General features: G+C 41.2%; 5 protein-coding genes and 2 pseudogenes across 12 annotated transcripts; 2 read left to right on the forward strand and 5 right to left on the reverse strand.

The window, feature by feature from the left end:
* Nucleotides 1-16,324: 16,324 nt before the first annotated feature.
* Nucleotides 16,325-16,442, reverse strand: LOC126413440 (5S ribosomal RNA; annotated as a pseudogene).
* A 95,629-nt stretch (nucleotides 16,443-112,071) lies between these two features.
* Nucleotides 112,072-491,737, forward strand: LOC126412420 (uncharacterized). Of its 3 annotated transcripts, none has more exons than XM_050082009.1 (9): nucleotides 112,072-112,153; nucleotides 162,323-162,406; nucleotides 204,812-204,907; nucleotides 254,888-254,958; nucleotides 340,882-341,052; nucleotides 390,328-390,981; nucleotides 426,837-427,676; nucleotides 456,348-456,734; nucleotides 491,445-491,737. In XM_050082009.1, the coding sequence occupies exons 5-9, from the start codon at nucleotides 340,882-340,884 to the stop codon at nucleotides 491,463-491,465; spliced, it is 2,073 nt and encodes a 690-aa protein (XP_049937966.1). In that variant the 5' UTR covers nucleotides 112,072-112,153; nucleotides 162,323-162,406; nucleotides 204,812-204,907; nucleotides 254,888-254,958; the 3' UTR covers nucleotides 491,466-491,737. The 3 variants fall into 3 exon arrangements, with proteins under 3 accessions (XP_049937966.1, XP_049937967.1, XP_049937968.1); XM_050082010.1 differs by having other exon boundaries at nucleotides 456,348-456,627; XM_050082011.1 differs by lacking the exon at nucleotides 456,348-456,734.
* LOC126413421 (5S ribosomal RNA) lies at nucleotides 202,043-202,160 on the reverse strand (annotated as a pseudogene).
* On the reverse strand, nucleotides 477,545-644,993 carry LOC126412418 (zinc finger protein 836-like). 3 transcript variants are annotated; one of them, XM_050082007.1, is made up of 10 exons: nucleotides 644,841-644,993; nucleotides 606,854-606,953; nucleotides 583,456-583,572; nucleotides 575,764-576,036; nucleotides 562,605-562,808; nucleotides 554,489-554,718; nucleotides 536,093-536,256; nucleotides 517,894-518,154; nucleotides 494,450-494,762; nucleotides 477,545-479,634 (listed from the first exon to the last, which is right to left on the reverse strand). In XM_050082007.1, exons 1-10 carry the CDS (start codon nucleotides 644,880-644,882, stop codon nucleotides 479,206-479,208), a joined length of 2,133 nt encoding a protein of 710 aa, XP_049937964.1. In that variant the 5' UTR covers nucleotides 644,883-644,993; the 3' UTR covers nucleotides 477,545-479,205. The 3 variants fall into 3 exon arrangements, with proteins under 3 accessions (XP_049937964.1, XP_049937963.1, XP_049937965.1); XM_050082006.1 differs by having other exon boundaries at nucleotides 562,605-562,814; XM_050082008.1 differs by lacking the exon at nucleotides 562,605-562,808.
* A 340-nt stretch (nucleotides 644,994-645,333) lies between these two features.
* LOC126412878 (uncharacterized) lies at nucleotides 645,334-692,107 on the forward strand. The gene is made up of 5 exons (XM_050082761.1): nucleotides 645,334-645,539; nucleotides 652,274-653,007; nucleotides 668,178-668,339; nucleotides 675,095-675,334; nucleotides 691,376-692,107. The coding sequence occupies exons 1-5, from the start codon at nucleotides 645,471-645,473 to the stop codon at nucleotides 691,584-691,586; spliced, it is 1,416 nt and encodes a 471-aa protein (XP_049938718.1). The 5' UTR covers nucleotides 645,334-645,470; the 3' UTR covers nucleotides 691,587-692,107.
* A 134-nt stretch (nucleotides 692,108-692,241) lies between these two features.
* LOC126412879 (D-threo-3-hydroxyaspartate dehydratase-like) lies at nucleotides 692,242-968,502 on the reverse strand. Of its 3 annotated transcripts, none has more exons than XM_050082764.1 (8): nucleotides 968,428-968,502; nucleotides 826,326-826,346; nucleotides 781,690-781,861; nucleotides 743,958-744,241; nucleotides 726,062-726,376; nucleotides 718,365-718,560; nucleotides 714,091-714,196; nucleotides 692,242-695,099 (listed from the first exon to the last, which is right to left on the reverse strand). In XM_050082764.1, the coding sequence occupies exons 2-8, from the start codon at nucleotides 826,330-826,332 to the stop codon at nucleotides 695,010-695,012; spliced, it is 1,170 nt and encodes a 389-aa protein (XP_049938721.1). In that variant the 5' UTR covers nucleotides 826,333-826,346; nucleotides 968,428-968,502; the 3' UTR covers nucleotides 692,242-695,009. The 3 variants fall into 3 exon arrangements, with proteins under 3 accessions (XP_049938721.1, XP_049938722.1, XP_049938720.1); XM_050082765.1 differs by lacking the exon at nucleotides 968,428-968,502 and adding an exon at nucleotides 821,675-821,783 and having other exon boundaries at nucleotides 826,326-826,432; XM_050082763.1 differs by lacking the exon at nucleotides 968,428-968,502 and having other exon boundaries at nucleotides 826,326-826,447.
* Nucleotides 968,503-1,032,619: 64,117 nt separating this feature from the next.
* LOC126412877 (phosphatidylinositol 3-kinase catalytic subunit type 3) lies at nucleotides 1,032,620-1,136,316 on the reverse strand. 2 transcript variants are annotated; one of them, XM_050082760.1, is made up of 17 exons: nucleotides 1,135,970-1,136,316; nucleotides 1,135,543-1,135,731; nucleotides 1,134,922-1,135,078; nucleotides 1,134,626-1,134,739; nucleotides 1,134,125-1,134,283; nucleotides 1,133,941-1,134,036; nucleotides 1,132,255-1,132,452; nucleotides 1,112,988-1,113,173; nucleotides 1,104,068-1,104,195; nucleotides 1,082,001-1,082,270; nucleotides 1,077,124-1,077,220; nucleotides 1,076,898-1,077,026; nucleotides 1,076,687-1,076,808; nucleotides 1,054,212-1,054,426; nucleotides 1,040,656-1,040,805; nucleotides 1,033,922-1,034,165; nucleotides 1,032,620-1,033,271 (listed from the first exon to the last, which is right to left on the reverse strand). In XM_050082760.1, the coding sequence occupies exons 1-17, from the start codon at nucleotides 1,136,041-1,136,043 to the stop codon at nucleotides 1,033,040-1,033,042; spliced, it is 2,760 nt and encodes a 919-aa protein (XP_049938717.1). In that variant the 5' UTR covers nucleotides 1,136,044-1,136,316; the 3' UTR covers nucleotides 1,032,620-1,033,039. The 2 variants fall into 2 exon arrangements, with proteins under 2 accessions (XP_049938717.1, XP_049938716.1); XM_050082759.1 differs by having other exon boundaries at nucleotides 1,082,001-1,082,273; nucleotides 1,135,970-1,136,315.
* Between the last annotated feature and the right edge of the window lie 17,117 nt (nucleotides 1,136,317-1,153,433).

A 1,153,433-nucleotide genomic window follows, 5' to 3' on the forward strand; every position in this document is an offset into this window, starting at 1 on the left:
CAGGTGTTACCGACGATGCCTTCCCATTTGCCCCATGGCGACGTGCCGCCGCAGCCGCAATCGCAGTCGCCGCCGCCGCCGCCTGTTCTCCCGCCGGCGCCGCCCGCATTAGACGCTTCGTTGCAGCCGCCAAGCGCCTCCCAGGGTCACGCGCCGCCGATCGCTTCCCGTGACCAGCTGTCCTCCGCCATGGAACTCCCGACCGCTCCGGACCACATGACGTCATCGCGCGTCGGCTACCCCGACGCAATGGAGTTCGACACTTCGGCCCCTCATGTTTCTTTACGGGCGCATACACCGCATGTTGACGTGCACCCTGGACTAGCTTTTCAGGCGTTTCCTAGCTCCCCTCGGACCGAATGGCCGGGTGCGGGTGGCACAGCCTCGCCTGTTGTTAGGCTCCCCACCTCGTCGCATACGTCAACATGGGGTCCTCCCCACGGCGGGCGGAAGCCTTATCTCACGACCGTTCGCCGATTTGCGGGGGAGAAATGTGGTGTCACCGCCAGACACCACACTTGCTAGGTGGTAGCTTAAATCGGCCGCGGTCCATTTAGTACATGTCGGACCCGCGTGTCGCCACTGTGTGATCGCAGACCTAGCGCCACCACAAGGCAGGTCTCGAGAGACGATATAGCACTCGCCCCCAGTTGTACGAGGAGATTGCTAGCGACCATACGGACGAAGCCTTCCTCTCATTTGCCGAGAGCCAGTTAGAATAGCCTTCTGCTAAGTCCATGGCTACGACCTAGCAAGGCGCCATTAGCCTTACCTTCTTTGAGAGTTATAGTATAAATGTCTCAAGAAGAATGCTGTAGTCATCAACTAATAAAGTTAAGTATAAAGCAGTTACGTACTTTTCTTGCTACCATTCAATAGTTATCCTGTTCCAGAATTCACGCCCGTCGGCGTGTGTGTGTACGCGTGCCTTCCTTTCTTTCGGCTACCCGTCACTGTGGACTGGCTGCCTTGTCAGCCCACTTCAAATTCAGTGTGCAATTTATTAGGAATAAATTTGGAACATGAACTTGAAAACAAGTTATTGAATCGTTCGATTTTTAATGAAATGCTCATAGACAATTTTGCAGCGTAGAAGTGGAGACGAGCTGATTTCATCTAGAACCAAATGAATTAAGGTAAGCAAAACGTGCATTAGTGTGTGATAAGAACGATTTCACCTACTAAATGTAGCGCTGAAATATCAACGGTAACATGTTCCCACACCGATGTCAGATTTTCCGATGCATTAGAAAAACAAACCGTGCTCAAAATGAAGCGTTTTGGAGAGATCTTTAATGCTGTTTATCACTTAGACTACACATTTTCGTAAAACACAAGTGTAAATATGAAAACTAACAAATACAGTGTGCTGCCTTCGGAAAAAAATAAAGATGGTGACTGCTCCATTTGCTTCTGTCAGCCGATCACAGCACAAGACCCATGACGCCACGGAAACATCAGTGTTTCGTCTTGTGAAATCATAAACGCTGTGAACTGAACACACACAAGACATTAAAAGTCTCAAGATTCGATCTGAAAGCATGAACAACATTGAGCATGCATCGAAGCAAATATACGCTTCATTAACGATCTCTTTTCAAAAGGCTCCTTTTAGTACTTAGTTTCTTATGATAAAGCTTTGGGAAATGTGACATCATCTTATAAATAAGCTAGCTGTATATCTTACCGCGAATTTATCTTTTGGTGTTGTTTAGCAATTGATTATGAAACGGAAAGGAGATGAACTATGTACACTTGGGCTAGAGTGCGATTATATTGCCCACCCTCGCCCTGCTCCCCTGAAATACTGTTATGGTGACGGACTGATCCGTATCGTAGCTCGAGGCCTAGGTCAGTTTAGATTGGTAAACGTCGCAACCTTCTCGGGTATGGAAACCAAGAGCCGTGCGTGCCTGATCTGTAGGTAAGCACCGTGGCTGCCGTGGAAGTCGCTGACAGTAGACAATTTTCCTATGTTGAAAACAACGCTGAAATTGCTCTTACTCTGAATGATTATAACTTCCATGTAGCCTCTGGGCTCAATATTCTCACAAAGGATCAGTTATATTTATGTAGAAGTTGAAGCTTAAAAATCATTTTATTCAAGGTCTGGTCAGTGATCGAAAATGCTCTGTTGTTGGCTGAAGCTCTGGTGATGTCACAGAATAGGAGTTAAGGCGAAGCCAGACATGGGTTAAAGGAGTGTTGGCCGAAGTTGTTAATGTTTGTCCGTACTTTTAGTTGTTTAGTGGTGGAAAATGCAACTTTTAAATAACAATAGAAATGAATTTTGTGAAGGCTGATAGTGGAAAACTTCCGATAGTTGATGCGTCTCTTGCCTCTTTGTTCTTCAAACATCCCAGATTTTTATGTTCCATAAATAATAAACATGAAAACTTCATTGCATGGCGTCTGGAACGGAAGTACTGTGACAGAGTGATAAGTCGCAGATTTACCTTGTAACTGAGGGAATGTGGAAATGGATCATTTGCTCGAAGTTTACTGAAAAGGTTTTCCAAGGCAACTTGTGGACGCCTGCACAATAAAACACATTGTAAATTTTTCATTAAGTAGATAATTGTGATTATTGATCGCTATGGTTGTTGCTAGAACAATTTCTGTTTCCCAGGTACCTCTGTTTCTCAATTTTCAGATCTTCAGACAGCGTAATAACACTCGTGAGAAACTGCAGAGCGTCATCGTGTTTGGCTTCGACAGCTGTTCCTCCAGGTCATTAATTTAAACCAGCGGAACGATATCTATAAAATATACAGTTGACGCAGCAGAATGTTAAATTACCTCTTATTCTACTTTACACCTGAGTGCTGCTGAAACACTGTGATCTAAAAGTACTTAAGCAGTAGCCTTTTGTTATCACATTTCCACATTGCTAGAAACCAATGCTCAATTCTTCTCGGTCTAAAAATCACATAGCTATGCAACAGGCTCAGTGGAGACAGTTTAAAGTGGCGAATTAATGTCTTCAGTGACTTATTTGAGAAGAATATTTTGGTAGGAAATTGTTAAATGGTTTCTCAGATTCTTCATATTAAGAACTACATGAGGCATGAAATACAGTTTAACACCATCCTTGTGATTCATTTCAAAATGATCAGATGTAAAATGAAGCTAATGAAAGAAAACAGATATTAAAACTTAATATAATATAGAATTTAAAGCTTTTACATTAGTGTAAATAAAAACATGCTCCCAATGAGGAACGATTTTCGGAACATGGCATTAAAAATCCAGCACGTTATCTATTACGCCACAAGCGAAAACGTGGTCGTGATTCTTACAGAAATACACACACTTAATGACCATTATCTCATTTGGATCCCTTCTATCAAGTTGCAACCATATTTTACGCATGACTCAGGTGGAGCATTTTAACGGGCTTTCACATTATTTGGATTTCACTTCTGGTTTTTTAATTCTCAAATTCATGTGGAGAAAAGCTGGTTACTAGCATAAAATGACGCAATTAATCATTTAAGAAGAGTCAAGAAAACAAATATCCTATTCTGTAACGCGTAACGTGGAGGGCCAGGCACTGGTGCGAGAGCCGGGTTATCCGTCAGCGCGCTGGCCTTGGATGTGCCGTCAGAGGTATGGAGCGCACAAGCTGACAGCTTGAGCAGGGGGGAGGCGGCGATCTCCAGTGTTAACTAACAGTGGGGCGGCTCAGGGCTGCGTTGGAGCCCTGGCAGCATTTGTTCTTAGTTCACTACTGTTGGCCCAAGTAGTCACAGTGGGCCGCAGTTCAGAAGAGAGCGAATTGGTTGACGGCCAGGAAGAGAAACAGAAACAGGAGCTGTCTGGAACGCGTAGTGATTCGGGGCCGGGCAGCATGCGGAGAGTCATGATGGTCAACGCAGGGCGTGGCCGAGTTGTATTTTGACTTCCCTCGTTTGGAGAATAGGCAGTGCGTCCCCGAGTGTCCACAAGAAGACGGCAGCCACAGCAAGAGACGAGGAGCAGTGGAGCTTAGTTACTGCTGTATTGTAAAGTGCAACAATCTTCTGTTTTTATGAGCCACACCCACCGATGACCAGCTTACGTATGTTGTCAGGAAGATGTTACTGTGTAGTAGGTACTGAGAGAAGCGGAGATAGCCAGTGGCTGTTGTCGTACTTGCAAATTCGGTGTAATTGTTACAAGATGTTACATCTATACTATACAGAGTGCCCATCAGGACATAAGAGCGACAAATATCCTGTTGGAATTTGTCTCGGGTTTTTCGGCCGATAATTCTTTGACTTTTATGATATTTCGCCAGCACAAGTAGCTGGCACTGTCGAGGCTTCACACTCCACTGCTGATTGTTGACTGGAGTTGAGTTCGCGGACGCATATCATATTACCTGGCGCACCAGTGTTCAAGGGCTTTTCCATGGTCATTACCACTGCAGTTTTCCCCTTGCTACCAGCCACCTTGAGGCCTCAAGATGAACCGATCTTGGATTCCTGTGCTGCAGTGAATCGCCATTTATGTGTTATTTAGAAGCCAGCGAACATTAACACTGGAATGAGGAACTCCATCGCGCATCAAGTGAATGTTTTGTCACACTCGTAAAGGCACGTGTTCAAGCAGAACAGGTAGAGTATTCTCTAAGTTCCCAAAACTGAATCTTGTGGGACGCGTGATTTCTCCCTTGTCGCTAAACTGTTTATTTCTTCCAATATTGTTTAAATTACTCAACACAACTTTTTTAAATTCTGTTAAGTGTTGTTCAAACCACTTACGTTTCCCATGATTAATATGACTATGGAGGGAGCTAGAAAATGAGCCGTAACAGCGGACTAAAGCGTTTCCAGCGTATAATGTTGTCTCGTTACCGTAAGTATAAAAGCAGTACACAAAAATTGTAATCGTTCCTTTTCTGACATGTCGTTAGCTCTGCTTTGTAATGCCTATTTAGTTTCTCCAAATCGCTCTAAGTGATTTTTACTCTCCTGTTTATTTGTTCTCCTGACTATCCAGTCACTCTCCTCAACTGTCCCAAACATACAAACTATTAATCAGGTGTTTGATTTCATGTTTTACTGATGTTTTACTGCATTATATTCTGTAATATGGTAATAAATTATTTTAGTCTTATTGTACTTGATTTTCAGTAGTATATTCAGTCTTTCTATATCTCCAGTAGGTCATCAGCAAAAGGTGGTGCAGATATTCCATTAAAACGAATTACCTCTTTATTTTTCCAAGTTTAAAGACATTAAGACTTCTGAGAACGTTTTTGGGGGTATATAAGCTCTTTGCATCCGTCCTCATTCAATCCTGAATTACCCTCATGAAGTTAACTCTCAGCTGGTATTCAAATATATGTTGCGCAGTACACTATCATTGGTTGAAACGGTGCATTGTTAGCATAGATTTTACTGAAGCGGAATCAGAAGCTGCCTCGAAATCTATGAATCCCAAACAAGGAGGTAATTCATTGCTAAATTCTCACAACTTAGAAACTATCCAAAGTGCTACTTCAAATCCTAAAGCCAGCTTGCTTGCTTATTAAAATGTTTCTTTTTTGCATTTGCAGCTGAGAAATATTTTAATTAATACCTTTTATATTACGGATAGGAGGTTCTGAGATGTTTCATGAGAGTTTTGGTATAAGAGACCAGTTGTTTCCAGTGGCTCGTTACAGAGTATTTGCACTGCATTTGATTTTTCCCCTATTTACTTTTCTATCTGTATTGCACTGAAAACATATGTACAAGAGAGCAACTGTCGACGGTATGTACTTCATATCTTGTTTGAAAACAAAGTTGTTTCGTCCATTCACCATACTTGCCGTTGATAACAGTAATGCGCACATCTAGTCTTCTCCCTCAAGTTTGAATTTAGTACCGTTCCCATAACGTACATTACCAGGCAATACTTGCAAATATACATAGTTTTTAGCTGCCCTTCGTTTTCAGTTTATTCACGGAAGTAAAACACTGCCTCCTATTACAAAGACAGACATCGCACTTTGCTGCATGATGATCTTTGACCTGGGATGCATTGTTTTACACTATAAATATTACAGTGACACACAGCAGTATAGATATGTTTCCTGAAGAAGTATTGGTCCATGTATACCTGTCTACTGGTTCACTGAAAGCAGTGAAAGAGCGGCATAACGACACTTTTTTTAACTGTACCTGCCATGCCGTAATGAAATAAATATGTACGTGTCTCAGAAGATTGCATTACTCCATGTTTCCAGTTATTAACGTTTTGGTGATCGCATATTATAGGTTTTTCATTGTTATGGAGATATATCCATGGGAAAAAGGTAATTGGGGTAACAAACTGAATAAATAATTAAATTGTTCCACTGTAGCGAGCCACCAGAGACCGCAATCCCCTACATCAATATACTGAGAACATACGTCTGAACGACCTCCAAAATATTACCACTGGAATTTGGAGTGAACTCTCCTTTGTTCTGAGGGAAAATAATTACAGACACCGACAAAATTTTCTGAAGATTCTAGTGTAAAATAATCACAACATTGTATGAATGCATGGTTTTACAATGATACATACTGACAAAATTTTCTGGAGATTCCGGCCATGTCAGCTGGTTAAATATCTACATCTACATCAACATATACATGGATACCCTGCAAACCATATTTAAGTGCCTAGCAGATGGCCCATCGAACCACCTTCAAAATAATTCTCTGTTATTCTAGTCACGTACAGCGCGCGGAAAAAACGAACACCTACATATTTTCGTGTGAACTCTGATTTCCCTTATTTTATTATTCGGAAGAGAAAGTTGCTGACTGAAATTTCGTGAGAAGATTCCGCCGCAACGAAAAATGCCTTTGTTTTAATTATGTCCACCCCAGATCTTGTATATTTCAATGGTACTCTCTCCCCTATTTCTAAATAATACAAAACGTTCTGCCCTTCTTAGAACATTCTCGATGAACTCCCTCTGTTCCATATGGTAAGAATCCAATACCGCGCAGCAGTATTCTAAAACACGACGGACAACCGTAGTATAGGCAGTGTCTTCAATAGATCTGTTACCTTTTCTAATTATCCTGCCAATAAAACGCAGTCTTTGGTTAGCCTTCGCCACAACATTTCCTGGGTGTTCCTTCCAATTTAAGTTGTTCGTAATAGTAATATCTAGGTATTTATATGAATCTACGGCCTTTAGATTTGACTGCTTTATCGCGTAATCGAAATTTAAAGGATTCCTTTCAGCAATCATGTGGATGACCTCACATTTTTAATTATTTAAGGTCAATCGTCAATTTTTACATCATGTAAATATCTTTTCTAAATCGTTTTGAAATTTGTTTTGATCTTATGATGATTTTACTTGTCGATAAACGACAGCGTCATTTGCAATCAACCTAAAACCGCTGCTCAGATTTGTCTCCCAAATCGTTTGTATAAATAAAGAACAGCAAAGGGGCTCTAACGTTACTTTGGGGAACGCCAGAAATCACTTCTGTTTTACCCGATGACTTTCCCTCAATTACTACGAACTGTGACTTCTCTGACAGGAAATCAAGAATCCAGTCGCGTAACTGAGACGATATTCCGTAAGCACACAATTTCATTACAAGCCGTTTGTGTGGTACGAGTTTTCGGGCAGGTGCTCCTTGGTTGTTATCAAGTGATATCACCTGATTGCACCACTTGACAACGGCTGAGGATCACATGGCCGAAAGCTCGTGGCATTTAACCAGATGATTTTATCATTTACAACATTGTTCCATCATTGGAGAACTGTCTAGTTTCGTAAACATACTTTCTCTGATTGCAAATGTGATCAGTTCTCGTCAGGTCTTCGAAGGAAGGAGCTGAAATACGAATTCACGACATCCACATACTTATGGCTCCGTATGCTAATATCTACACTTTTGAGTGGCTACACATGATGTGCGTATGTGGCCTGAAGATAGCATGTTGATTTGCCGAATCCGGTTGAGAAAGTTAAATGAAATATTTTCTTAAACCGCAAGACTGGTGATTTTCCTTGTTAAATAGTGCAGTGTGTTGCAGGTTCTATCTGTGTAACTTTTCTCAAGAATTTACCGTTTGTAACAGAAACAGTATAACAACTGAAACACTCACAAATACACATTACAAATGTTGCGCAATAATATTAAGTAAATTGTGTAAATTTCCCAGTGCTGTAAATACAACTATTTTGTGTGATCCTTACACTCAGTGTTTCTTAAGCACCATATGTACTCACTTTAATGTACACGAAGTTCGTATTTTACGTAAACACAACAGAATAAGAGGCTGTGGCCGTGGAGATATTTAGATTTATATTTGTGTCCTCGTTTCCAACTAAAAACGTCCACAAAATTTTGAGAGTTGTACTAAAATGTGTGTTCTGTTTGCCACTGTTGGAGATATAATTATTTTACATTTTTATTTTAAATTTTTTCGCTCTTATTAGATTTCAGACGCCACAGTTGTTTACTTCAGTATTTTCATAGTGTATATGATGAAGCGTGTGTTATAATTAAGAGCTTGTGGTCACAGTTGGTATTTTTACATTATCTTTCTTTACCTTTGCAATCACAGACGTAAACATAAGTTTGAACAATATATTACAGCAGTGTTCGTGATTTTTCCTCTCTGCTTCTAGATAGTGCCATAAGCTACCCCAAAATCAAACACGTAAGATTTACATGTCGTAATAATTCACGTAAATCTACCTAAAGATGGACTCGTAAATCTCTAAAACGGATAGTATAAATAAAATTGTAGCTGGTAACACTTAACTTATAGTTCAAATTGATATCAGTAACAGCCACCCTACAGCTTAACATAAAAGGTTCCTATCTAAAGAAATAACATAAATGTATACAAAGGAAAATTTAGGTACTTCACGTCCACTCCTCTTAAACTATTTACGGGTAAGCAAGGGCACTGATGTCGACGATGAGCATCTTGAACATCAGATTCACCGAAGTGATGTTTAAATAAGTAAGTAAAATGGCTAGACGGTGAAGAGAAACGCTGATAGAAAGCAGCATCAGAAGAACCGGGAAAGTACAAAGTACGAGACCATGAATGTTTTATGTTGATTGACGACGGCTGCGAATAACCATTTTCTTTCCGTATTGTAGTGTATTTGTACTCCAGTGTTTCCGGGATTTCACCCATGGTCTAGGGGTAGCGTCTTTGAATACGTATCAAAACTAATATTGTACTGAGATAATTTTCTACAGCCGTCAGATACTTAAAGAACTGCATTTATTGTCAGTGCACGTAGACTGTCCAAACTGGAAGAGCGTTCAAAACACATTAAAAGAAACAGCAATTTAAATTCAAATCGTATAGCATGCAGTAGGTGACATTCCAGACGTATGAAAATCATCCACACCGCAGATAACCGGCCGCTGTGGCCGAGTGGTTCTAGGCGCTTCAGTCCGAAACCGCGTGACTGCTACAGTCGCAGGTTCGAAGCCTATCTCGGGTATGGATGTATGTGATGTGCTTAGGTTTTTTTAGGTTTAAGTAGCTCTAAGTTCTAAGGGACTGATGACCCCAGATGTTAAGTCCCACAGTGCTCAGAGCCATTTGGACACCGCAGATAAAAGTCAACTGTTAAGTGTTTTAGAAGAATTGGAAATTTTCTTAGAAAAAAAGAAAAACCCGCAAAATTTGTTAAACGAACAAAACAAATTTAATCTACATGGGCTCTTCCAGCTATTTAATGAAGTGCTGTAGATAAGCAACCAAAATATAATACCTGCCGTATCATCCTGTCGGGTTCAGCTAAACTGGTGGCTGTCCGACCTTTGCTTAACGTGATTCAGAAGAATGAAGACCTTCAGGTGAGCAACAATATCCTTTCGGAGGGCGAATCTTTGATACATGGTCCCTCAATCGTCGCAAGAAATCCGGCTGGCCAGTAGCAACTGTCTCTGTGGCAGCAGCGTCTACAAAGTCACCAGGAAGGCGCAGTGTTTCTCCATAAACCAGTTCTGCCGCTGACGACCCCAGGTCTGGTTTGAAAGTCGTCCGTAAGCCTAACAAGACCACTGGTAGTGCGGTTGTCCAGGTTTCTTCGTGGCACATCAGCGCGGCCTTCAAACAACGGTGCCAGCGTTCGATCATTCCGTTGCTTGCTGGGTGATAACTTGTGGTCTTATGGTGGGTGTAACCACAAAACTTGGCCAGCTGTGAGAACAGGTCTGATTCAAATTGCCGTCCGCGGTCAGTGGTAATATGTAGTGGGCATCCAAATCTGGCCAACCAAGTCATTGCAAAAGCTGAAGCTAATGTGTCTGCTGTGATATTACCCACCGGCACTGCCTCCGGCCAACGTGTAAAACGGTCGATAATTGTAAACAGATATCTTTGCCCGTTCGAAGGTGGAAGTGGTCCGACTACATCTAAATGAACGTGGGCAAAGCGGGCGGTGGTATCCGGAAAATCGCCGATCGGTGCGTGTACATGGCGGTTAATCTTGCAGCGTTGGCACTGAAGACAAGATTGGACCCACTCGCGGCAGTCTTTTTGCATGCCTGGCCACACGAAACGTTGCGATACTAGGCGGAATGTCGGGCGTACCCCGGGATGGCACAATCCATGTACTATATCAAAGGCTTGTCTTCTAAAAGCCGGCGTCAGAAAGGGACGAGGTCGGCCGCGAGAAACGTCGCAGTATAGTTGTGTATCTTCCCCCGGAACATCAACGAGTTTCAGTTGCAATGCGGAAGCCGTGTCTTTAACACAGGCAAGGAGTTCTTCGTCGTCTCTCTGTGCCTGTGCCAGTGCAGGAAAGTCTATGGTACTGGAAACACTGCTGATCCGTGAAAGGCAATCCGCAACAATGTTGTCGATCCCAGAAATATGTCTAATGTCGGTAGTAAATTGGGCCACGAACTCAAGGTTATGAAATTGACAGGGAGAGCAGTTGACACTATTCCGACGGAAGGCGAACGTGATTGGCTTGTGGTCTGTATATATCGTGAAAGTTCGCGCTTCCACTTGGGGGCGAAAATATTTCACTGCCTGGTATACTGCCAGGAGCTCACGGTCATATGTGCTCCATTTTCTCTGTGCAGGCGAAAGCTTGTGGGAATAATACGCCAGTGGCTGCCATGCGTTGTCGGGCCATTGTTGTAACGCGGCACCGATCGCCGTCTGGCTCGCATCTACGACAATTGCTAATGGCGCGTCGAGCCGTGGGTGTGCGAGAAGCGCCGCGTCGGCCATGCTCCTCTTTGTTGCCTCGAACGCAGAACACATGTCCTCTGTCCACTGTATCAGAGACTTGCTATTTACTTTAGGGCCTGATAATGCCGCCGTCAAAGGCTCCTGCAGCTCCGCAGCGTGAGGAAGGTGTCGTCGATAAAAATTGAGCATCCCCAAAAAACGACGTAATTCTTTGATCGTAGTTGGTCGGGGTAGCTGCAAGATAGCGTCCACCTTCTCGGACAGAGGAAGAGAGCCTTCAGCAGAAATCTTATGGCCAAGAAATGTCACCTCTGACTGCCCAAAATCACACTTGCCCACGTTCAAGACGACACCGTAACGCTCCAATCGCTCGAAAATCTCTCGCAGATGTTGTCGGTGTTGATCGCAGTCAGCAGAGAACACTAACACATCGTCCAGGTAGGCGAAACAGAACGGCAGCCCCTGGAGAACCGAGTCTATAAACCTTTGCCAGGTCTGAGCGGCATTGCGTAAACCGAAAGTCATAAATTTGCTTTCAAATAAACCGAAAGGCGTTATTATTGCAGTCTTTGGAATGTCGTCATTGGCCACCGGAATCTGTGTATACGCTTTAGCGCAGTCCAGAACTGTGAACACCGTGGCACCATGTAAAGCGTGATTATACTCCCTCAGTAACGGAACGGGATATCTGTCCGGCACTGTTCGCGCGTTAAGCGCACGGTAGTCACCGCATGGGCGCCAAGCTCCACCCTTCTTCGGAACAAGATGTAATGCGGAGGACCACGGGCTCTTAGATGGCCGCATTATGCCCTCGCGAATCATGGCGTCAAATTCTGCCTTCGCTATCTTCAATCGGTCCGGAGCGAGACGCCTAGGTCGGCATGCTACTGGGGGACCATCAGTCGTTTGAATGTGATGCACCGTGTCATGTGGTATGAACCTGGGAGCGCCGGGCGGCCTGGTCAAGTTCGGATAGTTAAGCAGTAATTCAGTGTACTCACCCTCCGAAGCATGGACCAACCTGGCACTGTGCGTTGCGGTGTTGCGACGGAAACCCGCGACTGCTAAGCCAGTGACGCTGTCTACCAAGCGTGCGTTCGCGACGTCCGGCAGCAGGTGGTAGTGCGCGAGGAGATCAGCCCCGACGATCGCCTCCGTGACGTCAGCCACTGTAAAATTCCACTCGTACGCGCGACGTAGGCCGAGATTAAGCTCCATCCTCTGTGTGCCATATGTTGCGATGGAAGAATTGTTGGCAGCCGTCAGACGGAAGGCAGTTGGCGGCCGGCAACGATGTATGGCTGTTCGTAGTATGATACTCAGGTCCGACCCAGTGTCAATTAAAAACTTAACGCCGGAACTCCTATCGGTAACGAACAGGCGCTTGGAGGATAACTGGCAGTCGGTCGCGCCTATTGTCGACCGCCGGTGGCATTTGGGTGCGAGCATGGCGATGTGCACTTCCTTGCCTGATCGCCGAATCGTCGGTGGTACCAGCACAGTGGTACCTCGCCTTGCGGAGTGGTAGTACCGCCGGAAGATCTGCTTCTCGAACGCCGCCGTCTGTATCGGCCTCTTCTATTATTGTCGTCGTCACGTGCCAGCAGCACACTGACCTGGGCGCACAAAAGCTCAACCTTGGCAGCGAGAGAATCATGGTCGGCTCGTGCAACAGACGCGGTACTGTTTGCACTGGTGTCCAACGCAGCGACTGCGCTGACCGGAGCCGGTGTGATTGCGTCCTGAATCCGGTCTGCTAGCTGCGCCACGTCATCCAGCGGCATGTCCGTTTGTGAGGCGATTATGGCTTTTATTTGCGGCGTCAACCTACTGCTCCACAGCGTTCTGAGCAGACTGTCTGGCACAGTAACGGTGTCGACTTTGCTGCGTAGATGTCGCAGGTATTGAGAAGGCTTCCTGTCGCCAATTTCTTCCTGTGTCAGAACCTGACGTATCCGGTCCTCTTGTGACGCGGCCACCCGTCGAATCAACTCTGATTTTAGCCTGGCATAAGCTCCAGCCTCGGGCGGTGCTGTGATTATGTCCTGCACCTCGGCTGCATAACGTTGGTCGAGTTGGCTCACAATCAGCGCAAATTTAGTTGCTTCGACCGTTATTCCGGCGCAGCTAAAACTTGCCTCTGCCTGCGCGAACCAGAGTACCGGGTTGTCGGGCCAGAACGGCGGCAAACGGACTGCAATCCTGGAGACGGCCTGCTGTTCGGTCATTATGTGCTCATTACTTACGTAGCTCACGGCTGCTTCTTCTTAATCACGTCGGTCTCTGCTTGAATCACGTCGGGGTCACCACTTGTCGGGTTCAGCTAAATTGGTGGCTGTCCGACCTTTGCTTAACGTGATTCAGAAGAATGAAGACCTTCAGTTGAGCAACAATATCTTCATTGCGAGCGCGTATTTGACGACGCCCGGCATGCATGGACAGATCGGAGCTATAAAATTTGCTTCCGGCCTATACAGAGGATCCTTAATCCTCGGAAACTTCCGTAGTTTAGGAGAGGAAACAGTACTCGTCCACACAAGTCAGGAGGCACGGAACTACTCACTAACCCAAAAAACAAGGAATAATAACAATAAACAGAACGTATATAAAAGCTAGAAAACACAGCGCCTCTAGAGGCTGAGCGCGGAACTACACTGACGTCGTGTACAGTAATTACGACCGCACAGCACTGCACTGACGCACGCGCACAGCACACACACACACACACACACACACCGGCGAGCTTGAATTAGCGCGCGGGAGCGTCGCTACAATCCTAACAGGAATATTTTTAAAAACGGTAGTTTTGAATACATTTTTGTATACACATTTATAAATATGTATTTTTTATAATGTATTTTGATGGATATACTGATTTTTACAGAGGTACTTGCTTTTAAAGATAAGCAGATATGTGCAGATCCGAGACGTCTCTATACACGCACAGGAAATTAATTAAACTTTCGTTTTCTGTAGTTATAAATTATCTTTGGATAGGCTACATCAAGGACGTTACAAGTAATGTTGTACAATAATTTCATCTTTGGCGCTGTCAATGTCATAATTTACTACTGTACTTTAAACGTAAGTTTAAGTACCTTAGTACAGCCATATAATGTTTAGAGCTGTCAGCCAACTGTAAAGGCAATCTTTAATGCTGTCAGCCAACTTTGAACGTAAGCTACCACACTGGAAGCAGAATATTTACTTTGCATAATGTCAATGTAAGTTTTCCATATTGTCTCAATTTGCATCTTTCACGGTGTATATCCTGATGATGCTCTTGTTCATATGAAGAGCGAAACCGGTCATAATAAGAAATACAAAGTGCGACTTGTGGCTGTTTTCCTAAACTTACCAGTTTTCGTAACAAATGCGCCTTTCCACCTTGCAATATCCGTAGCTTTTCTTATGCACTACACGGCCATACTGTCGCGGACTTATCCGAAATCTGTTGATAAATGATTTTTACTATGCTGCGGATGATCGTCCATGTATGTAATTATGTTTAGTATCCGGTCCTTGGACAACGAGTGTACTATACTACATTTCACTGGAGATAGGATTTGTGGCTCCCAGTGCAACGAGAACGATAAACTACATGGCTCAGCACCTGCTTAGTATCACTTTCACTTGTTAAGCACATGTCTTCATCACTTCCTGTCCGCAGCTCGTGGTCTTGCGGTAGCCTTCTCGCTTCCCGCGCACGGGGTCCCGGGTTCGATTCCCGGTGGGGTCAGGGATTTTCTCTGCCTCGTGATGACTGGGTGTTGTGTGTTCTTCATCATCATTTCATCATCGATTCGCCGAAATGGCGTCAACTAAAAAGGACTTGCAATACGGCGGCCGAACTTCCCCGCATGGGGCCTCCCGGCCAACAATGCCATACGATCATTTCATTTCATTTCATCACTTCCTCATGTACATTTCTCACACTGTCGAGCGTACACATTCCACAGACTCTTACGCCACTGCTTTTTCACCATGGCCTATTTCTTCTGTTCCTTTCCGACGAAAAGTTATCTTCGGCAACTGTTGTAGATTTAATGCAAGTCTTGTTTATCGTTGCCATTGTTCTGTTTTGTATCAGCACCACTAGCACGGGAACAGTGTTGTGAGTTACTCGTCGACTAAACAGTTCAACTACGCTCCGTAACCTCATGCCGTGCTCACCGCTGGATACCTCCAGTCCCTCTTGCCATTAGCAGAGAAGAATGATGACTCAAAAAACTGTATCCAGGTCAGAAGGCGCCTCTGGGCTGGGTTGGGGGGGGGGGGGGGGGGGCCTCGGCTGTAGGAACGTGGAGGTTGGCAGACGAGCCGGGGGCGATCAAAGAGGACAGGCTCCCGCCCGGCCACCACGAAGGAGAGACAGACAGCCGGCCATCTCATAGTCCGGCCTCGATTATCGCCCAGCAGCCGCAATAATTCAGCGCGTAATTGGCGAGTGTATCCAGCGTCACCTGCTTTCCGCGTGTCAACCACGCCGCATCTCATTAATATATTATTTATGGAAGCATGTAAATTAGCTGCATACATAAGACTAAGACTGCCTTCCCACTTTTTGTAGGCTTTCGGGACTCACGGCGACTGATCGAAATGTTTTAGCTGCCAATCCTAATAGAGAAGAAATCTGGGCATGTGGAAACTTGCTATTCAAGCCGAGGTACCGACTTTGGTTTCCGATGATTACCTCATATTTTCCAGTGGTGTAAAAGTCTCGAATGGACTCTACTCAGGCTCGTGAGACTTAATGAAAAGCTGCTTAAAGAAATCAGCGGCGAAAGTTGCGCCCGTGGAATTTAATCGAATACGTTTGTGCCAGAGTCGAAACCCCCTGATCTCTTTTTATGGTGTACGTGAAGGATGTAAGACAGCTAAGAGTGGAATTATAACCGCAACCGCACAACATGCCCCTGTCGCCCTAAAGTTGATACGTTAACTTATCTAACAAACTAAACTCCTCCGAACAGGCCATGAAGGCCCAATGGTACCGACTGGCCGCCGTGTCATCCTCAGCCCATAGGCGTTACTAGATGCGGATATGGAGGAGCATGTGGTCAGCACACTGCTCTCCCAGCCATATGTCAGTTTCCGAGACCGGAGCCGCTACTTCTCACTCAAGTAGCTCCTCAGGTTGCCTCATAAGGCCTGAGTGCACCCCACTTGCCAACAGCGCCCGGCAGACTGTATGGTCACCCATCCAAGTGCTAGCCCAGCCCGACAGTGCTTAACTTCGGTGATCTTGCGGGAACCGGTGTTACCACTGCGGCAAGGCCGTTGGCAACTTATCCAATAAAGGGGGGTTATAATTAAAGTTTCACTAGTTGAGAGGGCCTCAATGAAAAACCGATGCTCGTAGGACATGAAACTTGGTGGAAACAATTGTGAGGGCATGCTTACGAGAAAAACAAATAAAACACTGAAAGAATTACATTTTAATTTGCACAAGAGAGGATAACATTTGTTAATTGCGAACCATGTATACGTTACATACTGCCAACATTGCTCTGTGTGACGACCACCTGTATCCACTGCAGCCTGGAACCACAGCAGAGATGGCTGTACTCCTGCCCGAAATATCTCAGGAATGATGTATCGCCGGCGTTTCTAGCCGAGCGGTTCTAGGCGCTTCAATCTGGTACCGCCCGACCACTACTGTCGCAGGTTCGAATCCTGCCTGAGGCATGGATGTGTGTGATGTCCTTAGGTTAGTTACGTTTAGGTAGTTGTAAATTCTAGGGACTAATGACCTCAGATGTTAAGTCCCATAGTGATCAGAGCCAGTGATGTATCGTGACACAACTCGTGCATTGCTTGAAGATCGCACATTGCTTCTAGCATTATCAGCCATGTTAACAGTAACTTCTTCAACGATTTGTGGAGCAATTCCCAAGCTGCCAGTTACTACGAGCTTCCGAAGAATGGTCTTCAGCCCCGGTGCGGAAAGAGGACCTCTGCATAATCCCTTAATGCCACGATACTCGCGAAGAGTTGCAGCAATATTGCTGTTGTTTTGATAAAACAGCCTTACGAGTAAAGCCCTACTCACCTTGTCCAGACCCCTGTAGTCTGTCTGCAGCTGTAACGCACACTGATGCTTGTGTTTCAGCCCTACGTCGCCGCACCAGTAGCGATGTATAACGGAAAGTCATGACACTGACACTGCCAACAGCTCAAATCCTGTTGCACAGAACCTGAACATCATTCCTATAAATTTGGGTACCCACACGGCAAATAATTTTCCGTCTACACTGGCTCAAGAAGCGTAAATTTAATTATATCCATCCTGTACGTAGCCAAGGCAGTGAAACACATTATCATGGAATCCAGTGGCAAGTAGTATAGTTTCCAGTTTGCATCTAGAGTGACTATGACCAGTAATAAGTGCATCACACTCCTTTCACAACAATTTCCGAAGATATAAGTTCTGTAGCTGTTAGGATACCGTGTGGAACGTAGATGAAAGTTAACTGAGCGCCTACCTTATGAAGCATACATTCGTCGTACAAACAATTTGTCCGTTTTGGTTACAGCAGTCGCGACATTAAAACGGAAGAAGATCCCGTAGGATCAAATATTGTGCTCCAGATTAATGTTTTCCATGGTTTCCCTAAATCGCTCAAGGCAAATACCGAGATCTTTTACGACAAAATGACACTGTCGATTTCGTGCTCCAACTTCCACAAGCAGAGTTTGATTCCACACTTTCCGTTATTGTCTTATTTTGCAATACGTGAGGAAAACGTCTTAGGATCTGACAATCTGTCAGACAATGACGTTGATTTCTCGTATACGGTAGAAATTCCAAATTGCCACCGAGCAGTAAAATCAATCTTCCAGTGTAACCTAGTTTATGCTACGGCAGGTTTCGCCTAAATATTCCAAGTCATATTTTAGAATTGGTTAAACTCCCGCATATGTTTGGCAAAGCCTGTACATTACTATATACACAATAAAACAAAAAGGTACTGAAAATTTTAGAACATTGTTAATACAGAAACACATCATAAATCACACTAATTTGACATCTGTATTTTTTTTTCCTTCATCAGTCTTTTAACTAGTTTGTTTCGGCCCTCTCCTGTGCCACCCTCTCTGCTGGATGTACGGTAGTCTTTGTTTTCCTCTCCAGCTTTTACCCTTACAGCTCTCTCTAGTACCATGGAAGTTATTCCCTGATGCCTTAACAAGTTCGGTACCCCGTCCCCTCCTCCCCCCCTTCCCCGCCCCACAAGGCATAGTAGCTCGGGGAATGTCAGGCGGCTGACGCCACGACTAGCGTGTTGTGAATATCGGAACGGTCTGGTCTATGTGTGTGTGTGTGTGTGTGTGTTTTTTTTTTTTTTTCTGTGCTGGCCGGGTTTGCCTCAGCCCGTGCCGGGGCAGTCTGCAGTGAACGTCGGACAGAAAGTAGCCAACTTTCATATTTTCATTTTGGGTCGAGCCGTAGAATGAGAAGGTCCTGGTAAATCACAAGAAGAAATTTCGTCCTCGCATTCAAATGAAAAAAAGTTAATTGTCAGAGATGCAGAACAAAGAAAGCTGAGAACGTTGCATACATCCCTTGTCAGATAATCTCAGAATGTTTCACTGAGAAAAAAAATTATTTATGGAACATGCAGAGAAAATTCTATAACAAAATGATGATATCCAATATAAGTTATTTATGTAAAGCATTCAGTGAACAAAGATAATAAAAGGCAAAACAAAGTACGTAGGATACGCACTTTCAATATATATTTATTAAAAATTTACCTTCAACCGTAAATAATTTCCTCTTACGTCCGCGCCTGCTGTGACATTTGATAAAAATACAATTTGTGTGTAATTACGCTGAAAATAACTATTTTATAGACAAAAAACGATAAATTGAAAATAAAATGCACTTATGTGCACCAATTTCGCCACAAAATGGTAGAAAGACGAACCAATAGCTAAATAGCTAAATCGCAATCGACATTCACTGCAGAGTACCTGGACACGGACTGTGGCAAATCCGACTCGCATAGTAAACGAAACAGGCTTGGGGCGTCGATAGAACACGCGTGGCGTCAGCTGTCTCCCGTTGCCCGAAATACAGCGTCTGGCGGGGAGGGGACACCGCACGTGTTAACACATGTCCTGTTATCCTTTCCCCCCTTCTCGTCTGGCAGAGGTAGTTGCACTAGAGTGATCAGACTTTTGCTCGTTTACGTCACTGTCAAAGTGGTCTTAGTTTTCTTGGAATATTAATTAGGAATAACACACTAAAACCTGGACGCTTAAGAATGCTTTCTTCAAAACTTAAAATTTATGATTATTTTCTAATGTTTTGACGAATCTATTTCGCTCATTTGTAGATCAGTATCGTTTCATATTAATAACCTTCCGTGACGCCAAATGCCCTACTTATAATACAACCATCTAGCAAGAGAGGAGCGAGATTAGAACTTAATGCTTGTGAGCATCTCGGTCGTTAAATATTGAGCACTAGCTCAGATGACGACGAGATGAAATGGCCTAGCCTTCCAGAATAAACGTTAAGAGTACTGACTTGATGGGATTTACAGTATTCAAACAAAATGTCTGAGCAAGGATTCGGAGGCTGAGTGCAGAATTCTTGTGTGTCCCGCAGGAGCATGCCGTAAATACTACACGATATTTCGACAAACAGACTTCTTGACGTCTTCAGATCGATCCTGATGACTGCTGCTCCTCTCCTGTCGCTTTTCTATATCTGTTCGCCGTTAACCACTCCATCATTCTTCCCCTTTCGTCACCCGTGCTGTCGTTGCAGTGGATGGTGGCGGTGATGGAGGTAATGGCGCCCGGCTTCGAACTCTGGAGTACAGTCGCCGGCGCTATCGGTGTCGGGTGCAGACCTCACCGAACGGGAACGCTTTCTTTTCGAAGACTCAGCGCAGGGCTCCACACCTACTTCAGATGTAAGCCACTATCTTCATTACACTACTGGCCATTAAAGTTACCACACCACGTGGATGACATGCTACAGACGCGAAATTTAAACGACAGGAAGAAGATGCTGTGATATGCAAATGATCAGCTTTTCAGAACATTCACACAAGGTTGCCGCCGGTGGCGACACCTACAACGTGCTGACATGGGGAAAGTTTCCAACCGATTTCTCATACACAAACAGCAGTTGACCGGCGTTGCCTGGTGAAACGTTGTTGTGATGCCTCGTATAAGGAGGAGGAATGCGTACCATCACGTTTCCGACTTTGATAAAGGTCGGATTGTAGCCTATCGCGATTGCCGTTTATCGTATCACTAGCAGTCGAGATGACAGGCATCTTATCCGTATGGCTGTAACGGATCATGCACCCACATCCCTGAGTCAACAGATGGGGACGTATGCAAGACAACAACCATCTGCACGAACAGTTGGATGACGTTTGCAGCAGCATGGACTATCAGCTCGGAGACCATGGCCGCGGTTACCCTTGCATCACAGACAGGAGCGCCTGCGATGGTGTACTCAACGGCGAACCTGAGTGCACGAATGGCAAAACGTCATTTTTCTGGATGAATCCAGGTCCTGTTTGCAGCATCATGATGGTCGCATCCGTGTTTGGCGACATCGCGCAGGATAATGCACGACCGCATGTTTCAGGTCCTGTACGGGCCCTTCTGGATACAGAAAATGTTCGACTGCTGCCCTGGCCAGCATATTCTCCAGAGATCTCACCAATTGAAAGCGTATGGTCAATGGTGTCCGAGCAACTGGCTCGTCACAATACGCCAGTCACTACTCTTGATGAACTGTGGTATCGTGTTGAAGCTGCATGGGCAGGTGTACCTGTACACGCCATCCAAGCTCTGTGTGACTTAACGCCCAGGCGTATAAAGGCTGTTATTACGGCCAGAGGTGGTTGTTTTGGGTACTGATTTCTTAGGATCTATGCACCTAAATTGCGTGAAAATGTAATTACATTTCAGTTCTAGTATAATATATTTGTCCAATGAATACCCGTTTATCATCTGCATTTCTTCTTGGTGCAGCAATTTTAATGGCCAGTAGTGTAATTACACCGTCTTAGACCCTAATTTCAGTGGCATCTTTAATCACGCAATCCCAGATAATTGCATACTGCCTAAGTGTTTTGGTGTTATTGTAATCCATAGTATGGCCATTTTTAGACGATGGTCGACCACGGGTGATTTGGTGATTTGGCTTAACTCAGCGTGGTGTCTATGTTGACAGCACCTCTCCTCTACTTCGTGTACAGTCTCCCCAGCGTACGCTTTGCCGCACAGTCAAGGGATTTGTAGACGCCTGGTATACGAAGGCCTTGATCATCCTTCACTGAGACTATTAGTGTCAACGTATTAGGGCGTGGCTAAGTATATATTTAACACTGTCTCCCTGCGATTTATCCCGGCGTATTACTGTCAAAGGGGATGCATGCCAGTTATTTGTGCTCTTTTATTTCTTCTTGCTGTTTTCTTGGTACAGTCTATCTAAACACATGCCTTATCTGCTTATTGCTCTATCCATTTCTTCGGAATGTCTTCTGGATTTGCTTCAGCTCACTGACAGGCTGTCTTGGTGGCAAGTGGGTAGTGCACTGTGAACATGTGTTCGTAAAAAGCCTTCACGCTGGGCTTTGTGGTGATTATTGGAGGCAAGCAGACACAGATCATTGATACAGATCAGTCTATGTAGGATTTCAGTACACATCATGTCCCAGCTTTATATCCGGTATCAGTCTCACTAGGACGTCAAGAAAACTGGAGGAGGACATCCTGTCCCAGCTCCACGGTAAAATATATGTTGCGAAGCAGTGAGTTGAGGTGATGGAGAAATTCTCTTAAGCTGTCCTGTCCGTGTGGGCAAACTACGAATGTATCATACACATGGCGATAAAAACAAGTTGGTTTTAGACGGGTTTGTACCACGGCTTTCTTCCTAAAATGCTCCATGAACAAATTCGTCAAAGGATGAATTTTTCACTGCAGCGGAGTGTGCGCTGATATGAAACTTCCTGGCAGATTTCTGTGCCGGACCGAGACTCGAACTCGGGACATTGGCCTTTCGCGGGCAAGTGCTCTACCAACTGAGCTACCCAAGCACGACTCAGGACCCGTCCCCACAGCTTCAAATTCTGCCAGTACCTCGTCTCCTGCCTTCCAAACTTCACAGAAGCTCCTCTGCGAACCTTGCAGAACTAGCACTCCTGGAAGAAAGGATATTGCGGAGACATTGCTTAGCTACAGCATTTGCCCGCGAAAGGCAAAGGTCCCGAGTTCAAGTCTCGGTGCGGCGCAGAGTTTTTATCTGCCAGGAAGTTTCAAATTCGCCACAGTCCGAGGACATCCCATGACGACGTCGTCCGGATCTTCACAATAATTTCCATGAAACAGCAAATACGCTGAAGTAAGCACTACGTTGATGCCGAATTTCTTGTTTATCAGTTCCATGGAGTCCTCCGGCGGTACTCCGGTGAAGAAGAACACTGTGTCAAATGTTATCAACAGGTCACTGAGGCAAAGAACTTGTAGATGTTGTGCAAAATGAATGGCACTGCCGATGTGGTAAACGAGAAATTCGACACCAACCTGACACAACTCTTCGAATTTGTGCTCACTTCAACGTACTCCCTATTTGAAGGAAAATATGAGGATTTCGAGAAGACCGTCCTGGAACAAACCGATCTAAAACCAACTTGTTTCTACCGTCATGTGGATGACACTTTCGGCCACATGCGCAGGACAGCTTAAGCCATGAATGACTGGACCACGTGATCCGATGAGCCCAGGTGAATGCTACATCTGTAACAAGAGCTACTGGTATATATCTCCAATGAAATCTAGTGGAAGCTTCATTTTGCTAATAGACACAAATACAGCGTCTCTGAAGTGACGTTAACTTTGGACCACTCTTTCCATCTGTGGTGTAATAAATCAAGACTTAGTATTGATACCGATTCACTGTTTTCTTTGGACGTTGTGTGAGTAGCGTGATTTTATATTAAACATCGTGTCTAGTTCAAAAGCTGTATGTTCGTGATATACCTCGACAGTGATTTCACTCCGTGTGCCAATCCCTGATAAAAGGATTTGTTTACCGAAAGCATTAAATAGTTGCCTTTTATTTGGAGGATTCATTCCATAACGAATACCTAAACATATATTTCATCGGTCAGTGTACTTCTACATGTCCAAATGTTTTATCAAGATTTCGGATAAAAGACGACTGCGCGTGCGCTTTCTCAAGCGCTTATCGTGTAAAATTTAAAATCATGTTTAAGTGACACAAAAAGATGTGGGATAACATTATTTGACCTAAACAGACCGTGTAAGTCGCAGCTAACGTCTGTGTCTGTACACCTAAAATAAATCTTGCAGTCTGCAGATCCATAATTTAGTAACAACGTTTAGGTCAGTCCCATCACACATCACATGTAGGTAGCTTTCCGAGCCTCCAAAACAATTGAAAAAAAAACTGGATTCATCTTGTGTATTGTTCAAAATAGAGAGTCTTAGGTAACTGAGACGCACAAAAAATGATGATTAATTGCAGATGTTTATTTCCATTCTTACATATTTTGGAAACTGTTAGTAATAAAAACATTTGGAAAATAGTCTTTCTGTTTCTTCTTCGGTTGCCACATTCTTGCGGAAAGTTCCTGTACTTAGGAGAAATCGAGAGAACCGAGATACACGGAACAAATGAGAGCGCTTTGTGTCTATTTCACCACAAATGGACTCATAGGCAAAGAAAGGTTGTATCTGCTGATGGCCAACCTGCAGAAAAACTAGAAAGAATTTCCTTCGTGTCGATGCGACTTGTGTGCGTATCTCATGTAGGAACTAACGAAGAGGAAACATAATTCAAATACCTGTCTTGCTCTTTCTTTTAGAGGCGAAACTAATTAACACGCTCGTCCTTCCTCATTAACATGGCACCCCAGTACAGTTAGCCTCTCATTTACACCTCTCTTCTTAATATCATCACCTTATTATTAATGAAATTATCAAGGTTACTAAATTATTCATATCTCGCATCAGTAGCACTAATTAGTTCATTGAGATAATTAGCAGGTAAGCTTAGTAATATTCATACATAATTTATGTAATTAACTAGAACACACAACACGTGTTTTGGGGTTCCAAGTGGATTCCTCTGAGTTGCCATTCAAATATTTTCGATGACATTATTAGTTACTATCGGTTGTCGATGAGTCATTACATGTCACCCAGAAGACTAAAAACAAAATACTGCAGAATTACAGTGTTAAATTTGCGAAGAGAAACAGCGTCAAAATGAGTGAGAGTAGAAGTAACTTTTACAAAATTTAATTCTAACTAACCGTCGAGTAGACGTACAAAATACTAAAGAACGCCTTTTCGTCTTAACTTGTGTATTACATTTGTTATAATGAGCCCTAAAAGCTATTCATAATATCCGTTAAACATAAGTTTTTGCACGTAGAAACATTTTTATTCCCAATAAAAACAAACTCGTTCCTGGAAGTGGATGTTCAAACTGCCTGTAACACAAATGAAAAAATGAAAGACATATTTATACATTCACCATCAGATTTTTTCAAATGTGTTAGCAGTTTCACTGTAAATGGACCACATTTTGGCATGTGATGATTATTGTGTACACAATAAAGACCATACTGATGAAATCAAATTTTAAAAAACTATAAAAATTCGTACATATTGATTCTAATGTATTGCATAGATACCTACTGAACAAAACGGCATTCTAGTATCTTAATTTTGATATTTTAAACATATATATCTTAATATATGCATCAACAGGGAAACACAAGTATTTATATTCTATATCACTGACACATGTTTCATAACTGGACACATCTATACTCGTACCTGAAAGGCAGTGTATCACTTCTTACTTTATAAATTAAATTTTAAAACAATTACCTCAAATATTTTAAGACCTATTCATTTTACACACAGCTCAATATTCTCTTCCCTATCAACTTGTACTGGTCAGACGTTGTTTGCATTATTATGTTAATATCATTGCACACTGCTAAATACATAGTGATTTCCACATATTTAATTTGCACAAAATTAAAAATTAAATGGTAGTTTTCCATATGTACCAGTTTAATTCGAATGTTTAGCATGCTTTCAAAAAAATGTATGGATATATGGCAGACAGTACACACAGTATATTTGAGAGTGATTGGTATGTCTGTAATTACTTTTGGCGGTCACTTGTGTGATGGAGTCATCTGTTTTCACATTACTGGTGACCACTGAGCTCGCTGTTAGTGAGGTTAGTAAATCTGCAACATAGTAGAGTATGTTGTCGAACAGTGCAATTACGAAATTTCCGCAACAGAATAAAAAGTATCTTGGACAGAGTAGTGATCACGCAGTATGTTGTTACTGGAACACACGTCATATAATATCAGTATCATAGAAATTACTGCCTTTTCTGTCAGTGGACAGATGTGTCCACCTATCAGAAATGCTTTACGAACACATAATATAAACCCAGACCTTTTCACATTTCGGTTAATATCAGGGTAAAATGTTTAATACACCTGTAAAGCAAGATATTAAATCGACTTTTTGTCCATTAAGTATGTATTGGCTATTATGCCATACTACAAATTTTTATGAAGTTTTTACTATTTGATGTTGAAGTAGTAGTCCGTTTCTTTTATAACTATCAAGTTCAGAAGAAAGTCCACATAAACAAAAACTAGTAACACATTTCAGTATATTTTATACAGTAGCTGATGATGTATATAAATGTGTCTTTTATTATCTGTCTCACAGCTGTGGAGAACAACCTTGCAGACATATATCACAAACGAAAATGAATGACATAGAATGGTAAGATAACAAATTTTGTGAGCGGCTATTCATGTGCAAACACTGCAATGAAAGTTTTACTTTCTATTACGAAATGATTGTCGTAATCCATTTCTTGTGTATGTTATGTTGATATTAGATTCATTTCCAGACCAAAAATCATTTCCACTACTTAATCTCCTAAAACAAATACATATTTAGCTGTTATGAAGTCCCTCTAAATGCTTTGATAAACATAAATTCCAAACAAATCTGATGGCTCGAATCCAAATCTTGTTATTTTAAACTGTGGTTGCCTGTGCTTCTGGTTTATTTAGGCATTTATTTTGCTTGACAAGATGCATCCCACATGGTCCCCACCTACAATCAAACCTTGTTTAATGCAGCATACTGATGTAATCAAAGATATAAGATTCATATTCATGATGACAGCGGTTTAAATACCAGTCTGGTCATCAAAATTTAAGTTTTCTGTATTTTCCGGTAAATCACTCAAGGCAAATACTACGATGGTCCTTTGAAAAGGACCAACAAGATTTCCGTCTCCATCCTTCCCCTATCCTATCTCGTGCTAGCTTTCTAAAGATATCATTGTCAACTTCTAAACTGCCATAACTTGCTTGTTGCTGATTAATGAAAAAATTGCATTGTACATAAACCTATTGTGAATGTATGCACATGAAATATATCTTGAATGCGTTGACCAGTTAGAACAGTTAACAAACCTTTGCATCAGGATAAGTGGGAAAAGTTTTCTATGTAACTAAAAATTGTGGTTCATGTTGTGGTTGGCAAGAGAGCCAACACCGTTTTACTAAAGGAGGCCGACATGCACGCGTTTTAGCTCACGCAGGCTGGCGTGAGGTCTGGAACATGACAAGGAAATTAGAATTTAGAAAAACGGACGTAGCTGGTGGGATACTTAACTTTAATCCATTAATGATGAACGTTGGTTTTGTCGGTACATGATTCACAATATCAATAGTAACTGATAATGGCGCCTTGCTAGGTCGTAGTAAATGACGTAGCTGAAGGCTATGCTAAATTATCGTGTCGGCAAATGAGAACGTAAGTAGGCAGTGAACCATCACTAGCAAAGTCGGCTGTACAACTGGGGCGAGTGCTAGGAAGTCTCTCTAGATCTGTCGTGTGGCGGCGCTCGATCTGCAATCACTGATAGTGGCGACACGCGGGTCCGACGTATACTAACGGACCGCGGCCGATTTAAAGGCTACCACCTAGCAAGTGTGGTGTCTGGCGGTGACACCACAGTTCATCTTTCTTCATTGTCCTTGCTTCACTTGTCTATGGAATTCTTCCTTGTTTCAAGACATTCACTGCATTTTTTTATTATAACGTCCTGTCATTAATGATATACATTGGGCTTTTTTGTGAATTACGTTCATATTTTTACCATCGTCAGAACATTTCAACATTGTTCATTACACAGAATTTGGTATCTTTCACAACATGCATAACCTTAGTGTTAGAGTCTGCCTGCATGAAATTCAGAACAGAAGTACTCTGAAAAAACGACATATTGTTGTGAGTGCTCCAGAGTATTTCAGTGTTTTATAAAATCTCAGTTTTTACATAGTTTCTTTTCATCCATTCATTTAATTTTACCATAAATATTAGTTCTTCAATAAACTTCAACAAAAAGTGCTTATAATACGTCAGAGACCTCACCACTTCTGTGACACCATCACATCATCAACAATACTCCATCAATACATCAACATAAACTTCAATACTACTACAAAATTCTCTTCATTAGTAGCTCACAAAACATAAAAAAATTTACTCTTCCATAAATTTCAAAATTACAGTTCATCAGTTATATATCAATATTTCAAACCACATTATTCCATATCCATCCACATGACAATACAATATTCCTTCTTTTCAGCAACTCCTTCCTCTATACAATCACGTTTACACAGAATGTTTATCAGTTTCAACAGAGTGTTTTACAACAAGAACATAGATGCATCTGTATTTATAAATATATGTAGTTAGTTATCTACTGTTATTACTAATTAATTTGCTCTGCAGGCAGTTATATACAATCTCTCAGGTTTTCTCAATAGGGTTCATTAATGATGTGCTTCTGGGTGTTCTGCTGGGTTGCTTCCATTTTACACACTTGCATAAAATGGAAAAAACAACTCGTCAGAACACCCAGTCATACAAAACACAATATATAAGCAATGACAAATACTAATTAAGTTAAAATTGATAACATATGACTATACGAAACAGTATACAGAGTTAGCCATATGAGGCACAAACTAACAAAATCCTAATAGAATGACATAAGTAATTTAAATCTGATAAATCATGCATGTTTGCAAAGTATGTACGTAATCACAGTCAGGCATTAAAATAACTGTCTGTCTGAAGTATGTGTCAAACATACCTTCACTCGTTTTCCATGCCATATGACTTTCTTTCGTTATAATCTGCTGTACGTTATGGATGTGTCACAGTATAATAAAGCACACAAGATCACACAATATAAAATTTTTGGAGACTTTCTTCATAACATAAACGTAAAATGATATCTTAATATTTTTTTCAAATAACATCAAAGACAAAAGAATTTTAGTAACAGATAGTGTTAGTAACAGATAACACGGGAAAGGACAAGAAGAAGAAAAACGTTCACAACATAGCTGGCACCATAAACATACAAACCTGCATCGATAGCAGAGAGTAAATCTCCCTGAGAGATTACAAGTCACGTTTCATAGTATTAGCCAGATTTTGTCTCTTCCCTTTCCTGAAAATTATTGAAACAAGAATCAGTCCACTCACTTTTTTCATAATTCTGTCTAGTTTGTGTGTATGTCTAAAGAACCAATAAATAGTGTTATCTGTTCCATAACCTATATCTCAACAAATTTTTGCTTATTATGTCCTATTTAAAACATCGGTGAGTTTAGGTTCTTCAAATGATTTGCTCACATGTCTAAGTTTCCCCTCAGCTGAAAAATTCTTCTCAGAAATATCTGACCGGATAACATAAGAATTACAAAATCAATTTATGCAAATCTCACCATTACTCAATATTGAACTTTTTTCTATATTGTAAGAATGATTTTTCAAAACTGAAACAATCTTTTTGCATACTGTTTCATTTGTACTCACAACCACATTAACTACATCAACTTTTTGCAAACTTTTTTTGTCTTACAGTTTGTTACTCTCACAGTTGGTAATTGTACTCATACTTCTGATTTTACGTTAGTGATGTAAGTTTTCAAATTTTTGTATACCGGTTTGATTTAAATATAACACAGGTCAGCAAAAAAATTTCTTTGGCAGCTGCATGAGATATTTTTACTGAATGATTTGTTTTAGAATGCGCCGATTTCAGAAATGATGTCCATTTTTTCCTATCACATATGGCTTCTTTGAAAATTCAAACACAAAAAATTGGTAAAAGCACTCGTTTATTCAAAATTATCAAAAGTAGTATTTTCTTACGACCAATGAAACATTATTTTGAGACATAACAATATTATACTTATTCATGTTTTTTATGAAACCTTTTCTTCTTTTCCTTGATACTTTGCCGAGTCCTTTTCCGATTTCCATCTTTAGTTTCCCGTTTAAGCATCCAACAGCAGTCAGCATACATAGTGACATCCCATCTTCCTTGGTACCGTCTCCCGATATCACAGACATCCTGGTGAAACCGCTCCCCCTGTTCTTCACTGTAAGCTCCCGGGTTTTCTAGAAAACTGTCTATGTGGGAGTGTAAAAAATGGACCTTCAAGCTCATCTTGGAGCCTTGAGCTTCGTATGCTGTTAGCTTTAGTATTTCCCCAAAACTACATCCTTGAACGATACCCAAGCTTCCCTTTCCTTCTCATTCATAATTTCCACAAAGAGGGTGTCGGTTAAAAGTTTTATTGGGCCAGTGAAAACTCCCTCTTTCAACTTTGCTTCTGACAGCTTCGAGAATTTTGTATGTAGATATTTAAAACAGTCCCCATCCTTTTTCAGCAATTTTACAAATTGTTTCATCAACCCCAATTTGATATGGAGATGGGGCAACAAAACCTTTTCTGATGGTCCCAAAGCAGTATTGATAACATTTTTCTCTCCAGGTTTTAAAGTTTCTCGGGTTGGCCAATCACTTTCAGCCCAGTGCTGTTCTCTGGCTCTACTATCCCACAAGTATTAGAAGCTTCGGTATTTGCCATAGCCTGCCTGCTGATCCAAAAGCACACTGTTAAAGAGCCTCCACCAGCCTAAACTGTCCCTGGTGAAATGTGGGGTCCATGGATTCACGAGGTTGTCTCCATACCCGTTCATGTCCATCCGCTAGATACAATTTGAAACGAGACTCGTGCGACCTGGCAACATATTGGTCCCGTTCTTGCAGGATCTTTTTCGGGCCGCTGCGATGTCGGAGATTAGATGTTTTACCGGATTCCTGATATTCATGGTACACTGGTTCGTGAAATGGTCGTACGGGAAAATCCCACATCATCGCTACCTCGGAGGTGCTGTGTCCCATCGCTAGTGCGCCGACTAAAACACCACGTTCAAACTAACTTGAATCTTGATAACCTGCCATTGTAGCAGCAATAACCAATGTAACAACTGCGCTAGACACTTGTCTTATATAGGCGTTGCCGACCACAGCATCGTGTTCTGTCTGCTTACGGATCCTTGTATTTGAGTATGCATGCCTATACCAGATACTTTGGCACTTTAGCGTGTAAAACGCTCATAGTAGTTTGGGAATACACTGGAGCTCGATATTAGCTATTTGTATACGAAAAAGGAAAGAGATAAAAAGGAATTCTTAAATTCCAGCTTCGTTTAACCTTAATCAAGGGCCGGCCGCGGTGGCCGTGCGGTTCTAGGCGCTGCAGTCCGGAACCGCGGGACTGCTACGGTCGCAAGTTCGAATCCTGCCTCGGGCATGGATGTGTGTGATGTCCTTAGGTTAGTTAGGCTTAAGTAGCTCAAAGTTGTAGGGAACTGATGACCTAAGATGTTAAGTCCCATAGTGCTCAGAGCCATTTTTAATCAAGGTATTTGCGATATACTGCTGTTAGACTCGTAACTTATTCTGACCCTGAAAAGATAAAATTGTTTTGAATTTCTTTACAAAAATGTTTAAAAAGGATAATAAATAAAAAAGAAAGAAAAGTAATAGTGCCTATAATAAGTTGTTTCAGAGAAAGCCCTGTGAACTAAAGTCTGAAAGAAAATAATTTTGTGTTGTTTTCGATTTTGGTGCTCCGAACATTAGACATAGAGTCTTTATGAGACAGATGACCTCTTTCCTTATACTAACTCTTAAAAAAGAAAAGTGATATTTTAGTAACGAAATTAAGAAGGCAATACTGACTCTCTGACTTTATTTGTAGGAAAATGTTTGCTTAATAAAATATGACCATAACGAAAAATAGTAAAGGCTTCGTATTACGTATAACGGAAAGTAGCAGACCTATTTCGGATACATCGTATCGGAGATCCACAAGAACTGGAAGTAACAATCACATATAAGTGCATGGTTAATACCAATGGAGACGTATGTCTATGCAGATACTTGAATAATGAGTTCCAATTTTGAGAAATCGTGGAGACGTATTTGAATCTGTCCTGTACACTGTAGATAAAGTTGTAAATTTTGATATAGAGCGTAGGATACATACATAACTGTTGTTAAAAGACTACATTATAGTTTAATGTACCGGTAGTATTACTATTTTCATGGATCACATTAAGAGTCAGATGTCAAGTTGTAGCGACCAGTAAGATTGCGCGTATGTATGGTAACAGAAACCGTGTACTGGGACGAAGTGCGCAAGTAACGACAGAACAAAGGATACCTTCCAGAACAGTGTACAGGCTGTAAGTTTTGGTCTGTGCAAAATCTTTCATTTCAAACACTAGTTACTACCTTGTAGGTGACGTTCACAACAGCAAATATATCGATCATTTCTCGTACACCATTCTATTGTAGTTGCTTTCGCTTACTACAAAAATAATAAATACGAGTCCAAATGGAACTGCACGAAGTATGTCATGTTGAAAATGAGAGATTTACATTTCCTAAAAAACAGGGGAAAAATTCTGAGACGCGTAAAACGTAAATACACTAGAGCCAGCACGCTTCACTGCCATTCTGCTTCATCTAAGGCACAAATGTTATGCCTAGGCTAGACAGATAACAGAAGGTATTGCTTCACCCAACAGACACTTGAATACCACTAATCGTATCCTGAAGGTAGGAGTGTTAAACGTTATTTCTCTCTTTCCGGCTATGAGAGTAGTGAGAAACGTTTTGCACTGATGCTTGTCTGTGTCATTGTGGTTCGGTGCAAAAGGTGAAAGTGTATGCCGATGAATCAATGAAAGGACGTGTTGTATACTGAATAGAAGGTACCACTCGAATACTAGGTCAGGAAGTGAACGTTAAAGGTGTACTTGATATTAGATGATGAGAAAGCAGTTTAGGACTTTTGAATAACAATGTTTTAGTGCGAGTGCTCCAACAACCATATTGAATAGATAAATTCATTACTCAGTAGGAAATTAAAGCACAAATTGACTGTGTGTGCGTACACACGTGCAGACTTCTGTAGAATGCAGTTCATTTGTTTGTAATTCTGTAGCAATAATTTTGTACTTTGCCTTTATCCTCCTTAGCCTCGCTTAGGCAATGTTTTCCATTTCCCAACAGGACGCTTTTCGTGCACGTGGTAGAGGAACTCTCGTATATTAGGTATTTACCACGAAATTAAATGATTCGGCTGCCATCTCCTCTCACAGAGGATATTTAGGAGCTCACTGCTCCATTTCCGCTCCGAAACCGTCAGAATTATTTGAGAAACACTCCACTCATAGGAAAGGTCAGATTCGGACACATCGGTCATAGTACTTTCAAAGAAAGGTTAAACTAAATATCCCGAAATACCCAAAGTGAACTGGTAGCATGCGGTGACTATAATTTTCCCAATATCTACTGGGAAATTTGCGCATAGTTTATCAGGTGTAGGGACAAATAGTGTAGTACTGAATACACTGCCAAACAACTGCCGCAGACAACTAGTTCGCCATCTCAAACGCAAAAGAAGTATTTTAGACCTCCTGGCTACAAATTGACAAGGTCTTTTAGAGAGTATCCTCTATAAGAAAGGGATTAGCGACGGTGATGCCATTACAGAAACACTGATCGCCAATTAGTCAAATGGATCATGAGAAAAGCTAGGAGACTGTTGTTCTAACTGATAGTCACTAATAACTCAATGTATAAAACCAACTGACAACGTTTTGTTGTAACCCAGCTAATGCAGAACAACTGTGATGAAAGCTCGTAGCCATCAAATACCTCAGTCTCAACAAATACCTACCAAGTAAAACATCAAAAGATGGCAAAAATCTTACTTGGTTTGTTTGCATCCTTTGAAGAAGGCTCGAAAATAGACTACGATACTCCCACTACAAAAGTGAAGGTAGGGAATATGTTAGATGAAAACTTTATGGCACTTCGTATTCGTAAAAATGTTTACGAGTGGATCCTGTATTAATTTCCACAGTCAAATCCTGGCGAAATGTCTATCCGAAAGTCGTAATAAATTAAAAACGTTTCGTGCAATCTCTTGTGTATAAGTCTGGTGTCAAACTGAAGACAATAAACAGAAAGCATAAATACTACATTCAGCATTTAAAACATATCTACGCATAAGAATGGTATCGTACTAATGTTTGGCAACCGCACACATTAGCAAATGAAGGACGCTGTCACAACCGCAGTACTGAAAAACAGCATCACACGAAGTGGACATGATACCTGCTCCTAAGGGAATTTTAGTTAAACTTTACATTGAAGACGCAGAGGATTCGGTCTCAAAGTTTACATTTAATGCGAATCTCCTGCGCAGAGAACAGATCCGTGCGACTCGAAAGGAGCATAGGTCCTGTTTACAGAAAGGAGTAAATGTCAGATGCACAGAATTACATACCAATATGGCTGACGTCTGCTGAAAGATTCCTGATCACATTTTTTTATTTGTTTTTTATTTGCGCGTCCAGATCCGTAGGACCAATTTGAGGAGCCAGCCTCCAACGTCGTGGAACGAGTCAGTACCCTAAATTACATCAGGAAAGTGAGTACTAAATAAAATAAAGAAAAATTTGCCCGAATCCTATGCAGACGACAGGTTGTTGAGTATGTGTTATTACAATCAACACTGTAACACAATGTTTCAGAGAGACCATTAGAGAACGATTGACAACAGGGGAAAGGAATACAGTAGAAGGCCAATTGATAGCTTCGAGAGATGAAATAGTGAAGGCAGCAGAGGATCAAGTCAGTAAAACGGCGGGATCTGGTATTAATCCTTGGATACTGAATTTAATTGATGAAAGGAGAAAATATAAAAATGCAGTAAATGAAGCAGGCGAAAAAGAATACAAACGTCAAAGAAATAAGATCGACAGGAAGTGCAAAATGGCTAATTGGGAATGGCTAGAGGACAAATGTAAGGGTTCAGAAGCATATATCACTAGGGGTAAGATAGATACTGTCTACAGGAAAATTAATGAGACCTTTGGAGAAAAGAGAACCACTCGTATGAATATCAGATGGAAAACCAGTACTAAGCAAAGAAGGAAAAGCAGAAAGACGGAAGGAGTATATAGAGGGTCTACACAAGAGCGATGTACTTCAGGGCAATATTGTGGAGATGGAAGAGGACGAAGATGAAGATGAGATGGGACAAATGATACTGCTTGAAGAATTTGACAGAGCGCTGGAAGACCTAAGTAGAAAGAAGGCCCTGGGAGTAGACAACACTCCGTTAGAACTACTGATAGCCTTGGGAGAGCCGGTCCTGACCAAACTCTTCCATCTGGTGGGCAAGATATATGAAACAGGAGAAATACCCTCAGACTTCAAAGTCATGCTTGCAAATTAGTAACACGAATTCTTTACAGACGAATGGAAAAGCTGGTAGAAGCCGACCTCGGCGAAGATCAGTTTGGATTCCGTAGAAATGTAGAGACGTGCGAGGCAATACTGACCCTATGACTTATCTTAGAAGCTAGGTTAAGGAAAGGCAAACCTGCATATATAGCATTTGTAGACTTAGGGAAAGCTTTTGACAATGCTGACTCTCTTTCAAATTCTGAAGATGTAGGGGTGAAATACAGGGAGCAAAAGGCTATTTTCAATTTGTACAGAAACCAGAAGGTAGTTGTAAGAGTCGAGGGACACGAAAGGAAAGCAATGGTTGAGAAGGGAGTGAGACAGGGTTGTTGCCCATTCCGACGTTATTCACTCATACAATAAAGGAAACCTAAGAAATATTTGGAGTAGGAATTAAAATCCAGGGAGAAGAAATAAAAATGTTGAGGTTTTCCGATGACATTGTAATTCTGTAAGAGACGGCAAAGGACTTAGAATAACATTTGAACGGAATGGACAGTGTCTTGAAAGGAGTATATAAGATGAACATCAACAAAAGCAAAACAAGGATAATGGAATTTAGTCGAATTAAATAGGTGATGCTGATGGGATTAGATTAGGAAATGAGACACTTAAAGCAGCAGATGAGTTTTGATATTTGAGCATCAAAATAACTGAGGATGGTAGAAGTAGAGAGGATATAAAATGGAGACTGACGATCTCAAGGAAAGTATTTCTGAAAAAGAGAAATTTGTTTAAATCGAGTATAGATTTACGTGTCAGGAAGTCTTTTCTGAAAGTATTTGTATGGAATGTAACCATGTATGGATGTGAAACTTGGACTATAAACAGTTAAGACAAGAATAGAATGGAAACTTTTGAAATGTGGTGTTACAGAAGAATGCTGGAGATTAGATGGGTAGATCACGTAACTAATGAGGAGGTACTGAACACAATTGGGAAGAAGAGGAATTTGTGGCACGACTTGACTGGAAGAAGGGATCGATTGGCAGGACACGTTCTGAGGCATCAAGGGACGACCAATTTAGTATTGGAGGGAAGCATGGAGGGTAAAAATCATATAGGGAGACCAAGAGGTGAATACACTATTCAGATTCAGGATGATGTAGGTTGCAGTAGTTACTCGGAGATGAAGAGGCTTGCACTGGATCATGGAGAACTGCATCAAATCAGTCTTTGGACTGAAGACCACAACAACAACATAAGAAGTCGCTCCATTTTTTTCCATGGACTCTCCGACAGAATAGGAGTGCGCCATGAGGAAATTGTGTAATTTAGACTTGAAAGTGCGAGAACTAATGCTAATATTTCTTTAAAATCCTTGTGGTAGCTTACTGTACTCCTTTCTACACAAGAGTCAAGGAGATGCGATCCAAATACATATTGGATTTATGCCTATTATGAACTGAGTGAAGCTGCTAATTCTAGCGAATAAGTTCATGTTGTTAACAACAAACGAACAATTAGACACGAAAAAGAGTGAGGCCAACGTCATAATTCCCAGACTCCTGAAAACATGTCGACGAGATGTCTGCGAACTTACAGCACATTCTGCTCGTATATGAGCTAAAAATATTCTTTGTGGATGGGAATAACTGGAATATATATTTTAGTTTGTCAAAAGTTAATTACAATAAGCAAAGTAGACTAATCTTCATTTTAAGCTATCGCTCATTGCACATGCTGTTCTAATGGTAGATATAGAATTAAGTTTTTGAACTAGATCCTGAACATGTCATTTTCATTCCAGCTTACAATCTGAACAGCTAGTAAATTCGACTTTTCAGGCACACTAACTATTGGTATCAAACATGGGCCTACATTTGAGGAATGAATTACTGAGATTGTACGTTTGGACAGCAATGTATAGTAGTAAAACATGGACAGTAGAAAAACCAGAATAGATGGGAAACAAAGCATCTGAGATGTGGTGCTACAAAAGAATGTTGAAAATAAGTTGAACTGATAAGGAATGGGGAGGTTCTCGGCAAAATCTGTAAGGAACGGAGCATATGGAAAATACCGACAAGAAGAAGGGGCAGATGATAGGACTTGTGTCAAGACATCAGGGAATAACTTCTATGGTGCTAGAGGATGAGAACTATAGACAAAGACAGACTGGAATACATCTAGCAAGTAACTGAGGAGGTAGGTTTTGTTGTGTCTAGACAAGACAGCCTAGACACAATGAGAGGAAGCCGAGAGGCACGCGCTAAGCTAAAGCAGGATGGCGTGAGGTCTGAAACAGGATACGTAATGAATGCTATAAAGAAAAGTACGTAGCTTCTGGAATACTTAACTTTAATCCATCCTTTTGGTACATCTGGAGATTGTGGCGATACAAGTGAGACTCTTTAGATACATGCAATGTTACTAATGGCGCCTTGCTAGGTTGTAGCCATTGACTTAGCTGAAGGCTATTCTAACTACCTGCTCTGCAAATGAGCGAGGCTTCGTCAGTGTAGTCGCTAGCTACGTCGTCCGTACAACTGGGGCGAGTGCTAGTCCGTATCTCGAGACCTGCCTTGTGGTGGCGCTCGGTCTGCGATCACACAGTGGCGACACGCGGGCCCGACATGTACTAATGGACCGCGGCCGGTTTAAAGCTACTACCTAGCAAGTGTGGTGTCTGGCGGTGACACCACAGGTTTCAAGTGCTACTCTCAGATGAAAAGGTTGCCACAAGAGAAAAATTCATGTGGGGCCACTTCTGGAGAGATTGAAAAGAATAATCCGATAATCCATGTGCCCATTCTGCGTAAGCAAAATGTCGGTTTTAGTTGAATTGTGTGTTAGAAAACCGTAATAACTGAGTCTTACTAAGACTTAGAATGAATTTATTTTCTACAAGTAGTGAACTTATGTCTTTAACTGCAGTATTTGATACATTGATTGTACTACACTCACTTCACCAACGAGCTATGTCATCTGCAAACAACTATATTTTAGAATCATATGTCTCATTAGAAGATGTACCATTTACATTGAAACTTCTTAATAAAGATTTTAGTTACTTACACTGAAATAACTATGAAGGTGAAACTTCTTACTTTATTTAATTCTGAAACTGCTGAGTGAAACTCAATTCAAGTGAACCTGCTTAAACTGCTGAGTGAAATTGAATATACTGTCACTTACCTCCTCTTTATCATTTCAGCACTGACATACAGAATTTGCCATGACAAACAGAACTCAAACTTTTCCTATTCATTAATTACTCACAATATTCATGGATAACGAAATCTGACTGTTTTAAAATTAACTCAAAGAATTACCCTGAATTAGTAAAAATCATGACAGTAAACTATACATTTCATAACTCACTTACCTCACGAAAATCTTCATTACCCGAACTACAGCAATGCCGCAAGCACCAATACTGCCAGACAAATAAAAGATTCTAACTATTGAAGGCTGTAACTACTGATAGACTACTGAAAGACTTTATTGCAAAGCAAACAATGTTTTTTTACCTTAATAATGAGATATCCAGTTCAAAAAAATATATAATCGTCAGTAATAAATCTCAGTGACGGATATACATTCAGACCGTCCACACACACCAATACTGCAAACCTCCAACACCGGTAATTATTAACCTCTAACCTCCATCAGTGCTGACTACACACTCCCAACTTCCATCATTGCTGGCTGTTCACCTCCAACTTCCATTACTGCTGAATGTTAACTTCCAACTGCTAGTGCGACCAACCACAGAGTCTCTTACAGAGTGCACACAGTGCTGTCAGAGTTATTAATGCAGAGCGCTACATAGCGCTGCCAACATAAAACACATAAACAGGCTACTTAGATAGACCCCATGCTCCTCTCAAAAAATTTTAGAAAATAGTTTGGCCAAGGCCAAGACCAATTTGTTAAAAAAATTTTATATTAACAATATCAAATAAATCAGATGCACACAATTAGTAATATACTGTTGGTCAATAAATCAAAAAATTCACCTCACAGTCCCTAAAGACAGTCCTAATCATTCATCAGAACAGTAGTCTATGGCAGTTTTATGCACAAAGCCTGAGCAGTAAAAGAAAATGCACACACAAGTAGTGGACCTCCATGCAGTCTCGAAGAAGTAGTGTTGTCCTCCCATCAGAAACACAGTACTGACTCTTGACATGAAGATTGGTAATGGGCCACAACAGAGCAAACCCACAACAGAGTGAGGCGAAGTCTTTTCACTGGAGAGTAGACCTACTGTATGCTTTGTAGAAATTATGGTAGTAGTGGGCCTTCAAAGGTGCAGATCCACTGTGGCCCTTGTTGAGATTATGGTAGTAGTGGACCACCAAAGGTGCAGACCCACTGTAGCCCTTGTAGAGATGGCCAGCAGCCATCCATAGTGACTGTGCCGGTGCACAATCACAATTGAAGAGTCTTGCAGATTATATAGCAAGTCCATAAACCACCACTTGTGCACCACTAACTTTTTTGCAATATCCTTAGAACCAGCAATGCTGTTAACTAGTCCCTTACTGAGTTATCAACACACGTGCAAGCACTAACACAGTCATATAACCTGTGACATTTTATACATATACTATGACCAACACAAATGTGTGTAGTAAAATGAATCCCTACTATACTTAACTTGAAGAACTTGTGTCTATACAATTACAATTTTACAGCATAAGAATACAATTACAGAGGTACAGATAACATCATTACAATCAAGAACATGATAATACAGATAACATTTGTAGTAATACAGGCTTTACAGAAAGAACAGAAATAAACATATACATGAGTATTACAGGAATTATGACATAAGTAAATAAATGAAAAATGAGCATTAAAAAAAATTCTACCAAAATTATCTTGACAGGTAAACACACAGAGAGAAGAACACAGACACACAAGGGTGCACAAACACATAACGGAATAACACAAAAGGAAAGGACAGGGTCTGTTTTCAGTGTAACATTTAGTACTGTAGTACATATGGTACTTCATTTCCAATCGAAAATTTCATTTTATTCTCAGAGATCTCCCTTACCTCAACATTGTTCTCAAAAAAAGTCCTACCTAAGCATGCTTTCTGGAATTATACTTTCACATATTTCTTACCTCATCATATGTTTCCAAGAAAATCCTCTCTAAACCTGTTGGCACTATTCCCTACTTACATCTGTTCATTTCCTCTTTCAAAATAATTATTCCTCGCTAGGCAATTTTTTTTGGCCAAACCTTTTTCTTGTAGCTTCTCAATTCATTTCTTCCCAACTCATCACAACTCGTTTTCTTATGTAGCATATCCCCTCTTCAACTAACTTGAATTTACTGAGCTCAGATGTATAAACTATGAGGCAATGCAGCAGAACAAAACAATTAACACAAACAACAACCACAAAAAATGCAAACTGGCAAAGCAAGCAGCAGTATACTTAAATTAGAAAGAAAATGTAACATCACAACTAATATAAAAAATATGCAGCAAACAAAAAAAGTAAATCACTGGTAAAATACAAAGTAAAATTCGACAGGACAATGCCTGACAAAAAGCAGCAGCAAATCCAATAACTTATACCTAAACATGACAAAGCACAAGCTAAAAAATATTACAATGAATACAGCAATGCAGATAAGGAAAATGTCTATTCGCATCTTAATATCTTAACACTAGAGTAGTGCACCACAACAACTTATTCTAGCAAAAAATTACCAAGTCCTTGAAAAGAAAATTATGTATGCAGTTCCTGTTATTAATCACTTCTCCTGCTTATACTTCTTTCCTTTCCTAGTGGTCTTTTTTAAGAATGTGGATTATAAGATTATTATTTAATTGAGCTGTAGACAGAAAGTGTTTACATTAGCATATGTATTAAATTTTATTTTATTAAATCAACGCTGCAGTGCAGCTAGAAACCTGATATTAAATAAAGGAAGCAAATACGAGCAAAGCAAAGCATGAAAACATCGTCGAGTAGCCATATGGCATTTCATAAGTCAGTAAAATTCTCTCAACTCTCGTAGAAAGACACTTGTCATAATCAGGTATGTAGACGTAAGAATATTTCTCATCACTTCATAAACATTTCAGTAAGTAGTATAAGGCACGAGCTCCAATGTGCAATCATATGTTTCCAAGTAATAATGTGTCGTGTTTGTGGTACGTTCTGCAAAGGAATGTCGATAGCGAGGTCAACAGCCTCTCTTTTCTACAGCTATGCGAGTGCTTACATAAGTGCGGTAAGCTTCAAAGTTGCTGAAGCACAATGAGGAAAGTTGAAAGCCCACACAACAATATGTGTATTTCAAAGTGGCTAGCGCACAGCTCAGCACAGCATTACATCAAGGTCACATGTACTCTTTACTGAAATATTTACGACAGCAGTTTGAGCTACAAAATGAAATGATCGTATGGCATTGTTGGCCGGGAGACCCCATGCGGGGTTGTTCGGCCGCCGTATTGCAAGTCCTTTTTAGCTGACGTTACTTCGGCGACTTGCGAGTCTATGATGATGATGAAAGACACACAACACCCAGTCATCTCGAAGCAAAATCCCTGACCCCGCCGGGAATCGAAACCGGGACCCCGTGCGCGGAAAGCGAGAACGCTACCGCAAGACCTCGAACTGCGGACTTCGAGCTACAATGACAGTTTGATACCAATAAAAAATTTTACATGTTGAAAAATTACAGTGGAAGTGTGTAGAAACGAAATCTCATCAATAACAGTGTCCAAACATTTCCGTCAGCATTGTGGTATTCATATTCACATTATGTACTCACCTTTCATAACTCATAAAGTACGATTCTTAGTTTCCAACGTTCTTTTTCACAAATCAGATTCCCTAACTCCTACTCATTATTCATTATCTCATTACACATAAATGTATTCATTGGCGCTTCTTCAATATGTCATCATAATAAATACGTAGCATAATCAAATTCCTCATATAGCATTGTCTCATTAAAAACAAACATAATTCAACATCATACACAATGTCATTCTAATAATATCATCATAGCACATCAGTCACATCCGAAAATCGTCGTAGCTTCCTTCAATAATCTCAAAATGTCTAAAAAAGTCCTCTGCTCGTTTCAATAATGTCATCTACCTCAAACGTACTTCAAAAATCATGATCCCATGCAAAATACATCACTCAAAGCTCTCACAGTAATGGCTCCGAAAATATACGAACAGTTACCAAAATGCAGACAAAGTACAATTTCATAAGTATGAAGTAATCCAGCTGTGTAATTACATAGACAGTGAAAAAAATATGTGTCTCTCTCAGTTAAATGAGTGTTAGAGAAATATGGTACCGATGTGTAAAATTGTATAAGCAAATACCATATTAGCTAGGGCTCCCTGCACTTGCCACACGCATGGTACACAAAGTAGATTTACCCCCATGAGATTGTTCATTTCTCTCTTTTAAATGATCAGATAGCTGTGTAATTCTGTGTTAGAGAAATATGGTACCGATGTACACTCCTGGAAATGGAAAAAAGAACACTTTGACATCGGTGTGTCAGACCCACCATACTTGCTCCGGACACTGCGAGAGGGCTGTACAAGCAATGATCACACGCACGGCACAGCGGACACACCAGGAACCGTGGTGTTGGCCGTCGAATGGCGCTAGCTGCGCAGCATTTGTGCACCGCCGCCGTCAGTGTCAGCCAGTTTGCCGTGGCATACGGAGCTCCATCGCAGTCTTTAACACTGGTAGCATGCCGCGACAGCGTGGACGTGAACCGTATGTGCAGTTGACGGACTTTGAGCGAGGGCGTATAGTGGGCATGCGGGAGGCCGGGTGGACATACCGCCGAATTGCTCAACACGTGGGGCGTGAGGTCTCCACAGTACATCGATGTTGTCGCCAATGGTCGGCGGAAGGTGCACGTGCCCGTCGACCTGGGACCGGACCGCAGCGACGCACGGATGCACGCCAAGACCGTAGGATCCTACGCAGTGCCGTAGGGGACCGCACCGCCACTTCCCAGCAAATTAGGGACACTGTTGCTCCTGGGGTATCGGCGAGGACCATTCGCAACCGTCTCCATGAAGCTGGGCTACGGTCCCGCACACCGTTAGGCCGTCTTCCGCTCACGCCCCAACATCGTGCAGCCCGCCTCCAGTGGTGTCGCGACAGGCGTGAATGCAGGGACGAATGGAGACATGTCATCTTCAGCGATGAGAGTCGCTTCTGCCTTGGTGCCAATGATGGTCGTATGCGTGTTTGGCGTCGTGCAGGTGAGCGCCACAATCAGGACTGCATACGACCGAGGCACACAGGGCCAACACCCGGCATCATGGTGTGGGGAGCGATCTCCTACACTGGCCGTACACCACTGGTGATCGTCGAGGGGCACTGAATAGTGCACGGTACATCCAAACCGTCATCGATCCCATCGTTCTACCATTCCTAGACCGGCAAGGGAACTTGCTGTTCCAACAGGACAATGCACGTCCGCATGTATCCCGTGCCACCCAACGTGCTCTAGAAGGTGTACGTCAACTACCCTGGCCAGCAAGATCTCCGGATCTGTCCCCCATTGAGCATGTTTGGGACTGGATGAAGCGTCGTCTCACGCGGTCTGCACGTCCAGCACGAACGCTGGTCCAACTGAGGCGCCAGGTGGAAATGGCATGGCAAGCCGTTCCACAGGACTACATCCAGCATCTCTACGATCGTCTCCATGGGAGAATAGCAGCCTGCATTGCTGCGAGAGGTGGATATACACTGTACTAGTGCCGACATTGTGCATGCTCTGTTGCCTGTGTCTATGTGCCTGTGGTTCTGTCAGTGTGATCATGTGATGTATCTTACCCCAGGAATGTGTCAATAAAGTTTCCCCTTCCTGGGACAATGAATTCACGGTGTTCTTATTTCAATTTCCAGGAGTGTATAAAATCGCAAAAACAGATACCATATTAGCTAGGGCTCCTTGCGTTTGCCACACGCATGGTTCACAAAGTAGGCGTATCCCCATGAGGGATAATGTAATTATACCCTCAGATGTTATAGATTAAGACTGCGGAATAAAATGTAAAGCCAAAGACCTTCTCTGTATCATATCAGTTCAAAAATATTTCCTAAGAAAATGTAATTTCAAAAAGTAATCACTCAAATGCGTGTCCTGTAGCGGTAAACTATGCTTCTTGCTGTAAGATAATTTCTGTCATTGGCTAACGGTAAAAATGTACCAACTTTCGTAGTTTGTCGTCGTCCATAAGCAAAGTTCTACAAAAATCATTGTACTTACCTTTGCCATACACAAAAGTAGAGAGCTATGCATATAAATGTCGTAGTTATTACAATCACTGCCGTGACCTTCAAAGTACTGTACTGTAATGTATTGTTGTGTTATGAAAATAATTGTCTCACTGAAGCAATGCCAAAAAGTTATTACCAAAACACGTTTGCTTTCCAGAAGAACGAAGAAAAACTGTGCAGACACAAAATAGATACAGAGCAAAAGCAATAATGAAGATTGTGTCACTGCTTAGTAGTGTCGTAATATAATCGTGTAGCTGTCAAACAAACCAAATACTGTGTCATCTGTAATCTCACAGAAAGTACTTTAATTAAAAATGTCTTTTCAAATAAACGAAAATGTTACAGTAAAACCTCATTAGCAGTATACAGGGTGAGTCACCTAACATTACCGCTGGATATATTTCGTAAACCACATCAAATACTGACGAATCGATTCCACAGACCGAAGTGAGGAGAGGGGCTAGTGTAATTGGTTAATACAAACAACAAAAAATGCACGGAAGTATGTTTTTTAACACAAACCTACTTTTTTTAAATGGAACCCCGTTAGTTTTGTTAGCACATCTGAACATATAAACAAATACGTAATCAGTGCCGTTTGTTGCATTGTAAAATGTTAATTACATCCGGGGATATTGTAACTTAAAGTTGACGCTTGGATACCACGCCTCCGCTGTTCGATCGTGTGTATCGGAGAGCACCGAATTACGTAGGGATCTAGACGGAACGTTGATGGACCTTAGGTACAGAAGAGACTGGAACAGCACATTACGTCCACATGCTAACACCTTTTTATTGGTCTTTTTCACTGACGCACATGTACATTACCATGAGGGGTGAGGTACACGTACACACGTGGTTTCCGTTTTCAATTACGGAGTGGAATAGAGTGTGTCCCGACATGTCAGGCCAATAGATGTTCAATGTGGTGGCCATCATTTGCTGCACACAATTGCAATCTCTGGAGTAATGAATGTCGTACACGCCGCAGTACATCTGGTGTAATGTCGCCGCAGGCTGCCACAATACGTTGTTTCATATCCTCTGGGGTTGTAGGCACATCACGGTACACATTCTCCTTTAACGTACCCCACAGAAAGACGTCCAGAGGTGTAAGATCAGGAGAACGGGCTGGCCAATTTATGCGTCCTCCACGTCCTATGAAACGCCCGTCGGACATCCTGTCAAGGGTCAGCCTAGTGTTAATTGTGGAATCTGCAGGTGCACCATCATGCTGATACCACATACGTCGACGCGTTTCCAGTGGGACATTTTCGAGCAACGTTGGCAGATCATTCTGTAGAAACGCGATATATGTTGCAGCTGTTTGGGCCCCTGAATGAATTGAGGACCAATGAGGTGGTCGCCAATGATTCCGCACCATACATTTACAGTCCACGGTCGCTGTCGCTCTACCTGTCTGAGCCAGCGAGGATTTTCCACGGATCAGTAATGCATGTTCCGTAGTTTCACTGCCCCGTGGTTTGTGAAACCCGCTTCATCGGTAAACAGGTAGAACTGCAACGCATTCTCTGTTAATGCCCATTGACAGAATTGCACTCGATGATTAAAGTCATCACAATGTAATTGCTGATGTAGCGACACATGAAACGGGTGAAAGCGGTGACGATGCAGTATGCGCATGACACTACGAGGGCAGTTCAATAAGTAATGCAACACATTTTTTTTCTGAAACAGGGGTTGTTTTATTCAGCATTGAAATACACCAGGTTATTTCCCAATCTTTTAGCTACACAACACTATTTTTCAACGTAATCTCCATTCAATGCTACGGCCTTACGCCACCTTGAAATGAGGGCCTGTATGCCTGCACGGTACCATTCCACTGGTCGATGTCAGAGCCAACGTCGTACTGCATCAATAACTTCTTCATCATCCGCGTAGTGCCTCCCACGGATTGCGTCCTTCATTGGGCCAAACATATGGAAATCCGACGGTGCGAGATCGGGGCTGTAGGGTGCATGAGGAAGAACAGTCCACTGAAGTTTTGTGAGCTCCTCTCGGGTGCGAAGACTTGTGTGAGGTCTTGCGTTGTCATGAAGAAGGAGACGTTCATTCAGATTTTTGTGCCTACGAACACGCTGAAGTCGTTTCTTCAATTTCTGAAGAGTAGCACAATACACTTCAGAGTTGATCGTTTGACCATGGGGAAGGACATCGAACAGAATAACCCCTTCAGCGTCCCAGAAGACTGTAACCATGACTTTACCGGCTGAGGGTATGGCTTTAAACTTTTTCTTGGTAGGGGAGTGGGTGTGGCGCTACTGCATTGATTGCCGTTTTGTTTCAGGTTCGAAGTGATGAACCCATGTTTCATCGCCTGTAACAATCTTTGACATGAAATTGTCACCCTCAGCCACATGACGAGCAAGCAATTCCGCACAGATGGTTCTCCTTTGCTCTTTATGGTGTTCGGTTAGACAACGAGGGACCCAGCGGGAACAAACCTTTGAATATCCCAACTGGTGAACAATTGTGACAGCACTACCAACAGAGATGTCAAGTTGAGCACTGAGTTGTTTGATGGTGATCCGTCGATCATCTCGAACGAGTGTGTTCGCACGCTCCGCCATTGCAGGAGTCACAGCTGTGCACGGCCGGCCCGCACGCGGGAGATCAGACAGTCTTGCTTGACCTTGCGGCGATGATGACACACGCTTTGCTCAACGACTCACCGTGCTTTTGTCCACTGCCAGATCACCGTAGACATTCTGCAAGCGCCTATGAATATCTGAGATGCCCTGGTTTTCCGCCAAAAGAAACTCGATCACTGCCCGTTGTTTGCAACGCACATCCGTTACAGACGCCATTTTAACAGCTCCGTACAGCGCTGCCACCTGACGGAAGTCAATGAAACTATACGAGACGAAGCGGGAATGTTTGAAAATAATCCACAAGAAATTTCCGGTTTTTTCAACCAAAACTGGCCGAGAAAAAAAATGTGTTGCATTACTTATTGAACTGCCCTCGTACTTTGACTCAGTCCACCGGCTCTCGCAATGTCCCGTGTACTCATGTGTGGGTTCATGGCAACAGCAGCTAACACACCAACTGCACCCGCTTCTCCTGTGACGGGCCGGTTACGCACCCGTTTGCGTTCTACGACCATACCTGTTACATACAGTTGGCGGTAGATGTTTTACAATGTGCGGCACGTTGGATGCTCTCTGTCCGGGTACCGTTCTGCATACACCCTGCAGGCTTCAGCTGCATTTCGTCGACATTCGCCATAGATGAGTATCATCTCCACATTTTCAGAGTTCGAATACACCATGGTCACAGTTCCTACAACATTACACTATCACAGACGTCTGGTAACATGGTGTACTACAGTTGGTCTGCGTGCGGAGACGAATGCAGAATAACAATAGCAGCAAGCGCTACATGCGGACACTGCGACAGCTAGACCAAGCCACAACAGTGCACTACAGTCACACTCGTAAACACGGTCGTCATCGTAAACATGTCCCTGCAGATGCTGCTCGCCGACCGTGGCCCGTGTTTGTTACAACACGCAACTGAACGTTGGAGGTTTCAAGCGTCAACTTTAGGTTACAATATCTCCGGATGTAATTAACTTTTTACAATGCAACAAACGGCACTGATTACATATTTGTTTATACGTTCAGATGTGCTAACAAAACTAACGTGGTTCCATTTAAAAAAAAACGTTGGTTTGTGTTAAAAAACATACTTCCGTGCATTTTTGTATGGTTTGTATTAAACAATTACACTAGCCCCTCTCCTCACGTTCGGTCTGTGGAATCGATTCGTCAGTATTTGATGTGGTTTACGAAATATATCCAGCGGTAACGTTAGGTGACTCACCCTGTATATTTGAAGAATGTAAGCCTTATAGTCGTTAAGCAATCCTGCGACCAACAAGCAAAAATGTGCACACAATAACACTGTGTCGTCTGTTACCTAGAGAAGTGAACTCGTAAAATTACTGTTTTGGTTAATTCCATAGGTTCTTGAGTGAGTAGTTGACTTCAAAACATCGCTGCATGCGAAATGTGACAAAGCATAATAGTAACCTAAAGTGAAAAATGTTATAGCAACGACTAAGTCAAAAAGAAAATGATTTCTCAATAAACGATTTTACACGAGAAATATGATGTAAACCTTTGTTGATTTTTTTCTCCAGCAATCACTCAGAAGGAAAGCAATAAGAAAATTCATGAAACATGGATGGATACCATTACTAGAATTCTTTAAAATTCTGAATTTATGCATTGTGATGAAGAGCTTTTAATGAAAGTCATCATGACGCCGAGTCGCAAATCTGTCATTCTTACGTCGTGTCGGTGGTTCCTTCCCAAGGCTCGCTGCACCTTGCCGACTCCTTTCAAGATATCCGGAACACCCAGTGTGATTCTTCCGTATTTCTAAATCCGTGTCGGAACGCGAGTATCCCTTGAAATGTGTAGTTCTTGTATCACGTGTGCCAACTGATGTTGTACTTCCCGCATTTCTCTTTTCTGTTGCGTATTAATTTGATTCTGATTTTGTTTAACTTTCCTAATTTCCTTGTAGTCCTCTGTGTTAGTAAACGCTCCCGGTCCTGTGTCATTCAGATCATCATCTAGCTCCTTAAATACATTTGTTAACTGCTACGAAAGTTCGGCTACTTTTTCTGATAATGTGCTAATTTCCTCCGTGTGTTTTTCTGAACCAAGTTATAGTGTGTCCATTTGTGCCAAAATCGTATCTACTGTATCCTTTAAATTTTCCTGATTCTTTTGGAAGTTGCATAACCGTGTCGGTAGACGCTACTAAGTCAATTTTGTGCTGCAAGTGTCGTGATTTTCGTGAACAATAATTTGCAGTTCTTTTGTGTAAACTTCATAACTCTGTAATGTGTCTTCATGTCACGAAAAGATTCGCTGAAAATGTTCACAAATTTGCGCTTTTACATCTTCAGAAACCTTTTGATGTTTCGATTCGATTTCGGATGTCTCAGCTGTTAAATCTGCACGTTTTTATTCAACTGGTTGTTCAATTGTGTTAACTTTTTGGACCCGTTGCAGTATTCGTTCCCCATTTTATACTATCGTATCTAACTTTTGCTCTATTACTTTCTGATTTTCTTCCATTAGTTGCTGTATTTGTTTCTCATCTCGAACAAATTGTTTCATTTGTTGTATTAATTGCAACAACCATGCATGAGTGTGTGAAACATGTTCCATTGTGTCCCTCGTCAGTGCGTTTGCACGGGCAACCTTCATATTTTGAAAAGCAGAAAACGTGTCTTGACTTAACTGAGGAAAATGTAATGACATAAAACCTGAATCAAGGGTATTTGAAAGATTTTGTTGTGTTGTTTCGCATTCCTGAGCCGAACAGTTACCGACCGATCGATCGACAATACTTCCGTGTTCGCTGGTTGTTTCACTTTCTACACCGCTATTTACTGCCTGATCCATGTCCCTATGCTCAATTATCAGATTAGTGTGCTGAATATTTATCGCTTCATTACTAGGTGATGATAACACGCTACTCTCGTCTTCACTGCAATTTCTCAATTTACTTTCCAGCCTAGTGTTACGCTTGTCACACGCCATGATTGTCACACTATTCCACACGATAACACACAAAAAACAATTTGAAAGACAAAAATAAGAAGACACACTAAAATAGCACTGAAAATAGTAAATATCTAATTAATCACTAGACCACGGATTTTTAGGTTGTAAAAAAGTGTGTTTTAGGCACCTAAAATAGGCTCCTTCAGTAGTTCATTTAGGCAATATAAAACCTAAAATAGGCTGTAATAAAAATGATGCAGAGAAAATAAAAATAGATTAAAATACACAGTGTTGACAGTATGAACATATTATTAGTCATTAAAACAAGGAGAATGAATATTTACACAGTTACAGAGCACAGCAATCTACAACATTAATGTTGAACATAACTCCAAATATTTTTGAGTTCGTGCAAGATAAAGATCTCCGTAAAAAAGATGTGGCAATGGTTTAATTAATACATTCGTAGTTTCACATATTCTGACCATAGTTGGCTTCACAATAAATAACCAAAATCTTTTCTAGGTTTTCTAGTGAAAAACTATGGCGCTTGTCAGTCAGAATCAATTTATACGCTGAAAAAGAACGTTCTACGTCAACAGATGTGGCAGGGGCGTACTTCATTTCCGGCACATGTTGGACAGAAATGCTGCAGTCAGGAGTGCTGGATTTTCCACTACGTATGTCGGCAGCTGCACACAACTCCTTCAGGCCAGTGTTCTGCAAAACAGTTTGCATTTTTACCCGTACTTTTTCCCCTACTTCACCTGTCGCTTCATTAATTTTCATTTTGACTTCTTCAAGCAAAGAAATATTGTCGTAGATAGGTCTCCCTGAGCCTTCTAATTGTGAAATTATTCTTGCCATAAATGTGTATTGGACCCTAATGTAAGATAAGTCCCGTTTTAAAGAAGAATCTTTGAGTAGCTCCATTGCTGCAGTTACGGATGCAGCTTCTTCCGATATATTTTCAACCACCTTCTGAACAGCTGAGAGATGCGTACTATAGTATTCTGCTGCTATCAACCACGTGCCCCAGCGGGTGACAACAGGCTCTGGCGGCAATGGGACATCTGGAAGCTGTTCTTTGAATGGCTGTGTTCTTGATGGTGCCTTAACAAAAATTTTGTTCAAAAATGGCTCTGACCACTATGGGACTCAACATCTTAGATCATAAGTCCCCTAGAACTTAGAACTACTTAAACCTAACTAACCTAAGGACATCACACACACCCATGCCCGAGGCAGGATTCGAACCTGCGACCGTAGCAGTCCCGCGGTTCCGGACTGCAGCGCCAGAACCGCACGGCCACCGCGGCCGGCAAAAATTTTGTTCACCATAGATATTGTAGCCTTACTTGCTCTGCTATGCGGTTGATCCCATGCACTACACAAATTATGTGCAGTATCAATGGGTAGAATACTTTTAATAGTTGAAACGCTGCTATCATATATGCAGCAGCATCAGTGACGGCCAGAAGCACCTTATTCTCATCCACTCTGTTTGGGTATAGCACCTTAAGCCCATTGTTCACAAACTGTGCTATTGTTTGTTGGTTAGTTTTTGCAAGCTGTTTTGAGTAAATCAAATGAGCCCTGGATGGAGCATCTGGATCTAGCTTGCCAATAATCAGGTTTGCAATGTAACGGCCAAGACTGTCAGTAGTTTCATCCACAGAAATCCATATACAAGATTCTCCAACATCTTCTCGGATTCTGTGCAGTGCAGCATTGTAAGCTGAATCCACATAATTCTTATGTAAAAAGTTGACTCTGCAGGAATAGACTGATGGCAGTACTTCTCAAGAAAACCTCTGAAAATAGGGTTTTCGAGTTTCCGAAATGGGATGTTTGCTGCCTCAATTGATTGCACAAATCACTGCAGAACTTGCTTTTTCGGAGGATTAACCAGATTTATTGGTTAAAAGAGTTTGCTTCTATTTTGACATTCAGTCAACATTAGCTTTATGTGCGATTCCATCTGCTTGTTGAATTAAGTGAGATTTCTTAACACTCGAAATCTAATACGAGAGAAAAGGGAAATGCAGTTTAGAATCGCATATAAAGAGTATTTGGTATTACTAAAGGATAGCGAAAAAAAGAATCCTAAGTGACAGGAAAATAAGAAGTCTAAGAAAAACATCAACAAACCTCCTTGTTGCATGCTTAGCAGAAAATAATTTTCCCATCTGTTGTATAATGCGGAAAACCTTGCAGCCATTGCCTTATATGAGTAGACTTTGAACTAGCTGTTTTCGGCATGGCGTAGTATTCTCACACAGAAACTAGAAATTATTTTGCACTTAGAACACTGAACACGTCGGTCGCTACACATTGTACTGATTTGTTTTCGATGGGAAAAAGTGAACGATGACCTTTTTTTTTTTTTCCTGCGGTGCATGGGAGCGGTAGGGGAAGTACCGTACTCGTTGCTGGACATATGGCACCAGACAGATAGCCGCCCCTTCTGAACAAGCGAATGGAATCTACCGGTGCTTCAGATGAAAACATCTCACTACTGGCAAATTATTTTTCGAACCGGAAAATTCACGCATAATACCTTTCACGAAACAGAGTAGTTTGATATGACTGCCTGTAGAGAGCAGCGAGAAAATGCGCGAAGGGCAGTAATTTAGCTATAGAGGGCGTCTACGATTAACATTGTGAATTTTTAATCCGTGCTCAGCTTAAAGCCTATGAAACCGTTTCTTTGCGAAAATACACAGCTGGCCAGAATCCTACGAACGAAATATTTTCAAATATAACATTTAATACTCCCACGTTCGATTCTAATGTGTAACTCAAATCTTTGACCGGTTCCCATTCGCTCACCGAAGTTAAGCACTGTCGCGCTCGGCGCGTACTTGGATGGGTGACCATTCAACCGTGCCGAGTGCTGTTGCTAGTAAGGCAAGCAAAGGAATTGTAAACAGTCTCTAACGACCTTCGCCTTCGACGAGACGTAAAGCCCTAAGTTTACTTCCTTTTTCTAATCTTTGAAAACACTACAACTCTATGTCAGATTAACGAAATAGGTACTTTTTAGGATTTTGATACCGAAATAGGCAAAATTAAGCGTCAACGTCGAAATACGCAATTTTAGGTCCTATAGAACTAGCGGTATTCAATTTAGTTAGTCATGAAACGCGTAAGTACCAACTTATAAGCAAATTGGAGCTTAGGAAAAAATAAGTTTTAACCTAAAGATCCGTGATCTATTTTTTACATATGAATAATAACACACCTATAAAGAGTATTTGGTACTAACAGGGATAGCGAAGTGTTGGCAAATACGAAGCATGAGCGCATATCAACTAGCAACCTTGCTGCATGCTGGGCAGAAAATTTTTTTCTAGGATATTAAAGCCGAAATAGGCAAACATAGGCACTAACGTCGAAATAGGCTTTTTAGGTCCTATAGAATTAACGCTATTAAGTGCAAATAGTCATGAAACGCGTAAGTACAAACTTTTATGCAGATAGGAACTCAGGAACAAAATAGGTTTTTACCTAAAATCCGCGGTCTGTTAATCACCAAAGCGCTGCGAAATACTTAGTGCAAATCCACATGCACATCACAACTGATTTGCTCACTGCAATACTGTACAACAATGAAAAACAACACCTACAGAGGAAATTCTCTATACAGTTACGCGCTAGCAATAACAATAACTCATTTCTAATCGTGCACTAATTATTCAAACTAAAAGAAAAATTAGAAGATTCCAGTGAGGTATCTTGGGCTAAGGATCGACAGATGAAACTTCTTAAAATGATTTTACTTACTTGGACTGAAATAACTGAGAAGATGAAACTTCTAAATTTATTTAATTCTGAAACTGCTGATTGAAACTGAACGTACTGAGCCTACTTCCTCTTTACTTATTCTTATCATCTCAACACTGACCCACAATATCCAAGAGCAACGCAATATGACTGATCAAAAATGATAACCTGACTTCAAATAATTAATACAAAAGAATGGCCCTGAAATAGAAGAAATCCTAACAATAACCCATACATACCATAAATCACTTACCTCACAGAAATCTTCATTACCCGAACTACAGCTATGCCGCAAGCATCAATACTGTCAGCTAAATAAAAGATTCCAATTATTGAAGGTTCTAACTACTGATAGGCATGTGGTTAGCAAAGGAAAGATTTTGTTTCAAAGCAAACAATGTATTTTTACCTTAATAATGTGACACCCAGTTCAAAAAAATATATAATCATCAGTAATAAATCCTAATGACGGATATACATTCAGATCGTCCACTCGCGCTAATACTGCAAACCTCCAACACTGCTAATTATTAACCTCTAACCTCAATCAATGCTGACTACTCACTCCCAACTCCCATCACTGCTGACTGTTAACTTCCAACTACTAATGCGACCAGCCACAGTCTCTTACAGAGTGCGCACAGCGCTGTCAGCATAGCGCTGCCAACACACAAATACATAAACAGGCTACTTACAATATATCAGAAACACTGGTGGTCCCAGCACTGATAGCTGAGGCACCGTCACTTAACCGAGGCCCTTTCAGACACCACCTCGTAGCCATTCTCATTACAGTGGAGAGCGATCTTTTTGCTGTCTGTTCTTAAAGCATGAAAGGAACCAATTGTGAGCTATTCTTCTTATTCCGTAATGGTTCAACTTCCGCAGTAACACTTTGTGATCAACACAATCAAACGACTTAGCTCAATAAAATAAGACGTCTAATGTTCACGATTTTCTAATAGAGTTATATGGTTCCCTGAAGAGATTAAGTTCAAATGGTTCAAATGGCTCTGAGCACTATGGGACTTAACATCTGTGGTCATCAGTCCCCTAGAACTTAGAACTACTTAAACCTAACTAACCTAAGGACATCACACACAACCATGCCCGAGGCAGGATTCGAACCTGCGACTGTAGCAGTCGCGTGTTTCCGGACTGAGCGCCTAGAACCGCTAGACCACCGCGGCCGGCGAAGAGATTAAGTACTTTTTTTTAATTCGCCTGCTGTTTTCAGAAAATAATTACTGAATAATGCAAGTATATGACATATTAGTAACAAAAACCGAAAAAGAAATATCCCATCTTTGCTGAAAGTGCGCTGAACGAATGGCATTTATGTGAAACTAAATGTGAAGTTCTCCTTGGAGGAGAGGCAGAAAACTAACATTGCTTGACATTCTGTCCACTTATAAACACTAATCAAAGACTCCTCATCCGGTCCTTAATGACCAAACACAGCTCCATTACTCACCCTTACTAAAGCAGCAGCAGCAGGCTAATAGTCTTCTCACCATTAGAGAATATGCTTTTTATTAAGTTTCGAAAGACAGACCGACTCCAGACGCTATCGGGTGTCAAAACAGTTCGGTGGTGAAAGCTGAAATTTTGCGCCGGACCAAGACGCGAACCGGCTTTCCCACTTAAAACGAGAGGTTAGCTTAACCGTCTTGCCCATCTGGACGCGCTTTCCGTCCGACACAAATTCTCGTCACACGCTAATATCGTCCAATTTCCTTGCTCGCAGCGAGTCCTATATAGGCATGCCTGCCTTGATAACTTCAGTGTGAATGCACATCAGATTGATCTAATGGGATCTCTCCTTCAAAATATGATATTTACAGCTGTTGTATCAAACAACAGTGTAGAGTGTTTTCTGCAAGACATGTCCGGCAGAACAGACACCACACATACGTATTTTATATCCTCTAACTTGCGCTGTTGGCCACACACTTCTTTCATAACTGACCATATTCTTTTAATTTTATCCTGTCAATTAATTATTCCGTTCACATACCACATTTCCACTTCTGCAGTGAACGATAGTTCTCCTCAGACGTGGATAAATGCAACAAAGAGAAAAAACCTGATAGTGTCATATCATAAGATCAGTCGTGAATGTCGCGAGCGTGTCACATCAAAAAATGGCTCTGAGCACTATGCGACTTAACTTCTGAGGTCATCAGTCGCCTAGAACTTAGAACTAATTAAACCTAACTAACCTAAGGACATCACACACATCCATGCCCGAGGCAGGATTCGAACCTGCGACCGTAGCGGTCTCGCGATTCCAAACTGTAGCGCTTAGAACCGCACGGCCACTCCGGCCGGCCGTGTCACATCGAATAAGAATTTAGCAGTAATACTGCGATCTAAGATGATATGTGATAATACGTCAACTGCACCCGGCGTAATTCGCGACGAAATACTTCACAGGTGAAAGTTCGGATGTTATTTCGAACGGGAAAAGTTCTCTGACGAGAAACAATCGCAAAAAAGAATTTAAAAAAATAAAAAATAGAGTAATGAAATTTCGAGAAAACATTCGTTTAGGTAGCATATCTAAGTGATCACCGTTGCAAGAGCACAGGATAAAGTAGGGGTGAAGCCGTTGCAAATGTGAAACGCTGGTACATTAATAACCGGTGTAACCGCTAGAACGTTAAAAGCAAGTGTGCAAACGTACGTAAATTGTATTGTATAGGTGACGGATGTCTGTTAGTGGGGTGGAGTTCCATCTGTTGCATTTGGTTGGTTAATACAGGGACGGTTAGAGCTGTTTCCAGATAAAGCTGGAGTTGTCGTGCGATGATGTCCCATTTTTTTTTCTTTTTTTGGTCTGGTTTGATGCGGCCCGCCACGAATACCTTTCCTGTGCTAACCTCGTCATCTCAGAGTAGCACTTGCAACCTACGTCCTCAATTATTTGCTTGACATATTCCAATCTCTGTCTTCCTCTACAGTTTTTGCCCTCTACAGCTCCCTCTAGTACCATGGAAGTCATTCCCTCATGTCTTAGCAGATGTCCTATCATCCTGTCCCTTCTCCTTATCAGTGTTTTCCACATATTCCTTTCCTCTCCGATTCTGCGTAGAACCTCGTCATTCCTTACCTTATCAGTCCACCTAATTTTCAACATTCGTCTATAGCACCACATCTCAAATGCTTCGATTCTCTTCTGTTCCGGTTTTCCCACAGTCCATGTTTCACTACCATACAATGCTGTACTCCAGACGTACATCCTCAGAAATTTCTTCCTCAAATTAAGGCCGGTATTTGATATTAGTAGACTTCTCTTGGCCAGAAATGCCTTTTTTGCCATAGCGAGTCTGCTTTTGATGTCCTCCTTGCTCCGTCCGTCATTGGTTATTTTACTGCCTAGGTAGCAGAATTCCTTAACTTCATTGACTTCGTGACCATCAATCCTGATGTTAAGTTTCTCGCTGTTCTCATTTCTACTACTTCTCATTACCTTCGTCTTTCTCCGATTTACTCTCAAACCATACTGTGTACTCATTAGACTGTTCATTCCGTTCAGCAGATCATTTAATTCTTCTTCACTTTCACTCAGGATAGCAGTGTCATCAGCGAATCGTATCATTGATATCCTTTCACCTTGTATTTTAATTCCACTCCTGAACCTTTCTTTTATTTCTATCATTGCTTCCTCGATGTACAGATTGAAGAGTAGGGGCGAAAGGCTACAGCCTTGTCTTACACCCTTCTTAATACGAGCACTTCGTTCTTGATCGTCCACTCTCATTATTCCCTCTTGGTTGTTGTACATATTGTATATGACCCGTCTCTCCCTATAGCTTACCCCTACTTTTTTCAGAATCTCGAACAGCTTGTACCATTTTATATTGTCGAACGCTTTTTCCAGGTCGACAAATCCTATGAAAGTGTCTTGGTTTTTCTTTAGCCTTGCTTCCATTATTAGCCGTAACGTCAGAATTGCCTCTCTCGTCCCTTTACTTTTCCTAAAGTCAAACTGATCGTCGCCTAGCGCATTCTCAATTTTCTTTTCCATTCTTCTGTGCATTATTCTTGTAAGCAGCTTCGATACATGAGCTGTTAAGCTGATTGTGCGATAATTTTCGCACTTGTCAGCTCTTGCCGTCTTCGAAATCGTGTGGATGATGCTTTTCCGAAAGTCAGATGGTATATCGCCAGACTCATATATTCTACACACCAACGTGAATAGTCGTTTTGTTGCCACTTCCCCCAATGATTTTAGAAATTCTGATGGAATGTTATCTATCCCTTCTGCCTTATTTGACCGTAAGTCCTCCAAAGCTCTTTTAAATTCCGATTCTAATACTGGATCCCCTATCTCTTCTAAATCGACTCCTGTTTCTTCTTCTATCACATTAGACAAATCTTCACCCTCATAGAGGCTTTCAATGTATTCTTTCCACCTATCTGCTCTCTCCTCTGCATTTAACAGTGGAATTCCCGTTGCACTCTTAATGTTACCACCGTTGCTTTTAATGTCGCCAAAGGCTGTTTTGACTTTCCTGTATGCTGAGTCTGTCCTTCCGACAATCATATCTTTTTCGAGGTCTTCACATTTTTCCTGCAGTCATTTCGTCTTAGCTTCCCTGCACTTCCTATTTATTTCATTCCTCAGCGACTTGTATTTCTGTATTCCTGATTTTCCCGGAACATGTTTGTACTTCCTCCTTTCATCAATCAACTGAAGTACTGTTACCCATGGTTTCTTCGCAGCTACCTTCTTTGGACCTATGTTTTCCTTCCCAACTTCTGTGATGGCCCTTTTTAGAGCTGTCCATTCCTCTTCAACTGTACTGCCTACTGCGCTATTCCTTATTGCTGTATCTATAGCGTTAGAGAACTTCAAACGTATCTCGTCATTCCTTAGTACTTCCGTATCCCACTTCTTTGCGTATTGATTCTTCCTGACTAATGTCTTGAACTTGAGCCTGCTCTTCATCACTACTATATTGTGATCTGAGTCTATATCTGCTCCTGGGTACGCCTTACAATACAGTATCTGATTTCGGAATCTCTGTCTGACCATGATGTAATCTAATTGAAATCTTCTCGTATCTCCCGGCCTTTTCCAAGTATACCTCCTCCTCTTGTGATTCTTGAACAGGGTATTCGCTATTACTAGCTCAAACTTGTTACAGAACTCAATTAGTCTTTCTCCTCTTTCATTCCTTGTCCCAAGCCCATATTCTCGTGTAACCTTTTCTTCTACTCCTTCCCCTACAAGTGCATTCCAGTCGCTCATGACTATTAGATTTTCGTCCCCCTTTACATACTGCATTACCCTTTCAATATCCTCATACACTTTCTCTATCTGTTCATCTTCAGCTTGCGACGTCGGCATGTATACCTGAACTATCGTTGTCGATGTTGGTCTGCTGTCAGTTCTGATTAGAACGACCCGGTCACTGAACTGTTCACAGTAACACACCCTCTGCCCTACCTTCCTATTCATAACGAATACTACACCTGTTATACCATTTTCTGCTGCTGTTGATATTACCCGATACTCATCTGACCAGAAATCCTTGTCTTCCTTCCACTTCACTTCACTGACCCCAACTATATCTAGATTGAGCCTTTGCATTTCCCTTTTCAGATTTTCTAGTTTCCCTACCACGTTCAAGCTTCTGACATTCCACGCCCTGATTGGTAGAACGTTATCCTTTCGTAGATTATTCAATCTTTTTCTCATGGTAACCTCCCCTTTGGCAGTCCCCTCCCGGAGATCCGAATGGGGGACTATTCCGGAATCTTTTGCTAATGGAGAGATCATCATGACACAGGCCACATGTCCTGTGGATACACGTTACGTGTCTTTAATGCAGTGGTTTCCATTGCCTTCTGCATCCTCATGTCGTTGATCATTGCTGATTCTTCCGCCTTTAGGGGCAATTTCCCACCCCTAGGACAAGAGACTGCCCTGAACCTCTATCCGGTCCTCCGCCCTCTTTGACAAGGCCGTTGGCAGAATGAGGCTGACTTCTTATGCCGGAAGTCTTCGGCCGCCAATGCTGATTATTTATCAAAAATTAGGCAGTGGCGGAGATCGAACCCGGGACCGAAGACGTTTTGATTATGAATCAAAGACGCTACCCCTTTTTTTCATTTTGTTCGTTATTGATCGTTGTGTTTGGTCGTTGCGGACGTCGCAAGACATCCTGTTAAAGTTCGGTGGTTGATCCTTCCACTCAATTTTTTTATTACAAGGCCAACCGGCTCTCTGACCGAACACGCTGAGCCGAGCGGAGTGTGCGCTGATATGAAACTTCCTGGCAGATTAAAACTGTGTGCCGGAACGATACTCGAACTCGGGACCTTTGCCTTTCGCGAGCAAGTGCCCTACCAACTGAGCTACCCAAGCACGACTCACGGCCCGTCCTCACAGCGCAAACTCCGCTGCAGAGTGAAACTCTCATTCTGGAAACATCCCCCAGGCTGTGGCTAAGCCATGTCTCCGCAATATCCTTTCTTTCAGGAGTGCTAGTTCTGCATGGTTCACAGGAGAGCTTCTGTAAAGTTTGGAAGGTAGGAGACGAGGTACTGGCAGAAGTAAAGCTGTGAGGACGGGGCGTAAGTCGTGCTTGGGTAGTTCAGCTGCCTGCGAAAGGCAAAGGTCCCGAGTCCGAGTCTCGGCCCGGCACACAGTTTAATCTGCCAGGAACTTTCACCCCCTGGTTTACTTTTCAGCACAATAAATCGAATCACCGGACTGCCATATAAATTTGCAGCCAGAGTGCGCGGGATAACCGTGAGAGTGCTCCTGTTGTCATCCGAAGTGGCATCCCAGACCATAACACAAGGTTAGATCCAGTGCGTCTAACAAGGAGGCAGATTGGCTGCAAGCCTTCAGCTGGCCTCTTCCTAACAAACACACGGCCATCACTGTCACCGAGACAGAATCAGCTTTCATCGGAAAACACAACAGACTTCCACCCTGCCCTTCACTGAGCTCTTGCTTGAAACCACTGTAGTCGCGAATCACAGTGGTTTGCGGTCAGTGGAATTCACGCTAAAAGGCGTCCTGCTCGGAGCTGTCCTTCTAGTGATTGATTTTTAACAGGTCGTTGTACCACTGTGATGCCAACTGCTGCTGTAACTGCTGCTGCTGACGCAGTTACGTTGCGACAAAGCCACACGCCGAATACGGTGGTTTTCCCTCTCAGTAGTGCCACGAGGCCGTCCAGAGCACGGCCTTCATGCGTCTGAACATTCTTGTGACAACCGCTGACTTCAGTCGTGTGCAGTGGCTACATTCCTGCGAAGTCTTCCTGGTACGTCGTAGAAGGAACACCTAGATTATCGTAGCCTCATTACACGACCTCGTTCAAACTCTGTGAAGTGTTGATAATGGCGTCTTTGTCGTCTTAATGGCGTCCGGTCTCAAAGATAACACGCGCCCGTTCTAGTGTGTATTTAAAGCAAACCTGATATGCACCCCTCAAGGTCACTACTAGCGTCACTCTCGTGACACTAGTGCGAAAATTTAGTAGACGTCATCTTACAGATGTAGAAACACGCCTACCAGCTTTCATTTATGTCACACAACTCCTTCATGGTTTTGTGATTTTTTTTCTGTCACTGAAGATCGGCAAGCGACTACGTTGCCATCATCAGATGCGCTGTCCCCCCCCCCGCCTCCCTCCACCCCCCCTTGCTCCCTCCGTCTAACCTGGTGTTCTGAATGCAGCCCGCGTCCAGGTGCATCTCCTACTCCCGCTCCTCCTCACGCCGGCAAGTCATCCCATCCGACGTGGACACCAACAACGAACTGGCGTCAGGGGCAGGCAGAGCAACAGCGGATACGCCCGCCAGCACGCGTCCCTGGGCGCCCACCTCGGACGAAGAACTTGCCGGCGCAAGGAGGATGGGGGAAGGACATGCTACACGTATGTCTGAGCCTGAGGGCAAGCCGCTTACATGGCGCCGTGTCGGAGGGAAGGGGAGGAGATACAACCCTTGCGCTAGCTCCTAGGCAATCAGCGGAAGGCTACAGCCAGGGGAGAAAGATCACTCCACGAAGGAAATGGATTAGTTGATGAGGAAAAAGAAAAGCCGAACGCTTGTCGTTGAGAAGAGCGAAAGAGAGAAATAGTCGGACGATTGGCTCAGCTGAGAGGGATTAGGCCACAAACCGCGATCACTCGTGTATAAAGAGTGAATTATGTTAATGATGTCTTACGGTTGTCGGACATACCCGAAAGAACAGACACCACACATATTATAGCAGTATCATATCTCCCTTCTTATCTTTATCTACTTCCTCTTCCCTTTCTTATTTCGTGTTGATATTACAGGACTGATGAAGAATCTGATGTGCCGGACCCTGGTTCAGAAATGACCTAGTCGAAAGTTATAAGTGAAAATCGTTCTGATAACTCTCCCACTGGAATACGTTTATGGTACTGTTGTTACTAAAATTTTAGGATAGGCAGCTTTCATAGGTGGCAGTATGAACTAAAACTAGACAAAAAGTCTAGTAAACATGGGCTCTAAAATATATACCTTAGGAGTTGTGAGCGCTTATTCATCTTTAATACACTGAAACACATCTCTTTCACTGCAAGATCTTTGATTTCTGTGTTTTCGAAGGAGACAGTATGGACAAATCGAGAAAAATGTCCAGTAAATATAAGCTTTAAAATGCATGCCTTCAGAGCTATTAGCACTTGGTCATCTTTGCTGCTACTGCAACAGATGGCTTCATTCGATAACGGACATAGCGTTTTTCTGACTAGCTAATGGTAAGCGTGCTGCTAGTACGACTGCAGCACGCGTACAGGAAAATTCTTTTAACGAATTTTGGAACTGAAATCCCCTTACATACGATGGGAAAGGAAAACGACACATGGAAGGGCGGACGCATGATAATCGCATCATTTTTCCTTTGACAGTTCACATTTGTTTACAACACATTACACTAACAAACCGAATACATTATTAACCATGCCAAAGAATGAGCAACAGGACTTTCTTTTACAATTAATCGGTTCAAGCCACTGATCAAAAGCCCCAAGCCATAAGCAAGGCCGGCTGGTGTGGCCGTGCGGTTAAAGGCGCTTCAGTCTGGAACCGCGTGACCGCTACGGTCGCAGGTTCGAATCCTGCCTCGGGCATGGATGTGTGTGATGTCCTTAGGTTAGTTAGGTTTAAGTAGTTCTAAGTTATAGGGACTGATGACCACAGATGTTAAGTCCCATAGTGCTCATAGCCATTTGAACCATTTTGAACCATAAGCAAGAAATCAGCAATAAATACAAAATTGCCAGGTAATGAGGTAAGTCATTTCTTAATTAAAGCAATTTGGACTTGGAATAATTAAAAGAATTACTCCTCTAAAACTTCAAGAACAAATCGCCACTTACGGCTCTTAAATCGGTTTAAAAATTACAATTAATTACAATTTTAATCAGAATAGCCTTTAAAAGGAACATCTGCAGCAGCGGTTACTAATTACCAAACCGCAAGTCCGGACATTTAATTTTCAGAAAAGACCAACCATGAAAGCTAAGTTAAGATCCAGCGAGATTTTCTTTTACATGTATGGAATAAATACAATGTGGAAGTAATAACAAAATAATTAGAAAAAACATCCTATACACTGATCAGTAGAGCAAGTAAGCTCGAAGTTTCGAAATATTAGCACAAAAAGAACAGACTATTAATCTGATCTAGTAAATCTCAAGATTAATCATAAATCGGATAATATTACCCACTTCAGGAGAGGCTTAAACATTTGACGGAAAATATTAATATAAGGGCTTGTAAATAAGATCGTTGGCTAAACAAACTTAAGAAATACGCTGCTGTCGCGAACAGTTTCACTAAGGTAATGTTGGGTTGCCACAAACACTCCCAAAAAAAACCATGCCGATGCCTAAGAGTGGCATGTCCCTGAGGCCAACCGTCGCTTCAAACAGCAGACCCGCAGCATGTAAAACTAAGAGCCGTTAACAAACACCACTCATGCGAAACATGAGCTAAAAGATACAAATCAACAAAATGTAATTCGCCCACACCTAATAAACAATGGCCTTAAACCTTCAATCCTGTCGTAATAACCAAACAGTAACGTTACTCAAAATAGCACAGAGCAAACATCGCTTAATAACATAAAACGGTAAAATACTGGCGTAACAAACGTCTGCCCCACAATAACTTATCTGAATAGGGCGAAATCACTATTCTAAGAAAGTTACTTCGAATAAAATAAAAAAAACAGAGCATAAGTCACCTGGACTACACTGACAGAGGTTTGTCTGCGCCAAACTGAAATTTCGCTGAGAAACAGAAGCTTGCCTCTAGGAGGTGGTACTTGATTGCTAGCATTTACAAGTAAGGCTCTCCTACATGGAACTTAGTTCCAGAACGACCTAAAACGCAATTTCATTATCATACATTAGTTCGACAAATTACCTTAAAATAATTAAAAAATTGAATAATAAATCCAAGGAAATATCCCATGGCATTAAAAACAATAACTTAGTAAACCAGATTTACCACAGAGCTTATAAGACGTTTAATAGCACTACATAACCAATTTCATTAAACACTAGGACAAGAACAAACGGCCTGACGACTCACAAGAAAATAACACTGATTTGAAAGCCACCACATTTAGAGCACCAGACAGCTTCTGGCGTAAACGAGTAACAGTAAGGCAAAACTTCACGTAGCACCTATAATGGCAAGCAGTCACCGTTACACGTGCGGAACAAGCACTAATCATTAAATGGATCAAACTCAAACAGACCAGTAATGGTTAAAAATAATTACAACAGGTGAAAAATTTTTGGACATACATAAAGCGAGTCTCACAGAGGCGGGCATATCACAGTGCGAGCGATACTAACCATCATTCCGTAATTTCAGCTCAATGCAAAACGCCAGCATCCAAAAGTGCACAACATGGAGATAAGGAAAGACCACTCAGCTGAAGCACATTGAAGGGCGTGATGAAAATTTCGGTGCAGCCACTATCGGTACACTCGTAACTAATCAGTGTCCGCACAAATAGAGCCAACGTTCCACGCTGCCGACGGGCCGACCACTGTCGGTGTTGCCCTCCCGCCACACATCCAAACAGTACCCTCACATAAACTTCCGCGTGTTTTCAAGAATCCGCACCAGCGGTAACACACATGAAGCTAATTGTAATTGATGCAACCTACTAGATCACCAGCAAATGAATGGGGGAACAAAAGAAGAACTGAAGCCGCCACAGTACACATGTCTCATCCACTGAACAGTTGCTCTTAGCTCTCAAGGCATGCCGCTTAGAGCCAATGTCTACTGCACAATGCTTTCTTGTTATGTTTCCTGCTGCCTCTCGCAAAATATGGGAAACAAAGAGCTTGCAGTAGAAGAGGTCCGCTGTCAGAAGCATCAGAACGGTTTTCGGTTACAACTTTCGACTCGGTCGGTCCCGGACCAGGGTTCCTTACCTCAAATTGTTACATTTGACCTTTTCCATCGTCTTTCAAACTATGTAACATCATCACGAAATCACTCGTATTTCAGCATTAAATTTCGTCACAATACTTAACGAAAATCCGAGGTTCTAATTTCCCTAGAAATCTTAGTTTCTGCATGGAACTTGTGCATAAGAATGTGTTGATACAATAATGCTTTCTATTTATTCCTGAAGAAATGCGTATATATTGAGAAGACGAACTTAATACTTAGAAGATCAATTTCTCCTCCAGACGAAATGTGACCTCTTTAGCGCTCCGTACGTCAACTGCTAAAAACGGAAGCCTTAAAGGTTCACTTTGTTGTCCGTCATTACGTCCGTCTGTTAAAACGAGTTTTTCTCAAGTATGGGTAGAGGTCTCAAGTCGAAATTAGACACATACAGTCCCCTTTTTCTCAGGTATGGCAAATTCACTCATCAAAACCTGTAGTGTACTTCCCGCTGACATAAAATAAAGAAATTTGACACGCAAAGAGGTTTCACACAGTCTAGCGGTAAAGCCCATGCCTCGAAACTGAAAGGTCGCTGGATAAGTTAGCGGCACGCACGTCGTCGGCGTGGCGTCCACTTGAAAGCCTAGCAAGAGGCCGATAAGCCACACGAAATTATTATTACTGTTCCGTACATACGTAATTAAGTTTGTATGGAACTCTCAGGGCACGAGTCCCTCTCGCACTTGTCCGGTTTTTATAGCGAATCCAGAATAAATGTCCGAAGAAAAGTCAACACCTTTTGCAAGGAGGCACCTTGCGGCCTTCACCCGATTACACTCTTTCCCATTTCTTATTACGAATCCGCTTAAATACTGATTTGTCCACTGGTAACAGGGCAGTGTAAATATTCTATGTTGATTATTTTGTTTTGTTTGAAGGCCGCGAATGACTGAGCTGCACCGCTGATCAACGCATTGAATTTCTGAACATTTCAAATTACCAAAGGGCTAGCCGAACAGTACTCAGAGCAGCAGCAAAACATAACAAAACACGCGCCGAACTAATGCCTGGACGTGCTCATTTCATTCCTTTTCCCACGATGCAGACGAGCAACTGCAGTTTCAAACCTGTTCAAAACGGCACTCATCTGGTACAGTGATTTCGCAAGATCCTTCCCGGTGGTGCTGATGGTGTTACCGCAATGCTACCACCGGTTCCCGTCAGATCACCGAAGTGAAGCACTGTTGGGCTTGGCTAGCACTTGGATGGGTCACCGTCAGGATTTGCCGAGTGCTTTTGGCAAGAGGGATGCACTCAGCCCTTGTGAGACCAGTTGAGGAGCTACTTGAATGAGAAATAGCGGCTTTGGTCACGAAAACTTACAACGGCCGGGAAAGCAGTGTGCTGACCTTATGCCTCTCCATATCCGCATGCAGTAGCGCCTAACGGCAGAGGATGACACAGCGGTAGGTCGGTACCGTTCGGCCTGACGAGACTCGAGTCTTCCCCGCGGTAGCAGACTCGCATAAGCGTTGTGACCGTTTTCTCAAGGCAGATGGTTCCCTTCTGACCCTGCTTGCTAGCATCCAGCGCACGTTAGTCTAACGATTATTCGTATGATTTTGAAACGCATCCCTGTTGGCTCCTGAACATTTTTGAACGCATTCTAAGTTTCTTTCTGAATGAATCATAAGTTGATTTTTGAATGGTGCATACTGTACATATGTCTTTGTACGGGGAATCCTCGTCGCATCTAGAAATAAACTTCCCTGCAGACAAAAGGGGACGTGGCTATACGAGCTGAGCGTAGTAAAGCGAACGGATGAATGCCAATCGCTGTCTGATTATGTGGTTGATTAGGTTTGCGAATGATCGGCGTTGTTATAATTACTAGCCAAATACACAGATTCAGACTACCAGAGTCGATAAAGAGGACTAACAGGAATAACAGGTAAGGAAGATTACGTATTATCTTCTCGGTGTGTCGAAGAAAACGAAATTTTGACAGAATTTTTGACCAGTTCGCTACACTAGTAAGGGCCAGTTTTCCAGTGCCCGGCTAGCAGCCGCTTAAACTTCTATTCTGGAAGTAGCGCGGAAATTGCGTTGCTCGAACATGCAACAGCACCTAATCGGAGAATAACCGCGGGATAACCAAACCGGTGATTCTGTCAGGGTCAATGAAGTTAATTGGCGAATAAGTTCTGACAATGGCAAGAATAGTTACAGAATTACTGATGACAAGATTGTCTGTTAGAAGGAGGAAGGAGAAGAAGCGGGGTCATCACACAAATTATGGAACAAAATGACGATTCCAAATTTATACAAAAATTTCGTACTGTTACCTTTCGAGCTCATTCTTGAGAAACTGGAGCGTACGAATGAAATGTGAAACTATTTCCTAACATAAATCTGTTTGCTTTAAGTATGCCTAATAGGCTTTTGATATTGGTACTTCGTGAATTATATTCTGTCGCTTTATAAAAATGACCATTTGTGCCAAAACAGTCTCGTTTATTTGGTGTGTGTTACAATTGCTGCAATATTAGAAAGGCCTGTTTTGTTTTATCTAGCAGACAGTGACAAAAATAGACGTAATAAGATCGAGAAACCACTCCGGTCTCGAGTACTATTTGTACTAACAGCTTTTTCAGTATTAGAGAACGACATTTCCACGTTTCGTGTAGCAAAACGTTTGACGAACTTTGATGAGGTAATAGACCCTTTCGAAGAAAGGAAAGCACGCCATGTAAAGATGTAGCAAGATTAGTGCTGGGACTTAAGGATTGAAGAAATGTGTACTGTCTTGCTTGTATCTTGTCTTTACAGGTTTTATGTATCCTATATCTAATTTTATGTCACACAAAACAGCAAGTAACTAGCTAATAGGCGATAAAGAGTGCAAATTTTAAGAGTTATTGTTCTCCCGATTACAGATAATCCCGTCCAGTATTAATTGCTAGTTTTCTTGTTTCTTTTTTTTTAAAAAAAAAAGAGTGTCAGGATGTCAGCCCGGCCGACTGGGAGTGGGAGAGTCACCGCAGGCAATTTCAATTTCCACTAACCAGAATATAGTCCACTATCCTGAATATAGTTTGATGGCATCCATTACAAAATATACACGTTTCAATTCCACAGAGCGAAATACAGTGACGTGCGTTAGAAGAATGCTGTGTGAAGAGGCATGGCACTGCACTTTGGCACACTTAAGACCAAATAACATGTCTTACGTTTCCTCGAACACACATGGTTTGTCTTACATTTCCTCGAACACACATGGCTTGTCTTACGTTGTTCCCTGCGGGGTCAGGGATTTTCACCTGCCTCGAGGTGATTGAGTGTTGTTGTGTCGTCTTCATCATCATCATCATTCGGTCGGAGGAAGGCAACGGCAAACCACCTCCATTAGGAACTTGCCTAGTACAGAGGTGCGGGTTTCCCGCATCATTCCCCTACGCTCTGTCAAGAAGTAAGGGACTTCATTTCCATTTCCTATGTAACAGAAACAGCATGATGCGGAAAAGCAGAAGAGGAGAACTGAGTGACAAATTATTTGTTGGTTTTTTTGTGTATTTGCCCCTTCAGACAAAGTATTTTCTGCAAAAACTAATTTGCTCGCACTCTGACATCTCGTATGTTAAGGATGTTGCCATGTTAAATATTTAACGTTTCTCCAGCGCTCGAAATGAAAACATGACTTCGTCGTTTGCTATACCAGCCGACGTTGTGCCATCATAGCTTCCCGTGACCGTTCGCGTTAGTGTTACAGGCACACGGCCGAGGTTAGAGTGTGGACATCTCATGGTATAGTTTCACCGTGCACGTATTCTGTAACAAATCAGGCTAACTCCATTCGTCTTACTTAGTGGCAACAATCCATTCACCTCAGCGCCGATTTCACCGTAACGACACTAGACTCCTCCCAATTGTTATGTCTTCCAGTGACGATGTAAACTACTTCCCTCGACTAGTAGAGGACCAGCACCGATTTGTTCCCATCGGCGCATCAGATTAACTGAAGTGTTCTGTACCACATTACCATCTCACACCCAAACTATCAGAACTTAACCTAGACATCGGTCTACATCACAGATCAGAATGTGACCCCAAGCCACATCCCAAAAACTGAAATAGTCTCAAAAGGAATACTGTCAATATTCTGCTCTCTTTCTGACTGTGCAGGTATGACGTCACACTTCACGTTATCATTACATAACGGGATGAAGCCGCCATCCTGCATCGGTACGTCCACTTGTTCTCCCACATAAACGACCTCAGTATCCAACCACTAGGTACTTCCTAGGGCACACACTTTCTGGCAACTATATCATGTACTGTTTACTCTGTTTAAGGAGAACCATGCAAAGATATTTATCGAAACTGCTCCAAGAGTGGAAGCAACAAGACGGAGACACATAGTTTCTGTGTACTACATGTAATAGTGCGACACTGTACACTGACCATACGTCACTCATCGACATGTTATGCCAATAGTCAGATGTTTCATGCAGCAAGTGTACTAGTTTTTAATTGGTTTGTGAGATGCACTAGGATTTTTGTTTTAATTTTACCTGAGAATGGGAGTATGATACACCAAATTTCTTATTTTTGCTTTATATAGTAAGTAGCATTAAGGGGGCAGACCAGGGTGACAATTTTAGAACCGATATTGCCGGCCGCGGTGGCCGAGCGGTTCTAGGCGCTTCAGTCCGTAACCGCGTGACTGCTACGGTCGCAGGTTCGAATCCTGCCTCGGGCATGGATGTGTGTGATGTCCTTAGTTTAGTAAGGTTTAAGTAGTTCTAAGTTCTAGGAGACTGATGGCCTCAGATGTTAAGTCCCGTAGTGCTCAGAGCCATTTTTTTAGAACCGATATTGATGATTTATTTTCAATAAAATAACAAACAAATTACAAAACTGGCTTTTACCTTTCATTTTACACCCTTCAGACGGATCATGTACTTTTTAAGTCAAAAAGTTGCGCCCGGAGGCCACTGCACAACGTCGCTGAATTGCCTTCGCGGACGGCGGTTGGTGGGAGCTCTGAACGCCACCATTTCCAACAAAGAGCAAAATTACAAAAGCTGCTTTCAAACTGATGATATTGTCTAACGTAGTACGAAGGGATACTTTAAAAATGGTTTCTAACAAAATGGCGGCACTCTGAAATGAAGGTCAATGTTTTCGACAAAAACGTCGTCATAAAATAGTGCACCAAAAATCCATACAAAAATATATCCCATAGGTCCTACGTACTAGCGTACAATACACGCCGACTCACAACTCACAAGAGCTATAATGTTACTGCATGTATATTTCATGTGTTACTGCTTCCGACAACTTTAAAAATGTTGTTTTGTTTTTAAAGTTTCAACCTGTGTTTTTTAATACTGAAATTAAACACACCTTTAATCGACAATGCAAGCACGGGAGAGTTGGCCTTTTTATCGTCGATATCGAAACACTCTAATTTTGATGGAATTATACGGTTAACTGGCTTCCACTTGCCAGTCGAGACGTTTTTTGAACGATTGGGATTACTTTTCGAACCATTTCTATCGGTATAGACACGTTTGTTTGCCGTTTTCAACTTAACGTTTCACTTCTTACAGAAAAAAATCGACGCCAGACAGGCACGTGCGTTCAGAAAGTTTGCAGTAAACGAATCATGTTACGAAAGGAAATATTATTGAGAATAGTATTTTACTTGATACAATTGCCCTCCGTGATACTGTCGAGTACTAACAGAACTCCAGGTTTTAACCCTAATCGAGTTTTAGCAAAGTTTAACAGTCATGGCTCGCTTTATATGAATTAATCTTAAAAATTATGCTTTAAGGAACATTTTAAGCCAATAAAAAAATTAGGCTCAAAAAATGATTTCCGTGGTTTATCCAATTAAGTCCAGAAAAAAGGTTTTGAAACGATAATTCACGTACGATCTACACTCCTGGAAATTGAAATAAGAACACCGTGAATTAATTGTCCCAGGAAGGGGAAACTTTATTGACACATTCCTGGGGTCAGATACATCACATGATCACACTGACAGAACCACAGGCACATAGACACAGGCAACAGAGCATGCACAATGTCGGCACTAGTACAGTGTATATCCACCTTTCGCAGCAATGCAGGCTGCTATTCTCCCATGGAGACGATCGTAGAGATGCTGGATGTAGTCCTGTGGAACGGCTTGCCATGCCATTTCCACCTGGCGCCTCAGTTGGACCAGCGTTCGTGCTGGACCTGCAGACCGCGTGAGACGACGCTTCATCCAGTCCCAAACATGCTCAATGGGGGACAGATCCGGAGATCTTGCTGGCCAGGATAGTTGACTTACATCTTCTAGAGCACGTTGGGTGGCACGGGATACATGCGGACGTGCATTGTCCTGTTGGAACAGGAAGTTCCCTTGCCGGTCTAGGAATGGTAGAACGATGGGTTCGATGACGGTTTGGATGTACCGTGCACTATTCAGTGTCCCCTCGACGATCACCAGTGGTGTACGGCCAGTGTAGGAGATCGCTCCCCACACCATGATGCCGGGTGTTGGCCCTGTGTGCCTCGGTCGTATGCAGTCCTGATTGTGGCGCTCACCTGCACGGCGCCAAACACGCATACGACCATCATTGGCACCAAGGCAGAAGCGACTCTCATCGCTGAAGACGACACGTCTCCATTCGTCCCTCCATTCACGCCTGTCGCGACACCACTGGAGGCGGGCTGCACGATGTTGGGGCGTGAGCGGAAGACGGCCTAACGGTGTGCGGGACCGTAGCCCAGCTTCATGGAGACGGTTGCGAATGGTCCTCGCCGATACCCCAGGAGCAACAGTGTTCCTAGTTTGCTGGGAAGTGGCGGTGCGGTCCCCTACGGTACTGCGTAGAATCCTACGGTCTTGGCGTGCAACCGTGCGTCGCTGCGGTCCGGTCCCAGGTCGACGGGCACGTGCACCTTCCGCCGACCACTGGCGACAACATCGATGTACTGTGGAGACCTCACGCCCCACGTGCTGAGCAATTCGGCGGTACGTCCACCCGGCCTCCCGCATGCCCACTATACGCCCTCGCTCAAAGTCCGTCAACTGCACATACGTTTCACGTCCACGCTGTCGCGGCATGCTACCAGTGTTAAAGACTGCGATGGAGCTCCGTATGCCACGGCAAACTGGCTGACACTGACGGCGGCGGTGCACAAATGCTGCGCAGCTAGCGCCATTCGACGGCCAACACCGCGGTTCCTGGTGTGTCCGCTGTGCCGTGCGTGTGATCATTGCTTGTACAGCCCTCTCGCAGTGTCCGGAGCAAGTATGGTGGGTCTGACACACCGGTGTCAATGTGTTCTTTTTTCCATTTCCAGGAGTGTAGTAGCTCTGAAAATGGATTAGATCACAATATCTAATGAATTTAGAAACCAACTTCATATGTCAACTGACTATCGTTTCCACTTAGGATAGAGAATATTATTAGAGGGTGTAGCGTCTCTGATCTCCCAGTGAATATATCTCCGAGGTATGTAGACTGTTACATGCTTATCTGAAATACCCACACGCCGGAACCTCTGGAACCTATGATCGTTCCCTGGAATTCCTGAGATATCGCGGCGGCCTTTGACCAACAGAACTGTCATCTTCACGAAAAGGTTGCAAATGGGCAGAAGCTGACGCCGTCCCGGATTCCCCAAGTTAAGTGAGGGCAGGCCACACTTGAAATCTCTTACAAGATTCGAATGTTAATTGAGCGCGCCACGACGGGAGGGCGGGATCTCCGCAGGAATCCACTCTGCGCCGGTCGGCGTTTTAAATTACACCGCAGGGTCCTCTGAAGGCCCGACCCGCCGACAGCCGCACGCCGTCACAAGCCGAGAGCAATAGCGTGTCCACATCAATCGTGAGCGAGGGCGGGAGGTGACCGAGAAGACGTCCCGCGAGCAAACACGCTTCCTCTCCAGCGACGTACAGCATACTGACCCCACAAAAGAGGTGAGGTAGCGGTATGCACATACAGCATACAAACTGTTATTTATTGTTCTGCTTACAAATATGTGATTTTTTTAAAATCATGTTCTTTCTGTAATTTTTACTGTGATGTTATGAGCCATACGCTAAATAAATAAAATAATGTCATAGTGAATTAACGCCACATTGATTTCTACTGTTATTACCCACAGTGTTCCTGGTCTGATGACACTGACAACCCTACGCAAACGCCACTGTTCTCGGTCGTTAAGTGAAGGCCGTCGACCACTGCGACGTTCGTGGTGAGAGGTAATGCCTGTAATCTCGTATTCTCGGCACTCTCTTGACACTACGGATATCGGAATAATGAATTCTTTTACGATTTTCAAAATGGAATGTCCCACGCGTCTATCTCCAACTACCATTCGGTTCAAAAATGGTTCAAATGGCTCTGAGCACTATGGACTTAACTGCTGAGGTCATCAGTCCCCTAGAACTTAGAACTACTTAAACCTAACTAACCTAAGAACATCACACACATCCATGCCCGAGACAGGATTCGAACCTGCGACCGTAGCGGTCGTGCGATTCCTGACTGTAGCACCTAGAACCGCTCGGCGACTCTGGCCGGCTACCATTCGGCGTTTGAAGTCTGTTGATTCCCGTCGTGCGCCATAGTTAAGTCGGAAACCTTCCCACATGATTCACCTGAATACAAATGACAGCTCTGTCAATGCACTGCTCTTTTATACCTTGTTATACAGGGTGTTACAAAAAGGTACGGCCAAACTTTCAGGAAACATTCCTCACACACAAATAAAGAAAAGATGTTATGTGGACATGTGTCCGGAAACGCTTAACTTCCATGTTAGAGCTCATTTTAGTCTCGTCAGTACGCTCTGTACTTCCTCGATTCACCACCAGTTGGCCCAATTGAAGGAAGGTAGTGTTGACTTCGGTGCTTGTGTTGACATGCGACTCATTGCTCTATAGTACTAGCATCATGCACATCAGTACGTAGCATCAACAGGTTAGTGTTCATCACGAACGTAGTTTTGCAGTCAGTGCAATGTTTACAAATGCGGAGTTGGCAGATGCCCATTTGATGTATGGATTAGCACGGGGCAATAGCCGTGGCGCGGTACGTTTCTATCGAGACAGATTTCCAGAACGAAGTTGTCCCGACAGGAAGACGTTCGAAGTAATTGATCGGCGTCTTGGCGAGCACGGAACATTTCAGCCTATGACTCGCGACTGGGGAAGACCTAGAACGACGAGGACACCTGCAATGGACGAGGCAATTCTTCGTGCAGTTGACGATAACCCTAATGTCAGCGTCAGAGAAGTTGCTGCTGTACAAGGTAACGTTGACCACGTCACTGTATGGAGAGTGCTACGGGAGAACCAGTTGTTTCCATACCATGTACAGCGTGTGCAGGCACTATCAGCAGCTGATTGGCCTCCACGGGTACACTTCTGCGAATGGTTCATCCAACAATGTGTCAATCCTCATTTCAGTGCAAATGTTCTCTTTACGGATGAGGCTTCATTCCAACGAGATAAAATTGTAAATTTTCACAATCAACATGTGTGGGCTGACGAGAATCCTCACGCAATTGTGCAATCACGTCATCAACACAGATTTTCTGTGAACGTTTGGGCAGGCATTGCTGGTGATGTCTTGATTGGGCCCCATGTTCTTCCACCTATGCTCAATGGAGCACGTTATCATGATTTCATACGGGATACTCTACCTGTGCTGCTAGAACAAGTGTCTTTACAAGTGCAACACAACATGTGGTTCATGCATGATGGAGCTCTTGCACATTTCACTCAAAGTGTTCTTACGCTTCTCAACAACAGATTCAGCGACCGATGGATTGGTAGAGCGGGACCAATTCGACGGCCTCCACGCTCTCCTGACCTCAACCCTCTTGACTTTCATTTATGGGGGCATTTGAAAGCTCTTGTCTACGCAACCCCGGTACCAAATGTAGAGACTCTTCGTGTTCGTATTGTGGACGGCTGTGATACAATACGCCATTCTCCGGGGCTGCGTCAGTGCATCAGGGATTCCATGTGACGGAGGGTGGATGCATGCATCCTCGCTACGGAGGACATTTTGAACATTTCCTGTAACAAAGTGTTTGAAGTCACGCTGGTACGTTCTGTTGCTGTGTGTTTCCATTCCATGATTAATGTGATTTGAAGAGAACTAATAAAATGTGCTCTAACATGGAAAGTAAGTGTTTCCGGACACATGGCTACATGACATATTTTCTTTCTTTGTGTGTGAGGAATGTTTCCTGAAAGTTTGGCCGTACCTTTTTGTAACACCCTGTATATTATCTAAGCTGGACGTTTGTTTGTGATTGCTCTTCTGTGAGAGTAAATTTACAATTGGTGGTGTCCATATACAGGGTGTTACAAAAAGGTACGGCCAAACTTTCACGAAACATTCCTCACACACAAAGAAAGAAAATATGTGGACATGTGTCTGGAAACGCTTACTTTCCATGTTAGAGCTCATTTTATTAGTTCTCTTCAAATCACATTAATCATGGAATGGAAACACACAGCAACAGAACGTACCAGCGTGACTTCAAACACTTTGTTACAGGAAATGTTCAAAATGTCCTCCGTTAGCGAGGATACATGCATCCACCCTCCGTCGTATGGAATCCCTGATGCGCTGATGCAGCCCTGGAGAAAGGCGTATTGTATCACAGCCGTTCACAATACGAGCACGAAGAGTCTCTACATTTGGTACCGGGGTTGCGTAGACAAGAGCTTTCAAATGCCCCCATAAATGAAAGTCAAGAGGGTTGAGGTCAGGAGAGCGTGGAGGCCATGGAATTGGTCCGCCTCTACCAATCCATCGGTCACCGAATCTGTTGTTGAGAAGCGTACGTACACTTCGACTGAAATGTGCAGGAGCTCCATCGTGTTGCGTCGTACTTGTAAAGGCACATGTTCTAGCAGCACAGGTAGAGTATCCCGTATGAAATCATGAAAACGTGCTCCATTGAGCGTAGGTGGAAGAAACTAAAATGAGCTCTAACATGGAAATTAAGCGTTTCCGGACACATGTCCACTTAACATCTTTCCTTTATTTGTGTGTGAGGAATGTTTCCTGAAAGTTTGGCCGTATCTTTTTGTAACACCCTGTATAGTCGATTGCCTCTTGGGTCACCATTAGGAAATCCTGCGGGTCACCCTCATATGCCCTTACTGGGCATTCCTGCACGATGTGTTTCACCGTCTGTCTCTCAGCGCCACAGTTGCAAGCGGCCGAAGGAAGTTTACCCCATCTGTGTAAAGAGTCGGCGCATCTCCGACAGTTGGTTCTGATGCGATTAAGAGTTGACCAAAGTTTGCGAGGGCAATCAAATCCTTTTGATTTACTAAAGATGCATGGCATACTGTGGCAATTTACTGCTGTTCTGCTCTCCCATTCCTCTTTCCATCGTTCATTTATTTTAAAGTTTGGTGCAGCGCCTGTGCGGTCATTAGTGGAGGATGCCTAGACCGGAGTCGGTTTCCTTGAATGTCGTGAGTATCTTCATGGATTTGTAATTGAGGGTTGGTCATGTTGTTGTTGTGGTCTTCAGTCCAGAGACTGGTTTGATGCAGCTCTCCATGCTACTCTATCCTGTGCAAGCTTCTTCATCTCCCAGTACCTACTGCAGCCTACATCCTTCTGAATCTGCTCAGTGTATTCATCTCTTGGTCTCCCTCTACGATTTTTACCCTCCACGCTACCTCCAATACTAAATTGGTGATCTCTCGATGTCTCAGAACATGTCCTACCAACCGATCCTTTCTTCTAGTCAAGTTGTGCTACAAACTCCTCTTCTCCCAAATTCTATTCAATACCTCCTCATTAGTTATGTGATCTACCCATCTAATCTTCAGTATTCTTCTGTAGCACCACATTTCGAAAGCTTCTATTCTCTTCTTGTCTAAACTATTTATCGTCCATGTTTCACTTCCATACATGGCTACACTCCATACAAATACTATCAGAAACGACTTCCTGACTCATAAATCAATACTCGATGTTAACAAATTTCTCTTCTTCAGAAACGCTCTCCTTGCCATTGCCAGTCTACATTTTATATCCTCTCTACTTCGACCATCATCAGTTATTTTGCTCCCCAAATAGCAAAACTCCTTTACTACTTTAAGTGTCTCATTTCCTAATATAATACCCTCAGCATAACCCGACTTAATTCGACTACATTCCATTATCCTCGTTTTGCTTTTGTTGATGTTAATGTTATACCCTCCTTTGAAGACACAGTCCATTCCGTTCAACTGCTCTTCTAAGTCCTTTGCTGTCTCTGACAGAATTACAATGTCATCGGCGAACCTCAAAGTTTTTATTTTTTCTCCATGGATTTTAATACCTACTCCGAACTTTTCTTTTGTTTCCTTTACTGCTTGCTCAATATACAAATTGAATAGCATCCCAACCACTGCTTCCCTTTCATGTCCCTCGACTCTTATAACTGCCATCTGCTTTCTGTACAAATTGTAAATAGCCTTTCGCTCCATGTATTTTACCCCTGCCACCTTCAGAATTTGAAAGAGAGTATTCCAGTCAACATTGTGAAAAGCTTTCTCTAAGTCTACAAATGCTAGAAACGTAGGTTTGCCTTTCCTTAATCTTTCTTCTAAGATGGTCATGATTTTTTGAAATTCTCTAACCAGAGCGTGTTCTCGGCGCAGGTTAGGAGGGGTTATGTTGCTGAAAATGGGCAGCCACACTGTAGGAGTTGGCCTGATTGTGCCTGATATAATACGGATTGTTGCATTAAGTTGGCTATCTACCATGTGTGCGTGTTTGCTGTTGAGCCACACTGGGGCACAGTATTCTGCCACTGGATACACCAAGCCAAGACAGCAGACGACCGATGCGAGTGCCTTCGCTAACAGCACATCACCTGCAGCGTCTTTCCTGGGCTCGTGACCGTGGACTGGTCGGATGAATCCCAATTCCAGATGATAAAGCTGGTGGCAGAGTTCGGACGTGGCGCAGAGCCACAAAGCCATGGACCCAAATTGTCTACTAGACACTGTGCAAACTGGCGGAGGCTCCATAAAGGGACGGACTGGGTCCTCTGGTCCATTGGCTGGAGACCTTTTCCAGCTACTAATAAACTTTATGGCTCTGAACACTAAGCGACTTAACTTCTGAGGTCATCAGTCGCCTACAACTGAGAACTAATTAAACCTAACAAACCTAAGGACATCACACACATCCATGTCCGAGGCAGGATTCGAACCTGCGACCGTAGCGGTCGCTCGGTTCCAGACTGTAGCGCCTAGAACCGCACGGCCACTTCGGCCGGCAATAAACTTTATGCCTCCAAACAACGATGGAATTTTTATCGATGACAACGTGCTATTTCACCGGGACACAGCTGTTCGCGACAGGTTTGAACAACATTGTAGATGATTCAGGCGAATGATTTAGTCACCCAGATCCCTGACATGAGACCCGTCGAACATTTACGGGACATAGTCGAGAGGTCAGTTTGTGCACAAAATCTTGCACCGGGAACTCTTTCGCAATGAGGGGCAGCTATAGTAGCAGCATGGCTCAGTATTTTTGCAGGATACTTCCAGCGATTTGCCGAGTCCCAGCCACGTCGACTTGCTGCACTATGCCGTGCAAAATGAGGTACGACACGATATTAGAAGGTATCCCATGGCTTTTGTCACCTCCCTGTCTGCATTCCAACGAAACACTAGAAAAGTACTAACTCATTAATCTTAAGCATGTGGGGTGAACTCCAACTTCGACAAAATTTCGGAGGCTGTTCAGGGTTATTTTGGTATAAGGAACGCGCGGTCTCCTGTTACTCGTTTCAGAGCAGTAACGTACAACGCTCTGCAAAACTTAAAGACGTGATGCATAAGTTAACTACTCGATGGAGATGAATGAAAGTGCGGGAGCACGTTGAAAGAGGTCTCCTAGCCATGCACAAGGAGTGGGACGTCATGTGGTGTGAGATGTGCATGGCTACGGCGCCAAATAGGGAGGATCCCACAACACGACGCAGTTGATGGAACGGTAAAAGACAGTATGTGCCGATTAGCGAGCAGTTATTGCACCGTGGTGGTGTCATTATTGGTAGAATCCTGAAGCGATGCAGTCCTTCAACAAAGGAAATAGCTTACAATACGTTAGTTCGTCCAGTCTTAGAGTATTGTTCGTCTGTATGGGACATTTACCAGTTGGGTCTGATTCAAGAGATTGAGAAGGTCCAAAGAAGAGCGTCAAGATTCGTGACTGGTACATTTACCCATCGTCGAGAGCGTTACAAATCTCTTAGAAAGTTTGAAGTGGGACACACTTGCAGATAGACGACGCGCTAAACAGAAGGGGCTGCTCACTAAATTCCGAAATCCAATCTTCACCGCGGATGTAGAGTATATATTATTACCACCAACTTTCAAATCGCGTAATGATCATCATTCAAAGATAAGGGAAATAAGAGCTCGTACTGAGGCGTTCAGACAGTCGTTTTTCCCTCGCGCGATCCGCGAGTGGAACAGAGGAGGGGAAATATGACTTAGGCGCGAATTGTGACCTCCGCCACACTCCGCTTGGTGGCTAGTGGAGTATATATGTAGATATGTAGAAGTAGAACATGGCCTGCAGACATTTGGATGACTTCCTATTGGGAAGAATCATTGTGAAAAGAAGAGGACGAAGTGAGATTAGTGTAGCCCAGTGGTTTTGGTATTGCTAACAGCATTTTTTTTTTTTTTTCAAATGCGTGTGGAGTTTTCCGAACCACAGGCACTACTGACCGAAAGAGAGGAGGTGGTCGGCCACGGTCACGTACAGTAGCAGATGACTGCCACATTGTGCAACGGGGAAGAAGGGACCGACGACAAACAGCGGGTGCAACAACTGCATCCACAGTGGTCCACAGTGGAACGGCGACTGCGTGGGCAGTGGTCTTTTTGACGAACAGTACGCTGTGTTTCGTTGACACTCACAACCCAGCGGCATCGTTTGCGAAGATGACAAGAGCATTAGAACTGGAACAATCAAGAGTGGGCTCGCTTACACTTCTCAAAGAAGAGCAGGTTTAGTCTGAGTAGTGTGCTGATGGTTGGGATACAGGGATTCTGGCCTGGTAAGCGGTCGGGCGATGAACTAATTTTAATATTTAAACACATTTATTACACAACAACAGCGTACATTGGTACCTGAGCAATATAAAGCTTCAACAGTTTGTAAACATGAAATGAAATGATCGTATGGCATTGTTGGGCGGGAGGCCCCATGCGGGGAAGTTCGGCCGCCGTATTTGCAAGTTTTTTTTAGTTGACGCCACTTCGGCGACTTGCGAGCCAATGATGATGAAATGATGATGAAGGACACACAACACCCAGTCATCACGAGGCAGAGAAATTCCCTGATCCCGCCAGGAATCGAACCCGGGACCCAATGCGGGGGAAGCGAGAACGCTACCACAAGACCACGAGCTGCGGACAGTTTGTAAACAACTACTGCCAGGTATCCGCGCGGCTACCCTTCGCGGTATGAGGCGCCTTGCCACGGTTCGCGCGGCTCTCCCCGTCGAAGGTTCGAGTCCTCCCTAGGGCATGGGTGAGTGTGTTGTCCTTAGCGTAAGCTACTTTGCGTTAGATTAAGTAGGCCTAGGGACCGATGACCTCAGCAGTTTGGTCCCATACGAACTTACCACCAATCTTGCCAGTTAAACTCTCTAAATTGCTGGGAGTTAATGCTCAAAGCCTCTTGCAGTTCATTGACTTAATTGACACAGGCGATAACAGTAATATTACCTATGACAAGTAACGACCGTTAGTCTTTCTTTACATTGAAACCCAAGAAAGGAAATTTAACCAATAAAAGTCGCGAACTAGCGGTTAAAATGTCAAAAATGATTTGAATATAGAAAGGTAAACGGACACTAGCCCCTGAAACATGTTAAAGATAATTTAAATATAAATGTCGGGCGCACGCCCGGGTTCCCGGGTTCGATTCCCGGCGGGGTCAGGGATTTTCTCTGCCTCGTGATGACTGGGTGTTGTGTGCTGTCCTTAGGTTAGTTAGGTTTAAGTAGTTCTAAGTTCTAGGGGACTGATGACCATAGATGTTAAGTCCCATAGTGCTCAGAGCCAATCAAATGTCGGGCGCTAGTCCCTTCAAATGTTAAACAAATTTCGATATAAGAAAAATAAATTCGGTGCCAACCCATTTTAATGATTAGTGACTAAAAGCAATTAATACAGAAAAATCGGCAAATAGATGCCAGGCACAAGTTCCTTCAAATATTAAAGAAATTTCAATATTTGGAAGCTAAAGCGGGCACTAGCCTTATAAATTTTCTTTAAAAGAAATGGCTAATAAAGACAAATCAACAAACTAATGTCGATCACTAGCCCCATCGAATATTAAACAGTTTCAATACAGGAAGATAAGGCGGATGCTAGCCCTTATTTGACCTGCAGCGATTTAAAAAAAATAACTGGTCTGCAAACTGTTATTTGCAATAAAACCGCCAGATGGCCAACAGGAATTTACATCAGTTTCGCCTTACCAAGAGTCTTTCGTGGACTTCACTCAGCCAAGCCTTCAAGCAGTTTGTGACCACCACAACTGCAGTCCTGTAATTGTCGAGTCAGTTAACAGTCGTCTAAAACACTGGGGCGGAGCCTGTTGGAACGGTTGCTACTACCTGCAGCAAAATACCACACAAATACAACTTGCCTCATATTTAACGGCCAACAACACATTATGTAAGCAACTAGTTTGAGTTCTAAAACAGAGAAACTATTGAGATTACACATTTCTCAGGAAGGAGGGAGCACAAAGCACGCTTGGATTTAAAAAGAAAAGAAAACGGTTTAAGCATCTGGTATTGCTCGGCACAGGCAGAAGTGTGTCCGGTTCAAACAGAATGGGGAGCGTTGGAACCACTGGAAGTCCGAGAACGGTAACACCTGTCAAACGTATTTGCCTTACCGGACATAGTTTCAAGAACCAAACTATCAGTTATTGTGCACTCTCACTTAGTAGTGATCGAATGGTTCAAATAGCTCTCAGCACTATGAGACTTAATATCTGAGGTCATCAGTCCCCTAGACTCATAACTACTTAAACCTAAGGACATCACACACGTCCATGCCCGAGGCAGGATTCGAACCTGCGACCGTAGCAGCAGCGCGGTTCCGGACTGAAGCGCCTAGATCCGCTCGAGTACTGATCGAGCAGAGGACTTGATCATAAAGATAAGGTCGCCGAGCAGTACAACGGCCCAAACAAAATTTCTTCCAGCGCAGTTGTTAACAAGGTCCGTGAGCCACAAATAACAGCTGCGTGCGGCATCGTGCTTTCGCGGTCCAGCAGATACCTTGGGACCGTTCTTGACCCCCCTGCCGGCCACTCAGTAGATCCAGACCTGCCTCGCTACGCCTGGGGCCCCTCTAGCGAGCGCCGTCCTCTCCCACGTTCCACTTCACACTGCTTAAAGAAATGCGCTAGCTTTCACGCTCGCGCACCTTCAGTCTGCCAACGCGCCGCCGATCTTTGTCGACAACAGCACTGAGTACCGATAATCCCTCCAGATCTATCATAGTGATTCTGAAGCTACCCTCATATGGCGAGGGTGGAAAAATTGTGGGAACATTGTCGAACATGATCATTTTGGTGGCTCAGATTTATGGTGTCAGGAGGCATAACTTGTATGGGCGTACTGACCTACAAATCTTTGAACATGATGCACTCACAGGTCAATGTTATTGTTCCTTCCCCATTACTCCTTCCCCACGTGAATCTTTTCAGGGAAGCATTTGACCCTGCTTTTATTTTTGTGGATCTCACAGAGCAGGTGGAGAAACTGTTGGAATAACAAGATATTGGGCAAATGGACTGGCCTGTCCGTTCCTCCGACTTAAATGCCGTGAAGTACGTGTGGGATGCGTTATGGGGACATAATGCAACATGTCCACAAGCACAAACGAACAATCAATCGCACTGGTCGAAGAATGCAAAGTCCTACCACACGAACTACTCTACTGGTCATTTAAATTGCTACACCAAGAAGAAATGCAGATGATAAACGGGAATTCATTGGACAAATATATTATACTATAACTGACACGTGATTACATTTTCACGCAATTTGGGTGCATAGATCCTGAGAAATCAGTACACAGAACAAGCACTTGATAAGCCTGGGCATTGACTCAAACAGAGTTTGGATGGCGTGTACAGGTACAGCTGCCCATGCAGCTTCAACACGATACCACAGTTCATCAAGAGTAGTGACTGGCGTACTGTGACGAGCCAGTTGCTCGGCCACCATTGACCAGACGTTTTCAGTTGGTGAGAGACCCGGAGAATATGCTGGCCAGGGCAGCCGTCGAACATTTTCTGTATCCAGAAAGGTCCGTACAGGACCTGCAACATGCGGTCGTGCATTGTCCTGCTGAAATGTAGGTTGTCGCAGGGATCGAATGAAGGGTAGAGCCACGGGTCATAACACATCTGAAATATAGCGCCCACTGTTCAAAGTGCCGTCAATCCGAACAAGAGGTGACCGAGACGTGTAACCAGTGGCACCCTATACCATCACGCCGGGTGATAAGCCAGTATGGCGATGACGAATACACGCTTCCAATGTGCGTTCACCCCGAAGTCGCCAAACACGGATGCGACCATCATGATGCTGTAAACAGGACCTGGATTCATCCGAAAAAATGACGTTTTTCCATTCGTGTACCAAGGTTCGTCGTTGAGTAACCATCGCAGGCGCTCCTGTCTGTGATGCAGCGTCAAGGGTAACCGCGACCATGGTCTCCGAGCTGATAGTCCATGCTGCTGCAAACGTCGTCGAACTGTTCGTGCAGATGGTTGTTGTCTTGTAAACGTCCCCATCTGTTGACTGAGGGATCGAGACGTGGCTCTACGATCCGTTACAGCCATGCGGATAAGATGCCTGTCATTTCGACTGCTAGTGATACGAGACCGTTGGGATCCAGCACAGCGTTCCATATTACCCTCCCGAACCCACCGATTCCATATTCTGCTAACAGTCATTGGATCTCGACCAACGCGAGCAGCAATGTCGCGATACGATAAACCGCAATCGCGATAGACTACAATCGGACCTTTTAGCAAAGTCGGAAATGTGATGGTACGCATTTCTCCTCCTTACACGAAGCATCACAACAGCGTTTCACCAGGCAACGCCGGTCAACTGCTGTTTGTGTATGAGAAATCGGTTGGAAACTTTCCTCATGTCAGCACGTTGTAGGTTTCGCCACGGGCGCCAACCTTGTATGAATGCTCTGCAAAGCTAATCATTTACATATCACAGTATCTTCTTCCTGCCGGTTAAATTTCGCGTCTGTAGCACGTCATCTTCGTGGTGTAGCAATTTTAATGGCACGTAGTGTATTTACCAACCTTGCGGCTGGTATGAGAGCATGTTGCAGACATGCATTGTTGTTTGTAGTGATCACACATGCTAAGAAGACCCATGCCCCGCCTTTTGAGATACGCAAGGGATCGCTATAAATCGTGGTAACTACAGTGTAGTTATTGTTGTGACAGTACCTAACTGATACTGCAGAGTAGCTGCTCTTCTCAACAGCATACCTGTGGCTGCTCGTACTTCAGTTACTTGGGCTGTGCACGGCTCTGTTTAAAAAGAACAGCTCGATGTATTCATAGTGGTGAGCCGCGCACATCTGCTTTCATACTACGGAGCTAATTTGCTGCAAATAATAACCTGTAGCTGTGATCCTGCAGTCAAATAGTCTGTGCGCTGGTTGAATTGTGAGTGAATAAAATACACAGAAATACAAAATAAAAGTTAAATGAATAATTTAATAACAATGGTTCTATTCCAACGTCTGTAAATGATGCAGACGACGGGGAATTATGTTGAATAATGTCTATTCGGCTTAGGACATCTCAAATAAATGTGAAATGGTCTGAGATATTCAGTTAAAATACAAACACAAAAAGCCCTTATCAAATGTGTAAAGTTACGTTAAGAGCTTTACGAAAATGGTAAAAAAAATCCCCTGAATATATATCATCAAAGACAGGCGAAAACTAAGTCCATTTCGTGGTCACACTGCATGAAATGTTGGTCAGCTGAAAACACATCAGAGTTCAACATGATGATTCACAAATTGTTACATGTGATAATAATTCACACTCTGCTTATCCTCAGTTCCGTAATACAAGCGGAAATAGAGCCCTGTTCTGGAGCAGATTCAGACCTCTCGAAATACAAAGTCCGTTGGGAAAGTGAAACATGGTAGCGGTCGTTCACAGTCCAGAATCAAACATCTCCATAATCGAATACCACTCGTTACCACAGGCAGATCTGCCTTCTTCCAAAACTCGAGTAAAAGTGCTCAGAATCGCTCCCTTGAGTTATTCGTTCCAAAAGTCGCATCCGCCACTTCACTCCCATAGCGTTCCGCTATTGTTTGCTTTACCATTGGTTGAAGGCCATTCTCACCAAGAATGCACCGTTTTTAAGTGCTACAGACATGATTTGACCCATATTGACGACTTGCCGGTCTAAATTAATAATTTACAACAATTTTTAATTAAAGAAACGTTATAATTAATCAGTTACACTCAGAATATTCACAATAATCACAAAAAAGTTGCTCGTAAATAAATTAGCTAGTGTTCTTGCGCAAGTGCGCTCGCGTTAAATGACAACAAGTTGTCCCTAAAGATTATTTAAACAATTTTTGTACATTCTTAACAGAAGTGTCTTTTGGTTCTTTTTTCAATGCTGCTAACACATGCGACTGACCACTTTCAAACTAGCACATTTTTTTGTAGCACTTGCAATCAGCATTTAGGTAAAGTTACTGTTGTAAAGTTATTAGTTGTGGACACGTGGAGGATATGGTATTCTCACAAATATATGTCTAACAAAAAAGTTACAAAAAACGTCATTAGTCAATATACAGATGATTGGTTTCCAGGGACGATAGCTGTCGTGAAATGCTATCATCTAAGATATCGCACGAAGCATTTAAAAGTTGTTAATTCAGAGGTTCATTGTGAAAATGTTTATTCGCTGTGAAATATTAACTTCTGTAGTTTTAAAGATGTATCACTGTATGTCCGTCATTTTTCTGGGATCACAGACATATTCATATTCGCTATAATATGTGATTGTGATTCATAGCGCAGTGATTAGCCATCTTTAAGATTCTGTGACATTCCACCATTTCCTGGAGCGTTGTCTGTACTCCTAAGCGACAGTCCATCGCCGAAATTCCCCGTACTGGGATTTACCCACATCTGGCCCTTTGCTGATGCACCTGGTCCACCACGATCGGCCGTGGTGGTCTGCCAACCGATTCGCACTCTCGGTCCTGCAACCGCAGAGCTTCGCAAACCAATACACCTTACACTGTCCCAGTTTTCGGCGGCCGATTAGCTCGCCTACATTGTCTTTTAATACACTGAAGAGCCAAAGAAACTGGTAGTCTACACTTGCGTTATATCGTGCAGCGCCCTGCGAGCACGCAGAAGTGCCGCAACAGGACGTGACATGGACTCGACTAATGTCTGAAGTAGTGCTGGGAGGAACTGACACCATGAATCCTGCAGAGCTGTCCAAAAATCCGCAAGAGTACGAAGACGGAGAGATCTCTTCTGAAAAGCACTTGCAAGGCATCCCAGATATGCTCAATTAATGTTCGTATCTGGGGAGTGTGGTGGTCAGCGGGATTATTTACACTCAGAAGAGAGTTCCTGGAGCCACTCTGTAGCAATTCTAGACGTGTAGGATGTCGCACTGTCCTGCTGATAATGGACATGAATGGATACAGGTGATCAGACAAGATTCTTACTTACGTGTCATCTGTCAGAGTCGTTTCTAGACGTATGAGTGGTCTCACATCACTCCAGCTGCAGACGTCCCATGCCATTGCAGAGCCTCCACCTGTTTGAAGAATCCCCTGCTGACATGCGGGGTTCATGGATTCATGAGGTTGTATCCATATCCATACCCATACCCGTCCATCCGCTCGATACAACATGAAAAATTTGAAACGTGACTCGTCCGACCAGGCAATACATTTCCAGTCATCAACAGTCCAATGTCGGTGTTGACGGGCCCAGGCGAGGCATAAAGCTTTGTTTCGTGAAGTCATCAAGGGTACACGAGTGGGCCTTCGGCTCCGAAAGCCCATATCGATGACGATTAGTTGAATGGTTCACACGCTGACTTTTTTTTGATGGCCCAGCATTGAAATCTGCAGCAATATGCGGAAACATTGCACTTTTGTCACGTCGAACGATTCTCGTCAGCCATCATTGTTTCCGTTCTTGCAGGATCTTTCTCCGGCCGCAGTGACGTCGGAGATTAGATGTTTTACCGGATTCCTGATATTCACGGTACACTCGTCAAATGGTCGTACGGTAAAATCCTCTCTTCATCGCTGCCTCGGAGATGCTATGTCCCATCGCTCGTGCGCCGACTATAACACCATGTTCAAACTCACTCATATCTTGATAACCTGACGTTGTAGCAGCAGTAACGGATCTAACAACTGCATCAGACACTTGTTGTTCACATAGGCGTTGCCGACCGCAGCGCCATATTCTGCCTTTTTACATAATTCTGTGGCGCTTCAGTGTAAAAGCAACCTTTCTATTCGTCTCATTGTGTATTCCTTTCAGTTACCTTCTGTCTATACTGTAGCAATTCTTTCTATGTAAGGACCATGTTTCATCGAGCTATTTTACTTAAATGACACAGAATTCGAATTTTACTTCTGTCCTTAAGTTTTTCACACCATTGTAATTAGATTTATACAGTTTTTTTGTCCCACTACCTTTCCTTCTGTCAAAATAGCTCTCCAACAATTAATGAGGCTCCAATATGCAATAACCAAAACGTGTAACACAAAAATCCGAGTAACGCAACAATCCCCGGACCAAACACGTACACTTTCATCGCAGTGTGTTTAGTCTACTCTGTCAGTGAACAGTATAGTACGTACATAATGCGAACTGTTCCCATCGAGATACTGTTCAAAAGTTTGCCGCCATGATCACGATAAAGTGTACAGCGGCGTACCACCGACATTACACGCTCAAGAGTTCCGTGGGTTTCCCGTAGTTTTTCCACAGCTTCAAAATCCTAGTAACTAAGTCCATAGAGTACCGATCCGACTCTGGTACACTACTCTCTTCACAAGCCCCCAGAAGTAGTAGTCCATTGGCGTCACGTCTGATTACCGAGCTGGCCACAGAATGGGACCAGTGCGACCAGTCAATTATTCTCTAAACTGTGCATCAGAGTAGTTCTTTACGTCAAGTGCAGAGTGAACCGAGCAGCCGTCATTGAAAGCAAATAACTGACGTTTCTTCATCTTACAGTAGCTATGTAGCAACACGTTGAAGAAATGTTTTGTAAATCTGTTTACTTTATCGGGAAGTACGTAAGGTCCAATCAATAATGGTCGACAATTCAACCGACACAGCATCTTCGACCTTCTATTGATAGGATCGACATATCAGCGCACGTGGCTTTTTGTCGTTCCATAATGGTTATTCCTAGCGATGCATTTGCCGTCTCCTATAAACATAATTTTCCGCACACCGCTGTAACAACCAATTTTCAAACACCACTCGCGATGAGAAGTCTCGTGGCTGCAATTAATTCTACTTCTGTCGATGATATGGTCACAGTTGGTATTTATGAACGATTTTCAAAATAGTTGTTTGTCTTGTGTTCAAAGCTCGTGCAACGCGCCGACATCTGAGGGCACAATAGTCGCATGTACGTATTCTCTTCCAGTTCGTGCGTTCTGTCATACGTCGCAGTACTAGTACCTTCAGTTCTTACACAGACGCGTGTGACGTTTCGGGCGCTTATGCACAGATGCAAAAGTATTCTTATGTGGTTGTAGTCGCTGCGGGAATAGCTCAACACAGCTTCGTCCTGATGCTCTTCCATTTCACCAATAATTCCAGCCACATTATTGCGCATCACTCTTAACTTACAACCAACATTACGAAATAGCTTCACGTATTGAGATTGTACAGTGACGTCACCTGTTTGTGAAACATGGAAATTTGTGCCGGACTGGGACTCAAACATGGATTTTCCCCTTACAGCGAGTGACCACCTGAACCACTTCGGTTATCCGAGCATGCCTCCAGGACATCCAAACTTCCACATGTCACAACCCTTATTCTCGTACATTTCCTGTTTCCTGCGCAAATTTTCATGTGTCACAAACAGCTGACGTTAATGCATGTTCGCAGAATGTGAATCTACGTCGTAGCGTTTACCACAGGTGTAGTCGTCAGTGACAGCATCTCTTCCTTCAGGTACCAGATTTATTACCAGAGTTATCCTTTCCCTGGTACGGACTGACATTTTCGTTTACAGAGAGAAGCTCCTGCTACGTCTACATTTATATCCTGCAAACCAGCTTGTGTGTTTTGGAGGGCACGACGGTTACCACAAACACTCACTCGCTCCTCAACCCTCCTCTGCTATTTGCTACTGGTGCATGCAAAGAACAGCTCTGGTTAACTCAATATAAGTTCCATTTCCTGTGAGCCCAAACCATCAGCCCAAACCATCAGCGACAAGAAAAGTCATCCCGCGACTCCGAGAAATATTCTACAAGAGTTACTCCAAGACAGAAGTAAAATGTGCTCTCCAGAGGAATAACAACAAGAAGACATGAGCAGTCATAAAGTATTTGGCATTCTCAGCACGAAGTTGACAAATACCACTTGAAGACTATAACTGCCGGCCGCTGTGGCCGAGCGATTCTGGATGCTTCAGCCCAAAACCGCATTGCTGCTACGGTCGCAGGTTCGAATCCTGCCTCGGGCATGGATGTGTGTGATAACCTTAGGTTAGTTAGGTTTAAGTAGTTCTAAGTCTAGGGGACTGATGACCTCAGATGTTGAGTCCCCTAGTGCTTAGAGCCATTTGAACCTTTTTTTTTTTTTTTTTTTTACTATAACACCCAACACGCAAAATTCACTTCATACTGTGCTCCGTCAAAAATCATCTACGGCCTCTGAGGCCAGCTTCTGGACTGAAAGAATATTTAAAATTTTCCACAGACTAATTAATACGAAAGTTTTAAACTTTGTTTTGTGATGGGACTGCATCATAGAAGATATCTCTTAGAGACATTATGTAACGAAATCAGATTGCTGCGATAGTAGTTTAATTGTGTATTTCTTGTGATTATATATGGACATAAGTACCAAATCTGAGTATCCGAAAATAATAAAATAAAAAATTGTGTATCTTCCGCAGATGTTCTGAAGATGGCAATCCAACCGAAATGGATCCCTCGTGATAAATACATCATTAAATACTATAACAGCGATCTGGATTTTATTACATACAGTTCTAAACATTTATTTGCAGCTAATCACTTTCTTTAATGTTTCCTGTATGTTGTTTTAGAATTCTGGTAAATATATAATTTATTAAGTTATAACAGTAATTGTTATTGTCCTATTTCATAGAGACCTAGTATTCACAGTAATGAGTTGAAGTGTACACACCACTGTATCGGCTAGAAGCGAAACTATGTCTCACATTTAACAGTCGTTCGCTTCTAGCAGACAGAGAAGGCTTTACTAGCACAAGACAGCATCAACAAAGGAATATGTTGCAATTTAAACAGATGTAAGAACTGTATCGTGCCAGTGCGTTTTGAAAAGATGTGAGGAAGAATGGATTGGAAATAAGAACAAATTATAAACTTATTAACCGGAGTACCGGTTCCCAAGAAATTTATACATGGGATATTGCATCCAAAATTCGACAAGAAAGCTCTCGCCTGAGAGTTGCACAGACAGCGGAAAAAATAAGCAGGCACCAACAGGACTGCAAACCCGGTCTCGGTACCGCCACTACCATATCCCTCGTCATAGGTCGGGATATGCTCTTTCAGACGCACGTTACTGGTCCGTTCGATATTCCTTCGAAATAATTTATAAAAATTCTCTTCTATACGAACTAGACATTTTGCCTAAAACTGACGAACAGGATATTTGTCGAAAAGTCGTTATCCGATTTATAACCAGGAAAAATCTGAATCCTCATGACGATGTAGACTTTCCATATTAACATTAAAAAAGAAACAACTATTGAGTACTTTGTGGAGGCTTTGACTTATTGCTACAGTTGTTTCCTTCCAGTCCTAGTCACTTCCTCGTCTGAGTCGTAGTGCAATAGCTTGCTTTTATAGGAAATGGCGTGGCCAAATCACCCTATATTTCGGTGAATGCTCATTTCTGTCCGTGAGAGGGCTACAATCGAGAGATGGAGTGCTTCCTATGTAAGTTCTCGTACTATCTGATCAGTTATCATCAAGAAATGTGGCCACTGAAGAGAGGAGAACAGCGTGCATTGATGAGTACATTTTCTCGAGAGGTACTGTCGACTAGACAAGACCTAGTACTTACAGAATATTGTCAATATCACTCGTCCATCCTCTGGTGGTTCACAGCTTTTCAGAGCAATCAACTCCAGATACGTGAGAGCCTCAAGTTTACTTTTATTTTTGTTTTTTTTTATTTTTAATACGACCTGTGCCAACCTTTCTCCTCCGAGTAGCACTTGCAACATAAGTCCTCAATTATTTGCTAGATGTATCCCAATCTCTGTCTTCCTCTACAGTTTTTACCCTCTACAGTTCATTCTAATACCATGGAAATTATTCACGAATGCCTAAACAGGCCCTAGCATACTGTGCCCTGTTCTTGTCAGTGTTTTCCGCATATTATTTTCCTCACTGATTCTGCGGAGGACGTCCTCACTCCTTATCTTCTCTGTCCACCTAATTTTCAACAATCGTCTGAAGAACCATATCTCAAATGCTTCGATTCTCTTCTGTTTCGGTTTTCCCTTAGTCTATGTTTCTCTGTCATACAATACTGTGCTCCAAAATTCCTCAACAATTCCTTCCTCAAATTAAGCCCTATGTCTGATACTAGTTGACATCTTTCGGCCAGGAATGCCCTATTTATGTCTTCCCTACTCCGTCCATCATGGGTTATTTTGCTGCCTAGGTATCGGATTTCTTTAATTTTGTCTTCATCGCGATCCCTAATTCTGATGTTAAAGTTTCTCGCTGTTCTCATTTCTGCTACTTCTCATTTGTTTCGTCTTACTCTCAATCCATAATCAGTACTTATTAGACCATTCATTCATCCGATCCTGTAATTCTTCTTCAGTATCACTAAGGACAGCAATGCCATCAGGGAACCTTAACCCTTTGTGCATCACATTTAGAAAAAAATTGGGGGAAATTTTTTTGTAATGAATATTTACTGTATATGTTGCACATATGCCATATCCATTGAAAAAGTTCTTTTGAAACTATTGGTTAATAAATAACATAATGATTCCAAATGGCATCATTAGAAATTACATAATAATTATTCAAAAAAATGCATACATTACTGTATTGCAAACTTACCGTATTTCCTTCCCTTGCCCTTCAGGAACTACGTAAAGTTGGTTCCATAACCATGAATTTCAGTATGCACAGAATAAAACTAAACAACAATTATTGTTCACTCACAAATGCAGTAGTACAGCTCACGACACTTCTCTGTTCTGCACTTCAAACAAATGGCGAGTCATGAAAGCAAACGCCACTGTGATCTGTTGGCCAAACTTGGAACTACGTGAAGCGATGCTAAGCATTGGGAAGCTCAAAAAAGGCAGGAATACTTAATGATGCCATTTGGAATCGCAGACGCAGAAAGGGTTAACAGTGACATCCTTTCACTTTGAATTTTAGTCCCACAGGTCACATTTTCTTTTATTTTCGTCGTAGCTTTTTCGACGTATAGATTGAACATTAAGGGCGAGAGACTACACCCCTACCTTAGACCATTTTTTCCATCAAACGGATGATATCTTAAGCTCTTCACACGGTTCTGTAAAAGGAAATTTAAGCGAAAGATTTTTTTTGCCACAATGAAGATGGCGCATAGTAGTCTACCCTCTGGTGCAAAACTACATACAACGTTTATCTCCTTGTGAAGACAGGTATACTAATGTATCATCGTAGTACTCTAAACATCTAGCTATACATAAAGGGATAGCCGGCCGCGGTGGTCTGGCGGTTCTAGGCGCGCAGTCCGGAACCGCGCGACTGCTACGGTCGCAGGTTCGAATCCTGCCTCGGGCATGGATGTGTGTGATGTCCTTAGGTTAGTTAGGTTTAAGTAGTCCTAAGTTCTAGGGGACTGGTGACCACAGCTGTTAAGTCCCATAGTGCTCAGAGCCATTTTGAACATAAAGGGATATATCAAAATAACGGCCCAGGTCTTGCACTCCTAAAACACTGATAAATCTGTTTTCACTACTCCCCCTCTCTACACATGCGCAAACGCACACACACGTCCTCAGCTCGTGGTCGTGCGGTAGCGTTCTCGCTTCCCACGCCCGGGTTCCCGGGTTCGATTCCCGGCGGCGTCAGGGATTTTCTGTGCCTCGTGATGACTGGGTGTTGTGTGATGTCCTTAGGTTAGTTAGGTTTAAGTAGTTCTACGTTCTAGGGGACTGATGACCATAGATGTTAAGTCCCATAGTGCTCAGAGCCATTTGAACCATTTTGAACCAGCACACACACACACATACACACACACACACACACACACACACACACACACACACACACACACAAGACTAGAAAAAATGCCAAAATACACTACCTGATCAGCGGTACCCGGAGACCCACTAATGTATTAACAAAAAAAATGTTGTGTGACTAGGGCCTACAGTCGGGTAGACCATTCGCTTTCGATTTGACGCCACTTCGGTGAGTTGCTCGTCGATGGGGATGAAATGGTGATGATTAGGACAACACAACACCCAGTCCCTGAACGGAGAAAATCTCCGACCCAGCCGGGAATCGAACCCGGGCCCTTAGGATTGACATTCTCTAGCGCTGACCACTCAGCTACCGGGGGCGGAGTACTAATGTATTAATGGACGTTAACGTGCGGTGTGTCCAACCTTCTTTTTCATGACGCCTTGGACTCTGTTGGGGACAGAGGTGTCTAAATCTCTTGGAGGAATGGCAGCCAATGTTTCTTCAAGAACTGAAGCCAGATAAAGTAGTGATGTTGGTCGCTGGGGGTCTAACCCTTATCAAAGATGTTCCTGTGTGTGCATGTCGGAACAGTGGGCGGGAGTGAGCACGTCAGGTATGTTATTGTCCACAAACCATTGCGTCACATATGTTGCCTTATGACCGAGCATTATCCCAGTATCCCCTATAACGAGCATTAGTTTCGCAGATAGGGTCACACGGAATTGTTATTCAATTCGTCCCACGGTTCTCAAGTCACGCTAGAATTCACCACAATTCCGTGGTGGCAGTTACGTTAGTGTTCACCTTAACGCGTTACGTGGTCTTCCATTAACGTTTCAGTGTTCAATGGACACTGTTATGAGAATGAGATTTTCACTCTGCAGCGGAGTGTACACTGATATGAAACTTCCTGGCAAAATAAAACTGTGTGCCGGACCGAGACTAGAACTCGGAACCTTTGCCTTTCGCAGCCAAGTGCTCTACCAACTGAGCTACCCAAGCACGACTCACGACCCGTCCTCACAGCCCTAATTCCGCCAGTACCCCGTCTCCTATCTTCCAAACCTCACAGTAGCTCTCCTACATACCTTGCAGAACTAGCACTTCTGGAAGAAAGGATATTGCGGAGACATGGCTTAGCCACAGCCTGGGGGATGTTTCCAGAATGAGATTTTTACTCTGCAGCGGAGTGTGCGCTGATATGAAACTTCCTGGCAGATTAAAACTGTGTGCCGGACCGAGACTCGGAACCTTTGCCTTTCGCGGGCAAGTGCTCTACCAACTGAGCTACCCAAGCACGACTCACGACCCTTCCTCACAGCCCTAATTCCGCCAGTACCTCGTCTCCTACCTTCCAAACCTCACAGTAGCTCTCCTACATACCTTGCAGAACTAGCACTTCTGGAAGAAAGGATATTGCGGAGACATGGCTTAGCCACAGCCTGGGGGATGTTTCCAGAATGAGATTTTTACTCTGCAGCGGAGTGTGCGCTGATATGAAACTTCCTGGCAGATTAAAACTGTGTGCCGGACCGAGACTCGAACTCGGAACCTTTGCCTTTCGCGGGCAAGTGCTCTACCAACTGAGCTACCCAAGCACGACTCACGACCCTTCCTCACAGCCCTAATTCCGCCAGTACCTCGTCTCCTACCTTTCAAAATAGGAGAGCTTCTGTGAAGTTTGGAAGGTAAGAGACGAGGTACTGGCGGAATTAGGGCTGTGAAGACGGGTCGTGAGTCGTGCTTGGGTAGCTCAGTTGGTAGAGCACTTGCCCGTGAAAGGCAAAGGTCCCTAGTTCGAGTCTCGGTCCGCCACACAGTGTTAATCTGCCAGGAAGTTTCGACACTGTTATGGTTTGCTGGTGAACCTTAGTTAACGAATCGCTGGGATGAAAGTACAGCGTGTTAAAAAATGGTGCCAAATTTCTGCAGAGGGTGGCTGGGAGAACAAGATGACGGAGGAAAGCCATGTTCTGATATCTTATCCCGTTACGCAATACACGTCGACATCGCAACAGGAAAAAACTGTAATCACTCCAAGTCCGTAAAAAATAATACAGAAAAGGCAAGTCCATTTCCACCAGGAGGCTCGTTTAAACACGGCAGTGCTTCCTTTACGAGGCATGGTTCTATTACACCGTAGTCTTCTTCCAACCTTTGAACTAATTTATCCAGCCAGTTACAGGGGAACCACCAACCGCGAGGAAACGTCAGTTTTTTCATGTATAAAAATCACTGTCAGCTACGAAATTAGAAAAATAGACACAGGGTGTAGCGTGATTCATCATTCCAAACCACTTGTTTCCAGTCATCAACTTTCCACTGGCAGCGCTCTTTACGCCACCTGAAGAGACGGTTGGCATTGACTAAGGACATGAGTCACTTATGAGGAGCTAGTCGACAACTCCGCATAGTCACTGTGCTAACTGGACAGCTCGTAGATCTTTGGAACGATTGCTCCCGCTGATCTCATGTGATTTTTACAATAACCCTCCACAATGTTCGACGGTCCCTGACCGTCAGAATATGAGATCTGCCTGGTCTGGTTATTCCTTCGCATTTCATCTACGCAGTCACATCACCAACAGTCAGTCGAACAGTTTCAGAAAGGTTGAAATGGCCAGGATAGACTGCTGACTCAGGTAACATCCAATGAGTACTCCACGTTAGAAGTCATCTCTCCTGACCGACCCACTTTGCTGTTCTGTTTCTCTAGTGACCACACTCAGCGCCTCCTTTTATGCTGGAGGATCGATCCGCCTATCATTTCATCTAATGATCAATTCTGCATTAGATATGGGTGTCAGAATATTTTGATCAGACAGTGTAATTTGGACAGAGTGTGAAAGCTCAAGTTCCGAGCTTTTCACCTCTAATGTTTTAGTTATATTTCGCCTGAAGATGTGGCTTTTGGTGCCACGAAACCGGTATTGATCTAATAATAAAGGAGATAACATAGCTGAAGAGGTTTACTAGCACCCAAGATAAAATAATCTCTTTGGGATAGGTGTGGAGAGCAGCGACAAGTTATCAGACAGAGAGGAGAATTAGCTGGGAGTGAGAAAGAACGCATTAGTGTTTGGCTCGAGCCCAGTGACTATGTGTGCAGCCGTGTTCCTGTGGTTGCAAGAGCCAGTGCACGTTCCAAGGGCCACAGTACATTAGTGATTTATAACGAGGCTTCAAGAGGAAGAATGCACGGCATAAGGAGAAATTGCAACAGGAGACATGATTACTGCAGTAGTTGCCGGCGAGCTAATACTTCGCGCCTGTAGCGTCTCAGAACGTAACATCGAACCAATTTATACTGTTAGTTTTGTAAAAGGCTTGCCAGTGTTTCGAGTTATTCCAACAACGTTACATATGTGTGAACTTTAAGTCATTGCCAGCTGTACATCAAAACTCTTTTAACGCAAAATATCATTAGGTTGCCAGAAATTAAGCTAAAATTTACTCATGAATTATTTCAATTTTGTTAATTAATCAAAGTCATTACGTAATTTTTAAACATAAACAGTCATGAATAACTTTTGAAAATGATTTGAATGGTAACTGTTAAAATTGCTGAACCTTCCAAATCGTAATGAATTGCACCTTTTTTCTCAACTGTTCTAATTTACTTACGCGTTTCTATGTAAATTTTTTTACTGATGTATTCGTTGTCGTACAGCAGCATTGCTAGGGTATTTTGCTCTTGTTTTGAAGTAAATTCACCATTAAATTCTAATATATTTGAGAAAGAATTGTAAATACTGTGAATGTTTTGTTAATCAGAGTTAGTAACAGTAAAGGTAACAATGAGTTTACGCTACATTATTTTTGCCGTTTCGGGCAATGCAGCTTTGATTTTGTCTATAATTTCTGAAAAAATTCTGAACTTTGTAATATGTACTTGGATTTAAGCAAGGGTTTTTCTGATCACTTGGATATGGAAATTTGTTTCCATATAACTAATGACCCACGTCACCCATACACACGTAACTAATTGTTATGCAAGCTTAAGTTTTATAACAACCAGTTGGTTTCAGGAATAAATTGTCCATTTCAGGACTGTCGACCAAGTTATTTCATAACATAATTAAAATATCAATAAAATGTTGTTTTTTCATTATTGAAAATTTCGACTAACCATTCAAAACCAGGGGAAAAACGCTGTTATCGGAACACAGAAAGACGAATATGCCCCTTTCTAAAAGACACTGAAAAGTTGTGTACCAGCAGCCTCGCTCTATCTTCCTCATCACCTTTAAAAATTTACCTAAAAATTTTGACATGCGAACATATTCGGTCTCACTCCCAGAAGCTCCCCTAACTGTAGCTCGCTCACACGCACTACTTCATCGTTGTGAGTCCCTCATACCCATTAACTCAAACTTGCCCATTCTGACTCACTCAGGCAGCCCAATATTGTCATTATCTCTTTGTGTCTCTCTGTCGCTGTCTCTAGTCTCATAGCCACACTCTCACTGTCTTCCTCTTGCTCTCTCTTACTGGTACTACCTCATTCGTTTCTTCCGACTGATGCTGTCTCTTTCCACTATTCCTCTCTCTGTCACTGTCATTTGTCTCGCCTCTATCTCTCTCTCTCTCTCTCTCTCTCTCTCTCTCTCTCTCTCTCTCTCTCTCAGTAGCTATCATCCACTCCCATCTTACCGCCTCTTTATTCTTCTCCCACTGGCACTCTTTTCCCAGCACTGTTCTGTCACTGTCAACTATTTTTCATTACCACATGTCGCTCACTTTCTCTCACATTGCCATTGGCTATTTCACACTTTCTATACCATAAACTCTGTCTGTTTTATTCCTGTATTTATTAGTTTTTCGTATTTTTTCCGCTAACACTGTCTCCTTCTCTCTCAGCATAAAAAAGCGCACGCCAAAATTTTGGGGAAATTTTTAAAGGTGCCGAGGAAGGTAGAATGACGCACATGGTACCCCACTTTTCAGTCAGGGTATTTTAAACAGGAACGTATTCGCCTTTTTTGTTTTCCGAAAGGAGCATTTCACCTCTGGTTCCCTTATTTCCCCTGCTACAGCAGGGAGCATGTCTCACATATGAAAAGAACTTCATGGGTCAGTGAAGTTTTTGTAGTTAAGTGAATTTTAAATAATGCAAAACTATATAATTTTATACATCAGACTGGATTTTATGCGCACAAAAATTCTGCATGTGCTTCAGCACTAGATCAATTTGGGGTTCCCAGAACCCTTATGGCGATAACAAAGACACTTTACAGCATATTTCTCCGTGCTACGTCACTGTATAAACTACGTTTGCCTCTCACACCGGGTATTACGTGCGCTTTTTATGTGTACAATCAGAGTAACATTTGAGCCTCTGAATCACGGAAGCCAATGAAGATATCAAGAAGACTTCCAAGGCTGCTCGATATTGGGAGCGTAGCTACATATAGTAGAAATTGCTGTGCACGGATTTCTTATAATCCGCGTCTCGTTTTTGACACCCAAGAACAATGTTTTAGGGTGTTTCTCGACAAGGCATGCGGATCCTAGAGGACACACCGTTAAAGTTTGAGCAATTTGATACTGTTAGTTACTTAGATATCCGCTGCTGACGGTGAAAAATAGTGAAAAAGCTTTTCTCGGGATTTTGCAGGAACTGCCCGTGAACTAAATGATGCCTCCATAATCCCCTTAAGGCGCACATCCAATGCAAAAAGAAGCATCCGATTTGCTCCATTTGCCTAAGCTGGAGGAAATGCGTAACATTCCAGTTATGACCCTGTACCGAAAAGTGTACAAATGGTCTCTAGACCAAGAGCTACTTCCAACACATGATCCATCTTTCTATCGCCGATAGAACTCGAGGTGTGAACCACAGAATAATTCCCGTTTTTATAGGCGGCGTTTTGGACTTACTTTACTTTTTCGTGTCCCGAAACCAGATCAAAATCTTTCAGCCCCGTATAGCGCCACATCCAACGTTTCTTTCTTGTCCAGCCATAAACCACCGGAGTTGCACCTATAAGGGCAGTTTGGGCAGGCGAGCAGATGCCCCATATCCTGTGCAGCTCCACAGTCACATCATCCGTGGTTCAAAGACCCCACCTAATCGTATTTGTCATCACTGGAGCCACCTCCGTCCTTATTCGGTTCAGTGTTCTCCATGTCTTCCAGTTTGTGCTGAGTCCGCTGGAGCCGGCCGCGGTAGGCAAGCGGTTCTAGGCCCTTCAGTCCGGAACTGCAGGAGTGCTACGGTTGCAGGTTCGAATCCTGCCTCGGGCATGGATGTGTGTGGTGTCCTTAGGTTAGTTAGGTTTAAGTAGGGAACTGAAGACCTCAGATGTTAGGTACCATAGTGCACAGAGCCATTTGATTTTGAATCCGCTGGACACTTCCTGTGTGGGTGGGTAATCAGCTGGTGGTTCTTCTATTATCGCGGCTAAGAACATTTTACGGGATTTCAATCGCCCGGGCTTACACTCACTGGCAAAAAGGGGATGCTGATCGTCAATAGTTTGTCAGAGGTTCTCTGTGAATTCATGTGATGTTCCCCGCGTGTTGGGATTCGCACAACCGGCAGTACTATATAGTTTTGGTAGGGAAGTAGGTTTCATGCATTCCGTTGTTAATCGACATGTTTCATTAAGACTTATGTCGATCTTCCTTGCATGGGTTGATTTGGACCATACTGGGCAGGAACATTCGTCTGTAGAGAAGCATAGGACTTGTGCGCTGGTTCTTGATATGGAAGGTTTAGCATCCCGTTTGAAGTTAACTAGTTTCCGCAGAATATTATATCTGGAAGTTACCTTTTGTCGCGTCTTTTCGCAATGGTATCTGTGTGTCAGAGATCTGTCGAGCACCACGCCCAGGTAAGATGGTTTGTCGTTATGCTCCAGTGTGGTATTATTCCAAGAGACGTAAATTTTTACGGTTAGCTTTCCAGGATCGAAGGCGGAAGGCGCTGACTTGTGTTTTGGACGAGTTTGACTTAGTAAAGTTGTTTTTATAATACTATGACATTTCTCTGAGAGCTTTCTCCAGCTTCTGTTCTACATCCTCAAAGGTCCTCTCCTGTGCTGTAATTGCCAATTCATCTGCATATACAAAATGTTTTGTATGCTTAGTCATCGGTTGGTCGTTGATGTACATATTAAATAGGGAGGGCGCCAAAACGCTTCCTTGGGTCAGATAATTTTTCTGGTTTCTCCATCTGCTCTTTTTCCCATTGAGGACAACATAAAATTGTCTATTTTGTAATAGGGACTAAATAATCTTAACAAATTGATAGTCTCTTAGTTCATTATATAGCTTCTGGAGCAGCAGCCTGTGGTTAATTGTATCATACGCAGAGCTAAGGTCGATCAGGTCTAGCCCTGTTATCTTTTGATTTTCTCATCTTTCCTCTATGTGTTCTGTTAAGCACATAATTTGGCTAGTAGATGATTTTCCAGGTCTAAACCCAGCTTGTTGAGGAATAAGTTTCATCTCAATAGAGTCCGTCACACGATTTAAAATAAGTCTCTCACACAGTTTTTTAAAGATGACACAGGAGAGATATTGGGCGATAGTTCTTTGGTGACTCAGACGCCTTACCGGGTTTCAAGAGTGCCGCTATCCTTGCCTTAGTTTAACGATTCCTTGTACACTTTCCCACATCGTTTCGATCTATTTTCTTCGGGATCGGTCCGTTGAATTAGTTACACATAATTATGGTCTATCATAGCGTTCACCAGGAGGTTGTGGAAAGGTTTCATTCGCAAGTTGTAACTCGTAGTGCTCCCCAACGTGTGTGAGCGCACCGCAAGCTGTTCAATATTTATCTTCGCCGGGACCTTCTATTAAACTTATTCATATAATTTCTTACTGTAACTCCACCTCTCTCCTTGATACTTTCTTGGCTAATGATCCGTCCCGTGTGGTGGTGTACATTGTTTCATCCTCAACTATTTCGTATTCGGTGACGGATCTGAAGTGCATGAAATGCTGAAAAGCATGGTCCAAAATTCCAGTTTCTGCTTACTGTTACCGGTAAATCATCTTCCTATTGAGTTGAAATACACTCGGGTAAGGCCCGAGTCCTAAAACAAAATTGATGAATTCCCTCGAGGGTAGATTATGCTTCACTGGAAATCTTTCCCTTACACTGGAGAACAAGTCATAGAAACGATTTCTTGTTCTACCAGTACCCCAGTGCTTCCGTCATTCTCATATTATGTACGAAGTGATCTCTCCTTTGGAGTTCGTTCTTTGTTCTATTATCTTCTTCCCTTTTTTTGAACGTCCTCTTCGAATCCAGTAAGGTGCCCCATTATTCGTAATTACCGAGCGGACCTGAACTCCGCCACTCAGAAAAGATCCACTATTCCCCCTCCTCGCATTTCGCTATTTACCCTTCAAGTAGAAGAGTGTGTTTTTTGCCAAACAGGTTTCTCTGGCAAGGTCACCTTAGTTTCCAGCTAGCTCGTAGCTGCCAACAGAGACGACCACAGTAGTGTTGAATCTAAGTGACGAAAACGTAAGGTCCTGTTAGACGTGTAGGATACTGGTGATAGAGAAGAGAGTAAAAACAACATATATTGAACGTAGTGGCTACAGACAGTCTTACTCTATAAAAGTCACATTCAGTCGTTGTAGGATGGAGATACTTGAGCAAGAACAGTAATATCAACATTTATGCCACAGGAAGTGGTCATATTCTGTATGGAAAACCACGCTCACGATCCATCATCACTATAAGAGATTCGCAGGAAATAGATAACAATTTCAATAAAAAAGTAAAGAAACCTAGTGCTGACGAGGAACAAAGAACTTTCTTGAAACATGAACTAGGAGATGCATTTTTGTGATTCAATGAAGAGCATCACGGAAGTCCAACAATCTGTTACTTTCGCAGCTCGTTATCTACCTTATAGAAAACTGTATTGATGAGCAACATGCATCTTTCACTTTATTTGGTCAGGCAAATCCTCCACGTTTTGAAAAACGAAAAATGCGTGCGAGAGTGTTCTTTCTCGTTATAGCTCTTCGTCTGATTTAGTTTACCCTATAATTTTTGCTTGGAAATTGAGAAGAATGCAAAAAGTCTCTAACATTCAGTTGAATAATGTCGGCTCTGATTGCGCACCGAAAACGGCCAAGAAAACCAAAGAAAGACAAGTATTAATGCAGCACAAACTTGTACAGAGGCAAAACGATTGTCTATCTATATCCGAATCCCGCTCCAGCTACTGCCGGGTCTGGGTGCTGATGAGTCCTCTCCATTTGGCTCGGTCCTCCCACCACTTTTCTTCCTCCACTTGCTGCCAGGTCACACCTCTCCTTTCAACAGATATTCTCACTCCCATTTTCCACCGTGTTCTTGGGCGCCCTCTAGGTCTTTTCCCATCCATCTTTAGTTCTTCCATAATTTTGGGGAGTCTCTGCCCATGCATCCTCTTAACATGCCCATACCATCTTAATCTCTTTCTTTCAATTTCTCCTCTCATACTTTTTTGTTTGAGGTCCTTTCTAATCTCTACATTCCTTACTCTGTCCATTCTTGTTTTTCCCCTAACTGCTCTGAGAAATTTCATTTTTCCTGCTTGCAGTCTGCTCCAGTCCCTTTCTGTCATTGTCCATGTTTCTCCACCATAGGTGACAATAGGGATGTAATAATTCTTATACATAAGGAGTTTTGCTCTTTCTAAAACTTCATTATTCCAAATCAGATGTTTTGTTGTTTGGTAGAAATTGCCTCCCTTCTGTAACCTCCTATTAATTTCGTTAGTTATTCATCCATCCCTAGATATTTCACTCCATAAGTAAGTGAAACTTTCTACCACTTTGAGGGGTTCTCCATTCAAGGTAATATTTCCGTTGATTCCTTTCTCCCTTCCAAATACCATTACGTCACTCTTATCTTTATTTATTTTTAATCCATACCTTTTCATTATTTCCTTCCACGCATCAAGCTGTAACTGTACATATACCTCTTTATCACCCCATATTACCATATCATCTGCAAAAATCATCTTTCTGTCTTTTTCTTTTACTATATCTTTAACTGCCCTTTTCATTCCCTCCATCACAACATTAAAAAGCGCAGGAGATAGAATACTTCCTTGCTTAAGTCCTTGCCTTATTTCGAAGTAATCAGAGTTCCCCAATGGTGTTCTAATTCTACAATTGTGACCTCTGTACATTGTCTTTATAACATTAATGTATCCATCTTCTATACCTATCTTCTTCAGTTCGTCCCAGAGTCTTTCTCTGTTAACTGAGTCATATGCCTTTTCTATGTCTATAAAAACCATTATCACCCTCTTGTTATACTCCCAACTTTTTTCCATCAGTTGACGGATAGAAAATATCAGGTCGATCGTGCTCCTTCCTTTCCTAAACCCATGCTGTTCTTCACTCAACTCCTATCTTTTCACTTATTCGATTTAGTAAAATTCTTTCAAAAATCTTGGCTGTATGGCTCATGAGGGTTATTCCTCTGTAGTTTTTACAAAGTCTTTTATTGCCTTTCTTGAAGATGGGAACGATGTCTCCTGTTCTTCAGTCGTCAGGTATTTTACTATTTCTCCACACGCTTGATAGTACTCTATACAGCCACTGCATTCCCACTGGACCTGCTGCTCTTATCATGTCCACTGACACTTCATCAGGTCCTGGGGCTTTCCCCCCATTCATCTTCCTCACAGCTTTTTCCATTTCTTTCCGTGTAATTTGTCCTAATTCTGCTTCCCAACTTCTCTCAATTTCTTCATTATTTGTTGTTTCCTCATGTACCTGCTCCTCAGCGTTTAACAGCTTCTTAAAATGTTCTTTCCAGAGATCTTTTATATTCCCTGGATCTTCAATAATGGTACCGTCCTCTGTTTCCATCTTTACTGGTACTTCAGAAGCCTTCCTTTTATTTTTCATCATTTTATAGAACATTTTCTTATTGCTCTTCACATCTTCTTCAAGTTTTTTTGTAAACTCTTCCCATGCCTGTTTCTTTGCTGTTTCCACTATTTCTTTGCACTTCTTCTTTTCCTCTATTGTACGATTGTACAGAGGCAAAACGATGAAGTGCTTTTCGTACAAAGTCTAAATGTCATTGTTAGTTTAAAAAATATCGTTTGAATAAAAGAGCTTACAATTTAAGCTCGTGATTATAGATTCATTCTTTTAAGCATTTTTTCGTTATTTTTCCGTCAACTAGGATATTAAGACAATAATTACTTTTTTGTAAATTTTTAATTAAATGTATTAGTACTCTTTTGCATAATATCTACAATTTGGCTTACCGATGTGTTGCGGAAAGTGGCCAAGAGAAAATCTACCAGTCTGCAGCTAGTTGAGGAGTTCGGGTGCTGTCGGTCAGGGAAATTTTCGGGAAGTTGCGCAACATGAGGCTGAAACAGGTAAAACTCGCTGAGATCGTCTGAGCCGTAATTACGTGGTCGAAGGGGTATGTCCCAATTATTATGGAAATAGCGTGCGCAGAAGTGGTAATGTATGCGGCTGTTAATCGCAGTGGTTCTGAGCCGAAAACAGTTTGCATGCGACAACATACGCTACCTAAGATGTTCCAAATGGCCGCTCATAAAAATAGCATTTTTCCCGGGCTCTTAGGTCAGGTTCTGTTGGTGATTGAAAGGCAGGGACCACATTTTTGGATAGCCCTCGGACTACGGACCATTTGTGTACCCAATATAACGATCGTCCTACTGTAACTATCCTTCGGCGCCTCCCGCCGACGGTTCGAGTCCTCCCTCGGGCATGGGTGTGAGTGGTGTTCTTAGCTTAAGTTAGTTTAAGTAGTGTGTAAGTCTGGGGACCGACGATCTCAGCAGTTTGATCCCTTAGGAATTCACACACATTTGAACAGGATCAAAGTTTGAATATTACACACTTCCTCCATCTTAGGCAAATGGAGAAAATCAGTTGGTTCTTTTTGCATTGGATGAGGTCTACGGCGCGCCTTAAGGGGCTTCTGTAAGCCTCATTTGGTTCATTAGCGGTTCTTGAGAAAATCCCGAAAACATGGTTTTTGGTTACCAAACCCGAGCCGCTGATTCCAAGACGGCTATGCACAGCAAATGGCTGTAATTTCCTCCGTGAATTCCTAAGATCCCTATCTAGAACAACCTAGAAAATTGTCTTGGTATCTTCATCCATTTCCGAGATAGAGAGGTTTAAAGCTACCCTACTTGTAAACGTAAAATACGTAGTTATTATAATAAGGGTTCTAGGAAGCCCATGTTGTAATACCGAAGTACATGCAAAATTTATGTGCACACGAAATCCGGTCTGAGGTGCAATATTGATAATTTTCCGTTATTTCAATTTCACGTAAGTAAAGTATCAAAATTTTACTGACCAATTAGTTCTTTTCATTTGAATGACATGCCCTGCTGTAGCAGGGAAAAGAAGGGAACCAGCGGAAAATTGCTTCTATCGGAACACTAAAACGGTCAACATGTTTCTGTTTTAAAAGACTGAAAACTGGGGTACCAGGTGCCTCATTCTACCTTCCTCAGCATCTTTCCAAATTCACCCAAGGATTTTGGCAAGCGAACATATCGCAATTTTTATTCTGAGAGAGGAGAAGACAGTGGCAGTGGGAAAAACAAGGAAAAGCAACTATGAAATCTTCACGGGTTATCAGCCGAGTGGAGTCATCTTCTAGCCGCAACGTTTCAATGAATTCAGGCGAAGATAATGGATACGCAATCCATTGAAACGTTGCGACTAGAAGACGACGCCACTTGGCTGATAACCCGTGAAGAAATCATAGTTGAAATACGCCGTGAAAGCCTGCAAATGGCTCTAAGCACTATGGGACTTAACATCTGAGGTCATCAGTCCCCTAGACTTAGAACTACTTAAACCTAACTAACCTAAGGACATCACACACATCCATGCCCGAGGCAGGATTCGAGCCTGTGACCGTAGCAGCAGCGCGGTTCCGGACTGAAGCGCCTACAACCGCTCGGCCACAACGGCCGGCAATGATAATGAGAAATAGTCTATGATAATGACAACGATGAAGAGAGAAATAGTGATAGTGGGAAAAAACAGCAGCAGTGGGACGGAATGAATAGACAGTAGCAGTACGAGAGAGCAAGAGGGAGATAGTAACAGTGAGTGACGACAGTAGTAGTATGACAGAAAAAAGGAGGCTGTGGTTGTGTGGCAGGAGACAGTGATAGAGAGACACAAACAGATAGTGGCAATCAATTGGGCTGACTGAGTGATTAAGAATTAGCAAGTGGAAGTTGGCGGGCGTGACTGACTTACAGCGATAGACTGTAGCTGGAGCCACGAACGATGGCGGTTGAGTTTAGGCTTGTTCGGTGCACCTACGATACGTATTCTCCGAGGGCCACTGAGCGTTCAGTAGTGTTCTGGGAGCTCTACTGTGAATTGTGTAGTTACTGTGAGCATTAAACGTGATCGTACAGAATTGTTTAGTGAATTTCGAGTCCATTTGTTGCGAGTTGTCATCGCTGACTGTGGCGGTAAGTTATAAATTCTGCGAAAGCAAGCGAGAGGCATAATTTGCAGGATGTACGCTTTCTTCAAGCGGAAAGCACGCGCAGAAACTGCAGAAACTGTGGCTTGAAATCGTCAACAATGCAATCCCCGTCTGTGCCTTGACACGTGCGAACCGCCATCGGTCGTGGATCGGACTGTAGTGGGTATGATCGAGTTACAGTTAGGAGAGCTTGTAAGAGTGAGAGCTGAGTTGAACGAAAGGGCGCAAATAGTTCGCTTGGTAAAATTTTTGAGACAGGTTTTTGAGGTGCTGAGGAAGGTAGAATGAGACATTTCGTAGCCCACTTTTCAATCAGTCTTTTAATAGACTGCAGCATATCTGCCCTTTTTGTGCCCCGACAGTAGAATTTTTATGCTTGTAATATATATTCGAGTTCACTGGCTAGTAACAGAAACTGCAACGTAGTCGCGGGGAGAAGAGCGTCATCACTCTCATAGCCCGCTTCACAGTTTCCCACGTGTGTGGTTCATCAGCGACGAAATGCAACTGTTCTCTCTTGTTAAGTGGCGAATAACATCCTTAGTTTAATTGTGCAACTATCTGTCCCAGTCAAGAACTGAACTAAAGGTTTGTAAGCTACATTAAGTTCTGAGTTCAGCCCCTTTCTCTGTTACGTCAGTTCTGGCGTTCCGTCTGACAGTGGGTCACAGAAAAGCGAGAACTGCAGTGACAAGGCGCTCAGGTTGACGCCATGTTCCTCGAATTCAGGAAAGCCTTTTGACACCATCTCGCGCCGCCGTCTAGCCTACAAGCTTCCGAGTACCGGACCAGATTTGAGAGTGGATTCGAGACTTCCTTGCAGATAGAACTCAACACGTCGCTCTTAACGGAACAAAATCGATGGATGTAAAGATAATTTCGGTGATACCCTAGGGAAGTGTGCTGGAACTGTTGCTGTTTACGATGTATATAAAAGATCTAGAAAAAAACCATCGAAAGCTCTATAAGACTGTTCGCAGATGATGGTGTCGCCTGTAACAAAATAACAACGATCGAAGACAGTATCGTTTTGCATAATGACCTGCAGAGGATTGATGAACAGTATAGGCTCTGAAGGATAATAAATATAACCTACTGCGCATACGTAGGAAACAACTACACTACTGATAACAAACTGCGGGAAACAGTATCTACCGTAAAGTGTCTAGGAGAAACGAGCTGATCTTAAGTCCAATGACCAAGCAAAACAAATAGCAAAAATATCATTTGCGGGAGTGACGTTCGTAGTAAGAATTTTAGAGAAATGTAATTCATCCAACGAAAAAATGAATGGCGCTTGTTCGACCGATTCTTGAGTATTGTTCATCAATCTGCGACCCTTAACAGGTTGGACTGATAGGAGAAACAGATGTCCAACAAAAAGCGGCGCACTTCGTTACGTTATCGTTTAGTCGGAGAGATGCTCAACAAAAACCAGTGGCAGAGGCTACAAGGGAGGCGTTGAGCATCACAGAAAGGCGTACTATCGAAATTTCGAGAGAGTACCTTCAGGGAAGAATCGGACAATATATTACTTCCTCCCACATATATCTCACGAAAAGCCTACAATGAGACAATTCGAAAAATTAGAGCTGAGACAGAGGCTTACCGACAATCATCCTTTTCACGCGCCATTAGCAAGGGGTACAGGGAAGGGGGTTTCTGTGGTATCAGAATTACTCTCATTACTCTCCGCCACGCACCGTGAGGTGGCTAGCGGAGTACTGAGGTATATGTACATGTTGTGTGGTTGCAGCTTTGTTTGTTGGCTGACATTCCATATTATGAGGTTACATGCCGTCTTCTTTCTCTCTCTCTCTCTCTCTCTCTCTCTGTGTGTGTGTGTGTGTGTGTGTGTGTGTGTGTGTGTGTGTGTGTGTGTGTGTGATCATGTCTACCGAAAACACAAAAGCCGATCGAGGTCCCTGAGAGCTCCCTTCCCTCTCGTCCTGGCCCTACTTCTTTACTGTAGCTTCCTTCTTATACCCGAATATTTCTCTCATTTCAGGCTCATTACTACGCCCTAAATCAGCACAAAAGGAGGTAAATTTAGAGTTGGAACAGCATCAGTCTTCAAATAGCGTTTCGTAGGAATATACAACAATTAACTTTTCATATCCCTTTCATAATTCGTATCAGTAAAATGTATTGAGAAGACACGAACATTTTCAACTGAAAGAGAATCTGCATGTTTACAAACATTCATCCATTTTCGTTTCGTCTAATTGTTTTTAGAAAGTGCATGTAACAGAATTCCTAAATTACTTATGTTCTGCTGTTGTTAGTAGCCCTGGCGATTGCGCAGCAAGCAATTATTTTTCACGTAAAAACATGTTCTAAAAATTTCCTCAGTATACAGGGTGAGTCAAAAAGGACTTTACAGCTTTGGAACAATATAGGAATTTACTGAGAGAACTTACAGAATTGGTAGATGTGTCAGTTTTTAGCAAACAACCTCGACTTTCACATAAAAGTATCAAGTGTCATATTGGTTCGATATGACCACAGTTTGCGATGCGTCAAACATCCCACAGATAATTAGTTTCTTCCTACACTCGTTGCAGCTAATCGGGCTTAAATTGAGCAACGCTTGCGTAGGTTCGATTTTTCAGGTCGGCTAAATTGTTTGGCAGGGGAGGGACCTCTAATGATACCCCAGAGAAAGAAATCCAGTGGTGTCAAGTCTGGGAAGCGAGATGACCATGCGATTGGCCCTTCATGGCCAATCCACCGATCTCGGAACCGATTATCGAGGAAACCTCGAACTACTGTCAGGAAATGAGGTGGTGCACCGTCTTGCTTGTAGTGAACCATCCCATCTCGGTCATCCACATCGATATGTGGAATTAAAAAGTTTTCAAGCACATCCAGATACATAATACCAGAGACAGTTTTCTCCATGAAGAAGATGGGGCCGTACACTCTCAGTTTGCTAAGGGCTGCCACAAACGTGTTCCAAAATTACGCTGATACAATAGCTCCCTACTTAGCAATCATATACAACCGCTCGCTCACCGATAGATCTGTACCTACAGATTGGAAAATTGCGCAGGTCGCACCAGTGATTAAGAAGGGTAGTAGGAGTAATCCATCTAACTACAGACCTATATCATTGACGTCGGTTTGCAGTAGAGTTTTGGAGCATATACTGTATTCATACATTATGAATCACCTCGAAGGGAACGATCTATTGATACGTAATCAGCATGGTTTCAGAAAACATCGTTCTTGTGCAACGCAGCTAGCTCTTTATTCGAACGAAGTAATGGCCGCTATCGACAGGGGATCTCAAGTTGATTCCGTATTTCCGGAAAGCTTTTGACACCGTTCCTGACAAGCGACTTCTAATCAAGCTGCGGGCCTATGGGGTATCGTCTCAGTTGTGCGACTGGATTCGAGATTTCCTATCAGGAAGGTCGCAGTTCGTAGTAATAGACGGCAAATCATCGAGTAAAACTGAAGTGATATCAGGTGTTCCCCAGGGAAGCGTCCTGGGACCTCTGCTGTTCCTGATCTATATAAATGACCTGGGTGACAATCTGAGCAGTTCTCTTAGGTTGTTAGCAGATGATGCTGTAATTTACCGTCTAGTAAGGTCATACGAAGACCAGTATCAGTTGCAAAGCGATTTAGAAAAGATTGCTGTATGGTGTGGCAGGTGGCAGTTGACGCTAAATAACGATAAGTGTGAGGTGACCCACATGAGTTCCAAAAGAAATCCGCTGGAATTCGTTTACTCGATAAATAGTGCAATTCTCAAGGCTGTCAATTCAACTAAGTACCTGGGTGTTAAAATTACGAACAACTTCAGTTGGAAAGACCACATAGATAATATTGTGGGGAAGGCGAGCCAAAGGGTGCGTTTCATTGGTAGGACACTTAGAAGATGCAACAAGTCCACGAAAGAGACAGCTTACATTACACTCGTTCGTCCTCTGTTAGAATATTGCCGCGCGGTGTGGGATCCTTACCAGGTGGGATTGACCGAGGACATAGAAAGGGTGCAAAAAAGGGCAGCTCGTTTTGTATTATCGCGTAAGAGGGGAGGGAGTTTGGCAGGTATGATACGCGAGTTGGGATGGAAGTCATTAAAGCAACGACGTTTTTCGTCGCGGCGAGATCTATTTACGAAATTTCAGTCACCAACTTTCTCTTCCGAATGCGAAAATATTTTGTTGAGCCCAACCTACATAGGTAGGAATGATCATCAAAATAAAATAAGAGAAATCAGAGCTCGAACAGAAAGGTTTAGATGTTCGTTTTTCCCGCGCTCTTCGGGAGTGGAATGGTAGGGAGATAGTATGATTGTGGTTCGATGAACCCTCTGCCAAGCACTTAAAAGTGAATTGTAGAGTAATCATGCAGATGTAGATGTAGATGTATTCTTTGAACCATTTTGCCGGCCGGGGTGGCCGAGTGGTTCTAGGCGCTACAGTCTGGAACCATGCGACCGCTACGGTCGCAGGTTCGAATCCTGCCTCGGGCATGGACGTGTGTGACGTCCTTAGATTAGTTAGGTTTAAGTAGTTCAAAGTTCTAAGGGACTGACGACCTCAGAAGTTAAGTCCCATAGTGCTCAGAGCCATTTGAACCATTTTGAACCATTTTCAACACACAATCACCATGAGCACGTCTGAAAAGTCTGCAGAGTTACTCGCTGCACCGTTCTCTGACATGAACCAACACACCTCTGCGTTTGTGGACTGCTGCCAGCTCCACCGTGCGGCGACCACAGGTCAAATGCACCGCATGGTCATACCCCGAGGTGATTTAAACCCGCAAACCTCCCACCAGAGCGTTGTTTCACCATGTATCAGCATTATCCGTAATTTATGAGCATGATTGTAACATCCGTGGTTGTCGTGTTTAGGTCGCGACAAGTTCAGCTGCTTAAATTATTGCGGTGAAGATAGGGGCAGGCATGCTGGAAGGAGAATTTGTACACGTCTAGTCGGGGATGAGAAGAGACGGCGAAATGCATCGCGGCAGTGTCGGGTGTTACGTGTGCGGTGGTGGGCGGCGCTGTGTCGGGTCCGGGTGGGAGGTGGGCGGCGCCGGTGACCGGCGGCTGCAGCGGCAGAGGGGCGGGACCTGCGGTGGGCGACGATCCGGCGGGAGGCGGCAGTCCGCAACGGGCCGCCGCCACGCCGCCAGGGCACCGGGCAACAGGTAGGTACCGGAGCGCCGCCGCTACCAGTTGCCAAGCCCCCACTTGCTGCTAGGACGGGAATTGGAGGCCGTGGAATGCAGGCCCGACCTGTCAAAGCTGACATCCCGATAATCTACTCTTCCCGTAGCATCTCATCAAGACACTACCGGGCAATCCACCAACATCCGTTTACATGTTGCCACTAAATTAGGGATGGGAAACACCGACCGGCTAAAATCGAAACCATTATTTTAGTTCTGAATAACCGGTATTTTTCCCTGTTCCTTTGGACTCTGTTATAAAACTTTTTTATTATTATTTCTTTACTATTAGTGGGTAAAAACCGTTACATCACTTTGTCATAGCAGTGGTGCTAAAATTTTTGGTATTTAAATAAAACTTTTTTTTCAAAAAGAGTAACGTTTGGTCGTATAATTTCCATTCCTTTGAAATGTTGGTTTATTATAGAAAACGAAATAAAAACGATCAGAGATATTTAATAACAACGCCGACAGAAACCAGGATCAAAGACATGACATTATAATCGATACAGCATTCCTGAGACTGTTCTGTACCTCTTGCCCTTTTCTACCCAGAAGCAGCGAGCGTTTCGTTTTTTTGGAAGCGTTTTGAAGATGTATGTCAGGCTTGTCAATTGTAGCCTAAAAATTTCATCACTGATTTGAAGTTCTGTGGCTTACGAAGGATTGTATCACCTTGGAATTCTATTGTTTCTGATGAAAGGAGTCGACTTAAAAGTCAACACATTGTAGAAGAGTATTTACGAACTGGACAGTGCATATTGGCCATTAACTCAATTCATTTCTGAAATTTTAACTGTTGCCAAGTAGTTATTCCTGGTAAATGTTCTATTTTGCCTACAATATAACTTGTTCGTTTGAAATTTTTGAAACAGCATTTTTAGTTCCCTCGTCAAAAAATCAATTGTATTCAAATTTCTGTTAAAAAGTGAATAAAGATACTTGACCACGCAGCGGGTTTTTCGTTCGAAATAATGAAAGAAAAGGACCGCCTCTTATTTGTCTGCTATTTATATATAATAACAAAAGAGAAAGGAAATTAAGGCACCAGCAATAAATGAAAAACTTAACAGTTCATTCATTGTCTGTTATAAAATAGAAAGTAGCTTACCTGCTGCTTGTGTCTACATACGCCCTTATCTATTGATGGCCTTTGGACACGGACAACTTAACACGAAAAATACAGTCCTCCAATCTCAGTTTTCATACTTCAAGGCTGGCTTTGCTGGTAATGCTCAAATAATAGTATGATCCTCGATTACAAAGTGATATCTGAGCAGAGTTTCAAAAAACTAGAATCAATAGCAGAATACTGCTGAATTTTCTTATAGTATTCAAACCCTCATAACTCTTGGAGAAAAGCAACGAACAGTATATGGACTCTTTCGTGTACCTGTTTTACTTGATACTTTAATTCGAAGTATCTCGAAACTTGTAATACAAACGCCTCAGAGAGACTTAGAAATTTTCTGTTCGATATGTACGTCTGTTACAAGAACAACAGTAAAAAACTGAAAATAGGTTACTTCATACATCGCTTATTTTTAGTGGTTTTTAACAGTCAGATTAAACTGAAGATGAAGAAAAGCTGATGCCCGAAAACCCGTCGTTTCAGCGATAACCGCCATCCCTACACTAAAACCATTGGCATATGGGACGAAGCAGCAGACGTCGACGTGCACGAAGATGGTATATCCGTCATCAGACATAGCGCCATCGGCACACGGGATGATCTACTTAACGTGATTTTGTGGTCTCGGCGCTTTCCAGCGGCAGTTGTCGGTTTTATTTGGCCCGCAGACAATACAGTATGTTCAAGAAAATGTCGTTGGTGCTGTTAAAACGCAAATTTCCTCCCTCATCCACTTGCCAATCATGTTGTTCTGTCTGTGGTATACATAAATAAAAACTTTAATGTCCATGAACTTGCAATAAGACAAAAAGGAACGACACATCTCCAGTCAGTAAGAACATCAGCTTGTAAAATTTCACCAAATCGAACATTTCACTCTTCAGGCAGAGAATGGACTTACATTTTCATAACACCAAGTATTACAGGAACTATTTCTATTAATCTCGTAAGAAAAGCTCGTTACCTTCTTGAAAAAGCGATGGTGAAAAAAAAGTCTATGTGACAGGACTATAACCTTATACCATCCTAACCTCCATTCCGCAACATGGAGTCCCTCCTCACTACGCTCTTTTTATACGGTTCCTTCCCTCCCCTTGTAGCCCTTCTTTTCGCTCACCTTAAACTGCCTCTTCGACCAGGTTTCTGTGCCTTTTATCTTGTTTGTTAAAACATAATAATTTCCCTGATAAACATAAGAAATTAATTAACCAAATAATAATTTGATGTGGCAACTTCTTTCTTTTTCGTTACTTATTTTAATTAAATTTCTTCTTAATACTGAATTAAATTATGAGAAAAATTTTCCATTTCGTGGAACCGAAAAAGAAAAGTAACACAATCCTCCATGTCTATCTTCCTTCTTAAAATAGAGTGTATGTTTCGCAAATAATCTAACATTTTGCCTAAATCCAAACGCTTGTCGTCTATAAAAATTGAGGTTTTTGTTTTGCTAGGCTGTAGCTTTTTCAGGAGCGATTTTGTATTTTATCTTGTAGTCTCTTATAGGTTTCAGTCACCGAAATGTTATTAATTTGCATTTAATTATAACAAATTCTAACAAGGACGACACATTTTTCATGAGTCTTCGATGTGCCGTTGCCTCAAAAAGGCTTACTCTGATAACACGCGTGTTATAACGCGGTAATAACTACATATGAAAATTCCACCAAAATTACGTTTCCCGTTGTTTTACTACAAAAAATCTTATTAACGGCGAGTCTCCACGAGACATTCAATGTGCTGATGCTTATGAACAGCATAAATTCATTAGGTGCAAGCTATAAAATCACCCGAATATGAGCTTCTGCTGAACACAAGTACAATGTGACGTCTTGCTTTATGAGCGCCTCAAGCTTTCTGCTTGTGACGTATGGAGCCTTCTTGCTTCCTATTGGTTGTACTTTAAGTGACACGTGGCGCAAGTATCGCGGAACTTATTTTGTGCTTCATGTGACGAAAGACTCCTCGACGTGAAATTGCAGGAAGTGACGTCTCAAAACTCGTAGAGCATCGCGTCAACGTTAGGTAACTCGTACAGTGCGCCGACGGCTTAAATCTCTTCAGAATGTGTGAAAGCTTCGTGTTCGAACGTTTCAGCCAATACTGTCGCTGCCCTCGTCAGGCTGACGAAGAGCTTGACAGATCACTCCAGTCGCCGAAGCCTAAGCTTGCACACGATCCTTATAACACTAGAAAAGCATCAGCGATAGACGGAACTGTTCAGTAACAGGACAGTCAAGTAATGATGAACTGCAGGGGGAAGGCAGAATTTGGGAGTAGGAAGAAGAGGACGGGGAGGGGGGGAGGGGAGGGTAGGGTCTTAACGTCATTCTATCTTGATGATATGGAGACTGACACGCTGCCGTATGGGTTGGCTGTTAGTTTCGCAAACGCTGTGAGTGCAAGAACGTATCGAGTAGCTGCCAGCAGGTGGTTAGTCTAATATACCTTAATGATGAAGTCGAATATTTTTGAAATGTGATGCTGGAAACTGTCTTGCTGATAGATGGTACTGTTGTTAATACCACCTGGTATCTTTCATTTTTATTGTGTATAAGCCACAACATCAATCACTATTCTTCATAAAAACTGTCACCAAAAGCCACCAGCATGCACTGACGAATTTCAGCAAGCGATAAGCAAAGAAAATGATAGATGCCAGCAAGCCAGAACCCAACAACGCGTATAAAAAATTCATATGTAAATTCTGCGTGCTCCATCTGACTATGAGTCTGGATAGGCTCGAATACTGAGATAACGTAATTGCTCAAAAACCTCAAGAGTGACTGCTCATATTTACCTGCATTTGTAATGCTATATCAAATTTTCTACAGTACCCATAATGGATACGCTTAGTTTGTTATTCTTCAGTTTGCGCAGACCTATATGATGTATGAAAAGTTCTCGGGTGAACGACGTGATCGAGGCAGATATGTGCAGCGTGTCGATAACAGACGGAGATATAATCACGCGTGATCGCAGGCTAATTGGCTGCCGGTGACAGGTCAGACTTTTGTAGTAATGTTATCGTCTTCTTAAATTTTTCAGACTGTATAGCATAATTTGACATCACATGAGCAGTAATAACAGCATCTTTAGTTCAAACTTTGGTAGACTATTTTTGCTGGAAAAAATCATCCATGTAACTGTAAGTACTTCAGAAACTTGATCGGAACCTTCCCGGCCTAATCAACTCCATTCAGTGTGAAGCAAAACATGAACATTCTCACATTTCTTCCCCGGCTAGTATATATAAGCACACATTTCGTTTCTGCAAATCTGTTCATGAAATGACTAAAAGGGTGATTTTTGTATGAATCCCGAGTGTTTCTTTTGACGACTGAGATGTTAAGTTTCAAATCTGTCTCAAAATTTTGTCTAATGACACAGTTTTCTTATTATCAGGATTTGTCATGTAACATCTGTCTAAATGAACACATGACCTTTCTAGAAAAAAATGTTGGCCACTTAAAAATCTCAACTTACACGGATTGCTGAACCAGCATTATCAGTATTACTGATAAAAAGTCTTTAGGTGGAGATTTAATTGTCATTTATTATACTTTACTTTCAATTCAAATTTTTCGCAGACGCCAGTAATGAAAGTGTAACGAGGAAATCCCATTGCAACAATTGGATCAAACGAAATTGGCACTAAATGATAATTAATTGAGATCCCTCAGCTGCCGACAGGTGTTGTTGATATACCTCGATGGTGACAGATGAAAATGTGTGCTCCGACTGGGACTCGAACCCAGGATCTCCTGCTTTCATGGCAGACGCTCTATCCATCTGAGCCACCGAGGACACAGATGAAGAGCGCGACTGCTGGGACTTGTCCCTTGCACGCTTCCCGCGAGACCCACATTCCCAACTGTCCACAATCTACATACGCAATGTACCTAATAGATATTTGCCCATCCATTCATTACTCGCGCACACTAAGGTGACGATTCCTGTGATTAGCACTGTTCTTGGGAGCTGGTCAAAATATGTAACTCACTCGTGGTTAATATAAACTGACAAGAATTAACTAATAACTTTAGTACTGGAACTCTCAATGCGAGAAAAGAAACTTCGAGAATATCGAACGGTAATAACGAGCGTGAAAGTGGAGGAGTACGGTAATAGTGGAGAAAACGATGATGAAGACAAGACTCGGATTTTTTTAGGATAGTGATAAAATTATTCTCTGCCTTCCCTCCACTCGCTTGGCGACATATTGTCACTCCTCAGTCTCACTCTCTCTGTTTTTCTTGGGTCATGAGTCTCTTCGTTATTGACGCAAGCCTTTACCTCATTTCACCTTTTACTAATCGTTTCATCTCTTCGCACATACTACACTCAACATATTCCATAATCTATTTTGTGTATTCTATTCTGAGTCAGGAACGGTAACCGGACGTACTCCACCATTAACACTGCCAATTCCAGAACAACCTACCGACCCCGTCAATATTCAGCTAATGGCAAGAAAAAGAAAAGGAATGCTTCGCGGGACTGAATCAGAGTATATTACATCCACTCCCTTGAGCAGAGGTACGAACTCCTATGTATAGTACAAGAAATGGAACTGTTCCTCAGAACGACCATTCTGTAGCAGAAAATTGGAACGTAGTCTGAGTTCAGAAATAATGACTTACCTGCAACACACCATATTTTCCATGGAAATCGGCATGGGTTCTAAAAACATTGATCAGGCGAAACACAAATGGTGTTCTTCACGTATACGATACCGTCAGTGACTCTGTAGGAGACCACGTAGGGTAGGTGTTTCCAGACTTCCGAAAGGCTTTCATTGAGTACCTCATCGACGCCTTCTAGAATGGAATATCTAAACAGGTTTGGGAATGTATTGAAAATTTTCTGACACTCAGCGTAACTACTGTAATCCTCGGTGGAGAGTTAGCTACAGACACTGACGCGACACATGCTGTGACACAGACTGTGGCAGATTAAAGAATTAGCGGGTAGTATTTTGCTGCAGTCGGAAGGTTTCTGCTTGTGATTCACTTATCTTTGAGGAAATTCTATGTGGTACAAATCTGTAGAAATATCTGTTACAGATCGGCAAAAGGAACAGCTTAGTGCAAATACTGGTACCTAGCGCTCTATATGGAGAAAAGCAAAGTGTTGGATTTATAAATTTTGATTTGTTGTACGTGGAACAGACGACTGTGGTTTAAAATCCGAGGTAATTAAAAGCCTAGAGCCACAGTTGTCAGTTATATTCATTGGTGAATTGACAGTTGCGACTCTATAGCTTTAATTACCATGATGTTGAGGACTTCACGCAACGCAAATGCGTGGTGTCCTTTGACTACACGTTACTGAGTCCTAACTAGAGCCGTCATGCCATGCAAGTATTTGACAGTAACAATGAGTAGATATGAAATAGATCGACCGTATAGGCAGGGTTACAAGTACTATAAATGGCGTAATTAGTAAACTGATAAGTGATTTCATGCAAAACACATGTAGCATCCTCCCTGGAATACCGCTCAACATTAGGACGGACTAACAGGATACACCGAGCTTACACACAGAAGCGCCGTGCGAAAAGTCACAGTTTTACTTGACTGGCGGTAGAGCGTACAGTAACTGTTGGAGAAACTTCGCTGGCAGACATACTAAGAAAGATGCCGTACATCTCCCAAAATCTGCTCAGAAAATTTCAAGAGCCGTCATTTACAGCAGAAACTATAAACACTACTATGTAACTAGCCTTGGAATAAAAACGAGGTGTTTCTCGTGAAACCATGTTGAGTAAATTTCGGGAACCAATATTCTAAGACGGCTCTGCAACCATTATCCTGCAACCTTAGTATAACTCGCGTACACACCATGAGAATAAATGAGAGAGATTAGCGCACGTACAGAGTTATGCAGAAAGTCATTTTTCCGTCGCTCAATACGCGAATGTAATGGGACAGGAAATCGACAAAAGACCCTCCGCCATGCGCTGCATAGTGACTTGCAGAGTATGTAAGTACATCTTCACATATTGTAAATTAAAATACACTACTGTTTTTTCTGTCTCTATAGGCCTATATGAAGGTCAATATCAGGGTCTACTGTAGGGGTCTTGGTACTGTTTTCATTAATAGATAGACTCAATCAAGAGGAACGTTTGTGCACCTTGCCAGACGAAAAAAGTTTCGAGGCAGAGTTCATAAAAAAAATACTGGAAATATGGTGGTTTCAATGCTTCGGATGTCTCGTATAGTCTCCCTCATTCCTTTTCACTTCAGTACAGCGCCCAGAACGTTCATAAAACCGCATGAAAATCAGAAAAGTTCTTCTTTGGGATGTTGTTTGTTCAGCTCGCACGTCACATTCGCACCTTCTTTGATCTTTCCGAACCTCCGGAGACACATTCTACGCTCTCTAAGGTCGTATTGATAACACTAGTCTACGTCACCCCGATGATTTTTTTCCAGAAAAGAATTGTCGTCGTTTTTCATTCTAGTCAAGTCGGTGCTGGCACCACATGTAGTCAAATGGCTTGGTTCAAATGGCTCTGAGCACTATGGGACTTAACATCTTAGGTCATCAGTCCCCTAGAACTTAGAACTACTTAAACCTAACTAACCTAAGGACATCACAACACCCAGCCATCACGAGGCAGAGAAAATCCCTGACCCCGCCGGGAATCGAACCCGGGAACCCGGGCGTGGGAAGCGAGAACGCTACCGCACGACCACGAGATGCGGGCCCACATGTAGTCGTTTTTATTCGAGATTCAAAGCGTGCAGGACAAACTCCGCACACACTTTTCACTTCCTCAAAACATTCTGGAGATTGTACTGAATACTTGATTTAGAGATGTACAGTTCGATCCACTAATGCGATTTGTGACGCAACAACGTTGACACGCTAATGCCGTAGTTCCACTACCTAACACCGCCTGACCAGAAATGTTGTTTACAGTTGGTGCAAACTGCCGCCGCAGTTACTGCGTTGGCGTCGCTCATACGCCAGCAGTATAACTAGTCTCGGAACAAGTGTGTATAATTTAAAGCGCTACGCCGCCAAGTCTTCCTGCAGTCGATAGTGCTACCAGTCCGAAACTGGGGCAGGTCGCTAGCGTAGATACAAATTTACAATCATGCAGATAAATTCCGGTATTCGCCTTTCGTGAATGGAACGGAAAGAAATGTCAATATACGGTGTAATAACAAGTTCCCTGTATCAAGCCCTTCACAGTGATTCGCAGAGTAACGATGAAGGTATTGCATTCGAAAAATTGCATGTTTTTCATCAGATGTACAGAGTTATTATTTATTTTCTACCGGTTCCGGCCATGGCGACCATCTTCACAGGAAAGAAACGAAGCTGTACATTATGTGTATATGCAGTGAAACTTTTCACTGGATAAACTGGAAACCTTGGCAAGCATGCAGTTCTTCAAATTTCCAGCAGCTGTATCTAGTCACCTAACTACACTGTAATTGGTTGTTTTAGTGTAGCAGATGTCGAAAGTCATTTGTATCCACACCGTATGATTTCATGACCTTATAAACTATACTCAGATACTAACTAGTTTTACTGCAATTTGCAACATTTCTCGTATGCTAGGTGGAATGTCCCAACTACGATACCGTCGTTAACATTAGCACTAAAAAATTTGCACGAATATATATGTACGCATGCAACAGCATGCGCTACCTAATATTTTTCTAAACGCCGCTCAGAAAAAAGGATTTTTCCCGGGCTGATACCTCTGGTTCTATCGGTGATAGAAAGGTAGGGTCAAGTGTTTTGGATAGTCCTTGAACTACGGACCATTTGTACACACAACATAAGGATCGCCCTACCGTAACTATCCTATAGTACAGGATCAAAGTTTGAATATTACACACTTCCTGTAGCTTAGGCAACTGGAGCAAATCAGTTGGTTCTTTTTGCATTAGACGTGGTCTACGGTGCGCGTTAAGGTGCTTACGGAAGCACAGTTTAGTTCATGAGCCGTTTCTGGGAAAACCCGGATAACATGGATTTTGGGTACCAAATCCGCCACAGATTCCAAAAAGCCTATGCACAGCAAATGGCTCTAATTTTTTCCATGAATTCCTAAGATCCCTGTCTAGAATAAACGAAAATTTTCTTTATATCTCTATCCGTTTCCGAGGTACAGTGGTTTAAAGTTACCCTTCTTGTACACGAAAAGAAGTATGCATGCAATATCCGGTGTGAGGTGAAAACGCATGGAGAAATATGCTAAAGTATCGCGGTTATCACCAGAAGAGTTTCGGGAACCCTAAGTTGTAGTACTGAAGCACATGAAAAATTTTATGCACATAAAATGAAGTGTATAATAATTTAGTTTTGCACCATTTCAATTTCAAGCAAGTACATTATGAAAATTTTACTGTCCCATGAAGTTCTTTTCCATGTGAGTGACATGCACTGCCGTATCAGGTAAAAGAAGGACACCATCAGAAAAATGCTCCTATCGGAGCACAAAAGAGGCTATTATGCTAGTATTTTAAAAGACTCTTACTAAAAAGAGGGATACCAGTTGCTCATTCCAACCTTCCTCACCGCCTCTAAAATGTTTTCCATAAATTTTAGCATGCTAACGTATTCGGACTTTTTTATGCTGAGAGAGAAAAAGACAGTAGGAAGAGAGGGAAAGTAATAAATACTGGATGACAGTAGACAGACGTTGTGGTACAGAAAAAGCGAAGGAGACAGAGTGAAAGAAACAGAGGATCACAGTGGCAGTGCAGCGTAGTTGATAGTGACAGAACAGTGCTAGGAAAAGAGTGAAGGAGACAGCGCCAATGTGTCAGGCATGAAGACTAGCCATGGACGGGCAAGTGGCAATTAGAGGTAATGAGAGACAGTCTAATTCAGTGACAACAAGAAAGAGAGAGATAGTGGCAGTGAGAAGAAGCAGCAACAGTGGGAAGGAATAATGTAGTAGCGGTAAGAGAGGACACGACACTGAGAGGTGGCAGTAATAGTAGGACAGAAGGAAGCAGACCATGACTGTGCGACAGTGGACAGTGACAGAGAGACGCAAAGAGATATGACAATGAGTTGTGCTGAATGAGTGAACGAGAATAGGCAGGCGGGGTAGAATTGCAGCGTTGGACTGTTGGATATGAGCGAGTAACAGGGGATCTTCTGGGTGTGAGAGGGTGAGCTGCACGTTAAATAGAGCGCGAATGTGTTCGGATGCTAAAATTTTTGGGAAAATTTTCAATGGTGCTGAGTGAGATAGAAATAGGCAGCTGGTACTCCAGTCACAGACTCCTAAAATTGGGGCATATTAGCTCTTTTTTGAACTCTGATAGGAGAATTTTTCTGCTAGTCTATTTAGTACTGAAACCTGTAGCGACAGAGGATAATCATCAGACATCGGAAAAACAGGGCCAATTATTAACACATCAGGCATTATTTCATGCGTAAGACATTACTGCCGGCAACTGTGGCCGAGCGGTTCTAGGTGCTTCAGTCCGAAACAGCGCTGCTGCTACGGTTGCAGCTTCGAATCCTGCCTCAGGCATGGATGTGTGTGATGTCCTTAGGTTAGTTAGGCTTAATTAGTTCTAAGTCTAGGGGACTGATGACCTCAGATGTTAAATCCCATAGTGTTTCGAGACATTTTTTGTAAGACGTTACTGAGTTCTCTTCCTCACATCTCTCCTTCGCTTTTAGTTACATCTACATCTACAGGGCATAGACGAAATATGTGAACAATGGTAGTAATGGGTCGGTTGTGTTTGACGATCAACAAGGCACGTAAGGCACGTGTCGTGCTGGACTGTGCATGTTCAGTACGAACTAGGCATCGGTGCAGCTTGTTTACGAGTAGTACACACTTCGTATTTACATTCAGACGCCGAGGTCGACGTGTAATGAAAGACCTAACGGAGTTCCAAAGCGGACAGACTATGGGGGCCCGATTAGCTGGAGCATCTTATGGAATGTTTCAAGAGCAACTGTTTCAGAAGTCATCACAGCCTACGCAAAACATGGAAATACATCATCGTGTAAAGGTAATAGTGGGTGCAAATCAAAACTAAATGACAGAGATCGTCGTATGCTAACACAAATTGTGGCCGGCCGGAGTAGTCGAGCGGTTCTAGGCGCTTCAGTCTGGAACAGCGCGACCGCTACGGTCGCAGGTTCGAATCCTGCCTCGGGCATGGATGTGTGTGATGTCCTTAGGTTAGTTAGGTCTAAGTATCTCTAAGTTATAGGGGCCTGATGACGTCAGAAGTTGAGTCTCATAGTGCTCAGAGCCATTTGAGCCAACACGAATTGTCTCAAAACAACACAAAACTACGGTGGCTAAAGTGACTGCAGAGCTCAGTTGCCACATTCGAGACCCCGTGTCTACCGACACTGTCCACCGAGAACTCCAAAAAGCGAATATTCATGGTCTAGCTGCTATACAGAAACCATTACTGACGACAACCAACAAAGAGAAACGTAAAACATGGCGTCAGGAGTATAAATCCTGGACGGCTGATCAGTGGAAACACGTCATATGGACCGACGAGTCAACGTTTTAGTTATTTCCAACATCGGACTGGGTTTACGTCTGGAGAACGCCAAAAGAAGCCTATAATCTTGATTGCTTGATTCCAACGGTTGATCATGCAGGAGGAAGTATGATGGTGTAGGCAGCCATATCATCGTATTCCGCTGGTCCCATCATTACTCTGAAAGGCCGTCCTACAGCCAACGAGTATGTGATAGCTTAAGGTGATTAGGTGCACCCCATGAGTCAAAGGTTTTCCGCAACAATTATGCCATATTTCAGGACGGCAATACACTCATTCACACAGCCAAGACAGTACAATCGTGGTATGAAGAGCATGCAACTGAACTGCAGCGTCTTTCCTGGCCAGCACAGTCCCCGCACTTGAACATTATCGAACCTTTGTGGACGGTATAGGAGTGCAGAGTCCGGAGCAGATTTCGGCCTCCCTCGTCACTACAGCAGTTAGAAGAGCTTCTGATCGAAGAGTGGCATAACATTCCGCTAGAGGCTATAAAATCATTATATGCCAGTATTCCAAGAAGAATCGCAGCTGTATTGCGGGCCAATGGGGGTCCAACCCCTTATTAATAAACAATTCATAAGTAAGTACAGGTATTCACATCATTCTGCCTATCCCCCTGTAGGCCTATATGCAGCAAACCAGGTTATCGGGTGTGGCGGAGGGAAATTTATGTATGATTGTCATTCTCACCTTTCCTATTCGAGTCGCGACTCGCCTGGGGGAAATCGATTGCTGGTAAACCTCCGTGTGAGCACAAATATGTCTAATTTTACTTTCATGGCCTTTTAGTGAGATATACGTAGGAGAAAGCAATATACTGGTCGACTCTCGTAGGAAAGTACGGTCCCAGAATTTAACAGTAAACTATACCGTGACTTCGCCTCTAGCGCATCGTCTGCCAGATGCGTTGGCTGAGCATCTCTGTTGAATCCTAAGCTCCACTGAAGTCGATACAAATTCTTTTTGTAATTTGCACATGTTGTTAGAAGCGATCCGATATTTGGTAATTGGCTGCCAAGACCACGTGTTGCAAAGTTTTTTTTTTTTTATTTCGTCTGTGACTGGTTATAACAGAGTTTAACTGTCATCTTCGGATCAGTCTACCGGGAGAAAAACATTACTATGACAATCCGCTCCTATACAATCAGCATACAAGTCGAAAAACAACATAATAACTAGTAAGGCGTGTAAAAACATTGTGATACCTGTTTATTACATTTTTCCACTTTTATACTGGCTGTAAATGTGCGGGCTGTCGTAGCAATGTTTTTGCCCTGATACACTGTAGATTCGAATATGATAGCTGTCGAAACTGGTTATTGAGGAAATAAAATAAAAATATTACAACACGCGATCTTGGCTACCTAATTTCTTTATTTAACGTATTCTTTTGCAGAGCACAAGGCTTCATTTCTTGAAAGTAAATTCCGGTAATAGCTTTATAAGGTTGTTAACTTTTAGAGGTTTCCATCCACTACTACCGTATTTGTAATGAGGGAGGAGGGAAAGACTTATTCGCAGATATTGCTTTGTCGATGCTTTCCTCTAACTCCGACCGATAACGTCTTCTCAATTAAATTATTATGGTATTTGAAAAATCAGTAATGAATGCAGTAACTAACAGACAAATCCAAGACGATGGATGTGAACGTAGGTAATGAGGATCAGGTATCTTCGTACGTTTTTGTAACAATTATCCACGTTATCAAGATACAAGATATAGTGCCATTGTTGCCCACAACGGGTAGCTAACTACACCCATCTGTTTCCATAGTGTGACAAGTATTGTAAATTGTCAAATTTTGTGATTTTTTTCAGCGTAATTCATTAATAATAGTAACAAAAGCTCAGTCTGTGCCACAAGATCGTAACCAGGCAATAGGTCCGACTCTAGGTGGAGTCCAGCTTTTCTTCGCCACGTTACTAGGAGAGGGCGTGTGTTGAGGTAATACCCGTTACTTATTTGATAGCAGTAGCAATGGATCTGGGGCCACACTGGAGGGGCTGGAACAAGAAAAAATATTCGCCTCTATGAAGGATTGAACCCGTGGCCTCCTAGGCCGAACTTTAGTACTCTGCCCGCCTTTTTCAGCGTGTGTTCGCGTTAGTTGATGTGTGCGGACGTCGCATTACAACTTTTCAAGTTCAACGTTGTACAGTTCACCTTTTTTTTTAATACAGAGAGTAGAAAGACGTCTAACCGAACACGCTGAGCCATAGCACCGCCATCCCACTGGACCAACGTGGTTTCAGTAACACCGCTATTAAAACTGTAAAACCCGTCTTGCCTATCTGTTTCTGTTTGAGCACGCAAATCTCCAAAACAACTACACGAATTTTCAAGTGGTTTTCGCAGGTAACTTCAGCATACCTTGGGGCACCGAATAAACTTTATATCATCGACATCGGATCACGGAAATAAAGATATTCATACATATAATAAAAATGGATGTTCCATGTCTCCTTCGAAAATAGTGGACCCATTTCAACCAAACTTCGTACGCATGTCACGTCCTGTCTGGAAAGAATCGCTGTGTGGGTGAGAACCACCTTGGTGGTGAAAAAAATGTGCAGGCCACGATGCGCGAATATCCCGATCTATTCAATCAGTATTTGAGAACAATAGCACTTAGTGACTTGCAACAAACGTTACACACAATTTTAAACGTTTATGAAACATTCTCTCTCTGACATCTTCCACATAATTATGAAAGAAAAGGGAGTTTATCGCCTAATGCATTTTCGCTGTTCGTTTTCTCATCGTGTATGACGTTTTAATTTATTGCTTCTGTATTACTAACTGTATTCGCGACACATTATGCAGACGTGTTCACATGTACCACTGAAAGTCTCCGCAAAACTATATCATGGCACGACGCACAGTTAAGAATTTATGACGTCATAAACACTGAGATGCGTAAAAAAATGCCACATCTTTCATGACGTTTAACTTTATTACCTGCTGAGCCGATTTCGACAAAATTTGGTAAGAAGATAGCTTCAGCCCTGAGGTACATCACAGGCTGCTTTATAAAGTGTGCAATACAAGATTCGTGTGATTTGAAGAATAGTCCGCGGAGTAGGTAAAATATTTACGCTTTAACTTTTGAACATCATATTTGCGAAAATGCTTTTCCTGGTTCATATGCGCTCCGTGATATGATTGAAAGTAATGAATACAATGCTTATACATTCTTCAGTATGTTTGTTCCGTGCTTCCACAATATCGTTGCATAATTTACACGTTATACAACTTTTTTCCTTTCAACCCTTTCTGAGTTGTAAGCGAGAAAAATTTTCATAAAGGTTTGAAATTCTATGTAAAGTTTGTAGCAAGTCACTAAGTACTCTCGTTCTCAAATACTAAATAATGCGCATAGCAGCATGTTGAAAAAAGGTTGCCGCTTACTGTATTTTCCCTGTTCATGCAATTAAATGTCTCATCGGTCATAAAGTAGTAATTTATTACTTCTTTAGCACTAACTAGATTCACCACTCATTTTGCAGGTGGTGTTCACAAATAGCTGAATACACGTGCAAAATTATATCATATTTCGGCACATAGTTTAGTTGTGGCGTACGCTATAAACACTGAGATGTGTGAAAAATTGCCGCATAGTGCATGACATTTGAATTTATTACTTCTTTAATACTAACACTGTTCGCAGCACATTTATCAGACAGTATCCTGTAATGAATCCTGCTTCCTCAGAACTTTCGAACTTCAATTGAAATGTTTGATGGCGTATAAATTTTGACCTAACTTGAGTTAATTTTTATACTTAAATTATGTTATTCCACATCTAAAGACAATTCTGCATATATTTGATCACCAAAACACTATTTTTCTTGTATTATAATTTTGTTTTTCATATCGATTCATTTAGCAACATAGATCTTGAAGCATGAAAATTAGTAATCACATTTTTTTAACTTGATTGAGTCAAAAACCACTTTACAGTGAAACAAACTGTATTATGCTTTTGTATTCATGCAAAAAATTTGTTTTAATTTTTAATTTTTCTAATTTTACTACCGATAATTCAATCGACAAAGATAGGAAGCTGAAAGTTTTTATATTGTCAAAATCTGCAGCCTTCATTATTAAATTTCAGGAACATAACTCTTTATGTAAATAATTATTTGCAGAAAACATTATGTAAATTGTAACTGAAAATTAATTTCAATTGAGGCAGTCATAATAAAATTTATCTGAACTACATCCTACTCTAGAATGATCTGGAAGCTATGCACCTAATACTTATAGAAACTTTAGGAATGAAACGCGACATAGTAATTTCTGTTGTCGAGATTGTTCCAGCAAGTATCAAGTTCTTTGTGTTGTGCTGAAATGTAGCACAATGTATTTACTTCAGAAGTGGTGCTGTAGGAATAACAGATTATGAATAAATACTGATGATGTCAAAAAGAAACAATATTCCAGGACTTTTACCGAAACAAAACTCCTTGGATCTATCAACTGTAAAGCATAAACAGGAACTGACACCCTAGACAACGAGACAGCCACAGCAAGATAGGTAAAATTCATCTGCTAATATAATGTTTCTGGCCTTATGAGATTATATGGACGCTGACAACACTAGAATAGTTAGTTCAATGTAGTATACGTATTTTCTCTACATCTGCAAACATTTTGATAGTAAGGGATATATAACTTTATAACCAACATATGCTTTTGAATGTGCCTACAAAGTTATATCATTGTACGGCACAGAGAGAGGGGGCTGCAGAAGGTGGATAGAGAGGGGGCACAGAGGAGGTGGACAGAGAGAGGGGGGAAGGGGAAGATCGATTAACCGATATAACCGAGCAACGCCGGTTATTCGGCTAGTAGTGATAATAAACTAAAAACACCAAGAAAACGTAAAATAATATTAAGTAAATACGAGCACTCATTAAGCGATACACAACCCCCTACGCGGATGTATAAATCTTTTCTACACCTACCGTCCTGCGCAACCATATGAATATTACTAGGTGCCCACCGTGTCAACAAATGGATGAGTGGGACTTCACAGTGAAGCCACAGATTACGTTCCTGTTAACTTTTACAGCCATCTGTTTTCGATATTTTGCGATTTTATGCGACATTTATTTATGTTGTATGAATCTCCGCACATCCATGTGCATCCTTGACCTATTGAACCCACGGTACAAATACAGTACCCAACCTTTTTACCACTCCACAGTTCCATTAACTGCCAGGACAACTATACCAGCCTGTGTCGATATTTCTCATAAGGGCAGTCTGTATAAACATTTTGTAGCCTGGTCTATCTGATATTATGTAATGCCTTAATTCATTTCATAATTAACATTGTAGTGTGGCACCAGCGTATAGTATGTTCGTGACTTATTCCTTCAACTAATGTATATATAAATTTCGCCTCCAGTCACAAAACAATTCTATTTTTAATTGTGGTCTTCAGGGGTTTCCTTCCTCCCACACGCATCTCGTAAAAAGGCCACGACAAGAAAATTCGGGCAGCTAATCCAGAGGCTAAAGACACTCATTCTTCCCAAGTGCTATTCACGAGTGGAAATTGGGGTTCACTAAGCGGTGCCAGAAGTACATTCCACCACACATCGTTAGGTGGCTTGCGAAGCATGATATGAACGTAAATGCATGGTGCTGTTGAACGTGTTATTTTTGCCTTTAGTATTAACAGAAACGATGTTATATCGAGTACATTCAGCGACTATTACGATAAAAATAGAGGGTCCTTTGTTATTGTACCATTACCGGTTTCGTGGCGTTAAAGTCACATCTTTAGGTGACACGTGTTCAAAACATTAGAGCGTAAAAGGTCGGAATCTTTTTCCCAACATTCGTTGTGTGTCAAATACAAAACACCGCTAAAAGACGGTGTCATGCACTAAAAACTGTAAATGATAGAGCACACGGCCGCGTCCCCGGTGCGCCGCTTCATATAGACTGGAGAAGCGATCACTATGATACGACTTGCTTTGGACCTACCCACTATACTGGAATTTGGCAGTTTTTAATGCATGACATACCACCATTTAGCGGTGTTTTATATTTGACAGACAACGAATGTTGGGAACAAAGATTCCGAGCTTTTCCGCTCTAATGTTTTAATCATATGCCATTTGAAGATGTGGCTTTCACGCCACGAAACCGGTAGTGGTTCAGTAATAAAGGACCAAAATACAGCTGAAGTGATTATTAATACCCAAGATACATACTCATAGCTGTGGTTCTCCCACCTACAAGGTTGTCTGCAAAAATAGAGGCATTTATAAGAAGTGTAGATGTGCTCCATATAACATCCGTTTTGTTAACATCAGAAGTGGGAAACCAAGTGAAAGACACGCGTAGGAACGGTGAGAGCCATAGCATCTAAAAACTAATACACATGGTCCAAATGTCTTAAATGTAGTTGCTTTGTGACTGACGATGGGAATTTATTTGCACATTCATGTGAATGACGAGTCGGCTACTTCTAATAAAATTGTTAAGATTTAAATATCTTCTAAAGTTTTCCAACTCCTGCTATTCATTCACTTTCGTACTGTGCTGTCATCGAAGTGTACCGGTTCAGAAGTTATTATTCAGTTATCAGTCAATGTTTTTATAACTAACAGACTATTGTTTGTTTTGTAACTAAGTAGTGTTCTTGGTCGTTCTCTTACTTTCGCGTATTTTGTGGAATTATGCTTTTTTGAGACCTGAATCCTTTAACTTCAGTAATGTATGCACTCCAGTTTCACATCACTGGTCTATAAAAAAATTCTAGTCGAGGTAGAAAAACAAGAAATGACACCAGAAATTTTGCGTTAGCTCTTGGTTAAACCACAGGGTGAGTCACGTAAGACGTAACAAACCTTTTATTTCCTGAAATGAAATGTTCCAGATATCGGACATAGGTTTTCTGCAATTGACAGTATGCTGATGGGCACGTCATGGTTTGTATGCATAATGTTCTGATCTCTGGTGTCAACGGAGATATTGAAACAACTATAGTTTTTTATGGAAACGTATACTTTTCATAACTGCATTTAATAGTTGTTTGAAAAACAATTACACTGCTAGAGCGTTTGTTAGTACTGGCGTTGCAACCTTCCGCAAAAGAGTCCGAGAAATGCACTACAATTGAAAAGCAATGCGGGCAGAGTCGGCAGTTTAGGGGTTGACAACGCCAAGCAGAGCTCTCATGCCAGGGTCCGTCGTTATGGATTTTTGCTTCAAATCAGGCCTACCCTACTAACATAAAACCACCTCTACCATGTAGCCTACGCACAGGGTCAGCTATTGATCTGTGTCTATGAACCTGTGGCGTATGCTCGCTTCTGGCGCAGCGGATGGGGCTTAGGAAAATTATTTCAAATGTGCGTACGTTTCCAGATTTTTGTATAAACAACTACAGTTTCGTCAGACAGTTTTCAATTACCATTTCGACAGCATTTGTTTGACATTCGCTGTATAAAAGTAGGATCTCAAACTTCTCCTCATTGCGGTACATGTCTGTTTGCAAGAAATATTGATGCAGAAATGACTTGCAGTGTGCCGGCCACTGTGGTAGAGCGGTTCTAGGCGCTTCAGTCCGGAACCGCGCTCCTGCTACGGTCGTAGGTTCGAATCCTGCCTCGGGTATGGATGTGTGTAATGCCCTTAGGTTAGTTAGGTTTAAGTAGCTCTAAGTCTAGGGGACTGATGACCTCAGATGTTAAGTCCCATAGTGCTTAGAGCCATCTGAACCACTTTTTTGACCTGCAGTGCAGACAACTAAACAGTCGAAAGGCTTGATACAACGTCATAGCCTCGCTTGAGCGTGTTTACAACGCAACAGCCGATTTCAGTTTTAAAATATTTCTTGGAGTCTTTTGCGAAGAGTTTCAATCTCAGTATTAACAAGCGTTACATCACTGTACTCATGTTTTCAAGCGCTTTTGGATGACGTTAAAAACATTATACCATTCTCTTTAAAAATCATATTTGCTTCAATATTATGATCGGTACAAGAATTAAGATTATTTATTAGATACTAAGTACGTGCCCATTAGGTACTATCATTTGCCGGAAACCTCGTTTCGATATCTAAAACCGTTCACGAAACAAAAGGGGGGTTACCTCTTGCATGACTCAGTCTAAGTATATACACTGACGGAAAAAAATTGTAACACCAACGAATAATTGATTATAAGTAATGAAATTTGGCGAATACATTTGTCTAGATAACATATGTAAGAGATTATCATTGCAAGATCATGGGTTAATGCAAGCGTGAGATAAGCCACTGCAAAAGTGAAATTCTGGTACATTAACAACCGTTGTAACCGCCAGAATGTTGTAGCTCTTGGTCGGTCAATACAGAGACAGTTAGTGCGCATTGTGGCTGATGCTGGTGTTATCGTCCGATCATGTCCCGTATCTGCTTGATTGTAGGAAGAACTGGTGATCAAGCAGGCCAAGGTAGTATGTCTACACGCTATAGAGCATGTTCGGTTACAACAGCGATATGGGAGTGGGCGTTAACCTGTTGGAAAACGCCTCTATAGTGCAGATAGACGCATAAATTTGCTGTCAGGGTGCGTGGGATAACCACGAGAGTGCTCTTCCTACTATAGGAAATCGCACCCCAGACCTAAATCCAGTTGTACGTCCAGTACGTCTAGCAGACAGACAGATTGGCTGCAGGCCGTCAGCTGGCCGCCTCCTAACCAGCGCATGGCCTTCATTGGCACCGATCCAGAACCAAATTTCATCAGAGAACACAACAGACCTCCTCCTGTCCTCCAATGAGCTCTCGCTTGGCGCCACTGAAACTGCAAATTGTTCGGGATCAGTGGAATGCGCGCTACAGGGCAGCTGTCCTTGAAGTAACAGATTCGTAACAGTTCACTGTGTCACTGTGGTGACAACTGCTGCTCAAATTGCTGTTACAAAAGCAGTACGATGAGCCGAACGGTCTAAGGCGCTGCAGTCATGGACTGTGCGGCTTCTTCCGGCGGAGGTTCGAGTCCTCCCTCCTGCATGGGTGTGTGTGTTTGTCCTTAGGATAATTTAGGTTAAGTAGTGTGTAAGCTTAGGGACTGATGACCTTAGCAGTTAAGTCCCATAAGATTTCACACACATTTGAACATTTGAGCAGTACGATGAGCCAGAGCCCCAATCCGAATACGATTGTCGTCCCTTTCGGTAGCACCAAGTGGCCGTCTGGAGCCCGGTCTCTTTGGGACCGTGCATTCGCGTGACCAGCTTTACCAACAATCGTTTACAGTGGTTACATTCTTGCCATGTCTTCCTGCTTTATCGCAGAAGGCACATCCAGCCACTACCTCGTTCAAACTCAGAGAGGTGTTGACAATGGCGTCTTTGTCCTTTTAAGGTATTCTTGATTAAACAACAACTCATCACTTCCAATCTCAAGCGGCCGACAAGGCTAATGCAGCCTACGTCACAGAGAGGAATGGGACCCACTTTCGCGGGTAAAAGGTAAAACCAGATCAGCCGTTTTGGAGCTGTCCGCTAGCACCAGCAGTAGGGCGTCAGCAAACTTAAGGTTCGCCGTAAGGTGGCCAAATTAGGGCAGTCCAGTACGTTGAGAACAACCGTCAGACTGGCTTCTTCTTGATTCATCGCTTTCATGTGTAAAATTAGTAATAAGATGGTATCATGGGAAACTAAGGGAATCCTCTGTATATTTTTTATCCCAGTCTCCACCATTTTCCTTTCAGGCCAGGTTTCTCGTGTGCAGTGCGATTTCCTGCCATGACCGTCCTACTCGCGAAGAAAGCAGCAGTACTTGGTATATCCTAAAAATGGTTCAAATTGCTCTGAGCACTATGGGAGTTAACATCTGAGGTCATCAGTCCCTAGAACTTAGAACAGTCCCTAGAACTTAGAACTACCTACACCTAACTAATCTAAGGACTTCACACACATCCATGCCCGAGGTAGGATATGAACCTGCGACCGTAACGGTCGCTCGGTTCCAGACTGAAGCGCCTAGAACCGCTCTGCCACAACTGCATTCCGGATATTACAGCAATAACCTTCAGATTCCCACATATCTGCCATGGTGGACTTCATAATTTAATTTTTGAGAGACAATTTTACATTTTCGCAGGATTCCTTTATATGTACAGCGTGAACTACAGTATCAGACGGCAGTGCGTCTTCGTTATGAAGCAAAAGAGCTATTAGGCTTAACTTTGGGAAGTCAATGAAAAGTCTCTAGTATTCGGTACCACGGTCCATTCTCCATGATGTAATTAAATTCCCGTTACAGACTGAAGACAGATTCCTTAGCGCTATATTAACAAAAGTCTAGTAAACCTGGGCTCTAAAATGCATACTTTAAGAGCTATGAGCACTTGCTCATCTTCGATACTATGAAACACATCTCTTCTACTGCAAGCTCTTCGCTCTCCATATTCTGGGAGTAGGTGGTGTGGACCAAAACACTACAAGAATGTTCAGTAAACATGGTTTATAGGAGCTATGAGCCTTGTTCATCTTGCCTCCTGTGAAACACATCTCTTCCATTGATCAAATGCTCATAGAGCCTATCTTTAATAGACATTGTTTTCCTTGTTATGGTTCGTACTACGTCCGCCCAAGACATGGAAAGCAAAGAGCTTGCAGTAGATATGTTTCACAGCCTCGAAGATGAAAAAGCGGGCATAGCTTTAACGGCATCCATTTTAGAGCCCGTATTTACATATTATGCCTAGTGACAAGTCCTTCGTACACGGTTTCTCTCCTAAGAGCCGCCAGGTGGATTTTCTCTGGTGTTTCAGAAGACGTCTGCGATTTCGTTTTTGCATTGTGCAGCTGGAGCTAGCCCGGCATGCCACGGTATGTGTCGCTGAAAGATTTTGTTTTAGCAATCCGCAACGTAAATGGCGGAAAACTTAGAAACACATAAAGACGGAGTTTAACATTCAGATTCAATGACGATAAAATACTTGACATTTTTCCAAGTTAAAATTGGCTGCCAGTCTTGGACTCGAATCGGGGTCCATGAATGTCACGAAGAGTGTACCATAATTGCGCACTTATCTGCTCAAAGCTTCAGCCTGCGTTTCTCGCTCCGCACAAATGTAAACGCGTAAGAAAATACAGCCTACCGCGTTACCACGAATGCACGAAGGAAATTCTGTTGCATTCAGCAAAATCATAAGCACGTGTATCGTGGGAGAAGGTAGTGCAGGAAGCTACCAGTATAAAACTTATTGGTGAAATCCCGCTACCCTTATTGAGGTCTTTTAATGTGGACCGAGTAGAAAAAATAAATATAATTTTCTACAGAAACTGAGGACCGAAAGTCTACAGGAACGTGAGTGTCACGTATTTATACTCCACTCTTCCGCCTCTGCTCGGCGAATGGCCGATAGTTAGCTAATATTGTAACTCTAATTATTACTTCCGTAACGAATTAATGTAGTTCTTCTTAAACTGTTTTAAAAGGGTCTTATTACTAGTATAAAAGCGGGAAATTCTAATTTGGAAACAGAATTTCACTGCTGGGTCTATCTCAAGTACACGAAAGTGAAAATCCTTTTTTAAAGATGCATTGACAACAAGATTGACTCCAAAATAGAAATAAAATTTACATTACCCCAGTATCGTACGCGATATTGCTTAAAGACAATTATGATTCAATAGGAAGTATTTTAAATTCATTGCAATAGGATGAAACCAAATTGTAATTTTGTGGCGTCTTTAAATCACTGCAGTGTTACAGAAAGCGTAGCAACTTTACACAAGGCATGCACGCTTTTCCCCTGCGAGCAGGATAGGTCAACGTGAAATGGCCAACCTGGAAGTGGAAAGTGGGCGAAAAAATGTGCAGCACGAAAATGTGAGAGCTCGTGAAGATATAGTACTTCCTCTATTTAACATCAGACTTGGCCTAATGGAGGTAGTCGTAAAAGCGGTTAAACCAACAGGTGGTCAATTTGCATACCTAGTTGACAACTTCACCGTCTTTCTGCGGCAAGGTAGAAGAAAGTGTGTTTACGGGACCGTGCATCAAGGAACTTGAGAACGATTTACTGTTCAGAATACCACAGTCGAGAAGAAAAGTTATCTGTTTCTCGAACTCTACTGAATATGTCTTTAAATATATCAGAAGTATAGCAAGCAATGAAATTGTGATAGCTCGTGAACTGCCTACGACAGAAAAAAACACTAAAAACAGATTCAATCTGGTGTTTCGTTAAAAGCTATATTCGTGTCGTAGGGTTTATGGAAAGACGGAAAACATAACACAGGTAGCCGTATTACAATGTTTTTATCAATGCTAGAACTTTTAGTAAGAACATTATCAATACATTGGGACAAATCAAACGTAGAATATTCATGTGTTACATTGTACACTCGGTATCCCTTTCTCCATTGGTGATCCGCATCTTATTACACCACTGTGCTCTCTTGTAGCATTAGGAAGAGTTAACTCATCAGTTAATTTATTCCAAAATAACCAGTAGAGTCAAAATAAAATATAAACGGTCTATCATCCAACGGACATCGCACACTGGAAATTATTGTTCCTGTGCCATGGTAATGATACTTTTCCGGACGAAGCTTATTCGGTTCTCAGTGCAAGTCGAGATGGAGCTCGATCGTGCATCAAAACAGTTGAGCCAAGAGCGCCTCTCTCCCGGAGAGCAGAGATCACATGTTGGCGAAGCAGACCACAGTAACGTTTGCCGTTCAAGCTGCATGTCTTTGGTCCTTGGGGTCCGAGTACCTCAAAGAAAAATGGACCATTTATGAACCGTGCTGTGAAGCCACAACACTCAGTGACGCATTCACCAAGCAGGGGAACTTCATGAACATTCGTTGGCGGTGACGATCGGCAGATGCGACAACTGTGAGTGTTCACTCTCCCAGTGAGCGTGAAGTGTGCTTCAGCACTCCACAAAGTGTTCTGAGGCCACACATCGTCAACTTCAACCTGTGCAAAGCCTACTTCAATGTCTGCGTCATGTGGCAAAAGTTGGTGAGTAATGTAAAGTTTGTGTGAATACACTTTCACAATTGTCTACAGCGCTTTTCAAACGATGGACCGTGGTATGTTCAACTGGTCGTGGCACAGTTCGTTCCTTACTTGATGATCGCACATAGCTTCCAGCATTCTCAGCCATGGAAACAATAGCTTTTTCAACGATTTGTGGTGAAATTCCCGTCGGCCTCTCCAAAGAACAATTGCCAAATCGCCAACAATTCCCAAATCACCAGTTAGTTCGAACTTCCGAATCATGTTCTTCAACCCCGGTGCAGAAAGAGGACCTCACCGTATTCCTTAATGAGGCGATATTCGCGGAGACCATCAGCGATATTGCTGTTGCTTTGATAAAATAGCTTTAAGAGTAAAGCCCTGCTCACCTTGTCTTGAACCACGTTGGCTGTCCGCAACTATTATGCACTCTGGCGCTTGTGTTTCAACACTTGGTCGTCGTACCAGTAGCGGCGCTTAGCGGCAAGTCATGACACTAACTCTACTAACAACGTAAATCCTGCAGCGCTCACTTACACCATTCCTTCAAAGTTGGGTACCCATACGGTAAACAAAATATAACCATACTGTATACGAAAAACTCTTTCCGTTTCTGTGAAAGACGGTAAAGTAAGCAACGCGAAAACATCGTGCGGGAATTCAGTTCCGTAGCAGGATCTATTAGGGACGAAGTGTCCGCCCCCGGTAGCAGAGTGGTCAGCGCGACAGACTCTCAACCCTAAGGGCCCGGGTTCGATTCCCGGCTGGGTCGAAGATTTTCTCCGCTCAGGGACTGGGTGTTGTGTTGCCCTCATCATCATCATTTCATCCCCATCGACGCGCAAGTCGCCGAAGTGGCGTCAAATCGAAAGACTTGCACCAGACGAGCGGTCTACCCGACGCGAGGCCCTCGTCACACGACAATTCATTTCATTTCATTAGGGACTAAAACATCTAACAAATAGAGTAGCAGCGTTAATTATAAACTGTTCCTGCAGCATGAAAAAAAAAAATAAAAAATGCAGCGGAACAAAGAAAATACGAAGGAGACGTAACTATCCAGTAGGGAATATGGAGTGAACATGTAAAAGATAATAAAAATGGTTCAAATGGCTCTGAGCACTATGGGACTTAACATCTGAGGTCATTAGTCCCGTAGAACTTAGAACTACTTAAACCTAACTAACCTAAGGACATCACACACATCCATGCCCAAGGCAGGATTCGAACCTGCGACCGTAGCGGTCGCGCGGTTCGAGACTGAAGCGCCTAGAACCGCTCAGCCACAACGGCGGACTAAAAGATAATAAAGCGAAATCAAAATCCATATGTTGAACATATAATAAAATTCACCACAGAAAAGTCGCCAAAGAGCCATATATTTTCAGAAGTTATTCGATTTAGACAACCAATTTCGGCACCTTATTAAAGCCATCTTCAGACCCCTCTGCACTCCATGTATACAGAATCAGAGAGATCGATACATGCATAATTAGAACCATCAGTTCCTGGTCGTTATTCCTCTTCCACATGTTGTTGCAGATATTTTTGTGGTAGATGACAACAACTGAAAACATCTGCAGTCAAGGTCCACTGGAGTGTTAAGGTCAGAACACTCCAATCAGCTCGGGATTTTGACGATTTAATGCACCAATTGGATAGAATTTGGCACGATATTACTCAGGAGAACATCCAATAACTACCAGTCAATGCCAAGCCGAATAATCGCTTGCATTAGGGCCAGAGGTGGACAAACCAGTTACTGACTTGCTCAGTTTGTGAAGCTCTTTGTCATGAGTAAATCAACCAATCTTCCTGAAACTGCAATCATTTGTTTGTCCGGTTTTCGTTCCCGTCTTCTTTTTTCTCTTTGAAATAAAAAATTAAAAAGAGTAATTTCAAGCTCTGACGCGTATTCACTTGCTTTTTTTTTTCAATTCACTGCCGCTTTCAGTTACTGTTATATTGTTATTTTCACAACTATCTTCATTGTGGAGTATACAAAACCGTCTGTAACCTTTCATATACAACGGGAATCTCATTTCTGTTGCTATTGTTCCACTTTCTTCCATACGTCTCAACAACCGTTTCTGTTTCAATACATTGAAGTATGAAAAGCAGCAGCTGCTATCTTCTACCATTCCTTGATTTATTGTTCAGTATTCGTTATACAGATCCATAAGCATTCTGGAATATATTTAATTTATTAGCTTCATCATTATTGCCAAAATATGGTATTTTACAGCTAAAATACTGAAATGTATCTTCCGTCGTTCAGAACAATTTTTGAACTCGCTAGGATTTCCCGATTATACGTTCGAAATGATTCGACGATATATGATTTAGTGATGATATTTCAGGAGGTCTATAAAAGTGATTAAATTAGACGAATAGGAGTGGCTAAGGAAGGAAGTCCGAGAATATCGATGCGTCACATTGCACTATAGAAACTGTCTGAAAACGGAGCGCGTTAATGTACAGCTTTCGGGATACGGGGAAGCTAGCCTGCCCAGTTCGAATCCGCCTCGCGGAGTAAGGACGAGGTCTGGTGAGCCGGGCAGCCTGGATATGGCTTTTAGGCGGCTTCCCACATCCAACTAGGTGAATGCGAGGCTGGTATCCACATCCAAAGTTGCAACGTTATTACAACGAGTAGTCTTCAAACAGCCGCCACAGATCTCCGTGGCGAAAGAAAATTGCTTTAAAGTCTCGCTCCTACAAAAACCACGTAAAAATTCTGAAATTAACGTATGGTATAAGTGTTTATTGATGATAACGTATGGTATACTTCACTATAACTAGTTGAAAGAGACCCGCTTCGGTTGTACTAATCATGTATTCAAATTACGACGGTTTTCGGATGTTTAAAATCCCATCTTCAGGCGTATTAAATTACTGTACTTGGTAACGCATAGCATGCCGTCGGGCCAGACAGTGCTAGGGCTACAAATCGTTATATCTAGTAGGCAGAAACTGTCTGCCGTCGCGCAGTCGCACGGCATGAACGCCAACCCGCCAACATAACAACTCTTATGCACCTCTATAGTGTTTCTAAAATGTAAAAGCATCTCTATAGTGTTTCTAAAATGTAAAAAATTAGTGCAAGAGTTGATACTGTTTTGAAAAACGGTGAAATTTTCCTGTCCGGGAAACAGCTTTTAACTTGTCACGTCGTATCTTGAAAAGTATTTTGCTTACTGACATACTTTTCTTTCTCTCCATTATCAAAACACTTCTCTCCCGCCAACGCATCTTCCCAGATTAACACAATCACTCTGCGTTTGCTGTTTATTAGTTTCTTTTCCTCGCAAACATTCACGTAAAAATTCTGAAACTCATATGTGGTATGGGCCTCTACTGTGTAACTTAAATTTAGTTAGGACTGAAGTTTTGACGTGCAAGCACTACGTGAAATTTTCGCGCTCGGGGCAGTTTCTTACTTCAAAGCTTGTAGTAACAATGAGGTTTTTCTAGAGCAGATGTGGCAACACGGTACTAATCGAAAGTTCCAGGCTCCCATCGATGCATTGGTGGCGGGAGTATTCCAATGCAACAGCAACGAGATGCCAACTACTCACGAGAGCAACGCAAAACCGCCAGTCCGTTTATGATAATATTATATGGTGGTCACATCAATGTGACCACCGCCTAAGTTCGACGTTAACGTGCAGAGCTCACAGACGGCTGGTGGCAACACTAGCAATGGAGGGTATATTTAGCATGTGGTGGACACGAAAGATAGTGCAGTCGTTGTCGTAACGCACAAATGGAGCGCTATATCCGACACCCAAAACGGCACGATCGTTGGCTTTCGGGCCAAGGGTGGAAAGTATTTTCAGAACGGCTTAGTCTGTAGAGTTCGCATTCTGCCAAGGTTAAAGCACACCGTTCATGGCAAAATGGCGCTATCCAAAACCGGCGCCGACGCAACTGTGGTGCACCATGGACCATAAAAGATACCGATGAAGGACGGCTGCGGAGATGTGCACGCGCGAATAAACGTGCAACTGTTGAGCAGCTGACTGACCAGATGAACCAAGGGCTACCAACATTGTCACCTCAACGACCGTTCAGCGAACGTTGCTGCGTATGGGCGTCCGCAGTGGGTGCCTGGCTCATGCATCCATGCTGACTGCTCTTCATCGGCGACGAAGGCTGGAATTTGTTCGTCAGTTAGGACTGAGTGGCGACAGGTAGCCTTTTCAGATTAATCATGTTTTACGCTCCATCGGACTGATGGCTGTTGGTGTGTACGGCGTGAAACGTCTGAATGCAAACACCCTGCAACAATCATCAGAAGGGTCCATTCCCATCTCTAGATGAAGTTTGTTTTTCCTCGGCACGTTGCAGTCTGCCAGTAGGACAGTGCAACGTGTCACACAGTTCGCAGCGTAAGTGCGTTGTTCGAAGAGCCCCAGAATGAGTTAACCATACTCCGTTGGCCACAGACTACCCGGATTAAAACCCAGTCCGGAATCTGTGAGACCATCTCGATCGGGCTGTTCGAGCCATGGATTCACAGGCGAGAAACGTCTCGCAGCTGTCCGAACTGCAAAAGGTGGTTATCCACGCTTTTGACAGATGGTCACATTAATGTGACTGGACAGCGTAAATCCATGTAATGTTTTATCTTTGGGGGATGTCGAGAGATAAGGTATGCGTAACAATTCCCATACACTCGAAGAGTTAGACGACTGAAAAAGGCTTGTACTTTCAAAGAATTTCGGCTGCCACGATTCTATGTGTGTTTGACATCGTATCCAGAATGTTCCAGGTGCTCTTGTAGCAGAGGGTCGTTATTTTAAGCACCTCCTGCAACCCTAAAGGTGAACTGCATTTAGTCGCATTCAGTCTTAAATCTTGCTCAGCTCAGGCAAGACACATCGAGCCTTCAAATGGCAGCTGTCGAGGGACCTAACTGGTGAACATTCCGAGCGTGTACTGCACGCATACAATTCATTCCTAAATGAAACACCCTTCGCTCTAAATTATTTGTCAGTAAACCGCTACCAGCTCTGGTCAAAGTGGACTGCTATTTCTGAGACTGCTAATTGGATTTTGAGTGGTAGACCTGTTTCGTAGCCGGCCGTGGTGGTCTAGCGGTTCTAGGCTCTCAGTCCGGAACCGAGGGACTGCTACGGTCGCAGGTTCGAATCCTGCCTCGGGCATGGATGTGTGTGATGTCCTTAGGTTAGCTAGGTATAAGTAGTTCTAAGTTCTAGGGGACTGATGACCACAGATGTTAAGTCCCATAGTGCTCAGAGCCATTTGAACCCAACCCTGTTTCGTACAGCAGTGATGCCTACTACTTTAAATCGGACTCCATGAACTCGAACCGAAACTTTACAAAGTAAAGCTCGACGTCAATACTGCAACTGACTGCTGCATTCTGTAGTTCACGGAAGGGTTGATACTGCCTTTTTTTCTGACAAAGCATGGCTGCTTTTATCGGAGTACGCAACAAAATCGATTTTGCAGGTCTGAAAATCCTCATTAGTTACGGTACATGAAAAGCCTCTGCATGTTGTGGAAATTGGAGTGCAACATGAATTACTGGGGTTGAGTTTTCCCACTAAGTCTTAATTTTTTATATCCCTCCCGCCGACACCTTGAACAACCGTTTCTTAGAGTCGAGATGTATTTCTTAGTCGTAGTTTCCGGTTATCTGAAGAAACGAGAAAATTGTCCCTCAGTGTTATGCAACATGTTTAAGTGTTCGTCGGAAGATAACGTATTAGTAAAGACTGTATTCAGCAAGCGTATCTCAGGCTTTTAGTGATAGATTAGTTTTCGCTGCCAGTACATCTCTGAGACCTTTTGCTAACCATTAACTGTCTCAAATCTATGAATCTGTTAAGCATAACGAAGGGATAAAACTGATATTTTTTCTGCTACGTCCTCATTTTTGAGTTCAAAAATTCGTAAAGCTAATATTACGTTTAATATTTGTTTCTTGTGTTGAACGACAAGTTGATCGATAAATTGTTCGATATAGACGAGTTCACGAGGTCAGTATAACAACTGACTACTTCCAATGCGTTGGAAATATGATTTGAGTACTTTTTGTTCTAAAAAGAGAGATATACATTTTTTAAAATTTGTCGTTGTGTCAACATCCAAACTCGTCGTCATCTTACTGCTAACTCAGTTGGAAGCGCTAATGAAGATAAATATTTAATTTATTTGACGTTATTTTCTGTCCTGAACAGTGCTGCTGTCTGCTGTGAACAAACTAACTCAAGAATGTAGAAAAAGATAGAATGCTACTTGACGTAAAGAAAACGCCTTAAATTGCAGACAGGCATAATTAAAGCTTTCGGCCACAGCCTTCATCAGCAAAAGCGAAACACACACCACTCATACACCAGCAAGCACATCTTATGCGAGTGAGTTTGATAGATGAAGCTTGTTGCGTTACTGTATTTTATAGTAGAAACGTTTCTGTATTTCACTCGTTTGATGGAAGGAGAGTCATTTACATTTTTCTTGTTGCTTCACTTAAACAGAGAATAATACTTTTTTAAAAAATACAATTGTTTAAACAACGTCTTTCGGCATATAAATGTAGTCCCTTGTTATTTATTTCGGTTTTATGGGTTGATCTGTGGAGCATTAATACAGACATGTCGGGCGATCGGGAAAAGAATAATAGTACAGGTCAGACTGATTTCTAAACCCTTTAACATATAAAGCTTTAATCCATCATTCTCTCCCTTTGTGACGATTTTGAATTAATGGCACGTTCTACATCTACATCTATTTAAATACTCTGCAATCCAAAAATAAGTGCCTGGCAGAGGTTTCATCGAACCACGTGCAAGGTACAGTATGTTACCACCGTTCCACTCTCGAACAGTGCGCGGCGAAACGAACAGTTAAAAGCTTTCGGTGTGAGTTCTGATTTCTCCTGTTTTATTATAATGATCATTTCTCCATATGTATGTGAGCGCCAACAAAATATTTTCACGCTCTGAGGAAAAAGTTATTGATTTAAATTTCGTGAGAAGTCCCTACTGCAACGAAAACCGCTTTTATTTTGATGATTGCCACCCGAATTCGCGTGTCACATCCATGGCATTCGCCCTCCGCTATTTCGCAGCAATACAAACCGAGCTGCCCTTCTCTGAATTTTTTCGATGTCCTTTTTCAATCCTATCTGATTTGGATACCACACTGCACTGAAATACAACAGAAGAGGGCGGATAAGTGTAGTGCAAGCAGTCTCTTTAGTAAATCTGTTACATTTTTGTTAAGTGTTCTATCAATAAATCACTGTCTTACGTTTGCTTTCTCCACAACTTTATCTGTGTGTTCATTCCAATTTTTGCTATTCGTGATTGCAATCCCTAAGTATTTAATTAGACTGGCAGCCTTTACATTTGTGTGAATTATCGTGTAACCGAAATTTAGCAGATTCCATATAGTAGTCATGTGGATGACTTCAGACTTTTCATTGTTTAGAGTCAGTAGCCAATTTTTGCACCATACAGATATGTTCTCTAGATCATTCTTCAGTTGGTTTCAATCATGTGGCTGGCTTTACAAGGCAGTAAATGACAGCATCATTTGAAAACAATCTAAGTGGACTGCTCAGATCGCCTCCTATGTCGTTTATGTAGATCAGGAACAGCAGAAGGCCTTAAACCATTTACTTGATGACATTTCCTCCTTTAGTACGACCTCTGACCATTCTGACAGGAAATAGCAACTCCAGTCGACATTTGGGACGATACTCCACAGGTACGCAATTTGAGTACAGATCGCTTCGGCGAGGAACGTATCAATAACATTCTGGATAACTAAAACTATGGACTCTGTTTGACGTCCCCTGTCGATAGCACTCGTGGCATCGTGAGAATAGAGAGCTAGCTGTGTTTCCTCACGAACTATGGTTTCTGAATCTTTATTGGCTGTTTGCCATTAAATCGTTTTCTTCGAGGCAATTCATAATGTTCGACCACAGTACATGTTCCAAAATCATGCTGGAAACCGGCGTTAGCGATATGAGTTTGCACTACAGAGGATTGCTCGTATTTCCTCTCTTGGATATTGGTGTGACTTGTTTACCTTTCCAATCTTTGGTTATGGATCTTTCAACGAATGAGGGTTATATGTGATTGCTAAGTATGGAGCTATTGTATCTGCATACTTTGAAAGGACCAGAGGTCTTGCCTTTATTAAGTAATTTAAACTTCTTCGCTACACGGGGAATATCTACTTTTAAGTTACCCATGTTTGCAGTTGTTCTTGATGTGAATTCTGGAATATTTACTTAGTCTTCTTTTGTGAAATAATTTCGGAAAAACTTGTTTAGTAACTGTGCTTTAATGGCATCAGTAAAATCACCATTGTTTTCGGTCAGTGTCGGTGTTGATTGTGTCTATCAGATTTCGAGATAGAGTTTCCCTGTGGAAAGTACTGAAAGACTCTCGCATTAAAGTTCACGCTATATTTCGAGCTTCTGTTAAACTTCGTCAATCTTGGGGGTTTCGCGTTCTTTTAAATTTGACATGCTTGTTTCGTTGCTTCTGTAACAGTGTTCTGAACTGTTCTTTCTACTACTGGGGATCAGTACCATCTCTTATTAATTTATTTGATATACATCTCTAAACTGCCGTCGGTACTATTTCCTTTAATTTGAACCACATCTGCTCTATGCTTACATAGTTGGATAAGTAGTGGAGACTGTTTCCTAGTAAATCGTCAAGCGAAATCTAGTCTCCTTTTTTAAGTACGTACATTTTCGTTTATTTTTGGTGGGTTTGGATGTTACGATATTGCGTTCCCCTATCTTGTGCCCGCTAATCCTTGTATCCGTCATGATGCTCCGTATTTACTCAGGATTATTTGTTACTAAGAGAGCAAGTATGTTTCAACAACCATTTACATTTTTGTGAGCTCCTGAACTAACTATCCAACATAATTTTCAGTACGATTTCTCACGATGTTTTATGCCTACCACCGACTTTAAACATGTATTTTTGCCAACATATCAACGGTAGAGTAGAAGTCACCACGAGCTATAACTGCACGAGTGTGATACCTGTTTGAAACAAGACTCAAGTTGTCTTTGAACTGTTCAGCAACTGTATCATCTGAGTCGGGGGTCGGTAAAAGGAATCAATTATTAATTTACAATATTGTAAGGTATAAACTCGACGCACACTAAATCACAGGAACTATCTACTTCAATTTCACTGCAAGGTAAACTACTACTGACTGCAAAAAGCGCTCCACCACCAGCTGTATTTAATATATTCTTTCGAAACACCTTTAGGTCCCTCATAAGAATTTCGGCAGAACTTATTTCCGGCTTTAGGCGCTTCTTGTGTGTAGTGGACCCCTGACTTATTAAGTGGAACTCGGAAACCCACATTATTTACAACCTCTTTTCTGATACATTTGACCCAATACATAAATCCGATTGAAGAAGGTCTTCCGCATCCACTTGGTATTGTTTGAGACACTGGGGCATCAAAATGCCCAGAAAAAATGTCTGGAAATCAGAACAACCAACACGGATCCCATTGACATGGCACTGGCCAAACTAGCCCCTTTGATAGGGGAAAGTGGCCACTACGTAAGACTTCAGTAAAATGCATATAGTTCCTGTATGTTATTCACATTATAATGGGTAGATGCAAAATGTATAAGCGATGAGCTTCTATTGATAACTATAACTTGGCGCAAATTCAATCTCAGTTTGAGTTGCCACTTTATCGCACCTTCCCTTACGAGTACCGGCGATGCGCTTCTGTAGCAATAATGATTACATACGTTTGTTATGCAAGACGAAGTATATATTTAACGTTATCTCACTGCAGATATTTTTATACAAATATTAAAAAAAGCCAGAATAAGTTGTGCTGGCAAAACACGAAAAGTTGTTGGCCGATTGACTTGAAATTTTGATACAATGTTGCATGAAATGTCGTTACCAAAAATCTCAAAAAGTGTTTGATCGATTTACTTCAAATTTTTACACAATACTTTCCTGAACATTCGGACGGACGCAGGATACACATTTTTAGTACATGTAATATATAAATACACATATGTAAAATATAAAAGGGAAACATTGTTGTTTACTTCAGATTTTAACACGTTGCCCTAATGAATGTCTGGACGAATATAGCATATATATTTTTAAAACTACGTAATATATATCTTTGATAGTGAAACTTTGTTAGAAAAACTTTCGAATTGTTCTTGACAGATTTAATTCAAATTTTACATGATGCTCCACTAAATATTCAGACAGACATAGACTATATATTTTTTAAACAACAATGTAGAGGTTCTGTATCGACTGGAAGAAAGAAAATGCTCTGCAGCCTCTACTGTAAAAATCTGCGTATTTGTTTACTTTATCGCAGGGATTCTGAACTACGGTAGCAGAGCATTAAAATTATTAGATGAATTGGTTTCCCCACTATATATTGTTTCTCATATATTTTTAAACTAACTGTATATATATATAAGGAGTGCTGTTTTGGTTTCTTCCTCACAGACAGTTTTCACAGAAAGCAAGAAATTAGAATTTCTGACTTAAAAGCTTATGGCTGGAATACTACTATAGAATCTGATTGTGCAATAACAATAAATAAGGATCAAGGTCAGTAACAGAGAAAAGGAGATACAGAGTGGTGCTGGAGGAAATGGACATGGAATCACAAAAGAGAAGAGACTGAAGGACGAGGCAGGAGGAACTGGAGAGAGATAGGGTGCAGGATGAGATGAAGAGAGAGGGGGGAGAGAAGGATATTACAAAGTATAACCAGTTCCGGTGCACAGTAGAAACGTGTGCTTCTTTCTTTTCTGAGCTACAGCAAAGCATGGCCGGATACAGCTAGTTAAATATAAAAATTCCGCTTTGTCAGAGTAATTGGGAATGTGCGCCGGCATGTTCAGGCAGTTCGAGCCAGTAGTGGTCGGTACTACTCGTTTGTACACGACCGTTACTGCACTCATAGCTTGGCTCGGTGTGGCGTTGCGGGCCGTGTCTTCTAGAGCCTCCTCTAATTAAACGGCTCACGTTAAGCTGTGGACCACACTGCCTAAGAGGTTCAGGGACAGCTGCATCTCATTAACTTGCCCCGTACAAGTTTTACTGCAATGACTTCGAGATACCGGTCTTGACAACACGGCTAAGATGAAGTCAACGCTCTCATAGGATTCCGGAACAAGAGAGATACTCAAACTGTTAACGTTACGTGGACGCCAGGTTGAACAAGTGAAAGGTAGGACGCCAGTTAAAAAAGGACATTTTGACGGATTACAGTTCTTAATTGCGGCAAATTCTTCACTTAAAATAAAAGTAAATAAAAGAATTCTTTAATTCAAGCAGTTGAGAAAGTATGACTGTTTGTGATTTAATAGCCCAGTAATTGAGCCTGCTAAATGGAAGAGAAATTTACGCTGAAACCGAAACAGAACATTCCAGTTGGGGAGTCTCCCAAATGGCAAATACTGACAAAAGTATTCGCAGCATGGAAAATCGATAAAAACAGAAAAGTTTGCAGTTATAGTTCACGTATATCACTAAAAGTGATTTTCCAGGAGCACGGAACCTAGACATAGTTGTCGATTACTTGTTTGATTTTCAGATTTCTTATAAATAGTGATTGAACTGAAAAATTTAAAATGCTGACATAATCTATACATTAAGAGCTACAATCATATGCAAAAGGTTTTAACACAGTGAGACAAGTATTGTAATGATAAACTATGTATATGTCTAACCAGCCCGGCTAGCCGCGCGGTCTAACGCGTTATTCCCGACCGGGAAGGCGTGCCAGTCCCGGAAACAAATCCGCCCGGCGAATTAGTGCCGAGGTCCTGTATGCCGGCCACCCTGTGGGTGGTTTTTAGGGCCGTTTTCCATCTACCTTGGCAATGCGGGCTGGTTGTCTCTATTCCGCGTCATTTACATTATGTCGGCGATTGCTGCGCAAACACTGCTCCACATACGCGTACACCATAATTACTCTACCACGCAATCATTTGGGATTACACTAGTCTGGTATGAGATGTTCCCGGGAAATCTCCCCGTCGTTTCTAGGTCCTCGGTTTCATACACAATACACAATGTATATCGTAACTCACAGTGCGCAAATACCCAGACTATATTCATCCAGTATTAGGGAGTGAGATCTCTTGCTGACTTGTAACCAACTTCACACATTATTTCAAATTTTAACGAAACTTTTTTTTTCGTTGACACCAACCACAAAAGTTTATCGCTTACTATGTTTCGCTTTCTACATTTACTCCATGGACGTCATCAAGCAAAACGTTTGATTTCTTACTTCTTTCCTGTTAAATGCATTTACAACAAATTTTGCAGACAGTGTCCTCTTGTACCTCCAAAATTATATTGCTGTATGACACATGGCTCAGGAGATACGAGAAACCACTTAGAACTTCCAACAAACTTCAAACATAATAAAATGTGACTTTTTGTTAGAGAAAATTACTTAGGAAAAATTCTCGAGTTAAATTACATTGATGCGAGTAATCGCGTAGTTTTCTTAACCGGATCAAGAATGCACATTCCAACAGCGATAGAATTATTTCATTCTTACGGTTTCTCAGAACAGTTTCAGCACGAAAATTTAATTATTCCAATATTTGAAGAAAAATTTCTTTACTATTCTCCCTTACCTGGATATTCAAGCCAATGCGTTGTGGACGGCTCCCGTCATTGTTCACTAACTTTTGAGTAGAAAACTTTGATTAAATTCCTATCCCGTTAAAGTAGAAAAAAATTAATATGATTGTATTTCGTCTCTTACGAAGATAGGTTCTTTCTCGAATACGAGAATGCTCAAGAGGGATGTGTGTAAAATTGGTCAAAATGTTGATTTCTTCCACCAGATTCTTTTGTTGCATGTTAAAAATATCGCATCCAGTTTTCAGAGTTTAATTCATAACACAAATCATGTAAAAGCTGTCTTCTTTCAAATAATGAGCAATGTCACGGCAACTTTTCTACACGACTATGTCCTTGCTTGCCATATTTTCTTATTCCTGCCACCAGAGATGACATGTGTATATAGTACAGACGGTTGGAGCCCATTTGCGGTGAGATTAACTACGATTTATTAAAGAAGTGCACACATATTGGAAGGTAAATCCGGAATGAAAGTTTTAATAATCTCATTTGGAAGAGACGCCCAAAGACGTCATGTTTCTCATCTGCTGTTGTCAAAATTTCCTCGTATGATGCTTGTGTGGTGTTCAGTGATGGTAAGAATCATGGCCCATATGAGACTACTGTTTTATGCAGGTTACTTCGTTGAAAACCTATTGGAGAAGATTGATAATGTGCATATTGCTAGTTCAGAAATGTCAGTGAAAAATATTGGCAAAAGGATCAGACTAGAAAAAAAAGAGCTACACAAAGATCAAATTTACGGTATTGCTGACACTAAGGTACTTTTTTCTGACATAAATGATAATAAAATCTTTTTTTCTCTATTTTCCACAGCTTTCATTCTACAGTGTAGAAGGCACATTTTCTGCTAAACCATTACAGATAAAAATACAGACATTGTATTTTCTATACCACAACTTCCTGAGGTACAAAATTTTTCGAAGTTTATCACTGTCAAATATATTTAATTTTTTGTAAAATATAAATCGCCGTGTATCACACACATAAATTAAAAAAATGGTTGTGTGAGTTCTAAGACTGATGTTAACAACTGCTGCACAGATTTGTTTCTCTAACTGCTAAGAACAACCTACCACATTCTGAAAGTGAATTGTTCCTCATGTGATAGTAGCCGTCCTTGAAGTATCCATTGACATCCGAGTCAAATTATTTCATAAACAAATTGAAAACGTTCAGATTATACCCGATAACACGAGGACAACATGTACAAAATTTGGTTCAATTATCTCTCACACAGTAAAAGTTACTTTCTCATACAACCCCCTTACCGAAAGAGCCAATATGAAGCTCAAATCGTTTCGTCATTGAACAATGCGGTTGCAATCTTACTGAAGTTGTTCTCCTGTGAAACTATCAGTTTACAATTGTGACTGATTAACGACATCGAAAATGAGTAGTTCAAATATTTCTTCTAAGTAAAACACAGGTACATAAATTAAGTCGGTAATTTTCAGCAAACCATTTAAATCACATAGCTTTTGTGCTACCACCCAACGTAAATACAGATAAGAGAGAGAGAGAATCTCCAAAAGACAATTAATGTAACATTTTCTTATTTAAAAAAGTAAGTAAAAAGTCGTGTAAGCAGCCTCTTAGAATGAGAACGAATTCTTTCGCGACGGCACTGTTGTATAAAACACTCTCGGGCTTCTTGCTGCGTCAGTTCGGGGTAACACCTCTAGCTTTCGACGATTACCTCCATCGTCTTCGTCAGGAGCAATTGGCTGTCAAAACTGATGCTGTGGCGGCCTTATATAGCCCTTCATACCTACATATCCTTGATCTATCCCATGCTTTGTCACACATGGCATCGCCTGGATCTCCACCCCTCCTATATTCTATAAAGTCCTGCAAATCCTTGAACACCATGGGTTCCATCTTGCTTTATATATCCGTCTCCCGTCCCCACGAGGATCCTCTATGACCTCATCCCTTTCTTACATCTTTCCTTGAACACATCTGTATCCTCTACACCAACCACAATCTCGATCCCCCTGGTGTCCCCTTTCCTTGCCACTCTTCGCTTGGTGCTGCTCCTCTAGCAATGTGTCCCACACTCTCTCCATCTCCACACACTCCACCTCCTCTCCCAAAGAAACTTCTGCATCTCCCCATCCCGGATGATGTGCTTCATCCTGATATATATTCTTCTTTCAAACTCTGACCCTCCTCTTCCTCTCCCCACCCCCCTCCCTAGGGCTACCAGTCCTTTCCTTCGCCCTCTCCTATTTCATCCCCCCTGTCCTTCTACCTTATCCTTTCCCAGCCCTTGCATACCTTCCCGGGCTCCTCCCTCCCACACTCTCCTGCCCCTTGGTGTGTTACAGGCACCCCCTTCCACCCCTTCCTATCCCCCTCCCTCCTCTGCTAACCCTCCTTGCCTCTCTCCCTTCTCTCTGACCTCCGCTCCCTTGGTAAGTCCTTCCGATTTTAATCCAACTACTCTTTGTGATGCATAGGTCCTCACTGTGTATGTGTTCAGTGTCGTCATCCCATGTGCCCGCATGGGGCAAGGTACAAAATACACTACTGGCCATTAAAATTGCTACACCAAGAAGAAATGCAGATGATAAACGGGTATTCATTGGACAAATATATTTTACTAGAACTGGCACGTGATTACATTTACACGAATTTTGGGTGCATAGATCCTGAGAAATCAGTACCCAGAACAACCACCTCCAGCCGTAATACACCTGGGCATTGAGTCAAACAGATCTTGGATGGCGTGCACAGGTACAGCTGCCCATGCAGCTTCAACACGATACCACAGTTCATCAAGAGTAGTGACTGGCTTATTATGATGAGCCAGTTTCTCGGCCACCATTGACCAGACGTTTTCAGTTGGTGAGAGATCTGCAGAATGTGCTGGCCAGGGCTGCGGTCGAACATTTTCTGTATCCAGTAAGGCCCGTACACGACCTTCAATATGCGGTCGTGCATTATCCTTCTGAAATGTAGGGTTTCACAGGGATCGAATGAAGGGTAGAACCACAGGTCGTAACATATCTGAAACGTAACGTCCACTGTTCAAAGTGCCGTCAATGCGAACAAGAGGTGACCGAGACGTGTAACAAATGGACCCCATACCGTCACGCCGGGTGATACGCCAGTATGGCTATGACGAATACACGCATCCAATGTGCGTTCACCGCGATTTCGAATGGTTCTAATGGCTCTGAGCACTATGGGACCTAACTTCTGAGGTCATCAGTCCCCTAGAACTCAGAACTACTTAAACCTAACCAACCCAAGGACATCACACACATCCATGCCCGAGGCAGTATTCGATCCTGCGACTGTAGCGGTCGCGCGGTTCCAGACTGTAGCGCCTAGTACCGCTCGGCCACCCCAGCCGGCTCACCGCGATGTCGCCAAACACGGATGTGACCATCATGATGCTGTAAACAGAACCTGGATTCATCCGAATAAATGACGTTTTGCCATTCGTGCACCAAGGTTCGTCGTTGAGTACACCATCGCAGGGGCTCCTGTCTGTGATGCAGCGTCAAGGGTAACCGCAGCCATGGTCTTCGAGCTGGTAGTCCATGCTGCTGCAAACGTCGTCGAACTGTTCGTGCAGATGGTTGTTGTCTTGCAAACGTCCCCATCTGTTGACTCAGGGATTGAGACGTGGCTGCACGATCCGTTACAGCCATGCGGATAAGATGCCTGTCATCTCGACTGCTAGTGATACGAGGCCATTGGGATCCAGCACGGCGTTCCGAATTACCCTTCTGAACCCACCGATTCCATACTCTGTTAAAAGTCATTGGATCTCAACCAAGGCGAGCAGCAATGTCGCGATACGATAAACCGCAATCGCGATAGGCTACAATCCGACCTTTATCAAAGTCGGAAACGTGATGTTACGCGTTTCTCCTCCTTACACGAGGCATCACATCAACGTTTCACCAGGCAACGCCCTTCAACTGCTGCTTGTGTATGAGAAATCGGTTGGAAACTTTCTTCATGTGAGCACGTCGTAGGTGTCGCCACCGGCGCCAAGCTTGTGTGAATGCTCTGAAAAGCTAATCATTTGCATATCACAGCATCTCCTTCCTGTCGGTTAAATTTCGCGTCTGTAGCACGTCATCTTCGTGGTGTAGCAATTTTAATGGCCAGTAGTGTAACAATAAAGGAAAAAGAAACAGTTTTGGCAGTCAGTTGCTCCTGACGAAGACGATGGATGTAATCATCGAAAGCTCGAGATTTTACAATGAATTGACATGGCAAGATGTTCGAGAATGCTTTACACAGCATCTTAGTATGCAATAAGTTATCTCTGGTGATTAACCTTCTTTTAGCACTTTGTATATGAGTAGTACAAAATCAATCATATTTTCTTGAATTTGGAAAGGTAGTGTTACAGTAACTTCGAACATTTTTTAAAATTGTTCTCGCTTACGTGCTTAACGTCAAATTAACTCATTTTTGAAGAAAGCAGAAGTTTCAGTTGGATTCCTTGGAGAATCAGGGATTTATTGGTTTGCACTAACTGGGACGGTATTTCGCTCTGAAGTGAGATGTGGCTTACAGTCACAAATTAGAAATTATCTCACTAACAGCTCATTTGCGGGTCCATGTGCACGAGAACGTCTTTGCTTGTATTATAGTGACAGTTTTAACTACGATACACCCTGTAAAGCACACAGTACTTGTCCGATCGGAGTACCTCCCTTAATCATACATCATAAGACACACAGATTAACATGAATGGATGATCAACCAGTGTATGGACAAATTGTCACGAGTACTGATGCATCACAATACTCGTTAATATAACAGCAACGAAAAGCAGAAGTGCCATTGGATCGCTTTTGTCCGTAAGTTTCAGTTCAAGCAGTATTGATATCTCCATAAGGAGAATATTGACGTGGTATATCACCTTCCCTCGCAGATGAATGCTGTCGACCCGTCTTTCGTCTGTCGGCGCGAATCATACGGTGGAGAACTTTACGTCGACCAAGACAGTGCGCCATCTCATCGCTCTGAATTGACTCCAAATGCTGTAATGAATATGGACTGGCTGAATCTCAGATGGCGAAGGAGGCAACCTGACTTCGTTTTTCTGCTAACCCCATCCAGGAACCTTTCATAGATCAGTGTGTGAATTTTGCCCTATTCTGGCCGATCTCTCTGTAAGTTTGGCGGCTGATCGGTGCTGGAGGATCAGTATGACTCTCCTGACGCTTGTTGTGCCGCACTGAACCCATGTCTAGACTTATTCTACACATCAAAAGCGAAATGCCTGTAATTCAGTTATTTGTCATTTTTTATGCAGCTTTATAGGAAATACAAGGTTACAAGGTATTTCACAAACTGGTAGTTCATAACAGATTGGCTGACTAGGTGAACGAATGAGCGAGGCAGTGATTGGTGGTTTGCACTTGCTGGCCGAAGCGGCGCTACCAATACCTGTTCAACTGGTTGAATTGCATTTTATTCTTTTTCTTTCAGGGGCCTTTCACGTTATTCACTTTTCTTCCTTTCTCACGTTCAACAAAAAGCTAAAACACAGAATGGATCCTAAGGCTCGTCACAAGCCCGCGGTATAAGTGAAGACAACAAAAAAATGGTTCAAATGGCTCTGAGCACTATGGGACTAAACATCTATGGTCATCAGTCCCCTAGAACTTAGAACTACTTAAACCTAACTAACCTAAGTCCGTCACACAACACCCAGTCATCACGAGGCAGAGAAAATCCCTGACCCCGCCGGGAATCGAACCCGGGAACCCGGCCGTGGGAAGCGATGAAGACAACAATATGAACTCTCATTCAGAGACGTGTTGCAACCGCACTACAGCAACTAGCTATGTTCCGGTGCCTGTGTTGTGTGAAAAAACGACATAATTCAGCGTGACTCTGGTAACTGTTAGCCAATGGCCTTGCCGCAGGGTAACAACGGTTCACATCAGATCACGAAGTTAAGCACTGTTGAGCTTTGCTAAATACTTGGCTAGGTCACCGTCCGGGTCTGCCGAGCGCTGTTCACAAGTGGGTTTCACTCAGCCCCTGTGAGGCCAATTGAGGAGCTACTTGACTGAGAAGCAGCGGCTCTGGTCACAAAAACCGACAACAGCTGAGAGAGCGGTGTGCTGATCACATGCCCCTCCATATACGCATCCATGGATACCCAACTGAAACCAGGGGTACAGCATTACCACGTACTAGACTAATTTGTATTGCGTTACATTGGCGGCATCGGCACAGAATGACACGGGGGTCGGTCGGTACCGTTGGGCCTTACGAAGCCTGTTAGGACGGACACTCCAGTAATCGTTATATTTGTGATCATATGACTAAAATGGTAAAGATGCAGCTTGCAAACAGCTGATTTATCGGTATAACGGGATGTGTACAATCACTGGAAGAAGAGACACATATCTACATGTTATTATTCCTTGTTCCTTGACGCTGCGCACAGGTTAACAACCGGTGGCCCGTCGGCCGCGTCTGGTCCGCGATTGGTTACAATCCAGCCTGCGAAAGAAAATTTTGAGAGTGAAAGCGGGACGTATTTATGGATATTTCCGCCGACGCTCTGCTCGCCTCAGGTTTGCAGCTCATAAGTCAGACCAGTGAAAGTTAATTTATTTACTGTTACAGAAACAACACATACCTTCCCGATCAGTCATCAAAAGTATTTTTGAACCAGTGTTTAAAAATACTTGCTACTAATATTTGTGGGTATTAACACACTAAATTTACAACATGCGAATGACATGCCTGTGGCCAAAAACTTGCTTTTTCCACTCGGATTTCGCCTCTCATTGCCGTATTTTGTTTTTCTCTACTTTCTTATATTAACATTAGCAAATAATTCTTAGCTGTTGTAGATGTATTAGAACTCTGAAACTCTTAAAATTGTAATAAATTTGAATCGGCTGCAACTAGTTGCTTTTATAGGCAATTATTTTTCCATGATGACACTTCAAGATGCCCTGGCAACCGATCTTCAGATGTGAACATTTATTTACACGTCGTGAAAATTGTTTCTTTACTAGTGGTGTAGCAAAATTTTGTAACGGAAATTTTTAAGGCAGCTATGGTTAAACGTCATCAGTACGGAAACAATATTCACGACGCATAAACAAATGTAAACATCTGAAGATTGGATGAACAAAAAACTCAGTGTACTCACAAAAAATAACGCATGTTTTGAGGCATAATTTGTTGGTGTGGCATGTCGGGAAAGGTGTGTCATTCATATGGGTCCCTGACCCCGAAGACATTAACGTTACGGTGCAAGAACCGTCCACTTATACTAAAACTCCAGAAATGTCTCGGTTCATCCAGTGAGTCCGTAGAGTTTGGTCTACGAGGCGTACGGTATGATTGGCCGTGCTTTTCCATCAGCATTCTGCGAAGATTAAGACAAACCGTCGTTGGACTAGACGAGTAGTAGTGTAGGATTTTTATACCTGTTTTCTCGAGAAGCTCTCGTATTTTATGTCCCTCGCAGACGTAGTATCAGCGGCGTCGGATTCTCTTTAAAGTGCAATTAAGCTTCCTGTGATTGCAGGTGATGAAGCTATATTGGTCGGAAAAACATTCAAAAGGAATAACATTGTGAAGTATTTACTTACTAAACACCATAAACTGACAATATTGACTCAATTAATAATGATCAGTGTTGTAAGAAAGTACTTGGGACCTGTAGACATCTCCTAACATGTTTATTGGAAAAAAGAACTTTAATTAGCAGATATTTATTAAACAAGATTGTATTAACAGAATCTTCCGCCGGTTCTTGGTAGAACAACATTATAATAAATGAGAAGCACCAGTTTGCTGTTGTTCTCCAATATTACTTTTATTGTCAACCGGTTTTCGGCTTACAAGGCCATCTTCAGACATTTACTGAGTATTATCACCAAAGAAGTTACAATGTTTGTAAACAACATTGGAAGAGAAGTAACACGTTTGGACTGAAGTAGAAACATACAGCAAGTAACATCTTTGACAGTGTAGTGGTAAGGCAATGAAAAAGTAAAAATTCAACAGTACATAAATAACAATGGAGTAGACAGGAAAACCTTTTTACACAAAACAGGAATAGCATGTCTACATAAAAGTTTCTATTAATAAACAAAACTAATAAAATAAAATAAAGTTAGTACTAGACAAGGCTACATCAGGAGGCATGAAACATGGAGACTGATACACAAACCAATTAAAAGAAGAGACAATTATCAATGTAACTACAGAATACATAAGGAGCTTAAGCAATACCAATAAAGTAAACAGAAATAAATAACTGCAGGAAAATGGAGGCGTTTGAGGTAAGAACAAAAGCAAACTGGTGCTTTTCATTTATTAAACAAGATTACTTGCTTCGCGCCATAATAACTATGCCTTCCCTACATACCTCGCTGCTGTTAAGGTACTGGGGGCTCTCATTTCTAGTGTGCGCTTCACACTACTGACCACTGGCGACGCTATAATATGGTTCAACGGCTGCTTCAGTCAGCGTGGGAATTGAAATATTACTCACAACTATGTGAGTTCTGCAGTACCGCTTTGCTCACTGAATGCTACACAACATCTGAAGATGGGACACAAAATTGTAAACCTGGAAAATAAGGAAATAAAATGTGGCTTGAACAGAAGGGGTGCTTTACAACGGCTGCTGTAGTTATGACTTCATGCGCTAGGAGTGCTACTGTAGAATCACGCTACGAGGCAGCCCGTGAGCTTCGCATGAAAGGCTGTGTATATGGTCCGAGGGTCACTAAAGGTTGCTCGTGCCTGGTGTAGAGAATTATTACCATAGTACACTGGAGAGCCAAAGAAATCGGTACACCTGCTTAATTCCTGTAGGGCCCCCGTGAGCACGCAGAAGTGCCGCAACACGACGTGGCATGGACACGACTTGTAGTAGCGCTGGAGGGAATTGACACTATGAAACCTGCAGGGATGTCCATAAATCCGTAAGAGTACGACGGGGTGGAGATTTCTTATGAGCAGCACATTGCAAGGCATCGCAGAAGTGCTCAATAATGTTCATGTCTGGGGAGCCTGGGGGCCAGAGGAAGTGTTTAAACTCAGAAGAGTGTTCTGGAGTCACTCTGTAATAACTCTGGACGTGTGGGGTATCGCATTGTCCTGTTGGAATTGCCCAAGTCCGTCGGAATTTACAATGGACATGAATGGATGCAGGTGATCAGACAGGATGCGTACGAACGTGTCACCTGTCAGAGTCGAATCTATACGTATCAGCGGTCCCATATCACTCCAACTGCACACGCCCCACACCATTACAGAGTCTCCATCCTGCTGACATACAGGGTTCATAGACTCTTGGGGTTGCCTTCATACCGGTACACATCCATCCGCTCGATAAAATTTGAAACGAGACTCGTCCGATCAGGCTACATGTTTCCAGCCATCAACAGTCCAATGTTGGTGCTGATGGGCCCTGGAGAGGAGCAAATCTTTGTGTCGTGCAGTCTTCAATGGTACACGAGTGGGCCTTCGGCTCCGAAAGACCATATCGATGATATTACGTTGAATGGTATGTACGCTGACACTTGTCAGTGGCCCAGCATTGAAATCTGCAGCAGTTTGTGGCAGGGTTGCACTTCTGTCACGTTGAACGATTCTCTTCAGTCGTCGTTGGTCCCGTTCTTGCAGGATCTTTTTCCGGCCGCAGCGGAGATTTGATTTTTTACCGGATTCCTGACATTCATGGTACACTCGTGAAATGGTCGTACGGGAAAATTCTCGCTCTATCGCTGCCTCGAAGATGCTGTGTCCAATCGCTCGTGCGCCGGCTATAATACCACGTTCAAACATACTTAAATCTTGATAATCTGTCAAAAATGGCTCCGAGCACTATGCGATTTAACTTCTGAGGTCATCAGTCGCCTAGAACTTAGAACTAATTAAACCTAACTAACCTAAGGACATCACACACATTCATGCCCGAGGCAGGATTCGAACCAGCGACCGTAGCGGTCGCTCGGTTCCAGACTGTAGCGCCTAGAACCGCACGGCCACTCCGGCCGGCTGATAATCTGTCATTGAAGCAGACGTAACCGATCTAACAACTACGACAGACACTTGCGTTTTATATATGCGTTGCCAACCGCAGCGCCATATTCTGCCTGTTTACATGTTTCTGTATTTGAATATGCTTGCCTATACCAGTTTTTTGGCGCTTCAGGGTTACTACTTCACAAACGTTACAGTAACGCGCAACCCTTTCGCCACCCACCGCACATCGTTTCTTAAAAGGAAAAATTTTTAGGACATGGGCTGTAACACTGACACGCTACTAACCGCGTGATTTAGGGCGAGCAGCGCAGTCGTCACGCCGAGATATCAGCTACCACCACTTGTCTTACTGTTAGAACTGGCTGGGGTAGCTCGTCAGTTAGATGTGAAACGTACCTGCACATCACAGCATTTAAAGTTACGCAACGCGGTAGTGGCAGATTTCCATACCTGGGCCAAGGAATTTGTTGATGAATTCGTAAATCTTTACGAAGGGCAAATCCATAGAGGACCTAAATCTGTTATCTCCTGGAAGACTGAAGACGGACTGTTAACAGGCAAGACGGTGTTGGAGGTGCACATACACGGATCGGCATAATACGTGGCTTAAAGACATGAAAACAATTTTTATAGTAAAAATTGTGCATCTGCATCTGCTTCTGTTCTTTGCAAGCCACTTTGAAGTGCTTGACAGAGGTTACTTCACATTTTACAATTTATTTGGGCTTCTTCCCTCTCCATTCACGTATGGATCGCAAGAGGAATGGTCGTTTGAACGCCAGCATCTTCCCGATACGCCGGCCGGAGTGGCCGTGCGGTTCTAGGCGCTACAGTCTGTAACCGAGCGACCGCTACGGTCGCAGGTTCGAATCCTGCCTCGGACATGGATGTGTGTGATGTCCTTAGGTTAGTTAGGTTTAATTAGTTCTAAGTTCTAGGCGACTGATGACCTCAGAAGTCGCATAGTGCTCAGAGCCATTTGAACCATTTCTTCCCGATACTTGCGACAAACAAAAGCTGTGACCATTAGTGTTGCCCTTCCAGAATGAAATTTTCATTCTGCAGCGGAGGGTGCACTGATATGAAATCGCCTGGCAAATTAAAATTTACGGGACTGAGACTCGAACTCCGGACCTTTGCCTTTCGCAGGCAAGTGCTCTACCGATAGTTGGGCCGTCACGTGATGAGCATGTTGTTTCCAGGAATCCTGGGCATGGAATTCATTTGCCCGTGTCACACGTGCCAGCAGGTTGCCACGCGGTGCTATGCCGATACGCACAACCTTTTCCAATGGGGTTATGCGCCATTTTTTCCACTTCAAAACTAACTTAGTGAATTGTTCTTAATTTTAAACAGAATACAGTCTGTTTTCATCTGTTATGCCATTATACGTAAAAAATAACCGTTCCCAAATTCACATTGTTTTTAAATACTATGCAAATATAATTCCGTCTTATACTTTTTTTTATTTTATTGAGTCTCTCGCTTCACGAAGGCCGGTTCCAGAACATTTTTTCACACCAGTGAATTATCATCTTTTTCCCTCGTACATTTTCATCCGTGTAAGTTTTCACTACCAAGTGTGAAACGCACACTATTCAAAAACAAATGCAATCTCTTACGTTGAGGTCCTAAGTGCCAGATTAGGATGAGATTTTCGAAGCAGTAAACGTTTTTCTCATGGCTCTGTATGTGAAAGAAAATGCGACAATCCTGAACGATTTGAGAAACAGGCAGTACCTATCTTCATCGTACAAAAGCAACACCGGAAAATCCTCATTACCACCACCGAAACTGCCGCATAACAACATTCACTGAGTACTTCAATACTGATAATTGAAACCAAGAGGTGTATTGTAATCCAACGTCGTTTACTCAAAACTTGCTACTAGTTTCGACACCAGAAAAGCATCACCTTCAGGATCAAAGTGTAATCTGCCATTAATGGACAAATCACAATCACTAAGACCGACGGAGTCATCAAATGGAAACAGTACAACTTATTAAGCATGTTACGCCAGCATGTGCAGCCCAAAAAGTAGAGTGCAGCGTCTGACCGTTGGCGGGTTTGTGATGGCTACGTAACGGAATCCAATTGACTTTGGCCCTACTGTACTCGACTTTTTTTGGCTGGACATGCTGTTGTAATATGATTGATAATTAGTAGTGTTTCCTTTTGAAGATTCCGTCGGTCTTTGTCACTGTGGTTCGTATGTTGATGGCAGATTACGCTTGGGGTCTGAAGATGACGCTTTGTATCGTCAAAACTGCTAGCATGTTTTGAATAAACGACACTGGATTACAATACTACTGTTGGTTTCAATTGTCATTCATCAAGTACTTCATGTTGGGCGCCGTGCCACTCTCTTCGAGGGATTACCAGAGATATTCACCGAGAGCGTACTTTCAGGTGCAGCAATGGTTACCTGGTCAAACCATACTATGATCAACAAAAAGATCCTAACGAGTGGGGGTAGGAAACAACAAGGAGTGGTCTCGTGCAAGTGCCAACGACTTTGAACCCTACACCGTACTCGATTTTCCGGTCATTTCTTGTAAATGAAAAAAAAGAGGCTACTGACGCAACTGTGGATACATCAAGGCCGGCTTTCATTACTCCCCGATATGCGAAGGTATGCATGAAACGTCGAACCCTCGAAGGCAGCACTGTCAAAGACGAAGAAAAGACGAAAGAAAGAGACAGATAACAGACTGAAGAAAGACACATGATGCGGAAGGTGTGTCTTATCTCCCAACATATAGTGTAACTATTCACCTCTCCTTTAGATATGATCACAAGTTAATGTTAGCACCCTTTTCGTTTTTCAGATGGAGGAGCCCAGAAGCTGTGATAGAACAACTCAAACCTGTGCCACGACCCACCGCATTTAAAGAACTTCAGCAATGGAACATGTAATTTTTGCACATATAATAATGTAATATATAATAATATGTAATCTATATAAATAAAAATGTTCAGTATCTTATATCTCCGAAAGTTCTTCACCGCTTGCTTTGAAATTTTGGCAAAATATTGCATTCGAATATGCGCATGCTTTTGTATACCTATTTTTTAACATATACAGGGTGAGTCACCTAACGTTACCGCTGAATATATTTCGTAAATCACATCAAATACTGACGAATCGATTCCACAGACCGAACGTGAGGAGAGGGGCTAGTGTAATTGGTTAATACAAACCATAGAAAAATGCACGGAAGCATGTTTTTTAACACAAACCTACGTTTTTTAAATGGAACGCCGTTAGTTTTGTTAGCACATCTGAACATATAAACAAATACGTAATCAGTGCCGTTTGTTGCATTGTAAAATATTAATTACATCCGGGGATATTGTAACTTAAAGTTGACGCTTGGGTACCACTCCTCCGCTGTTCGATCGTGTGTATCGGAGAGCACCGAATTACGTAGGGATCTAGAGGGAACGTTGAAGGACCTTAGGTACAGAAGAGACTGGAACAGCACATTACGTCCACATGCTAACACCTTTTTATTGGTCTTTTTCACTGACGCACATGTACATTACCATGAGGGGTGAGGTACACGTACACACGTGCTTTCCGTTTTCAATTACGGAGTGGAATAGAGTGTGTCCCGACATGTCAGGCCAATAGATCTTCAATGTGGTGGCCATCATTTGCTGCACACAATTGCAATCTCTGGAGTAATGAATGTCGTACACGCCGCAGTACATGTGGTGTAATGTCGCCGCAGGCTGCCACAATACGTTGTTTCATATCCTCTGGGGTTGTAGGCACATCGCGGTACACATTCTCCTTTAGCGTACCCCACAGAAAGAACTCCAGAGGTGTAAGATCAGGAGAACGGGCTGGCCAATTTATGCGTCCTCCACGTCCTATGAAACGCCCGTCGAACGTGTACCTCACCCCTCATGGTAATGTACATGTGCGTCAGTGAAAAAGACTAATAAAAAGGTGTTAGCATGTGGACGTAATGTGCTGTTCCAGTCTCTTCTGTACCTAAGGTCCATCACCGTTCCCTTTGGATCCCTACGTAATTCGGTGCTCTCCGATACACACGATCGAACAGCTGAGGAGTGGTACTCAAGCGTCAACTTTAAGTTACAATATCTCCGGATGTAATTAACATTTTACAATGCAACAAACGGCACTGATTACGTATTTGTTTATATATTCAGATGTGCTAACAAAACTAACGGGGACCATTTAAAAAAATGTAGGTTTGTGTTAAAAAACATACTTCCGTGCATTTTTTTTATGGTTTGTATTAACCAATTACATTAGCCCCTCTCCTCACGGTCGGTCTATGGAATCGACTTGTCAGTATTTGATGTGGTTTACGAAATATATCCAGCGGTAATGTTAGGTGACTCATCCTGCATAATATATAAATAAATATGTGTTAAGTGAAGGGGAAGCGTTGTTACCAAAAATTTTGAAAAGATTTTGACCGAATTATTTTAAATTTGTCACAATGCACCAATGAACAATTGGACGGCAGTGGTATATATGGTGAAACGTTGTCAGCAAACAAGAAAGTTATATTTATGAATTACAGGCTTATGATTAGAATACCATTATTGAATCCGAATATGCAATACCATCTAACAAGCCTCAAGGCCAGGGAGAGGGGAAGGAGGAAATGGAAACAGAAAGCACAGAGGAGAAGATGTACAGAGAGGAAGCAGGAGAACATGGTGAGAAAGAGGGAGGAGAAGGTGACCAGAGAAAGGAAGCAGGATGTGGTCGACAGAGAGACGGGTGGGAGGAGATCGAGTGAAAGAGAAGAAGATTGACGAAGGGAGGGGGGGGGGGGAAGATGGAAAAGAGACAGGGAGGAGGAGGTGGACAAAGATAGGGGAGAGAAGATGAGTAAGACGTATATCCTATTCCCATACGTATTAGAAACGTATGCTTTCTCTTTTCTTTCTTTTCCGTTTAAGTAGATTGAGCCGCGCGGCCACTTGTTGCCGGGCGCAGCTAGTGTAACTATGTTACAAGATTTTTTATTGGAATTTTAACTTTTTTGTAATCGTATTTCCGCAATTTCGGACTTAATTAAATAACCTGAATAGTCCGTAATTTCTGAAAAAATTATCTATACTTTTACATATACGGTCCAAGTAGGGTATGTACAGAGAATTGGGAGGAATTCACTCACAGCCCTTAATAATAAATTCGTGGAAAAAGTGGATTTTTGAGGAGACGGCGGAAATACACCAATTTTCAACTATCTCTTGAGCTCCAACTTAATAGCGAAATTTGTATGAAATTTTATGTACTTTCAACCCAAATAGGGAGGCTATTTACGAAAAGCTATTAGTTTCCGACTTGAAAACAAAAAACTGTCAAAAAATGAGATGTACTATTTTTTTCATTTTGTCAACGTTGCGTCACGAAATTTCGTTGGCAAACCTCAGCTTCGGAATCAACAGCCCATCAAACATGTACAGTGGAATAAATCAGAACAACCATACAGCTTTCGCGGTGAAAACATAATTTGACTGGAGTATCAAGTTTTGTTGGTGGAAGATCGTGGAATGCAGAGCCAGGCTGAGACGGCAGAAAGCCACTGTTCTATCTCAAAGCAGGAAATCCAGAGCGGAAATCGAATGTGCTCTGCTCCCCACCTCGTGGCCAGCAATTAACCCATGTCCCCTTTCTGATGCCACCTATTAGCCGCATACAGATGCGCATGTAGGTAGCAGGCACGTAGACCACAGTGAGAATTCACGTTGTCGATGTGTTCGAAAGACGCGATTGAAATATTCGAAACAAAATTTTGACCAGATCACTGAAATATGCGCAAGCTAGCTAGCTGCCCTGCACACTATGCAAAGAGAATTTTAGGAGAAATGGGTTAAATGTAATGTATGTAAGGACTGAACCTACTAACTTCGTGCAGTCGTGGAGGATTTACTTTAATATTTTTATGATCATTGTAAATTTAAGACATGATAAAATTTCTCCCGAACAGTGAACTATAATATTATCATCGCCTGTTACACATTTGTGTTTGGGTTCCATCGCATTAAAATTATGTTTTATTTGCTATATTCGTGAGTTTGTTGCGAGCCATATTACAGAAAAACAGGAAAATATCAGTATGAGACTGGTGGTAACAGATGTGGCACAAATCGTTCGCGTCTTAATCCTTTTGTTTCTAAATAAAGAAAAATGCTATCATATTAAAAGGGTCTGTCACATTATAACTCCTTCTTACCGCCAATTTTTGCCTGTTTTTCGAGCAATTTGACTACACTATCTGTCCCCTCCTCCCCCAATATTAAGCATTTTTCCAATTTCACGTTCCTTCGCCTCGACGTAAAACGTTATCCAAGGATTTCAATGCGGCATGATCATTTATCAAGAATTAAAATTCTGTTTTAACTTCTGACAAATCAACAGCACAGCACATACTTCGACATAAGTACTCGTATATAAATACAAACATATTTCCTCATTTGGGTATGTCACGTTTCACTCGTTTACTCAAGTTTTTGAACACTTAAGTACTATCTTCTACAACTATTGACACTGATGTCCCAATTTATGTAGCAATATTATTTCCAAACCTTTAGCCGGCCGGTGTGACCGAGCGGTTCTAGGCGCTACAGTCTGGAACCGCGCCACCGCTACGGTCGCAGGTTCGAATCCTGCCTCGGGCATGGATGTGTGTGATGTCCTTAGGTTAGTTAGGTTTAATTAGTTCTAATTTCTAGGGGACTGATGACCTCAGATGTTAAGTCCCATAGTGCTCAGAGCCATTTGAACCATTTTTGGATCCAAACCTTCTAAAAATATTTCTAAATGCACGGTGCTCAAAAACCGCAAAAAGTCGAAGAAATGACAAAATGAAGATAAAAAACTGACGTTTTTTTACGTTACAAAATGTATCTCTGTTTAAAGCAGATAAATATGTAACTTCATCCTATTATTATTAGTGCTTACGTTATGCCTGAATCAGCTGCATCACAATTTCATGTGTCTAATTTTGAATGTACAGTAGCCTAGTTGTTTCTGCGGCTACTAGATGGCGCTCGTAGCAACACTATGTTTACCTGCCCACACTTTCTAACGTGGGCACCTCAGTCTTGTTGCAACCCTTGTTCACTCAAGTACGAGCAGCCCTTAGCGGCTCGCCATCTTATTTACAACTATTCATGACGTCGCCTTTCCGGCTTAGATTTTTTAAAATGTGATTTGTGAGTACTGCATCTCTTTCCAGTCAGTACAAACTTTAATTTTATTAATGAATTATATACCTAATATGTTTTAGAACAGTTAGTTTAATTCTGAAGACGACGCTCATAGTAGCGTCGAAACCTGGTCAATTTTGACTTAATATTTGTGACCGATGGCTTATTTGCTCTAATATAACAAAGTGAAGACTTTCACGACCGTATGACACTGCTATTGGTAAATCTTTCAGGGTATAACGTCGTGGTCAACGAAACTCTTCTGTTCCGAACGTTTCGTCCAGAACTGCGCTGACATCTTCAGAGGCGTTGCTCCAGCCTTGAGTCTTGGCCGACTGGTCAGTCTGAAAATGTCCAGCGCAGTTCTGGACGAAACGTTAGGAAAAGAAGAGTTTCTTGTACCACGATCTCATATCCCGAAAAGTTACCAGCAGCAAAATCTAAGAAACTCCTAGTAAATATTCGCTCAGAGACATAAGAAGTGCTGAAAAATTCCCAGATGCGACCGCCGTCGTACCTACAACCTGGATGCTGGAGGAACGCGCCGATGTTAACGCCTTCCCGGAGGTATGCTTAGAAATATTTTGCGATAGTTGAAAGCAAGCGTAGAAACCGAGCGTTACAGAGAAGCGGCAGTCTTCCTCAACTCAGGCATAGCCAGCCCCTTAAAGGGCAGCGTACAGCTGCATAGATACGTTTTTGAGCAACTTCTCCTGACACGCTTCAGTAAACGCACAGGAGGCTTGTTCTGCTTCGTAATTACTCATTACTACGTGCATAAGACTTTAGCAACGCACTTGCTTCAAGTTACTGAAATACCGATACTGCTGATATAATATTTCAAATGAACAGATTGAGGGCAAAAAAATTCCGACATAAACTGTAGCTAATAGCGCAGTACCAGACGCCTCTATCTGCATAACAAGTTCCTCGCTTTCGTGTCATATCATGTACCAGAAAGCCCTTCGGAAGCAGCGCACAGTTGGTTCAGAACATATAGGCATATTTCTTTTTTATACTATTGCAGATCAATGTTACTTCCATAAAATTTCTTCTTCCTTGGTAAGAGAGGCTTCTGATATTATGTGGGTGATTGGCATGCACAAAATGCCAGCAAACAGTTTGTTTCCCTAACAAACATTTTGTTTGTGATTGCTTGTCTTTGCGTCGTAAGTTAAAAAAATCGGTGCGTGTGGCGACTGGTTTGGTGGGCTTTCAGCGGATGTGAGACTGGTTTTGATTTTCGAGGTAATCTGAACATATATTTAAATATTTACTAGGTATTTAAAGCATGTAGTCAGAGCAACTGAATCAGAACGCGTAAAGGATTTACGTATGAAGTGGACCGGAGACGAGAACACAGACGCTTCACCTATTGAAACTCCTGTATGAACAACGCCTCAAGGGGTCACCTAACATGGAAATCTACAACTGGTATTTTAATCAATTTTGTAAAGAACATTCAAGTACTCAGTGTGTTAACATTATTAACGTACTGTAAAGGCCTGTTTATAATTTTGGAATCCACAGTGAAACATATTATAATTTAGAAAGAGAAAGTGATATTTTTAATTCTGCGTAAGTATTATAAATATACAGTTTCATTCTTGCAAAGAGGAAAACAGCTATCAGCCTGTATTGTTAACGCCATTTATTTACTCAGATAGAGCCGTTACCGGTTTAGAATTGACAGGCTCATCTTCACACAGCTGTTCGCTTCTACATACATATTTGTTGAAGTTTTCATGAAGTTTTGGCTCTTTTTTGCTCCTTGTGGTGAAAGATTCTCGAGACGGTGACACCCTACATTAACAAACCATGTTAGAAATAACCTATCACCAATAACGATCGAACACAATATAAACAAATCTTACAGGTTGACTTGGTGTACCTATACAGTATTTCAGTTACGTTAAAAATTTTGCGGCTCTTTTTTTTTTTTTTTTTTTTTTTTTTTTTTTTTTTTTTTTTTTTTGCAATATTGTTTCCTATGTTCATGAAGGGTGTATGAAGCACTTTCTCGATTTATATTCAGTATATATCCACATGGCATAAAGTAACTCACGCATAAACACACACGCCAAACGCACAAAAAAACAATATCTATATTGATATTCAACAGTCAAATCCATTTACGTGTTAATGTCTGAGAGAGAGTTTCTTTGGAACTGTTGTATTTGTGATATCACTATCTTTGCATACATTTCCTTATGTGGCAAAAACTTTTATGTATGTTGTGTGTGTGTGTGAGTGTGTGTTTGTGTGTTAAAATGGTTCAAATGGCTCTGAGCACTATGGGACTTAACATCTGTGGTCATCAGTCCCCTAGAACTTAGAACTACTTAAACCTAACTAACCTAAGGACATCATACACATTCATGCCCGAGGCAGGATTCGAACCAGCGACCGTAGCAGTCGCGCGGTTCCGGACTGAGCGCCTAGAACCGCATGACCACTGCGGCCGGCGTGTGTGTGTGTGTGTGTGTGTGTGTGTGTGTGTGTGTGTGTGTGTGTGTGTGTGTGTGTGTGTGTGTGTGTATGTGTGGTGCTTTGCGCCATTTGGTATATGAAGTAAATGCTTGATGCACTCTACAGTATTTCGTGAGCAATAGCAAACAACATTGCAGCAAAATGATGCAGATTTTTCAGCGTTAAGTAAAATATAATAACTCAAACAAGATTTGTTTACATTGTCTCCGACCGTTATTAGTGATAGTTACGTTTCAGTAAGTCGTTTCTAACATAATGTTTTATTGCAGGGCACTGCCATCCCAAGAATCTTTAACCATAAGGGAAATGAACAGCCAAAAACTCGCATAAACTTCAACAAATGTGTATATAGACTTGAACAGTCCTCTCAATATAAACCTCTCAATTTGAAGCCGGTACCGGCGCTTTTAGTGTAAATAAATAGTATTATCAATAGTGGCTGGTTTTTGTTTTCCTCTTTGCAAGATTCAGTCTGTATTTTGTATACAGCCACGCTCTCAGAATGTGAGATTTCGACAAAATAATACTATAAATACTGCCAATATAAAAATTACTTGTCAATTTCGCAATTACCGAGAAGTTCCTCTTTAGCTTTATGATTCTAAACGAGAATAATGCTTCTGATACTAGTAGCACGTAAATAGAGATGCCTCGACGGAATTCCAGAAATACGTAACAACGCAGAAAATTCTTCCTGAACCATGGTCTAAAACTCTCGTCTTCGATGATGAATTCCAGCGAACGCAATTCGGAACCGTTACAAAACTCAGAAATTAAATCTTTTTTAAAAATATACTAAATGGAGCTGGAACTGGAACCCTGAAATCAAGATACATCACACCAGTGATCAGTAATGCATAAAGACAATCAAAAGTACCTAATTTTAGATGAATTTGGTACGTGAATAAGCTGAAAGAACCAGAGGTTTTTAAGAGTTTCAGAGCAGGAACTAGACAACGCTTGACGGAACAGAGGAAAGAAATGCAATAGAAGACGAATGGGTAACTTTGGGAGACAAAATAGTTACTGAATCAGACAATCAAACAGGCAGTAGAAATGCTTGCACAATGCAGAAAAAATTGAATTCGACTAGCTCACTCATTTGTTACATAGTTTAATTCTTAATTTCTTTGCGTGTTTTTGGTTCTTGCATTGTTTAATTCATAAATTTCGGGCGTATTATAGTATTTGAGAGTGTAGCATCGCGTTTTAGTACCTGAATAGTGTAATTTCGCTTAGTCTCCTTCCGCCGCCGAGCAGTGTCAGCAGTGCGCAAGTAGCAGCATTACTGCATTTACTAGGCAATCTTGTATTTTAATAACCGTTTAAATTTTGTCGATTTGTTTGCGCTCTCTGTAGATTAGTTCAGACGTTCTTTGCAAAACAGTTTTTAGCATGGATAGGGACTGCAACTGCTGTGTTCGGATGCAGGCTGAGTTGGCATCCCTTCGCTCCCAGCTTCAGGCAGTGTTGGCTTCGGTCACACAGCTTGAGGCTGTTGCCAATGGGCATCACTGTGGGGGTCCGGATGGGGGTTTGTCGGGGACGGCCAGCTCGTCCCACGCATCCCCTGATCGGACTAAGACTGTGGTTGCCCGGGATACTGCCCGCATTGAGGCTGATCCCTCACCTGTGGTAGAGTGGGAGGTCGTTTCAAGGTGTGGCAGGGGGCGAAAGACATTCCGGAGGGCTGAACGGAAAGCCTCTCCAGTTTGTCTGACGAACCGGTTTCAGGCTCTGTCTCAGGCTGATACTGATCTTCGGCCTGACATGGCAGCTTGTCCTGTTCCAGAGGTTGCCCCTCAGTCTGCAAGATCCGGGCAGCCGCAGAGGGTGGGCTTACTGGTAGTTGGGAGCTCCAACGTCAGGCGCGTAATGGGGCCCCTTAGGGAAATGGCAGCAAGAGAGGGGAAGAAAACCAATGTGCACTCCGTGTGCATACCGGGGGGAGTCATTCCAGATGTGGAAAGGGTCCTTCCGGATGCCATGAAGGGTACAGGGTGCACCCATCTGCAGGTGGTCGCTCATGTCGGCACCAATGATGTGTGTCGCTATGGATCGGAGGAAATCCTCTCTGGCTTCCGGCGGCTATCTGATTTGGTGAAGACTGCCAGTCTCGCTAGCGGGATGAAAGCAGAGCTCACCATCTGCAGCATCGTCGACAGGACTGACTGCGGACCTTTGGTACAGAGCCGAGTGGAGGGTCTGAATCAGAGGCTGAGACGGTTCTGTGACCGTGTGGGCTGCAGATTCCTCGACTTGCGCCATAGGGTGGTGGGGTTTCGGGTTCCGCTGGATAGGTCAGGAGTCCACTACACGCAACAAGCGGCTACACGGGTAGCAGGGGTTGTGTGGCGTGGGCTGGGCGGTTTTTTAGGTTAGATGGCCTTGGGCAAGTACAGAAAGGGCAACAGCCTCAACGGGTGCGGGGCAAAGTCAGGACATGCGGGGACCAAGCAGCAATCGGTATTGTAATTGTCAACTGTCGAAGCTGCGTTGGTAAAGTACCGGAACTTCAAGCGCTGATAGAAAGCACCGAAGCTGAAATCGTTATAGGTACAGAAAGCTGGCTTAAGCCAGAGATAAATTCTGCCGAAATTTTTACAAAGGTACAGACGGTGTTTAGAAAGGATAGATTGCATGCAACCGGTGGTGGAGTGTTCATCGCTGTTAGTAGTAGTTTATCCTGTAGTGAAGTAGAAGTGGATAGTTCCTGTGAATTATTATGGGTGGAGGTTACACTAAACAACCGAACTAGGTTAATAATTGGCTCCTTTTACCGACCTCCCGACTCAGCAGCATTAGTGGCAGAACAACTGAGAGAAAATTTGGAATACATTGCACATAAATTTTCTCAGCATGTTATAGTCTTAGGTGGAGATTTCAATTTACCAGATATAGACTGGGACACTCAGATGTTTAGGACGGGTGGTAGGGACAGAGCATCGAGTGACATTATACTGAGTGCACTATCCGAAAATTACCTCGAGCAATTAAACAGAGAACCGACTCGTGGAGATAACATATTGGACCTACTGATAACAAACAGACCCGAACTTTTCGACTCTGTATGTACAGAACAGGGAATCAGTGATCATAAGGCCGTTGCAGCATCCCTGAATATGGAAGTTAATAGGAATATAAAAAAAGGGAGGAAGGTTTATCTGTTTAGCAAGAGTAATAGAAGGCAGATTTCAGACTACCTAACAGATCAAAACGAAAATTTCTGTTCCGACACTGACAATGTTGAGTGTTTATGGAAAAAGTTCAAGGCAATCGTAAAATACGTTTTAGACAGGTACGTGCCGAGTAAAACTGTGAGGGACGGGGAAAACCCACCGTGGTACAACAACAAAGTTAGGAAACTACTGCGAAAGCAAAGAGAGCTCCACTCCAAGTTTAAACGCAGCCAAAACCTCTCAGACAAACAGAAGCTAAACGATGTCAAAGTTAGCGTAAGGAGGGCTATGCGTGAAGCGTTCATTGAATTCGAAAGTAAAATTCTATGTACCGACTTGACAGAAAATCCTAGGAAGTTCTGGTCTTACGTTAAATCAGTAAATGGCTCGAAACAGCATATCCAGACACTACGGGATGATGATGGCATTGAAACAGAGGATGACACGCGTAAAGCTGAAATACTAAACACCTTTTTCCAAAGCTGTTTCACAGAGGAAGACCGCACTGCAGTTCCTTCTCTAAATCCTCGCACAAACGAAAAAATGGCTAACATCGAAATAAGTGTCCAAGGAATAGAAAAGCAACTGGAATCACTCAATAGAGGAAAGTCCACTGGACCTGACGGGATACCAATTCGATTCTACACAGAGTACGCGAAAGAACTTGCCCCCCTTCTAACAGCCGTGTACCGCAAGTCTCTAGAGGAACGGAGGGTTCCAAATGATTGGAAAAGAGCACAGATAGTCCCAGTCTTCAAGAAGGGTCGTCGAGCAGATGCGCAAAACTATAGACCTATATCTCTTACGTCGATCTCTTGTAGAATTTTAGAACATGTTTTTTGCTCGCGTATCATGTCATTTCTGGAAACCCAGAATCTACTATGTAGGAATCAACATGGATTCCGGAAACAGCGATCGTGTGGGACCCAACTTGCCTTATTTGTTCATGAGACCCAGAAAATATTAGATACAGGCTCCCAGGTAGATGCTATTTTTCTTGACTTCCGGAAGGCGTTCGATACAGTTCCGCACTGTCGCCTGATAAACAAAGTAAGAGCCTACGGAATATCAGACCAGCTGTGTGGCTGGATTGAAGAGTTTTTAGCAAACAGAACACAGCATGTTCTTATCAACGGAGAGACGTCTACAGACGTTAAAGTAACCTCTGGCGTGCCACAGGGGAGTGTTATGGGACCATTGCTTTTCACAATATATATAAATGACTTAGTAGATAGTGTCGGAAGTTCCATGCGGCTTTTCGCGGATGATGCTGTAGTATACAGAGAAGTTGCTGCATTAGAAAATTGTAGCGAAATACAGGAAGATCTGCAGCGGATAGGCACTTGGTGCAGGGAGTGGCAACTGACCCTTAACATAGACAAATGTAATGTATTGCGAATACATAGAAAGAAGGATCCTTTATTGTATGATTATATGATAGCGGAACAAACACTGGTAACAGTTACTTCTGTAAAATATCTGGGAGTATGCGTACGGAACGATTTGAAGTGGAATGATCATATAAAATTAATTGTTGGTAAGGCGGGTACCAGGTTGAGATTCATTGGGAGAGTGCTTAGAAAATGTAGTCCATCAACAAAGGAGGTGGCTTACAAAACACTCGTTCGACCTATACTTGAGTATTGCTCATCAGTGTGGGATCCGTACCAGGTCGGGTTGACGGAGGAGATAGAGAAGATCCAAAGAAGAGCGGCGCGTTTCGTCACCGGGTTATTTGGTAACCGTGATAGCGTTACGGAGATGTTTAATAAACTCAAGTGGCAGACTCTGCAAGAGAGGCGCTCTGCATCGCGGTGTAGCTTGCTCGCCAGGTTTCGAGAGGGTGCGTTTCTGGATGAGGTATCGAATATATTGCTTCCCCCTACTTATACTTCCCGAGGAGATCACGAATGTAAAATTAGAGAGATTAGAGCGCGCACGGAGGCTTTCAGGCAGTCGTTCTTCCCGCGAACCATACGCGACTGGAACAGGAAAGGGAGGTAATGACAGTGGCACGTAAAGTGCCCTCCGCCACACACCGTTGGGTGGCTTGCGGAGTATCAATGTAGATGTAGATGTAGATGTAGATGAAAAAAGGAGGAAATATAAAAATGCAGCATATCAAGTCTTAAAAATGACTGACAGGAGGTCTCAAATGGCCATTCCCGAATATCTAGAGAACAAATTCATGGGCGTAGAAGGAGGCATTACCACGGTAATGATCGGTGCCGCCAATAGGACAATAAGAAGATACCCTTGCAAAAAACAAGCAGCTGAATGAATGTCGAGAGCTCAGATGGCATGCCAATAATAAGCTAAGAAGGAAAGCATTCGGTCGAAAGAATTTATAGAAGATCTACGCAAGGTAAATGAACTTGGAAAGTGCAGTAAAAAAGACCACATCGAAGATATGATACTGCAAGAAGAATTTCTCAAGTTTTTGAATTCAGAGCGCGATAACTTCTCATTCTATGTAAATGTAAAATGGCTGACCCTTGCTAAAATCTTCGAAGGGAAGTCAGAGCGCATCCCGGAGTTTGAAGTTAGTAAGCTGCCTACCGACTTTGCGTTCAAGGTCGATATAACCAGCCACCTAAGACGTTAATGCTCGATTACAAGGAAAAGCTCAACTGATCCATTACAGGAATGATTTCATTGCCGCATTCGAAATGACACTCGGACTTAAGGAACAACAGCTAGGAACAAAAACCATATCTCATTTTCCTACACTGTCAAAGCAATCTGACATCACACAGACTGCAGCCAATAAATACTCTTCTTTTACATCTGAATTGAAAATCCAATTCAAAACCAATTTCAAGATTTTAAGAAACGTTCGTCTGCTTTTTTCTGCATTTGCTAAGCCGTTCTCAGTAGACACGAGTTTACAAGCGGGAGATTTGCAAATAGAATGTTGAGAAATGCAATGTGACAACAGGTAAGGAAGAAAGTTATTCAGGTTTCTTTGGAAGAGTCCTATACAACATATGGACAAGAAGAAATATATTGTGTTTTACAAACGTGCTTTATTAGCGATTTCAATATTTCGAAACACTTATGTGTGTGAACAGCTTTCTAGCCGGATGAACAATGAGAACACTAATTACAGAAGTTCATCTGGAAAACTCCATGCGTGTAGCAACAATTTCAGTCGACAATATTAACGAGTCAATTCCGTCAAATAAAGTCAGACGCCCCACTAACATTGTGTTTCATTAGATTATCTAATAAATATGTTTTTCTTGGATTATTTTCATTTTCTTCGAAAAATAAATTAATATTTCCTTGCTGTTTTGATTAACAAACTAAAAATTGGTTATGCGGCCCGTGGACAAATCCCCTTTCCAAAATTTGGCCCGCCTGCCGGAGTGGTAGGCCACACCTGGTGAAAAGTGAATTAACAATCTTGCAAGCGACCCACATCGATAATGGCTGAAAGGTTATAGGCTGAAATATCGGAACAAGAATTAATCATGCCCGTTCGCACGCCGAAAAATGACGGAATATTCGATCTGCCAAAAAAGGTGCAAGAAACCGAGGTTCTTGAAACCGACATGAAAGAACTTTATGCGACGATCCCATATTTGTGTGGAAGCTGTGAGAGTACACGTTGAACAACTGTTGTAAATTTAACAGCTTGTACGGGTAAATAAATACATTCCAAAAAAATGTCTACTTAAAATTTTGTCATCGCTAGCTGCCGTAAACTAAATTTGGAATTTTCTCATTTCCGCATGAAACTTTCGACTTAGTCCTTTCCGTACCAGGTCCCCTTATTTTAAATTAATACATCTGCTGTTCTCAATTAGTCCTGGGAGTTTATATCATAGTCACAGAAACACCTTGTATAACAAGCCAGAACGACACACACAACGTTCTGGCCAATGACTGTAACCTCAGATTGACACACGGAGTCATGGCAACCATCGACAGGCTAGACAGTATACAGATACGCAGCAGCTAATATACAAGAGTCGGCAGCGCGCTTATCTTATTGTAAGAGTATCGGGAAAACATCTATTTGGGTTGGAATCGAGTCCTTCTTTTACAACGTAAGTAATATCCGGGTTCCATTGGCTTCATTGGGGTCAAGTTAGATTCTGTGCACACTGCGTGCGTATACAAGGTGGCTTGTGAGCGTGGAGAAGTACATATCACAGAAACCGACAGAACAATAGCACCGCGCATGAACATTGTATTCGGCTTGGATAGAACAAGAAACGGGAGGTGGTCGAGTACTATAGAGATTGTAACAACAAGAGATTTACGTATTTGCTAAATTTCCTAGGAGGATGAAGCGCTAAATCAGCGAATATCGAGGCCACTGAAATATTAAAACACATTAACAGTACGAACAGAGGAGATGGCTACACGCTTGTACCACCCTGCCACCCATCAGAGCCCGACAGGTCGCAATAACAACGTGGGACGCGAGTGTTATCAGCCATTGGGCGTCCGATGCATGGCATAAGTAAAATAGCGATCACTATTACCTGTATCGGATACGCCGAAGACTGTCAAACAACGGCCATACTGTATGAGGCAGCAGTCAACAGCAGGTTTCCACTCGTTCCAGCATAGGATACCAGCAATTCTAAAGTTTTATTTATTTCTTTCTTTTTTTAATCGTGACTTGATGTCAGGCTCAGTAGATGGATTATAGCGAAGTATATATAAGTGCACCGTCGCGAACACAGCACATTCACCTCGTCTTCCGCTTCCGTGTACGAAACCCACTTGGATCTGGTGAGAAACTATTACTTTCTTCTCTCCCTTCTCCAATAACGAACACGCTCGGGCTTCCTACACTTCAATCAAACTTGAAAGCAATCAGCCTTCGTACTCTAGCGCACTTGTACTCCCTAATACATACACCTACATAATCTTCACGTCGTGTCTAAACGCAACAGCCGGCCGCGGTGGCCGTGCGGTTCTCGGCACTGCAGTCCGGAACCGCGGGACTGCTACGGTCACAGGTTCGAATCCTGCCTCGGTCATGGATGTGTGTGATGTCCTTAGGTTAATTAGGTTTAAGTAGTTCTAAGTTCTATGGGACTGATGACCTAAGATGTTAAGTCCCATAGTGCTCACAGCCATTTGAAACATAAACGCAACATTCGTCACCTCCTGCTCGTCCTCGCTGGCGATCAGTATGCCCAAAGATCTTCCCAACTTTCCCTCTCCATATCTGGACCCCTCTTCATCCTCTCCCCCATTTCCCTCTCTCACTGTCCACCGAGTGGTTCGGGATCCTAGTACCCAAATCCTACACCACTGGACATTAAAATTGCTCCTCCAAGAAGAAATGCAGATGATAAACGGGTATTCATTGGACAAATATACACTCCTAGAAAATGAAATAAGAACACCGTGAATTCATTGTCCCAGGAAGGGGAAACTTTATTGACACATTCCTGGGGTCAGATACATCACATGATCACACTGACAGAACCACAGGCACATAGACACAGGCAACAGAGCATGCACAATGTCGGCACTAGTACAGTGTATATCCACCTTTCGCAGCAATGCAGGCTGCTATTCTCCCATGGAGACGATCGTAGAGATGCTGGATGTAGTCCTGTGGAACGGCTTGCCATGCCATTTCCACCTGGCGCCTCAGTTGGACCAGCGTTCGTGCTGGACGTGCAGACCGCGTGAGACGACGCTTCATCCAGTCCCAAACATGCTCACTGGGGGACAGATCCGGAGATCTTGCTGGCCAGGGTAGTTGACGTACACCTTCTAGAGCACGTTGGGTGGCACGGGATACATGCGGACGTGCATTGTCCTGTTGGAACAGCAAGGGAACTTGCCGGTCTAGGAATGGTAGAACGATGGGTTCGATGACGGTTTGGATGTACCGTGCACTATTCAGTGTCCCCTCGACGATCACCAGTGGTGTACGGCCAGTGTAGGAGATCGCTCCCCACACCATGATGCCGGGTGTTGGCCCTGTGTGCCTCGGTCGTATGCAGTCCTGATTGTGGCGCTCACCTGCACGGCGCCAAACACGCATACGACCATCATTGGCACCAAGGCAGAAGCGATCTCATCGCTGAAGACGACACGTCTCCATTCGTCCCTCCATTCACGCCTGTCGCGACACCACTGGAGGCGGGCTGCACGATGTTGGGGCGTGAGCGGAAGACGGCCTAACGGTGTGCGGGACCGTAGCCCAGCTTCATGGAGACGGTTGCGAATGGTCCTCGCCGATACCCCAGGAGCAACAGTGTCCCTAATTTGCTGGGAAGTGGCGGTGCGGTCCCCTACGGCACTGCGTAGGATCCTACGGTCATGGCGTGCATCCGTGCGTCGCTGCGGTCCGGTCCCAGGTCGACGGGCACGTGCACCTTCCGCCAACCACTGGCGACAACATCGATGTACTGTGGAGACCTCACGCCCCACGTGTTGAGCAATTCGGCGGTACGTCCACCCGGCCTCCCGCATGCCCACTATACGCCCTCGCTCCAAGTCCGTCAACTGCACATACGGTTCACGTCCACGCTGTCGCGGCATGCTACCAGTGTTAAAGACTGCGATGGAGCTCCGTATGCCACGGCAAACTGGCTGACACTGACGGCGGCGGTGCACAAATGCTGCGCAGCTAGCGCCATTCGACGGCCAACACCGCGGTTCCTGGTGTGTCCGCTGTGCCGTGCGTGTGATCATTGCTTGTACAGCCCTCTCGCAGTGTCCGGAGCAAGTATGATGGGTCTGACACACCGGTGTCAATGTGTTCCTTTTTCCATTTCCAGGAGTGTATTATACTAGAACTGACATGTGATTACATTTTCACGCAATTTAGGTGCATAGATTCTGAGAAATCAGTACCCAGCACAACCACCTCTGGCCGTAATAACGACCTTGATACGCCTGGGCATTAAGTCAAACAGAGCTTGGATGGCGTGTACAGGTACAGCTGCCCATGCAGCTTCAACACGATGCCACAGTTCATCAAGAGTAGTGACTGGCGTATTGTGACGAGACAGTTGCTCGGCCACCATTGACCAGACGTTTCCAATTGGTGAGAGATCTGGAGAATGTGCTGGCCAGGACAGCAGCCGAACATTTTCTGTATCCAGAAAGGCTCGTACAGGACCTGCAACACGCGGTCGTGCATTATCCTGCTGAAATGTAGGGTTTCGCAGGGATCGAATGCAGGGTAAAGCCCCGGGTCGTAAAACATCTGAAATGTAACGTCCACTGTTCAGAGTGCCGTCAATGCGCACAACAGGTGATCGAGACGTGTAACCGATGGCGCCCCATATAATCACGCCGGGTGATACGCCAGTATGGCGATGACGAATACACGCTTCCAACGTGCCTTCGCCACGGTGTTGCCTAACACAGATGCGACCATCATGATGCTGTAAACAGAACCTGAATTCATCCGAAAAAGTGACGTTTTGCAATTCGTGCACCCAGGATCGTCTTTGAGTAACCATCGCAGGCGCTCCTGTCTGTGATGCAGCGTCAAGGGTAATCGCGGCCATGGTCTCCGAGCTGATAGTCCATGCTGCTGCAAACGTCGTCGAACTGTTCGTGCAGATGGTTGTTGTCTTGCAAACGTTCCCATCTGTTGACTCAGGGATCGAGACGTGGCTGCACGATCTGTTACAGCCATGCGGATAAGATGCCTGTCATCTCGACTGCTAGTGATACCAAGTCGTTGGGATCCAGCACGGTGTTCCGTATTACCCTCCTGAGCCCACCGATTCATTATTCTGCTAACAGTCATTGGATCTCGACCAAGGCGAGCAGTAATGTCGCGATACGATAAACCGCAATCGTGATAGGCTACAATTCGACCTTTATCAAAGTCGGAAACGTGATGGTACGCATTTCTCCTCCTTACACGAGGCATCACAACAACGTTTCACCAGGTAACGCCAGTCAACTGCTGTTTGTGTATGAGAAATCGGTTGGAAACTTTCCTCATGTCAGCACGTTGTAGGTGTCGCCACCGGCGCCAACCTTCTGTGAATGCTCTGAAAAGCTAATCATTTGCATATCACAGCATCTTCTTCCTGTTGGTTAAATTTCGCGTCTGTAGCACGTCACCTTCGTGGTGTAGCAATTTTAATGGCCAGTAGTGTACATTCCACATGCTTTCCGAAACAGTCTTCCCATATCGCTCATTTTCAGCAACCCAGTCCTGCAAACTGAAGTTCTCGAGATTTTTTTTTTAAAGGACTCTCGTCGACTTACTGTCTTAAAGAAGGCAGCAATATTTTATTTCAAAACTTCAGTTTTAATTTTTTATAGCCCGTGTGTATATATTTTTACCTTTAATTTTTTATAACCCCTGTGTATACATTTTATTCATCGTCTTGGCTAAAGAACGGCAATATGCCTCTGCCACCTCAGTGTTGCCCTGACAGGCGAGGCAATGAAATAACATTAAACGTAAATAATTACGGCATACCAGTTTCTCTGTTAGCAGATCCAGAAGAAGATCGGTTTTATTCATTTATTTAGAGAAAGTTAATGTTAGAGAGCGTGCTGAAAAGTAATGACTGCGAATTTTTTAGTGTGAAAACTCTTAAAGGTTACTAAATAAAACAAACGTTATCAACAACCTTCATCTTTATTCATCATACCTGCATATTTATAGCTCTCTTCCGCTAAAGGGCTATGGATTGTAACTTGTAACATGGCGGTGTGGAATGTAACTATGTTGGAGCGTGAAAAACAGCGTTCTGTAATTGTGTTTCGAATTCGAAGAGTTCGTCCACCAATGGAGCATCCTCTCTTTCAGCATGACCAAACCAGACCACATACGATCGCTGCAACATCTACAACAATCCGACACCTTGGGTTCACCGTCATCCTCCAAACAGGACCGACTTAGCCCCATCCTACTTTCAACTGTTTACACAACTTAAAGATCACGTTCTAGGACTTTACTTCGATAGTGATGAGGCGGTGCAAGCAGAGGTGAAGTTGCGGCTCCTTCGACAAAGTCAGACATTCTATAGTGTCGGTGTCAACAAACTGGTGTCTCGTTGGGAGAAATGTGTTCGTCGCCGGGGTCATTATTTTGAGAAATAAATATGTAGACATGAAGAATAAAGATTTAGAATGTTAATAATGCTTGCTTGAATTTAAAAAGCTTTAAGAGTTTCCATATAAGAAATTCTGAGCACTACTTTTCAGCACGCCCTCGTATAAGGGACAGTAAAACAAAAATGAAGCAAGTGGGGAAAAAGTAAGGAAACTTTTTATTACTTCAAAAGTAATCGGCATAACTGTTAATATATTTATCCCACTGTGAGACAAGATGGTCAGTCCCTTCTCGGCAAAATATCTGCGGTCTACGGAACCATGGTTATACCCAGCCATGCACCACTTCCGAGGCAAAATCGACGACCACGAATATATCTCTTCACAGTTCCAAAAATATGGACTTCGCTTGGGGAGAGATCAGGACAATATAGAGGATGTGTAAAGACTTCCTAGTGAAATTTCAACAGCATATTCCAAACAACATTGGTGGGATGTGGAGAGCATTTTGCCAAGCTTTTTTCGACTACACTGCAGACGTTTCGCTGAAGAATGACATTCGTTGCTGTCGATTTACTTCAGACGGAGAGGTGCACGCCTACGTACAAGAACGGTTCCGTAGGCAACAGCAAACTGTTTTCCATGAAGATCTGACCGTGTTGTCTCACAGTGGAATAAATGTATTAACAGTTATGGTGATTATATTAGAAATAATACACAGTTTACTTACTTTTTTACCATCTGTTCTGTTTTCATTTGTCTGCCCCTTATATTTCAGACATGACGCAGCTCTACACTCGGAAATTTTTCGTGTTAAAACGCATACCAGCTTGTTTGCACAATCATACCAGCCATACAAACATTCGTTCTTTCTTTCTTTTCCCTTCCGTTTATCCTGTCTAGTACAGGATCCATTTTTTCAGTATCTGACAAATTTTATTTTATTATTTATCTTCGTGGCCAGATGTCCTTCCTAACGCCACGGTCGTGAAAGTAAAGCGTGTGCGCTGTCTATGAATCATATAAACTTTTTCTGTATGCTATGGCATTTTAACTGTTTGTGTATCGTGATCGTGGCGGAATTTGGGGGCCAACCAGCATTTGCCAAAGCAATCGTGAGATACTGCCTAAACACACTCAGGCCGGATGGGTGTAAGAGGTCACCGTCGTTAAAGGTGGTTTTTCGGTCTCGGAGTCTATTTTCTGCTCATGCTCAACATTTTTTTCTGCCAAAATATTATATTTTCATACCAGTCTTTATGAACAAACAGAAATTCATATATTAAAAACTGTATAAATAATTCTTGGCCTGTAAATTGATGAACCTATGCAAGTAAAATGGCGGCCAAAATACCTCTCCTCGACTTGCGAAAGTAAACGGTTCGCACGTTGGAGGCTGAAGTATATGTCAGTAATCAAAAGTAAACATACGTACATCATCAGAATTAAAATTTCTATCGCGTGAACCTCGGGAAAATATTTCCTGTAGTGCATTTCAAAATGGCGATCAGTTGAAAATGTTAAGTACTGAAAATCTACCTATTTTATTGTATTTAAATATAAATAAATAACAAAATTAAGTAAAACGTATACTTTTTTTAGGCTCACACCAAAATTACATGTGTTAAAAGTGTCTATTTTGTTAAATCAAAAACGGTATTCAGTTTTACGAAGTAGTTTTTGTTGAATCATGCGACCAGTTTAAGAAATGTTGTCTCGAGAAATACGCATTTAAAGTTTTGAGTTAGATTTTTGTGTATGTAACTTTATGACTTTTCAACTTACCATTAATTCGTGGTCATACAGTAAAACTTCCTCTTCTTTGAATGCCTCATTTCCCAAAGTGCAGGTCTCTCTGACCGTAATTCCAGCCTTGATGCTGCTCCGGAATGAACGCCAGTCCAAAAGCTCGAGGCGTTTCTCGTCCCTTTTCATACCAAATGAGCAAGCCGTCGTGCCGATAACGACGCTCACGATATTCAATTTACACAGGACGCCCTTAAATGACGCACGTCCGATTGTTAGCGATTTGGAGGACTTTAACATTCCAAAATAAGTGTTTTGGAGCATAAGTCCAAATTAATGAATTTTGCGCTTCATTGTTGTTCCGTGTATAGGTTACGAGCATCTCTCCATGAAATTGTCATCAGTCCGATGTCAGCGATAGTTTCAACAACAGTACTCCTCGGTGATGGCTTATGACCAAAAGTATTCAGTGTCCCGTTCATCTCAGCTTACTTCCATTTACACAAACTTTCAGAGCAGTAATAGTACTGCAGATGACCTCTGCGATGGAAGGAATGCAATCATCTTCTTCTTTAGTAGCAGCTATGTCGCAACGAAAGTGAAAAACATCTCGTAAAGTGCCTGATATACAGAGATTTCCAATGTCTTTGAAGTCAGTGTGAGAAACAAACAGCTGGCCAGTTAACTGCGAGTCGTGATAGTTACGTTGCTTCGCTTCTGAAAGTGTGCTCTCGGTCCACACTGGACGCTCTCGTAATTAATTGCACCGGCCGCTGTGGGCGAGCGGTTCTAGGCGCTTCAATCCGGAACCGCGCTGCTGCTACAATCGCAGGTTCGAATCCTGCCTCGGGCATGGATGTGTGTGATGTCCTTAGCTTAGTTAGGTTTAAGTAGTTCTAAGTTCTAGGGGACTGATGACCTCAGATGTAAAGTCCCATAGTGCTCAGAGCCATTTGAACCATAATTGCTTACGATTGCTCAAGTTGCTGGTCACGCTCAGCTTGCTGGCGATCCTGCTCAGCCTGCTGGGCAAGAAACTTTTCCTCTTGCTGGCGATCTCGCTCAGCTTGTTGTGCAAGGAAATTTTCCGCCAGCTGGCGATCTCGCTCGGCTTGCTGGACAAGGAAATATTCCGCTAGCTGGTGATCTCGCTCAGCTTGCTGTGCGAACAAGCCCTCAATTCTTTCTTCCTTTTCAGCTTGTTGCGCAAATTTTGACTGGTAATCCAGCACGTGCTCTAATATTGCCTGAAGCGAATACCCACCAGGCAGATTACCACTCTCCAGCTCCTGCTTTTCTGGGGGTCGTGCAATTTCTTTATCTACATCTCCTGGAGCACTGGTGGGCGGTGGCACCACTTCCTGCGCCCCTGCCCCCCCCCCCCCCACCCCCATTTTCACATGGTATATCCTCAAAGAGAGTACTTGTACTGCTTAATGCACCCGTTTCTACATTTCCTGCACTAACTAATGGCTGTCCCTCAGAATCCATATTTCTCGGACGTTGACTGCGCAATTTAACCATATTCATAAATTACCTACTCGAACACAGGATCTATCAGTTTTGCCACTTGCACACAAAATATGGTAATTTATCTACAATACACTGCACACTAAAAATTACTATCTACACTCAATTTTGCCCTGTCATAAATACTTACTTCAAACTACGCTCACCACTAGCGATATGAGATCACTTAACTGGAGTTATGCTTCTACGAACAGGACAACTACACTGTATTCTTAGCTTTAGTTTTGCTTGCGTAACAATTAATATATTGATAAATTGATATATATAAATTGATAAATAAAATACGTTGCTAACAAAAGAGCCCTGAAATACTTCTTACGGATTCTGTGCTGTGACTTTCTTTGGATCATTAATTTTCAACAAAACATAATATGTCATGTTCTTATTATTCTGGATCTGGCTTTCTATAAAAGGAACATTGTTTCGTTACTGTAACTCGCTATAAGTTCAACATATCTTTCTTTCTCTACAGTTACAGAAAAGATTACTGAAAATTATTTCGTTATCAATACTGATGTTACAGTATGCAATGTTTGTTCAACATCAAAATTTTGCAGTGGGTTTTTGTTAAATTTAAAACACCAATAAGTACCACGACTAACACGAGAACATGAGACTATTATCAGATAGAAAATGTTTTACTATAATTTTTGCAAGACCAGAACTACGCACAGCAAGATTTCTTTTATGTCATGAAGGTAAATTATCCTTTTCCACTGTTAATAATATAACATCATCCGCAGCCCGCGTCCATCGGTAAAACATCATAAAATCTGCTGCTCTGCCCTGCAATTCCGAAAGCTGAAAGAAATAATTTTAGTTCACTATTACCTGTCCGCGTCTTTGTGGTATGATTAGTTTCATTTAATGCAGTTTGAATGCGCCGCTGCAGCGGCTCGTTCGCTCGCAGCGCAGCTCTGCACCACGAATAATATTTAAATAGCTGAAAATGTCTTAAAAGAATGAGATAAAATACCAGGCAAGCTTATTACAAATCATAATGCAAGTTTTCACTAAGTAACTCTATTCAAAACATTTAGACAGATTAAATTCTTTTACACCTTTACACATCAATGCCTTAAGGCGTCCTTCTCTCAATCTTGACAAAAGAATGCTACACAAGCATACAATATATCGTCACAGGTTCTTCCTACTCACGTTAACTCCAAAAAGACAACCGAGAAATTAATGCTCGGTCACTACTATTTATACTCGGTTTAATACATTTACATCACTGTTTGATAATTAACAAGTATGGTCTGTGGCGGTTCCAGTACTCGCCGACACAGATATTATCTTTAAAAAATCTATACGTAATTCTACACAAGTATAAAAAGTGACACATAATGATTTCTCTTTATTACATAAAGATCACACAATCATTGTCCATGCAGAAAGAAAATTATAATCATCCAGTTCAATTTATTTCTTTTTTTTTACGACATATAATATGTTTTTTGCCTGGAGACGTTACACAGTGCACCAGTTTCTGTGATCTTATTTATTAAAATAAAAAAAGCCATTATATCCAGTCTCAGCAATCACCCGAACAGTCTGTATGTTTTTCTTATATGATCCATAGTGGCTTGGCCTACTCTACTCAAGCTTTGGCTGACTGCACTGAAATCCAAATAGGAAACTTAATTTTACCGTGTATGTGTTTTTCCCCTTTGAAGATTATGGTTTTTGTGAACCTATAGTTTCACATATATATCTATATTGCTAAAAGAGTATCCCCAAACCCGGTGCACTGTACCCTTGCCCTTTTGAAGTCTGTGTACCTAACGACTTCCATGGAAAACATAAATTTGATTTTCCATCTTTCCCGTAATTATTGAACGATTTTGAAAATTTAAAATGCTGTCAGAATCTGCTCATTAAGAGGTCTAATCTTAGGTTCCAAGTTTAACACAGTAAGACAAGTATTACAGTTAGAAATTCTATGTATGTCTCGATACGACATAAATGACGGCAAGCAAATGCCCGGACTTCATTCACGCAATATCTGAGAATGAGAGCACTTATTGATTTCCAACGAACTTTACTTTCCGAAATTTTTTCTTGCTGACAGCCCCCAAAAATCATGAACAGAAAAAAGTTTTTATGCGTACCACATTGCTGCTGTTCGTGCACTAAATCGGCAGCATAAGGCATGACGTTTCTATTTATTACTTCTTCACTACTAACTCTATCCGCAGCACACTTTGCAGACAGCACCTACGAACATCACTGGCTGTAGCTGCAAAATTATGTCGTTATACGACACACAGTCCATAAATAGTGAGATACGCGATAAAAAAGCTTTTGCTTAAAATGCAGCGCAAATTACCTAGTTTAAATTCAACCAGGGTTTTATAATGAGAGCACTTAGCGACTTCTAGCAAATTTTAAGCATAATTTCACATCTTTCCTACACTGTCTCTCGCTTAAATGCTTTAAGCAAATATTTAACACATTAAGTCACTTGCAATCACACAATTGAAGCTGTTTCATACAAGGGTATTCGATTCGTTGAAGAATCGGAGGTTTACTGGTTCTTTAGTAAATTCGCGGCTACTGTTTTCTGTTATACCAGCTGCAAGGGAAACAGTTTATTTCATGGTTAGTGATAAGCACACAACTCACATTGCCTGATTCGCCAAAGTAGAAGCGTCTGTGGTGAGCTATTGTCTCTTATCAGTGTGCTGTTACGACAGCTTTGCCCAACCTGTGTATAAGATTACCATTACCGTCGCGGGTACAGTGTAACCTGGATGCACTTTATATTATCTGTCTACACGACACTATTACTTAGGAGTTTCTGAAAGACATTTTGAAGTTTTAAATGTACAGGTGATTCAAAAAGAATACCACAACTTTAGGAATTTAAAACTCTGCAACGACAAAAGGCAGAGCTAAGCACTATCTGTCGGCGAATTAAGGGAGCTATAATGTTTCATTTAGTTGTACATTTGTTCGCTTGAGGCGCTGTTGACTAGGCGTTTAGCTCAAATGGAAACAGATGAATCTTTCGTTTCAAAGATTGTGTTAAGTGATGAAGCAACTTTTCACACTAACGGGAAAGTCAACCGTCACAATGTCTGTATATGGGGCACTGAGAATCCGCGGGAAACAACTCAGTATGAACGTGACTCGTCTAAGGTGAACGTTTTCTGTGCCATTTCAGCCAATAAAGTTTTTGGTCCCTTTTTCTTCGAAGGTGCTACTGTAACTGGACTACAGTATCTGGAGATGTTAGAGAATTGACTGTTCCCTCAGCTCGAACAAGAAGCACAACAATTCATATTTCAGCAGGATGGAGCGCCACCACATTGGCACTTATCTGTCCGTAACTACCTGAACGTCAGCTACCCGAGGCGATGGATCGGCCGCCAGGCAGCCCGTGACAGAGCACTTCATCACTGGCCTCCAAGAAGCCCTGATCTTACCCCCTGCGATTTTTTCTTATGGGGGTATGTTAAGGATATGGTGTTTCGGCCACCTCTCCCAGCCACCATTGATGATTTGAAACGAGAAATAACAGCAGCTATCCAAACTGTTACGCCTGATATGCTACAGAGAGTGTGGAACGAGTTGGAGTATCGGGTTGATATCGCTCGAGTGTCTGGAGGGGGCCATATTGAACATCTCTGAACTTGTTTTTGAGTGAAAAAAACCTTTTTAAATACTCTTTGTAATGATGTATAACAGAAGGTTATATTATGTTTCTTTCATTAAATACACATTTTTAAAGTTGTGGTATTCTTTTTGAATCACCCTGTATTTTTTGTGCCCGACCTTAATTCCGTAGAATTTTCGAGTTCGCGGTCAACTTCTCTTCGATCTGGCAGTAATTAAAAAGCTCGCTTCATTATGGAGAGAGCTCGATCGAACCCACATCAGGCCATCGTAATTAGGATTTTGCAGTGTGTCCTTAAAATCACTTAAGGCTATAAGACCGCGACCTACTTGCACCCTGGCCCCCCCTTCCCCCCCCCCCCCCCCCATTGTCTGCAACTATTTTAGAGCATCAACACAAATTACTTGCATGTTGACGGACATTAAATTCGTCTTCCTTCTTTATTACATCCGGGTGCTTTCTCTCACTTCTAATGAGAAAAATAGAGGATGCTCGCTGTGGTTCGGAGATACAAATAAGATACTACAATGGATCTTTCCTCGTCTGATGATTCTTCCCTAGTAATAATGCCGACATCACCAACCAGTGTGCAGCCCGCAGGACATAAAATGGAAATGAGCGTTTGGCGTCATTGGCTGGGAGGCCCCTTGCGGGGCAGGTCCGATCGCCTTGGTGCAGATCTTATTACATTCGACACCACATTGGGCGACCTGCGAGCCGGATAGGGATGAAATGATGATAAAGACAGCAGAACTCCCAGTCCCTCGGCGGAGAAAATCCCCGACCCAGCCGGGAAATCGAATCCCAGCCCGTAGGACGGCAATCCGTCACGTTGACCACTCAGCTATCGGGGCGGACGCAGGACATAAAACAGATTGTAAAATGTCAAATCAAAGCCCCTTCAGTTGTCTAAATATCCAGTTGTTATTTTATTTTAGCAACCAGTTTCAGTGCTACATTACACCATCTTAAGGTCCCCTGAACTGCGTGTAGGAAGAATCACAACTATGGCCCAGTTAAAACAGGGGCTAGCATTCAGCGACTAGTATCGTTAGCTTTGGTCAGCAAGTGATGATCAGAGGGATCGCTGTGTAAAAATCTACCACTGTATAAAAATGGAATTACAGTGATCAGATTGTCGTTAGGTGAGTGTAGATCTGCGTACTGCCTCAGGCCGAAGCATACACAATTCCCCCCCCCCCCCCCTATCTCCCACCATTCCCACTCTCAGCTGTGTGACACGTCACGCAGTGCACCGCAAGTGCCGTTCCACTTTCTCGCGCTTTCGGTTGGTGGATATGTGTTAGATGGCGGAACGAGACGCCACGCCCACTGCTTTCCAAGTGTGACACCACTTACAGATATGGTAACTGCTCTGTGTTCAGTCCAGTTTACCGCACTTATGTGGGAAGCGTGGCTGCTCAGTCATCCAACAGAGTCAAGAGCACATGGAAGATAATTAACCAAAGAACAGGAAAACTGCCACACAATAACAGCAGACGCCTAAACGTCAAAATAAACAACAGAATAATAGAAAATCTTTTAGCTGTTAGTAACACGTTGAACAAACATTTTACCAAGATACGCCAAAGACCTACGCAAAATAACGAAAGTGATCCTCTGCAAGCCCTACGCCGGCCGGTCCTTAGGTTAGTTAGGTTTAAGTAGTTCTAAGTTCTAGGGGACTGATGACCTCAGATGTTAAGTCCCATAGTGCTCAGAGCCATTTGAACCATTTTTTTGCAAGCCCTACAGCTGCTTAAAAATAAACACGACTGCACCATTAAATCATGTTGTCTCTATCGTGCAAGAGAGCAAGGATAATGAAAGTGATAAGGAAATTTGATAATAAAACCTCCACTGTTATAAACAGGCTTTCAAACAAAATTTTAAACTAAATGACAAATGAAATGTCCAACTGCTTTACCACCTAGTTAAGTCACGTCTGACGGAAGATAGCTTTCCATATACGATAAAAATAGCCGAGTTTTACCACTTCACAAGAATGGAGTTGCACTGTGCTCTGGCAACTACTGACCAGTTAGCCTATCTCCCATTTTGTCGAAAGTTATTCAAAAACTGATATACTCATACATTACATTTATGTCATGTTTCGAAAGAAACTGGATCATAAGTGGTAGACAATTTGGATTCAAGGAAGGAAAATCAACAGTTTCAGCCGTATTGGAATGTATAAATATAATCTCAGAAGAATTAGATCAAGGGCAAAATGCTCTTGGCATATTTTGTGACTTATCGAAAGCTTTCGACCTGGATGACCATAATATTTTAATAACGAAACTTGATCACAAAGAAACTAGAGGAGCAGATCAAAGTATCAACAAATCACACCTGCAAAATAAAAACGAGCAGTAGAAATGCATTTCGAATGGAACTAATATTTTATCAAAATTTCAACAAATAATTCATGGTTTATCAAAGGCAGTATATTAAGACGCCTGTTGATGACTGACTTATTAACACTGAAAGCGAAATGATTCTTTTTGCTGATGATACCACTAGCATAACCACTGGCACAAATTTACGTGATACTACAATAAAAAGCGGATAGTTGAGTCTATCACTCACAAGCAAACATCCCCAGGGGTCAATGAACGATCTTGATGAAAGTTGGCCAGTGTCTAGAGCGAGCAAAATAATACATGTTGTTTTCTTTGTGCACTATTTCACTTTTAATGATTGAAAAGCGCTCCGAAAGGCAATTTGACATACTGGGTTATGTTTTTCATATAAAAGTTGAAATGTATAATCAACTTTTGAAAAAATTGTAAATTTGCAAATTACCCCCACCACCATGAATTGGAAACTTTTGTTATAACATAAACTATTGAAGATTTCACGTGATATACATCAACATGTAATAAAGTAGGTTTGTGTAATACCATTTCTAGAAAATAAGTGCCGCCCGGTGTGGCCGAGCGGATCTAGGCGCTTCAGTGCGGAACCACACGACAGCTACGGCCGCAAGTTCGAATCCTGCCTCGGGCATGGATGTGTGTGATGTCCTTAGGTTGGTTAGGTTTAAGTAGTTCTAAGTTCTAGGGGACTGATGACCGCAGATGTTAAGTTCCATAGTGCTCAGATCCATTTGAACCATTTGGAAAATAAGTAGTACACAACGTGCTGTCGGAGTATGTGTTACAGACCTAATTAAAATGTCTAAACACTCATTTTCATTCTAATTATTTCTTTAACAGATTTTCGTTGTATTATGTAAATTTTATTTTACGTTTTCATTTCATGTTTTTTTTAGTTTACTGTTTTACACTTGTGTTTTCTGGTAATTGAAAATAATAAGTAATTCATTATTATGATATATAATCGTTATGACAATGATAATCTGAATTGCTTAAAATCTAATGTTTTTATGCATCATGCACACAAAACGAACGACAGTTCCTCACATAATATACACGATGGACAAGACAGTAGAAACAAAATTCAGTAGGTGTCACGAATTGTGGCGGACGAATCTCTACATATCTTGACTTGTACTAGGGATATTTCAGTACACTGAAAAACCTCGGCGAAGAGAATTGACTGAGTACTAGTGACTGCAGATTGATTACATTTTTTCTCAAGTGGAGACGACATCGTAATCACGCAGCACAATTGGTTCTGTAAATCTTCTCACAAAGTTCCTCCAACGTGGAAAGCCGTATACGTCTAATGGTTGTACCTGCCCCGTCGAGCATCTCTAATCCTCGGTCCAAACTCTTTATAATTTTCTTTTAAAACTATGAAAAGGGGGTAAGCAGTTTGCCAGCAGCAGAGATTGTTGGCTGCATCGTGTAACTGTGAGTAATTAATGACAATGGTGTCGCGTAATCCCCACGGCTCACACTTTTTACTTTATATGCAGTTTATTTGGCATAACATTTTAATTAATTTTACATTACTTATTGTTGCGAGCACGACTGATAAAATACGTCTCTCGCTATTAGTTTCTGCAGTTGAAAATATTTTAACTTTATGCACATTGACCTATTATGTGGGGATACGAACAACACTGAATGATTTCCTGCTGTGGACGTACGATCTTTAATTTGCAAACTATTTTTATATAACACTGATGTGGCTTGTTAGATATGGAACATGGTATCATTACCGTAACTAATTATGGAATAAAAAAAATGCCCTTCGCTACTTTCATCTCTCGAATGCACAGAAAATTACTCTTATTACCTGTACGGAAGTTAGAGTATGTTATGTTCAGTGAACATAAAAGCTCCAGTGGATTTTATTTAAATATGTGAACACTATTAACTGCCACGACTAACACGAGACCAAGAAACTAAAAACAAAATGAAATTTGATTATTTTGTTATTAACCAGAACAGGTTTTGCACAGCAGTCTTTGATCACACACAAGTAAAATTTTATCACTCATGAATTATTTGCGTAACTGATAACATAATAGCAGCTGCCCATGTCCACCTGAAAATGACATAATAAAACCCATAATTTCCTTCTGAAGTCTCCAGGAAGCTGAAAGAGATAATTTTAATGTACCATTACCTGCCCGCTATTTTGCGGGAAAACTGCTTTCATTCAGTTTAATCTGAATTTGCTGCGGCAGCGGCTCCCGCGATCGCTGAATGGCTCTGCGTCATGGTAAATTCCTAATATGCTGAAAACTGCTAAGAATGTGGATTGAAATCTTAAGCAACCTAGCAATAAATTATTACAGGTAATAATTTTAACAATTTCTATATTCAAAAAATCAACATAAATTAAAAGTACACACCTTTTACAAATATCAACCTTCAATGGCGTCTTTCTCGATCAAAGGACAAACGAAGGCTACCTACGCATTCAAGCGAGCGTCACATGCTCTTACAACGTTAACGTTTACAAGAAGACAGAGAGGGTAATGTTTTAACCTCCACTATTTATAGGCAATTAAATAAGTATCTTTGTAATTATTTTTCATTATCTGCTCTGATACATACATTCGCCGACCACAGACGTTATTTGTGAAATATAGATATATAAATTGTGGTGTCACCGCCAGACACCACACTTGCTAGGTGGTAGCCTTTAAATCGGCCGGTCCGTTAGTATACGTCGGACCCGCGTGTCGCCACTGTCAGTGATTGCAGACCGAGCGCCGCCACACGGCAAGTCTAGAGAGACGTTCTAGCACTCGCCCCAGTTGTACAGCCGACTTTGCTAGCGAAGCTACACTGACGAATACGCTCTCATTTGCCGAGACGATAGTTAGCATAGCCTTCAGCTACGTCATTTGCTACGACCTAGCAAGGCGCCAGTATCATTTAATATTTATCTATGGATGCCTGTACCGTCAGACCGATGTTCTCCAATTGTAGATTAAAGTTAAGTATTCCAAGAGCTTCGTACTTTATTTATTAGACTCAACTCCTTTAACTGTTCAGACCTCACGCCAATCTGCGTGAGCTTAAACGCGTGCATTTCGGCCTCCTTTAGCTACACGGTGTTGGCTCTTCTGCCAACACATCATAAATATTGCACAAACATAAAAATGAAAAATTTTTATTTCCTTATATACATACTCTACAACTATTCATACAGTAATGTAATAATAACAATAATAATACGGATAAATGTTTATTTTTATTATTTTTTATATATTATAGCGATTTTTTAAATGTCTTGCCAGGAGACGTCACAATGGATTCAGCTTTCTTTGCACCCTTTTGAAACAAAGTACATCCTGAGTGCAACTCCGGCTTGAAGCCGCTCTGATCGGAGTTGCAGACATTTTGAGCCTCCAAAACGCTGAAGGGCTCCTTAAATTGCACTAAAAATCCTAAAATGACGTCGTCGAGATCATTTTTATCATTTATACAGGGTGTTACAAAAAGGTACGGCCAAACTTTCAGGAAACATTCCTCACACACAAATAAAGAAAATATGTTATGTGGACATGTGTCCGGATACGCTTAATTTCCATGTTAGAGCTCATTTTAGTTTGTTCTTCCACCTACGCTCAATGGAGCACGTTATCATGATTTCATACGGGATACTCTACCTGTGCTGCTAGAACATGTGCCTTTACAAGTACGACACAACATGTGGTTCATGCATGATGGAGCTCCTGCACATTTCAGTCGAAGTATTCGTACGCTTCTCAACAACAAATTCGGTGACCGATGGATTGGTAGAGGCGGACCAATTCCATGGCCTCCACGCTCTCCTGACCTCAACCCTCTTGACTTTCATTTATGGGGGCATTTGAAAACTCTTGTCTACGCAGCCCCGGTACCAAATGTAGAGACTCTTCGTGCTAGTATTGTGGACACCTGTAATACAATACGCCATTCTCCAGGGCTGCATCAGCGCATCAGGGATTCCATGCGACGGAGGGTGGATGCATGTATCCTCGCTAACGGAGGACATTTTGAACATTTCCTTTAACAAAGTGTTTGAAGTCACGCTGGTACGTTCTGTTGCTGTGCGTTTCCATTCCATGATTAATGTGATTTGAAGAGAAGTAATAAAATGAGCTCTAACATGGAAAGTAAGCGTTTCCGGACACATGTCCACGTAACATATTTTCTTTCTTTGTGTGTGAGGAATGTTTCCTGAAAGTTTGGCCGTACCTTTTTGTAACACCCTGTATAGTGTCTAGCTGGAAACTTCTGAGATACTATTCCGTGCGCCTTGTTAAAAGTCAGTGGCCATTTGGGGCTTCCCTTCCAATTATGTGACTTTACTTTCCCTGCTCGTACGTAAGGCCCACTTTCGAAGGTCAGTAACACGGATAATCAGTCGATGAACTGTGGCCTCTAGCTCTTTTTATAAAGTCCAGCAAAGTATTATCTTCATCTTATAACGTTTCAAGCTGTCATGAAGAACACACTTTTCCCAGCGATACAGCTGTTTGACTGACGTAACTTTGCGATGATAATGCTGCACAGATGAAAGCACTCTTTTCCCGTTCATTTCGTTTTCCCAAAATTCAACTACAGACTTCTCTACATTCGAAATTTAATTCATTTTCCGAAGAAAGGACATTGCGTGGAATGAAGCACTCATCATGTGCTTCACAATCTTCGTCAATCATTTCTGTACCTTGTTGCATTATAGTCGAATGTCCATTCACGCTGCCACGATTCAGTGCTACAATGGTGTCTTTTAGTTCCACTTTCTGCTAATTGATAGGACTCTCATACAATTCTATGCTGATGAAATGATCGTTTTGCATTTGACAAATATTAACTGGGTTAACGGTTGGCATCTTCCCTATTTGTAAACAGATGTGCTTTATACACTGTGTGTTGTGTACATAGTTCCGCATAGTCAGCGCGTACACAACTTTCCCACTAGAGCACACCCTGCTAAGCACATCAGCGCAGGCACAGCGCTCGTCCGTCTCTGCACTATGAGATGGCACTGCCTTAGAGACGGACCAAATTCTGCTTCCGCCGATCCGCGTATTAATATGTAACGCAGCCAATGAGATTGCTGCTAACGTAGAACTTTTTCCCCTCGCGGATCACACTCGCGCAGTGATACCGAACGCGCGAGGTATTATAACAAGTGTACAGACCTCCAATCAGTCAGTCTGCATTTGTCTTCATTTATCTGCACCTGTCTGTACCAGTCTGCATTAGTCTGTACCAGTCTATAGTCAAGTTTCAGTCTGCGCCTAATAAGATTATCATATTCCTGTACACAGCCATGAAGAGGAATGTATAGACACTTTGTGAAGTATCAGAGATATGTGAGAATAAGATTAACGTACCAAGACAAAAGGAACTTCAGATTGCCAATTGTAAATAGCATCCAGAATCAAGTTACGTAAGGTTTATGCTTATTATTATTTTAATAAATAATAAGCATAAACCTTTTTAATAAATGTGTGTGAAAATTAATCAAGTTCTGTTTAAAGTTGGTCACCGTCAACCTGCTACTCTAAGAGTGCAAGTGGCATTTCTATCGTCTGACCTAACGGCAGAAGATAAACACGCCACGATAAGACCACGAGACATATTGCTGACATTCGCCTACTTCGTTAGAGCGACAAGTCAAATAATCTGATGGTGTGTGTACCGAAGGTCTTACAGTACGCACACCACACTGTGCAAAGTCTCACCCCAGTTCGGTATCAAGTTTGTTCCACACCACAGGATCAGTGAATACTGACACGTCCGAAGAAGAATCTGAAGAATCGTCCGTGGTGATAGCCAAGTTGAGAAACGCGCGAGACGTAGTAATCCAAAGAATGTGTAGGAAAACAGGTCCTGAAGAGTGTAGCGAGGTCCAAAAGTCGTGCAGGGATGTACAGTTCAGTAGTAACGGCAAGCGGCAGAGAGACAGGAGGCACCAATGAGAAGCACGCAGCTCTCGGCATACTCGCAACGTGGTCTATGGTGTCGCCAACTGACGGCACAGTTTTGTACTCTATTAGCTCGGTGGAATGCACGCCTCAGACTGTAGCATGTCTGGGCAGCGGCCAAACGTAAGTGGTGCTCGTCGGGGCCGGCCCCAGGAGCTGGTAACAGGGTATGTTACAGCATATTGCTATTCTTTCTTATAATACTCAAATCATAGTATCATAGTCTTCAGAAACAGTTATTAATGTATGAAAAAAGTTCTGAAATCACCGTCGTTGTGTCATTAAGAACTTGTCGCAGCAACTGTTTCCGGCAGACAGCACATCGAGCAGTGTACTCGAACGCATCGTCCCAAAAGACCGGCGTTCGCTGATAGTACGCACACTTTTTGATTGTTTGTGATATCTTCTCTTCGAAAGCCTGCGGAGATGTCTCCAGGGTGAACGTCACTTACACGATTCAGCCATTAGTCTCTGTAACTGACAAATTGCTTGTCCTCCTTTTTCGTAGTTTTAAAAGAAACTAACGGAGAGTCTGGACCGAGAATTAGAGAATCTCTTTATGAAGCCTCAAGTGCTCTTGTGGCAGCACTGAAATGTGGTGAGCTAAAGTCTGAACAAGTCAAACGATGTTTGGTAAATGCGGAAGAAAATGCGGAAGAAAATTCGTCATTTTGCGTGCGTGCTGCAAAAAACGTTATGTTGTAAGCATTTCTTTAATGATCATGATTATTGTAACGATTTTTTATTATAATAATTTGTAATTTTATCTTCAATTATCAAAATCCACGTATGTGAAATGGTAAACTAACGAACGAAACAAAATTAATTTACAACGTAATAACCAAAATAAGTAATACAAATAGTTGGAATAATAATCGACACTTAGATACTTCAATTACATATGTACTCCGACAGCATAGTGTGTAGCAACTTTGTTGCACATGGGTGCATGTGTTTTGAAAGCTTATTTACATTCTAAGAAAAGTTTCCATTTTGCAAAATTCATTAATGGTGGTGGGGTAGTTTGCAAATTTTCAATTTTTTTCAAAAGTTGATTATACAGGAATAAAAACAGAGGAAGAATCGCCACAATTACAAGAACTGAACATGAATGTAGTCCAAAACACAAATTCTTAGGGCTCACTTGAGATAAGTATTCACTGTGGAAAGTTCACATTGCTACTGTACCAAGCAAACTACATAAATTCAGCTATAGGTGCTCTCAGAAACATTAAACCACTAGTAGCAGATGATGCTGTGTGAATGCTGTATTTCTCATATTTTAATGCCATCATGACCTATGGAATAGAAATGTTGGTCATCCAAGTGATGCAAAAAAAATTTGAAACTACTAAAAACAACCATCAGAAAACTGTTAATGCAAAAAGAACAGATAGCTGTAGTCCACTATTCGAAAATATTAAAATTTTAACTTTTTACAGTTTGTATACACAGGGAGATTTAGCTGCCCCTAACAATGAGTTTTCTGCTACTTGCAGTGCCTTCAAAACCCACACGAGATATTCGCATTCTCTAGCTCATTAAATGCATACTATTAGTGGCACAGAATAAAATGAACAGAAACCTTTTGTAGGAAATTTAATTTAGTTAAATTTTGTATCTGGATACGTTTTCACTGGAGGCCATGGTTTTCGAGCTATACAAGAGAAACGTGTTTGAAGGTCACTTTTGTATGTTTTTCAATAACAGTTCCAAAACTATGGCTTCTAGCGCAAACGTATCCCAATAAAAAACTTAACTACATTAAATTTCGTGCAAAAAGGTTATATTCATTTTCTCTGTGGGAGTAATGGTTTGCATGTAGCAAGTGAGAGGACTTAAATATCTCGCGCGTGGTATTTGAAGACGTTGTGTTTTGCATGAAACACTTAAGAGGCAGCTGGAGTCTCCAGGTCTGAGAGTTATTTTGGTCTTGATCAAGTTGGGTAACAGCTGTGTAAGCTCAGCTCATGTCGCAGGCTTAGGGAGTGAAACAGTCCCGTACACCATTAGAGGCGACGAGAAAGCGGAACTGAACAACAACTTATTGTTATTCTTTTACAGGGTAATCGGGTCCATATCTTCTAGCAATTGAGATACTCCTCTCACTATTATAAGCCAGGTCAGCGGCACCTTGCGACTGTATATTGACTTTATGGTTGCGAATACTGCACCGGCCGCGGTGGCCGTGCGGTTCTGGCGCTGCAGTCCGGAACCGCGGGACTGCTACGGTCGCAGGTTCGAATCCTGCCTCGGGCATGGGTGTGTGTGATGTCCTTAGGTTAGTTAGGTTTAAGTAGTTCTAAGTTCTAGGGGACTTATGACCTAAGATGTTGAGTCCCATAGTGCTCAGAGCCATTTTTGCGAATACTGCACAACCAGTAACCTACTCATAACCAATTTCTGCACATTATGAATGTTTGCCATTATGAATGGAGGTGAATGCCAACCAAAAACAGACATGAATATATATCTCCAGCTCCCTTTAGGAAAGAAATCTAAAACATAGAATGGTGAGTGACAAGTTTTCTTTTTTTAGGTTGCATCAGTATCAATATTTGTCAACCAGTGTGCCCAGCACACCCTGCGTACTATAATGGGTAAGGGGTCTGTTGGCCTGTGCAGAAGAGCAATTAATTTAATCCGGAATCAGTGTCTGCCCACTACTTCCATATAAACCAGGTCACGACAGTATGACATTACTCAAACCAATTTAATGACTTATTGCTCTGTGCTCTGCCAGTATCATGAACATCTTCAAAGAAACTGCCTAATCAATAAATATTGAAAGACTTTTAAAATTTACTGTCTGAAGTTGATTACAAAGACTGCAGGAAAATACAACTAAAGAGTAATCGTTATGAATGTAAACTTACTGGGAAATAAAGTTATCGCCCAAAGACGTACAGAGAGGTGAACGTGTAGTCTTCTATTGTTTCACACTATGATAATTTTAAATTGTAGTGTAACTTATGAATGAAAAGACTGAGGTGATGAAGCGCTGCCTCCCTCCGATCTTTAAGAGGCATTACCCAGCGAATTACAGCCGGCACCTATAGTTTAAATTGGGTTCCGAATCAGGTGGCACCTCGGCAGTTTTCGGATTTGCAAACATTGCCACTGCTGAAAGAAGTGAAAAGTGACACACAAAAATCCTAGCTCTGACAGGGGATCAAACCTGAAACCTTTGAACCCGTGGTCAGGCTATTTTCCTGTCTGTTTCTTCGACGTTTTATAGTCAGTGGTTCTATGTGGATGTCGCATTACATCTTTCAGATTCCATCCATAAGAACTTCAGTTTTTAAGGATCCATATCTCAATCGGTAGAAATTGAACCCTTATCGGATCACTATGTTTTCTGTCTGTCTGTTTGTCCGATTGTTAAGACCTCTTTTTTCGCGGTATGAAGTTTAAATTTATGTCAAGTACTAAGATTTCCGAGCCCTTGGCAGTATGAAACATTCAAGGTTCTGAGTCAATGCAGTCAAAAGATACGGCCGTTTACGTCATATATTTTCATACTCGAAAATTCACACATCAAAACCTATTGGGTACTTCCCGTTGGCATAGAATCATGAAAGCTGACAAGAAGCAAGGTATCACAGAACAAGTAAAGGAAAAAATCTGAAAATAATTACTGTGCAATTACATCACAAAAAAATTTTGGCATTATTTGTTGTACGTCTGTCTGTCCGTCTGTAAAGACCCCTTTTCGCCCAGGGACAGGTGGTGTCAAATTGATATTTATGTCAAATACAAAGATTTACGGTCCCTTGCCGGTGTAAATAATTTTAGCTTCTGAGTAAACGCAATCAAAATATACAGCCATATTTGTCACACATTTTGACACCGGTAAAGTCACTCATCATAACTTGTAAATGAACTATGTATAAACATGTCTGGACAGGTGGTCTAGCGATGAATATCGGGCAGCCCAAGGACTTTTCAGTCTTGGTTTTAACCTAGCCTTCACCTCTCAACGATGTAAGGAGTCGCCAGAAGCAACAAGTGGTTTGGATTTCACTGTAAACCATAGGCCCCCTTTCCTCTGTCTGATAACTGGGGTAGATTAGGGACATATAGGTCCAATAGGAAGACATGCTACAGGCCACTGGACCAGACGAATTATTATTATTATCTATATCCATAATTACGTTTGTACAAAACCCTCGGATCCGGGTCCTACTAACAATTGTTCGTTATATTATTATTATTATTATTATTATTATTATTATTACAGAGGGTGGTCAGTCCCCTGACCGAACTCGCAGAGCTAGCACCACTCAGTCATGCACCTCCTTGCATTGTCACAAAACTTTGAGATCTAAACTGGCTGTGTAGTCCTCTGTTTGAGAGCAATAGAAACATACACCAGAACACCCTGTGAAACTGCTCTCGAAACTGAAGCATTTATCAGCATATAATGCAAAACCATCTTGGTTTAGTGGTAGAGTTAAAGCCGAAAGAATATCATGATGAGACACGACAGCCGACATGTGTTCTGATGAAGACAGATATTAATGCTGTTTCTTGTGGTAGTGATCATAGTGGGAGAATGCCTGCTATGTCAATTAAATATGTGGAAAGTGGCCCTATTTATATGATGCAATTAATTCATTTCCCTCCATAATAATGATCAATGAATTTGTTATCTAAGAATCACAATTAACTCATGTAATTACACCAAAACGCATGGTAAGTGGTTTCGCAAGCCTGTACGAGGGATCTGGAATGCGATTCAAGTGAACAAGTGTCAAGATAAACTATATTCATTAAATTCCTGTAAGATTAGTGTTTGAAGACAGAATGCGTTACAGAAGGGAATGTATTTGCATCTACGGCTGGAGCTGAACGCTCACTAAACTTCTTCAAACGAATCTTGAAATTTTCTGAATCTCGATAAAAATGGCTCAACATTCCCTAAAATTCCCCTCGCTGTTGCGGCTAGATCTCACAATGTTAATCTGCAGTAGAGGCTGAAGTGGCTGCAAAATCAGTCATTTGTTTCGTGTCAACAACTCGCATCTGCGTTGAAGTTCAGATTAGTCGGAAAAAATGCCTAAATCCCTGCTCATCAAGTCTGCTCGAATAGGCGCCTATCTGGGGATACACTAGTCCAATGATGGATCCTGGCTGCAGAGACATTCATGTGGCTGATGAGTGATGTGTGATTTTGAGCCATCTGCTCTCTACACGGAATACTCGTGTCCCTGCGGTTTTCTGTTATCACGTAACTTTGATTAGCACTCCGTCTTCAGGCCCATCGGGACCATTCGACCGCCGTGTCATCCTCACGTGAGGATGCGGGTATGAGGGGCGTGTGGTCAACTCACCACTCTCCCGTTCGTCAGGATGGTTTTCTGCGACCAGAGCCGCTACTATTCGGTCGAGTAGCTCCTTAATTGCATCACGAGGCTGAGTGTACCCCGAAAAATGGCAACAGCGCATGGCGGCCCGGATGGTCACCCATCCAAGTGCCGGCCAGGTCCGACAGCGCTTAACTTCGGTGATCTGACGGGAACAGGTGTATCCACTGCGGCAAGGCCGTTGCCCCCTAACTTTGCTTAACTGAACAGTAAATATTCTGAGTACCGACCAGTGAAAGTTGCTTTAAAAGATGCTGGCTTCCTTCCCTTATTTTCATTTCAGGTAGTTAACCAGCAGTGTGCTACATAACACTACACTCTAAAAATACTGTTACTCTCTTTTTGTCTCTGTCTACGACCAGTGAGGATCAACAGACATGTTTCTCTATCCCATCTCAGAAATATTTATGTTACCCAGCTGTAGCAGTTTTCACGTTGCATTTTTTTTTTTTTTTTTATTTTTTTTTTTTTTGCACGGCCTGAGTTCGGTGGTGGTGTCATACGATTTCAAAGGCATCATAGACCGCGCTGTTCCCCATTCTGCTCTCGGATGTTAACTATACCGATTATGTATTTTGAAGAAGTCCTGCTCTCGCCATTTCTGTCTACAAAAGCATTCTTCAGGTTTTTGCCAGAACCAGTCAGCTTTTCCAGGTGTTCGAGTCCCTTCTCCGAATTCTCCTAGGACTGGCATCCTGCTGGCTACTATGGCCCAATGCACGTCGACTTGCTCTCAGCACATTGCAAGATGCTTTTATACAGGCTTGTTATTTAGGTAAACATGCTGTTTATTATGGAAATATAGACGGGTAAACACTGATGCTGATGCAAACGTCATTTATCAGTGGGGTTTAATTGTTCGATTTGACTTCTCTTTTTATTTCAAGTTTTATATCAGTTAGGGGACAGGTTGGGAAAAACGGTCACATAACACTTTATGAGCATATCCTGTGCAAACGATCTGACAGGAGTAGTATCACAAAAACATTGGGAGGGGAGCTGAATATGGCAGATTCTTTACCATAAAGTTTTCTTATTACAGAACAGCCTTCCCAACATCCTCACAAACTGGTGTTCCATCGCCCATCCGAACTACACAATGTCCTAGTCCATCCGTATACCACTCCCACTCCCAACCCCTTGTAACAGGGATATGGTCCCTGTAGCAGACCAAGATACAAGATCTGCCCAGCCCACACAGTTAGCATTTCCTACTCCAATCCTGTCACAGGCGTATCCTATCCCAACAGTGGCTGGGCCACCAATGAAAGCAGATATGTCATATACCAACTCCTCTGAAAACACTGCACAGCCTTTTATATTGGTATGACTACAAAGCAGCTGTCTACCAGAACTAATGGCCACCACCAAACAGTTGTCAAAAATGAAGTTGCTCCTGGTGGCCCAACATGCATCTGAGCACAACATGCTCAATTTCAGTAGCTGATTCACTATCCAAGCCACCTGGATTCTTCCCTCCAACTTTTCCTAACTAAGCAGATGGGTGTTACCCTTACAATCTACCCTCCACTCCTGTAATCGTCCTGAACTCAGTGTCAAATAACCCACTGTCCCTGGACCTCCATCCAACAGTTTCCCCTTCATCATGACAACCCCTCCCAATTCACATCCCCATGTCGGCTTCAGCATGTTCCACTTCCCATAGATTGCTGCAGTCATGGCAGCCCATATACCTGCCACCCCTCGTCCCACATTCCTAGTGGGCCAACTGGCTGCCTCCCTCCGAGATGCTAGCCACCCATCTCCAGTTCCTCTCCCTTTATCCATCCGACACTGCCCCCCCCCCCCCAACCCCAAGTAATCCACCTGCTGCAAAACAGTGTTGGCATTGTTAGTCTAGTCGGCACTATGTAGGGGCACAGGTATGTGTGTGTGTGTGTGTGTGTGTGTGTGTGTGTGTGTGTGTGTGTGTGTGTGCGCGTGTGTGTGCAACTCTGAAAGCTAGTAAATTTACTCTCTTTTGTGTATGTGTCTGTCGACAACTGAATGCTTCTGCTTTTCAGCCTCCTCTAACCCTTTCTCTCAGAGGGCTCCAGTATTACGAGACCAGTCATCCATAAGTATGTAATATACCATTTTTTGTATAATGGATTTGCACAAGCGGTAAAATCTGATAGTTCAGTTACATCTCCTGTCAACAACACTATTCATCTGTGTAACCTGCTTGTCAATAGTAAATTGCTACAAAGCTCCAGTACATATCACTGTATCCCAACTGACAATACATAAGCTAAGATTATTATTGGTTAATGGAACCCCTGACTAGGCCCAGAGGACTACACGATGCTGACCAGCCATTGTGTCATCCTCTGTAATATGGCGTCACTGCGACAGAGTTGTGTGGTGTCACTACTCCCAGCTGGCCTCATGAGACTGAGCACACCCCACTCAAATCTTCCCACCACGAGAAAATTACTGTCAGTAGCAGAGTAGCAGAAATTGGACGAAAGGCCTTCGTATGGCGGTCAGAAACAATGTGCACGCACCTACGAAAGCGAAAAATGGTGTCTAATGTATGCTACAGCATCGTATGAGTGTTCGTTATCGTTGGCTTACTTAAGTGATTTAGAACAGCTCATGATTGCTTTCTAACAGGGAAAAAAAAGAAATAAAAGCACCAGCGCCTAATTTACAATCTTTAGGCGTCCAAAAAAACCCAATTAGCCCAGGATACAAATTATTTTTCCCACCTAGAAATTAGGAGAATAATCCCCGCAATCTTCTTTAATGTTAAGTCACTTGTCGTTGAACATTACCAGTCACAACTCCTATGACAATGAGAATCAAAATCACTATGCACGTTTCCTTATTCACAGGTAGCTTGGAAGCCTCGGCGATGACAATCGAGATGTGGAACAGCGCCAGACACTGACTCAACCAACGACCTAGCAAGATCCAAGACGTCGCTCCAGGTATTTAATCACAGTAATCTTGGTGCTCTGATGTTTATGGGTCGTAGTTTTGAATGTGTCATCAATAGCGCTTAATCTTGGGAAACCCACTATATGTATAATCAATGTCGCTATCAATAATCGGTTATCAACGTAGTTATTACTAACAAGCAATACATTTAAATGAAAAGATGAGCGAAGCCTTGTATGTATCTCTGTGGTTGTCTGCTTATGTGATAACGAATACCAAAGGCCCCTCAGCAACTCCCAGCAGTGGATGATACTGAAAGCGGGCGACGGCATTGACGGCTACATACTGTATAAAGACGTCTGCACTTTTTCAATAAACGTATACTGTGTCCCTGTCTACCCTCTTTGACATGTGATCAGAAACTCTCAGGGACTCCTCGCCTGTTTCCGAATTTCCTCAAAGAGCAAGTGCAAATATAGCGAAGCCACATTGTCTAGTATATTAGTGACTGTTGGTCGATGTCCCTGACTGCTTTGAGTGGATGATATTGGTAGTTGAGGTGTTGGTGTTGCTAGTGCTTGTGGTGGTGGTGGTAGTGGCTGTGGTGACAGTGATGAACAATGACACATTTTCCTCACCTTTTTTCCATGTTCACTGCTGTACTTCTGTGGGCGATCTCCATTTCTTTCAAAATGTTAACTTTAAGCTATGTTGGAGGCTGTTCAAGATCAAAAATCTTTTTCTCTCTTTCACCCCACAGACGGGTAAAAACATAAATTTCTTCTAAAGCAGCAGCATTTTGACTTCTACCGATATGTAATCTTTCATCATTATCAGGAAGCAATATTTGAATTTAGAAAGACGAAAAAGCTCAATTTACGAAAAAGAATAACCATTATGCTACAAACAAAGGAAGTCTTATAGTTAAAATATTTTTAACTTAAGGAAGCAAGGATTAATCTTAAGAATATTAAGGGTGGAGTATGCTAATCCAAGATGAGAGACGTGTAGATAAAAAATTTAAATTTATGTTTCGTATTGTCAAGAAAATCGTCTATCAAACAAGCCAGTGAAGAGTAAGTGAGCTAACGTTCTTGATTTTTTTTTACTTAATGCATATTCCAATAAAAAAAATGAGTCTTGCTTCTAACTAAAGAAAGATGAATCCGATTTTAAAAACTTGCATTTTTTTTTTAAATTTGCGAGAAGCAAAATTTTAATCTAAGAAGAAATAACCACCTTAGTCCACACAAGAAAATTCATTACGTTAGAAAGAAGAAAGATTCTACATTTAAAATTTTTTAACATTGAAAATTAGAAGAATATAAACAAAACAAAACAACCAACAAACATTTAAAAAATACGAATATAAAACAAGAAATTGATTAAAAGCCAGGTTATGGATTCTAGAGTTTTTATCTACATCTACATCATACTCCGCAAGCCACCTAATGGTGTGTGGCGGAGGGTACTTTCGGTACCCCTATCTGATCCCTCCAACCCTGTTCCACTCGTGAATAGTGCGTGGGAAGAATGATTATCGGTAAGCCTTTGTATTGGTTCTAATTTCTCGTGGTCAATATGCGAGATGTATGTGAGGCGAAGTAATATGTTGTCTGACTCCACTTGAAAAGTGCTGTCCCGAAGTTTCAATAGTAAATCTCTCCGTGATGCACAACATCTCTTTTGTAACGTCAGCCAGTGGAGTTTGTTTAGCATCTCTGTAACGCTCTCTCGCCAGCTAAACCATCCCGTGAATAATCGCGCCGCTCTTAGTTTGATTTTCTCCATCTCCTCTATCAGTCCTACCTAATAGGGATCCCAGATAGATGAACAATATCTGTCATTTATGCTTGTTTCAGTTGGAATTATTTGTTAATATGAAACATACCGAGTAACACCGTAGATCAGAGCCCGTGTTAAACTATGCACTCCCCTACAACTGGCCAGTTAAGTCTGTTCAGAGGTCAGAGGAAGACAAGGACGTATCACCTCCAGTAGGACCACACCAATAGTTGGTCAGTGCGGAAACTGGCGGAAAATGTGCTGATGTCAGCATCAGTGCTTTATGATCTGAACCGTTATGTTACAGCTGACAGAATTACACATGTCATAAACAAGACATATGTTAAGGTTGTGGAGGGGAGGCTCAACATCGGCAGTACTAAGGCAATTATGACTGTTATATTTCGCAATTCAGTCGACACATGTGAAGCCCACGGAGAGGGGAGGGGGAGAGCCCATGACCCCTGCCCCAGACATGCCTCCTCGCCAGCCAAATGCATGTAAGTTCAGTTCCCCACCCTATGGGCAACGCTTTTTTATAATAATTCGACTGCATGTGTGGTATCATTTGCTGCCCAGCAAGAAGTACCACCAGGAGCAGCAGCAATGGTCAGCTGGGAAGAAGAAAATTATCAGTAAGTATTTTCTCAGTTCACCTCTTATTATCATCATTATTATTATTTGTGTATATCGTTTTACTTAAATCTACGAACTCAATCTACCAAAAATCATCCAGAGATCGTATTAACACATGTCTGTGTGCGAATGTTTAGTGTGTTGGACTGTGGAGTTCCTGAACAACCAACTCAATAATTACCCAATGATGCATCTTTCTTGAAGCACTGATACAACTGATTGGATTTTGTTCATGTGACCTATATTCCTTGTGACACCTGAATCTGTAAGTTGTTGTAATCAGTGTATGATTCTATTTAGGTCACCACTTTGCCTGCTCTTGCGTATACGCTAACGATGGTTCGATTATATTCTTGTATTTGTCACTCTTTGAGAGTTTCATTTGCCCTTTTGAGAAGTTGCCTTCCTATGCACGTTAGTCATATATGTAATATTTCACCATACAGTTCTTACTCTTTCAGGATATACTTTCTGATGTTCCATGTTTTTAAGAGTATTTCAAATTATTTATTCTCTGTTCATATCACGTTATCAGTTAAATGTACTGGTTGCTTACCTAACATATATGGTTTCCTCTTGACTCTATATCTTCCGTCTAACTCAACATTATTACTATCGTTAATTGGTTAATTTAAATGTTAAGGAAGTCAGTAATAGCACATATGTCCGCCCCCCCCCCCCTTTCACGTTGTTCTTCTTCCTTTCTGCCTCCATCCATATTGTGAACCGCCTCTTCAGACTTGTTATGGATTAAACATTTTCTGAGACAAATTGATTTGATTGCAACTGTCCTGAATCTAACAGTTTTAATTCCCATCGAATAGTGTTCTGTTCTTCAATAGCTTTGTGCTTTGTCAGTGGCATGCTGCTGTATAGGAAACCATTTTTAAGACAGCATACAACATATGTACTACTGCTAATAAGGGTGTTACGTGCCTTAGCCTCGGCTTTGATGTATCCTTGCATATCCATTAGTTTCGTGCTGGCTACTTCAATTTCCTCATTGATGTATCGTTCACATTGCTGTATTTTACAATTCAGCACTTCACTGTATCTGGCCACCTCATCGATAAGGCTTTCCAGGTCTATTAATTTTGCATTTATTACTTTGATTTCTCTGTCAACGTACAGATGTGCGTGCTTTGCACCTTCCGAACGAGTGTGCAACACATGTGCAAATTTATCCATAGTGACAGTATACTGATAGAATTACATTTTCGTACACTGCTTTTTATGCAGAATCTCATGAAAGTTTTGTCTACATCCACCCCCATTCAATCATTTCCTAGTGTTACCTATAACCAAAAACCCATAATGTGAGTTATTCCTGCAATTCTCATATATGGCAACGAATTCATTGAATTATATGTTTGTTCCTACATTTGCATGGAAATTATGCTTTAAATTCAGACAGTTCTGTTTGAAAGCGATAATAACGTTTGCAACATCTGACCGACTGTTTCAGGCCCCTTGAGTCAGTCTGGCTCAGTTAAAATATATTGGCTTGCATTGGCGGCCAAAGCAGAAACACCCCAACTCTCAGCCTAATTTTCCACTGCAACATCGTCAAATATGAATACATCGTTTGGCTTTAGTTCTTCAGGTGGTGGCATTTCACTGCTTTTGCTGAACGTCTGGAACAATACTCCCTGGACGCCACGCAAAATCTCCTGGGAAAGGTGATTTCTGGTTGGAACAGTGTTTCTTGAAAAATATATACATGTTCGAAGTGGACTCTCTCAGGATGTGTTAACAGAGTTACAAGGTTAATCTTCCCAGAACCTGATGGTTCGACAATTAAAGCAAACATGTTATCAGGAAGTAATGTTTCATTCATTTGTTTTCTTCTTCTGGTTTCCAGCATCATCACTCCAGAATCAGTCACTTGCCAAATGACGCTTGGAGTGAGACTATTTTGTCCATCAGTCATGGTCGTAATTGTTCAACTGGACAGGGATAGAGGGAGTTTTATAAACTCTTACATATAACTGAGTATATAAACAAACTTAAATAAGATTGTAGTTCCGTGACCCTATCCAGCAAAGTTGAATTACGATTTCCAACTCCCATCACTGCACAGCATGCATCATAGAACTGAGCTATGGTTTTGTCGAATGGATGGAGAGATTGGTGAGCTACCGACATCAGATTACGCGACAATGTCTTATAGGGTTTACGTACAAGTGCCAACTTAGTCGACATTGTAGTTCATGCTGTATTGCATAGCTAGCAAACATTAAACTCTTAAAAGTCCCCTCCTGTAGATGTACACACACTCTCTCTCTGTGTGTAGTACCGCTCTTTAGTCAGAAAAGTATTAGAATTGAACACAAGTAAGGATAAATAGCATGGAAGTGTTATATAATGTTGCATTAATAGTCACAGACCAGTGGCCACAAGTGTGGCAACATATGGGTAACAGTAACAGACACACCAGTGGGTTGCACAGTGAGGATAGCTAAGCTCAGCGTTAAAAAGCGCCGCTCAGCAACAACCTTGTAGCAAGTGGACAAGTGTCACAACACCAGGGCAGGTCCCTTGTTGTAGCATCATGAGTAAGCATTTGATTTTATTGGAACGAATAGGCACTGCAGGGTTATAAATAAGTCAGGATTTTAAGGCAGGGATCACTTATTGCCATAAGCCAGCAGTACCCCCACAATGTCAGGTCGCTGCCAGACAACAAGATGACTCATCTCTGCCAGCTGCAGCCATGGATTCAAGACCAGCACCTGCTAGCTGCACAAAGTCTTTTACGTGACTTGGTGTCCCTGCCCTGCCAACCCGCTGTCTCTGCCTGCTGCCGACGATGCTGCGTTCCTAGTGGGACTTGGAGCTGCAGTGGCACCCACTGGAAGACTTGTCGGTAGACAGTGGGCTGTATCTTGCATACATCATGCCCCACACGTCACCACTGCAGCTGCGTATAGAGCCAAGGAACCGTCTCCCGTGTATGATGCCATCACAATACAACACGACAAGCTTCAGTCGTCAACAGTCATGACCTGCAGAGTTTACCGGCCTCAGCAGTGTCAAGTGGCATCTCAGCAGCACCAGACAGAAGTGCCATCCATCCATCAGCCCCGTCCCGGTCAATGAGTAGAGCCATGCCTGACTTGCCACACATGCTTCGAAATCAATAGAAGTTCATTGTACCTGTTACCTGTGTTTGCCCTGGAATGCAAGGTTGTCATTACCATTCACTCATCCCCCAGTATGCCTAGCATGCTACAGTTGTTAAATATTTTAACTTTTCGAGGAATGTCTCCTACAGAGATTGTACGATCATCCAGTATCACTGATGGAGAGTGAATGTTTCCATGGAATAAGGCTGAGATCTGTATTGACAAATCACATAGTTGACACCATTCATCTATGGGCAACATAGCTTTGATGTCACTAAGATGTGGGTTTTCAAATGCTGCCACTGGTAAAACCTGCTGAATCAATATTGTATCAACACTGAAATGTGTAAGGTGCTGGTGATCAAATGGCAGGTTCCATTAAACAACATTATTTCCACATCTGGTCGCTGTTGCTGGAATGATTTCATACTACCTGCAAGGAAAAGGAAGTATCAGCTAAGCATATTTATCATTTCACCTACATTCCTGTTCATCCCAATCAGCGTTATTACTTACACTGCCTTTCAGCAGGGAGTGTTGATATGTCTTCACTTCCTTAGCCTTTGACATTTCTCTCAATTGGATGAACTGTTTATTGATATATATATATATATATATATATATATATATATATATATATATATATATATATAGGGTGAAGCGAAATTCGCCCACACGGGCCTCGCAGCGCGACTCCTCACATGCCAGCGATAAAAAATTGTCTCTCACAAAATTTCGTCCAGCGAATACATCTGGCAGAAAAAGTACATTAAAGAGTGGCAATCTGGCAACACTGCAATCACACGTATGGTAACTACCTCTGTCAGCGGGGGCTGGTCGTGTTGCACAGTTATTGCAGTGGCTGGAATTTTGGGTTAGCATGCAGAAGGTCGAGTGTTCGATGCTGAGTTGGGCCACATCTTCCTTTTATTTTTTATTTGGTAGTTTCATTCTGACATTTCATACTTTAATATTACAGTTTCTTAGGTCACATGTATCCCAAATTTACAACATTTTGTAATGCTGAACATAACAAACATGTGGTTGGGCAAATAAGAAATAGACAGTTGAAAGAAATGACCTGTCATAGGATAGTATAACTACAAAAACAATATCAATTTCGAGATGCTAAAGATGATAGCATAGTACAAGAACACAACATCTACTTATCATGTGAGCGCTCAGATGTCGCACATTAGTAACCACTGAAAATAATAAAGTCGATACTAATGACCACATGACCTTCACAACAGAATACGTTGTGCTCTGAACAACAGATGCTCAAAGCAACTTCCCTGCACGTCCAAACATTGCGCAACCCAGTGGATCATTCATCTCTGAGCCTTTTGCAGCAAAGCTGCGTCCATAGTGACATGAACATACGCTACCAATTCTTCCACATTCGTGGATGGTGTGGAGTACACGTGCTCCCTCAGGTGTTCCCACAGGAAGAAATCCATGGGATTTAGGTCAGGTGAACACGGTGGACATACAACTGGACTTCCACGTCCAAGCCATTTCGCTGGAAATGTTCTGCCCAAATACTGTCGCACATTAATTCCAGAGTGTGGAGGTGCAGGATCATGTTTGAACCATATCCTCTGTCGAACATGTAGTGCAACATCTTCCAACGCATCAGGTTCTCAGCGCATCAGGTACATAGTTTGAGTGGAATGCACGATACCTTCGTGTAGTCAACTCGTCAGGAAAAATGTAGGGGCCCAAACACCTGTCGCCCAATATTCTGGACCTTACGGTGACAACAAAGTGAACTTGATATACACCGTCGCGAGTGACGTGAAGGTTAACCTCACAGCAATGGTGGACTCGACCCTCACCAGCACAGGAGTGAGAGAGATATTGGCAAAAGTTAGTCTGTGTGCGTGGATACTCTGTCGCGCCTGGAATGCTGATACAGCATCGGTAAATATCATATTCGAAGGAAAGACCGAAGCAATCCAAATGCGGGCATCGAAATAATTTGATGGCGAAAATCGAAAATTTTTGTCGGACCAAGACTCGAACTCAATTGTCCCGCATCTTGTGCTCCGTCTTCAATGGCCTCGTTGTCGACGGGACATTGAACTCTAGCCTCCTCCTCCTCCTCATCGAGTCACGGTTCGGCGAAATTTTTGAACTTTAGCCATCGAATTATTTCGATGCTCGCATCTGGCTGGCGTCGGTCTTTCTTTCAACGTTTGTCGGTATAGTTCAAAATGGTTCAAATGACTCTGAGCACTATGGGACATAACTTCTGAGGTCATCAGTTCCCTAGAACTTAGAACTATAGAACTACTTAATCCTAACTAACCTAAGGACATCACACACATCCATGCCCGAGGCAGGATTCGAACCTGCGACCTTAGCGGTCGCGCGGTTCCAGACTGTAGCGCCTAGAACCGCTTGGCCACCCCGGCTTCTGAGTTCGCGCCTTAGTTCACCACACATTTTTAGTTGGTCAGGAAGTTTCGAAACACCGCATACGACGCTGTATGTGAAAATTCATTCTATAAATTATTTACATTTTTAATATTTGAAAATTACGTCTTATAGAAAAGCTCCTCTAATTTCGAACCCATTCTTTACAGAATGGTTTACCTCTTTGATTCGTTCTTTTATCTCATTCACTGTTCTTGACGGACACTTGTACAGACAACTTTTAAAGTATCCCCACCAGGAAAATAAATCACAAGCGGAAAAGCCTTGCGACACTGTAGCCGAGGTAAGTAAACGAGAGGAGCCTGGTACCGAGTAATTCATATACAGCTGCCACTGATTTTCTTACGTCTTATAGTATGCAATACCACACAACATTGTTGAAAACAGGAGTCACAAAGCTACGAAAAGTTATATACTGCAAGTTCAATAAAACAGTCCACCAACTAAGTGTACAGATCCGAGTTTAATATCTTCTTGATTCGCTCAGTGTTTCCCAAAAGTGAGCTATGGTGGCCATGTGACGAATCATGGCAGCTGTTTAACATGCTGTAAAAACTGCATTTTAATCTTCCACTTGTGCAAGTGGAATGGAGGATTCGGCAAACGATCTTTCGAGACAAAATGAGCTCACAGTTGCATCTTTGTAACTACTGACCATGGCCTTCGTAGAACTAGAACGCATGCAGGTCCAGTGTTCTACGGCGTACAAGTCGATTATTCTTTCGATTTATTTTGTGTAACGATGGAAAATCTTTTATATTGTGATTAGAGGGTGCGAAGTCATGAAGTCCAAATTGAAAATAACGTAATAATTTCCACTGCAAAATTTCACAAAACTATATTTTGATGTAAAGCTTCCACGGCGAAAACACATACTTAAGGATTTTCCACTTCCATTGCTCCATGGACACTAAATGGTGAGATAATATGCAGCTTGCTATCCCGATTTTGCAGTGCAATCAGCGATATATAGCTGAAGCGATGCATTTCAAAAGTTTATGTCTCTCTCTCTCTCTCTCTCTCTCTCTCTCTCTCTCTCTCTCTGTGTGTGTGTGTGTGTGTGTGTGTGTGTGTGTGTGTGTGTGTGTATTTCAACCATCGTCAAGTATCTCTGCAAACATTCCTAAATAACCTGTGAAAGCCAGTCGGTAGAGCTCATACCGATGTTGAATTGGAACCTTGAGTGGCCAGCTAATCGACCGCTGGCAGATGAAGTCCTACGCTACAACACACGTGAATTTCATCACGGATACTAGTAATGTGAAGTACACTACTGGGCATTAAAATTGTTACACCAAGAAGAAATGCAGATGATAAACGGGTATTCATTGTACAAATATACTATACTAGAACTGACATGTGATTACAAAACTTCCTGGCAGATTAAAACTGTGTGGCGGACCGAGACTCGAACTCGGGACCTTTGCCTTTCGCGGGCAAGTGCTCTACCAACTGAGCTACCCAAGCACGACTCACGCCCCGTCCTCAGAGCTTTACTTCTGCCAGTACCTCGTCTCCTACCTACCAAACTTAACAGAAGCTCTCCTGCGAACCTTGCAGAACTAGCACTCGTGAAAGAAAGGATATTGCGGAGACATTGCTTAGCCACAGCCCCCAGGCAGCGTCAAGGGTAACCGCAGCCATGGTATCCGAGCTGCTGCAAACGTCGTCGAACTGTTCGTGCAGATGGTTGTTGTCTTGCAAACGTCCCCATCTGTTGACTCAGGGATTGAGACGTGGCTGCACGATCCGTTACAGCCATTAGGATAAGATGCCTGTCATTTCGACTGCTAGTGATACGAGGCCGTTGGGATCCAGCACGGCGTTCCGTATTACCCTCCTGAACCCACCGATTCCATATTCTGCTAACAGTCATTGGATCTCTACCAACGAGAGCAGCAATGTCGCGATACGATAAAGCGCAATCGGGATAGGCTACAATCCGACCTTTATCAGAGTTGGAAACGTGTTGGTACCCATTGTTCCTCCTTACACGAGGCATCACAACAACGTTTCACCAGGCAACGCCGGTCAACTGCTGTTTGTGTATGAGAAATCGGTTGGAAACTTTCCTCATGTCAGCACGTTTTAGGTGTCGCCACCGGCAGAAACCTTGTGTGAATGCTCTGAAAAGCTAATCATTTGCATACCACAGCATCTTCTTCCCGTCGGTTAAATTTCGCGTCTGTAGCACGTCATCTTCGTGGTGTAGCAATTTTAATGGCTAGTAGTGTATATATTGTAGAACACCTAAACTGTTGTGTCCAGAAGACCTAAATACACGCATACGATTTTGCAGGATTTCAACAACATTTTAAATCGAGGTACGTGAATCGCTTTATGCTTTATCAAAAAATAGAAATCACTCTTTGCGATAGATTAAAAATGGTTCAAATGGCTCTGAGCACAATGGGATCTAACTGCTGTGGTCATCAGTCCCCTAGAACTTAGAACTACTTAAACCTAACTAACCTAAGGAGATCACACACATCCATGCCCGAGGCAGGATTCGAATCTGCGACCGTAGAGGTCGCGCGGTTCCAGACTGTAGCGCCTAGAAACGCTCGGCCACTCCGGCCGGCTGAGATAGATTACTTAGTTTGGAAATGAATAAAAAAATAATAGCACAAATTATATGTTGGAACAGCTGAATCATTTTAACAAGAAAAGCCGCCATCGAAGGGGAGGGGGCCGGGGGGCCCTCTCACGTATTATCCAATCAAATAGTCATCTCCACGGTCCCGACTGCTCACGTAAGATTAGAACTGGTTAGTCACCGATTTTCTCCCTGGGCTATTCCATTTGTCCTCCAGATGGAGCCCGGGATACGTGGAGTGTTATCAATCGATCGACAGGACGAATTAGAATCTGATATGTACGTAGCTAACTGTTTTCGGAAAAACGAAAATAACTTATGGTTGGGGAGTTCTTGTAATGTATGACCCACTAAGGATAAAATTTGCCTGCGTAATTTGTGGTGCTCGAATTACCTCATCAAGATGTTGCCACCACAAATCCATCTCTTACGCAGTACGAATTCCGTGCTGAACAGCTCCGTGCTAGTGACAGAGAACTCGACAGCAATACTTCCTGGCGGCGAGATACTGATCAGACACCTATTACGCCCTGCTTCTAGATTCTCATCAATGGACCTGAATTTTCATCTGTCGGATCGAAACCAGTTCTTCCGTTCTAAGGTCATTTATACATCCACTTTCCTTACAGGTGCTCAGGCGGTACGAACAGGCCTGCCTCAGCTACTTAGGGACAGTTGTCTACATAAATATACGATTCTCGGAGCTGCCGTCGTTTCATGTTGTGACACTTCCACTTTATTTCATTGAGACAACTGTCTGAGGTCTCGAGGAGGACGCCTCAGTCACGAGAAGTTGCTGGCTGCTGTCTCGACGAAAAATATTGGCAGTCATACTAATGCGAGCCGGACGCCGCCCCGAGAACCGTGTATTCCAGGCACCCGTCGTATTTAAGTATAATTATACTCAAGTGATTCTTTTTGTTATTTCACAGCTAAGTGTAAAGTAATATTATACTCCTCAAAGCATACATTTAGGAAGTGGGACTTTTGTTCCGCTTGCAGCCACAGTCGTCCGAAACTCGGTTTCTTACCTGCAATGCTTTATTGGCGTTTAAACTTTTTCACCAATTTGCACTGCTTAATTCCATGGAATGCCTGTTGTTGTTGTTGTTGTTGTTTTTGTTGTTGTAGTCTTCAGTCCTGAGACTGGTTTGATGCAGCTCTCCTTGCTACTCTGGCCTGTGCAAGCTGCTTCATCTTCCAGTACCTATGGCAACCTACATCCTTCTGAATCTGCTTAGTGTATTCATCTCTTGGTCACCCTCTACGATTTTTACCCTCCACGCTGCCCTCCAATACTAAATTGGTGATCCCTTGATGCCTCAGAGCATGTCCTACGAACCGATCCCTTCTTCTAGTCAAGTTGTGCCACAAACTCCTCCCCAATTCTATTCAGTACCTCCTCATTAGTTATGTGATCGACCCATTTAATCTTCAGCATTCTTCTGTAGCACCACATTTCGAAAACTTCTATTCCCTTCTTGGCCAAAATATTTATCGTCCATGTTTCACTTCCATACATGGCTACACTCCATACAAATACTTTCAGAAACGACTTCCTGACACTTAAATCAATACTCGATGTTAACAAATTTCTCTTCTTCAGAAACGCTTTCCTTGCCATTGCCAGTCTACTTCGACGATCATCAGTTATTTTGCCCCCCAAATGGCAAAACTCCTTTACCATCTCTCATTTCCTAATCTAATTCCCTCAGCATCACCCGAGTTAACTCGACTACATTCCATTATCGTCGTTTTGCCTTTGTTGATGTTCATCTTGTATCCTCCTTTCAAGACACTGTCCTTTCCGTTCAACTGCTCTTCCAAGTCCTTTGCTGTCTCTGACAGGATTGCAATGTCGTCTGCGAACCTCAAATTTTTTTATTTCTTCTCCATGGATTTTAATAACTACTCCGAATTTTTCTTTTGTTTCCTTTACTGCTTGCTCAATATACAGATTGAATAACATTGGAGAGAGTCTACAACCCTGTCTCGCTCCCTTCCCAACCACTGTTCTCTTTCGTGCCCCTCGACTCTTATAACTGCCATCTGGTTTCTGTACAAATTGTAAATAGTCTTTCGCGCCCTGTATTTTACCCCTGCCACCTTCAGAATTTGAACGAGAGTATTTCAGTCAACATTGTTAAAAGCTTTCTCTAAGTCTACAAAGGCTAGAAACGTAGGAATGCCTAACCTATTGAATTAGGATTATAGCCATCTGTGAACTCTAGAGAGTACTTATTGGTGATGTGCAAACGAATCTTAAGCAGCCTACAGACGGTCTGATTTGGTCAGGCGTTCGGGCGTTTTTAGTCAGGTCAGACCGGTTGTCAGGCCATGTGCAACTGTGTAGGGTGACAGATCCCTTGTCGTATCAATGTCTGGTGGCCGCGCCATCCGACCACCCGTCAACCTGCTCGGATCAGACCGCCTGTAGCTCTCAAATCATTCGTAATAACACTCGTCAGTTGTGCGTATGTGCGTCAGTGACCATTAGGACACTCTCGCTATTAAGCGACAAGTCATTATGAAGTTCTTGGACTTGAAAAGTTTATGGGATACTTCTGACAAGCAATATTGCAACAAAGATGCCAGAAATCAGGCATTACAAATCCTTCCAGAGAAACTAATGGGTTCAAATGGCTCTGAGCACTTTGGGACTTAACTTCTGAGGTCATCAGTCCCCTAGAACTTAGAACTACTTAAACCTAACTAACCTAAGAACATCACACAAACCCATACCCGAGGCAGGATTCGAACCTGCGACCGTAGTGGTGCGCGGTTCCAGACTGTAGCGCCTAGAACCGCTCGACCACACCGGCCGGCCGGAGACTGATAACCTCAGAAGTTAAGTCCCATAGTGCTCAGAGCCATTTGAACCACCGCGGCCGGCAGAGAAACTAAAAACAGTTGCGTAGACGTGCTACAGATATAATAAGAAAATACGAAAAATTATCCGAGACGACACAGTCATTACTACCAAACGAAAAAAAAGTTGTTGAGATACATGTGCGGGCTGTTGGCTTACAGCTACGAGAAATTAATGATGATCAACGACGCAGTGCATAAAAATTAATATATTATGTTTTTTTATGGAAAATTAGTAAAATTTGCTCTAGAACCACCAACAGCGAATTTAATTTATACCATCCAGTGCCCTCACCGTCGCCTTCATCGTCAGCAGCATGTAAGCAGCCTACACATTCCGTTGTTCCAGCAGCACGTGCAGTTTACCAGACCCTAAATTACACTCCAAGACAAAAACGACCCGCCACGAAAGAATTATCCGAATGGGACGTAAATCAGTAGATGTGATGTACATGTACAGGCAAACAAATGATCACAATTTCAGAAAATAGGATGATTTATTCAAGAGAAAGGGTTTCACAAATTGAGCAAGTCAATAACGCGTTGTTCCACCTCTGGCCCTTACGCAAGCAGTTTCTCGGCTTGACAATGATTGATAAAGTTGGCGGATGTCCTCCTAAGGAACATCGTCAGAATTTTGTCCAGATGGTGCGTTAGACCGTCAAAATCCGGGATGGTTGGAGGACGCTACCCATAATGCTCCAAACGTTCTCAGTTCGGGGGAGATTCGGCTACAGTGCTGGCAAAGATAGGGTTTGGCAAGCACGAAGACAAGAAGTAGCAACTCTACTCGTGTGCGAGCTGGCATTAACTTGCTGAAATGTGAGCCCAGGACTGTTTTCCATTGAGGGAAACAAAATGGGGCGTCGAATATCGTCAACGTACCTTTATCGTGGATAACACCATAGGCGCACTGGTGTGAAATGAACGGGCACCCCAGACTACTGCTCGTTGTCGTCAGGCCTTGCGACGGGTGATAGTAATGGTGGCAGCCCACCGCTGCCCGGGGTGTCTCCAGACACGTCCTCGGCCTGGAATCTCATTGGCTGGAGTAGAATTGTCTTCAGCGATGACTGCCGCTTGAAACTGAGCCCCGATGACCAGTCTTGTTTCCCCACTCCCTCTTCTTACACCCATGGCAACTGCTGTCTGGAATGGGATATACTTGTAAGTGGGCTGCTTCTGTGTTGGCAGCGCTGTGTAGCGCTTTGCATTGGATCTCTGACTGCGCTCTCTTTGTAAGAGACTCTGTGGCTGGTTGGATTCGTCGTTAGGAGCTAATCGCCAGTAATGTTGGGCAGTTGGAAGTTAGTCGCCAGCAGTGATGTAAGAAGTACTGTTGGGCAGTTGGAGGTGAACATCCAGCAGTCATGGCTGTTAAATGTAAGAAGTTAGCATTGATGGAGGGTAGAGGTCTGAAGTGTTAGCGTAGGCTAACGATCTGGAAGTATCCGACTCGGAGATTGAAAATTATTCATGATTATATAGGTTTCTACTGGATGTCAATGACGATTTATATTCATGTTTGAACTAGATGTCACGTTATTAAGGTAAAAAATACATTATTTGGTTAGCACCAAAATCTTACATTTGCTAACCACATGCCTATTAGTAGTTAGTGGCTTTAATAGTTAGAATCTTTTATTTAGTTGGCAGTATTGACGCTCGATGTATTGCTGTAGTTCGCGTAATGAAGATTTTTGTGAGCTAAGTGCTTAGTGAAATGTATAGGTTATTATTAAGATTTCTTTTTAGTCAGGGCCATTCTTTTGAATTAATTATTTGAAGTCAGGTTGTAATTTTTTGAGCAGTCAGATTGCGTTGAGATAGAATATTGTGGGTCATTATTGACCTGATAAGTGAAGAGAAAGTAGGCTCAGTACGTTCAGTTTTACTCAGCTGTTTCAGAATCAAATAACGTAGAAGTTTCATCTTCTCAGTCATTCAGCAATTTAAGTACAGACACACTCATTTAAACAAAGAAGTTTCATATTCTTATAGAATTCATGATGAAGTGGAGGAAAGTAGTTACAAATCTCCCAAAAATTTTTCCATTTCTCGAATTTTATTTCAAATTCATCTTGATGCAGAGGCCGCAAAAAACGTAGTGACAGAGGGACCAATATTGGACCTCCTAAAATCCACTTCTATAAACTCAAGATCACTGTTTAGTGAACACTTGAACTATGCTGTTACAGGATTTTCTTTGCTGATTCAGATCCACCTGGTATTATTCCGTTATAGTTTGTTTCCTTCTGTGTCTTTACTAACTTTTACTAACTTTATACTTTCCTATGGCATCCAAGATTTAAGTGAAAAAAAGTTTTCTGTTTTCAATTCCACTATGCAAAACTTTCTGCTGACCTACTTCACTGCCTCCATCCCGTCTGGAGAACAAATACGTGTTTGAAGCGTTTCTTTGCCTTTCCACAGAGACCAAAATCTTTATCACATTACCTATGTATACAGTATATGTCCCGGTTCTAGAACCTTTTATGATCTAGTGTCTATTACAAAATACGGCCTACTTAAACAAGCACTAAATACTACTATAGTTACCCTTATAAGCATACGCATTAGGGTATTGCTGTACTTCCAAAAAAACACGTACATCAACCTTCATTAAAGATAGCAGACCTTATACTAGTTGTATTCTTAATGCAGTCCAGGCAATTGCCTTGAAATTAAAATTTATCATCACAGAGTGCGGCACTATGCAGCCGATAGTCTATACTTTTACTCTGAAGAGATCCGCACTTTACCTTTCCAAGTACGCATTTAAATCTTTTTCGTGTGTAATGTCACTTGTATCGCATATAATTTCAGCCCCTCAAATGCGAGTGTAACTCAGTAACGTTTTCACAAGGGGTTTTCACTGCTAAACTGCTCAACCGACTTCGATGATATTTGGTATGCATATAGCTTGAACACTGAGGAAGAACGTAGACTACTTTGAAAAATAAAAACATAAAATCGACTCGTAAGAAGCTGAAGTAGTGAATGAATTATCTTCTTTTACGTCAGTGCACATATACCGTGTTAAAAAATTATTAAATTTGTAAATCATGTATTAGATCAAGAACAGCAAACTCCTGATCACCCTTTCTTGGGAAAAGCCAGATATACATTGAAGCGCCAAAGAAACTGGTATAGGGCTGCGTATTCAAACACGAAGATATGTAAACAGGTAGAATAAGGCGCTGCGGTCGGCAGAAGGGCAACATAAGACAAGTGTCTGGCGCAGTTGTTAGACCCTTTACTGCTGCTACAATGGCAGGTTATCAAGATTTAAGTGAGGTTGAACGTGGTGTTATAGTCTGCGCACGAGCGATGGGATACAGCATCTCCCAGCTAGCGACGAATTGGGGATTTTCCCGTGGGACCATTTCACGAGTGTACCGTGAATATCAGGAATCAGGTAAAACATCATATCTCCGACATCAATGGGGCCGGAAAAGGATCCTGCAAGAACGGGACCAACGGCGACTGAAGAGAATCGTTCAACGTGATAGAAGTGCAACCCTTCCGCAAATTGCTAGAGATTTCAATGCTGGGTCCTCAACAAGTGTCAGCGTGCGAACCATTCAACGAAACATGATCGATATATACTTTCAGAGCCGAAGACCCACCGTGTACCCTTGATGACTGCATGACACAAAGCTTTACGCATCGCCTGGGCCCGTCAACACCGACATTGGACTGTTGATGACTGGAAACATGTTGCCTGGTCGTACGAGTCTCGTTTCAAATTGCACCGAGCGGATGGACGTTACGGGTGTGGAGAAAACCTCATGAATACATGGACTCTGCATGTCAGCGGAGGACTGTTCAAGTTGGTGGAGGCTCTGTAATGGTGCGGGGCGCGTGCAGTTGGAGTGATATGGAATCTCTGATACGTATAGGTACAACTTTTCAGGTGACTCGTACGTAAGCATCCTGTCTGATCACCTGCATCGATTCATGTCCATTGCACATTTCTAAGGACTTGGACAATTCAAGCAGGACAATGCGACATCCCACACGTCCAGAATCGCTACAGAGTGTCTCCAGGAACTCTTTTCTGAGTTTAAACACTTTCGCTGGCCACCAAATTCCCCTGACATGAACATTATTCAGCATTTCTGGGATGTCTTGCAAAGTTCTGTTGAGAAGAAATCTCCACCTCCTCATACTCTTTAAGTATTTATGGACAGCCCTGCAAGATTCATGGTGTCAATTCCCTCCTGCACTACTTCAAGCATTAGTCGAGTCTATGCCACGTGGTGTTGCGGCACTTCTGTGTGCTCGCGGGGGCCTTACACGATATTAGACAGGTGTACCAGTTTCTTTGCCTCTTCAGTGTAACTTCGATTTCACTAGACGATTTCCTGTCTGGTAATACGTAATTTCTCACTGGAAATCACGACGCCAGTCGCATAGTTGAAATTAAATCCAAAGCGATTTGAAAGTAATGTGAGGAATGATGTCAAACCATCCTTGAAATCTAGAAATACGGAATCAGATTTAGATCTACCGATAACATTAATTACGTGGTAGGAATAGTGAACCACATGTGTTTAGAAAAAACGATATTTTTAAGAATCCATGTCTGTTATCAGTCAATTCACCGTTTCGTTCGAGACATCTCATAAGGTTTTAACACAGTATATATTCCAAAATGTTACTAGAAATCGATATTAAAGAGTTAAATCTTGGTACTGTTTCTTTTTCCTTTTCTTGAGTACTGGTGTGATTTGTGTAACTTTCCAGTCTTTAGTCACTGAGCTTTCGTTGAGCGAGCTACTGTACGAGGGTGAGCTGATAATAATTCCTACGAATTTTTTTGTGAAAACTCTTAAAGCTTTTTAAATGGAACGAACGTTATTAACATTATACATCGTTATTCTTAACGTCTACACGTTTATTTCTGAACATAGTTACCCTGGTGACGAACACATTTCCACCAACGAGAGACCAGTTTGTTGATGACTTTATTGACAGAGCCGTGACATCACCTCTGCTTGCAGTGCTAAATCACTGTTAAAGTAAAGTCCTCGAAGGTGTTCTTTAAGTTTTGAAAAGAGATGATACTAGGATGGAGCCAAGTCGGGACCGTATGGCTGACAATATGGATGACAATCGATGACAGTGAGCCCCCAAGCGTCGGATTGTTGCTGATGTTGCAGAGCTTGTGTGTGGTCTGCCGTTGTTATGCTGAAGGAGAGGCTTTTCCATGTGTGGACGAATTCTTCGAATCAGAAACTCGACTACAGAATGCTCTGTCTCACTCACCGATATAGTTACGTAACACACCGCCTTGTTACGCGCTACAATTCGGAGCCCTCAAGCTGGAGAGGGCGGCAAATATGCAGACATGGAGAATAAAGATGTAGAATGTTAGTAACATTTGTTTTATTTAAAAAGCTATAAGAGTTTTCACATAAATTGCCTGGCATTACTTTTCGGTGTTCCCTCTTATATGATTGTTTAAAATGGGGACATTTGTCAGAAAATTCTGAAAAGAATCTATAGTACAATCTAAACAAGGAGGTTTTCTTTCATTGACTTAAGTTGCCTAGCTGTAACAGGGGGATCTGATTTTAAATCACTCACATTAGCAGTAGTTCTTGAATTAAATATCTGAATATTTACTGTAAGTGGGCTGCTTCTGTGTAAAATAACTTTGCTTAAGTGTTACTGTCGGCCTCAACATTACCGTTACTACTATCAGTGAAAGCGTAATTTCCTATTGCCACTTATCTACTTTACGTACGATCAGTACCTATTTGAGGTTTCTGCGATATTTAGAGACAGGATTCCGTTGTAGAAATTCTTAAAAGTATCTAATGCTGAAGTTCATACTAAATTTTGGATTCCTTAAATGATTCAAAAAGCTGGAAATTTTGTGTTCTTTTAAATCTGGTTCGATTTTCTCGTCAGTGTCTTGATCCGTTTTGTGAACCATAAGATATTTTTTGCGTCTTTTACCATAAGAATACGCTCATCATCACAAGAATTTGAGAAGCATGTGGTCGATGCTCACACAGTTAATATGAAATGAAAGAAAACCGCCTCTTAGGAAAGCATCAAATGAAAGTTTCCTATTTTTTAGATTTCCTAACATTCTGCGTGGTGGCTGTTGTTCTAAATCGTGTCTCCCCTCCACTTTCGCGCAACGACGCTCTGAGCGTGTTTTTTAGGGAATTGACTAGTTTGAACCTGGGACCTGTTGCTGGTAAGGAGACGTCAGACCACACATGACGTGTTCAGAAGAGTTCAGTGAGACTAACGATGATATAACCAAATACTTAATGATTTCAGCGTCAGCTCCACTGCACTCCCTGTAAAAGAATCTTAATACTAACTAAATTTAGTGGATGGGGTTCAAGGTTTTCCTATTTTTAGTTAGCTGGTAAAATAACGTCGAAAAAGCAGTTAAGTTTACCATTGGAAATTGTGTTCTACTCACAAAACATTGTTTATAAATTGCACTATTGATAAAAGGAAATGTTTTAATACAGGATGGTAAAAACTAACTGCGTTCAACAAAAATGTGAACGAATATTCCCTGAATGGGTTTCCAAGTTCTACAATGGATCGAAGGATGACCTATGCCATTTCACATCTATAATCTAGGTTTAAATTAAGTTTCACAAGAGAGAAAACTATCAAAATGGTCTACAGTGACCCTCAATTACCTTTAATTACTTATCTAACTTGTCGTAAATTACAGTGGCTGATGTGGCTTCTCAATAACTATATAACAGAAAAATCATCGCGTTTCAGATTTTTACTTCAAGTGGCAAATGTGAACACCATGAGCTTTAATTGACGATCGACACTAGTATTACGTAAAAATGGGGTGTAACAGATGAGACTTCTGCAGTTCTGAGTGAAGCTTTATGCGCTGTTATGCGGCATCGCGTGCGTTCATTACCTTGTCGGTGTTTGTCAGGGGGCGGCGGGCAGCACAACTCCGTTCACCTCACCGTCTCGGAAGCAATTCCCCCCTAACTTCTCCTTACTACAATTTACCGAAGTTGGTTTAAAAAAACTATCTGGCTGTGTTTCCATCTGACCAGTCAGGGTCTCAATGTTAACCTTAAGCTCCGCCTACAAAAATTCTGTCTATCCAATGAGAAACGTTATACTTTTCGTGGTGGGGCAATGTTTTTAAAGTTTGCAACGTAACAGAGACGCGAAAAAGTCTCACACTAAAACTTGCGGTTGGGGTGGCCCTTTTTGTGTTATCGTAAGATCTATACTGTTCTTCTGGAGGGCTCTAGCTTTTAACATGGGCTGGGGGGTGGTCCTGACGTAACAGAGACGCGAAAAAGTCTCACGCTAAAACTTGCGGCTGGGGTGTGGTCCTAGCGGTTAGCTGGCGACGTGGGTGTCCGTCCCTTATCGTAGGGCCTTCCAGCTTAACACAGTTCTGCTCTCGGCTTCTGTTCTCGTTTCTCCCCTCGGAACTGCATCTGTCTCACGGTGGGAAGGTATGACATGCATTTAGGCATTCTTGTGTTAGTCTGTGGTATTCCATTTGCTCACTCGTTACTCGTATTACTTTGGTTAATTTTTTGTCACGATTTATTCGGAGCTATGTGACATACTACTGGATTTGCTTATCATGTCAGGGTTTTCATGGAAGGTGTTGGATTTGCCTGACACCTTACAATTTCCGTACGTCAGCCGGTAAAAACAGTACCTTAAGGGATCACTCTGCTGCCCGTATGTCCGTCTGTTCGACTATTAAAAACCCTATTCCACGGGAACGGGTGGATGCGTCAAGTTGAAATTTATGTCACATATTAAGGTCTACGTTCCCTTGACCGTGGAAATAACTGAAGCTTCCCAATGCAATCAAAAGATACTAGCATTTATGTCGTACGTCTGCATAGTCTCTCCGTAGCGGTGAGCTCCACGTGTCTCGCGTTGCGATCCGCGTAAGACTGTCAACACGTTCATATCGCTGTATACGCTAGGGGTCGGGAGTCGTTGCTAGTGGCTCAAATGGCTCTGAGCACTATGGGACTTAACTGCTGAGGTCATCAGTCCCCTAGAACTTAGAACTACTTAAACCTAACTAACCTAAGGACATCACACACATCCATGCCCGAGGCAGGATTCGAACCTGCGACCGTAGCAGTCGCGCGGTTCCGGACTGAGCGCCTGAACCGCTAGACCACCGCGGCCGGCCGTTGCTAGTGCCTGCAGTTATGTTGGGGGATGGGGTTCAACATTGCTACAGTTAAAAGTGTGAAATTAATTACATTAATTACAAATAAATATACAAATTTACTTTACTCACCAGTATCACAGTAGGTGCTGGATATGTTTTCCTTTTTCTTGAAGGCATAGATCAACACGTTTACAATTATTTGCGAACACCTTTACCAATGTTTCACTTGTAATCGAATCCAGGTAATCGGTTACCGCTGTGTTCATTTCTTCCATTGACTTTGGGTTATTTTGATACACAAATGTTTTAGCCGCACCCCAAAGGAAATAGTCGGGTGGAAACATATCACGTGAGCGAGGGGCCAGAAACCTTTCGTAATTACTCTGTCTCGAGTTTTCATCTAAAAGCATAGGGAGTGGCGTCCGTATGAGCAGTAGCGTTGTCTTGTTGGGAAAATGAATGACTGATCTCATTTTCATTCTTTAGAGCAATAAATAGATTAATTAACAATAGGCATCGGAAGTGACGGTAGTATCGAAAACCATCGGCCCTGTAATTTGCGCTCGTGTTATGGACACCCAAACTCCGATATTCTCTGCATCCAGTGGTGCTTCTCTTAAATGCATGGGGATTTTCTGAAATTTGGCGGGAAGCCAGGTTTCACAGTGCAAGTAAAGGAAAAAGAAATCAGAAAATTATTAATTTATAATGATATGAAACTTAAAAATAGTTTTTTCGTCATTTGTCATCCGACTTCAGACTTAAAATTAAACCATTCTCGAAAGTCTTATAACTCCCAGGACCAAAATTTTGACACTACCAGTATCGATAACAGGCAAAAATCGTCAAGATTCTCGATTCCCGGATGGGTGAACTGCCTACAAGCATAATTAAATTTGCACTGAACCCTAAGAGCGTGAGTCATCCTCGCACCTGACCATATGCCTAAGGAGATACACCATGCTCTATACTGAAGTTCCAAATTAAAAATAATACCTCCCTTCGGCACTGCCGGAAACTTGCAGGCTAAGAGGCAGCCTCTGAAACAGAGCAGAGGACCGCAGCTGGCTCGGAATCATTTTTTAGCCACGAGAGCATTTGAAACCTCTTTGCCAGAATAACCGGGAAGACCGTACGACCAGTTCCTCGGAAAGCCTTTCGCCGCTGTCTTCCACACTTTGAACCGACCTCCCTGTCAAGAAGTGAAGGGTCATTCTTAAGAGGGACAGTATCCGGGTTGCCGAAAGCGGCAAACAGATCACGAAATCCTTGTCACAGCCTGGACGCCTAGAGCGGTTCGTCGGCACCGATTAATGGTTAACCCCATAAGAAGTCAGTGTTCCTAGTAGTGCGCTCCCTGAGGTTATCTTCGGTACTACCATGAAGAGCTGACGAGCAACCGCAGAGGGTTTGTAGCCAATAGAGGACGCAGAAAAACTAGCTAGTGGATCCGGTTAACTGACGAGTAAATCGGAGTGAGTTCCCGACTAATGCGCTTCCTCCGCTTACTTGCAGCCACGAGACGACGAGGAAACGGTTAAGGTCGTCATCTGGCGGAAGACAGCGGATGGATGTTCGCACTATGTGTTCCAACTTAATTTACTAGTCATAGAAAGAAGCATCTAAGTTGACGGTTACATATGAGTACCATTCTAAAACTAGAGAACGTTTGTTTCTCCAAAGGTTTTTATTCGAAATAATACAAAATGCCGGCTGAGGTGGCCGAGCGATTCTAGGGGCTACAGTATGGAACCGCGCGACCGCTACGCTCGCAGGTTCGAATCCTGCATCAGGCATGGATGTGTGTGATGTCCTTAGGTTAGTTAGGTTTAAGTAGTTCTAAGTTCTAGGGGACTGATGACCTCAGAAGTTAAGCCCCATAGTGCTCAGAACCATTTGAACTATTTAGTACAAAATACACTGCCTGATAAAAAAGTGAAACACCCAGAGGATACGGTCTAAAGAAGTAGAAGAAATACAAGGAAAGCTAGGTAGACTAACCTCCAGTCCTCAGAATAACGTGAGATGATCACCCTGTTGCCGTCAGCCAACATTAGAGGTTCGGAGAGATGGAGCAACCTCCAGTCGTCAGAATCCCGTGAGAAGGTCTCTTGTTGCATTTCAGCCGACGTTACGGTTTGCCAACGTCGAACTCCACAACATTTTCAGGTTTCCTTTTCTTGGAGAAAGTTGACTTCATATCACGTGAACCATTGCCGTTCTTTCGGAAGACGTACTCCAGATGATTAATTTCGGAAACCAAGTCCTACTCGTCAGCATTTGCTGAGTATCAATGTATTAAAACTGCTCTCTTCTAAACTAGATGATGAAAACTCTGTGAACTCAGATACAAATCAGTGTGCGGCGGCTTCCGGTACACAGAGGAGACGAGGCTTCCATCCGACTCTGGTTGTACCAAAACATCTAAAATTGGCAGCCCTCCTTCATTATCTGTCTCGACAGCGAATTAGACGTCTGGGTGCATACTCTTCCTGTGTTCAAAGAAATGCTTAAGAGAAAAAAAAGTTGAGCATTCTCGTGATGAGCCACGGACTGTATCACTTCCTTTCTGCGGCTCTACATTCAGCAAAACAGGCAGTCCTCAGAAGGCGAGCTATGACAGCTTTATACCGACCTCCTAAGAACATAAAGGACATGCTGCGCCCTGTTAAGGACAGTCTCGGCCTCAATATCCCTGCGGTTTATAAGAACCCTTGTGAGTACGGGAAGCAATTACATTGGTTAGCCCACCGTACCGTTTCTGTCCGCTGTACAGAACAATGAAGACATGTTAAATGAATGATAAATGGATGGATCTCCAGTTCTTGAGCATATCCTTACAAACAAATACAAAATACTGTTCGACAAAATAAATATTTTGTTCCAGGCTCCTACGTATTGGGTTCTGTTATTAAGTAGGCTGTAGAATGTGCGAGAAGAACTTCAACCGTTCTTGTGGTTGTTGTTGTGGTCTTCAGTCCTGAGACTGGTTTGATGCAGCTCTCCATGCTACTCTACCCTGTGAAAGTTTCTTCATCTCCCAGTACCTACTGCAGCCTACATCCTTCTGAATCTGCTTAGTGTATTCATCTCTTGGTCTCCCTCTACGATTTTTACTCTCCACGCTGCTCTCCAGTATCAAATTGGTGATTCCTTGATGCCTCAGAACATGTCCTACCAACCGATCCCTTCTTCTTGTCAAGTTGTGCCACAAACTCCTCTTCTCCCCAATTCTATTCAATACCTACTCATTACTTATGTGATCTAACCGTCTAATCTTCAGCATTCTTCTGTAGCACCACATTTCGAAAGCTTCTATTCTCTTCTTGTCCAAACTATTTATTGTCCATGTTTCACTTCCATACATGGCTACACTCCATACAAATACTTTCAGAAACGACTTCCTGACACTTAAATCAATACTCGATGTTAACAAATTTCTCTTCTTCAGAAACGCTTTCCTTGCCATTGCCAGTCCACATTTTATATCCTCTCTACTTCGACCATCATCAGTTATTTTGCTCCCCAAATAGCCAAACTGCTTTACTACTTTAAGTGTCTCACTTCCTAATCTAATTCCCTCAGCATCACCCGACTTAATTCGGCTACATTCCATATCCTCGTTTTGCTTTTGTTGATGTTCATCTTATACCCTCCTTTCAAGACACTGTCCATTCCGTTCAACTGCTCTTCCAAGTCCTCTGCTCTTCCAAGTCCTTTGCTGTTTCTGACAGAATTACAATGTCATCGGCAAACCTCAAAGTTTTTATTTCTTCTCCATGGATTTTAATACCTACTCCGAACTTTTCTTTTGTTTCCTTTACTGCTTGCTCAGTATACAGATTGAATAGCATCGGGGAGAGTCTACAAATCTGTCTCACTCCCTTCCCAACCACTGCTTCCCTTTCATGTCCCTCGACTCTTATAACTTCTGTACAAATTGTAAATAGCCTTTCGCTCCCTGTATTTTACCCCTGCCACCTTCAGAATTTGAATCAGTGTATTCCAGTCAACATTGTCAAAAGCTTTCTCTAAGTCCACAAATGCTGGAAACGTAGTTTTGCCTTTCCTTAATTTTTCTTCTAAGATAAGTCGTAGGGTCAGTATTGCCTCACGTGTTCCAACATTTCTACAGAATCCAAACTGATCTTCCCCGAGGTCAGCTTCTACCAGTTTTTCCATTCGTCTGTAAAGAATTCGCGTTAGTATTTTGCAGCTGTGACTTATTAAACTGATAGTTCGGTAATTTTCACATTTGTCAACACCTGATTTCTTTGGGATTAGAATTACTATATTCTTCTTGAAGTCTGAGGGAATTTCGCCGTCTCGTACATCTTGGTCACCAGATGGTAGAGTTTTGTTAGGCCTGACTCTCCCAAGGCTGTCAGTAGTTCTAATGGAATGTTGTCTACTCCCGGGGCCTTGTTTCGACTTAGGTCTTTCAGTGCTCTGTCAAACTCTTCACGGAGTATCATATCTCCCATTTCATCTGTATCTACCTCCTCTTCCATTTTCATAATATTGTCCTCAAGTACATCGCCCCTGTATACACCCTCTATATACTCCTTCCACCTTTCTGCTTTCCGTTCCTTGCTTAGAACTGTGTTTCCATCTGAGCTCTTAATATTCATGCAAGTGGTTCTCTTTTCTCCAAAGGTCTCTTTAATATTCCTGTAGGCAGTATCTATCTTACCCCTAGTGAGATAAGCCTCTACATCCTTACATTTGTCCTCTAGCCATCCCTACTTCGTCATTTTGCACTTCCTGTCGATCTCATTTTTGAGACGTTTGTATTCCTTTTCGCCTGCTTCACTTACTGCATTTTTGTATTTTCTCCTTTCATCAATTAAATTCTGTACCTTTTCTGTTACCCAAGGATTTCTACTAGCCCTTGTCTTTTTACCTACTTGACCCTCTGCTGCCTTCACTATTTCATTCCTCAAAGCTACCCATTCTTCCTCTACTGTATTTCTTTCCGCCATTCCTGTCAATTGTTCCCTTATGCTCTCCCTGAAACTCTGTACAACCTCTGGTTCTTTCAGTTTATCCAGGTCCCATATCCTTAAATTGCCACCTTTTTGCAGTTTTTTCAGTTTTAATCTACAGTTCATAACCAATAGATTGTGGTCAGAGTCCACATCTGCCCCTGGAAACGTCTTACAATTTAAAATCTGGTCCCTAAATCTCTGTCTTACCATTATATAATCTATGTGAAACCTTTTAGTATCTCCAGGGTTCTTCCATGTATACAATCTTCTTTCATGATTCTTGAACCAAGTGTTAGCTATGATTAAGTTAAGCTCTGTGCAAAATTCTACCAGGCGGCTTCCTCTTTCATTTCTTAGCCCCAATCCATATTCACCTACTACGTTTCCTTCTCTTCCTTTTCCTACTGTCGAATTCCAGTCACCCATGACTATTAAATTTTCGCCTCCCTTCACTACCTGAATAATTTCTTTTATCTCATCATACATTTCATCAATTTCTTCATCTGCAGAGCTAATTGGCATATAAACTTCTACTACTGTAGTAGGCGTGGGCTTCGTGTCTATCTTGGCCACAATAATGCGTTCACTATGCTGTTTGTAGTAGCTTACTCGCACTGCTATTTTTTTTTCATTATTAAACCTACTCCTGCATTACCACTATTTGACCTCGTATTTATAACCCTGTATTCACCTGACCAAAAGTCTTGTTCCTCCTGCCACCGAACTTCACCAATTCCTACTATATCTAACTTTATCCTATCCATTTCCCTTTTGAATTTTCCAACCTACCTCCCCGATTAAGGGATCTGACATTCCACGCTCCGATCCGTAGAACGCCAGTTTTCTTTCTCTTGATAACGACGTCCTCTTGAGTAGTCCCCGCCCGGAAATCCGAATGGGGGGAATATTTTACCTTCAGAATATTTTACGCAAGAGGACGCCATCATCATTTAATCATACAGTAAAGCTGCATGCCCTCGGGAAAAATTACGGCTGTAGTTTCCCCTTGCTTTCAGCCGTTCGCAGTACCACAACAGTAAGGCCGTTTTGGTTGGTGTTATAGGGCCAGATCAGTCAATCATCCAGACTGTTGCCCCTGCAACTACTGAAAAGGCTGATGCCCCTCTTCATGAACCACACGTTTGTCTGGCCTCTCAACAGATACCCCTCCGTTGTGGTTGCACCTACGGTACGGCTATCTGTATCGTTGAGGCACGCAAGCTTCCCCACCAACGACAAGGTCCATGGTTCATGTGGGGGGACTTCAACCGTGGCAGCGAATATAAATTCAGCCGTCCATGGAAGCGAGCTCTCCATGCAGAGAAGAGACGGTGAAATGTTTACGCTACTATGGGGGCCCTGCCGCCACCAGCGTAGATGTTTACACCATCTGTAACAGAACTACGTAATTACCGACCGATCAGAAGCCGTCTATGGGCTGTAGGAAGCCACCACGGTAGCTACTTAGACTGTCAGTTGCACCTGAGGAACAGGATAGAGGTAATCGTCGAAACCTCGAGTTTCCCCTGAATTGACGCTGCAAGAAGTCCGAGAATGATTTATATAAAAAGATTCAATACCAGTACGAGCAGTCATCAAAAGTATTTTTGGGCAAATATTTAAGGAAATGCTCGCTAATAGTGTCTGTGAATATTAACACATTACATTTCAAACACTCAAATGACCTGCCTATGGCCAAAACTTGCAAATCAATCATAACTGCTTGACAACTGAAATTACTCATCTCATTGCCATATTTTGTTTTTCAGTTCTTTCTTATACTATATTAACACTGGTAAATAATTCTTGTCCGCCGGCCGTAATGGCCGTGCGGTTCTGGGCGCTACAGTCTGGAACCGCGTGACCGCTACGGTCGCAGGTTCGAATCCTGCCTCGGGCATGGGTGTGTGTGATGTCCTTAGGTTAGTTAGGTTCAAGTAGTTCTAAGTTCTAGGGGACTGATGACCTCAGAAGTTAAGTCCCATAGTGCTCAGAGCCATTTGAACCATTTTTGAATTCTTGTCCGCTGTGGACGTATTAGAACACTGAAACTATAGAAACTGAAGGAAATTTACAATGAACTAGCTGCAACCAGTTGCCTTTATAAGCGATTATTCTTCCACGATGGATTTTCAAGTTGCCTGGCATCACATCTTCAGATTTTTACGTTTACTTATATGTCGTGAACGTTATTACTTTACTTACCGCACTTAAAAATTTTGCAACGGAAGTTTTTAAGACAACTATTGTAAACATTCAATGTTCACGTCGTATAAATGTATGCCAACTTATGAAGATGGGTGAACATAAAAGGAATGTACTCTCAAGTCGGGAAAGGGGTGCATTACCCCCGAAACATTAATGTCACAAACGCCATAATTTTGACTTTACGTGCTGGGAGCGCTGCTGTCGCGGCACGTTATGAGGCGCGACCCGAAAGCTTAAATAAGTATTAGTACGGGGGTCACTCCAAAAGAAATGCACAATTTTTTTTTTAAATCCATATTTTATTCTACATGTTTGAAAGTCTTACAGTGTGTAGATACATCCTTTAGGAACAACATTTTCATTTCTCCACATAATTTCCATCCCTCTCAACTGCCTTGCGCCATCTTGGAAACAGCGCCTGTATACCCGCACGGTAAAATTCTGTACCAACCTCTTGGAGCCACGTTTCGCAGCCTGCAAAAGGTAGTATCCATCATCTTCAAACCTTGTTCCACGGAGAGAGTATTTCAGTTTCCCAAAGAGATGATATACACATGGGGCCAGGTCAGGACTGTAAGGCGGGTGTTTCAATGTTGTCCATCCGAGTTTTGTGATCGCTTCCATGGTTTTTTGACTGACATGTGGCCGTGCATTGTCGTGCAACAGCAAAACATCCTGCTTTTGCCGATGTGGTCGAACACGACTCAGTCGAGCTTGAAATTTCTTCAGTGTCGTCACATATGCGTCGGTCAGCAGTCGCCAATTCGTTAACTCTCTGCACGTTGACTGGAGTGTGTGCAGTACGAGGCCGGCCGCTGCGAGGACAATCCTCAATATTGCCGTGCCCGCTTTCATCACGTAACCTGCTTGCCCACCTGCTAACTGTTCTGCGATCGACAGCAGCATATCCATACACCTTTTTCAACCTCTCGTGGATTTTTCCCACTGTCTCGTTTTCACAACACAGGAATTCTATGACAGCACGTTGCTTCTGACGAATGTCAAGTGTAGCAGGCATCTTGAAGGCATGCTGTGACGGCGCCACTCACGTGAACAGGTTGAACTAAATTTGAAAACAATCGGGAAGGATGTATCTACACACTGTAAAACTTTAACACATGCAGAATGAAAACTGTATTTTTACAAAAATAGTGTGCATTTCTTTTGGAGTGACCCTCGTATGAGGCCCGCGAGTCACCAAAGGTTGCCCATGCCTGCCTTACTTGATAACAAACGAATATTTTATTTTGCAGCACAGAGTTAAATATTTACAAAATATCTTCAGTTCCACTGAATCCGTCCGAACATGTCTCGGAAGACCCAACGGTACCGAGCGGCAGCCTTGTTATACTCCGCCAACAGGTGTCACTGGGTGTGGATGTGGAGGGGCTTGTGGTTCAAATGGCTCTGAGCACTATGGCACTCAACTTTTGAGGTCATTAGACCCCTAGAACTTAGAACTAGTTAAACCTAACTAACCTAAGGACATCACACATATCCATGCCCGAGGCACGATTCGAACCTGCGACCGTAGCGGTCTCGCGGTTCCAGACTGCAGCGCCTAGAACCGCACGTCCACTTCGGCCGGCGAGGGGCTTGTGGTCAGCACACCGCTCTCCAGGCTGTTTTCAGTGTTGGTGGCTGGAGCCGCCATTTCTCCGTCAAGTAACTCCTCAACAGCAATTTTAATGGCCAGTAGTGTAGATTATTTGAAATGGCTTCTGCAGATTCGTTTACATCTTCATAAAAATTAAGAACCTCGTGACATTTTCCCATTGTCTTTGGACAAGTGCGTTGTAACTATCGGGTAATGTTTTTTATTGCACTTATTTGAAGCGTCTGAACCTAATGAAAACGGAACATTTTGCTTTAATTCGCTTCGTATCTTCTCTTTAGCATAAGGCAGGAGCACATTGTTACTAACATCTTCCTTTCAATTTAGCCGCATCTTACTTTCGTGCTACGGAGGAATCTAAGAAATCGCGTGGAAATAACTTATGCAACAATCTTGACAAATCGAAATTAATTTTCAGTCTCTTTCCCACTTCGGCCAAGTCATTAAATGAAAATATTTTTGGGTGACATAAATCTAGTACGGGACAGTTTTATACGCAGTATCATTCCAACTAAATTTGTGCCATTTTTTAAGACAGTTTAATAATCTATCGTAAACATTAGTCCTCTCTTTTACTAGAATATTCTTTTCTTCTTCTGTAATGTATTCTAAAAAATTTAGCTTCAAATTCATAAAACTTATCTTTTTTACGACCCTCTGTTTGTTTCTTCACTTCGGAAATTTTCTCGTGAATATCCTTGGAAAGTGGATTCTCTTTTTCCAAAAGTCTAATTGCCGTAGAAAATGCAGGTAAGGTTTCTTTTTGAAAAAACACAGACTTATCAGGTGCAGCATCCTGAATGGGTGCCTTAAAAGTTGCCAGGCTTGCGGGAACCCAATTGGGCTGCTTTAACCACTGTGTTTCAGCACACATGTACACTTGGGTTTCCGTCACGACAGGGTGAGCTGCTTTAATGACTGCGGCGAAGATAAGAGCAGGCAGGCTGGAATAAGAATTTGCGGTGTTTCACACCAAGATAAGACGAAGCTAATTTGTTTGCAGTGATTTCGTCGTCTTCTGCTGAAAATTGTTTTGGTAAAAAATTAAGATGAGACTTTTTTTGTGTGTGTGATATTTGCTTTGTGTCTTTCTGATTGTAAAATGTTATTAACGACCTTCAGGCTGTCATATTCGACAGTATATGAGATACTGCACATTCTGCACCTACAAACACAATCATCACTAACAACTTCTTGCATTTACTCTTTATAATGGTCGTCCTGCAACCATTCTTCACGGAAGGAAATTAGATGTCGTTTCTGCATTTCACGGTTATGAGTCACTATAATGAATTATGAAAGCAAATCTATTCACGCACGATCCGAGCGTTCCAGTAATTTCTAGTAAACTGTTAACTGACAATTAACGACCTTCAGGCTGTCATATTTGACAGTATATGTGATACTGCACATTCTGCACCTACAAACACAATCATCACTAACAACTTCTTGCATTTACTCTTTATAATGGTCGTCCTGCAACCATTCTTCACGGAAGGAAATTAGATGTCGTTTCTGCATCTCACGGTTATGAGTCACTATATTGAATTATGAAAGCAAATCTATTCACGCACGATCCGAGCGTTCCAGTAATTTCTAGTAAACTGTTGACTGACAATGAACGACTGAACACAAAAAAATAGACTTTACCAGTTGACACGATGCAGCGATTTATCAGTGTTTCTTCAATAATGTGCTAGCCGAATATTACAGACACAACAATGAAAAATTGTCAGAACAAGAAGAGAAATGTAGTGTTTTGTTACAGTAAGAAAATGGTTCAAATGGCTCTAAGCACTATGGGAATTAACATCTGAGGTCATCAGTCCCCTAGACTTAGAACTACTTAAACCTAACTAACCTAAGAACTTGACACACATCCATGCCCGAGGCAGGATTCGAACCTGCGACCGTAGCAGCAGCGCGGTTCCCTATTGAAGCGCCTAGAATCGCTCGGCCACAGCGGCCGGATACAGTAAGCAAAAAACATGCGAACTGTACATGGTGGCAGCAAGTCAAGGACTATTTTAGGGAATTGGTTTAAAAAACTTATTTCACAAGCCCAGTGAAATCTTAACAAGTTTTCTCCCAAATATCTTATGCTGTACCTATGTGACACAAGTCACCTGTCTTGCAAAACCGAGGCAATTCTGTCCAGTTACAGCTTCTGACAAGAGACGCCCTGAGTCGTCTCCTGACACTGCTAGCGAATTCACGCCATTGGTTTTAGCCAATAGCTTGCGTGAGATACAGGTCACGGGTATGGACGCTGGAGTGTTCTGTGGTGCGTAACACAGTTGTCGCTCTCTCTTGTAATCCAAACCTCGAGCAGAACAGACGTTTTTTCGGAAAGCAGAAACTCTGGCTCTGCTTTTCACGACAACATAAGTTAACACGAACCGCTTCCCCTTCCGTTGCCTATTTCAATTAATTGTTCGACCTCCTAGACTGGCCTAAACCTGGTAACTTCCGACCCTTGGCGCGCCCTTTGTACACAGTACATTGAAATATATCCTCTCTGTTGTACCTAATTTCCTGTCAGCAGCCCTGGATGCCCACTCTCAAATCGTGACCACTCGACCTCCTGCATACTGTCGACGCGAGCGACGCCCTCCCTGCCCGTATACATTAATATTGGTGACCAGAAATGGGACGATATACATTAACAGAACTAAATTATTCAAAATGACTGAAGAGTAAGGTCAAATTGAAGTTCGTAGCACAATGTCATTGGCCCGTATAAGGAGATTTCATTCCAAATCCAGGTACTCAGAGCGGCACCCGTGGATCTGGCAACCGTAATTGTGACAGATACGTAATGCACCCCTTTGTAATTACCTGTCCATAAATCAAATGAACTTCCGCAGACACCAGAGTCAACTGCATGCGCTATGTCGCGGGGCAATTTGCTGCGCACGTTATCAGCTAAGGTTTGGACTTGCCCTAAATTTAGAAAGCCTTTTCCCTCCGTACTGCTAAATGGCCTCGAGTGCTTAGCATACATTTCACACACTTGTCAACCATTAGATCCATGTACTCTTTCAAAATATTTATGGAGTGAGGAAATGCTGGTCAAATTTCCAAACATGTGGTAACATACTCGACGTTCTCGAATGAGTGCTTAGTAACTTTTTACATAATTTTCATTGCGAGACATCTACCGATTCATTTGAAGCAGTCTCATGAACACAAAAAAACTTTTCCCAAGCTGGACTTGAGCTCTGTTTAGTGTTGGAAGGATGGCGTAATCTGTTATCAGGTGCAGCAGGAGAAACTTGCAAGGCTTACGGAAACCCAAGTTGGCCCGGCATTAACCACTGTGTTTGCGCTTCAGTCGCGACAGGTTGAGCTGCTTTAATGGTTGCGGCGGAGAAAGGGGCAGGCAGCCTGGATGGAGTATTTGTACATCTCTCTGTGTAGAATCTAGAAGAGAGAGAGGAGGGGGGTCTGGTTTATAGAAAGGATTCGATATGGGAGGAGCTTCTAGTAGTAAGACATTAACGCGAATGAAATTAGGTATTTCTGTATCCGATCCACAAGCACTTTTCTGGATACGACTGATGAAAGTAATCAGTGTCGCTATGTGCAGTCCGTGCAGCATAGTAGACGAAGTGCTCAGCCAGCCAAATGTATTTGTAGTATTTGGCGGGAGTAAAGAATTACTGCAACTCTTGGCTACTGAGGCCGGCAGGTGTGGTCGTGCGGTTCTAGGCGCTTCAGTCTGGAATCGCGTGACCACTACGGTCGCAGGTTCGAATCCTGCCTCGGGCATGGATGTGTGTGATGTCCTTAGGTTAGTTAGGTTTAAGTAGTTCTAAGTTCTAGGGGACTGATGACAATAGATGTTAAGTCCCATAGTGCTCAGAGCCATTTTGGCTACTGAGGTGGGTAGTTCGGCAAGTATTACACTACCTGTGGTAGTAATCGAAGGCAAGCTGACAGCTGCGAACCAACTGCATCCTTTAATGCCTGATGTCTTCCCTAACGGCAGTATAATTGTCCGTGTCTCGCAGTCAGAAACATGCTACAGTGGTTTGAGGAGCATTATAGTGAACTCACTTTGATGTCTCCGCGATAAAATTTGCCTGCTGTAAAGCCTACGGAACCCATCTGGGTCGCTATCGGGTGCCATCACCGCGTACACAAGTCAGCGGCCCGTTATTTAGGCAAATTACATGACCTGTGCGTAGACATCTAATGCCACATACCCCAACTTACCAACAAACAGTCGGATCCCTGAGACACAGAATCTATTATTTATTTCGTTCCAAAGGCGCAAAAACAAGCAGAAAATGTTAGAAAGCTGTATCAATGCTAACGCCCCGAGCGGTTACAGTTCTCCATTCAGTAAACAGAAGAACGCTTTTTCTGATTAAATCCAAGGCGAGGGGTTACATTCCAACAAATAAAATTTGATCAAGGCCTAGCTTTGACAAGATTCCTTATTACATTATTAAATTTTATTTCACAAAGAAACATTATCAAAGAAAATTTGATAGTGTAATACTAGCCTTAGGAACTTTTCGCGGAAAAACTTCAAGCCGCGCGGGGTAGCTGTGCGGTCTAGGGCGTCTTGTCACGGTTCGCGTGGCACCCCCGTCGGGGGTTCGAGTCCTCCCTCAGGCAAGGTTGTGTGTGTTGTCCTATCACGCTATAAGTGTATATGTGTTTGCGTATGATGCCACTTGTCACGGAATAATTATATATTTTTATTTTTATAATTATATTTTTTTATGATTTTGGTTGGGGTGGCTTTAAATATTGTGGGCCAGCATGAGACTTTTGATTAACTTATATCGCTATAACACTCGTACAGACACCCTCACCGCCTTCTAATAAATAGTTTGCGTGAGCGCTGCTATTTAGAAAAGAAAATATGCGTATTCTTACGCAAACTGTAATTATTAATATGGGTCTCATGGGCTACTGGTTATTTATGTACCAGACTACATAAAGATTAACTGAGCTATTGGGGAATGTAATGATTTTCAATATTTCTTGTTCATTAGTTGCAAGGCAAAACTGGAGAGAACCTCCTCTGCCGTTAGGCGGCCAAAATGAAACATACTGATCTCATTCAGTGCTGTGAATATTAGTAAACGAAATTTATCACTACTGTCTTTAACTTTGAAATTAATGAAAGATCAAAATTGAGAAGTCTCTCGCATTTACATTTAAGATTATGACTTGAAATTTTAATTAAATAATACAATCAGCGTACTGGCCGACTAAATCTTGCTAGGGGAGATGAACTTCCTGCACTACGAAGTTCTGTAAAAATTTTGTTAATTATAATTAATGGTTGCGATCATGAGAGGTGACAACTAAGACAGTAATACAGACTTTCTAATAACAATATCTATTATATTTTTCAATACTGGTAAAACTTACGTTAATTATCAGACAGCACTACAATGGCGGCCTACCGCTAGACGAAACAAAAGATGAGATCTTTCAATAAAGCAATGTGTCTGATCTTCATGGCCTATGTTACACAGAGATTATACAAAAACTGTTCTTTTTCAATTACATCGATGTTTGTGATTTTTGGTGGAATTATTTAACTTTTTAATCTTTCTTACACATTGCGCCCACGTACACAGTCTTGAAATAATTTATAATTCACAAGTCGCACAACAAAAACTTCCTTTCCCTTTCTCCAAATGTCCATTTATGTGACGTAGCGTCATAGTCCTTAGCGTAAGTTAGTTTATGTTAGATTACGTAGTGCGTAAGCCTAGGGACCGATGACCTCAACAGTTTGGTCCCATAGACCTTACCACAAAAAAAAAAAAAACTTTAACTGGTTCCGCAAACGCTTTACCTGATTTCTCGTGATATATGAGTAACGGTAAGACTACGGTAAGACTCTTTAACAATGACAGGAAACTAGCGACGTGCGACGTGCTGGGGGATGCTCCAACTCGGACTGGAAGTGCAGGTACGGGGCGGTCCCTTCTGATTAATGAGTCCTGATGGCGACGAGGACGGTTGATTTATAACAGCCTTGCCAGGAATAACCTCCCCTCACCTACAGCGCTATCTTAATGCCCCTTGTTTCTCCGGCATCCATTTTAAGCCTTTTTTTCTTCTTTTACTTTCTTTTCGGCAACGCGCCTCGCCGATGGATGATGTTTTTCTTGGCCTCACGCAGTGGCACCCAGGTATCCTGCGTTTAACTCCTGGTTAAGCGTATTTTAGCATAAGTGCTGTTCACCATACAATTTTGTAATTGACGGCGTGCCTTAGGAAACAGTGATCTTTGTTATTATAATAAATAAACAGCCACCGTCTGGATCAATCCTTTTGTTAGCGACTACCAGTTTCAGATCTGCGCTGCCCATCATCTTCAGGTCTGGCGCCGCAACGTGTAGTTTATGCCGCCCAGACTGAAATCGGTAGTTAGTAATAAAAGAAATGATCCATACGGTGTTTGTTTGTTTATTTATTACTTTCGGTACAAGCTTTCGAATGTATAACAGACAAACGCGTTTGTGTCTCGTATTAGCTTACACGTATTTTTCACGTAAGATTGTATCCGAAAGTAGTTCCTCAATATAATCATTGAATTTTTGTCTCCCCTTTGTCTATTTCTAACTAGTCAATGATTCCTCTTTAGTAGCACGCTTTTTTTCAGCTCTGAAAAGGCCTCTATTCTGTGCTTTTCCATAATCCGGCATTAAATAAAAATTTATGTTTCAATGGGAGAGCTCAGAGGTGCGCAGGAGTGCACGGCTGCTGCTCTCAACAAAACGACTATAACTGTTTTTTTTTTTAACGAATAGGCTCCCTTTTTATATGACTGAACATTCGTAATCTATGAAAAGAATTGAATAATTTTGTACATTTTTCTATTCATTTCATAAGTTTTTTTTTTTACAAGAACTAGAATTATTCTCCAAAAATGAATTACAACTGAATCTATCATTCGACCATTGACATGATGTCCTGCTTCTGAATAATGACTTAAAAATTTTCGAAGAATTTTCACCGTCAGACTCTAATAATCTGTTGCTGTAGATGCGATGAAATATCCTCTACACATATAATTCTTAATTTTTTTCTTAACTCATTTACTTCTGTATGCACGGAGTAAAATTTTGTCAGTATTTATTGTGGTGTGTTCTGCAGTACTTGTGTATTGTGTACTGAGACGGGGACCTAGAAACGACGGAGAAGCTTCGTCCCGCCGTAGCCCTCAGTGGTTCACAAACCCACAAGAAGCCACAACAGTCCACCCACACCACCGCCGCCCCACATCGAACTCAAGGTTATAGCACAGTTCAGCCCCCAGTGGACCCCCCACCCCCGGGAAAGTCTCATACCAGACGAGTAGAACCCGAAATGTTTGTGTGGTAAAGTAATTGTAGTGTACATGTACATGGAGACAATGTCTGCGCAGCAATCGCCCATATAGCGTAACTGAGGTGGAATAGGGGAAACAGTCCGCATTTGCCGAGGCAGATGGAAAACCGCCTTAAAAACTATCCACAGGTTGGCCGGCACACCAGAGCTCGACACTAATCCGCCGGGCGGATTCTTGCCGGGGACCAGCACGCCTTCCCGCTCGGGAAGGAGCGCGTTAGACCGCGCGGCTAGCCGGACGGGCTCTGCAGTACTTACTCCTCAGTTCACTTCGGGTTAGAACACAGCCTGCATACAAGCTCTATGACTACCAGAGATTCTTGCACTATACAGGGTGAGGCAGGAAGAAAACGTGACGCAGTACAAAATTAAGCTATATTAAATTTCCTACAAAAAAGGTCCTATGCATTTTTTCTCTAGTACTAAAGGTTTTTGCGAAGAGAGCGCGAGAATGTTGAAAAACTCGCTCGACGCGCATGCACTGTAGCTTACGTAGTTTTTGTAGGTCAATTTGAGGTAGTTTCTCAATCTGATAGCCCACAAATGTCCCGCATCAGACTGTTCGTCTCAAGTTGCTACCGCAATATACTACCTCGAATTGGCCTACAAAAACTAAGTAAGCTACAGCGCAAGCGCGTCGATCGAATTTTTCATCATTTTCGGACTCTCTTCGTACAAACCATTAGTTCTAGAGAAAAAAATGAATAGGGCCTTTTTTAAAGGAAATTTAATATAGTTTAATTTTGTACTACGACACGTTTTCGCTGGAGGGTGCGGTTTTCGAGTTATTCAAGAAAAACGTACAAAAGTGATATTAAATGTGTTCTGTCTCGGAAACCATTCGGAATAGTGCATACGTCCATATGAAGTTTTTTGCTCAGAATCACTGTCGCCCTTCAAAGCGTGTATCTTTCCTCCTGACTCACCCTGTATCTTCGATACGAAGATAAGAGAAAGGTAACAAGGGAGGTCTAGCATTTCCCGTGAACAACCAGTAGTTTGTTCGGGTCCAAATACCGTAACCAAGTTTCGTGTGTGTTCACGAGGTACGTTGCTATTACAATGTAAGCACTCTCTGCACTATATTCATACTAGCTGTAGACCATAATGTACTAATGTCGGTAGTTGCACATGACCGTTGGGTAGTTGCAGTTAACATATAATCAAAGACTCGTTTTGTTAGCATTGTCATTGAAAGACATGGATCACGCTTTTGTGCCACACGGAATTATAATAATAATTATTATTATTAATAATAATAATACAGGGTTATTACAAATGATTGAAGCGATTTCACAGCTCTACAATAACTTTATTATTTGAGATATTTTCACAATGGTTTGCACACACATACAAAAATTCAAAAAGTTTTTTTAGGCATTCACAAATGTTCGATATGTGCCCCTTTAGTGATTCGGCAGACATCAAGCCGATAATCAAGTTCCTCCCACACTTGGCGCAACATGACCCCATCAATGAGTTCGAAAGCACGTTCTGGCACGTTTCTTGGTAGAGGAGGTTTAAACACCGAATCTTTCACATAACCCCATAGAAAGAAATCGCATGGGGCTGAGTCGGGAGAGCATGGAGGCCATGACATGAATTGCTGATCATGATCTCCACCACGACCGATCCATCGGTTTTTCAATCTCCTGTTAAAGAAATGCCGAACATCATGATGGTAGTGCGGTGGAGCACCATCCTGTTGAAAGATGAAGTCGGCGCTGTGGGTCTCCAGTTGTGGCATGAGCCAATTTTCCAGCATATCCAGATAGACGTGTCCTGTAACGTTTTTTTTTCGCAGAAGAAAAAGGGGCCGTAAACTTTAAACCGTGAGATTGCACAAAACACGTTAACTTTTGGTGAATTGCGAATTTGCTGCACGAATGCGTGAGGATTCTCTACCGCCCAGATTCGCACATTGTGTCTGTTCACTTCACCATTAAGAAAAAATGTTGCTTCATCACTGAAAACAAGTTTCGCACTGAACGCATCCTCTTCCATGAGCTGTTGCAACCGCGCCGAAAATTCAAAGCGTTTGACTTTGTCATCGGGTGTCAGGGCTTGTAGCAATTGTAAACGGTAAGGCTTCTGCTTTAGCCTTTTCCGTAAGATTTTCCAAACCGTCGGCTGTGGTACGTTTAGCTCCGTGCTTGCTTTATTCGTCGACTTCCGCGGGCTACGCGTGAAACTTGCCAGCACGCGTTCAACCGTTTCTTCGCTCACTGCAGGCCGACCCGTTGATTTCCCCTTACAGAGGCATCCAGAAGCTTTAAACTGCGCATACCATCGCCGAATGGAGTTAGCAGTTGGTGGATCTTTGTTGAACTTCGTCCTAAAGTGTCGTTGCACTTTTATGACTGACTGATGTGAGTGCATTTCAAGCACGACATACGCTTTCTCGGCTCCTGTCGCCATTTTGTCTCACTGGGCTCTCGAGCGCTCTGGCGGCAGAAACCTGAAGTGCGGCTTCAGCCGAACAAAACTTTACGAGTTTTTCTACGTATCTGTAGTGTGTCGTGACCATATGTCAATGAATGGAGCTACAGTGAATTTATGAAATCGCTTCAATCATTTGTAATAGCCCTGTATAGCTATTTTATAATAATAATAATTATTATTATTGCCTTTATTAACACATCTTGATTCAAAAGCTGTTCAAAATTTCATAACTGAAAATATATAAAGACATATACAGTAATTTTATGATAAAAGTAACTTAACCATGATGAGTAAGACTGGTTCAGCTGTACGATATATCTTTATTTCTGTCTGATCTAACTAGTTTCGCGGCGTTAAAGCCACATTTTCAGGGATACAGATTTATAATTTATTCCAAACTACAAGTACCGATCGCTTGACGGTTAAACGGTTTTACCATAATTTTACAAAGAATGTTGGGTCATCTACTGCTTATCGTCTGGAATAAATTATAAATCTGTATCCCTGAAGAAGTGGTTCTAACGCCGCGAAATTAGATGGATCAGAAATAAAGATATTCGTACAGCTGAAACGGGGTTATTCATTATGGTTTACTACTGTGGATACCCACAACACAAAATTTGCTGAAAAAATATCGTAATCAGTCACACTGACTTGCTAGTTGAACGACCCGATTTAGCTGCACACGGGTAGCGATAAGTATCTATGTCCAGACGAATTGTTTGTAATATGAAGTGATACACACAAACCTTTCTAGAGAATCTGTCACCCTATAATCTTGATAAACTTATCAAAAATCTACAGTACTTCCTGAGATACATGCAATGAGGAGACAAAAGTCATGGTATAGTGACAGATAGCGGTAGTATGGCGTACAGAAGGTACAGAACTACAGTCAATTAACGGAGGTGTCGCTTGCCTTAGGTGATTCACGTGGAAAGCATTCCGACGTGATTATGGCCGCACGACGGCAATTAACAGATTCTGAACACGGAATGGTAGTCGGAACTAGATGCAATCGTTAGGGAATTCAGTATTCCGGGACCAACAGTCTCAAGAGCGTGCCGAGAGTACCGAATTTCAGGCATTACCTCTCACCACGCACAACGCATTGGCCGACGGCCTTCACTTAACGACCGAGAGCAGCGGCATTTGCGTGCAGTTGTCATTGCAACAGACAAGCGATTGTGCGTGTAATACCTGCAGAAATCAATGTGGAACGCATCCCTTAGGACAATGCTGCGAAATTTGGCGTTAATACTCTATGACAGCGCACGACCGGCGCGAGAACCTTCGCTAACAGCACGACATCGCCTACAGCGCTTCTCCTGGGCTTCGAGTGTGGTGCAGACCCCACGAAGCCATGGTCACAAGTTGTCAACAAGGCACTGCGCAAGTTGGTGGTGAGCCCATAGTGCTTTGGGCTGCGTTTACACGGAATAGACTGGGTCGTCTGGTCCAAATGAATCAATCATTGACTGGAAATAGCTACGCTCGGCTACTCAGAGACCATTTGCAGCCAATCATGGACTTCATGCACTCAAACAACGATAGAATTTTTATGGATGACAATGCGCCGTGTCACCGGGCCACAACTGTTCGCAATTGGTTTGAAGAACATTCTGGACAATTCTAGCGAATGATTTGGCCACCAAGATCGCCCGACATGAATCCCACCGAACATCTAAGGCACATAATAGAGAGATCAGTTCGTGCATAAAATCCTTCACCGCCAACTCTTTCGCAACTATGGACAGGGATAGAGGCAGCATGGCTCAATATTTCTGCCGGAGACTTCCAACAACTTGAGTCCATGCCACGCCGAGCTGCTGACTACGCCTCGCAAAAGGAGGTCCGACACATTGTTAGGAGTATTAGGAGATATCCTCTGGCTTTTGTCGCCTCAGTGTACATAAAGAAAAACACATACAGAGAAACGCCGTGGGTGGCGTTTGACATGTGTAACTCTGGTCAAGATTTGTTGCTCTCTGATTTTATGGCGCTTGTTAGTTTACTGCTTTCCTTACAAATACCGTCCCTCTCTATTTCACCAGCTCGTAGCCGTTGCCGCCAGATGTCACCCCAAGCAGCAATTAAACGTGTAACAGATAAAAATACATATATTGCTGACTCACCATTACTTAGTGATAATAAACTATATACGCAAATCTTCCTCGAGTATCTATCCATTAGTGAAAGCGGTATCGTAATTCCAACAGTAGTTCCTCAGGTTACCCCGAACATACAGACAGAAACTGCGGCGGGGAACTTCAACTTACAATATGTATAGGTACACGCACGTACATTTAGAAATTTTTTTCAACTACGTAATTTTTATAAACGTTTTGAACCAAGGTGCTGTGTTAGTAGGTCTATTAGCAGATGGTAATGCTTCTGAAATTAGTCGTTGCGTAAAGAAAGTCGTATTGCAGCTTTTCGGCGCTCAGCTCTCCTTTTTCCAAATACCGAAAGCTGCGAAACTTCACCTGAACAAAATATATCGGTGTGTACTGTTTTGGTACTATTCATTCTGTAAGCTGTAGTTTAATACTCTTGTATCCCTACACTGTCATTAAGAGGAGATCGGGTTGGGTTGTTTGGGGGAAGAGACCAAACAACGAGGTCTCATAGGATTAGAGAAGGACGAGGAAGGAAGTCGGCCGTGCCCTTTCAAAGGAACCATCCCGGCATTTGCCTGGAGCGATTTAGGGAAATCAAGGAAAACCTAAATCAGAACGGCCGGACGCGGGATTGAACCGTCGTCCTCCCGAATGCGAGTCCAGTGTGCTAACCACTGCGCCACCTTGCTCGGTATTAGGAGGAAACTATCCTGCATAATATATAAGCTATCTGTTTCCCTCATGCAGAAAAAATTGTTTGAGAAATTAGGTCCCCTATGACATTTGTACTGAAATGTATCTTGTTTACAGTAGTCATTATTGACATGTGATTTAGATCTACTTTCAACGTCTTTTTCCATACATAGTTTAGCCACACAACAATACACTTATCTATTGTATCATATTTGACACATAACACATGATATGAAGTCTCTGTATGACATTTACTGTCTGCTGTCATGATCATGGATTCAGTGCAGCTATTAATATCATCAGCTTAAAAATTTGTGTTTTTGCATACTATTGTTTCCGTGGACACTAATTAGAGCAAATATTTTATTAATAAACAAATATTTGTGGTGCAAAACATCATTTATTTGCTTTTGACCGTTAAATATGAATTATTCTACCAGGAAGCGAAGGAAGAATCCATTACCACAATTTTTTAAGTCCTCAGTTGTCTGTCTGGTTTGAAACTGCCCACTACGAATTCCCCTCTTGTGCCAACCTCTTTATCTCAGAGTAGCACATGCAACCTACGTTCTCACTTACTTGCTCGATGTTTCCCTCTTCCTCTACAGCAGAGGTGACCACGATTTCAGCTCGTGCCCAGGCACGACGGCCAAACAGTTCTGCCCCGCAGTACATTTCCCCCATCGCCAGGCTACACTGGAAAACTGCGAACGCGCCACTTATAAGTAGCAGTGCATTGGCACTGCATAGGACTTTGTTTTATATTCTCATTTTTCAGCAATACAGATCACAAACAAAACAAATTCTCCGCATTATTTAATTATTTTAGGCGCGCTGAAGACATAATTTTTGTCTCGTACGGACTGTCGACATATGTACAGACGCAGATAATTTCATGGAGTTTCGCACTCAAGTTGCCTCGTATTCACATGTTTGCAGCCTCGTTATAGGGACCTGAAAACTCTACCTTAGGGAAGCAACGTAGATGTTCTAAACAATTTTAACGTAAAAAGATTTGTCATTGAAACTGGGTCAATCAGGTCAATCAGTTACTGCTGCACATGCCGAGGGCGCTTTCAACTGAATGGTAAATGGTCTCGAAAACAGTTCGAAAACAGATGCAAGACTCACAGTGTCGTCAAAACCTTTATAAAACTATCCCTGTAATTCATTCGAGGCCAGGATGAATTCTTCAAACCTCGCGTTTTCTTTAATGCCGTGTGATCTTAGGGAACTGGACTGTCAGAACGTGCCCTTCTGCAACAGAACGTGTCCCTTCTGCAACGTAATTTTCTTTTTAAATGCATCCTCATCAAATCAGAAAGAAGTTATCTTACAATGTCTTGCTGCGGGCAGTGTGCAGTCAAGTCGAAATTAAAATATGAAAGTCTGCAATCCATTAAGAATGTTCTAAATTCCGTTCCTGCTATCCTTCTTGCTTCGTAAACTCAACAACAGCGAGTTTTAAATCGGCAGATCGTTCCAGGCATGCGCCTTTATTTAACCAACGTAGTTTGCAGTAATGTATGAAGTCTCCATACTCTTCATTCAGTTCCACTGAAAACTGTTTCAATTAACAGTGGTACAACGGGCGCGACTTCAGAAATATTAGTATTCGTACCACCAATTTCTTGACGTGCTCCATGCACAAAGTGCTCCATGCACAAAGTCCTTCTTCATGTACAAAACAATGAATCCCATATGTTGATCATTTGCTCTTTTATTGTCAACTAAATCTCTAGTTTCTTCCTTCCTGCATGGTATTCTAGTGTCGTTTCACACCAAATATGCAGAACCCGTTGCTTACACGAATTGAGCATTCTCATCGCTCTCTTCTGTCATTCCCATTCATTTTAAACGATCGTGACGATAGATCGCTAGGCTGTCCCATTTCGTGCAAACAGCCATCGGACCTGCGACCATCCTTCATACCATGAACAAAGAGCACGGGTTAAACAGCGCTGACACAATGATTCTGCCAAACTAAGACAGGTGTGCCGACCAAAAAATGCCTAACCCCAACGCTAACTGAAATGTTACGGCTTTCCAGGTACTTCCGAGATGCACCGAGCAAAGCCGAGTCATACAATGTACAAACGTACATTATCAGAAATTTCTTCCTCAAATTAAGACCTATGTTTCATAGTAGTAGACATCTTTTGGCCAGGAATGCCGTTTTTGTTAGTGGATGTCTGTTATTTATATCCTGCTTGCTCTGACTGTCACGAGTTATTCAGCTGCCTAGGTAGCAGAATTCCTTAACTTCATCTTCTTTGTTATCTACAATTATGATGATAAGTTTCTCGCTGTTCTCATTTCTGCTACTTCTCATTACTTTCGTCTTTCTTGGATCTACTCTTAATCCATGTTCCGTATTCATTAGACAGTTAATTCCTTTCAACAGATCCAGTAATCCTTCTTCACTTTAGTGACGATAGCAATGTCATCAGCGAATCGTTAACATCGATCTCCCTTCACCTTGAATTTTTTGCCACTCTTGAAATTTACTTTCATTTCTGTCATTGCATCTTCGCCGTATAGATTGCACAGTAGGGGCAAAAGATTACATATCTGTCTTACAACCTTTTTAATTCGTGTAATCCGTTCTTACTCTTCCACTCTTATTGCTCCCTCTTGGTTCTTGTACATATTGTTAATACCCATCTTTCGATATAGCCCACCCCTGTTTTTTCAGTATTTCGAACAACTTGCACTATTTTACATTGTGGAACTCTTTTTCCAGGCCGACAAATCCTATGAACGTGTCCTGATTTTTCTTCAGTCCTGTTTCCATTATCAAACGCAAGTGAAAACTGCCTCTCTGGTGCCTTTACCTTTCCTTAAGTCGAACTGATCGTCGTCTAACACATCCTCCATTTTCTTCCATCTTCTGTATATTATTCTTGTGAGCTACTTGGATGCATGAGCTGTTAAGCTGATTGTGCGATACTTTTCACACTTGTCGGATCTTGCAATCTTGGGAACTGTGTGGATGATGTTTTTCCGAAAGTCTTATGGTATGTCGCTACTCTCATACATTCTACACACCAATGATTTTAGAAATTCCGATGGAATATTATGTATCCCTTCAGATTTATTTGATTTTAAGCCTTCCGAAGCTCTTCTCAATTCTGATACTAATACTGGATCTCCTATCCTTTCCCTACCGGCTCCTGTTTCTTCTTCTATCAAGACATCATTTAAGTCCTCTCCCTCATAAACGCACTCGATGTATTCTTTTCACCTGTCTGTCTCTCCTCCACATTTAACAGTTGAATTCCCATTACGCTCTAATTGTTATTGCCCTTGCTTTTAATTTACTTGTGACAATCATTTGCTTCACGATTTCTTCACAATATATTGAAGTGTTTCAGTACGACTCATTTTTGCTTCGCGTTAATGAATCGCGCGTGTATGGTTTATGAATGTGAGTGCGTGCGTGTGTGTGTGTGTGTGTGTGTGTGTGTGTGTGTGTGTGTGTGTGTGTGTGTGTTTTGCAAATAATCAGCAGTAATCAGGCAACCAAATAAGGGTGACCATAATTGTTTTCGACAAAAGTGGGGTTTTAACACCCTTTCTTGGCCAAAAAGTGGGACAACTTTTCATGTCTCGTTAAATATGCCTTTTAATTATAACATTTCAATTTCCACTGGAAATGTAGGCTTTACCAATATGTGTAATGGTAATCAAGTATAGATTTATAATTATCTATAAGCTGATCTGACTATGGTCATCAAGCCCTCTCTTTCATCGGACCAGAGTTTAGGCCGGCCGGTGTGGCCGAGCGGTTCTAGGCGCTTCAGTCGCAGGTTCGAATCCTGCCTCGGGCATGGATGTGTGTGATGTCCTTAGGTTACTTAGGTTTAATTAGTTCTAAGTTCTAGGGGACTGATGACCTCTGATGTTAAGTCCCATAGTGCTCAGAGCCATTTGAACCAGAGTTTAACACATACAGCATCTTTTTCACATCATAGTTACCCAAGAAAAATAGTATCAAAATAATTTGGGTGTCTGTAGTGACAAAGTGAGTAAATAATTCTGACTACGAACTAGTAAAGTTAATACTGGCAGTACTTCTACTGCTGCTGCTTCTGCCATTAATAGTGATAATAGTAAGAATATTAAAAATAATAGTGTTATTAGTAATAAATATATCACAGATAATAATAATACTAATAATAGTAATAATAACGATAATAATAATAATAATAATAATAACGATAGTACAAGATATAAAAAGGATTTATAGGTGCACAAAATAGACGTTTTCTGATACAGCAAGTTATGGGGAAAAGAAACTTAAGGAGAGTGCACCAGCTAAGACTAATGGGAAATGAGGAACATATGGTTGGAAAGAAGCATGTGAAAGGGCGACAAGTGCGTACAGGAACAATGATTGTCGTTATTATTGCTTTAGAAGATATGCCACTGACAGTCTTCTGAAGCTGGAGATAATACTCAGTTCTCTAATATAGTACGTGTGGTTGTTCCAGATCCAGTTTCCGCCTGCTGAGAAGAACATAGAGAAAGTGACTGAACGATGAAGCGGGACAGAAAGGATTGTGCTCTGATAGGTACGGGTATTTGTGCTGTGTTATTGAGACAAGAGACGTTAAGGTCGAGGAGAGATGTGAGGAACAGTGTACATTGATAAGACAGTAGAGAAGATAGAGGAAATGGAAATCTTTGCACCTGTCTGCGCACAGCCAGAATAGCTGTGATTTTAACAAAACAAACAATGGAAAAACTGTAAAGGAGAAAATGTTAAGCTTTCAGAAATTGCCTTATTAAGAAATGTAACATTCATAATAGAGAATGTGAGAAAGACATGCAGTAACAATCACGACAGAAAAAGGTTTTAAATTAACACAAGAAATTTATTTGCTGGTGGATTCCATACTGCTATCATGTTTCTTTAAAGATGACATTTCATTCAGCAGCTCAGATCTGTCTGACAGGTATGAACAGAAATCAGTACAGTTACATTTACTGAAGTTGAAACAAGATAGAAAATACGCCCAACACTCCTCAGAGTAAGTCTGCTCGTCTTTCCACCGCGACCATTGCAAGCTGAAAACTTGTGGGCAAGCCAGTGAAAAGAAGTGCTGTGCTATGTTAAGTGATATCTGACCTGTTCATTACATTTACAAGAATTGAAAAATCTACACCATTTTTCATGTGCTGATAACTGATGCCAGTATTCACTCCCCGTTTCCACTTGTGTTACTAAAGACTCAATATGAACTATTTCATCAAGTAAGGGACTGTCATTTACTATAATGTCCTTTTCTTTTAGCCACGTTTTCAACTATTTACCATTCTGAAGGTTCTACGAGCAGCATCCATGAGCATATCGGAGACTCAGATATTCATGTATCCAAAAGGATAAATCGTCTTCTGAAGCATAATAAAATGTTAATACTGCTCTCTCAAATTTCATGACAGACTGGTCACCACAATCATTCAGCAGTTTTCTTACACTAAATGGTACAAAATGTTCATTGTTCCTTGAATTTTTACTTTTCAAAACTTTACTAATACTTCACTGCTCCTCAGCGCTAGGAATATAAAGTTGCAATACACTAATTTGTGAATGTACAAGAAGTAAATAACATTTATTTACAGGATCACCGAGAAAACTCTTTAAGACTGCAGGGCACTTTGAGTTAAGACTGTGACAAAAAGTAAGACTTCGCAGGTTCGCACATTTTTAAGATCCTTTCTAGGGATGGAAACAACGAAAAACATCTTCTACGGCAAAAGGAAAGTAAATTTCTGTAAGTGACACCAACAAATTCGCTCAATTCAGTGAGTTCTGCAACACGAGTACAAAAAACACAAAACAAAAAATCTGAAAATGGTTGAACAGTGCAGTCAGCATCAATCACACACATTTTGAAGTGTGTTACGAGCAACATGTACTGGACGACCTATGCCAACAATACTACAGTCCTGTAATAACTGTTTTTTCAGAGGTATGAAAACATGGTTACCTTTTTTCTTCATTAAACTCCCCCCCCCCATTTTAATTAGTATTATTTGCAGCAAATGCAACACACTTTGAGGTTATGTTCAATGACAGTACTACATGAGAAAGATAATTAAAAATTGTTTAAGACCTCTCGTTCTGTGATTCATCAAGGTCAGGCAATTTAATCTGCGATCCGCCCTCACCTGAGGAATATTACAGAACTATCACAGTAAAATTTTCTAGTGGCCATGGTTGCTAGCATCAGTAGATATCGAAAAGTATCTTACACTGTTGACAACAGCTGTAACATGATTTTAGGAATGTGGAGCTATAGCTTTGTTGATAGTTGCCTCACACATCTTTTTTCCACATATAATATTTTCTACGAATCTAGATTTTTTTTGTTGTTGTTGAACACTGCAGTCATTCGAACAGTACCTTTCGTGGTGTATAACAACATGGCTGATGGTGTTCTGGGATTATAATTATGACAACTCGTTACTACTTACCACCACCACGTTCTAGCACTAGCAAAGAAAGTCGAGAACTCCATCCTTACAGAGATTCATTCATTCATCTATTAAGGGGTACCAACGTAACAAAATTGTTAGTTTACAAAATCGACAGTCAGACTAATTTTAACCGGTTTGAAAATAATACTTAGAAAATCGGAATAAATTGATAGACTTTTTTACAAAAATGTCAGAACATACTTTTGGAGGCTCAAAACTGGGCAATCTCGATTAATCGGGACGAATGGTCACCCTAGGTCAAATTTAAACACACCGCTTATGATGGGTACTTACACATTTATCACTTACCCACAACGAGGAAAACTCACGTGTAGCGCTAAATTTTGACGATTTCCATCGGATAGAAATTCATTGACCCTGCATAAGAGTTTAGCAAATTATGATCTGTTAATAAAGATGTAACAGCCTTTTACCCCATTACACACTATCCCATAGAAAGACTCACCCAAACAGTAAGACTCACCTGGACCTGCTTTGTGTTACAGTCCAGCGGTAGTCAACCTGGTCCCTACTGACCACTAGTGGGCGTTCCAGCTTTCAAGGTGGGCGGTGGGAGGTAAGTGTTTTAAAACTACTTTCATTACGTTTTCAAAAATTTTGATATAAAATATTTGATAAGTAATTATTGTTATATGCCTTTACTTGCTGTAACTCTGCTTTACAAAATTTTATAAGTTACTTCCCTACTTTATAAATTACCATTACTGTGTAACTAGTGGGCGGTTAGAATATTTTACTATTAACATAGTGACCAAAGTAGTCGGTCGACAGAAAAGCTTGACTACCCTTGTCTTACACAAATCTGAATGAATGTATTTCCTTAGTAAATGCTATATTCTGTATGGTAAACGAAATCTCATTTTAATTACAGCAGGCCGAGGTGGCCGAGCGGTTCTAGGCGCTACAGTCTGGAACCGCGCGACCGCTACGGTCGCAGGTTCGAATCCTGCCTCGGGCATGGATGTGTATGACATACTTAGGTTAGTTAGGTTTAAGTAGTTCTAAGTTCTAGGGGACTGATGACCTCAGAAGTTAAGTCCCATAGTACTCAGAGCCATTTGACTTACAATTTTCAAAACAAAAATGACTTTCCCCGATAAAACGTGAATGTGAAACCATTTTACCGATATGTATCCCAACGATCAAGAATCTCCTTGATTAACAGTTAAGAATATCGACGATTTTTGCTTGTTATCGATACCGGTACTGGTAAGATATGGGTTCCAGGAATTCCAAGACTTCAGCGCGATATAATCACAAGTTAACAATTTTCGTAGATTAAATGAAGAGTAAATTGGCATTAGTCAATGGCCAAATAACCATTAGTACGGTGGTTTATCATATTCAGTTACATGTTCCCATCAAATGGGAGTTTCATTATGAATTTACATACGTTACGGTTGCATAATGTAGCAAGTAAGTCACTTGATGGATGGAGATGGAATAACGAGTGCTGCGTTGTTTGAGGCGCTACGTCACCGATTGCTCGGTCCCTCCCGCCGAAGGTTCGAGTCTTCCCTCGGGCATGGGTGAGTGTTTTGTTCTTAGCACAAGTCAGTTTAACTTAGTTTAAGTAGTGTATAACTCTAGAGACCTCAGCAGTTTGGTCCCTTAGGAATTCACACACAACAGTAACGAGTCTCTGTCATTAGGTGCTATGTAAAGTGAAACAGACAAACGAAGTATAAAAAACTATGTTCACACGTATTTATGCACGTATTTTTCCAAGAGAACAGCAATTTTCCTTTAGTCTTGTCTTCTTTTTTTGCTATATCTGCATTTTCTATTTATTGTTCACGCAGGAGAGGAAGACAGTGTCTCCGTTGGGTAGGAAGCATTCGTTTCAGTTGACTCTTCGAAAATAATTGTAAGATATGTTTATGCTGTCATCAGAAGTAACACACATTTTTATACAACAATTTCTGCCTCCTCTCTGCCAAAAAATCGTCAGTACAGTCACACATTTCGTTTGATATGCCATACGATCGTACCTCTTGTAATAAGTGTAGATGTGGTATTGAGTCAAATGCTTTTCGGAAATCTAAAAATACTGCATCTACCTGAATCCCCTGATCTATGGCTTTCAGTATGTGAGAAAAGTGGAAGTGAGCTTCACATGATCGATGTTTTTGAAATCCATGTTGGTAGCTATAGAGGAGGTCCATCTGTTCAACATACCTCTTTATGTTTGAGCTCAAAACAGATTCTAAGCTTCTACAACAAATCGATGTCAAGGTTAGTGGACAGTAATATTTTGGATCATTTCTGCTACCATTCTTGCAGACGGATGTGACCTGTGCGAAACTTTCAGCTGTTGGGCACAGTTTTTTCTTCTACAGTAGGTTATAGTTAAAAGACGGGCTAACTCAGCCGTAAATTCAGTACAGATCTGACAGGGATTCCATCGGACTATGGAGCTATACTCAATTTCAGTGATTTCAGTAGTGTCTCAATGCCAATGATAGTAATATCTATTTCACTCTTTTTTTGGCTGTTCGAGAATTGAACTGGGAAAACATTTATAAAGGAAAATTTAAATACAGAGTTTAGCATTTATGCTTTTATGAAGTTCCAGCGCTGATGACAGTTTGCTGCGTTCGATTGCCAAGAAATCGCATTGTGTACTCTTATGAAGTTTAACATTTTGTATCATGTAATGAGTTTTAGTAACGAGTAATGAACATTCAGTTACTCACATGAACTTTTGTATGATTTCACTCACTTCTAAAGCTGTGGGTTGAAAACGGATGTGATGGTCTGAAACTAGCCACTGCAAAAAACTGTGGCGAAATAAAATAACAATATTTGAGGTCTTTGTTTGCTACACTCAGTTTCCGTTCCTGTCTAGTCCCTTAATGTCCGTACACTAACTTTGGTACCAGTAAAAGCCTTTACATACGAACAGAATTTCTCCGTATTTAGTGAAATATCTGTCGACAGAATTATGCTACAGCAGTTATTGAAGGCTCCAAGTATTGGTCTTCTGACAGCCGAACGCGTTTCTTTCAGTATCTCTCCGTTTATAGCCACATGCTTTGTTTCTTTAGAACTTTCTGTACAGTGACTGTATACCAAGGAGGGTCCGTGCCGTCAAGAACTGTTCTACTGGGTACATATCTATCCAGTGCACGATCTACTATTCTTTTAAATTTGAGCCAGTTCCTCTACATGCTCTTGTCATGGACTGTGAGTTTCGAGTTCCTCGTCGAGGTATGACACTACTGTGCCTTTATCTAGTTTGCTGGACGTATAAATCTCTCTTCTTGTTCTACTTCCCCTTTGCACTTTGGTAATCATTATTGATAGAACTGCCTCATAGTCACTGATAGCAATTTCGATGTAGCCACCGTCAAAGATGTCGGGTCTATTTGTTGCCATTAGATCTAATATATTTCCATGATGACTGGCCTTCCGAACATTTTGTTCTAGGTTGTTTTCAGTGAATGCGATAATAGAACTGAGATATTGAGACTGCTACAGCGGTATAACGCCAGCAAAATGATGTGTAAGTTATATTTTTTCGTCGACATGTAGTTTCTGATGATCCATGGCGCAGTTCCATAGCAAAGAGAATGTAGAAAAAAGGAGGGCGATAACAAGGTCATATCAGTGTGGAGAACTTCGAATTGAACATGCCAGACACCCACAGGTTGAAAACGCAGCGTTGAGCACCTACGGTCGTAAAACGGTAGCCAACGAGCGATTAGTCGCAGTCGCCGATAACTGTGAAGGGCAGGCAGCAACAATAGTTTGCAGCACACCAGGCATTTTTCGACAGGATAAGCCACTGGTTTCTTCAAGGATTTCAACACTTTATCGACAATGATGGCACAAATTGCGAGCATATGCTGCATATAATCGTATCTGGAAATTCAAGAGTGTTTTAAAATTTGATATTTGTTTTCTTCTTTAATATTTGTTGTAGTTTACAGATAATGATCAGCTTGTTAGAATAAGAGTTCATTCTTGCTCTTTCCATACATTATCAAAAATTAAACCATGCTGTCTTTACGTTTCGTTATTCAAAAAAAAAAGTGAAGTTAAACTTCTTTGCCAAGATCGCTAATAACAACGTTTATTCTCGTTGAGCGGTCCAGTTGTCAACGTTTATTCTTTACTGGCCACCGCTTGCCAGTCGAGCGGCACCCTGGCTACAGTGGTGCGCTCTGTTGTGAGTGGCACAAGACAGATACATGTGGTGCATAATTGTGTATACAGTTGTTTTAATTTTGACATACAGACGTATCAGGCTTCTAGTCTATTATGTAAAGTCATGGCGATTCATGAGAAAGACTACTCTTGCCGCTATTTAAGAAATATGCAGTAACCTGTCCGTCGAGTTATATTGTATTTCTGATATTTCTTTCATATTATACCTGATACTGTATATTACAATTGGTTTGTGTATAGTTCTACTGTATAAATGCTTTCCGGATCGGAAGATGGTAACACTGTTTACTAAAAACGATTATCTAGAATAAAGTTTGTAAGTGGCGGTCTTGGCAAAGAAGATTATCTTGTTTACTCTTCGCCCCTTATGGCTCAAAATGAGTAAACTAAAAAATTATTGAAAACCTTCCACCTTACGACATTACATCGTGATAACCCTATTGCAGCGCTCTTTTCTTAGGTTTCAGCTTATTATTTTAACAAATTAATGTAAGACTTGAGCATATTTAACGCGTTATGGTGCTCTTTAATGAAACAGGTATTAAGTGCAGCATGTAAGGCTAAGCGAACACATTTCAGCGCACTCTTCGGTGACAGGCTGTCGTTTGTTGACGATACCTCCACAAGGCTGCATTTACGACCTGTTGTCATTTGGCATTTTGTTGCCCTGCGCTACTTTGAGCTTATTACCTGTTTTTTTTCCTCAACTCTGTATAATGATTGATTGATTGTGGGATAGTGTAAAAGGGATAATCACTGTTTACTAAGAAGGCTATGGTGAAAAGAGATCTGTGCCTCCAGTAGGAAAGGCCTGCATATGTATTTTTTAATGTTTTTGCCATCTGGAGACAATAGTAAATGTGTATCGACATTAGTGTCAACACTCGATAAATACAGACCGTGAGCTCAGCTAAAGGAAAGATCCGAAGGACACAGAAAGGGCTTTTGTTTTTCAGAGCAATGTCTCAGTTCATTGTATTTCGAAGCACCATTGGATTTCTTAATACAGCTCAATTAGTCACTGGCTACATTCCTCAGCCGACATTGAGATCAGTCTGACATCGCATATAGTCCGCAAGCTATCACTTACTAATACTTATTAATAAATTGCCATCCTAACGGTAGCTGCTGTGAAAACTGGACACAGTAATTCAGTAAAATAATTGTGATTTTATAGGTGAATTAAAAATTTGTAATTTAAGCCTTATATTTGTTGCCATATCTCATTGAGTATTATACAGTGTGTAATGTTGCGAGGCAGATACCATTTACCGTTAAATTTCTCGGATTTATCACTCCATATTCACTCCATCTGACACGTGACTTCCATAGAATCTGTAGTTTAATGGCAATCCTCATTCGGTGATTTCAGGAGTTAATTATCTGAGAATAATTACAGATTTAATAAGTTTCATAATATATATGCTACATAAGACCTAAATTTTCTTCTGTGACTTGAAGTTTTGCGTCTCAGAAGATACATGTAAACACAAGTCCACATAATTAATATGGAAAATTATTTTTGTCGTGATCTCGTGCGTCCTTAACAGCTGTTCCTCATAAAATAGAAAACCTTACTATCAGTAAAAGATACTGTATTAAGAAGCAAAAAAATGCGTCAAAAGAGTAAACGAGTTGTCGCTAAGGATTGCCATACTGCGTTTACTATATCGAGAGGGAGGCAGATGTTTAATGGGGCAGCTATGAGAGTGAGAAACAGTTTATCTGTGAGAGCGGAGATACGTTCTTTAACGTGCAGGAATGTGGAGTTATCGGGCAACGGCGTCAAATTTATTACGTCGCATGTTAAGTAGGCTGACTGACGGCTGTACCTCTTTGGGCTCTGACGTTGGCGAGCAGCCTACCAAAGCAGCAAAACGAAAAACAAAGGCGGCCATTTAACGTGTCTCGTAAAATGACGAGGCACAAGCTGATTCCTTGAAGCAGCCAGTCAGTTTGCGCTCGTTAGCGGAATTTTGCGTGAGGCTGTAGATCTACACAATGCGGCACCTACGCGCCAGCACAAAAAACTACGGATAATCCCAGGATTAAGACGATATTCTTACCCTTACTAGAGAGATCTTGTTTCATTGTACGCTCTTCATGAAATTGAATATTTTATTTGTCAGTGTCAGATACGAGGACATGCTGAAAATTCATGTCTACATGTATCTGCAGCCCTATACCTCTAGAAGGGTCCGAATTGTAGCGTGCAACACGGCGGTGTGTCACGTAATCATGGGAGTATAAGAAGGAAGACGGCTCTACAGCTTTATGCTGCAAGTTGCTTTGAAGCCGGCGCAGACGATTGATTCTTTTTCTTAACTTCTGTCGTGTGCATACAACAGCTGTTTTGGACAGTACATGATACAGTGCTTCCGTGTATAATGCAGCAGTAGGAAGGCAATTTCAGACGATATTCTGGTCTTAAGTGCCTATCTGATCGCCTAATACAATGCGTTTCGCCTCATTAATGTAATTTTCTTATTCGCTTCGAATAATCGAGAATAGAGGTATGTGACATGAAAAGACTCCCTTCGTAATCCGTCATATGGACTGACACAACTGATGGTCCGTCAATGTCCTCTTTCTGAAAATACTGAGAACAGGTTCTGCTACGTTTGGTTGGTTTCCAATCTTTCCTTCACACAGCGTACACAAGAGAGATTTTCGAGTTGGAGTGATAGGAAATCTGAAGTTAGATGACAAAATAAAACACTTGAGTAAAAGTAACCATTGCAGCTGAAATTCATGTATATAAAAGAAAATGTACACCACTGGCCATTAAAATTGCTACACCACGAAGATGGCGTGCTACAGACGCGAAATTTAACCGTCGGGAAGAAGATGCTGTGATTGCAAATGATTAGCTTATCAGAGCATTCAAACAAGGTTGGCGCCGGTGGCGACACCTACAACGTGCTGACATGAGGAACGTTTCCAACCGATTTATCATACACAAACAGCAGTTGACCGGCGTTGCCTGGTGAAACGTTGTTGTGATGCCTCGTGTAAGGAGGAGAAATGCGTACCATCACGTTTCCGGCTTTCATAAAGGTCGGATTATAGCCTATCGCGATTGCGGTTTATCGTTTCGCGACATTGCTGCTCGCGTTGGTCGACATCCCATGACTGTTAGCAGAATATGGAACCGGTGGGTTCAGGAGGGTAACACCGAACGCCGTGCTGGATCCCAACGGCCTCGTATCACTAGCGGTCGAGATGACAGGCATCTTATCCGCATGGCTGCAACGGATCGTGCAGCCACGTCTCGATCCCTGAGTCAACAGATGGGGACGTTTGCAAGACAACAACCATCTGCACGAACAGCCCGACGATGTTTGCAGCAACATGAACTATCAGCTCTGAGACCATGGCTGCGGTTACCCTTGACGCTACATCACAGACAGGAGCACCTGCCATGGTGTACTCAACTTCCAACCTGGAAGCACGAATGGCAAAACGTCATTTTTTTCGGATGAATCCAGTTTCTGTTTACAGCATCATGATGGTCGCATCCGTGTTTGGCGACATCGCGGTGAACGCACATTGAAAGCGTGTATTCGTCATCACCATACTGGTGTATCACCCGGCGTGATGGTATGGGGTGCCATAGGTTACACGTCTCGGTCACCTCTTGTTCGCATTGACGGCACTTTGAACAGTGGACGTTACATTTCAGATGTGTTATGACCCGTGGCTCTACCCTTCATTCGATCCCTGCGATAACCTACATTTCAGCAGGATAATGCACGACCGCATGTTGCAGGTCCTGTACGGGCCTTTCTGGATACAGAAAATGTTCGACGGCTGCCCTGGCCAGCACGTTCTCCGGGTCTCTCACCAATTGAAAACGTCTGGTCAATGGTGGCCGAGCAACTGGCTCGTCACAGTACGCCAGTCACTACTCTTGATGAACTGTGGTGTCGTGTTGAAGCTGCATGGGCAGCTGTACCTGTACACGCCATCCAAGCTCTGTTTGAACAATGCCCAGGCGTATCAAGACCGTTATTACGGCCAGAGGTGGTTGTTCTGGGTACTGATTTCTCAGGATCTATGCACCCAAATTGCGAAAATGTAATCACATGTCAGTTCTAGTATAACATATTTGTCCAATGAATACCCGTTTATCATCTGCATTTCTTCTTGGCGTATTAATTTTAATGGCCAGTAGTGTACATTGAACGAGTACATTTACGAATGAAACATCATTCCTTTACACTTTAGAATGTAATAAGAACGACTAGTATGCCTGTAAATGATACAAGTTGGGACTGTTTATCAAAACACTTCCACCAGAAGCCCATACTAATATGGCGGACATCGGCTTCAAGTTTGTGACGCTATGACAACTCCCCTTATTATACGTCCATGAACGTAACTATGTCAGTCTGTGAGAAACAGCGTGCTGCAATCGAGTTTCGAATTCAAAGAGTCCGTCTACACACGAGCACACTCTCCTTCAGCACGACAATGCCAGACCACACACGAGCGCTGCGACATCCCCAACAATCCCACGCCTTGGGTTCACGGTCATCGATCACCCTCCATACAGTCCCGACTTGGTCCCATCCGATTTTTATTTGTTCATCATCGTCATCATCATCATTTAAGACTGATTATGCCTTTCAGCGTTCAGTCTGGAGCATAGTCCCCCTTATAAAATTCCTCCATGATCCCCTATTCAGTGCTAACATTGGTGCCTCTTCTGATGTTAAGCCTATTACTTCAAAATCATTTTTAACTGAATCCAGGTACCTTCTCCTTGGTCTGCCACGACTCCTCCTACCCTCTACTGCTGAACCCATGAGTCTCTTGGGTAACCTTGCTTCTCCCATGCATGTAACATGACCCCACCATCTAAGCCTGTTCGCCCTGACTGCTACATCTATAGAGTTCATTCCCAGTTTTTCTTTGATTTCCTCATTGAGGACACCCTCCTGCCATTGTTCCCATCTACTAGTACCTGCAATCATCCTAGCTACTTTCATATCCGTAACCTCAACCTTATTGATAAGGTAACCTGAATCCACCCAGCTTTCGCTCCCATACAACAAAGTTGGTCGAAAAATTGAACGGTGCACAGATAACTTAGTCTTGGAACTGACTTCCTTCTTGCAGAAGAGAGTAGATCGTAGCTGAACGCTCACTGCATTAGCTTTGCTACACCTCGTTTCCAGTTCTTTCACTATGTTGCCATCCTCTGAGAATATTCATCCTAAGTACTTGAAACCGTCCACCTGTTCTAACTTTGTTCCTCCTATTTGGCACTCAATCCGTTTATATCTCTTTCCCACTGACATTACTTTCGTTTTGGAGATGCTAATCTTCATACCATAGTCTTTACATTTCTGATCTAGCTCTGAAATACTACTTTGCAAACTTTCAATCGAATCTGCCATCACAACTAAGTCATCCGCATACGCAAGACTGCTTATTTTGTGTTCACATATCTTAATCTCACCCAGCCAGTCTATTGTTTTCTACATATGATCCATAAATAATATGAAAAACAGTGGAGACAGGTTGCAGCCTTGTCTTCCCCCTGAAACTAATCTGAACCATGAACTCAATTTACCGTCAACTCTAACTGCTGCCTGACTATCCATGTAAAGACCTTTAATTGCTTGCAAAAGTTTGCCTCCTATTCCATAATCTCGTAGAACAGACAATGATTTCCCCCTAGGAACCCGGTCATATACCTTTTCTAGATCTATAAAGCATAGATACAATTCCCTGTTCCACTCATAACACTCCTCCATTATTTGCCGTAAGCTAAAGATCTGGTCCTGACAACCTCTAAGAGGCCTAAACCCACACTGATTTTCATCCAATTGGTCCTCAACTAATACTCGTACTTGCCTTTCAACAATACCTGAGAAGATTTTACCCACAACGCTGATTAAAGAGATACCTCTGTAGTTGTTACAATCTTTTCTGTTTCAATATTTAAAGATTGGTGTGATTACTGCTTTCGTCCAGTCTGATGGAACCTGTCCCGACTCCCAGGCCATTTCAATTACCCTGTGTAGCCATTTAAGACCTGACATTCCACTGTATTTGATGAGTTCCGACTTAATTTCATCCACCTCAGCTACTTTATTGCACTGCAATCTATTGACCATTTTCTCCACTTCCTCAAATGTGATCCTATTTCCATCATCATTCCTATCCCATTGTACCTCGAAATCTGAAACATTACTGATCGTATTTTCACCTACATTGAGCAACTCTTCAAAATATTCCCTCCATCTGCCCAAGGAATCCACAGGATTCACCAGCAGTTTTCCTGACCTGTCCAAAATACTTGTCATTTCCTTCTTACCTCCCTTTCGAAGGCTGCTAATTACACTCCAGAATGGTTTTCCAGCAGCTTGACCCAAAGTCTCCAACCTGTTTCCAAAGTCTTCCCAATATTTCTTCTTGGATGCTGCAATTATCTGTTTGGCTTTGTTTCTTTCTTCAATATAACGTTCTCCGTCTACCCGAGTTCTAGTATGTAGCCATTTTTGATACGCCTTCTTTTTCCTTTTACAGGCCGCCTTGACTGTGTCATTCCACCAAGCTGTTTGCTTCATCCTACCTTTACACACTACTGTTCCCAGACATTCTTTAGCCACTTCTAGTACTGTGTCCCTGTACCTTGTCCATTCCTTTTCCAATGACTGTAATTGACTACATTCAACTAACTGGTACCTTTCTGAGATCATTGTTATGTACTTGTGCCTGATTTCCTTATCCTGAAGTTTCTCCACTCTTATCCTCCTACATATGGACCTGACCTCCTGCACTTTCGGCCTCACAATTCCCATTTCACTGCAGATTAAATAATTTATTTGTTACCTAAACTTAAATAAAACATTCGAGGACTTCACTATGATAGTGATGAAGCGGTAGTCTACAATCATAGGTAAAGAAAATCAAACGTTCCACTCTGACAGTATCAACAAACTGATCTCTCGTTGGGAGAAATCGGTTCGTCGACAGGGTGACTATGTTGAGAAATATGTATGTAGACATGAAGAATAAAGACGTAGACTGTTGACAACGTTTGTTTTATTTAAAAAGTTTCAAGAGTTAAGAGTAATATAAAAAATTGGTGACATTACTTTTCAGCACGCCCTTGGACATAAGGTGTAAACGAATTTCGTATACAAAATTTTAAAGTGTTTAGAGGAGATAAAAAGAATCACTTGTTTGGGTGAGAAAAATGAGTCAAGTGCATCGTTTCGCCACTTGAGGTCCGTGAATGTTCTGGCGCTAATGATGTTCAGGAACGATGCTCAGACTGCCATGTGATGTACATTGTTTAATAGATGCAGTACTCGGTTTCAACAGTGTCACTGATTTTACACCTGAAGGAAAGTAGCTTATAACATTGAGTTCCGTCGATAGATCCTGTACCATTTACGCTAGTTTGTCATAGAATTATGGGACGCGTTTCGGCTCTCGTATCATCAACGTGGATTCTGAAATCAGCTATGTTTGTCCAGGAGATACAGAGGACTGTAGAAAATAGTGCACAGGTGAATAACGTGTTCCTTGGCTTCCAGAACACTGTTATAATTCCGTACTTTTGCCTAGTGAACATTATGCATATGGAATATCGGGTCAGATTTGTTACTTGGTTCATGGCTTCCCAGCAGATAAAAATCTATACGTTCTTAATGAGATGAAATACAGGAAGATCTGCAGTTGATGGACAAATGCTAGGTGGACTTGTAGCTGACCCTCAACACAAAAGTATCGTTCCGCCCTAAAATAGGTGGAACATAATGTCATAAGCTACTTTCCTACAGGAATAAACGTATAATATTTGAACTAGCTGTCAGGAAGGACGTAAATTGGAATGGCCGCTTAAAACTTAACGAGCTCTTCGTTCGGGTCCTGAAGCCTCAAGGGATGTCGACCGGTCGCCGTGTCGTCCTCTGCCATTCGGCGTTATGCGGATGCAGTATGGAGAGACACGTGATCAGCACACCCCTGGCTCTTCCATCTCTTTTGCGTGCTTATCAGACTTTTATTTTATATTTTGCGCCTCCTTACTTCACGTTATAGCCCTTACAGCCGAGCTTAGTTGCCTTTTCGTCCTGTCTTCTGTGTCTTTTAGCTTGTTTGTTAAAACATTATAGTTCTCTTTTACGATGAAAGAAATGAACTGACATTACTCTTTCGTTTGATGAGGCAGCTTCTTTTTTTATTTAAATTAAATTTATTCTTAACTGTAAATTAAATTAGAAGAAAAGCTCATTCCATAGAAATGAAAAAAGGTAAAATTATAATAAAGTCCCTTTTGAATTTCTCCTTCTTCTGAAATCCTTTATGTCTCTCTCTCTTTGTTCTAAAACTGAAATTAATGCTTCCTTATAATGTATGGATGCTGATACTTTGCCTTCATACAATCATTGTGACATCTATAGAAACTGATGTTATAGTCTCTTGTTACGGAAAAAATAATTAACATAAAATAAAAATAATTTGCTTCTTTATGACACTTTTCTTCTGTCCGTTTAATAAGTGTATTATAACCCTTGTAGATAGTCTGCGAACTATGAGTGAAGGGCAACAGGCCTAGATTTCCGAAAGGGATTTTATGTTAGTGGCTTGGAGACTTCCTAAGTAATAGAACCCAATATATTGTACTGGACGGCTAGACGAGAGTAGCGTCAGGAGTGCCCCAGGGAAGTGTGTTAGACCCGCTATTAATTTCTAAATATGATCTAGCGGACAGAGTGGGTTAGTCTGCGGTTGTTTGCTGATGATGCTGTGGTGTACGGGAAGATGTCGAGTGACAATAGGAGGGAACGCGATGACTAATGCTCTAGTTAGTGTGATGAATGTCAGCTGGCTCTGAATGTAGGAAAACGTAAGTCAACGCATATGAGTAGGAAAAACAAACCCGCAATGTTCAGATACACCATTAGTACAGTGGAAAATTGTACTGAAATGCAGGAGGATCTGCAGCGAATTGACGCGTGGTGCAGGGAATGTCTATTGAATCTCAATGTAGACAAGTGTAATGTGCTGCGAATAAACAGAAAGATAGATCCTTTATCATTTAGCTACAAAATAGCAGGTCAGCAACTGGAAGCAGTTAATACCATAAATTATCTGGGAGTACGCATTAGGAGTGATTTAAAATGGAATGATCATATAATGTTGATCGTCGGTAAAGCAGATGCCAGACTGAGATTCATTGGAAGAATCCTAAGGAAATGCAATCCGAAAACAAAGGAAGTAGGTTACAGTACGCTTGTTCGCCCACTGCTTGAATACTGCTCAGCAGTGTGGGATCCGTACCAGATAGGGTTGATAGAAGATATAGAGAAGATCCAACGGAGAGCAGCGCGCTTCGTTACAGGATCATTTAGTAATCGCGAAAGCGTTACGGAGATGATAGATAAACTCCAGTGGAAGACTCTGCAGGAGAGACGCTCAGTAGCTCGGTACGGGCTTTTGTCAAAGTTTCGAGAACATACCTTCACCGAAGAGTCAAGCAGTATATTGCTCCCTCCTACGTGTATCTCGCGAAGAGACCATGAGCATAAAATCAGAGAGATTAGAGCCCACACAGAGGCATACCGACAATCCTTTCCACGAACAATACGAGACTGGAATAGAAGGGAGAACCGATAGAGGTACTCAAGGTACCCTCCGCCACACACCGTCAGGTGGCTTGCGGAGTATGGATGTAGATGTAGATGTAGATGTAGATTAGTAGTGTGCTGTCGACTTCGGTTTACTGGGAGAATTTTGGGAAAGTGTGGTTCATCTGTAAAAGAGACCGAACATAGGACGCTAGTGATACTTGATCTTCAGTACTGCTCAAGTGTTTGTGACCCCGCCAGGTCGGATCAAAGGAGTCGGATTAAAGGAAGACATCAAAGTAATTCAGAGATGGACTGCTACATTTCGGAACTTAAATGGCAATCCGTGGAGGGAAGGTGAAGTTCTTTTCAAGGAACACTATTGAAAAATATAGAGAACCGGCATCTGAAGCTGACTGCAAAACGAGTCTACTGCCTCCAACACACATTTCGCTTAAGGACCACGAAGATAGCATACGAGAAATTGGGACTCATACGGAGAGTTGTTCTTCCATCACTCTGTTTGCGAGTGGAACAGGAAAGGAAATGACTTGTAGCGCTACGCACCGTATGGTGACTTCCAGGGTATGTATATACGTGTAGATATAGATAGCTCAGTGGAAAATCTACTGATCTTTAAAGCACTAATTTCATAACTCTGATAGGTCATTAATTCCTTTTGTAGTTGTGAATTACTTATTCTCAACCTCGGTGTCTATACTTGTTGTTTCTGATCTTGTAGTAGGTCTGGATTTTGGGTTGAAAGTAGGCTTCGCTTCTCTTTTCCTAGATTTCCTTTTGGTTCTACTTGATGCTACAATCCGCAGCTACTGTGTTATCTTTCCTCCCTTAGGATTGTTCGCAGACAATTGGTGTTTGGCGTGGGAGATTGCTTTCGAGTCAGATACTTGCATACCTTCAATCTTGCTTTCCCCTAAGTCACTACTGGAAGTAGTTGAAACCTGATTCTATCATTTGTCCCTCATCGTTAGTACTCGCAGAAAGTTTTCTATCAGACTTTCCAGCTGAAATTTGACTTTGCATTTCTGCACATGCAGGCTCAGTTCTGTTCATTCTTGATTGTTCTATTGCTTAAGATGGTGAATCCACAGACACGGCTTGATGTACAAATGATGTCGGTTCAAGGCTTGGCTCTGGAGCACCGCCCATCGCGTCACCCTGAACCATCTCCAACGCGAACATTTACTATTTGTTTGTCATAAACTCTTTGCCAGCGACTGCAATGTCTCTTTGACAATCATCTCGAAGGAAACGATTGATTGACAAACAGCCAACACGGATTCAGAAAATATCGTTCTTGTGAAAAACAATTAGCTCTTTATTCTCAGGAAGTAATGATGTTACTGACAGGGGGCGTCAAATTGATTTCCTGAAGTTGATGCTATCGTTTACTGTACCGTAAAGTCATCAGATGATCAAAACCAACTGAAGAATTATTTAGACAAGATATCTGTATGGCGCAAAAAGTAGCCATTGACTCTAAATCATGAAAAGTGTGGTGTCTTACACATGATCACTAAAAAGAATCCGCTAAATTGTAGTTACAATTTAAATTTTGAATAACTTAAATTGGAACGATTATATAGACAATACTGCGGGGAAAGCGAATCAAAGACTGCAGTTTATTGGCAGTCTTACTTACTTACTGCGATGGCCGCACAAACCGCAGTCGGTTTTTGCTCTCACCAATCAGCCTCCTCCAGCGTCCTCGTCTTCAGACAGCCCCAGAGTACTCATATCCTCTCTGACCAGATCAATCCATCGGAGTCGTGGTCTTCACCGTGGTCTTTTGCCTCTAATATCTTCCTGCACTACCTGCCTCATGATCTGGCCATCTCGACGCATTACTTGTCCATACCACTTCAGTCTTCTTTCTTAAATCACTGTCACGATGTCCATTGACTTGTATGGCTCCTACAATTCACAGTTCTTTCTTTTCCTCCATTCATCTCCATCCTTCACTGGCCCAAAAAACTGTCTGAGGATGGCCTTCTCAAATATCAGGAGTTTTCTTTCCATCTTTTGGGCGATGGTCCAGGTCTCTGTTCCATATAGGACTACAGTTTCGTATCATTGTCTTGTAGATCCTGCTCTTTGAGGATCTTGATAGAAGCCGGGACTTTAACACCTTCTCCAGAGCAAACCTTTACCTGTTTCTTGCTTGTATTCGTACTGCAATTTCCTGGTCTATCTCGTTCCTTTCATTGAGTCCTAAGATATTTTAAGTTTTTTACCCTTTCAAAGACTTTGTTCTCCACCTTCAGGGGTCTGTCATCATTTTCTGTGCTAACTATGAGGTATTTTGTCTTGTTCAACCTCAGGCTTGCTCTCATTGCCTCTTCCAGTAATGTTCTTGTCATCTGAACCAGGTCTTGCTCTTTCTCTGCTATTAAAACTAGACCATCCACATAGGCCAGGGTATTGATCCTCCTTCCCAGCCGTATTCCTGCCTCTAGGTTTGCTACCTCTCTCAGGGCTCTCTCCAGTACCTGGTTAAACAGAAGAGGGGAGAGGCAGTCATCATGTCGCGCTCCAGTCATATTGAACTTCTTTGGTATGTTTCCAATTACTTTCACCATGCGTGTTGTCTCCTGGGTGCATATCTGTATCAGTTTTATGCCTTTTCTGGGAACTTGAGCCCTTTTGAGTTCTTGCCATATTGCTTGTCCATTCACACTATCATATGCTTTTTGAAAGTCCACAAAAAGGCAGTGAAAATTTTTGCGGAATTCCCAGCTCTTTGCTAGCACTTGCCGTATTGTATGTAAATGGTCTAGAGCTGACTTTCCCTTTCTGAAACCTGCTTCTTGGGATGCCAGTGCTTTCTCGACATGTGGTGTTAGACGCTTCAGTAACAACATGCTCAAAGCTGTGCATAGTAGTGTGGTTGCTCTATAGTTGCTACATCTCACTGGATCTCCTTTCTTTAGTATAGGGCAGATGACAGATTCCTTCGATTCTTGGAAGAACACTTATTAAATGCAACAGGTCTACTAAAGAGACTGCTTACACTGCGCTTGTTCGTTCTCTTCTGGAGTACTGCTATGCCGTGTGGGATCCCCATCAGATAGGATTCATGAAAGACATCGAAATGTTCAAAGAATGGGAGCACCTTTTGTATTATCGCTAAAGAGGAGAGAGAGAGTGGAACGGATATGACACACGAAATGGGGCAGTTATTAAATCAAAGGAGCTTTTCACCGCAGGAGAATGTCCTCATGAAATCTCGATCATCAGGATGAAAATATTTTGTTGGGGCCCATCTACATATGGAGAAATTACCATCATGATAAAATAAGAGACATCAGATCTCGCACGGAAAGATTTAAGTGTTCGTTTTTCCTACGCGCTGGTCGAGAGTGAAACGGTAGAGAAGTAGATTAAAGGTGGTTCGATGAACCCTCTGCCAGATACTTAATTGTGAATTGAAGAGTAATCATGTGGATGTAGATGTCGACGATTGGGTTTGCATAACGTTTGTTGCCTCGAGATCAGCAGTATCAGCTGTGCTATAATCCTCAACATTACTACTAGCCTCGGCTTGTCGTTAGGAAATCCATCACTATTTCCCTTTGCCTCATCGTTCTGATTCTTTCAATGTATGCAGGAAGACGGAAATGCACTTTCGCTTAAAACATTTGGAACATCACTACCGTTTTCAGGCTTACTGTTTACAGTCTCGGTAACAGTAACAGCAACTGAATTACTTTCAGCTGATTGGCACCGTTTCTGACCGGTTCTCCATTTATTCTTGCTACGAGATCAGAAAATAGAGGTTTCCATTTGCCTTGGTTCAGCTCAAGATGGAAATTTCATCTGAGATAGTGCTGTTAAAACTGGGTCTTTTCCATTACATATGAAGTATGCTGGTATTTCCCCGTCTACGCAATGAATGCTTGATAGTCCATACCAAATGTAATAAGATCTGTCCAAATGGTAGTTAAAAAACCGATTTCGTCTGTAACTAAATGAGTACTGGGATACAGATTACGGACAGTATCGGTTTCCATAAGTCTGCAATTTGAATTTTATTATTTCGTTTCTAACTTCCGTAAGAAAGCTAAACCACGCATATTTGCCAAGTTGCCTTCGAGTGGACTAACGCTTAACTTAGAAACAGAGTCTGTTGCTAATGTTAACTCAAAGGTAGCACTACATTCACAGATTATTCGCGGCGGGTCCCGGCGGAGGTTCGAGTCCTCCCTCGGGCATGGGTGTATGTGTTTGACCTTAGGATAATTTAAGTTAAGTAGTGTATAAGCTTAGGAACTGATGACCTTAGCAATTAAGTCCCATAAGATTTCATACAAATTTGAACATTTTGAACAGATTATTCGCTTCTACAGTAAGTTAGCGAAGTTTGATAAAGAAGCTCGACACATTAGTATTAAGTTGCACGCTGTCAATTTGATCTCTTGTTAGTTTCATGTGGGTAGTTACCCATCTCTGAATTTCGGAAGCTGTTGGCCGCTCGTTGTCCTTGGCGAATTCCGGTTTCCATTATTCTTCCGAGGATAGGTTTCCATTGTTGTTTATACGGTGTCACCCACTTAAGAAAGTGTACGACTGTCAGTTTTTGCTAACGAGGCAGTGTAATAGACGCTGCGCCGGCCGGAGTGGCCGCGCGGTTCTAGGCTCTACGGTCTGGAACCGCGCGACCGCTACGGTCGCAGGTTCGAATCCTGCCTCGGGCATGGATGTGTGTGATGTCCTTAGGTTAGTTAGGTTTAAGTAGTTCTAAGTTCTAGGGGACTAATGACCTCAGAAGTTAAGTCCCATAGTGCTCAGAGCCATTTGAACCATTTGAATAGACGCTGCGCGAGGCGGCACGAGTAGCGCTTACAAGTAGCTTTTAAACACTGGACGCAGTGCAGTGTGTGACCAATCGCCGCAATCTCTTAAAGCTGAAATGTTCTTGGAACCGCTACTTCTCATTCAAGTAGCTCCTCAATTGGCGTCACGAGGCTGAGTGCACCCCGTACCTGTCCTTAAAAAAAAAAATGGTTCAAATGGCACAGACCACTATGCGACTTAACTTCTGAGGTCATCAGTCGCCTAGAACTTAGAACTACTTAAACCTAACTAACCTAAGAACATCACACACATCCATGCCCGAGGCAGTATTCGAACCTGCGACCGTAGCGGTCGCTCTGCTCCAGACTGCAGCGCCTACAACCGCACGGCCACTCCGGCCGGCACCAGTCCTTCCACCAATGAAAAATCTTTGGCAGACGGGGAAGCGTAACCGGATCCTCTGCATGGTAGCCATCTATGCTGAACATTCAGCTACGATGGCGAAACCGCTTAAAACTACGTCTAAGAAAAACAGATGCTACACCTAGTATCAGTGCGGAAACCTAAGGAAGCCGGCCGTTGTGGCCGAGCGGTTCGAATTCTGCCTTGGACATGGATGTGTGTGATGTCCTTAGGTTAGTTAGGTTTAAGTAGTAAGTCTAGGGGACTGGTGACCTCAGATGTTAAGTCCCATAGTGCTTAGAGCTATTTGATCGATTTTGAAAACTAAGGAAGTGTAATCCACCCACGAAGAAAGTAGCTTACAAGGCACTTGTCATCACTCGCCATCGAGTGCTGCTCGTCAAATAGATCCTCACCGTGTAGGATTAATAGGTGAGGCAGGGCGGAGTGTTTCGTCATGATTTCATTTAGTAAACGCGAGAGCGCTGCGGAAATGCTCATGAGATTCCATTGGCAAACGCTACGAGAAAGGAATTGCTCATCCATCTCGAACTGGTTTACTATCGAAATGCCGAGTGCCAACGTTTATAGAAGGTTCCAGCAATTTCTTACTTCCTCGCATTCACAGGTAGGGGAATAACGATAGCGGGAAAATCAAGGAATTCTTGCACATACGAAGGCTTCCCAATAAACGTTCTGGAGCAGATGCCAAATGAAACACTACACTGAACAGGAAGGGACTGCACTCGATTTGTGGCCAGACGAGTTGTGGTGGTTTCTTTATTAGGAGAAAGGGAACTGACAATTATTAGATGGCATCTGTTCATTTTGGTGGAAGTAAATGAAACAGGCTACGAAAACTGACAACGGCCGGGGAAGTTTTGGGTTTCATAAATATAAGTTTCATGCCAGATTCAGTGATGTGGGAAAGAGGCAGGTGAAGGGTAATGTAATGTATCCCATTAAAAAAGGAATGGACGGAATTAATTTATTGTACTTAATTCTTCCAAAGGCTGATTATTCTGAAGAAGAACACATCACAGTGACCATAGCAGGAGTATAACAAAGAAAAGTATATCATTAGAATTCCAATTTCCATTGAAATCAATCATCCTGCTTGGCCAAAAAATCTCTGTTACATGCTGGTATCGTCCTTTTCCTTTGTAGTTACAGGCAGAATCGTTACTGGGGAGTAGAAAAGCTTGGTGAGGGCGTATCGTTATTATATGATGTATTACGCAACAGGGCCAACGGCCTTGCCGCACTGGTAACACGGATTCCCGTCAGACCATCGAAGTTAAGCGGTGTCGGGTTGGACTAGCACTTGGATGGCTCACCGTCCGGATCTGCCAACTGTTGTCAATCAGAGTACACTCAGTCCTTGTGACGCTAATTGAGGACCTACAACAGTCACGAAAACTAACAACGGCCGGGAGAGCGGTAGGCTGACCACATGCCTCTCCGCATCCACGTCTGGTGACGCCTAAGGTCTGAGGATGACACGGCGGCCGATCGGTCCCGTTGGGTCTTCACGGCCTGTTCAGGCAGTGTTTATTTATAATGTAACAGAATAATGTGCATTACACGTAGAAAAACAGTAACTAGACTTCGTGATAAGAAACTTAGATGGCAGAGTTCGACTTACGGAAATTGCAAATGTGCATGCAATGGCCCGCAATCGACACGTCATAGGACCAATCGCTTCCCAACGTAATTAAAAACTGAAACATGAAACGAAGCTTTACGTATAGTTAGTAAGGGATAGTGGGGCATTTTCTGTGAAACGACAGCTTTCTATTGCACTATGGCAAATCGGTCTGGAACCCATTTGCACTTCCTAGCCTCTGGAAGCGCAAATGACAATACAGCAGCAAAATAAGCTGAGATCTCGAAATCACTCCTACACGTTTATACGAATATCTTAATGCGCATTTATTGATACTTCAGAGACTTAAACATTCACATCGAACACAGATACCGGGCTAGAAAGTCTTAATACAAAATCAGATAAAAAACTATAAGCAAAAATTTGTAGATACCTTAGAGATCCACTCAACAAAAACATGCTGGTTTGAAACAATAGCACGTTGAGAGCCATAGTGACAGCGCCTTACTGTATCAACAACTATGGCGCGTGTCCTACATGCGAGAAGTCTGTATCAGTCTGGGTGCGATGGACAACGAACCAATCGGAACGCTAGGTTTTGTCTACTTACACAAAAAATTAACTTAACTTGTCATTTGCATGCCCCAGACAGTCTGCCTCGTTTTGCTTTGTTCTCTGACACAGGTTTTATTAAAGTTAATTAATAAGTACTAAAAGTGCTAGCTCCTCATTCTCCCAGTCGTTTTACGCGCTTGCTTGTAAGCTCGCCAGTTTTGTCCCCAAATACACTGGACATTTCTAAGCGTTTGTGGAACTGGTAGGTATTTCCGCTCTGCACAAGAACTTGTAACTACAAGTTAACCATCTTCCTGTGACCAAACGCATACAGCTAGTCACAACTGCTATCGTCTCCGCGTCACTACTAAAACTCATGTAAAATAATTCCTTCCTCTAAATGTCACAGTCGATCCTGCCTGAATTTGTGTTGCAATTCTTAGTTTTCTTGCGTTACTATGTAAGTATTATTTCCAGATTATTTATGTAGTGTAAAATAAGCATGAGCGAAGCTGTCAACGGAGTACAAAAATAACTGTTTCTATTCTGTTAAGGCCACTTGCATCGTTTGGGGCGTCGACGTGGAGGCGAAGATGGTTCCTAAAACATTGTTCGAAGACCGATTACAGGAGCCGGCTAGTGTTACTATATCTGCTTCCTGTTATTCTGCAGTACTGCACTCCGCATTTTACTGCCTGTTCGTTTCTCATATGCGGTTTTCTAATTCTACTGTAAGTTTAGCAGTCTCTACTGACCTGTAACAAAGAAGCACCCATTCCCATAACGACAGGATGTGCACGTTTAGAGCATTAGTCAATGAGAGAAAGAAGTGTGTATTACGCTGGTTGACAAATAATGTCATCTCTACCATGAGAACGCATCGGTGTACCCTCACTAACCAGTTGTTTACCACTGCGTTTTCGGCACGGATTTTGTGTTATGCATTAGTTTCGTCTTCTTCATTTGATCATGATTGACAGCATCTTTATCCGAGTGAGTGAAATAGTCTACCCGTCAGTCACGAGCAGTGTGATTAACCAGAAGATTGATTCGCTTACGGCAGACTGCGCGCAGAAAAATATTAATTGGTATACACTCCTGGAAAGGTGCAGAATACCACGTAAAAACTATTGCATGAAAAAATTTCCAGCCTTGAGGTAACAAACCAAGAATCCAGTTTCTTCCGTAGCGATCCCGTAACACTGTTAACGTACTATTAGCCCAGTACGTTTACAATACGGGATTGGTACAGAGAAAACTGAATTTTTAGTTTGTTAAGCAAATGTTGGAAATTTTTTCATGCAGTGTTTTTCACTCAGAGGCACGTAATCTGGCATTAAACTGTGCTCCATGAGTTTTTGCGGCGTTCCGCTTACTGTTTTATATATATTTGTGTCTGTTTTGCATTCCTCTCGGAACAGTAATGTCAGTGTGCGTTTAGGAAGATTTTTACAGCCTTATCGCAGTTTGAATACAAAGTTGCAACGTTGTCTCCCTGCTTCATTTTTATAAGGTACTTTTTTAACCGTATCCAGCACTATAATCAGGTCCGCTATAGTCTATCTTATTTTAATAATACTAACCACGGTACACAGTTTTTTAACAACTGTTCATTAGAACTTCATTAAATTTAGGATCTTGTTTATTTCAATCTTTTTGTCATATTCTAGGACGACAATATAACTTATCACGAAATATTTCTTAGGGCAGCATGCATTAATGAAAATTTACGCTACTGTAGAAACAAAACAGAGCTGAGAACTTTGAATACTGGTAATTGAAATACACAGCATCTGAAAACTCGTTAACAAGTAAAATCCATAGATTTATGAGCTAAACTAATATTGGCATTACAGCTTTGCAATTAACCTTGGTAATATTTTAGATTGCTAATCTATTATACTTGGATATGTAATATATGTTGGTTTCCTAGATGGTAATTAACGAGGTAAATTGCACAAGAACTCATTTCTTGTATCACCGATTACATAAAGTAATTAAATTTAAATACAGGTGTGTTCTACACAATAACTCTCGTAAGAGATCGTATGCAGCTTTAGTTTAACCTACCTCATTTCTAGTTCTTGGATCATTGTCTATGAGAAGTACTAATGTGGGGTTGACCTCAGTCCGATAAGATACTAAATTATGTTTGTATAACGTTTACTATTCAAAGCAAACTACATAATTCAATACGAGTATGTGGTATTCGGAAACCTCGCGTATAAAATAACAGAAGTGAAAGTACGCTATAAATTTATATCTTTCACACCTTCAGCAAAAGCAATTTTGCTCAACAGCAACGAAATTCATTCACAGTAAGAAACAGTTACCGATTAAAGATAGCGCAAAATGCAGTAACTGTTGTGTGGATACTTTTTTGTGTTTCTGTCCATAATTTTCATCCAGCACTCGGTTATAGGAACGGTAAATCTAATAATTAAAAACATACTACAATCGTTAAGCAGTCACATCATTATGCTCCTAACCTTATACCTTTCCATCTTACATCGTTCCTGTACATAATTCTGACACTTCGATAGGCAGTGATATAGCTACGATATCTGTGTCGACCAGGTAATCGATCGTTGTAAATACATAAGCAAATACACTTATACTTACACTATGCTGTAATGGTTTGTCTGAGACATACGTCTCAGAATGAAATTAGAATAGTTTTCACTCTCTCCTTCTGACCAAAGTTTTCGGGAGATTTCGTTCGATTGTAAATTCCCTATATAGTATTCCTCCCAATTTGACCCCCTCTGTCCCCCTTACAGACCACCTGGCGACCGGCTGAAGTGATTTTGCCTCAACAAACGGGGGTCAGAACTCGAAAAGCCCGATCTATGTTAGGTGAAGCGAAGAAAACATATATACTGTGGGAAAAAAGGAAGAAAAGGTGTGATTATTGGCTATATCAAAGATTTGGCACATTTCAACTGTGATATGCGCTAAGTCTCTTCAAGTAATGTTATTATGGTTCTTGGTGTGTGAATTGTATGTCTTTTTTCATTAGTGTACTGATTTGCCATGGTACTGCTTAACTACTTGAAAATGACATTTTGGGTATTAATAACCACTGCAGCTGTATTTGGTCCTTTATTATTGGATCACTACCGGTTTCTTGGCACTAAAAGCCACATCTTCAGGTGAAGATATGACTCAAACATTAGAGCGGAAAAGCTCGGAACCTTTTCACCCAGCATTCGCTGTCTGTCAGAACAAAACACCGCTAAAGGGCGGCATGGCATAGAATAAAACAGCCGGATTCCAATTTAGTGTATGGGTAAGCTCCTCCGATCTATACGGAACCGCGTAAAGTGAACGCGGCCACATGCTCCACTAAATTGGCATCCGGCTGTTCTGTTTAATGACAAACCGCCCTTTAGAAGTGTTTTTTTCTGATCGACAATGAAAGTTGGATGAAAAGGTTCCGAGCTTTTCCGCTCTAATGTTTTAGTTATATGTTCACTTGAAGATGTGGCTTTTAGTGCCACGAAACCGGCACTAGGGACTGATGACCTTAGCAGTTAAATCCCATAGGATTTCACATACATTTGAACATTTTTTGTAGTTATCGTTTAAATGTATTACAAACTGACCTCATAATGGAATCACAAACATAACGCCGTCCTATATCTTCATAGCAGTCCATGTGTGTTAACTTATTATCTGATTAAGACAAAGTTCCCACTGTTTTTGGTTACATTTAACCATGCAGAACAAATGTAAGGATGTAGAGGCTTATGTCACTAGAGATAAGATAGATACTGCCTACAGGAAAATTAAAGAGACCTTTGGAGAAAAGAGAACAATTTGTATGAATATCGAAAGCTCAGATGGAAACCCAGTTCTAAGCAAAGAAGGGAAAGCAGAAGCAGTATATAGAGGGTCTATACAAGGGCGATGTACTTCAGGGCAATATTATGGAAATGGAAGAGGATGTAGATGAAGATGAAATGGGAGATGTGATACTGCGTGAAGAGCAGAGCACTGAAAGACCTAAGTCAAAATAAGGACCCGGGAGTAGACAACATTCCATTAGAACTACTGACAGCCTTGGGAGAGCCAGTCCTGACAAAACTTTACCATCTGGTGAGCAAAATGTATGAGACAGGTGAAATACCCTCAGACTTCAAAAAGAATATAATAATTCCAACCCCAAAGAAACCTGGTGTTCACAGATGTGAAAATTACTGAACTATCAGTTTAATAACTCACGGCAGCAAAATACTAACGCTAATTCTTTACAGACGAATAGAAAAACTGGTAGAAGCCGACCACGGGGAAGATCAGTTTGGATTCCGTAGAAATATTGGAACACGTGACGCAATACTGACCCTACTTATCTTAGAAGCTACATTAAGAAAAGGCAAACCTAAGTTTCTAGCATTTGTAGACTTAGAGAAAGCTTTTGAGAATGTTGACTGGAATGCTCTCTTTCAAATTCTGAAGGTGGCAGGGGTAAAATACAGGAAGCAAAAGGCTATTTACAATTTGTACAGAAACCAGATGGCAGTTACAAGAGTCGAGGGACATGAAAGGGAAGCAGTGGTTGGGAAGGGAGTGAGACAGGGCTGTAGCCTATCCCCTATGTTATTCAATCTGTATATTGATCAAGCAGAAAAGGAAACAAAAGAAAAATTCGGAGTAGGTATTAAAATCCATGGAGAAGAAACAAAAACTTTAAGGTTCGCCGTTGACATTGTAATTCTGTCAAAGACAGCGAAGGACTTGGAAGAGCAGTTGAACGGAATGGACAGTGTCTTGAAAGGAGGATATAAGATGAATATCAACAAAATCAAAACGAGGATAATGGAATGTAGTCGAGTTAACTCGGGTGATGCTGAGGGAATTAGATTAGGAAATGAGACACTTAAAGTAGTAAAGGAGTTTTGCTATTTGGGGAGCAAAATAACTGATAATGGTCGAAGTAGAGAGGATATAAAATGTGGACTGGCAATGGCAAAGAAAGCGTTTCTGAAGAAGAGGAATTTGTTAACATCGAGTATACAATTATGTGTCATTAAGTCGTTTATGAAAGTATTTGTATGGAGTGTAGCCATGTATGAAAGTAAAACATGGACGATAAATTGTTGGACAAGAAGAGAATAGAAGCTTTCGAAATGTGGTGCTACAGAAGAATGCTGAAGATTAAATGGGTCGATCACATAACTAATGAGGAGATATTGAATAGAATTGGGGAGAAGAGAAATTTGTGGCACAACTTGACTAGAAGAAGGGATCGGTTGGTAGAACATGTTCTGAGGCATCAAGGGATCACCAATTTAGTACTGGAGGGCAGCGTGGAGGGTAAAAATCGTAAAGGGAGACCAAGAGATGAATACACTAAGCAGATTCAGAGGGATGTAGGCTGCAGTACGTACTGGGAGATGAAGCAGCTTGTACAGGATAGAGTAGCACGGAGAGCTGCATCAAACCAGTCTCAGGACTGAAGACAACATCAACAACAACAACCATGCAATGCTCGAGGAAAAAATACAAAAATGTGCCAAGTGAAACTGGAGGAGCAAGAAGCAAATTATGAAATAACTGTATAACAACAATGCCGTCCCTCGATCTATGTGCATCGAAAAAGTAATAATATACCACAGCTCAGCACAATCAGTGCCTATCGCAACAATAATATGTTACATAGAAATCATTACATAGGCGAGTCCAAAACTGACGCTTTACATATTTATTATGTTTTTTTGCTTCCCTTAATTAAACTGAATTAATGAAAGTGAAATGGTATGAAGGAGCCTGAAGAATTTTTTAAATTGATAGTTAATTCGAATGCGTACGGAACAATTTATGTGTTGGCTCCCACGTACTTAGTTAACGGCTGTACTCTTGTACTGACACAAATACAAATGTGCATATTATTCGTTATTTATTGCTATATCGTTTTTCTTTTTATCTTTTTTTTTTCGAAGTAGCAGCTACAGGTACATGGCACGTATTGAGAGAGTGACGTTCTGTAGTACCTATAAACGGCTTTTCTATTAAGTTACGAATTTCTAAGGTTGAACGATTCGTTTACTTCGTTTCGGATAAGCAGAAGTGCATATTATTAATCATTACCTACATGAAGACAATTTCTTTTCATTGGAAGTGCACGAAAAACATCTTAGAGTCTTAACGTGTACTATTGCCACCTTGTTTGGCGGTCGCCTGTCAAACAGACGATTTGTGAAATATTCTTGAGCTCCAATCGCGTTGCATATTTTGTGGTGCTTCAGTGTAGATTTCAACAGAAAAATAACTATTTCTGATTTAGAGGTTAGCTACATCATAAATTAAGTATATTTAGCATAAGACATTGTAAAGTCTATGCCTTAAGGTGTGATATTTATGTCCAACAAAGAGCAGTTATATCAAGTGGTGTGCTGAGTGCGTATCTGATTTACCTGACTGTTTTAAACAATGTGTCTACTAGCAAGAAAGCAATACCAGTAAACCGAAACTAGTTAAAACCCGTGCGCGATAAGGACAATTAGAAGTAAGTACATTCAGATCTACCCGATCTCACTATAGCTCTGTACATCCGAGTAAGTACAAAAGTGGTCCCTGTGAGAAAATCCATAAACTGTGTGAAATAAATTTCTTACCTCATATTGGTGTCGCCTTGTATAACGCGTTGTTCTGCTCTCAGTACTACTAAACTAACTACAGTTGCAAAAGCCAAAATGCAAGATATTTGACTGGGACGCATTTAGAATTTGTGTAAACAAAATCGCCTTTGAACTGGGAGGCGGAACCTGACTGAGGAGAATGACTGTAATATCTTTTTTGAAAATCTTACCATATTGTGAAACTGACTAGCAATTGTTGAGCCATATCATAAAAATTACATTTACGCAAACAAATGATCTTTACATAAAATACAATAAAAATCTATGGGTTACGTACAAAACTGGTCTCATTGAAATTCGTTCAACAGCAAAGCGCAGAAATACATGAATATTGATTATCTTATTGTTGACGGATATAACAATAAGTAGAAAGATTCTTCATCAAACTTTCATAAAAATATTTGTAGCACTTTCTTAATTAGTTTTACTTCAAACTTTCTGTCTTTCAAAACTCATTAATACACAACACTGAATATTTAACACCAGACGACTGCCCACTCCGGAGCGACCTAACATAAGCTCTTTGTTTCACATACTCTGACCCAGCGATAGCTGCCTTGCAGCGTTCTTTCACACATACATCTTTGTAATCGATATGTCGCTTATGCTCTTGGATGATACGTTAAAATTTACCATTTTCATTAGGGGTACCTATTTCAACATTTATGAAACAATCAGTCATAAGAATTACACTAGATTAGGCGCCATCGTTACAAACACAAGAAGAAAGAAATATGTCAACGTAGTCAAATATGTCAAGGTAGCTCATTGCTCAAAAAAATGAACAGGAAGTAGAAAATTATATGTTATTCCAGTATCTTTACAATTGTAGAGAAGCAGCAGGAGAATTGTTAGAGTCTATTGTTTCGTCAATTGCGATGTGATAGATCGATGGAGAATGGTTCCGCCGAGCGGTTCAAGGCGCTTCTCCTGAACCGCGATGCCGCTACAGTCGCAGGTTCGAATCCTGCCCCAGGCTTGGACGTGTGTGATGTCCTTAGGTTAGTTGGGTTTAAGTAGTTCTAAGTCTAGGGGACTGATGACCTCAGGTGTTAAGTCCCATAGTGCTTAGAGCCATTTTTTAGAATGGTTCCATAATAACTTCTACATTTTCCGTGAAAATCAATCTCCTCTACGTTCACATCTACACTATGTGATCAAAAGTATCCGGACACCTGGCTACAAATGACTTACAAGTTCGTGGCGCCCTCCACCGGTAATACTGGAATTCAATATGGTATTGGCCCACCCTTAGCACTGATGACGGCTTCCTCTCTGGCAGGCATACTTTCAATAAGGTGCTGGAAGGTTTCTTGGGGAATGGCAGTCCGTTCTCCACGGAGTGCTCCACTGAAGAGAGGTATCGATGTCGGTGTGTGAGGCCTGGCACAAAGTCGGCGTTCCAAAACATCCCAAAAGTGTTCTATAGAACTCAGGTCAGGACTCTGTGCAGGCCACTCCATTACAGGGATGTTATTGTCGTGTAACCACTCCACCACAGGCCGTGAATTATGAACAGGTGCTCGATCGGGTTGAAAGATGCAATCACCATCCCCAAGTTGCTCTTCAACAGTTGAAAGCAAGAAGGTGCTTAAAACATCGATGTAGGCCTGTGCTGTGATAGTGACACGCAAAACAACAAGGGGTGCAAAACCCCTCCATCAAAAACACGACCACACCATAACACCACCACCTCCAAATTTTACTCTTGGCAATACACACGCTGGCAGATGATGTTCACCGGGCATTCGCCATACCCACTCCCTGCCATCTGATCACCACATTGTGTACCGTGATTCGTCACTCCATACAATGTTTTTCCACTGTTCAATCGTCCAGTGTTTACACTCCTTACACCAAGCGACGCGTCGTTTGGCATTTACCGGTGTAATGTGTGGCTTATGAGCAGCCGCTCGACTATGAAATCCAAGTTTTCCCATCTCCCGCCTAACTGTCATAGTACTTGCAGAGGATCCTGATGCAGTTTGGAATTCCTGTGTGATGGTTTGGATAGAAGTCTGCCTATTACACATTACGACCTTCTTCAACTGTCGGCGGTCTCTGTCAGTCAAAGGAGGAGGTCGGCCTGTACGCTTTTGTGCTGTACGTGTCCCTTACGTTTCTACTTCACTATCACATTGGAAACAGTGGACATAGGGATGTTTAGCAGTGTAGAAATCTCGCGTACTGACGTATGACACAAGTGACACCCAATCACCTGACGACGTTCGAAGTCGTGAGTTCCACGGAGCGCTCCATTCTGTTCTCTCACGATGTCTAATGATTTCCGAGGTCGCTGATATGGAATATGCAGTAAGTGGCAGCACAATGCACCTGGTGTAAAAAACGTATTGTTTTGGGGGTGTCCGGATACTTTTGATCACATAGTGTATATGACTACTCTACAATTCACAAGTAAGTGTCTGACAAAGTGTTCATCGAACACCGTCAGAATGTTTCTTTGCCACTCCACTCTCGAACAGCGAGCGGGAAAAATGAACACTTAAATGTTTCCATGCGATCTCTGATTCTCTTAAGCTCCACTCCGTGAAATGGGAACCTCAGTGAAGGTCAGAAATGTTTTATTAGCAACAGTCACCAACACCTTCTAGATACTTCTCTACACAGTCACCGCTCCGACAGACATCATTTCAGTTTTCCAGTACCCTTGTCATAGAAGGCAGCAGCCTTTGCTTTACGTCAATTGTCTACGCTGGTCTGACAGTTACGTTATGTGCGGCTTCATGAAAGCGGGCGAATACTCTCAGCAGGCACCCATACTTGGCGGGACACATTATTTTCTACGCATCCTTACGAGCTCGCTGTGCGTTCAGAACTTTTAGCTCTCAAGTGGATGTCCTCTCACTTTAATTAGAGTGAATTGTCACTTTTAACACCATACTGATATACACAATCACGACTGCTTAACGACATTCGCATCTACTTCCTCTAGAATATGAATCAAGTGTTGCATCATTGAAGAACTATACTCTGTGAGACGTCATAGAGTAGGCCAATCATCCGATATTAACAATTCAAATCCGGTACTTCATTACTATAACTGTGCATAGACTCCCCAAGTACTACTGAAAGGATTGGGAATCAATAACTTGGCCTTCGTGTTTCCTCTAGCTACGAAAATCATAATACTGTAAATTGGGTTCAAGAAATCTAGACGGTGAAAGAGATCTAAGAAAATCTCGAAGTCACTAAACAATTAACGGGTAGTTACTTCCAGGTTCCTTGCCTGCAGTTAATTTCCTAGTAAATATATACCCATACAGCAATAACCACTTTACGTAAAAGAAAATTGAGAATATATTTTATTTTCTTGTAACAAATGCAAGGACTGAATTCAGGAACTGACAGACGGCATGTACAGTGGTTTAGTGCTCCTAATTTAACTGATAACTAATGAAATGAATGTGACTTCTGAAAAAATGCACCTCATTTAGTTTCATTAGAAGCGGGATTCCTCTCCCATACATGACAGACTTGACGGTGAAATTAAATAAATGAAATTTTTAGGGCTCAAGCTTAATACATTGATCTTTACGATCAAGAAAATGTGTCTAGACAATAGCTGTGACACAGACACGCTGGATAACCTTGCTGCATTCGTAAGTCAGGCTATATCATAGCTAGGATAAAAGTGTTCGGGCCAAGAATAATGTGCTGGACACAATAATAGGAAAGAATTGTGTCTTTTGCAGCGCATAATTTTCATAGTACTTTACTCTCTCGTGTCGTGCCAGAGCTTGTTTTCGATGAGAGTTGTAAGATTTAACAAAATGTGTCACTTTAATTTATTTCATATTGTGGAATTTAAATTGTTCTCCCATACTATTATTGGTTTTGACAAGAATTCTAAGATTTTATAAAAATACATCATTTTAATTTATTTCGTATTGGGAAATGTTTTCTCTGCACATCTATTTAGCTACAGGCTATATTATGAAATTTGTTGCAAACCTCACTAAAAAATTGCAAGCTGGAAAGTACTTTTCGTTATTACTTGTTTAAAATAACACGTTTTGGTACGTATATCGATGCATGAAAATATTCTTAACGATGACTGACAAACTTTATTGCAAACTTGAAGAGTAGATAACTGGACGGAGGCAACAATTAAAGACATCAATACGACTGACTCGCCCGAAACTGAATCTTCTCGTTTTTCCGTAATAAATTATGCGGTCGACGCAGTGGGGAGATTACGGCACGGTATTCCGAGGATGGTGAGGTCGAGTCCTTATGTGGAAACGTTTTTCTCTTTCATTTTAAATTTTTGCCTTAATTTCCTTGCAAATAAGCAAAAATAATTAAAATTTTCTTAACAAGGATGGAAACGGAACACAAAGAAAAAATAGCAATTGCAAATAAATTTCCAGGAAAGGATTGTAACGTGTACTCGATAACTGGTAAAAAAAATTAGATACCTTTATTATTTTATATGTTAGTAAGGATAGGTGGTGATGAGCAATGGAATGCGTTTTGATGCAGTTTTTCCATGGTCAAAATCAAACTGACTGAATACGAAGTCTTGTACGCTTTAATTCAATCCCTTCTTGAAATGTTATTCGCAGTGTCCTCGTTGACGCAGTTAGAACAATCTTTTACTGGAAATTTATTTGAAACCTCTGGTTGTCCTTTGCCTCTCCTTTTCATGCCTCTTATGAAACCAGTAATGAATATATTGAGCATTATTTCGACATATTTGCAGTGTAAGTAACGCAAAAGTTTAAAACAAAAAAAAAATGGAAGCGTTTCCTCTTATGGACTCGATCCTTCGACTCGCCGATTATCTTCCGGCCCCAACAGCCGCCTGGTAGCCACGCTAACACAACTGGCTAATGCCTCCCCCGGCCCCCGGCAAAAGTGTTTCTTTTTTTGTAAACGCTTGACCACCTGGAGCTCCTGCTCCTGCCACTTTCATTTCTGGCCAAGTCCTGGACATGCGATAAATTTGGATGAAATCAGTGTTAACGAGCAAGCGTGGTCCCCTTGTAAGAACGTTACGACAACCTTTTAATTTACTGGAGATATTATCCGCCCTATATGAACTTTTACTTATTTTGAGATGTTCGAGCACAAAGTTGGCAAGTACCAGTTCTCAACCAGTAGTAAGTGAAGTAACACATACTTTCGGAGATTCCAAAGGCAAAACTGTATTCTCGCCAAAAAAAGAACAAAAGTTCCCGTATCTTGTACCGCTGAGGAAAGAGTAAGTGTACTTGGAACCAGTTTCATGAGCTATAGGACGCGAGAGAGACAGATAGAGAGAGAAGAGGGATTATCGCCAGATGGTATTGTAATGGAATTCAAAATTTCTCTCAAAAATCTCTTTATAGCTTGTTCTTTGGAACACTGACGCTCTGTCTACGGTTTTCTCATTACCAAAACGCATTTTAGTGTAACTCAGCGTGACGGCCGTGCTTAATAATAATAAGTCATGTTCGATCGTTTTTAATCATAATTACTTATTAATATTCTATAATGCTCTTCTGAAGTTTGATTTAGAGCTGTACTCAAATTGACCTCTGAAAAACACAAAATATAACTTTAATACTTTATCCAATTTCAGCCACTGTTAGAATAGTTGTTGAAAAAATTAGCAACCAGTTGCACAGAAACAATTTTATTTCTTGACAGGTTCTAGGCACCTAATGCACTCTTTCAGAAGATTGGCATTATCGCTATTAATGCTGTAATTCCATTCTTATTAAGAAGGGCACTAGGTGTCTGGAACCGATCAAGAAATAAAGTTTCTTTTCTGAAACTGGTTGTTGATTTTTTCAACAACAAACTATACCAATGATAATATGTCCGCCAACGATACATCCAGAAAAGTGTGGAGTTATCACCAAGTGTACATTACTGTATTTGTGCCAAGGCACAGCACGTTTATACGGACTGTTTGCAGACAGACTGTTATGACAGTTATGTATGTTCTATATTTGGAGAGGTCATATTTGACGAACATGTATTTTTGATCCATTGACGTACATTATTTTCCTCCTGCGAAGATGGTTGTTATAACCGAAGCAGGTAGACAGTAAACATGCAGCTGTACAGCTCATGGCACAAATATGCTTTTTCCAACAAAATTCTTTATTATTACAGGGTCATAGCTACATTTTTGAGATATAGCTCTAAATTCAGAATAGGATTTGCAACCGTTGCAAGAATTGTGGAGTCAAGTACCAAAGTGTTGTGAGATTAACTGAACCCAACCACATTAGAGTGCCTTCTGGAGATGAATTTCTGAAGACTGTAAATGATTTCTATAATATATACAACTTCCGAAATGCAACTGGTGTTGTTGACGGAAAACGCATTTGTCTAAAATTTCCAGAAAATTCCGGTACAATGTTTAACAATTATAAACATTTTTTTCAAGCGTACTACAAGCAGTTGCAGGTGCTCATGGAAAATTCGTTATTATCGATTTTGGAGGATACAGGAAACGAAATTCGTTTTTCTAATGCATTTCGCTTGATGCAAGAATCAGAGTATGAAATCGCTAGGCTCTCTGCTATGAAAAACTTCAGTTGTACTGCCTTTTGCAGTCATTGGAGTATCCATTGTTGTGGTGTTTTATCCACAGACATACATTAATTTTATCAAACCTTATAGTCAACGGGTTTTAAATCCAGACACATAATTTATCAACAAACGTCTTTCCAGAGCACGATGAATAATTGGCATGTGGTTTGGAATAATGAGCGTCGTATGCCAGCACAAAGCTCACAATCTGCTGATGACATTGTGAAATGTATGTGTTCTGTGCAACACTGTTATTAACCTAGAAGCTTCCCTGAGTGTCGATGAGAAATAGAGCATTCTTCACCAGGCACTCATCAAACTGGACGAAACTTTAACAATGTTTCGACTGAAGCAATCCGATTAAAAACGCTTTTGAAAACTTTGTCTCACATAATAAAATATGATTTTCTTATGTTTGTCAGCTATGCTATTATTGCCTCTCGTTTTAATACAGCGAAAGAAATAAGAGATCAAGGAAATGTATTCTGTACAGTTCGAGCACAAGAAAACGTTTCATTTTCAAAAATTCATACCGTCGAAACGGTACAACTTGTTCACTTCAAACTTCAACCTATTAATAGAGTTTCAGTGGAAGTTTTTTTTACGGATGAGCGAAATTCTTTTGTTGTAGGCTGCATGGCAATTAGTCACGCAACAGAAAAGCAGATGCGACCGTTAGTTAGCAAAAGTAAGTCAGTAACATTTCGCACGCACACCAGGAACCATCCAGCAGTCTCCATTTGTACGTGGTACAAACATTATGAAGAGGATGGAAAAAGTCTTGGTCGGGCTCTGGTGTCAGAGCAAAATGTTGATCGCGTTAGAGCAGCATTCCAGCGAAGCCCACAGAAACCATCAGTTGAGCAAGTCGTGAGTTTTAGATCGCATAAACAACCGTTTCAGAAATCTTGCTTAAAACTGCAGTTGTTCGAGGCACTCACTCCAGGCTGCACTATCTGACTTTTGCACAGAGATGTTGGCAAGGATGGACAGTGACAACTACAAATCAAAGAAGTTAATCTTTTGAAACGAAGCAACGTTTTACACTGGCAGTAAAGTTAATTGGCACAATGTTCACTTATGAGGAACAGAAAAGCCCAATTTGTTCACCAAGCATGAACTATAGTTGATACAGCTCAATGTGCCGTGCGCAGTGTCAGCCCTTTCCTTTTCATGGAGGAAATCGTCCCAGGTATTTTCTACCTAAACATGTTTTCTTTGTGGCTTCCCTCTCAATTGCAAGAAGACTCCAATGACTTACTCTTTCAACAATATGGTGCACCCCCTCACTTTCACTTGCTCTTTATGAACACCTAAACGCACATCTGCGTGGACGATGGATCGGCCGTGCAGATGCTGATGAAGACGTGTGATGCAGATGGCCACCGTGACCACAAGACTTAACCATTGTGGTTTTTTTTAAGGTGTTCCGTGAATGATAAAGTGTTTGCCTCACCCTTTCCAAGACTACCGCAGCAAATCACAACTGCAGTAGATGCCGACGCCAACAACATACATCTACATCTACATACATACTCCGCACTCCACCATACGGTGCGTGGCGGAGGGTCCCTCGTACCACAACTAGCATCTTCTCTCCCTGTTCCACTCCCAAACAGAACGAGGGAAAAATGAGACACTTAAAGTAGTAAAGGAGTTTTGCTATTTGGGGAGCAAAATAACTGATGATGGTCGAAGTAGAGAGGATATAAAATGTAGACTGGCAATGGCAAGGAAAGCGTTTCAGAAGAAGAGGAATTTGTTAACATCGAGTATAGATTTAAATGTCAGGAAGTCGTAGCCATGTATGGAAGTGAAAAATGGACGATAAATAGTTAAGTCAAGAAGAGAATAGAAGCTTTCGAAATGTGATGCTACAGAAGAATGCTGAAGATTAGATGGGTAGATCACATAACTAATGAGGAGGTATTGAATAGAATTGGGGAGAAGAAGAGCTTGTAGCACAACTTGACTAGAAGAAGGGATCGGTTGGTAGGACATGTTCTGAGACATCGAGGGATCACCAATTTAGTATTGGAGGGCAGAGTGGAGGGTAAAAATCGTAGAGGGAGACCAAGAGATGAATACACCAAGCAGATTCAGAAGGATGTAGGCTGCAGTAGGTACTGGGAGATGAAGAAGCTTGCACAGGATAGAGTAGCATGGAGAGCTGCATCATACCAGTCTCAGGACTGAAGACCACAACAACAACAACACATGCCTCTGTACGAGCCCTAATCTCTCTTATCTTATCTTTGTGGTCTTTCCGCGAAATAAAGTTGGCGGCAGTAAAATTGTACTGCTTTCAGCCTCAAATGCTGGTTCTCTAAATTTCCTCAGTAGCGATGCACGAAAAGAACGCCTCTTTTCCTCTAGAGACTCCCACCCGAGTTCCTGAAGCACTTCCGTAACACTCGCGTGATGATCAAACCTACCAGTAACAAATCTAGCAGTCCGCCTCTGAATTGCTTCTATGCCCTCCCTCAATCCGACCTGATAGGGATCCCAAACGCTCGAGCAGTAGTCAAGAATAGAATGTATTAGTGTTTTATAAGCGGTCTCCTTTACAGATGAACCAAATCTTCCCAAAATTCTACCAATGAACCGAAGACGACTATCCGCCTTCCCCACAACTGCCATTACATGCTTGTCTCACTTCATGCCGCTCTGCAATGTTACGCCCAAATATTTAATCGACGTGTCAAGCGCTACACTACTAATGGAGTATTCAAACATTACGGGATTCTTTTTCCTATTGATCTGCATTAATTTACATTTATCTACATTTAGAGTTAGTTGCCATTCTTTACACTAATCACAAATCCTGTCCAAGTCATCTTGTATCCTCCCACATTTACTCAACAACGACACCTTCCCGTACACCACAGCGTCATCAGCAAACAGCCGCACATTGCTATCCACCCTATACAGTCTAGATGAGAGAGAAGGATGCACCACGAAGGAATTATCCGAATGGGAAGAATATCGGTAGATGTGATGTACATGTACAGAATTAAAAAAAAGTGATTACAGTTTCATGAAAAAAATTTGGATGATTTATCCAAAAGAAAGAGCATCACAAACTAAGCAAGTCAATAGCGCGTTGGTCCACATCTGGTCCTTCTGTAAGCAGTTATTTGGCTTGGAATTGATGGAGTTGTTGGATCCCCGTACAAGTCTTCGGTCTGGAATCTCAACGACTGTAGTCCCGCTACGAACAGGGCCTTGGCGACCAGCGAAGACGTATCCGGAGAGGCCACGGACACCGATGTGACAGAAGCCAGACGTCACCCGCCATATGGCCTGATAACCAGGAGTGGTGGTCGGAGGCTATTTCATTTCTTAGCACGACCGCTTCGCTTTTAATCAACAGAACTCTTACAGCACAGCGGTACTTCGACGATATTCTATGTTCTGTTTTGTTGCCCTTCATAGCAAGCAATGTCCGCCCCCGGTAGCTGAGTGGTCAGCGCGACAGATTGTCAATCCTAAGGGCCTGGGTTCGATTCCCGGATGGGTCGGAGATTTTCTCCGCTCAGGAACTGGATGTTGTGTTGTCCTAATCAGCATCATTTCATCCCCATCGCAGGACAGGTCGCCGCAGTGGCGTCAAATCGAAAGACTTACACCCGGCGAACAGTCTACCCGACGGGAGGCCCTAGTCACACGACATTTTTTATAGCAAGCAATCCTGGGCTTACATTTCAGCAATATAATACTCGCCCACACATACCAAAGTTTCTATTGCGTGTCCTCATGCTTGTCAAAACCTACCTTGGCCATCGAAAATGTCGAATCTCTCCCCAATTAAGAAAGTTTGGAGGATTATGGGCAGGCCTTTAATCTAACTCAAGTTTTTTTACGATCTAACGCACCATTTGGACAGAATTTGTCACGATATACTTCAGGAGTACATCCAACAACTCTGTCAATCAATTCCAAGCTGCCGTCCTCTGGCCGAGCGGTTCTAGGCGTTTCAGTCCGGAACCGCGCTGCTGCTACAGTCGCAGGTTCGATTCCTGCCTCGGGCGTGGATGTGTGCGATGTCCTTATGTTAGCTAGGTTTAAGTAGTTCTAAGTCTAAGGGACTGAAGATCTCAGATGTTAAGTCCCATAGTGCTTAGAGCCATTTGAACCATCTGAAATAACTGCTTCCATAAGGAACAGAGGTGGACCAACACGTAACTGAGTTACTCAGTTTGTGGAGCTGTTTTACATGAATAAGTCGTTCGTTTTTTCTCAGATTATAATGATTTGTTTGTCTGTACATGTACATCACATCTACCGATCTCCGTCCCATTCCCATAATTCCTTCGTGGTCTGTCCTTTTCTTTGTCTTAAGAGTATATTTCACAAGGTTTTGGAAGAGTATAAATATTGTCTTGACATTTGCTGTGTGTCTCCAGGAGCGCTTATTAGCTTCCCGTAATCTGTAAGAAAACTTCCAGAGCTAAGCTATTAATGGATTGAAGTTTGAAGCGAATAACTTGTACCGGTTATTTTGTATGAACTTTTGAAAATGTAAAGTTCGTTTGTGCTCATTTTGTATCTTCTTGTAGTCCGCAGTTCTGCTTCCAACTAATCCCATAACTTGCCCAAAATGAATCACTTGTGATGATTGTTTTCTCACTAGTTCCGTGAAGAACGCCCAGTAAAAACAGCTACTACAAGGCGTCCGCTGATGTCGTTTTCTTAAAGGGACATTGTACATGAAATTTGTTGAAATTTGACATTTTCTGTTTTCTACTCCATAATGTGCTTTGGGCTTTCCTGAACATTTTGATATAATACGTTAAAATCAGACAATTGTAAGACCTTCAAATAATATTTTGAACATTGATATGTGACTCAAATTTCGCGGCTATGCATATACTGCCACAGTTGGGCAGTCATATCTTGGGAACTACAGAGTCTAGAAGGCTGTGAATTGCTTTGTTTTGTATCTACTGCCACGTCTCAGAAGTTGGCGTTACTAATAAATGAAGCAGTCCTTTGTTTCTGGTACTAGTTTTTGGTGAGAGTAGTGCAAAGACCTTGTAAAACATAACTAGACTCACTGATGGCGCTGCAGTCGCGGGACAATTTGAACCTTCGGCTGGACGCCATTATAGTGGTTGTAGTCTGTTGTGTAGTATTGTTGTTTATGAAGATCCTGATTCAACGTTGTATATTTGTTGGGGCGTACATACAGTATTTGTTACTCGTAATTCTACTGTCTGTACATCCCAATCAAAAGAAGTACAATGGTGAAGAGTTATGCAGCGATTAATTGTACAAATAAATTCGAGAAAGGAACGAATAATACATTTCATAGGTATGTGAATATTTTAAGTTGTTTCGTATGTCAGTGCACTTGCTTAATAAATGTTTTTGTAACACGGTATTAGCATAATGTCTGTGCATCTATTTGCAGGTTTCCTTTCTCAAAACCACAGCTGTTACAAAAATGGTTACACGCTGTCAGGAGGCAAGATTTCCGACCGACAGAATACCATTTTATATGTTCTGATCATTTTGAAGAAAGTTGGCTGATCGGTAGTGTTTTCATGGTCTAGGTTAGGTTGAAACTTGATAATTTGGTCGTGTGTTGCCAAAGCACTATGCCATATGTAACGCACTTCTCGTCACAAAATCTTAAGCAAGGTAGCGTCAGAAAATATCTATTAATATAGTGGGCAAATCTTTGAGTATTTTGATGCATTTTGCGTACATCTATCGTAAATGAACTACGAAAAATGCTAGGGGTCCAGTACATAACTTTTAGCTACGGCTGATTCCATGTAGTACGTAAGATAAATTCATAAACAGCGACTAGTTGCTGTTTGTTGATAAATTAAAAAGTATATTGTAGTAAAGCATTTAAATGAGGCATTATGTTTGCGACCTAACTCAAGGGAAGGCATTTTATAACCAAAAGCGATGTATAAACATTAACTCCGCGCGTCAGTTTACCACTCTAATGGCCGCCGCCCAGCTATTCAATTTGTCCGCTCTTCACAGTCGACCACTCGTGCGGTTGTGGGGGCCTGGAGTAGTGTGATTATCGGCTATTTTTGTAGTAAGCTAACTTCTATTGCTTTTCATATGTAAATAAAATGACTAAGCGTAAAAGCAACTTCAAGAAATGCAAATTTGCGGGTAACAGATATGTGAGACCTGCATTTTCTTCTGAAGTACTTGAAAACAAGTGTGCTAGCAGTGAAGGAAACCACGATAGTGTTTCTGAAGTGACCACGCCCCCCCTAGTGCATCGACAAGGAAAGTAGTTTTAGAAACGGGTGACAGTGATAAAGAGTAATGATATTATGGCAATCAAACCTATTTACAGAGATTTGGCAAATTCTGAGTGACTAAAGAAGTGTTTACATGGGAAGACCCAGAATGTGACTGAGTAGTTCAATAATGTTGTGTGGTGCCTTGTGCCTAAAAATGTATTTGTTGGCCTTGTGACTCTGAAGTTAGCAGTGTGTAACCCTGTAATAACTTTTAATGGTGGGAACTACGAAAGTTCTGGAGAAGTCATGCGTAAGATTTGGACAGAATACAGCTAAAGGACTGTGGGTACTGGATGAGCTTCGAGTATGTGAGGCAAAGGTAGCTACTCAGCAAATGACAAAAGAAGCAAGAAAGAAAAGGAGGCAAGCACTGGGCTGTTGTGACTGAAGAAGACACAGACTATGGGCCATGGCAATTCTAGTACATAAAAGACGCAGAAAGTCTGTATAAGAATTTGTAATAAAAAAAGGCTTAAACCTCAATATCTCTTAACTAAATTTTTTGCAATAAATGACCAGTTTTGTAAAAAAGTACCGATGGTAAGGACATCAAATTTTCACAGCATGCCAGGTGTGAGAGTCAACACACAAGAGACTAGAGTAATTAAAATATCCTGAGTTTTTTTGTTTTTATGTTCATTTATTTACAAACTCTGTCAAAAAATTGAGTGTTTGAAAAAAATAGTTAACATGCCCCACAATACAATTTTAGTAATAATTCTAGTTCAGTGTATCTAGAAAGGTGCATTCAATAATCACGGAAAATTGTAAGTTGGTGTTTTAAAAAATTTCCAAGGTAATGGGTCACAAAATTCGATAATTTAACATTGGTGGCATAGGACATACAATGTGTACTTAACAGTACAATAAAAGAAACACGAGTGCCAGCAACAGCAACAACACTGGCGCTATTACGTTACGGCTACACGGGAGTTTTTTAACTGAACATCTGTGCGATAAATAACCAAGAAATATGATGTGGCTACACGGGATGAAAGGAAATTGAAACATTTCGAAGGACAGGCGCGTTGTCAAGGTCGTGCCGCAGACGGATGGATCTGTGCCCATTTTCTTGCGTCAAAAGACACAAGCGGTAGCTGCTACGCGTGCGTGTTGTGGCCAAGGATACTGGTGGCCACGACTGTTGAGGGTTGCTCTACATTCACCTTAGTACGCTCGGCTAACCAGACACTCACAATGGAGTCTGTTGATAGCGAAGTGCGAATAATGGAGGTTGTAAAGCACAAATGTTTATATGTTATTCGCGAAACTGATGGTAAACGTCGTCATTAAAAAAGGGTGCATGGACGACTGTATGCGAAACAGTTGTCGGATATCGGTGTGGAAATATGGAAGCAGAATAAAGAAATGAAATAAATATTTATAGTTCTTGGAAGAGCATAGCAATACGAAGTCCACAAGCACATTAAAGCTACTCAGTTTCACGAAATATTGACTTATGTAGTACATTTGACAACTAATTAAGTGCATAATGATAACAGTATAAGGAATTTTATGATTGTTAGTTATACCTTATTTTGTGTAGAAAGTAATTCACTTCTAGTCAGGGAGACCATACTACAGTTTGTAAGGAGTCGCCAAGATCTGGCGGTAAGGAGTATTTTTAACTATATTGAAAGACGAATGATGACTTTAGTCATAAAAAAAGTCCAATTGCGATCTCGTTAAAAATACACGTAATATTGACTTTTAAATCATATTCTTGAAACAAAAACCACCTGACTGCACTATATTTTAACCTTTCCCTAAGAGATAGGTGAGCGCCCCCCCCCCCCCCCCCCTTCTTTGCCCCCGGGTATGGGGCCCTTGATTCCAGTATCTATATGCTATCATTTTGCCATGGAAGCGATCCATGACTTGAAGTGAAATATGTCACAAATATTCTCGTACATAGATTGCCCTTTGACTGTCCCTAGTTCCACGAGTTTGTAATCGAATCCATCCCGTTTTCTGACGAAGCTGTGTAGCAAGCAACATGTTCTGATAACTGAATTCGTAACTCAGCATGAACTTCAAGAACACGGTGAAATATTCGTCACTTATTCATTAATATTCCAAACGCACATTCGACAGATCTTCTCAATTCTTAACATGAGAGCTTCACTCCTGTCGGTGCACACTGGACGGTGCTCCGAAACCTGCGTCATTTACCGCATAAAATGTTGTTTTATTTAAAACACGCTATAACTAGGTGTCTGTGGTAAGAAAACGGTCTGTGGTAAGAAAACGTTACGGTCATTTCTGTAAAACTGTTGCGTTAAGAAACGCCCTCGCAGCCTTGCCTCGCCTGGGCCAGCAACCGAATACTGCCGGCGTTGCCAGAACGCATCCGGTGTCATTCAAACACTGGTCACCGCTCAGAGAAACTCACGTGTTTGATTCTTTCGGCGCTGCTCTGTGCTGCTCACCTACGAGTATAGATGGCGGTTATCGCTGAAACAACCTGTTTTTGATTATATTGTTTTTCTTAAACGCCAGATTAACCGGCTTTTTAAAATCGCTCAAAATAACCGATTCCTGAAGTAACCGATTTTTGGATTTTTATTCCTATTATTTGCTTTAATAAACGTATAAGTCTAATGATGAAGTTTGAATATACAAATTAAACGGGCAAGTAAAAGGAAACTTAATTCAAGTACCATTTGCTACTTTTCTCGAGAAGTGTTAAGTGGCTGAATATTAGAAAAAAATCATTTGTATTCTACTACTGATTTCAGTTTTTTGGAACTGTTCAAAAATCATGTTGTAATCGAGGATCACACCACTGTTCGGGTACTTCGAATAGTCAGACTAAAGGTTGAAGAACTCTATTTTTCGGGTTAATTTGGCCGTTTTCAGGGGTACAAGCAGATAATGGCATATTATGTAGACAAAGGCAGCAGAACAGCTACTTGCTATTTTTATTGTGAAGTATGAATGAATTGTTAAATTTCAATATTTCTCCTTTTATGATATCGCACATTTGTTGTGGTTTCCCCCATTTGTAATCTTTTAAAGCAAATGGAGCGTTGTAGTTCATCGATACCACACTTCGCAAGATACATCCAGGCTAGGGATGGTACCATTCTGTAATACGATTTCTGACGATGACAGCGAGAAACTGCCATTAGACCAGAAACGGCAAGTCTTGCACGTTGCAAGTACACGCATGCAATCCAATATGCCACGCCGAATAGTAACGGTACATTAGTATCTCAGCAATATTTTACTAACTCTTTTGCCATCTGTTTTTTGCTCGTTTCTGTCGGCATTGTTATTAAAATAACATTGATCCCTTTTCCCGTTTACTATAATAACGCAATATCTCAAAGCAATGGAAATATTACGAATAAAAATTACTCGTTTTTTTTTTAAAAAAAAAAAACAAGGTTCATTTAAAAACCAAAAAGCTTAGCGCTGCTGCTATGGATAATTGATATTTCGATTTTTTACCCGGTTATTAGTAGAAAATAAAAAACACCTGTTATAACTGAGATCAAACAAATACCAGTTATTCAGAACTAAAATACCGGTATCGGTATCGGTTTTTACCATCCTCAACTGCGAGTCGCTCTACTTGCAGCGCCTCTATAATCAAGTGCATTGAAATCACTAGCGCTGCTGTACTTGCTCAGCGACGCTCCGGTATAAACGCACCTACTAGTATCATTACAAAGAACGAAGACAGACTAGTCAGAAAAAAGACACGGGCTTTGAAAAAGAAAGCAGCAAGAATATGGCTTACTCATGTTAATCTCCAGAACCGGCACGTGTGCTGTTTTCCGGCACAGTAGCAACGGCATCAGAGCACGCATACATCCTGCGAATTAGTCCGTCAATGTGGCGCGTGCGGTACTTCCGTTGAAGCCGGTTTTTCCAACCGTACATAACCTAAAGGCGCACTTTCATGTCGGCTCCAATAACCCGTCCCCATCAATTTTCTCAAACCGAGTAAATGAGTGCAAAACGTTTCGAATGACTTCCGGCCATTAACGCGTTCCGGACATCACACCCTGGTCTTTGGTAAACATAGTTGATACACACTAAATTCTCTAAAATAGCAGTTCTTTTTTTCTTTTTCACGTCGACAGGTTGTTTATTTGACACCAGTTCGACGAAGATTGGACAGAAACCTGCCTACTACTCTCTTTATGAAACAGCCAAGACGTTTTCCAAGAGTGATATGAGACAAGCAATAACTGCCCAAACAGAGTTAATGACGTCGTCTTTCCATTTCAATTCCCCTTCTGACGGTACAATTCCACTTACTAGCCGTAAGTAGCTTAAAAATGCAGCCTTATGCTACTGAAGTTCCAGTGTCATTCCGGAAATATCCAAGCTGTACGCTATGAGAAGAAATTCTGGTTCATTGTCAATTTATGCACGCTGCTTAAGACATTGGACATTTTACACGATACGTTACAGTATATAACACGTCGTGCACAACATGTCACCTACGTTAATTATCTGTTAAGTTTAGGTTAGAGCATTTGCTTGAAAACTGTTTGAAAGAGAAAATCATTTTTAAACAAAAGGTGGGAACTTATTACTTGATAGCCCATACCGTGGTGGGCGATGATGACCTCGCCGATTAGCACCCTAAAACACTAACCATCATCATCGTCCTCACCACCATCCCGTAACATGACGTCACTGAATTGTTTTTTCAGTTATAAAGACACCGAGGTGACAAAGTCATGGGAGACCGATATGTACATATACAGTTGGCTGTGGTATCGCGTACACAAGGTATAAACGGGCAGTGCATTGGTGGAGCTGTCATTTGTATTCAGGTGATTCAAGTGAAAAGATTTCTGACGTGATTATGGTCGCACGACTGGAATTAACAGATTTTGAACGAGGAATGGCAGTTGGCGTTAGACGCATGAGACATTCCATTTCGGAAATCGTTAGGGAATTCAACGTTCCCAAATCCGCAGTGCCAAGAGTGTGTCGAGAATACCAAATTCCAGGCGTTACCTGTCAGCACGGAAACGCAGTGGCCGTCGGCCTTCACTTAACAGCGTTTGGGTAGAGCTGTCAGAAGTAACAGGCAAGCAGTACAACAAGCATAAAATAACTGTAGAAATCAATTTGGGACATACGACGATCCTATCCGTTAGGACAGTGCGGCGAAATTTGGCGTTAATGGGCTGTGGCAGCAGGCGACCGACGAGAATGCCCTTGCTAACAGCACGACGTCGCATGTCGCATGCTGGGCTCGTGATCATATCGGTTGAACCTTAGACGATTGGAAAACCGTAGCCTGGTCAGATGAGTACCGACTTCAGTTGGTAAGAGCTGATGGTAGAGTTCGAGTGTGGCGCAGTCGCCACGAAGCCATGTACCCAAATTGTCGACAAGGCACTGTGCAACCTGGTGGTGTCTGGGCAATGGTGTGACCGTGTTTACATGGAATGGACTGTGTCCTCTGGTTCAACCAAACCGATTATTAACTGTAAATTTTTATGCTCGGCTACTTGGAGACTTCAGCTTCCCAAACAACGATGTCATGCCACGGGGCCACAATTGTTAGCGACTGGTTTGAAGAACATTCTTGAGAATTCGAGTGAATGAGTTGGCCGCCCAGATCGTCGGAGATTAATCCCATCGAAGATATATGGAACATAGTCGAGAGGTTAGTTCGTACACAACATCCTGCACCGGCAACACTTTCATGGCTAAAATTGACTTTATATATATATATATATATATATATATATATATATATATATATATATATATATATATGGGCGGCTGTAGAGGCAGCGTATTTCTGCAGGTGACACAGAAATTTACCTACGATGTGTTCGTTTGACTGGTGAATGTAGCGCCAGAAAAAAAAACTATTCTCGGGGCAAAATCTCTGAGGCTAAAATCACTCGTGAAAATTATGGAATAACCCGTGTAAAATAAAATTACATATCTGCAAACTATGTATGAGTTTTCAGCATTCTGGATTAACTGCAGACACTAACTTGTGCTAACCAGCTCAACTACGTGTTTGTTCTGTCACTGTTCATGGTTAAAGTTGATTATATATATATATATATATATATATATATATATATATATATATATATATATATATATATATAAGCTAGGCATGGTTTATACGCTATTTCTGGAAATACTGTTTTGTCTGTCTGGGTGATTTAAACATTGATTCAGGTAACCCGAAACTAGTCATCATCACAATAACAGGTGAATCTTGCAACTTTGGCTGTTTTTGTATAGAAATATGTTAATGTGTTTGTTCTGGCCTTTCGTCACTTTTCGACCAAGGGTAGGACAGCCTTCCACACACTTGATGTGGGATCAGAGGCACCCTCCTCGAATCTCAATACGTTTAATTCATTACTAAATCCAACATAGGATTACACAACCAACAGGTTGCAAATAACTGTTAGGTACATTTACCTAAGTTTCGACACCTAGGCAAAGGTTGAAACGTTTGATTTCACTTTTGACGCGAGCAATTCTGCTCTAAATTCTGACCATTGCTTTTTAGCAACGTTATTCTACGATTTTCAAAATTTCATTCTGATGAAGACACTCTTAGCATATGTCTAAACCTACGTCAATGCGCCTAACAGTTATTTGGAACCATTTGGCTGTATAATCCTATGATGAAGCTAGTATACACAGGGTTTATACGACCCGGGACAACCGGGAGATCCGGGAAAAACCCGGGAAATTTTTCATCCGGGAGAAAACCGGGAAAAACCCAGGAATTTTTCAGAATTACGGGAATTTTTCGTTGTTTTAGTTTTCAGTTAAATTTTTGTAATTTTGACTGGTAAGAACCGATATTCTAACAAAGGATATTACTGTATCCCGCTACTGCAGAACAATACTGCAGCATTAAAACATGAACGAGATTAAAAAAACGAAAATAAAACTTAAATTGCAAAGGAAATGCGCCATATAAAATAACGCGGTGCACGTCTGCTATCAGCAAAATGTGTTAAAGGCTTTAGGAAGACTATGCAATCCTTCATAACAAATTACCTCCGATGAGCGTGACGTCACCAGTGTTTATATTAGATTCATTTAAGCAGTTACGAGCGGGCTCAGGCACACGCGCAGTTGCGTCGCGTATGAGTAATACCTTCTGCTTCTGGCTACGGAAGTGTGGCTGTTGGCTGTGTAGTAAGCAGCAGTAGCAGCAACCAGCCACATGGGGTATATGGAAGAATTTTACTGACGCGCCCAAGCTGCCAGACTCACGCTTGCGCAGCAGGCCCGGTGGTGGTGGTGGTGCGGGAGGGGGGGAGGGGGGCGCAAACCAGGGTATCTAAACCGGCGGCAATTTCTGGGGGAGGGGAAGCAAATTCATATTCTTGAGGAAAAAAACCTTGTTTCATAAAGCACCTAGCATCCAGCGCACGTCGGGCTTTCGATTATTCATATGATTTTGTAACGCACCCCTGTTGGTTTTTGGACATTTTTGAACACAGTGTAAGTTGATTTCTGAATGAATCATAAGTTGATTTTTGAATGCGTGCATAGTGTACGTGATGTCTCTGCCAGAGGAATCCTCGTCGTATCTAGAAATTAACTTTCCTGGAGACAAAACGGGACAGGGCTATGAATGCCAACTGCTGCTTGTTTATGTGGTTGATTCGGTTTGCAAATGTTCGGCGTTGTTATAATTACTAGCGAAATCCATAGATTCAGACTACCAGAGTGGAAATAAACGACTAACACGAATAACAGGTAAGGAAGATTATCTACTACCTTCACGAGGTATCCAAGAAAGTAAAATTCTGACACTATATTTTTGGCCAGATCGCTACACTAGACAGGGCCAATTGTAGTCCTCGGCTAGCAATCGCTTAAGTTCCATTCTGGGAGTAGCGCGGAAAACGCATTGTACGAACACGTAATAACGCCTAATCGGAGAATAATCGCTGGATAACTAAATCGGTGATGCGGCAGGGTTAGTAAAGTTATCCGGAGAATAAGTTTTGACAGTGGTAGGAATAGTTACAGAATTAGTGATGACAAGATTGTTTGTTAGAACGAGGAAGGAGGAGAAACGGGGACATCACACAAATTATGGGAGAATATGACGATTCCAAATTTATACAAAAATTTCGTTCTACTACTTTTCGGTCTCGTGCATGAGAAGCTGGAGCTTACGAATGAAATGTGAAACTATTTCCTAACATAAAGCTTTTTGATTGTAGTAGGCCAAATAGGTATTTCGTATTGGTACTTCGTGAATTGTATTGTCGCAGTATAAAAATGATCATTATTGCCAAAGCAGTCTAGCTTATTTGGTGTGTGTTACAATTTCTGCAATATTAGAAAGGCCTATTTTGTTTTATCCAGCATACGGTGACAAAATAATCAGATCGAGAAACCACACCAGTCTTGGGTACTATTTGTATTAACAGCTTTTTAAGTATTAGACGACGACATTTCGATTTTTCATATAGCAAAACGTTTGACGAACTTTGATGAGGTAATAGTTCTTTTCCAGAAAAGAAAGCACGCCATGTAAAGCTGTAGCAAGATCAGAGAGAAAAATCGCTAGGACCTTGCCTGTCTCTTTTCTTTACTGGTTTTAGGTATCCAATATTTAATTTTGTCACAGAGAAGAGCAAGTTATTAGCTAATAGGTAATAACGAGTACAGATTTTCTGCAGAGTTATTGTTCTCCCGGTTACGAATAATCCCATCCAGTATTAACTGCGAATTTTTAATTTTTTTATTTTTAATAGGGGCAAGATGTCAAATCGGCCGACTGGGAGCAGGAGAGGCACCACGGGACATTTTAATTTCCACTGTCGTGACTATTGTTTGATGGCATACATTATAAAATATACACGTTTGAGTTCCACAGAGCGAAATACAGTAACGTGCGGTATAAGAATGTTGTTTGAAGAGGCGTGCCACCGCACTTCGGCACACTTAAGACCAAATAACATGTCTTACATTTCCTCGCAGGTATATCTTTTATGTATCAGACATCTTCAGAAAGATGTGCGCTGCAAGATGAACTTATTTTTTAAAAGGTTTATTTTTTTTTTTTTTACGTTCTGATGCGCAGAGCAGTCTGAGTTAGGGGGGGGAGGGCTAGTCTCCACGTGACCCGTGTTTACATTTCGTTTCCTCCTCTCACGTCAAAAGAAAACAAGACGGATTTCTGTGGCTGGGAGCTATCAAGTGAATTAAAATACATCCACATAATTACGGAAGGCTAAAAATATGTTCCTAGTTTCAGATTTTATTTTATTTTCTCCTTCCTGACAGTCAAGCATTAATCGCCTTGCAGAACAATAAAGTTATTTTTGTCTGTTTGCTAAAGAAATTTGACTTTTATTAAGCTTTCCTGCTGAGGCAGTAAATTTATTTGAAACGAAGTGTTTAATTCCACACTATTGGCTGGTTTCAACTGTTCGCTGCATTTCATGTGCACGTTTTCATCTCCTAGCACGTATGGCATTATGCCATAATAAAGAACCAAACATGAGACAATACAGTACTGGTACTCCAAGAAAATTTACGTACCGAAAACCCCACCGAAAAGCATAATATCAGGTCGAGGCCTACATCATTGGGAATCTGGACATACATGTGCGCTTTAAGGCGAACTGTTTGGTTGGTTTTTGGGGAAGGAGACCAGACAGCGTGGTCATCGGTCTCATCGGATTAGGGAAGGATGGGGAAGGAAGTCGGCCGTGCCCTTTCAGAGGAACCATCCCGGCATTTGCCTGGAGTGATTTAGGGAAATCACGGAAAACCTAAATCAGGATGGCCGGACGCGGGATTGAACCGTCGTCCTCCTGAATGCGAGTCCAGCGTCTAACCACTGCGCCACCTCGCTCGGTAAAGGCGAACTATGCATTTTAGTATGGTTCACGAAATTCCAACGCTCTTGGAGTATCCTCTGATGGCTTGTTTCTTTTATGACATAATGTAAGTAAGATCTTTTCATGTTTTACACGTACGAAAATACTGGCTTCCTACGTCACCGTAGCTGCGCAATCGCCGTGACACCTCTTATCTGGCGCTCTCTGGCAACTGCTGAAATGAATCTAACAGGTCGCTGAAAAATATTGCGAATTGTGGTTCGGAAACCGTTATTTTCAAAGTAAATTTCCTTTTACACAAGATGAACTATGTGCGAGAATGTACGATAAATTTCTTAAATCACAGAGCGTTTGCTCTCATTTAAAAATCAACTCTTCGATGACGAGCCATTTAGAAGAATTTCGAGCCCAGAAGATCAAGAGATTCATGTCGGTATTAAAAATGTTACTGGCGTATTTGTGTGATGTATCTTAAAGTGTAACGTGCGCTAAAGCTTGGCTTCTCTTGTGGCTTGTTAATCTTTGAGACAAATATTATGTGCGAAAGCTTTTCTTTTCTTGTAGCAACACTATGTATATTAACTTAAACCAATAACTTTTCGTGTTGGTGGTATTCGAATTTATACTTTCGTAATACGAAAATATGAGGCGTACATGTTGCTGCACATCAAAGATCTTTACAAAACGTGCCCCCCGCCCCGAGTTTCGTTTTCTAAAGTGCCGAGAAATTCTACACTGCTGTATAAAACCATATCCATTCAAAGGATTGACAGTTTTTAGTGTTCCGACGGAAAGTACACTGTCACTTAACTCGGAAAAAGTGTATTTTCACCCGGGAGAAAATGTATTTTTAACCGGGAGATCCGGGAAAAATTCGGGAATTTTTTTTCCTTGTGCGCGTATACACCCTGATACAGCTGCTGAGTAACAGCCATGTTTAAAACATGTATTCCACTAAAGTGCAGACTCAACATGGCGGTAAATACTGCAGCCTTAGCAATCAATACACAGGGTGAACATTAATAATACAGACAAACTGCAGGGGCGGATTCCTGACGGTAAATAGAGGAAAAAAGGTAATACGAACATGTGTCTGGAAATGCATCATTACTACGGTAGACGGCGCTGACGAATGAGAGTTCCTCTGACCACGTGCTGTACGTTTCTTGTGTGTTGCAGGCCATGTGATTCACGCAGTGTACTGTAACCAGCAGAATGGTCCGGCATTCATGTCGCTAACAGTCCGAGATAGTGAGTGTTTGTGTACGGCCAAGAATCACAGTGTACTGTAAGCAGCAGAATGGTAACAATCCGAGATAGTGAGTGTTTGTGTACGGCCAAGCAGATGGAATCAGTCAAGAGGCAACACGACTATACCAAAACAAATACCCTCAGAAACTCCAAGCACATCACACAACATTTTAAGTCCTTTTTCTCGGCTTATTCGCTACATGAATACCGGACCGCCGCGCGGGATTAGCCGAGCGGTCTCAGGCGCTGCAGTCACGGACTGTGCGGCTGGTCCCGGCGGAGTTTCGAGTCCTCCCTCGGGCATGGGTGTGTGCGGGGGGGGGGGGGGGGGGGGGGGAGTCCACCGGGGGCCGAACGGCACAATAACCCTGGGTTCGGTGTGGGGCGGCGGAGGGGAGAAGTGGACTGCGGTAGCCATCGTGCGGTTGTGGACCACTGCGGTTGCGGCGGGGACGGAGCCTCTCCGTCGTTTCTAGGTCCCCGGTTAACATACGACATACAACATCTTGTGTTTAAGCTTACAGTTTACCACATTACCTGTGTTCTGTAGTTACCCTTGCTGCGGAGCTAACTGAAGAATCATGGGAGGGATAGCAAAGGAGTAGTTTGGGAAAGCTGTCGTGGCAGTGGCGGCACTATCTTTTTTGTTTGTTTCCCGAATCTTATTTCAGTTAGTAGTAATATGTGTATCAGTCGGAATTTGGTTCTGGAGTTTGGGCTTTCTTTTTTTTTTTTTAGGTCAATGAGGATTAGTTTTATGGCTCGTTGAGTCACACCAGCTTTGTCGGAACTGACCATTCTCGTACGATTGTTATACGAGCTTCTACCTTAAATATCCGAGAATTTCATTGTACCGGTCAAGCCAGTAGCAGTACGACATTCTGCCGCTACACGTCTCAAGGTGTACGCCTTAGCTACTGAGGCACAAACTTAGTCATCTTTGGCGCATGCAGTAGTGAGTTGTAGTGGAGCGTATCAGGACGTTCAAATGGCTCTGAGCACTATGGGACTTAACATCTGTGGTCATCAGTCCCCTAGAACTTAGAACTACTGAAACCTAATTAACCTAAGGACATCACACACTCCATGCCCGAGGCGGGATCCGAACCTGCGACCGTAGCGGTCGCGCGGTTCCAGACTGAACGTATCAGGGCGTGTTTCAGCGCTTACGCGAACTGTAAAATGAACAACGTGAAGGAGCCATGGATTAGCATCAAATTCTCATTCATCATGGCATTCGAAAGTGTGACAATTCTTACGCAGGAAGCAGACTGGAATAAAAACAGACATTGCAGTCCTTTGTAGATATACGAGATGCTACCCAACCTGTCCGAGAATTTCAACATAAAATCAGAAAACTGTACTGACGACTTAACGTCCTCTGTCGTCTTCAAAGTTGTCACCTCAGGAATGTATACAACGATCCCAGTGTTCTTCGAATTTTTGGAAGCACTTTATTAGTTCGCAGGGTGAACGGTGTTCAAGACCCGTTGCGATCCGACCTGGATATCTTCAGTCATCAAAACGTCATCCTTTAAAAGCGATTTTCATCTTCTGGAAAGGAAAATAAGTCGCACAAGGCTAGGTCTGGCGAGTACGGATGGTAGGGGACCTTGCCATGTTGTTTTGGCCCGGAATTCCTTCACAATGAGCGAGGTGTGCGCGGGTGTATTATTAAAGTGCCCCAACTAGTCTTTCCTTTTTCACAATTCTGGCTGTTCGCACCGAACATTTTCCCTCAGTCGCCTCAATACCTCGCAGTAAAACTGTCCGTTGATACTGTGAGCATGTGAAACAAACTCTTTATGCACTATTCCCCGAATGTCGAAAAAAAAAAAAGATCAGCATACATTTTGCTGCGAACTTGTCGAGATTTTTTGAGAATATTGCTGTTTGTTTGAGTGTCATTACCATAGACCGAGGATTTATCAGCTGTTATTACTCTGGATAGGAATTTTGGAAACTGTCGAACTCTTTATTGCAGCTAAGTGCACATCTGAATCCTGAGGTTTTGTTAGCCGATGCTGAGAAGGCGAGGGAAAAACTTTGCTGCAATTCTTTACATGTTCAGTTCATTCGCTAGAATTCGTTGACATGTACCTTAAGACAGCCCAAGTCAGTTACAAACATTGTGAATTGTCTGCCTTTGGTCTTCGTGAAGCCGACCGGATTGTTTGTCATCTTCCATAGATTATCGGCCTTCGTTGAAGAGCTTGAAACACTCAAATGTTCTTGCTTAACTCAGTGTACTCTCATCAATGGCCTCTGTCAGCATGTGGTGGGTTTCGACTGCAGTTTTCTTCTCGTTTTTGGCAGAACAGAAACAACTGTACCGTGTGCTACTATAATGCAGTGCCATAACAATACCGGGCCGATATAGTCCAGTGAAACTGTCAGAAAAAAAGCCTGTACCTTGCAAAAGGTGGGGTAGAAGATTTTATTTTTTTAACTCGTTCATATTGTTGGAAAGGTTAGAAAACCAAGTTTTGCCAACAAAATTTCTCTTGGGAAAACTTTCTGCAGTCAAAAAACTTCGAAAATTTCGGACTTTTTTCAGTTTTTTTCAAAATATCTCAGTTTCATTTGATCCTATCGCTTTGATGTCTATTTTCTTTTTTAAAGAGCACAAAATTCTCTGCAAATTTGATTCTTGCCATTTTTTTCTACTCCCAGTATCTAAGGCGCTACAGCGCGTCAAAAATACCAATTTTTCAAATTTCGAGCAAAGAATAGTTGGTGACAATTTCCACGATGTAAAGTTCCGTAGAAAAGATAAAGTTGTGACTCTCCTTTCTGCGTTCAATTCTGTAAAAGCTGTGAGCACTAAAATTACTCCTGTTGATCCTTTAACTCTTTTCCAAAGGATTTGTTTAATGAAACAAAGTGAAGAAGAGTTAAAAGCCTTTCTGAAATATGAACTTGCTCCTTACCCAATGCCCCTATTCTCAGAAAAAGGCATGCGAAAAGGAACAAAATCTTCATTCTACAATGCCTTCGTTCCAGTGGAAGATGTGAAGTCAGGTGGAAATTTTTTGTCATTATGGAGGGTACCTTATCCACAAAGTGACTTGGACTCGAAACGTTTGCTTCAAGTCAATAGCCGAAAGCTATGTTTCTTACCTGCAACGTCATTTTGGATCTCAATTTGCTATTGTACTTGATGGGTATCCATGTGAGGGAGACAAATGTAGCACAAAGAGTGCTGAGAGGATTCATAGGTCCAAACAACATTCTTCGGTTGACGTTGTGGTTGAATCAGAGATGGTGAACCAAATCCCTCAGGACAAGTTCTTGTACAAAGAACGAAACAAGATGCGTTTGATCACACTTCTTAAAATGGAATTTCTGGAGTGTAACATTGAAGTGCACCAGGCACAAGAAGATGCTGACTTTATAATTGTAACATCTGCCATTTCAAGAACCAAAGATTTTGGAAGTGTTGTCATTGTAGGAGAAGATGTTGACCTGCTTGTGCTCGTGACCGGTTTGGGGCAAGGCATTGAAAACTTATTTTTCTTAAAGCCAGGAAGAGGAAATGCAGAAGACAAGAGGTTTTCCACTGCATCTTACACGTTTGACGGTGAATATATTCTGCTCACTCACTCCTTTAGCAGATGTGATACAACATCTGCTTTTTTTGGACAAAGAAAAATTAAGTGCTGCAATATTGTTGCGAAAAATCAACACCTAACCTCAGCGCTTTGCACGTTCAATAAAGCACATGCTACCCGGAAGAAATAATAACTGCAGGAGAACAGGTTACTATCGCATTGTATGGTGGAGGTGTCAGCAGTTCCCACACACTAGACCATTTGCGGTGCCAGCTATTCGCCAAGTCTGCCACAAAAAGCAAACTGAATCTTGCACGGTTGCCACCTACACAAGATGCTGCACAACATCATTCGTTGCGGACTTACCAACAAGTCCAAAGTTGGATGGGAAACTGGGAACCTCCTGAGAAATGGGGCTGGAATCACAGCGACCACGGTCCAATACCCGTTATAATGAGCCAAGATCCAGCACCTCAAGCACTTCTTCACGTTGTTTCATGCTCATGCAAGCTGAACTGTGGCGGAGCGTGCTCCTGCAGAAAAGTGGGTTTGAAATGTTCTTCAATTTGCAAGAAATGTATTGGGGTCAACTGTGAAAACGTGCCAAAATTTTTATATGAAGTCAGTGAAGAAAATGTTATGGAGGATGTTGAGGAAACCGCTGACGAAACCAACGAACTTGCTGAGACTGACTCGCTGTTTAAAGAAGAGGTCAGTCTGGGATCAACTCTATGTACAGACTCTGAATCAGTAACTCAAGGTATTTCTGGTGACACTGAGGAACCTGGCCCATCAAAACGTTGGAAGTGATGCTCATATCTGACTCAAGTGCGCTTAAGTGCAATATTACAAGTATTACACACGCAGAACTGTCAACATTTTTTAGTAACTGACAATGCATTTTAATTGTAATAAAGCTACTTATTTTTAATGTCAACTGCGTGGCTTTTATACACAAGAATAATTACCTACCTAATTAAGTTGCCTATTGCAGCTAATAATAGTTCATTTTCCTGAGACAATTTATTTTGTGTGCGTGTGTGTGTGTGTGTGTGTGTGTGTGTGTGTGTGTGTGTGTGTGTGTGTTTATGTCTCTTAATGATGTATTTTTATATTTATAGTTTTACGAATACCAGGGCTGAGGTGGCCCATAGTGAACTTCAGGTAGTGATGTAAGAATCACAATAGTTGGGTGCCCAGCAATCATGTTGCATACAGAGAAATTGAATACCTGAAAGTGACGTGGTAAATTCCAACTTATAACATGATGTATAATGTATTTATACTACACAAACAGAAACTGAAAAAATAGTGTTAAAAAATAAGGTATCTTGCCACTATGCTCAACATTTGAAAAATTGGTATTTTTTGAGGCGCTATAGCGCCTTAGATATTGGGAGTAGAAAAAAATGGCAAGAATCAAATTTGTAGAGAATTTTGCGCTCTTTAAAAAATAAAATAGACGTTAAAGTGATAGGAGCAAATGAAACTGAGATATTTTGAAAAAACTGAAAAAAGTCCGAAATTTTCGAAGTTTTTGACTGCAGAAAGTTTTCCCAAGCGAAATTTTGTTGGCAAATCTCGGTTTTCTAATCTTTCCAACCATATGAACGAGTTGAAAAAATAAACTCTTCTACCCCACCTTTTGCAAGGTATATCTACTATTTGACTGGACTAATAGTCTGCAGCACATTCCAGTCCACATTCCAGTCTGTTTAAATGCAGGTCATCCTCCTGGATCAACTGTACATGACCTGACGCACAGTCCACCCACTCCGAAAACATGACCAGTACAGCAGAAATTCTGTAAACGGTACCAAATAAATATGTACAGTTGCCTTAAAACCGAACAAGATTTGACAATGACGCTATCATTTTATTCTATATGATTTTGAACTGATATTTTCTCGCGTAACTGACACAGTACCACACGTTTCATATTAAGCTCCAATGTCCATTATTTCTAGGAGCCCAGAGTGTCTTAAACAGAAATGTTGCTATTCTATGAAACACCGGAACCTTAGTTTTCTCTTGTATGCGCTGGAGACAATGTTTTTTCAGCGCTCGTGTTTTCAGTTGTAAACAGGCAACGAAAGTTACAGAATACTGCCAAATGCCAGTACCTCAAAAACTGATATTTTGAAAAGAACACTAATAATTGACTTCTTCGGAACGCGGAGTGTATTGTATTTCAGAAAGGGTCCAAAAATGTCACTCAGTATCTAGCAGTGTTCTTGTCGCAACAGTGATTTGCAGTGACTCCCTTCCCCAAGAGCATATCCAGGACTCGACTGTACAGGCTAGCTGCAGGCAGTACCATCGTAAGAAAGGTTGTTCCACCTAGTCTGTGCACCTTGATCCAATCTTATTCATGACGAATTTATGGTACCAATTCTCTTCAAGAAACAGCTGCCAGCTTGTAACCTCCCCACAAAATTAAAAATAATAATATTATGGATAGTGATTCTAATTTTTGTGTAACCTCAGAACAAAATTGGTTCCCATTTATAACCTCCCTACAGAAATTCATTCACATTTAACCTCCACACAAAATTTGTTTCCCATTTAATGTACCCACCAAATTCTTTTCTCATTTAATGTAAGCTCGAAACAGAAAAATTCCTAAATCTCGTAATAAAAAATAAATTCAGTAACCTGATAAATTTTGGGCGACAGCAGTGCTGCGTCATGGCCCTGTAAGATCATTCTGAATAAAAAAGCAAAATATTCTTACCTCAATAAAGTCGCCAAATATCTGCTCTTACAATAAATTTTTCCGGCACAGCTCTGTGCAATGCTGGCCGATAGATTTGTCATTTATGAAAGGAAGCAACTGATTTTTCTTTTGCAACAATCGGAATGATCATGGATTGGAGAAATTAGTAAATTCTTTAAATTGAAATGAATGCTTGTAAAAAAATTACTTTATAGGACAAAGATTATTATTAGGACATTTTTAAAACAATTGCATGAGAGTTCAGATAACATTACTAGATATGCGCGAGGCTGCTTTTTATCTTATACAATCATACTCAGGCTCCGGCATCGCTGCACTGCGACCGGCCCAGCCAACACGATACACTATACCAGACCAGAGCAGACTCCAGACTAGCACAGACTAGCAACAACTTACTGCTACAGCTACACAGTACCTACTGCAGTCAACACTGCTCTCTGGTCAGCGATTCTCTTATACCTTGCATATCGCAGGCAGCGCATGAGCAATACATCGAAATTACATCTGATCGGACCTCTTACATAAAATTACATCTGCATTACATCTGCTCGGACCTCTTACATAAAATTACATCTGCTCGGACCTCTTACAAGCTTATATTGTGGAATAAACTACCACATTTTTTTAGAAAGCCGACGTCATAAACCTGATTAAACTCAACTCAGAATATGAGTAATGCGCGGGTAATGGTGACGTAATTACAATACCTAGCATATATTTCAGCCTTGCCCAGTAAAAAATACAATCTTATTAATTCGTCGAAGGTTTATTCCTAAAGTGAAGAATGTTTCCACAAAATAATTCTCAATAATTCCTTTTGAACTTTTTTCTTTTCTTTTGTCTGCTTCCAACTGCTAGTGTGTGTGGAGTCGTAGTGCCTGTTCCGTTCGACGCCACGGCCTACCATTATGGTGTGAGGTCTGAAGATGGTCTAAAACGGACCGAAACCGGTAATCTTTTTTTTTTTTTTTTTTAAAAAAAAAGGCCAAGTTTCTTGCGGTTGTGGGTTGTGCCTGTTTATGTTTATTTAAAAACTTGTGAATTGCGCACAGATTCACAGAGCAATTCAGATCCTACACTGACCAAATGCAGGCGTAGTGGGATGACACCAACAATTTCACCAGTACCGCACAGACGTGGGTGAGGCTGATCCGCCATATGATCCAGATCTTGCACCATGCGATTTCCATCTTTTCGGCAAGCTGAAAGAACGTCCTGCTGAAAGACATTTTCCAAAACTGAGGATTTCACACAGCCGCTCTGGGATGGCTATGTGACCATGGAGCGGATTTAAGTTGTTGTGGAACTGAATGACTGGCAGAACATTCCGACTGTAGTTTACAGAGTCTTGGTGATTATGTTGAAAAATAGCCTCATTTATTTGTGCCAGTCTGAAGTGTGGAGGAGCATTCAATAAAAGTTACTTGGTGTGCCTTGATAATGTGTACCGAACTTTTTGAAGTTCTTCGTAGTAGTACGAGGGCGTACTGAAAAGTAATGCCTCTGAATTTTCTTAAGTGAAAACTTTTAAAGCATTTTTTAAAAATAAAACAAACTTTATTAACATTCTGCATCTTCACTCTTCATGTCTAGATACCTGTTTCTCAACATAGTCACTCTGCCGACAAACACATTTTTCCCGACGAGAGACCAGTTCGGTGATACCGTCACTGTAGGATGTTTGATTTCGTTGACGGAGCCACAACCTCACCTCTGCTTGCAACGCTCCATCACTATCAAAGTGAAGTCATCGAAGGGGTTCTTTAAGTTCTGAAAACAGATGAAAATCGGATATAGCCAAATCGGGATTGTGTGGAGGATGATCGACAGCAGTGCACTCAAAGCGTCGGATTGTTGCGGTTGTCGCAGCACTCGTGTGTGGTATGGCGTTACTGTGCTGGAGGAGAGGGTGCTCCATGTGTGGACAACTCTTCGAATTCATGCTTTCAATTTTCTGAGCTGTTTCTCACGCAAAGACAAAGTCACATTACGAACTGCCGTGTTACATGCTACAAGTCAGAGCCCTCTAGCGGCAGAGGGTTGCAACTTACGTCACTGAAGCGGGAAAGTTGACCGACTAATATGCATTACATGTAATACCTCAAGCGATACTGAGAACAGAATAAAAAAATCGGAAACATTAGTTTTCAACTCGACCTCGTAGTACTACTACTACTATTTTAGTAGTAGTAGTAGTAGTAGTAAGAAGTAATAGTTCTCTTCAACCAAGATCACTTTTACATGGATATTGGTCTTATCATCGAATTACAGTTTCAGAAAAAAAACAGTTAATGCAAGGTGAAGCCGAACTCGACCGACCAGATTTCAGGCGTTCAAAGGATATTTTCTGATCACTTTGGGACAAGGAATCCGGTGGCTCGCTACAAGTAATGATGTGACTAATTACGATGTATTAAGTTTGTTGCTTTAGTTATTTTCGCTTCAATGAAAGTACCTTCTCAATAGTGAAAAGGACTGCAAAATACAATTATGAAAACATACAACATAAAACGCGGAGTAATGTAACAACCGCCAGAAGAAACAGACATACTTTTTCACAGTCTGTTCTGTCACTACATAACAAAAGGAGCGCTGTTCGATTACAATTACTATTCAAAATGTCGACTACCACCTACCACAGCTAACGTTAACATACAGCTATCGGTAAAACAATCGCGAGACAGGACTAGCAGTACTGAGTGCAGACTTAGCGAAGTCAAGTGGACATTATTGTTGTCAGCTGCAAGTACCGTGAGTGAAAGGAACAAGTTGGTTCCCAAACAACACACACAGCGCGTACTGTTGGCGTTTGCACTCTTATTCAGATTTTTCAGTGCAAATACAGCTACAAAGATAAATAGGAGTAAGAAAACAAACGAAATACCATTGGTCTACCCATACTGAATATGAAGAGGTGATCTGTATTTACTTTCTTAGGAGAAGAAAAACTTCTTAGCCAAGATCGCGATAAAACACTGTATTGTGGATAACCGATTTCGGTAAAACTATATTACCATCATCGGATCTGTAATAATAGTACAAAAAGTGCTACTAACTGTTTAACAAATAATTCCAGATAAACCCATAGAGGAATCGATGACAACATATCTTCGTACAGATTATTATAAAAATCTTGTGACAGATGCACACAAAATATTTCCATTAAATCTCCATATGTACAACATATGACATGAATGATGTATTGGCACATGAAAAGTAAATGTTAAAATTACTATGTCCACACATCGCCACAACATTGCATCCGTATTACCACACGTCATGCCTACTAGGGCGCCACAAGACTGTTAACAGCCGATGCATGAGATGAACTGACAAGTGCGTCAGGCGTCGCTGCAGTACATGGTTTCTACCATTAAAAGTCTAAAACGTAGTTTAAAACCAACCATGATTCCAAATATAAAAGTTCTAAAACGCTAAAAAGCTACCTGATGATTTCTTCCTGAAAGAACATAGTTAAGACATCCTATACATCATACTGTATTTTCCATAAATGCGTTATATCATCACAAAACTGCAAGTACCTTTATGACAGCACAGCTAAGCAAGCGCCACATAAAAATCATCAAGTAGTTTTTTAATATTTTACAATGAACCGTAAAATTACTACTGGTTCACCAAAGGTTATTAATCACAATTAATACACAAAATGTAAAGTGGAACTAAGTGCCAAGGAATAACTGGTGAAATTACACACAATTTTCAGTAACACTCTTTATTCAAATTTGGTGCAAGATTTTACGATATTTTTTTAAAAAACCAACAATCATTTAACGAATATGTCACAATTTACGATAGGAAAGGACCTTTAAATTATTATAAACAATTTCGCGCCAGTAAAAGGCAAGTACAGGCAAGCAATTTAACGTATACAACGCGACGCTGTATAATATTTCGAGCTCAGCTAAATTACAGGTAAATTTCACTCCATTAATAAATGAATACAATTTGAATATATGACTTCACTTTTGGGCAGACAAATTTCCCATTTGGTTACAACAGCCGTAGCTACAGCCTCCCACAACAGCCTCACTCAGGCTCATTAAATGGCGTAGAATCTAACTTGTCTGCAACATATAAAGACAATCCTGTTTACAAAAGTCCTCAAAATAGAAAAACCAAAACGCATGAGCCATGCACACGGGGGGGGGGGGGGGGGGGGACACTCATGGTTAATAACATTAACGTTTCCAAATATATAAAACAACAAATTTTACAAATTTCTGCCAGTTAACTTACGGCAAACACACACGCTCGCAAGGTAGGACTTGCGAACTTTTACAACATTCTCCTTTCAAGGCAACAATTTCTACCTGTAATGAAACGGCAAACTTTTGCATGGCAAGAAAACACGCTAATAACCAACTACCTGTATAAAACACATAAGCACGTTGAGTAAAAGCCTTAAAAGGTACTGAATTGGAAAAACACTCAACAGTTTTTGCTGACTAGAAACAGTATAAAGAATCCACTACGGTGTACATTAACAACCTTGCTTGATTATAGCCAAATATACATAAACACACATTTACGTAAGTTACAGCTTCCAGATGAGCAGTAATTCGTCATGCAATTGACTAGTTCTTACCACGAGGCAAAAGGAATTTTTCTTCTTTCTTAGAGTACCTTTTACACGCGAGTCTAGTAATACTAGTTATGGAAGGCGAGAGAATGGATCAGGTCTTAGTGCCTAGCATTTTAAACAGTACAGCCATTGGTGCCTTAGACTTTCACAGACATGGCAGAGGCTAACGGTCGAATAAACCCGTAGGTAAGCTGGGAGGAGAAAGAGGCAATCCGAACCACAGATTTACTCTGACTCCCCCCCCCCCCCCCCTTTCGTCCTTAAAAGGGGACAAACGGACCACCCTTTCTCACATTACCACCTTCCCGCGGGTGAAAGGCGGGAACCCCCCAAAATATACGGCTGGTATAATTAACAAGAATAAGTAAATTGAATTCAATTAAACTTCATAAAATCTGTTAACAATCAATACTCAACGTCTAGTGCGTTACGACTCCCAGGACTGAACCAACGCAGCACCACCAAATGCTTGCCGAGCCGCCCGCTGCCAGCCGTTTCAACGGACGCAGGAAGGCGCGCCGATTTTCAGAACCTCCTCGCCGGTCGACAGCATACGGCCGAATTGCGAATTAGGCCCCTCGCGGACCCACGCTCAGGAAGATTCCTTTCGCGACGAGCAGCTAACGCCCCATACCAGGGAGCCGCTGCTCGCGTCGCTTACGCTGATGCCGCGGTCTGCGTGCTGTCCCTCTAGCACCGGCAGAGAAGTCGCTTCTTGATGCTCCGACTGCCAACTCTCCGCGAGAGCCCATACAGCCACTTCTTAAACCCACGCGAACAGCCCACTTTTCCCCTTTCCCGCTAGAGGGAGACACCGAAGCCTTGAATTGCGACTACGGTGCCACCGCCAGAAAACGGGATGGCGACTGTTTCACGCTACGCGCTGCGGCGCGCTTTTCAAAGCTAACTGCACTACGGCTCAAGAACTTTTATATTTGGAGTCATTGTTGATTTTAAATTACCTCTTTGACTTTTGATGGTAGAAACTATGCACCGCAGCGACTCCTGGCGTTCTAGTCAGTTCATCTCATGCATTGGCTGTTGACAGTCAGTCTTGTGGTGCCCTAGTAGGCATGACATGTTAATCATGTGGATGCAATGATGTGGCGATGTGTGTACATAGTAATTTTAACTTTTACTTTTGAAGTGCCAAAACATCATTCATGCCATATGTTGTATATCTGGAGATTTAATGGAAAGATTTTGTGTGCATCTGTGACGAGATGTTTATAATAGCCTATAAGAAGATATGTTGTCATTGATTCTTCTATGGGTTAATGTGGGATTATTTGTTAAACAATTTTAGCGCCTTTCATAATGTTGTTGCTAATCTCATGATGGTAACATAGTTTACTGAAACTGGTCATCCAGAATAAAGTGTTTTATCGCGATCTTGGATAAGAAGTTCTTCTTCTCCTAAGAAAGGAAATACCATTACTTTGAAATGGGCCACCAGCAACCAATGGTCTCTTACCAAAATTGTCAGGAAATATCCCTGGAAAACTGCCGATAAGCTGTTCGCTCATTTCTCAACACCAACCATTGCATACAATCACACTGTGTGCGATATGGAATATGGCGACGATATTTGATTTCCGTTTTGTGCGCCGCAACTTACTATGTGCTTGTCAGAAAAGAACGACCCAGCATCCTCCTACAATGCTTGAGATTTTCTTTGAGACTGAAACAGAATAAGATTATCCATAAAAAGATTAACCATTGCAGACCTTTAGTGAAAAGTTTCCGGAAAATAAATCATAAAAAAATACTCAAGTGTGTTGTGAAATGACAGATGTTTTATTGTTAACTATTTTTGTTACATTTTTAACAGATCCCTGCTCTATATTATCCAAGCAATACTGTACTGAATACAATATATAATTTTTAACAGCCTTTTAAATGAGTTTCGTATAGTGATCTCTTTTATATTCATATTTTTAGATATGAATAACTTTATTGCTTGGTAGAAAATGCTGTTTCCAGTTTTATGTTTACTCTTTCTTGGTAAATTTTATTTCAGTCTAGACCTTGTTCTATGTCACGGGCAGAGCTGTTAGTTGTCAATGTTACACTTCATGTGCATAACTGATTGACAAATGTACTCTAAGGTATAGCCAAAATTCAAAGGCATAACTACGATGGGGCGACCGAGGAAATGCCTCCCCCATTCCCCCGGATGATCGAAGGGCTCCCTGGCACCAAAATGAAAGAAAGGATTAAGTATAAGGAAAAACTAAAATAGAAATGAAAAATGAGAAATACATTCATCGATTTATATTCTCAAACTTCCATAGCATGCTGGAGGTCAGTTGCTGACTGTGAAACTGGTAATGTTTCTGTAAGACGGTTTTACTGTGTAAGAACGAATATGCTTTGAAGACGAGCTAAAATGTATGGAACCGTAACCTCAAAATAATAAAGATCGCTCGAAACGCTGAAGAAGTTGTTTTTTCTAGAAGCCATTTCATTTTCGTGTTTCTAGCTGTGGCATACGTGTTACTGTTTGATTAACTGCGTTTCACTGTACCCCACCGCGGCTGATCGATCTTAGTTCGCTCCCTTCGTTATTGATAAGCGTTTGCTTACATGGCGCAAGCACCGACGTTCTCAGAGTTTTCCAGAAACTAATGGAGTAGTTTATATTTTTTACAGATACATCCTCTCTTTGTCCGCTTCCTCATACTTCCCTTTCTCTCTGTTCACCATCTCCTCCCCCTCTCTCTGTCTCTCAACGCCTTCTCCCTCTTTATGTCCATTACCTCCCTCCCCCCCCCCCCCCCCGTCCACTCCGCCCCCTTTCTCTGACATTGAGATTTATTGTTACTTCAAATTCAGATTCCGAATAGTATTCTAATAATGAGCCGATGTGCCACAAATACAACTTTTCTGTAAAAATCGTGCGTATAGGAGAAACAATTTCTCTAAGGATGAACTGCCTCACTGTCGTAATTAAAACTGTCTGCGAGAACAAATCCACACATATTGATACAAAGTACAACACAGCAGTTTCTTTCTCTCAATTGTTCTTAACAGAAAACCTGTACATTGTTATGCATGGGGCGACTATTGGTAGCGCGTAAGTACAGTTGATTCTTTGTCAGGAGGCACTCTCTCTGTTCGCTCCTTGCCAGGTTTCCTCAAAAGGGTGGCCGGCCTCTGTGGCCGAGCGGTTCTAGGCGCTTCAGTCCGGAACCGCGCTGCACTCCGGTCGCAGGTTCGAATCCTGCCTCGGGCATGAATGTGTGTGATGTCCTTAGGTTAGTTCGGTTTAAGTGGTTCTAAGTCTAGGGGCCTGATGACCTCAGATATTAAGTCTCATAGTGCTTAGAGCCATTTGAATCATCAAAAGGGTGGCAGCGATCTGTGGTCGCCGGTAATTGTAACGAAAGAAGATTCAGAATTACTTATTTCCATAAAAATATGTGCAACGTCTTGGCTCGTGGGTGGCATCGTCCGTCGATGCCCGTTGAGGAATCGCGTCCTAACCGGCCTACAGCCCGCTCAAGGCAGCGCCAGCTGCTTCACTGGCAGTTCGTCAATTGCAGTGGCCCCGACACTGGCTGTACCATGACGCCACGGCAGTGAGTGACAGCGGCACATGTATTGAACTTACACACGCACACCTGGGAGGAGCTCTGTACCCACCCGCTCACCACCCTTCTTCCGCGTCCGTCGTACCGTGATGACGGTTGCCGTGTAGACGTAAAGTCCTACGATATTGGCCTACCATCCAGGTAGGTTCTATTCAGTTCGCTGGAATGTCGGGAACGCGAGGGTCCTAATCCTACTGAGAAGGAAAGACCTCCAGACTTCCCCTGCCTATGACGTAGGCAGACTATGGTGTTGAACCCTGTGCTGGTGATTATAGTGAGGTAGCCATTTTTTCCAGTAATGGCCGTAGCGTGCAGGACATCAACAACAGGCCTGTGCCAGACGTCACTTCGCTGCAATCAGGGAATCGAGTATGAGCGTCAGGTACGCCATCGAGCAGTGTGACCGACTGCCTTAGGAGCTAAACTGCTGAGGTATTTATACAGGGTGGTCCATTGATCGTGACCGGGCCAAATATTTCACGAAATAAGCTCCAAACGAAACAACACAAAGAACGAAACTTGTCTAGCTTGATGGGGGAAACCAGATGCCGCTATGGTTGGCCCGCTAGATGGCGCTGCCATAAGTCAAACAGATATCAACTGCGTTTTTTTTATTAATAGGAACACCCTTTTTTATTATATATTCGTGTAGTACGTAAAGAAATATGAATCTTCTAGTTGGACTACTTTTTTCGCTTTTTGGTACATGGCGCTGTAATAGTCACAAACATACGCCTCACAATTTTAGACGAACAGTTGGTAACAGGTAGGTTTTTTAAATTAAAATACAGAACGTAGGTACGGTTAAACATTTTATTTCGGTTATTCCAATGTGATACATGTACCTTTGTGAACATATCATTTCTGAGAACGCATGCTGTTACAGCGTGATTACCTGTAAATAGCACAGTAATGCAATAAATGCTCAAAATGATGTCCGTCAACCTCAATGCATTTGGCAATACGTGTAACGACATTACTCTCAACAGAGAGTAGTTCGCCTTCCGTAATGTTCGCACATGCATTGACAATGTGCTGACGCATGTTGTCAGGCGTTGTAGGTGGACCACGATAGCAAATACCCTTCAACTTTCCCCACAGAAAGAAATCCGGGGATGTCATATCCGGTGAACCTGCGGGCCATGGTATGGTGCTTCGACGACCAATCCACCTGCCAAAAGTACGCTATTCAATACCGCTTCAACCGCACGCGAGCTATGTGCCGGACATCCATCATGTTGGAAGTACATCGCCATCTGTCATGCAGTGAAACGTCTTGTAGTAACATCGGTAGAACATTACGTAGTAAATCAGCATGCATTGCACCATTTAGATTGCCATCGATAAAATGGGGGACAATTAACCTTCCTCCCATAATGCCGCACCATACATTAACCCGCCAAGGCCGCTGATGTTCCACTTGTCGGAGACATCGTGTATTTTCCGTTGCCCAATAGTACATATTATGCTAGTTTCCGTTACCGCTGTTGGTGAAAGACGCTTCGTCGCTAAATAGAACGCGTGCAATAAATCTGTCATCGTCCCGTGCTTTCTCTTGTGCCCAGTGGCAGAACTGTACACGACGTTCAAAGTCGTCGCCATGCAATTCCTGGTGCACAGACATATGGTACGGGTGCAATCGATGTTGATGTAGTGTTCTCAACACTGACGTTTTTGAGATTCCCGATCTCGCGCAATTTGTCTGCTACTGATGTGCGGATTAGCCGTGACAGCAGCTAAAACACCTACTTGGGCATCATCTTTTGTTGCAGGTCGTGGTTGACGTTTCACATGTGGCTGAACACTTCCTGTTTCCTTAAGTAACGTAACTATCCGGCGAACGGTCCGGACACTTGGATGATGTCGTCCAGGATACCGAGCAGCATACATAGCACACACCCGTTGGACATTTTGATCACAATAGCCATACATCAACACGATATCGACCTTTTCCACAATTGGTAAACGGTCCATTTTAACACGGGTAATGGATCACGAAGCAAATACCGTCCGCACTGGCGGAATGTTACGTGATACCACGTACTTATACGTTTGTGACTATTACAGCACCATCTATCACAAAGAGAAAAAAGTTGTCCAACTAAAACATTTCTATTTCTTTACGTACTACACGAATATGTAATAAAAATGGGGGGGGGGGGGGGGGTGTCCTATTTTACAAAACGCAGTTGATATCCGTTTGACCTATGGCAGCGCCATCTACATCTACATCTACATCTACATGACTACTCTGCAATTCACATTTAAGTGCTTGGCAGAGGGTTCGTCGAACCACAATCATACTATCTCTCTACCATTCCACTCCCGAACAGCGCATGGGAAAAACGAACACCTAAACCTTTCTGTTCGAGCTCTGATTTCTCTTATTTTATTTTGATGATCATTCCTACCTGTGAAGGTTGGGCTCAACAAAATATTTTCGCATTCGGAAGAGAAAGTTGGTGACTGAAATTTCGTAAATGGAACTCGCCGCGACGAAAAACGTCTTTGCTGTAATGACATCCATCCTAATTCGCGTATCATATCTGCCACACTCTCTCCCCTACTACGTGATAATACAAAACGAGCTGCCCTTTTTGGCACCCTTTCGATGTCCTCCATCAATCCCACCTGGTAAGGATCCCACACCGCGCAGCAATATTCTAACAGAGGACGAACGAGTGTAGTGTAAGCTGTCTCTTTAGTGGACTTGTTGCATCTTCGAAGTGTCCTGCCAATGAAACGCAACCTTTGGCTCGCCTTCCCCACAATATTATCTATGTGGTCTTTCCAACTGAAGTTGTTCGTAATTTTAACACCCAGATACTTAGTTGAATTGACAGCCTTGAAAATTGTACTATTTATCGAGTAATCGAATTCCAACGGATTTCTTTTGGAACTCATGTGGATCACCTCACACTTTTCGTTATTTAGCGTCAACTGCCACCTGCCACACTATACAGCAATCTTTTCTAAATCGCTTTGCAACTGATACTGGTCTTCGGATGACCTTACTAGACGGTAAATTACAGCATCATCTGCGAACAACCTAAGAGAACAGCTCAGATGGTCACCCAGGTCATTTATATAGATCAGGAACAGCAGAGGTCCCAGGACGCTTCCCTGGGGAACACCTGATATCACTTCAGTTTTACTCGATGATTTGCCGTCTATTACTACGAACTGCGACCTTCCTGACAGGAAATCACGAATCCAGTCGCACAACTGAGACGATACCCCATAGGCCTGCAGCTTGATTAGAAGTCGCTTGTGAGGAACGGTGTCAAAAGCTTTCCGGAAATCTAGAAATACTGAATCAACTTGAGATCCCCTGTCGATAGCGGCCATTACTTCGTGCGAATAAAAAGCTAGCTGCGTTGCACAAGAACGATGTTTTCTGAAACCATGTTGATTACGTATCAATAGATCGTTCCCTTCGAGGTGATTCATAATGTTTGAATACAGTATATGCTCCAAAACTCTACTGCAAACCGACGTCAATGATATAGGTCTGTAGTTAGATGGATTACTCCTACTACCCTTCTTAAACACTGGTGCGACCTGCGCAATTTTCCAATCTGTAGGTACAGATCTATCGGTGAGCGAGCGGTTGTATATGAGTGCTAAGTAGGGAGCTATTGTATCAGCGTAATCTGAAAGGAACCTAATCGGTATACAATCTAGACCTGACGACTTGCCCGTATGAAGCGATTTGAGTTGCTTCGCAACCCCTAAGGTATCTACTTCTAAGAAACTCATGCTAGCAGCTGTTCGTGTTTCAAATTCTGGAATATTCCATTCATCTTCCCTGGTGAAGGAATTTCGGAAAACTGCGTTCAATAACTCCGCTTTAGCGGCACAGTCGTCGGTAACAGTACCATCGGCACTGCGCAGCAAAGGTATTGACTGCGTCTTGCCGCCTGTGTACTTTACATACGACCAGAATTTCTTCGGATTTTCTACCAAATTTCGAGACAATGTTTCGTTGTGGAACCTATTAAAGGCATCTCGCATTGAAGTCCGTGCCAAATTTCGCGCGTCTGTAAATTTTAGCCAAGCGTCTAGGGGGCCAACCATAGCGCCATCTGCTTTCCCCCTTCAAGCTAGACGAGTTTCGTTCTTTGTAGTTTTTTCGTTTGATGCTTATTTCGTGAGATATTTGGCCCGGTCACTATCAATGGACCACCCTGTAGAACGAAGCAGTGGCTAATGTTTACCCGACATCATTGATCATGACCGCATAGGGCTTACTATTACGAAGGTTTCAGTGGTTTCCCTTCTGCCATGATTGCTTAATGAGTTTGTAATAGTACAGAATTGGTTCATAAAAGCTCTTGGTACCGTTCGTTGCATTTGCCTTAGCCTTTTTTCGTCAATAACGAGGATGACGTGAGCCTTTTTGGGTGCCCTGACCCAGTACGTTCTGCATAAGGCTGCTGCCTGACTTGCCAGAAACGCCGATGTTGTGTTTTGCCCTGACCCAGTCTTGGTGGCGAAATGTTTTCAGCGTGGCCGCCACGTGTCGACATTTCCGTAATGTAGCGAGAGAGCTTCGCTCTGGAACTTCGAATATTCTACCCATTTTTTGCCCTATACAAGGCTGACATGTAGCAGTAATTTAAAAAAAAACTTGCACTAGATGTCCGTATGAATGTTTATTGCTAGAGACCGGATTATATGCATTTACATTTTGCATATGCATTTGCATATTCGTCTCCTTTTCACCAGTTATTGCATATTTGAACTAAAAACTAGTGACGATGTATATTTTTGGACTATGTCTACAATATTTTAAAAATTTAGACCGACGGTCTCTAGCTCGATCTAGTTTTGATGTCTCACAAATTTACCGCGACCTAGAACTGCGTGCAATCGCTAACTGAGGGGCCACTGCCTAGTGACATGATTACGGAAGAGGAACAGGAACAGGCAGACAGAGACAATGCTTCTGCGTGCGCTACCCCGCTTTATCCCCTTCGCTGTCATACCATACGCGTCGGCAGCAGTTAAATTGAACTTCGCAAGCTTTTAGTTGCATGTCCATTGTTCCAGTTTAACTTTTTATTTACTTGTACACAATTGAATTTGTTTACGACGTGTAGTGTGTAACGTGTTGTGCGCCATGCCGCCCCAAAAAAAAAAAAAAAAAAAAAAGTTTCAAGTAGACCAGCATGTCAAGACAAGTCTTCATATCGCAGGAATGCAGAAGAAAGGACGACGACAACAACTTCTGACAACAGCAACTTGCAGTAGCAGAGATTTGTCCAAAGGTAACCAAAAAAGTCGGTTTAACATGGATCTATGTGAAGCATTCATTGCAACCAATATTCCTCTTCACAACCTTACAAACCCTATCCTCAAAGCATTCATTGCAACTAATATTCCTCTTCATAAACGTACAAACCCTATCCTCAAAGGCTTTCTACGCAAATATTCCTTGAATCAAAATACACCAGATCAATCAACATTGCCTAAAAATTACATTCTGACAATTTGCGTAAATGTTCTGGAAGAAATATGAAACGAACTCAAGGAAAACATTATCTTGTTTTCAGTTGACGAAACTACAGACACTTGTGGTCGTTACATTGCAAATTTAATTGTTGGTGCTTTAAAAGAAGAGCCTTCTTCTTCCTATTTAGCGGCCTGTAAACAACTTGAAAATGTAAATCATTCTACGATCGTCAGTTTTGCGAATGAGGGTATTAGAAAAATTTTCCAGTATCTTCTGCCGATGATAGGGTGTTTGTGTTTATTTCAGATGCTGCTCCCTAAACGATCAAAGCAGGCAAAGCCGTCCGAGTATTTTATCCCAATTTGATTCATGTGACGTGCTTTGCTCAAGGAGTACATCGCCTTGCTGAAGAAGTACTTTCCATGTTTGTGAATGTAAGTAAACTGATTTCATTCACAAAGAACGTGTTTCTAAAGGCTCATGCTCGCATCAGCATCTACAAAGGAAAACTACCAAATGTGCCTTTAGCTCCCGAACAAGTGGTAACTCGTTGTGGTATGTGGGTCAAAGCTGTGTTGTTTTACAGTGAACATTTCGAGGAAATCAGAGGGGTAGTAAACGACTTTGATAGTGCAGAGGCTTTGTCAGTTTGCCAATGCAACGAGGCTTTTAATGACTCGGGTATAAAAAAAAAGACATTGCTGTGATTAGCACACTTTTTTCCCATGAACATGCAAATATTAAATAGCTTGAAACTCAAGGATTGGCGTTGAATGAATCTATTCAGGTAACGAATAAAATTATTCTAGTGAACTCCTCATTGCCGGTGGTATTCCCAAGAAAACTTAAAGAAAAGTTTGAAAACATCTTAAACAATAACCCAGGATTTGAACCCTTTTATTAATGGGAGAGGTGAAATTTTATGAGAAATAATGAGTGTCAACATAGCACCCAAATTCAAGTATTGCCCTGTTTCCTCAGTTGATTTAGAACGGTCCTTTCCTGCTTATAAAAATGTTTTGAGTGATCGAAGACACAATCTTACTACCGAACATTTGGAACATACTTATGTTTACAATAGTAGAAAAATGTAAAATAAATTGTAAATTATACTTTGGTCCAATATCATTAATTAAAAGTTAACGCAGTTAAAAAAATTCATGATTGTATGTTGTTTTTTAAAGAAAATATCACGAAGTTTTTGAGCGTACCCCTCTACGTGGGATATATTTCGAAGTTGGTCCTGTACATATTGATTGCGCTGCGACTCACTCGCATCGCATCGGATTCTTACCGACAATATTAGCAAAGAAGAATCAAGTCGAAACACGTTATGCGTCCCCATTTTGTAAATTCTTAGAAAATAATCCCGGAAAGCCCCCCTTCCTAACCTCTGCCAGAAAGGGTTAAGAAAATTATATCAGCATTGTAAATGTACCGAGTTTCCTCGTGGCCGGCGCTCATCCTAGTAATTGATAGGCATAGGTTCGACTTTAAGATATAATGCACCCAGTAACTGTCATGTTTTTTTATTATTTGATCTTGCGTGTTTCGGCTCTTTTCATGCATTTTAAGGATTTTTCATGCATATTTTAAGGTTGTTATGGTGCATATAATCCGGTCTCTGTTTATTACATTATAATGTAGATGTTTGAAGTGAATCAGTCAAACACTTTTCGAGATTTTTGCTAATAATTTTTCACTTCCTCATCCTCTCCCTTTAAATTTAAATATTATATACACTAAAAATACATATAGCCTACGTCTGTCTTAGTGCTAGTTAGAGTATTGCGTAAAAATCTGAATGAAACTGGTCAAGAATTTTGCGAGATTTTTGGTAACAATGTTTCGCATTTGTCTATTACGTATATAATTATTGAAAATATATAGCCTATGGCGGTCAGAATATCCATTAGAGCGTATAGTGAAAAAATTTGAAGTAAATATTTCAACTTTTCGAGATTTTTGCTAACCACCTTCCGCTTTACACAGTACATTCAAAAAATTGTAGCCTATGTCCGTCAGGACGTTTATTAGAGTATCACGTAAAACTATGAAGTAAATCGGCAAAGAACTTCTAGAGATTTTTGGTAACAGTATTAAACATCGACCTGCAATTGTACAGCAGTATAGATTTCAAATATATATTTTTATAGCACATGTATTAAAAATATTAGCCTATTTCTGTCCAAAAGTTTACTAGCGTTTAGTGTAAAAATCGGAAGTAAATCGGTTACTAACTTCTCAAGATTTTTGTCAACTATGTTTACCCTGTATATTAATACAACATATATTTAAAAAAATCGTAACCTTGTCCGCCTTGTCCGTTCGAACGTTTGAAAATTTTTGGAGGAAATCGGTTTAGTATTTTCCGAGATTTCCGGAAGGCTTTTGACACTGTATTACACAAGCGGCTCGTAGTGAAATTTCGTGCTTATGGAATATCGTCTCAGTTATGTGATTGGATTTGTGATTTCCTGTCAGAGAGGTCACAGTTCGTAGTAATCGACGGAAAGTCATCGAGTAAAACAGAAATGATTTCTGGCGTTCCTCAAGGTAGTGTTATAGGCCCTTTGCTGTTTATTATCTATATAAACGATTTGCGAGACAATCTGCAGCAGCTGTCTTCGGTTGTTTGCAGATGAAGCTGTCGTTTATCGACTAATAAAGTCATCAGAAGATCAAAACAAAATGCAAAACGATTTAGAAAAGATATCTGAATGGTGCGAAAAGTGGCAGTTGACCCTAAGTAACGAAAAGTGTAAGGTCATCTACACGAATGCTAAAAGGAGCTCGTTAAACTTCAGTTACACGATAAATCAGTCTAATTTAAAAGCCGTAAATTCAACTAAATACCTAGGTATTACAATTACGAACAACTTAAATTGGAGGAACACATTGCGGGGAAGGCTAACCAAAGAGTGCGTTTTATTGGCAGGACACTTAGAACCTACTAAGGAGACTGCCTACACTACGCTTGTTCGTGCTATTTTAGAATACTGCTGCGTGATGTGGGATCCTTACCAGATAGGACTGACGGAGTACATCTAAAAAGTTCAAAGAAAGGCAGCACGTTTTGTATTATCGCAAAATATGAGGGAGAGTGTCACTGAAATTATATAAGATTTGGGCTGGACATCATTAAAAGAAAGGCGTGTTTCGTTGCGACGGAATCTTCTCACGAAATTCCAATCACCAACTTTCTCCTCCGAATGCGAAAATGTTTTGTTGATACCGACCTACATAGGGAGGAACGATCACCACGATAAAATAAGGGGAATCAGAGCTCGTACGGAAAGATATAGGTGTTCATTCTATCCGCGCGCTATACGAGATTGGAACAATAGAGAATTGTGAAGGTGGTTCAATGAAACCTCTGCCAGGCAGTTAAATGTGATTTCCGGAGTATCCATGTAGATGTAGATGTAAAGACCTTAAACAAAGACTTGCTTTATATAGTAGTATAGATATACACTCCTGGAAATGGAAAAAAGAACACATTGACACCGGTGTGTCAGACCCACCATACTTGCTCCGGACACTGTGAGAGGGCTGTACAAGCAATGATCACACGCACGGCACAGCGGACACACCAGGAACCGCGGTGTTGGCCGTCGAATGGCGCTAGCTGCGCAGCATTTGTGCACCGCCGCCGTCAGTGTCAGCCAGTTTGCCGTGGCATACGGAGCTCCATCGCAGTCTTTAACACTGGTAGCATGCCGCGACAGCGTGGACGTGAACCATATGTGCAGTTGACGGACTTTGAGCGAGGGCGTATAGTGGGCATGCGGGAGGCCGGGTGGACGTACCGCATAATTGCTCAACACGTGGGGCGTGAGGTCTCCATAGTACATCGATGTTGTCGCCAGTGGTCGGCGGAAGGTGCACGTGCCCGTCGACCTGGGACCGGACCGCAGCGACGCACGGATGCACGCCAAGACCGTAGGATCCTACGCAGTGCCATAGGGGACCGCACCGCCACTTCCCAGCAAATTAGGGACACTGTTGCTCCTGGGGTATCGGCGAGGACCATTCGCAACCGTCTCCATGAAGCTGGGCTACGGTCCCGCACACCGTTAGGCCGTCTTCCGCTCACGCCCCAACATCGTGCAGCCCGCCTCCAGTGGTGTCGCGACAGGCGTGAATGGAGGGACGAATGGAGACGTGTCGTCTTCAGCGATGAGAGTCGCTTCTGCCTTGGTGCCAATGATGGTCGTATGCGTGTTTGGCGCCGTGCAGGTGAGCGCCACAATCAGGACTGCATACGACCAAGGCACACAGGGCCAACACCCGGCATCATGGTGTGGGGAGCGATCTCCTACACTGGCCGTACACCACTGGTGATCGTCGAGGGGACACTGAATAGTGCACGGTACATCCAAACCGTCATCGAACCCATCGTTCTACCATTCCTAGACCGGCAAGGGAACTTGCTGTTCCAACAGGACAATGCACGTCCGCATGTATCCCGTGCCACCCAACGTGCTCTAGAAGGTGTAAGTCAACTACCCTGGCCAGCAAGATCTCCGGATCTGTCCCCCACTGAGCATGTTTGGGAATGGATGAAGCGTCGTCTCACGCGGTCTGCACGTCCAGCACGAACGCTGGTTCAACTGAGGCGCCAGGTGGAAATGGCATGGCAAGCCGTTCCACAGGACTACATCCAGCATCTCTACGATCGTCTCGATGGGAGAATAGCAGCCTGCATTGCTGCGAAAGGTGGATGTACACTGTACTAGTGCCGACATTGTGCATGCTCTGTTGCCTGTGTCTATTTGCCTGTGGTTCTGTCAGTGTGATCATGTGATGTATCTGACCCCAGGAATGTGTCAATAAAGTTTCCCCTTCCTGGGACAATGAATTCACTGTGTTCTTATTTCAATTTCCAGGAGTGTAGATATGAAAGCAGACAAAGAATAAATATTGAGTTTTTCTTAAATAATAGACTACTTAACAGGTGCACAAAATATGGATACTCATACTCATGCGCTCCTTTCAAATTAACTTTTCGTTTCTCTCTTGCCTCACAGAAGAGAAAAAATCTCTGTGAGCAGGCCAGAGGACTACAATTCTCTTTTTGTTGTGCTAGTCTGGTTTGAGATTAATTTTTACAGTTTTCATTTTGAACATAAGAAGGTTGTTGTATTAGTTACATATAGAGTTTCTTAAAAATTGTTTGTTTTTATATTACATTCAAAAAATACCTTGGTAGCGCGCAATAATAGTTATGTGCACTGAAGCAGGGAGGATTTAGCTGTTTCAAGTACTGATTTGTCAGAAAAAAAATTTAAAATTATATTTCGTTTCGCTATGTATCAAAAATTAGGTGGGATGTTTTTTGAAAAAGTTTTTCTTATTCGTATTGCATTTTGACCAAGTAGGAGATGGGCAACCAGGGTAGTGATGGTATTATTTAGGAGTAGTAGGGAACTGCCTATGAGATAAATAGCATAGATGTTCAGGAAACCGTGAAGCGTCACACGATGGGGAGAGTACTTCTGTGGTGCATGACTGCAGTTACGCCCCTGTCCAAATCGCCAACTTTTGGAACAGATGTCTGCAATGAGCCCCAATACTCTCTTTGGTTATCACACACACGGTGCTTTTTTTGTAGTTCGAAAACTGCATTCACATTTTGTGATAAGAGCATTCATGTTTTGCGAATTTATTTCCCAGGAAAGAATGCCATAGCCTAGAACTGAGTGTACTTACGAATATTATCCAAACGAAATTATACACGTAGGTCAAAGCTGAATGCTTAAAAAGAAAATGTTTATGAAGTATGCTGGCTATCCTAGTTATCTTGATCACTCGAGACAATTTCTTATCCAAAAGCAAAATAAAAAATTCACCAAGCAAATGTTGTTTAGTTACCAACGGCACGTTGACTAGCATAACAGCCTTTCAAAGTTCAAAAGTGTGTGACATCTTATGGGACTTAACTGCTAAGGTCATCAATCCCTAAACTTACACACCACTTAACCTAAATTATCCTCAGAACAAACACACACACCCATGCCCGAGGGAGGACTCGAACCTCCGCCGGGACCAGCCGCCCAGTCCATGACTGCAGCGCCTGAGACCGCTCGGCTAATCCCGCGCGGCTAACAGCCTTTCTTTTCTCTTCTTTCGTTAAGGTGATACTTAGAGCAAGATATATTTTTTTTAATAGCATTCTACATATTTTATTCAGCAATCCATTTGCTCTACTTAAAACAATTCAGAACCGTATAATAATGTACCAGACACGTAAACACGGCGCTATTAAAACCGTAATGCAAATAGTCGCTCCTGCACTAGCTCGACCATTCGCTAGTGAATAAACGAAACATGAAAAGAATACACGTCTGTCATTGACAGTTTAGCTTTCAGTTGAAGATTTGTGTGAGTACAGTGTACAGGCTGGTTCACACGACGACATTAGGTTGTGAAACTATCCCATGAAACCAGTTACACGAAACTGGTTTCATATATGACTGGAGACGGCAACACAATAGTGTACAGTTCATTTTGGACGTTTTATGAAGGCTTGGGTCAACTCTGAAATGGAAGAAATTCCGACAGCTGCACGAGTAATGGCGGACGTAATGCTTCTCTGCATCAAATCGCTGCGTAAGAAAAGAGATAAAGAGACGCGTTTAGATTCGTGATAGGATAAAAAAAAAAAAAAAAGAAACTCAGCTCGGTTGCTCAGAGACCTATACGAAAGAAATTATTGCGGAAGATCCGACAATTCATTTCAAACATTTGATAATGTTGTAACGTCCCCTTAGAAAAATTAATGAATTACTGTGCTGATAAACCTCTTACATTATTTGCTTTTCAAACAGCTGAGCAAAACTGAACGTACTCAAACATTCACTAAAGTGACGCACAATATTTTTAGCGCAACGCTATCTGACTTTCAAAAATCCCTACAAAAGAATGGCCCTGACTAACATTAACCTATACCTTTCACAAATCACTTACCTCACCAAAAATCTTCGTTACTCGAACTACTGCAATACAGCGAGCGCCACTACTGCCAGCTAAATAAAAGATTCAAACTACTGAAGGCACTAACTACTAATAGACATAGTTAGCAAATGAAAGATTTTAATAGAGAACAAACAATGTATTTACCTTAATAGTGTTGAAAAATCATAATATACATAGCAGTTCATGACATCCAGTCTTACAAATTTCAAAACTCCGCCATTTCTCTCCCCACATCCACCACTGCTGGCGGCTCACCTCCAACTGCGCAACGCTACGCGCTGTTAACATCCAGCTGCCCAACACTACAATGGCAGACAACAATGCAAACTAGCCACAGACTGCACACAGCACAGCCAGTGATTTTCATACAGAGCGCTACGTGGCGTTACCAATAAGAAAACCTAAACAGCCTACTTACAATGTGACAAAAACAAATCACAATTATGCTTAATAGAGTTAAAGATGCGACAAGGAAGAAAGATACTACAATGTGTGAAACATTGTCGCCACAACAAGCTACAGATGAAACTGCGTGTTTTAGTAAGTGGAGATTCATATTTCTCTACAGTAAATATTATCTTTTCTACAGCCAGTTGCTTATTCCCTTGTAGTTTTCGTAACTCGTTTGTGTTTTTCTTTCTAATGGAATGAATTTTGGTCTTCAGTCGAGATATCGTCATTATCCATGTTCAGATAGCGTAGGACTGCATCCATTAAAAGCAAAATGTCGTTGCTTGTTTTATTAGTCAACATCATTGAAATTCCACAAACACCTACACATAGTATAGAAGTCAGAGAAGCAAACTAGTTCCCTCCGTTCTCTCACTTCATATTTAACACTGTTGCCATGGTACCGACACGACACCTACCCTCAAACGTCGTGTAACTACTACTTTCGTGCCACCGAAATTGGCACAAGCCATAAGTGTTCAGTTTCTCCATCGATTTTCGCAACCACGCGCGACGCGTCCGCTGAAGTGCCGGCACGGTGTCTCAGCGCGTTCGGTCAGAGGGTTAGCTGCTCTCTGTAATAAAAAAACTGAGTTAATGGATCAACGACGAACTGAAACGGGTGTCTTGCGACGTCCGCTACGAGCAGATGCAACGAACGAAAACGAACAAAATGAGATTAAAAAAAAAAAGCCAGTGGCGCAGTTTCAAAACTTGATTTCGCAATCTAATATCGTCATGTAAACTAACATTACACCAACGATGAAAAGGTAATAATACTCATCTATGCAGAACAATTGTAAAATTTTCGTATGTTTTTTGCCTTTGTAAATAATACACCTCTACTGTACTGGGACAAAGATGAGTGACCGCGCATACGAGTAGTGAATAAGATCCTTGACTCTGTGTTTATCTGTGGTTCGCTTGGTCGCCAGTCAACCGTGCAGCACTCGGGCACTCTTGTTTTAAGCGTAGTAGAGAAAGAGATTTCATATCTGTGAATCTAAGAGAAATTATCTGGAATGCTTGATTGTGAAGATGAAAACTTGTTTGTAAATAACTGTTTTTGACTGTATTGATGGAGGGATTTTTATAGGTATTCAATGCGTGTACGAGAATGAAATGTTTGTGTGTCAGAACTATTAATTGAAGGATTTTTATAGGTATTCAATGCGTGTACGAGAATGAAATGTTTGTGTGTCAGAACTATTAATTGAAGGATGCGACGGTACGGGTTGTTTGGGAATGTGTATATGGTGTGGATGACTAAATGAAATACAATCTCTCTCATCAACTTGCAGAAAATGGAAGTTCTAAACAGTTCACAAGTCTTTTATCAGCTAGGAGCCCCCACGTGCTACTGCATGACAAGATTTACCCACTCATTACACGGTACAAGCACTTCTATGGGCCCCCGTAAATGTGGTTGGACTTATCAAGTTTGGCTACGTTCGTCTATGGGGCGCCAACTCATAATCGTTGCAATGTACCAAGTGTTTCACGAAAGTATTTAATATAAATGTAGGTAGGATTCCCTATGCAAAAATCACATGTGCACTCACGTATTATTTAAAGATTCACAAATTCGAGGATGATGTTTCGATTGTGGAGCGCTCAGCTGCGCGGTTATCAGCGTCCGTACAAACTCCCAACGTTTGCTCAGTCCATTCTCGCCACTTACATGAAGTATGATGAAATGATGAGGAAAACACAAACAGCCAGTCACCTCGAGGCAGGTGAAAATCCTTGACCCCGCCGGGAATCGAAGCCGGGACCCCGCGCTCGAGAAGCGAGAACCCGACCGCGAGACTACGAGCTGCGGACCACATACTCGAGTTTATTTTCAATAAGAAGATACACAAATCGAAAGTCACAGTTCACCATAAATCAATTTCCAAGCCTGATTGAGTTTCGTAAGATCTTGGAGGCGATTGAATAAACCAAGATTAATTGCGTGAGTTATCTTTAGAAAACTATAGATTCTACAATGGCTACACGTTGAAACCTTCTACGTGCGGCTTGTATCACTCGCAACCCGAAAAGTAACAAGTACTTCAGATGCCGAAAAATATCTATGTGCGAAAGCAACAACTCTGAATAATTCACACACGCGGACTAGTGGCTGTTTCACCGCTCATCAGATAAAACTTTCTCGTAATACCGACTAACACACCATGACCGCCTCCAACGGCGTCCGAATCTCGACCTCCCTACCAATTGCCGCTGCTCATCCAGGACACCTCGATCAAGCACCACTAAAGTTAAAGTACTGAAATTGAAAGTTGCTGAAATTTTTAATTTTAATTTTTTACACGCATGTGATACATCAAATAACACGGAAATTTTCCGAGAAATATTATGCTGTTATCAATTTTCCTTTATCTACCATAGTTTAATTATGAATAATAATTTCTATGGTTATCCTCCGTTTTCGGATTTATGAGTGCAAATATTAAGAAACACTTTAAATTATACATTACATAATTTCCATTTACAGTACTGCCGCTACTTTTAATGTTTCTCTGTCTATATGTTAAAAAAATGGTGTTTTTAACTGCGTGAAATCCGCTTTCCGGCCTCTCATTTAAATATGTGAATAATTTTAGTGAATCGGCTATTACAATCCGATGCAGTTCTACGAGATGTATCCGTAGACACCTCGTTTGTTGCAGTCGCATAATGCGTTGCCAAGATATTTATACATTTATATATTTACAGTCAAGTAATTATTTATAACATTTAACTTACAATAATTAATAACTAATGCGGATATCGAAGGTGCCTCTTCACACGCTTAATCGTCCATCTTTTCTGTTTCGAATGAGACTACTAGCTCTTCAGAGACCCATTTCGTTCAATATTTATTAATTTTGGGGCAAGCTTTAATTTTGCACTGGACGCGAAAAGCGGCTATGAGAAATGAGCAACCGTTGTGCTCCACAATGAAAGGGTTTTCCCGGTCACATGGTCACCTTAGCGGCCGGTGAAAGTCCAGAAACAACCCCATCTGTAGAGCATGCGTGAAACTGGCCCTCCACGTGATCCTTTCAAGCTGATTTCAGTTGTCAACACGAATATGATCCGACTTTGGCCGGCGCCTGTGCTTCCGTGGCCGCGTGTTAGTGATTAAATAAAGCGTTTCTTCCCTTTAAAATAGGCTGTCGTGTTACAAGGAAATCTTTATCCCTCAGATAACTGAGAACATTCACGATTAGTGTTAATTTGATCTCTTTGTTTTTACTGTGCGACAAATAACGCAACTGGTTGGAATGTCTGTAATTTTTATATTTAGATAATTTCTCAATTAAGGTCTTCTTATGTTGTACAGTCTTTTTTGACAATAAAAAGAGTTTAATTTTTCAAGAACGACTTTCTTTTACTAAACGCTCCTGTATCATTCTTAGTTACGTTTTGAATATTCTGTTGTGTGTTGATTGCACCTTACGCCACAAGAAGCCACAGATTGTTTCTGACAAGCAAAAAATCAATTTTGTAGTGAGTAATTTATTTTTTCTGTAGTTGCTGCATCTGATGATTTCTATTTGCTTTCGAGAACGTCAGTATACCAGTCACAAAACAAAAGGCCGAGCATGATGTAAATTACTTTTATTTCAGGGCAGATCTCGCCTTGCATTCTTATGAGGAAACAGTTCGTAGTCGGAATTATCAAGTGTTGTGCTAAGCAAGCAGATAAATTTACAGTAAACAGTGTAGATAATCTCAAATAGTTATTTTCTTCTGAGTAAATCAGTATTTTATTTTGTGAACATTTCAAATCAGAAATTGCACTTCACGTCACTCAGTTTCATAATGTACTTCAGTATTGAGTTTCAGTTAAACAGGTTTCACTGAATGCACACTTAGTTACTTTTGGCATTTAATTATATTAGTTTTCATTATTTCAAATTCAGTACCTCACTAAGTTTAAAGTTTTGTTTAGCGACACTGTTCACATGCGCTACACAGGGCCAACCGAAAGTCTGTACTGCTCAGCAATTGAATACAAGATCTGAGGCACACGTGTCACACGGACAAAGTTTTTGAGAAAAGAGTATTCAGTACTGTCATTTATATACAAATTTTTATAGAAACCTTACACAGTAATTGCGGTATTTCCTTATTTACAATACATTTACGTGTAGTACAAACTGCACGTACTATTCTGGGCGAGGTGAATATAGAGCAAAAAATAAAGAGTGCTTCTTAAAAAAAGACGTACTGCTGTTCATGTCTTCACAACGAACATACTTACAAGAAAAGCAATAACGCTGATTAGTGCCTAGTGGATAGCTAAACAACATTTGCTTGATGCTCTTGCTATACCGGCGCGCAAAACGTAAGAACGAGTGTGTGTCTGCCAAGTAAACTTGGACCCTACGTAGCATTGCTACAGTAGTGCTACAGGTACGGTATAGTACCTAAGGTAACAAAGAAATACTCAGTGAGACGAACGGAAATGATACTTTTATTGGCACTATTATTCAAAGACAACAATTACTCTGGTGTGGCCGCGCGGGATTAGCCGAGCGGTCTAGGGCGCTGCAGTCATGGACTGTGCCGCTGATCCCGGAGGAGGTTCGAGTCCTCCCTCGGGCATGGGTGTGTGTGTGTTTGTCCTTGGGATAATTAAGGTTAACATCGCAAATGGTGCTGCCAATGTGTGGGTCTCAACATAACGGACTTGTAGTCGGACAAAGAGACCACCCATATGCCGTCGCTGTGCAGCGTGAGATTGCGTACCTTGCAGTCCTGTTAAATTTGGTTGCTTCAATCGCTGTTTGACATGGGTCACCTCTTGCCTGTTGCACAACGTAGAGGTCATCTATTGCAGTAGTTAACCGTGGTCGAGCACCTCCTCCCCTCCCCTTCAGGTAGCAACCCCTGTGGTTCGGAGTGCTGTTCATCCACGTAAAACAATGCCGTGAGCAATATCAAACTCTTGGGCTACAGTTGTCACACTTCGTTCTTCCCACAGTTTCCTGATAACCCTTCACGGTGTGAAGTCATCGAGATCTTGCTTCCGGGCATTCTCGTAATGAGGAATACCACCACAGTGCACCGCAATTGCTCGCTGATTGGCACTCACTGTCTTTTCCAGTTTCTTAAGCTGCCTCGTGTTCTGGATCCAGCCACATTTGGCGCTATATTCATGCTGAGCTCACTCCATGTGGCGTCCAACTTTCTGTGCTCGATTGGAAGACCTGTGGCAACGCGCTCCCGCACTTTCATTCATTTTCATAGAGCAGTTAATCGATCCATAGTTAATCGATCCATGCACGGTAGTGCACGGTATCAATATCTTGCAAAAAAAAAAAAAAAAAAAAGGGCCGCGAAAATGCTGTTTTTAAGTGGTCAAATCTCGGGTTCTCTGGGTAACAGAGCTTTGGAACGCCCTTGCCCTAACGACGATTTGTACACCTATCAGAAGAAAGAGCATACTGTAGCTATACTACAGCGTACGGTCAAAGTTGCCCTGGCAAACTGATCATATAGTTTGGCTATTTTGCATTAAGTGTGGTGGGCCATAGGGGGCTTAAAAAAGCGGTTGCTGAGAAAACTCCGAAAAAACCATGATTTTTGGGTACGAAAAGTACCAGCTCTGGGGATAGCCACTTCTATAATTTCTGTTCACCATAAACTGTCGAAATTTTTTCCATATATTCTTAAGACGATTTCTCGAGGAACTTAAACTTTTTTCGATGTCATTATGTGTTACCGCGATCCAGAGGTTCTGAGTTATGGTACTTATGCAAGTAAAATGTGCATGTAATATCCGATCGTAAATATAGCTCTAAGTGACTTAGTGAACAGGTGGCAAGGGTTCTGGGGCCATCGCAAGGGTTCTGATGTCACCGAACTATGATTTAACGCCATTTTTTCACCAATAAAACTTTATGACGTGTTGTCTCTAAATAACGGGCACTTTACTGTAAGTTCCATTCCAGTAGTACACTATTAAATTCGATAGGCTACAGATTCCATCAAAATTGCAACAGAAGTGAAGTGGCGATTTATTTTTGCCTGAATATCATTTGAAGAAACATCATCACTTACGAGGAACGGTTACTCTCTCTTGTTGACATGTTTGATTTTGCTTTTTTTGTTAAAATACATTATAAATAGCGTAAACTTACCTTGCAATACCTATTGAGACAGAATCGTGAAACAGAGTGTATTATTAAAATGCAACAAGCGACTATGGTGATCAATAGCTTACGGAAAACCTCATTGTTTCGTTTTGTTGTAAAGTAAGGTAAGAAACTTCACGTTTAATTTCATACTACCATAGTTGTCTAAGACTCTCAAAAAAATTGTAGTATTGGACTGAAAAAATAGAATAAAAGCCATAGCTTCCTCTGTATCACCGTACATAAGAAAGTTCCCTATGTTAACCATATAGCAAAATACTCTCGTCATTGCATGATACCACTTGCCAAGATCTCGTATCGATATCTCGAACGGTTCAGCAGATGTGAGGTATTGTATGAATATTTCAGTCCCGTGCACGTGCAGTCGGAAGTGACCACGCAAATTGCGTTTTCTCGAGATTGGAGGCAGGTAGAGACCTCCTCTCAAGTCTAAAGAAAATTTCAATATCTTATCTAAGTTTTATTCAGAGCAACATATGGTGTAATATGCACCAGACGCAAAATCATAGCGATGCATATTTGTCATTGCAAACATTTTCTAATTCCGCGCAGGGTCGTACTTAGAAGCTGCGAAAATTAATTGTTTTTACCGATTAGTTCATGTAAAAACGTGTGAGACTACAGAGCTAATGAGACGCGCGTAACGTTCTACGTGTACTGGCACTGCTGCATCTTGACTAGCGGGCTAACCAGCGTTCTTTGTGTGCATCCGTAAGCGAGTGTAACAGCACTCGACAGCACGGCGAGTCGGCACTCAGACTACCGGCTTTCTTTCTGTTCTCACACTAACACAGCCAAAAGGAAGCACACACACCGATTTCCCAATCCAGAAGTGTTGCCCTTCGCAGTGGAGCCTTATTAAATTTTTCCTGGACTTCTCCCATAACCAGTTTCATTCTCTGCCCTGTGTGTTGTCGTTCGTACACGCACACACAATTGTCACTGTGCTTCCTCAATACTGTAGCAATGACCGCTCACTTCTGCCAGGGCTACAGATTAAAACTCAAGTGCTACTGCGACTTCGGAAACATGTAAATGTGAATTCCAATATTTGATTCCAAAAACTGATAAGAACTAACGTAGATACCAATCTGCATAATAACATTTGATACAAAACGGGGTAACAGCGGGAACTTCTCACCCACATCGTATGTCGTCCGCAAGTCTTACACAGCAGTGTGCTTTACTTCTGGAAAATATGCTATTGAGATTGGTGAAGATAGATGGGACAGCTTGTATGGAATCTACATCTAGCAATAGTAACCATTGAGTCTTGTGCGTGGTTGGACTGCAGATGTCTGGTGACCGGCTGTTGGTGCGCTGGGAGCGCCACGAGTGCGGCGTGCTGCGAAACCTGCGGCAGCTGCTGGCCGCCGAGGCGTTCGTCGACGTCACGCTGTGCTGCCAGGGGCGCCGGCTGCGCGCGCACCGCCTCCTCCTCTCCGCCTGCAGCCCCTACCTGCAGGTCGGTCGCCGCGCTCGCCAAATGCCTTCAGCTGAAACCAGTCGAGTATTTTTTAGCTAAGCTTTACTGCTGAATACCTTCCGAACTGCGGAGGAACAATAGTTCACAATCACTACTTCCCTAATTGTGTTAATCACGGGCGGTTATAATTAAACTGCAGCTAATCACAGAGGTCCGGTGTCGGCTGTAAATATCGTATGGCAGCGATACTTCTAATGCGTCGATGCCGAACCGATTTTTACTGAAAAAGAAATTAGTTCCAATTTTGGCCACCAGGTGTGAATCTAGCGCTGTGAATGCAAAGAAGTTGTATAGCAATATTCTTATATTTAATGAAATACTAACAGGAAGAAGGAAACAAATGAGAAAGGCGTAATATTGATTTTATTATTAACCGTCACTTACACAATTTGTTCAATATGAGCAGAGACGTCGACGAGATGCTGTACGACGCCAGATTTGCACCTGGTGGCCAAAATAGGAATTAATTCTTTTTCAGCGTTAATCGGTTCTACATTAACGCATTAGCTTATTTACCATGTTTTGCTGCCACACGATAATCACAGTCTGCACTGGATTTCCGTGAGTAGCCGTTTTTTTTGCCACCCAGTATGATTGCATGTATGTGTTACTGACTCTCCCAGGCGAAAATAATTAGCAAAATTGATGACTGCAGCTTAGTCAAGAGAATTTTCTAAATGTTACGTATAAACTAATTACGTTTACAATACGAAGTGAAGTTTATCGGAAACATCATCCAACAACACTACAGAGCATCGAAGTTATAGGCGCCGGCCCCTGTATATATAGCTATATACAGTGTGATTCCGTGATGACATTACAAAATTTTAGGAATGATAGAGAAGGATAAATGCATCAATTTGAGGTAAGAAACACTGGTAAAATCGTTCGACAGTGGAATACATGCACCGGTACTGCTTGGTGGATTGGAGGGTAGACAACTGTCACAGGTGGTAGCATGGACCAAAACAAGAAAAATATCTACAGTATAAGTGGACTCTAAAATATATACGTGAGAAGCTATGAGTACTTGTCCATTTTCGTTACTGTGAAACACATCTTCTCTAGTGAACAAGTGATGATATTTTGTTTGTGGGGTGCTCAACTGCACGGTCATCAGTGCCCGTACAAAGTCCCAATTTTTACACAGTCCAATTTTTTCACATTCCAATCTAACCACTATCATGAATGATGATGATGATGATGACGATGATGATGAAATGATAAGGACAGCACAAACACCCAGTCTCTGGGCAGAGAAAAATCCCCAGCTCAGCCGGGAATCGAACCCGTTACCCCGTGATCCAGAGATAGTAACGGTAGCCACTACACCACGAGCTGCGGACTGTATTGAACAAGTTCTCATAGTTCTTAACGTATGAATTTTAGAGTCCATTTATGCTGGACTTTTTTTCTTTTTTGGTCCATTCTGCAAGCTTTGACAGTTGTCCACCCTACAGTCTTTGCAACAACAGTAACAGTACATACTCGTATTATCCACTGTCAAGGATATCACAATGGTTTTCGTTTATAAGTCTCCACTTCTTCATTTCTAGTACATGAATCCTTACCTCAAACTGATACATTAATTCTTCTCCATCATACTAGAAAGTGGGTTACATCACCACGGAATCACCTTGTATATGCATACATTTACAACCGCCAGCACCTATAACTTTCATGCTATGTAGCGTCGTTGTGTGACGTTTCCGGGCACAGATTCCTATCTCATTTTGTTCCTCAAGACATCCTTCTGGATTTCCTCAAAGTTTGTCGTTGTAATGTTGAAACACCATGTACACACAAACTGTCCTGTCACATTAATATGAGAGCCTGTCAAAACCTTAAATAACCAAATTTTGGTGCACGAGATGAGCGGGAAAAGTGTTAAGATTCTGGAAGTTACACGAAAAGGGATGTGGGGCCATGGCAACTCCAGTACCGTGGCCAGCAACGCTAAGTTTCTCTGTTGAAAATTCACGGCGCTAACAGATTCTCGATTGGTTTTAAATCCAGGGAGTTAGGCGGCCACGGGAATACAGAAACTCATCCTGGTTCTGCACTTGCACTACGAGTTGTGCGACACATTGCATTGTCCTGCTCGTAGATCTCATCATGCAGGGGAAAAGCAAACTACATGTAGGGGTGGACTTGGTCCCCAAGGAAAGATGCATACTCGTACTCATCCACTGTGCCTCCGAGAATGACGAGATCATCCAGGGAATGCCACGAAATCATTCTCCAGACCATAACGCTCCGTCCTCCGCATGGACCCTTCCGTCGACTATTGCAGGGTGTTTGCTTTCCAAAGTTTCACGCCGATTGGGCATAAAACGTGATTCACCTGAAAAGGCAACCTTTCGCCATTCAATGGCGTCCATTTGCTGTATTGGCGTGCAAAGTCGAGCCTTCGCCGCCGGTGAACAGCAGTCAGCATGGGTGCACGAGCCAGGCGCCTGTTGCAGAGGCCCATAAACAGCAACGTTCGCTGAATGGTCGCTGAAAAGACGCTATTGGTAGACCTTGGTTCATTTGGGCGTCTAGTTCCTCAGCAACTGCACATTCATTCGTCCGAAAACATCTCCAAAGCAGTCGTTCCCCCCGTCGTCTATGATCCATGGTGTACCATAGTTGCCTTATTGACAGTTTTGTATAGGGCAATATTGCCATGCGTGGTGTACTTTAACCATGGCGGCATGCGAACAGTTTACATACTTTGTCGTTTCGGAAATGCTTCTACCCCTCGCCTGATAGTCAATGATCATGCCCATTCGGACGTCAGATGAATCGCTCGGTTTCCGCGTTATAATAACGACTGCACTTTTTGCACACCCCCAACCTTCCACTGCTAGTGCTGCCACCTGCCGTCTGTAAGTGATTATTGCACTGATGTCGAATGTAGGTAGGTAATCACGTTAATGTGACTGGACTGCATAGATAAATCATGCAGACAGAACAGCCGATACATATACTGCCTAAAGAAAACGACGGAGATGATGGAAAAACCAATACCGTCAGTGTGAAGTAGAAATCACAATCGGAAGACCGTAGTTTCGTAGTAAGAAATCCAGACAAAGAGAACGAGCAAAACGTTAATTTTATGCTATTAAAATTCACAAAACTGTGAGGTAAGATTTACCCAAATGTTAGTTTTGCAGTTTAGGATGTGTCCGATTAGGCAAGTGGCGTAACAGTAGCCCAGCCAATAAGACAAAAGAGATCAAAAGTTTTACTGTACTTTACATGATCAGGCCCGATGAACTATTCGCTACTACAAGTTTTCTTCTCCATAGCCTTCTATCCATTGCTGCTGTCTGTCATCCACCCAAATCTATCACTGCTCATCACAGGTCTTTGTGGTGGCCATCTCTCCACCTCTTCCTTGGCCTTCCCTGTGTCTCCTCCCTATGGGAATGAAATCCAGAAGCTTCCACGGCCACGTGTCATCTTCATCACAGTCAGATACCCAGTCCACAGTAGTCATTTGCTTTTGATAATTCCTGCTATATCGACGTCTTTGAACAGTTCATCTTGCCCATGGCTCTCTCTGATCCTCTATTCACTGATGTTTGGGTCTAACACCAGACCAAAGATCTTCTGCAGTAATTTTCTCTCAAATATAAGATGTTTATGAAAGTCCTGTTTTTGAACAATCCATACCTTACGGTCTGAGGCGCCTTGCCACGGTTCGCGCGGCTCCCCCGGCGGAGGTTCGAGTCCTCCTTCGGGCATGGATGCGTGTATTGTCCTTAGCGTAAGTTAGTTTCAGTTAGATTAAGTAGTGTGTAATTCTAGGGACCGATGACCTCAGCAGTTTGGTCCCTTAGGAACTTACCACCAACTTCCAAATTATTCCATACCTCGCAGTAATATGGTACCACGAGTTGGATCAAGTATTTATATAGCTGAATCTTGAAGCGTCTCGAAAGACATTCAGACTGAAGCAGTTGTTTTAAGCTGTAGAAGGCTCGGTTTTCTGCCTGGATCGTAATGTTGATCCCTATTTAGTAGGACAAGTTCTCTATGATAAGTGCTCCCAGGTATTTAAATTCGCACACTCTGTAGTTGTCCGTTATCTTGACACTGTTGATGAGTCATAACGAAGTTATATGTCATGGCTTTGTTCGTCAATAACCCAAATTTGCTGACAGCAATGTCAAATGCCTCCGCCGCTTGTTGTAATTCATCTTCCGAGATTCTTAGTAAGCGGATATCATCTGCGGAGGCTAGATATGCCATGTTCTTCCCTTCAAGTTGGATCCCTAAGAAATTTCCTTTAAGAGTCTCACATACGAACTTCTCACTAGCAACACTGAACCATTTCCTTCCTTAGATCCATCATAATTTCAAATCCATCTGTTACTCGGTTTTTCATCTTTACCTTACTGTGTGTTTCAATCAGGCTGATATTCACCATCCCAAACTCAGGATGCGCAGACAGTAGAAAGGGGAGTACCTGCATAGCGGACCTCGGCTCGAGGCGGCCTGAACCAGCGCGGAAAATATGCCCGTCTTGTCACTGAGGCAGCACACAATATCAGCTGGACGGAGCCACTGACTGGTGCGATCTTACGCCTGCTGGCGAGCCGGAATGTACAGACATTATCTTTGCCTGCTTTCGGCACGCCAGTTGGCGAAGTGTTGTGCTGACAGAATCGAGACACACGGTCTGCAATTTTTCTCAAACGATTTTACAGAAACTATTTGGTAAATAATTTTGATTTTTACTTTACTCATAGTTTCATATGTCAGCTTTATAATGAACCGCCCAACATTTCGTCAACAGTCATAATTATTGTGATATTTAACACTGAAAGAAACACTACTCCCAATTCGAGAACGTTGCAATGAAAGATAGGGGTCGCTATGATTTTGCTTTAGTTGCATATTACGTCATATATTACAGTGTATGAAGTTTAGCTAACATGTTGAATTTTTCTTTAGACTTGAAGAAGGTCTCTGTCATGCATCTCAAGAAAACTGATCTTATGAAGTGCGCTCATTTGCGAACGTGTGTCCCAGCGATTATGCCAGAACGAAGTGCTCATAGCCGGCCGCGTTGGCCGAGCGGTTCTAGGCGCTCAGTTCGGAACCGCGCGACTGCTACGGTAGCAGGTTCGAATCCTGCCTCAGACATGGATGTGTGTGATGTCCTTAGGTTAGTTAGGTTTAAGTAGTTCTAAGTTCTAGGGGACTGATGACCACAGCTAAGTCCCAGCGTGCTCAGAGCCATTTGAACCATTTGAAGTGCTCATAACATCCCTGATATCTTATAAACGGTTTGAAATATCAAAAAGAGATTTTAGCAAATGATATTACACAAAGAGAAGAGTATTTGCTATTTATTTCTTTCAATGAAACAACATAATTTTTAAGGGCTATAGATACCAGGTGAAACGAGATTCACTGTGGGTTTTGCAACAACATAAGTGAAGAAATTACACGTGTATTTTTATGCCGACGACGTGCTTTTTCATAAGTTATTGACCTGATTTGTCGCCAGTGCTTCACATGTTGAACCAACTTTTTCAGGACTCTATTGCAACTGCATCTGGACAAGCATGTTAGTGAGATTACATTACGTAAACGCCACTAAATTTTGATAAAAGAAGACAATTTTAACAAGGCAACAAGAGAAATACAGATGTTTCACAAAACACGCTACTGATGACCCTTCTCTGAAAGTAAAGAAAACGTTAGGAGGTCAGCCGAAAATAAATCGCGGCTGTGTTGCATATTCAGCGGAATTCTGTAACCTAGTGTTTTAAGTAATGAACAGCTGGTAATGAAACTTACAAAAGTATTTGCTTTCTACACCTCTATAATCTGAAATACACTTAAAGAACACACAGTGCTAACACTTCACAAAAGAAAGTTGCCTACGAATGTCAGTAATAGAAAACACCTTTCCAGTTCAGACGGCCGTACCTACCCTTCGGGGTCTCCCAGCCAATCATGCCATGCAACATTACATTACTGAGTGAAGGCATAGATGATTTTGGTTTTTCAACTGACATTCAGTAAGATTAAGACCTCTTATGATTTTTCTGTATCCGTTGGCAAAATATAGTTTTACTCCCCAACTTTAGATTAAGTGTTACTGTGAATCAGTGTGTTCTCCTCATGAAACTTTAATGTGTTAATTCCATAAACTTGTTTAGTGCAATCCAATTCTCATAATTTTGAGGAGTTACTGATTTATAGTCTTTTAAGAATTTTTTAAAAAAGTGGATTGGGCACTATATCTGTTTGTCACTTCTTGACTGAAATGCTATGAGTTTCGGTCAAACAATAGTCTTTCTACAGTAATTAAAAAGACAGTTACATAGTAAGCCGTGCGTGGCCCATGTTCATGCCATCTCTTCTTTAACATCCTGTTTCTGCCGTACTGCAACCTCTTTATGTTAGTTTCAATTACTTGTGTCACTGAGTTGCTGCTTTGCCTGCCCGTGAGCGGGAGCAGCAGCGCTTATCGATATAAGCCTTGCCATATTATCTTTGCTACCATGCTATTACTTCCCGGTCGTCGCGTGTCGACCAGTCAATTGGAACATGTCAGAAGTTAGTTCGGACCTGGCTGTGTTTGAGTTGGCACGCGGCACGAGTTCAGTCGGGGCGCGGCAGCAGTGAGGTCTGGACCGCCATGACTCGCCCGACGGTTGCCGACACACATGATTGGAGTGGCGACGACTTTGGTTGGCCGTCGGTCGGTCGTCTTGCCGGACGACGTGTATTTGGTCGGCTATCGCTTATCGGTTGGCTGTGTGTGCCGACTCGTGATTCGCCCCCGTTACTGTACAGTCACTGTCGTTAGCATTGTCTGGTCTTTAGTCCAAGTGTTCGTGAAACTGTGTGTAGTTTGTGTGATTTTGATTCACAAGTTGTTTTAAATGTTGTCGGCCTTCTGGCTCTGAGGAGTCGGTCGGTTGGCGTGGAGCAGTGAGGAATTCTCGGCGGGGCGTAGTTTGGCCGGGGCCCGCTGGCGTCTCTACGCGGTGTCGGAGAGTGTGGCGCTGTTCCCATTGCTACGAGGTCCGTGGCTCACCAACCCATTTAAAAAAATTATTTTGGAGTTTTAAGTGTTAAGCCTTCAGCCGATTTGAATTTAACTTGTTCAATTCAGCCTAACTAAAGAACTGTTTTAAGATAAGGCTTGCCTTTTAAATTTCTGATTATGCTTGCGTTTTAAGTTATTGGCCTTCAGCCCTTTTTAAATTAAAGTGGCTTTCAGCCGGTAATTAAGTCCCAAAGATTAAAGCTGTGTGTTTAAAAAATTTTTTTGGGCTCTTGTAATGTTTGATCAAATAATACAGTTGTATGTTCGAGTGTAACTGACAGCTCTTTATTTTGGCCCCTTTCCACAATTTATTCTATCTGTCCTCTCCTGCGTGATTAACAGGGCGTATTACACATGTTTCAATCTGATCATTTATGTCAAAAGCATCATTTTCCATTTCCTTTGGCTAAATTATAAAATGCAGAAAAGGAACATATTGTCAGAGAGATGCACACTGTCAGATTGAAGGCTATTGTCTACAACAGAACTCAGTAACTACAAGAACGGTGGCTTTGTAAGCGGTGAAATACGCATGCTTAGGAATCTTCCAACAAATTTCACTGTGATGTCTGCCTCCAGCACTGGTACTCCTACACGGCCATTCCACATTAAAATGTTGTGGACTGAGACTCTTAGACACTTATTTGTTGTGGCTAATTGCCGTGACTCATCAATCGTGCAGCCAAATGCGCTTAACATACCATTTGTTTGTTTTGGTGGGTAGTTACCAGACATGATAACAGCACTGATTATTGACACACTGGTCTCTTTCGCCTTGTCTGACTCCTGCTTCATACAGACGATGTTGCTTTATCCATCATCCCCGTTATTTTCTTCAGGCAATATTTGTGCTGTCCTTTCTATCTACATCATTTATCCATTACGTTATGCAATCCGTTATGTTCTTTTAAATTAAATGATTTACTTCTAAGTCTATGCTTATTTCTAAAATTATTTTCCTTTCTCTTGCTGCTAGCCATGGTGTTACTCCTGAAAGTTTCAATCGTTTGGCCTGAAACATAATTTCTGTTTTGCGGAACCCATATTTCATTTCCATATAAAAATCAAGATACACAAAATTTTTAACGAATCATCATAGTTCTTGTTTTTTACATTTTAAAACCACATCATCTTCCTATTTTTATGTACACTTCCTCTTTGGAATATAACACGTTCCTTATGGATTTAAATATATTTATTAGGTCTGCAAGTCGCTACAAGGAAGTACTTAGTACCAAGAAGAAGCGTACGTTTGAAGAAGAGTTGAACGAAGTATTTTTCCCTCCAACATATGTCTCGCGAAACAATCACGAAAAGAATTAGAGAAATTAGAGCTCATGCGGAAGTTTATCGAGAATCCTTCTTCCCACGCACCATGTACGAATGGAATAGAAAATGGGGAAACGACAATGGTACTACACACACTCCATGGTGACTTGTGGATATACAGATTGTGAATGATAATTGTTTACGACGTACCACAGTGGTGTAGAGGAAGACCAGAGGAGCAAATCGCCTACAAAAACCATGTATAAGCTACAGTGCCTGCACGTCATGCAAAATTTTCAATATTCTCTCGCTCTCTTTGTGCAAACCATAGAGAAAGCATGAAAAGGATCTTTTTGTAGAAAATTCAATGAAATTTAATTTTCTACTGGGATATGTTTTCGCTAGCAGTTGCTGTTTTCGTGATATTAAAGAAGATTACAAAAGTGGTCCTCAAACGCACACCCGTTCCCACACTCACCCTCACCGATCAGAATTTTTGGTATGTTGTTCGTGACACTCACGCCTACCACCGTACAAAAATTTGAAGGCTACACGTTGTTTCCCAAATTCGACCTTTTTCCAAGGCAAGACAAAGCCTACAAGAAACGATAATGGTGTTAGATTCATTAGTTTCGCCATATCAATGGCTTTGTCCATCTCCAGCATGAACTTCAAGTATATACAGTAAGTGCAAAGTGTATACATAAGGGGAACTGGGAGTCACCAGAAGTGAGGACAATAAACCAGACAGACCTAAAACGCGGATCCACATGTTGCCATGGTTGTTTCAACAACGCAGCAGAAGTTTCGCTGGGAAGTCCTTAAACATCCTCCACACAGTCTCGATCTCTCCCCATGAAATATCATATTTCTGGAGCCCCGAAGAAAGACATTTCTGGTCATCGATTTGCCTCGGACGAAAAGGTGCACTCCTGGGTAGGCAATTGCATACATTTTTCCATGAAGGCGTTGACCGTCTTGTCTCCTAGGAGGAGAAATGTAGGAGGGTTGGAACTTAAACAGTGGCAACTATTTATTCACAACCGATGCAAAAGAGTTACATGTTTGCACTTGTTACTGTCCTTCAAAGTAGTCTACAGTGTTGTGTAGAACACGTTGCCAGCGACGTGGAAGGCGTAGTATACCGTTAGCAAGGTCTATTCTGTTGATTGTGTGAATGGAGCAGTCTACTGCCTGTCGAATCTCTGGAACAGTTCTGAAGCGAACGCCACGAAGCCAAAACTGAAACGCCAGTCCAACGAATGGCGTCATTATGGGTCGCCGCAAAAGTCGAAAGTGCGTCAGAGCCCCAATACGGTGAAAGTTAGGGTGATTCTTGTGTACGACTGTGATGGTGTTGTCCTGACGCATTACGTACCTCCACGGCAGACCGTCAACGCACAGTATTACTGTTCGTTTTTGGAGCATCATCTGCGACTAGCTTTGCGAAAGAAGTGGCGATCCTTTCTGCGCAACCCACCCACCATTTTGCACGACAATGCGCGGGCGCATACAGCGAAAGCTGTAGCTGCTCTGATCGGTCGATGGGACTGGGAAGTACTATACAATCCACCATACTCCCCGGCCTTAAGTCCTTGTGACTTTTATTTGATTCTGAAGATGAGGGAACCACTTCATGGCATTCGCTTCAGAATTGTTACAGAGATTCGACAGGCAGTAGACCGCTCCATTCGCACCATCAACAGAACAGGCACTGCTAACGGTGTACTACGCCTTTCACATCGCTGGCAACGGGTTCTACACAACGCTGGCGACTACTTTGAAGGACAGTGACAGGTACAAACATGTAACTCTTTTGTATCGGTTATGAATGAATAGTTGCCACCATTTAAGTTTCAACCCTCGTATTAGCAGTTAAGACATTTACTTTTCAAATAACAAAAAGTTTACTTACTTTTTCCATCTGTGTCGATTTCATTTGATTGCATCTTATGTATAATGCCTGAACTTCTTCAGGCTCCTCATTATAAAATGGATCCGTGATCTCTATACTCGATCATCGATTCTGGAGACCTTTCCTTACTGGATGCATACAAGGAACGTTCAGTAAGCAATGCAACATATTTTTGTCTGAAAACAGGTTGGTTTTATTCATCATACACCATAAAATTCCCCAGTCGTTTGGAGACAGTCCGTCCCCGTTACCTGAGCGGTCAGCCCAGTGGAATTTCTCACCCAGGGGCCGGGATTCGATTCCCGGCTGGGGCAGGATATTTTCTCCGCTCAGGGACTGGGTGTTGTGTTGTCCTTATCATCATTTCATCCCCATCTCCGACGCGCAAGTCGCCCAATGTGGCGTCGAATGCAATAAGTACTTGCCCTCGAAGGCTGAACTTCCCTGAATGGGGGACTCCCGACCCACAATGCCGTACGCTCATTTCCATTTTTTTGGCACAAAACGTATTTTTCAACATAATCGGCGATCAATGCGGCGGTCTAACGCCACCTTACTGAGAGGGCCTGTATATCCGCGTGGTACCACTGTACTGGTCAACGTCGGAGCCAACTTCTTACTGTGTCAACAACCACCTCATCATCCACGTACTGCTTCCCGTGGATTGCACCCTTCACTGGGACAATCGCATGGAAGTCGGAAGGTGCGAGATGAGGGCTGTAGGTTGGCTGAGGAAGAACAGTCCAATGAAGTTTTGTGAACACCTCTCGGGGGCACCTTGCTCTGTGAAGCCTTGCGTTGTCATGGAGAAAAGTTCATTTGCATTTTTGCGTCAATGAACACGCTGAAGTCATCTTTTCAAATGGTTCAAATGGCTCTGAGCACTATGGGACTTAACATCAATGGTCATCAGTCCCCTAGAACTTAGAACTACTTAAACCTAACTAACCTAAAGACATCACACAACACCCAGCCATCACGAGGCAGAGAAAATCCCTGACCCCGCCGGGAATCGAACCCGGGAACCCGGGCGTGGGAAGCGAGAACGCTACCGCACGACCACGAGATGCGGGCATCATCTTTTCAATTTCCAGAGAGTAGCAGAATACACTTCAGAGTTAGCTGTTGCACAATGAGGCGGACATCAAAAAGAATAACCTCTTGAGAGTCCCAGAAAACCGTCACCGTGATTTTATCGGCTGAGAGTGCGGCTTTGAAGCTTTTCTTCGGAGGGGAGATGGTGTGGCACCACTCTCCGGATTGCCGTTTTGTTTACGGTTCGAAATAATGAACCGTTGTTTCAACGCCTTTGATGATATTCGACAAAAAAAAAAGACGATCAGCCTCGTAATGCACAAGCATTTCTGCACGGATAGAACTTTGTTGCTCTTTGTGGTCTTGTTCTACGCGGCGACGAACCCAGAGGGCGCACACTATTGAGTACTCCAACTGGTAGACGAGTGTTTTAGCACTACCAACAATGATGTTAGTCGAGCAGCGAGGTGTTTGATTGTGATCTGTCCTGCAGCATTGCAGGAGTCACAGCTAGGTGCAGTCGGCCAGCGCGCGGGATATCCGACAGTTTTGAACTACCTTTTTGCGATGATGACAGACGCATCGCCCAAAGACTCACCGTGGTTTTGTTCACTAGTAGGTGTCCATAGGCGTTCTGCAAGCGCGTATGAATATCTGCGATGCGCTGGTTTTCCGCCGAGAGAAACTCTGCTTGGAACGCGCCTCGATTACAGAGCCTATTTTGAAGGATACGTTAGCGCCGCCACCTATCTATCGGAACCTCATGAAACTATAGGGACTGAAGTGGGAATTTTCCACGATGTACCACAACAAAGACCGCATTTTTTTTCAGTCGAAACTGGCAAAGGTAGAAAACTGTTGCATTAATTATTGAACTTCTACATCTACATCTACATTCATACTCCACAAACTACCCAACGGTGTGTGGCGGAGGGCACTTTACGTGCCACTGCCATTACTTCCCATTCCTGTTCCAGTCGCGTATGGTTCGCGGGACGACTGCCGGAAAGCCTCCGTGCGCGCTCGAATCTCTCTAATTTTACATTCGTGATCTCCTCGGGGGGAAGCAATATATCGATACCTCATCCAGAAACGCACCCTCTCGAAACCTGGACAGCAAGCGATGCAGAGCGCCTCTCTTACAGATTCTGCCACTTGATTTTGCTAAACATCTCCGTAACGCTCTCACGCTTACCAAATAACCCTGTGACGAAACGCGCCGCTCTTCTTTGGATCTTCTCTATCTCCTCCGTCAGCCCGACCTGGTACGGATCCCACACTGATGAGCAATATTCAAGTATAGGTCGAACGAGTGTTTTGTAAGCCACCTCCTTTGTTGATGCACTTCATTTTCTAAGGACTCTCCCAATGAATCTCAACCTGCCACCCGCCTTACCAAAAATTAATTTTATATGATCATTCCACTTCAAACCGTTCCGTACGCATACTCCCAGATATTTTACAGAAGTAACTGCTACCGGTGTTTGTTCCGCTATCATATAATCATACAATAAAGGATCCTTCTTTCTATGTATTCACAATACATTACATTTGTCTATGTTAAGGGTCAGTTGCCACTCCCTGCACCAAGTGCCTATCCGCTGCAGATCTTCCCGCATTTCGCTGCCATTTTCTAATGCTGCAACTTCTCTGTATACTACAGCATCATCCGCGAAAAGCCGCATGAAACTTCCGACACTATCTACTAGGTCATTTATATATATTGTGAAAAGCAATGGTCCCATAACACTCCCCCGTGGCACGCCAGAGGTTACTTTAACGTCTGTAGACGTCTCTCCATTGAGAACAACATGCTGTGTTCTGTTTGCTAAAAACTCTTCAATCCAGCCACACAGCTGGTCTGATATTCCGTAGGCTCTTACTTTGTTTATCAGGCGACAGTGTGGAACTGTATCGAACGCCTTCCGAAAGTCAAGGAAAATGGCATCTCCCTGGGAATCTGTATCTAATATTTTCTGGGTCTCATGAACAAATATAGCGTGTTGGGTCTCACACGATCGCTGTTTCCGGATTCCATGTTGATTCCCCCAGAGTAGATTCTGGGTTTCCAGAAATGATATGATACACGAGCAAAAAACATGTTCTAAAATTCTACAACAGATCAATGTCAGAGATATAGGCCTATAGTTTTGCGCATCTGCTCGAAGACCCTTCTTGAAAACTGGAAGTACCTGTGCTCTTTTCCAATCGTTTGGAACCTTCCGTTCCTCTAGAGACTTGCGGTACACGGCTGTTAGTAGGGGGGCAAGTTCTTTCGCGTACTCTGTGTAGTATCGAATTGGTATCCCGTCAGGTTCAGTGGGCTTTCCTCTGTTGAGTGATTTCAGCTGCTTTTCTATTCCTTGGACCCTTATTTCGATGTTAGCCATTTTTTCGTTCGTGCGAGGATTTAGAGAAGGAACTGCAGTGCGGTCTTCCTCTTTTTTCCAATTTTTTTAGTCTCTATATCTTTATGATGTGTCTACAACTTTTAGGAATTTTAAAGTGGTTCACAATGTTTAGTGCTATCAAAATAAATTGGACATTATCCTGAGCCACAGGGGAAAAGGTCGAATATTCGTACATGCAACATTCTTTATCAGTTCCTTATCATTTCTCAACAGTAACTTGTCTAGTATAGTCTGCGTTGTGAATGTGTCAACACATGTCCGCAATTGTTAATGTTAAGTCTAAAAAAAATATTACTGATTTGTCTCTGAATTATATTTGTGTCTATAGTAAAGCAGACGGAAGGGACGAAGGTGTTCGTTCAAAATTTATACTTGATGGATAATGAGTAAGACTTGATTGACAGTACTAGAACTTAAGCAACGACAGGATCGCCGAGAGAGCAAGATATGGAAAATGCCACTTCATGTGCTGATACGCAAAAGTTAAGCAAGTCTCTTTGTTCTTTCTGTTGGAAGACGCATTCTCGACGTAGAAAATTTCTACTGTCCCCAATCAACCATCAAAGTTTTTAACTATCTGAAGCTATCAGTGCATTCAAGACTTGTACAGTAATATGTGACACACACTCAGATTGACAGTAATTTAGAGAGACCTTCACTTGACAGTTAAAGACACTTTATTGCTTGAAAAGTGTTTGTGCGAATTTTAGGCTGTAAAGGAAAGGTCTCTCTTTCCAACCGAAATGAAGTTGTCCACTGATCGCACTTGCCTCACGAGACCTGGGCGTCTGTGGGAGAGTGGGCGGCTCAGTTCTGCCAAGTTACACATTAGCTGCTCTACGTCACTTCTTGATTGCTCCAAGTCCTTTACAGTATCTGCATTTATCTACAAGAGTTACGGACACCTGACATTAGATCTGACTAATCTGTACACTCAGACATACATCGCAGATGAAAGCACGCTAATGAAGTAGGCTGGAAATGACTGCGGAGTGGGAGTGATCGCACACATTAAGTGCTTCATTTATCTCGGGCCGATCGCGTCTATTGCTTGTTTCATTTATTGCCTGCGTCGAAAACGTTGAAACTTGAAATTACTTCAGCTCTCATTCCTGCATACATCGACACACAGTAATGAACTAATGGCAGAACAGCACGCCCACCCGGAATGGGAATATGTGATTCCCGTAATATCTCGTTAAATCAGAAAAGCCTCACCGCGGTAGCACGAGCGCCAATTTATTTCCTCCCGTATACTCTTAATATTTCCTTCGCAAGGTACCGGTCTTTCACAGGATAATATCACTTAGCTTATCGCTCTTGCTTTGGAATCATGAAATTCAATATTCGTTACATTCGGACGACGCTCTATTGAATGTTCGAATATGTTTATCTTGTTTCCGTTTTCGCAGTCCGTTATCTTGACCAAATGAAACAGGAGACGATTGTAGATATTCTGGATAAGATTATGCTTATGGGTTACTGACGAATCCAACTATATTTGATAACAAATAACCAGCTGAGTATATGTAAGAAAGGTAGCGGTGACTGTAACGCAGCAGTCAGGGTTTACTATGTAAACAGTTTTCCTAGGAAGGAATATTGACTGTAGGCTAATCGGACACAAAACGTCGTGTTATAACAAAAAATTTAAAACACACGTGGTACAAGTGCCGTACTTCCACGTGTGTATTTTTGGAATTAGATAACTCTGTGGAATCGTATGAGATAGGCAAGGTTGACGGAGTTGTGGCCAATGATTATAATAAGAATCATCAGCAGTGCAATTATGTAAACAAGTTACTTAACATGACCACAGAACAGTGAGTGCTTTCTCTCTCTCTCTCTCTCTCTCTCTCTCTCTCTCCCTCTCCCTCTCTCTCCCTCTCCCTCCCTCCCTCCCTCCCTCCCTCCCTTCCCGAGTCCTACGTAATGCCAGGGTATCCGGTAGTGCAAATCGAACACATGCAATGCTGGTTTCTTTAACACAACAAAACTTAAGAGTACGGTGTGCTGATGCAGGACAAGAAGGTTCAATGCTCGTTGCTTTGAGAAAATAATAAGTAAGTTATGCTTGCAGTAGACCACTGCGCACAAGGACAAGGGCGACACAGTGAGGAGAGCGGATTGGGAATAGAACTTGCTATATTTGTTTCTAATGGGTAGCCTAACCAGAACAAGTTAAGAGGCCTAGAAATATAAGTCAAAAGTTATATTAACAGTTACTTATTTGCTGTAATGACTGACATAAATCACAATGAGATGAACAAAATTAAAAAATGACACAGTGGGAGGTACCAGAAACTGTGGAATTTGTAAGACTGTACTTCGCTACTAGATCCGACGTTGTGTCAACGCCATTTTCAGGCTCGTACACTTTGATGAAATCAGTTGTGTGTGGCTAAGTCTAGCAGTCCGCGGTGAAACCAACACGTGCTCCACATGGATGGCGGGCAGTAACTAGAAGAAGAACAAGAAGAAGACTTATCTGGGCAGCTCGCGTAGTGAAAGTAGATGTAACAACAAGAAGCCACAAATACAAGCAAAAGAAGCAACAAAAGTTGAATGGCAAGGTAAGCAAGTAACGAGATACACAGAATATGGATTGCGCCACCGCAGTTGCGCTACTTACAGTCCCTTAAGCCTGCCGCCTTGGCCGAGCGATTCTAAGCGCTTCAGTCCGGAACCTCGCTGCTGCTACGGTCCCATGTCCCAGGTCCTGCCTCGGGCATGGATGCGTTGATGTCCTTAGGCTAATTAAGTAATTCTAAGTCTGCCCGCCCGGCTGGCCGTGCGGTCTAACCCACGGCTTTCCGGGCGGGTAGGAGCGCCTGGTCTCCGGAACGAATCCGCCCGGCGGATTTGTGTCGAGGTCCGGTGAACCGGCCAGTCTGTGGATGGTTTTTAGGCGGTTTTCCATCTGCCTCGGCGACTGTAGGCTGGTACCCCTTATTCCGCCTCACACTATGTCACCGATTGCTGCGCAAACAAGTTCTCCATGTACGCGTACACCACCATTATTACTCTACCACGCAAACATAGGGGCTACACTCGTCTGGTGTGAGACGTTCCCTGGGGGGTCTACCGGGGGCCGAACCGCACAATAACCCTGGATTCGGTGTGGGGCGGCGGACGAGTGAAGTGGACTGCGGTAGTCGTCGTGGGGTTGTGGACCACTGCGGCTGCGGCGGAGACGGAGCCTCTCCGTCGTTTCTAGGTCCCCGGTTAAAATACAATACAATACAATACAAATTCTAAGTCTAGGGGACTTATGACCTCAGATATTAAGTCCTATAGTGCTTAGAGCCATTTGAACCATACATTCCGTTAAACAGCTACCACGAGCACCAAACGACGGCTAGAGATGACGCCCGCTCTATCGGAACGATGCAAAACTCTCTGGCCACGACGGCCCGGAACAGAATACTCTCCGCATGACAGTGGGAATACGAGTAGAATATCCTCAATCCAAGTTCATGGCCCACAAGTATCTACTCTCTAAAAAATACTCTACTTGGAGGGAATGGTGTTGCGAATGTGAAAACTAAGAACTGTTGCTAATTTCGTGAGAAACAGGGAAAAACGCAAGTAACATGCTTCCTTTTTCTTACAAGACGCACATTTTTTAACACAAAGTTGGCAATCGACCAAGCAGTGTCTTCTCTATTGGTTAACTATACGTTCCAAGAACTCTGTCCGTAAATATGCAATCCTATTGGCTGAACCAAATTTTTAGAGTGAACTCTTCCACGATGGCGATGTGGTGCAACGGCGTAGAAACTTTACAAGTCACACAGAAAACAAATAATGTCGCTATCGTTTTTTCTCTGGGAGCTGTGGTGCGACTGTAGCGTACATTGACACCAGATGCGCAGGTACCAGCCCCGCTTTCAGTAGTCGCGTACCGTGTTGTTGGCCGAGTTCAGTGTACTGCCCGTTCACCCAAAGTAGACCCCTCGACCTAATGAGATTCAGAGACTGTTCCTCTGCCGACAAAAGAGGTTATAGACTCGCTTCCGGTGGCACACCACACACCGTGGCGAGCTCAGGGCTGCCTTCTCAGACACAATGCTCCAGTGTACTCACTATATAACTGCAAAATAACCTCGTAAAAATGAAATAATATCACGAAGTGATGCGTGTCATATCGTCACACTATGACTAACGACAGAACACTACGTTATTGTTAACCATGCTCAAAAGTAACACTGCAAATTTTGAGAACAACGTAACGTCGAGAATGACTCCTGTGACTTAATTACGTAATACTACCAAATTATAAGGGGCGATCAAAAAGTTTCCACGAGAAGGCCTTACATTCCAGAATTGGTATACTAATGAGGCGAAACTGTCGAGAGCTTTGAGGCAATGTACCACCAACGTATCAGGTTGATGATACCCGTTTTTTAAAACCGTGTCCTACTGCGTGAAGAAGTCCTTAACTGCCTGCTACACGTCCACGCCCGACAGGAATTGTCGACCCTTCAGTGCATTTTTAAAGGACCGAGGACGTAATAATCACAAGGGGAGAGACCAGGACTATGGGAGAGACCAGGACTATGGGCCCGGTGCTCGGATGTCTCCCACTCGTCCATAACGGATGAGTTCGGCCTCCCAGATCGACCGGTGTCTCGTGTCGAACCTCAACCAGCACGGAGCTTGGTCCACCATTCCAAACTGGTAGTTTTCGACATACATGCTGCTCCATACATTCTTCATTCTCCAATGGGTGTCTACCAGTGTCTGTCCTTCAGCAGCTAAGAAAAGAATAACGACACATTGGAACTGTTTGGACGCATTTGGTAATAAAGTCGCCATAGTTCACGTCTCCGCATTTACCGCACGTCGCAAAGACACGATTTCAGCATTAATCTCTTGCCTACATGTCGGTGCTTACGCACCTACATCGGAGTCGCGCTATGTTTCAAATATACTGCAACAATACCCTCAAACGGAAACTTCTTGCTGGCTCTTTATATTTCATGAAGCAAAAATATGGTCCCTCTAAAAAAATGAATTTTAGCACTAATGAGCATTCCAACTTCAATGGTGCTATTCAAAATTATCATTTCTTTTCAGTGTAACCGTTCATTCTTTCACTCATTGTTCTATTATTGCACAACAGACCTTACTTTATCAAGATCGCTAAAATACCCAGGTAAACTTTGAATTACGCTACTATCAACCCAACAGTTTGCACAAACAAGTTTGCAAATCTGCAGTTTCTGAAGTTCGTTTTACTTGTCTGTGTTGCTTGACTTCCGCAGTGTCGAAATAGGTATCGTAATTTTGACTTAGGTTCAAACCAACAGTCGAGATCGCAATAAGATTTGTTTATTTACCGATTTCGGCTTATGTTAAAGCCATCTTCAGAATTTTTGCTCCCTATGGCTGTGCTGGCAGCTCCTCGGTTTTCTCCTGATACCAACATCGTACACTGCGGTAAATAAATCCTATTGCTGTCATGACTGTTGGTTTCAATTTAAATGTAGCACCAGGTGGCTGTACACAGACAATGTTGTCTAAATATATGATCGTAATTTTGACGTCAGACTGGCATTTTCCACGCAGTGTTTCCAGGTGGCTAAACTCGCTGAATTTAAATCTCTTCCTCATTATTCTCAGTATATTATCACTTTATTATTTACACCATATGTTTCTGTGGGCACCATCATAGCACACTATTCCTCGTTCACAGACGCTGTCGGCTACCATCTGACCACACGTACCCATGTACAACAACAAATAATGTTGATCCATTAAATTTCGGAAATGCAGCAGCATAAACGCCATTTCTTCTTTTCTAATATTTTGGAAGGAAGAAAGGTAGTAAGATAAGAATTTAACGTCCTGACGACAGCGCGGTCATTAGAGACGAAGCACAAGCTCAGATTACGAAAGGGTGGGGAAAGAAATCGGTTCTGCCCTTTTCAAGGGGCATTTGCCTGAAGCTATTTAGGGAAATCACGAAAAACATAATCTAGGTGAGTAGACGGTGATTTGAACCGAATGCGAGTTCAGTGTGCTAACCACTGCGCCACCTCGATCGACAATATTTCAGCCCTATGCCGTTCGACCATCTTCAGAGTGAACCAGCATCCGTCGCTTTAAATCGATAGACTAGCGTCAGAGACTTTGATCGGTGTTGAAGATTGTGCTTAAATTGAACCAGTGGTTGAGCGGTCGATTCATGTTCGGACATCGATGTATTATTATTAGCTACACTGCAACACTGTCTCTGCGAGTTTTATTAAAAACAACGCTGTATTCCTTGATTTGTCCACATTTGGACCGCTATCCCTGTTAATTAAATTCTTTGGAAAATAAATTTCACTGCTTCTTTCACCACCGAGTCCAAAAAATATGAAGTCGATACTAGAATTTCCACATTTTCATGCTTCTCAGAATGTTTGATGTCTATGCAGTGCTCTATCACAGCCGATTTATTGGGCTGCAACAAATGGGCGTACCTACGGTGTTCCATGCATCTTTCATTGACAGTACGAGTCGTCTGCCTGATGTACAAAAGGCCACACTCGCAGCGGATCGTGCAAACAGAAGCCTTTTGCAGCACCAACTCATCTTTGACAGAACCAAAAAGTGCTGTTGCCTTCGGTAGAGGGCGAAAAACCACTTTCACTTTGTGCTTGGTGAGGATGAGACAGATTTTTGACGAGAGGTTTCCCTAACCCGGCAGCAAAGCCATGGATTAAAATCTTTCTATGTCTTCCTCCTAGTTCCTTATGTCGGTCTTGGCTTTTATTCGTGGCTCCTTACATATCTGTTGTGGAGAATATCCCTCAGCTTCGAAGCTCAAGCTACAAACTGTTCTCGTCAGCAGTATTACGTGATCTGTGCACCAAAGTTCTGAGGACACTTATCGTCTGGAATGGGTGGTGGCAGCTACTTTCACATAAGTATGATTTTCATGTTAACAAAATGGTTGCGAATAAATATTGTCCTTCATGCTACGCAATTTACTATTTGCATATTATTTAAAGCTCTAAAAAGCAACTGAAATGTTTCAATGAAAAATAAGCATAAAAATACAATTTTTCTCATACAGTACAAAAACTGAAATATTTCCACACCTGTTTAATTGGCGGTTAGTTTTATAACATACTGGCTCACATTCTAAGACGTTTTAAGGTAATTTATACATGGTGAACATTAATAAAACAAACAAATGGCAGGGACGGATTCCTGACAGGAAATGGAGGGAAAAAGGTCCTATGAACATGTGTCCGGAAATGCATCGTTGCCACAGTAGATGAAGCTGAGGAAAGAAAGTTCCTCCGACCACCTGCCGTGTGTTGCTTGTGTGTTGGTGGCTGTGTGACTGACGCAGCATGCTGTAACCAGCAGCATGCTCCGGTGGTATTCATGTCGGGAACAAGCGACGACGGCGTTTGTGTACGGCCAAGCAAATGGAAACGGTCGAGGGGCAGCACGGCTATACCAAAATAAGTAACCTCACAAACGCCAACCACATCACTCAACATTTCAAGCTCTTTTTGGACATTAGTGTGATCAGGGGTACTTTCAGAAGGCCGAACGTGCAGGGAGGCGGCGGACTGTACGTGCACCAGATTTGGAGGGCCGGCTTCTACAGGATATTGAGACGAACCCTAGTACAAGCTCCAGCCAAGTAGCTCGTCAACATGGTAAGCCAAATCGCGGTTATTTGCATCCTGCATGTCAACCGCTACTATCCCTATCAACTGCAAAGAGTCCAAGCATTACCAGTAGGTTGGTAACTTACTATTTACAAGAAGTGGTTGTACAGAAAAAAAGAACTTCACTGCACATTTCTGGTCCCTTCAACCTCACAAACCAACCAACCACTGTACATTACAATCACTCTAAAGGAAGACAACTTATCAGCACGGAATTAGTTAAGGACGTACTGCTGTTTTGTCTTGATGGCGGCGGCGACGCGTCGTGACGTGGATTCACGAATCGCCGAAAGCGGTGAACAGTCTTTCTCACCCACATCATCTCAACTGCTGCCCACACACACACAAGGAGATTGATATCCGAGTTTGGCCAAACGCGGGCACTTCTCACTTCGTGGCGTCCCAGGTATGCTCAATGAGATGTTGCTACTGAGCCCCTCATCATAGTGAAGTGTTCCTCAAACCATTCAGATTCTGTTTGGAGCTGTGAGGTGGTGCATTGTCTTGTTGAAGTTACAGTTCGGCTGTAGTGTGTTACTGGTTAGTAAAAAGCAGAAGGTTCTTGCTTCGTTCGCTTGTAATAGACGGGAACAGAAAATATAAGAATCGTGTATCGATAAAGAAAACTAGGAGTAAAATCATGGCTCAGCGTGGGAAATACCACATCTATTCAAAAATAATAATAAATGATTCCGTACTTGAACAGGTCTTCAGCTTTAATTTTTTAGAGGACGTGATATAACCTATGATATGGACAAGGATATAGAAAATAAGATTAACAACTAACCACCAGTATGCAGAATGATAAATAAAACATCACAAAATAAAATTCCGAAGGAAACAAAACTAAAATTTTACAACACCATGGCTACAATAATGTTTCTATATGAAAGTCAGTCATGGATCCATAAAAAAGTGATAAAAGTAAACTACAAGCAGCAGAAATGAGAGTTCTCAGGAAAGTTAGTGGTGTTACCAAGGAAGACCATATAAGGAACGATGATATTAGGAGTCAACAAAATGGCTCTGAGCACTATGGCACTTAACTGCTGAGGTCATCAGTCCCCTAGAACTTAGAACTACTTAAACCTAACTAACCTAATGACATCACACACATCCATACCCGAGGTATTAGGAGTCAAGTAGATATTTATAATATTAATGAAAAGACTGAAGGTATATATATACATATATATATATATATATGTATATATATATATATATATATATATATATATATATATATATATATATATATATTGAAGCGCCAAAAAAACTGATAAACTGATATAGGCATGCATATTCAAATACAGAGATATGCAAAAAGGTAGAATACGGCGCTGCGGTCGTTAACGCCTATATAAGATGACAAGTGTCTGGCGCAGTTGTATCGGTTACTGCTGCTACAATGGCAGGTTATCAAGATTTAAGTGAGTTTGAATGTGGTGTTATAGACGGCGCACGACCGATGGGACACAGCATCTCCCAGGCAGCGATGAAGCGGGGATTTTCCCGTACGACCATTTCGCGAGTGTGACATGAATATCACGAATCCGGTAAAACATCAAATCTCCGACATCGCTGCGGCCGGAAAGAGCTCCTGCAAGGACAGGACCAACGACGACTCAAAATAATCGTTCAACGTGACAGAAGTGCAATCCTTCAGCAAATTGCTGCAGATTTCAATGCTGGGCTATCAACAAGTGTCAGCGTGCGAACCATTCAACGAAACATCATCGATATGGGCTTTCGGAGCCGAGAGCCCACTCGTAAACCTTTGATGACTGCACGACATAAGGCTTTACGCCTCGCCTGGGTCCATCAACATTGACATTGGACTGTTGATGACTTGAAACACGCTGCCCGCTCGGACGAGTCTCGTTTAAAATCGTATCGAGTGGATGGACATGTATGGGTATGGAGACAACCTCAAGAATCCATGGACCCTGCATGTCAGCAGGGAGGCTGATTGTGTGGGGCGTCTGCAGTTGGAGTGATGTGGGAGCCCTGATACGTCTGGATACGACTCAGACAGGTGACACGTATGTAAGCATCCTGTCTGATCACCTGCATCCATTCATGTCCGTTGTGCATTCCAACGGACTTGGGCAATTCCAGAAAGACAATGCGACACCCCACACGTCCAGAATTGCTACAGAGTGGCTCCAGGTACACTCTTTTGAGTTTAAACACTTCTGCTGGCCACCAAACTCTTCCGATATGAACATTATTGATCATATCCATGGCACGTCGTGTTATGGCACTTCTGCGTGGTCGCGCGGGGGACCCTGCGCGATATTAGGCAGGTGTATCAGTTTCTTTGGCTCTTCAGTTTTTGTATATTCAGAAAGAATGATACGATTTGGTACGTCTATATTTCTAAAAGTAATAAACATATACAATGAATTTTTGTTTGATGAACGGGAAACTCAAAAGTCCTTCTTGTATCTTTTCATAGGTGTTCAGTATGCACCCCTTGAAACGCACGCCATATTTCAGTATTTCAGTGCAGTATTCAAATTGTTCCCACATTCGGCGAGCACGTCTTGAGTTACAGCTTCGACAGCTGCTGTTATACGATTCAGTTCATTCATTGTTGTTGGTAACGGAGGCACACTAACAGAGTCTTTCATAAAACCCCACAGGAAATAATCACATGCAGTCATGTCCGGTGAGCTTGGTCCAGTGCGACCGATCCATCATTCAGTAATCCTTTGATTTAAAAATTCCCCCACTTCCAGTCGCCAGTGTGGCGGTGCCCCATCGTGTTGGTAAATGAAATCATTCGAATCAGTCTCCAACTGTGAAAGAAGGAGGTCCTCAAGCATATCGAGATATGTAACAGTGATCTCGGCAAAGAAAAACTGACCATACATCTTTTCCCGACAAACTGCACGAAACACATTAAATTTTGGAGAGTCCCTCTCATGTTGTACAATATCATGTGGTTGTTCCTTACTCCATATTCCCACATTATGACGGTTCACCTTTCCGTTAAAATCGAATGTTGCCTCGTCACTAAACACTAAGCGTGGAAGAAAACTGTCATCCTCCATCCTGCCTAGAACGAAATTACAGAACTCCACTCGTTGTTGTTTGTCACCTTCATGAAGAGCTTGCAATAGCTGAATTTTGTATAGTGGCATATGTAAACGTCGACGCAACTTACGACAGATGTACATCGGGGGCGTGATGAGCTATCGAGCTGGACGGCGAACGGATTTCTGAGGACTGCTTGTGAAACTACGGCGGATACGTTCGACGTCTGTGTTAGCCACTCGGGGACGGCCCGGGTATCTGTCTTTACACAAACAACCTGTTCCTCGGAACTGTTCATGCCATCGTGTAATACTCTGTGCTGTAGGAGGATCCACACCATACCCAGTACGGAAGTCACGATGAACAGTTATTACTGACCCGCACTGCGCAAACCGTAGAACACAAAACGCTTTCTGTTTTTACTAGAACTGAAGTGGGCGCACACTGCTGCTATGTAGCGGGTACCATGTAAAAGTCGAGAGTTTGCTCTTCCCAACAGTACATTGTTCACGCATATATCTCAAATAACATAGTAGTCAGGATTTTTTTGAAAATCAGATGATTCATATATATATATATATATATATATATATATATATATATATATATATATAAAGTTGAAACCCCTGAAGCGCAAGAAGAAGAAAAAGAAGAAGAAGTATCAGGGACCCCCATTTCGTCCGATATAGACAACCCCAATACAAATATCTCCATCACCTGCCTGGCCGCCCCACTTTTGACGAGTGGAATCCATCAGCCCATGTTTTCGGCGTATTCGTTTCTTGAAATCGACGTGTACAAACGCGCACTATGGCATATTGATCTAGACGGCCTTCTTCCGTGAGTACAGCATTAAATAGCAGTATTACTGTGCTTGCAACCTACTTTACACATAATTTGAAACCTTTACGAAACTTCTTCTCGTTTATAAACCCCACAAAATGATGAAAGCAAGAAAGTTTATCGCTTACTACATTTTCGCTGTTCATGTAGTACAACTAACGCTTAAAGCATGACGTTTTAATTTATTACATCCTTACTGCTAACTGTATTCGCGTCATATTTTGTAGAGAGTATTCTCATATACCGCTGAACTTACCAGCAGAATTATAGCATAGTACTCCACGCAGTTAAAGAGATTTGACACCATAATCACTGAGATGCGTGAAAAACTGCCACATTATGTATGTAGTTTACATTTATTACTTCTTTGCTACTAACTCTATTCGAAACACATTTCGCAGGTAGTTTCCCCATACGTCGCTGAATAAACGTACAAAATATATTATTATAAGACACTCAGTTCAGGACATACGACGTCAAATACTGATATGCGTTAGTAACTGCCGTAACATATATGACGTTTTTATTTATTACTTCTTTACCACGAACTCTATTCAGAACATATTTCTCAGACAATAGCCACAAATGCCACTGCACAATTACATCATCGTACGGAATATTGTTCAGGAGATACGATGTCATAAACACTGAGGCGCTTGGCGATGAAACGGCAGAGTGAAATTCACTAGAGATACAGGTGAAAAATGTCTTCTAATACTATTAAATACGTTAAATTCAGGTGAAATATATTTGACATGAGCGTATATGGGCAAGGCCACGAGTAAAATCCCATCCTGAACCCCAAGAAAGTTGCAACAAAACTTGGTACACATATTACTTACAATCTGGAAAGAAATATTGTAGGGGTAAGAAGTACTAGCCTTCAGTTGGGGTGGGGTGATGATGTGAAGAGAGAAGGGAGATGAGTAGAAGAGAGAGAGGGTGGAGGAGGAGATGGACAGACATTTGGGGGAGGAAGAGATGAACTGTGAGACAGCGAGGAGGTGATGAAGAAGGAGGAGGAGCAGATAGATGGGGCAAGAGGAGATGGACAGAGAGAGGGGAAGGAGGAGATGGGGAGGGAGAAGGATGGGATAGAGAGAGAGGGGGGAGGAAGAGATGAATGTAGAGAGGAGAGGAGGATATGTACAGATAACGGGAAGAGGAGAGAATCGATAGGAAGAGGGAAGAGGAGGAGATGTACAGAAAAAGAAACGCGGAAGGAGGAGGATATAAACAGAGAGCAGAAGGAGAGCAATGAACAGAGAGAGGGGGGAGAAGGAGATGGACAGAGATAGGGGGGGGTGGGCGAGGATATGGACAGAGAGATGTCGATAAGGTGTTGAACTGGGAAAGGGGAAGGTGAGAGTGGTGAGACAGAGGAGGAGAAGGAAATGGACAGAGAGAGGGGGACGAGAGAATGATGGGCAGAGAGAGGGGAAAGAAGGAGCTGGACTAACAGAAGATTAGTTTTTCTTAAATACACTATGTGATCAAAAGTATCCAGACACTTGGCTGAAAATGACTTACAAGTTCGTGGAGTCCTCCATCGGCAATGCTGGAATTCAATATTGTGTTGCCCCACACTTAGCCCTGATGACAGCTTTCACTCTCGCAGCCATACGTTCAACCAAGTTCTGGAAGGTTTCTTGGAGAATGGCAACCCATTCTTCACGGAGTGCTGCACCGAGGAGAGGTATCGATGTCAGTCGGAGATGCCTGGCACAAAGTTGGCGTTCCAAAACATCCCAAAGGTGTTCTATAGGATTCCGGTCAGTACTCTATGCAGGCCAGTCCAGGAATGTTGTTGTCGTGTAACCGCTCCACCACAGGCCGTGCATTATGAACAGGTGCTCGATGTTGTTGAATGTTGCAGTCGCCATCCGCGAATTGCTCTTCAACAGTGGGAAGCAAGAAGGTGCTTAAAACATCAATGTAGGCTTGTGCTGTGATAGAGCTACGCAAAACAAAAAGGGGTGCAAGCCCCCTCCATGAAAAACATGACCACACCATAACAACACCACCTCCAAATTTTACTGTTGGCACTACACACTTGGCAGATGAGCAGATGACATTCACGGGGCATTCGCCATTCCCACACCATGCCATCGGATCGCCACATTGTGTACCGTGATTCGTCACTCCACACAACGTTTTTCCACTGTTCAATCGTCCAATATTTACGCTCATTACAGCAAGCGAGACGTCGTATGGCATTAACCGGCGTGATGTGTGGGTTATGAGCAGCCACTTGACCTTGAAATCTAAGTTTCTTCACCACCCGTCTAACTGTCAGAGTACTTGCAGTGGATCCTGATTCAGTTTGGAATTCCTGCGTGATGGTCTGGATATATGTCTGCCTATTACACAACTGTCGGCGGTCTCTCTGTCAACAGACGAGGTCGGCCTATACGCTTTTGTGCTGTACGTGCCCTTCACTTTTGCGCTTCACTATAACATCGGAAACAGAAGACCTAGGGATGTTTAGGAGCGTGGAAATCTCGCTTACAGACGTATGACACAAGTGACACCTGACCACGTTCGAAGTCCGTGAGTTGCGCGGAGAGCCCCATTCTGCTCCCTCACGATGTCTAATGACTACTGAGGTCGCTGAGTAGGTAGTGCACCTAATAAGAGAAACGTATGTTTTTGGGGTGTTCGGATACTTTTGATCATATAGTGTAACTGTTTAACAGCGTGTAACACTGTGGGACGCGGCGAGTTGCATTTCAAACATAGTAAATTAAGTGTGTTATTCATATTAGTTGATAGTTCCACAATAAACAGAAATGTTAGCTCTATCTTTAATTTCAGATTCTCACCAATAGCAGCTTTGTCAGGATGTGTGCATATAAACAGTGCTAACTGTCAAAACCATGGATGCTGGTAATAGTAAGGCGTGTAGTGTTCGTATCAGGAACAATCTTTTCAGGACGATTTGCACGAAAATAAGGATAGTGTGAATAACTGCAACTGAGATAAAAATTCTGAATATATTCCTGAACGCATATACGCTTCAAAAGTTGTTTCTAATCAGGTACGTGTGAATATTTGTTTAAGTAAGTAAGCAATGTTAGAGTATATCCCTTACTATATCTTACGTGGATCTACGTAACAAGGTTGTGGTAGAAATATTAAGGATTTACGTAACAAGTTTGTGGTAGAAGTATTAAGGGCCCTCCGTAACACCAGTTACATGCTCTAATAACGTGCTTGCTACAATTAATTCTATGTGTGCATAATCATAGATTAATTTCTGAGGTTATTATATTTCACTATTGCAAACATTGTGTATGCAAATCTTAGTATCAATTCGGACCTTTGAAACTGTATTTTTGAGATGTTTCGTAGTAACTTTTCGTTAATTCACCCAGCAAGTAAGTAGTGATAAGTCAGAGCTAACAAATGTTAAGTGCACTCACTTTATAAGTAACCAATGTTAAATAACCAGCGACAAAATTTTAAGAACAAAATTTTGGGTGAAATATACCTTTTTAAAAACATGCAGTTATTGCAGATACATTTGAAAACACGTGACTTTTCTGAATAAAAAAATCTCACGTTGCAAGTAACTGGAATATGTTAGTCATTACCGCGTAATGTCAAGAAACAATCAACTTTTCACTTACCATTGTTTACAGCGGAGGTCTTAACGTACGGAACTTCTGAACAACTTGATTTTTAGTGTTCCAAGTAAACGCACATCGTACACTGCTGTTGTCTTCGTTGGGAGAACTTCTTACTGATCTGTTGATAGCTCAGGGGAAGGGGGACTACGAAACTGTACAGAATGTCGTTTCCAGTTTTACTATCCTCTCCTGTGATAAGAATTTACTGTTTTTCAGCATAAATACAGGTCGGCATTTTCTCTAAATATTCATACTGTGTTTTGACGTCCCAGTACCCACGTTCACAAAAGGAGAATTCACAGTCTAACTGATCCTTAGCAAGTGTCAGACATTGCACTGATACAATGTCATTTGTTCGTCAACTCAGGCTTCGTAGTCTCTATCGTTAAACATGTGTGCTCAGCCCTTATTTTGCCCGGGATTGCAAGTTATGCCTTAAAAATGGTGGTACTCTCTATACACTCTTCACACTGTGAATCAAAAAATGTCCAATTTGGGAACAACGTTCGGTACACAGTGCCCCGTGCTTCTGCCTCAAGTTAGAATTCCGCGTTCAAACTTACAAAGTGAAGGCATTATCAAGTTAGAAAACATGTACAAATACATACGTTTTCTTAGTGTAAGTGAAGATGAGTTGGATTTGTATTTTAGAGGAGTGGAGGAATGTGTAACAACCGTGTTACACAGTAAAAAAGACAAAATTATCGGATTAGTTTTAGGTCTAGAGTTGCATAATACCCTCGAAATAGCATACTGTCATTACCTTTTTTAAGCAACAGGGCTGCTTCCACTGATAGTTCACCACAGTGAATTACTAGCTCTCATAAGGAAAAGACTGCCTGAAATTTCATTTCATGTCATAGTGGCAGGAAAATTTATGTTGAGGTAAGAAACTGCTAATATGAGAGTAGGGTCGGAAGCGACAGGAAAAATCAGGTTCATATCTTTCGTATTCCATCAGTAGGATTTCGGCAATTTTTTTATCAGATGTGTTTTACAGAATTCTACTAGATTAATCGTACTCACAGTTATCAGGCTAACGTGAAGTGTTACATATGTAAGAAAGAACTACATGGGGCGTGCAGGCACGAATTAATGTACATTGAAGAGCTGTAGAAAGTGAGTTCTAACAAGGAAATATAATATTTCCAGACCCATGAACATGTAACATATCTCTTTCTACCAGGAGTAATGTATGTTCCCCAAAACTTTGGCCATTCCTTTTTTGTTATACTCTGTACATCTTGTAAACTAACAGTTCCGGTCGTTTAATGGTCATTTGTTTGTCAGCTCATACTTCAGTATTCTCTATAGTTAAAAATATGTGATCAGCCCCTACTTTGTCCGGAATAACGGTTATGTCTTCAAGATTTGTGAACAACGTTCGATACACAATATCCCGTGCTTCTGCCTCAGGTTAGCACTCCGCATTCAGGCTTTGGTTAAGTCTCTTAGTGAAGGTATAATAATTTTAAAGACACTTCTAAATACATACATTTTTTTTAGCTTAGATGAGGATGAGTTGGATTAAGGTTTTAGAGGTGTAGAGGAACATGGAGGAAGTGATATTTTAGTCTGTATTAAATCGCAAACATACGAAATCAACGCATTAGTTTTAAGTCTAGAGTGCATAAAACATTCAAAATAGCTTCCTATCATTACCTATTTTAAGTGACGTTTTCAGTACTTCAGTATTTGTATACTGAAATTCCATAACTTTCCAAAGTCCAGAACACACTCATACACTCCTGGAAATGGAAAAAAGAACACATTGACACCGGTGTGTCAGACCCACCATACTTGCTCCGGACACTGCGAGAGGGCTGTACAAGCAATGATCACACGCACGGCACAGCGGACACACCAGGAACCGCGGTGTTGGCCGTCGAATGGCGCTAGCTGCGCAGCATTTGTGCACCGCCGCCGTCAGTGTCAGCCAGTTTGCCGTGGCATACGGAGCTCCATCGCAGTCTTTAACACTGGTAGCATGCCGCGACAGCGTGGACGTGAACCGTATGTGCAGTTGACGGACTTTGAGCGAGGGCGTATAGTGGGCATGCGGGAGGCCGGGTGGACGTACCGCCGAATTGCTCAACACGTGGGGCGTGAGGTCTCCACAGTACATCGATGTTGTCGCCAGTGGTTGGCGGAAGGTGCACGCGCCCGTCGACCTGGGACCGGACCGCAGCGACGCACGGATGCACGCCAAGACCGTAGGATCCTACGCAGTGCCGTAGGGGACCGCACCGCCACTTCCCAGCAAATTAGGGACACTGTTGCTCCTGGGGTATCGGCGAGGACCATTCGCAACCGTCTCCATGAAGCTGGGCTACGGTCCCGCACACCGTTAGGCCGTCTTCCGCTCACGCCCCAACATCGTGCAGCCCGCCTCCAGTGGTGTCGCGACAGGCGTGAATGGAGGGACGAATGGAGACGTGTCGTCTTCAGCGATGAGAGTCGCTTCTGCCTTGGTGCCAATGATGGTCGTATGCGTGTTTGGCGCCGTGCAGGTGAGCGCCACAATCAGGACTGCATACGACCGAGGCACACAGGGCCAACACCCGGCATCATGGTGTGGGGAGCGATCTCCTACACTGGCCGTACACCACTGGTGATCGTCGAGGGGACACTGAATAGTGCACGGTACATCCAAACCGTCATCGAACCCATCGTTCTACCATTCCTAGACCGGCAAGGGAACTTGCTGTTCCAACAGGACAATGCACGTCCGCATGTATCCCGTGCCACCCAACGTGCTCTAGAAGGTGTAAGTCAACTACCCTGGCCAGCAAGATCTCCGGATCTGTCCCCCATTGAGCATGTTTGGGACTGGATGAAGCGTCGTCTCACGCGGTCTGCACGTCCAGCACGAACGCTGGTCCAACTGAGGCGCCAGGTGGAAATGGCATGGCAAGCCGTTCCACAGGACTACATCCAGCATCTCTACGATCGTCTCCATGGGAGAATAGCAGCCTGCATTGCTGCGAAAGGTGGATATACACTGTACTAGTGCCGACATTGTGCATGCTCTGTTGCCTGTGTCTATGTGCCTGTGGTTCTGTCAGTGTGATCATGTGATGTATCTGACCCCAGGAATGTGTCAATAAAGTTTCCCCTTCCTGGGACAATGAATTCACGGTGTTCTTATTTCAATTTCCAGGAGTGTACAATCGTTATATTTACTTTCAGAGGAACTGCTTGTTTGTAATTTAATCGCAATTAAGGTAGGTAGATTCACATTTCCTGGTGAACCGACTTCGTTTTCTTAATCCATATTACCATGTCAAAAGCTCATTTTGTATTGCCAGAACACTGTAGCGATTTTTCAGTGTTTCCTAGACGATAAACTCGTTTAAAAATCAGCTGCAATATAGTCTTCGCTAAGACGGATGATCGGTTTGCAAGATAAATTCATAGAGTAACTGCGTGTGATTTCCCCACCTCCTTTTATCCCAAGCATACCTACGCAGGCAATTATTGTTAGGCAGGAGTCGATCTGTTAGATTTATTATTAAAGCACCCCCCAACATTACAAAAGAGTCGCCTTATCCCCTGCCTACCATCTGAGTCCGAACTTAGACGACTAGCCTATGACAGCCAAATAACGTAGGCGAAACTAAATTCCGTGAGACATGTTCTCCTCACCCTTGTAATTGCAGCACAGCCTTTGAAGATTTCGTTGCGAGAAAAGTTATTACTCCTGTCTAGCACCTACTCACCGGAGGAATAATGTGTCATTCGAAATTAAATGGACGTATATATCTGCATACGCCCTTTCTGATCTTAGCCCCTAAGGTGAAAGAATTATTATTCATAAGAGCAGTATATCGTAAAAATTTTGAATTACAAAGATTTCTTCCACTCTGGAATTGCTGTTGAGTATAATCTTTATCGCCTGACAGAGAATTTTATTTCGAAAGCAGGCACCGCATAAATCTGTAGATGATAGCCGAGGAACTTGTTTGCCTGCAGTTATCCAGTGAGAGAATTGACGTCGCAGCTGGGTAGACAGATGCGGAAAACTAACCATTCTGTCAGCTGCCGAAAACTAACCTTTCTGTTATAACATTGCTGAATTTGTAAATACCGTTCTTAATAGAGTCCCATAGTGCTCAGAGCCATTTGAACCATTTATTTCGGCAGGACTGCCACTGATGCTTGATTCGAATAGCTCTGTGGCTCACTCAGGCGTTAGTTTTTGCACCAACGGTACCAGCAGACACAGAACATGTTTTGTACAAATCTTACATAAATTATAACGTGACACCAGTACTACATTTTTTTTTCAAGTGCCTAGTTAGCCCTGTTTGATAGAGTACAATGTCGAATCTTATTTTAAAAATATTAAACACAACGCAATTTTTCTTCCTTCTCAATTATTTACTCCACGATATTAATTCAACACAGTTCTATAAACAACTTTTTGATCTTATCTTCTTTTGCAAGGAAGTGTTGTGGGTTGGATACACGTGAGCACGCCAAGTAGAGCTGTCCATGAGAAGAAAAGAGTTTTTATGAATGCACACTGGCAACTCTGAGTGTTCGCTCTTGGGCTTTCCCATATATGGTCATTCCAAAAGTAATTTTTAATGGGAGTTACAATCTTTTAAACGGGAAAGGCAAATCCGTCAGTATAATATTGGGATTCATAGAATCAAAACACTTTCTTCTTTAGTTGTGCCACTAATTATACTATCCATAACAATATTTTGGTCCAGGTGTGTAATCTGTAATCGAGTACCGTAACACAGTCACATCAAGCACTCCGTCTTCAGGCCACGAGTGGCCTACCGGGACCATCCGACCGCCGTGTCATCCTCAGAGGAGGATGCGTATAGGAGGGGCGTGGGGTCAGCACACCGATCACCCGGTCGTTATGATGGTATTCCGGACCGAAGCCGCTACTATTCTGTCGAGTAGCTCGTCAATTGGCATCACGAGGCTGAGTGCACCCCGAAAAATGGCAACAGCGCATGGCGGCTGGATGGTCACGCATCCAAGTGCCGGCCACGCCCAACAGCGCTTAACTTCGGTGATCTCAGGGGTACCAGTGTATCCACTGTGGCAAGGCCGTTGCCCAGTCGCATCAAGATTTCGCCTTAAGTGGACCGGAACACCTGCCTTTAACCTCAGTTTATCAGAAGGCACTCCTGACAATTCCAAAGATTCAAGGAACTCTTTAGGTACGAGGTGATTTGTTCAGTTTCCACAACATCATCGACAGACAAATATTCTACAATATCTCCTTCTGCTGGTGACATAATTTTTTTCATTTATCTATCCAACAGATTCACAAGTCGACGGTAAAATTGCCCTTTCACACAACCATTCTTTATTTCCCACATTCGCTTGCAGTTCAGGTTGAACACTGCTCACTGATACAGAAAAGGCAGTCGAGGGTATATAAAGCGTGTCTGGGGAACAAGGAAACGATGCAGTCGTTGTCGTAATGCGGTAACGGAGTGAAAATGGTGCATGGGGACTTAGTTAAATATAATGCAAATAATTTTAATTTTAGTAGCTGTCTGTCCGGTTACGAAGTCTCGTAACCGGTTGGCCCTGACTGGTATTAGCACGCAATCTGACTGCATAGAATAACAACAAAGAATGAAAGAAAACTTCCGTTAACACAATTAATTAATTAAGTCCCCAGCAACTATAAAAGCTACGAAACAACAAAGCACAAATGTAACTGTTTTGTGTGTGGAAGTGTGATTCAACGTACACATCTGGCACGGTTCTTCCTCAATACGACAAGATGCTTTAAACGCCATCTACAATGAAGTAATTAAAAAAAACCAAAAATACTATAATTGCACATAGAAACCAGAATTACACTCTCATACATGAACACAAGCCAGATGCTTTGTTGACTGAACCTGTGACCAAGAGACATTGTTAGTTAGGACATTTGCAATAAAAAAATTTTCTTTACCTTCATATATATTGACGAAACATACACTCTGATCATTACAACATCCGCAATCGAACAGCATCGGCTGTCTAGCCCATCAGAACAACTGCACACAACATGCTCACAACTAGTCACGGCTACATCAGAACTCCTACTGCCCATGACGACTTCTCAACAAGCACTCTCCACGACGACTTCTCAACAAGCACTGCCAGTGGAGGCGGCTGAATAATAATCTTTGGCGCAATCTCTGGCGCTGTGACTCAGTGTAGCCACCTTTCAATGGTTCAAATGACTCTGAGCACTACGGGACTTAACATCTGAGGTCGTCAGTGGCCTAGACTTAGAGCTACTTAAACCTGCCTGAGGCAGGATTCGAACGTGCGACCGTAGCAGCAGCGTGGTTCCGGACTGAAGCGCCTAGAACCACTTGGCCAAAAAAGCCGGCTGGTAACGGAGTGAATTATATGTCGTCCAAAAGGACATGATCATTGGCTTTCGGACTAAGTCTGTGAACTATTCGCGTGCCGCCGTGATTAAAGTGTACCGTGGATAGCAAAATGGCACTATCCACAACCGGAGACGAGCCAACTGTGATGCACCACGGGCCGTAGGTGACAGACGTGAACGTCGGCTGCGGATATGTGTACAGACGAATAGACATGTAACTGTTGAGCAACTGACCGTCCAGATGAATCACTGGGCTACCAACACTGTCTCCTCAACGACCGTTCAGCTACCGTTGCTGCGCTTGCGGCTCCGCAGCAGGTGCCTCGCTCATTCATCCATACTGACTGTTGTTCATCGGCGACGAAGGCTGGAACTTGCACGCCACTACCACAACCAGGCGTCCACTGAGTAGCGACAGGTGGCTTTCTCAGATAAATAACGTTTGATTCTCCATCAGAGACATGGCCGTTAATAAGTATGGCCCTGCCGCAATGCTCAGAAATGTCTAGGTCCGGGGTGGGAGCATTAGGGTCAGAGCAATGTTTTCCTGGCATTCCCAGGGGGATCTCATCACTTTGGAAGGCGCAGTGGATCAAGACAAGTATGCGTCGGTCCCTGGCGACCAATGTCCACTCCTACAAGCAGTTTGTTTTTCCTCGGCACGATGGCATTCATCAGCAGGACAGTACAACCTGTCAAACAGCTCGCAGTGTACGTGCGTGATACGAAGAGCACCAGAATGAGTTTACCGCAGACCCCTGGTCACCAAACTCCCCGGATTTCAACCTAATCGAGAATCTGTGTACCACCTCCATCGGGCCGTCCGCGCCCTGGATCCTCGACCGAGAAACCTTGCGCAGCTGGCCGCAGCACTGAATTCGGCATGGCTCCACATCCCTGTCGGTAACTTCCAGAACCACCTCACTGACACTCTTCCTGTACGAGTCTCAGCGGTCCACGCTGCAGAACGTGATTATTCAGGATTTTGTCAGGTGATCACATTAATGTGACTGGACAATGTACGTGGGTGTATGTGTATGTGTGTGTGTGTGTGTGTGTGTGTGTGTGTGTGTGTGTGTGTGTCCAAGAGAACATTCGCTCTTGAATTTCTTGCTCTCATGGAAGTGGATAATCAATGTCTGTGGAACATTACGTGGTAGACGAAGTCCATTTCCCTTTCCTTGGGCATGTGAATAATCAGATCTCCAGAATATGGAAACCGGCAAATCGGCACGCACACCAACCGGTACCCCTTCACTCTGCAAAGATGACTTTGTGGTGGGTATTGAAAGCATCGTTTATCGTATAGCTGTATTTTTCCGAAGGATGGAAGAAAGGAAGATTGGGTTTAACGTCCCGTTGACATCGGGGTCATTAGAGACGGAGCACAAACTCGGACGTATCAAGGATGCAAACTCGGACGTATCAAGGATAGGGAAGGAAATCGACCGTGCTCTTTCAAAGGAACCATCTCGGCATTTGCCTGGAGCTATGTAGGGAAATCACTGAAAACCTAAATCTGGATGGCCAGACACTATTTTTTCGAGGAGATGAATTCTGCTGGTTCTTTTACCTGCACCGTCACTGGTAAACACTATGATAGTCTTCTGCGCACCGACGTCATTCCAGCCCTTCAGCAGCGTGGACGTGTTGGTGGCGCTCCTCCGCACATTACACAGCCAATGAAGCAGCTGCTGCAGAGGCATTTCGTAAACGTTAAAATTGTTGTTGTTGTTGTTGTTGTTGTTGTTGTTGTCTTCAGTCCTGAGCCTGGTTTGATGCAGCTCTCCATGCTACTCTATCCTGTGCAAGCTTCTTCATCTCCCAGTACCTACTGCAACCTACATCCTTCTGAATCTGTTTAGTGTATTCATCTCTTGGTCTCCCTCTACGAATTTTACCGTCCACGCTGCCCTCTAATACTAAATTGGTGATCCCTTGATGCCTCAGAATGTCCTACCAACCGATCCCTTCTTCTAGTTTAGTTGTGCCACAAACTTCTCTTCTCCCCAATCCTATTCAATACCTCCTCATTAGTTATGTGATGTACCCATCTAATCTTCAGCATTCTTCTGTAGCACCACATTTCGAAAGCTTCTATTCTCTTCTTGTCCAAACTAGTTATCGTCCATGTTTCACTTCCATACATGGCTATGCTCCATACAAATACTTTCAGAAGCGACTTCCTGACACTTAAATTAATACTCAATGTTAACAAATTTCTCTTCTTTAGAAACGCTTTCTTTGCCATTGCCAGTCTACATTTGATATCCTCTCTACTTCGACCATCATCAGTTATTTTGCTCCCCAAATAGCAAAACTCCTTTACTACTTTAAGTGTCTCATTTCCTAATCTAATTGCCTCAGCATCACCTGACTTAATTCGACTACATTCAATTATCCTCGTTTTGCTTTTGTTGATGTTCATCTTATACCCTCCTTTCATGACACTGTCCATTCCGTTCAACTGCTCTTCCAAGACCTTTGCTGTCTCTGACAGAATTACAATGTCATCGGCGAACCTCAAAGTTTTTATTTCTTCTCCATGGATTTTAATACCTATTCCGAATTTTTCTATTGTTTCCTTCACTGCTTGCTCAATATACAGATTGAATAACATCGGGGAGAGGCTACAACCCTGTCTCACTCCCTTCCCAACCACTGCTTCCCTTTCGTGCCCCTCGACTCTTATAACTGCCATCTGGTTTCTGTACAAATTGTAAATAGCCTTTCGCTCCCTGTATTTTACCCCTGCCACCTTCAGAATTTGAAAGAGAATATTCCAGTCAACATTGTCAAAAGCTTTCTCTAAGTCTACAAATGCTAGAAACTTAGGTTTGCCTTTTCTTAATGTAGCTTCTAAGATAAGTAGGGTCAGTATTGCCTCACGTGTTCCAATATTTCTACGGAATCGAAACTGATCTTCCCCGAGGTCAGCTTCTACCAGTTTTTCCATTTGTCTGTAGAGAATACGCGTTAGTATTTTGCATCCGTGAATTATTAAACTGATTGTTCGGTAATTTTCACATCTGTCAGCATTTGCTTTCTTTGGGATCGGAATTATTGTATTCTTCTTGAAGTCTGAGGGTATTTCGCCTGTCTCATACATCTTTCTCACCAGATGGTAGAGTTTTGTCAGGACTGGTTCTCCCAAGGCCGTCAGTAGTTCTAATGGAACGTTGTCTACTCCCGGGGCCTTGTTTCGACTCAGGTCTTTCAGTGCTCTGTCAAACTCTTCACGCAGTATCGTATCTCCCATGTCATCTTCATCTACATCCTCTTCCATTTGCATAATATTGTCCTCAAGTATATTGCCCTTGTATAGGCCCTCAATATACTACCTCCACCTTTCTGCTTTCCCTTCTTTGCTTAGAACTGGGTTTCCATCTGAGCTCTTGATATTCATACAAGTGCTTCTCCGTTCTCCAAAGGTCTCTTTAATTTTCCTGTAGGCAGTATCTATCTTACCCCTAGTGAGATAACCCTCTACATCCTTACATTTGTCCTCTAGCCATCCCTGCTTAGCCATTTTGCACTTCCTGTCGATCTCGTTTTTGAGACGTTCGTATTCCTTTTTTCCTGCTTCATTTACTGCATTTTTATATTTTCTCCTTTCATCAATTAAATTCAATATTTCTTCTGTTACCCAAGGATTTCTACTAGCCCTCGTCTTTTTACCTACTAGGTCCTCTGCTGCCTTCACTACTTCATCTCTCAAAGGTACCCATTCTTCTTCTACTGTATTTCTTTCCCCCATTCCTGTCAATTGTTCCCTTATGCTCCCCCTGAAACTCTGTACAACCTCTGGTTCTTTCAGTTTATCCAGGTCCCATGTCCTTAAATTCCCACCTTTTTGCAGTTTCTTCAGTTTTAATCTACAGTTCATAATCAATAGATTGTGATTAGAGTCCACATCTGCCCCTGGAAATGTCTTACAATTTAAAACCTGGTTCCTAAATCTCTGTCTTACCATTATGTAATCTATTTGAAACCTGTCAGTATCTCCAGGCTTCTTCCATGGATACAACCTTCTTTTATGATTCTTGAACCAAGTGTTAGCCATGATTAAGTTGTGCTCTGTGCAAAATTCTATCAGGCGGCTTTCTCTTTCGTTTCTTAGCCCCAATCCATATTCACCTACTACGTTTCATTCTCTCCCTTTTCCTACTACCGAATTCCAATCACCCATGACTATAAAATTTTCGTCTCCCTTCACTATCTGAACAATTTCTTTTATTTCATCATACATTTCTTCGATTTCTTCTTCATCTGCAGAGCTAGTTGGCATATAAACTTGTACTACTGTAGTAGGCATGGGCTTCGTGTCTATCTTGGCCACAATAATGCGTTCACTATGCTGTTTGTAGTAGCTTACCCCCACACTTTTTTTATTCATTATTAAACCGACTCCTGCATTACCCCTATTTGATTTAGTATTTATAACCCTGTATTCACCTGACCAGAAGTCCTGTTCCTGCTGCCACCGAACTTCACTAATTCCCACTATATTTAACTTTAACCTATCCATTTCCCTTTTTAAATTTTCCAACCTACCTGCCCGATTAAGGGATCTGACATTCCACGCTCCGATCCGTAGAACGCCAGCTTTCTTTCTCCTGATAACGACGTCCTCTTGAGTAGTCCCCGCCCGGAGATCCGAATGGGGGACTATTTTACCTCCGGAATATTTTACCCAAGAGGACGCCATCATCATTTAATCATACAGTAAAGCTGCATGCCCTCGGGAAAAATTACGGCCGTAGTTTCCCATTGCTTTCAGCCGTTCGCAGTACCAGCACAGTAAGGCCATTTTGGTTAGTGTTACAAGGCCAGATCAGTCAATCATCCAGACTGTTGCTCCTGCAACCACTGAAAAGGCTGCTGCCCCTCTTCAAGAACCACATGTTTGTCTGGCCTCTCAACAGATACCCCTCCGTTGTGGTTGTACCTACGGTACGGCTATCTGTATCGCTGAGGTACACAAGCCTCCCCACCAACGGCAAGGTCCATGGTTCTTGGGGGGGGGGGGGGGGGAGGGGGGACGTTAATATTATCAGCCGTTATTTCCCTATAGCCTGGGTGTCCAGATCACCTGATTTTAATCCGTGTGACTTCTGGCTGTGGGGTTATCTGAAATATGTGTTGAGTGCTCCAGTTACGCATGTAGCTGAATTAAAGCATGCATTGCGCAACACATTCTGAATTTGATTCCCCTAGACACTCGGACCTGTTGTGCAACATGCTGTTTCTCGATTTGAACATATGGCGGAAAACGTTGGACAGCATATTGAATAAGTCTTGCGCCAGTCTCACGACAGTTAGAAACCGATGTCACTATGCTTTTTATGTGGGTTTTGGCCCCAAACAAGAACCGATGTCATTTAGATTTTCATGCACTTTTTGGACTCAGAACAATTAAAATACGGTTTTTTTCCCATCCGTCTCCATGGTGGATGGGCTTACCTAACTGATAGTGCCACAGCTGTCGATGGCCGAACATCTGCAATCGTGCACATTGAACAGTACGGATGGTATAGGCCTAATGTGCAACTCGAACCATAGCCGTCGTATTGCGATTCACCTGTCATTTGCAGCCGATTCCATTTACGTTAAGACGCTTACAGCGCCATCTACTGGTAAATGTTTCATTAATTTTTTTTATCCGTTGCTTTCCCCGCGCCAGTAATAAGCTGTCCAAATTTGACATCATTCTGAGCAGCGGCTGACACTCGCAAACTCATTCATCATTATACAAGTATACATTTATTTATTGTTGTGCGCATACCTAGAAACCGATAGGTCGCGGCATCGATTGTCGGTCGGACCATGAATTTTTCAGCCTTTGTGTTAACCTAGCCTTCACCTACAACGATGTGAGGGGTCGCCAGAAACAACACATGGTTCAGATTCCACGTTAAACTGTAGGTCCACCTTTCCCAGTTGGTTGACTGGGATACCTTAGCGGCATGCAAGTGGTGCATAGAAAGACTTGCTCCAGGGTACTGAGGCACACGAAATTGTTACTTTATATACAGGTACATAATTACGATGGCATGCTGGAATGTAACGTCTCCGAATTTGTAATGTGAGAACTCTTTAGGCTTTTTAAATAAAACAAACTTTATTAACTATCTGCGTTTGTAGTCTTCAGATCTAGATATTTATTTCTCAACATAGACACCCCGGTGACGAATACATTTCTGCCAGCGAGAGACGCGGTTCTTGATACCGTTACTGTAGAACATTAGAACATTTGATTTCGCTGACTGAGCTACAATCCCATCTCTGCTTGCACTGCTTCATCACTATCAAAGCGAAGTCCTGGAACATGTTCTTCAGGTTTTGGAAACAGATGAAATTTGGATGTGGCCAAGTCGGGAGTGTGTGGAGGAATGATCGACGACAGTGAACCCAAGTCGTTCGATTGTTGCAGATGTAGCGCTCGTGTGTGGTCTGGCATTGCCATACTGAAAGAGAGGGTGTTCAGTGAGTGGACGAACTTCTCTGCAATTAGAAACTCGATGTCAGTACACTGTTTCTCACGCAAGGACATTACCATACTATACGCTACAATTCGGACCTCTCTAGCGACAGAGGTTTGTAACTTGCGTCAGCGAAATGGTAAGTCGACCAAGTAATGTACACGACTGTTATGCTTGTAAGGGTACAGTATGGATCCAGCTTTCATCATAATTAGCTTTAGCGTAGCGTTTACAGATGGGTTTTTTTTCATTGCCCTCATGGGCAAATTTTAACTAATAATTTGATGGACATTCAAATCAGTGTTAAAAAATCTTAGGCATTATTGTTCGAAGAGATAGGGGATTGCAGCCGGTTGTTCGTAAGCTTCACTCCAGTATATTTGGACTGGACACCTGTCAGTCATCTTCAGGTCAGCTGTCGAAGACTGACGAACATGTCCTCCGCCATCCCAAACCATGAGCGTGCTTAAACCCCTTGTACACAGAGCCTATACAGCATCGTATGTATATAATTTGCCTAAAGAGCTTTCACATTTGAAGATAGTGTTCAGAGACAATGGATACTCTACCCGGCAAGTTAACAGGGCATTCTCTTCTAAAATCAGGAACCAGTAAGTCGATAAAGAGGAGAACGCACCAGCAAAGTAAGTAGTTTTCTTCCTTCGTTGGAAATATTTCGTTCAAAATAGCAAGAATTCTTAGTAACTTTCAGGTGAAAGTCATTTTGCGTCCACCATCTAAGATTTCGGACCTGCTGGGAACAGTGAAGGATAATTTGTTATTGCAGAAGGCGGGAATTTATAAAAGATCATACCAGTGTGGGACGGCCTATGTAGGCGACCACCACGGCCAGTGGAAGAACGCTGCGCAAAACATAAACATTGCACCCCCCCTTTTGCAACCCAGCAAGTCTGTAATTACGGAACATTATATCTCCAACGGACATTCAATGGAGTGTGACAGAACATTAACTGTGGCCACAGCAACATCTTTTGGGTTTCCATTGTAAAAGAATCCGTTGACATATGCATCGCGGAAAATCTAATGAACAGTGACAACGCTTACGAGCTGGATAAAGCGTAGAATCCCGTCATCTCCGAGATTTGCTCCAGACGAAGACACTAGAATACTTCGACGACTGCGGCGAGCGGCAACGCCGAAGACAGCTGATCCTTGCAGTTCCAACAGCGAGGGCGCTGCCGCCGGGCGATGTGGTGCATCTGTCACCGAAACTGTGACGCATTCGTGGCAATACTCTCAGCGCGCTATATAAGGCGGAGTGGAGAACATCTTCGTCGCTTAACTCCCGTCGCTCCGCTATCTTTGTTTCCGTCGACCTCCAGAACTCATAGGACCGTGAATGAGATCCCAGGCACTTCTTTAAACTCCAGACCTAGGGTCTTCCCATAAATTTCGTCAGTCTCGTTGCTTCCTTTCTCTCCCGTCGCCCCTTCTATGTCACTATCCACAATACCAACTCCAGTACTTTCTATCCCACCGCCGGCGTGCCCCAAGGCTCCATCCTTTCCCCTCTATCTCCTGTATACTGCAGATATGCCCAAACCTCCCCCACCTTTTCACCTCCTCCAATTTGCTGATGACACTGCCTTCCTGGCTCTCTATCCTACCATTCAACAGTCCCAACATACCCTTCAAACCCTCCTTGACCAGTTCACCACCTGGTGCAACCAGTGGCTCCTTCACATCAACCAGTCCAAAACCCAGGCAATCATTATAGGTTGTACCACCCACTCCTTCTGGCTCTGGCTCCATTTATGGTTGTCCTATCCACCTCATTCCTATCCTGAAATATATTGGCCTCACCCTTGACCATCACCTCACCTGGACTCCCCATCTCCTTGTGATCCAACACAAAGCCTACAATAGACTCTGCCTACCGAAACTCCTGCCTGGCTGGACCTGGGGACTGCATCCTTCCACCAACCTTCGCACCTATAAATCCTTGATCTGCCCCATCCTTTATAGGGTGTCGTTGCCTGGATTTCTGCCACTCCCAGATTCTATAAAGTCCTCCAATTCCTTGAACGCCATACACTCTGCCTTGCCTTCTGTATCCGCCTCCCATCCCCCAAGCAGATTGTGACTTCATCCCCTTCCCACATCATCTTCTTTTCCTAGAACACATCTGCACCATGTACATTGTCCACAGACTCGATCCCCGTCCCCCACCCTCTGGTGTCTTCTATCCTCTCTACCTCCAGCCCATTGCCGCGCCTTTACTGTTCTGCCCCACCCCCTCTCCATCTCCACACTCTTCACCTCCTTTCCCAACACAGCTTCCAGCACCTACCCCTCCCAGATGATGTTTCAGTCTGATCTCTACCCCTCCTACTAACTCTAACCCTACCTTCCCCTCCTACTCCTCAGGTCTCTCTCTCCACTCCTTCGCCTTTCCCTGGGCGGTTTTCCTCCCTTCTGCACCCCCCTCCCTTTCCCATCTATCCCTACTGTGTTTCTGTGCTCCCTCCAACTTTCCTTTGCTCTCCATCTCGCATCCCGGCCATCTTCTGCCCCTTGGTGCGACCCAACCCGCTTTTCCTTCTCATCCCGCCCCTTCCAGCCCCCCTCTATCGCTACAGCTTCCTCTCCCCTCCTTTTCCCTCCTCTCAGGCTTCCTCTCCCTCGGCAGCCTTCCCACCCACCCCCCACGGCAGTTTTTATTCTTTGTCGTGTGTGCCCTGTCTCTTACTGTGGTTTTTTAAGTGTCTTCGTCCTGGAGTGTTTTTATACTGAGGCCAACTATTAACTTGTGCATGTGACTTCAGTGCATTTTATGTGCACCATGAATCGCCAACTGTGTTTTTTGACTTTATGTCGACCCTTTTTAACTGTTGCATAATGAATGTCTACATGTCAGTGTATATTTTAACCCCCATTGTCTCAACTTACTATGTTTTTATGTCTCCCTTTTTTTCGCCTTTTTTATGTATAGTTTCCTCTTTTTAATTGTAATGTCACTCGGCTGAAGAGCGTGGGATTGTGCAGCTGCCAGCCCTCCCCTGCCCATATTGGGCGGGGGAACAAAATCACAATAAAGAGGAAAAAGTGGACTGGCCTCCTGGCAGTTTTTAGTCTTCGTCGTGTGTGCTCCGTCTCGTGCAGTGGTTTTAAAGTGTTGTCGTTCTGGAGTGTTTTTTGAATACTGTGGCCAACTTTTATCTTGTGTGTGGGACTTCGGTGTATTTTTACATGCTACGCACATCGTCAACTATTTTTTATCTTTATGCAGACTTTAACTGTGTCGACGATGAACGTCTCTTTGTACATGTATATTTTAATCCGCTTTGTCTCCCCTTATTATGTTCTACTGTCCCCCTTTTTATAGCCTTTTATATGTATTGTTTCATCTTTTTATTCACTGTAATGTCAATCGGCTGAAGAGCGGCGGATTGTGCTGCTGCCAGCCCTCCCTTCTCATATATGGTAGGGACATGAAATCACAATAAAGGGAAAAAAATCTTCATCGGTCTCCAAAGGCTGAAGTTGACTGGCAGTTGTCCAATCGAAATATCGTGGAGAGAAGCTTATGACGACTGGCTGCAATACCAAAATCTCTTGGAACGTTTAATTCGCCAGGAAAATTTTAAATTTCACATTAGGCATTTTTTTTTCAGCATGACATCGTAATTTAGTACGGGCCCATCAGAGCGAAAATCCTATTCACATTTGTCCGGTATTTTTTAAGGTTCTGTGTCTCAGTCTGTAAAAACGGAACGGTTATAGGAACGCTTTGTTGTCTGTCTGTTTGTCTGTCTGACTGTTAAGAACCCTTTTCCTCAAGACGGGTAGACGAATCAAGTTCATATTTATGTCCCATATTAAGGTCTGTGGTCCCTTTGCCAAATAAAAAGTATAAGCTTCTAAGTCAATGCAGTCAAAATAAATGGCCATTTATGTCACATATTTTGATATTCAAGAACTCACTCATCAAAACTAGTAGGGTGCATGCTGTTGATCTAGAATCATTCAACTTGCAAGCAAGGTATCACATTACAAGTAAAGGGAAAAATCCGAAATTGTTAATTTTGTAGTCACATCACTAAAAAAATATTTCTTTTGTCGTTTGTTATCTGACTTGAAACTTGAAATTAAAACTTTTTTAAGGAAATTTTCACCACTTGACTGTTAATTGTTCATTTATTTTACACAACCACAACTTTGGCTTTGCAGCCATTCTCGAGTGCATGTTGAAAAGTTAAAACTTCCTGACCTGTCCCTGACATATCATCTCCGAAAAAACATTTCTGGTCTTATAGGCCAGTTGTTGTATCACAGGATACGAGTGCATATCAAAGATACGTAATGTGGCTGACACTGTGCACAACGAAAAACCATTAACATACATCTCGCAATGTCAGCCATATAATGTATCTTCGATATGTACTCATATCCTGAAATACACTCCTGGAAATGGAAAAAAGAACACATAGACACCGGTGTGTCAGACCCACCATACTTGCTCCGGACACTGCGAGAGGGCTGTACAAGCAATGATCACACGCACGGCACAGCGGACACACCAGGAACCGCGGTGTTGGCCGTCGAATGGCGCTAGCTACGCAGCATTTGTGCACCGCCGCCGTCAGTGTCAGCCAGTTTGCCGTGGCATACGGAGCTCCATCGCAGTCTTTAACACTGGTAGCATGCCGCGACAGCGTGGACGTGAACCGTATGTGCAGTTGACGGACTTTGAGCGAGGGCGTATAGTGGGCATGCGGGAGGCCGGGTGGACGTACCGCCGAATTGCTCAACACGTGGGGCGTGAGGTCTCCACAGTACATCGATGTTGTCGCCAGTGGTCGGCGGAAGGTGCACGTGCCCGTCGACCTGGGACCGGACCGCAGCGACGCACGAATGCACGCCAAGACCGTAGGATCCTACGCAGTGCCGTAGGGGACCGCACCGCCACTTCCCAGCAAATTAGGGACACTGTTGCTCCTGCGGTATCGGCGAGGACCATTCGCAACCGTCCCCATGAAGCTGGGCTACGGTCCCGCACACCGTTAGGCCGTCTTCCGCTCACGCCCCAACATCGTGCAGCCCGCCTCCAGTGGTGTCGCGACAGGCGTGAATGGAGGGACGAATGGAGACGTGTCGTCTTCAGCGATGAGAGTCGCCTCTGCCTTGGTGCCAATGATGGTCGTATGCGTGTTTGGCGCCGTGCAGGTGAGCGCCACAATCAGGACTGCATACGACCGAGGCACACAGGGCCAACACCCGGCATCATGGTGTGGGGAGCGATCTCCTACACTGGCCGTACACCACTGGTGATCGTCGAGGGGACACTGAATAGTGCACGGTACATCCAAACCGTCATCGAACCCATCGTTCTATCATTCCTAGACCGACAAGAGAACTTGCTGTTCCAACAGGACAATGCACGTCCGCATGTATCCCGTGCCACCCAACGTGCTCTAGAAGGTGTAAGTCAACTACCCTGGCCAGCAAGATCTCCGGATCTGTCCCCCATTGAGCATGTTTGGGACTGGATGAAGCGTCGTCTCACGCGGTCTGCACGTCCAGCACGAACGCTGGTCCAACTGAGGCGCCAGGTGGAAATGGCATGGCAAGCCGTTCCACAGGACTACATCCAGCATCTCTACGATCGTCTCCATGGGAGAATAGCAGCCTGCATTGCTGCGAAAGGTGGATATACACTGTACTAGTGCCGACATTGTGCATGCTCTGTTGCCTGTGTCTATGTGCCTGTGGTTCTGTCAGTGTGATCATGTGATGTATCTGACCCCAGGAATGTGTCAATAAAGTTTCCCCTTCCTGGGACAATGAATTCACGGTGTTCTTATTTCAATTTCCAGGAGTGTATGACAACTGGTCTATAAGACCAGCAATATATTTTTCCGATAGTGAGTTATCACAGACAGGTCAGATACAAACATTTCAAAATGCGCTTGAGAACGGCTACAAAGCCGAAATCATAATTGTGTAAGATAAAGGAACAATTAACATGAAATGGTGGAAATTTCTTTCAAAAAATTTTAGAATCGCTAGGACTGATATCTTGCCAGCATCAATGTCGATAATAGGCAAAAATCGTCAATATCCTCAATTCCCAGACTGAATAGACTACCTACTACGATGAGCCAAAACATCATGACCACCTGTTTAATAAACGTGTTGGTCCACTATGCAAACACAATACAGCTGCGATTCTGCTTGGTATGGATTCTAAAGGTCCTTGACAGGATTCTAGAAATATGTGGCACCGGCTGTCTACGAGTAGGTCTACAATCGCAGCAAATTAAGGAATGGTACTTTACGGGCAACGTGATTTCACTATAATGCCTGTCAAACCACTGTAGCGCGATTCTCACCTTGCAACACGGACAGTTATACTGCTGGAAGATGTCATCGCCGTAGGAGGGAGACAGCGCCCAGGTCTTCCGCAATAATGTTCACGTATTTCACTGCTATCATGATGCCTTCGATGACCACCACTGATCCCATGGAAGCCCGACTTATTGTACTACATAGCATAATTCTGCCTTCACCGGCTTGCATCTGTGGTGCGGTGCATGTTTTGTAGAGCCATTCGCTTGGATGGCGGCGTGTAGGGACCCAACCATCGACCTGTTTTAACAAGAAATACGATTCATTCGACAGGCGACACCACTTTCTGCTGATCCACGGCGAAAACTTAGTGAAGCTGTGCCATCGCAATCACAACTGACGATGTCGTTGGGTCAACACAGGAACCGTGTGATGTGGAACCCCACTTTCACCAATGGCTTCTGAACAGTGTGCTCTGAAACACTTGTGCCTGCACCAGCATTGTACTCTGTCGTCACATCTGCCACAGATCGTTGGCTACCGTGGATCATACATTGGAGGATCCTCCGACCTCTACGTTTTGTGATGAGAGATGGTTGTCCAATACCATAGGGCCTGCTCGTTATTTCATCTTCCTTCAGCCACCTTCCATAGGTGCTCACGACAGCAGTACACCAAAAGGCGACCAGCTGCGCCGTTTCAGAGACTGTCGTTTCCAGAAGCAGCGCAATAACAATATGCCCTTGGTCAAATCGCTTATATCAGTGGATTTCCGCAATTATGGCCCATATCTTCGCTGTAATGACTGCCCATTCGTCTCTCTTCTGCTTACATTTTTTTCTTAATACGTCACGTTCCTCCAACACCACCAGGGGCATTAAGCCACGCGGTGGGCAGTGGTGATAATGTTCTGGCTCATTAGTGTCGCCGGCCGAGATGGCCGAGCGGTTCTAGGGGCTACAGTCTGGAACCGCGTGACCGCTACGGTCGCAGGTTCGAATCCTGCCTCGGGCATGGATGTGTGTGATGTCCTTAGGTTAGTTTGGTTTAAGCAGTCCTAAGTTCTAGGGGACTGGAGACCTCAGAAGTTAAGTCCCATAGTGCTCAAAGCCATTTGAACCATTCGTCAGTGTCTATACTTAACCGAGTTTTTGCTGAAACCTTTGTGTGCGAGCCCTGTCCGGTATCTTTTTCGTTCAGGATCGAATGTGTGTGCGTGTTGCAGCGAGTGCTGCTGGACCACCCGTTGGGGCTGGGCGAGTCGGTGACGGTGATCCTGCACGAGGTGCTGTACGAAGACATGCGGCGCCTGCTGGAGCTCATGTATAGCGGCGTGGCCGAGGTGCCGGCCGGCGAGCTGCCGCGCTTCCTGCGGACCGCACAGGCGCTCCAGGTCAGCGTGATGCAGTCGGCCGAGCTGCGAGTCTGCGGGGCGCCCGCCGCCGACCCCGCCACCAGCTCGCCGCCCCCGTCCTGCCCCCAGGCGGCAGAGTCGCCGCAGCAGCAGTCGAGGTCGAGCCAGCCGCCGCTGCCTTCGCTCCCTTCCCTAGATGCGCCGCCGGAAGGTTTGCCTCCGCAGCCCGATGCACCCGCGCCGACCCAGCTGCCTTCCTCCCCCACGCAGCGGCCTAGGTCTCCGCTGAGAGCCACGTCCCCGCCCGGGTCGGACGCCGCTCTCTGCCCGCAACCGAACGCGCTGCCTCGGCCGCCGGCGCCGCCCTACTCGGTGACGGCGGCGGAAGCGCCGACGCTGCACGCCGTGACTCAGCGACACGAACGCCAACCCTGGCCGCTGTTCCCGCCCACCGCCGTTGCGCAGCAGCCGCTCGACGACAACGGAAACCGATCGCAAGGTGCCACAGCATTTATCACCGAACAGGTATTGCTTCAGTGTGTCTCGCTAACACTGTCGTGTAAAATGTTTACTGAAGAGTCTACGACTAATAATACAGTCTGATTCACAGTTCATGTTACACATTTCTAGGGGTTGTGGGGGCTGTAGAGGGTACCTATAAGATCAAGTTTTACGGGTCTAGTGAAGCAGGGGATACAACCCGTCGGCTTTGACCAATGACGTCTGAATTGGCCAGAGAGCATTTATTACACAGATGAAAGAGTTGACAAGAATGTTCAGAAACAAAGGAATACGAGAGACGAAAAATATAGTTGACATATATAAAGGCCAGTAGTATTTTCACGTTAAGGATATCACGTGTTTGCATCGTATTATTTCTCTGGAAAATGAAAGGGAAAAAATGGATGGAAAATATTGGTAGCAAAGAATACATCACGTCACAAATATATGAGTTGTATCTCGAACCTCATTCGAGCTGTATTGCTTAAGTGCAGTACGGGATACAAGTTTGGCGTACGTCGATTTCTTCGTTTTCACTAGCATTTGTGTTCTGTTGTTCAGTTGAACTATGTACCCCCTGTTTCACTAAACCCTAAATGAAGCACGGGATACAAATTTTACATGTGTTGTTTATTTCGCCTCCGCTATCACTAACGGTCTGTTCTTACCTAGATATTAGTACTACCGAAGGCAGAACGAGCTACGTACGTAATATTTGTATCCATACTTCCGTTGGCCTCTATATATGTACGCTGCTAACGAAAACTTGGAAATGGACGTACGTTACATTTGCAACCTGTATCGCAGTTGAACTACGCGAAGAGACAATAAGACGACACATATACAATTTGTATCCCGTACTTCACTGAGGGGTACAGTATTTTTTTTTTCGCCGTCGATGCTAATAGTAACCCATTCTTTACTTGAGCTATATCGCTATACACAACATTTGTATCCTGCTCTCCAGTTGACAGATACAGGTAAATCCCATGAATGTTTACATACGTCTTTCTTTTCGAATACGTAGTGTCAGTGTGAAGGTCAACTGAAGGACGGGATACAAATTTCAGTTGTGTCAGCTGTTTCGCCTTCAATTTTGTAAGTACAGATTCGAAAAAATCGTGCTGATACTAGTGCTGGGAAACGAAAGAAGAACGACAGCTGCGAAATTTCTATTACTTACTGGACTACACGAAAACATACATATTGGTGTAATACAACAACGAAATACGTGAAAATAGTCAAATGCAGTAAAAGAAGAAAATGGAAAAGTGAACTCACCAGACGGGAACTTCCTAAAAGAACCGAAGCTCGCCTAGAAAGACATCAACAAAAATCACTCCCTGCAACACCCTCATAGCCGGCCACAGTGGCCGAGCGGTTAAAGGCGCTACAGTCTGGAACCGCACGACCGCTACGGTCGCAGGTTCGAATCCTGCCTCGGGCATGGATGTGTGTGATGTCCTTAGGTTAGTTAGGTTTAAGTAGTTCTAAGTTCTAGGGGACTTATGACCACAGCAGTTGAGTCCCATAGTGCTCAGAGCCATTTGAACCATTTTTGAACACCCTCATACACAACAAATATAACATTACGAAAACACTCACTCACACACACACACACACACAGACACACACACACACACACACACACACACACACACACACACACATACACAGAGAGAGAGAGAGAGAGAGAGAGAGAGAGAGACATGCACAGACACACAAATATACACCCCCCCCCCCCGCCCCCCCCCATCCTAATGTGAAATTAGCTAACATATTTCGGACGGTACATTTGACCAACATGTTTAATAAAACATTTAAACGGGCAATATGTTTCGGGAATACTATGTCTCCATGAATATTCGTCTAGATGACTTTGAAGTGTGAAAATCTGGCGTTTCCCTTTCCCTATATGAGATTTCACAGCTGACCAATAACCGTCTATGCTATTTGTGCAAGCCCCTGTGGATAATGATCTGAACTCAATATTGTCATTCAGTACGAGATTCTGATAACCCCTTTTCCCTAAACCCGTCTGAAATTACAATGGAACCCTCTGCAACGTGATCTTCAATTAAGCAGACCAAAACTTCCTTCCTTCGATTGGGTATTACCTTGAACACAACATCTTCACATTCCTGACCTGAAACTACTGCCCCCCAAACCCATAATCCCACCGGAGGTTTCCCCCTGTTGAAGTTCCTTTTGCCAAAATGTGATTCGTCAGCTTCGACCATAACACCCCCAGCCCCCAACGGCCCCCTATATTTCATGCACTCCCCACACACTTTCCTACAAGAAAGAATACCAGTCCACAACTGTACACTTACTCACACGACATTCACGCACACACAGCCACACAGGATATCTCAAACACCAACAGTAAGTGATATTCATAGTGTCTCTCAAGACGAGCTTAGATTTTTCGAACCACGTCCCTCTACTAATGGATCGCCACAACCTATCTATGCTGCAGCGCCATACGAATAAGTCGTGAGTACGGCGACGAAATACACTTGTGAGGCGCATATGTTCGCTGCACTCACGACATCGGACATACTCAGCAGTGAGACCACACATTTGCAAAAAACAAATCGTGGCCAATATGTTGTCCCCCTTAGCCTCTCGTAAATCATCAAGGTTCATTGGAACAGATAAATCCATGAAACTTCCTGGCAGATTAAAACTGTGTGCCCGACCGAGACTCGAACTCGGGACCTTTGCCTTTCGCGGGCAATTGCTCTATCATCTGAGCTACCGAAGCACGACTCACGCCCGGCCTCACAGCTTTACTTCTGCCAGTATCTCGTCTCCTACCTTCCAAACTTTACAGAAGCTCTCCTGCGAACCTTGCAGAACTAGCACTCCTGAAAGAAAGGATACTGCGGAGACATGGCTTAGCCACGGCCTGGGGGATGTTTCCAGAATGAGATTTTCACTCTCGGTCGGGCACACAGTTTTAATCTGCCAGGAAGTTTCATATCAGCGCACACTCCGCTGCAGAGTGAAAATCTCATTCTGGAGATAAATCCATACCTACAAACGAAAATGAGATACTAAAAATAGTTCTAAAATAAGAAACTAATAGTCCAAATTACCTCAGTATCACTAAGAATGAAATTAAGTATCGAATGAATTAGAAACAACCAATTAATTTAATAAATGCACACGAAGAATATTTTCAGGAATAGGTAGCGATCTCCTTTAAAATCACGTTCAGTTATTTTAATGTACAATGATAGCGCTTATCCGGAACACAGAACTGTTTTACTATCTATGGCTCGAAGTGAAGGCATTACTATCTATGAGTAATGTATGACGTCATTGGTCAAAGCCGACGGGTTGTATCCCCTGCTTCACTAGACCCAGTTTTACATATATACCCACGTCCGGAAACGTCATCCAACGACGCTACACAGTGCCAAAGGTATAGAGCCTGTAAATGTACACATATACAGGATGATTCCGTGACGATGTTGTAGACTTTATAGGATGATGGAGAAGCATAAATGTATCAATTTTCTGTGCCGGAAACGAACGAATCGATAGTAATAAGCGAAAATCGTTCTGATACCTTTGACAGCGGAATACATGAACTGGTACTGTTGTTACTAAGTATGCAGGGTAGCAAACTTTCAGAGGTGATGGTATGGACCAAAACAGAAAAAATGTCTAGTAAATATGGGCTCTAAATAGTATACCTTAAGAGCTACGGGAACTTGTTTAATAGAGGAGATGTGTTTCACAGTAGAGAAGACGAACAAGCACTCAAAGCCCTCACATATGCATTTTAGAGCCCATGTTTCCTTGTTTCGGTCCATTCTGCCATCTCTGAAAGTTAGCTTCCCTGCAGCCTTAGCAACAACAGTACCAGCACAAGTTTTCTACTACCAGAGATACCACAAAGGTTTTCGCTTATAACTGTGGATTCGGACGTTTCCGGTACAGGGAACCTTAACTCAAATTGATACCTTTATCCTTCTCCATCATCCTAGAAAGTTTGTGAGAACCTTCACGGAATCACCCTGTATGCAATTATATTTACAAGCTTTGGCACCTATGGCTTTAACGCTCTGTAGAGTCGTTGGATGACAAAATGGTTCAAATGGCTCTGAGCACTATGGGACTTAACTTCTGAGGTCATCAGTCCCCTGGAACTTAGAACTACTTAAATCTAACTAACCTAAAGACATCACACACATCCATGCCCGAGGCAGGATTCCAACCTGCGACCGTAGCGGTCGCGCGGTTCCAGAATGTAGCGCCTAGAACTCCTCGGCCACTCCAGCCGGCCATAAATATCTTATTGATCACGTAGAAGCAGTGCACGAGCGGTTAATCACGTGGCTCGACCATTTGTGAAGGCTTAACAATTCATCTGTGCATGCGCACTGAGGTGATTAATTTCTTGTCCGGTAAGCTTATCTGTGATGTTCGACTCGTGTTACGTAGAACATACCAATCAATGAAAGTATTTCCACAAATAGGATATATATCGAAAGTAGAAGAGTAAACAGCTTTTCTAAAGAATAAATATGTTTCCCTGGTGTCACGTAATAAACTTCAAACAGATAAAACTTTAAATTACGGTATCTTCTCTCGTGATCCAATTTTGATGAGATGAAGCCCACATATTGCCCCAAGCTACGTGCAGGTTTCTTGTCAAAATCACATGAAAATTTGTCTAGGAGTTCTGGAGATTAGGATTTTGAAACAGACAAGCAGAGAGACGCTACGGTTTTTTTAGATAAAACTTTAAATCACGATATCTTTTCTTTTGCGATCCGAGTTTGATGAAATAAAGCCCATATGTTACTCCAAGCTACACTGAAGTTACATGTGAAAATTCCATGATAATTCGTCTAGTGGTTTTGGTGATTCAAGTGTTCAAACAGACAGACAGATAGAACGATTTTCCAGTTTTTTTATTAGTATAGATATGTAGATTTTAGCTACAGTATAGCTATTATGTATAGGCTAGACTTAACAGGCTTGTAAATGCGCATGTTATTACACCACCTTAGCATGGCTCAAAAATGGTTCTGAGCACTATGCGACTGAACTTCTGAGGTCATCAGTCGCCTAGAACTTAGAACTAATTAAACCTAACTAACCTAAGGACATCACACACACCCATGCCCGAGGCAGGATTCGAACCTGCGACCGTAGCGGTCGCTCGGTTCCAGACAGTAGCGCCTAGAACCGCACGGTCACTCCGGCCAGCCCACCTTATCATGTACATAGCCATGTACACAACTTAATTTAAACTTTAGAGCTGCAATTAAGCTTCGTACATGGCAAGGCCTGCAATAGCACGTGCATTTACAAGCCTTTTGAGTCTATATGACTCAATTTATACACATTGCTGATATCTATGCTGTAGCTAAAATCTAGATCTGCAATAAAGTAAAGATTGAATCGAGACTGACTGCTGACTTCCTACCTGTTTCAATTACCTCACAGTCGCTGTGCACAACGGTTCCAATGGAACCCAACCTGATGAAGGTTACATCTCTTGCATGGATCCACATACAACTTTACTGTACTTTTTAAAATTACGTTAAGAATCCAACTTTCCATTTCCCTTTCACAGCTGTTGAGTGTACCGCACTTCAGCCCACCCCTCTCCCACCGATCCCCCACACACCCAGTGACAGAGGACGGTCGACATACAGCCAGACGATTCCCAAACTTGCCCAATACTTTTGTTACCACGTGCGGAGTTATATGAATGGAAGGTGTCTGTTCTTTCGGACATGTCCGACAGACACCACGCATTCACATAGTTCATTTGCTTAGATGGACAAAGCATCACCACCTCCTGCGCGGATGTACAATTTACGTTCGACCTCTTGTGGAAATCTCAAAGTAGCGAGCATGGAGGGCATCGACGGGGACTGAGGCTAGGTGGCACTCAGTAGGAATTTGGGTCGGCCGAAAAGCTTACTAAGACAGTCCAAGCAATTGCAATAAACACTGTGTCCGGGTGGCCCATTGGTTAAAGCAGCTGCCTAGCAAGGAAGAGGTCCCGGGTTCCCATCCCGGTTTGGCACACATTTCCACTCGCCGCCACTGATCCCGTATAAAGTCCCAATGCACCTGACGTCAATAGTTCTTTTCCTTTCTTTCCTCCCTCTCCTCCTCCAGTTTACATATGTCCGCAGTTACTGCATACGGTATCGTAGTTCCTCGAAAGTTTCTGGAACGGAACGGGACGCTCATAGCCGAAGTCATTCACAAACCTAAGAAAAATCACATACAGTGGGATCGGGCAATGTTGGCGGTCAGTCGTCGAACGCGAAATCCGTTCACCGCATCACTGAGGCCGCTCGCCGTTGAGAAATACTCTTCCGCAGGTGCCAGTACGATGGTGCTCCGCCCTGTTGAAAAATGAAATTTTTGGCATGTTCTCGCAATTAAGGAAAAAGACAGATCTCCAACATATCCAACAAAATGATACCTGTAACCGAGCGATTGAACTAGCTGCACTACGGAGATGTCAGCGGTAACAACATGAACAGTCAACTTACGAAGGGCGTTCCATAAACAACACTTTTTTTCTGAAAGCAAGTTGGTTTTATTCCGATTTCCAATACAACATGTTATTCCCCACTCATTTGACTAGAAATCGCTGTGTTTCAACATAATCTCCGTTCAATGCGAGTGCCTTAGGCCACCTTACTGAGAGGGCCTGTATGGTACCACTGTAATGGTCGACGTCTGAGCCAACGTCTTGCTGCAGCAGCAACCCCTTCATCATCATCGTAGTGCTTCCCGTGTAGTGCATTCTCCATTGGGCCACACAAATGGGAGTCGAAAGGTGCGACATCCGGGCTGTAGGGTGAGTGATGAAGGACAGTCCAATGAAGTTTTGTGAGCTCCTCTCGGGTTCGTTTTCTTTGTGAGGCCTTGCGTTGTCTTGGAGAAGGAGAAGTTCGTTTGCATTTTTGTGGCGACAAACACGCTAAAGTCATCTCTTCAGTTTACTGAGGATAACACAATACACGACAGAGCTGATCGTTGCACCATGAGGGAGGAAATTAAACAGAATGACCCACAAGACCGACGCCATGACTTTATAGCCTGAGAGTACGACTTTGAACTTTTTCTTCAGAGGAGAGGTAGCGTGACACCACTGCATGGATTGTCGTTTATTGTTCGATGTGATGAACCCATGTTTCATCGCCGGCGACAAGGTTTTACAGGAAACTGTCACGATGAAACACGTAATGGGCAAGTAATTCCTTCGTTGCTCTTCATGGTCTTCTGTTAGACGGTGAACAACCCAGCGGGCACACACCTTTGAGTACGCCAACTGGCGGACGAGTGTGTCAGCACTGCCAATAGAGTCGTCCAGTTTTTTTTTTCTTTATTAAGCTTCGATTCCCCCCGAAGGGGGCGGGCTGGCAGCAGCTTAGTATGCGCTCTTCAGCCTACAGAATTTGTTTTAAAAAGATGAAGATAATAGTAATAAAAACAGGCAATAAAATCGGAGACTTAAATGGTAACATGGCGGAAAATCATGGAACTTAAAACATAGAACAAAGGGTTGATGATGCTAATAAGTTACATACGAAAGCAGACAGGTAAAATAATAGACAGACAATTAAAAAAACACGACGACAGTCTGGTTTCTGTTCGCAAGGGATATAAAATTCGCACCCAGGGACAGTATGATTTCTGTTTGCAACACTTTCGAAAGACGAATAACACTGAACATTCACATGAACACTGCACTAAAAAGTTGGCACAAATATGACATACCACAGCCGAGGGCAGACAGGGAGGGGGGGGGGGGCTGGACAGATGATGGGAAAAGAAAAGAGGGGGTGAAGGAGAGGAAAAACTAAGAGGGGGGGGGGGGAAGGAGCCGATGGAGGACGAGGACCCATAATAGAGAGGGGGTGCTGGGCCGATGTGACAGGGAGTGGGGAAAGGCAGCGGAGGGGAATACAAAAGGACTTGGGGGAGAAGGGAGGCAGGGAGAGGTTAGGCGGGGAGAAAACAGGATGGAAGGGGGGGGGGGGGAAGAGGGAGCCCAGGGAAAGGGCAGAGGAAAGGAGGGAGGGTGAGGATCAGAGTTGAGAGGAATGATAAATGGAGGGAGAGAGGGCATCATCCAGGACGTGGAGTTGACGGAAGCCACCTTGGGAAAGGAGATGAAGGGTGCAAAGATGGAGGGTAGGGGGGGACAACAGTGAAGGCATGGCAGAAGGCAGGGATGGGAGAGGAGCAACCAGTGGGTGAGGGGGATCAAGACGGTGGGAGGTGTAGAGTATGCGGATATGTTCGAGGAAGAGGAGCAGATGGGGGAAAGGAATGAGGTCGTAGAGGATCTGCGTGGGGGGCAGGAGGCGTATACAGAAGGCGAGGCGGAGTGCATGGTCCTCGAGAATCTGGAGGGACTTATAGAATATGGGGTTGGCGGATATCCAGGTGGGACTGGCATAGCGGAGGATGGGACAGATAGTCGTCCAGCTGTGCAGCGAGATTTTGATTGTGATCTGCCGATCACCTAGAATGAGAATGTCTGCACGTTCCATTAATGAAGCACACATGAGATCAGACAGGTTTGCACCCAACGACTCCCCATGTTTTTGTTACTTGCCAGGTCTCCGTACACATTCTGCAAGCGCCTATGAATACCTGTGATGCCCTGGTTTTGCGCCAAAAGAAAATCGATGACAGGTCTCTTTTTGGAACGCACACCCGTTACAGACGCCATTTTGAAGGCTCCGTATAATGCCGCCACCTATCGGGAATTCATGAAAGGCTGAAGCGCAAATATTCCACGATGTTTAAATTGAAGGAGTAGGAGGGAGATAGTAAAGGAAAGGGAAGGGAATAGTGATGTCATCTGGATGGGGACATTACGCGGAATCAGCGGCGACGACTGAAAATGTGTGCCGCACCGGCATTCGAACCTGGGGTCTCCAGCTTACTAGGCAGTTGCATTACCTACTGCGGCACCCGCGACACAGTGTTTATCGCAATTGGGCAGACTATTTCGGCACGCTTGACTGCCGACCCACTTTCCCACCGAGCGCCATCTATCAGCAGTCCCTGTCCATTTCCTCCAAGCTCGCTACCATGAAAGTCTCGCAGGAGGTCGGACATAATTGTGCATTCGCACTGAAGAAGTTGAATCCAATGCCCATCTAGGCGATCATAACATGAATGCATGGTGTACGTACTTCCAGACATGTCCAAAAGAACAGATACCACACTTTCATATAATTGCACGACATCCCACAACAAATTTCGCATTTTTTCAACCGAAATTGATAGAGAAAAAAAATAATATCTTGCATTGCTTATTGAAAGCCCGTTCTACATATAGCACGAAGACACTCTCAATTTCGATGCGTAAGTTAAAATTTAACCTAGCAAACTTGATTCGTGTGGAATATACAGTCTGTATAATGCATAAAATATAGAGTTATTGTTACGTAAGAAAGCCTGTTAATTTATAAGTGTTTTTTAAATAGTTTCTGCTAACGCTAAATAAAACAAATTTTACTCTTGGTGCATACTACTAATTTGCTGGTGTGTTGTATCACAGAGATTGGAGGAAAATATGGAAATACATGCTTGAACATAAATGCACCTGCTCGCCAAGACTGCAGGTTGAGCTGTTGTATTTGACCACAAAAGGCACCTGCGCAATTATCCTCAATATGTTGCAAGTGTCAGTCGTGGTAACAGCAGAATTGCGAGAGCATTATGTCGGATCTTACTGAATTGGAAAGACGGAAGTCTGTGGTATTTGTACGATGGTTGCTTCCCTAACCAAGGTAGCTAAAGCAATTGATGCTTCAAGAGGTACTCTGTCGAAGATTTACACCGCACACAGAGAAAACGGATAAACGTCAACTTCTAAGTCACAAGGCGGACGAAAGTGTGTGTTGCGTGATCGTGGCAGACGGTCATTGAAGAGGACTGTCACGCAAGGCAAGAGGCCGACAGCTGCAAAAGTCCCTCCAGAAATGAATGTCGCACTCGCAAATACTGTCAGCACTGAAAAACAAGAAGGGAGCACCGTAATCAGCGAACTACAGAGTGAGCTGGAATTCCAAAACCAATCAGTAATACAAATGTCCATAACAGGAGCATGTGGTGCCGAAGCCATAAAACCTGATTTGCGGAGCAATAGAAAAAAAGTCATTTGGGTGGATGAGTCTTGTTGCACACTGTTTCCGACCGTTGGCCGAATTTACGTCCCAAGAGTGAAACATGGTGGAAGTCCGGTGATGATTTTGGCAGCCGGCGGCCATATCGCGGAATTCCATGGGCGCCATGGTTACTCTGCAAGATGGCCTTGCTATCAAGGATTATGTGAATATATTAGCTGATCAGACCCACCCCATGGTACAATGTTTGTTCCCCAATGGTGTTGCTGTGTTCCAAGAGGACAGAGCCCCTGTTCACACGGCTCGCATCTTTCAGAACTATTTTTGTGAGCACGAAGATGAGTTTTCGCCTCTGCCCTGGCCACCACAGTGGCGAGCTATCACCGAAACTAGTTTGAGGAGGACAAACAAAATGTTAATATTAACGCTGTCTTACAAATCCCACAACGTTTTTCTGCAGAAAGCAAGGGAAAGGTTTAGGTCTATAGTACTTACTGTTACTCTTCGAAGTTAGTTAGATGGTGAGCGAAACGGAGAGAATGGAGGAAATCAGACTGTAAGCGAAAGGCTAGTAGGCAATAGTAGACGTGATGCGCGATGTGTCTGTACACCATCTCGAGACATTGTATATAGTCAGTGCCCGAGATTGTCTGTACTCTGTTATTTCTTTCATAATCTTTAACGTTTGATCCTTGACTTAGATCTCCTCTTGTTCACAGGACGAGCATCGATGCGTTGCACCTCTCGGGAATCGTAGATATGTCTTGTTTCATATTTTAATTGAATTTTATATTGTGGTTGGAAACGGGGCGCATATTGCAAATAATTTTCTGCCATTTTTTGTGAACTGTCAACTTTGAAGAACAACAGACGTCAGATTATATTTTCGTGGACAATCTACTGTGCAAAATTTAAAGAGATCACTCTTCTCTATTTAATGGCGGATTTGCGTTGTTTTCTGGTGCGTCGTTTTGTCTGATTGTAGCGGATATACGTCACTGATGTTCGCCATATTGTCTGGCTTTTGTCATTCTCCAAATCTGACACGTTTCAAAAATTGTTCGCAAAAAAACACACTTCGTCTTAATATTTACACGCATGTCGTCCTCTTTGCAATAAGAATATAATATACACATGCCAAATAAAAGTAGAAAACCTCCACGTTTCTGGCGAAGTACAAAACACTGATGATCGTTATGCGATCTACCTTGAAAAGAACTTCAAAGCTAACGATCAATTTTTGTGAAATAGATAATAGTTCTAACGTCCACACTAATTTCTTTTCAATCACGGCCGACATTACTGCGTCCACAATGACTGCATGCTTGGTACTAATTTTGAATTAAACGTCGAGACAAACGTAAAATTTGGTGGACGCTAGAGATTTACATAGAAGTACACTATGTGATCAAAAGTATCCGGACACCTGGCTGAAAACGACAAGTTCGTGGCGCCCTCCATCGGTAATGTTGGAATTCAGTATGGTGTTGGCCCACCTTTAGCCGTGATGACAGCTTCCACTCTCGCTGTCATACCTTCAATCAGGCGCTGCAAGGTTTCTTGGGGAATGGCAGCCCATTCTTCACGGAGTGCTGCACTGAGGAGCGGTATCGACGTCGGTCGGTGATGCCTGGCACGAAGTGAGCGTTTCAAAACATCCCAAAGGTGTTCTTTAGGATTCGATTCAGGTCAGGTCAGGTCAGGTCAGGTCAGGTCAGGAGGCCAGTCCATTACAGGGATGTTATTGTCGTGCAACCACTCCGCCACAGGCTCGATCTTGTTGAAAGATTCAATCGCCATCCTCGAATTGCTCTTCAACAGTGGAAAGCAAGAAGGTACTTAAAACATCAGTGTAGGCCTGTTCTGTGATAGTGGCACGCTAAACAACAAGGGGTGCAAGCACCCTCCATGAAAAACACGACCGCACCATAACACCACTGCCTCTGTTTGCACTACACACGCTGGCAGACGACGTTCACCGGGCGTTCGCCATACCCACACCATGGCATGGGATCGCTTCATCGTGTACCGTGATTCGTCACTCCACACAATGTTTTTCCACTGTTCAATCGTCGAATGTTTACGTTCCTTACACCAAGCGAGGCGTCGTTTGGCGTTTACCGGCGTGATGTGTGGCTTATGAGCAGCCGCTCGACCTTGAAATCCAAGTTTTCTCACATCTCGCCTAACTGTCTTAATACTTGTAGTGGATCCTGACGCAGTTTGGAATTCCTGTGTGATAGTCTGGCTAGATGTCCGCCTACTACACATTACGACCCTCTTCAACTGTCGGTGGTCTCTGTCTGTCAACAGACGAGGTCGGCTTGTACGCTTTTGTGCTGTATGTGTCCCTTCACGTTTCTACTTCACAATCACATCAGAAACAGTGGACCTAGAGATGTTTAGGAGTGTGGAAAACTGGCGTACAGACGTACGACACAAGTGACACCCAATCACCTGACCATGTTCGAAGTTCGTGAGTTGCGCGCAGTACTCCATTCTGCTCTCTCACGATGTCTAATGACTATTGAGTTCGCTGATGTTGAGTACCTGCCAGTAGATGGCAGCACAATGCACCTGATATGAAAAACGTATGTCTTTGTGGGTGTTCGGATACTTTTGATCACATAATGTACCTGCCAGTAGATGGCAGCACAATGCACCTGATATGAAAAACGTATGTCTTTGTGGGTGTTCGGATACTTTTGATCACATAATGTATCTACATTCGGGGATACGTTGTTAACAGGAATTGTGGCTGGAAGATGCTATTTAGTTTTGGAATTTCACCCGGCTGACGTCTTGTGGTTTTGCAGCATTGCTTCAGATGGTGGGAAGAATGGTTATAAACCGAGGATTGAGGGAATTCATTTTAACTCGTTCTGTTCCAAGGGAAAATCGACAGAGAGAGGAGCACCTTGCCTACGGTGTGAAACGTTCTTGTTACGTGTGCACTGTCTGATCAAAAGTATTCGGACAGCCCTGTGTAACGTAGGATAGACCACGAAATATCACGAGAGGAGACTTGCCAGTATAAAAGGAGCGGGGAGTATTGTGTTGTCAGTAGAGAAGCAGTGAGAGCAGAATATATAGCTCAGGAGAGCTCAGTGGCTCCGAGCGTGAACTAGTCATTGAATGTCACTAGAGAAACAGATACGCCATGGGCATTTAAAACCTACTACAGCTGTACGAGCTGTGGTTTAAAAAATCGCATGAAATCAGCGATGGGAATCACTCGTGACTTCTAAAGTGCTGCCAACAGCTCAATGACTGTGCACATGGAGCCCGAAAGAATGGGATACAATGCCCGAGCAGATCCTCGTAAGTCACCATTTCTGTAGTCACTGCTAATCGACGCTGGAGATGTAAAGTGCGACGCCACTGGACAGTGGATGACTGGAAAGAGTGATGTGCATTGGTGAATCACGCTCTATGCTGCGGCGATACGATTGAATCGTTTGGGTTTGGCGAATGCCTCGAGAATGCTGTGTTCTACCATGTACACCGTCATCGGAGGAGGTGGTGTTACGCTACGAGGATTTTTCGTGGTTTGGGTGTAGATCTCTTGCGGATAAGAAAACACTAAATGCGGAAGGGTATGAACACATTTTACGGCATTGTGCACTGAGTAAAATTGAAGGACTGGCCGGAGACTACGATTCCTTGTGTCAGCATGACAATGCACGCTGTCATAAAGCGGCATCTGTGAGGCAATGATTTGTGGATAATAACATCCCTGAAATGGACTGGTCTACACACAGTCCCTATCTGGATCCAATGGGACAGCTTTGGGGCGAGTTAGAACGTCGACCTTGCTCCAGACCCTAGCGTCCAACATCACTAATGGGCTGTCGTTCCTCCAGAGCCGTTTAGGCACCTCAGCATACTTAAGCCCGTCAAAAATAAAGATGGATGGCCACGTTCCATATCGGTGTCAACTAACATGTGTTCGGATACTTTTGATCAGATAAGTTCATGCACTTGTTGCGATAACGGAGCGCCCAGTGTTCTCGATCATAGTGAATTCGAACTTTGACAGTCGATACAGAATTAACACTACACTACACTACACAGCAGATACAACGATCAAGCCTGCTGAACTACACAAAATAAAACACAATGAAAGAATAATACAGATCTACTAAGCATAAATAATTCGCAAGGTATTGTCATTTGTCAGTACAACAATCTAAACAATGATTTTGTCCTGAACTGCTTTGGATGGTTACTATTTCTTAGTACAAATTATAGATAAATTTCAAAATATGCCTTTGACAAAGAAACGCATTCCGCATAATATGCAGCGAAATTTGTGAGTAATTAGCCGACTTCAGTTTGCACACAAATTTATGTCAAGGAAAAAAGTAGTTATTGAAGAGACCGTCAGCTTTATATTCAAACAGGGTCAATAAATTCTTATCTTACAAGCTTAGCCGCCGCTTCGGACTATTCTGAACGTAATTGGCCACTATTTTACGAGACTAATTTCCATCCGTCATGGCCGGCGATTTTCATCTGCAGTGAAAGCGCTGCCCAGTCCTAATCCAGAACTTCCTGGACGGCGTGCGTCATGGTCGTTTTCTCAGACAGTATTACTGGAGCTCAGCGATTAAACACCTACCAATTACGTGTCTGACAACGCGATAGAAACAATTATCCACATGCACAGTAACGACAGTGACGAAAACGTTGCTCCCAAATAATGCTCACCTGTAACTGGATTGAATTTTAAGACGATTATTATGGCATATTATCACGCGCTGTTAATGAGATACGTTTAATTGGCTGAAATAACTATCTTCGCGATGAGTATTAAAACAGCTACTGATGTATGGAATGCGAGCGGCCGAACAGAGGTATGGACATGTTAGCCTGGATGATCACTCGAGATTTGCATTTGACCCATACGTGAGCTGCCTAATGAGGTGGTATCAGCGGCTCGAATTTTGGTCCGGCCAGCCCGATGTTAATTCCAGCTATATATATTAACCAAACCAAACACTTTTTAGCCTTGTTTTAAAAACTTTATTATTGATGTACGGCCTAGATTTCTGGTTGTAAGCTCATACCGGCCGGAGTGTCCGAGCGGTTCTAGGCGCTACAGTCTGGAACCACCCGACCGCTACGGTCGTAGGTTCGAATCCTGTCTCGGGCATGGATGTGTGTGATGTCCTTAGGTTAGTTAGGTTTCAGTAGTTCTAAGTTCTAGGGGACTGATGACCTCAGAAGTTAAGTCCCATAGTGCTCAGAGCCATTTGAACCACTTTCTTTTTGTGAGCTCATTTTCTAGAACACAAATTATCCCAAATATGGGAACCGAGCAAAGATAAACATTTCAATTCTTAATTTATCGATTCTTGACTTAAACTGTAAAATTTATCTCTGCTGGCAATTTTGAAGCAGTTACGTACGGTTCTACTAAACTCATTTGGACAGCATTTACAATAGCTATGACTAAACACACATTGGAGTGAAGCTATGCACAGGAATGGGAATTTTTGTCATTATGTACTCACAAATGAAGCCACAATGGTTCTTTTCTCATGTAGAACTTATAACATTGTCCGGAAGGTGTCAATAACAGAACTGAGATCGCTCGTTGAGTCCCCAAATTTATTACTGAATGAGCAAACTTAGTTATCCGCAAGACAATGTTAGGAACTCTGCATAAGAGAAGAACCTTGGTACCTTCATTCATGAATAGATAATAACAAAAATCCCTATTCCTATACATAGCTTTACTCCAATTTATGTTTAACCATAGTTACTGTAAATACTGTACATATGAATTTTGTAGATCCATATGTAACTATGTCAAAATTGTCAGCGGAGATAAACTATAAGAACTAATTCAAGAAACGGTAAATTAAGAAGTTGACACGTGTATCTTTGCTAGCTTCTCATCTTCAGGATAAGTTATATTCTAGAAAATGGGCTTATGACATGTGTTGCGCAGTAATAGTGTTTGTGAAAAAGCACTACAAAAGTGTTTCGTTTAGTTACTACAACATACAACGATTTATCAAGAACCCACAGTTGAATTAGTTAAAATATTAATCTTAGTTGTTTCCGTAGAATTCTTCTGGTAAATTACAGGACGTTTTTCTGAGAAAGATCGATTCATTCCCTCATTTCCTGACTCAAATAGTCCTCCAACTCTAATGAGCATAGTATTAAAATGGTGTCAAATGACATTATTTACGTACAGACCAACTGTGTGATTCATAAACCTCCTCCTTTTTTTACCCCACCGAATCATACAACACAGTATCATATCAAAAACCCTAGGTGACGGTGCTACCTATCCTCTTTTTCCAACCAATCAGACGAAATTATTTGAAAATGGAAGTAGATATGTAATAAATATTACATTAACCTCATGTAGAAAGTCACCATATTTCATTAAAAGTTGAAGATATGCATTATTTCCTTGAAAGTCAAAGATATTCATTATTTAAGCATGAAAGTGGTGTCACGTTGCATTACTTACGTACGTATGCAGTATAACCCCCACACCTCTCGACTTTCCAGCACAGCATTAGCAAATCCAAGTAGATGGAAATAAACCAATTACATGTTTAATACCCCATACCTCCTTTAGTAAACATTAAACATTAAATTGAAGATGTTAAAAGGTAAATGATATGTGGTAGACGTTTTTCAGTAAATGCTTAATAGTAAATGCTAAACACTAAATGATAAACGCTTGACGCTAATCGATAAATGCTAAAAGGTTAACCCTAAATGCTTATGGCTTAACGCCTATTGATCACTGAGGATGATTGATCATTGAGAATCATTGATCTCTTACTCTCATTGATCAGTGACCGCCATTGATCACTGGCCACCACCGATCGCTGATCACCTTTGATCACTGCAAGTATAATTATAGATCATAACGAAAATTTATGATGGTGCATGTTAAATTATTTCCGTGAAAGTCGAAGATGATGGTGTATGTAAACATACCTCTCGCATAATAGTAAAATAATTATCGCAAGGTCAAAAAGTTATGAATCATTTACGTACACATGTAGCTCTGTATTTCTTACACCGAAACTACTGCACATACCTTTGCTGTCCAGTAATTATTTCTTGTCTCTCACACAACTATATCAAAATTACCGTATTACTTTAACACATTACTTAGGAATAAAAGGATAAACAGACAATATAAAACAATTTTACTACATTAAATTTCAATAGGGAACTATTACATTTTATACTGTCACATACAATGGAAATATGTGAATTTAATGCACATTGTAGATCATCCTCCACATTTTTACAGCATTGTTCATAGCAAAAGATAATTTCTTGCGATTTGAGCAGACTTTTGAAACAACTTCATTTGACAACCAAGATTTCACTACTGTATCTGCATTAATAAAATCACTGAGCGACGTGGCGCAGTGGTTAGCACAATGGACTCGCATTCGGGAAGGCGACGGTTCAAACCCACGTCCGGTCACCCTGATTTAGGTTTTCCGTGATTTCCCTAAATCGCTTCAGGCAAAGGCCTGGATGGTTTCCTTGAAATGGTACGACAGATTTCCTTCCCCGTCTTTCCATAATCTGAGCTTGTGCTCCGTCTCTCGCTGTCGACAGGACTAATCACTAACCTCCTCCTGCATTAATAAAATCGAAATAGCACTGAGCAGCATTTTTTGAGCAAACTATGTACCTTAAGAAAAATATACCTTTAATTTAGCTATCGACCAGCTTCTTATACTGTAACAGAAATAGTTCTGTCTGGTAAATAGACTCGTTTCTATCGTACGCATCAAAAACAACGAAGTGTTCAGAATCGGTGAAGCACTCTCTCTCAATTGAATACATTATTCGCTCACTGACTTCTGTGAAAGTTTTCACATCACCAATGACTTTGTGTGTGAGAGCTGAACACTCTTGAAAATAAAAGAACAGTCTTCTTTTAGAGATCTAATATTAACATCTTCGACTGAGTGATACTTTGTGAGTATAAACGACATTTTTATATACACAAACAACTGTCAGTATGTGGGTGTTATGTTGTCGAGTTGCGCAACGGATTGATATGACAAGTACCCTTTGGCTCCTGCAAGAAGCACTTTCCACCTCACCCTACTACAGCAGTCGGACAGACGCTCCTAACGTACCAAAAAGAAATGCATGAAAAACTTTAAGCGATAAATATCTTCTGGAGTCGTCCGCTGTAAGGAAAGGACACAAAAATATTCTATTTTATTACGCAACTATTGGGATACTTGGGTACTGGAGTATTGCTAGTTAGTATAAGAAAAACATTGAACGAACGGAAAATTTTATTCATTGTAAAATCTGAGAAAATCAAGTGAAACTTTTATTTATAAACTGATGCACAAATTTCCAGGTTCTTTTCGGAATAGGATGTTACCTCTTATGGATAGGAATCCTGTTATGAAATTTATATACAAAGTGTGGGAAAGCTCTTTCATCCCTTTCTTTTAAGAATGTTATTTACTCGGCAGAATGGCTCAGGGCTCCTGTCTGCCCCTTGTCAAACTATTGGCGTGGTATACCGGTCAGATAACCAGTCCACCTCGATTCCACTCAACTTTCGCTCACAGGCGCTAATTGATACTCTGTCTGTGTTCGCACCACACATTAAGTGTCGCGGCCAACACAGTGAACAATGCTTAAACGCGAGTGACTCAATATAGAGTATCACTCCGATTCGCTAGCGACAGAGGTGCTCTCTCAGTGCAGTACTGAGTAGGGACTTAGTTTCTCGCTCTCTACGTACACGCACGAGTGCACTCGCTCCCGTTACGTATTCCCGCTTCACGCTTCAAGAGCGTCACCGGAACTATCCCTCTCCACGCAAAAAGCGAAAGGGTATATCATCCGCTGTGTTTCCCTCACTCCTCCAGCTCATTGCGTCATAAATAGTCCGCCAATCAGCGTTACTGTGACAAACGGAGGAATGGCGCTCCGTTTAAGCCGACCAATCCGGAAATATATAGCATCTTCATTAGGCGTTATTGTCCACCTGTGAGAACTCTGGAACTGTGCACTAGGTCCGTCAAAACATGCGTATGCTGAGTCTCTCCCAAACAATACAGCGGGTTTTGCTTTTAAGGTGAACAAGCAGGGCATTATGCCTTTTCTCTGGCAAAAAACTGTTTTGGTCCCTGGGCGGTCGGCCGACCTGCGCAGCTGCGTGCTAACTCACCCTCCTACAGACTTTTAGCTGGCTGGTTGCCTCTGCCTAACAAAAACTCCCGTGGCCGTCGTGTCTTGAATATTTGTGTACGCCAGCCTCGACTTTTTAATCTCGGTGCACACTTGCGATTTATTTATTAGATTTGCATATCGAATAAAATGGAAATATGTAAAAAAGCCTCTACCCTATCGAGTTTGGGCTCGAATGAAACGTCTTGATATGCAGAATACGATGGTGAGGTCGGAATATGTAAGAAATGAAGGTCAGGAGACCATGCCACCTTACACAACTGCACAGCAATATTTCCAAATCATCTGTGTCTGTGTGTGTGTGTGTGTGTGTGTGTGTGTGTGTTGTTCTGTCTTCCATGATATATTTTGCACACATTACCAACCGCCATGGTCTATGCAGCTTGGTGTCAATGGGGTGGCTTGCTGCCTCAACGATACAGATGGTCTTACCATAGGATCACCCACAATGGAAGGGTATCTGCAGAGGCCAGGCAAACGTGAGTTCCTTAAGAGTGGCAGGAGCCTTTTCATTAGGTGCAAAGGCAACAGTCTGGCTATTGACTGATCTAGTCTTGTAATACCAGCCAAACCAGCCTTGCTGTGCTGATACTGCATATGACTAAAACCAAAGGGAAACTACAGCCTTAATTATTCCCAAGCTCTACTGTATGGTTAAATGAAAATATTACGGAGGTAAAATAATCTCCCATTCGGATCTGTGGGAGGCGTCTACTCAGGAGGATGTCATCATGAGGAGAAACAAAACTGACTACGAATTGGAGCGTGGAACGTTAGATTCCTTTATCAAAAATGGTTCAAATGGCTCTGAGCACTATGGGACTTAACATCTACGGTCATCAGTCCCCTAGCACTTAGAACTACTTAAACCTAACCAACCTAAGGACGTGACACACACCCATGCCCGAGGCAGGATTCGAACCTGCGACCGTAGCGGTCACGCGGTTCCACACTGAAGCGCTTAGAACCGCACGGCATTCCGTTATCGGGAAGGGGTAGATTAGATAATTTAAAAAGAGGACTGATTCCGTTGAAGTTAGATGTAGTGAATTTCAGTGGCTGGAGGAACTTCTGGTCAGGTGAATAAAGACTTATAAATACAAAGTCATGGTCTGAAATACTCGTTACTGAAAGCACTTTATACACTTTCCAGCCAATATGACCACCTGTCAGAAGCCTGAATAACCAACTTTTGGGGTACAGAACGCTGCAAGGCATGCAGGAGGAAGTTTCTGAAAGGTACCGACAGGTTTGTGAAGCCATGCTGACTCCAGTGTCGTGAGCCAGCTGCTGTAGGTTTTTTGGTTGAGGACCCAAGGCGCGAACAGCCCGATTGAGGTGGTCACACAGATTCTCGATTGGGTTTAAGTCCGGGGAGTTTAGTGGCCTGGGGAGTGTGGTAAACTCATCCCGGTGCCCTTCTGCTCTTCGAACTACGCACGAACACTGCGAGGTGTGTGACACTTTGCACTGTCATGCTGGCAGATGCCATCGTGCCGAGGAGCAACATTGTATAAAGGGGTGTACATGGTCCCCAAGTGTATATGCTTACTTGTGTTGATCCATTGTGCCTTCCAAAATGAGGTGATCACTCATGGAAATCCGTGAAAAAATTCCGCACAGCATAATGCTTCCTCCCCGGCCTGGATCCTTCCGACGATTGTCGTAGGGTGTTCCCTTTCAGACGTTTCACGCCTATGGAACATAAAACGTGATTCATCTGAAAAGGCCAGCTGACGCCACTGACTATATGTCCAGTTGCAGTACTGATGTGCAAATTCCAGCTTTCGTCACCAATGAAGAGCAGTGACCATGGGTGCACGAACCAGGCACCTGCTGCAGAGGACCATACATTCACTGAATGGTCATTGATGATACACTGTTGGTAGCCCGCTGGTTCATCTAGGGGGTCAGTTACGCGTCTATTCATCCGTACACGTCTCCGCAGCCATCGTTCACCGCTGTCATCTACAGCCTGTGGTGCACCGCAGCTCTCTCGGCGTCGGTTTCAGATAGCGTCAGTTTGCAATGCACGCTATATTCTAACCACAACTAAAACCTGGTAGTCAAGGAAGGCACGATTCAGTTACGATTGTGGACAGGACTGTAATTAGTTACTATTGCTTCCCTTTTGCAATTACATACATTTATTTTAAAACGGTAACTCCAGACTCAGCAAAAAATAAAGATATCACACATTATTTATGAAGGAATAAACAATTGTGTAATTAATAGTGCTTTCAGTGCGTTACATTTTATCAAATGAGCATAGAATACGGACACCGCAAGTAATGTTTTAAAAACAAGCCAATGTGATGCCAAATCGAATTTTAAGGCAAGTAACCACAGTCACCGCTAAAGGCCTTTAACAGCAAGAACGGCAATTATTTAAAAAATTTAAGAAACATACTGTAAAACAGCAATGCAATAGCAAAGGTTAATGTAAAAAGACGGGCAACTGATCACCAAACGAGTGAGACAAAATGATGGTAATCTTGGTAGCACAACCATTTAAACCTGCTGTAACGCCAAGAATGAAAATTACGTAAAAATAATTTACAAAACATACAGTAAAACAGGAAATACAACAACAAATGTTAATGTAAAAGAACAAGCAACTGATCACCAAACAGATGAGACATAATGATGGTAATCTTGGTAGCACAATCATTTAAGCCTGCTGTAATGCCAAGAATGGCAATTACATAAAAAATTTAGAAACATAGAATAAAACACCAAATATAATAATAAAACACAAGGGCCAGTCACAGACGGTGTACCAGGAGTCGACCTCTGAGTAGGTCCGACAAAAAACACAGGAGTTGCACAGGATGGTAATTCAGATTAGTGGCAGTCTAACGAAAGACTAATGATAATCTTGCTGAGGCTACCTAACGTCCAATAAATCAGATACAAAGATGTAAAAATACGCCAAACCGGCAGTCTGGACTCCATCCACAGAACACTGTGCTTAGAGCGCCCGGAACGAGAAAGGAATCACTACCACCAGGGTAGAAGAATCGCCAACCAACCTACAATCAAGAAAGTTGCCAAAACTACACGCCTCACCGGACAGCAGCGGTAAGACGAGGAAACGTACATTGCCATTACATACACTAACCCCCAGGGCAGGTAACTGGGGCATTAGCGGCCACGAAGCGGGAAAAATGCCGCTGGTTGAACACAAATAGTAACAAACTAAACGCAATAAACAGTAATTAGAAGTCCAGGAAAGCTAATCAGATCCGTCTTCCCCAAGCACTCCACTCGCTGCTCTTCGCCTCAGCAACACTATGAGTAGCATCACGAACCCGAGTCACTGGAGAATTGAAAGATCTCACAATGGTGGAGGTTTCCCTACTTGAACCCAAATGCACTAAACTTGAAGCTTGCCGGATCCGGTTTACGACGAGGTCGTGCACCCTCGTGATCACAGGCCATCAATCCAGCAGTCCATGCGCGCCGCCAGCGGTCCCGGCGTGTTTTTGCACTGCTCAGACCTGGCTCCTCCTGAGTACCCCTATCGAAATGCACAAAGATGCACAAAGATAGGGCCACAGTTACTACATATCAATAACCGCGCTTGCGAAACCAAGTGGCGCCAGTCAACACGAGAAGAAGACAAACAACCGCAACCATGTCAACTAAACGATACGGTCTGGGCTCCAACAGAGGACGGAAACCTACAAACAGCACCAATGCGAGCTGCAGCACGGCTCAACAACGGCACACAGACAGTTTACAAACTTAGCCATTTTGGAAATACTTACACCCTTGGCCCGAAAGTTAACTATCATTCTCGTTTGGACGTCAGTTAAATCGATGTGTTTCGACAGTTCGACAACGACCACACTGGGAACCGAGTCCTCCGGACAAAGTGACAACACTTGAAAAATACTCTGCACAGGCGACTGAGTGCCGAGCTAATGTATGGTGTACTGGTATTCATAATCCTGCTTGCAGTTTCGTCATAACCATGTGAATCTTTGTCCTCTAATGGTGTAATAATTGGTTTAATTTCATCTTTGCTCCTTTCCTGTAGATGGATATGATGAACAAGGGCAGTCATACGAAAACTAGGCAAATGGAACAAAAGTGAACTGTTTATTATTTCAAATCGGCGTAAGACTTAATACATTTATCCTACTGTGAGACAAGATGGTCAATGACTTCAAGGAAAAATGTTTGCCGTTGCCTACGGAAACATTGTGCCCTGGCGTGTACCTCGTCGTCCAATGCAATTCGACAGCCACGAATGACCATCTTCAGGTTTCCAACAATCTGGAAATCGCATAGGGAGAGATCGGGACTATATAGAGAATGTGTAAGGGTTCCCAGTGAAAGTTCCGCTGCGTAGTCGAAATAACCTCGGCGACTTGTGCAAAGATGTGGACTTTTGCACTTGTCGCGCGCTTAAATTTTTGCAAAAATTGAAGCGCACCTTCAAGTCCGAACATTCAGGAATGTTGACGGACGATATCGTTTTGTTACAGGATAAAGCCCGCCCACATGTTGCTAAGCTTGTTTCGACTACGTTGCAGGAGCTTCGCTGGAAAGCCCTTACACGTCCTCCATACCGTCCAGATCTTTCCCCATGCGCTTTTCAGATTTTTGGAGTTCCGAATAAAGACATTGGTGGCCATAGATTTGCTTCCGACGAAGCACGCCTGGGTTCCGTAGGCAATGGCAGACTTTTTTTTCATTTGTCTTACAGTGGGACAAATGTGTTAATAGTTATGATGGTTACCTTTGAAAAAAAATAACCTGTTTACTCACTATTTTTCCGTATGTCTCGTTTTATATGACTGCTCCATACAGTTGTCTCGGAAACCAGTTCTCAAGCACTCTTCATATTTACCTGTACCGATATAAGTCTGATTTCACTTGCCGACTATTAACAAGCAGTGATTATTAAGTAGTTTGGACAACTCTGCTAGTTAATCAGGCAAGAGAAGTGTAATATATTTAATATGTTGAGCACTCACACTCTGCCCTGGTACGTCTTTCACATTAACCATATAGTTTTAATTTTGCTCTGAGAGTTGTTTATTCGCTTGGTGTAATGCATTGTTTTAACCTTCCTCATGACATTCCTCAATAGCTTGCAATATTGTTTGAAGTGAAATTCTATTACTCGGCTCTGACATTCATCATCTTACATCTGCAGTGACATTCTAATGCCATTAGCTATCCATTTCGGTTGTGGTTGCTTATTAGTACTGCATGACTGTCTATAATTTTTAACAGGAAAGAGCTATCAAAGAACGTGATACAGGTTTGATGAAATGTATTATATTTATCGTTCAAGCTTGTTGTCAAGTTTCCTCTGGAATTCTGGGCTATAAATATCTGCATTGCAAATGGACTCATGTCTATAAACCTTCTGCTCATACTTTGGGGTATGACTTTCAATATAAGTATCTAGGCATCATGATCTCAGAGGCTATTACTAATTTTTCTGACACTGCACCCTTCTATCCATAGCCTTCACAGTGATGGTTACTGTCATCTGCCAAAAAGAAATTTTGCAGTCATCAGTCATGTTCGACCATAAATTATTACTATTCACTGCTGGTCATTGAAGCTGCAACACAACAATGCAGCATGAGACAAACGTCAAATTGACTTATGAGCTGGGTATGCAATTTATTAACATGTCAATGATAAGAATTAGGTAGGAGTAACGCCTCTCGTATATTCTTTATATAAATAAAGGTTATGCAGCATTCAGGAATTGCATTTTGATGTTTGTTGTTCATGAAAAGATCGTTGTATGCCTCGTGTAAGAAAGAGAAGCACCGTTCATCATATGTGAGAATTCGACAGCGGTAATATCATGGCCTTTCGAGACTGCAGTTTATCATTTCACGACAGTGCTGCCTGTGTTGGTCGGGGTACCACAACTGTCGCGCGAATATGCACGTGAAGGGTTCAGGAGGACTGTACTCAGTGCCATGCAGGATCTCAACGGCCCCACGCAATTAGCGCCTGAGAGGTGAAACGTGTTGTTTGCTTAGCGGTACAGGATCGTAGTGCCAATCTTGAGACAGGAAACAGGCTTGTTTGCAGCGAAGCATCTACATCTACATACGTACTCCGAAACCCACCATAAGGTGCGGGTGGAAAGGCGTTCTACCACTAATAATAATTTCCCCTCATTTTCCTATCACAAACACTGATAAACGACTGTCTACATGCCTCCACACGAGCACTACTTTCTCTTATCTTTGTGGTCCTTGAGAGAAGTTTTACAATGGCGGCGGTATGATCGTTCTGCATTCAGCTCTAAATGCTGTTTCTCTCAATTTCCTCAGTAGCGTTCCTCAAAAAGAATGTCGCCTTCCCTCCTGAGATTTCCACTTGAGTTCATGAAGCACATCCGGAATACATGCATTTTGATCGAACCTGTGGGTAAAAAGTCTAGTAGCCAAACTCTGAATTGCTTCGATGCCTTCCTTTGATCCGACCTGGTGAGGTTCGTAGACAGTAGAGCAGTACTCAAGAATGGGTAGCCTTTACAGATGAACCACACTTCCTAAAAATCTCCCATTAAACCGATGTCACCCACTCGCTTTTCCCACTACAGACCTTAAATGCTCGTTTAATTTCCTATTGCTTTGCAACGCTTAAGCCTAAATATTTAAATTGCCCAACTGTGTTAAGCAGTACGCTACTAAAAGTTGTATTTGAACATTCAGGATTGTTTTTCTTACTGATCTGTGTTATCTTACATTTGCTACATTTAGAGCTAGCTGCCATTCATCAAACCAAATAGAAATTGTTGCTAACTAATATTTTATCCTCGTACATCCAATCAACGATGAAACCATCCCGTACATCACAGCCCCATCAGAAAACAGCAGCGAATTGCAGACGATTTATATATCTAGAGGATTATAGTGGTCCTATCACATCTGCCGGGAACACTCCTGACGAACACTTGTCTCTGATGAACACCACCCATCAAGGACAACGTACTGGGTGCTATTACTTAAGAAGTCTTCGAACCATGAGCTAATACCTCCGTTAACAAAGTGCAGTAGGGCGCTTAGTGAAACGCTTTTCGGAAATCTAGGAATATGGAATCTATCTATTGCCCTTCATCCATAGTTCGCAGGATATCGTGTGAAAAAAGAACAAGTTGATTTTTCACACAATCGATTCTTTCTAATACCGTGCTGATTTGTGGTCACAAGTTTTCCGCCTCGAAGAACTTCATTGTACTCGACCTCAGAATATATTCAAGAATTCAACGGGATCTATCCACAAGGGCAGTACAATGACATCTGTAGCACCACGAAATGCCAGCATGGCGACTATTAAACTTCCTGGCAGGTTAAAACTGTGTGCCGGACCGAGACTCGAACTTGGGACCTTTGCCTTTCGCGGGTAAGTGCTTTACCATCTGAGCTACCCAAGCACGACTCACGCCCCGTCCTCACAGCTTTACTTCTGCCAATACCTCGTCTCCTACCTTCCAAACATTACACAAAATCTCCTGCGAAACTTGCAGAACTAGCACTCCTGAAAGAAAGGACATTGCGGAGACATGGCTTAGCCACAGCCTTGGGGGATGTTTCCAGAATGAGATTTTCACTCTGCAGCGGAGTGTGCGCTGAGATGAAACTTCCTGGCGGATTAAAACTGTGTGCCGGACCGAGACTCGAACTCGGGACCTTTGCCTTTCGCGGGCAAGTGCTCGACCATCTGAGCTACCCAAGCACGGCTGACGCCCCGTCCTCACAGCTTTACTTCTGCCAATACCTCGTCTCCTACCTTCCAAATTTTACAGAAAATCTCCTGCGAAACTTGATGAACTAGCACTCCTGAAAGAAAGGATATTGCAGAGACATGGCTTAGCCACAGCCTTGGGAGATGTTTTCCAGAATGAGATTTTCACTCTGCAGAGGAGTGTACGCTGATATGAAACATCCTGGCAGATTAAAACTGTGTGCCGGGCCGAGACTCGAACTCGGGACCTTTGCCTTTCGCGGGCAAGTGCTCTACCATCTGAGCTACCCAAGAAGTAAAGCTGTGAGGACGGGGTGTGAGTCGTGCTTAGGTAGCTCAGATGGTCGAGCACTTGTCCGCGAAAGGCAAAGGTCCCGAGTTCGAGTCTCGGTCCGGCACACAGTTTTAATCTGCCAGGAAGTTTCGTATCAGCGCACACTCCAATGCAGAGTGAAAATCTCATTCATGGCGACTATTGTTGTGGTTTCTCTTGACGCAGCAGTGGAGAGTGCTGGCTGTGTAGATCGTGGTGCGCCCAACAACACGGGACGAAAGAATGGCATCCCGTCATCTTTTTAGACGAGTCCCTGTTTTACGTACACCATCATGACGGACTGCCAGACTGCATTCAGCACCCTTACACGAGCCCGGTACTAGGGGTGACGGTGTGGATGCTCCTGGGACGAAACAGGATCACCTCAGGTTCGCAAGGCACGTAATATAGACAGCAGGCGTTGACGCTTTAAGGCTGGTGACTGCCCTATCTTCGAGAACTCCATAACAGTACCGATCAAGAAGATAAACCGAGAGAGATGGCTAAGTTGTTAGCACACTGGACTCGCATTCGGGAGGACAACGCTTCAAACTCGCATCCGGCCATCCTGATTTACGTTTTCCGTGATTTCCCTAAATCGCTCCAGGTAAATGCCGGGATGGTTCCAGTGAAAGGACATGGCCGATTTCCTTCCCCATCCTTCCCTAATCCGAGCTTGTGCTGCGTCTGTAATGATCTCATTGTCAATGGGACGTTAAAACACTAATATCCTCCTCTTCCAAGAAGATAACACAAGGTACTATTTTGCCTGCATCGTCCTAACCTACCTTGATACAGAAGGTGTTCAATTATTGCCCTGGTCAGAACGTTCTCTATATGTCTCACCCTTTGAAAACGTCTAGTCATGGATTGCCAGAAGACCGGCACACCACCCCTCGTCAGCCACTACGGTTGATCTTGTACTGGTGTAGAGCTGAAGCAGCGTGGAATAACTTATCCGTATCCGTCATCCAAGTTCCATTCAACTCAGTGCCAACCCAGATTAGAGTTGTTGTTACTGATGCTAGAGGTGGAAGCTGTGAGTACACAATTCCGCACCTTGTAGACCCCCAAAATAATCTATCAAGTACTCTTCTTACTTTATTGTATACACACAATAAGTAAAATTATTTTATTTGCTATCCTACCTGGTGTTGCAATTTTAATGGCCAGTAGTATAATAAAAAAGCAATGGAGCTATAATACAGTCGTATATCTTCCACTCACCAACCCACCATTGTACAGCATCCTCATCAAGTGCAATTGATGATAACTTAAGAAAATCCTTCTGCTACCTGTTTTCTAGATGTAAAATGAACTACTGGTGAGCTTTTTCCCTAATTCCACGGTGTTTCATCTAAGGCAAAAGTGCATCATGATGCACACAATCAAAAGGTTTTTTTAAATCAAAGAAGGTATCTAATACCTTCAACTTCTATTTTAGCGAAGAGCCTGCCTCACAAATCAAAGAATAAATTGTATTTTCGGTTGCTAGTCCCTCGCTGGATCCCAACTACGAACTAACGGCAAATGACTGCGAACTAATATGGGTAGAGGTTATACTTGACAATCGGACTAAATTATTAATTGGATCGTTTTACCGACCCCCTGACTCACAAGATATAGTTGCTGACCAGTTCAAAGAAAACTTGAGTCTCATTTCAAATAAGTACCCCACTCATACAGTTGTAGTCGGTGGTGACTTCAAACTAAGCTCCACGTGCTGGAAAAATTATACGTTTAAAGCCGGCGGCAGACATAAAATGTCATCCGAAATTGTACTGAATGCTTTCTCAGAAAATTATTTTGAACAATTAGTTCATGAGCGCACTCGAAGCGTAAATGGTTGCGAAAGTATACTTGTCCTCTTAGCAACAAATAGGGAGTATCGTGACGAATACAGGGATTAGCGACCACGAGGCAGTTGCTGCTAGGCTGAATACCGTAACACCTACAATCATCAAAAAGAAACGCAAAAGCTGATAAAAACCTCTTAACGCCTTTTTAAGAGGCAGTTTTCACTCCTTCCGATCTGATCATGTAAACGTAGAAAAGATGTGGAATGATTTCAAGGAGATAGTATGGACGGCAGTTGAGAGATATATACCACATAAATTAATAAGTGGTGGTACTGATCCCCCATGGTATACAAAACGGGTCAGATCGTTCGTTGTTGCACGAGCAACAAAAAGAGCACGCCAAATTCAAAAGAAGGCAAAATCCCCATGATTGTCAAAGTTTTGCAGAAGTTCGAAATATAGCGCGTACTTCAATGGGAGATGCTTTTAATAACTTCCACAACAAAACTCTGTCCCGAAATCTGGCAGAAAACCCGAAGAGATTCTGGTCATACATAAAGCACACCAGTGGCAAGACGCAATCAATGCCTTCACTGAGCGATAACAACGGTGAAGTCACTGATGATAGTGCCACTAAAGCAGAGTTATTAAACACGGTTTTCCGAAACTCCTTAACCAAAGAAGACGAGGTAAATATTCCTGATTTCCACTCAAGAACAACTGCCAAGATGAGAAACATAGACGTACATATCCTCGGTGTAGCAAAGCAGCTTAAATCACTTAATAAAGTCGGTCGAGATTGTATACCAGTCAGTTTCCTTTCAGAGTATGCTGATACAATAGCTCCATATTTAGCAATTATATACAACCGCTCGCTCACAGTTAGATCCGTACCTAAAGACTGGAAAATTGCTCGAATCACACCAGTACCCAAAAAAGGGAAGCAGGAGTAATACGCTAAATTACAGGCACATATCACTAACGACGATTCGCAGTAGGGTTTTGGAAAATATACTGTATTCGAACATTATGTATTACCTCGAAGAAAACGATTTATTGACACATAGTCAGCACGGATACAGAAAATATCGTTCTTGCGAAACACAACTAGCTCTTTATATTCATGAAGTAATGAGTGCTATCGACAGGGGATGTCAAATTAATTCCATATTTTTAGCTTTCCGGAAGGCTGTCGACACCGTTCCTCACAAGCGTCTTCTAACGAAACTGCGTGCCTATGGAATATCGCCTCAGTTGTGCGACTGGATTCGTGATTTCCTTTCTGAAAGGTTACAGTTCGTAGTAATAGACGGAAAGTCTTCGAGTAAAACAGAAGTAATATCTGGCTTTCCCCAAGGAAGTGTTACAGGCCCTCTACTATTCCTGATATATGTTTACGGCATAGGAATCAATCTGAGTAGCCTTCTTAGATTATTTGCTGTCGTTGCCGTCATGTAAAGTCATCAGATGACCAAAACGAATTGCAAAATGATTTAGATAAGTTATCTGTATGGTGCTAAAAGTGACAATTGACCCTGAATGAAGAAAAGTGTTAAGTTATTCACATGAGTACCAAAAGAAATCCGTTAAATTTCGATTGCGCGATACGTCAAACAAACCTCAATGCTGTAAATTCAACTTAATACTTAGAGATAACAATTACAAATAACCTAAATTGGGTCGATCACACAGATAATGTTTTTGGAAGAGCCCGTATATCTCCTTGGCTCCGAGAAAGAGGTTAACATCCTGTTAGACATCCAGGTCATTAGAGGCGAAGCACCAATCACAAGGCGTTTGCCAGGGACTGTAGAAGAAACTATCCCAGCATTCGTCTGAAATCATTTAGGGAAAACCAAATTTAGGATGACCACCCGAGTGCGAGTCCAATCTCTTTAGCATTGTAGAACGTCGATCGATAGTCATGTCAGAGGATAACATTACGAAATGTCCGTTACCTATAGTTAATTATCAACAGATATTTGATACCTTCCTAGAAACTTCTTTCCCCCTTTGGACCAAATGCGCTGCCGTGGTATAGGTTATAGTAGTTTTTGAAGAGCGCGAACGTACATTTTGCTCCTAGGCTTCTACGTCCTCATTAATATTGAAATACAAGAATATTGTGGGCCACATGGATCGTTGGATAAAATTGAAATACATGTATAAATATTGAGTGTAAGTGTGGCGGCTTACACGGCCAAATAACTTAATAAGGTTTTTCAGAATTGTTTTAAACCCAATTATGAACTACACTACTGGCCATTAAAATTGCTACACCACGAAGATGACGTGCTACAGACGCAAAATTTAACCGACAGGAAGAAGATGCTGTGATATGCAAATGATTAGCTTTTCAGAGCATTCACACAAGGTTGGCGCCAGTGGCGACACCTACAACGTGCTGACATGAGGAAAGTTTCCAGTCGATTTCTCATACACAAACAGCAGTTGACTGGCGTTGCCTGGCGAAACGTTTTGTGATGCCTCGTGTAAGGAGGAGAAATGTGCACCATCACGTTTCCGACTTTGATAAAGGTCGGATTGTAGCCTATTGTGATTGCGGTTTATCGTATCGCGACATTGCTGCTCGCGTTGGTCGAGATACAATGACTGTTAGCAGAATATGGAATCAGTGGGTTCAGGAGGGTAATACGGAACGCCGTGCTGGATCCCAACGGCCTCGTATCACTAGCAGTCGAGATAACAGGCATCTTATCCGCATGGCTGTAACGGATCGTGCAGCCACGTCTCGATCCCTGAGTCAACAGATGGGGACGTTTGCAAGATAAAAACCATCTGCACGGAATAGTTCGACGACGTTTGCAGCAGCATGGACACCCAGCTCGGAGACCATGGCTGCGGTTACCCTTGACGCTACATCACGGACAGGAGCGCCTGCGATGGTGTACTCAACGACGAACCTGGGTGCACGAATGGCAAAACGTCATTTTTTCGGATGAATCCAGGTTCTGTTTACAGCATCATGATGGTCGCATCCGTGTTTGGCGACATCGCGGTGAACGCACATTGGAAGCGTGTATTCGTCATCGCCATACTGGCGTATCATCCGGGGTGATGGTATGGGGTGTCATTGGTTACACGCCTCGGTCACCTCTTGTTCGCATTGACGGTACTTTGAACAGTGGACGTTACATTTCAGATGTGTTACGACCCGTGGCTCTACCCTTCAGTCCATCCCTGCGAAACCCTACATTTCAGCAGGATAATGCACGACCGCATGTTGCAGGTCCTGTACGGGCCTTTCTGGATACAGAAAATGTTCGACTGCTGCCCTGGCCAGCACATTCTCCAGATCTCTCACAAATTGAAAACCTCTGGTCAATGGTGGCCGAACAACTGGCTCGTCACAATACGCCAGTCACTACTCTTGATGAGCTGTGGTATCGTGTTGAAGCTGCATGGGCAGCTATACCTGTACACGCCATCCAAGCTCTGTTTGACTCAATGCCCAGGCGTATCAAGGCCGTTATTATGGGCAGAGGTGGTTGTTCTGGGTACTGATTTCTCAGGATCTATGCACCCAAATTACGTGAAAATGTAATCACATGTCAGTTCTAGTATAATATACACTCCTGGAAATTGAAATAAGAACACCGTGAATTCATTGTCCGAGGAAGGGGAAACTTTATGGACACATTCCTGGGGTCAGATACATCACATGATCACACTGACAGAACCACAGGCACATAGACACAGGCAACAGAGCATGCACAATGTCGGCACTAGTACAGTGTATATCCACCTTTCGCAGCAATGCAGCCTGCTATTCTCCCATGGAGACGATCGTAGAGATGCTGGATGTAGTCCTGTGGAACGGCTTGCCATGCCATTTCCACCTGGCGCCTCAGCTGGACCAGCGTTCGTGTTGGACGTGCAGACCGTGTGAGACGACGCTTCATCCAGTCCCAAACATGCTCAATGGGGGACAGATCCGGAGATCTTTCTGGCCAGGGTAGTTGACTTACACCTTCTAGAGCACGTTGGGTGGCACGGGATACATGCGGACGTGCATTGTCCTGTTGGAACAGCAAGTTCCCTTGCCGGTCTAGGAATGGTAGAACGATGGGTTCGATGACGGTTTGGATGTACCGTGCACTATTCAGTGTCCCCTCGACGATCACCAGTGGTGTACGGCCAGTGTAGGAGATCGCTCCCCACACCATGATGCCGGGTGTTGGCCCTGTGTGCCTCGGTCGTATGCAGTCCTGATTGTGGCGCTCACCTGCACGGCGCCAAACACGCATACGACCATCATTGGCACCAAGGCAGAAGCGACTCTCATCGCTGAAGACGACACGTCTCCATTCGTCCCTCCATTCACGCCTATCGCGACACCACTGGAGGCGGGCTGCACGATGTTGGGGCGTGAGCGGAAGACGGCCTAACGGTGTGCGGGACCGTAGCCCAGCTTCATGGAGACGGTTGCGAATGGTCCTCGCCGATACCCCAGGAGCAACAGTGTCCCTAATTTGCTGGGAAGTGGCGGTGCGGTCCCCTATGGCACTGCGTAGGATCCTACGGTCTTGGCGTGCATCCGTGCGTCGCTGCGGTCCGGTCCCAGGTCGACGGGCACGTGCACCTTCCGCCGACCACTGGCGACAACATCGATGTACTGTGGAGACCTCACGCCCCACGTGTTGAGCAATTCGGCGGTACGTCCACCCGGCCTCCCGCATGCCCACTATACGCCCTCGCTCAAAGTCCGTCAACTGCACATACGGTTCACGTCCACGCTGTCGCGGCATGCTACCAGTGTTAAAGACTGCGATGGAGCTCCGTATGCCACGGCAAACTGGCTGACACTGACGGCGGCGGTGCACAAATGCTGTGCAGCTAGCGCCTTTCGACGGCCAACACCGCGGTTCCTGGTGTGTCCGCTGTGCCGTGCGTGTGATCATTGCTTGTACAGCCCTCTCGCAGTGTCCGGAGCAAGTATGGTGGGTCTGACACACCGGTGCCAATGTGTTCTTTTTTCCATTTCCAGGAGTGTATTTGTCCAGTGAATATCCGTTTATCATCTGCATTTCTTCTTGGTGTAGCAATTTTAATGACCAGTAGTGTATCTTGTCACAAAGAAATGCCGTTGTCCTATTTAAAATGACCATTTAACGAGTCGTGCGAAAGATTTTCCGACAAAAGAAAATTCATCTTCTATTCAATGATTTGTCCATTGTTATCAGTAGACTCCAGGCATGTCACGGACATCCAAGAACTTTTTGGAAACTACAGCTCACGACTTTATGAGGTCTCAGTTCTATGAAAATCAACCCTGAAATCGATTGGTATCACTATAAATGTGGCACAGTACATGAAGTTTTGTATATATCTTCTTCATGTGAGTGCCTAAAAAAGTGTGGCTACTGTTATTTTATTAATAAAAGAATTCCTTTGGTACTAAGCTACAATGTCGCAAGTACAACAGCGATCTCATCGACACATGTCTCGCAGTTTTCTCACCAAATGGGATTCTACCTGAGATAAGGTGACTTATCTGCTATAAAGACAGTTCGGCTCATATGCCTCAGTTCGGATCGTTTTGTTTTCAGAGGAATTTGTGAGTCCTTAGCAAGTATAATGCAATGACTGAGTTCCCATTTGCTTAATGACCGCGAACAGAGGCATTTGAGCCGAACTGTCTATACAACAGATAACACACTTTACCTCAGCTAGCAACCCATTTGAAAAAAACTGCGAGTGACGTGTCGATGAGATCGCTGTTGTGGTATTTGCAATGTCCCTCGTAGCCGATGTTGTGAAAGCACGCTAGTCTCGTGAACCAGAGGTAGCAGGTTCGAGTCCAAACGAGATTACTTGGCCGGAAAGTGCAAAAGAATACAATTGCTGATCACAAGCTGTAGAGAAATGACGTAATTGTTACCCCTTGAAGAAGGTGGCTTCGAAACTATTGGTATGATCCACCGTCAGTTAGGCACATCAAGTTCTTGAGCCGTCTGTGCTATTTGAGAGGAATGCTGGCACCAGTTTCAATCCCTCTCTTCCCTCTGGTCGTCAACGATTAGACAAACACACCACTAATATTTGCATTCACTCATAACAATCGCTAAACAAGCACACTTGCCACTTTACACTTGGACTTCACTAAGGCAGAAGAACCAATGTATGTTAAAAAAGAAAAAGTTTCCAATTAAACGCCCAAGTCGATCCTAGAATCTCCGAGGTAACAATATCGTCAAGGTTGATTTGTTATTTCGGAGGAATTTTGAGTATATGGGGAACATGCACACATGTATCCCAGCTACTAAGATTTCGCATGCTGCCCCCCATACATCTTGTGTAATTATAACCATGTTGGAATCTAAGCAAGCGCAAGCGCGCACACACACACACACACACACACACACACACACACACACACACACACACACACACACACAGAGAGAGAGAGAGAGAGAGAGAGAGAGAGAGAGAGAGAGGGAGAGAGAGAGAGAGACTATCTGAAAAATCCGATAATATACCGATTATTTCTAGAACATAAACGCATACTAGCATTGTATTATTAACTGCACCCTACTGTTCTAGGATATTAAGAACTGCCGAACATTTTAACTATGAATAAGATGAAGATAAAAGACTAATTATGTTTAATTCACAGCAAAAAGACGTAGTCAGGTTGTTGGGCTAATCGTGGACAAACTGATGCTGCAGCACGACCAACCCGCCGAGCAGAACGTGCGACCAACTGCGCTGCCAAATGTTGCTGACAGTCCGCGGCTGAAGATGTTACTGGCTGCTGGCAGCGGCGCCTCGGCACTTCTTCCGGTCCTTGAGAAGAGTCTGTTAGATTCCAACGACGTCTCAACTCCTGCCGGCAGTGATGTCAGTTGGTACCCCCACAAACAGCTACAATTCCCGACGTCTCACCATCACCAGGCTTCGTGTCCGCCTGCTGAGCATCAGCCTCTGAATCAGTCACCCCAGCAGATGTCTGCACAGTTACATCCGCCAGCAAACGCTGTAGCTTTGAACGAGCAGCTGCCGCCGCCACATCAGGCAAATCGACCACCACTAACAACTCATTCAGTTCCACCAGTGCCATCACGAGCCCAGCCAGATCCACCACCACCACCACCACCACCACCACCACCAGGATCAGCAGCAGCAGCTAAACAAGATTCCGCTACCTCACCGCCGCTACATCAGCGAGGTCCTCTTCCTCTTTCTCTTCCTCTTCCTCCTCCTCCTCCTACGTCACCATCACTACCACCATCTCAACCAGGTCCACCACCACCTCTAACACAACCATCACCACAATCACCACCACCACCACCACCACGTCAGCTTGGCCTACCTCTACAGCCAGTTCGCTCAGATCCTCAACAATTATCAACACAACCGGAACCCACGCCGCACCACCAGTCACGGAAGCCGCCGCAGCCATCGCAAAAACGTGAGGAGTGTCCTACTGCAGCACAATACGCCGAAGCGAAGACAAATCACATGTGTGAAGAGTGTGGCAAGTTCTTTGCCACAAAGACGTCGCTTAAGGTGAGATTCGTAAATATAATTTCACGTTCTCTAGTCTGCCTGTCGGCCACCAGCACCAATACCAGCGGAAGATTGTGGATTCTTTGACGTATCCAATAAAAGTGAACAGGGGAAATGTTCTTGTTGTGATTGGGACCGTGAGTGTGAGCTGTACAATTCGAGAATCGAGGTCTGAATTCCAATCCAGTACACAGCCTTAATCTGTTGTAAAGTTTCAGTACAGTGTACATTATGCTAAAAAGTAAAACTTTCATTCTGGAAGCAACCAATAGACTGTGGCTAAGCCGTTCTTCATCATATCGTTTCTCCTGGATATGTTAAACTAAAAAGTTTGCTGTGGAACAAAGTCCTCAGAATTCGGGAAGTAGGAGAGAGACACTCAGGGATTAAAGTCATGGCTTGGGTCTTCAATGATACTGTATTAGGTTATTCGGTGATAAATGCTTTGGCACCAAATTTAATTTTTTAGGATGAGAAATAGCGCAGTTAGAATGATGTTCAGTACCTGTTATTCCACTCTGTCAACCTTACATTTAGAGATAACACTGTTCTACAAAAAAAAAACTTTTTCTCTATTTCTGATAAAAAATATTGTGATCCTAGTTGTATTTTGAGTGCTGAAGTGAAAACTGTTTTCGGTTTTTCTCTGTCAGGGATAGTTTATGAGTAATCGCAATTTTATTTCTCTTTTCAGTTTCTGATATAGTGCAGCAAACGTGAGGTGAAATTCAACAAACAAATGCACATCTTTGTGATGTTATAAGTTCATCACATTAATGGAGGGTGGGATCTAACTTATAACACAGTAACGTTTGTGTATACACTTTGAAGCATTTATTTGACATGAGAAATTACAGAAAATTGACAAACAATGAGCCACTGCCTTGTAATGCGCATCACTTTTTTCTCTTGTATTGTGAATCTTTCTTCTCTCGAATGATATTCTAGCAATAATCTGCTAACATAAAAGGTACCCACTTCCCTTCATAGCGCCTTTCTATGGTAGAAATGTCTTTATGGAATCTTTCCCCATGTTCATCCGATACGTCACTACAACTCTCTGTGAAGTAGTCCAGATGAGAGTCCATCATATGTACCTTCAAAGACATATTGCACCCCAAATCCTGATATGCTTTGATCATATCCTTCACCACTGCTTTGTAGTTAGTAGTTCTTCTTCTTCCGAGGAAGTTTTCTGACACCATCTTGAAACAGTCCCATGCAGGTTTTTCTTTATCAGTTAAACATGCTTCAAAATTTGCACCTTTCTGCAGCTCCCTGATTTGTGGGCCCACGAATACACCTTCCTTTATTTTTGCAGCTGAAAGACGGGGGAATTTGGTAGCTAGATATGCAAACCCACAGCCTGTTGGATCCATGGCCTTCACGAATTGTTTCATCAGGCCAAGTTTGATGTGAAGCGGTGGAAGTAGTATATATTCAGGAGCTACCAGACTTTCACGTTGTACATTCTTTTCGCCAACTTTCCATCTTCGCCTAGGCCATTTCTTTTTCACGTAGTGAGAATTTCGGTCTCGACTATCCCACTCGCAAAGAAAATAGGCATACTTTGTGTAGCCTTGTTGCATTCCCAGTACCATAGCAATTACCTTGAAATCTGCACATATTTTCCATTTGTGTTCATTGTATTTTAATGAATTTAGCATCCTTTGTACGAATTCGTAATTAAAGCTACTGGAACAGAGGGTATTTTATTTCTGTTGAGAGGCACCCACTTGCCTTTCTCATACTGTGGCATCAAGCAGTCAGGCCTGCAAGATGAGTGGTTTGCCAAGCGAGTGGAATCTTCCTTAATTTATCGAGCAACATGAATTCTCGTATCTTACTATTTAGTTACAAATTATCCTCCTGTATGAATAATACGCAACGGAAACACGCATCTGACTATCAGTGATTTATAGAACTCTGACTGTACACTACGCACTGGCAATACCGCATTTACCTTTTGTCTTTGATTTAACGGCTTTTATATAAATTTGGGACATTATGATAACATACAATTTAATGAAAAAGGCCACCAATCTCTTTCTTTTTACTATTTTATTTATTCCTAAACACACAAATTCTACAACCTACAACAAAATCACATGAGAAATTCCGCCCAGTGGGCATGGCTTTACGTTAATGAATCTCTATACTATGGTCTCGTAATCTATTTACCGCAACAGTGCACTCCCTGGATCGGATGGTGGATCTTTTATTATACCTCACACTTCGCCTCTCACAATAATCCTCACGAAACTTTCCTCCAGATCGAGCGATACAGAAGGAACAGGCATACCCACAAATCTTTCGAAACTACCTTGCTACTCCCATGCAAAACACACATACCCAAATTACAAGACATACACAACACATCAATATGAAATATTACACAAAGAACGGTTACAACTTCATCACTTTCCGCTTTCCCACTTCAATCAATATTTATCCCAGTTTCACACGACACTGCCCCACTTTGTAATTCTACTTTCCTACTGTGAACTCTGGAGATAAACGCACGTCTTCCTGTGCAATGCAAGCCAAGTGGCGTTGCTGGAAAAACGGCCGACTCACCTTGATTCTCTCTCAGAGTTTAAATTCAGCGTCACACGGAATGATATTTCTTAAATACTTCAACTTACGATACACACGCTATTTCTTAAATATTTCAGCTTATTGTACACACGCTATTAATTCTTAAATATTTCAGCTTAAGCTCACGGAAGTATCTCAACTTATAACTACACGTGGGCTCTTTGTGACCGTTGGTTTACTACAATCCCCTTAAAATTACCTGCCTCACTTTGTAATTTTCCCCACAAAAGGTCCTGTGAAAGAGAAATTATTAATTCTAACTACTCTTAAATGTTCCACATCCATACCATGCCTCCACTCTTTCATTACGGAGCACAACAAAAAAAAACAGGTCTTTACAGCAGAAGGTTCAGCGGCAGAGTACCTGAAACCTGGCCGTATTCCGATTCTCTCGCACCTCTCTCGAAGTGGGAGAAGCACCCTGCTACCTTATTGGTCACCCACATTTCAGACGCTCAAAGCTCTGGTAACTTCCATCTCTTTGGTCTCACCAAAGGTAGCCAAAGGATCGACTCAAAGATGATCATATATTCCGATTCACTATCTGTGGTTAGCAGACGACCATACATTCATTCCTTTCACAGATCTCACCAAACTGGATGTAGGGATTTATTTTGAGGGAGTGCACATGTGATCAATTAAATAAATAAATTGTCATTCTTTCCCACACTGGTATCCGGCTTCGCTGTATTAATTTAAATTGAGTTACTTTTACAAAAAAATGTGTTGTTCTGACAAGAATTTCGTACCTATTTTCAATGTTGGGCGGTACTGTACCCTTTCACCACCGGCTACCCATGCAGAAAAAAATGGCACGGTACTATCCTTGCAATGCGAGGGTAGTTCCGAACATTTTTTTTTTTAAGAAAATTGTATTAAAACAAACGTAGCAATTCATCAAAATAACCAGGAGGAGACCTTAGCCCCTGGTGACCTCAAATTGACGACCAAATGTTGTTACTTTACCAAATTGGCAGTTGTTGCATTATTGTACTCTCCACAATCCGGAGTAACGTACACATACTAATTTACAACAATCTACATGACAAATAAAACATCACATCATAGAAATGAAAAAATAATCTTGAGATAAAATTTTGCTTTAGTTACTGGGATCTTCGTTATTTTTATGAGTAATCCAAATTTCAATAATTCTAAAACAAATAAAAAATACTTTCTCTGTTGTCACACATATAGACGACAAGAACTTGCATTTCGACTAGCCTTCGTTACACTTTAATGTGAAATGTCACCACTGTGATAATAAAAATAAGTGGCTTCAGTCAAAACACCAACAAGATTATTACTATGGACGACATCAAAATACATCAGTTAATTCCGATATTTGTTGTGCAATGCAAACTCTTGTCCCCTGTGACAATCTTACTGATCAATGCTACATGAACCGCTACGTTAGTATTACGCCACTGGCTTATAATTAGAGCATCATTGTACCAAATATTCTAATAAACATGCTACGTGAACTTGATAACCCAGAACAGACAAAAAACAAACACTAACTATTCTAAACACAAATGTTGATGAAATACAATTACACTTGCTGTCCCTTCAGGAATGAAACACATAAAAAAAACATTTACACAATTACTAATACATTATTCCCTATCTTGCGAGTCACACGGAAACCTTTCATTCTGTGATTTTCTTGTGGTCAAAAAGTTGCTGATAGTTTTCCTAGAACCACTGTCTCGGTGTCAAAGCTCTCCCATGGTTACCCGGACGAAAGTCTTTGAGTCACTCAAATCGGCATTTTGAACACGCACTTTTGAACACGCACTGGACAGTAAACTGTATCTCACATTAAACACAAATGTCATAGTCACTGTCAGAGTACCATCCACACGAATCTGTTCGTCCAAAAAAATGGCCCTACAACTACTATTACCCACGGTTCTGTCCTTTCAGTTCATGGTGTAATTAAAAGTCGTAAGTTTCAACAAACAGCACTTATTCCCGCACCAGTTCAAGAAATGTCTCCTACTACAGACGCAAATGTCAATGTCCCACTCTAGTTTCTTGCCTTCATACAATAATTGTTCACCAAACGACAACTGTCCCCTAAGTATACCAAGTGTCCCACGTGCAATTCACAAAGCACACTTAACAAGTCACTGCCAAAAGTTTATGGATCCCACCATTCAGTGGTCAAGACAAAACAAAACGATCGTCCTGTCTGCTAAAGACAAAATCTTTTCCACCACTCACAACGTGGAAACACCAGTCCTTCACTTTCCACATTATCGAAAGTCGCAGTCATCTTGTTTCACGGCTCCACAGTCCAGTACTAGTTATTAGCTGCTGGTAAAAAAAATGCTCGCCGGGCTCTGCCGCGCCTCGTCCATTCTGCAGTAGCGCCGCTGCGCGCGCCGTTGAGCAGAAGAAACCACCCGCTGTTGCCTCCGCGGGATACCTTCCCCAGTCGTAAGGGTGGCGGAACTCATGAATGGCCAGTGGTACGTGCGTGTCGCCCCAGGCCGTTGACCTGCTGTAGCGGGCGCGTGGAGTGTACCCTGTCCGACAGTGGAGTGGGGAGTGCCGCGGCTCTGTCGCCTGTCGCCATGGCATCGTCAGCTCGGCCTGCTAGCGGTATGGGCGTTACGACACCCAATCAGTTAGCCTTCCATGCATCTCGCAACATTACAGACAAAAGGAAATTCTTACATTAAAATTATACACCCTAGTTTTCTACACATACAACATCAACATTTATCTCTTTTCTATAGACAGCCCACACTCGTTCTATTCATTGTACCTGTCGTCCCTCATACAAAACATGAAAGTGTAAAAAAAAAAAAAAAACAAAAGGAATAATAAACAATCTATACAGCTCATAATTACAACATCAAATAGTAGGCTACTCTAACATCCTATCACAGTGAAAGTATTAGAAACTTTATCCTAAAACTACAATATACAATGAACTTTTGTGCTTGTGACACACTGAAATTAATACCCCTTGAAAGTGTTCTAACAAAAAAATAAGAATAATCTACATAGCTCACAATTACCTACCACATGTTATTAAATAGTAAACTACTTTAACATCCTAACACAACAAACATTTTAGAAACTGATGACTCTAAATCTACAACATACAATGCACCTTTGTGCTTGTGACAGACTGAAATTAGTATCTTTCTATATATTTTACCTTTTTATTATATATAACAACATTTCTAGGACATGTATGAACCATCCACATGATGTCAGATCCTGACCCGCCATCGAGGTTCATCCCAATCAAACAATACATAATAATGTTGTAGTTACAGAACGGTAGCATCCCCTTTACAGGAGTGTGCGCATTGATCACACTACTCTACGACTCTCACTCACCAGACATCACATTTTCCCTCTCATTCAATCCATAGATACACTAACAGAATAGGTCTAGAAGTCGGCTAACCTTAACACCACCACACTCACGACAACATACCATACCTTAGCTCCCTTATACTCAACCACATAACACATGAAGCTGTTTCAGAGATAGCATTCCAGTCTCCGAATTCGTCCTTTCACTCTGGCACCTCTCTCCATCGGCTTACCTCCGCATTCGCTTTACCCATTAATCATTCTGCTAAACACCAACTTAGAATTGTGACATTTCATCTAAGAACAAAAAATACACAAATTAATCAACCTGCAAAATAACTGTACACATTCTTGGTACCGTTTTGATTGGTTATACTGGTACCAGGCTTCAACAACAACAAAAAATATTATTTTTGCCCAATCGCAAATTTTATGCTAAGAATTAGATCTACACTTATATCACATCTTACGTCAGTATTCCACAACGTTCACCATCTGGGTCTCATACTCCCTTTACGTCCTTGCACATTGTGCAGTTGTCCTCATCTCTTCATTCGTATTTCGGCTCTCCGTCCGTCCATTACTCCATCATTTCCTGGTCTTCCTTCATCATTGGCATCAATCTCTATTGCAGCATACACAGGCCTCTCTGTAACATACATCTAAGACATCTCCACATTATTAATTCTACTCACCTTTATTTACCACTGTTTCATCACGTCGAATCTTTCTTTATTAATCACACTGCTTCACGTCGCTTCTCTCCTTAAATATCACCTTTATCTACTAGTATTTATCACGTCGCTTATCTATCTACCATCTTTATCCACTCATTAATCATCACGTCGTTTCTGCTTGATCCTTATTCATATGACAAAAATACGTACATACACCACCCTATCGACTCCTGTTCATGACTCATTCGACCAGTCTATTCCGTCATACTTCCTGACATCCCGCCTGAAAATTCTTATGTTCGATTTTGACCCTGCACAACGTTACACACCACAAATAAATACACTATCTACCATAAATTGCCTACTTTAGATCTATCCTTCACTTTTCCATAATTTGATGTTAGAAATGTGATGAAGCCCACGAGATTGTTTTCCCTTGATCGTCTCAATCAGTACAGCATTTTCATGGACAATCCGCCTCACTCTGAATGGTCCACTATACACAGTAAAGAATTTGCTAGTTAGGAATCTGTGCTTCTTTGATAATCGATGAGTTTTAATTAGAACCTTGTCTCCTACTGCCAATTCGATCTTACGGATCTTTCCTTTCTGCTTCTCCTGCCTATCCTTAGCTGCTTTCTTAATACGCTCTATCGCAACCTTGACAATTTCTGTGTGCCTCTGCTTTCCTGATCGCGGAAAATCTACCAGCTCCCTGACTCGATCTGGTGGTGGTTCATTCTTTAGTACCGTAATTGGTGATAATCCAGTTGCTCCATGTGGTAGCTCATTGAGGATGTCCTGAAAATCTTTGAGAAAAATACTCCAACTTCTGTGTTGCCTATGGCAATAGATCTTACACAATTTTCCCAGTTCTTTTACCACTCTTTCACTGGGGTTACTTGCAGCATGGTATCGGGATATGAACACCGGTTTTATCCTTCTTCTCTTCAGTGTGGTTAGCCATTGTCTGGATCTATATTGCGGTCCATTGTCAGCTATGAACTTTTCTACAGTTCCTACTTCTCGCAAAAAGTTTTTAACGATCGCTGCTGCCACTGTCCTTCCCGTCGCACGTTTCAAGGCGGTAAAAGTCACATACTTTGACACCAATTCCACTGCTACTAAAACATATCTATATCCCTGCACTGACTTAGGTAGCGGGCCAAACAAATCTGTTGCTCCGAATTCCCTCAATCTACCTGGCACTATCGGAAAAAGCGGTGCTTTGCATGAGATAGTTAACGATTTTGCCTTCTGGCACAATTTGCAACTACCAAGCACGTTCTTGATCCTCCTCTCCATACTAATGAAATAAACTGATTCCCTTAACTTCTTACAGCATTTCCTTGCCCCGTAATGCCCGTAACTTAGGTGAGTGTACCAGATCAGCTTGTTGACTATTTCATTTGGTATACACAACACCCAGTCCTGTGTGTTCGGATTTCTACAGTAGAAAAGGACCCCGTTCTGAATTGTATAAAAACGTGCTATATTGGCATCTAAGTTCCCTCTAACTCTGTCCTTCACCATTCTCCATGACGCGTCTTTATCCTGCTCTTTCGCGATATTTGTGAGTACCGTCCCTATGTATTTCTCGAACGGCACGCCCTGCATATACAATATATCATATCTGTTCTCGTTTACCTCCTCATCAAAGCATTGACCGTGACCTACTGGATTCCTTGACAACGCATCTGCCACTATATTCTGTGGCCCAGGAATATACATGACCGAAAACTGAAACTCCTGTAAATAGAGTGCCCACCTAGCGAGTCGTCTATGGTTAAGTTTGGCCGACATCAGAAACTGTAGTGACTTGTGGTCAGTATAGATTTTAGTATGCCTTCCATACAAATAGTATCTAAACTTACTAAAACCCCATACTATTGCCAAAGCTTCAAGCTCAGTTACCGTGTAATTTCTCTCAGCTTTGCTAAGCACTCGGCTCGCAAATGCAATAGGTTGTTGTATTACTTCTCCTCCTTGCTCTTGCTCTTGGAACAATGTTACCCCAAGTCCACTACGGGAACTGTCCGTGGCCATACAAAACTCTTTCCCTAGGTCTGGATGCCCGAGAAGAGGTGCCGATAGCAGTGCCTTCTTTAACGCCTCATACTCTTCCTGCGCAACAGGGTCCCAATTCCATACCGTTTTCTTTCCAGTCAGCTGACATAGTCTGGGTGTCGCTGCACCCCCAATCTTAATGAACCTCCTGTAAAAATTGATTAATCCTAAATAACCCCGTAGCTGACGTTTTGTTCTTGGCACCGGAAAATCTCTGATTGCTTCGAGTTTCTCTGGATTTGGTCTTATTCCCTCTGGTGTCACAATGTGACCTAGAAACTCGATTTCTTTTCGTCCAAATTCTGACTTTCCCAAATTCACGGTCACCCCATGTCTCTCCAGTGCACCGAGCAATATGCCTAACGTTCTATTGTGGTCTTCCCAGTTTCTTTCGGCTATCAGGACATCATCCACGTACTGTGTTGCCTTATCTTTTATTTCATTAGGAATGACAGTATTTAGCGCTCTGATAAATGCCGCGGATGATACATTTAACCCAAATGGTAGTTTCCGGAACTGATACGATTTCCCGTAGCACAAGAAAGCAGTGTATTTTCTACACCCCCTGTCTAACTCCACCTGCCAGAAACTCATTCTCAAATCAACTGAGCTGAGAACTCTGATCCCGTGGAACTTTTGTAGCAATTCGTCAAGTGTCAGCGGCCGATCTGTCTCTGGCTCTATTATCTTATTAATCCTTCTTGCGTCCAAAACTAATCTAATTGACCCATCCTTTTTTTCAACACAAACTAAAGGACTGTTGTACGGACTGGATGCTGGTTCGATAATCCCTTGTTGTAGCATGCTTTCGATCTCAGCTTCCACTCTTTCTTTGTACACAACAGGTATCGGGTACACTTGGGCCCTAAACTGTTTATGTGGCTTGACCTTGAATCTATACACAAAATTTCTTATTGTACCCGCAGCATGTTTAAATACCTTTCTATTCTCGTATAAAATTTTCTGCAATTCCCCGTAGACCGTGGTCCCTCGTAAATGCCAGATTTTCTCCCTGATCTCCTCCTCCAAACATTTATGAATTTCCTTCTTCTCTTGTTCGAACCCCGTATTCTGTGCCTGTTTACCGGACTTTACCGCCAGACATAATGCTAAGTGTGCGTTATCTTTACCATGTAAGCAATCGTCGAATCTTAATGTAATTTCCTCCGAATCTCGTTTCAACTCCATCGAACCATTTCTCATGTTAACGACTGCTTTATATTGGTTCAAAAATTTAACCCCTAATATCCCTTCAACAGTTAGAGATGACACAATCATGAACACTGTACTAAACCTCTTCGCCTGGCACACGAAGTCTACCTGCGCTTGTAACTTCACCTCAATTCCCTTTCCTGTAATTGCCCCTCTCACTGTTGTCCTTTGCAATGGCAACGTTGGCCATGGTTTTGTAAGACTACAACACTTGAACACATCTTCCCTCAAAACACTCATTACACTGCCTGTGTCGATGACACAAGGTACGATTATATTATTTATTTCTACGCTAATTATTGGGTGGACTTCACTCCCCACATCTCCTACCTCCTCTAACAGATTCTCCCTTAGTTTTCCGTAATCGATATACCTAATATTTACATCATTAATAGTCCTGGTTTGTACCCGTCTATCAAGTAGTCACCTTCTTGTCCCTCCGTCATTGTGACAATGATTGTCCTGTCGTGAACCCAATAATTGCCTATCCTCTCTTCGCCCATCATTTTCATTTTCCCTTCTTCTTTCATCTCTGTCCCATCTTCTATCTTCCCGGTTTGCTGGTCGATATCCCCATGAATTCTGCCCCCTATTTCCTCGCCATCTTCCATTTCCGTCATTCCTCTGATTCCATGCTCTCCTGTCATTCTGATAGTTTCTACCGTTCCTATCCTCAACTCTGACCTAAGAGTCATGTCGCCGTTCACAATGTTGCTCTCGTTACCCAGTTCCTGTAAGAAGTGCTGAAATGACGCAGAATCGTTCAAGCCTCTGCCTGCTATCACTATATCTCTGCGCAATCTCACTGGCAACTTCGTTATACAGATCCTAATGAGCTCCCCAGTTTCGTATGGCACATCCAAATACCTGTTTCGTCTCAGCATTTCCTGATAACACGACACTGGATCTCTTATACCACCTTCGTTACAATTTGGCATCATCAATATGCTTTGCTTAACCTGGTCCTGCTTACTTTTCGACCAGAATTCATTTAAAAATTTGTCACAAAACATCTTGTAGCTACTACAGTCTTTAATAACTTCCTGCATTTTCGCTCTAGCCTCGTCCCTCAAATGGTTACACACAAACTTCATTTTTAGGAGCGGTCCCCACGATGAAGGTAATGAATCTTGAAATTGAGACAGCCACAGGCATGGATGTTGGTAATTATCAGGATCCGGAAAACAAGTGTACGTTTGTACCGACACGAAGTGTCTCCTACATTCTTCTTCCGCATTTATGTTTTCCGACCTTGGGCTATACCCAGTTGGGTTTGCCACCTGTTTTATCCGACACAACCGTTCTTCTAACTCTCTGAGTTCGTCATCCTCTTTCTGCCTATTTTCGATTTTTGAATTTATCTCACTCTCCCTCCTCAGTCTACCTGGTGGTGTTTCACCTTCGCTTCTGCACGCTAATTGCAACTGTGCTAGTTCTTCCCTATGTTTCCTATTTGTTTCTAATTGTGCCTCTTTAAACTGTAATAGTGATTGTATCTCCTCCTGGTCGGCATAAACCTCTCGCTGCGTACTGTCAGAGCCTGTTTCGCCTCTTATACTGATCTTTTCTACATCTGCGCTAATAGTATTCATTCTGACCACTACCTCCGCAACTTCATCCCTGTGTTTATTTAGCGCCATTTCCTGCCGTGTGAATTGAGCTTCCACGCTGTCTAATGCCCCTTGTTTATCTGCAAGTAAGTCCTCCACTATCTCTTTGATTCTCTCATCCGGCCACACGCCCCTATGTTCTGTAATATCGCTTTCTATTGCACTTATTCGTGCCTCCAAATTATTGCCTTTTTCTTTCGCAGCATCACATTCTTGCTGCACCGCATCCAGATTCTTCTCCCCCTCATCTAACCGATTATTAACTGCGGACAGACGCTCATCGATAACTGTGTGTAGCTTCCTCATTGCCTCTTTATTTCCCTTATCAGTTGCCTCCAATCTTTCCTTATTTGCTTCCAATCTCTCCTTAGTCTCCCTATCCATTGCTTCCAATCTCTCCTTAGTCTCCCTATCTCTCTCCTTAGCCTCCCTATCTCTCTCCTTATTCTCCCTATCTCTCTCCTTATTATCTCTATTGATTGCTTCTAATCTTTCGTTAGTTGCTTCAAATCTTTCCTTAGTCTCCCTATTCATCGCTTTATTATCTCTACTCATCGCTTCTAATCTTTCGTTAGTCTCCCTACTCATCGCTTGTAAAAACTGCAGTATCACATCGTTATTTCCTACTTTCGACGCGCTCACCTCGTTCGCCTGAGAAACCGTAGCTTCGCTAAGGGTAGCTGCACTTTCACCGCACACCTGGCCTAGTCTCGGATCGCCCGCGTCGTCGGGAAAAGCCCGCGTTTGCGGACAAAGCCCGCCGCATAAAGGATCCCCTTGCAGCGGTCCACTGAACAATACAGCCTCTTCGGAGTGTCTGCCGTCCCCGCTCATTAACCCATGGTCAACAGCTACTTCCTGCTGCACTGCTACGTTCACGCCAGAATCGCTATTCTCCATTGTGGATACGTTTTTCGACTGCGACCTAGTTACTACGGACATTACGCAAAAAAAAAAATTATGAAACGATCTTCCAGCCTTGTGCGATATAGCAATTAATTCCATAAAATAAAATAAAAGATCCTCACCAATCCAGAAAGAATTTGCAAACAGAAAAAAATTTTACTTCTTAGCGCTATCACAATACATTCCATAAAAAAAAAAATCTTAACAGCAAACCCTAACAACAAAATATCCTAACAAAAACGATCCTGGCAAAGGAATCCTGGCAACAACAAAATTATCGTGGCAAAAAAACGGAATCCTGGCACAATATCCTGGAATAAAACAATCCTGGCAGGGTCGAAATTATGAGAGGCACCCACTTGCCTTTCTCATACTGTGGCATCAAGCAGTCAGGCCTGCAAGATGAGTGGTTTGCCAAGCGAGTGGATTCTTCCTTAATTTATCGAGCAACATGAATTCTCGTATCTTACTATTTAGTTACAAATTATCCTCCTGTATGAATAATACGCAACGGAAACACGCATCTGACTATCAGTGATTTATAGAACTCTGACTGTACACTACGCACTGGCAATACCACATTTACCTTTTGTCTTTGATTTAACGGCTTTTATATAAATTCGGGACATTATGATAACATACAATTTAATGAAAAAGGCCACCAATCTCTTTCTTTTTACTATTTGATTTATTCCTAAACACACAAATTCTACAACCTACAACAAAATCACATGAGAAATTCCGCCCAGTGGGCATGGCTTTACGTTAATGAATCTCTATACTATGGTCTCGTAATCTATTTACCGCAACAGTGCACTCCCTGGATCGGATGGTGGATCTTTTATTATACCTCACACTTCGCCTCTCACAATAATCCTCAAGAAACTTTCCTCCAGATCGAGCGATACAGAAGGAACAGGCATACCCACAAATCTTTCGAAACTACCTTGCTACTCCCATGCAAAACACACATACCCAAATTACAAGACATACACAACACATCAATATGAAATATTACACAAAGAACGGTTACAACTTCATCACTTTCCGCTTTCCCACTTCAATCAATATTTATCCCAGTTTCACACGACACTGCCCCACTTTGTAATTCTACTTTCCTACTGTGAACTCTGGAGATAAACGCACGTCTTCCTGTGCAATGCAAGCCAAGTGGCGTTGCTGGAAAAACGGCCGACTCACCTTGATTCTCTCTCAGAGTTTAAATTCAGCGTCACACGGAATGATATTTCTTAAATACTTCATGAACCATGGACCTTGCCGTTGGTGGGGAGGCTTGCGTGCCTCAGCGATACAGATAGCCGTACCGTAGGTGCAACCACAACAGAGGGGTATCTGTTGAGAGGCCAGACAAACGTGTGGTTCCTGAAGAGGGGCAGCAGCCTTTTCAGTAGTTGCAAGGGCAACAGTCTGGATGATTGACTGATCTGGCCTTGTAACAATAACCAAAACGGCCTTGCTGTGCTGGTACTGCGAACGGCTGAAAGCAAGGGGAAACTACAGCCGTAATTTTTCCCGAGGGCATGCAGCTTTACTGTATGATTACATGATGATGGCGTCCTCTTGGGTAAAATATTCCGGAGGTAAAATAGTCCCCCATTCGGATCTCCGGGCGGGGACTACTCAGGAGGATGTCGTTAGCAGGAGAAAGAAAACTGGCGTTCTACGGATCGGAGCGTGGAATGTCAGATCCCTTAATCGGGCAGGTAGGTTAGAAAATTTAAAAAGGGAAATGGATAGGTTGAAGTTAGATATAGTGGGAATTAGTGAAGTTCGGTGGCAGGAGGAACAAGACTTCTGGTCAGGTGACTACAGGGTTATAAACACAAAATCAAATAGGGGTAATGCAGGAGTAGGTTTAATAATGAATAGGAAAATAGGAATGCGGGTAAGCTACTACAAACAGCATAGTGAACGCATTATTGTGGCCAAGATAGATACGAAGCCCACGCCTACTACAGTAGTACAAGTTTATATGCCAACTAGCTCTGCAGATGACGAAGAAATTGAAGAAATGTATGATGAAATAAAAGAAATTATTCAGATTGTGAAGGGAGACGAAAATTTAATAGTCATGGGTGACTGGAATTCGAGTGTAGGAAAAGGGAAAGAAGGAAACATAGTAGGTGAATATGGATTGGGGGACAGAAATGAAAGAGAAAGCCGCCTGGTCGAATTTTGTACAGAGCACAACATAATCATAACTAACACTTGGTTTAAGAATCATGAAAGAAGGTTGTATACATGGAAGAACCCTGGAGATACTAAAAGGTATCAGATAGATTATATAATGGTAAGACAGAGATTTAGGAACCAGGTTTTAAATTGTAAGACATTTCCAGGGGCAGATGTGGACTCTGACCACAATCTATTGGTTATGACCTGTAGATTAAAACTGAAGAAACTGCAAAAAGGTGGAAATTTAAGGAGATGGGACCTGGATAAACTAAAAGACCCAGAGGTTGTACAGAGATTCAGGGAGAGCATAAGGGAACAATTGACAGGAATGGGGGAAATAAATACAGTAGAAGAAGAATGGGTAGCTTTGAGGGATGAAGTAGTGAAGGCAGCAGAGGATCAAGTAGGTAAAAAGACGAGGGCTAGTAGAAACCCTTGGGTAACAGAAGAAATATTGAATTTAATTGATGAAAGGAGAAAATATAAAAATGCAGTAAGTGAAACAGGCAAAAAGGAATACAAACGTCTCAAAAATGAGATCGACAGGAAGTGCAAAATGGCTAAGCAGGGATGGCTAGAGGACAAATGTAAGGATGTAGAGGCCTATCTCACTAGGGGTAAGATAGATACCGCCTACAGGAAAATTAAAGAGACCTTTGGAGATAAGAGAACGACTTGTATGAATATCAAGAGCTCAGATGGAAACTCAGTTCTAAGCAAAGAAGGGAAAGCAGAAAGGTGGAAGGAGTATATAGAGGGTCTATACAAGGGCGATGTACTTGAGGACAATATTATGGAAATGGAAGAGGATGTAGATGAAGATGAAATGGGAGATATGATACTGCGTGAAGAGTTTGACAGAGCACTGAAAGACCTGAGTCGAAACAAGGCCCCCGGAGTAGACAATATTCCATTGGAACTACTGACGGCCGTGGGAGAGCCAGTCCTGACAAAACTCTACCATCTGGTGAGCAAGATGTATGAAACAGGCGAAATACCCTCAGACTTCAAGAAGAACATAATAATTCCAATCCCAAAGAAAGCAGGTGTTGACAGATGTGAAAATTACCGAACTATCAGCTTAATAAGTCACAGCTGCAAAATACTAACACGAATTCTTTACAGACGAATGGAAAAACTAGTAGAAGCCAACCTCGGGGAAGATCAGTTTGGATTCCGTAGAAACACTGGAACACGTGAGGCAATACTGACCTTACGACTTACCTTAGTAGAACGATTGAGGAAAGGCAAACCTACGTTTCTAGCATTTGTAGACTTAGAGAAAGCTTTTGACAATGTTGACTGGAATACTCTCTTCCAAATTCTAAAGGTGGCAGGGGTAAAATACAGGGAGCGAAAGGCTATTTGCAATTTGTACAGAAACCAGATGGCAGTTATAAGAGTCGAGGGACATGAAAGGGAAGCAGTGGTTGGGAAGGGAGTAAGACAGGGTTGTAGCCTCTCCCCGATGTTGTTCAATCTGTATATTGAGCAAGCAGTAAAGGAAACAAAAGAAAAATTTGGAGTAGGTATTAAAATTCATGGAGAAGAAATAAAAACTTTGAGGTTCGCCGATGACATTGTAATTCTGTCAGAGACAGCAAAGGACTTGGAAGAGCAGTTGAATGGAATGGACAGTGTCTTGAAAGGAGGATATAAGATGAACATCAACAAAAGCAAAACAAGGATAATGGAATGTAGTCTAATTAAGTCAGGTGATGCTGAGGGAATTAGATTAGGAAATGAGGCACTTAAAGTAGTAAAGGAGTTTTGCTATTTGGGGAGCAAAATAACTGATGATGGTCGAAGTAGAGAGGATATAAAATGTAGGCTGGCAATGGCAAGGAAAGCGTTTTTGAAGAAGAGAAATTTGTTAACATCCAGTATTGATTTAAGTGTCAGGAAGTCATTTCTGAAAGTATTCGTATGGAGTGTAGCCATGTATGGAAGTGAAACATGGACGATAAATAGTTTGGACAAGAAGAGAATAGAAGCTTTCGAAATGTGGTGCTACAGAAGAATGCTGAAGATTAGATGGGTAGATCACATAACTAATGAGGAAGTATTGAATAGGATTGGGCAGAAGAGAAGTTTGTGGCACAACTTGACCAGAAGAAGGGATCGGTTGGTAGCACATGTTCTGAGGCATCAAGGGATCACCAATTTAGTATTGGAGGGCAGCGTGGAGGGTAAAAATCGTAGAGGGAGACCAAGAGATGAATACACTAAACAGATTCAGAAGGATGTAGGTTGCAGTAGGTACTGGGAGATGAAAAAGCTTGCACAGGATAGAGTAGCATGGAGAGCTGCATCAAACCAGTCTCAGGACTGAAGACCACAACAACAACAACTTCAACTTATGATACACAAGCTATTTCTTAAATATTTCAGCTTATTGTACACACGCTATTAATTCTTAAATATTTCAGCTTAAGCTCACGGAAGTATCTCAACTTATAACTACACGTGGGCTCTTTGTGACCGTTGGTTTACTACAATTCCCTTAAAATTACCTGCCTCACTTTGTAATTTTCCCCACAAAAGGTCCTGTGAAAGAGAAATTATTAATTCTAACTACTCTTAAATATTCCACATCCATACCATGCCTCCACTCTTTCATTACGGAGCACAACAAAAAAAAACAGGTCTTTACAGCAGAAGGTTCAGCGGCAGAGTACCTGAAACCTGGCCGTATTCCGATTCTCTCGCACCTCTCTCGAAGTGGGAGAAGCACCCTGCTACCTTATTGGTCAGCCACATTTCAGACGCTCAAAGCTCTGGTAACTTCCATCTCTTTGGTCTCACCAAAGGTAGCCAAAGGATCGACTCAAAGATGATCATATATTCCGATTCACTATCTGTGGTTAGCAGACGACCATACATTCATTCCTTTCACAGATCTCACCAAACTGGATGTAGGGATTTATTTTGAGGGAGTGCACATGTGATCAATTAAATAAATAAATTGTCATTCTTTCCCACACTGGTATCCGGCTTCGCTGTATTAATTTAAATTGAGTTACTTTTACAAAAAAAATGTGTTGTTCTGACAAGAATTTCGTACCTATTTTCAATGTTGGGCGGTACTGTACCCTTTCACTGTTATGGAGCGAAACACCATTCAGACTTGTTTTCGATGCATCTATGAAAAGTCTGCACTCCTGTGAAATATAAGTGAAGTTCAGCATTTTCATCAGGCCAGCAACGTCATTGCAAAATGTCAGTGCTTCGTCAGTTGAAAAATAAGAAATAAAGGCATGTTCTCTGTGCCTGAACACACTGATTTTAGTACTTTGGTGCAGCAGATTACACTCTTGTAATCTTGAACCAAGCAGCTGCACCTTTTGTTTACTTAGTCCTAGATCACGTACTAAATCATTTAAATCTGCCTGTGTTAACAAATGTGACGATGCCTCACTTGCGCAGTGATATAAAGAATCACCATCTGTGATTTCTTCAGTACTACTTAATTCACTGTCACTCGGAATTTGACCTCGAGTTCTTGAAGGTACTGGAAGGTTGTCGGAATGCTGCACTGGCATTCTCACTGAAGGCAGATCTGGGTAAACAATGTGCCTCTTTGACTTTTTGTTTGTGAAACCCTGAATTTTTGTTAGACACAAATAACAATCAGTAACATGGTCCTTAGGCTCCCTCCACACCATGGGAACAGCAAGCAACGCCACATTCTCTTTACCTTCCTATCACCGAATTAGTTAGCAGCAACATGTAGCACAACAGAAATGTGGTGCCCATGCTTTATCTTGGTCTCCTACCTCTACTCCAAAGTAATGTTTGTATGCTTTCTTTATGACTGGCAAAAGTGAACTTCCCACAGATGTAGCAGAAGTTGTCCGGCTTATATCGACCTCCACGACGACGTGGCATTTCTGCAAATTTAAAAATACCACTTTGGTAATACACCTGTATTAAATTAATAGAAGGGAACTAGAGGAACGCTGATGTGTAAAAACAAGCAGTCATTTTACCTTCAGCACCAGGCTCAATCAGTTTACACACAGGAACTAAAAAATTCAACCGTGCTCGGAAATATGGTAGACAGTTACATGTCAGCCAAAGCACCCACTCGTTAAGACTGACAGAAATTGCGGCTAACACCACTGTTGTAAACTCGATGCACATGCCCCTAGGAGGCGTGAAGCTTTACTGCCGACGCAGCGACCGGCTGTCGCCATTCGAGTCAATGAGATGTTTCAGGTGGTCTTAATGACATAGGTGTGGCGTGGGATAACCTAATGATATCTGATTCTTCCCACCTGCTGTTGCACAAAAAATTATCACGTTCTATCACTACTGGATGCGGCAACATACCCGTAATTCTCTATAACGTCTCTGTGTTTGCCATGAATTGTGAATATACATATATATGCATATTACATAAAAAGTATCCCTGACAACGATATTTTGTTTACATATTTGAATTTCCCACGGTAAAATGGTCTAGAAGCACATATTTTAATATCAGAAATAGAACCCATGTCGAACAGTGTAATCAACGTTAGAGAGAATTAACTCGGGACAGTGAAACACTGGCATCTAACAGAAAATGTTAAACCAATAAACGCTAAAAGTTAGTATGTGTGAAACTTCTTGGAGGATTAAAACTGTGTGCCTAACTGAGAATCTGACTCGGTACCTTTGCCTTTCGCGGACAAGCGCTCTGCCAACTGAGCTACCCAAACATCACTCAATACCTTTATTCAAAGCTCCTCCATCTGTGCAGTTAGTTACGGACGTGCATGGTCATCCATAAAAATGAAGTCAGGTCCGAATGCACCCCTGAAAAGACGCACATGAAGAAGGAGTTAGTTCTAAGTTCTGGGCGACTGATGACCTCAGAAGTTAAGTCGCATAGTGCTCAGAGCCATTTTTGAAGAAGGAATACAGCATCACACGAACACAACGGTGAATACACTGTGTTCGAAGATTTGGAGGTTATGTCTGCTCACACCATAGCACCTGGACCACCAAAACGATCACGTCCGACAATGCTGGACGGATCCTTGTATTGCCAGAGGTGAGAACGCGTAATGCACCTATGAACATGATCGTTTGGTGGTCCAGGCGTTGTGGTGTGGGGTGGTATAATGTTGCATGTGTGTACTGACCTCCAAATCCTTGAACACGGTATACTCACTGGTCAACGTTCCTGTCCGTTCCCCAGACTTAAAAACGATCTATCACAGTGGTTCCAAACCTTTCTTAGACCATACCCCTTAGTGCAATTAGACATTAGTTAGTACCTCCGCCGTCCCCCTTCCCCGCATTGTCACAAAATTAAGTACCCAACTAAACTAAACTAAACTGTAGAATGAATGACTTTTCTTGGAACACTCTTATTTTTAAAATGACGAAAGATGAATGACTTTAGTGTGTGTGTGTGCGTGCGTGCGTGTGTGTGTGTGTGTGTGTGTGTGTGTGTGTGTGTGTGTGTGTGTGTGTGTTTTAGAATGAATGGTGAAGCAATTTGTGGTGCATCGCAAGTGCTACCCACAACTCCTTCTCAGATAAGAAAGCTAACACTCCACAGCGAAACGCCCGGGTTGGGGATTTTCTCTGCCCGGGGAGTGGGTATTTGTGTTGCCCTTATCATTTAATCATCACCATTATTCGTGACAGTGGCTAGAATGGACTGTAAAAAAATTGGGACTTTGTAAGGGCGCTGGTGACCGCGCAACTGAGTGCCCCACAAACCAATCATCATCATCATCATCCCAGCGAGAGCAGACACGTGCTACAAAACATACTTCCCCTGCATTACTCCTCTCTATTGCGGCATTTGCTTGTCTTCCATACTGCAATCCCTTTTAAAAACAAACAAGTTCCGATGTGTGCACTATCCTTACTGTTTGTGAATCACTTGATTGTTGGACTCCTCCTGATCTGGCAGAAATTGGATGACTTCAGCCTGCTAATTCTTTGTGTCTAACTAGTCTAATAATAATAATAATAATAATAATAATAATATACAGGGTGATTCAAAAAGAATACCACAACTTTAAAAATGTGTATTTAATGAAAGAAACATAATATAACCTTATGTTATATATCATTACAAAGAGTATTTAAAAAGGTTTTTTTTTCACTCAAAAACAAGTTCAGAGATGTTCAATATGGCCCCCTCCAGACACACGAGCAATATCAACCCGATACTCCAACTCGTTCCACACTCGCTGTAGCATATCAGGCGTAACAGTTTGGATAGCTGCTGTTATTTCTCGTTTCAATGATGCCAACCCTGGTGCACCGTTTCCCCCTATATTGCACTTCAAATTCCCCTAAATAATTTGTCACACTGTCGGGTAAGCGAGCGGGGTGGGTGGGGCGGTAAAAGGGAGTCAACAATGAAATTGTAGAGTGGAGGGGCTGGGAGAGGTGGCCGAAACACCATATCCTTAACATACCCCCATAAGAAAAAATCGCAGGGGGTAAGATCAGGGCTTCTTGGAGGCCAGTGATGACGTGCTCTGTCACGGGCTGCCTGGCGGCCGATCCATCGCCTCGGGTAGTTGACGTTCAGGTAGTTACGGACAGATAAGTGCCAATGTGGTGGCGCTCCATCCTGCTGAAATATGAATTGTTGTGCTTCTTGTTCGAGCTGAGGGAACAGCCAATTCTCTAACATCTCCAGATACTGTAGTCCAGTTACAGTAGCACCTTCGAAGAAAAAGGGACCAAAAACTTTATTGGCTGAAATGGTGAACAAATGTACAACTAAATGAAACTTTATAGCTCCCTTAATTCGCCGACAGATAGTGCTTAGCTCTCCCTTTTGTCGTTGCAGAGTTTTAAATTCCTAAAGTTGTGGTATTCTTTTTGAATCACCCTGTATACTGCGTACAGACTTATGTAGTCACTGCTGTGTCGTGCCGTCAATTAATTCATTTATATCTTTCGAAGCGAGTAATGAAGCAATTTCTGGACGATTGCAGGTACTACCTACAACTTGGAAAAGACATTTTCTTGAGATTTTTAGCATTTGTTACGTATATGTCTGCTTTTATCATCAGCAATGTATGGGACAAACCACAACATCTGTGCGTAGTGGGTGGACTACGTGAGGAACCTCCACCGGATAATGCTACTAATTGAGAAAAAGCAACTATTAAAAACTTATGTAATCAGTATTATAGTCTTACAAAATTGTTATAGTAGTAATGATCTTTTGAAAATAATTTAGTTCCGTTACTGAAACAGAATCGAATCGTTTCGTTTTTACCCCTCTGAAAATTTCATTTTACCCCTCAGGGTGCAATTAACCCACGCTTGAAACCACTGATCTAGCACTTTTGGGTTGCGTTGGGAAGACTTAGTACATCCACATGCACCAACGATCACCCAACAGTTGACAGCCGCACTGGCGAAGGCATAGAAAGCCCAACTGCAAGAACTTCTTACTAACCTTGTGTCAGCGTGGGACCACATTGCAGAGTATGCAGTAGCGTCCGTGGTGGTCATACGGCCTATTACAAATCATATCCCGCCCTTTTTAAGGTACAGGGAACCATCATAAGTCGCGACGACTTCGGCGTAATTACTGTCTTTGAATAAAACTGTCAATTCTGTTCGTTTAATTGCGTATTTCTTTCAGCAATCTTCTGTACTCTATTCCATAGAGAAATGGTACGTGGCCGTGACCATCATGCGAAAGCTACTTTCGCCTTAAGTTTTGCCCATCAATAAATACAGGGTGAGGCAAGACGTAACATCCCTGTCGAAACGAGGTTTTCGGCAAATAATAGTATGCTAAGTGGTATGTACTTTGTTATGTGATTAAGAGTCTTAAATTTTGTATCAATCGAGGTATTGAAGCAAGTATGATTTTTTAAAAAAAATATAATCATATACTTTTTTAACGGCATCCTAAAGCATTGAAAAATTGTAGTGGTATAATACTTGTTAACATTGAGACTGGAACTCTTTGCAAAAGAATCCGAGAAATATTCTAAAACTGAAAGTCAAGTAGGCTAGAATCAGCTGTTGCGTTGTAAACATGCTCATGCCAGGCTGCTTTGTTTTATCAAGTCTTTCGACTGTTCACTGGTGTGCACTGCAGTGTTAGCAGGAACTGTGTCGTCTGTCGGTAGCTCATTTCTGCTTCAACATTCCTTGCAAGCAGACATGTGCGCCAAGGAGTAGAAGCTAGACATGTTTTTTTTTTCTTTTTTTTTACGGCAGATAGCGGCGCGAGATTTATTGCCAAGGAAAGTGGGATCAGCCGGAGCTGTCTCATTCGCATCCTACATCGATGTAAATCCCATCCTCATCATCTGTCACCACATCAGGCACTCGGAGGACGTGACTTAGAAAGTCATATAGAATTTTGTTGGTTTACTCTGTATCGCTTGGGAAACGACTCCACGTTTACTCTTTACCGACGAAGCCACGTTTACAAATCACGGTAATGTAAATTTACGTAACAAGCACTACTGGGCAGTTGAAAATCTACTGCCTTCGTCAGGTATAACAACAATGAGCGTGAAGCGTAAACCTATGATGCGACATCATAGGAAATGCCATTGAGGGATCTTACTTCACCCCAGGGACGTTACATGGAAATGGTTCAAAATGGTTTAAATGGCTCTGAGCACTATGCGACTCAACTGCTGAGATCATCAGTCGCCTAGAACTTATAACTAATTAAACCTAACTAACCTAAGGACATCACACACATCCATGCCCGAGGCAGGATTCGAACCTGCGACCGTAGCAAATACTACATGAAAAGTTTCCTGACGATTGGATACATTGGAATTCTGCAGTACAATGACCGGCCCTGATCTGACTTCTCTTGATTTCTTTCTATGCATTGCACCGAAATGCCATGAAGCCACAACTACTCCAGAGGGTACGCGCCGTCGAATCGTCGTAAATTTACACTGTACTTTCATATATTCATTTATCTCGCGAACGGCATTGCAAATATGCTCTGCAATCGATGATAAACTATTTAAACACACACTTACTCGTAAATAAAGTGTAAAGCTTTCATTTTGTGGGTGAATGTCGTCAGTCATTTTGAATAAATTGCTTAGTTTATTTAATGAGTGTTCCGTCTAACTAAAATTTCAAGTAGTGTTTATGAACACATTTGTCCGACAGCAGGTGGTTTACTTTAAGAAGCATTCAGGCGTCTGGCAAAGACAGGTCAGGTATTGTCTTTTTTTTTTTTTTTTTGTTTCAAATCTAAGGAAGTTAATAAAGCAGTTTCGTTCTTTCTTTGAATATCGCTGTTTATCATTCTGAAGCATGAATAACCGGTGTTTCTGTTTCGGCTTTGACAAATAAGAAGCAACCGGGAGGGTTTAAATGGAAAACTGCCTGACCAAACTGTAGCTGTTTCCACAAAAACCTAGAAACGTACACTTCTTTGAAATAGTTTTCCTAAGGTCCATCCGATGCGCCACAAGCTAGCATGTGCCGTAGTTCCATACCTTAACAAAAATCATAGCTGACCCTGTATCTACGACGTATACGAAATGAGGTTTAATTTTGGAAGCCTACGCCTATCACACTATGTGATCAAAAGTATCCGGACATCCCCAAAGATATATGTTTTTCATATTAGGTGCATTGTGCTGCCACCTACTGCCAAGGTACTTCACATTAGCGAACTCAGCAGTCATTTAACATCATGAGAGAGTAGAATGGGACGCTGCGCAGAACTCACGGACTTCGAACGTGGTCAGGTGATTGGGTGTCACTTGTATCGTACGCGAGATTTCCACACTCCTAAACATCCCGAGGTCCACTGTTTCCGATGTGATAGTGAAGTGGAAACGTGAAGGGACAAGTACATTGCAAAAACATACAGGTCGACCTCGTCTGTTGACTGACAGAGACCGCCTACAGTTGAAGAGGGTCGTAATGTGTAATAGGCTGACACCTACCCAGACCATCACACAGGAATTCCAAACTGTTTGGCGGTATGTGAGAAAACTTGGATTTCGTGGTCGAGCGGCTGCTCATAAGCCACACATCACGCAAGTAAATGCCAAACGATGGCTCGCTTGGTGTAAGGTGTGTAAGCATTGGACGATTGAACTATGGAAAAACGTTGTGTGGAGTAACGAATCACGATACACATTGTGGCTATCCGATGACAGGTGTGGGTACGGCGAACGCCCGGTGAACGTCATCTGCCAGCGTGTGTATTGCAAACAGTAAAATTCGGAGGCGGTGGTGTTATGGTGTGGTCGTGTTTTTCATGGAGGGGGCTTGCACCCCTTGTTGTTTTTGGTGGCACTAACACAGCACAGGCCTACATTGATGTTTTAAGCTCCTTCTTGCTTCCCACTGTTGAAGAGCAATTCAGGGATGGTGATTGCATCTTTCAACAAGATCGAGCACCTGTTTATAATGCACGGCCTGTGGCGGAGTGGTTGCACGACAATAACATCCCTGTAATGGACTGGTCTGCACAGAGTCCTGACCTGAACCCTATAGAACACCTTTGGGATGTTTTGGAACGCCGATGTCATTCCAGGCCTCACCGACCGACATCGATACCTCTCCTCAATGCAGCACTCCGTGAAGAATGGGCGGCCATTCCCCAAGAAACCTTCCAGCACCTGATTGAACGTATGCCTGTGAGAGTGGAAGCTGTCATCAAGGCTAAGGGCGGGCCAACACCATATTGAATTCCAGCATTACCGATGGACGGCGCCACGAATTTGTACATCATTTTCAGTCAGGTGTCCGGGTACTTTTGATCACACAGTGTAACTCGCATGAGAGTTCTGCTTTACGGTGTTTAAACCGCAGTACCTGGCTCTGGCCTCACTGCTTCCAATTTTTTAGGTTTCTCGGATCCTTTTGCGAAGAGTTTCAGTCTCACCATTAACAAGGAGTGTATCACTGAATTCGTCTTTTCAAGTGCTTCCAGATGCCGTTAAAAAAAAGTACATCATTCAGTATAAAAAATCATACTGGATTCAACATCTCGATTGTTACGAGAGTTGAGACACTTTATCACATATCAAACTGCATGCTCCTTAGTGTACTATCATTTGGTGAAAACCGCGTTTCGGTATCTGGATCCGTTCACGAAATAAAATGGGTGTTACGTATAAGTGACTCATATATAGTTTTGTGAGTGTGTGTGTGTGTGTGTGTGTGTGTGTGTGTGTGTGTGTGTGTGTGTGTGTTTGTTCTGGCGTTCTGTCGACACACTGCACAACGTGTAATGTTCAGACATGCCAACTTTCAAAAGTGAAAAATCAGGAGAATTTTAGCGCTGTACTATTGTGACATCCCTGTCAAAGTTGCAATAATTCAGTACCTGTACCTGGCACACCCATATTGTTTCGCAATTTCAGAATCGGGAAACATTTTGCGAAGCAAAGACCCAGCGTGGTCGGCACAGTTTATAGTCAAGTTATGCTCTACAATAAATGAGGTAAATAAAGCCTCGGCATTCGGCACAGAATCTACATTTTGGAGTTTACACGAGAAGTTAAGTTTATGGTCCCGTTCTACACAATGGACACTCTCCTTGTGTTTTTTAGTTTGTACATGTTTAAGAATGCCGCATTTCCCGCCATGAGCCACTGAAAAGTCACATCTACATACACTACAAAATGCCTAAGTTTGTCCCTTCCTCGATTCACTTTAACATGGAAAGTTTTCCTTATATACGTTTCTGAACAGTGCATCGTATTTCTTCGCCATCCTGCACAAAAAATAATCAACACCTCCATGATACGCAGCTAACAACTACTACAGAGTATACAAATCACGCAGCAGAACCGAGAACACAATGGTCTTACGTTCTAGACAACGGTCATGTAGCAATGATGCCAACCCTGGTGCACCGTTTCCCCCTATATTGCACTTCAAATTCCCCTAAATAATTTGTCACACTGTCGGGTAAGCGAGCGGGGTGGGTGGGGCGGTAAAAGGGAGTCAACAATGAAATTGTAGAGTGGAGGGGCGGGGCGGGGAGGGGATGGTAGTAACCCTAAATATTTTTCCCTCCTGTAACATACACTCCTGGAAATGGAAAAAAGAACACATTGACACCGGTGTGTCAGACCCACCATACTTGCTCCGGGCACTGCGAGAGGGCTGTACAAGTAATGATCACACGCACGGCACAGCGGACACACCAGGAACCGCGGTGTTGGCCGTCGAATGGCGCTAGCTGCGCAGCATTTGTGCACCGCCGCCGTCAGTGTCAGCCAGTTTGCCGTGGCATACGGAGCTCCATCGCAGTCTTTAACACTGGTAGCATGCCGCGACAGCGTGGACGTGAACCGTATGTGCAGTTGACGGACTTTGAGCGAGGGCGTATAGTGGGCATGCGGGAAGCCGGGTGGACGTACCGCCGAATTGCTCAACACGTGGGGCGTGAGGTCTCCACAGTACATCGATGTTGTCGCCAGTGGTCGGCGGAAGGTGCACGTGCCCGTCGACCTGGGACCGGACCGCAGCGACGCACGGATGCACGCCAAGACTGTAGGATCCTACGCAGTGCCGTAGGGGACCGCACCGCCACTTCCCAGCAAATTAGGGACACTTGCTCCTGGGGTATCGGCGAGGACCATTCGCAACCGTCTCCATGAAGCTGGGCTACGGTCCCGCACACCGTTAGGCCGTCTTCCGCTCACGCCCCAACATCGTGCAGCCCGCCTCCAGTCCAGTGGTGTCGCGACAGGCGTGAATGGAGGGACGAATGGAGACGTGTCGTCTTCAGCGATGAGAGTCGCTTCTGCCTTGGTGCCAATGATGGTCGTATGCGTGTTTGGCGCCGTGCAGGTGAGCGCCACAATCAGGACTGCATACGACCGAGGCACACAGGGCCAACACCCGGCATCATGGTGTGGGAAGCGATCTCCTACACTGGCCGTACACCACTGGTGATCGTCGAGGGGACACTGAATAGTGCACGGTACATCCAAACCGTCATCGAACCCATCGTTCTACCATTCCTAGACCGGCAAGGGAACTTGCTGTTCCAACAGGACAATGCACGTCCGCATGTATCCCGTGCCACCCAACGTGCTCTAGAAGGTGTAAGTCAACTACCCTGGCCAGCAAGATCTCCGGATCTGTCCCCCATTGAGCATGTTTGGGACTGGATGAAGCGTCGTCTCACGCGGTCTGCACGTCCAGCACGAACGCTGGTCCAACTGAGGCGCCAGGTGGAAATGGCATGGCAAGCCGTTCCACAGGACTACATCCAGCATCTCTACGATCGTCTCCATGGGAGAATAGCAGGCTGCATTGCTGCGAAAGATGGATATACACTGTACTAGTGCCGACATTGTGCATGCTCTGTTGCCTGTGTCTATGTGCCTGTGGTTCTGTCGGTGTGATCATGTGATGTATCTGACCCCAGGAATGTGTCAATAAAGTTTCCCCTTCCTGGGACAATGAATTCACGGTGTTCTTATTTCAATTTCCAGGAGTGTATATCCCTCTAATTTCCCCCAGGCAGCTTAATTCCCCCTAAATTTAGGAGGAAATCCCCCAACTTGGCAAAACTTCCTTGTAGAAAGAACAACGCAATCACTTCGTTTGGAACGACTATCGACTACTCGTTGTCCACAATAACTTGACGATTGCACTGATGCTACCAGAAGTGAAGGAAATTGGCACTGGCTGAAAGATATTCATTTGTCTCCGAACGCTGCCAACGATAAGTTCCTTACTTCCTTGTAGATACGAAGCGCGAGCTACGCCTACTGCCGCTCCCGACAGCCACCGCACGAATCTTCCAAGTTAACATAGACAAGTAGCAGCCATACATTGTCATCCACCAATATATCGAAGGGGCATGATTTTCAAATAGTAAGGAAAGTACTGAAACTGCTCTGAAAATCGGGAGATCGGTCTTCACGGTCGGGAGATCAGGAGGAATAAGGAAAAATATGGAGTCTCCTGCTTAAACCAGGAGAGTTGGCATGTCTGAATGTTTATCGTGGGCATGACCTATGGAACAGTAACTAAGTATCCGCTTAATTCCTAGTCCACAATGTTCTCCCAGCAATGTTTACAGCAGGAAGACACATCTCGGCTTACCGGCAGCTCTGTGTTCCCGTTGACAGGCGCACGGACGCACGCACACGGGGGAGAAGCCGCACCGCTGCCCGCAGTGCGGCAAGGCGTTCAGCCAACTGCGCAACTACAAGTACCACATGTCGGTGCACGCGGGCACACGCGAGTTCGCGGCCGCCTGCACCGAGTGCGGCAAGGTGTTCAACGACCGAGGCTACCTCAGCTCGCACATGAAGATCCACCGCAACCGCAAGGAGTACGCGTGTGCAGACTGCGGCCGGCGCTTCAACCAGCGCGTCGCCTACAATATGCACGTGCGCACGCACACGGGTGAGCGGCCGCACGCCTGCGCGCTCTGCGACAAGGCCTTCTCCCGCAAGATGCTGCTCAAGCAGCACATGCGCACGCACACCGGCGAGAAGCCATTCACCTGCGAGGTAATATCACTCTGCCAACTCTACAGTACAAGGCACGTTCATTAGTAACTGCAACACAATTTTTTTTCTGAAATCAGGTTGGTTTTATTCAGGTTTCCAATACACCGTATTATTCCCCATTCTTTTGGCTATAAAGCCTTATTTTTCAACACAATCTTCGCCTTCGCCGCTCACTGACAAGGGAACCTCCCCATCGCACCCCCCTCAGATTTAGCTATAAGTTGGCACAGTGGATAGGCCTTGAAAAACTGAACACACATCGATCGAGAAAACAGGAAGAAGTTGTGTGGAACTATGAAAAAAATAAGCAAAATATACAAACTGAGTAGTCCATGCGCAAGATAGGCAACATCAAGGATAATATGAGCTGAGGAGCACCCTAGTCCCGTGGTTAGCGTGAGCAACTGCGGAACGAGAGGTCCCTGGTTCAAGTTTTCCCTCGAGTGAAAAGTTTATTTTTTTTATTTTCAGACAATTATCAAAGTTCAAGCACTCACACATAATCAACTTCGCTCTCCAAAATTCCAGGACATGTTCAGATTTGCTTGGACATATGCAGGATTTGACGGTCTACAGACGGAAAAATGTAAAAACGTTAAAAAGATGTTTTGACAGAGCACAGAGAAAACTGTGCGACTGTGAAGCTGTTTCATTCATTTGTTGCAGTTTATGTGACAAACTCTTATGTTTTCATCACTTTTTTGGGAGTGATTACCACATCCACGAGAAAACCTAAATCGGGCAAGGTAGAAGAATCTTTTTACCCATTCGCCAAGTGTACAAGTTAGGTGGGTCGACAACATATTCCTGTCATGAGACGCACATGCCGTCACCAGTGCCGTATAGAATATATCAGACGTGTTTTCCTGTGGAGGAATCGGTTGACCTATGACCTTGCGATCAAATGTTTTCGGTTCCCATTGGAGAGGCACGTCCTTTCGTCTACTAATCGCACGGTTTTGCGGTGCGGTCGCAAAACACATACACTAAACTTATTACAGTGAACAGAGACGTCAATGAACGAACGACAAATCATAACTTTGCGAAAATAAAGAAAGTAAAATTTACACTCGAGGAAAGACTTGAACCAAGAACCTCTCGTTCTGCAGCTGCTCACGCTAACCACGGGACCACGGCACTCCTGAACGTGTATTGGCCTTGATGTTGCCCATCTTGCACATGGACTACTCAGTTTGTATATTTTGTTTATTTTTTTCATAATTCCACACAACTTTTTCCTGTTTTCTCGATTGATGTGTGTTCAGTTTTTCAAGGCCTATCCACTATACCAACTTATAACTAAATCTGAGGGGGGTGCGATGGGGAGGTTCCCTTGTGAGAAAGCCTGTGTGCCCTCATGGTACCACCCCACTGATCGACAGGGGAGCCAACGTCTTGCTGCATCAATAACTACCTATCATCCACGTACCACTTCCCGTGGAGTGCGTCCTCCATTGGGCCAAACAGATGTAACTCGGAAGGCCCGAAATCAGGACGGTAGGTTGCTTGAGAAAAAACAGACCAATGAAGCTTTGTAAGCTCCTCTCGAAGGCGCAGACTTCTGCGAGACCTTGTGTTGTCATGGAGAACGAGAGTTCGTTTGCCTCTTGGTGGCGACGAACACGCTCAGTTTCCTGAGGGTAGCACAGTACACTTCAGAGTTGATCATTGCACCATGAGAAAGGACATCAAACACAGCATCTCCTTCAGAGTCGCAGAAGACGGTCGCCATGACTTTACTGCCGGAATGTATGGCTTTGAACGTTTTCTTCAGAGGAGAGGTAGTGCGGCGCCACCCCATGGATTGCAGTTTCGTTTCCGGTTCGAATTGGGAAACCCTTGTTTCATCGCCTGAGATGATGTTCGACAAAAAATTTTCAACGATCAGCCTAGTAACGCAGAAGCAATTCCGCACAGATGGTCCTTCGTTGTTCTAGATGGTCTGCCGTTAGGCGGCGGGGAACCCAGTGGGCACAAACGTTTGAGTACCCCAGCTGGTGGACGAGTGTGTCATTACTGCCAACACAGACGTCCAGTTGAGCAGGGAGATGTTTAATCGTGATCCATCGATCCTCTCGAATGAGTGTGTCCGCACGTTCCAAAACTGCAGAAGTCTCAGCTGTGTTGGGGCCTTCCGGCACACGGGAAATCGGACAGGTTTGCGCGATCTCGTTGCTATGTCGAGAGACGCCTCGCCTAACGACTCACCGGTGCTTTTATTCACTGCCCGGTCTCCGCAGATTTTCTGCAAACAACTAAGAATATTTACAATGTACTGGTTTTCCGCCAAAAGAAAATCAATGACAGCTCTCTACTTGAAACGCACCACCGTTATAAACACCACTCTGAAGGCTATGTATAGCGTAGCTACCTATCGAAAATTCATGAAACAATAGTAGCTAAAGCGGCAACAAGTTCCGCATTATTTCAAACGAAACTGGCCGAGAAACATAATGTGTTTCATTACTTATTGAACGCTCCTCGTAGGATCATTTGCTTCTTTCACTACACTTTCAGACGAAATGAATGCCTCAGTTGCGGCGCCCACCCCACCACGTTAGATTGGGCAGTATAGGAGAGGGAGGGGTGGAAGGCATTTCCTAGCCCAACTCTTCCTGTGTTTGGACGCGAATGTGACGCGTGAACTAATATTTGTAATCATTTACCTAGAGTGCTTAAAATAGTCTTTTCCCCCAAAAGGGGGCAGGCTGGTTTCATACAACTCTGCATGCTGTTCTGTTCTGTGCAAGCCTCAACTATCTCAACTATGAATAAACGTCGCAACCTACATCCATTGGAACCTGCATACTCTGGTCATCCCTTGGTCTCCTTCTACAATCCCCCCCATACACACAAAAGCGCGCGCACACATTTCCCTCCACAAGTAAATTAACAGTTCCTTCAGGCCTCGCCTCTATTACTCTAGTTATGTTTTCTTTTTGCTCCATTTCGATACAGTCTCATTTATTAATCTAACCTCAGTATTTTTCTGTACCAATATACCTCAAAAGCTTCTCGTCTACTACTTTCAGTTCCCAGTCCCTAATCCACTTCCCTCAGTGTAACCTGATTTAAATCGACTCCAGGCCATTACTCTTGTTTTACTTTTTTTGATGGCTCTCTTATAACCTCCTTTCAAGGCACTATCAATTCCGTTCAACTGCTCTTCCATGTCCTTTGCTCTGTCTGACATAATTACAGTGGCATCGCAAACATCAAATATTTCAGTTCTTCTCCATCAATTCCGAACTCCTTTCCAAATTTCTTCCGGTTTCCTTTACTGATTGCTCAACGTACAGACTGAATAACATTGGGGATATGATACAGCCTTCTCACTCCCTTCTTAAGCACTGCTTCCTTTTCGTGTGCTTCCACACTCTATAACTGCAGTCTGGTTTTTGCACAAGTTGTGTATCATGTTTCGCTGTCCGTATTTCATACTTGCTACCTTCAAAATGTCAAAGACCGTATTCCAGCTTTCTCGAAATCTATATGTGCTGTGAAAATAAATTTTCCTTTCTTTAATTATCTTATAAGATAACCTGTGGGGTCAGTATTGCCTCGTGTGTTCTCGTACGTCTCCCAAACTCAATTTGATGCGGCCCGAGGTCGACTTTTACCAGTTTTTTCCATTCCACTATTTATAATTTGTGTCAGTGTTTAGCAGGCATTACTTATTATAATGACATTGCAGTCATATTCACTCTTGTCAGCATCTGCCTTCTTTGGAAATAGACTTACTAATTTCTTCGGTAAGTGTGGGGGTACATATTTACACACAGGCTGGCTTTCCCGAGGATCTCAATAAGTCTGAGGAAATATCTTCAACTCCAGGGGTCGTATTAAGATTTACGTCTTTCGGCACTACGTCTAATTCTTCTCAAGATATCTTAACTCCCATTTCATCTTCGTTTACTTCCTCCTCCGTTTCAAAAATATTGTCTTCAAGTTCATTTCCCTCGCACAGCCCTTCTACACAGGGTCAACCACAGCTACATTGACAAACTTTCAGAGGTTGTAGTAAGGGCCGAAAAAAGAAAAAAAAGTGTGGATGAATATTGATTCTAAAATGTGTACCTTGAGAGCTATGAGCGCTTCTTGATCATTGCTACTGTGCTATACATCTCTTCTACTGAACAAGTTCTCATAGTTCTTAAGGTATGCATTTTAACGCACCCATGTTTACTAGACTTTTTCTTGTTTTGGTCCATTTTGCCACTTCTGAAGGTTTGTTCCACCTTTCAGCTTCCCCTTCTTTGTCCCGTAATACCTTGCCGTCTGAGCTCTTAATATTCACAAAGGTCTCCGACGGTCTCTCTAATTTTCATATAGGCGGCATCTATCTTTCCCCTAGTTGCGTATGCTTCTACATCCTTACAATCTTCGTCTTGCCATTTCTCATTGGTCAGTCTCATTTTTATATTTATGCTTAGATTTTCGCTTGCTTCATTTCCACATTTTCTCCCTTGCAGAATTAGAATCAATAAAACTTGTACCGTACCCCTTTTATTTCCTCTACGCTTCAAGATACCGAATCGAAATTTTCGGGAAATGACAGTACGCAGAAGGCAAGTTATTTTGTTACATGGGTAATTCTCTCAACTCTTATACCAGTCGAGATGCTGAAGCACATTTTAATGAAGATAAATAATGAAACTTCCTGGCAGATTAAAACTGTGTGCCCGACCGAGACTCGAACTCGGGACCTTTGCATTTCGCGGGCAAGTGCTCTACCAACTGAGCTACCGAAGCACGACTCACGCCCGGTACTCACAGCTTTACTTCTGCCAGTACCTCGTCTCCTACCTTCCGGGCGTGAGTCGTGCTTCGGTAGCTCAGTTGGTAGAGCACTTGCCCGCGAAAGGCAAAGGTCCCGAGTTCGAGTCTCTGTCGGGCACACAGTTTTAATCTGCCAGGAAATTTCATATCAGCGCACACTCCGCTGCAGAGTGAAAATCTCATTCAAGATAAATAATATCAATGGGAGTCGAATGTTCTTGGAAAGTTAAACACAGTGATATAATTCTCGTTAATGTTGGCGTTGAAACTTTTTCGCAAAACTAAGTTGAAAAGCAAGGACGGCCAGAATAGTCTACTGTGGTAGAAATTCTGCCTAGTGGGGCTGTCATGCAAGGTTCCGTCGTTATATGCAGCCGGAAAATAGGTTTATGCTACCGAGATAAGTTTTTCCTCTTGGCCTTATTTTATATGAGGCTGATACATGGTCAGCTTCAATTGTTATAAACAACACTCTACGCTAACTTCTAGTGTATCAGAAGGGGCTTAAAAAACTATTTTAAATTTGTATACATAGTCATGATTAGGCGAATAGCTTTTGTGGAAACAGTTAATCAGTCGAAAGGCTTGATACCACAAGGGCCTGGTTTGTAAGTCCAACTTCGCGGTGCTTCCATCGCAACAGTCGATTCTGGCCACCTCGACTCCCACTTTTAGCATATTTCTTCGATATTTTTGCGAACACTTTAAAAGCCAATATTAACGATCATTATATAACTGCAATCGTGTCTTCAAGAACTTTCGAATGCCATTAAAAAAGTACATAGTTCTCCGTTAGAAAAACCTCCAGACAATTTATTTCGATTGATACAAGAGTTAATGCAGCGGTGAAATTTTTGGGTGATTTACGTTGTAAATACCGCATGTTTCGTCTAAGAATCGTCGGGCGAATTTCTTCTTCTGTTTCGACGGATACGTGCCATTTCGTTTTTTATTGTGTAGGGGTAGGGGTGTAAATGTGGAAGCGTGTGGGTAATGTGGAAACGTCTAGTATCTGGCCTGCAGAGTGCTGCACTCTAGCAGGGCAGCCAGAAATTGTTGCAATAGTTCCTATTTGTCATGATAGAGGAATAGCAGTCAGTTGAACAACAAACGCTGTGACAGTGATGCATTTTACGTTCACGCATTTTCTACACCTTTTTCTAGTGGGATGCTAAAACAAGATTAAGGCTATAAGAGCCTTAAGGGAAAAGCAGATTGGGTTAAGAAGAGCAGTAAAAGCTTTCAGTGAACCTCAGACGACACTTCAAAGGTTTTTGCATAGTGATATGCCACCTGAAGAATATGTTTCTTTGAGACTTGGACATAAGCCTGTAGTACCTGATGCTATTGAGAAACAGTTGGTACAGTATCTCTTTGAAATGGATAATCGCTTCTATGGTCTTACCATATTAGATGTCAAGAGAATAGCATATCAGCTGACGGAAAGAAATAATATTAATCATCCTTTTACTTCAAATGCTGCACGTAGAGCTTAGTTTGACCTCTTTCTTAGACAACACAAAAATAAACTCTCAACCCACAAACCTATGGGGACCTCATTCTCGAGAGCAAACGGATTCAACAAGGAAGCTGTAGATAAGTTTTTTGACATTTTGGAAGCTGAGTACAGTAAACACTCCTATAGTGCTGATTGTGTGTACAATGTGGACGAAACTGGGCTCTCTGTCGTCCAGAGCAGAATACCACATGTAATTGGACTGAAAGGTAAACGTCAAGTAGGTGCCCTCACATCAGCAGAGCGAGGATCCCTGGAGACTGTCATATGCTGTATGAGCGCTGGCAGTACTTTCATACCACCAATGACGATCTTCCCCAGGAAGAACTGGACTGATACTCTACCGAAAGGAGCACCACCTGCAACAATTAGTAAATGCCATCCTTCAGGGTGGATTCAAACTGAACTCTTCTCCGAGTGGTTTGACCACTTCATTTCTAAGGCACATCCCTCAAAAGAATATTCTATGTTGTTAATTCTTGATGGATATAACAGTCATGCCAGAAACCTTCAAGTTCTGGAACGTGCAAGGGAGAACCATGTTACAATCGTGAGAATCCCGCCTCACACCTCTCATAAAACTCAGTCACTTGATAAGACATTTATGGGTACTCTACAAACCTATTACGCTAAGTAAGTTCGCCAATGGTTGCGGCACAACAGCCGGCCCTTAGGACCATATGACATATCTGAGTTGTTTGGAAAAGCCTACCTGAAGTGCCAGACTAGCTCTATTGTTGCAAAAGGATTTTTGGAGAGTGGAATTTTCCAATGTGACATGACTGTTTTTGGAGAAATCGACTTTATAGCTGCCACGTTGGCTTTAGATGAGGCCAGAAGTCTGAGAGGAACTTATGAGAATCCAGCATCTCCAGACAAGAGGACACTCAGAACGCATTCAGACCTGTGACAACTGACAGCCCAAGTGAAGATGGTCAAAGAGAAAGCGGAAGGTCAACATTGTTGTCAAATACCTCATCAAACACGTGTGTGTCTCCACAAGATATCATGCTAATCCCTCCTCTAAAGAGGAGGCTTTCCAACAGAGGTCGTAAGCCAGGTTCATCAATTGTTTTGACATCTTATCCTTATAAAACACGCCTTGAAATCTCCTTACTGAAGGGTACACAGAAGGCACCTGTCAAAAGCAAGAAAAAACGTGAAGCTCCTCCTAGAAAACCATGCAAGAAACGGCTTAAGTTATCTGAAGATTCAGATGAAGAACCCAGTGCATCAACTGTCTCTTCAGGCGAGTCAGATTTGGATCTCCCAGTTGGAGAAGAAAAACCTACGGAAGATGATGCCATTTGTATTTTTTGTGGAGGCGCATTTTCCATGGACGTTAGGAGAGAATTGTGGATTAAGCATGTAGTGTGTGAGGAGTGCAGTCACTCTTTGTGTGGCATAAATGAAGGAGATATTTACATACGCGATCTTTGCAAGTGAACTTCGCTTATGAAACATTTTTCTATTACAGTTGCGTTTAAAAATATTTTTGTGTAATTTAAATTTAATATAAAATAAAATAGTTTCTAACATTTTTAATGTGAGTAGTTCTCGTTCGAAGCAGTCAGTTTCCCATAATTTTAAGGCGTTTCCACATTACCCGCAATTCTTGAAAAATTAGTGAGTTGTGTAAGCAGAAAATATTTCTTTTTAAATTTTTAACATATTTAGTTTTTGTGTTTCATAATATTACATTCATTGCTAAAATATTATGAATTAGCTTTGGCTAATTTTTGAAGCTGAAAGAGAATTAAACATTTCTTTTATACAGCAAAAAGAAACTGAGTTTCCACATTTACATCTCTACCTCTAAATATAGTGAGCGCACTCAAATATTGCTTATCATGAGTTGCTTACGACGCCCAGTATCAACGGAAAAAGACATTTTGGTTCTCTTTACAAACGAAATATACTTTAAACTGCAATTTCATGTGTCGGTGCAACACTTTCACTGCGTGGTGAAAGCTGGCATGCAAGATGGAAAAAGTCGGGCGTGAAAGATGTGTCGAGTAAGTGTTTACCACTCCGACTAGTGCAAGAGAACGCCAGAGCTTATTTTTGTCGCAAGGCGTAGTGAAACCGAGGAGACGATATCGTGTTAGGGATATCGAAACTGAAACAGTAGGTCATTTTGCGAAAACGTCTTGATGTGATACTGTAGCTGGTTGCATTAATAATGGAACAGTGTGGATTGTTCTCTATCATTCTCTGATGCAGACAGCAACCGATGGTTGGCCAGGTCTTCCTTGCCAGACTTGGCAAATGTCGTGTGTCGATCCAGGCTGCGGTGTCTCCTAAAGCCATGCAGCAGCGCTACCCAGTCTCTTCTCGTCTACCGATCATTTATCGTATCTTTCGCTTCCTGTTAACACACATTGTTAAACAGAAATCCGTTACATGTATATTAAAAGTCACATAGTGTCACATTCGACGATATTATTTCAATAGTTCACGTGCAAAGTTTGAATACTTTTCTGCCGTATGGCCGCCTCAAAAGTTCTTGCAACCACCTGCAAAGACAGCTATACCATTTGTTAAATATCATATGACAAACGAAGAAAGTGTTTTCGCCCATTTCTTCCCAAATTTAAAGTAATAAATTTATTGCTACCGTTATTTGCGATCGTTCGATACTTGTGTCCATGTGGTATTTTTTCCATAGCTTTGAGTTTTCAAGGAGACCCAACTGAATGTGCATCGGGTTTTTTGGGACCAACACACACTTCTGTCCAAGTTGTCGTTCATTTCGAGCAGGAAATTGTTCCTACAGTTGCGATTTTTTTTTTTTTTTTTTTTTTTTTTGCACGTTCTTCACTATTTCATTCTCATAAAAGCAGCAGAGATCTGTGTACCCGCGCTGCATACCAAGTAGAACTAAAATTATCATTAAGTCTTCACATACACAATACAGTATTTGTGTTTCTCACGTTAAGTGTGAGCAGTGGTTCAAAATTCTTGCGTCTCCTCCTGGTTAGATGCATGACCAAAGACAAAAGGTGATTTGTTCTCATTGTTCAAAACTACTAGTCAGTGTAACTTTGCTAAATATATGAAATGTCGTCCCTCGTTTACAGTGATACCGTGCTCACAACATTACAGAAAACCATGGCACATTCCTTTGAGAAGTAGAAAAGCACATGGAGATACTGGACTGTAGGGCAAAATAACATTGTAACATTATAATCTAGAAGCTAGGAAGTTCAGCCTGTTTTTTCGACAAATCTAAGTCTTGAACAAGATCGGTCAGATCCCTTTCAGGCAAAACGTGTGGCTAATTTGATTCACATGGGTTTTTAAATGTTAGGCTGTTATGCATAATATCTTGTCTGTCTTTTTCGTGTGTGTCGGCGTATTCATACTCGCTCAGGAAGGATTGGTATGAATTGTGCCCTTTGACATGTAGCAGATGATAAATTAGAATGTTGCCGTTATTTTTTTTAAAGGTGATTGATTCCAGCTGGTTGTATCAGAAATAACAGTCGTGTGATTAGTTGGTTCTCTCCTTATCATGGCGGCGCGAGGGGCATGTAATGTGACTCTTTTTCAAACGTGTGCAAAGTGTTAAGCCCTCTTTAAAGCAGCATATTTGGATGAGGCGACGAAAAGGGAGGGGGGGATATCGGTGCTATTTCCTGTCCTGCTCGAAAGTCCGAACGAAATGCAACACTTCCTTTACAAGAGGCTTAAAGTTTCGTTCTCACGGTTTCAGGATTAACAACACACATAATAACAATTAAACAAATTGTGTTATTTACGTAGGTATTTCCTTTGAGTCAACGACAGACCTTGAACAATACAATCTGCGGATAAATTAAGCCACAACAGAGTAACCTACCGGATATAGCGTTTTTAAGGATTTCGATAGATAGGGGCCAATGTGCCACAAGAATACTGAGCTCGACAGGCAAAAGCCGATTTCATTTTCCTGTTCAACGCCGATGACTCAATTCCAGTTACATTCTTCGGGGCAAAAATGGTGTTGATCATTGTGATGGAAAAGCATGGTCTTCGTCGGACGACGTCATGATTATCACTGACTGCAGCGAGTATTGTGCTATGATGTGGAACGTTGGGAATGTTCCCCAGCCCTGAGGCGGAGCATTTGATGAAACCGCAGCAGTGCAGTTCTTCTGTAACAGCGGCTAACACAGGCTGTCATTTACACACAGTCTGATGGAGTAAGTGTACGAAGTTATTAAAATTAGACCGTTTCTTCAGAGAGCTTCCCATTTCTTTTCTTTTTATCCGGAAATGTTTGACACAACTATTAGAGGAGAGTCGTAGCATTTGTGTATTTGCGTCAATCACTCTGGCGCAGTCGTCAACAGAAAACAAACCCGTCAGTAAACTAAAATATGCGCCGCTATAGGCCTACAATACACCCTACAGCTGGGTGACCGCAGGCATTTTGCTGAAGAAATGGGGGACTTCATCTATTGCTATGTAGAACAACTATTTGTTCTCTTTATTTTAAATGAATTCAAAATGTCATCAAATACAACTGTTTGGAATCAGTTTCAAAACAAAGAGAATAAATAGTTTTTCTATACTGTGATAACTGTTCTCAATCTACAGTAGTGGTCGCCAGCTTCACTTTTCATTCAAAATCTCGTGAGATAAGACCTATCGATCTTCTGGACTTTCTTAGGACGTCTGACTAATTCAGTTGCGAAGAACAGCAGTTCTTTCTTTGGGTCGGTGAAATACACATTAACCACAAATTCTAAAAGATCGCTCACAATATGAGATAATAAAAACCATTTTGTAAACTAAAGGGCAGACTAACTGTTGGGAAGGAAACGCATGAATAACAACATAACTACAACATACTTTTTTTCTTTTTAAGCCGTCGCATTTCCATTCCCAATAAGCAAACATATAACGAAGTTTTCGTCATATTTACGAATGATACACCAGAACTGAAAACCATGGCCCAATTCTTTACTACTATTTCTACCCCTTCATCAGAATGTCTCAATATCTTCAACCCATCTACACTAGTCAAGTAATACAGATAGAATGGTTCAGCAGTTTGCCTTTTATCAGTTGGATAGCTGTCGCCGCCCATGCCTGCACCCGTTCACTCTTCATGCCATCTCCTTTCTTCGCTACCCACATTCATACTAAATCACTACCACTTACATGTTCCCTCTCTACTTTTTCCCCCCTCCTTGAACAATCAAATCTTTCCTATTCCCCCCTCCCTAAAAATAATGGCTGCCTCAGAATAGTAAATAATGATCATCTACAGCCTGTAACTGTGCATGTTCTCCTGTTCTATAAAACTCTAAAGACACCAATGCTGGGCCACATACCAATCATTTTGGCTCCCATGTAGTAAAATCAGACACTACACTTTGACACTGGCATCACTGGACTGCAGTTTGGATGGTCATGTGATCACTCTACCGGATTTTTTATGTCAGTCTCACAAATAAGAATAACCATCCCTTTTTAAAGTAACTTGTAAGTTAACTTCAAAACAATGGGTTTACATATCAAAACATTTCTCCCATCAAGGTAAATTCACTGGCAGTACTGAGAATCGGACCTGCTGCTACTTCCTCTGGTTCGTTGTAACAACCTGTGTTCGCAGTTGTGGTGTACCTCATTGAATGAATAATGTCACAACATGGCGTGAGGTGGTTCAGACTACTTGAAGCAAAACTTACATGTTTCTTCTGACAAATGACATTGACTTAAGTGCAGTATGTGGTGCTGCTGAAAAGTTTTCTGTTCTCCAATGGGGTAGTTAGTGGACAACTGTACTGTTTTCGCCTAAGTCAGGAATTCCATTATAACGTCATTTATTACTACAATGACATGGCTGAAACTTTAATGGGAATATTTGAACATCAGGGATCACGACCATGATATCTAAAACACGTCTGCAACCAGAACCCTCTGCTAGGATGCATAATTTTGGTACTATTACATTCTTCCGCTTTCTACTAAATTTGACACATCTACATTGTTTCCTATGAACCAAGGCCCTTGCCAATGTGGGGCAGGGTGTGCTGGCTTGCCTACCTCTACGATATAGATAGCCATCATGTAGGTGCAACCAAATCAGACAGGTATCTCTAGAGACGGCAAGAAAACATTTGGTTCCTGAAGAAATCCAGAAGCCTTTTCTTAGTTCCAGGGGCAAATGTTTGGATGACTGACTGATATGGCCTTGTAATATTAGATGTCATGGTCTTGCCACACTGGTACTGCAATTACCTGAAAGCAAAAGGAAATTACAGTAGTCATATTTTCTGAGAGATGTGGTGCTACTTTATGGCTTAATGATATTGGCATCCCCTAGGGTATTCTGGAGGTAAAATAGTCTCCCATTTGCATCTGGACGCTGTCACCAGGAGAAACAAAACCAGCCTTCTACAGGTCGTAGCATGTAATGTTAGAGCACTAACAAGGTAGGTAGGTTACAAGAGGGGGGGGAAAAAGAAGAAGAAGAAGAAGAAGAAGAAGAAGAGGTGGCTAGATTGAAGTTAGATACAGTGGGAGATAATGAAATGCAGTGCCATGCAGAACAGGACTTCTGATCAGTTCCTTACAAGGTTATCAACAAAAAGTCAAATTGGTGTAATGTAATAATAAGTCTAATAATGAATAATAAAATTGGAATATGGATAATTATAATGAACAGCACACTGAATGCAGTGTCGTAGCCAAAATAGATACTAAGCCAACACCCACTACAGTAGCAAATGTTTATATACCAATGAGCTGCACAGTTTATCGAGAGACTGAAAGAATATATGATCAGAAATTAATACAAATATTAAAGGAGATGAAAATTCCATTGTGACTGGGGACTGGAATTCGAAAGCAGGAAAAAGACAAGAAGGAAAATTAGCAGGAAAACATAGACTGGCAGAGAGGAGCAGAGCATAATTAAGACATTTCTAATGCTTGGTTTAAGAATCATTTATGAAGGTTATAGACAGGAAACAAGCCTGTGTACTCCAGAAGGAGTCAGACAAGTTACACAATGGTAAGACAGACTTCTAAACCAGATTCTTAACTGTAACGACCTCATAGTGTAGCACAGACTGAATAGCTTGTGAAGAGGTACAGTAAAGAATTGGAAAAAAATACAAATTTTTGGCACAACTTAAATAAAAAGGGATCAGTTGATAGGATACATCCTAGGGCATCAAGACATCGTTAATTTCATAATGGAAGTGTTTAGACTAAAATTTTTAAAGAGAGATCAAGGGGGTGAATACAGTAAGCAGGCTCAAATGGATTTATGTTACAATCACAGACCTGAAAGGTTGTGGGGGAGGGGAAGGGGGGGCGTTGAGGAGGGAGGACGGTGTCCAGATGGGCTACTTGCCACCACCACTGGAATCTGAAGCATAGAGCTTTTCTACATTACAGAATTCTCATACACTTCTAGAAGCGATTGGATAACCATCAGTTCATCTATACAATTTAATTTCTCGTAGTATAAGCCGTCTCGACACTGATCAACTCAGTTATGTAAAATTGGCAGTTTTAGTGTCTTGCGGCCCATCCAATACCCCCATTCCCCCTGGACAAATTTCTGCAGGTGGTCATGGTAGCAATAGTTACGTAGGGATGAAGAGAGCTCCACAGAATACACAAACTTGGACAGCTGCTTCAAACCAGTCTTCAGACTAAAGACGACTATGACAACAACAACAACAACAACAACAACAACATTATTTATACGTACATTAGAGGTAAACAATTTTAATTAACAAACATGAAAAAACTTACTCAATTTTTCCCATCTCGCTGCACTGTCCCAAAAAGGCTGTCAGAAAAACATTAAAAATGTTGCAGTCTGTTTCCTTTCTCCTCCTAGTCCTATTTCCAGCTTTAACTTCACCTCTTATGACCTTATCATTGATGGGACATTAATCATAGCCTTCCACCCTTTTTCAAATACTCTAGCAGTATAGGTCAGATGTGATTCTTGCATATGAAACTGTTTGCAGATGCACTACTCTTGGCTACATGTTATGCAATTAACACATTTGTTGAATTTCATTATGATTTGCTATGTAGCCTTTAGATATTTATTTATAGGAATGTGTTCCTAAGTATGTGCCAAATTGAGTAATCCAATATTGGTTTTGTATTCTGTTTATGAAATTTGCTTGCATTTATACATAATGAAGGTGAACTCTTCTCAATTCCAACTCCATATTCACAACAGAGCATTTGAAGCTCCTCTCAGTATTTGTACAAAACTATTTTTGAAGTAGCACATAAATCAACTTCTGTTACGACACTTTCTAGCAGATTAAAACTGTGTACCAGACTAGGACACGAACCCAGAACCATTTCTTTTATGGGCAATGCTGTTCCACATGAACTGTCCAGGCATGACACACAACCTACCATCACAGCTTTATTTTTACCAGTTCTTCTCTTCTAACCTCCAGGCTCCACAGAATATGACTTCATATCTTGTAGCACAAGCAGTGAAAAAAGGCTTTGTCTAAGGATAGTATGGGAAAATGTTTCCATTACATCCTTTCTTCCAGGAGTGCTAGTCCCGCAAGATAAGCAGGACAATTTTTGTGAAGCTTGGAAGATTGGAGTGAGGTACAAGTGGGAGTAAAACTGCGTGCACACACCTTGAGTTGTACTTGGATATCTCAGCCAGTAGGCAAAGTTCCCAGTTCAAGTTCTGATCCTTCACACAGTTTCACTCTGCTAGGAAGTTTCAAAAAATCATTTACTCTGCTACAGAGTATAAGATTCAATCTGGAAACTTATGTTGCTTTCAATTAGTCAGACAATTCTTTTTAGTGTCAGACTTCCGTTTCAGTCACTGGGCACCTTCAGCAGGACATAAACCCATACTTTCCTCCCTTCCTATGTTTAGAAATTTTCCAGTCCCTTGGCCAGTATACAATCACTATCTGGCACATAAATATCTTGCAAACAGATATGCAGCAAGCAGTTCGCGGACCGTAGTAACATGAAGCTACACCTGCGCATTCACTCGGGCATCAGGCCGTACTCGTGCAGCGAATGTGGCAAGGCGTTCACCAAGAAGCATCACCTGAAGGCACACATGAACCACCACACCGGCCTGCGGCCCTATAGCTGTGATCGCTGCGGTGCCACCTTCAGCCAGTCCAGCAACATGCGCACCCACCGCAAGAAGTGTTCTGCTCCCGTGCCACCACCTGCTAGAGATATTTGCGACAACAGGACAGGGCAGCAACCCTCAGGAATGCCTAGAGCTGCTGGCACTAGTGTCATCATGTGTGTGTATGGAGAGCTGGTGCAGCACACATCGACATCAGCACCCATGTCCACAGGCCAGCAGCACATTGAACTCGCTCTTGCCAAGGATGTTGTGGGGGACAATGGTGCACTGCTTCACTAAAATGGCTGATATGGGCAACAGTGGCTCATTATCAGTGATTTCTCAGTGACAGCACCCATATGTCAAATGTTAAGCTGGTTTTCTTGTGTATCCATATTTTCTCAGGATAATTTTAAAAGCTGTTCCCTTTCTTTAAATTTATTGAACTTACCACAAGCAACATGGTATCTACTTAGAAATAATGCAACAGAGAGCACCTACACAACAATTTGAGATTACATTACACTATTTAAATAAGTTACAGTTCAGGAATCTTGATATGATGCCATCTATAGATCAATGAACACAAAAAAGATAATTTTCTAACCTGTGTCAGTATAATTATAATAATAACCATGCCTAAATGACTTTTCTGTCTTCGTGCCTCTAGGGAAAAAACCCTGAGACATGCACAGCCAGCTATTTATAACTTTTAGTTCAGTCTCTTCATTCAGTTTACTTTGGAATAATCGTCTGGTATGGTTGCTGATTATCTTGAAGTTGAAAAGAACAATCAGTTGGTGCTGAATCGGCATCTGTTGCTGGTGGTCCGTTTTCAAATTGTGCATCCTTGGAATTTACATTTGATTCATTTTTACAACTGGTATCATGTCCTCTATGAAATTGCAAGCTGTTGGAATCATTCCCCATTTCATTTTTGCAGCTGTACCAACTTCCATTTTCAACTTTTAAATCATCATTTTTCTCCAGTTTCACTTCTGTTATTAATTTTAGTACATTTTTATTATGGACATGTAGTTGTTTGCTGGGAAATTGTATCAATCTTCACTGTCTTTTTAACGTCTTCATCTTGGCATGCTTTTGTTTTTCTCTTTAGAGTACCACTTAAATATGACGTATTTCTCGACATTGTGGTTTTAACTTAATGCACCCATTTAAGACCAACCCATGTAAGAAAAGACCAGCAATATTTTTTACATTAATGCAACCACATCCTAGATAAAGAGGAAATAAACTACATTACACATGTACCAGATATTCACAATTGTAATGGCCAAGACTTTTGTCCATTGAAAACACACAAAAAACTTAAGGGATTATTAGTAGGAGAGCCAACTGCAGCAAACACACAATGAAGAAGGTAATGGATTCCTGAGTGTTAGCTGGCATGCCAGCCACCGACTGGTGGAATCTGTGTACTGCATGCACTAGTGCCCACAGTTCACTGTAGCGTTCTTGTTAATACCACAACACACAAAACACACTCTCTCTCTCTCTCTCTCTCTCTGCATGTCCGTGTTAGCGAAATAATGACAGTACACTGCTCAACAATACCAACATTCAAACAATGAAAATAACTAATGCAGAAGACTGAAGGCACCATACACCACTTCTGTGGAAGGTGAGTTTGCTCTCACAGCGATACAATGTAACCTACAATGCGGGTTCTGAATACTGTATTCATGCAAACACCACGTTTCTTTCTGCACCTACACAGATAGGCAGTTCAGCGCCTTTACCAAAGGCTGCAGCATTTGTTACCATATCCACAATTATCATCTTCCTACTCCAAAGCACCGGTGGTACAAGAGGTAATGGTTGTATCAGACTTATACAGCATATGGCATGTTATGAGTTGTGGATGTGGCCAGCAAGATCCTAGGCCTACTCACCGATTTCAAATATTGCACATGTCTACAATATCTTCTCCACAGTTTATTACTAGCCGAGATTCTGGTCAACCTGTGATTGTGCTTGCAGGGAGAGCATTGGAATGTACTGCAAAACAAGTTTCAAAACTTGTGTGGTGAAACTCAAAGATGTATCACTCAAGAGAGAGCTTTGCTCTCTACTGAACTCATGCTTCAGGTCTTTTGTTACATGTGTCACACTAGCTCTGCTGCCACCTCTATTTGATTGCACTTAAATATTTACATATACGAGTCTGCATGCTGTGTGGCCCTGATGCATTTGATGACAGATCACCTACACTGTTTTGCACTATTTACCTTTTTTTTCACTCACACAAAGTTATATTTCCGAATCCATAGCTTGTGATCACAGACAAATTGAGGATATTGCCTAGAATACTCTGTTTAGGACAGCTGTTTATTCATATCCAAAAAGTAACTTGCTATCTTCTTCCCACTTAAGATACCTCTACATTTAATGCAGTTTTAGCTACAATTACCACTTCACTGAACACTTTTAGATCTCCAAAGAGAGAGAGGATGTGGTGTATACTCTTGGAACAAGATGATTTGATAACTATTTTCAAGAGTAATGATCAGATGCAAAAGTACAGGACACATTTTAGAAACACAGCAGAGCCTTGTTGATTGAAACAACAACAAAATGAAAAACATTGTAGTGGAAATATCTAATATCGCGGAACCTTGACAGATTGCAGCTATGGTTTGTTACAACAACTCAACAAGTTCACTCGGTGAGCCTGGAGAAATATTTAAATAAGCTGTAGAATACATGCAAATATTTCTATCTTGTCCTGCTAAAGCTAACAGTTGCACTTACAATGTGCAAATGGGTTGGTGACATCACAATTTCAAATTGTTTATTATCAAACAAAATAAGGGTATTCTTTAACCTATGAAATGCTGGCTAAACTGGTACAACACCTTACGAGAAATTGGAGCAGCCCACATGATGCACTGCCTCCTGTGCCATATATAAAAAGCTCAATGGTGGGTTTGCTGCTCCCATGTCTTTATTGACTAGGTTCTGTTACCTATTCTGATTCAACAGTCCAGCCCTTTCTAGAAGCTTCAACACCGTGTTAGCCAGTGAGTATATTGTATAACTAGTTTCCGTATGCAGTTTCATGTATTACTGATGTATGTTTCAACCATTTGCTGTGGTATCCATCACTTTTTTCTCTCAGTGTATAACTGTGAATACACGTTTTCCACTTGTCATAATTTCTTATGAAGTATTATATCTTTTTGTAACAATCCTTTACTATATGTATAAACCTAATGTCTTCTGTTGATCATTAGAAGCCGAGCACAAGCTCCGCATGGTGAACAATGGGAGAAGAAAATCAATGATATTCTTTTTTTTTTTGCCTTAAGTGGTTTCAACTAACCACAAAAAATTTCATCCGAATGGCTAGGGGCAGAATTGAACTGACGTCCTCCCAAATACGCTTCCTCATTACAGTATTCAGGTTTCACTTACATACAACACAGCTATCATATGTACAATATAATTTCTGTTTCTTTGCTACAGTGTCTTCCCAGCATCTGAATTGTCTTAGCTTTCAGAGAAAATTTATACCTAATTTTCAACATCTCACTCATAGTCGTGGGCAATGTCACAGCCACGGTATTTCAAGAATGTAACCTGTGGTAATATCCCACTGTTGACACTGATTTGCAATTAAATAATTTTTCTATGAGAAATTCAATGAACTTCATTTATATCACTTAGGTATATTGAGTATTAAATGAAAAAACATTGAGTATTAAATGAAATGATGTTTCCATGTTTTCGTCTGAAAGTTGTCAGCAACAAAGAAGATATTTAATGTCTTCTGCCAACTTCGTTGGAATCACAAGGTTGTTCTACTTTCCTTACTTAGCTAATATTGTTAATGGGTTACATGAACAACATTGATGATAGAGTGCATCCTTGGTTGACACCTTATTTTATTACTATTGAACTTCATTAATCCAGCAGTATGTCAGAACAAAAATTTTATAGCTCCTTTTATATGGACTGTAAAGCTATTGCCAAAAACACTCCCTACATTGTTTACTTACAATCCTATCAAATGGTTTCATATAATCCATAAATGCAATGTGTGCAATTCTCAGCAGTTCTGATTTACTTGTTTGCAGATTACATCAACACATGAGCAGCCTTTGCCAAATAAATTTTGATCTCTTCATCGTGGCTATTGCAACATGTAAACTGTCAGAACACATATCAAAATATTCAGACAGGCAACACAGTATCATGGAAGTTCTAACAATGAGCATACAATACATTTTTGGAAGAATGAGAAGGCAGCTATTGTAAAAAGAAACTTCTGTTGTGTTCTTAAGTAATGAGTTGTTCTATTAGTTACTTGAGATGTATTTGCATATCTTTGAATACAATATTTCTTGTAAGAGAATTATGAGAATTATGTGCTCAATTCAGCTCTGAAGCCATCAACATACTGTCAACAATAAATACACCAAAAACTTTTTCCCAAACTGACATTGAGGATGTTTAACGCATACAAAAAATTTATCTTATGTGAAAATTGACAGACAAATAATTTTTATTTTTTCCTATGTAAATTACCCTTTCATAAATACCTCTCGACTACTTTTAAAAGTTTTACTGGGGAAACTTTGAAAGGATCTTGTACACCAAGTGCAACAAAAGAATTAATATGAAAAGAGCTACTTCCGCTTTCCTTAGAATATTTTGACTTAAGAAAATTATTCCTACCTGCTAACTGGATTTGAAATCACCACTATTTTTCCTAGTTAACATAACTCATGAATATGTTTCAACATGCAAAATGCATTCATTTAAGTTATGAAATTTTAACATCAACATTATAGTTCACTTGGAGACACAGTGAGAAATATGATTGTATATCACTTTCTATGTGTCACTTTTCAGGAATAGAATGCTGGTATTCATTTGCCATATAATAAATAAAAATATGTATTCACTGCCACTGTTGTAAACCTGTATACATTCCTATTATAGGTTCTGGTATTTCCTATTTACATTAAAGGAATACTTCACATTACTGTATAGGCTAATACAGTATTATTTTTATATTTCTTTTATTAATAAGTGGAAAATACTGAATCCACTGTTTCAAGGGGGGAAAAGTCATAAATGAGATGAATTACTCAATTTCCTTCCATTGAAAGGTATATTTTACACTTATACCTCAAGTTCCAATAAAGATAATGGACTTAAATGGTTATTACAGATAACCATTAAAGATGTTTCTTATAATTAATAGTACATATTGTATCCTTTATGGACTCGGCAAGGTGTATTTAATTATCTGAAATCTGATCCTTGCAACTTGCTGTCTATAATGTTTGCAGTATAACAAGTTGGTATAAAGGGCTTCCCCATAGAATTTATTGACTGTGATTGCTAAAAAAAATATAGAATAGATTGAACTGTGATAATAAATATCAATTTTAAATATTTGGGTAGGTCTCATGATATTTATTACGAAGAAAACTTTTTACATAGAGATTGAGGAAATGCAATAACAACAAAATAATAAAGAATAGATTAGTATCTAAGTGCATAGAACTGAGTCTTACACAAGGCATCTGATTCATTGTAGATAAATGGCCACAACCTTTGAGAGCAATAATTCCTGTAATAACAACAACAACAAAATAATTACAGAATATTGCTAATTGGTTGCAGTACAAATGCCAAAACTGTAACAATCAATATACAGTATTATGTATTTCAAGCAGTTTTTCCTCAGTTCTAATTTCATGCAGTGTACATTTTCTTGAACATTCAAATTTCTCAATATTCAATTTAGTGGCTGACATAGAAACATTACTACCTTTGCTGTTAAGCTTCTACAAAGACATAACATATAAGTGAAATATGGATGGAAGAAAATTCTGCACTCAGAAGCTGAATTGTTTATTCTGCTTGTAATGATGTTAATACCTTTTTTTAGTTGAATGACAATGTGTGGTCGCAAAGTTTCATGAGTTGTAACTTGTTTTTGTTGTTTACTTCCTGTTTTAAATTAAGTATGTTGTTTGCTTTGTACAAATTTTAGTATATTTTAAATAAAGCAGTATCAAAAAATATCTTAACCAGTTACTTTAAACTTGTAATAATTTCCTCACAGTTGAACTGTGGTCTAACTGTAACAAAAATTGTTAGCTTTCCAGTGTGTGTTCTCTGCCTCCTACTAGATTTGTCAGTTAGATATTAGATACTGATGTAGTTGCTTTAAGAAGTGGAATATGAGTCACAGGCCACTTTCCTCTGCTCCAGGTAGGGGCTCACACTGTTGGTAAGTTAGATGTAAAGGTGACTGCTCCTGCTCCTGCTGATGCTTACACCAACAATTTCCATGTAACTATAGTACTTGTTGATCCAGTGCATGTTTGGTTCATAGCTGTCCACTTTCCACTATTCCATCTCTGGTGGTTTTATGTATGTAAGCATGAAGTTTGCATACAGTGAATCATCATTTGTTCCCTCAAACAGCCCAAAATCACAGAGTCCAGCAAGGTCGCACGGCCCTTTCCCTGTGTAGTTGGCACATAAGACAGATATCTTCAAAGTCTGTTCTTGCTTTAAGCAAGTTCACTAATTGTCTACAACACAACCTAGGTTCCTGCCAGCCATCTGGCCACAATGTACAGTGATTTTACAAGTTTTTCCTTAATTTATCGTTTCTTTTCCTATCTTTCTCTCTCTTATCATTTAATTTTTTTCTCACTGGCTACCATTCTTCCTGCACTCAGTTTCCAGATCTTACTGGCTTATTTCTAATTTATTTCCACTCATCTCTGATTTGCTTCCTCACCACTGGACCATTTCAAAGTCCTCAGGTTTTCAAATCTCATCTGACAACAACCCATTTCTCATGTGGTAAGTCTTTCTTGAACTAGGGTCCTGAATGTCTTTTCTTGTATCCTTGTGAATAAACAGTTTGTTTTCTTCCTATCCCTTCCTCCTATGTTCCAGGAGGGCACCTAGTTCTGAAAGCTGGCAACTTAATGCCTTTCTGCATGTTTGCAACAGCTGCTCATTGGTAAATAATTTTTTTTCTGCCTAATTTATGTCAGAGAGCATTGTATGCCTCAATTTGCTGGAAATATGGAAAGAAGTCATTCAGTACCTAAGCTTGAGTTCTGATCCGTATCAACAACAACAATTACTGTAGGTGCAGCATTGTTTTTTTCAGTCTCTATTCCCGAAAGTGCTACAAAGTTACTTGTAAGGTAACCACCACCTTGCACTTCAACACGAGTACCTCTGCCTTCAACATCTGATAATGTACCTGGTCTTGGGCTGTTGTGATAGACCAGCTGCAGAGTCGGTGGTTCAGTTTCGATATGGCCAATATCTTCTGATACTTCTGTGCCCACAAGAAGTTTTATTTGTTCTCCCTTATTTCTGTTGCATTGCACCAGAAACACCCTCTCATTCACAGGGTTTGTTTCATATTGCACTTCCTTCTCATGCACAGATGACTCTTCTCCATCACTTAACCGTTTAACTGCAAGCTCACTATCTTTATTTCCAGTATCCGTAGTCTGTAACAAAGCACAAAAAACTCTTGACATTTTTCAATGATACAGTTCTAAACCAATAAACAGTAGTGTTAGATATTAAAAAATGTCTTTAGATCAGTTATGAAAATAATTTCGGAAATGAATGTTGAAATAGTTTCTTCAGTTTTCAGTGACATATTAGTTTTTTTTCATGTGTATTGAAAACAACAGAAATCATGACACTCATGCATTAGACTTAAAGAAATGCAACATTAGTAAATCATGTATTCATGTCGTTGTGTAAACACCATCATGAAACAGGAAATTCACAAATATGAAGTAAGTCATGGTATGTAGGGTGCCACAGAAATGTTGTGACAAACTTCGCGTGTTGTGAGGTTGTCTTGGGGAAAAAACTGAGTATAGGTACCTGTGTCCAGAAATGTCATCCACTGATGTTACAGAGCGTCAAAGTTATAGATGCTGGCACCTGCCACTAGGCCACCCCTTAGGCCGCAAACACGAGTTTTTACCATAACAGACCGTAGGTGGAACACCTCGCAACATTGATTGTTACTCAGTGATTTTGACTGACTGTCACAATCACCAGTGGAGATGACAGAGCTAGCTGCTGTGTAGAAAGGCATTGTCTCTTATGAATGTGATCCCCTGCTGCCTCAGTGGATGACAATTTCCGACACAGCTTTTCACTCTCTAAATTCTCCCTTGTTTTTTGGTACAGAGGAGGAAAATAACCTCCACTTAGCAATTTGTGGGGTGCTCAAATTTGCCTGATTCGTCATCTACATCAGTGTTTGACATCCCAGTAGTGTCTAATCTCTACATTGGGAGTGATAAATTGAGTGATGCTGCTGCTACTACAACTGAATGTGCTTAAAAAAGAAAACCAGCTGAAATTGAAGAACGAAACAATAAACTGTGTGCTGGGACTACAGACCATGAGATAATTAATATGTCTTTACTATCAGATGTTTTGGAGAATAATACATGTTGCAAACAATGTGGACAATGTGATGTTTCACTAAAAAAAAAACTTACATGAAGGACTTGCTTGTGAGCTAGAGTTCAGATACATTGCTATTCACCATAAAGAGGAGACAATGAGTTGCTGCCTGGCTCAACAAAAAGACTGTTACACAATGAACTTTCAGATAAAGCCTTCTTCAGAAAAGAAAGGAAAACACACACATGCTCACAAAAGCAGCCACTCTGGCTTGAATGACCACAGGTAAGGGTCATGAGTGCGTGAGGTGAGGTATGCCTGCTTTTTTGTGTGTGTGTGTGTGTGTGTGTGTGTGTGTGTGTGTGTGTGTGTGTGTGTGTGTGTGTGTGTGTATTTTCCTTACTTTCCTGAAGAATGTTTTGGCTGAAAGCTCAGGGTGTAACAGCCTTTGTGGTGCCTATCTGTAACTTAACATGTCATCTTTACAAAGAGTAGCTATCTGCCCTTTTGATAGTCATTCATACTTTTAAAAATGCTCTTGCTTCTTTACCTTAATTTCTTGCTAAAATGGTCATTCTTGGTTATGCGTCCTGGTCTGGATGAAACGAGGTGTAGAAGAAATCTATTGCCCATGAAACCAAACTTGCCTCAAACTGCTAAAATTCTGTTAACCATTCTTTTAAAAGTTTTCAGCAATTTTGGTCTTGATATATTGCACTCCAATGTGGCCCTGACATTGGAAATCTTAAATGTTGCAGTACTGTTTTTAATGTGCAGTAGTCATGACAGAGAGCACCTTTAATATGGAGTGCCATCAAACTTACATAGTATGAATAATCCGGATGTTTAATGCCAGATATTAGTGTACAGTGGGCATGACCAGTACAAATCATGGGAGGCTCTATCCCTTGATTTCACACTGGAAAATACCCTGGCGTCATCCTGGACCAACACTTAGCATGGCAGTTACATATCAACGAGGTAATGGATAAAGTGCTAGGAAGACTGCACTTAATTTATCCCTCACCGAGCCACATTACAACGCTGCCCTCACAATGCGACACTGTACCAAGCACTTATGAAGTGAGTGCTCGAGTATACCACTGTGGCATGATGAAGCACTGCTGCAATGACAGTCAAGATGTTGCACACAGTGCAGAAGACAGCCCTTAGATTTGCTCTGCACCTTCCAAGAACATTTCCAATGAAGGGAATTAATCAACTACTGTAATCTTGGATTTCTGAGACAGATGCCGGCAGTATGTAAGATGATTCTACAAGGCCATGTAAGAATCGTACAACTGTCTTGTCAACAGACTGGGGAACCTAGTTCACTGGCAGTGAACCACACAATAGCTGGACCTGCTGCATAACCACTCACACCACGTAGCAATGGGAAGGACACCAGTAAGTGAAAACAAGATGATGAGAGGCACCGAGAGGTTACACAACATCCAATCTGAGGCTGATAGGTGAGCAGCAGGCAATGATTACCCTGCAACATAGATAAGGCAGAAACCCTCATAAAAGCCACAAGCATTAGCATCAGTGGACACAATATTCACTGAAATACTGGGACAACATCATTAGAAAGGCCATCAAAATACATAGAGACTTTGGCTATAGTCTCAGCAAGGCTTGAGAACCAACACTAAGTCTAATTAAGGAGAAGGCATTCAGAGAAAACAACAAGCTGGCATCTGGGGTGGATGGAGTGCCTACATCCACACTGATACAGCCTGGATGTTTTACCAGGGATTGCTGGCACAGTCTTCAATGCAAATCTCTCTTTGGTCAACAACACATTGCTGGGTGAGGGGATGTAAGTCAGACCTCCCAAGAGGTCAGTTTGCTAGTGCACATGACAATGATGACATGCATGACTGCCAAAATACTGTGTCCTTTGGATGCTAAAAACTGGCAGTACACTCTTTGGCTATTCTGTCAACTAGTGCATAAGGAGAAACTGAAGAACCACATTATATATGTACATCATGATTAGCAGCAGTGTGGCAGATTTAAAGTTGGAGCAATTGACAGACACCCAGCAACACAGTGGGAGTTGTGCAACAACACACAATTAGTGCAACAAACTGATGCTATGGCAAGATAGTGTAGACATTGTTAATAAATCAACCTGGTACAAAATGCATCGATTTTGGATGTTTATCTACACGTATCAGCCAATTTCTGGATTTTTCTTTGCATAAGACAGTGTCCAAGTGTCTAATACATTCAATTCTAAATTCTAATATTTTCATGTCAGTTATTCATTATCCTCAACTGATTGTATCATGATAAATTGCTTATGTTCAAATTATTGTGAGTGCTGCATAAAATTTGTACTATAATGTCTGTTACATACTACATTTGCACCTTCTCCAAATTTTTGCAGATTTATTCTTGTTTAGACAATCATTCTCGTATAATTTCAGTATTTAACTATGTAAATTATTGAGAATTTTTGTAAGTCTGCATTTTTTTTCATAACATAGCCTACTTAACAGTAAAATTGATGGCTGTGAGCTACCAGTTTGTAATCTATACACTTTGACAGTAATGTGTTGTTCAGAAAATCATTTTTCCATTAACTGCAATGGGTTCATGTGTGGTTAGTGTAATATATCCACATTTTTCACTCACTGATCTATTTCTTCTACGGGAGTGATAGTTAGTTCACACTGTCAACTGCTTTGGCAAAATATTGTGTTTGCACATATTACAACTTTTGTACTGCATTCCAGTAACTTTTATATTGCATTTCATCTAGTTTCCTCTTCAAGAGTAGTGTATATTTTCACAAAATTCTGCTCTTTATGATTTTTTATGCATGTCTGTTCGTGAGCATAGCCTTGACAACATAAAAGTTCCCAATGCAAACTTCCAAATATCTTTAAGGTTCAAAATGGTTCAAATGGGACTTAACATCTGAGGTCATCAGTCCCCTAGAACTTAGAACTACTTAAACCTAACTAACCTAAGGACAACACACACAACCATGCCCGAGGCAGGATTCGAACCTGCGACCATAGCAGTCACGTGGTTCCGGACTGAAGCACCTAGAACCGCTCGGCCACCGCGGCCAGCTATCTTTAAGGAATCAGTTACTTTTATCCCAGGTTTTTCTCTCAGTACATAACAAACCACCTCCTTTGGTCTTGTAGCTTTAGTTCTTAAAGCGAATTAGTGATCCTTGTAGTATGACAGATCCATAAATTACAAAATAATCAGCAAGGTTAACTCCGAGTTAAACCTTAGTTGGTTACTGTTGAGAAATACATTGCACCAAACACAATTTAGCCCCCCTGTGAAAGCTCTTCTCAGTCACAGGATGAGTTAGTTGCTTTTCATAAGCAGCTGGAAATCACTCTTACTGCTAATAAGTAATTGGAAGGTGTTGTGAAAGTGTGTTCTCAGCAAATTACTTAAAGTCACATACCAAATCCAAGAAATACTGGATGTATCATTACTCCCTAACTATACTAGCAGAGGCAAATCAGTGGTAAGTTTAGGGGTCTTGTACAGGGGATGCAGGGGTCAGGAAGAACAGTCAAAGTAGTACATTCACTCCACTTACGAATATGTTTGAAGTGGTGTCTCCAACTGAAACTTAATTGAGCTAGTGGGGTACCATGCTGTGATGCTTATTGCAGGAAAGCAAATGCAAACATATAGTGTCTGTCAATCGTTGGCGGTTCAAATGAATGGTGAATAATGGTAACCCTTATGGAAGTGGTCGGACGAGATAAGAAGGATCACCTTGTACACTTCATGTGTCTGCCTGGAGAATTCATTCAACACATTGAAGAGGTTGTTCCTGCAGCTATATGGAGAGCAATGAGTTACCAGTTGCAGATTGTAGTGAATGTTGGAACAAATGATGCCATGTGCCTGTGTTCCAAAGTCATACTTGGACCATTCCAGCAAGTGGCAGTCAAGAATGAAATGATCAGCTTTGTTCAAGGAAATTCTATGTAGTTCTGAAGCTCACAAACTGCAGAATTGTTCCCCATAGCTAGGCTATGACTGAGTTGTGCCTCATGGTTGAGAACTGTAGGGTTTTTCTAAAAGGGTCAGGGATATACTATACAACAGAGGCTGCTGTCCAGGTAGCTGACAGTGGGTCAGGTGCAACTAGATTTATTTATTTTTTATTCTCTTATTTATTATTTTTAGAATAGGCAACTCCAAGTCCAGTTAATGATAGCTGTATGGAACTTAGTAGTATAAGTGTAAGACCAAAAGAAATTCCCCTTCACAGATGAGGCTTTTAAAAACTACTGATCAACTGCCGAAACATCTGTAACAACATCCCAGAGCTTAAAGCACTTGTAAAAGACAATGGAACTGACACAATACTAAGTACAGAAAGCTGTCCAAAATCCAAACATGAAGTAATGATATTTTTGGAGTTAACCTAAGTGTACATTAAAAGAATAAGCTAATGGGAAATGGCTGTGGTGTATGCATTGCAGTGTAGACACTAAACTTGAATATATCAAGATATTAATTGAAGCTGCATGTGAAATTGTTTTGCAAGACTCGATATAAAGGTTGGGCATGAACTTATATGTGGTTCTGTCTACTGACCATGAGACACACCCTCAGACATAACTGACAACTTTTGAGGAAATCTCTGCTCGCTAGCCCATATGATCACAAGTTAGCAGACATTAATCATCCTGCAACTGATTGGGATAGTTACAGGTCTGTAAGTGATGGACATGACAAGACATATTGTAAAACAAAGCTAAATGTCTTCTCTGAAATCTGTCTAGAACAGATAGCTCAAGATTCAACTCACGTTGGAAACAGACAAATGACCTCTTTGAGGGAGTCCACACTGAAACTGATAGCAGGTAACTGCAGCAACAATTATTACCACAGTATAAAGGGCAACTAAACCAATTAGAAAGATTTACTTGTCCAGTAATGTACATGAAGAGGCAATAGTGACATATCTCAAGAAAGAAGTAAAAGTTTGTAGCTCTGGGCATCTGCATGAACAGGAACTGTGGCTGATGTATAGAAAGATAATTAACTAAGCAATGGATGGATACAAGTCAAGTAAAAGAGTGGATGATGGGAGGGACCCTACATTGTTTCAGTCTCTGTGCAGTAACTTTATTAAACAGCAATTTCTGTGGAACAGGTGTATAACAACGTGTAGGACTATAGGTAGAAGGATGCCAAATGAAATGTGTTTGGCTATCAGAAGGGTGATGTTTGAAACCTTCAGTGACTATCCTAACAAAAACTTACTGAAAGACTTCTCACAAAATTCAAAGAAATTCTGATAATATGCAAAGGCTCACTCTTTCAGTGGTTCTTATTTAGATATCTTTTTCTTCCCTGTTAACTAAGTCTCTTCATGTACTATATTTTGATTCATTTTTTCTCACTACACTTTCTTCTTTGGTCTATTAATGTTATTATGTGATCATCTACCCCTGATGTCCTGGGCTCATTTTGTGAGAGAGCAACTGTGTCCTCTGCTGCAGTTATTGTTGCTTTTTTTTTCTCAACAGTGGTTTACTGTTTGACCTACACTGTCTTTCAGTAGTAAGTTCACTCAATTTCTATAATTCTCAATGCTAGTCAGTATTGCAACACGCGTGTCACATATTGCTTGTGACTTCATTTCAGCTCTGCCATAATTACACAACAATTAATTTATTGATCTTGGTACATTTTTGCTGTGACAAGAAACTGATTTCTCAACAGAAAGACAGCTTGGTAGTCCCATAAATGTCAGCAAAAGGCTCTTCATGGTGTCTCAATAGCAATGAACAAGCACCTCCTGGAGGGGGGAGGGGCAGGGGGGGGGGTGGCAGTTTTTGTAGCTGGTCTCTTTTTTTCAAATTGCCTACTGTGCTTGCACTAATCCATCTACCACAGGCATAGATGCTGCCGGATACCACACTTTTCTGCTGTGGGTGCTTGAGGTGAAACTTGCCTCTGTATGTATATAAAAGAGGAGGCCACATACCAGTGCTTCCCTGGTGTAAGAAAGTTCTCCCTCCAAAATTACGGACTATCCACTGTCCATTCCAAAGTAACAACCCCGCCACCATACATGGCGTGGTTGGTATTAACTAATGGATAGAGTTTGTTTGCAACCAGTACCAATGTCACAAATTTTAATGAGGCTTTTTGCAAGGTTTAAGTGGAAAGTTTCTCATGCTTTCCCATGTTTTTACACAGACAGGGGAACATATGCATTCGTCGGATTGGCAGCAGCATTCACTCTCCCCTCCAAATGGAGCTTGGAAATTCTCAAGAGAACTTTGATTTTATGAGGATATTCACTTCCTAGTTCTTGTCTGCTGCTATTTGGAACCTTCTTACTGTACTTGAAGAAAGCAAGTTTCAGTCAGGCACTAGCACGATCCATTTTCTGAACAGCTCTCATTCAAATCATTTGTTTATGTCCTTGAATGCTTAGTTATCTGTATTAAATATTTGTCTCACACATCTTGATTTTGTGATCTCCCCAGATGTGGAAGTCGTTTTGATTTTGTTTCTTGCAGTATCCCAATTAAACATGAGGCCAACTGAGTTTAGAGTCACTTTAGCTTGCTACAATTTTCAGAACATTGGTCTGTATTACTCATTGTCAATTGTTCATTTGATTAGATTAAATAAATTGTATTCTCTACCTGTCTTACATCTTGAGATCCCTAAGTACAAAATTTCCCTATGGTTAGCTGATTGTTAAATAATAAATATAACCAGTACTGTGTTTCTGGGAGGTTTGCTTCACTGTGACGAGTTTCCATCATGTGCAGTGGTCAGGCGCTATTTTTCTAAACAGATATAAAAGATACAGAGTCGTTAACAAGGGTCAAACACCAAGTTTCTACAGCAAGAATAGTTGGTGCACACCATCCATATCTGGTAGGCATTCCCCTATCTGCCACCTGCAGAGGTGCCCGATGCGGTTCTTTATATATCACATCTCATGAAGCTGCAAGTTACTGCAGCTTCTTCTTCTTCTTCTTCTTCTTCTTCTTCTCCTCTCCTCCTTCTTCTGTTGCTGCTGCTGCTCCTCACTGCACTTCCAATCCAATCTAATCCAAATTATGATGTACACGAAAATTACATTTACCAATTATTTTGTACTGTTCCCACTGCTTTAGCATTAGTGTAGGTTGATAACGTATGCGCCTAAGTCAGTTATAGGTTAAGTAAATTTCTGATGGAAATTTGTTAATAGTACTTCTAGGATACAAATGATAACACAGATACACAGTCTTGGATTTTAGGACTATAGGCAAATCTCAATAAGAGAGAAAACTTTGTAAGCAATAAGACAGAAAACTCTATAAATGGAAGTCACCTGATTTGGGGTGAATGTGAGGAAAATATATCTAAACAGTTATTTTATCTGGAATTTTAAATATATACACAGCAAGATTGTTTCTATTGTTGAAGCACTTTCAGTTTTTGAAGAGATAAACCAAATGTTTGATTTTGTACGTCACGGGTAAGGAATATGTGGTTTTGATATGTCAGGGGACAGACGTGAGGTTACCGTTCCTCTGCATGGCAAGAATTTTTAGGGGACAAAGACAAATGGAACAAACAGTGTCTATCTTTGAGGAAAATGTGTTGCATTCTCATTATGTCAAAGAGAAAAATGACAGTACTTCTGCTAAGTAATAAACTTAAAATTTTTGAATGTGTTCAAGGATGAGAAGTTATAAAGTGAAATTCTATGTGTGTTTGGCACACCTCAGTCCACATTTTATAAGACCATAAAAGACAAAAATAAGATAATATCTTGGTGCTCTGAGGGACATAAATGCATTAAGAAAAACAAAACTATTGAATTTCACGTCTCAGCACCCAATCAGGGAATGGATTAAACAAACCCTTGATGCACATATTCCCATCATTGAAAGGAAAAGTTCACAATTTTCCCAGAGAAGTGGGAATACAGTTTTTTCAGCCATCAATGGTTAGTTGGATAGTTTTAAGAAACATACTGACTATGTTTGTAAGGAAGTGGAGGGGGAAAGCATATCTGTCAACCAAGGCATGTGTACAAGCAGTTTACCGAAGATCTACTAGTCCTTTTAGACAGCTATCATCTTCAGGATAAAACATTTATGATCAAAGAAGCAATGCAGCACAGACAAAAACAAAGGGAGAGGTATCTAAAAAAAAAGGACAAACTGCCTCTTTTCGTTATCAGAAACCGCACTGGCTCGACATACAATACAGGGACTGCACACAAGCAGATGGCCTGGGATAAGAGATCATGTTGGGTGGAGTGGGATGAGTAGACAGAGAGAGAAAGAGAGAAAGAGAGAGAGAGAGAGAGAGAGAGAGAGAGAGAGAGAGGTGGATAGCAGAAGGAAGGGTTGGGGACAGGAGGAAGGAGAGACTAGTGCAGAGGCAGCATGTGCAGGGGCACCAGACCAATGACTTTCTGCAGTGTACAATGGAGATGATGTGGAGATGTGTCTTGGGAGGGGGTGACAGGGCAGAGGTAGAGGATATGGGAACAGTTGGTCAGAGGAGACAGAGTCCAGGAGGATTACGAGTGCAAAGACTGTGTAGGAAGGAAAACTCCCATCTACACAGTCCAGAAAAGGTTGTGCTGGGAGAAGATGCAGATAGTATGGGTTGTGAAGCACACACTGAACTTGAGCATATTGTGCTCAGCAGTGTGTTCCACCACTGGGTGATGAACTCTGTTCTTGGCCACAGTTGGGCAGTGCCCATTCATTCTAGTGGACAGGTGGTTGTTGGTCATGCCCAAATAAAATTTTGTACAGAAATTGCAGCAGAGCTGGTATATGACATGGTTGCTTTCATAGGTGTCCCTACCTCTGATGGCATGGGATAAGCTTGTCACAGGTTTGGAGTAGGGTGAACAGGCATGTCTCGCACCTGGGTCTTCCAAAGGGATATGACCCTGGAGCAAGCAGGTCAGACTGTAACTGGCTTAGGGAGAGAACACAATATTGTGTACATGGGATGAGCAATGGAATACCACTTTGAGATTGGTAAGATCATGTCCCTTATTTCTGGGCATGATGATAAATGATTACCCCTAGCAAAGGGTATGGTTCAGTTATTCTTATCTGGGATGGCACTGAGTGATGAGGGGGCACTCTTTTGCAGCTGATTCCTGGAGCCAGGAGGAGGATTAAGGCTGTGTGAGGACATGGCATGGGAGATCTGTTTGTGGACTAAGTTTGGTGTATAGCACCTCCCTGTGAAGGCCTCTGTGAAACCTTCAGGACACTGGGAAAGGGATTTCTCATCACTGCAGATACACTATATATCCACAATTTTTTTTTTTTTTTTTGGTGTGGAAGGGATTATAGCTGTCAAAACACATGTAGTGGTAGTGGTGGTTAGTGAGCTTAATATGGACTGAGGTGTCAATGAAGCCATCCAAGTGGTGGAAGTCGACATCCAGGTAAGTGGCATGTTGCGATCAGGAGCAGCAGGTGAAGTGGATGGGAGAGAAGGTGTTGAGGTTGAGGAGGAATGAAGATAGGGTGTCTTGGCCCTGAATCGAGATCATTAGGATATCATCAATGAAACTGAATCAGGAAAGTGCATTGCACTAATTCATCAGCTCCAGTGTGTTGCATGCCTAGCCTGTGCACCTGCTGTCTGTCCACCAGTCGTCCGTCCACTTGCTGTCCCTTCCTCTTGTACACAACAGTGCCTGTTGATGACTAAACACTTCTACTATTTGATGAGTGGTCTCCATTACTCCTACCATTTACATTTTGACCTAGTCTTCCGTAGGTAAGTTTGCTATGCCTCTTTTCACATCAGTTTAATGTAGTATATTGGTATCCCATTTAATATGAGACTGGGAAAACAGCAACAGTTTTCCAGCTCTAACTACATGTGCCTGATGACAAACCATTACCTACGTTGTCAGGCTACAGTATAGTATTACAGATACTAGCACAACATACCTTATCATCCAAAAAGCACAGATGCAACCTGGCATGATCCACAACTCTTGAAAAACGTTCAAGAGCACTTCATCTTCATCTACATCTACATCCATACTCCACAAGCCACCTGACTGCGTGTGGCGGAGGGTACCTTGAGTACATCTATCAGTTCTCCCTTCTATTGCAGTCTCATATTGTTTGTGGAAAGAAGGATTGTCAGTATGCCTCTGTGTGGGCTCTAATCTCTCTGATTTTATTCTCATGGTCTCTTCGCGAGATATACGTAGGAGAGAGCAATATACTGCTTGACCCCTCGGTGAAGGTATGTTCTCAAAACTTCAACAAAAGCCTGTACCGAGCTACTGAGCGTCTCTCCTGCAGAGTCTTCCACTGGAGTTTATCTATCATCTCTGTAACGCTTTCACAATTACTAAATGATCCTGTAATGAAGTGCGCCGCTCTCTGTTGGATCTTCTCTATCTCTTCTATCAACCCTATCTGGTATGGATCCCGCACTGCTGAGCAGTATTCAAGCAGTGGGCGAACAAGCTTACTGTAACCTACTTCCTTTGTTTTTGGATTGCATTTCCTTAGGATTCTTCCAATGAATCTCAGTCTGGCATCTGCTTTACCGACAATCAACTTTACTGCTCATTCACAAAATCTTTGCACTAATAATGCACATGTTGTACTGAATCCAATTAACAGTACACTGTTCACTGAAACACTCCTGACTGATAAGCTCAGTGGCAAAAGGATTCATGTACTATGCTACTATATACTTAGTCTTCTGTTAAAACATTCAATCTCTTTTCACTTATTTTGCTGTAATACACTGTACAGTAGGTTACATATTTTTGTTTCAATAAGTGATTAACAATTTTGTTACATTAAGTATATTTAACAAATGCTATAAAATTTGCATGTTTTTTTTTTTTGTCCATTTCATGTGCCACAAGGAGCCTTGTCTTCAGCATTAAGGGTCTTCTGGTACTGTTTGCTGACATTGAGATGCTGAACCAACTTGCAGCCAATCCAACAGCCATGCAGCACAACAAGATGCTTCCAGTCATGTTAAGATGGTTGTTAATTATTATAAAAATGAAAACACATATTTTTTGCAAAAGTGTTGTATGCGTTAATGTTCCGTACATCTTTACTCATGTTTGATTGCACTTATAGTATGTGTAAATTAATGTACCATCTTATTATGTGGCAACAGCGTGTATATTGCTAACATACAATAAAATGTTATGAGGTGTTAAATATTATTCATTGGTCTTATGTTGAATTATTATTGAAGGCCCTTTTATTTGAAATGAATGACAATTATTTAATGGAAGAAATATGATTTTCAAATAAATAGATCAGAATTAAAATTGAAGCCTAAATACGATGGCTAAATGTGTGTGAAATCTTATGGGACTTAACTGCTAAGGTCATCAGTCCCTAAGCTTTCACACTACTTGACCTAAATTATCCTAAGGACAAACACACACACCCATGCCCGAGGGAGGACTCGAACCTCCGCCGGGACCAGCCGCACAGTCCATGACTCCAACGCCTCAGACCGCTCGGCTAATCCCGCACAGCAAATACAATGGCTAAATACCGTTATCAAATAATCTCTGGTTTTGCTGAAACTTTGACTACTGATTTATGTGGAAAAATACTTAATGTGATCTGAGTTACAATGATTATGATATATCACACTGCCAGAAGTACGACATTTAGTTATCAGTAGCTAACTGGAGGAGAAGCATATCTGAAAGTGGAAAAAATAGTTTGGAACCTCATGGATCACTGTAAGTCATGACACAGCAGTTAATGAATGTCTCTGAATCTCTTGGCAATGCAGTCCTCGACTGCATGGAAATTTTACGTGAATTTGATGATTTATTTTTAAATCACCAGATATCAACATTTATAGTGCCATTATTTGAGAGAAGCTTATCAATTCAATCCTGCAGCATGATAATACCTTCACAATAATTTTGATATGCTCATCCTTGAAAGAGGCAAAATAAAACATGAAACTACAATACATGCAAGACACTACATTTAGCAAGATCAAAAAAATTACCAATGGAATTATTGCAGTACCAAATGGTGTGGGTCACATACTCACGTGGAAAAAGTATTTGAGCCAACTGTGGTAGCACAGGGTCATGCTGGTCTAGAGTGATTTATGCCACTCTCGTATTAAATGGGACACCTTTACCTCTGTCTAAGATTTTATAATTTTCTCAATGGATTAATTTTCAGCTTCTTTAGGAAGAGTTAGGGAAAATCAAAGCTAAATGCATTGTATAGTAATTTAATTGTTCACAGGTGTAAACAGTCTACCCATTAACTATAGTAATAATGTGAAGGCTTCGATGACAAGAGAAACATATAGGGGATGGCTGATGGAAGATCCTAAGAAAATTAAGAACAAAGGAAGAAAAAACTCATTCCTTTAATTGACAATTGCTCTGCCCACTTGGATGTACCAACACATAAAATGTTACAGTCCTTTTTCCACCTGCCAACTCCATCAGTATGTTACAATAACTGGATCGGAGTTCATATGCATGTTTAAACATTATTACAAATCAATTGTCAAACAGATTCTGATTGGCCTGGAAAATGGTCCTGCACTTCAAAAATTTTAACAAGAATAATACAAACACACATTTAGAACAAGACTGAAGCCAATATAGTTGAAGATCAATCTGGCTTTCTAGCAGGTAAGAGCATGGCAGAAGCTACCCTAAGCCTTTGCAGTATAACTGGAGAAAGCTTTAGACTTTACACTGTCAACTAGAATTTTTTAAAGATCATTAAACTAGACTATATAGACAGGAGAATAATTAAAGAAATATACAGACAAACAGTGATAGTAAAGATAATAAACAGAAAAAAAGTTTGGTTTCTTAATGGCGTTAGACAATGTTGCAATATTGTCACCATTCCTATTTAACACCTTCATATAGAAGTAAGGAATGACTGCAAAGAATACTGTATGGATAACAGATTAAACAGAGAATGAATACAGATGCTAAGATTTGTGGATGACAGTTGTAGTAGCTCAAGATGAAAGAAATCTTCAAAGTATCTTGGAAGTTTTGGATACAGACTAAGGGATGATACAAAATGGAAATTAACTCAAAAAACTCAGAAATACTTTTTTGTGTGCACCAAGGCATCGGAAAAAGTAATTATTGAAATTACAGGAAGTAAAACAAGTCAGGGTCATAAAAATGTTTAGGAAGTAAGAGAAACAAAGATGGAACAAGTACTGAAGATATAAAACAAAGAATTAGAGAAGTAAAAACAATATTCATGAATAAAAGAAAAAGGTTTTGATCAAACAACATTGACGTGAGGAAAAAGGTGGTCAGAGCTGCATTTGGAGTGTAGTACTTCATGGCTGTGAAACATGGACAACATGCAAAAATGAAACAAAACCTCTTGAAGCTTTTTAATTATGGTGCTGGAGATACCTGTTAAAGATGAAATGGAGAGAGAAAACCACCAACCAGGCAGTCCTTCAGACAACTGGCAAAGGAATGTCATTTATGAGAACAAGAGAGTGAAGAAGATATAAGTGGATTGGTCACATGACATGACAAAAGCCTTTCATTGTAAATGTTCTAGAAGGAACAATACACAGAGAGTTAGGCTAAGGAAGACAATGATTGGTATTTTTACAACAGGCCAGGCATAATGCAGGAGTCTCTAATCAAGCAAAACATGAAGAAGTTAGATCATAATAGATCCAGATTGAGAGCTAACAAACAATTGAATGATGATGAGAAAGACGAAATAAAAAACATATTACTGAGCTTCCAGCTGAAGCAGCTGGTTTAAAGTAGACTTCTGAAAGCTCAAGAAACATTGTACCAAAATGTATTTTAATGAATTTCTAGTATGGCAAAGCTAATACATTAATAGGATATAGATTATGTTCATGTTGTTCTACCTTATCAATGATGGTCTCCCTGACTGTACTAACATATGAGTGATCTGCTGTCTCAGGCAGCACAAAGCATTCAGCACGAGCATTCTTGTTTGCCTTTGATGCAGTATTAAGCTTCCGATATTTACTAGTTGTGCTTTGAGTCCTCTCACGATGCGACTCTTTCTCGCGCAACTCCTTCACTGTTATTTTTCTTCCTAGTTTCTCAGACAACTTCTCAAGATACTGCTGGCTCACTTCCTCACCCCTCCCAACCCATTCAGGATCTGGAACAGTTGGCAGTACACCTTTCTGTTGCAGCTGCTGTCTCTTGTACCTATAAATAAAGTACAGGTGCAGAGATGTAAATTAAAGAATTAAAAAGTACACAGTTTAGTAAATTAATTTGTTTCATAAATATTGAATGGAGAACAAAATACAAAAAATGAACACAATGTGGTAGTGCTCAGAGGGAGATTCTGTTTTGTGCTGAGGAAGGTGAATATTGAGAAATGAAAACATGATGCTGGACAGAGGCAACTAATATGCTTATCTTGTCTTGTTCTGGACACACATTCATCATTCATTATAGTTCCAGTCTTTACATCAATGCCAGTGGCTGAGCAATTGCCAGTGGCTAAGCAGTTAGGTTGTACCTGATCTAAGCAAACATGGCTTACGCTGAGAATGTTTTTGGTAACCCATCGCCTAAATTATCATCAAATGTTGAGTTAAAAGTATGACTCAGGACACAGTCTAATGCAAAATTTGAATCTACTTTCCATGAAACAGACATCATGGTATAACCTAATCATGCCAAGTATGGGATAAGGGCTTTGGCTGAAAGCTAAGTATGTTACACTATTTTTATTGTGTCTCTCTGCAACTCAATGTGTCATCTTTATGATGAGTAACAATTTATCCTTTTCATAATACTGAAAATATCATTCATTCATTCATTCATTCATTCATTCATTCATGTTCCACTGATCCAGTCTAGGAACAGAAACTTCAGGGATGTGGAACAAGTCACGGCATACATTAACATAACACAAGCAAATCATAGAGACTAAATCTGTGTACAGTATTAACAACAACCTCTCACTGTACTGCTCATTGTTAGTCACACTTATGTCAGCTAAAATTTCATCAAGTGGTTTCTTTTAAAAAAGCTGCTGCCTCCTTAGTTCCATTAAATATCCTCTGTTTATTTCATATTGGTAAGTTAATATTTTATTTTAGTTTCCTTCAACACAATCAATTTTTTTCAAAAGCCTATTACATTGAAATGTAACTAGTAAAATGTCTTATTATTTACAGCCTAATATTTACTAAGATTATAATGAAATTTTTTCTAAAGAAAGTAGTTAGCTACACCAATCAATGCTAAATCTATTTACAGTACATTATTACATGTTATGCACATTTACAATCAACTCTGCTACTTGCATGTAGCCTACACATATTTTCAATCCTCGACACTAAATATTCAGATTATTTATAGAAATGTGACAACATGTATCTTAATAAAGTATGTTTGCAATTTTCTTCATAACTCAGTGGGGTTCGTAGTGTCTTACACTGTATTAAACAGGAGCTTGTTGAAATCTTGGCATCAGAACACATAACTCCACTCTGAACTGTAGACAAGGAAGCAAAGTCTACATGAAAATTAGTTTTTTAACTTCTATTATCATTGAGTACATTGCAGTTCAGCAGACTGATTTTTATTGTCAGTAACATAAGTAATTAAGGATTAAATGCATTATGAAGTGATGATGAATTTCACAAACCTAAATGTAATTAACTACTTTACGCAATATTTGTACTGCTTGCTTATGCTGAATAAACACTTTATTTACTCTATACATATTTGCCGTCTTATCTGCTGAGAGGATCAGTGAAAATATTCCTTTTTACTATAAAGTTTATTTCAGTCAATGCTTACATACAATTTTTAGTGGATATACTGATTTGAACAGAACAGCCCATAAACATTTCTTGACTGATGGCTGCATCAATGTGTGCCAGAAGTCAAGTGTCATTAAGGCACCTACTAGACATTTATATGAAAGTAAATCCACAGTTTGAAATTTTCAAACAAAATGACCTAGTCCATGCCAACTAGAATGGATTCAAAAAATCAGTTATCCAAAATCCAACTTGCGCTTTTCTTGCACAAGATCCTGAAAGCCATGAACAAGGCAGTTAGATAGCTGCGCCATTTCTTGAGCCTTGAAAATCATTTGACTCAGTGTGACATCACCATTTATTATTATAAGTATGATCATACACGGTATCAAACAAATTTTGTGACTGGATTGAGGATTTCTTGACAGGGAGGACACAGCTTTTTATTTTGGATGGAGAGTCAAAAGATGAAGAAACTTCAGAAGTACACGTGACTCCTGCAGTTCACAGTGAAAATTAATGACCTGGCAAAGTATACTAATAGTAAACTAAGATTTTAGCAGAATATGCAGTTAACTACAATTATATACCCAGTGCCATCCAAAAGGAGCTGCACAAATATCTAGTCAGCTCTTTATAAGATTTAAATATGGTACAAAGATTGGTAACTTGCTTTAAATGTACAGGAATGTATAATTCTGAACTTCACATAACGTAGTACTCAATGACAACAATATCAGTGAGTCAAATTGATATCAATTAATTCATACTTATATGTGAGCGTAACAATTAGTGTGAATATGAAAGTGAATTATGGCTTGAGCTCTGTTATTTGTAAAGCAGGTGGCATATTTGATTCTTGGATAGAACAGTAGGGAATATAATCAGTCTCTAAAAGAAGTTGCTTACAAAAACATGTGCAATCTTGCCTAGAATATTTCTCAAGCATGTGCAATCCTTATCAAATAAGATCAACCAGTCATACTGGCATGTATCAAGGACAACGAAAGTACTGACATGCTTGTTTAGGTCACAGAAGACTGACACAAATGGTGAGGAATCTGAGCTTCCAGATGTTTGAAAACGGACATCAGCTATCCCATGATAGTTATTTTACACAGTTGCAAGACACAGACTAAGTGAGGAATCTAGGGAGCATTAATTTAAGTAATTATAAAATGGTCAGTGTCTATTGTAGGAAACAACAAAATGGTGGGGGTGTTGGTATTTATGTCAAAAATAATGTCCAGTGTGAAAAAATTGATTGAGTAGGTAAACTTGTATGCGAGATGGTTTTTGAAATAGCTGCAATAAGAATAAAGCTTAGAAATAGCAGTTTAATAATAGCTAGACTGTACAGATCCCCTAACAGTAACATGGAAGAATTTTTCTGTCATTTAGAGGAACTTGTTGACAAACTCCCGCCTCATAAAAAACAGACTATAATAGTAGGGGATGTGAACATAGACTTCTTAACGAATAGTATAAATCATCTTAGCTATATTGATATTTTACAGTCCTATAATTACACCTGTGTGAATTCAACACCAACAAGAATTACATATGACTCTCAGACATGATGGCACTGATAGGTCAGTGCACTGCTGCATCAGTCTCAGTAGAAAAGCAATTTTATAATACCCTTTCATGTGAAAAATGTAAAAAAGTGTGATGAAGGGCATCCTGTGTGTCAAGTAAGGCTTCTGGTTACATGAGAGGTGTGTGAACATAAACCTGAAGTTCATAAATGAAAATATTTGTTGGACCTGTGGTGATTGTGTGTGTGATGAACGTGAAGATCTTCTCAACATGGTACACACAAAAAACGAAATTATCAAATTATTAAATAGTGATACTGAAACCCACAAGAAAGAAATAGCATTCCTGAAACAAGAAAACAAAAAACTCTTAAGTGAAAAAAGTTTGTGGTCTAGTGAAAACAGTGAAACAGTGGTGGAAGATAGTCACAAAAACAGTTGTATTGATATTGTTAAATGTGATTTTCAAACCAAAGAAAGTGTTAGTTATGACAAAACAAATGTAATATCAAACTCAGAATATGTTGAAACTAAAAATAAATTTATGTGGACTACAGTAAAGTCCAAAAACATAACACAAAACTGCCAAGAAAGTGGAAAACAAAAACAAAGCACTTGAAACGGTGTGCTAGTTACATCGAATAAGTTTTCAGCATTACACTCAGCCAGCGAAACAGTGAATAGTGTAAGCAAAAGTAAATATAACAAATCCTCTGATAAAAGCCAAAACAACAATAAAAAAAAATTTTTAAAAAATCTAATGCCTGGAAGCACAAAAAAGTTATTACTGTATGCAGACAGCCATGGAAAAAACCTTTAAGCTCCCCTTCATGAAGCTTTACACAATGAATATTCTGTATTCGCAAAAGTTACACCCGGAGCTACATTAAGTGCTGTAGTCAAGATACCAGAACTTTGTAAGGAGCAGCATAAAACCATGGATCCAATCATCTTAGATTATAATCAATTAGTTTTTTTAGGCTCAGTTTCAAGCAACACTATTTTACTGAACTAAGCCCCTGGATTGGAAAGAACCCTGTTCACATGCCGAAGAAACCGACGTCGAAGTGAGTAAATTGTCATTACAATGCAGTGTTAAAGACTTGTGTAATAATTTGACTGATTCAGAATACCATGTCACAAAGTGTTGTAAAATATTGATGCCCTTTAGGATAATGCATCCAAATGTGCAGTATCTTAGGAATAAACTCAATTTGCTGCAAGTATTTGTGGATGAGAATTCACCACACCTGTTAGTAATTACAGAACATGGACTAAAAGATAATGAAATTAAGTATCACAAATTAGATGGTTGTGTGTTGGCAGATAGTTACTGCAGGCAACAACACAAAGGGAGTGGAGTGGCAATATTTGTAAATGAACATCTTCCATTTAAGAAAATCTCATTTGTTGAACAGTGCTGCAAAGAAGGAACAATTGAAATGGCTAGTGTTGTGGTCCACATAAACACCCATCCAAGCAGGTTAACTAAACATAAAGTTATTAGTATGTACTGCCCACCAAACACAGATGTGTTGTGCTACCTTGATACACTTAACAGGGCAATTAGACAATCAGGCCCCACTGGCCTTAGCATAGCTGGAGACTTAAATATTGATGAAAACTCCTGTAGTATAATCTATTTGAAAATAACAGATATATTAAACTCATATAATCTCACAAAGATAGTGAACACTGACACTATAGTAACAGTGTCAAGCTCCAGTAAGATAGATTATGTAATAGTCAACAAAAGTGTAAAAGACAGTGTTAACTATCATTACTCACATCAATATCGTCAGGCGTTCAAATATTTATGGTTTGCTGTACCAACAGCAACTAAAATAATTGAGAAGAAGTGGATCCAGAATAGCACCAACATCAGCGCCTCCAAAACTAAGTTATCAGAGGAAAAATGGGACACTATTTACCAAACTAAAGGGTCAGACAACAAATAGGAAACATTTTATAGGATAGTGCTGGAGCATTTTGACTGCTGCTGCCCACTCAAAAAAATAACCAGGGTACAAACCAACTCTCGTCATGAAAGTAATACTAGGCTGAAACTTACACCAAAGCTGATTAAGTTAAGGCAGAATATATATGATCTTGACTGTTTATACAAGGAAACAAAGCTACATATATTTAAGGAAAAGTAAAACCAAGCCAAAACACTTTTAAGACAGACCTTTTACACTTGAGGAAACAGATAAACAATGATGCAATAACCCATTGAGCCAACATAGGTAAGGCATCCTGGAGACTAATCAATAAGCATCGTACAGCCACCAGCAATGGACAGAGTGCACCAGTTAGCATTAGACATGAGGGCCATTTACTAAAAGATCCAAATGAAGTATGTAATTTATTCAATAAGCAGTTTATCTCTCCTTTTGACCAACCAGCCCCTATTATAGATCTACAGGCAGGCACCAAATAATGTCGTGGATGGTGAAGCAACAGGAAATATTTAACACTATGCAAAAGCTAAAGAACAAGCATTCATCTGGACAGGATGTTATCGCAAGTGTGGTGTTAAAGAAATGTGCCAAGGAAATAACTAAACCCCTTACCTATCTTATCAACTACCATATTAATGAAAACATATACTCAAATGTCTTAAAATAAGTGTAATTCAGCCAATCCATAAGAAGGGAAGTAAAGAAGAAGTTTCAAATTATAGACCAATATCACCAACCCCCACCTTCAGTAAAATATTTGAAACAGTTATCCTATAACAACTCACAACATTTTTCTCAAGACACAAAATGCTTTCCGAATCAAATGGTTCAAATGGCTCTGAGCACTATGGGACTTAACATCTGTGGTCATCAGTCCCCTAGAAATTAGAACTACTTAAACCTAACTAACCTAAGGACATCACACACATCCAAGTCCGAGGCAGGATTCGAACCTGCGACCGTAGTGGTCACGTGGTTCCAGACTGAACTGCCTAGAACCGCACGGCCACAGCAGCCAGCTGCTTACCGAATCGCAGTATGGGTTTAGGAAATACCTATGCACGATCACTGCTGTTACCAGATATTTCCATGAAGTGTATAGCAATATAGAACGGGGTATTCACGTAGCCGGAATATTCCTTGACCTGAGAAAAAGCTTTTGACTCAGTAAACCATGAGCTTCTCTTAAAAAAATTGCGGGCGTACAATATCAGCGAAGCTTCTATCCACCTATTTGGTGAATAGGAAACAGTGTACCAAACTTACACATCAAATTTACAATAAGATCTTAACCTTTAAATCCACAAGTGAAACAGTGACACAGGGAGTCGCTCAAGGCTCAATTCTTGGACCTTTCCTCTTTTTAGTATATATTAATGATGTTGTACATCCCATTAACTCACACATTGTAAATTATGCTGATGACACCTCAGTTATATTTCATGGTAAAGATTGTGAGGAACTGAAATTCTAAGCAAGTAATGGGATACTAGAATTACGTTAATATTTTCATGCACAAAGATTAAAAGTCAATGCAAAAAATCCCAGATGCTAATATTTACATCTGGCAGCTCACACCACTCATGTGTAAATGAGGTATGCGGCATAGTGGCGGAGGAAGCAAATGAGTGTAAATTTCTAGGGGTCCATCTGGAATCAAACCTCCGGTGGATTAGCCACATTAACGCTGTATGTAAAAAAGTCAGCAATAGGCTGTGTCTTCTTAGCCAACTATCCAAAATGGTGCCCACCCACACACTTAAATCTGTGTATTATGGGGCAACCTATCCCCATCTTAGCTACTGTATAGAAATATGGGATTGTGCTGCAGGCATTCACCTTAACAGAGTACTAGGCTATAAAGACTCTTACCGTGATGTTTTCAGACAACACAAGTACTTCACCATATACTCTTTGTATCTTTATAAATTAATTACTTTTTTTGTCTCACAGAAAACTGAAGTAACTAAATGTAGTGGTATACATGACCACAGCACCAGGTCCAAAGAGAATTACTACCGACAAAGAACAAGATTAAAAATGACGGATCAGAGCCCATATACTAATGGACTGCTATGGTATAATAAACTGCCAGAGTCCATGAAAAACAGTAATAAAAAGCAATTCAAATTGAAACTAAAAGAATTCTTAATTGAAAAGTGTGTCTATTCACTCAACAAATTTTAAATGGTTAAGTTTAAGAGCTGTAAAATAACGTATAAAAAATTTACTGTTTAATTAATACCTGTAAGGTAAAATCTAAATGTATTTTATGTTTGTAAATGTACTTGACATTTGTATAAGCCATCATACTGATGTCTCCACAGCAAAAAATCTAAATTAATAAATATATTAACTGTTGTGACAGTGCCACGACATTCAAAAGTGCCGCTACGTTAGTACGCGAACACGGCGATAGAGGCGCTCCGCAGCTCGGCCGAGCGCGGGAGCGCCACCTGGCTATGAACGGCGCCGGCCGCATGTCACGGCACGGCAGTCGAATGACAGATACGAAGTTAGTAACATGTAACCCGCTAGTGTTTCTGCTTTTGTATATCCACGCAATTTATTAGTGATTAAAGGTTATAACACTTTTTGGCGACAAGGTCGGATATTTTTTTCCTGCATTGTGGAATTGTGTGTTCGTGTCGGGGCAGACATGGAACAGCTTATGCAAGCACTTATTGAACACCAAACACAGCTGACGGCTGCTATTCAGGCGTTGTCGACGTCGCTTACTCATCGTCTGTCTTCCTCTTCTCCGCCTCCGTTCCCTCCTTATGACGAGGCCGCTGAAGACTGGGAGGATTATGAGAAGCGTTTGCAGCAACACTTCTTGGCTTTCGGCGTTGTCGATGCTCCTATGTGTAAGTCGTTATTTCTATCTTGGATTTCCCCACGGATCTATCAGCTGCTATCTCAGTTAGCCCCTCTGCGGGAACCTGCCTCTCTGTCCTTCCAAGAAATGTGTGACTTATTGTCTAACTATTACCGAAAAAACACCCATGTCGTTGCTGCCTGCGTGGCATTCTACCGGTGTCGTAAACAGCCCCATCAATCTTACCGGGCTTGGGCGGCGGAACTACACGGTCTGAGTCGGAAATGTCAGTTTGTCACGGACACTCATCATGAGTCTTACGCTGATTCAATGGTTAGGGACGCTATTTTACGGCTTGCTCCTGATAAAGAAGTTCGGCAACGTGCCTTACAATTGCCAAACCCGTCGTTGTCGGAAGTTCTCAGCATCGCTCAATCGTTTGAAGTGTCTCACGCTGCTGGTGCGCAAATAGACGCGTGGTGTGATGTAGGCGCTGTACAAACCACTTTCGACGCAGACAATTTGCCTGTTTCATAGGGAAACGACGATGTGGCGGCGGTGCACTCGCGTCAACAACGTCGCGTTGGGCCGCCACGCTCGCAGCGAAAACAGCAACCACAGAAGCAGGTTCGTTCCGCCCTTCCTTCTTGTCCACGTTGTTTCGTACAGCATGACAGAGCCGCGTGTCCAAAACGTTGGGCCACATGTAATTCATGTAGGAAAAAAGGCCACATTGCTTCTGTGTGCCAGTCCCCTAAAGTTCCTGTCAACGAGGACGAGGCATCGGACATGGATGTTAACTGTGTGCTTTCTCAAACGAATAAGTTGTTTGTTACTGTTCGTGTTCTGGATAAAGACATTCGCATGCAAGTGGACACTGGCTCTGCAGTAACTCTCATTAATTCTCGCACGTATTTGGAGTAGGGCTCCCCTCCCTTGTCTCCAGTTACGCGAAATCTACGAACTTATAATAAGCAGAAAATTCCTATCGTTGGCCAGTTTGATGCTTCCACTGCCTACAAGTCTGTTGTTAGCCCCCTCACGTTTTATGTGGTGGATCATGCGGGCACTGAAAACCTGTTCGGTTATGATGCTTTCCAGTTGTTCGGGTTCTCCATTGATGATGATGTGCACCTCATATCTGAGGACATTCCATATCAACAGCTGGATGGCTTGTGTTCTGAATTCTCGTCCGTGTTCTCTGCTGGTCTGGGTCGTGCCAAGGATTTTGAAGCCCACATTACTCTTAAACCTACGGCTCACCCTAAGTTTTTCCAGGCACGCCCTATTCCGATGGCGTTGCGTGCGCCTGTCAAAGCTGAGATAGACAGGTTAACAGCTTCGGGGATTCTCCTTCCTGTTACCTCCAGCGAATGGGCACCGCCCATCGTGGTGGTTTCTAAACCAAATGGGAGTCTGCGATTGTGTGGTGATTTTAAAGCCACTGTCAATGCTCAAAGCCTCATTGACACTTATCCTCTTCCCCGTCCTGAGGAGTTATTTACCAAGCTCGCCGGGGGCCAGTTCTTTTCCAAACTTGACTTATCGGAGGCGTACCATCAATTGTCGTTGGATGCATCTTCCAAGGAATTTCTCGTCATCAACACGCCTTGTGGGTTGTATCAGTACCAGCGATTACCGTTTGGCATCGCTAGAGCGCCGGCCATTTTTCAGCGGTTTTTGGAACAGCTCACGGCTTCCGTTCCCGGCTGCATCAACTACCTGGATGACATTGTTGTCACGGGGGCCTCCACTGAGGAGCACCTTCGAAATTTGCGTTCACTGTTTCGGGTTCTGCATTCAGCAGGGTTGAAGTGCAATCTGGACAAGTCACAGTTCTTCCAACCCTCCATTGTGTATCTTGGTTTCCACTTGTCCCGTGAGGGTATACGTCCTCTACGACAGCACGTTGCGGCCATTACCGCTCTACCCCGGTCGTCTACGGTCAAAGAACTTCAGGCGTTTCTAGGCAAGGTTGCTTATTATCACAAATTCATTCCCTCCGCGGCGGCGGTGGCTCATCCTCTGCATCAGCTGTTACACAAAAACGTTCCTTTCTGTTGGTCCGACGAGTGTGAGAAGGCTTTTGTCCGCCTGAAGGCTCATTTGCAGTCGGCGCCTTGTCTTGCCACATTCCGTCCAGGTCAGCACTTGGTTCTGGCGACTGACGCGTCACAGTATGGCCTAGGGGCTGTTCTCGCCCATCGGTATGAGCATGGGTCGGAACGACCCATCGCCTACGCTTCCAAGACCCTCAACGATGCCCAACGGCGTTACTCTCAAATAGAAAAGGAGGCGCTCGCTATCATTTATGCTCTAAAAAAGTTCAGCCTTTTTTTGTATGGTACTAAGTTTCACCTCATCACCGACCACAAGCCGCTGGTCTCTCTGTTCAGCCCCTCGGCGTCGCTTCCGGATAAGGCTGCTCACCGCCTGCAACGTTGGGCCTTATACTTGTCTCGTTTTCACTATGAGATTCACTATCGCCCCACGGCCCAGCACGCCAACGCTGACGCATTGTCGCATTTGCCGATGGGCCCTGACCCGGTTTTCGATCGAGATGAACTACTCTGTTTCCACATTGATGAGGAAGAACGTCGTGCGGTCGAGGGTTTTCCACTTACAGGTTCGCAGGTCGCGTCGGCTACTGCGCGGGACCCGGTCCTGCGTCAGGTGATCGGTTTTGTTCAGCGGGGTTGGCCGGACAAGACCAAGGGCCGGGCATCGGATCCCCTTTGCAACTACCATGCCTTGTGCCTTCGTCTGTCTGTTCGTGAGGGTGTTGTTCTTCTGGCCACGGATGGCGCATCTCCACGGGTTGTGGTGCCCGCCTCTCTTCGCAAAGATGTTCTCAAACTATTGCATGAAGGCCATTGGGGGATTTCTCGGACTAAGTCCCTGGCCCGCAGGCACGTTTATTGGCCCGGTACTGATTCGGACATCGCCCACATGGTCGCTGCGTGTGATCGGTGTGTTCAACAACTGGCTGCGCCTCGTACTCTGCCCTCTCCGTGGCCTGATCCGGCGCAGCCGTGGGAACGGGTGCACGCTGACTTTGCCGGCCCCTTCCTCGGCACTTATTGGCTACTGTTGATTGACGCCTTCTCCAAGTTTCCATTTGTTGTTCGATGTCCGTCGCCCACCACTGCGGCGACGACGCTGGCTTTGTCCAAAATCTTTGCGCTAGAAGGTCTTCCATCCACGATTGTCACGGACAATGGCCCTCAGTTCTCTTCGCAGGCCTTCCGTGATTTTTGTACTGGACAAGGAATTCATCATGTTACAGCACCGCCCATCCATCCGCAATCGAATGGGGAGGTCAAGCCCCTTGTCCGCACTTTCAAAAGCCAAATGTAAAAATTCCTTAGTGATTTTTCCACAGATGATGCTCTGTTGCAATTTCTGAGTTCTTATCGCTTCACGCCTCTGGGTGATCGCAGCCCTGCTGAACTCTTGCATGGCCGCCAACCGCGCACCCTACTGCACCTGCTTCACCCTGTCAGGCCTTGTACTGTGTCCCCTAGTGCGGGAAAATACCCGGTGGGCGCCGACGTGTGGGCACGGGGGTACGGATCTCGCCCTAAATGGATTCCAGGGGTGGTCCAGGCTCTTCGTGGCCACCGGCTTTGTGAAATACGTATAGGCCTATTTCATTGACATCAATACTTAGTAAGCTATTGGAAAGGCTACTTCTTGATCAAGTTGAATCATTTTTCTGTAAGTACAAACTATTAAAAAACTGTCAGCATGGTTTCAGGAAGGGCCAGTCTACAATAACAGCTGCAGCTACATTTTTGCAAGTGTTACTGAATAAACTTGATGATGGAAACAAAGTTATTGACAACTTTTTAGACCTATCCAAGGCTTTTGACTCTGTAAATCTTCTAGATAAATTAGAAACTTATGGAGCCAGAGGAGCAGCATTAGATATGTTAAGATCCTACCTTGCTGACAGGAGATAATGTGTAAAGCTGTATTATACAACTGGAAACATACACAAACAGTTAAATCATCTTATAGAATTCTTAACTGTGGAGTCTCTCAGAGAAGCATTATTGGTCCTTTTTTGTTTGTGTACATCAATCATATAATAATTCAAAGCTAGTAAATTATGCTGATCTTTCTTAAGTTGGGGTTCTACAAAACAGTTAGCAGTGCAAAATAATGCAAGGAACATTAGCCTCATCACAGAATATCTCACTAGGAACAAATTGGCACTAAATAAGGACAAGACAATTCTGATGGAGTTTCCGGAAAATTAAAAATCAAGACAAGTGGATACAGAACCAGAGCTATCATTTGAAACAATTGATAAACCTAAATTTCTGGGTATTATAGTAGATGAACATCTTACATGGAAGGAGAACATCAGCTACATGTGTAAAAAATATCTACCGTAACACCTACCTGCTAAAACGCCTTTCTAGGATAATAGCGCAACTTGTTTTAAGACAAATCTATTTTGGAATTATACACTCCCACCTGCAATATTGTATTGAGATTTGGGGTGGGGCACCAACGATATTTATGGATAGGGCTTTTAGAGCACAAAAGAACAATTAGGATTATAGTTAATATTAATAAGCATCAGTCCTGTAGAGAATATTTAATTAAGAATAACATTCTAACAGTATATTCATTGTTATGTTCTCGGAACTATACTGCTGGTAACAGAAAATATGGTGCATTGTGTAATCAATAGTGAAATCCATAACTATAATACAAAAAAGAGAGGATTAGCACATAAAATTTAGTAATAAAAGAGCAATAGATCATAGTCCACTTCCTGATGGAAGATATTTTTATAACAGGTTTGCAAATAATATAAAATTGTTAAAAGGAAACATATTTAATACAAAATTAAAGCAACTGTTAATTGATAAATGTTTGTACTCCATCAAAGATTTCTAATGTTACTGTGCATAATTTATCTTTACTTCCGCACTTTTTTGAATGATCTTATGTTTGTAAACTGACTATGTTCACGACTGTTAAGTTATTATGGACAAATAAACCATTTATTTATTTATATTTATTGATAGTCTTCTATTCATTGCACCCACAAGACCCACAAGACAAGATTATATTAATTAATTAATTAATTACAGCACACACAGAGGCATTTAAATAGTTTCTTTTACCGCTGTACATACACAAATGTAACGAAAAGAAATCGTAACACATGGTAAAATGAGAAGTGCTCTTGCCACACACTTCGCAGTGGCTCACAGGGTATGGATGAAGATGTATACAATGGTTTTCATATTTTTCTGCAGCAAGAAGAGCTTCCTTTCATTATTTTTAATTTACTTTCTTCTGTCCTGTTATTTACGCAGCAAATGGAAAAAATAGATCTTAACAATTAACCTCCTTACAACTGGAATAATCAAACTGACAACAAATTGAAATGGATTGAGCCATGAACCTTTCACCCTATTGTAGTTCCTCTTATTAATGTCTTAACTAGGAAAAATTTAGTGTATCAGTAGGTATGTATTTGAACAGAGATTTTCTCATATGGGGCAACTGCAACATTCACATGCAGTAATTAAAAAACTGGCACTGTGATCTACAATTTGTTGTTTGGTTTGGTGTTAAGAGAATAAACAGCTAGGTCATCAGTTCATCACTTGTGGGATAGTGCTTCTGGAGTGGATAGCATCAGCCAGAAATCCGATTAAATTATGACAGTTTGTAGGAATGGTGAAATTAAGGCAATGAGACCAATATTGATGCCAGAGGTAAGAAATGACTGGATGATATGAAATACAAGTATATGAGCTGAGCCAGTCTGCAGGTAAGAGAGCAGACAACCCTCCTACTACAATCCCCCCCCCCCCCCCGTCATTTGCAGTGAGAGTAACCTACGTAGATCTGAACCCTTGCTGACCCAACTCATGGTTAAGACAGTAATGGCATTAACAATTCCAGTCAGGTTGAGAGGAGATCTATAATAGTAAAAGTGGAGAGGTTCAAAGCTTAATGAACACCAGTGAGCTCTACAATTGTAAAACAAGGTGAGAAAAATAATTGGTTTGGAAGGTGGGTGAGTGCAATCGAGATTTTCCCAGGGACAGAATGCAGCATGAAGCGCCTCTCACACAACCGTAACACCCTGATTCAACATAGGCAAAATGTTAAAGATGAGAACTGAACAGTGTTATCGAGGGCAAGAAAAAAACCTGTTCAACTGTTCTTTCATCATCAGCTAGTATCTAGGATATGCAATTATTAATGCCTTGCATTTATTCGAGTCCTATATGAGGGGGCACTCCTAAACATGTAAAACAGAGTGAGGCAGAAAATTAAAAATCATAGTAAAAGAGGAATGGCCACGACAGCTGGTTGAGGAGGTAGGGTCGAAAATACTGCCAGTACATCATCTGCCACCATTATAGCAGAAAAAAACCTGATGGCCACCCTTGGCATGGAGAGCCAGGAGGAGAGCAGTTCCAACAGCATGTGAGCTGTTGTCTGTCATGCTCATTACACAAGATAAAACTATGGGTTAATTTGGTATGACATATGCACTGGCATCATAGAATTGTGGATTTCTTCTGGAATGAAATTGTGGAAGAACATCATGCAGTTGTAGTCTCCCTGATAGTAGTGAGCTTACTAGAGGAGGTAGTAGCTCACCAGATGCTGTCGCATCAGTAAGTGAGTGCAAATCCACACCTGGGTTCATTAGAGTAAATATTAGATGAGCAATTACTTCTCCAGCCAAAGGATCAGCCAGTTCATTCTCCTGGACACTCACATGACTTGGGACCCAGAAAAAGGAACCAAGCAGGTTTTACAACTAAGGTGGTCAGACAGGAGGTCATCAAGCAGATATCACTGTCTGACAAGAGCAACATTGATCAACAGCCTGCACACCACTCACCAAGTCACTACAAATTAAAACAGTGTCGAGTGACATCTGTTTACTGAAGCATAGGACTCTGTTAATGGCCATCTGCTCCACCACAAAATAGATATTCTCAGCAATGAATGTGGTTCCTGACTAATGAGAGATGTGAAAGCTTATCCTGTCCTATTCATGGTTTCAGAGACATCAGAGCAAATGACAAGCATCCTGATGTCCTGCAGAACTGAGACTAACAAACACCAAAAGGCTATGTCGGCACTTAAACTTTAGGTTCTTGACCTAAATCAGTCTAATTCATGGTCTGAGTACCACCCAAAGAGAAGTGGATGGGATACGGAGGAGGGGGGTGGGGAGGCAACTTTTAAGGAGGGAAGGTGGAGGAAGATCCACCTGAGGGTGACCGACACACACTATACCAAAAAAGAATTTGATAAACTGGATGATTAGGAAATCATCGTACAGTGACTGTGCAAGAGAGCTAGGGGTGGTACTCTTGGAACTGAAAAGTTAAGGTCCTCGCGTCTATAAGGAGAGTGTCTATGAGATCTTCTGAAAAATACTGGTGACCAGTCTTGCTCCACTATGACATACCTGATCCAATAATTTCAAATTTGAATGTGCCATTGAACCACAGACCTGGAAACCACAGTCCAGTCAAGATGAGAACACAGCCCAGTAAATATGGAGTAGAGTAGCATGACGTTCACCCCCAAAGGTGTGGTCAATGAAGCAAAGAGTGTTAAGCTTCTGCATGCATCTAGTCTTAAGTTAATGAATATGGGGTCATGTCAGGTTTTTATCAAAGAACTGTACCAAAAAGTCAGAACTGAGTTACAATGTCCAAGTGCTGGACAGCCAAGCAGTGTTCAGCATTGAACTAATGCATGCCATGACAACAGAAATGCATTATTAGTGTATTAGCAGGATACAACTCAAAACCACGGGAAAGGGTCAAAGGGCTCTTTGTAGTTAATGTTCAACTCAGTCTCCCAATTGGGAGCCATACAAATCCAAAAATCATCAATATACAAAGCGAAGGTATCCACTGGTCCAACACAGCTCACCAATTCTGATAAGGAAGAATTTAACAATCAACATGGAACCCTGAAGGAAGTAATTCTAGTAAGACAGGTGACTTCTACAACCTCATTGATACAATATGGTGGACAGTGTGTGAGAGTGACAGCAGAGGTACACAATTGCAAGCTCGCCCTGCAGAGGGCCTGACATGACGATCAGTCCGTCTAGCAGTGACTAAGAACTGATACATCAGAAAGTGATTGCTGACAGTAACCACAGTAGTGAAACAACAACACTAGGGCAAGAGATCATAAGGTCAGTACCTGGGAAGGTGCCATTGGGAGGCGGGTGCACACAATGGGTAGAGGTACTATCATTGAGTGGTCACAGATCAAGGTTGGAAAGAAGTTGGTCAATTAGAATGCCACTACCAGACACTGTAACAGTCGTTCACACTCGCACTGCTATTGCTTGAAATGTAGAATGAAAGGGCATCCGAACACTGACAACATCTATGTGAACCAATGTACATGTGTCCTCTTGAGGCCATCGTAACACAGTCACCTTCAGTAAAATGTGTTTCTTGGAGAGCAAAACAGCTCATGGAAGTGGAGGAGGACATTAGTAGTTGCAGTTCTGGCCGGTGACAGTAATATCCCTTGCAGTTCCACTGAATTATGACAAATTGTGAGTGCAATGGCACGGGAGGGGTTCTGACAACTTCAGGGTGTCCAGAGTGTTTCCTGTAGTTTTGTGGGGAGACTTTCCCTAAATGGAGCCCTGTCACCAATAGATGCCAGAGGAGACATCAGTTGGGTGTGTGGAGTTGAGATCCCTGGAGAAAGTGCTGCTGGAATTACAAGAGTGGGAAGGAGTCTAACTCCCACATGGGTTAATTTACTCACAAAACTACTTGAGGTAAACATTAAGGTAATGGAGGGATTAAGTATTAGGTATACTGTCCATAACCTAACCACAGTAATGGTAAAATCTGATACTACTGAGACAGGATGTAAGTGATAGTACTTTTTCCTGGCTTCAAAATATTATAAGCAATTCCTTAACTGTATTTTAAATTGCTTAATTAATGTAGCACTCTTTGGGGATTGGAGGGGGGGATGACGTGGAAACTTACACAGAATAGTGGTTGTTTTCATGAAGTGGCCAATCACAGTCTCCACAAATTGGGTTGTTTGTACAATAGGAAGTCATATACGATAAGGATTTGCACTTAAAGCAATACTTTTGGGTTGGGAAATGCAGTTTGACATAATGATGGTAGACCATTATTTCATCTTTCTCAGGAAAGGAATCCTCCACAAGAGCACGGATGAATGCTCCAGTGTCAACCATGTTGTCTGATGGGCTTGACATACACAACATATGAAGTGGATCCCTTGCTTCTCCCAAGTTTTCATCTAATTCCTCATTTGTATGCAGTGAAAAATTAAATCACCCTATTCTACGTTCAGGCTCTTATGAGGATACAGTTACACAAGTGTCACCAAGTTTCTTGTAAGAGAGTAACACTCAGGACTGGATAGCAGTCACTGTTTTAACTAAGACAGAACCACTTCCTAGTTTAGAAAAAAGAAATATTCCTCCGAACATATTTTTGTTATTAACTACAAAGGACCGTCCATCATTACAAGTGCAAGCCAGGAACTGAGAGAAACACATTTTGCAGTTCGCTTGATTTTGACTTTTGTTTTCCTGGGGCCACAACAATTTGTACTGAAACAGTCAGATCCTTCTGAAGAGACTGCTGGAGTATCACAGCCACCAGATGATAACTTAGGTCTTTTCAGTGTGTATGATATCCCCATGGTGCTATCTCTTCTGGTTGAGGGCTCTCGACCCAAGTGCCACCCAGGCAGAGCAATGACCATCTGGCTTGATGGTCATTGTCCAAAGTCTCCAAAAAGACAGACACCTACTCCTTGGTATGCACAGAGAGGTAACAACTCAGTCATCAATGGCACGTTCCCTGTGTTGGCCAGTGGCTACCACCTTAGGGTACCTGATGACCTCTTACATGTTAGATACCGGGTGACCTTACCTGTGCAACCTGTACTTCTGTATAATTTTGAAAAATTGGAGGTCAATTCCAGATGCCAATAACAACCATAAGCTAATTAAAACATGTTTGGGAAAATAATGTTCAGAAAAAAAATGGGAGAAACCATAACCATGTCCTACAAATAAGCCATGTCATCAACAAGGAATCTGTCCTACAGAAGAAGTAATGCAATGGAGTGGAGCCCCACACTTGCCATACATATACGCATTAAAGAGTTTGAGCCCCTGAGGGGATCCAATTTATATCTCTCAGATATTTATTAAATCCCACTTCTCCCACTTCCACTTAATATCCCACTAACATGTCTAGGCCAGTAGTGAGAATCTCACACAAGAAGGCAGAAAAACATGATGTTAAGCCATAAACATCCCTTTGATGATGAAGTGATTAAAGGCACAGCAAAAGCCCATGTAGAACAATGATGGAGAAGGAAATCAGTTACATTCATTCAAAAGAATTGTCCTAGAATTTACCTTAACTAATTTAGGGAAAACATGGAAAATATTATTAGCTAGATTATCTGAACTGATAGCTGAAAACATAAGCGGTGGTGGTGTTTTGAGCATGCACGGGTGCTTTTGTGTGTGTGTGTGTGTGTGTGTGTGTGTGTGTGTGTGTGTGTGTGTGTGTGTGTGTGTGTTTTTTGGTGTCACATGGGAGGGGGGGAGTGGAGGCACCATCAACACTTGCTCCATGTCTGTTGTCCAGATTCTGGACATGTGAATAACTGTTCATGACCCATCTTCGCTGATGATTCACTTCGCCTCACAGCACAAATGCTTGCTTGCTCTCCTTCCCCATCTGCCGCCCCCCCCCCCCCCCCCACTCTCTCTCTCTCTCTCTCTCTCTCTCTCTCTCTCTCTCTCTCTCTCACACACACACACACACACACACACACACACACCTCTCTCTCTCTCTCTCTCTCTCTCTCTCTCTCTCTCTCTCACACACACACACACACACACACACACAACTCTCCCTCCCTCCCAACTCCGAAGAATGTGAGAGTGCGTGCGTGCGTGTGTGTGTGTGTGTGTGTGTGTGTGTGTGTGTGTGTGTGTTAACAACATGTAAGCTTTACTAATCATCATTAACTAGGTGCTCTTGCTGTTGTTGTACAATAACTATGTCTTCCAACAGCACGCAGCCCTGATAGATTCTTTTCATGTCTGCTCCACCTCTTTAAGATACCACCACCACCAACACCATCTCCTAGGTGCATTAAAATGTAGATATCTACTACATCCACTACAGACTACTTCCAGTCCTTAAAGACCTCTCTTCCTAGGTAGTGGTGATTCTACACTTGAAGGTCACATGTCAATGAACAAAATAAATACAGAGAAGTAATACAGAACTGGTGTGGAACTCATGAAAGCTTGCCCACAAAAAAATGTATTTTGTATTAATGGAGTACTATATGAATTATAATACTTCCATCTGACTATAATACACTACACGCTAACAATACAAAAACAACAACATTAATGACTACATATTGTACCTGCCTAATGTATATACATCTGTCGTGTACAGTTATGAATTTGCTGCTTTTCATTTATATCAAGCATACTGCGATCATGGAAAGACAGCCAAAGAAACATAGCCATTTTGTGTTTGGAGGTAATTAAGTTCTCACACACAAAATTTCAAACTCGATTTGTAATCCCTTGTATCTTCTGACAAAAACTACATCTCTTTTAATATATGTAAATTACACCAGATAATTAGAAATTATCTGTTCCTCATATCATAATGAAATGGTAACTTGTAAATGCAATAATTAAAGTCATCCCATAATTATTGTCACTGACACTGTCATGGCACTGCCATGGCATCCTCCTGTGCCAATCTGTTTATAGGGCATCTAGATGAAATCTTCCTAGCCTCCCAAAATGCCAAATTGATGATACTTTCACTATCTATACTCACAGCTAAGACACCCAACCCTCATTCCTTCACAGCCTCAACATCTTGCCTCTTATTTGCTTCACCTGGTACTCATCAAACCAGTGTTCCACCTTCCCATGTGTTGACCACCTCCTCTCTGATGGCTCCAGCTACACCCACCAACAAACAGCACTATCTGCATTTTGGCAGCTGTCATACCTTCCACTTCAAAAAATCCCTCCTACATAGCCTGACCAACTGGGGACAGTGTTTCTGTGGTGACAAGGACTCTCCTGACCAGAATGCTGATGGTCTCACCAAGGCCTTCCCCAGACTTAGTATGCAAACAGATCTCTCGTGACATCCCCCCCCCCCCCCCCCAAGAACCAGAAGAACCAGTTACAGAGGAGTGCCCCTTCATCAACCTGTATCACCACAGGCTGGAACAACAGAACTACATCCTTTTCCAGGGCTTTGATTACCTGTCATAATGCCCTGAAATGGTGCATTTACTACCCAAGGTCTTTTGCAATCTGAAAGTGCTGCTCCACTGCCTACCCAACCTTCACAACATCCTAGTCCATCCCTACGCCATTCCCAATCCCAACTGCTTGCCGCAAGGATCATACCCCTGTGGAAGACCCAGATGCAAGACCTGCCCAATCCACCCACCCAGAACTTCCTATTACAGTCCTGGCACTGGCTTACCCTACCCCATCAGAGGCTGGGCCACCTTTGAAAGCAGTCATGTCAGGTATCACTTTTGCTGCAATCACTTCACAACTTTTTATTTGGTATGACCACCAACCAGCTATCCTCCAGGATGAATGTCCACCACCAAACTGTGGCCAAGAGCAAACTAGACCAGCCTGTGGCACAATGTGCAGCTGAACATAACATGTTTGATTTCAATGGCTGGTTCACAGCCCAGGCCATCTGGATCCTCCCACCATCACCAGCTTTTCTGAACTGTGCAAATGGAGGTTTTCCTTACAACACATCCCCCCCCCCCCCCCATTCCTCCCCCCCTACTTCCCTGCCTCTCAGGCTGAAGACGTTGTGCCTGGTAGTCTTGTCATGCCTCTATCTAGTCCTTACAACCCCTGCCATGTAGCACTCTTCCCTCTCTCCACCAGTATCCAGCTGTCCCTTACTCTTCCCTGCCCCCTCCAGATTGCTGCTTTCATTCAACTTAACAGCTGCATTATGGTTTGAGCTGTCAGAGATGGCTGTTGTGTGCGCATGAGGTGTCCTTGCTTGTGTGAATGAATGTGTGTGTTTCAATATAATGGAAGGAAACATTCCACGTGGAAAATATTTATATATAAAAATGAGGTGACTTACCGAACAAAAGCGTTGGCAGGTCGATAGACACACAAACAAACACAAACATACACACAAAATTCAAGCTTTCGCAACAAACTGTTGCCTCATCAGGAAAGAGGGAAGAAGAGGGGAAGACGAAAGGAAGTGGGTTTTAAGGGAGAGGGTAAGGAGTCATTCCAATCCCGGGAGCGGAAAGACTTACCTTAGGGGGAAAAAAGGACAGGTATACACTTGTACACACGCACATATCCATCCACACATACAGACCTGTATGTGTGGATGGATATGTGTGTGTGTACGAGTGTATACCTGTCCTTTTTTCCCCCTAAGGTAAGTCTTTCCGCTCCCGGGATTGGAATGACTCCTTACCCTCTCCCTTAAAACCCACTTCCTTTCGTCTTCCCATCTCCTTCCCTCTTTCCTGATGAGGCAACAGTTTGTTGCGAAAGCTTGAATTTTGTGTGTATGTTTGTGTTTGTTTGTGTGTCTATCGACCTGCCAACGCTTTTGTTCGGTAAGTCACCTCATTTTTATATATAAATATTTTCAATGTGTGTGTTTCCTTTTATAAGAAGGATTTGGTCAAAAGCTAAATGTGTAACAGTCTTTTTGCTGTGCCTATGTACAACTCAAACTGCCATCTTTATGGGGAGTAACAATCTATCCTTTTCCTGACAGAGTTGATATTGTTACATATGCAATAATGTTCTGTCAAACATGGCAAAAAAGTGTTTCATGTAGTTAAGGCAATGTTTTTACAAGAACTCATGGTTGAATCAATTAAAATGATAACTTTAACCCAAAACATAATTGCAAAATATGCAACTTAACATGTTATTATTAATGATTTTTTGAGTGTTTCCTCAAAAAATTCTGCTACAAAGGATAGTAGAAGCAAGACAGACCTAAACTGATGTCAAATTTTAGCTATATAACTAGTGTTCCTTATCACCAGCTGTTGTCAGGCAATGAAGAAATAACTGTAGAACACAAGTTCTTTTGTGAGCTCCTCCTCAACTTTTACAAATAAATTTTGCCAATGCTTTGACTGCATAAGACCTGTTTGTTTGATGACAATAACAAAAAGTTCAGTATCTCAAAGTCAGAAATTTGAGTGTTTCTGCAAAAAATTAGATGGTTTCTCTCCACACACAGCATGTAACACATTGTGGATGGCAATAATATTTTATGAACAGACAATATGAGTGAGTTATGGTTTAAACAAGTCATTACACAGAGAATGACACAAAGTAAGTTACACAATCAAGATCCATAACATTTTAATCTAGGAACATACTATAGGGCTGTTTTCTAACAACAGAAAAGCATTTTTTTTAAATATCTTTGACAGCTCTCAATGTGAGAAAATAAACTTGTGTTTGGAGTGCTGAGAAGTATATGAAGCAGACATCTCAGTAAGAAACTGGGAGTAACAGATGCACCACATACATTGTAACAGCGCATGTATGAAAATGTAGCACCTCTTCTTCTTTCTTTTTTGTGCATTTGTCCCGCATCGATGCAAGGTTGGTTTGGTTATGAATAGATTTGGCATGGTGAATTTTGATGAGTGGCTGGATGCCCTTAGTGTTGCCACCCTATTACTTTCCAGAACAGAAGATGTGTACCCCAGCTGTCTGCACGTATTGTTATTCATGTGACAGTGAGAGCTTTCTAAATGTTTGCAAATCATGTAACTGAAGTGAGAGTTGAGTACCAGCCTGTTATATACCTAGTGGTATGTGGGAAACTGCCGAAGAACCACATTTAGATTGGCCAGCACACCAACCTTTGTTGTTAATCTGGCACGTAGCTACGATACGGAGGCAGCACACCTCCCTGTTGCTGAAGTGGCACTTTAATACGCACAGCTATCCAAGCAGGTCATTAAAGTATTACATCATGGAAAAAGTTATTTTTAAATACAGAAGTCCTAATGTATGTGCTGGGAAATGGTATGATACAAATTCTTCATAAAATATTCAGCTAGTAAATAAGTAGCACTTTTTTCAATTCAACTGAAAAGTTCGGCACAATGTCAAATATTACTTACCTGCGATAGGAGAAATCCAATCGGCCATGAACAGTCCTGACATGTTTGATCATATTACCTTGTGCATTACAAGAATAAGAACAATATGGACACTTGAATGGGCGCTTCTTTGTATGGATGACTTGATGGCGTTCTAAGTGGTGTTTGGTCTGAAAAGCTTTACTGCATGTGCTGCACTGATATGTTCGAGGGCCATGAACAGATTTCTGATGGACTGTAAGTCGTGCTGAACAGGCAAATGATGCACTACATTTGTCACACCTGAAACAGTTCAAATTATAAACCATTTACTCTGATACTGTGAGGGTACAGAAGACTATTTTTAAAATTTTCTGCCACCTATATCCTCTCAATATCAATACTGTATGAAGTTCAAACTTACAGCAAATTTCTATGCTTAATAAAACTCAATGGTCAAAACAAATTTACAAAAACTGTTTTCAATAAACATTGCAGCACAATATACCTTAACAGAGATACAAATGACATCCATAACACCACCACATTACACTTTTAGTGAGATGTTCTTTACAGAATTATTAATAATGAAAAAAAAAAAATGACTTAGCTCGCGTCTGTGCTTAAGAAAAGCATTTCACCAAGTATTAAAAGTAAATTAATGAATGCAAGATGTTAAACCTCTCCACAAAAAAAATGTATTATTTACTTACCCCCCCCCCCCCCCCCCCACGAACCATGGGCCTTGCCATTGGTGGGGAAGCTTGCAGGCCTCAGTGATACAGATAGCTGTACCATAGGTGCAGCCACAATGGAGGGGTATCTGTTGAGAGGCCAAACAAACGTGTGGTTCCTGAAGAGGGGCAGCAGCCTTTACAGTAGTTGCAGGGGCAACAGTCTGGATGATTGACTGATCTGACCTTGTAACACTAACCAAAATGACCTTGCTGTGCAGGTACTGCGAACGGCTGAAAGAAAGGGGAAACTGCAGCCGTAATTTTTCCTGATGGCATGCAGCTTTACTGTATAGTTAAATGACGATGGCATCCTCTTGGGTAAAATATTCCAGAGGTTAAATAGTTCCCCATTTGGATTTCTGGGCGGGGACTACTCAAGAGGACATTGTTATGAGGAGAAATGAAACTGGCATTCTACGGATCGAAGAGTGGAATGTCAGATCCCTTAATCGGGCAGGTAGCTTAGAAAATTTCAAAAGGGAAATGGATAGGTTAAAGTTAGATATAGTGGGAATTAGTGAAGTTCGGTGGCAGGAGGAACAAGACTTCTGGTCAGGAGAATACAGGGTTACAAATACAAAATCAAATAGGGGTAATGAAGGAGTAGGTTTAATAATGAATAGGAAAATAGGACTGCGGGTAAGCTACTACAAACAGCATAGTGAACGCATTATTGTGGCCAAGATAGATACGCAGCTCACGCCTACCACAGCAGTACAAGTTTATACGCCAACTAGCGCCGCAGATGACAAAGAGATTGATGAAATGTACGATGAGATAAAATTAATTATTCAGGTACTGAAGGGAGATGAAAATTTAATAGTCATGGGTGACGGGAACTCGATAGTAGGAAAAGGGTGAGAAGGAAATGTATTAGGTGAATGTGGAATGGGAGTAAGGAATAAAAGAGGAAGCCGCCTGGTAGAATTTTGCACAGAGCATAACTTAATCATAGCTAACACTTGATCAAGAATCATAAAAGAAGGATGTATACGTGGAAGAAGCCTGGAGATACTGGAAGGTCACAGATAGATTACATAATTGTAAGACAGAGATTCAGGAACCAGATTTTAAATTGTAAGACATTTCCAGGGGCAGATGTGGACTCTAACCACACACACTCTATTGGTTATGAACTGCAAAAAGGTGGAATCTGAGAAGATGGGATCTGGATAAACTGAAAGAACCAGAAGCTGTAGAGAGCTTCATGGAGGGCATTAGGGAACGATTGACAAGAATGGGGGAAAGAAATACAGTAGAAGAAGAATGGGTGGCTTTGAGAGATGAAATAGTGAAGGTAGCAGAGGATCAAGTAGGTAAAAAGACGAGGGCTAATAGAAATCCTTGGGTAACAGAAGAGATATTGAATTTAATTGAAGAAAGGAGAACATATAAAAATGCAGTAAATGAAGCAGGAAAAAAGGAATACAAACGTCTCGAAAATGAGATCGACAGGAAGTGCAAAATGGCTAAGCAGGGATGACTACAGGACAAATGTAAGGATGTAGAGGTGCATATCACTAGGGGTAAGATAGATACTGCCTATAGGAAAATTAAATAGACCTTTGGAGAAAAGAGAACCACTTGTATGAATATCAAGAGCTCAGATGGAAACTAAGTTCTAAGCAAAGAAGGGAAAGCAGAAAGGTGGAAGGAGTATATAGAGGGGTCTATACAAGGGTGATGTTCTTGAGGATAATATTATAGAAATGGAAGAGAATGTAGATAAAGATGAAATAGGACATATGATACTGCGTGAAGAGTTTGACAGAGCACTGAAAGACCTAAGTCAAAATAATGCCCCAGGAGTAGACAACATTCCAACATTCCATTAGAACTACTGACAGCCTTGGGAGAGCCAGGCCTAACAAAACTCTACCATCTAGTGAGCAAGATGTACGAGACAGGTGAAATACCCACAGACATCAAGAAGAATATAATAATTTCAATCCCAAAGAAAGCAGGTGTTGACAGATATGAACTATCAGTTTAATAAGCCATGGCGGCAAAATACTAACACAAATTCTTTACAGATGAATGGAAAAACTGGTAGGACCTGACCTTGGGGAAGATCAGTTTGGATTCTGTAGAAATGTTGGAACACGCAAGGCAATACTGATCCTATGACTTATCTTAGAAAATAGATTAAGGAAAGGCAAACCAACATTTCTGGCATTTGTAGACATAGAGAAAGCTTTTGACAATGTTGATTGGAATATGTTCTTTCAAATTCTGAAGGTGGAAGGGGTGAAATACAGGGAGCGAAAGGCTATTTACAATTTGTACAGAAACCAGATGGCAGTTATAAGAGTCGAGGGGCATGAAAGGGAAGCAGTTGTTGGGAAGGGAGTGAGACAGGGTTGTAGCCCATCCCCGATGTTATTCAATCGGTATATTGAACAAGCAGTAAAGGAAACAAAAGAAAAATTCAGAGTAGGTATTAAAATCCATGGAGAAGAAATAAAAACTTTGAAGTTCACCAATGACACTGTAATTCTGTCGGAAACAGCAAAGGACCTGGAAGAGCAGATGAACGGAATGGACAATATGTTGAAAGGAGGATATAAGATGAACATCACCAAAAGCAAACAAGGATAATGGAATGTAGTCAAATTAAACCAGGTGATGCTGGGGGAATTAGATTAGGAAATGAGACACTTAAAGTAGTAAAGGAGTTCTTCTATTTGGGGAGCAAAATAACTGATGATGGTCAAAGTAGAGAGGATATAAAATGTAGATTGGCAATGGCAAGGAAAGTGTTTCTGAAGAAGAGAAATTTGTTAACATTGAGAATAGATTTAAGTGTCAGGAAGTCGTTTCTGAAAGTATTTGTATGGAGTGTAGCCATGTATGGATGTGAAACATGGACGATAAATAGTTTAGACAAGAAGAGAATACAAGCTTTCGAAATGTGGTGCTACAGAAGAATGCTGAAGATTACATGGGTAGAGCACATAACTAACAAGGAGGTATTGAACAGAATTGGAGAGAAGAGAAATTTGTGGCACAACTTGACTAGAAGAAGGGATCGGTTGGTAGGGCATATTCTGAGGTATCAAGGGATCACCAGTTTAGTATTGGAGGGCAACGTGGAGGGTAAAAATCGTAGAGGGCGACCAAGAGACGAATACACTAAACAGATTCAGAAGGATGTAGGTTGCAGTAGGTACTGTGAGATGAAGAAGCTTGCGCAGGATAGAGGAGCATGGAGAGCTGCATCAAAGCAGTCTCTGGACTGAAGACCACAACAACAACATTTCACTTTTACGTGCAAAAAAGTTGACTACATATTTTATTTCTAAACATCATCTTACTGATTTTATGAGGCCCACCACAATTTCCTCTCTAGTAACAATCTCTTTCTATCAGAGTACCATTTAATATAATGGAAGGAAACATTCCACGTGGGAAAAATTATATATAAAAACAAAGATGAGGTGACTTACCGAACAAAAACGCTGGCAGGTCGATAGACACACAAACAAACACAAACATACACACAAAATTCAAGCTTTCGCAACAAATTGTTGCCTCATCAGGGAAGAGGGAAGGAGAGGGGAAGACGAAAGGAAGTGGGTTTTAAAGGAGAGGGTAAGGAGTCATTCCAATCCCGGGAGCGGAAAGACTTACCTTAGGGGGAAAAAAGGACAGGTATACACTCGCACACATGCACATATCCATCCACACATACAGACACAAGCAGACATATTTAAAGACAAAGAGTCTCTTTGACTCTTTGTCTTTAAATATGTCTGCTTGTGTCTGTATGTGTGGATGGATATGTGCGTGTGTGCGAGTGTATACCTGTCCTTTTTTCCCCCTAAGGTAAGTCTTTCCGCTCCCGGGATTGGAATGACTCCTTACCCTCTCCTTTAAAACCCACTTCCTTTCGTCTTCCCCTCTCCTTCCCTCTTCCCTGATGAGGCAACAATTTGTTGCGAAAGCTTGAATTTTGTGTGTATGTTTGTGTTTGTTTGTGTGTCTATCGACCTGCCAGCGTTTTTGTTCGGTAAGTCACCTCATCTTTGTTTTTAAAGAGTACCATTTAAACTCAATATCCTCAATATTTGTCCCATGTATTCCAATATCTGTCTTGCCCCAAAAATTTTTGCTGTCTTTAGATCCCAGTACTATAATGGAAGTTAACTCCTGATGTCTTATCACGTCTCAGGAGCATGCCCCTTCTTATAGTTAGTGTTTTAAAAATATTGCTTTCCTTGTTGATTCTGTGCAGAGTTCCTCATTTCTTGCATTATCAGATCACAAACATTTTAGTGTCCTCCTGTAACACCATGTCTAGAATGCTTAGGTTCTCTTCTTTTACCATTTCCTCACAGCCAAAATTTCATTTACATAGAACGCTATGCTCCAGTTGTACATTCTCACACATTTCTTTCTTAAATTATAGCCTAACTTTGATACATAAACGTCTTTTGGCCTCTGCTAGTCTGCTTCTTCCATCCTCTTTGCTTTGTCTATGATGTGTTATTTTACATCCAAGTTAACAGAATTTCTTCATTCATATACTATGAGCTGACCACTTTTGATTTTAGATTTGTTACTAAGGTCATCTCTGCTGCTTTTTAATAGTTTCATCTTTCTTTGTTTTACACTCCATCCATATTCTGTGTTCTGTAGATGCTCATTCCATCCAATAGGTTCTTTATTTCTTCTCTGGATTCAAAGAGAATAGAAACATCAACAGCAACATTTCTTGTCTTGCTTCTTCTGTACACAACTTGAACAGTTGTGGAGAAAGTTTATTATACCAGCTTATGACCTTTTAATCTAAACCTTTCTCTCTTGGTTCTCCATCTTTAAAATTGTTCTTGGTACTTCAATATATTGAACATTACTTGTTTTGCCTGTTCTAAGATTTTGAACATTTTGCACTGGCAAAGGCATTTTATATGTTGGCAAATCCTAAGTTTTGGTCAGCAACTTGGATGCATGAGGTATCAAGATTATGGTGTGATATTTCTCGCATTTAGCTGCTATTGCTATCTGTGAGTGATATTCTTCCCAAAGTCTGAGGGAATGTCTCTGCCTTACAGATTCCACACACTACCCTATATAACTATTTGCTTGCTACTTCCCATGATGCTTCTATAAATTCTGAAGGAATATTGTTTGATTGCAAATATTCCAATGACCTGTCAAGCTCTGAGTCTCTTACTGGGTCCTTACATCCCCCAAATTAACACCCATTTTGTTTCCCCTCACATCATCAGATAGTGATTCTCCTTTGCAGATGCTCTCAATGAACTCTCTCCATCTATGTGCTCTCTCCTCTGTGTTTAAGAATGGAATTACCTTTGCACTCTTAACATTGATGCCTTTGCTATTTAATTATTGAAAAGTTATTCTCAATTTTCTATATAGTTATTCTGTCCTTCAAAGGATCATTTCCTTTTAGATTTCTTAACATTTTCTTGTAGCTATTTTCCTTTAATTTCCATGCACTTTCTAGTGATTTCACTTTTAGGTGGCTTATATTGCTGTATTCCTGTCTTTGCCTGAACATTTTTCTAGTTCCTTCTCCACCTATCAATTAAATTCCCTCTTCTGTTATCTACAATTTCTTTGGAGCTACCCTCCTTATGCCTATATTTGTCTGTTTAACTTGCCCTTTTTAGGTAAGTCCATTACCCTTCAATTGAACTAACTACTATTATATTCATTATCACCATATTTATGGCCTGAGGCAAATTAAAACTCACATAATCACTCCTTATTACTTCAATACAGCACTTCTTTGTACACTGATTCTTCCTGAAGATTCTTTAAATTTCAGCATAGTCTTCAACATTACAAAATAGACCACAGTCTAAACCTGCAGCAGGACACAACTTAAATTTCATTATGCGAATTTTTAATTTCTTTCTCACCATGAAGTAATACAGCTGGTATCTTTCTGCATCTCCTGGCGTTTTCTAAGTAAGCCACCCCTCTTGTCAATTTTGAACATTGTAGTACTAGTTACAAGCACAATTTATTAGAGACCTTCAGGAGATTTCTCCTTTCTCTTTTCTACAGTCAAGACAATATTATCATGCAATTTCCATTCATCCTCCCTGATAACTTGTGGGTAGTCATGCTGATGTAAAAGGTGAAACAGTGTTTACATAGCAGCTGGTATACGACTTGTGTCATTTCACAGATGGCTCTCCCTTTGATAGTATGTGTTTTGCTAGTTACAAGGTTTGTATAGGTAGTGATAGGAAGATGCATAGGGCACATCATACAGCATGAATGGTAACACAGGTAGGAGTTATAGGGCAGGGAGATGGGTGCAGAAGGAGCATGGGAGCTGAGAATGATATTGTGGGGGTTGGAAGGGTGATGAAAAGCTATTCTAGGTGTGGTGGGCAATATGCCAGACAGAATGGACTTCACTTCATGGCATGATTTTAGGAAGTAGCTGATTAATACATTCAAGACCGGGCTAATACTGAGTGATGTACTCATAAGTTACTTTTTGGATCAATCATTAGTACCAGGATTGGATGTGATGCCCCAGGAAACCTGCTTTTAAACTAGACTGGTAGGGTAATTACATCCAGTGGAAACTGAGGTTAGACTGGTGGTGTGTTGCTGTAAAGAGACTGCATCTGAAGAAATATATTTGTCTTGACTAACATGGCTATATGGGAGGTAATGTTTGATATCGAAAGGATGGCAACTGTCAAAACGTGTTTGTTAGTATGTTTACTGTTAGCAGAAGGTGTGTTGCTAACCTTCGGTGAGAACGAAATCAACATCAAGTAAAGTGGCATGGGATTTGGAACAAGGTCATGTGAAATTTATATGGGAACATGTGTTTCAAGATTCCCAGAATTTTGAAAGGTCAGCCTCACCACGACTTCATATGGCAAAGATCACCAATGCACTGAAACCAAACCAGGGGCTGAAGGCTTATGCATCCCAAGAAAGCCCTCTACAATCGATCCAAAAAAATTTGGCACAGGAAGGAGCCATCCTGGTTCCCTGGGCTGTGCCCCTGGTCTAGTACAAAGTCTTCCTTCCTATGTTAAAGACACCAACTATTTCCTAGATCATCTGAAATCTGTGTGTGTCTCACTTACACCGTACACCTTGCTCATCACCTTTGATGCCACCTCCCTCTATACAAAACATTGTCCATGTACATGGTCAGTCTGCTGCTGGTCATTTCCTCAGTCAGCACCCACCTGATTCCATACCTATGACACCCTTTCTGCTCTCCTTAATCAACTTTATACTTACCAACAACTACTTTATCTTTGAGGGGCATACATACAAACAGATCAAAGGCACAAGAAGAGGAATCAGGATGGCTCCTTCCTATGCCAACCTTTTCATAGGTTGTTTGTATGGAGCTTTACTGGGATCCATAAGCCTTCAGCCTCTGGTTTGGTTTAGATACATTACTGATATCTTTTCCATATGGACTCATGGTGAGGTTGTCCTTTCAAAATTCTTGGAATCTCTAAATAAATTTCCCAATTACATTTCGCACGGTCCTGTTCCAAATCCCAAGTCACTTTCCTTGAAGTTCATCTCATACTCACTGAAGGTCACCTACACACTTCCGTTCATATTAAACCTGCTAATGAACAACATAACTTACATTCTGAGAGCTACCATCCTTTCCATGTCCAACATTCCCTTCCATAAAGCCTTGGCATTCGAGGCAGATGTATTTGTTCATATGTAGACTCTTTACAGCACTACACCACCATTCTCACCTCATTTTCCACCGGATCTAATTACCCCAGCAGCCTAGTTCAAAATCAGGTTTCCCGGGCCTTCATGTCCAATCCTGGTACAGCTGGTCAATCCAAAAAGCAACTTAGGAGTATACCACTCGTCACTCAGTATTAGCCTGGTCTTCAATGTACTAATCAGCTTCTTCGATGAGGCTATTACTTTCTAAAATCATGCTCTGATGAAATCCATTCTGCCTGAAATATTGCCTGTCACACCTAGAATAGCTTTTTATCACCCTCACAATCTGTGCAATACCCTTTTCTGAATCAGTGTTCCTTCTGCACACATTTCCCTACCCTGGAGCTCCTACCCATGTGACTGTCCCTGCTCTAAGGCTTGCTCTATGCACCCTCCTACCACCATTTATACCAAACCCGTAACCAACAAAACATGTACTAGCAAAGGGAGAACCATCTGTGAAATGACGTATGTCATGTACCAGTTGCTATAAAAATACTGTTCGGCCTTTTACATTGGCATGTCTACCACCAAGTTATCAGTTAAGATGTACTGGCTTAGGCAACCTGTTTCTCAGACCTATACAGATGGGAACTAGCACTACAACAGGTTCTCAGTTCTCGACACCCGTCTAGCCTTAATTTACGTTAATTTCTTTGGTCTCAGCATTTCTTCACAGTAATTACTCCTTCCTTCACTCTCTTTTAGTTTTCTATATCTTGTATTTTCTGACCTGTCTATTTTTACCACCTCCCTCCAATCTCTATTGACATGCAATGCACTTAGCTTTCTGCTCTTATGAACTCATGCACAATGTTTTGGCATAGTGTCTTTGCATAATACCCTATCTTCCACCTTTAAGCTCTCACATTTTCAAATCTTGTCCGGTGCAGTCTCCAACAATCAGTCTTTCCTCCTCAACCTTCCTGATAAGTCTCCCCGGACCTGGGGTTCTGGAAAGCTTTCCCAAACTCTACCCCTTTCCATAGATCTCATCAGTCCTTTTCCTTCACCAATCTTCCTTCCCCTCAATCCTTCTGCCAGAAGAAGCCACTGGCTCTGAAAGCTTGCAAACTTTAATATCTTTCTGTGTGTGTTTTCCTGCAGCCACTTGTAAGTCAATTTTTTTATCTATCCAATTAGATTATATTTTCAAAAATTGATTATTTTCTTTGATATTTTTCCCACATGGAATGTTTCCCTCTATTATATTCATATCACTAACTGTAGTTGGCAACGATTTGGTTAAAATTCTGATGAAAATACCACATTTACTCGAATCTAAGCCGCACTCGAATCTAAGCCGCACGTGAAAAATGAGACTTGAAATCAAGGGAAAAAAAATTTTCCCGAATCTAAGCCGCACCTGAAATTTGAGACTCGAAATTCAAGGGAGAGAGAAAAGTTTTAGGCCACACCTCGAAATCGAAACACAGTTGGTCCATTGTAATATGAGACACAATTTAGGTCGAATGAATGACAATACAGCTACAGTAGTTTGGTTCGAGTCGTAAGCTTAGCAGTTAAGCTTTACCAGGTACGCATTGCTATGCGTCAGGCGCTCCGTCCGTATTTATACGGGTACCATTCCTTTTTCATGTGCTTCATTTGGATTGAATTGATTGCTTATTTTTTTTTTTGATCTGATAAGTGCCGTTCTCTATGTTATAGGTGTTTACGTCACTCTAAGCTGAAAATGTATTATTGTACTGTGTCATGCATTGCCGCTCGTGGCATGGCTTGCTGTTGTGCGCGCTACCATGGCTTAAAAGAGGAATCGTCTCATTAGCGAAACAAATGGCAAGAGACTGCTATTTGTTGTTACTTACACTGCTGCTTTCTTTGATAATGATCAACAAGAACCAAATAATAGACTGCGTATGATAGAAGATGTTCTGAACTAGAGTTTGGCGAAAATTTTTCTCCGTTCGAAAATCTTTGCAGACGCCTCTTTAGTACATTACATTCTGCACAGAAATTAGAGTCATCGTAGATTTAAAAATCTAGTCAATTGCCGTGCTTCATTTCTGACTGTATCACTATTAGGCATAAGAATAATACGAATATAAACATCACATGATATGTATATTCTTCCGCGTTTGTTGTTGTCTCACTCTAGTTTCGTAGTTTATTAGGCAGACAGGATTTAAATGAGATAGCAGCAAACACGAAAGAATACATGGCAAAATGTTTATATTCGTATTATTCTTATGGTGCAGAGAATACTGCATGTGATTCACAATTCATGAAATTCCTGTTAGCAACGATCTCTTCTCACAGGTTGGAAATTCAGAACGTGGAGTTGGCCATATTTATAAACATCCCAGTCTTTCCAGTCGGATTTTCGTAGTACATTGAAATGCTGCTACATTCGAAGATGAACAATACGGAATTTGTATTTACTACGTTGGATAATGTATGAAAAATGCAGTGGTCGAAACTCGTGGGAGAGAAAATGCTCGCCTTCCACCTTTTTTTAATTTATTTACTGATGCAGAGGTTTTGGCGCCAGTATTTATCTTCGTGCCTGCAAAGCATGCCTGTATAGCGCTACATATATTCGACGGCAGAAGTTTGTTGTGGCGGCACCTACCAACATTTTTCTGAACTTCCACTTACTTTGCACTCGATTCTAAGCCGCAGGCGGTTTTTTGGATTACAAAAACCGGAAAAAAGTGCGGTTTAGATTCGAGTAGATACGGTAATCCTATGACTGAACTGTTTGTAGCCACCCATTCTTTGTCGTATCTTCTGATGAATAACAAATCCTACTCCCATTATGACCCTTACAGACTGCTGATTTTAACCTACATTCATCTGAAGAGACATTCCTACCTCATTTCTATTCCATGTCACTGACCCCTACAACGTTTACATTTCAGCCTTTTCATTGCCCTTTCAGATATTGTAGCTTCCCTACTACATTCAGACATTTGCCACTCTACACTACAATTCACTGAATGTTACCCTTTCATCGATTTCCAATTTTTTTTTATCATTGTCACCTTACCCTTTACAGTTCTCTCCCAGGGATCTGAAAAGAGGAGAGGGGGGACTTGTCTGGGATTTTTTGCCAGTGGATGGATCCTCATGACACCTTTTTCAATTGCATGTTACATTTCCTATGGCTATACATTATGTGTCTTTAATGCAGTGGTTTCCAATACATCCTGCATCTTCCTGTGACTGATCTTTGCTGATTCTGGTGGCAGTCCCCATCCTCTCCACGTACAAGAGGGTGCACAGAACCTGTCTACTATTCCACCCTCTTTTTAGTAAGTCTTCAACCATGACAAGCTGATGGCTTTTGCTCAAAATCTAAGCACTAGCTAGGATGAAACCCAGGACCCTGGACCTTTGGAACAGAAGTAAGAAATCCTACCACTAGACAGCACATCATTGTACATAACTGAAAGTGAATACAGCTCCACTTGTTGTTTGCTTTAGATTTTCACAATTGTCATTACTGGACCTCAGCCACAAATATTGACATATATACAAAACTTCTGCAACTTTATATACTTCTTGCCACCATACTTTAAAATGTCACAATAGTCAGTTGTAACTGAAAATAAGTAATAACATGTAAATCAAATAGTAGTTGTAAAACTGATTACCAATACAGAGGAGTCCAGAAAAGGTAGACAATCTTTGGAACAAAATGACATATCATCGCAATTTTGCATGGTAGCATAGTCCATTGTTTTCTCAATAGATCTTGGCATACGCTTTCCAGCAGATGACAGTGCAGCAATGAATGAAGTAATATTGTCATCTGAGCAACGTAAGGCCATATTTAAGTGGTACTGGAAGTACAAAAACATGATGGAGGTACAATGCCAATAGTGTAATGTATACGGAACTCAGCCAACAACACGTACAACATTTTATCATATACATGATAAATTTAAAGCCGACAGTACTATTCAGGATGTGCATAATGAAAGATCTGGCCAACAAAAAATATCAGCAAGTCCAGCTCCCAGCACTGCTGCATTGCAACATTTTACTATGTCATGTCAAAAATCTGTGAAGGAGGATGCCCATGAAAGCCAAGATTGCTGCATGCTATGAACAATGATGACCCGGATTGAAGGCTGGCTTACTGTGAGTGGTTTGAAGGCATGCTTCACAAGGATGACCAATTTGCAGTGATGATTATTTGACCTGACGAGGCGAAACTCAAACTGAACAGTACTGTAAATTGCCACAACTGTGTGCGCTGGGCTCCTGAAAGTGCTCGCGTTCACATGGACAAATATGTTAATCTACCAAGTGTTACTGTTTGGTGTGGTCTGTCATTGTACAGTTTGACTAGCTCATGGTTATGAGGCCATAACTGAAAATTTTCTTTAAAGTTGATAGTATGCTGGTAAGTAGCAACAGACATAAGCTTAACATCAAAGTCCTTAAACTATTTGTTATTCATATCATTTTCTGTATAACAAGGATTATGGAAGAATAGTAAAACACACCATCCTTGTCAATTAAGATAGTAAAACCTGTCCCCTGCACCAACTTGTTACTACTTATCTCAGCCCAACCACTAGTAAATCCTACAACAAAGACATGTTGTAACCCTTACTTCAGATCACAATATTTATTGAACTTTTAACTTCTGTACCAACAACTTAAATTGTCACTTAGTCCATGAACCAAGCGAAAAGAGGTTCTTAGTGAAAGATTTATCTGGGCCACAACAGAAATTATTCAGAGATTGTTTGACGGTAGAAGAATAAAGTCCAAATACCACTTAGCCAGATTACACACATTTTGTAGTAAAGTTCCATATAGGCAAAAGGTGGTGGAAACCATGAGTTCAGGATTCATAGCACAAAACACCTTAACAGTCAGTGCTGCAGAGTCCACTTGTAAAGGAGAGCTGGATACAGCAACTGAGGCAGAGATGGTAAATGGCTGCCCTTACATTTGGCCTGCAATGGATGCTCAAGTTGCTAGTCTCGTTCTTGGCGCAAGTGCCCTCACTGGACGTATACCACGTTGCACTTACAGATATACCTGTGTCATCTGTCTGCATGTCCTGTGCAGTTTCTAAAGGCAGAGTAACATGTGATACCAAGTATGTTTTTTTATCATCTAACGTATGTTCACTGCACAGCATTGTGCATATGAATGAACCTACTTAAACTGCCTGAGTGTATGAATGAATGCAGATGAACTGTTTGCCTTGACAAGTACCCAGGTGCAGTGCATGCTTTACAGCAAGATGGCTCTCTCCCTCGCTCTACTCATTATTCTTGATTGATGTATTCATTATTCATTTCTCTACCAAGGTAGATAACTTTCATATCTAAAGGTTACTATCCTTCATTAATATATGCAGAGTACATCATTTATATAATGCATATAAAACAATAACAGTATGGGAAAGATGGATTGTTACCATGTTGAAGAGGTGTTGAGCTGTTGACAGGCACAATGAAAAACACTGCTAAAATATTTGTGCTTTTGGACAAAGTCCCTTTTCCAAAGTAGAAAACACACACACACACACATTCATACAAGCCAAACACATGACTTGCACACACATGGTCCCTGTCTCCAGGCACTGGGACCTGACTGCAGTTAGAACTCAATGCCTGCGTGTAAGCTATACTTGTGTGAACGTGTGTGTTTCCTTCTTTTGAAAAAGGACTTCGTGTTAAAACTAAAATATTTTACACAAATTGTCATTGTGCCTATCTTTAATTATATTGTTATCATTAACATTAATGTTAATGTTGATATTATTAATGTCAGTATTATATATTAATATTAATGTTGATATTATTGATGTTAGTATTGATCTTTGTATTATCAATATGAATGTGAATGACACTTTTTCATCCAAAAAATCTGAAGTTACATCCTTCTTATGATAAAAATCCAGGATATCCAATGAGTTACTCAAAATGAGTATTTTTTTTAGCACTAACAGAGGGTTGACACTAAAAATTAAAAATCTGAAATAGGAAAAAGAATCAGAATGTTTGAGAAAAATGTGTTTAAATAGGAACAAAAATTACCCACAAAAAATGCCACATTAATTATCCTTCTAGTGCAGAAGCAAGAAATAAGCTTTAAAAACGTGTTTATTGCACTGTGATTCCATTTAAAAACTTTGTTTTCTTACAAAAAATGGTTCAAATGGCTCTGAGCACTATGGGACTCAACTGCTGAGGTCATTAGTCCCCTAGAACTTAGAACTAGTTAAACCTAACTAACCTAAGGACATCACAAACATCCATGCCCGAGGCAGGATTCGAACCTGCGACCGTAGCGGTCTTGCGGTTCCAGACTGCAGCGCCTTTAACCGCACGGCCACTTCGGCCGGCGTTTTCTTACAAAACTTTGCATCTGATGATTTTGTTTTCATGAGCAGCCCTAGTGAAACAAGCCTGAACTACACAACAAACATGATGTGCATATTATTGTCATCAACTTATTAAGAACAGCGAAGTGTCATTTGATATTTGTGGCCCAAATGGTATAGCCAAGTGAAATTCATAGGGACATGCTTGGTATGTATAGGGTGGCTGTAGTAATGTCTCCAGATGGTGTACATTCTTCCAAGAGCGCCCTGTGAGCCTTAGTGACTCACCATGCTCCAGTGGCAACAGCTGCAACCCCGCAGAATGTTGGAGCCACTGAGGCAGCAATTTTGAACAGCCGGCACGGACAATGTATCACAGAAATTGAATGTTTCCTATGGTGCAATGTAAAGATTTTTCTGACACATTGGAATTTCATAAAGTTAGTGCTCGCTACATGCCTAAAAAACTTGCAGACAACCACAAGGGCTCTTGTTCATGAGAAAATCGCCAGTCTGGGTGGGAGCTGCTCCAGCATCCACCCTGAAGTCTGGACTTTGCACCATCGGACTTTTATCTGTTTTGTCCCATGAAGAAATTCCTGATCAGTCAACTCTCTGTGACAGATGTGGAAGTGAAATCAGCAGTCCACAGATGGCTATAATCCAACCACAAAAACTTCTATGAATAGGCCATACTGGTACCATGATGGAAGAAATGTGTTGAGAATGTGGTGACTATGTAGAGAAGTAGATAAAGGATGTATGTTTATTTATAATTTTTTTGTTACCTACTAAACTTTTTAGTAATAAAACTATTGTGCATTATTCTCAGATCTTCCCCCGTATAATTTTGAACAAAGATTCTGCATCACCCAAAACATTGCAATCCCACCTGTTTGCAGAATGAGTAAAACTATGTGAAATACAGCCCTTGAAGCTACTATCCTCAAAGATCCAGCAGCAGGAGATGTCTGTCATAGCCTGTATACCAATGATCACAACCAATTACCCATTTATTTTAAATGACTTCAATTCTCAATAAAAGTTGTGTTGGCTATAACAATAAACAAAACTCAAGGAGAAGAGAAGAGAATAGGGGAGGTGGTTCACATACTGTATTCCAATCCTGCTCTTCAAAGCACTGTTGTCAAATGCAGCAAGCTCGAGAGCTGTGATAAATACTTCTCCTTCACTGACAAGCTGTGAGCTTTAGGAAGACTCTACAACACTCAGGTTACGTAATTCTAAATAAAAACCAGTAATGTCAACACAGGTCCCATTCTCAACAGTTATTTCATCCACTTCAATTCAGTTTATCTAACTATGTAAACAGATACTTAACAGTGAAACCACCCAATTAGAAACTGAGTCTGCCATGTTTACTCATAGATTAAAAGATTGTGTAATTCAGATAGTGAATAACTCTTCTGGTTCAAATAAGTGGTAGTCAACCAACCAACACTTTTCATCCAATCCAACCATAGGCATTAAAATGAATTTAGAGTTGCCACACAAGTCAAGAAGTGAGACTATTATTATTAGTATCACAGTATTACAATCAGTGATTCAGACATTGCATAATTCTTCCAGTTCCAATTCTTCATCATTGTTTGTACTAATACAAAACTGTGTCAGTTCGACGTGCAAGTCGCCAAAGTGGTGTCAAATCGATAGACTTGCACCTGGCGAGCGGTCTACCCGACAGGAGGCCCTAGTCACTCAACATTTTTTTAACACGGTATTAGTGAATTTTGACGTAGTTGTGACACATCATTGTCTAACGCCATCAAATATACATTAAAAATAACATATCACTAATCAAACATATCAACAAAACATTCAAATCAGTCTTTACTTGATAGCATTAACGAGCTGATTTCTGTAGTCTCTGTTCTGTAGCACAAACTACTTGTCGCCTAGATGTTGAAAGTCTAAATGAGTGAGGATGGTGTTTGCTCATGAAAGTACATAGCACTAAAATTTGAATGGCACTAAAATACTCATTTATTCTTGCAAAATTCAATTGTTAGTGATGATGACCAGCTTCTCTATTATGAAATGGCGAAGTTCATTATCATATTTTGGGCACAAAGCACAGTTAACATTTAGGTGAAAAAAGCCATATACCACCAGCCTGTAGTAACTTGTCAAAGAAAAATATGCTGTAGTATTTCAGTTAAGACAGTCCATAATGAGAATCACCATGTCCAATAATAGCTCACTCCAATGACAACGATATCACACATGTTCTTGTTAATTACAACAGAGTTTAGGTAAAATGTTCATTTGTGTGGTATACAGAATCCACTCTAAAGTTATTAAACATTATGTAGTGTTATTGAGTTTTGCAGATATCAGTGCATGTATTTCTGTGTACAGAATGAGCACAGTAGTGGTGTCAGTCAACAATGTGAGCGCACTCAACACAGGTCTTACTTTTGAGCTTTCAAACTGCAAACTGCCAATTTTGGGTGATGGACAATGTGAGTACATATAAACCATTATTTTGTAAACTACATTACACTTTGAAAATCAAACTACATTATGCTTTGAAAATCACCGACGCTGGAGTTAACTGTTTTGGTTAAACTACCACAACTAATGTACTACTGGATTATAGAAAATGTTGCTAGATAGAAATTTAAAAAAATTCTTCATCCATAATGTACATCCCTTTGTTTACATCTATGGGCATCGTATTGTAAATTAAGGTAATTTACATGAAATAATTAATTTGTGAGTTAATTAATGAGTGCTATATGTCATTTTGTACACAGACATTAAAGTAACAGAAGTAGGTACTCAAAGTTTTGAATCTAGCAATAGTTATGGCAAAATCTGTGACGAAAAATGGTAATAGTCTGGAGGTATGTTAATCAACTTCAAACAATTCAAAGTATTTTACAGGAAAATGGGATTGCTTGACTTTCTGTTGGTGTGAGCCATCTTTCTCAAATGTAGTACTGACAGCTCATAGAGTTTTGCGTGTTGTGAACTGTTGTACTGACATCAGATAATTATATTTTCAAATTATAACTGCCCTCATGTAAACTAATAACATCAATGTAAACAGAACAATCAAAATGATAACCTGAAAAATATCTTCAAGTGAAACTAAGTTTAAATAAGGTCTTGAGATTTTCATGAAAGTGTTATAAGCCAATAGATACATGTAATGGGGGGAAAAATAACCTTGGTTATTTATGGGAGAAGGAAAAATGTAACATGGGAAAAATTCTCCTGGCTATGTCTCAACTTAAAGCCAACTTCATCATATTTTAAATTTTTTATGCACTTCATATAATAAACATAAAATCTTTATGAAAAAAAGACCAAAGGTAATATGACAATTTCTGCTTCTTCAAATGTATGGAGTTCCTTTTGATTCCCTCTATATAGATAGTAAACTAACGGTGAAATAAAAATACACCATCCTGTAACTATTTTCAAAATTATACTGTCTAATTAACTGTGTGTTACTCACCTGAAAGGACGATCACCAGTGTGAGAACGCATGTGTTCCAGAAATGCATTTCGTTGTTTAACATGAGCATCACAGACGGGGCACACATGACTATTGTAGTTGCCAAGATGAACTGTGCGAATATGAACTTGCAGGTAGGCAGCTCGACACGTTGTGAAGCCACACTGTTGAATTAAAAAGGTATGTAAATTTTGCTCTTGTCTGGAGAAGTCAATTGCTTAGCAAAATATGAAATCATTAATGGATTTTTATTTTTTTTACTGTTATTACAAAAACTTCTTTTTTAAAATTAATTTTTCTCAATATGTTATGCCAATTATTGTATTTTTACCTTTGAAGCTGATTGCAAAGGCACATGTGACATTATAATCAATAAAACTTCCATGTTCCCTTCAGCACCAGTTCTATCTGCATACATTAACATGACACTACAAATTCTGGGAGGAAAACAAAAAATGGAATGAGGCAAAACAACCATTCTCTATATAGGAGGAGGAAGGGGGGGATGAATGGCGGTATTATACAGCTATCAGTGTCTATAGTCAGTCTAGTTGACCCATCATTACTGTCTGACAGACTGTAATTATAAAACAAGTGAAACATGACTGTGAAACCAGTCATGTGATCTACAAGCTAAGCTTCAACCACTGTGATTCATTCTATGTGGGCATGACAAACAACAAGCTTTCTATTGGCGTTAATCACCACTGACAAACTGTGGACAAGAAACAGCTGGACTACCTTATAGCTGAGTACACAGCCCAACACAACATTCTCCATTTCAAGACTGCTTCATAGCCAGTGCCATCTGGGTCCTTCCCACCAACACCAGCTTTTCTGAACAACACAAGTGGGAACTCTCTCTGCAATACATCCTACATTCCCATTACCCTCCTGGCCTCAACCTTCATTCTTCATTGTTCTTACCATTCTCCATTCCCAGTCCAGTGTTACACAGCTCTCTATTCCACCAGTGCACCCACAGTCTTCTTTCTTCTCTCCTTTTCTGCTCCCTCCCCCCCCCCCCCCCCCCCCCCGCCCCTCCGTCACCATCTAACCTTTGGACGCACCTAGCTGCTCTACCCTCTCTGCACCTCATCCCTGTACGTTTCCACAAGCAGCACTTTACTGTCCACCATCCCTACCCTGCTATCCCTCTCCCTCCCCATTCCAGTCTCCTCCTTACCCCCACCACCCCGTTGCTTCTCCCATCACTCACTTGTGGTTGCAGCCAGAGACTGTGGTCATGTGTGTGTGAGTTGTGTTTGCTTGAGTGCATGTGTTGTCTATTTCCGATGAAGACTTAGTTGGCAGAAAGCTCACTTTCTCACAGTCTTTTTGTTGTGCCTATCTACGTCACAGCATCTCTGCTATATGGTGAGTAGCAGCTGTCCTTTTCATAATATTGTTAAGTCCATCCTTTAGTTTCCATTGTCTGGTGTTGCCTGATGGCTTGTCTTCCATCGCGCAACCCAGTGCTGTTTTCCTTTGTTACTATTTTTTAATTCATTACTGTACTCAGCATCTGTCCTACTTCCTCTTGTTTCCTGTGTTTCTCTTGTTGCCTTACAAACCACACTGCATGATCTGCTTATGGGCCACACTGTACCAACCATTTCGGCTATGCCCTATAAAAGGCCACAAGACTGCGCTGATTGTTGGTACACCATCTCACATCCCATATTCCTCTCATCGATATCAATAATCCTAAATCTTCAAATTGATCACACTTCCTGTGTCACTCTCGCGTATTTTCCTGTGTTATTTCCCATACCTTTCTGTGCTACACACCCCACAACCACTCCTCCTCCTCTCTACTCCAGTCCACGCCTAGTAACTTCACCTAATGTAGTCACATCTGCCGTTCCCCTTCTTCACACTTATCGACCCACAGACCTGCAACCCACATTACAATCTTTTTGTTTATTTTTTCTCTGAACCCATTGTGTCTTCATCCCAATTTCAGTTGGCTGATTTTCACCTTTTGCTATTGGCCTACTTCCTGATTTCATCTTGTTACCACTTACTTCATCCATTTCGACCTTTTCGTGATTTTACCCAGTTATTTAGGTGTAATTCTGTGAATTTTCTTGGACATATTTCTAGGTTATTTATACATTTTTATGCATTTTATCCATCACCATGGACCCTTACTCTTGCCATCTGCGTCAATACAGAAGTGCTTCCTTACCCCTAGCCAGAACCCAGCCACACATACTGTTCCTGTATTGTTGCTTTGCTCATGGAATCCTCCCCAAATGGCCTTACCATCAAATTACCTATCTTGGCTGCCATTCTTCCTTCCACAATGACCTCCATCTGTTCAGATTCCACCAATCCTTAACCCTTACCAACATAATACTGAAAAATCATATAAAACAGCCCAAAACCTCCTTACAATACCTCCTCTCCATCTGCAAAATTCTCCATCTATGCAATCTCAAATTCCTGGATCTTATATCATACACTGAAACTCCTGCTCTCCAAGAACTAGAGCAACATGCACAACAACACCTCAAAAAACTCTCCACCCTGTCCACTTCCTATTCCTGCCTTGGATTACCACTAGCCCCCACCTCTATAACAACCTCCAAATTTCCCCCATATCCTCTTATAGCTGACAAACCCTGTCTTGCAGACCTAATACATTTACCCAACCCCCAGAAAACCCCAGAAACTCCCTCACACTACCATACAGAATCCAGAACCTTTCCTCCAAAAGCCTTAGTGCCGCAGAAGTATTAGTCCTTTCCAAAGGACACACCTTTTGCACTGTCCCAAATTCAATCATTCAGGACTTGTTAATGACCTCCTCTCCTTCTGCTGGTTCCTACAGTGGAAACACTTTTTACCACCAACCCTACCAATCTGACTCAATCAAAGACCAATGCTAACTCAATTCACTCCTGCATCAAATCGTAATCCACCCTCACTGCCTCAGAATCACCCCTGTTAATTTTCGAGAATTTCTTGACATCGAACCTTGCATCACCATCATTCCCCAAATACCTCAACATGTGAACTAACCTTACATCTGCAGAAAGAACTGCAAACCACCATCTAAAAACTGATCCCAACCTTATAATCCTACCTGCTGACAAAGGCTCACCACTGTTGTTTTGAACCACAAGAATTACCTGGCAGAAGTATTCCACCAGCTGTCAGATCCATCAATCTACAAACCTTGCCACAGTGACCACATTTGAGAAATCCATCAGGATCTCCTGTGTCTCTCCAAATTCTTGCGCCAATACCACAACCTCTTCCCAGAGTCCATCTCTCTCCTCACCCCTCCAGTCCCCGCACTCCTACCTTATACATCCTTTCTAAAGTCCATAAAAACAACCATCCAGGACATCCCACTGTGGCCAATTTCTGTATCCCCACTGAGAGAATTTCTGTTCTTGTAGGCCAACACCTTCAGCCTATTACCCACAACCTACCCTCCTATATAAAAAATACCAACCATTACCTCCACTGACTCTCCACTGTTCCTGTTCTTACACCACACGGTACCCTGCTCATTACTATTGATGCCACCTCCCTTTACACTAACATCTCCAATGCCCTTGGCCTTACCACTATAGAACACTACTTTTCCCAGTGCCTGATAGATACCAAAACTACAATGCCTTCCTAATCAACAAGACCAACTACACCCTTACCCACAATTACTTCTCCTTTGAAGGCACTACCTAGACACAAATTGTGGGTACAGCTATAGGCACCTGCATGGCACCATCCTAAGCTAACCTATTCATGGGCCACCAAGAGGAATCCTTCCTAAACAAGCAGAATCCCAAACCCCTCACCTAGTTCAGATTTACTGATGACATCTTTCTGATTTGGATCAAGGATGAGGGCACACTATCCACATTCCTAAAGAACCTCAACACTTTCTCCCCCATTCACTTTATCTAGTCCTGTTCAATCCAACAAGCCACCTTCCTTGATGTTGACCTCCACCTCAAAGATAGGTACATCAGTACCTCCATCCATTTCGCAAAGTATCAGCCATCAGCAATACCATGATTTTGACAGCTGCCACCCACTCCATACCAAGAAGTCCCTTCCATACAGTCTAGTCACACGTGGCTGTCACATCTCTCATGACGAGTAGTCTTTCTTGAAATATGAGGATCTCACTGAGGTCTTCAAAGACTGTAATTATCCTCCCAACCTCGTACAAAAAGAGATCTTCTCTGCCCTATTTCTCCAGTCACCCACCATCTCTCCAAGTCCCACCACCCAGCCAAAGAGAAGTATTCCCCTCATGACTCAGTACCACCCAGGACTGGAGCAACTGAATCACATTCTCCATCAGTGTCACAACTATTTCTCGTCATGCCCTTAAATAAGGAATATCCTACTCACTGTCCCCCCTCACTGTTGTATTCCATCATCCACTGAACCTACATAATATCCTCATCCGTACCTACTGAACCACTGCTCCCAACCCCTTGCCTCACTGCTCATATCCCTGTAATAGACCTAAATGAAAGACCTGTCCCATACATCCTCCCACAGCCACCTACTCCAGTCCAGTCATAAGCATCACCTATCCCTCAAAGGAAGGGCTATCTGTGAAACCAGTCATACAATCTACAAGCTAATCTGCACCCACTGTGCTGCATTCTATGTGAGCATGACTAACAACAAGCTGTCTGTTGGTGTGAATCCCCACTGAGAAACAAGAAACAGCTGGACTATCTCACTTCTGAGTACACAGCCCAAAACAACATTCGTCATTTCAATGACTGCTTCATAGCCTGTGCCATCTGGTTCCTTCCCAACACCAGCTTCTCTGAACAACACAGGTGGGAACTCTCTCTGCAATACATCCTACGTTCCCATTACCCCCCTGGCCTCAACCTTCGTTCATCATTGTTCTTACCCTTCTCCATTCCCAGTCCAGTGTTACACAGCCCTCTATCCCACCAGTGCACCCACAGTCTTCTTACTTCTCTCCTTTTCTGCTACCCCCCCCCCCCCCTCCTCACTCTCCATCTAACTTCTGGACACACCTAGCTGTTCTATCCTCTCTCCACTCACTTCGTCCCTGTACATTTCCACAAGCAGCACTTTACTGTCCCCCATCCCTACCCTGCTATCCCCCCCCCCCCCCCCCCTCCCTGACTCAAGCTCCTCCTTACCGCCACCACCCGGTTGCTTCTCTGGTGTCTGCAGTCTGCCTTAAATAGCTGGAGATTGAGGTCATGTGTGTGAGAGTTGTGTTTGCATGAGTGTGTGTGTTGTCTGTTTTCAACAAAGACCTTTTTGGCCAAACACTCACTTTCTGACAGTCTTTTCATTGTACCTATCTGCAACCCAGCACCTCCGCTGTATGATGAGTAACAACTGTTCTTTTCGTAACACTGTTACTGTAAAAATGCAATTTAGTGTTTCAAAACTTTGGAACTCTTTAAGGGTCTCTATTTAAAACACCAGCTAAAATAATTCTTTTACTGCCTACACAACAATCAATTATTTTTCAATGTTTTGAAAAAAATTAAGAACTTTACTACTGGAGGATCTGTACAGATTTATTACAATCAAGGGCACTTTAATTACAGATAGCTTTATTGTTGATACTTCAAATGATATTTCTACACAAAGTTATGTGGCGAAGTTGAGTTTGAGAACTGTAGATTGTCTTTGTGCAATGTAAGGCAACCCTACACCCTCCCCTACTTCTATGTTCAGCTCAAATGAAATGTAAAATGAAAAAGAGTTTGAAAAGATGGCTTAGGTGCTATTCATAATGAACATTTTTTGGAAAACACATTCTGTTTCTGATGTGTTGGCAGAAGAGCCAACACCGTGTTGCTAGAGGAGGCCGAAATGCACGCGTTTAAGCTCACGCAGACTGGCGTGAGGTCTGGAACAATTAAAGGAGTTGAGTCTACTAAATAAAGTACAGAGTTGCTTGAATACTTAACTTTAATCCATAAGTGGAGAACATCGCTCTTGTTGATACATGAATTATAATCTCAATATAAACTGGTAATGGCGCCTTGCTAGGCATAGCAAATGACGTAGCTGAAGGCTATGCTAACTATCGTCTCGGCAAATGAGAGCATATTTTGTCAGTATAGCATCGCTAGCGAAGTCTGCTGTACAACTGGGGCGAGTACTAGGAAGTCTCTCTAGACCTGCCGTGTGGCGGCGCTCGGTCTGCAATCACTGACAGTGGCGACACATGGGTCCGACGTATACTAATGGACCGCAGCCGATTTAAAGGCTACCATCTAGCAAGTGTGGTGTCTGGCGGTGACACCACAGTTTCCACTAACACCGAATATTTCTGACGACTTTCCAACAAGATCACTCTCTACCTTGACACTCTGATATTATGGGCGTTGGTGCTGAAGACCAATTGTTCTGAATGTTTTTATTTGAATTTGTGTGCTCCATTTACATTCAGTGATATATCTTCATCACAGGAGATCCTATGAGACTATTGGTCACCTTCAGTAGAGCCCATTATAACTAAGCAAATTTAATACAACTGAAGTTGCTGTCTAACTGTTGTTTCACATCAACAGTCATCATCTTTGCTGTCATACAAGACAACTTGAAGTTTTGGAAGAAATATTTTTTTAGTAGCCTTGCCAGGTGTACAAATCGATGATACACACAGATCAATGCATGTAACACTGCCTACATTAGGTGAGAGCATCTGTGGCGAGAACACTGCTGATAACGCAGGCTGGTACGTGAGCTTCTGTAGTGGGCAAATGTAAGGGTTACCAGCTGTGGACTAACACTCAGATGCTATTATGTGATTTTGTCTCCACTAGTGCTGTTGCTTACCTGAACTGATTTCGACTAGTGCTGCATAGTGCCCTGGCTTCTCAATGTGGGGTTCTCACCACTGTCAGCCTCAATAGAACTTTGCTTAGTAGCATACATACAATATGCCTGTCTAGTGAATTAGTAGTGTTTGGACTTATATCTATTCCAGTCATGAACTATTGCATATTATTTTCTATATGGAATTGTGGCTATTACTGATTACTATCAATAGCTGTTCTTTGGTTCTGTGGACTAACAGGCAACTTTTAACCTGTTGTTATAGAAGTTTGTGTTCAATAAATGTTGTTGTCCTAAAGACAGGATTATAACAAATTTATAGAATACTTGTACTCTGGTTAAGCCAAGATCCCCTTTCCTGTGATGGAACATTTCACTGTCATTTTAAAAAAAGGTTGTTTAATCATGTCGAAAGTTTACAGTAAAAGGAGACTGACAGAGCTGACAAGCTCTTGCTTCTGGCACCCTGGGTTTGCCAAGTCTGAGGAAGTTCTCTGAGAAGCTGATCATATGGCTCTACCCAAAAATCAGGTTTAGTTAAGAGACTTTTACATATAGTGTCATATAGGTGTGCATCCCCTACTCTTCCCCCTTGTTCAAATACAAAGTCAATAAGGAATGTAATAGATGATAATAGTACTCCTCATGACATACTGTGTGGATGGTTGCAGAGTATACAAATAAATTTAAAGAACTCATGATTCAGCTGTAAGCTCTGCAGACTACTGTTTTGCTAATATTATTAGATTTTTTGTAGTTTTTTGTAGTTATGGGCGAATACTAATCCTGTTGTGGAGTACTCACTCCTGGTCAACTGGACAGGCTGACAACAAAAATTTCTTAATCGTGGAACAACTCTTGTTGAAGCATTCAAATGATTTTGTACCACACTGCTTTTGACACTGTGTTCCATTTATGACATATTTCTATAAGTCTGAGGTACCACCTCTCAAAATCTTTTTGAAATGGTGTCACTATGTACACAACAAATTTCACCAAGACAGATCATTACATAACCTCAATAGCAGATAAAGGAAGTTGACACATCAATTCATTAGTAGCATACTGGGAAAATGTAATCACTTTACAGAGGAGATAGCTCACAAAACACCCATGGGATCCATCCTAGAAAGTGTGGGACTGACATCAAATAGGACTTGCCTAGGATATTTAACATAGATAAAGAAGGGCAGTGTGACTAGTTCACTTTTGTTTGAATCATGTGAATGCATCACGGAAATACTGAGAGGCCTGTACTGACAGCCACTTGGAGATAGATGCCAACAATCTCACAAAAGCTAGTTTCAGGGTGAAGCTTTGAGTCGAATCATAAGGTACTTGGATGTCCACATGGTAACAGCATTTCCCTTGAAAGCAGGAGTCTTATGGCATACACATTCAGTCTACTTGCTTCAGAGGGAGAGGTGTGGGGTGATCATTAACATCAAGCACACTAATGTGCAGAGTGCAGATAGAGAAAAATATATTCTCAACGGCAGGCTGTTCTCTGCCCTGCCAAGCACCTGTGGACGGAAGAGGCAAAATTCCTGGTGCACACATAGAACAAAATGTGAATGGGTTTAATAGGGCTGCCTAGTCCATAGAGTAATGGCAATTACTTGTGAATTGGAGCAAACACATAGCATTAGTCACTTGCCAGAAAAAAGGTAAATCACAAGATCCATGGAACATATGTGCTTTGCATTTTGAATATTAATAAAAAAAAAGATGTTAAATTACAAGAAAAAAGGAAATGAAGACGCAAACTGGCAGTGAAACATGACTGTACATCATCCAGCTAACTGGCAGCAGGTCTTTTTCGTTCCTCAATAAACTTTTTGTTTCACTCATACTTTGATAACATGAGCTGGAAAGGTACTTCTGCCCATGCACAGAAAGATATTTCACCTAAAAGGAAAAATTCTTTTGAGACAGAATTTTCCTATTACATATTTTCAGCGGAAAAAGCACTGATCACATTTAATAGAAACGTTACTCTGCATTTCTCCTTAACAGTTTTGGAGTGAATAATATAAACAGTGGGTGTCTCCGAGAGTCATCAGCTATATTTTTCCTGGCGTTTCAGCAGATACACTATGTGATCAAAAGTATACAGTCACCTGGCTGAAAATGACTTACAAGTTCGAGGTGCCCTCCATCAGTAATGTTGTAATTCAATATGGTGTTGCCCTACCCTTAGCCTTGATGACAGCTTCCACTCTGGCAGGCATACGTTCAATCAGGTGCTGGAATGTTTCATGGGAAATGGCAGCCCATTCTTCATGGAGTGTTGCATTGAGAAGAGGCATCGATGTTGGTTGGTGAGGCCTGGAATGACATCGCCATTCCAAAACATCCCAAAGGTGTTCTATAGGATTCAGGTCAGCACTCTGTACAGGTTAGTCCATTACAGGGATGTTATTGTGTAACCATTCCACCACAGGCCGTGCATTATGAACAGGTGCTCAATCGCATTGAAAGATGTAGTTGCCATCCCAGAATTGCTCTTCAACAGTGGGAAACAAGAAGGTCCTCAAAACATCAATGTAAGCCTGTGCTGTGATAGTGCCACACACAACAACTAGGGGTGCAAGCCCCTTCCATGAAAAACCATACCCACACCCTGCCATCAGATCGTCACATTGTGTACCATGATTTGTCATTCCACGCAACATTTTTCCACTGTTCAATCGTCCAATGTTTACACTCCTTACACCAAGCTAGGTGTCGTTTGGCATTTACCGGCGTGATGTGTGGCTTATGAACAGCCGCTCGCACATGAAATCCAAGTTTTTTTGCCTCCTGTCAAACTGTCACAGTACTTGCAGTGGATCCTGATGCAGTTTGGAATTCCTGTGTGATGATCTGGATAGATATCTGCCTATTACACATTACGACCCTCTTCAACTGTCGGCGGTCTCTACCTGTCAACAGACGAGGTCAACCTGTATGCTTTTGTGCTGTACATGTCCCTTCACGTTTCCACTGCACTATCACATTGGAAACAGTGGACCTAGGGATGTTTACGAATGTACAGATATGTGAAACAAGTGACACCCAATCACCTGACCACGTTCAAAGTCCGTGAGATCTAAGGAGTGCCCCATTCTGCTCTCTCACGATGTCTAATGAGTAATGAGGTTGCTGATATGAAGTACCTGGCAGTAGGTGGCAGCACAATACACATAATATGAAAAACTTATGGTTTTGGGGGTGTCTGGATACATTTTATCACATAGTGTATTTGCAACTTTATTTTTATGATGTTTAGGAGGCATCCAAAACAAATACAGCACATTGTGTGCTTCACATGACATCCAATGCTGGCAGGAAAAGTCCATTTATTTCTTTTTACAAGTAAGATACTTTCCAAAGGGAAATCTAATGTGTCCAGTCAAAACAGTGGTCCAAAATTAGTCCAGTGTAATACTTAGTTGAATGGTATATCCTCTAGCATTTGTCGCACCTGTAAATATTTGTTTGCCAATATTCTTCGTCCAACATACTCACTTGCATCCCACGCAGTATTATCTGTCTGCTATAACATAAACTAATTTTGGAGGACTCTGTTGAATGGGCAGATTCAGTTCCATTATAAAAGTTGTTTGTAACTAGAAACTGAAGATATAACACCACTAAAATCAATTGGCTTTCGCCCAACAAAATGTTTAAAGAAAATATTGAAATCAACACACAACAGAAGCAATAATAATAAACCAGCAGAAAAATGCTCCAGGTTGAGCACAAAAAAGGGGAATATGTTCATCTTTAAACGACTGTGACAAAAAAGTGGGGAAACAGCTGCCTCAATCCTCACCAAAAATCTTGGCATGCAAAGTTATTTGCCTCTTTTAACACAGAACATTCTAAGGCCTTTTACCCAGTCTATCTTCGTAGTTAAGCCTTCATACTCACCAAATCCCACTCAGTTCTACTATCTATATACATCTCTCTCCCACCATCATCTTTACATTTACAGTACATATCACTGTCATGGTTTTCTCGCTCACTTACACTGTATCCTTTTGTCTTTCTTTTCCACTGACACTTTCTCCATACCTCAGCAGCTCAAAAATTCTGGGGGATCCACTTTGCTCTGTTATACTCCCACTGCTTCTATCTCCATCCACCTCTCTTTCCCTTTTATTGCCACTATATCTCACTGACAACCAATATCTCCTCTCTCTTTGTCTCACTATTGCCTTCATCCATCTCTCTTTCACTGCCACATTTTCTCTCCCACAATCAATTTCTCCTCTTTCTTTCTCTCCCACTGGCATTGTCTCCTATCTCTTTCATCGTCGCTGTCTCTTTGCTACTCTCCTTCCACACAAAAAAGTGTGTGCCAAAATGTTTGGTGAGGAAGGCATCATGAACATTGAAACTGTTGTTTCCTCAATTTTCTGTCAAAGTCTCTTGAAGAAGAGCATGTTACCCTTTTATGCTCCAACTGGGACATTTTTCCACTGGTTCTCTTCTTTTCTCTGTTGCATATGTAAAAAAATTCCTTAGTCCAGTCACGTTTTAATGGTTCATTTATATACTTCGACACATTTACATACTTTGACACGTATAAACAACAAATATGTATGCATAATACAAGGTTAACACAAAATCATTGGCTTTACATTTTTTCTGGAAACTATGATTATCAACTGCAATTCATCAAAAATGTCCTCCTTGCAATTTGTACCTTAAATGAGTAAAATTTTATTAGAAATATTTTACTGTATTTGCATTTTGCAAGTTTTACATAATTTTTGGCAGTAATGTTAAGTTTTTTCAGGCATGTCAGGACCCATTTTAGCCTATTTTTAGTCACTACAGCACCACTTTGGGCTTGAAGCGCTAGTTATAACGAGACATCACATCATAACAGGCAAAGAAATGTTGACGAAGAACGTACTTTAATAACCTCGGAAGCCTTGCAATGACTCTAGAAACCTAGCCATGTGTTCATGACAGCAGTTAAATCCACATTTGTGCCTCAAAAGTTTCAAAGTTCCCCAAGAATATCACCTTAAGAATGTGTGGTAAAAATTTTGATGATCTACCATGAACAGAAATTACAGAAGTGGCCATCCCCACAGTTGGTACTTTTTGTACCTAAAAATCATGGTTTTTCAGGATTTTTCCCAGGAACCATCCATGAACAAATGGTGCTTTCATAAGCCATCTAAGACCTCCCTAGACTACAGCTAATGCAACAGTGTCAACCAATTTGCTCAATTTTCATGGGCTGAAGGATGTGTACAGTGTTTAAATTTTGACTCTATACTGTAAGATAGATACAGCATGCCCATTCTTTTGATGAATATACAGATAGTTGCTTGGCTGAGGGTTATCTGAAACACTTGATCCCTTATCCCTGTGATCAATAGGACCCGAAATACAACCCCCCTGAAAGATTGCAATAACATGCATGGCTTTCTGGAACATACTGATTTTATTATTATTATTATTAGGTCCATGCAACAGTGCACAGACATAATAATAATAAACCATATATCAATAGTGAAAACCGGTTAGGCCAACAACAGCACTAAACATCTACATCTATATCTACATTTATACTCCACAAGCCACCCAACGGTGTGTGGCAGAGGGCACTTTACGTGCCACTGTCATTACCTCCCTTTCCTGTTCCAGTCGCGTATGGTTTGCGGGAAGAACGACTGTCTGAAAGCCTCCATGCGCGCTCTAATCTCTCTAATTTTACATTCGTGATCTCCTCGGGAGGTATAAGTAGGGGGAAGCAATATATTCGATACCTCATCCAGAAACGCACCCTCTCGAAACCTGGCGAGCAATCTACACCGCGATGCAGAGCGCCTCTCTTGCAGAGTCTGCCACTTGAGTTTATTAAACATCTCCGTAACGCTATCACGGTTACCAAATAACCCTGTGATGAAATGCGCCGCTCTTCTTTGGATCTTCTCTATCTCCTCCGTCAAACCGATCTGGTACGGATCCCACACCGATGAGCAATACTCAAGTATAGGTTGAACGAGTGTTTTGTAAGCCACCTCCTTTGTTGATGGACTACATTTTCTAAGCACTCTCCCAATGTATCTCAACCTGGTATCATTCCACTTCAAATTGTTCCGCACGCATACTCCCAGATATTTTACAGAAGTAACTGCTACCAGTGTTTGTTCCACTATCATATAATCATACAATAAAGGATCCTTCTTTCTATGTATTCGCAATACGTTACATTTGTCTATGTTAAGGGACAGTGGCCACTCCCTGCACCAAGTGCCTATCCGCTGCAGATCTTCCTGCATTTCGCTACAATTTTCTAATGCTGCAACTTCTCTGTATATTACAGCATCATCCGCGAAAAGCCGCATGGAACTTCCGACACTATCTACTAGGTCATTTATATATATTGTGAAAAGCAATGGTCCCATAACACTCCCCTGTGGCACGCCAGAGGTTACTTTAATGTCTGTAGACGTCTCTCCATTGATAACAACATGCTGTGTTCTGTTTGCTAAAAACTCTTCAATCCAGCCACACAGCTGGTCTGATATTCCGTAGGCTCTTACTTTGTTTATCAGGCGACAGTGCGGAACTGTATCAAACGCATTCCGGAAGTCAAGAAAAATAGCATCTACCTGGGAGCCTGTATCTAATATTTTCTGGGTCTCATGAACAAATAAAGCGAGTTGGGTCTCACACGATCGCTGTTTCCGGAATCCATGTTGATTCCTACATAGTAGATTCTGGATTTCCAAAAACGACATGATACTCGAGCAAAAAACATGTTCTAAAATTCTACAACAGATCGACGTCAGAGATATAGGTCTATAGTTTTGCGCATCTGCTCGACGACCCTTCTTGAAGACTGGGACTACCTGCGCTCTTTTCCAATCATTTGGAACCCTCCGTTCCTCTAGAGACTTGCGGTACACGGCTGTTAGAAGGGGGGCAAGTTCTTTCGCGTACTCTGTGTAGAATCGAATTGGTATCCCGTCAGGTCCAGTGGACTTTCCTCTATTGAGTGATTCCAGTTGCTTTTTTATTCCTTGGACACGTATTTCGATGTCAGCCATTTATTCGTTTGTGCGAGGATTTAGAGAAGGAACTGCAGTGCGGTCTTCCTCTGTGAAACAGCTTTGCAAAAAGGTGTTTAGTATTTCAGCTTTACGCGTGTCATCCTCTGTTTCAATGCCATCATCATCCCGGAGTGTCTGGATATGCTGTTTCGAGCCACTTACTAATTTAACGTAAGATCAGAACTTCCTAGGATTTTCTGTCAAGTCGGTACATAGAATTTTACTTTCGAATTCACTGAACGCTTCACGCATAGCCCTCCTTACGTTAACTTTGACATCGTTTAGCTTCTGTTTGTCTGAGAGGTTTTGGCTGCGTTTAAACTTGGAGTGAAGCTCTCTTTGCTTTCGCAGTAGTTTCCTAACTTTGTTGTTGTACCACGGTGGGTTTTTCCCGTCCCTCACAGTTTTACTCGGCACGTACCTGTCCAAAACGCATTTTACGATTGCCTTGAACTTTTTCCATAAACACTCAACATTGTCAGTGTCGGAACAGAAATTTTCGTTTTGATCTGTTAGGTAGTCTGAAATCTGCCTTCTATTACTCTTGCTAAACAGATAAACCTTCCTCCCTTTTTTTATATTCCTATTAACTTCCATATTCAGGTATGCTGCAACGGCCTTATGATCACTGATTCCCTGTTCTGCACTTAAAGAGTCGAAAAGTTCGGGTCTGTTTGTTATCAGTAGGTCCAAGATGTTATCTCCACGAGTCGGTTCTCTGTTTAATTGCTCGAGGTAATTTTCGGATAGTGCACTCAGTATAATGTCACTCGATGCTCTGTCCCTACCACCCGTCCTAAACATCTGAGTGTCCCAGTCTATATCTGGTAAATTGAAATCTCCACCTAAGACTATAACATGCTGAGAAAATTTATGTGAAATGTATTCCAAATTTTCTCTCAGTTGTTCTGCCACTAATGCTGCTGAGTCGGGAGGTCGGTAAAAGGAGCCAATTATTAACCTAGCTCGGTTGTTGAGTGTAACCTCCACCCATAATAATTCACAGGAACTATCCACTTCTACTTCACTACAGGATGAACTACTACTAACAGCGACGAACACTCCACCACCAGTTGCATGCAATCTATCCTTTCTAAACACCGTCTGCATCTTTGTAAAAATTTCGGCAGAATTTATCTCTGGCTTAAGCCAGATATCTGTACCTATAACGATTTCAGCTTCGGTGCTTTCTATCAGCGCTTGAAGTTCTGGTACTTTACCAACGCAGCTTCGACAGTTGACAATTACAATACCGATTGCTGCTTGGTCCCCGCATGTCCTGACTTTGCCCCACACCCGTTGAGGCTGTTGCCCTTTCTGTACTTACTCAAGGCCATCTAACCTAAAAAAACCGCCCAGCCCATGCCACACAACCCCTGCTACCCGTGTAGCCGCTTGTTGCGTGTAGTGGACTCCTGACCTATCCAGCGGAACCCGAAACCCCACCACCCTATGGCGCAAGTCGAGGAATCTACAGCCCACACGGTCGCAGAACCGTCTCAGCCTCTGATTCAGACCCTCCACTCAGCTCTGTACCAAAGGTCCGCAGTCAGTCCTGTCGACGATGCTGCAGATGGTGAGCTCTGCTTTCATCCCGCTAGCGAGACTGGCAGTCTTCACCAAATCAGGTAGCCGCCGGAAGCCAGAGAGGATTTCCTCGGATCCATAGCGACACACATCACTGGTGCCGACATGAGCGACCACCTGCAGATGGGTGCACCCTGTACCCTTCATGGCATCCGGAAGGACCCTTTCCACATCTGGAATGACTCCCCCGGTATGCACACGGAGTGCACATTGGTTTTCTTCCCCTCTCTTGCTGCCAGGCCGAAGATCAGTATCAGCCTGAGACAGAGCCTGAAACCGGTTCGTCAGACAAACTGGAGAGGCCTTCCGTTCAGCCCTCCGGAATGTCTTCCGCCCCCTGCCACACCTTGAGACGACCTCCCACTCTACCACAGGTGAGGGATCAGCCTCAATGCGGGCAGTATCCCGGGCAACCACAGTCGTAGTCCAATACCTAAAAATTATTGAGTGCCTCCTTGGTTAAAACAACCATTTGTTCCTCTGTATTTAAAGTTGCCTTAATGTTGTCTTTTTGAAGTTTATTAAAAACAAAAATAAAGTGTCTTTCTCTGCCCTGATAACTATCAAATATCAGTTTTCACACCTAAGAGGAAAATATTTTTCTGTATATTCTTAGGGCTTAAATTGAAATCAATAGTCATCACAAATATTCTCATCTCAATTAATTTCACTAAAATGTTGCACTGGTAACAGATCATAACCATTTTGCAAGTAGGAACCAAGAAATAATATAACGACAGCCATTAAAATTGCAACACCATGAAGGATAATAATTAACAAAATTTTGCTTATTGTGCATGTAAAGTATTATAGGAAGAATACACAGTTAATTTTGTAGGGAATTTGGGCATGTACAGGGAACAAAATTTCGTACATAAAGGTTTCACCTCTGATAGCAGCAACACATTTTACTCAGCTGGGAATCGAGTCTGAGTTTGGATGACAGACACTGACATGCCACTGCCTGCTAGTTCTACTTACACCAGATTTCAGTAATCACAGTGGCTGAAGACTGGTAGTGTGCCACTCTTGTGGCATCTCACGATGTTTCCAATTGGGGGGGGGGGGGGGGGGGTCTAGTGAATTTTATGCCATGGTAATAGTTGACCCATCTCAGTATCTAAGTAGGTCCAGGCAGCATGGGAAACATGAAGTCTTGGATTATCTTGTTGAAAGGTAACATCATGGAGACATCAAAGACAGGGTACAGCCACTGGCATAAATACTTCAAATATTTAATAAATGTTTGCAGGAGGCTCCCAAAACCAGATTTTGTAAACCAATTTCACAATACCGCTTTTGGTTGGTCATGTAAACATACCAAAATCAATTCTGGAAATAAATTTCTAGCTGGCAGTTTTAGACTTCCACAATCGATTTTTGCTCACATGTACAAGCACAACAAATTTTGAAATGGATGGGCTGACTTATTGTGCAGTGAAGGAGAAGCAGTTACATTAGACTAAGCATGAAACTGTCTACCTTTAATATATGAGTGAAGAGAAATAGTGACTGTGCTTACTAAATCAGGAACCGGAACAGCCAAATACCATATTTAACTGGGCTAACAAATTCCACTTCAGACCTCACCATGTAAACACAACAGCGAAAGACAGTTTCCAAAATTTGGTTTCACCTTTCTGAAGATGTGTTTCATGTAAATATAGTCTTTAGGTGACTGTGATTCTCTGTTCCAGCATGTCCCCGATTTATTTATCACTATACAGACTTGGAAAAATTAATAATACCATACAATGTCTATAGTAGTGTCACTGTGAGTCTTCCAAGATCTGGGGGCAGAACTTGGTGAGTGACATCATAAAAAAATGCACAGATGGATACAATTGCTTGCTGTGAGTGGAAGCAGAGACAGCATCCTCCAATGGAGTCCATAGCGTGACCCACAGGAAGATAACAAACATGGCAGTAACAAGATGACAATACAGTTCACGGTGACACCTGCTAGTGGCATTTCTAAATGATGCACCCTCAGCGGAGATGTGGGTGGTAAATGACGCATTGTGCACAGTCGACATAAACACCGTCAATACAGCATAAACCAGAAGTGACTGTGTTATGTAGCCAATGGTATCCATTTCATAATGTCAACTGCTGGGCCCATATCACTACGACAAATAAAATCTGGCAATACTGATTTTCCTCGGAGATTTCAGAGCTGGTATGTCCATCACAATGCTGTATGCAGAACCAGGCATCATCTGGAAAGACAATGTGGTGCCACTCCTGCATTCAGTGTTGTCACTGAGCACACCACTGTCAGAATGCCTCTCTCCCTGCTGCCACATCAAGGGCAGCTGCAACAATGGTCACCATGGTGACAGTCTGCAGTGTCTCAGATATCCTCAAACTGTCCGTGTGGATACTTGTCTTGCTGCAAAAAAAGTCATTTTCCTGATTCAAGGTACACACCAAGACTGTTTGATTTTGCATGGCCAAGTGGATATGTCTGTCCTCTCAGTTGCTTGTCACATGGAACATCTGAGGTTCTGCATTGCAATCTGTATGATTCTCCCAAAACTATCAGTTCCATATTGAAATGACAGTTGAGGGATGGTTATCAAAAGCAGTAGCAATACCACAGAATGGTAATAGGCCATGATCCTGCTGCTACCAAGTTCCAGACAGTACAGGTAGATGTCTCTCCTCCTTACAAGAGGCATAATGCGAATTTCTCACAGACAACCAAAATTCAATTCTGGATATGAAACCTGCTGTGTAATCTTTCATTATATACAAAATGCAGATAGTGCTACTTTTGCCTGCTTCATGAGAATGCTCAGAAATATTAATCATTTGTATATCCAAGGATGTAGTACATTTCACACATATTTGGTGTTTGTTGCAGGCTGCCTTCAAAGTGTTGCAGTTTTAATTAATTGCCAGCCGTGTGGTTGACAATACAAGTGTGACTAACCTCCTCACAGACATGCATGTTAGACTGCTCATGCACAGAACGAATATGCTCCTGCAGTGACTTGTAAACTGCATACAACTTTCCACAATGATGACAGACAAAGGTACGATCATCAGTATGATCAGTGTGCACAGTGCTATGTCTTTCCAGTTCAGCTTTAGTATATGTACGATAATCACAGTTAGCACATGAAAAATCACGTTCACCACGATGCCTTTTCATGTGGATCTCTGAAACAAAATATCATATATTCATTGGAATACCACTGTATCCTCTTTAATAACTATGATACTTTACACAAGCTGTTTGGAATAGTGAATATGGCATGCTGAACAGAATTTAGGCCATATATGTATACTCACAAGTAAATGAATTAGACATACATACATATTAGCATGCAGCACCTCTTCTGGAACTTGAATTTATTGCTAAACAGTATTTGATCCTATTGTCCCATTTGTTTCCATACAAACTGTTAATATTGAAAGTCTCAATGAACCTGTCAAAGCTTATGTATTTTTAAGACTAAACAGAAGGGATAAGTTTTGTGAGATTCTATGATATGATGAGTAATGGTCAGTTATGGTTTGAAATCAGTAAGGGCTTGATAAAGGATGATACTATTCCCTTTCCATGTAGCTATCCAGGACTGAAGAACCTTGATACATACTTCTACCATCAGTTTCACACAGTTCTCGATATTGTTGGGTATTCTAAAGAGAGAAATACATGGTGATTATGCAGAACAAATAAATAAAATATATGCTAATGAATAATATGGTGCCAAATCAAACAGTGGATAGATAGTAGAATTTTAGACCAGGAGAGAGTCTCAATGAGGTTACGAACTTGGGTAGCTTTTTAAGAAACTATAGAGTATATATCATAAGTTAGCAGGCAGTTCCTATACATGCAGTCCAACTTGACACACTGCACTGGGTCTGCTGACAGTTGATGGAACAGACAGAAACCCTTATAATCTCTCCCAACTTTTCATGGTGTATTCAGAATTGTTTAATAATGTTGTCTCTTTTTATGCCTCCTACTGGTTCAAAACATTATGCAATGTCTCTTCTGGATAAAATCATTCTGCAATAATTTGGGTGCACGAACATAACTTTTACAGTAAAACCCACAACTGAAATTTAAGCAGTATCTTGCTAGCAGAATACTTATCAAAGCAAATCCTAATGTGAGCACAAGCACATCAAAAAATGTGAAAGCACAGCAACTGAACCAACAACAGATATACATTGATGAGCCAATACATTATGACCATGTGCTTAATAACATGTTGGTTCATGTTTGGAACGCATTCAGCACAGCTTTGATTCAATAAATCCCAGGTGGGTTTCTAGAAGTATGTGGCATCAGATGTTTACGCAAAGGTCAAGCAATTCCTGTAAATTACAAGCTGGTGTGTGTTTCATTGGGTTCATATAAGGTGAATTTGTTGGCCAGGATATCAACACGAGTTCACTCTCAAGTTCCTAAACCACTGTAGTATGATTCTGGCCTTGTGACATGGATAGTTATCCTGCTGGAAGACATCATCACAATCAGAGAAGCCATCACAAATGAAGGAACGCCTGTAGTTCATAAAAGGCACACCTGTAGTTCATAATAATTTTCACATAGTTCACAGCTGTCATAATGCCTTCGATTATCACCACAGTGCCATGCAAGCACAGGTGAATGTCTCCTGTAGCATAAGGTGATGCTGAATGGTGCATAGTGGTAAGGTAGATACAGCAAGTAATTATAACTCATAAGTTGAGACAGTAGTTTGCTGTCTGGAATAAAGGAAGGTTTGGTTTAATGTCGCGTCAACATCAAGGTCATTAGAGATGGAGCACAAGCTCCGATTGTGTCAAAGATAGGGAAGGAAATTGGCCATGCCTTTTGAAACAAACCACCTCAGCATTTGCCTGGAGCAATTTAGGGAAATCACAGAAAAACTAAATGTGGAAGGCTGGACATGGGTTTGAACCATCATCCTTCCACATGCAGGTCCAGAATGCTAACCACTGCACCATGTTGCTTGGTTGGTTGATTTGTTGGCTGATTTGGAGGAGGGAACCAAAGAGCTAGGTCATTGGTCCCAGCAGATTAGGAAATCAACCATGCCCTTTCAAAGAAACCATCCCAGCATTTGCCTGAAGTGATTTAGGGGAATCACAGAAAACCTAAAATCAAGATGGGCAGATGTGGGTTTGAATAGTCAACCTCTCAAGTACGAGTCCAGTGTGCTAACCACTGCATCACCTCACTCAGTACCTCACTCGGTTGCTATCTGGAGATAGTAAACACAAGAACTGCTGTTGTTGAGCATATGAACAAAAATGGACCTGGATGTTCATTGCCATAACAGAATCAGTCAGACTGCATAGAATAAACGGTGGCCAGCTTCACATATTGTCCTACACTGCTGCTTGCTGTGCAGCAAAGAAAACAGTGCAACATACTCATTGCCAAAAAACACACAAGGAAGGGGAGGAGCTGCAAATAGCCACTTACAAGAACTTTGGTCTCTGATGACAGCCTCAGTTATGGGAGACATGGCTTCAATTTTGCTGCTAGCATTCTCTACTGCACTTCAGAGAAGATGCAACCACTAGCATTTCAATACTGTCCTCTGTAAAAGTACCTGCACCTGGTTTGCTGTTCACATGCCATACCATAACCCAAATTAATAGTGAAAAAACCTGTTAATTTTTACCCTGTTTTATTCAAAAAATATTTTCTTTTACTTGAAACTAGAGAGCAGTTAAATTAAAGCTTTATCCAGATGAAAACAATCACCATCATTAGATTATCGAACATTTTCACAGCTACCCTCACCACAAAATTCCAAAAATATTAAGTAATAGAGGCCACTATTTTTATGTTATCAAAGAAATACAATGTTAAGACATGGCAGATTTGTGAATGACTCCGGAGTCATGTTTCAAGTTTTTCCCAGGCCTCAGTAGAGTAGCACAGTATTCCACCAACATGTGATGTGCGTTCTGCAAGAGCAGGTTATCTATGGACAAGAAAAGCAGCTGTTTTAACCAGTGGACAACAGACATTTTGTTTTTGTCTGAGTTAATTTTAAAGAAATATAGGCAACGTATATAACACAAGTTGTACAGTTAAGTACTCTCCTGTTCTTGATTCAACAGTTACTCATAAGATCAAATCAAATTATTCTTAAACATTTATCGTAAAGAAAGCAAGAAAGGCTTGTAGAGGTACCATTATTGGGAATAAATGACTTCAGTGCTATATGTTCAATGCTCTAGCACTCTGAGGTCACCTTGTGTGTGGAAAAAAAAAGGTATGAACTGAGCTCGTGTAACTCCAGCTCTATTATGTGGTTATACAAAAGACATAATGTCCTATGGTCACATCTTCTAATCATGTTAAAACATTCGAAAAGATAGAGTATAGGAGTATACAAAATGCGAATAATGTCATGACATCTGATCATATTACGAGGGTAATCCCAAAAGTAAGGTCTCCTATTTTTTTTATAAGTACATAGACCTGTTTATTTCTACAATGGTTTACACCAGTTTACAGCTTGAACATTTAGCTATTTTTCAACATAATCACCATTTCTGTCGTTGCATTTTTGTAGACGCTGTAGCAGTTTCTGTATGCCCATGTCATACCAGCTCGCTGCCATGCTGTTCAGAAGGTTATGAACCTCTTCTTTCACCTCGTCGGTGGAGTTGAATCACTTTCTGTCCAAATATTGTTTTAACTTAGGGAACAGGTGATAGTCACTGGGTGCCAAGTCAGGACTATAGGGTGGGTGGATGATTATGTTCCACTGAAACTGTTGCAGGAGAGCAACAGTTTGCCGAGCGATGTGTGGGCGAGCGTTGTCATGGAGAATGTGTATGACCTTGCTCAACATTCCTCTTCTCCGGTTCTGAATTGCCCATTTGAGTTTTTTCAGAGTCTCACAGTAACTGTCAGCATTAATTGTGGTACCAGCGATTCAGCTCCAAAGACAAGGTGAAAGAAGAGGTTCATAACTTTCTGAACAGCATGGCGGCGAGCTGGTATGACATGAGCATACAAACACTGCCACAGCGTCTACAAAAATGCATTGACAGAAATGGTGATTACATCAAAAAATAGTTAATGTTCAAGCTGTAAACTGGTGTAAACCATTGTAGAAATATACAGGTCTATGTACTTATAAAAAAATAGGGGACCTTACTTTTGGGATTACCCTCATACAAACATATCATCACGAAACCTCCAAATTATAATGATCTTTAATGCTGCTGAATCCAGAACTTCCTCAAACCATTTTATGCAAAAATACAACTGTGGATTTTCATTTTCAGGGGCTGAAGGAACTGAAGACCAAAATTATGTTGAAAAAAGAATAATATCAATATCTGAGATAGAAAAAGAGAGCCTAATTACCAAATGTGAAAAATAGGAACAACTGGGTACAGAACATTTCTAATGTTCCTAAATTAGGAGCAATGGAATACTCAAGTGTTAGTTCTGGGAAGGACCATTTCTTGTATTTTGGGACGTTCATGCTGTTCTTATTTTCACCCAGAGGTGGAAAGATCTGCCACTGGCAAAAGTCAGCAGTGACCGGGGTATATCCGATTCCAAAAGCAATATTTGCGGTGGCTCCTTACTGGACAAGGTGTACAATAGTTTCATAGACTATCATTTGGCTCAAGGCATCCAGTCAGTTCTTGAGAACAAAAAATTTTATGTACATTTTGATAAAGAAAAAAGTGGATGGAGAAGTCAGTTTAATAGTCGGCCTCAGGCAAGAGTACTGGGACCAACTTTATTTAATTTTTACACATATTTGCAAACAAAACTCAGAAATATGAAGTATTTCCTTTACACAGATTATTTTGTTCTTGTTCCACAGGGCAAAAATTATGAACCTGTCAAAGGGCAATCAATACAGGTCCTGTCTACCATGTCAATGTATTACAAACTGGAGCAACTGAATTACATTCCACTAGGATTTCAACTACCTCTCATTGTGCACTGAAATGAGAAATGTCCCACCCACTGTTCTTTCCACCCCTCCCATAGTGGTATTCCGCTGTCCACCAAACCTAACAATACACTCTTCCATCCCTTCACAACCCCTGCTCCCAATCCCTTACCTCATGGCTCATGTCCCTGAAATAGACCTAGATCCAAGACCTATCCCATACATCCTCCCATCACAACCTACTACAGTCTGGTCACAAACATCACCTATCCCATCAAAGGCAGGGCTATCTACAAAATCAGTCATGTGATCTACAAACTAAGCTGCAACCACTGTGCTGCATTCTATGTAGGCATGACAACCAACAAGCTGTCTGTCTGTATGAACGGCCACCAACAAACTGTGGCCAGGAAACAAGTGGACCAACCTATTGCTGAGCATTCTGCCCAACATGACATCCTTCATTTCAATGACTGCTTCACAGCCTGTGCCTTACAGATCCTTCCCACCAACGCCAGTTTTCTGAACTGCGCAGGTGGGAACTCTCCCTGCAATATATCCTACATTCTCGTAACCTTCCTAGTCATTGTGCTCACACATCTAGCCCCTCCCCTGTCTCCATTCCACTACCCTGTTCCCATTCCAGCACTACACAGCTCTCTTTTCCACCATGCATTCAATCTCTCCTTTTCCACAACCCCCATCCCCAACTGCCCCACCCTTTGTCTAACCTAACCTCTCTCCACCTCGTCCCTGCATGCTCCCAGCAGCACTTCACCATCACCCACCTTTACCCTGCTATCCCTCTCTCTCCCTGCCCCAGCCTCCTCCTGAACCCCATCCAGTTACCTCTGCCATCATGCACTGCAGCTGTTGCTCATAGTCTGGCTGCAACTGCCAGAAGCCATGGTCATGTGTGTGTGTGTGTGTGTGTGTGTGTGTGTGTGTGTGTGTTGTGTTTGCATGAATCAACAGGTTCCCAAACGGACTAGCAAACTTGGAAGACACACAGCAGACAACAAACAGGTGTTGCACCAGTAAAGGCAAACTTATCAATACGGGGTCTACAAGATGATACAGACATTTTCTGCAAATTTGTTGAGGTGCAGGATATGGCACACACATAAGATTGTCCTAACAGTTCTTGTAAGTGCACCCCATAATATCTATAGCTGAGTAACAATCCAGCAATTCACATCACCCAATACTGAGCTGAAACTTTTGCAAGAGACGACAAAGATTAGAGACTATGACTGCAAACTCACCAAGACATAAAAATGTAAAAAGTAAAGTAAGGATAAATGGATATATAAGGAAGTAAAATAAGGTTGACATCAATCCAAAGTTTTGTTTGAACATTACAACACTTTACTAAGAGTGGCCCCATTGGAGGTGATAAGCCGTTGCCTTCCTCCAACCACTGACATGACTTAACCAGTCTGTTATAAGGAGCCCAGGTTTTAATGTTGACTCTGAATGGTAGCACATCTAGGCTTTTCTCATGTTTACAAATTGTCTCCAAAGGTGAAAAAAGTGTAAAGTAACAGAAAAAAATCCTAGAACCAACTGGGAATTGAGTCTCAAATCATTGGATTTGTCGTCTATCATCATAACCACTTCGCTTCTGATCAGAGATCAGAAATGGATAAAAAGACTTATAGATAGAAACTGAGAAAAAGAAAAAAAGGAAATAGGAACAATACAAAAGGAAACAGTTTTGTGTTATTATTCTTTTTTCCCCCCCATTTTTCCCCTCTTGCTTTTGTCTTTCTATGTATTTCTGTTACAATTAAAACCTGTACTTTTGAAGCAATTTTATATGTCATGTTCCATGTTTGAATTACTAGTAGTGCACTGTTACTACCCTTGGGTTTGTATGTCAATTGTAAGTCATATAACTGTTGTTGTTGTTGTTGTTGTGGTCTTCAGTCCTGAGACTGGTTTGATGCAGCTCTCCATGCTACCCTATGTTGTGCAAGCTTCTTCATCTCCCAGTACTTACTGCAACCTACATCCTTCTGAATCTGTTTAGTGTATTCATCTCTTGGTCTCCCTCTATGATTTTTACCATCCACACTGCCCTCCAATGCTAAATTTGTGATCCTTTGATGCCTCAGAACATGTCCTACCAACCGGTCCCTTCTTCTTGTCAAGTTGTGAAACAAACTCCTGTTCTCCCCAATTCTATTCAATACCTCCTCATTAGTAATGTGGTCTACGCATCTTATCTTCAGCATTCTTCTGTAGCACCACATTTCGAAAGCTTCTATTCTCTTCTTGTCCAAACTATTTATTGTCCATGTTCCACTTCCATACATGGCTACACTCCATACAAATACTTTCAGAAACGACTTCCTGACACACAAATCTATACTCGATGTTAACAAATTTCTCTTCTTCAGAAACACTTTCCTTGCCATTGCCAGTCTGCATTTTGTATCCTCTCTACTTCGACCCTCATCAGTTATTTTGCTCCCCAAATAGCTAAACTCCTTTACTACTTTAAGTGTCTCATTTCCTAATCTAATTGCCTTAGCATCACCCAACTTAATTCAACTACATTTCATTATCCTCGTTTTGCTTTTGTTGATGTTCATCTTATATCCTCCTTTCAAGACACTGTCCATTCCGTTCAACTGCTCTTTCAAGTCCTTTGCTGTCTCTGACAGAATTACAATGTCATCGGCAAACCTCAAAGTTTTTATTTCTTCTCCATGGATTTTAATACCTACTCCGAATTTTTCTTTTGTTTCCTTTACTGCTTGCTCAATATACAGATTTAATAACATCTGGGAGAGGCTACAACCCTGTCTCACTCCCTTCCCAACCACTGCTTCCCTTTCATGCCCCTCGACTCTTATAACTGCCATCTGGTTTCTGTACAAATTGTATAGCCTCTCGCTCCCTATATTTTACCCGTCACCTTTAGAATTTGAAAGTTAGTCTATTTTCTTAAGTTCCCAATTCTCCTAGTGAAGGAACTGTTTTGAAAGCCTAATAGTTAAGAAAAGTTTAAAAGTTGTGTACATCAATCTTGCTCCAATTACTTTTCTAGCAGTCTTAAAAAAAAACAGTGTTGCCAAATGGGAATTGTATCAGATAATAAGAAAATCTAAAAATAAAGTTATGTTTATCTACATTACTTACTCAATGTCTGGGCCTTTGGAAAAAAATGTCCACACTGCTTGCATATGTACATTCCATGAGATATATGCTCCTCTTTCAAATGATTTCTCAAATCGATTCTGTCATTACACTCTTTATAACAAATAGAACACTGGACAGTAGCTCCTTTTATCACCACATTTTCTGCCTCATTATCTTTCCCATCACCTCGGCTGCACACTGTAACTAAAACTGCAACCATTACAACTGATTTGCTTGTGAAACACATTGTCTAGGGTGTCCCACATACAACTGGTACATCTCATGTATTAGTTAATCATCTCTAATCGAATTGCTTGTGGAGTGGCAACACTGTCTCAAAAATTAGCTACACTGCATTTTATTGGAAAGCAGAGTGCAGCTGCGAGTCGTGTATCAGTTATTGTGAGAAGCTCGTATCATTGAGTTTTACAGAAATGGTGCAGTTTGCATTAGTACAGCAAACTGATATCTTGGAATGTTACATAAAGATAGGAATGTAAACAATGTTTCAAGCAAAGTGTCTTGGTAGGAAACTCCACATGACCAGCACTATTCAAGATCTGTGCAAGAAATGGATGGCTGCAGGATCCATCAAAACTGAGCAGAGGAATAGGTGACCAACAGTGAGGACCTCTGAAACTACGGACAGAATTTGCATGCACAATACAAGAAGTCCCCACAAATCAGTAAAATTATTCGCAGCAGGTAGGTGTACCTCATACAATGTGTCATCATGTACTAAAATACATGAAATTAACAGCCTATCATGTGTAGTGCGAGAGTTAAAAGTTAGGATCAGAAAAAAGAGCGTTCATTATACTAACTGGTTGTTAACATCAATCACTAACAGTTATTTGGATCGCTTGCTTTAATTCATGTCGTATGTGGCCAGGTTTCATTTGTCAGATTATGTAAACTCCCAGAATTGCAGGTACTGGGCGCAGGACAACCCTCATATCCTGCATGAAGAATTTCTCCACTCAGACAAGATGGGTGCATCGTCCAGCATGTGCATTATTGAGCCCATATTCTTCAATTCTACCTCAAAGAGAGGCAGCAGATATCTAGAGATCTTTGACTCTTTCTATGCACAACTAACAGATACAGAAAAGCTGTATGCAGTATTCCAACTAGATGGAGCAATCACTCACACATCCAACCAAGACACACTCTACATCACCAACTCGTTCCCTGAAGAGAGACTTGTCAACAGAGGCCTCTGCCCCCCAAGGTCCCCAGACTTATTATTGTGTGGTTTTTATTTATGGGGCAGACAAAAAAGCAATGAGTATGCTGACAATCCTTGCATAATAAACAATCTTAAACAGAATATTAAAGGAGAAATTAATGGCATCATGCCTGCAAAATTACAGTATGCTGTTGGTAACGTCATCACACCACGTCAGCGATGCCTGGATGCCCATGGCCACCACTTCCAGCATTTCTTATAAACAGTAACTACATGTTTTTTTTTTTAAATGTTACTATTATCTATTCTTTTTTAGTTAGTTCATTGTTCCTTGAATATCAGGTGCCAGGCATACCAGTTTTACATGGGAAACCCTGTATAACTTTTCTCTTATGAAGTTCTCAACATAAACATTTAAGGCTTGGTCAATATGCAACATACTTATGACAGCTAGTTATTGGCATTTTCCATGATGTGGGACAAAGCAGTTTTATAATAACATTATACTTTCTCAGCAAAATATACAGCAATATGCTAACCATTTACAGGACTGCCTTAAGCTACTTTTCTTTTATGTACACTTATTTATGCCTACCTACACTCAGTTTTTCTCATTTATCCACACAGTTTCCTGTCAATTCCATCATGAAGTAGAGCCTTCAGGGATGTGAAATGAGTCAAGTTACACATTAACAGGCAGAAGTAACCACTGCTGGTTACTTCTGCAGAGTATATACAATGTCCCAGAGGTGAATGGTCAATATTCAGGAACAAGACAATATTCAGGAACAAGAGAGGAATGATCATTCGATCATTTGAAGCTAAAAAATCTAGTAAACATGTGCTCTAAAATGCATACCTGCACTTTTCCATATTTGATAGAGTGAAACAATTTTTTGTTTTTACTCCAAGCTCTTTGCTTTCCATATTTTGAGACGCGGTGGAATGGACCAAAACAAAAAAACTAAAAAATTCCAGTAAACCTAGGCTCTAAAGTGCATACCTTAAGAGAGATGACCAATTTAGAGCCCCTGTTTAATAGATTTTTCTACTTTAAATGATCATTTCTGTCATATCCCTGAATACTGGCAATTCCTTCTGAGACACCTTGTATTAACAACAAATTATGACTATTGCTAGTCTACTCAAATTGTTTATGTACGGTAATTACTTTTAAATAACTTTATATATGTGTGTTAGAAGAAAAACTCCTACTTCAAAAAAATCCACTGCTCTTCCTCCTACAGTACCCAACTGCTGTTACTATCTAATACTTCAAATAAAGCATTATAAGTTTACACATGGTTTTTTTAACATTTTTTCATACCAAAACTGAGTCACAGATTCCAACACAGCTATGCATAGAAAATGGCTGAAATTTTTATGATTTATTCCTAAGAACCCACTCTCGAACAACTTTGAAAATTTTCTTCATATCTAGATCCATTTCTGAGGTACAGTGGTTCAAAGTTACCCTACTTGTGCACATTAAATACATACATAGAATTCAATGTGAAGTGAAAATATAGTTTATAAAGTGATGTAGCATGGACAAATACACTACAAATTATCTCGTTATCATCTGAAGGGTTCTCGGAGCCCCATGTTGTAGTACTGAAACATTTGCATGTAAAATCCAGTATCATAAATAGACAATGATCAAACACTTGATGAAACACTGGCACCATATGGTTGTGCACATAATACGACTACAGTAACTGAACTTGTTATGGCCATAGGCAGAGAGATTTGTGTGCCATGCACAATGACTTCGAGTCACGGATCTGGAGAGGAAGATAAAACAGGAGGAGGAGGATGTGAGTACAGGATCTACATCTACATCTACATCCATACTCCGCAAGCCACCTGACTGTGTGTGGCGGAGGGTACCCTGAGTACCTCTATCGGTTCTCCCTTCTATTCCAGTCTCGTATTGTTCATGGAAAGAAGGATTATCGGTATGCTTCTGTGTGGGCTCTAATTTCTCTGATTTTATCCTCATGGTCTCTTCACGAGATATACGTAGGAGGGAGCAATATACTGCTTGACTCTTCGGTGAAGGTATGTTCTCGAAATTTTAACAAAAGCCCGTACCGAGCTACTGAGCGTCTCTCCTGCAGAGTCTTCCACCGGAGTTTATCTATCATCTCCGTAACGCTTTCGCGATTGCTAAATGATCCTGTAACGAAGCACGCTGCTCTCCGTTGGATCTTCTCTATCTCTTCTATCAACCCTATCTGGTACGGATCCCACACTGTTGAGCAGTATTCAAGCAGTGGGCAAACAAGCGTACTGTAACCTACTTCCTTTGTTTTTGGATTGCATTTCCTCAGAATTCTTCCAATGAATCTCAGTCTGGCATCTGCTTTACCGACAATCAACTTTATATGATCATTCCATTTTGAATCACTCCTAATGCGTACTCCCAGATAATTTATGGAATTAACTGCTTCCAGTTGCTGACCTGCTATTTTGTAGCTAAATGATAAGGGAACTATCTTTCTATGTATTCGCAGCACATTACACTTGTCTACATTGAGATTCAATTGCCATTCCCTGCACCATGCGTCAATTCGCTGCAGATCCTCCTGCATTTCAGTACAATTTTCCATTGTTACAACCTCTCGATACACCACAGCATCATCTGCAAAAAGCTTCAGTGAACTTCCGATGTCATCCACAAGGTCATTTATGTATACTGTGAATAGCAACGGTCCTACGACACTCCCCTGCGGCACACCTGAAATCACTCTTACTTCGGAAGACTTCTCTCCATTGAGAATGAGATGTTGCGTTCTGTTACCTAGGAACTCTTCAATCCAATCACACAATTGGTCTGATAGTCCATATGCTCCTACTTTGTTCATTAAACAACTGTGGGGAACTGTATCTAACACCTTGCAGAAGTCAAGAAACATGGCATCTACCTGGGAACCCGTGTCTATGGGTGAAGTTAAAATCCCTAGCCAGGGGTTGAGGTAGGTGTGGGGCAATGGCTAGAGGAGATTGAGGCCAGGAGAATTACAGGGCTGAAGAATTTGTTGCAAGGACATTTCCCATCTAAGGAAGTAAGAAAATGATCGTGATTGGAGGAAGGATACAGATGGCAAGGGTTGAGAAGCAACAACTGAAATCAAGCATGTTGTGCTGAGCAGTATGTTACACCAATGGATGGTCAGCTGGTAGATGATAGACTGCTTTCTCAGGTGGTGCTGTCTCTGATGGCACAGGATACGCTAGTGATGGGACTGGAGCAGGATGTGCTAGGTGTGTGCATTAACACAGGTCTTGCACCATAGTTGCATGATCCACATGGCTGAAGGTTTGGAGAGGTATGGTGTAAGGATGCGCTAGGATATTTCATAGGTTGGGCAGCTGGTGGGAGAGATGGGAAAGACTGCGAGCAGGAGGTTCCTCATTTTTGGACTTTATAATAAGTGGTCACAACTCTCACATAGGATGTCGTGTAGTTGTTCCATTCAAGAATTATTTCGGGTGATGAGGGGAAGTATTCTTTTGCTGTCTACATCTACATCCATACTCCGAAAGCCACCTGATGGTGTGTGGTGGAGGGTACTTTGAGTACCTCTATCAGTTCTCCCTTCTATTCCAGTCTCGTATTGTTCGTGGAAAGAAAGATTGTTGGTATGCCTCTGTGTGGGCTCTAATCTCTCTGATTTTATCCTCATGGTCTCTTCGCGAGATATACGTAGGAGGGAGCAATATACTGCTTAACTCATCGGTGAAGGTATGTCCTCGAAACTTCAACAAAAGCCCGTCTTGAGTGTCTCTCCTGCAGAGTCTTCTACTGGAGTTTATTTATCATTTCCGTAATGCATTTGCGATTACTAAATGATCCTGTAACAAAGTGCCCTGCTCTCCGTTGGATCTTCTCTCTCTCTTCCGTCGACCCTATCTGGTACGGATCCCACAGCAGTGAGCATTATTCAAGCAGTGGACGAACAAGCGTACTGTGACCTACTTCCTTTGTTTTCGGATTGCATTTCCTTAGGATTCTTCCAATGAATCTCAGTGTGGCATCTGCTTTACTGACAATCAACTTTATACGATCATTCCATTTTAAATCACTCCTAATGGCTACTCCCAGATGTTGTTGTTGTTGTTGTTGTGGTCTTCAGTCCTGAGACTGGTTTGATGCAGCTCTCCATGCTACTCTATCCTGTGCAAGCTTTTTCATCTCCCAGTACCTACTGCAACCTACATCCTTCTGAATCTGCTTAGTGTATTCATCTCTTGGTCTCCCTCTACGAGTTTTACCCTCCACGCTGCCCTCCAATACTAAATTGGTGATCCCTTGATGCCTCAGAACATGTCCTACCAACCGATCCCTTCTTCTGGTCAAGTTGTGCCACAAACTTCTCTTCTCCCCAATCCTATTCAATACTTCCTCATTAGTTATGTGATCTACCCATCTAACCTTCAGCATTATTCTGTAGCACCACATTTCGAAAGCTTCTATTCTCTTCTTGTCCAAACTATTTATCGTCCATGTTTCACTTCCATACATGGCTACACTCCATACGAATACTTTCAGAAATGACTTCCTGACACTTAAATCAATACTGGATGTTAACAAATTTCTCTTCTTAAGAAACGCTTTCCTTGCCATTGCCAGCCTACATTTTATATCCTCTCTACTTCGACCATCATCAGTTATTTCGCTCCCCAAATAGCAAAACTCCTTTGCTACTTTAAGTGCCTCATTTCCTAATCTAATTCCCTCAGTATCACCCGACTTAATTAGACTACATTCCATTATCCTTGTTTTGCTTTTGTTGATGTTCATCTTATATCCTCCTTTCAAGACACTGTCCATTCCATGCAACTGCTCTTCCAAGTCCTTTGCTGTCTCTGACAGAATTACAATGTCATCGGCGAACCTCAAAGTTTTTATTTCTTCTCCATGAATTTTAATACCTACTCCGAATTTTTCTTTTGTTTCCTTTACTGCTTGCTCAATATACAGATTTAACAACATCGGGGAGAGGCTACAACCCTGTCTTACTCCCTTCCCAACCACTCCTTCCCTTTCATGTCCCTCGACTCTTATAACTGCCATCTGGTTTCTGTACAAATTGTAAATAGCCTTTCGCTCCCTGTATTTTACCCCTGCCCCTTTAGAATTTGAAAGAGAGTATTCCAGTCAAGATTTTCAAAAGCTTTCTCTAAGTCTACAAATGCTAGAAACGTAGGTTTGCCTTTCCTTAATCTTTCTTCTAAGATAAGTCGTAGGGTCAGTATTGCCTCACGTGTTCCAGTGTTTCTACGGAATCCAAACTGATCTTCCCCGAGGTTGGCTTCTACTAGTTTTTCCATTCGTCTGTAAAGAATTCGTGTTGGTATTTTGCAGCTGTGACTTGTTGTTGTTGTGGTCTTCAGTCCTGAGACTGGTTTGATGCAGCTCTCCATGCTACTCTATCCTGTGCAAGCTTTTTCATCTCCCAGTACCTACTGCAACCGACATCCTTCTGAATCTGCTTAGTGTATTCATCTCTTGGTCTCCCTCTAAGATTTTTACCCTCCACGCTGCCCTCCAATACTAAATTGGTGATCCCTTGATGCCTCAGAACACAGCTGTGACTTATTAAACTGATAGTTCGGTAATTTTCACATCTGTCAACACCTGCTTTCTTTGGGATTGGAATTATTATATTCTTCTTGAAGTCTGAGGGTATTTCGCCTGTTTCATACATCTTGCTCACCAGATGGTAGAGTTTTGTCAGACTGGCTCTCCCAAGGCCGTCAGTAGTTCCAATGGAATGTTGTCTACTCCGGGGGCCTTGTTTCGACTCAGGTCTTTCAGTGCTCTGTCAAACTCTTCACGCAGTATCATATCTCCCATTTCATCTTCATCTACATCCTCTTCCATTTCCATAATATTGTCCTCAAGTACATCGCCCTTGTATAGACCCTCTACATACTCCTTCCACCTTTCTGCTTTCCCTTCTTTGCTTAGAACTGGGTTTCCATCTGAGCTCTTGATATTCATACAAGTCGTTCTCTTATCTCCAAAGGTCTCTTTAATTTTCCTGTAGGCAGTATCTATCTTACCCCTAGTGAGATAGGCCTCTACATCCTTACATTTGTCCTCTAGCCATCCCTGCTTAGACATTTTGCACTTCCTGTCGATCTCATTTTTGAGACTTTTGTATTCCTTTTTGCCTGCTTCATTTACTGCATTTTTATATTTTCTCCTTTCATCAATTAAATTCAATATTTCTTCTGTTACCCAAGGATTTCTACTAGCCCTCGTCTTTTTACCTACTTGATCCTCTGCTGCCTTCGCTACTTCATCCCTCAAAGCTACCCATTCTTCTTCTACTGTATTTCTTTCCCCCATTCCTGTCAATTGTTCCCTTATGCTCTCCCTGAAACTCTGTACAACCTCTGGTTCTTTCAGTTTATCCACGTCCCATCTCCTTAAATTCCCACCTTTTTGCAATTTCTTCAGTTTTAATCTACAGGTCATAACCAATAGATTGTGGTCAGAGTCCACATCTGCCCCTGGAAATGTCTTACAATTTAAAACCTGGTTCCAAAATCTCTGTCTTACCATTATATAATCTATCTGATACCTTTTAGTATCTCCAGGGTTCTTCCATGTATACGACCTTCTTTCATGATTCTTAAACAAAGTGTTAGTTATGATTATGTTGTGCTCTGTGCAAAATTCTACCAGGTGGCTTCCTCTTTCATTTCTTAGCCCCAATCCATATTCACCTATTATGTTTCCTTCTCTCCCTTTTCCTACACTCGAATACCAGTCACCCATGACTATTAAATTTTCGTCTCCCTTCACAATCTGAATAATTTCTTTTATTTCATCATACATTTCTTCAATTTCTTCGTCATCTGCAGAGCCAGTTGGCATATAAACTTGTACTACTGTAGTAGGTGTGGGCTTCGTATCTATCTTGGCCACAATAATGCGTTCACTATGCTGTTTGTAGTAGCTTACCCGCATTCCTATTTTCCTATTCATTATTAAACCTACTCCTGGATTACCCCTATTTGATTCTGTGTTTATAACCCTGTAGTCACCTGACCAGAAGTCTTGTTCCTCCTGCCACCGAACTTCACTAATTCCCACTATATCTAACTTCAACCTATCCATTTCCCTTTTTAAATTTTCTAACCTACCTGCCCGATTAAGGGATCTGACATTCCACGCTCCGATCCGTAGAACGCCAGTTTTCTTTCTCCTGATAACGACATCCTCTTGAGTAGTCCCCGCCCGGAGATCCGAATGGGTGACTATTTTACCTCCGGAATATTTTACCCAAGAGGACGCCATCCCAGATAATTTATGGAATTAACTGTTTCCAGTTGCTGAACTGCTACATTGTAGCTAAATGATAAAGGATCTTTCTTTCTATGTATTCGCAGCACATTACACTTGAGATTCAATTGCCATTCCCTGCATCATGCGTCAATTTGTCGCAGATCCTCCTGCATGTCAGTACAATTTTCCATTGTTACAACCTCTCGATATACCACAGAATCATCCGCAAAAAGCCTCAGTGGACTTCTGATGTTATCCACAAGGTCATTTATGTATATTGTGAACATCAACGGTCCTACGACACTCCCCTGTGGCACACCTGAAACCACTCTTACTTCGGAAGACTTCTCTCCACTGAGAATGACATGCTGTGTTCTGTTATTTAGGAACTCTTCAATCCATTCACACAATTGGTCTGACAGTCCATATTCTCTTACTTTGTTCATTTAACAACTGTGGGGAACAGTATCGAAATGCCTTGCAGAAGTCAAGAAACACGGCATCTACCTGGGAACCCGTGTCTATGGCCCTCTGAGTCTCATGGACGAATAGCACGAGCTGGGTTTCACATGATCGTGTTTTTCTGAAACCCATGCTGATTCCTACATAGTCGGTTTCTAGTCTCCAGAAAAGTCATTATACTCTAACATGATACATGTTCCAAAATTCTACAACTGATCGACGTTAGAGATATAGGTCTATAGTTCTGCTCATCTGTTCGACGTCCCTTCTTGAAAACAGGGATGACCTGTGCCCTTTTCCAATCCTTTGGAACGCTAGGCTCTTCTAGAGACCTACGGTACACTGCTGCAAGAAGGGGGGCAAGTTCCTTCGTGTACTCTGTGTAAAATTAAACTTGTATCCCATCAGGTCCAGTGGCCTTTCCTCTTTTGAGCGATTTTAATTGTTTCTCTACTCGACGGTTGTCGCTGAGGATAGTTTTCTCCACTTCACAAGACGTCACTGGAGTGTATTTGAAGGCAGCGAGGCCACTGGAGTTCAGCTTTGTTTCAATATCTTCAAATGTTGTGGCATTCCCTGAAAGACTATCACTAATTTTGCACAGTGTAGAATATCCATGATTCCGTTGGAGAACACTTTGCAATTTGGTTTTCACTTTGTCAGCCACATGACCACGAGCTTGACCCAACTCACTCTGCACATGTTGCACAATACTCAGGGCCTCACACAGCTGAGTGCCAACAGCTTCCAGTTGTTTGATGGCTTTTGATATCACTGAAAAATTGGCGTTGATGTATGCCAAGTTTCGAGACAATGTATCTGTAAAAACTTCTTTCACAATTTTGATAGCACTTGATTCATCACTATCAAGCTCATAGAAGATTGTCTTTATTTGGGTGTAGTTGGTGCAGTAACACTCAGCAACATTAAGCCAAGAACCCCATCATGTAAGAACAGGTTTAGGTGGGAGGGGCATTGAAGGGGCTTGTTCTTTGAATTTCTGCACCTGTAGCGAAGCCTTCACATAGATTTTCTTGCCACAGGAAATTAATTTGTCCACGTCAGGGTAATTTTATTGCACCTCTTCGGCAACTCTGTGCTATGCATATGCAAGGCAAGTGGCGTACACCATATTGGAGTAGAGAATCTGAAGCCCTTTGGCTGCTTTAGCCATATATGAAGAACCATCTGTTATAAGCAGCAAAACGTATCTTTTCACACCATCCGGCCACTGTAGCTTCAGAGAGTTGTCAAAAAAAATAGCAATCGTCGAATTGTTTACTCTATCGAGAGCTTCACACATTAGTAGGAACATATCTCCAGGGCCGTCAACTTTTAGAACACCAACAACAACATTTGCAACATATCACCCACTAATATCCACAGCTTCATCTATCGACAGCCAGATCTTTTGCTCAGCAATAGTAATTCATATTTTGTTGAGCACATCATTGTAGCATGCTGATAAATAGTTATTTCTCAGTGTAGATTCATCTGGAACTGGATGTGTTGTGTACTTCTCCAAGAACCGTCTGAAGTGTGGATTCATCAGCTTTTCCAGTGGGATGTTGCTGCAGGACAAAATCATCTCACACAAATCCTTGCAGAATAATTGCACGGTTTACGATTGACCTGTCTGTCCAAATAACAGCGTTTACCTGCTGTTATTTTCAGCACTTTGTTTCACACAGCTGCTGTGTTTAGTGGCATTACAGTGATGTTGCACATTAAAGCGCTTTTCTGCACTAACTTTAACTTCATACAGTTTACAAAATAATATTTTCCCATCAGTACTAATCCAAATTTTCGAACATATCCTCGCAACTTTACGCTGTTGGAGCAATTTGCTTTAGGCATGTTGAACAAGGCAAAGGCTGTATTCAAACTGGTTACTGGGAACACCTGTGTGACTGCGATGATTATTACGGCAGCAGCCACCTTTGCTGGCTCTGAGAGCGTATTGTCGACTCTGCGCAACAATGTTTTATGTTCACGAAACGACTGTTGTGGTACACCGATTTTCTGCTACAGTCCTGAGAAATAAAGCTGTGTACTAATTTATCTGTTTATCTTTCATAATAGCACGTTAAATATTGCCTCATGAGCCAATTCGTGTGTCCCATAAGATACAAGAAAAGTGGTATATGCATTTTTGGCAAAAGTTGATGGAAATATGACCTATTATATTAAAAGTTAGCTGCAATATGACCTATTACTAAAATTTGTTGAAATATGATTTTATATGCACAATCAAAATACATTTTTCGACACTAAAACGCCTAGATTTGTGTATAAATTGTTCTAAAATTCACCCTATAGTTCAGAAAAAAAATATGACTTGTCATTAAAATCCAGGCCCTACATATGACACACTGCTCTAGTCAGACTGCTATCCATATACCTGACCATCACTTGTTTTCAAACAGTTTTCAAATATTCATATACTCCACCCACATAAATTAAACAATTTTGTACACAATTATTCCTACCGCATACTGTTATATTTTCTTGTTACAATTATTATTATTATTATTATTTTAATACTTTGCACAAACTGGCACAGCAATTGCTTGCCAAAACAATTACTTTATTCTTGCCTGTTTTGCATCATGTTACTCAAATTCTTCTACAATTATTATTAATACATAAATTTATTATTAAATAAACATAGAAAATTAAATATTAGTACAAATTACTCACACAGAGGCTAATAGCTTTATGTATTTTTGGAGAACTCCACTTTAGGTACACAGTTTCACCTGTTATGTTACACCTTCTACAAAAATGCAGTTTAAAATAAAAATTATTCTTTTAGCAACAGAGAACATTAAGTATACTGTGAAATGTAAGTAATTAAATACGAGGTGGAATCCAAAATTTTCATGACTGGTGGTGCCATCTGGAAAGTTGGAGTAGTAGATCTTTGCACTGCTATGTGGCGAGAGCTGCATATCTGATGATGAGTCAGTGTGCGGAGTGGCATTCAGCTGGGAGGACGTGTTGCGTGTCCACAGTGATTTCCGTAATACTCTGTTTGGTGTGTGGTGATTTTAGGCACAGCGTGTTGAAGTGTGTATGGACCTTCATCAGACCACATCTGATGATCCAACCTTCTTGTCATGGATTATCACCGGCAACAAGAGCTGGATTTACGTTTATGACCCAGAGACAAAGCAACAATCGTCCCAGTGGAAGAGCCCAGGCTCTCCAAGACCAAAAAAAGCAAAACAGGTGAAGAGCAAAGTGAAGAGCACAATCATCGATTTCTTTGATACCAAGGAATTGTGCACAAAGAATTCATCCCACCCAATACTACTGTGAAGTTTTGTGATGGCTCTCTGAAAACGTGCGGTGATGATGGCCCGAACTTTGGTGTCAAGGGAACTGGCTGCTGCATCATGACAACGTGCCCTATCACATGTCCTTGCTCACCAGGACCTTTTTGGTAAAAAACAACAAAGCGGTTGTACCCCACCCACCGTACTTGCCAGATATGGCACCTTGCAACTTCGTGCTATTCCCAAAACTGAAATGCAAGTTGAAAGGCCGTCGGTTCGATACTCTAGAGAGGATTCAAGAAACATCGCTGGCAGTGATAAACACCCTCATAGAACAGGACTTCCAGAAAACATTTGACCAGTGGCAGAAGTGCTGGGACTGGTGTGTACCTGCAGATGGGAACTACTTCAAGGTATGACCATTAGTCCATAGGTAAGGCTTTCAACAGATGGCAGCAGCAATTCCGAAAATTTTGGATAGCACCTCGTATTTTGCAGAGAGCTCTTCAATGATCTTAAATACCAACATCCACTTCCCACTATATTTACTCCTTGGTGACATTTGTTTCTAAAAAAAAAAAAAGGTCAGTTTTATATGAAATGTTATTCAAGCAACTACAATACACGACAAAAAGTAACTTCTTTGTTAAACTCTCTCCTTGCTCAGAGTTGAAAATGTATATTGCATTCTGGTGCAAAGTTTGTCAACGAGCATTACATATAGCTATAATAAGTTTGCTGGCATTCTTTACTCAGTTCTTGATTTAACAGACAGTTTTAAACCATTTCATCAAAATGGAAGTGTCATTTACGTCAGACATTATGTCAAGTATCCATTTACACTGTGAATGACCAAGGTTCCACAACTATAAATCACAGACTACAGTTCCTGTTTGTAACATGTCAGTTTATCTATATTTTGCTTACCTTCTTCAGGTTTAACAGGAGTTGTAGTTTCAACAACAAACACATTTTCACCAACACCATCTCTGAGAGCCTGCAGGTCTGAGCTGTCACATACTGCCTCCTCAGTAACTGCAATAACTGACTTTTCTGTTTCACTGTCTTCTGCACTCGCAATGGACTCACTGGGAATGACTTCAACTAAGCTAGACTCTGTGCCACTGTCAGAGTCAGAGTTGTAGTTAAACTGCTTTGCACGGCGTCCTCTCTTTGTTGTAACTTCTTTCACATTATACTCTGATGAAAAATGCGTTTACAAGTAATTAGATTAAATGATGATACATTTCATTATTTACACACCTAAACTACAATTCTGCAAAGACATGAATGACTGTGCATTGCCATGATTAAGAAAATCATATTGAAGATAATGAATAAAATGAACTGCCAGTCACATTATACCCACACAGAAAAATCAAATAGTTATTGTACTGCAGTAAATAGATTAATTCTCTATTACTGAAGCTCAAGATGTTCTAATTTCCAATAATAATACCAGTGATGAAGCAAGGCATTCCTTTATGCTAAGTGCATTTTATTACTTGGTAAAACATGTCACTAAATAAAATGCTTACTTTAATTTTCATAGCTCAGTCACAAGTACTATCACTTAAAGCAGCAGCAGGTTTTATTAAGATGATTTCCTATGGTAAATTCACAATTTGCTATCACATATTTTCAAAATAATAATATTGGATATAATGCAAATTTTAATATTACTGTTCACCAGAATCAACCATCACTACAAGGCATAGGAATTTCAGTACACCATCACCTGTGTGATGGTGTACTCACCTCAACAGGTAAGGGTCATCATGCAGAAATGACAAAAGTTGCTACTTCTGTGCTTTAAGGATGTTGTTAACAAGAACTATCATTACTGTTCAGCAAAATTTTACATTTTCAGTAATTCAGTGACACAGTCATAAATTAATTTATTTACATTACTGGTCTGACTTTGCAACATTAATTTCAGAGGTATAACAATGATACTCCTAGTACAATGGCAATCCAAGCAAGAAACAGTTGTAGAATGACAATATAGGAAGACAGTAAAATAACTGTCTAACAACAGTAAGAGTTTTAATGGAAGTGCATTAGCACTAACTGTATAGATGATTTCAGCCACAATTTCCGTAGTCTTCAACAACTAAAAATCTCGAAGTAACTCCTTCTGCACCCATCTCCCTACCCTATGGCTCCAACCCCTGTCACTGTCCCCGCTGCAAGACTTGCCCTATGCACCCTCTTACCACCACCTCTAGCAGCCCTGTAACTGGCAAAACATATACTATCAAAAGGAGAGCTACCTGCAAAATGAGACATATATACCAGCTGTTATGTAAACACTGTTCAGCCTTCTACATTGGCATGACTACCACCAAATTATCAATTAGGATGAATGGGCATAGGCAGAGGATGCATACTGGCAACACACAATATCCTGTTGCAGAGCATGATCTATAACACGACAATCATGACATCGGTGCCTGTTTCACCACACAAACAATCTGGATTCTTCCCCTTGACACCAGTTTCTCAGAACTCCACAGACAGGAACTAGCACTACAACCTGTCCTTGGTTCTCACCACCCACCTGGCCTTAATTTACGTCAATTTCTTCTGTCTCAGCATTTCTTCAAAGTAACTACTCTTTTTTCCACTCTGTTTCAGTTTTCTACATGTTTCATTGTCTTACTGATCTATTTTTCACCGCCCCCTCCCTCATCTTTTACGCACAATGCATTTAGCTTTCCACTCTTATTAACTCATGCATGATGTTTAAGCAGTATTCTCTGTCTTGTATATTACCCTGTCTTCCACCTTTTAGTCTCAGATTTTCAAATCTTGTCTGATGCAATCCCTAACAATCAGTCTTTCCTTCTCATCCCATGCAGCAAGTCTCCCCTGGTCCATGGTTCTGGATGACTTTCCCGAAATCTACCCCTTTTCCTAGACCTATCCAGTCCTTTTCCTTCACCCCTCTTCCTTCCCCTTCGATCCTTCTGCCTGAAGAAAGAGCTACTGGCTCCAAAAGCTTGCCTAATTACAAACTTCTTTTATGTGTGTGTTCTGCCACCACCTGGTGAGTAGATTTTTTATCTATCCAATTAAATTATTTTGTTAAAAATCTAAAACATTAGAGAAGCTGGGTACACATATCAGAAAATGACAGTCACAGTGAAGACGTAAATATGTCTACACAAGAACTATGTCTTTTTTAGTGGAAACTGGGAATTCAACTAAGAATAATGTACAGATGACACACACAGAAACAAAGTGACAAATCCTAGCCATAAGAGAATGTTCTCACACAGAATAAACTTACCAAACAATTATGTACATTTAACAACATGCATACGCGTACGCACGCGCGCGCATGCACGCGCGCACACGCACACGCGTGCACGCACGCGCGTCATGCACACGCGTGCACGCACGCGCGCACACGCACATGCGTGCACGCACGCGCACACACACACACACACACACACACACACACACACACACACACACACACACACACACACACACACTTTTATGGTACCTAAATAAAAAAAGAATCCACTTGCAGAAACATCTGTTATATGGGCTGTCAAGTGGAATTTGAAAATGGAATGAGGATTTCTTGGTAGGAAGGATGCAGCATATCATCTTGGATGGAGAGTCATCAACAAATGTAGAAGTAACTTCAGGTTGCCCCAGGAGAGTATGTTGGGACCCTTGCAGTTTATGACACTATTAATGACCTTGGAGACAATATAAACAGTAACCTCAGATGGGTGAAGGAGATGGTGTCACGTCATTAAGAGTAAAGTGCAGAGTGGGAGGGTGGGGTGGGTCTCACCAGATGTAGTTGGATACCACTTTCCATCACACTGAACACAAAAAGTTTTGTTCAATAGCATATTTGTTTGGCACTTGGTCAATTTTCACCCATAATTAAGTAGGTCAACAAAATTTTTGTCTGAATTCCGTGATTAAATAAAATATGCTGTGGCAGCTTCAGTCCAGAGATGACAGATTCAGTAACATTTTTAATTATTTTATATTTATGCTTAAGGAGGATAAAGAAACAGAGGATATTTAACAATGCAAGGAAAAGATTTCTTCTGCCAGTCTCAGCCACAGCAGCAAAAGTTATATGAGATGGTATGAAGAACCAAATGGTTCCTGTGGTGCAGCAGGCACTCCAGTCTCTTGAGCCATGCTGGAAAGCATTCTCAGCAACTGGGTACATGGTGTCTACGTTCCTATACATGGAGTGATCAATATAAACTGGATGAATACATGAAGAGACACGGAAGAACTAGTAGTTGTGGGACACCATGTACCCAGTTGCTGAGCATGCTTTTCAGCTTAAGTGACCTGTTCCTTCTTCCAAAACTTCCCAAACCTATTCTCCTTCAGACACCATGAATGGCTGTATCAATCTGTAGTTGATTCAATAGCATTTTGAAGTCTAAGTGGTGCGTTAACTTGCAGTGAGGACTTCTCCTTCATCTCTTCCCTTGAGTGAACAAGTGAGCATCATCAGTGAAGATTTAGAGGCAATTCCATATCTGGTTTACATTGCAGCAGATATGTTCCATTACTAGCTGTGGTATTTACCATCCATTTACATAAATCAGAACTACACCTATCATGATGCATACGTAGAAATAATTTCAATGAGTCCTGTTTATCAGTTGTTAAACTGGGTTAGAAATTGCTACCTTCTTGACATAAAACCTCTCACATAACAATCTAGAGATTGCACCAGATGTAGTTGGATACCACTTTCCATCACTCTGAACACAAAAAAGTTTTATTCAATAGCATATTTGTTTGGCACTTGGTCAATTTTCACCCATAATTAAGTAGGTCAACAAAATTTTTGTCTGAATTCTGTGATTAAATAAAATATCATGGACTAAGAAGAAAAATAATCCTCTAATGCCAAACTCAAACACTGAAAACTGTGTTTTGCTAACAGATTCATTTTGAAATCATAAAAATAATATTGCACCAACTGATTATTGTAAAATACATGGTTGACAATGACTGATTACCATGTAGATCAGAAATGTGTAGATTCTCCCACTGTCCGAGGTCATCAAAAATTAAACTAACTGATTTGGCTGAATGCTTCTAATTTAAGTCCCCTGAAGAGCTATAATAACCAAAAGCCATCAACCGAATTGTTTCACATTTCAGTTCCATTAACTAGTCAAAAAAAGTTAAACTGAAGGAACGTTTGTTCACAATACATTGCCTTAAAACTTTTTCAGCAACAATAGCGCTCCTGCATAACAGAAAAATCTGTATGTACATTTCATGTAAATGGGGGTACATTGCAAAAAGAGAAGGTGCTGAGTATAGGAATATTTCTTACCCATCAGGCAAAATCATTCAGAGCTAACACAAACAGATATAGCCCTGAAGGAGGACTGTCCCAAAAATTAAAAATCTTCTGTTTTCAGTGTGCCTGCCTACCTGCTGCTAACATCTCTTTCATTTACTGAAGAAAGAGCTGTCCTCATTTACATATTACACGTGTCCACCAAAATAACTGAGTGGTCAGCACGGTTAACTGTCATGCAGAGGACCTGCGTTCAGTTTCCAGTACTGCCATACATGTTTCCTTGGTGGGGGGAATTGTATGGGGGTGCACTCAGCCTTATGACAACAACAGAGGAGCTACTTGGCTGATTAGGAACGGTTCCAAGGTCAAGAAACAAAAAAAAAGCCAGAAGAGTAGTGTGCTGACACATGACCCTACATACCACATCCAATGATGCCACTGTCGGAGGACGACATGGTGGCCGGTAGAGCCCAACTGTCCACCACATGGCCAGATGTGGAGCTTTACCTGCCCTTTCCTTACATATTATAGGGGTATTCTTTTTTCTTTTTCCAGTAATGTGAACTTATTTTACTGCATATGCTAACCTTGCAATTCCTTCAATTTGGGTGTTTATCTACAGAAGTCTTTAAGTTTCTACAGCAATTATTTCTCCAATAGTATTATTAAATGTAAATATTTTAGTATTACCGTATTTAATCGAATCTAAGCCGCACTCGAATCTAAGCCGCACCTGAAAAATGAGACTCGAAAGCAAGGGAAAAAAATTTTCCCGAATCTAAGCCGCACCTGAAATTTGAGACTCGAAATTCAAGGGGGAGAGCAAAGTTTTAGACCGCACCTCCAAACTGAAACAAAGTTGGTCCATTGTAACATGAGACACAATTTAGGTCGAATGGATGAAGATACAGCTACAGTAGTTTGGTTCGAGTTGTAAGCTCAACATTTAAGCTTTATCAAGTAGCCATTGATATGTGTCAGGTGCTCAGTCCGTATTTATAAGGGTACCCTTCCTTTTTCAAATGTTTTGTCTGGTTTGAATCGGTCGCTTATTTTGCTTTAATCAGATCAGTGCCGTTCTCTTTGTTATAGGTGTTTACGTCACTCTAAGCTGAAAATGCGTTATTGTACTGTGTCGTGCATTGTTTGTCGCATTCTGATAATGAGTGATTATGACCTGTCGCTGCTCGAGCCATGGCTTGCTTTTGTGCGCGCTACCGCCACTTACAATAAAAAGAAGAGAGGAATTGTCACATAAGCGAAAGAATGACAAGAGACTGTTATTTGTTATTACTTACACTGCTGCTTTCTTTGATAATGATCAACAAGAACCAAATAATAGACTGCATATGATAGATGTTCTGAACGAGAGTTTAGCGAAAATTTTTCTCCGTTTGAAAATTCTTGCAGACGCCTGTTTAGTACATAACATTCTGCATAGAAATTAGAGTCATCTTAGATTTAAAAATCTAGTCAGTTGCCGTGCTTCATTTCTGACTGTATCACTATCCAGCATAAGAATAATACGAATATAATAATGACATGATATGTATACATATTCATCCGCGCTTGCTGGTGTCTCACTCTAGTTTCCTAGTTTATTAGGCAGACAGGATTTAAATGGATAGCAGCAAATACGAAAGAATACATGGCATAATGTTTACATTCTTCTACCTTTTCTTTTAATTTATTTATTGGCGCAGAGGTTTTGGCACCAGTATTTATCTTTGAGTCTGCAAAAGCATGCCTGTATAGCGCTACATATATTCGACGGCAGAAGTTAGTTGTGGCGGCACCTACCAACATTATTCAGAACTTCCGCTTACTCTGCACTCGATTCTAAGCCGTAGGCGGTTTTTTGGAGTAAAAAAAGCGGATAAAAAAGTGCGGTTTCGATTCGAGTAAATATGGTATACAGATCACACTATCAAGTTTGGACCATCTTTACTACACATTGTTTTAGATTAATACAGGGTGTACATAAAGACAAGGAACACTTTCAATTATTTATTGCACAAGAACTAAATATTGTACAGATGCCATACATATTGCATTTTGAAGAAAAACTCTAAAAGCTTTTTTTTTTTTTTTTTTTTTTCAAACACTCGATATGCGAACCATGAGTGACCCGACAGATGTCAATACGGTAATCAAATTCTTGCCATACCCCTCCCCACATGGCGTCGTCGACTGTGGCAGTCACTTCCCATGTTCTCTCCCGGAGCTCTGCTACATCACGTAGTAGAGGCAGTACATACACCAGATCTTTAATGTGTCGCCACAGAAAAGAGCCACACATAGTGATATCTGGTGATTGGGAAGGCCATTTCATGAAACAGCTGTCCCCTTCTGTAGCATCGCCACCATGTTTGCAACTAGCGCTGACTATTAGCAAATTACCAAACTATGCTGTGGTGGTATATATGAAAAAACTCTCAGGGTTTCTCTTCAAAATGACATATGTATGATATCTGTACAATGTTTAGTTCTTGTGCAATAAATAACTGAAAGCATTTCTAGACTTCATGTACACCCTGTACGGAAAAGTGTCATTTTGCTTTAAATAATCATTTGCTTTACATACATTTTAGAATTTACTTGTTCAAGCTCCATCTTTTGTTGTGTTGTTTGTATAACGGGCCTTTCATCAGCATACACTGCAACTTCCTGATTTACATTTTTCAGAAAGTCATTTGCATGCAGTATGAACAACATTGGCTCAATTACTGAATCGCAGGGCACTCCATACTTTACTCCCAATGTGTAGATGATCAAATTCCTCACTGCCCTCTGCATAACACCTGTGCATTCTTCTTTATTGTTGTATGGGATTTTATGATGTCATTACACTTCTCAAATATTTCATGCTCATACAGGTTCTCCATTAACAAGGAAAAATTAAAAATTCAATTTGAGGTAACCATAAACTAATGTGTGGAGAGTTCAGATCATGATCAACAAAATCTTTGTAACTATTCTGGGTGTTCTTCATTCCATAAATTCATCTGGGATACATACAGCATTTAATTACTTTATAAGATGTACTTTTTTAATTACTTCATACAGCAGGACAGCAAACAATTTCATACAAAGAGTAATGTGCACTGAATATGAACTAGCTTATGAATTTGTTAGTTTATTGTGCAATGACATTTTATGGTAAAATCTAATGGATAGTTTGGGTAGTCAATACTGTCAGAAAAGAAACTCATGTTTGAACACTGGAACACATCATATACAGTTTGTGACTTATCTTCATTTTACATGCCAAAATATATATGTACTGAGATGAGTGATTTTTCTTTACCCACCATGACTGTAAGCCTTCTGTTGCAGTGTGCTGATGTTGTCCCCCACTGGCTTTCTTCTATGGTTACCTCGTTTTGGCCTTGTGTTGACAGGTTCTTTCTTGACAGGGCCATCTACTCCTGTTCCAAGAACATTAGTTATTACAATTGGAATAATAAATATAACATCCCTGTTGCCCACATCACAGACCCTAAGAACATATGCTATCAGTGGAAAACAAATAAGAATATCAAATGATGATAATTACACACATACATCAACAGCTGACTTCTAATGGTTAATAACAAGAAAAGGTAAAAGACTATGTTTCATTGCCTCTCTTCGTTTCAGTCACCTATTGAATGTCCCACATGTCTTATACTAGGACTTTTTATCAGAATAGCACATCCAACCTTTTGGATTCTTGAAAAAAAAATGACCTATCTAATTGAAAGCTTATTAACGAACTTATATGGAATTATTCTGGTGACTCTTTCATAGCTCTCGCAAAAATTCAGAGTACCAAGCGCCATTAAATAGCTCATAAAAATTATCTTGATCATGGAAGAGTCCACACCAGGCACTGGTATGCTAATTTAATTGCAACAATTGTGGCACAGATACACCCAGGTATCATAGTGAATTCATGTGTCTATTCACTGCAAGAAGATTAGGTTTTATTGTCTCACTGACAATGAGGTCATCAAATATGAGCTACAAACTCAAACTGTTTAAAGGATGTGGAAGGAAGTAAGCTGTACCCTTTTAAATGAACAATCCCAGCATTTTTCTGAAGCAATGCAGGGAAATCAAAGATATCCTATATCTGGATCGTCAGATGTGAATTCGATCAATCATCCTCTCTAATACAAGTCCAATATGCTAACTACTGTGCACCTTGTTCTGTTCCATTCACAAAATATGATTTTATGACCTGCATGGATGTACTTCATCTCACAGCACAAACTATGTATGGTAACAAAATTATAGAAGTTGCTTCCTTTAAAAGAAGAGATTCTTATTAAAAAAAAAAAAAAAAGTTATTTTTTCTATAAACAGAACTGTGCAACAGAGCTCAATCAGCAGTTTCTACGGATTTAAAAGCTTAACCATTTATAAAAACTTAGGAATGATAGGATATTATTTACATCACTGGTGCTCTTTACATTATTATAACAACAGTTGTGAATTAAAGAATGCTAGAAGATGAGATATACAAAATTGAATTCCCATGTAACTGTAGTGGCAGAAATATTGGCAGACTGGAATAATCATAGATTATTACTTCCTCACAATCAGAGCTGCATCTTGGTGATCACACACAAATAGTGTCTCCACAAGTGCTTTAACTTTATTTTAGCTTATATACACAGTTAGCTGTAAAAATATGTTTCTTTGCTAAATGTCACTTGGTATATGGAATGTTCCTTTACTTGGAATTTTGACTACAATGAAAAGTCAGACTTGTATTCACTACTCAGTCAGATGCAGATGTGCTTCCACAAGTTTATAATGGTGTTCTTGTAAAGACGTTGCCTAAAACCCATGTTCAACAGTTTAAAATTTCATCATCTCCCATTTGAAGTTTTTTAACTGTTAAACTTTGTTTGTTCCAAAGCAAAATTCAATCAAGAAAACTAAAAAAATATGAGAGAGAACTGATGGTCTGCACTCACCTTCAAGAGGCAAAATATGTAGTACTGCTGATACACACATATAAAAGTGAAAGTGACACACTACCTAGTTATTGGAACAAACAATTCCTTCCCTTGATAGAAGAGAGGGATATGCTGGAGAAAGGCGAAAAGGAATGACTGGTCACTCCGACCCCAGAATGAGGGGGACCTAGCCGTAGTGAGGATACTGTAGAACAAAGATGACGGAGGAGGCATCAGAAAGAGACAGTAGGCCTGTCAATGAGGTCATCAGTCCTTCATTCACAAGTACATGGAGAATGGCACTGCTAACCAGGAATAAATGCTTTGTATATGTATTACCTTGCCTTACGAAAAGAGCAGCAAGGGAACCCTGAGAACATTGACATGTCAGGAAATGTATGAAGAGGGACCAAATCGAGTCAGCATGAATGTCTGAGACAGGTGGCTGCCCCTTGGAAATCCACTCCCCCCCTCCTGCACCAGTATGAGAAGTGCATACAACAGTGATCTAAGAAATTAGAATGTTATTTCCTTCTAAACAGGGTGCAGCACTCAAAATGTAGCAATATAGGAAAAGAAACATGAAACAATAATAAAAAGCAAGTAAAAAGGAAAGACCCAGCCACAAGTACGGCTCTCCCTCTGACTATTAGTTGACTTGTTTACTGTTGAACTGTTAAAGATGCCTATAGAAACAACTCTGACAGAGAGGGTGTGGAATTTTTCTGGCTATTTTTCATCTGCAGTCAATATTGAAGATAAGGAGACCTTAAGATACTGTCTTCATCCAAACACTGTAAGGTGCGGGCACTCCATGAGGATGTCAGCCACTCTCAGCAAATACCAGTGTCACATTCGATGCGTGTCTCAATGCACAGGAAAAAAAAAAAAAAAACTATAAATCAGATGGGTATGACCAGTATGAAGTGGGGATAACACAGTGGAATCTTTCCATAAAAAAACAAAAGGAGAAACGGGTTACAGCTATGGTATCCTTGATGACGTGCAGTTTGTTTGAGAACTCTGTAACTTAGATTCAGTAGTCATGGATCACAACTATGCTCTGTATCACCAGTACCACTGTCAGTCATGTAGTCACATTGCTTGGTATGCATTATTTAGTTCATTACTGGGTTTCCTAAAAATGACTATGTATGCAGTATGACTGACATCATAAAGAAGGCTGCTGACAGGGGGCATTACTGGGTCGTGAGAGCAGTATCAGAAGACAGCCTGCAGACTACTAATAGAATAACTGCATACCAAAAATCAATAGGCCCTAGTGAACTGTCTTCTCAGTGAGATACAGGTCACTATCTATAGCCCTCAGTTCCATTATAAAGATTGAAACATGATAACTCTTTCTTTAAACTATGGAAAACAGGGTGGAATGTAACAACATTATGAAAAAGATACTTGCTACTCACCATATAGCGGAGATGCTGAGTCGCAGATAGGCACAACAAAAAGACTGTCACAAAATAAACTTTCGGCCAACAAGGCCTCTGTCAAAAATAGATCTCTCTCTCTCTCTCTCTCTCTCTCTCTCTCTCTCTCTCTCTCACACACACACACACACACACACACACACACACACACACACGCACACACACACGTGTGCACACGTGCGCAAATGCAACTCACACACACGTGACTGCAATCTACATCTACATCTACATCTATACTCCGCAAGCCACCTGGCGATGTGTGGCGGAGGGTACTTTGAGTACATCTATCAGTTCTCTCTGCTATTCCAGTCTCGTATTGTTCGTGGAAAGAAAGATTGTCGATATGCCTCTGTGTGGGCTCTAATCTTTGATTTTATCCTCATGGTCTCTTCGCAAGATATACGTAGGAGGGAGCAATATACTGCTTCACTCCTCAGTCAAGGTTTGTTCTCGAAACTTCAAGAAAAGCCCTTACTGAGCTACTGAGCATCTCTCTTGCAGAGTCTTCCACTGGAGTTTATCTATCATCTCTGTAACACTTTCACGATTACTATATGATCCTGTAACAAAGCATGCTGCTCTCTGTTGGATCTTCTCTACCTCTTCCATCAACCCTATCTGGTACAGACCCCACACTGGTGAGCAGTATTCAAGCAGTGGGCGAACAAGTGTACTGTAACCTACTTCCTTTGTTTTTGGACTGCATTTCCTTAGGATTGTTCCAATGAGTCTCTGGCAGTTGAAGCCATACTGAATGTGGCTTCAGCTGCCAGAGACTGCAGTCATATGCCTGTGAATTGCATTTGCCTGTGTGTGTGTGTGTGTGTGTGTGTGTGTGTGTGTGAGAGAGAGAGAGAGAGTGATCTATTTTTTGACAGAGCCCTTGATGGCCAAATGCTTATTTTGTGACAGTCTCTTTATTGTTCAATCTGCGACTCAGCATCTCCGCTATATGGTGAGCAACAACTATCCTTTCCATAATATTGTAACTCTTTCTTTATAAGTTTCTTTATGTAAATGAGGATTAATTAAGTGCATGAATGATCTGTGAAGTTTTTTGGTTTCCTATGTGCCTAGGGAATAGCTATACACCTGTTGCATTACACTGTTACTGATCTATAACTTCCTACACTTTAGTTAAATTTCAGGCAGAATTAGGCTTAGCAAAATGAATGATTGACTACATTACAAGCTGGGTACTGTTCATTAATTAAATTTTTTACTGAATCCTGTGAGTGCAACAACAGACTAATTCACAAACTCGACTTAGAATGTGCACAGTACAACTCACCACATTTCTGTTCAATGTTTTAGTTTGAAAATTCGGTTGTAGGTAATTTTCCAAAGTCCACGAACCTATACAGAAATTTCAGAAGTTTTAAAAGTGATGCTTCAGTTCAGAGTTAAAATTCATGGATTTATACAGACATTTTACAAGTTTATTGCTGCTCTGCTGTTCAGAGTTAGGGTCTATGAGTGCAACTGTTGAAAACTTTAATTATGACTGATCCTCTGTTTGTCAGCACACCAATCTCGCAGGTGGACTGACTACAGTCAAAATGGTATTAAATAGCTTTGATTTGCCATTGCAAAAAGCCACAAAATAAAACAAACTGCTCATATTACTACAAAAACTGCACATCTAACCATACACATCAATGCTTTTTACATGACTTGTTCTTCTGCACTGATTCCTTTGAGCCAGTTTGATTGTCTTCTTATCAGTAAATATAACAATGTATTTTGTTGGTTGTAAATGAACTTTATAATAAAAATTACATTAAACTTCCAACTACTGCAAATATTACATATGACTCGAGAATATAATTTCATCAGCTTTTCTGTGGAAGTCCTTGATTTTTGTTTATTTGCTTCTTACTCAATGAAATGGTCACAATTAATAATATTTACCATTATGTACTTCAAAGCTACGGAAAATCAAACTTCTACAGATACGTATTGTAGTCAGTTATCTGATGTTGCTGCTACATGTATTGTTTTGCAATTTATTTTACACTAAAATGTATTTTTTAAGCCACAGAATCAACAATGCAACTTACAAACCAAATTGTAATACTTTTATTAGAAGTTCTGCAGCTGCTTTTTAGTAACGCTGTTCACATGCTATCAAGTGACTACTTGTTCATTAACATCACTCGAGACATTTGAAATTTATTAATCTTTAAAAGAATTATGAGCCTCTATATGTTCTATCATCAATAACTAAACTAATATTAAATCCACAGACTGGGTGTTTAGATGTGCTTCCTTAACTCTTTTCTCTCATTTGGTGCCATTGCCTATTCTGCATCTTTATTATTATGGATTTCACATACATGGTGGTCATGAACTAATTTTTCAGCCTTTGAGTTTTCATCATGGGGGCACCGTCACACTACGTGAGGAACTGCAACTGCCAACTGGCTGACGAAAACCTCTTACAATACCCCTTATGACAAGCTGCTGCTTGTCTGACAGCTAGCTTACTTTATGATCTATCTATTCTCCCAATAGCAGAGGTTCAATTGTACCATACAGCCTATTAAGCTAACATTTGTTGCAACTAGCCAAATTTTATGGCAGCTTCCTGGGATAAATGAAATTTGCAATACCACCTTCTTCTCAGTAATCTTTAATCTGATTTTCAGCTATAAATTATGACATTCATGTTTCCCACACAGTTAAGCTAGTCACTGGTGCATCCATCTTTCCAAATTTGTCGATAATATATTAATAATTTTACATATTTCTGTGGGTTGCTGTTTTGGTAAGAAAATTAGTTATCCTACAGATTCCATTTTACACAAATTACAAAAAATGCAATATACTTCTGATTTTTCCGAAATATTATTTAAGTACTTGTTTATGAAATTTGTTTGTTCACTAAAAGGAAAATTTATTGTTGGTTCTAAAAACAGACCTAACTTGTCATAAATACATTCACATTATAGGTGAAGCTAAATATTTACTGTTTTTTCATGCGGGCAAATATAAAATTTCGAAAGTTATACTTCATAATTTTTTTAAATTATCCATGGTAACTAATTTTATCCTTATATTTTAATAGAGTTAAAAGATGCAGCTTTGTTTAAATTGTTCCCTACTGAAAAATAGGAAATCAATACAATTATTAAACTGAACCATTACCTTTTCTAGAAATTACCAGAAGCTTACGTTCTAATAAACAGAACTGATTATGTGCCAAAGCATTCAGTCATAGTACAGTCATCTAGTATGTAACTTCTGCACCAAGCATGTGTTCTTTGCCAGTCAGCAGTTGGCAGTATAAATGTGGATTTACTGTTTTGTCTTTACATGCACTCTCTGTGAAAGTTTGAAATGGGACCATCATGAAAAAGATGTGCTTATAGAGAAACTCTCTTTTAGTATAAAATAAGTGTTTATTGCAAAATTTTGGTGTTCTAACAAGAAACAGAAATGTGAAATAAATCATTGAATACTGTCATTGTGAAAAAGCTTCTTTACTATGAAATATAAAACCTTCGACCTCTATTTCAACCCTACACAGAGAAAACAACAAGCCACAGATTTGGAACTAGTACAGAGATGAGTAGAAAACTTTACTCATGTAAACATGTACTGAAGTGGTTGAGTGTAATGCTAGGAGAGTATATATTTGAAATTCATAACTGCAAGAGTTATTATTTCATAAGAGACGAAAAGGATGACATTTATAGTGTCTGGCTGTGGCTGTGTGATATCCTACAAGGCACGAAACATTTCTGATTGAGAGTGTTTTTCTCTGTCTTCAGCATGCATACAAGCATACTTTGTATTTTCCATCTTTTAGAGCCATTGATATGTTTGATTACAGCATCTTTGTATCCCAAGAGGATTGAGAGGAAACTGCATTGCAAAACGATAGGGGTGATAGCTTTTACACCCTTGGGATAGGGCTAACTGGGCTAATGGTCTGGATGAGGAACAGGAGGAGGGGGGGGGGGGGGGGGGGGACATTTGGGGTCACCCTCGGGATACATTCTAGCGCAGGGAAGTAAAAGTCTCTATAAAGAATTTCCAAACACATCCCAATTTGGAAGTCTGCATTGGGTTGGTTATCAGGGGGTCAACACTACTCAAAGGGGACAAGAATCTGCCACTTTTGATAGCTTGGGAATTGGCAGATGGTAATCACATAATTAAGTAGCAGCTGGTGGCATGAAACTATCAAAGTAGACTCCCAGCTTCCAACAGAAAACTGTCAATGGTGCTCATATGAAATGCACTGGAGGCTAGTCTTACCCCACAATAATGAACTGGGTCACAGTGCTACAGATACTCCAGGCCCAAACATCTGGCTCCGGTAGTTCTGTCATGATCAGTCCACTGCCCTTTAGAGGCATAGGAAGATGGCACAATCAGCAACCCAAGATGTAGCATTAAGCTGCTGTGTGGAACTTATTTTAAGCTAATAAATGTAGAGTTACCACATCAGTTTATTGTTAAAGAGGTGGTGCAAAAAAAGAGGAGGTGCAAAAAAAATGGAACTGCACAACCATCTCAAGGCACTGACACCACAAGTAGAGCTCCGGGGCTCAACAGACCATGGTGCAGTGACAAAAATGCATGATCCATGTTTTAGCCGTAGTAGACGGTTCAAAAAGAGCTCTCTGTATGTTTCCTTAGAGTTGACACTTGACTAAGGCCACAGATGTGGAGCTGAACCAAATGCAAAGTTCATTTACCACAGAGGACAGGAGTAATCCCGGGACCAAGGAGTCCACAATTCCACTGCGGCTATAAGAAAAAGTGTAATACTCAAGACGGAACCCTCAGGAATGTTGTTCTCCTACACCAGTGGGGAACAGAATGCCACATCGAATCGAATATAAGTCAGTAAATGTGACAAAAGTTGTGAATAAAAATCAGACCAGTATCTAAAAAACTCCCATCATGGGGCATAATAAAGGTGTAGTATCATACGCTTTATGCAAATTGAAAAAGTCAGTGGTAACAATTGAACTGGGTAATCAGTTTTGGACTACACCTATTGGAATCCACACTGATAGGTGTACAGAAGACACACACACACACACACACACACACACACACACACACACACACACACACACACACCTGTCTCCCTATGCCAGCTCTTTCCTGGCCCACAAGCCATCTGTGGGCTAGCTAAAGGTGCAGGTAGAGGGTGCAGGTGGCAGATCGCTGGGCACGAGATTCTGCAGAGTAGGATATGAGATGATAGCACTTGACTATCTGATGTGGAGGCACAAATTGGATGGGGTACTGGGGCAAGGTTCAAAAAGGCTCTGGGCACTATGGGACTTAACATCTGAGGTCATCAGTCCCCTAGAACTTAGAACTACTAAAACCTAACTAATCTAAGGACATCACACACATCCATACCTGCGACTGTAGCGGTTTCGCGGTTCCAGACTGTAGCGCCTAGAACCGCTCAGCCACCCCGGCCGGCACTGGTGCAAGGGATAGTGTAAGTGTAAGTGTGTGTGTGTGTGTGTGTGTGTGTGTGTGTGTGTGTGTGTGTCCGCACACTTCAAGCTAGGCCACTCTTCCACGAGCCAATAAATGCTTCCCCCAACCCCATCCCTGCCTCAAGCCTCTCTTCATCCCTCAGCCCATCCCACAACCTCCCATACCCCCACCTCACCCCAGCACACTCACCATAGGCCAAAAAAGAGCTGGCAGTTGACTGAGCACATTGTAGGGAGACAGGCATGTGCATGTGTGCACGTTTTCCCTACAAGCTTGAAAAATGAAGTGCATTGCGAAAGCTAGCAAAGCTCAGCACCATTTGTTTGTTTTGTATTTGCTTTAGGGTGCAAGAAACAACTGGGGTCATACGCACCCAAGTCAAAACTATAGAACACGAAGACAGAGAGGAGTTAAAAAACGACTATACGTTGACATAACAGAAGACAGCTAAAAACAGGCGCATGGAGGAAGGGCTAAAAATGACACCATACTGAAATGGAGGTCAGAAACTAAAAATTAAATGGGCATCGCCACATTGCTTTGGCGCATAAAAAGTAAAATGCAGTTGACAGCCCTTGCGTCATTTGCTAAAATGGCTGATAACACAGACAGAAAACCCAAGCAGGAACAAAAACAGTTAAAAAATGGGCATTCCATCAGGAAGTGATGGACAGTTAAAACTTGGCCACAATGTTTACAAAATGGTGGGGTAGTGCCACTTATCAAATAAAGATTGCTAAAAAGGCACTGCCCAATACGCAGGCCAGTTAAAATGAGCTCCTCCCAGTAGGAGGGCCAAGAGGAGGTTGTCCAAGCTCCTGGGAGAGGAGCTTAATCCCATGAAGGGAGGACCACTGGTGATGCCAAACAGACAGCACCTGTTGACAGTCGACCAGAGGAACTCACAGGCTGAGGTACGAGGACTGCAACCTTGGCAGCAGCATCAGCAGCCTCGTTTGCTGACAGACCGACATGACCAGGAACCCACAGAAGCATCACACTGGCAAAACCAAGAGTGAGAAAGAGACAGTTTTGCTGGACCCGCTGCCATAGGGGATGGGCAGTGTACAGCACACACAGACTTCGAAGGGCGCTGAGTGAGACTGAGCAGAGGACAAAATTGAAAAGGCTGTGTCGCCGCATGTACTCCATGGCGATACAGGGTGAAGAGCTCGGCTGTAAATACTGAGCAGTTTTCCAGAAGCCAATGACGAAGGCACACCTGACCCTCATGGTCAGTCCAAGAGCCATCAATGTATACGAAGGTACTATCGTGAAGTTCCATGCGAGGGTAATTAAACTGAAGACGATAAACTGAGGCTGGAGAAGTGTCCTTAGGAAGCGAATGAAGGCCAAAGATAACATGGATCGCTTCACGAAGCCAAGTTGGTGAAGGGTTCACACCCACAGGGAAATTTGCAGGTAGTGTGAAGTTAAGCCGCCGTAGCAAGTGCCGAAGGCGGACTCCAAGAGGTAACAGAGAAGAGGGAAGTGCCTCATACTGGCAATCAAAGGAATCATTAAAGAAGGAGGCATAGGATGGGTGGCCACACATGGCAGACAAATAGCAAGCATACCTGCTGAGGAGAAAGTCACAGTGGTAGAACAGTGGTAGTTCAGCAGCTTCAGCAGACACTCAACTGGCCCAGTGTAAAAGGTGCCCGTGGCCAAACGGATGCCACAACAGTGCATAGTATTGAGATGACATAAGCAGGATGGATTTTTTTTTTTTTTTTTAGGGCACACAACTACAGTGGTCATAAGCACCTAGACTAAGTTATGAATGCACTGCGAGGCACAAGGTTAAAACAGCAACTAAAAAGGACAACACTATAAAAGGCACATTAACAGGCAAGGGATTAAAAGAAAACAGCATAATCAAGCAGGTTTGTCAAGTGGATAAAATGAAGAACGCGAGCAGCTGCTCCTGGGTCATCCTCTAAAATGGCATCCAGAGTACATGGCAGGCCAAGATCAATTCGCAGTGTATTAAAATTCAGACAGGATGTTAAAATGTGGCATACCGCCAGCAATTGCCCACATGGGCAGAACGGCGCCAGCGCAGCCGTCAGCAGATGGTGATGGCTGAACTGGCAGTGTCCAATTCGTAACCGGGCCAAAACAACCTCCTCCCGCCGAGAAGGGTGTGAAGAGGTCGTCCAAGCCGTGGGGAGAGGTTTCAAGGCCCGAAGCTTGTTTTCAGTAAGTGTAGCCCAATCGGCATGCCACAGCGATAAAATGCGCTGACGAATGACCCTGCTAAAATCAGATGAAGGCACACAACAAGAAGCTGTCCGAGGCTGGAGGACCGCAGCCTTGGCTGTGGCATCTGCAGTTTCGTTCCCAGGGATACTGACATGGCCAGGAACCCACATAAAGGTAACCGGAGAACCATCGTCCGCTAGTTGCTGAAGAGAGTGTTGGACCCAGTACTGAAAGGGTGAACCGGATATGGATCACTGAGGATCTGGATGGCGCTCAGGGAATCAGAGCAGATGACATATGCAGAATGTCGGTGGCGGCAGATGTAAAGAACAGCCTGGTAGAGAGCTCAGCTGTGAAGACTGAACAATGGCCATGGAGCCGGTATTTGAAACTGTGTGCCTCGACAATAAAAGAACACCCGACACCGTCATTGGTCTTAGAGCCATCTGTATAAATGATGATCGTATTAATGAACAAACCGGGAGCGGTATACCGAAGCTGGGGTAACCTCCTTTGGGAGCGAGCTGAGGTCAAGGTGAACGCGAATCTGAGCCTGGAGCCAAGATGGCGTTTGGCTCTCGCCCACTCGAAAGGTTGCAGGGAGTGAAAAATCAAGATGCTGAAGGAGGCGATGAAAGCGAACTCCAGGGGGTAGCAGGGCAGATACATACAACCCGTATTGACGGTCGAGACAGTCGTCAAAGAAGGAACGATAAGACGGGTGGTCAGGCATTGACAATAGCCAACAGGCATACCCACAAAGCAGTATATCGCGCCGGTAGGTTAGTGGCAATTCACCGGCTACAGCATGAAGACTCTCGACGGGACTAGTATAGAACTCTCCGATCGCAAGACGTAACCCCCGATGTTGTATAGAGTTGAGGCGGCGTAAGAAGGACAGCCATGCAGAGGAGTATACGAAGTTCCCATAATCCAGCTTTGAGCAGATGATCGACCGATATAGGTGAAGTAGAATGGTTCAATCTGCTCCCCACGACGTACCGCTGAGAACACGGATGACATTTAGAGCATGGGTACAGCGGGCAGCCAAATATGACACATGTGGAGACTAGCTAAGTTTCCTGTCAAATGTAAGACCTAAAAATCTTGTTGTCTCCACGAATGGGAGAGCAACGGGACCGAGATGTAAGGTCGGTGGAAGAAACTCTTTGTAGCGCCAGAAGTTAATACAGACCGTCTTCTCGGCATAAAAACAGAAGCCACTGGCGACACTCCAGGAGTAAAGACGGTCAAGACAGCGCTAAATATGCCATTCAGTGAGACACGTGGGTGGAGAACAGCAATACATGGCAAAATCGTCAACAAAAAGTGAGCTACAGATGCCTGGTGGGAGACAGGCCTTTATCGGGTTAATGGCGATAACAAAGAGGACAATGCTCATGACGGTACCCTGAGGGACACCAATTTCCTGGATAAAAGTGTCCAACAAGGCTGAATCCACATGCACATTGAAAATTCGGTGTTTTAAAAAATTTCTGGAGGGAATAGGGCATGCACCCATGGAAGTCTCACGTGTAAAGAGTACAGAGGGTACCAGTTCTCCAGCAAGTGTATTAGGCCTTCTCCAAATCAAAAAACACAGCCACAGTCTGTGATTTCCACAGAAAACCAAAATCCACACTGTGCATTCATCAGTAAATTGCGAGACTCGATCCACCACACCAGCTGGGCATGAAACATACACTCCATCACGTTTCACATGCAGCTGGTGATAGAGATGGGACATTAGCTAGAAGGAAGGTTTTTGTCCTTGCCGGGCTTAGATATGGGAGAGACGGTGGCTTCATGCCAGAGTCTGGGAAATATGCCCTCTGCCCAGATGCGGTTCTACGTGTTAAGCAGAAAGTGCTTGCCCACAAGAGAAAGGTGCTGCAACATCTGAATGTGGACAGCGCCTGGCTCTGGGGCAGACGATCAGTTTGAACTGAGAGCATGATCTAGCTCCCTCATAGTAAAGGCGGCATTGTAGCACGCACAATTCGGAGAAGGGAAGGTTATCACCCGAGCCTCCTCTGCTCGTTTCCGATGGAGGAAGGCAGGATGATAGTGGGAAGAGCTCAAAACTTTCGCAAAATAGCGGCCCACAGTGTTGGAGATAGCAATAGGGTCCACGATGACATCATCAGGTACTGTCAGGCTGGAAATTGGGGAATGGATCTTGGTCCCAGAGAGCCGTCAGAGGTTGGCCCATATGACAGAGGAAGGTGTGGAACTGTTAAAGGAACTAGTGAATGAAATCCAGCTAGCTCTTTTGCTATTCCGAACTTTGCACACATCTGTTTATAATAAATGCAGTTTGCCATTGTAGGAAGGTGGTTAAAAATGCGAAGAGCATGTCTCCGCGCGAAAATTGTGTCGTAGCATGCCTCAGTCCACCAAGGGACTGGGACACGACATGGTAAAGAGGAAGTGCGGGGAATGGAATGCAGCAGTAACAGTAGTGTTTGTGAGATATTCCAACTGCTCATCACAACTGGGGAAATCTTGTTCTTCAAAAGTCGCCAGGGAGGAGTAAGCTGCCAGACAGCCTTAGAAAGCTGCCATATGGGCACACACGCAGATGGGGTTGGGGTAGGAGTCAGAAAACGGATAGCACACAGGAAATGGTCACTCGAGTAGGAGTTAGAAAGAACAGACCTCTCAAGACTAGGGGCAAGCTGGGCAGTGCCAAGGATAGGTTCAAATGGGAATAGGTGTGTGAGGAGTTGGAAAGGAAAGTGGGTGCTCCAGTGTTAAGGCAGAAGAGGTTATGTTAGTTAAGGAGGTCAGTCAAGATGGTACCTCTCCGACAGGTTCTGGGAGAACCCAAAAGGGGATGATACACAGTAAAGTCACTGAGTAGCAAAAACAGGGGAGGTAGCTGCCCAATAAGCTGAAGGAAGTCTGCCCTGTTTCAGTGAATGATGGAGGGGCATAAATAGTACAGAGGAAAAAAGTCAGGTAGGGAAGGAAAAGGTGATCTGCAACAGCTTGAAGATTGGTAGTCAGGGCGATAGGTTGACTACGGATGTCATCCCGTATGAGTAGCATGACGCCCCCATGAGGTGGAATGTCGAGCTCAAGGGGAACGTCAAAACGAATCAGTAAGAAATGTGAAAGCTCAAAGCGGTCTGAGGGTGTAATTTCGTTTCCTGAAGGCAGAGTACAAGGGGACACTGTGATGCTAAAAGCAGGTGTAAATCCTCTTTGCAGGACCGAAGGCCGCGAACGTTCCATTCGAGGAGAGTCACAATGAGGAAGAGATGTGGGGGTGTCAACTCGGCGGCTGCCGCCGAGTAACAGCCAGCGAAGAGTCACTACTACAGGGCACAGAAGCAAGAGGATCCTGCTCCGAGGGGTTCCCAGAAGCTTCAACTTGCTTGTGTGATCTGTCTGTGGTGACATCATCGTAGAGGATCTTCGAGTTGGCAGAGGAGAAGACTACGATGTTGTTTGGCTGGAGGGACAGAGGAAGTCTTCAAGGGAGTACTCCTTCTGTTCCTTCCAGCCTACCGGTTTGTAGCTGGTGGCTTCACCCCTTGAGGTGAGAGTTTGCCGGCTTGTTGCACAGCTGGATGGAGGGGATGGCAATTATACCTTGACACTGGGTGATTTCACAACCTCAGAGCTGAATTGGAGATCACATGTCCGCGTGGTCATGTGCTTCATGGAGCCAGGGGTAACAAGAACAGAGCTATACGTACCAGATGGGAGAACACAGGGTTTGCGACTAGCCAGTAACTTGCGAGCGGCTGGGTAAGGCACTTTTTCCTTTACCCGGATCTCTTGAACAACTTGCTCATCAATATACACGGGACAATCCACGGAGGAGGAGGTGGCATAGGCAGCAAGGCCGCCATTGCAGTTGATACAGCGGGGAGAAGGAGGTGGACAATAGCCCTCGTGCGCATCCCTACCACAGGTGCCACATTTGGCTGGGTGTCGATAAGACATTCTAGTGTGGTTGTAACGATGACAATGGCAGCAGCACATTGGGTTAAATGTACAGATGGACTGTGATAATTTAATAGCCTGCTTTGAGCTTGGATGGAAGCACCACTCTATATCAAAGGTGAGAAAAAGAGTGCAGGTGGACAAAAATAGGGAATCTACCTTTTTAATTGCATGATGGACAGAAGTGACACCCTGATCAGAGTGATAAGATTGGATTTCAGCCTTAGTTAGACCATCAAGTGGCCTGGCATAAATTACACCACAGGAAGAATTCAAAGTTCTACGGGCCTTGACACAAACAGGGCAACTGTGGAGAAGTGAGGCAGCAAGCAGTTATTGTGCATGAGAATCAGAAGTGGTCCCCAAAAGCAAAGTGCCATTCTGCAAATGAGAGCAGGATTTTACAGGGCCAGCAATTACATCAATCACCTTTCTGAATAATAAACGGATTTACCGTGGTGAAGGACTGACCATATTCAGTACGTGAGACCATAAGGAACCGTGGTGCAGAAGGATGGGTCTTTGAATCATTAGCCTCATTATGTCACATTTTGTAGATGTTGAGTGGGAATATGACTGATTCATCATGATGAAATCCCCCATGATTGCCAGCGTCTCCGATGGCGTGCTCCTTCCAACTGGGGGTTCCCTTCACAAGGGTGCACACCCACCTTAGGTGATTGTTCACACCTCAGGTCACACCTCCCAAACACCTGACAGAGGGACAATTTGGGAAGGTTACAGCTCAGGCAATCTGGGCCTGGCCTGTACCATGACATACATGCAAACCCTACCTGCCAACCCGTGGCTGGGAATTACGCGTTACCCAGTCACCTGTTACACGTCAGACGCATGGGCCGGCCTTCAGGAGATGACAGGGAGGAAAAAGAAAAAATGGGGATCCTCAAATGCTCAAGTGGAGGAACGAGAGGAGGAGGGAAACAAAGAAAGGAAAAGGGAGCAAAAAACAATGGTGAGATTGTTCATATGTCAGCGAAAGAACGCAAACATTCCCAATAATACTGCTTACATGTTCCACAGGGAGGGGAAAAAGAATAGCAAGAGGATAGACATGCAGCACAGAAGGGAAAAAATGCTGCAAAGGCTGGGGCCCATGGTAGCCAAGCACGAGCCCACCAAAGAGTGGCGAGCTTCCTGGGGGGACCTTTGTTTGTGTGCCTATCGATGATGCAGCACTTCTGCCTTTAAGTGAGTAGTGTCTTTTATTCCTAAATAATTCATAATTATCAATTATACCTTTCCATACATTACAATCTGCATATCTTGTTTGAGAGACTAACTGGCCTACAGCCGTCAATGGAAGTTAGGTCATTGCCTGTCTCTGAGATTGTCCCTCTGCTGCAAAAGGAAAGAAATTGTAAGCTAGAAAACATTGAAAATCATAATCAGGTAGTTTTTTGATCCATATTCAAGTGGTGAATCATTTGACCATGATCAAGTTAGGGCCTGGGGCTGTGTCACAAGACCCTCGTTAAGTGAAGTGCTTGTTATATGACTCAAGGCAGTATACAGAAAAAGACAGGTAGGCTTCTTCCAGCTGATGTTTACACATCTTGGATATTGGAGAGTAGATCGTAGATGGTGTCACCACCTCAAAGTGGACTGGAAAATGTTTGGAAAGGCCTCTGAAGCCTTATGGAATCCATATAATTCTATACCGTGTTTGCAGTTTAGGTATCTCCTTTTTTATCTATATTATACCTTAGCTCTCTACAAGAAAACACTGTACCTAGTGGTTAGAAGAAATCATAGGTCACATCTGCCTGATAGAAGACCAGCAGAAGTGATCCACAGGGCTACTGGCCAATCTCATTGACACATCTATCTGCTGTGGAATTCACGTCATACTCTGAGTTCAAATGACTTATCTTTAACACAATGACCTCCTTTACAATATTAGAAGCTGAGATCGCTTGATGTGAAATAGATTATTTCATGATCAGTTTTGACAGAAGCTACTTGTCATCCTCAGATTCTCAGATCTACAATGTATGTACAGAACAACATTAATGCAGTCATCTGCAGGATTGTACAACAATTATAAACAAGGAAATGTATTATGTGAATAATAAAAATTACATACCCCTCAGAAATATAATTACACATCAGTCTCGTTGACATACTGAGAATATACTCCACTTATAATATTACAGCTCCACACTGATTTGTCAGACATATAAAACTTGCTAAATAAAATATCCATAGCACTAATAAGGATTACAGGGGCAAAAACAGGTACATCAATACAAATGATGCATAGATGACAACTCAGAAAGACTGAGCCAATGCACTTTAGAGCCCATGTTCAGTGGTTTCAAGCTTGGTCACCAGGTGGCACCACCACACTAAGGCAACAATGAGCACTCGATTATTGAAAAGACTGAACTAGCAACTACTTATATAATAAAAATTCTGAAACATATTATATACCAAAACTGTAGGCAGGAACATAGTTCCATCTGGACAACAAACACTGACATGGTTCATAGCGCAAAACAAATACATAATGAGGCACAGGGTCGAATAGCTTACAGATATCTATGATTACTATACCTGTATATAGGTATTACATGCACATGATTATAGGCTCATACCTAGAGCAAGAGAGATTATTACATTATGTGAATGACAGCCAGTAAATGGAAGCATACATCCTTCAATACAACATAGGCACATAATGTAGAATAGCAGTTATAAACTGGGAACTACCAAAACAACTGGATAAGTTTGGATAATGAGAAAAATTATAAGCAATGAATGATATTTTCATAAAGTAAATAAACTAAACAACCAAGAACCTGGCTGGGAGGAGGAAGATGGAGGGGGGGGGGGGGATGGTTGAAAAGAAATTTTAGAGAACAAGCGACATAATAAAGCTATCAACAGTAACAAATAAGCATGGGCATGGAACAAAATATAACATAAGCTGTCCATAAACAAATTTAGGGTCATATAGATACAGATATACATATAATGTGGGCTCACAACCAGAGCAAAAGAGATTATTACGTTACACAATTGATAGCTAGTAAATGGAAACATCAGAACATAGTCACTACTGATTAACAACAAAACAACTGGATAACACTGGATTCATGAGAACATTGAGAATAGTGGATGATACTTTCATAAGATAAGTAACCCAAAAACCCATATGGAGGGGGGAGAGGGGCAGTTTGAAGGTGGGGAGCGGAAAGGGCGGAGGGAAAAGTGACAGGGGGGAGGGAATGGGGCTGCAGGAGGGAAGAAGGATGGGGATAAAAAATGAGGTTTTTGGGAATAACTACTCATTCAACCTACTGACTTACTAATACTTTCCCCATAGTCAATCCTATATTTACTATTATAATTTATGATAATCAGCATATTTTGTCTTACACAATTTTCTCAAAATGATATAACTTATAACATGAATTCTTTACAAATCTTATCTTACTATTTATTGAAATGATGATGAGTGAAGATGATAGTGTTTTAGAAGTTTTTGTTGATTGGGGGGGGAGGGGGGGGGGGCACCTAACAAAATTTGGCCAATTTGCAGCTTGAAGTCTGGCAGGAAAAATTCTAGATTGGGACCATCCATATTTAGGGTAGTCTGGTAGAGTGCCCTGTCCTGTTATGTTATCAGCCAGCTGAATTCCAAACTGAATAAAACAAGTTTTTTTTTTCTTATCACTTTGTTTAGCAGGACATATTTCTTTAAAATCCCAATGTAAAAGAAAATTTTCTTATGTTCTCTGCCATATCTTCACATGAGAGGGAAAGATGGCAACTGCTGGTCCCATATGTCAACTGTGTTCATTGAATTTTTGTATTGTGTAATTGCTTGGGACTTCTGGACAGGGGATTTGATTTCCGTATCAGTTTTTCTTGTTGCTGTCATACTGATATCCATATGGATAGTGAATAGAATATTTACTTCTTTTTTATACATCTGTTTCAGAGCCATGAGCTTATGTGAAAATAATAGAGGAGTCTCTCCTTTTTTTGTTAAGATTTTTGGAAATGGTCTGGCATATTTTGGCTTGTGGATCTGATTGCCCCAAAGACCTTTTAAGCTCCTGTCAGTGAAGAGGAATTTTACCAGTTGTGAATACATATGGTCTGACAATTGTCCAAATACGATTGCATGAGGTCCATAACAACAGCTTCAGTTCCACTACTTGTGATTTCTTTATTGCTTGGCTCAGCTTTTTTTCCTGTATAAATATGAAGTCCTGAATAGTAGTCACTCTCTGACACACACATTTTGAAGAACTTTATACTGAAATGCATCCTTTTTTGAAGATTGAATTTGATGTAACAGAGTCTACCTCTGAATTTCATGAGGCTTTTGTCAATTGCAATATCTTCTTCAGGATAACAAACACTTTGGAAATCTTGTTTGAGAGAGTCAATAACAAGTTGACTGTTTAATCTTGTTCAGGTGGTCTACACGGTCAGCGTTTTTATTATTTACAAAATGAAGGCACCTAGACATATGTAAGAATATTCTGTATGGTTTGACGTCAGAAAAGAAATGAATTTTTTTATGGACCAGTATGACTGAAGTGTTGGCTTCTTCCCCTGTGCCACAAGAATACATAAAGCAAAATATGCTTGAATTTCATCAGATTTAGTCAGAAACAAGGACTGTTTGATTTCAAAGGAGGACATTTTTTATAACAATCTGTTGCCTTATCTATTTGTTCTAGTGCCACATTCTCCCAGAAAGACACATGAGCCATATTTCTGTACACATCTCAGGAGGTTAGTTGTGGAGGCAATTGTCTTTAAACCTTAGGATGACATTAGTAGAACCAGAAAATGGAATTTTGGAAAGTTTATCCTAATTTATTCCTTATTTACATTTTTCTACCTTCTGTATTTTGGCAACACTCGCACCTGTTGCTGAAACAGCACTGTCACTATCTGTTTCATTTACTTCACTGCCATCACCAGTATCATTTACCTCACTGTCTCCATTATTAGAACTTTCAGAAACACCGCTGTCACTTTTATTCAATAGACTTTCGATTTCCTCATCTGAGAGAAACTTTTTACAGTAGGGCACATTGCTTGCAACTACGCAGCTGGTGAAAAGCTCTGAAAAAGACTGCTTATAACTCACAAAATATCGAAAGAAATCTAGTGCGTTATAGACCACTAAATAGATCAATTTCTCAGCTTTTTGATGGTATATAACATCTCATGCCACCTATTGACAGGAAAGAAGAAACACTAAGAAGAAGCTGTAGCTGCTCAGCCCATCTCACAGCTGGCAATGTAGTAACAGACTTGAAACCTGCAGCTGGCTGTGGAAGCGGGTGGGTTAAATACCATATATAAAAAATGTTATGAAACTTTTGGTCATAACAAATTTAAGATCACCTATTTTAAATTGTCTTTCAATTTTTTTAAAAAAAATTCACATGCTGATATCCATTCTAAAAAGGGCCATTAGTCCCTGAAGGGTTGTAATTGAAGAATCTAAGCTTAATAAAAAAGGACTCATCAGTGCAGTCTTTTGTCTGTTATAAAAAGGAACACCATTTAAAATATTATAATTGTTGCACCTGAGATTAGTACAAAATTATACAACAGAGCAGCCTTAAGGGTGCATCACATTATTCAAATAAACTGAAAGATTAGAATTAAAGAATGTTGCTTGTATACCAGTAAACCTTTTGTGTTGTATCTGTATGTTACCATAAACTTTAATTATGTAGTGAACTGTGTTACAGGTCTCATGACAGTTAGAATGTCCAGATCAACGTAGGTGACACTCATGGGCTCTGTACCAGCGACACAGGAATGTCAAGTATAAACCCAGACCATCAGGGGGCACGCTGTGAGCTACGGACTACAAGGTACCTCACAGGCATCAGCAGTAGGTCACTGGCTGCACCATAAAATCATGCCTCCACCCAGGCCATAATTGTATTTAAATGGAACCACTGAAGAGGCAGAGTTCATTTCTTGTTATCTCTATTGTAACCACAGCTTTTTGCAAGTTAATTGTGATCTCAGTGCCAGTTTTCTAACTGGTAAGTGGCATGGCATTATCATGCAACAGCAAAACATCGTGTTTTTGTTGATGTTGTTACACGCAGTACATTTGAGCATGAAGTTTTTTTAAAAGATTCATCCACTGTTACGTGTTTGTCAGCCAATATCAGATTGTCAGTCTCTACATTTTGTCAGAAGTCTGTGCAGTGCTCAGTATGTCACTTTGTAGGAAGTCCTAAGTAAAGGTGTTATCCTTTCACCAGATAAACTGCTTGCCCAATAACTAACTGTACTGTGACCACCACCATCATCCCCATACACCTTCTTTAACCTACTGTGAATGCTTGTCACTGTCTCATTCTCACAGCACAGGAACTCGTACAACTCCACACTGCTTCAGATGAACATCAAGTGCAGCAGCCATCTTGACAGAGTGCTATGAAAAAGCAACTTGCAGAAACAAGTTGAATTAAATTTGTATACAAGTGGGAAGAATGCTTCTATGACCTTGATGATAGCAATCTTCTGGAGTGATCTTTGTACTGTATAATACACTTATGCTCCATTTATTTTGAATTATTTTCTTTATTCTAATTTTTCATGCATGTACTATTTACATCTGCCTCCTTGGGAGCACTTCTTAAGCATTTCTTAGTATTCACTACAATTTCTTTTTTAGGGGAGGGGGGCACAGAACAATTGCGGATATTTGTTAAAAAATTCTTTAAAAAAATAATAATAATTAAACAGTCATTAATACTCATTGTGTATTTTAACCCTTTTTGTTTTTTAATAGTATTGATAACTTTTATGTAGAATACCATTTCTGGTGACTTAGAAATGAAGATGATATTGCTGTTACCAAATGTGATATTCTTGCTATCATACAAGATTTACCAATAAGGATTTCCTTAATATGTACATTTATTAATATTATAGTTTTTCAAATTATTATTCTATTATCTGTTTAAGTATTTTGTACACAGTTACATGATATCGTGTTTTTAACTTGTAATTAGCAGCAACTTAATTCCCTCCATCCCTCTTCTCCCTCTCCCTCAACCTGCTCTTTTTCAAATGTCTGTATTTTGAGAGCAAAAGAAAATGTTAAATCAAATTAAAAATTAGGTTACACTTATTCCTTACAGAATAAATCAGTTATTCATGCAAAATTACTGATAGCCTAACTGTAAGCATCATTACACATTTTGCAATTTTGTTTCTTTTACGTTTTCTGTGGAATGACGCAGTCTGGTGTGTTATGCGAGTTTCAATCATTATGTTTCTTATTCAACTTTTTTTTTCTTTTTTTTAGATTCCTCTTTTTCTTCTGAATCCATTTCACAGTGAAACTTTAAGATCTTAAATGTCAAGTGCGATTTTTTGTGCGAGATGTGATGTCATTTTTTTTCCTTTTCTTTTTTTCTTTCTTTACAGTTATTTCCATCTTTGGTGAGTGGCACTCCCTTTCTGACAGATCTTTGACAACAAAACTGAGTGTGTGTTGACTGTAGTGGATGTGGCTGGTGCAGGAGATTTACAGTGTCTTACAGGACAGGACAGTACCGTACAGTACAAACCTATTCACAGAAGTGATAGCGTTCAGTGTGGAATGGAATAACAATGATTACTTATATGCTAAATGAATTTTATAAAAATGTTCTAATGTGCTGCAATATTTAGTGCAAATAAATGCCATAGTGCATTGTTCGTAACAATGACTTTAAATTAACAAAAAAATAGAAAAACAAATCCTGCTCTTAGCCAATCCTAAACAATAAGTCACTATAATTAGTGGTAACATCTGTCAGTGTTTGTTAGCTATGAAACAGAACAAATTAATATGGCACTATTCAGCTTGTGCTATAGGTGAGCAACATTATTAAGGTGTATGGTGGCGGGTACTTTGCATCTCATCATCAACTCCCCCCTTTCCTCTTCCAGTCAAAAATGGTCTGCACGACCCCTTTCTTGCAGCCCCTACCACTGGACTGTGTTAAGTATCTATGTGACGTTTTCACTCACACTAAATGAACCTGTGATGAAACAAACTGCTGTTCTTTGGAACTTCTCTACTTCCTCTATCAATATTATCTTGTTCAGATCCCAGACTGATGAGCAATAGTTAAATATTGGTTTTATAAGCTACCCCTTTTGTGACTCGACTATATTTCCCAAAGAATCCTCCAACGAATCTCAGTCTGGCATCTGCCTTACCTACGATTAGTTTTAGCTGATCATTCCACTCTAAATCATTCTGAATGTATACTCCCTGACATTTAATGGATGTGACTGCTTCCAGTGATCATTCCATAATCATGCAACTATACAATAATGGATCTTTCTGCCTATTTATGTGCAATAAGTAACATTTTTGTATTTTTATGATCAACTGCCAATTTCTGTACCAAGTTCAATCCTCAGCAGGTATTCCAATATTTTGCTATAATTTCCTAGGGTTCTAACTTCTCTGTATACAGCAACATCATCTGCGAAAAGCCTTACACTTCCCAATGGTTTGCAAAGTGTAGGTGTTTGACCAAAACTGGCTGTGTGCCCTGACTTGATTTTTTAATAATATTTAAAAGCTGTAATCAATTGGCACCTTAAAATAATTGAAAATCAACATATCTTATGGATGAAGAGTAAAACACAGATGAAAGAAATTTACCTACTTTCATATGTTCCAGGCATTAGTCTTTCTTTGATCTTTGAAATGGCGGCTGCTTTTACATTTTCTGGTGCTGATTCCAGTTTCTTGAAAAGAACTTCAACCTGGAAATTTTTAAAAGTACGTTTGAGTAAACACAACAAGTATCAAGAAATGGAAAACAGAATTATACAAATGCCACTCATTACAGAAGTAATGTATTTGACTGCATCTGGAAAATAAAAGATAATGACTGTGCATTGTCATCTATGGACCTCAAATGAAAAACATTTCCTGAATTAACATACTTAGCCATTCACAGTGTACCAGAATTACTGAAATTATTAATGACTTGATGGGTGCAACCCTCTCAGAAGTTAAGGAGAAATGTTCTGTGTACATGAGACAGGGTGATTTTTCATCTACTGATTCACACTTCCTTTTGTAAATGCAATATCTCAGTCACACCTTGTATAGGCATATCACACAACTGATGTTCATAACAGGAGAGAAGTAGCAGAAGATTGAATGACTGAGTACTTTAAAGAAGTTTTGTGAGGCATGAACAGTGAGATCCAGTTCCATTTATGGTGGGGTAAACAGTTTTAATGTCTCAGGAAGTTCCTTAGCATATGATATGAAATGTACTGTCTGGAACAAATTCAAAAAATTACAGATAAAGTCTACCTAAAGGTACTGTAATTTTATGGCATGAATACAAGGAGTTATCATAAAGTTCTAACTATCACCTAGAAATTATTATGTTATCAGTACACCATTTTGTATCCCTCAACTGCATCAGGTGGAAAATATCAGTCAACTGTCTCCTTTTTCTCCCAGGGAGTGCCAGATGTGACAGAGAAAATTGAGGTTTGTAGTGTGATAAAGTTCCTGCATTTGAAGGGTAACAGTGGCTTGGAAACCCATGATGAAATATGGGCTGTTTATGGAAATTATTGCCCATCTTACGGTGCTATTGTGAGATATAAAAGGAATTTCCAACCTGGTCAGTTGTCCCTGACAGACAAGTCAGGAGCACAAGTGTAGCCAGGAAGGTCATGCTTTCAGTTTTTTGGGGCTGTCATAGAGTTGTGAGGTAACGGGTGAGTTGCGGTGCCCTGGAAATATTCTAAGTCCATCCAGCTGTGTGGGTGTGAATTCCACTGTGACGAGGATGGTGCTTTGTGTCAATGAAGGATATGTGTATGCCGAGAGTGCCAAAGGTGGCAGACTTTGTGAAAGCATCATGGCAGACATTTCACAGTTCGTACAGAAATTAATAGTAGCCAGATGAATCGTGACACCTCAAAAAGAAACATGTAAATTAATATTATTTGCACGATGATTCTGGTGGTGTAATCAGATTTTCAAAATCTTTAAAGTTTAATATCTGACTGTAAATTAGACAAGTAACACCCACCAATGAATTTCAAAAACGTAAACAGTTCATCCGATTTCGTCGATCGACGTGTCTAAGGAAAGCTATTAGTGTGAAACTAAACTGGTATAAATTACAGGCATGTAACTTGAATAGTACACGAGTTATTGGAGGTTAAAGTGGCCGATTACTATTGACTGCGTCAGGCCATAAGTACTCCACAGTTACACGAAAAAGCAGTAGCAGCACGCTTAAAATATATTTATTCATCTATGTCATTGTTTATATCCGATATATGCTATTCATGAAGAAATTGGTTAAATATTCACTGTGTTTTAGAAAGCACAGAGACATTAGGCAACTGGCCTACCTTTTGTTTTATTCCTTTGATATATGTTTGTTTAATTTGTTTATGTACCTAATAATGTGTGTTAGAGCATGTTTATGGTCCAGCCATAGGAATATTTATTTAATTTCAAGTTATTTAAATAAATCCAGTATTTGGTATGTGGTTCACTATGTTTGTGTGGGTGCGTTGGCATGGAGACATGGTGCAAGAACTCTAGCCAATCACAGTGCTCATGAATGGGGAGACTGGATGGAAGGAGTTCGGGTGAGGGGTGCTGGGAGTGAGGTAGTGCTGGACAGTCGACAGGACATGGGAGGTGCTGGACGTGAAGGCACGACGCACAGTCGCAGGAAAGACTTGGAGAGTGTGGAGCGGTTTGTGCATGATAGCGGGAGATAAAAATACTTCAGAGTGCCGACTTGTGGACCTGTGAGAACTCTGTGGCTTCTGCAGTGAAGACGTGGTATGCGTTTAGAAGTGAATATCTCGCGAGCTATGTTGTTGTTCATAACTAATTATGTGAAGTAGGAATCTATTGTTTCCCTGTTATTCAACTTATATTTTATTTAACTGCTGGACCATCAACACCAATAAGTGTTTTGCAGAAATATACCGCATTCTCAGAAGTACTTCTACTGTTGTACTCATCATTTAAAGTTGTTAAGATAGTACCTGCAGAGTTTATTTAATTGCAATCTTTCACGTATAAATTTATATGTTACACTCATAATTCGCAATTGCCGAGTGATAGAAACCTTTGACCATTTGATTCATGTGTGTATTCTTATAGTATACTGTAGACTCAGCAAAATTGGCCTGTAATGCGGCAGCTATGTATCCCAGCCCCTAGACAATGAAACCAGCCGAAACATAATATTTCAACACTGTGTTGGAGGGTGCGTAGTTATTTGAAAGCCCGGAGTGTCATCCTCACATTACCTTGCCAAGTGTCAAGCCATCACAGGCAGACACCACAGCGATCTACTGGAAAAGCTACATGAAACTCTGATTAAGAAATGCCACCGTATGCTCTCCTGAGACATTCATCTTTAGACTGATACTGCACTAGCTCATTAATCTAAAGTTGCAGTTGATAAAACAAGGGCATGTGATTGGTTGGTTGGTTGGTTGGTTGGTTGGTTTGGGGTATAAAGGGACCAAACTAAGAGTCATCAGTCCCTTTTTCCTGGCACAAGCGAGGCTCAGGGTACAAAAACACCCAACACCATACCTAAAAAGAAAACGAATGGAATGCACAAAACATGGGGAAAACATACACACGAGGAAAAGTGGAAGAAGGTATTAAAACCATACAGCATATGGTCTGGGCTGGCTGATCACAATAATAAGAGGATGAGCCAACCACTCTGCAACACATTAAAATGTCCACCCCAAAAAGACAAGGCAAGATGAACACCTGTACGGAAAAGACGACCACCAAGACAAATAAATGCAAAGAAAGTGTGACAGAGTTAAAACAGAGGGAGGGTGGCGAACTCAGAGAGAAGGTTAAACACCCACCCTTAGATAGTATGACAAAAACAAACCTCACAAATAAAACAGAAAACTAAATCTGCTGTCACCCAATACCGAAGGTAGGGTGCTGGGGAGATTGAAAGTCCGCCACAGAGTGGCTAAAAGTGGGCAGTCCAGCAAGATGTGAATGACAGTCATATGTGAGCCACAGTGACACTGAGGTGGGTCCTCATGATGGAGGAGGTAGCCATGTGCTAGCCACGTATGGCCAATGCAGAGCCGGCAGAGAAACACAGAGTCCCTGCAAGAGACCCACATGGAGGCGTAATAATCATTGCAGGTCAGTTACAGGGATGCCGGTCTCCAGAAGAGGTTCCCGTGTAGCCTGTTTGGCCAGCCTGTCGGCAAGTTCATTTCCTGGGACTCCGACGCGGACTGGCATCCACACAAACACCACAGAACGAATGGACCGTTCCAGGGCATAGATGAACTAATGGATGGTCGCTACCAAAGGATGGCGGGAGTAGCACTGGTCGATAGCTTGTAGGCTGCTCCAGGAGTCAGTACAGAGTAGAAACAACTCACCAGGGCATGAGCGGATGTGTTGAAGAGCACAAGAAATGGCCACCAGCTCTTCAATGAAAACACTGCAACCATCTGGCAAGGAATGCTGTTCAATATGTCCTCTGTGAATATACGCGAAGCCAACACGATCATCATCCATTGAGCCATCAGTGTAAACCACTTCATGATCCTGGTACGTGTCAAAAATTGAGAGGAAGTGACAGCGGAGAGCTGCAGCGTTAACTGAGACCCTAGGACCATGTAAAAGGTCCAGACGGAGCTTCAGCCTAGGTGTACACCATGGAGGTTTACATGAATGGACCTCGAGTAAAGGTGGTAAGGGCAAGGACTTCACTTCAGACAGAAGAGATCGGACGTAAACCGCCATTGTAAGCCCTGACCTGGGCCCCTGATGCGGGAGATGAACAGCCGTGGATGGGAAAAGAAGACGGTAATTCGGATGCTCAGGAGAACTATGAATGTGTGCAATGTAACTGGAGAGTAGTTGTGCATGCCTGACCTTCAATGGAGGGACCCCGGCCTCCACCAGGACGCTGGTCACCAGACTCATCCTAAAAGCTCCTGTTGCCAGTTGAACACCACAGTGGTGCACTGGGTCAAGTAAACACAATGCTGAGGGCATCACAGAACCATCAATCAGACTTCCATAGTCAAGGCAGGATTGAACAATGGTTCTGTAGAACTGCAGCAGTGTAGAGCAATCTGCACCCCAGTTGGTGTTGCTCAGGTAGTGGAGGGCATTGAGGTGCTGCCAGCACTTCCGCTTCAGCTGACAAAGATGAGGAAGCTGCATCAATCGGGTGTCAAAAACCAGTCCTAAGAATCAATATGTCTCCACTACCATGAGTGCATCATCATTAAGGTAAAGTTCTGGTTTCGGATGAATAGTACGACACCGACAGAAGTTCATGACACACGACTTCGAAAGTTGAAAACTGGAAGCCATGGGTTAGAGCCCATGACTGCGCCTTGTGAATGGCTCCCTGTAGGTGCCGCTCGGCAACACCAGTACTGGAGGACCAATACAAAATGCAGAAGTTGTCCTCATACAGAGAAGGTGAGAACGACGGCCTGACAGCTGCTGCTAGACCGTTAATGGCCACTAAAAGTAGAGATACACTCAATACAGAGCCCTGCAGGACCCCATTCTCCTGGATATGGGGGAACTATGGGAGGCGCCAACTTTGATATGGAAATTATGGAGCAATAGTAAATTTTGGATAAAAATCAGGATCGGGCCCGAGACCCCACTCATATAATATGGCAAAGGTATGATATCACCAAGTCGTCGTCGTTGTTGTTGTAAGCTTTTCGTAAATCAAAATATATGGCAACCAGGTGCTGGCATCTGGAAAAGGCTGTTCGGATGGCAGATTCAAGGGAGACTAGATTATCAATGGTAGAGCCACTCTGGCGGAAACGGTCCTGGCATGGAGCCAGTAGGCCATGTGAATCCAGGACCCAACACAACACAACCGCTAACTTACCATACGTTCTAACAGCTTACAAAGAATGTGAGTGAGACTGATGGGCCAACAGCTATCCACATCAAGTGGGTTTTAACTGGGTTTGAGCACTGGAATGATGGTGCTCTCCCACCATTGTGACTGAAAGACGTCATCACACCAGATCCGGTTAAGATGACAAGGAAATATCGCTTGTAGTCGAATGAGAGATGTTTGATCACCTGACTGTGGATCTGATCTGGCCCAGGAACTGTGTTGGGGCAATTTGCAAGGACACTGAGGAGCTCCCACTCTGTAAATGGAACATTGTAGGGTTCACTGTGACATTCAGCAAACAAGTGGGCTTTCCTTTCCATCCACTATTTGAGGGTGCGAAATGCTGGAGGATAATTCTCTGATGCATAGGCTCAAGCATAGAGCTCAGCAAAGAGCTCAGCAATTGCATTTGCATTCGTAGATAAAACGCCACTGATGATAATGCCAGTAACACCTGTTGGGGTCTGGTACCCACAAACACATCTGATCTTCATCCAGAATTGAGAAGGTGAGGTATGGCACCCAATGGTCGAGACATACCTCTCCCAACACTCCTGTTTTGGTCTTTTTATAAGATGGGGAACATGGGCATGGAGCCATTTAAAAGCTATTAGGTGCCCTAGGGAAGGGTGCCGCTTATGTCGCTGTAGAGTTCACCAATGCTCTTGAATGGCCTCAGCGATTTCGAGCGACCACCGAGGTACTGACTTTCGCCAGGGGGCACCCTAAAGAACAAGGGATCATGTTCTCCACTGCAGAAATGATCATTCTAGTGACCTGCTCAACTACCACATTGATGATACCCTGAGGGGGAGATTCTACAGTGACAGCAGAGGTGAAAGAGTCCCAGTCTGCATTGTTTACAGCCCATCTTGGCAGACGTCCAGGGGAATAGCACTGGGGGAGTGACAGGAAGATAGAAAAGTGGTCACTATCACACAAGTCATCGTGGGCTCTCCAGTGGACAGATGGGAGAAGCACTGGACTGCAGAGGGATAAATCAATGGCCGAGTAAGTGCCATGAGCCACACTGAAATGTGTGGGGGCCCCAGTATTTAAGAGGCAGAGGTTGAGTTGAGACAGGAAAGTTTCGACATCTCTACCTCAGCCAGTAAGCACAGTGCCACCCCACAAGGGGTTACGGGCGTTAAAATCCCCCAAAAGTAGGAAAGGTTTAGGGAGTTGATGAATCAGTGCAGCCAATACATTCAGGGGTACTGCACCATCTGGAGGAAGATATATGTGGCAGACAGTTATTTCCTGTTTCGTCCTTATCCTGACAGCCACAGCTTCAAGAGGTGTTCGAACAGGCACAGGTTCATTGCATACTGAGTTCAGGACATAGATACAAACTCCACCTGACACTCTATTATAGTCGCTACAGTTCTTGTAATATCCCCTATAGCCACCAATGGGGCAGACGTATTCTGGAGGCCCAGAGGACCCACTGTCCGTGACACAGTGTGTGATACAACTGGTACTTGTGATGACGATGGTAATGTAGCTGCAGCATATGTGGACGTCAACCGAACTTGGTGTAATCGTTCAAATTTACGTTTGGCCTCTTGGTAAGTCAACTGGTCCAGGGTCTTGTACTCCATGATTTTCCACTCCTTTTGGAGTACTGTGCAGTCTGGCAGGCAGGGGGAGTGCTGCTCTCCGCAGTTGATACAAGTGGGAGGAGGCGCACAGGGATTATCTGGATGCAGTGGACATCCGCAGTCTCAACATGTGGAGTTGGTAGTGCAGCGGGAAGATGTGCCCGAATTTCCAGCACTTAAGGCACCGCATAGGAGGAGGGATGTATCATTTAACATCACAGCGGTAAACCATCACCTTGACCTTTTCATGCAATGGATCACTCTCAAAGGCCAAGATGAAGGCACCAGTAACAACCCTGTTGTCTTTGGGCCCCCTGTAAACACGCTGCATAAAATGAACACCCCGCCGTTCTAGATTGGCGTAGGGCCTGTTGTCAGACTGCAAGAGGAGGTCATGATGGAAAATAATCCCTGGACCATGTTGAGGCTTTTATGGGGAGTGACGGAAACAGGAATATCACTCAGCTGGTCGCTAGCAAGTAACACCCGGTATTGGACTGGGGATGCTTTCTGAATCAAGACTGCACCGCTTCTCATCTTAGACAGTGCTGTCACTCCCCCAAACTTATTCTCAAGATGTTCAACAAAAAACTGAGGCTTCATAGGTAGAATGCAGTCCTCGTCCATTTTGCTACAGACTAAATATCGAGGTGAATATGGCTCTCTTCTTATTGTAGCCCTGTGTTCCTCCCATGTTGTAGCAAGGGAGGGAAATGATTTAGGGTCATATCTGTCAGCACTGTACTTGATCTTGCCCTTCTTGGAGACTGCTGGCACCGTACAGTCACCAGCAAGAGACAACTTAGTCCACTTCATTGCGGGTCATCTGCCCTGATGCCACCAACTACAATCAGAGGCTCTCCCCACAGGGGCCACCCAGCCATAGCAAAGGCCACCTGGCATGATGGCTGTTGCCGGGAGTCCTGATGCCCCAGGACGACAGGCATCTACTCTTTGGCATACATGGGGAGTTTAAAACTCAGGCATCAGCAGTGTGATACCTGTGTTGTCAGGGGGCTACCACCAAATAGGTACACGACGGCCCCACCACAACTGACTGGATACCGTACTGGGCATTGGGTGCACAGAAATCCAATAGTCATGGTGCCGAAAGAGGACAGGAGACAACGGAAGAAGATGACATACTCCGGAAAGTGTCCTCACCCAAATAGTTGAATTGCAGGTGGAGATGCAAAGCCATAACAAGAGGTTCAGGAGATCGAATCTAAGGGCACTATGGATAGCTCATGCACCACATAAGGTGTCAGTCCCCATATGGCCCACACTTCTGTAGAATTTGGAAAGTGAAAGGTAAAACCACAAAATGGGACCTGAACTTATAGGGCTGAAAAGTGTGAGACTCCTTTTAGTCATCTTTTAGGATAGGCAGGGATACCTCGGGCCTATCCTAATCCCCGGACCCGCAGGGGGAAGGGCATGTGGCTTTGAGATCTTGCAGCATCTGCTTTATTCTTCTGATCTTGCACCAAGTGACTTTACTGGTTCCCAGAAATGAAGAGTCTGTTGCATGGTCGCTGGTCTGACAATATAGATGATGTCATTAATGAAGTGGAACAGTGGTTTAAAGCAAAATCTGCAGGCTTCTATATTCAAGGCATTCAGAAGGTCAAGAAACCCTGCGAAAATTATAAAAATCTGGATGTTGACTACTTAGAGAAAAATTAACAACAACAAATCAACACACACTCATTATTAAATTTCTAAGAGTGATGGTAACTCTAGACAACCCCTTGTACTCTGACCAAATCTAAAATCTTGTCTACCAGCAGCAGGTTACAATAGCCTAGTACTTGAATACTGCTGCAATAAAGTTTTTCAAAACAGGAAGCAATTGATCATGATATGAATGTGTCTGGAGACGTCACACTGTCAACTGATCACCAGGTACAATATCTCATTTAGCAGTTGGAGATGCAGCTTCTATGAGTCCTGGCTGCTTTGAGACAAACAACTGTGAGACTAGAGCTGGAAAGTAGCTACAGAAACATGTTGAAAATAGATGTTGTGCTCAGAGATGAAATCTGGGCCCCTACTGAGCAACATGTAAAAATCCTATTTCACTAATTTTAGCACTAACTGATTCTGTGTTCCTTGATTTTTGTACCATCATCTGACTGACGCAATTAACATTATTCAAGACTCTGAAACTACTCTTTACAATTGACTCTTATTAGCTTTATTTACATAGCAAAGAAAAAAGCAAGCCTACTTAGGCTGTGTGTACATTGAAACTGACAAGTGAGAAGGGTGCCCTTACTCTTGTTTTCAAAATATGAGAAGAGTAATGTAATTACTATTCCATATTTTTACCACCACTCAAATTACATAACAGTTGCTTGCAGATGCAAGCACTGTCTCAAAATTGATTATAAATCATTACAGCTAATTTTAAAAAGGAACATGTCATACTATAAACTTATAAACTTCAGACCTCTGGATACCACAAAATTTTGCCACACACTCCATCCTTCTGTGCCATACAGTAATATGACCAACTGGTTGGGAAAGCCTAAGCTAAGTAATGCTTAGTGGACAAATCTGGAAACCTAACACTGCACTTCTGATGGAAAAGAATGAAAACGCCAATACCTCTTAATAGGTTTAAGATTAAAGTATGCATGAAATTAGTAACTAAATTTCTTGACACATGGTAGACACACGCATTGTAAAGACACATTGTGGCTGGACCTAAAGTTTGTAAAAGGAATTTAAACTGAATCACAAAAACAGCACAGTGTGTTCTAAATTATCACTAAACATAATTCAAATGAATAGCTGTGAGACTTTGGGAGAATGCTGGTTGTTCGCTATTTCACTGACCAACCTGTAGCGTTTGGTGAGAAGGTATTCCAACAAATGACTTTCAGATGAGCTTTTTTACCAATGTAAAGAAATTATCTCTCCTCAGCATGCATTGCGGCAAAATTTTGTGATAATGCTCAGTAGACCACAGTGGAACAGAACATTTAAATAAAATTCTCATGTCAATTTGTAATATGTAAAAACGTGGTTTATCAAAATACAATTACGCTGAATCTGCTCCAAAAACACACACAATCTTATGTCAGTGACCTATTATTTTCAGTACTTTAAAAAACTACACAAACATGTGCACATAATCCCAAGCAGTGGTATTATTTTCAATTCAAAACACCTAATAGTTAATCCCCCCTCCCCTCAGTGCAGTGCTGGGCCCCTGACAGCATAGGGCACATAGCACATGCTACATGTGCTGTATGAATAAAGCACCTCTGATCATACCATCAAAGTTGGTAACACAGAGAAAATGCGTACACCCTCCATAGCGTTACTGCGGATGTACCCTAGATTCCATAATGTCTTTGAGCAAAAAGTGAATGTTATCAATGGGTTTGTCACACTCAGACAGACTGAGTTAAGAACAACATCTGTACTCTACATGCCACCATGTAGCGTGTAGTGGAAGGTACGCTGTTTAATAATATAGTTTTATCCTGCTCCTATTTCATTCATGGGTGGTGCATGCAAATAAATTATGGTATGCATTCATACATGCTCAAGTTTCTAAAGTTTATCAAAAGAAAAATTCTCCCGAGGAAACTATACATTGTGAGACAGGATTGCTGGCCAGAACTTATCTTCACCAGAGATGTCAGTACTGCTGTTAAGACACTAAAAGTACATACACTATCTTAGCTTTGGACAGTAATAGTTCCTTCCTCAGGGAGTGGAGAGGGACAGACTGAGGACTGAGAAATGTTAAAAAGGAAGGGCAGATCACTCACACGCCATGATGAGAGGAATCTATCTGTTGTGTTCTTGATGGAGGGGGGAGGACGGGGGGAAGACGAGGGGGCACTATCTGCTTATCGTAAGGCATCAAACAATTAATGAACACAAAGCAATGATTTAACAAGGAAGCTTGTAAGAATTATCTGATGATGGATTCTTAAAAATCCAAAACTGGTAATGGTTTAATGTGAATAAACTTTTTGTATTTTGTTTTTTGCTGGTCAGATTATTTAAAATATAATCTTTAATCTTTACAACAGCACTGAAATTCTCAACTCATCTAGTAAGTCTCCTCTGACTCAAGGTTCTGGGCAACTTTACTGAACTCTATCCCTTTCCTAAACCTCAACAGTCCTTTTTCTCCAATCCTCTTCCTTCCCTTCTGCCAGATGAAGGAGCCACTGGCTCCAAAAGGTTGGAAACTTTAATTTTTTATATTTATGTGGGTTCTCCTGCTGCCACTTGGCAAGTAGATTTTTTATCTATCCAACAACATTCTGTTTTATTTTGAGTTATACATATAAAAATATTCTTTTGAAAATTTCCAAACGTATTGCAACTGGACAGACCAGAGCATCACATATGCCCATTAGCGTTTGTAGAATATCTATGGAGGCCTGGCAGTGAATAAAAGCACAGTGAGTCATTGGACGAGGCGTCTGTCATCATTGCAACAATGTTGCACAAACCTGTCTGATCTCCCATGTGCTAGCCACCTGCACACAGCTGCTGGAACACACAGATAATCTCATCTGAGGTGATCGACAGATCACAATCAAACATCTCGCTGCACTACTGGATGTGTGTGTTGGTAGAGCTGTCACACTCATCCACCTGTTGGGGTACTCAAAAGGTATGTACCTGCTGGGTTCCTCGCCACCTAATAGAATACCATAAAGAGCAGCAAAGGACCATCTGTACAGAATTGTATGTTATGAGGCTGATTATGATAATTTTTTGTTGAACATAGTCACAGGCAATGATACATGGGATAATCACTTCGAACTGGAAATCAAACGGCAATCCATGGAATGGTGCCACACCACCTCACCTCCAAAGAAACTTTCAAAGCCACACCCTCAGCTGGTAAAGTCATGGTGATAGTCTTCTGGGACTCTGAAAGGGTTATTCTGTTTGACCTACTCCGTGATGGTACAACAATCAACTCCAAAGTACATTGTGCTATCCTCATGACACTGAAGAAATGACTTCACCGTATTTGTCACCACAAAAACTCAAATGAACTTCTCTTTCTACATCACAATGTAAGGCCTCACACAAGCCTGTGGACCCGAGAGCAGCTCACAAAACTTCACACTTCACTGGGCTGTTTCTTCCTCATCCATGCTACAGTCCAGATCTTTCACCCCCCCCCCCTCCCCCCCCCCCCCCCCCAAACTTCCATTTCCATCTGTTTGGCCCAATGAAGGATGCGAAGCAATGCAATAAGACATTGGCTCCGCCATTGGCCAGTTGAGTGGTACCATGAGTGCATATAGGCCCTCCCAGTAAGAGGTGGTGTAAGAGTGTTGCATTGAACGGACATTATGTTGAAAAATAGGGTTTTGTAGCCAAAAGAGTGGGGACTAATACGGTGTATTGGAATTCTGAATAAAACCAACCGGCTTTTTTAAAAAAAGTGTTGCATTACTTATTGAATGCCCTTTGTACTTCCAAACATAGGGGTAAATACCACTGCTCTCTTCATGCAACCAAACCATGCAACAAATAAAACAGATAAATATGAAGCAACCACTTGTCTCAAATCCTGCCTCGGGCATGGATGTGTGTAATGTACTTAGGTTAGTTAGGTTTAAGTAGTTCTAAGTTCTAGGGACTGATGACCTCAATGTTAAGTCCCATAGTGCTCAGAGCCATTTGACCCACTTGATTTCACAGAGCCAGCAGTTACATCAACACCTTTCTGAATAATAAATGGATTTACCATGGTGAAGGACTGATTATCTTCAGTGTACGTTAGACCACGAGGAACCATGCAGCGGGAAGGGTCTTTGAATTATTACCCTCATTACGTTTACATTTTGTAGACGTTGATTGTGAAGAAGATTGACTCATTGCGAGAAAATCCCCCATGATTGCCAGCATCTCCAATGACATGCTCCTTCCAACTGTGGGGCCCCTTCACAAGGGGGCGCACCTGCCTTAGGTGATTGTTCACACCTCAGGTCACATCTCCCTAACACCTGACAGAGAGACCAGTTGGCAATTTGGGAAGGTTGCAGGTCAGGCAACCACCCCTCCCTGGGCCTGGCCTGTACCAAGGAGTACGTGCGAACCCTACCTATTGACCCGGGGCTGGGAATTACGCATTCCCCAATCACCTGTTATGCGTCAGACACGTGGGCTGGCCTTCAGGAGTGCACAGGTAAGAAGAAGAAAAAGAGGAACCTCAAATGATGAAGCAGAGGAACAAGAAGAGAAGGGAAACAAAGAAAGGATAAGGGAGCAAGAAACAATGATGAGACTGTTCTTACATCAGCAACAGTCAATGCATAACATCTCCAATAACAACCCAGACATGTTTCCCAAGAGAGGGGAAGAAGAATAGCAAGAGGATAGACATACAGCACAGAAGTGAAAAAATGCTGCAAAGGCTGAGGAACCATGGTAGCCACGCACAAACCCGCCAAAGAGTGGCGAGCCCCATGGGGGGCCTTCCTGATGTGGCCACAGTGGCTCAGCCACTTTATGCTCTCTTATGTGAAGTTGTGACTTTTCATTTGTCGCCCACCTGTGAGTGTGCTTCTACCCAGCTGAAGTCAAAATTGCAGTTGGCACCTTGCTTGGTTGCCTTCCAACCAGACCAACATACTTTTTTTGGCCTGGGGCCGTTCTTGCACACAAATAAGGAGGCAGATTCAAGTGCCCAATTGCGCTAGCATCCTAAACCCTGGATCAGGCACAACACTACTCACAGACACAGAAAGAAACCCTTAATATTGTGTACATCCTAAAAAATTTCATGTTTTCCTGTACAGGTCTAAATTTCATTTCATTATGGATGATTGACTTCTGGTTTCTCTTTTCCATCCCTTGATATCTCTTCTGACCAAAGCGGCCCATCACCTGCGATGTTGAGCTCCATTTTTGCCACACTAAAAGATTCACTTCCACCCCACAGCACAACATGCTCATGTGGATGCTCTTTCTCAGTTGGTAATCAACCAAAAACCAGCATTTGATCAGAATTAACTGTTGTGTTTCCATTATACATTGAATCCCAAGACACCTTGGATGGTTTTCCCACTACAAGTTCTCAAATTTTGGTGGCTGGTGCGACCACTCCTGTCTTATGTTGTTCAATTTGTCCACCACAGCTGGCCGGATAAACCACCGGGCCAAGCACCAGTTCCTTACATAACTACTATGCTCTCTGCCACTGCCTCTCAGTTCTTGATGAAGTGGTACTGTTGGCTACTCAAGGGTCGGCATCCAGGGTTCTTAACCAGTCTGCACTGTGGTTGGACATCATGCGTGTTTCTCCTACGAAATTGCTGGTCCCAATGCCATGTGTTTCAGCCAGATATTGACAATAAGATCAGGCATGTTGTGTCTGCCTGCCTGCAGTGCACCACCCATCAAGCAGCACCACAGGCCTTTCTTTCACTGTGGTCTACCCCCCAGCCCACTGGGAACATATTCATGCTGATTTTGCAGGTTCCATCCATAACTCCTTTTGGCTTGCAGTAGTTGATGCTTTCTCAAAATTTCCAATGTGACTCATCCACATCCATGTGGAGGTTATGGTCATGGCCATCGCAAATTTTTTTTTCCTTGGAGGGACAATGGCCAGCAATAGGTGTCTCAGGATTTTGAAGAGTGGCATGCAGCAAGTCATGGGCCCTCTATTTCATCCTTAGTTCAATGGTGAGATGGAGCAGATGTTCCCTACTTTCAAATCTCAGAAGCAAAAATACATCATGCAATCTTCTCCCAAGACAGGCTCTGATACGTTCTTGAGCTCATACAGGTTCTCTCTGGTTGGCGACTGTAGCCCGGCAGAGCTGCTTCACAGCTGCCAGCTCTATACACTGTTTCATCTGCTCCAGCTGACACTCAGCCACCTGCCAGGACCCACCTTGCAGCGGTTCCATCCGGGCTCTGCCATGTAAGCCCATGGGTTTGGCCAGCACACTAAGTGGATACCAGTGGTCATCCATCACTGCTGAGGCCACTGCCTTTGTGTTGTGCACACCACCAATGGGTTGATGTCATGACACTATGACCAGCCCTGCCCATACAAGACTGACTAAGTGCCGGAAACCCTGCTGTCCCTGTGGTCACCTCCACCGTCCACACTGGACCCCACAGTGTGATCCACGCCCCCTTCGGCTCCTGCACTGTCTTTGTTCTGGGTGGCGTTGCCACTGGATGCTGTACAGACAGTGCTCGCCTCCATGACCAGCCTACATAAGTCATCTCACATCAGGACAGATGGCACAGCATGGACTTTGCCATGTACAAAAGAGCCGTATACAAGCCAGCGCACCAAGCTCAGCCACTCTGATGTTTAAGTGACTACTGAATACTTCACTGTAGACTGTATCCTAATGTACTCCCTGATTTTGTGTGTTGTACTGACTACTAAGTTACTCAGTATCTGGAAGTGTGGAAGTGAATTAAAAGTTGTTGGGTGGGAATTCTGATATTGTGTTTGCACAATGTTGCAAGAGAAACACGTTTCTTGGAAGAGAATTGTGTGATTACAGCCTACACTGTAAAATGTGTAACAAGACCAACTGATTTTGAAATTGTCTAATGCTTTCATCATGAAAATAATAATACCTTACACGTAGAATTGCTGTTAGGCCTCACACACAAAGATTTTCTGACAACAGTCGGGTTTGTATCAAATGTAATCATCATCTAGGACCTGCCCTTCGGACATCACTCTTATCCATGACAGCTTAATGGCACCTTTTGTGTACCATACTAGCATAAGTGCTGGATACAGTATCACTTTGTATGCAAAACAGCATCTAGTTTCAGCATAACTGAGTTGCTGCACATTTACTTCTGATTCAGGAGCCAGTTGAATACTGACAGCAACAGTGGATAGGCTGAACATCAGGTGCATGGCCCGTACATTTGTCCGAGTGCTGTGGAACCTAAGTAGCAAGCATAATTCATTCCAGAATCTTACTCTTGCTGCGAAACAATTTATCCCACATATTAATGCAAAATATGATAATGCAGTCCATGTAGAAGAAGAACTAAACGTTTCATCTTATTCAGGCCATTTATTCAACGAAAATTATACATACATTGTTATCCACTTCTAGTCCCATGCCCTTCGCCAAAGACACAATCTCGATGACTACAGGCTCCAGAGGTACTGACTCAAATACCTCAAGAGTCACGTTTGACACTGCACTCCAGCCGAAGCTGCCTCCAAGCAGAAGTGACAGTTCTCTTGGTAATAGCTTCCCATGGCTTTTCAGTCATCTTGATGCAGGCAACAATGTTGACGTGATATTTCAAAACCATCTGAGAGTGAGATTGTTAATTTCAGTCAACTCAAAGCAACACTTGAAGAGTGCTTTACTGTAGAGATTCTTAAAATTAGAAATAATCTGATGGTAAATAGGCTGGAGTAACGGAGTGGTGTTGGGAGGTAGAAATTGGATCTTAATGAATTGAAATTCTTCTAGGAGGTTGTCTTGTAGGCCTCGAGAATGGGCAGGAGTGTTGTCTAAAACAAGCAAGACATGGAGTGGCAGATTCGTAGATTCATCTCAAGCAATTTTTTTTTTTTCACCGAAGGACCAAACACTTCATTGATCCAACCATAAAAAAGGTCACACATCATCCAAGCCTGCTCTTCTGGACTTTACTCTTCTTGAAGGTTCATGGAGTATCTGAATGGTAAACAAGCAGCAGTTTAATTTTCAAACTGCTGCTTGCATTGGCACAGAATAGCAGTACGAGACAGTCCTTCATTGGCTTGTGACCGGGCAATGCATTCTCCTCTGCTGCTATAAAGGTACACTTTGACATCTTTTTCCACAACAGACCCATCTCGTCATAATTAAAAACCTGTTGCAGCAGATAACGCTCAGAATCTAAGAGCATCTTGAAGTTGCTGATGAAGTTCTCTGCTGCCTTTGTGTTGGAGCTGGCTACTTTGCTGTGTCACACAATGCTGTCGATGCCAGTTCTTCTCTTAAACTTCTCAAACCACCCACAGCTTCCCTTAAACATTTCTTTGACCACTGATGATCCAGATATCATCTTAAAAAGGTCAGTGAAAAATCATTCTTGCCTTCTCACAAATAATTTTTCATTAATAGTGTTAGATTGCACTGCTTTTCATTTATCCATATAAGGAGCAACCTTTCAACTTCGTCCATAAATACAAAACTGTTGCTTAGATAGTCTTGTCACTCCCTTTGAAGCATCTATCTCTTAATATTGTTCTTGTTCTTGAGGATAGTGCAAATAGTTGATGTAGACCTATTTTTTTCTTTCTAAATCAGCAATTCTTACACCACATTCATGTTTTTCAATGATTTTATATTTATTTCTACTGTCATTTTCTTTCTCTTATGGTCATCTTCATGCAGCTTTATCTTTGGTGACATTTCTATGAAGTTATTAAACAATGTGTGAATGCTAATTCTGAAAAATGTGTGATCACAAGCTGCACTAAGATGGTAGCAGAAAGAATGCCAAATCCAGTCTTGCAGTAAATACTAAAGATTTTGTTCATAAATCGCTGCTGACAATGAAAGTATTTGCATTACTGAATGTATCCCCCGCCACAAGCGAAAGGCTGGTGACATCACACTAAATCGTCGCAGTCGTTATGCAAAACATAACTCTTTAAGCAAGCCATTTTTTTTTTACAATTTGTTTTGCTCGTTATGATAATTGCGAGTAATGGGAGGAGCTCGTTAAGTTAGGTTCCACTGTATCACTTAATTTCTTTAACCTTCTCTTATGGAAACTTGTCAAGGACGTGGTGTACATTATTCTATTTGCCATCACAGCTCAACCAATTGACTGCATCAATTATGTTTTTCACAACATGAAATAGCCCTACCATGCTCAACTGAATTGACAACCATTTCAATGGCAGGACTGCAAAATAATCTAATGTTTCTTGTAGTTTAGGGCAGAGTCAATATATACCCACATCCATACTCTGCAAATCACTATAAGCACATGGTAGAGTGTACTTTCTATTTTCCACACCAATGGAACACACTCTTTTTCATTTGCTTTTATCTCATACCTACAACAGACTGGCATGGTTATTATCGGATTTGGCACAGGTAATGTTAGAGGATGACTGGATGCCCACAACTTTACCCATCGGGATGTAATTTGTGTACCTCAATTGTCTGTGAGTAGTGTCAGCCATGTGAAAGTGCTTGGGAATCACGTACATGAAGTGGGACAAGGTTACCATCTATTATTCACCTAACTGGGTGTGGGAAACCACCTAAAAATCACATCCAAACATGATAAACAGTGTGTTAACACACGCAGCAAAGTGGATGGCCAACAGACTGTTTGAACAACTGTTACAAATTTATTCAACCATGTTTTAACTTACTAAATTTGTGTGCAACTATTATTCATTTTCAAGCTCTTATGGACAAATCATCTGCATAACTCCTATGAAAAGGTATATTTGTTAGGAAATGGTCAGAACTATTTTAGAAATCAGTAAGCTCCATATGATTAATAAAAGAAAGAAAATCATAACTACTTCCAAGTGTGATAATTCAGTTGCATAAAAGGATGCATATTACAATGTGGCAGATGAAATTTGTATAGAGAAGATTACATGACAAGATGTATATTTTTAACTATTTTCCATATTCCAGAGACCATTCTCTGTAAGATCAATGGAATATTACTGACGTATTGTAATACAATGCAATGCAATACACTACCCATGTGGCCAAAACTGACACATTCCTTTACCCTGGCAGACAGAAATAATACATTTAAAATAAAAATAAAAAACAAAAATTAAAAAAAATAAATAAATAATGGTTTCCTGAACAGATTTCCCTCTTTTGGCACCTATCATTTATCAAAGTTTGTCAGTAAGTTCTTATTTTCGTAAGCAGCAAAGAACAGAGATTAAAAGCTTTAAAGGTTGCCAAGCCTATTTTACTTTGAGTTATGCCTATAAAAATGTTCTTTTGAAACATTTTCAAATGTATTACAACTGGACAGAAGCGTAAATACGTAACTGGTTGATTGGTTGGTTGATTTGAGGGAGGGGACCAAACACTGAGGTAGTAGGTCCCATTGGATTACAGAAGGATGGAGGAGGAAATCAGCCATGCCCTTTCAAAGGAACCACTCCAGCATTTGCCTGAAGTGATTTAGGGAAATCACAGAAAACCTAAATTGGGATGGCCAGACATGGATTTGAACCGTTGTCCCCCCAAAAGTGAGGCTGCTGTGCTAACCACTGCACCACCTCACTCAGTAAATACATATCTATTGGAAGTCATGTGGAATCAGAGAACTTGCATCCATATTTATCTTTGAATTACCCTTTGTTGTAAAATAAAAAAGTATGTCAAAGGACAAACCAGCTTTGAAAAGAGTCTGCTCCACTGACATAAATACAATACTTATCATTCTCTCAAAAGCATTATATCTATTTGTGAAAGCAACTGTATCTTTGTTGGTGTGCTCCATTAGTACAAATCACCAATCTCACAATTTGACAACTCTTTTTATTTGTCCCTAATTAAGGAATCATCCTGACCTAAATGACTGAGTGAAACCACAAAAACCCAAACCAGTGTAGCTAGGCTAAGGATGTTCATCCTGAGGTCACAGTCTTAACAGCTCCACCGCCTCATTCAGCTGGTTCCCACTGTCCAATGTCCTTTGCTTTACACACAATTTGTTTAAGGTAACTCATAATATAAAACATGGTTTTGTTTTCCATTGCTGGTCATACTAAGGACATCTGCTTAGTGACTCCTACACTGTAAAGATGCCGCTGTGCCCCTTGTACTAACTTCAATCTGTTCAGAAAGCTGACTCCATGCAAGTACAAATTCGACTATGCTGCTCAGTCCAGCTGAAAAACTGAGTGAGCAACCCCTCTATCCATTATTTTCTTGTAAAACATTACACTGTGATCATGTATTGCAATGCGACAGGATGTTGTAGTTATCCCCATTCATCATTAACCTTTATACAGTGTCCCCTAAGTAATCTTTAGCTGTGCAGTATGCATTACTTATGAAAAATGTTTAAGCTACCTTTTTAAACAGTAATCTTTTTAATTTTCCTGTGCAGTTTATTATACAATTTTATTCCCTGATAGAAAATGCTGTTTTGAGTTTTCGGTTTATTTTTCCTTGGCAAACCTATATCTACATCTACATCATACTCCGCAAGCCAAAATATGGTGTGCATATGGTGTGTGGCAAAGGGTACCCTGTACACTACTAGTCATTCCCTTTCCTGTTCCACTCACAAATAGAGCAAGGGAAAAATGACTGTTTATATGCCTCCACATGTGCCCTAATTTCTCATATCTTCATGGTCCTTATGCAAAATGTATGTCGGCATCAGTAGACTCATTCTACAATCAGCTTCAAATGCCAGTTCTCTAAATTTTTTTCAATAGTGTTCCACAAAAAGAAAGTCACCTTTCCTCCAGGGATTCCCATTTGAATTCCCGAATCATTTCCGTCCTCACATGCTTGTTCCATTTCATATCACTTTGCAACATTACGCCCAGATATTTAAACGATGTGACTGTGTCAAGCAGGACATTACTAATGCTGTCTCTGAACATTACAGGTTTGTTTTTCCTACTCATCCACATTAACTTACATTTTTCTACATTTAGTACTAACTGCCACTCATCACATCAACTAGAAATTTCCAAATAATGGAAACTCCATGTAGGAATATCAACAATGCAGGAAAAAGACAGATTGCTAATTACTGTAAAGAAGACAGTTTAAGTCACAGATGGACACAATTAAAAAACACTTACACAAAGCTTTTGCCACAGCCTTCATCAGTGAAAGGGAAACACACACACAATTCATGCACACACAACTGCCGAATCTGGCACCTCAGGCCCAAACGCAACTATCACGCGAGATAGTGACAGCAATCTGGAGGGGGTGGGGATGGGGAAGGGATAGCAGTGGCAGTGTATGGGTGGGTGGGGGGGGGGGGGGGGGGGGGAGGACAGAGGAGTGGGGCAGGAGGCAGAGGAACACTGTCTGGCTGAGTGCACAGGGACTAGAATGCCTATGTGCAGTGACAGGAGGTAGTGGGACGAGAAGGTGAGAGAAAAAGGAGCAAAAACGAGAGGAGTGGGGAACAATGAGTGCGTGTCTTGGCAGAGGGTGGCAAACAAAGAGGCTGGGAAACAAGAATGGGGAGGAGATGATAGGGCAGAGGGGATGGAAACTGCTGGGTGGATAGCGTGGGGACAGCTTGTTACCATAGGGCTGAGGTCAGGATAATTATGGGAGCAGAGAATTTGTTGGAAGGATAACTCCCGTCTGTGCATTTCAGAAAATCTGGTGGTGGAAGGGAGGATACAGATGGTTTGGGTAGTAAAGCAGCCACTGAAATCAAGAATGTTATGCTCAGCTGCATGTTGGGCCACAGGGGTGGTCTACTTTGCTCTTGGCCATAGTTCGGCCGCAATCGTTTATCCTGGTGGACAGCTGGCTGGTAGTCACGCCAATATAAAAAGCTGTGCAATGGTTGCAGCACAGCTGGTAAATGCCATATCCCTTCACTTGTATAGTACTACTATTACTTCCATTCCCCATGCCCTCCAGATTGCTGCTGCCATCCCACGCGATAGTTGCATTTGGTCCTGAGCTGCCATAGTTGGCTATTGCATGAGGTGTGCTTGCTTGTGTATATGAATGTTGTGTGACACTCTGTTCCTCTTTTACTGATGAATGCTGTGGCTGAAAGCTTTTCATAAGTGACTTAATTGTGCCTGTCTGCAACTTAATGTGTCTTCTTTATGACAACTACAAAATTTGTCTGTCTTCTGTAACCTTTTGCAGTCACTCAACTTTGTCATCTTCACACATGCTCCAGCATCTTCATCAGACAACTGCAGATTGCTGCCCACCCTGTCAGCCAGATTATTTATGTACATAGAAAATAACAGCAGCCCTATGACACTTCCATGAGGCTCTCCTAATGGATTCCCCTTGTCTCTGGGGAACACTCGCTATTGTGGACAACAAACATCTATTACTTAAGAAGTCTTTCAGCCACTCACAGATCTGGGAACAAATTCTGCATGCTCCTACCTTCATCAATAGCCTGCAGTGGAGCACCGTATCAAATGATTTTTGGAAATCTAGAAATGTGGAATCTGCCTGTCGCCTTTCATCCACAGTTCACAGTACATCATGTAAGAAAAGGGCAAGCTGAGTAAGTCCAAACTGGCTCTTATTCCATGATGTTATGAAAAGGATAGATTGCAGTTTCTGCATTAAGAGGTGGCCTTTTGGCCAAAAGCTCCCATGTAAAGCAGTCTTCTGCTGTGCCTGTCTATGATTCATCATCATCATCTCTATATGGTGAGTAGCAGTCCATCCTTTTCATAATACTATCATTACTTCATCCTGGATTTTCCACTGTTTGATCTTGTTTCATGATTATATGTATAGAACTACCAGTGAAATACTTAGTAATTTCTTCCCTGATGTACCCCACAGATTGACTGATGTACTCACTTAGTGCGATAAGGATGCCAATTTTTTAAAAATATATTTTTACAATGAGTCCAATTATTACTTCTAATTAGTATCCCTATGGGTCTTTCTTGCAATTGAAAAACTGTGTTCCTATTTTGTGCTCCGATCCCCAGAAGAGAATCCCACAGTGACGAACTGAGTGTATGTAGGCATACCATGTCACCATAAGACAGTAGCTATTACAAACAGTTGCTAAAATGCTAAGAGCATAACATGCTGATGACATTCTTTTTGCCGGTATCTTCGTAAGTTCATTCGATGTTAGTTGACAGTCAGTGTTCTTCCCTAAGAACTTTGAGTTTGTCACACAATCTGCAGATTTAGCTTCTACACTTAATATGACAGTTTTTTTCGCCTCAAGGTGAAGTATATACATTTCTTTTCTGTATGTTCAATGTTAATTTATTACATACAGCCCAATAGCAAACACACTGAGCATTTCATTTGCTTTCTGTAAAAGCAGTTCAGGTGTTTTGTCAATGACTATGATGTTGCTGTTGTCAGCAATGAGAACTTTTACCCCATATCTTATACTGTTTGAAAAGTCATTGATGTACTACATATCTAAAATTTAATATTGGGGCTTTAAGGATTTGTGGCATTTATTACATTCAGCTTAAAGTTATAAATAATACAGCAAATTAAAGAGCAACTCAAATAGTTTTCTTACAAGTGTTCAATGTGAGTACCATTTGTAACAAGGCACACATTGAGTTGATTGGCAAGTTCTCCCAAATCCTTCATCATTGTGTCTGGAGTAATTATTGCGACAACCACTTCAATCCTCTTTCTTAAGTCAGGTAGTTCAGTTGGTAGTGGAGGTATTTACACATGATCCTTTATGAAACCTCAGAAATAAAAATCGTACAATGTCAAATCAGACAAACATGGAGACCATGCAAAACAAGCTCTGTCATACAGCAACTTACAGTCAATTGAGCAGCCGGGTACAATGTCATTACACCAAATGCCTGTGAGGCAGTGCATTATCTTACTGGCAAATAGTTTTGTTGTTCAACTTCTTCCAATTGATGGAAGGTCCATAGTTCTAGTGCATAAAGATAATAAATACCAGTTACAGTTGCTTCACAAACTCTCTGCCAGGACATGGCACCAAAAACATTCAATTTAGGGGAATCTCGTTGCAACTGTACCATCTCTTGGGGATGAGGCGACCCACAAAAATTGGCGTATTATGTGTGCTCACATTTCCACTTACGTCAAATGTCAGTTCATCACTAAAGAAATACAATCCAGAAAATCTTCATATTCACACAGTAACTTTTTGCTTTGCAAAGCTGGCATGCATTGTCTAGACGTGTGCCATATGATGAATGGTGCTCACATTGAACATTTGTAAGAAAAACCGTTCGAGTTGCTCTTTCATTTAATGTATTATTTACAAATGTAGATTGAATGTAATAAATGCTACAAAGTCTTAAAAACCTGATATTCATTTCAAAACACCCAGTATATTAAGAACAGAAGTGGACCCAATACACTACCCTGAGGACGATCTGTGTTTATTTCTTCCTGTCTGTTAACTGTTTCATTAGAAATTTATCATCAGCAGATGTGTGAAATACTTCTACCTTTTGCACTCTGTTTTCTATTTGAGACTGGTACCACTCTTTCACCTTTGAAAAGTCTAAGACTATGGCCATAACACAGTCATCCTTGTCAAAAATTTCACTGTGAACTCTGTTATGGCTGCTAACGTACTTCTCCACTTTGGAAACTGTGCTTTGTTAAAAAGGTAGTTATTTATGCAACTCAACAGTCTCTCTTTCACAACTGACTCAATTGTTTTTGAGAATGGAGACAGTAGCAAAATTGGCCTGCAGTTTTCAATGCTTTCCACATTACCTCAATTTAGTAAATGCACAACCCCTTCATACTGCAGACACTCTGGAAAAATATTTTAATTAAAAGATCCATTTATTACGTTTTTTAATGGGGCTCGTATGCTATCTATGCACACCTTCAGAACAGACAGGAACCTCATTTATGCCAGCCAACTTACTTCAAGCTCCATTGTAGGAAACAACATCATTGTGCTTGCTGTGTAAGTCATTATGGGTGCTACAAGTGTTTCAGACAGGTTTCACTGCAACTTGTCCGCAATAGCAGAGAAACAATCATTTACAAAATTTGCCAATTCCTGAAGACTTTCAATTATTCTATCCCCATCTTTGATTTTTAGGATATTATACTTGTGTCTGTCTTTTCCAGTTTCTTGTTTTATAACATCCCACACTACTTTGCTTTTATTTTCTGCATAATAAAATATTTTGTCATTGAATTTACTTCTTGCAGTGAGCAGTATCCTCCTGTAAATTTTCTTTATACCTGTGATACTAATCTAGGAACTGTGGATTACTGTAGTGCTTTTGTAAAGAACAGAGCAATTTAAGTGGCTGGAAAGACTTTCTAAAATCTGTAGTTTCCCATCTATTTCCCTTGGCTGCTGCTGTACAAATGGCTACTATTGGTAATGTCTCCTCGAAAATTAATTTAAACAACACGTGGAATTTACAGAACATAGTATCTACATTGTCTTCTGTATACACTTCATCCCTGCTCTGAACTGCCAATGCCCTATAAAATCCTTCTGCAGCCTTGCAGTTTTGCAGGTTTTCCCATGCCACTCATTCACTTTATTAACTGGCAGTAATAATCAGAAAGGCCAAGATCTTGTTAGTTGTACCAGGAACATCTCCCACACTACTGAAGCTTACAACCTTACTACCATGAACACCACCAACAGTAACGATATGTTCCTTACCATCAACGATGGCAATTACGTTTTTTTGGATTTCTGATCCAGAAAGACAAAAGCTCACATTCTTGTTAGGAAATCCAAAACTGTATCACCTAACAGTAAAACTAGAGCCATTAACGAATCCAGTGTAACACGAGTTGCCTAGAATATTCTCTCTACTGCATGATCATTTGCAATGAAGGAACGTATTATTGCAGCCATTTGGCCTCTGACATATGGATAGGTATTAATAAGAAATTGAAATTTCAAACATTTGTGTGGGCGGAACTTTGTGGATTCTAATCGGGTACATTACAGTGCAGCTTACACCCACCTGAAAAATGAGAAACCACATACTGAGGAAACCCAGTTAGCTCAAAGCCATGAAACTGGTCGATGGCCAAAGTGTATTTACGACAGATGAAGACGCTGTGGCAGTCGGCTTTCTGTCATCGGTCATGAGGGAAGTCATACAACCTCCATTAGAGCAGCTCTGTAAAAAAATATACCAGTGATAATGGGTCACATCAGTGGCAGCCTTCACTACACTCAGTGTGCATGTCCACGCAACTTGCCACCTGGTGTGACTTGAAAAAGATATGTCTCAGCAGTTCCACCACAAACATACCTCAACCTGTGGAAGTGAACCAAGTGAGTGAACAGTCTACTGAAGTGCCAACATCTCAAAAAGCAGTTGACTCCAAAGAAGGCAATTTTTTGGAGTGACACTTTTGGATTTATGGTTCATGAAACTCTGTACGTCATGCAATTTGAAAGGACTTACTCCCCTTACAGACTCTCTGTGATAAATACGCCAATTTTCTCACCCAAGCTGGGGAAGAAAACTGATTTTGATACTCAAGTCACTCTTAAAGTGTCAGCAGCCCCATGTTCTTTCAATGTCTGCCAGGTGCTTTTGATTCTTAAGGATGCCTTCAAAACAAAGCAGGATAGGCTCATTCATGAAGACACGTTAACACCTATTCTCCATTGTCTCTTTAGCCCCTACCATATTTCATGTTTTACCAGAAGACATCTACAGGGCATTTTCAACTATGCTGCATACCTTGATGACATTTTGGTCACAGATCCAATTCCAAAGGATGACCTTCATAGCCTTGAGCTTTTGTACCAGAGGCTGGAAATACAAGTACTTAAATCCAATGTGTGCAAGTGTGCTTTTATGCAACTTTCCTCGACATATTTATGGTTTTCACTCTAGACAAATGGACTGGAAGCATAGGACGATTATGTTGCTGTGATCAATAAAATGCAGCCCACAGAAAGATCAAAGACTTAAAAATGTTTCTGGGTATGATCAACTATTATGGCCAATTCATTGCAAACCTGAAGAACTCTCTTACCCCATAGAAGCAGCCACGACACCAAGGCACATGTTTCAAATGGTCACCTTACTATCAGCAAGCTTTAAAAGACTGCCCTCAGCAGTCTCCATGTTTAATGACATACACCCCTGGTTTACCTCTGGTAGTAACTATTGTGACAGTGCCACGACATTTAACAGTGCCGCCACGACAGTACGTGCAAACAGCGATAGAGGCGCTCCACAACTCGGCTGAGCGCAGGAGCGCCACCTAGCTATGAACGGCGCCGGCCGCATGTCACGACATGGCAGTCGAATAAGACATACTGAGTTGTTATCATGTAACCAGCTATTGTTTCTAAGTGAGTGTGTTTGAATATCCACGCAATTATTGGTGATTAAAGGTTATAACACTTTTTGGTGACGAGGTCGGATATTTTCACTGCGCTGTGGATTTGTGTGTTCGTGACGGGGCAGACATGGAACAGCTTATGCAAGCGCTCATTGAACAACAAACACAGCTGACGGCTGCTATTCAGGCGTTGTCGACGTCGCTTACTCATCGTCTGTCTTCCTCTTCTCCGCCTCCATTCCCTCCTTACGAAGAGGCCGCTGAAGACTGGGAGGATTATGAGAAGCGTTTGCGGCGACACTTTTTGGCTTTAGGCGTTGTCGACGCTCCTATATGTAAGTCGTTATTTATATCTTGGATTTCCCCACGGATCTATCAGCTGCTATCTCAGTTAGCCCCTCTGCGGGAACCAGCCTCTCCAGTTGCGTCGTTGACACCCGCGTGGCGTTCTACCGGTGTCGTAAACAGCCCCATCAATCTTACCGAGCTTGGGCGGCGGAACTACACAGTCTGAGTAGGAAATGTCAGTTTGTCACGGACACTCATCATGAGTCTTATGCTGATTCAATGGTTAGGGATGCTATTCTACGGCTTGCTCCTGATAAAGAAGTTCAGCAATGTGCCCTACAACTGCCAAACCTGTTGTTGTCGGAAGTTCTAAGCATCGCTCAATCCTTTGAAGTGTCTCACGCTGCTGGCGCGCAAAGACGCGTGGTGTGATGTAGGCGCTGTACAGTCAACTTTCGACACGGACAATTTGCCTGTTTCACAGGAGAACGAAGATGTGGGGGCGGTTCACTCGCGTAAACAACGTCGCATTGGGCCACAACGCTTGCAGTGAAAACAGCAACCACAGAAACAGGTTTGTTCCGCACTTCCTTCTTGTCCACATTGTTTCATACAGCATGACAGGGCTGCGTGTCCAAAACGTTGGGCCACGTGTAATTCATGTAGGAAAAAAGGCCACATTGCTTCTGTGTGTCAGTCCCCTAAAGTTCCTGTCGACGAGGGCGAGGCGGCCACATTGCTTCTGTGTGTCAGTCCCCTAAAGTTCCTGTCGACGAGGACGAGGCATCGGACATGGATGTTAACTGTGTGCTTTCTCAAACAAATAAGTTGTTTGTTACTGTTCGTGTTCTGGATAAAGACATTCACATGCAAATGGACACTGGCTCTGCAGTAACTCTCATTAATTCCCACACGTATTTGGAGTTGGGCTCCCCTCCCTTGTCTCCAGTTACGCGAAATCTGAGAACTTATAATAAACAGAAAATTCCTGTCATTGGCCAGTTTGATGCTTCCACTGCCTACAAGTCTGTTGTTAGGCCCCTCACGTTTTATGTGGTGGATCATGCGGGCACTGAAAACCTGTTCGGTTATGATGCTTTCCAGTTGTTCGGGTTCTCCATTGATGATGATGTGCACCTCATATCTGAGGATATTCCATATCAACAGCTGGATGGATTGTGTTCTGAATTTTCGTCCGTGTTCTCTGCTGGTCTGGGTCGTGCCAAGGATTTTGAAGCCCACATTACTCTTAAACCTACAGCTCGCCCTAAGTTTTTCCGGGCACGCCCTATTCCGGTGGCGTTGCGTGCACCTGTCAAGGCTGAGATAGACAGGTTAACAGATTCAGGGATTCTCCTTCCTGTTACCTCCAGCGAATGGGCATTGCCAATCGTGGTGGTTTCTAAACCAAACGGGAGTCTGCGATTGTGTGGTGATTTTAAAGCCACTATCAACGCTCAGAGCCTCATTGACACTTGTCCTCTTCCCCGTCCTGACGAGTTATTTACCAAGCTCGCTGGGGGCCAGTTCTTTTCCAAACCTGACTTATCGGAGGTGTACCATCAGTTGCCGTTGGATGCTTCTTCCAAGGAATTTCTCGTCATCAACACTCCTTGTGGGTTGTATCAGTACCAGCGGTTACCATTTGGCGTCGCTAGCGCACCGGCCATTTTTCAGCAGTTTTTGGAACAGCTCACGGCTTCCGTTCCCGGCTGCATAAACTATCTGGATGACATTGTTGTCACGGGGGCCTCCACTGAGGAGCACCTTTGCAATTTGCGTTCACTGTTTCGGGTTTTGCATTCAACTGGGTTGAGGTGCAATCTGGACAAGTCACAGTTCTTCCAACCCTCCATTGTGTATCTTGGTTTCCTCTTGTCCCGTGAGGGTATACGTCCTCTACGTCAGCACGTTGCGGCCATTAACGCTCTACCCCGGCTGTCTATGGTCAAAGAACTTCAGGCATTTCTAGGCAAGATTGCTTATTATCACAAATTCATTCCATCCGCGGCAGCGGTAGCTCATCCTCTGCATCAGCTGTTATGCAAGAACATCCCTTTCTGTTGGTCCGACGAGTGTGGGCAGGCTTTTGTCCCCCTGAAGGCTCATTTGCAGTCGGCGCCTTGTCTTGCCACATTCCGTCCGGGTCAGCACTTGGTTCTGGCGACTGACACGTCACAGTATGGCCTAGGGGCAGTTCTCACCCATTGGTATGAGGATGGGTCAGAACGACCCATCACCTATGCTTCCAAGACCCTCAACATTGCGCAACGGCGTTACTCTCAAATCGAAAAGGAGGCAATCGCTATCATTTATGATCTAAAAAAGTTTAGCGTTTTTTTGTATGGTTCTAAGTTTCACCTCATCACTGACCACAAGCCGCTGGTCTCTCTGTTCAACCCATCAGCGTCACTTCCGGATAAGGCAGCTCACCGCCTGCAACGTTGGGCCTTATACTTGTCTCGTTTTCACTATGAGATTCACTATCGCCCCACGGCCCAGCACGCCAACGCTGACACATTGTCGCGATTGCCGATGGGCCCCGACCCGGTTTTCGATCATGATGAACTACTCTGTTTCCACATTGATGAGGAAGAACGTCGTGCAGTCGAAGATTTTCCACTTACAGGTTCGCAGGTCGCGTTGGCTACTGCGCGGCACCCAGTCCTGTGTCAGGTGATCGGTTTTGTTCAACGGGGTTGGCTGGACAGGACCAAGGGCCGGGCATCAGATCCCCTTCACAACTACCATGCTTTGCACCTTTGTCTGTCTGTTCATGATGGTGTTGTTCTTCTGGCCACGGATGGCGCGTCTCCACGGGTCGAGGTGCCAGCCTCTCTTCGCAAAGATGTTCTCAAACTGTTGCATGAAGGCCATTGGAGTATTTCTCGGACTAAGTCCCTGGCCCGCAGGCATGTTTATTGGCCCGGTATTGATTCGGACATCGCCCACATGGTTGCTACATGTGGTCAGTGTGCTCAACAAGTGGCTGCACCTCGTACAATGCCCTCTCCGTGGCCTGATCCGGCGCAGCCATGGGAATGGGTGCACGCTGACTTTGCCGGCCCCTTCCTCTGTACTTATTGGCTACTGTTGATTGACGCCTTCTCGAAGTTTCCGTTTGTTGTTCGACGTCCGTCGCCCACCACTGTGGCGACGACACTGGCTTTGTCCAAAATCTTTGCACTAGAAGGTCTTCCATCCCCGATCGTCATGGACAATGGCCCTCAGTTCTCTTCGCAGGCCTTCCGTGATTTTTGTACTGGACAAGGGATTCATCATGTTACAGCACCGTCCTTCCATCCGCAATCGAATGGGGAGGTCGAGCGCCTTGTCCGCACTTTCAAAAGCCAGATGAAAAAATTCCTTAGTGATTTTTCCACAGATGACGCTCTGCTGCAATTTCTGAGTTCTTATCGCATCACGCCTCTGGGTGATCGCAGCCCTGCTGAACTCCTGCATGGTTGCCAACCGTGCACTCTACTGCACCTGCTTCACCCTGTCAGGCCTTGTGCTGTGTCCCCTAGTGCGGGAAAATACTCGATGTGTGCCGACATGTGGGCGCGAGGGTATGGATCTCGCCCTAAATGGATTCCAGGGGTGGTCAAGGCTCTTCGCGGCCGCCGGCTTTGTGAAATACGTACGGACGACGGCATGGTTGTTCGCCATTACGACCAGATGCGCCCATGAGTGGTGGCCACGCCGGCGCCACTGCCCCTTCCTTCGCCTCCACCAGCCCGAGAAGCCAGTCCTGTTGCTGCTGCCGATCTACCGTACATGTTGATGCAGCCAACGTCGCTACCGCTTCCGAGTACGCCGGAACCGGCCCCAGTCGCGACGCCACCTTCTCCGGGACCCATCTCGCTGGAGCACACCCCCAGGTCCACAACACCTATGGATGCTGCTCCGGAATTTTCACCCATCATCTTGTCCAGGAGGCACGTTCCACGCACGAGCTTCTGTCCTGGACATTTTCGACCATACTCTCATGTCTCTCCGCGGGATCTTCTCGGGGCCTCACAAGAGGCCATAGATGTCTCCGCACTGTCCATGTCTCCAAGGAAGTGAATCGAGTGAGGTGGCGCAGTGGTAGCGCACTGGACTCGCATTGTCCAACATTACCATGGGAACTGAGCAGCTGGCACAATATTACTATCAATCGCTGTGTTGCTATTACTCAAATGGTTGTGAACTTAAAGTGCATCCTCTGGCAGGATCACATCAGACTCCAACAGGGTGCCGACTGACCTCAGCCAGTGTTGATGCAAGCAGTGGACTGCACACCAGAATTGTTATTGTATTGACTACAGCGTTATTCAGGTGTCTAAGACAGGACTTTGGGAACCTGAATTAATATAGCTTGTACTTTTTTCAGTAGTGAGTGTATGTAAATTTATTGTTGGAAATAAACCCCATTGTTGGTGTGTGTAAATTGGCTTTACAAAGAAAAAGAAAGAACAGGTAATTACGGTATTGTTTCTTCGCCACATCATAAGTGGCTCCGAGCACTATGGGACTTAACTTCTGAGGTCATCAGTCGCCTAGAACTTAGAACTACTTAAACCTAACTAACCTAAGGACATCACACACACATCATTAGTGAAATTGTCCTCAAAGGACATGGAATAAAACAAATATCTTAAAAAAAAATTTATTAAGAGTAAAAACCAAACTTTTCACAAATATATATACACTGAAGTCCATAAAATCATTCTTGAGCTATTGTAGTTACACATTGTCAAACAGGAAACAGTTTGCAGCACTTATATAATTGCCCTGAAGATATGCAGAAGTCTGACTTTATTTAACACTGACATATGATATTATTAATAATACATACACACCTGAGTCTACTAAGAAACTCACCAGTGAAGTAGTTTGTTCCATGTTCTGTACATCACATTCATGATAAGCATCATGATATAACGTGTTATTTGATAAAACATTGTAGAGGCAATCAGTGACATGCTGGTCATTTACAGGTCCATAACTGACTAATTATTTCCATTCAAGAAGCTGTATTATTGAAAGTTGGGATATCATCCATTGTCTTTGATCCACGACATCATCAAGATGGCGGACACCCTGATTTCGAGATTATTCAGTATGGCAATCATAAGGTCACTCATTACACCCATGAACAAACATCAATAACACACGAAACATTTAATTCCAGCAACAGAATCAAACTAACAGGACACCCATGAGAAGTAGGCAGTTCTGGGCAGGGACAATCTAAGTATATGACATTAGCAACCACAACACAATTCCAAAGTAAATATTAACCCAAAAATGATGAAAACACACACACACACACCATTTACTCATGCATATCACTTGACCTATAGAGCTCAAGTGAAGCCAGTGATACCAAAAACTGACACCCAGCTCTACAATCTAGTACAGCAAATTTCACTTGTCCTACATACCTGAAATGAACACAGTGACATCAGGATCCCACACACAAATCAAAAACTTGGTCACGCAAATTTTGCTTTACCTATATAGCTCAAACAAAGCATACCTACAACTCACAACTAACAGAACTATTATCAAAACCTAACAAGACCAAAGTAACTATAACACACTCTACAATACCCACAAATACAAACTACTAAGTATGAATCTAAAACACCAACACAAACCACAAAATCATAAAAAATTACTCCACCATAAATTTCAAATCCCCACATCTCAGAAATTTATGAACTAGAAAAACACACTACATTTCTTGTAACAATAAAGATAAAAAATACATAAAAATGTATATAATACTCTAAGTCAGCTGACAAATAAATTTAGGCTGGTACACGTCAATTTCATACATTCCGTGCATTGCTTACACTTTGCACATTAAGCCAAGAAAACAAAACTGAAGAAATTTGATAGTAGACGTCATATCACCATACATAGCAGAAACCGATCAATGACTAGTAAATTTCATTGCATGATCCATTCCAACCAAATGAAACACTGACAACATAGCTTTCAATCCAATAACAATATTATGAAAAAACAATTTCCAAACTGGAAACATATAAGTAGCTAATAACTAACAACATTAAATAACTAACTGACAAGGCAACAAAAACAAATTTCCAAAACACCAAGTAAGACACAGCACCAAGTCCAGTGCTGCACTAACATCACTGACAAACATTTTAGAAATATAAACATTCCATGCTAGAGTGTGCCATCACTTACTCCAACACACCCTCAGTAAACACAATCCATTTAAAGTATGCCATGCTTCAATGACATTACACTTCACAATGCAGTTACCTCACATGTCACAGCCAACAGGTGGTATCCCAGCTTTCAACTGTCACCAAGAATTACTGTATGGTGTAGAAGGAGCCGTTACGGACAAAAACTTAAATTTACATTTTACAAAATTTCTGCTGTTTGTCAGAAGTTTTATTTCAACGCACAGATTATCAACTGGATTTAAGAACAGGAAGGCCCACGGTGGATCTAATTTATGCTGTAAGACAACTGCAAGAACAGCACTATGAATATGGAATAGATCTACTAATGACCTTCCTGGACACTGAAAAAGCGTATGATAGTGTACGTAGAAGCAAAGTGTGGAAAGCCCTAGAGAACAGAGGAGTAGAAAAACAGATTATTTGGGGGTAAGGGAAATGTACCATGGAAGTGTGATCTTTGTGAAAGTGGGAGGACAGAGATCAGCTTCTACTGAACAGAAGAATGGCTTGAGGCAGGGAAGCACACTTTCACCATTACTCTTCATTTTAGTGATAGATGATATAATGAGTACAGTAGCACAAGCAATTGATGAAAGGAAGATGAAAGCTATGGTGTTTGCAGATGATCTGATGATTTGGGGGAATAAGGAGGAGGAAGTACAAGAGCCGTTGGATGTATGGGAACGAACAGTACAAGAATATGGCATGAAATTTAGTATAAGTAAGAGTGAGGTGATTATCACAACAAAAAATAAGGAGAGAGGAACAACTGGAATAACAATTGGTGAGGAATGACTGAGGAGAGTGGAGAGTTTCAAGTACCTAGGAAGCCCAATACAGGAAGATGAAAAAACGACAAGTGGGGGAGAAAAGCAGCACTATTTCAGAAGAGTGTCAGAAGCCTCTCAAATCAGTAAAAAGATTATATACCGGTCATAATACGTCCCAATCCTGACATATGCCAATGAAACCTGTGTTATGAAAGGAAGAGAGAAAATACAAGCTAGTGAGATGAAATTCTTGAGAAACAGTATTGGACTGATAAAGACAGACAGGTTAAGAAAGGAGAGGATCAGAGAGTTAATGAAGGTGGAACCATTACAGGAGGAGATAGAGAAATCAAGGCTGAAAGGGTATGGACACGTTAAGAGAATAGAGAAGGAGGAGATACCCAGGAGGATACACGAGATCGAACTGGATGGAAAGAGACCGAGAGACAGATGGCTGAAAAGAGTAGAGGAATGCGTCCAGAAGACAGGAGAAGACTGGACCAAGGTGAAGACAGAGAGATGGTAGCAAGACAGAAGATATTGGAGAGGCCTATGTTCCATACAGACCCGGCCAGAGGCTTGAAACTGTCCAAGATGGTGATGATGATGATGATGATTTGTATTCTGTCCTGTGATAGAAGTGGGAAGTGCAAATCATTTTTCCTTCTAGTATTGTATTGCTGAATATCTCTATCAGTTTCTAAATGTTATGGATTGTTGACAACAAACTTCATTAGTAAATAAATGTATTGTGATACTGCAATTAACATTCCCAATTGTTTAAATATATGCCTGCAAGACAAATGTGTCAACTCCATATATAAATCTAATTAGTTTATTTTGGGCAATGAATACCTTTTATCTACGAAAGCAATTATTCCAAAATATTACATGCAGGGCACCAGTGAACGAAAAGAAGCAAAATATATAACTTAGCCCAAATTACTGATTTCTATGTCACCAAAGTTGGCAATCTTTTTTTTGACAAATATGTGGAACCCAAGCATTTTAGCAGATCTATATGGTTTTTCCAATGTAACTTTTCACCAGTAAGCACTCAAAGACATTATTACTTTCAACCACTTTTATTAGTCCTACAACACTCACAGTAGATGGGGTAATTTTGAAAGCATAAAACTAAAACAAATTTTTTAAAGTAAAGAGTTTGCACAATAGTGGTTGTTAATTCAAACAAAATCATTTGCTATTTCCCTGTGGATGCTTCTTTTATCTGCCTGACAAGGAGTGTTGGTCACAATTAAATCATTTGGCCTCCTCTTACATAATATCCTCTTATGCTATATTTCGTCAGTAGCTAAGCTCTGCTATGGGTGCTGGAAAGTTCTGGAATAATTAACGCTTTACTGATTCATACCAACTGACTTTAAATCTTTATGCAGATTATTGTTATTCTTCTTACTGGTTTTAATTATCAAAAGTTTCATTAATAACTAAACATATTGAGAAGCAGTAGTTAGATTGCCCAGGTACTCAAAAACGCTTCAGCAGGCCATTCTTCATTCGTGATCTGAATTCATGTAGCCATGTATGGAAATGAAACCTGGACAATAAATAGTTTAGACAAGAAGAGACTAGAAGCATTCAAAAGGTGGTGCTACAGCAGAATGCTGAAGATTAGACGGGAAGATCAACAGGAACTGCAAAGTGGCTTAGCAGGTATGACTAGAGGACAAATGTAAGGGTGTAGAGGCATATATCACTAGTGATAAGACAGATACTGTCTACAGTAAAATTAGAGAGACCTTTGGAGAAAAGAGAACCACTTGTATGAATATCAAGCACTCAGATGGAAACCCAGTTCTATGCAAAGAAGGGAAAGCAGAAAGGTGGAAGGAGTACACACAGGGTCTCTTACGCTATATTTCATCAGTAGCTAAGCTCTGCTATGGGTGTTGGAAAGTTCTGGAATAATGAACACTTTACTGATTCATACCAACTGACTTTAAATCTTTATGCAGATTATTGTTATTCTGCTTACTGGTTTTAATTATCAAAAATGTCATTTATAACTAAACATATTGAGAAGCAGTATGGAAATAAAACATGGACGATAAATAGTGTAGACATGAAGAGAATAAAAGCATGTGAAATGTGATGCTACAGAAGAATGCTGAAGATTAGGGTGATGCACTTGAGGACAACATTATGGAAATGGAAGAGGATGTAGATGAAGATGAAATGGCAGATATGATACTGCATGAAGAGTTTGACAGAACACTGAAAGACCTAAGCCAAAACAAGGCCCCGGGAGTACACAGCATTTCATTAGAACTACTGATAGCCATGGGAGAGCCAGTACTGACAAAACTCTACCATCTGGTGAGCAAGATGTACGAGACAGATGAAATACCCTCACTCTTCAAGAAGAATATAATAATTCCAACCCTAAAGAAAGCAGGTGTTAGCAGATGTGAAAATTACCGAACTATCAGTTTAATAAGTCACGGCTGCAAAATATTAACAAGAATTCTTTACAGACAAATGGAAAAACTCGTAGAAGGCAACCTCATGGAAGAACAGTTTTGATTCTGTAGAAATGTTGGAACACGTGAGGCAATACTGACCCAATTACTTATCTTAGAAGATGGATTAAGGAAAGTCTTGCATATGTAGACTTAGAGAAAGATTTTGACAATGTTGACTGGAATTGTCTCCTTCAAATTTTAAACATGGCAGGGGTAAAATACAGGGAGTGAAAGGCTATTTACAATTTCTACAGAAACCAGACGGCAGTTACAAGAGTCGAGGGGCATGAAAGGGAGGCAGTGGTTGGGAAGGGAGTGAGACAGGGTTGTAGCCTATCCCCAATGTTATTCAATCAGTATATTGAGCAAGCAGTAAAGGAAACAAAATAAAAATTTGAAGTAGGAATTAAAACCAATGGAGCAGAAATAAAAACTTTGAAGTACGCCGATGACATTGTAAGTCTGTCAGAGACAGTGAAGGACCTGGAAGAGCATTTGTACGGAATGGACAGTGCCTTGAAAGGAGGATGTAAGATGAACATCAACAAAAGCAAAACAAGGATAATGGAATGTAGTCGAATTGAATCAGGTGATGCTGAGGGAATTAGATTAGGAAATGAGTTAAAGTAGTAAATGAGTTTTGCTGTTTGGGGAGCAAAATAATTGATGATGGTCAACATAGAGAGGATATTAAATGTAGACTAGCAATGGCAAGGAAAGAGTTTCTGCTGAAGAGGATTTTGTTAACATCGAGTATAGCTTTATGCGTCAGGAAGTCGTTTGTGAAAGTATTTGTATGGAGTGTAGCCACGTATGGAAATAAAACATGGACGATAAATAGTGTAGACATGAAGAGAATAAAAGCATGTGAAATGTGATGCTACAGAAGAATGCTGAAGATTAGATGGGTAGATCATGTAACTAATGAGGAGGTACTGAATAGAGCTGGGGAGAAGAGAAATTTGTGGCACAGTTTTACTAGAAGAAGGGATCGGATGATACGACATGTTCTGAGGCTTCAAGGGATCACCAATTTAGTATTGGAGGGCAGCAAGGAGGGTAAGAATCGTAGAGGGAGACCAAGGGATGAATACACTAAGTAGATTCACAAGCATGTAGGTTGCAGTAGGTACTGGGAGATGATGAGGCTTGCACAGGTTAGAGTAGCATGGAGCGCTGCATCAAACCAGTCTCAGGACTGGAGACACAACAACAACAACAACAACAACAACAACAACAACAACAACAACAACTTTGAAAATTTTGGCGTGGCTTGATGAGTAACGCGGATAGGATACCGTATGAGAGAGAATGAAATTAGGCTAAGTGTACTTATTTCGTGTCTGACAAACACAAGAAAAAACAAGAAAGTGTCCGGGAACGACTTACCTGCTTAAGGACGTCGGTATCCTCGTTTTCTCCCATTGCCATGACGATTACATTAAATTTTTATTACACACCACTGTATATCAACATTCAAACGTAGTGCGTTTTGTATCTAAATTTCTCATAACCTAACAGCAGAAGGCACCTCTCATACTCACCATAGATATTCAACTACATAGACTTCGTTTCGATTGCATTTTGAATTTTATTGATATACTTATTTAATAAAAGCGAGATTGTGTGGACTAACGTTGTTTACTATCTAATGACAAAATGATGATGTTCTGGTACTCACTACATAAATTATATTAACAGAGCAGAGCCTACGATAGTGATATGCTGCCCATGCGTACCTTTCTTAATTGCAGTTGTTCGTCTTTAAACATTAAACATTTGCATGATTTATCTGCAGTTTAATCTTTATTTAAAAATCTGTTTCATAGGAGAAAATTTGCGACCATTTGCACAACATCGACGTCCCCAAAAAATTCCATGATCAATAATATCTTTGAATGTTTGTAAACAAAATAGCATGTGGCCGTGTGCCGATATCTTGAGAAGAAGTGTCTCTCACTTCTTTTTAGTAATACTGTGAAGATTTTGGACACTACTAGGTCGTAAGTGACTGCTAAAATGAGTTGGGGACATGCAGAATGGGATATAGACTGTGATTCAAAACTGGTCGAAAATTTATTTTCTCGGGTAAGTAAAACAGAAACACCATTAAATCTTTTGTACGTAATGATCCAGACATGTATACATGTGGTACCTTTCAAAATACCCCAGACCTTAACCTTGAGAAATAAATGGTATTGCCAAAGTAGAGAACTTGCACCTTGCTTTCATTTTGTTATGTAAAAGTATCCATTTAATACAAATTAAGTCTAGGTTACTAATAATGATTATAGTGCGTTGCAATGAGAACCCTAGTGATGACAGCAATATACTGGTGCGCATTTCATGCGTGAAATTTCCCTTATATGTGTTACATATTAATAAAAGAAACGCGATTTGATGAAATCGCAGTGCATTAAAGAAAAAGAATGAGGAAAATATCAATGAGACGACAGCCACTTATCAGGTTGCTAAACACTTTGCTTGTCTTATGTAGGTATTTGATGAGCCACTTGTAATTGACATGGTATGCATACAGTATGCTGCCTGAACTTGTTTGTGGGGAGCTCAATCAGGGGGATGCTAACCTAATTGTCAATTAACAGGTCATGTGTTCAGAGTGAAATGGATATCAAAATTAATATAATCATAGACCTAGTGGGATAGTGCTGTTATTGATTATTATTATGATCCAGAAACAGAGCCTAGTTATCTGCCACAAGAATCATAGAAAGTAGAAATAGCTGGCTGTTGATAGTTGTTATAAGGAAAATAGAAAATACTAGGCCTATATTTGAGTCATGCTTTTTAATGCAACCTGTTGGACTGCCTGCCTTGAAATCTAATTCATGTGAAACATCACAGTAGAAAAATTTTCTTTGGGAAACATTATCTCACCACACAGTCAATCTCTGTAACAGAATAAACTACTAGAGGGAGGGGATAGGCATAATAGTCACCCATTGTAGTGCACCAAATGTAAGTAAATGTTCTGGTTCTGTGCACAAAAACTACAGCTCACCAGATTTAAAGAAAGGAATATCATATCTTTTTGAACACATGAAATGTGGAAAATATCAGAAATTTCAGTTTTTAAAATTTTGATTCATTCATATGTCAAGACTTGACCTATTTGCTCTGATAATGATAAATAACAACAACAGTAATTATTATTTTTTGTTTTTATGGTATCGGTTATATAGCTGTGAATGCTCCTCAGACTAATGCGAAGGTTGTGTCCCTCTTTGAGTGATTGAGTCGAGTGTGTTAAAGCAAAATGTGGAAAACTACTCGGGGAAGAGGGGTGTTCACACATGTTCACATCATACGCAGGATGTTTTGCATGTCATTGCTTTTGGTAAAAGGCTAATTGCGTGACTAAATTCCAGAAGCATCCAGTCTGACCAAAACAGCAGCCTAACCATACTTTCCCAGTGATTACTCGGGGAAGAGGGGTGTTCACACATGTTCACATCATACGCAGGATGTTTTGCATGTCATTGCTTTTGGTAAAAGGCTACTTGCATGACTAAATTCCAGAAGCATCCAGTCTGACCAAAACAACAGCCTAACCATACTTTCCCAGTGATTTACTTTGTAATCCCTAGGCCTCTTCTAGAGAGCAAATTTATCCAGAAGACAGAGCTGCAGTATAAATATTGTTACAGTTGAAGATACTATTGGCAAATTATACTACTGAAACTTGGATAATGTTATGTTTTAAAGAAAATGTTTTTTCCCTCTTTCATCAAAAGATTGTAAGACTCGCTGCAAAATAGGGTGAATGTTTAGTATCCATACAGAATAAATAAAAAGTCGGCAGATTTCTTGTCCATATCACAACTTCAGATGGAAATCATTGAAGTTGAACAGATTCATCTTGAAGAATATACACTAATGTCATAATTCTGTAAGGTGGAATGGCTACAAATCAGTATCAGGAATTAAGTCTCGGACCATAAGATTAATGAATATGGTGATGAATAGCTCTTTAAATTCTGTGCCACCATAGTGGATAAAGAAACACACAAGTTTGTAGTACTGATAATTTATAGGTAGGAAGTAAGAGGGTTATTTGGAAAATAAGATCAGACTTCATAAAGACATAAAACATCACAGTTTTTATCAAAAACCTGTTTTTATTTAATTCCGTATATGTTTCTCTATTTTTCTGCATAGTTACTGTGTTGTTTAAACAGTTGTCATAACATTCTACAAGCTTTCATATCCCTAAGTCATACAAATCTGGCACCTATGAGGATAACCAGTCTTTAACTGCTTCTGTAACCTCATCGTTTGTTGTGAAGCACTTGCTGCTGAGATGCACCTTTAGGCAGTGGAACAAGTGAAAATTGCTTGGCTTCAAGTCTGGACTGTATGTTGGATGGACAGTCTGTTCCCATCCAAAATATCTGATTATATTTTTGGCGTGAATAGTAGAATGGGATTTGGTATTATCATGCAGCAACAGAACTCCAGGCATCAGGAGGCCACATCCCTTTTTCTGTGTTGCTCATTGAAGATTAGTCAGGATAGTACAGTAAGCGACTGGGTTTATTGCTGTCCCTTGCTGCATAAACGCGACCAAGAAGACTCTGTGTCTATCCCAAAACATGGTTGTCATAACCTTTTGTGCTGAGATTATACTTTGCCTTGACTTTCACTGGTGTTGTCATGTGAGACCATTCCATTGACTGATGTTTAAATGAGGAGGTCATGTGAGGAATACACATCTCATCTCCCTTGTGATAATGTTCTCAAAAAATTGATCCAGACCACTAGCCATTCTTTCCATTTTGTGTTTCTCAGTAAGCAACGTGGGAACCCAACATGTACAGAATTTATGAAATTGCAACTATTCAGAGACAATTTTGTGCCACATTGCTCTACCCACATTCAGAAATTCCAATGCTAAGGTTGAAATTGTGAATCGTCAGTTTCCACAAATCTGTTTGACCACCTCTTTGACTAAATTTTCTGAGATCACTGACAGTCAGCTTGATCGTGTTTCATAATGGAAATTTTCCCATCTGTCCTTAAAGCTCTCACTCACTTACACATTTTGCAGTCAATCATCGCGTTGGGGTGGTACACCTCATTCATCTATCAATGAATGTCTGCTGCTGCAATGTTCCTTGCTGTTAAAAACTGCGTCACTGACCGTACGTCACAGTCGGGGCCTGATCAGTTGTTTTAAACTTTTTGAACTGGCACTGTAAACAGCACACTGCTACAGTAGCAGTGAAAATGGTGTTGTTTAATGAGCAAGAGAAGCCAGGATTTGGCGCAGATGCACATTTCAATGTTACTTACTTACTTACTCCTTGGCGCTACAGCCTTGTAAGGACTTGGCCTCCCAAACAATCTCTGCCCATTCTTCTCTGCTGGCTGCCTTGGCTCTCCATCTTCTAACTCCCATCTTCTCAAGTCCTCCTCCACAGTGTCTAGCCATCTGGTCCTTGGTCTGTCCCTTGTATGATGTCCACTGGGTTTTCCTTTGAAAACTTTCTTAACTGTGCTGTTCTCCCCCATTCTTTCTACATTTCCCAACCAACTTAGTATATTGCTCTTTATTTCTGTCATGATATCTCGTTTGTTTTACAACTCTCTGATATCCTTATTATTTCTGATTCTCCAAAAACCCCTATCATTGACTGTCCCGTAGATTTTCCTAAGTATCATCCTTTCCCATCTCAGCAACAACTCATCATCATTTTGTGTCATAGTACAGGTCTCCAAACCATACGTCACCACAGGTCTAACTACTGTACGATACACAGTCAGCTTCAGTTCCTACTAAGGCTCCTTGCTATAAACACTTTAATCAGTCCCAAGTAGCTCCTGTTACCAGCTGCAATCCTTGCATGTATTTCTTCTCTCAAATCATTATTCTCAGTTAACAGTTACACAAGATATTTAAAGCTCTCATTGCAATCATATTCTTTTCCTTTCAAAGTCATGCGTCTTTCTCCTTCACTATATATTTTTCTAGATGTTAACATATACTTGATCTTTGATGGATTAATGGTCAGCCCCATCTCTACACCATATTTTTCTGCTTTTTCATGCTTTTCTTCCAGGTCCTGTTTCCTCCTGGATAACAAATCAATATCACCCACGTATGCAGGCTTGTGAGTCACTCTATTAAATAGTGTTCCTCCAGAGTTGTTGTTTTGTGTCTTTCACATTATGCTCTCCACAAATTCAATGTTTGTGTGACATTTGATTAGCTATGGCAACTCAGAGAACTGCATATTTGGAGAGGGACTGCTCGTCACTACAGGTGCGACAACCATGGGGTCTAGGCTGTGTGGAAGGGACTTCTTGGTATGGAATGGGTAGCAGCTGCCGAAGCGGACATGTAGTTGGTGGCTGGTAGGTTTAATGTAGACAGAGAAACTGATGTAGCCATCCTTGAAGTAGAGGACAACATCAGGGAAGGTGGCTTTGTTGGGTTGAGGAGAATTAGGTGAAGCAACTGGGGAAGAGTGGAGGAGTGTGAGTAGGTTAACCTCACCATCAGTACAGACTATGAAGATGTCATCAGTGAATATGAATGAGAGGGCTTTGGGATTCTGGATGGTTAGGGAAAGTTCGTGTAGACAGCCATGAATAGACTGTCATAAGATGGTGCCATGTGGGTGCCCATTGCTTTATCATGGATTTGTTTGTAGGTGACGCCTTCACAGGTGAAGTAATTGTGGGTGAGGTTATAGGTGGTCATGATAAACAGGAAGGAGATTGTAGATTTAGAGTCAGTTGGGCATTGGGAAAGATTACTGTTTAGTAGTGACAAGGCCATGAGCATTAGGGGTGTTAGTGTAGAGAGAAGTGCCATCAGCAATGATGCACAAGTTGCCATATAGTAAAGGAACAGGAACTGTGGAGATTCGATGGAGGAAATGGTTTGTGTCGTTAATATAGGATGATAGGTTACAGGTAATAAGTTGAAGCTATTGGTCCCCAAGAGCTGAGAGTCTCTCAATGGTTTGTAGGTGGACGAATATGACAGCTGTCAGAGTCCCTCTGCCAGGTAGTCCCTGTGGTTCAAAACCACAGTGGTGAACCCTCTGTAAAAATGTACAGGGTATGTAAAAATACGTCAGCAAAAAGGACAGAACAGATGAAGTATAGGGAAAGGAGGTCAAACCTGAGGGAGTAGGGCTGATAGTGAAAAGATAAAAAAAGTAAAATTGAAAGGAAAATACAATGAGGTCAAAAAGAAAAATTAATAAAAATATGATTATGTAGAATACAGGCCAGTAGGTGGATATGTGTGAAGAGAGGGGACAGCGGCGTTAGTATGTGCATGTTGGAATAAGGGAAAAAGAAGAATAAGAAGGGGTGAGGTTGGTAGGTCAAAGTTCAACAAGCTCAAATGGCACAAGAACGTTTGAAAAATAAGACAGAAATATGAAATACTGAGGCAGGAGACATGATCAGTTTAAATATCTAGGAGTAGCTCTATCCTCCAGTCACTCAGTGTCACCCAGGGCTGGAGAAACTGAATCATATTCCCCACCAGAGCCTCAACTACCTCTCATTGTGCCCGAAAATGAGGCATATCCTGCCCACTATCCTTTCCATCTCTCCCACAGTAATATTCTGCCGCCCACTCAACCTGTGCATTACCTATGTTCATACCTACTTCACTCCTGCTCCGAACACTTTCCCTCATGTCTCATATTCATATAACAGATCTAGATGCAAGACCTGTTCTGTATGTCCTCCTACTACCACCTACTCCAGTCTGGTCACAGGCATCACCTATCCCATGAAAGACAGGGCTGTGTGTGAAAGGTGTCATGTGATCTACTATTTAAGCTGCAACAACTGTGCTGCATTCTATGTGGGTGTGACAACCAACAAGACATCTGTCCACAAAAATGGCCACTGACAAACTGTGGCCAGGAGGCAGCTGTATCATGCAGTTGCTGAACATGCTGCCCAACACAAAGTGCTTCACTTGAATGACTCCTTCTCAGGCTGTGCCTTTTGCATCCTTCCTACCAACACAATCTTTTCTGAACCTGTACAGGTCGGCCTGTGAACACTCCCTGCAACATATCCTACATTCCCATAGCCCTCTGGCTCAGCCTTCACTAGTGCCAGCCCTTCACTCAAATACCCCCTTCCCTGCTCCCTCTGCAGCACTATACAGCCTTCTATTCAACCAACACACACATTAGTCATTTTTTCCTTTTCCGTCCGCCCTCCGAAAACCTCAGGACTGCACCTAGCAGCCCTACCCTGTCTCTACCACATCCCTACATGCTCCCCCAAGAAGCACTTTACCTTCCCCCATCTCTAACCTGTTGTACCTCCCCCTCTTGGCTCCAGTCTCCTCAATAACCCCACCTTCAGATTGCTTTCTTATCAAGCAAATTGCTGTATGCAGTGGCCTCAGTGGCCAGAGACAATGGAATGTGTGTGTGAGTTGTGCTTGTGTGGATGTGCGAGTGTTTTCTACTTTAGAAGGCCTTTTGGCTAAATTCTCAAACGCATAGAAGTTTTTTGTTATGCCTGCTCACAATTCAGCATCTCCTCTATACGCAAGCAGCAATCTATCCTTTTCATAATACTGTCATTATTCCATCCTCATTTTTCCCATGTTTGCAATTAAAGGTTTTTTATTTTTATATATATATATATTTTGTACTGATTCATTATTGTACAAGTTATTACTCTTCCTATGAATGCATTCTGTTGTTTCATCTAAAGTAACATATTGACATACTCCAACAGTCTTAGTATAATCTCATGATGTTTTTCTAGTTAGTTCCATTAGAAATAAAATAAATCAATGGTGTATTTCCTTACAGAATGACCCTGTCAAGAAGAAAAAAAGAAACAAACATAAAAACAAGCAATCTGATTCATTTCTGGGAGCAGCAGCATCAGCTGGGAGATTTGTTAGGGTAAACCCAACAACTGATTACAGTGGCACTAGTTCTTTATATATTAAGTCCAAAGATAGTCGTAAGAATAAAAGGAAGTTATTAGCAAAAGATAAGAGTTTGCCAAAGAAAATGAAACTGGATGTACTGAACAATGTGTCTGATGACTCAGCGAGAGTTACCAGCAATGAAAAAATCAGTGAAGATGAAAAAGACCAATCCACATGTCAAAAAACAAGGAAGAGAAAAAGAAAGAAAAATATATCTCTTGGAATGTCAGAAAAATCAAAAAGTCATTCATTACAGAAGAAAATCCATAAAAAATGTAAAGATGTTCACAGTGTTTCCAAACAAATTTGTAATGAAACAGATATGCTTCCTAGCAGTGACTTTGAGAAGTCAGAAAAAAATCACCAAGTCTCAGTTGATTTTGACATTGGCTACACAGAAAAGAATGCACCCAAACCCAAAAATCTAAAAGAAGAAAATTCACAACATGCAGCTGTAACTATAAAATCACAGTCACCATACAAAATTAAGCAATTAAAACAATATCTGAAGAAACATGCTTCATCTCCTATCAACATAACGCCCACACAAACCCCAGCCAATTCTCTGAGGGAAAAAATGATGAATAGACTTAAAGCATCACATTTTAGGTATGTGTAATTCTTTTTATTAAGATCTCTCTTTACAAATAGAATTGAACTTTCCTTTACAAACAAGGTGATTACTGTGTGATAGATTTAAGAATCAGTCAGGTTGTATAACTGATGATCTGGCTGTCCTCTCTTTTGCAGTAGTTTCTGAGTTGTTCTTTGTTACCACGCTACTTTCTACAAGAATCTTACACCAAGTGAGGTGGTACAGCAGATATCAAACTAGATTCACATTTGGGAGTATTGGAATTCAAATCCATGTCCAGTCATCCTGTCTAAGTTGTCTGTGGTTTCCTTAATGTAGCGGGTCAGTGCTGTGATGAAGATCTTTGTTTCACAGCTGCCAAATAACTATAGACACAGTTGCAACAATCAGCATAGAAACAAAAACAAAATGGCAGCTGGTCACTCCAAAGGTTAACAGTTATATTATGGGCTGGTTATAATTAAACTTTCACTACATGAAATGACCTGCACAAAAAATGCACGGATGTAGGACAATGAAACTTTGTGGAAGCATTTGTAAGGACATGTAGAAGAGAAAGAAACATTTTAATTTCCATATGAGAGGGAAACATTTGTTAATTACATATCATATTTACATTCCAGGTTGCAGGTGTTGATCAGTGTAATGACCATCTGCATCACAACAGCCTGGATATGATTTCATAGTCGTTCACAGCACTTTCCAAATGGTGAACCATGGAATGTTTAGCAGTTGGTTATTGGCTTCTTCTTCCAGAAGCAGCTCCCAAATCGCCAGTTAATTCACACTTCTGAATCAAGTTCTTCAAGCCTGGTGCAGAAGGGCAGAAGGACCCCTCTCAATATTCCTTTAATGCATCAATACTTGCAAAGAGCAGCAGCGCTATTGCTGTTGTTTTGATAAAACAGCTTTACAAGTAAAGCCCAGCTCACCTTACTGCAGAGATGCACTGTGGGATGGGTAATAATCAAATGCTTGTTACTTCATTACATTGTTACAAAAAGACTCTTAAATTGTCTGTGCATGCTTTCCACCTACCTTTGCCATCAAAAAGAGACAGAAAACTATTTTTGTGGCCAACCAGAAAGCAATGGATAACATACTGGCCATAACTTCCAGTCTGCAAATCCATATTACTCTTTGTGCTGACAGAAAAAAAATGTTCCTACTTCACATTTATTCAGCGGGACCAGGAAATATAAATATAAATAAAAGTTTTGAGTTTTAACTGATTGATGTATTCTATAAAAGTTCACACATACAAAATATGTCTTAGTACTGTAACTAGTATCCCTATCAGAAACAGCACTATTAACAGTTCAGAGGTGACCTCTATGGGAAGTTCAAAGTAAAATGGTGCATCACCCTGACTTTTAATCACCAAAAGTTAATTGCTCATCTTAAAAGTGGAAAATAATCTCGCTATTTGCTGTGCGGTTTTAGCAGCGTTATGGGTGACACACAAACAGTTATTTCTATGAAATCTAAGCAATCCAGAACAGTACAGTCCTCATGAGTTCACATCCTTCTTTTACCAAAAATGTATTAAAGTCTGCCCAGCTCTAACATCATTTGAGGCACAATACACATGGGTATTTGACTGACATGGACAGTTTGATACCTCAGTGCGAAGTGTCTCCTACCACTGCTTCTCTAGCTGTATTTATATAGGGGCCTGGCGGAGCGCCAAACGGAACATCTGCTATCAACCGCCCTAGACACAGGGAGCAGTATCTAAATGGCCCCATTCTCAGACATGTCATTTAACAATTTACAATCTTCTTAATTTTTATATAAATAGTGTTAAGTTTGCTTTAGTTACTGAAAAAGTTTTAGCTCAACTGCATTTAAACTCTGCTGGCTAGAATTTTTAGAACAAAACCAACAGTAGAAAATGGCCTCTGAACTGCCTCTTTAAGATTCCTTGTACCACTGTTGTTTACAATACACTCTTGAAACTTAGTACAGTTGTATTATTTCATGAATATAATTGAGTGCTCTAATTAGGACTTTCTATTACAAATTCAAATGATTCTTAGTCTACCATGAATAAGGACATTTTTGTTCCAAATTTTGTTGTTAGTAAATAACTTGAAAACTCCTAGAGGTAGCTTATTGGTGTCACATATGTAATGTTTGCATGTGAAACTACAGATTTTCAGCTTTTCGAGTCTAATATTTAGGGGCTACAATTTTTTGTAAAAATTCTGATTTTAACCAAAATATTGCTCTGATCAAATTGAGACCTTTTCAGAGTGAGTATTGGCAGTAAGCTGCTTCATAAAATTGTGACATTTCTCTAGCTCAATTTTACTATTTACTTCATTATTAAGCTTGAACCATGAACTTTGCAATTTTTTAAAACAATAAACCTTAGGTATTGTGGTCAAAATAGTTTTTTAAAATAGTCGCATTTCAAAATAGGTTTTTAAAATAGTCACATTTTGGACTAGTCTGCAATTTACTTCATTACCACAGATGTTGCGTTACTTAGAAAATCAACTAACCTTTGTAAGCTCTGTCTTCATATGGGCCAAGAAGTCATTTGCTTAGCAGCGTGCTTTATTACACACATAATTAAAAACCTATTTTTGTTTTAACATACCAATACTCCACGATATACATTTCTTAACACATTCCTTATCTGCATTGTTGCCTGTATGTGCCGAAATTTATCTGTTAATTGGCCAGTGCCTTAATCAAGACTATGCATTTCTCAACCCTTTTTAGACACATGATGGAATTGCTCACCAATTTTCCACCATTTTATCTTATGTGTTGGTCCACTGATTAATTAATTCTTTTTCTCCCTATTTTCATTTCATGTTTCACTTTCCTATTACTGTATTTGAATGCTTCTTTCTCCCTTTTTTATTCATCAGCCTACTTACCTTAGTATTTGCACATATTTTTGGTGTGATCCTCGCACCACTTTCACACATCTCCTTCAATAATATCAAAATGCTTTGGCTTGCCTCTGTTGGCACTTTATTATTAATCTCTCTTACATACAGACAACTTTACTTCCAACATGAAAATCATTATTTTATGCAGAGCCTGTTCTTTCAGATTTTATGAATTTTCAGCTTCAATTACTTATCTTAATTCAAATTATCGTTATTGTGTTGTCACTAATTCTTTTTGTAGATCTTATTTATTATTATTATTATTTTTTACTTTAGCCATTATTTTTGTATCATTGGTGCTCATAAGTTACTTAAAGTTATTTAAACATTTAGAATTTACTATTGCAAACTACCCCTCATATTCTGCTACAAGTCATCATTCGGGTATAGTCATTTTCGGGAATCATTCTTACTTACTAGGAAGGTACTACAAACTAATAGCATATGTACAATATGAAGACATACATCCCTTATTTGCTATAGGTAGAACAGAAGAAGAGAATGAAACTTGAAAGGGAAATAGTTTCATCCAGCTGGGACTGCATGGTACACCAACCTTTGTATATGCCAAAGAGTGGCAGACACCCTACAGAATCTACCTACTGTCAGTTTTGAAAGGCTTCAGATCTACAATGTTTTGCAGACCTAGTTCTCACCTACTTTTTAGATATTCCAGTCGGTGTGCATTTGCCTGAGGCTTACCTATTATATTAAATTATCCTTGATAAACATACATAATCTTCTATGCTCCTGCTGAAATTTTCTTAGATTTTTCTTTTGTTTTGACTAACATCAGTTCACCAGTGTTAAAACTAGTGGGGGCAGATTTTGCGTCATGCCATTTTTTTCTGTTTAAACTTCTTGTATGTATGTTTGCTGTAGCCTGTGCTTTCTTTTCATCTGTAGAGCTCTCAGGTAGGACTGGAGAATCGACTGTGTTTAAAAGGATGTTTTGAGGTTCCTGGTTAAACAGTAGTTCACAAGGGGCAAAGCCTGTTGCATTGTGTTTAAGGTTCTTGCGGACTTCTTCAAAGTTTTGGATATGTTTGGCCCAAGTTGAATGCTTCCTGGGTCAATAAGCTCTACACAGTCTGTGTAAATCGCACATAACCATCTCGCTCATATACACTGAGAAAGTAAACAGAGATCCTTATATGGTAAATACTGTTCTTTTCTAGATAAGCTTTTGACAGAATAATGTAACTGGATAGAAATGACATCCATTCTCTGTGAAATTTTGCCCACCACACCTAGAATAGCTTTTTGTTGCCCTCCCAATCTCGACAATAGTCTTGTCAGACCCTATGCTCCTTCTGCACCTGTCTCCCTACCCCATGGCTCCTACCCCTGTGACCATCCCTGCTGCAAGACTTGCCCTATGCACCCTCCTACCACCGCCTATAGCAGCCCTGTAATTGGCAAAGCATATACTATCAAAAGGAGAGCCACCTGTGAAACGACATGTCATATACCAACTGTTATGTAAACATTGTTCGTCCTTTTACACCAACATGACTGCCACCAAATTGTCAATTAAGATGAATCGGCATAGGCAGAGGGTGAATACTGGCAACACACAATATCCTGTTGCAGAGAATCCTCTAAAACATGACAATTGTGACATCGGTGCCTGTTTCACCACACACACAATCTGGATTCTTCCCCCAGACACCAGTTTCTCAGAACTCCACAGGTAGGAACTAGCACTTCAACTTGTCCTTGGTTCTCGCCACCCACCTGGCCTTAATCCAGAATAATTTCTTCCGCTCACTATTTCTTCACAGTAACTATTTGTTTCTTCACTCCATTGTAGTTTTTTACCTCTTTCATTGTCTTATCCATCTATTTTTCACCGCCGCCTGCCACCTCTGTTACCTACAATGCACGTAGCTTTTCACTCTTATTAACTAATGCATGATGTGTAGCAGTAATATCTGATCCACATACTCCCCTTTCTTCCACTTTTAAGCTCTCAGGTTTTCAAATCTCGTACGATGCAGAACCCATCAATCAGTCTTTCCTTTTCATCCCATGTGGTAAGTCTCTCCTGACCCACAGTTCTGGTTGACTTTCCCTAAATCTATCCATTTTCCTAGACCTTTCCAGTCCTTTTCCTTCACCCCCCTTCCTTCCCCTTCAACATTTCTGCCTGGAGAAGTAACCCTTAGCTCTGGAAGCTTGTCTAATTACAATCTACCATTCTTTTTTTCTTTTCTTTTTTTCTTTTCTTTTTTCTCCTTTTCTTTTTTTTTCTTTTCTTTTTTGCCACCACTTTATTGTATATAGTTTTACATACTTTCTAAAACTGTCAATTTTCACAAAACACTGTCAATTGTCATAAAACACTGGTACATCCTCCATTATATGTCAGGAAGGGGCCAGAAAGATTGGTTGCACATAATTTCAGGGGTACACTTGGTTCTACATTGTGCATATTCCCCTGCACTGTACTATTTGCTGCACATACCTTCTGATATACAACACAAGATGCTAGCCTCCTTGCTGCTCTCTAATGCATATTGTCAAAAATCACCTCACTTAATTTATGTGACATCTCGTTGTGTCTCAGCTCGATGGTGATGGTTGTCCCAGTCGACATGACATGGATGGTGTCCGTCAATCATGACAACACCAATCTGCAACTATTATAAAAACAAACTCCTCGAGCGGCTTGGTTATTTTTCAGATATTGTCTCTGAAAATTGATATCAACGTCTCGATGGAGCAGCCCGCCGGAGTGTGTGCGCCCCCCTTGCTTGTAATTAAAGCAATGGTGTTCGATGCCTATCGATCTTCTCCACTTATAAATATAGTGACTGCAACCACTCAATCACATGATGACTTCCTTTACCTGGAATGATAACCAAAAGTCCTTTGGGTGTTCATGATAGACTTTTCAGTTTATGTGAACTTGCTGACTGTAGTTCTTATGCCCGGTTTGAGAACGGGTATTCAAATGTTGCAAATATAATGTCTTGAATCATCAATCCATCACCCAAGCTGATGTCACATCATGATTTTTGTGAGGGTATTGAGGTGTTAATTATTATTCTGTCGTCAAGGCGTCACTACATCGCATATTCAACAACTACACGACATAATTCCAGAGATAACATACCCTTGAGCAATGTTCAGAATGCATTATATCTCAGTGTAAACTTCTTGTTGTTTACAGTTAAATTGTCACTAAATCACTTTTCACTTTTATGTTATCTGAAGAATCAGTTAATTCTACAAATACACTTTAAATGCCCGTTAAATGATGTATGCAACATGAAGAATTAAAGTTGAATTACAGTTTATTGTTCTTCGTAATTATTTTTCCCGCACACACACACACACACACACACACACACACACACACACACACACACACACACACCGATTTTTCACTCGGGGAATTGCGTATGTTAGCATCAGCAATTCTGACTTTGACAAAAGCTTCTGAAAACACAGTGCTATTGTAAGTTCTTTGTGATTGCACTTACCTATTGCCTATGTTTATCTGTTGCCTATTCAGGTCTAATAATTGAGTTTATGTCAACGATCAGTCTCTTTGTGTCCTTTGATGTTTTTGACTATTAAGTATCATGAATGCCAAGTCCCATCACAATCAGCAATCACACGAGTTATTTTTCTGTCACTTATATCAAGTACCCCGTTATCTGTTTAAATGGTAAAGCTGATTTTACTTCAGTCTGACTAATACTTCCAACCGTAAAACATTTAAACTTTATAACAGTTTTAAAACAATCTAGTAACGCTTAACATGCGTGCTACTATTGCAAGAGAACAAGAGAGAAGTGAAGTAAAATCTCCATTGCCAAGTTACATTGTAGTCATAGCGAATTTACTGCTCAATGCGGCTGCAACTCTCTTCTAGGGTAAATGTTATCTTTGGTCAATTTATGGTCTGGAATTTAACCTTCATGTTGCTGTTGTGGTCTCCAGTCCTGAGACTGGTTTGATGCAGCTCTCCATGCTACCCTATCCTGTGCAAGTTTCTTCATCTCCCAGTACCTACTGCAACCTACATCCTTCTGAATCTGCTTAGTGTGTTCATCTCTTGGTCTCCCTCTACGATTTTTTCCCTCCACGCTGCCCTCCAATGCTAAATTTGTGATCCCTTGATGCCTTAGAACATGTTCCACCAACCGGTCCCTTCTTCTCGTCAAGTTGTGCCACAAACTCCTCTTCTCCCCAATTCTATTCAATACCTCCTCATTAGTTATGTGATCTACCCATCTAATCTTCAGCATTTTTCTGTAGCACCACATTTCGAAAGCTTCTATTCTCTCCCTGTCCAAACTATTTATCGTCCATGTTTCACTTCCATACATGGCTACACTCCATACAAATACTTTCAGAAACGACTTTCTGACACTTAAATCCATACTCGATGTTAACAAATTTCTCTTCTTCAGAAACGCTTTCCTTGCCATTGCCAGTCTACATTTTATATCTTCTCTACTTTGACCATCATCAGTTATTTTGCTCCCCAAATAGCAAAACTCCTTTCCTACTTTAAGTGTCTCATTTCCCAATCTAATTCCCTCAGCATCACCCGACTTAATTTGACTACATTCCATTATCCAAGTTTTGCTTTTGTTGATGTTCATCTTATATCTTCCTTTCAACATATTGTCCATTCCGTTCAACTGCTCTTCCAAGTCCATTGCTGTCTCTGATGGAATTACAATGTCATCGGCGAACCTCAAAGTTTTTATTTCTTCTCCATGAATTTTAATACTTACTCCGAATTTTTCTTTTGTTTCCTTTTCTGCTTGCTCAATATACAGATTGAATAACATTGGGGAGAGGCTACAGCCCTGTCTCACTCCCTTCCCAACCACTGCTTCCCTTTCATGTCCCTCGACTCTTACAACTGCCATCTGGTTTCTGTACAAATTGTAAATAGCCTTACGCTCCCTGTATTTTACCCCTGCCACCTTTAGAATTTGGAAGAGAGTATTCCAGTCAACATTGTCAAAAGCTTTCTCTAAGTCTACAAATGCTAGAAACGTAGGTTTGTCTTTCCTTAATCTTTCTTCTAAGATAATACGTAAGGTCAGTATTGCCTCACGTGTTCCAATATTTCTACGGAATCCAAACTGATCTTCCCCGAGGTCGGCTTCTACCAGTTTTTCCATTCGTCTGTAAAGAATTCGCGTTAGTATTTTGCAGCTGTGACTTATTAAACTGATAGTTCGGTAATTTTCACATCTATCAACACCTGCTTTTTTTGGGATTGGAATTATTATATTCTTCTTGAAGTCTGTGGGTGCTTCACCTGTCTCATACATCTTGCTCACCAGATGGTAGAGTTTTGTCAGTACTGGCTCTCCCTAAGCCGTCAGTAGTTCTAATGGAATGTAGTCTGCTCCCTGGGCCTTGTTTCGGCTCAGGTCTTTCAGTGCTCTGTCAAACTCTACACGCAGTATCGTATCTCCCATTTCATCTTCATCTACATTCTCTTCCATTTCTATAATATTGTCCTCAAGTACATCGCCCTTGTATAGACCCTCTATATACTCCTTCCACCTTTCCCTTCTTTGGTTAGGACTGGGTTTCCATCTGAGCTCTTGATATTCATACAAGTGGTTCTCTTTTCTCCAAAGGTCTCTTTAATTTTCCTGTAGGCAGTATCTATCTTACCCCTAGTGAGATAAGTCTCTACATCCTTACATTTGTCCTCTAGCCATCCCTGCTTAGCTGTTTTGCACTTCCTGTCGATCTCATTTTTGAGACGTTTGTATTCCTTTTTGCCTGCTTCATTTACTGCGTTTTTATGTTTCCTCCTCTCATCAATTAAATTCAATATTTCTTCTGTTACTCAAGGATTTCTACTAGCCCTCATCTTTTTACCCACTTGATCCTCTGCTGCCTTCGCTACTTCATCCGTCAGAGCTACCCTTTCTTCTTCTACTGTACTTCTTTCCTCCACTGCTGTCAATTGTTCCCTTATGCTCTCCCTGAAACTCTGTACAACCTCTGGTTTAGTCAGTTTATCCAAGTCCCATCTCCATAAATTCCCACCTTTTTGCAGTTTCTTCAATTTTAATCTTCTGTTCGTAACCAATAGATTGTGGTCATAGTCCACATCTGCCCCTGGAAATGTCTTACAATGTCTTGTAACATTGACCAAAACGGCCTTGCTGCTCTGGTACTACAAACAGCTGAAAGCAAGGGGAAACTACTACCGTAATTTTTCCTGAGGGCATGCAGCTTTATTGTATGGTTAAATGATGATGGCGTCCTTTTGGGTAAAACACTCCAGAGGTAAAATAGTCCCACATTCAGATCTCCGGGTGGAGACTACTCAGGAGGACATCGTTATCAGGAGAAAGATAACTGGCAATCTACTGATTGGAGCATGGAATGTTACATTCCTTAATCGGGCAGGTAGATTAGAACATTTTAAAAGGGAAATGAATAGCTTGAAGTTAGATGTAGTGGGAATCAGGGAATTTCAGTGGCAAGAGGAACAAGACTTCTGGTCAGCTGAATACAGGGTTATAAATACAAAGTCACACAGGAGCAACGTAGGAGTTGGTTTAATAATGAAAATAACTTAGGAATGCAGGTTAACAACTGTGAACAGCATAGTGAACACATTATTGAAGCAAAGACAGACATTAAGCTCACACCTACCACAATAGCTCAAGTTTATATGCCAACTAGTTCCACAGATGATGAAGAGATTGAATAAATGTATGATATAAAAGAACCTGTTCAGATAGTTAAGGGAGAAAAAAATTAATTGTGTGGGGGACCGGAATTCGATAATAGGAAAAGGGAAGAGAAGGAAAAGTAGTAGGTGAATATGAAATGGGGGTAAGGAATGAAAGAGGAAGCTGCCTGGTAGAATTGTGCACAGTATATAACTTACTCATAGCTAACACTTGGTTCAAGAATCATGAAAGAAGATTTTATACATGGAAAAGGCCTAGAGACACTGGAAGGTTTCAGATAGATTATATAATAGTAAGACAGAGATTTGGGAACCAGGTTTTAAATTATAAGGCATTTCCAGGTGCAGATGTGGACTCTGACGACAATGTATTGGTTATGAACTGTAGATTGAAACTGAAGGAACTACAAAAGGGCGGGAATTTACGAAGATGGGACCTGGATAAACTTGAAGAACCAGAGGTTGTAGAGAGTTGCAGAGAGATCATTAGGGAACGATTGACAAGAAGGTGGGAAAGAAATATAGTAGAAGAAGAATGGGTAGTTTTGAGAGATGAAATATTAAAGGCAGCAAAGGATCAAGTAGGAAAAAAGACGAGGGCTTGTAGAATTCCTTGGGTAACAAAAGAGATATTGAATTTCATTGATGAAAGGAGAAATTACAAAAATGCAGTAAATGAAGCAGGCAAAAAGGAATACAAACGTCTCAAAAATGAGATCGATAGGAAGTGCAAAATGGCTAAGCAGAATGGCTAGAGGACAAATGTAAGGATGTAGAGGCATATATCACTAGGGGTAAGATAGATACTGCCTACAGTAAAATTAAAGAGACCTTTGGAGAAAAAGAACCACTTGTATGAATAACAAGCACTTTGATGGAAACCCGGTTCTAAGCAAAGAAGGGAAGGCAGAAAGGTGGAAGGAGCACATAGAGGGTCTATACAAGGGCGATGTACTTGAGGGCAATATTGTGGAAATGGAAGAGGACATGGATGAAGATGAAATGGGATACATGATACTGTAGCCTTGGGAGAGCCAGCCATGACAAAACTCTACCATTTGGTGAGCAAGATGTATGAGACAGGCGAAATACCCTCAGACTTCAAGAAGAATATAATAATTCCAATCTCAAAGAAAGCAAGTGTTGACAGGTGTGAAATTCACCGAACTATCAGTTTAATAAATAAAGGCTGAAAAATATTAACATGAATCTTTACAGACGAATGGAAAAACTAGTACAAGCTGACCTCAGGGAAGATCAGTTTGGTTTCTGTAGAAATGTTGGAACACATGAGGCAATACTGACCCTACAAATTATCTTAGATGATAGATTAAGGAAAGGCAAACCGATGTTCCTAGCATTTGTAGACTTAGCGAAAGCTTTTGACTATGTTGGCTGGAATACTCTCTTTCAAATTCGGAAGGTGGGAGGGGTAAAATATAGGGAGCGAAAGGCTATTTACAGTTTGTACAGAAACCAGATGGCAGTTATCAGAGTCGAGGGGCATGAAAGGGAAGCAGTGGTTGGGAAGGGAGTGAGTCAGGGTTGTAGCCTATCCCCGATGTTTTTCAATCTGTATATTGAGCAAGCAGTAAAGGAAACAAGAAAAATTCGGAGTAGGTATTAAAATCCATGGACAAGAAATAAAATCTTTGAAGTTCGCCGATGACATTGTAATTCTGTCAGAGGCAGCAAAAACTTGGAGGAACTGTTGAACGGAATGGACGGTGTCTTGAAAGGAGGATCTGAGATGAACATCAACAAAGGCAAAATGAGGATTATGGAATGTAGTCTAATTAAATTGGGTGATGCTAAGGGTATTAGATTAGGAAATGAGACACTTAAAGTAGTAAATGAGTTTTGCTATTTGGGGAGCAAAATAATTGATGCTGGTCGAAGTAGAGAGGATATAAAATGTAGACTGGCAATGGCAAGGAAAGCGTTATTGAAGAAGAGAAATTTGTTAACATGGAGTATAGCTTTAAGTGTCAGGAAGTACCAGGTGATCAAAAAGTCAGTATAAATTTGAAAACTGAATAAATCACGGAGTAATGTAGATAGAGAGGTACAAATTGACACACATGCTTCTTGGAATGACATGGCGTTTTATTAGAACCAAAAAAATACAAAAGTTCAAAAAATGTCTGACAGACATGCTTCATCTGATCAGAATAGCAATAATTAGCATAACAAAGTAAGACAAAGCAAAGATGATGTTCTTTACAGGAAATGCTCAATATGTCCACCATCATTTCTCAACAATAGCTGTAGTTGAGGAATAATGTTGTGAACAGCACTGTAAAGCGTGTCCGGAGTTATGGTGAGGTATTGGCGTCAGATGTTGTCTTTCACCATCCCTAGAGATGTCAGTTGATCACGATACACTTTCGACTTCAGGTAACCCCAAAGCCAATAATCGCACGGACTGAGATCTGGGGACCTGGGAGGCCAAGCATGAAGAAAGTGGCGGCTGAGCACACGATCATCACCAAATGACGCGCGCAAGAGATCTTTCATGCATCTAGCAATATGGGGTGGAGTGCCATCCTGCATAAACATCGTACCTTCCACCAGGTGCTTATCAGCCAGGCTGTGGATGATGCGATTCTGTAACATATAGGTGTACCTCTCACCCATCACGGTAGCAGTTACAAAACCAGAATCACGCATTTCCTCAAAGAAAAAAGGCCCGATGTGGTAAATCCAACCCATACTATAACTTTCTCATTGTGTAATGGAGTTTCCACGACAGTTCTAGGATTTTTGGTAGCCCAAATTCTGCAGTTGTGGGCATTGACAGACCCTCGGAGCGTGAAATGAGCTTCGTCGGTCCGCAACACGTTACTCAACCGATCATCATCTTCCGCCATCTTTTGAAACGCCCACACCGCAAATACCATCCGCTTCACTAAACCGCCAGGTAACAGTTCATGATGCCGATGGATTTTATACGGAAAGCATCGGAGGGTACACCTAAGTGCCAACCAAACAGTAGTGTATGGAATGCCCGTGCGACTGCTCGAGTGCTGACTTCCCTGTGCATAGACGAACCCGCTACAGTCTCCATTTCTTCCTGAACTGTCTCAGCAGCATTACGCCTTGTGCTCAGTTGGCCACTGCAGAGTCTATCATCTAAACTACCCGTGGCTAAGAACTTCGAAATCATTCTTGCCACAGCTGCATTTGTCAATAGACCTTTACCCGTTTGAATCCCCTTCCTATGGTGATAGGATTGTAACACTGAACTAGCACATTCCCCAGTCTGATAATACAGCTTCACTAAAAGCACCTTTTCAGGTAACGTCAACATGCTGCGACTGCTGGCGCATCTGATTCTCTCTCTCATTACAGCTCCTTTTATACACAATTGTCATGCGCAGTCACTGACGTTTTGCTGTCCAGCACCATTTGTCGGACATTTTGTGAATTTTGATTTTTTTTTTTTTTCCTTCTGCCCTTCTGTCCAGTCTATACACAGAAGAAGCAGTGATGAAAATAAAAGAAAGGCTCAAGAGTGGGGTTAAAATTCAGGGTGAATGGATACCAGTGATAAGATTTGTTAATGATATTGTTATCCTCAGGGGAAGTGGAGAAAAATTATAGGACCTTTTGAGTGGAATAAACAGTTGAATGAGTACAGAATTATGTATTGAGAGTAAACCAGAGAAAGATAAAAGTAATGAAGAGTATCAGAAAAGAGATTTGTGATAAATTTAATATCAAAACTGATGACCACAAACTAGATGAACTGAAAGATTTCTGATATCTTGTAAACAAAGGAAAACATGGCAGTTGAAGTGAGGAGGACATAAAAAGCAAACTAGCACAGACAAAAAAGGTATTCCTGGCCCAAAGAGGTCTACTAGTTAAAACAAGCTATATTTTGTGGAAGAAATTTCTGAGAATATACAGCAGTTGGACAAAAATGTGGAAATGCTGCAAAAATTGTATGCTTGAACATAAATGCAAAAGCTAGCAAAGCCTGCTGTTTACGCAGTTTTATTTGATCACGAACGACACCTGTGCAATACTCTCAGTATGTTGCAAGTGTCAGTCATGTAAGCGTGAATGCATTATGTCAGAGCCAAGTGAATTTGAAAGTCAGCAAATTGTTGGGGCTTGTATAGTGGGTGCATCCATAACCAAGGGAGCCGATGCATTTGGTAATTTAGAGGCACCGTATTGAAGATTTATACCGCATACAGGTAAAGCGAAAAAACATTATCTGCTAAGTCACAAACAAAAAAATGTGTTGACTGGTTGGGAAAGATGGTCACTGAAGAGGACTGGAAAAAATAAGGAGGCAATAGCTGTAAAAGTAATTGCTGAATTGAATGTCATGCCTGTCAGCATGAGGGGAGCTGCACAAGCAGACAATTGAGGATGAGATGGAATTCCAAAACACTCATCTGCAATGCAAATTCCCATAACATGAAAATAGTTCTGAAGCCATAAAACCTGGACTGTGGAGCAATGGAAGAAAGCCAATTGGTTGGATGAGTCTTGTTACTCACTGTTCCAAAATTCTGGTGAATTTATGCACAAAGAGTGAAACGGCTGCAGTTTGATGATACCATATCATGGTATTCTATGACCCCCTTTGTTACTCTGCAAGATGACATTACTCCCAAGGGCTGTACAACCACTTTTAGTTATCAGATCCATCCCATGGTTCAGTGTTTGTTCCCTGATGCTGAGGCTGTGTTCTAAGACAACAGGCCCCTGTTCACATAGCTCGCATCATCCATGGCTGGTTTTATGATCATAGGGATGAATTGTTGCATCTCCTCTGGCCTCCACAGTCACCAGATCATGATATTATTGAGCCTTTGTGGTCTGCTTTGCAGAGAAGTGTGCATAATCGCTATTACCTCCTTCATTGTTACCTGACTTTCCAATATTTTGCAGCAAGAAAACCATACAGGACCTGAATTTGTCCATTCTGAGATGACTGGAAGCAGTTTTGAATGCCATCATGTTTCCTGCACCATATTAGACATAGTAATGTTAGAGCACAGCAGTTTATGGTAGTGAGCAATGGATTGTAGGAACACTGGAAAAGAAAAATCATAGTGTTTGTGATGTTGAAGATGTAGAAAAATATTGAAATTTAGGTGACTGATGGGATCAGGAATGAGGAAATTCTCCACAGAATTGGCAAAGAAAAGAACATATGGAAAACACTGACATGATGACAGGACAGAATGCTAAAAAAATGTATTTAGCCATCAGGAAATAACTTCCATGGTACTAGGAGGAGCTGAAGAGGATAATAAATTGCAGGGGAAGACAGAGATAGGAATACATCCAACAAATTGAGGACATCAGGTACTCTGATTTGTGGTGGGTCGCATTAAACCAGTCAGAAGACTGTTGACTCAATATGGATATAACAGATATAGTGTATGCATATTTTCTTATTTGCAAAGAGTTCTTTTATCATGTAAATGGTACACACAGAATGTAGACAATTTTGGGACAGTGGCATGTGTTATCAAAGGCACACTTTATTTGTCATTGCACTGTTTTGTTAAAGTGTGATGTTTGTATGAAGTGATGTGTGTTGATTGTTTGTCTTTTTTTTCAGGTACATAAATGAACAATTATACAATTCAAAGAGTGAAGAGAGCAAAACATTTTTCCAGAATAACATTTCCACCTTTGAGGCCTACCATGAAGGCTATCGACAGCAAGTATCTAAGTGGCCACTGAATCCACTGAATGTAATAATAAATGCTCTTAAGAAAAAGTAAGAACTGTGTCACTTGTTTGTTCTTTGTGTATGACCTTTAGTGTGCTAAGGAATGTGTGAAATGTTATCTAATTATAACTTTTCTTGACTGAACCCCTTTACTTTCATTCTACTGCAGGAAGCTAATCATCTATGGTCACAGATCAAATTCCTTGCTCAGGATCAGAAAGAAATAGGTTGGGGAAGGTCCAAAAACAAGTAGGTCCCTCTCATCTTGGGACTGAGTGATCTGCCCATCTGTTTTAACTCATACCATGAAAATTCCATAAACTAGGATAGTGTCACATATTTTTATATGTTCCTATCAGCACTACCAATATTTTAGCTCCTAAGGGTAACACTGTCAAGCCATTATGTCTCATAATTTTATAGTTTCCTCAAATGAATGTTCCTTTAGATTTAATTTCTAACATTGCCCTGCCTTTGATTTTTTGATACTCTCACTGTGTTTCAGTTTCAGACACTCTTGTCTGTATCTAAATTTTGTGTACATGCCGGAAACTATGAGTAGTTACTGACTGAAATGATGGGAAAAAAGAAATTAATGGCAGAGCTCGACTAAAAGAAGAGAGCAATTGATGCGACACATTCTGTGGTATTCAAGGAATCGTTGGTTTGGTAAAGGAAGGCAGTGTGGGGGGTAAATACTGTAGGGGGAGACCAAGGCTGTACTAAGCAAGTTCAAATGAATGTAGATTACAGTAGTTGCAAAGAGATGAAAAAGCTTGCACAAATAAGTCTTTGTATTGAAGACCACAACAGCAGCAGCTAATATTTTCCACAAATTTACTCAGTTCATAAAATGTCCACGAAAAGTGTACCAGTCATCAGTATATGTTGTCTGACCAATCCTGTAATTTTTTTCCTGTTTGGCAGCACTTTATTTTGCTAGTCTGCCAACTCTGTTCTGAGACACATTAGCTATGCTCAAAGCAATATCATATGATGTTGTTGGGGTCTTCAGTTTGAGAATAATTTGATGCAACTCTTGTATTCATGCCTCCCTCTCCAGTGCTCCCCCACCCACCCATACTTCTTTTCGTTACTAAATTGACTATTCCTTGATGCCTCAGGATGTGTCCAAACAACCAGTCCATTTTTTCAGTCAAGTTGTGATTCAGTTTGATTAAGTACCTCCTCATTTGTTATTTGATCTACCCGTTAATATTCAGCATTGTTCTGTGGCACCATGTTTCAAAAGCTTTCTTTCTCTTCTTGTCTCAGCTGACTGTTGCCCATGTTTCTCTTCTGTATTCCATTATCCTTATCTTACTTGTTCTTGTGCATCTTATAGACTCCTTTCAAGACACTGTCCCTTCCATTAATCTGCTCTTCCGAGTCCTCTACTGTGTCTGATAGATCTACAGTGTCATCAGAAAATCTCAAAAGTTTTATTTCTTCTCCCTAAACTTTAATTACTGCTCCAATTTTTTCTTTGGTTTCCTTTACTGCTCGCTCAAGTGTACAGATTGAATAACATTGGGGATAGGCTACACCAACCAGACCATAACACCACCGCCTCTGAATTTTACTGTTGGCACTACACATGCTGGCAGATGACGTTCACTGGGCATTCACTATACCCACACTCTGACATCGGATCACCACATTGTGTACCATGAATCGTCACTCCACATATTTTTCTGCTGTTCAATCATCCAATGTTTACACTCCTTACACCAAGCAAGGCATTGTTTGGCATTTACCAGCATGATGTGTGGCTTATGAGCAACCGCTCGACCATGAAATCTATATTATCTCACCTCCCACCTAACTGTCATAGTACTTGCAGTGGATCCTGATGCAATTTGGAATTCCTGTGTGATGGTCTGGATAGATGTGTGCCTATTACGCATTGTGACCCTCTTCAGCTGTCGGCGGTCTCTCTCAGTCAACAGATGCGGTCGGCCTGTATGCTTTTGTGCTGTACATGTCCCTTCACATTTCCATTTCACTATAACATCAGAAACACGGGAGCTAGGGATGTTTAGGAGTGTGGAAGTCTCATGTACAGATGTATTACACAAGTGACACCCAATCACATGACCATGTTCGAAGTCCATGAGTTCCGCGGAGTGCCCCATTCTGCTCTCACGATGTCTAACAACTCCTGAGGTCACTGATAAGGAATGCCTTGTAGTAGGTGGCAGCACAGTGCCCCTGATATGAAAAAGTATGTTTTGGGGGTGTATGGATACTTTTGATCACATAGTATATAACTGAACTATCATTGTCAGCACTGGTTTGCTGTTGAATCTGATGAGAACAACCCTAACACTGAACTGTTCACAGTAGCTCACTCTCTGTCCTACTTTGCTATTCATAATGAATTCTATTCCCATTATAGCATTTTCTGCTGCTGTTGATATTTGATATTCATCTGACCAGAAATCGTTATCTTATTTCCATTTCACTTCAGTTATCCCCACTATATCTAGATTGAGCCTTCGCATTTCCCTTTTCAGATTTTCTAGCTTTCCTACTATTTCAAACTTCTGACATTCCAAGCTCTGACTTGTAGAATTTTGTCCTGTCATTGGTTAATATATCTCTTTCTCATAGTGAACTCCCCCTTGGCAGCTCCTCCTGGAGATTCAAATGGGGAACTACTCTGGAATCTTTTGTCAATGGAGAGATTGTCATGAAACTTTTCAATTATGGGTCAGATGTCTTGCGGATACACATTATGTGTCTGTAATGTAGTAGTTTCCATTGTCTTCTGTATCCTCAAGCTGTTGGTCATTGCTGATTATTCCACCTTTTAGGAGCCTTTCCCACCCCAAGGGCAAGACTGTGCCATGAACCTCTGTCCACTCCTCTCCCTTCTTTGACAAGGTAGTTCACAGAGAGAGGGTGACTTCTTATGCTGGAAGTCTTCAGCTGCCATTGTTGATGATTTTATTCAAAATTTAAGTTGGAGCTGGGTTCGAACCTGGGACCAAGGATATTTTGATTATTAAAGATGCTACCCCTAAACCACTGGTGAATGTATTACATATATGGCTACAAAAGTCTGGTTTGAGCAGTAGCTAAGCACATTCTAACTAAAAGGTTTCACATAAAATAATCTTTTTTTTCTTCTTAGTTTGTGTTGTTAATTAGTTCAGCCAGCCTCGTTCTATGTAGGAATGGAGTACTTCTGAGATCCTCTTTGGTACCTCACGTGGTTTTGGTAGCTTCATACATCACCTGTCATGACAGGGATTTCTTCTGTGAAACTCTGTCTGCCACAGACTGCCATAAGAGTACTTCATACAAATAATAAAAATACAGAACAAATACTTGAATGTACAGGGCTATTCAGAAAGAAGGAACAGATTTCAAACATTTATCGTTTGCAAACTACAAAACACCTAAACACAATTCCAAAGTTCCCGGATAGAGAAAATCTCAAATTTTTATGTATTCAATGTGAGCACCATGTGTTACACGACAAATATCAAAACAGTGGCTCATTTCCTGCCACACACACGAAGCAGCTGGTCTCTCATTATTGAATTCAGAGCTTCAAAAATGCAGTGTCGCAGACTTTCAAGAGTGTCAGGCATAAGGGGGGATAAAAATGTGGTCTTGTACCTAACCCCACAGATAAAAGTCACAATGTGTGAGATCTGGAGACCTGTGAGGTCACCAGTCATGAAGTTCATGTTTTGCTCCCGCTCTTACAATCCAACATCTTGAAATGGTGTCATTCAGGTAACATCAGACGTGCTTAGAGAAATGAGGCAGGGCACCAACTTGCACCAAAATAGCATCATCTGAATCATCTTCAAGCTGAGGAAATGATTAGTTTTGTAGCATGTCTACATAGGTTAGTCCTGTCACAGTTCCCTCCATGAAGAAGAAAGCAACAGCGCCGACTTGTGTTTGGAATATGTTCCCAGACTGTTCAAATTTTAAACTGTTGTCTGTCCAAGAATGTTGGAATTATGGTGCTACCTTTTGTAATTTGGAGATATACCTGTTTGAAATCTGTTCCTTCATTTTGAGTAGCTCTGTATGTAGGATGCCCACTACATATAAATAACAATCTTTTGGGCTACTCTTGTACTATTTAATCATTATTAAAATTATAATAAAACAGTTGTGCCCATTCTTGCTCATTTATAGACGATGATGATACAGAAAATTTTGCATCTCTAAAGTTTATGAGAAAATTCACAAATTCTGTACTACACACTATCTGAATAGTTTCCTTAACCCCATCATACAACCCTTCAATTCCTTCATTATCTATGGAAGTAGTTGACATATAAACATGTACTACTGTGGTGGGTGGGTGTTGGCTTCTTGTCTATATTGTCTATGATAATTCATTCAATATTCTGTTTGTAGAAGCTTACCTGCATTGCTATTTCCTTATTCATTATTAGACCTGCTCCAGCATTGCCTCAGCCCCTTATTTATGCACAGGACATTTGGGCTTGGGCCCAGGATGGGAAATTCTTCGGGGCAGCAAGTTTTTGAGCAAAAAAAAGGGGGGAGGGGGGGGGGGAAAGAAACCATGGTGATAGTTGTGGGAATTCTTATTAGTGAGAGGGAAATGGAAGGTAGCCAGATGGAAGTGTGTGCATCATGCAACTGGCAACATTGTGTCTGCAATACTTTTGTCTGGCTAGGCACGGTCAGCTCGAAAGGTGCCTGCAAAAGCAAAATTCAAATTGAAATGCAGTTAGTAAAGCTCATAAGTGCATTTCTGAAGTGAAAGGAAAGAAAGCTGTGATTAAATCAGAAGCAACAGGAATACTGCAAAAGCTTTGCTCTAAAGATATTGCATTCATCGCTACAATGTGATGGGTAGTATTTTTTAAGGCTTCAAAGCAATAGAAACTGATCTGACTGAGAAACTGGACTTTGAGAATATGACAAATGTGTTTGTCAGTAGTTCAGAGGCTTTTTTCTTGCCCTGTTATCAGCTTTCTTTGTCAGTATACTAATTGATTTTTCCCTTTCTACTGAGTTATCCTTTGTGTGTATGTGTGCATAATTAATAGTAGTATATGTTTGGCATTTCCATCCTGAATTTCAGACAAGCTGCAATGTATCTTTCTACTCTGAACTCAGTATTTTCTTTTCCAAAGATTTCGTCCTTAAATAATATATAACTATTTTAAATAACCTGTTTACAATTTTGATGCTAAATGTTTTTCAGAATGTCCTAAGTTTGTTGCACGGGCGAAAAAATTATTGGGGCCATGGATGTAACATTACCTAAATACGAGGGTGATTACCCTTATTTCAGTACAACAAAAAAACCAGTCCAAAGTTGCAGATTTCACTTTTTTAATTCACTCAATGTCTAGTTTTGGACCAGGACTCATTTTCAAATCATCATAACATATAAAAAATTGTATTTCTGAAAATGCAGAAATCATATCAAACGTGTGCAAGTGACAGTTACAGTGCGTACAGATAGATACTATCTATATGCACTGTAACTGTTGTTTGCACATTTTTGGGTTGTCAGAGGCCGTACCATTGGTAGTGTTGAGAGAGACTGTGCTACCACATGCAAGTTCTTGGAATGTCAGTATTCTGACGTAGATGAATATTACCAGTGGGCTGAGGGAACTTCAGCAATGGCTTCAGGCCATGGACACACTCAGCTATCCCTACACCCACAGTTTGCTACATGAAGTTCAGCTAAATCAGTATTAACAGTATGAAGAGCTATAGCAACTGATAAACAACAGCAAAAATGCCTCCACAAGATATTGGGAGATTTTACTGCAAAAGTAGTGGCAAATTTTGAGTATAATAGAATGTGTTTCCAGTACAAAGAAAGCAAAAGAAATGAAAATCCCAAGTGGAGCAAAGCACTGGTCAAAGTGACAGCATGAGTTTAGAGTAAATGATAAGAGAAACATTAAAAAAATGGAAATGGAGAATGTGAGAGAGTACAATGAAAATTCAATAAGAGAAAATAAACTGCTGAGAGTATGATGAACATAAAACAGATATTTATGTTGTAAATAATAAATATACCAGACACATTCACCCCCAGCCATATTAACAGTGTGTTGCAGTATCTTGTTGGTTGATTTTACGTAACACAGAGTGTAGAAAAACAGTGGTAGCTTAAAAGCTAGTAACTTAATGTCTTAGTGCCATTACATGTATCTGTAATCTGCACATCAATCGACTACGGATAATTGATCACCTTTTCTCATTACTTTTTATTCTTTTCATCCTGGAATTTATGTTAGCGTAACGGAAACTTTCATTGAGCTGACATCGCATTTCATTTAAAATAACAAACTGCATAGCAACAGTGAAGAGAAAACTGTACAGGCTTTTGAAGTCTTCCTTAAATGTTTGTATAGTGCAAAGAATTAATCAGAAATATGGACATAATAATGCTTCAGAAGCCATGAGATTTGTAAACAAATTTTAAGTTTAATGAAAGTAAAGTTGCCTGGAGATTGTGAGGTTTCAAAGAGGGAGCAATACTGTATTTATTCAACTTAAAAAAATTGAAAGATATTTATGAACCTCCTCTCTGGATAGTTCTTTTTTTAATTGTTAACTAGTTATGTAAGAATTAAAATTGCAGTCAAAATATTTGAGGTGCATGTAAGTGCTGTCAGATGATAAAAGTCACAGCAGATGTAATTGTTTTTGAAGATTTGTTGATGTGGCAACAGAAATTGTACTTTCATAGCCGTTTTTGAGAAAATGGTTTCCTTACATATCTTCTTGCTCCTTCCTTATTAATAACTCTTCAAATACTAATACTTTTGATATTTTTGTAGGCCTACTAAGACTGTGATTGCTGATTTTGGCTGTGGAGAAGCCAATTTGGCAAAATCATTACCTGATCACAAGGTGTATTCATTTGACTTTGTTGCTACATCCGATGTGGTAACACCTTGTGATATGTCCAACACACCACTTGAAAATGAAAGTGTTGACATCGTCGTCTTTTGCCTGTCACTTATGGGAAGCAACTTATCAAGTTACATCTTGGAGGCTAATCGTGTTCTCAAGAATGGGTAAGAAAGTCAAAATTAAGTACATTTTTTGTGTGTTTTGTTCTTGTGTGTCAGTTTCTTGTTCTTGAATTCACAGCTTCAATAATGCAATGTCGTAGACCTTCAAGAGTGTCAGGCATAGCAGCAGTTATGACAGAAACCACATGATCAACAAAAAATTTTAATTTGGTTACCAAATTTGATATCTTTTTCTTCCCCTCATGTTTAATGAATTTAAATGGAGAGAGCAGTAGAACAGTTTAAAATTTGAACAGTCTGGGTAGATATTTCAGTCACAGCCACATTAGCGCTGTTGCTTTCTTCTTCATGGAGGGCGGGGGGATAAAAACGTGGTCTTGTACCTAACCCCATATATGAAAGTCACAATGTGTGGTCTGGAGACCTGTGAGGTCACCGGTGATGAAGTTCATGTTTTGCTCCTGCTCTTCCAATCCAGTGTCCTGAAATGTTGTCATTCAGGTAACATAGAATGTGCTTAGAGAAATGAGGCGGGGCACCATGAAGTCATCTGAATCATCTTCAAGCTGAGGAAACAACTAGTTTTGAAGTATGTGACTGTTCAAATTTTAAACTGTTCTACAGCTCTCTTCACTTAAATTCATTAAACATGAGGGGAAGAAAAAGAAATCAAATTTGGTAACCAAATTAAAAGTTTTCGTTGATCATGTGGTTTCCGTCATAACTGCTTACATTGAAAAACTGTCTTATGAAGTTAAATATTTGCATGGCTAGATTTTTGTGATATGTCTGTAATTCAGGTATTATGTATGGGATACCATTTTCCAGTGGGAACACTGTAAGGGAGTAGCTACAAAGATTATGCCCCTTCTTTAATAAGTTGTTTCCTTGAAGTGTGCTTGTGATCAAGACAAGTAGTGATTTGAGGTTTTTGAGTACTGACTCATTTATAATTAACCCTTTCCACTTCACTGTTAGAACTCATCCAAGATACAGATTTTCCACTTTGTTCCAATGGAAGACTGTCTGACACGCTGTTCTTGTTAGTTATTTTCATATGCTCTGCTATAACATGCTTTCAGTGCATTTCATCACATAGTACCAACTTTGTTCAACAGAGAGTGTAAGTTGACCACTCTATATGCTTAGTCATATGTAAGTGATTGTGTCCTTACCACATAATTTTTGCTTTTATAGAGATGGCAGGCAGAAGGCATATATATGATGATATTTGGGAACGGCTTTTGGAGGATACTGAGGATGAAAGAGAGTTTATAGATGAGCATGAGAAAGAGGAATCTTTTTCCTTACAAAATGGTCTGTTGCAGTGAATCTAAAGTTAGTGGTAAAGAAGAAAGAGAATAACTTATGATATATCACATGTAACGGGAAAGTATGTGAAATACAGAAAATGTCCCCTCTAACAAAACATTCTGTGCACACTTACGGAAAGATGTTTCATTGAAAGAAGTTAAGGCATTTCTTGGTGTAATATTGAGCATGACTCTGAATTCAAAGAGCATGTTAGATGATTATTTTACCAAGAGCTTGAGTAGACCAAACCCAATTCTTCAGGCACGTTTTGTCTCATCTCTGACTTATTATTACTGCCATAAATATTACTGTATTAGTATCATTAACTAATTTATTACTTTATTTATCATCTTTACATTAAAACATAACACTTTGTTAGATGTAATGTCCCATCATAACCACTTGTTATTGACAGTTAGAAAAGGAACCCTTGCCCATTTAATGAAACCATTTTACTTTAAGTAACTCAGAATTACACAGAGAGAGACAGAATTTCACCTACTTATAGCAAATTACAGTACAGGTATGTAGAGTAGAGTACAAGGTAGACATAATTCCATAATAATTGCCAAACAGGGTAGCCACACGGTCTGATGTGCCTTGCCACGTTTCCTGCAGCTGCCCCCCAGCGGAGGTTCGAGTCCTCCCTCGGGCATGGGTGTGTGTTGTCCTTAGGGCAAATTAGTTTAAGTCAGATTAAGTCGTGTGTAAGCCTAGGGACTGATGACTTCAGCAGTTTGGTCCCATAACTTACCACCACAACACAATAATCATAATGTTCTCCAACAGCGCTGAACTTAAAAATGCAAGGTACTAAATTATTTCCTGTCAACATACTTTCACCATAGAACAGCAGCATTTCTACCTTATCATCATGCATGTACTTCATACACCTCTACACAACAAAAATTGTATTCACAATGTGTACTACTGCCATGCAGTTGCTAAGTTACTCTGATGTCTGTCTACTGTATGCAAAAGCAGCAAGAAATGAAGTGCGTGGGGGAGCTGGGGATTTACCCATTTGCTTGAGTCAGAAACTGTAAACAGATGCCACACCTTTACTACAGCATTACAATGGGTGCAAACAAGGCAATAAACAGCTCGGTTTCTTCACAAACTTTGTATTGTTTATCGTTTGCACATCTATGTTCCGTTGACAAAAATGGTACAGTGTGATAAATTTTTGACTAGCTCATGGAGAGGGTAAGTGTATTCTTAAATAAAATGTACATGATTCCATTTTTAAAACATCTAACCCTTTCCCCATATCTCCTACATCTGTGGGCATGCATAAAATGTATACCCACAGCAAAAATTACCCAATGATATTAAAAAGCATTGGTTGAAACAACTTTTCATTTAACACACCAGAAAAAGTTATTTTGGGTGACCAAGATAAATGGGACACCCTGTATATAGTGAAGTCGCAATGCTAGAAAAGTGCAGGAAACTGTAAGGAGAACTACAGAGGATCAATGCTTGGTGCAGAGTTTGGTTGTTGACCCTCAACATAAACAAATGTAATGACTGCACTTCAGTAGGCAGAAAGACTTATTATTGTGTGGTTACATGATTGCAAAATAATCACTGGCAGCAGTCACATCCATTACAAAACATTGTATTCACTCAAAAATGCACCGAGAACACCAAAGGTTATTACTGAGTGGCAACAAGGTTGCCTGTGATTTCAGTGTCAGGTGGCGGATATGTGTATTCTAGTAACCATGGTTTCTCCTTTTGCTCCTCAAAGTAAAGTGCATGCACAAAGCAGCCAAGCAGACATTGTTAAGTGAATATATTGTACCAAAGTAATATTCAGTCAAGAAAACTAATAAATTCCTCAGTAGAGGTAGGTTCCTCTCATTTTTGAAGCCTGAGCCTCTCTCCTAGCACAGAAGCCGAAATTGCAATAGCATAATTAAATAGTTATAACTAAACATAAACATAACACCATTTTAAGAAATTATACAGGCTGTGATCTCATCTTCCAAGAAGTTAGTAGAGTCACAGGTATTTCACCCAGTATTCGACCATCTGTTATGTGTTAAAAACAATAGTAAAAGTGCTTTGTTCAGTTTTGCTTATTATATTTTCGTGTGTGGTACTTCCTGAAATAAAACTATTGAGGCTTTTGTTGCCACTTGCTGACGTATTGCCTGTGAGCTTCTGTCTCATGTTCATCAGTCAGTGCATTAGTAGGACATTTGAACAGTCCCCTTGCCAACATAAGATTTGCTGTGGTGGTAGAAAAGGACAAACAGCTACCCTTTCTAGGTGTGTTGTTTACAAGGCAGAGAACCTGGAATACAGTGTGTACCAAAAATTGACACATACAGGCCATTACATGCACAAACTATCAAATCCTCACCCAAGCCAGAAAAGTGGAATGATTGATATGCTTGTAATGCACGCAGTGCAAATATGTGAGCCTCAGCATTTTAGATGCTGGATGAAACACCTGGAAAGCATCCTGTGGAGGAAGAGATAATCCACCAGATGCATAAAAAATATCAAAAATGTAACACTCAGCGAAGTGACACAACAAGAAAAAGAAATATTGGGTAAGACCTTTCTGCCATACATGATGGGTGGCGTCGGCTGTATATTGGGCAAACATAGTATAAAGACTATTTACAAACTGACCAAGAAGATCAAAGAAAGTATCAGATTGGGTAAGGACAAAAGGGACCAACCTGCAATAACCAGCCTCATAATAAAATTATCTGACATGAAAGTTCTCACTGTGAACAAGAACTACCATGCCTGATTGTTTAGAGAAGCCATAGAAATCGACAAACGTGAGAGTAGCTTCAACAAGAAAGGGGAAAGCCTCAAGCTAAATGGATCCTGAACTCCCATGCTGCAGTAAACCATTGTTGCAGGCAGCAAAGGAAGAACCACAGTGGTAATGGCCAGGGAATAGCTCTGACATTTGCATGATAGGTACATACAATCTCTGGGTGTGGGCAACATGTCAGAACAATCACTAAGCGAAAGTTGGCCAAAGAACCCAAGACAGAAGCCAACAGGCAGTGTGACAACACAAGACCACAAAAGCCTGAACAATTTTGTTTCAAGAAGTACTACATTGGCACTACAAACAAACAAAACTGAACATAGCACTTTCATTATTGCATTTAAAACGTAACAGATAATCAAGTCCTGGTTGAAATAATTGTGCCTCCAGTAACTTCTTATTATAAGAGTCTGCAGTGTGTTTATAATTTTTTAAAAATAATCCTGTGCTTGTTTTTAACTGTTTCATTTTGCTATTGCAATTTTGGCTTAAGATTTTATATGTTATGACATAGAAATAGGTTAAAAATATGTTCTTGTAAGGCTGTGTCACTCTTAATGGTATTGCAGACAGTGGTTGTTATTGACAATCTGAGTAGACTTCATAGGCTTTGTTGACAGAGTAACTTATGATACTCTTCTTGAGTTTGCAGCCAAATCTTTCAAGTCAAGTCAACCCAATATTTTGACAATATTGCAGTGCCTGTGTTATTCAGAATTGATAAGGCAACTACTCTTGATAAGCAGGAAATCCGGGTTCGAGTCCTCATCTGGCACAAATTTTCATTATACAACTGATGGTTGTCCCTATTCACAACTGCAAATACATTTCATGTATTTCATAACAGCCATAGTCACCGCAGTGCCTGTCCCTTTTGACATGCAAGCATGCTCAAAGGAACATTGCATCGTAATTCAGAATAACACAGGCACTGCAGCCTCATGTTTATCTGCTGACACTCTCAAGGACTTTCACTTTAATGTCTCCCTTGTACGAGAATATACATAATGGATGTACGAGTACTCGTTGTTGACATATGGTTGACGACATATGGAAGTTTGGTTCTGGCACTGAGTCGTGGTCAGAGAGCGTAATGGTAAGGCCACAGCTTGTGATAAGCAGGAAATCCCAGTCCAGCACAAATTTTTATTGGTGTCATTCCATTATAAAGCTGATGGTTGTCCGCATTTGCAACTGCGAATATATTTCATGTCCACCTGGCCATCACCTTCAGATAAGTTGCAACTATTGCTGAGTCTTGATGACCTGATGCTATACTGGAGTGGGCACAGTCAGTAAATTGTACTCAGTGCATGTGGCAAGTGCTGGTCCCACTGCAAAAGGTACAAGTAGTAGCACTTGTGGTAGAGGCAAACAAAAACAATGTATTTCTGCTTTCATTGTATTTCATTGTGTGCCACGCAGATAACCAAGGCTTTGCAACCATGGATTTTTGGAATGTTGTAATCTTATGCAGCAGTAATGTTCCACACACCTGTCCCAAAAGTATTAATAGTAAAGCAACTATTGTAGATTCAGATTACTGTATTTCCTATGATGGTCTAAACACCAAGGCATAGTGGATCTGCTTCTCAGAGTATCAGTTCCATTTATATATGATGGTGATTCAAATGAGAATTTTAAAAATGCTATAATATTTTCAATTGGAACAATGAACAAGAAACTCGAATGTCATTTTTCAACGTAGTCTCCTTGATAATGAATGCGCATATTCCACCACCTTGAAAGTGCATAGATACCTCAATGAAAGAATTCTTTTGCTTGTGTGGGTAGCCAGTCATGCAGCGCTGTTTTCATCTGTTTGTCACTACTGAAATGCCTGCCTCCTGTTGCAGCAGATGAAAGTCATTAGGCGGAAGGTCTGGTGAATTAGGAGTATGTACCAGACTGATGTGGCACCCATTTTGCAGACATCTTATTGAAGTGCTGCACATTATGAACAATGTGCTGAACTAATACTTATCTTCAAACTTGTGGCTATTTTGTTCAGAGTTAGATGCCTGTTCTCCTGTACAAACTCCTCCACTAACGCAATGTTGTCACCTGTTGCTGTGTGCTGAGCCTGCCCTTGTTTTGTTGCACCCTCCATCGAATTTACACCCCTTTTAAACTTCCTACGCCATTTGTACACTTGCTGCAATGACAAAACATGAATCACCATACTGCACAGTCATTGTAAAATGAATTTCAGTTGGTTTGCCACTTCGCTATACAAAAAACACATCACAGATCACTGCTCAATCACGGTGCATGTTGAAGTGGGACGGCTGTTTTGTTGGGGGCACTGCTGACTTCTCCCACATTTTAGCATCACTCTGCCACCTACTGGTCATTTTCTGAACCTCAAGAAACACTTCTGCCTCCTACAAACTCCTCCACACATCTCTTCTAAATTTTGTGGAACTTTTGAGGTTTTCATTTGAATCACCCTCATATAGGCTTCAGATGTTTAACTTCTTATGGTAAGCTTTGTGCATCAGGTATGGTCTTTTGAACAGCACAGGTATTGAAACAGAATGGATTCTCTCAGAAAAAGAAGACTAATACTGGAAGTGCAGCAAGATGAATCTACACCAGTTGCTACTCTACTGTATGCTAGGAGTGTATCAGCTAATATTGAGAGAATTTTTAAAAAAAATTTAACATGAAAACTGTGTTTTCCCTGCCAGATAAGATTAATGCCCTTTTGAATTCAGTTTAAGATGATGTGGGACTAAGAAATCCTGGTGTTTGTAAAATACCACCACTTTGGTATAGCATATATCAGTGAAAGTATTTGTACTGTTGAGCACAGGTGTGTGGGTCATACCGCCAAACAGGGTGGTTGGTTTGATGGAGCTCCTAATGTTAGTCTAGCTCGTAAGCCTCTTCATCTTTGCATAACTACCACAATCTACACACATTTGAATCTACTTACTGTGTTCAGGTGTTGGTCTCCCTTTACAACTTTTACCTGACACCCTTCCCTCCATTACCAAACTGATGATTTCTGATGGCTCACAATGTGTTCCATCAACCAGTACCTTTGTTTTGTCCAGTTGTGCCATAAATTTCATCTTTATCCTGTTGTAGTCAGTACCTCCACATTTATTATTGGATTTACCAATCTAACCTTCAGCATTCTTCTATACACACAAGGGACAACATTGCAAAAACATGCAGTGCTGAAGCATGACTTAGGCGAGGGTCATGCAATCAAATATAATGAGACATAAGTGGTTGGTGCCACTTCTCGTTACTGGGATTGTGTCCTGAAGGAATACATAGAAATTAGGCTGGCTGATAATCTTATTACTAGGTACAAGGACTATCCTGAGAGCAAGTTGTGTAACCCTGGGCTGCCCAGCATTAAAACACTATGTTCTCAATTAGCAAAATAGCTTGATGATTAGTTATGGCAGCAATATGTCCTTTTTGTTCACCTTCACCCTGGCAGCACTGCTAGTACCTTTTGGAAAGTAGGCAGCTCTCATGGCAATTGGCACTTGTGCTGAGTACTCCCCTGACCTGTATAGGGATCCTGGCTCCAGTGTAGCATCAGTTCAAGAAGAGTCAGCAACAGCAGTGTTCCACCTGAATATGAGAGCCAGGTGGACCATCAAACCATTGCGTTAATTTGACTTGAATATCTTGCTGCAAACTCAACAAGAATATAATAATGACATAAGCATATTTGTCATTTACAAGCAGACTGAAGCCAGTCAATGTGGGGCAGAAAGAACAATGTAAGATGTGGATTCAGCCAAAAATAGAGTAGGTACAACTGCAGTTATTTTGTCAGAGATGGCACTTTTCCACCTCTTTAACAGAGTATTGCTTTGATAAATGTTTGTGACTAGTCCTCCAGAACCAGGATTTGAATCGAGATCCCCACCTCTTGTTAGCAGTCATTTACCAATTGCACTACCTTTGCATTTGAGTTGGTCTGCAAGGCGTACACACTTAGCATAGTTGACAGCACACAGTGCATGAAATGCAGGAATCTGGGATTGAGTCCCAGTCCAACAGAATTTTAAGTTGCCACTATTATTCACATGTCTTTACAAGTTTTTACATGGTTTGTCAGCCTGTTATGCCATGCTTGGATGGATATATTTTTTTATTTTTATATAATGCTTTGTCTCTATATGCAGAGGACATATTAGTGAGGAAGTTGAGGCTTCAAATCACTACTCACAGATGTCTGCATCTGCTTCTACATGCATACTCTGCTCTGCCAACTACTGTGAAGTGCATACCGAGGGTACTTAGCATGGTACCACATGTTAGGGATTCTTGTCCATTCCAGTTGTGTATGGAGCATGGGAAGAATGGTTTCTTAAATTTCTCTTTATGTGCTGTAATTAGTCTAATTCTGTCTTCACAGTCTCTACAGGAGGAATATGTAGGGCAATCAAAGATTGTAGATTCTTCACTTTATTCTGGGTCTTAAAATTTCATAAGTAATCTTTTGTGGGACAATTTGCATCTGTCGTCAAGAGCCTGCCAATCCCAGTTTTTTATAAACTTTCTGTAAAGCCAAACAGACCTGTGGCCATTCATGCCATCCTCCTTCGTGTATGTTCAGTATCTCCTGTTACTCCCAATTGGTATGTGTCCGACGCACTGCAGTAATATTCTAAGATGTGAGACACAAGTGTTTTGTAAGCAGTCTCCTTCATAGACCAGTTGCATTTTCTCAGTACTCTGCCTGTGAACTGAACTGAAGTCTGCCACCTGGCCTTAGCTATGACTGAGCCTTTGTGATCATTCCATTTCATGTCCTTACAAATTGTCATACCCAGGTATTTTTATGAGTTGCATGGTTCTAATTGTAAATCATTGATATTGCATCATAGGATACAACTTTTTTTTCATTTTGTGAAGCCTAGATCTCTGTCGATTTTAAGCAAGTTGGCAATCTTTGCACCACTTTGAAATCTTCTAGGGATCTGACTGACTATTTCTGCAGCCTTTTTAGACAGAACTTAACTGTATATGACTCCATCATCAGGTAAAATTCTGAGGTTGCTATTAATATTGTCTGCAACATCATTAATACACAACATAAGCAACAAGGGTCCCAATACACTCCCCTGGGGCATGCCTGAATTTCCTTCTACTTCTGCCAAATACTCTACGTCCAAGATAACGTGCTGTGTCCTGCCTGCAAAAAGATCTCAAGTCAGTCACACAGTTTATTTGAGACCATGTAGGATTGTACTTTGGTTTGCAAATGTTGATGTGATAGAAAGTCAAATGCTTTTTAGAAGTCAAGAAATAATTAATCTAATTTCCTTGATCCATGGCCTTTGGGACTGATAACTCTCATTATGCTTGATCTCTGAATATGGTCTAGGGTTCTTCAACATATGCATATCAATGAGATTGGACAGTTGTTTTGTGGACCACTTCTGTGTCCTTTGTTATAGAGAGGAGTGACCTGTGTTTTTTCCCAATCATTGGGCAGAGTTTTTTATTTAAGGGGCCTATGTATATTATGGTTATGATGGGAACCAACTCAGCTGTAAATCATATATAGAATCAAAAAGTGATCACACACAAAAACACACACACACACACACTCCCTCTCGTTCTCCCTTTCCCCCTCCTCCTCCCTCTCTCTCTCTCTCTCTCTCTCTCTCTCTCTCTCTCTCTCTCTCTCTCACACCCCCAACCCCCTATTGGCAATTGTGTGAGAAATAAACTAGGACAGCACATCTGCATCTTCCTCAGTAAAGAACAATTGAAAACAGAGTTCAGTATTTGTGCTTTTTGCTTTGTACCCTAACTTACAATTCCTGTGTCATTCACTAGTGTGTCTACACTAACTTTGGTGCCACTAAGAGCCTTTACATTTGGCCACAATTTCCTTGGTTTTCTGAGAGTTGTTTCAATAAGATTCTACAGTGGTAGTCATTGAAGGTTTTGCCCTCATGGCAACCAAACACATTTCATTTACCACCTCTCTATCTGTTGGCCTATACTTTGTTTTACACCTATTTATGCAGAAGTTGTTGTTTATTTAGAGTGACTGTATGCCATGGAGGGTCCCTCCCAACATGAACTGTTCTGAAAGGTGCATAACTATCTACTGCATGGTCAACTATTCTTTTAAGCTTGACACATAGTCCTTCTGTATGCTCCTGCCCAGATTTAAATGTTTTGATATGTAACAGAACTGCATTTTTAACTAAATTACTAAATATGTAAATCATCTTATTTGTTTTAGCTGATCTTTCGACTTCTTTTGCTACATGTACCCGATAGCAAGTGACATCGGTTTCAATATGGACATCCTTAAAGAGGTTAGGTCTGTTTATTGGCTTAAGATCCAGTATATTTCCATGAAAGGGAAGCAGTGGTTGGGAAGGGAGTGAGACAGGGTTGTAGCCTCTCCCCAATGTTATTCAACCTGTATATTGAGCAAGCAGTAAGGGACGCAAAAGAAAAATTCAGAGTAGGTATTAAAATCCATGGAGAAGAAATAAAAACTTTGAGGTTCGCCAATGACATTGTAATTCTGTCAGAGACAGCAAAGGACTTGGAAGAGCAGTTGAACGGAATGGACAGTGTCTTGAAAGGAGGATATAAGATGAACATCAACAAAAGCAAAACGAGGATAATGGAATGTAGTCAAATTAAGTCAGGTGATACTGAGGGAATTAGATTAGGAAATGAGACACTTAAAGTAGGAAAGGAGTTTTGCTGTTTGGGGAGCAAAATAACTGATGATGGTCGAAGTAGAGAGGATATAAAATGTAGACTGGCAATGGCAAGGAAAACGTTTCTGAAGAAGAGAAATTTGTTAACATCGAGAATAGATTTAAGTGTCAGGAAGTCGTTTCTGAAAGTATTTGTATGGAGTGTAGCCATGTATGGAAGTGAAACATGGACGATAAATAGTTTGGACAGGGAGAGAATAGAAGCTTTCGAAATGTGGTGCTACAGAAAAATGCTGAAGATTAGATGGGTAGATCACATAACTAATGAGGAGGTATTGAATAGAATTGGGGAGAGGGGAGTTTGTGGCACAACTTAACAAGAAGAAGGGACCAGTTGATAGGACATGTTCTGAGGTATCAAGGGATCACAAATTTAGCATTGGAGGACAGCGTGGAGGGTAAAAATCGTAGAGGGAGACTGGGAGATGAATGCACTGAGCAGATTCAGAAGGATGTAGGTTGCAGTAAGTACTGGGTGATGAAGAAGCTTGCACAGGATAGGGTAGCATGGAGAGCTGCATCAAACCAGTCTCAGGACTGAAGACCACAACAACAACAACAATATTTCCATAATGACTGGACTCCTAAACTATCTGTTCTAGGTAGTTTCCAGAGAAGGCAATTTAGGAATGTTTGGCAAGATGTCTGGACACATCCACCATTGTAATTTTTCCGCCTTATTCTACGGTGATTAATGTCTTCTTCAGTTACTACTGTATGGCTGGGAAACATCTGTACTAGTGAACTGATGTTTTCTCTAAAGTCTTCTGTGTGTGGGATAAAACAATGTGTTTATCAAGAAAATCCATTCAACCATGCCATAAAAGCCTGGGAAATTACATACAAGATCTGACAGAGACATAAAAATTTGTGATGGGCTAAATTGCATGCTGGAGTGGGACCCGAAATGACAATTCCTGTCTTGCACGACCAGTGTGCTACCTGAGGTAATTTTAGAAACTGTAAAATCTAAAATTTACAGTTATGGAAGTGTACATATGATGATTTATATACCTCTGTTTACTGTTATCCAGTAAATGTACTTCTGGTTATGTAATATCACTTGGTTTTAATTGTATCATTTTTCTTTATGTGATATGAATGAGAACGTTAGAAACACTGCACCAAAATGTAAGTGGAAATTTTTAATGGTGAATTATTGCACTGCTTCATTTTTTATTTGTAATCATAGGATACTACAATTTTTCATTTGAAGTCCAAATTTCACATTTTTGTACAGGGTGACATAGAAAAACAGGAACATTTCCACAATCCAATAAAACTAGAAGTGATTAAGGGAAGAAATTGCATTCATAGTAATTGAAACCATACAACTTTGCCATTTATGAAACATTGATGGCATTTATCATTTTTTAAAAAATAACGTCCTTTACATGGTATCCTCCTGTATGAATACATTTGTCAAATCTGCTGTTGAGATTCCTCATTGACTGATGCAACATCTTAGCCAGGATACCGTAAATTGCATCCTGAATTCTCTATTTTAACTCATCCAGGGTTCTTGGTCGAGTCATGTAGACTTTGCTCTTGGAATAGCTCCATAAGAAAAAAAATAACAAACTGATAAATCTGGTGATCTAGGGGCCAGGGAATGTTAGCAAATCGCGAGATCACACGGTTGCCAAACAATTCTCACACATATGCCACTGATTGCCGTGCAGTGTCTGCTGTTGATCTGCCCTGTTGAAGCCAGGCTTCTTGAACATTCAGAAAGTTGTTCAGTGCAGGTGCAACAAAAGTTCGTAAAATCTCCATGTAATGGTCGGCTTTGACAGTTATAGTGTTTCCCTGTTCATTTGCGAAAAAATATGGTCCACTAATGCCATGATGAAACACCACACCATACTGTCACTTTACTAGCGTGAAAAGGGTGCTCATGAATGTCTTTAGGATTTGTCTTTGCCCCAGTAACAGTAGTTCTGTTTATTCACATAACCTGTGAGATGAAAATGTGCCTCATCTGACGTGCACGACTTGTTTAGAAATTCATCATTGTTGTTTATTTTTGTTATCATTTGTTGACAGAATCCTAATTGTATTCAATAATTGTTGTCCTTCAGTTGTTGCACCATCTGTAGTTTTTACGGATGAAATTTTAAATCAAGATGAAGAATTTTGTGAACACTCTCTTGGGACATTCCAACCACTGCTGCTTGCATATGAATTGAATGCGACATCAAATGTTCGTCGTCCTGTTTGTTTCTTCTTGATGGCAGATCCAGTCTCTTCAAAGTTATTAATCCAACATTTTATCAGTGTTACGACAGAAAGCCATCATGGCGTCCTAAATTATAAAAACGTTGAAATACCCTTTGCGCTGCTACCAAACTGTCAGTGTTTTTATAAGACATTTTTATGGCAAACGCACGCTGTTGTCTGTTCCACTGATCAATGAGTACTGAAATGGCAGACTGTTTACTTGCTAACTGTCATAAACCCACAGTGCTGCACTTGCCTGTGGCTGCCACTACTCATTTCAAACATTGGTGTTATTCTGTCACACCCTGTACATTTAAAGTAAGCTCTGCCATCTGTTCAGTTGCCTTTTACAGTGCAGAATGGTAGGCAGCAGAAAAACTTGCTGTGATAAACACCAAAATTCTTTCTTGGGCATGTGACCTGACACTTCAGGATACTGCAACAGTGATGAAATTTGCAGGCAGTTCATAGTGGCAGCAATCACTGAGAAGATGAGGAAAAGCCATCTGTAGCGGTGTGGAAACTTACTTCGAGCAGATAAAGAAATAGCAGCAACACACAGGCTTTCTTAGAAAGTTGGTAATAAGTGGTAAGTGACCTATTGGAAGACCTAGGCAATATTGGCTCCATACCCTTCATACAGACTTATGATAGTTGGCCTTCATCATGACCAAGCACAGAAGGCCTTCACCATGAAAACCAAGACAGTTCATGTTAAGAGCACACAGAGTGCCAAAAAATGGATGCCACTACATTGTGTGGCAAATGTTGAGGTAGAAGACGAAGACTTAAAATGATCAAATTAACTACATGGGCAAACAGAGTGACCAAGTTTGGAAGTAACTGTAGATCAGTGAATGACTGTTTAAAACTAACTAAATAGGATGTCAAGGGTGACTGGGAGAAATAGCATTAATAGCCACATTTCAATATCCAGTCTGTTGGTATTACAAACTACAACAGTTGATCCTCCAGGAGTGTAAATGTTTTATCAAAAATAAAAGGTTGTTTTCTCATCACAGTTGGCCAGTTTCAGCCTTAGAAAACATTCAGAGTGATATGAAAACAATTAAGAATATATGCATCAAATCCAATTGTGTATGCAAACAGTCATTAAAATTGTCAAACACATGGAATTTTTAAGATGCATATGAACTCAAGAAATGTGTGCCTGAAATATGGGGAAAGGAAATAATAATTGCATGTTCGAGAAGGGAGGCCTTGTTAGGAAAAACAAGGAAAAACAGATTGATAAATGAAGATGTTACGAAGGAACTTTGAGTAGAAAAGTTTAATGATAGAACTGAGAAGAGTAGGTTAAAATGTTTTGGACATGTAAAGAGAATGGAGGATGGAAGAATACCAAAAGGCCATATGGAGGCAATTTGAGGTCAAAAGGGGTGACCAGAGCAAAATGCATTGACTCAATCAAGAACAATTTAAGTTGAAGGAATCTGTACTGGAACAAAATGGTTATAAAAGAAGAGTAGTGGGACGACAGGGAAAAGTGGAGAAATATCAAAAATGGCCCAAATGGTCTGATGCTGGGTAAAGGGATGACAAAGATGACAGAACTGCTATTAATGCATATGTTCTTCAGTGTACATGTTATCACTTGAATATTGTCTCTGAGGGTGAAACTGGCCAGTCAGATGTGTCCATAAAGTTTGAATTTCAAGTAGTTTACCATGTCAGTGGAATCATAGTTTCAAATTTTAACATGTTCACAGTAGCTGTGTGTTCTAATGTTATGAAATGTTGACATCTATTAGGAGCAAATTCTGTCAACTGAATCATATGCCAAAAAACTACATTATTGTTTCTGAAAACAGCGGCAGCATCAATCATCCAACTCAAATGACATGTAGTCTAGATATGACATACGGTGGCATTAAGGAAACTACTGAATTCAAAAAGCAATAAAATAATATTGTATACCCAAGTACAGTATCTGTTAAATGTTGTATTGTTTGCCGTCACCTGCCATGACATTACGTGAAACAGTTTGAACGTGTCACTGTGGAATGGTAACTTGGTCACCAATAAGCCCTTGATCTAGACATGTCAGTTAGACCCCCACAAGGTGAAGGAAAACATGATTTGTAATGCATAGTAGTAGTCCTTTACATTCTGTACAACATGAGGATGACCATTATCTTGTTGGATTATAGCTTTATGAGTGTGTTGAAAGAGGGACAGCATTAAGCTCAACAACGTTGTTAATATTGTTAATACAATAAAATCTTTGTCAGAAGATGGAAAGAGGGAGTAAGCTTTGTGAAATGAAATGTCACATTCACAATGCATGTGGCAAGAAACTGGTGAAGATTTTATTGCATTGACACGCTGTAAAAACTTTTGTTGCAGTCACAGTTAGCAGTAGCTACAATTCAGTTACTGGAATTCTGTGAGCATTTAACAGCATGCACACACACACCTACACACCTTTTGGCTGAAGCTCACTTGTTCAGCAGTCTTTTTGTTGTGCCTGTCTGTGGTGAGTAGCAATCTATCCTTTCCCTAATACTGTCAGGATGTGTAGACTGTGTGAATGAATGCTCAAGTAATTATATACAGCTACTGTGTCGTACAGCAGACAACTGTTGGCTTATTTATTCAGTCATCACAGAATAAAATGTGTGCCATAAGGTTATCTTGGTTGTTAGCATATGACAGCTCATTGAATAATCTAGTCTAAAGTGGGACTACATTAAAAAAAAACCTGAAACTAATATTTCATAAAAATTATGTCAGTGTTAAACAAAAGATATTAAATCTTGATCATTCATGTCCTTGTCTCATATTTACTTACCCATACAAATTTTTTTTTTCAGTGTAAAATTCTTATTTTTTTAAGATTTTGAGCTCTAATGGTATTTATATTTGCAACAAAAAAGATAGCGGTCCTGTCTGTTCTGTGAGCGCTAGATTTTTTTAAATATTGTGCTTGCTTGTACAGAATAAGACATTAACCTGCTTGTTCCCCTTTGCACTGTCTCATTTTGTATTATTTTCTGTTTCCAGAGGCATGATGATGATTGCAGAAGTTGAAAGTAGATTTGAAAATATTGATACATTTATTAAAGACATAAAGAAATTTGGTTTTGCAAATACATTGAAAGATTTCTCACATAAAATATTTTACTTCTTGTACTTTAAAAAAGTGAGTTCAGTGAAGAAGTCCAATAAACTGCCCAGCATCTTTCTAAAACCGTGTTTATACAAGAAGAGATGATTCAATATTGTGTGTGCTGTTTGGATTAGTTGTCATGCTGCTTGAAAGACTTTTATAAGATTGACTTTAAGTAGTTGAGCTTTTTCATACAATAAATTTATACTGCTTTATTGTTTAAAATAGAATTATGTTCATTACGTGCGTAACTTTACATTTTTGATCTTCATATTGTGCATTATGTTAAACATATGAATAACACATTTGCAAGAAACTGTTTTTCTCAAATACATATCTTTATGTAATATTATAGTAACTGAAAAATGACAGTTGTCAATGCTATAGTGAGCAGAGGTTGCCACCATCATTAAAACGGAACTCAGGCAGGTTGAAGGGCACATATTGAGTAAAGCAGACCATTTCAGAAACTCTGAAAAAAATTAATCTAATACTTATGTCTTAAGTACAAAAGGCTTTCTCCATTATTTAGGAATGAGCTGATAGCTAGAGATCTGAAGAACTTTTTATTTTGCCAAACTGTAACTCTGTTCTGTCTTTGTGCCAATAAAAACATGAGCCAGTGTTTTTTTCATTTTTGTCATCTCATACAGAGGGCATTTCTCAGTCACCTGACTCATAAAATTATCACTTAAGTGGCAATCACTTAAAACTGTAATTATATGACTTAAGAACATTGGACAGATACTATTAACACACAAGATGATGGCATGAATCAGATGTGGCTAGACAATTAATAGGATGAACATTTATTTTTGAATTAAAACTGCATTGACAACAATTTCAGTCTGGACATTCACCCTCTATTTCTTCCTCTTGAATCATTTTGGCACGTCTCATGGACTGATTCAAAGCACTGATGTAGACTTAGCTCCTCTGCGATTCTCCAGAACACCAATGTTACGTTAATAGTAAAATATTTCATGCCCAACCATAATTTTCCATGTTCTGTTATTATAATCCTTTGTTAATAACAAGAAATTAGGAACCATACAGTTGTTATTATCAAAATAAATAAATTTACATCCAACAATAATTATTCACCATGCAGTGGATACATTGAAGGGTATATTTGAATGTAAACAAGAACATTGTAACACAGTAACTCAACTTATAAACACACACACACACACACACACACACACACACACACACACACACACACACTAGTATGAAGAATTGTATTAAGTAGAGCAGGTGTCATGAAGAACAAAGACAGGAATAGTAGGTTCTAAGAGAAAGATGGGCAACAAGGAAATGGGACAGAAATATTGAATCAAATAGAAGTGACCATGATGCAAGGAGACACACAGAGATTGAAACAAGTGGAATCCTTCCCTCTCACTGTACTTCAATTCACAGTATTGTGGACCTTCAACAACACTTGTTCTTCAGGGCACATCCTCCCTCACTAATCTATCCTGATGAATATCCAAGCTCCAGCCTGTATCTTGACTTTCACAACTCACTGCTACCACTTTTGGTAGGTATGAGATCTTTTTGGAACCGTATTCCTGCAGCATCTGTGATAGTCCGTACCTTTTGTTGCCATTGCCCATCTCTTTCCCCTTTTTACAGATGCATATTCATTCAGATACATATTTCTCAACAGACTGTAAACTGCATGTAGGAGGGTGCTTTGAACCATTTCAGATACTTCCTGTACTGTTCATTTCACATGTGGAGCGAAAGAAATACCTCAGTAGCCAGACTATCTCTCTCGTGATGTCCAAGTTATCCATTCTCTAAATTTACCTAGCAGAGGCCAAGTGAACAAAATTATCTTTCTTTCAAAAATTCAGCTTTTAGTTCCCTTAGTATTCTATTACACTTTTATACAGGATATGCTATGATTTCCTAGAAGTATGTTTGAATTTATTTGATGACTGCTATTATGCCTACTTTGCAAGGATTCCAAATTCTGCTGCAGATCTCTAGACTTGGTACCACTAGCAGCTTGAGTATGTTTTCCTTTACAAATAAACCACATTATATTACTGTCCTGAAAGAATCGCTGTGGGGGTGAAAAAGCAGTACAGCCCAAGACATGAAAATACCCATACTTCAGTCACCCAATGAGAGCTCTTAGTGATTTGCAACGAAAGTTACACATAGTTTCAAACCTTTATGAAACATTTTCTCACTGACATAGAAAAGAAGAAAGATTATTACTTCCAAAAACTGCTACATGAAGCACGACTTTTATTTTATTACTTATTTACTACAACCTGTATTCACAACACATTTTGCAGACGGTATTCATATATACCATGGGATGTACCAACAAAATTATATCATTGTACGACTCACAGTTCAGGAGATATTATGACATCAACAATGAGATGCATGAAAAACTGCTGCACCATACAAGACATTTAAATTTATTACTTTGTTGCTGCTAACTCTATTCACAACATTTTATGTAGCCAATATCCACATATTCCACTGAATATGCCATCAAAAATATATCATTGTACAACACAGTTATGACATTTTAATTTATTTCTTCTTTACTACTAATTCTATTACCAACATATTTTTCAGACATTATCCACATATGTTGCAGAATGTATGTACACAAATATATCATTGCATAACCCTTAATTCAGGAGATACATCATCATAAACATTGATCTGCATGAAAATGAAATTGTAGGGCATGGTTCACCAGAGGTACATTTGAAATAAGTGTACAGATACAAGTGAAATATGTTACATACATGTGAAATATATTTTACATGTGCATATGTGAGCAAAGTTGTGTGTAAAAAGCACATCCTAAGCCCCTGGAATTATTTCAATAAAATTTGATACGCAAATTAGTTATGAGCTGGAAAGAAGTACTGTGGTGGTAAGAACCACCAGCCTCCTGTTGGGGTAAGTGTGATAATGTGGAGAGAGAAGGGAGTAGTAGATGGATATATAGCGAAGGGAAATAATGAAATAGGTGGTAGGAAGAGATAGACAGACATAGTTAAAACTGGCTGCAACAAAGAAAACAAAACCACAGTCTTTTACAGTAGAGTATTTTCTTCTTCACAGTCAGTTTTAACATAAAACCTGTGCGTTGTTGTTTAATACTAGGTCTACAACTTTGCTTCTGCTGTTTTTTCTTGAAGTTCGGGGCTTTATTGGGAAAAACTTACAAAAAAAATTATGATTCATAGTATTGCCCATCGCTGGCCACTACATTCTCCCATCTTTCGGATAGCATACAAATCCTGTAGCAGAAGAACTGGGAGACTTTTGTGGGGATCCTTGAATCGATTCAATTTTGCACTTGTTCGTATAATCAGAAGTACTGGTCAGCCAGACTGTATGCCACTGATCGAATATCAGAGTTGCGCTCTAATTAGATAACAAATGTTTCATTCTGAGCATTTTTGCTTGATTGGGTATAATTAACAACAGGCACAAAATACTTTACAGAAGCTCTTTAACTAACAGTACTAAAAGTCATACTCGGGGCTACCATCCTCTAATAGGTTTCCACTCCTCTTCAACAAGAGCATCTTTGTGAATGTAATAGACAGGGTGTTGAGATGCTGTCGCACATGCCTAAAAATGAGAAAGGTTGTTTCAGTCTCACATATGCATCCACACAAAAAAGCAAAAATTATAAGACTTATTTTGAAATGTGTGTTCATCTTTGTTTATAAATGACACCAAATCAAACTACAGAAAAATGAAGTTTCTTACTCCTGACTGACTAGTATGCAACATTCATTCATAGAATGTTGATGCTAATCTGTGAGTAGCAAACTTAAATTATGCTGTATTAGAAACTAGGTTAGATGTACTTTTCATTCTATAAATCCATAGTGAGGAGATCCTCAAGGATGTCCCACATGACAGAAATCACCACACACTCCTCAAAGACTAGGCCTTAGAGGACTGTTCCAACTAGCTGAATGCCGCTTGCATGGTAGTACAAAAAGCAATCTTTGATTGTAGGACGTTATCAGCATATCACCAGTCCCTCCAGCCATTGCCTGTAGATGAAATACGTTGGCACCACTGCTTCTTTATAGAAGCTGCTACTTATTTGGCTTGACAAGGCTGAATGGACCCTATTCCAGACCTCACTACCCCAGAAAAACTTGAGGGGGCACTGAGAACTGAACTTGGGTCCTTCCACACCAAAGGGCAGCGACACTAAGAATTTGACTATGGAGGCAATCATGTCAGAGAACAAGAATACAAAATATATAGTCCCAAAGAAATATATATATATATATATATATATATATATATATATATATATATAAAAACAAAGATGATGTGACTTACCAAATGAAAGTGCTGGCAGGTCGACAGACACACAAACATACACACAAAATTCAAGCTTTCGCAACAAACTGTTGCCTCATCAGGAAGGAGAGGGAAAGACGAAAGGATGTGGGTTTTAAGGGAGAGGGTAAGGAGTCATTCCAATCCCAGGAGCGGAAAGACTTACCTTAGGGGGGAAAAAAGGACGGGTATACACTCGCACACACACACATATCCATCCACACATATACAGACACAAGCGGATATGTCTGCTTGTGTCTGTATATGTGTGGATGGATATGTGTGTATGTGCGAGTGTATACCCATCCTTTTTTCCTTTTTTTCCCCCCTAAGGTAAGTCTTTCCACTCCCGGGATTGGAATGACTCCTTACCCTCTCCCTTAAAACCCACATACTTTCGTCTTTCCATCTCCTTCCCTCTTTCCTGATGAGGCAACAGTTTGTTGCGAAAGCTTGAATTTTGTGTGTATGTTTGTGTGTCTGTCGACCTGCCAGCACATTCATTTGGTAAGTCACATCATCTTTGTTTTTAGATATATTTTTCCTACGTGGAATGTTTCCCTTTATTTTATATATATATATATATATATATATATATATATATATATATATATATATATATATATATATAAAAAATAGGGAAACATTCCACGTGGGGAAAACTCTTTGTCTTTAAATATGTCTGCTTGTATCTGTATATATGTGTGGATGGATGTGTGTGTGTGTGTGTGTGTGTGTGTGTGTGTGTGTGTGTGTGGGCGCGCGCGCGCGCGCGCGCGCGCACGATTGTATACCCGTCCTTTTTTCCCCCTAAGGTAAGTCTTTCCGCTCCCGGGATTGGAATGACTCCTTACCCTCTCCCTTAAAACCCACATCCTTTCATCTTTCCCTCTCCTTCCCTCTTTCCTGATGAGGCAACAGTTTGTTGCGAAAGCTTGAATTTTGTGTGTATGTTTGTGTTTGTGTGTGTGTCTATCGACGTGCCAGCGCTTTCGTTTGGTAAGTCACATCATCTTTGTTTTTATATATATATATATATATATATATATATATATATATATATATATATATATATATATATATATATATATATATGTTTCAAATATATTTTTCCCGCGTGGATGTTTCCCTCTATTTTTTATATATATATATGTACTTTGTGAAATGGTCCTCGTGGATGTTAAATACATTAAAACATCGTGAAACACATTTTCATATAGGAGATAACAACAAAATTGTCACAACATATAATGTGCAGAACACTGAGGTGCATATGATAATTCTTAGGTTGCTGTAGTCACACATGATCAAAGAGGAAATCAGTTCACAACACTAATTTACACTGATCACATTACTGCACTGAAGATTACAGGATTCAGTTTTTACATAACACACAAACACACATTATTTGATATTATTAATATAATATATGTAAAAACAAAGGTGATGTGACTTACCAAACGAAAGTGCTGGCAGGTCGATAGACACACAAACAAACACAAACATACTCACAAAATTCAACCTTTCGCAACCAACGGTTGCTTCGTCAGGAAGGAGGGAAGGAGAGGGAAAGACGAAAGGATGTGGGTTTTAAAGGAGAGGGTAAGGAGTCATTCCAATCCCGGGAGCAGAAAGACTTACCTTAGGGGGAAAAAAAGACAGGTATACACTCGCGCGCGCGCGCGCGCGCGCGCGCACACACACACATCCATCCGCACATACACAGACACAAGCAGACATTTGTAAAGGCAAAGAGTTTGGGCAGAGATGTCAGTCGAGGCGGAAATACAGAGGCAAAGATGTTGTTGGAAGACAGGTGAGGTATGAGCGGCAGCAAATTGAAATTAGAAATTAGCGGAGATTGAGGCCTGGTGGATAACGAGAAGAGAGGATATGCTGAAGGGCAAGTTCCCATCTCCGGAGTTCTGACAGGTTGGTGTTAGTGGGAAGTATCCAGATAACCCGGACAGTGTAACACTGTGCCAAGATGTGCTGGCCGTGCACCAAGGCATGTTTAGCCACAGGGTGATCCTCATTATCAACAAACACTGTCGGCCTGTGTCCATTCATGCGAATGGACAGCTTGTTGCTGGTCATTCCCACATAGAAAGCTTCACAGTGTAGGCAGGTCAGTTGGTAAATCACGTGGGTGCTTTCACACGTGGCTCTGCCTTTGGTCGTGTACACCTTCCGGGTTACAGGACTGGAGTAGTTGGTGGTGGGAGGGTGCATGGGACATGTTTTACACTGGGGGCGGTTACAAGGGTAGGAGCCAGAGAGTAGGGAAGGTGGTTTGGGGATTTCATAGGGATGAAATAAGAGGTTACGAAGGTTAGGTGGACGGCGGAAAGACACACTTGGTGGAGTGTGGAGGATTTCATGAAGGATGGATCTCATTTCAGGGCAGGATTTGAGGAAGTCGTATCCCTGCTGGAGAGCCACATTCAGAGTAGTCTGATCCAGTCCCAGAAAGTATCCTGTCACAAGTGAGGCACTTTCGGGGTTCTTCTGTGGGAGGTTCTGGGTTTGAGGAGATGAGGAAGTGGCTCTGGTTATTTGCTTCTGTACCAGGTCGGGAGGGTAGTTCCGGGATGCGAAAGCTGTTTTCAGGTTGTTGGTGTAATGGTTCAGGGATTCCGGACTGGAGCAGATTCGTTTGCCACGAAGACCCAGGCTGTAGGGAAGGGACTGTTTGATGTGGAATGGGTGGGCCAGCTGTCATAATGGAGGTACTGTTGCTTGTTGGTGGGTTTCATGTGGACGGACTTGTGAAGCTGGCCATTGGACAGGTGGAGGTCAACGTCAAGGAAAGTGGCATGGGATTTGGAGTAGGACCAGGTGAATCTGATGGAACCAAAGGAGTTGAGGTAGGAGAGGAAATTCTGGAGTTGTTCTTCACTGTGAGTCCAGATCATGAAAATGTCATCAATAAATCTGTACCAAACTTTGGGTTGGCAGGCCTGGGTAACCAAGAAGGCTTCCTCTAAGCGACCCATGAATAGGTTGGCATACAAGGGGGCCATCCTGGTACCCATGGCTGTTCCCTTTAATTGTTGGTATGTCTGGCCTTCGAAAGTGAAGAAGTTGTGGGTCAGGATGAAGCTGGCTAAGGTAATGAGGAAAGAGGTTTTAGGTAGGGTGGCAGGTGATCGGCGTGAAAGGAAGTGCTCCATCGCAGTGAGGCCCTAGACGTGCGGAATATTTGTGTATAAGGAAGTGGCATCAATGGTTACAAGGATGGTTTCCGGGGGTAACAGACTGGGTAAGGATTCCAGGCGTTCGAGAAAGTGGTTGGTGTCTTTGATGAAGGATGGGAGACTGCATGTAATGGGTTGAAGGTGTTTATCTACGTAGGCAGAGATACGTTCTGTGGGGGCTTGGTAACCAGCTACAATGGGACGGCCAGGATGATTGGGTTTGTGAATTTTAGGAAGAAGGTAGGGGTGCGGGGTGTTGGTGGGGTCAGGAGGTTGATGGAGTCAGGTGAAAGGTTTTGTAGGGGGCCTAAGGTTCTGAGGATTCCTTGAAGCTCCGCCTGGACATCAGGAATGGGATTACCTTGGCAAACTTTGTAAGTAGTGTTGTCTGAAAGTTGACGCAGTCCCTCAGCCACATACTCCCGACGATCAAGTACCACGGTCGTGGAACCCTTGTCCGCCGGAAGAATGACGATGGATCGGTCAGCCTTCAGATCACGGATAGCCTGGGCTTCAGCAGTGGTGATGTTGGGAGTAGGATTAAGGTTTTTTAAGAAGGATTGAGAGGCAAGGCTGGAAGTCAGAAATTCCTGGAAAGTTTGGAGAGGGTGATTTTGAGGAAGAGGAGGTGGGTCCCGCTGTGACGGAGAACGGAACTGTTCCAGGCAGGGTTCAATTTGGATAGTGTCTTGGGGAGTTGGATCATTAGGAGTAGGATTAGGATCATTTTTCTTCGTGGCAAAGTGATATTTCCAGCAGAGAGTACGGGTGTAGAACAGTAAATCTTTGACAAGGGCTGTTTGGTTGAATCTGGGAGTGGGGCTGAAGGTGAGGCCTTTGGATAGGACAGAGGTTTCGGATTGGGAGAGAGGTTTGGAGGAAAGGTTAACTACTCAATTAGGGTGTTGTGGTTCCAGATTGTGTTGATTGGAATTTTGAGGTTTTGGGGTGAGTGGAGCTGGAAGTGGGAGATTGAGTAGATGGGAGAGACTGAGTCTGTGTGCAATGAGAGGAGGTTGAGGTTTGCTGGAAAGGTTGTGAAAGGTGAGTGAGTTGCCCTTCCGGAGGTGGGAAACAAGGAGATTGGATTGTTTTTTGAGGTAGAGGGTGGCATGCTGTTCTAATTTGCAGTTGGCCTTTAGGAGGATGCTCTGAACAGCCGGTGTGAATGTGGGAGAGGAGTTGATGGGTGTGTTCATAGGCTGAGTTGATGTGTAGGTGAAGGATTAGGTGGGTGAGGGCAATGGATTGTTCAGTTTGGAACTGGTATAGGGACTGATGGAAAGAAGGGTTACAGCCAGAGATGGGAACTTTAAGTGTGAGGTTTTTGGGGGTAATGCCAAATGTCAGACAAGCTTGAGAAAATAAAATATGGGAGTGTAATCTAGCTAGGGCGAAGGCATGTTTGCGGAGGGAATGTAAATAAAACTTAATGGGGTCGTTGTGGGGATGGTGTGAGGGTGACATGGTATTAGAAGGTGGAAAGTGTAACATGAGGCTGAAATGAAAATGAAAATAAAAATATAAATATATGGGGAGAGATAAAGGTGAACTGGAAAGCAACTGGAGATCTGGTGTGAAAAAAGGCGAAAAAGTGTTGGTTATAGCTAGGCTTATTGATCCTGTGGTGAACTTGGGTTGGTAGACAATGATGTGCACAAAGGTTAGGTGGTTGTGTTGCCGCCAGAACACGTTAAAGGATGGAGCAATTCGGGAAAATTTCGAAAAAACTGCGTGCAAATGTATTAAAAGGAGTGGTTTTGTGGTGGCAGATTGTGAAAATGAGGTTAACAATTGTCTGACGAAGAAATAATGACGTTAAAACCTGTGGGAAGCGGCTAAAAAAGATCAGTGATGTTGGAAAAACGGAAATGGAAAAAAAGGTGAAAGTTATTAGAACTAGCCGATATGGCTGTTTAATAGCTGAAAGGAACTGTTTGTGAACTGGAAATGGTGGATTTTATAGCAGCGGTAGTGTTGAAAGCGGAAAAAAAATAATTTTTGTTTATGGTTTGGAAGTGGGTTACGTATTATTGAGTATATATAGGCGGGATAAAATTGTATGGTAGATTCGGTAATGAGGAGAAGGTGAATACAAAGTGAAACTACTTGCAAAAACAGAAAGAGAAAATAAGATGACAGGAAAGATTTCGAAATGCAACAGTGACAATAACAAACGTAATTGTTGGGTTCAAATTAATGATATGAATATAATAGAGGGAACACACACACACACATTTGTAAAGGCAAAGAGTTTGGGCAGAGATGTCAGTCGAGGCGGAAGTACGGAGGCAAAGATGTTGTTGGAAGACAGGTGAGGTATGAGTGGCAGCAAATTGAAATTAGAAATTAGTGGAGATTGAGGCCTGGCAGATAACGAGAAGAGAGGATATGCTGATATATTAATATAATATTATATACATACTGGTTCTATTAAGAAATTTGTCAATAGAGTAGAAATCTCCCCTTAAAATAAACTTTTTATGGCTGCTGGCAAGTAATTGAAAATGTGTCTCCTGAAAAAATGGACACCTTTACGGATCAAAGTAATGAACTGTAAACCTTTGTGAATATCATTCTTATTCTAATACTGATTCCATAAACTGAGCTGTTGCCTGAAAAGGGTATGCGCTATTTGTGACAAATTTCATTAAGGAATAAATATACTGGGAAGCAGTAATTGGTATTTATAGTTCCTTTAAAAGACCTCTGCAGGACAATCTTGAGATCACACCACAAATAATTCAATTATAAGCTTTTGGAGTCTGAAAACAGTAGCTTCTCTAGATGAGTTAGCCCAAAAAATAGTCCCATGTGACATTATGAAATGAAATTAAGGGAAGTATGCCACCTTTTTCATTTTTATATCATGTATGCCTGATAACATCTATTGTTTTTGTTGTGATCTTCAGTCCTGACACTGGTTTGATTTAGCTCTCCATGCTACCCTATCCTGTGCAAGCTTCTTCATCTCCCAGTACCTACTGCAACCTACATCCTTCTAAATCTGCTTGGTGTATTCATCTCTTGGTCTCCCTCTACAATTTTTACCCTCCACTCTGCCCTCCAATACTAAATTGGTGATCCCTTGATGCCTCAGAACATGTCCTACCAACCGATCCCTTCTTTTAGTCAAGTTGTGCCACCAATTTCTCTTCTCCCCAATTCTATTCAATACCTCCTCATTAGTTATGTGATCTACCCATCTAATCTTCAGCATTCTTCTGTAGCACCACATTTCGAAAGCTTCTATTCTCTTCTTGTCTAAACTATTTATCATCCATGTTTCACTTCCATACATGGCTATACTCCATACAAATACTTTCAGAAACGACTTCTTGACACTTAAATCTATACTCGATGGTAACAAATTTCTCTTCTTCAGAAATGCTTTCCTTGCCATTGCCAGTCTACATTTTATATACTCCTTTACTACTTTAAGTGTCTCATTTCATAATCTAATACCCTCAGCATCACCCGACTTAATTCGACTACATTCCATTATCCTCATTTTGCTTTTGTTGATTTTCATCTTATATCCTCCTTTCAAGACACTATCCATTCCGTTCAACTGCTATTCCAGGTCCTTTGCTGTCTCTGACACAGTTACAATGTCATCGGCGAATCTCAAAGTTTTTATTTCTTCTCCATGGATTTTAATACCTACTCTGATTTTTTCTTTTGTTTCCTTTACTGCTTGCTCAATATACAGATTGAATAACATTGGGGAGGGGCTACAACCCTGTCTCACTCCCTTCCCAACCTCTGCTTCCCTTACATGTCCCTCGACAAATTGTAAATAGCCTCTCTCTTCCTGTATTTTACCCCTGCCACCTTCATAATTGGAAACAGAATATTCCAGTCAATATTGTCAAAAGCTTTCTCTAAGTCTACAAATGCTAGAAATGTAGGTTTGCCTTTCCTTAATCTAGCTTCTAAGATAAGTCGTAGGGTCAGTATTGCCTCACGTGTACCAACATTTCTATGGAATCCCAACAGATCTTTCCCGAGGTTGGCTTCTACCAGTTTTTCCATTCGTCTGTAAGGAATTCGTGTTAGTATTTAGCAGTCATGGCTTATTAAACTAATTGTTCGAATTTTCACATCTGTCAACGCTTGCTTTCTTTGGGATTGGAATTATTGTATTCTTCTTGAAGTCTAAGGGTATTTCACCTGTCTCATACATCTTGCTCACCAGATGGTAGAGTTTTATCAGGACTGGCTCTCCCAAGGCTGTCAGTAGTTCTAATGGAATGTTGTCTACTCTCGGGGCCTTGTTTCGACTCAGGTCTTTCAGTGCTCTGTCAAACTCTTCATGCAGTATCATATCTCCCATTTCATCTTCATCTACATCCTCTTCCATTTCCATAATATTGTCCTCAAGTACATCGCCCTTGTATAGACCCTCTATATACTCCTTCCACCTTTCTGCTTTTCCTTCTTTGCTTAGAACTGGGTTTCCATCTGAGCTCTTGATATTCATGCAAGTGGCTCTCTTTTCTCCAAAGGTCTCTTTAATTTTCCTGTAGGCAGTATCTATCTTACCCCTAGTGAGATAACCCTCTACATCCTTACATTTGTCCTCTAGCCATCCCTGCTTAGCCGTTTTGCACTTCCTGTCGATCTCATTTTTGAGACGTTTGTATTCCTTTTTGCCTGCTTCATTACTGCATTTTTTTATTTTCTCCTTTCGTCAATTAAATTCAATATTTCTTCTGTTACCAAAGGATTTCTACTAGCCCTCGTCTTTTTACCTCTGCTGCCTTCACTATTTCATCCCTCAAAGCTACCCATTCTTCTTCTACTGTATTTCTTTCCCCCATTCCTGTCAACTGTTCCCTTATGCTCTCCCTGAAACTCTCTATGACCTCTGGTTTAGTCAGTGTATCCAGTCCCATCTCCTTAAATTCCCACCTTTTTGCAGTTTGGGGACAACATCTATATTCCAAACAAATAGGCCCTTAAACAGGCACTGAAACATTTTTGTGGTATGCTCATCCCAACTGAATGTGTTATCAAGCTGTAATACTAGAAATTTAACACTGACAGTCTCTTCTATCTGTTTGTCATCACATTTTAGGTATATACAGGAAAATCTTTTATAAGTTCTGAAACTGTAATGTTAAGGACTGAAGTATACTATGGTTTACTCTTGGATAAAAGTGGCAGGAACCAAAGTTTTCCTTTTAATTTAACACATGGTTAAGGGGAGTTGAAATGATGTAATTACTGTCTACCATGAAATTGGCCTGGTGAAAATGAAAAATGGGATTGACTGAATCAAGAGATTGCAGAAAATATTGAGAACAGAATGGTTAGCACAGTGACCTCAGTACTTAAATTAAAGACACTTTTTGTAATAATTTGTAGTGTTCACTGACACGCAGTGACACAAACTTCCCCTTACAATTACCTGAACTGATAGAAATAATGACAAAACCTTTCCAGCTACTCATGTAGAAACCAAATTGTTAGCTCACAACAGATTACTTATGTGAGGGATTATGGCTCAAGAGAAAATGAAAAAATATGCCTACTTCACATTTTTGAGGAATGGAATGAAATTGACGAATGTTTTAACAAAGGCCCAGTCAGAACCATACTTGGGTGAGCCTGTGGCCCCTGGCAGAAGTTTCAAGCTGCTTCCCACACCTCTGTAAAACTATCTTTGTGCAATTTACCCCCTCCCTCTTCTATACAGATTTGGCAAATGGTTTAATTGTGTAAGCAGGTTTAGTAAAAATGAAGCATTACTGAAAAGTATTATTTAAATCAGCAATATTAAGGATAAATACTGCATGCAACAAATTAAATGTGTCATTGTAGTAAAGACATTACAAGTTTTACAAATTTAAAAAAAAAAATGGAAGAAAAATAAAATCCATATCTTACTGTTAATATAGCTGTCAACTCATACTGTATGAATGTTTTATTTGGGAGTTAGTATGCTAGGTAAGGGAGTTTTTTATGAAGTAAATTTGTTTCCATTCTTTCTTAATTGTTATGAGTATTTATTTAAACAGTGTGCTCAACTTATTTTCATCTTTTAAACCATTGGACAGGTTGTGATAAGATATAACCAACTGATATTTTCACTTTAAGGTGCCAGATTTGCTATGAAAAAGAGCAGTTATCAAAATTTAACCCATTTCTTTGTGTTGTCTAAGAAAGTTCACTGTAAAAAAATGCATTCCATTATCAAGTGATGAAATATTCATTCAATATGGAACAGCATGAATTTCAGTAACAGGTACATTTGCCACAAAACTGTTGTTACACTTCATTGCAGGAAAAAAATTCCAAGCAATTAAAATAATTTCAAAGTACCAACTTGACTGATAGAAATGACTATAATTACTTTTTAATATATACTGAAAGTATGTGCAATTCTTTTTTTATGATTTACTCAGAATCTGATTGGGGGAAAAGTACATTATAGGGACAACTGCAAAGAGCGTAAAAGACTTTTTAAAGATCCTCATAGTTACTTTTTTAAACTTTTTTTCTTCAAAATATGCCACCTACATAAGCTGCAGCAGGTGCCACAGAGAAAAAAGGTAAGTTCTGTCTTTGTTCTAATCCTGACCTAACTATCCATGCAAGGCAATGGCAATTGTAATAATGAAATGATCAAATACAATTTATTATGGCTGATTATACGGTCAGCCAACAAAACATTAGTCACTCCTTTAAAAGAGCACAGTGATCACTTTGCAATGCTGTAGATGTTATTCATGTTGGTGTGTAGAATGTCTGGCGACATACCATCTGACTTTCCAAAAAATATCATCCACACAATTCCAAAGACTGCAAGAGCTGAAAAGTGCAAGAATTATTGCACAATCAGTTTAACAGCTCATGCATCCAAGTTGCTGACAAGAATAATATACAGAAAAATGGAAAAGAAAAATTGAGGATGTGCTAGATGACGATCAGTTTGGGTTTAGAAAAGGGAAAGGAACGAGAGAGCCAATTCTGACGTTGTGGTTGATACTGGAAGCAAGACTAAAGAAATATCAAGACACATTCATAGGATTTGTCGACCTGGAAAAAGCCTTCGACAATGTAAAATTGTGCAATATGTTCGAAATTCTGAGAGAAATAGGGGTAAAGCTATAGGGAGAGATGGGTAATATACAATATGTACAAGAATCAAGAGGGAATAAGAATGGACGACCAAGAAATAAGTGCTCAGATTAAAAAGGACGTAAGACAGGGATGCAGTCTTTCGCCCATACTGTTCAATCTGAACATCGAAGAAGCAGTGACAGAAATGAAAGAAAGGTTCTGGAGTGGAATTAAAATTCAAAGTGAAATGATATTAATGATATGATTTGCCGATTACATTGCTATCCTGAGTGAAAATGAAGAAGAATCTGCTGAACAGAATGAACAATCTAATGAGTACAGAATATGAACTGAGAGTAAATCGAAGAAAGACGAAAGTAATGAGATGCAACAGAACTGAGAACAGCAAGAAACTTATCAGAATTGATGGTTACGAAGTAGGTGAAGTTAAGGAATTCTGCTACCTGGGCAGAAAAATAACCAATGACGCATGGAGCAAGGAGGACATCAAAAGCAGACTAGCAATGGCAAAAAGGGCATTCCTGGCCGAGAAAAGTCTTCTAGTATCAAACATAGGCCTTAATTTGAGGAAGAAATATGTACGAACATACATCTAGAGTACAGCATTGTACAAGGTGCGTTCCATAAGTAATACGACCAAATTCATAAAAAATCATTTATTGAATATATTCGTACAAATAATCAAAAATTTTCAAAATAGCACCCTCTTGCGTCAATACACTTCTGAGGCGGTGTTTCCATTTCTCGGCACTGAAGCACTCGCATGTGCTTGTGTTCGTCGGTCAACCCTTTTGGGACGAGTTTGGCACACACCTTTATGTTCAAATCTTCGGTCACAATGCGGAAAACAGTTGTTTTTGACATGTTTAGAGTTTGTGCTCTCAATTGAAGGCTCAGCCGTCTGTCAGAGTACAAAGAATTGTGCACACTCGTCATATTTTTGACGACTCGTGCAGTTGATGGCCGTCCACTGCGAGGTTCATTGGTGATCTCCTCTTGGCCCTCCATGAACGATTTGTGCGATTGGAAAACTTGTGATTTGGACAAGCAATCATTCCTAAGGACATGCTGAAGCAATGGAAACGTTTCGGTGGCGGACTTCCCAAGTTTAATGCAAAATTTGATAGCGTACCATTGCTCTACAGTATGATCCATTGTGCCGTGTTACATAAACTCAAAACGGGGTTGAATGAAACACATGTCCTGACTCTCCAGCAGCATGTAGCTGAATGAAACAAAGAGCATTTTGAAGCCAACACACCCCATCCACTTAGCCCAGCTGGTTACAACACGCTGTGGTGTACCATTGCATCAGAAAAAAATTGGTCACATTACTTATGGAATGCGTTCTGTATGGTAGTGAGACATGGACTGTGGGAAATGGGAACAGAAGAGAGTCGAAGCATTTGAAATGTGGTGCTACAGATGAATGTTGAAAATTAGATAGACTGATATCGTAAGGGATGAGGAGGTTCTGTACAGAATTGGAGAGGAAAGGAATATGTGGAAAACACTGATAAGGAGAAGGGACAGGATGAGAGGCCATCAAAAAAGACATGAGGGGCTGACTTCCATGGTACTAGAGGGAACTGTAGAGGAAGATAGAGCTTAGCCTTCAAATAATTGAGGATGTGGGTTGCAAATGCTACTTTGAGATGAAGATGTTGGCACAGGAGAGGAATTAAGAAATAAAATGGGGGGGGGGGGGGGGGGGAGGAGATGTTGCAGAAGCGGTACCAAGCAATCATGTGACCCCCACCACTGGCACAAGTCATCGAGGGAGGTGGTGTGTGTGTGTGTGTGTGTGTGTGTGTGTGTGTGTGTGATGGTTCAACAGAAATACATGGCAGAGAGGAGGTATTGTGCTTGGGTCAGCCCATGACCACAACTGTGAATGAAGTTTCCTGAATTGTGTGTCACTTATAGTGATGTAATGTAATATAAATACAGTGGTCAGGAGAATATTCTGACAGGGATCGCAGGCAGTTGTCATATCTTTCCAGTGACAACAGTTTCAGACCCAACAGATTTTGCTGCTTTTGGTGAATGCAGATCCATCTCACACTGCACAGTAATAGGTCAGGTGTCAAGTTGATCTGTACACTAGTTTTGCGTATACAGACAGTTCCATTTTCAACAGCCCAGAATCCTATGACTAGGGACAGGAAAATTTCACGAAAATTATAATGTGAAAAACAATGCAAAATTATCAGGTTTTAGTGAAATAGCATGGAATCAGCAATTTTATGAGTTATTGCAAAATTTACAATTTTGATGTACTAAAAAAGTTATAATTCTCATGATAGCAGTTTACTAGTATTTGTAATTGGTACTTATTGAATGTTAAAATTGCATTTTGTCTTCTATTCTCCTCAAGGCTGACATTCATGTATAATCTCAAAATAGCAGTTCATTGTATGTGTTATGAACTTTGATGTGATGATGAAGATAGCACTGAATTTTGGCAAAAAGGAAACATCGCCAGTTTTAGCAAAATGTCACATTCTGTTTGTTAAAAAAAACACGAAATTAAGCAGAAAATTGGCAAAAAAAAACACCTAATATGGCCAAAACAATTTGCAAAAAATAACACCACAGTTGGTAAATGAATACCAATGAATCTGGTAAAAGAATAACACCAAATATGGCCAAAAACAGTAAATTTGGCAAAACAACAAATTAAGTAAAAAAACAACACCGAATTATCAAAAAAATACACTGAAAAAAAAAACAACAACAATGGATTTGACAGAAATACACAATGTGGTGGGTAAATTGCGAAACTTACACCACCTATTAATACAATTCACCAGCACTGTGCATGAACCCACAATAATAAAGCTTAAAAATATCACAATGCTTATTAATATCATTTGACATCAAATAAATCTACACAAAGCATGACTTTTTGGTGACCACATTTCTTACTACAGTGCAGCATGTATTTTCTATCTTTCCACATTATTCTCTGGTGACAAAATACTACAGGTGTTTCAGATGCTGCTGACAATTAAAACAATGTTATACTATGTAGATTCTATCTCAGTTAGAACTGCCTGAATATGTTAGTTATAGCTTTATCAAGATTTTACTACTGAGTAGGAGTAACAGCACAAGAAATATGACCAAAGAGTGACCATTCAGCACACATCACGGCAAGGTGAAAAGTTCTCAACCTTTCTCTCCGAGATGGATTGATATAATTCAAATTTTGTTTTTGTTATTTTGTTACAAACTGTACAGTAATAGGTTGAGTTGGTTTGTAGGCTAGTTTTGTCTGTACAGCTTAGTAAAATAGTTGTGTGTATTCCATTCAAATGGATTAATGGGAGTACATGACTTCACAGAATTATCTTTTCCTATGTTTTATTAACAATGGAAATTTGTCCCAATTTTGTGAAACCTTATAAGCTACTCCACTTCCAACAGTTAAGAAACATGGAGGATTAATTGATGTGGAGACCAAAGCCAATATTTCTACCACACTTTAAAACACCAAGGATGGATCCACTATGTGTCATTGGGCAATCAGGGATGAATAGCATATACAGGGTGTACATAAAGTCCGGGAACAATGACAATTATTTGTTGCACAATAACTAAACATTGTACATATGTCATAATATTGCATTTTGAAGAGAAACTCTGACCGGGCAGATGTCAATACGGTAATCGAATTCTTACCATACCCATTCCAGCATGGCATCGTCAACTGTGGCAGTTTCTTCCCATATTCTCTCCCGGAGCTCTGCTACATCTCATGGTAGAGGCGGTACGTATGCCAGATCTTTAATGTGTCCCCACAGAAAAAAGTCACACGGAGTGAGATCTGGTGATCGGGGAGGCCATTTCATGAACACCAGCACACAGAAAGCTCGCTCCGCTCCTGAACTCACCATGTTTGCGACTATCACTGACTATCGGCAAATTACCAAACTACGCTGTGGCGGTATACATGAAAAAAAAAAAACTTTCAGGGTTTCTCTTCAAAATGACGTGCGATATCTGTACAAAGTTTGGTTCTTGTGCAATAAATAATTGAAAATGTTCCCAGACTTTATTTACACCCTGTATTAAATAAATAAATCCACAAGAAGAAAGAATATGGTAAATTATACAGTGTGCAAGCTGACTCACATTTGTTGAATGCTGGCCAAAAGCAAAAGTCAAAACCAATTAGTCATCAATGTTTGGATAATTTTAAAAAGAATTCAACAGATTTTGCATTAAAATTTGTTATTGTGGGAGTATTTCATAATAACTGGAATGTTGTTATGGAACTACTACCCAAAATCCCAAATGTATTCAGTGAGAACAATGGTGATAAAAAAAACAGCATCGACTAACAACTGCATGAAATAATATTTATTTGTACTAACCAAACCATTTTTGAGCATTTCGCCCATCAGGAGTGGTTTCATCAAGTATTAAATTCATGCTACATCTACATCTATATCTTCATGATTACTCTGCTATTCACAATCAAGTACCTGGCAGAGGTTTCCATGAACCACCTTCAAGCTGTCTCTCTACCATTCCACTCAAGTGCAGACTTCACCCACGCTCTTTATTATAAAATGAATTTCGTTCAAAAATAATTTTGTAGTTCTTCTGATGACCACTTTAAACATTACTGAAATTGCCACTGCAACCACAGCACCTAACAATAGGCATGGCATATAAGCCACATAAATGCATATTGGGGCCAAATTATTTACATGCATAGCTTGTATGCCCTGTTTTTTGTACAATGTTATGGTCACAATATCAACTTTACTAATGTTAATCACAGGTTTTATTGATTGACAGTTGTGTTAGTAATACAAGTGGCCTCATAAAACAATTTTATGGCTGTGCTGACAGAAAAATATGTTACTGTAATCAGAACACAGTTTTTCACTGTTATCTTCAAAGCAACATACTCTGCCCTTGTAGAGTGGAAGAGAGTGGCTCTACGAAGGATCTGAACTTTAAGACAACATTACTGGAAGAGAATATGATGTAGATGAAGATGATATGGGAGATTTTATAGGGCGGGAAGAATTTAGCAGAGCGGTGAAAGGAGCAGATGACATTCCCTCACAATTATTGCAATTCTTGGGCTTGGGAGAGCCAAGATATATGAGACAGCGAAAATATGTCAGACTTCAGAAAGAATCTAATAATTACAATTCCAAAGAAATGATATGCTGACAGGTGTTAATATTACCAGTCTATCAGTTTGGTAAGTCATGGCTGCAAAATACTGACATGAACTATTTGCAGGAGAATGGAAAATATTGGTAGAAGCCAACCTCCAGCAAGATCAGTTTTGGTTCCAGAGAAATGGAAGAACACATGAGGCAATACTGACCTTGCGATGTATCTTAGAAGGTAGGTTGAAGAAAGGCAAACCTATGTTTATAACATTTCTAGACTTAAAGATAGTTTTTGAAAATACTGACTGGAATACACTCTTTGAAATTCAGAAGGTAGCTGGAACAAACTCAGGAAGCGAAAGGTTATACACAACTTGTACAGAAACCAGACTGTAGTTAGAGAGTAGAAGCAGATGAAAGAAAAGCTGTCATTGAGAATGGAGTGAGAGAGGGTCATAGCCTGTCCCCAACATTAATCAATCTATAAATTGAGCAAACAGTAAACAAGAACAAAGAAAAATTTGGAGAAGAAATTAAAGTCAGAGAGGAGAAATAAAAACTTTGAGGTTTGCAAATGACATTGTATTTTTGTAACTGACAGAAAAAACAGAGTTGAAAGAGCAGTAGAACAGGATGGGTAGTACCTTTAAACAAGGTCATGAAATGAGCATCAGCAAAAGTAAAACAAAGGTAATGGAATGTAGATAAATTTAACTCAGGCAATTTGTAGGTAAACTAATTCAGGTAATTCTTAAGGAATTAAATTAAGAAATGAGATGCTAAACGTAGTAGATGAGTTAAAGCAACTGAAGTAGAGAGGATATAAAATAAATATTGCCTATACAAGGAAACAACTTCTGAAAAAGAGGACTCTTTAACATCTGCTACAAATTTAGGTGTTAGGAAGTCTACTTTGAAGATATTTGTCTGGAGCTACACCTTTTTTTAATGGCTTTTTGGCATTACCCATACAGCCAGCCACAGAACCATAAAAAACAACAATTATCTGTTATGTCCATTTAAACTGAACTTAAGTCAATGATCTAAGCAAATTAAAATTTATGTGTATAATGTAAAAAAATTCTATTTTCCTATATTCTTATTTGAACCTCTGTTATGAAATCATATAAGAGCGTATACAGTTTTTTGTCTTCTGTTGTGAAAAGTGTTTCAATTATTGTTCATAAAGCATTGCCAGAAATGATCATGTCCTGTATCAGTTTTATAGTTTCCTGATGCCTTCTGGGGCAGCCTAAGAAAATGTCAAACATCTTCCCCACAGCTGCATTTACATGAAGAAGATGGGGTCATTCAGAGGTGGTAGAGATATTGCCAGGATCTCCTGTAATTGAATCGAAGTTATGCCATCGTCACTATAAAGTTTCTGTCTTATCTCCAATTTTGGTACCAGGGACGTGATGGGAGATTGGGTACCTCTGTGGCATAGCATCTTTCTTTAATTTCGTAAGACAACTGGAGGTTTTCATTGCATCAGACCCTGATTGTAGTCCTTGTGGTATGAAGAAGATCACTGACTGGCATAGATAAATAGATGTGGAATGCCAACAATTAGATGTATAGATCAAATAACTAATGAGGAAATACTGAACCAAAAAAGGGGAAAAAAGGAAGTTATGGTACAGCTTGACTGAAAGAAGGGACTGGTTGACAGTACTCATTCTGAGGCATCAAAGAATTGTCAATTTGATATTGAAGGGAAGCGTGGGCGCAAAAACTGCAGAGGGAAACCAAGAGATGAATATGAGGTCTGTTCAAACAATTCCAGAACTTTGTACATAATTTTTTTTCTACACTTACCTTTTACTTATTGTACATGATCTCCTTCCGAACACTCTACTCCACAATTGATACACCACTCCCAATACCATTTTCACTTCCAGAAGCAGTCTTGGTATGCCTCTTGCTGGATCGCATGAAGTGCCATTTCCGAATTTTCTTTTATCTTGTCTATCGTTGCAAATCTTTGTCCCTTCAATTGGTTTTAAAAAATAATGTCCACAGGTGGCTGGTCTGGAGAATCATGAATGTGTGGGTGCGTTATCATAATGCAAGAGCCATGAATTGTCTCACCACATTTCAGGCCATTTCCTTCTCACATTTTCCTTCTCACATTTCATGACATGATCCAACTGAAATGCTTCCACAATCTCTCATACAGTCAGTTTTCGATTAGCATGCACAATTTCATTGACATTCCTGACATGAGCTTCATTGGTAGACATCAAAGGGCCTAAACAAGGGTCAACTTTAACTTCCAACCAGCCATTTTTAAACCCTCTGAACCATTCATAACACTGAGTATGGCTTAAGCATTCATCACTGTAGGCTTCCTGCATTATTTGTTGTGCCTCTGTAAAGATTTTCTGGAGTTTCACACAAAATTTAATGCGGATGCATTGCTCCTCTAACTTTATCATCTAGAAATTTGCAAACTGTGTGAGACAACATTCTGCTCAATACAACACTGAACAATAACTAACAGACATACAACAATGAAACTTCCAGCAGTTACACATTAAACACAAGTGTGTGCAAGGATGCCAACTGCTTTACACTCCAACACATGATTGGCACAAAATTACGTATGTTCTGAAATTTTTTGAACAGACTTCATACAGGAAACAGGGTCAAGTGCATGTAAACTGCAGTACTTATTTGGACTTTATGAGGATTGCGCAAGAAGGACCAGCAAGGAGAGCTACATCAAACCAGTCTTTGGAATGATGAACAACAAGAAATATTTTAAGAATTTTATAAAAGAAAAATTTCCTTCATTCTCTCCAAAAATTGTTGTATTTCATTTCATATACTTACATGGTAAGGGTACAGTAACAGTTCAGTTCCAACTGGGTATCGATCGAAATCTAGGTTACCATCAACACCTTCAACTTTGCCCACTTCTTGTGACATTTCAATTAACCTGGAACAATAATAATCAAGGTCAGTGAGAAAGGAAGAAGAAAAGTAGAAAGATATCATAATTGTAGTGGTGCCAACTGATGTTACCGTGGAAAACAAATTTCTGGTGCAACATTACTACTGACCACTGTTGTCCGACTACTCAGATGGTGCTGATCTTCAGGCATGCTCTCTGAAAAGATCATGCTAGATTTTATTTTATTTTATTGCATATAAGTCAATTCAGAGCCAGTCGACTCTATTTGTGCTAGATGGAACTGTGACATGACTTGGGCTGGACCTTGCTTGGAATACAGATATCTGAACTGTATCTTGTACACATAATTCTTTTTATGAATTAACTCAATTTTCAGTGCATATAGATTCCCTTATATTGTTAACAACCTGGAGACAGTAGAGTTCACTGTTGTAGCTGTTGACATAGTTTCTTATAAAATTTTATTTTTGCTATATAATCAAATATTTAATAGTATTATTAAATAATTCATAATTATATGCTTAACACAGTGTGTACTGACTGTTTAAGGTGATTTAGGACTCAGAAACATTGCTATTTTAACAAGGAATATTGTGAGTGCAAAGATAGAATTCTTTGTACATCTGATCTGGAAGGAGGAAGAAGCAGTATGCTAAGATGATCATTATTTTCAATAGATTATTGGAGAATACTGTGAAAAGTAATTACTTACAACTGATTGAGTTATATTGCAAATGATGATACTGAATCAAAAGGGAACTAAAAAGTTACCGTTACTTACAGTTGGTTAAGTTATGTTACAAATTAAGAACATACACCAAATGGAGAATTCATTTGAGAAAACTGTAAAATTACAAGAAGACGGAATCACTGGTCAGTTCTTACTTTTAGATCATGAAATTCCAGTATTGCTGAGGGATGCATTTAAAATTGAAAAAACTTCTCCAAGTTCTTGAAGCTGTTAGTTCTTTCCTCAGAGAGCAAACAGAGATGGGTTTAGAAATGAAGGTGTAAAGGGACACCTTTCCTCAACAGAAGTAACCGATACCAAAAATATTTCTTTTCAAATTTTGAATACGTTAATATTATGTCAGCTGTTTTTCTAAAAAAATTTCATATGGTATTTTAAACATTGTATTATATTTCAGACTAAAATCCATAAAAAGAAATTACTTTATTTTCGTTGTTACGATTGATATGTAATAGCTCTGTAAGTATGTACAGTTGAAATTATTTTGTTTTAGAAACATTTAAAATTACGAAATATTCAACACAATTAAAATTTCTATTATTAATTACACAATCTGACACTAATTGTTATGTTTACTTCTGAATTCATTTATAGAATAATAATATAAATTCATTTGTCAAGAGAATTTGTGAACTCTTTGAAACATTGTTAGTACCACAGAGTGAAGTCGTAGTTGGCATGCCTCTGATGTGTTTTTATTTTTCGGAAGAACAATGTAATTTTTGGCTTTGTTGAAGTGGAAATTGAAAAGACAGTGTGATACAGAAAAATGTGAAAGAATAAAATTATCATGCAAACAGAAATTACAAAGAAGGCTTACTTCAGAAATTATTATGTCAATTGGAACTCCGAGTATCTGTAATGTCAAAAATTTCAGCTTCAAGAATTATCCCCTAGACATGAAGAACTGGAGCCAACTAAGAGAAAAGAAGATAAGTAAAACGTTTATTGTAAATCTTATTCCCCTTTGATATTTCGCAGTTAATTTTGGCAGAGCTAAAGGAAACGAAGACAGATAACAATAGCATATTTAGTGCAGTTAATGATCAGTTAACCAAAAAATTTACTTCACTACAAGAATAAGTAAATGACCTGAAAACTGAAAACAATTTTAAAATGGATATGGTACAATATCAAATAAACCAACTTAGTAATCAGGCTTCAGAGCTAAAATATGGTTGTCAGAGGGGTTAATAAGTGTGAATGAAGAAGTTGATGTTTTCGAAAACAAATCTTTTGTTTTGGAAAATGAGCTAGAAAGTGAATCAGCAAGACAATCAAAAAATGTTATGATGTCAGAACTGAACAGAAGGCCGTAGCAGGAAAAATGGAACAAAACATTACCAGTTTAGACCAAAACATTTTAAATGTTGAAAACAAAATTCAAACTAATGTAACTATTTTAGATAAAAAAAATTAGCAGTTGAGTCAAACTACATTTGATTTGGCGAACAAAAGATTTGCAATAATATGGTTCTGGCAGTTTTTGTCTACAACATTTGATTTGGTGAACAGAAAATTTGGAATACTATATACACACAGTGAACAAGCTATACCTGAGACATTAAAGAGCAGTTTAAAGCAGTTTCTATGTTTGCAACCATTTGTTATTTTTAACACTGTTTTATATAGTCGAAAAGAAACAAATGTGGCATCTTAGAAAATAAAAATGATGCTTATTTATTATGAAACAAACTGCACACATACATTTTTAGTGTCCTTGTGTCAAAGATGCATTGAAAACATACAGTAACTACATCACACAGAAATGTATGTGCAATTCCTCCCCACCAACACCAGCTTTTCTGAATTGCGCAGGTGGGAACTTTCCCTGTAATACATCCTATGTTCCCGTACCCCTGCTGGCCTCAACCTTCGTTAGTCATTGTCCTCACCCATCCAGCCCCCTCCCTGTTCCCATTCCAGCACTACACAGCCCTCATTTCATGGCCACACCCAGTCTTTTAATTTCTTTTTATTTCTCTCCTTTCCACTACTTACCCCCTCCCCACTACGCACCTTCTCTCCTGCCCTCCGTCTAAGCTGCAACACTTCACTGTCCGCCACTCCTACCATACTATCCCTCCCCCTCCCCACCCCAGCATCCTCCTTACCCCCACCCAGTCACCACTGCAGATGTGTGTGCAAGTTGCGTTTGCATTTGCATTTGTGTGTGTGTGTGTGTGTGTGTGTGTGTGTGTGTGTGTGGGCGCGCACACGCGCTCGCGCGCATCTGTGTGTATACTGCTGACAAAGGCCTTAATGGCCGAAAGCTATAATTGTGTGAATCTTTTGGGCCTGCTTGTTGCGACTTAGCATCTCCGCTATACGGTGAGTAGCAACTTTCCTTCTCTGGTACTGTTACATTCCATCCTGGATTTTCCATTGTCTAATACTTAAATATGCACACTCAGGCATATATGTGAACATACACCATCAATGTGTGTGTGTGTGTGTGTGTGTGTGTGTGTGTGTGTGTGTGTGTGTGTGAGAGAGAGAGAGAGAGAGAGAGAGAGAGAGAGAGAGAGAGAGAGAGAGAGAGAGACTTGCCACCTACAATGCCCTCCCCCCCCCCAAACATTCACACACAGGCATGTGCACAAGCCACAGTGCACTGCACACACACACACACACACACACACACACACACACACACACACACACACACACATTACTTCATTGGAAGAGCTAATTCTTGCCCTGGTTATCTCATGTAAGTCACACAAACAACCACCCACGTGATTTACCAACTGACCTGCCTACACTGTGATGCATTCTATGTGGGAATGACCAGCAACAAACTGTCCATTCACATGAATGGACACAGGCAGACAGTGTTTGTTGGTAATGAGGATCACCCTGTGGCTAAACATGCCTTGGTGCACAGCCAGCACATCTTGGCACAGTGTTACACCGTCCGGGTTATCTGGATACTTCCCACCAACACCAACCTATCCGAACTCCGGAGATGGGAACTTGCCCTTCAGTATATCCTCTCTTCTCGTCATCCGCCAGGCCTCAATCTCCGCTAATTTCAAGTTGCCGCCACTCATACCTCACCTGTCTTTCAACAACTTCTTTGCCTCTACACTTTTGCCTCGACTGACATCTCTGCCCAAACTCTTTGTCTTTAAATATGTCTGCTTGTGTCTGTATGTGTGGATGGATATGTGCGTGTGTGCGAGTGTATACCTGTCCTTTTTTCCCCCTAGGGTAAGTCTTTCCGCTCCCGGGATTGGAATGACTCCTTACCCTCTCCCTTAAAACCCACTTCCTTTCGTCTTCCCCTCTCCTTCCCTCTTTCCTGATGAGGCAACAGTTTGTTGCGAAAGCTTGAATTTTGTGTGTATGTTTGTGTTTGTTTGTGTGTCTATCGACCTGCCAGCGCTTTTGTTCGGTAAGTCACCTCATCTTTGTTTTTATATATAAACAACCACTTACTTTAGATTTGGATGATTCTCAAATAGGGCATATCCTGCAACAAATTTATTAGCATTCAGTCCTTGTTTGGTTAGCCCAGTGAATCCACAATCAATAAGCATCTGTTTTCGATGTGGGTAATGACCAATAACACGAGTCATAACCCTACAAGCCACATCATCCAAGGAACATGAATGCAGAGATGCCTGCTGAAGATCTGAAAACAGAGTGCATTTTTGTATGTTTTCTCAGATAATGTGAAAGAAACTTTGCAAGTAATCTTACACAAAAAGTGGAAATCACTGAAATCTATAGACATTAATGAAGCTAAATGTACCAGTACATCCAGAAGAACTCATTCATTCTCAACCAGATTCAAATACACTAGAAAGTTATACTAAAAGAGTTCTATATCAATAATCTTATGAAATTGATAACTTTTATTGTGTTTGTGGTATTGATGTGACTGTCAAATGAAAGATTTGAAAAAGAGTAAGTATTAGTTTCACCAAGTGTTCTTATACTTTTGATATCTGTATTTGGCTATGGAATATGGTATAATTAAAGACTTTCTTACAGTCATTAAATTGTTAAGGTCACCCTGTAAATAAATAAATAAAATTCTATACAACATGTTTTAGAGTCAACCAAGACCTATTGACTGATTCCAGCTCTACGTACCTGCAAAAGCATTCAGGAAAAGACCCAGGGACCCCCACCTGCTGACTTCCCTATTTCTGTCATCTTGCTTTTTATGTCCATTACATTTTTATCCTTTTCCCGACTAGATCTGCTCACATCCTCTGTGGACATTTCTACTTCTGGACACATCATTCTTGGAATCAAGAGACTGATGACCTTAGTGTTTAGTCCCTTAGTCCAACCCCCTCCCTTTGTCCCATTCAACCACCTTACCATTAATAAAAAGGGATGGTCTAACATTTGACTCATAAAAATAGTTAGATCTCTCTGATAATCCGTATACCACATGAAAGGTAGTGGTTCTTGCCTCAATTTAATGTAATCCCATGGTTTTATTAAGGTACCACAGTGTCAAAGTAGATAACATGAGAAACTATTACATTGTTTAATTAATTGTGCATGCACCTATGTAGTAATCAAGTATAATTTAATTTTGTTAGAAGCAGAATAAAGAGACACATCTATTGATTTACAACACTAATATGTGAAGAGTGCCAATTTTGAATTCTCATTGTTAACATGCAATTGTTTGTTATTTCAATGGTAGTCAGGGAAAGCTGTGTGTTTATACGGGCAGGGATGGGAAGCAATCAATGGATCTTACTTTTGCAGGCTGGAAGGGAGTTGGTGTTAAGTGCATGGAGGTAATATACATGTGACATGAATGGCAAATTCTGTTGTGATTCGAGACAAATAAAGAGAGTTTTTGAGAAGTTTAAACCTCCGAGTTGATTAAATCATCTTGTAGATCACCATTTCTCTCATGCAGTTTAATTAATACTGCCATGTTCACTGTTTTTAGGCAGGCTAATGTACAAACATGATTATACAACAAACAGTCAAAATAAACAGTCAATTAACTACAGAAGGGAAACGGACAACTGTGCAGCTTCTGCCACATTGAGCTCCCTAGGCCATATAACAGAGTCAATATTTTGTGCAGGTCAGAGCATAAGCAAGCACTCAGCTCACAATGCCAAAATCAGATTTTGTTACGTTGCAGAGTTCTCCTGTTCAACAATCCCTATGAGAAAATTTTTCAACAATTCCTGTAAGAGAATTTATCAACCCTCGCCACCACCACCACTTCCTTTTTCTGAGCAAGTAATATTATGTCCATCACCAGAAATAAAGTCAAAATAAGACATAGAAATGGACTTAAAATGGTATTTTAAATTCATAATCATTATAGAAAAACCTATATTTTAAGTGTTCCTCAAATGAATGTGAGGAAAATAGATTTTAAGACTTTATAGAGATGGTCATTATATATGGACCAAAAGGTTGAAAGAGCCCACAAGGTCGAACCAAACAGGGATTGGTCACTTCCTTTACGGAAGAATTATCCCAGCATTCACTTTCGTGAAGCAAGGAAAACTGGGAAATCCTAAATCTGGACTACAAGATAGAGGCTGAATCACATTCCATGCAGCATACCTTAATTATTGTGCCACCTGGTTTATTAAATAGAAATCAGCCTTCCTCAACAGCTTCACTGCATCACAACTCTGAGCTTCAATTTTCGGGAATGAGATTTTATGTTCAGCCAGTGCACAGTGAATATGTATCAACATGACTTGCTGATGTTATGTGGGCAATATAGATAAATGTAAAACTGGTCCAGCACATTATTGTGTAATTTGTGGTGGTATAAGCTGCAGCTGACATTGATGTTTATCAAGGATTTTTAAGGACAGGACAGTCTGCCACAATGTATAACATTGCTCTGGTACAGTGTATCATGTAAAGGATAGGCATGCATAGAAGGCTTGGCCTAATATGAACAAGTCCACTTATCATCACAGGGTGAACAACCTGTATTTTTTTAAAAACAACCCTTAGGTTCATACCCTGTATGTACACATATTGCAACCAATATGCTTTTCCAAAGTCACATGGTTAGGTGGATTTCTGTCATTGGAAGTCACATTTTATGATTAATTTTGCAGCAAATGATAACACACACATCAATTAGGCTACAGTTGATCTCACTGTGCAGTCATGGCTGTTGTAAACCTTACCCAATGCCTGATAGCAAATCCTTATAAATACAGACAATTAACTTAAAATTACATGGTGGGGATGGGGGTAACGGCTTACAATTTCCAGTAAAGAACAGGTCAGTTTTTGTGCTATCTGTTTTATTTTGTCTGCCAACACATGTGCTAACTGTAGGTCTGATGTTCTGAAGTTTGTGGATTTCAATTAATAGCTTACTAATGGCCACAGTTGTTGGAGTAATAAAATTAATATGGTTAACAGTAAGAAATGATAAACTGAGTAATTCTGTTGCTGACAATGGATAAGAACTTTCTCCTAGGGTTCTGTCATCAGTCTGGAACAGTTCATGTCTTGTGCTGACATACTATTCCTATTTGCAATCACTTTTTAGCTGTGTGGTTCTTTCTGGGGATCAAAGGCATAAAACATGAATACAATTTTTAAACTTTAGGAAAGTACTGTAAGAATAATAACTTGATGTAGTGGTGATGTAAAGGACTCTTTACAAAACTTATTATATCATATTTTATTACCATACATTGTATCACATATCATACTACATCCATTTAATATGGATAGATTTAGTATGATATATGATAAAACGTGTGATAATAAAATATGATATAATAAGTTTTGTGAAGAGTCCTTTACATCACCACTACATCAAGTTATTGTTCTTACAGTACTTTCCTACAGTTTAAAAATTGTATTCATGTTTTATCTATATTAAATTATGTTTTCAGATGTTGAGTATTTCCATTGATATATGTTTATAAAACAGGGTATATTTTCTGCACCAATTTGTTGTGTATTTTAGAACAATATCAATAAGTTACGCACAAGCATGGACCAAGAAGAAATTTGGACTCACATTACCAAAGAAAAACTATAAAAAAACTCAAAATAGCATTCCCTATCAGAGAGAAAAGTACAATAAATTGCACAAGGAGATGAAAGAGATAATTAAAATACATTTGTGGAAAAAGGCAGCTGAAACATTTGCAGAAAGAACCACAATCCACCACCTACAACTGATCCCAACCTCACAATCCTACCTGCCGACAAAGGCACCACCACTGTGGTTTTGAACTGTATGGATTACCTGGTGGAAGGACTCCACCAGCTGCCATATTTGTCCACCTACAAATGTTGCTATAGTGACCCCATTCCTGAAATCCAACATAGTCTCCAGTCTCTCCTCAGATACTTATGCCTATCTCAGAGCCTCTCCCCTGAGTGTATCTCTCTCCTCACCCCTACCACTCTCCACACTCCTACGTAGTCCGCAGCTTGTGGTCTCGCGGTAGTGTTCTCGCTTCCCGAGCCCGGGGTCCCGGGTTCGATTCCCAGCGGGGTCAGGTATTTTCACCTGCCTCAAGATGACTGGGTGTTGTTGTGTCGTCTTCATCCTTATCATTCATCCTCATTATGGTCGGAGGAAGGCAATGGCAAACCACCTCCACTAGGACCTTGCCTAGTACGGCGGTGCGGGTCTCCCGCATCATCCGCGACACTCTGTTACGGAGTATGTGGGACTTCATCATCATCATCATCATCATCATCATCATCATCATCATCATCCCACCACCACCACCACCATCTTCTACGTACTTCCTAAAGCCCATGAACCCAACCACCCAGGACACACCATAGCGGACATTTACTGTGCCCCCACTGAGATAATCTTTGCTCACTTGGACCAACATCAGCTGTTACTCGTAATTCACCCTCCTATATAGAAGACACCATCTATTTCCTCCATTGACTCTCCACTGTTCCTGTTCCTTTACCATCCAGCACCCTGCTCTTCACTACTGATGCCACCTCCGTCTACACTAACATCCCCAATGCTGTTACTGAACACTACCTTTCCCAATGCCCAACTGACTTCACACCTACAACCTCCTCCCTAGACACCAAGACCAACTATATCCTCGCCCACAATTAATTCTCCTTTGAAGGCATCACTCACAAAGAAATCAATAATAAGGCACTAGACACTCACATGGCACAATCCAATGCCAACCTGTTCATGGGCCACCTAGAAGAATCCTTCTAACTATCCAGAAACCCAAACCCTTCACCTGGCTCAGATTCATCGATATCTTCATGGTCCTAACTGAGGGTGAGGACATACTATCCATTTTCCTCCAGAACCTCAACACAGTCTTCCCCTCCCTCCCTCCCCCCCCCCCCCCCCCCCTCATCCTCCAAAAGCTCAATGCATTCTCTCTCCCCTGTTCACTTCATAAATGCATCCTCAACCCAACAAGTCACCTTCCTTGATGTTGACCTCCACCTCAAGGATGGCTCTACCACTACCTCTTTCTACATCAGACCTCCCAATCACCAGCAACACCACACCTTACCTCACCCCTGCCATGCTATCCCTCCATCTCCCCACCTTAGCCTCCTCCTTACCCTCACCACCTACAAATTGTTTCCCCATCAGGTGCAGTTGCTGTATGCAGTATGGCTTCATGGCTTGAGATAGTGCTCATACAGAGTGATAATTATTGAACTACATGAAATAAAATCATCATAACTTCTGAACAGTTTGTGTTAGGACATTCAAACTGCACAGTTGGCCATGGGGCATGATGGGCACTTGTGAAGGCCTACTTAATGGGCAATAACAGCCCAACTGTGGCTCAAATGAAGTTCTACATCAAGTTTAAACTGAAGACAACCAGTCCAAGTGTACTAATATTCAGAAGTTTGAGAGAATGGGTAGTGTTCGTAATGACAGTGTTGGCAATACCAGTCATCCAAAAAGGGTGAAAATGCTCGAAAACATTGAGAAGATGTGCACTGTGTTTCAAACCAGCCCCAGGAAATCGATCAGACGAGCTGCACAACAGGTGGGAATCAACTGGAAGACACTGCGACAAATTGTTGCTGAAGACCTGCATCTCTTCCTATACAAAATTCAAACCCATAAGCCATTAAGCCACAGGGCCATGGAACAGCAGTTCTGTTTCGCCAACACTGTTGTCCACAAAATTGACAAACAGGACTTTGATGTGAATATGGTTTGGTTTAGCAACAACGCCCACTTTCATTTGGATGGGTAAGTCAGTAAGCAAAATTGACGCATTTGGGGGGCTGAGAACCAGCATTTCATGTTGCCTGAACGGGTGATTGTGTGGTGTGCCATGTTCAGTCATGGAATAATCAGTGCAATATTCCTTGATGGCACTGTGACTGCTGAACACTGTGAAGGTTTTGGAAGATGATTTCATCTACATTACTCAAAGTGACTCTGAGTTTGACAAGATGTGGTTAAGACAAGATGGAGATTGACCCTGTCATAGCAGGACAGCGAAGTCTCGGAGGAGCATTTTGGGAACTGCATTCTGGCTCTGGGGCACCCAGAGGCCACTGGCATGGGCCTCAATTGGCTGCCATATCCTCCATAGCCGAACACATGTGACTCCTTTTTGTGGGCTTTATCAAAGACAAAGTGTACAGCAATAACCCCAAAACCATTGCTGAGCTGAAAACAGATGTTCAGGAGGTCATCAACAGCATCAACGTTCCGACACTTCAGCGGTTCACGCAGAATTTTGCTATTCATCTGCACCACACCATCACCAATGATGGCAGGCATATCGAACATATCATAACCTAGATCTGAATATCTGTTGTGACATTTACATGTTGAATATTTTTTTTTCATGTAGTTCAATAATTGTCACCCTGTATGTGTGTGAATTGTACTTGTGTAAATTTGTATGTGTTTTTTTACTGTAGAAAATGGCATTTTGCCTGAAAGGTCAGATGTATAGCATTCTTTTTGTCGTGCCTGTCTACAACTCAGTGTCCCCTATATATTGTGAGTATCAATCAGTCCTTTTCATAATATTGTTGTTATTCCATCCTGGATTTTCCATTTGTTAGTAATAAAATGATTTATTATAAACAACAATATATAATAATAAGATGATTGCTCGATTTTTTTTATAAATAGGTAGGTGGTTGAAGCTGCTCGGTTGCTAACTGGGGCTGAATCTGTGAGTGTAATTGTATCTGTGACGTTTGTCTTACGCCTAAAGAAAACAAAAGAAAATTTGGAAGGAGATTGAGTTGATGTTTTGGAAGAGAGAATCAAGGTGCTGCTAATACTGCACTGAAGATGGCTATAATTATGATGGTAAAAAGTAGTTTTTATTCCTCCAACATAGTTGCCATTATCATTCACATGTAGTGACATGATCTGGTTATTTTCCAAGTAAATTACCTGCTAAACTAATTTCCATATAAATGATTATTTTTGTAATTTTTTAATTGTGTAGCTATGTTTTAAAATAAAGTGATACAAGAAGTAAACAAAATCCTCTAATCCATATAAATATTATCCTGGGACATGTATAAATTAGATTTTGGAAAACTAGGGTATTTTAAATATTATCGCTGGCCTATACATGTAACACACACTTCAAAATTTTCCTTCCGCCATTTAGTTTTTATCATTTCATTACAACTTAACAGCATAACGGTCAGCTGAAACATTGTATGAAGTTTCTCATTATTCTAAAAGTATATCTGTGGAAATGGGGGAAGTAGGGGGGGGGAACGGTACTTTTTTCAAGCTGCAAAAGTTTATCCTTAACTATATACAGTGTAAAGCAGAAATGCACTGACAAACTTTCAGAGGTGGTAGTATGTATCCCAAAAAGAAATGTCCAGTAAATGTGGGCTTTAAAATGCCCAGCATAAACAAAAATTACACTGACAAACATTCAGATGTGACAGTATATGACCTAAAAAGAAATGTCCAATAAACATGTGCTCCAAAAAGCATATACCATAAAAGCTGTGAGCACTTGTCCATCTTTGCTACCATGACACACATCTCTTCCACTGAGAGCTCCTTGCTTTCCATATTTTTGAGAGGTAGTAATATGGACAAAAACAAGAGAAATTTTTAGTAAATATGGTTCTAAAATGAATGTCTTAAGAGCTATGAGCTGAAAGTTTGTTGGAGTTCTTGTTCACCCCGTATAAATACTCACCATAGAATACATAATTCCCTACATGTGCCTCGTTAAGCTTCTGCAAAACTTTGTGGTCTTCAGCATTTACACTGGCACTCATTGATGGTGTGGATCCAATAGAAATGATTGGGCATGCAAAACCCCTCTGCACAAGCTCCTCACCAAGTTTCACTACACGCTCAACTGTACGATTGCGCACAGCTGACACCTCTGTTAGTGAGCTCGTGTGATATGAATCTCCACAGTGAGCATACAATCCCTGAAGCTTCACTGATGGCTGAAGGGCTTTACATATCGCTACAGCCATTTCTGTGTCAGACCACCGAACACCAGCTATGTTGGAAGAAAAATAGGAGTTCTCATCATGTATAAGATACAGCAAATGCATAAAATCAATAAAATAAATTATGAATAACGACTGAAGAAATAAACATTTTCACGAGTACACAAAAATGACAGCAATAATTTCTTTACTCTGGATATTTATTGGGAACAAAAGCACCCGGAACCAAGCCCAACCTTTTCCAGTTACTTTTTCTGGTTCAAACCAAGCCACCAGTTAAATTCTGAACAAAAATCATCAGCAGTGCTGGCCGAAGGCTTCCGGCATAAGAAGTCATCCCTCATTCCACCAACAGCCTTGTCAACGAGGGCTGAGAAGCAGACAGAGTTTCAGGGTACTTTCTTGTCCTTGGGGTGGGAAACTGCCCCTAAAGGCAGAAAAATCATCAGTGATCAATGACATGAGGGTGCAGAAGGTAACAGAAACCACTGCATTAAACACACACAATATGTATCCACAGGACATGTGGCCTGTAACTGAAAACGTGTCATGATGATCTCTACATTGTCAAAACATTCATGCTTGGTCCCCCATTCAGATCTCCAGTAGGTGCTGCCAAGGAGGTGACCATAAGAAAAAGATCGAATAACCATAGAAAGGATAATGTTCTACAAGTCACAGAGTGGAATGCATAAGTCAGAATGTGATAGGGAAGCTAGAAAATCTGAAAGGGAAATGCTAAGGCTAACTCTAGATGTAGTGTGGGTCAGTGAAGTGAAATGGAAAGAAGACAACGATTTCTTGTTAGTAATATCAACAGCAGCAGAAAATGGTACAGTGGAAGTAGGATTCATTATGAAAAGGAATGTAGGATAAAGAATGAGTTCCTATGAACAGTTAAGTGATAGGGTGGTTCTCACCAGAATCAACAGCAAACCAGTGCCAACAACGATAGTTCAGGTATACATGTCAACATCGTAAACCAAAGATGAAGACATAGAGAAAGTATATGAAGATACCGAATGGATAATTCAGTGTGTAAAGGGAAATGAAAATCTAATAGTCATTGGGGACTGGAATGTGGATGTAGGGGAAGGAGCAGAAGCAAGGATTATGGGAGAATACTGGCTTGGTGTCTGCCTGCTTAGCTGGTTGGTAACATGCTTGCCTCCCATGTATTTGGCCCCGGTTCAATTCCCAGCTGTGTCAGAGGTTTCTCCGCTCATGGGCTGGGTATCGTGTTGTTCTCATCATCATTTCATCCTCATCATTGGCCACAAGTCGCCCAATGTGGAACCGAATGAAATAAGACTTGCACTTGGCGGCCAACAATGCCATATGATCATTTCATTTCATTGGCTTGGTACTAGGAATGAGAGAAGAGAAAGATGAATTGAGTTCTGTAATAAATTTCAGCTAGTAATAGTGAATACTCTGTTCAGTAATCACAAGAGGAGGAGGTATGCTTGGAAAATGACAGGTGATAAGGGAAGATTTCAGTTAGATTACATCATGATCATAGAGAGATTCTGAAAGCAGATATTGGGTTGTAAGGCGTACCTGGAAGCAGATATAAACTCAGATCAAAATTTAGTAGTGATGAAGAGTAGGCTGAAGTTTAAGAGACTAGTCAGGGAGAATCAGTGCGCAAAGTGGCATATGAAAGGACTAAGGAATAAAGAATGAAGTGACTCCTGCAAAAACTTAAAAACAGTAACTGTTCTGGATAGGCAGTTGCTAGAACAAGAAGCTACATTTTTCGCACACGACAGTGAAATGCATAACCACAGATTAAAGTCAATGAATTCAATGAACTGCTCGACAGCACTGTGTACAAAACTTTTCAATCCTAAATTCACATTTGAACACAAGAAATGTAATGCAAACAATTAAAATGTTATTGCACCAAAGAATCAATGCACAAAGAAGTGGAATACAGAAGTACTACTGAATGATGAGGTACACTTGAAGTTCTCTGAGACTATAGATACCGTAATATGGTATAGTTCAGTAGGCAGTTTAGTTGAAGTGGAATGGGCATTTCTAAAAAGTACAATGGGCAATCACAGAAGCTGGAAAGGAAACCATCGGTACAAAGAAGGTAACTAAGAAGAAACCATGGATAACACAAGAAATACTTCATGTGACCAATGAAAGAAGGAAATACAAAAATGTTCAAGGAAACTCCAGAATACAGAAATGCAAGTGAAGTAAGAATTACATAAATGGGAAGTGTAGGGAAGAAAGGTGAAATGGCTACATGAAAAATGTGAAGAAATCAAAAGCGAAATGATTGTCAGAAGGACTGACTCAGCATATAGGAAAATTAAAACAACATTTGGTGAAACTAAAAGCAAGGGTGATAACAGTAAAAGTGCAACAGGAATTCCACTGATAAATGCAGAGGAGAGCGAGCTGATAGGTGAAAAGAATACACTGAAGGCCTCTATGAGGGGAAGGACCTGTCTGATTGTGTGATAAAAGAAGAAACTGCAGTCAGTATAGAAGACAGAGGGGATCCAATATTAGAATCAGAATTTAAAAGAGCTCTGGAAGACTTAAAATCAAGTTAGAAGAAAAGGACAGATAACATTCCATCAGAATTTCTAAAATCATTGGGGAAAGTGGGAACAAAATGACTACTCACATTGGTGTGTAAATGGGAGAGGCTGGCAATATACCATGTGACTTTCGGAAAAATAACTTCCACACAATTCCAAAGAGTTCAAGATTCGACAAATGTGAGAACTGTCACACAATCAGCTTAACAGCTCATGCATCCCAGTTTCTGAAGGGATAGTATACAGAAGAATGGAAAAGAAAGTTGAGGATGTTTTTAATGACAATCAGTTTGGCTTTATGGAAGCTAAGGGCATGAGAGAGGCAATCCTGAAATTGCTGTTGTTAATGGAAGCAAGACTAAAGAAAAATCAAGGCACATTCATAGGATTTATTGACCTGGAGAAAGCATTCAACAATGTAAAATGGTGCAAAATGTTCAAAATTCTGAGAAAAATAGTGGTAAGCTATAGGGAAATATGGGTAATATACAATATGTACAAGAACCAAGAGGGAATAATAAGAGTGGAAGATCAAGTATGAAGTGCTCAGATTAAAAAGGGTGTAAGCCAGGGATGTAGTCTTTCACCCCTAATGTTCAATCTATACATCGAAGAAGCAATGATGGATAGGGGGGGGGAAAAAAAGCTTCAGGAGAGGAATTAAAATTCGAGGTGAAAGAATATAATTGATAATATTCACTGATGACATTGCTATCATCAGTGAAAGTGAAGAAGAATTACAGGATCTGCTGAATGGAATGAACAATCTAACGAGTATAAAATGTGGATTGAGAATAAATTGAAGAAAGACAAAAGTAATGAGAAATAGCAGGAATGAGAACAGTGAGAAGCTAAACATCAGGATTGGTGATCATGAAGCAGATGAAGTAAAGGAATTCTAGGCAGCAAAATACCCATGGCAGATGGAGGAAGGTGGACATAAAAAGTAGACAAGAACTTGCAAAAAGAGCATTCCTAGCCATGAGCTGTCTACTAGTAACATATAAGGACCTTAATTTGAGGAATAAATTTCTGAGAATGTATATTTGGAGCACAGAGCATTGTATGGTAGTGAAACATGGACTGTAGGAATATATTTGGAGCACAGCATTGTATGGTAGTGAGACATGGACTGTAGGAAAACCAGAAAAGAAGAGACTCAAAGCATTTGAGATGTGGTACTAAGGAAGAATGTTGAAAATTAGGTGGACTGATGAGGTAAGGAAAGAGGAGGTTCTCTGCTGAAATTCTGAGGAAAGGAATATATGGAAAACACTAACAAGAAGCAGAGACAGAATAGCAGGACATCAGTTAAGACATCAGGGAATAACATCAATGGTACTAGAAGGGAGCTGTATAGGATAAAAATTGTAGAGGAAGACAGAGATTGGAATACATCCAGCAAATAATAGAGGGCATAGGTTGCAAATGCTACTCTGAGATGAAAAGGTTGGTACAGGAGAGGAATTCATGGCAGTCAGAAGACTGCAGACTCAAAAAATGTGAATAATCATTTGACTCACAAGAAAGTGTCACAGAAATGTTGAAAAACTTGAATCTGTATATGCTTGAAAATACAAAGAACTTATTCCACAAAAGCCTACTTACAAAGTTTCAAGAATTAGTAGTAAGTGAAAAATACAAGAAACATACAGATACCTACTAGATAAATACCAAACAGGATTCTGTAAAAAACATACCACAACATCCGCCACAATAAAAGTAGCAGCTGACCTGACACTTGCCATGGATGCACAAAAGGTAGCTATCATGTGCTTCTTGCACTTCAGCAAATGCTTTGACACTGTCAGTTTTGAAATTTTACTTGCCAAATTTAGCAGCCTAAATTTCTTGCCAAGAACAGTGCAATGGTTTCGCTCATACCCGATGTCTTGCCAACAACATGTCTCCTGTCCAGCAGAATAAAAGTAACAATGGAGACAGGTTGCATCAGGTGTTCCTCAGGGTTCAGTATTAGGACCTATACTGTTTTCATTATATGTAAATGATGTATCATCAGTTTTGTCATATTACAAACAGCACATGTATGCTGATGACCTCCAGTTGTACCTAAGTGCAAGACCAATAAACCTGAAGACAGCTATCGAGAATCTCAATACCAACCTGTGTACACTGTCAAAGTGGGCACACAATATAGGATTAAAGCTCAACCCATCCAAAACCTAAGTGGTATTGGTTGGTCATTCTAGGCTCATCAACCCTAAATGTGACAAATATCAACTTGTTTCCTTTACCAAATAGTCTAGGAGTAATAATAGATGAAAATTTAAATTGGACTGAGCATGTAACTGCATTGTGCAAAAAGACATCACTATCTCTCCCTAAAAAAATATAAAAAGCTGTTCCATCTTGATCAAAAAAAGAAACTTGTACAGACACTTATACTTCCAATTATTGATTACAGCAATGTTATCCTGCAAGATCTTTCTCAAGAAAGCTCATGGCTCAGGGGACTGCTTATGAATGCCTGTGTTCTTTCTATCTGTGATGTCTGATGCTTTGATCATATTTCACCATCATAGTAGTAGTAGTAGTAGTAGTAGTAGTAGTTTATTCATCCAGAAACAATTTACATTGCATGGATTTCGTCAAAAAATACATAGTATATATATATATATACACACACATAGGGTGAACAATACTATACAAAATACAGATGTGCATAGTGGACTACATAACCTCAGACCACATTGAAATAGCATGTACAACTTTGATTATTTACATTGATGTATGAGAAAGACTTTTTACATGGAATACACAGTTGACATTTAGATATAACACATACAGTTCTAGCACTTTTGTACATATTATTTATTTAGATCATAGCAACAGTCAGATAAAAATTACTATTGGCACAGAGTACATCAATATAATTGTTTAGGATGAAGCTATTCCAGGTATTCTTTTACACTATAATAGCAGTTGGTCATTAAAAATATGAATACTGCTTCTTTAAATGAAGACAATTTTTGTATTTCTTTTATCTTTACCGGTAGTTTGTTATACAATCTGCTTCCTTGTATGTTTGTTTGTTTCTGCGCCAAAGCCTTGTTAACTCTTTTTATATGAATGTCATTGCACTTTCTTGTGTTGTAAGTATGTAGATCCGAGTTGGATTGGAAATTGTTAATATTTCGTTTTACATTAATTACGCTTTTTTGTATATAGAGGCACGGTAGGGGTAGAATATTCAGCTGTTTAAATAATTGCTTTGAAGGAGTTAGCCTTGAACTGTTGGTAATTATTCTAACAGCTCGTTTTTGTAGAGTGAAGATGGTTTTGAGATTTTTCTTACTATGACCCCAGAAGATGAGGCCATAGGTAATAGCAGAATGTATATAAGCAAAGTAAACAGCTCTGCTACATTCCCTACTACATACAAAGCTAATAACGCGTAAAGCAAAGCAAGCATAGCTTAACTTATGCGAGAGATACAGGATATGGGATTTCCAGTCTAAATTTTCATCTATATGTACACCTAAGAATTTTGTGGTAGCAACTCTCACAATTTCTTTATTTTGTATTCTAAGATCTAGATCAGAGTGTGACTTTGCTTTCCTGTAATGGATATAATTAGTTTTAGAGATATTTATGGTTAATTTGTTCACTTCAAACCAATTTTGCAAATATTCTATAACTCTGGTTGCAGATGTTGGCAATACCCGGTTTATGTCAGTTACTACAATGTTTGTGTCATCCGCAAACAGGGTTATATGAGTACCATTTACTGGAATCTTGATATCATTTATGTAAAGAAGAAATAGGAGAGGTCCTAGAATACTCCCCTGTGGTACCCCTATTGGCACAGTCTGAATATCCGATCTGTAAACAATACTTTGGTTTTTACTGTTTGTTGTTGCAATTTCTACTACCTGTTTCCTATTATGGAGATATGACTGAAACCACTTTTTAGCTACTCCTCGTATACCGACATATTCTAATTTGTCTAGCAGGATATTATGTTGGACAGTATCGAATGCCTTTGAGAGGTCCAAATTTATTCCTATTGTACTGTTGTTCTTATCTACCCCCGTTACAATATTTTCAATGAATTGGGTGATGGCTGACTCTGTACTCATTCCTCTGTGAAAGCTGTGTTGGTTTACAGACAATAGATTGAATTTCTTGAGGTAATTTGTAATTCTGTTTTTCACGACTGTCTCTATTACTTTTGAAAATACCGATAATAAAGCTATTGGTCTATAGTTTCCCACTTCATGTATGTTGCTCTTTTTATACAATGGTTTTACTTTTGCAATTTTTAATCGTTGTGGAAAGACACCTTCTGAAAATGATATGTTTATGATGTGTGAGAGTGGGTCTGATATGACACTAGCACATCTCATCATGACTGAGCAAGGTATCTCGTCAATCCCTGAGGACATTTTATTCTTCATTGTTTTTATTATTCGATTAACTTCCAATTTGTTGTGGGAGGTAACAATAATGAATTAACACTTTGCTCTTCTGGGATTGATGTTCTACTAATCTTAGAACAATTTTTATGCAGATTGATTGGACTATTTATGAAGTAGTCATTAATGTAATTTGCTTAAGTACGATTTCTGACTAGCACACCTTGATCATCTTTTAAAACAAAGTCCTCTGGATTTCTAATATTTTTGCTTGTGCCTATTTCTTTTTTTACTACATTCCATATAGCTTTTGATTTGTTTGCTGACCCAGCAATTACACTGTCATTGTGCATTGTCTTGGCTTTTTTGATCACCTTCCTGTAAATTTTCTTGTATGTCTTAACATAATCTGTGAAGTGTTCATCTTTGTTATCTTTTTTGAGTTGACTGATATGTTTTAGTGTTTGACTAGATACTCTAATAGCAGGTGTTTTCCACTGGCTTGTGTTCCTAGGCATGACATTGATCTTTGTGAGCTTTTTTGGGAAACACATCTCAAATAGGGACATGAAAGTACTAGAAAAAGCATTGAAAGATTCCTCGGTTGTTGTTTGTGCAAAGACATCTTCCCAGGTTTCATTAGCTAACAACTGGATGAAACTATTTACTTTTTCTGTATAGAAGTGCCTTTTGTATCCCCACTTACAATTTACTGCCTTGGGGATAGAGTAATTTATGTATGTTAATAGTGTATTGTGATCCGAAAGACCTAAGTTTACGTTTAGTGGCTCAGTGATACCATTCTCCATATTTGAGAAAATATTGTCTAAAAGAGAAGATGACAGTTCTGTTATTCTGGTGGCATCTGTAAAGAGTGGTTTCATGTGGAAGCTGCTGAGTATATTCAAAAGCTGTCTTTTTTCATCACTTTCAATTAACAGGTTAATATTAAAATCTCCACATAAAAATAATTTCACTTCATTACTATAAAAAGTGTTTAATGCTGCTTCTATTTTTTTGAAGAATATGTTTTTGTCACCCAGTGGAGATCTATATACTGTAATGACAACTAGTTTTTCACTCTTCTCCTCAGTTTTTAACTCTATGGCACATGATTCAAAATGTTTTTCTATATTTAGATGGTCCAATCCTGTTTTCACTTTGAACTGCAGTCCTACTCTAGAGTAAATGCATACCCCACCATTTTTAAAAACACTTCGGCAATAATGTGTTGCTAAATTAAACTTTCTTATATTTATGAGACTTAATTCACTAGCCTTGCACCAGTGTTCAGATAAACAAATATAAGAGACATCAGCAAGATTATTTAAAGCTACTTCTAGATCTAGTACTTTGTTTCTGAGGCATTGAATATTCTGACTCATTATCCTGACTGTTTTGCAAGTATTTTTTCTTTTGTCATTGCCTGGTAATGTGCTGCTTTTTCCATAGTATTTGTGACTTATCTGCAAATTTTCTTGCTGATTTGTCACAATCTTTTCCATTTCTTTGTCTGAAGCCATAAAAAATCCTTATTTAATGATGTAGATTTACCTTGTCTTTGACTCCTCCTCAGGCAGTGTTGTGTTGCTGCAACTGTTGTTGATGGTTTTGTTGCTGCTGCTACTGTTGTTGTTGGTTCAGTTGCTGCTGCTGTTGTTGCTGCTGGTGCTTCTGTGGCCGGAGGTGGTGGTGGTGGTGGTGGTAGTGGATGTGGTGGTGGTGCTGACAGGATTCTTCGTGCTGTTGCTGCCTTTGATTCTTTTATTGGCACTGTTTCTGTTGGTGGTGGATCTGTTGTTGTAGTATCTGTTGGTTTTGCCCTGTAATTACTGATGCCTGTGGTTTCCTTCCTCTTTTCTGCCAGTGACTGTAGTGGAACTGCTACAGTTGTTGACACCATTTCTGCTTCTGTTGCTTGTGCTGCTGCTGTTATTGGTCTTGTTGCTTGAGCTGGTTCAGATGTTGCTGGTTTTGCTGGTGCTGCAGTTGTTACTGAATTTGATCGTGCTGCTGTAGCAATTTGTGGTTCTGCAGCTGCTTTAGTTGTTGTCTCCAAGACAGATTCACTTCCTCCATGGTTGCTTCCAGTAATGTATTGGTAGTTCATTACAATGGCTGGTACTGACTCATAGATACTTTGTTTTTTATATGGTTCTAACGTTTCGTAAATTGCTTTGCACAGAGATGACTTGCCTCTTCTATTCAGGTGCATGCCATGTTTTGTAAATCTGCATCCATCCAGGAAATTGATTGATAGAAATCTTATGTTTGGGTACACTTTACACGCTGTTTGTATCTGTTTATTTGCTTCCTTAATTTTGGCGTTCACACATGAAGCTGATATGAGGTCATGCCTATGTGGTATACCAATAACAGTTACTTTTTGGTTTTTTATCAAACTGAGGGCACTTTTGAGACTGATAATAGCGTTAGCTAACTCGTTACAATACATGTCATTTGCTCCTCCAATTAATACAACATGACGATTTTTGTTGTCTTGTTTGTCTAGTAAAACGTCCCTAATAATTTCCCGCATTGGTGCTCCTGGTTTCACAAGACTGCATACTTTCAGATCGTAATGGTTTCGTAGTACTTCCGCCAGTCCGCGTCCGTGGCTATCTGAGTAGATATTTAACTCAGTGAGATTTCGTGAAGATTGATTATTTATTCTTGGAGACAAATATTTCACTTGGGCACAGATTTTCGCTTCGCTGGTATGCATTTTCTGTTGAAATTCATCGATCTCTGCGTGTTTTCTATGTGAGGCCTGTCTTTGTAGTTCATTAGTTAATGAACGTATTATTATTTTTGCTTCTTGCAGTTCGCAGCTATCTTGGCTGCATGCAGACAAGTGCACAGATCTCCACACCCTCTGTTTTCTCTACTGTCTTATCAATGAACTATCTCCCTCATCTCTCTTCTTGACCTTAACGCTCTTATCTGAACATTGTGGCTAGGACCAGTTCCCATCAGAGCAAAATTCTTTCTGTCCCACTCCATCATTTAGCCACTTTCTCAAAATCCTTCTCAATAGCAGGAATCTGAATCTGGAATAACCCCTTATACTATATTAGGGAACTGAATAACATCTCCAGCTTAAGAACAAAGTTAATGACGTGTCTACTAAAGCAACATAAGGATTACTATTTGTCCCTGTAAGCAGTCATTACCCTTACACATTCTTCTTTGAAACTTGATCTTCCTCTTTTCCCAGTACTCTTAGCTGGTGCAGTCTCATTAAATTTCTGTTTCTTGGAACTTACTACATCAGAAAACATTTATCTCATAAACATATCAATTCTTTTTATATCTTCCACCATCATTATTGTTATTATAATTACTACTTCTACTACTACTGCTACTGTTATCATTATTAGTGGCAGTAGCTGTGCAGTAGTACAAGTACTGCCAGCATTGACTTCATTAATTTATAGCCAATATTCTTTACTCACATAGCCACTTCAGACACTCAAATCATTTATTACTATTTGGCATATTAAAATTGTTATTTCTTAGGAAATCTTGATGTAAAAATGGTACTGTACGTCTGAAACTCTGGTACAATGTAAGAGAGGGCCTGATGACGCTATCAGATTAGGTTAAATAAATAAATATCTACACAGTCCAGTCACATTAATGTGACCACTGCCTATGTTCAACATCAATGTGCAACAACCATTCACAGACACCAGGTGGCAGCACTAGCATTGGATGATATATGAAGTGTGTTGGGGATGTGGAAAAAAGTGCAGCTGTTATCATATTCTGAAAACAGAGTGATTTATCTGAAATTCAAAGGGGGGTGATCATTGGCTTTTGGAGCAAGGGTGCAACCATTTCCAGAATGGATAGGTTATAAAATGTTCACTTGCTGCCATGGTTCAAGTATATCGTACATGGCAAAATGGTGCTATTCAAAACTGACACCAAGGCAATTGTGGTATACCACAGGTCACAGATGACTAGAGTGAACAATAACTGTGGAGATGTGTATGGGCAAGCAGACATGCAACCACTGAGCAACTGACCACTCAGATGAACCAAGGAGCTATCAACAATGACTGTTCAGCCATTGTTGCTGTGTATGGGCCTCCATAGCAGGCACCTGATTCATGCACCCATGCTGACTGCTGTTATTCAGTGACAAAGGCTCAAATTTGCAAGCCAGTATCTCAACTGGATGTCTACTGAATGGCAACAGATGGCCCCTGCAGACGAAACACCTTTTATGCTCCATCGGACTGAAAGCAAACACCCTGCAACAATTGTCAGAAGGGTCCAAGCTGAAAGAGGAAGCATTGTAATATGGGAAATGTTTTCATGGCGTTCCCCTTAGATAATCTTGATATTCTGGAAGGCACAAGTATGCATCTATCCTTGGGGACAACATCCACCCATACGTGCAGTTTGTTTTTCCTTGGCATGATGGCATTAGTAGCACAACAACACAGTATGTCAAACCGTGTGCAGTGTATGTGTGTGGTCTAAAGAGCACCAGGATGCGTTTACCAGACTCTCTTGGCCACCAAGCTCCCTGGATTTAAACTCAATCAAAAACTGTGGGACCACCTCACTCAAGTTGTTCGCACCATGGATTGTCAACCGAGGAACCTAGTGCAGCTGGCCACAGTACTGCACTCAGCATGCTTCCATACCCATTTTTGTACCTTCCAGACCCCCATTGACTCTCTTCCTGTATGTCTTTTAGTGATCCACACTGCAAGAGGTGGTTATTCTGGCTTTTGACAGGTGGTCACATTAATGTGACTGGACAGTGTGTCTCTCCTATAGAGACTGCGAAGACAAGGTACAGAGGTTTTCAAATAGTAATTCTTCACACAGTGTACATAGAAATGGAACAGGAAGAAGCCCTAATATGTCACACAGTGGGTGGCACCATCTGCCAAAAACGTAAGGGGAGCCGGAACGATGAACATGGCAAAATTAACGTTTTTTTGTTTTTTTCATTATAAAATTGTTTGGTGTTTTCTGAATAAAACAAATCAAGTTTCACCCTTCTAAGTGAATTCTAAGTTGACATGCCATGTAAATGGCTGTAGCAACTTGGTGTGTCACCTCTGACGGCGCCGCACGCTGGCTGCAAGCAGGGTATCTTTGCGGAATTAGACAGTAATTTGTTTTCCGACATTGTATGGCTTTATTTCTGTGGCAGGTGACTGTTCATATCAGTAAACATAAATGCTATACCACGTGTGTTGACTTGTGGAGTTTGCTTTGTGTTGTGTAGCTGTTCAACTTTGCGTATTTGACGAATGTTGCTCACACCTGTTTTGTGTATTTGGTTTGTGGATATCAATATATCCCATTTCAGCAATCGAGCATTTAAGAAAAGGCAGAATGAGTGGAAGAAGAAATCCTTTGTTGATTCGAAGGGAGATGCTGCTCAGACTGCTTCACCAACTACTCCAAATGAATGTGATAGAACTTCTTCCAGCAAGAAACTTTGTGACAGCAAAGGTTGGTTGGTTGGTTGTTTGGGGAAGGATACCAGACAGCATGGTCATCGGTCTCATCGGATTAGGGAATGATGGGGAAGAACATCGGACATGCCCTTTAAGAGGAACCATCCCGGCATTTGCCTGGAGTGATTTAGGGAAATCACGGAAAACCCAAATCAGGATGGTCGGACGCGGGATTGAACCGTCGTCCTCCCGAATGCGAGTTCAGTGTCTAACCACTGCACCACCTCGGTCGGTGTGTGACAGCAAAGAAAAATTTGAGAACTATGAACGTGACAGTAATGATGTGAATGAAATAATTAACATTTCCTTGCTCTCTAATATTTTGAAACATAACGTATTATGGCAAGTTTGCAAAGAAAAAGGACTAGAATTGAAAATAACTTCACACTTTGGTTTAGCATGTAAAATGTTATTGAAGTGTAACAAACGTGCTGCAGAAGTTTTGTTTTCTAATTCTAACAGTATTCCCCACAGTGGTAATAGTGGAAAGAAGGTGTATCATATAAATATTAGGCTAGTGTATGGCTTGTGTTGCATTGGCAAGGGCAGTGCTGCAGGGACAATGTTACGTGGAATTATGAACTTTCCAAAACCACCAACCAAGTTTGGATTTTATAATGAATTGGTGGAATCTTCTGCTGAAGATATTGCTCAAGCAACAATGAAGGAAGCAGTTGAAGGAGCTGTGACATATAATGGGAATTGTAGAGATGTAACTATTGCTTTAGATGGATCATGATAATGTAGAGGTCATAAATCTGTAAATGGAGTTGTGACAGCTACCAGTGGAGACAGTTGCAAAGTAATTGATGTTGCTATTCTCTCAAAACATTGTAGATGTAAGGGCAAGACCAAGGATGAACATAGTGAAAGTTGTGAAGCAAATTTTTACCGCACAAGTGGAACGATGGAAGTAGAGGGAGTGAAAGCAATTTTTCCCATATCACAGGAGTGATATAATGTACGACACACTAACTATCTAGGAGATGGTGATTCTAAGGGATATAAAGCTGTAGAGGAACTCAAACCTTATGGCAATGAAATTTATGTTAAAAAAAAACAAGTGCATTAGACATATGCAGAAGCGCATGGGGGCTCGCTTGCGCAAACTAAAGCAGACATTAGGATCCCAGAAGCTTAGTGATGGTAAAACCCTTAGAGGAAGAGGAAGATTGACAGATGAAGCTATTGATAGATTGCAGAGGTATCATGGGTGTGCAATTAGGCAAAAAAACGAGAGGCATTGAGCATATGAGGAGAGCAGTATGGCCATTATTTTTTCATACTGCATCAAATGAGCAGCCGCAACTTGCACTGTGCCCCACAGGTGATGACTCATGGTGTAAGTACCAATCAAGAAAGGAGTATGCCCATAAAACAGTTTGCCAAATGCTGTAATTGATGTAATTAAGCCCGTATTCAGAGATTTATCACAGCCAAGTTTATTGGAAAAGTGTTTACATGGGAAAACACAAAATCCAAATGAAAGTGTAAATAATTTAATTCGGATTAGGATTCCCAAAAGAGTGTTTATACAGATAAAACATTGCATTTGGGAGTGTATGATGCAGTGGCAACATACAATGAAGGAAACATTATCAAATGTGATGTGCAGAAAAGTTTAGATTTCCAACCAGGACACAACATAATTTCCACAATGCGCCTAATTGACGAAGAAAGACAAAGAGGTGCAGGAAGAAGAGACAAAAGCCTACAACATGCAGCAAAAGGGAAGAAAAGACCAGTGAAAAGAAAACTAACACTGGAAAAAGAAGAGGATGCTGCTAATCCATCATATGGGGCAGGAATGTATTAAAAAACTTCGGAAGCCATTTTCCAATTTTCATCTTTGAGGAACATTTTCTGAAAAACTTCTAACAGTATATCAATGAAATTTATACACAATGTTGTTTACTTCTTATCTTCATTTTTGTAACAAATTGTAAAAAATATTGTATAATTCAAGAGTTACAGGAGAAAAAGTGGAAAATTTTAGAGAAAAAAATGAGCATCTGTTTAAAAAACTGTAAAACAAAAACCAATATATATTTCTTAACATGGCATTATAACTTTGTAGAGAAATATTCACTGAACATTTAGTCCAAATTTCAGAGCAATATTTAGAAAAAATGTTCCTTCTATTTGCTAAAATTAACATGGAGGAGATGGATCGTTCCAGCTCCCCTTAACTGTGGGTTTTAGAATATGGTTGTAGATGTAGAAACACAATGGGTCTTTGAGGATCAAGATGTTTTTCAATTAAACAAAATTCTTGCAGCCTTAGGACAGAGTGTAGCAAGAATTTTGATAGTCATTCCTCCTCAAATTCCAGCTCCCAGCACGCTTCTAGTGTTAGGTTAGCTGAAGCTGCATCACCAGTGTAATGCTTTTCTTCTTCATTAGAGCCTTCATGAAGTTCCACTCCACAACGTCTCCACTGCTGCCTTACTGTGCTGTCCCGAATGTTTTCATCAGCTTGCTCAAGACAAGGACAATTTGAAGCATTATTATGGAAAAAACAAATAAACTTGGCAAGGCAAGTGATATTGAACACTAAGATGGCAGTAGTCGCAAGACAAAATGATACAAAATTAAAATCATTGGCTAATGAATTCAATAAATTCTTCATAGCTTTAGCTGGAAACACAATGAAAAAATAGTCCATTAAATGCAAAGCCAATAAACTTACCTAAATGTGTAATGAATACTCCACCATCAGACATAAGATTTGTCAACTCTTATGTTAGACCATGAAAACCATTAGGTCACTAAAAAGTAGTAACTCTATTGGCTACTTTGGTATCCCAGCCAAAATACTGATATCTTATTCTGACTTGACAGAGCCAACCTTTAGTTACATTTATAATCAGGATGAGTTAAGTAGTATGTCCTGAAAGACTAAAGTGTGCAATAGTACCACCAATATACAAAAGTGGACATAAGTAACTGCCCCCTAATTATAGATCCAACATACTTCTTCCATTGTTCTCATAAAGTTTTGAGAATGTAGCTTACAAGAGAATTCTGGACCATCTTTCAGAAAATAACATTTTAACAACAGCTCAGTTTGGCTTCTGTAGAGGCTTCCCTACTGAGAATACGATATGCAATCTCACAAATACAATTATAATAGAGCTGAACAATAAAAATTACCCTGCTGGCATTTTCCATGAACTTGTCAAGGCTTTCGGCTGTGCACACCATAAAATTCTGCTAGGAAAACTAAAAAGGTATGGTATTAAAGGTCTTCCCCATGCGTACATGGAGTCATATCCTAATGATAAAAAACAGAGGGTCACATTACCAAACAGTGCAACAGGCACAAGATCAAATAAGAGTGGGGAAGTGTTAAATACAGAATGCCATGAGGGGAGTTGTCCAGGAGTAATGATTTTACATTAGATTTAAAACTTGCTTTGCAACTGTTGGACATTTTAAGTTATAGGGCAAATAGTCAAGTAATTTTATTGAAATTCGGTAAATTCAACAATGTTGTTTTTTTAACAATTTGTGTATATATATATTAAACTAATGATGTTTGGTATCATATAAAAGCAATTTAAAAGAGCTTTCCAATGAAGTAAATTTTATTGTTCTAGCTTAATTACAACACGAGTTGTAAAGAAAACAACATTGTTCCACGAGTCAAAAATTTGTCATCTTTTCTATTTTTGAAGGTCCATTACTCGGTAACTTTTTGTCAGAAAAATGTAAAAAAATTAATTTGTGTCATAATTTATGAGTAATACATGCATACTTAATTTCAAGAAAATCAGGTTGTAGCACTTGTTGATTTGACATGGAATTGCTCCCCTGTAATAGACCTAGATGAAAGACCTGTCCCATACATCCTCCTACCACCACCTACTCCAGTCCGGTCACTAACATCACCTATACCATCAAAGGCAGGGCTACCTGTGAAACAGTCATGTGATTTACAAGCTAAGCTGCAATTACTGTGGTGCGTTCTATGTAGGCATGACAACCAACAAGCTGTCTGTCCGCATGAACAGCCAACGACAAACTGGGGCCAAAAAACAAGTGGACCACCCTGTTGCTGAACATGCTGCCAAACATGATATCCCTCATCTCAATAACTGCTTCACAGCCCGTGCCATACAGCTCCTTCCCACCAACACCAGCTTTTCCGTACTGTGCAGGTGGGAACTTTCCTGCAATACATCCTACGTTCCCATAACCCTCCTTGCCTCAACCTTCGTTAGTCACTGTCCTCACCCATCCAGCCCCCTCCCTGTTCCCATTGCAGCAAAACACAGCCGTCATTTCACCGTCACACCCAGTCTTTTAGTTTCTTTTCTTTTTATTTCTCTTCTTTCTGTTACTTACCCCCTCCCCCCTCTGCACATTCTCTCCTGCCCTCCATCTAAACTGCAACACTTCACTGTCCGCCACTCCCACCATACTATCCCTCCCCCTCCTCACCCCACCTTCCTCCTTATCCCCACCCAGTCACCACTCCCATCATGCACTGGTGCTGCTGCTCGCAGTGTGCTTTCAGTTCTCTGAGACTGCAGACATGTGTTCAAGTTGCTTTTGCATGAGTGTGTGTGCGCGTGTGTGTGTATGTGTTTCTACTGCTGACAAAGGCCTTAATGGCCGAAAGCTATAATAGTGTGAATCTTTTTGTTGTGCCTATCGCGACTCAGCATCTCCACTATATTGTGAGTAGCAACTTTCCTTCTCTGGTATTGTTACATTCCAACATTAATGATAACATATCCGTTGATGGTGTGTATGTGAATGAAGCTACATTGACATCTGAACATATCTTCTGTGTGATTCACTTTTTTGTCAGACAATGTATTAGGCCTAAATCCATTAAAGCAACAAAAAGTCTTCTGTTGTGGCATTTTTCTTCTTTTACCACTTAGTAAATCAAGGATATGGTGGCCATTTCTCTATAAAACTGTAAATATGGCACAATATTGACTATTTGTTTTAAACAAGCAGGTTGCTTCTCACAATACCTAGAAACCACTTGACTTAACAGTATATTTCATTCCCCAATTAGTCTTAAAAGTCATAGTTTCTTTGCTGTCTGTCATCTGTATCAAAGGAAATGAATTAATTTGGCAACTTAAAAAGGTTGATCATTGAATTAACCAAGTTCTATTTTAGTGACAGATTATTTTAAAAATTTGTAACACTGAAATACAGTGCTGTTATAAATACGTAACACACACATACCTCTTGCATATCCTGTATCAACTTTGATGAAAACTGACCATGAAGCTTTGCCAGAAGGTTTTGGTGATTTGGCCAATGCTGTTGCTGAATCAACATTGTCGACCAGCAAGTGAAAGGTTGAGATATGATCTGCTAGTGACTTGGCACGACCAATATGGAAAGGTGCAAGAGGGAATGCTAATAGAATATCATCCCAACCACAATCTGCGAAGAATTCTGCCTCTCTGAATGTTGAGACAGTGATACATTTTTTCCGACCACCAGTCTGGAGCAGTGCTGCTTCTCTGTGGAAACACAGCATTAATAGTACAATTACTGTTTGAATAAACAATGCAGCATACTTTGTAAATGTAATAAAAGACTATCATGTTCAAATCATTGTAATTTTACTTTCTTGTAATATGGACCCATAGCTTCTATAAATAGCTTCTATAAATAGTTTCCTTTATAGCATCTTGCCTTTAGCAGTTAGAATTTAGTTCTACGTTTGCAATTTCAATATTAAGCCATTTTTAAGTAAAAGATTTTGACATACACATTTATGTTGGACAGAGATAACAACATATATAACAACATTGTTATCCCTCTTAAAGTAAACTTATATGTCAGCATCTTATATAATAATAATAAAAATAATCTCTGTATATAAAAAGCAACATCCTGACTGACTCATCATCATCATCCAGCCCAAACCGCTTAGGATAAAAAACTGAAATTTGGAGAAGGTGTGGATCTTATACTGTAGGCTTTGTTTAAGACGGGATTTTTCAAAATTCAAACCCTAAGGGGGTGAAATAGAGGATGATGGATTTTTCTTAACATGTTGCTATTAATGCAATTTTGAAGCTTGACCTATGAAAATTGTTATTTGGTTTCTCAGTCAGAAAAAAAGAAATATAGGTTTCAGCATTTTTGGAAATTTAATGCATGGTGAAATTGCAGGTAGAAGCTTTCTTTGAAAATTTATCATTATTGAAGATCTATTAAAGTATTTTTAAAGCTACATCTACGAACATTGGTATTTGACTTCTTGGTTACAAATAAAAAAATACGTGTTTCAGTGTTTTTGGAAATTGGACCGCTAACGGTGTAAAATAGGGGATGAGACTTTTCATTTTTTTTTTTTTTTACTATGACAGCACATTTAAAGACAATGAAAATTTAAATTTGGCTTCTCAGCTAGAAATTAAAAAAAATAAGTGTTTCACAGTTTTTGGAAATTCAAGACCTATGGAGGTGAAACAAGATACGAAAGTTTTTATGCAAATATTTCACTTTGCAAGCATTTTTGAAGCTAAATCTTTGAAAATTGGTGTTTGGCTTCTCAGTCAGAGATTAAAAAATACATGTTTCACTGTTTTTGGAAATCCAACCCCTAAGTGGGTGAAATAGGGTCAGCCTGATTCAGTAACTCTTCATCACCCAGCCCAAACTGCAAACAATAGAAACTTGAAGCTTGGAGTGGGTGGATCTTAGCTGTAGGCATCCTTCAAAAAGAGTTTGTCCTAAATTCCACTCCTAAGGAGGTGAAATAGGGGATGAAAGGCTTTTTTGAAAGTATGTTACTATCAAGGGGATTCTGAAGCAAGAACTACGAAAACTGGTATGTGGTTTCTCAGTCAGAAAATAAAAAATATGTGTATTAGAATTTTTGGAAAATCAGCTACTAAGGAGGTTAAAAAGTGTGTGGAAGTGTTTTTGAAAAAAAAAAAAACTAAAGATCTACTAAAGGATTTTTAAGGCTACATCTATGACAGTTGGTATTTGACTTACTGGTTAAAAATAAAAGTAAAAAACAAAAATGTTTCAGTGTTCTGGAAACTCAACCCCTAAGGGAATGCAATAGGGTATGAAAATTTTTAAGAAAATGCTTTGTTACATAAAAAAATTAAAGTTAAATTTGTGGAAACTGGTATTTCAGTTCTTGTTTACATCTAAAGAAAAATTTATTAGAGGATGAAAATTGCTAGGGAAATATCTCCACATGAACATAAAAGGCATGATTAATCAAAATCTTTGGACTGCAGCTACCAGAATCGCTTTTCAGTCAGATGTACATTTAGGAAAGACCATGTTCATATGACCTTAAGTAGCGTGAAAAGCTTAGAAGGTGTTGCAATTTGTGAACAACTTAAAAATTTGAGTAAATAAAAACAAAACAAAAAATCTCTGCAGGCCATACAGTCTATGACAGCAGAGCAGCAGGTGCTACACCAGTAATAAATATAACAATAAAACTTATATATACAACATCAGTGTTATCTCCACATAACGTAAGCCTAAATGTCAAAATCTCATGCTCGAAAATGGCTTAATGTCAAAATTTCAACCATAAAATAAAACTGTAACAGCTGTGAGCAAGAACACCTCATTAAAAAAAAACTGTAATTTCAACTTCAGAGCTAGTAAATTTTAACAACAGATTCACATATTTAAAAAAAAATCATTCTTGTTTTGAAGATATGTCATCTAACATCCACTAAATACTAAATGTGGGAAAATGTCACAGCAACAGACATTTTTGTAGGAGAAAAGGAACTATCACTGTGTGGTCTGTTGCCAGATTTTAATTTCTACACAATCTGTATGTGTGACAGAGAACTGCAAATATAATCATTTACATACCCATTGATGGTGTGTACATGAAGGAAGTTATATTGACATTCGAACATTTCTTCTCTGTGCTTCGCTTTTTTGTCAGACAATGTGTAAGACCTGTTTCTGGTCAATCAACAAAAATGTCTTTTGCTGTACCATTTTTCTTCTTTTATCAATTGCTAAAGCAGGAGTGACACAAGTTGCTGAAAATCAGGTGCACCTGTTTCAAGAGATGAGCAGTCTATTTCTTAGGTGACAGATGTTCGAGTTTTACCTCGAACTGTTAATCAAACTGGTCAGTCGCCCTATTTTCACCATGAACCAAAATACACAATTAATACAGACAATTGGAGTTCTTGATATGTTCAAATACTTGAGGTACCAGATCACTCAATACATAAACATTTTTTTCTGGAACTATAAAAATATTTGGTTGTCATTCTTTTTTAAGTAAACACATCATAAAACATTATTTGTATTCTATTACAAAAATTTAAATTCATAAAATATGTCAAATTTATAGTATCTATTTTCTTTTTCAATTTTGTAAAGACATTAATAACTATTATTGTCATTACTGTTATTTCTATAATTCATTCTAGCTAATAACTTGAAAGCATTTGTAAAATAAATAATCAAATGTATATTCATTCATCTAAATGTACAAATCAATATCCTGGAAACTCACTGTGCTGTGACTTTTTAAAATTCTTGTCATCTTGCTCTTGGGGTGGGACACATGCTCTAAAAGGTGGAAGATAAAGCAATGATCAATGGCATGAGAACACAGAATGCAATGGAAACCACTGCATTAAAGACTCATAATTTATATCTACAGGACATGTGGCCTATAATCGAAAAAGTGTCACATTGATCTCTCCATTGGCAAAAGATTCCAGACTAGTCCCCCATTTAGATCTCAGGGAGTGGACTGTGAGGAAATCACTAGTAACCAATGAATGGATAACTTTCTATGACTCGGGGTGTGGAATGTCAGAAATTTGAATGTGGTACGGAGTCTAGAAACTCTGAAAATGGAAATGCTAAGGCTCAGTCTAGATGTAGAGAAGGTCAGTGAAGCTAAATGGAAGGAAGATAAGGATCTATAATCAGATAATTATAGGGTAATATTACCAGAAGCACAAAATGATACGTAGGCAGTAGGACTTGTTATGAATAAGAAATAGGACAGAGTGTGAGTTACTTTGAACATTTCTGTAACAGGGTTCTTCTCATCACAATCGACATCAAACCAACACCAACAACAACAGTTCAAAGATACATGCTGCAAGGGTGTAGTCTGCATTATGTCAAAGGGGTGGGGGGTGAGGTCCAATTTGTTAAAGAGGGCCTTAGAAAGGCTGCTGTTTATCATTTTATTCTGAAATCATGTTCATTTATTTATTAATTTTATGTAAACAATTTGTTTTGGGAGGCATTTATAATAATAGTATTTCCTCTATGAAATTAAGCAAAAAAGCAAAAAAAGCTTCTCTTAAAAAAAGTGTAGCAAATACTCTAAACAGTGTTGTGTGTGTGTGTGTGTGTGTGTGTGTGTGTGTGTGTGTCTTGCTATGCTGTCTCTACACTGCAGCAGTGCCCTCCACCCAAATATGCACAATTTAATATTTCATACCTTCACTCTGTTGCCAAATGGATTAAAATTGGAATACAAAGTATTGCTTCTTTGCTAACAAACCACACTTCAGTCTTCCAGTATTGCAGAGCACAACAATCTTAATGTTGGGTTGAATAATTTATAAAGTTAAACGGGTTCAAATCTCTTTTGACAATGAATTCGAAAGTAAAGTTCTATGTACTGACTTGGCAGAAAATCCTAAGAAATTTTGGTCTTATGTCAAAGCGGTAGGTGGATCAAAACAAAATGTCCAGACACTCTGTGACCAAAATGGTACTGAAACAGAGGATGACAGACTAAAGGCCGAAATACTAAATGTCTTTTTCCAAAGTTGTTTCACAGAGGAAGATTGCACTGTAGTTCCTTCTCTAGATTGTCGCACAGATGACAAAATGGTAGATATCGAAATAGACGACAGAGGGATAGAGAAACAATTAAAATCGCTCAAAAGAGGAAAGGCCTCTGGACCTTATGGGATACCAGTTCAATTTTACACAGAGTACACGAAGGAACTTGCCCCCCTTCTTGCAGCGGTGTACCGTAGGTCTCTAGAAGAGTGTAGCGTTCCAAAGGATTGGAAAAGGGCACAGGTCATCCCCGTTTTCAAGAAGGGACGTCAAGCAGATGTGCAGAACTATAGACCTATATCTCTAACGTCGATCAGTTGTAGAATTTTGGACCACGTATTGTGTTCGAGTATAATGACTTTTCTGGAGACTAGAAATCTACTCTGTAGGAATCAGCATGGGTTTCGAAAAAGACGGTCATGTGAAACCCAGCTCGCGCTATTCGTCCACGAGACTCAGAGGGCCATAGATACGGGTTCACAGGTAGATGCCGTGTTTCTTGACTTCCGCAAGGCGTTCGATACAGTTCCCCACAGTCGTTTAATGAACAAAGTAAGAGCATATGGACTATCAGACCAATTGTGTGATTGGATTGAGGAGTTCCTAGATAACAGGACGCAGCATGTCATTCTCAATGGAGAGAAGTCTTCCGAAGTAAGAGTGATTTCAGGTGTGCCGCAGGGGAGTGTCATAGGACCGTTGCTATTCACAATATACATAAATGACCTTGTGGATGACATCGGAAGTTCACTGAGGCTTTTTGCGGATGATGCTGTGGTGTATCGAGAGGTTGTAACAATGGAAAATTGTACTGAAATGCAGGAGGATCTGCAGCGAATTGACGCATGGTGCAGGGAATGGCAATTGAATCTCAGTGTAGACAAGTGTAATGTGCTGCGAATACACAGAAAGATAGATCCTTTATCATTTAGCTACAAAATAGCAGGTCAGCAACTGGAAGCAGTTAATTCCATAAATTATCTGGGAGTACGCATTAGGAGTGATTTAAAATGGAATGATCATATAATGTTGATCGTCGGTAAAGCAGATGCCAGACTGAGATTCATTGGAAGAATCCTAAGGAAATGCAATCCGAAAACAAAGGAAGTAGGTCACAGTACGCTTGTTCGCCCACTGCTTGAATACTGCTCAGCAGTGTGGGATCCGTACCAGATAGGGTTGATAGAAGATGTAGAGAAGATCCAACGGAGAGCAGCGCGCTTCGTTTCAGGATCATTTAGTAATCGCGAAAGCATTACAGAGATGATAGATAAACTCCAGTGGAAGACTCTGCAGGAGAGACGCTCAGTAGCTCGGTACGGGCTTTTGTCAAAGTTTCGAGAACATACCTTCACCGAAGAGTCAAGCAGTATATTGCTCCCTCCTACGTATATCTCGCGAAGAGACTATGAGGATAAAATCAGAGAGATTAGAGCCCACACAGAGGCATACCGACAATCCTTCTTTCCACGAACAATACGAGAATGGAATAGAAGGGAGAACCGATAGAGGTACTCAAGGTACCCTCCGCCACACACCGTCAGGTGGCTTGCGGAGTATGGATGTAGATGTAGATGTAGATGTAGATGTAGATGTACCTGTTTTTCTCCTACTAAAATCTTGTATTTAAACTTATGACTTATCTGAAAACATGTCGGAATTTCTTCAACACAAAGCATCCCAAGTTCCTCAATTTAGTCTCAAATCTTATTAAAGTATCTTTCATGTCATTAAAATTCTTCAATTTCTTTAGGTCATCAATAACTGTTTATTATTATTATTATTATTGTTATTTCAACAGTCAATTTTAAACTATAGCACCGCATAAAAAACCACCAATACCACGAGCTACAATTTTGGGATCTTAATAATGATTCAAGCATTAATTTCAGCTAGAATTGTAAAGTATGTGACTTGTGGTGTACTTTTTAACATCATCACCATGTTCATGTTTCTGCATTTGCATCATGCATATCTGAAAGATACAAATGCCACACTAATCCCTTACCCTTGGAGCTTACTTACCTGAATCAGAGTCGTGCTATGTTGCATCCAACTGCAGCAGCAGCCTCAAATGGAATCTTTTTGATCACCTCTTCTATCTTTCAGTTTCACTACATGGCAGCTAGGTCATGTGTAATTTCATTTAAGATGTCAGCAACACAGACAAAGGATTCAAACATTGAGCACTCAGCATGCTGCATTTCTGATGCCACAACATGGAAAAACCACATTGGGGAATCTTTCCACACATGCAGAGCAATATCTAGCTTGTCACATATTCTGAACGTGCATTTGAACATACACCATTAGATGAAAGAATGCCACCTATGTGACATAGGGCATTCTCTCTTCAGTACAGGGTCATGTGATGCTGTATTTGGCTCTCAGTTGAGGTCCATATGTATATATGCCATTGTTAAGCATCAGCAAACTGAGGCTCTCTAAAAAAAACTCACCGTTAATTATATGATTTGTTGTAGTAAAATGATGGGAAACATCATATCTGTGGCCAAAGAATTATTGAAACTTGCATATTATGGAAGTAGACCATTTCAAAACAATGGCAGGTGAGGATCCATCAGGACTACATTGTTCTTGGTACAATTTGTTATAGTTAAATGTCAGTTAATAACATATCAACAATTCAAGTTTTCATGAGATGTTAAGATGCAAAGTATGATCATAGCTTGTTCATGTTCAGTGTAGTGTAAAGAGTAGAGTTGCAGAATTAAAACATAACAGGTGCTGTGTTGCTGGTTCGTGTCTTAGTTGATACAATTTTTAACTAACCTTTACATTTTCAAATAGATTCTGATACTTTCTCATTTGTTTAATGGAAGTACATTCTATATTTGATGTGGAAATGTAAGTGCACTCTTTCTGAGTAGTGAGTTTGTTCTATTGGCAACATCTACAAGACAGCTTGTGCTGCTTTCAATAAGATATTTTGCTCTTTCTTGTTTCAAGATTTTTATTTCACATATTCTGAAGATTCTGCTATTGGCTAGGGACAGTACTCAAATAAGAATGAGCTTAGGGTTTTACTAAAAATTGAGAAGATGAAATCATTTTTATCTTATGTGTAGAACTATTGCAAATTTGTATTGCACTATTTGTAATAACGTGTTTGTAAGCCGATGTCCTTACTGACTGAACTTGGTACTTATCTTTTTGCCTCATAAAATAATTATGGATCTTGAAGTTCTTATTTATGCATACTGCAGAGAGAACAACACAAGTAGTATATGGACAAGGGAGGAAATGTGTATTTTCATAAAGCCAATGAAGGAGTTTTATGCCTGTCTATTTTGTAAACTGTGTGTCTTGTGAGGCAGATACAGCCAACAACTGGTGCTAGGTGCGCTGTGATCACATATACCAACTTGAGGCACAAGTACTGTATGCACAAGTTACATTACAATTTAGTAATGATGAAGAGCAGGCTGAAGCTTAAGAGACTGGTCAGGAAGAATCAGTGCACACGGAAGTGGCATACAGAAGTATTAAGGAATGAAGGATGAAGTGACTCCTGCATAAACTTAAAAAAAGTACCTGAACTGGATGGGCAGTTAGCAGCACAAGAAGCTACATTTGCACACTACAGTGCAATGCATAACCACAGGTTTACGTCAATGAATTCAATGAATTGCTCTATAGTGGTGGGTACAAAACTTTTCAGTCTAAATTCACATGTGAACACACAAAACGAGATGCAATCATTTAAAAATGTTATTGCACCACATGCCGCTCAGCAAGTTTTCATCAACTGAATAGTACTCAGTTTTTTTTCTGTAATGTTTGATACATTGAATCATCTTGCAGGTATTTTACGAGTGACTAAAATTCAAAAACAAAATGGCATGCATCTGGAATTTGACTGAAATCAGAAAGCGATCACATGACATCCCTCTATTGGGCTGATAGGAACTGGTCATGTGTTTAGTTTAGTTTAGTTTAGTTATGTCCCATAGATCATTTTCTTGATTATTTTATTGATATGATGTGGAACAAGTCAGATTACAAGATATATATACACACACACATGAATAGTGCTAATATCAATATTACTGAAATTTTTAGTTCTACATATACAGCTACATTTACAGGTACAATTCTTTTTTACCAGTTCTGAAACAGAAACTTGTCCATGGAATAGTTACCTCAAAAAACTATTCCGTAAGACATTATAGAGTGGAAATATGCACAAGTATGTTAGGAGGCTGATCAGTTTATTACCAAGACTAGTGGTTATATGAAGAGTGAAAGAAGCTAAACTTAATTGTGTGAGAAGCTCAGTAACATTCTTCTTCCAGTTCAAGTTGTCATCAATGTGAACACCCAAAAATTTGGAGAAATCTCTTCAGTTAACTGAGCCCTGTTCATACGCTACATCAATTGTCGGTATGATTCTATTCGGTGTACAGAACTGGAAATAGTGAGTTTTTTCAAAATTAAGGGAGAGTCCATTTTCTGAAACCACTTAATAAGTCTTTGAAAGACAAGCTGCTTTTTCTGGAATGAGATTTATTATAACACTCATGTCATATGCAAAAAGTTCTAGTTTTGCTTGCTGAATGTTAAGTGAGAGGTCATTCACATGAAGAAGAAACAGCATAGGACCCAAAATTGAACCCTGTGGGACTCCCTTTGTGATAAATCCCCACTCACTAGTATTTACCACCCTCCCAACATTATTTGTGTTATTCAGCATAACTTTTTGCTTTCTGTTCATTTAGTACGAGGGCCGTTCAGAAAGTAACCTCCGGTTGATTTAAAACAATACACCAAGTTAAATAAAAATATTTTAATATATACATCTTACAACTACATCTTTGCACAATTTTTCTACATAGTCTCCATAGCGATTGAGGCACTTATCGTATCTCTTCACAAGCTTTGAAATTCCTTCTGCATAAAAATCACCCGCTTGTGCCTGGAGCCAGCCTGTGACCGTATCTTTGAGCTCTTCGTCGTCATCAAACCGCTGTGACCCGAGCCATTTCTTCAAATGCATGAAGAGGTGATAATCACTTGGCGCCAGGTCTGGGCTGTAAGGTGGATGGTTGATAACGTTCCACTTGAAGGACTCAAGAAGGGCCGTTGTTCTGCGAGCAGAGTGAGGACTGGCGTTATCGTGCAAAAAAACGATACCGGAAGTCAGCATACCACGGAGTTTGTTCTGTATAGCCCGTCGTAACTTTTTTATTGTTTCACAGTACACGTCTTGATTAATGGTCGTACCACGTTCCATGAATTCAACCAACAACAGCCCTTTGGGATCCCTAAACACCGTTGCCATCAGTTTTCTGGCAGAAAAATCTTGCGAGGCTTTTCTTGGTTTGGTAGGTGAATTTGAATGTGCCCACATCTTTGATTTTCCTTTTGTCTCAGGGTTCACGTACTTAATCCAGGTTTCGTCACCGGTCACGATTCTGTTTAACAATGGTTCTCCTTCGTCCTCATAACGTGACAGATAGTCTAATGCAGAGGCCATTCTTTGAGTTTTGTGGTGGTCGGTAAGAATTTTGGACACCCATCGTGCACAGAACTTACGGTAACCCAATCTTGCTGTCACTATCTCGTACAAGAGAGTCTTAGAAATCTGTGGAAAACCAGTAGACAACTCCGACATTGAGAAACGTCGATTTTCACGAACTTTTGCATCAACTGTCTGAACGAGTTCGTCAGTCACCAATGATGGTCTACCACTCCTCTCTTCATCATGAACGTTTTCTCGTCCACTTTTAAATAAACGTACCCATTCACGGACAACTCCTTCACTCATAACTCTTGGTCCGTACACAGCACATAGCTCACGATGAATAGCTGCTGCAGAATATCCTTTGGCTGCAAAAAACCTTATGACCGCACACACTTCACATTTGGCGGGGTTTTCTATTGCAGTACACATTTCAAACTACCACAAAAACTAAACTAGCGCAGGTACGACCTTCACTCGACCACGGCTTGATGCCGACTGACCTGATGAGTGCGTGAACGCACAGATGGCGTCGCTACTCCCCCCACAACCTGCACTGTGACCAATCGGAGGTTACTTTCTGAACCGCCCTCGTATAGCCTTCAGTTCCATAAGACTTGAGTTTTTCCAAGAGCGTGACATGATCCACACAGTCAAATGCCTAGGAAAGATCACAAAATATACCAACTGGCAATAATTTGTTATTTAGGGCTTGTAATATATGATGGGTAAATGTGTAGATAGCATTCTCAGTTGAGTCTTCCAGAATCAGAACTGTGACATGCTGAGTAAATTATCTTTACTTAAATGTGAGACTTCTCTTGAATACATAACTTTTTCAAATATTGTAGTAAATGAAGTCAGCAAAGAGGTTGGTCTATAATTATTTAAGTCCCTCTTGTTCCCTTTCTTATGAAGAGGTTTGACATTGTGTATTTCAATCTGTCTGGAAAAATTTCCTGTGCTAGCGAAGCATTACATATATTACTAAGAACTCCACTTATTAAATTAGAATAACACTTCAAAATTCTGTTAGAGACTCCATCAACACCATATGAGCTCTTGTTTTTCAGTATATTTATTATTCCCTTAATTTCAGTGGGGGTGTTGGTGCTATTTCTAAAGGCCTAAAGTCCTGGGGCATGAAATTTTTAACATATTTTTTTGCTTCTTCAACTGAACCCTTTAACCCTATTTTGCTGCTACATTTAGAAAGTGATTCATAAAAATACTCTCAACATCACTATTCAGCTTTATTGCTATGGTATGCTGTGCACTGTCAGGCTGCCCCGTTTCCAGTTTGACAATATTCCATATATTTTTACTCTTATTATCCACATTATTAATTTCTGTCAGAACACATAAGCTTCTTGACTTCTTAATGACTTTCCTTAAAATATTACAGTATCTTTTGTAGTAAGCAAGAAACGTCGGATCCTAACTTATTCTGGCCTGTCCATATATTTCCGTCTTCATCTTACACAATATCTTAATTCCCTTAGTAATCCATGGCTTACTTGAATTTGTAATGGCTTTTTTGGATAACGTTTCAGGAAAGCAACTCTCAAATACTGAGACAAATTTATGGTGGAATAAACTGAAGTTCGCATCAGCATCATTTTCTGTGTATACTTCATCCCATTCTAGCTCTTCTAGGCTCCTCTTAAAACTCTGTACCCTGTTCGCATCAATAAGCCTCCCTGCCTTGTATGAACTTGCCTGAAGCCTGTAAGGTTCTATATGTGTTATTTCCATTAACTGTGCATCGTGATCAGATAGCCAATTAACAACTGGATACACATTAATTGTTTCTGCCTGAGCAATGTCTATGAAAATGTTATCGATAAGTGACCTACTATCCTGCTGCACACAAGTTGGAAAATTTAGAACAGATACTAGAGTGAAACAACCAAACAAAGATTCTAGCTTATTTTTCTTATCCATAACTTTTAAGAAATCTACGTTAAAATCACCAAAAAACCACTAACTGCTTCTTTTTGTCTGACAGGTAGCTCGATAATGCCTCTAGATTTTTCATGAATAGCTGAAATCTACCTGGGGGGGGGGGGGGGGGGGGGGGGGTTCTGTAGATTGTTACAATTACTGTAGAAGTATATTGCAGTAGCAACTCACAAGCACATGCTTCAAGGATCTGATCAACACAAAATCTATTTGTTTCAATATTTTTGACTGTGTCCAGTTTTTACATAAATAGCAGCTCCTCCTTTTTACATGTTGACTCTACATGAATAAGATGCTAATCTGTAATCCCTTAAATTGAACTTCTCCATCCCTGTGGTTACATGGTGTTCAGAGAGACACAAAACATCTATACCTTCAGAATTTACCCCATTTTCTAGGCATACAAGAAGCTTATCTATCTTATTATTCAATCCTCTAATGTTCTGATGAAACACACAAATTTTATTTGTTTGGATACTGCTACAGTCATTATGGTACTGTTCTGTTTTAATCTCTTTCAATACTCTCTGTCTGTAACCTGACTCTAACCTAAAAAATGTGTCCCTCTGACTCCAGTAATCACAGGTATTTTGTCTTGTGTGCATGTGGCCCCCCTTACATTTTCTGCAAGAAAATCAACTAATCTATCTTTCCCCCTCCCATTCAGGTGCAGGCACAGTGTAGCCACACCTCCCAATTGTATCAACAGGCACAGCACAGATATGAGATTTAGTTTCTGCCAACAGTAAACCCACCCCCACAGCTCTCTGTTAACATGGTCGACAGCTGTATTAACCCAAGGCTGGTCATGGCACTCCAAAACATCCACAAACCCCACACGAATGTGAGCTGTTGCTGCTCCTATTACATCCAAGTCACACTTAATACTATAGTCCAAATTGCTAGCCAGGCTGTTTCCTGCTCCTCCTATGATAAGAACATGGTCCTCACTATAAAAATCTTTGTACAAGGCCCATAGGTTTTCTGTACACTGGCTAAGCTTAGCACTAGGTTTCACAATGCTTGTGACCTGGTACTCGACTCCTAGTCTATCCTGTAGCAACTGGCTTACACCTCTCCCATGACTGCTACCTAACAGCAGGAATTTTTTCTTTCTGCTTGACTTTACTCCCGACCTAGTATTACATCTACATCTACATTTATACTCCGCAAGCCACCCAACGGTGTGTGGCGGAGGGCACTTTACGTGCCATTGTCATTACCTCCAAGGAGCCAATTATTAACCTAGCTCAGTTGTTGAGTGTAACCTCCACCCATAATAATTCACAGGAACTATCCACTTCTACTTCACTGAAAAGTGATTTCTGGGGTTTTCTCCTTGTTACCTGTTCCCAGCTCCCATTGTCTCTTTTCCCCTTCCACCTGTCTAATTCGAGGTACACCATTTCTAGTTCAGCCTGAAGGGCACAAATATTTTTTCCCTGTTCCACAATTTTCTTGTCATGGTTACATAATCTACAACTCCATTGGCAAACCTCATCTTGCACTATAACAGCTTCCGCGCTGCAATCACCCCAGTGAAACACCAACCCATAATCCTGAACATTTCACTCCCTTGCTCACTAATCTACAACAACATCCACATTTGACACACATGATGGCAGATTAAACAATAAAAATTACACTACAAACAATTCTGCAACACCAATTAATAATTAGTAGAAAGTAACTTAGCTTCTGGTGAGATAAGCAGAGAACTTCTGGACGGCAGGCGAATGCAGCAGCAGGCGAATGCAAACAATGTGAAGTTAATTGCTGGCGTAGGTTATAGTGGCAAAGATCACAAAATGAGTAAGGAACTGAAGAGGCTCGATATTTTCTAATGACAAATTTGAACAGGCGCTATCATTGAATTATGTATAAACACTCTCATAGAAACAAAAACACCACTTAACGACTTTACTGCACAATATGGAAAATTAATTGTACGGAAGTACAGAAACACAGAAAACACAAACCGAATGCAAACTATACACTCTTCACATCAAAAGTAATGGAGGAGACAGACTATGAATGTGTTAGTGGAAAGGTGTAAAATGTTTGCCTATTTCAACATTAAAAACATTAACATGAAATACCTGACTCATTTGGTGGAGTTTTGTGTGGCAAATCCAAGTTCAAATGCTGCTGTGTAACATGTCTTTTCCTTAGTGAACTCTTTGTGGTCAGATGAAAATAACAGAATGAAAGTTGAAACACTGAAGGCCTTTGCCACTGTCAAAACACACTTTAATGAGGCATCATGTGTTGACTTTTACTGCAAAATATCATTGGAGAAGACGCTTCTTGATAAAATGGATAAAGGTGAAAAGTACAGTAACAGGGTAGCAGTATAACTGCGAAAAGGCATTTGGGAATACCTGAGTGCAAGATGCAAAAGTAAACTTCTACATTCATTAAATTTTGCCAACACAATTTGTGTCTCCTTTTTTCCTTAATTGTCCAATATTTTTTCTGAACTTTTTAATATGTGCCCTTTCTTAATAAAAATGAAATGGACATCCTATTTCACAGACACACACCACAATATATCCATGCCCATGGTGGGTTCGCCTTGAAATCACATCTGTAAACTGACACAGTAAAACTGGAATAATGTTTGTAGTTTTTGCATACTCATGATCATGTTGCAGGTTCACCAGTTGAGGTTCTAGTTAAAATTCACACTACAAAACAAACTACAATAAATGCAACTGTATTTTTTTTTACACTCATGTTGCAGTTGAAACTGTGAAAGGTTACAAGCCATCTAACTTGCCTTCTTCCATTCATACACTAAATTCGTCTGCCGCCTGTCACAACTGGTGATAGGCAGGACACTTTACTTTCATCGTTCTAAAAGCCTCATGACATTATTTAAAGTTGGGGAATGTATTGTATAAAACTGCAATGGTTGTCGCTCGAGGCTTGTGGTTCTATTCTAAGAATGTATAAGACATTCGCACAGAGCTCTGAAAGCAACGGGGAGACCACGGGATATTCAAAGATTTTGTTCCCGCTTACACATGTCAAGGAGCCACCTGAGAGGGCTCACTGAACTCTCCTCAATCAAGCTAAGATGGGGTTCACGGTACTCGGTATGGTTCGGGTCTGTAGAAGGCTGGTGGCAGTAGTCTCAGGTACTGGCTGCCACGTAATAATTTATGGTGAGAAATCACTAGTCTTGGAAGGTCTGGGTCTTCATGGTGAGAGAAGCTTTGTGGGGTTCTCATCACGTTCGTCAGGCTTCTTGAAATTCAGAAGTGTATAAACAATGCTCTGATCCAACCATCGCCTATGGACATCAGACAAGAATTTTTAGAGCAAACTAGCAAGAAAGATATTCTCTGATTGGCCTGTGTCTGGATAGATTCTGTGGAGGAACTTTATTAAACACAGCAGTTTTAACAATACTGGCAGTAAACAGTAACATTTTTCCTGAATGCTGGTTGTGGCCAGAACAGTGAAAACAGCAGTCACGAGCAGTGACACGTGAGGAAGGATACTCTCAGTTTGAAGTGGAAGGTGAAAGGTCATTGGTTTTAGACATCAGGGACTCTGAGTTCAGATGGTGGATGGGACTTCACAGTGTCCAAGTCCTGATGAGTGACATTCTGGTTCTTCACATCCAACCACATACAGCCAACTAACCGCCACAGCAGATTGGTGAGAGTATGCATCAGCACCGGTGATGTAATCCTCCTTTTAGTGATGCTATCATTCTCATTTATTACTCAGTCAGCCACTGGAGTAACTAAAACATTTGGCAGGTTGCACTCATATTGATGATTGAATAAGCAGCAACGATGTGGTGGTGCTCTCTCAGTTGCTTCACACCTTTATTGCAAATCACTTTTTCTAAGTCATGTCACTGGGTCTTATGCTATGTCATTGCTTTTAATATAAGAAAAAATCAGTTCAATTTTATTCAATTTTCATCTGAAGTAACTTCTAGTTTCTTTCAATTAATTGTTATTATTATTATTATTATTATTATTATTATTATTATTGTTGTTGTTATTGTTATTACTATTATTATTATTATTTCTTTCTTTTCTCAGACGTTATGTCTGGTTAAAAATGGAAGGTGACGCAGACCTTGATCAAACGTGACTTCCTTTTAACTGTACGGTATATGTTACATTGCATTTAGGAACTTTCGGGTAATTGAACAAGTGTCAATAATTACAGATTTCTGTAGTTGTATATATAAGTTTGGGTGTAGCTGTATTGCATTGATGTACTGGTGGATATTGTGTGGTATGACTCCTGTAGTTGATAGTATAATAGGTATAATGTCAACTTTATCCTGATGCCACATGTCCTTGACTTCCTCAGCCAGTTGGATGTATTTTTCAATTTTTTCTCCTGTTTTCTTTTGTATATTTGTTGTATTGGGTATGGATATTTCGATTAGTTGTGTTAATTTCTTCTTTTTATTGGTGAGTATGATGTCAGGTTTGTTATGTGGTGGTGTTTTATCTGTTATAATGGTTCTGTTCCAGTATAATATGTATTCATCGTTCTCCAGTACATTTTGTGGTGCATACTTGTATGTGGGAACATGTTGTTTTATAAGTTTATGTTGTTTTATAAGTTTATGTTGTTTTATAAGTTTATGTTGTTTTATAAGTTTATGTTGTTTTATAAGTTTATGTTGTTTTATAAGTTTATGTTGTTTTATAAGTTTATGTTGTAAGGCAAGCTGTTGATGTATTATTTTTGCTACATTGTCATGTCTTCTGGGGTATTCTGTATTTGCTAGTATTGTACATCTGCTTGTTATGTGATCTACTGTTTCTATTTGTTGTTTGCAAAGTCTGCATTTATCTGTTGTGGTATTGGGGTCTTTAATAATATTCTTGCTGTAATATCTGGTGTTTATTGTTTGATCCTGTATTGCAAGCATGAATCCTTCCGTCTCATTGTATATATTGCCTTTTCTTAGCCATGTGTTGGATGCATCTTGATTGATTTTTGGCTGTGTTAGATGATACGGGTGCTTGCCATGTAGTGTTTTCATTCTCCAATGTACTTTCTTCGTATCTGTTGATGTTATGTGATACGAAGGGTTGGAGAAGTGGTTATGAAATTGCAGTGGTGTAGCCGATGTATTTATATGAGTGATTGCTTTGTGGTATTTTGCTAGTTTCTGCGCGTTCTAGAAAGAATTTTCTTAAATTGTCTACCTGTCCATAATGTAGGTTTTTTATGTCAATAAATCCCCTTCCTCCTTCCTTTCTGGTTAATGTGAATCTTTCTGTTGCTGAATGTATGTGATGTATTCTATATTTGTGGCATTGTGATCGTGTAAGTGTATTGAGTGCTTCTAGGTCTGTGTTACTCCATTTCACTGCTCCAAATGAGTAGGTCAGTATTGGTATAGCGTAAGTATTTATAGCTTTTGTCTTGTTTCTTGCTGTCAATTCTGTTTTCAGTATTTTTGTTAGTCTTTGTCTATATTTTTCTTTTAGTTCTTCTTTAATATTTGTATTATCTATTCCTATTTTTTTTCTGTATCCTAGATATTTATAGGCATCTGTTTTTTCCATTGCTTCTATGCAGTCGCTTGGCTGTCCATTATGTAATCTTCTTGTTTAGTGTGTTTTCCCTTGACTATGCTATTTTTCTTACATTTGTCTGTTCCAAAAGCCATATTTATATCATTGCTGAATACTTCTGTTATCTTTAGTAATTGGTTGAGTTGTTGATTTGTTGCTGCCAGTAGTTTTAGATCATCCATGTATAGCAAATGTGTGATTTTGTGTGGGTATGTTCCAGTAATATTTTATCCATAATTTGTATTATTTAGCATGTTGGATAGTGGGTTCAGAGCAAGGCAGAACCAGAAAGGACTTAATGAGTCTCCTTGGTATATTCCACGCTTAATCTGTATTGGCTGTGATGTGATGATATTTGAATTTATTTAGATATTAAGTGTGGTTTTCCAATTTTTCATTACTATGTTTAGGAACTGTATCAATTTAGGATCTACTTTGTATATTTCCAATATCTGTAGTAACTATGAGTGGGGTACACTATCAAAAGCTTTTTGGTAATCAATGTATGCGTAGTGTAGTGACCTTTGTTTAGTTTTAGCTTGATATGTCACCCCTGAATCTATTATCAGTTGCTCTTTACATCCAAGTGCTCCTTTGCAACAGCCTTTTTGTTCTTCATTTATAATTTTGTTCTGTGTTGTATGTGTCAATAATTTCTGTGTAATGACTGAAGTTAATATTTTGTATATTGTTGTTAGGCATGTTATGGGGCGATATTTTGCTGGGTTTGCTGTGTCTGCTTGATCTTTAGGTTTCAGATAAGTTATTCCATGTGTAAGTGTATCAGGGAATGTGTATGGGTCTGCAATGTAACTGTTAAATAATTTAGTTAGATGTGAATGTGTTGAGGTGAATTTCTTTAGCCAGAAATTTGCTATTTTATCTTTTCCAGGGGCTTTCCAATTGTGAATAGAATTAATTGCTTGGGTGACTTCATGTTGCAAAATTATCACTTCAGGCATTTGTGGTATCATCTTGTACGTATCTGTTTCCGCTTGTATCCAACATGCATGCCTGTTATGTTGTACCGGGTTTGACCATATGTTGCTCCAGAAGTGTTCCATGTCTGTTATGTTTGGTGGATTGTCTATTTTAATGTGTGTGTTATCTATTGTCTGGTAAAATTTCTTTTGGTTTGTGTTGAATGTTTGGTTTTGTTTCCTTCTATTTTCACTTTTTTTGTATCTTCTAAGTCGTTTGGCCAATGCTTGTAATTTCTGCTTCCTTTCATCTAATTGCTCTATCACTTCTTGTTGTGAGATTTTACCTAACCTTTTTCGTTTTTTTTCTGACATTTCATTTCTTATAAATTGTGTTAGCTGTCCGATGTCTTTTCTCAGTTTTTCTATTCTGATCTGTAGCCTGTGTTGCCATGCTGGTTTTGTGGGTTTCTTCTGTGTGTTGGTTGGTTCTGATCTCTGCCTAGTGTGTATATTTAGTGTAGTGAGTGGTCCTATATAAACCAGTAGTTGTAACTCTTCCATAGTTGTATTTTCATTTATTTTGTTGTGTATGATTGTGTTGATAGTTTTTATTGTTGTTTCGACTTGTGGGTTATTTGGCGGTCTATGCAAGAATGGTCTAATGTCTGTATTTGTGTCTTTGTATTCTATATATGTCAGCTGAAATTTTTCTTCTATATCTAACATGTGTGTCACTTCGTGTTCTATTTGTGCTTGTTCTGGTGGCTGTCTTAAGATTTCGTTTTCCTCTGACTGTTTAATTGATGCATGTTGTTCTTTGTTTGTTTGCTCTGGGATGTTTGAGTCCATTACTGTATTTTCTTCTTCTTCTGATTGCACATTATTTTGTTCCAGTATTTGTTGTACTTGTTGTTTGATGTTTTCTAATTCTGACTGGGGTATCCTGTTATTTCTGATTATTACACGGATCTGATCAGCTAGTCGTCGTTCTGTTAAAAATTTTAATTCTGGGTATCTGGTAATAAATGTTGTGTATACTTGTGATCTGTATCCAGTTGTGTTGGTTCCTAGGTTTGTTGCTTGGTAATAACAGAACATGAGGTGTCGATTAACTTCATCTGACCATCTCATCCTCTGTCTTGTTTTCCTTCTAGGGTGGTTGCAGGAAGCATATCCTGCAAAACACCTCTATTTGGATTTGAATCATTTTCCAGTTGGCTAGCAGTGTCGTTACCATTGTGGGCGGGCATAGGGTTCAAGTTTCGTCCCCGACCATGAAGGCGCTTGTCCGAGGCTTCTTTAGTTCTGTCCTGAACCAACTAATCACACTAAAAGGGGATTTATATATAAAAACAAAGATGAGGTGACTTACCGAACAAAAGCGCTGGCAGGTCGATAGACATACAAACAAACACAAACATACACACAAAATTCAAGCTTTCGCAACAAACTGTTGCCTCATCAGGAAAGAGGGAAGGAGAGGGGAAGACGAAAGGAAGTGGGTTTTAAAGGAGAGGGTAAGGAGTCATTCCAATCCCGGGAGCGGAAAGACTTACCTTAGGGGGAAAAAAGGACAGGTATACACTCGCACACACGCACATATCCATCCACACATACAGACACAAGCAGACATATTTAAAGACAAAGAGTTTGGGCAGAGATGTCAGTCGAGGCAGAAGTGTAGAGGCAAAGAAGTTGTTGAAAGACAGGTGAGGTATGAGTGGCGGTAACTTGAAATTAGCGGAGATTGAGGCCTGGCGGATGACGTGAAGAGAGGGTATACTGAAGGGCAAGTTCCCATCTCCGGAGTTCGGATAGGTTGGTGTTGGTGGGAAGTATCCAGATAACCCGGACGGTGTAACACTGTGCCAAGATGTGCTGGCCGTGCACCAAGGCATGTTTAGCCACAGGGTGATCCTCATTACCAACAAACACTGTCTGCCTGTGTCCATTCATGCGAATGGACAGTTTGTTGCTGGTCATTCCCACATAGAATGTGTCACAGTGTAGGCAGGTCAGTTGGTAAATCACGTGGGTGCTTTCACACGTGGCTCTGCCTTTGATCGTGTACACCTTCCGGGTTACAGGACTGGAGTAGGTGACGGTGGGAGGGTGCATGGGACAGGTTTTGCATCGGGGGCGGTTACAAGGATAGGAGCCAGAGGGTAGGGAAGGTGGTTTGGGGATTTCATAGGGATGAACTAACAGGTTACGAAGGTTAGGTGGACGGCGGAAAGACACTCTTGGCGGAGTGGGGAGGATTTCATGAAGGATGGATCTCATTTCAGGGCAGGATTTGAGGAAGTCGTATCCCTGCTGGAGAGCCACATTCAGAGTCTGGTCCAGTCCCGGAAAGTATCCTGTCACAAGTGGGGCACTTTTGTGTTTCTTCTGTGGGGGATTCTGGGTTTGAGGGGACGAGGAAGTGGCTCTGGTTATTTGCTTCTGTACCAGGTCGGGAGGGTAGTTGCGGGATGCGAAAGCTGTTTTCAGGTTGTTGGTGTAATGATTCAGGGATTCCGGACTGGAGCAGATTCGTTTGCCACGAAGACCTAGGCTGTAGGGAAGGGACCGTTTGATGTGGAATGGGTGGCAGCTGTCATAATGGAGGTACTGTTGCTTGTTGGTGGGTTTGATGTGGACGGACGTGTGAAGTTGGCCATTGGACAGGTGGAGGTCAACGTCAAGGAAAGTGGCATGGGATTTGGAGTATGACCAGGTGAAACTGATGGAACCAAAGGAGTTGAGGTTGGAGAGGAAATTCTGGAGTTCTTCTTCACTGTGAGTCCAGATCATGAAGATGTCATCAATAAATCTGTACCAAACTTTGGGTTGGCAGACTTGGGTAACCAAGAAGGCTTCCTCTAAGCGACCCATGAATAGGTTGGCGTACGAGGGAGCCATCCTGGTACCCATGGCTGTTCCCTTTAATTGTTGGTATGTCTGGCCTTCAAAAGTGAAGAAGTTGTGGGTCAGGATGAAGCTGGCTAAGGTGATGAGGAAAGAGGTTTTAGGTAGGGTGGCAGGTGATCGGCGTGAAAGGAAATGCTCCATCGCAGCGAGGCCCTGGACGTGCGGAATATTTGTGTATAAGGACGTGGCATCAATGGTTACAAGGATGGTTTCCGGGGGTAACAGATTGGGTAAGGATTCCAGGCGTTCAAGGAAGTGGTTGGTGTCCTTGATGAAGGATGGGAGACTGCATGTAATGGGTTGAAGGTGTTGATCTACGTAGGCAGAGATACGTTCTGTGGGGGCTTGGTAACCAGCTACAATGGGGCGGCCGGGATGATTGGGTTTGTGGATTTTAGGAAGAAGGTAGAAGGTAGGGGTGCGGGGTGTCGGTGGGGTCAGGAGGTTGATGGAGTCAGGTGAAAGGTTTTGCAGGGGGCCTAAGGTTCTGAGGATTCCTTGAAGCTCCGCCTGGACATCGGGAATGGGGTTTAAAAGGGGATTTAGCCCTATTAGTGGTTTGTTCTTTTCGTCGCCTTTTACGACTGGCAGAACATACCGGAGGCCTATTCTTTTCCCGGGCCTTATTATTATTATTATCATTATTATTATTACTATTATTATTATTGGTCGACTGAGTAAAAATAGTCATTAAATAGATTTCACAGCAATTCCCCACCTTAGAATTTCATTTTAGGGTCATTTTTGAGATAGCAATTGCACTGAGTAATTAAAATTTTACACTAGGTTTTGGTGGGGCGTTGGGGGGGGGGGGGGGCAGAATCTGAGCAGTTCCATTATTGTGGTGTGATCTCACAACCACCACACACTGTCGAGTTTTGGAATTGTAAAGAGAAACAAAAGACTAATTATTACAATGTGTAGTGATATTTTTAATACAGTTTTCATTTCACTGCATCAATTACAGTCACAGTCTAGAGCTAATACCAAATGGTCATGTGTCCCTCCACTACTTCAGAAATTCATGTCACTTAAGTGGTGTGTGTGCACTAGTCAGTTGTAGGCAATCAGCACAGTAAGATGTGTTGCCTGGGAGTTGTGACAGAATGATAAAAGGAAGCTATTATGTTTGAACATGTGTACCACTTGCTGCCATGTAAAGTAACATCATAACAATTATTGTAAGAAGATCACAAACCATAGGGATCAGAGATGAGCATGCCATGTCAATAACAGTCAGTTTCAACCTGACATGAAATGCTGCTTTAGTGAATGCAGATCCACCTCAACCAGTTGTTGATCAAAACTTGAAAAGGAAACTGCCTGTGGTGAACATCGAGAGTTAGGTATCTGACAAAAGGCCATTCCTAATAGCCTTTCATAAAACTGTATATCTTCAATGAGCTTAATGTTACAGAAACTGGACACTCAGTGACCGAATGCAACTATTCTGGTCTAAGGAATTTTGGCTCTTTTTCAAATTAGAAAAAGCATCAAGTGCACAAGCAGCCCAATGGAACTTGAAAATATCTGGGTTTGCTGCTGGATTCCAAAATCAACCTGATTCAACACTTCAGTGATACAACTGTCCATCATCTTCAGCAGAATGCTCCTGCTGCTGCTGCTGCTGCTGCTGCTGCTACTGAGTCCTGCTGAAAACTGAGGACTTCAAGGACATGGCACTGAGGACTTTGGCCTTGCAACTAACATGTTTCTGGAGGTACATAGATTATACATTTTTGTCTGACCATATGTATGTATGCTCACAATGACTTTTTGGACTACTTCAACTGTCTTCATCCCAGCGTAAGATTTACTATGGACAGTGAAAGTGACGGGATGCTTCCATTCTAGGACATCATGGTTTACAAAAACCCAGATGGTACTCTCGGACATAGGGTTCAGCAAAAGCCAACACACACCGATTGGTATCTGAATGCCATACACCATACCAATGCAGTAGTGTCCTTACGACTCTTGTAAGCAGAGCATATGCCATTTCCAATGCCAACAGTTAACCCAAGACCCTGCACATTTGATGGCTGTCTTTAGGGAAAGTGGATGGATACTTTGAGAAGCAGCTTCATCAGACTATGGAGTATGGATCATCCCTGGAGGTCCATGAAGAGGAGCATAGGTCTATGGCCTTAATTCCTCATGCTGGGGGCATATCATTTAAGAGTGGAAGAGTTTTAATATTAGCAGTGTTCTCCATCCACCTTCCAAGATTAGCGCATTACTCAGCTCCATGAAAGATGATTTGGGGCTTAGGAAGCCAGGCATATAAAAATCCATGTCAATGTGGGAAGGCTTTCATCAGCTGCTCAATTCACACAGTTCAGGACAGGTGCATGGAACATCACTGCCATACGAGGCTACAACAGCCAGAAAACCAGCACAAGCAGAATATTGCTTAAATGAGGGACATGGGATGAAATTCAAGGAGACTGTGATAGTTGTTAAACTATTTTTGGAATAGTATTTATAAGGAGACAATTGAAATTAGGCTGGCAGACTGATTAATAGAGACACTGTGTTTCCTCTTAGCAGGACATGGAACCCTGTACTGTCCCACATCAAAACAGTATGTTCTTTGGTGCAGCCAGTCTGAGTGTTTGAAAATAGTCTAATTCTATTCCTTTACAGTGAGATAGACACCAAGTAGCTTTCTGCTTGTATGTGTGGAAGAGAGACGGGGATATTGACGAAGCCTTGGAGGTTACTCAGAATACTATGCTGAGAAACCTTTCGTCTCTATTTGCTTATTATAGAGTAGTTAATTCAGTTTGTTATCTTGGTTACATCCGTCATGACTGTGAGAAAAACGTTTTTTTCAACATAAGGTATTCATCTGACTGAGCATGTAAGACTTTACATGCAGTATGTTATAATTAAGGGATTGTCTTTTTTAACAGATTTTAATATTCCTGCCAATAAGTAGTTCTGGTAGCAAACTTGTAATGTATTGTACAGTTCTGGTCCAGTGGCAAGCTAAGTTATCAATTAGGTAACATCACATAATTGTACAATGATTTTAACTCTCAGTATACTGGAAGAATTACTTTTGTCTTTGGTCATACAACTGTGTACCTGTTATCAGTTTACTGTAAACATAAGGTTGCATCCGTATGCCTCACAAGTTCTAGGATTATTATCTGGTACTTACCACTTCTTTCATCTCTGGCAATGTCTGTTAATTTTAAAATAGCAGAGTTGCACCATGCTTTGGAGCACATGTTAAGCTGGAGGTCCCACTACAATTGACTAAGTAAGTCATTTCAGAGATCAGAGGAAGGTGAGGGCATAACACCTCCAATAGGTTATGCCAAACCCCACAAATCCCATGTCTGTTCCTGAAAAAAAAAATGAACAATTGTTCTGGTGCACCTTTTAGGTACAATTACACTACCATTTTAGTGGAGAAGAAAGTTCAAAACAACAATTAAAAAACTAAAAAAATGTACTCATCTGGCTCTCATTGATTTTTGTCGACAATTAATACTTTGAGCCAAACCAATGAGAACCAGATGAGCACAATTTTTTTAGTATTTTAATTGCTATTTTGAACTTTCTTCTCCCATAAATGGTTGCACATACTTAGCATTATTGTACCATAAAAAAAAGTTCACCAGTACAATCATTCATTTTTTTTAGAAACGGAGGTGGGCTTTGTGGGGTTTGAAATACAAATGTAGTGTGTGGACAGAAAGTTGGAAAGTGTGGGTCTCATGGGGAGCATGCCAGAGATAAGTCCCTGCAGTCGCACTATCATCTGCGTCCTCGGTGGCTCAGTCGGATAGAGTGTCTGCATTGAAAGCAGGAGGTCCCAGTTTTGAGTGCCGGTTGGGGCACACATTTTTCAGCTATCCCTATTGATATTTATCAATGCCTGTAAGCAGCGAAAGGTCTAGATTTCACTGTAACTTCATTTAATCTATTGGAGGCGTTATGCCCTCACCTTACTCTGACCTCTGAATTGACTTACTTAGCCATTTGTAGAGGGACCTGCAGTTTAACATGTACTCCAAAGCATGGTGCAGGTCTACATTTTTAAGATTAACGGACATTGCCAGAAGTGAAAGAAGTGGTATGTCCCAGATAATAATCTCTGAGCTATTTTTTCTTTGCAGTTGTTGATTTGCATGTAACAAATTGTAATGTATCATTGAAATGAGGAGTAGTGTGATGGATGTTGGTATATTACGGTGTAAAATATTGTGAACTACCTGTAATGAAATTGTGATATTAAAGATTGGATGCTGGATTTGAATCATTTTACTCAGATCTGAGATGAGGAAATTAAAAAGGAAGGGCAAAATATCGTTATGCAGCAGTGTTCTTATTTGTCAAGACTTTTATAGATTTATGATTCTGACACCAGTGGATCACATCATGAATTTAATGGGAGTATCATGTTCTACGGTAAGAGAGACGAGTTCCATTACAAGGTCCACACCCAGTAAAGCACAGGGCTTTAAACCAAATTTCGAGTTGATGACAGATTTACTTTTTTCTTTTTTGGATTAGCTAACCATGAATGAGTGGCTTCAACCGAATGTAGCATCCCTGAAGAAAGTTGTTGACTGTCTTCCTCACCAAATGCACTTTCAAGGATTGGGTGAACAAGAACTTCACTGACAAACTTTCACAATTTGTTCAAGGATACTTTCTGAGTATTTTGCCATGAGGGACCTATGGTCTCTGGTGGCTCATGAGAGAGTAATAATGTAATTACAACTTATTTGAGAAAAATAAAACTGCAAGAAAGATGATGGCTCTTCTCAATGAATCAGGCTTGCCAGAAACATTGGTAAGGCTTAGAATTTGAACAGCAGTGCCTCCGTGACTATATGGCTTTCCTAAGCTACACAAGGAAGGAATTCATCTCAGATCTATAGTCAGAAATATTGGCACAATTACATACTGGTTGGCAAAGTACCTGAAATGAATTCTCAGTAAATTTTTGAACTGTAAATATGACCTTCTCAATCATTAAAATTACTTTCTCAATGCCAACCAGCATTGATTTTGAAAACATCAATAATGTGAAACACAACTCACGCTTTTCTCATATTATATACTGAAAGCTTCGGAACAAGGCAACCAGGTAGATGTAAAAGTAGGATTTGACTGAGTGACACACCTATGCTTACCAGTGCCACACTTATGCTTATTGTGAAAAGTATGATCATATGGGGTACCAAGCAAAATTTGTGACTGGATTGAGGACTTTTTGGTATGGGGGAAATAGCATATTACCTTGGATGGAGAGTCACTGTTAGATGCAGAAGTAACTTCGGGTGTGCCCCAAGGAAGTGTGTTGGATCCTTGCTGTTTATATTGTGTATTAATGACCTTGCAGACAATATTAGTAGTAAAATCAGGCTTTATGAAGATGATGCAGTCTTCTATAATGAATTACTATCTCAAAGAAACTGCATAAATATTTAGTAAGATCTTGATAAGATTTCAATGTGGTGCAGAGACTGGCAACTTCCTCTAAATGTTCAGAAATGTAGAATTGTGCACTTCACAAAACAAAACACATAGTATCCTATAGCTACTTTAATATCTATGAGTCATGAGCAGATTCAGCCAACTCCTACAACTACCTCAGTGTAACACTTCGTAGGGATATTAAATGGAGTGATCACAGAAGTGATCACAGTCGTGGGTAAAGCAGGTGGCAGACTTCTGTTTATTGGTAGAATACTGGGGAAGTGTTATCAGTCTACAAAGGAGATTGCTTACAAATCACTCAAATGACTGGTTCTAGAATATTGCTCAAGTGTATGAGACCCGTACCAGATAGGACTAACAGGGGATATTGAACATATACAGAGAAGGGTAGCAAGAATGGTCACAGGTTTGTTTAATTCATGGAAGAGTGTCACAGAGATACTGAAGGAACTGAACTGGAAGATTCTTGAAGATAGATGTAAACTATCCTGAGAAAGTCTATTCACAAAGTTTCAAGAGCCAAGATTACTCTAAAAACATACTATAACCTCCTCTGTATTGCTCACATATGGATCCTGAGGTAAGATTAGAATAATTACTACATGCACAGAGGCACTGAAACAAGGCTTCTTCCTGCACTCCTTACATGATTGGAACAAGAAGAAACCCTGATAACCGGCACAATAGGACGTACCCTCATGCAAGTACCTCACAATGGTTTGCAGAGTATAGGTTTAGGTGTATATGTAGATCACATCTGCAACTCCACTGACTTTATACACTGCCTCAGTCCATTACGGCTTGAGGATATGTATTATTGTGGTCAGTTTCAATGGAGTCTCCCTCTTTATGAGAGTTCCACTTTCATAATTCCTTGGAACTAAGTGTGCAAAAGCCTAATGATTGTTTCACAGAAGTTTTTAGGAACATTTTGTCATCAACTTATCACTTCTTTAACAGGAAATATTATGAACAAACCAATGGCATGATATTGGGTAGTACATTATCGCCTGTCATGGCAAACCTATACATGAAATACTTTGATACAAAGGCACTAGAAGCCCCAAAGTTGAAACCAACATGTTTCTAATGGTGTGTGACTGATATGTTTGTGGTGTGGCATTTCTTAACTTGCTAAAAGCAGCTGTCTATGACTAAACTGACTGGGTCTGTGCAGCACATGTAAGTGATAGCAAGCCAGATAAATCTATTTAAATTTCTGACTCACACATGATTATGGGAACTAACTAAAAATTCCACATTAACATGTCTTAACACACCTCCACTTCATAACAGGTTGGTGTACCATGTATGTTATGAAGTAGCACCCAAATTTACAAGGCACAAATTCATAATACAATAACATAAATATCCTAAGTGCAAGATTAATAGTGTATTATTTGTAGTGGTGTTGATGCAGCATGCTTTAAATTTAAAGAAACTTATATCTAAATTATGAATTGCGATATATTAATTAAATGCCAAATAAAACTATAAATTTATCAAAATCGACTGTGAGTCTTGCACACCAGTACCACACTGCTACCCTTAATTACTGGAAACTGCCAGAGGTTTCATGCACTGTAAAGCCAGCCCCCACCTTTCTAGCCAAAGAGAGCATCAGTTCGGTCCAAGACTCGCAACAGCACCACCTTGCACACATGGCTCGCAATACCTACCTATCAGTGGTACTGTGCACACTTCTATGCTGTCTACAGCATGGTAAGACATTCAAGGCTCTATTACTCTTATCTGTTGAAGTTAAGAAATGCTATTGGTTTTATATAGACAATGAACACTAGGACTTAGCTGTAAGCGTCCACTTTGCCTTGCCATGATTTTTTTTAAAAATGTGAGTTCTCAGTTCTCATTGACACATGGCACTTTATGATAGTAGACATCCCTTTTAAAAATCATCATAATTTTGTACTGTTTTAATTTATTGTACAAATCACCTGAAGATGCATCTCTACTGATGTGAAACCAGTCGTGACTTTTTAATAAAAGTATTTTAACAGCCAGTGTGGAAGATTTTATTCACTATGTGGAATTTTGGCTGCAATTGTCTGACCTCTAAAGTAATATGTTTTGAAGAAAGCCACTTTCCAGAATATTGAAATATGCCATAGTTAAGCCACTTTTCAGGTAGGAATAAATTGCTGTAATGGGAAATTATCATCCTATCCCAATTCTCCCAATTATATCTGAAATATGTGAAGAAGCTGCTGTTACCCAATTCCAAAACTTCATTGCAAAATATTTCATTATCCTAAACAATCAATTTAGCTTTCATCAAGAGAAAATACTATAGATGCAGTAATCAGCTTTGTTGCGAAAATAAGCTCATAACTAAACGAGAGCAATAAGGTGGCAAGAACCTTCCACAACTTCACAAAGCCGTTATTAGTTCGAGAAACCGTGCCTTTCTTATTTGCAAAACTTGTACTGTAATGGCTTAGATCCTACTCATAGAGCAGAAAGCAAAGAGTCAGCATTACTTAAAATGGGGCAAATTATTATTCTTATTGAAAATAATCTCTCAGCATGTCGTTGTCCCACAAGGCTTCACAACAGGCCTGTTCATGTTACATTTCATTACATTTCTGATCTCTTAACGATTTAGCATTAAATATCAGTTCTCCATCAGTTCTGTCTGCAGATGATACTTCTGTGTTAACTGAAAATCAGGATGCAGAAAAAATTCCCAAATCACTGACCAGCACCGTCAGTGCCTTGCGCCTTGGAAACTTGATTTCGGCAAAATGGGTTGAGTGTAGAAATATCTGTGATTCACATGATGTTATTCACAAGAACCAGTATGTAAAAGAAATCAACTCATTCACATTCTTAGTATCAAACTTTGACAAAAATTTGAGCTGGTAAGTGCACATTGTGTACCTACCTAACCACGTGAGCACCTATTGCAACTGACATGAACACACAAAAAGTAGCATATACAAGTCACTTTGAATCTAAGGTATGGTATTTATCTTTTGGTGGTGGTGGTGGGGGGGGGGGGGGGGGGACTGAGCTAACATAGTGCAAATACTACAGATACAGAAAAATATTTGAGCTATGTGCACTGCACATCATAGAGAACAATGTCACCCATTATTTGGAAAACTTCAAGTATTACCTGTCTCATCCTTATATATTTATACCATTACTTACAAAACTTTAAGTACTGACTCTCTCTTCCCTATATATTTATGAGATTATTGTCTTTTTACACATCAGACAGGAGCTAATTGAGGGAAACCATTTTATCTAGGCAAATGACACAACAAACAAAGATTCAAAGAAAACTTTATGTTTCACACCCATGACCTACAGCTCTTTGCCCAGATCTCAATGCAGGGGCACAGAAATTTATGATAAATTAAAAGTGAACAAATTAATTCAGATGATTTTGGATCCAATGAAAAGATAGCTAATGAGGCACTGATAATGAAATGATATTACTTAGTGGATGAATTCATCCAGGATACCACTTGTTACTTGTTGACATGTGCCCTGTAAATAAATGATATGGATTGTAAATGTGTATTATAGACATGGTGAAGAATGACAAAAAATGGCAATATTTAGCCAAACTAATCTTCATCATGAAGTTTCCTGTGTTATACAATTCAAATCAGTTAGAAAAATATGGGAAAATCAGTTAACAATATCTGCATTTTATTAAATATATTTTTCCACACATATTTACACAAGACTCTAAAAAAATAAGAGATGAGCCTTCCCTAACCCTACAGCAAAGCAGATAATTATGGAATACAGACACTGAAAAGTACAATTGATACAGGTCCCAAAAACATTCTCAATAAATAACAAAATACAAGATGGAACATGCTCAAAAACATTTCAGGTTATTTTAAAAAATCAACTTGTTATGGGTAAAATTACGTCACAGTACTGCCCATAATGAAAGAGGAATTTATCACTGAGCAAATAAAAGCATTGCAAAAGGTCATTTTCAGTCAAGGTCAGTTAATTCTGATCCCACACACTGATTTCAAACTTAATAATGATGACTAGAATCATGAATAACATGAATGTTGTTACAATAAATAAAGATACATGGCCATAATACAACCACTTTACCTCAAGACTGATTTGACCATGGAAAGTTTAGCATGTAGAACAGAAACCTGAACTGCACTGTACTGTGTTGTTCCACCAGTACATCACTCAGACTCTTTATATTTATTTCCACTCTTTCTTACCTTCCAGAACTTTTCAAAGCAAGCTCTTGTGTGACAGTATTGTCATTTTATTGATGGCAATCAGCCTTTCCGATTCTCAGATGAATCTTTACCAGTTTCTGGGTTGTTCCTACACCATATCATTCGTTGCTGTGCTCTTACATTTTGAATGATATCAAAATAGTTCTGTAGTTAACTAGCCAACAAGGACCAAATTTGCTTGGCCTTTACTTTCATTTGTTTTCTGAGAACATTCCGGATCACTTGGGAACATTGTAAAAAAGGACATTCAAAAAACTCTTAAAAATATTGATATTTCATGCTAAAAAGTGCTACTGAGCACTTAAAAATACTGCCTCAAGCTGTGCTGCATGCAGTGTAGTATAGTGGTTACCACAGTTGGCTGGCATGAAGTGAGCTGCCAGTAAAAACATGACAACTTGCAATTATTTGTCAAGTATTTATAAGTTCTTGAAGATTCTCAAAATTTCGTAAGTTTGTGTGCTTTATATTTTGGAATATTTTATGTTTGTATAAATAAATAGTTGCGCTCTCTATCCAGGAGTTCAGTTCTGTTCTGTTCTAACTTTACGTTATTGTTTATCCAAAAAATGTTTTTAGTGTTAAGTGTTGTATTTCATTGATGACCCTGCCTTTGGCTTTGGACTTGATTCTGATTATGACATTACATTGTTGGGTCAAGACAATGGGTACTTTAAAACCTCTACATCAGCATGGTCCTAATTAGGCAATATAACAGCTATCACCTACACATACAGAAACCAGAATATAGCAAGCATATCATTTCCACAGTCCATATAAGGTATTGGAAACCAATGGATACCAAAACAGCAACAAGGTAGCTGCACATCAGCCATCCATCACTATTTTCCAGAGATGCTAGTCAGGACCCAATGAAATGGCTGAAAGGATTTGACCAAGGAACCAAATACAACAGGTGGGGTGACATGACGTGTTTGGTATATGTATAGTCTTCACTGGATGGCACAGCCTTGCAGAAGTTCTAGAACACTGAAAATAATCTGAGTAGTTGGGATAAAATTTCAGGGCAAATTGAAGAAAACATCTAGCAACAATCAACAGAAATCCACTTAGCAGAAGAACAACTGAAGAATAGGGCCCAGTGTCACAGGAAAATGACACTGTCCTATATGCAGAATGTTTTAGGCCTGTGTCACATTGTGAACCTGAACACAACTGAAGCTAACAAAATCTCACACTTGATGAAACGCATCACAGAAGACATGTGTCAAGTTCTTCTGGTAAAAGATGTCATGGGACTACATCAGAGATGCCAGTGCATTAAGGAAATGAAATGCAACAGAAAAAGGAGTTGAACAAAACAGGATGAATGACTCCTGTGGCACCCGTGGAAGACCACCATGACCTCACCTCTCTCATATCCAGGCTGCCAGTGCAGAGATACACCACTTTACGGCAGCCATAAGTGCCAGACTGTGTAAGCAAGAGAGACTGTGTAAGCAAGAGACAGCAGCCATGAATGTCAACTCCATGTGGCAAGAGGTAGTAGAGAATATTGAAGAACAGGTGTATGGATCTCTAGCACAAATCTCTGCCACCAGTCAAATAGGACCAAGAAGAAAGGACTTAGTCGATTTAGACTTATGCTGCAGCTGTCGAAGGACAACCCTGCACCTGACGAATGCAGATACAACCAACTCCTCTGCCAAGTATAATGCCCATCAGAACAACAGACATTTGGAGTACAGAGGACAAGACACTGGTATGTTTCCACTGTGGACACTCTGGGGACATGCACACTACTGCAGAGTAAGAAGGCAAGTTTTTGATGACTACCATGCCACCAGACATCAACTATCGGATCAATTCTGTTCATGCCAGTCAAACTTCAAATGGTTAAGATCAACTTCTAGAATGAAGCCCATTACCATACCCTGGGCAAGGCTGTATCTGTTCCCCATTGCCATACAGAGGTACTAGCCATTCGCCTAGCTGCCGAATTCACAAAAACTAAACAAGGTGATCATCTACGCAGGTGATCATCTATGTAATTGAATAATATTCAGGTGGAGGCACTTCCAACTGTGCTAATGAAATTTTTTCACTCATGTAACACATTGTTAGTGTTCCTCTAGTGAATTTCTTGCAAGTGCAGAACAGATATACTTGATCCATTTTGCCAATGACAAAATGTCTGTGTTATTTGTTGTACTCTTCAATGGAATTATAATGGAATACTTCATCTACCAAATTGCAATCTCTAGTTCTTGTGCTTTGGACTTCTCATACACTAATGTTTTGCTCATGTACTTATGATCGTTGTCTTTTGTGAACTACCCTTACTGACACTCTGCTTCATTTCCTAACCTTGTTTCTTCAGAAGTTTCTCTCTGCCTGCTTGCTGAGTACCCCACTTCTACATCTACATCTACAGTGATTACTCTGCTATTCACAATTAAGTGCCTGGCAGAGGGTTCAATGAACCACCTTCAAGCTGTCTCTCTACCGTTCCACTCTCCAACAGTGTGTGGGAAAAACAAGCACTTGAATTTTTCTGTGTGAGCCCTGATTTCTCTCATTTTATTGTGTTGATAATTTCTCCCTATGTAAGTGGGTGCCAACAGAATGTTTTTGCAATCTGAGGGGAAAACTGGTGATTGAAATTTCATGAGAGGATCCCGTCACAACAAAAAAGCCTGTGTTTTAATGATTGCCACTCCAATTCACGTATCATGTCTGTGGCACTATCTCCCCTATTTCGCGATAATACTAAACGAGTTGGCCTTCTTTGGACTTTTTCAATATCATCCGTCAGTCCCACCCGATTCGGGTCCCACACCACACAGCAATACTCCAGAATAGGGCAGACAAGTGTAGTGTAAGCAATCTCTTTAGTAGATCTGTTGCACCTTCTAAGTGTTCTGCCAATGAATCACAGTCTTTGGTTTGCTCTACCCACAACATTATCTATGTGATCGTTCCAGTTTAGTTTATTTGTGATTGTGATCCATAAGGATTTAGTTGAATTTATAGCTTTCAGGTTTGTGTGACTTATCATGTAATCGAGATTTATCGGATTTTTTTTTTTTTTAGTACTCTTGCGTATAACTTCACTTTTCTTTATTGAGGGTCAACTGCCACTTCTCGCATCACACAGATATCTTATCTAAATCATTTTGCAATTCATTTTGGTCATCTGATGACTTTACAAGATGGTAAATCACATCATTATCAGCAAATAATCTAAGAGGGCTACTCAGTTTGTCTCCTTTGTCGTTAATATAGATCAGGAACAATAGAGTGCCCATAACACTTCCTTGGGGAACACTGGATATTACTTCTGTTTTACTCGATGACTTTCCATCTATTACTATGTACCGTGATCTTTCTGACAGGAAATCATGAATCCAGTTGTATAACTGAGGCGATGTTCCATAGGCACACAGTTTGGTTAGAAGACACTTGTGAGGAACGGTGTCGAAATCCCTCTGAAAATCTATAAATATGGAGTCAGTTTGACATCCCCCTGTCAAAAGCTCTTGTTATTCCTGAGTATAAAGAGCTAGTTGTGTTCTGCAAGAAAGATATTTTCTGAATCCGTGCTGACTATGTGTCAGTAAATTGTTTTCTTCAAGGTACTTCATAATGTTCAAATACAGTACATGTTCCAAAACCCTACTGAAAATCAACGTTAGTGATATGGGCCTGTAATTATGCGGATTGCTCCTATTTCCCTTTATGGGTATTGATGTCAACTTGAGCAACTTTCCAGTCTTTAGGTACAGTACTTTCTGTGAGTGAGTGGTTGTAGATAATTCCTAAATATGGAGCTATTGCATCTGCATACTCTGAAAGGAACCTCACTGGTATACCATCTGGACCAGAAGCCTTGCCTTTATTAAGTGATTTAAGCTGCTTTGCTACACCAAGGATATCTACTCCTATGTTTCTCATCTACACAGTTGTTCTTGATTTGAATTCAGGAATATTTACTTCATCTTCTTCTTACTTGATCCACTTCTTTAATTTCTTCTTCTTGTTCATCTGTTGTGTTTCCACTCAACCTATTCATTCTCTTCCTCTGTGCAGTTATACGTGTTTCTTGCTCCACATCTATTTCATCCCTTCACTGTTCTTTCTGTTTCCTTCTTTTCATTGGCAGGATCTCCTCCTCTTTCACATTTTGGGATCCTGCTAAATTTTAATAGTACTTAACTCACTACAGCACCACTTAATACATTATTCACTACCACATGGAACTCACTTTCATTTAAATTTATATCACTTCCATCTTTCCTTGATCCACTCTAATTAGTTTCCACAACTGTACTGATGCACCTCGCATTCATCTATATTTAACCTTCTGAGCTGAAACATATCCCCTCCATAACGGGACAATGGAATATTTGAGAACATTCTCCAAGATCCTGGAACAATCTATAACATTCTCAAACTGTCTGGTAGATTCTGTAACATTCTGGAAGATTCTACAACATTCTTGATTATTCCAGAAGGAACATTCTAGCCAATCTCAGCCACTTTGACATTTGTTTTTCAGTTGCTTCACCAATTCCATAAGAAGTCTATTGATGTGGTGCCATCTTTTGATGCTCATTTCTTCAAACCAAAACCCAGCTATTCCAAACTGAAATCTTCTTAAGGGGACAGAGGGATACCACACCATATAACCCCCATAGGCTGTGGGGGTAAGTTGCAGAGTTAAAGTGGCATGCATGGTTTATTGGTGGGGAGGGATATGTGCCCCATAATATTTTTTGGAAAGCAGTTTCACATTTTTTAGTCTTAGTTGACAAAAACTGACACCCTGAACAAATATGTCCAATCTTAACTAATTAAACATATTAAAAGCTCTTTTGCAGTAAGGAGGCAAAAAGATAACAATCGAATGGCACATGACGATTCCCAAAGGAAATGATTTCCTGAGTGGTTGTCTGAGGGCATGGATCTACATGAATTTCTACTGCTTGAAGAACTTTTCAGGCAGAAAAATTTTCAAAAACATTGATATGGTTGTGCAAGAACTTAGATAGTGATTACTTGGCCAATCTGGCATGAAGAAATGGGTTTTCTCAGAAAAAGTGTCATTGGAGAAAAAAGGACATGATGTGGTAGCACCGTACCTGGAAATCAATGTTCAATCTTAGAAAACAGAACTTAAACTCTTTCATCTATGATACAACATACAATGTTTGAAAGACACAAAAGATGTTTTGGGTTATTTGAAAAAATAAGTTTGAGAATTATTTGCTAGTTCTGAAGTTTTGGTAGCTGTGAAGCACAATGCAATTTTACTGCTCTACAACAACTGCAGAACTGCTTGCGTTCGACAGTGAAACAGCAGAAGTTCAATCACACAGCAGCTGGCAGAGAGCACAAGTTGCTGCTGCATCAAATATATATAAGAAATGTTGCTAGAATATTTATATCCGATTTTGACAAAAAAGGAGAATTGTATTTGTATCACCACAGGATGAACTTTGTGGGCTTATTTTACCTTACACCCTTGACATAGTATTTAATTATCCTCCCTGACTTTTTAACTTCTTACATTTTTATTTCTACTTTTCATAGTTTTCCATTCATGTTTTTAAATGTATTTTTAATGGTTGACAAATAAACTAAATAAATACATGTATATAATATTCCATTTATTTACATTTCCAATAAGAATCCAGCAGAATTTAATTTGAAAAACTATTCAATTTGAAATAGTTTCCATAGTTGTCTAGGGCATAACACACAATAACCATACACATACTGTCAATAAATTTAAATATTAATATCATATAACGTTTTTACACTCTGTAATCATAAAATACTTTTTAATCCAGGGTCAAATCGGCATACTTAAGGAGTTTTTAGCACCAATAAAATGTATGGTGTGAGGCACCCAGAATTCCCAAAAAGTGGTTTTAGGTCCTAATTTTTTCAATTTTTTTCAATGGGGCCTCTTGTTTAGATGCTCTTCAATGCAACAATGGAAAATATTGGTGAAATACAAACTTGCATATGAGAAAATACAACAACCTAGCACATGAGAAAGTACTGAATGTTATATAAGCAAATGCACAAGAATTTCACATCTGAGTAACTCGCATAAGATGATATGTTTTCCTGTCTCTTTCCTATCTTTTTTAAAAAACAATAAAAAAATATATACAGAAATTTCCAAAGTTTTCTCTTATTGTTGCAACTCAAAGTTACTCTTTAAAGCCGAATCTGAAGATGCTTTGCTGTGAGAATGTGTGATAAACTGAAATATTATTTCAATTATTTCATGTAAAACTAATGATGTTCCCCACTTAAATTACAGTTATTTGCAGTAGCTTTGAATCTCAGAATTTTCAGTCTGGCATCAATCATAGCCTAGCTTCCATGGTGATGAGAACAGCAAGATATAATAGGAGACTGAAATCATAATTTGACATACAATTATTTGCAACAAATCTGGATCTCAGCAAGCAAATTTGTTTTTATTTTCTCAGTACGTTCAAACATACTTACTTGAAATTATTAATTTTTTCACCTTCCTTGGCAGACAGAAAATCAATTACAGTGCATAAGAAGAAGAGACCCTTGCAAGCAAGATTTTGAAGAATACAAAAGTAATGCACTTACTCCGTCTTATGAGTTTTCACATGAGGTCGGAGCTTAATACCAAGTTCCGCACATTTTTTTAGCATGTTCTGACAGTTGTTTAGAACTATTTGCTTATCCACAAGGAATGCCGGTGTGGGGACATCTGACAGCCGCTTCCCAACATAGCTTTTGGCAAGAGTCCGTACACCAACTGTTTAGGATAAAAGGTAAAAAGAAATATACAATTGAAGTAGTGCTTAATGTATACAACAATATTCATTGTGTAAGAAAATATGTATTTGGAAGGCATGTAATCATCCATGTAAAATGGAAATGCATGAATTACTGGAACAAATTTCTAACAAGCTTAATAAAATATCATATAGAACAGTATTAGTAGCATAAAAACATTTTTATTCTTAAGTGGTGACCAATTTGACCTGATGTGGATCACCTTTGGACAACACTCTGTAATTTAGAGTAGAATAGAAAACAGTGAAAATATAATAAACACAAGTTAAAAATAAATTATATGATGTCATACCCAGTGATGATGTGAGGAGATGAAGACATGCAACAGAAACTGTGGAAACCATCCACTAAAGTCAACTGCTGAGCATTTGATGGTGTCATGGAGTTAAACAGCAAATTCCCTGTGCCTTCCCACACTGTCTTTAGCCAACAGGACACAACAGATTTGCTACACGTCAGACAGTATGAAAATAAACTTTAATAATATGCTGGGTATTATCATAAGTTAAATACTATGCTGGGTATCATCGTAAGTTACATCTAAATAACGATTCATATGTTATGTAGTCATCTGTGTTATGTAACCAGTGGCATCCTACAGCCATCTTTGATGTACCCAAAATCCTGCAGAGGACAGTCCATTAATGTGTTAACTGATGCCATTAGCTGATCAGTTATACTTTTTCATGTATATTACATAAAATTTAACTGTATAACATGTAAATTGTTATTCTGATATAAATTATGATAGCAGTCAGCATAGTATTAAGACTTACATTCATGCTCTCCGACATGTACCACATACATTATATCCTATTGGCCAAGGATGATGTGGGGCGACAGGCAAAGAGTAGGGCATCTGCTATTTAACACTATGACTGCAACACAGTCAGCAATCAATCTTAGGGCACGGTATCCACAGTTTCTGCTCCATGCCATCATCTCTACATATCATCACTGGGTATTACATTGAATAATTTATTGTTAACTTAATGTTTACTATACTACAGGTTTCCCTCTCTTCTGTTGTACCCTAAATTACAGAATCTGGTCCAAAGATGATGCACATCAGGTCGAAACCAGTCATCTCTTCTAAATATAAGTGTTTTTATGCAAGCAAGACTGTTCCATCAAACAATGGAAAATCCAGGATGGAATAATTACAGTATTATGAAAAGGATAGATTGCTTCACACCATATAGCAGAGATGTTGAGTTGCAGATAGGAACAACAAAAAGACTATCAAACAAGTAAGATTTTGGCCAAGGCATTTTTGACTGAAAGTTTACTTGTTTGACAGTCTTTTTGTTGACCTATCTGTGACTCAACATCTCAACTATATGGTGAGTAGCAATCTATCCTTTCCATAATGTTATCAAGGCCGTTCTATCAAAAATTATATTACTGTTCATTGTGATCGCTTCTAGCGATCTGCCTATCAAAGTTTCTAACCACAGTAGTACGGTAGCATTCCACCCAGAGATGTTCATCAAAATTTTAATAGTGGATGAAACTTTCATCACTGGGCTTCAATTTTAAAAGTGAGGAGAAGTAGTGAGATACAGTTCTTGTTAATGATATAATGCTAATTTTATGTTGACAACACTGCATTTTTTTGGTTTATGTTAACTTCCATTTTTAAGCCTCTGCGTGTGTCATGACCCACCACTGAGTTTTATGTTATTATATACTTCAATAAACTCTGTATAAATAGATTTATTATTGAGTTTCATCATCCCCTGCTTACAGGTTACAGGCCTATATGCACAAGCCTGTTTCTTAGATAATTGCAGAGTTTTTTGGTGCTATTGAAGCAACAGCAAGTTTTAGGTTCCAAACATGGTATTGGCATGATGCAATTGAACAGTCGATGCATCAGTGCTTCAAGTTGTTTGGAGGAAACAACTCACAGGCTGCTAGTATTGCCAGGTCATCTGTGAAAGCTAAACAACTGACCTTGATGTCATCATTCTTTCATCCGAGTTTAATTGGTTTCCATTAGTCCTGGGTTTTCAATTCTTTCTCCCATTCTCTGATGACTTTATCCAGAACAAGGTTAAAGAGCAGTGGTGACAATCCATCATCTTTATCTCAAAGGGCTCTTACAATTCGCCCATGAATTTCACTTTTGACTTCGTGCCCGTGATTGTTTCTTTGATGAGTCTTAATGTCTTTCGATCAAGCCCTTGTTCTTCTAAGATATTAAATAGGGACTGTTGATCGACCAAATCATATGCCTTCTTGAAATCAACAAACATACAGATGATCAGAGAGCTTCGGGTTGCTCTATACTTTAGTAGCATCTTCAAATTGAAAATTTGTTCAACACAAGAACACCACGATCAGAAAACCGCTTAATAGTCACAAATTTTGTTTTCGAGCTGTTCTTGTGTTCTTTGACGAAGGCACGTGGATAGAGTTTTGTAGGTGACTTCACGGTGCTAAATCCCTCTGTAGTTATTGACACCTGTTCTGTCACCTTTCTTATGTAACAGATGGATGAGTGCACATTTCCATTCTTCCGGTACCTTTTCCATTTTCCAGATGTCTATGATGATTTGTGTGAGCTCCTCAAGTGTATTTGGGCCTATGTTCTTCAACAGTTCTGCAACTATACCATCTTCTCCAGATGCCCTGTTATTCTTGAGTCTGAAGATCTGTCTAGGGATCTCTTCTTTGGTAGTTGGTGGAGATTCTGGATTTACTTGTGCGGGAGCCTCTTTGGCCCATCTTTATGTAGGCTCCTGGCAATTGAGTAGCTCTGGGAAATATCGAGCCAATTCTCTACAATTATCTTGGTTGGTCAGCACGAGTTTGTCGTCTGGTTTTCGGAAACATAAGTTCTGAGGGGTGTATCCTTGAACCCTCCCTGCAACCGTCCTGTAAAAGTCTCGAGTATTGTGATCTCTGAAGTCTTTTTCTATTGAGTCCAACTGGTCCTTGAGGCTTCCTTTCTGGTCTGGAGATAATGTTGTTAAGTCTCCAGTGACTTCTTAGTTATATTTCTGGAAAGCACTCTTTCATTCTTCCAGTGCTTCTTCACATGTGGAGTCCCACGACGGGTGTTTCTTATGCTTCTACAATGGTACTGCCTCTTTGGCTCTCTTGATTATCTTGTTATGGAATTGATGCCAGGTGCCTGCTTTTTCCTTATCCCATTCTTCTTTTATGTTGCTTTCTTTGATCTTTTTGGTATTGAATTTTTGAAGATGAGTTTTCTTCTGATGGATTCTTTTCAGAGTAAATTTCACTTTTATCCGCACTAGATAGTTGTCAGAGTCAATGTTGGCTCCTCTTTGGACTGCACATCATGAATTTCCTTCTGTGAGGGATGTGTAATAGCCACATGGTGAATCTGATATTCTCCGAGAGACTATATAGGAGAACTCCAAGTCCTCAATTTCGAGGATGTTTCCTCAGGGAGGTCGATATTATTTTCAGATAGCTCTGTTGGCACAGTTCAATGAGTCTCGTGCCATTCTTGTTGGTGAATTTATAGGCTGGGAATTTGCCTTTGGTCTTTTGGTATTCTTTTTCTCTGGCAATCTGGGCTTTGAAGTTACCTAGTAATATCCTTGTGTCTTCTTTGGGGACTACTGCCATAATCTTCTCAAGTTTAGACCAGAGAGATTATACATACATAAGCCAAATGATTGTAATGTTATTGACACAAAATGGGCTTTTAGGTGAAAAACACATGTGAATGGTAATGTTCTTCTTAAAAGCTTGTCTTGTAGCTAAAGGTTTCCAACAAAGATTAACTTATTCGGAAATATACAATTCAACACTAAAAGCAACTTCAGTGAGACTTTTTCTAGTTTTTTTCAATGAGAATAACTTTCCCATCTATCAGTTGCATGTCTCTCTTTGAAGAGATAGTTGGATAATTTTCTGCTAAATTACTTATTGGATGTTGTAATAAAATGAATGATAAAGTTTGTAAGGTTAGAAAGGTTCCGCATGGTTTGAAGGACTCACCCAAAAATTGGAATGTTCAATTCAACACTGAAATAACTGCCTTGTGATCTATAATAAGTGATTTTAAATATTTCTTGTGCATAAAGAAAGAAAATAGCAATAAAATATACTTTACTTGCTTACACTGATGATCTGTTGACAGCTTCAACTTCTCAGAGTGAAACTGATGATTTAAAGTAGTTGTTACATGATAACTTCAAAATATGGATTTAGATCTGATTGAGAATTATTTGGGAATGAATATTGTTCAAAATTTAAGGGAGGGAACTATTACTATTTGTCAAGGTACGAACAATGAAAAAGTATTAAAAGGTTTTAATATGTTTGAATGGTATTCTGTTTCAACGTCCATGGAGAAAATTTTGATCACAGTGTGTTAAAAAGAGAAAAAACTGAAAATGAAGACACTGCAAAAAGATGTAGAAAATTAAAAAAGTCATTGATATATGCCATGTCATATTCCAGGCTAGGTATCTGTGTAGCAATAAGTATTCTAAGCAAGTACAAATCATGCAAGTCAGGATTTGTGGAATGCTTTAAAACATGTATTGCATTGTATAACAGAAAACCTAAAACTGAGTCTGTTATATGCTAAGGAAAAAAGTTGTACTGATACTATAATTTTATGTTGACTCTGACTGGGCTGGTGACAGAGCAGATAAAGCATCCACAGGTCATTATCTAGTTATAGTTCTGTGTTGTGTTTCATGGACATCTAGGCAGCAGCCCACAGTGTCTCTGTCATCAAAAGAATCAGAATTTGTAGCCTGAAACATGGCAACTAGCGAAGGCTGTTGCCTCAGTAATTTGTATTAGAGTCTTTCTGGCAGTCAAAGAGCTGTTGTACTGTATGAAGATAATGTGTCAGTAATATACCTTTGCAGAAACCCACAGTTTAGTCATAAACTTAAGCATACAGATGCCAAAAGTTTATTTGATAATGAGAAAATTTCTGCAGAAGAAGTTGTTTTAAAGCACATTAGCACAAATGAGCAACCAGCTGATATTCTGATGAAGCTATTAAGTAAAATAAAATCTGAAAAATTTTGAGCCTTTACTTTTTGTAACACCAATAATTAACACTGAGGAAAGGTGTTAGTGATATAATGTTAATATTGTTTTAAGATAGCAACACTGTTTTTTATTTTTATTTTTTTTCTGTTTTTGTTTAAGTTAGCTCCCACTTTTGGAGCTTTCATTCATTTATTTGGTTCTGTGTTGTCATCTGCCATTGTGCCATTGAGTTGTACACTATTATATACTTAAATAATATCCCCACTAACAGACTTATTATTGAACTTCAGTTGCTGCCCTTGATAACAGCTCTCAATCATCATTCATTCACACATGGTATTACATAAATCTAATAATGGAGGATAACTTTCAAGGATGTCGTAATGAGTCACAACATATGTCAGTTGGTACAAGTAGCCACTGCAGGCTACTTGTGTAAAGTGTGTTATTGTTGTTGTTGTTGTTGTTGGGTTGTTGTTGTGGTCTTTCCTTCTAAGACTGGGTTGATGCAGCTCTCCATGCTAGTCTGTCCAGCACAAGTCTCTTAACCTCTGCATAACTACTGTAATCTGCAGCCACTTCATCCTGCTTACTTAAGACAAACCCTAGTCTCTCTCTACAATTTTTACCCACCAAACTTCCCTCCATCACCAAACTGTCAATTCCTTGCTGCTTTAGGATATGTCCTATCAACCTGTTCCTTATTTCAGAAGTTCTGCCATACATTCCTCCCCCCCCCCCCCCCCCCCCCAATTCATTCCAGTGCCTCTTCTTTAATTATTTGGCCTTCGCATATAATCTTCAGTATTATTCTGTAGCATGACACTTTAAAAGCTGCTATTCTCTTCTGGTCTTCACTGTTTATCATCCAAGTTTCACTTCACTTCAGTACAAGACATTACTCCAGAGTTGGAAATGCTCTCAGACAAGACTTCCACACATTTAAATTTATATTATATACTGAATTATTTGTCTTTTTCAGAAATGTTTTTCTCACTATTGCTAGCCTTTATTTTACATCCTCTCTACTTCAGCCACTATCAGTTATTTTGCTGCCCAAGTAGCAAAACTCACCAACTACTTTTAGTGTCTCATTTCCAAATCTAATTCCCTCAGTATTACCTAATTTAATTCAACAACACCATTACCCTTGTTTTAATTTTTTTGGTGTTCATCTTGTAACTTCTTGCCAAGACACTATCCATTCCATTCATCATCAAAATATCTTGCCATCTCCGGCAGAACTGGAACATCATTGGTAAAATTTGAAAAGTTTATAATACTTCTTCCTGAAGTTAAGCCTCCTTCCTTATTTCACTTTGGTTTTCTTCATTGCTCATTTAATGTACGGTTGAATTATATGGCAGATACAATACAATCCTGCTCTATCCCTTCAAAACTACTGCCTCCCTTTCAAGTCCTCTGCGTATTGTAGCTACAATCCGATCTTTTGTGCAAGTTGTTGATAAATTTCCTGCTTTCTGGCACTAATCACTTTATACACTGATCTGCAGCAAGTCCTCCCAGAATCCATCTCTCTGCCTTTTCTTTGGTCAGTGTAGTGGTGTTTTACTGTGGGGAATAAAATCCTTGGGTTTCAAAACCCATCAATGTCTGCCCAACACAAATTACCCATAAAATTTATAAAACACCTCATTCTACAGTATTTATGTTACTGCCTCAATATTTAATCAAAATAGTGTATGGTTACATCTACATCTACATCTACATCTATACTCCGCGAGCCACCTTACGGTGTGTGGCGGAGGGTACTTATTGTACCACTATCTGATCCCCCCTTCCCTGTTCCATTCACGAATTGTGCGTGGGAAGAACGACTGCTTGTAAGTCTCCGTATTTGCTCTAATTTCTCGGATCTTTTCGTTGTGATCATTACGCGAGATATATGTGGGCGGTAGTAATATGTTGCCCATCTCTTCCCGGAATGTGCTCTCTCGTAATTTCGATAATAAACCTCTCCGTATTGCGTAACGCCTTTCTTGAAGTGTCCGCCACTGGAGCTTGTTCAGCATCTCCGTAACGCTCTCGCGCTGACTAAATGTCCCCATGACGAATCGCGCTGCTTTTCGCTGGATCATGTCTATCTCTTCTATTAATCCAACCTGGTAAGGGTCCCATACTGATGAGCAATACTCAAGAATCGGACGAACAAGCGTTTTGTAAGCTACTTCTTTCGTCGATGAGTCACATTTTCTTAGAATTCTTCCTATGAATCTCAACCTGGCGCCTGCTTTTCCCACTATTTGCTTTATGTGATCATTCCACTTCAGATCGCTCCGGATAGTAACTCCTAAGTATTTTACGGTCGTTACCGCTTCCAATGATTTACCACCTATGGCATAATCGTACTGGAATGGATTTCTGCCCCTATGTATGCGCATTATATTACATTTATCTACGTTTAGGGAAAGCTGCCAGCTGTCACACCATGCATTAATCCTCTGCAGGTCCTCCTGGAGTACGTACGAGTCTTCTGATGTTGCTACTTTCTTGTAGACAACCGTGTCATCTGCAAATAGCCTCACGGAGCTACCGATGTTGTCAACTAAGTCATTTATGTATATTGTAAACAATAAAGGTCCTATCACGCTTCCCTGCGGTACTCCCGAAATTACCTCTACATCTGCAGATTTTGAACCGTTAAGAATGACATGTTGTGTTCTTTCTTCTAGGAAATCCTGAAGCCAATCACAAACCTGGTCCGATATTCCGTAAGCTCGTATTTTTTTCACTAAACGTAAGTGCGGAACCGTATCAAATGCCTTCCTGAAGTCCAGGAATACGGCATCAATCTGCTCGCCAGTGTCTACGGCACTGTGAATTTCTTGGGCAAATAGGGCGAGTTGAGTTTCACATGATCTCTGTTTGCGGAATCCATGTTGGTTATGATGAAGGAGATTTGTATTATCTAAGAACGTCATAATACGAGAACACAAAACATGTTCCATTATTCTACAACAGATTGACGTAAGCGAAATAGGCCTATAATTATTCGCATCTGATTTATGACCCTTCTTGAAAATGGGAACGACCTGCGCTTTCTTCCAGTCGCTAGGTACTTTACGTTCTTCCAGCGATCTACGATAAATTGCTGATAGAAAGGGGGCAAGTTCTTTAGCATAATCACTGTAGAATCTTAAGGGTATCTCGTCTGGTCCGGATGCTTTTCCGCTACTAAGTGATAGCAGTTGTTTTTCAATTCCGATATCGTTTATTTCAATATTTTCCATTTTGGCGTCCGTGCGACGGCTGAAGTCAGGGACCGTGTTACGATTTTCCGCAGTGAAACAGTTTCGGAACACTGAATTCAGTATTTCTGCCTTTCTTCGGTCGTCCTCTGTTTCGGTGCCATCGTGGTCAACGAGTGACTGAATAGGGGATTTAGATCCGCTTACCGATTTTACATATGACCAAAACTTTTTAGGGTTCTTGTTTAGATTGTTTGCCAATGTTTTATGTTCGAATTCGTTGAATGCTTCTCTCATTGCTCTCTTTACGCTCTTTTTCGCTTCGTTCAGCTTTTCCTTATCAGCTATGATTCGACTACTCTTAAACCTATGATGAAGCTTTCTTTGTTTCCGTAGTACCTTTCGTACATGATTGTTATACCACGGTGGATCTTTCCCCTCGCTTTGGACCTTAGTCGGTACGAACTTATCTAAGGCGTACTGGACGATGTTTCTGAATTTTTTCCATTTTTGTTCCACATCCTCTTCCTCAGAAATGAACGTTTGATGGTGGTCACTCAGATATTCTGAGCTACATTTGGATGTTTACAAAATCTGTGATATTAACACTGTTTGTCAAATTTGTTTCATAATAAATAGTTTTTGAAAAATAAAACAACGCAGGAAAACTTCCATGGTTTATTTAATCAAGTCTGTATTTTTCTCTAGTAGCATTAATCACAAATATCAATGGAAAACTGGCTTATGGTCATCAACAATAGAGTTTCATTTAAATAATTTTTCATCATTTACATTCTAACTGTGTTGAATTTAATTTTAGTTCAAGTTTACTTCCTTCAAAGATAAAAAATAGACACATATGAAATCAAATTATGAAACCATGTCAGATCACACTCTGACTCTTTACCAACATTCTCTTCTAGTTATGATTAACTACTCCAAGTCTTCCATCCCCTTGCTAGTCCCATCTTCCTATTGACCTCTTGATAGCCACCTGCCAAACATTTTAATTCTTATTGAGTGCTGCCCTCCAGTGACAAATTGGGAGTCATGTGCATTTCGTGTTTTAGTCAAAACAAACTTGGCAGTACATGGGCAGCACACATGTTGCCCAAATCCCTCCCCATGCAATTTCCATATTTTTGGAGCCCTAATGAGACATTTGTGGCTGTCAATTTGCTTCAGGCAAAGATGTGCATGCCTGGCTACAACCATGGTTCTGCAGGCGACTACAAACATTTTTCCATGAAGGCATTGACTGTCTTGTCTCAGTGGCCATTGATCTCTCTTTCTGGTACCTTTAAGTCAATTTTATTTGTTTGGAATTGCATAAAACATGTTGCTGCAAGATTTTAAATCATAAAACATTTCCACAGCTGATGTGGATTCCAACCAAAATTTATTGGTTATGGGATGCAAATTAAAAGTGAAGAAATTGCAGAAAGGTAAGAAATAAGAAGATTAGACCTAGGGAAGTTGAAAGGACCAGATGTGTTGATAATTTCAGAGTATTACACACAATTGGTATACAGGGATAAGAAACATGAGAAAAATGGGTATCCTTGAGAGATGAAATAGTGAAGGCAGCAGAGGGTCAAATAAGTAAAATGACAAGCTGTTCCATTGTCAGCTTTACACAATATCCTTACTTCATCTATGTATATATTCTGCAAGCCACCACACAGTGCATGGAAGAGGGTATCCTGTATGACTAGTAATCATTTCCTCTCCTGATCCACTTGCGAAAAGAGTAAGGGAAAAATGACTGTCCTTAAGCCTCTGTATGAGCCCTATTTTCTCATACCCTCTCTTCACGATCCTCATGCAAAATGTATGTTGGCAGCAGTAGAACTGCTCTGCAGCCAGTTTCAAAAGCCAATTCTCTAAATTTTCTCAACAGTGTTTCTCAAAGAGAATGTCACTTGCCCTCCAGGGATTCCCATTTGAGTTCCCGAAAAATCTCCATAATATTTGTGTGTTATTTGAACCTACCAGTAACAAATCTAGTGGCTCGCCTCCAAAATGCTTTGATGTCTTCCTTTAATCTGACCTGGTGAGTACGGTATCCTAAAACACTACCACAATCCTCACATGCTTGTTTTATTTCATATTGCTTTGCAACATTACACCCTGATATTTAAACAATGTGAGTTTGTCAAGAGGGCACTACTGATGCTGTATCCAAAAATTATGGGTTTGTTTTTCCTACTCATCTGCATTAAGTGACATATTTCTAAATTTAAAGCTAGTTTCCATTCATCACACCAACTAGAAATCTTGTCTGAGTCATCTTGTATCCTCCTGCAGTCACTCAACTTCTATACCTTCCTGCACACCACAGCATCACCAGCAAACAAGCACAGATTGCTGCCCACCATGTCTGCCAGATCGGTTATGTATATAGAAAATAACAGTGGTTCTATCACTCTTCTCTGGAGCTCCTATGACAATACCCTTGTCTCTGATGAACACTCACTGTCAAGGAGAACATACTGGAGTTTGTTACTTAAGATGTCTTCAAGCCACTCACCTATCTGGGAACCTGTTCCATATTCTCATACCTTCCTTACAGTCTGCAGTGAGGTACCATGTCAAATACTTACTAAAACCATGCTGATTTGTAGACATAAGCTTCTTGGCCTGAAGGAAATTTATTGCATTCAAACTGAGAATATGTTCAAGAATTCTGCAGCAAACTGGTGTTAAGGATATTGGTCTGTAATTTTGTGGGACTGTTCTTTTACCCTTCCTATATACAGGAGTCACCTGCACTTTTTTCCAGTAACCTGGGTCTTTTTGCTGGGTGAGAGATTTACAATAAATGCAAGTTAAGTAAGGGGCCAGTGACATAGAACACTCTATGTAAAACAGAACTGGGATTCTATCCAGACCTGGTGACTTAATTGTTTTCAACTCTTTCAGTGGTTTCTCTAAACCAGGGATGACTATTGCTATGACATCGTTAGAAGAGTCTGTTCAACTGTCCAATGATGGTATGTTTGTACAATTCTCCTGTGTAAATGAGTTCTTAAATGCAAAATTTAAAACTTTAACTTTCGTTCTGCTGTCTGCAACTGCCACACCAGATTGGTCAACGAGTATTAGAACCACTTAACTATTTTACATAGAACCAGAATTTTCTCAGGTTCTTGGCCACATCTTTTGCTAAGGTATGGCAGTGGTAGTTGTTGTATGCTACCACTGTCATACCTTAGCAAAATGTCAGGCTGAGAATCTGAGAAAATTTTGGTCCTATGTAAAGTTGCTAAGAGGGTCTAAGGCTTCCATTCAGTCACTCACTGTCTGACGTAAAGATAGAATGCTTCTGGATAATAATTATTTATTCATCTTTACTGCATTGCTGCAGAAGGTTATTGTGTCATTAGGACAGTACTAAGTGGAAGCAAGCAAAGTATGTTTAGGTTTGGTTTGGTTTGTGGAGGCAGAAGGGACCAGACTACAAAGACCATCAGTTCCTTTTTCCATGATCATGAAACACCCACAAGGGACAAAAACAAGCAACAGAGATGACAAGGGATGACACAGAACAAGAAAGACATAGACAAAGACCAGAAACGAGGAATTAAAAACACACAAGAGTTACAGTGGTTGGCCAATCAGGGAAACATAAAAAGGAAAAGCCAACCATCAAGAGATGCACTAAAACGCCCAATCTAAAACCGTGGGCCAAAGGCCAGACTCAACACAAAAGAAAGAGACAAACCCTCAGATTGAGCGATAAAAGCCCCCCTGCACAAATAAAACTCAAAACTAAGCCTGTCATGGTGACGTCATCTGTTAAAAGTGCAGGGAGCATATCAGGCAGCACAAACATCTGCCTGAGTACAGTTAAAAGTGGACAGTCCAACAAAATATGGACCACAGTCAATGCTGAACCACAGCGACAGAGAGGTGAGTCCTCGTGGCACAATAAATAACTGTGTGTCATCCAGGTGTGGCCAATGTGCAGCCAGCAGAGTACAACAGAATCCCTGCGAGAGGCCCGCAAGGAGGAACACCACACACCAGTAGTCTCCTTGCTGATCTGAAGTTTGTTGGGTGAAGGCTGGGTATGCCATTCATCACCAGGTACCAAGGACCTTCTGCCGCAAAAATGAATGGAGATCGCACTCTGAAAGGCCAATCTCCAAAGCCAGTGCACCGACAGCCTGTTTGGCCTGCGTGTCAACATGTTCATTACCTGGGATGTCGACATGACCTGGGGTCCACATAAAAGCCACGGAGCAGCTGCAATGGGCAAGAGTATGGATGGACTCCTGGATAGCCATCACCAGATGAGAGTGAGGAACACACTGGTCGATAGCTCATAAACCACTCAGGGAGTCACTACAGGTAACGAAGTACTCACCTGAGCAAGAACAGATGTACTCTAGCTACTCTAGCACGTGAGAGATGACGACCAGCTCGGCAATGAAATTGCTACAGCCAGCCGGCAATGAGCATTGTTCAGAATGATCCCCAAGAATAAGAGCACAACCAACTCCACCAGCAACCATCAAACCATCAGTATAGACAATGTTAGAGCCATGAAACATGGCAAGGATGGAAAGAAAGCAGCAGTGGAGGGCCTCAGGAGGGAGGGAGTCCTTCTGGCCCTGTGCCAAATCCAGCCGAAGGCATGGGCGAGGAACACACCACGGGGGTATACATATATGGGCTCAGAAAAAAGGTGGGAGAGGAAAAAACTCCCCAGAGAGAAGAGCCCAGACACGAACTGTGATCATACACCCTGACCAGGGCCGCCATTCTGGAAGATGGACGACCAAGTTGGGGAACAGGAGACAGTAATTTGGATGCCCAGGCAAGCTACAATCATGTGCAGCATAAGCAGCCAGTGTCGTTGGCAGCAGATCCGCAATGGAGGGACACCAGCTTCCACAAGTAGGCTGTTTACAGGGCTTGCGCAGGAAGCTCCAGTTGCAAGTCAGATCCTGCAGTGAAGTATGGGATCAAGCAACCGCAACGCAGATGGCGATGCCGAACCGTAAGCCAGGCTCCCATAATCGAGATGGGACTGAATCAATGCCTGATTCAGTCATAGAAGGGTAGACCGATCAGCACCCCACCTGGTGCGACTTAAGCAATGAAGAGTGTTAAGATGGCACCACAATGTTTGTTTAAGCTGCCGAATATGAGGGAGCCAAGTCAACCAGGCATCAAAAAGCAAGCCTAAAAACCGATGCGTCTCCACCACAACAAGAGGTTCACCATCAACATAAAGCTGAGGCTCAAGGTGAACAGTGCTGTGATGCTGGCAGAAATCCATGACACAGGTCTTGGCAGCCAAGAACTGGAATCCGTGCGTGATGGCCCAAGACTGCACCCTGCGGATAGCACCCTGTAGCCATCATTCAGCAACCGCAATGCCAGTGGAGCTATAGTACAGGCAAAAGTCATCAACATGCAAAGAAGCTGATACAGACGTTCCCACAGCTACAGCTAGTCTATTTATAGTAATTAAAAAGAGGCAGACCTCAAGACAGAGCCTTGCAGGACCCCATTCTCCTGGACTCGGGAGGAACCAACTTGCAAGTGGAAGGAATGAAGTGACAGAAAATTTTGAATAAAAAGCAGGCACAAGCCCCTAAGACCCCACCCATGAAGCATGGTGAGGATGTGATGTCACCACGTTGTATCGTACACCTTCCGCATGTCAAAAAAGATGGCAACCACATGCTGATGGCAGGCAAATGCCGTGTGGATGGCAGACTCCAGGCAAACCAGATTATTGGTGGCAGAGCAGCCCTTACAGAACCCACCCTGGGACGGAGCCAGAAGGCCCCGAGACTCAAGTAGCCAACTTAACCTCTGGCTCACCATGTGTTCAAGCAACTTGCACATAACTTTGGCGAGGCTAATAAGGCAGTAACCGTCCACCTCCAGGCGGTTCTTGCCAGGCTTCAACATTGGGATTATAATGCTTTCCCGTGATTGAGAGGGAAACTCACCCTCAACCCAGATACAGTTGAAAACGTCTATGAGGTGTTGCTGGCAGTCCACTGAGAGGTGTTTGAGCATCTGATAATGGATGCGATCTGGTCCAGGAGCCGTATCAGGGCAAGTGGCTAGGGCACTGTAGAATTCCCACTCACTGAATGGAGCATTGTACAATTAGGGGAGGCGCGTATGGAATGAAAGGCTCTGACTTTCCAACCGCTCTTTCAGGGAGCAGAAGGCCAGTGGGTAATTCGTAGAAGTGGAACACTGAGCATAATGATCCGATGTCATGTCTGATTCATTATGGGCTGCTCCATTCAGGGAAAGCCCAGGTATGCTGACAGGTGTCTCATACCCATAGAGTCGCCTAATCTTGCATCAAACCTGTGATGGAGAGGTATGGGTTCCAATGGTGGAGACATACCGTTCCCAGCACTCTTGCTTCCGTCAGCCAATAAGGTGTCGGGCTCGGGCATGGAGCCATTTAAAGGTAATGAGGTGTTCCAATGATGGGTGCTGCTTATGACACTGAAGGGCCTGTCTGCGATCTCTAATAACCTCAGCAATCTCCGGTGACCACCAAGGCACAGTCCTCCACCAAGGGGACCCAGAAGAACAGGGAATTGCAGATTCTGTGGCAGAAATGATGCCGGTTGTGATCGTGTGAACCACCACATCAATGGCATCATGAAAAAGAGGTTCAAGAGTGGCAATGGAGGAGAATGAGTCCCAGTCAGCCTTATTCATCTGGGGAGGTGCCCATGTGAGTGACTACCACACAAGTCATCAAACACACTCCATTGGACAAATGGTAGAAGGCCAGGGCTGCAGACCGAAAGGTCGATGGCTGAGTATGTGCCATGTGCCACACTGAAATGTGTGGAGGCACCATTGTTTAAAAGAGAAAGGTCAAGCTGTGACATTACTTGCCTGGCCTGTTGCCACCAATCCACCCCACAAAGGATTATGGTCGTTAAAGTCGTCCAATAACAGAAAAAGTGGTGACAATTGGGCTATCAGCGCAGCCAATGAATGCTGCGGGACATCACCATCCAGTAGAAGATAGAGACTGCAGACAGTAACAGCTTGAGGCATCTACACCTGAACAGCAACAGCCTCTAAAGGTGTAAAGAGAGTTAAGGATGTAGACACAGACTCCACTAGGTACCCTCTCATAAGCTGCCCTATTCTTATAACCCCGATAGCCACAGAGGGCGGGGGTTCGCATCACTGGAAACCAAGTCTCCTGGAGAGCGATATAGGAGAAAGGGTGAAGGCTGAGAAGCTGTCAGAGCTCAGCAAGGTGGTGGAAAAAACCGCTGTAATTCCACTGGAAGATGACATTGTCCGCGGCTGGAAAAAGTCGTGAAGAGAGTGAGGAGGCAGATTACGCCACTGGATCACCTGCTACCACCAACTGAATACCCATGCAATCGACTTCCATCGTGTCTGAGGGTCCGGTGAGATCTAGGTTCTCAGTGGACACCAGAATCCCACCCCATCCTCAGACACAGAGCTTGTAGGTTGCGTAGGGGTGAGCGCCACTGCAAGTTCCTTGGTCTTAAAGGTCTTCTTATTGGACTTTTCTCACTGCTCCTTGGGTTTCACTGGCTGGGAGAGCTTCACTGATTCCATCTCCAGGACTGAGGAGGATCGTGAAGCCCTATGACCAGCTGCTTGTGGGCACTTACACCACTGACGGGCGTCATCCTTCCCACTGGTGGAAACCTGGGAAGAGAGGGAAGAGAGGGACCCCTTCCGAGCGAGAGGAGCTGAAGAATTTGGATGCTTCTCCAGCTTAGAAGTGGGGATGGATGTCCCCGATGGATGGGGGGTGAGGGGTGTAGCTCCCGAAGAAGGTGGCACAGGAGCAGCAGGAAGGGTAGTGCCCCACACAGTCAAGGGGGCAGGTGTAGTCTTATGGCTCAGGGAGCTGACTGGAATTCACTTAACTGATGGGACTATCACTGTTGTCTTAGTGACAGCATAAGAGGAAGTCGTTCGCACAGGATGGAGTCGTTCATATTTCCTCTTGGCCTCAGTGTAGGTCAGTTGGTCCAGGGTCTGATATTCCATGATTTTCTGCTCTTTCTGTAAAATCCTGCAGTCTAGTGAGCAAGGTGAATGCTGTTCTGCGCAGTTGACACAGGTGGGAGGTGAGGCACATGGAGTATTGGGATGTGATGGGCATCCACAATGTCGACAAGTGAGGCTGGAAGTACAGCGGGAAGACATATGGCCGAACTTCCAGCACTTAAGTCACCACATCGAGAGAGGGATATAGGGCTTGACGTCACAGTGGTAGACCATCACACTGAGCTTCTCAAGCAATGTATCACCCTCGAAGGTCAAGATGACGAACCTGATTGTTCCTCAGACCCTGATGAACGTGCCGGATGAAATGAACACCTGGCCACTCTAAACTGGCGTGCAGCTTATAATCAGACTGCAAAAGAAGGTCCCTGTGGAATATAATACCTCGGACCATATTTAAACTTTTATGGGGGGTGATCATAACTGAAACATCCGCCAACTTGTCACAAGCGAGTAATGCCCGTGACTGGGCAGAGGATGCTGTTTTTATCAAAACTGACCCAGAGGGCATTTTGGACAAGTCCTCCACCTCCCCAAACTTGCCCTCTAAGTGCTCTACAAAGAACTGAGGCTCCGTGGACACATAGGATTCCCCATCAGCTTTCGTACATACTAGGTAGTGGGGCGAATAAGCTTCACTGCCATTCTTAGCCTTTCATTCCTCCCATGCTCTGGCCAGAGAGGGAAACGATTTGGGGTCATACATGTTTGAGCCCTGAAATGCTTAGAGACCGCTGGTGGCTGGCCACCAGCAAGAGAAGATGCACCACTCTTCATTGCGTGTCATCTGCCCTGATGCCACCCACTCCAACCAAGTGCCCTCCCCACGGGCACCACCCAGCTGCAGCAAGGGCATTGCTGGGAATCCCGAAGCCCCAGGGTGACGGGCATCTACTCCTTGGCATACCTGGGGAGTTAACGGCACAGGCATCAGCAGAGCGATCCCATGGTCAGGGAGCTACAATCAACAGGGTACATGGTGACCCCACCACAACGGACTGGCTACTGTGCTGGATGTCAGGTGCATAGAAGTCCATGGACATCGTCGGCGCAGAAAGCAACACAGCATATGGATGGCGCAAACTGCACTCGGGAATGAATCCTCGCCCAAGAGACAGAGAGTGGGCGGGACTGCAACACGATGACGAGAAAGTGGGCTAAAGATCTCAACGCGCGATGGACATGATGCACCATGTAAGGCGCACGTCCCCAATTGGCTCGCTCTTCGGAAAAGTTTGGAAGTATGGGGTCAAACCCTACTGGGTACCATCACATAAAGGCCGAAACTTGTGAGACTCCTTTTAGTCACCTCTTACAACAGGCAGGAATACTGCAGGCCTATTCTAACCCCCGGACCCACAGGGGGGAAAGTAATTTAGCAATTCTGTCTGCAGGCCAATGCAGTAGAGAGATTTCTAACTGCAAAGCAGGCAGAACAGAATTTTTTAAAGTTAATGTGTCCATATACTGGTGCCACCTCAGCTCATCACCAACCTGGATGCCTAGTCACTCCAGATTTGGAATCTCATCCAATGTGTGCCCATTAATTTGTACTTCTGATAACTGTAAGTAATAACACTCCGTAAGATAATGGGTTAACTGTTTGGTGCGTGAACAGTTATAAGCATGTTTCATTAGTCTTCTGTCTGTGTCTAGTATAGATTTGTTTCCACATTTTATTATTATGGTTGTTCATCAGCAAACATCACATTTTTTAAGTGACCTCTAAGGCTCCAGGTAAATAATTTTTGCACGGCAAGAACAGATGTGGGCCACGCACTGAACTTTGCAAGACAGCATAATACTTCCCCACTCCAAGTTTAGTCTTACTCCAATTGTACCATTTATTAATGTGACCCTCTGTCTTCTAGTGTTAAGATACAACTCCATCCATACAAGGGGAATGCCTTTAACACCATATCATTTTTGTTCATCCACTGCAAATTTGTGATTTAGATTGCTGAAAGGCTTAGAAACAAACCAGGAAATGTAAGGAAGGACACTTTTAGTGTCTGGTTCTACCGCAATTGAGTCAGTGAAATCACATATTGCTTTCTCGGTAGGGAAACTGATTTGAACTGCTGTTAAAATGTCATCCTCAGAGTGGTAGTTTAATATTCTTTTGTAACCTATCTCCTCAAAAAGTGTCAAGAACATGAGAAGGAAGCAGCTGGGTTAATAATTAGGGGCATCTTGCTTACATTCAATTTTATAAATGGGTGTTACTACCACATACTTCATGACCAGAAGAGTTACTGTTTTTCTGTGACATAATAATATTTGTGATCTCATAACCACAACAGGTTGCTTACAGAGCTAATTTCTGGGAACTTCCAGTGTGTCATTAGAGCACTGTCTGCCCAGTTCCTATGATTTTCAATGTGTTCACCAAACCTTTTTAGAGTAAAAAGATACATCTCATGAATAACTACAGACACGTTATAACCAATTAGTGTAAAACAGAAACCAGCATTTCAGACAACACAAAGGGTCCAAATCAGAATATCTAGAATCAAAAAGTAGAATAAAGTAGTAAAGCAGACAGCTCCTTGGGTGTTGTGCTTTAGTAATAAACCAAGAAATATATAAATATGACAATGTACAGGTTTCCAACGTTTTTTTAATGTCACAATGCAGATAAAATTTAAGACTTAGTAGAAATAACTGGGAGGTCACAGTACTATATTGTGATATCAATAACGGTTTCACTTGCGTTGGTAACCAACAATTCCTAAAGTCACTAATATCTAGCTTTGACTTGTTTATCTCAGCAATAGTTCCAACAAGAGTAGACTGGCAAAGCATAACAGTGATTGATAATGTATTTCCAAATCGAATTGTCTTTTATGAGATAAAAATGTTGCTCAAATAAATGGTTTGTCTGAGACATATAGTCAAATGGAAGCAATAACACATCCTGGTCATTCCGACTTAGTTAAAAAAAAAAAAAAAAAAATGAAGTTCCACAAAATCAGAAATACTGATCTTAAATATCTGCAACATTTCGTGGCCCTGTCAGCAACTGTACAAATATTAATTAAAAAAATAAATACTGATCTAGTCACTCTACAGCAGGGGTTCCCAAACTTTTTCTGACATAACACTTCAAGAATCCTGGTACTCTGATGGAATATACGAGGGCTATCCACAAAGTACATTACGTTTTTGGAATTAAAAATAAATAAAGTATTCGAAAACTATTTTATTATATACAGATGAAAGCCACACTTAAATACTACTTTTCTACATTGTTTCCATTTAAATTAAGGCACTTATCATAGCGATGGACGAGCTTGGAAATTCCTTCGTCATAAAATTCGGCCACCTGCGCCTTCAACCATGTGGTTACCTCTTCTTGAAGCTGTGCGTCGTCATCAAAACGCTCCATAGCCAACCACTTCTTCATTGCTGGGAATAAGTGGAAGTCGCTTGGTGCCAGGTCGGGACTGTACGGCAGATGAGGAAACAACTCCCACTTAAAAGATTCGAGAACTTCACGAGTGGCATTTGCAGTGTGGGCCCGGGCGTTGTCGTGAATCAGCAAGATCTTTGAGCCCAACGTTCCCCTGCACTTGTTTTGTATTGCTCTTCTGAGGTTGTGCAGAGTTTGGCAATACCTTTGGGAGTTTATTGTAGTGCCTCTTTCCAGGAAATCCACAAAAATCACACCTTTTCTGTCCCAAAAGAAGAGCTAAGCACGTGGTTGAAGGCGCAGGGCGGCCGAATTTTACGACGAAGGAATTTCCAAGCTCGTCCGTCGCTACGATAAGTGCCTTAATTTAAATGGCACCTATGTAGAAAAGTAGTGTTTAAGTGAGGCTTTCATCTGTATATAATAAAAAAAATTCCAATATTTTATTTATTTTTAATTCCAAAACGTAAGTACTTTGTGGATAGCCCTCGTAACACGTACCAAGTTGGGATTTCACCCGTATCTTATGTCTTCTGCTCCCAAGAATAACTAAAAGCTTTCTGTTTTTTTATTTGTATATGATGCAGGTGCACATGTAATACACCATATATTGTATATAGGAATTTGGAAAATTTTTATTTATGCAAAATCTACTGTAAACTTATATTTCAGTGGTTTACACTTATATTCCAGATTACAATAACACAACTCATTTAAGAAGAAGCATTAGTAATTAATAGACACAGATAATTAATGTTACAACAATGCCATATAATTGGAAAAATTTGTCCACTAATAAACAGGTGAGTAAGTATTGTTAGCAGCCATTTGAAAGCATGCATGCTAGACTTTTTGGGAACAAATTAAGAATTATCTGAAATTAATTAACTTAAGAGATAATTGGCATGAAAAGTTCAAACCCTCCACATGTTGGTAGCCTATTTTGTTCTAATGACTGCAAGATTCTGAAATATGACAATATAATTTTATTGCTGTATATTTTCTAAATCAGACAACACTTCTCATTAGTTAATCCAGACAGTAAATAAGAATTTGAATAATTTAGAATTGTAAAGTATTTATTTCAAGATGGATGCCATACTCATAAATAGGGAATTCCAAAAGCCACGTAATAATATTGTTCCATTAAAAGTTGTGAATTACTAACCTGAAACATTTTCGTAACACAAACAACAGTGAAGTGATAAGAGTCCATGCAAAATAGTAAAATCTGACCTCACTGAATTTCAGAGCACTATGTAATTTCAGCAGTCACATCATGTTCCCATATCAGTCTTTATATAGCCATCTCTACCCCAGAGTCTGCAGTCCCCGTCTGACCAGTACACCGTTAATATCTCTTTTTTCCATTTGGTTAAGGTGAGATTCTGCACCTTGATATAACACACACAACAAGAGTGTCTATAAAGAATATGAAACTGTGTGATATCACTGTGTCTTGAAATCTCTACTGAACTAGTTAACATTAACATCACAAGTGCTAACAGTCTGCAAGCTATGTTTATTGGACTGAATTACATATGCTGGTAACAATACTGGAAACTATTTCACATGCACTGATATAATCATAATTTTGTCATAATTTATTCTGACACTGTGGAAGTTAACCAGATTTGTGACATTGCTTAGTATTAGGTGATTCTTCTTTCTTATGGGGTTAAAAGAAGAAGATGTGCTTCCATTTGTGTACTGTGAATTGCAAAATGTGAACTGGCCTCCAACTGCTATATAATCCAAATGTATTGGGATGAACCACCTTCTAAACTCACTTCAAGTCCAGTTTACATCATTTGAATCTCTTCTACCTGACATCAGTTCTCTGTAAGTTATTTCATTTTAGCAACATATGAGACTTGAAGATTCTTCAAAACCGAGTGCAACAAAACAACAGGCAAGTGGAATGTCACAAACACATTTGTTTATTTTGAATATTAATAAATTCTAAGAAACTAGAAAAACTTGTTTTATTCAGTGATTACTTCAACTTTAAATTGTAGCTAACAACATGGAATCATAATAAAAAAAAGAAGAAAAAATGCCTTATTATTAACAGTTTTTCACAGAGCCATTATTCACTTCCCACAGAATACCAGTGTTCCAAGGAATGCAGTTTGGGAAACCTGCTCTACAGAGTAATTTACAGGAAGGAATCTGTTAAGGTCAAGTATAGTTGAGGAATTTCTTCTTCTTCTTCTTTTCAGCAATCCCAGGCCCTGTAGACCACTTGCTGCATCAACAATCTGCTTCCCTCTTCTTCTATGTCTTGCTGTCTCTCTCCATCCTGCAGGAATTCCCAATGCTGCAGCATCCTTTCTATGTCATCTTTCCACCATGTGTGAGGTTGGCAAAATGGTCTTGTTGCTTGGAGAGTGTCCTCAAATGCCTTCTTAGTGATTCTGTTGGTTTCTATTCCAGACACATGCCCAGTCCATTGCAGACTCCTACATTTTACTTTGTGGACAATAGTGGGTTGCTTCATTAGCTGATAAATTTCAGTATTATTTCACACTCTTCAGATGTCAATCTCCAACCCAGGTACCAATATTTTTCTCATTACTTTTCTTTCAAAAATTTTCAGTTTTTCCCTTCCTTTCTTGGTAAGCATCCAGCTTTCCAATCCATACAGTATTACTGGGGAGATGGTGGTATTATATGTCTTCATCTTAATCTTCATCATGACTGACAAAGTTGTACTTTTGAATGGACTGCTTAGAATGTACAGACATCTTGATCTTGGACTATTCTCTCATTTATATCCAGTGTTATGATATTTTTGCTGCTGAAGCACAATCCAAAGTATAAACTGATGAACTTTTTTGAATCTAGAATTGTGGTCATTTAAAAGTGTGGATTTAGGCTTATTACTTGACTTATTTCAATATATTCTGTTTTCTCTTGGTTTATCAAAAGTCCCATTTTGCCGGCAATGTGCCTGATGAATTTCACTTTTTCTTAAAAATATTCTGACAGCATTATGAATTTTATTACAGGCTGAGGACAATTACAGTGAAATCTGAGTAAAAGGAAAGCTTAAATTTTGTGTCAGGAACAGAAATTTATTTAATGCAGAGCACTAGCTCCACTCTAAACTGGAAGGAGCATTACAAGCAAAGCAGCAAAATTCTTCTCAGTGTCAACAGAATGACAAAAATCATGCACTATGCACAATAACTATAAAATGCCAAGAACAAATCTACAAGGATTTGAAGCATTATGAGGAATGAAATACATAAATTTGGTGAGGTTAACAATATTCAATTAACTGTTTACAGCAGGTGTGAGGCAGATGAAGTTTGGTTTAAATCATTGGCCACTACATTCTATGAATTCTTCCTAATAGTAACAGAAAACATATAGACAGAAAAAATACACCACCAAAAGCAGATCCATTATACATGCAGTATGTAATTCACAATCACACTGTTTTTTTTTTTTTTTTTTTTTTTTTTTTTTTTGGCCAATTCAAGCAGTAACTTTATTGACTATGGTGACACTTCAACCTAAGTACTTCTAAAATCTTGTGTTCACTTGATAGCACCTCCCTTGTGTTATCTTTGTAATACATTTAAAAGTTAAAGTGTATTTCCTGAAACGTGCAACAGTAGTACCCATTTACAAAAGTGGAGACGAGTAAGTTATCTACAATCATAGACCCAGTTGCCTCGTTCCCATATTGTCAGTGTTATTTTGAGGAGTTAGCTCAAAAAAGAATATAGAATCACTGATCCAACAATGACCTTTTAATATCTCATAAATTTGGCTTTGGTAAAGGATTATCTACAGTAAATGCAATATACAATATTGCAAACTCAGTTCTTCGGGAACCAAACAAGAAAAATTGCTGTGCTGGAATCTTCTGTGATCTAGCAGCTAGGAGAACAGTGGGACAGAATTACAACTGGTTCACAGCAAACAAATTAACTCTTAATCTCACAAAAACTCATTCTATTCAATTTCAAATAAAAATGACTCATAGTTACCAGAAGCAGAGGTCAACAGTCACAATCTAAATGAAATCCATATGTAAAATTCCAAGTGATCCAGATAGATAACAACTGAGGTGGCTCCAACATGTGGCTGTAGTAACTGTAAACCTCAGTTTGCCTGCATTCCACTTACTGTAGAAACCTCTCTCATTGTCTTGTGTTGAAGGTAAACTAACCTATTTTTTCTTAAAAATGTTAAATATATGCACCTTTACTTACATGGCACACATCCAACCCAAAATGGAATTATTGCCAAACTGTAGCTAACACATCCCGAGTAGTGAAAGCAATAGCCTCTGTAATTCTGTGTCTCAATTCTGCAGTGTTTCATAACACACCAAAGCAAAAATTCACATGGTGTAGGGTCAGGTGAATGTGGAGGCTGGCAGAAGAGACATGTGTCATATTGTCCATTACGACCAATCCAATGGTCCGGGACTTTGATTTTCAACCAGTCTTGTACAAAGATATGGAAAAGGGAAGTGGCTTCATCTTGTTGCCATATAAAGTTTTCAAGTTCAGCTTTCAATTGGGAAAGAGCAGTTCTTGTAACACATCCAGATAAGACCTGTTATGGTAGCTTCAGCGAAAATAAATGGTCTGTACACTTGACGTCGAAACACAGTGCAGAAAACATTTAATTTTGGGGAATCTCTTTGATACTGTACAGTTTCATGAGGATATTCTGATCTCCAGATATAAACATTATTGGTATTTACCTTTGCACTTAGATGAAATGTTGTCTCATTACAACAACACATGAACAAAAAGCCACATTCCCCCTGCAACACTTCATTTGTAAAGTTATAACATACACCATAGCCATTTGGTTTTAAAGCATATCCAACTGTAACCAGTATGGGCATATGTGTAAATGTCTTCTTAAAACCTCCTACACTGTCACCTTTGACAGCTGAACTTCAAAACTTGCTTTCTGAATAGACTTTTTATGACTACAAAGGTCATGCAATGACACAGTCAACATTCCCTTCAGATACTTTTGGTCATCCCTTGCTTTTCCCATAACACATACATCCAGTCTTTCCAAATTGACAATATAATCGGTGGATATTTTTGCCATGTAGGAGATCACAATTAAACTTTAAACAAAATGCATGTTGAAGTCAAATTACAGATTCACTCTTAGCAAACTGCAGAGCAGAAAACACTTCAGGCTCAGGAGTGGCCATTTTGCCTATGTTTCACTGCAAGTGGGAAAACAACAAAGTGGTACTCAAGCATATGCTTATCTAAAACTGTTTGAGTTCCTCTTTAATTGTGACCTTGAACCAACACTCTACAATGCTTATAGTTGATAGTATCAAAATTTATAATTGGGACTGTTGTGACTCGCCGATCATTCAAAGTGCCACCGCGCAATTACGCGCGTCCTCTACGTGCGGCGCTGTCTGTCAGCCACGCAGCAGCCGCGCCACCTAAGCGGCCAGCCAACCAGCAGCCGCTAGACTTGGACTCAGTGCTCATTCGAATGTTACCATGTTCACATGTCTTGCTTTATCAACTTGCTCAGTGACTTATATGTGTTATGTCGTTTTGAAATATGTGTGTTCAACTTGACGTTATAACAATTGGCGATGAGGATGGTATTTCCTTTTCATCGTTGACCCACAGGTTTCCATGGCTACTGTCGAGCAACTATTGCAAGGTCTCATTGAACAGCAAGCGCTTCTAACACTGGTGATTCGCGGCAACAAATGCGGGGCGTTTCTCGTCATTGTCTATAACTCCTTTTCCTCCTTACAATGAGACGGCGTAAAACTGGTCTGATTATGAAAAACGTCTTCGACAGCACTTCTTGCCATTTCATGTCATGGCCGAACAAACATGAAAGTCTCTGTTCCTTTCCTGCATTTTGCCTCAAATGTATCGGTTGTTATCGCAATTGGCTCCTTTGAAAGATCCTGCGTCTTTGTCCTTTGCTGAAATGTGCTCACTTCTGTCTGTCTATTTTCAAAAGCAAACACATGTGGTAGCCTCTCGTGTTGCCTTTCATCGTTGTCAAAAACAACCGCATCAATCCTATCGCGCTTTGACTGCTGAACTTCATGGCATCAGTCAAAAGTGTCAATTTGTTACTGACGTTCACAAAGAATCCTATGCCAGATCCTTGGTATGGGATGCTATTATCCGGTCGGCACCCGACAAAGAAGTTCGGCAACGTGCCCTTCAGTTGGCAAATCTGACTCTAGATGAAGTCCTATCCATCGCGCAGTCTTTTGAAATTTCTCGCGCCGCTGGGGCACAAATAGAGGCATGGGGTGACGTTGGGGAAATACAACCTCTGTGCACTGTTGACGAAGCGTGCGGTGCATCCCCGCCGGCCGACGTGGCCGCAGTACGCTCCCACGTGCAGCCTCGGCCTAACCGTAAACAACCCTCTAAGAAAATGCAGCAAAACCCCCAGCAACTTCCTTCATGTCCGTGGTGTTTTACAAAACATTCACGTGAGGATTGTCCCCAATATTGGGCTGTGTGTCACAATTGCAAAAAGAAGGGTCATGTGTCTTCCGTTTGCAAATCTGACCGCATACATGATGTTCATGAACATGACGCTGATTCTGATTCTGTGTTGTCTGTCAATTGTACCTCTTCCCTTTCAGGGAAGTTATTCCTCACTGCCCAAATACTTGGTCGAGATGTTCGCATGCAGGTGGATACTGGTTCTGCTGCCACTATCATTAATTCTCAGACGTATCTTCAGTTGGGTTCACCACTCCTATCACCTGTCACTCGGCAATTACGGATGGACAGAAGAAGATTTCTCTCTTGGGACAATTTAATGCTGAGGTATCTTAGAAATCCATTGTTCGCACTGTTCCCATATTTGTGGTCGACCAGAGTAACGCAGAGAATCTTTTTGGTTTCAATGCCTTTTGCGTTTTTGGGTTCTCCATAGATGACTCTGTCAATATCGTCTCTAATGCTATTCCTTATGCTCAATTGGATTCCTTGTCAACGACATTTTCATCCCTTTTTTCTCCTGGGTTAGGCCGTGCAAACGACTTTGAAGCTCATATCACACTCAAACCCACTGCTTGGCCTAAGTTTTTTAGGGCTTGGCCCATTCCTGTGACCCTTCGTGATCAGGTAAAACAGGAGCTGGATCGTCTCACTACTTCAGGGGTCTTGCTTCCTGTCACTTCCAGTGAGTGGTCCTCTCCTGTCATTGTCGTTGCTAAGCCCAAAGGTGATATTCGTCTCTGTGGCAATTTTAAAGCCACTGTAAATGCGCAATGCCTCATCGACACTTAGCCTATGCCCCGACCTGAAGAATTGTTCACTAAACTTGCGGGAGGCCAGTATTTTTCTAAAATTGACCTGTCAGAAGCTTATCATCAACTTCCTCTCAACGCTGCTTCCTGGCAGTTTCTGGCCCTTAACATGCCTTTCGGCCTCTATCAATACCAACAATTGACATTCGGGGTTGCCGGCGCCCCTGCTTTCTTTCAGAGATTCTTGGAACAATTATTGCTCCCTGTCCCTGGATGTATAAATTACATGGACGACATTTTTGTCACTGGCTCCACCACTGAAGAACATCTTCAGAACCTCCGCACACTTTTTCATGTCTTACAGACTGCCGGTCTTAAGTGTAATCTTCAGAAATCACAATTTTTTCAGGCACCTATCACTTACTTGGGGTTTCAACTCTCTCGGGATGGTATTCGTCCACTTCAGCAAACTGTCGCTGCAATCGATACCCTTCCTCGCCCTACATCTGTTAAGGAACTGCAGGCCTTCTTGGGGAAAATAGCATACTATCACAAGTTTTTACCGTCTGCTGCGTCAGTGGCTCAGCCGTTCCATCGCCTGTCGCATAAAAACGTGCCTTTTCACTGGTCTGCATCATGCGATGCAGCTTTCCAGAAATTGGAGACTACGCTGAAACACGCCCCGTGCCTGGCTACTTATCAACCTGGCCAACATCTTGTTCTTGCCACGGACGCCTCTCAATATGGGGTCGGTGCAGTCCTTGCGCACCGTTTTTCTGACGGCTCTGAACAACCCATTGCTTATGCCTCCAAAACACTCACGGATGCCCAACAAAAGTACTCTCAATTTGAAAAAGAAGCTTTGGCCATTATTTATGCTCTTCATAAGTTTGGTGTTTTTCTCTAGGGATCCAAATTTCATCTTGTGATGGATCACAAACCACTTGTTTCTTTGTTTCATCTATCATCGTCACTTCCCGACAAGGCTGCACACCGCCTTCAGCGTTGGGCTCTTTACTTGTCTCGTTTCAATTATGAGATTCATTTCCGGCCGAGGGCCCAACATGCGAATGCTGATGCACTGTCTCGCCTTCCCATGGGTCCTGATCTGGCATTCGATAGGGACAAACTTTTGTGTTTCCATCTGGATGTTGCCGAGCAGCGGGTTGTGGACGGATTCCACATCACCAGGGACCGGCTGGCGGCTGCTACGGGTTCTGATCCTACCCTCTCCTGGGTTTTATGCTGTACTCAGAAGGGTTGGCCAGATCGTCCGTCCGCTAAGACTTCTGACCCGTTGCAGAACTACTATGCTTTGTGCTACCGCCTCACGGCTAGGGATCCTCCTTTCCACCGACAATGCTTTGCCACGTGTCGTGGTACCCGCGTCTTTGCATGCTTCGGTCTTGCGCCTCCTTCACCAAGGGCACTGGGGTGTCTCTCACACCAAATCTCTGGCACACCATCATGTGTACTGGCCTGGCATCGACTCTGAAATAGCACACATGGTCGCTGCCTGTGGCCCTTGTGCGTCACAGGCCGCCGCCCCGAAGTCATCTTTGTCACCGTGGCCTTCGCCTGAGACGCCCTGGGAGCGCATTCATGCTGACTTCGCGGGACCTTTTTAGGTACTTATTGGCTCCTTGTAATTGAAGCCTACTCTAACTTTCCTTTCATTGTCCGTTGCACGTCACCTACCACCACGGCAAACACGAGTGCTCTCGCCCGCATTTTTTCTTTGGAAGGCCTTCCCTCTACTCTTATTACTGATAATGGTTTGCAATTTGCCTCTTCTGAATTTGCGGATTTTTGTGCTCATCATGGTGTTATGCATGTCACGGCCCCTCCGTTCCATCCACAATCAAACAGTGAAGCTGAACGACTGGTCCCCACATTTAAGGCTCATATGCGGAAACTCCTGACTTCTTCTGCTGCTGATGATGCACTTCTCCAGTTTCTGGCTTCTTACCGTTTCACCCCCATGGGCGACCACGGCCTGGCTGAGCTCTTACATGGCTGACAGCCCCACACGCTAATTCATCTTCTGCGCCCTTCCCCTCACGGCTGCGGGTGCCTTCGCTTGGCCGGTTCACCGACGACGACCTTGTCTGGGTACGGGGATATGGCAGGCGGCCAAAATGGAGTCCGGGCCACATCTTACGACACCGTGGCTGACGCCTGTATGAAATCCAGACGGACACGGGTGTTGCAGTGCGTCATTCGGACCAGCTTCGGCGTTGTGTGCTGGCAACGCCTGTTCCGAATGCCGGTACACCACCTTCGGCTCTACCTGACGCTCGGGATCTGGGCATCTCTCATTACTCACAACGCAGCCCTCTCACCATCATATCAGTGCCAGTACAAGAACGGACGCCACCAGGAGACGTGCCCATGCAGGAACCGGATGACCATCATCTGTCGGAGCCAATCTACTCGCCTCCTTCTCCTACGGATGCCGACACATTGCCCATGTCTCCTGTTATATCAACTGGACTTGCCGCAAGGGGCAGATTGGTGCATGGGGGCCCTAGCAGATCCGACCCCTACGTCTCCTGTCATCTCGACCCACTATCATCAGGGACACTTCCATCCGTACGGGAAGCCGCCTCCTCGAGACTTTACAGCCAGTCAAACAACACCTATGGACGTTAGCAATCTACAGGCCACCTCTATCAAGACCAGTGCAAAAATTTTAAAGGGGGGAAAAGTGTTGTGACTCGCCGATCATTAAAAGTGCCACCGCGCAATTACGCACATCCTCTACATGCAGCGCTGCCTGCCAGCCATGCAGCAGCCGCGCCACCTAAGCGGCCAACCAGCCAGCGGCCGCTAGACTTGGACTCAGTGCTCATTCGAATGTTACCGTGTTCACGTCTTGCTTTGTCAACTTGCTCAGTGACTTATATGTGTTGTGTCATTTTGAAATATATGTGTTCAACTTAACATTATAACAGGGACATTCTTTTATGGACATCCTGTATTTATTTCCAACTGGTATTTGTTGTTAATATGAGGAGTGACTCTAGGATAAACTGTAAATTTACAACCACAGTACTACAAGTAAAAATAATTTACATACAAGCTATGCATCTTTGGTTCAGAATCAAGTTACAAAATTTGATACAAAAGTCTTTGACAGGTTGCCAACAGACAGTTGGGAAAGAGAAAATCTCCAGACATTCAAAATTAAAATTATAGGAGTAACTTGCCTTATTTGCCCCTCCTCGCTCATTGTATGATTTATTAGCATATTTGGAATCACATGTTCATATTGTTCATTTTCATATTAAATAAGTTTTAACTTTTCCAGATCAATAATATAGATGAAAGTCAAGCTTCAAACACCACCACAGGGTTGCCTTTACACGAATATTTGGAACTTATTAGCCAGAAATTTGACACACAGGTGACCAGCGCCTTTTGGCCTATCTTGATACTGACACACTCTTTTCAACAATGGTTACTATGAGCAAATGGAAGGAGTAGCAAGAGTCCACATTCACCAGTTGTTACCAACATGCATGAGGAGAATTTCATTGGGGAAGCCCTGGAATCAGTCCAATGAAAACATACCTGTTTCTTTCTGTATACTGATGACAGATTAATCATATGGCCACTTGGAAGACACAAGTGGAATGATTTCCTCATATGTCTCAATTCCATACACCAGAAAATCAATTTTACCTTGGAAGTCAAATTGAATGGAGTTGGATGTGCTGGTAAGCATCAGAGAGGATGGCACATTGAGCCATAGCACATACCATAAGAAAATGCACACCAACCTATACTAACAGGCAGAGAGCTGCCATCAGAAGAACGGTATGCTCAAAACATTGGTACACAGGGTTTGCACCCTCTCCAACAAAGAGATCCTTGAAACTTCCTGGCAGATTAAAACTGTGTGCCCGACCGAGACTCGAACTCGGGACCTTTGCCTTTCGCGGGCAAGTGCTCTACCATCTGAGCTACCGAAGCACGACTCACACCCAGTCCTCACAGCTCTACTTCTGCCAGTATCTCGTCTCCTACCCTCCAAACTTTACAGAAGCTCTTCTGTGAGGTTCGCAGGAGAGCTTCTGCAAAGTTATGGAATGGACATTAGATCTAGCTTTTCAAACAAATGTTTGCAGTGTTGTTTCTTTTTAGTTCTCACGATGGCTCAGATGATCTTTTTTTCTAGTCTAAATGCTTCCAGTGGATAAGTTTGCTCAGATCTCCCCCCCCCCCCCCCCCCCAGAAAATTATACTACACCTACCTACTGAAACAAAATATGAGTAACGTACAGTTAGGGTTTTTTTTCACGTAAATCAGTGATACTATGTAAGACATTCACAATGTAAAGTAAGGAAACAACAATAACTCATCTGTAGTGCATCAGTGTGTCAAGTGCAGTAACACATAGCTGAAAATAGTACGCGCACTACCTTTTGAGCAATTAGTCTTGCCATGGCCACAGGAGTGTGTGTGATCGTGTGTACTACTGGTGGAATAAGAGCTAATGCTGAGAGGTGAGTGTGAACGATGTTTTCTGTTGTGTGTTACTGTGCTCCACACACTGATCCACTACAGAAGAGTTGTTTTCTTTCACTTATTTTACATATTGCTCTGTACAGGAATTTCCATTATTGTTTTAAGATATTCATATTACATATGAAACTGTTCAGTCAACTCACTATATTGTCTGTACGATAACTCCGAAACACATTTTTATTTCTTAATACTCCAAAGAATTTGACTCATTTTGCCATGTCCAGTTTCTTGTTCATATAGCTTAATTCACTTATACATTGTGCTAATTGTTTCATGGTGGAATAATTTCTGCCTTTGCAAGGCTTAATTTCAAATTATTACTTTTGACCCATCCCCCTACTTCCCCAAATGTCTGCTCAATATGGTGGATTAAGTATTCATCAGTTTTACAGGATACTATCACTGTTGAGTGATTTGCATAAAGAATGGTATCAGATTGATCCTGGCATGTCATATCATTGACATAATACAAAAATTGTAGTGGCCTTAATGTTGTTGTCGTTGTGGTCTTCAGTCCTGAGACTGGTTTGATGCAGCTCTCTATGCTACCCTATCCTGTGCAAGCTTCTTCATCTCCCAGTACTTACTGCAACCCACATCCTTCTGAATCAGCTTAGTGTATTCATCTCTTGGTCTCCCTCTACGATTTTTACCCTCCACGCTGCCCTCCAATGCTAAATTTGTGATCCCTTGATGCCTCGGAACATGTCCTACTAACCGGTCCCTTCTTTTTGTCAAGTTGTGCCACATACTTCTCTTCTCCCCAATTCTATACAATACTTTATCATTAGTTATGTGATCTACCCATCTAATCTTCAGCATTCTTCTGTAGCACCACATTTCGAAAGCTTCTATTCTCTTCTTGTCCAAACTATTTATTGTCCATGTTTCACTTCCATACATGGCTACACTCCATACAAATACTTTCAGAAACGACTTCCTGACACTTAAATCTATACTCGATGTTAACAAATTTCTCTTCTTCACAAACGCTTTCCTTGCCATTGCCAGGCTACATTTTATATCTTCTCTACTTCGACCATCATCAGTTATTTTGCTCCCCAAATAGCAAAACTCCTTTACTACTTTAAGTGTCTCATTTTCTAATCTAATTTCCTCAGCATCGCCCGACTTAATTCGACCACATTCCATTATCCTCATTTTGCTTTTGTTGATGTTCATCTTATATCCTCCTTTCAAGACACTGCCCATTCCGTTCAACTGCTCTTCCAAGTCCTTTGCTGTCTCTGATAGAATTGCAATGTCATCGGTGAACCTCAAAGTTTTTATTTTTTCTCCATGGATTTTAATACCTACTCCAAATTTTTCTTTTGTTTCCTTTACTGCTTGCTCAATATACAGTTTGAATAACATCGGGGAGAGGCTACAACCCTGTCTCACTCCCTTCCCAACCACTGCTTCCCTTTCATGCCATGGCCTTAATATTGTCATGATTTACGTTATCAGAGGCTTTGGTGAGGTCACAAAAGATGCCTCATACACACATACTATTGTAGAGACATCTGCTAACTTTTGAGACCACTTCATTTATTGCGTGGGTTTTACTGCACCCCTTCCTAAAACCATATTGATTATGTAAAATAATGCTGTGTAAAATAATGTTGTGACATTAATTACAATTTGCTATTTGATCGCAAATATCTCTTTCAAATATTTATGAAAGAAACTGATAACAATGAGATAGCCCCTTTTCATCATTTGTCCTTTTTATGAGTTGGCTGAAGTTCAATATATTTTAATTGATCTGCAAAACATGCTTCATCAAAATACTGGTTGATTATGAGGTAGAGTGGTTGTGTCATACTACAAAAGACTATTTTCAGTATTCTAGTGGGAACCTCATACCAACCCAATGGATTTAAATTTTTTTAGAGGCATTATGATTTTCATAACATCAGAGGTTGAAACTTGGGAAAACTTAAAACCTGAGCAGTTTCTCTCTGTCATACTAGGATCTGTATTTGGTGGTGAGCGGTCACCAATTTTATTACTACTAGTGAAGGAATCATTGAAGTATCCATATATGGCATTGGGATCTGGAATAGCTCTACCATTTAACATTAGTCTACAAGGGCAGTTTCTCTCCATTTCACTGCCAACTTCACTTTTTATAACAGACCACACAGATGTTGATACGTTTTTAGCATCTGAATTGAATCTGTTGTCTGAAGCACACTTTGCTAGTTTAAGGATACAGGGTACTTATAAATGGTTGAAAAACAGAAATCTTTTTTATGCCTTATTAAATTCTATAGTCTTTCCTGATTACATTGATATATATATACATTACAGGGTTTCAAATGAAAAATGACCTATGCATATCAAATTATAATGTTATATATAAAAACAAAGATGAGGTGACTTACCGAACAAAAGCGCTGGCAGGTCGATAGACACACAAACAAACACAAACATACACACAAAATTCAAGCTTTCGCAACAGACTGTTGCCTCATCAGGAAAGAGGGAAGGAGAGGGGAAGACGAAAGGAAGTGGATTTTAAGGGAGAGGGTAAGGAGTCATTCCAATCCCGGGAGCGGAAAGACTTACCTTAGGGGGAAAAAAGGACAGGTATACACTCGCACACACGCACATATCCATCCACACATACAGACACCTATTATAATGTTATGGTCATGTATGCTGCCATGCCCCCTTTATTTCTGTTACAGAAACCAGTATTGTTTCGGACATCATTCCTTGACCGATGTTGTAAGAGCTACTTCTCTGGAGAATGGAAAAGTCGCTGATGTTGAGCGCTTATCTAAGTACTGCGACACCTGCCACGGTGATACTGAAGGACATATTGAAAGTCAGTGTTCTAAGAATTAAGATTGTTACAGTGGAGGTATGGAGTGTGATTGAGCTCCAAAAATATTTCAGATGTCAGTGTCCTTTTATAACGTTAGATATACGAAGTACCTAGGTGATCGGGACTCTAAAGCTTTCAATAAAATTAATGGGTTCAATGTTTATGGTGATACCTTGGTAACAAAATTGGAGTGTTGTGGACATGTGCAAAAGAGGATGGGTGCTAGATTGAGGAAGTTATGAAGAGAAATGAAAGGAAAGTTGTTACCTGTTGGAAAATCTCTGTCTGGCCAAGGCAGAATGACAGAAACTGAAATAGACCTTCAGAGTTATTATGAACTGGCCATTACACAAACTGCATCTCTGAATGATGTTACAGCAATGAGAAAAGTTGTGTGGGCCACCTACTTTCATAAGTTGTCCACAGACTTTGCCCTAAAGGAGTAGATACTTGGTATGGTTACCAAAAAGCAACAGAAAGTGGTCAAATATACCATCATAAGCATTCTCTTCCTGAGCCTGTTATCAATGAAATAAAACCAATTTTTAGAGACTTGAGTGGCCCTGTTTTGCTTATTACATGTCTTCATGGGGCACTCAGAAGACAAATTAAACTTTCAACCATTGTGTATGGAAAAGATTACCCAAGAATGTTTTTGTAGGACTAAATACATTAAAAGTTAGTGTACTAGATGCAGTGATATGTTTCAAGGATGGAGTGATAGGAAGGTTGGAAGTCCTAAGAAATTTAGGCATAAAATGTGGCTCTAATAAGGATTATCAATTGCTTGCGTGTGACAAGAAGAACTGGGCACTGGAAACCAAGTACAGTCAGAACAAACCTAAAATCTCACCAGGTCACTCTTCTTCATCAGAATATACAGTCACTTAGGAATAAAGTAAGAGAGCTTGAAATCTTGCTATCAAGTGAACTCAGATACATTAATATACTATGCTTAACTGAACACTGGGTGAAAGAAAATGAGTTAAAGACAGTGAAAATAATGGACTATGTGTTAGTAGCACAAACTTGTAGAAATAGGTTTACATGTGGAGGGAACTGCATATGCATAAAGAAAGATATCAAATTCAATAACTTAGACAATGTTGAATCCTTAAACACTGAGAAAGGTTTTGAAATATCAGGCATAGAAATTCCAGCATTCAAGTTAATTGTAATATGTTTATATAGATCTTCCGATCCCCACCTAAAAGAATTCAATACTCAGCTTGATACTTTACTAAATAAAGTAGTAACAAATCGAAAAACAGTTCTTATATGTGGAGACCTAAATGTAGACTTCAATAAGTGAAGCAATTCAAAATCTGAGCTGATGAACATATTAACAGCCAATAATTTGGAGATTACAATCCACTCCCCTACACGTGAAACGAATCATTCTAGCCCTACCATAGACCAAATAATAATAAGCTCCAAAACAAAATATAAATCAGTTGTAATTAAAGCTGTACTGGCAGACCATCATGCACAGGCTATAATCTTTTGCGTAAACACTAATCCATCCTATAATTATATGAGGAAGACTACACACGTGGGCAGACCTTTCAGTAATACTGCAGTACAAACATTCCAGAATTATCTCCAACAAGAATCATGGGAGATAGTGTATAGTACAGAAAATATTTATGATACATTTCAGACACTCATGAATATTTTTAAATATTATTTTGGTCTTGCTTTTCCATTGAAAACCAAAACAATGCAAACCACTAAAAGCAACAAGTGGATTACTAGTGGTATAAGGAAATCTTGTGCTAGAAAATGGTACCTTCACAATATTGCAAGAAGCTACAACACAACTCAGGAGTTTGATAGTTACTTTAAAAAATATAAATCTATCTTAACAAAACAATAAAGGAGGCAAAGAAACGAGACAATAACAAATACATAGAAGATGTTTCAAACAGAACCAAAGCAATCTGGCAAGTTGTAAAAAAAGAAACCAAATCTTACAAAAGTAGAGTTAATAATGTAGTATTAAAGGCTGGCTTGGAAACCATTAATAACCCACAGGAAGTAGCTAATATGTTTAATAACTATTTTATAAATGTAACAGAGAAACAACTACAACAGACTTCTAATAGAAAACAGCATACAGAAACAGGGGAAAAAGTCTCAAGCAGATCAATGTTTCTGTACCCAACAAATGTAGAATAAGTACAGGTTACAATAAAAAGTCTCAAAATGAAACACTCTGCAGGTGTGGATGATATACCTGATTTCATTATAAAGAAGTGTGGGGACTTGATTACTGAGCCCTTAACCCACCTATGTAACCTATCTTTTGCTACAGTAACTTTTCCTTCATGTTTGAAAATAGCAAAAGTAAAGCCATTATACAAGAAAGGAAACAAAGAAGACATTTCCAACTACAGACCACTGGCACTTCTGCTGTTTCCTCAGAAATATTAGAAAGGCTTTTCAATAAGAGGCTAACAGACTTCTTAGAGGTAAATGGCATTCTGTCAGAATCTCAACATGGATTTAGCGCAAACCGCTCAACTGAAGCTGCAGTTCACTCCTTTCTATTAGAGGTACTGATAGCATTAGACAACAAAAAACTTACAATGGGCATATTTTTAGATTTGTCATAGGCATTTGACACCATAAATCATGACAAATTGCTACACCAGCTAGAAAATCTTGGCATTAGGGGAACAGCTAACAACTGGCTCAGCTCTTATCTTAAGAACAGGGAAAAATATGTGGAAATAGATCAAGAATGGGACAATGTCATAAGGAAATATAATTCCAAGCTACTGACTGTTAAATATGGAGTGCCACAAGGATCAGTAATGTGTCCTGTACTGTTCTTACTCTATGTAAATGACCTAAATAAAAGCAATGACAGCAGTAAAATATTTCAATTTGCTGATGATACAAGTGTTCTAATTGCAGGAAACTCAGAAGAAACTCTTGTAAAAAACATAAAAGAAGCCACTGACATGCTAACATGTTACTTTGATGACAATGACTTAATAATAAGCACTGAAAAAACTGTAGCTATGGATATACACACAGCACAAACAAAAAATCTGATATCACCCAATCTAGAGCTATACGGACAGACAATTGCCAAAACAGCCTGTACCAAATTTCTGGACTTCATCTACAAGACAACTTGAAATGGAAAGCACATATTGAGCAAATGAACAAAAAATTAAGTACTTCTTGTTTTGTGCTGCGTATATTAAAAAATTGTACCAGCTACAACATCCTTCAGTGTGTATATTATGCAGTTGTACACTCTCACCTCCAGTATGGGATTATGTTCTGGGGAAATTCTGGAGATGCCATCAAAACATTCAAAATTCAAAAAAAAATTATAAGAATAATGAAAGGGGTAGATAATCGCAAATCATGTAGATCACTGTTTCGAAAAAGGATGATCATGCCACTTCCTTGCATATATGTACTTGAAAATATAATGTATTTAAAGCAAAACTTACATACAAAAATACCACTCATCACTCAAAACCACACAATACACAGCTATGATACAAGACAAAAATTGGATGTACATGTTCAAAGCGCCAACACAAAGTTATTTCAAAACAGCCTTATCCATCCTAGTATCAAACTATAGAATGCCATACTAGATACCATTAAAAACATACAAAACATTGGTCACTTCAAATTTAAACTGAAGCCGTACTTGGTTGATCACTGCTTTTACACAGTAAATGAATACCTACAAAACTAATTTTTTGTGTGTTTACCCAATGTAGTCTCATTCAGAAGAACATTCATATTTTATCTCTCTGTATATAGGGTAACAACATTTATTTAAGTATTCATCGTTAATTGATATATTTTGATATATTAATGTGTTATTATATACAAAGGTATATTATATGTAAAACTGTTAATAAAAAAACAAATATCTCTTGCACATTGTGCAGCTGTAGAGGAAAATGGCTCAATAAATTAATAAATCAACAGACAATGGGTGCATGAAAGTGAAAGATTCGCTCTTCAAGTTACCAAAGAAGCAAGAAGTGCAAAAGAGGAAGCTTGAAGATGACAAAATGCTGCATGATGAAGACTATGCTTCAGGAATGTTCTGAGGCACAGTTTAATTGGACTCATACCTTCATTCGCAATTCCCCCCAAGTTGTATTTTTCAGAATTCAGGTACAAATATTTCCTGAAGTTTATAAAACATTGCACTAATTTTTTTTCTGTAACTTGCAATAGTCCATACCTGTGTAGTAGACCTAAGCTTTATTGCAGAATAAACTAAACCATAGAAAAAATAACAGTTTTATTAGGAAAAAAATATAAAAATTAAAGTGTAAGATGTGATATTTTTTAACCTTGTAATATACATAATAGGTGGAATTAAGTAAGTCTAGTACCTCATCCATCATGTCATGCATATCTGGTAAAAATTTGGTCTCCTTCAAATGTATAACATTGGATTAAATTGTACCTCAATTTGAGGAAGCATTTTGAGGAAAAAATTGCATCAATTTCTTTGTAATTTTTAATAACCCTAAGCAGGTTCAAAAATATTTAAAATACTTCTAATATGTTTAGAAAGTGTGCTGCAAAACCAGTATCAACAAAAAATCTGTACAAATATACATTATAAACAGCGCCTGAAAGAAATAGGTGTTGATCTTTACTTAATATTGAGCCAGAGAAGTACCCTGTATCCTTAACTACTTTGTCAATTTTTTTGTACGTGTTTACATATTTAAGTAATTCAGGGTTTTGATTAACTTTTGCATCCATATGCAGTTTCCTCCCCTTAATGATGGATATTTTAATTCATTTTGCCATTCATGCTCTACTTTTGTCAGACTTAGTCCATACTGTTACAAAGGGAAGCATTCATTGAAAATACTCATGACTTTTGTTAAAGATTAGATTAATACTAGTTCCATGGATCATGAATACGATATTTCGTAATGATGTGGAATGAGTCGAATTTTCCAATACATGACATAATTAGGTTAATTTAACAACATACTTAAGTTAATATAACAACTTTATTTTTTGTTTTTCTTTATTTTTTATTTTTATTTTTTTTATTTTTTTTTTAATATTTTTTTTTTTCTTAATTTATATCTAAAAATTCCTCTATGGAGTAGAAGGAGTTGTCATTCAGAAATTCTTTTAATTTCTTCTTAAATACTTGTTGGTTATCTGTCAGACTTTTGATACTATTTGGTAAGTGACCAAAGACTTTAGTGCCAGTATAATTCACCCCTTTCTGTGCCAAAGTTAGATTTAATCTTGAATAGTGAAGATCGTCCTTTCTCCTGGTATTGTAGTTATGCACACTGCTATTACTTTTGAATTGGGTTTGGTTGTTAATAACAAATTTCATAAGAGAGTATATATACTGAGAAGCTACTGTGAATATCCCTAGATCCTTAAATAAATGTCTGCAGGATGATCTGTTATTATATCTGTCATTTGTTGAAGTATGTTTGCTGGCTCACCACATGGTTAGGCTTTGGTTTGTAATAAATACCTCCACATTTTCTTGACTGAAGTTCCTACATATTTTTGTTGTGTAGCCGGTATTTAATTTTGATAGTGATAACCTACAGACAGTGCTGCATGGTTTGATACACAAAAATCTGGAATAAAATTTTCTTTTACAGTGTAATTATAGCTCCTTACAATATTATCAATACATGTTGAAACAGTTTGTGTCACTCTTGTGCACTGGTCAAAATTTAGATTTAGTCCATTTGTGGCTGTCTAACTCTTTAAATGTAGAGCACATTTGTCATCAGTTCTTACAGCTATGTTAAGTTAACTTATATAACAGTTTTTAATGTATGTAATAATGTTTCATTTATCTAGGAATACAGTGCCTATACAGTACCCAAGGGTGTGACATATGCTGATGATTAACTTTTGAATGTAAAGACAGAGATTTAGGAACCAGGTTTTAAATTGTAAGACATTTCTGGGGGCAGATGTGGACTCTGGCCACAATCTATTGGTTATGAACTGTAGATTAAAACTGAAGAAACTGCAAAAAGGTGGGAATTTAAGGAGATAGGACCTGGATAAACTGACTAAACCAGAGGTTGTACAGAGTTTCAGGGAGAGCATAAGGGGACAATTGACAGGAATGGGGAAAGGAAATACAGTAGTAGAAGACTGGGTAGCTCTGAGGGATGAAGTAGTGAAGGCAGCACAGGATCAAGTAGGTAAAAAGACAAGGGCTAGTAGAAATCCTTGGGTAACAGAAGAAATATTGAATTTAATTGATGAAAGGAGAAAATATAAAATGCAGTAAATGAAGCAGGCAAAAAGGAACTTAAGCGTCTCAAAAATGAGATCGACTAATGGCTAAGCAGGGATGGCTAGAGGACAAATGTAAGGATGTAGAGGCTTATCTCAAGAGGAGTAAGATAGATACTGCCTACAGGAAAATTAAAGAGACCTTTGGAGAAAAGAGAACCACTTGTATGAAGATCAAGAGCTCAGATGTAAACCCAGTTCTAAGCAAAGAAGGGAAAGCAGAAAGGTGAAAGGAGTATATAGAGGGTCTAGACAAGAGCTATGTACTTGAGGGCAATATTATGGAAATGGAAGAGGATGTAGATGAAGATGAAATGGGAGATACGATACTGCATGAAGAGTTTGACAGAGCACTGAAAGACCTGAGTCGAAACAAGGCCCCGGGAGTAGACAACATTCCATTAGAACTACTGACAGGTTTGAGAGAGCCAGTCCTGACAAAACTCTACCATCTGGTGAGCAAGATGTACGAGACACGCGAAATACCCTCAGACTTCAAGAAGAATATAATAATTCCAATCCCAAAGAAAGCAGCTGTTGACAGATGCGAAAATTCCTGAACTATCAGTTTAATACGTCACAGCTGCAAAATACTAACGCGAATTCTTTAAAAACGAATGTAATAACTGGTAGAAGCCGACCTCGGGGAAGATCAGTTTGGATTCCATAGAAATGTTGGAACACGTGAGGCAATACTGTACCTTACAACTTATCTTAGAAGAAAGATTAAAGAAAGGCAAACCTACGTTTCTAGCATTTGTAGACTTAGAGAATGCTTTTGACAATGCTGACTGGAATACTCTCTTTCAAATTCTATGGTGGCAGGGGTAAAATACAGATAGCGAAAGGCTATTTACAATTTGTACAGAAACCAAATGGCAGTTATAAGAGTTGAGGGGCATGAAAGGGAAGCAGTAGTTGGGAAGGGAATAAGACAGGGTTGTAGTCTCTCCCCGATGTTATTCAATCTGTATATTGAGCAAGCAGTAAAGGAAACAAAAGAAACATTTGGAGTAGGTATTAAAATCCATGGAGAAGAAATAAAAACTTTGAGGTTCACCGATGACATTGTAATTCTGTCAGAGACAGCAAAGGACTCGGAAGAGCTGTTGAACGGAATGGAAAGTGTCTTGAAAGGAGGATATAAGATGAACATGAACAAAAGCAAAACGAGGATAATGGAATGTAGTTGAATTGAGTCAGGTGATGCTGAGGGAATTAGATTAGGAAATGAGATGCTTAAAGTAGTAAATGAATTTTGCTATTTGGGGGGCAAAATAACTGATGATGGTCAAAGTAGAGAGGATATACAATGTAGGCTGGCAATGGCAAGGAAAGCGTTTCTGAAGAAGAGAAATTTTTTAACATCAAGTATAGATTTAAGTGTCAGGAAGTCGTTTCTGAAAGTATTTGTATGGAGTGTAGTCATGTATGGAAGCGAAACATGGACGATACATAGTTTGGACCAGAAGAGAATAGAAGCTTTTGAAATGTGGTGTTACAGCAGAATGCTGAAGATTAGATGGGTAGATCACATAACTAATGAGGAGGTGTTGAATAGAATTAGGGAGAAGAAGAGTTTGTGGCACAACTTGACAAGAAGAAGGGACCAGTTGGTAGGACATGTTCTGAGGCATCAAGGGATCACAAATTTAGATTGTAGGGCAACGCGGAGGGTAAAAATTGTAGAGGGAGACCAAGAGATGAATACACTAAGCAGATTCAGAAAGATGTAGGCTCCAGTAAGTACTGGGAGATGAAGCAGCTTGCACAGGATAGAGTAGCATGGAGAGCTGCATCAAACCAGTCTCAGGACTGAAGACCACAACTTTCAAATATAAGTTATTCATTTATATGACAAAAATTCTCTCTGCTTTCAGAGTCTACTGAGGAAGTTACTGGTATGCAAGAGGCTCTATAACCACTAGCTCTACGGTGGTAGCCATTTTGTAGTCTGTAAACTTATTGAAGAGACTGATATTTTCAGTTTCGGACATATGTTCATTTAGACATATTACCTTTAGGATCTACTAACTTTAAAAAGATGTTAAACCCTAATCTTCTTTCCTTTTCCCACCCATTACATCATGCTACATCTTTTAGTCTGGACTATATATATATATATAAAAACAAAGATGAGGTGACTTACCGAACGAAAGCGCTGGCAGGTCGATAGACACACAAACAAACACAAACATACACACAAAATTCAAGCTTTCGCAACAAACTGTTGCCTCATCAGGAAAGAGGGAAGGAGAGGGAAAGACGAAAGGATGTGGGTTTTAAGGGAGAGGGTAAGGAGTCATTCCAATCCCGGGAGGGGAAAGACTTACCTTAGGGGGAAAAAAGGACGGGTATATATATATATATATATATATATATATATATATATATAGAGAGAGAGAGAGAGAGAGAGAGAGAGAGAGAGAGAGAGAGAGACACTAACTAATAACAAAGATTGCTCTGGTGTGGTCCTACCCACCCAGTAAAAGATTTTTAATTTCTTGCTTTACATAAAACAGTGTTTGCTGTAATAAATGCAATGCATATAGAGCTTACTGCAATATATTGGGGCGCCTACCAGGCCTATGGTGTGGGTGTAATTTTCATTCATCGCACTGTTTTAGTTCTGTCTTATGTAACAATGATTCAACTGTTGTTGTTATGTTTCTGGCGTTTAATTTTTTGAGTGCACCGTTACTAAAAATTGTGTGTTCCGCTTGCATTGGCTGTACACATTTGTCAAATGTCTCGAAAGAACTGAAGGTATTGTGTAAGTCCAGACAGAAGTTACCGAATTTGAGGCCCCTCCTTGGAACTTTTTTATTGATTTATAACGCTTGACTCATCGTCTGTGCCTTATCCTTCACTATTTGACCCATAGTTGAAGTGTGACTTTCCTTCTTCCATCTTACAAGGCTGCGTAAATATATTTATAACTTACCATGTCGCAAATCTATCATTTCTTAAACAATATTCCGTCGACGAACAATATTCAATGCAGTAACACCATCCGGTAAGATGCCCCACCTGCTTTTCTCGAACACAATGTTGAGTGTCTTGATACCACCATTGCCCCTTTTCGCCTTAAGAAACAAGTATAGCGTGCCTCCCAGCATGGTGAAAACTTCACATCAATTTGGTGGGTGCGTGTTAATTGCCTATTTATTGAAGTAGCGCCTCATCTGACCTCACGAGGTTGAGTAGACTCTGTTTCAGGGCTTTTCACCTCAGTAAAATCCGGAATCGAACTCCGGACCTCTGCTTCAGTTGTAAGCAACTATATGCAATTAGTAATTTTATTATCATATTGATCATACATTGCATGCAGGGAAGCATATGATGATGTAGGCCAAGTCAACTCTTCCATGCCCACGTAAACGGCCGTGAAAAAACGATTAGCTTATCTTTTTTTTATCCTTGATGCTCATCTGTTGGTTTTTATTCGAGATCACTCTTTTCATCTGTTGAAACTTGTTCTATAGTATAGTGTAGGCTGGTATAGGATGTATATTAACAGCCAAAGGATGCACTGTGTATAATAAATAACGTTACGGTAGCTTCATTCGTCATTCAATATACAATTATACATAAAGAAGCAGGCTGTGGACACCAATGGTTTCAGTTGTGAACTTGAGCCACTACGCATCTCGGTTCCGGTACGACTGAAATAGGAAGGGATAGTAACAGTGACAGTATGACAGTACTGTCAAGAGTGCAGTAACATGCTGTACTTCTGTCTGTGTTACGAAATAATACCCATCGTCAAGGCACTTGCGTGATAAGTACTACATCCCGCATCCTGCTGTTATTATTATTATTATTATTATTGTTACTCATTACAGAAACAAATACGGTACCCGTACCTGACATGGTAACAGGTTCGCCTTGCGCAGACGAGACACTACTTCATAACAGTTTCGTCTTGCACAGAAGACACACTCCTCTTAACGCCAAGGCCGACGCGAACTAAACAGCTGCTCGATTCAGACAACAGCTAGCACGTGACAGTCGTAAGCCAGCGGCGAGAGAAGTATATTGGCGCCAAAAGATAAATTAGTGGCCAGAATTCACAAGCTTTCGTAGTTTTCTGTGACACGGAAGATGAATCCCTGCAGAGCGAAATATCTAATATTTTTAATGGCCAGCACCAGAATTGCCGATACATGGTATGTTTGACTTGTAGAGTACCAAATTGCGTAACTTTTTGCGATAAGAACGTTATCAATGAATCTTTCCTTGATAAGGACGTACCTTTATGTATTACGGAGTCCTTACAGATACAAATTGTAGCAAGGGGCGATTCAAGGTCGGGCGGGGCGCGTAGCAGCAATGGATGAACTGCGAGGCCTCTATCCGACAGTAACTAAATGTTTTTAAATTTTTGTATTACTTCTGTACAATACGTGAACGTTGTTGTTGAAATCGGATTTGATGCAGCTCTGCATACTAGCCTATCCTATGCCAGTTTCTATATTTCTGCATAACTACTGCAACCCACATCCGTTTGAACATGCTTACTGTATGCATCCTTTCGTCTCCCTAAACAATTTTTACCCCCTAACTTCCCTTTATTACCAAACTGACGATTCCTTGATGCCTCACAACGTGTCAAATCAACTAATCCCTTCTAATAGTCCAATTGTACCATAAATTTCTTTTGCCCCGAATTCGAATAAGTACCTTCTCATTAGTTACGGTACTCGATCTGCCTATATAATCCTCTGCGTTGTTTTCAGTAGCACCACGTTTCAAAAGCTTCTATTCTCTTCTTGTCTGAACTGCTTATCGTTCACATTTCACTTCTGTGCAGGGCACAGACAAACAGTGCTTTCAAAGAAGTATTTCTAACACTTAAATTTATGTTCGCCAATTACGAATTCCTCAGTTTGTAAGTCCTTTCCATGCTATCGCCACTGCGTTTTATATCTTCTGTACTTCGGCCATCATCAGTCATTTTGATGCCAAAACAGCGAAACTCGTCAAATACTTTTGGTGTCTTATTTTCTAATCTAATTTTCTCAGCATCCCCTATTTAATTTGATAGAAACAGAACAATAAGATGATTATGAAGTTATGCACATTTCGGATTTTTGGCTATGTAAATTCAGAAAGTTCTAACGAAATACAGGCACGCAATATCCTTAAATAAATCTAAATGCAATGTCCAGTTCGTTTAGATATTGTAGTTTACAGTAACATAATCGAGCAGGTTACCAAATTTAACAGGGTAGGATATTTGATATCCTATAGTTACACACCAACTAATTTACTGAGCATGGCTGAATACAGTAACATTACTCTGGTGGTTTTTATACACCAGAGCAGGGTCACGAACTTTTAGATGCAGAAAATCATACCAGCAATTCCAAACTATAGATTTTGACACAAAATTGTTGTACATCATACACAAAATGATAAAGCAAGCGCACATATTTAACTATTAGTAGTAGAAATAGTTAAACTAATGATAATAAAAGGAAATCTTATACTTTAGATCGCTTCAAGGGACCCTGAAGACTTTGAAATATCTCGAAAACTAGACATCGGATCAAAAAAAGTTATAATTCCACCCTTCACAGTACGTGGGTGGCGAGGGGTAACTTCGAAATCTTCAGTGGGAAGCGCCATTGTTTCTTGCAGATTACGACTCTACGGCAAAATCTAAAAAAAACATTTGTCTGAAGCATTTTCTTTGTTTCATCACAGAAGGAACTGTTATCGGAGGAATAGGAATGGGTACGCAATCAAAATTTATGGCTTGCTACTCAATGACACTTGAATATTCAATGGCACATAGGACCCCACCTCTAGGCTGTGAGGGTACAACAGGCCAGTATTTCATAACTTCAAATTGGAAACCCTCTTCGCAACGTTTTATTACTCCAATATATGAAACAGGGACAACTCGATCAGGCCCGGATCTATGATAATTCCGAACCGAGGCAAAAATTTGATAGCGGCGAAACCTCCCCCCCCCCCCCCCCTCCATTATCCCTACCTCGAGCGTTTGAGATAGATAGGACGTTAAAACTTTTTTAAAAAATATGTTCATTTTGTAGCACACATCTTTCTGAAGAGTTTGATACATAAAACATGTACATCTTTCTGAAGAGTTTGATACATAAAACATGTATGTTTGAAGACACAGTATTTGGTCTTAAGTGTGCCAAAGTGCAGTGCCACACCTCTTCACAAAGCATTCTTCTATCGTATGTCACTATATTTCACTCTGTGGAATTCAAATGTGTATATTTTGTAATAGAGGCCATCAAACCTGTATTCAGGGCAGTGGAAATAACAATGTTCTGTGTGCCTCTCCTGCTCAAAGTCGCCTACTCCCCTTAAAAGAAACTCACAAATAATACTGGGTTGGATTATTTACGACTGGGAGAATAAGAACTATTCAGAAAATTTGCACTCTTTATTGCCTATTAGCTAACAACTTTCTCTTTTGTGTGATATAAAATTAAATATAGGAAACATACAACCAATAAGGACAGGAGACAAGGAAGACAGAACACATTTCTTCAGTTCTTAGGTCCTAGTATTTTTTTCTCTCTAATATTGCTACATATTTACGCGGTGTAGTTTCCTTTCTGGGGAAGAATCTATTACCTCATCAAAGTTCGTTGAACGTTTTGCTACATAAAAATCAAAATGTCGTTGTCTAATACTGAAAAAGCTGTTAGTACGAATAGTACGCAAGAATGGTCTGATTTCTCGATTTGATTACGTCTATTTTGTCATGTTATGCTAGACAAAACGAAATAGACCTATCTAATATTGCAGCAATTGTAATACTCGCCGAATAAGCGAGAGTGTTTTGGCACAAATCGTCAGAATATAATTCACGAAGTACCACATCAAATGCCTATTTGGCCTACGACAAGCGAAAGGTTTTATGTTAGGAAATAGTTTCACATTTCATTCATATGTTCCAGTTTCTCAAGCAAGAGATTGAAATTTTTATACGCATTTGGAATCATCATATACTTCCATACAATTTGCGAGATGCCGCCGTTTCTTCTCCCTCTTCGTTCTAACAAGCAATCTTGTCGTCATCAGGTTACCTTCCAATCAGAAAGCTGTTGCACTCACCGACTGTTATATTAACTTGTAAATTATAGAGTGCAGTGATCAGTCGTCCTTTTTAAATTTTATTGTGCAGATCTAGATTTCGGCTAGAAGCTTGCCATTCTTAATGCACTATTATTTCCTCTCAATGCATGTTAATTCCCTGTTGGTCGGGCTTCATCCACAGTTCAATGAACAGGGAATTACAGGCATTAAGCGGAAATAATAGTGCATTGAGAATGGCTAGCTTCTAGTCGAAATCTAGATAAGCACAATAAAATTAAAAAGGACGACAGATCGCTGGAATCTATAATTTACAAATCTTGTCATCACTAATTCCGTAGCTATTCCAGCTACTGTCGAACTTATTCTCCGGTTAACTTCACTATCCCTGGCAGAATCACCAGTTCAGTTGTCCCGCGTTTATTCTCTGATTAGGGGTTACTACGTGTTCTACAACGCGTTTTCCACGCTATTCCGGGAATAGAACTTAAGCGACTGCTAACAGAGGACTTCACAACTGGCCATTAGGGGAGGTAGCTATCTGCCAAAAATTTTCTGTCAAAATTTCATTGTCTTGGATACAGCGAGAAGATAATATGTAATCTTTCTTACCTGTTAATCCTGTTGCCGGCCGCGGTGGTCTTGCGGTTCTAGGCGCTGCAGTCCGGAACGGCGGGACTGCTACGGTCGCATGTTCGAATCCTGCCTCGGCCATGGATGTGTGTGATGTCTTTAGGTTAGTTAGGTTTAAGTAGTTCTAAGTTCTAAGGGACTTATGACCTAAGATGTTGAGTCCCATAGTGCTCAGAGCCATTTGAACCATTTTTTTGTTAATCCTGTTAGTCGTTTATTTGCACTCTGATAGTCTGAATCTATGTTTTTCACTAATATAACAATGCTGATCATTCACACACCCAATCAACCACATAACAAACAGCGATTGGCATCCACCTGTTCAAGTTTTCTCGGCTCAGCTCGTACAGCCCCATCCACTTTTGTCTTTGGTAAAGTTTTTTATTTCTAAATGCGACGGAGATTCTCCTCGCACAGGCATCATGTACACTATGCACGCATTCGAAAATCAACTTATGATTCGTTCATAAATCAACTTAGAATGTGTTCAGAAATGATCAAAGACCAACAGGGATACATTTCAAAATCATATGAATAATCGATATACCAACATGCGCTCGATGCTAGGCGGTTTGAGAAATAGAGTTTTTTCTTCAAGAATATGAATTTGGCACCCCTGAAAATGCCACCCTCAAATTGACAGACAGCCCTTATTGCCCCTGCCTCCTTCCCTGCCATAGATCTGGGCCTGAACTCGATGTGCCACCGTGACCGTATAGCGAACTACGACGTATCATAACAGGCAGTACACTGCGACCGGAGCGTACGAATCATGCAGACGTAGAACAGATAGCGACTCTGAACATTACAATACTTGCGCAGTGTATATTGCGTGCACACCTATCTGTCATGTGGAGAACAGACGTGCAAGTGGTCGACGAATGTTGCAACTGCGAAAGAAAAGGTTGAAATGATCCTGATTTACGGAGTGTGTACCAGAAATGTTGAGGCTGCTGTTGCCTTGTATGCCGAGCATTTTACAGAGAAGCTCGGTCTCGTTCGTTATTTTACAAGATTGTGAACCCCTTGAAGTCTGATGACAGCGTACAGACAGCGAAAGGATACGAAGAAAACATGTTACAGGAGAAGCTAATGGAATAGCTGAACTAGCTTCAGTGCGCTACAGCGTACACATAAGCACCCTGCATTTACAGTGCGATCCGATCCCAGTACGTCCATAGGTATTGTCACAATACTGTATCGTCATAAGTATCATGCCTACCACGTGTCACTGCATCAAGAACTTCATGGCGCCGATTTCCATAACGGAAATTGTGAATGTGCGCATTAACAAAGATATCCATGCTCTTTGCCGAGGCCGGCCGCAGTGGCCGAGCGGTTCTAGGCGCTACAGTCTGTAACAGCGCGACCGCTACGGTCGTAGGTTCGAATCCTGCCTCGGGCATGAATGTGTGTTATGTCCTTAGGTTAGTTAGGTTTAAGTAGTTCTAAGGGACTGATGACCTCAGAAGTTAAGTCCCATAGTGCTCAGAGCCATTTGAGCCATTTTTCTTTGACGAGGTACTGTTTTCCGATCAGTCTGCATTCACAAACCACGGTAGTGTGAACCGGCACAACAGGCATTACTGGAGTGTACACAATCCCACTGTTACTGTAACTTAACCATTAACATCGTTGGTTGGTTAACATATGGTATGGCATCATGGGGAGCAAACTCATTGGATGGTATGTTATCGACTTCGCGTTAAATGGACGCAAATACCGAATGTTTCTGGAACAGGAACTACCGGTACTTCTGTTGGATGTTGCCCGTTCAATAACGTATGTGATTTCAGCATGACAATTCCCAGCGCATTACGCAACTGAAGGACATGAAACATTAGACCGTGTTTATACTGGTCGGTGAATCGGTAGAGGTGGTCTTGTTAATTGGCCCGCTAAGTCGCTAGATTTGATGTAGCAGGACTTCTTTCTGTGTGGATATTTAAAAGATAAGGTGTACCAGCAAGTGCCAAGTCCGTGAAAACATGGTCGACAGCATCAAAAACGCCTGTGCTGACATTCCAGCAGATATACTTCTGTCCTGTCTGCCGTCTTTTGAAAAGCGGATCACTAAGTGTGGTGAAGTAAGCAGTGCTGCGTTTGAACACTTACTCTATTTGTAAAAGTAGATTAGCATTCGCCACCGCCACATTGGCGTGTCGAATAGTCCCTTTTGTTCGATATGTCGGAGGAATACAGCTTGCGAATGGGGTTTCCAGTAGAAGTTACGAAATTTTGGCCTGTCTTCCTTGGATTACAATGCCATCTGTGGCAAAACGAAGAAAATGCTTCATACAAAACGTATGTAGGTTTTGTCGTTACGTTGTTATCTGCTAGTAAGATTTCGAATTTGTCCACCCCTCCCCGCCATCCACGCACTATGTTGGTTGAGAGGTAGAGTGTGGTACCATTGGTAGTCCCCCTCAGTGACAAACAAATTGAAATTATGATTTTTTTGAGCCGATACATAGTTTTCGAGATAATTCAATGTCTTCAGTTAAAATGAGCACCCTATATATATCGCTGTGGTGCCTGTATGTAGAGGTTAATCTCAGGAACTGAGGATATTGATAGGGTTGTCTTTAATAGTTAGAGTCATAAACGAGAGCATTGGGGAAAGGGGGATTCTACCCCACAGTGTGCCCCAAAAGTTCCGTCATGATGACGTCATCCAAGATGGCGGCGATGATTTCATCTCAACCCCAGGGCGACACTACCCTACAGGGTGACCCAAAAGTTACGACACAACGACATCATCCAAGATAGCGGCGATGACGAGACCCCCTCCCCAGGGGTACATCACCCCACAGGGTACCCCTAAAGTTCCATCACGAAGACGTAATCCAAGATAGCGTCCATGATGTCATCCAAGATGGTGGATTTTGGTGAGAAGTTCGAATTTTGGTGGGAAGATAGGTCAATTGGGCACCTCCAGTAATCTAACACCCTCCCCCAGAAAATGGTGGCAAGTTCAAATTCCATCACGACAATGCAACCTCTACTAACCTATGAAAATTGCGGGAAAGAAAGGTCACTTGGGCAACCTTCACTAACCTTAGTCACCCGACCACCACCTCTTCCTAGGAATTGACGCGAAGTTTGAATTTTGGCAGGAAGATAGGTCAATTGGGCTATCCCTACTAATCTAAGAACCTGACAGGAAAGAAAGGACGCTTGGGCTACCTCAACTAACCTAAGTCACCCGACCGCTACCTCTTCCTAGTAATTGGTGGGAAAAGGATTCGGCCTGTGCTGGACTTAAGTCTTTATTATTTCGCATGCACCAATCTTTATTTAAACAATTAGAGGCAGTACCACCATCCAGTGTGTTCACCGTGATGTCCGGAAACCAACTAACCTAGTACACAGTACTGATGCTAGAGGGCAATCTCATCCGTGACGTAATCCAAGATGGCGGCTGTGATTTCAGCTGATGACGCAAGTACCATTATCCAAAATGGCGAATTTTGGCGGGAAACAGTGTGTTCACCATGAGGTCTAGACCCGGTATACACTACTGCCACCAGAGAGCGATGTCTTCCATTCCGTGAGTACTGTCACCAGAGGGTGCGGCCATCTGTTCTGTGACATAACTCCAGAAGACTGTCTGGAGGGGGAAATGTCTCAGGCTGCGCTGGGCTGCTGGAGAGAGTAAGGAAGGAGTGTACTTTATTTATTTTGGAGCAATTTATTTATGGATAGATTTTGAAAGATAGTATATTTATTACACCGATACAAAACACATGCTCTGACATGCTTGGGGTCACGCCACACAGCCCACAGACCTGTAAACTACTCCTAAATAACGCCGGCAGACACGCAAACAACTCCCACATTACCGAAATAATTTCAGTACAGACCTGCAAACTGCTCCTAAATAATGCAGTACAGCGATGTGCAGACACGAAATCATCTTGTAAACTGTCTAAATAACGCATAGCACAGTCTACAGACCTGCTGGCCTAATAATGAATCAGTCATGCAATCGATGTGCACAAGCACCGTCCACCACCCCCTGTACACTAGACTGCACAGGAGGCTACCGGCAGACCCCATGCAGTGATGTGGCCATCAGCTGTCAACCCATGTACAAGTGCCCTCAAGCATGCGGCTTGCTTCCCCTCGGCAAAAATGCAGTTTTACTGTTCCTGGTGCGGACCTGCTTGCTTGCTTGCTTTGCAACACCCATCTCCAGACTCTGGGATTACAAGAACATATGTATTTTCGCATGGTTTGCCATAATATTATACCATTTTCTCGGTACTTCTCGATATCAAGCACACAGCAGTAGCCCACTGGTCGCTCACGCAACATAGTTCCTAGATATAGACTGCAAATTCTTTCTCTACAAACCCAGAACTTTAGCGCTTATCCAACCTGCGACGACCTTTACGTGAGAGCTTTAAACAAACAGAGGAAACTGATATTTCCGCTCACGAATACCAATGTCCATGATGTAACAGATTCCAAATTATCTCTATAATTTACAAAGTCAACTAATGTGTTTCTCATGTCTAGAGAACCAGCAAACGTGTCTTTCACTTGCTAGATGCACACACCACAATTCATGTTCCCTCAACGAAATAAAGGTGAGAAGTGTGCAGAAGCAGTGAACTGAACAATTTACGTGGGAAGGAATAGCAGTCCAGCACAAACACACCTCCATTTTCAATCTTCTCCATTTTCCACGTGATCACGAAAGCTATCCAACACACACTAAGTGTTAGTTCGCCATTCGGTCGTCTAGAGGACAACTTGGTTAAGTGATCTACATTCCCACACTCCAACAGGCCTCTCCATTTGGGCAGACCATACCATTAGCTGTAAACGTGAATCACTCCCACCACAGGCCACACATAGACAGAATCATCCTACGAAACCGGTCACATATATATTTGAATGCTATACTTGCAATTGAATGGTACAACTGCGGTTTCAGTTGAATGACATCTGACAATGAGCGAAGTATCGGGAATACATCCTGTTGATGGCTGTGGTGGAAACAGAAATATCTCTACCATTCTTATGACTTGACATAATCTTTCCTCTGCTATCACAGTATTCCACAGTCATCTCCTTTGCACAAGTCGGAACACAAACACATACTTCATAAGCTTGATGCTCAAGGCGAACCTATCATGCATCCCCTACTACTACTAAGTATAATACTTCGTCAATAACTGATTGCCTACGATACAAAATGATGCTGAGAGAAAATCAGTGAGGGGTGGGCATGTCTAATAAGTTTACCTTGTGAGTGATACCACTGTGTCTTAGAAAGATAGGCGTAATCGTCTTATATGTTAAAAAACCCATTCGCAACATCTACTCCATATTACTGTCACAAGTGCTTTTGGTTCTACAGGAGCACACAAGTATCCGTGTTAAAAGCTATACTTGCTTTATAAATTGAAGTTCGACGTTACCTCTGAATGAGGTAGTTTTTTGTCCAGATTAATATCAAGACGGTGCTCGCTGGAGTGTATATTATCATACCAGCAGTCCAGTTACACGTAGCCCACGATGCCACCTCATGATAAAATAGTTGCATTTAGAAAGTGATTCGGCTAAGGAACGTGGTATGTAACTGCTAGCTGCAACCCCCTCACACCGCCAGATATTTCTATAGTATTTGTAACGTATTCTGTCTTGGTCTTTCAATTCGAGCATGTACCTGCACTAGATTCTATTGACCAGTCCTTTATTGACTACAACCACTACTCAGTCATATTTCTACCACTCTCATATCTCTAAATGAGTCATCTTTCTCGAACTTGCTGCTACAGTAAAATTCCAACCTGGTCTTAATGGTGGTGTTTAGTGTTTAACGTCCCGTCGACAACGAGGTCATTAGAGACGGAGCGCAAGCTCGGGTTAGGGAAGGATTGGGAAGGAAATCGGCCGTTCCCTTTCAAAGGAACCATCCCGGCATTTGCCTGAAACGATTTAGGGAAATCACGGAAAACCTAAATCAGGATGGCTGGAGACGGGATTGAACCGTCGTCCTCCCGAATGCGAGTCCAGTGTGCTAACCACTGCGCCACCTCGCTCGGTAACCTGGTCTTAGTCAGCCCCTACACATCTTGCAACTGACACAATTTCTACAACTTTGCGCATGTGATCGTTCCAGTTTAATTCGGAGCTGAGCAGAAGTCGAGAAAGCCATATGCATCAGGTTCTGTAACCGATGTAGAAACAAAACGACCTGAGTTAGTGCAACAGGGCCGTGTTTTGACCATTTGGTGGAAATGCACGGATTGTGGTGCGTATCCAAACCAGATACAGATACTACAGTCCAAAGCAGATCCGCGTCCATTCACATCTATCAGCCCAACATGCAGTCATCTTTATTCTGTACCATCCAACAGAGAAAAATTACGAACTATAAAAGCTCCACTAACATCTTACAATATAGAATTCACCTAGGCAGCAATGCTGGCGTGATGACGCATAGCTGATGCAGGGGTCCAGCGCAGAGAGAGAGATGTCGCAGTGCTTCCCAGAATAGCATTCCTCCTAGCAATCCAAACGGAACAGCCCATCCATCGCTAAATTTACCTGTCAAACTGCTGCTGCTGTCGGTGTAGGACGTTCCTATTAAATATACAGCTTTCGATCCACTGCAGAGGCCAGTTTAAGGTTTCATCACCTGTACTGTAGGAGGATGATCGTATCCCATGGGCTAGACTGTAAGTCGCAAGAGACGCTCCCTGTGGCCCTGTCTCGTTGTTTGAAGCTTTATTTGTTTCTGCTGTAGCACACTTTGTACATCACCATACATTTTGTTTTTCGGCCACGACTTCCTTGTCCACGTATACACTATGAGAAATTACTGTAAAACTGCTAAAATTATTCACGCTATCAACTGTGATGCTTATTATTAGAGTACATCGATGGTGTCTTTTCCATCCCATCTGTGCACTGGCACGCTGTTGGTTACCATATAATGATTGACTGATATCGCTTGTTTGAGTTGGACAAAGAGTTTTGGTTGATGAACAGCAGCATGTGGGGTGGATAGCACCGAAACCACAGTCTAACGTAACAGTCGTGACACTCCGCCTCGATTTAGTTGCCTACCGCGCCAGCAGCGTCCGAAGCGGCCGGTAACTTAAACTGTGAGTTCGACGCAATCGTGGAAGAGAATAGTGATTGTTTATTTTGATTTCCACAATGGTTTTCACAAGCTGGAGCGTTTGTAGCGCAATAAATTGCAGCAACAACAGGAAGATGACACCACAGCTGTTTTTTTTTTTTTTTTTTAGGTTTTCTAAGGATCCTGAGAGGTGTATACCATCATGTTACTAAACTCTATCGTCAGGATTCACTTGCAAACTACATGAGTATTAATGATCAATGTTTCGTTTTAGGAGCAGAAAATGGCTAGTTAATTGCAGACGAGAACACCTTACGAAAAGAGACCCAATTTACCTGTATAATAATAATAGGTTTTGTTTGCTACATTTCGAACAAAACCAGTTCATGAACGCAGACAATAATAAACTCGTGTGGAACGCAGTACCCACACTGTTTGGCATCCTAAATAAGCCACCTCAACTGACGGTGAAGAGGAAACTGCCACGAAGATTCGACAATTCATCTAAAGCTGTAAAACAGTCCTATGGCACAGAAGCAACCAGTTGAACTCTCCATGTGTCAGTGCCAAATTCGTGTGAATCGTCAACACAGACCTGCTTTGACGATGAAGTGGTTAGATTAAGTGCAGTTATTCGTGTCTTACAAAAGCGTAATGTTGGTATGTATTTCATTCACTTCTGTTGTTAGGCACTTAATTTTCCTTGCTTCCTTCGTGTGATGACATTATTTTGTTAGCACTTCGTTCACTGACAGATTGTTTGAAAATTATTCAAATGTATGGTTTTGCGTGAAATGTAATGTAATCAGCTCATTATAATGTTTTCAGCATATTTCTCCCACTATTTGGCAGTTGATTGCCGCACTTAGAATAATATAAAGATGAAGGTCGTACTTGTGGCAATATTCGATGACAATGACAAACATAGTAGGACTACAGAACGATGAATGTGTGGTGTCACCGCCAGACACCACACTTGCTAGGTGGTAGCCTTTAAATCGGCCGCGGTCCGTTAGTATACGTCGGACCCGCGTGTCGCCACTGTCAGTGATTGCAGACCGAGCGCCGCCACACGGCAGGTCTAGAGAGACTTCCTAGCACTCGCCCCAGTTGTACAGCAGACTTTGCTAGCGATGGTTCACTGACAAATTACGCTCTCATTTGCCGAGACGATAGTTAGCATAGCCTTCAGCTACGTCATTTGCTACGACCTAGCAATGCGCCATTATCATTTGCTATTTATCTTGTGATGCATGTACCGTCAAGAGCTATGTTCACCACTTATGGATTAAAGTTAAGTATTCCAGCAGCTTCGTACTTTATTTACTAGACTCAACTCCTTTAACTGTTCCAGACCTCACGCCAGCCTGCGTGAGCTTAAACGCGTGCCTTTCGGCTTCACCTCCTAGTGGCTTGGCTGTCTTGCCAAGTCACAACAGAATGAGCTGTCGATCATTTTTGCATGTCGAGGTACATGTCTGTACTTCTTACGTGTGGGTTTGTGTCATTATATTCTTTTGATATCAACGTGGTAAGCTGCAGTTCATTCTAACGTCACAAGTGTTTCTTCACGAATGTGTTGTAGTTTGTCACTCGATTCACGGTTTTTGTCCATACTTGCGCTTATTTTAGAATCATTTTTAAAAACACATATGCCTGCTGATACTACACAAATCCTTGGAGGCAAGAAAAAACGCAAATATTTCGTAAATTACGAAGGAAATGGATGCAAAACAAACATGCGTATGACCCGTCTGACGTTCACCTTACACGCCGCTTGGAGCGCTAGTGTCGCTCCATCTGTCAAACGGTAACAACTTTTACAGCACTGTGTGTCGCGACTGTTATGATAGACTGCGACCGAAACATTGATCGCGTACATGGCTGCAGTAAGATGAATCAGTCGAAACGGAATGTAGAGTCATCAGCTATTCCATGAACATGACAGATGAGTTTAAATGTAGAGCTCGATAATCACTTTCGGACTATAGTTTGGAAACCATCCACGACGCTGCAAAAACTCCCCCAATTTGCTTTTGTTGTAACTCTCTCTCATTTAAAATCATCCAGTGTGTGTGTGTGTGTTTGGCGTGTTGTGGCAACCTCAGTAATAACATGATTTACATGGTGCGATGTCTAGTTTTCTGCAAGAAGCCATGGATCAGAACCTCTTAATGCCAGTTTAGAACCTGACACAGATCTCGAAGTTGTGGCAGAAAAACAAAATGTATGGTGATGTACAAAGTGTGCTACAGCAGAAACAAATAAAGCTTCAAACAACGAGACAGGGCCACAGGGAGTGTCTCTTGTGACTCACAGTCTAGTCCATGGGATACGATCATCCGCCTACAGTACAGGTGATGAAACCTTAAACTGGCCTCTGCATTGGATCGAAAGCTGTATATTTAATAGGAACGTCTCACACCGCCAGCAGCAGCAGTTTGACAGGTAAATTTAGTGATGGATGGGCTGTTCCGTTTGGATTGCTAGGAGAAATGCTAATCTGGGAAACATTGCGACATCTCTCTCTCTGCACTGGACCCCTGCCGCAGCTATGTGTCATCACGCCAGCACTGATGCCTGTGTGAATTCTCTATTGGAAGAAGTTAGTGGAGCTTTTATTGCTCCTCATTTTTTTCTATTGTATGGTACAGAATAACGATGACGGCATGTTGGACTGATATATGTGAATGGACGCGGATCTGCATCTGTCTGTAGTACCTGTATCTGGTTTGGAGATCCACGAAAAATCCATGCATTTCCACCAAAGGGTCAAAACACGGTCTTGTTGCGCTAACTCAGGTCGTTTTGTTGCTACATGGGTTGCAGAAGGTGATGGATATGGCCTTCTCTGACTTCTGCTCAGTTCTGACTTAAATTGTAAAGATCACATGTGCAATGCTGTAGAAATTGATTCAGTTGGAAGATGCGTCGGGGCTGACTGAAACCAGGTTGGAATTTTACTGTAGCAGACAGGTTCGAGAAAGGTGACTCGTTTCTAAATATGAGAGTGCCAGAAATATGATTGAGTAGTGGTTGTAATCATTAAAGGACTTGTCAATAGAATCCAATGCAGGTACGTGTTTGAATGGAAAAACTGATTCCAAATCATAGACATCATTTCTAGCAGATAGCGTAACACTAGAGATCTGAAAAGCTAGTGTAAATTTTCTTACGACCTCAATCAGCACACCATCTACTACTGTTTATGATCTTTCTCAATTAGCCATCGCCTCCACCGACTACAACTCAGTGGATACATTAATGAACCTCTGACATGGTATCAAGACAGAATACGTTACAAGAACTATAGAAATATCTACAGGGTGAGGCAATTGCAGCTAGCAGTTAAATACCACATTCCTTAGCCGAATCACTTTCGTAATTCAACGATTTTATCATGAGGTTGCATCGTGGGCTACGTGTAACCCGACTGCTGATATGATAATATACACCCCAGCCATCACCATCTCGGTATTTTTATGGACAAGAAACCACCTCATACAGATGTAATGTCATACCTCAATATATAAAGCAAGTATTGTTTTTAACATGGATACTTGTGTGCACCTATAGAACCATGAGCACTTGTGACTAACATAGAGTAGTTGTTGCGATCGGCTTTTTAACATATAAGACGATTATACCTATCTTTCTAAGACACAGTGGTATCACTCACAAGATAAACTTATTAGACATGCCCACCCCTCACTGATTTTCTCTCAGCATCATTTTGTATCGTAGGCAATCAGTTATTGACGAAGTATTATACTTAGTAGTAGTAGGGAATGCATGATAGGTTCGCCTTGAGCATCAAGCTTATGAAGTATGTGTTTGTGTTCCGACATGTGCAAAGGAGATGACTGTGGAATACTGTGATAGCAGAGGAAAGATTATGTCAAGTCATAAGAATGGTAGAGATATTTCTGTTTCCACCACGGCCATCAACAGGATGTATTCCCGATACTTCGCTCCTTGTCAAATGTCATTCAACTGAAACTGCAGCTGTACCATTCAATTGTAAGTATAGCGAGCACGTCTGCACCAGAAACAGCAACCGCATTTGTGCCAAGGGGAAGCGAGCCCAAATTTGTAGAACATTTCTGAGAGTGAATTTGGTCCACTGAGGGTGCTCTGGTCACCCGTCGGCCATAGATGACCGCCAACCTCGCAGGGAAATATCTATCGCTGCGAGGGGTATATACGATGCTGTCTTTCTTCATGATATATGTACAAATGATGTAAAAGGGATGATTTGGTACGGCGTAGGATAGGAATTGTATGTCTACTACATGGACATGGTATGTGGTGATATATTGCTAGGTTGGTGATCTGTTTGCACTCTAATATTCAAGCTCCTGTCCTCAGTGGGAGAGCACTGTAAATGAGTAAGAGTCTTTCTGTATTTGACGATTGGTAGGGGCACTTTTCAGGGTTTAATTGTGGGTGCAATATGGCGATCTGTGTAAAATAGATTTTTTCCGCTGAAAGTCTCATGTGCAAAAAGAAAGAAAAGGCGGACGGTGCTTCGATACCGATGGCATTGGTAATTCAGTGAGTAAATTCGATAAGAACCAATCATAATACTCGATTCATTCACAAGACATTCTTTTGTGCTGGGATATAGGAGTCTCTACATAGTGGTGGGATCGTTTGTGTGTTGAACGCAGCTAGGGTAACACGTGATGGACAGGGTACCATATAAGGACCGCTAGGAAGACTGCATTCAATGTCATTCTATGCTATTTACGTAAACAGGTTCTGTTAAGGCAAAAATTTCCGTGCATACGAGCTAAGATATCAAGAAAACGAGGGTTAATTATTTCTGGGACACTATACAATTTTCAAAGAGGTCGTCTCGGTTCGTATTTTACAGAGCCATGCGACATTAGTATAAGATTGAGAACCTTGTTAGAAGCACTTGGGATGGTTTGTAGATACGTGCGTGCACTTCATTGCATTGCATCAGTCACGCTGGGAAGTTAAGCACAGTTAGATGTGTCTCGCATGTCACGCTAGGAACAATGCACACTGTACTATTCAGTGATGTCACTATCGCCAGGTAACGCATCAGCTATGGTAAAACACATATGCTGCACAGAGGTGTCCCACATATGGGATCAGCGTGAGCGTGCATTGGAGTTCTGTGATGTCAGTATAACACTCGGAGAAGTCTAACTGTATACCCGAAAACAGAGGCAACTTTCACCTGTTCGCTGCAGGTAGCATCAGAGTGAGAGCAATGGCTCGTGCTTGCTTGCGCCCAGCGTCGAAGCGCTCTGCAAATACGTCTTTGCTCTCGTCCGGTCGTGTTAGCAATGGCGCCTAGGTGATCACGTATTTTCAAGAGGAATTTCTGAGGTGTCACGTGTGAAAAGGATGTCACTGCCTCATGCTTGAGGGCACTTGTGTGTGGTTTGACAGCTGACGGCCGCATCACTGCACAGGGGTTGCCGGTAGCCTCCTGTGCGGTCTAGCATATTGGGGGTGATGGACAGTTGATTATCGCCTAGAATATTTACATTCGTTTCGACCATATTAATTAGATCAAGATGTGCTCCCATCATAGCACGAGAAGACACTCCAAACGCCACTTAATATATGGAACAGGTAATATTCTTGTCTCCTGAGACTTTTCCTAGCGTGAGTTGCATAAAATGTTACAGTTACGTGAAAGCGATTATATTCGCTTACCTCACGTTGTTGTCTGAGCGTTACACAACACTATGCAGTGGTCTGTAAACAAAGTTACCGCCACGCCAAACAAGTCCAACCGTAGACATTTAAAATTAGTGCTACCGCGCGTAGTTGGAACTGGTCGTTAGTCTTTAATATTTTGGAAGACGAATGGCGACTTCTGAGTAGTCATAAAAAAAAGTTACAGTACGGTCCCTGTTGAAAACTTTGTCCTGTTACTAAAATACTAGGCCACACTTAACATCCTTTATAAAAAAACGCTTTATTTTAACCAGTGAATATTTAGCAACACAAATGAAGGAGGAAAGTCCGTGTCCTTTAATACAGCAAACAAACTAAAAATACACACCTCAGAATGTTTGACATTAGTACTAATATAAAAAGAGCAGGTTAATCTATAGATTTGACACTAATATTTATCGCAAAAGGCAAACAGTAAATTTCTTTTCTTTTTGCCGAACAAGTCAGTCACTTTGTCGTCGAAACCAGGATTTTTCGCTTTTTTCCTGTGGGCACTAAGAAGACAAAGGCTTGGATAGTTGTTACCGACCCCCCGACTCAGAAGATATATCGGTAGTTGCTGAACAGTTCAAAGAAAACTTGAGTCTCATTTCAAATAGGTATCCCACTCATACAATTATAGTCGGTAGCGAATTCAATCTACCCTCGATATGCTGGAAAAATTATAGTTTAAAGTCGGCGGCAGGCATAAAACTTCATTCGAAATTGTACTGATTGCTTTCTCAGAAAATTATTTTGAACAATTAGTTCATCCGCCCACTCGAAGCGTAAATGGTTGCGAAAGCATATTTGACTACTTAGCAACAAATAATTCTGGACAAATAGGGGGTATCATGACGAATACAGGGATTAGCGACCACAAGGCAATGGCTGCTAGGCTGAATACCGTAACACCCACACCATAAAAAAGAAATGCAAAGTACATCTATTTAAAAAAGCTGATAAAATGTTCTTAACGCCTCTTTGAGAGACAGTCTCCACTCCTTCCGATATAATCACGTAAGCGTAGAAAAGATGTGGAATGATTTCAAAGAGACGGTATCGATGGCAGTTGAGAGAGATATACCACATAAATTGCAGGCCAGAGTGGCCGAGAGGTTCTAGGCGCTTCAGTCTGGAACTTCGCGACCGCTACGGTCGCAGGTTCGAATCCTGCCTCGGGCATGGATGTGTGTGATGTCCTTAGGTTAGTTAGGTTTAAGTAGTTCTAAGTTCTAGGGGACTGATGACCTCAGCTGTTAAGTCCCATAGTGCTCAGAGCCATTGGAACCATACCACATAAATTAATAAGTGATGGTACTGATCTCCCATGGTACACAAAACAGGTCACATCACTGTTGCATAAGAACTAAAAAAGCATGCCAAATTTAAAAGAATGCAAAATCCCGAAGATTGGCAAAGTTTTGAAGAAGTTCGAAATATAGCGAGTGCTTCAATGCGAGATGCTTTTAATAATTTCCACAATGAAACTCTGTCTCGGAATCTGGCAGAAAACCCAAAGAGATTCTTGTCATATATAAAGCACACCAGTGGCAAGACACAATCGATACCTTCACTGCGCGATAACAACGGTGAAGTGACTGATGACAGTGTCACTAAAGCAGAGTTATTAAAGACGGTTTTCCGAAACTCCTTAACCAAAGAAGACGAGGTAAATATTCCTGAATTCCAATCAAGAACAACTGCAAAGATGAGGAACATAGAAGTAGATATCCGCGATTTAGCAAAGCAGCTTAAATCACTTACTGAAGGCAAGGCCTCCGGTCCAGATTGTATACCAGTCAGGTCCCACTCAGAGTATGCTGATACAATAGCTCCATATTTAGCAATTACATACAACCGCTCGCTCACAGAAAGATCCGCACCTAAAGGCTGGAAAATTGCTCAAGTCACACCAATACCCAAAAAGGGAAGTAGGAGTAATCCGCTGAATTACAGGCCCATATGACTAACGTCGATGTGTAGTAGGGTTTTGGAACATTATAAAGTACCTCGAAGGAAACGATTTATTGACACTTAAGCACGGATTCAGAAAATATCGTTCTTGCGAAACATAACTAGCTCTTTATACTCCTGAAGTAACGAGTGCTATCGACAGGGGATGTCAAATTGATTCCACATTTTTAGATTTCCAGAAGGCTTTTGACACCGTTCCTCACAAGCGTCTTCTAACCAAACTCCGTGCCAATGGAGTACCACTTCAGTTGTGCGACTGGATTCATGATTTCCTGTCAGTAAGGTTACAGTTCGTAGTAATAGACGTAAAGTCATTGAGTAAAACAGAAGTAATACCCGGCGTTCCCCAAGGAAGTGTTATAGGCCCTCTGTTGTTCCTTACCTATATTAACGACATAGGAGACAATCTGAGTAGCCCTCTTAGATTATTTACGGATGATGCTGTCATTTACCGTCTTGTAAAGTCATCAGATGACCAAAACGAATTGCAAAACGATTTAGACAAGATATCTGTATGGTGCGAAAAGTGGCAATCGACCCTGAATAAAGAAAAGTGTGAAGTTATTCACATGAGTACTAAAAGAAATCCGTTAAATTTCGAGTACGCTGTACAAGGGGCATTCAAGTTCTGAGGCCTCCGATTTTTTTCTAATTAACTACCCACCCGAAATCGATGAAACTGGCGTTACTTCTCGACGTAATCGCCTTGCAGGCGTACACATTTTTCACAACGCTGACGCCATGATTCCATGGCAGCGGCGAAGGCTTCTTTAGGAGTCTGTTTTGACCAGTGGAAAATCGCTGAGGCAATAGCAGCACGGCTGGTGAATGTGCGGCCACGGAGAGTGTCTTTCATTGTTGGAAAAAGCCAAAAGTCACTAGGAGCCAGGTCAGGTAAGTAGGGAGCATGAGGAATCACTTCAAAGTTGTTATCACGAAGAAACTGTTGCGTAACGTTAGCTCGATGTGCGGGTGCGTTGTCTTGGTGAAACAGCACATGCGCAGCCCTTCCCGGACGTTTTTGTTGCAGTGCAGGAAGGAATTTGTTCTTCAAAACATTTTCGCAGGATGCACCTGTTATCGTAGTGCCCTTTGGAACGCAATGGATAAGGATTACGCCCTCGCTGTCCCAGAACATGGACACCATCATTTTTTCAGCACTAGCGGTTACCTAAAATTTTTTTAGTGGCGGTGAATCTGTGTGCTTCCATTGAGCTGACTGGCGCTTTGTTTCTGGATTGAAAAATGGCATCCATGTCTCATCCATTGTCACAACCGACGAAAAGAAAGTCCCATTCATGCTGTCGTTGCGCGTCAACACTGCTTGGTAACATGCCACACGGGCAGCCATGTGGTCGTCCATCAGCATTCGTGGCACCCACCTGGATGACACTTTTCGCATTTTCAGGTCGTCATGCAGGATTGTGTGCACAAAACCCACAGAAATGCCAACTCTGGAGGCGATCTGTTCAACAGTCATTCGGCGATCCCCCAAAACAATTCTCTCCACTTTCTCGATCATGTCGTCAGACCGGCTTGTGCGAGCCCAACGTTGTTTCGGTTTGTTGTCACACGATGTTCTGCCTTCATTAAACTGTCGCACCCACAAACGCACTTTCGACACATCCATAACTCCATCACCACATGTCTCCTTCAACTGTTGATGAATTTCAATTGGTTTCACACCACGCAAATTCAGAAAACGAATGATTGCACGCTGTTCAAGTAAGGAAAACGTCGCCATTTTAAGTATTTAAAACAGTTCTCATTCTCGCCGCTGGCGGTAAAATTCCATCTGCCGTACGGTGCTGTCATCTCTGGGATGTATTGACAATGAACGCGGCCTCATTTTAAAACAATGCGCATGTTTCTATCTCTTTCCGGTCCAGAGAAAAAAAATCGGAGGCCTTAGAACTTGAAGGCACCTCGTAAGTCACACAAATCTGAAGGCTGTAAATTCAACTAAGTACTTAGGGATTACAATTACAAATAACCTAAATTGGAACGTTCACATAGATAATGTTGTGGGTAGAGCAAACCAAAAACTGCGATTCATTGGCAGAACACTTAGAAGGTGCAAAAGATCTACAAGACTGCTTACTCTATCCTTGTCGGCCCTTTTCTGGGGTATTGCTGTGCGGTGTGGGATCCGCATCAGGTGGGACTGACGAATGACATCGAAAAAGTTCAAAGAAGGGCGGCTCGTTTTGTATTATCGCGAAATAGGGGGTATAGTGCCACAGAATGATACGTGAATTAGAGCGGCAATCATTAAAACAAAGGCGTTTTATTTGCGGCGGGATGTTCTCATGAAATTTCGATCACCAGTTTTCTCCCCCAATTGCGAAAACATTCTGTTAGCACCCACCTACAAACGGAGAAATGATCATCACGAAAAAATAAGAGAAATCAGCACTTGCACAGAAAAATTTAAGTGCTCGTTTTTTTCCGCCTGCCGTTCGAGAGTGGAACGGTAGAGAGACAGCTTGAAGGTGGTTCATTGAACCTGCTGCCAAACACTTAATTGTGAATAGCAGAGTAATCACGTAGATGTAGATGTAGACATACGATCCGCGGCAGCTGCAATTCTGAGCCATGTCTTCACTCTAGCCACATCTTCATTCTACGCAGTGTGTTGAAGAAACGCTCTACGGTGCAAGTTGTGGGGGTATAGTTTGGTAGAATATAAGCAGTCTACTTACTACTGGGCAAATTAGAGTTTCTGCAAGAGCTTTAGTTTTTCCAAACGCTCTTTATTGGTCCAGGCTCCATACCAAAATCTGGCTTCTGCTTCAGAGTTGTTGATTTGATAAAACGTTTGCAAATTTTTTATGTCTCCCATGAAATCTTCTTCCTTCTCTTTTTTCATTAAATGTGGGTGAAGAATTCCACCTTTGAAAGGTATGACTAAACCTTTTTCAAATCTTGTGATAAGTGTGATTATAAAATCCATATACGGATTGTAAATTGCCAATCTGAAATAGTCTTTGGGCGTTGAGAAATTGGCATTCACATTGCATCTGTGGACTGTCGGTCTGACTTGTAGCCAATCTTGTGATTTTTACATCTATTTCAAGTTCCGAACGATCTTCTTTTACTGCCTCGAAAATGTTTACCGAGCGAGGTGGCGCACTGGTCTCGCATTTGGGAGGGTGAAGATTCAAACCCGCGACTGGCCATCCAGATTTAGTTTCCCATGATTTCCCCTCAATCACTCCAGGCAAATGCCAGGATGTTTCCTTTGAACGGGCACGGCCGATTTCCCTCCCTAGCCTCGACAAAATCCGAGCTCGTGCTATGTCTCTAACGACCTCGATGTCAACAGGACGTTAAACTCAATCTTCTTTTCTTCTACCTTCGAAAATATTTGTGAATTCCTCATTGCTTTCCCTCCATTGCTTCTGAAAACTGGCTAGCAGGTCAGCGTTGATGGATCTGTACACTGAGTGAAGATCAATACAACATCTGTATCCTGGAGTTTCTTCACTATTGGTTCTAGACAAGAAGGATGTCTTGATATGATGTGTAGACAAATAATAAATGTAGCTGACCATGGTGTGCTATCTATTGTCTTGATTGTTTTCACTGTTATTTGCAAGGTGATTGACTGATTGGTTGATTTGGGGGAGGGGACCAAGCAGCGAGGTCATTGGTCCTATCGGATTAGGGAAGGAAACCCGCCGTGGCCTTTCATAGAAATCATCATGGCATTTGCCTGAAGCAATTTAGTGAAATCACGGAATAGCTAAATCAGGATGACTGGGCTCGGGTTTGAATCGTCGTCCTCAAGAATGAGAGTCCAGTGTGCTAACCACTGCGTCACCTCGCTTGGCCCAAGGCGACTGAGACTGTCCTTTATTGCCAAGACCTTTTTTTAATATCCTAACTGAAGTATATTTTTATTACCATCTAGTTTCACAGAACAATGTAATGCTAGATATTGTTTTTACACTTTCTATAAAGAACCTAGTAACATCTTTTATTGTCCCGACAGTGTTACAAATTTCCTGAACACTGTTAAGGACATTGAAAACTAAGTAAAGTCTGTGTGATGCACAGTGGAAATAAACAGTTGAAGGATACTTTTCTCGGATCCTAGCCTGGAGTCCAGTCTCATTGCCTGCCACTGTCGAACAGCAATCAAAGCCCAAGCCAATTAACTCAATCATATCAAGGCCCAAATTTTCGCCAAATTTTTAAACTACATCCAATGTAGTTAGTTCTACAAACCCCAAAAATCCTTCTTTTACTGTAAAGTTCAATTTCTCGTCTACAAGTTGTACTTTATAATGGTCGCCTAGTCGTAGATATTGCTATAATCGCACTATTTCACTCCCATTTACGGAGCTTGTTAGCACCTGATTTTAGATTGGCGCCATTAAAATGCGGTAATCGCTGGTGCTTGCTGGATCGCTGCTGCGTCTCGATGCTAATGCTGGCTCTAAATCTGGTTGTCTAGGGGTAAAAAGATGAGGTCCCGTGTTTTTGATGTGCTTTTGATGATAAATAATGAGCAAAACCAACAAATATTTAAACTTCAAATATTTATTGCTTTGGTGGCCATCTTAATTCCACTGTCCACCAAAGACAATGACACAACACAAAGTAGCACTTCTTTCACATGTTATTTGGAGTGTTTATCCACCTCAAACAATAACACACATACACTTTACCAAAGTAACATTCAGACTCCGCTCCCGACCCTCCTTGCTGCTTGTATTTATAACCTTGTCAAAGAACTACTAAAAAGAGATATAGTTTATAAGTCACATGTACATCTGTTATCGTAATTTGTGCAGAAAAGTTATTAATTTATATCGAATGACATAATTTAACAGGTTATTAAAATGACAGACAGATTTGTTGACTTGACAGAATAATTCTTTGTTACAAAAAGACCGTTTTTTAGAAGTTTGTCAATTAACTTCTTTAATTTGCATAAATAAGTAAATAACATGAATTATTAAGAATTACATTGGTTTTCGTCTAAAATAGGAGTATTTACGTGAATACTGAGTGAAAACGGTCCTAGTGAACAAATAGGTTTCACTGGATGATTTTTATTTAAGGAGGTCCAAAATACGTAAGTTGGCCACTATTTTTCGTACTTCATATTAATTATTTAAGTTGAACTTAGTGTTTTTACAAGATGACCTTTGCTGTATCAGTGACCTAGTGATATTAACTTTTGTGTCGGTCAGTTATTCAGTATAATTTAATGGGTTGACTGTTTATGGAGACATGTTATGCAATCATTGTTAACATACACAATAACTTTTGTATAATCATAAATACTCGTTAAACTGGTTGAATTTGGAGGGTATCACATACTTCGGTAAAGTAAAGTTTTTAATAGGTTCCGTTACAACTTCCACCGACAGAGCTGTTCTTTCTTGCTAATATCAACCGTTTCATCAGCCAATAATAAAAAAAGCCTCTGATCTGTTTACATCATCAACCATCTCTTGTCTTAACACAGAACCATATGTACAGGGTTATTACAAATGATTGAAGCGATTTCACAGCTCTACAATAACTTTATTATTTGAGATATTTTCACAATGCTTTGCACACACATACAAAAACTCAAAAAGTTTTTTTAGGCATTCACAAATGTTCGATATGTGCCCCTTTAGTGATTCGGCAGACATCAAGCCGATAATCAAGTTCCTCCCACACTCGACGCAGCATGTCCCCATCAATGAGTTCGAAAGCATCGTTGATGCGAGCTCGCAGTTCTGGCACGTTTCTTAGTAGAGGAGGTTTACACAGAATCTTTCACATAACCTCACAGAAAGAAATCGCATGGGGTTAAGTTGGGAGAGTGTGGAGCCCATGACATGAATTGTTGATCATGATCTCCACCACGACCGATCCATCGGTTTTCCAATCTCCTGTTTAAGAAATTCTTCTCCTTTAGCCTTTTCCGTAAGATTTTCCAAACCGTTGGCTGTGGTACGTTTAGCTCCCTGCTTGCTTTATTCGTCGACTTCCGCGGGCTACGCATGAAACTTGCCCGCACGCGTTCAACCGTTTCTTCGCTCACTGCAGGCCGACCCGTTGATTTCCCCTTACAGAGGCATCCAGAAGCTTTAAACTACGCATACCATCGCCGAATGGAGTTAGCAGTTGGTGGATCTTTGTTGAACTTCGTCCTGATGTGTCGTTGCACTGTTATGACTGACTGATGTGAGTGCATTTCAAGCACGACATACGCTTTCTCGGCTCCTGTCGCCATTTTGTCTCACTGCGCTCTCGAGCGCTCTGGCGGCAGAAACCTGAAGTGCAGCTTTGGCCGAACAAAACTTTATGAGTTTTTCTACGGATCTGTAGTGTGTCGTGACCATGTGTCAATGAATGGAGCTACAGTGAATTTATGAAATCGCTTCGATCATTTGTAATAACCCTGTATTTATTAAATTGTTTTGAACTGTGTGCGATGTATATTTTGCTTTTCAAATATGGTTTTGTAAATGATCCTCCAACACTTCGTCGCCCGCACTTACTCTATACGAACATAAATCTCGAAAAATTCCTTCACTCGTGTTCTTACCTCTAATGAGTATGTCATGAATGCCACAAAATATTACAGTAGCAAAAGCTGTTTTCAGTTGTTTCCTGTTGATAGTTATAAACTCTGTTATCCCACTGTCTTCACTGTTTGATAACGTCTTTCTCATTTTTGCAGACTCACAAAAACTTATGGCCTTACTTGGAGCTTCGGGGTGCCAACTGCTCTTTTCAAGTCCTCGAGCGTCATCATGAGTGTTTGTGAGCCTGGTGAGGTTTTATCACAAACGCACCGAATATTCCAGTCTTTAAAACTCGTTTGAAAAGAGTACAAAACTGACAAAGCCCTGCGTTCACCTTAGGCGAATATACTAGCCATGCCTACTTTTCTCGCCAAGTTTTTGAAAATACCTTTCTATAGCTTTTCTTATACGGAGCAAGAGATCAGCGTTTAACGTCCCATCGACGACAATGAGTTCTTTACAGACGATGCACAAATTCGGGTTGGGGAAGGATGGTTAAGAAAACGACTGTGCGTTTTCAGAGGAACCATAATGGCATTTGCCTGAAGCAATTAACGGAAATCACGGAAAACCTAAATCAGGATGGCCTTCTCGGGTGTGAACCGTCGTCTTCCCGAATGCGAGTCCAGTGTGCTAACCACTACCCCGCCTGTCTCGGTAGATATTTAATCACCAAGTCCTTTTTGAGATCATGAGAAGAATTTAGAGAACGTGGGTTTGTAAGCAACAGACACTTGGCTTGCTCTGGCACTGAATGGTTTATGCAATCGCGTAAATCAAAGCTGTGATTAGCTGCTAATGAGTGTAGCTCCCCCGGCTTAACAGACAGCACAAAAAGAAGTTGAGTGGCTGACGTCATCCCACTCAGTAGCGTCAAGAGTAGTGATATCAGAAGACTCAATACTGATGGTGGAAGAACATAGTGGCAATGACACTTCTGATGACTGGCAGTAGTGGAGATTCCTCTCGACAGATAACGCGAAGTTAAAAGCTTATGTTCAAAATAATCTAGAAGTTGTTGTGGGACGCACTTTCGAAGCTATTTGACCTGGTACTTTTAATGAGTCATGCAGTTTCCTTTTCTGTGTAGCAGAAACACCTTTCTGTCAAATGTCTTTTTTATTAGAAACAACAATATGCATTATTTATAAATGTGTTTGCTCACCTGAAAAACTGTAAATATTTTGAGCCAATCCAACGAAACAGGAAAACTAAGGATCAATATAGAACCACCATAATGTTTTTACATTTACATTTTTACCGATTATTTACACTAATTTAAAAGTTATTTGAACTGACTGAATACATAAACTAAGTCCAGATCAGACGCTAAGAACTATAACCCTGTAACGAAAAAGATCTATTTGATTATTTAACACTGGACGTGAGCTTCGATAGGACTGAGGAGAGGTGATGACTCGTCAAGAGCGCAGCACTTGCGCGCCACACTTAAGAACGCATTAACTCATACAGGGTGTTTCCGTAAGAGCGTGCAAAAATTTAACACGACATAGAGGATGCTCCACTGAACAATTTGAGGTAGGGAACCTGAGGTCGGTGAAGCCAACTTAAGGAGATATGCAAGTAAATTTGTCTATCGCTTTGTCTAGCATTACTGTTTTCCACCTAAGATACAACTAACGTGTGTACACGTTTACACGTACTTTGCGGTTTATTCACGTGTACATTCTGTATTTCTTGCGAGGAAACATGGAGGACACTCTCATTGAGCCATATCTTCTACCTGCCCGCCTGAATGCCCACCTGTGCTTGAGGTTCATGTGAAGAGTTCTACGTGAGCTGTGGGAAAATGTAGCCTTGACTGATTCTTGAGTGGATGTGGATACAACATGACGGTGAAATGCCTCACTTCAGTGTGGATGTCCGCTGCAATCTCAATGCTGTTATTTCCTGATCGCTGGATTAGAAAGGCGGCCCTTTTCCATGGCCTGCGAGGTCATCTAACATGAATCCCCTTGATTATTTCCTAAGGGGATAGTTATAGTCACTTGCATATGAGACCCCAGTGGATACGGAGAAGGAATTAGTTGCCAGAATTATACCTGCCTGTGATGATGTTCAAAACACTCCAGGAATATTTGTCCGAGTGCGTCAGGATCTTGTTTGCATTTAGGTTGATGGCTGTCAGTTTCAGCACTTTTTGTAAGATACAGTTAACTGTAACTAACTAATGTAAATAAAAAAAGTACACAGTACTATGATTTTATTCCTGATATCTCCTTAAGCTGGCTTCTCTGACTCGAGGTTCCCTACCTCAAACCATTCAGTGGAGCATCCTCTATAACCTGTTAAATTTTTGCACGCTCTTGTGGAAACACCCTGTATAAGAAAGTGAAATAAATGTGTAAAAAAACGCTATATACAAATATTTTAGTGTTCAACCGTTTGTATGTAATACCTGCTTTCAACTCATCTTCTTGAACGAAAAACACCTGATTCACATTTTTCCTTTCCCTGAAAGCAAAGGTGCCCCAGTTGTGGTAGTAATAGTAGTAGAGTAGTAGCAGCAATAGTAGTAGTAGTTGTTGTAATAATATAAAGGCTCACGATAGTGAAAAGTTCATGTTTTAAATATTTAATATATTGATGACCATAAGCAGAATTAGCAGACGTATTTCTCGCTCTATTCATCAGACAGACCATTATCTCTTTCATCTTGTAAATTTGTTTTCGTTGAGTTTAGCATCTTCTCAGTAATTTGGAAATCTTGGAACAAACCACATTCTTTCACAAGATGTGATGACGTAATGAGCCCATTTACAGCATCTAATTCGAGCCTATTTCTAATCTTGGTTTTTATTAAATCCTCTGCAGAAAAAACTCTTTCACGAAAAGCGTTGCTGTGAAGCAAAGAAATCATTGACAGTGCAAACTCCCATAGCTCTATGAAATAATTTTTTGCTTAGTAGAGATGTGATGCATGATCATGTTGGAATTTGAACTTACCTCCATTTTTCTTAACAGCACTCCAGAAGCTATCAGGTATAGGTTTATTCTTTATTTAACAAGGAATGTTATTTATTGCGAAACTTTTTCCATCGATTTTCTGGGCAATACTACGTTCATTGGGTTTAACAATTTTAGGCACAATGGCAATGAGAGGAAAACGGGAAGGAGGTTTGGAAGAATATGCTATAGTTGCTTTAGAGCTGTGGTTTTAAACCTGTATTCCTCGGATCGCTGTCGCAAGGGTAACTTCAATTTATTCACTTTAAATGGTGCAACCAAAATTTGCAGCTTGGCTGATAACAAAATGTTTCTTGGCGCTCATCTGATACGGTAGAAATGACACACGGAAGTGACAAGGTTTAATGAAAGTACTTTGTAAAGACGCTCACGTTCAGACGTGGTACTTATCTGTAGTAATGAAGATGAATTTAACCTGTTGAACACTTCAAATACGTGAAGACTTGAATCTGTGAGAAGTGACACATTATCTATCGAACTCTTTCGACATATGCGGAAACGGAACTAGTGTGACGAGGACCACAAGTCCTGTGCAGACTGTATCCACGAGTTCACCTCTATGAGGTTTGTGCGGAGACGTGAAAGATCACATTAGCTTCATGGTGGGAATGGCGGTGTGGGGACAGCGTCTTGTGCTGTACTGGAAACAGTTTCCATGCCGAACATCTGCTGTGGTAAAAATAGCACACGGAACTAGAACAATTCGCGGAAGCGCACTTAAAAGTTGCTCACGTTGAAGTATGATACAAAATGTCCGCAACAACCAACAATACACATAGCTCACATGCAAAACTTCACACCACGGTTACTTGAATGCATTCCAGTAACTGTGCTTTGAACCCAACAGTTGATCGCCAGGATTGGCAACAGGGAAGATAGGCATGAAGTACACAAGTTTCTGACGAGCGGATTCAGGACGCTTGAACTCACCTCAGATTGTAACTGACACACTGTGCATTGAATTTTTTTTCTATTTTCGTAGCTCTATGGCGTGATCGGCATTCCCAAAAAGTCGATGTTGCTTGTCGCGATGTCCATTTCTCATTTATTTAGTGTTGTTAATTGAGAGTGCAGTGAAGTGAATCATTGTTATTTTGATATTCCGTTATAAAGGAGTTAAAATATCTTCTAAAGCAATTGTACAATAATTTGTAATCAAATATACTATATATTCTCACAATTAAAGACCTGCAGTACGAACCACTCGTTAGGTGAAATATATTTTCCTGTAGGAAATCTCGTAAAAATACAATAATACATTCCATTCCGCGAAGAATACTGAAAAGTGTCTGAAATGGTAATATAATGTTTAATACTGTATATCCTTTATACCTGAAAGTTGTCTAAACATATTTGTTTTCGCCTACTCTTCGATGTGAGTACTAAACACAGAAGACGGCTACTTGACAGAAACATCTCTCTACGTTTTGGTTAATTGAATTAGAATTGGTTAACGACGCCCAAACTAAAATGGAATTCATAAATAGGTATTTCAGGCCATGAATTACCGTGAGTCTTCGAAGTTAGGAGAGCCTGCAGCATCGTCACTGAGAATTTGCCACGTCGTCGAGGATGCGGAAGTACCTGAAACAATAGCAACGCAAGGAGTGTCGCTACCATTACAGCTGGGGTCTGCATTGTCGGCGGCGTTGTTATTTGTTGGAACTTCCACCACAGTCTAATATATACAGTCGCACCACTCAGTGCTGTGAAAGTTGTTACCATTTGACAGTTCAAGTGACACTAGCGCCCTTAGCGGCCGGAAAGCTCGCCTTCCTCTGACGGCAGATGCGACGTAAAAATAATGTTTGTTTTTAATTCGTTTTGTACGTTATTTACAAAATAGTTAGTATATTTTTGCGTCACATGTTTTGGAAGAACAGCGAGAGACATAAATGATCGTGAAATATAAGTAAACAGAGCACGAACTATTGACTGAAGTGACACAAGCTGCAACATATTCCTGAAGAAATAATTAAGAAGTAGCATATAGTCGCACTTATTCCAATGAAAGTAAGAGAATACAAACTGTATATCCCACATATGAAGTATATACATGCTCTTCCTTGTGTAAAAATGAAGTGACGCATCACTTTTCATTACGTTCTACTTTGGAGGAAGCCTGCTTCCAAAAATACAATTTCCATCTTATTCTTTGTGGTATCAGGTTATATCAATAAAAAGCATGACTGTTTTAAAACTTTATTATATCCTACTGATACATTTAACGAAAATAAAGTTCCTTCCATGAAGCAGTGCCAATCCATCCTTATCTGTTGCGTCGATAGTGTTATACCTGAATAAATTATTAGGTATGCTTTTATCAAGTGTGGAGTGTAAAAAAAAAGTAGATCTTACTCCCTTCATGTACTAAGCATGGATTAACTGGTGTGATACCCAGCCTGTGCCTCCACTCCACAAAATTCGAGCCTTGGTCAGTCACACATGTTTTTACAACCAAACCAATCTCTGAGTTTTTTGACAAATTCAAAACATATGAGCATCAGATGGATGGCTCCTACTGGTCCTTTGGAGAAATAATATGTTAATGGCTGTTTAAAATTTGAGAAGATGCCGTTGATCATTATAACTAATGCAGTATTGGCAACCACAGATGTATGTATGAAACCCATGTCTTCAAATCTAATAACATGATCCCTAGAGCTGTCATATATCAAATTTTTCACTAGTGACATCTCATCCATAGACAAATTAATATCAGTTTCTGGTAACTGCTGCACTTTCTGCTTTAAAAGATGAAATATGTTATTATTTATTGCACAATTTAATCGTATATCTTCCACATACCTTTGTAAGGTACGTACTGATGGAAGGCTAAAACAGTGTGATAAAAAACTGTATTCCTGAGTACTATAACACAACAAATCAAGTGCAAATAATTTAGTTTCATCTTTCCGTCCCGCACCACGTTTCCCATTCAATACTATACTGATTTGGCTTATCAATAAATCGAGAGCATCTTTTTTCAAGCGCTTGGAAGCAATACTTTTTAAAATGAGCTTGTCCTTTTGTACTTGTGTCCTGTGACGTTGTGGTTGCAGTTTATTCTTACGATGGGCAATTTCCTTGTCACGTAGTAATTTTGCATGAAGTCTAATGACTTGCACGTTTTTACATTTCACGTAATCTAAGCATTTCATCTTCAAGAGATGTCTGTGTTGCAGATTCCGTTGTTAGTGATTTTATATATCTCTCTCGTGTAGGAACACTCGTGGTAGCTGTTTCTGTGTCAGGAGACAGTTTTATTGTTTTTGCAGTAACACTGTCACGTTTGTATGGCAATTTTCTCTTCATCGTCAATAGTTGTGGCTTATTCCGCATGTCAAATAACGTAGGAACTGCATTCCATACCAATGTCTTCTTTTCCGGGCTCATGAACTTCTCGTTATTGTGCAAATAAAGGACATCTTTTTGCAGCAGTTCCTGTCTTTTACTATTTATTAACTATTTCTTGCTCCTAAAAAAGAAAAACGAATTCAATACAGTTTGGAAAAAATCGTAAATAAAGAGCGCTCTAATGTGATGTTTCTTACCTCTCAGGGTCCTTAGGAAACCTGAAGGAAGACAAATGTGGCGTCTTCTTCCTATTATTACTGCAACTGACTGCGCTACATACGCTGCCTTTCGTAAAAACCATGTTAAAAATGAATATAAACGATACTGTTTACATTTACTGAATGCCGTATTCAGCAGCGTAGCTTCTCCACCGCTTGTGGCGCTGCTGTCGCGGTGTATAAAAAAAATCAGCGAGAGTGTCGCGACTTTATATATATTTAGACTGTGCTTCCACTGTACGTAGTTTTACTCAAACATCGATAGTTGATACACACAATAGTATCGATAGTATTTTCAAATATTATCGGTATATCGATTAATAATCGATCGCAGTCTAGGAAATTTCAGGCCAAAAATAAATTTTCTAAAATTTTTTTGTATAAAATACAACAATATAACATAAGCAAATTTTGTTTTATAAAATTAAGGTATTTAAATTCGTGTCATGTTGTCTGTTGCTAAAAATACAACATTACAAGATCTACAAATTTCGTTTTATAAAAACTAAGATATTTAAATTCTTTTATTTAGTCTGTTGCGTTTATATTAATTATTTCTCCTGCTTTGGAGAAAATCCTCTCTGCAGGACCTGAAGTCGCTGAAAAGCACAAATATTTAGTGGCCATTGCACGCCATATACTATTAGATTTTGCCCAATATTCTAATACACAAGCACGCTTGTCTACTACAAGTTTTTCAAAATATTGAAGAGGGTCAATTACGGAATCACTGAGAGGACATCGACCATTACGCTGTTGCTGACTGGGCAGAAAAAGTAGATCATCCGAATTCAGACTGGTATCAGCAGACGATTAGCACTACTTACGGATGTTTCTGACGCAGGTATCATTCTTGGTGCTGACACGATGATAGCAGCAGACTCTCGCTGAAATAATTCTGCAGCGTTGTCTGCCTTTCGAAATGTCCTGAAACCAAGTTTTTTAAACCTAGGACCTAATAATGTCACAAGTATATTCACAGTCCGCTTGTTAAATGGTGTCAGTCTTTCATTGACTGATTTAATCAAGGAATCCAGAACAATCTCTTTTTTTTTAACATCGCACAGTTTGTCATTGGCTAGAGTAGAGCTATGAAAGAAAGTCACAATAGCCTTTGCTTTCAAAAAAAATTTTGGAAACGTTTCTGCTTTGAAATAACCTCGCAGCGTTAAGTTGACGCAGTGGCAAAAAAAGGCGAATGTCGAATGCTTAACGTTTCGTCAGTTTTTGTCATAACTGCAACGTTGCCTGTAACCACTACTACTGTCTTGTCACGAATGTTGTATTCTAGGAAGATATGATTGATGACCTGAAAAAAAAATTAACTGTCAATCAGTATATACGAAATTTTGCATAATATTCTCAAAAAAAATTTTTTTTCAGCGTCTTGCTATCTGAAAAATTACTTTCATATATAAAAAATAATTCTCAAAACGATAGGGCCAATATACTACTTGTCCACGCTAAATTGAGCTTCAACGTCTTAGAAGCACGAGGAAAGCAGGAACAAGATGAAGAAGAAGAAGAAGAAGAGAGGAGGAGGAGGAGGAGGAGGGTCAGTACTAGGAATAGAGATGCGAGATGTTTACTGGTCTGCCATGCAGTACTGCCACTTTACGCGTGCTTGCTTGCTGATGAACTGCAGCAGATAGGGTATGAATTGCATAGCCAAGAAAAACTTCACAACCTATACCGACTTGACTTATAATGGCATGTACGGATCACAAAAATGAACTGTAACTCAGCATGGTTCAGTGATAATTTGAGTGTGGTTTTTACTTGGCAACTCATATCTGCTGCCTAAGTCATTAACATTTTTTTTCAAATCTTGATGGTCAGAAGTTCTGAATGGCAGTATATCAATACCGATAATTTGCACATAAAGTGGAATCAAGTTCTTTTTTTACTTGTGAACTGACATCGTACAACTGACTTCTGTTAAAACAATTTTTTATAAGGCTTTTCTATTTTTTTTTTTTTTTTTTTTTTGGTTGCACCTCTTGCTCTTTACCTAGCTTACAAGTTGATTCCTCACCTTTCAATTCTATTACTAATCCATGGTTATCTAGTTTTTTCACCATACTTTCTTTCTATGTGGTTTCTTAAATTAGTCGTATTCCCAGAATGTTTAAATTCTTTAATGCATGTGGTACACTTCACAAACGGACTATTATCCTCACTTTCTCGAAAAAATTCCACACAGACGATTGATTTTTACGATTCATTTTCAAAACAGTAACAAAAAACGCGATTTATGCACTTTATATGTAAACAAAATAATCTTGGAAGCGCGGGACGTTCTCGGCGAACAGAGACTATCGATGGCGCGCGAAAAGTATTCATCGTTTCACCTCGGCACCATTCAGAACACTTTGTGACAACTGTGCTCTTTGTCTCACTACTGCCTATGACAGCGATTCAACAGGTGTGGCACTATAGTTGCTTGACGAGGAATAATCATGTTATTGTGTGGCGTTTAAATAACTAAATGAGTGACAAAGGAGCCATTGTTGGCACATTGAGACCATCTCCTACGCTACCCCGAAGAGCTAGAAGTTTTAGGGGCAGCATTCCTCCTCGTGACACTCGAAAAATTATTAATCATGTCGCAGAATGCTCAAAAAATAAAAAATAATGGTGAGCTAATTCACCCACTGCACAAGTTTCAAACAAGGGGTTTCAGCATGAACGGGTAAGAGCTTAAGAAATATCTACAGGATTGGGAGTTTTTGCAAAAAGATTCCCGAACATTCACCATTAACTCTTGGCAGGAAGAGATTTGGTTTGGCTCATATCCACTGAAACATTTACATTTCATCTGCATTACTTACGAATATGTACTGCAATACTTTGAAAGCAGGTAGTATGTAAATACCGTCGTCTGTATATTTTATTCATTATGTCCAGCAACCATACAAATAAAAAACTTGACGATCGACAGGTTGTGCTTTTACTGTATCCAGTTTCGCGGGCCCTGGTGTGTCCTTAAGCAACAAGCACCACTAAATGGGCACAAGTCGGACATCTGGTATATGAATGATATTTGTGCTTCTACAAAAGCAGAAGTGACGCAGGGACCTTACGATTGCGTCAGTGTTTTGTGTTTTCGAATCACCTTGTACATTAACATGTATAACACAGCTCTACAAAATAAAAATTTTTTTTCGTTGCCAGGGAAGTTTGAACGAAAATGGGATATTGTTATGATGCTCATTCCGAGTATATTTGTACTTTTTCCAAATTGGCTCTGGTTTTTGAGATATAGGTTATTTGTGGAAATGAGAGTTTCATGTGGATAATATCGACTGCAGGGTCCATATATGGTGTAATGTATTTGCTACCTGTTTTTTAATTAGTGATATTGTACTATCTTTATTAAACAATTGTGCTCAGGGAGTGCATCTGTGTGGTTGAGGATTACATCATGCAAACATCACACTGTCTGCATGTGTTCAGTCCTGTTGTGCGGTGCATGTGTTGAAGATATTGAGGGTTGTGCAGATTTGAATTCGGCGGTACTCGACATTCATTTTTTGGCCGAGGTAATCCTCGCAACAGCCAATAGGTAGCGTTCAGTGTAAACAAGAAAAATGGCGATGGTCGAAAGTCACACACATGTGCAGTGCAGCTTCAAGGAGATAGAACCTTTTCATCGTGACGTAGCAAATAAGAGGTGAGTATTCATTTCACACAAAACAATTAATGATGTTTGTTGGATGTGATTGACATGCAAATACAAGAAAGTTCTGCATAATATGTAGTATTTGTGCAATTTTGTTTTAGGAAAACATGAGTTCTTCACGCCGTCTTTGCGTGAACCATCCAGATGAGTTCTGCTACATTTGTGGTGAATACGTTCTTCAAAAGAACGGGAAGAATAACACTCCTTTTGTGAAGGAAGCGTATCTGGCATATTTCGGAATTAAACTTGGAGATCAAGACGAGGCGTGGGCACCCCATAAAGTTTGTAAATGCTGTGTGGAGTGCTTACGGCAGTGGACAAAACGAAAAAGGAAAAGCTTAAACTTCGGAGTGCCTATGGTATGGCGAGAGCAGAAGAACCATACAGATGATTGCTATTTTTGCATTGTTAATGTGAAAGGTTTTAATAGGTTCAAAAAATGAAAGTGGGAATATCCCGATTTGGAGTCAGCAAGAAGACCGGTGGTGCACAGCAACGATGTTCCTGTACCAACCTTCACAACATTACCCACGCTAACATCATCAGATGACAATGTGCACAGCGAGGAATGTACAAGTAGTGGTTCGGAATACGAAGGACGTGAGACACAACCCCAGCAGTTCGACCAGAAGGAGCTCAGTGACTTGATACGAGAACTCAATCTTTCAAAGCAAGCATCAGAACTCTTAGCATCCAGGCTTAAGGAAAAGAACTGTCTTCATCCAAGTGTTAAAATAACAGCTTACCGGACGAGAGAAGAAAACCTTCTTCCATACTTCAACCAAGAAGAGGTTATAGTGTATTGCAGCAATATACCTGGACTTTTACTTGAATTGGGGCTGCCGGAATATAGACCAGAGGACTGGCGTCTCTTCATAGACAGTTCCACTAGAAGTTTAAAATGTGTTCTCTTACACAATGGCAATCGTTACGCATCTATTCCAATTGCCCACTCAACAAAACTTTGTGAAGCATATGCTAACATCAAGATGGTTCTGCAGAAAATTCAGTATATGCAGCACCAGTGGTTGATTTGTGTTGATTTGAAAATGGTGAACTTCTTGCTTGGACAACAAAGTGGATACACAAAGCACCCATGTTTTATCTGCATGTGGGATAGTAGGGCAAAGCACGAACATTGGAAGCAGAAAACATGGCCTCCAAGGGAACATATGGCTGTTGGTGAAGCAAACATCATTAATGAACCTCTGGTTAGTAGGGACAAGATTGTTCTTCCACCATTACATATTAAGTTAGGACTAATGAAGCAATTCACCAAAGCTTTAGACAGAAATGGTAATTGCTTCACATACATCTGCAATACGTTCCCTGGACTCAGTAGTGAAAAACTTAAGGCAGGAATATTTGATGGTCCTCAAATTCGCAGGCTCATCAACGATACCAATTTTACAAGTGTCATGACTGTCACTGAAGCATCGGCCTGGAACAGTTTTGTCGCTGTTGTAAAATGTTTTTTGGGCAATCATAATGCTCCCAATTACGAGGAACTTGTCAAAAACATGTTCACTAACTTTCAAAACTTAAGAGCTAACATGAGCATAAAATTTCACTTCCTTCACAGCCACTTGGATCGATTTCCTCGTAATCTAGGTGATTTCAGTGAGGAACAAGGAGAGCGGTTCCATCAAGATATGAAAGGAATAGAGGAAAGATATAAAGGAAGATGGGACAGGCATATGATGGCAGATTATTGCTGGAATCTGCAACGTGACTGTTCTGAAGAGACCTATAAAAGGAAAGCGTGCAGGAAGCGTTTCGTCATTGACGGAAAATGATATACTTATAGAGAAACTTTTCAATTATGTTTTATACGTGGACAAATGCCTATCAGGTTTTCATAGAAGCTATTTATAAAGATTATTTTCTTTTTTCATTGTAGTTTGTAGCGCTCGAGTTCAGTATTAGCAATTTTTTCTAATTTTTTGAATAAATCATGCATTATCTCAAAAACTAGAGTCAAACTGCATAAATGGTTGCTATATTCGTCCTCAGCACCACTAACCCATCCTAAAGCCACTCAAATATCCTTGGCAAGAAAATGAGTGTTGACCAGTGTAATTGAACGCACTTGTAAGTACAATGAGGACTTAGAAACAGAAGCGGGCGATAGCGGGTGAGTTTAATAGCGATAATAATAGTATTTATTTTAAAGCGCGTTGTGCAGGATAATCACAAATGCTTAACAGATCTTTAAAATTTCAATTTTTCCTCTACTAACTGTGTTGTATTGCAACAGTTTTATTTACATTTGTATTCCATGCTATAAGTAAATATGCTCACATGGCAGTCTGTATAACGCGCATTCATGAATGCATGTTATTCACACGCGTAATTTTTACCATGAGTATCTGGGCGGTGCGAGATGCACACAACCGTGAGTTGTCATCACTGGAAGACAAACAAGAAAATTCCCTGTCTCATGTCTGCTCCCCCAGAGCGGCCATCTATTAACAATTATGTTTATAAAGTGCATAGACTAGCTAAGGCACTACCATATTTGATGTTGATTAAATACCTCCATGTAATCTACTTTCTATCTGCGCTTCACACACTATGGACGTAATAGGATGCGACAATTTTTTGATGAGCCCGTTAAAAAAGAGTTACATTATAAACGATGTGATTGTCGATAGTTAAACCAGACTACCCACAGTGACGATAATGCACACGCTATCGACTAATTGATAGTTTATCGATGTTTAAGTGACACTAACTGTGCAAGGTGGAAGGTCATAGAACAGCGAGTGATATATTGCCCAACTATAGCAGCTGAAAAGGTGTACCTAGGTCAGTCGGTGGTTTTTGAAACTATTTCCGAAGACAAAAAAAAAAAAAAAAAAAAAAACCACCTAACAACCTCGTTATGCGAAAAATTGCTCGCTTCTGTAATTTGTTCATCTTAGTAATAATGCTGATGTAAACATTACGCTAATTATTCTTCAGTGTTTCTTGTTACCTGAAACACTATGTTTACATGCGCTCCGAAAACCGATTTTCGTTAACCGATAGTCAATATCCTTTCTGGTTGATCATGTAAACACTCCAAAATCTATTCTGCTAATCCTTTCCTAACTCCCCGTTTTCCACGTCCACAATCGATTTTCGCTCCCATATAACCGCATAACAGTTTTTGCAACGAGCTTGAGCTATCGAAGTACGTCTTGTTTTCAAAATATTCGACTAATATAGACGGGATGATTTATTGTGCAATGAAGGAGAAGCAGAAATATTAGACTGGCAGTGAAGCTGTCTACCTCTAATATTTAAGATATAGCAACTGTGGTGACTTACCCAGAAACTAGAACACCTGATTTACAGATGCCGTATTTATCTGGGCTAGCAAATTTGCTTCAGACGTTAACATGTAACGACAGCAAGAGAGTAAAGTCAGTAACAGTAATGGTACAGTTCAGCGATTATGCGCCAGCGCACAGCGCTTTATCGGCATAACTGCAATTTGACGATTAACGACTAATGTCTCCGATTTGTATTATTTAAAATCAAACTTGACATTTCTCAGAATTTTATTGTTTTTAACAGCTTTTATTCACAGAGTTACACCAGCGCGATCTGTTAGGGGTGCCACTTGGCCAGATAAAAGTAAGCGAGAATTGTAGGTGTAGGTCCTGCACTTTAATAAAAATACAACAGTTTAAATGAATAGCCTATACTTGTTTATTTATTAATAACAAGCTCAGTAACTGGCATTGCCAGGGTATGTGTTTATTACAATCCTCTTTCGTCCATCTCCTACTTCCCTCTCACTCTTTCCAACTCCAGTCCCCCCCAGCCCACTCTGTCCGTCTTCTCTGTCCCCCTCTCTCTGTCAATCTGCTCCTGCCCCTGCTGTCCATCTGCTTCTTCTCCCACTGTCCATCTCCTCCTCCCTCCCCCCTCTTTGACAGTCTCCTCCTTCCCCCTCACTGTCTATCCACCTCCTTGTCCGCTGTTCATTCTCCTTATTATCACGCCTACCCCAATAGGAGACTGGTGGTTCTTACTCCCATAATATTTCTTTCCCGATTGTACCTAATATATGTACCAAATTTGATTGAAATCGTTCCAGTGGTTCACAATGAGCGTTTTACCTGTGACGTTTCCCACATACACACATGTCAAATATATTTTACCTATAATGGCGTTATTTGGGTTGTTGCACCGGATGATAATTAGGCGAAATATTTGTCAAGATTTGTCAGCAGAGAGTCCTTGAGGTATGTCAATACGTGAACACCGATAATTTAGTTGAAAGAGTTTTATTAACAAATTAATAAAAGCAATAAAAACACAATACTGACAATCAAGTATGCATTAACATTATTGGATGAATCGAAGGACTTAATTCTATTTGCTGCGTCAGTGAAGTTTAACTCATTATTGAAAGAAATTAAATTTTCATGTATATCCTTAATTAAATTATTGTCTTCAGAAAAACTTGATATGGAATGTTTTCCATATGTTATTATGTATGAATCATTGTAATAAACAGATAACAGTCTCGTTAATGGCCATTGTGTGGTTGCATGAAATGTAGTGGGTAATACACTAGGCATACAAAATAGTTCACGAGTTTGGCATTCAAGATTAATCCATTATTATTCAATTTGAATGTAAAGGGTAGCTCAATTGTATCATAGTTCTTACATGTAAATGTGACATCAAGGGTGGAGTTACATGAGAAAATTATACCTTCAGAACATCGTTTAAGAAATGGATGATAAAGATGCATTAAAATTCTATGGCAATCATCTTTTGCAGGATGATTCACAAACAATTCTTTCTCTCAGCTGTACACTCTACTATCTAAGAATACTTCCGATTCAATGCAAATTAACACATGACTACGTTTATACCTTGTACACCTGCCTAATGTCATGCATGGCCCCAATGAGCACACAGAAGTGAGGCAACAGGACGTGGCATGGACTCGACTAATGTCTGAAATAGTGCTGAGGAGGAATTGACACTATGAATCCTGCAGGGTTGTTCATAAATCCGTAAGAATATGAGGGGGTGGAGATCTATTCTGAGCAGCACATTGCAAGGCATCCCTTGACATACTCAATAATGTTCATATCTGGGGAGTTTGGTGGACAGCAGAAGTGTTTAAACTCAGAAGACTGTTCTTGGAGTCACTCTGTAGCAATTCTGGACGTGTGGGGTCTCGCATTGTCCTGCTGAAATGCCCATGTCCATCAAAATGCACAATGGACATGACTGGATGCAGGTGATCAGACAGATGCTTACGTATGTGCCACCTGTCAGAGTCGTACCTAGACTTATCAGGAGTCCTGTATCACTCCAACTGCACACATTCCATACCATTACAGAACCTCCACCAGTTTGAGTAGTCCCCTTCTGATTTGCAGGGTCCATGGATTCATGTGGTCGTCTACATAACTGTACACGTCCATCCACTCAATACAATTAGAAATGAGACTCATCTGACCAGGAAACAGGTTTACAGTCATCAACAGTGCAATGTCAGTGTTGACAGGCTCAGGCGAGGTGTAAAGCTTTGTGTCGTGCAATCATGAAGGGTACACAAGAGAGCCTTCAGCTCTGAAAGCTCATATTAATGGTGTTTCGTTGAATGGTTTGCATGCTGACACTTATTGATGGCCCAGATTTTAAATCTCCAGCAAATTGCAGAAGGGTTGCACTTGCGTCACGTTGAACGATTCTCGTCAGTCGTCGTTGGTGCCGGTTTTGCAGGATTTTTTCCGCCCATAGTGATATCACAGATTTGATGTTTTACCGGATTCCTGATATTCACAGCATACTCGTGAAATAGTTGTATGGGAAAATCCCCACACCATAGCTAACTCGTAGATGCTGTGTCCCATTGCTCGTGTGCTGACTGTAACATCACATTCAAACTCACTTTAATCTTGATATCCTGCTATTGTAGCAGCAGTAACCGATCTAAGCACTGTGCCAGACACTTGTTGTCTTATATAGGTGTTGCCGATCGCAGCGCCGTACTCTGCCTGATTACAAATCTCTGTATTTGAATATGCATGCTTATACCAGTTTCTTGGGAACTTCAGCATATATTTATAAGTAAGACGAGCCTGAGGGGCTGGCCATGTATTACTTTAATTCGCTTTTATCAAGCTTACTAGCTGAATACTCGGTGTTGGCCGCGTATTTATTAATCATAATTGTGCCGGATGTCCATCGTTCCGGCGGTTTGAATTCATGTGCCTGATGCCCATAGGCAACCTTGGGTGTCGCTAGTATGCAACTCTTCTCTACATTGTTGCACGACCTCTAGTAACATCTGTTTGTGAGTCGCCGCTGTGGTATACGGTAGTAAGGTGTTGCGGTATGGAGTTTTAGTCACAGTGTAAACGAATTAGGTCCTCCGACTCGGCCATGCCGTTAGTAAAACAGTACACTGCACACCAAAATGCACGCTAGATGTGCCGTTGGCCAACAGGGGAACGGCAATCTGGCGGGCGTTTTGGTGTGCATTGTAGCTGTTTTACCAGTGCAGGTCCTAATTCATTTACACTTCAGCTAAAGTAGGCGCCCGTACGTAACACCAGTAAAGAATGAATGAGAATCTAAAGGCGCTAACCCGGCAGTATCTAGACTAGCCATAAGGCTACTGCCGCTCTGGGGCCCTATTCTGTCTCTTTCCGCCATTTTGCCGATCGGTTCGGTACGCGAACGCACCGAATGGTCTTGTTCTCGAAACAGAGCCCCAACAATACTCAGTAAGCATTTCGAAAGCGATGCTGTACAGTCCTAGCGAACCGAAACGCTGTTGTCAGTTCCCCTCACGCCAACCAATGAAAAGCAATCTGCCTCAGCTGCACGAACTCGAAGTGGCTAGCAGCAACACCGACTCAAAGGAAGGCCTCGGCGCGTGTTGGTGACGTCACGTCAGTTAGGCACGGCGAAAGCCAGGTCTGTTTCAGGCATACTCATAATGGTGGTGTCTCCCTCCCTGACACAGGAAAATGTGAAACTATTGGCGGTAGTTGACCAACACACATTGTGTTGAGAGATTTTTGCAATCAATTAATTGTGCAATTCATTACACTTCTTAAGAAATAGTGTACTCCTGAACTTGAATTTCCACCTGTTTTAAGGATTGACATACAAAAACAACTTCATGGTGCAGCAGCAACAGAATTCGTGCTTCTTTACCTTGTTTGTAAATCTGAAGAAGTTACATTTGTACTGGGTTGCTTTTACAAGAAACTGTGAACATATTGATGCTGTTCTTTAGGTATCTTGGTTGACTATGGGGTGAGGAGCACTGAATGTTAATGAAATATCTTGAGATTGTACACAATGGGGGAGGGAGTGGGGGACAGAAGAAGAGGCAAAAGAGAGATACTTGTTTTACTAAATAAAATGTTTTTTATCTTATAAAGTTCCACCTTTCAGTTGCAAGAGGGGAATATTTATCTTTTCTAATGTGCATGTTTAAAAAAGTTTAAGCTCAGCAGTATTTTCGATGTATGAAGCTATTTTGTTTCCTGTTTGGAATTCCTTTCGTTGAAAACGACTGTAGTCTAATGGACTGGCAACAGCTGGGCATTTACAAATGTAAATAAGTTCACATTTCCAGTGACGATGTCAAACGAAAATAAATAAATAAATAAAAGAAACGAGTTCATTGTAAGGGGGTTGGGGTAAGTTTCGATAACAAAATGGATCAAGTAAATATAGTTACTTGAATATAAAATTTCCGAAGCTTGCAATGGGGCAAAGCATCTTCTCATATTGATCTACGTTTGTTTCGACAGGATTCAGTAATACAGAACTATGATCTTCATTTGTAGCTTTACGATAGTAAGAAAATCTTACATCTAAATAAAACTGCAGAATCCAAAACAATACCAAACATTTTCTCCAAAAATAAGATTTATAGTGATAAGCACGCCCAGGCGCTTCTGCATGCAACAGACCTGGCGATCGCCGTGCCTAGCTGACGTGACGTCACTAACAAGCGCCGAGGCCTTCCTTGGAGTCGGTGTTGCTAGCAGCCGACACAGGCATGCCATTCTTCACAGTACTGAGAAGTGTGGTTAGAGTACTTAATATTGTTCAAATTTCGCTGATCACGAGCTTCTATGAATGCATGATAACAATAGAATATTGACTGTGTTCTGGAACTGGAAACTGTTGTAAATGTCATTATATCATTTTATTCTCATTCACACCGACATCCTGTTTTGGATTTTACGTTTCACAATATGAGTTAGGAATGGAGTGTAGTAGCACAAATACATCTGTAGAAACACCCGAAATTTTTGTCATTTTTTTCTGTCTTCCATCGTTCCTTAATTGCTTCAAAATTCATGGAGGCACGTTCTGTCTATGCAACTAATTGAAGGCAGATTGTTTATTGTCATACACGTTTTTCTTCCTTTATTCGTGATGATGCTTCACAAATAAAATAAGCGAAATGCATACGTGAATAAAATGCCTTTAATTAGGCATAGACGGAACACGTCTCCACGAACCCGAAAAATTGTTTAAGAGAGTGTAGTTTTAGATCGCTCCTAGAGATCCAAATGATGAAGTAGCCTACTTCCCTACATCATACATTAACGATTTCGTTCATAAAAACAAAATTTTAAAAATCGCATATTCAAGAGCGCGTGGCGAGTGCAGCTATAGAAGTTCGTCGTAGTTTGCATCTGATGAACCAAAATGTTTGATATATGGTGGTATAGTCTGAAATTATTGTGGTGGGAACCTTACATCTCTGTCTGCTGTTGTTAACGATTCGATCGCAGATAAATACTTGTGACAAGCTAGAGTATAAAGACGACTGCTCCTTGTTTGATTCGGAGTAATTTACGTTGTGTTCTTACATTCCGGTCTGACCACACTCTCGGAAATCGCTACGTATTCCGAAAAAAAGGGTGAATTATTTGTGACAAGGAGTAGAATAAATGCTACTTTCAGTTGTTTCATGCACAATAATTTCATCTTTCATTTGTTGAATATATGGAATTCACGACATCGAAGATACTCGTTACTGAGAAAGCGCGCTCTTACGTGTATATTACAAAGAATATTTCAGGTAAATGCGTAACTTCGACGATAACGAAGTCTCAAAATGCTTTGCAAACACGAAGAGCATCCAGCAGTAAACGAACTTAGTCCTTTGCCACAGCAGTTCGACGCCTAGCCAACTTCGCTGCTTTCTGTATGTAATTCCAGTGAACAGAGACGCAGCCTGAGTTCGTTGCCGAATGATGCGGGCGTAAGCCGTAAATGCATGAATATTCTATCAGGCTTCACAAAATTCCTTTGCATTTTTACTTAACAGTTTTAAACCCTTTTCCATAATTAATAAGTAAACCATTTGTGGAAAAAAGTGCGCGAAGTCACTAGTAATTTCAACTAACACTTATGTAATATACGTCAGCAGAGCCAATGTCTTGATATTTAATGATCTTTAAACTCTTAATTGCATTAAATAACAGGTATTTTGAGAGAATATTGACCGAAAACGTCTTTTTTTTATGTAATCATTCACGGTAACAACCTAAGCTAACCATATTTCTAACAAAGGAAAATAATCTATTATCAACTCACTTTTCAACCGGACTCGTCCTGTGGTGATTCTTTAGTAACAAAATCACTAAATCCAAAGCTAAAAGCCGGCCGTTGTGGCCGAGCGGCTCTAGCCGCTTCAGTCTGGAACCACACGACCGCTAAGGTCGCAAGTTCGAATCCTGCCTCGGGCATGGATGTGTGTGATGTCCTTAGGTTAGTTAGGTTTAAGTAGTTCTACGTTCTAGGGGACTGATGACCTCAAATGTTAAGTCCCATAGTGCTCAGAGCCATTTGAACCATTCCAAAGCTAAAACCGCTCAATATGTTTAAAATAACAAATTATAGGTGTACATAAAGCACAGCTAACCGAAGGACAGGGTCATACCGAAATCCAAAACCTCTCGCTGCAGTTGTCAAAAATCGAGGGTAGGACTGTTTGGTAACAAGTCTGAGAAGCTTACTGAATAGGAAATTCAGACAAAGAACCGAAAATGACGTCACTACCGAGACTAACCTACTGCACCGATAGGTATGAACGATATAGAATAGGGCCCCATGCCACAAAATCCTGATCTGTGGTTTGCCCAGGTAGAGGCAAATTTTATTTGTTCAGGTTTTACTGCAGTCGCATCTAAATTTGAGTTGATGGTGATCCAATTGGAGCAGCAATGTGTGGCAGAAGTGGAAGATATCATCGTCGCACCACCTGAAGGGAATGCATATGAAGGTTGAAGATGGAACTGACCTGCTGCGTATGTGCATCACAAGAAGAGCGCATCCATCAGGTACTAACTCAAGAAGATATTAGAGACCAAAGACCGCCACAGTATCTGTGGCTAAAGTGTTTTTTTCTTTTGGGAACACAGTGTTGGCTGGCAATACAGAAATGCGGATTGCACCTAGTTCTTTGAAATATCCGTCTGAAGGAATTTTTTATTACGCCTATGGTACCGAATAATGCAAAAGCGGACATTATGTGCTGAAAGATGGGGTTTGCTTTTTCTTTTTAATGTTATAGTTGACTAGTGATTTATACTGTTTGTCGGTCGTCTTTATAGCAGTCGGTCGGACTTGTCCGGGCACACCTTCTTAGGTGACATTAGGTGACGGATACAGATGTCTCTACTACGTTGTGATCCGTTACTGAAGCCTTTAAGTTCACTGTACCTCCGAGTGTTCACTTCTGATACAGAATCGGGATCGGTAGTGCAGGGTAGTCTAATTGTACTACCGACAGCCAACAGGAGTCAGTGAACCCAGGGTTTTCGCGCCGAGATTCAATACTGTAACCCCTAAATTCTAAAAAATTAAACGAAAAATATATCTAATCAAAAAAGCACATAAAATTTCACTTGACGCCTTCCTGAGAGACAATCTCCACTCCTTCCAAACTAACATTGCAAAAGCCTAGTTTACACGACGACATTGGGTTGCAGCACTCGTTGCACGGAATGAGTTGCACGCATGTGGTTTCATATATGACTGTAGACATGGCAACACTAGTATACATTTCAGTTTCGTCGTTTTGTGGGTCCCTGAGTCGTGTCTGAAATGAAAGTTCTGGCAGCTGCACGTCGTACGAGTTGTGATGGAGTTAAAGCTTGTTGCATGGAATCGGTGCATAGGAAAAAATAAGAAATATGTTTCGGTTCATGACAGGATGAAGAAAAGCCGCAGCCCTGTTGCTCAGCATCCTTGCTGAAATAATTTATGAAGGACGATCCAAGAAGTTCTTTCAGTTATCTTAGACTGGCACCAGAACTGTTCACGTTTCTTCTAAATAGAATTAATTATATCGTAAGGAATAAATGTACTGTATTGCATGAAATACTGTTGCCAGAACTGAAATTACATATCACATTGCGTGCAGTACAATTGAGAACACTCGGCATGCTATAAGATACGGTTTTAGTTGGTGATGACGCTGTTTCATTAACACAAAAAAAAAGTTTAAGTGGCTCTGAGCACTATGCGACTTAACTTCTAAGATCATCATTCGCCTAGAACTTAGAACTAATTGAACCTAACTAACCTAAGGACATCACACACATTCATGCCCGAGGCAGGATTCGAACCTGCGAGCGCAGCGGTCGCTCGGCTCCAGACTGTAGCGCCTAGAACCTGTAATGGTACTTGAATTATGTAACCATTATGGTACCTCACCTGGACCTCTCGATACGAGTAATATTCTACTGTGTTTCTGCAAAGTAGTTGACATATTTCTGAGACAACATTCAGATTTGATTTCATTTGTGATACATCGATATGTTTATATTGCAATGATATTATTCTTATGTGTATTCTTTCTTTTGTCACTATGATCTTTGACGTACTTGTAACTCTGATTTTTGGGCGCGTAAGCGATAGTTAGTTAGTTGTTAACTTTTTAGAGAGTCGGACTTTGAGAAAGTCATGTCTTGGACGTCATGTGGGAAAGACGCATATTGTAGTCCGCTTATAAAATGTGAACTTTAACAGTGACTGTGAGGAAGGTGTTTTCAACAAAAGTGTAATCATCAAGAATGGTTTGTGAAGCGCATCTACAAAAAATTTGGGTCTAGTTTAGCAGGGGATACAACCCGTCGGCTTTGACCAATGACGTCAGAATTGGCCAGAGAGCATGTATTACAAAGATGAAAGAGCTGAGAAGAATGTTCAGAAACAAAGGAATGCAAGAGAGAAAAACTGTACTTCACATATATAAGGGCCAGTAGTATTTTGACGTTAACGATATCGCGTGTTTGTATCTTAGTATTTCTCCGCAAAATACAATGGAAAGAAATGAATGAAATATATTACTAGCAAAGAATACATCACGTTACATGTGTGTCAGTTGTATCTCGAAACTCTTTCGAACTGTATTGCTTAAGTGCAGTACGGGATACAAGTTCAGCGTACGTCGATTTCTTCGTTTTCACTAGCATTTCTGTCCTGTTCTTCACTTGAACGATGTATCAAACCCTAAGTGGAAAACGGGATACAAATTGTAGATGTGTTGTTTATTTCGTCTCCGCTATTATTAACAGTCTTTTGTTACGCACATAGTACTACTGATGACAGAAGGACCTACGTATGTAATATATGTATACCAGACTTCCGTTGACCTCTATGTATGTACACTGGAAACGAAAAGGTGGAAATGACGTACGTTACATTTGCAACCTGTACCTCAATTGAACTACACGGAGACAAGACGACACATGTACAATTTGAATCCCGTACTTCACTTTGGGGTACAGTTTCCTTGTTGCCTTGGACGCTAATAGTATCCCATTCGTTACATTTGTTATCTTGCTCGCCAATTGACATATATAGTGTCAGTGTAAAAGCGAAGTGAAGGACGGGATACAAATTTTAGTTGTGTCGTCAGTGTAAAAGCGAAGTGAAGGATGGGATACAAATTTTAGTTGTGTCAGGGGTTTCGCCTGTAATATAGCAAGTACACATTCGAAAATGTGTCACTGATACTACTGCTGGGAAACGAAAGAAGATCGACAGCTGAAAAATTTCTATTATGTACTTCACAACACGAAAATACACATATTGGTGGAATAAAACAGTGAAATATGTCAAAATAGTGAAATACAGTGAAAGAAGCAAATCGAAAAGTGAACTTACCACATGGAAATATCGAGGAATAACCGAAGCTCGCGTAGACAGACTGTAACGAAAATTACATACCCACAAACAGACAAATCCATTCCTATAATGAAAATAAGACACTAAATATTGTTCACAGTAACAAACTAATACTCCAAATTACCTCAATATCATTACGAATAATTATTTTAATGTACAATGATAGCGCTTGTCCGGAGCACAGAACTGTTTTATTATCTATGCCTCGAAGTGAAGACATTACTATGACTAATGTATGACGTCATTGGTCAAAGCCGACGGGTTGTATCCCCTGCTTCACTAGACCCAAACTTTTGAATATAGCAGGATAAAACCTAGGCCTTTTTGCATCCGAGCTTGGAATCATAACCACATAGATTTTCAACGATTGAGCCATGATTTTACGACGAGATCAGCGTGGGAAACAGAAGAAGATGAGTGCCTAGTTTTTTGATTATTACATGAAATGACTTTATTAACTGTGCTCTAATGACACCTGCCACATAATATGACTGTTGTTGCCCGAAAATGCAGTATTTAGCAGCGTGAGCATACCGCAGTCGTTATTAAATGCTGACCTTTGGTGTGGAAGGGTTGTTAGAACATGGGTGCTCTTGCCGGGATAGGCAGCACCAAATATTCAAAAATTAACTGTAGATGTGTTTCAGGAAAAGTACACAGTGAATATGTTGCGAAAAATATCGACAAAAACCAGACAATCAAAAGGAGACAACCACAGGACGAATAATGGACGCAAAAAAACAATGGGACGACAAAGGATTTTAAATAAACACTATGACTGGATTCTGACGGAGAAGACTTCAGCTATAAGTTAAGTAAAAATTCTAACGAATTTTGTAATTTGGTACTGTCATTTCTAGTGGTTCATTTTCTGTTAAAAGTTAATAATTAAAATTAATGAAGGGGAAGAAATAGTAGGGGGGGATCGAAAAATTGATAAGTTAGAATTAATTATGCAGCTTCTGAGTAAGCAGAATGAAAGCATAAATAATTTAAGATCTGAAATGAGGGCTGAAATTGACGAAAGGTTAGGGGAGAATTTGAATAAGCAATTAAATGCAATAAAAACTGAGTTAACTGGGGTCAAAAATACACTGGAAGGTAACGTAAAGGTGATAGAATCGAGGGTAGACAATGTGGAGAAAAAAGTAATTGTTTTTGAAAATGTATTCATCGCTGAAAATAGTAACAGAGCCAGGGAAATTCAGGAACTTCAAAATCAAAATGAATCACTAGATGAAAAATTTAATGACTTGAAAGTAAACAGTGTTAATGCAGTCAGTAGTGTTGAGAAAAGGGTTGACAGTTCAGAATCAAATCTTACCGATAAATTAGACACATTAAAAACTAAAATAAATCAAGTTGAAGAATATGTTGTTAACAAGAATTTGTACAGTCATGGACCAGCATGGTCGAACCTGTTAGTGAAAAGTTTACCTTGTGATAATTTTCACCCAGTTGATTTTTTGCACCATTGCAAGGACAATTTTGTGCCAGGAATGTCTGATAATTCAAAAATTAAATTTGTCAAAAAATTTCTTGAAGGGGAGGCCCTATCCTGGGCTAACCAAAATTTCGGTCAGTGGGAAACCTTTGCAAATTTTGAGAAAAGCTTCTTAAACAAATTTTGGTCAGAATCTGAACAGGGGAGAATTAAATCTGAATTTTTAAATGGACCTATTTTCAGAGGGAGAGTGGGCACCATGAAAGCGTTTTGTAATGATCAATTGTGAAAATTAATACATTTAGATAAACCTTTTGATGAAATGACACAAATAGATGCGCTGAAAAGAATGCTACCCGAAAAATTGCAATGGGATTTAGTTCATGGGCCTGATGATTCTTTGGAAGAATTTTTAAAATATGTGGATAAATTGGATAGGGCATTAGAAAGAGGGAATATGCAAAATTTTAACAATGGTTAACACCAACAGGGGGGTGGTATTCAAACAGGTATGGGGAGAGCAGAGAATACAGAGACAATAGATATGAACAACACAGGGGAAACAATAGGGATCATAATGCTAATGACAGAGACAGGGATAGAAATTTTGGAAATAGAAACAGATGGTATGACAGAAACAGGGGGGAACAAAATTGGAGGTCAAACAGAGAAAACAGGCAGCCTCAATGAGGGTCCGCAGTTTTGGGGCGAGAAAATGTAATCACAATAGGACCTACAATAACAACTGGGGATTTACAGCTAGAGGAATAAGGAGAAATGTAACTTATTATTATAATAAAACCAGTGAAAGACAAAACAAATACACACCACAAATAACAGACACTCATGTTCAACACCAAATTAATACTTTAAATTTTGATTATAAATTTTGGGATACAATAAGAGAAAATAATCATGTTGAAAGCAATAAGGTAACTACTTCTGAGAAACAGCCAGATGAGGATATTGAAATTGTGCCAGAATTTTATAATTGAGTAGAGAATAATAATCTATGTAATTCTGAAGTATCTGACAAACATTACAGCTCTGATTTGAATAAGTTATTTAATGAAAATGAAAAGTTATGTGAAGAGAGAGAAATGGAACTTAATGTGACTGTGGGTAGGATGCATGATGAGGAAAGTTTTGATTTTGATGAAAATATGGAAGCTAATGATGTTGTTGAGAGTTGTATGGAGGTAAGTAACGGTGAGATTAATGCTGTAGGTATCAGGTATTTGTCGAGATTATTTCAAGTGAAGTAGTGAAGCTATGTGATATTGAAGTTGATAATTGTGAGTATTATGATGAGGTAAGTGTGGTTAATGATGAGGTAAGTGTGGTTAGTAATGAGGAAAAGGACACTCATGTATCTGAAGAACAGGTAAAGTGTAACCAATTTAATGCAGCAGAGGACTGTGATGTTGTGCCAGCTAATAGTATGAAGTATTTAAACCCACATACAAGTTCTGAAGGAAAAGGTGAAATTTTTTAAAAAATGTTATGGAACAGTTGCAATTGCAAAACACATAGGGAGGAGTTGTGGAACTATTTAGCTAAGATTTGTAGAAGGTTATATCCTCACTGGTGGCAAAATGTAAAATGTAATGAATATCTGATGTATGCTCAACCTGTTGTATCCATAGATGATGATAATGAAAGTGTCAATGTGTGTGTGAAGTTGTTAAAAACTGACCAGGAAAATAATGAGGGTAATTTTAGAGAAATTGAAAATGACCTGTTACATGAACCATTAAAAGAAAAAGTAGAAGAATGTGAATTAGGGTGTCCATACATTAAAGCTAAAGTAAACAATTGTAATGATGTTGTTGAGAGTTGTACGGAGGTAAGTAATGGTGAGATTAATGTAATTAATATCTGATGTATGCTCAACCTGTTGTATCCATAGATGATGATAATGAAAGTGTCAATGTGTGTGTGAAGTTGTTAAAATCTGACCAGGAAAATAATGAGAGTAATTTTAGAGAAATTGAATATGACCTGTTACATGAACCATTAAAAGAAAAAGTAGAAGAAAGTGAATTAGGGTGTCCATACATTAAAGCTAAAGTAAACAATTGGGAGGGTAAATGACTCATTGATACAGGGAGTCCTATTTCAGCTATTTCAGAAAAATTTAGAAATAAAATTAAAGACAGTGTTGATTTTGTTGAGGCCCCTGGGATGGGAGTAAAGATAAGAGGAGCTACAGGCAAACACAGTAAAGTCATCAAAAGTCAAGTATTTTTATCATTTGAAATAGAAGATGTAAAATTTGAGCAGGGTTGTCTTGTTATATCAAGTTTAGAAGAGAACATATTGTTTGGCATGGACTAGGTGTTAAAGGTAAGTGCTGCATTTAGCTGGAGTGAGATGAAGTTAATTGTGTGTGAACCCAAAAGCAATATTATTGTGTGTATACAACTATTTATTATACACTGTGGAGAAGGTTGCATTCATGTCAGGAAAATCATTAACTATGAAGAGAATTTGTACTGTTTTGATCACAAATCTGAGCTAAATTTTTCTGGTCAAAATTATGAAAACCTAGTTAAAAGGAAAGTAGAGGAACCAATTAATTTGGACAGTGATCAAAAGAGACAGTTGGAAAATTTATTGTGGGAATTTCAAGATGTTTTCAATGAAAAACCTGGAAGAGTCAGGAATTATCAGTGCACTTTACACCTTAAAAATCATGAACCTTTTTTCCTCAAGCCTTATAGTATTCCTTTTGCATAAAGAAAAGAAGTAGAGTGTGAGATACAAAAAATGGAAGCATGGGGTTTAATCGAAAGAAGTAACAGTGATTATAATAATCCTTTGGTGGTGGTTTCCAAACGTGCAGGTGGTGTTAGACTTGTACTTGATTCTAGGCACCTTAACAAATTTTTGAAAAGAGAAAATGATCATCCAGAAATCATAGATGAACTGCTACATAAATTTGAATGTGTGAAATTCATGAGCAGCTTAGACTTAACTTCAGGCTTTCACCAAATTTCTTTAGAAACAAATTCTAGAAAATACACTGCATTTTTGTATGGGGGAAAACGTTATCATTACTGTGTTGTACCATTTGGACTAACTGTTTCTGTTGCTGGGTTTATTAGAGCATTAGATCTTGTTTTGGGGGATGAACTGCTGTCTAAACTTACTGTATATGTAGATGATATTTTGATTTCTAGAAAAACGTCGGAAGAACATTTTGAATTGCTAACACAGGTGTGTACAAAATTAAGGGAAGGGGGTATGACCTTAAAGTTAGAAAAATGTAAATTTGGAGTCAGTGAATTGAAATTTTTGGGACACATTATTTCGGAAAAGGGGATTGAACCTGACAGAGAAAAAATTGAAGCTATAGAGAATTCCCCCCCCCCCCATGAACCATGGACCTTGCCGTTGGTGGGGAGGCTTGCGTGCCTCAGCGATACAGATGGCCGTACCATAGGTGCAACCACAACGGAGGGGTATCTGTTGAGAGGCCAGACAAACATGTGGTTCCTGACGAGGGGCAGCAGCCTTTTCAGTAGTTGCAGGGGCAACAGTCTGGATGATTGACTGATCTGGCCTTGTAATATTAACCAAAACGGCCTTGCTGTGCTGGTACTGCGAACGGCTGAAAGCAAGAGGAAACTACAGCCGTAATTTCTCCCGAGGACATGCAGCTTTACTGTATGATTAAATGATGATGGCGTCCTCTTGGGTAAAATATTCCGGAGGTAAAATAGTCCCCCATTCGGATCTCCAGGCGGGGACTACTCAGGAGGACGTCGTTATCAGGAGAAAGAAAACTGGCATTCTACGGATCGGAGTGTGGAATGTCAGATCCCTTAATCGGGCAGGTAGGTTAGAAAATTTAAAAACGGAAATGGATAGGTTAAAGTTAGATATAGTGGGAATTAGTGAAGTTCGGTGGCAGGAGGAACAAGACTTTTGGCCAGGTGATTACAGGGTTATAAATACAAAATCAAATAGGGGTAATGCAGGAGTAGGTTTAATAATGAATTAAAAAATAGGATTGCGGGTTAGCTACTACAAACAACATAGTGTACGCATTATTGTGGCCAAGATAGACACAAAGCCCATGCCTACTACAGTAGTACAAGTTTATATGCCAACTAGCTCTGCAGATGATGAAGAAATTGATGAAATGTATGACGAGATAAAAGAAATTATTCAGGTAGTGAAGGGAGACGAAAATTTAATAGTCATGGGTGACTGGAATTCGTCAGTAGGAAAAGGGAGAGAAGGAAACATAGTAGGTGAATATGGATTGGGGGGAAGAAATGAAAGAGGAAACCACCTTGTAGAATTTTGCACAGAGCATAACTTAATCATAGCTAACACTTGGTTCAAGAATCATGAAAGAAGGTTGTATACCTGGAAGAATTCTGGAGATACTAAAAGGTATCAGATAGATTACATAATGGTAAGACAGAGATTTAGGAACCAGGATTTAAATTGTAAGACATTTCCAGGGGCAAATGTGGATTCTGACCACAATCAATTGGTTATGAACTGCAGATTGAAACTGAAGAAACTGCAAAAAGGCAGGAATTTAAGGAGATGGGACCTGGATAAACTGAAAGAACCAGAGGTTGTACAGACTTTCAGGGAGAGCATAAGGGAACAATTGACAGGAATGGGGGAAAGAAATATAGTAGAAGAAGAATGGGTAGCTCTGAGGGATGAAGTAGTGAAGGCAGCACAGGATCAAGTAGGTAAAAAGACGAGGGCTAATAGAAATCCTTGGGTAACAGAAGAAATATTGAATTTAATGGATGAAAGGAGAAAATATAAAAATGCAGTGAATGAAGCAGGCAAAAAGGAATACAAACGTCTCAAAAATGAGATCGACAGGAAGTGCAAAATGGCTAAGCAGGGACGGCAAGAGGACAAATGTAAGGATGTAGACGCTTGTCTCACTAGGGGTAAGATAGATACTGCCTACAGGAAAATTGAAGAGACCTTTGGAGAGAAGAGAACCACTTGTATGAATATCAATAGCTCAGATGGCAACCCAGTTCTAAGCAAAGAAGGGAACGCAGAAAGGTGGAAGGAGTATATAGAGGGTTTATACAAGGGCGATGCACTTGAGGACAATATTATGGAAATGGAAGAGGCTGTAGATGAAGATGAAATGGGAGATAAGATACTGCGTGAAGAGTTTGACAGAGCACTGAAAGACCTGAGTCGAAACAAGGCCCCGGGAGTAGACAACATTCCATTAGAACTACTGATGGCCTTGGGAGAGCCAGTCATGACAAAACTCTACCATCTGGTGAGCAAGATGTATGAGACAGGCGAAATACCCTCAGACTTCAAGAAGAATATAATAATTCCAATCCCAAAGAAAGCAGGTGTTGACAGATGTGAAAATTACCGAACTATCAGTTTAATAAGTCACAGCTGCAAAATACTAACGCGAATTCTTTACAGACGAATGGAAAAACTGGTAGAAGCGGACCTCGGGGAAGATCAGTTTGGATTCCGTAGAAATATTGGAACACGTGAGGCAATACTGACTCTACGACTTATCTTAGAAGCTAGATTAAGGAAAGGCAAACCTACGTTTCTAGTATTTGTAGACTTAGAGAAAGCTTTTGACAACGTTGACTGGAATGCTCTCTTTCAAATTCTGAAGGTGGCAGGGGTAAAATACAGATAGCGAAAGGCTATTTACAATTTGTACAGAAACCAGATGGCAGTTATAAGAGTCGAGGGGCATGAAAGGGAAGCAGTGGTTGGGAAAGGAGTGAGACAGGGTTGTAGTCTCTCCCCGATGTTATTCAATCTGTATATTGACCCAGCAGTAAAGGAAACAAAAGAAAAATTCGGAGTAGGTATTAAAATTCATGGAGAAGAAGTAAAAACTTTGAGGTTCGCCAATGACATTGTAATTCTGTCAGACACAGCAAAGGACTTGGAAGAGCAGTTGAACGGAATGGACAGTGTCTTGAAAGGAGGATATAAGATGAACATCAACAAAAGCAGAACGAGGATAATGGAATGTAGTCAAATTAAATCGGGTGATGCTGAGGGTATTAGATTAGGAAATGAGACACTTAAAGTAGTAAAGGAGTAGGGAGTAAAATAACTGATGATGGTCGAAGTAGAGAGGATATAAAATGTAGACTGGCAATGGCAAGGAAATCGTTTCTGAAGAAGAGAAATTTGTTAACATCGAGTATAGATTTAAGTGTCAGGAAGTCGTTTCTGAAAGTATTTGTATTGAGTATAGCCATGTATGGAAGTGAAACATGGACGATAACCAGTTTGGACAAGAAGAGAATAGAAGCTTTCGAAATGTGGTGCTACAGAAGAATGCTGAAGATAAGGTGGGTAGGTCACGCAACTAATGAGGAGGTATTGAATAGGATTGGGGAGAAGAGAAGTTTGTGGCACAATTTGACTAGAAGAAGGGATCGGTTGTAGGACATGTTTTGAGGCATCAAGGGATCACAAATTTAGCATTGTAGGGCAGCGTGGAGAGTAAAAATCGTAGTGGGAGACCAAGAGATGAATACACTAAGCAGATTCAGAAGGATGTAGGTTGCAGTAAGTACTGGGAGATGAAGAAGCTTGCACAGGATAGAGTAGCATGGAGAGCTGCATCAAACCAGTCTCAGGACTGAAGACCACAACAACAACAACAGAGAATTTTCCTGTTCTTAAAAATAAAAAAAAATTATAATCTTTTTTTGGTCTTGCTGGATTTTACAGAAAGTATGTCAGTACTCAAGCTATGAACGCTTCTTGTTTATGTGATCTATTAAAGAAAAATACTGTCTGGGATTGGTCATCTGATTGTCAAAAAGCATTTGATGAGATAAAGAAACAACTTTCACAGAGCAGAATTCTATATAGGCCTGACATGTCTTTACCCTTCTGTTTAATGACTGACAATAGTGATACAGGATTAGGAGCACACTTATTTCAGGAAAAAATAGTAAGAGATCATATTGAACACCATTCCATTGTATTTGCTAGTAGAGCATTACAAAAGTATGAAAAGACTTACTCTGTGACTGAAGAAGAACTTTTGGGTATACGTTAGGCTTTCAACAAATTTAAAAATTATCTCCTTGGACACAAAGCAATTGTTTACTCTGACCACAAAGTTACTTACAGGAGTGTAGGCTTTATCATAGTAGAATCACCAGATGGGCATTATTTTTACAACAATTTGATTATGAAATTAAATATATTAAGGGGAAGGAAAATGTTATTGCTGATGCACTTTCTAGGTTACCTATTGGGCTAAATTTTGATAATGAAACATGGATTGATGACAAAAATTTCAAAATTATGTATTTGAAGGAGATGAAAGAGGAAGGAGAAATTTTAAAAATTTGCAATGACATTAGGAGACACCAAAATCATGATGAAAATTGGAAATTGGTAAAAAGTTATTTGGGAGTGAAGCAAAAGGTAGATGATTATTATAAGGTACATGAAGGGATTCTGTTCAGAAGATTAAGACCTGATTTGAATGACTGGAAATTATGTTGGCCTGAGCAGCACATAGACACATTAGTTAAGTATATACATGGGAGCTTTGGACATTGTGGTTCTGTCAAATGCATACAAAAGATTCAGGAAAATGTCCACTTTTATAATATTGCCAGAAGAGTGAAGAAGAAATTGGCAGCCTGTGACCGATGCCAAAGAGTAAAGGAGAGTAATCAAACATGCAGAGGGATGATGAAAAATATATTCCCCAGCAAAAATTTAGAGCTGACAGCTTGCGACATTTACAGCCCCTCCCCTAGTCAAAAGGAGGTTACAGTTTTATCTTTGTGATTGTTGACATATTCTCAAAATTTATCAAATTGTATCCATTAAGGAAAGCCACAAGTAAACAGATTACATCTAAATTAACTAGTGATTATTTCAATAAGGTAGGTACTCCCCAAGCAATCTTGTCAGACAATGGCTCACAATTTACATCAAAAGTATGGAAAGATTTTGTTGAAAATGCAAACATAAAACATAATTTGATTTCAGTTTATCACCCGTCCAGTAATCCAGCAGGGAGGTACATGAGAGAGGTAGGGAGGTTGTGCAGAACATATTGTAGTAATAACCATGTAAATTGGATTGAATATGTAAATGATTTCGAAGATACAATGAACACATTGCAACATACATCCACTGGCTTTTCACCATTCGAAATTATGTTTAACAAAAGACCCACTATCTTTATTACTGAACTTTCCAGTTTGTCAAATTTTGTCACCTCAGGAGAGAGAACAAATTGTAAAAGACACCATGAAGAAACAAGCAGATTACAGAAAGAAAAGACATGATGCAAAAGGCAGGTTTTCACACTTTAATTTGGTGATTTGGTTTTGGTTAAAATGAAAGAAAAATCTAAACTTATGACATCAGAAATAAAGAAATTTTTTGACATTTATATAGGACCATTTGAGGTGAAAGAAAATCCTCACCCAAATGCTTACAGATTGATCTATCGAAAGTCGAGGAAATTATTTGGTTTGAGGAATATAACTGAATTGAACCCTTATAAGACTGATACCTAGAATGAAATGTGCAAATCTCAATAACCTGGGTTACAAGGAAAATTTTTCACTTTTCATATTGTTTATAAAATTTGTTTCCTATCACGTGATATGGCACCGAAGCTTACTTATTGCTGAAAGGAAGTATGAAATGATTTTGCTTGATGAACCAGGTACACATGTAATATACATACTATTCATTGCATATATGGCTAGATGTAAGAAAATATTTTGATGGTTGCTTCTGCATTTTATTTTCTGTGTGTGGTAGGACATGTGCCGTTTTAGTTGTAGTTTACTCATGTTAGTTATTAGACATTTTGGTGAACATTTTGACATTCATATTTTGTGCTTACTACTATTTTCTTCATGTGCTGATGTCATTAATGCTGAAAACGCTTTATTGCTATTATTACATTCTCTGAGCCTATATGTTGGAAAAGACTGAAATTGGAATATTATTGTTTTGAATCACGTTCACACTTTTACTTATAAAATACACTACTGGAAATGGAAAAAGGAACGCATTGACACTGGTGTGTCAGACGCACCATACTTGCTCCGGACACTGCGAGAGGGCTGTACAAGCGATGATCACATGCACGGCACAGCGGACACACCAGGAACCGTGGTGTTGGCCGTCGAATAGCGCTAGCTGCGCAGCATTTGTGCACCGCCGCCGTCAGTGTCAGCCAGTTTGCCGTGGCATACGGAGCTCCATCGCAGTCTTTAACACTGGCAGCATGCCGCGACAGCGTGGACGTGAACCGTATGTGCAGTTGACGGACTTTAGCGAGGGCGTATAGTGGGCATGCGGGAGGCCGGGTGGACGTACCGCCGAATTGCTCAACACGTGGGGCGTGAGGTCTCCACAGTACATCGATGTTGTCGCCAGTGGTCGGCGGAAGGTGCACGTGCCCGTCGACCTGGGACCGGACCGCAGCGACGCACGGATGCACGCCAAGACCGTAGGATCCTACGCAGTGCCGTAGGGGACCGCACCGCCACTTCCCAGCAAATTAGGGACACCGTTGCTCCTGGGGTATCGGCGAGGACCATTCGCAACCGTCTCCATGAAGCTGGGCTACGGTCCCGCACACCGTTAGGCCGTCTTCTGCTCACGCCCCAACATCGTGCAGGCCGCCTCCAGTGGTGTTGCGACAGGCGTGAATGGAGGGACGAATGGAGACGTGTCATCTTCAGCGATGAGAGTCGCTTCTGCCTTGGTGCCAATGATGGTCGTATGCGTGTTTGGCGCCTTGCAGGTGACCGCCATAATCAGGACTGCATACGACCGAGGCACACAGGGCCAACACCCGGCATCATGGTGTGGGGAGCGATCTCCTACACTGGCCGTACACCACTGGTGATCGTCGAGGGGACACTGAATAGTGCACGGTACATCCAAACCGTCATCGAACCCATCGTTCTACCATTCCTAGACCGGCAAGGGAACTTGCTGTTCCAACAGGACAATGCACGTCCGCATGTATCCCGTGCCACCCAACATGCTCTAGAAGGTGTAAGTCAACTACCCTGGCCAGCAAGATCTCTGGATCTGTCCCCCATTGAGCATGTTTGGGACTGGATGAAGCGTCGTCTCACGCGGTCTGCACGTCCAGCACGAACGCTGGTCCAACTGAGGCGCCAGGTGGAAATGGCATGGCAAGCCGTTCCACAGGACTACATCCAGCATCTCTACGATCGTCTCCATGGGAGAATAGCAGCCTGCATTGCTGCGAAAGGTGGATATACACTGTACTAGTGCCTACATTGTGCATGCTCTGTTGCCTGTGTCTATGTGCCTGTGGTTCTGTCAGTGTGATCATGTGATGTATCTGACCCCAGGAATGTGTCAATAAAGTTTCCCCTTCCTGGGAAAATGAATTCACGGTGTTCTTATTTCAATTTCCAGGAGTGTACTTTATTAAAATATACATATGTTCACTTTACAAAAGACACACGAAGACTATCTATTGCGCCTCATCACTCACACATATATACACAAACATAGCTGTCACCACAATCGATACTTCTCGAACATACTCGATATAACTTATTCTAGAACGATGTTCTGGAACTTTCTCATATCCGATATAAATGTATTACATAATTCCAACACACCTCCTTACATTTATATCACGATGTTTAACATATTCCTAATTTTAATGAATTTTTCTTTGCATAACGACTTTGTGAATATATCTGCAACATTTTCATTTGAATCTACTTTAACAATATCAATGAGTCCCTGTAAATAATACTCATTCACAAAATGGTAATGCACTTCTATGTATTTTGAATTCTTTGTAAAATTACCAAACTTCGCTATATTTAATGCTCCTGAATTATCTTCGTATATGACAATAGGTTTTTCAAATTTAACATTAAAAATGTCTAAAATATCATGTACAAGTTTCACCTTGCTTACAGCTTCAGACAATGCTACATATTCTGCGAAAGTTGAAGCCTTTGTAACACTCGCTTGTTTTCTTGACTTCCAAAATACAACATTACCAAATAATCTAATTACATAACCAGAAGTTGACTTTCTATCCACACTATCACCTGCCCAATCTGAATCCACAAAACAATCTAATATCTCAGCACTTTCATCCCTACAATAGTTTAATTTCAAATCTTTAGTTAAATATAAATATTTCAAAATTGTCAAAGCATATTTAAAATGAGTACTACTGTAACAACTTTGGAATCTGCTCAAGTAATTCACACTATAGCTAATATCTGGTCTAGTACCCGAACTTACGTACAGGAGTGCACCTATCAAGTTTCTATATCTAACGTCATTACAATCTTCATACGCTGGTTCTAACTTTAAATTTACTTCCATTGGAGTTTTGTACAAGATCGAATCTTCAATTTTATATTTCACAGCTAACGAATCAATATTCTTTTCTTGACTCAAACTCATAACTCTTGTTTCACAATCGTAATTAATATCGATGCCAAGATATCTTTTTACCTCACCTAAATCTTTCATATTAAATCGTTTTGACAATAAGTTCTTAATCTTAACAATTTTTTCTTTTCTCACACAGCAAATGAGCAAATCGTAGACAAAAATAATCAAATAAATCAAGACATCTCCATCTCGCAATACATAAAGACAATAATCATATTTACTCCTTTTAAAACCTAAACTTCTTAAAAACTCGTCAAGACAATTGTACCAAGCTCGTGAGCTTTCTCGCAAACCATACAATGCTTTATACAATTTACAGACTCTATCCGTACCATCTTCATATCCTCTTGGCTGCTTTACATAAACTTCAGATAAAACTTTACAATTTAGAAACGCAGTCTCTATGTCCATTTGTTCTATAACCAAACCTTCTTGACAACAGTATAACAACAAAATCTTTAATGTTTGCATATTGGTTACTGGAGAATAAATATCTTCAACGACTTCTTTTTGTTGAAACCCCCTGACAACTAATCTTGCTTTGTAAACACTTTCTGATTTCTTTGTGAAAACCCACTTTACATCAATGGCTTCTTTATCAACTGGTTTATCTACTAATTCCCATGTTTTGTTTTTGTTCAAACAATCAATTTCCTTATTCACCGCTTTTTCCCAATAATTTGATTCGGCGCTGTTAATCGCCTCCTCAAAGCTTTCCGGACTATTTGCACTGCAAAAGTTTACATAAATAAAATTGCTGTAAATATAATCATTTAATATTTTTGGTTTTCTTTCTCTAGATGATCTCCTCAACTCAAGTACTTTCTCTGGTTCATGATTATCAGAAAGATTTTCATTTTTCTCAATTTCCTTCTGTTTTTCTATTAGTTCAGTTTCATTTTCTATACTTTCGTGTTCAGAATCACTAGAATATTCACTTACTGAATCATAATCTTTAAACCCAATACATTTAACACCACTTTCAACAATGTCCACATGTCGAGCAACAACTATCTTATTATTTATTAGCACTCTGTAGCCTACTTCACAATAACCCATTAAAACCCCCAAATCGGCTTTCCTATCCCATTTGGACTTCCTCAGTTGCTCAGGTACTCTTACAAAAACTCTACTCCCATACAACTTCAAATGATTAACATTAGGTCTTTTCCCCAGTAATATCTCATAAGGAGTTTTCTTTTCAATGGTGTTAGCTAAAGTTCTGTTTTTGAGGTACGCTGCTGCACAAACCACTTCAGGCCAAAATCTCGTGTCTACTCGCGCTTCGGCTAGCAGACACCGAGACATGTCCATGATGGATCTGTTATACCTTTCAGCAGTACCATTAAGCTCATGCACATAAGGTGGACAAGCATTCAATACAATTCCTTTTTGTCTCACAAATTCATAGACATTTTCATTTAAATATTCCTTCCCATTGTCACATCTTATCTTTGTAACAGTTTTCCCAGTGAGATTCTCAACTTCATTAATATACTCTACAAAACAATTGTATACTTGATCTTTAGATTTTATGGTGTAAACACGAGCTGCCTTACTGTAATCATCAATGAAAGAAAGAAAATATCTTTCCCCATGCATTCCAGTAGTTGAGTGAGGCCCATTTAGATCTGTGTGAACAATTTCTAAGATTTCTTTTGCTTTGGTTCTATTATTTTTAAAAGGAACATTATGCATTTTGTTTTCGATACAAATTTTACATTTCATAAATTCTGATTCTAGTTCTGAAGGAACCCCATCTAACAATTGATGTTTACATAAAGTATTTAGATAATTGAAAGTAACATGTCCCAAAATGCGGTGCCATTTTTCCTTTGTTGTCATATTATTGTCTTTACTCATAACATTAACATTAACTTCTCCTTTATTAATAGCACTACTCATTTTATACAACCGACTTTCTTTCCATGCAATCGCAATCAATCCATTAGCTTTATCAAAAATTTTCGCATTATTCCCTACCGATACAATTTTGTGATTATCTGTAATTTTGGCATAACTGATCAAGTTTTTGTCTATGTCTTTTACAAAGAAAACATCTCGCATATTAAATGGAACCATTTGATCATAGACAGGAAAATTACTAATTACATTACCAACTTTAGTAGCTTGCAAAATTTTTCCATCAGCAATTTTTACATTTATAGGTTGTTTTAAAGTTATACTCTTAGAAAAATATTCCTCATTATTAATAACATGATCAGTACAGCCACTGTCTAATAACCAATTGATTTGAATTTGATTGTTGTTACTCTACTGTTCTATTTTGACCTATCATAGAATTAACCTCTGTTATAAAACTACTCATACCATGATCACTCTGATGGTAACCTTGCTTGCTGTGATGCCGACCACTGCTAAAACCATGCTGCTCTCCTCGACCACGTTGCCTGCTGCCATAACCTCCACACTGTATGTTGCCGTAATTTCCACGCTGTACATTGCTATAGCCTCCAAGCTGCATATTTCCATTACCTCTGTCGCTACTTTGAAAGTGTACTCCACAATGCCATGTGCCTCTGTTACTTGTTCTTCCCTGGTTACAATCACGTTTGAAGTGACCTGCTTTGCCGCATCGATAACATACTTGCTCCTGATTTCTTGAATTCAATTTTCTTTCTGTGTGAAATGCATTTGATTTTACCTCTTCATTTCCAGTTTTTGCATTCAATAATTGACTCTTACTTTTAACGTATTCAACTGTCTGGCCCTCTTCCTTCAAGACGTCCACTAAGTCCCCAATATAACTCATTGACTCTGGTAATGTTCGCAGCATATAATTTAACTTCTCCTTTTCCGTTACTTTAGCGCCTGCAGATTTCAGCTCATTTACAGTTTTTTTCAAATGCACTGAAAAATGTCCCCGTATCACTGTAATCACTTAACCTCAATTTGTCCAACTTGTTTCTGCATAATATTTGAAGGGCTGTAGACTCTTTCGAATATAATTCATCAAATTTCTTCATGATCTCGAAGGCACTTTCTCTGTCACTCACGAATTCTAGTTGCTTATTTGTGATTGCACCATAAATATAGTTGATAGCCTTCAAGTCCTCTTCATCCCACGTTTCGTTGTCTGAGCTCACTTTTGCCCTCGTAGTCACTGTATGACATTTCTTCATTTTTAGGTACATGATTATCCGCTGCTTCCAGTTCCCATAGTCCTCGCCATCAAATACAGGAATAGTTATATCAGCCATGTCGAACTTCCTGAATAACATGCGACGGCCACAATATAATATTTAACTTCTACTTTTCTTTTCAATAACCACGCTCTGCTACCATGTTTTGAATCACGTTCACACTTTTACTTATAAAATACTTTATTAAAATGTACATATGTTCACTTTACAAAAGACACACGAAGACTATCTATTGCGCCTCATGACTCACGCATATATACACAAACATAGCTGTCACCACAATCGATACTTTTCGAACATACTCGATATAACCTATTCTAGAACGATGTTCTGGAACTTTCTCATATCCGATATAAATGTATTACATAATTCCAACAATTATGAACAGGCTATGCCTGCTTATTTGCCCACTTGACAGTTAGCATATGTGAAATTGAGAACTTTCCTCACTGTGGAATTAAATCATTCTTTTGTGTATTATTGGTGAACCATTCTGTCTACCTATGGAGGCAACACACAGATACTAACAACTGTCATTTTTCTTAATTTTGTCTTTCTATATAATATGTTTAGGGTTAGTGTGATACCTTTTGATATTTTGCATATTATGTTGATGAAATTAAGAGGATGCTTGTTGTAAAATCCAACCTCTACTTTTGTCATTTTGATAATATTTCTTCTGTTTTTGTAAGGCTCATTGTAGCCCTGAGCACTTTTCTTCCTTTGTACATGTCAAATTGTAGGTTTTTTATGCTACAGTTAGATTGGATCTGTATTGGGGGGGGGGGGGTGCATATTGGGATAGACAACATATATATCAGCGATGGGTTTCTTAAGCTACTGTAGCGGGATTATCACAGTCGTCCATTCTGCCATGTCTGCGTTGTATTTTATATTGGTTGGCGGCTGTTGATACTCTGCTCTCAGTTATATTTTTTGAGCCCTCCCCAAGTGCCTGTCACTGATTCTATTCTATATTTCTTCTTCTGCTGATGAGAAGGGGCTAGGCTGAACTCTCCAGTAGTACCTATTTCTATCTTTCTTTTCCATCCACATATTTTGAGGTATCGCTCCTCCCTTTTTGCAGTGTCTGTAATTGTACCATGTCCTCATGCTCCTCAATACAGATCAACAAACTATTGTTTTCTTAAATGCTATCTGGTAATACTTTTCTTTGTCACAAATTTCCATGTAACTGTATCTAATTGAATAACTTTGAAATTAATTTCCAAATTTATTTATACACTATCATACCATATTATAGTGGAGTAAAAACTCCAATTACTTTCACATCAGAATGTTGAAGGCCTATGGATGATAAAAAGCTTGCTAATGACATGTCACAAACAAGATCTTTTTTTAAAAGTAATGTTAGAGAATGAGAAATTTAATATGTATTGTAATATATAGAATTTTTATTGAATATGAATCATAATTGTTAGACTATTATCATCTTTCATATTGTTTCTTTTATGTCATTCTACTAGTGTTTGATCATTCTTGGTAACACAATATAACACGAAATATTTGTGTAGGAGCTTTTACTGAACTGAAGAATAAAGCCTATGTAATAATTTCAGATAAAGAAACCACCAGCTAAAAGGAACTATGTAAAGGGAATACCTATGGACCTGTTATTAGAGGAAAAACTTAGCTAGGAGAACAGGAACTACAGTGGTGAAATGGACAGTGAGTTATATGTAAATGATGGACTGAAATTAACAATTGGACTCTTCTTTGAAAAAAAAATTAATACTTTTCTTATTATATTGCCAGGAGACATATTCAGTGGTCATGTACATAGTTGTAACTAAGATTCAAAACTTTTATGAGTTTTTCTTTGCATACATTATGTTACAGATTAACAGATTACATTTTGATATTTATGTGTACTGTTGAAAAGAGAGTGAAGGGAGGCCTGGTGTAAAATGTAATTTTTGCAAGTTTGAAAAGATATGGCTAAAGCTATTTTTAATCTATTACATTTCATTTCTTTAATACTATACCCCGAAGGTCAATAATCTCTATGTACTGTTTCAAAGATACTATTATTCTGTATAATGATTACTGTAACTTACTACCTTATTATCTTGCTGTTTGGCACACCCAATCCCATGCAGTTTGTGCACGTAATTGTGTGTGTGTGTGTGTGTGGGGAGGGGGGGGCTATTGCAATGGTACTTGAATTACGTAACTATTATGGTACCTCACCTGAACCTCTCGATACCAGTAATATTCTACTGTGTTTCTGCAAAGTAGTTGACATATTTCTGAGACAACATTCAGATTTGATTTCATTTGTGATACATCGATATGTTTATATTGCAATGATATTATTCTTATGTGTATTCTTTCTTTTGTCACTATGATCTTTGACGTACTTGTAACTCTTATTTTTGGGCGCGTAAGCGGTAGTTAGTTGGTTGTTAACTTTTTAGAGAGTCGGACCTTGAGAAAGTCATGTCTTGGACGTCATGTGGGAAAGATGCATATTGTAGTTCGCTTATAAAATGTGAACTTTAACAGTGACTGTGAGGAAGATGTTTTCAACAAAAGTGTAATCATCAAGAATGGTTTGTGAAGCGCATCTACAAAACTTTTGAATATAACAGGATAAAACCTAGGCCTTTTTACATCCGAGCTTGGAATCATAACCACCTAGATTTTCAATGATTGAGCCATGATTTTACAACGAGACCAGCATGTGAAACAGAATAAGATGAGTGCCTATTTTTTTTATTATTACATAAAATGACTTTATTAACTGTCCTCTAATGACACCTGCCACATAATATGACTGTTGTTGCCCGAAAATGCAGTATTTAGCAGCGTGAGCAACGCCACAATCGTTATTAAATGCTGACTTTTATTGTGGAAGGGTTGTTAGAAACCGCATGGCCACATTAACACTAATAATTATTAACATTCGCAGTAATAATTATTAACATTAGCAACAATGATGATTCGAAGTAGGCCGCAGTAAGAAGAGAATGGTATGCAAACTACTCTCTTGAAGATAGATCTGTACAGTGGCAATATTTCATAATTCTAACATATATGAATGGCGAGCACTGCAGCACGTTTTAAATAAATGATTATTGAATAAAGATTGCAGTTTCGTGAATTTGTATAGCCATCCCTCCTGTCAACAACATTCCTTAACAAAGAGTTGGCCACAGGGCCGGCGCAAGGTACGTGCAAAACGTGCGGCCGCACGGGGCGGCACTTTCCGAGGGGCGGCAAGTTTGCCGCCCCCCATCCCCCCCTTTTTTTATTTAGGACAAACTCAACATTCATGCCCAAGAGGGGATTCGAAACCAACCCTCTGAGGGAGCGGCTTCGGGAACTGTGGCAAGGCGCCTTGACTACCTGCCGGCCGCCCCTGTTGAACAAGGGGACGGACGTGGACTAATTTCTTCCTCGCCACGTGTGGCAGCACCGTCGTGCTTACGCCGGAGGAACAGAGAGGGGGAAGCAGTCTGGCGTACAGCCGTACATACCAGTATTATTATGAGTGGAGTGCCAGCCTGTTACGCGCCGTGGGTTTACTCACAACTAATTTTGCAGAAGACGAATTCTAATTTGGAAATTCGAATGCAATGTTCGATACTGCGGTTACATGTTAAGCCTGAAGCAATTTTGTTAAGCCCTTCAATGGCAGTTTCCGAGTGTTTTATTCTTCCCACATTATGGAAAAAAAAGGTTGAACATTACTACAGCCAAACATGTCCAACACCTACAATGACTAGAAGTATTCCGAATGGGTAAATACGCTGTGGGTAATTACACGGGATAAAGATATTGCTAATAAGCCAGGCATAGGTTGGGTTTCGACGTAGTTTTGAAAATTTTTGCTATCTATTTCAGAGTGATAGTCGGACACTTTGGTTTTTGAGCCATGAAACACCTGTCTCCCATTTCAGAGTGATAGTCGGACACTTTGGTTTTTGAGTCATGAAACACCTGTATCCGCCTGCATGAGCAACAATTAAACTCTGACCGGCACTTTTGTTTGACAATAGTACTCGCACACTAGATGTAAGCACATATTAATAGCTTTGAGGCTGGCTACTCAGTGGCCAAAACCTAGGTAGATCTGAAAAGTAAAAACAAAAATTGTGATTGACAGCTGACATTTCCTACACATTTATTTAAATAAAATTCCACAAACGTTTTGTAAAAAAAAAAGGGGGGGCGGCAATTTAGCAGCTCACATGGGGCGGCACTTGGCCTTGCGCCGGCCCTGGTTGGCCAACTCAAACGATGGGATTTTAGTCTTGTAGACGAGAGCATTGCCACAGCTAGAATTACACATGCTTGTATTTTTATTAATTCCTAACTCAATAAATTTTGCCCTGCAGCTCAGATATTGTCAAACAATCTAAGTTATGATCGCACATAACGGTCTCAGTGGCAGCAATATGTTGCTTATTTTTGTTATCAGCATCACTGAAATCCCACAAACACCTATGCAAAGCATAGATGTTCAAAAAGCGAAAATTATTCTCCGTTCTCCACTTCATATTTCAGTTTCTCTATGCTCTACGAACACACATAACCTCAAAACTCATGCAACTAGTGTCGTCAAAGTTGGAACACGCCGAAAGTGTTTAGTTTCCCCCACGAGATGCGCAAACGCGCGGCGCTCGTGGTCATTGGCCAGCAGCGAAGTTGCCTGCAACCTAGTGTCATCGTGTAAACTAGGTTTAAGTGTAGACCAGGCGTGGCTTGACTTCAAAGAAATAGTATCGACAGCAACTGAGAAATTTATATCAAACAAATTAACGAACGATGAAGCTCAGGGTTGCCACAAATTTCCCCAAGTGAAACTCCCTGATATTTCTCTGATTTCCAGACAAGATTAAGCATTTTTCACTGACAAATTTTGAGTTCTCAAGTGTAAGTAAACACATAAGTTGACAAAAAATGTAAGAACTTTCATATTTCTCCCCTGTTTTGTTTTGTTTTAGGGCGCAAAAACAACTAGGGTCATATGCGCCCATGTGAAAACTGTGAAAATACGTAGCCAAAGAGAGGAGTTATAAACAACTACATGTCAATTCCCAACGATGGAAGAGAAGACAGGTAAAAACAGGGACGTGAAGAAAGGTCTGCAAAATACGCAATAGAGAAGTGGAGGTCCAGAACTAAAAATTAAATGGTCTTCGCCACATTGCTACAAAGGATGAAAAGCAAAACGCGGTCGACATCCCTTGCGCCATTCGCTGAAACGGCCGATTACTTAGACGGAAAACCCAAACGGGAACGTACGCGGTTGAAAAAAGGGCATTCCGTCAGGAAATGGTGGAGAGTTAAAAGTTGGGCTCAATGTGCACAAAGTGATGGGGGAGCGCCACTTAACAAATGGCAATGGCTAAAAAGGCAGTGCCCAATACGCAGCCTAGGTATAATGACCTCCTCGTGGCAGGATGGCCGAGAGGAGGTCATCCAAGCCACTGGGAGAGGCTTAATAACACAGATCTTATTCCCATGAAGGGAGGACCAGCGGCGATGCCAAAGTGATACCACCTCCTGACAACACAAAGATCATCAGAGACAATGTAAGGACCAGTGGGCTGAGGTACGAGGACAGCGGCCTTGGCAGCACTGTCAGCAGCTTCATTTCCTGTCAGATCGACATGACCAGGAACCCACACAAAACATCACAATGGCTCCATCAAGAGTAAGTAATTGAAAACTTTCTTGGACCTGTTTCACTAAGGGATGGACGGTGTACAGTGCACAGAGCCTTTGAAGGGCACTGAGAGAGTCTGAGCAGATAACACAATTGAAAACACTGTGTTGCTGGATGTACTCCAGGCGAAGAACTCTGCTATAAATACTGAGCCGTGTGCTGGAAGCTAACACTGAGAAACGTTGGCGCCATATACGAAGGCACACCCGACACCATGGTAAGTCTGAGAGTCATCAGTGTACACAAAGGTAATATCATGCAATTCCATGTGAATGTCATGAAAGTGAAGGCGATAGAGCAAGGCTGGCGTAGTGTCGAAGCATATGAACGCCAAGGTGAACACGGGCCGCTGCACGAAGCCAAGGTCATGCAGGGTTCATACTCACCGGGAAAGTTTCAGGGAGAGTGAAGTTAATCTACTGGAGCAAGAGCCTAAAGCGAACTCCAGGAGGTAACAGAGAAGACGGACATGACCCATACTGGTGATCAAAGGAGTCATCGATGAAGGAGGCATAGGCTGGGTGGCCACACATGGCAGACAAATGGCACACATATCTGCTGAGGAGAAAGTCATGATGGTAGGATAGCGGTAGTTCAGCAGCTTCTGCTGACAGACTCTCAACTGGACTAATGTAAAAGGCGCCAGTGACCAAACAGATGCCACAATGGTGTATAATATTGAGATGACGTAAGAGGGACGGATGTGCAGATGCAAAAACAAAGCATGCATAGTCTGGTTCGGGGAAACAAGGGACCGGTACAATCGAAGAAGTGTGGTTCAATCTGGAACCCAGGAAGTACCATTGAGGACACGTTGGACATTAAGGGACTGCGTACAGTGGGCTGCCAAGTAAGACGTGTGAGAGGATTAAGAGAATTTCCTATCGAGCAAGAACCCCAGGAATTTCATAGTTTCAATGAACTGAAGAGCAACAGGCCCAAGATGTAAAGATGGTGGCAGAAACCAATCGACCCCCAGAAATTCATAAAAATTGTTTCATCAATGGAAAAACGAAAGCCATTGTCGATGCTCCACGAGTAAAGACATCGCTGAAGACGCCGCTCAATGAGACAGGTCCGTGAAGAACTGCAATAGATGGCAAAATCGTCAACAAAAAGGGTGTCGAAGATGGCAGGTGGGAAATGAGCCATTATAGGGTTAGTGGTGATAGCAAAGTGGACGTCGCTCAGGAAAGAACCCTGAGGCACACCGTTTTCCTGGATAAAGGTGTCCAATAAGGCAGAACCCACACATACCTTGAAAACTCGTTTTCAAAATTCCTCAAGGAAACAGAGCAGGCAGCCATGGAAGCCCCACGTGTAGAGAGTTTAGAAGGTATCAGTCGTCCAGCAGGTGTTGTATACATTCTCGATCTCGAAAAACAAGGCTGCAGTCTGGGATTTCCACAGAAAACCATTCATGACATGGGTGGACAAAGTAACAATAGGGTGAATTGCACAACAGTGCGCTCGAAATCCACACTGTGCAGTCGTTAGCAAAATTCCAAGACCCACGCCACTATGTCAGCCAGGCGTAAATCATATGTTCCATCACCTTGCGAACACAGCTGGTGAGAGAGATGGGGTGGTAGCTAAAAGGAAGACGTTTGTCCTTACCGGGCTTATGTATGGGTATGACAATGGCTTCACACCAGCGTCTGAAAAAAGTGCCCTCTGCCCAGATGTGGTTGAACTTATGAAGGAGAAAGTGCTTGCCCACAAGAGAAAGTGCTGCAACATCTGAATGTGAACATCGTCTGGCCCTGGGGCAGAGGATCAGGATAAAGTGAGAGCATGATCTAGCTGCCTCATAGTAAAGGCAGCATTGTAACACTCACGATTCTGAGAAGGGATGGGTATCGCCCGAGCTGCCTCCATTTTTTTCCAATGGACGAAGGCAGGGTGATAGTGGGAGAAGCTCGAAATTTTCGCAAAATGGCGGCCCAAGGTGTTGAGTACACGATAACATCGTCTGCTACAGTCAAGCCGGAAATTTGGGAATGGATCTTGGTCCCAGAGAGCCATCGGAAGTTGGTCCAGACGATGGAAGAGGGGGTGTAACTGTTAAAAGAACTAGGGAATGAAGTCCAGTTAGCTTTTTTGTTATCCCGAAGAACGCGACAACACTTTTCAAGCATCTGTTTGTAATGAATGCAGTTTGCCATAGTAGGATGACGGTTGAAAGCGCAGAGAGAACGTCTCTGCAAGCGAATTGCGTCACGGCATGCCTCAGGCCACCAAGGTATCGGGACACAGCGTGGTAAAGAGGAAATGCGAGGAATGGAACATCCAGCGGCAGTGAGAATAACGTTTGTGAGATATTGGGGAAATCGTGTTCGTCGAAGGTCGTCAGGAAGGAGTAAAGTCTCCAGTCAAGCTTAGTCTGCTGCCAATTTGGTGTGCACATAGGTGGGGTAAGCGTCAGCAAACGGATAGCACACGGGAAATGGTCGCTAGAGTCAGAAAGAACGGACCACTCGAGACGATGGGCAAGATGGGCAGTGCAGGATAGGTCCAAATGGCGAGCAGTCTGAAAGGAACATGGGTGCTCCTGAATGAGATTTTCACTCTGCAGCAGAGTGTGCGCTTACATGAAACTTCGTAGCAGATTAAACCTGGCGGAATTAAGGCTGTGAGGACGGATCGTGAGTCGTGCTTGTGAAGCTCAGTTGGTAGAGCACTTGCCTGCATAAGGCAAAGGTCTCGCGTTCGAGTCTCGGTCCGGCACACAGATTTAATCTGCCAGGAAGTTTCATTGGTGCTCCTGTTAAGGCAGTAAAGGTTAAGTTGATTAAGAAGGTCAGGTAAGAGGGCACCTCTCAGAAAGCTTCTGGGAGAACCCCAGATGGGATGGTGCACATTAGAGTCACCAAGCAGCAGAAATGGGTGAGGTATTTGCCCAATAAGCTGGAGGAAGTCAACCCTGGTGACATAGGGAAGCAAATGTTACAAAGGTAAAAGGTCAGGCAAGGAAGGAAAAGGCGAACTGCAACAGCTTGAAGATGGGTAGTCAGTGAGATGGGTTGACTATGAACCTCATCCCATATGAGCAACATGATTCCCCCATGAAATGGAATGCCAACCTCTGGCGGATAGTCAAAACGATACAGGAAAAAAGTCAAAGCTCAAAACGGCCATGAGGATGAAATGTTGTTTCCTGAAGGCAGAGTTGAAGTGGACGCTGAGATTCTAAAAGCAGCCATAAATCCTGTTGGTTGGCTCAAAGGCCATGAACGTTCCACTGGAGGAGAGTCATGATGAGGAAAAAATGAAGGGACGTCTCTTGAGTTGCTGCCAAGTGCCACCCTGTCAAGACTCGCTGTTACAGGGCACAAAGACAGGAGGATTCTGCTCCATGAGGTCCACAGAAGCATTGGCTTTCTTCTGCTGTCGGCCTGCAGAGTCCAACACAGAAAAACGGTTGGTGGTGCACACTGGCGACACGGAGGGTGGTCGGGCAAATGTATCACATGGCGACACTGTTGAAGAAGATCTTTGCGTCAGCGAAGTAGAAGACCGATTGCCTTCGTTGGACTTCTTCGAGCCTTTCTGGTTAGTAGGGGAAGACTCAAGTGTTGGTTGGCTGGAGGGACGTAGGAAGTCTTAACAGGATTATTCCTTCTGTCCTTTCCGGCCTGCTGGTTATGTAGCTGGTGACTTCGCCCCACGAGGCGAGAGTTTGATGGCTTGTTGCGCAGCTGGACGAGGTGACTGCAATGCTACTATGACACTGGGCGATTTCACAAACTCAGAGCTGTTTTAAGGTCGCATGTCGGCATGACCATATAAGTTCCAGATGGTAGAATGCAGATGTTGCGACTAGCCAATAACTTGCGAGTGACCAAGTAAGGAACCTTTTCCTTCACCCAGATCTGCTGGACAGCTCCCTCATCGAGATACATAGGACAGTCTCGAGAGGAGGCGGCATGGTCGCCATTGCAGTAGATACAGCAGGGAGGAGGAGGCAGACAATCGACCTCGTGTGCATCCTAACCACAGGTTACACATTTAACCAGGTGTCGACAAGACTTTCTAGTGTGGCTGAAACAATGACACTGGTAGCAGCGCGTTGGGTTTGTAATGTATAGTCGGACTGTGAGAACCTCATAGCCAGCTTTGATTTTGGACAAAAGCACCACTCTATCAAAGGTGAGAAAAAGAGTGCGTGTGGGCACTAAGGAGGCATGCCTTTTACGTCACCCATTGGATGGCAATGGCACCCTGATGAGAGAGGTATGTTTGGATTTTGGTCCGGGGTCAGACAGTCGAGCAGCTTATGGCAAATAACACCACGGGAAGAATTCAGAGTTCTAAGGACCTCCACACAGTTCTAAGGACCTCCACACGAACGGGATAGCCATGGAGAAGCAAAGCAGCAAGCAGTTGTTGTGCTTGAGAATCATAAATAGTCTCCAAAAGCAAAGTGCCATTATGTAAACGAGAGCAGGATTTTACAGGGCCGCAAATCCATCAATACCTTTCTGAATAATAAACGGATTTACCATTGTGAAGGACTGACTGTTTTCAGTACGTAAAACCATGAGGAACCGTGCTGCAGCTGGGAGGGTCTTTGAATCGTTAGCGTCATTCCGTTTACGTTCTGTAGACGTTGATTGTTGAGATGATGGGCTCATTGTGAGAAAATTCCCTTCCTGATTGTCAGCATCTCCGATGGCGCGCTCCTTCCAACTGGGCTTCCCCCTTCACAAGGAGCCACACCCGCCTTAGATGATTGTTTACACATCAGGTCACATTTCCCAAACACTTGACAGAGGGACCAATCTGTAACTTGTGAAGGTAGCAGCCCAGGCGATCACACCACCCTGGACCTGGCCTGTACCAAGGGGTACATGCGAACTCTACCTGTCGACCCAGGGCTGGGAATTACGCGTTACACGGTTATCTGTTGTGCGCCAGACGCATAGGCCGGCCTTCAGGAGCGCACAGAGACGAAAAAGAAAAAAGAGGAGCCTCAAATGCCGAAGCAGAGGGAGGACAGGAGAAGATGAACGAAGAAAGTAAAAAGGAACAAAGTGATGAGACTGTTCTTGTGTCAGCTACGGACAGTGGGGAACATTCCCAAAAACACCCCAGACATGCTTCACAAGGGATGGGAAAAAGAATAGCAAGAGGGTTGACTTGCAGCACAGAAGGGTAAAGATGCTGCTAAGGATGGGGCCCCTTGGTAGATTTCTCCCCCGTGTGAGCAAAAATGATGAGTATTAACACAACATCATTTGTACTGTACTGTTTTTAGATGGAAAAAGCAAGGCAAATGGTATATATGTTTCATTAAGACCACTGTTGTTATTTTATTTCAATAAAGCGAAATACATTTGCCGGCCGAAGAGGCCGTGTGGTTCTAGGCGCTGCAGTCTGGAACCGCAAGACCGCTACGGTCGCAGGTTCGAATCCTGCCTCGGGCATGGATGTGTGTGATGTCCTTAGGTTAGTTAGGTTTAACTAGTTCTAAGTTCTAGGGGACTAATGACCTCAGCAGTTGAGTCCCATAGTGCTCAGAGCCATTTGAACCATTTGAAATACATTTGTGACAAAAATACGCATTTCCTTGAAACCGCTAGACAGATTTGAAATACCTTCACTGATTTCAGAAATAACCTCAGAAAAAAGTAGGCCTCTTGAAAGAAGTGTATAAGGCAGGGAAGAGTTCTGTAAACCAAAACTATAGATGACCACCAATAAAATGTTGGTTCTACTATGTTCTTATTGTCGGTTATTAGTCACTATGTTATGTGTATTACTTTGCAGGTATTGTGTAATTTTTCTTTTGATAAATCTATGAGTACATAGCATACAAACCCATAGCGACTGCCACAATGTTCATACTTTCTAATACATAAATTATTTTCGAAGTGCGAAAATGTATTGGAATAAATAAAATGTCTATAAAACGCTGCACTGTACACTGTACTTGCAGTGAGACAGTGGCAATTCGTGAAATCCATCGCCCGTGGCCTCTCGTCTGCTGAGGAGCACTGCAGTCCTGGGTCCTTGGATAAACCATGCAAATCAGCCACCTTATGCCACACACAAGCAGACCTGGACTGCAGGCAGATTGGTGAGACTAGATCTGATGGTCAGGGCTTGCACATTAGTGGCAAAGTGATGGGCTTCGGATCAACAAGCCTGGTCCGTTAGAGATACCCACAGAAATGGTCTGCGGGTTTGGCTTGTCATGGAAGTCCACTCGTGTGGCCAGCTGTTTACATGTCACAGACACCATATTGATGAAACGAGATTGCGTTGACCAACCCATGCAACAGATAACTTGCTCAAATGCTCTGAGAATCATTACTAATGAGGTTAGGTAGCAACTCACCGCATAGGTGATCGCTGAGTCACAGACAGGCACTTACAAAAGACAATCACACTCTCACAACTAAATTTTCGGACATAGCCTTTGCCAGAAAACAAGAGCATAAACACATTCACGCAGTCCACAGACACAACTCATGCATACATGAACACCATCTCTGGCCGCTGGCTCAACAATCTCTGAGAATCAGATCCAAACAAACCACTCCTCCCACGTCCCTGCCTCTCATCGACAGCTACTAGGCTAATGGTAAGAGGTGGTGGCAGCATTGACTGCAAGCTGAGGAGAGTGGTAGGAAGAAGAAAAGTAGTAAGAATGAGGGAGTAGAGAAGTGGTACACTGCAGTTCAAAATGGCTCTAAGCACTATGGGACTTAACATCTGAGGTCATCAGTCCCCTAGACTTAGAACTACTTAAACCTAACTAACCTAAGGACATCATACACACCCACGCCCGAGGCCGGATTCGAACCTGCGACTGTAGCAACAGCGCAGTTCCGGACTGAAGCACCTAGAACCGTGCGGCCACAACGGCCGGCAAACTCAGTTGCGCCCAGCCAGTGACAACACGTGACATCTCAGTAAAAAAACCATTTCATCTACTGAGACAAAAAACGAGACTTTTTCAGTGTTTTTTTTTTCAAATTTCCCTGATATCCCTGACATGTTTGAAATTCCCTAATTTCCAGAACATGTGGCAATCCTGGACCTAATCCCTCTTGGTACACAAAACGGGTCGGAACACAGCTGCCGAAACAACGAAAAAAACGATGCCAAATTTAAACGGACGCAGAAACTCCAAGATTGGTGATCTTTTAAAGAAGCTCGAAATTTAGTGCGGACTTCAATGCGAGTTGCTTACAATAGTTTCCACAACGAAACTTTGTCTCGAAACCTGGTAGAAAATCCAAAGAGATTTTGATCGTATGTAAAGTATGCTAGCGGCAAGACACAATCAATGCCTTCTCTGCACGATAGCAATGGAAATACTGTCGACGTCAGAGCTGCCAAAGCAGAGTTACGAAACACAGCCTTCCGAAATTCCTTCACCAAAAAGACGAAGTAAATATTTGAGAATTTGAATATAAAACAGCTGCCAACGTGAGGAACTTAGAAGTAGGTATCCTCAGAGTATTGAAGCAACTTAAATCACTTAATAAAAGCAAGTCTTTCGGTCTAGACTGTATACCAATTAGGTTCCTTTCAGAGTATGCTGATGCAGTAGCTCTGTATTTAACAATCGTATGTAACCGCTCACTCGGCGAAAGATCCGTATCCAAAGACTGGAAAGTTGCACAGGTCACACCAATATTCAAGAAAGGTAGTGGGAGTAATCCACTAAATCTCAGGCCCAAATCATTAACGTCGATATGCACCAGGATTCTGCAACATATATTGTGTTCGAACATTACTTATTACCTCGAAGAGAGCGGTCTAGGGATACACAGTTAACACGGATTTAGAAAACATCGTTCTTGTGAAACACAACTAGCTCTTTACTCACATAAAGTGTTGAGTGCTACTGACAAGGGATTTCAGATTGATTCCGTATTTTAAAATCTTAAACATGGGTACGGATCAGGAACTGTATAAATCTGAAGAGGGTGAAAAAAATCAGCCAATCAGTTGCCAAACAAAGCTTTATTAGTCTTGACTTAGGTTTAGATATTTCTAAAAATATCTTCTATTGACAAGGGATTTCAGATTGATTCCGTATTTCAAAATCTTAAACATGGCGCGTAGTGATTTGCGAAGATGGAAAAATTCGAGACTGAAACAGTGATTAAGTACTTCGTAAAGAAACGTTTTAAACCAAAGGACATTCATGCCAATTACCAGAATACACTGGCGGACTCTGCTCTTTCATATTCAACTATTGCCAATTGGACAAATGAATTTTAATTCGGTCGGGAGAGCTTCGATGGTGATCGGAACAGTGGTCGGCCAAGACGTGTCACTGCTCCAGAAATCATTGCAAAAGTGCACAAAATTGTCATTGAGGATCGCCGATTGAAAGTGTGTGAAATTGCTCACACTTACCAGATGTCATCTGAAAGGGTAAATCATATTTTAATTGAAGAATTGGAAATGAAAAAAATTATCTGCAAGATGGGTGCCACGACTCTTGACGCTGGGTCAAAAACGAATGAGAATGGACACATTGGAACAATATTTGCCCTGTTTTAGGAGAAACAAACAAGATCTTTTGCACCGGTTTATGAACAGAGATGAAACTTCGGTGTACTTCTACACCCCAGAGACAAAAGAACAGTTAAAGCAGTGGAAACATGCTTATTCTCTGCCACCATAGAAAGCAAAGACAATTCCTTCGGCGAGAAAGGTCATGGTGTGCAAATGGGATTCTGTTTGTAGATTATCTCCCCACTGGGCAAACAATTACTAGAGAATACTGTGCTAACCTCCTAGACAATTTGCAACAAAAGACTCGCGAAAAAAAGCCAGGTTTAGCAAGGAAGAAAGTCATCTTCCATCAAGACAATGCGCGCTCGCACGCATGTGCCGTCGCCATGGCAAAATAACACAAACTAAGGTATGAACTGTTGGCACCCCGTCTTCTTATTCACCTGATATGGCTCAGTCAGACTTCCATCTCTTCCTAAAACTGAAAATTTTTCTTCGTGGGCGAAGATTCACTTCAAACGAAGAATTGATAGCTGGAGTTGACAACTATTTTGCAGGCATGGAGGAAACTCATTTTCGAGATGGTATCAAGCCACTGGAACATCGCTGAACCAAGTGCATTAATATACAAAGAGACTACAATGAAAACTAAAAAGAAGTTTCAGTGATGTAAGTACTTTTTTTCTATTCTGTTCTGAGAACTTTTCGAACACGCTCGTAGCTTGTCATGTGGAGATGGCTCTAGTTTTTCTTGTCTAAGCGTCTGATTCTTGATGCTGAAAATCTAACATCAGGTCCTCATGATTGATTTAAAATAAGTAAATTGGAAGACTGTTGTCACAGAATTTTCTACGTAAATATATTTTCCACTGATCTTCTTACATTTTAGCATATCAAACAGTATTTTGATATTTCACTAAAGCCGAAATTACATTGTTCGCACCTATTATACAAAAATACATCAGATCACATCAGAGGAAAGCTTACGGCTCTCACACTCTGTGGAATATAACAATATTCTAAGGGGCTTACAATTTTTCTTAGCAAATGAATTCCAGCTAGTTTTCGTTAAATTTTAATTTCGATTATTATTTCATAAATGGATCCAGAAATAAACACAGTAAACAGTACAAGATTGCATAATTAATAATAGAAACGTTAAGTGTGCAAATAATTCGCAATTTCAAATGTTTCTAAAAAAAATAATTTTAACTGTGCATGCAGTACAGTACTTATCGATTACAACATCGAAACTAAAATATTTTGTAAGGTAATTGCTTCTCATAAATTTTAACTTGAAATGTAATGGACTGTGTAAAATTTTATAAAAGTTTTCAGAAAAGTGACTGAAATAATACTTACCTGTTCAAAATTCGAAAAATAATACTGGCATCGACAACTAATGTTGTGGAAAACTAATGATCGATTTGATTTGATTTGATTTTTTTATTGGTCTAGTTTTGTCGTTCAGCACAAATTGTACAATTGCTATTGGACAGGCTAAAGATAAGTTACAATAATACATAGTATTAGCAAAATAGTATCATGGGGATCATATTGAATGTATTGGTCATATTTATCAAAACATCTCTGGTGCTGCTGTCTTTTGAAAAATCAATATTGAAATCCCCACAAAGCACTATCTTCATATTTTGTGCAATGATCCTGTTCAGCAGAACCTGTAGTCATGAAGACTGGCAGTTTTCCACTTGGTGCTTTATGTATGTTAATAACTATGAAATTAAGCTCTGGCAGTTTAGTAATGGAAAGTTCAAAGTCTTTTTCAATTGAGTCAATATAACTTTTACTGACATCACACAACTTGATTTGTTCTTTTACAAAGATAGCAGAGCCACCATGTTTGAAAAACTCTTGACTAAAATGGCTTGTTAATCTGTATCCTGAGGTTGAGGTTTATTATACTTCGTCATTTCGTAGCCAATGTTCGCTAATCCAAATTATGTCTACATTTAGTGCATACTATAGTAGTGCTTCCAACATGGAATCTTTATTTGTGAGTGACTGAACGTTATGGTGTAGTATAGCAAAATCTGGCTATTTAGTAACTTTAGTTGAAACGGTTTCTGATTCTTTATCTAATGGCATTTCTAATCCAGCACTTACCCTAAAAAATTTTCGGTATCTTTCTTATGTGTATCTTCTGTTTGCTGGTGGCAATCAGCAGGTGAGTTAACTTCTGGAGCTTGTATAAGTTTTGCTTCGTCCACATCTGTCCTCTTCAGCTTAAACCATTTCGTAATTTTAGTTTGGCTGACGACTTGATTGTTTGTTTCTTGCCTAATCGGTTTAAACCACTTGGTCGATGGCACAGCTTGTAACTCGTATAAAGCACTTCTTAATCTCTGTTTGTTTCTCACTTATACTTTTTTCTGCACTTTTCTTCGAAATGCGAGTACATATTTTTTCAGCTAGTAATTTCTTTCCTGGCGTTTTTAAATGAAGTTCGTGGACTGTATGGAACCTTCGCTCCAATCTACACTCCTGGAAATTGAAATAAGAACACCGTGAATTCATTGTCCCAGGAAGGGGAAACTTTATTGACACATTCCTGGGGTCAGATACATCACATGATCACACTGACAGAACCACAGGCACATAGACACAGGCAACAGAGCATGCACAATGTCGGCACTAGTACAGTGTATATCCACCTTTCGCAGCAATGCAGGCTGCTATTCTCCCATGGAGACGATCGTAGAGATGCTGGATGTAGTCCTGTGGAACGGCTTGCCATGCCATTTCCACCTGGCGCCTCAGTTGGACCAGCGTTCGTGCTGGACGTGCAGACCGCGTGAGACGACGCTTCATCCAGTCCCAAACATGCTCAATGGGGGACAGATACGGAGATCTTGCTGGCCAGGGTAGTTGACTTACACCTTCTAGAGCACGTTGGGTGGCACGGGATACATGCGGACGTGCATTGTCCTGTTGGAACAGCAAGTTCCCTTGCCGGTCTAGGAATGGTAGAACGATGGGTTCGATGACGGTTTGGATGTACCGTGCACTATTCAGTGTCCCCTCGACGATCACCAGTGGTGTACGGCCAGTGTAGGAGATCGCTCCCCACACCATGATGCCGGGTGTTGGCCCTGTGTGCCTCGGTCGTATGCAGTCCTGATTGTGGCGCTCACCTGCACGGCGCCAAACACGCATACGACCATCATTGGCACCAAGGCAGAAGCGACTCTCATCGCTGAAGACGACACGTCTCCATTCGTCCCTCCATTCACGCCTGTCACGACACCACTGGAGGCGGGCTACACGATGTTGGGGCGTGAGCGGAAGACGGCCTAACGGTGTGCGGGACCGTAGCCCAGCTTCATGGAGACGGTTGCGAATGGTCCTCGCCGATACCCCAGGAGCAACAGTGTCCCTAATTTGCTGGGAAGTGGCGGTGCGGTCCCCTACGGCACTGCGTAGGATCCTACGGTCTTGGCGTGCATCCGTGCGTCGCTGCGGTCCGGTCCCAGGTCGACGGGCACGTGCACCTTCCGCCGACCACTGGCGACAACATCGATGTACTGTGGAGACCTCACGCCCCACGTGTTGAGCAATTCGGCGGTGCGTCCACCTGGCCTCCCGCATGCCCACTATACGCCCTCGCTCAAAGTCCGTCAACTGCACATACGGTTCACGTCCACGCTGTCGCGGCATGCTACCAGTGTTAAAGACTGCGATGGAGCTCCGTATGCCACGGCAAACTGGCTGACACTGACGGCGGCGGTGCACAAATGCTGCGCAGCTAGCGCCATTCGACGGTCAACACCGCGGTTCCTGGTGTGTCCGCTGTGTCGTGCGTGTGGTCATTGCTTGTACAGCCCTCTCGCAGTGTCCGGAGCAAGTATGGTGGGTCTGACACACCGGTGTCAATGTGTTCTTTTTTCCATTTCCAGGAGTGTATTTCTATCTACAATATGGACATTCTTAAAGTTAGTGCATATTTCAGTGAAACACTCGTTTGCAACATTAATTTCGCGGTTCACACACGACCAGGGTTGTAAATCATGACGATGTGGGATGTTCACAATGACTACATTTGTGTGGGTTAAATTATTTAAACATTTCCTCGTTTCTGTAATAATCTTGTATGTCTCGTTTCTATAGACGTCGTTTGATCCTCCTATTAACACAGCGAAATCGTCTTTATTCAAACTAGATATGTCAGTTGACGTTGTTAGGTCCGTTGTTCAACTCAATGGAGGCCCTGGCTTTATGAAACCAGATGCCTTGAAACTACATGTTCTCATCAACATTGCGCAAATTCCACACCCGTGACTATCACCTAGCACACAGATTGTTTTGTTTCACACTTTTTGTAACCAGAGGATTTAAAGTTCTTCTTCTCACATGACGTGTTGTTTTTTTGCCGCACGTATTCTAAATGTTCTTCAGTTTGCAGTTTCACTGGTGATACGTTTTTAACGTAGTTTCCTTTGTTTCATTGTAGTCTGTGGTAGTGTAGGTGTGCGCACTTATTTTCGGAGTTTTTAGAATATCTCCTGACGCAGTATTTTCGCTTTTTGACCTACTTATAACGAACAACGGTTTGTCTATTTTGTTTTCTAACTTTTCAACCCTTTCCGACGTGTTCACTGAATCCACGGCAGATAGCACTTCAAGAGTTTTTTTGCACTAAATTTTCACTGTCTTTCAGATCTTTTACCTTCTGAGTACAACTTCCTTCAGTCATTATCTTCCATTTTCTCGAGACCGAGTCTTCTTTCTTCATTAGCGTCTCACGTTTTTCTAATTGTAGTTATCTTATTTCCACCTTTTGAGCGTCGATTGTAAACTGTAGACTGCATATCCGTTCGTTCAGCTTAAGTATTTCATTTTTACAACATACACAGATTTTCCTTTTTACCACCGAAATTTACGTTTTTTCGTGGAGACACATGATACGCTTTCAACTTGGCCGCCATCTTGTGCTTGACTCGTTGAGGGATGTCCCGTTACATGCCGACTATCTAGCAATTTACGTAGTTTCCATCTACATTTACAAGGTAAGTAGGCTGTTTAGGTTTTTTTATTGGTAACGCCACCTCTGTATGAAAATCACTGGCTGTGCTGTGGGCAGTCTGTGTCTGCTTTGCATTGTTGTAATACTCGCCATTGTAGTGTTAGGCAGCTGGCTGTGAACAGCGCGTAGCGTTGCGCAGTTGGAGGTGAGCCGCCAGCAGTGGTGGATGTGGGGAGAGAGATGGCGAAGATTTGTAATTTGTCATGAACTGCTATATTTATATATGATGATATCAAGGTAAATACATTGTTTGTTCTCTATTAATATCTTTCATTTGCTAACTATCCCTATCAGTAGTTAGTGCCTTCCATAGTTTGAATCTTTTGCTTAGCTGGCAGTAGTGGCGCTTGCTGTATTGCAGTAGTGGGAGAAACGAAGATTATTGTGAGGTAAGTGATTTAGTGATTTGTGAAAGGTATAGTTTAATGTTAGTCAGGGCCATTCTTTTGTAGGGATTTTTGAAAGTCAGATTGCGTTGCGCTAAAAATATTGTGTGTCAGTTTAAGCACAGTCCTGTATAAATTGTTCAAAGGGGGCGTTTCATATGTCGACCCTTAGCCAAGGATACTTCACTGGAATCTTCTGATTTTTTGTTGTAGTTTGTGTAATTAGTGTAGATTTTGTTTATTGCTAGCACGTAATTGTAGAGAAAATCTCCTTTGTAGTTGCAGACTTTCATTGTTGTACAGTAAAACAGTTCTGGTATGCATGTAGATTTGCACCAAGTATTTCGCAGCTGCAATTAACTAGATATTATGTTCAGTGCTATGTTAATGTGTTCTCTTATTTTTGATCTTCAAATTGTGTTTTTCTGTGTTGTCGTGTGAAATACTGTGACAATAATGGCGTATGAAAAACGTAATACTAGGCTCCAAAGTAAACTGAGAAATGACAGTGAAAATGAAAGCAGTGTGTTAGCGCCACCGAGTAATGAATTAACTGATGTTCAAAGTAGTAATTTGGTAATTGTGCATAGGGAAATGGAGCGGGCGGCAAACAATGGTGTAGGCAGTGAAACAATTAGTGAAGAGGGAAGCATTATCGATCGATCGGTCGGCAATAGCTCGCCTCAGGAATCCGAAACGACAGGACACAATTTTGCAAATACTGTAGATTCAGGTTTTGCGTCCTCACCGTTTTCCCAAATGAGTCAAGACACGTTTTCCGTTGTCAAAATGTGAATGTTGCCGGTGCAAATTCACTGCCGAAAAGCACTGAGGAACATGTTTCAGACACCAGTGCATTGTTATTACAGTTAATGCAACAAATGGGACAAAAGCTACAAAAGTTAGACACAACACTTGAACAAAATCAGAAACAAATGGGACAAAATCTTCAAAAATTAGACACAATGGAACAAAATCAGAGACAAACACAGCAACAGTTAGACACACTGGAACAAAATCAGAGACAAACACAGCAACAGCTTCAAAAGTTAGACTCATTGGAACAAACTCTTGAACAAACGCGTGAAGATTTAACTACTGAGTTACATAACATTGAATCGAAATGTCAAAAAGTCTGTAATGACGTAAAAACTCAAATTTGTGAGCATTTTCAACCTATTTTTTCGCGGCATGAAAAGGCATTACAGAATCACGAAGCAGCCATAAAAGAACTGCAAATTATTGTTCATGAAAATCATGAGACCTTGCAAGCTAAATTTGACTCAGTTGCATCTACCGATTCGGTTACGCAACTTGCAAAAACTCAGGAAAACTTAAAGAACACAGTAGATTCGATTTCAACACAAATGGACACTCTGAAACTTGGTTCAGAAAAACACATTGAGGAAATGTGTTCACTATCGGAGAAAGTAGCCGAACTTTCGGATCAGTTCACTAACTTATCTACGAAGGTAGATGATAATCTGAACGACACAAAACCGGTAGTCTTTAATGACACAGAAGAGTGCGAACAAATTAGGAAATTCAAACAAAATCAGAATCAAATTAATACGCAACACCAAAGAGAAATCCGGGAAGTACAAGATCAGCTGACTCAGGTAATACAAGAATTACGTATTTCAGAGGCCACTCGCGCTCCAATACGGGAAGAGGGACTTAGAAATACGGAACAACCACAAAATAATAATACAGGACACTTCGGAAGTTATGAAAGAAATTGGCAAGGTGCACCGAATTTTGAAATGGAACCGCCGAAACGACGTAACAATGACAGATATGCGACTCGCCGACATGATGACTTTGACTATAAGCTGTTCATTACTACACGTAAATTCAAAACATTTAAGAATTCTGGCAACGACATTCATCCACAAGCATGGCTCCATCAATTCTCGCATTGTTTTCCTCCCAACTGGTCATTAGAGCACAGATTAGAATTTATGTGTGGCTACTTAGAGAATGAACCAGCTGTAAGAATGCGGTCGGTCATTCACGATTGCCACAGTGAAGGAGAGTTTTACCATGCCTTCCTCTCAGCATATTGGTCTCAGGCCACACAAGACCGAGTAAAACAAAGCATCATAATGATGAAACGTTTCGAACAATCTGAATTTTCCAGTCTTATGAAATATTTTGAAGACATGTTGCACAAGAATCAGTACCTGTCAAACCCATACAGCCCCTCAGAACTTATCCGCATTTGCTTAATCAAATTGCCTGACATTTACGACACATTATTTTGGCAGGACGTTGCAAAGACGACATTGAAGCTTTTCATGGACTGTTACAAGAATTGGAAATTGACACTGACAATCGCGGAATGCGGAAACAGGAACACAACAATTACAGGTCACATCCGTCACAATTCCACGATAATAACTGGACGCGACAAGGCTATTCTCACAACACAAATCGTGACCAAAACAGACACCACCCGTATGACAACCGTTGGCAGAGTAGTAATAATTACAGGGAAAGATCACCTCTCCACGGTAATGACTATCACAGAGACAATCAGAGAAACAGACAATATGGGAACCAAAACAATTATTATTACGGGAGACAGAATAACTTGAGACGCAACGGTCCAGCGCGCAGTTACGATTCAGGGAGAAATTCTCCACCACTTAACCGACAAGAAAGAAACTACAGGAAATACCGACATGACGACAGACGATGTGATCGTAACGACAGACCTGAATTGCATCAGAACTGGCGGGATTCAAACAGAGCAGGGCCCTCTCGTCACGGTGAATTTGTAGAAGTTAGGTCTCCAAACCCCAATAACGACGCGCGCCAACAAAGAGACAATAGGCAATGACTCACACCGCTGGCAGGCACAAAACATACTTATGAAACTGACGACGCAGCTGCCGTAGCTAGTAATTACGTAAAAATGGAAGACATTAGGGACATCTTACTCCAGGAACACGACATAAAACATAACAACATTGCATATCCTGTGATTCACATCACAGTAAATGATGTAAAATTTACGGCAGTACTTGACTCTGGCAGTCCCATTTCAGTAATCAGTGAAACAGCCTTTAGTAAATGCAACAAATCGAACGATTGCCCCACACTTCCGTTACGTAAGATTAAATTACAAGGTGCAATCTTTGGAAAAAGTGTAGATGTACGCCAACAAACCAATTTAGAATTCTTTTGTCAAAGCCACAGCTTCTCTATGAGCTTTCTTATTGTTCCATTATTGTCGACGGAAATTATACTGGGAGTAGACTTTTTGAATGAATACAAAGCAATCTTAAACTTTCACGATGCTGAAATAAGTTTAGAGAAAGAAGGTAAGTCAATAGCTTTGAAATTTGAAGATTGGCTCTCAAACCATGACGAAGAAATCAATCGGCTTTACCTTCCGTTAGACAACAGTTCGGAATTTTCTACGGAACTAGACACTAACAATCACTCTGCAAGTACTGACAGGGATGATATCGACGGCGCATTTGACACTAATAAGTTAATTCAGAATAAAATTCAAACAATTGAGAATTGTAATGACACTGATAGGCAGGACCTTTTTGAGATTTTACAAGCACTTTCCACAGTTTTTACTCATAAAACAGGAACAATCAAGGGATTTCAATACCAATTTCGTGTTCGTGAGCATACTAAATTTTGTGTTAGACCATATGTAATTCCAGCACATTATAGGGACCGTGTTAGAACAGAAATACAATCTATGCTCGACGAGGGCATTATTGAGCCTGCAGTAAGCTCATACAACAATCCATTACATGTTGTTGAGAAGAAAAATGGATCGATCAGGCTTGTCTTAGATTCGAGACAAATCAATACGATCATTATTCCTGAAACAGACAGGCCGCAAACGTTGGAAGAACTTCTTCAAAATTTTAATGGTGTAAAAGTGTTGTCTTCCATTGATCTCAGATCCAGCTTTTATCAGATCGAACTTCATCCAGAATGTAGAAAATACACAGCTTTCCTTTGTTTCGGCGTTTGTTATCAGTTTCGGAAACTTCCCTTTGGTTTGAACATTTCTTCAGCAGCATTCATTCGCGGGCTAAATTCCATATTACCTGAGTTCTTAAAACGTCACATCACCTTATATGTGGACGATATTCTAATAGCAGAAGCTTCATGGGAACTACATAATCGCATCCTCAACAGTTTGTTACGTATTTTTGCAGAATCTGGAATTACAGTTAACTTGGAAAAGTCTGAATTCGGTAGGACAAAAGTGAAGTTTTTGGGACATATTATTTCTTCTGAAGGCATTCAGCCGGATCCCGAAAAGTTAGAAGCAATCGGAGCCATTCCAGTTCCATCCACAAAAAGACAAGTCCGCAGTTTTCTAGGTCTCGTAAATTTTTACCGTCGTTTTCTGAACATGCAAATTCTTGTTACACCAAAACTTTGTTCTCTCACTGGAAAAAATACTATTTGGAACTGGGACGAACAAGCACAGTTGGAATTCAATTCTTTGAAAGAATCGCTACTTAACGCGCCAATACTAGCTCATCCAGATCTGTCACAAGATTTCTGCCTTAGCACGGATTCTTCTAAAGTCGGTCTTGGTGCCCATTTATTTCAAGAAGCCACAGAAAATGACACTACTGTTCAGAAAACCATTGCTTTTGCTAGCAGAGTGCTAACCAAATCTGAAAAAAATTATTCCGTTACTGAATTAGAAGCTTTAGCTATCGTTTGGGCATTTAACAAATTCCGTTTCTTTCTTTCTGGTAAGCACGTAAAAGTATACAGTGATCATCGTGCATTACAATTTCTTATGTCTTCAAAATTAAATCATGACAGGTTAAAACGTTGGGCATTGTTTCTGCAAGAATTCCGCTTCACAATAGTCTACATTCCCGGCAAGGAGAACATTGTTGCGGACGCACTGTCACGCGCACCGGCTGGGCTTGAGAAAAGTAACAAAGAAGGCAACCTCGAGAAAAATTTCAGTATTCTTTACATTCAGAAAGTCGCCTTTGAAAACTTCATCACCACATCTTTAAAAGACATTGCTCATGAACAAGATAAAGATCCGATTTGGAGAGACATCAAAAGTAAATGGCATGAAAAGACACACACTCAGATTCGGCATTATTACCTGTTTAGAAACAACATACTCTTCAAACGCTGCACTGTTGATGACAAGCTATGGGTACTTTGCATTCCAGACGATTTTGTTAATAAGCTCATTTGGTACATTCATTTCAGCTACGCACATTTTGGCCCACGAAAATGTTATCATATTCTTCGAACGACTTGTTATTTTATCTTCGAACGACTTGTTATTTTAACAATATGGAAAAGAGAATTCGAAGAGTCTTGTCTATTTGTAAACTTTGTCAAAAGGCGAAACCATCTACTATCTCCCATAGTGTTCCGCTGTTTCCTATCATTCCTTCTAAATTAAAAGAATTTGCTGCTGTTGATCTCTTGGGACCGCTTGTCAGAACATCTAATGGATTTTCGTACGTTCTAGTCGCTGTTGAACTTACTTCAAAATTTGTTTCTTTCACACCGTTACGTAAAGCCACTGGACGGTCTGTATCCAACGCCTTTGTTAAAAATTTCTTACGTGAAGTTGGACACGTTTGTAAAGTCATTTCAGATAACGGACCGCAATTCAGATCTGCTGTTTGGTCACGCATGCTTCGCAACCATAAAATCAAACCTGTTTTTATTTCATTGTACTCACCACATTGTAACCCGTCTGAACGTATTATGAAAGAAATCAATAAGCTTTGCAGACTTTATTGTCACAGAAAGCATCAGCATTGGGACAGATATTTACACTTATTTCAAAATGTGCTGAATGAAATGCCTCATGATTCCACTGCTTTACCACCTACTCTTGTACTAAAGAATGAAGAACCACCGAACAGAATCAGAGAGCTTGTACCTTTCCCAAATACACGTAAACTTCGACACAAAGACATAATTGATTTGGCTCTTAAAAATATAAAATCTGCAGCAGACAAAAGGAGAAAACTACACGGTAAAGCAAATGCAAAGAAGTTGTATATTGGTCAGAAGGTTCTCATTAAAGCTCATTCATTGTCACATAAGAAGAAACATTTGAGTCACAAATTCTTTCTAGTTTACAATGGACCTTACAGAATCCGACGTATACCACATGATAATTGCGTTGAAGTTGAAACTCTGCGTACTAGGAAGAGTAAAGGTTTACACCACATTTCACACGTAAAACCGTTTATTGAAAGATAATCTGCTTTTTAACTTTGTCTTTACCATAAAACTTTTCACTTCACATTTCTAGTATGCTTTGTCAGATTTAGAATCTGTTAACATGTAACAATGTTTGAAGTGAAATATCCAGTCAAGAACCAAGAGAACTTATTTAAACAGAAATTACGAATGCATTGTTATAATGAACAGACGACACAGTGGTTAGTTTATGTGACAGCTACACTATTTTATCACGACGCTACTAATGAGTGACAATTTACAATGTTGCTTTTGCAGTGTTTCTGTTTTATATCTGCACAGTTTTCTGTTTTATTCTGGAAAGTAAAACAGGTTTTAGTAGTAACTTTTGTGGTATAGCTACAATGAGACTGCCTTTCCCGTAGCACAACAATACGTTACAGCAAAGTACTTTCCTCATCACGGCAATAAGCGTAATAACTAAGACATTTATACGCAAAGCATTTCACTTTTGTGTATTATGAGGTAAGTACATTGACTTCTGCAGAACTTAGCTTTCGGAGGACGATAACTACGACACTTCCACACAGATTATGTTGCAACAAGACGCACATTTAGCGCTACAGCACACGTATTTGAGTGATTAATTTTGTACTTAAACCATTTATTTTTCAAGATTTTTGAATTACAAAGAAAGTTTTCCGTGATACATTTCATTCCATTGCTGTAATCTGTAACACCTGAGGGTATAATTACATTAATCCTCAGGGGAGTACACGCTTACTTTGTGTACCATGTGTGTGGCAACCACAAGGAACCCTAGCTAATATGGTATTTGCTTATACAACTTTACACATCGGTACCATATTTCTCTAACACACAAATTACACAGCTATCTGATCATGTAACTGAGAGATAAATTTTTTTTATTACATCAGTGACAGATGTTAACGCAATTACACAGTTGGATAACTTCACACGTATGAAATTGTATTTTGTCTGTACTTTGTGAAATGCTCATATTTTTTCGGAACCATTGTGATACTATGAGAGCTTTGAATGATGTATTTGGTATGGATTCATGATTTTTAAAGTACGTTTGAGGCAGATGACACTTTTGACATGAGCAGAGAATTTTTTTAATTATTGGAGGAAGCTACGACGATTTTGAGATTTGACTGAGGTGTTATGATGTTATTTTTACGACGACGATGTGTATTATGCTGCTGAGGTATGTTTACGATTAATAGGCTGAGGCTATATGAGTTATTTGATTATGCTTCATATTTATAATGACGAAATATTGACGAGTGTCGATGGATACGTATATGTGTAATAAGGTAAGGAGTAATGAATAGTGGGTAGGGACTCTTGACTTGTGAAAAAGGATGTTGGAAACCAAGAATCGTACTTTAAGAGTTATGAAATGTGTGTAAATGCGTGAATGTATCACAATGCTGGCGAAAATTTTTTGGACAACGTTATATTCATAGGATTTTCTTTCTACAGATTTCTTGACCTGTGAAATATTTTTATGTGAGACTGTCACTGTAGCGGAAACTGGTGTCGTAAATATTTCCGTAAGAAAGTTAAGTGACCACCTGCACATAATGCGTCGTGGGCACGCAGCTGTGTCAAACACCTGGAGAACAAGCCATTAGGGTGTGCCTTTCCGGAAGCACAGGTAGAAAAAAAAAAGAAAAAAGGCAGGCCTTTATCCTCGCCATTGGCATTCCTTTAGAGAAAATATTGCAAATGCGACACCCTCATTACTTCCATTAACCTTGCTATTGACATTCCTTTGTAGAAAGCATCGCAAATATTACACGCTCATTACCTGAAAACATATGATTACTCGTACTTTGTACTAATTACTGCAATGCTTATGAATTGATGGGAAATATTTGTACATCTGCACACCTGATTATGACAAGTGTCTTTCTATGAGAGTTGAGAGCTACTGACTTACGAAATGCCACATGACTATTGAATGATATTTTTATGCTTTGCTTTTCGTAGTTGCTTATTTCACTTGATATCTGGTTTCCAGCTGTGTTGCAGCATTGCTTTTATAAAATAAAATGCATTTGCTAATGTGAACACTTTCTGTCAACAGATCTATTAAATAATTATTTTATGATCCACATTCTTTAAAAAAAGGAGCACTTGGAAAGGAAAGAACAATAAGAAGGAACTAGTAACAGTAACACATAATTTTCTTTTCAAGTATATGGTAATATTTCTTTTTACAATCAGTTGTTGTGGTGCACCACTTTAATTACATAGATATTAAGATGTGAATATACATTTCCCTTATCTGCATTGTTGTTTTTACTGTAATATTTTTTTCTGCTTGAGCTTTGTCATGTATAGATATAAGTTTTATATTTTTTATATTTGCTGCTGCTGTTTGCCAGGCGTAGTGTTACTGAATTTGACTTTGTATTACTCTGCTAAGCCAGATTTATTTTTTGGTTGCTGCACAGTGCCTTACATTAGTTGTAATATTGCAATTGCTTTGCCTATTTAAATTTTTTGTCATTGATGTTTGTGTTAATTGTTTTGTGCTGTGGCATTGCTTCGTCCCTTAGTTTAATATCTGAGCTCAGTAGATTTAAGTTAGCTTAAGAGGGGGTAGACTATATAAGAACCTAACTATGGAGAATAGGGAAAGAATGCTTTGAAAGTTATATGAAAACGATTTGGGCCCAAATGAGTATTGTACAATCAGAAATAATTATTCTGAAAGAAATATGAACAGAATACAGAAAGCAGGCTTAGATAGGACTTTTTGGGAATAATGATGAACAAAGGGAGATCTCCATGCAAATGCAAAATACTGCAGTAAAACAAACCCTGTCCTTTCCCTTTTGTGTTATCCCACTGTGTGTTTGTGTACCCTTGTGTAGTTGTTTTCTTCCTGTCTCTGTGTAGTTTCATAGAATTTTTTCCTCTTTTAATATTAAGCTACATTCACTATGATGAGGAATACTGTTATCCTCAAATATAATTGGCATTAATAATATGTTATTTACTTTGTAAAGATGTTAGACATTATTCATTCCGTTTAAATGCTCATGTGTGAAGTTGATGTTTCGCAAGTTATTCTGATCTTCTATGTATGTACTCATGTCATAATTCCTGTAACGCTGACGTATATGTCTATTTCTATTCTTTTGTAACGCCTGTTTTACTACAAATGTTATCTGTATTGTTATGTTCTTTAATGATGTATTTTGTACATTTGTAATTGTATTCTCATGTTATAAAATTGTAATTGACACCAGTTCATCTTATTATTAACTTGTAAGTTACATTTCACTGCACACGTTTCTGTTGGTCATAGTATATGGACAATATGTGAGAAGTAGGGACTGTTAGTGTTTGCACGTGTGTTAATGATTCAGCAAGGGACTGGATAACAGCATTGCTGGTTCTAAGGACAATTCCAAAAACTTTGTGAGTGCACAAGTGGTGGTTATGGACTTGCTATATTATTCGCAAGACTCTTCGATGGTGATTGTGCACCTGCACAGTCGCAACAGATCGCAACAGATGGCTGCTGGCCATCTCTACAAGGACTACAGTGGGTATGCATCTATTATGACCCACCAACGCCATTATTTCTACAAGGACTGCAGTGGGTCTGCACCTCTGGTGGCCCACCAATACCACAATCTCTACCAGGACTCCAGTGGGTCTGCTCTGTGATGACCTACCTACCAATATTCTTCAAAACGTCGAATGATTCTGCTGTGGGTTTGCTCTGTTGTGGCCCATTATCTGTCAGCATGTCAAGAGTCAGCACTGTCTTTCCGTTGGATGGACAACACTACTTCTTCAAGACTGCATGGAAATCCACTACTTCCGTGTGCATTTTCTTTTACTGCTCAGACTTTGAGAAAAACACTGCAATTTTACTGTGACGAATGATGAGGACTGTCTTTATGGACTGTGAGAAACTTTTAGCTTTTGACCAACATTGTATCAATAAGTGTGTGCATTTGATTTCTTTGTTGTATCAATAAGTGTGTGCATTTGATTTCTTTGTTGTATCAATAAGTGTGTGCATTTGATTTCTTTGTTATTGTAATAATGAAAAATGTTTTTCAAATCTGTATTGGCCACTGCCCATTCCAATTTGTAAAAATTTTTTTGGGGGGAGCATGGGGGCTATGTAAGTAGGCTGTTTAGGTTTTTTTTATTGGTAACGCCACCTCTGTATGAAAATCACTGGCTGTGCTGTGGGCAGTCTGTGTCTGCTTTGCATTGTTGTAATACTCGCCATTGTAGTGTTAGGCAGCTGGCTGTGAACAGCGCGTAGCGTTGCGCAGTTGGAGGTGAGCCGCCAGCAGTGGTGGATGTGGGGAGAGAGATGGCGAAGATTTGTAATTTGTCATGAACTGCTATATTTATATATGATGATATCAAGGTAAATACATTGTTTGTTCTCTATTAATATCTTTCATTTGCTAACTATCCCTATCAGTAGTTAGTGCCTTCCATAGTTTGAATCTTTTATTTAGCTGGCAGTAGTGGCGCTTGCTGTATTGCAGTAGTGGGAGAAACGAAGATTATTGTGAGGTAAGTGATTTAGTGATTTGTGAAAGGTATAGTTTAATGTTAGTCAGGGCCATTCTTTTGTAGGGATTTTTGAAAGTCAGATTGCGTTGCGCTAAAAATATTGTGTGTCAGTTTAAGCACAGTCCTGTATAAATTGTTCAAAGGGGACGTTTCAACATCTACATGGATATTCTGCAAATCACACTTGAGTGCGGTGCGGAGGGTTCATCGAACCACCTTGGCAATAACTCTCTATTATTGCAATCTCGAGCAGCGTATGGCAAAAGCCAACATCTATTTCATTCCGTACGAGCTCCGCTTTCCCTCATTTTATTATGGTGATGGTTGATTCCTATACAGAGTGGCGCCAAAAAAATATTTTCGCATTTTGAGGACAACGTTGGCGATTCAAATTTCGTGAGAAGATTATGTGCAGTGAAAAATGCCTTTGTTTTAATGATGTCCGCTCCAGATTCTGTTTCTCGATGTATTCCGTTAATCCTATCTGGTAAGGATCCCAGATCGCGCAGCACTGCTCTGAACGAAGACGGACGAGCGTAATGTAGGCAGTCTCTTTAGTACATCTGTTACATTTTATAAGTGTTCTGTCAATGAAACACAGTCTCTGCTTTGCCTTCCCCAAAACATTTTCTATGCGTTCTTTCCATTTTATGTTGTTAGTAATTGGAACTGAATTTACGGCCTTTAGATTTGATTGATTTATCGTGGAAACGAAGTTTAACGGATTCCTTTTAGCACTCATGTGGATGACCTGGCACTTTTCGTTATTTAGGGTCAATTGGCAACTTTCGCACCATACAGATAACTTTTCTAAATCGTTGTGCAATTTGTTTTGATCGTCTGATGGCTTTATTAGACGATAAACGACAGTCTCATTTGCAAACAATCTATGATGGCTGCTCAGATTGTCTCCTGAATCGTAAGGAACAGCAAAGGGCCCATAACACTATCAAGGGGAACGCCAGAAATCACTCCTGCTTTATTCGATGACGTTCTGTCAATTACTACGAACTGTGACCTCTGTCACAGGAAATCACGAATCCAGTCACAAAATTGAGACGATATTCAATAAGAATGCAATTTCACTACAAACTTCTTGTGTGTTGCTGTGTCAAAAGCCTTTTCGAAATCTGGAAATACGGAATCAGAAGAGGTTAAAAATCGGCCAACCAGTTGCAAAACAAAGGTTCATTAGCCCTTGACCTAGGTTTCGAATTTCTAAAAAATATATTCTTCAGAAGGAGTGGCCCCTAAAAATGTATTTAACCGATTACAAAAACCATTTCTACAAACTTAACAAAATATTAATAGTAGAACATCTTATTTGTTGCTCTTTTAACTTCTGTTGCTACATGTAGGTGATAGTAAGTGATGTAGGTTGAGATCCGGTATATTTCCATAATGACTGGACTCCTAAACTATCTGTTCTAGGTAGTTTCCAGAATAGGCAATTAAGGAATGTTTGGCAGGATGTCTTCCAGCTGATTCTACAGTGGTTAATGTCTTCTTCAGATACCACAATGACTGGGAAACATGTGTACTAGTGAACTGAGGTTTTCTCTAAAGTCTTCTGTGTGTGAGATAAAACAATGTGTTTATCAAGAAAATCCATTCAACCATGCCACAAAAGCCTGAGAAAATATGTACAAAATCTGACAAACACATAAAAAATTGTGACAGGCTAAGTTGCATGCTGGAGTGGGACTCAAAATGACAATTCCTGTCTTGCATGGCCAGTGTGCTACCTGAGGTAATTTTACCTGAGAAGCTAGAGAGCTGAGCAAACTTTTTATTTTGTCAAACTGTAACTCTATTCTGTCTTTGTGCCAATAAAAAAAAGAGCCAGTGTTTTTCATTTTTTCATCTCATAAACAGAGAGCATTTCTCAGTCACTTGACTCATTTAAATTCTCACTAAACTGACGAACACTTAAAACTGTAATTATATAACTGAAGGACATTGGATAGATACTATTAACGCATAAGATGATGGCATGAATCAGATGTGCCTAGACAATTAATAGGATGAACATTTATTTTTTAATTAAAACTGCGCTGAACGACAATTTCAGTCTGGACATTCATCCTGTTTTTTTACTTCCTCTTGATTCCTTTTGGCACATCCCATGGGCTGATTCAAAGCACTGATGTGGACTTAGCTCCTCTGTGATTCTCCAAAACACCACAATGTTATGTTAATAGTAAAATATTTCGTGCCCAACCATAATTTTTCATATTCTCTAATTATTATCCTTTGTTAATAACAAGAAATTAGGAACCATACAGTTATTATTATCAAAATAAATAAATTTACATCAAACAATAATTATTCACCATACAGTGGCTGCATTGAAGGGTATATTTGAATGTAAACAAGAACACTGTAACACAGTAAATCAACTTATAAACACACAAACACACACGCACACGCACACATACGCACGCACGCACGCATACACACACACACATACACACACACACACACACACACACACACACACACACTAGTATGAAGAATTGTGTTCAGTAGAGCAGCTCTCATGAAGAACAAAGACAGGCAGGAGTAGCGGGGTCTAGGAGAAAGACGGACAAAAAGGAAATGGGACAGGAATATTGAATCAAATAGAACTGACTATGATGCAAGGAGACACACAGAGATTGAGACAAGGGGACTCTTTCCCTCTCACTTTACTTCAGTCCATAGTATTGTGGACATTCATCAACACTTGTTCTTTCAGATGACATCCTCTCCGCTATTCCATCCTGACCACCACCCAAGTTCCAGCCTGTATTTTGCCTTTCACAACTCACTGCTATGCTTTCGGTGGGTATCAGATCTTTTTGGAACAGTATTCCTGCAGCATCTGTGATAGTCCATACCTCTTGTTGCCATTGTCCATCTCTCCTCTTTTTTACAGATGCGTATTCATTCTGATACATATTTCCCAACCAACTGTGAACTGCATGGAGGAGGGTACTTTGTTTAATTTCAGATACTTCCTGTACTGTTCGTTTCACATGTAGAGCAAAAGAAACGTAACTGTCTGTATAGCTCTGTAGCCAGACTATCTCTCTCGTGATGTTACCCTGCATAGTCCAAGTGAACAAAATTATCTTTCCTCCAAAAAATCAGGGTTCAAGTTCCCTTAGAATTCTATTATACTTTTCTACAGGCTATGCTATTATTTCGTAGAAGTGTGTTTGAATTTATTTGATAACTGCTGTCGTGCCTACTTCACAAGGACTCCAAATTCTGCTCTGGTTCCCTAGAATTGGTGCCACTAGCAGCTTGAATGTGATTTCCTTTACAAATAAACCACATTATATTACTGTCTGGAAAGAATCAATGTGCGGGTAAGAACCACTCATCTATCAAAGGAGTGGGGGTGTAAAAGAAGTACAGCCCAAAACATGCGAATACCCATACATTAGTCATCCAGTATTCAACAATGAGAACTCTTAGTGACTTGCGACGAACTTTACACATAATTTCAAATCTTTATGAAACTTTTTCTCACTGACAGTCCCCACACAATGATGAAAAGAAGAAAGATTATCACTTCCAAAATGTTTGCTTTTCATGCAGTAAAACTGAAGCATGACTTTTAGTTTATTACTTCTTTACTACGACCTGTATTCACAACACATTTTGCAGACAGTATTTATATATGCCACTGGTTGTACCATCAAAATTATATCATTGTACGATTCACAGTACAGGAGATATTATGTCATCAACAATGAGATGCATGAAAAACTGCTTCATCATGCATGACATTTAAATTCATTACTTTGTTGCTGCTAACTCTATTCACAACACTTTATGCAGCCGATATCCACATATGTCGCTGAATATGCCAACAGAAATATATCATTGCACAACACAGTTCAGGAGGTATGATATCAAATACCGAAATGGGTGAAAAATTTGGGGCAAAACTGCCAGAAAACTTCTTTCATTAGCATTAACACGTCTCCTGTTTCTTGTATATAATGAAAATGGTTTATCAGTATGTACCACACCTGTTCCATAGTTCCTATCACCTTGTACACCAATTGAAAAGGTGCGATAAGAGATAATGTCTCTGTCATAGTACGACTCCAATCCTTGTAATGCTTTATCACTACCTCGTACTACAGCAAGTGTTAACCATGAATTACCAGGAACAAGTTCAGTAGTAGTACATGAAAAGTTAATCTTGCAACCAACAAATGTGATAGGACCAGTCAGTAGCTCTTCTTGAGAAACATTATTAGGAACAAAACTGAAAGTGTCCACTGTCTTGTAAACTGGTAGTCTGCTCCTCCTGTAGTATCTTCTGCGACGGTACGGCATGGCTGTGTGCTTCGTGCGGCTGCCTCGAGTCGACTGAGCATGCTGCTGCCTCAGAACAGGATGTACTTCCTGCCCCCCACCCGTGCGCGCAGCGCCAGCGCGCCTTATCAGTCCCGATTGCGCAACCCACAGTTTGATTTTCCAGCAACTGGTAGTCTGCTCCTCCTCCAGCGCCAGCGCGCCTTATCAGTCCCGATTGCGCAACCCACAGTTTGATTTTCCAGCAACACGGGCCTAGTAATACTAGGGCCCGTGTTGCCCGGCTGCCTCGCTCAGCGGCTAAGTCCGCTTCAAGGTCACACGCCTTACACAGCAGCATAAGGCAAATTCACACAGCCATGAAATTTGCCTTATGCTGCTGTGTAAGGCGTGTGACCTTGAAGCGGACTTAGCCGCTGAGCGAGGCAGCCGGGCAACACGGGCCCTAGTATTACTAGGCCCGTGTTGCTGGAAAATCAAACTGTGGGTTGCGCAATCGGGACTGATAAGGCGCGCTGGCGCTGCGCGCACGGGTGGGGGGCAGGAAGTACATCCTGTTCTGAGGCAGCAGCATGCTCAGTCGACTCGAGGCAGCCGCACGAAGCACACAGCCATGCCGTACCGTCGCAGAAGATACTACAGGAGGAGCAGACTACCAGTTTACAAGACAGTGGACACTTTCAGTTTTGTTCCTAATAATGTTTCTCAAGAAGAGCTACTGACTGGTCCTATCACATTTGTTGGTTGCAAGATTAACTTTTCATGTACTACTACTGAACTTGTTCCTGGTAATTCATGGTTAACACTTGCTGTAGTACGAGGTAGTGATAAAGCATTACAAGGATTGGAGTCGTACTATGACAGAGACATTATCTCTTATCGCACCTTTTCAATTGGTGTACAAGGTGATAGGAACTATGGAACAGGTGTGGTACATACTGATAATCCATTTTCATTATATACAGCACACAGCCATGCCGTACCGTTGCCGTATCTTTGCTTTTGTGTACTTCGTTTTACTTACTTTGGTTGTTGACTAGTTGGTGTGAGACATTCGTCATGACTGTTACCGTGATTGTCGAAAACTATTTCTTTGTGTTTTGATTTATCGTGTGCCAATAAAATATTACGTAGTGAAAGTAAATGGTGTTTTCTGGGTTAAAAGTATAACACACGTCATACTGGTGACCTCCGACGCGCAACATACGTCCGATTCGACAATGTGGCCGTTTACTTCGACATCTCCACATCGCTCACCTTCCGCTCCTTTCGGACTACAACATGATACTAATGGTGCCTCTACACTGCCTTTCCACGGTTTCCTACGCACAACGCCAGCAACAACTGGGATAAAATTGGAAGATAAGTACAACGCCGTGGAGTTTTCTCCGTCATAAACAATGCCGTTGTGGACTCGTTCAACATCGTCAGTGATGTCACCTGCTACGAAATCTTTTTCTACGTTCGTCTATAACAAACCAATCATGAGTGCTGTGCCTAAATTAGTGACTCACAGTGCGTCGTATTTACAACCTCCTGTGACATGTAGTGTGCAACAGTGCCCCAACACTATGAATCTCACAGACTTTTCGAGCCCACAGATTACTTGGAGCTCCCCATATATTGCTGATAAATCGGTTTTGGACACATTCTCACTACAAGAACAGATGGGTACAAATTTCTGTGACAACAATTACTGGTTGGACAGTCGTCCCGCCCCGATTGTTTCCGCAGCCCCGGCTGCGCCTGCCGCGCCAGCCGTGTTTAAACCAGCCGCCGCGAGTGACAGCTTCATAAACACTCCGCCACTCCCGTCGGCTGTGCTATCAAATCTGTTACATCCACAACACAAGAGTGAGAAAATTTCTAAATTACCAAGGTTCACGATGGACAATCCGTATACGTGGTTTATTTTGGCAGAGACTATATTCACCGCCCTAAACATTGATTCAGACAGTGCTAAATTTATTGCGCTTATTAATGCCATAGAGGACCACGCTGTGTGGGTACAGGACTTAGTGCTGTCGGCGGCCCCCGCAAATCGTTACGCACTGGCAAAACAACAGATCTGCGAACGTCTAGCTAAGACTACGCAAGAGTCTGTTTTATACTTACTGCGAGATGTACATCTCAAAGACTCGACTCCTTCACAACTGTGGCGACGTATCAGAGCAGTCTTCGATAGCAAAACTATGCCAGATGAAGCTTTACTTTTTTTCTGGGTTGCAAAGCTGCCGCAAGCTATCCAACTGCAGCTCCTATCACACGACCAGGAACCTCAACAAGCGAAATTATTGCTGGCCGACGCCGCATATAAGATAATCAACAGAAGAAAGTTATCTACGTGTGTCCCCCTCGATATTACGCCCCCCCCCCCCCCCCCCCCCCCGCGTGGCAGAGGCCGATCTTTCCAAAACAACAGACAGAGTACACTGGCTGAGCACCAGATTCCACACCGTCCTTCACCATCCCATACCACAGCTTCAAGTGACGTCCTTCACCCGGTAACAACACAGGATCAGCAAGTTTATCCTCTCTGCTGGTATCACTCCGTTTACGGTAATACAGCCAGGAATTGCCGCTCACCTTGTGCAATGCGCCCAAACACGCACGGCGGGCCGCTATAGGCGCACCGGTCCGCACTGTGACGTCAAATGGCCTAACAGATCACAGGCTAATACTTCCGAATTATTCTCTCGGACGTTTGTATATCCAGGATATAGCTTCTCAGAAATGGTTTTTAGTGGACACTGGTGCCGATGTGAGCGTCATTCCACGTTCAATGGTCACTTCTACAGTGAAGCCTTCGCCTCACCAAATCAGAGCAGCCAACAATTCCTCATTAAAGGTTTATGGTGTAACGCAATTTCGCATTTACTTCGATGGTACACATAATTATGAATGGACATTTTCGGTAGTAGAAATCGACGAGCCAGTATTAGGATCGGACTTCTTAACTGTTCATAACTTTTCTTTGGACTTAATTACACCTGCCCTCTGCTCAGTGGATTTTAAACATAGATTTTCGGCGAGATTTTCCCCATCCACGCCGACAGAATGCAGCTCGAATACGTCCTGTCAAAAAGACAAAGAGACAGTTTCTATCCTATCTGAGGAGGTCAAAGCTGCCGTAGTGAACTTAGTTACGCAACGCCTTGAAATCGACCAACTGTGGAAGACAATGCAAGGCTACGTCAAAGTTGTGATGCCCTGACTGATGAATTGCCCGGGTTTAGAGAGGAGATCAAGATTAAAAGTAATAACACGCACGAAACTACACGGGACCTGCATACCGCACCGCTGTTTATACGCAGCCACAGCAGCGCCTGCCACGACCCGGACAGCGAAGACGGCAACCCGCCCAGCAACCCGCCACCCTGCGCTTCACCGTCCGCCTCTCATCCAAACACAGAGGCGACAGCTGTTACAGGCGACGCCGCGCATGCGCGCCCAACGATTCCTTCGTGCAGTGACACCACAGTCAATGAAACCCCGCCGGCTGTTGCACAGCGCAGCTCCGCGGACAACAGTGCAGCTTTCACTGAACTACCGTTCAATGATAACGTGTTTCAGGTTAGTTCTCTTTCATACTTACCGCGCACCGACGATAACGTCGCGCCTACCTGCGTCCCTCCACGTATTTCGGCCACACCTATTCACAAAATCAAGGCCATTACTACGGGCGTCTGTCACCGGCTTAACACAACTGAGGGACCGCCTGTCCGTTCTCGCCCCCGTCGCCTCAATGCAAAAAAACTTACCGCTGCCAAAGAATGTATTAATGAACTTTTACGCTTGGGTATAGTCCGCCCCTCAGACAGTGCGTGGTCTTCCCCAATACATGTCGTTCCCAAAAAGGACAATTCCTTTCGACTCTGTGGAGACTACAGGCGTTTGAACGCCAGAAAAATACTTGATAACTACCCTGTCCCACACCTCCACGACTTTCCACAATCCATGTTTGGTGCCAACTTTTTCTCTGTGTTAGATTGCAAAAAGGCATACCATCAGATTCCGATGCACCCAGAAGATATCCCCAAAACCGCTATCATCACCCCATTTGGGCTATATAAATATTTGTTTATGCCTTATGGATTGAAGAATGCCGCTCAGATCTGGCAAAGATTCATTGACACCATTCTACGTGGCCTTAATTTTTGCTATGCCTACCTAGACGACATTATTATTTTCTCCACAACTGCAGAGGAACACAAACAACACCTCCAACAGGTTTTTGATAGATTGGCACAACACGGAGTTGAGATTAATTATGACAAATCCCAACTGGAGAAGCCGGCGGTTATTTTCCTGGGACATTTGGTCAATAATGAGGGCATTCGTCCCACCTCAGATAGAGTACAACAAATACTTGACCTTCCCCTCCCTCAAACCTATAAAGAGTTACGTAGATACCCCAGAATGGTAAATTTTTTTAGACTGCACATTCCACATGCGGCATCTCTTCAAGCCCCTCTCACTGAGGCCTTAAAGGGAAAGAATACCACAGGCGTCAGACACATAGAATGGGATCAGACCATGCAGCGAGCCTTCGACTCGCTTAAGTACGCCTTAGTGAACGCTATTACCCTGTCTCACCCTCACCCTGACGCCTCCCTGACAATAACCACAGACGCTAGCGATAATGCCATTGGCGCAGTTTTGCAACAGACCCTACCAACAGGTACTACACCCCTGCGTTTCTTTTCGAAAAAGCTCACCGAAACGCAAAGAAAGTGGTACGCATTTGATCGTGAACTTTACGCCATTTATGTGGCCGTAAAGTACTTTCGTACAGATATTGAAGCCCGACTTGTGACAGTTCACACAGATCACAAGCCCCTTGTCGAGGCTCTCCGCAAACCAGCATTAGATGTACTACCCAGAAGGTTCCACCATATGGATTTAGTAATACAATATGTTTCAGACTTTCAATATATCAGGGGTAATGACAATGTTGCAGCAGACTACCTGTCACGCCTGTCCTCCCTGAAGACAGCTATTGATCCTCACCGCTTACACGAGCTCCAGCTATCCGACCCAGAGATACAGCACCTTATCTCTGACTCTGATACTTCCTTACAAATTGCTCTACTTCCCTTCCCTAATGATGATTGCTCTTTGTATTGTGACATTAAAACAGGTCATCCTCGTCCTATAGTCCCTAAAGCTCTTAGGAAAGACGTTTTCGACACAATCCACAATCTCGCTCACCCGAGCATTCGCGCGACTACGCGCCTCATTACAGAGAGATACGTTTGGCCTAATGTAAAAAGAGATTGTAATCGGTGGGCGAGAGCATGCATACCTTGCCAGAGAGCCAAAATACACAAACATACTAAGGCCCCTTTAGGCAAATTTACTGTGCCCTCAGGTAGATTCCGTCATGTCCACTTGGACATTGTCGGTCCGTTACCGATATCTAACAATTTCCGTTACTTACTGACCATGATAGATCGTACCACACGTTGGGCCGAGGCTATCCCCATCGCGGACATTACGGCCGACACTGTAGCTAACGCTTTTGTCCGCTATTGGCTTTCTCGTTTTGGTTGCCCTGCTTCACTTACAACAGACCAGGGGAGACAATTTGAGTCTAATCTGTTTAATCGCCTCTGTCAACTGTGTGGTATCAACAAATTCAGAACTACAGCCTATCACCCGCAATCTAACGGCCTAATAGAACGATGGCACCATACCCTGAAGGTCGCTCTCATGTGTCATTCTTCCTCTTGGACTGAGGCACTCCCCTGGGTCCTTTTAGGGTTGAGAACGGTTTTCAAAGAAGACCTTAAAGCGTCAGTTGCTGAGATGGTATACGGAAAAACCCTCGCACTTCCGGCGGATTTTCTAATTGATCCTCCTCTACTTCCCGAGGATCAACTTCCCGAGGTGGTACGACAGGTTCGACAGCATATCACCAAGTTACGTTTTCCGCAACCTCGATCGCATGCTACCCCTCCGGTTTTGATTCGCCCACACCTCAGTTCTTGTAACTATGTGATGCTTAGAGAAGACGCCGTGCGTCCACCCCTTGCTCCACCCTACACTGGCCCATACCGGGTCCTGTCACGCTCTGAAAATACTTATACGATCCTCTTTAAGAACAAACCATGTGACGTGTCCATTGAGCGGTTGAAACCAGCATGGATCCTTAACGACACCGACATACACGATAATGAATTGGTTTTGCAAGAAACTTCAGAGACCTGTCCTAACCCTTCTCTACAAGCTAATCAAACACTCTCTGCAAGTCAAGGCCCCCCTCTTCTGTACTTCACGCCTCCGAGTGCCAACAATAATGGACTAGTGTTTCAAGTGAACTTGAGTGACTGTGATGTGGACTCTATAAAAATACAACTTGTGGACACTTTTCTTTTTTTATTTGAAATTCAAAACAATACTGTGCCATCTGACCAGAAAGGCATTAAGCTATTACAGTGCTTCGATGTGGCTTCTGGTACTTCACAAAATGAAATTTCAGCCTATGTAGACTCCAATAACGTTTTATTTATAAGAGTAACTCCCCCTTCTCCTTCATCTTCCCCGAATCCTCCTACCCCTATTGTCATCACCCGTGCTGGCCGCACCGTACGGCCACCTCTCAGACTTCAAGATTACGTCATGCCTTAAATGTTTACCTTCCCTTTATCACTTACTCCTCATCACTCCTCCTATGCGCTCCGCGCTCCTCTGGGGGGACTCTGTGGCAGAACTGCCAGAAAATATTAATATCTTTGCTATTGTGTAATTCGTTTTACTTACTTTGGTTGTTGACTAGTGGGTGTGAGACATTCGTCATGACTGTTACCGTGATTGTCGAAAGCTATTTCTTTGTGTTTTGATTTATCGTGTGCCAATAAAATATTACGTAGTGAAAGTAAATGGTGTTTTCTGTTTTATAAGTATAACACTCGCCATAAAGTGATTTAAGCTGCTTCACTACTCCGAAGATATTTACTTCTACGTTACCCATTTTGGCAGCTGTTCTCGATTCGAATTCTGGAATATTTACTTCGTCTTCTTTTGTGCAGGCATTTCGGAGGGTTGTGTTTAGTAACTCTGCTTTGGCAGCACTGTCTTCGATAGTATCTCCATTGCTATCGCGCAGAGAAGGCTTTGATAGTTTCTTGCCGCTATACGATTGGCAAGAAACAATTTGATTTTCTGCAAGGTTTCGAGACAAAGTTTCGTTGTGGAAACTATTATAGGCATCTTGCATTGACGTCTGCGCTAAATTTCGAGCTTCTGTAAAAGATCGCCAATCTTGGGGATTTTGCTTCTGTTTAAATTTGGCATGTTTGTTTCTTTGTTCCTGCAACAGTGTTCTAACCCGTTTTGTGTACCAAGGGGGATCGGATCCGTCGTGTGTTAATTTATTTGGTATAAATCTCTCAATTGCTGCCGATACTATTTCTTTGAATTTAAGACGCATCTGGTCTACACTTATATCATTAATTTGGAATGAGTGGAGATTGTCTCTTAGGAAGGTGTCAAGTGAATTTTTATCTGCTTTATTGAATAGGTATATTTTTCGCTTATTTTTTGAGGATTTGGGGACCACAATATTCAATCTCGCAACTACAACCCTGTGTTCACTAATCCCTGAATCGGTTTTGAGGCTCGTTGTTAACTCAGCATTATTTTTTGCTAAGAGGTCAAGTGTGTTTTCACAACCGTTTTCTATTCGCGTGGACTGATGAACTAACTGCTCGAAATAATTTTCAGAGAATGCGTTTAGCACAATTTCGGATGATATTTTATGCGTACCTCCAGAATTGAACGTGTATATTCGCCAACATATCGAGGGTAAATTAAAGTCACCACCAACTATTATCGTATGAGTCGGGTACGTGTATGAAATCAAACTCGTTTTCTTTGAACCTTCCAGCAACTGTATCATCTGAATTGGGAGGTCGGTAAAAGGATCCAATTATTATTTTATTCCGGTTGCCAACAATGACCTCTGCCCATAAAAACTCACAGGAAGTATCTACTCCAATTTCCCGACAAGATAAACTACTTCTTACAGCAACAAACACGCCACCACCAACCGTGTTTAGCCTATCCTTTCGGAACACTGTTAGGTTCTTCGCAAAAATTTCGGCTGAGCTTACATCTGGCTTTAGCCAGCTTTCAGTGCGTATAACGATTTGAGCATCAGTGCTTTCGATTAGCGCTTGGAACTCTGGTACTTTCCCAATACAGCTATGACAATTTACATCTGTTACACCAATGGTTCCTGTATCTACATTCTTCCTGTGTTCAGTCTGCACCCTTTGTGACTGAAGCCCTTCTTGTGTTTTCCTGAGACCCTCTAACCTAAAAAAACCGCCCAGTCCACGCCACACAGCCTTTTCTACTTGTGTAGCCGCCTCCTGCGTATAGTGGACACCTGACCTATTCAACGAAACCCGAAACCAACCACCCTTTGGTGCAAGTCGAGACATCTGCAGCCTACACAGTCGCAGAACCGTCTGAGCCTCTGATTCAGACCCTCCACTCGGCTCTGTACCAGATGTCCTGTCGACTATGCTGCAAATAGTCAGCTCTGCTTTTATCTTGCAAGCAAGACTGGCAGCCTTTACCACTTCTGTTAGCTGCTCGAAACCAGAGAGAATCTCTTCTGACCCAAAGTGACACACATAATTGGTACCGACGTGAGCAACCATCTGCAGTTGGCTGCACCCTGTGCTCTTCATGGCAGCTGGGAGGACCCTTTCCACATCTGGAATGACCCCACTTGGTCTGCAGACGGAGTGCACATAGGTTTTCTTACCCTCCTTGTCAGCCAAGTCCCTAAGGGGCCCCATAACGAGCCTAACGTTGGAGCTCCCAACCACCAGTAATCCCACCCTCTGCGATTGTCCAGATCTTCCAGGCTGAGTGGTTTCCTCTGAAACAGGACGGGCGACAGCATCTGGCTCAGCGACAGTGTCAGCCACAGACAGCACCTGGAACCTGTTCGTCAGACAAACAGGGGAGGCCTTATGTGCAGCCGCCTGGGAAGTCTTTCGCCACCTGCTTCACTCCAGCACGACCTCCTACTCGACCACAGATGAAGGGTCCGCTTCAGCATGAGCAGTGACTGGGTTGGCCACCGGTGAGGACCGATCAGAGGACTCTGATGTGCTGGACGTCTGTTGGATCCCCATGGCCAGCCCACATCAGTGGTGCCCATCCACTGCAGCCTCAAGCTGTGTAACTGAAGCCATCACAGCCTGAAGCTGATAGCGAAGTGTCACCAACTCGGCTCACAACTGCGCACAACAGTCGCAGTCCCTGACCAAACTAAAGACCACGGAAAAATAAACTATGCAGATAAACGGACTATTGACATGTGCAGCGCAACTCTACTCTAGACCCTGATTGAAACGCACTGTGTCTAGTAACACGCAGATATTCGAAAACCTAATTACCGAAGTACTCAGGTGAAACTAAATAATCTGCCCCTGATTAGGAACTTGTAGTATGTCACAAAATTGGTTTACTTTTCGACGCAAACGAAAACGCGACAACTGTGGCTATTAGATATTAAATTTACATGCAGAAACTCAAGAAACTGAACTGTTAAAGCACACAGATGATACAATAAAATTCCCTCCTGGTTAGGAACTCGTAAATGACACAAAAGCGGTTTGTTTATCTGTTGCTGCGTCTGTCTCGGTCGGCTACTGCTGCCTGACTCCGACCCTGATGATGGCAATGTGCCCAACTGCCAAAATATTGAGCACATCGGACACAGATATCTGGTCATTTACGTGTGAACTATTTCATCATGAATTATGCCTGGAGAAACTGAAGAATCACAGGTATTATTACCTCATTGTTTTTACCCTGTTTAGGAATTTCTGGAAATGAAGCTCTAATGCTTCAAGTCAATACATTCTGTCTGTAAAACTGACATGTAACTACTAAGGATCTGTATGTTGCAATACCAGATGACTTGTTATGTTTTCACTTTCAGTTACTGAAATTTGTTATCATGTAATGTTTGTTCAGTCTGCAAACAACAATGTATGTTTACCATTGTTGTACCATGGCTGACTTATCTCGTATCAACTTTGCAGTTATGTACTTAAATGATGTGTGGGACAAATAAGTAATCAAGAAATCAATCAATCAGTTAAGGATATATACAGCTCATGAAGTTCTCCAAAATCAGTTCAGGCACATAAATGCAGAGCATGAGGTAGTGGAAAGAAACAACTTTAGAGTAATAAGATTAGGAGTAGTACTTCTGTCAAAGTAACCGATTTTCCCTCCTAATACAAGCTAGAAACAGTTCCCACTCAGAATTAGTTGTAATTATATACTACACAATTACTGTTTAGTGGCTGCTTATGCCTGTTAAAGTATAACCTGAATTGCTTCAGATCTCTGGAGGCTTACCCATATCATATGGATAATAGCATATGATGAGTGAACAGAAAAAGGAAAGAAAAAGGAATGGTGCACAGAAATAAATGATTTTCATGGGAAATCTATTGTTTATCTTTTCAACAACATTTCCTGTCACATCTGACATTAATACCTTGAACAATGTAACAGTGTTATTAATTTTCTTGTTCACAATAAAGACTACATTTGAATTTCCTCTCTGCTCTGTTGCATTGTAGTAAAATACATGGCCAGATTTTTATTATATTTGGTCTTTTCTTTTTTTCTGTACTGTTTGTATGTCAACAAGATCCTACACTTGTCCAGTAATGATAGGTGAATGATCGACATGTGGTAATAATAATAATAATGATAATAATAATACTTCACTTCTCTCACCAATCTACAAACTTATTTTGGATTCTAGAGTTCTACTGTTTTTTGTCCCTAAATAAATTATACAATATATTACTTTGAGCTAAGCCTTATTTAAAAACTGAGTGCTAATAGTAAAATAACATTGACATAAGAGCCTAACTGATGGCCATAGAAAATGAAATAACAAGAGGATTCATTCACACATTGTGTTCATCAACTGCTACTACTTTGCAATTTATCTAATAATAATAGTGGTAGTAGTACGAGCAGTAGTAGTAGTAGTTTATTCATCCAGCAACAATGTACATTGTATGGATTTCGTCAAACAACATAGTATAACAAAAATAAGGTAAGGATGTACAGTTTACTACTTAATAAAATGGTTCATTGTACCCATCACAGTATTTTTGGGCAATACAACTTTGATTACTGCAATAACATAAAAGTATGAGAAGGATCTTTTACATAAAATACATTACAAGTAAATAATTGATTTAACGATTTTGTTCAGAAAAATTAACATTGAGGCTGTGGCAAGCATATGATTTATGGTACTATTAACAGATAGTAAATGAATGTAGTTACTTGCTATAAGGTTACTGCAGATATTCATTTCAGAATGGATGAAAGCAAAGTAGACAGTTCTGCTACTGTCTCTACTACACACAGTACTAATTATGCACAATGCAAAGCAAGCAGAGAATGTGGGCTTTCCTGTCTACATTTTCATCAATTTGCACACCTAAGAATTTGCATACCCTTTCAATTTGTTTATATTGAATTTTGTGGTTCACATCATGATTATACTTTGTTTTCCTGTAATGTATATAATTAGTTTTTGATTTATTTAAGGTTAGCCTGTTCAGTTCAAACTAGTTTTGTATGTATTACCAATATTCTGGTTGCAGATATTGGCAATACCCTATTTACATCTGTTACAACAATATTTGTGTCATCAGCAAACAAAGTTATGTGCATACCACTGATTGGGATCTTGATATCATTAATAAATCTAAAAAAATAAGAGGGGTCCTAGAATGCTGCCCTGAGGTACTCAAACTGGTACACTCTGCATGTCCGATCTGTACACAATCCTTTGGTTTCTATTGTTTGCTGAGGTAATTTCTACTAACTGTTTTCTATTGTGGAGATATGACTGACACCATTTTAAAGCAACTCCTCGTATAGCTATAGCTTCTAGTTTGTCTAGCAAGATATCATGATCAACAGTATCGAATGCCTTCGATAAGCCCAAGTTTATTCCTACTAGTCCCATTACAATGTTTTCTATGAATTGGGTAATTGCTGTTTCTGTAATCATACCTTTGCGAAAACGATGTTGGTTTACAGACAAGAGATTGAATTTTTCGAGTTAATTTGTAGTTATATTTATCATGATAGTCTCTATTATTTTTGAAAATACAGATTTCAAAGCTATAGGTCTATAGTTTTGCACTTCATATATATTACCCTTTTTATACAATGGTTTTATTTTTGAAATTAACAATCCTTGTGGGAACGCCCCTTCCGTTAATGATATGTTTATGATAAGTGAGAGTGGTTCTGCTGTAACACTAGCACATTTATGACTGAACCTGGTACCTTGTCAATTCCAGAGGACATTTTATTCTTCATTGTGTTTATTATCTTAAGAATTTCTAATTTATTTGAGGGACATAGCAATATTGAATTAGCACTTTGCTCTCTTTGAACTGTGGTATACTATTACTAGCAAAATTTTTACTCAGATTAACTGGAATGTTTATGAAATAGTCATTTATGTAATTTATTAGAGTACCATTTCTAAGTAACACACCATGATCATCTTTAAATACAAGGAAACAAAGCATTTTAACTCTACGCTGATCAGGATTAGCTGTCTATATACTTGAAAAACCAGAATCTATCTCATACAATTATTAGAAAGAGGCACAATTTACACACTTCAGTCCAAGTATTGACATACATTGTACGAGTAGTGATGAATGGTATATTCTTTTAGTCTGTACTTAAATATTTGGGAATTTTCAATTTCCTACCTGATGTCCTATAGATATAGACATGCATAACAACCCTATAATTCATTCTGAACCCTAGAAAGGGACGTGGGGCCTGTTTGGAAATTATTTCTATTGTGACTTTCTGAGTTCATCCTAAATTCGCTCTTATTATCAATCATAAATACCAGTAGGGAGTATCGGTATTGGCGTGTAAGTGCAAGAATCCATAGGTCAACAAAAAGGCCTATGCAAATTTTTGGTTATTAACTTTATGCAACATTCTTATTGCACACTTCTATGGACGCTTTTTCTTACCTTGGCTACAATGCCTCACTTGGTTGCAGCACAAAACAGAATTGTACGGAAATATGCTATCAATCCTGTCTATGGATGAAGACAGGGAAATCAAATCGAATTTTTATCACATAACATACCTCATAGACTCATAGATCTGAATATGTGACTCCAATTTTAACACTTCATATGATAAATTTAATCTAAGTTTATAACACATTTGTTGTTAGTTCTTCAGACAGGTATTATTTTATGTGGTTGTGGTATAATACATGTGGTGTTATTATACTATTTGCCTTCTACACTATCTTGTACATTAACTTTCCACATATTCTTCCACATGTCCTTCAGTATTTGTTACATTTAGGTACATTCAGTGCAGAAATTTTTAATATTTCAACCCATCTACTGAGAGAAATAACAAATTAGACTGTAGCTCCATTAGAATATTCTATAAACTTGTGTCTTACAGAAGGTGTGTTTCCTGATGCCCTCAAATTATCCAAAGTGATTCCAGTCTTTAATAAGGGAAGCAAATCTGAACCTGCAAACTACAGGTCAATTTCAACAATCGTACTACCAGCCAAAGTCTTTAAAAACATCATGTATAAACAAAATGTGAGTACATAGAACTGAACAGGATGTTAAGTACATCAGAGGTTGGTTACAGAAAAGAAAGATCACATACACAAGCTGTAGAACTCTTACTTAGAGACATTTTATCAGTATTCAAGAACCATGCTCATACAAGGGTAACTTTTTGTGATCTGAGCAAGGTCTTTAATTGTGTTGACCACCATATTTTGTTCTCCAAACTAGAATACTGTATAATTTGTGGTAAATGTCTCAAACTAATGAAATGAAACCTCAATAAAAGCTATCAGGTGGTGAGATCTGGAGGTCAGTTGTCAGACATAACTGAGGTTCAACATGGAGTGCCCCAGGGATCAAAATTAGTACCTCTTCTATTCCTGGTACAAAAGATTTACTGTATAAGACAAATGTAGAGATATATATGTATGCAGATGTTACTACTTTTCTGTCCATAAGCCATGTATTTGAAGATCTTGTCAAAAGAATGAATTTGGTGAAAGAAAGTGCAGCATCCTGATTGAAAGTAAATGGTTTACTTTTAAATGGAAATAAGATGCAGAATATGTGGTTCAGTCAACCAAAGACTGCCAAAATAGAAAAATAAAATGTAAAATTTTTTGGCATTGCATTTGACAACAAACTAACTGGAACACCCATGCAGAAACAAGTAATAGTTAGATTATCAAGAATAATATAATTGTTGAATAGACTGATGTCACGTGTCATCTCTGAATGTGTAAGGACAGCATTTTTGGCCTTTTTTAATGTATTTTAAAATATGGGATAGCAGTCTGGGGAAACAGCAAAAAAATACATGAAATTCTAATAATTCAGAAGAAAGCAATTAGAGTAATGACATATACAGATAGCAGAACTCATAGCAAGCCTTTCTTCACCAACTGTATCATTTAGCTGTAATTAACTTATATATTCTAGAAAGTTTTTGTTACAAACTGATTGAGCTACCAAATTTAAGTGTAACAATTCAAAGACATGATTATAATACAAGAATGAATACTACTCTGCTCTTAACACAATACAGACCAGCAAAAACAAACAATAATCATACCTACATGGCAATATTAATGTGAAACAAACTGTGTAAAAATGTCACAAGCATGACAATCAAATAATTTACAGAAAAGCTCCACAGTTTCTTGTTAGCAAACCAGTTATATTTTTAGATTTTTTAGAAATGTCAAATGCAATAATGTAAATATACATTTTGTAATATAAATAAGTAAATGTACTGACAAGGTCTAATGCATGTACAAACGCTGAATGACTAGTAAAGAATCTGAATCACTGCCCCCTCCAGGTTTTATTTGTAAATTCCATGCTCTTATAATGTGGAGTTTTTTAATATAGTTTTAGTCTGTGGGTAAATAACATGTAACTTGCTCTGTGTCTAGTCTCATACTGATGCCAGAAGGAGTTGCCCTCAAAAAGTCGTGGGTTTCTCTTTGTGAAAAGCAGAATCTCATAGATATGCTTGGAGTGGTCATTAGATCTAGCTTTTCAAACAAATGTTTGCGTGTTGTTTCTTCTTAGTTCTCACCATGGCTCAGATGATCTTCTTTTCTTAGTCTAAAAGCTTTCAATGGGTTATTTTTCTCAGATCCTTCTAGAAAATTAAACTACACCTACCTACTGAAACAAAATATGTGTAACATAGTTAGGTATTTTTTTGTTTTTCTTTCCCACTTAAATCGGTAATACTATGTACGACATTCATGATGCAAAGTAAGGAAACAACAATAACTCATCTGTAGTGCATTAGTGTGTCAAGTGCAGTAACACATAGCAGAAAATAGTGCGCACACTAGCTTTTGAGCAATTAGTGTTGCCATCTTGCCATGGCCACAGGAGTGTGTATGATTGTGTGTACTACTACTGGAATAAGAGCCAATGCTCGAAAGAGAGTATGAATGTTGTTTTCTGTTGTGTGTTACTATCCTCCACACACTGATCCACTATAGACAAGTTGTTGCCTTTCCCTTATTTTACATATTGCTCCATACAGGAATTTCCATTATTGTTTTAAGACACTAATATAGTATATGAGACTGTTCAGTCAACTCACTACGTTGTCCATATGATAACTCCAAAACACATTTTTATTTGTTAATACACCAAGGAATTTGACACATTTTGCCGTGTCCAATTTCTTGTCCATATAGCTTAAGTCACTTATGCATTGTTGTAATTGTTTCATGGTGGAATGAACAATTTCTGCCTTTGCAAAGCTTAATTTCAAATTATTATTTTTGACCCAGCCCCCCTACTTCCCCAAATGTCTGCTCAATATGGTGGATTAAGTCTTCATCAGTTTTACAGGATACTATCAATGTTGAGTGATTTGCATAAAGAATGGTATCAGACTGATCCTGGCATGTCATATCATTGACATAATACAAAACTTTTAGTGGCCTAATAATGTCACGATTTACATTATCAAAGGCTTTGGTGAGGTCACAAAGGTGCCTCGTACATACATTGTATTATAGAGACATCTGCTAACTTTTGAGACCATTTCATTTATTGTATGGGTTTGACTGCACCCCTTCCGGAAATCATAGTAAATTATGTAAAATAATGTGATGTAAAATGATGTTGTGGGATGAATTACAATTTGCTATTTTATCACGAGCATCTTTTCAAATATTTCTGAAAAAAAAACGATAACAAAGAGATGGTCCCTTTTCAACCCTTTTTATGAGTTGGCAGAAGTTCAACATATTTTAATTCATCTGCAAAACATGTGTAACGTCTCTTAGTAAAAGACATATTATGTAATAAAGAGAAAGCATATTGCGTCATGTTTTGTTTTTGTATGGAATTATGTACTGGTTTTTTATTTATTTAGATAATATCTGTGTTGGCGAGTACTGAAACCGCCACAGGCGATACTTATTAAATATCGAACAAAGATGAGAATATGTGACTAGTATAAATAGTACAGAACGAACATTAATTTCTCTGTCGTCTTCTTGGAGTTACGTAAGTAGGATAGCCTGTGAAGTTATATTGTATGCTAGCGTAGCATTCTTTTGTCAAGATTGTAAGAGGGACGCCATTAGACATAGCCTTGGAAAGGTGTGTAATTAATTGAATTGTTGAAATGTTTTGAGTAGAGTTACTTAGTGAAACCTTGCATTATGATTTGTAATAAGCTTGCCTGGTATTTTATCCCACCCCTTTAAGAAATTTTCAGTTATTTAAATATTATTCGTGGTGCAGAGCTGCACTACGAACGAACGAGCCGCTGCCGCGGCGCATTCAAATTGCATTAAATTAAATCTATCATACCGCAAAGAAGCGGGCAGGTAATAGTGAAGTAAAATTATTTCTTTCAGCTTTCGGAATTGTAGAGCAGAGCAGCAGATTTTATGATGTGTTTTACAGGTTGACACGGGCTGCTGATAATATATTCTTAACAGTGCAAAAAGATAATTTACCTTCATAATATAAAAGAAATCTTGCTGTGCGTAGTTCTGGTCTGGCCAACTTCATAGTAAAAACATCTTTTTCTATGACAATAGTCTCATGCTCTCTTGTTAGTCGTGGTACTTATTGTTGTTTTACTGTTAACAAAAATCCACTGCAAAATTTTGATGTTGAACAATCATTGCGTGCTGTAACAACAGTATTGATAACGAAGTAATTTTCATTAACCTTTTCAATAACTATAAAGTAAGGAAGATATGTTGAAGTTTATGGCGAGCTACAGTAACGAAAAAATGTTCCTTTAATAGAAAGCCAGATCCAGAACAATAAGAACATAATATATTTTGTTTAGTTGAAAATTAATGATCCAAAGAAAGTCACAGCACAGCATCACTAAAAGGTGTTTCGGGGCTCTTTTCGTAGTAACATATTTTATTTCATATATTAGTTGTTACGCGAGTAATAATAAAACAAAGCAAAAAAAAAAAAAATAGAAAAGAGACCAAGCGAAACTGGCGCCCTAAAACGTGGGGCCAGAATTTGCAGTGGCCACGAAAATAATAACTGTTTTATGTGTTTTCTTTCTTTGTGTATTGTTATATACATGTAGGTATTTAGTGATAAATGTATGTATGTGTCTCATGATTAATGCCATGTATTAATGAATGTACAAACGTTCTTTCATGAAAAAGCGGACCACTGCAAGCGAACGCACGCACGGACGCACGAGCTGCTCGAATCGCTGCGGCTCGCACCGTTTACACCGTCGCTCGCGCACGCCTTTGTTCCAACCACAAGTTATGGCAGGACGCAAAGGCAACAAGTTGGCAGTCGCGCTGGATCACCTCATCACTGCCTTGGGGAGCTCCTGCGGCCGCAGGCGACGACAACAGAAGCTGAAGCACAAGCAGCGATCACTGCAACGTGTGCAGTGCTACAAGTGCCAGCAGTTGGGGCATGTGGCGGGTGTCTGCCGGAACGCAGTCGCGTGTTTGAAATGCGCGGCGGCACACGACACCCGTAACTGCCCCAAACCACGTGGAGCAGCCAGCAGATGCGCGAACTGCGGCGGTCCTCACGCCGCCAACTCGCGTAGCTGTAGCTGCCGTCGGCAGTACACCACACCAAGTTCTGTGGTGCCTGCCGCCAAGTCGGTCGCACTGCCTCCCCGCTCCGGCGAGGGGCGCGCGTCGTGCCGCGTCGAAGCGGTCACTGACCAAGCGCTGGCCGACTTAAGGCCGGTTCCCACTAGAGCGCGGCGTGCGGCAACGGCAGCGGCACGCGTTATCCGCGTTGACGCGGCGGCTCGCGGAATTGGCGTTCCCACCTGGAAGCGGCAGACGCTAGCGGTAGCCAATGACGGACAGCCACTGAGGTACGGGCTGGGACCCACCGAAACGACCGGTGTGTTTGAATAACGATATCTTACACCTACATGAAGGAAAGACGAAGTTGGGTGAAGACATACCAATTTTTCATTTTCTGTACAATGTACTCTTTCACATATTTCATTATTCATGTTTTCTCATTTCAACATAAACAGATGTCATGACTACCGTTCATGATTGTCCACTATCCCCTAACACATTGAAACAATGTACGATAAAAGAGATTATTCAGATAGTTAAGCAAGACAAAAATTTAAAATGTGATACGGTAGCAGGTACACGAAAACAGTAAGAACACAAAGACTAGGTGGAAGGGATGAAAGTGGAAGCCACCTGATAGAATTTTCCACAGAGCATAATGTAATCATCGCCAGCACCTTGCTTAAGAATCACGAAAGAATAATATAAATTTGGAACAGAGCTTTCGAAACCAGATTTTAAATTGTAAGGTATTTCCTGGTGCAGACGCAAACCTGACTGAAGACTGTCAATAGCAAAAAAAGAGTTGCGAAAAAGAAAATTTGTTCACATTGAATATAAATTCTAATGGTTGGATACTATTTTACAAAGGTATTTATGTGGAATGCAGCCTTGTATGTGAGTGAAATGTGGACGATAAACAGTTCTGTCAAGAAGACAATGGACGCTTTCAAAACGTGGTGATCAATAAGAATGCTGAAGATTAGATACGAGGATCGTGTGACTAAAGAAGAAGTATGGAATTAAATAGAGGAGGAAGAGGAAATTATGGCACAACCTTGACAACAATAGGGGTTAGTTGACAGGACGTATTATGGGGCGTCAAAGAGTGAGGACAAAGGGGTTGGGTGATAGTATTCTGATAATAATCATCTGTTGAAATGCTATTGTACTATTTTATCTATTACTGTAAGCAGTGAATTTACTCTTCCATGCACTCCTCCACAAAACATTTAAACCAAAACTGAAATCAGCTGAACACCAAATTTTTCAACCACTGTCTGACAACTACTGGATTTACTTTCAACTTTCTATAATTATCACTGGCTAGCCACACATACATACAGATATAAAGAGAACAAAAATAAACAAACATTAGTTTTCAGCATATAATTCTGCAGATTGGCAACATGTACATAAACAAACCAGACAGGAAGGGACATGAGGTGAACACACTGTAGTTACGACTTCAAATCAGAGTTTTCGGTAAAACGTCTACAGCTAGTGACAGAAGAAAAAAGAGCGAACATGAAAATGTGCTTATGTTCCATAATCTAAGTTTTAGTTCAACCTCCAGCATGTGACCAGGTGAGGCGAAACGTATATGTCCGCCAAAAACTCGATTCACTGTAAGTAATCAGTCATTCACGTAAAAAAAGATGTGAACTGTTTTATAATCTGCAAGTATCACATACCAAAACAAAACTGAATCATTCTAGATTCCACCGAAGATGCCTTAAAGTAAAAGGCGAAACTTCTCATTCCACATGCTATTAAATGCTGTTTAAAACAATTCATCTATCCCTTCTGAAAAACTGTAGTTACTTTCATATCTCGGTGGATAAACAGATTTAGGATATTTATCATGCGACGAAATACATGACTTTTCACAAGTTATCGCTTGCAAAATAAAAAAAAAAAACACGTTTCGATTTCTTGAACCGTTTGCGAAATTTGCGGTTGATACAACCACAAGGTTTACGACGAGCAGGACGAAGAACCGGTCGCGCCGCGAGCAACCTGCGCGCGCCCACGGCACAGCCCGTCCGCCGACATATCATTCAATATCTCGAGAACGGTGATAGCTATCGATCTGATCTCACCTTTAAAAACAATTTCGATATGTTGACTAAATTTCATAAGCAATAATGTATTACCTAAAATGAACTGTACGCAAAGTCCACGCAATGCGTTTTTACCTCTGCACACTCATTCAAATTTCGTGTAAAGGTTTACGTAAATGCGATACAGCAAGTAACCACGACGAATAACGAAAAAAAATTCGGTCCTTTATCGAGAGAAGATATCAGGCTGTAACATGACCAAGAATCAAATTTTTCTACCGAATAGTTTCCCTGGAATCGGATGATAAGTATTTCATAGCTGCCGCCGCGGCCGCGCCAGCGGTTCAGCGAAAGTTCGTGTGGCCCAGGGTTCCGTACCTGACGTCACGCTCAGCGCGTTCTGTGATTGGCGGCGCGCACCTGGAACGCGTCACGCGGCAGCGGTAGCGGTTCGACATGGTCAAACCGCGACGCAGAGCCCGCCGCGCCTTGCCGCTGACGCCATTTCCTTGGCAACCACGCCGCTGACGCGCGGTTTTGACGCGCGGCAGCCCTAGTGGGAACCGGCCTTTACATGCAGCCCTTGCGGCCGAAAGGGCCGCAACGAGGGACGAACTCGTGGCTGTCCACCGACAGCTTCAACAGCTGTGGGAGGAGCTGCGGCTTCTCAAGAAGGCGCCGGCTGTCCCTGCTCCCGCCGCCCCTGTGAGGCGGCCAGTGGGGGTAGACGCCGCCACCCAGACGTCCACCGACTCGCCTCCTGCAGCAACGCAGGCGGCGTCTCGCATGGAACTCGACGTCGGGACGCCTGCACTGTCTTCTCGCCTGGAGACAGATGCAGAAGAAGAATCATCCGAGGAAGAGTTGCCGACCGCTTCTTCGCACGATGAAGAAGCGGAAACCGACGAAGGACTGCCCCTCCCGCTCCCAGAGAGCGGAGTGTGAAGCCCTTCCTGAAGAAGATCGCGGCGTCGCTGAAGGACGGGACGTACCCTCACGGGACAACCCGTACCCCTTCACGCCGGCGCACGTGAGACCACCACTTCCTCACGTACCGTGCGACCTTCGCCACACGCGTGGCATGTTGCGCGAGGCGGTAACAAGGAAGGAGCTCATACTGCTGAACAGCCGCCCCATCTTCACCCCTTCGGACTGGGACCACATCTATGAGGTCACAGAGAAGTGGGTGAAGGAAGAGTGGCGCTCCGGCAGGCGGCAGCCTGCCCCAGAAGACCTACCAGCAATCAACTACTTCGCTAGTCTAAATCTAGCGAAGTAGCCAGAGGCCCATTCGAACGAGAGGCCACTCACACGACAACAGAGCTGTCAAAGGAGGAATAGCAGCACCGCTGCTTAGCCTCCACCATCTCCGGACAGAGGATGTCCGTGATTTTTGCGAGACGAGAGACTGCAAGCGAGTCAGAGGAAACGATCCTGATAGTACTGAGAAACTGTAACAGCTACATAACCCGGGGGGAGCCGAACCCCGAAATCAGATAAACTAAGACTACAGTGTAGTTGTCCTGTTTGTAGAAGCTTAACTCCAGTGAAGTGATCTCACATGGCTAGTGGTGTGCGTAGTTTGACGTTAGTATTTATGACAGGGCAAAATTTAGTGTAGATAGTAATTTTTAGTGTGCAGCGTATTGTAGATAAATTACCATATTTTATGTGCATGTGGTAAAACTGTGAGAGTCTGTGTTCGAGTAGGTAGTTTATGAATATGGTTAAATTGCGTAGTCAACGTCCGAGCAATATGGATACTGAGGAAGAGCTATTAGTTAGTGCAGGAAATGTAGAAACGGGTGCATTAAGCAGTACAAGTACTCTCTTTGAGGATACACCATGCGAAAATGTGGGGGCAGGGGCACAGGAAGTGGTGCCACCGCCCACCAGTGCTCAAGGAGATGTAGATAAAGAAATTGCACCACCCCCAGAAAAGCAGGAACCAGAGAGTGGTAATCTGCCTGGTGGGTATTCACTTCAGGCGATATTAGAGCGCGTGCTGGATTACCAGTCAAAATTTGCGCAACAACAAGCTGAAGAGGACGAAAAATTTGAGATCTTTCTCGCACAGCAAGCTGAGCGAGATCGCCAACTAGCTGAGCGGGATCAGCAACTTGTGCAATCGTTAGAAATTATGAAAAAAGAGATTGCCTGTATGAAACAGAATTATGAGTCAATACCTAAGGCCGTGCAGGAGTTAACTATACAGGTCAACAACCTGCAAGTAGCAAACACTAACATTGTAGACGAGATAGGTGTCTTGGCCAACCGATTAGAAAAGCTAGAAATAGATTCCACACAGCTTGTAGAGCAGAAGTGGAACGAACAAGCGACTAAAATTGAAACCGAATTCAACTCATGGCTAGAAGCGAAGGAGAGCGAGATCGACAAAAATATTAATTGTAAGGTACAAGCTGCCATGGCAGATAGAGATCCCGAATCGTTCAGTACCGCAGTAAATAGTCAAGTACAGAACGACGTGCAAACCATCTAACAAATACTCAATGAGGATATTCCGCAGTGGCAAGTGAATATTACCAAACGGATATCCGAATTGGAAAAGGGTTTAGCACAGAGCAGTAAACACCTTGAACGTGAAACTATGTCGCCAACAGCCAATGTTTTTAGCAACGCACAAACTTATACGCGACGCAACAATGGTGAATCTTTAGGCGATAATGCGAAGAGCTGTAGCTTCGGTTCGGAGCACACAGCCTATGTCCCAGGAGCAAACCAGTATAGTCCAAAAATATTGGTTGAAGAAAGTTTGATCAAAAATAGGCAGTTTCAAACCTTTACTACTGAACGGAAGTCAGTACACCCAGTAGTATTCATAAAAAGCTTTAAAAATATCTTGCCTAGTGTGTGGAACGAAGCACAGAAAATTCAATACGTAATGTCATACATTCAGGGTGATGCAGCGTTGTGGGCTACGGAAGTAGCAGACAGCTGCATGACGTATGAACAGTTCGAAAGGGCGTTTTTGTCGAAATACTGGTCCCCTTGTATACAAGAGCGGCTAAGGAAAGAAGTATACAATCCCGAACCGTACTCACCCCGTCTTGGGAATCTGAGACGGTATTTCGAGAAGTATATAAACAAGACGCGCTACTGCGATGATCCTATCTCACCAAGAGACATAATAAGACTCCTAAAATCACATTTACCCATTCATATCAAAGAGAAATTAATACACGTAACAGAGAGCGACATGGAACATTTCCTGTCTGTTCTAGATTCAATAGACTTAATCCAGGAAGATGCAAAAGCAGCGTGTGATCAATCGCGGAACAATGGATCAGGGTGTAAACATGACAGAAATAATGGTGCACAAAACCACAACCATGGAAATGGTGGGGGCGGCAACAAGCGGCAAGAGCACTCGCAAAATGGTAATAATGGTAGACGTCAGAACGGGTATGGGCAGCCGTCCCATAATAAAAAAGCGTCGATTTGACGACCGGTACGATTCCGGACTGCCGGGGACCAACCGCTGGAAAAATGCACGAGGTCAGTGGCATACCAATTACAGCGACAGTAATCGCAATTGGAATCAGAATCAGCGACCAAGCCCAGAACGGCAAGGTAATGACCGGCACGATAACAACAGACCACCACTGCAAAACGCGCCTATTGCACAGTCGTGGCGGCCTACAAATCAAAACGTACACATAGTAGACGTCGCGGACAATAGCCGTCCAAGTACCTCGCAAGCAAGCCATCTAACAAACTAGAATCGGCCACGATATGCTCTCCATCGCTGGCCGAGGGGTGGAGTGAGAGCAACACGAATGACAATAATATGCCTGGAATACATACGCTGCGATACAACGACGGTATCAGTATGAATAAAGATCTACTGACCGAAACGCATGAATGTAAGAAAGATAGCAACGAAAATGTGCAAGCCATGATAGAAGCGAAAATCAATGATGTTGCAGTGAATATAATCATCGACACAGGTGCCTCAGCGAGTGTAATGAGTACAGAATTGTTTAAAGCGCTGGGGAAGGGACGTAGCATACCGACTTTCCCGGTTAATAATTGCAAGGTGTCTGGAGCTTTAAGTGCACAGAGCCAATTAGTTAAGCACCAGGTGCAGGTGGAGATTTGTAAGGAGGGCGAAGCCATAATGAGCTCGTTCCTCATTGTTAAAGGGTTAAAGGTGGCCTGCATTCTGGGAGTAGATTTTCTCCGTGAGAGGGACGCAGTGATCGACCTCTCCTCGGGAAAGCTAAGCATAGTCAATAAAGGTAGAAGGATTGAGTTGTCTATGATGAAATCGAAGGAGGTACTTGTGCCATGTTGCAACCGAATTAATATCAAATGTAGGAACCCCTGGGTACTACACCTCAATGATTATTCGCAAGTGGCAGATCTCTATTATCCTAGTATGGAAGATAGAAATTTTGAAACAAATGTTGATGCATTTCAAACCAAAGTACAGGAATCTGAAAGTTTAAGCAACATACAAAAGCAACAGTTGACGCAGCTCCTATCGGCATATACCACGGTATTTACCGACCGACCAGGAATAATCAGGGGGTACCACTATCACACAGAGGTGATGTCCCACAAAACGTACTGTCGCGCATCTTACTCCATCCCTTGGTCGAGGAGGGAAGTAGTGGCTAAAGAGATTCGAAAGATGTTAGAATGTAATAGTAAAATTATTTATTCAATGACCTATCAAATGTAAATAGTAGCAGTAAGAATAATTAAGTTGTGTTTTAGAGTATAAATATGTTAGCTTTAAGAAAGAATTTGTGTGTATTTAAAATCTTGAGACAGCCAGACACAAATAAGTAAGCATTGCATGAAAGTAGAATCAGTAAACTGAGCAATAGCATGCAAATTGAAGACTTTGTTTACAGACAATTAGTGTCATTAAAATACTATATGCACATCAAGCAATGAACAATCTTTTTGTTGACAAAGTAATGAATAATTTCTTGAATCATTTCTAATTTGTAGTAAGTAAGTACAATTAATGATGAGATTTCATATAGTAATGTAACAGGTGTAATTGTGTTAGAATTAAGGAACCCTGAGAGAGAGTCTCTACTGGATAAAAAATAACTTTGTAGTACGAAACAATTATGTGATGTATCGTTACTGCCAATAGTGATCTGAGAACGACACTGGAGCAGAATTCAATCAAAGACAAAGCCGTTCCGTGTAACCTACGCTTTGTATATATCGATGCTTCAATTGAAGCCTGTGTACTTGGTACACGTCCTTGAGTATTAATTACGCGGTACGCGAATCAAGTCAATCTACGCGGAAACTACACTGTAGTACTGTAGGACAGATATTTAAAAAAAATAAAAACTAATACTAAATGAAGTATTTATTGAGCAATATGCCCAAGTCCAGCTGTCATGCACATGGTAAAATCTGTTTGCTAGATGGATGATAACCTGGCAAGCTACACCGAAAAAGGTGAAGAAAACTATGTACCAAAAATCTCACACCTTTAAATAATTACAAAAAAAGCCATATATGCCTAGTAACAATACTAAAAGTGTGTAATGACATGGTAAACACAATGGACTCAATGTAAATGAGAGTGATTATGCTAAGAACAGTTGATATGCATTAAAAATAAACTGTGTGCATAAACAATCTAGGAAAGGACGGAATGTTGTGTGCAGCAAGGACAGAAAATGACTGTTGTATCTGCACCAATATATACGTCGGAATAAGTCAAGTGTTGAGTGACTAACTGTCATAGTGCAGTGCTCAACGAACAATAAATTTACTGTGTGTAAAAACGGTAGTTAGTGATCCGTTCGGAGTCGATTCAAACAAACATCGCTCGACGGAAACATTTACTGTGTGTGAACCGAAACATTTTCGCGTGTTGAGAGACGCTCTGGCAGCGTATCGACCGTGAGAACAATTGAAAGTGTGTAGTACAACGTGCGTGTGACGAACCCTAAATACCAGTGTCACAATGCGATTCACTTGTGAAGCCACAAGAAACCCGTTATCAGGCCAAAACATCCTGTGCATACCAGCGAAACGACGGCTTACTGAACAATAAACGCTTTTAACCAAGTTGCATTTTCTTCCACAGCTAATAATCTGTATCCTTAAAGACAGTACACCGTTGTGGAATATTTGTTTCATGCGTTGTGACGGGGAGCCATGCGAAGAAGCAGAGACGGGTGCCGTGCCGCCAGCCAGCCGGTCGCGGGAAACAACTGCAACACGCCAACATTGGTGAATGGTTCGGTGCGGTTCGCGACTGCGCGGGCGCCACCCCAACACGCCGTTGCTGTTACGGCGAGCAGGTCGTCGACCCCAGCGGTCGTTGGCACGCCGCGTTCCAGACGACGCTACGCAACAATTGCTTCGCGCCGCCCGCTCCGTACGTCATTGTCGACATTCAACCGAACATTACCAACTACGCTGTTAATGTACTAATATGAAAATGATTTATTGGACACGAAATTACGTGACAAACATTTTTTCTTTAGTTTACTGGGTATAAACTCAGAATATTCATTTGTTCGATGATATATGTTATATCTTTTCGTCATATTAGTGAAGCAAACTGACAGGAATGCCATGCCATGGTAGAACATCTGTCGTGAGTAAGTGTAGAGACAGTCCATTACACTACTGTAAAACTATTTAATGATTGACTTTCAGTGTGACACAAAACACAAATATTACCACGAATGTGAAAGAGTGTAGAAGGTACATTTTCAACAAGGGGACTAAAAGTTTAACATTTTATCATAAATAACCTTTATTATCTATGAACATTTGATAAATGCCAACCTTTTTTTGGTGAACAATCAGACTGCGTATTACGACAACCCAGGCGAGATGACCATGGCTCCGGCGCAGTTTTCCCAGGTTTTCTGACCGCACATAGCCCGAATGGGGGAGCCAGAAAACTGTAATGACCCTGGGACTAGGTTTACGGTCACCTCGCAAAGTGTGAGAAAACCATAAAGAGTGTGATTAAAACTATAGTGTAAAACAGCAAACAAGTGAATAGTGAATATTCCAAATAATGTGGCAAACAATGACAAAACGGACGTTAGTGGCAGCATATTGCCGAACATTCTTAACGTTAGTCAATTGCTGCCAGGGGGCATTGTAACGTCTCTTAGTAAAAGACATATTATGTAATAAAGAGAAAGCATTATGTGTCGTGTTTTGTTCATGTGTAGAATTATGTACTGTTTTTTTTATTTATTTAGATAATATCTGTGTCGGCGAGTACTGAAACCGCCACAGACGATACTTATTAAATATCAAACAAAGATGAGAATATGTGACTAGTATAAATAGTACAGAACGAACATTAATTTCTCTGTCGTCTTCTTGGAGTTACGTGAGTAGGATAGCCTGTGACGTTATATTGTACGCTAGCGTAGCATTCTTTTGTCAAGATTGTAAGAGGGACGTCATTAGACATAGCCTTGGAAAGGTGTGTAATTAATTGAATTGTTTAAATGTTTTGAATAGAGTTACTTAGTGAAACCTTGCATTATGATTTGTAATAAGCTTGCCTGGTATTTTATCCCATCCCTTTAAGAATTTTTCAGTTATTTAAATATTATTCGTGGTGCAGAGCTGCGCTACGAACGAACGAGCCGCTGCCGCGGCGCATTCAAATTGCATTAAATTAAATCTATCATACCGCAAAGAAGCGGGCAGGTAATAGTGAAGTAAAATTATTTCTTTCAGCTTTCGGAATTGCAGAGCAGAGCAGCAGATTTTATGATGTGTTTTACAGGTTGACGCGGGCTGCTGATAATATATTCTTAACAGTGCAAAAAGATAATTTACCTTCATAATATAAAAGAAATCTTGCTGTGCGTAGTTCTGGTCTGGCCAACTTCATAGTAAAAACATCTTTTTCTATGACAATAGTCTCATGCTCTCGTGTTAGTCGTGGTACTTATTGTTGTTTTACTGTTAACAAGAATCCACTGCAAAATTTTGATGTTGAACAATCATTGCGTGCTGTAACATCAGTATTGATAACGAAGTAATTTTCATTAACCTTTTCAATAACTATAAAGTAAGGAAGATATGTTGAACTTTATGGCGAGCTACAGTAACGAAAAAATGTTCGTTTAATAGAAAGCCAGATCCAGAACAATAAGAACATAATATATTTTGTTTTGTTGAAAATTAATGATCCAAAGAAAGTCACAGCACAGCATCACTAAAACGTATTTCGGAGCTCTTTTCGTAGTAACATATTTTATTTCATATATTAGTTGTTATGCGAGTAATAATAAAACAAAGCAAAAAAAAGAAAATAGAAAAGAGACCAAGCGAAATATGCTACATCAAAATACTGGATGATAATGATGGATAGAGGTTGTCTCATACTATGACAGACTATTTTCATTATTCTAGGGGGAACCTCATACCAGCCCAATGGGTTTACATTTTTTAGAGTCATTATGAGTTTCATAACATCAGAGCTTGAAACCTGTTAAAACTTAAGACTTGAGAAATTTCTCTCTGTCATACTAGGATCTATATTTGATGGTGAGCAGTCACAAATTTAATTACAACTAATGTAGAAATCATTGAAGTATCCACAATGGCATTGGGAAGGGCATTTTTTCTCCATTTCACTGCCAACTTCACTTTTTATAACAGACCATGTTGATACGATTTTAGTATTTGAAATGAATCTGTTGTTTGCAGCACACTTTGCTAGTTTAAGGATACAGTGTACTTATAAATGGTGGAAAACCTGAATTTTTTTATGACATTATTAAATTCTATAGCCTTTTCTGATTAAATTGATATATACATTATAGGGTTTAAAATGAAAAATGACTTATATATATCAAATTTTAAAGTTATGGTCATGTATGCCACCATGCCCCCCTTTATTTCTGTTACAGATACCAGTATTATTTCAAAAAGAGGTGTGAACTTTCTGTTTCCAGCATTTATACATATGATACATTGTGGTGTATGTTGGTAACAGTGCAGTTTTCTAGTTTCTGTAAATGATTGTCTTTGCTAGTATTTATGTTTGTTTCATTGAGGCAGTTTGTTCATGTGTTACTGAATGCCTTGTTTAAGTGCTACATATATTTGTAGAAATACATATCCTTCAGTGTGCAATAAATAAAAACTATGCCACACATCAAGAAATTCAATAAAAGCAAATTCTGCGGTAACCAGTTCACACTATTTAAAGTAACCTATAAATCAGTTCTTCAGGGAAGAAACTCCCACATGGCATGCTTCCTGGTGATTAAAATTTTTGTGTTAACATTGATGCTGTTTGTAGTGGATTTGTTGTTCTTGATGTGCGCATCTTATCTTCTTTGATAAAGGAAGTGGCGAAATACAAACAGTGGGATGGTGTAGGCTGTCAGGAAATAACTGAACAACAAAGTAACAAGAAGAGTTTAGCGTCAAAATTAGATATTCTGTGTAGATCCTGCAATAAATATACCTCGAAAATGACTTAGAACATTGTGCATAATAAATATTATGTGAATTTGAATTTAGGATAAACAATGTGTGCAATAGGAAAAGGAAAAAATGCTGCTCACTCGTTTTGTGGTTTTATGGACCTTCCTCCTCCTCCCAGTAGGTTCAGCAGGTACATAAAAGTACTTTTAGGTGCCTTGACAGTTGTGTCCAAAGCCTCTATGAAACGTGCAGTAGAAGAAACTGTAAATATTAGTGGAACCAGAGACATTCCTGTTGCACTTGATGGGACACAGCAACTTTGAGGACATCGTTCCTTGAATGGTGTTGTAAGTGCTACTTCTCTGGAGAATGGAAAAGTTGTTGATGTTGAGTGCTTATCTAAGTACTGCCACACCTGCCATGGTAACACTGAAGGACATATTGAACATCAGTGTCCTAAGAATTATGATGGTTACAGTGGAGGTATGGGGTGTGATTAAGCTCTAAAAATATTTCAGAGGTCGGTGTCCTTTTATAACATTAGATATACGAAGTACCTAGGCAATATGGACCCTAAAGCTTTCAATAAAGTTAATCAGTGCAATAATTATGGTGATACCTTGGTAACAAAACTGGAGTGTTGTGGACATGTGCAAAAGAGTATGGGTGCTAGATTGTTGGAAAATCTCTGTCTGGCTGAGGCAGACTGACAGAAACTGAAATAGACCTTCTTCAGAGTTATTATGGACTGACCATTAGACGAACTGCATCTCTGAATGGTGTTACAGCAATGAGAAAAGCTGCATGGGTCACCTACTTTAATAAGTTGTCCACAGATGACCACCCTGTTCACAGACTTTGCCCTAAAGGAGCAGATTCTTGGTGTTGTTACCAAAAAGCAAAAGAAAGTGGTCAAATATACCATCATAAGCATTCTGTTCCTGAGCCTGTTATGAATGAAATAAAACCAATTTTTAGATACCTGAGTGACCCTGTTTTGCTTAGTAAATGTCTTCATGGGGGCACTCAGAATACGAATGAAAGTTTCAACCATTGCATATGGGAAAGATTACCCAAGAATGTTTTTGTAGGACAAAATACATTAAAAGTTGGTGTACTAGATGCAGTGATACGTTTCAATGATAGAATAATAGGAAAGTTGGAAGTCCTGAGAAATTTATGCATAAAATGTAGATCTAATATGGAAGATCAAATGCTTGCATGTGACAGACAACAGATGCATGAAACTGAAAGATTCGCTCTTCAAGTTACTAAAGAAGCAAGAAGTGCTAAAAAGAATGCCAAGAGGAAGCTGAAGATGACGAAATGCTGCAGGATTAAGACTATGGTTTAGGAATGTTCTGAGGCCCAGTTTAATTGGACTCATACCTTCCTTCATAATTTCCCACAAGTTGTATTTTTCAGAATTCAGGTACAAATATTTTCTAAAGTTTATGAAACATTGCTCTAATTTTTTTCTGTAACTTGCAATAGTCCAGACTTATACAGTAGACCTAAGCTTTATTACTGAATCAACTGAATTACAGAAAAAATTACATTTTTATTAGGAAAAAATACAAAAATTAAAGCATGAGATGTGATATTTTTTATCCTTGTTATATGCATAATATGTGGAATTAAATAGTTCTAGTACCTCAGCCATAATGTCATGCATATCTGGTAAAAGTTTGGTCTCCCTCATATGTATAACATTGGACTAAATGGTACCTCAATTTGAGGAAGCATTTTGGAAAAAACATTGCACCAATTTCTTTGTAATTTTTTAAATAACCCTTAGCAGATCCAAATATATTGAAAATACTTCTAATTTGTTTAGAAAGTGTGCTGCATTACCTGATATCAACAAAAAATCTGTACATCATATACGTTATAAACAGTGCCTGAAAGAAATAGGTGTTGATTTGTACATAATATTGAGCTGGAAAAATACCCTGTATCCTAAACTACTCTGTCAATTTTTTTATGTGTTTACATCTTTAAGTAATTCAGGGTTTTGATTAACCTTTGCATCCATATACAGTTTCCTCCTTTTAACACTAGATACTTTAATTCATTTTGGCATCCATACTCTACTTTTATCAGACTTTGTTCATACTGTTGCAAAGGGAAGCATTCATTGAAAACATCCATGAATTTTGTTGAAAAGTTATTATATCCTTCATTTGTTGAAGTATGTTTGCTGGCTCACCACATGGTTAGGCTTTGCTTCTTAATAAATACTTCCTCCTTTTCTTGACTGAAGTTCCTACATATTTTTGTTGTGTAGCCAGTATTTAATTTTGATAGTGCTGCATGGTTTGAGACCCCAGAATCTGGAATAAATGTTTCTTTTATGATGTAATTATAGCCACTTACAATATTATCAATACGTGCTGAAACAGTTTATGTCACCCTTGTGCACTGGTCAAAATTTAGATTTACTCCATTTGTAGTTTTCTAGCTCTTTAAATATGGAGCAAATTTGTCATCAGTTCTTGCAGCTATGTTGAAGTTAACATATATAACAGTTTTTAATGTATATAATAATATTTCATTTACCATGGAATACAGTGTGTATACGGTACCCAGGGGTGTGACATATACTGATGATTAACTTTTGATACTCTTTGAGAGCTATACTGCAACTTTGAAATTTAAGTTCTTCATTTATATGGCATAAATTGTCTCTTATTTCAGAGTCTATGGCGGAATTAACTCGTATGCAAGAGGCTCTATATCCACTAGCTCTAGGCTCACAGCCAGTTTGTAGCCTGTAAAAATATTGAAGAGACTGATATTTTCAGTTTTCGATATATGTTCATTTAGACAAATTACCTTTAAGGCCTACTAACTTTAAAAAGACTCTTGAGTGCAAAGCGGGCCTGACTGAACTTTATGGTTGGCAACATGCTGATGCCTCCTAAATTTATTACACGTCTGAATTCCCTGTAACTTTATACATGGAGTCACTTTTCAACAATTGACAAACTGTCGAGTCCATTTTACAGTAGTTCTATCTCAAAGTGATTTCAAATCATTAAGTCTAATGTTGGTCTGATTCCTCTCTAAATGACATGAGCCATTGCCTCCCCCACTCTTTGTCCAATCCAAGGTTGTGATCTATCTCTAGTGACCTCGGTATCAATGGGATGTTAAACCCTAATTTTCTTTGCTTTTCCTTTTCTCACGTTACATCATGCTTCATCTTTTAGTCTGGACACCCTATACATACAGACTAATAACAAAGATTGCTCTGGTATGGTCCTATCCACCCAGTACAAGATTTTAATTTCTTGCTTTATGTAAAACAGTGTTTGCTGTAGTAAATGCACTGCGTGTAGAGCTTAGCAGTGTTTTATCAGTTGCTGAGCGCTTACCAGGCCTATGGTCTGTGTGTAAATTTCATTCATCGCAGTTTTATTTCTGTCATATGTAGCAATGATTCAACTGTTTTTGTTTCCTGGCGTTTAATTTTTTGAGTGTACCATTAGCAAAAATTGTGTGTTTCACTTGCATTGGCTGTACACATTTGTCAACTCTCTTGAAAGAACTGAAGGTATTGTGGAAGTTCATCCAGAAGTTACCCAACTTGTGGCCCCTCCTGGAACTTTTTATTCGTTTATAACGCTTGACTCGCCGTCTGCGCCATATCCTTCAATGCTTGACCCATAGTTGAAGTATGACTTTCCTTCTTCCATCTTACAAGGCTGCAAAAGTACATTTATAACTTATGGTTTCGCAATTCAATATTTCTTAAACAATACTTCGTCGCTGAACGATATTCATTACTGAAACATCATCCGGTAAGATGCTCCACCTACTTTCCCTGAGCGCAACATAGTGTTGATTGTCTTGCTACCACCATTGCCCCATTTCGCCTTAAGAAACAACCATACCATGCCTCCCAGCCTGGAGAAAACTTCACATCAATTTGGTGGGTGGGTGTTAATTGCTTATTTATTCAAGTAGCGCCTCATCTGGCCTCACGAGGTTGAGTGGACTCTGTTGCAGGGCTTTTCACCTCAGTAAAACTGTAAGTTTTTCACTCGGAATCGAACTCCAGACTTCTGCATCAGTTGTAAGCAACTATATGCAATTAGTAATTTTATTTATCGAATGTAGGCCAAGTCAACTAATCCCATACCCACAGAGATGGTCGGGAAAAAAGATTGGTTTATGGTTTTCTTTTTTTTTAAAAAAAAAAGTCCTTGATGCTCATCTGTTGGTTTTTATCCGAGATCACTCTTTTCATCTGTTGAAACTTGTTCTATAGTATAATGTAGGCTGGTATAGTATGTGCAGTATAACGCTTGCCAAGGGACGCACTGTATATAATAAATAACGTTACAGTAGCTTCATTCGTCATTCACTATACATCAAATAAGCAGGCTGTGGACACTAATGGTTTCAATTGTGAACTTGACCCACTATGCATCTCAGTGCCTTTACGAGTAAACACAGAAAGGGATAGTAACAGTGTTAGTATAACATTACAGTAGTGATGGGCTAAACTGTGATTTTCAGATATCAGTGACTTCTGTGAACGCTACTTTTCAGTCTTTGTTATTCTTAACTACGATTTGTCAAAGTTAAGAATCACAGTTAAGGAATCCAGGTCTGTATCCTTCCGCACTCTACCACTGCTATTTCTGCGACTTCTGCCATTTACGCTACCTCTGCGATTTCTGCGACTCATAACCGTATGAAAAAGTTACACTTGTTCTCACAGAAATTTGAATCTCAACAAAACTGTCAGTAGTAAATACGTTTTACATTTGTTCTTCAGTTGGCTTTACTTTTGTATTAAAGAAACGATTGCGTAAATATTAATAGTGTAATTAATATGTAAATAGCCACACAGTACCGTAATAGTTTGTGTTTAGAAAACGAATTTTAACATATTGTTATCTTCACAGGTACCCGAATTACATTTCAGTCAGTAAAGCGATAATTCGAAACATCGTTGTCAACAGATCTGGAGGAATTGCCACTGCGTTTTTAGACTGTCTTCATCAGATGAGATATTAGTTTCTAAGTGTTTCGATGAACTTAATTACTTAAATGAGATCGTTTTTACAAATGTGAAACACCCCCCATAGAGTGGCTTTCATTACAGAAAATACTAGTAAAACTACTCTATGAGTTACATTGCTTGTAATTAGTGGCAGCAAAAATGTTTAATAATCGTTGTGGTTTTGCAGACACAGTTCCGTCTCTGATTACTGGTTGCTGTACTTATCTTTCCACATCAAGGCTCTTGGGACAGAATTGTGAAGATTCAAGACAGCTCTTAGAGGATTTGCAGTTTAAAAGCACTGTGGCGTCGATAGCTCACATCGACCACGTAAAGCATGATCTTTGAACTCTAACTGCTCTGACGAGCCGCCATGTTAATGTCCAGTCAGCCTTTGTACCTTGTACAGTATACATGTGTACCTTCCTTTGTGCTGAAAAATAAGTGTATATAAACATTTATGGGAAAAGTTTGCTGCATATACAGTTATCCGTATTCCCATTTCCCATATTGATGACCCCGAATTTTCTATGTCTTCCATGACTTCCGCGCCGGCTGTGTGGAATCAACAGGTTTTACGTTCGACACCATGGCTGTCTCACCCAACGTTTTATACAAGAATCTGGAGGCTTAGCCACTACTACCAGGCCACTCCAATCCCCTGCCAACGGTTGCTTTGCCACTAACAGACAGTGATTCACGATCTCCAATGAAGTTAACCTCAAACTTTGCAGCTCTACGATGGTCGAGTGTTAGGTTGTTACCTCAAACAATGCACTCAGGTTTCGTGTTGTCGGATTGTGCACGCCAACATGTGGAATGTGAAGTGGACGATTTCCAGAATCGTGTAACGATCGATCGCATAGTGTTGAAAGGGACCCAAATTCGCACATGAGCTTTGATCCTCTACGTGTCGCAATGTTGGATATAGTGGTGCCGTGTACAATGCCGCCATTTGTGCAAAACGCACACGTGGTCAACTGCTATCATGCTATGCCAGTTTTGCCTTCCTCACAATTTAATAACGGACGTCTTTATACATCAAGTTCGTCAGGTTCAACCACCAGATCTGTCTCCCAGTTTCTCGACCATGTGGGTTCGAGCACACCAGACTGCACTAAGCCATCCAGAAACATTGTACCACGACAATATGACCGCCAGCAGGTGTCACCAGTGACTTATGTTCCTACCATATGCAGTGCGTTTCCAATGTGCACAGAAAACTCTCTCTGTTGCCACACCAAGTACCAAACCATCCCCCACTACCCCCCCTCTCACTCACAGGGGGCCCCAATTCCGACCGTACAGCCGCTCGCTACTTCCGCAGTACCATCTGCGCCTGCCACACCGGCCTTCTATGTCATTTCTGAGGTGGACAATTTAAGTACTGTGCCTTTAACCTCCAGTCCAGTTTACAGGCCTACCTCACGCAACGCTCATCCATTTGTTCACATGGTACCAACCGTGCCTGCCACATTATGCTTATGTGACTCATCAGGAACATTGCAACCAGCTGTTGTTTGGGACATGTTTGCTAGTAACACCCCCACGCCATTAGTGCCGGGTTACAGGACAGCCTATCCTACTATGGGACAGCAGGCCTTCCAAAATACGCCGAAGCCACCCTCGTCCCCCCCCCCCCCCACCCACCTGGCCCTCTGCAGAAGCTACCGCCTTCATACGAGGACAACCCCATTTCATGGTTCGCACTTGTGGAGCACCTTTTCGGGTTACATCAGGTGACTGACAACAACACTCAATTTCTATGTCTTGTCACATACCTCCATGACCATTTAATTTGTGACCTCCTCCTTTTGCCACCGCCACCGCCAAAATATGAGTTCGCCAAGAAGACAATATTAGACCAACCCACCTGCTCACCACAGGAATTAATAATCAAGATCCTGTATGAGGAACAGCTGGGGGACTGCACGCCGTCACAACTCTGGCGCCGCATTCAGCTTCTTGTGAGTGAACATACGATGTCAGACGTTACCCTGTGGGCGGTATGGTCAGCCAAGTTACCTACCGACCTGCAGATACACCTGCTACCGCACTCCTTCAAGTCTATCAGCTCTCGCCTTGCAGATCAGCTGTATGCACTACTGTGACAAAAACAACCATGACACCTCTCACTGTTGGTTGGCACTATTCCACCTATTTACTGTTCGTCTGTGGGCGGAGACAGAGCTCATTCTGCCTCTATGCCATCTACACCACCGGGTAGTTCTCGTACGCTCTCTCCTCTTTCCGAGCACTCAAGAATCACACACACACCATACCTCCCGGTTTACATTCTGGAACAGATCAGCAAGGACAAACCTCTTCCGCTGTCACAATCACCGCCACCGCCACCGCCACATCCAGCTCATACATACTGTTGGTACCACAAGATTTTCGGGGATGAGGTCAATAAGTGCAGATTACCTTGCCAGCACCCAAACGCCGACTGCAGGATCTAAAAGACGCTGAGTCCTGTGGGGAACTTCAAAGGCATCCTCAATCACTGCATCTGTTCACTCAGCTGAGCGGTTGTTCATATGTGACTGACATTTCGTCACTGCTTGTTTTCCTAGTCGACACAGGTGCTGACATATCCATCACACCTACATCATTGGCTCCTCCCTTTTTTTTCACCTACGAAGTCACTTCTACTCACATCTATCTCCTACATTTCCCATGGACATTTTACATCACTGACATTGGTATGGATTTCTTGTCCCATTATGAACTCTCCCTGAACACAGTCCAAGGTTCAGTGCTACACCACCCTTCTGACACTTAGATACCGTGCTCAGGCACTTATGCTCATCATTCCGTTTTGGTCGCGACATGTGATTTGATTTGTAAGTGCTCCACTCTCGCGGGCAAAATTGTGACCTGCATCACTAATCTACCGTCAGAGTAAGACTTAGTTGCGCAACTTCATTGGGTAAACGACATGTTGAAACAACGCATTGCTCACACTTTCGACGAGCTCACTGTGGCTCATACCTTACTGCTGCAACTGCAATCCACAGTTCCTTTGCCTGATCGACCTTCATCAGCAGACACCAGCATGTACACTCATCAGGTTAGTTCAAAAACATTCATTGCGTGTGATGATTCGTGTTCAGTGATCTCTGCACACACCACACGCCCACAAGTGTTTCAAACAGTGCTTCCAGTCACGTGCACAATGCAAACACGCGCACCACACAGGCAGCCACCCCGCGTGTTGGTAAACATTCCCCCTCTCTCACGCATCAACCACGTGATTCAGCGGCCATCGCAGTTCCCTGAGCGACGCCAATGCCTCTCTCGCCCACACTGGTTACTCAAGGCAAAGCTAACAACAGACAGTAACTGTGCGCCCCTTCAACTGTGTGCTGCGCATGCAGCCGACCTCTCCAAACAAGTACACGCTGCGCTCACATAAAAGGCATGTGACTCTCATGCTGCCTTTTCCCACTCGTGCTAATGGCTACACCTCATCACGCCTCACTCATCCCAAAACTTCACGTCAGGACGTTACTCAGCCTCATGTGCAGTTCTGAGTCTCTTCCGTCACTGACAGAATGACACACAAGATAATTACCACTGCCGGCTCTCCTATTTGGCACAAGGTTAGACACCTCAACACCATTACATTGTGCGTGCTCCTATTTGGCACAAGGTTAGACACCTCAACACCATTACATTGCGCGTGGCCCGGCACCAAATTAATGAACATTTGGATGCAGGCATTCTACAGCCATCGGACAACAATTGGTCTTCACCAATTCACCTCGTCACCAGACACAACGGTTCTTTTCGAATGTGTGGTGATTACAGATGCTTAAAAGCTCGTATCATCATTACCCAGTGATGAACATAAACTATTTCACCCATATGTTATCGGGTGCCACAATCTTCAGTGTAATTGACTGTAAATGTGCCTGTCACCAGATTCTCGTAGCGCTGGAAGACATTCCAACGACTGCTATCATCATGCCACTTGGTTTGTTCCAAAACAACTTCATGCCATTCAGCTTAAAGAATGTGGCACAGGCGTGGCAACGTTTCATTGTCTCAATCTTACAACAGTTCGAGTTCTGCTTTGCATACCTCGATGACATCCTCATTTCCAGCAAGTCGACTGAGGACCACGAAGATCATTTATCCCAGGTCCTCCAGATCTTGAACTCCAACGGTGTAAGGTCAACAAAGATAAATTCCAATTGTTCCATTCTTCTCTGACATTTTTGGGTTACACTGTCTCTGCAGACGGAATACAGCCTCCAAACTCCAGCATGCAGGCTATCATGTCATTGCCACCCATGGCTATGTACAAAGAACTCGGACATTCCCTGGGTACTATAAATTACTACTGCTGACATCTACCTTCTGCCACCTCCATGCAGGCCCTACTGATGGACTCGCTGTCTGGCAAACGGACTTCGGGCCTTAAGCTAGTCCGTTGGACTGAACCTATGCTAGAGGCCTTCAGGGCTCTAAAGACACCGTTAGCTCATGCCATCGTACTCGCCCACCCTGATCCGTCTGCCGAATTGTTCATCACTATGGACGCCAGTGACATCGCGGCCAGGGCAGTATTACAGCAACGCAAAGGCGACACGGTTTTAGCCCTTCATTTATTCTCTAAAAACTGTCTACAGCACGGAAGAATATTCCACTTTTGATAGAGAATTTCTGGTGGTCTATGAAGCCATCAAATACTTTCGCCCTGACATCGAGGGCCATTCCTTCTTCATCCTTACTGACCACAAACCACTGGCGGACGCATTCTGCAACCCTCCCAAGGACCCACCCCACCGGCGTTTCCACCACTTCGACCTGGTCTCTCAATTTACTATGGACATATGCTACATCAGAGGCATGGGAAACACCCTCACTGATTTCTTTTTGCGGATCAATACTGTCTCACGCATCATCTACTTATCCTACCTCGCCGCTCTCCAGGCCTCTGATGAGGAATATCAAGCTCTCCTCACGCACCCTCAGACATTGCTTGTGTTTACCAAAAGCAAATTCCCTGGCGTTATGGACGAAGTGTGGTGTGTCTCTTCTACCGGCACTCAACGGCCATTGCTCCCTCCCACATTGCGCCAACAAGTCTTCGACACCTTGCATAACCTCGGCCACCCTGGCATCCACGCCACCACATGCCTCATCACCGAGCGTATTGTTTGGAAAAATGTTAAGCAGGACTGTCGAATCTGGGCACGCAGCTGCATTTCCTAGCAACGCAACAAAATCAGATGCCACACCTCTCCCCCCCCTTGGTAAGTTTGAGATTCCACAAGGACGTTTTCGCCATGTACATATCGACCTTATCGGCCTTATGGTACCATCAGAGGGCCACAGATATATCCTCTCCACAATTAACTGCATGTCTCGTTGGGTGGAAGCTGTTCCTGTACCCAACATTACAGCAGAAACCATGGCCAAGGGGTTCATCTCATCATGGATCACTAGGTTTGGTTGCCCGTCCTCCATCACCACCGACCAGAGTCAACAGTTCGAGTCTGCACTTTTCACGATTCTCTGTAACCTTTGCGGTATTAAAAAGTTCATACAACAGCCTACCACCCGCAAAGCAATGGTTTAGTGGAACGATGGCACCACAACACACAGGTGCCATGACTGCCTCTGGTGTGAGTCGCTTCCTTGGGTGTTACTCGGTCTCCATTCGACCTTTAAACCTGACTTACAGGGCACCATCTCTGAATTAGTTTTTGGTGAGAACCTGGTTCTACCAGGGGAACTTATCTTGCCTCAAGCACCCGAGGATTTCCGCACCTCCCCAGACTATTTATAGAATGAGCACCCACTTTAGACATGCACAGCTACACTCGCCTTTTAGTCATTCCCTGCCGGACACATATTCGCCAACCGCACTCAACACATGCTCCCACGTTATGCTCAGGGACGATTCTGCTAGACAAGCCCTGCAACCCCCATACTTCGGCCCATTTGAAGTACTCCGGAGGGGCAAGACGACATTCAACATTATGGTTAAAGATCGCCAGCAGACCGTTTCGCTACACAGGCTCAAGCCTGCTTTCATGGACTCCGACGCCCCTCCGCCCAGACGAATTTTCTATTGAAGAGCTCGATGATGAGTTAGCTCATCCCATGGTCGGGTCTTCTCCTTTGGATGATTCGTCACTGTAGTTCGCTGGTTTCCCGAGTATGTCATCATCAACCCCATGTGCAGGTTTAGACGATGTTTCATCTACTGGAGAGACTTACTCCCCGACTTTCAACTTACACTGCAATGTACCTCCTAACTGCGTCAATGACGTGATTGTCGCTTTTGACGACCGTGTGCTCGTGCTCCTTACAGACACTCCAGACTCGACACTCAATGAGGAACTAGATGTCAAGATAGTGCATAGCCTGTCCCTCCCCCGAGTGTGTGATCCATCAAGAGTTTGTGCATTCATCTCATCAGCCGGCTTGATCTGCAATATGGGCAGGCACGCTCACACACTGCATCCCTCCCCACACCTCTACTCCCTGGCCGGCCGACACATCATCCACCCTCGCTGACTCTCTGGTTATGATATGGACCTGCAGCCCATCACCGCTCCTTCTCATGACATGCTGACTGAGATGGAGCTTCCAGTCATGCACCTACCGCTTCGCACTACTCACTCCAACTCCGATGCCCACACGATCTCCCCTCAGGCCTCATATGCTGCAATCTGTACTGTGGGGGGGGGGGGGGGGGGGGGGGGTGGAAGCTGTGTGGCGTCGATAGGTCACATCGACCACGTAAAGCATTATCTTTGAAACTTCCTGGGAGATTAAAACTGTGTGCCCGACCGAGACCCGAACTCGGGACCTTTTCCCTTCGCAAGTGCTCCACCATCTGAGCCACCGAAGCACGACTCACGCCCGGTCCTCACAGCTTTACCTCTGCCAGTATCTCGTCTCCTACCTTCCAAACTTTACAGAAGCTCTTCTGCGAACCTTGCAGAACTAGCACTCCTGAAAGGAAGGATACTGCGGAGACATGGCTTAGCCACAGCCTGGGAGCTGTTTCCAGAATGAGATTTTCACTCTGCAGCGGAGTGTGCGCTGATATGAAACTTCCTGGCAGATTAAAACTGTGTGCCTGACCGAGACTCGAACTCGGGACCTTTGCCCTTCGCGGGCAAGTGCTCCACCATCTGAGCCATCGAAGCACGACTCATGCCCGGTCCTGGCTAAGCCATGTCTCCGCAGTATCCTTTCTTTCAGGAGTGCTAGTTCTGCAAGGTTCGCAGAAGAGCTTCTGTAAAGTTTGGAAGGTAGGAGACGAGATACTGGCAGAGGTAAAGCTGTGTTTCTTTTAACGAAGTACGAACGTCGGTCAACAGATGGCACTCGGCAAAGAATGTTAACTGTGCTTTTTAATTGCTACTTGCGAGTTCTAGTTGCCATTTGTCACAGTAATCGCAGTTGGACTAAACAGCGAATGCAGAGAAAAAGTGTAGTACGAACTTTGGCAAACAGATGGCAATGTTAACAGCGCCCACAGAAATCGCAGTTGGACTAAACAGCGAATCCCAGAGAAAAAGCGTAGTACGAACTTTGGCCAACAGATGGCGATGATAAAATCGCTTTTTAGTTGCTACTTGCGACTCTTAGTTGTGACTTGTCACGGAAATCGCAGTTGGACTCAATAGCGAATCGCAGGGAAGGAACGTAGGACGAAGTTTGGTCAAAACATGGCACTGTTACCTGCACTTTTTAGTTGCTACTTGCGACTTCTAGCCGCGACTTGTCACTGAAATCGCAGAAAGCAGTACGAAATTCGGCCAACAGATGGCTCACGACGTTGAATGTGAAATGCTACTTGCGACTGCTAATTGTCACTGAAATTGCAGTTAGAGTCTGTAAAGTTATTGTGATATCTGTGACTTATCAATCAATGTGATTTCTAACAGATACGTGATTTCCTACCCACCACTACAATACAGTCAGGAGTAAAGTAATAAGCTGCAGTTCTGTCTGTGTTACGAAATAATACCCATGGGCAAGTCATTTGCGATGTATGTACTACATCCCGCATACTGCTGTTATTATTATAATTACAGAAACAAATACGGTGCCCGTACGTACCTGACATGGCAACAGATTCGCCTTGCGCAGACGAGACACTACTTCATAATAGTTTCGTCTTGCACAGAAGACACACTCCTCTTAACGCCAAGGCCGACGCGAATTTCACAGCTGCTCGATTCAGATAGCAGCTAGCACTTGACAGTCGTGAGCCAGCGGCGAGAGAAGTATATTGCCGCCAAAAGTTAATTAGTGGCCAAAATTCACACGCTTTCGTAGTTTTCTGTGATATTTCTAATATTTTAATGGCCAGTATCAGGATTGCAGGTACACGGTATGTTTGACTTGTAGAGTACCAAATAGCATAACTTTTTGGGATAAGAACGTTATCAATAAATCTTTTCTTGATAAAGACATACTGTTATGTATTATGGTGACCTTGCAGTTACAGATTGTAGCAAGGGGCGATTCAAGGTCGGGCGAGGCGCATGGCAGCAATGGATGAACTGCGAGGCATCTATCTGGCAGTAACTATATGTTTTTAAAATGTTTTATATTACTTCTATGCAATACGTGAACGTTGTTGTTGTTGAAATCGGATTTGATGCAGCTCTCCATGCTAGTCTATCCTATGCTAATTTCTACATTTCTGCATAACTACTGCAACCTACACATTTGAACCTGCTTACTGTACTCATCCTTTCGTCTCCCTAAACAATTTTTACCCCCTCACGTTTCACTTTTAGCAAACTGACGATTCCTTGATGCCTCACAACATGTCAAAGCAACTGATCCCTTCTAGTAGTCAAATTGTACCATAGATTTCTTTTGTCCTGAAATCGAATAAGTACCTTCTAATTAGTTGCTGTACTCGGTCTGTCCATCTAATCTTCAGCGTTCTTTTCTGTAGCACATTTCAAAAGCTCCTATTCTCTTCTTGTCTGAACTGCTTATCGACTACGTTCCACTTCCGTGCAGGGCTACACTCCAGACAAATACAGTGTCTTCAGAAAAGTATTTCTAACATTTAAATTTATGTTCGCCAATAACGAATTCCTCACTTTAGAAATCCTTTCCATGTTATCGCCAGCGCGTTCTATATCTTCTGTAATTCGGCCAACATCAGTTATTTTGATGCCAAAACAGCGAAACTCGTCAAATACTTTTGGTGTCTCATTTCCTAATCTTATTTTCTCAGCATCCACTATTTAATTTGATAGAAATATAACAATAAGACGATTCTGAGGTTCTGCACACTTCGGATTTTTGGCTATGTAAATTCAGAAAATTCTAAAGAAATATAAGTACACAATATCCTTAAATAAATCTGAATGCAATGTTCAGTTTGTTTAGATATCCTAGTTTACAGTAACAAAATCGAGCAGGTTACTAAATTTAACAGGGTAGGATATTTGAGACCCTATAGTTGCACAGCAATTAATTTACTTAGCACCTGTATAAAATAACGACATTATGCTGGTGGATTTTATACACCAGAGCAGGCTCGCCAACTTTTAAATGTAGAAATGCCCTACCAGCCACTCAAAACCATAGATTTTGACATAAAATTGTTGTACATCATACATAAAACATTAAAGCAACAAATTAGCTATTAGTAGTAGAAATAGTTAAAATAATTACGTTGTTGTTGTTGTGGTCTTCAGTCCTGAGACTGGTTTGATGCAGCTTTCCATGCTACTCTATCCTGTGCAAGCTTCTTCATCTCCCAGTACGTACTGCAGCCTACATCCTTCTGAATCTGCTTAGTGTATTCATCTCTTGGTCTCCCTCTACGATTTTTACCCACCACGCTGTCCTCCTATACTAAACTGGTTGAAACGTCCCCTTAGAAAAATTATACAAGACTGTGCTTAAACTGACACACAATATTTTTTTAGCGCAACGCAATATGACTTTCAATAATCCCTAAAAAAGAATGGCCTTGACTAACATTAACCTATACCTTTCACAAATCACTTACCTCACAAAAATCTTCGTTACCCGAACTACTGCAATACAGCGAGCGCCACTACTGCCGGCTAAATAAAAGATTCAAACTACGGAAGGCACTAACTACTGATAGGCATAGTTGGCAAATGAAAGTTTTTAACAGAGAACAAACAATGTATTTACCTTAATAGTGTTGAAAAATCATAATATACATAGCAGTTCATGACATCCAGTATTACAAATTTCAAAACTCCGCCATTTCTCTCCCCACATTCACCACTGCTGGCGGCTCACTTCCAACTGCGCAACGCTACGCGCTGTTAACATCCAGCTGCCCAACACTACAATGGCAGACAACAATGCAAACTAGCCACAGACTGCACACAGCACAGCCAGTGATTTTCATACAGAGCGCTACGTAACGTTGCCAATAGGAAAACATAAATAGCCTACTTGCGTAGCCCCCATGCCCCCCACAAAAAATTTTACAAATTGTTTTGGGCAGTGGCCAATAAAGATTTGATAAAATTTTTCATAATTACAATAACAAAGATATCAAATGCCCACACTCATTAATACAATGTTGGTCAAAAGCTAAAATTTTCTCAGAGTCCATAAAGACAGTCCTAATCATTCATCACAGTAAAATTGCAGTGTTTTTCTCAAAGTCTGAGCAGTAAAAGAAAATGCACACGGAAGTAGAGGATTTCCATGCAGTCTTGAAGAAGTAGTGTTGTCCTTCCAATGGAAAGACAGTGCTGACTCTTGACATGCTGACAGGTAATGGGCCACAACAGAGCAAACCCACAGCAGAGTCATTCGACGTTTTGAAGAATATCGGTAGGTAGGTCATCACAGAACAGACACACTGTAGACCTGGTAGAGATTACGGTATTGGTGGGCCACCGGAGGTGTAGACCCACTGCAGTCCTTGTAGAAATAATGGTATTGGTGGGTCATCAAAGATGCAGACCCACTGTAGTCCTTGTAGAGACAGCCAGCAGCCATCTGTTGCAACTGTGCAGGTGCACAATCACCATCGAAGAGTCTTGCGGACAATATAGCAAGTCCATAAACCAACACTTGTGCACTCACAAAGTTTTTTTGGAATTTTCCTTAGAATCAGCAATGCTGTTAACCAGTCCCTTGCTGAATTATTAACACACGTGCAAACACTAACAGTCCCTACTTCTCACATATTGTCCATAAACTATGACCAACAGAAACGTGTGCAGTGAAATGGAACTTTCAAGTTAATAATATGATGAATTGGTGTCAATTACAATTTTATAACATAAGAATACAATTAAAAAGGTACAAAATACATCATTAAAGAACATAACAATACAGATAACACAGGCTTTAGAAAAGAATAGAAATAAATATATACATCAGTGTTACAGGAATTATGACATGAGTACTTACATAAAAAATCAGAATAACTTTCGAAACATCAACTTCACACATGAGCATTAAAACAGAACAGAATAAATAATGTATAAACATCTTTAAGCAGAAAATAACATATTATCAGATAAATTCTACAACATAACTATTATTAGCTAAACACATTAAGACAGGAAAAACACAAATTCACATAGTGTAATAACACAAAAATACAGGACAGGATTTGTTTTCAGTGTGACATTTTGTACTGCAGTCTACCCCAAAACTTCATTCCATATATCTTTCCTCTTATTGCAACATTTGTTTCCACCAAAAAAATTCTATCAAAGCATGCTTCCTGTATTTATATGTTCACACATTTCTTACCTCATTATTTATTTTCCATTATCTTACCTCATCATTTATTTCCAAGAAAATCCTACCTAAACCTGTTGTCCCTAAACCCTACTTTTTTGGTTCATATCCTCTTTCAAAATACTTTTTTGGCCAAACCATTTTCTTATAGCTTCTCAATGCATTTCTTCCAATTCATCACAACTTGTTCTCTTATATGGCCTACCCCATCTTAAGCTAACTTAAATCTACTGAGCTCAGATGCTAAACTAAGGGACGAGGCAATGCAGTAGCGCAAAACAATTAACACAAACAGCAATGACAAAAAAATGGAAATTGGCAAAGCAAGCTACAGTAAATCTAAATTACCAAGCAAATGCAACATTACAACTAATACGAGCCAATATGCAGCAACAAGAAAGATAAATCAGTAGTAAAACTAGCTTAACAGAGTAATACAAAGTGAAATGTAGTAGCACTATGCCTGGCAAACAACAGCAGCAAATGTAATAACTTATATCTAAACATGACAAAGCTCAAGCAGAAAAAATAGTACACTAAAATGGCCATGTTCAATACCTATGTCACATCTTAATATTAGAGTGATGCATCACAATTTATTCTACAAAAGAAATGACCAAGTACTTGGAAACAAAATTATGTATACAGTTACTCTTATTAATCCCTTATTATTGTTCTTTCCTTTCCAAGTGCTCCTTTTTCGAAGAATGTGGATAATAAAATTATTATTTAATAGATCTGTTGACAGAAAGTTTTCACATTAGCAAATGCATTTAATTTTATTTTATAAAGCCAATGCTGCAACACAGCTGGAAAACAGATATCAAATGAAATAAGCAACTATGTACAAAGCATAAAAATATCATTCAATAGTCATGTGGTATTTCATAAGTTAGTGGAAATTCTCTCAATTCTCGTGGAAAGACGCTTGTCATAACCAGGTGTGCAGATGTTAGTATCTTTCCAAGTGATAAGCGTGTCGTATTTGCGATGCTTTCTACAAAGGAATGTCAATAGCGAGGTTAATGGCCTCTTTTTTTTCTCCACCTAATGGCTTTCTTTTGTCAGACGACTACCTCTCAGCTGGGCGCCCAAAACGCATTATGTCAAGGTCACTTACCTTTCTTACTGAAATATTTACGACAGCAGTTTCCGCTACAGTGGCAGTCTCATATAAAAAATTTCACAGGTCAAGAATTTGCGTTACAAATATGTAGAGACAAAATCCTATTGATATAGCAGTGTCCAAAAAAATTTTTGGCTGCATTGTAATACATTCACGCATTGACATACATTTCATAATTCTAAAATACGATTCTTGGTTTCCAACATCCTTTTCCACAAAGCAGAGTCCCTAACCACTACTCATTATTCCTTACCTTATTGTACATATACATATTCGTTGACACTTCTTCAATATTTCATCATAAGAAATACGTAGCATAATCAAATTCCTCATTTATGGTAGCATCATCTTATTGATCATAAACATACCTCAACAGCATAATACACATTGTCATCGTAATAATAACATCATAAAAACTCAGCCAAATCTCAAAAACGTCGTAGCTTTCAGCTATAATGTCAAAACCTAAAAAAAATCTCTGCTCATTTCAGTAGTGTCACCTACCTCAAACGTACTTTAAAATCATGATCCCATACCAAATACATCATTTAGAGTTCTCATAGTATCACAATGGTTCCAAAAAATATGAAGGGTTCACACAGTACAGACAAAATACAATTTCATGAGTGTGAAGTTATCCAACTGTGTAATTGGGTAAATATCTGTCACTGACATAGTAAAAAAAATGTTTGTTTCTCTGTTAAATAATCAGATAGCTGTGTAATTCTGTGTTAGAGAAATATGGTACCGATGTGTAAAGTTGTATAAGCAAATACAATATTAGCTAGGGCTCCTTGTGCTTGCCAAACACATGGTACACAAAGTAAGCGTGTACCCCCCTGAGGATTAATATAATTATACCCTCAGGTGTTACAGATTACAGCAATGGAATGAAATGCATCACGGAAAACTTTCTTTGTAATTCAAAAATCTTTAAAAATAAATGTTTTAAGTACAAAATTAAATATTCAAATGCGTGTCCTGTAGCGCTAAACTGTGCATCTTGTTGTAACATAATCTCTGTCATTACTTAAGCGTTAAAAATGTGCCAAGTGTCGTAATTATCGTCGTCCGTAAGCAAAGATCTGTGGAAGTCAATGTACTTGCCTCATAATAAACAGAAGCGAAATGCTATGCGTACAGATATCGTAGTTATTACGTACAATTCCGTGATCAAGAAAGCACTACACTGCAACTGTCTCATTGTAGCTATACCACGAAAGTTACTACTAAAACATGTTTTACTTTCCAGAAGAATTCAGAAAAACTGTGCAGATATAAAACAGATACACCGCAAAAGCAACAATGTAAATTGTGTCACACATTAGTAGCGTCGTGAAACAGTCGTGTAGATGTCAAATAAACTAACCACTGTGTCATTTGGTATCTCTCAGAAAGCACTTTAAATCCATAATGTATTTTCAAGTAAACCAAAGTGTTGCAGTAAAATCTCATTAGCAGTACTGGTGTATGTTCTAAGTGTGTAAGCCTTATAGTCGTTACGTAATCGTGCAACTAACAAGCAAGAATGTACACACACAATAACACTGTGTCGTCTGTTCACAATAACAATGCATTCTTAATTTCTGTTTAAATAAGTTCTCTTGGTTCTTGACTGGATATTTAACTTCAAACATTGTTGCATGTTAACAATTTCTAAGTCTGACAAAGCATACTAGTAACGTGAAGTGATAAGTTGTATGGCAAAGACAAAGTTAAAAAGCATTATAAATGGTTTTTCAAGTTAAATGTGGTGCAATCCTTTACCCTTTCTAGTGCACAGAGTTTCAGCTTCAAAGTAATTATCATGTTGTATACGTCGGTAAGGAATGCTAAAAGTTTTCTCAAGGTTAGCGTCTGTTATTTTTCTCTGAGCCAGCCGGCGCACGTGGCTGCCTGCGGTGCGAGTCATTGTCTGTCTCTTTGTTGGCACGCGTCGTTATTGGGATTAGGAGACCTAACTTCTACAAATTCACTTTGTCGAGAGGGCACTGCCCTGTTTGAATCCCGCCAGTTCTGATGAAATTCAGGTCTGTCGTTATGATTATATCGTCTGTCGTTATGTCGGTAGATTCCACAGTTTCTTTCTTGTCGGTCACGTGGTGGAGAATTTCTCCCTGAATCGTAACTGCGCGCTGAACTGTTGCGTCTGAAATTATTCTGTCTCCTGTGATAATAATTGTTTTGGTTCCCATATTGTCTGTTTCTATGGTAATCTCTGTCATATTCATTACTACGGAAATGCGATCTTTCTCTGTAACTATTACCCTGCCAGTGGTTGTCATATGGGTGGTGTCTGTTTTGTTCACGATTTGCGTTGTAAGAATAGCCTTGTCGTGTCCAGTTATTATTTATGACATCGCGGAATTGTGACAGATGTGACCTGTAATTGTTGTGACCCTGTTTTCGCGTTCCGCGATTGTCAGTGTCGATTTCTAATTCTTGTAAGAGTCCCTGAAAAGCTTCAATGTCGTCTTTGCAACGTCCTGCTAAAATAATATGTCGTAAATGTTCAGGCAGTTTGATTAAGCAAATGTGGATGAGTTCTGAGGGGCTGTATGGGTTTGAAAGATACTGATTCTTATGCAACATGTCTTCAAAATATTTGATAAGACTGGAAAATTCAGATTGTTCATCATTATGAAGCTATGTTTTACTCGGTCTTGTGTAGCTTGAGACCAATACGCTGAGAGGAAGGTATGATAAAATTCTCCTTCACTGTGACAATCGTGAATGACTGATCGCATTCTTACAGCTGGTTCGTTCTCTAAATAGCCACACACAAATTCTAATCTGTGCTCTAATGACCAGTTGGGAGGAAAACAATGAGAGAATTGATGGAGCCACGCTTGTGGATGAATGTCGTTGTCAGAATTCTTAAATGTTTTAAATTTACGTGTAGTAATGAACAGCTTATAGTCAAAATGGCTCTGAGCACTATGGGACTTAACATCTATGGTCATCAGCCCCCTAGAACTTAGAACTACTTAAACCTAACTAACCTAAGGACACCACACACACCCATGCCCGAGGCAGGATTCGAACCTGCGACCGCAGCATTCCCGCGGTTCCGGACTGTAGCGCCAGAACCGCTAGACCACCGCGGCCGGCTATAGTCAAAATCATCATGTCGGCGAGTCGCATATCGGTCATTGTTACGTCGTTTCGGCGGTTCCATTTCAAAATTCGGTGCACCTTGCCAATTTCTTTCATAATTTCCGAAATGTCCTGTGTTATTATTTTGTGGTTGTTCCGTATTTCTATGTCCCTCTTCCCGTACTGGAGCGCGAGTGTCCTCTGAAATATGTAATTCTTGTATTACTTGTGCCAACTGATCTTGTACTTCCCGGATTTCTCTTTTGTACTGTGTATTGATCTGATTTTGATTTTGTTTGAATTTTCTAACTTGTCCATACTCTTCAGTTTCGGTGAAGGCTACAGGTCTTGTGTCATTCAGATCATCATCTACCTTTGTAGATAAGTTGGTGAACTGATCTGAAAGGTCGGCTACTTTATCCGATAGTGAAATTATTTCCTCTGTGTGTTTTTCTGAACCAAGTTTCAGAGTGTCCATTTGTGTTGAAATCGTATCTACTGTGTCCTCTAAGTTTTCTTGAGTTTTTGCAAGTTGCATAACCGAATCGGTAGATGCAACTGAGTCAATTTTAGCTCACAAGGTCTCATGATTTTCATGAACAATGGTTTGCAGTTCTTTTATGGTTGCTTCGTGATTCTGTAATGCATTTTCACGACGCAAAAAAATAGGTTGGAAATGCTCACAAATTTGTGTTTTTACGTCATTACAGACTTTTTGACATTTCGATTCAATGTTATGTTACTCAGCAGTTAAATCTTCACGTGTTTGTTCAAGTGCGGTGTCTAACTTCCGAAGATTTTGTTCCATTGTGTCTAACTGTTGCTGTGTTTGTCTCTGCTGTTGTTCCATTGTGTCTAACTTTTGAAGCTTTTGCTGTATTTGTCTCTAATTTTGTTCCACTGTGTCTAACTTTCGAAGATTTTGTTCCATTGTGTCTAACTTTTGAAGCTTTTGCTGTGTTTGTCCCATTTATTGTATTAATTGTAATAACAATGCACTGGTGTCTGAAACATGTTCCTCAGTGCTTTTCGGCAGTGAATTTGCACCGGCAACATTCACATTTTGACAAGCACAAAATGTGTCGACTTATTTGAGAAAACGGTGAGGACGCAAAACCTGAATCTACAGTATTTGCAAGATTGTGTCCTGTCATTTCGGATTCCTGGGGCGAGCTGTTGCCGACCGATCGATCGATAACACTTCCCTGTTCACTAATTGTTTCACTGCCTACACCATTATTTGCAGCCCGCTCCATTTCCCTATGCACAATTACCAAATTACTGCTTTGAACATTAGTTAATTCATTACTCGGCGGCGCTAACACACTGCTTTCGTCTTCACTGTCATTTCTCAGTTTACTTTGGAGCCTAAAATTACGTTTTTCAAAATGGTTCAAATGGCTCTGAGCACTATGGGACTCAACTGCTGAGGTCATTAGTCCCCTAGAACTTAGAACTAGTTAAACCTAACTAACCTAAGGACATCACACACATCCATACCCGAGGCAGGATTCGAACCTGCGACCGTAGCGGTCTCGCGGTTCCAGACTGCAGCGCCAGAACCGCGCGGCCACTTCGGCCGGCTTATTACGTTTTTCACACGCCATTATTGTCACAATATTTCACACGACAACACAGAAAAGCACATTTTGAAGAGCAAAATAAGAAAACACATTAACATAGCACTGAAAATAATATCTAGTTAATTGCAAGCGGAGCTGCGAAATACTTGGTGCAAATCTACATGCATGCCACAACAACAATTAAAGACTGCAACTACAAAGGAGATTCTCTCCACAATTACGCGCTAGCAATAAACAATAGCTACACTAATTACGCAAACTACAAGAAAAAAATCAGAAGATTCCAGTGAGGTATCCTCGGCTAAGGGTCGACATATGAAACGTCCGCTTAGAAAAATTATACAAGACTGTGCTTAAACTGACACACAATATTTTTTTAGCGCAACGCAGTCTGACTTTCAATAATCCCTACATAAGAATGGCCCTGACTAACATTAACCTATACCTTTCACAAATCACTTACCTCACAAAAATCTTCGTTACCCGAACTACTGCAATACAGCGAGCGCCACTACTGCCGGCTAAATAAAAGATTCAAACTACGGAAGGCACTAACTACTGATAGGCATAGTTAGCAAAAGAAAGATTTTAACAGAGAACAAACAATGTATTAACCTTAATAGTGCCGAAAAATCATAATATACATAGCAGTTCATGACATCCAGTCTTACAAATTTCAGAACTCCGCCATTTCTCTCCCCACATCCACCACTGCTGGCGGCTCACCTCCAACTGCGCAACGCTACGCGCTGTTAACATCCAGCTGCCCAACACTACAATGGCAGACAACAATGCAAACTAGCCACAGACTGCACACAGCACAGCCAGTGATTTTCATACAGAGCGCTACGTAACGTTGCCAATAAGAAAACATAAACAGCCTACTTACATGGTGATCCCTTGATGCCTCAGAACGTGTCCTACCAACCGATCCCTTCTTCTAGTCAAGTTGTAGCACATACTCCTCTTCTCCCCAATCCTATTCAATACCTCCTCATTAATTATGTGATCTACCCACCTTATCTTCAGCATTCTTCTGTGGCACCACATTTCGAAAGCTTCTATTCACTTCTTGTCCAAACTGTTTATCGTCCATGTTTCACTTCCATACATGGCTACCATCCATACGAATACTTTCATAAACGACTTCCTGACACTTAAATCTATACTCGATGTTAACAAATTTCTCTTCTTCAGAAATGCTTTACTTCCCATTGCCAGTCTACATTTTATATCCTCTCTACTTCGACCATCATCAGTTATTTTGCACCCCAAATAGCAATACTCCTTTACTACTTTAAATGTCTCATTTCCTAATCTAATTCCCTCAGCATCACCCGACTTAATTTGACTACATTCCATTACCCTCGTTTTGATTTTGTTGATGTTTATCTTATATCCTCCCTTCAAGACGCTGTCCATTCCGTTCAACTGCTCTTCCAAGTCCTTCGCTGTCTCTGACAGAATTACAATGTCATCGGCGAACCTTAAAGTTTTTATTTCTTCTCCGTGGATTTTAATACCTGCTCCGAACTTTTCTTTGTTTCCTTTACTGCTGGGTCAATATACAGATTGAATAACATCGGGGAGAGGCTACAACCCTGTCTCACTCCCTCCCCAACCACTGCTTCCCTTTCATATCCCTCGACCCTTATAACTGCCATCTGGTTTCTGTACAAATTGTAAATAGCCTTTCGCTCCCTGTATTTTACCCCTGCCACCTTCAGAATTTGAAACAGAGCATTCCAGTCAACATTGTCAAAAGCTTTCTCCAAGTCTACAAATGCTAGAAACATAGGTTTGCCTTTTCTTAGTCTAGCTTCTAAGATAAGTCGTAGGGTCAATTATTGCCTCGCGTGTTCCCATATTTCTATAGAATCTAAACTGATCTCCCCCAAAGTCGGCTTCTACCAGTTTTTCCGTTCGTCTGTAAAGAATTCGAGTTAGTATTTTGCAGCCGTCACTTATTAAAGTGATAGTTCGGTAATTTTCAAATCTGTCAACGCCTGCTTTCTTTGGGATTGGAATTATTATATTCTTCTTGAAGTCTGAGGGTATTTCGCCTGTCTCATACATTTTGCTTACCAGATGGTAGAGTTTTGTCAGGACTGGCTCTCCCAAGGTCGTCAGTAGTTCCAATGCAATGTTGTCTACTCCCAGGGCCTTGTTTCGACTCAGGTCTTTCAGTGCTCTGTCAAACTCTTCATGCAATATCATATCTCTCATTTCATCTTCAACTACATCCTCTTCCATTTCCATAATATTGCCCTCAAGTACATCGCCTTTGTATAGACCCTCTATATACTCCTGCCACCTTTCTGCTTTCCCTTCTTTGCTTAGAACTGGGTTTCCATCTGAGCTCTTGATATTCATACAAGTGGTTCTGTTTTCTCCAAAGATCTCTTTAATTTTCCTGTAGGCAGTACCGACCTTACCCCTAGTGAGATAAGCCTCTACATCCTTGCATTTGTCCTCTAGGCATCCCTGCTTAGCCATTTTGCACTTCCTCTCGATCTCATTTTTGAGACATTTGTATTCCTTTTCGTGCCTGCTTCATTACTGCATTTTTATATTTTCCCCTTTCGTCAGTTAAATTCAATATTTCTTCTGTTACCCAAGGATTTCTACTAGCCCTCGCCTTTTTACATACTTCATCCTCTGCTGCCTTCACTATTTCATCCCTCAAAGCCACCCCTTCTTCTCCTACTGTATTACTTTCCCCCATTCCTGTCAATTGTTCCCTTATGCTCTCTCTGAAACTCTGTAAATCCTCTGGTTTAGTCACTTTATCCAGGTTCCATCTCCTTAAATTCCCACCTTTTTGCAGTTTCTTCAGTTTTAATCTACAGTTCATAAACAATAAATTGTGGTCCGAGTCCACATCTGCCCCAGGAAATGTCCTACAATTTAAAACCAGGTTCCTAAATCTCTGTCTTACCATTATATAATCTACCTGATACCTTTTAGTATCTCCAGCCTTCATCCATGTATACAACCTTCTTTTATGATTCTTGAACCAAGTGTTAGCTATGATTAAGTTATGCTCTGTGCAAAATTCTACCAGGCAGCTTCCTCTTTCATTTCTTTCCCCAAATCCATATTCACCTACTACATTTCCTTCTCTCCCTTTTCCCACTATCGGATTCCAGTCACCCATGACTATTAAATCTTCGTCTCCCTTCACTACCTGAATAATTTCTTTTATCTCATCATACATTTCTTCAATTTCTTCGTCACCTGCAGAGCTAGTTGGCATATACGCTTGTACTACTGTGGTAGGCGTGGGCTTCATGTCTATCTTGGCCACAATAATGCATTCACTATTTTGTTTGTGGTAGCTTACCCGAACTCCTATTTTTTTATTCATTATTAAACCTGCACTACGCTGTTTGTAGTAGCTTACTCGCACTCCTATTTTTTTATTCCTTATTAAATCTACTCCTGCATTACCCCTATTTGATTTTGTATTTATAACCCTGCATTCACCTGACCAAAAGTCTTGTTCCTCCTGCCACCGAACTTCGCTAATTCCCACTATATCTAACTTTAACCTATCCATTTCCCTTTTCAAATTTTCTAATCTACCTGCCCTCAGCTACAGAAAAGTTTAGGGGCAGGGTACCAGGCCACAAGTATCTTCAAGCCAAATGTAGGTGATAGAGGACCTAGGGTCTTTATGTAAGGACTATACAAAAGAAAACCATGTAGTGACAGTCAGTGTGGTGGGAAACAGTTTGGACAGGGATGGGGCATATGACATACGGGGTGACCTGGACAAGAAGCTTCCCTGACTCATGGCACCAACATACACTTTGTTGAGCTATTGCGGCGTCATTATCGAGCACACCTTGATGGAGCTTTGAGGCGAATCAATATGGGGTTAGGGATGGCACTGAGGACAGCTAACTTTGCTCATGTTTCTCTGGTGCCCATCAGGACTATCAACAGATGGGGTTTCACTAGGCATTGCCTACAACAAAAGAGGACTGGGAAGGGAAGATTGGTACAGCTTATTCATGAAAGTATAGGGGGTGGATCTCGGGTCACACATGGTCAAATACCTGTTGTTATAGGTAGGAAAAGTAGGTCTTTTTACGCTAAATCTAGACAACAGGTTCCCCTGCCTAATGAGTATCTCCAGCACTTTAAAAAATATGGAAATAATCACTCACAAGACAGATTTTAACACCTCAAATATCACATATACCAGATGCCACAAAGAAAAACAAACCATTGGAAAGAGTACCATGGGGCATTTCACAGACTTAACAATCCTCCATCAAAACATTGAATCAATAAAAAATAAAATACAACTATTAGAAGATGAGCTCCAATCTTTGAACTGCACAGTAGTTTGTATTACTGAGCACTGGTCTAGAGACACAGAAATGCAACATATTGTATGAAAAGGCAAACTCTTACTGCAGAACTACTTCAAGGGGTGGAGGATCATGCATTTATATCAGAAAAGGAACACAGTTCAAATTAAGACATGACCTCAATACTGTAAGTGAAAACAAACAATTTGAAATATCACCTATTGAATTAACAAGGCCTGATATCACCAAGAAATTAATCATTTTGTGTTCGTATAGATCTCCCAGTGATAGTGTGAACACTTGTTTCAATAAATTAACATAAGGTCTAGATAAAGTCTCAAGTACAAAGGTCAGCAGAATTCTGTGTGGGGACATTAACATCTACACTAATATCATAAATGAACCCAGCAGCACCCTTATAAATATCCTTCAGAGTTTTACCATGTCCCTATTGGTCAATAGTGCAACAAGGGTTACTACAATGGCTTCTTCAGTAATTGACCACGTGGCCACAAATATAGACAGAGAAAAATATGACGTAGCTGTAAAAGATCTCGGGCTATCAGACCATCTCTGTCAAATAACAACAGTAAAAACGGGAATCGAATCATTCCTTAAACTATAAGCCTACAAAAGACATCTATCAGAAATTAAAATAAAAGATTTTTCAAAACAACTAGCAAAACAAAGCTGGGATAAAGTTCATAAGGAAACCAAAGTGAATAAGAAATTCTCTAAAAACTCCACAGTATTTAAATTGAACTTTCAAAGGTCATTTCAAAAAGTATGCATGTCTGTATCAACATCACACGAAAACAGGTGGATAACAGGAGGTATTAAGAAGTCCTCCCAAACACTTAAATATAACAGTTCCATTAAAAAGAGTCGCAATGATCCTGAATTCTTAAATTTTTATCGTGGATACAAAAATATCTTTAGGGAAGTGTTGATAGCTGCAAAAAGTCATTTAATGAGAAAATAATATTCAATGTAGAGAATAAAAGCAAAGCAGTCTGTGATGTTATGAAAGAGGAAATGGAAGAAGCAAACAAATGCAGAATAACATACTGCTAAGGGAGGGGGATAAGGTAATAAATGATCCACAACACTTAGTAAACTATGTAAATGAGCATTTTTCAAGTATTTCAGAGAAGTTACAGCAAAAATTCCCCATAACAAATATAACAGCTGTAAATAACGTTGCATTAAATACAATGATGTTAGTTCCAACCACAGAAAATGAAGTCAGTAAAAAATTCAAAAACTTAAAAGAAAATAGTCAGTAGGCTTAGATGAAGTACCAATGTGTGTACTGAAACAATGTATAGGGATTATGCAAGACCCCTTACAAATATAATAAATGAATCCTTCACATCAGGGACATTTCCAGAGCAGTTAAAACAGGCAAGAGTTGTACCTTTGCTTAAGGAAGGTAATGCAGAAGACATAGAAAATTACCGGCCCATTTCCCTGTTGTCAGCATTCTAAAAAATAATAGAAGCAATTATGAAAGACAGATTAATGAAATACCCGAATAAGTACAATCATTTAAGCGAATCACTCTTGGTTTCTGAAGTGAAAAAAATACAGTCAGTCATAGTAGAATTCACCAAAGTTGTACTTGATGCTCTTGATAAAGATGAGTGTGTCTCAGGCATATTTTTGGATATTTCTAAGGTGCCTGATACAGTCGACCAGAAGTTAATATTAAATAAATTAGAAGCATTAGGAATAAGAGGGGTAGCGAATGACTGGTTTCGATCAAACCTAAGAGATAGGGTACAAAGAGTAGAGATAACACATACTTCAAATAGATCTAAAAATTTAGTAAAACACTTATCAGAACCAAACTACATTAATATAGGGGTTCTGCAAGGTAGCATATTAGGACCATTACGGTTCCTGGTATACATCAATGACTTTCCCAATAGTGTTACTCATGGTGAAGAAATCCTCTTCGCTGATGACAGCAATGTTATAGTCACTGAGAAAACAAGAGGACTCCTTGCCAAGGAAGCAAATGAAACTCTCAAGGAAGTTTATGATTGGTCAATAAGTAATCAAGTGACATTGAACATAAAGAGAACTAATGCCATGAATTTCAGTTTGAAGAGGAAAAATGACCATGTTAAATTAAATGTAGATGCCACCTCTATAGATTGGGTAACAAAAAAATTTCTAGGAATGAATATTGATTCTCAGTTGAAGTGGTGTGAACACACAAAGGTACTTGCAAACAGAATGTCATTGACATGTTATGCCCTTAGAATCCTATCATCGGTGTGTTATATGCAGTGTCTTTTAGTTACATATTATTCATATGTACACTCAATTCTTAGCTATGGCATTATTTTTTGGGGAACAAATGCACAAAATATGAACACAGTTTTCGAACTCCAGAAAAGAGCCATAAGCTTAATAACCAAAAATACTAGTCGAGTTCATTGTAAAGTTCTGTTCATAACACTGGGGATTTTTAATTGCTCCATGTGAATACATTTACCAGTCAGTTGCACACATCAAAAATAATTTTGCTAATTACTGCACAAACAGCTCTGTCCATGACCATGCAACAAGAGACAGACTCAACTTACATTTAAAAAAAAAAAAAAAAAAAAAAAAAAAACAACATAAAACTCAAAACAGCATTTTCTAACAAGAAATAAAACTGCACAATAAATTACCAAAAGAGATTAAAGAAATTGCAAAAATACACTTTCTTAAAACGACAGCTAAAAACTACCTGTTATGCAATACATTTTATACAGTGAAGGATTACTTAGCTAAAACAGAGTAGGGGTTTGATAAAAAAGTTAAACAAATAAATAATAATAATAATGATTATAAAATATTCAACATTCCACATAACACCTTCATTTAATGTTTTTTCCTTCTTTTTTCCTTTCTAGAAACACTTACCCCCAAGCTATGCATGGCACAATATTAACACCTCTTCCTCTTTCTGAGCTCAACGTCTCACTCATTATGGAGGGATACTGACTCAGTATTTCAGGATAGTAAATGAAAAGTTGTGGTACAAAAATGGCCCAGAGATTACCGGTGTGTGTGTGTGTGTGTGTGTATGTGTGTGTAGTGTTATGAAACAATGTTTGTATAGTGTGTGCAGTGACTGATACTGAGATATGAGTGAACAATGTGGCATTACATTGTTTAATAAGTTACTTGTAAAAAATGTATTGTATACCAGAAGTAAATCTAATGATTGTCTCTAACTAGAAGTCTGTAAATATATGTGTATACGAATTAGTTTATTTTAAATTGATCTAAATTTGTAAATACTTTGACAAGTCCTATATCTTTGTAAAAAGAGATCTGCGGATGAATAAAGCTACTACTACTACTACTAATTATGGATCACTGTGGCACATGATGTTTAACTTCATTTTACCTGAGTCTGCTCCTTTTACTGAATAGACACTTTTTCTTCAAAACCCTGACTTACATTTGTAACTAGGTCAAGTACTTGCCCTTCTGAAAGCCATACTGTGTATCATAAAAGTGGTTATTTCCTTGAAAATAACTTAATAGCTGATTTTTCATTGTGGACTCCATCGCGATTTACGCGCACAACCATATCAAACATTAAGTATGCAAAGTCACTTTGAAAATAATACTGCTCAAACATTTAAAACATTTCCCTCTCAAAGGCACACAAAATGCATGCAACTGCGACCGCATTAATTTAAAAGAAAGAGATAGTTTAAGTAAAAGAAAAAAAGCCGATAGCTAATGATTTAACGCACTTTAGTTTAAGCTACTTTGAAAGTTACTCTTGAAGCTACTTTGGAAGCTTCAAGCATTTTTATTCACGTAGCAAAATTTACAGAAAGAGATGGAGAGAAAATAGTTTTATAACAAAAAAAAAAAAAAAAAAAAAAACGGTCTACTGTCTGAACTGCTAAATTATATTAGTCTTTAACTGGGGAGAGCACACAGCAATGCAGCTTATCCGTTCGTTGTTGGAGAGGATTGGCGGCGTGTTTGCTGGCAACTTGTGCCGTTTCTGATGAAATTATTACAGCAACTCCGTTCGCTGATTTCCATAGCGAAGCATGCTGATGAAATCTTTCCTTGGTTAGGCTGCAAAGTCATCCGCAGTGGCGTTTAACAGGCCACTGGCTGAATAGACGTAATTGTTGGTGATAATCCGTAGGTTTAGCATGTACACATTTATTCCTTGTTATACACGCCTAGTTCTCAGTTCAGTACTACTGTTAACTTCCGACCGCGATATAACTGTTTGTCACATTTGCATATGACTATCGCAATCGCAAATTCACAATCAGTTAAACCATTCTTGCACCTGATCCACAACTGTAATTATGTTCAGGGTGACAATTACGGCTTCAGACACTCGACTGTTCATTAAGAAGACAAATGCAATAAACAGTTTTATGTAGCCTTGGCTCTTGCGATGTAAAAACAGTCTCACTAACGCGGCAGCAATAACTGTAAGACCTAATCGTGCAAGCATTGTCAGTGCAGGTTGTGACACAGTTCATTTAGTAATACTCAAACCATAGTATCTTTCTGTTCATAATGAGCCTTCAACATTCATTACGCATTGCGACGGTAATCCCCCCCATCAGTTATTAAGTTCCACGATTCATTGTGTCGGCAGGTTTTTGCATCTCAAATCAACAACGCGCGGCCCACTATATTGTCGCATGCACAGTCACTCCGACCAACAATCCCTTACTGTATACTGCTGTTCCATTGTCGCTCTCGATATCATTCTCTGTGCTTTCATGCCTACGATTTACGTAGCAGTTCTTCACATCACAGTTAATATAACAAATGCAGATCAAGTAAACAGAAAAATTTAAAGTCTTTCCATAATCACGTAATAATAAGGAAACATGCTTATCCATGAGAGAAAAAAAAAATAAACTGCAGTTACGTTTCAACGTTATTACCAGACATTGCTATGCCACACAATCAAAGATATGAATACTTACTTAATAAAGTAAAGAGAAATGACAGAAAAATAGAAATAAGTACCTATCACTAATGGCTGCAGCATCACAACCTGTTCCAACTTCTTCGCAAGTCATCATCAGGTGATCAGAATTCGTTACACAGTGACTTATCACCTCAACAGGTCAGGACTAATGCTCACATCATCATATCATTATCAGATGTTCTGCCTATTGGCAGATTCCGTTTGCTCTTGTTCCTGGACAGCTACTTTGAAGCTCCTACTTTCCTCTTTTTACTTCATTCAGAATTGTTGTTTTTCTCCTTGCTATTTTCTTCTGTCCTAACAGTGTGCCTTCGCTAGCTGTTGTCAGAGTTCTTTTTCTCACAGTGTATATCGGTCACAATCTTCTTTCGCTTTCTTAACCAGGTTTATGGTAGCTCTTTATTCCTTTAATCTTTTCACTTCACCGTCCCTCACGTTATCCACTTATCTTATTCCATCCATTCTTCTCTAAATTCGCATCTTGAATGCTTCAACTTTGTCTCTTTCTCTCTTCTTCAATGTCCAATGTTCACAGAAGTACAGAATAACCTTCTGCACTAATCATTTAGACAACAAATTTCTTAAATCTAACCCCAATTTTATCAAAAATAAGCAATTTGAACATATATGGTCTCTGATGTAGGAACTGAGGCTGAAAAATAAAAATAAACAACAATTTGTTATAAGATTGTCACTGTGTTCTCTCAGACAGCATGGCAAGTGTGTACAAGAATGAAGACTTTTATACAGGGGTGTACCAAGGGTTTGCCCAACCCTTGGGTGCAGGCACAGAGGGGGCGCAATCATTAACAGGAAAAAGAAACAAGAAAAGAAGGAGACGTAAGAATAAATCAGGACAGTTACATGAGTTTTCTACCCCTCGTGACCCTGTCTTATGCCTACAAAAGGAATCTGTCCTTTCGGTCCGCTTCTGTAAACACACGCTCTTATTACCATCTCATTTCTACAGTGTTTTTTCGTCCAAGTAGCATTATAAAGGACTTTTGCCGAACAGACGTCTACCGCTAACATGGTTTATGCGGCAACAGTGGACTACAAAGCAGTAGACGTCGTGCCCTGAAGCAATCCTCCCACATAGAGGTGTAATTTCCGCTGATGATCTTTGCTGTACTCGTTGCTTTGACAACTTTGGAGACGCCATATTTAGTTGCATGTTACGTCATTATGCTGTTTCAAACATCCTAACGTCTACTAGTATGCTGTTTAAAAGCAACAGAACATCGAAGATTTATCAAAAACCTGTCACCTTTATAATTAATTACATGTCAGTTACTTCAAAATGGCTGAAAGGAAGGGGAAACTTCAGCCATAATTTTTCGTGAGGGCATGCAGCTTTACAGTTAAATGATGATGGCATCCTCTTGGGTAAAATATTCTGGTGGTAAAATAGTCCCGCATTCGGATCACCAGGTGGGGACTACTCAGGAGGACATCGTTATCAGGAGATAAAAAACTGGCATTCTATGGATCAGAGGGTGGAATGTCAGATCCCTTAATCAGGCAGGTAGGTTAGAAAATTTAAAAAGGGAAATGGATAGGTTAAAGCTAAATCTAGTGGGAATTAGTGAAGTTCAGTGGCAGGAGGAACAAGACTTTTGGTCAGGTGAATACAGGGTTATAAATACAAAATCAAATAGGGTTAATGCTGGATTAGGTCTAACAATGAATGAAAAAATAGGAGCATGGGTAAGCTACTATGTACAGCATAGTGAATGCATTATTGTAGCCATGATAGACACGAAGCCCACGCCTACCACAGTAGTACAAGTTCATATGCCAACAAGCTCCACAGATGATGAAGATGAAGAAATATATGATGTGAATAAAGAAATTATTCAGATAGTTAAGGGAAATGAAAATTTAATAGTCATGGGAGACTGGAATTCCATAGTAGAGAAAGGAAGAGAAGGAAAAATAGTAGGTGAATATGGACTGGAGATAAGGAATGAAAGAGGAAGCCGCCTAGTAGAATTTTGCACAGAGCATAATTCAATCATAGCTAACACTTGGTTCAAGAATCATAAAAGAAGAAACCTGGAGATACTGACAGGTTTCAGATAGATTATATGATGCTAAGACAGAGATTTAGGAACCAGGTTTTAAATTGTGAGACAATTCCAGAGGCAGATGTGGACTCAGACCACAATTTATTGGTTATGATCTGTAGATTAAAACTGAAGAAACTGCAAAAGGTAAGAATTTAAAGAGATGAGACCTGGATAAACTGAGAGAACCAGAGACTGTAGAGAGTTTCAGAGAGAGCATTAAGGAACGATTGACAAATACAGGGGGAAGAAATACGGTAGAAGAAGAATGGGTAGCTTTGAGAGATGAAATAGTGAAGGCCGCAGAGGATCAAGTAAGTAAAAAGATGAGGGCAATTAATAATCCTTGGGCAACAGAAGAGATATTGAATTTAATAGATTAAAGGAGAAAATATAAAAATGCAATAAATGAAACAGGCGAAAAGGAATACAAACGTCATAAAAATGAGATTTACAGGAAGTGCAAAGTGGCTAAGTATGGATGGCTAGAGGATAAATGTAAGGAGGTACAGGCATATATCACAAGCGGTAAGATAGATACTCGCTACAGGGAAATTAAAGAGACCTTTGGAGAAAAGATAATCACCTGTATGAATGTCAAGAGCTCAGATGGAAAACCAGTCCTAAACAAAGATGGGAAAGCAGAAAGATGGAAGGAGTATATAGAGGGTCTATACAAAGCGATGTCCTTGACAGAAATATTAGGGAAATGGAAGAGGATGTAGATGAAGATGAAATGGGAGATATGAAACTGTGTGAAGAACTTGACAAAGCACTAAAAGACCTAAGTGAAGAAAAGGCCCCAGGAATAGACAACATTCCATTACAGCTACTGATAGCCTTTTTAGAGCCAGACATGACAAAACTCTACCATCTGGTGAGCAAGATGTATGAGACAGGCGATATACCCTCAGACTTCAAGAAGAATATAATAATTCCAATCCCAAAGAAAGCAGGTGTTGATAGGTGTGAAAATTACCAAACTATCAGTTTAATAAGTCATGGTTGCAAAATACTAACACGAATTCTTTACAAACGAATGGAAAAACTGGTAGAAGCCAACCTTGGCAAAGAGCAGTTTGGATTCTGTAGAAATGTCGGAACACGCAAGGCAACACTGACCCTACAGCTACCTTAGAAGATAGGTTAAGAAAGGGCAAACATATGTTTCTAGCATTTTTAGACTTAGAGAAAGCTTTTGACATTGTTGACTGAAACGATCTGTTTAAAATTCTGAAAGTGATAGGTGCAAAGTACAGGGAGTGAAAGTTCGTTTACAATTTGTACAGAAACCAGATGGCAGTTATAAGAGTAGAGGGGCATGAAAGGAAAGCAGTGGTTGAGAAGGGAGTGGGACAGGATTCTAGCCTATCCCCAATGTTATTCAATCTGTATACTGAGCAAGTAGTAAAGGAAACAAAAGAAAAATTTGAAGTAGGAATTAAAATCCATGCAGAAGAAATAAGGACTTTGAGGTTTGCCGATGACATTGTAATTCTGTCAGAGACAGCAAAGGTCCTGGAAGAGCAGTTGAACGGAATGGACAGTGTCTTGAAAGGAGGATATAAGATGAACATCAAGAAAAGCTAAACGAGGATAATGGAATATAGTCGAATAAAGTCAGGTGATGCTGAGGGGATTAGATTAGGAAATGAGACACTTAAAGTAGTAAAGGAGTTTTGCTACTTGGGGAGCAAAATAACTGATGATGGTCGAAGTAGAGAATATACAAAGTATCTACTGGCTATGGCAAGGATATTGTTTCTGAATAAGAGAAATTCGTTAACATCGAGTATAGATTTACGTGTCCCGTGGTATTTTCTGAAAATATCTGAATGGAGTGTAGCCAAGTATGGAAGTGAAACATGAACAACAAATAGTTTAGACAAGAACAGAAGCTTAGATGGGTATATCATGTAACTAATGAGGAAGTACTGAATAGAAATGGGGAGAAGAGGAACTTGTGGCACATCCTCACTAAAAGAAGGGACCAGTTGGTAGGACACAGTCTGGGGCATCAAGGGATCACCAGTTTAGTATTGGAGGGTATCGTATTGGGTAAAAATAGTAGAGGTAGACCAAGAGATAAATAGACTAAGCAGATTCATAATTATGTATGTTGCAGTAGTTTCTCAGAGATTAAGAAGCTTGTACAGCATAGAGTAGCATGGAGAGCTGCATCACACCAGTCTATGGGATGAAGACCACAGCAACAAAAATTGTAAAACTTCATAAGATACTATGATAGCCAACTCAAAAGACGCAAAACACAGGTCTTTCTTCAGTGTGGCAGCGTGGATAAGGATGTCGATTACAGATTCGAAGACAATAGGCTTGTGTCGCACCACATGCAAATTTTTCTTGTCTTAGCGTTTCCAAAACTTTCTGGCACTTTTTTATGAATGTTATACAAGTACGTTCTGCAGTATTGAATGTTATTTACTTTTAAGTTTGATTAGGAATCAAAAGACGAAATAGATATTTGGCTACTTGTATCCGAACGTGTGGCGATTTGGTGAAGCAGGAACCTGAGAGCAGAGCTTAAACCATTGCGTGTAAAACGAGCAGCAATAAAAATTATGTTCTTCATTGTCATGGCGTCTCCGAAGTTGTTGAAGACATGAGTACAGCAAAGATTATCAGCGGAAATAAACTCCTCTTTGTGAGAGCAATGGTTCAGGCACCAACATCTACTGTTTTGTATACAACAGCTGTGTGAACCAAGAGCACTGTTGCCAAATAACCAAGTTAGCTGTAAACGTCTATTCGGGATGAAATCGTTTCTTTATGATGCCACTTGGAAGAGAAAACAATGTAGAAATGACACTTTGATCATAGCGTGCATATACAGACACTGACTGAGAGGAAGATTCATCTCATATGCATAAGACAGGAACATCTGGGGCAGAAAACTCACATAACTCCCGTGGCTGATTCTCAAACCTAAATGGCTTTCAGGATATTTATGATATGCCAGTGACTGCAGCATCTTGTGAACACAGTTACAGCAAACTTCAGATAGTAAAAATTTACTTAAGGTCAAGTACGGGTTTACAGACAGTCAAGTGTAGCTTATTTTATCGACAGAATACGACACATATGCTAAACGTGACTTCAATGAGTTTGCTCTCCTCGAAGCAAGGAAATGAAAAGCATACTAAAATCACAAGTTCTGGAAAGGAATATCTTCTCTACTCTTAATTATAACACTATTGCTTGTATTTTTAATTAATAATTTATGTTGTATCAACAACTTATGAGGAGCAAATAAAATCTGTTCTTTATTTTACATTATATTAAGGTCAGTATACAGTAGCTAGCGTAAACAATAGGAGATAATTTTCAGATTTTTTATGTAAGTTACACTGTTTGAAACTTATTTGCTACAATGATATATTCAATTTGTTGCATACAATATTTTTCATCAATGTAGTTCATTTAAGCAACATTTTTCAATAGTAGTTCATTTTTATTAAAACTTACAAAATTATAAAATTCGCTAAACCTGCATGGGAAAAAGGTGCATTTTGTGGGAAGGGAGAGAAGATTTGACAGCCCTGAATAGCATCACCTTAGTACGACTCTGGTTCTAAGATACACCTCTGAATAAAATACACTGACAAGGATTTCCACGACATATACAAAAGTTGATAGGCGTGTTTCTACTTCTGAAAGATGATGTCTACGCAAGTTTGGTTCCAGTCGTGTACGAGTGGCGCTAGTAGTGCCACTATGAGGATGCAAATCAGGTCTGCTTTAAATATGCGCTGTAATGGTTGTGAGATTTAGTTACCTTTGAGATTCGACGTGGTGAGTTGTTAGTCAAGAATGCTTTTAAGGCGACAAAGACGCCATCATCGACACCTCACGAGTTTGGAAGACGTCGTGTGATAGGGCTACGAGAAACTTGATGTTCCTTCTGTGATACTACAGAGAGACTTGGCAGGAAGGTAGCTGGCATTGATGATTGCTGGCAGTAGTAGTCACGAGCATATACAGTCGCAAGAAGATCGAGCACCAGACGGGAACGTGGCACTACCGAGAGGGAAGACTATCGTGTTCAGGGTATGAATGTGGTGCATCGTACTGTATCTCCTCCAGCAAGTTGAGCAACAGTTGGCACCGCAGTGACACAACGAACTGTTACAAATCAATTACTTCAAGGGCAGCTCGAAGCATGACGCCCTGTAGTACGCATTTCGCTGACCCCAAAACAGCGCCATTTGGTACTTCAGTGGAGTCAAGCGAGAGCTTATTGGAGGGCAGGGTGCCATCAAAGAGTACTGTAAGCAGGAAATGGCAAATACACCACAACAAGAGAGCTAGTTTGTCCTTCAGTTGGTAAAAGGGAGTTGGTGATTGCTGTTCAACGAGTATTTCGCACATAATTTCGCCAAGAACCACCCAGCTGAGTTTCCATTTACACCTGGTATAAACAGTTTGAAGAGGAGGGCTCCGTTTGGAAAGATAAAAAATCCTGGTCAGCCTCATGTGTCAGAGCAATATGCCGATCGAGCTTGAGCAGCACATTCCAGCAAAGCCCACAGAACGTCGAGCCAGTCATGAGCTTCAGACCTCACAAACAACCGTTTCTAAAATCCTGCATAAACATTTGCAAAGGAAACTGCACTTGCTGCAGAGGACTGTGCTGTATGACCTGACTTTTGCACTGAGATGTTGGCAAGGCTGGACAATGATGGAAGGTGGTGGAGCAACGTTTCACATTAATGATAAAGTTAACCAGGACAACGTTCATTTTTGAAAAACAGAAAACCCATATTCCTCCATCGAACATGAACGAAATTCGACAAAGGTCAATGTGTTCTTCGCAGTGTGTAGGGAGAAAATGTAGATCCCATTCTCATTCATGAGGAAAACCATCAGAGTCATTTGCTACCTCAATACGCTTTCTTAGTGGCTTCCGCCTCATTTGCAAGGAGACTTCAACAACCGCATCTTGCAACAAGATGATGCACCTCCTCAATTCCACTTGGCTGTATGGTAACACCTAAACACACCTCTGCATGGGCAACAGCTCAGCTGTGTAGATTCCGTGATGGCGAGTGGTGCAGATAACCAGCACAGTCACCAGACTCCACCCCCTTTGATATTTTTATGGGGTTATGTGAAAGACAGAATGTTTGTCCCACTCCTGCCGCATTCCTTGCCACAGTTGCGACAGTGAATCATGTCTGTGATAGAATCCATTACCACAGATGTGGAGAGAGTATGACTATTGATCTAATGTGTGCTATATGACTCGAGGAGCATATAGTGATCCCTGTAATTCGTAAAAAATACTTCCAAAGATATTGTATTTACAGGATCACAATAGATTGCAATGAGATGTAACGTAACGTCTGTAAGAATTTTTGGAAATGGGAAGTACGTTTGTGCTCATCATGTATCATGTATACCTGTACTTCGACACACTATATAAGCATGAGCAGTGTAGCATGAACAATAACAACAACCAGCTTCCACAAAAGTAACTGCAATCAAAATACAGTAATCAGTTAGAAGATCATGACCGTCTACCTAATAACTGGTATGTCCATCTTTAACATGGATAAGAGTGGCGATTCATCATAGTCATAGTTAGGCTTTGGTGGGTCGCTGGAGGGAGTTTGCACCAAATCCGCATCCAAAAGTAACATAATTGCTGTAAATTCCGAGGCATGGTTGTGACATCTGATGCCACATTAAATCACATTCCATATGTGTTCGATTGGGTTCAGATCTGGCAAGTTAGGGGACCAGCACATCAATTGGAGCTCGTCCCTGTGTTCCTCAGACCACTCCATCACACCCCTGGCCTTGTGAATTAGCGCATTATCTTGTTGAAACATGCCACTGCTGTCGGTAAACATGGTCGCCATGAAAGCGTGTGCTTAGTCTGCAACTACTGTATGATACTCCTTGGCTCTCATGGTGCCTTGCATGAGCTCTACTGGACCCATGGATGCCCATGTGAATGTTCCATAGAGCATAATGGAGCGACTGGCAGCATGTTTCCATCCCAAAGTATGGGTGTCAAGGAGCTGTTCCCCTGGAAGACAACAGATTCACGCTCTCCCATCGGCATGATGAAGAAGGTACTGGGATTCATTAGACCATGCAACGCTCTGCCACTGCAAGTCCAGTACCTATGGTCACATGCCCATTTCAGTTGTAGCCGCTGATGTCAAGGTGTTAACATTGGCACATGCTTGGGTCGTCGGCTGTTGAGGCCCATCACTAGGAGTGTTCGGTGCACTGTGTGTTCAGACACACCTTACTCGCCCAGCATCGAAGTCTTATGTTAGTTCAGCAAAATTTGGCATCTGTAATGAGGGGTGGCCGTCCAACCCCATGACATCTGGACATGGTTTCACCTTGGTTTTGCCACGTGTTGAAGACGTTCACCACAGAACTTCTCGAACGCCCGACAGGTTCTGCTGTTTCCGAAATGTTCATGCCAAGCCTCTGGGCCATCACAATTTGCCCTTGGCCAGACTCAGATGGATAGCGCGCCTTCACCATTCGACACGCAGATAGCGTGCTCGCTGATACTACATGCACCAGGCATGTGTCTTACTAGCAGTCATTCCTTGCCAGGTGACGCTGCTATCGCCTGGACGGGCAGATATCGATACCAGATCGGCGGCCATGATAAAATGCAGTCGGTTGCAAAACCGGCGAAAAAATTAATTCCGGTGTTTATCTGGCTATGCCGGTGAGAATGGTAGACTACAGTAGGATACTAAAATAATGTGAAAGAAAGAAAATTAAATGAACAAAGTGCTGAAAAACTGTTTTATTTGAAATATTTAAAAAGGTTGAAACCTTTACACAAAAAAAAAAAAAAAAAACATGAACTACTACAAGGTGCAATATCAATATTACTCAGATTTAATCCCTGAATTCAGTGTTAACACCTGTCATAAAAGTGAGAAATCTTTGGAAACAAATCTTGAGAAAATGAAATATTGCAAAGAAACAATCACAAGGTAAAATGAAGTAAACAGTGTTTAAGCTATGTTTGGGGAATCGTCGTCATCTAAGAGCTCAAAATCGAGTCCTTCATCCTCGCCGTTTGGACATTCGTCTGTTTTCATGACCTTCAGCTGCTCTAAAATATCAGTGTAGAATTTTAACTTTTCCTCATCGGCCCATGTCTCTTCTCCGTGTAGTTCTAAGAGACGCTTGACGTCCATAATTTTAGCTTCTTTCAGTGTGACGCCTCTTGGAATCTCCTCAGGAAGAGTTTCTTTCATGATACGTTTGCCTCTTTTAAGAATAGATTTCGACTCTCCACTTTCGAAATTGAAGAATGCTTCTCCTTACATAAGATTTTTTGTTTGCTGTCTTTGTGACGATAATTCTCTTCGACTTTTGAAACTGGAAGTGCCAGGATCCAGGAGCTTTGATTGCATCAGTGCCGATCTTCTTCCAGTCTCTCACTTTGCAGCCGTCCGACCCTAAATGCACCACCTGTGGCGAATTTTTCCAATATGCTGACATATACCGCAGTACTGGGACAAGGGTGATTCTGGGCCACTCTACATGGTTGCCAGATGTATCCAAGATGGTGGCGATGGCGTCATCCAAGATGGCGTTGTGTAGACTTGGCAACAGCGCATGACATCATACAAGATGGCGGCAATGACGTCATTCAAGATGGCTGATTTTGGGGCAAGGTTTAAATTTTGGTGGGAAAGTGCAACGGCCCCCCTCCCCCAGAAAAATGGCTGGAAGTTCAAATTCCAATAGTATAATGCACCACACCCCAGTTGCCTAAGCAAAGGAAATCGCAGGAAGATAGCTGACTTGGGCTACCTCCACTAACCTAAGTCAACTGACCTTCACTTCCTCCTATGAACTGGTGCCAGTTTGAATTTTAGCCATAAGAAACCTCACTTGGGGTTTCGCTACCAACCTAAGAAAATTGCAGGAACATAGATCACTTGTATTAAACTAAGTCACCAGATCGCCACTTCCTCCTAAGAACTGGCGCCAAGTTTGAATTCCAACAGGATAACGGATCACACCCCGTTTACCTCTACTAAGCAAAGAAAATCGCGGGAACATAGGCCACTTGGGCTACCTCCACTAACCTGAGTCACCCGACCACCACTTCCTCCTATGTACACTCACCAAGTTTTAATTTTGGCAGTAAACAAAGGTCACTTGTGGTTTCATTGTTAAGCTAAGAAAAGGGCACGAAAGAAAGCACACTTATACTAACCTCAGTCGCCCAACTGCCACCTCCTACGAAGGATTCATGGGAAAAACGTCTACGAGATAAATCTTTATTATTTAACCAATTTCATGCAGATGTGCTCGCCACGAGGTCCAGACCCCCAACTGCCTTAGTAAACATCGCCACCAGCAGAGGGTGCTCTCATCTGTGACATAATCGAAGATGGCGGCACCCAATGTGTTCACCATGAGGTCCAGAGCCCAACTGACTTAGTACATTTCGTCACTGCCAGAGGGGGCTACCATGACATCGGGTGACAATGCAAGTACCGTTATTCAAGATGGGTCCATACATTTTGTTCACCATGTGCTCTAGGACACAGGCACTGCATGATTCCATTATGTAATCCAATATCGTCTGCTTTCTCTTTCACATGTTTATAGCAGGATACGTGGCGTGTGTACAGCCAGCGAGCACGCGAATGCTGATGCCACAGCCTCCAGCCCGCACGTTCATACTCACGCCACAGGTAGTCTTCTGGAAATATCCTAACGAATGTAACTGAACACATGTGACACTCAAATCGCTCATCTAATGTATGAAGTACATAAGTATTTAATTCCAATTCAATTTTAATCATATTCAGTAACTGAATGTACCATTTCTATATTCAAACATCAAATGAAAACTTCCACATTTTCCCACTACGAGCTCAGTGTACTTTCATGACATAGCACCACCCACCCCTAGAATGCTACTCCCTATTGACTACTGCATTAGTCATGTGATTTGACATTATAGGGCCTAGGACTTGGAATCAATTTTCGTGAATGCCACACCACCTGGATTTGGAATGAAATAGTTAAAGCCTCCACCACGATCCTCAACTGATCGCCACATCCCCTTACCAGCTGATGTTGTCGGGCTAACATGCACTAACATGTACTAATGTGCATAGTGCATGACGTAATTCAAGATGGTGGGGTGAAATGGCGGGAAAACGACTCTCTCTCTATTATGGACATAAGTTTTTATTTTGCGCGCAATGTCTCCACCACGAGATCTAGACTCCAACTGACCTAGTACACATCACTACCACCAGGGGGTACTGTCATCCCTGTTACATAATCCAAGATGGTGGTCTGTAGGGGAAAATGGCGCCAAAACGACTCAGACTGCGCTGGGCTGCTGGATAGAGTAAGGAAGGAATGTTCTCTATTCATTTTTGGAACATTTTATTTAGGGATGGAGTACATTTATCTTACTGATACAAAACAAAGGCCCTCACATGCTTGGGGCCATCTCAAACAGCCCACAGACCTGCAAATTACTTCTAAGTAAAGCTCTCCAGACACGCAAACATTTCCTACATTAACCAAATAATTTCAGTACACACTTGCAGACTACTCCTAAATAATGCAGCACAGTGATGTTTAGACACGCTCAGTACATGTAAACTGCCCAAATAACACATAGCACAGCCTACAGATCTGCTCGCAAAATAATGCAACAGACAAGTGCAAGCACCTTCAGCCACCCCCAGTCTCTCCGCAAAGTGACGCACCCGTCTGCTGTCAAACCACGCACAGCTGCCCTCAAGCATGAGGCGGTGACATCCCTTTCATACTTTGTACCTGAGAAATTTCTCTCTAAATACGTGATCTCCTTGACGCCGTTGAGGACGCAATCGGACAGGAGCGAAGACTTATGTGCAGAGTGCAGACGCTCCAAGAAGGGCAGCTCGCGCATGTGGTCCATGCTGCCGACATGAACCTTCCCCCTACATGCGATCCGGCGAAGAGCTAGTTGCCGAGCGACACTGCAGAAATCCATTCCAGAATATCACAAACTGCTTTCTCCCAAGCATTTGTAATGGACCATGCGCGATGTGTTCAGCAGTGCCAGCACACCCAGCGTCACTGACATATGTCACCGCGAAACGTCCGCATGGCGACCTGCCATCTTATGTCACATGGCTTTGTAAAAAATAACAGCCAAGTCGACCTCTCAGGAATTTATAGTGTCACAGCAATAGTTAACGCTCGCTTTCTTGATGTCTCAGTTGCACGTACGTAAATTCTTGCCCTAACAGAACCTGTTTACGAAAGTAACACTGAATGCAGTCTTCCTCGCAAAAAAATGGCTCTGAGCACTATGGGATTTAACTTCTGAGGTCATCAGTACCCTAGAACTTAGAACTACATAAACCTAACTAGCCTAAGGACAGCACACACATCCATGCTCGAGGCAGGATTCGAACCTGCGACTGTAGCGGTCGCGCGGTTCCAGACTGTAGCGCCTAGAACCGCTCGGCCACTCCGGTCGGCATCTTCCTCGCAGACCTAACGTGATAGCCTCCCTGCTCTCAACATACGTAAATGTTCTCACTGCTATGTAGAGGCTCCTATATCACAGAACAAAGGGTGTGAATGAATCGATCATTATGATTCGCTCTTATCGAGTTTACCTGCCGAATTACTCATGCCGCCAGTATTGAAGCACAATCTGCCTTTTCTTTCTCTCTGTAGACCGGGCTTTCAGCCGTAAAATTATTTTGCACAGATCCCTAAATTGCATTAACACTTAAACCCGCAAAGTTATCTACAGACCATCAAATACATACTAGACTCACATGAATATTGGAAGCCAGGAATATATTTACCAGTGTAACTACAATTAAATGTTACTATTGCTGCTACAGTCTGACACCAATCGATGTGCAGGTGATTTCTCCTCTTGACGACTGTGCTTCTGGAACGAAACTCACTACCTATAGCACACATAATTTTCCACATAAAAAATCTCTCTCATACCCTCGCCATTATCGATGTGCTGAATCTAAACGTCCCCCACGATAGGACACACAGTCATCCTCTCTAATCACGCCATAAAATAAAACATACTAACTTTACAGTGCAATATATACAAATTTTACACAACATAAGCCACAGTAACTTTACAATACAATATATACACGTTTTACACAAACGGCGCAGTTATCTCTTATATCTGTACAGCACCTGAAAAAATTATCATATGCCTACACTCACACCGGCTATATGTCACGATGCTCCTCAGTCCTAGGGAGCCACCGTCAGCCTTCTCTGTAACGTGTACTAATGTGCACTCGTTTCCCCTCGGCACAAACGCGTTACTATTTCTGCTCCCTTTTCTATGCACATCTCCAGACTCTGGGATTACAAGCACACACGTATTTTCCCCATAATATTATACCGTTTTCGCTGTGCTTCTCGATATCAAGCACTAGGCGCCATCCTACCGATCGCTAGCGCAACATAATTCCCAACATATAGACTGGAAATTATTTCTCTACAAACTCCAAACTTAAGCGAAGTGCAGCGTGCTGTAAACCACTGAGTAACTAGAAACAAATAAAGGAAACTATATTTCCACTGCCGAATACCGAAATAGGTGATATAACAGATCCCAAATCACCCCTATAATTTAAAAGCCAACTAAGGTCTTTTCGATGTCTAGAGATCAGGAAAACATGTCTTCCACACTCCACAATCGATCTTCTCTCAACTAAATAAAAGCACGAAATATCCAGAAGCAGTCACCCGACAAATTTACGTGGGAGCGAATAACGGTCCAGTGCAAATGCACCTCCATACACAATCTTCTCAAATTTCCCCTTGATCACGAAAGCCGCCCAACACATACTAAGTATTAGTTCGCTGTTCGGCCGTCTAGATGAGGGCAAAGTTAACTCAAATACATTCCTACAATCCAACATGCCTCTGCATTCGGACACCTGCTGCAGTTAACGGTAAACGTGAATCATTCCCATCATAAGCCATGCATACACACAATTATTCCAGAAAACCAGTCACATATATCTTTTATCATTATATTTACAATTAAATGTTACGATCCCATTCTCAGTTGAGCAGCATTCGATAATGAGCGAAGTATCAGAAATACAGTTTCAGGCAATATCGTTCTGTTTTTTCTAGAGGCACATGCATTCTTCATTCTTGCCAACATTAAAAGTTTGAGCTGTTGTGTTGTAAATCGATGTTAAGCACAAACACGTAAAAAATGAATTAAATTCCTTAAAATGACAGCAACCTTGAAAACTTTGCAGTACGATACCTATATGCCGAAAAACGTAAAATTAAATTTACATTTTTACAGCCAGAATATTCGGCATTTTAGTGCTTCAGAACAGTGTGTTGCTCATAAGGAAAGAAAGATTACATGTCAAAAAGTCTGAGCATTGCTAATAAGCTACAGGGGATATGCAAAATAATGAGAAAACCTGTACTTACATGGGAGTGGTTTACTAATATGGGTTGGACCCTCATTTGCCCGTAATTCAGCTGCAATTCTTCTTGGAATAATTGCATATAATAATTGAATATCTCCTTATGCCACCCTTCGATCAGAACCTCTTCTAACTCCTGTAGTGACGAGGGTGGTGGAAATCTGCTCCAGAGTCTGTGCTCCAATACCAACCACAAGGGTTCGATAATGTTCAAGTCTGGGGACTGTGTTGACCAGCGAAGACGTTGCAGTTCAGTTGTATGGTCCTCATACGACGATTTTACTGTCCTGGCTGTGTGAATGGGTGCATTATCGTCCCGAAATATGGTATCGTTGTCGGGGAACAACATTTGAATCATGGGGTGCACCTGATCACCTAACATGTTCACATAATCGTTGGCCGTAACATGGCCTGTGAGAGTAATGTTGGGACCAACAGAATACCATAATACGGCTGCCTATACCATCATATTTCTGCTTCCATGATTAACTGTTGGAATCAAGCAATCAGGATTGTAGGCTTCTTTTGGCGTTCTCCATACGTAAACCCGGCCCGATTACGGAAATAACGAAAATGTTGACTCATCGGACCATATGACGTGTTTCCAATGATTAGCCGCTCCTGACACCATGTTTTATGCTTCTTTGTGTTGATTGTCGTCACTAATAGTTTCGGTATAGCAGCTCGTCCATGAATATTCACTTTATGGAGTTCTCGGCGGACTGTCTCGATAGATACGGGGTCTCATAGATGGCTATTGAGCTTTGCAGTCACTTTAGCCGGCGAAGTTTTGTATTGTTTTGACACAGTTCGTGTTAGCGTACGGCGATCTCTGTCATTTAGTTCTAATTTGCGCCCACTATTACGTTTATACTATGATGTTTTTCCATGGTTTGTGTAGGCTGTCATGACTGTTGAAACAGTTGTTCTTGAAACGTTAAATAAGTTGTCTGTCTTGGTTACTGATGCTCCAGCTAATCGAGCCCCCACAATCTGCACTCTTTGGAACTCTGTTAGGTCTTTCGTTGCACGTCGACCTCGGCCTGTGAATGCAGATACGAAGTGTGCCCTACTCGTAAACAACCTGCACTGATGCCAAGTCTCTAGTGAACAAGGGGACCGATGACCGTCGCAGTCTGGTCCCTTTAATCCCACAAGCCAACCAATCTAGTGAACAGGCACAGACCAGCGCGACACGCGTGTTACATGTATTGTTGGCAGTCAAATACAACCTTCTCACTATACCACTGTTCACATTATTTTTCCTATCCCCTGTAGAATAAAATGAAATGAAGCTACCGATTTACTAAATGACGAAACTACTACATGTGTACACTGTCCCGTTAAGAAGGATATCGATGCTGAGAGTTCTAACTTGAAAATATTGCCTTCCTAGTGAACACAAAAGTCACCCTCCCATTTCCCACATCACTAAGTGCACACATCTTCATTAACCTCAAATGATTATTTGTGTAACAAAACATGACACAACACATTCAACAAAAACCTACTCCTTCAAAATTCAAACAATGGTTAGCAACTGTCAGGCGCTAATTTGAAATAGCGCATTGTGTTATGATTCTTTTCATTTGCCGAAGAGATGTTCATTTTCACTGTGTGGTCCCTGACTGTTGGTTGTCGGTAGGCAGTAATTGTTGTATCACAGCCTTCATTTAATTAATTTCACTACTGCAAATAAGCAACACATTTGAGCAGGGTAGTTCCTACAATGAGCAGCAATGCCGACACCGACTCTAGCAGACAGTTGATCACACAGATGGCGAATACTATTCTGGGTTATGTTACGCCACACCTGCTCGACTTCTTCACGTAGTTGTATAAGAGTTGTTGGTTAACAAGTGACATGAGTCACTTCTCGTCTCATCCTATCCCACACATGCTCCAAAGCATTTGACAATGTCAATCATGGCATTCTTTTAGAAAAACTGTGTGGCAATTTTCCAAAAGGACCACCCTGCAACTAGGAAGGCTGCAATTTGACCCCTTTCAAACTCGCTCTTTTGGTCATAGGAAGCACTAGTTCATCTCCATTGGATGGTTGCCTACTTGCTTCACACATCTTCACCCCGCTGAGCCCTCTGGCTCTGAGCATTCCCTGTTAAAGCGTAAACACAGATGGCGCTCTGGGAGCTGTGCCACTATACAAACTGTTGGCGAACGACGTTGAAATTATTATCAGTACTGTTCCCCAGGTGGCTTATGCCGTCATAGAATCAAAACTGACATCTCCTTTTCAAGTGCAGTATTTTTTCTGGCAATGTATAGCGCACAGCATTAATCATGGCTGATGTATAAGCCATCCATTCATCAGTTTCAAAAAGTTGTACGAATGTGCAAACAACGCTTATGAATTCCAGATGGCATAAAGATGCTGTTAAAAAGTCCAGTAATTTTGTTAACGTTATGAGAAACAAAACTAATAGTGTAGAGGAACTCTTCAGTGAGAATCTTGTGAAATTAGTGCAGGGGGAGAGAGGTCGGGGGGGGGGGGGGGGGGCTGGAGGGCAGCTTCCGGCCGCCGCCCCCCCTCCCCCCTCGTCTTTGGACAAAAACCTTCTCAAACCGAATTTGCACCCTGCCTTGACAAACACATAGATGCATTCTGGCTTTCTTCAAAATGCCATTTTGAAGAAAGCTAGAAAATACAATGGGTACTGGTTAGAGACAGAACTCAAGTGATACCACTGTCTGTTTGTGAAGGTATGGCGCAAGCTCGGTATGAGAAGATTTTTTCCTACGGCGAGAGGGGGAGGGGGGGGGGGGCAGCTGCACTCTACTGCCGTCTCGCTGGGTACCCCTTTGAAAGTAATCATGCTAAACTGAAATCAGTTGTTTCTAGTGCATTGTTTTGTGTGTTGCATGACTTACATTTATGAGGAAAAACAAATTACAGTGCTGTTTTATAGCTGGTTTATAGCAGTTTAGAGTACATTCAGGCGATAAAGCATTGCACAAACATTTGGAAAGTATCCATAAAGATGACAAAGATGCCACCTATATTTCTCACAGAACCGAAAAAGATTTATATTTTGAAACAAATTGTACAGTTTAATGTTGTGCATTATCCCACAGGTTTTGTATGAGAGGGAACACATTCTAACTTCCACATAAATCGGCTAGAAAACCGATGTCGACGCTTGTGGTAGGTGGTTCTAAAGTACAAAATGTGGGAAATAATATCCATGCCTAATTTTAATGGTCAGAAAACTATCAATGGAAAAATTAGAGTTTACAATGGAACCAACAGGAGATAATTAAATGCCAGGAAAATGTAAAATCTGGTAACATAAAACAGGTTTTACTATAAATTATACTGTTTGTTTCTGTACATTTATAACACTGGCCAGGTCTTAAGAGTGCACTGTAGTAATTATCCCCTCCCCACATGAAAACTTGCGGGCGCCCCTGTCTGCGGGGTATTGTTAGCAATTACATCTGGCGATATTTAATGGCTGCCATTTAAGTCATCATTCTTATTGTTCTTTCGTCTGAAATCAGAGCGTCTGCCACGATGTCAACTGCAGTCGTCACGGGCAGTGGTCTTATGGTGCGTCCACACGATGCCTTTTTTATGTTCAACTTTGTGCACGCGCTTAAATTTCCAATAGCGCAACTAGCCACGCACATTTGCACATAACAATTTCCTGGAAACGGGGGCCGCGCGTATAGCGCCTTGCTTCCCGGCTTCGGCGGGATCTCTGCACTTTTTAGCAGACGACAAGCAGCTGGGGCCAATGTGAGGTTGTGCTGTGAACCGATTTACAAGCAGTGATATTTGTGGCCCCTAATGGAACCATTTCCAAATTTATAGTTGATTACAGACCAAAAAAAAAGTCGTATGCAATGCCGCTTCTAAATGATTATTTGGATAAAAATTTGAGATGTGATGCCCAGAGCGTCCAGTATTAGACAAAAAGTCTCTGATTATATTGCTTTAAAGAATAAGACATCGTAAAATTCAAAGCAGGAAAACAGGGAAGAATTAGCAAGAAGTTTAAGAAAAGCGTGTATGGCAACTGTGGATGAATATTCATGTTAGGGCAACTCAATGGCATAGATGAGGCGTCTGACATCTGAACAAAACAAATGATGGATTATTTGTTGCTCTTTAGCAAACAACTAGAAATAGAAATGAAGGACATTGAAAAAAAAAAAAAAAAAAAAACAAAAAAAAAAAACGAGAAAACACAATCTCCGTTCTAGTGGAGTCTGGCGTCTATGCAATTTGCAAATTCGCCGAGTTTGAATGTACCATCTTTCAAAATTAAAACTTTGTAAACAACTTTTTTATATAAAATAAAATACGAATACATTGAAAGCTCACTAACCTTCACAAAACGACCAAGAACCTCCTTTAAGTATTTCTGTTTCAGGAGTGATCACTGAAATGATTTGTTTTGGAATGCGAAATAATTAGTTATAAGTGTTATATATGTTCGCCACTGGTAGCTGAGTGGTCAGCGCGACAGAATGTCAATCCTAAGGGCCCGGGTTCTTCGATTCCTGGCTGGGTCGGAGATTTTCTCCGCTCAGGGACTGGATGTTGTGTTGTCCTTATCATCATCATTTCATCCCCATCGACGCGCCAGTCGCCGAAGTGGCGTCAAATCGAAAGACATGAAACCGGCGGTCAACCCGACGGGAGACACTAGTCACACGACATTTATATTTACATTTACTGTTATATATGTCGCTGGTTGCGAGCTAACGAAATGTTATTGTCAGCCTCATCACAGCAGCTTCCCAAGCGAAAAATCTAAGACCTCTTTTTGAAATATGCAAACAAGACGTTGTCGTCACTTTGTATTTCTCGTACCTTCGTTACTTACGTTCTTCTTTACTCACAGTCGCCTTTTCATCACAATAAACGCGGCACAAGCTCCCAAGCAAAGAAGGGGATCCATAGTAGGCTGCTTGCGCAGTGAGGTAACATAGGGACACAAGAATGCCCACGCCTTCTCTCCGCAAATTTTGTACGTGTCCCTTTGTTACCGTGAGGCAGCGATTACGCACGAGGAAAGAGGCGTTGTGTGGATATACCTTTACGGTGCGATTGTACGATGTTGTGTGCAGATGTGGAGCGTCGTATAACAGTGCATCATGATTGTCAAACAGTTCCGCGTCCCGCCGCCATGGGAATTGCGTTAATTTCTCCATGCAGTCTGTTTTACTCTCTGTTTAAAATATTCCTTCCCTTGATATGTACAGTCCGTGTAATTACCTTTCCCTAGTTATTCTTTTAATCCGCTTGCCGTATAAGGTTGATCAAATTTTTTGCTGTCTGAATTATTTGCTGTAGTGAGAAAACAGAGCTGTATCATTAAACAGTTTCAAGGCGACTTTAACTCTGAGCCTAGTAAATTTGTTCTCTCTAGCGTGACGTCTGATTCCTAAACATAAGAACAGGTCTATGCAAAAGTTTACCAGCCGATAGGTCTGCTGTTATCGACATATATGTGAACAGTTCTTACCTGTTTCATCACAGCGGAAGCAGACCTGGAAGTAGGCCTACTATTTACAATAAAAACCCAACACTACTTAAAACGGATAAAATGGAAGCAAAGGTATGCAGTGGGGAGCGAGTGTGGTAATTATGACGATAAATAATCACTCGCGCTCACGTCACTTACTATGAATACTTTTATTTTCGCAGCATATACGCAATACATGTATCATAGAGAACTGATTTGGCAAAGATACAGTTTTTCATGCTTCAGTAGGGCAGCGATATTATTGGGAGGGGGGGGGGGGTTAGAGCCAGTGGTTCTAACGTCCCCACAGAGCCCCCCACCCCCATGACTGTGGAGCACGGTGACTGATGTTCATCGTGATGCGTTGTCCTGCTGGCAATGGCGAGGGCCGACATATTGTAGTCCGCCAGGTGCCTGGGCAGCCGTAAAGGACGGATGGCCCGTGACGTCAGCAGCAGTGCCATTGGGACAGTGGCGGTGTCTTGATGTGCTGGTGGCTGGTGATGCGTCGTCCGGTGAGTCTGTCAGTCCGCCAGCAACGGTTCTCCGGGTTGTCAGTCTTCATTGTGAAGTGCTCCGGGGCCGAGACGAAGAAAGAGTGGATTTCAGACCTGCTGTGTCGATTGTAGGTGTAGGCACATGGAGTGCTCTAATCACTTCGAGCCCATGCTGTTGCCTGACAGTGTATTGTCGAATTTGGCCCTAACCACGATTAGGCAGTCCTGCAGTGTTACGGAAATGTCTTCTTGGAGGTAGTCTCACATACCTAAGCAGACTGTAAATTGGCTTGCGGGGCCTGGAGCTGGGGCTGGTGGAGGGTAAACACCGGGTGTATCCGCTAAAGTCCATGCTGGTTTTAAACGGTTCACTGACATTGTTGTCATTTTCCCAGCTTGCAAAATATCAGAAGTGTTTGGCCCTTGTTTCAGCACCTTGTACGGGCCACTGTACACAGGGTGGAGGGTGGGTTTGGCAGCATCAGTCCTGAGCATGATGTGTGTACATGATTGGAGGTCCTTGTGCACAAAGATGGTCAGTTTGGGGGTGGTGGTATGGCGGTGGGATGCAGACGTTTGTGGTCCCTGACACGTTTTACTTGGTCCGGCAGGTTGACATCCATGGGGTTGATGGTTTGTGATACAAACTCTGTGGCAGGGTGATCGGTTGCCCATAGAGTACCTCCACCAGCAGGGTGTGCAGATCTTCTTTGTAGGCAGCTTGTATGCCCAGCAGCATCCAGAGGAGGGCCTCTGTCCACTCCTAGTCATGGCATGTGAGTGCTGTCTTGAGGATGTGGTGCCATCGTCCCACAAGTCCGTTGGATTGAGGATGGTAGACTGTCGTATGGAACCGGTGGCACTCACTACTCGATTTGTGATTTAGTGTGTTCACTCATTTGGCGAGAGGTAATGATACCCTGGTTTGCCAGTTGTTGAAACAATGCGAACATTGTTGACCATTCAAGAACCACTGTTGCACTGGTTATATTATCTGGGAATTGGTGAGAACACCAAATAGATGCACAAATAAATCACCTGTATTGTTGCCAGGTGATGAAGCACAAATTCTTCGTGGCATGATATTTGTACCCCACAGTGATCAGCGGTGTGCCAGCATGAGTATAACTCAGTATTGTGCAGTTGAACAGAAAATAATGGGTTCACCACTGGAGGTAGTGGGGAATGGATGTGGTAATTATGATAGTAAATAATCACTTTGCACTCGTGTCACTTACTATGAATACTTCTATTCTCACAGCACATACAGAATGAATGTAGCACAGGGTGTGTACTACAGAGAACTGATCTGGCAAAGTTACAGTTGTTATTGCTGTGGTAGGGCAGTGATATTACTGGGGGGGGGGGGGGGGGGACATTTTTCAGTGGGATGATTCCACCCATCAGAGGATGGATAACCAGCACCATACCCTACATTCCAAGGCTTGAGAAGCACATTTTGTACAGCTCCCGCATCACTTCGAAACTTCATCAGTTGATTCATATAGTTTCTAAATTAAATATTTGAATGTTTAAGAGAACATCATTTTTCATTTGAGATTCTTGTGTTTTACAGTGCAGGTATAGTATTTTAATACTTATGTGTTTGGCTCTTAAATCTCTAATACATAATATTATTAAAACCCTTTGAATCATGAAAAAAGTTACAAAAAAATTTAAAATATTCCATTCCTTAGCTCTTTTGATTGTAACTGCCAACATAGGCTGGAGAAATTCTTTGAAGAATGTGTGTGTCATTGTATTGAATCCTTTATTGTTTACATTTAGACACTGAAAAGTTTGTACACATATTCCAAAAGAATTGAATAAGTTATGCATCATTTCTCAAGACCTCTTAGAAGCATAAAGAATGTCCTAACATCAACTCTTCTCATGTTCTCTCTTATTTCTTCTTCAGATGTCTACATCAAACCATCCATGCTAGTTATTTACTGCGATGCACTTTCTTAATTCTGTGTCAATATGTGTACAAGTTTGAACATCTGACATGCTATTGTTACAGCAGGCTGTTAGGTACTGTCAGCACAAGCATAATTTACAGGACAGGTGTGGTGACATGAAAACTGCCTACCTGTCAGCCTTACTCCTTGGAGACAGATAAGTGTGGATGACTAAGTTGCAGCAAAACAGTGCCATTTAGAGTGCCAGAGCCCTGTTTCAGGCTGCAATTGAAAGGAAAACTGCTGTTTCCATTAAAATTTCCAGGCTTCAGTCAGTTCTCCACTGTTTCCTTGATTTATCACAATAGTGTGACAGATGAGCCAATGTTGCACCCCTGTCACCTTTTGTATGTTTATGACTGTCAACTTGACAAGCATTCATGGCCATCCACTTTGGACCTGTGCAAGGTAATTTTGCACAGACATTTGGTGTTTACAAGCTAATTGCAACTCGATCAATTTTCAATCATATAAGCTTACGAGATGAGTTGTTATTTGGGCACCGAAAGGACTACGGCCCAAGCAGAGAGGGCATAAAATGCAGACTGTCAATAGCAAGAAAAGCATTTCTGGAAAACAAATTTGTTAACATAAAATATAAATTCAAATATTGGGAATTCTTTTCTGATGGTATTTGTATGAAGTGTAGACTTGTACTGAAGTGAAACGTGGATGATAAACAGTTTAGACAAGAAGAGAATTGGAGGTTTTGAAATGTGATGCTACAACAGAATGCTGAAGATGAGATTGTTAACAAGATAACTAATGAGGTATTAAACTGAAGTTGGCAAAAAAGAATTATATGGTACCTTCTGTGAGAGAGTCAGACAAACCTATGACCATTTGTTTATACCTCATTTCTAAACATATAAAGCAAGTTTCCAATCTTTGCACAACTTTGCAATCTTTGCAAGATCTACCAGGATATTCGTGTGGATTTTTTTCAGAGAGTACTTCATTACAGATGACAGTATTACATGCAATATTATCTGCAATGCCATTAATATTCAGCATGAATATGAGGACTCCAACACACTTCCATCGAGCATGCCTGAAGTTACTTCTACTACTGTCATTGCCTCTTCATTCAAGCTAATATGCTGAATCCTCCCAACTAATAAATCCTCAATTTAGTCACAGATTTTGATATCACATATGATCCTACTTCAGGTAATGAACACCGGTGTCATACTGATTCACAAATGCTGCACCCACCTGATTGTCTTAACCTAAGGCTTTGTAAGAAATTGAGTTGGGTTTTGCATCATCATTGCTTGCACAAGTACATTAAGCTTTTTATTCCATAGTTTTTCCAAGTCTTGTTTTCTTTCTTGTGAAGTTGAACCATTATAATACTGGCCCAGTTTTGGGCACTCTCATCTACATTTTTCAAGTGTTTTTTGTATTGCTCTTGCTGAGGTTCTAACCATTTTTATGGAAAAATCATCATCTCCAGGATACAGAATTGCAGTCACTCCTACCAAGAAAGTGAAAAAAGTTCTTTTTGTGTCTATCAGAAAGTTCAGTTAAACATTGGCTGAAATCACATAAAATTTGCTTCATTTGCTTATCTGACTAAACATTAGCAAATCATTAATTCTGCCTCTGCAACATTTTATTGTTTAGGTCCTTGATAATGTACCTTTTTGTACTCCACCATGTCCATATCTTTTACAAGCTAGAGTCAGAAGACTAGTATACAGGGTGTTACAAAAAGGTATGGCCAAACTTTCAGCAAACATTCCTCACACATAAAGAAAGAAAATATGTTATGTGGACATGTGTCCGGAAATGCTTACTTTCCATGTTAGAGCTCATTTTATTACTTCTCTCCAAATCCCATTAATCATGGAATGGAAACACACAGCAACAGAACGTACCAGCGTGACTTCAAACACTTTGTTACAGGAAATGTTCAAAATGTCCTCCGTTAGCGAGGATACATGCATCCACCCTCCGTCGCATGGAATCCCTGATACGCGGATGCAGCCCTGGAGAATGGCATATTGTATCACAGCCGTCCACAATACGAGCATGAAGAGAGTCTACATTTGGTACCGGGGTTGTGTAGACAAGAGCTTTCAAATGCCCCCATAAATGAAAGTCAAGAGGGTTGAGGTCAGGAGAGCGTGGAGGCCATGGAATTGGTCCGCCTCTACCAATCCATCGGTCACCGAATTTGTTGTTGAGAAGCGTACGAATACTTCGACTGAAATGAGCAGGAGCTCCATCATGCATGAACCACATGTTGTGTCGTACTTGTAAAGGCACATCTTCTAGCAGCACAAGTAGAGTATCCCGTATGAAATCATGATAACATGCTCCATTGAGCGTAGGTGGACGACGAAACTAAAATGAGCTCTAACATGGAAATTAAGCGTTTCCGGACACATGTCCACATAACATCTTTTCTTTATTTGTGCGTGAGGAATATTTCCTGAAAGTTTGGCAATACCTTTTTGTAACAACCTGTATAAATAAAACTACAATACCTCAACTGTTGTTAGTTTTTGAATGTCATTTCTGTCATTAACTGTCTGTATTTCTAGTTCATCTATTGAACTATACATCGATTACAGACTTCAAATACCTGTACAGTTTTGTTTTTCCTTTTACCATTTCTTCTATTTTCTTTGTACCTACATCATCCTCTGCTGTTTGCAGAAGTACCTTATGCTCATTAAATGATTGGCCCCTTTTTGTCTGTGTCCATGTAACCCTCAAATTCTAAGATGCTGTACCTGTTACTTAATTTAGTCAGGTATACCTCCATTTCAGATAACTTCTTGTAATCTACATTTCCAGACAGTTTATTTCTTCTTAACTTTATATCTACATTTACTCTGTGTATAACTAGTCAGTGATCACTTGCAATTCTAAAATGGTTTGGGAATTGACTTGACCTGTACAGTTGTCTTATTCTTTGACTACAGACAGTAAATTTTGTTTTTAGTTCTGTAGATCCTTGTCCACTTTTTGATCTTTTTGCCATTGGAAGATAAAGTTAAGATCACACAAGTTTTTGGTCTTTGAAATTTCCATTAATGTATGACATCTGTCAGTTCTGTTATCATACTCAGAGTTTGTCAATTAACCTCTAATTACTTTTTGCCCTGTTTCAACATAAAAATCTGTATCTAGTGGTGATATCTGGTGCCTTTTCATTTTTCTGGAATTCCTTATACATGTCTTCTACCTCCTCTTCTTAAATGTAAAGCAGTCCTCAAGCTGAAAGTTGATTTGAACTCCAGTATTTTCCTACGTACGGTGCAGTTTGACATGGTCTGCCATTACCTCCCTCTAACCTTCAAAACTGCCTTACCTAGCTCATTATAGGCTGATCTACATTTTAATGTGGACTCAAAACAAGGAAAAAAGTCATATTTTTTCATGTGAACAAGTCATTGGCAGGAATGAAAGAAACAATCAGTAACAGAAAAAAATCCAAGGAACAACTAGCGATCAAACCCTGGATGTGTGAATTTTTGTTCTTCATTGAATTAATATTTGTCTCTTTGACTGATGTACTAACTTTCTTGGGATACCTGCCTATATTAATAAAACTTTGCATGTAGATATAATTGTTTCAAAAAGAACAACCCCAACATATAGACTTTTCAGTGCTGCAAGGTAAACATATTACAGTAACAAATCTGTCCCATCAATGCAAGTAACATTTATGAACTGTGATTTTCGCTATACATTGCTTTTCAACTTTAAGCAACAGCTTGTCCCATGCAAATACTGCCACACTCTCTTCTTCCTTTTGCTACTGTGTGAAGTTATTCACATTGTTAGGCTCCCCCAAATGAACACAGTTGATTCCCCATCACCACACTTCAGTTTACTGAGATGTGAAAATGTGTATATTATCTATCAAGTGACTTGTAAGTTTTGTCTATATTTTCATTGTTGTAATTAATTTGTAATTACAACTGTAATTACAATTAATTTGTAATTAATTTTTTACCAAAAATGGTCTATCCTAATAATAGTCTACATATTGTTTTAACATGCCCTGAAACCTGAGAAATCAGTTATTTTATGCATTGATAGAATTATCTAGACTATTTCTAGATAAGTGAAGTGAGCCGTCAATTTATTTGGCTTTTAACTCTCAAATCATTTTTACTCCGCAATTTCTTCTCATTTAAAACTATCTTATAGCATTGAGGCAAAATGAACTTTTTTACCAGAAACACCAACAATAAACCACAGACAACTGAGTTCTGTCTAATTCCTACAAGTGATTGTTCAAAGTGAAGAAATGGAAATTTAGCATGATATGTAAGTGAAATTGTGAGGTGGGGGAGGGGGTGGGGGTGGGGGAAGGCAGAGCAGTGGATTTATCATTTCACATGTAAAACTATGGTCCAATATAATTCAAAAACAGAAAATATGTGACAGTCCTGCCTAATCTGAAAGACAGGAGATCCAAAAACTTGGCCTCTAATGTTTTCCGTACAACATGTGTGTTCCACAACTGCTTGATAACTTTGTGACAAAGCAGCACTCCCAAAAATTGCTGAAGTTTTTTCCTGCTAAATTTCTGTTTATTTACAATATGTTTAACTAGCAATGTGTAGCACCTACTTGAAAACCAAGTTATTATTTAGTCCAAATTTTACAGGGGTTTATTTCATGCACTCTGATTTCTATTTTATAATTAATTTTCTTTAGGGCACTGTTAATTAAAAGTTACAATTATAATAATGCATGGAAAGTTCTTGTTCAGAACAACGAATTATTTAGAAATAAAGACACAACTCACCAAAGGACAGAAGTGCTGCATTGTCGACAGATACACAAGCAAAAGGTACAGAGCTTTGCTTTGATACCTTTTGGAATGAAATTCCTATCTCAAGTTGTAGGAGAAACATGCACACAAACTCACACTCACATACACATGGCTGTCTCCCTACCTTAATCTCATTCGTCTGCAAGCTCTTACCCGGCCCATGGTGAGTGTACTGGGGTGACGTTGGAATGCAGGGTGGTGTGGTGTGAGGGATGGAGAGAGGCAGGAGGCAGGAAAGAGGTTGGGGGGGGGGGGGCAACTCAGGGGAGAGTGGGGAGTCGTCCGTGGAGTAGCTAGGGGTGCAGGTGGAGGGAGCTAGTGGCAGAGGGCTGAGAATGTCACACACACACACACACACACACACACACACACACACACACACACACACACGCACATACACATACACGGTGGTAGTGGGGAGGATCCAGATGACATGGGTTGTGAAGCAGCCACTGAAACCTCACAAGTTGTGCTCTGCTGCATGTTGTGTCATAGAGTGGTCCACCTTTTTTTTGGCAACAGTTTCATGGTGGCCATTCATTCTGGTTGACAGCTGATTTGCTGTCATACAAATGTAAAACACTCTACACTGGTTGCAGCAGAGCTGGTATACAACATGGCAGCTTTCACAGCTGATGGGGTAGGATGAGCCTGTGACGGGACTGGAGTAGGAGGTGCTGGGTGGGTGGATAGGGCAAGTTTGCATCAGGGTCTTCCACAAGGGCATGATCCCTGTGGCAGGGGATTCCAGCTGGGAGTGGCATAGTGATGGACTATGAAGTTCTGGAGGTTAGGTGGGTGGCAGAACAACACTTTGGGAGGGGATGGAAGTATCTTGGGTAAGATGTCCCTAATTTCAGGGAATGATGATAGAGCCCTGATGAAGGACATGGGTCAGCTGTTCCAGTCCTGGGTGGTATTGGGTGACAAGGGGGGCATTTCTTTGTCGTTGGTTCTTGGGAGTGAAGTGAGGATCGGGTGTGTGTTTGTGGGGGGGGGGGGGGGGGAGGGGGGGATATGGCACAGGATATCTGCTTGTATATTAGGTCAGAGGGGTATTGCCTGTCTGTGAAGGCCTTTGGAATACTGGGCAAGGGAACTCCCATCACTTCAGATGCATCTGCCACCAGTGGCCAGGCTGTATGGGACCGATTTTTTGGTGTGGAAGGGGTGGCAGCTGTCAAAGTGCAGGTACTATTGGTGATTGATGGGTTTGATGAGGACTGAGGTGTGGATGAAGCTATCTGAGAGAAGGAGATCAACATCTAGGAAGGTGGCATGATGGGTGGAGGAGGACCAGGTGAAGTGGATGGGAGAGAAGTTGTTGAGATTGTGAGGGTATGAGGATAAGGTATCCTGGCCTTGGGTCCAGATTATAAGGATGTCACCAATAAACCTGAACCAGATGAGGGGTTTGGTATTTTGGGAAGCTAGGAATGTTTTTTCTAGGTGGCTCATGAAGAGGCTGGCATAAGAGGGTGGCATAGGAAGGTGTCATGCCAGTGCATTTAAGGATCAGGATAAGGGACATGGTTTTGGCTAGGGATAGGGAAACTTTTCTGAAGTGTTGCAGATAAACAGAGCAGGGGTTCATTGTGTTGGTGGGTGGGGGGCACTGGGGAAGGAAGTTTGTTTTGGAAGTGGTGGTTAAAGGTTGCAGGTGTTCCTTAAATGCTGCATAAGCCATGGAATTCCCCACAATAGCCTAACCATAAATATTCCTATTTCTGGATGCCACCCCTTCTTCCACAATGACCTTCATCTTTTCAGGTTCCACTAGTTGCTTTCCCTCACAAACCTGGTTCTACAAAAACACGTCTCCGTGGCACAAGCATCCCCACAAAGTACTGCTAGATCGCAATCGCCACTACCTACACCTCATCACCCAAACTGATATCCTGCCACTCAAACAGCTAGAAGAAAATTTCCAAACTTCAGCCTGCTGAAATCCTACTCCCGCCTCGGGGCACCACTATCCAACCCAACCCAAATTCCAGTGTTCCTCCTCATCAAACCCCTCATAGCAACCAGACCCTGCCTAGCTGACTTTTTCAACCTATCACATCCTCCGAAACCTCCTACCAGCACTCCACGAAATCCAGAATGGAAACAATCCCAGAACACTGTTTTTAACCTCTCCACCAAAATCCTCAGACCCACAGAAATTTCAGACCTATCCAAAGGCGTCACATTCAGTCCTACTCCCAGGTCTAACTATGTTGAACTTGTGAAAGATCTACGCTCCTTCTCTCACTCCCTACAGTGGAAACACTTCTTTGCCACCAACCCATCCAACTACAGCCAGTCCAAACCTAAAATCAAACCCTGCCTGTCCCAGTTTGTACCACCATCCAACTGTGACGATGATGATTGGTTTGTGGGGTGCTCAACTGTGCGGTTATCAACACCCGTACAAAGTCCCAATTTTTACAAAATCAAATTTTTACACAGTCCAACTTAGCCACTGTAACGAATGATGATGATGATGATTACATGAAATGATGAGGACAACACAAACACCCTGTCCCCAGGTAGAGAAAATCTCCAACTTGGCCGGAAATTGAGCCCAAGACCCCATGATCCAGAGGCAACAATGCTAGCCACTAGACCATGAGCTGCAGGCAACCATCCAACTGTGACCTTCCCACATTTCTGCATAACCATCCCCTAGTCATCTTCCAGGAAGTCTACAACTCTTGGTCTAGGGGCTAGCATTGCTGCCTCTGGATCACGGGGTCCCGGGTTCTATTCCTGGCCAGGTTGGGGATTTTCTCTGCCCGGGGACTGTGTGTTTGTGTTGTCCTCATCATTTCATCATCATCATTTGTGAGAGTGACTAGATTGGATTGTGAAAAGAAAATAGACTGTGTAAAAATTGGGTCTTTGTATGAGCACTGGTAACCATGCAGTTGAGTGCCCCACAAACCAATCATCATCATCATCATCATCTTCATCATCATCTTCCAAGAATTTCTAACTTCCAACATGGCCTCACCATCCTATCCCAAGTCCCTTCCTAAGAACAACCTTTCAGCAGAAGAAAGGACTACCCTACACAACCTAAAAATGGATCCAAACCTGATCATCCTCCAGGCAGACAAAGGTTGCATCATTGTTGCGATGAACCGAAGTGTCTACCTGGTGGAGGGCCTCTGCCAGCTGTCTGAAACCTCCATCTGCAAGCTCTGCCAAAGTGATCCCATTCCAGAAGTCCAACATAACCTCCAATCCCCGCTGAAATCCTTAGGTGCTTCACAGAACCTCTCCCCTGAATCCATCTCCCTGCTCACCCCAACAACAGCCCGGACACCATCTCTTACATGTTCCCCAAAATCCACAAACCTAACAAACCTGGGTGCCGCATTGTGGTTGGTTACAGTGCTTCCACCGAAAGAATCTTGGTCCTTGTTGAACAACATCTGCAACCAGTTGTCCAAAACCTAGCCTCCCACATTAGAGATACCAACTACTTCCTGCACCAGCTCTCCACCATCCTCACACCCCTACCTCCTGGGTCCCTATTCATCACTGTAGATGCAACCTCCTTATACACCAACAGCCCTCATGCCAATGGCCTCTTCCAACGTCCTGCAGATTCCAAACTCATCACTTCGTACATCCAACCAACTACATCCTAACCCATAATTCACCTTTGAAGGGAAGGTATACAAACAAATTTGTGGCACAGCCATGGGAACCCACATGGCACACTCCTATGCCAACCTATTCATGGACCACCTAGAGAAAACACTCCTAGTTTCTCGAACTCCCAAACCCCTCGACTGGTTCACATTTATTAATGACATCTTTATAATCTGGACCCAAGTCCTAGATAGCTTATCCTCATTTATTCACAATCTTAGCACATTGTCTCCCATCCACTTCACATGGCCCTCCTCCTCTCATTGCACCACCTTTATAGATGTTGATCTCCTCCTCTCAGATGGCTCCATTCACACCTAAGTCGACATCAGACCAACAGTACCTGCACTGTGACAGCTGCCGCCCCTTCCACACAAAAAAATCCCTCTGATGCAGCCTGGTAACCAGTGTCAGATGCATTTTCAGTGATGAGAACTCCCTCACCCAGAATTCTAAAGGCCACACAAAGGCCTTCACAGACAGGCAATATCCCCAGACCTAATACACAAACAGATATCCTGTGCCATATCCCCCCCCCCCCCCCCCCCACACACACACACCTGATCCTCACATCACTCCCAAGAACCAACCACAAAGAAGGCCCCCTTGTCGCTCAATACCACCCGGGACTGGAACAGCTAAACCATGTTCTTCGTCTGGGCTTTGATTATCATAATGTCATGAAATGAGGGACATCCTACCCAAGATATTTCCATCCCTTCACAAAGTGGTGTTCCACCACCTACCAAACCTCCACAACTTCATAGTCCATCCCTATGCCACTCCCAGCCCGAATCCCCTGCCACAGGGATCTTACCCTTGTGGAAAAACCAGACGCATGACCTGCCCTCTCCACCCACCCAGCACGCACCTTGTACTCCAGTCCCATCACAGGCTTATCCTACACCATCAGAGGCTATGCCACCGGCGAAAGCAGCCAAGTTATAAACCAGCTCTGCTGCAACCAGTGTGGAGTGTTTTACATTGGTATGACAACAAACCAGTTGTCAACCAGAATGAATGGCTACTGTCAAACTGTTGCCAAAAACAAGGTGGACTGCACATTGTCACAACATGCAGCAGAGCACATGTGAGATTTCAGTGGCTGCTTCACAACCTGTGTCATCTGGATGCTCGTCACCACCATCAACTTTTATGAGGTGCGCAGTTTGGAGCCATCCTTACAATCCAGTCTTCGCTTTCGTAACCTCCCTGGCCTAAACTTAAGGTGACTCACTCTCTCTCTCTCTCTCTCTCTGTGTGTGTGTGTGTGTGTGTGTGTGTGTGTGTGTGTGTGTGAGAGAGAGAGAGAGAGAGAGAGAGAGAGAGAGAGAGAGAGAGAGAGAGAGAGAGAGAATTTCATCCCGAAAGCTAGCAAAGCAAAGCTCTGTACCTTTTGTGTGTGTGTTGACGACACATCGCTTATGCCTTTTGGTGAGTAATCTCTTTATTCGTAAATAATTTCTTAAAAAGTTACAGTTAACTGAACTAAAGACATGTATAACTTTGTGAGCTAATCAGCAGATTTGAGGAAAGTGATCTACACCATTTGAAAGTTAAGTGTTCCAACTCTGCTGTAACATATTTAAATTACCTAAAATTCACTATCTTACGCAATAATTAACATCAAAGTTTCTGACTATTGCCTATTTTACTGTAAATTTTCTCAAATCTACTGTTAAATTCTGAACTCACCACATACTTTTGTTACTTTAATTTTTCTGTACAAAAGACATACACAGTTAATGAATTAATTCACTAATTAATAACTTCATGTAATTCACTTTGATTTGCAATATGGTGTCTACTTATGTAAATGTAGAGAATCATGACGTAGAAGAAAAACGGTGTCTATGTATTTTTATAAATTTGTAACCAGCAACATTTTTTGTAATTCAAAATTCTTTTATTTCTGGTACATCATCAAAGATAATAAATTCCAACCTAGCCATATTTCAAAGCAATATGCAATTTAAAGAATGACAATTGGGTCTTATGCCCATCTATAAGTAGCCAGATATTGCTCAAAATAATCAGTCCATGGTTTGAAAATAAACAAGTGACATCTGTGTTGGACATGCTCTCATTGTTTGAGTCACATCACAATTATGTTTATTCTGTACATAGGAATATACACTCCATTCACCATGAAAATCACAAACTCAATATTGAGGAGCAGATAGATTGCTACTCACTGTAAAGTGACGTGTGGATTGCAGACAGGCACTGTGGAAAAACTGTTATGAGATTTCAGCCAAAGCCTACTTCAAATAAGAAAATATGCACATTCATACAAGCAAGCAGATCTCATTCAAAAATGACCACTAGCTCCAGCCATCCCACACTGTCATGTTGAGTGAAGACAGTAATCTGGAGTGGGGCAGGTAAATGGAAGGGGGAGGGATAGCAAGGCATGTGTGGAGAGAGAGTAGTGTCAGCATTGCCTGGCAGAGCATGCAAGGATTGGATGGTAGCAGGAGAAGGCTGCCAGGGTCAGCATTGGGAGGCTGAGGGAGAGGGGGGTGTGGGGTGAGGTGGGAAAGGCGAGGAGTAAAGATGGGGAAAAGACTGCTGGGTTCCATGGAAGAGAGCTGCACACAACGAGGGTTAGGAGATGTGAACTGCGAGTAGGTGATGGGAGAGAGGGGATGGAAACTGTTCAGTGGAGGGTGTGTGGACAGTGGGTTACCGTAGGTAGAGGCTAAGATAATTTTGGGAGTTGAGAATGTGTTGTATGGATAAGTTCAGAAAAGCTGGTGGTAGAGGGGAGGTTCCAGATGGCCCGCGTTATGCAGTAGTCATGAAATCAAGAATGTTACATTCAGCTGCATGTTGTGCCACAGGGTGGTCCACTTTTCTCTTGGCCACAGTTTGCCAGTGGCCATTCATCCTGGTGGACATCTGGTTGGTAATCATGCCAATATAAAAAGTTGTGCAATTGTTGCAGCAGATCTCATATCCGACATGGCTGTTTTCACAGGGGGCCTGGCCTCATCAGAGGGAACGATAAGCTGGTGACATCATTGGACTAGAAAGTTCTGGGTGGGTGGATTGGCTAGGTCTTGCACCTGTAGTCTTCCATAGGGATATGATCCTTACGGATAGGTGTTGCAACTGGGAATGGCATCGGCATAGACTAAGATGTTGGAGAGGTTGGGTGGGCAACAGAACAGCACTTTAGGAGGTGAGGGAAGGGTCTTGGATAGGATGTCCCTCATTTCAGTGCATTATGGTAGATAATCAAAGCCCTGTCAAGGGATGTGGTTCAGATTTCCAGCTCTGGTTGGTACTGAGTGATGAAGGGGGCACTCCTTTGAGCTCTGGTTCTTCAGGATGGTGGGAGGATTGGTGGTGTGTGGCGATACAGCACAGGAAATCTGTTTGTAGACTAGGTCTTGGGGGCTAGTACCTGTCTGTGAAGGCCTTTGTGAGACTGTTAGCATACTGGGAAAGAGAGTTCTTGTCACTGCAGATACAACATTCCCAGGTGGCCAGATTGTTTGGAAAGAATTTTTCGGTGTGGAAGGGATGGCAGTTGTCGAAATGCAGGCACTTTTGGTGGTTGGCGGTTTCCATGAGGACAGATATGTGGGTTGAGCCAACAGCTAGGATAAAGTCAACATCCAGAAAGATGGTATGCTAGGTTGTAAGAAGACCAGCACTTGGCAGAGTAGCTGTTGACATTGTGACAGAATGAAGATAGAGTGTCTTGACCCTGTGTCCAGATTATGAAGATATTGTAAGTGAACCAGTCCAGAGGTTTGGGGTTTTGTCAGGCTAGCAAGGTTTCCCCTAGATGGCCTATAAATAGCTTGGCATAGGAGGGAGTCATGCTGGTGCCCATGGCTGCACTGCGGATTTGTTTGTGTACTTTCCCTTCAAAGGAGAAGTAGTTGTGTGTTAGCATCAAGTTAGCAAAGTGTTTGATGGATGAGGTTTTGGGTTTGGAGTCTAGAGGACATTGGAAGAGATAGTGTTCAATAGTGGTAAGATCATGGGCACGAGGGATGTTGATGTATATGGGAGTGGCATCAACAATAATGAGTAAGGATCCACAAAGTAAAGGGGTAGGGATGGTGGATAGTCAGTGAAGGAAGTGGTTGGTATCTTTGAGATGGGAGGCAAGTTTTGTTATGTTATTGATCAATAAGGACTGAAATTCTTTCAGTGGAGGCACGATAACCACCTACAATGGACATCCACAATTTCTAGGTTCATGGATATTGGGGAGTATGTACAGGTGAATGTGTAGGGTGACTCAGGGATGAGAAGAGAAATGGATTCAGGTGAGAGGCTTTAAGCAGGGATTGGACTTCTGTGATAGGATAATTCTGAGAGGCTTTAAGCACGGATTGGATAATTCTGGCAGAGTTTATAGGTGGAGCAGTCAGACAATTTTCAGAGGCCTCTACCAGGCAGTCACTGCAATTTATACCAACAGTGATGAGTCCATTGTCTGGAGGTAGGATGATTATGTCAGCATGTGTTTTTGAGGCTGCGTATGGCTGACCTTTCTTCTGCTGAAAGATTGTTGTTCTTAGGAAGGGTCCTGAGGAAAGATGGTGAGGCCAAACTGGAGGTAAGGAGTTTGTCGAAGGTGACCAGGGGGTGTTTAGGTGGGAGGGGGGAGGATCACTATTGAATGGTGGCACGAACATGAAAAGGTAGGGTTTAATGTTGTCATTAGGGTGGTTTTGGCTGGAGGTATTGGTGGCAAATAAGTGATTCCATTGCAGGTATGGGGAGAAGGACAGTAGGCATTTGACAAATCCAACATGGTTAAATTTGGGTGCAGGGGTGAAGGTCAAAGTGAAAGAGAATGTATAACAAGTTTTCTCCTGTCACCATGATGTCATAGGCATGGTCACGGCTGCTCTTCCTCTATGGCTCACACCATATCTCCAAGGCAGAGCCGTTGATAAAGAATAAACTAACTGAACAGCAAGTACTGCAAACGTGGTATAATGTTTATCATCTTTCTGGCTTGCAGATGCACTACGTCCATTTGTTTCATGATACATGTTGTTGTTGTGGTCTTCAGTCCTGAGACTGGTTTGATACAGCTCTCCATGCTACTCTATCTTGTGCAAGTTTCTTTATCTCCCAGTACCTACTGCAACCCGCATCCTTCTGAATCTGTTTAGTGCATTCATCTCTTGGTCTCCCTCTACGATTTTTACCCTCCACGCTGCCCTCCAATACTAAATTGGTGAACCCTAGATGCCTCAGAACATGCCCTTCTTCTAGTAAAGTTGTGCCACAAACTTCTCTTCTCCCCAATACTATTCAATACCTCCTCATTAGTTATGTGATCTACCCATCTAATCTTCAGCATTCTTCTGTAGCACCACATTTCGAAAGCTTCTATTCTCTTCTTGTCCAAACTAGTTATCATCCACGTTTCACTTCCATACATGGCTACACTCCATACAAATACTTTCAGAAACGACTTCCTGACACTTAAATCTATACTCGATGTTAACAAATTTCTCTTCTTCAGAAACGCTTTCCTTGCCATTGCCAGTCTACATTTTATATCCTCTCTACTTTGACCATCATCAGTTATTTTGCTCCCCAAATAGCAAAACTCCTTTACCACTTTAAGTGTCTCATTTCCTAATCTAATTCCCTCAGCATCACCCGATTTAATTCGACTACATTCCATTATCCTCGTTTTGCTTTTGTTGATGTTCATCTTATATCCTGCTTTCAAGACACTGTCCGTTCCGTTCAACTGCTCTTCGAAGTCCTTTGCTGTCTCTGACAGAATTACAATGTCATTGGCGAACCTCAAAGTTTTTATTTCTTCTCCATGAATTTTAATACCTACTCCGAATTTTTCTTTTGTTTCCTTTACTGCTTGCTCAATATACAGATTGAATAACATCGGGGAGAGGCTACAACCCTGTCTCACTCCCTTCCCAACCACTGCTTCCCTTTCATGTCCCTCGACTCTTATAACTGCCATCTGGTTTCCGTACAAATTGTAAATAGCCTTACGCTCCCTGTATTTTACCCCTGCCACCTTCAGAATTTGAAAGAGAGTATTCCAGTCAACATTGTCAAAAGCTTTCTCTAAGTCTACAAATGCTAGAAACGTAGGTTTGCCTTTTCTTAATCTTTCTTCTAAGATAAGTCGTAAGGTAAGTATTGCTTCACGTGTTCCAACATTTCTACGGAATCCAAACTGATCTTCCCCGAGGTCCGCTTCTACCAGTTTTTCCGTTTGTCTGTGAAGAATTCGCGTTAGTGTTTTGCAGCTGTGACTTATTAAACTGATAGTTCGGTAATTTTCACATCTGTCAACACCTGCTTTCTTTGGGATTAGAATTATTATATTCTTCTTGAAGTCTGAGGGTATTTCGCCTGTCTCATACATCTTGCTCACCAGATGGTAGAGTTTTTTTATGACTGGCTCTCCCAAGGCCGTCAGTAGTTCTAATGGAATGTTGTCAACTCCCGGCGCCTTGTTTCTACTCAGGTCTTTCAGTGCTCTGTCAAACTCTTCACGCAGTATCTTATCTCCCATTTCGTCTTCATCTACATCATCTTCCATTTCCATAATAACGTCCTCAAGTACATCGCCCTTGTATAAACCCTCTATATACTCCTTCCACCTTTCGCCTTCCCTTCTTTGCTTAGAACTGGGTTTCCATCTGAGCTCTTGATATTCATACAAGTGGTTCTCTTCTCTCCAAAGGTCGCTTAATTTTCCTGTAGGCATTATCTCTCTTACCCCTAGTGAGATAAGCCTCTACATCCTTACATTTGTCCTCTAGCCATCCCTGCTTAGCCATTTTGCACTTCCTGTCGATCTCATTTTTGCGACGTTTGTATTCCTTTTTGCCTGCTTCATTTACTGCATTTTTATATTTTCACCTTTCATCAGTTAAATTCAATATTTCTTCTGTTACCCAAGGATTTCTATTAGCCCTCGTCTTTTTACCTACTTGATCGTCTGCTGCCTTCACTACTTCATCTCTCAGAGCTACCAATTCTTCTTCTATTGTATTTCTTTCTCCCATTCTTGTCAATCGTTCCCTAATGGTCTCCCTGAAGCTCTCTACAACCTCTGGTTCTTTCAGTTTATCCAGGTCCCATCTCCTTAAATTAGCACCTTTTTGTAGTTTCTTCAGTTTTAATCTACAGTTCATAACCAATAGACTGTGGTCAGAGTCCACATCTGCCCCTGGAAATGTCTTACAATTTAAAACCTGATTCCTAAATCTCTGTCTTACCATTATATAATCTATCTGATACCTTTTAGTATCTCCAGGATTCTTCCATGTATACAACCTTCTTTTATGATTCTTGAACCAAGTATTAGCTATGATTAAGTTATGCTCTGTGCAAAATTCTACCAGACGGCTTCCTCTTTCATTTCTTCCCCCCAATCCATATTCACCTACTATGATTCCTTCTCTCCCTTTTCCTACTGACGAATTCTAGTCACCCATGACTATTAAATTTTCGTCTCCCTTCACTACCTGAATAATTTCTTTTATCTCATCATACATTTCATCAATTTCTTCATCATCTGCAGAGCTAGTTGGCATACAAACTTGTACTACTGTAGTAGGCATGGGCTTCGTGTCTATCTTGGCCACAATAATGCGTTCACTATGCTGTTTGTAGTAGCTTACCCGCACTCCCATTTTTTAATTCATTATTAAACCTACTCCTGCATTACCCCTATTTGATTTTGTATTTATAAACCTGTATTCACCTGACCAAAAGTCTTGTTCCTCCTGCCACCGAACTTCACTAATTCCCACTAGATCTAACTTTAACCTATCCATTTCCCTTTTTAAATTTTCTAACCTACCTGCCCGATTAAGGGATCTGACATTCCACGCTCCGATCCGTAGAACGTCAGTTTTCTTTCTCCTGATAACGACGTCCTCTTGAGAAGTCCCCGCCCGGAGATCCGAATGGGGGACTATTTTACCTCCGGAATATTTTACCCAAGAGGACGCCATCATCATTTAATTACGGCTGTAGTTTTCCTTTGCTTTCAACCGTTCGCAGTACCAGCACAGCAAGGCCGTTTTGGTTAATGTTACAAGGCCAGATCAGTCAGTCATCCAGGCTGTTGCCCCTGCAACTACTGAAAAGGCTGCTGCTCCTCTTCAGGAACCACACGTTTGTCTGGCCTCTCAACAGATACCCCTCCGTTGTGGTTGCACCTACGGTACGGCCATCTGTATCGCTGAGGTACGCAAGCCTCCCCACCAACGGCAAGGTCCATGGTTCATGGAGGGGGGTATATTATGTGCAGCCCAGAAGTACTTTTCTTCCACAGAGGCCCAGGTAAGCTAAGAGGTTTGTCGCCCCTGCTGTACGGTAGCCTTACTATATTATTTTAAAAAAGTATTTCAGTCAACGTTTCCAATTCTACCACTTTTCCATCCCTCTGTAAATAATTTGTGTTCATATTTTGCAAGCGTCACTTATTACATTAACTATAATGTACATGGACAGACAAGTCTACTCACCAAGCAGTGGCAAGGGAACACTCACGCGAAAAGATTTATCTTTTCCGTCTCCATCACCCCTTCTTTTCCTTCCCCTTAAACTCTTCTGCCAGAAGAAGGAGCCACTGGCTCAAAAAGCTTGCGAAAGATAAATCCTCTTGTTTTTTATTTATTTGTTATTGTGAGAGTGTTCCCCTGCCACTTCTTGGTAAGAAGATTTTTTTTATCTGTTCATTTACTTTATATCATCAATAACTGTTTATTTTTATTATTACATTAACTGTTTTGCAATATTCACACCTGTCAGCACCTGCCTTCTTCAGATTGGGATTATTACATTTTGCTTAAAAAATGAGGGTATCCACATCTCATATATGACAAAGTAGAATAATTTTGTCATAATATGTTCTCTGAAGGATCTCTACTATTCTGAAGGAATGCCTTGTTTTGATGCATCTTTCAGTGCTCTGTCAAATTCTTTCCACAATAACCTACGTCTTCTCTCATTTTCATCTACTTCCTTTTCACTTTCTGTAATATTAATATTACGATACTGCAATGCCCATGTTATTCTGCAACGACACAGCCTTTACAAAACACATCAAATGAATTTGCAATTGTGGTTAAGGACTACCATCAGAAGTAGAATGGAATGCCAAGGAAAATTTGAGCTGGACTGGGACTCGAACCTGGATTTCCCACCTGATGGTAGTCCTTAATTGCAAATGCGAATTGATTTGATATATTAATATTACCTCCAAGTCCATTTCAATTATATGGCTCATCTATATATTTCTTTGTGAGGTAATGGGCGAGTCATGGCGCCTTGAAAATATTCCAAGTTCAGACTTGGCGTGGCCGAGCTGAGGCCTCTTAGCGGGTCGCGGCCTGGTAGAAACCACGTGGTGTCAAACGTTAGCTTAGCAACTGCGTGATGCTGCACAACAGCCGGACCTTGTGGCTGGGAATTCCTTGGTGATGCTGTGTTGATGAAAGAGACTTGTACGCCGGGAGTGCCAAAGATGGTGGACTTTGTGAAACCTTCATGGCAGACATTTCACAGTTCGTAGAGAAATCAATAGTAGTCAAATGAATAATGATATCTCAAACAGAAACATGTACATTACCATTATTTGCACAATGATTCTGATGGTGTAATCAGATTTTCAATATCTTTATTAGTTTAAAGTTTCGTATCTGACTAAATTTTACAAGTAACACCCAGCACCGAATTTCCATAATCTAAATGGTTCATCCACTTTCGTCGATCGGTGTGTCTTTAGAAAGCTATTAGTGTAAACCTAAATTGCTACGAATTACAGTCATGTAACTTCAATAGTAGACAAGTTATTGGAGGCCAAAGTGGCCGATTACTACTAATCGCGTCAGGCCATAAGTACTCCACAGTGACACGAAAAAACGGTAGCAGCATGCTTATAAATATATTTATTCGTCTATGACTGTTTATATCTGATACATATTATTCATGAAGAAATTGGGTAAATATTTACTGTGTTTTAGAAAGCACAGAGACATTAGGCTAGTGGCCTACCTTTCGTTCTATTCCTTTGATATATGTTTATTTAATTTGTTTAAGTATCTAATAATGTGTGTTAGAGCATAATTCTCATCCAGCCGTAGGAATATTTATTTAATTTCAAGTTATTTAAATGTAAATCCAGTATTTCGAATGTGTTTCATTACGTTTGTGTGGGTGTGTTGATTTGAAGACATGGCACGAGCGCTCTAGCCAATCACAGTGCTTATGAATGAGGAGACTGGATGGAAGCGGGAGAAGAGTTTTGGGCAGGATGGCACAGGACACGGGGAGTGCTGGACGTGACAGTGTGACGGATGCACATTCGCAGGAAAGACTTTGAGTGGAGCAGTTTGGCGCGTGGTCGCGAGAGATAGAAATACTTCGGAGTGCCGACTAGTGAGATTTCCGTAGCTTCTACAGTGAAGACGTAGTGTGCATTTAGAAGTGAATATCTCGTGAGCTATGTTGTTGTTCATAACTAATTATGTGCAGTAGGAATCGATTGTTTCCCTGTTATTCAACTTATATCTTATTTAATTGCTGGACGATCGACACCAACAAGTGTTTTGCAGAAATATACCACGTTCTCAAAAGTACTTCTTCTATCGTACTCATCATTTAAAAGTTAAGATAGTACCTGCAATTTTAATTTTAAAAACCAACAGCCTCAGTTGCAAAGTTTACCAAGATTTACCTAGGTTTCAGTCGGGATAACCCAACCTCCTTCAGAATAAAAGTAACTACCGTTTGTCCATACTGGACATTAAAATTAATATTTATACAGTTGCTGACAGGACTGCGAAATGTTGAAATTATTGAAGTGCTGCAGATTTTGTTTAATTGCAATCTTTCATTTATAAATTTCTACATTACATTTGCAATTGCTGAGTGATATGAACCATTGACCATCCGACTCTTGTGTATATTCATATTGTACATTGTAGACTTAGCAGTATTTGGCTTGTAATGCGGTAACTATATATGCCAGCCCCTAGACCATGAAATCGGCCAAAAACAGAGGGTATGTAGTCGAGGACCACACCCACACCATTCCTTTTTATTTTTATTGGAAAGTCCGCACCTGCCACCTTTCAGCCTTTTCAGAATAGTGGCTAGCCATTTCAGCTCTTAGAACTCATACGTAAGCTTCCGTTTTCTTCAAAGCCCTTTGTAGTTACCCTATAGGCAGCATCTATCTTTCTCACTGTTATGTATACTTCTACAGTTTTAAAATATCTCCTCTAGCACTTTTGCACTTCTTGTCAGTCATTTTTTGACAGCCGTATTCCCTTTCCCCTGCCTCATTTGATGCATTTTTATTTTTCTTCTTTCATCAGTTGAATTTGATATCTCCTGCATTAGCCAAGGTTTCTATAAGGCCCTGTCTTTCTACCTATTTTATGCTCTGCTGCCTTCACTGTATCACCTCTCAAAGCAACTGATTCATCTTCTGTATTCCTTTCCCCCCACTTCAGTCAAACATTGCCTAATGCTTCCTCTAAAACTTTCAGCCTCTGGTTCATTCAACTTACTGAGGTCCCATTTCCTTTTAGTCTTACCTTTCTGCAGTCCATAACCTATAAATTATAATCAGAGTCCACATTTGCTTCTGGAAATGGTTTGTAGTTTAAAAATTGATTTCTAAATCTGTGTCTTAGCATTATGTAATTTATGTGAAACCTCCCTGTTTCTCAAGGTCTCTTCCATGTATAAAACCTTTTGTGATTCTTAACCCTTTCACTACTACAGATATGCTCTTTGCATTCCATGCCAATGTGGCTTTTGTTATAGCTATGCTGCTTGCCAAATGCTAGTGCCTGTGCTGAGACAGTGCTCTAACCCATATGAAATTCTTATCTGATTTTCAAAAACAATTATGTGAAAAAATTGGGCTTTTAGACATCTTACATTCTGATACCTTCAATCAATAAAGAACTGAATTTCTTCTCTTTATATGCCACATTACCTGTGTTGCATCAAATTAACTAAAACACAGCATGAAATTTTAAAGATTTTGCAGTGGTAAAAACGCACTGCATGAACTTTGTTTGTATTTGATTTTAGATCATACATTGTAGTGAATGTAATGTATATAAGATATTGAAATTTTATTTAAAATTGAGGGAAGAAGGATCTCATTTTATTCTCAAGTTATTGGGTTTTATATTCGATGGATGGTCATGCATGATGCACCCATTTACATCCTTTCACATTGTGAATCGTGTGTCATAACAATTGCCGCATCTCAAACAATTCAAAATATCGAGGTTTTTTTGTAAATGACAGCATGCACATGACACATTATATGATAAATACCCTGAACTCTTATTTACCAAGATATGGATGTAACTCATCTGCACCAGTGAGAGGCAGACAGCTCAAGATGCTTTTATACATCCATAGCTCTGTCAAAAATCCAAGCAGCACGCAAACTCATGTCAACAACACATGGGGAAAGGCATAACAGGACATGTATACAAGCCTACATCAGCAAAAGTGTTACAGTGTAACAATGATCAAAAAATTGTTCTCTGTGCAAGATTCTGTAAGCCTGCTTCCCTTTTCATTCCTTTCCCCTCATTCCATGTTGTCCTACCAAGTTCCCTACTCTTTCATTTCCTACCATCAAATTCCAGTCTCCCCATTACAGTTTTTTGTATCTTAACTACCTGAAAAAGTTATTTTTCCTCCTCATATGTTCTTTCCATCTCTTCATCTGCACATCTAGTACACATATACACTTTGTGACATAGTAGGTGGATTCTTCCCATCTGCTACTTTTTTGTACTCTTATAAATAATCAAATTTTTGTGCTAAATTCTATGTTATTTTCAATACATTTACCTACTAGCATGTAATACCTATGCGAAAATCTCAGTATCTTATTTAAATGTAACTTCAGTTAAATTTATTATTTAGATTGTCACTGAAGTGTTCCGATTGCATTTGTATAATTAGTTTTCATCAAGGCACTTAATTAAAAATTACAGTTAATTAAAGTTAGCACAATAGTTCACTACATGTAAAAACATATGGTAATCAGCATAATTCCACAAAGTGACCTATACCATTTGAAAGCTGCACATTCCCACTTGCCAATAATGTATTTTAAATAGCCAAAGACTAATTATCTTCCACAATAATTAATAGAAGTTCAGAAGCAGTCCCAATTTTCATAGCAGATTTTGTAATAACCATTGGTTGATTCCAGTCTTTGACAACATAACTTTGTTACCATAATTTTTCTGTACAAAATGATATACAGCATTGATTGATTGACTCACTAATTAATAATTTCATGTATTTCTCTGTAATCTGCAATATGGCAGGACAGGTGGTCACAGGTTTGTTTTAAACTATACCGAGAAAGTCTACTGACCAAGTTTCAAGAATCGGCTTTAAATGATGACACTAGGAATACTACATTCCCAAACATACCACAACACTCCCATAAGGAGTGGGGACAAGATTAGATTAATTACAGCATTCACTGAGGCATTTAAACAATCATTCTTCATGCACTTGATACACGAGTCGAACAGGAAGAACCATAATATCTGGAACAATGGGATGTATTCTCTGTCTTGCATTTCACAGTAGTTTACGGAGGTTACCTGTAGATTTAGATTCATATAAACAAGGAAATTCACACTGTGTACAGATAATAGTTCCATGTGATTTCCAGACTTCTGACTAGCAACATTTTCTATATGCCAAAACCACATTAGCTATTGTAGTTCATCAAAAACAGTAAAATCCAACCTACCAAAATTTTAAGGCATAACATGGTTTCCAAAGAAACAGTTTATCCCTATGTGAATATTTATAACACATTCTCAATCATGAAATAGTCTGCAGTTTGAAAGAGCAAAAGTAACATACTTTGGATGTGCTCTCTGTGTAGACTCACGCAGGCTAGTCTCTGCGCACTAAGAGAAATACAGGCACTGACAACCACGAAACTGAAGAATAAGTTTTGTAACTTTCAAGTTATCTCTGTAGCCTACATTAGTGGCCATTTTAATTGAATGGCAATGTGGTCAACAAACACTCCGGACAATCATCATCATTGGGTTGAGCTATTGTTGGACTGTGTTATGGACCGATTTAAATGAATTAACTGTCATTGTATTTAACAGGAACTATGATAAGTGAAAACCGGGTCAATTTCGAATAAATATGGACTGTTCATATTGTGCCACAATTGAATACTACTTCAATGAGCTGTGACTTGGGCAGTGTGGGAGCTTACTGAATACCTGTGCTAATGACTTATCATCATATTTAATATATAAACTTTATGAGGACTACAGGTGTGTTAACAAAACCTGAATGTATCGCGTACATTTTTACACGAACACCATTCCACACTACTGTACACTTTCAGCATCAAGGTGATCCAGATCGGTGTTACCAAGGAGAGACTACAAAACTCAAGTCAGTTTCTTTAAAACTTCTACTACTGTGGTGGGTGTTGAATTTGTCTGACTTGGTAAAACATAGGCAAAAGCAATGAAAAACTTTGTGACATAATTTCTCTTTTTTTATTAAATAATGTTTCTACCCACAGTTCTTGGTTACAAAAGTCCACAAAAACACACACTCATTCAAAAGTCAATTTTCTTCCATTACTGTACAATATTTACATATTTATCTTCATCAAAATAAAATCTCCATGTTTGAAAGACTGAATTGCAACTGTCAGTGGCACAAAATATCTACATCCATTTAAGGTCCTCACAATAAATTAAAACCTGTCAATCAAAAGTCATAAAAAATTCTTCACAACAAACATCCTTTCATACTGATGGGTCTTCCACTTACTCTGAACATAACCATACATGACCTCCCACTGTGACATCACACCTGGCAAGCACAAGTATTTGACACAATCTCCTAACTTACTGTTATTACTTGTACCAGTAAATAAAAAAAGTTCAGTCATTTCCTCCAGTATTGAGCAAACTTATGGAATTGTTCAACTAGAGCAGCCATTACTGCAGTAACTGACAAGTCCAGCAAATTCTGCATGTAGTGTACTGCCTCTTCATCTCCAAGATCAAGACGTAGTTTGTCTTGAACCTTCTTCACTGCTTTATCAGGTTCTAGAGCAATGTCTGGTACACTTGCATCCACCATAAGAGAAAACAGATTCAGCATTAAGTTTGCATGCCTGAAATAAATAGAAACAGATTATTAAATTGTAAGAATACTTTTTTGTCATCAGGACATTTGAAGATATAATGTGTACTATTAGCTGTGCAAAATGTTTTGGCGTCTGGAGATTTGCTGTGTGTACTGCTGTTACACAAAACAACACTGCAGCATGTCCACTTAAAAGAAGGAAATAAGTTAATTACACAAGAACAGAACTACACAATTTAATTGTGAAAAATGTAACAAATAAGGCTGTGTGTAAACTGCAAAGATTCAATTTGTTTTTAATTTCACTATCATTTTCAATCTACTTACATTACTGAGTGTGCTACTGTTTCTTGCCAGTGGTGAGAGTTAAGTAGTCAACAAATATTGCACAAAAGATTGATATTAACACAAAGAATAAACAATTTGCATATCCTTTTCAAATATCAATTATCTACAGAGGGTAAATGGCAGTTAATATTGTTTGGATATTAACAACTTAAGATGTAGTAACCGGTATAACATACATTTAAAACAAAAATGCCTGTCTTAGCATTACTAATGCTTTAGATCACAATAATTCTTTTCTGTGTAATATATTTACCTTCTCAAAATAATTAATCAACACTTTGCAGTTTAAACTTTTTGTCAAAAATTGATTGTTTTCGTTGTTATATTTACCTTCTCAGATGGAGGAAAGCTGTATAGCACTGTTTCCTGAATTCCTGATAATGTTCTGAATTGATACCACCCATAGCTTCAACCATTTCTTTGCTCAGCTTCATTGGTGGAGGTAGTGGCTTTGGATCACGACCCAGAATGTACCCAAAGTCAATATGGAACAGTTTTCCACTGGTTGTTAGCAAGAGATTATCAAGATGACGATCACCGACACCAAGCAAGTATGTGATAACACAATATCCAGCTGAAATTAAAAATTTTGCATTGACATTTGTTTAAAAAATTACACTACTGAACAATCTAATGTACTGACAACTTGTGTAAAGAAAATGATTAAAATGATTTAAATACCCCTGTATTAAGAATGGATGCAAATTTAGTAAATAAATTTAGTAAATCGTTGTTTACAGATATGTGAAGCATGCAATAACATCCACTAAGAAAGCACCATAAGCAGTAAAATATCATTATGCTCATCCATGTGTATATTAATTGGAAAATCAACAGATGCTTGTTAAGATCATGTTTCACCGTGGAGTTTTGAAGATTACATGGAATTTGAGGCACCTAGTCACTATGAGTAAAAAAAAAAGTGCTCTATTACCTGCTCAAGTAGTCTGAGAAATGTGTGAGCGTTGAATACAATTTTCATAATTCAAGGCATGGATGCAATAACCAGGTATGTCATATTTACATAATTTCGAGTGTAACAAAAAAGTCCACAAAGTGGAAGAAAAATTAACTGGTATCATCTTTTCACAACCTTTATTTAGGTCTTCAGCACAGTGTAATAGGTTATTACATGTACAAACAAAGATTTAGTATAATATTTACTGAATTGGGAAAAAACTGACTTTTCTCCCTTGCAACAAATAACTGTTTTATGAATATGATGTCAAATCAACAAATAAGCAACTACAGAAACAACAACTATCAGAACTTTAAATAAAATTTGTAAAATGACTCATTCTACATAATGACGATTTATCGTGCAAAATGATCCACGGAACATGAAAGTAAGTAACAAACAGTTCTGCCATAAATCAACTATAGTAAAATTTTAAGCCTGACAGTGGCACAAACTTCTGGGCGAACTTCATTATATCTTTATATTTTTCAGATTTAAATGGCAAAGACTCCATAAAGTGTTTCCTCAGGGAAATGCACGAGTTGTTGTCTTTCAAAGATGATTTGAAGATTGTTATAGCAGATTGCTACATAGATCACGGAAACGTGTAACAGAAAACAGCATTAAACTAGCTTTGAAGTGCTAGCTTTTTTCTAGCAGTAGTACACATATTCACGCACACAACCACACAGACACCCAAATGCACTCTCCCATAGCCATAGACATTTTTGTTTTCAACATATCAGCTTTAGTCATCGACAGAGTGTGTCGCCAATGGCTTGAATTCACTGCATTTGCAGGACATCGGTGACATGAGGATTCATTTCCATCCTGATTGCATAACGAGCTGAGCAGAAGGAGTTGCAAATGATAACTGAATGTCAGACACTGTACAATGGTTTGATTTTTATTACTGCTGTGAGAATTGTTATTCTGAACAATCTGAAGTCACTGTTGTACATACTGCACTGCGAGGTAACCATTTTCTCGAGTACTCTCATCTCACCAAATTAAGCCAAAACGGCAACCATGTTTTCCGATACTGAAATAATACCCGAGTTTTAACAGAAAACCAGTTCCCCAAGTTGACAAAAGAAAACAAGAGCTCCTTCAGTCAGTAAAAACGAAGCTGGAGAGTATGAGATTCATCAAGAATAATAAGACAAAAATAGTCACTGTATTTCATGATGTGCAGTTGGCAGTCTGAATTTCCAGTACTGGACGGGTGTCAATTTTTCCACTTTCACTGTCACAAAATATGTATTAGTTTTATAACAGCATTTAGACCATTCAACTTTTTAAAATCTTCTTTTCTTTTTTAGCAAGATTATAAAGACAAGAATTTCGTTTCTACCATTTAACAGCCCAGTTTTTTCCAGAATTCACTAGTATCCAACAATTCTTCTGTACGAAAGCAAGCTTAACCAATACCTTGGTATCTATTATTTACACACACACACACACACACACACACACACACACACACACACACACACACACACACACACTGAGAGAGATATTTTTAAGTTTACCCAAATTAATGGATTGAAGGTTGTGGTTTTAACAATTTTATTACTAAATTATTTTAATATTATACAGCTACAAGCGATTTCAGCAATGCTTCTCAATTGCCTAGTGTGTATGGGAACTGGATACACACGCACAACTACTTTGCCCCTTCTTTCTACCATCACTTCCTCTGCCCTCTCTCTGTCCATGTGCCTCTCCTCTCCTCCCCCCCCATAAAACTTCATTGATTGGGAATTGAAGTTGCTTAAAAATTAATGGGTAAATTGGTATATGGGGTAAGAGAGAGAGAGAGAGAGAGAGAGAGAGAGAGAGAGAGAGAGAGAGAGAGAGAGAGAGAGAGAGAGCTCTCCAGCTGGTGGTCAGTGAGGATAGCAGCTTCAGGGACAGTATTTCATGTAGTTTTAATCTACAAATGTATAGGACTATCAAGTTTCAGCAATTCACATTCCGAAGTAGCGTTCAAATCATAAGCCCATAAGCTGTAAATTCAACTTTCCTGTTCGCTATAAAACTGATCGTGAGGAAAAAATGAAACGGCACCCGTTTTGTACATACTTGTTTGAAAATATTTATATATCAATATAATAGAGGGAAACATTCCACGTGGGAAAAAACATATATAAAAACAAAGATGAGGTGACTTACCGAACGAAAGCGCTGGCAGGTCGATAGACACACAAACAAACACAAACATACACACAAAATTCTAGCTTTCGCAACCAACGGTTGCCTCATCAGCAAAGAGGGAAGGAGAGGGAAAGACGAAAGGATGTGGGTTTTAAGGGAGAGGGTAAGGAGTCATTCCAATCCCGGGAGCGGAAAGACTTACCTTAGGGGGAAAAAAGGACAGGTATACACTTGCACGCACACACATATCCATCCACACATATACGGACACAAGCAGACATATTTAAAGACAAAGAGTTTGGGCAGAGATGTCAGTCGAGGCGGAAGTGCAGAGGCAAAGATGATGATGAATGACAGGTGAGGTATGAGTGGCGGCAACTTGAAATTAGCGGAGATTGAGGCCTGGTGGGTAACGGGAAGAGAGGATATATTGAAGAGCAAGTTCCCATCTCCGGAGTTCGGATAGGTTGGTGTTGGTGGGAAGCATCCAGATAACCCGGACGGTGTAACACTGTGCCAAGATGTGCTGGCCGTGCACCAAGGCATGTTTAGCCACAGGGTGATCCTCATTACCAATAAACACTGTCTGCCTATGTCCATTCATGCGAATGGACAGTTTGTTGCTGGTCATTCCCACATAGAATGCGTCACAGTGTAGGCAGGTCAGTTGGTAGATCATGTGGGTGCTTTCACATGTGGCTCTGCCTTTGATCGTGTACACCTTCCGGGTTACAGGACTGGAGTAGGTGGTGGTGGGAGGGTGCATGGGACAGGTTTTACACCGGGGGCAGTTACAAGGATAGGAGCCAGAGGGTAGGGAAGGTGGTTTGGGGATTTCATAGGGATGAACTAACAGGTTACGAAGGTTAGGTGGACGGCGGAAAGACACTCTTGGTGGAGTGGGGAGGATTTCATGAAGGATGGATCTCATTTCAGGGCAGGATTTGAGGAAGTCGTATCCCTGCTGGAGAGCCACATTCAGAGTCTGGTCCAGTCCCGGAAAGTATCCTGTCACAAGTGGGGCACTTTTGTGGTTCTTCTGTGGGGGATTCTGGGTTTGAGGGGATGAGGAAGTGGCTCTGGTTATTTGCTTCTGTACCAAGTCGGGAGGGTAGTTGTGGGATGCAAAAGCTGTTGTCAGGTTGTTGGTGTAATGGTTCAGGGATTCCAGACTGGAGCAGATTTGTTTGCCACGAAGACCTAGGCTGTAGGGAAGGGACCGTTTGATGTGGAATGGGTGGCAGCTGTCATAATGGAGGTACTGTTGCTTGTTGGTGGGTTTGATGTGGACGGACGTGTGAAGCTGGCCATTGGACAGGTGGAGGTCAGCATCAAGGAAAGTGGCATGGGATTTGAAGTAGGACCAGGTGAATCTGATGGAACCGAAGGAGTTGAGGTTGGAGAGGAAATTCTGGAGTTGTTCTTCACTGTGAGTCCAGATCATGAAGATGTCATCAATAAATCTTCAATATATCCTCTCTTCCCGTTACCCACCAGGCCTCAATCTCCTCTAATTTCAAGTTGCCGCCACTCGTACCTCACCCGTCATTCAACATCATCTTTGCCTCTGCACTTCCGCCTCGACTGACATCTCTGCCCAAACTCTTTGTCTTTAAATATGTCTGCTTGTGTCTGTATACAGGGCGTTTCAAAAAGAAAGAGCAGATTTCAAACATTTATTTCTCAAAAACTACAAATGATAGAAACACAATTCAAACGTTTCTTGTCAGAGAAAGGTTCAAAGTTTTTCAATGGTCCGCGCAGAAGTTCCATGCAAATCCGCAGTGGCGCTGGCATTTGTTTGTAGGAAAATGGCGACGACACCACAGGAACGATCATTTTGTGTGCTGCAATTTGCAAAGTTAGAGTCCATTGTTGGTGTGCAACGTGCATTCCGCCGTCAATTCAACAAACAGCCGCCTCGTCATAAGCAAATTTATGAGTGGCATCACAGATTCGTAGAAGATGGTTGCATCTGCAAGCGAAAAAGCACGGGTCGTCCACGCACATCGGATGAAAATGTCGAGCGTGTCCGTGCAGCTTACGAAAGGAGCCCTAGAAAATCCACGACACGGGCAAGTCACGAACTAAACATGTCTAAAACAACGGTATGGCGCGTTCTGAGTAAGCGTCTGCACATGAAGCCCTACAAACTGCAGTTATTGCAAGCATTGCGTCCTGACGACCACAACCAAAGGTTCGAATTTTCAACTGCAATTCTACAGGACATGGAAGAGGACAATTTTGCCGAACGATTAATTTTTTCAGATGAATCAACGTTTCACATTTCTGGTAAAGTTAATCGGCATAACGTACGAATTTGGGCGAGTGAAACTCCGAGGGACGTTATTCAACATGAAAGAGACTCACCAAAGGTTAACGTCTTTTGTGCAATTTCGGTAAACAAAGTTTATGGACCTTTCTTTTTCATGGAGAAAACTATCACAGGAACCATTTACCTGGACATGTTAGAAAACTGGCTATTTCCTCAACTTCAGGAAGATTCAAATCACTTCATCTTCATGCAAGATGGCGCCCCACCACACTTCTCTGAACCTGTACGACGGTACCTAAATAACACCATTCCAGGACGGTGGATTGGAAGAGCAGGAGCACAAGATCAATGTCATCGTCTGTGGCCTCCCAGGTCACCAGACCTTACTCCCTGCGATTTTTATTTGTGGGGGTACATAAAGGACTGTGTTTATGTCCCACCTATGCCCGCTACTCTTCAAGAGGTACGACATCGAATTGTTGCGGCCGTGAATTCGGTAACTAAAGACCAGTTGCGTCGTGTGTGGCAAGAAATGAGATACCGGTTTGATATTTGTCGTGTAACAAATGGTGCTCATATTGAGGTACAGTTTTGATATTTGTTGTGTAACATTTGGTACTCATATTGAGTGAAGGACCGTTGGAATTGTGTTTCTATCATTTGTAGTTTTTGAGAAATAAATGTTTGAAATCTGCTCTTTCTTTTTGAAACGCCCTGTATGTGTGGATGGATATGTGTGTGTGTGTGTGTGTGTGTGTGTCTATATATATATATATATATATATATATATATATATATATATATATATATATATATATATATATATATATATATATATATATATATATACATATGGAGAAAGAATAATGTGGGAGAAACAATTTGTCTAATGTCATCCTACCATAGTTTAAACTGACTGCAAAATAGTAATTGAAAGCACACATTTTCGCAGCGCTGCACAGCATTTTCTTCCTTGGAGTTGATTTTAACTGAAAAATCTGTACATTGCAGTTACAAAAATTCATGTATGTTCGTTAGGGGGTCATGTAAAATAATTTGTGTTTGCTTATCTGTTACAAATTAAAACACTTGTTTCACTGTTTCTGGAAATGCAACCATCAATGGGGTGAAACTAAAGTTTCTATGGCAATATCACTGCAAGAACACAAAAGGCATGATTAACAAAAATCTTCAAGTCCAGCAACACAACTGCATTTTGGTCAGAAGTACATTCAGAGAAGACTCTGCTTCTAGGGCCTTAATTGGCATGAAAAGTTAAGGTTTTGCAATTTGTAAATAAAACAAAAATTCGACAAAAGAAACAAAAATTTTAAAAATCCGTGCAGATCACACAGTCTACATGAGTGACATAGTGGGCACTAACTAGTTAAAAATATATATCCTCTCCAAATGTTCATTAGAATTTCATGTAAACATTTGCAGTACATCGGTTTAGAAGTTTTTAATTTTTGGTAAAAATGTTTCCCCTTTATGTATTAGAGATACATTTATTTATTTATTAAATATACTGAAAATATTCATTCCATGTCCATCCAAAAGTTCATTAGAGTATTGCATATAAATCTGAATTAAATTGGTGACGCACTTTTCAAGATTTTCAGTAACAATGTTAAACAACAACTTGGATTTATGTAGTAGTATAGATATACTAACCACAGCTTCGCACGTAGGTGTCCATGACTTCAGATGCTATACCATAGGGGCCAGTTTCTGACTGATTGTGTTTCCGAAAAAAATTCAGAATACTACCTTCTGTAGCAAGAACCTCTGCTACAGGTATTGATTCAATGAACTGTACAAAACCTGAAACAAAAAGGTAATGCACTACATACAGTGAACACATCATTTATAAATCCAATGTGTTTGGTGTTCTACATATTTTGACAACAGAGCTTAAATGAGTAACTGTGGAGATCACCCAAGACTAAAGAATTTTTTTTGCACACTTCAACCATCTTGTTGCACAGGGAAATGAGAAAAATGTGTTTTACATAAAACTTAATCACTAATATGGAATGCCATCCTGACAAATAAAAACAGTATGTCTTGCACCCCTCTGTAACAGTGCTTGTACTCCTGATTTGCTACAGCTGTTACGGCTAATTCTGTGCCCATTTTCTTTCATAATTTAGCTAATGCTGTAGTTTAATGTCAGTGGAATAGTATGTTATGGCTTAATATTCCACTGAATTAAACTACATCATTAGCTTAATAATGAAAGAAAATGGGCACAGAATCAGCCATAACATCTGTAGCAGGTCAGGGGTACAATGACTACTATGGAGGGATGGAAGACCCGCTGCTCTTATTTGTCAGGATGACTATGGTTCTCCCACATGGGCACTGTGGGTTTGTTGGGTTGGCAAGGACTACGGGAGTCTCTTGGAGATGAGGATGGCTGCAGCAAGACAGACAGCATTTATATAAACTTTATTACTCCAACAAGCAACAGTAGACACAGGTGCATACTCTCGTCCAAAGGCATGGCCAGGCATCAATCCATGACAGCCATGTTCCAAGGGCATGGCCAAGTGTTGATCACAGGCCAATACTTGAAAGAAACAGTGTCATGAGGATTTTGGCAGTGGCTGCCTCAGTAATGTTAAGGCCTTGCATCGATGCCATACAGCAGGAACAATGTTGGCGGCATCAAGTGACATGCTCGGCATGGCTGGACAGGCAGTTTTTATATACATCTGGGCAGGTCTTCTTGTAGTTGGGATGATGTACATGGTCTGCAAGGCACCATCAAAATGTTTCTAAATGTCCTCATACCTATGTCAGACTTACAGAGCCCCTGGCATGGCTTCAGTGCTGAGCTCGCAGGTGTTTGCAAGGGTCCAGCTTCAGCAATTCTGCCCATGCCACTGCACCTTACTAATGGACTTGTCCCAGCAGCTCTCTGAAGTGATTTAACAAATGGATAGAGGGAAGGGGCAGATCAATTAATGAAAGACCTACGAGGAAATCTCTACCTCACGATAGATTGTTATCTGCCAAATACAAGAGATATGGAGCAGCAAACACAACTGAAATGGACAACCACTTAACTGACACACATTGCTCAACCACCACAGCCACCACATGAAGTTTTCTATTAATGTCTTGCAGATGTGCAACCTGAGTTCACTGACCTTCGTTTGCTACATCCTGGAACTACTTTCTCCCCTAAGTCCTGTCCAATGACCCTACACCCAAATTCAATTATGCTGGTTCGGTTTAGGTCTAGTTTCCTGCACATTACCCCACAGTATAAATACTCCTGTCCAGCTGTCCAATGCAAACATCAAATCCTACATCACTAAGTTTTTACCTGCTCCCAATCATGATCCTTCCCCATCGCCCCTTTACCATATCCTTCTAATCATCAGGAATTCCTAACTCTCAGCATCACATCATCTCCCTTCCCCAGATTTAGTCACCATGAGGTCAACCTCACAGCCAGAAAAAAACCCTGCCTCTATCATCTTAAAACATGCTGACCTGATCATCGTACCTCCAGACAAAGGCATAACTGTTCATATGACACGCGTGGTTATGTAGCACACTGCCTACACCGGCTCCTCAATTGCAAAGATCCCACAGAACTACTTCTTTTGAGTCCCCACAAACTGGACACAGAAGTGACTAATCTCACAAAACAACAAAGCGGATGGGGAAGACCAAATTGTTGCAGAGCTCATAAAAAATGGAAGACCTGACCATGTAAGAACCATGACAAGCCTCATATGAAAGGTCTGGCAGCAAGAAAGTCTCTCAGAAGATTGGAAAATGGCCATCTGTCCATTACTGAAAAAGAATGACCCCCTGGTATGGGACAATTATGGGGGAATATCTCTGCTAGATGTCAGCTATAAAATACTATCTCTGTGCCTCCTAAATAGGATGCTAGCACCTGATGAAGCTGTAGGAGACTACCAATGTGGGTTTAGATGCAACAGATCAACAGTGGACCGCCTACAGGTGTATACATGGACGAGGAAAAAAAATCCCAGATTTCCCCGTTAAAAATACACTTTCTCCCAGATGAAAATACACTTTTTCCGTGGTAAGTAACAGTATACTTTTCCTCGGAACTGTAGAACTTGTCAATCCTTTCAATAGTTGTGGTTTTATACACTGGCATAGAATTTCCCGGCACTTAGAAAACGAAACTCAGAGGAAAAAAACACGTTTTGGAAAGATGTACGATAGGCAGCAACATGTACATTGCATGTTTTCATATTACACAAAAGTATAAATTCGAATTCCACCAAACACCGCATGTTAGTTTCCGAAGAATTGAAATCAAGACTGCGATGCGCTTTTGTAAGTCAGTCCTAGCTCATGTCAAGCGATCTTGCCAGTCACTGACAGAGGATATTCAGAGCATAGGATACGTGACGTAGTCAGCCAATAGCAACATCACTGTTAAGTAACGCGAACATACAAATAGGAAAAGGCAATGGTTTAAATTACTATACATAGTGTTGCTACAAGAAAAGAAAAGAAAAGCTTACACGTATAATATTGGTCTCTAAGAATAATAAGATGCAAGAGAAGCTAAGCTTTCACACATAATGTTTATCCTTTTGCATGTGGTACACTTTAAGATACATCACAGAAACGTGCCAGTAAAATTTTTGACGACGACATAAATGTCTGTTGTTCTGGGCTCGAAAATATTCTAAATGGTTCGAAAATATTCTAAATGGTTGTCCTCCAAGATTTGATTTTTGAATGAGATTCAAACGCTCTGCGATTTAAGAAATTCATCAGATATTTGCGCGCAGAGTTCATCTTGCGTAAAAGGAAATTTTCTTCAAAAGTAACGCTCTTCAAACAATCATTTGGAATATTTTCCCGTGACCTGTTAGAAATAGATTCATTTCAGCAGTTACCAGAGAACGCCAGATAACAGGCATTGCCGCGCTTGCGCAGCTATGACGACGCAGGAAGCCCGTATGTTCGTATATGCAAAACATTAGAAGATCTTACAAGATGTCATAATAATAATAATAATAATAAAAAAAACAAAACAAAAACAAGACATTAGAGGATACTCCAAGAGCATGGGAATTTTGTGAACCATACTAAAATGCATAATTCGGCTTAAAGTGCACATTCGTATGTCCAGATTCATGTGCATTTTCTTGGAGCACCAGTACTGTATTATTTCATGTTTGGTTCTAGAAGATGAAAATGTGAACTTTAAACGCAACGAACAGTTGAAACTAGCCAATAGTGTGGAATTAATCACTTTGTTTCAAATAAATTGACTGTCTCAGCAGAAAAGATTAATAAAAGTAAAATTTCTTTAACAAACCGACAAAAATAACTTCAGTGTTCTACAAGGCGATTAACACTTGACTGTCAGAAAGGTGGCAACAAAATAAAATCCGAAACTAACAACATATTTCAGCCTTCCATAATTACGTGAATGTCTTTTTAATTCACTTGATAGTTCCTGGCCACAGAAATCCGTTTTGTTCTCATTTGATGTGAGAGCAATAAACGAAGAGGGAACAGCAAAATCACTTAACGTAAACATGGGTCACATGGATACTACCACCTCCCCACTACAACTCAGATTGCTCTGTGCATCACATCTGGGTCTACGATATTTCCGAACCAGGGCAATATTAGATAGTGGCGCTACCCCTCCCTTGAGCATTTGAGGTAGGACGCCAAAAATTTAAAAAATCGACTTTTCAAAAATACCTTCATTTTGTAGCGCACATCTTTCTGAAGGGTCTGATACATAAAACATGTATGTTCGAGGGAACGTAAGACATGTTATTTGGTCTTAAGTGTGCCAAAGTGCAGTACCACACCTCTTCACACAGCACACATCACAAGTATCTGTATTTCGCTGTGTGGAATTCAAACATGTAATATTTTGTAATGCGTGCCATCAAACTATATTCAGGCCAGTGGAAATTAAAAGTCCTGTTGTGCCTCTCCTGCTCGCAGTCGGCCGGTTTGACATCCTGCCCCTCTTAAAAAGAATCTCGCAATTAATACTGGATGGGATTATTTGTAAACGGCAGAACAAGAACTCTTCAGAAAATTTGCAGCCTTTACTGCCTATTAGCTAGTAACTTGCTGTTTTGTGACATAAAATAAAATATAGGATACATAAAACGAGTAAAGACAAGAGACAAGCAAGGCAGTACACATTTCTTCAATCCTTAAGTCCTAGTTTTTTTTTCCTATGTAATCTTGCCACCACTTTATGTGGCGTACTTTCTTTTCTGGGAGACTATTACATCATTGAAGTTGGTCAATGTTTTGCTACATGAAAAAATGAAATGTCATTGTCTAATACTAGAAAAGCTGTTAATACAAATTGTACCCAAGACTGGTGTGGTTCCTTGATCTGGTTACGTGTATTTTGTCACTTTCTGCTAGATAAAACGAAAGAGGCCTGCCTAATATTGCAGCAATTGTTACACACACTAAATAAATGACACTGTTTTGACACAAATGGTCATTTTTATAACACGACGGGCTATAATTCACGAAGTACCAATATCAAATGCCTATTAGGCCTACTAAAAGTAAAAAGTTTTATGTTAGGAAACAGTTCCACATTTCATTCATATTCTCTAGCTTCTGAAGCATGAGATCGAAAAGTAGGCGTACGAAATTTTTATATAAATTTTGAATCGTCATATTCTTCCGTAATTTGTGTAAGTCCGTTTCTTCTCCTTCCTCGTTTTAAAAAACAATCTTGTCATCACTAATTCTGTAACTATTCCCGCCAGTGTCAAAACGTATTCTCTGGTTAACTTCACTAACCCTGCCACAATCACCGCTTTAGTTATCCCGCATTTATTCTCTGGTTAGGCATTATTATGTGTTCATACAACGCATTTTCCATGCTACTCACAGAATAGAACTTTGGCCCTTAGTAGTGTAGTGGTCTGGCCAAATATTTTCTGTCAAAACTTCACTTTCTTGGATACACAGAGAAGACAATATGTAATCTTTGTTGCCTGTTATTCCTGTTGGTCATTTATTTCCATTCTGGTAGTCTGAATCTATGGAATTCACTAGTAATTATAACAACACTGATAATTTACAAACCCAGTCAACCATATAAAAAGCGATTGGCATTCGCCCATTCAACTTTATTCCGCTCAGCTCGTATAGACCCGTCCCCTTTTGCCTGCATGAAAATTCATTTCTAGATGCGGCAGGAATTCCCCTGGCAAAGACATCACGTACACTATGCACATGTTCAAAAATCAACTTACGATTCATTCAGAAATCAACTTAGAATTTGTTCAAAAATCGTTTAAAAACCAACAGGGATGCATTCAAAATCATATGAGTAATTGATAGACCAAATTGCGCTGGATGCCAGGAGCTTTGTGAAAAAAGGTCTTTTCTCAAGAAGTTTTAAGATCAGACTGTACCAAAGAATGATTATGCCAGTGGTTATGTACGGTTGTGAAAGCCTCACCTTTAGGAGAACAGATTAAGAGAAACTACTTGTTTTTGGAAGAAAACTCCTCCGAAAAATAAATGGTCCTGTTATAGATTCACAAACAGGAGAATGGAGAATTTGAAAAAAACCAAGACTTAAAAGAGCTTTACGCACAGCCTGACATTATAAAAAGAAAAAGGAGGAGGAGGAGGAGGTTGGTCTGGGCTGGACATGTAGCAAGGATGAATGAAGGGTTTGACAAGGACACCGAGGACATGAGACTAGGAGCGGGTGAGTGGTGGTAGGACGCTCGGAACCAGAAATGATGGAGGAGGAATGTGGAGCAGGCATATGGTAACTAAGGCCCAAGCCAGGGGTAAGTAAGTGCCTACACAAGCTATTTGACACACACACCTATAAGCTGGTCTGCAGTATTATAATCCCTTCCTAGATATCCAACATGGTATTCAATACGCTCACATCCCTACATCTTTATTAAAACCTCTCCCATGGGTGCCTTCCTCTTTACTCTCATGACTCCCTGGTCCCTCACTTTTTATAAGCTTCCCTCATCCACAAGCCCATAAACCCAACCACCCAGGACACCTCATTGTGACTGGTATTGTGCCTTAAACAAATGTACAAAGGTAGTTTGAAAAGTTTACAACCTTAACTTGAAGATAACAGCACTTGTCAACTAATGATGGGGAATTTGTTTATGCATACTTGGTAAGGCAAACGCCAAAATTTCAGCCACTTTGGATGAGCTGCTGTTTGACAGTCATTTTAGTAATTCAATGCAAGTGTTTGTGAAAATGGGAAAAATTGGGTACAGAGCCATGATTAAAGTTTTGATTTTGAAAGGCAATACACCTAATCAAATTAAACATGGGTTGGACTCAGAAATATCATTTACCACTGTGAAATTTTGGGCAGCTGAACTTAAACATGGCTATACCAGCCTGGGTTACTAATGTCTGGGGCAGCTTGAACCTGTAACCACAGATGAGAGCACTGCTCAAATTCACCAAATGACACTAGAGAATCATTGAATTGAGGTGAAAGATACTGCAGAGGCTACGAGAATATCTAAAGCACATGTTTGTCACATACTGATTTAAAAATTTAGGGGTGAGAAAGCTGATGCCATGCTGTGCGCCACTATTGCTCACTCTGCACCACCTCACACATCTATGGTTGCCATGGCAAAAATCCACAAACTGTGGTTTCAGTTGCTTGATCACTCTCCTTGCCGGATATATATGCTGAAGTGACTTTTTTGTTCACTCACCTGAAAATTAAATTTTGAAGACAGAAATTTTTGCCAAATAGAGGGGCCATCAACAACAAACAATTATTTTGTAGAGGAAGACTTTTGGATTTCTTATACAGACGGGAGCATCACTGGGAGAAGTTTATAAATTTATAAGGAGATTACATTGGAAAATTAAAAAAATAATGAAAAGAGCATTTATTTGCTAGGTCAAACTTTTAATACTACCTTCGCATTCTGTTTAGCATCATACAACAATTACACAAACTTTATCCACTAGGTCTCCACAGTATCTGTCCCTTATTAATCAGTAAACATCCCGAGTATATCTGGTCATGGCACCATAAAACACTACCTCTCCCAATAACTGCCTTGATTAGACCTGCCGTCTTCTTCCTAATAATCACAACTGTATAATCTCACCTAAAAATTTTCTCCTCTGGGGGTTGCAACTACAAAAACCTGTGGAACTACTACGAAAAATAGTGGCACTATGCCACGCCAACATGCCCATGGGTCATCTAAAGAATTCATTCTGGTAACTCACATTTTTAAGCCATTCACCTTTCAAAGTGTTCAATAACCAGCAACTATAGAACATGAGTGTACGAGGCAGCAAAATTTGAGACTTCTGATGACATTCTTTATACCATGTTTGCCCGAATATTAACATGTTCTGACTCATCAAAATTATAAGCTATTTTACTGACAAAATATCTACCTAAAAAAACTGACATAATACCCATTCTAAATGTATGCAATTTATTGATTGTCTACAATTTGATAATACAAGATGAAATAAAATAAACAAAAACATATGGTTTACATTTATTTGTGGACCATTTTATTTTCTAAATTTTTCTCTTTCTAACCCTATCATCTGCGGTATCACCATTTTTTAATAATCATCATCCTCATCATATCATCATCCTCATCATATCACCATCCTCATCATATCACATCATCCTCATCATACCACATCATCCTCATCATACCACATCATCCTCATCATACCATATCATCCTCATCATACCATATCATCCTCATCATCCTCATCATACCATATCATCCTCATCATCCTCATCATACCATATCATCCTCATCATCCTCATCATACCATATCATCCTCATCATCCTCATCATACCATATCATCCTCATCATCCTCATCATACCATCCTCATCATCCTCATCATACCATCCTCATCATCCTCATCATACCATCCTCATCATCCTCATCATACCATCCTCATCATCCTCATCATACCATATCATCCTCATCATATCATACCATATCATCCTCATCATATCATACCATATCATCCTCATCATATCATACCATATCATCCTCATCATATCATACCATATCATCCTCATCATATCATACCATATCATCCTCATCATATCATACCATATCATCCTCATCATATCATACCATATCATCCTCATCATATCATACCATATCATCCTCATCATATCATACCATATCATCCTCATCATATCATACCATATCATCCTCATCATATCATACCATATCATCCTCATCATATCATACCATATCATCCTCATCATATCATACCATATCATCCTCATCATATCATACCATATCATCCTCATCATATCATACCATATCATCCTCATCATATCATACCATATCATCCTCATCATATCATACCATATCATCCTCATCATATCATACCATATCATCCTCATCATATCATACCATATCATCCTCATCATATCATACCATATCATCCTCATCATATCATACCATATCATCCTCATCATATCATACCATATCATCCTCATCATATCATACCATATCATCCTCATCATATCATACCATATCATCCTCATCATATCATACCATATCATCCTCATCATATCATACCATATCATCCTCATCATATCATACCATATCATCCTCATCATATCATACCATATCATCCTCATCATATCATACCATATCATCCTCATCATATCATACCATATCATCCTCATCATATCATACCATATCATCCTCATCATATCATACCATATCATCCTCATCATATCATACCATATCATCCTCATCATATCATACCATATCATCCTCATCATATCATACCATATCATCCTCATCATATCATACCATATCATCCTCATCATATCATACCATATCATCCTCATCATATCATACCATATCATCCTCATCATATCATACCATATCATCCTCATCATATCATACCATATCATCCTCATCATATCATATCATCCTCATCATATCATATCATCCTCATCATATCATATCATCCTCATCATATCATATCATCCTCATCATATCATATCATCCTCATCATATCATATCATCCTCATCATATCATATCATCCTCATCATATCATATCATCCTCATCATATCATATCATCCTCATCATATCATATCATCCTCATCATATCATATCATCCTCATCATATCATATCATCCTCACCCTCATCATATCACCCTCATCATATCACCCTCATCATATCACCCTCATCATATCACCCTCATCATATCACCCTCATCATATCACCCTCATCATATCACCCTCATCATATCACCCTCATCATATCATCCTCATCATATCATCCTCATCATATCATCCTCATCATATCATCCTCATCATATCATCCTCATCATATCATCCTCATCATATCATCCTCATCATATCATCCTCATCATATCATCCTCATCATATCATCCTCATCATATCATCCTCCTCCAAATAGTAAAGCTGGGATATTAGCATCTATGTTGTCATAAATATTTTGCTGTTTCTGCTGAATATTTGGTGATTTCTGAGACTGTGGTTACAGTGGGATCTGAGAACACAGCTGATTTTATCTGAATATATATCTGATTTCACTTTATACTGAAGTGAGGATGTAAAAATGTCTCTTGCTTCCAAACACAGTCTGCCCACCACTCTCTCACTTGCTGCATAGAACCAGCAGCTGACACTCCCCCTTTCTTCCCATCATGTTCTGGTGAGTGTCAACAACACTGCAGCATGAAACACATACATATGCCTCTGGCCCCTAACTAGACTTATTGTTTCTTGCAGTGAATACTATTGTTGAATATTTGTCCAATTTTAAAATCAATTCAATTCAATCCCGACTACAAATGGGTTCAGGCAAACTTCAGTTGAAAAGTGGTAGATGTTCCTAAAAAGCCGAAGTTCGTGGTAGAGATTTCCATGGTTGGCAATACAACTATTTGTTGCCCACTCACTACTCCCCTCCTGACATTCATCTAATTCTCAGCCAAGCTGCTATCAATGTTTTCCCTCCATCTCCTCCAGAGTGCTGTGCTTGAGCAACTTCAAAGCACAGACTGCAGAATCTTCTACTTTGCAAGTCATATGTAACAACAGCAACTAAATCTTAAAATGATCGCAATCATGATTCAGTCCCATTCTCAAACTCTGTTCATCCTATCTATCTACTGATGTCTGTTGGCACTATCTCCATGACGCATCCTGCTACTGTAATTTATTCTTGTAACAACAGTTACAGTTTAATATGATTTATTTTGTTCATTAGACACTATTCTGGATTAATTTTCCTTCTCATTTCATCATGTTCTAAAGCCGATTAAAAGCTGGGATGTTTTTATCCCGCATTCTAATATGAGAACTGAACTTCTCATTTTCAACCCACTTAGTAAGTCACTGCGGTCTCCCATAGTCAAAATACTGATCTGGGTTCAAAACCAAGTAATGTTTTTGATGCACAATATCTCTGGTTTTGAATGTTACTTTTACTTAAAAAGCCACATTAAAATGATTGTTCACATTATCCATATATTTAACAGAACTTTTATTGCAAATCTGTTCAAGTACAACAAGAGTTTGTGAGATGATAGAATTTTGTGCTATTTCCTCCTGTGTTTCATAAAACTGTCAAATTTTAAGCTGGACAATATACTGTTGTAGTAAGTAGCTCAATCTCTTGAATATCCCTTGCACTAGTGCCACATGAGTCAAATGTCATGCGATTGATTTAGCAATGTTGATACTGTATTGAGTGTTTAGGGATATCTGGAAATCTTGAGCCTATTCGAACGTATCGTTTGCCCAGCTGTGCCTTTCTCAACTCTTCAAAACAGATCTGCTCATGATCTCGATCGCCATAGCTTCATTTGTAAATGTGAGACAGCCCCCTATATTCTCTACGAAACAATGTAAAAATATTAACCTCAGCAGCCATAGTTTAAACTGTGAATATAAAATTAACCCATATTTTTTAATGCTGTAGCTGAGGAAAAAACATCAATTTATAACTGAGTAAGTATGGTAACAACGTAATAGGTAAGAAGTGTACTAGCACATACTACATCTTACTTGTCAAATCCTCCTAAAAGTTGCACATGTTAATTTTCGCTCTTTAGAGCAATGGACACCAGTTCATCTCCATCAAATCATCCTTTCTTTGGGGCACTGGTTTCTAACCAGCTGCTGTCCAAAATATAAACATAAAGTGAAATGTATCAGCTACATACTGGGTTATTCTCTATAAGGTTTATTATGACCATCTCTACAAAGCAGCAATTAGTGCCATTTAATTTTTCCTCAAAACCTTGTAGCTGAGATGGGGGTGTTGCTGGCCTCATTAAAAATATGTGTTTCAACAAGAACAAATTCAAGCAAGCCAAATCTCTTGTCTTCAACCAGTTTAATGCCTTAATACATTGTGACATTTCAGGTAAAAACAAATATGTACAAGGTGCTCAAGTACTTTGAGGTGCTTTATTGTGGAACATCAGAAACATACAAAACCTTGCACAATCTCTTGTGTCTAAGAGGTGTCAATGGAGAATAATACTTTGAGAGTGCCAGCCATTTGTGCTAATTAAAGGTAAGCTTGTCAATCATGGCTGTTTGCATTGCTGTTTTACGAAAAAATATTTTGACAGCATAAACCTTCAGTCATCTTCAGGTGATACTTGTAGAATGAGCCTCTTTGCCACATCTTACCTCTCTCATACTCTTATTACTCTGTACTCTTTCCCTCACTACCTGGTGCATATCTCGTCGGGCAGACTGCTCCACTAGCTCTCCACGGTATCTGTCCCTTTACCATCAATAAACATCCTCAGTATCTCTGGTCATGGGACCATAAAACACTACCTCTCTCAACAATTTATGAATGCTGGGTGCAAACTTCAGGCCTTCAGTCCTCCTCCTGCTGTCATCAGGCATGGAAGCTGCTCTGAAGCTAATGTTGAGACTTCAGGTGGCTGAGCTCTGGGTTTCACATTTTACTGGGAGTAAAGCTACTGCCTATTTATCAGGCTGCCAGCAACTCATATTTTGACACCCTCCTTTGAAGCATAGTCCCAAAATAACATGCTTTACCTTAGCAGTTCTGTTTGTTCATATTTCGAGACCTCTGTAGTTATGCATGCTCTGCAATCACAGATTTTGTTGGTTATTTTAATTCGATATCTCTCCTGCATTCCTGGCACCTTTCTTTGATTGTCCACACAGTCGGCCCAATATAGGCCTTACCACAAAGCCACCAATAAAATCTGTGGTTCTGGAAAAATTGCATAGCTATGGGGGCTCAATGAAATATGAATAAACAGAAGTAATAAGACAGATCAGTCATTTTGTGATTTTGTCCCACTGGAGACTGTTAAAATACAAATGGCCGGCAGCCTGATAGTGGCATCACTCCCAGTAAAGCCTGGGATCAGAGCTCAGACAACTGAGGTCTCAATGTTGTGACAGAGCAGCTTCTGCACTCTATGGGAGTGGTAGTAGTGCTGAGGGACTGAAGTTTGCATGCAGTGATTGCGTTTCTCACCACTTCATCAGACACACTGTGCGGCCATATATTGAGGAAAGGGGTGGACTGTGATGATAGCATGTAGGAGGTGCAATGTAGCAAACATGCTCATTCTCTATATGTCACCAGAAGATGGCACCAAGGTATGTTGTTGAAATATTGTTTCATGAATTGCACCCACTGGACACTTGAGAGCAATACAAACTGTTGAATCATGAGAAAAAGGTAACAAATCAAACAGTTGTCAGTTAGAGAAACCAAAAAGGTTGCCACCAGGAAATCTATCTGAAATTTATGACATAACCATAAAATTTTAACATACTTTGCTTATCATTCTGGTGATGGTACCACTGCATTTACTTTTGTGAATATCAACAATCTGAAGGTTCCTTTCACAGGTCTGATGGCACAAACCAGCAGCATAACTTTTACTAGTTCTCAATGGACACTGAAAAGCAACATATATTTGTCTCTAGTGTTATACAGTAGTTTTAACTTTTCCTAACCTGCTTTCTAATTAGGAAATCCATGAGTATGACTTCTAAGATTTACAGCAATGCAAATTTATACTCTTAAGTCCTATTTCATTCCATTTTTTGACATTCACGTAACAAATAAGGAAAGAATGCTTTGTTCTGAAATGGGTTTACCACACGAAATGAAAATGTATCAACTGCTGACCTTTAATTGAAAACAATTTTGTTTTGAAACATACCATGCTTTGTACTTGTTGCTAGGACTCTGTAAGGAGTAAGCTTTAGGTCAAGGTTCTCTCTCCTTAGTAATTTGTCCATGAGTGTTATCATTTGTAAAATTAACTGGTCCTGGCGCAGATCATCTCCATGTTTGAAAATTGCAACATACTCAGTATCTTCAGTTGTCAGGAATGTAAGGCGGGATGGCATCAGTGCCGATTTGAATAGGCTAGCCCTGTAATGCAAAAACAAAATTTTTCATAAATAATAAAAACATGAAAAATTTTCTTTTGGGTTTTAATCTGTAGGCAGAGATTAAAATCAGCTTTCATTTTAAGTTAACATAATTACATTTTTTATAATTAGCACTAATAATGTCACTAATTATTAATATATTTTGTATTTAAATATATATTGTGTAGCTATAGTTCTATATCAAGCATAGAGTACAGAGAGCATAAGGAAACACTACCAAGTAGTACATTTACTTTTTTTCTTAAGAAACTACACTGATTGAAGCACAGAGAAGAGGGGGGAAGGAATGACATCATCCATCCAGTTCCAAAGATAGTGAGGATAGATATGTGCAATAGTTTCAGCTGAGTAACACTTCATTTCAATCTGCTAACAAGAGTAACATACAAGAGAGTGTAAAAGAAAATTGAGGATTTGTTAGGGAGCTATTACTTTGGCTTTAGGAAGGGAAAATCCGCGAGAGAGGCAGTTCTGGCATTGTGCTTGCGCAAGACTGAAGAAAAATCAAGACCTGCTCATAGGATTTGTTGGCCTTTAAAACACATACGACGATGTAAAATGGTGCAAAATGTTTGAAATTCTGAGAAAAATTGGAGTAAGCTGTACGGAAAGAAAGGTGACATACAACATGTACAAGAACAGAGACCAAAAATGAAGTGTCCAATTTAAAAAGTGTATAAAGACAGGGAGGCAGTTTTTCACTCCTACTGTTCGTTCTACACACTAAAGAAATAATGACTGAAATAACAGAAAGGTTCAAGAGTGGGATTAAAATACAGGGTGAAAGGATATCAATGATAGATTCACTGGTGGTATTGCTGTCCCCAGTGAAAGTTAACAAGAATTACAAGATCTGGTGAATGGAATGGACTGTCTGATGAGTACAGAACAAGGATTACAAGCAAACCGGAAAAAAGGAAAAGTAATGAGAAGTAGCACAAATGAGAATAGCAAGAAGCTTAAAAACAAAATTGGTGATCATGAAGTATACAAAGTACATTAAGTCTGGTTAAAAACGGAAAGTGACTCGGACCTTCATAAGCGTCATTTCCTTTTAACTGTACAGTTTGTGTTATATTGCATTTAGGAACTTTCGGGTAATTGAACATGTATCAATAATTACTGATTTCTGTAGTTGTATATATAAGTTTGGATGTAGCTGTATTGCTCTGATGTACTGGTGGATATTGTGTGGTATGACTCCTGTAGTTGATAGTATAATTGGTATAATGTCAACTTTATCCTGATGCCACATGTCCTTGACTTCCTCAGCCAGTTCGATGTATTTTTTAATTTTTTCCTCCTGTTTTCTTTTGTATATTTGTTGTATTGGGTATGGATATTTCGATTAGTTGTGTTAATTTCTTCTTTTTATTGGTGAGTATGATGTCAGGTTTGTTATGTGGTGGTGTTTTATCTGTTATAATGGTTCTGTTCCAGTATAATTTGTATTCATCATTCTCCAGTATATTTTGTGGTACATACTTGTATGTGGGAACGTTTTATAAGTTTGTTGTAAGGCAAGCTGTTGATGTATTATTTTTGCTACATTGTCATGTCTTCTGGGGTATTCTGTATTTGGTAGTATTGTACATCTGCTTGTTATGTGATCTATTTGTTGTTTGCAAAATCTGCAGTTATCTGTTGTGGTATTGGGATCTTTAATAATATCCTTGCTGTAATATCTGGTTTTTATTGTTTGATCCTGTATTGCAATCATGAATCCTTCCGTCTCTCTGTATATATTGCCTTTTCTTAGCCATGTGTTGGATGCGTCTTGATCGATGTGTGGCTGTGTTAGATGATACGGGTGCTTGACATGTAGTGTTTTCTTTCTCCAATTTACTTTCTTCGTATCTGTTGATGTTATATGATCTAAAGGGTTGTAGAAGTGGTTATGAAATTGCAGTGGTGTAGCCGATGTATTTATATGAGTGATTGCTTTGTGGTATTTTGCTAGTTTCTGCGCGTTCCAGAAAGAATTTTCTTAAATTGTCTACCTGTCCATAATGTAGGTTTTTTATGTCGATAAATCCCCTTCCTCATTCCTTTCTGCTTAATGTGAATCTTTCTGTTGCTGAATGTATGTGATGTATTCTATATTTGTGGCATTGTGATCGTGTAAGTGTATTGAGTGCTTCTAGGTCTGTGTTTCTCCACTTCACTACTCCAAATGAGTAGGTCAATATTGGTATAGCGTAAGTATTTATAGCTTTTGTCTTGTTTCTTGCTGTCAATTCTGTTTTCAGTATTTTTGTAAGTCTTTGTCTATATTTTTCTTTTAGTTCTTCTTTAATATTTGTATTATCTATTCCTATTTTTTGTCTGTATCCTAGATATTTATAGGCATCTGTTTTCTCCATCGCTTCTATGCAGTCGCTGTGGTTATCCAATATGTAATCTTCTTGTTTAGTGTGGTTTTCCCTTGACTATGCTATTTTTCTTACATTTGTCTGTTCCAAAAGCCATATTTATATCATTGCTGAATACTTCTGTTATCTTTAGTAATTGGTTGAGTTGTTGATTTGTTGCTGCCAGTAGTTTTAGATCATCCATGTATATCAAATGTGTGATTTTGTGTGGGTATGTTCCAGTAATATTGTATCCATAATTTGTATTATTTGGCATGTTGGATAGTGGGTTCAGAGCGAGGCAGAACCAGAAAGGACTTAATGAGTCTCCTTGGTATATTCCACACTTAATCTGTATTGGCCGTGATGTGATGATATTTGAATTTCTTTGGATATTAAGTGTGGTTTTCCAATTTTTCATTACTATGTTTAGGAACTGTATCAATTTAGGATCTACTTTGTATATTTCCAATATCTGTAGTAACCATGAGTGGGGTATACTATCAAAAGCTTTTTGGTAATCAATGTATGCGTAGTGTAGTGACCTTTGTTTAGTTTTAGCTTGATATGTCACCCCCTGAATCTATTATCAGTTGCTCTTTACATCCACGTGCTCCTTTGCAACAGCCTTTTTGTTCTTCATTTATAATTTTGTTCTGTGTTGTATGTGTCAATAATTTCTGTGTAATGACTGAAGTTAATATTTTGTATATTGTTGTTAGGCATGTTATGGGGCGATATTTTGCTGGGTTTGCTGTGTCTGCTTGATCTTTAGGTTTCAGATAAGTTATTCCATGTGTAAGTGTATCAGGGAATGTGTATGGGTCTGCAATGTAACTGTTAAATAATTTAGTTAGATGTGAATGTGTTGAGCTGAACTTCTTTAGCCAGAAATTTGCTATTTTATCTTTTCCAGGGGCTTTCCAATTGTGAGTAGAATTAATTGCTTGGGTGGCTATGTTGCAAAATTTTTACTTCAGGCATTTGTGGTATCAACTTTTATGTGCCTGTTTCTGCTTGTATCCACCATGCATGCCTGTTATGTTGTACTGGGTTTGACCATATGTTGCTCCAGAAGTGTTCCATTTCTGTTATGTTTGGTGGATTGTCTATTTTAATGTGTGTGTTATCTATCGTCTGGTAAAATTTCTTTTGGTTTGTGTTGAATGTTTGGTTTTGTTTCCTTCTATTTTCACTTTTTTTGTATCTTCTAAGTCGTTTGGCCAATGCTTGTAATTTCTGCTTCCTTTCATCTAATTGCTCTATCACTACTTCTTGTGAGATTTTACCTAACCTTTTTCGTTTTTTTCTGACATTTCATTTCTTATAAATTGTGTTAGCTGTCCGATGTCTTTTCTCAGTTTTTCTATTCTGATCTGCAGCCTGTGTTGCCATGCTGGTTTTGTGGGTTTCTTCTGTGTGTTGGTTGGTTCTGATCTCTGCCTATTGTGTATATTTAGTGTAGTGAGTGCTCCTATATACACCAGTTGTTGTAACTCTTCCATAGTTGTGTTTTCATTTATTTTGTTGTGTATGATTGTGTTGATAGTTTTTATTGTTGTTTCGACATGTGGGTTATTTGGTGGTCTATGCAAGAATGGTCTAATGTCTGTATTTGTGTCTTTGTATTCTATATATGTCAGCTGAAATTTTTCTTCTATATCTAACATGTGTGTCACTTCGTGTTCTATTTGTGCTTGTTCTGGTGGCTGTCTTAAGATTTCGTTTTCCTCTGACTGTTTAATTGATGCGTGTTGTTCTTTGTTTGTTTGCTCTGGGATGTTCGAGTCCATTACTGTATTTTCTTCTTCTTCTGATTGCACATTTTGTTCCAGTATTTGCTGTACTTGTTGTTTGATGTTTTCTAATTCTGACTGGGGTATCCTGTTATTTTTTATTATTACACGGATCTGATCAGCTAGTCATCATTCTGTTAAAAATTTTAATTCTGGGTATCTGGTAATAAATGTTGTGTATACTTGTGATCTGTATCCAGTTGTGTTGGTTCCTAGGTTTGTTGCTTGGTAATAACAACATGAGGTGTCGATTAACTTCATCTGACCATCTCATCCTCTGTCTTTGTTTTCCTTCTAGGGTGGCTGCAGGAAGCATATCCTGCAAAACACCTCTATTTGGATTTGAATCATTTTCCAGTTGGCTAGCAGTGTCGTTACCATTGTGGGCGGGCATAGGGTTCAAGCGTCGTCCCCGACCATGACAGCGCTTGTCCGAGGCTTCTTTAGTTCTGTCCTGAACCAACTAATCACACTAAAAGGGGGGTTAGCCCTATTAGTGGTTTGTTCTTTTCGTCGTCTTTTACGACTGGCAGAACATACTGGAGGCCTATTCTTTTCCCGGGCCTCCACGGGAATTATTATTATTATTATTATTATTATTCATTTTTTTGGATGCAGGGCACTCAATATCATGGTCATTATCGCCCCGACAACAGGTTAGCGTGTTTTTCTCATATGGTGTAGGGGAGGGGGCGACAATGGCTGTCCCTATGTCCAGAGGACTCCCCAGCATATTAGGGATGAGGCCCGACAGTTCTCGAAATTTAAAAACATGAGAAACACTGATGCTGGGGTCAGGCAGGATGGTGGGCAGTTCACCAGTCAAATTGCATGCTCCCCTGATGTCAGTACATAAGACACACACAGCCAAAATGTGCTAAACCAAAAGTGGCACACCACAAGCTTCACAAAGTGGTGGATCCACCTGTTGGAGGGGGAAACCATATGTTAAAGGACTATGTCCTATTCACAGTCTGGTGAACAGCACTTCCTTCAATCAGTGAGGTTGGCTTGAAATCTGCCATACCTTTATGGTCGATTTGAGTGACCAGAGTTTGTTTTCTCGCAACCTCCAATGATTCAGTTTCCTATTGACACACAATGAAATGACAGCATGCAAGAGGATTGCATATAAGAGTACAAAACGCTGAAAATCCCTTTGGGTCTCTGATGTTGCCAAGGTGTCAATCTGTCCCACCCCTGGCTGTGTATTCAGAGGTGCAGTATATGCAGATTCTTGAGACAGTCATCAGCACATATCCCAAATGGCTTGGTCACTTAGGGCCAACTCCTGAACATCCACTCAAAGTTACGGCAGACAACCACACTAAATGCTAATGACTGACATAATGCTGAGATTTTTGAGCCAGAAAGAGGTGCCGCCAAATCCAGAGTGGAGCTTCACCATCCTTTGCACACAAACTCTGAACTGGGCTCGTCTAAGGCTCCGGTTGATATCCGAATGCCCTAACGGTAGATAGGATGTAACATTTTGAGGTAGCCAGCTGATGTGACAAATGCCCTATAAAAATGCAGGAGGTGGACCTATCAGTTCCCCCCACTTTCTGCTGAGATATTTCAAATATTCAATCATCTGAAGCATTTTGTTTGCAGTTCTTTTAGGTGTGGGAGCCCAGTTAATTCAGGGTCAAATAGTAGGCCCATAAAGTGCACATTGTCCTCAAAATGCAAAACACAGGCCCCCATTGTTAGCTCTGGTTGGTGATAACTTTGTGGAGATGGTTAAAATTGACAAAGCAGTCTTCTCTGTTGAGAACCTAAAATTAGTTTTATTCACCCAAGCTTCCAGCCTCCTGATTGTCAACTACTTGCCTTGTCTTTGTAAGGTCTGAGGAAGAGTAGATGATTGCAAAGTAATCTGTAAACAAAGAAAATCTGACAGGGCTCCAGACTTTGGAGGAGATTCCTTTGATAGTGATTGTAAACAGTGTGACACTGAGTACACTGTCTTGTGGGAACCCATTCTGCATGGCAACACCAATTTGATATTAGAAGCACCATTTCCTTAAGGAAGGATTAGTTAAGCAGTGGCAAACATCCATGCAGTCCCCATTTATGAAGTTTGTGGAGGATGATGTACCTCCAGGAGGTGTCTTTTAAACACTAATCAAATGGTTTCAGCCTAAGAAGGAATCCCGTAGCACCATTTCCAGTAGAACTAAGTTGTCAAGGGCAGAATAGTACTGCCTGAAACTGCACTGGTTGCAGCACAGGTGACTTTGGGACTTGAGGAGCCGGATGAGGCAGCAGTTGACGACGCACTCTAGAGTCTACCCCACACTACTGGTAAGGGCTCCCAGTAACTGTTAGGATCTGTTATGATCCTTGCCTGGTTTCACTCAAGGAATAAGGAATTAATATTGCCTCCTTCCAAGTCATAAGGTACTGTCCATCAAATCAGATTCAATAGAAACAAGATAGGAACTCTCCTTTGGCTTCAGGACAAAGATGGCAGAGCATGGCATAATGACTCTGATCCAGTTCTGGAACAGTGTGTCTGACCGCAGACAGAACTGATTTCAATTCCCACATGGAGAATGGAAGATTGTAGACCTCATCACAGTGGAAGCAGCACAGCCTCCTCATATCCACAGCCCTACGGAATACCTGGAATGCAGGAGCTCATTTGGATGACACAGTGATTGTAAAAAAGGGTTCAGCTAAAATCCGAACTATGTCTTTGAACATGTCCAATGTCTCATTTCTCAACAAGGCCTTAAAGAGAAGTGCACTACCCTTGCATGAAATCTGCCCTGTTGAGTCCCAGACATTTGCAATGAAGTGGACCGATTAATGGAAGTTACAAAATACCTCCTTGCATTCTCTTCCATTCTTTTATCACTTGCCTCACTTGTGCTCTCGCAGACCAGAAGGCATGAAGCATTTCTGTAGTTTGATTGTGTTTGAATTTCTGCAAAACTGGAAGCCTGGCTCTGATTGCTGAGTGATATTTGTCATTCCACCAAGGGACAGGTCATCATCTAAGGTGGTTGCCAGACTGGATAATGGAATCTGCGGCAGCTCATTTGATCTCACAGGTGATATGGTCCATCTCTTGGTCACAATCCTGTTTGAAGATGGCCTGTTTAAAGCGTCCCAACCAATCTGCATTTGAACCATTTATCTTTACAGTCTCCTGTCCAAATTGGCAGACAAATCCACACTGGAAAGTGGACACTAGAAGGGAAATCTATGGCTACTTCCCACTGAACTGAATAGCTAGGGGGGGTAAAAATGACGTCAATGGCTGAAGATGATCCTGTAGCTGTAGAAAAGTTTGTCATCTCACCAAAATTCAAAAGGCACTCGATAATTCTATCCCTGGAGCAAGTGGTAGCCAAGCCCCACAGCACACTGAGTGCTTTGAAGTCACCCAAGAGGATTGGTTGGTTGGTTGAGGTTTAAGGGACCAAACAGCAAGGTCATCAGTCCCTTGTTTCAAATATGCGCCATTCCACTAATGGGACAACTCAGTAAAGTCAGAACAATAAAACGGAAAAAGGGAAAAACGTAAAAAGGCAGTCATGTTGTCATTGGTAAAAAACAGAATGAGGGAAGTTGGCAAGAGAACAAACCCAACACTACGCTGAAGCAGCATAGGCAAGACCACGTGTGACTTAAAATGTACAACTGCCATAATGTAGAAAGTACGTATAGGAATAGAAAGACTAACCAATCCTTAAAAAAAAAAAAAAAAAAAAAAAAAAAAAAAAAAAAAAAAAAAAAAAAAAAAAAAAAAAGGGGTAAAAACAGAGTAAAAGGGGAAGAAAAGAGGAAGTCGGTCAGGGAGGTGAATCAGGAATCTCCGAACACTGCTTACAGTGGGAGACACCCAAACACCCAACACCAGAGAGAGATTAAAAACCTTAAAACTGAGAATAAAAACCACTTTCCCGGAGGAAACCGAGAACCAGAGAGACCATCCGGGAATCGTCAGCCAACATCAAAGGTAAAATGTAGGGGAGCCTGTACTTAACATGCAGAGCCAAAAGAAGGGGGCATTCAACCAAAATGTGGGCTACTGACTGGAAGGCTCCACAACCACATAGTGGGGGTGGCTCATCACGCAAAAGAAAACCATGGGTCAGCCTGGTATGGCCAATGCGGAGACGACACAGTGTGGTCGAGTCCTTTCGGGAGAGGCGAAAGGAAGAATGCCACGGGCCTGGTGTCACCTTAATTGCACGAAGTTTATTAGACAGGGGAGTAGCCTCCCAAGAATTGGCCCATGACTGTGCGAAGTGGGATTTGATGTGAAGCCGTAAATCCGCTGTAGGAGGGGCTACAGAAAACGGGGGGTAAGTAACTGCTCCCCCAGCCAAACGATAAGCGAGCTCATTACCCGGGATACCCACATGGCCAGGGACCCAAAGGAAGTCAATAGAACAAGCAGCATGGTGAATATCAGTGAGATGGTCATGGATGGCAGAGACCAAGGGATGGCGCGAAAAACACCGGCCAATAGCAAGAAGGCCACTCGTCGAGTCCGTGCATAACAAAACGCGGTTGTGTTGGGACTGTTTAATAAAGGTAAGGGCCTGGGAAATTGCCATCAATTCTGCAGTAAACACCCCACATGTAGGTGGCAGCAGATGACTTTCCGTTCCAACAGAGGATGTAAAGGCATACCCAACATGATCAGCAGATTTAGAGCCATCAGTGTAAAAACAACAGCATCGCGAAACTCCCACAAAATTTGGCGGAAAAAGGAACGAGGCCGAGGAACTAACCAAGGAGGGGTGGAGGGGAGGGAGCGAGGAAGACAGGACAAAGAAGGAAGCTGAAAATCACGGCAAAGAAACGCAAGGCGCAGCCCAACCGGTAAACCCGCCCAAGGGCGGGAGTCGGGTGGGCGACGTCCATGGTCTGGGAACACGATAGAATAGGAAGGATGAGTGGGAGAGGAACGGATAGAGAGTGCATAAGACACCAGAAGCTGGGACCGCCGAACAGAAAAGGGGGGGGGGGGGGGGATCCCAGCTTCAACCAGGAGACTATCAACAGGGCTAGTAGGGAAGGCACCGGTGGCCAAACGGATACCACGATGGTGGACTGGATCCAGCACGTGCAGTGTGGAAGGAGCAGCTGAACCATAAACTTGACAACCATAGTCCAAGCGAGACAGAACTAGAGCACGATAATGATGGAGGACGAGGGAACGGTCCGCACCCCAAGAGGAGTGGGCAAGGAAGCGAAGGACATTGAGTTTACGGAAACATCCTACCTTCAGGAGTCTGATATGGGGCAGCCAAGTGAGCTTGTTGTCGAAAAGAAGACCCAGAAAACGAAACTGTGGGACCACAGGCAATCGTTGTGCAGCGAGATAGAGCTCTGGATCAGGGTGGATCGTAGTATGGCGACAGAAGTGGACCACTCGCAATTTTAAAGGAGAGAATTGAAACCCGTGTGAGAGAGTCCATGCAGAGGCACGCCGTATAGCTACCTGGAGCTGCCGCTCTGCAGATGCCATCGAGGAGGAACTGACCCAAATGCAGAAATCATCCACATATAGGGCAGGGGCGACCAAGGGACCGACAGAGGCCACAAGTCCAGCGATAGCAATGAGGAAAAGAAGGACACACTGTTGTGTCTAGACAAGACAGCCTAGACACAATGAGAGGAAGCCGAAAGGCACGCGCTAAGCTAAAGCAGGATGGCGTGAGGTCTGAAACAGGATACGTAATGAATGCTATAAAGAAAAGTACGTAGCTTCTGGAATACTTAACTTTAATCCATCCTTTTGGTGCATCTGGAGATTGTGGCGATACAAGTGAGACTCTTTAGATACATGCAATGTTACTAATGGCGCCTTGCTAGGTCATAGCCATTGACTTAGGTGAAGGCTATTCTAACTATTGGCTCGGCTAATGAGCAATGCTTCGTCCATGTAGTCGCTAGCAAAGTCGTCCGTACAACTGGGGCGAGTGCTAGTCCGTCTCTCGAGACCTGCCTTGTGGTGGCGCTCTGTCTGCGATCCCTGACAGTGGCGACACGCGGGTCCGACATGTACTAATGGACCGCGGCCGATTTAAAACTACCACCTAGCAAGTGTGGTGTCTGGCGGTGACACCACACACTCAAGACAGAACCCTGTGGGATGCCTGTCTCCTGGGTCCGTGGAGAACTAAAAAGCAGTACCAACTCGAACTTTGAATGACCGATGGATCAGGAACTGGCGGATAAAAATCGGGAGTGGGCCCCGAAGACCCCACTGATGAAGGGTAAGTAAGGTGTGATGGTGCCAGGCCGTGTCATAGGCCTTGCAAAGGTCAAAAAACACTGCAACCAAATGGCGGCGCTGGGAAAAAGCCTGCCGAACTGCGGATTCCAAGCGAAATAAATGAATGATTGAAGACCGTCCCTCTCGAAAGCCACACTGGTAAGGCGACAATAGATCCCGAGATTCGAGGACCCAATTGAGCCGACGGGCTACCATCCGTTCAAGTAACTTACAAACAACATTGGTCAAACTAATTGGCCGATAGCTGTCAACAGGTAGGGGGTTCTTACCAGGCCTAAGGACAGGAACCACAATGCTATCCCTCCACTGAGAAGGGAAGTCACCCTGGAGCCAGATATGGTTAAACACCCGAAGAAGATGTTGCCGTTGTGGAGCACTGAGATGTTGAAGCAGTTGGTTATGAATGGAATCTGGGCCAGGGGCCGTATCATGAGAAAAAGATAGAGCAGAAAAAAATTCCCATTCAGTAAAAGGTTCAGTAAAAGATTCTGACTCACAAGGGGTGAAACATAAGGTGGAAGCTTCAGCCAGCTGTTTTTGATGAAGCAAAGCAGCTGGATAGGAGGCTGACGCTGACGCCACTGCAAAATGGGTCGCAAGATGTTCTGCAAAAACTAATGGGTCCGTACAAATGCCATCTGGGAGGTGAAGGCCTGGGAGGGTGGACTGCCGATGGCAACCTTGGAGAGAATGAAGTGTAGCCCATACCCGTGACAGAGGGACAGTAGAACCAAGGGAAGAAACGAATTGTTCCCAACATATCCGCTTACCCTGTTTGATTAAATAACGGGCTTTAGCACGGAGGCGTTTAAAGGTAGTAAGCCTGGCTATGGATAGGTGCCTCTTAAAGTGTTGCAAAGCTCGACGGCGATCACGGATGGCAATGGCAATGGCCGTACTCCATCACGGGACTCGCTGGCGACGAAATGGTGCAGATGAGCGCGGGACAGCAAGGCTAGCAGCACGAACAATCGCGTCAGACACGTCATGTAGGACATCATCAATACAACCCGACAAAGAAGGAGAAAACTCGACCTGTGCAGTGTATAGAGGCCAATCAGCGCGGTGGAACGACCAACGAGGTAACCTGTCCATCGGGGAGCGGGAAGGGAGCGTGATAATCAACGGGAAATGGTCACTATCACAAAGGTCGTCGTGTGGCGACCAGTGTAATGAAGGGAGGAGAGAGGGAGAAGAAAGAGAAAGATCAATGGCAGAAAAGGTACCATGACCGGCACTGAAATGAGTAGGGGAGCCATCATTAAGAAGGCACAGGTCGTGGTCTGCAATAAATTGGTCTATAAGAAGACCTCGTCTAGATGGAAAGGCACTGCCCCACAAAGGATGATGAGCATTAAAATCCCCAAGGAGGAGGAAGGGAGGAGGAAGTTGCTGAAGAAGGGCGGTTAAGGCAGCAGGTGTAAGAGTCCTGTCAGGAGGGAGATAAAGATTGCAAACTGTGACTGCAGAGTCTAAGTGGACCCTAACAGCAACCGCTTCCAATGTAGTTTGGAGAGGAATCCACGTGCTAGCAATGTCTGTACGGACCAACGTACAAACGCCACCAGAAGCCCGCAAGAGTCCGACCCGATTTCGACAGAAAACACGGAACCCACGGAGGGTCAGTGAGTGAGCATCAGTAAAATGAGATTCCTGGAGAACCACACAAGCTGCAGAGTAGGACAAAAGAAGGGATTTCAATTCCGGAAGGTGACTATAGTATCCATTACAATTCCATTGGAGAACCACAGAACGATGGTTTAAATGAGGGCTGAACACGCTAAATCCAGTCATACCGCCGGGTCCCCACCCGTCACCGACAAGGAGGGGGCGACATCCATGAACGACAGGTCAGAATCCGGTTGTGAAGTTGGGGAAGGGACCTCCGGTGACACCAGAGGCTCTTTGTCCCGGGACTTATGTTTCTTCTTCTTTTCAGGCTGAAATCGAGGAGGGCTGTGTGGCATAAAGGAGCCAGCTGCAGCAAGATCAGGAATAGAAAGAGACCGGGCGACCTGGGGGCCGACAGGCCGCAGCTCTCACGGTCGCCGCGCGGCAGCAGACCTTTGACCTGGAAGGTGCCGGGAAGGGGCACCCCGGGAGAGGCGCCCTTGACTGGCAGACGTCGAAGGAGTGGGACACTTCTCCGGTTGGGGAGGGGGATCAGCGCCCATAGGAGAAGGTGTGGGAGCCGCAGGGGAGGGGGGGAGGAGAGGGGTCCGGGATGGGGGTAAGGATGGGGGAGGAAGGGGTGAAGATGTAACCAAGGCGTAACTAGATGTCATGGACACAGGGTGCAGTCGTGCATATTTCTTACGGGCCTCTGTGTAGGTTAAACGATCGAGGGACTTATACTCCCGTATCTTTTTTTCTTTCTTATATACTGGGCAATCTGGTGAACGTGGAGAATGACTACCATGACAATTTACACATACAGGAGGGGGAACACAGGGACTCCCCTCATGGAGTGGACGTCCACAGTCACCACAGAGAGGGCCTGGGAACAGCGAGAAGACATGTGGCCAAAACGCAAGCACTTAAAACACCTCATAGGAGGTGGGATGTACGGCTTCACATCACAGCGATAGACCATAATCTTAACTTTCTCAGGGAGGGTATCCCCTTCAAAGGCCAGGATAAAGGCACCAGTATCAATACGATCACCTTTAGGACCCTTCTAAACATGCCGAACAAAGTGAACACCCCGCCGTCCGAGATTGTCCCGAAGTTCCTCATCAGTTTGAAGGATGAGGTCCCTGTGAAAAATAACACCTTGTACCATATTTAGAGACTGGTGAGGGGTAATGGACACAGGAATTGTGCCAAGATGGGTACAGGCACGAAGGGCCACAGATTGGGCAGCTGAAGCAGTTTTTATCAGCAACGAACCCGACCGCATCTTGCTCAGGGAGTCCACTTCGCCAAACTTGTCTTCAATGTGTTCCACAAAGAATAAAGGTTTGACACTGGTGAAAGTTTCTCCATCAGTCCTGGTGCAAACTAGATAACGAGGGAAAGGTTTTGCCCCTAGACGACGGGCCTGACCCTCTTCCCAGGGGGTAGCCATGGAAGGGAAGGCCAACGGGGCAAGAGAAGCAGCACTTGAGGAATAAGTTCCACGCAGAGAGACGGCCGCAGAAGAACGGCCAGAGTTTTGGACCCGTATGTGTTTCATCCGCATAGCGTCTGCCCTGATACCACCCACTCCGATCAGGGGCTCTCCTCACGGGCGCCACCCAGGCACAGCAAGAGCCGTCTGGCACAGCGGCCATTGCTGGGAGTTCCGATGCTCCAGGATGACGAGCAACCACTCCAAGGCATGCATGAGGAGGTCACAGCTCAGGTATCAGAAGTGTGATCCCTGTGTGTTCAGGGGGCTCAACCAAAAGGGTACATGGCGACCCCACCACACGGGCTGGCTACCGTGCTGGCTATGCACCCTAGCATCAGACAACGACGTGAAAGAAAAGGTGGAATTTTTTTTTTTTTTTTTTTTTTGTGGTTTTAGGGTGCACAACTTCAATGGTCATTAGCGCCCTGACGACGTTAAGAATGCACCGCGAGGCACAAGTTTAAAACAACAACTAAAAGGGAAAACACGATAAAACACAGACTGACAGGCATAGGATTAAAAAACAGCATCATCAAATGTCCTTAGAGAGGTTTGTCAAATTGATAAAACGAAGAACACGAGCAGCTGCTCGTGGGTCATCCGCTAAAATGGCATCTAAAGTACATGGCAGGTTAAGATCTAGACGCAGTGTGTTAAAATCCGGACAGGACATTAAAATGTGGTGGACCGTCAGCAATTGCCCACATGGGCAGAACGGCGCCGGCGCAGCCGTCAGCAGATGGCGATGGCTGAACCGGCAGTGTCCAATGCGTAACCGGGCCAAAATGACCTCCTCCTGCCGAGAAGGGCGGGAGGAGGACGTCCAAGCCGCGGGAAGAGGTTTCAAGGCCCGAAGCTTGTTGTCTGTAAGTGCAGCCCAATCGGCATGCCACAGCAATAAAATGCGTCGACAAATGACCCTGCTACAGTCTGATGAAGGGACACAACAAGAAGCTGTCCAAGGCTGGAGGACCGCAGCCTTGGCCGCGGCATCTGCAGCTTCGTTCCCAGGGATACCGACATGGCCAGGGACCCACATAAAGCTAACCGGAAAACCGACGTCCACCAGCTGCTGAAGAGAGCGTTGGATCTGGTGCACGAAAGGGTGAACCGGATACGGATCACTGAGGCTCTGGATGGCGCTCAGGGAATCGGAGCAGATGACATAAGCAGAATGTCGGTGGCGGCAGATGTAAAGAACAGCCTGGTAGAGGGCAAAGAGCTCAGCTGTGAAGACCGAACAATGGCCATGGAGCCGGTATTTGAAACTTTGTGCCCCGACAATAAAAGAACACCCCACCCCGTCATTGGTCTTAGAGCCGTCTGTATAAATGAAGGTCATATTGATGAACTTTGAACGAAGTTCAACAAAACGGGAGTGGTAGACCGAACCGGGGGTAACCTCTTTTGGGAGCGAGCTGAGGTCAAGGTGAACGCGGACCTGAGCCTGGAGCCAAGGTGGCGTGTGGCTCTCGCCCACTCGAAAGGTTGCAGGGAGTGAAAAATTAAGGTGTTGAAGGAGGCGACGAAAGCGAACTCCAGAGGGTAGCAGGGCAGAGACATACAACCCGTATTGACGGTCGAGAGAGTCATCAAAAAAGGAACGATAAGACGGGTGGTCGGGCATTGACAGTAGCCAACAGGCATACCGACAAAGCAGTATATCGCGCCGGTAGGTGAGTGGCAATTCGCCAGCGTCAGCATGAAGACTCTCTACGGGACTAGTATAAAACGCTCCGATCGCAAGTCGTAAACCCCGATGTTGTATGGAGTTGAGGCGGCGTAAGACGGATGGCCGTGCAGAGGAGTATACGAAGCTCCCATAATCCAGCTTGGAGCGGACGATCGACCGATATAGACGAAGCAGGACGGTTCGATCCGCTCCCCACGACATACCACTGAGAACACGGAGGACATTTAAAGAACGGGTACAACGGGCAGCCAAATATGACACATGTGGAGACCAGCTAAGTTTCCTGTCAAATGTAAGACCCAAAAATTTTGTTGTCTCCACGATTGGGAGAGCAACGGGACCGAGTCGTAAGGACGGTGGGAGAAAATCTGTGTAGCGCCAGAAGTTAATACAGACCGTCTTCTCGGCAGAAAAACGGAAGCCATTGGCGACACTCCAGGAGTAAAGACGGTCAAGAGAACACTGAAGACAGCGCTCCAGGACACGTGTACACTGCGCGCTGCAATAGATGGTAAAATCGTCCACGAAAAGGGAGCCTGATACATCAGCTGGGAGGCAATCCATTATTGGATTGATCGCGATGGCGAAGAGAGCGACGCTCAAAACTGAGCCCTGTGGCACCCCATTCTCCTGGCGAAAGGTGTCTGACAGGACAGAACCCACACGTACCCTGAACTGTCGATCCATTAAAAAAGAACGAATAAAAAGAGGGAGGCGACCGCGAAGGCCCCATGTATGCATGGTGCGGAGAATGCCCGCCCTCCAACAGGTGTCGTAAACCTTCTCCAAATCAAAGAACACAGCCGCGGTCGGGCGCTTCCGCAAGAAGTTATTCATAATGAAAGTCGACAAGGTAACCAGATGGTCAACAGCAGAGCGGCGCCTACAAAATCCACATTGTACATTGGTAAGTAGGCGTCGAGATTCGAGCAGCCAAACCAATCGAGAGTTAACCATTCGCTCCATCACTTTACAGACACAGCTGGTAAGCGAGATGGGTCGATAACTGGAAGGCAAGTGCTTGTCCTTCCCCGGCTTAGGAATCGGGACAACAATAGACTCGCGCCAGCATGCGGGAACATGTCCCTCAATCCAGATGCGATTGTAAGTACGAAGAAGAAAACCTTTACCCGCAGGAGAAAGGTTCTTCAGCATCTGAATATGAATAGAATCAGGCCCTGGAGCGGAGGACCGTGATCGGCCAAGTGCGTTTTCGAGTTCCCGCATGGTGAATGGGGCATTATAACTTTCACGATTCAAGGAGCGGAAGTTAGGTGGCCTAGCCTCCTCTGCCTGTTTGCAGGGGGAGGAAGGCAGGGTGGTAATGAGCGGAGCTCGAAACCTCGGCGAAAAAGCGGCCGAAGGCATTGGAGACATCCTCAGGGGCCACAAGGACGTCATTCGCGACCGTCAAGCCAGAAACTGGTGAGTGGACCTTAGTGCCAGATAGCCGGCGCCGGCTACCCCAGACAACAGAAGAAGGAGTAAAACTGTTGAAGGTGCTTGTGAAAGCAGCCCAGCTGGCTTCTTGCTTTCTTTAATAATACGACGACACTGAGCACGTAATCGTTTATAATTGATACAATTCGCCACTGTAGGGTGGCGTTTAAAGGTGCGTAAAGCACGTCGACGAGCACGTAAAGCGTCTCTACATGCTGCAGTCCACCAGGGGACCAGTACGCGACGTGGAGAGGAAGTAGGGTGAGGGATGGAATATTCAGCAGCAGCGAGAATGACTTCCGTGAGGTGTGCGACCTGACGATCGCAGCTTGTGAAGGTTTGATCCTGAAAGGTCGCCCTGGAAGAGAAGAGCCCCCAGTCTGCCTTGGAGATGGTCCAACTAGAGGAGCACGGAGAGGGGGTATGCTGCAGGAGATGGATAACACACGGGAAGTGGTCGCTCGAATATGTATCAGAAAGTGCATACCACTCAAACCGGCATGCAAGTTGGGGAGTACATATAGAGAGGTCTAAATGGGAATAGGTGTGAGATGTGTCCGAAAGAAAAGTAGGGGCGCCAGTATTGAGGCAGACAAAATTGAGCTGGTTGAGAAGGTCTGCTAACAGGGAGCCCCTCGGGCAGGATGCTGGAGAGCCCCAAAGGGGATGGTGGGCATTTAAGTCTCCAGTTAACAAAAATGGTGCAGGTAGCTGAGCAATAAGTTGCATCACGTCTGCCCTGGTAACGGCAGATGACGATGGAGTGTAAACGGTACAAATGGAAAATGTAAAAGTGGGGAGAGTAATGCGGATGGCAACTGCCTGCAGGCCGGTGTGCAACGTGATGGGATCGTAGTAAATATCATCCCGGACCAGCAACATAACCCCTCCATGAGCCGGGATACCTACCACAGGGGGTAGGTCAAAATGCACAGAGGTGTAGTGTGCCAAGGCAATTTGATCGCATGGGCGTAGCTTCTTTTCCTGGAGGGCTACGACGAGCGGACGGTGCAAGTGGAGCAGCAACTTCAAGTCCTCTCGGTTGGAGCGAATGCTGCGAATATTCCAGTGAATAAGTGCCATCGTAAGAAGAAAAGGAAGATGAAAGAAGGGGTCACCTCGAAGGCCGCTGAGGGCCTGGCTTCGAGCGAGCACTGCCGCCGCTATCAGTAGGCGGACAGTCATCGTCCATTGGGTCTATAGGTTCATCGGCCATCTTGGGAAGATGGCCGGGAGGGGGAGCTTCCTCCGCCGGTGAACGGCCAGATGTTCGGCTACCAGCGGTCCGGCCAGGCAAAACGGATGACGGCCTGGGGCGGCAACCGCTGGGTGGCGCAGGAGAAGAAATGCACCGTGGCGGAGAAGGAGAACTGTGCTTCCTATGAGCCTTCTTGGAAGGACGTTTGGTGGAAGTACCGGTCGAAGGCTGGGAGGTCGAGGTACGTAGGAAGTCTGCACGGGACGGTTCCTTCTTGAAGGCCTGTGCATCTGACTTCTGGGTCTTCGTCTTGGCAGAAGTTGATGAAGGTGCTTGTGTCTGAGGTGTGACGGGAGGAAGAGGAGACGTCGACCGGGCGATCTTAGCACTGGCCGAACGGACGACCATGGTGCTGAAGGTCAGATCGCATGTCTGGGTTGCCACCTCCCTGGTAGTCCGAGGAGAGGCGAGGACAGTACTGTATTTCCCCGCTGGGAGCAGCGTGGGCTTCCTACTAGCCAATAGCTTGCGAGCAGCCGAGGTGGACACTTTCTCTTTGACCCGAATTTCTTGGATACAGCGTTCTTCCTTATAGACAGGGCAGTCGCGGGAGGATGCGGCATGGTCACCCTGACAGTTTACACAATGAGGAGACGGAGGTGGACAGTCACCCTCATGGGCATCCCTGCCACAAGTGACATTTAGCCGCATTGGAACAAGACTGTCGAGTGTGATTGAAACGCTGACACTGGTAGCAGCGCATAGGTGTCGGGACATAGGGGCGAACAGAAATAACCTCGTAGCCCGTCTTGATGCGCGATGGCAGCTTAACACTATCGAAGGTCAAGAAAAGTGTCCGGGTCAGTACAAGGTCATTGTTGACCTTTTTCATGACCCTATGGACAGCCGTCATGTCCTGCTCAGCGAGGAATGATTGAATCTCCTCGTCAGTCAATCCGTCGAGGGAGCTAGTATAGACCACACCACGAGACGAATTCAAAGTTCGGTGAGCCTCCACCCGCACAGGGAACGTGTACAGGAGTGTGGCCCGAAGCAGTTTTTGTGCCTCAAAGGCGCTCTCAGTTTCTAGTAATAAGGTACCGTTACGCAACCTGGTACAAGATTTGACAGATCCGGCTATGGCATCTACACCTTTCTGGATAACGAAAGGGTTGACAGAGGAAAAATCCTTTCCGTCCTCAGATTGAGAAACGACGAGGAACTGTGGGGCAGGCGGTAGTACTTTTGTCGCTGGTGGCTGGTCACGTTTCCGTTTTTGGGCAGAAGTCGAGACAGATGGAGTGAAATCCATTGCGGAGGAATCCCCCACAATTGCCAGCGTCTCCGATGGCGCGCTCCTTCCTTGTGGGGACCCTCTCAGAGGGCACTCCCGCCTTAGGTGAATGTTTACACCTCAGGTCACACCTCCCGAGAACCAGACGGGGGGGGACCAATCGGCATGGTCAGAAGGTATCAGCTCAGGCAATCACCCCTCCCCGGGCCTGGCCTTTACCAGGGGGTACGCGCGTGCTTTACATGTCTACCCAGGGCGGGGAATTACGCGTTACCCCGTCACCGGCTACGCGTGCGAACGCGTGGGTCGGCCTTCAGGCATGCACAGGGAGGAAGGAAGAAGAGGAAAAGGAGGAGAGAGAGGGAGAGAGAGGGAGAGAGAGGACAGACTGTCTCAAACGCCGAGGCGGAGACCAGAGAAGGCAAGGAGAAGAAGGTAATGAGAAGGCAAGGAGGAGAAGGCAAGGAGAAGGCACTTTGAGAAGGCAAGGAGAAGGCACTTTGAGAAGGCAAGGAGGAGAAGGCAAGGAGAAGGCACTTTGAGAAGGCAAGGAGGAGAAGGCAAGGGAAAGAGTAAGGAAGACAGTGAGGTGGAAAAGAGCAAAGAAAGGAACCAACCAAAGGAAGGAAGAAACGAGAAGTGAAAAAGCAAAATGACCGCAAATAGAGGTCGTGGAACCGTCCGTCTCCAGACGCAGGCACTAACGACCCCCTTGAGGGGGTGGAACTCCTTTTAGTCGCCTCTTACGACAGGCAGGAATACCTCGGGCCTATTCTAATCCCCGGACCCACAGGGGGGAAGGTGGAATGTACTAGGAGGGTACACGTCGGAGACACTAGGTAAGATGCTCTTCCCGAAATGGCTCACACTACGGAGGAGAAATTTTGTAATGGAGGTCAAACCCCAGAGGGGGACCAAGGAATGCCAAAAGGAGGAGATGATTACGCAACAAAGCCGGAGTGTAAAACCAACAGAACCAGGAGGATAGCGGGGGCCAACGTAAGCAAGGACACCAATAGAGGGAGAGGAGAGGGCGAGGGGAAAGGAGCATGGAAAGGAAAGGAGGGGAAGGCAAAGGAAATGCAGCCCGGGAGAGAAAGAAGGCTGCAATGGCTAGGGGCCCCGTGCTCGCCACGCACGTGTCCACAAAAGAGTTGTGGACCCCCAGGGGGGGACCCAAGAGGAGGAATGGACAGGGAAGTGCATGGAAGAGTTATATCAGTGCATCTGCGGGCAACAGATCATGGGGTGGAGGATATAGAGAACACACAATGATTTTAACTAGTGTGAGAACTTCTGTAGCAACTACGTGTATGGCTGTGGTAAGGGCAACCCCTTCATGCAGGTGTGTCAGTGACTTCAAAATGAGTTTCTTGTAAGCAGATGTAGAACAGACACTCCAGAGCCAGGGTCTATAACTCTACCAAATATGATCGGTATCCATTTAAGTGCTACTGCAATAGGGAAGTCCCTATGGGAGTGATGGTTGTCTCTGTCCTCCTGCCTCAGCAGTGGCAATTTACATGCGAGGTCAGGGGGAACATGAGAAGGTGCCCAGCTTTCCAGTTCATGTGGATATCAATGTCCTCAAGCATAAAATCATTATTGAAAGGGAAAATGCTCACTGATTCAATAGTTTTGCTGCCACTTTCTTCCACTTCAAACGACTTTTTGTGTGACAGTTTCCTTACTTATGGGAGGAGTTGCTTGGATGGGTAGAGAGAACAGCTTAATGGTTGTCTGATTTGTGTGCATTGGAATGTGGCCGAGGTTCCAAATGATTTCCGGTTGAAGTGTAGCTCTTTCCCCCACAGGTTCACTGACAAGCACATGTAGTTTTACCTGAATCTGTGGCCTGGGTTTGTTTGGAGGCATCACCTTGGCAATTGGCTCCTTAAGGGTCGATGCAGAAGAAATAGTGAACACTGGAGGGTATGAAAGCTTTTATAGCTTCACCATAGGGCATGCTTCTCTTAACTTTCAACTCCTGAATTTTCCTTTCTTTGTTTTAAACTGCACACTTTCTTCTCCATAATGGGTGATCCATGGAGCAGCCTACATTTCAGAAGAAATGTAGAAGAGATACCGAATTCATGAGCTGAGCCTCCATAATTTCCACATGTAGCTGTCCCAGCACATGCCATAATGGTATGACCAAATTTTTGACATCAGAAGCATCACATTTGGTTGGGGACATACTGATGAACCTTATGACTGATACAGCTTGCACAAATACGTACAGGTAATTCCGGTGTGTTGCACATTACAATAAATGCTGCTGTTTTTTAAAATGTGCTATTGACTCTCATAGTTCTGCATTTACATGACACCCAAATTTTTCCACTACTAAAATAACTCCTCAGGGTCCATTTCCAATATATTGCAGCAGGTTCTATGGCTAATTTCTTACTAACTATGGAGATGGACTGATAAAGCAAAGAATGAGGATGGTCTCCACATAAGTGAAGAAATGAATATTTGGAAAACACTGACAAGAAAGAGGGACATGGTGATGGAACATTTGTTAAGACATCAGGAATAAATTCCATGATACTAAAGGGTGCTGTAAGGGTAAAAACTACAGGAAGACAGATTTGGAATATATTCAACAAATAATTTAGGATGTAGGATGAAAGTGTTACTCAGGTGAAGAAATTGGCACAAGAAAGGAATTCATTGTGGGTCACATCAAACCAGTCACAAGACTGATGACAAAAGTGTTGAGTGCAAGTCAAAATATCTTTTCCCAGATAAAAGATCTGCAATTCTCATTTTCACTTTTGAGAAATAAAATATGAACCATAAGGCTTTTAGACACAATAATGGTTAATATTCTTCTTGAGTTTGCAACCACATCATGTTGCAACACACACATTGGTGCATGAAGGCCAGTCCATTTGTAAGAATTAATGGGCAGAAGTCCTAAATAACTTTGATGCGTGTGCTTATAATTTAATGCTATAATATTCCATATTTGCGTATAATGTGATCATGACAGTTTTTTATGTAGTTTATCACTAAAGATTATTTAATTTTTATTTGGAAGAATGAAAGTTAAAAATCAGCCAAAAAAAGAGACAAGAATACAACTTACTTCTCAGGCACAACACCTTTAATTAGAACATCTGGGTCCAGAGGAAATGGAAGAGGCTCAAAATTGGCAAAATTAATCTTGAATGCTTCAGGATCTCCCAATAAGGCCTGGAGTCTCTCAGTCTGTGTGAAAGTATGTTTTCTTCAATAACTGTTTTGAATACATACAATCATAAAAATTACATGGATCAAATAATATAGCTAACACATACCTTTTTCTTTCTGTTTCCACTCTCTCTTGCAACTGTTTTAACAAGCTTCACAAGTTTATCAATGAAGCCCTGTTGACGGGATAGAAAGACTCTTCGCTTTTGCAGATCAGCATTACCTTTGAGTAGAGTCTACAACAGATATATAACAAGAAGTGGGCTGGAACACTCAAAACTATGAGCTTTGCCAGATTATAGAACATTAAAATTATGAGCTATCAATACGTACCTGTGAGAACATTCTCATAACTGTTAAGTACATATCTCTGACTCTGCTATCCTGCTTCACAGCAGGTTCTTGGTCTTCACATTCTATCAACAGGTACCTAAGATATAATTTTAGTTAGCAATATTGATTTTAAAGATTCAATTAGTTGACATGTCAAGTTTAAATACTGATCATATAAGAATTGTTTAAAAAACAGCTGGTACAGACTGTATTTAAGTGAGTAGGGCACTTTTGTTTAAAACAAATAGCCAATCAGCACAAAACTGTCTTAATACTTCAGAATTAAGAACAACTTTTTCAATTTTCCAATTTTCTGTTCAGCACAGAGTCCAGTTAACTTATATTTTACAATGCCTTTAACTCGTATTGTTTATTATGACACGAATTGCTCTAGTTCCTTTTACTGAATAAAGAAATTTAAAGTGTGTATAAGGAAAAAAGCTTTGATGATTGCACTACTGCACAGTATGTAAAGGTAACACACCATCATTTTTATTTTAATGCATTCAAGTATTGCTGCTCAGTGTCAGAAGGTACCTATGTGTGTGTGTGTGTGTGAGAGAGAGAGAGAGAGAGAGAGAGAGAGAGAGAGAGAGAGAGAGAGAGAGAGAGAGAGAGAGACAGAGAGAGAGAGACAGCACAACCACCTAATATGGCCATGTTACAATCATCATGATACTATTTTTTGCCACCTGGCACTATAAACGGCAAGATTGCTGGAGGAAGACTGAATTTTACTAGCTACCAGTGGTTCATAACTGGGGCACCTTCAAATGTGGCATGCATCGTAACACAAATACCTGAGGCCATGCTAGGAACCACAAATTAAAGTATTAACAAACATTGCTGGACACCAAGATTTTTTTTTGGACACACTGTCTTGGTAAAACGAGAAAGGTAAGAAAAAGCCTCCTGAAATGGATCAGCTCTTACTCTATGATTCTTGCCTATGATCTTTCTTCCAATGCCATATTAGTTCTCACAGTTTGTATTCCCCTATCTGCTAGTTATCTTCACACTACCTTACGTCCTGGAAGAAACAGTTTATTCTGATAGTTCCTACATCTTCTACACTGGATTTTCTTCATTATGAACTTGGGTTTTGAAAAAGACTGTTTAATTTTGTTGCAAATTATATGACCAAATATGTTCATTAATGCTTATGTATTCATAAAATGATCTGAATTTATGAAGAAGCTATTCTTTCACGATATCATGAACCATTACAAACAAGGTGTCCTACAACAAAAAGGGATGAATATTCCCTTCTATCTATCATCCTTCAATGAAATCTGCCAGCTAACTGGTCTCCTAGTTTTTCTTGACAAGTTTAACTATAATAATGTTCTCTCGTTTCCCGTTGAGTGAATTCATTGAACCGATACAATGTGTCAATTACTGTCAGTCCCATCAGCTGGCAAAGATGATGGGAGTAACACTTATCAAAACAGCAAGGCTTTTGATGAACTCTTTCACCTGGATCCTACATCTCAACTTAAATCTTGACTCCTCATCACAACACACTTTTATGCTCTATGAAAACTCTACCACATATGTAAGTGGAAAGCAGTGTTGTAAAACCCACAAAATGCAAATTGCCAGTACCATTTTCTGTGAAATGCATGCAAGGTAAGGATGATGTATGAAGAAATGCTTATCAGCCAATTTCCATACAGATTTTGAGATTATGAAGCTCATCTTTACAGCGAACGGTCACAGGTAAGTCATTTAGAAAATCAGTATCAGAACTTCTAAACTCTTAACACTTTGCTGTCCACACGTCTCTTATAAATTTATTTGCTTGGCACTGGCAGCACTAATCCGGATTACCTGGCTTGTCGCCAGCCGTCCTGAAGATTATGAAGAGATTATAAATTGTTAGTTTTACTAATCTAGTCATTAGTTCTCATAAGTTCTCAACCCTTCTCCCCTACTTCCATGAAATTCTGAAGATACACATATGTAAATAAATACAAAATTTGTTTGTTTCATATATTTGTTTATTTGCATTGGCTCTGGGACTTAGAATTTCTCTTTCGTATGATGTGCAGCAAAACAGCCTCCAAGACGTAATGCAACTCCACAAGACTTGCACATTAAGTTTGTTGTTCTTTTTTGTTTTTGGAACATACATGGCAGTTTCTTCGTTTTCATTTATTAGTTTCAGAAATATGTAGGCCTATTAGCTGGTGTTGCTTTATGTGACCGGAAAGTCCGTCAACCAGATCATGATGAGACGTATGCGATGTAGTGGCAACCTCCAAGTTTTGCTCCACGCACTCATCGTAAATAATCGAATCGTCTCTCTTGTGTGCCATGATGAAAGGGCACAGGTACTTATAAAAACAAAGAACTTGTGGACATGTGTAACTTATTGTTACCTAAACAGAACACCAACAGAATGCCAAAGATACTAAACTGCTGTCACCTGCCACTGTGCGATACTGGCTGTGGTCAAGCGGTTCTAGGCGCTTCAGTCTGGAACCATGTGAATGCTACGGTTGCAGGTTCGAATCCTACCTTAGGCATGGATGTGTGTGATCGCCTTACGTTATTTAGGCTTAAGTAGTTCTAAGTTCTAGGGGACTGATGACCTCGGATGTTAAGTCCCATAGCGCTCAGAGCCATTTGAACGTTTTTTGCACAATACTATACTCATTACACCACTGTCGTGTCGCTGGCCATTGACCGTTATTTCATGCACGACACCACTGTGGTGTCGCCGGATGGCAGAGTGTTATGAGGTGGCAAACCTACTCTGCAATATGCTCTGCACATCCACCTTGTCTGCAACAATACTACAAGGTGCACCACTTCTGCCCCAACATTTGAGGCTTCAATGAAACAAATTGGTTACACATGTATCATTCAAAGTATTTTCCATTGCTGGCCACTACTTTCTCCCATCTTGCGGACAGTGTACAAATCCCACATCACAAAAATTGTTCATCATCTTAAGCGCTCCATGAATTGATCCAATTTGTGACTACTTCACGAGATCGGAAGTGTTGGTCAGCCAAGCCATGCACCATTGATCTAAACAGGTGATAGAGGGAGCGATGTCTGGAGAATATGGCAGGTGTGGTAGGACTACCCTTTTTAACATTTCCAAGTATGTTTTGACCTTTTTTGCAACATGGGATCAAGCATTGTCACGCTGCAAAATCAGTTTATCATGCCTCTCGCTGTACTGCGGCCTTTTGTCTTTTAAGGCTAAGCTCAAATGTATTAATTACATTCGATAACGAGCACCTGTGATTGTTTCACTTGCTTTTAACATCTCATAATATCCAACGCTGAGCTGGTCCCACCAAATGCAGATCATGATTTCGGAGCCATGAATATTTGGTATGGCTGTCAACGTGGAAGCACGGCCGGGATATCCCCATGATTTTTTGCATTTAGGGTTGTCGTAATGAATGCATTTTTTGTCCCTAGTCACAATGCGACACAGAAATCCCTTCCATTTTTGCCTCTGAAGCAACTGCACACAAACACACAAATGCTGTTCAACATTTCTTGGTTGCAGCTCACAAGACACCCAAGTTCTCTCTTTCTGAATCATGCCCATAGCCCTGAGACATTTTGAAATGGCTGGCTGTGTCACTCCCACTAATCACGCCAATTCTTCTCGAGTTTGACGTGAGTCTTCACTCAGCAATGTCTCCAATTCTGCATTTTCGAAAACATTCTCTCTTCCACCACCATGCCAGTCTACAATGTTAAAATCACTGTGCTTGAAGTGTTGAAACCACTCACAACACGTTCTTTCTCTAATAGCGTCCTTACCACACGTACTCGAGAGCATTCGATGATACTCAGCCACTGTTTTCTTCATATTGAAACAAAACGGCAACACCTCTCACAAATGACTATAATTAGGCTCATAAACTGACATTTTCAATCAAGAACAACTTTATGATGCAGACACAAATCAACTAATGTTTGAATGAGGTCATGTTGACTGAGGTCCAAGGTAACTGCCTGACGTCTGCGATCTGTTTCTTTTGACCGCTACTTACCGTTGTCGCACCTATTGGCAAACAGCAGAAACAACGTTGTACACCTTGTAGTTACTTCTCAGTTTTCCACAGTTCAATTTGCCTTTTCAATTTATAATCTCCATATCTCCTTTGTCCGAATGGCTTACAAATTTTATATTGACAAAATCTTAAACATCGCTGTTAAACAGCGACAGTGTAAATCTGAAGAAGTTGAAAACAAATCAACTGGTTGGCTGATTTTCTTCGACCTCTTATTTTGTCCTTATTTTACCTGTCTTGACAATTCCACACACCCGCCCCTCATACTCCCATTTCTTTCTGAATTTCTAAATCTCTCCCCATACACTGCTCATAACTCTCAGATTTTAATGTAATTCCAAAAGCTGAATACTGACTGTCAGTTCACTGTCACTACTTATTTCTTTCGTGCCCTCGTCTCTCCTGTTCTGGCCTTTTGGTGTTATTTTCTTTGCCCCAACACTTTTACATCTTAAACTTTTTACTGCCTTCCGCTTTTCCACATTTCTTAAAAAGTATTTAGAAATTCCTAACTGACAGTACTTTTTAATTTGTACATATCAAACCTGATCACATTACTTCTGTTTGTGCACCTGGTTAGTACTAAATCCTGTCTAATAATTTCTGCGGCCACCTGAGTGTGTGGTTCTGCGTACTATTGCTGGAAAAGAACTAGTGCTCAAAAACTAATGTGAATACAGTTTCCTTTTATGTGTTACTGTGCTCCATGCATTGATCTGCTATGGATGAGTGATTGCCTTTCCTTTATTTTACATACTGTTCCATCCAGGAATTTCACTGTTGCAACAACAACAAAAACAATCAAAATTAATATGATTCACATGCAATACTTGCCAGTAGAAGTAGTTGGCAAGAGTGGAATTTTGACAGGCACGATGTATGAGAAATGATGCTAGGTCACATCCACCTGACATATCATCTTCCAGACAACTTGCATCTATAGTAGCATCAGGCAGTTGATTTTGTGTTGCAGTCTCAGCTAAAGATGCAGAGCGAACTATCTGAGAAGCACCATCATCAGTGTTGGGTAATTCATGCACTGGTGTAGGAGTAAAGCTCTGAGACTTTTTCAAGATTCCTGAATCCCCACTCTCCTTGTTGTCACTGCTATAAAGAAAATTTACAATTATAAAATTGGTCCAATAATTGATGAAAGCAAATATGACAAATACCTAAGACTGTCAAGTTCAAAAGAACTAAAAATTAATGGCCCAGCAATTTCAGTATGAAAAACATGCTTCAGTTTATGTTACAGTACTTGTATGCAAACATTAACATTGTCTACAGTGTTAAAATGTGGTTCAGTAGGACCATCTCTTATTAACATCTATACATAAAAATGCAGATAAGCAAATCACCTTCAATTACACATCCCTTTCACTCCTTCTGACATCCTCAAATTTTCGAGAAATTATCTTACAATAATATTACAGACATCTTTCTGACAGCACCTCTCTCTTAATTTGGTTTTCAAAAAGCCAGCTTAAAATAAATAAATAGATAATCTCGTAAATGAAGTCCTAACAGAGCTATGGATGAAATCTTACCACTTAAAGACCTTCAATAGTATGGAATATAAAATTCTACCTTGTAAACTTTAATATTATAGCTTCAATGACATATCATTTGCAAGGCTGGATTATTATTCTCTTATCAGAACAGGAGGTCACACTGGCCGCCAAAGGAATAAAAGCATGCTGAGAACAAAGGAACACAAAATACAGAGCCCCAAAAGACAGTTCAGCCATGCAATTTTACTTTCCAGGGACCATAACTATATCTCATTATGCAGTAGACTGTGTTAAATGATTTACAAATATAATAAGTTTTGAAAATAATTTATCATCTGCCACAGTCACATTAATTTTAAAACTAAATTAACTGTTTCGCCGATCATTTGCCATCCTGAGATCTATAACACAAACAAATTTGAAACTTATAAGAGAAGTTATGCAGATTATGCCAAAATTAAAATGAAATACAGTAAAATAAAGTGACGTCATACATGTGTTACATTTCAATAAAAATTTGAAAGAGTATATGTAAATTTTTAATCTGTGGAATGAATAAAACTGCAACACAAAGTCTGCAGTTAGTGTACCTTAAGACACAGACGTGTTGCATTTGTAAAAGCAGGTATATTTTACACATATGACAGTATGCAAATAATAGTGTTTAAAGTTTTTACGTAGGTGTTTAAAATTTCATCTTTAATAAGAAGTATCATACATACACCTTATTGTTAAAAAGAAACATTGAATATTTGCAGAGAGTTCTTGATGCAAATAATTTCATTTCTTACTGGGAGATGGCACCGCATTCTGGCATCCTGATCACCACATGCAAGCTCATATCCTTCTTGACAGTGCTCCAGCTCAGACAACGTAGGCAGGCAACAGGTGAATTCAACTCTCTATATGCTCACATGATTGCAGCTCCAGAGTCTGCGTTTATAAGATGTCATCTAAAAAATTTAGATCACTGCAACTGTCATCTGGAGCTGTATGTAAACATCACAAGTACATGACAAACGAAATCCACCTGCTGCCTGTCTGTGGCGTCTGAGTGAGAGTGCTATCAACAAGGAAATAAGCATGTGTGCGGCGACCAGGATGCCAGACTTCATTGCCTTCTGCTCAGAAACAAAATTATCAGCCTCATACAAATCCCTGCTCATTTTCAATACTACTTTTTAACAACAGTCTTTATAAATAAGATATTTCTTATTTAACATGAATTTTTAAAAGACTTTAACAAAAATAAATCTGGTGTTAACTTATTGTTATACTATCAGACTATGTATTTGGCCATATCCATGCAGATGGTGCAGTAAGGAAGGGACACCAACAGCTGTGGGGGCTTTGGTATCTGAGTGCGATTCAAAATTTCACACCTAGCCCAAGTATCTATAGAGTGTTTGTGCACCTGATGGGTGCAGCTGCTTCGGCAAGCATGTGAGGTGGCACCATCCTTTGATGAGGGGTTACCAATACATCGCAGCCCTGCGACTGTAGCCGGTCTTTCACTAGTCACTGGAGTCAGATACAGGCACAGTATTTTGATCCTGTCTGATAAAACATTTCATTGTTTGGACTTTTCCCTGGAATGTAGTGTGTGGTTAGACAATTCAGGTACGCCCTGGACTTACACTGTTTATGAATTCACCTCATGGTCTCCACTGTCAGTCACCGCTGTGACCATCTGTTTTGTTCCGCCAATCTCCTCATTACTGCTAGTGTGAGTAATCAAACTGTTTCTACCTATGCAGAGTAAGATAGAAAAGGGGACTCCAACCTAAACAACAACGTATATGGTAGGGGAGATGCAGTTCAACAGCTGAAACCTAGGCACAAATGCATATCTCGCATAACTTATAAGCTACAGCTAACAGGCCTCCAAATGACAGATGTAGTTGTTGTTTTCTTCAGTCCTGAGACTTGTTTGATGCAGCTATCCATCCTACTCTATCCTGTGCAAGCTCCTTCATCTCCCAGTACCTACTACAACCTACAGCCTTCTGAATCTGCTTGGTGTATTCATCTCTTGGTCTCCCTCTACGATTTTTACCCTCCACACTGCCCTCCAATGCTAAATTTGTGATCCCTTGATGCCTCAGAACATGTCCTACCAACCGATCCCTTCTAGTCAAGTTGTGCCACAAACTCCTCTTCTCCCCAATTCTATTCAATACTTCCTCATTAGTTATGTGATCTACCCATCTAATCTTCAGCATTCTTCTGTAGCACCACATTTTGATAGATTCTATTCTCTTCTTGTCCAACTATTTATCGTCCAAGTTTCACTTCCATACATGGCTACACTCCATACAAATACTTTCAGAAACAACTTCCTGACACTTAAATCTATACTCTTTGTTAACAAATCTCTCTTCTTCAGAAACTCTTTCCTTGCCATTGCCAGTCTACATTTTATATCCTCTCTACTTCGACCATCATCAGTTATTTTGCTCCCCAAATATCAAAACTCATTTCCTAATCTAATTCCCTCAGCATCACCCGACTTAATTTGACTACATTCCATTATCCTCGTTTTGCTTTTGTTGATGCTCATCTTATATCCTCCTTTCAATACACTGTCCATTCCGTTCAACTGCTCTTCCAAGTCCTTTGCTGTCTCTGACAGAATTACAATGTTATTGGCGAACCTCAAAGTTTTTATTTCTTTTCCATGGATTTTAATACCTACTCCAAATTTTTCTTTTGTTTCCTTTACTGCTTGCTCAATATACAGATTGAATAACATCGGGGACAGGCTACAACCCTGTCTCACTCCCTTCCCAACCACTGCTTCCCTTTCATGTCCCTCCACTCTTATAACTGCCATCTGGTTTCTGTACAAATTGTAAATAGCCTTTCGCTCCCTGTATTTTACCCCTGCCACCTTTAGAATTTGAAAGAGAGTATTCCAGTCAACATTGTCAAAAGCTTTCTCCAAGTCCACAAATGCTAGAAATGTAGGTTTGCCTTTCCTTAATCCATTTTCTAAGATAATTCGTAGGGTCAGTATTGCCTCACATGTTCCAACATTTCTGCGGAATCCAAACTGATCTTCGCCGAGGTCGGCTTCTACTAGTTTTTTCATTTGTGTGTAAAGAATTCGCGTTAGTATTTTGCAGCTGTGTCTTATTAAACTGATAGTTCCGTAATTGGGATTGGAATTATGATATTCTTCTTGAAGTCTGAGGGTATTTCGCCTGTCTCATACATCTTGCTCACCAGATGGTAGAGTTTTGTCAGGACTGGCTCTCCCAAGGCCGTCAGTAATTCCAATGGAATGTTGTCTACTCCCGGGGCCTTGTTTTGACTCAGGTCTTTCAGTGCTCTGTCAAACTCTTCACGCAGTATCATATCTCCCATTTCATCTTCATCTACATCCTCTTCCATTTCCATAATATTGTCCTCAAGTATATTGCCCTTGTATAGACCCTCTGTATACTCCTTCCACTTTTCTGCTTTCCCTTCTTTGCTTAGAACTGGGTTTCCATCTGACCTCTTGATATTCATGCAAGTGGCTCTCTTTTCTCCAAAGGTCTCTCTAATTTTCCTGTAGGCAGTATCTATCTTACCCCTAGTGAGATAAGCCTCTACATCCTTACATTTGTCCTCTAGCCATCCCTGCTTAGCCATTTTGCACTTCCTGTCGATCTCGTTTCTATTCCTTTTTGCCTGCTTCATTTACTGCATTTTTATATTTTCTCCTTTAATCAATTAAATTCAATATTTCATCTGTTACCCAAGGATTTCTACTAGCCCTCGTCTTTTACCTACTTGATCCTCCGCTGCCTTCACTACTTCATCCCTCAGAGCTACCCATTTTTCATCTACTGTATTTCTTTCCCCCATTCCTGTCAATTGTTCCCCTATGCTCTCCCTGAAACTCTGTACAACCTCTGGTTCTTTCAGTTTATCCAGGTCCCATATCTTTAAATTCTCACCTTTTTGCAGTCTCTTCAGTTTTAATCTGCAGTTCATAACCAATAGATTGTGGTCAGAGTCGACATCTGCCCCTGGAAATGTCTTACAATTTAAAACCTGGTTCCTAAATCTCTGTCTTACCATTAAATAATCTATCCGATACCTTCTAGTATCTCCAGAATTGTTCCATGTATACAACCTTCTTTTATGATTCTTGAACGAAGTGTCAGCTATGATTAAGTTGTGCTCTGTGCAAAATTCTACCAGGTGGCTTCCTCTCATTTCTTACCCCCAATCCATATTCACCTACTATGTTTCCTTCTCTCCCTTTTCGTACTCTCGAATTCCAGTCACCCATGAATATTAAATTTTCGTCTCCCTTCACTATCTGAATAATTTCTTTTGTTTCATCAATTTCTTCATCATCTGCAGAGCTAGTTGGCATATAAACTTGTACTACTGTAGTAGGCGTGGGCTTCGTGTCTATCTTGGCCACAATAATGCGTTCACTATGCTGTTTGTAGTAGCTTACCCGCACTCCCATTTTTTTATTCATTATTAAACCTACTCCTGCATTACCCCTATTTGATTTTGTATTTATAACCCTGTATTCACCTGACCAAAAGTCTTGTTCCTTCTGCCACCCAACTTCACTAATTCCCACTAGATCTAACTTTAACCTATCCATTTCCTTTTTAAATTTTCTAACCTACCTGCCCAATTAAGGGATCTGACATTCCACGCTCCGATCCGTAGAATGCCGGTTTTCTTTCTACTGATAACGACGTCCTCTTGAGTAGTCCCCGCCCAGAGATCCGAATGGGGGACTATTTTACCCAAGAGGGCGCCATCATCATTTAACCATACAGTAGAGCTGCATGCCCTCGGGAAAAATTACGGCTGTAGTTTCCCCTTGCTTTCAGCCATTCACAGTACCAGCACAGCAAGGCCGTTTTGGTTAGTGTTGCAAGGCCAGATGAGTCAATCATCCAGACTGTTGCCCCTGAAACTACTGAAAAGGCTGCTGCCCCTCTTCAGGAACACATTAGATCAAGTTATTTTAGGCCTATTGCGGTGTGTAACTTCAGATCCTTTTTTGACAGCTCGTAAACAAAGTACAAACAGAGGAAACAACCACAAAGTAAGTACTTAGTAGAAGGTTGGCATGTTTGTAGAGGATTGTCAAAGCTCATGTAATGCAAGAAAACTTCCTAAGAATGTGACTTCTTTTTCCGATTCAGAGTTTGTTGTAAGGTTTTTACACAATTATGCAGAACAACATGCCATAATTTTACCAGGCAGAAGTGGCACTCAGTATAATGCAAATATCAAACTTCTACCTTCAAGTGATAATAAAGCCAAAATTTTTGAAACTTACATGGCTTCCTTTACAAATGATATGACCGTAAAACCAGTATCAAGTAGAGTGTTTTGTAATATTCAGAAATAGATATGCCTAGAAATAGTTGTCATGAAGCCAAAGGCATTTCAGTTCAGGAACTGCAATGGCTTCAGTGCCTGAAGAAACTAAAATGGGAACTATTGAAAAAACGAGGTCCCATCTAGAACTTGTTGCAAAAGAAAGAGTTTTATAAGGGAACTATCAAAAAGACTAAGGGGAATTTTGAAGATGGTGATAGAAGTTGTGTACACTGCAGTTTTGACATGGCCCAGCAGGTTCACATACCTAGTAACCCATTGCAGCCTGGACCTATTTATTTCTTGGTACCATTCAGAATAGGAATATTTGGGGTTATGTGTGAGACTGTGAACAAACAAGTAAACTATCTACTCCCAGAAAGTGTAGGAACAACAAAGGGATCTATGTTGTTTTATTTATTTATTTTTATTTATTTATTTATTTATTGTTCCGTGGGACCACATTTAGGAGAAGTCTCCATGGTCATGGAACGAGTCAATACATGAAATTATAACACGATTGTAGAAACAGATAAAATGAAACAAGTCGTTAGTTTAAATAAAGAAAATCAAGAATGTAACACTGGAATTTTCTTAATTTTTTATCTCTTCCAGGAGCTCCTCGACAGAATAGAAGGAGTGAGCCATGAGGAAACTCTTCAGTTTAGACTTAAAAGTGTTTGGGCTACTGCTAAGATTTTTGAGTTCTTGTGGTAGCTTATTGAAAATGGATGCAGCAGAATACTGCACTCCTTTCTGCACAAGAGTCAAGGAAGTGCATTCCACATGCAGATTTGATTTCTGCCTAGTATTAACTGAGTGAAAGCTGCTAACTCTTGGGAATAAGCTAATATTGCTAACAACAAACGACATTAAAGAAAATACATACTGTGAGGGCAATGTCAAAATTCCCAGACTATTGAATAGGGGTCGACAAGAGGTTTTCGAACTTACACCACACATAGCTCGAACAGCCCGTTTTTGAGCCAAAAATACCCTTTTTGAATCAGAAGAATTACCCCAAAAAATAATACCATATGACATAAGCGTATGAAAATATGCGAAGTATACTACTTTTCGTGTTGAAATGTCACTTATTTCAGATACTGTTCTAATGGTAAATAAAGCGGCATTTAGTTTCTGAACAAGATCCTGAACATGGGCTTTCCACAACAGCTTACTATCTATCCGTACGCCTAGGAACTTGAACTGTTCCGTCTCGCTTATAACATGCCCATTCTGTCTGATTAAAATGTCAGTTCTTGTTGAATTGTGGGTTAGAAACTGTAAAAACTGAGTCTTACTGTGATTTAGCATCAAATTATTTTCCACAAGCCACGAACTTACTTCATGAACTACATTATTTGATAATGTTTCAATATTACACACAAGATCCTTCACTACCAAGGTGGTGTCATCAGCAAACAGTCTTTTCCACAACTACTTGGAAAACTACAGTCATGAAGAAGACACAATGTTCAATCATGCTGACAATTGTGTAGGTCAGAACAAGAACAATATCTTACTAGGATATCTTGCTTGGAGAATCAGTAATAACAAAAATAAGAATTGTTTTGTCATTCATGCCAGTAGGCCACATGAAATTTGCATGTGACTGGGCATTTGGAGTTTTAAAGAAAAGATTTAGGGTCACCTATATCTCTTCCATACAAGAATTCGTCAACTGCATTGAGAAATCTACACCTACAACACATGTTAACTCAGTTGTTGCTGTGGGAAATTAAATAGTTCAAGTTGCTGTGAATACATATGACTGGCTATATTTCTTGAAGGATAGTAATGCTAACAAAAGTACCTCACATAACTAAATACAACCACTTTGAGTTCAACATTAGCTACAAAGGTGGAGTACATTGCAAATTGCACATTGATGGAAATGAATGTGTGTACCGCATCTTCCCCAATGACAATGGACCCACTGGGTTTCCTGCTGCAGTAATTCCTCCAGCGATGACAAGACAACGAAAAGAGTACCTTTTTAAAAACATCAGGACCTATTGCAGAGAGAACTACAAAGACATTCCGTGTCCAGAAGTAGGCTCAGAATGTGAACCAGAAACTCAAGTCAGTGACAGTGAAGATCCTGAAGAAGAACCTGACCAATCAAATATTCCAGAACCAATGAACAGGAGAAAATGCTCAGACTTCCTATTACCTATTGGTGACACATAAGAATCTGTGCCGGACTGGGTTTGAATCCAGATATCCTGCTTATCACGAGTGCTCGCCTTAACCATCTCAGCGACACACACACACACACACACACACACACACACACTGGATCAATCCAACCCTCCGAATGCTACACTGACTGTGCCCCTATTGCTCATAAGATTACTTGGATTCTTGCAACAAGGTTAATGAAATAGCTATGGTGACTGCTCATAACAAGTGGGAAATCCACTTTGCTCCTGCAAAGATTTTCTACATCACCAATATGCAATATTTCCACACCTAATACAGTTGATGTCAAAAGAATTCACAATTGCAAATAAATTTTGTAAGATTTTATTGACTATGGCACTTATGTACGCTCTTTTAAATTTTACTGAAAAATGTCAAATGCACATGATCAGTCTGTCAATAGCCCACCAACGGATTAGCTTTTACACTCAGGACCTTCCTTCATATATATTCACGACAAAGTGACATGTGAGTGAACTACTGTTTCTCTTAAGGTACATCACCACTTAAATTCACTGCATTATTTTAATCTTGATGTAAACTGCATAACTTCTTGTAACTTATTTGTCTTTTAGATCTGAGGGTGGACTGTGATGACCAAAACAGGTAATTTACTTCTGAAACTGGTGTGATTGTGCTTAACAATACATTATTTTCAAGATGAGCAATCGCTGTCAGCTCCTATTTGACTGAAATGTGTTTCTTGTTATAATATGTTTAACGAAAAATGTAACTACCTACTCGTCATTTAATGAGTGACTTTTACATAAATCTGATCTCTCTTATCTTAAATGATTGAGATAGTCTGATTTTGGTGAAAAAGGACTGAAAGCACTTCACTTCATTATAATGCTTCTGTTATCAGTAAATATAGTTCCCATTTTATTGATATTGCCAACATCACTTTTTCCCTCTGAACAGGAGTCTTAATTCAAGCTGATACAGGTGCCAAACTGAGTCTTATTACTGAAATATGACCTAAAACAACTACTAACTATACCTTTACAAGACTTGAGTAACGTAACCAAGCAGTTATCATCTTAAGCTCTCCAGATCAACCCTAGTCAACACATATTATGAATAAAAATCACACATTATGACAGTAAGATACTTCCAGTCTGAGTCATAGTCATTCCGATCTGTTCAAGGAGCAGAGCAACAGACTCGATCATTGCTCCCTCTTGTTGGCAGAGTGGGGAAACCACATCTGTAACTACAGGAATCAGTAGTGACTAGCAACAATTCCCATACAGTGATGAGTACTGTGGTTTAGAACCTTCATAAAAATTGCAGATCCCAGAAATTAACTGGGGGGGGGGGGGGGGGGGGGGGGGACATTGCTCTCAGGTGAGCAGAGAATGGCATACCACTTCAGAGAATCATGCTTTATAAAGAACCATGGCAGTCACATCACTATTCAGGATGTGAATGTTTCAGTTTAGTAACTGAAAATTCAATCAATCAAAATGTTTTTTCTCAGAAAGAAAAAAATAAACACTAAGAAAAACTAGGTAGTAAAATCTTCACTCAAGTGCTGTTTAAAAATTCTTGTTTGTGTTATTCTGTTTTATTGTATAGGTGTTTGATTTGTATGTGGTAAACGAAAAGTCTCTTCTGTGATATAAATTGTCACTGACTGAATCTGTATGTGTTCCTCTGTTCTAAGAGTATGAGCTTCACCAAAAATTTATGGAAAGATTTTCACTAATGGTTAGTACTGAGTTAATATCCTTTTTTATTGAGTACCTAAGAATTAAATACTTTTAAGCAAAAGTATGTTGTGGAATTGACACTTTAGGTACGTTCCTGAGTACCATACCTACATAAGCAAAATAATTCCTAATATTTTCCTGCACATGTTTCTTACTATGAATTTTTTAAGCAATTTCAACAATTTGCCTCATGTCTGGGAAGTGATTATCAGAGAGGGTTACTATCTATATATGGTTCTGTAAGATTTGTTTATTTTTGTGGTAAAATTATTTTCCTTGAAACTTTGTGACAGGATAAAACTGCACACTGGACCAACTTACACTCAGATCCTTGCTTTTCACTGGCATTGCTTGTAACAATTTTTCAGCATGGCTCAAGACCTCCCACACAGCTTTTGATTGCTAATACCTACAGACACCTCTAAAGTAAATTTCCAAAGCATCTGTAACAAAGTTACTGAGTTCACTGCCCTCCAGGAATACTGCCGCACTCACATTATAATCAGAACCAAGAGCATGAAAATGTAGAAACCTTCATAAAATTTAACGAAGCATGGGGCACATACTGAAAAGACAAGGCACACATCACTGAATGGGAGAGTTCATTACAACTGACAAAAATTGTATCTATGCAGGTCGAAATTGAGTCTGGATGCGAGTAACCAGCCCACCTGAATTCAAATTAATCATTGGATATTTTTACCAGCCTCCCAATTCTGCCATAAAGTTATAAAATCATTCAAAGAAACTTCATTTTCAGTACACAGACCATGCTGATTAGTTGAAGAAGACTAACCAACCTAGTATAGACATACAGCTATGGATTCTCTTATGAAATAGATCTGAACACGTTTTTCAAAAACGTGCCTTTAGCAGGTAGTTGGGCAACACACAAACTGATTAGTTTCATAGGTTGTTTCACTTTAAATTGCTTCAATAGCACTTTCTTAAGATATTTTATGGAAGTAACTGCTTCCAGTGATTGTTCTCCATTCTTGTAATCACAAAATAAAGTGTCATTTTACTTATTCACATTAGATTTATGATTAACATCAACTGCTTCAATCCCGGCACCATGCAACGATCCCCTGCAGGTCTTTCTGCATTTCACTACAATTTCCTAGCATTGCAACTTCTCTGTATGCAACAGAGTCACCCGCAAAAACCCCAAAGTTACTATTCTGTCTGAAGATCTCTCTCCATTGAGAATGACATGTGTTCTGTTTGACAGAAATCTTCAATCTGATCATACAGCTGGCCTTACATACCATAAGCACTTATTTTGTTCACTGAGTGGCTCTATGGAACTTTAACACCTTCTGGACATCAAGGGACACAGTATCAAGACATTACCTACAGCCTTCTGGGCCTCTTCGACAAACAGAACAAGCTAAGTTACATATGTTTGCTGTTTTTGAAAGCCCTGTTGATTCCTACAAGAGATTTAAGGTCTCTAGGAATGTCATAATACGCAAGCATAAAACATGTTGCAAAATTCTAAAACAGACCAACATTAGAGATATAGTACTGTGTATAAGTTCGACAACCCTTCTTGAAAATGGGAATGACCAGTGCTTTTTTTTTTAATCACAAAGAGCACTTCACGCCTCCTGAGACCTACCGTATACTGTTGATAGAAGATGGGCAAGCTCTTTCACATACTCTTTAGATTCGTACTGGAACTCTTATCACGTCCAGTGACATTTCTTTTGTTGAGCAATTTCAGTTGCTCTTCAATCCAATGGTCACTTATTTAAATACCTGTCATTTTGACATTCATGTGACGATTTAAGGGGTAACTAAAGTGCAATATTCCTCAATGAAACAGTTTCAGAAAAGACACTTAGTATTTCGGCCTTCTGTGCCATCATCTGTTCTGATGCCATTATAGTCTCAGTGTGGACAGATGGCTTCAATCCATTTCCTGATTCAACATCAAATCAAAACTTCTTTGATTTTCTGTCAGGTTGGTAGATAGAATTTTACTTTCTAATTCACTGAACATTTCATGCATAGAACTTCTTGTGTTAATTTTGATGTAGTTCAGTTTTTGATTGTCTGTGAAGCTTTGGGAGTGTTTAAATTTGCTGTGAATTTTCTCAGCTTTCATAGCAGCTTTCTAACATGGCTGCTAAACCATGGCTGGTACTTCCCATCTCTCACAACTTTGACCAGCACATACCAGCATAAAGCATATTTTAGAGTGCTCTTTAACTTTGTCCACTGATGCAACACTATCAGTGCTAGAGTTCAGTTTTCATGTTGACCACTCTGGTAATCTGAAACTTGTTTCTTCTTGTTTATGCTAAGCAAAAACATTCATTTATTTATATTCCTATTTACATCTGTATTCAGTGATGCTGTAATAAACTTATGGTCACTGATTATACGTTCTACACTGAGCCAAAAAGTTTGAGCCTATTGGCGACCAGGAGATTTAATATTGCCTTCAGAAGTATGTTCTCCAATTACCTAGTCAAGGCAATGTTCAGATAAGGGATTTAGAACAATTTCACATGACTCCCTATCTCTTCTACCTACCGTAATCAGGTCAGCGTCACTGTCTATAGCTATTAACTTGACATCATTACCTTATATAACATGACCAGGCACTTTACATGAAATATCCTCTAAGAGTGAGTGAGTGTGTGTGTGTGTGTGTGTGTGTGTGTGTGTGTGTGTGTGTGTGTGTGTGTGTGTGTGCGTGTGTGTGCGCGTGCGCGCGCGCGCACGCACGGGCACACGCACGCACGCGCGCAAATGTGGCATCAAATCCCTCCAACAACCAACCAAGGCCTCATTGCTTCTATGCCATGATGTGTTGCAGCTGTTATCTGTGCCAAAGATGGACATACTGGCTATTAGGCAGGTGGTCTTAGTGTTCTGGCTGATCAGTGTGGTCATTTCTTATGGCTATAATCACACCTCCACAACAGGCATTCAACAATTAAATTTAAGGAATCAGGAAGACTATACTTAACACGAAAGTCTGAAAGAAGGGGACATTCCACAAATATGTGAGATATCGCCAGTCTAACTCCACAACCATATTGTGGGGGTGGGTCACTATGCAGGGAGAAACAATGGGCGAGATGGGTATGACCAATGCGTAAACAGCATAAAACAATGGACTCCTTCCAAGAGGAGCAGAAGGAAGAGTGCCAAACTGCAGTAGACTCCTTGATTGTGCGGAGTTTATTAGTATGAGCAGTAGCGCTCCAGATAGCATTCCACTTTTGGGCAAAGATTTGACGTAGATCCGCATATTCACAGCTGAAATCATGAAAGTAAATGGGGTAAGCGTCTGCCTCCCTAGCCAAATGGTTAGCCAGTTCATTCCTTGGGATGCCCACATGATTTAGGACCCAGAGAAAGACAACTGAACAGGCAGCATGCTCAAGGGCAGAGAAAAGGTCATGGATAGCGCAGACAAAAGGGTGACGTGCGTAGCATCGGTCGATAGCCTGCAGACTGCTCATGGAGTCTGAACAAATTAAAACACTGTGGAGGGGGGGGGGGGGGGGGCTGAGAAACAAAAAGGAAGGCCCTGTGAATGGCTAGAAGCTCTGCTGTGAACACGCTACATGACCCCGGCAATAAATAAATGGTGTTCGAAGGCAGTAGGAGATGTGCATATCCCACCTTATCAATTGTCTTAGAACCATCAGTATAAAAGATGGTGGCACCCTAGAACTCTGCGAGGATGGCACAGACAAGATGCCGGAAAACCATAGGAGCGACAGAGACCTTAGGACCCTGGAATAGATCAGTCCTAATCTGTGGTTCAAGCACCATCCAAGGGGTGTTATGGGGGAGAAAGAGACAGGGTGCAGTCCAGTGAGAGGAGATGGAGATCCTGACAGAGGAAGCCCAGATGTATGCCGACCGGCAATCCCACCTGTGGGCAGGTGTTAGGAGGGATACATCCTTCATTGGCAAAGAGCACAGGGTACACAGGATGGTCAGGAATTGGCGAATGGTGATTGCCTAAGAAACAAGGAGTTGGCTCCATCTGATATGTAGAGGGGTAATCCCCACTTCTGTAAGGAGACTAGCAACAGGACTAGTGCGAAAGGCACCAATAGCCAGACGCACCCCACAATGATGGACAGGGTCAAGGGGTTTCAAAGAGGAAGGAGCTGCTGAGCCATAAACCTGAGTACCATAATCTAGTCTGGACAAGACCAGAGCACGGTAAAGATGGAGTAGAGTGGAACAGTCTGCACCCCAACATGTGTGGGCCAGGAGGCGGAGAGCATTTAGCTTCCGCATACACATAGTCTTTAGGTGGCGAATGTGGGGCAGCCATGTCAGCTTGTTATCAAAAATAAGGCACAAGAAATGGGACTGTGCTACAACATCGAGGAGCTGGTTGGCTATATGAAGTCCTGGATCGGGGTGTACAGTGGGTCGACAACAAAAATGCATAACCCACGTTTTGGAGGGAGAAAACTGGAAGCCATGGATCATGACCCATTTAGAGGCCCATCGGATGGCACCTTGGAGCTGGTCCTCAGCAGATGCTACTGAGTGGGAGCTGCACCAGATGCAAAAATCATCAATGTACAATGGCCCAACAGATGTCACAACCCCATTGATGGCAATGAGGAAGAGCGTGACACTTAGCACAGAACCCTGTGGGATACCACTCTCCTTAATCTGAGGGGCGCTGAGTGAAGTGCCAACTCGAACCCAGAAGAGCTGGTGAGAAAAACTCGCGGATAAAAATCTGAAAGGGACCATGGAAGCCATAGTCATGGAGGGTAACTAAAATTTCATGGTGCCAAGCCATGTCATACGCCTTATGTAGGTCAAAGAAGAGTGCAACAAGATGCCAGCAGTGAATAAAAGCCTGTCAGATGGCCGATTCCAATCAGAGTAAATGATTAGTTGGAGACTGCCCTGTCCAGAAGCCAAACTGATATGGAGACAAAAGGCCCCGAGACTCGCCATCCTTTCGAGCAGTTTACAAAGTACATTCATCAGGCTAATTGGACGGTAGCTGTCTAGACACACTGGGCATTTCCTGGGCTTAAGGACATGATAACTATACAGTCTTTCCATTGAGATAGAAAAGCACCCACGAGAGCCAAATGTGGTTGAAAATGCTGAGGAGCTGTTGCCTCTGGGGGATGGCCAAGTGTTGGATCATCTGGTTGTGGATGGAATCTGGGCCTGGGGCTGCCTCTCGTGGAGAGCCAAGAGCCTGCACCAATTCCCATTCAATGAAGGGTGCATTATAGGGCTCAACGTGGAGCACGATGAAACAAAGATGGTCTCTTCAACCCTGAGTTTCTGCTAGAAAAAGGCAGCAGGTACGAAGAGAATGATTATTCTGTCGCAAGGTGTGTCATGCGGTTTTCTGTGAGGACAATTGGATCAGAGCACAGAGTACCTTGGAAGTTCAGACCCTGGACAGTTTTCTGTCCCTGGCAGCCCAGAAGGCAATGGAGCTCGGACCAAACCTGTGCTGTAGAGGCATATATCCCCAGTGAGGAAACATAGCATTTTCAGCATTCCTTTTTACTCTACTGAATAAGGTAACGAGCCTTAGCACGGAGACACTTAAAAGTGAGAGGATTGGTCTGTGAAGGGTGTCACTTAAATTGCTGCAGCACCCGTCAGCGACCCTGGACAGCGACATCCTTGGTCCATCATGGTACCACTCAACATTGAGGGGGCCCTCTGGATAGGGGGACAGCAGTGCCAGCAGCATCAAGAATACTGACAGAGATGCCTTGCATAACTACATCAATGGATTCGACAGGGAGGTGCCAAATTCACAGCAGACATATATAAAGGCTAATTGGCCCTGCGGAACTCCCAATGGGGGGCCTGTCTGCCTGGTGGCAGCAGGGGAACGATAGAATCACCAGAAAGTGGTCACTGTAACAAAGGTCATCATGGGATGACCAATGTAGGGTAGAGGAGGAGATCGTAAGATCATTAGCAGAGAAGGTGCCATGAGCAGCACTGAATGGGGCAGGGGAACCATTATGAGGAGACACAAATCGTGGTCCATGATACATTGGTCAATTAGGATACCCCTATCCGTTGAAGGGGCACTCCCCCCACAGTGGATGGTGGGCACTGAAGTCCCGAAGCAGGAGAAATGGGGGCAGGAGTTGCTGGATTAAGGTAGATAGTGCAATGTAAGGAAGTGGCCTACCTGGAGGGAGGTGATTGTTGTTGTCTTCAGTCCTGAGACTGGTTTGATGCAGCTCTCCATGCTACTATATCCTGTGCAGGCTGCTTCATCTCCCAGTACTTACTGCAACCTACGTTTTTCTGAATCTGCTTAGTGTACTCATCTCTTGGTCTCCCTCTACGATTTTTACCCTCCATGCTGCCCTCCAATGACAAATTTGTGATCCCCCTGATGCCTCAGAACATGTCCTACCAAACAATCGCTTCTTCTTCTTGTCAAGTTGTGCCACAAATTCCTCTTCTCCCCAATTCTATTCAATACCTCCTCATTAGTTATGTGATCTACCAACCTAATCTTCAGCATTCTTCTGTAGCACCACATTTTGAAAGATTCTATTCTCTTCTTGTCCAACTATTTATTGTCCATGTTTCACTTCCATACATGGCTACACTCCATACAAATACTTTCAGAAACGACTTCATGACACTTAAATCTATACTCGATGTTAACAAATTTCTCTTCTTCAGAAACGCTTTCCTTGCCATTGCCAGTCTACATTTTATATCCTCTCTACTTCAACCATCATCAGTTATTTTGCTCCCCAAATAGCAAAACTCCATTACTACTTTAAGTGTCTCATTTTCTAATCTAATTCCCTCAGCATCACCCAACTTAATTCGACTACATTCCTTTATCCTCATTTTGCTTTTGTTGATGTTCATCTTATATCCTCCTTTCAAGACGCTATCCATTCCATTCAACTGCTCTTCCAAGTCCTTTGCTGTCTCTGACAGAATTACAATGTCATCGGCGAACCTCAAAGTTTTTATTTCTTCTCCATGGATTTTAATACCTAATCCGAATTTTTCTTTTGTTTCCTTTACTGCTTGCTCAATATACAGATTGAATAACATTGGGGAGAGGCTACAACCCTGTCTCACTCCCTTCCCAACCACTGCTTCCCTTTCATGTCCCTCGACTCTTACAACTGCCATCTGGTTTCTGTACAAATTGTAAATAGCCTTTCGCTCCCTGTATTTTACCCCTGCCACCTTTAGAATTTGAAAGAGAGCATTCCAGCCAACATTGTCAAAAGCTTTCTCTAATCTACAAATGCTAGAAATGTAGGTTTGCCTTTCTTAATCTATTTTCTAGGATAAGTCGTAAGGTCAGTATTGCCTCGCGTGTTCCAACATTTCTACGGAATCCAAACTGATCTTCCCTGAGGTCAGCTTCTACCAGTTTTTTCCATTCGTCTGTAAAGAATTCACGTTAGTATTTTGCAGCTGTGACTTATTAAACTGAAGTAACAGATGCAAAAGTTGAACTAGATGGAATGTCTCCTACTTTTGGCAAGCCTCAGTATAAGACAGGCGATCCAGTGACTTGTATTCTAGGATCTTCTTTTCTCTCTTGTAAGCTGAGCAATACAATGAGTGAGGGGAGTGGCAGTCAGCGCAACTGACACACACAGGTGGCGGAACGAAGGGGCTTCCCTCATGGAGTGGATGGCCAGTCACCACACAAAGGGTCCACCATTCAATGGGAAGACATATGCCCAAAATGCAAGCACCGCATAAGTGGAGGGATGTACGGTTTCACGTCACATCTGTAGCACATAACCTTGTCATTCTCTGGAAGGGTATCCCCTCAAAAGCCAGAATAAAGTTGCCAGTACCAGTGGGGTTGTTTTTGCGACCCTTATGCATACATTGAACAAAATAAATGCCGCATCGCTCCAGATTAGCCCGGAGTCCCTCATCAGTTTGCAGAGTGAAGTCCCTATGAAAAATTACTCCCTGGACCATATTCAAAGATTGGTGAGGAGCGACAGACACGGGGGCCATTGCCAAGATGATCAGAGGTACAAAGAGCTGCAGATTGGTGGCAGAAGAAGCTCTGATCAACAGGGAGCCCGACCGAATCTTCTTAAGAGACTCCACTTCACTTCACCAAACGTGTCCTCTATATTTTCCATGAAAAGCAATGGATTTGTGGTGGTGAATGTGTCCCATCCATCCTAGTACAGATGAGGTAACGGGGAAAGGGTTTCATCCCAAGACGGTGAGCCTGGCCCTCCTTCCACTGAGTAGCCAGGGAAGGGAAAGTTGCCATGTCACCCGAAGTAGCATTCAAGGATCCTTCACCTGGATTGGTGAACGGCCGTTTGACAATGGCCAGAGTTTTGCAGCTTGATACGCACCATGCATCCACCCTGATACCACCTGTTCCAACCAGGGGCTGTCCCCATGGGCACCACCCAGCCACAGCAAGAGCTGTCTGGCACAGTGGCTGTTGCTGGGAGTTTCCGATGCTCCATGAAGATAAGCAACCTCTCCTTGGCATACATGGGGAGGGAACAGCTCAGGTATCAGTAGTGTGATCCCTGTGTTGTCAGGGGGCTCAGCGATATGGGTACACAACAGCCCCATCACACAGACTGGCTACATGTGCTGGTGACCTAGCAGGGTGGAAGGGGGCTACAGTGGGAAAGGAAGAGGGGGGGGGGGGAATGAAGAGGGGGGAAAAGGAAGGGGGGAAAAGGATGGGGGGGGAAGGGAAGAGAGAGAGAGAGAGAGAGAGAGAGAGAGAGAGAGAGAGAGAGAGAGAGAGAGAGAGGAGAGAGAGAGAGAGAGAGAGAGAGAGAGAGTGAGAGAGAGAGAGGAGGGGGGGGGAAGGAAGGAAGGAAGGAAGGAAGGAAGGAAGGGGGGAAGGAAGGAAGGAAGGGGGGAAGGAAGGAAGGAAGGGGGGAAGGAAGGAAGGAAGGGGGGAAGGGGGGAAGGAAGGGGGGAAGGGGGGAAGGAAGGGGGGAAGGGGGGAAGGAAGGGGGGAAGGGGGGAAGGAAGGGGGGAAGGGGGGAAGGAAGGGGGGAAGGGGGGAAGGAAGGGGGGAAGGGGGGAAGGAAGGGGGGAAGGGGGGAAGGAAGGGGGGAAGGGGGGAAGGAAGGGGGGAAGGGGGGAAGGAAGGGGGAAGGGGGGAAGGAAGGGGGGAAGGGGGGAAGGAAGGGGGGAAGGGGGGAAGGAAGGGGGGAAGGGGGAAGGAAGGGGGGAAGGGGGGAAGGAAGGGGGAAGGGGGGAAGGAAGGGGGAAGGAAGGAGGGGGGAAGGAAGGAAGGGGGGAAGGAAGGAAGGGGGGAAGGAAGGAAGGGGGGAAGGAAGGAAGGGGGGAAGGAAGGAAGGGGGGAAGGAAGGAAGGGGGGAAGGAAGGAAGGGGGGAAGGAAGGAAGGGGGGAAGGAAGGAAGGGGGGAAGGAAGGAAGGGGGGGAAGGAAGGAAGGGGGAAGGAAGGAAGGGGGGAAGGAAGGAAGGGGGGAAGGAAGGAAGGGGGGAAGGAAGGAGGGGGGAAGGAAGGAAGGGGGGAAGGAAGGAAGGGGGGAAGGAAGGAAGGGGGAAGGAAGGAAGGGGGAAGGAAGGAAGGGGGGAAGGAAGGAAGGGGGGAAGGAAGGAAGGGAGGGAGGGAAGGAAGGGGGAAGGAAGAGGGGAAGGAAGAGGGGAAGGAAGAGGGGAAGGAAGAGGGGAAGGAAGAGGGGAAGGAAGAGGGGAAGGAAGAGGGGGAAGGAAGAGGGAAGGAAGAGGGGAAGGAAGAGGGGAAGGAAGAGGGGAAGGAAGAGGGGAAGGAAGAGGGGAAGGAAGAGGGAAGGAAGAGGGGAAGGAAGAGGGGAAGGAAGAGGGGAAGGAAGAGGGGAAGGAAGAGGGAAGGAGAGGGGAAGGAAGAGGGGAAGGAAGAGGGGAAGGAAGAGGGGAAGGAAGAGGGGAAGGAAGAGGGGAAGGAAGGGGGAAGGAAGAGGGGAAGGAAGAGGGGAAGGAAGGAAGGAAGGAAGGAAGGAAGGAAGGGGTGACGGAAGGAAGGAAGGAAGGAAGGAAGGAAGGGGTGACGGAAGGAAGGAAGGAAGGAAGGAAGGAAGGGGTGACGGAAGGAAGGAAGGAAGGAAGGAAGGGGTGACGGAGGAAGGGGGTGACGGAAAGGAAGGGGTGACGGAAGGAAGGGGTGACGGAAGGAAGGGGTGACGGAAGGAAGGGGTGACGGAAGGAAGGGTGACGGAAGGAAGGGGTGACGGAAGGAAGGGGTGACGGAAGGAAGGGGTGACGGAAGGAAGGGGTGACGGAAGGAAGGGGTGACGGAAGGAATGGAAGGAAGGAAGGAAGGAAGGGGTGACGGAAGGAAGGGGTGACGGAAGGAAGGAAGGAAGGAAGGAAGGGGTGACGGAAGGAAGGAAGGAAGGAAGGAAGGGGTGACGGAAGGAAGGAAGGAAGGAAGGAAGGAAGGAAGGAAGGGGTGACGGAAGGAAGGAAGGAAGGAAGGAAGGAAGGAAGGAAGGGGTGACGGAAGGAAGGAAGGAAGGAAGGACGGAAGGAAGGAAGGAAGGAAGGAAGGAAGGGGGTGACGGAAGGAAGGAAGGAAGGAAGGAAGGAAGGAAGGGGTGACAGAAGGAAGGGAAGGAAGGAAGGAAGGAAGGAAGGAAGGGGTGACAGAAGGAAGGAAGGAAGGAAGGAAGGAAGGAAGGAAGGGGTGACAGAAGGAAGGAAGGAAGGAAGGAAGGAAGGGGTGACGGAAGGAAGGAAGGAAGGGGGTGACGGAAGGAAGGAAGGAAGGGGTGACGGAAGGAAGGAAGGAAGGGGTGACGGAAGGAAGGAAGGAAGGGGTGACGGAAGGAAGGAAGGAAGGGGTGACGGAAGGAAGGAAGGAAGGGGTGACGGAAGGAAGGAAGGAAGGGGTGACGGAAGGAAGGAAGGAAGGGGTGACGGAAGGAAGGAAGGGGTGAAGGAAGGAAGAAAGGGGGGAAGGAAGGAAGGAAGGGGGGAAGGAAGGAAGGAGGGGGGAAGGAAGGAAGGAAGGGGGGAAGGAAGGAAGGAAGGGGAGAAAGGAAGGAAGGGAACGGGGGGAAGGAAGGAAGGAAGGGGGGAATGGAAGGAAGGAAGGGGGGAAGGAAGGAAGGAAGGGGGGAAGGAAGGAAGGGGGGAAGGAAGGAAGGGGGAAGAGGAATCCACAACATAGATGCTAGGGAGTGAGTTCTTCCCCATATGGCCCACACTAAAAACAGGAAATTGTGAAGTGGAGGTCAACCTCAAGTGGGGACCTAAACGCCAAAAAGGATGAAAGAACAGACAAAAAGGAACAAAATTGCAACTAATACAGGAAACCAGGTGGATAGCCTGGTCTACATCAATCAGAACACCGATAGAGGGGAAGGAGGTGGCAACAAGGATGGAGCGAGAGATAGAGAGGAAGGGCAGGGGAAAGGAATTGCAGCCAGAGAAGGAAAGAATTGACTGCAATAGTTTGGGGCCCCATGTGCGCCATGTACAAACTCACGAAAGAACCGTGAGCCTCCGGGTGGGGGGACACCTTATTTGTGCCGACATGAATCATGATTTGCAGCTGGATGCATCCTTTGCACTCAATCACTGCCAGCACAGTCTCTTCCACATCTCTGGCATGACCCCCATGTTTAAGCTGTACTGGTGCACAAGCAGAGTGGTGTACAGGGAATCTTCAACTGACTCTGCATGCAGAGATATTTAATCAGTGCTTTTCTGTACACTGATCAACCCTAGCATAACATAAGAGTCAGTGAATAGTTTGGGGGTACTATTTTGGCTTTGTTCTACGAAGCCCTTCTTTTTAGGATGGTGCTTAAATGCCTAACCATAGGCACCAGCATATATTAAAATGACCAACAACCACAGTTTTTTTCCAGTCGAGCTCTGCAATTCAATGACACAAAAGTACAAATCTGCTGCTTAATAGAAACACACATAATGACTTCTAGAGATACATGACACTTCTGCAGTGAGCACACTGTCTGTAATATGTTTTACAGAGAGTTTGCAGTTGAGTGTTATTCTTACATTCTACATAACATTAACTTTGGATCAACGGTTTTACATACCACAATTAACATTTTTTTTCAATGGCATTGAAAGTTACGAGAGAGTATTTTATGCAACTTTAAATATTAGCCACGTGCTCAGAGCTATAATTACCGTGACAGTCTCTCTTGCTCCCTTTGTTCTTCCATTTCATTCTTCAACTGTGAATAGGTTTGAGTAATTCTGTCAAAGTTCTCGTACTTCAGTGCCTGAACTAACTGTAAAAGATACAACAGCAAATCCTGCAAAAAGAAACAAACACTAAAATTACCTTTTAATGCAAGTACCTTAAGGCAAATCAAACAACATGGCTACTTAAAAGCATTTATACAACTGACAAACTACCTCTTAAGATATTGTTTTCTTAATGACTTTTCGTATGTTTTCACACTATAGATAGTGCCATCAGTTGTTGGAAAACAAGTCATCACATCTACACATTAAATGTGTTTCAAAGCATTTGGTTTATTTCTGTACAATTTATTTGTAACAAATGAAGAACACAGGAAACACTCTGCATGTTAAAAATGAGTTGCCTGGGGCTTTAACTTTTACCTTTACATTTTTGTGGACAATGTTAAATCAACTATGTAGGCACAACTGCTTTCATAACTTCAAACCTGCTAGTACCCATCCACTGCTTCCGTAGAATCACCGAAATTTTAGTGTGAAAATTCATTCTGGAAACAACCCTTAGGCTGCAGTTAAGTCATATCTTAAGAGTAACCTTTCTCATAAAAGTGATGGTCCAACGTGGAACTTGGGTGAGCTTTTGTGTGGCTGATAGAGTAACAATGGTACTGGCAGTTTGAAGTTATGAGTATGAATGTAAGTTAAGGGTCTTTCCTGGGTAGATCACTAAATGAGAGCATTGTCAGGCACATTTACAGCAAGAATATTCAGAAAGTATAGTCCACCCATGAAGAAGTTACCTCAGAAAACTCATTCAAGAGAGACTGAAGTATTACTTATCAGTTGGGCCCTGTATCAGAAAGGCCTAATCAAGCAAACAAAGGTCTACATCTACATCATATGCTGCACACAACATAACATTGTGTTGAGGAGAGTACTTCCACTCGCAAAAGTCATGTGGGAGGAATGACTGTCTGTAAGCTTTAGTATTAGCTCTAATTTGTCAAATGTTTTTGCTATGATCATTTTGCAAGATGTATGTGAGTGGAGGTAATACGTTCATTGACAATCTCGGTAACGCTCTCGTGCAGACTAAATTATCTTGTGATGAAGGGTGCCACTCCTACTCTCTCTCTTATCAGCCTGTCTGGTAAGGATCCAAACATTGATGAACAGTACTCAGAAATCTTTAAGATTCTCCCTATGAAACAGTCTGGTATCTGCTTTTCTTACAATTTTTTTTTATGTTGCCATCCACTCAAAGTCTTCCTGTACAGTTACTCATAGATATTTTAAGGTAGATACTGTTTCCAGTAGTTCATCATAAATAGTGTAATTGTAAACTACTGGATTTTGTTTCTATGTCTGCGCAATATGCCACATTTATTTATGTTCAGGTCAACTGCTGCCAAAGTATGCTCAATTTATCAGTCCTCTGCAGGTTATTCTGCAAATTTATCCCATCTTCTAGTGTTGTTACCTTCTTATAGACAACCGCGTCACCTGTGAACAGTCTTTAAGAGCTTCTGGCACTTTCTACTTGATCTTTTATATATTGTAAACAGTAACTGTTTTGTCGCACTTCCTTGGGGTACTCTGGAAATTACCTTTACATCTTGATTTTGTTCCATTCAAAGCAATGTTTACCTGCAACAAAGTCTTTAATCAAGTCGCAAATCTGGACCAGACCAAAACCTATTTGGATTTTTACTCGTATCAGTTGACAAAAGTTTACTTTCAGAATTACTGAATGCTTCTCTCATTGATCTCCTTTTGCTCATTTTCAGTTCATTCAGCCCCTCATTCAGCTTTTGTTTGTCAGCTAGGTTTTGACTTCTCTTTAATCTATGATGAAGCTTTCCTTGTTTAAGGAGCAGTTTTCTAACAGCTATTATGCCATGGTGGGTCTTTTCCATCCCTTAACACTTTACTCGGAACATGAGGCACAATGAGCAACGCTTTTGAATTTTTTTCCTTTTATGCTCCACATATTTGCCCTCATAAGGGAATATTTGACACTGACTACTCAGCTACTCTGAAATTTGTATGCTGTCACTTGTGCTAATCAGACACACATTGTGCCTCATGGTGCAATTCACTAAATTCAGAATGCGTTCAGACCAAAGAGTGTCAACAGATATATTTCTTCCTCTCACAAACATTTCATATAAAGGCCATGAAAATAAAATTAGTTTAGTTTCAGCTCTCTCAGACTGCAGACGTGTGTACATTCCATCCTAGATCTTCCATTGTTTGAAAATAAAATTAGGTAGATTTAAGCTCACAAAGAAGGCTACCAACAATCTTTCTTCCTGCAGGCCTTTCATGAATGGAATAAAGGAGGGAAATGACAGTGGTACATAAAATGCTATCTGCTACACACCATCAGCTGACTTGCAGAGTGTGGATGTAGATGTACAGGGAGCCTATCTGGACAACAGATAGAACTTCACCAACTGCGACACAGTCACGTATACAAACAGTGACCTAATACTGTCAAATGTTTTTTATTCCAGTTTTTGATTACAATATCAATTCTTTAGACGATGACCGGTTTCAGTCCGTAATGACCATCCTCAGATCTACAATATACAAATATATACACCTGAGCAGTGTGTCTTTCGACGTAATATAGCAATACATACCACAATATATTTTCATACAACAGGGGCACATAACAAAACTGCATTGGTAATGCATTGGTACTGCATTTGGCAGAAACCGGCCACACTGTAGGCAATATTGAGAGTTGTATGCGTATTCTACACAGGGCAGAGAAGGGTCATGCGCTCGACTTGTTGGAAGAGTTGGAAATTTACAAAGCCAAAAAGCACTAGGGTACCCAATGGAAAAAGCAATTTTGTGCTCAACACCTACTTTGGTTTATTTGATAACATATTACGATACCCAAATGGAAATGGAAATGGAAATGAGCGTTTGGCGTCATTGGCCGGGAGGCCCCTCGCGGGGCAGGTCCGGCCGCCATATCGCAGGTCTTATTACATTCGGCGCCACATTGGGCGACCTGCACGCCGGATGGGGATGAAATGATGATGAACACAACACAACACCCAGTCCCTGAGCGGAGAAAATCTCCGACCCAGCCGGGAATCGAACCCGGGCCCAGAGGACGGCAATCCGTCACGCTGACCACTCAGCTACTGGGGCGGACGATACCCAAATAATGCCTCACATATTTATACCTAGCTTCACCTGACGATTTATGTCAAGAACAGTAGGCATTTGCCTTACCTCCATACATTAGTCGCTCTAAGCCTGAAACTGATTATGTCCTACCTATTCATAGAATGTATAGCCAGACTATATAATTTTATTTATTTGATTAATGGAAAATCTCATATAAAGATGTGAAACAAATACTAACAAAGAGATAGAGGGGCTGGCCAATACTTACCGCAGCTCAGTACAGCTGATAGATAACACAAAACAGAACAGAAAATTTACATCCTAGGAATGTTCTGTACTGAGCTGAGGTAAGTACTGGCCAGCCCCTTTACCTCTTTGTTAGTATTAATTTTATTTATTGACAATATGTTGCTTAAACGTTTTCCGTGGGAGACATAACACGATGTATGTAAAGCCCTCTAGTGGTTAAGTTCTTACAATCGGTGCGCGTCTACATAACATCCTGGCAGCCAACCTAACAGAGGGCGCTGATCATTTATCTGTCTTTCAGCTGTCATATAGACATTTACCTTCCATAGGCAATTTATAGGATGCTACAGGCAATGTATTATGTATATTAATTGGTGACCATAAATTCACCATAAAAAGGATCGGACCTATTCTCTTCATATAATTCCTCTTAATAATTTTATGTGGGTAATTGTATTAATCTTTTAATGTATCACAATTGGTTTCTATGATAGTTATCAATTTTAAAGGTCTTCTACATGTATTTTACATAATGTGTTTTTATCAGATTATGTTCTTTGCATAAATGATGAAGTCTTCTAAGCCCACAGAAGTGACATCTAGGGAGGATTTAGGGAAACATATTTCTGGTAGCTACTGTTACTTCAGTAGCCAGTTGTAATAATCACTGTGTGGACGATGTGGCCTATTCTACATCTTATTTTAGATCTATATTACGATGCTGAGCTGATTATATTTATATGTTTTGACAATGCCATTATGGCCTTATCACTTTAGGACATTGTGTGAAAAAGGTACGTTTTACCGTGTTTTATCTGTACATTTTCCTGGTTGTATGAAAGTATATTGTGATATGTACTGCTACATTATGTCTAAAGACACACTGCTCACTAGGTGTATATATTTGTATATTGTAGATCTGAGGATGGTCATTACGGACTGAAACTGGTCAACATCTAAAGAATTGATATTGTGATCAAAGACTGGAATAAAAAACATTCGACAGGCAGAACTAATTGCTCTCTAAGGAGACCAACATTCTTAACAGAGTTCATGAAATCTTACTTTCCTGCCCCATCTCTGAACTCTTTGATGCCAATTTGTTTGACTATACACTGGCAGTCAAAGTAATGCACAATAATTATGGATTCAATACATTGCACCAAATCAAATTAATCCTGCTCTGATAATCTCTGAACAGAACTGAAGGACATGTTGAAATGGAAGTATGTTGTCTTCCTTCTTGTACTGATCTATATGTTCCTCCCATTAGTACTGAGTGTAATATTTAGGCCTTATTTCTTTGCATGTTGCCACACGATAGCTGATGTTGAAGGAACTGTCATTTGACTTCAGCTGGCTATTTTAAAGTTTTGTCATTAAAATGGGCTACTTGACATGATACAGTCGTCATTGAAAATAGAATGGCAACAAATCTGTTTCACAGACTGTAAAATTCCTCTGTTTCCAGTTCTTTTCCCAGGACAGAAAAAGATATTGTCTCAAGTCCCTTCTTGGCAACTATGAATTCAATACGGCATGTCTGTGCTCTTTTATTCTACATCTACATCAATACTCTGCAAATCACATTTAAGTGCCTGGCAGAGGGTTCATCGAACCACCTTCACAATTCTCCATTATTCCAATCTTGTACAGCACATGGAAAGAATGAACACCTATATCTTTCTGTACGAGCTCATATTTCCCTTATTTTATCTTTGTGATCGTTCCTCTCTATGTAGGTCGGTGTCAACAAAATATTTTCGCATTCGGAGGACAAAGTTGGTGATTGGAATTCTGTGAGAAGATTCCATTGCAACAAAAAATGCCTTTCTTTTAATGATTTCCAGCCCAACTCCTGTATCATTTCTGTGACACTCTCTCCCATATTTCGCGATAATAAAAACATGCTGTCTTTCTTTGAACTTTTTCGATGTACTTTATCAGTCCTATCTGGTAAGGATCCCACACTGTGCAGCAGTATTCTAAAAGAGGACGGACAAGTGTAGGGTAGGCAGTCTCCTTAGTAGGTCTGTTACATTTTCCAAGCGTCCTGCCAATAAAACGCAGTCTTTGGTTAGACTTCCCCACAACATTTTCTATGTGTTCCTTCCAATTGAAGTTGTTTGTAATTGTAATACCTAGGTATTTAGTAGAATTTACGGCTTTTAGATTAGGCCGATTTATCGTGTACCGGAAGTTTAACGAGCTCCTATTAGCACTCATGTTATTCAGGGTCAACTGCAACTTTTCACACCATTCAGATATCTTTTCTAAATCGTTTTGCAGTTTGTTTTGATCTTCTGATGACTTTATTAGTCGATAAATGACAGTGTCAGCTGCAAACAACTGAAGACGGCTGCTAGGATTGCCTCCAAAATCGTTTATATAGATAAGGAACAACAAAGGGCCTATAACACTACCTCAGGGAACACCAGAAATCTACTCTATGACTTTCCATCAATTACTACAAACTGTGACCTCTCTGGCAGGAAATCACAAATCCAATCACATAACTGAGATGATTCCATGAGCACGCAATTTCACTATGAGCCGCTTGTGTGGTACAGTGTCAAAAGCCTTCCGAAAATCCAAAAATACGGAATCGATCTGAAATCCCTTGTCAATAGCACTCAACACTTCATGTGAATAAAGAGCTAGTTGTGCTTCACAGGAACTATGTTTTCTAAACCCATGTTGACTGTGTGTCAATAGACCGTTTTCTTCGAGGTAATTCATAATGTTCGAACACAATATATGTTCTAAATTCTTGCTGCATATCAACGTTAACGATATGGGCCTGTAGTTTTGTGGATTACTCCTACTACCTTTCTTGAATAGTGGTACGACCTGTGCAACTTTCCAGTCTGGGTACGGATCTTTTGCCGAGCGAACGGTTCTATATGATTTTTAAGTATGGAGCTAATGCATCAGCATACTCCGAAAGGAACCTAATTGGTATACAGTCTGAACCAGAAGACTTGCTTTTACTAAGTGGTTTAAGTTGTTTCACTACTCTGAGGATATTTACTTTTACATTACTCATGTTGACAGCTGTTCTCTACTCGAATTTTGGAATATTTACTTCGTCTTCTTTTGTGAATGCATTTCAGAAGGCTGTGTTTAGTAACTCTGCTTTAGCAGCACTGTCTTTGACAGTATCTCCATTGCAGTCATGCACAGAAGGCATTGATGGCTTCTTACCGCTAACATTACTTCACATACGACCACAATCTCTTTGGATTTTCTGCAAAGTTTCGTTGTGGAAACTATTATAGGCATCTTGCATTGGAGTCCGTGCTAAATTGCAAGCTTCTGTAAAAGATCGCCAATCTTGGGGATTATGCGTCTGTTTAACTTTGACATGATTGTTTCATTGTTTCTGCAACAGTGTTTTAACCCATTTTGTGTACCAAGGAGGATCACCTCTGTCGTTTGTTAATTTATTTATCAATTGCTGCCGATACTATTTCTTTGAATACAAGCCACATCTGGTCTACACTTATATTATTAATTTGAAATGAGTGGAGATTGTCTCTCAGGAAGGCGAAAGTGAATTTTTACCTGCTTTTTTGAATAGGTATATTTTTCACTTATTTTTCGAGGATTTGGGGATTACAATATTCAATCTCGCTATGACAACCCTGTGTTCACTAATCCCTGAATCAGTTTTGATGTTCATTATTAACTCAGGATTATTTGTTGCTAAGAGGCTAAATGTGTTTTCACAACCGCTCACTATTCGCATGGGCTCGAAATAATGTTCAGAGAATGCGTTTAGCACAATTTCAGATGATATTTTGTGCGTAACTCCGGAATTAAACATGTATTTTTGCCAACATATCGAGGGTAAATTAAAGTCACTACCAACTATTATCATACGAGTCAGGTACAGGTTTGAAATCTAACTCATTTTGTTTGAACCTTTCAGCAACCGTATCATTTGAATTGGGAGGTCAGTAAAAGGATCCAATTATTATTTTATTCTGGTTGCCAACAGTGACCTCTGCCCATACTAACTCACAGAAAGTATCTACTTCAAATTCGCGACAAGTTAAACTACTTCTGACATCAACAAACACGTCACAGCCAACTGTGTTTAGCCTATCCTTTCAGAACACTGTTAGGTTCTTTGCAAAAATTTAGGCTGAGCTTATATCCGGCTTTAGCCAGCTTTCAGTGCCTATAACGATTTGAGAATCAGTGCTTTCTATTAGTGCTTGGAGCTCTGGTACTTTCCCAACACAGCTATGACAATTTACAGCTGTTATACCAGTGGTTCCTTTACCTATGATCTTCCTGTGTTGAGCCTGCACCCTTTGGACTGAAGCCCTTCTTGTGTTTTGCCGAAACCCTCCAACCTAAAAAACTGCCCAATCCACACCACAAAGCCCCTGCTACCCATGTAGCCACCTCCTGTGTGTAGTGGACAGCTGACTGGTTCAACGGAACCTGACACCCAACCACCCTCTGGCGCAAGTCGAGTAATCTGCAGCCTACACGGTCACAGAACCGTCCGAGCCTCTGATTCAGACCCTCCACTCGGCTCTGTACCAGATGTCCGTAATCGGTCCTGTCGACTATGCTGCAAAGGGTCAGCTCTGCTTTCATCTGGAAAGCAAGACTGGCAGTCTTTACCACTTCTGTTAGCTGCTCGAAACCAAAGAGAGAATCTCTTCTGATCCAAACTGACACACATCACTGGTACCGACATGAGCAACCACCTGCAGTTGGCTGCACCCTGTGCTCTTCATGGCATCCGGGAAGACCCTTTCCACATCTGGAATGACTCCACCCGGTATGCACACGGAGTACACACTGGATTATTAATCATGTAACTCTTATTTTCATTAAATTCATCAGAAGAACTAGTCCAGCCTGGCATTCCTAGTAGGTCAGGTATGAGAACTTCCTTACTACCAACATGAACTACATTTAATTTTGGTTTTACAGCTCATACAGTTCCATTCAGGTCTCTCAAAGAGCAAGGAGGTCTTGGGGAGTATCACCTCCAATGCAATCAGAAATGGCTGTGTAACAATTTCAGTGTGGCGGTTGCCACTGTCAAAGCCATCCCCCCTTCCCCCATTTGTGGAGTATAGCTCACTTTAAGACCGATGCACTTCTATCATCATTTTTTATACAAGGGACCCATGAAAATACCACTGCGAGATAGACAATGTTTCACCAGTGTACCAAATGCTCATTGATTTATACCCAGTGCTTGTGATGGTAATGAGATGGTAGAATTAACTAACTCTCCACTAGGTTTATTTTTTACCATAATAGTGATACACTTAACACTAACACATTTTAATGAATCAAATAAAAGATTTAATTTATTTGGCAAATTATTTAGTACATAATCTGATTAAGTATTGGCTTACCATCCATTTGCACAATTTTGACACTGTGCATTTGGATACAGACTATTAATATGCAATTCACAGGCCACTGAAAACTTCTCACAACAAAAACCTAGAGACATTGTAGCCCACAAACTTACCTCATCAGGAGCCTGCTGTAATCTGCCAACTGAATAAGATCTTACAGCAGGGTGGGTAAAATTGGGTCCCAAAAGTTCCAGTGCATCTTCTACATCCATAGGTGCCCACTGTTTCAACATATCTAAGGCCTGACGTGCTTCCACATTCAGTTTCCAATTTACACACTTGAGGAATTTTGTGAGTGCCTGCAAATAAAAAGTTAGTTAGCTTATGGATTTAAACATAAAACAAATATTGACTAGTGACAATAGGGTGGAGGGAAATGATGTAGATATTAAACACAAAAACTTGTCTAATCTGTGTGAATGCATGGTCTCAGAATCTGAATTAATACAATGAAAAGTATGGGGGATGTGGACATGCAAGAAAGAAAATTACAGACATTATGTTGAAAGCAGTATCAGTTACAGGCTCTTATGAAAATTCCTCTTCCATTACTCAGATTCACCACACTGGGGATAATGTGCTTTCATTATGTCACAAATTAACAGAGGATTCAGTAATATATTGGCATATCTTCAGTCATATTTATACTCAACAAGTTTCACCTGGCCTGCCACCTAAATCCTTCAATTTGCAGGTGGAATAGGGAGCAAACAGAATTCTGATAGCAGCTGTAGAAGATCTCTGCATTATAAAAGCCACTAAAAAGTTCGTAGTCCACCATATATGAAAGTGTTTTCACCACCCTATAAAATTTTGCAACACTGAAAAATAATTACACTGAATCAGTTATTTCATGTTTCTAGAGGCACCTATCTTTTGTTGAATGCAGTGTTATTTAACTCACAATATAGCATTTGCAAAATAAATTGTGGAAACAGAGAAGTTTAGAAGGCACATTTAATTGAGAATGTCAGCAGCTTTGGGAAGTTTCACATTTTTAAGCAGGGGTACCACTGTTGTTGGCCAGCCTTCCCCTTCCCCTTCTTCAGTCTGAAAACTCGTTTGTTGGAACTCTCCAACTACTCTAGCCTGCAGAAGCCTAGTTATCTGCACTGCAACCTACATCTATTTGAGCCCGCTTACTGTACTCATTCTTTGGTCCTTCCTCTACAAATTTTTACCCCAACACTTCCCTCCATTACTAAACTGACAATTCCTCCATGCCTTAGGATGTGTCCTGTCAGTTGATCCTCAAGCTGACATAAATTTCTGTTTTAAGTCACAAAAGAATTGGCTGTGAGTGGACATTGATTAAAATCAATGGGGAAAGTTGAACATTTGTGCCAGTCCAGGAGTTGAACCCAAGTCTCCTGCTTACTAGGCACAGATGCTCTGACCACTTAGTCATCTACATCTACGTCCATACTCCTCAAGCCACCTGATGGTGTGTGGCGGTGGGTACCTTCAGTACCTCTATCGGTTCTCCCTTCTATTCCAGTCTCATATTGTTCGTGGAAAGAAGGATTGTCGGTATGCCTCTGTGTGGGCTCTAATCTCTCTGATTTTATCCTCATGGTCTCTTCGCAAGATATACGTAGGAGGGAGCAATATACTGCTTGACTCCTCGGTGAAGGTATGTTCTCGAAACTTCAAAAAAGCCCATACCGAGCTACTGAGTTTATCTACCATCTCTGTAATGCTTTCACGATTACTAAATGATCCTGTAACAAAGCGCACTGCTCTCCGTTGGATGTTCTCTATCTCCTCTATCAACCCTATCTGGTACGGATCCCACACTGCTGAGCAGTATTCAAGCAGTGGGCGAACAAGTGTACTGTAACCAACTTCCTTTGTTTTCGGATTGCATTTCCTTAGGATTCTTCCAATGAATCTCAGTCTGGCATCTGCTTTACCGACGATCAACAGTATATGATCATTCCATTTTAAATCACTCCTAATGCGTACTCCCAGATAATTTATGGAATTAACTGCTTCCAGTTGCTGACCTGCTATATTGTAGCTAAATGATAAAGGATCTTTCTTTCTATGTATTCGCAGCACATTATACTTGTCTACATTGAGATTCAATTGCCATTCCCTGCACCATGCGTCAATTCGCTGCAGATCCTCCTACATTTCAGTACAATTTTCCATTGTTACAACCTATCGATATACCACAGCATCATCCGCAAAAAGCCTCAGTGAACTTCCAATGTTATCCACAAGGTCATTTATGTATATTGTGAATAGCAACGGTCCTATAACACTCCCTTGCAGCACACCTGAAATCACTCCTACTTCGGAAGACTTCTCTCCATTAAGAATGACACGCTGCGTTCTGTTATCTAGGAACTCTTCAATCCAATCACACAATTGGTCTGATAGTCCATATGCTCTTACTTTGTTCATCAAACGACTGTGGGGAACTGTATCGAACGCCTTGCGGAAGTCAAGAAACACGGCATCTACCTGGGAACCCGTGTCTATGACCCTCTGAGTCTCGTGGACGAATAGCGCGAGCTGGGTTTTACATGATCGTCTTTTTCGAAACCCATGCTGATTCCTACAGAGTAGATTTCTAGTCTCCAGAAAAGTCATTATACTCTAACATAATACATGTTCCAAAATTCTACAACTGATCGACGTTAGAGATATAGGTCTATAGTTCTGCACATCTGCTTGACGTCCCTTCTTGAAAACGGGGATGACCTGTGCCCTTTTCCAATCCTTTGGAACGCTACGCTCTTCTAGAGACCTACGGTACACCGCTGCAAGAAGGGGGGCAAGTTCCTTCGCGTACTCTGTGTAAAATCGAACTGGACACATTGGTCATTGCAACTGCATGGACTACTGTAGTATGCCTCCCATCACATCAAAATTCTTATAAAATTTCAGTTTTGCCCAGTTTCACTCAATACCATCTCATTCATTAACTGTACCTACCCCCCCCCCCCATTCTTCTATAGTACTCATTTCGGAAGCTTCTATTCTCTTCCTCCACTGAAAATTTTCCATCCATGTTTTACTTCCATAGAAGGTTATACATAGACAAATACCACAGGAAACGGCTTCCTAGAACTTCAATTTATATCAGATGTTAAACTGATCTTTTTCAGAAATGCATTTTGTGCTATAACCAGTCTATATTTTATGCCCTTTACTTCAGCCATCATGCTGCCTAAATAGCAACACCCATCTACTATTTTTAGTGTCATTTTACAATATAATTCCTTCAGCATTGACCAATTTATTTCAACTACCTTCCATTACCTTTGTTTTACTTTTGTTCATGTTCATCTTAGAACCTTATTGCTCAGGTGTATGGGAGCCATACCAAACAGGACTAATGGGGGATATTGAATATATGTAGAGAAAGGCGGCATGAATGGTCACAGGTTTGTTTAATCTGTGATAAAGAGTCACAGAGATACTGAAGGAACTGAATTGAAGACTCTTGAAATTAGATGTCAACTATCCAGAGAAAGTCTGTTAATGGAGTTTCAACAACTGGTTTTAAATGATGGTGCTAGGAATAGACTACGATCACCTACGTATCACTCACATAGTTTGAATGCTTGTGTGCATGCAGTTATTATTCTAATTTTATCCTCACGATCGCTATCATTCTTCCCTTGTTCCATACATCAATGGAATGAGAAGAAATCCAAATACTGGTACAATGGGACATACTGCCTGACGTGCAGCTCATGGTAGTTTGCAGAGTATAGATGAAGAAGCAGATAAAGTCTTTTGAAGATACTATCCAACCTGTTCAACTTCTCTTCAGTGTCCTTTGCTGTCTCTGACAGAAGTATAATGCCAAAATTCAATGTTTTTATTTCTTCTCCCTGAAATTTTATTTCCTCTTCATATTTCTTCTTGGGTTTTTTACAGCTTGCACAAGTGCACAGTGTACAGACTTTGTAACTCTGGGACAGGCTACAACCCTGTTTCTCTTCTCGAACACCACTTCCCTTTCAGATCATTCAACCCTCCTAACCACTGTCTAGTTTCTGAGTAAGATTTAAAACTTTCGCTCCCTAAACTGAAGGGGTCAGCGGACAAAGTGCCAACCCCAAATTTAGCAAAGGTTAGTCTGATCACCTTATCTGCTGTATATTCGAATGCACCACATGCCAGGAAAAAGTAATTCCATATGTACCAATATCGGTATCTATCAAGAACTCAAAATCCACTCTTCACTTGACTCCCTCGATTTGATCCCTGCTATATTCAGAATGTCAAAGAATGTATTCGAAATAGTAATCGACAGCAATCAAAATTCTTTTATCCATTTAGGTAATAATATGTCTTTACATGCTGCACAAGCTATTTCTGGTTTAGAATGCATTAAGTACACTTCACACAGGGAACCATGGCTAGAGCTTTACCCTTTTAATCCTAAATTTTGCTGGATAGTCAGCAGTCTTGGCAATAACACAGTGCTCTGCACATCGACCCTAACATGGATTTGGTAAAGTTGGTTTTTAATCTTCTGTTGTTGTTGTTGCCTTCAGTTCCGAGACTGGTTTGATGCAGCTCTCCATGCTACTCTTATCCTGTGCAAGCTGCTTCATCTCCCAGTACCTACTGCAGCCTACATACTTCGGAACCTGCTTAGTGTATTCATCTCTTGGTCTCTCTCTACGATTTTTACCCTCCACACTGCCCTCCAATGCTAAATTTCTGATCCCTTGATGCCTCAGAACATGTCCTACCAACCAGTCCCTTCTTCTTGTCAAGTTGTGCCACAAACTCCTCTTCTCCCCAATTCTATTCAATACCTCCTCATTAGTTATGTGATCTACCCATCTAATCTTCTAGTAAGATTGTTTTACTGTAATTCCTTGGTGAAAATAGTATGTGTCTTGCTATTTTATGACCCATTTTGTTATGTATTTCAGAATCTGGTCTGATGATCACTGTATAACAACAAAAATCAGCAATTCAGAATGAGATTTTCACTCTGCAGCAGAGTGTGCGCTGATATGAAACTTCCTGGCAGATTAAAACTGTGTGCCGGACTGAGACTCGAACTCGGGACCTTTGCCTTTCGTGGGCAAGTGCTCCACCAACTGAGCTACCCAAGCACCAGTCACGCCCCATCCTCACAGTTGGTAGAGCACTTGCCCGCAAAAGGCAAAGGTCCCGAGTTCGAGTCTCGGACCAGCACACAGTTTTAATCTAGCAATTACTAGTAAAATAAATTTATTGTGTTTTGAACTGATACTGCACTGAATGTTAAATACAATCGATGTTCAAGTATTCTGCTAAAAATTCTTACTGCAAGAGATTCCCAGGAGTAGGACTGACTTTTTGAAGCTACTTATACAGTGGGGTAGGTTAAAGGTCCCAGATATCACATCCTGCAGCCATTCTTCCTGGTGGGCCCTTATTTAGGAATAATCGACATAAAGCAATGTCTAAATTCCTTGTGCGTCACTCTTCCCAACCATTAATCCAAACTTGCAGGGTCTGCTGCCCTTGTGGATCGCTACAACTTTTAAAATTGTGCTGAAATGGCAAAGAGTGCCATAGCATGGTGATTAAGTTAGTGGGTTGGTATGCTGACGGTTGTGGGTTTGAATCCTGTCTGGTGCAGTCCTATTTTATTTTAATTTTTCATCTTATCTGGAAAGACTGCGATCATTTTTATTCTACTAGTTGGCTTACATTTTTTCTCATTTCTTATCATTTGCTTCATCATTTTAATCATTATATTAGTTGCTTTTGCTCTCTTCTTTACTTCCTTTTATTCACTTAACGGCCCCTTGATTTCTAATTATTGTTATGTATTTACATCGATTTATATTCTTTTTTGTCCTTTTAAATTTTTCATTTATGTCTTCATCGGTGTTCTTTTTCTATGGTGTGAAAAGAATTTATGTTTCAAATGTTTATATAACTACTACCATAAAAAATTTGCCATTTTGCAGTGAAAAATTTTTGATACCACTACATGGCCAATACAAACAGATCCTTTTGTCATATGTTGTTAACCAATAAACCAGTATTTTAAAATGTTTAAATATTATGATAATTAAAAAATATTTAAAATCATGAAAACAACCATTCCTAATGACAAAGGAATAAAGTGAAGTAAGAAATGGAAGGAAATAAAAAGCTGATAGGATTACTGAAATGATGCAGCAAAGGATAAGAATGAAGGGAATGATATTTAAATCAACTAACTGAATAAACATAGTCACTGCAGTTATTTTGATTAAGATGTAAATAAAAAAGCAGTCTCCACCCAACAGTATTTGAACCACAACCTTCAGAATACCAATCCAGTAACTTAACTGCTACACTACAGTGCCATTCTGTAATTCAGTACTATTTTAAAAATTGCAATGGATCAAAAGAAATTCTGAAAGTATTTTTTGATGATTACTCCCAAACAAGGGCCCTCCACGATGAATGGCTGCAGGGTGTGTTACCTGGGACAAACTTACTCCACTGTTCAAGTGGTTCCATGAAGTCTATCCCATCCCTCAGGACCTCTCCTTAAACATTTATGTTGGTATTGGTCACTTGGGCGGCCAAGCCACACATAATATGTATTTTCACAAATGTTATCTTGCTGCAGGTGAAGGAGAGGAGGATTGCCAGAGTCTGCCTTTCTCCAGCTTCTCTTTCCTGTCTTGCACAATACTGTTTGAACAGCTCATTGAGTCATGCAAGTATTTTGATTTTCCAAGTGCTGACAGTTAGCCCAAATCCGTAAGACACGTTCGTTAAGCAGCTGACAGAGGCTTACTGTTCACTAAAAGTCAAGCATCAAAGCTGCACTTAATTCCCAAAATGCTGTTTGTAGATATTTCAGAGGCTGCCAAGCACAGGACAGAAAGCATTTGTGTATGACTGTGGCCTTGTTTCAGCCTAACTGTTATTGGGAATTCTTCAGAATACAGAAATGGACAACTGATACCCATTGTGTGCTTTCTAAGGAATTCAACTAAGTGTGCAGGCATACAAAGTGTTCTGGAACTACCCACATACCACCTTTAGGTACAGGGTCTAAGACTTATTCTATGCAACTGAACACTACGAATTAAAACTACTAAGGCACTATTTGCACTTCTTTTGCAACTGTATGATGCAGATTCAAAGCTAGCTTTGGAGGAAGGAAATCAACAATTCAGGAAGAATCACTCAGCGTATTCTGGTTACTGTACCAGACGTTAGTGATAAAGGAGCTCATACTCAGCACAAAATCCCATATGTAGTAGTCCATTACAATTGCAATTTCACTTCTTTGGCAATGACACTACCCCATTTATGATTACCACTGTACTACTAATATTGCAAAGTAATAAGATTTTTCCTTCATAGGAGAGCTTAGATAGAATGTTTAGTTGGGTGCTGAAATGATCCTTCTAACTATTATATTGTTGGCATGATTTTAAGATGTATCTCAGCTTGCCAAAAACAGATATACAGTCTGGTAATGCAGCCATTAAGAACCAAAGCAAAGTTACCACCAGCTGATCTGCAGATGGTTATTTGACTAAGCCGTATTTGCACTTGTACTTTATGTTTAGAGGGCAGTCTGTTAGCCATTGGAATGTGTGTCATGTCAAGATTAATAAAATCAACCAAGTGTTTCTGGCAGAGTTACATCCGGCACATAATCATTACAGAGCTGCTTTACATAACACGTCATTAATTTGCAAATTAAGTTAATAAGCTTGGCAGTTGTTTTTTTGTGAGAGTACTTCATCTTCCAAAGAAGACACCTGGCTTTTTCTATGCAATCTAAATTCTTATCATCTCCTTTGATGTGGCTTTTACTTCATCCTTCTCCTGTTGAGGAACATGGAATAACTAAATCCAATTGTTCAGCTTTGCCTTGTATACTTCATACTTCCATAGACAACAAATAGAAAACATTTATGAACAGCACATGCTCTACACATTTACATTGTTTAGCAGTCACTAAACAACAATTCTTACAATCATCACACTGAATGAGATACTGAAGTTATTCATTAAAGAATACTTTTATATAATAACAGTCTGGTGTTAAAGCCATATTCTCTCTCAAACAATATGCTACTATAAGTCTTATGTGCAGAAGGAAAAACTTCATAATTTTCACAAAAAATTGTGCCATACAACCTATTTTCAGAATCAATAATCGAAGTCTTATTACAAATAGAATCTGACAATACAACAGATTATTTATTATCCTTTAGGTAATTACTATGCTTTTTGCCATTAACTGTTAAGGTTTATTTAATGAACTACCCTTTAATCTTGCATTTCTGTAGGTGTACATTCATTCACTCTCTAGCAATGTAGTTTCTCACAGAACAGCCAGATACATAGCTCATTAACACATCAGCATCCATTGGTAACACACCAGGATGGTAGCAAGTTGACTACCTAGGATTCTGTCTGCTTTTATAGTTTACTTCTTCAGCTAGTCTTCCTAAGATGGTTAGAATGTGTGCAGGCTGTGTGTGATGCAGGAGGAGCTGGCTGCAATTCACAAACAGCAGAATGCGTTTTTCACTATGGTCACCCACATTTTGGCTGCTGCCTCAGAGTGTAGTGGTGGCGGGGAATCTTTAGCGTTGCATGGGACATCTCGGGTGTTGCTTGTTTTATGCACAGGCTCTGTTTCTGAGACATCCTAGTGCACCCGATGCTGTTGATCCAACCTCACAGCAGGGTGCGTGGCTGTGGCAAGTGGTAATGTGTTCGCTTCATTAGAGGCTGAGGGTCAGTGAGGGGACTGGCTGCCTGGTGGCGGTGGTGGTGAAGGGGGGGGGGGGGGGGGGAGTTCACTAGTTATCTGGAGCTCCAATGTTAGGCAAGTCATGAAGCCCTTTAGGGAGTCATCTGCAAGTTGTGGCTCATGTCACCACCAAGGGATGCCTCTTGCTTGGATTCGAGGCCATCCTTGGTTCATACAGGTGGCTGGCGGAGATGGTTAAGACTGCAAGCCTCACACGTTGGGTGCAAGCCGAGCTGGCAGTTTGCAGGATTGTTCCCAGTGTTGATCACAGTTCTTTGGTTTGGAGGGCCACAGACAAAGGCTTGTTCAACTCTGTGACTGTCTTGGCTGCAGATTTCTAGACCCACATTATCATGTGGGGATTTGTAGAACTTCCCTTGATAGGTCAGTGTGCATCACACAAAGGAAGCAGCTACTTGGGTAGCAGAGTATTTATGAAATGCACATGAGGGGTTTTTAGGCTAGACGGTAGTGTGAGGTGCTCTGATGAACACTTGAAAGTTGATATGCATCAAGGAAAGTCAGACCACAATCAGAGGACATGCAGAATGAAATTTTCTGCTCTACTGTGGAGTGTGTGCTGATATTAAACTTCCTGGCAGATTAAAACTGTGTGCCGGACCGAGACTCGAATTGGGGACCTTTGCCTTTCACGGGCAAGTGCTCTACCGACTAAGCTACCCAATTTAATTCTAGAAACATCCCCCAGGCTGTGGCTAAGCCATGTCTCCACAATATCCTTTCTTCCAGGAGTGCAAGTTCTGCAAGGTTCGCAGGAGAGCTTTTGTAAAGTTTGGAAGGTAGAAGATTAGGTACTGGCGGAATTAAAGCTGTGAGGACGGGGCGTGAGTTGTGCTTGGGTAGCTCAGTCGGTAGAGCACTTGCCCATGAAAGGCAAAGGTCCCCAGTTTGAGTCTCGGTCCGGCACACAGTTTTAATCTGCCAGGAAGTTTCAGAGTACATGCACTTCGACTGTCAAAATTTTATCAGTAAACTGTTCAAGTACTCATAATAATTGAAGTACTCATAATAAAGATCCAAGTTCGCTGCCCTCCAGGAAAGTTCTCATGCTCCAATTATTCTCGGGACCAAGAACTGGCTCAAACCAGAGGTGTAAGGCTCTCAGATGTTTACCGAGTCATAGAACACACATCGGAAAGACAGATTAGAGGAAATAGGAGTGGGAGTATTCATTACAGTAGACAAAAATATTGTCTCTATTGAGGTCAAAGTTGAGAGTGACAGTGAGGTTATCTGGTGTAGATGAAACTAAGTTAATTTTTGGATATTTTTAATGGCTACCTGACTCCACTGACAGTTCTAGAGTCAGTCAAAGAAAGTCTATGGTCAGCAGTGCGGAAATAGCAAGATCATGCAATACTAGTTGGAGGAGACTAACCTATTGAGTATAGACTGGGAAGTGTATGGATTCATTGCGAGGGGTGGGGGGTACAGACAGTAATGCGAAATACTTTTGAATATATTTTCTGAAAACTGACTTCACCAGCTAGCTCAGCAGCCCCCACACAATGGAAATTAGACCTTGTAGCTACAAACATGCAGAACCTTATGGACAATGTCAGTATAGAAACGAGGAATAGCGATCATGATGTCATTATAGCAACTACAATTATGACAGTTAATGAATTGGTCAAGAAGGCTATAGTGTGTTCCTGCTAGATAAAGCAGATAAGCAGTTGTTAGCATCTCACTCAAGACAGTGAACCGACCTCACCTACTTCCAGTAATATGGATGTAGAGGAATTACAGGCAGAGTTTAACAGATAGTAAATCTGTGGTCTGGAGAATTATTTGCCTAGTAAGTGGATTAAGGACAGGAAAGATCCACTATGGCTCAATAACAAGATTCAGAAAACAAGGAGGAAGTAGAGGTTGTAACGCTCTGGGTTCAAAAGAGAATGCACAATGACAGTGAATGTAGTAGAGATTCATGCGTCTGTGAAAATATCTATGCAAAAGGCATATAACCACCACCACCACCACCACCACATTTTAGAGAAAGATCTGGCAGAGGACATAAGACAATTCTGGTCCTATGTAAATTGCTAAGCAGGTCTAAGGCATCCAGTGAGTCCTTATTGACTAGTGTGGTGTGTGGCAATTTAAGACAACGAAACGAAAGCTGAAGTTTTAAATTCCGCGTTCAAGAAATCGTCTACTCAGAAATCCCAAGTGACTGGAAAAAAGCACACATAACTCCAGCATATAAGAAGGGTAAAAGAATGGACCTGCAAAATTACAGACAGCTACCCCTAACTTCTGTTTGCTGCAGAATCTTTGAACATATTCTCAGTTCAAATATATTAAACTTTCTTGAGACCGAGAAGCTTATGTTGACAAATCAGCATGGTTTTAGAAAGCAACGCTTGTGCAAAACTCTGCTTGCTCTTTTCTCATATGATATACCAAACTACGGATGAAGGGCAACAAGCAGATTCCATATTTCTTGATTTTCAGAAAACATTTGACATGGTGCCCCATTGCAGGCTGTTAACGAAGGTACCAGCATATGGATTAAGTTCAAAGATATAGGAGTGACTCAATGACTTCTTTAACAACAACCCATTATGTCATCCTTGACAGCAAATGTTCATCAGAGACAAGGGTATTGTCAGGAGTGATAAGACCGCTGTTCTCTGTACACATGAATGATTTGGTGGACATGGTGGGCAGCAATCTGCACTTGTTTGCCGATGACGCTGTGGTGTACTTTAATGTGTCTAAGTTGAGTGACCAGAAAGATACAAGATGACTGACAAAATTTCTTGTTGCTGTGATTAATGTCAGCTAGCTCTAAATGTGGAAAAATGTAAGTTAATGAGAATGAGTAGGAAGAACAAACCTGTAATGTTTGGATACAGTATTACCAGTGTCCTGATTGACACAGTGCGGTCTTTTAAATACCTGGGTGTAACGATCATGTGAGAACTGTGGTAGGGAAGGCAAATGGTTGACTTCAGTTTACTGGGAGAATTTTAAGAAAGAATGGTTCATCTGTGAAGCAGACTACGTATGGGAGGCTGGTGTCGCCTATTCTTGAGTACTGCTCGAGTGTTTGGGCTCCGTACCAAGTTGGATTGAAGGAAGACATTGCAGCAATTTAGAGGCGGGCTGCTAGATTTGTCACTGGTAGGTTTGAACAACATTTAAGTGTAACGGAGATGCTTCTGTAACTCAAATGGGCATCTCAGGAATGAAGGTGATGTTCTTTTCATGAAACATTATTCCGAAAATTGGCATTTGAAGTTGACTGCCACACACTTCTACTGCCACCAACATACATTATGTTTAAGTGCCAAGAAGGTAAGATACAAGAAACTAGGGCTCATGCTCAGGCATATAGACAGTCATTTTTCCCTCACTATTTGCGAGTGGGATGGGAAAGGAAATAACTAGTAGTGCTACAGGATACCCTCCACCAAACCCCATACAATGGCTTGCAGAGTATCTCTGTAGATCTAGATTCCCATTGTAACAGGAAGACCAATTATTAATATCAATAACAAAGTTGTTGCTTGCGTAGATGGAGGTGGGATTGGGGTAGGGTAGGGTAGGGTGCACAAACAAGGAAAGGAGGAAGTAGCAGTGTAGTGCAGGGCAGGTCTTTCACCAGATGACTCAGCGGCTCCACAACAAAATGATAGTTCAGAGGATAGAGAGTGTAAGTAAGGGATACGGGGGAGGAGGAGGAGGAGGAGGAGGAGATGGGGTCAGGGGGAGAGGAGGAATGTAGAGGATGGAGACAGAAAGCAAGGGAGAGAGTTGGGAAGAAGAGGTGAGGGGGAAGGAGATGGGGATTAGAGAGAGAGAGAGAGAGAGAGAGAGAGAGAGAGAGCACACATGAGTGTGGACGGATGGAGGAAAAGTGGTTGGAGAAGGCAGTACAATAGTACAGATTCTGGATGGGGTGGAGTGGGAAGAAGTGGTGAGAACAGAAGAGCAGAAGAGAGAGGGGGAAAAGGTAAAAGGTAAGGTCAGGGAATACGAAACTAAGTTAGTGGTGGTTTAGTCAGGGACCTGCGAGAGCACAATATACTGGGAAGAGAATTCCAATCTGTGTATTTCAGAGGCACATGCTGGAAGGGAGTATCCAAATGGTCTGTGTAGTGAAGCAGGTACTGAAGTTGTCTGCTGTATGCAGCATGTTGATCAACTGGATTGTGAAGTCTGGTCTGGTTTCGAACCTCCGCTCGGATCAGCCGCACAGTGCATCACTGCAGCACCTTACACCGCTCGGCTAATCCTGCACGGCTCTCCCACAGTTTGGTAGTGGACATTCCTGTGAGTGGACAGCTCGTTGCTTGTCATGCACACACAAAATGCTGTACAATACCTGCTGAATAGCTGATATAATATGACCGATTTCACACGTGGCCCTGCCTTTTAGTAGTTAGGAGATACCGAGTGATTGGAATGCAGTAGGAGGTGGTGGGTCGATGCATGGGACAGGTCTCACAACTGGGTCAACCACAATGCAATGACCCATGGGACGCATGATAGAAAGCAGGATTTGAGTGGGGACAAACAAGAATATTATTTAGGTTAGGTGGGCAGCAGAACACTACTTTGAGTTTGATGGGTAGAATTTTGGATAGGATCTCTATCATCTCAGGGCATGATGAAAGGTAATCAGAGTTCTGGTGAAGGATGTGGTCAAGCTTCTGAGTGCCAAAGTGATACTGGGTGATTAGAGGAGTGGTGGTCAGTAGCTGGTTAACAGGGTTACTGGTTTAAGAGAAGATGGCACAGAAGATCTGTTTGTGGGTGAGTTGGATAGGATATTGTCTGTCAATAAAGGCTCTGGTATGTTTATAGGTATATTTCGACAACTCCTGCTGTCCACTGCAGATGCAACATCTACAGATGGTAAGGCTGTACAGAAGAGACTTTTTGATATGGAATGGTTGGCAGCTGTCAAAGTGGAGGCATTGTTAGTGGTTGGTGCATTTTATACGAATTGAGCCATCTGACAGGTGGAGATTAACATCTAGGAAAGTGGCTCATTGAGTTGAGAAGGACGAGATGAAGTGGATTTGGGAACAGGAGTTAATATGGAGGAAGGAGTGCAGGTTGTCTTTTCCACAAATCCAGATCATGAAAATGTCAGTGAATCTACACTTTACAAGGGATTTTATATGTTGACTGGAAAGGAAGGACTGCTCCAGATGGCTCTAAATAAGGTGGTATAGGAAGGTTTCATGCGAGTACCCATAACAGTACCAGGATTTGTTTATATGAGGGTGTGTCAATTATTATTCACAATTTAGTTATATTTTTGTTTATTTTGGTAGTAATGCCATTTTACGTTGATGACACATGCTTTGTTTATTTGTTGTTATATCTTTGCAATTTTCAAGCTGCTAAGTTAGTTTCGTTATCGCTGCCATGCTGTTGATCACGGCTGCTCCGCTGTCTAATTGCACCAAAGAAGAGCAATGTTCAGTGATCCGTTTTTTGTGGTTGGAATGCATATCAAGAACCAAAAGCCATCAGAGACTTTTGGTACAGTATGGGAACAGTATTTTGTCACAACGGAGTGGCTATGAATGGATTTAAAAATTCCAAAATGGTCACACAAGTGTTACACATGATGAACCGTTTACTGCCACAAATTAAGAAACCATTGAACGTTCACGTGAAATGATTCTCTTGGACAGAAGATTAACTATTGATGAAGTGGCCCATCGTCTGCAAATTAGTTGCTGTTCTGTCTACGAAATCATCCACAACAGACTTGGGTTTCATAAAGTTTGTGCAAGATGGGTCCCAAAACAACTCACACAGTTGCATAAACAAACATGCTTGAACATCTGCAAAAAACATTTGGATTGCTATGGTAATGAAGGGGACAACTTCTTAGACAGGATGATTACTGGTGATGAAACATTGATCCACCATTATGAGGTGGAGAGTAAGTGGCATAGTATGGAATGGAAACATCCCACACTACTGAAACACTCCAGAAACTAAAATTTGAAGTACTGGATCATCCTCCATATAGTCTTGATCTTGCCCATTCTGATCATCGCTTGTTTGGTTCACTCAAACAGGCATTAAGAGGCCGTCAATCTGCCTCAGATGAAGCGGTGAAAGAACCAGTGCATTCGTAGCTTGCAGCTCAACCGAGTATCTTATTTTGGGAGGGCATCAGGAAGCTTGTACAACGATGGACCGAGTGCGTTGAAACGCAATGAGACTATGTGGAAAAATGATGCTCTTGTAAGTTTCCTATTTGATTACAATAAATCTGTATAACTACTCTGTGGATAATAATTGACTAACCCTCATAGATTTGGCCCTCGAAAGTAAAATTAATTGTGGATCAGGATGTAGTTGGATAGGAGGATTATGAAAGAGGTGGGGGTTTGGTAGGAGGAGGAGGACACTGTGAAAGGTAATGTTCCATGGCTGCAAGGCCATGGGCATGAGTAATGTTTGTGTATAATGACATGGCATCCACAGTGATCAACAAGGAGTCTGGTGGTAATGGGACAGGAACTGTGGAAAGGTGGTGTACAATGTGAACAGGATCTTTAATGTAGGACTAAAGGTTACAGACACTGGTTTGGAGGTGTTGGTTACAAAGGCAGAGGGTCATTCAATGTCAGCATTGTGCCCCGCCACAATCAGATGGCCAGTGGGAGACCTGTGGGGCTGGGTCTGGGTTTGTGGAGCAGGTGAAAGGTAGGAGTGTGGGGTGCAGTGGGGGCGAGGGTTCTGATATGATGATGGAGATGGGTTAAAGTGTCAGGTTTTGGGATGGATCTAAGGCCTTAAGGAGCTACTGGAGGCCTTGTTGGACTTCTGGGATGGGATCATAAATTTATTAGAACATAACTTCTTTTTTGCCCTCCATTTATTTGAATAAAACAGGCTATTAATGACATGTTGTTTAATGCTCTGACAGTAAATGTTGCTGAGGGTATGGGCAATTGCACCGAATCAAGGGACTCGTCCGATTCCATCTGGTCGCTTTGACCTGTAATGCAAGTGGGCTGGGTTGAGTGAAGTCAAGGTGGTGCAATGTTGTTGGGTTGTGTTTGTAGGTGGCATGTTGTTTTATCTGGTGGCATGATGATGTTAGATGGTCATGTTTGAAGTTGATTGTGTTGTGTGGTATTGAGTCAGTGATTTTGTGCAATCATTCTGTTAATTTGTGTTACTTTGCTTTCTTGTATTGTTGGTTAAGTGTTCATTTTCGTGTTAGGTATTATAAGTGCCATGCGTTTTTCATGGTCAAAAATGTAGCAGTGTTTTCCTATGTTAGCAATAGGTAAGGCAAAAATTTAACAGGGGTGGAAGACATGACTACCATAAAGTTTTTGCAGGGTTTCAGAGTGGTTGCCGAGTATATTCGATGTCATGAACACATGAGGTTGATTAGAGTCCTGCCTGTATATGTGCCATTGTCGCTGTCACAACGTTTGGCAATCTGTATAGAGACCTGGTTCAAGAAGTTGAGGTTGGGCATCATAGATATTGTTTTAGTGACCTACCATTCATCTATTCCTTTTTGTGAGTGTGCAAAGTGTTTGGGATTAATTGCCATTTTTTCAAGGAAGTTTGCAATGAGCTTTGTGAAGTATAGGAGGAAGTGGGTGGGGGGGGGGGGGGGGGGGGGGTGCTGAAGACTGATGAGTCAGATTGGGAAGAGGAAATATGAGAAGGGTGGTTCTAGTGTTCATTTATGAGTGTGAGGGCTGTTATTTTGGATAGAGCGGCCTTTCTGATGATGTTTTCTAGTTACTTTAAAATTGATAAATGGAATATATTGAGGAGGGGATTACTGTAGGGCAGATTCTTTTTCTGCTACATGAGTTAAGGAGGAGGGGTTATGATCATTTGGTTGTTAACTAAGAATGGAGCTTAAAGATTATTCCCCTAGGACATGTCGAATACAAAATAGTTTTTTTTTTTAATTTTATTATTTGGGGAGGGGGAGTATGAAATATGTTTAGGGAGGGGGAAGAGGTGCTCATCCGATTTGAAGTCATACTTAGATTGGGTATGGTGGGCAGAAGACCACCCCTGACAATTATTGTGGTTTTTTTTTAACGGCAGTGGGGAGAATGTATAGGCCAAGGGTTGTAAGCTAAGTGGGTTGGAAACAACAGGGGGAAAGAGGGGGGGGGGGGGGGTTGGTTGTGTGGTTTATGGGGTGATGGGGCAGGTTTTGGAGCTGGGCTGAGGAGTGATTTACTTTTGTTTCCTGAGGACTGGTTTTGTGCCAATGTTGGTAATGCACAATCAGTCTGCACGAACACACTGACTAAGTGGATGAATGTTTTTCAATTAAATCATGGGAGGAAGTACGTGGATCGATGTTTGTTAATACATCGAACATGTGACTTATGAATAAACATTAATCCATCCACATTCTCCCACGATTTAATTTACAAAAAGTTGATCCACTTACTTATTGTGCTCACGCAAATCGATTGCGTGTTGCCAATATTAGCAAACTACATTGCCACTGCCATAAGTAAAATTTAACCAAAGCATTTAATAGGACACCATATTCACACTAGCTTTAAAGCTCTTGCTCTTTTTCTACAACCACACAGGCAACCAGATGCACACTCTCATAGTCCGTCTCCCCATGGTAATGGGAGAATGCATTTCGGCAAGTGTGTAGTTGTGTGTACTGTTACTAGAAAAAAAAGCAAGAGCTTGAAATCTACTTTAAATACTGTGTTTCTATGTTTCACTTTTCAGTCCATTACAGGTGAGTGGTTGCCTTTTCCTTGTATTATGCATTGCTCCATCCAGAATTTTCAGTATTGTTATAATATATATTCATCTGCACATGTAATTACAAATTCTATTAAATCAGTTACAAACTGAAATCATCTCATTAAAATTTAGAGGAATATGCATACCATCTCCCAATCAATTTCAGGTACATTTTAATTTCAATCATGGGTGTACAAAGGGTACTAGGAAAGTTTTGCAATATGGAGCAACAATAAGTCCCAGGAGGCCGAGTGTTGCTGTGTTCTGAGAATATTCCATACTTGCGTTGTAGCAGCTGTGGCAAGTATGTGGGCACCGTCATTCACCAGCAGGGTTAGTTTGAAGTGCTTGCTATGGCATCGTGGTCAGGAAATGAGATTTGGGCAGTTTTGTGGTACAACATTGCACTTTTTTTAAACACAGACCAGTGCTTTGAAGAAATGACTCTTGTACTCAGTGATGTGCCCACATCGTACGACTATACTCACGCACAGAGAATTCCAAACAATAAATTTCACTCTGGAGGACGCTGAGAGGCCACGATAATCAGGTATGGAGGAAAACATTGATGCTGTGAGGAAAATGCTAGACCAGGACAGGTAAGTGATCTATAAGGAGATAGAGTGTACCTTAGGACTAAATGAAACGGCATGATCATTTGCAAAGTAAAGAAATTTTGTCGTCTCTGAGTGCCACAGACTGATGGAAGAGCGGATAACATGACTTCTGACTTGGTGCTGGAAGATGTTAAAGAAGTTTTCTACGGGAAAATCTCAGTATGGAATAACACCGTGACAGGTGACAAGACTTGGCTGTACTATTATGACATACAAACTAAGACTCAAAAAGAAATTTGGGTCTCCGATGACGATGATGTACCTGTAACTGTCAGAAAATTTCAATCAGTAAAGAAGAAAACAATAGTTTTTTTTTTTTTAAATCGAGTGGAATCGTGGAGTGTGTTGTTTTGGACACACAGAAGACGGTCACAGCTAAGTGGTACAATGAACAGTGCCTGCTCAAAGTCAACCAGTCTCTGAAGAACATGCAACAGAAGTCAAGAATGGACACTTGGTTCGTCCATCATGACAACACTCCAGCTCACCACACCAAAGCATGCGCCGAATATTTGCAGAAAACAGGACCGAAACTTCTTGAGCACCCTTCTTACAGTCCAGACCTTGCTCCTTGTGACTTTACACTATTCCTGCATTTGAAAATGAAGCTGAAAGAAGTGCAGTTTTCTAGTGGCAAGGGCCTCCTGAGGGCTTGGGACAACGAGTGTGCCTTAAACCCTACAAAACTTGGGAGAAGTGGTTTAGGAATTGGTTTCAGAGGACAGAAAGGTGAATTCAATGTGGCAGAAATTACTTCAAAGAAAATTAAATAAAGCTGTATTGCAAAACTTTCACAGTACCCTTTGTAGCAAATCTGACATTATAGAAGTACTTGTCAAAAATAAATATAATACTGCTTCAATATAGTAAGAGAATGCCAGGGAGGACGAATTATATGTCAAATATATACAGGGGCACAGCTTTAGGTGAGTGTCACAGAAATGTTAAACCTGAATTGGCTGATGCTTCACGACAGAAGCCAATAATCCTACCAAATGAACCATTTTTAAAGGAGGAATCTAGAGAATCTTCTTCATCCTACAATTACATAATGTAGGGACCATTAAGACAAGATTAGCCTAATTATAGTATGTGCAAAAGGGTTTAAGCGGTCATCCTTCCCACACACTATGTGCAGTTGGAACACAAAGAAACCCAAACTTAGTAATCATGCTAAGTACCTTCTGCAACATCCTTTATGGTGTGTTTGCAAAGTACTGTCTGTATGTAAGTGAAACAAAGGAGTAAACTCATTATTGATCTTACCTTTTTCTGGTTGCTCAAATAGAAACGAAATTTCCAAACAAGATCTTGTTCTTCAGTTGTTAACTGTTTAGTAGGAGGATAGCCAACTATTGTGTGTAGAAGGTCACGGACACTTGCATTTGGCTTGGCATCTTTATCTGAAATGCCACTTCGAACACTGCGAGCTAGTTTGTGATGTTTACTTTCAACCAGATTTTCCTGAAAAATATTTCTTTTCTTGTGAGATACTTTTTTCACTAATCACTTATTTTTTAAAAGTTCTCTCTTCCTAACTTACATTATGCTAAAAATATACATACAACTGCAACCATTTTAATGATACTACATGTACCTTAAATCCTGTACAGACAGCATGAACAAGCCACACACAGATAATTTAATGTAACAGTAATGGCAGCATCATATACACCATTTATGACACTTAGACAAGTCTAAGATAGCATGATACATCATGAGGACTATGTTATGCCTTCAGTGGCTTAGAGAACCATCAGTTTGTATTACCAGTGGAGAATTAATGAGACTTTCCCTTTCACACTTCACACAGCCATAGTGTGGCAAATGAAGCATTGCAGAAGGATCTGAAATGTTGGGATATGCTCAGTGAGTATTGCTAGTTTTAACATTTATGCAAATAAATTGGCCCATTGTCTCAGCAACATGAGTGGTTAAAACATAGCATGATTAGTCACTAGTGCTTTAGAAACTGGTCAGTCACAACAACTTCAAACACTGGAACATATTCAGAGTGACCATCACAAGTTTGGCCAAATTGTGACCTGTAAAACAGCCATCAGAAAGCAATGCAAAAGACTTGCACTAAGGAACAGAACAAATTATCAGAGCAAACTACCTGTAGTCATTTTCAAGAAGGTTGTTTTCACTTGTTGAATCATTGTCTGCAACTTGAGAACATAATAGTGACCTAATACACTGGGCTGATTAACATAATGCACACCTAACACGAACAAATGAACTAAGGCTCACTGTCGAGCCTGGTATTTGGGAAAAAAAAAATTTTTGAACATAAAATAACTTTAAACTGGTGCCCGTTACTTTCCTATCTACTGGTTTTGGAATGATTAGACACAATTCTGTTATTATCTGAACAGTTCCTTGTTGGTCTGAAGATAAGAGGAAGGACTTTTCAAGCCTGTTAGTGATACTTTGTCAGTGGTCATACTTTACCATTACATGTCACTTTATTATGTGCAAGATAATCTTCTCCTGCACAGAATAGAAGGCCTTTGTCTTGCTGCGTGTGCATATTTTCGGATCTGAGTGTTGATGGAGCATTCTGACAGTTGGGGATTTTTATTGCTAAGCCACTACATTTCCACCCACAAACACACCATTGCAGAAAAAGGGAAGTTGATCATACAATATAATTTGTAGGGTGGTGCAAAAACTCATGCAAAGAGAGGCTCAGCAAGGAGAATGCACATTCAAACAGCGGGAGCTTTTTAGCCAGTATGGAAACTGAGACAGTGCTGATTTGGTATGGCCATCTTGTCACATCCCCATATATTTTTGTTTTTTTTCCAAAATAAATGTTAGATGTGGAATATAGTAAATCAAGATTAAAATACAACAGAACCAATGGAGGTTTGAATTCATAAAGCTCGCTACATTACAAGATTTTTTCCGAGAGAAATGATAGATGCAAGATTACATACATAACCATACCTGCAATATTTCATTATCGGGCACTGTCACAATGTCAGCCTGGGCCCGAAACTGATAAACTTCATCTCCATCTTGTTCATAATAGACAACAGAATGCTGAAACATATTTTATTTGTCATAACAATATAACAAGATAAAAAAATTATCAATGTTTGAAATTTGTTTTCTGTGAACCAATACTAACTGCAACTCCATCCAATTCAACCACTGGAAATTCAATCATAAGGTACATGTAATCAGAGTTTCGCTTTTCTTTTTCATTGATCATTTCTATTTCACGGAAAGTGAGACGGTCCAGCCAGTCTACTTTTGGGATATAACCATTCCTATGCTTCTTTGCAAGCTGCAACACAGAAAATATTTATGAGAGATTAAACAAATATAGCACAATATTTCATATGATGTTTAAAAAAAGTAAAAGACTTTTGACTGATTGATTTAAGAACTGTCAGCAACACTGAGCTAAAACAGTATGTTAAAACCTTAAAATTCCTATGTTCATGGAAGAAAAGAAAGCTAGATGAACAAACTACCAGTTGGCATGCTACATATTTGTACCCAACATTGGTTCCTCAACAGTAAGTGACAGATTACAAATTCAATGGATCATCACCAGTTAACTAAGGTTTGGCTTATATTTTCTCAAACAGAGAACTTATTTACTAATACATAGAAGTATTCATACCTTTGCAAGTCTCTGCATCTTTTCTTTCCCATGATCTCTTGCCTTCCCTGGAGTACTGCTTGGAGATCTACCATCAGCTTCTTGGTTGGGCCATACTCTCAAGTCAATCATACCCTTGAACATGAATTGAAATGAAAGTAGGTAACTGCTAATTACAAATGTGAAACTAATCTGTGAAAGCATGTGACATTACAACTGTTACCTTTAAGGATTGGGTTGCATATTTTAAATGACTTTAATGCAACAGCTGACAAAAGATAATATGTAGCTGCCTCAATATTAAATGTGTTTCATACCTGCCTAAATACACCATGTTTCCCAAACAGTGATATGGTTGTCCCTCCCACAGGCTGCATTTTGCCAGGTCCTACACAATCATAGATGGTCAGTGCTAAAAGGGCATTTCTGGGTAGGTCACTGAACATCACAGGAAGAGTCAGCCATTCATTCCAGCTGCAAAGCAGATGTTTACATTAGTTAAAAACCAAAATCCTCATCCTGAAAAACTTTACTGAATTCCCCACTATCCAGATGAAATTAATCAAGTCCTAGTATTACATTAAAAAAATTACTGTTTTCGCTGAATGTGTCAAATCATAATTGGAGAAAATAAAATCCGGTTTTTGGACTCGCTCCATAAATCCCAAACTGAAACTAAGAGCTTATCATTCATCCAATGGGCTAGTTGTTTTACTTAGTTACAGGCAGACATTTAATCAAGGCCAAACATTCAGTAGATTTTCTTTGAAGTACATACACATTCAACAATAAACAAAAAATACGAAAGACCCTAAAACTGCAGTGATCATTCATTACTCTTACAACAGAATTACCATACGTCTACATCACTACCTTCCAAGCATCAGAAGTAACTTCTTAGTCTGAATACAAACTTTTACACGTAAAATGTTTCTTACTTCCATCTCGTAGAAAAAGATTTATAAGAAGTTGAAACAGGTAAGGCAATAGGCCGTCCATCAGCAAAAACTTGACAGACCACCATAACATCAGCACAGCCGTCTTGATACAGCCCCGAATACTTCAACATTGGGTCAGTCAATAGCTTTTGATAATCTGGTTTCTGACGCTTTCCTTCTAGTGTCCCTCTGTACAAAAATAAAAGTAGCAACAACAAAGACTGAAGGTTGTCTGTTCCAGAGATACAAAGCACCGAAAATATTTATGATTATTAAATACGACATTTAAATGAGTTCACTTGTATTGTTATTAGTGACAACACAAGACAATTGGAATTTGAAGAACTCAGTGGCAAAATAAAACGGTCGATAGTTTAAAATAGTATTTAGATCAAGAGAAATTAATATATATCTTGCACCAACTCACATTTTCACCTGAATTTTTGTTTCTAGTGATGAACTGTACACGTAATTAAATTCGGAGTTTAAGTCTTCCATCATCTTATTTCGAAATAAAACTGTATGACTGATAAACTGAATGTTACATGCAGAATACTGTCAGCTGTTGTCATACGAAACGAAATGCATGTATATTTCTATCAGAAGCACTCTACAAGGTCGAAACAGGAAGAAGTCCGGAGGAAACTACTATCTTCTCTCATACTTATTCTCAAACCACCCATCCAACCCATGTGTCTGACACCAAACAAGTATTTACAAATCTTGACAACTCCTCCACAACATACACTGTTACATCGCTGCATCGCTCTCAGATATGCATGTATGTACACATGGCTACCAACGGCAACCGGACGTATTTCCTTGTATTTTACTGAAGTACGAATAAATACAACAAGAGTTTGTTGCTTTATTTGTGAAGTTTTTTTTATTGGTACCAACTCACTGTACACTTGCGATATTTTGCTGATGCTTATGACTGGAATAAAATATAAATAGTAAATCCTGTAGCGCATCATTTGCTTTGGAATGTTGCCAATAAACATGGAGTTGGAGAGTTTGACTGTCACACAATAGATCAGGAATGTAGTAATTTCGTCAGTGGTTTGATTCCGCGAAAGTGTGCTTCGAGTTGGCCTATTACCCTGAACAAATATTTATACTCCTTATCCACGCTGGACAGTAGTCAATAATAAGCACACGTTTCATAACGGCTACGATCCAAGCCTTTAAAAACTTCCTCACCCAAGCATTATCCCGAAACAACTCTTAACACTTAAAAAAACTCCTGATCAGATGTCAACTTGTCTGTGGCACAAAAATTAGTGCACATGCTGCTGAAACGTGGGTCGTAATAGATAACAATATTGCGGGCGAAAGCTGAATTGTGTGTATTTCTTTGTGATTAAGAACCAAGGAATATCGCCTCGCTTCAGTCAGCTGGCGTGTCACTGGCTGCACAACAGAACGAACAAGTGGTTGTCCCAGAAATCGCGAGAATGAGGTTGAATACATAAGATAATCACGAACATCCCGGCGGCTGTTTAGGGATATTTCCTGAGTGTTTCCCATAAATCCAATACTGCGAGACATTCGCATGGATGTAGGACGTGTCAGAATTATTGCAAATAATACAAAAGGAATACATAAAAGTACCCCTTGCCAGAGGGTATCTGGTATAAGACAAAATACACATTAATAAGTATAGAAAAAATTACATTAAAAAATGGTAGATGCGAATAGCTAAATGAAAGACACAGTAATGTGAGTATCGTAATGCACAATAGCACATCAAGTTAGTAAATGAAAAAAATCAATTACAGTTAACTCTACTGAAATATTCTTCTACCGAATAGAAGGAATTATCTAACAAATACTGTTTGAGCTGTTGTTTAAATTTGGGAAGCTTGTGGATAAGTAATTTCAGTGATGGTTGGAGTGCATTGAACACCTTGCATCGTGTAATGGACTCCTTTTTGTACAATAGTAAGGTTTTTTGATTCATAATGGAGGCCCACCTTCCTCCTGGTATTGAGGGTATGGTATGAATCATTGATTTTGTACGATTGTCCATTTTTACCAATGAAACATAACAGGGAGTAGATATATTGGCATGCAGTTATCAGTATCCCTAATTTTCTGAAAAGGTTCCTACAAGAATGTCTAGGCTGGACTCCCTCATTATCCTAATAACTCTCTTTTGGGTAATGAATATTTTTTTGGATAATGGCTAATTACCCCAGAAAACTATGCCATACAGCAATAGTGCATGGAAATAACTAAAATAAGCAGTTTTTATGGTGTCTCACTCACAGTGGAAATAATATGAACAGCGAATGTTGCTGGGCTGAGTTTTTTGTGGAGGTGCAAAATATGTTCAGACCATTTTAGACTGTTGTCAATGTGTACACCCAGAAACATGGTTGACTCAACTTGTAGTAACTCACTACCATTCAATGTAGGCCTAATACTTAATTGATCCTCAACTTTTTTTCTTACTTGGAAATGTACAAACTGGGTCTTATTAACATTTAATGATGACCCATTATTTACAAACCAATTACATACTTCACTAAAGACAATATTGGCTGATTCCTCAAGATTGAGGTTGGGAGTTTTGTTGATGAGGATAGAGGTGTCATAACCAAAAAGAGTAAAGTGAGTTTTAAAGCTAGTACACAAGGGAAGGTCATTGATAAAGATGGGGAAGAGAAGGGGGCCAAGTACAGAGCCCTGAGGAACACCACAGCCAACAGAGCTCCAGCTAGATGACACAGAGTACCCCTCAGAGTCGTTCAACATGACCTTCTGCTTTCTTCCAGCTACATAGGATTTAATCCATGAGCCAACTGAGCCACTTATACCATAATATTCAGCCTTTGCTAAGAGGATTTCGTGATTAACACTATCAAAGGCCTTAGAAAGGTCACAGAAGATACCAACAGGAGACAATTTATTATTAAAAGACACTAAGATTTGATGGGTGAAGGAAAAAATAGCTTGTTCTGTTGATACACCCTGTTGAAATCCGAACTGAGAGATGCAAAAGTTGCAGGTGCCAAGGTACTTTGACGCAAATGCTATAGCTGTTGGAGCAGCTAAGCATATTGTCAAGCCATGAATTCTCTGCAAGCCTGTGTACCTAGCACAGTACAACAGATGGAAGTAACAACAGTCCTGAAAACTGAAAGAGTCATTAAATCTCAGAAAAGTAAAAACTCCACTGGAGTTGAAAACATATCTAGTAAATTATTAAAATACTGCTGCAGCCATGTAACTAAAATCCTTTGCCACATTTTTGATGCTTCGCTTAAGCAAGTGACAGTTTGCGAAAGATGTAAGTATGCAGCTGTGAAACCTCTGGATAAGAAGGGAGATAAGGAGATACTTCAAACTATTGGCCAATCTCTCTACTGACAAGTTTTTTTGAGGTGGTAGAAAATCTAATGCATGCCAGGATTGTTAAGCATGTCAGTGAAGAGAACATCATCAGCAAAAGGTAGTCTGTATTTTGGCATTTGCTGCCAATGTTTTGGATTCCATCAACAAAGAGATGAAGATGGTTGGAAAATTTTATGACCTACCAAGAATGTTTGACTGCATTGGTCACCGAAGACTTTTACACAAAGCTACATATCTAGGCATAAGTGGTGCAGCAGGGAAGTGGCTTGATTCGTATCTGTCACACAAAAAGCAAAAAATAGCACTAGACAGTCGAGAACGTGTCTCAGCATCATTGGAATAGGGCACTATCACATGTGGAGTGCCTCAGGGCTATGTGTCCCCCCCGGCCCTGTCTACTTTTTATTATATTTATTAATGATATACATATGTGTACAGAATATTGTAAATTCACCAACTTTGCTGATGCTACTATGCTGCTTACTGATAATTCAGTAGACAAACTTGATGTGTCAGCTAATGAGGTTTTTAGGGTAATTGTGAACTGATTTAACATAAATTGCATACATTAATTACAGTGAAACAAAGTGTATCCAGTTTCTCATGACCATGAAAGGTGAAAAAATAGGAGAAAAACTATGTGACCAGCAGATAGCTTGCATGGATAGTTAAAAGTACCTGGGGATTGTTAAGCATGTCAGTGAAGAGTACATCATCAGCAAAAGGTAGTCTGTATTTTGGCATTTGCTGCCAATGTTTTGGATTCCATCAACAAAGAGATGAAGATGGTTGGAAAATTTTGTGACCTACCAAGAATGTTTGACTGCATTGGTCACCGAAGACTTTTACACAAAGCTACATATCTAGGCATAAGTGGTGCAGCAGGGAAGTGGCTTGATTCGTATCTGTCACACAAAAAGCAGAAAATAGCACTAGACAGTCGAGAACGTGTCTCAGCATCATTGGAATAGGGCACTATCACATGTGGAGTGCCTCAGGGCTATGTGTCCCCCCCGGCCCTGTCTACTTTTTATTATATTTATTAATGATATACATATGTGTACAGAATATTGTAAATTCACCAACTTTGCTGATGCTACTATGCTGCTTACTGATAATTCAGTAGACAAACTTGATGTGTCAGCTAATGAGGTTTTTAGGGTAATTGTGAACTGATTTAACATAAATTGCATACATTAATTACAGTGAAACAAAGTGTATCCAGTTTCTCATGACCATGAAAGGTGAAAAAATAGGAGAAAAACTATGTGTCCAGCAGATAGCTTGCATGGATAGTTGAAAATACCTGGGCTTATCAACCGATAGCAAACTAAACACATAAAACCACATCCTGGATCTGTGTAAAAAACTAAATTCTGCAACATAAGCTTTATGAATTGTCTGCTTTTCTAGAATTATGGAAACCATTAAGCCAGCTTATGGTTATTTTCATGCCATTATTGCACATATTTTGGTGAAATCAGCCACCTCCTAGAACAGAGCCATAAGATCCATGAGTGGAGTACACTCTCAAGCCAAATGCAGAAATCTTGTTAAGTAACATGAAATCTTCACATCCACCCCTTTTTATACCTAGTAGTGTGTATATCAATGAAAAGAATCAAATTTTGAAAATATAAGTAATTGGATAGAAAAAAAATGTACTCACCAGGTGGCAGCAGCAGGTGAACACACATATAAAATGTATTACAGTTTGCAAGGTTTTTGAGCCTCCTTCTTCTGACTTAAGAGTTGAAGGGAAAGGAAGAGGGGCAAAGGAAAAGACTGGTGAGGTTTAGAGAAAGGGATGGTGTTTGGAAAAGTTACACAGATCTCCACGTCAGGGGAGACTTACTGAAAGGGATGAGAAGGAAAGACAGGGACTGCCAATTTAACTTTAATAACAGTATAACAATATTATGAATAGGATAGTTGCTACTCACTGTATAGCAGAGATGCTGAGTCACAGATAGGCACAACAAAAAGACTGTCAGAAAATGAGCCTTAGGCCAACAAGGCCTTTGTCAAAAATAGACAACATACACTCCTGGAAATGGAAAAAAGAACACATTGACACCGGTGTGTCAGACCCACCATACTTGCTCTGGACACTGCGAGAGGGCTGTACAAGCAATGATCACATGCACGGCACAGCGGACACACCAAGAACCGCGGTGTTGGCCGTCGAATGGCGCTAGCTGCACAGCATTTGTGCACCGCCGCCGTCAGTGTCAGCCAGTTTGCCGTGGCATACGGAGCTCCATCGCAGTCTTTAACACTGGTAGCATGCCGCGACAGCGTGGACGTGAACCGTATGTGCAGTTGACGGACTTTGAGCGAGGGCGTATAGTGGGCATGCAGGAGGCCGGGTGGACGTACCGCCGAATTGCTCAACAGGTGGGGCGTGAGGTCTCCACAGTACATCGATGTTGTCGCCAGTGGTCGGCGGAAGGTGCACGTGCCCGTCGACCTGGGACCGGACCGCAGCGACGCACGGATGCACGCCAAGACCGTAGGATCCTACGCAGTGCCGTAGGGGACCGCACCGCCACTTCCCAGCAAATTAGGGACACTGTTGCTCCTGGGGTATCGGCGAGGACCATTCGCAACCGTCTCCATGAAGCTGGGCTACGGTCCCGCACACCGTTAGGCCGTCTTCCGCTCACGCCCCAACATCGTGCAGCCCGCCTCCAGTGGTGTCGCGACAGGCGTGAATGGAGGGACGAAAGGAGACGTGTCGTCTTCAGCGATGAGAGTCGCTTCTGCCTTGGTGCCAATGATGGTCGTATGCGTGTTTGGCGCCGTGCAGGTGAGCGCCACAATCAGGACTGCATACGACCGAGGCACACAGGGCCAACACCCGGCATCATGGTGTGGGGAGCGATCTCCTACACTGGCCGTACACCACTGGTGATCGTCGAGGGGACACTGAATAGTGCACGGTACATCCAAACAGTCATCGAACCCATCGTTCTACCATTCCTAGACCGGCAAGGGAACTTGTTGTTCCAACAGGACAATGCACGTCCGCATGTATCCCGTGCCACCCAACGTGCTCTAGAAGGTGTAAGTCAACTACCCTGCCCAGCAAGATCTCCGGATCTGTCCCCCATTGAGCATGTTTGGGACTGGATGAAGCGTCGTCTCACGCGGTCTGCACGTCCAGCACGAACGCTGGTCCAACTGAGGCGCCAGGTGGAAATGGCATGGCAAGCCGTTCCACCGGACTACATTCAGCATCTCTACGATCGTCTCCATGGGAGAATAGCAGCCTGCATTGCTGCGAAAGGTGGATATACACTGTACTAGTGCCGACATTGTGCATGCTCTGTTGCCTGTGCCTATGTGCCTGTGGTTCTGTCAGTGTGATCATGTGATGTATCTGACCCCAGGAATGTGTCAATAAAGTTTCCCCTTCCTGGGAGAATGAATTCACGGTGTTCTACTTTCAATTTCCAGGAGTGTATACCCACACACACTTAAACAAACGCAACTCACACACACATGACCAAAGTCTCTGGCAGCTGAAGCCGGACTGCAAGCAGCAGTGCATGATGGGATGGCTAACTGGGTGGGGTAAAGAGAGGCTGGAGCAGGGAGGGGTTGGGATAGCAGGGTAGGTGTGGGGGACAGTAAATTGCTGTTAATGGGAGCATGAAGGGATAAGATGGAGAGAGGGTAGGGCACCTAGGTGCAGTCGAGAGGTTAGACAGAAACCGGGGGATAGCGGAAAAGGAGAGAAGTAGAAAGACAGGGTGTGTTCATGAAATAGAGGGCTGTGTAGTGCTGGAATGGGAACAGGGAAGGCTCTATATGGGTAAGGACAATGACTAACGGAGGTTGAGGTCAGGAGGGTTACAGGAATGTAGGATGTGTTGCAGGGAGAGTTCCAACCTGTGAAATTCAGAAAAGCTGGTGTTGGTGTGAAGAATCCAGATGGCACAGGCTATGAAGCAGTCATTGAAATGAAGGACATCGTGTTGGGTGGTGTGCCCAGCAACAGGGTGGTCCAGTTGTCTCTTGTCTGTGGCCATTCATCCAGATAGACAGCTTGTTGGTTGTCATGCCAATGTAGAATGCAGCACAATGGTTGCAGCTCAGCTAGTAGATCACATGACTGGTTTCACAGGTAGTCCTGCCTTTGATGGAGTAAGTGATCTTTGTGACCGGTCTTGAGTAGGTGGTTGATGGAGGATGTGTGGGACAAGTCTTGCATCTAGGTTGATTACAGGGACATGAGACATGAGGCAAGGGGTTGGGAGCAGGGATGTGTAGGGATGGATGATATTGTGTAGGTTCGGTGGGTGGTGGAATACCACTGTAGGAGGGGTGGGAAGGATAGAGGGTAGGTTATTTCTCATTTTAGGGCACAACGAGGGGTAGTCAAAACCTCGGCAGTGAATGAATTCAGTTGTTCCAGTCTTGAGTGGTACTGAGTCACGAGAGGAACGCTCCTTTGTGGCCCAAAGGTGGGGCTTTGGGAGGTGAAAGGGTGACTGGAAAGACAAGCATGGCATATCTGTTACGGTACAAGGTTGGAAGGGTAATTATGGTCTGTGTGTGTGAGTTGCACTTGGAGAGCAAGAGAGAGAGAGAGAGAGAGAGAGAGAGAGAGAGAGTGGTGTCTATTTTTGACAAAGGCCATGTTGGCCAAAAGTTTATTTTCTGACAGTCTTTTTGTTGTGCCTATCTGCGACTCAGCATCTCCACTATAATGGTGAGTAGCAACTTTCCATTTCATAATATTGGTATGTTCCATCCTGGATTTTTTCCAATAAATGATAAATACAAGGGTTGGAACTTTAGTAGTGACAACTATATATTTACAGATTTACAGCTCGTACAAAATAGATACGTGTTTCAAAGTTTTACTGACCTTCAAAGTAGTCACCAGCATTGTGTATAACCCATTGCCAGTGATGTGGAAGTCGTAGGATACTCTTAGCAGTGCCAGTTGTGTTGACAGTTCGAGCGGCGCGGTCTATTGCCCAATGAATTTGTAGCAGTTCTGAAGTGAATGCCGTGAAGTGTTCCCTTCAGTTTAGAAATTGAGTTGAACTCACTGGGGCTTAAGTCAGGGGAGTGCAGTAGGTGGTATAGCACTTAGTAGCCCCATCAGTCAAACAAATCAGTAACAGGTTGCACTGTACGTGCTTGAGCATTTTCGTACAAAATAATGGCCAGGTCCTGCAGAAAGTGTCGTCACTTCTGTCTCTAAGCTGTTTGTAAGTTGTGTTCCAAAAATGAATGAAAGTGTCATCACTCCTGTCTCTATGCTGTTCATTTTTGGAACAAAGACCAGTGACTGCAATACAGGAAGCAGCGCATGATGAGGGTGAGAGGATGTGAATTGAATTGGGAGAAGGCGATAGAACAGAGATGGCGGCAACTGCTGGGAGGAGAGAGAGAGAGTAGATTATTGTAGGTTGAGGGTGGGTGTAATTTCAGGAGTGAAGAATGGGTTGTAAGGATAACTCCCATCTGTGCAGTTCAGAAGAGCTGGTGGTGGAAAGGAGGACCCAGATGGCCTGGGTTGTAAAGCAGCCATTGAAATCAAGCATATTATGTTCAGTAACAAGTTATGCTACTGGGTGGTCCACTGAAACTTCTGTGGGGCTGAGGATTTTGATGGCAAGGTTAACAATAGTATTCCAGGACTGTTTCGGCTCTGGACTTAGTGGAATGATGCTAGGGAGTTTAGGGGGATGTGGCAATTTGAAGAGGTCAACTATGCAGGGTCTGGGTTGACTAGGAGGAACGTTCTGTGGGTAGTATAGGGATTGGATAGTGTTGCAGCAAGTGTGAAATTTATTATTTAACAAAGCTTGTAACTTTGTAGGGTGTACTCATCCATATATCTGCTGCTGCCTCAGGCTCATGTTGTCTACTGCAACATGGGTTTTAAGCCATGATTAATAAACACAAACATTAAGTTTCAGAACTTTTATTCTAAGATATTTCATAATTGTACTTACATGCTTACAACACTGACTTACATTTTCCTTAAGTCATTACAAGCTTCTTGCATGGAATCTAATAAAATACTGCTCTCCAATGCCAACATGGCTGCCCCTTCATACTTGAATCCGAACAATCCTCGGTATTATTATAAAGGTTTTTTAAATAAAATTACAACGAAAACTGTTGTTATAAAATTAATGACATACTTCAACAGTTGCACTGGCACTTATACAAGGAATGCATTTATCAAACTTTAACCATTTAAGATTTTATAAATGTGAAAATATGAAATACTAACAATACTTTTACTATTTTTATAAAATGCAAAAGATACATAGATTGGAAAATGTTCCTACCAATATATATGTTTCCAAGTCACCTACTGAGTGTGGTAATATAGGTCTTTTATTTATTATTGACAAAATACCTAAAGAACTACCTATGTTTACATGCCACTTATAACATTTTCGCTAATTATGTTTTTATTTTCTAATCAATTCTGATTCTCTTAGTTGGTTTTTTGTTTAAACGCAACAGACTTTAATTTAGTCATTGTTTTAACACAAATCCATCTCAGTTTCAAAGAAATGACTTTGATCAATGTACTCAAACATTTTTTTCCAGATTTCACATAATTAGGTTAATCGTAAATGGTCCTACCAATTACAGGACTTGTATACTATAAATGGGTTTCAATGGATTGTTATGTCTCACAAGGTGGCAGTAATTTGTAAGCAGGTTGGATAACCTGGATGGAATGCTCTTGCAGGTGCTGGAGAGAAAGTGATATAATTTCAGAAATGTGATGCATGTAGCAGGCATTGCACAGGAGCAGTATCTTGTGCAGGGTGCAGAGATGGTTCTGGGAAGCCTGCACTATGGAGACGTGTTTTTGCAATACCAGGTTTGTGAGGGACAGGGACTGGCAGAATCTGAAAAGGTGATGGTCATTTTGAAAGGAGGGATGGGATCCAGAGAAAGGAAATTTTATGGTTATGCTGTTGGAGGAGGGGGGGGGGGGCAATTCCATGGTTCAGGCAGCAGGAACTAGATGTAGGATTGGGTTTTAGCTAGTGAAAGGGATACTTTCCTGGACTGGTGCAGAAAGACAAAGCAGGGATGCATTGTGGCAAGGATGACATTGGGGAAATGGGAACTGGTGTAGGAAATAGGCAAATGAAGGCATTAGGTGGTTGTGAGGGGACTGGATAACAGAAAAGATGCATAAAAATACATACAGGCACACCCAAATACGTAAAAAAATATGCACCAACACATAAAAATACTCACAATGCCTTGAAAATACATAAAAATACATGCTAACAAGTATGTAAAAAATATGAGGAAAAATGATGGAATGTATGAGATATGAGAATACACACTTGTTGGGACAGGTGAAAAGAGAGAGATGGAGGGCTATTGTTTAGGTCGAAGTTGACAAGTTCAGTTGGCACAGGTTGGTACGGAAAATAACATGTGAAAGTACATGAAACGAAGGAAGGAAATGGGATCAATAGGAATACTTATAATTATCAGCAGGGAGAATTTGGGGCATGAGAAGCTGCATGAACAATCTGTGTGGTCACTTAGCTTTGAGTTCTGTGTGGTTGAGACCACTGATACAGTTTGCCTTGGATGTCAGAGCATGTGCAGTTAGGAAGGTGATAAAGAAACACAGGAAAGGAGGGAAAGACTGGACAATGAATAGAATAATGCATTAGAACATAGTAACAAAGGAAAACATCACAGGGCTGTGTGATGAAAAAAAAAAAAAAAGCCATTTGGCAAAATCAAACATTGGAAAGTCCAGGTTGGAATATCAACAATTATGAAATGGATAGATTGCAGCTCACCTTGAGATGTTAGTTACAGAAAGGCACAATAAAAAGACTGTTCCACAATGAGCTTTTAGCCAAAGCCTTCTTCAGAAAAGAATGGAAAACACACACACATTCACACAAGCAGGCATGTTTCATGCACATATGACTGCTATTTCTGGCTGCTCTGGCCAGACTGCAACTTTTGCACTGCATGGAAGCAGCAATCCAGAGTGGCATAGGGAAGATGGAGAGGTAGAAGGGGGTGGGGAGTTGGGGGGTGGAGACCACTGTCTGGCAGAACATGCAGGGACCAGAAGATGGCAGGACGAAGCTGCCAGGCGTAATGTGGGAGGCTGTGAGGGAGTGCAGAGAGGGTGAAAGACCTGTGGGTGGGAAAAAAAAGAGGTGTACTATGAGGATGAGGGGATATGAATTGGGAGGAGGTGATAAGATAGAGAGGGCTGAAACTGACAGGTGGAGGGACAGTAGGTTACCATAGGTTGAGGCTGGGATCATTCTGGAAGTGGAGATTGTATTGTAAGGATAGCTTCCATCTCAGCAATTCAGAAAAGCTGGTGGTGGAGGGGAGGATCCAAATGGATCGAGTTGTAAAGCAGCCATTGAAATCACATGTGTTATGTTCAGCTGCATGTTGTGCCACAGGGTGGTCCATTTTGCTCTTGGCAACAGTTTAGCAGCGGCCATTTGTCCTGGTGGACAGCTGGTTGGTAGGATATAATGTTTAAAGTTGTTACGCCTCTTCTGAAACCAAACTGTACATTTGACAGCAAATTACATGAACTGAAATGATCAGCTACACTTATATAAATGGCCTTTTCAATAACTTTTGCAAACACTGATGGTATAGAAATAGGTCTAAAATTGTATACATTGCCCCTTTCTCCTATTTTATAAAGTGGTTTTAGATTGAGTACTTTAATTGTTCAGGAAACTGAGCATTCCTAAAATAAGCATTACAAATGTGGCAAAGTACTCAGCCAACATGTGCGGCACAGTATCCAGAATGGAATTTTCACTCTGCAGCAGAATGTGTGCTGATACGAAATTTCCTGGCAGATTAAAACTGTGTCCTGAAGTGAGATTTGAACTCAGGACCTTTGTTTTCATGGGAAATTACTGTACCAACTGAGCTACCCAAGCATGACTCATGATTTGTCATCACAGCGTTACTTCTGCCAATATCTCATTTCCTACCTTCCAAACTTTGCAGAAGCACTCGTGCAGAATTTGCAAGACTGGCACTCCTTGAAGAAATGATATTGTAGAGACATACCTTAGCTGCAACCTGGGTGTTGTTTGCAGGCTGAAATTTTCACTTTGCAGTAGAGTGTGCACTGATATGAAACTTCCTGGTAGATTAAAACTGTGTGCCAGACGTAGACACCAACTCAGGACCTTTGCCTTTTGTGGACAAGTTCTGTACAAACTGAGCTACCCAAGCACAGCTCACAAACTGCCATCACAGCCTTACTTCCACCAGTACCTTGTCTTCTGCCTTCCAGACTTCACAAGTCATTACATGCTTCTTGCACGGAATCTAATAAAATACAGCTCTCCAATGCCAACATGGCTGCCCCTTTATATATGAATCCAAATAATCATTGGTATTGCTTTAAAGGGTTTTTTAATAAAATTACAATGAAAACTGTTGTTATAAAATTAATGACATACTTCAACAGCTCTCCCATGAAACTTGCAAGACTAGCACTCCTGGAAGAAATGATATTGTGGTGACATAGCTTAACCACAACCTGGGGATTTTTCCACAATGAAATTTTCACTGAGCAGCAGAGTGTGCACTGATATGAAACTCCCTGACAGATTAAGACTATGTGCCAGACCAAGGCTCAAATTTGAGACTTTTGCCTTTTGAAGGTAAGTGCTCTAACCAAGGAAGGTATTGGCAGGAGTAAAGCTGTGAAATAAATGAAATGATCATATGGCATTGTTGGCCGGGAGGCCCCATGCGGGGAAGTTTGGCCGCCGTATTGTAAGTCCTTTTTTTTTTTATTTGACGCCACTTCGGAGACATGCGAGTCAATGATGTTGAAATGATGATGAAGGACACACAACACCCAGTCATCACGAGGCAGAGAAAATCCCTGACCCTGCCGGGAATCAAACCCGGGACCCCGTGCGCAGGAAGTGAGAACGCTACTGTAAGACCACGAGCTGCGGACGAGTAAAGCTGGGATGATGTATCATGGGCCATGATTGAGTAGCTTTGTTGGTAGAGCACTTGCACAGGGCCTGAGTTAGACTCTTGGTCTCGCACACAGTTTTAATCTGCCAGGAAGTTTCATATGTAGTACAATGCTTTAGTATCCTGTTCATCATCCCATAATATCCATGAGAGTCCTTAATCATCAGTGATTTAATTATTGACTCAGCCTCTACCTTGTCTGTATCACTGAGATGTATTTCAGATAGATGTCTTAGAAAATCATTCTCTAAGAGAGTTGTATAATTCCCTGCCCACACAAAGTTTTTTGTACATCTGCTATATTGAGAAAATAATTGTTAAATATTGTACATGTATCTGACTTAATGGTAACAAAAAAAATCTTTACTACATATTTACTCTATATCCTCACCCCTGAGCTGTTGGCTGGAGACTTCCTTCACAACTGACCATGTGGTCTTAACTTTATCATGAGAATCAGCTATTTTATTTGCATACCACATGCTTTTTGCCTCCCTAATGACATTTTTAAGCACCTTTCAATACTGTTTGAAATGAGCTATTACAGCTTGATTGTTTTTATCCCTGACATTTTGATGTAGTTCCCACTTTTTTTTTCTACATAATGCCCTTACTCCATCAGTCATCCATCCACCTAATGGAAAGCAACTTTCAAAGAGTGTGGGAAATATGTTGACAAAACAATTATTTTTATCATCTATGTTACCTGCACTATAAATTTCTTGCCACTCTTGCTCTTTAATGGGTTTTAAAAAAGTCTCTCTTGCCACCGAATTATCATTTCTAAATAGTTTATAATTATATTTAACATTTGCGTGTGTGCAAATTCCTTATAGTGTTAAAATTTGTTTATTATCATCTGAAAGACAATGTATCTGCCGACTAACAGAGTATCACTCTAGTAATGAAGAGCAAACAATAATGTTGTCTGTAACTGTGTCACTGTTCCCCTGCACTCTGGTTGGAAAGAACAGTCTGCATCAAATGATATGAATTTAGCAGATCTTCCTACATTATTTCCTTGCACAATCACTTTTAAAATTAATGTTAAATCGCCATAAACAGCTAATTTTTAGTACTTTCTACAAAGTGAACCAAGAAGGCCTGAAATCAGAGTTAGGGGACCTTTAGATAAACTATAATTAAAAGCATTCTTTCACTAAACTGAATTGGCCATGCCCAATATCTATTGACCTGTTCAGTGCAGTGCTTTGATACATCAACATATTCAAATGGAATACCATTTTTCATGTACACGGCCACTCCCCCACTCCACAAAGAGCTCCTTGAAAAATAGCAAGCTAATCTATATCCCAGTATAGGAACCCTCTGAATTGACACATTGTTTAAGTGGTGCTCTGGCATATCAGTAATATCAGAGTCAACATTAACAAACAGTTCACTAACTTTATCTCTTATACCTCTTACACAGGGTGTCAATAATTAAAGTTCCAATTTAAAAATGCTGTAGAAAGAGAACAACTGCTCAGAATGATGTTTAATCTGAACAACAGGTTATTGACACAGGGGGTAATGACATGGTAAGGAGGGGGGGAGGGGGGGGGGAGGAGAACAGATTGACCAATAGATGACACAATAAGCATTAGAATATTCACACCAACAGATGCACAGTACGTGGCTATTCCTCAGTTTGTGTCTGATATTTCCAACATGACTGTCCCCCTGAAGGATCATTCCTGCTGTAAAGCTCTTTTACAAGAATGGTGACTGTTCCAGTAACCCTACAGAAGTTCTGGACACTCCATGGTCTGGAAAAAATTATTACAAAATTCAAAAAGACAGGTTCTTTTGATGTGCATTGTGGCAGAGGGAAAGCAGCTGATCTGACATCCATCGAAGATGTGGCCACAGGACTGCTGGAGGGGTAGAATGGTGGTGTGCAAACATGCAGTACATGGGAAATTACCCAAACTTTGCCAGTGTTTGTGAGCACAGGGCATAAAATCCTATGAAACATCCTGTGTTGTTGTCCATAGAAAATCACCCATGTTCACAAGTTGTTTCCTGCTGACCTATCAGCAAGACAAATTCTCACTCTGGAATTTATTGCTCACGTGGAAGGGGATAACGAATGTCTGTGGAACATTCTGTGGACAGATGAAGCCCATTTTTATCTCCAAGGATGTGTCAATATGCAGATTGCTCAATACATGCAATGGGAAATCCACAAGCATGTCAGCCGGTACCACTTCATTCTGCAAAGGTGACTATGTTGTGCAGGCTGGTAGCATTGTTTACCATAAGGCCATATTTTGTTGAGGAGATGGGTTTTGTGGTTCCTGTAAACTGTACTGTCACTGGTAAAAGCTATGACAGTCTTTTGCACACCAACATCCTTGCGACCCTTTGGCAGCATGCATGTGTGGTTAGGATCATTTTTATGCAACATGGCATTCCTTCACACATGGCACAGCCAGTGAAGCAACTACTGCAGAGGCATTTCAGAAGTGCTAGGATTATCAGTCATCGTTTACTTACAGCCTGGCCATCCAGATCATCTGATATTAATCTGTGTGACTTCTGGCTGTGAGGTTATCTAGGACATAATGGATTCTGTGCTCCAATTCTGGATGTAGCTGAATTGAAGGCACACATTGTGCAACATATTCTGAACATGAAGCCTGATATACTCTGATGTGTTGTGTGGAATGAGCTGTTTCTTAATTTCAACTTGTGTCAGGAAACAGTTAACAGCATATTGATTGTGCCTCCTGCCAGTCTCACAACACTTAGAAATCCATGTAATTTTTGATTTTTATGTGGTTTTTGACTCAAGGAAAATTGAAAGCTGATGTCATTTTGCTTTTTATGTGGGCTTTTGGCCTCAGGAAAGTTAAAAACCAATTTTTCCCTTCCCATGTGGTATGACCTTGCCATGGTTTATCGGGTTACATAACCAACAATGCCACAACTGTTGACTGCTGAACTTTTGCAGTTATTGAACAATATGGGTAGTGTAATGTGCAGCTCAAAATCTTAGCTGCTTTATTGAAATTCATCTGCCATTTGTAGCCAACTCCATTTATGGTGAGATGCTTAAAGTGGTAAAAATCTTCATTCAGCTTTTGACAGTATCATAAAAAGGATAGATTGCTACTCAACAACACATGACCACTGTCTCTGGCTGCCAAGGCTAGACACACATGGGTCACACAGGTGCACTGTATCAGCGTTTATCTGTACGCATTTCCGGTGTCAATTTTGGGAAAAGGGGAATTTTCCCAGGTCATGAGTGAAAGTTGGAATTCCTTGTAGCCACAGTGTGGGATATTGTTTGATGGTCGAGCTATGGTAGGTATTTGCCTATTAGCTGTTAGGGCATGGAAATGACATCCTACTGTTGCTAGATTTCAGATACATCTAATAATGGGGCTAAAGCCCTGAAAATGTGGTAGTCTATAGTGATTTCTATCACGCAAGACTTTAGTCAATAAAAAATTCTATAACTGTAGTGGATTTGTTTACCGTTTTCATGGTATGAATGTGCCGAGAAGTAGGACTATGTCTTATGGTTCTTAATTTATATGGGTTGAGACATATCTTGTTTCCATTAACTAGATGCCCCAAGATTTTTAATACGTAAATGGTGAAAAAGCACTTTCTCAGATTCAGCTAAAGACCTGCATCATGATTACAAGTCAGCACTGTTATCAAGCATCTCAGGTGCCCTTATATTTGAGAAAAAAACAATGTCATCTAAGTAATGAAGAATGTAAAGCAGGTTGTCCATTGTGCAACTCATATGTGCCATCAGGTGTTGTTAAAACTGTCTTTTCCACTTACGGCTTATAAACTTTGGTATGCCAGAAGCCAGTGTGCACACCTACAGTGAACAAATACCTTGCCTGCTTCAGACAGTCTGAGGAATTGTCTGTTCATGGTAGCGGATGTATGTGCCATTATGAGATTTTGTTCAGCCATTTGTAATTGAGACAGGAGTGCCATTTGTCATTTTTATTCTTCATGAGGACCACAGGGAAGGACAAGGCCTGACTATTGACTGTATGATGTCCTCTTACTGCATCTTCTTCACTTCATTTTGACTTATCCATTGCTCAGCCAGAGAACCAATATAAGTGTTGGCTGATGGGGTATGATTCCCAGTGCAGAAATGAGGTTTCACGTTGGTTTGTCTGGTCTGCCTTGTCTACACTATGGACTTGTTGGTAATAGTTACATCTAGTGAGAAGTGGGTGACAGTAGCATAGTATAAGTCTCTGTTGATAGCACTTTGGTGACCTTGGGGGACTGGTTCAGCTTTTCCTATGCACATATCTTTACAGATGAGGTTGAGTTGTAGTTGTTCTTGGAAATTGGTGTCCAGAACTCTTTTTATCCACTTGTGGTGGCTTTGATGGCTCATGAGGTTGACCACCACGTTTTGCATTTGACTAGAGTTTCACTGTTAAACTAAGAGTCTGATCTGTTGACTAGAATTTGTCTCTTGGTGACAGTGGGATATGTATGTCTTTGATGACAGCAATCATCCAGAGCAATTGTTGTAT

The sequence above is a fragment of the Schistocerca serialis genome, chromosome 7 (genome assembly GCF_023864345.2).
Source record: "Schistocerca serialis cubense isolate TAMUIC-IGC-003099 chromosome 7, iqSchSeri2.2, whole genome shotgun sequence".
Lineage (NCBI taxonomy): Eukaryota > Metazoa > Arthropoda > Insecta > Orthoptera > Acrididae > Schistocerca > Schistocerca serialis.

Bases quoted from the DNA above. Each gene is read 5' to 3' on its own strand.
- LOC126412877 (XM_050082759.1), bottom strand. From the start codon at position 1,136,043: ATGATGGAAGACTTAAACTCCGAATTTAATTACGTGTACAGTTCATCA. The intron at 1,135,732-1,135,969 runs GTGAGTTGGTGC...ATTTTTGTACAG, and splicing joins ACAAAAATTCAGGTGAAAAT to AGGGACACTAGAAGGAAAGC. The intron at 1,040,806-1,054,211 runs GTATGTTTCAAA...TTTTTGTTTCAG, and splicing joins AGCAACAAGTACAAAGCATG to GTTTTGTACAGTTCATTGAA.
- LOC126412420 (XM_050082009.1), top strand. From the start codon at position 340,882: ATGTCTGGTGACCGGCTGTTGGTGCGCTGGGAGCGCCACGAGTGCGGC. The intron at 341,053-390,327 runs GTCGGTCGCCGC...TGCGTGTTGCAG, and splicing joins CCTGCAGCCCCTACCTGCAG to CGAGTGCTGCTGGACCACCC. The intron at 390,982-426,836 runs GTATTGCTTCAG...CTGATGCTGCAG, and splicing joins CAGCATTTATCACCGAACAG to CACGACCAACCCGCCGAGCA.
- LOC126412418 (XM_050082006.1), bottom strand. From the start codon at position 644,882: ATGGCAATGGGAGAAAACGAGGATACCGACGTCCTTAAGCAG. The intron at 606,954-644,840 runs GTAAGTCGTTCC...AAAAATTTCCAG, and splicing joins ATACCGACGTCCTTAAGCAG to GTTGAAGTTCTTTTCAAGAA. The intron at 518,155-536,092 runs GTGAGTAACACA...GAACTGTTTCAG, and splicing joins ACTGGTGATCGTCCTTTCAG to GTGTGACAAATGTAGTGCAT.
- LOC126412879 (XM_050082764.1), bottom strand. The intron at 726,377-743,957 runs GTATGTGTGTGT...CTTCCAACATAG, and splicing joins TGATACAGGATATGCAAGAG to CTGGTGTTCGGTGGTCTGAC. The intron at 695,100-714,090 runs GTAAGTATATGA...TCTCATTTTTAG, and splicing joins TGTTACTGTACCCTTACCAT to GCATGTGCGACAGCATCTCA.
- LOC126412878 (XM_050082761.1), top strand. From the start codon at position 645,471: ATGAGTTGGGGACATGCAGAATGGGATATAGACTGTGATTCAAAACTG. The intron at 645,540-652,273 runs GTAAGTAAAACA...ATTTCCTTACAG, and splicing joins TCGAAAATTTATTTTCTCGG to AATGACCCTGTCAAGAAGAA. The intron at 653,008-668,177 runs GTATGTGTAATT...CTTTTTTTTCAG, and splicing joins CTTAAAGCATCACATTTTAG to GTACATAAATGAACAATTAT.